At 37.7% G+C, this 1,153,433-nt stretch overlaps 4 protein-coding genes, 1 non-coding gene and 4 pseudogenes across 14 annotated transcripts; 4 read left to right on the forward strand and 5 right to left on the reverse strand.

Moving 5' to 3' along the window:
- Positions 1-17,623: 17,623 nt before the first annotated feature.
- On the reverse strand, positions 17,624-18,707 carry CAPZA3 (capping actin protein of muscle Z-line subunit alpha 3). The gene has a single exon (XM_061417722.1). The coding sequence runs from the start codon at positions 18,538-18,540 to the stop codon at positions 17,641-17,643; it is 900 nt and encodes a 299-aa protein (XP_061273706.1). The 5' UTR covers positions 18,541-18,707; the 3' UTR covers positions 17,624-17,640.
- A 21-nt stretch (positions 18,708-18,728) lies between these two features.
- Positions 18,729-67,510, forward strand: PLCZ1 (phospholipase C zeta 1). 7 transcript variants are annotated; one of them, XM_061417714.1, is made up of 14 exons: positions 18,729-18,885; positions 19,315-19,469; positions 20,479-20,602; positions 30,950-31,181; positions 35,530-35,731; positions 41,326-41,470; positions 45,743-45,892; positions 46,437-46,679; positions 47,952-48,099; positions 55,051-55,167; positions 56,283-56,455; positions 62,134-62,257; positions 66,057-66,206; positions 67,364-67,510. In XM_061417714.1, exons 2-14 carry the CDS (start codon positions 19,459-19,461, stop codon positions 67,447-67,449), a joined length of 1,905 nt encoding a protein of 634 aa, XP_061273698.1. In that variant the 5' UTR covers positions 18,729-18,885; positions 19,315-19,458; the 3' UTR covers positions 67,450-67,510. The 7 variants fall into 7 exon arrangements, with proteins under 7 accessions (XP_061273698.1, XP_061273700.1, XP_061273699.1 ...); XM_061417715.1 differs by lacking the exon at positions 18,729-18,885 and adding an exon at positions 18,918-19,050; XM_061417716.1 differs by lacking the exon at positions 56,283-56,455 and having other exon boundaries at positions 55,051-55,151.
- Positions 67,511-69,203: 1,693 nt separating this feature from the next.
- LOC133248757 (ADP-sugar pyrophosphatase-like) lies at positions 69,204-72,862 on the reverse strand (annotated as a pseudogene).
- Positions 72,863-76,708: 3,846 nt separating this feature from the next.
- Positions 76,709-76,780, reverse strand: TRNAC-ACA (transfer RNA cysteine (anticodon ACA)). Its single transcript has one exon. It is a non-coding gene; the product is annotated as a tRNA-Cys (tRNA).
- A 5,494-nt stretch (positions 76,781-82,274) lies between these two features.
- Positions 82,275-751,448, reverse strand: PIK3C2G (phosphatidylinositol-4-phosphate 3-kinase catalytic subunit type 2 gamma). Of its 4 annotated transcripts, none has more exons than XM_061417725.1 (33): positions 751,041-751,448; positions 528,608-529,369; positions 524,254-524,336; positions 519,128-519,285; positions 512,377-512,491; positions 479,281-479,383; positions 474,244-474,314; positions 470,664-470,727; positions 452,259-452,381; positions 446,528-446,561; positions 438,736-438,934; positions 430,112-430,234; positions 423,614-423,742; positions 413,263-413,377; positions 403,531-403,661; positions 394,003-394,191; positions 370,738-370,831; positions 366,683-366,777; positions 279,933-280,113; positions 275,474-275,581; positions 259,566-259,658; positions 257,772-257,901; positions 252,059-252,195; positions 249,123-249,292; positions 209,434-209,590; positions 199,395-199,504; positions 176,464-176,653; positions 175,856-175,977; positions 171,422-171,530; positions 138,873-138,948; positions 119,188-119,282; positions 95,432-95,557; positions 82,275-83,584 (listed from the first exon to the last, which is right to left on the reverse strand). In XM_061417725.1, exons 2-33 carry the CDS (start codon positions 529,286-529,288, stop codon positions 83,432-83,434), a joined length of 4,464 nt encoding a protein of 1,487 aa, XP_061273709.1. In that variant the 5' UTR covers positions 529,289-529,369; positions 751,041-751,448; the 3' UTR covers positions 82,275-83,431. The 4 variants fall into 4 exon arrangements, with proteins under 4 accessions (XP_061273709.1, XP_061273710.1, XP_061273708.1 ...); XM_061417726.1 differs by lacking the exon at positions 751,041-751,448 and adding an exon at positions 571,870-572,095; XM_061417724.1 differs by lacking the exon at positions 751,041-751,448 and adding an exon at positions 552,695-552,808.
- Positions 128,196-129,853, forward strand: LOC133248625 (dnaJ homolog subfamily C member 21-like; annotated as a pseudogene).
- Positions 681,514-692,432, forward strand: RERGL (RERG like). Its single transcript, XM_061417723.1, has 6 exons — positions 681,514-681,645; positions 683,289-683,345; positions 686,013-686,086; positions 687,932-688,080; positions 690,827-691,702; positions 691,822-692,432. The coding sequence occupies exons 1-5, from the start codon at positions 681,594-681,596 to the stop codon at positions 691,107-691,109; spliced, it is 615 nt and encodes a 204-aa protein (XP_061273707.1). The 5' UTR covers positions 681,514-681,593; the 3' UTR covers positions 691,110-691,702; positions 691,822-692,432.
- On the forward strand, positions 744,661-744,778 carry LOC133249039 (5S ribosomal RNA; annotated as a pseudogene).
- Positions 751,449-1,070,933: 319,485 nt separating the features above from the next.
- On the reverse strand, positions 1,070,934-1,071,718 carry LOC133248759 (large ribosomal subunit protein uL22-like; annotated as a pseudogene).
- Between the last annotated feature and the right edge of the window lie 81,715 nt (positions 1,071,719-1,153,433).

Consider the following 1,153,433-nt stretch of genomic DNA (forward strand, 5'->3'; position numbering starts at 1 on the left):
TAGTATAAATGGGAGTGGAACTGTTAGGATTTTCTTTGTTAGGACAAGTTCCTCCAGTTATCAACAGATAATTATCAAAAGGAAATAAATGGGTATCTGATTCTACTTAGGTCATAATGAACAGCTAATCAACTGCTGCACTGTAATAGAAATGGAAGTGGGTCTTTCCAGGCATCCTCTCTGAAATTAAGTGTTGCTCAACATCGTCGTTTGGATCCAGTCCCCCATACATGGGCTTCCTGGATGGCTCAGTGGTAAAGAATCAGGCTGCCAATCCAGGAGACACAAGAGACATCCATTTGATCCCTGCATAGGTCAGAAAGATTCCCTGGAGGAGGAAATGGCAACCCATTCCAGTATTCTTGCCTGGAAAATCTCATGGACAGAGGAATCTGGCAGGCTACAGTCCATGGGGCTGCAGAGAGCTGGACATGACACACATCCCATATATACTCCTTCTAATTTCTGTCTTGTGAACTTAGAAATAATAGGGAAAATAGAACAAAATGTGAAAGTAACCTGGACCCAGGACTATAGTGTTAATTAAAGTTGCATGATTTTGAAAAAGGCACTCAAATTCCCAGGGCCTCATTTCAATTTCCCAGTCTCTAAAAGAAGAAATAAAACTGTATGGTGATTAGACATTTAGTCCAAAAAAGAACCAAAAATGCTATGAAACTCTTACTATTTCCAAACTTAGAAGAGTTTATCAACAGAAGACTTTAACATCAATTTTTTAAGTCAAGGATGAAATCAATTATAAGGAAACATACAAAGCAAGAGAGAATTATTTGTAGAAATTAGGACTATAATGGCTAATTAAAATGTATTAACACAGTAGATAAATAAAGGATTTCCCTGGGGGGGTGTGTGTGTGTGTGTGTGTGTGTGTGCATGTGCCTGCTCAGTCATGTCCGACTCTTTGTGACTCCATAAATAGCCCACCAGGCTCCTTTGTCCATGGGATTCTCCAGACAAAAATACTGAAGTGGGTTTCCATGCCCTCCTCCAGGGGATTTTCCTGATCCAGGTGTTGAACCCACATCTCTTGCGTTGGCAAGTTGATTGTTTACTGCTGAGCAATCAGGGAAGAATCAACCTGCCGAAGAAGGAGACGAAAGAGATGTGGGTTTGATCCTCTGCTCTGAAAGATCCCCTGGAGGAGGAAATGGCAACACTTCAGTATTCTTGCCTGGGAAATTTCATGGACAGAGGAGCCTGGTGGCTAGAGTCCATGGGGTTGAAAAGAGTTGGCCGTGACTGAGCACGCACTTCCACACACCTAATAGCCTTGACATTAGTTATGTATGTATACATACATGTATAGTATGTATGTATTATGTATTAGTAATGGATTTTTGAGCACATATATAATAACTTGTGTCAGAATTATAAAGCTCATTACATATGAATAGAAATTCTTAACTCCTTGAAGATATGCCTCAACCTCTTATGTAAAGTGATAACTTTTCAGCCTATGCTTGACTTTCTGTGATCTGTGGAATGTTAGTAAGTTTTACGTCAAAGAGGATCCCCTAAATAAACGTATTTGTTCAGTGCATATTTATTCCCTACCATGTGTCAGGTATTATTTAGGTGCTAAGGATGTTCTAGTAAATAAACAAGGTTGCTGCCCCCATAGGGTTGGTATTCTGAAATCAGAATTTAAAAAATTGTAGTGGTGATGAGTGCTTGCCAGGTGGTGCCAGTGATAAAGAACCAATCTGCCAATGCAGGAGACATAAAGAGATGCTGGTTGGATCCCTGGGTCAGGAAGATCCCCTGGAGAAGGACATGGCAATCTACTCCAGTATTCTTGCCTGGAGAATCCCATGGACAGAGGAGCCTGGCAGGGTACAGTCCATGGGGTCACAAACAGTTGGATACAACTGAAGCAACTGGGCATACAAGCACCCACTATGAAATAAATAAAGTTGGTGATGTGGGGAGAACTGGGAAGGGCCAGTGCTTTAGAGGAGGTTCAGATAGAAGACACTTGAGCTGAGGTTTAAAGAGTCAAGAGAGTTAATCATAAGAGCTGAAGGATATGTTTTCAGGCAAAGGAAATTCCAAGTACAAAGTCCCTCATGTCGGAAAGGGTTTGGCAGGTAAAAGGCAGAGGATGGGACCTAGTGGACAAAAGAGTGGTGGGCAAGTAGTGATTGATAAGGTTTGAGAGTGAGGTTCCAGCTAAAGGTCAAAAGGCTCTGCAGGCCTATTTATGAAGACTGTACTTTAAGAACATTTAACTCATTGTTATGCAGGGAATCAATTTATATTTTTGAAAGCTTATTTTGGCTTCATTGTTGGAATGGTTATGGGTCTAAGAGCGGATGCAGAGATGTCAATTGGGAGGCAATTGCAGTACTCCTGAGAGATACAATGGGGCCATAGTCTACAGTAATAGCAGTTGTGGTGGAGAGAAGTAGACAGATATTCTTTGAAAGGTTAAACTCATAGACCTTGCAGATAAGTTAGATGTGGATGGTGAGGGGGAAAAGGAGGAATCAAAAATGATTGCAGAAAATACTCAACTACAAAAACTTTTTTAGCAGCAGACTACCTCTGAGCCTTTAATGCAGCTCGAGACTCTCTAAGTAGGGGCATATGCAGCATATTCAAACTTATATGGGATCTCAGGCACATCCTTTGTCCCTGCATTTTCAGCATCATCTCTTGATGCTTTGAAGATAAAAATATTTAGTAGAGAAGTTACCTATTTAAAGGAAACAGAGTTTGTTTTCTCCCTTCAATGTATTCATTCATTTTACTGTCCATCTACACATTCCGCAAATATCTTAGGATGAATTGAGAAGGTAGCATTGACATACTTTACCTTATCATGTGTAAAATAGATAATTATCAGGAAGCAGCTATATAATCTGGGAATTCCAGCCTGGTGCTCTGTGACAACCTAGAGGGATGGGATGGGATGGGAGAGGGAGGCTCAAGAGGAAGAGAATATATACATAAAATTCTGACTGGTTTACATTTTTGTATGGTAGAAACCAACACAACATTATAAAGTAATTGTCCTCAAAAAAAAAAAAAAAATCTACTAAATACTCATTATATTCCACACTCCGTAATGGACTCACCAAAGTAAGTAAGTCCTTTTTCTTGAGGCATACATCTATAAAGACCTATTTTTTTTTAATAAAAACCTATTTTTTGAAGGTTAATTTAAAAGAAAGAATTGAGTAATAGGAATGTAAAAAGGAAGCAGGGTTAGTAATAAGTCCATGAAAATATTTTGCAGAAGAATTTTGGAGTTAAATAAATTTGCAGTAACATAAGAGAGGATCTTGGGATTTTAGTCTCTTAAAAAGGAAGAAGATGAGACACATATGGATGAGTTGGGCCAGGTCAGATTGTTCTGCAAAGTCCAAAAGGGTTTGGTATGAGGTCTTCTTGGGTGAATGAATACAGTGTGACATGGGTGTTGGTAGCTGGTTAGAAGTACATCCCCAAACCAACACAATATTGTGAAGCAGTTTTCCTCCAATTAAAAAATAAAAGTACATCCTAGGCCAAGCTAAGGCAATGCAGCTTAACTCAAATTTTCTAGTCAAATTCCCTATGAATAGATGTGTACTGAGAGTCAATGGCCAATAAAGTGTATTGAATGGTTCCATATGACTATAAATAGTCACTGCCATCATATTTTCTTCTGTATCATGAGATCTTGTCATTAGAAATCATGACACACTGCAAGAATTTCTAGAAATTCTGAAGAGATCAGTTTGACTAAGGAATTTCAGTGCTAGACTTGGTGAATTTAATGCCAGACAAATACCTCAGACCCTTCTTGAACTTCGGGCATTTGTTATGCTATAATAATAGTTTGGCAAAAGAGTCTTGATTTTTCTTTTTTTGTTATTTTCTAATAAATCTGAAAGCATTTGAGCTGTTGAAGATTGTTTAATCCAAGAATGAGGTATAAAATGAAGTACTGAAGTGAACCTAGTAAATATCTTTTGGAAACATTGGGATACGTTCAGGTATCTCTACTAAAAAAATATGATGTTTATGGAATTTTTGCATTACTTCATTGTCCCTTGCCTTAACTATCTCTGAACTGAGGGGCTGCATTTGCATGCTGTTAGGGTCACAGATCACATTCTTGGGGAATAAAAAAAAGAATTTGTCCAATTAGTAAATCCTGTTCACACCATAAATTCTTTTTTATTCATAAGAGTTTGGTGCACAGACATGGTGCTTGCAACGTGCAGGTACTTTACATATTCTAAAATAAGAATAAAACGTGGCTAGGGAAATAAGAACAGTATGATAAGCATTATATTTATGTAATAAAATTAATTCAGGAAAGCTGTTGCATTTATAACCTAGAAGAGGTTGTCCTTTTCAGAGGAGTTAAAATGGACTGAAGTATATAGAAAAATTATTTGAAATCCTTCCAAACACAGCTTTTATGTAGCTTTACAAAATATATTTACTTGTTCAAAATAATGACATTTTTAAATGAACAAAAGGATGAAATGTACTAAGAAAATGCCAGATGTTTGTCATGCTAAAACAAAAGACCTGCCTGGTATGAGAAATCATATTCAGATGAATGAATGTGTTTCTGGTATCTTCCATTTGCCCCATCCAGACCCATCTTCTTCCTTTCACCTCCCTGCCTCCCAACTCTTGGCCTTGGAAGACAGATGTGCATGAACTATTCATGGACTCCCTTGCCCTCTCATTTTTGATTGGGTTTGCCAAAGGGAATCTCTGACAGAAGCTGGAGAAAGAAGTATACTGATGCCCTTGGCTCTCTTCCTGAGGGGTCTCCTTGAGCTGGAGTGTTCCTCCACAGAAGGTTACAGCATTTCTTCTGTTGAGCCATTATACTGACTCCTTCTACATTCTAGTGGTCACTCCCTGACCCTGCTCTAAAGAGGTAAACAGCTCTCACTTTATTCCACTGTCTCTTATGTTCCCACATCTTTGTGGATAATCCCTTCATTATACTTTCTGTGAAGTATCCTATCTGTATTTGTATCTGTTTCCTGTTGGGACGTAGGTTGATGAATTTTTAAATTATTCATTTATTTACTTTTGGCTGTGCTGAGTCTTCACTGCTGCTGTGCGGGCTTTTCTCTAGTTGCAGGGAGTGAGGGCTACTCTAGTTGCAATGCACGGGCTTCTCACTGCAGTGGCTTCTCTTGTTGTGAAGCATGGGCTCTAGGGCTTGGGGGTTTCAATAGTTGTGACTTCCAGGCTCTAGAGCACAAACTCCATAGTTGTGGCACACAGCCTTCATTGTTCTTGGAATGTTGTATCTTCCCGGACCAGGGAAGATTGAACCCATGTCTCCTGCATTGGCAGGTGGATTCTTTACCACTGAGCTGCCAGGGAAGCCTGATTGATTAAATTTGAAAGCAAATCTTATCTCTGGAGCTTCCTTCAGTGTAGTTCAGTTCAGTTGCTAGGTCGTGTCCGACTCTTTGTGACCCCAAAAACCACAGCATGCCGGGCCTCCCTGTCCATCACCAACTCCTGGAGTCCACCCAAACCCATGTCCACCAAGTGGGTGATGCCATCCAACCATCTCATCCTCTGTTGTCCCCTTCTCCTCCTGCCCTCAATCTTTCCCAGCATCAGGGTCTTTTCAAATGAGTCAACTCTTTGCATCAGGTGGCCAAAGTATTGGAGTTTCAACTTGAGCATCAGTCCCTCCAGTGAACGCCCAGGACTGATCTCCTTTAGGATGGACCAGTTGGATCTCCTTGCAGTCCAAGGGACTCTCAAGAGTCTTCTCCAACACCACAGTTCAAAAGCATCAATTCTTCGGCGCTCAGCTTTCTTTATAGTCCAACTCTCACATCCATACATGACCACTGGAAAAACCATAGCCTTGACTAGACGGACCTTTGTTGGCAAAGTAATGTCTCTGCTCTTTAATATGCTGTCTAGGTTGGTCATAATGTTCCTTCCAAGGAGTAAGTGTCTTTTAATTTCATGGCTGCAATCACCATCTTCAGTGATTTTGGAGCCCAGAAAAATAAAGTCTGACACTGTTTCCCCATCTACTTGCCATGAAGTGAGGGGACCAGATGCCATGATATTAGTTTTCTGAATGTTGAGCTTTAAGCCGACTTTTTCACTCTCCTCTTTGAATTTCAGTAAGAGGCTCTTTAGTTATTCTTCACTTTCTGCCATAAGGGTGGTGTCATCTGCATATCTGAGGTTATTGATATTTCTCCAGGCAATCTTAATTCCAGCTTGTGCTTCCTCCAGCCCAGCGTTTCTCATGATGTACTCTGCATATACGTTAAATAAGCAGGGTGACAATATACAACCTTGACGTACTCCTTTTCCTATTTGGAACCAGTCTGTTGTTCCATGTCCAGTTCTTACTGTAGCTTCCTGACCTGCATACAGGTTTCTCAAAAAGCAGGTCAACTAGTCTGGATTTCCCATCTCTTTCAGGATTTTCCACAGTTTATTGTGATCCACACAGTCAAAGGCTTTGGCATAGTCAATAAATCTGGAACTCTCTTGCTTTTTCGATGATCCATCGGATGTTGGCAATTTGATCTCTGGTTCCTCTGACTTTTCTAAAACCAGCTTGAACATCTGAAAGTTCATGGTTCACATATTGCTGAAGTCTGGCTTGGAGAATTTTAAGCATTACTTTAATAGTGTCTGAGATGAGTGCAAGTGTGCAGTAGTTTGAGCATTCTTTGGCATTGCCTTCCTTTGGGATTGGAATGAAAACGGACCTTTTCCAGTCCTGTGGCCCCTGCTGAGTTTTCCAAATTTGTTGGCATATTGAGTGTAGCACTTTCATAGTGTTATCTTTCAGGATTTGAAAGAGCTCAACTGGAATTCCATCACCTCCACTAGATTTACTCATAGTGATGCTTCCTAAGGCCCACTTGACTTCACATTCCAGGATGTCTGGCTCTAGGTGAGTGATCACACCATCGTGATTGTCTGGGTTGTGAAGATCTTTTTGTACAGTTCTTCTGTGTATTTTTGCCACCTCTTCTTAATATCTTCTGCTTTTGTTAGATCCCTACCATTTCTGTCCTTTACTGAGCCCGTCTTTGCATGAAATGTTCCCTTGGTATCTCTAATCTTCTTGAAGAGATCTCTAGTCTTTCCCATTCTATTGTTTTCCTCTATTTCTTTGCACTGATCACTGAGGAAGGCTTTCTTATCTCTCCTTGCTATTCCTTGGAACTCTGAATTCAAATGGGTGTATCTTTCCTTTTCTCCTTTGCTTTTCACTTCTCTTCTTTTCACAGCTATTTGTAAGGCCTCTTCAGACAGCCATTTTGCTGTTTTTGCATTTCTTTTTCTTGGTGACGGTCTTGATTCCTGTCTCCTGTACAATGTCACAAACCTCCACCCATAGTTCATCAGGCACTCTGTCTATCAGATCTAGTCCCTTAAATCTATTTCTCACTTCCACTGTATAATCATAAGGGATTTGATTTAGGTCATACCTGAATGGTCTAGTGGTTTTCTCCACTTTCTTCAATTTCAATCTATATTTGGCAAGAAGGAGTTCATGATCCGAACCATAGTCAGCTTCCAGTCTTGTTTTTGCTGACTGTATAGAGCTTCTCCATCTTTGGCTGCAAAGTATAGATTTTGTGTAGACTATCTGGTGAAGTCCATGTGTAGAGTCTTCTCCTGTGTTGTTGGAAACAGATGTTTGCTATGACCAGTGCATGCTCTTGGCAGAACTCTATTAGCTTTTGCCCTGCTTCATTCCGTATTCCAAGGCCAAATTTGCCTGTTACTCCAGGTGTTTCTTGACTTCCTACTTTTGCATTCCAGTCCCCTATAGTGAAAAGGACATCTTTTTTTGGGTGTTAGTTCTAGAAGGTCTTGTAGGTCTTCATAGATTCTTCATCTTCAGCTTCTTCAGTGTTACTGGTCAGGGCATAGACTTGGATTACCGTGATATTGAATGGTTTTCCTTGGAAATGAACAGAGATTATTCTGTCGTTTTTGAGATTGCATCCAAGTACTGCATTTTGGACTCTTTTGTTGACTATGATGGCTACTCCATTTCTTCTAAGGGATTCCTCCCCACAGAAGTAGATATAATGGTCATCTGAGTTAAATTCACAGATTCCAGTCCATATTAGTTCACTGATTCCTAGAATGTCAATGTTCACTATTGTGAACTCCTGTTAGACCACTTCCAATTTGCCTTGATTCATGGACCTGACATTCCAGGTTCCTATGCAATATTGCTCTTTACAGCATCGAACCCTGGTTCCATCACCAATCCCATTCACAACTGGGTGCTGTTTTTGATTTGGCTCCATCCCTTCATTCTTGATGGAGTCATTTCTCCACTGATCTCCAGTAGCATATTGGGCACTTACCGACCTGGGGAGTTTGTCTTTCAGTGTCCTATCTTTTTGCCCTTTCATACTATTAATGGGGTTCTCAAGGCAAGAATACTGAAATGGTTTGCCATTCCCTTCTCTAGTGGAACACATTCTGTCAGACCTCTCCATCATGACATGGCCATCTTGGGTGGCCCCACATGGCATGGCTTAGTTTCATTGAGTTAGACAAGGCTGTGGTCTTTGTGATCATATTGGCTAGTTGTCTGTAATTGTGGTTTCAGTTTGTCTGCCCTCTGACCCCCTCTCTCAGTGCCTACCGTCTTACTTGGGTTTCTCTTACCTTGGACGTGGGGTCTCCATGGCTGCTCCAGTAAAGCACATCTGCTGCTCCTTACCTCAGATGCGGGGCTTCCTTAAGGGATCTATTTTCATTTGGCATATAATAAGATACAAAGAATTTATTTCCAGGAAAATAGATCATGGGATTATATTTTTATCTTGTGCCAGACACTATGAAAGATCTTCAAAATATTAATCTGTATTTCCAAATCAGAGATATTGATAAACAGTTCCAAGAAGATAGAGAGCTTTGGTTAAATTGAGGAATGATGCTCTCAGATCCCTTCTTTTATATTTAGGAAATACTGCTTGTGAAGCTCTGGCCAACCTGAGAGACTTACAGGAAGCTCTCCTACCTGGGACATTTACACTATTTATTTTTCATACATTATATGTAATTTAATAAATGGAACAATTGGGTATCAGAGAAATCATATATTTTAACCTTGTGTTTTGTTACAAAAGAGATTATTGGTAGAATCAGAACTCAAATTTAGATATTCTGACTCAAAATTTTATAGATTTCCACTACATTGTGTATGAATGAAGCAAAATCCCTTCCTTTGTGTATTAAGATGAATAGGACAAACACAGATGTCTAATATTCAAAATAGGATGGTAAAGTTTCATGGCAAAATTAGAGAAAGTAGGTGTTTACATGTAGGAAATGAAGATAGCATTTGTGATGAAGCTTCTCATAGGCTTTTTGGAAAAGGTGTTTAAGTCCAATCCTAAAGTCCAGTCTAGCCATATTAAATCCATGGAAGATGGGGCATTTGGGTCATGGGGGACCTTGGAATGCTAAGCCAGGAAATTTAAAATGTAGCCCCTAGTCAGTAGATATTTTCTAAAAGTATTTGATTAAGATTGTAACACCAGTGAATAATCAGTTAAGGTTTATGAAAATTAATTTGGCAGCATCTCAGAGAAGAGATTTTAAAAAGGAAATAAAAGAAGCCTAGTTATAAAACATGATATATGAGAAGTAACAAAATTTACTGATAAATGAGAAAGGGAAAAAATAAGAAAAATACTTAAAAGAATAGAAATAAAAAGTTACAATGACTAATTGGATTTTAGGAAATAGGAAGGAAGTTAAAGATGCCAGAAGTTTTGACCTTGAATTAATGGTAAGACAGAGATTCTAAAGCAGGAAAAAATAATATTATTGAAGAGGAGAGAGGCAGGAAAGAATAAAAACTTAATTCTGAAATTTCTGCCTTTGACACACTGTAAGTAGGACTTCTAGAGAATATTGAAATGTAGAAGTGAGGCACAGTCAAGCTGATTGGGTCATCTCTAATATTATTTAGTAGATGTCTTGTTTTTGTTTGTAGAACATAGGTGGCCAGAGTTGGAGGGATGGTGGGATGGAGTGTGGGTCAAGGGGAAGCTGTGTCAAGACAGGATGTTCTTGAAGGTTAGGTCTAACTGGGAGATGTGTTCATGTGAAGCTACCCTGGGAGATGTGGTCAAGGTTGTATCTTAGTGCTTAGCAACAAGTTCAATAATAAAATAAAACTGAAAAAATAAGCAACAAGTTTGAAAGCCAAGAGCAAAGAGAAGACACATATGCTATAAAAAAAATACTGTTTTGAAGAGCTACTTAATCATAGGTGTGGATTGTGAGTATCCAGTACCGTTGTAGCTGCATATTATGATGAATATTGTGAAGAAAAGGGTGGTTGCTGAAAACCTTGGTGCGTGAGGGTGATCATGTAAGAGGAAGAGAATGGAGAGCTAAAGCTTGGAGGATGCCTGTGTCTGATTGAGTGTGGGGTACACTGGAAGAGGAAAAATGAAAAGACTTAGAGGAGGAGGAGACTAGGATGCAGTTAGAACTGAGGAAAGAAAAGCTTTTCAGGATAAAGAAATAGTCAAGTTCCCATGATGATGACCGAGGGGATGTCACTGGAATGAAGAACGATGATACTGCAAACTTGCAAGAATGGATTCTCAGTATACTCCTGGACCAGAAGCCACAGAGGTAAGGGCAGGAGTTTTGAAGTGTGACATCCCTAAATTGGAATCCCAGTTCTGTCACTTACCAGCTGTGTCAATTTGGCCAAATTTCTTAAGAATATTCTTAGTTTTCTACAGTGTAAAAAATAATTCCCTGTTGTATGATTCTTATAAGAATTCAATGAGGCAAGTGAAATTGCTTGGTAGAATGCCTAGAACATAGCACAGCCTTAATTAAACCTATTCCTTTAAGAAAATAATAAGTGGTAAGCAAACAGAAAAAAAGCTAAGAATAGGGTAATCTTTTGAAAAGTTTCACAATGAAAGGACCTGAGAAATTCAAGGGAAGATTTTTTTTTAGGATAATTGGAACTGAGTATGTTTGCTTATTCAGTATGGGCTTCCCTGGTGGCTCAGATGGTAAAGAATCTGCCTGCAATGCAGGAGACCTGGGTTCAATCCCAGGGTCAGGAAGATCCCCTGGAGAAGGGATGGCTACCCACTCCAATATTCTTGTCTGAAGAATCCCATGGACAATAGAGCCTGGTGAGCTATAGTCCATGGGGTCACAAAGAATTGGAAATGAATGAGCAACTAACACACACATACGTTAGCTTATAGAGGAGAGACGCTAAGAGAGGGTAGAGAACATGAAGAGTCAAGAAAAACAAAAAACAAAAAACAAAAAATGATGAATCAAGAGCCTGGATGACAAAAGATCAAGAATTTAGGATCAGGTGTGCAAGAAGAATGGGCCTCAAAGGGAACATACATAACTTTGGTGACTCTTAGGAAGGAGAAGGAAATAAATATGTTTTTAAGTGCAGAGAAGAGAAGCTGTCAGAGCTCTTTTTGAAAGCATGTGTCTTGCTAGTAAAGGAACAAAGTTGTTTATTTAGTGTTAGAAAAAAAATACTGTACATCATTTTTGGAGAACTTGATTTTCTTAAACATGTTGGAGGAAACAATCTTTCTCCATTGGGAGTGGGAAAAGAGCAAAGGTTTTCATCAGAGCTTGAGGCAGCTTCAGAAAGCAATTAACTGCCTTAGTATGAAGAGTCCCAGTGTCAGTCTTGGTAATAGGCAGAGGAATGCATGGCTCCTAAAGGGACAGCAGTAATTCACGGTTTACAAAATAAACCTCAAGCCCGATGAAGTCTACCGTGCTTCATGTGTCTATTATCCTGCTTTGTTCATTCATTCATTCATTCATTCGTTGAGTACCTATCTTAACACAGACAATAATGAACTAGATACTTGGGATAAACAAGGTCCATGTTCTTATGGAGATCACAGTCCAGGTGGAAATAGCATTGAGAAGGAGAAAATACTAGAATATTAAGAAAAATATCACACTGAGTCTTCAGAAGCATTTTGTGTGTCTGTATGCATATGCCTGTATGTATGCATGCTAAATCATTTCAGTCATGTCCAACTCTTTGCAACCCATTGGACTTTAGCCCACCAGGCTCCTCTGTCCATGGGATTCTCCAGGCAAGAATACTGGAGTGGTTTCCAATGCCCTCCTCCCAGGGATCTTCCTAACTTGGAGATCGAACCCACATCTCTTACATCTCCTGCATTGACAGGCAGTTTCTTTACTACTAGTGCCACCTGGGAAATCCCTATATGCCTAGGCATATGTACATGTGTTTGTATCCATATCCAGCTTTAAATGTAAATGTATTTGTGTATGTGTGCAATAAATATTCAGAGAAGAGGTAGTAACTGTAGATTTTCCTGACTATGCCAGCCTTCATATAAAGAAAATAACTACTAAATAATATCACTGTGGACATGCTTTTAGGTAGAGGGCAGCATAAGTTAGAAGGAGTACAGAATGAAGCAGGGCAAAAGCTAAAGAGTTTTGTCAAGAGAACACACTGGTCATAGCAAACACCCTCTTCCAACAACACAAGAGAAGACTCTACACATGGACATCACCAAATGGTCAACACTGAAATCAGATTGATTATATTCTTTGCAGCCAAAGATGGAGAAGCCCTATACAGTCAGCAAAAACAAGACTGGGAGCTGACTGTGGCTCAGATCATGAACTCCTTATTGCCAAATTCAGACTGAAACTGAAGAAAGTAGGGGAATCCACTAGACCATTCAGGTATGACCCAAATCAAATCCCTTACGGCTATACAGTGGAAGTGACAAGCAGATGCAAGTGATTAGATCTGATAGAATACCTACAGAACTTTGGGCAGAGGTTCTTGACATTGTACAGGAGGTGGGGATCAAGACCATCCCCAAGAAAAAGAAATGCAAAAAGGCAAATTGGCTGTCTGAGGAGGCCTTACAAATAGCTGTGAAAAGAAGAGAAGCCAAAAGCAAAGGAGAAAAGGAAAGATAAACCCATCTGAATGCAGAGTTCCAAAGAATAGAAAGGAAAGATAAGATCAGCTCAGTGCAAAGAAATAGAGGAAAACAGTAGAATGGGAAAGACTAGAGATCTCTTCAAGAAAATTAGAGATACCAAGGGAACATTTCATGCAAAGATGGGCTCAATAAAGGATAGAAACGGTATGGACCTGACAGAAGCAGATGATATTAAGAAGAGGTGGCAAGAATACACAGAAGAACCGTACAAAAAAGATCTTCATGACCCAGATAATCACGATGGTGTGATCACCAACCTAGAGCCAGACATTCTGGAATGTGAAGTTAAGTGGGCCTTAGGAAGCATCACTGAACAAAGCTAGTGGAGGTGATGGAATTCCAGTTGAGCTATTTCAAATCCTAAAAGATGATGCTGTGAAAGTGCTGCACTCAATATGCCAGCAAATTTGGAAAAGTCAGCAGTGGCCATAGGACTAGAAAATATCAGTTTTCATTCCAATCTCAAAGAAAGGCAATGCTAAAAAATACTCAAACTACCGCACAATTGCACTCATCTCACACGTGAGTAAAGTAATGCTCAAAATTTTCCAAGTCAGTCTTCAACAGTACGTGAACTGTGAACTTCCAGATGTTCAAGCTGGATTTAGAAAAGGCAGAGGAACCAGAGATTCAACATCCATTGGATCATCACAAAAGCAAGAGAGTTCCAGAAAAAACATCTGCTTTCTTGATTACACCAAAGGCTTTGATTGTGTGGATCAAAATAAACTGTGGAAAATTCTGAAAGAGATGGGAATACCAGACCACGTGACCTGCCTCTTAAGAAATCTGTGTGCAGTTTAGGAGGCAACAGTTAGAACTGGACATGAAACAGACTGTTTCCAAATAGGGAAAGGAGTACGTCAAGGCTGTATATTGTCACCCTGCTTTATTAACTTATATGCAGAGTACATCATGAGAAATGCTGGACTGGATGAAGCACAAGCTGGAATCAAAATTTCTGGGAGAAATATCAGTAACCTCAGATATGCAGGTGACACCACCCTTATGGCAGAAAGTAAAGAAGAACTAAAGAGCCCCTTGATGAAAGTCAAAGAGGAGTGAAAAAGTTGGCTTAAAACTCAACATTCAGAAAATGAAGATCATGGCATCTAGTCCCATCATTTCTTGGCAAATCATGGGGAAACAGTGGAAACAGTGAGAGATTTTATTTTCTTGGGCTCCAAAATCACTGCAGATGGTGACTGCAGCCATGAAATTAAAAGACGCTTGCTCCTTGGAAGAAAAGCTATGAGCAACCTAGAAATCATATTCAAAAGAAGAGACATTACTTTGCCAACAAAGGTCCATCTAGACAAACCTATGGTTTTTCCAGTAGTCATGTATGGATATGAGAGTTGGACTATAGAGAATGCTGAGCACCGAAGAATTGCTGGTTTTGAATAGTGGTGTTGGAGAAGACTGTTGAGAGTCCCTTGGACTGCAAGGAGATCCAACCTGTCATTGGAAGGACTGATGCTGAAGCTGAAACTCAATACTTTGGCCACCTGATGCAAAGAGCTGACTCATTGGAAAAGACCCAGATGCTGGGAAAGATTGAAGGTGGGAGGAGAAGGGGACAACAGAGGATGAAATGGTTGGATGGCATCACCAACTAAATGGACATGAGTTTGTGCCCATCACCAGGATTTGGTGATGGACAGGAAGGCCCGGCGTGCTGCAGTCCATTGGATCTGAAAAAGAGATGGACACGACTGAGCGACTGAACTGAATGAAACTGAGCATAAGTTAGTGAAATGTCTTTTATACTTGTTTTACTTTAAAGTATGTTTCCTTTCAAAGAAAAATTTGATATTCAGTAATTGCCAAGATTTTAGCGAGGCACTGTCATGCTACCGATGGGAGTATAAATTGTTGAATCTGTCTGGAAAGCAATTTGGCAGTATGTACTAAGAACATTAATATGTTCATATCTTTTCAATATGTGATTTTAGGGAATTTATCTTAAGGGAAATAATGTAGGATGTGGGCAAAGCTTTATACACAGAGATACTGTAGCCTAATTAATAACAGAAATAAAATGCTAAAAATTTAAATTATGTATCAATAGAGAAATGGTTGTCTTGTTATTGCACATGAAAATATGAGTATCATGTAAATAATTAAAAGTATTTGCTCAAGGAGTTTTAATGACATGGGACAATATGATACAGGAAATTATATAAAAAGAACAGGATACAAATTTTTATATGCTGTATATCCTTAATATTTAAAGCAATTCCATAAAATTGGATGCAAGGAAATAGGCCAAAATACTTTACACTTTAAGCATTTTTATGATTTGTACATGTGATTTTTATATTCAGAAATAGCAATAAATATTATTTTAAATACCCTGTGTTAATAGGTAGCTAGTGGGAAGCTGCTATATAGCACAGGGAGCTTAGCTTGGTGCTCTGTGATGACCTGGGTGGAGGATGGGGGATGGGGGATGGGCAGAGGCTCAAGAGGGAGGGAATATTTGTATACATAAAATAAAAATAAAAACCCCAGTGTCAGAGTAGGCATTAAATGCTTCTGTGATTGTCCCATGAAACACTGAACTCTTATGCTGGACCAATCTGGAATATCAACGCTTCCATATATAACCATAATATCAATTCAGAGTTTTGTGAAAGAATTTGTCAGATGGGTATATTTTAGTGCAATGAGAGCACTTTTCTTGGTTGCTTTTCTTTAGTTTTTTTTCCTTAAATTTTTAACATGGCAAATGAAGGTTGAACTATGTCTTTGGCCTGTGTGTGGTGAATGCAGTGAAGGAGTAGAAGCAGCCTTCAGTGGACAGTAGCTGTATAGGAAATGATTTCAATTAAGTAAATGGAAAGCAGAGATGTGTTACTTTAAGAGTAGAACAATATATCTTAAAATGTGATCCTATAGCCCCTTGTATCAGAATCATCACTATAATTGCTCAAGCGTAGATTTGCTGACCTAGTAATTCAGAATCTGAAGATAGGTACAGGGAAGTTGTTTTAAAGGTATACCCCTGGGTCACCCTCCTGAGATTCTCTAAGATCTACTACCAATTAAGAGAGGTATGACATTTAGACATTTTTGTAGAGGAACCTTAAACATTGGCTCCAATGTTCATTAAATAGAATTTAACCTTTTTTTTCAGTTGCATGGGTCCAAACTGTAAAGCACTTTGCTTATCACATAAGTTGGATGTAGGGCTGGGACCCAGCTACTGCTCAACTGCAATCTTAGTAGAGAGGTTTACATTTGGAATTCTTAAAGAACAGACAAAGTGTTCAGTAACATTGCTGGGACAAATGATAGGGGACTGGTTGGCTAGAAAACAGCGACCCATCAGTTCTAGTTCCCTTGGGAGTGGTATCCTTTGGGTGGAATGCTTACCTGAGTCATTGCAGAGTAGAGTTCACAACTTTTAATGAAACGGGCTTCCCCCAAGAGCTGCAGTGCTTTAGAGCAGCGGAGTCCAACCTTTTTGGCACCAGGGACCAGTTTCATGGAAGAGTTTTTCCACAGACCAGGGGTGGGAGGTGGTTTCAGGATGATTCGAGCACATTGCATTTATTATGCACTTTATTTCTATTATTATTACATCAGCTGCACCTCAGATCATCAGACATTAGATCCTGGAGATTGGGGACCCTGCCCTAGAGATTAAGAGTGCTAGGGGTCAGTAACACTCATCACTCACCATGTGCCTGGATGAATTAAGTGACTCCATTTTTAGATTCTTCTCATATAAAATGGGGTTACCACTAGTAGCAGCCTAATGACAAAAAATTTGTTGTAAATCCTCTAGCACAGGGTTCAGCATCTAATTCTTGTATAAATGACTTCACAAGAGCTAGACTATATAAGCTGGGGAATCAAGCTTTTCTACTTGATTCTTTGAAGAAAAGCCTGGAGATTAGAGTAATTCCAGATTCTTTTGAGGGGTTGGGGTATGAGGGGGAGTGGTCATGGGTCCAGTAGTCCTTCATATGAGCTAGATTTTTGATATTTTTTGGTTTCATGGACCATCCAACCCTAATGTCACTGATTGAAATCTACCCCTTTATTGGTGAGTTGAGTTAGGTGAATTATCATTTGCAGAATGACTTTTGTTTGCATGCCTTCTCCAGTTACAAAGAAAGTCAAAAGTCATTCCTACACACACTCACACAGCCTTAACTCTGGTTACCTATATTAATACTTCTGGGTGCCACGTTCTACAAAGTCATTTTAGGTTCTAATAAATGTTTCTGGCTTTGTGATTGTCACTACCATGAAACACATTACCATCACCCTTTCCTTAAGTTACTGGTAAATATTCCTTGAATAAAATGATTTGAAAGACTTGTCCCTAATTTAAACTTTCATCTGGAATTCCTTGGTGGTCCAGCGGTGAGGACTCTGCTTTCAATTGCTGAAGGCTCAGGTTCAGTCCTAGGCTGGGGAACCAAGTTCCTACAAATTGTGTGATGTGCCCCTACCCCAAAAAAGTAAAACCAAAAATCGCCCCAAAATTTACATCTGCCAAGTGATGGACATATCTTGTGGGTTCTTAACTTTAGGAAAATAACCTCAGTGCCTCCCCCACCCACTGTCCCTGGAAACACAACTGAATCAGATCAAGAGAGTTACCAGGAGCAATCCTTTATATTATCCAGTTGCATAGCACACTTCTTGAATAAATGACATACCCTAATTTAGGGTACATCACCAGATTCAAGTCAGAGAGTATCCTCTGCCAGTCAATATGAGTACGGGTCACTGGAAGATCTCTTCGTAGAATTTTTCTCAGAGCTTCATTCGATAACTCCTGTAGTTCTTCTAACAGTGCAGCTTGAAATTTATTCTCTTGCTCTTCCACAAGTCTTGCAAAACTTAGAGCCAGTTGAGCTTGGTTCACTACCTCCAAGCTTTCTTTCAGGTCCTTGGAGATTTCGATATGTAGGTTGACACACCTGAAATAGTGAGCTTGCACAAAAATTCTCCCTGTTACCTGGGTTAGAAATGGATTGACTTGGAAAATCCATTTTGATTTCCAAAGCCCATTCCAGTAGTCTGCTGTTTCATAGCTGTGGTCTTCGATGCAGGCGATCAAGAACTCCTTATTTTTCACTGTTTTTCTCAGCACATTGCAGTTTCCCTTTGGGTAGTGGTCATTCACATACAGCTTCAAGGCGCACAGAACTACAGTCCTCAGGTACTCTGTCTCATTCCGAATGATTCCATGACTCTGGATGTCCTTTAACTGGTTTTGAAGCAGGTCAAATTTGAAAGAAAGTTTGCTCTGGTAATCGAAAAACCTGTAGTCGCCCACGACATTGTGGTGAGACAGGAGGACAGCATTCCCATCAATGCTGAGTGGGACAGAATATTTTTGGCAGTGTTGGTGGCCCGCACACTCCCCTTGATGGTGCATGAGTTTTTCATCACGGATAAGCAGACAGAGATCATCAAAGGCATTTACAAATTCCCCTGGAGGAGCCTGTATCAATAGTCTGCGAATTATTTTTTCTTTCTCTTTCCTACTCAGAGTGCTACGTGACATGTTTGGTTGCGGCAGAAGCAGAGCTTCTGGAATAAACAGTGTTCAGAGGATGAGAGAACATTCCATGGGGCACCTTTCCCATCCAGGTGTTAAACATTTAAGCTTAAGATTACCATGTCTGACCATGCAAAAACCAGGTTGTCTGGCCAGCTCTGAGTCTCCTGATGAAGTCATAAAGGAGCTTGCTCTGTGAAGTATGGAACTTTTGATGAGATCACAATGGGCGTTCGGACCCAAAGGAAAACATGACAGTCACCTGACAGCGTGGTGCCCGGCCAACCAGCTATACGAATTTTGAAGAATTTTTAAGAACTTAGCCTCCAGAACAGCCTTCTTCATAAAGTGGTGTGTTTATTGCATAGGTGGTCATAGATCTAAGAGAAGCATCCCGGAGTTTCTAAGGAGTATTTGGAAGCTCTTTGACGCTTTGGGGACCACAGTGGCAGTGATTTGTAATCAGACCGTCAGAATAACTGTCCCCAACCCAGTGGAAGCATGTTATCCTGAAAGGTTTGAGGGGTTTAAACAAAATAGTAAAAATAAAATGAGAGATGATGGCTGTTCATGGGAAAATGCCAGACGGCAAGGGTTGCCTCTCTCATAAACATTGTGGGTTTGGAAATGGTCAGAACATAAGCAAGAAGCCAGAAAAATTTTAAGGGCAGTGAAGTGCAGAGACCACAAACCTCCATACAGTCTCTGGGGGATTTAAGTGTTGTGCTAACTGCAAAGAACAAAGGCAACAAACCACTGTGTTTTCTGCTTTCTTTCTAGAAAAGGGGCAGTGGCAACAGCGGATGAGTTTCAAGGAATCCCTTTCTTGCCAAGCGGCAGAGTTAATTATATTTGGAACCTGCAGCAACTCATAATGGAGAGAAGCTTCTAAGTGAGGAGGAACAAACTTCAGGTCATGAAAATATGGAGAACAAATATCCACTCAGAAGTCCTTTCTGTTCCTCTTTCTTTCTCTTGATTTATCCCCTTTGAAGACTCATGAGCTTGTTTCTCTCATTTGAGTGTAAACTGCTTCCTTCTTTTTGCATCCTGAGTTTTTTTTTTTTTTTTTTTTTAAATTTCCCTACCTTCCTATATCTTTTTATTATAACATGAGCTTTGCCATATTAAGTCACAGCCATTAAATTGAAGGGCTTCCTATTCTAACAATCTGAAATTGAGTGTATTGTTGAACAATTTTTACTGATACTTTTCATGATTTTATAGGCTGTCATATTAATCCTTCTCAATCTTATTTTTTCAATTTGAAGTGTCCTAAATTTTGTTGTTTCTCTGTAGATAAAGCAAGCTTGATTATTTTTGTTTTCTCCTTCATATTAATTAGACACTCATCATGGCATTAGAAAAAAAAAAAAAACCTCTTTCTGATGGTCCTTAAAATGTTGCTTTTGGAGGCATGTGAGTAGCTGGACATTTGGCTAGTATAATGGTAATAATCATATCAGACATGGTTACTATTTATTGAACTCTCAGTAACATAAACTATGTTGAATGATATATTATGAGCTCATTTAATGCCCCTACCTTCCTGAAGTATTAATTTGACCACTTTTCAGATGAGGAAACTAACCCTGAGAGAGATCAAGTGATAGAAAGATCTTGATGTTCATGTCTTCAGAAAATAGACTGTATTTCCCAAGTAATAGCTGGATTTCTCAAATGTTAACTTTTGTTCTTTTCCTATAATTCTTATTTTATTAAGTCCTTTCATACCTTTAACACTAAATAGTACCTACTTAATTTTGTTTTAAATATTATTTACCATATAATTATTTTCTCACTTAGGCATGAGATAGACTATCCTCTGAAAAGAAAAAGAAAAACATTGAATTGAAGAGAGACAAAATATTCTTTAGTCATTTTAAGTACTTAATGACTTTCTGTGAGAATTTCCTTAACTTATTTTTTTGGTGTGTCTCCTACATGGTTTTTGTTGATGGTTCGAGATGACTTCAAAGGTGGAAAAATTACTCTAGAAAAAGCTCTGAAACTACTTGAAAAATTAGATATTCAGTGCAATACTATTCATGTGAAATATATTTTTAAGGTGAGATAATATCTGTCCCCTGCATATCCCACCCTAGGAAGGACTTCATCCAATATAAGGAAATGTGGATAGCTACTTGTATGTTTTCTGCAGAAAATACATATGAAAGATTAGTCTCTGAGAAATTAAAGCAATTAATTATGTTAGATATATTTATAATCAAAATGGAAAGCATTTAGGTAAGAGGAAAAATGAGTTGTTGATAAAATTTGAAATAATACCAGGTTATCTGCTTAGAACAATCTGCTGAGAATGCATAGATGTTCACATCAGATTAAGATTTGTCATCTGATTAGATCAAATCATATAAATGATGAAATGGTAACTGGATTGGATGTTAGTGATTTATAGAAGGCATGGGCAATCTTGATAAAAATCATATTTTACTCATCTTCAAGGAATTATACCATAAGCTCCCCTGGAGAAGGGAAAGGTTACCAACTCCAGTATTCTGGCCTGGAGACCCCACTGTATATAGTCCATGGGGTCACAAAGAGTCAAATACGACTGAGTGACTTTCACTTCCCTTTGTTTAAAGAAGAATTAGTAGGAAGGGAACCTGGTTCAATTCTGTCACTAGAGGATGAATGGAAAGATCATGAAAAAAAGAAAAAGCTGCATGTTAGAGCTGAGTTTTTTTTTTTTTTTTTTTTTTTACTAGGAAGATGGCAAATTTCTTGGTGAATCGGGCAAGAATACTAGACTAGCCAACCCAGACAGTTAGGAAGGGTAGACATCTTGAGTATGATTTTGTTTCTTGGAACTGGGAAGCCAGATAACACAATCTGTGGTGAAATTGTTAGCAACTAACCTATACTGGGAAGCCTGTGTTACTTTGAAAGTGAAAGTGTTAGTTGCTCAGTCTTGTCCAACTCTTTGTAACCCTGTGGACTGTAATCCTCCAGTCTCCTCTGTCTGTGGGATTCTCCAGGCAAGAATTCTGGAGTGGATAGCCATGTCCTTCTTCAGGGGATCTTCCTGACTGAGGGATCAAACCCAAGTCTTCTACATTGTAGGCAGATTGTTTATGGTCTGAGCCACCTGGGAAGCCCCTGTTGTTACTTCACACGTGGGCTAACCAGCGAGCCTGGTAGAGTTCCAGGAATGCTTGCACAGGCAGGTTCCAGTTCAGAGAAAAAAGACAGCTTGGTACTCCCAAATATACCAGTTGCCAGGCTATCACCATTTTGCTGCCATTTCTCCTGGCCCTGTTCCCAAAGTGATATGAGGAGGGCCTGGTGACATGTGCACATACAGTGGGTGTATTACCTGAGAGGGACCTCAGAAGAAAGCTTAAGAAACCCAGAGCTTTTATTATGGGCAGTAAGCCTGTCTGATCTTTGCCGCGGAGGGTGTCGTTATTAATGTTATTATCCCGGACAGTAAACAAACCTGCTTTTTCCTCTAGAATGAAGAACTATCTCTTCATCATGTAAATATCCTTGAAGAGCTAGTCCTGAAGAAAGGCAATTGGTGACTCTGCTCAGAAAATAAGCAGAAACACAGGAGCAAGCATTTCTCTCAGTCAGATTTAGTCCTCAGGTTTACTAACCAAAAGAGGAGGTTCAGAAAAGAAAAACTGAACTTCTCAGGAGACTGCTGTAAAAGACAAAGAATTCAGAGTTGCTTCTATGGCTGCAAGTAGCTTGTGCTGCCATAAGCGATAAGAATTTTGGTTAATTTCTAATACCACACCTGAAGAACACAAATTTATGTGAAAGGCCTTTACACATAGAATTTTAACCCAGTGGTATTGCCCAAAGGGAGAAACAGCTGTGTGCTTTCTGGTTTAATAAAATTCACATTCAGCACAATATAGAGGTAGTAATATGTTAAATCTGTATTTAATGTGAAATACTATAAATCTTAGTGATTTTCAAGTTGCTTTGAATTAGCTGCAAGATAGAGATAGGTCTTTGAAATGCTCTTGAGTAAAATGCAAGCTGCATTGAAAAGCATTATGTAGAATGTTCAACAGGTATAACAATTAAATAAATAGCTCATTAATTGGAATTTATGATTATTTGTACATAGCCAGGCTGAAGGTCTATTTTGTATAGCAAAACCTTTTTAAAGTAGCTATGAAAACAATGTTAATTATAAAAATTAGAGGAGCAGAGATTCCTTAGAATACTTCAAAAACCCCTTTAATATGACCTCAGATACTTTAGAAGCATGAATTATGTATAAAAGAGTGATGATTATGGTAAACCATTATCTTCTATTTAAATAACTCTCCTAATAGAAATACTTTGTTGCCTTAGGTGAAATTGCTGTATATTGGTTAAAAAAGTAGTATGCCTAGGGAAAGTATATTGGTTAACTGAATTTTCTAGATAGCTCAAGATTAATCTTAAACATCCAACTCTTTTGCTTTAACTTATGTTGCTGATCTCTCCACTCGGCAAAGATACACCTATTAGTGAGACCAAATAAAATGAATCACAGTGAATCTTTTTTGTGTGTGTGTGTGTGTCCACACAAACACAAAGACGCTCAGTGTCTCAGAGCTGTTATCATTAGCAAGCTTACTGGGTGTAGAGAGTCTTCAGTCTCTGAGAACCTAGTTGTACAGTACTTGATTGACAAGTCAGAAATCTCTGAGCAAATGTCTTAATCTGCAGGATGGGGATACTAATATATTTATTTTGCAGGATGGTTCTAAATATTAAATGTTATCATTTGTGAATGTACCTAGTATCAGGCTTGGCATAAAGTAGGCACCAAGTAAATTTTAGTTGAAGCTACATCATGACTGTTCAAAAAATAGAGAAAATTACATTATATTTATTGATTTCCTAAGTGTTTAATAGTTGACATAAATTCTGACATGAATTTACTTTCTGACAAGGTGAAATTTTATTATAAAACTTGAGTAAAGCACATATAACTTCATGACCCTGGCAAAATATTCTAAACTTCTTTTTCCAAAATTAATTACTGAATCTTGACTTGAGCAGTAGTTCTCTAAGTTTTCTTTAAAAAAATCCCTTTATTAAATTAAAAAAATTGTTTTTAATCATTATTTTTAATTTGTAGCAGGAAAGATCCCCTGGAGGAGGGTATGGCAACCCACTCCAGTATTCTTGCCTGGAGAATCCACATGGACAGATTAGCCTGGAGGGTACAGTCCATGGGGTCACAAAGAGTCTGACACAACTGATAGACTAAGCACAGCACAACACAGCACAAGCTAATTTTAGGAAATATCTCCTGTCATTTCAATTCACATAGCTAGTCTTAGATTACAGTCTTGATTGTTGGCTGAATATGAAATAGTATCCTTTTCAATTTTAAGAGGTTATATTTCTCTATATTTGCCACGGTTCAGCTGAACCCAGAAATACAAGCCCACTGGCTACTGGAGCCAATGTGTCCTCTGGACAAGGGGTGTGTCCTCTGGACAAGAGGTGTGACCTCTGGACAAGGAATGTGTCCTCTGCACAGCAGCTTGTGTGCTCAAGCTCCCTTCTTCAGGCTAGACTCCAAGATATGCACAAAGGCCTTCTTCAGGGAAGACTGGGTCTTAGGTGCCTTTGATTACTGTATCTGCATTAGGGCTTCCCAGGTGGTGCTAGTGGTAAAGAACCTGCCTGCCAGTGCTGGAGACCTAAGAGACCCTGGAGGATGGCATGGCATCCCACTGCAGTGTTCTTGCCTGGAGAATCCCATGGACAGAGGAGGCTGGCAGGCGACAGTGCATGTGCTCGCAGAGTTAGACACGACTGAAGTACTTAGCATGCATAGCATGCATGCATGCATTAGGGACAGAAGGAAACAGGGAATAAGAAAAGGGGAAAGAACAAGTTGCCTGCTAATTTAAACTGGTATGTCAGTTCAGTTCAGTCTCTCAGCCGTGTCCAACTCTTTAAGACCCCATGGACTGCAGCATGCCAGGCCTCCCTGTCCATCACCAACTCCTGGAGTTTACTCAAACTCATGTCCATTGAGTTGGTGATACCATCCAACCATCTCATCCTCTGTCATCCCCTTCTCCTCCTGCCTTCAGTCTTTCCCAGCATCAGGGTCTTTTCAGATGAGTCAGTTCTTCACATCAGGTGGCCAAAATATTGGAGTTCCAGCTTCAGCATTAGTCCTTCTAATGAATATTCAGGGTTGATTTCCTTTAGGACGGACTGGTTGGATCTCCTTGCAGTTCAAGAGACTCTCAAAAGTCTTCTCCAACACCACAGTTCAAAAGCATCAATTCTTTGGTGGTCAGCTTTCTTTATAGTCCAGCTCTCACATCCATCATCCATACATGCCCACTGGAAAAACCGTAGCCTTGACTAGACGGACCTTTGTTGGCAAAGTAATGTCTCTGCTTTTTAATAAGCTGTCTAGGTTGGTCATAACTTTTCTTCCAAGGAGCATAAGAAAAGTATATCAGAGTTTGAGGAAAAAGTTGCAAGTCATAAGATTTCCTAGACTATATTTTGAATACATTGTTTTTAGGGTAATTTCAGAGAGAATTTTAAAATGCTACATTTTATGTTAGAAGTTCTGGCTTTGATAGCTCAGCTTTCTCATCAGATAGATCAGCTTTCTTATAATGTTGTTTATTAAGTAACATTTCATCTTTTTACTAGCAAACTGAGCAATGGAAATGGTAACAACGTGAAAGACCTTTATTCTGTTTTCTAAAGTGTACTATCAGAATGACTAACAATAGAATTATTTTAATATGTTCTTTTATCCTCCTGGATTCAATCATTCATTTAAACATATGATCACTAGGCTCCTAATTTAGGGTGTACTCAGTTGCTCAGTTATCTCTGACTCTTTGCAGCCCCATGTGGCCCCTTGGACCATAGCCTGCCAGGCTCCCCTGTCCATGGAATTTCCCAGACAAGAATACTGGAGAGGGTTCCCATTTCCATCTTCCAGTAATAGGCTTTGGAAATAAAAAAAGAATAAAGTATCTACCTTCATGGGGGTCATAGGCTTAAGGTAAAAGATATATTTTATTTCTTAAATTTAAAAAATTATTCAAACTTTTCATTTTTATTTATTTATTTAGTTATTATTGGCTGTACTGCATGATGTGTGGGTTTAGTTCTCTTACTAGGGATCAAACCCTGGCTCCCTGCATTGGAAACATGGTGTCTTGGCCACTGGACTGCCATGGAAGTCCCCAAAAGATATATTTTGGAATTATACATAAATTATTTGGGAAAGTTCTTTTTGTAATGCCTTGCAAAAAATAACCACTTAATGAACTTTTATTTTTTTGTAAACTTGAGAAAGATGATTTCATTACTCTTTTTTTTTTATGTTGTAAACTGTAAGTGATTAATATGTAACATTTTGAAAAGCTGTAGTATTCCCTGCAGTGGGCCCTGAGATTTTGCATATTTTCTGTAATAAAAGACATCTTTTCCTGCTCTCCCTAGTTTTAGGGAGATACTTAGTTCCTTTTTCCAATTAAATGAACATATTTCATCAGAATCATCAAGTTCTGAAGGCCTCAGTCAGACACTCTTATACATACCAAGTGTTAGTCAGTCATGTTCGATTCTTTGTGATCCCATGGACTGTAGCCCACCAAGCTCCTCTGTCCATGGAACTCTCCAGGCAAGAATACTGGAGTGGGTTGCCATTTCTTCCTTCAGGGGATCTTCTCGATCCTGGGATTGAACCCAGGTCTCCTACATTAAAGGGAAATTATTTACCATCTGAGCCAACAGGGAAGCCCTATATGTACTAAGGATATGGGAAACAAATGACAGATTTTGCATCTGAGACAATTCTAGAAGGGATGCGTAAAGGTTTTATTCTGGTATAATAAACCCCAGTAGAGAAGCAGGTATAGAATCTTCTAGGAATCTTAGGTAGGGCTCTCTAACATGATGTGGGGAGGAGACACAGAGGGACATAGGGAAGACTTCAAGAGAAGGACATTTTTTTGAAGATTAGTAGAAATTCATGCTCATGCTCAGTCATTTGATCATGTCTGACTCTTTGTGACCCCATGGACTGCAGTCCCTTAGGCTCATCTGTCCATGGAATTTTCCAGGCAAGAATACTGGAGTGGGTTGGCATTTCCTGCTCCAGGGGCTCTTCCCAACCAACTTAAATAAAAAAGAAAACAATATTCCAGACAGAAGAAAGAGCCTTTACAATAGCAAGAGGTAGCTTGGTATTTGTATTGTAACTGATTCAGAGCACAGTACAGTGTGAAATGCATGGAAGAAGTGGTGGTGGGGCGGGGGAAGAAACCATGTCTTTGAGGGTCTTGGATGCCAATAGTTTGGATTTTGTCTTGAAACCAGAGGAGAAACACTGAGAAATTTAAGAGAATTAGAGAGATCAGACTTGTATTTGGCAATTTATTTCTGCACATATACTCTTGTCAACTGAATCAATACATGCAACCTAAAAGTTGAGAGTTACATTCTGTTTGATGGGAATTTTTAGGATTTTGGCCCTGGGAGGTAGCATCTAAAGTAATCCTGGGAGAATTGCTCTGAGGAGGCAAGGGGGACCCAGGTTACATAGAAATTTTACAAAGGGTAGGTAGTCTGAATGTCAAAAGTTCATTGTAAATTAAAGAAAACCAGATATCTTAAGTAGTTTAGTGCTTTTCTAAGTATAGGAAGATGTAAGTGTCTGGGCTCACTGAAATCCTTCCTTTGATATGCACCTCAGCTATCTGGGGTCATTATTCTGTGTTTTCATATCCTCCTCAGGGCTCAACATGGGGAGTGGCTGCAGTCTGATGGCAGGTGTTCTTTCCTTCCTGAGTTCCCTCAGGGCTCACCAGCTCATATTGAAAGAAGGTGAAAGTGAAAGTCATTCAGTCCTGTCTGACTCTCTGAGAACCCATAGACTGTAAAGTCCATGGGATTCTCCAGGCCAGAATACTGGTGTGGGTAGCCTTTCCCTTCTCCAGAGGATCTTCTCAACCCAGGGATCAAACCCAGATTTCCCGCATTGCAGGCAGATTCTTTACCAGCTGAGCCACAAGGGAAGCCCACGAATACTGGAGTGGGTAGCCTATCCCTTCTCCAGTGGATCTTCCTGACCCAGGAATTGAACCAGGGTCTCCTGCATTACAGGTGATTTTTTACCAACTGAGCTATCAGGGAAGCCCCCTGCCAGCTCACATTGGAGGGCTGCAATCACTGATGATATCCTTTGTTTATTGATATGGCAGGAAATATTCCATTTCTCACTTTGAGTACAGGCAATAGTATATTGTTTTTTCTCTCCTTCCTTGGAGTTAGTTCAAGTCCTGGTCTACCATGGCTCTGGGACTGGTGACAATCAACATATAAAGGTTTTTGCTCTTCAGTTTTATCCTACAGGGGAGATTTTAATACATTGATACCCTATGTTAACATTGAGGCTGCTGTTAAGAGGTTCAGTACTCAGATTTGAACCTTCCTTGCTTACCACTATTCTTCTTCCCCCTTTTCTTCTGCTGACACTGTGTTCCCCAGGCCTCATATTTCTTCTCCTTATTACTTACCCTTTGTGCTTTCCTTTCCCTTCTCTACCAAAATTATAATTTCCCATCTTCAATGATAGGTTTCCCTGGTAGCTCAGCTGGTAAAATATCTGCCTGCAGAGTAGGAGACCCCAGTTCGATTCCTGGGTCAGGAAGATCCCCTGCAGAAGGAAATGGCAACCCATTCCAGTATTCTTACCTTAAAAATCCCATGGATAGAGGAACCTGGTGGGCGACAGTCTATGAGGTTGCAAAAAAGTCGGACATGACTGAGCACACCTAAGTACCTCCCAGGATGGTGGATGTCATCACCACAGTAAGGACGAGGTTTGAAGCAAATCCAGATGGTTCAGGGACGTCCTCAGTCTTGAAGAATCACGAGTATCAATACCTCAGCCTGAAGTTGGGCAAGTCTTTCTGGGCAGAGAGCTATTTATGGGCTGCAGTTCTCCTGAGGAACAGGGTTTGCTTCTTTGCTTAAACTGGGCAGCCCAGGCCACCAGTTTTTTTTTTTTTTTTTTTGTATTGAGGTATGGTTGCTTTAAAATAGTGTATTAGTTTCTACTGTACAGCAAAGGAAATGAGCGATAAATATACATATATCCCCTCTTTCAGATGTCCTTTTCCTTTTAGGATCACCACAGAGCACTGAATAGAGTTCCCTGTGCTATACAATATGTTCTCATTCAGTACAGTCGCTCAGTTGTGTCCGACTTAGTTGTGTCCAAGACCACATGGACTGCAGCATGCCAGGCCTCCCTGTCCATCACCAACTCCCGGAATTTGCTCAAACTCATGTCCATTGAGTTGGTGATGCCATCCAACCATCTCATCCTCTGTCGTCCCCTTCTCTTCCCACCTTCAATCTTCCCCAGCATCAGGGTCCTTTCCAATGAGTCAGCTCTTTGTATCAGGTGACCAAAGTATTGGAGTTTCAGCTTCAACATCAGTCCTTCCAATGAATATTCAGGACTGATTTCTTTTAGGATGGACTGGTTGGATCTTCTTGCAGTACAAGGAACTCTCAAGAGTCTTCTCCAACACCATAGTTCAAAAGCATAAATTCTTAGGTGGTCAGCTTTCTTTATAGTCCAACTCACATCCATACATGACTATAGGAAAAACCATAGCTTTGACTAGTCAGACCTTTGTTGGCAAAGTAATGTCTCTGCTTTTTAATATGCTGTTTAGGTTGGTCATAACTTTTCTTCCAAGGAGCAAGCACCTTTTAATTTCATGGCTGCAGTCACCATCTGCAGTGATTTTGGAGCCCCCTAAAATATTCTGTCACTGTTTCTGCTGTTTCTCCTTCTATTTGCTATGAAGTGATGGGACCAGATGCCATGACCTTAGTTTTCTGAATTTTGCATTTTAAGCTAACTTTTTCACTCTTCTCTTTCACTTTCATCAAGGGGCTCTTTAGTTCTTCGCTTTCTGCCATAAGGGTGGTGTCATCTGCATATCTAAGGTTATTGATATTTCTCCTGGCAATCTTGACTCCAGCTTGTGCTTCTCCAGCCTAGCGTTTCTTATGATGTACTCTGCATATAAGTTAAATAAACAGGGTGACAATATATACCCTTGACATACTCCTTTCCCTATTTGGAGCCAGTCTGTTGTTCTATGTCCAGTTTTAAGTGTTGCTTCCTGACTTGCATATAGATTTCTCAAGAGGCAGGTCAGGTAGTCTGGTATTCCCATCTCTTTCAGAATTTTCCACAGTTTGTTGTGATCCACACAGTCAAAGTCTTTGGCATAGTCAATAAAGCAGAAATAGATGTTTTTTCTGGAACTCTCTTGCTTTTTTGAAGATCCAGTGGGTGTTGGCAATTTGATCTCTGGTTCCTCTGTCTTTTCTAAATTCAGCTTGAACATTTGGAAGTTCATGGTTCACATATTGTCGAAGCCTGGCTTGGAGAGTTTTGAGCATTACTTTACTAGCATGTGAGATGAGTGCAGTTGTGCGGTAGTTTGAGCATTCTTTGGCATTGCCTTTCTTTGGGATTGGAATGAAAACGGACCTTTTCCAGTCCTGTGGCCACTGCTGAGTTTTCCAGATTTGCTGGCATATTGAGTGCAGCACTTTCACAGCATCATCTTTCAGGATTTGAAATAACTCCACTGGAATTCCATCACCTCCACTAGCTCTGTTTTTAGTGATGCTTCCTAAGGCCCACTTGACTTCATACTCCAGGATGTCTGGCTCTAGGTGGATGATGATATCTTCATGATCATCTGGGTCATGAAGATCTTTTTGTACAGTTCTTCTGTGTATTCTTGCCACCACCTCTTAATATCTTCTGCTTCTGTTAGGTCCATACCTTTTCTGTCCTTTATTGTACCTATCTTTCCATGAAATGTTTCCTTGGTATCTCTAATTTCTTGAAGAGATCTCTAGTCTTTCGCATTCTATTGTTTTCCTCTATTTCTTTGCATTGATCGCTGAGGAAGGCTTTCTTATCTCTCCTTGCTGTTCTTTGGAACTCTGTAATCAACCCATTTGAATTAGTTATCTATTTTCCACATTAAAAAGGAATGGAATTAGGTCATTTGTAGAGATGTGGTTGGACCTAGAGACTATCATATAGAGTAAAGTAAGTCAGAAAGAGAAAAACAAATATCGTATATTAATGCATATATGTGAAATCCAACCTATTTGCAAAGCAGAAGTAGTAATAGAGAATAAAGCCACCAGGTTTTAAGTGGTAATTATCCACTAGTGATTCCCAAGCTTTGGCATCATCTCATGCAGTTTTATATATTTATGTAAAATAAGAATCCAATGTAACTTGTTTTCAGGATGAGTTGGTATATATATTACACAACTACTCTAACATTTTTGTTTTGTGTATTTTTTACATTCGAAATGTGAGCCCACCAGTAAATTTTTTTAGTAGGATAATGACAGGCTGAAACAAGGAAGAATCACCATAGAAGAATTTAGAACAATTTATCGAATTATTACATACAGAGAAGAAATTATTGAGATTTTCAACACGTATTCTGAAAACCGGAAAATTCTTTTAGAAAAGAACCTGGTCGAATTTTTGATGCGAGAACAGTATACACTTGACTTCAATAAAAGTATTGCTTCTGAGATCATTCAGAAATATGAGCCTATTGAAGAAGGTATGCTTGTACTTCAAAGTTTTATCAAATATTTATATGCAAACTGTTTTTTATTAATAGAAGTTTTCAAATTCAAACTTGATTGGGTCAGCTTTCTTCTAGGTAATATTATATATTGACAGTTATAATTTTGTAACTTACAGACAGTGTACATACCTTTTAGAAAGCTATGTTGTGTAACCCTGACTTTCTTTCATTGTCCAGTTCCTTCCTTTTAACTGTTTCTGTATCTTTCAAGTGTTCAGAGATGAACTTAGGCATGGAAAACAAGATGAGGATCTTATTATTATAAATACCATAATGGAAGAAAGGGTCCTGATATTCATTAGTAAGATAAAAACCCAGGTGTAGGCAGTTTTCCGTTTTTATATATTATTGACAAAATATAGAATATTAAATTAGCTAAACGAAAACAGTTCTAGGGAAGAGATAAAACATTGTAAAATCACTCATTTCTCTGTTGTTGACACTTAATCGTCTACAACATTTCATAAACATTAAAAGATTTTTGCTTTTCTTTCATTTTCCTATGCACTCATCTGGTTTAAGTCCAATAACCATTTTGGCTAGTGATCTCTTGTATAGTTTTTGATCTTTGTTTCATCTTTAATGGGTAAAGCGCTTCAATTTTTTCCATTTATACTTATTTTTAAATAAAATAATAAAGACATAATATAATACAATATTCATATAGTTGCAGAAAAAGCACTATTAAAGCACGCTGTTTAACCCTACAGAGATTAATGGAATAGCTCAGAATATTTATTTAATAAGGGATATATGAAAGTGCAGGGCTTTTCAGGAGGCACTATTGGTAAAGAACTCACCTGCCAATGCAGGATACAAGAGATGTGAGTTCAGTCCCTGGGTCAGGAAGATCCCCTGGAGGAGAGCATGGCAACCCACCCCAGTATTTTTGCCTGGAGAATTCCATGGACAGAGGAGTCTGGCAGTTTACACTCCATAGGGTCGCAAGGAGTCAAACAAGATAAAGGGACTTAGCAGACACACACACACATGTGAAAGCCCGAGTTCTGCCTTTGCAAACTGGTTTATGTCTACCAGTGCTTAACATATGATGATATGGGTTCTAACAAAACAAAACATTCCTTCATGGACTCATACATTCCTGATTTACTGAAGTATTTATTTGTGGCAACCAAGCATGTTTCTAGGGCCTGAGGACACAGTGGAGTATGAGGCAAACTAGGTCTTATATTCCTGATAAGGGTTGGAAGGAGACTGACAATAAATAATTAAACATACAAATAGTTTCAGAGAGTACTATGTACTATGAAAAAAATAAAATAAAATAGACAGTAGACAACCCACAAGGTCTAGCTCAGGTGAGTGTTTAGGAGAGTCCTTCATGGGGAATGTAACATTTGAGCTGAGACAAAAATGATGAGAAAGAATTAGTCATGTGACAAAATGGGAGAAGGGTCTGACGTCTAGGCAAGGGAAGTATTGGCCCTGAGGTGGAGAGGCAAGGAACAGGAAGAGGACAGTGTGGTTCGAACCTGGAGAGATAGGCAGGGATTAAATCATGTTGGTCTCATTGGTCGTAAGCTAGATTTTGGCTCATGACTCGGTACCACATAAAGACTTGGAATGCTTCTAAGCATCGTTGTGGTAAGACTGAAGATAGTGCTAGTAAGAGTTTGGTCTCCATTAAAACTTGCAAGTTTGCAGCAAGATAAAGCGCTTGTATCAGAATGTAAAACAAGTACGTCTCTAAGCACATCTGATGAGTCCAGATGCTTAGTCTTTACTTTCTTTCTTCCTTTTTTTTTCTTCTTTTTTTTTAAAATTTAATTTAATTTTATTTTATTTTTTAACTTTACAATATTGTATTGGTTTTGCCATAGCCAGGACATAGAAGCAACCTAGATGTCCATCATCAGATGAATGGATAAAAAAGCTGTGGTACATATACACAATGGAGTCTTTACTTTCAATTGCAAAGACTTTCCATAAGAAAGTAGTGAATTGATTTATGTTTTGGTTCAAACTCTTTATATCATTTCCACCTGGAAACAACCAGTTCACAGACATGCACTTTATGGCCCTGTTCCAGTGAAGATTTTTAAAACACGTACTTTGGAATTGTTACCTGCAGATGGTAAATTAAATGGTTGTTGTTTAGTTGCTAAATTTTGTCTGACTCTTTTGCGACCCCATGGACTGTAGCCCGCCAGGCATCTTTGTTCATGGGATTTCCCAGGCAAGAATATTGGAGTAGGTTGCCATTTTCTTCTCCAGGGGATCTGCCCAACCAGGAATCGAACCCAGGTCTCCTGCACTGCAGGAGGATTCTTTACAGTTTAAGCCACCAGGGAAGCCCAACTTAAAAGGTACAAAAGCATAGTGGAATGGTGCCACTGACATTTTGGAATTGTGTTTACATTTTAACTATAATATTATAATGTTTATCTATTCCATCTTTTGAGTCTTCCTCTGCTTTCCATTCAGATAGTTTTGCACACAGGCAAGACCACTCATTTCATTTACAAGGCTATTGATCACTGTAGAGACTTATTGGGGCCAATTTGAATTATGAACTTATAGTCCCAAATGCTGCTAAGTTTCTCAAGCTTGTCCCACAGTGATATGTGACATGTACCAAATGAGGAGAACCTCATTTTATTTTAAATATAAAAATCCATCAGATTAACTGTCATCTCAGTCTGGTAGTTTTTAAGGGCATAACATGAGTTTGTTTTCTATTCCATTACCAAAGATATTTACTTAGTTAATAGTTCAAAGAGCTATAAGCCAATCACTGGTAATTGCACTGGGAAAAAGAATAAATTCATGCAAATCATTACAATTATGATATATGAAGCATTTGCCCCATACACTTGCATGTTTCTAATTTGCATAGCTTTGAAATAGAGAGTTTAGTTTGCATCACTATAAACATTTTATGTATTTTATTCTAGCTTTCATTTTTAAAAATAAGATTGTAATAGCATTTTGAATGCTGGCTTTTTTGTTTTTATGATGTCATAAACATTTACTTAATGTCACTATATATTTTTTTCTGATACATTATTTGTAATGGCTGCTTAGTATTGTGTCATATTTTGAGATTTAATCTCTTTCCTCCCCTCCCCCATTTATTTTGCTTTTATAAATAATGCTGGTGTGAGCATTCTTGCACATCAAGCTTTGTCTGAGTCTCTATTTCTGTAATTTAAATTCCCAGAAATAAAATTCTCTGCCAAGGACCACTCTCTAAAATGAATACTCACACCAACTTTTAATATGAGGCAAACTGAGTTATCAGCAACAAAAGCAACAGTAACTAACTTTTATAGATCTAATATACAGCACTAGTAAGCACGAATGGGTGTTATGATTGCCATCATTCCTAAGACAGGGAGAGGTTAACAGACTCGTCGTATATAACAAATTAGTGGATTTAACCCAAGCTGTCTCATTCCAGAGCCAGTGTTCTGCTTAAATAGATAATTTTGGTATATATGATACTGAGCAAAAAAGTTCACAGATCATTTGCTAAAGATAATTATATGCAAATGACTTAGCAATTCGATTCATAAGAATGCACCCAATAGAAACATGTACATATTTGCACCAAAAGATATATACTGGTTATTTATAGCAGTGTAGTTTTGTAAATAGCCCCAAACTGGAAATTATCTAAATGCTTGTCAAGAACAGAATTGATAAATTGTGGTATATTCACACAATGGAGAGCTATACAAAAATAGGAATAAAAAATATCTGTGTACCACTATAAGAATAAATTTTATAAATAATGTTGAGCAAAACAAACCAGTCATAAAAAATACATATTGTGTGAGTTCATTTATGTAAAACGCAAAAACTAAAGAAAACTTATCTGCTTCTAGAAGCCATACCATTGAATATACTTGGCAGTTGGGGGTTGGGGTTTGGAGGAAAACTAGAAAGTTGGCAGGCAGCAGTCTTCTGGGGTGCTGTCATCTTCTGTTCTTTGACCTTGGTGTTGGCTACATGGATGGTTCACTTGTGGAAATTCATGAATCTACGACACGTGTCCTTTTCTTGTATGTATTTTAATTATTAAAAAAATTTTTTTAACAATAGTTCCTTGTTGGTTATCTATTTTAAGTATAGTAGTCTTGTATATGTTTTTTAAACATTAAAAGAAGAGATGATTAAGTAATATTTAGTCTTGAAAGAACTAAAAATAAAAACCTTAGAAAAATTTGTTTCCAAAGAAACTTAGATCAGTATTAATTCTAAATGAATACTTTAGAATCATGCTCTGCTACTATGTTTAAAGTGAAATGTAATTTTTATACTATTTATGGTATTTCTGCATTCTTTTTATTTTTTAAAGTTAAACAAGCACACCAGATGTCATTTGAAGGTTTTAGAAGATACATGGATTCATCTGAATGTCTGCTATTTGATAATAAGTGTGATCATGTTTACCAAGATATGACTCATCCATTGACTGATTATTTTATTTCAAGTTCACATAATACATACTTGATATCTGACCAATTATGGGGACCAAGTGACCTTTGGGGATATATAAGGTATTTCTTTTGATTTTTGAATCCATCACATTTAAAAAATGTTTGAAAGTTCCTAGTGGTTTCTACTCCAGCAAGCTGTAATTCATTGGAGGGGTTTTCCTTAGGAAAATGTCATAATTTAATTTATTCTTTACTGAGGAGGAAAGACTGATGGTGAAAGAGTGGAGGTAGAAGATGCTTTGGGAAAATATTGTAGGAGTCCAGGGATGATGGTGATCTAGATGGTTAATTCATGAGGCAGCAGTTGAGATACATGTTTGAATTTGAAATATTTTAAGGAGACAGAGCCAACAAGGTGATTTACCAGGCAGTTTGAAGAGAAGTATGAGGGAAAGAGAGTATCAGGATTTTGGGCCTGATAACCTATAATGTGAAGACATTATGGGTGGAGATGGTGAAGCCATTGTAGGGTGTGATTCAAAAGCAAAAGTTCCATGATGTCTGTGTTCAGTTGGAGATATCAGTTAGTTATCAAAGGGCTAGGCTAGATAGTCAGTTGGGTATATGTGTCTGGGATTTGGAAGAAGTATCCAGTTAAGTTCAGTTCAGTTCAGTCGCTCAGTCATGTCCCACTATTTGCAACCCCATGAATTGCAGCACGCCAGGCCTCCCTGTCCATCAGCAACTCCTGGAGTTCACTCAGACTCACGTCCATTGGAGTCAGTGATGCCATCCAGCCATCTCATCCTCTGTCATCTCCTTTTCCTCCTGCCCCCAATCCCTCCCAGCATCAGAGTCTTTTCCAATGAGTCAACTCTTCGCATGAGGTGGCCAAAGTACTGGAGTTTCAGCTTTAGCATCCTTCCTTCCAAAGAACACCCAAGACTGATCTTTAGAATGGACTGGTTGGATCTCCTTGCAGTCCAAGGGACTCTCAAGAGTCTTCTCCAACACCACAGTTCAAAAGCATCAATTCTTTGGTGCTCAGCTTTCTTCACAGTCCAACTCTCACATCCATACATGCCCACTGGAAAAACCGTAGCCTTGACTAGACGGACCTTTGTTGGCAAAGTAATGTTTCTGCTTTTCAATATGCTATCTAGGTTGGTCATAACTTTCCTTCCAAAGAATAAGCGTCTTTTAATTTTATGGCTGCAGTCACCATCTGCAGTGATGTTAGACCCCCCAAAAAATAAATTCTGACACTGTTTCCACTGTTTCCCCATCTACTTGCCATGAAGTGATGGGACCAGATGCCATGATCTTCGTTTTCTGAATGTTGAGCTTTAAGCCAACTTTTTCCACTCTCCTCTTTCATTTTCATCAAGAAGCTTTTTAGTTCCTCTTCACTTTCTGCCATAAGAGTGGTGTCATCTGCATATCTGAGGTTATTGATATTTCTCCCAGCAATCTTGATTCCACCTTATGTTTCTTCCAGCCCAGCGTTTCTCATGATGTACTCTGTATATATGTTCGATAAGCAGGGTGACAGTATAGCCTTGACATACTCCTTTTCCTATTTGGAACCAGTCAGTTGTTCCATGTCCAGTTCTAACTGTTGCTTCCTGACCTGCATATAGGTTTCTCAAGAGGCAGGTCAGGTGGTTTGGTATTCCCATCTCTTTCAGAATTTTCCACAGTTTATTGTGATCCACACAGTCAAAGGCTTTGGCATAGTCAATAAAGCAGAAATAAACGTTTTTCTGGAACTCTCTTGCTTTTTTGATGATCCAGCGGATGTTGGCAATTTGATCTCTGGTTCCTCTGCCTTTTCTAAAACCAGCTTGAACATCTGGAAGTTCACAGTTCACATACTGCTGAAGCCTGGCTTGAAGAATTTTAAGCATCACTTGACTAGCGTGTGAGATGAGAGCAATTGTGCGGTAGTTTGAACATTCTTTGGCATTGCCTTTCTTTGGGATTGGAATGAAAACTGACCTTTTCCAGTCCTGTGGCCACTGCTGAGGTTTCCTTATTTGCTGGCATATTGAGTGAAGCACTTTCACTGCATCATCTTTCAGGATTTGAAATAGCTCAACTGGAATTCCATCACCTCTGCTAGCTTTGTTTGTAGTGATGCTTTCTAAGGCCCACTTGACTTCACATTCAAGGATGTCTGGCTCTATGTGAGTGATTACACCATTGTGATTATCTTGGTTGTGAGGATCTTTTTTGTACAGTTTTTCTGTGTATTCTTGCCACCTCTTCTTGATATCTTCTGCTTCTGTTAGGTCCATACCATTTCCGTCCTTTATCGAGGCCATCTTTGCATGAAATGTTCCCTTGGTATCTCTAATTTTCTTGAAGAGATCTCTAGTCTTTCCCATTCTATTGTTTTCCTCTATTTCTTTGCACTGATTGCTGAGGAAGGCTTTATCTTTCCTTGCTATTCTATGGAACTCTGCATTCAGATGCTTATATCTTTCCTTTTCTCCTTTGCTTTTCACTTCTCTTCTTTTCACAGCTATTTGTAAGGCCTCCTCAGACAGCTATTTTGCATTTTTGCATTTCTTTTGGGGGTGGTCTTGATCCCTGACTCCTGTACATTGTCACGAACCTCCATCTATAGTTCTTCAGGCACTCTATCAGATCTAATACCTTAAATCTATTTGTCACTTCCACTGTATAATCGTAAGGGATTTGATTTGGATCATATCTGAATAGTTTAGTGGTTTTCCCTACTTTCTTCAATTTACGTCTGAATTTGGCAATAAGGAGTTCATGATCTGAGCAACAGTCAGCTCCCGGTCTTGTTTTTGCTGACTGTATAGAGCTTCTCCATCTTTGGCTGCAAAGAATATAATCAATCTGATTTTGGTGTTGACCATATGGTGATGTCCATGTGTAGAGTATTCTCTTGTGTTGTTGGAAGAGGGTGTTTGCTATGACCAGTGTGTTCTCTTGGCAAAACTCTATTAGCCTTTGCCCAGCTTCATTCTTTATTCCAAGGCCAAATTTGCCTGTTACTCCAGGTATTTCCTGACTTCCTACTTTTGCATTCCAGTCCTCTATAATGAAAAGGACATCTCTTTTGGGTGTTAGTTCTAAAAGGTCTTGTAGGTCTTCATAGAACCGTTCAACTTCAGCTTCTTCAGTGTTACTGGTTGGGGCATAGACTTGGATTACTGTGATATTGAATGGTTTGCCTTGGAAACAAGCAGAGATCATTCTGTCGTTTTTGAGATTGCATCCAAGTACTGCATTTCGGACTCTTTTGTTGACCATGATGGCTACTCCAGTTCTTCTGAGGGATTCCTGCCTGTAGTAGTAGATATAATGGTCATCTGAGTTAAATTCACCCATTCCAGTCCACTTTAGTTCACTGATTCTTAGAATGTCGATGTTCACTCTTGCCATCTCTTGTTTGACCACTTCCAATTTGCCTTGATTCATGGACCTGACATTCCAGGTTCCTATGCAGTATTGCTCTTTACAGCATTGGACCTTGCTTCTATCACCAGTCACACCCACAACTGGGTATTGTTTTTGCTTTGGCTCCATCCCTTCATTCTTTCCGGAGTTATTTCTCTACTGATCTCCAGTAGCATATTGGGGACCTACTGACCTGGGGAGTTCCTCTTTCAGTATTCTATCATTCTGCATTTTCATACTGTTCATGGGATTCTCAAGGCAAGAATACTGAAGTGGCTTGCCATTCCCTTCTCCAGTGGACCACATTCTGTCGGACCTCTCCACCATGACACGTCCATCTTGGGTGGCCCCACGGTCATGGCTTAGTTTCATTGAGTTAGACAAGGCTGTGGTCCTAGTGTGATTAGATTGACTAGTTCTGTGATTATGGTTTCAGTGTGTCTGCCCTCTGATGCCCTCTTACAATACCTACCATCTTACTTGGGTTTCTCTTACCTTGGACGTGGGGTATCTCTTCATGGCTGCTCCAGCAAAGCTTAGCTGCTGTTCCTTACCTTGGATGAAGGGTATCTTCTCACCACCACCCCTCTTGACCTTAAGAAGTATCCAGGTTGGAAAAATAATCTTGGAAGCCCTTGGCATATAGATGTCATTCAAAGCTATGTGATTGGGTGATATTACTTAGGAAAAATCATAGAAAATATATCTTATAATCCCATGATAACATCAAACTCACAAATTAACATTGCTTCTATAATTTAAAATCTAAGTAAGTACATAAATCCCCAAATTCAGAAATATACCCACTTAAAATCCTGTAAGGATAAGCCCATTCATAGCTCTACAGAAATTTCTGTTCATACACCATTATATTTTTTTGAGAGAAAATACCTTTTCAATAGGTTTATTTAGAAATACAGAAATTTAATTTTGAATTCTGAGAAAATGTTCTACCCCTGTGAACATTTAAAGTTAACTTTAATTATATTTCTTCCTCTATTTCCTTACCCACTTATAAGGGTTACAGTTTGATAAAAGTCTTCGAAATTTCTCTACTTGTGAGAGGTGGTGTAGAGTGATGTTTACCTATTAATATTTAAGTTTCTGGTGTTTATCTTTCCTCTCAGTCCCTCATTTGTTAATTACCTGATGGGTATAACATTTTTTATGTCTCAGTTTCCTCCTCTTTAAAAGATAAAAACCAATATTAACTGCACTAAAGATTTTAATTCTTGAAACCCCCTTAGATTTATTTAAGTGGAGAATTTCTTTATTGAGTGAGAAATTTTTCATGATTCATTCCCATGATTCGTTATTCAATCATTTCACTCAGTGTGAGACAGTGAAAAGTGGCTTCCATACCACCACTGAAAGAGAGCTTTCTCTTACCAGCTTCTGAGTAAAGGGTTTGCCATGACACAGTGCAGTCCCCTCATTTTTTGCTGGGGACCAAACCATGTAGTTAAAATAAGCAGCTAAAGGTTGGCTTGATCATGGATAAAGTTAACCTATCTTTATGACCAAGCTAGATAGCATATTGAAAAGCAGAGACATACTTTGCCAACAAAGGTCCGTCTAGTCAAGGCTATGGTTTTTCCAGTGGTCATGTGTGGGTGTGAGAGTTGGACTGTGAAGAAAGCTGAGCGCTGAAGAATTGATGCTTTTAAACTGTGGTGTTGAAGAAGACTCTTGAGAGTCCCTTGGACTGCAAGGAGATCCAATCAGTCCATCCTAAAGGAGATCAGCCCTGGGATTTCTTTGGAAGGAATTATGTTGAAGCTGAAACTCCAATACTTTGGCTACCTCATGTGAAGAGTTGACTTATTGGAAAAGACTCTGATGCTGGGAGGAATTGGGGGCAGGAGACGACAGAGGATGAGATGGCTGGATGGCATCACTGACTCAATGGACGTGAGTTTGAGTGAACTCCGGGAGTTGGTGATGGACAGGGAGGCCTGGTGTGCTGCAATTCGTGGGGTCGCAAAGAGATGGACATGACTGAGCAGTCTGACTGAAGTGAACTGAACTGAGAGATTGTAGCAAGAAGCAATATTCTAAAGTTTGTCCTCCATGAAAAAAAATTTTTCTATAAAACCACAGAGGGTTTTGATCTACTAGTAGGCAATATAACCCAGGTATTATATGGTTAAAAATGAAAGTAAAAGTCACTCAGTTGTGTCTGATTCTTTGCAACCCCATGCACTGTATAGTCCATGGAATATGGTTAAAGGTTTAACCTATAGTCCAGGAGTGACAATTTTATTTTGTTTAAATTTTACTAGTGCCCTTGTGAAAGGATGCCGCTGTCTGGAAATTGACTGCTGGGATGGATCACAAAATGAACCTGTTGTATACCATGGCTATACATTCACCAGCAAGCTTCTGTTTAAAACTGTTATCCAAGCTATAAACAAATATGCATTCCTAGTATGTACATGCCTTTGTTAAGTCACAGTTATTTAAACATAAGATAATTTGTTTCAAAATCCTATAATGCTTGGCCTTAGTTTAGATCAGTGACCTTTCAATTGTAGGTTATGATCCATTAGTTGGCAGCAAAATCCATGTATTATGTATCATTATGTGTGTGTGCTCAGTCATATCCCACTCTTTGTGACCCCATGGACTGTATGCCCATCAGGTGGGATTTTCCAGGCAGGAATGCTGGAGTGGGTTACCATTTCCTTCTTCAGGGAGTATATCATTAAAGGTAGATTTATTAAAACAGATCTCAGGTAGGAAGGTATATGTAGTTTCAAGGAACTTTTTGTTTAATTATGTAATTATATTATATGTGTGTATATGTATGCATGCATGTGTATTGTGTCTTAATGTAAATTATATTTCTTACCATGAGTTATGGCCAAAAAGTTTAAGAAATACTGTTTTATGTAATAGTAAATATTTTACCAACATTCAGATATTTTACTTTCAGGACACAAATGTAAAAAATGTATTATCTCAACTTTTGGCATATTTTATACTCTGATGGCAGGTATTTATACAGAAAAGAATGTTTAAAAGTTTACTTTGGATTTAAAAATTATTATTAAATTTATTAAGTTAAAGATTCAAAGATCTATTTCTTTCTGTCTAAAGCTTCTAATTCAGTTTAAAAATACTCATCTGTAAATTGAGCAGGTTTTAATAGTCACTGAATTTTGAGTAATACTTGATCTCATTGACAAGCTTGGTTAATTGAGCACCTTCAGACATTTTAAATTGTGTTTTTAAACTTAGTATATTTGATTTCTTTCTTAAGTACTTCAATTGTAGTGTAATTGAAGAGATTTAACAAAATCTAAGTACTTAATGTCTATTTAATAAATTAAACTTAAAAAGTTGAAAAACCTAAAGTTCTCCTAGCTTGGTCAATCTTTTATCTGTAAACAGAAGCCTAACTTAAAATCACATACTTAGATTCATTGTTCCATTATTTATTAGAGTATAAAATACTAAATATTTATAAAATGTTTTAAAATTTATCATAATATAAAACCTTAATATATGGCATTGATTCTCTTAAACATCTAATTTCTGATGTTTAAATTTATCCAAACTTCTCCTTTAAATTTTACACCAGTGTAGACAACTTCCTATTTGACATTTCCACTTGCATGTTTAATAGCTATAGTTAACATGTTTCAGCTTGAGCTTCAGATCATATCCTTCTTTTTCCTAGTCCCACTTTTCCTATGGTCTTTTCCATCTCACTTAATGACAACTGTGTTTGCCCTAAATCATTATTGTCTACTTTAATGTTCCCTTCTTTTCTCTCTAAATCCTCTATATGTCCTTCAGCAAATCCTCCTGGCTCTACTTTCCAAATGTACACTGAATTTAATCCCTTTCCCCCATTCTCACTGTCACTCTCCTGGTCAACTACCATCACCTCTGACTTGCATTATTGCAATGGCTTCTTATCCAGGGTCTCTACTTCTATCCCTCCTCTTCTGCAGTTTCATCTTAATATAGCAGAGTGACTTTTTGATAAGTCCAATCATGGCATTCCCCTTTTCAAACTCTTTAATTCCACTCAAAATAAAAGTTAAAATCTGTACCATGACTCCCAAGGCCCTGCATGACCTGTTTACCATTACCTCCCTGACGTCTTCTCCTCCTCTCTCCTTTGTTCATGTGGCCATTCTGGCCTCCTTACCTCTTTTCAGACCCATCTCAAAGCCTTTGCACTTGCTATTCCCTTCATCTGAAATACTCTTCCCAAATATTTTTGTACCAAACTCTCCCACTTCATTCAGGGTGTATAACTGAGGGAATAAAAGGAAATAGAGACAGTCTGAAAATTCAAAGGCCTTACAAGGATGGACAGACGTCTACAACTTCTAAGACTCCAAAGAGTACGTGATGGAATGAAAAAAAAAAAAAAAAAGCTTTCAACAGACTCAATGAAACTTCTCAGTTGGATGCAGTGACACAGTTTTGCAGCAAAGATTAGACTGAAGTTTAGACTTTCTACTCAACATAGTTGCCATTAACTTGGGGATAAGAGAGTGATGAAATAAAATACACTTGATATCTATGGTGCAGAAAGAACTTTGAGTATAGGCCCCAGCACATGCGACTTACTAGAAACAAGCATATACGAAATTGTGGTTTATACGAAATTGTGGTTTTTGAGGGCATTAGATTGCTAAAAACAAAAGATAAGTCTGACTTGTTAGGGGAAACTTAAAACCACCATTAGTCAGAAAGTGAGCTGCAAAAGTTGTTTGGCTTTAAGAAAAGCCAACTCCTCAGTTCGTACTTCAGATATGGCCAAGGAGAATAAAGACAAGATGATCTTCCCAGAGGATGGAACAAAGACCACAGAAGACAATGAGCTCTTCCCAGTGAGTAAAGTCAGGGCCTAAGTGAGAAATCTATTTGCTAGGCCTTCACTTTGCCTAAACTCAAAATCACTTATTATATTTGGGAAAAAAAATTTACACTCTTCTCTTGATATTAGACTTAAGTTTATATATGTATAAATGAAAATGAAAGTATTAGTTTATCAGTTGTATCCAACTCTTTGTGACCCCATGGACTGTAGCCCAGCAGGCTTCTCTGTCCAAGGAATTCTCCAGGCAAGAATACTGGAATGGGTTGCCATTCCTTTCTCCAGGGAATCTTCCTGACCCAGGGATTGAACTTGGGTCTCCACAGGCAGATTCTTTACTGTCTGAGCCACCAGGGAAGCCCTATAAATATATGTGGGTATTTACAGGAAGATCATTTTGTAGGCTGAATAAGAGCCCCAAAGATACTAGATTCTAATTCCTGGAACCTGTAAATGTTATTTTATTTGTTAAAAGGATCTTTGCAGATGTGATAAGTTAAGAATCTTGAGATGAGACACCACCCTGAATTATCTGGACGGGTCCTAAATGCCAGTATTGTATCCTTATTCATGGGAGGCAGAGGGAGATTTGACACATAACAGAGGAAGAGGCAATGCAAAGATGAGGGCCAGACACTGGAGTGATATGACCACAAGCCAAGAAATGTTGGCCACCATCAGAAGCTGAAAGAGGCAGGGACCAGATCTCCCCTAGAACCTGCTGGCATCTTCATTTTAGCCTGTGAAACTGATTTCAAAATCTAGGCCTCCACAATTATGAAAAGATAAATATCTGTTGTTTCATGCCACCTAATTTATAGTAATTTGTTACAGCAGCCATAAGAAATTAATAGACTCAGACTTAATGTGGTATGCTATATGCAATATGACATATGACGTATATATCAAAGGTCTATAATAATTCAGCAGACCTTACAATTCCTTTTCTTGTTACTGTAAATTGGCAAATGTGCCCTGAAAATTATATGTGGAAAGGAAGAAAATAATTTTGAATAAGATCTCCAAATGAGTGATATTCACTATTTTGTGGCAAATTTAAAAGTTACAGTGGTGGAAAACACCTTTGTAGAGTCACTTTTGACCCACTCCAGTATTCTTGCCTAGAGATTCCCATGGACAGAGGAGCCTGGTGGGCTAGAATCCACAGAGTCACAAAGAATAGACATGACTGAAGTGACTTAGCATGCACACACACACACACACACACGCACACACAAAGTTGCTTTTACTTACTAGATATTCTTTCTTATTTAAAACCTGGAAATATCTTTATCTTTGTTTCTAATTATAATGCAGTGAATTTCGATTATAGAATTTAAAATAGAAAAAAGTAGAAAATTAACATTTTCTCTAACATATTAGTGTTAAAGTTTTTCCTAAAAATATTGAAACATATGTACCTTATAAAGTAAAAATGTAGAATCTTACTGTTTGGCAACTTGTTTTTCTTCATAAGACTAGATCAAAGATACCGTATATCTATAGCAGTGTATATAGCTCTACTTCCTTTGTGACAGATCTTTATCATTTCTTTATATGACTATGCTATAATTTATTTTAAAAAATTGGGAGTTTTAACAAATTTATTTAAACTATTGGGAGTTTCAGTTTTTTCCCTATATTTTAAGTACAACTAGGACTAATTTACCTTTATATACAGATTTAATGTTCCCTGTTTTGTCAGACTCAAAAGTATTTTCAGTTTAAAGAATAGGTAATTATTTTGCTAAGATACTGAACATTAGAAGTTAGTTTTAAAATCAATTAAGTACTTCTATTAATTGCATTAAAGTTATTGAAGAATTTTGACTATTAACCGTGCTAATGGTTAATTTTTTTAGGCATCTGAGTACCCAGTGGTGCTCTCTTTAGAAAATCACTGCTCCCCTTCCCAACAAGAAGTGATGGCCGACAGTTTGCTCGCTACATTTGGGGATGCCTTGCTGTCATATACGCTTGATAATTTTTCAGACAGACTACCTTCACCAGAGGTAATATTCTGTCTGAGAAGCTTAGGCTAAGAAAAAGCCTACTGCTATTATAATTGCCAATGAAACTGAGCTAGAGATCAATGAAAAATGCTTAGTTTTAATTATAGTGGTGTATCTTTGCAATGTTCCTAGGAAATAGCCCGTGAGCATTTAGGTGAATATATTTTGATAAAAAGGATAGTCTAGTGTAGCTCAGTCGTATCTGACTCTTTGCAACCCTATAGATTGTAGCCCTCCAGGCTCCTCTGTCCATGGGATTCTCCAGGTAAGAATACTGGAGTGGATAGTCATTCCCTTCTGCAGGGAATCTGCCTCAACCAGGGTTCAAGCCTAGGTCTCCTGCATTTCAGGGAGATTCTTTGCCTCTGAGCCACCAGGTAGATCTCTTGGTTTCTATTAGGTTTTTAGGAATATGGAAAAAGGAGCTACATATATTACTACTGTGGGCAAATTGAAAATATGATGAAAGACTTTTCAATGACCATGACAAGTACAAATTTACCTGTACATGTATAATTGTATCTTTTTCAAATTGTTTCTCTAGGCATTAAAATTCAAAATATTAGTTAGAAACAAGAAAATAGGAACCTTACATGAAACCCTTGAAAGGAAAGGTTCTGATATGCATGGGAAGGTAGAGGAATTTGAAGAAGAGGAGGAGATAGAACAAGAGGAGGATGGAAGTGGTGCCAAAGAACCAGAACCAGTGGGTGATTTTCAAGATGATTTGGCAAAGGAAGAACAGTTGAAACGGGTGGTCGGAATCCCACTCTTCAGGAAAAAGAAGGTGAGGCAACGTTTTGTGAAAATTTTACAAGTGATTGAAAAGTTGTTTTATTTTTTTGTTAGTTGAGAATTTTTTAAACTTTTTGGAGGAAAACATCTTTTTCCTACTTGTAATCACTTTAGTTTATCATTTAAAATTTATTTTGGGAAAAATTAGCAGTGGAAAAGAAATTTTAGAAGTTGTTACCTCTTTCCCCGTGTTAGCTGTTTGTAAATTATTTTTCTCTACAGCCAACGCATATTAAGCCTTCTCATATATTAGACCTTGTGCCGTGTACAAAGGGTAATGTCTCTGCCTTGAAGGAGAGCTTACTGTCAAGATAAGAAAATCACTGCTTATATTATATAGTATTTTAAGTATACAAGTTAGCACGACAAGGGAAGGTATACAAGGTTGCAAGCAATACAAAACTAATTCAGCTGCTTTAAGTAAAATATGAATTAATTCAGCTGGTCCATAGAAATGAAACATTCAGGAAAGGGAATCTAATTTCAGGAATGATTGGTTAAAGTTGTATTAAGCAAAGTCCACAGAATTTTCTTTCTGCCAACTTTGGCCCCACTTTCCTAATATGGGTGCAAGCCTTTGCAAAGCTTCAGTTTTACATGCTTTCAGATTCAAATCTGAAAGTCCTGTCTTTTCAGCTGCCCAAGCTGACTCCTTTTGGATCTCGGCAGGCTGGCTGTGATCCAAGTATGCACACATGCCTAAGTTGGTTACTGTTGCCAGGGGAATGCAGTCTGCTTAGCCACGCCCACCCCACATGATCGACACTTAAGCACATGGATTGAGCATGGGCTGGCAATGTTTTCCTGAAAAAAGAAAAAAAAAAACACACTTTGGAAGAGGCTAACAGAAGTGCAGAGAATATAGATCCTGGGCTGGAAAAGTGTACAATAGTGTACTATACAGCAGAAGTTATTCCAAAATGTTAGATCACATTGGAAATAGTCTAAAATACCTGAACTTGTAAAATTTATGAGACCAGACTAAGACCTTTGGGAAAAGGAAATAGAAATAATTGCCATCTTCAGTACTTACTGCATAAATTGGGATTTTAGGTTTAGATTGCCTGGTAAGTAACATCAAGTGCTATTATCACTGAACATATTTACATTGACCCAATCCAAATAGTTTTTGAGGATATAATCTTATGAAAAAACTAAAATCATTGATTTGAAAGCATATTTTCTTTATTGGAGAAAGAATTTTTCAAATGATTAGTGCAAAATTGTGAAATTACTGTTTTTTTTTTTTGTTTGCATCACAAAGATAAAAATATCTATGGCCCTATCTGATCTTGTTATTTATACTAAAGTTGAGAAGTTCAAAAGTTTTCATCATTCACATCTATATCAACAATTTAATGAAAGCAACTCTATTGGGGAGTCCCAAGCCCGAAAACTTACAAAGTTGGCAGGTAAATTCTTATAATTCAAATAGAGGAAGTGTTTAAACAAGTTATATTCACTCTTAAGATGTCAAAATTGGTCACTGATGTTCATAAAACTATGTTCTAATACAATTTCAATGTATTTAACAGATTTTAAAAAGGGTTATATGCCTCAGGTCACTTTACATTTTATTTCACAGAACCGAACCATTAATTTACTTCTCTAAGTCATGAAAGTTTGCTTGAGAATGTCCAGTCTGGACACTTTGTTGGGAGGGGCTGTGGTGAGCAGGTTATATGAGAGAGTAGTGAGTGACAAGGTTGCAGATGTAGGCAAAGCTAAATTACAAGAAACTTGAACTTTGTAAGTGAGCAGAAGATTGAAATCTCAGGAGTTACATGATCCCTTGTGCGTAAACTTGCAGACTGTGGAAAAGGGGGACTAAGACACAGTGTGATGCTGATGCACTCTCTGCTCTCTAACAAAAATACAGGCAAGTATGGCAAGCATTTAGGAAAACGCTTAGGCTGTAGGTGCTAGTTCAGTGACTAGGAAAAGTAGAAGCGTGTGGCAGGAGGAGGGACTAAAGAGTTCTACAATTTGACTTAATTTCTTAAATATTGGATGCTTAGTACATAGATTCATTGAATTTCTAAGTGCTGCTGAACTTAATAATACTTTATTCGGAGATACCATACTGACCGGAGAAGGCAATGGCAACCCGCTCCAGTACTCTTGCCTGGAAAATCCTGTGAACCGAGGGGCCTGGTGGGCTGCAGTCCATGGGGTCGCTAGGAGTCGGACATGACTTCACTTTCACTTTCACTTTTCACTTTCATGCATTGGAGAAGGAAACGGCAACCCACTCCAGTGTTCTTGCCTTGAGAATCCCAGGGATGGGGAAGCCTGGTGGGCTGCCATCTCTGGGGTCGCACAGAGTCAGACACGACTGAAGTGACTTACAGTACAGTACAGTTGTATGTTTCTAATAGATGCTCTGTTAGCAGCCTAAAAGTGATGCTGGCTGTAGGCAGGAGATGATAAAGGCTTGTTGTTGTTCAGTCACCCATTTGTGTCTGACTCTTTTGAGACCCCATGGACTGCAGCATGCCAGGCCTCCCTATCCCTCACCATCTCCTGAAGTTTGCCCAAATTCATGTCCATTGCATCGGTGATGCCATCCAGCCATCTCATCCTCTGATACCCTCTTCTCCTCGTGCTCTCAATCTTTCCCAGCATCAGGGGCTTTTCCAATGAGTCAGCTGTTCACGTCAGATGACCAAAATACTGAAGGTTCAGCTTCAGCATCAGGCCTTCCGGCGAGTATTCAGGGTTGATTTCCCTTGAGATTGATTGGCTTGTGGCAGCAAAATTGAAGCCAGGGTGAACTTTGTGGACATCTATGAATGAATGAATGCCTAGTCACTCAGTTGTGTCTGACTCTTTGTGACTGTAGCCTGCCAGGCTCCTCTTTCCGTGGAATTTTACAGCCAAGAATACTGGAGTGGGATCCTACTCCATGGGATCTTCCCAACCCAGGGATCAAAGCCATGTCTCCTGTGTCTCCTGCATTGGTAGGATTCTTTACCACTAGCAGAAGTGGGCATCTATGAGGTAGAGATAAATAGACTGGAAGCTGCATCTCTAAAGTGAAGAAGAAGGTAAAAATGGTACCCAGACCAGGCTGCCAGATGGCTGTGTACCTACAGAGGAGCCATTTGTCTCTGAATCTTGTTTTCATTGTTTCCAGACTCTAAATCTGAGGTGCGTTGCTCTACATGGTACAGCCAGAGATACAACTGTTAGGCCTGGGAAAAAGAATGGAAAGCGGACTCTGCCTTGTTCTCAGACTTACATGGTGGGGGACATCATCAACTTGGAGCTTACTTGGTGGCTCAGCGGTAAAGAATACAGCTGCCAAAGTGGGAGACTCAGGTTACATCCCTGGGTCAGGAAAATCCCCTGGAGAAGAAAATGGCAACCCACTCCAGTTCTTTCTTGGAAAATCCCATGGACAGAGGAGCCTGGTGGCTACAGTCCATGGGGTCACAAAAGAGTCAGACATAACTTAATGACTAAATAACAGTTATCAACTTAAAAAGGAATTGTCTGTTGGTAGGGGAAATCTTTTCTCTCTTACCCCTCCTGAGTTCTTGTGACTGGACTAGTAATAAAATTGATGCCAGACATATTGACATGAGAAAAAGAAACAAAATTAATTCGTAGAAATGGGACCCTAAGAAGTGACCAAAGTAGGCAGCTTTTATGCTTTCCAGACAAAGAAACAAATGTGTGAGAAACTGACAGGAAATTAGTAAAGAATCTAAACAGTTTGAGCTTGGGGTTGTAATTAAATAAGGCACCAGGTTTATATTTATAGGCTTCTCAGCTCTGAATTCCCTGTCATTAGTGGAAAGGATGTCCTACCTTCGGATACAGGGAATGTACCTGTCACATGAGAGATTTATTTACTGTTTTGAAAGAGAAAGAAAAGAGGGAGAGTGTCTCTCTTGCACTGACCATTGCTTAACTTTAATCCAAAATAATCAGTATGCCACTGAGGCACATTTTGAGGCAGCCTATGCAATGGCACCCCACTCCAGTACTCTTGCCTGGGAAATCCCATGGACGGAGGAGCCTGGTGGGCTGCAGTCCACGGGGTCGCCAAGAGTCGGACATGACTAAGCGACTTCACTTTTCACTTTCATGCATTGGAGAAGGAAATGGCAACCCACTCCAGTGTTTTTGCCTGGAGAATCCCAGGGACTGGGGAGCCTGGTGGACTGCCGTCTATGGGGTTGCACAGAGTCGGACACGACTGACATGACTCAGCAGCAGCAGCAGCATGCTGGGCCTCCACAGTCAATGAGAATAAGGTGACTTGCCATATCCTTTTTAAAAACTGCAATCTACTATCTTTTTTTAAAATATAAATTTATTTATTTTAATTGGAGGTTAATTACTTTACAATATTGTATTGGTTTTGCCATACATCTAGAAACAGAAAAATCAGCACCTCCAAACCTGCAAAAGAAAACTTGAGAAAAGCTCCTGGCTATTTGGAAATGCAGATTCTAATATATATGGTGGTTAACCTCATTGGGCTGGCCACCGGTGCTTTAGGGTTTTGAGGCATGCTTTAACTCATCTCCTCAAAATGCCTGTTAGAAACATGCTGGATATTTTAGGACTTTTTGGTTTTTGTTGTAAACTGAGGCTTGTGACCAAAAATCTATTCAGTAGCTCTTAGAATGAAATGTAACATAACAAAATAGAATGGAATAGAACTAAATAATAGAATATAGAAGAGTATATTGTATGCGGGAAACATAAGTATTATTTTATAAAACAATTGTGTGTGTGTATGGTGTTGGATTGTGATATAAAGTATATTTTTACTGTGAAATATTGTGAACGGAGTTTGAATTTGACCTACTTTACTAGAGTCCATGATTTCAAACTATAGGATGGTTTTTGTTGTTGTTCATGCGGTTGGGACTTCTGGGCACAGCAAAGGTGGTTATTATTCTCTCATTCTCATCATATTAAACACTAGATCAGCATTTGAAAAGGGACTGAGTAGAGTCAGAAAAGATAGCATCACCATTTCTTTGGAAAGAGTATAGAGCACTTTTCTTGAAACAAAACTCAGTTCAGTTCAGTTCAGTACGGTTGCTCAGTTGTGTCCGACTCTTTGTGACGCCCTGGACTGAAGCATGCCAGGCCTCCCTGTCCGTCACCAACTCCCGGAGCTTGCTCAAACTCATATTCATCAATTTGGTGATGCCATCCAACCATCTCATCCTCTGTTGTCCCCTTCTCCTCCTGCCTTCAGTCCTTCCCTGCATCAAGGTCTTTTCCAATGAGTCAGCTCTTCACTCACGTGGCCAAAATATTGGAGTTCTAACTTCAGCATCAGTTCTTCCAATGAATATTCAGAGTTGATTTACTTAAGGATTGACTGTTTGGATCTTCTTGCAGTCCAAGGGACTCTCAAGAGTCTTCTCCAACACCATAGTTCAAAAGCATCAATTCTTTGGCACTCAGCTTTCTTTATAGTCCAACTCTCACATCCATACATGACTTCTGGAAAAACCATAGCTTTGTCTAGATGGACCTTTGTTGGCAAAGTATTGTCTCTGCTTTTTAATATGCTATCTAGGTTGGTCATAGCTTTTCTTCCAAGGAGCAAGCGTCTTTTAATTTCATGGCTGTAGTCACCATCTGCAGTGATTTTAGTGCCCAAGAAAATAAAGTCTCTCACTGTTTCCACTGTTTCACCATCTATTTGCCATAAAGTGATGAGACAAGATGCTTTGATCTTTGTTTTCTGAATGTTGAACTTTAAGCCAACTTTTTCACTCTCCTCTTTCACTTTCATCAAGAGGCTCTTTAGTTCTTCTTTGCTTTCTGCCATAAGGGTGGTGTCATCTGCATATCTGAGGTTATTGATATTTCTCCTGGCAATCTTGATTCCAGCTTGTGCTTCACCCAGTCCAGCATTTCTCATGATGTACTCTGCATATAAGTTAAATAAGCAGGATGACAATATACAGCCTTGACCTACTCCTTTCCCAGTTTGTAATCAGTCTGTTGTTCCATGTCTGGTTCTAACTATTGCTTCTTGACCTGCATACAGATTTCTCAGGAGACAGGTAAGGTGGTCTGGTATTCCCATCTCTTTCAAAATTTTCCACAGTTTGTTGTGATCCAGACAGTGGGAGGCTCTGGTGTAGTTAATAAAGCAGAAGTAGATGGTTTTCTGGAACTCTCTTGCTTTTTTAATGATCCAGCGGATGTTGGCAATTTGATCTCTGGTTCCTCTGCCTTTTCTAAATCCAGCTTGAATATCTGGAATTTCACGGTTCACATACTGTTGAAGCCTGGCTTGGAGAGTTTTAAGCATTACTTTGCAAGTGTGTGAGATGAATGCAATTGTATGGTAGTTTGAGCAATCTTTGGCATTGCCTTTTTTTGGGACTTCCCTGGTGGCTCAGATGGTAAAGTGTCTGCCTGCAATGCAGGAGACCCAGGTACGATCCCTGAGTTGGGAAGATCCCCTGGAGAAGGAAATGGCAGCCCACTCCAGTACTCTTGCCTTGAAAATTCCATGGACAGAGGAGGCTACAATCCATGGGGTCAGAAAGAGTTGGACATGACTGAGAGACTTCACTTTCACTTTTCTTTGGGATTGGAATGAAAACTGACCTTTTCCAGTCCTGTGGCCACTGCTGAGTTTTCCAGATTTGCTGGCATATTGAGTGCAGCACTTTCACAGCATCATCTTTTTGGATTTGAAATAGCTCAACTGGAATTCCATCACCTCCACTAGTTTTGTTTGATGCTTTCTAAGGCCCATTTGAGTTCGCATTTCAAGATGCCTGGCTCTAGTATATAATGATTGGTCAAAGATGTACTACAAAGAGGTCCATCATTCTTAAAATATAATAAACATCATTAATTTTATTATAAGGAAAAATCAGAAACAAGTTTTCATATATATGAATACTTTTCATTCATCTAAAAATAATATCATAGGTGAATATTATTTAAATGGAATGATTTTCATGTTATCTTAGTAAGTCAAAAATGGAAGTTTATAAAAGAGAGTTAACAATAAGATTTAATTGAAGCATAAGTATATACCTATGTCAGAAGAATGGAAATATATTTATCAAGAGGTTATCAGGGTTATTAATAGAGAGATGAGATTATATGTTGTTTTCTTCTATTTTCTATTTGATTTTCTCATTTATCTAAAATAAACATAAATCGCATTTGTGAAAACATAACATGTTTAATTTCTAAGTCTCAGAAGTAACAAAATCAGATTAAGGATATTTAGTGATCATTCATGTTTATCAAGTTGTAGATGAAAATAATTAAGACCCAGAAGAGTCCATGTTTTATCAAAAGGTAGACATCTAATGTAGGACTAGATAAGGAATCGTAAGAGTTGGACACACAAAACACATTTATACATGAGCAGCTTCAAAATGAACTTTTCCTCAAGGAGAGTATAGCCTCTAGAAATGAGTTACTTAAATTAACTATAATTACTATTAACTTCAGTAACCAATTTTTTATCTGACCATGCATCTTAGGAAAAGAATAGCATTTAGGATGAGAGTAACAATGATTCTGCTCAAACTTGACTAGGAAATAGAGTGGATGTAGGCAATAACCATTTCTTCCACGATTCTCACCATATTAGCTGAAATAGATGTGGGAAGAGGATCTACATATTGAAAGAATAAAAACGTTGGAGAAATATGAAGTCTGTGTTCAAAAATTTGAGGGGTATCCAATGGTGGTTTTTGTTTAGTCACTAAGTCATGTCCGGCTCTTTGTGATGCCATGGGACCCCATGGCCTCCTCTGTCCATGGGATTTCCCAGGCAAGAACACTAGAGTGGGTTGCCATTTCCTCCTCCAGGAGATCTTCCCGATCTAAGGATTGAACCAGAGTCTCTTACATTGGCAGGCAGACTCTGTACCACTGAGTCACCTGGGACAAACCTATATATACACACAGTCTGTTTCATTTTGTTTACAATTCCTATACATATTCTTTAAGTGTCTACATATATTTTTTACACATTTCTATTTATTCTATTTAAATCACTTAAGATTCAAAACTAATTTGCACTATTTACCATTATGGATGATATTTTATTTTGGAATTTTATATGCTCTATGTCAAAGTGAAATTAACTTGAATGTGAGAAAAAGAAACATGTTATTCAGTTGTTTCTTTCTTTAAATGAATGATTACATAAAATTGTAAAATAAATTATTAACTTTTCAATAACAGTTGAATTATACTGTGAAACAAAAGCATGAATTTATTTTGATTTCCATGAATTGCAAATACTTTTGCCAAGACAGTAGACATCAAAATTGTAGAATTAAATAAATATATAGACATGGTAGTTTATTTGAAATATTTTACAATATTTTAATAAATTTGTTTTTCAGCCAGGGAATTTATTCTTCACACCAGGAGGTTCATTACCAGAGTATATCCCAAAGCATTAAGAGCTGACTCTTCTAATTTTAATCCTCAAGAATTTTGGAATGTAGGTTGTCAAATGGGTATGTTATATAGAATATTGAGCTTTGGGTTTATTTTTGTTTGTTTGTTTTTTTGCAAAAATAAGACAAAATAAGTTCATTTTGTGAACTAATAAAATATTCATGAAAAGAGCTTCCTTTGAAAAATTTTTGACCCTGGATGTTTTGGAGTCAAGCAATGATGAATCATTGACTTCAAGAATTGAGTTTATTCTTAAATGGGTTGCATAGGATAAATCTAGGTAAGGGTATAGACATGGAGGTTAAATTCATGAAGAGTTTGCATGGAAAATGTAGGAAGGGGAAAAGGAAACTGAAAATGAATGTAAGAGGACAGTGAAGATCAAGTGCTTTGCATGAAAGATTTGATAAGGGCCTCTTCAAATCAAGTGACCTGTGCTTTTTGTACTTTAATCACTTCTGAATTCATAGTATTGAAAAATGAGTAATGAGCTCTGTTATTTATCTTTGTCAGACCCTCCTTATTCCAAACTGATCAACTGGTATGCCATTGGGATTAACCAGTTAGAAAGTGCCAAGTGTTAACTCTTCTGTTACTGAACTGTGGAAAGGCCCATAGGTTTGTAGAGAGGGAACAATTGGGACCAGGATGGTAGAGTGGGCAGTGGGGGGCAGATGGTGGTACTGAATACCACCAGTGTCTGTTTACCAGGCTATATGAAGTTGTCTGTATATTTTAACAACAATTATCGCTCTGCTTGTTCCTTGCTTTCTCCTCAAGTGATAACAGTACCCCTTTAGACCTGAAAGTTTATGATACATTGGTGTCAACCCTCCCAGCATTTAATGTAGTGATTTTCTTTATTCTCATGTTTCCTGAATGTTATCTGACATGTACATTGCTATTCTATAATCTGTGCTATGTGCCATTTTGATTTTTCAACTCAAAAGCTGTAGAATAATTTACAGATTAAGTTTTGAAACTCACCTTCATCTGTTAATGTAGACATGGTGACAACAAATATTTAAACATCATGAGTCATTCGGCGAACACTTGCTCTTAAAATGTTCAAAGATATATAATCCATGATTAGGTTTCACTCAACTGTTTAACTATGTTTTTTTAGATATTCCCGCATTTCCTGACAAGGTCAAAATACTCTTTTCCCTTATAGTGGCCTTAAATTTCCAGACCCCTGGTGTCCCTATGGATCTTCAAAATGGGAAATTTTTGGATAATGGTTGTTCTGGATATGTTTTAAAACCACGCTTCCTAAGAGATAAAAAAACAAAGTTTAATCCACATAAAGTACAAATAGACAGTAATCCACTCACACTTACAATAAGGGTAAGATTGCTTTTACCTTTTTTTCAGTTATGATATAAGCTAGATAGTACCCATTAATATTTTTAGTTCTACTGATTTTCCTTAATACCTTTTAAATTTCTGTTAATCTTTTCAGGTACTGTAGGTGGATGGTATTGCAGCATCTTGCCATATCTTTTTGTTGCCTTTTTGCATGAATGAAAAAGTTCAAAAAGTTGCATTGTTCTAATTAGAGGAACATGTCTAGTTGTTCTAGGGAATAGCTGGGACGAAGCAGCCACTTTTTCAGGCCCCTTCCTAATCCACACAAATCTCATTGATGTGCTTCTGTGTGTTTCCTCTTTTCTTTTTCAATCTGCTGCTGCTGCTGCTGCTGCTGCTGCTAAGTCGCATCAGTTGTGTCCGACTCTGTGTGACCCCATGGACTGCAGCCTACCAGGCTCCTCCGTCCATGGGATTGTCCAGGCAAGAGTACTGGAGTGGGTTGCCATTGCCTTCTACCTCCAAGCAATTCTTTCTTACTTTCATTTGTGGGTTCCTCTTTAGTTGTTATTTAGTCACTAAATCATGTCTAACTGTTTTGCAGCCCCATGGACTGTAGCCCACCAGGCTTCTCTGTCCATGGTATTTCCCAGACAAGAATACTGGGGTGGGTTTCCATTACCTTCTCTAGAGAATCTTCCCAATCCAGGGATTGCACCCACATCTCCTGATTTGACAGGTGTTTTCTTTACTATTGAGCCACCTGGGAAACCCCTGCATGCTTAGTTGCTCAGTTGTGTCTAACTTTTTGCGACCCCATGCACTGGAGCCTGCCAGGCTCCTCTGTCTATGGGATTCTCCAGGCAAGAATACTGGAGTGGGTAGCCATTCTCTTCTGCAGGGTAGCCCCTACGTGCCCCTAAAATATTCATGTTGCCAAAGGCTTTTTCTCAATCCTCATCTAAAACTAAACATTCTCTTTGTGTTCTTTTATACACTTTAATGGTTTCAACCACAAACGTGCTCACATTGCTAATCTGACTTCATTTTTTGACTCTAAAGGCTTATTTTTAATAGCCCATCTAGCATCCCTACCAGTGTTCTGTCAGACTTAAAATATTAAAGCTGAACATCCCTTCCTAGTTAACTCTCTTCTATTTTATTGAAATCTCAGTGTATTGAGTCAAATTCATTTATTCAGTTGACTCAGGCCATAAAATTGGGAGCTATTCTTCTCTTCCACATCTCCTTCACGTCCCATGTCTTATCAGTCTCTAACTTCTGTAGATCTTACTTTAACTATCTTTCTTATTCATTCCCTTGATCTGATGTCATTTGCTGCTGTCCTTTTTTAAAGGAATTTGTTACCTGTCATCACCTCTGTTCCTTTGGCTTCCTAAGGGGTTTTTAGGTAGCCTGTCTCAGTCATCCTGATCCATCTTCTACAAGTCAACAAGAGAGATTTTGCTGAGGCTAATCTGATCATGTCTACTTAATATTTATTTCTGTCTCCTGATTGTTTTCTTAGTCTGGCTTTGTCCCACTCCTCTAGCCTCATCTCTCACCACTTCCAGCATTTTAACCCATTTTAAAACCATATGGAAGCCTTTTTTTTGTCCACAATGGCACCTCTAGGTACTGCATATGCTATTTCCTTTGACTGGACTACTCTTCCATTCTTCATCTGCCTGTTGCATTCTGACTCATTTTCAAGACTTTCAGAGTCACTTCTCTTTGGAAACCTTTTCCTGTGCTAAGTTACATTTCTTTTGGAGTTTTCTTCTGTTTTTCCATGACACCCTATGTTGTTGTTTAGTCACTCAGTCGTGTCCGACTCTTTGGCAATTCCATGGACTGTAGCTGACCAGGCTCCCCTCTCCAAGGGACTTCCTAGGTAAGAATATTGGAGTGGGTTGCCATTTCCTTTTCTGGGAGGTCTTCCTGGCCAAGGAATCAAACCCATGTCTCCTGCATTGGCAGGCAGATTCTTGACCACTGAGCCACCAGGGAAGCCCATAAAACCCTATACATGCATGCATTATGGCACTTACCACACTGTGAGTTATAATTATTTACTTGTTATACTTGTCTTTCTCCCCCCACTTGTCCGAGAGTCCTTTAAAAATAAGGACTATGTTTTGTTCAATCCTTATCCACAGTCACTGACACAAAGTATTTGCTTAGTACATGTAGGTTAATTTGAAAAAGCAAAGCTGGAAGATAGCTGGTATGCACAGCTTTATACTGTTTATAAATGCCACCTATTTATACTCCAAAAGGGGCTTAAGTGACATGATGTGAAAGAGGTAGGGTTAATGATTTTCCTAGGAAGCTGCTCTCATAGCCACGTGGGTCTTCCCCTCTTCTGATTGTTCTAGAGAGTTTGTGATTACTTGCACAAATTGTGGAGAGCATGATTTGAGAATCAGAAGACCCAGTTTTGCCATTATTTTTCTTAGCTCCTTGATAAAGTCATTCAACATTTCTGGTTTACTCTTTGTCATCTGTAAACAGAGAACTTTGGATTAAATCAGTTATTTTCAAGTTTATAAAAACTATGGAATAATTTCCTAAGTTTAAAGTCTCCTGAGTAAGACCACCAGATGAAAGCAAGAGCTATCTGGTTGACCACTAAGGGTCGTCTGCTTGACATCCATCCTCTGCAGTGGCCCCTGAAAGGGCTTTGTGAATCAGAGTGTACAAATTATTTGAACAATAAATCTCTTAAACTCTATTTAAGTGCTCATATTCAATTATCATTATTACTTAGTTAGCAATTTTTTTTTTTTTTGTCATGAGTTACACCTTCTCCCTACTGAAAAGGATATATCGCCCGGAGGGCTGATAGTCAGCTGATGCGTGGGTGTTCAGTCACTGTCGTGTGTGACTCTTTGGGACCCAATGGACTGTAACCCACTAGGCTCCTCTGTCCATGGAATTCTCCAAGCAAGAATACTACAGTGGGTTGCTGGGCCAATTCCAAGCTGATCATTAAATATTTGTGCAGTCACTCTGGTTTCTAGTGGGTGCTGCTATGTATGGAGGTAGGAAAGGAAAAATTACAAATTGGCACTTTTTTCTTTTCTCTTTCCTCCTTTTTTCTTTTTAATAAACTTTTATTGGATATGGCCTAATTTTTTTTCTTTCTTTCATTTTTCCCTTTATTCAAAGTTATTTATTTGTTCCTATTTATTATAATCTTCAGAAATTGAAATCATGTCTCAATTTCTACATTAGTGATAGCTCAGTTTGTAAAGAATCTGTTGGCAATGCAGGTGACCCTGCTTTGATTTCTGGGTTGGGAAGATCAGCTGGAGAAGGGATAGGCTATTCACTCCAGTATTCTTGGGCTTCCCTTGTGACTCAGCTGGTAAAGGATCCACTTGCAATGCGGGAGACATGGGTTTGATCTCTGGGTTGGGAAGATTGCCTGGAGAAGGGAAAGGCTACCCACTCCAGTATTCTGGCCTAGAGAATTCCATGGGCTGTATAGTCCCTGGGGTCCCAAAGAGTTGGACACGACTGAGCGACTTTCACTTTCACACTTTATAAATTAGTACACTTCAAGTGCTGTTCTTTTTTATTTAGACTTTGATCCCTTTGTTCAGTTCAGTTGCTGTCGTGTCCGACTCTGCGATCCCATGGACTGCAGCATGCCAGGCCTCCCTGTCAGTCACCAATGCCCAGAGTTTACTCAAACTCATGTCCATTGAGTCGATGATGCCATTCAGCCATATCATCCTCTGTCGTCCCCTTTTCCTCCAAACTTCAATCTTTCCCAGCATCAGGGACTTTTCCAATCAGTCAGTTCTTCGCAACACATGGCCAAAGTATTGGAGTTTCAGCTTCAACATCAGTCCTTCCAATGAACACCCAGGACTGATCTCCTTTAGGATGGACTGGTTGGATCTCCTTACTGTCCAAGGGACTCTCAAGAGTCTTCTCCAACACCACAGTTCAAAAGCATCAATTCTTTGGTGCTCAGCTTTCTTTATAGTCCAACTCTCACATCCATACATGACTTCTGGAAAAACCATAGCTTTGTCTAGATGGACCTTTGCTAGCAAAGTGATGTCTCTGCTTTTTAATATGCTGTCTAGGTTGGTCATAGCTTTTCTTCCAAGGAGCAAGCATCTTTTAATTTCATGGCTGCAGTCACCATCTGCAGTGATTTTGGAGCCCAAGAAAATAAAGTCTCTCACTGTTTCCCCATCTATTTGCCATGAAGTGATGGAACCAGATGCCATAATCTTTGTTTTCTGAATGTTGAGCTTTAAGCCAACTTCTTCACTCTCCTCTTTCACTTTCATCAAGAGGCTCTTTAGTTCTTCTTCACTTTCTGCCATAAGGGTTGTGTCATCTGCATATCTGAGGTTATTGATATTTCTCCCAGCAATCTTGATTCCAGCTTGTGCTTCATCCAGTCCAGCATTTCTCATGATGTACTCTGCATACAAGTTAAATAAACAGGGTGACAATATATAGCCTTGACATACTCCTTTCCCTATTGGGAACCAGGCTGTTGTTCCATGTCCAGTTCTAACTGTTGCTTCCTGACCTGCATATAGGTTTCTCAAGAGGCAGGTCAGGTGGTCTGGTATTCCCATCTTTTTTAGAATTTTCCACAGTTTATTGTGATCCACACAGTCAAAGGCTTTGGTATAGTCAATGAAGCAGAAATAGATGTTTTCTGGAACTCTCTTCCTTTTTCATGATCCAGGGGATGTTGGCAATTTGATCTCTGGTTCCTCTGCCTTTTCTAAAACCAGCTTGAACATCCAGAAGTTCACAGTTCACATACTGTTGAAGCCTGGCTTGGAGAGTTTTGAGCATTACTTTGCTAGCGTGTGAGATGAGTGCAGTTTTGTGGTAGTTTGAGCATTCTTTGGCATTGCCTTTCTTTGGGATTGGAATGAAAACTGACCTTTTCCAGTCCTGTGGCCACTGCTGAATTTTCTAGATTTTCTGGCATATTGAGTATAGCACTTTAACAACATCATTTCCTTTGTTCCTTAAAGTAAAATAAATCTGTGCTTCAACAATTAGCTTGAATAATAGAAGGTGAAATAATATTATTATTAATCACTTTGTTAATATTTTTCTGCTATTCAATCCCTAAGATATGTATATATGAAATAATTAATTTTTCAAACTCAGGTGACTTATGATAATATAGACAACAATGGATAAGGTAAAAATTCATGATAATTTATCCAAATTTATAAATTATATTGTCAGAAAATGCTATCATAGAAAATTATGTGGTGCTTTTTCGTACATTTCAGAAGTAATATTTATAGTTTCCATTTTTTCCATTGTTTATAGACTATATAGATTTAAAAATAGTTTAAGTTATCAGAGTGCTCAGTCTGTATTAAAGCAGAAGGGCGGTCATAATATTTTTAACATTGTTTTATAACAATCATAACAAATGCTGTTAGAATAAAAATATATGTTCGACTGTAATTATTGGAGAATGTGGATTCTACTATAATCACATCTGGGTCAAATGGAATAATTTGGTAATCATCTTTTGATACTTAAGTTGAAATTTAACTCAAAAAGGACTAAAATTTAAGATTTGCCTTGTTTTCTATGTTGTTTTTTGGTGGGACTTGACTTAGTTCATCATAATTTTTGGAAAACATTTTATTTTGAAAATTAGCAGTGATACAGTTTGTTCTGCTGAGTTCTTGAATTTACTTATTTTTATGCAGCTCATCAGTGGTATCCAGTTGCCTCCCAGTTATCAAAACAAAGCTGATACCTTAGTGATTGTAGAAATTTTTGGGGTTCCAAATGATCAAATGAAGCAGCAGAGTCGTGTAATTAAAAAAAATGGTGAGCTCCTAATATATTTTATTGATTGGTCTATTAGACTTCATGTTGGAAAGCTTAAAAATTATGTATTGATAGTGTTTTGATACATATTTATTTTTCATAAGAGCTTTTGCATGATGTTCAAGATGATGAAAGTATTATATCAGCAAAAAATTTAATAATTACTTAATGTTGGTTAGATATAGTTTCAATTACAGATACAAAAATGTATCTGACCTGAAGAAGTAGTGTTTTTTCCATTTGTACTTCCTCTTTATGTTTTCTTATTTGACTGGTTAAGAGAGATATTTTGACTGCCTCAAATCTAGCTGCTAGCTTCTGTGTAAAATAAAGAGCTTAAGATTTCTCTGATATAGTGTGTTGCACAGTTTTACTTAACAGCTTGAATTATTTTAGATCAAAAGTCTGTGGCTTCTGACTCAATATGCCATAGAAACCTACTCATAACAGTATTTAGATTCATAATTCAGTCATTTTTGCCAGAAGGGAAATGTAGGAATGAAAGAAGTGACTTTGGTGAGATTTTCAGTGTGCCAGCATCTCATGACAGTTTACATAATACCTAACACTGTTATTTATTCTCTGAAGTTGAAATCATTAAGGACATTAGAAAAGTATAGATTCTTGGGGCTGACTGTTAGATAGTCAGAATCACTCAGGAAGAGAACTTGCAACTGATCCTTTGAGAGCAGAACCTTCTTTGAGTGAATATTCTCAAAGTATAGTGGACTTCATTTCAGAGTCTGGAAATCTGCTCCAGGTTGAATGGCATGGACAGAGAAGCAGGTGCAGTTTGAGCTATCTTTTTCTTCTTTGGTGATAATTCCCTCAAAATCCAATGTTTGCCTCCTCCCAAACCCCAAATATTCCTCCACCTCAGCCTCTAGGAACAAAGGAGAGAAAAAAGTTTTGGAAAGTTTTATTACCTCATCCTGTGTTATCATCGGGAAGGGATACTAGTAGTAACTCACTGCCTTATTTGGCTTCTGTTAGAGTTGAAATGGCAATGTCAAGAAATGGTAACTGCTAATATCAGGAAGCTTCTAGTAACCTATCCTTTGTTCTCTCCATCCCCCTTACTTGAGTCTTCATGACTAAATGCACAGAACATTAATTTATTCCATGCACCCCTTATGTAATACTGTGATTTTAGCTCCCATTAGAAATTTGATTGCATCCCTGGTTTCATGGGAATATACCTACAAAAATTCAGTTTGGTTCACCAGACATTATTGAGCCTATCATGTTAAAAGCCTGATTCTAAGTATCAAAAAACTTAAAACCTCTATTAACTACATTCTTATGTATGCCCCAACTAATTCTATTATAGATAGTTTATAGTTCAGTGTGGAATATGAGATGTAAGTGAAATTGTTACGAAAGAGTCATTAGTGCCTTAAAGAAAGTACAAAGAATTGTATGGAAGGGGCAAATTTGAAGATGGTTCTTGGCAAATGAGTAGAATTTTTTTAATAGAGATTGAAGATAAGGGAATTTTCTTTCTTTCTTTTTTCTCCATTTTTGGCCACACTTTGAGACTTGTGGGATCTTAGTTCTCTGACCAGGGATAGAACCCAGGTGATAGAGAACATGCTGAATCCTAACCACTGTTCCTCTAGGGAATTCCCTAGGATAAGGGAATTTAAGGCAAAAGTAATATGTGTGCTAAAACATGGAGAAAACAAAATTCAAACATGTTAGCAGAAAGTACAAAAGTTCAAGTACAGTATACTTAAGAAAGATTAGTTGTGAGATAAAATGAGAGATTTACTCTGGAGATGGCTATGGAAAATCATGAAAGCCATGACACAGTATTAGAAACTTTCTTTTCTGTATAAAATGAATAAAACTAAAACTTTTAAACAGGGATATAAAGCACTAAGAACTGAGTGTTCACAGAGATCGTTTCTACAGAGTAGAGAGGAAGAAGTGTGAGAGAGAAAGATGAGAAATACAGGAGAGTCAGGATGTGGTTTCACAGCGACACGATGCAGAAGTCAAGTCTTAAAGAAGGGCTGCACCGTCAGAAAAGGAACGGAGGATGCACGTGAGGAAGACCGGCAGGACTGAAAGTGTCGATAGCGGACGAGAAGGGTGCTGAGATCGCCTAGCTACTAGGGTGATGGTAGTGCATTGAAAGACAGGAGCGTCTGGGAGGAAAACAATCACGTTTGCGTACAATAAGGAAGTGAGTTTTTAGAAACACTTAATTATTTGGTTGCATCAGGTGTTAGCTGCAGCATGGAGTATCTTCATTTCGTCATGTGGGATCTTTCCTTGTGGTGCTGGACTCTCTAGTTGTGGCGCAGGCTCTGGGATATACAGGCTTCAGTAGCTGCAGCACTTGGTCTTTCTAGGTGTGGTGGGTAGGCCTCGTTGCTCCAAAGCACGTGGGATCTTAGTTCCCTGAACAGGGATTGAACCTGGGTCTTCTGTATTGCAAGGTGGATTCTTAACCACTGGACCACCGGGGAAGTCCCGTGATTTTTAACTATATTTGTAACTATCAAATTATTATTATTTTTTTTTACTTTGACAACTAAAAGGACTTTCACATATATCTATGTATGATTTTATGTGTATATGAAAGAGTATGGTCAAGCAGGGTTAGAAGACAGAGAATAAGTCAGTATAAGAATTTTGTGCAGACATTTTGTAGTGTCTATAGAGATTTCACTCTTAAACCTGTTTCCTGTACTTCACTGAATTATTTCTCTACTAGGGCAGGGTAAGGTGGTCATTATTTCAATGTGAGTCAATTCGTTTAATATTTTCACTAGCATTGACTGCATTCTGAATTCCTACCTAGTAAACATGCACTTGTGACCAAAGATATACCATAAAAAGCATAGATAAGGTATAATAAGTCACAGATGCTTCAATATGTGCTGAAACGTGACACAAAGGGCAAATCTTTTGAGGTAGTATGTGTAGCATTGCCTTTGTACATGAAAAACAATGCATTATTTTTCCCTGAACTTTTTTTTATTAAAGTAAGAGCATTTATTTGATCTGGATGAGAATTTCTTGGTTCCATTCAATTATGCTTAATTTTTATCTGATTTGGGTCACATTGTAATGCAATTTGGATTTCTTGTTTGGCAGGAGAGTATTTGGGATGATCTGTTTCGCTAGGGACATAGATTACTCATCAATTTTGGATTTGAAAATAAGCATTTAATCAAAAGAAGGATCAAGAGCTGACTTTAGAGCAAACATTAGTGAACTCTCAGTCCAACCACTGTCTGTAGTTCTTCCCATAATATGTCCTGATCTAGAAAAATGATGTTATATAACTTCCTGTTGTCTCAAGTTCTTTGTTGATAAAATACTTGAACACCGACAGTCATATTATATAACAGTTACACGTTTCTGCTGTGAAATCAGACACCATTTGTTTGATTTCCTGCCCCACTACTTAATGGCTATTTCTTGAAGGCTATTTCATACACACACAAAAATGGCTATTTTTTGAAGGTTATGAAACATCTTTGTGACTCAGTTTCCCATCTGTAAGTGTTGATAGAGATAACCCTGGCATGAGGATAAGTGAGATTATCTCCTTAAAGTTTTTAGAATATTGCCCAGCACTTGTAAACACCTAATAAGTATTATTATTGCCATTACTATTTCTTTCTCATTGGATGCATAAAGATTTAAGTCCTCTAAACCATTAGCTTTCATTATTACTATTAAAGTGTTAAAAATAAGAATTTTAGAGAACAGATATTAAGCATTTTCCCCTAGGAACAGTGTTTGATTTTTTTTTTTTTATTCTATCTCTTCCTTTATATTTCAGCTTTTAATCCAAGATGGAATGAAACATTCACATTTGTTATTCAGGTGCCAGAATTAGCATTGATTCGTTTTGTTGCTGAAAATCAAGGTTTAATAGCTGGAAATGAATTTCTTGGACAATATACTTTACCAGTTCTATGCATGAACAGAGGTAATATTCTGAAAAGTAAGATGACTGTGCTAATATTTATGTGTAACTTGAGTTTAACAAAGAGACTCTTTGATATACCAAATAGCTCTCTTCATTACAGATATGTAAAGAAAAAAAATTTATATATATATATATATATATATATATATATATATATATATTGATATAGTTCTTCCTAGTGGAATTATAGAAGTATGTTCTGATACATAAGGTGGGATTGGGGACTGGGAATGCCAGGAAGACTAATTAGACAAACTTGACTTATATGAAAATTTCTCTGCATGGATTATAGCTCTTTTGTTTCAGTTAAGAGTAGGCATGACTGCCATGAAGGAATGAAGGATGGGAACCATTCAGAAGGGAGAAGCAGTGACTCTTTTTTTCCACCTGAGAAGAGACAGGGAGCCCAAGACTCTTATCTTGACTCTTTTCAGAGCTGCCTTGCAGTCGCCTCTCTGGGGTGATTTACAGTGTGCTCCCAATTTTATCCTTATATTTACTTCTCTAGTACCATCTGAGATGTACCTAGAAAACAGCCTTTCTAAAGCAGAAGGGTGATGGCTAATTTTGGAGATGCATCATTTTCGGGGCAGGGCAGGGGGGAAGTATGAGCTGTTGTGGTACTTAATATGAAGTTGGAGTAGAAACTTCAAATATTTTAGTTTGGAGGAAAATGAGTATACATGATGGAATATAGTTGCGTAGTCCTAGTTTTTATATGTACTTTATAGGAAAGATTGAAGACAAAAGGAGAAGGGGGAAGCAGAGGATGAGATGGTTAGATAGCATCACCGACTCAATAGACATGGATTTCTGGCACAACAACAGACAGCACAAGACTTGACATGAGACAGTCAATTTATATCTACCCCAAGTTTGAGATTCAGTATAATACAGTGTATTTTTACAGTTAACACTGTAGCAGTGGAAAATATTTTGGGTATCCCTATAGCCCAACTCATGGACATGAATTTGAGCAAACTCCAGGAGATAGTGGTGGACAGAGGAGTCTGGCATGCTGTATAGTCCATGGGGTTGCAAAGAGTCAGACGACTGAGCAACAAACAACAAAGTATGTTATTTCTCAGGAGCCCTATTGGGGCCCCTGCTGATGAATGTATTTTTATTGTGTTAATCAGATGTGATTCCTTTTGCAGGTTACCGTCGTGTTCCTCTGTTTTCCAAAATGGGTGAGAGTCTTGAGCCCGCTTCCCTTTTTATTTATGTTTGGTACATCAGATAGCCACTCATGGTACTTGACATATCATTAGCTTACATATTGCAATAAAACAGTCTAGAATGAATGTCTAGATATTTTTTCTCTTTTTAAATTTATTTATTTATTATTATTTTATTATTTTTTAATGTAAAGAAAAATAATTATTTTGAAGTACTGAGCAAAATCACTTTTAAATATGCAAACTAGAGCAATGGAAACAAAACAAAAGCTTCAGTGGGTCCCGACTCAGCGTGACATCCTTGTCAGCCAATTTCTCTTCCCCGCCTGTTTCTGAGGCTGCTCTTTCAACTTGCTTGTATCATGTTTAATTAGTAGAATTTACAAGTTTCTAAAATATGTCTGAGTGAATAAGATATGTTGGCAAATATTTGGAGGTATAAAAGAAATGTGAAATCTAAGAGTGTTTTAACTTCTAGACACCCACTAGTGCATATTGTAGTGGGAAGGAATTGGATTCCAGGTGCTTAGTGCCCTTTTACATCCCGGAGAGTAATTAGCCCTTACACTGTCAGACTAGTTCTTAAATGCTGTGCACTGGATTGGGTACCCTGTAATTACATAGACATTTTTATGAGTGCATATGATTTTGATTTGCGTTCAAACTGCCTTCCAGACTCTTTATCTCTAAAAGTGATCTACTACAGTGGCTTACATGCTCAGATCTCGGAATGAATTTGCACTGTGTCTGAATCTGCTTCCCTGGTGGCTCAGCTGGTAAAGAATCTGCCTGCAATGTGGGAGACCTGGGTATGATCCCTGGGTTGGGAAGATCCCCCGGAGAAGGGAAAGGCTACCCACTCCAGTATTCTGGCCTGGAGAATTCCGTGGACCATATAGTCCATGGGGTCTCAAAGAGTCAGATGCAGCTGAGTGACTTTCACTTCCCTTCTGAATCTGCACTAAGTGTACATTGAAGTTAGTCTCTTGGTCAGATTTGAAAATTGCTGTGCTATTTCATATACTGGGCTTCTCACCATCAGCAGGGTTTTTGCTTTACTAAATGTCATATGTAGAAGAATATGGTTCAGTATTAACGGTTTTTCAAAAAACCAAGCATACTAATACTGATTCTACCATATTGTTGCATGGCAGTAAGGTGAAATCACCCAGTTGCCCTTTTGACAACAAAGAGAGCCATTATAAGTATTTCTTGAAATTAAATCTGACTTTATAATTAAAACAACAAAAATGACTCTTTGTTTATGATTGTTAATGCATTATCACTTGATAGCCAGAAAAATACACTAAAAAGTCATCTACTATGTTTTCCTACTATCATGGTTTAGCCTCAGAACTAAATATTTAAAATAAACATGCCACTGGGAATTGAAATACCCAGCCTATAAGAAGTTGGGTATCCCAGATTGCTCAGTGTATAATCATCCAGATCCTCCTTCATGGGCTGTCAGGAGTTAAGACCAAGAGACAGTCTTCCCAGTGGGCTTCCCCAGTGGCATGGTGCCTGCAGTGCAGAGGACTCCAGAGATGCGGGTTTGATCCTTGGGTTGGGAAGATCCTTTAGAGTAGGAAAGCACTGGTAAAAACTCATAGACTGAGGAGCCTGGCAGGCTATGGCCTATGGACTCACACAGGAGTTGGGCATAATGAGCACATAAGCACAGTCTTCCCAGGGGGGAAATGAACAGCCAATTCTCACAGGAATGCTTCTCTTTTGCCAGATTACAAAAGGATTTTATATTTGTTTATAATGCTTTTATTTTATGAAAAAACCAATTTCAAATCTCCCTGAAAACTAAGCCGGATACAAAGTCTTAGTGAAGGAGGCCTGGTGGTTCTGTGTGCAGAAACGTGGCTACTGTCCTTTGGCATTCCAGCTTCAGGAAGAGCCCTTCAAAAGGCCTCATGTGTGCATGTTTTAGTGACCTGAGCACAGAAATAGACTCTGGCATTTACTCTCAGATACCCTTCAGCTACCAGAGCACCCCGTCTCTTCAGCAGGTCATTCTTTAGTAAGGAAATTACTTCCACAAATTCTCCATCTCCTGACTGTGGCTTAGGCCTTACATTTTCATTATCATCTGCACTGAGAGTTATGGTAGAGATGTGTGGGGTGCAACTAATTTGACAAACCCAGATCCATACATATGGCTGAAGAACATGCAGCATTACCCTTATAAAAGCTGGTTTTCTTCCTCGAGCTCCCGAAGAGCAGCTGCTTCTGGGCTTTCGCTGTCATCCATCGGACTGGGGGGAATTCATGGTAGTAGCCTCCCATTGGTGGTTGGAACTGCTTCAGTAGAATGATGCGTTCCTAGCAAAGGGTTCTTTGAGGCTCTGGGGTAACTGCCACCCCCATCACCCGACTATCCTCTTTGCTTTGCTGTTTCACAACTTCTTGTGTGACCAGTAGGATCCCTGTAAGTTGTTTTTTCAAGCATGATCCATTCCAGAAGGATCTTATTTAAATCATTTACTGTTCAACCTAATAGCAAGTGGCCTGTTCCGCCCATTAATGCAAGGCTTTCACCTTCTCTAAACTCCTAAAGCCTTTTGAAGATTTGGAATTCCATGAAAGTTTAAAGGCTTTTATCGGTGAATATTGTAAGAGTTCCTTAATTCTTGAAGCAGAAAGAACTTATTTCTCATTTACACCAAAAAGATTTAAAATAAGGAAGAAAAAAGGATCTTTCCTTTTCTCACTTTCCTTCAGGTACCACTCAAACTCAGCTCACTCATTGAAGACAAAATCTTTCTTTAATATCCCACATTACTTTAGAAATGCAATTTTGAAAGGAAACATTAGATTATTATTTCCCTTCCAGTAATCTTGGAATGTCTTTAGGCATGTTTGTTTTCATTTTATGTGCATTATTTATCATTTACGTCATCCTTTAAATTAAACTGGTACCATTATTATTACTACTACTATTTTCTCACAAGAGCTTTTTACCAGATACTACCCATAGAAACTCCACTGCCAGGGATGGTCTCACATTAGAGAAGATTGGGAATGGTGTGAAAAGCCAGCTTTGACTTATTTCTAAGCCTAATTCACTTGTAGAAAAATAATTCTGTTGGTGAGGGAGAGGAAACAGAAGAAACAGCTAAAATGAACCTCTAGGCTGTGCTAATGGAAGATCTTTTAGCTTTTAAACTCTAGTTTAAATGTCATTTCCTCAGGGTGGCCATCCATGACCTCCTAGATTAGGTTACATTCCTTGCTTTATGTCTCCATGCAACTGAGGAAAGTGACAGCTAGGAAGTGACTTTGCACTGTCAGGGAGGCCTTGGTGTTGCTGGGAGCTAGCCTGACACTCACAGTCAGGCTACGGTGTTCTTTTGCCAGACGTGAACAATTTCACATCAATACCCAACAGGGCCACTGTGTGACCACGATGGATAAGGAGAAAAACGGAACCAGTCTGTAAGTCTGCAACCCTGGTGGGGCACCTGACAGAAGCATGAATATTGTCCAAACACCAAAGTGCCAAACACTCCTGGGGAAACATGAATGACTCTTGGATTCTTCACCTGCTTCCTTGGACCTTCTCTCAAATCATCTAACACAAGCCTGAATCCAACAGTACGTCCTTTGCTGAGACACTCCATGGCTCTTCATTTGTGTATCTCCCTCATTGAGATGAGGAGTCAACCCACTGTGTGTGTTTCTGGTGGTCTTTGGCTGGAGGTCATTAACACAAATCTGGACTCTTCCTTTTGTTACTCTCATGACCTTTTAGTGATCAATGACAGGAAAGTTTTGTTATGTCATTAATTTTGACCTTTATTTTTCCCCCCCTTGCTTCTGGTTGTTTAGAACTTCAAATAGAAAACATGCAGATCACAGTCTAGACTTACCTTGACTTTTGTTTGGGAGATGGTGGCCACTGGAGGCCACTGATGGTGGTTGCTCTTAAGTTGCCCTATTTTTGAAAGAAGTGTGGAAGAACTGCCTAGAGCTGTAAAAAGGAGGTCTTTATGTAAATTTTGGTTAGGGAGGAGTATATGGTGTCCTGAGATGCAGACATGAGAATCCCAGATTCCACTTGAAAAATTTATGCAAATTTCAGGGGTTATTTGGGAGCCACAAAGGCAGGAACCTCATGCTGTGGATTAGGATCGGGAAAATGGAATTGCTTACTTTTAGTGAAGCCCTTCTGGGCTTGACCAATAAACATTTTATTGAGAGACTAAATGAATTAGATTCTATTTTCAGGAGTTATTGAAATTCCTTGTTTTTTTGCTAGTCTCTAAACATTTGCTGAATTACATTTGTTTCAAGGTAACAACCCTCTGGAAATATTTGTACCAACAAAGCTTTCTTGTGATGCATTCTGGATTCTTAGGCCATAAAGTTTGAGTCCCCTGTAGTATTTGGAGGTAAGTTATTTTTACCAGCCACTAGAAATTTCCACTTAAACATCAAAGAGGTAGATTAAAGTGGAATTTGAGCTTATGAGAGGTTGGTCTTCTTTGAGTCTTGCATTCTTACGCATCACCTTAGCACATGGTAGTGGTGGGGATGGTGGTGGGAGCTGATGTTAAATTCCTTACAAACCTACACATTCGCAGGAACCCATGCTCTCTGTCTACTTTCCATTCCATTTGTATACAATTTAACCTTTAAAAAATTATTTATTTATTTGACTGTGCCAGGTCTTAGTTGCAGCATGTTGGGGCTAGTTGTTTTGTGTTTCTGGTTTTTTGACCTAGAGGCACGTGGGACCTTACCTCCCCAACCAGGGATCAAATCCACACCCCCTGCATTGGATGGCGAAGTCTTAACCACTGTCCCTAAAGTTCTTTTTCTGATGACATGAGGAAAACTTTTGGTATTTCCCCCCTCTTATTGTTTTAATATTATTTTCAGATAGTTTGAGCTGGATTTATACCTTTTTTTTTGTTACTCCATCCTTTGGTCTGTCTATTTCTGTAGTTCATATAAGGATAACAGTGTTTCCTGGACCTGAGTGTCATGTTTACTTTTCCTATCCCTTCGCTCTGGCCTAGGCGTTTGTTTTTCTTTCTACTCTCAAAGTTCTGTCTAGAGGGAGATGAAGTCAGTGAATTTCATGTTTGTTCCACATCCCTTGTTCACATGAGTCTTGACTATCTTGATCCTCTGGAGTAGGTTGTGTTGTTATTATTTAGTTGCAAGTCATGTCTGACTCTTCTGTGACTCCATAGATTATAGCCCGCCAGGCTCCTCTGTCCATGGAATTCTACAGGCAAGGATACTGGAGTGGGTTGCCATTTCCTTCTCCAGGGGATCTTCCTGACCCAGGGATCAAACCCTCATCTCCTGCACTGGCAGGTGATTCTTTACCACTGAGCCACCCAGGAAGTGGTTAGTCTCACCTAAACTGTTCCTTTCAGACCAATATCTGCTCCAGAGCAAGTCTTGACCTGTAACCATCCTGTCTGATTTCCCTTCAGTAAGTCCTGTTTGCTTCATTTTCCCTTACAGTACCAGTTCTAGAGATTTTCCAAATAGGTTCCCCTAGGCCCTCTTGCCAATAATTATTTTCTTTTGAAAGTCACATAATAATTCTTGGAATCCTTTATACCTGTCTTCCTGGGTTTCCCTCTCAAATATGACCAGATTTGCTTATCACTTAATTACTCTGTCTCAGTTTTTGAGAGATGGTTTCCCAGTTGTTCTTACAAAATGCTGCTGCTTTATGAGAAATCTTTTTAAAGTTTTTCTAATTTTAACTCTCTCTAGGATGTCATGATAGCTGCTCTCCAAGGCCTTTCCTCTTTTTATCTGGTTGACTTTTTTTTTGAACCAGTAACAATTGAAATATATTGCCGTTTTCGATTACTTTTTCAAGAGAAACTGGATTTGAATCTGTCACCTTTTTCACTTTGTAGTTCTCTCTCCTGGCTCTTAGCATCTCATTTCCCCTTCATATCTTCCCAGTTTATGTTTTTAAGACCCCAGTATTTCTTTCAAGGAAATATCATTCTCATTACTACTCTGTTTGATGCCTTCTATTTTATTTTCCTTTTTCTACTACCTTTGTTCTGATGGTAAGAAATTCCAGTTCCTTCTTGATTCCTGGGGTAAATCAGAATTTCAGAGCCAGAGGCTAACGGGCACAGACTTTTAAATTGCTTTTTCAGTTTTGGGGCATTTAATAATCTCAGTCAGTTATTTTTTGACCTCAGCCTAGGAAGAGGGCATATTCTCTTTATGAAAAGAATACCCATTTTTGTTGATTTAAATATTAATAAAATCCACTTCCCTTCTGGCAATTGGAGGCATGGTTGAAATATCTGAACTCTAATAATTAGAGTTTCTTTAATTATCAAATGCAGTACCTCCTTGAGACTAGTGTTATTTCTTTGACTGAAGACTGTGGACATGACACACAAATTCAGGTTTGGCCCCTTCTCTTCCACAGCTGTTATCCTAAAGTCACTTCAAAATAATACACACACGCACACACACACACACACACACACACACACAAGAACACAGTTTGGGGAAGTTGATACAGTAGGAAACATATCTGTCTCTGGAGCTAAGAATTTTAAGCTCTAACTTTACTAGAGCTTGTAGCACACTTTAAATTCAGCTAATGTTCAAATTTCTGGCCTAGTTATTTTGAGATATGGCTGAGAAATCCATTAAAGAAAGCAGCCGATGTTCTTTTATCACCTAATGCTTAAAAAGCTTAAGAAAATTTTAAAAGGGTTATCTTTCTCTTATAGTCTGTTTTGTTCTAAAGACTAAATCTTACATGGTCTGTACTCATTAATGCCTAAAGGTTTAATGCTACATCCCTTTAATGATAAAAACCAGTCATTTGGTGCAATCTAAGCCATTACAAACTACCAAGGTTAATAAATCCACATAGCCCGTGCTTACCAAAGCCTAAAGTCCAAGCAGTGTCTCTTGGTCTACTGAAACTTGTGTTGATGCTGTGTTCACTCCAACATTAAAAAAAATTTTTTTTTTAATTTAATTTTGGCTGTGTTGGGTCTTCATTCTTGTGTTGGCTTTTCTCTAGTTTCGGCGAGCAGGGGCTACACTTCATTATAGGGCATGGGCTTCTCATTGCAGTGGCTTCTCTTGTTGCCAAGCACAGGCTCTAGGGCTCATGGGTTTCAGTGGTTTCAGCATGCGAGTTTTAGTAGTTGTGGCTCCTGGGCTCTAAAGCACAGGCTCAGCAGTTGTGGTACATGGGCTTAGTTGATCTGCAGCATGTGGGATCTTTCCAGAGCAAGGATCAAACCATGTCTCCTGCATTGGCTGGTGGATTCTCCATCATTGAGCCAACAGGGAAGCCCTCCAATATTTTTTTGAAGAAAAAGTGTTAGGTTTAATATGTTTATCTAAATTGTATTGAGAACATTCTGGATCCTGTGCTAAGAAATAAAGTATATCTTAATTTGTGACATTTGTGTTAACAATATGAGGGTTAAGGTTGCTGGGCAGTTTAGTCACTAGAATTTCTCTCATGTATTAAATCTTCACTTTGGGCCTAGATAATATGTCAGTCATGGTAGCTCTTCAATAATCCATTTCTTTTTGGGAATCAAGTCCTGACCTTGAGCTGTGTTTGCTAGAAATGAGTCTGTTACCATAACCGCTTAATTGTTTGATATCAGTAGCCATGTCATATCTGTGACCCTCAGTTTCTTTTAGCCCGCTCGTTTTGAGATGTCTTAGTTTTCTGTGGAAGTTTCTCAGGGATTTTGAAGATGAGAATGCAGGGGTTGGGGTTCATGGGATGGGCAGTCGTCCAGTGCTTCCAGTCCCTCACATCCAGGTAACTTAAAAATCCGCCCCTCCCCCAGTGTGTATGTAAACATTACATTCAAGAATTCATTTGACTGGAAATGAATTTACACTATGAGACATTTGAATATTATTAGTTTCTAAAACTATAATAATCTCTCCCTTCCCCATCTCATTGGGTTTCCCTGATAGCTCAGTTGGTAAAGAATCCACCTGCAATGCAGGAGACCCCAGTTCAATTCCTGGGTCAGGAAAATTCACTGGAGAAGGGATAGGCTACCCACGACAGTATTCTTGGGCTTCCCTTTTGGATCAGCTGGTAAAGAATCCTCCTGCAATGTGTGAGACCTGGGTGTGATCCCTGGTTGGAAAGATGCCCTAGAGAAAGAAAAGGCTACCCACTGCAGTATTCTGGCCCAGAGAATTCCATGGACTGTATAGCCCATGAGATCACAAAGAGTTGGACACGACTGAGCGGCTTTCACTTCCCCATCTCATTAGACTTCTTGTAAAAGGCAAATAAAATACAGATATAAAAAGGCTAAAAGAGCTGTAAAACATGATATGAATGAGAGTTAGGACTAGGAACCTTGTTTTTCTCGTTCACTGGTGTCTTGTTTTTCTCGTTCACTGGTGTGTCATTCAGTCATTATTCAGGCATTTAATTTATAAAGACTTACTAAGCATCTACTACATGCCAGGTTTTTGTAGGGGCTAGAACAGCAAAACAAATGAAGACTCAATGTTAGATTCATTTGTTAGAGCTGCCATAAAAAATTACACCAACTTGGTGACTTAAACAACAGAAATGTTTTTGTCTCACACTTCTGGGAGATACAAGCCTGAAATTAAGGGGCTGGCAGTGTTGGTTCCTTCTGACAATCTGTTCCACACATCTCTCCTAGCTCAGGTAGTTTGTGGGTATTCCTTGGCTTATACATGCATCACTTTAACCTCTACTTCATGTTTTCATATGGCGTTCTCTCTGGTTGCAGGTCAATGTCCAGATTTCCTCCTTTTATAAGGACGCTGGTCTTATTGGATTACAGGCCCACTCTACTCTAGGATGACCTCTTCTTAGCTAGTTACATCTGCAGTGACCCCATTTCCAAATAAAGTTGCATTTTGAGGTTACTGGTGGTTACTGTGCTTTGTTGTGCTCAGTTGTGTCCAACTCTTCCGTGACCCCATGGACTGTAACCCTACAGGGTCCTCTGTCCATGGAATTTCCCAGGCAAGAATACTGGAGTGGTTGCCATTTCCTTCTCCAAGAGATCTTTCCAAACCAGGGATCGAACCCACATTTCCTGCATTGGCAGGCAGGTTCTATATCACTGAGCTACCTGGGAAGCCCTTCTGGTCGTTAGGACTTATCAATTTTGAGGGGACATAATTCAGTCCATAAAACTTACGTAGTGAAAGTGAAAGTGAAGTTGCTCAGTCGTGTCTGACTCTTTGTGACCCCATAGACTGTAGCGTACCAGGCTCCTCTGTCCATGGGATTTTCCAGGCAATAGTACTGGAGTGGATTGCCATTTCCTTCTCCAGGGGGTCTTCCCAAACCAGGGCTCGAACCTGGGTCTTCTGCATTGTAGACAGATGCTTTACCGTCTGAGCCACCAGGGAAGTCCAAAACTTACATAACATCTGTCTAAATATAAAAGTTATAAATAAAGCCAAGAAGTCATTAAGTGCAACATGTCTTGTTCTCCTCTATAAACACCTGAAAAGACAGCTTTTAATGGAGAATTCTTGGATGTCTTAGAGATCTGTGTTGGATTATGGTGACCTGAAAAGGACTGGGTCCTCTCCTAGAACTGGCTCTCCTTCTGTATGTCCTGTTTCGCCTACGGGCTCCCTCCTGTACTGTCAGCGGCCTCATGCACATTTGTGGACACTCCAGCTGGTACATTTAAGCTGCATCCATATACACTGTAAGCAGCTTGCCCTTGGCCACCACTGGAGCCTAGGCATTCCTCGCCCTGATGTGGTGTCTGACTTCAGGCGAATGGATCCTTAGAAGGCCTGCAGAGGCTGTTTGGGCAGGGAATTCTGGAGTCATGTGTACCTAGAATTTGGTCTAGAATGAGGCTTGTGGGTATAGGTGAGTCATAGACCTCACCATAGGTATATGGTGAGGGCACCTGAGCAAGGATTCTTCTTGCCTGGGTCTATAGCTGTACTGTCAGTGACAACACTTCTTGAGAGTCTTGTGTTTTAGTGAAAGGATACAAAACATGAATAATAAAAAAAATAAATAAGTAAATTGTATAGAATGTTCAAAGGTTATAAGGATATAAGAAAAAAAAGTAGAGCCAAGTGGGAAGGATCTGGTGTGTATTTGAGGACAGAGCAGGTTTCAGTATGACACAGACAGGTCGAGATGGAAACATATGACCAAAACTTGAAAGAGGTGAGAGAACAGGTAGGTGGATACATGGGACAAAAACACATTTTGGAGGAAAGGAGCTGCGTGAAAGATTCCAGGGAAGAAGCATATGCCTAGAACACTCAGGGAATGGAAAGGAGGCCAGTGTTTCTTGAGTGTGTTGAGCATAGGAGGATGTAATGGGAGTTAAAATCAGAGAGATGACCAATGGGAGGCCAGATCACATTGGGCTTTTAGGCTATTTTGAAGGTTTGTGCTTTTACTCTGAGATTAGAAGGCTCTGCAAGGTTTTGAGCCAGAAGAACAATAGGATGACTCCAATTGCTGAGTTGAGAATACACTGTAAGGACTTCTCTGTAGCTCAAACAGTAGAGAATCTTCTTGCAACACAGGAGACCTGAGTTTGATTCTTGGGTTGGGAAGATCTTCTGGATAAGGAAATGGCAACCCACACCAGTATTCTTGCCTGGAGAATCCCAAGGACAGAGGATCCTGGCAGGATACAGTCCTTGGGGTCACAAAGAGTCTGACATGACTGAGCGACTGAAACTATTACTATTACTATAAGGGCTGCTGCTGCTAAGTCACTTCAGTCGTGTCCGACCCACCAGGCTCCCCCATCCCTGGGATTCTCCAGGCAAGAACACTGGAATGGGTTGCCATTTCCTTCTCCAATGCATGAAAGTGAAAAGTGAAAGTGAAGTCACTCAGTCAGGTCCGACTCTTAGCGACCCCATGGACTGCAGCCTACCGGGCTCCTCCATCCATAGGATTTTCCAGGCAAGAGTACTGGAGTGGGGTGCCATTGCCTTCTCCCAACTGTAAGGGCAGGCGGGGTAAACACAGAAACTAAGACTATTTAGAAGAAGGCAATTGTAGTAATTTGGGCCAAAGTTGATAGGATTGCCTTGAACAGGAGAGGAAACAGATGGAGAGGGGTAAGTGGTTGGATCTGGGAAAAGTTGACTATACTTTGTGTGTCCATTCCTCCTATTCATCTTGTGATTCCTTCTTCTTATCTCCAATTGTAGAAATTTTCTACTAGTCTTCAGATTATTCTTATTTATAGTTGCTCTGTTGTTGTTCAGTAGCTAAGTTGTATCCGACATGGACTGCAGCACTCTGAGGCTCCTCTGTCCTCCACTATTGCCCAGAGTTTGTGCAAATTCATGTCCATTGAGTGGCTGTCTTTAGAAATAGCTGAGTTGCTTTGTAATTGGTTGTTATTTTGATGTGCTTATGGAAGGAGGCGAATTCAGAGTCTTCCTACTCCATCATCCTGGCCATTCTTTGGGCTGGAGTTGTAAAACTGGGGAATACATAAGAGATAAGTGTTCAATTCCTGGGTTGGAAAGATTCTGGGTTGGAAAGACCCTGGAGGAGGATGTGGCAACCCACTCCAGTATTCTTGCCTGGAGAATCCTATGGACAGAGGAGGCTGGTGGGCTACAGTTCATGGGTCACAGAGTCAGACATGACTGAAGCAACTTAGCACGTATGTAGCATATGATATTTAAAGCCATCAAAATGGGATGAGACCAGTAGGGAGTGGAAGTTGATGGAGAAGAGGACCAAGGACTGGGCCCTAGACACTTCAACATTGGAGACTGTGGAGATGCTCCTGCACGGAAGACTGAGAAGGAGGGACCAGTGTTATAGAAGGAAAGCACAAGGGGGTGTTGTATTCTGGAAGCCAAAGGAAGAGCTTTGAGAAAGAAGGTTATTGACTGTGTATTTCAATGCTACTGATAGGTAAGTTTGGATAAGGGCTAAATAGCTAAATCCCAAGGAAACTAAATAGCTAAATCCAAAGGAATCAGTTTGGAAACTGACCTTTGGATTTAGCTTTGTGGAGGTCAGTAGGTATCGTGACAAAAGCAGTTTTGTTGAAGTGTTTGGGACAAACATCTCCTTGGAATGATCTGAGAGAAAATGAGAAGAGAAAATCTGGAGGCAGAGATTAGAGACAACCATTTTGAAAAGTTCTGCTGCAGAAAAGAGCCAGTCAATTAGATGAATATTTGGAAAGAAGACAGAAGTGCTGAGATATTTTTTAGAATAGTTGTTCCATCATGTAACCATGTATGTTGAAGAGACTTGTCTAGAAGAGAATAAAGAAATGATGCTTTTGCATAGAGGAGAATTCCAGTACTGTTTTTGAGTAGGTAAGACGTTGTTGTTGTTCAGTCCCTCAGTCATGTCTGACTCTTTGCGACCCCATGGACTGCATCATGCCAGGCTTCCCTGTCCTTCATCATCTCCCAGCATGCTCAGACTCATGTCCATTGAGTTGGTGATGCCATCCAACCATCTTGTGCTCTGTCGTCCCCTTCTCCTCCTGCCTTATATCTTTCCCAGCATCAGAGTCTTTCTCAACGAGTTGACTCTCTGCATCAGGTGGCCAAAGTATTGGAGCTTCAGCTTCAGCATCGGTCTTCCGATGAATATTCAGAGTTGATTCCTTTAGGACTGACTGATTGGATCTCCTTGCAGTCCAAGGGACTCTCAAGAGTCTTTTCCAAATCCGCAGTTCAAAACCATCAGTTCGACTGAGCTGGATAATCCCTCTTATAATATTTCTTTTTCTAAATGTTATTTAGAAACTTCAAGTGAGAAAAACAGCTCTTTGGAGGATGAAACGTCACATGTATAAAATACACCTTTTAGGATCATTTTTTTTTTCTGGCCTATTTGAAATGCAAAGCCTCACTGAAAATCGATTTTGACAGAATTTCAATGTATCAGTCAATCTGTTGTGTGATTTTTATGTGTGGTGTTCTGTTATTGTTTTAAATAATTTTGGTTCTTCTCAGTTTCCAAAGATACATTTTATTGTGCTAAGAAATACAAAGCAATTTGTCTTGCCAGATGAGCTTCAGGAGTTATGTTTGTCTAAGGAATGTTGTCTGTGTTTTAAATGAACATATAATTGTTTACCAAAAGCTTGAGAAATGTACTTCAGTGTTTCAGAGGATCATTTGACTTCTGTGCACTAACAGCTGAGTCGTTTTGTGGTATTTACAGATTCTTCTTAACTGTAAATACAACTTGGGGGGTTATAATAAATGTTGGGGGAGAGTTGTAATAAATGACTGATGTCAATAGGAATTCAAGGAAGGCTGGAGCAAGATAGCGTGGGGTGGGGTGGTTATGGATCTATAAGTGAATAAAATATATACTACTGGGACTAGAGTCTGACAAACATTTTTTGCCCTGAAGACCGTCTTCCTTTGAAAAGGAAATTCCTGGGGGGAAAATGTACCAGATGATGAGGACCAACCAGGAGACAAACCAGTAATTCTGTGCTATGGAAGAAAACATGCTGGCTGTCCTTTTGTTAAGGATGTAATTACACTTGTTTTTTTTTTTTTTTTATTGTATATTAGATGACCTTACTGCAGTTTTTACCTGTTATAAATAAAGAGACCTTGATGTTTTAAAAAAAACAAAAATCAGTTCTTTGGTGCTCAGCCTTCTTTATAGTCTAACTCTCACATCCATACATGACTACTGGAAAAACCATAGCTTTGATTAGATGGATTTTTGTTGGCAAAGTAATGTCTTTGCTTTTTAATATACTGTCTAGGTTTTTCATAGCTTTTCTTCCAAGGAGCCAGCGCCTTTTAATTTCATGGCTGCAGTCACTGTCCACAGTGTTTTTGGAGCCCAAGTAAACAAAGCCTTTCACTGTTTTCATTGTTTCCCCATCTCTATGCCATGAAGTGATGGGACAAGATGCCATGATCTTTGTATTTTGAATGTTGAGTTTTAGGCCAGCTTTTTCACTCTCCTCTTCTGCCTTTGTCAAGAGGCTCTTTGGTTCCTTTTCACTTTCTGCCATTAAGATGGTGTCATCTGCATGTCTGAGGTTATTGATATTTCTCCCTGCAGACTTGATTCCAGCTTGTGATTCATCCAGCCCAGCATTTCACATGATGTACTCTGCATATAAGTTAAATAAGCAGGGTGACAATATACAGCCTTGACATATTCCTCCCCAATTTGGAACCAATGTGTTGTTCCAGGTTTGGTCCTCACTGTTGCTTCTTGACCTGCATACAAGTTTCTCAGGAGGCAGATAAGGTAGTCTGTTATTCCCATGTCTTTAAGAATTTTATACAGTTTGTTGTGATCCACACAGTCAAGGGCTTTCGCACAGCCAATGAAACAGAAGTAGATGTTTTCCTGGAATTCCCTTGCTTTTTCTATAATCCAAAAGCTTCCCAGGTGGCACAATTGGTAAAGAACCACTTGCCAATGCATGAGCTAAGAGGGCCTGGAGTCAAATGTACAAGCTGAGGGATTGGTTTTGGGTAGGAGCTGGGGTGGTTTTTCTATGATAATAAGTAGAAAGGTGGAATGTAGACTGTGCTGAGTGGGTAGACGTGCTCGTGGACTGATTCCAATTTCTAAGTGAAGTAGGAAACACAGTCATCAACTGAGAGTGAGGATTACAGTAGAGGGTTCTGGGGTTTCATCAGAGAGAAGGATATGGAATCACTCTATTAGAAAAGGACAGGGAATCGACCTGAAACACCCAGTCACTGCCCAGAGGATTATGGATGATTTGACTCACATGATCATGTGTTCAGAGCAAGACCATATCAGCCCACACTAGGCACACATGTATTTTCAATGAATAAATGTACAGTCTTTTACATGTTTACGCCAATGACTGTATAAAAAAGAGCTTAAGTTGCCTTTTTAACATACACACAGGAGAACGCTGAGTAAAGCAAGGGTTTTAATAATTTAATTGGCAGGAATTTTTTAAAGCAATTTAATTCTCTTAAAAAATATGATAAAGTGCCTTGATTTGTACCTACTTTGCAGGTGGAAATCTGCAGGATTTTGAAAAAGTTAATTTACGGCTGCACTGGGTCTTGCTGCTGTGTAAGGGTTTTCTCTATCTGCGGTAAGCTGGAGTACTTTCTGGTGGTGGTGCGTGGGCTTCTTGTTGCGATGGCTCCTCTCGTTGTGGGGCACAGCTCTAGGGCTCCCAGGCTCCATAGTAAGGCACTAGGGTGTAGTTGCCCTGTGGCGTGTGAGATATTCGTTCCCTGACCAGGGATCGAACCTGTGTCCCCTGCACTGCAATGTAGATTCTTAACCACTGAATCACCAGGGAAGTCCCTCCAGGATTGTTTACTAAGGTCACCATGGGTATGAAAGTAGGTTCAGAAGTAAGAAAACTTTTTGTTGTACAGAAAAGATGTTTTGATCAGAGGGGAGGGTTTCAGAGTTTGAGATCTTTGAATTAAGGTATACCACAGTTTAAAATGTGATAATGCCTCTGATTGGGTGATATCCAGTGGTGATGAGTATTGAAGACGGTGAAAAACTACAAAAATTCTTCCAAAAATTGGATTTAAGAATTTTAGGCATTTATGCTTGGTTTTTCTGTTAGAAAATAACTATAGTATTCTGCCAGAGCTTACTAATGCCTTCAATACATATAAGATTATAAGTGGATGTGTAGGTATATATACTTAATTCAGATTTTAAAAACTTGTTTCAGATATACTTAGGTCTTGAAGTGATAAGATTTATTTGCTTTGTTTTTTTTGAAAACTACATTAAAAGTATTGCTTTTAACTATAGGCACATAATTATAAAGTGCACGCATGTTTGATTTAAAAGATACACTAAAATATCCTTTTATTATTTTACATATTTAATTTACACAATCAGTTGGAGAAATGGTTCTAAGAAAACAGTGAAATACACAGAGAATAAATAACTAAAAACATTGATTCTGATTTCTTTTCTCTGTGTCCTTAATTTACCACACTACGTTTGATTAAAAAAATGTCCTGATCTTGTGATAGAGAGGCCCAAAAGTGAAAAAAATATGAGTAGTTAATGAATCTGTATGTTCAAAGCAATGCTCAAATTATACTGTTACCTAGTGGATACCATTTTTCTTCATTGAGTGTGACACTGCAGAGTTGGATGTTAATTGCTCCTACAAACGTGGTTTTGCTCTTTACAATAAGCATTAAGACATGTCCTTGGAGCTCTGTGACTTCATCATATACTACCTGAAAGGGGAGAGAATTTTGAAAATATAAATTAGATATGCTTAAATGCATCTTTTAAAAAATATTTCTTTTAACAAAATAATTGCATCTCATATTTTGTACCTTGGAATGGACAGGTTAATGTTGTTAGAATCTTTCATTTCTAACTCTTAATTCTGAAGAGCTAAAGGTTCTGCTAACATGAAGGAGTTTAATGACAGTATTTCTTAAGAAGCTTAAAATCTACTCTGATTCCATTAATAATTGTCTATCCCAAATTTAATAAGGTTGCAAATCATTCTCTAGGAAGAAATTTAAATACTTACCACCTTTTAACTGTCCTTGAATTTATGTGCAGCATGGAGCCTTGAACACTATTTTTCTTTGTTGAAGGCTAATGAGGAAATCAGACCAATCTCCATGATTTCCTTGTGTTAATGTAGTCCAACAATATTTCCTTCTCCATGTGAAGCAGTCATACTATGGTTACTTTAATTTAAAATTGTTTAATATTTAGTTATGAAAATATATGCTCATTAAGTCAAATATGGGGATGAAACAGAAATGAATATAAAAGAACATTTTTATATTTCTACCATTAGGAGATAATTATAGTTAACATTTTGCTGTACTTTTTGTTTTCTATATATAATCAATTTTTAGATTCTGAGCTATGATTATGTTGTGTGTACAGTTTTGTGTCTTTCTTCTTTTCATTTACTAGTCATGGAACTATTTTTAAGGAGAGAGAGCTATTCAACTGCGATTTATAATATCCAAGAAGTAAGTTACAGGCATTATCACTGTGTTCCTGCAGTGGTAAAGAAACTTTAAAAACTGCAGGATCAAGAAGTTAGTTATACATCATAAAAGGAGGAGATTGCTGTGTATAAACCCAAAGTGGTTGCCAAGGAAACTCCTTATAACACATTTAGAGGAGTCTCATATGATGCTACAAATGTGCTTGCTTTTTATAGTGAAGCTACAAGATAGAAAGAAGTGCTTTATATGCAAAGAAGAATCAGAGGAAACAAATTGAGAGGAAAGCCTTGAATCTTCTAGGAAGCCTGCTCAGTGTGTATGGATGTGATTTCTGGCCATCTTAAGATATCAATGAAATTCCACTAAAGAATCTACCAGCAGCTCTGAGCAGTGATTTATGTATCAAAAAAATAATAATTCAATTAAGGGATATGACATACAATACAGGATGTTGATGCAGTCTATATTACTTCTTGTGACAGCTCCTGGCTACCTACTCTTCTATTATCTTGCTCCCATTCCAGGCAGGAGATTACCTTTTAAATTCTTGTGTGTGCGTACTAAGTCACCTCAGCTGTGTCCGACTCTTTGAGACCCCATGGACTGTAGCCTGCCAGACTCCTCTGTCCATGGGATTCTCAGGGCAGAACTGCTTATTCAAGTTATTCCACTTAAGTTCTTGAGTTCCCCCAGATAGTAAAGGATTTTAAGGGCTGCCTTAAAAATTTCAAAGTCTTACTGATGTAATTCATCTTTAATGGCAAAGAGAAGTCTAACGTGGACTCTGAATCACTCTTATCTCCTGAACACCTATTTTTCCAGGACTTCAGAGTAAGCTCCTTTTCCTCTTCTCTATGGTGGTTATTTTGAACTGTCTAAATTATCCTCCATTTTCCTCCCCACAACACATTCGGCAGATACACTCAATTTCTATTTTACAGAGGAAATAGACAAAGGGCTCTTCAAAGTGTATAAAAAAAAAATGGAATAGCTCTGACCATTAGGCTTTTGGAAAATCTGGTTTCAGAACACTGGGAATCTTATAAATTAGTGCTAAAGATGTAACTTTCTAAGAAACATATCTATGATACATATTTATTTAAATCTGTTGTCACTATGACTGCAAGGAGATCCAACCAGTCCATTCTGAAGGAATCAGCCCTGGGATTTCTTTGGAAGGAATGATGCTAAAGCTGAAACTCCAGTTCTTTGGCCACCTCATGCAAAGAGTTGACTCATTAGAAAAGACTCTGATGCTGGGAGGGATTGGGGGCAAGAGAAGAAGGGGACGACAGAGGATGAGATGGCTGGATGGCATCACTGACTCGATGGACGTGAGTCTGAGTGAAGTCCGGGAGTTGGTGATGGACAGGGAGGCCTGGCGTGCTGCGATTCATGGGGTCGCAAAGAGTCGGACACGACTGAGCAACTGATCTGATCAGTTTACATTTACAGTGGGGTTACATCCTGATGGGCTTATAAACCCATGGTAAACTGAACAGGTGGCGCTAGTGGTAGAACCTGCCTGCCCAAACAGGAGACATAAGAGACCCAGGTTCGATCCCTGGGTTGGGAAGATCCCCTGGAGGAGGGCATGGCAACCCACTCCAGTATTCTTGCCTGGGGAAATTCCATGGACAGAGGAGCCTAGTGGGCTACTGTCCATGAGGTTGCAGAGTCGGAGACAAATGAGCAACTGAGCAACTGAGCACACACACACTTAACCCGTCGAACATCATAGCTTAGCCTCATCTACCTTAAATGCATTCAGGACACTTACGTCAGCCTACAGTTAGACAAAATCATCTAACACAAAGCCTCTTCTATAACAATGTGTGTATGTCTCATATAATTTATTGGATACAGTACTGAAAGTGAAAAGCAGAATGGCTGGCTGGGTACAAAATGGTTGTGAGAGTATTGGTTGTTTACTCTCATGATTGCGTGACTGACTGAGACTTGTGGCTCACTGCCACTGCCCAGCATCAGGAGAGAATATTCTACCACGCACTGATAAGCTGGGAGAAGATCAGAATTTGTAGTACAAGTTCTACTGAATGCATACCGCTTTTGCACCACTGTAAGTTCAAAAAATTTCAGGTTGAACCAGCCCAAGTTGGGGGCCATCTGAATGAACTTTCTTATTTGAATATGGTGATAATATTTACCTTTTAGTATTGTGAAGAAGAATAAAATGAGAGAATGAATATAATTAGCCTTGGTGCAAAACCTGGTACATAGTAAACACTAATGAATTATAACCAAAAAAGATCCATCAAATACACAAAAAAAAGAACAGTCATTTCTTGGTATTTTTGACTTGAAAAGTGAAACTGTTAGTTGCTCAGTCATGGCCGACTCTTTGTGACCCCATGGACTGTAGCCCATCAGGCTCCTCTGTCCATGGAATTCTCCAGGCAAGAATAGTGGAGTGAGGGCCATTCCCTTCTCCAGGGGATCTTCCCAACTAGGGATCGAACCTGGGTCTCCCTCATTGCAGGCAGATTCTATACCAGCTGAGGCACCAGGGAAGCCCATTTTACCTTAGCTGACAGGAAATAACAGTGGTAGACAAAGTTGAGTCTCCAGCTATTTAGCAAGCAGAATTTCTCTAATATTCGATGCTAGGAATTAATTGCCTTCCTGGTTAAAATGCAAACATTTAAACTCCAAAGTTTATATTACTATGGATTTTTTTCCTATGCTTTATTATGTAAAAACTATTTTTCTTGAAAGTGACTGTTTTATAACATGTAATCATTGCACATCATAGATGATATATACATATATTCTAATTGCTTTACTTCATCTGTAACATTTTAAAAATAAGCACTTTTTTCTTCATTGCAATGAATAATTAGTGTGTAATGCTAGAGATGTATGCAGATGACTATATTCTTTGAGACTTTTCACCAAATGATTTAATATGTATTCTGCCTTAATATAAACAGAACCAAAAATACACAGCTCTTTTAATTTCACTTTGTAATACTTTTTACCCATGCTGCTGCTGCTAAGTCACTTCAGTCGTGTCCGACTCTGTGTGACCCCATGGACGGCAGCCGACCAGGCTCCCTGTCCCTGGGATTCTCCAGGCAAGAACACAGGAGTGAGTTGCCATTGCCTTCTCCAATGCATGAAAGCAGAAAGTGAAAGTGAAGTCGCTCAGTCGTGTCCGACTCCTAGCGACCCCATGGACTGCAGCCCACCGGGCTCCTCTGCCCATGGGATTCTCCAGGCAAGAGTACTGGAGTGGGGTGCCATTGAGGCATGTGTCAAGTCTTCACTGCCCTCTGACAAACACTGAATGTGTAAGTTTGAAACTGTTATATCAAGTAGAACACTGTTTAGGGTAATTTAGTATCTACTAACTTATATGCAAGCATTCACTATGTCATTTGACACCAAGTTCTAGTAAATAATTCTAAAGAGTGTTTGAAGGATTGCAAGGGGAGGAAAATAGTATGGAAACCGAATTGTGCTTAGGGCTGGTGAGAGAAGGAGTGAAGAGGTGACTGTGAAAGGGAGAGTTGAAAGCCAGGACTCTGCGGGTAGAGCGAGGGAGGGACAGCACAGAAAGTTTAATGGGGTCAGTCAGAGCTTTGGAATCAGGCACTTCTGGGCTTGAAATTTAGTTACCTAACCCTGATCAAAATATCTACCTCAGGGCCTCAGGGTCTTCCTCTACAAAAAGAATTAACATTACTTTATGAGTATGGAATGAGAGGATGCTATAGACAACAATAACCATTGCTTACTGAGTGCACCATTCACCGCGTTCTATGCTAGATATTCATGCACATGCTGGATATTTTAAGGCACGTGAACTACATAGAACATTCTTATTCTGTCCTTTCTAATATCTCCTCTAGGATAATGTCTAAGAAAGGAATATAATGTCAGTTACTAGATACAGGATGGATAAACCACAAGGCCTTACTGTATAGCATAGAGAACTATATTCAATATCCTGTCATAACCAGAATGGGAAAGAATATAAAAAGAATGTCTCTATATGTATAAGTGAGTCTATATGCCCAGTGATTGGCACAACACTGTAAATCAATTATATTTCAATTAAAAAAAAAAGGAATACAATGTGCAAGATACATGGACTATAACAATATAATTAATTTTTAAAATTGAATCTATTTCTAATGAGTCATTAAAAATGATGGTTCTTTTTTTTACTTTTTATCATTTTAATTGGAGGTTAATTACTTTACAATATTGTATTGGAAAATGATGGTTCTCAACCAGATAACAAAGACAGTAGAGTAGAAAGAGCAGTGGCAGCGGCGTTAGCAGCCCACTCTGCTTCTGAAAGACTTGGAGGGAAGTTCTGGGGGTACTCCGACCACCAGCCCCACCCTGTCCTGAGCCCAGTCGTGTCCACCACAGGGCTCTGTATGTGAGAAGGGTTTTCAGGAAGGCTGCAGGCAGTCCTGTTGGGAACCACTCTGGAGAGCATCAAGGTGACAAACTTGGCCTTGTATCAGAGCTTTAGTATCTGAAGGGTAGATGCTGAAGGGACACTTGGCAGTGGTCCTGACCCAGCCTCTCTCAGGTCTGAGTATTACGGAGAGAGAGGCTTGTGAATAACACCTCAAAGAACTAGTTTCCTGAAAAGCTTTCTGAAGTGATGCAATATGATATTCCCTTTGAATTCCTCTAAGAGGTTTATATAAGAAGGGGAGTGAAGTCGTTCTCTCCCACTCCCCAGATCTCTGCCTGGCTTTGGCAGTTTGAGAAATCCCAAAGTCCCTGATATAGCAGCCCTCAGGAAGCAAACGGGAGAAGTTAAATACAAGGTAGATGCCATGTGATAATTACCAGGCTCCTCAGAAAACACAAATGGTTGGCCCTCTGTAGCCATGAGCTCTGCAGTCGTGGACTCAATCAACCACATATCAAAAAATATTCAGGGAAAAATATTTCCAAAGTTCTAGAAAGCAAATTTGAATAGGTTGCCTACCAGCTACTATTTGCATGGCATATACATTGTATCAACTCTTATGAGTCACCTAGAGACAATTTAATGTAAATGGGGGATGTGTATAGGTTATATGCAAATATGCCATTTTATAGAAAGAACTTGGGCACCCGAGAATTTTGGTATGCTCAGGAGTCCCGGAGCTAACCTCCCCTGCGGATACGAAGGGATGAGGACGTCTGTATAAGGTGTTGCTAAGAATGCACAGAAATAATCGAGGGGACTTAGCAAAGAGATGGGGGCCTATAGTATAGTTGAAGGGGAGAGAAAGTAAAACCACAGTTAAAACTGGTACCCTTTTGTGGGATATTTCTTAGAAATATTCTTGTATTGATACAGACACAGCATAATGGGAGAAAAATTAAAATACTGTAGTCTTATATGCTTATTGAATAAAGCAGGTAACAAATTAATAGGTACAATATGATCCCATTTTTGTTAGAGAATGTGTCTGTTGAGAGAAAGAGACATAATTCAGAAAGAATACTTATTAAAATATTAACAAGGACTCCTAAAAAAGATGTCTTTTTCTTCTCATGGCTTTCTAAATTCAACCACTTCCTTGACAAATTTGTTTACATGATGATCGTTACTATTAAGGCAGTCACTTACTCACACATGAATTCATCTTCCTGCTCATTCGGATTATGTATGAATTGGAGTTTGCTATGCATAGACTTATGGGCTTCCCAGGTGGTGCTAGTGCTAAATAATTCACCTGCCAATGCAGGAGATTTAAGAGATGTGGGTTTGATCCCTGGGTCAGGAAGATGCCCTGGAGGAGGGCATGGCAACCCACTCCAGTATCTTTGCCTGGAGAATCCCATGGACAGAGGAGCCTGGCAGGCTATGGCCCATAGGGTTGCAAGCAGTTGGATGCAACTGAGCATGTACATATATCTCTAGTGGTTGACATCATGGCAAATAATAAAATGTCAAAGTATCTTTCCTTACTAAATTATACATACAGTTGAATATATATAAATGTTTGCTGGTTTTACATTTTTCCACATACACAAAAAGTGTCACTTATGGAATTACCCCAAATATTTAATTCCACAAATCTTTTAAGAAATAGCTAAGTTTCAGTATTGTGCATCGAACCACTGGGACAACCCAGAGGGGTGGTATGGGGAGGGACGAGGGAGGAGGGTTCAGGACGGGGAACGCATGTATACCTGTGGTGGATTCATTTTGATATATGGCAAAACCAATACAATATTGTAAAGTTAAAAACAAAAAAACAAAGAAATAGCTAAGTTTCAGAGATACTAAGAAAGATAAAACTTTTTCTTTGTCCTCAAGAAGTTTTCAGTGTACTAAAAGAAAAAAATAATTATGTAGGACTGAACAAGAGATGGTAAATGTGGTATAAGAGTCAGGGAGGAAAGAGTGGTTCACAGAGTCCATATTTGAGGGGAACCTCAAAGTTGGCAGAAAAGGGCAGGAGGGTGAACAGCCTCATGAGCTCAGTCACAGAGGTCACAGGGATTATTCAGGGAATGACAAGCTGTGTAATGTGACTGGAGAATATGACTAAGTGTGGGGCAGTGGAAGGGCATGAGCAAGCAAATGTTCCTGACTTATTTTTGTTAAAGGTGCTGAAAGGTGCAAAAGACATTAAATGTAGGAAGAATTGCTTTTTCAATAGATGGTGCTGGAATAATTGGCATTCATAGGCAAAAGAAAAGTGAACTTTAACCTAAAATACACACTTTATTCAAAAGTCAACTCAAAATGAATAATGGACTTAGATGTAAAATATAAAACTATAAAATATTTGGGCTTCCCTGGTGGCTCAGAGAGTAAAGTGTCTGCCGGCAATGTAGGAGACCTGGGTTCGATCCCTGGGTCAGGAAGATCCCCTGGAGAAGGAAATGGCAACCCACTCCAGTACTCTTGCCTGGAAAATCCCATGGACAGAGAAGCCTGGTAGACTACAGTCCATGGGATCGCAAAGAGTCGGACACGACTGACTCACTTTCTATGGGAGAAAATCTTTAGAAAGTGCTAGGTGAAGAGTTCTTAGACTTTCCACCAAATATGCAGTCTATAAGAGAAAATCAACTGATGAATTGGACCTCATCAAGATTAAAAACTTTTACTTGTGAAAGGCCCTGAGAAAAGGATGGAAAGTCAAGCTACAGACTTGGAGAAAATATTTGCAAACCACATATCTGACAAAGGTTATTGATAATATATAAAGAATCTCAAAAGTCAATAGTAAACATAAGTAAAAATGTAGACTCTCTAATTAGAAAATGAACAAAGACACACAGACATATTTCACCAAAGAAGATATGTAGATAGTAAATAAGCACATGAAAAGAAATTTGCATCATTAGCTACTGCTGCTGCTACTGCTAAGTCGCTTCAGTCGTGTCCGATTCTGTGTGACCCCATAGACGGCAGCCCACCAGGCTCCTCTGTCCCTGGGATTCTCCAGGCAAGAACACTGGAGTGGACTGCCATTTCCTTCTCCAATGCATGAAAGTGAAAAGTGAAAGTGAAGTCGCTCAGTCGTGTCCAACTCTTAGCGACCCCATGGACTGCAGCCCACCAGGCTCCTCCATCCATGGGATTTTCCAGGCAAGAGTACTGGAGTGGGGTGACATTCCTTCTCTGATCATTAGCTACTAGATACATGCAAATTTAAACCACAGTGAGCTATCACTCATTACTTGTCAAATGAACTAAAATTAAAAAGTGATATTTTTATTTGATAAAATAAAAATGATACCAAATGCTGGCAGAGATGCAGTGAAACTAGCACAAATATTGCATTGGGAGTGTAAAATGGTGTGGAAAAAGAGTATGACAATTTCTTTGGAAAACTATACGCTGGGATGACCCAGAGGGATGGTATGGGGAGGGAGGACGGAGGAGGGTTCAGGATGGGGAACACATGTATACCTGTGGCAGATTCATTTTGATATATGGCAAAACCAATACAATATTGTAAAGTTAAATAAAATAAAATTTAAAAAAAAAGAAAAAACTATATGTGGCATTACCATATACCCCTGTAATTACATCTTGAGCATCTCTCTTAGAGAAATTACAACTTATATTTACACGAAAATCTATACATCAGTGTTCAGAACAGCTTTGTACTGCAGTAGTCCCCAGTCAGAAACAACCCAAATGTCCTTTAATTGGTAAATAGTTAAACTTTCATACCTCCCTGCCGTGACTACTACTCAGCAGCGAAAACAAACTGTTGATACATGCAGCTACTTGGATGGATCTCTCGTGAGATGTATAGTAAAAGAAAAAAGCCAACCTCAAAATGTTACAAACTGTATGATTCCATTATATAACATTTGAAATGACAAAATTATAGAGATAGTGAATATATTAAGCATTGCCAGAGTTGGGCGTGGAGTGTTAGAGTGGGAAGAGTGACTGTGGCTTTACTCCGACAGCACCAGGAATCATTGTGATGGAAAGGCCTAGACCTTGGTTGATTGTGGTGATCACACAAACCTATACATGTGATATAAATGTACAGAACTAAATATATGCATACATAAGAACACGTGTAAAACGAGAAATCCTAATAAGGTCAGTGAATTGTACCAATGTTAATTTCCTGATTATGATATTGTCAATAGTCAGGCAAAGTGTTACCATTTTAGGAAAAGTGGTTGAAGGGTATTTGAATTCTCTCTATATTGTTTCTTCTAACTGCTTGTGAATCTACGATTATCTCAAAACAAAAAAAATTTTAAAGGTATATAAGGATGATACTGCTCCAGAGACAACTTTGGAAAATTACTGAGTCAAATTTGAAGGGCTGTGAATGCCACACTTAGGATTTTGGATATTATCCAGTAGGTAGTAAGGAACATTTGGAAAAAGTTATGTAGGAGAGCAATAAAAATGAGTAGTTTTTGACACTTTAGATAGAAATTTGAATGATTTAATTGAAAAGCGCAAGACGGGCAGATAGGAAGCTATTATATTAGCCAAAATTATGAGGCCTTTCACCAGAGACACAGTTATGGGACACAGAGGAGAAGATGGATTGAAGAGGCAGACGACTGCCCAAGTGAAACTGACAAAACTTGGGGATTAACTGGACTTGTGAGTGAGGAGGAGAGTGATGTCATTAGTATCTTCTGAGATGACAGTGGAGGGAAACCTGGTTTAAAAGGGCCTAGGAGGCATCCTAAAGGGGCTCTTTCTTTTTTAATTGGAGTATAATTGCTTTGGGCTTCCCTGGTGGCTCAGAAAGTAGTGTGGCATCTTTGTCTCTGTCTTGGATAACTTGCTGTTTTGGGAAGCCAGCAGCATGTGGTAAAGAACATCAAGCACACATGTGGCTAACACCTGAGACCTCCTCCAACAACCAGAGAGAAGTGAGGCCAGATGAGCATCTGAGTCAACTCAGAAAGGACGCTGGCAGCCCCAGTCAATCCCTGGATCAGGAAGATACCCTGGAGAAAGGAATGGCTATCCATTCCACTACTCTTGCCTGGAGAATTCCATGGATAGAGGAGCCTGGTGGGCTACAGTCCATGGGGTTGCAAAGAGTCGGTCACAACTGAGTCATTAACTGTTAACTTACTTTTGTAATTGCTTTACAATCTTGTGTTGATTTCTGCCGTACAATGTGAATTCAGCTATAAGTATACATATATCCCCTTCATCTTCAGCTTCCCTCCCACCCTCCCTGACATCTCAGGGGCTCTTCAATAATCAGGTAAAAGTACAGGTTTAAAGGGCTCCCCTGGTGGCTTGGTGATAAAGAATCTGCCTGCCATCTGGAGACCTGGGTTCAATCCCTAGGTTGGGAAGATCCCCTGGAGGAGGGCATGGCAAACCAATCCAGTATTCTTTCCTGGAGAATCCCCATGGACAGAGCAGCCTGGTGGGTCCACAGGGTCACAAAGACTCAGACACGACTGAACATGCACACACAGGTTTAGAGCTTAGGAAAGAAGCTAGAGTTTGAGGAAATAATTGAGATGCAAGCTTCAAGTAGGTAATAAATGAAAATCCGTAGATCTATAAGATCATTTTGAGTGTATATATCAAGAAGAGATGAGGTCACATCATGGAACTCCAGTAAATAAATATTTTCAGGGGAAGAATGGCAATGAAGGAAAATGAGAGAGTGGTTAAAGAAAACAAGGGAGTTAAAAGGCAGAGCTCAAGAAGCAAAAGGGAGGTATCAAGAAAGAGAAAGCAGTTAATAGAGTTGCTGTCTAAGTGCTCAGGAGAGGACAGCCCATTGGATCACTGGACTGAACAATCAGGAGTCTTCTGGTGCCCTTTGAACAAAGCAGCATTGGTCAAGGTAGAATCCATATTGCAAAGGATTAAGTGGTGAGAAGGAGGCGATGAACAGAGAGCAGGAAATATGCCAAGTTTGCTAAAGTGTGGAGGTGATAGCAAGAGAAGAAAAAATTTATAAAAGCTGAGTTGGAGACTTTTTTTTTTTTTTTAAGATTTCGGAGTTGAGGATCCAGTGGGTAAGACAACCCACTGGAAAGGTAAGCAAAGAATCAAGTGAGCAAGCTACAGAGGAGATGGGAAAGGATGGAATCAAGAGGAAAATGTAGGGTTTGCCGTAGAAAAAAAGAGAGGATCGGATGTTCAGATTGTATACTACAAAGGAATTAGAGGGCTGTATATAATATAAATTAACTTTAATATAATTTGTGCTTTGTACTTATTTTTTCATAATTTGTGCTTTGTACTTGTTTTTTTTTTTTCAGTTTTTCAAAGGAGATTTTATAACGTTTACAATAGATTAGACTATGACAAAGTTATCAGGTAAGGAAAATGAGGGAAAGAAAAGCTTATTAGAGAAAACAAGATGGAGTCAGGGATAATGTTAGGAGGTGAAACAAATGCCATAAAGTCTTGGGCTCTTGCTGTAAGCTAGCCACAATTTGAAAATTGGTTCATAAGCACTTTGAAAGCTGTATTTTCCTATTCCTATAGCATCAAGAACAGTGAGTGGCACACAGTGGCTATTTTGGGAAACATCTTCCCTTTATGAAATAATGCTGCCAATTACTACAGATTTTCCATATTTCATTGTGAAGCTGAAAAATGGTAAGAAAAAATACAAAGTGACTGGACAAGAGATGAATCATACTTACAATCTCATTGTAAGTGGGGTCAGTACATTTTGGAACAGATTTTGTTTTCCTCCTCCGGGCTTCACTGGGATACGGTAAAAGATAAAATTCAACATGTGCGCTGGGCACGGAGCCATCTGGGAGATGCTGCAGAGAAAAATGGTTATAAATATTAATGTGCGCAGCTATCAAAGAAAACAAATACATGGCTACTAAATATCTAGACCAAAGACAGGATCAAGATTTATTACAGTCACTGTTTACCAGAAAAGAAGAGAACAATCAAAAGAAATACATTACGGCTCCAAAGGAATCCCAAAATACAGTTTAAAGGAGTAAAACAGTCCATCTTAAATTAAGCACTGTTTCAGAGAGCTACATTTAAAACTCCAGTAAGTATGAGTTACTTTAGTTTTTTGTAGTAAAAATGAAATTTGCATTTTTGACAGAAATGGTCAAGAGATGAATATAAGCCACTGGCTGAGATAGGACCTGAGTGCCTCAGGGGACTGTACACCACTTGAAAATTAAAAAAAAAAGAAAAAAAAATTTCAAGTTTAGCACCTAAAATAAGATGTAGCACTTAATGACATGTATATTGCATAATATCATATTTTCAGATAGAATTTAATTAAAATATCAATTAGACCTACTTACAAGATTTTAAGGTAGTTTTAATAATTTTATTATCTGAGTCAGGGGTCCCCAACCTCTGAGACCTAATGCCTGATGATGTGAGGTAGAGCTGATGTAATAATAATAGAAATAAAGTCCACAATAAATGTGATGTGCATGAATCATCCTAAAACCACCCCCCTCTCCAGTCCGTGGAAAAACTGTCCTCCATAAAACCAGTCCTTGGTGCCAAAAATGTTGGGGAGCACTGATCTAAATTATCCTAAAATATATTGGATGATCCTTTTAAAATTGTGTTCTGTGGCGCTCCCAAAGTTGCGTGAGTTCCGGCCTGATTGGTGGATCAATGCTCTCCAGTCTTCCTCCCCCCAAACTTCCCCAACGGCTTCAGAACGTCTCCCTTTTTCAACCTTTTTTCTTATGAATATTTTTATTTCTTAATAAATTTGAAGACAGAGTATACTTTTAAAAGTTTGGAAACAACTGTACTTCAGAGAAATGGGTTCTATCTTTGTAACCAAATGGAGAGAAAATTGTACTAAAAGCTGTGCCTATCTCGCTTGATAAAATGAGAAATGTTTGTGTAATTTACATTTAAAGTGGATGATTTGAAAGTCACAATTGAGGAGTTTAAATGCTTATCTGGGTGAATACATCCTAACTACTAAATCAGTAGTTTTCAACCAATTCTGTGAATGACAGTGACAATCACACATGAACATCCAGTGCCATCCCCAAGGTCATTAGCTTGAATTTTACATCGTTCTTTGGCAGTTAGAGAAGCATATTGGAAAGGAAGGAGAGTAAGGAAATGTGATATACATTATTATAGGACTAACTTCTATTCTGTTCTAATTTACATAGTAAAAATCATGTCATCAGGAGAATCTGGGTCTTTATTATTATTCACAAATTAGATAAAATACATCTGGACACATGCACATGTCCAAATGCTAAGATCATCAAAACTGCTGCTTTGGATGGTGCTCAAGGTACCTTGCTCCACTCAAAACCCTCCCCCAGGAGGAGCTCTGGAATTTGTCAATGACACAATGGACTTTTCTGTGACACAGAAAAACATTGCTATTAATATTTGAGAGAGCTGATTTTGTGTGTGTGTGAGAGACAGAGAAAGAGAGAGAAATGAAGGCAGTAAAGTGTTTCTGCTCTGTGTAATTGTCTCTCTTTCCTACCACTGGGCTTGAGCATTCCATACCTATAATCACTGTATGTGTCATCTTAGTGGTGACATCTTAGAATTGTGGTTCTGGGAGGGGCTTTTTGGTTGCAGTCTGGGCCCCCAAATTTCTCAACCGTGTGGCTTTTGGTAGATAACTTCTCTGTGGATCGGTTTCCTAACCTCTTAAATGGAGATAAAGGTGGTGTTGATCTCAAAGCATTCAAAAGATTAAATAAAATAAACCATGTAATGTGAGTATAGTGCCTGAAAGAGTAAGATCCAATATATGCTTCCTACTATTTTTATTTTCTATAAATTGAATAAGAATACACTATATGCACTGATTGGACTAGATAGCCCTAATGTACTCTGACATTTGAGAGCAGGATTTCTCAACATTGACACTATTGGCATTTGGGGCCAAGTGAGTCTTTGTTGTAGGGAGCTGTTGTGTGCACAGAGGATACTTTAACAGCATCACTGACCTTTACCTACCAGCCTGCAGCAATACCATCCTGCTAGTTGTGACAGCAAAGATGTCCCCAGACATTGTTAAATGACCCCTGGGGGGCAAAGCTGACCCCAATTGAAAACCACTGATATTGATGACTCCCAAATTGGAATCTGTAATTCAGCCTTCAGATTCCAGTCTAGTGACCTATGAAGAGCTCTACAAGTAGGTTACACTCTAACCAAAATTCATCTTCACTTTCCTCACTACTCCAAAATCGATTTCTTTTTCAGCCTGTTGAAATTGTATTAAATGATACAGTTTCATTTCTCCAGTATCTCCCTTGTCACTGATTTTCAAATCCAAGTATGTACCAAGATCAACATCCTCCCTTTTTGTTTTAGTTCATCTGCCACCATAGATCTTTATTCCCTACCTTATAATTAGATTTCAGTTCCTTTTTTGTGTCCCAGTCTTCCCACTTCATTCCCTCATTTATTCTGTTTATCACTGTTGTATTTAACCTTCTTGGAAACTGTTTTGACTGTGTCACTTTCCTTCTCAGAACATTTCAAGGATTCCCCACAGAGGGATAAGCTCCCAATCACAGAACAGAAAAAGGATTTTGTATACCAGCTTTCACCAGGCATTTACTAATAAAAGGTTTGGGCTTCTGTTTCCAATTAGTGTCTTTGACAAGATCTTTGAATATCCTATTGTTTTCAGAATAATAGAACAATTTAAGTCAGGGATGCGTTTGATTTGAGCAGCACAGTTAGTCTGTCCTTAGCAGCTGTAAATATGCAGACATGGATTTCTCAAGTCTTTAAGAAAATCCTTTTTCCCCCTAAATAATACACCTAGAATGCAGGAGACCCTGGTTTGATTCCTGGATAGGGAAGATCCGCTGGAGAAGGGATAGGCCACCCACTCCAGTATTTTGGGGCTTCCCTTGTGGCTCAGCTGGTAAAGAATCCACCTGCAATGTGAGAGACCTGGGTTCCATTCCTGGATTGGGAAGATCTCCTGGAGCAGGGAAAGGCTACCCACTCCAGTATTCTGGCCTGGAGAATTCCATGGACTGTATAGTCCATGGGGTTGCAAAGAGACGGACATGACCGAGCAACTTTCACTTTCACTTTCACTTTTTTCCCGTAGCAGCTGTCTTATCAACACTTTTCCCTTGCTCCTCTTACTGGGACTGTAACCTGCCCCTTAAAGATCTCATCTGATATGTTAAAGAAATCACTAGGTGTCTTTTCATCAACACTTCTCATTTCACCCTTATGTTTATATGAACTAAATTTTTATTTTAAAATGACTAAATAATTCCTACTTGTCTGTCTTACCCCAGGATTGTATTCTGGTTGTGTTTTAGACCTTCACAAAGACTTAACACTTTGAAGAGTGATAAGGCTTGGGGTTAGAGTTCTTAGTCTGAGGTTCAGTCTAAACAATGAGACGTTTCCTTGTATCACCCAGAGGACGTTCTTATTCATGGTGGGCTAAGGTCAAGGAACACTACCACAGTCTTCTAGAATTCTGCCTGATGTTCTTACTGTGCTCAGAAGATGATGTGAAGTCATCCAAATTTCATTTTGTTGCCTAGACCAATTCTGAATTTTTATATTCTAGATTTCCCGTTAAACTGCTTATTATTTTTCAAAGTTCAATAAATAGTTTTATATGTGTGTTAGTTTCCTTATGAGATAAGAAATCATTTAAAAGGAAAATCCATGTCTTCTTGTTCCTCTCTTCCCCTACCCCTGCATTTGCTTTGGATTTTGCTGCATTGGTTATTTTATCCTGCTAACCTAACCCCAACCCTCATTTCCTTCTTCTAAGCGTTCAGTATGTTTCTGAATCACCAATTAAAAATTTTAAATCCTCACTTGAGATTGGGCTTTTCTTTACCTTATTCATGTCTTTCTTTTCACAGCTGTCTTCCTCAATAGCATTCTTTTCCTTCATAGAAGCTCTAACCCTAACACAGTACTTGGCACTTAGTCAATACTCAAGAAATGAAGCAAAATGAAGTGGAAGTCGCTCAGTTGTGTCTGACTCTTCACGACCCCATGGACTATACAGTCCATGGTATTCTCCAGGCCAGAATACTGGAGTGGGTAGCTGCTCCTTTCTCCAGGGGATTTTCTGAATCCAGGGATCAAACCCAGGTCTCCCTCATTGCGGGCAGATTCTTTACCAGCTGAGCGTCCAAATACTCAAGAAGCAGCTATCAAATGACTGAGTAAATAAGCTATATATTTATAGTGCCTGGCTCTTTGAAAGTTATTCATAAATATTTGCTGAATCATTATTTATAATGCAATATAAAAACCAGTTTGTTCCACAGTTTGTTGTGATCCACACAAAGGCTTTTGCGTCATCAAGAAAACAAGTAGATTTTTTCTGGAATTCCCTTGTTTTCTCTATGATCCAACCAACGAATGTTGGCAATTTGATCTCCGATTCCTCTGCCTTTTCTAAGCCCAGCTTGTATACCTGGAAGCTCTTGACTCAAGTATTGCTGAAGCCTAGCTTGAAGGATTTTGAGCATAACCTTACTAGGATGGGAAGTGAGCACAACTGACTGGTAATTTGAACATTCTTTAGGACTGCCCTTTTTTGGAATTGGGATGAAAACTGACCTTTTCCAGAGGATGATATCATTGGATAGCATCACTGATTCAATGGACATGAACTTGGGTGAACTCCAGGAGATGGTAAGGGACAGGGAGGTCTGGCCTGCAGTCCATGAGGTTGTAAAGTCAGACATGACTTAGCAACTGAACAACAACATAAAAACCAGAAGTCTTCCTAACTTCCTAAGATATAAGTAGTTTCTGTTACCTACTGCAACATTTCTTACTGTGCTGCTAAGTTGCTTCAGTCATGTTCGACTCTGTGAAACCCCATAGACGGCAGCCCACTAGGCTCCTCTGTCCCTGGGATTCTCCAGGCAAGAACACTGGAGTGGGTTTCCATTTCCTTCTCCAATGCATGAAAGTGAAAAGTGAAAGTGAAGTCGCTCAGTAGTGCCCGACTCCCAACGACCCCATGGACTGCAGCCCACCAGGCTCCTCCATCCATGGGATTCTCCAGGCAAGAGTACTGTAACCAAGCAATAAAAAGCCCACTGGATGGACTTAAGAGTCTGTCATAAACAGTGAAGTAAGTCAGAGAAAGGAAAACAATATTGTATATTAACATGTGTGCATATGTGTGGAATCCAGGAAAATGGTATGGATGAACCTATGTGGAAGGCAGAGATAGAGACACAGACGTAGGGAATGGATGTGTGGACACAGGGGACGAGGTGGTGAGCTGAATTGGGAGACTGGGATTGACATATGTGTGCTGCCAAGTGTAAAACAGATAGCTATTGGGAAGCAGCTATATAGCACAGGGAGCTCTGCTCCATGCTCTATGATGACATAGAGGGGTGGGATGGTGGGTTGGGAGGGAGGTCCAATATAGAGGGGATATGTGAATATTTTTAGCTCTTCCTTGAGAGTCCCTTGAACTGCAAGGAGATCAAACTAGTCAATCCTAAAGGAAATCAATCCTGAATATTCACTGGAGGGACTGATGCTGAGGCTGAAGCTCCAATAATTTGGCCACCTGATGTGAAGAGCCGACTCATTAGAAAAGACCCTGATGCTGAGAGAGACTGAAGGCGGGAGGAGAAGGGGACGACAGAGGATGAGATGGTTGGATGGCATCACTGATTCAATGGACAGGAGTTTGACCAAACTCCAGGAAGCCTGGCATGCTGCTGTCCATGGGGTCGCAAAGAGTTGGACATGACTGAGCGACTGAACAACATAATTGATTCACTTGGTTGTTCAGCAGAAATTAACACAACACTATAAAGAAACTATCCCAGTTAAAAAAAGAGAAAAAAAGCCGACTGCAGGGTAAAATAGATGTATCTTGGGGTCTGCTTCCCAGGTCTGTCCTAGGTGTTTACCCTGAACGCAAAGCTGTCTGAAGGCAAGCTGTCTGAAGGCATCTCTCTGCTAGAGCTGATCTTTTCATGCACACCGCTGCATCAGGAACTTATGCGTTAAGGTCTGTTTGTTATGTTCAGTATCTTAATGTAGCCGCTCAGTTGGCTATATCCCGACCCAGGGATGGAACCCAGGTCTCCCGCATTGCAGGCAGATTCTTTACCATCTGAATAGTCTCTTAATGCTTCACTTCGAAAACTTTGACTTCATCTAATCTCTCAGATCCTGTTAGACAATTAGATCCTTATGACCCTTTCTTACTCCTTTTTTGCTCCAACTGGAGCTAGACTGTATTTGTAACAAAACTACTTGCACTCTGTCTCAGAATGAGTCCTTGGTCACCATTCTTCTCACTCAGAGGCTTGATCTCTAATTGCTGTCCTTTTCCTGAGATCTTGTTTACTCTTCTGTGATAGTCCTCTCAACCCTCCGGACTTTACTAACTCATTAAAAATCTCCTTGACAATAAGCACAGCAGGTTATTTAAGTCTGCTTCTAGGAGCTAATGATTATCCAACAATTTCTTGGGGGCCTAATAAATGGCGGAGTGTGAACTAAAGTCATATTTTTGCGCTACATTCCTATGCCCTCTCGCAACCACCAATAAGTTTTCCTCTCCATGTCCTGCTGTGTGGAGTACATGGAAGAAACAGAAAGAGGTACATTCAGTTTAATTGGAGGAGTGCCTTATGGGGGACTTTGTGTGGGGGCAGGGAGATGGCCCCACATTAGCAGCAAGCACTCCCTGCAGAGGAAATAAATATGTCTCACATGTATTTACTATTTTTTCAAATATATGTAGGCGCTTTTGTTAACACAATTTTATTATTTAAAAGCACTGCTGCATTTATAGTAGTTTTAAACACTTTTTGTATTTCTTAGATATATCAGATAGCAAAAGGACTTCAGTGGCATCTGAGAAATCAGAAACTTTTTTGCTTGTTTAAAAAGAGGCTCCTCTAGTTGAAAAGATTAGAAACAAAAGTCTTAGGATACTCTTAGCATTCACTGGTGGAAGAGACTTCTCAACTGAAGAGTGAAACATAGGGGATTCTCGTTTTAAATTAGAAAAATTTATATATATATATATATATAAACATATACATTAGTAAATCTTTATTCACAATGTGTACTTAGTTGCTCAGTCATGTCCTACTCTTTGCAGGCCTGTGGACAGAAGCCCATTAGGCTCCTCTGTCCATGGGGATTCTCCAGGCAAGAATACTGGAGTGGTTTGCCATGCCCTCCTCCAGGGGAACTTCCCAACCCAGGGATTGAGCCCATGTCTCCCACATTGCAGGTGGATTCTTTACCATCTGAGCCACCAGGGAAGCCCAGTGCCACCTGGGTAGCCCTGTTAATAGTTAAATATGCCAAATTTCTGTCTTCATTTCTTGCCTTAGGTTGCACACAGCCTTTCAAATGGTTTTCAGTGTTACTTTTGTACTTTTTGTGATCAGTGGATGAAAGTATCTTGAAAATATAATTTATCAGAATTGAAAAATTAGTAAGCAGTAGTAAGTTGGTGTAGAAAGAAAACGAAATATAAACTGTTAAGTAAATAAAACCATCTTCACATTGTAGGGTATGCCAGCAACTCTTCATATGAGTATATGAAAAAAGACTTTTATCTTTCATACACAGTAATAATAATAAGAGCTACCACATCGTGAATATTTAGTTCATTCAAAGCACTCTCTTAAAATAATCGTTGAGCTGGTATTGTCTTTATTTTATTCAAGATTTTTCAATGTACAGGCTATGCTTTTATCCACTGTCTTGTAAGGTCTCTACAGAGAATGCAAAGGAAACTGACAGATTCAAATTAAGAGCACTTCTAGATCAAATTTTCTTAGTTATGTGATGAAGGTACATGGTTTAAAAATATCAGACTCTTTGGAAGTGTCTGTAGATTAATTCAAAGTTTAATTGTATTTAATAGGTTATTATCTTTTTGATGAATAATTTATGAGAATTTTCCATCAAGTTTTTTTTTTTTTTAACTTAAATGTTTCCAATCATAGGGTAGTATAGGCATTGGTAGAATTCAACTGACAACGATTAAAACAAGATAGGACTATCAAAACCTGAGGTCTATGCCAGAAACAAAACAATGTAATAAAAAAGTATTTCCCTCATTTATGTGCCTGCCAAATGGCAATTTTGAAATTCAGGCTGGCCATCATGAAGAGGGTGTTTTTATAAAATGACAATGTACAATAAAAGTACAGGAGTACAATAAAAATGCTTGTGATGTATGGTTTGCTGTATGCCTCAAAGAAATGGTGGAATGGTTTTTCCAGTCTTTGTGTTAATTTGTGTAGAATGGGATGATTTCAGGTCTTCGTGAATTCAATTCGAATGGTCTTCTGCTTCATTTCACATCAATTTAAGCCTTAAATAGAGCTTATCATCAATAGGTGATTTCCAATAATTTAAAAAAAAATCAAACTACCATATGTCTAGCACTTTGGATGTTCTGAGAGAGGACACAGAAAAGTGATCAAAATAGTTTCTGCCTTCAAAGCAATAACAAACTCATTGGCATGATCATCTTGTATCATATATATATATATATATATATATTAAAATTTTTAATCCTCTACTTAATATAGTTAGCAACCAGACAGAAGTCACAGTCTAGTAGATAGAAATTCTTTTCTGACTCAGTACATATGGATTGAATTGCTTTTAAAAGTTCAGAATTCTAACTAGGACTCCAGACTTTCACTGAAGTATCTTGTGAAGCTTGAAAAGTTTTTCCATTTCTCAGTCTTAATAACATGTAACAAGTAAGGCATTAACCTTATTTACTTTTTACAATCTACCTAATAGATAATACTGAAGAACTATTTGAGTTAACTGGTAATTAAATTTTTTTTTTTTTTTTTACAGTTGCATTGAACCACTGTAGATGATTTCCAATTTCCAAAGCCTTAGCTTCTATTTACAGTGCTGAGAAATCGAAATACAAGAGACAGACTATGTTTTGTTAGTGATTGCTCAGGAATTGTGATGAACAGATAAATACTGGAAGGTTAGCTTTGATGATGTTATATTTGATAGATGGGGAAAAAAAGATGAATTATAAAAAGCAGAAACTAGTAATTTAGAGGTAAAATGTAACAGTTTTTTTTTTTTTTATCCATATACCTCAAATATTTGCCTTGATCATGTCCAACTAAACAGTTATGGCTAATATGCTAGATCAGATCATCGGGACTGAGTTATGACCGGCTGGAATGATGAACTATATCTAACAAAGTTAAAAACAATAGACTGAATGTCAAATTCTTCTTTTGGGCCTGGAAAACTCATTCTGCAAATCCAGGGTATGAAATTCTTTTTGCTTTCCTCCACTGGAATAGGCATTTTTCTTTTGTTGCTGAAGGGGATATGCCGTCTGCAGAAATCTAAATTGACATTCCTTTTTATTTTCCAATTCTTTAACATGTTCCCCTGTCTTCAAGCTTTGGTTATTTCTTACCTACATTGTTTTTTTTTGTTCTCCTACTTGCCAAGTGTTGTTTTTCTCTAGCTCTTTCACAATTTTTCCCCACTATCTTTGGTTTTTAGCAGTTTGAGAACAATATATAAATGCATGCTTTTGTTTGAGCTTTTCCTTTTGGTACTCAATAAGGTACTTAAATTTATAAATGTATGCCTTTCACTAAACTTTGTACATTTCTGGCAATTATTTCTTCAAATATTTTTCTGCATCAAACTCTTACTTCTGTCTTTGGAGTCCAGAAACAAATGTGACCTAATGTTAGATCTTTGAGTATTTTCCCACAGACCTTTAAAATTCTATTCTTCTTTTTCTAATATTTTTTCTCCATGTTCTTTAAATTGGATAATTTCCCTTGATCTATCTTCTGGTTTACTGACTCTCCCATCATCTCCATTCTTCTCTTGAGTGCAAGATTTTTAATTTTAGATATTTTATATTTAAGTCCTTAAATTTATACTGGTACTTAAAAAATGAAGCTTAGGGTTAGGGTTAGGATTAGACCATTAATAGAACAATATCAATATAGCATTATATTAATTTTAGGGGTACAACATAATGATTTGATTATGATGCCTAATTTACACCCATGACCACACAGAGTTAAATTTTTTTCTTATGATAGCAAAAACTTTTAAAATCTACTCTCCCCAGCTTTCAAATATACAATACAGTATTATTAACTATAGTCAGCATGCTGTACGCTGTATCCTCAGTTATTTATGTATTTTATAACTGATAGATTATACTTTTTGATTCCCTTTATCCATTTCACCCCTTCCCTGATCTCTGGCAGTCATCAGTCTATTATCTGTATCTATAAGCTTGGTTTCATTTTTGTCTAGATTCCACATACAAATGAAATCTTGTGGTATTTTCTTTGTCTGCCTGACTTGTTTTGCTAAGCACGGTGCCCTTAAAGTCCATCCATGATGTCACCAAAGACAAGATTTTCTTCTTTTTATGGATGAATAATATTCCATTGTATGACTATACACTTTCTTTATTCATTCATCCATTGATGGACACTTAGGTTGCCCCCACATCTTGTCTACAGCCAATAATGCTGCAGTAAACATGGAAGTACACATATAGTTTTGAATTAGCATTTTCATTTTCTTTGAATAAATATTCAGAAGTAAAATTGCTAGATCACATGGTAGTTCTATTTTCAATTTCTTCAGGAAACTTCATATTTTTTCATAAGGGAAAATAACAATTTACATTTCCACCAACAGTGGATGAGGGTCCACTTTTCTATACATCTTTGCCAACACCTGTTATTTCTTGTCTTTTTTTTTTTATAATAGCCATTCTATTTGTGAAGTGATATCTCACCATGGTTTTGATTAGTATTTTCCTGATGATTAGTGATGTGCAATACCTTTTCAAGTACCTATTGGCCATCTGTATATTTTCTTTGGGAAAATGTCTTTTCAGATCATCTGTCCAGTTTTTAATTTGCTTGTTTGGTTTTCTTGCTGAATTATATGAGGTCTCTGTATTTTAGATATTCGTCTTTTACTAGATATCTGATTTGTTAATCATGTATCTTACTCCCATTCAGTAAGCTGCCTTCTCATTTTGTTGATGATGGCTTTCCATGATGTGTGGAAGCTTTGTAGATTGATATAGTCTCACTTGTTTATTTCTCCTTTTGTTGCCTTTATTTTTGGTATCAAATCCAAAAATCATCAGAAAGATCAATCTCAGGGAGCCTTTTTCCAGTGTTTTTTTTTTTTTTTTTTTGCCTAGGTGTTTTATGGTTTCAAGTCTTATATTCAAGTCCTTAATCAATTTTGACTTAAGATTTGTGTATGGTATAAGATGGGCTCCCCTGGTGGCTCAGGTAAAGAATCCACCTGCCAACGGAGGAGACTCAGGTTCGATCCATGGGTTGGGAAGATTCCCTGGAGAAGGAAATGGCAATCCACTCCACTATTTTTTGCCTGCACAGAGGAGTCTGGCAGGCTACAGCCCATGGGGTCACAAAAGAGACAGACACAACGTAGCGACTAAATAAAAGCAACAAGTATAAGATAGTGACCCAGTTCCTTTTTTTTTTTTTTTTTTAAAGCATGTAGCTGTCCAGTTTTCCAAGCATTGTTATTAAAGAGACTGTTTTCCCCTATTGTATGTTTTAGGCTCATATGCCATAAATTTGTTCTTTCTCAAGACTGCTTTGGCTATTTGGGGTCTTTTATGGTTCCATACAAATTTTAAGATTGTTTCTTCTGTTTCTTTGGAAAGGCCATTGGGATATTGATAGAAAACTGATTCATATTGAGATGACTCAGAGGGATGGTACGGGGAGGGAGGAGGGAGGGGGTTCAGGATGGGGAACACGTGTATACCTGTGGCGAATTCATGTTGATGTATGGCAAAACCAATACAATATTGTAAAGTAATTAACCTCCAATTAAAATAAATAAATTTATATTAAAAAACTATTGAGTGAATCTGTAGACCACTTTGGGTAGTATGGACATTTAATGTTAATTCTTCCAATTCATGAGCATGGAATATTTTCCATTTACTTTTAATTCTTCAAATTTATTTTGGTATCTTATGACTTTTCTGTGAACAGGTCTTTCATCTCCTTGGTTAAATTTATTCCTAGGTATTTAATTCTTTTAAATGCAGTTATACTTGGAATTGTTATCTTAATTTCTCTTTCTGATTGCTCATTATTACTATAATGCAGGTGATTTATATATATATATATGTATATATATGTATTTTCTGCTTTTTGGAAGTTTGCTTTATGCCATTTTGCTTTTAGGAAAAACCTACATTATCACCTGTTTTTGCTAACTGAACAAAATCCAGAGAATATTCGCTTTTACAAGGAAAGGTGAAAAGTGAAAACAGCCTTCAGTGTTTTTTGGGGGCAACAATCTGTTAATAGCAGTGCTCTCATTGCTCAAGGTAGCATGAACCCTGAACAGTGAGACATGCTGCCAAGCTCATTCCCCAAGAACTACACTTAGAACTTCAGTATCAAGCTGCTATAGCTCTGAACTGTCTGTGAGCATGTATGCTTTATCTTGATTTATTCTGTGAATTTGTTAGCAAAATGCAGCTGAAGGTAATTGCTTTTTCATTTTCACCATTTTGGCTTACTAAAGATTTCATAGGAATGCCCTATTTTTAGATAGTGAGGGAAATGTAGTGATTTTGTATCCTGCAATTTTACTGAATTCATTTATTAATTCTAATAACTGTTTGAGAAGTGGTCAGGGTTTTCTATATGTAATATCATGTCATCTATAAACAGGGACATTTTTATACCTTCCTTTCCAATTTGGATGCCTTTAATTTCTTTTTCTGACCTAACTGAATAAGAGTGGTGAGAGTGGGTATCCTTGTCTTGTTCTTGATTTTTGAGGAGAAGCTCTAAGATTTTTACCACTGAGTACAATGTTAGCTGCCCTCCCCCTGCTCCTGCCCGCCCCAGCCCCCCCCCCCCCACCCACAGTCCCTTTCATGGATCACAGCCTTGTCGTGGTGAAGGGGCTTGTGTAACTCAATGAAGCTGTGAGCCATGCCATGCAGAGCCACCCAAGATGGACAGGTCATAGTGAAGAATTCTGACAAAATATGGTCCACTGGAGGAAGAAATGGCAAGCCACTCTAATATTCTTGCCACGAGAACCCTATGGACAATATGAAAAGGCAAAAAGATATGATGCTGAAAATTGAGGCCCCAAGGTGGAAGGTGTCCAGTATGCTACTGGGGAGGAACGGAGGGAAATTACTAATAGCTCTAGAAGGAATGAAGGCTGAGCCAAAGAAGAAACAAGGCCCAGTTGCGGATGTATCTGGTGGTGAAAGTAAAGTCCAATGATGTTAAGAACCATATTGCATAGAAATGTGGAATGTTAGGTCCATGAATCAGGGTAAATTGGATGTGGTCAAGTGGGAGATGGCAAGAGTGAATATTAACATCCTAGGAATCAGTGAACTTGTAGGGAAGGGAATGGGTGAATTTAATTCAGATGGCCCTTATATCTGCTACTGTGGGTAAGAATCCCTTAGAAGAAATGGAGTAGCCCTCAGTGTCAACAAAAGAGCCCAAAATGCAGTACTTGGGTGCAATCTCAAAAACGACAGAATGATCTCAGTTCATTTCCAAGGCAAACCATTCAAAATCACAGTAGTCCAAGTCTATGATCCAACCACTGATGCTGAAGAAGCTGAAGTTGTATGGTTCTATGAAGAGCTAAAAGGCCTTCTGGAAGTAACACTCAAAAAGATGTCCTTTTCATCACAGGGCATTGGAATGCCAAAGTCAAGATATACCTGGAGTTATAAGCAAGTTTGGCTTTGGAGTACAAAATGAAGCAGGGCAAAGGCTAACAGTTTTGTAAAGAGAATACCCTGGTCACAGCAAACTCCTTTTCCCAACAACACAAATGGTCAATACTGAAATCAGATTGATTATATTCTTTGCAGTCAAAGATGGAGAGGCTCTATACAGTCAGCAAAAACAAGCCCTGGAGCTGATTGTGGCTCATATCATCAGCTCTGTATTGCAAAATTTAGGCTTGAATTGAAGAAAGTAGAGAAAACTACTAGGCCATTCAGGTATGACCTTAATTAAATTCCTTATAATTTTACATGGAGATGATGAATAGATTCAAGGAATTAGATTTGGTAGACAGAGTGCCTGAAGAACTATGGACAGAGGTTCATGATATTATACAGGAGGCAGTGACCCCATCCTAAAGAAAAAGTGATACAAAAAGGCAAAATGATTGCCCAAGGAGGCTTTATAAATAGCTGAGAAAAGAGAATCAAAAAGCAAGGGAGAAAGGGAAAGATATGCCCAACTGAATGCAGAGTTCCAGAGAACAGCAGGAGAGATAAGACGGCCTTCTTACATGAACAATGCAAAGAAATAAAGGAAAGCAATTTATTCAAGAAAATTAGAGATACCAAGGGAACATTTCATGCAAAGATGGGCACAATAAACGACAGAAATGTTATGGGACTAATAGAAGCAGAAGATGCTAAGAAGAAGTGGGAAGAATATACGAAAGAACTGTGCAAAAAAATGTCTTAATGACCCAGATAACCACGATGGTGTGATCACTCACCTAAAGCCAGACATCCTGGAATGTGAAGTCAAGTGGGCCTTAGTATGCATTACTAAGAACAAAGCTAGTGGAGGTGATGGAATTCCAGTTGAGCTATTTCAAATCTTGAAAGATGATGCTGTAAAAGTGCTGCACTCAATATGCCAGCAAATTTGGAAAACTCATCAGTGGCCACAAGACCGGAAAAGGTCAGTTTTCATTCCAATCCCAAAGAAAGACAATGCCAAAGAATGCTCAAACTACCACACAATTGCACTCATCTCACACGCTAGTAAAGTAATGCTCAAAATTCTCCAAGCCAGGCTTCAGCAATACATGAACCGTGAACTTCCAGATGTTCAAGCTGGTTTTAGAAAAGGCAGAGGAACCAGAGATCAAATTGCCAACATCCGCTGGGTCATCATAAAAGCAAGAGAATACCAGAAAAACATCTATTTCTGATTTATTGACTATGCCAACGCCTCTGACTGTGTGGACCACAACAAACTGTGGAAAATTCTTAGAGATGGGAATACCAGACCACCTTTCCTGTCTCCTGAGAAATCTGTATGCAGGTCAAGAAGTAATAGTTAGAACCAGACATGGAACAACAGACTGATTACAAATTGGGAAAGGAGTATGTCAAGGCTGTGAATTGTTACCCTACTTGTTTAACGTCTATGCAGAGCATATCATGCAAATGCCAGGCTGGATGAAGCACAAGCTGGAATCAAGATTGCTGGGAGAAATATCAATAACCTCAGATATGCAGATGATACCACCCTTTTGGCAGAAAACAAAGAAGAACTAAAGAGCCTCTTGATGAATGTGAAAGAGGAGAGTGAAAAAAAATGGCTTAAAACCCAACATTCAGAAAATGAAGATCATGGCATCTTGTCTTATCACTTCATGGCAAATAGATGAGGCAACAATGGAAACAGTGAGAGACTTCATTTTCTTGGACTCTAAGATCACTGCAGATGGTGACTGCAGCCATGAAATTAAAAGATGCTTGCTCCTTGGAAGAAAAGCTATGACTAACCTAGAGAGCATATTAAAAAGCAGAGACATCACTTTGCCAACAAAGGTTTGTCTAGTTAAAGCTATGGTTTTTCCAGTAATCATGTATGGATATGAGAGTTGGACTATAAAGAAAGCTGAGCACTGAAGAATTGATGCTTTTGAACTGTGGTGTGGAGAAGACTCTTGAGAGTCCCTTGGACTGCAAGGAGATCAAACCAGTCAATCCTAAGGGAAATCAACCCCGAATATTCATTGGAAGGACTGATTGTGAAGCTGAAACTCCAGTACTTTGGCCACCTGTTGCAAAGAGTTGACCCATTGGAAAAGACCCTGATGGCAGAAAAGATTGAGGACAAGAGGAGTAGTGGGCAACAGAAGATGAAATAGTTGGAAGCATCATCAACTCAATCGATGTGAGTTTGAGCAAACTCAGGGAGATAGTGAAGGACAGGGAAGCCTGGCCTGCTGCATCCGTGAGGTTGGGAAGAGTCGGACAGGACTTAGCAACTGAACTACAACATAGTTTGTTTCCTTAAGAAACAATTGGTAATCTTTGAGGGTCAATTTTTTGGTTGAAAAGTCATGAAACAAAGTAAGTTATGTATATCTGGGCTGGGTACTCCTCACTGTTCATTGCTTTGCATCTCATTTATTCTTTGAAATGGGAAATGGATGTCATAATACGCCAACTCTGGAAGAACAATTTTTATTCATGGAATACAAGGCAAATATAATTGTTTGAATAATTATTATTAGAAAATTTCCCTTTAACAAGAAATTGTCATTCATTTAGATAAAGTGAATCTAAGATGGAGCAATGACAAATTTCTTTTAAAGGTCTAGATTTTAAAAAATTGAAAAGAATTGAGAGCAGGAGAGAAGAAAACAAGTCTAGAAATGCAAGAGTAGAGGAATCCACGAATCGCCTATAAAAGGCAGATGCAGAAATCCCAACCCATACTGACAGAGTCAATGTCATGGAAGTTGCATCCAGGAATGTGGATTTTAAAAACAAGACCCCCCAGCCCCTGCCAGACTACAAATACATAGTAAAACTGTAAGAATTTTTAAAAATAAAACATAATAAAATTTAATGTGTGTATTTAGTTCTTTTTGTTGTGTTTGACTACTTCTCTCTCTTCCGTTGATTTCATACAGTAAGGATTTTCTGCCATTTTGTGTCTTAGGAAAGGACTAAAGAGCACTCCAGCTGAGATATATCCGACTTTCCGGGTCATTACTTGCTCTTCATATGAAATGACTTATTATTCTGTTACAGACTAAGGAGACTCTCCTGGTGTGAGCATATTCCATATCAGAAGGGGGTTTGGCATCCCTACTGATGCCATTACTGATGCTAATCAGTAATCCTTACTGATTATCTTAAGAGGCTTCTGGAACGTGATAACTCAGGAGCAGGTAGAAGAAAACAGTCTAGAAATGACACAACACTAGGGGAATCCACAAGACCAGGAGACACACAGCAATGCAAAGAGAGATCGCAGAAGTCAGTGGAAGAGAGCATTTTAATGTAGGCTACATGGGAAAACACTAGAAAGATTTAAAGACATATTTTAACTGTAAATCATTTTTCTGTTTCTCAGTTATACAAACTGAACTATTATTTTTTAAAATCTTGGTCAGTTCTAAATAACTGCACTATTTTGTCAGTCTCTGTTCACTAGGATAAATCATATTGTGTGGCTTTGAAAGGGAAGAATTTTAGCAATTTTGTTTTAGGCTGTGAATTCACAGGAGGGAAGTAGTTCTGACAGCAAAGCTTCAAAGATTTAATATAAGATAAACAATTCTTTTCATCAAGCTTACTATCAAATATAACAGAACTGCAGGCAGAATAATTCATTTTAATATTAAAATCAAACACAACTTCTTTAGTCTGATTACTCAAGCATGTGAAAATACTGAAGGCGAAAAAAATAAATAACAATTAGTTACAACTTGAAATGAGCAAAGAAAATGTGTTTAGAATTTATAGATAGATTTTTTTGTCATTTGCATTATAGTGTCATCTCAGTCTTCAGATAAGCCAAAGAAATAAAGTAGTCATTTAAAAGAAACTGTGAAAAATGCAAAGCGTGAGAACTTTGTTGTGATGATTTTGGGAAGGTGAGAGATTGTTGTCCACATTAGAAGTAACTTAATATTCTTTTATTTAACAAAGTATTCATTGAGCACCTATGATATACTTGACCCTGCTTTAGCCCTGGGGTTATAACACTGATACAGGGCAGTGGAGGAAGGAAGTTTGGAAGTGCCAACCAACAGGGGTGTTTCCACAATTTTATATATGGGAGTAGGAGAGGACCTCATGGGAAAAGGTGACAGTAAAAATAGCTGTTTAGCATATGTGAGATTGAACCACTGGGGAATTTGAACCACAGGCTTGGGGAAAAGCAGTCCAGGTATGCTGAGTAGTAGGTACAAATGCCCTGGGGCAGAAACGTGCTTCAGTATTCAAGATATAGGAAGAAAATCATTGCAGCTGGAATGGAGTGATTTAGGGAGTCTGCCTGGGAAATCCCATGGAGAGAGGAGCCTGGCAGGCTACAGTCCACAGGGTTGTAAGAGTCTGACACGACTCTGGGACTGATTACAACAGGCGTGAGGTGAAGCTGGAGAGGTCAAGGGTGGTACTTGGCTATCATTGTAAGTAGAATGAGATTCCTTCTGCAGAGGAATATAGGATTTGACTTTTATTCTCAAAGGAATATTTTGGATGCTAGGTTAGAAAAAGACTAAAAAGATATAAAGCAGCAGTCCCTAACCTTTTTGGCACCAGTGTCTGGTTTCGTGAAGACAGTTTTTCCATGGATTAGGGGGTGGGGGGATGGTTTGGGAATGATTCAACAACATTACCTTTATTGTGCACTTTATTTCTATTATTATTACATCAGCTCCACTGCAGATCATCAGGCATTAGATCCTGGAGGTTGGGAGCTCCTGATATAAAGGTAAAATCAGGGAAAGCTATTGAGAGGCAACAGCAGTAATTCAAGTGAGAATAGATGGCAGCTTGATCCAATTGTGGTAGTGGTGGTGGTAAAACACAATGGAATCCTGGCTTTATTTTGCAAGATGAAACTGAGAATTTGCTGATAAATTGGGATGTAGTTTTTGAGAGCAGTCAAAAGAACTCTAAAGATTTTAACCTGAGCAACTAGTAGGATAAGGGTGTTATTTAGAGGTGAGACAAGTTGCCAAAGAAACAGGTTTAGGGGGAAAATAATCAGAAGTTTGACTGGATGTATGTTAAGTCGTGATGCCTATTGAATTTCTACTAGAGTTGTTGAGTAATCAGTTGTACATATAACTGGATTTTAGGGAGACTTTCAAGTTGTATTATAAATACAGAAGGAAAAGACATGTAAAGGGTATTTAAAGCTACAGGCCTGGCAATAAAAAGCGAAGAGGGACTGCCCTGGTGGTCCAGTGGTTAAGAATCTACTTCCAATGCAAGGGGCAAGGGTTTGAACCTGGGTTGGGGAACTAAGATCCCACATCTGTGAGGTGAGGCAAAGAAAATATTTTTAAAAGAGAGAAAGAGATGAGTTCCAGGGCAATGTTAAGAGATTAGGGGGCAGAGAACAACCAGGAGGAAACATGACTTCATTATTAACAACTTCCCTTTCAAGGGCATTGGCAACATATAGGCCCTAGTGGCCCTAACATGTTAGTCACTCAATTGTGTCCCCATGGACTGTAGCCTGCCAGCCTCCTCTGTCCATGGAATTCTCCAGGCAAGAATACTGGAGTGGGTGACCATGTTCTTCCATGGGATCTTCCCCACCCAGGGATTGAACCCTGGTCTCCTGTGTTGCAGGCAGATTGTTTACTGTCTGAGCCACCGGGGAATTCCAAGCAGTTTTCAAATTTTTAAAGGATTCACTGTCTCATTTTCCATTTACTCATAACTTGATCCAAATCTTAAACTCTTACTCTTACTCACTCCCCTCCTTTATGCTTTCATCACACTCGTTTTGAATATACTTATTGGTAGTACAACTTGATCGGAGTGTAAAATGCATTTTTGAAAACTGTCAAAAGTAATTTGGGGATTTCCCTAATGAATAAAATGAGTGATCAGGTTGGTTAATACTGTTTTTGATGAAACATTAGGCGTGACTGTTGAATAATATCAACAAGCTTACTGTGTGGTTTATCTGCAGATCTAAAAGCAATGTCGACAGGCATGTTCTAAAATGTCTTCAGCAATGACATTACTGAAATATATGTATAGTTTCCAAGAGGACTATTTTCAATTGCCCATTATATGTCATATATATATATATATATATATATATAAATTCTGTTAAATTGATTAACACTATTTCTTAAATACTATTTCTTTATCATGTGTATTTATATAGATTCTTAAAGTCCATGAACATACATATTGCTATAAATTATATCTAACTTAATCTTCATTTCCCAGCCTAAGACTGTCTTAAACAACTGCTGTTCTCAGTTAAGCTGATTAACTTACTCAGTTCAGTTCAGTTCAGTCACTCAGTCGTGTCCGACTCTTTGCGACCCCATGAATTGCAGCACGCCAGGCCTCCCTGTCCATCACTAACTCCTGGAGTTCACCCAGACTCACATCCATCGAGTCAGTGATGCCATCCAGCCATCTCATCCTCTGTCGTCCCCTTCTCCTCCTGCCCCCAATCCCTCCCAGCATCAGAGTCTTTTCCAATGAGTCAACTCTTCGCATGAGGTGGCCAAAGTACTGGAGTTTCAGCTTTAGCATCAGTCCTTCCAAAGAACACCCAGGACTAATCTCCTTTAGAATGGACTGGTTGGATCTCCTTGCAGTCCAAGGGACTCTCAAGAGTCTTCTCCAGCACCACAGTTCAAAAGCATCAATTCTTCAGCACTCAGCTTTCTTCACAGTCCAATTCTAACATCCGTACATGACCACTGGAAAACCATAGCCTTGACTAGATGGACCTTTGTTGGCAAAGTAATGTCTCGGCTTTTGAATATGCTATCTAGGTTGGTCATAACTTTCCTTCCAAGGAGTAAGCATCCTTTAATTTCATGGCTACAATCACCATCTTCAGTGATTTTGGAGCCCCCAAAAATAAAGTCTGACACTGTTTCCACTGTTTCCCCATCTATTTCCCATGAAGTGATAGGACCAGATGCCATGATCTTTGTTTTCTGAATGTTGAGCTTTAAGCCCACTTTTTCACTCTTCTCTTTCACTTTCATCAAGAGGCTTTTTAGTTCCTCTTCACTTTCTGCCATAAGGGTTATGTCATCTGCATATCTGAGGTTATTGATATTTCTCCCGGCAATCTTGATTCCAGCTTGTGCTTCTTCCAGCCCAGCGTTTCTCATGATGCCCTCTGCATATAACTTAAATAAGCTAAAGCAATTGAAAATAATTATTTTTAAAGAGTAAAAGTTCTACAAAGCACATTTAATAATATTTGCCCAGTTCTTATAAAAATTGCTGATTGCAAACAACACAGATTTACAGACAGGCATCTTTGGATGTCTGGCTAATACTAAATTTATAAAGGATGTATTCCCTGAAAATTATGCCAAATATTTTTCAGTGAACAAATATTTATCAAGTGCTAGTATGTTCCAGATGCACATCATGTTGAGAAGAGTTTGTTCCTTTAAGTCCATCCAAGTGCATCCTTAGAGATTTATATGCACAAAGGAGAGAGCCGAAGTAGTGCTTCTGACTTGCCACATTAGTGGATTCTCCGGGGAGTTTTGCCATGTGGAGGATCCATTTTGCTAGGCTAGTGGAAGACCAGAGAAGCTAGTGAGGCTTAGTGTTACCCTTGCCACTTACTGCATCCAGATTCAGACGTTTAACCAATTAAAGGTGACTCAGATATTCAAGCTGGATTTAGAAAAGTCAGAGGAATCAGAGATCAAATTGTCAACATCTTGCTGGATCATAGAAAAAGCAAGAGAGTTCCAGAAAAACATTTACTTCTGTTTCATTGACTATGCTAAAGTTTTTGATTGTGTGGATCACAACAAACTGTGGAAAATTTTTAGAGATGGGAATACCAGGCCACCTGACCTGCCTCCTGAGAAGCCTGTAGGCAGGTCAAGAAGCAACAGTTAGAACCGGGCATGAAACAATGGATTGGTTCCAAATTGGGAAAGGAGTACGTCAAAGTTGTATATTGTCACCTTGCTTGTTTAACTTCTCTGAAGAGTACATTATGAGAAATGCCAGGCTGGGATGAAGCACAAGCTGGAATCAAGATTGCAGGGGGAAATATCAATAACCTCAGATATGCAGATGACACCACCCTTACGGCAGAAAGTGAAGAGGAACTAAAGAGCCTCTTGATGAAAGTGAAAGAAGAGAGTGAATAAGTTGGCTTAAAGCTCAACATTCAGAAAACTGAGATCATGGCATCTGGTCCCATCACTCCATGGCAAATAGATGGGGAAACAGTGGAAACAATGAGAAACTGTTTTCTTGGGCTCCAAAATCACTGCAGATGGTGACTGTGGCCATGAAACTAAAAGCTGCTTGCTCCTTGGAAGAAAAGCTATCACAAACCTAGACAGCATATTAAAAAGCCGAGATGTTACTTTGCCAACAAAGGTCCATCTAGACAAATCAAGGTTTTTCCAGTAGTCATGTATGGATATGAGAGTTGGATGATAAAGAAAGCTGAGAGCTGAAGAATTGATGGTTTTGAACTGTGGTTTGGAGAAGACTCTTGAGAGTCCCTTGAACTGCAAGGAGATCCAACCAGTCAATCCTAAAGGAAGTCAGTCCTGAATATTCATTGGAAGGACTGGTGCTAAATCTCCAATCCTTTGGCCACCTGATGTGAAGAACTGACTCACTGGAAAAGACCTTGGTGCTGGGAAAGATTGAAGGCAGGAGGATAAGGGGATGACAGAGAGTGAGATGGTTGGATGGCATCACCGACTCAATGGACATGAGTTTGAGCAAGCTCTGGGAGTTGGTGATGGACAGGGAACCCTGGCGTGCTGCACTCCATAGGGTTGCAAAGAGTCGGGCATGACTGAGAGACTAACTGTGACACAGAAGGCTCCCTCTCTTAAAGACATGATGCATTTGCCATCCTTGGAGAAGGAAATGGCAACCCACTCTAGTATTCTTGCCTGGAGAATCCTGTGGACAGAGGAGCCTGGTGGGCTGCCATCCATGGGGTTGTACAGTTGGATAGGACTAAAGTGACTTAGCAGCAGCAATTGCCATCTTGGTCTCTCTGACTTGACCCATCTTCAGGGAGTAATGGGGTATAATAGAGCAGTTTTTGGTTTTCCTTAGAGGCTAACTACCATTCTTGGTTCTGGGGATGCAAAGATGGGGGGTCCCTGTTATTGGAAAAATTATTACTTTTTGAGGGAAGAAAAACATCTTTGAGCAATTATATCAGAATATGATAAGTGTTCAAAGCACTAAATGGGAATCTGTGAGAAAATTACTTCTCTGGCTTCACATAGAAGGTGTTGGCACTGTTCAAAGAGATGAGTCAGCCTTCCATGAAGCTTAGCTTGATGAGACAGATGTAAACTGTTGGGACTTAGTTTTTTTTTTTTTTTTTCTTCTTTTCCTTCTTTTGGTTCTCAATATTCTATCTATGCTGGACTTGACTTGTTCTGACAGTTTACTTTGAAAAAAGTCTGACTTTCATTTTAGGACTTTACCTGTGAAATATGTTATAGCCTTTCCAGCAAGGATCACCATTATCCTGTACACTGAGCATACTGAATACTGTAATTGGCTCATTGTTCCTCACTGATACTTGGTGGCTGGCCCCATTCCTCTCACAAGTGTTGACATTAATTGCTTAAAGGAAGAAAGTTATTTCTAAATGTAGGTTTACATGTTTCTTATTAGATAAGAGAAACTCACGATGTTTTTCATGTGCTTCACAAGTATGGTCAGCTTCGCGTCTTTGTAGGATATGACTAACTGCACTTTAGGCTTCTTGTCAGCAAACTTCTCACCTGATGAAAGAGTAGAATTTCAGTGAGTTAAATTGGAAGTGGCTGATCATGGGATGGGGGCTTCCCAGGTGGCTCAGTGGTAATGAATGCGCCTGCTTACGTAGGAGACGTGGGTTTGATCCCTGGGTGGGGAAGATCCCCTGGAAGAGGAAATGGGAACCCACTCCAGTATTCTTGCCTGGGAAATCTCATGTACAGAGGAGCCTGGTGATCTACAGTCCATGGGGCTGCAAAGAGTTGGACGTGACTGAGCATGACCACATGATACACTGAACATTCAAAGACTAAAACTAAAATATACTCCATATATTTACCTCGTCTCTTCCTTTCCAGTTCCATGGCACCTAGTTCAGATGCATATGGATCTTTTGCCTAAATTGCTAGAACACTCTCTTGCCCATCCCCAGAACCCAAATGTAACCCATATTGTATACAATTACCAGTATAATCTTCCTAGGGCAACTTTTATAAAATTACCCTTTCAATCAAAGTACTGTTCATAGCTTTCCATTGCTTATGAAAAAAATTCTGAATTTCTCGGCTTCATATTGTTGCTTCTTATTGAATCCATGTTTGTTTTATTTCCCATTAATATTATTTCATACTGCAGTCCATATGCTCAGTTCTACAGACATGCTCTGCTATTTGCTTCCAGACATTGCTCATATTATTCCCTTTATTTGAAATGATCTCTTTTCACTATTTCTGGCTGTTGAATTTTTACCTCTCCACAAAGCCGAATTAAAATGCAAAATAGTTTCTGTGGTCACCTCCCTCTGAATTTCACTAGCACAGCCCTTATCACTTATTATTTATATTTTAATTATTACCTTACCTGTCTCAATTTGCTTAGTAGATTACAATCTCCCTTAAGGCTTACTTTTTTCCCTCTTTCCCCAAAGGATATGTAAATCAGCACTTGCTCCATAATGTTGCACTAAACGTCTATTTAATGACAAAAGTAAACCTCAATTTTCTTTTCAAGTTATATAATAGCATTCCAACATTAAAATGAAGGCTTTAGTTTTTTAATTAAAAATTTCCAGTTTATAGCCCAAGGATTAAATATAATTCACAGTTTTCTAATATTTCCCTTGGTAATCACTGGTTGTATGTTCTCTGAGGGAATTCAGAGAGAAGAAATTTATTAATAATAAGAAATTTGGCAATGTCTTGTGGGCTTATTGGGGTCTAGGTTGTTTTCTGATAGTCAATCTTAGCTCTCTGGCCCTAACGTTTGAATATTAAAGCTGAGTGGTATGTTTCCTCTCCCAAAGTCTTTTACATGTTTATTAGAATTGCACACATTGTAAACAGGTGTATTAATTATTAATAGTTTTCATGTTAATGTGGATTATTGACATTGAAATAATTAAAATTGACATCGAGTGTTTCTTACCACTAAAATGACAATTATGTAGATAAATAAAGAATTCTTCCTAAGAATATCTTGATTACAGTGATAGAGTGATACTGTGAGTCTGAGATACTATGAGGTAATTCTGACTGTATTACATGGGTAAACTGCACTTCATAATTAAAAAATGTAGCTGAACTTTTGGTATGAGGATGCTAAAAAATGCTGATACTTTCTGATGAACAATGAACATTATTTTTGAATTAAAGAGTGAAAGGATTATTAGACACATTAATAAGAAACTTAATGTGTTGAATTAGAGGAGCATTAATTCAAAGATAGGAGATTAATATAAATTTATGGATGAGTGTCTAAATGATAGCCATACAACTGTTACTTGAATTGACAAGAGGATCAGTTCGGTTCAGTTCAGTTGCTCAGTTGTGTCCGACTTTGCGACCCCATGGACTGCAGCACGCCAGGTTTCCCTGTCCATCACCAACTCCCGGAATGTACTCAAATTTATGTCCATCGAGTTGATGATGCCATCCAACCATCTCATGCAAGATTAGTAACCAGAGTATCCATCAAAACACATCAGAGTTTAGAACCCACTGGGAATGCCAGCCACTAGGAAGTCACCAACTCAATGGACATGAGTTTGAGCAAACCCAAGAAGCTAGTGAAGGACGGGGAAGCCTGGTGTGCAGTAGTCCATGGTGTTGCGAAGAGTCAGATACGACTAAGCGACTAAACAACTGCAACACAGGAAGTCCTTGTAGTCAGTGTAAGAACAGTCGAGGTGCTTAGTATTTCTAGAATTCTTATCATATGCCAATGGTGGGCTCAGAGTTTCACGTACATAACTCACTAAATCCTCACAGCAAATCTATAAAGTTTATGTTTACTTCCATTTTACACCTGAGGAAATTGAAGTATTTGGTCCAAGCTTATGCAGACAATTAATGATATCTGGTCAAATGATCTCTACAGCCTGTTTTTTTTTTTTGGTGTGATTATATGTACATAAAATAAAATAGAATTACAGCCTGTTTTTGAATATCATGCGGTAAAGGGTAGATGAAGAGTCTGTAAACTAAGGGGAAAGACTTTAAATGAACAGCCCAGAGAGGGAGGCTTTTTTTTTGTTTTTTTGACTACAGGGCATATGAGATCTTGGTCCCCCTACCAGGGATCGAACCTGCGCCCCTGGCATTGGAAGCTCAGAGTCCTAACCACTGGACCATCAGAAATCCTGAGAGAGATTTGAGAATAGCTTCAGATGGACAAGAAGATGCTAGAATATTTTGATTTTTCTGTTTCAAGTTATTCTGGGGGAATCTCATCATGCTTAATCTAACCATTTATAGTAACCCCAAGAACTGTTAAAATAATGTTGATCCAAAGAATGACCATGTTGAAATGCTTGAATGCATGCCATACAGTAGATAATACAGGGCTTATTATGCATAATGTGTACATTCATGTTAAAAATGGCATTTCAAAATTTAACTTACTTTCAGCTGATAATATATTCATATGATTCAAAAGTGAAAATGCATTTTCAAAGTACACAGTAAAAAGTCTTTCTCCTGTTCCTAATACCTATCCAGCCAGTTCTCCAATTATTATTTTATTAGTTTTGCAAGTATTCCTCCAGAGGGACACATATTCTTCCAGAATTTCTCCATTTAAGTAAATATGAATAAGTATTTTTATTCTTCCCCCTTTTCCTCAAAAAGAATAGCATATTTACTCTTCTGCACAACCATCTTGGAGATACTTTCATATCAATAATACAAAGCTTCTTTATTTTTAAATATACTTTCAGAATATTCCATCATGAGGAAATACCATAATTTATTTAACAATTTACCCACTGATGGGCAAGTCGGTTGTTTCCAATGCTTTCCAGCTGTTACAAACCATGCTGCATTAAATAGCTTTGTATGTGTATTATTTTGTACCCCTGTACAAGTGTTATAGGATAAATTTCAACAGCAGAATTTCGGGGTCAATGGGTATTGGTATTTGTAATTTTGGTAAATTCGCCAAACTGCCTTCCATGAAGGTTGTACCAATTTGCATTACCACCAACAGTGTATGAGTACTTGCTGATTCATAACCAAGCTTGTTAATTAAGTTTTTGAATTTTTGCTGATCTGATGAGTTAAAACAGGGTCAGTGTAGCTGTAATTTGCATTTTTCTTACGAGTGACATTGAGGATTCTTTCATTTCATTAAGAGCCACTTGCATTCTGTTTTTGTTTTCTGAAGGTTTGGATTTATTTATTTATTTATTATTGTATTCTTTACACTGTTTTATATTTGGTCATTTTTAAAAACCAATTTGTAGGAGATGGTAACATGTTAAATACTTGCAAATATTTCACCCATTTTGTCACTTATCTTCACTTTTTTGAACTTTGCTACAGTGTCTTATATCATGCAGAATTGTTACAGCTTCTGAATTTATCATTGTCGTTCAGTTGCTCAGTTGTGTCTGACTCTTTTTGACCTCATGGACTGCAGCATGCTAAGGCTTCCTGTCCTTCACCATCTTCCGAAGCTTGCTCAAATCATGTCCATTGAGTCGGTGATGCCATCCAACCATCTCGTCCTCTATCATCCCCTTCTCCTCCTGCCTTCAGTCTTTCCTCACATCAGGGTCTTTTCCAGTGAGTCAGCTCTTTGTATCAGGTGGCCAAAGTAATGGAGCTTCAGCTTCAACATCAGTCCTTCCAATGAATATTCAGGATTGATTTCCTTCAGGATTGTCTGGTTTGATCTCCATGCAGTCCAAGGGACTCTTACGAGTCTTCTCCAACACCACAGTTCTAAAGCATCGATTCATTGGCACTCAGCTGTCACAGCTATTGCAGCTCATCCCAAGATTAAAAATAATTTTTCCATGTTTTCTTTGTCATATATATGATTTCATTATTTACATTTAAAGTCTTTCATTCACTTGGTATTTTTCCTGGCATATGGTATGAAGTATACTATGCCAACATTCTTTGTTTTCTCTTACTGGTTTGGGCACCTATTAAATTCCTGAATATATTTGACTCTATGGACATTCCATTATGTTTTACTTGCTCCTCTACTTATGCACTGACATCACACCATTTTAATTATTGAGACTTTTAATGTGTTTTTGTATCAGATAAGGCAACCTCACCTCTTTGTTTTGCTAAGTTTTCCTGATTTTTCTTTGTTTATTTTTGTTTATAAACCGTAGAATTAGCTCATGTTGTTAAAAATAAATCTTCTGGAGATCAATCAAGATGGTGGGGTAAGGGGATGTAGAGCTTACCTCCCCTCAAGAACATATCAGAAAATACATCTAAATGTGGGACAAATTTCACTAGAAATTGGCAGAAGGACTCCTATACAATCAAGGCTATAAGAAAGATATACATGTAATCAGGTAGGAAGGAAAGAAAAGAGATTGAGTTGGGATCTTTGATCCTGGGAGAGACTCAGAGAAAAAGGGAGAATTCATTGGAAGACACCTGCCCTGGGGAGTGAGCAGTGAGAGCTGTGAGTTGGGCACCCCAGTCCTGTAAGAAGCGCCCCCTTGGCTGGCTGGGGGACCACTGGAACTAGTAGGGGAGCTGTGAGAAGCCTGGATTCTGCTCCTGAGGAGCACATGCACACTGGCTTGCCCCCAGGACGGGAAGAAGGAGGTGGTCAAGTGGCCGCTCGGTTTCCCACAACCACCTTGGTGCATGTCCCAGCCCCAGTTGAGTGAATATTCCAGCCCCATTCACTCTTCATATCATAGTGTGGTGTTGGATCTAGGGCAACTATTACTGAGGAGAAGACATAACTTAGGGATCCAGAGACTACCCAGACCCAGGGCAAGTCTTGTGGGGTGGCAGTGGCCATGGTTGGTGCTTACTCAAGCTGCGCATCAGAAGCAGCCCAGAGCTCTTAAAGCAGCCCTTCCACCGCAGCTCATGCCCCAGTACATGCTGAGTATCCATGTGGGGCCCTGCCTGCCCTGTGGTGTGGCTCCACAGTGGAAAGGAGGGTGGTGGAGGCTGGGGGCAGTGACTGACTGTGAAGGATGAAGAATACTTGGACCTCAGGCTGCAACTGAGCTAAGGGACACACTTGCAGGTGCTTGCACAGGCAGTGTGGCGCAGAAAGCTTGGACCTCTGCTATGGCTGGCACAAGCTGATAGCTTGCATGGGCCCCCTTGCTTCAATACTCCCCAACTCTGGGACATAGGTTCCAGGGTGGGGATAGGGGAAAACCCACCCTTAAAGGCACCTGTGGGTTTTCCTTGGTGGCTAAATAGTAAAGAATCCACCTGCTAATGCATCAGACATGGGTTTGATCTCTGATCTAGGAAGATCCCACATGCCTCAGAGCAACTAAGCCCGTGCGCCACAACTACTGAGCCTGTGTGCTGCAACTACTGAGGCCCTTGCACCCTGAAACCTGTGCTCCACAAGAGAAGCCACTGCAAAGAGAAGCCCGCATACCGCAGCAAGAGAGTAACCCTGCTTGCCGTGACTAGAGAAAAGCCCGGGCAACAAGGAAGACCCAGCAAAGCCAAAAATAAATAAGTAAAACTATTTTAAAAAGGAACTTGCCATTTTTTAGCACTTGACTCCAGCTCCAGCCCTTCCATTTCCAGTTTCACTCCCTACCAAGGGGGTAGCTGTCATCACACCCTGACTAAAGATGTGATTTGCACCCATGTCAAATCCAGCTCTCCCATTAAAGCCCTGAGTGTGTGCGGTCTGAATAGGGATGTTCCCACATAAGAACACCCCTTCAAGACTGCAACAGGCAACTGTTTCACACTAAATTCATGGAGTCAGAGAAAGTTAAGCAAAATGAAAAGACAGAGGAAATGCTCTCAGTTGAAAGAGCAAGAGAAAACCCTTGAAAAAGCAGATAATGAAACAGAAATAAAGAATTCAAAGCACTGGCAGTCAAAATGTTAATTGAATTAGGGTAAAGAATAGATGAATACAGTGGAAAATTTACAAAGAACTAGAAAATATGAAACAGACTCAATCAGAAATGAAGAATTCAATAGCCTAAATAAATAACATACTAGAAGGAATGAATAGTAGATTGATACAGAAGAAAGCATGAGTGATCAATGAAACCAGGAGTTAGTTTTTTTAAAAGATAAAATTGATAAACATTTATCCAGGCTCACCAAGAAGAAAAAAAAGAGGACCCAAATAAAATGAGAACTGAAAGAGAAGATACCATAGAGATACATACTGATACCATAGAGATACAAAAAAAAAAAAAAATCATAAAATACTACCATGAGTCAGACGCCAATTACTTGGATAACCTAAAAGAAATGGACAAATTTCTAGAAACATACAGCATGTCAAGATTGAGTCAAGAAAAATAGATAATTTGAACAAACCAATCACCAGTGGTGAAACTGCATTTGTAATTTAAAAACTCCCAGCAAACAAAAGTCCAGGACTGGATGACTACACAGGGGAATTTTATAAAACATATAAAGAAGGACTAATGCCTATCTTTCTCAAACTATTCCAAAAAATTGAAGAGGACAGAAACTCCCAAGTTTATTTTACTAGGCCACCCTGATACCAAAACCGGACAAAGACACTACAATAAAATAAAATTACAGGCTAATTTCTATGATGACTATATACGTAAAAATCCTTAATAACAGAAAAGTGAATTTAACAATATATAAAAAGGATCATACACCATGAGCAAGCTGGTTTTATTCCAGGGACACAAAGATGGTTCAATACTGACAAATCCATCGATGTGAAATACCATATTAGCAAAAGGAAGGATAATAATTACATGAGCATCTTAATAGATGCAGAAAAAAACATTTCACAAAATGCAACATTTATTCATGATAAAAACTCTCATCAAAGTGAATACACAGGGAACGTATCTCAATATATCTTCTTGCTGAGTTGTGTCTGACTCTTTGTGACCTCATGGACTGTAGCCCGCCAGGCTCCTCTGTCCATGGGATTTCCCAGACAAGAATACTGGAGTGGATTGCCATTTCCTCCTCCAGGGGATCTTCCCAACCCAGGAATTGAACCCTCTCTTCCAACTCCTGCATTGGCAGATGGATTCTTTACCAAATGCACCATCTGGGAAGCCCACATATCTTCTTGGACATAATAAAATTCATTTAGGACATGCTGACAACTAATATCATATTCAATGGTGAAAAGCTTTGTTCTAACTCATATATTTAGTTTTACCTTTACCCATTTTTTTTTTTTTGGTCTTCCTTTGGTTTGTTTTTTGGCTTTTATTCTAATTATTCCAATTTCCCTCTGAGTGCTGCTTTATCTTTCTCTTGTAGTTTTGTGAGATGTGGTTTTTCATTATTGCTATTCTTTGTAAGTTTTGTAATTTTGATTTGTAAGTCCTTTGACCCAAAAGTTGTTCAAGAGAACTTAATTTTTTAAACCTTCAAACTTAAGTATCTTTTAGCTTTATGAATTTTTCCATGGGTGTCTCACTGTATTGTCTCATGATCAGGGAATATTTCTTAGGCGATTTCTACTTTTGAGGATTTATTGAAATTAATTTCCTTTGTGACTTACTATATAATCTGTGTTCATGAATATTCCATGGGCTCTTGAAAAGAAGATATATTCTGTATTTTCAGAATAAGAGTTTGGTATAAATTACAGTTTGCCTTATTAATGTTACTATTTAGTTTTTCTATGTATAGCTTATTTTTTCTACTCAATCTTTCAAAAGTCAAGAGAAGTAAATTAGAATATCCTATTACTGGTTTGTTTTCGTATGTTTCTCCTTGTATGTTCCACAATTTCCATAATTTTATACATGTTGCAGCAGTTGCTTATATCTTTATTGAGAATTGTACTTGTTATAGTCTAAAGTTCTATTCAAGTCTTCTGGGACTAAATTGCATTTGTTTTTATATATGCTTGTGACTTTTGATTTCCATGTTCTTGCCTTGCCTAATATGTGTGTGCTCAGTTGCTCAGTCGTGTCCAATTCTTTGGTGACTCCATGGACTACAGCCCACCAGGCTCCTCAGTCCATGGAATTTTCCAGGCAAGAAGACTGGAGTGGGTTGACATTTCCTACTCAGGGAATGTTCCTCACCCAGGGATTGAACCCGTGTTTACTTCGTCTCCTGTAGTGGCAGGAGGCTTCTTTACCACTGAGCCACCTAGGAAGCCCCATTGCCTAATATACCTATGCCTATATTTCAATTTTCAGTCTTCTAAAATCATTTTGCTTTAGGTGTATTTTTACATTAAATATAGTTAGGATTTTCCCTTTCACTCCTATAGGAATTTTCTTAATAGAGTTATATTTATTGATATATAGTTTTTCTCTTCATTCTTATTTTTATTGATATAATATATTCTCTCTTTGTTCTTATTAAATTAGTAAAGAAATAGCCCGCGCCGCCGCTGCACTCACTGGCTGGTCCCGTGCGGGCGCCGGGCTCCCACCGCAGGAGACGACCACTAGGGCCGCTGCCACCACTTTAGCCCAGCCCCGCCCCGGCCGGAGCCCCCTGCTCTGTCGGGCGATGAATTGTCACGACGAAGCGCTAGGGGTGCAGCGCCACGCCAGCGAGGAGGACCTCAAGAAGGCCTATCGGAAGCTGGCCCAGAAAGGGCACCCGGATAAAAATCTGGATGATGCCGCAGAAGCAGCTGAACAATTTAAACTAATCCAAGCGGCGTATAATGTGTTGAGCGACCCTCAGGAAAGCGCGTGGTGCGATAATCATAGAGAAGCTCTGGTGAAAGGTGGACGTGATGCAGAATATCAAGATGACAGCTTAGACTTGCTTCACTATTTTACTGTGACCTGCTACCCTGGTTACGGCAATGATGAAAAGGGCTTTTACACGGTGCACCGTAATGACTTTGAAATGACTGCAAAGGAAGAACTAGAATCTGCTTTAGAAGAGGACATGGAAGATTTCCCAACTTTTGGAGACTCCCAGAGTGACTATGATATGGTAGTCCACCATTCTATGCTTACCGGCAGAGTTTCTGCACTCAGAACTTTGCTTGGAAAGAAGAATATGATACACAGCAGGCTTCAAACGGCTGGGAGGAATGAGCCATGGAAAAAGAAAACAAATGAAAAAGTGAGGAAAAGCGAGGAAAGGGGAGGAAGGAGAATGAACTTGTCCGTCAGCAGGTCGCTTTCATCCATAAAAAGGATAGAAGAGTGCAGGCTCATCGAAAGCTTGTGGAAGAACAAAATGCAGAGAAGGCAAGGAAAGCCGAGGCGATGAGGTGGCAGCAGAAGCTAAAACAGGCCAAGCTGGCAGAGCAGTACAGAGAGCAGAGCTGGATGGCAGTGGCTGACTTGGGGAAGGAGCTCAGGGAGATGGAGGCGCAGTATGAAAAGCAGTTTGGAGATGGATTGGGTGAAGATGAAGCGGAAGAACTGGAGCTCAGAGACGGATAGGATGGTAAAGACAGAGATGAGGCCGAGGACACAGAACTTTATGATGGCCTTTACTGCCCCGCGTGTGATAAGTCTTTCAAGACTGAAAAGGCTCTGAGGAATCATGAAAAATCAAAGAAGCATCGGGAAATGGCTGCCTTATTAAAACAACAGTTGGAGGAGGAGGAAGCAAATTTTTCAGGACCTCAAACTGGTAAAAACAGTCTGAATGTCAATTCCTAGGAAGAAATGGAGGAGGCGCCAAAACAAAAGCTTTCTAAAAAACAGAAGAAAAAGAAACAGAAACCAGCACAGAACTGTGATGATAATTTCCATGAAAATGGAACTGGAGAAGGAGTAAAGCTTGACCTGGAAGATACCAACCTAAATGAAAACAATGCCAGAGAATTGGAAGATAGTCTCCAAGAAAATGTTGGGGTCACAGAGACTGTGGAACTGTGCGATGACCCAAGAACTGAGGCTAAAAGGGTTTCTAAACCCAAAGGAAAGAAAGCCAAAGATACTAAAAAGTCTGTCAGAGTACCTGCTGAACCACAGACAATGAGTGATGTGCTTATCAGCTGTGCAACCTGCCACAGTGAATTTCCATCCCGAAATAAACTTTTTGATCATCTAAAGGCCATCAGTCAAAGAGCACCTTCATCCTTAACATCTTTAAACAGTGTAACAAATAGTTGAAACAAAAAAGAGAGACTTAAAAATAGAAATTCTGCCAATGCTTTTTCCTTTCAATTGTCTCTAGATTTTGAAACCAAAAACTGAAGTGAAATTATCTAAAGAGTTAAAATTTCAGTGATCTGCAAGATCTGCAAGAATGATCTTGTGGAAGATTATTTTTTATCTTGTAAAAACATTTTTTAAAATATATATATTTTTAAACATGTCATTAGTGACTGAATTCTACTTTTGCCATCTGAAATTGACTTGAATATCTCAAAACAGGTAAATATTGTAAAGTATGCATTTTTGACTTTTGTTGGCTCATGTGAACAGAAATGTACAGGAGAATTAAATTAACACATAAAAAAAGAAATATAACTTTTAACAATGATTTTTAAAGAAAGTCTTTCACAAAGTAATTTGCTTTATGTACTTATGATATTTATAGAAGTTTTAATTTTTGTTCTAGTGGTTATTTTATTTAATATTCTTAGATTTTTATTTCTTTTGACAATATTTCTTTCCTAATAGAAGCAAAGATAAAATTAGTGTGATGATCTTTCTCATCTACTTTGATCTACCACCCAATTACATTCAATGTTGTGATCTTTCTCAGTGTTTTTCTAATACTAATATTACATATGCTAAAATTTTTTATTGCTTGATTTGCTACACTTTAAGTGATATCTTTTGACACAGAGCTATTAGACATGAGGTAATTAGAGAAAGTTTTTTCTCATCTTTGTTTCATCTTTTCCTTCCTATATCAGCCACAGCAACAGTCTAAAATAATCTAATTACATGAGATTATATGAGATGCTATAGCAAAGTGTATATTTTAAAGCTTTCCAACCCCATGGACTGTAGGTGGCCAAGCTCCTCTGTACATGGGATTCTCCAGGCAAGAATACTGAAGTGGGTTGGCAGTCCCTTCTGCAGGGGATCAAACCCAGGTCTCCCATACTGTAGGTAAATTCTTGACTGTCTGAACCGTCTTCCCACCAGGGAAGCCTAATCTAAAATAATCTTCTAATTAAAAACATGAGATCATATGATATATTGTAGCAAAATGTATATTTCAAAGCTTTCAGTGGAAAATTTAAAAAACAATACAAGTATTTATTTACAGACAATCATAACTAGCCCTTCATCTCTTGTCCTTCCATATCAGTAAAATTTAAATTCAAAACCTGAGTAACATGGACTTCCCCAGTGGCTCAGTGGTAAAGAAGCCACCTGCCAATGGTGTAGACTTGGGTTTGATCCCCGGGTTGAGAAGATCTCCTGGAATAGGAAATGGCAAACCACTCCGGTATTCTTGCCTGGGAAATCCCACAGACTGAGGAGACTGGCGGCTACAGTCCAGGGAGGTCACAACAAGTCGGCCATGACTGAGCGACTGAGCACGCTTGCATGAGTAACATACTTCAACCTATGGACAATTGGTCTGGGCTTTGCCAGAACAAGCAGCTAGAACATTAACCAGAGAGACCTTGCCATAGAGACTGTGTGGCTTCCTTTTAAATTAACATCTCAAAGGGAAAGTAGTGATGTAAGGTAATGATTGAAAGCTCCTCTTTGTAATCATTTATAATTATCAATGGCATCTAAACATGCTCATTAATTCATCCTCTTAACTCTGGCAACTGTTGTCTTTGATCAAGTTCTAGCCCATTACCTACATTATTATTTCTGTATTGTGACAAAAATCTATCTTCTGTGTATCAGAGCTGCGTACTGGTGGAAGGTGGATAATTTTTATTTTTGTAAAAGTATTATTTGGCATGGTGGCTGTATTAATTTGTGGGGAGTACAGAGAGTCTGTCATTAGAGAATTAAAGAATACACAAGATAAAATTCAGCAACTTTCTGGTTAGTGCCTTGGTTGAGTCTGGTGTCCATAATATTAAACATGATAATTTACAGATTTTTTTTTTTCCCCCTGGTGATACTTCAGGAGAATTCTAGTGGTTGGGAAGCTTTGAATTCCTTGTGCTGGGATTTTTCCACTTAAAATGGTGAATGTGAGAGAAGGAGCTTAAATTTGGATTTTGGTGTCTTCTCTACTGTCCTTTTATTGTCAGTTATTTATTCAGGAATTCTTTATGGACTATCTAGAGGAGACAAGGCACGTTGCTCAGCACTGGGTTTACACTGGTAAGCCAGATACACATGGCTTGTGTCTTCATGGATTTTTAGTCTGCAAAGAAGCACATAGCATAGGTTTCATTGCAATATGTGTTTTGAGGGAAAAAAACATTATATAGGTCTATATAGTAAAGGCAATTGAGATGAGATCTGAAGGATGCAGATAATGATGGGGAAGGTGGAACAGGAATCAAGAAATCTAGGCAGAGAAAATTGATCTGTGAGGTACTGAGGGTCTTGTCTTAGTTGAAGAATTGGAAAAAGACAAGAGTCAAGATTGGGAAGGACCTGATATTTGACTTTTAAGGGAAATTGGTGGGTACCAGATTCTGCTGAGATACAGCTGGAGAATTCTGATCTTTTTCCAAATTGCTGGGCCAGCCGCATACATAATTTGTGGGAGTCATTGAAATAAAAATGCAAGATGAAAATTCACAGTTCTTTTCCCCAAAAAACTTTTTATTAAGAATTTCAAGTTAGTGACAACAGAATATTAAACCAAGTATAGGATTGTTCTAAGTACTGTACTTTGTACGACTGCATAGGTTACAAGCCCAGGAAGTTGGCTCTGCCTAAATTAGGCAATGCAAAGCCAAGGAAAAGGGATAAGTAGAGGAGAGAGTATACTTGGTTGGCACTTCCTGTTGTTCTACCAAGGCATGTTTAGTTAGTGAGTAACTGGAGAAGGCGATGGCACCCCACTCCAGTACTCTTGCCTGGAAAATCCCATGGATGGAGGAGCCTGGTAGGCTGCAGTCCATGGGGTTGCGAAGAGTCAGACACAACTGAGCGACTTCACTTTCACTTTTCACTTTCATACATTGGAGAAGGAAATGGCAATCCACACCAGTGTTCTTGCCTGGAGAATCCCAGGGACAGGGGAGCCTGGTGGGCTGCCGTCTATGGGGTCGCACAGAGTCGGACACAACTGAATCAACTTAGCAGCAGCAGCAACGGCAGAGGTGGGACTACAAATGATTACTAATATGATCTTTGCAAGTCTTGTGCCTAGATACATAGGTGTCCAGATGTGCTGTGCTAAGTCACTTCAATCCACTCTCAGTTCGTTAGTAGGGGTAGTAAAATGGTACAGTCTGGGATTTTTGCTTCAGGTCATCCTATTTAACCATTACTTTAATACACTGAATAAATTTATCATCTAATTATTTAACAATTCAAAGTTTCAAATGACTGACAAGAAGTGTCCTTAGTAGTGTGCTTCTTTTTTGGAATCAACTGATATTCTGTGACAAAAGTATTCAGAATTCAGAATAAGAAAGAGGAAATAATTTAAAGAATACAAAAAGGAACAACTTCCTGCTAATCCTTCTTTGTTTCAGTGATTTGCATATCCTGCTTAGAATATGCCGTCCTGCTGTTGTAACATAAAATATCGAGAACCAAAACTTTTGTCCATTATCACGGACAAAAAAGTCTTAAGTATTATATGATGTAGTAAGAAGAAAGCAAACCAAAAAAACAAAAACAATTCTGAAACAACCATTTTAGTTTTTATAATAAGAACCCTACTTTTTTTGTATGCATGTATTTTAAAACACTTTATAGACAAATAATAATCACAAAATCAAAAACTTGATAGTGACCCATAGTCTATGTTTTGAAAGAATTTTCTTTAAGGGCTTTAATGACAAAATAGAGGCCAACCTAGTAGCTATTTTTTTAAGTTAACTTCTCTAGAAATTGGCTACTTTCTTATTATTTGTTTTTTTAATCTGGTTAACTCAAGTTTACAAATAATGATTGTTAAAAATCTATCCAATTAATACTGTTTTTTAGAGAATATTTATAAATTATGACAATCAGTTCACTTTAGTCACTTAGTCCTGTCTGACTCTTTGCCACCCCATGGACTGCAGCACGCCAGGCCTCCCAGTCCATCACCAACTCCTGGAGTTTATTCAAACTCATGTCCACTGAGTTGGTGATACCATCCAACCATCTCATCCTCTGTCGTCACCTTCTCCTCCTGCCTTCAGTCTTTCCCAGCATCAGGGTCTTTTCCAGTGTGTAAGCTCTTCACATCAGGTGGTCAAAGTAATGAAGTTTCAGCTTCAACATCAGTCCTTCCAATGAACACTCAGGACTGATCTCCTTTAGGATGGACTGGTTGGATCACCTTGCAGTCCAAGGGACTCTCAAGAGTCTTCTCCAACACCATAGTTCAAAAGCATCAATTCTTCGGTGATCAGCTTTCTTTACAGTCCAGCTATCACATCCATACACGACTACTGGGAAAACCATAGCCTTGACTAGACGGACCTTTGTTGGCAAAGTAATGTCTCTGCTTTTGAATATGCTGTCTAGGTTGGTCATAACTTTCCTTCCAAGGAGTAAGCATCTTTTAATTTCATGGATGCAGTCACCATCTACAGTGACTTTGCAGCCCCCAAAAATAAAGTCTGTCAATGCTTCCCCATCTATTTGCCATGAAGTGATGGGACCAGATGCTATGATCTTAGTTTTCTGAACATTGAGCTTTAAGCCAGATTTTTCACTCTCCTTTTTCACTGTCATCAAGAGGCTCTTTAGTTCTTCACTTTCTGCCGTGAGGGTGGTGTCATCTGCATATCTGACATTATTGATATTTGTCCTGGCAATCTTGATTCTAGCTTGTGGTTCATTCAGCCCAGCATGTCTAATGATGTTTTCTGCATAGAAGGTAAATAAGCAGGGTGAAAATATACAGCCTTGACGTACTCCTTTCCCTATTTGGAACCAGTCTGTTGTTCCATGTTGAGTTCTAACTATTGCTTCTTGACCTGCATACAGGTTTCTCAAGAGGCAGGTCAGGTGGTCTGATATTCCCATCTTTTTAAGAATTTTCCGCAGTTTATTGTGATCCACACAGTCAAAGGCTTTGGCATAGTCAATAAAATAGAAGTAGGTGTTTTTCTGGAACTCTCTTGCTTTTTCCATCATCCAGTGGATGTTGGTAATTTGATCTCTGGTTCCTCTGCCTTTTCTAAAACCAGCTTGAACATCTGGAAGATTATGGTTCACATATTGTTGAAGCCTGGCTTAGAGAATTTTGAGCATTACTTTACTAGCGTGTGAGATGAATGCAATTGTGTGGTAGTTTGAGCATTCTTTGGCATTGCCTCTCTTTGAGATTGGAATTAAAACTGATATTTTCCAATCCTGTGGCTACTGCTGCATTTTCCAAATTTGCTGGCATATTTAGTGCAGCATTTTCACAGCATCATTTTTTAGGATTTGAAATAGCTCAACTGGAGTTCTATCACCTCCACTAGCTTTGTTCATAGTGATATTTCCTAAGGCCCACTTGACTTCACATTCCAGGATGTCTGGCTCTAGTTGAGTGATTACACCATCATGATTGTCTGGGTCGTGAAGATCTTTTGTACAGTTCTTCTGTGTATTCTTATGATCTTTTCTTAATATCGTTGGCTTCGGTTAGATTCGTACCATTTCTGTCCTTTCTCGAGCCCATCTTTGCATGAAATGTTCCCTTGGTATTTCTAATTTTCTTGAAGAGATCTCTAGTCTTTTGCATTCTATTGTTTTCCTCTATTTCTTTGCACTGATCTCTGAGGAAGGCTTTCTTATCTCTCCTTGCTGTTCTTTGAAACTCTGCGTTCAAATGGGTATATCTTTCCTTTTCTCCTTTGTTTTTCACTTCCCTTCTTTTCAAAGCTATTTGTAAGGCCTCCTCAGACAACCATTTTGCTGTTTTGCATTTCTTTTTCTTGTGGATGGTCTTGATCCGTGTCTCCTGTACAATGTCACCAACCTCTGTTGATAGTTCATCAGGCACTCTGTCTATCAGATCTAGTCCCTTAAATCTATTTCTCACTTCCACTGTATAATCATAAGGGATTTGATTTAAATCATACCTGAATGGTCTAGTGATTTCCCCTACTTTCTTCAGTTTCAGTCTGAATTTGGCAGTAAGGAGTTCATGATCTGAGCCACAGCCAGCTCCCAGTCTTGTTTTTGTTGACTGTATAGAGCTTCTCCATCTTTGGCTGCAAAGAATATATTCAATCTGATTTCAGTGTTAACCATCTGGTGATGTATATGTGTAGAGTCTTCTCTTGTCTTGTTGGAAGAGGTTGTTTGCTATGACCAGTGAGTTCTCTTGGCAACACTCTATTATTTTGTCCTGCTTCATTCTGTACTCCATGGCCAAATTTGCCTGTTACTCCAGGTGTTTTTGACTTCCTAGTTTTGCATTTCAGTCCCCTATAATGAAAAGGAAGTCTTTTTTTGGGTATTAATTCTAGAAGGTCTTGTAGGTCTTCATAGAACCATTCAACTTCAGCTTCTTCAGCATTACTGGTCGGGGCATGGACTTGGATTACTGTGATATTGAATGGTTTGCCTTGGAAACAGAGATCATTCTGTCCTTTTTGAGACTGCATCCAAGAACTGCATTTCGGACTCTTTTGTTGACTCGTTTCCTTCTAAGGGATTCTTGCCCACAATAGCAGATATAATGGTCATCTGAGATAAATTCACCCATTTCAGTCCATTTTAGTTCGCTGATTCCTAAAATGTCGATGTTCACTCTTGCCATCTCCTGTTTGACCACTTCCAATTTGCCTTGACTCATGGACCTAACATTCCAGGTTCTTATGCAATATTGCTCTTTACGGCATTGGACCTTGCTTCTATCACCAGTCACATCCACAACTGGGTGTTGTTTTTGCTTTGGCTCTGTCTCTTCATTCTTTCTGGAGTTATTTCTCTACTTCTCTCCAGTAGCATATTGGGCACCTACTGACCTGGGGAGTTCATCTTTCAGTGTCCTATCTTTTCACCTTTTCATACTGTTCATGGGGTTCTCAAGGCAAGAATACTGAAGGGGTTTGCCATTCTCTTCTCCAGTGGATCACATTTTGTCAGAACTCTCCACCATGACCTCTCTGTCTTGGGTGGCCCTACAGGACATGGCTCATAGTTTCATTGAGTAAGACAAGGCTGTGGTCTATGGGATTAGAATGGTTAGTTTTCTGTGATTGTGGTTTTCAGTCTGTCTGCTGTCTGATGGAGAAGGATAAGAGGGTTATGGAAGCTTCCTGATGGGAGAGACTGACTGTGGGGAAAATTGGGTCTTGTTCTTATGGGCAGGGCTATGTTCAATAAATCTTTAATCCAGTTTTCTGTTGATGGCTGGAGCTGTGTTCCCTCCCTGCTATTTACCTGTGGCCAAACTATGGTGGAGGTAATGAAGATAATGATGACCTCCTTCAAAAGATCCCATGCATGTACTGCTACACTCAGTGCCCCCAGCCCTGCAGCAGGCTACCACCAAGCCATGCCTCTGCTAGACACTCCTGGACACTCACATGCAAATCTGGGTCAGTCTCTTGTGTGGTCACTGCTCCTTTCTCCTGGGTCCTAGTGGACAAGCTTCTGTTTGTGCCCTCCAAGAGTCTATTTCTCAGTCCTGTGTAAGTTCTGGCAGCTCTGTGGTGGTGTTAATGGCGACTTCTCCAAGAGGGCTTATGTCATACCCAAGTCTGCAGCACCCAGAGCCCCGTCCCAGTGGCAGTCCACTGCTGACCCGCACCTCCACAGGAGACGTTCAAACACAGTTCTGTCTCAGTCTCTAAAAATATTTTATTTTGTGGACATCATTCTTCTTTAGATACATGCTATGAAATGTAAGAAATTTCCTTACTCAATACTGTTTATGGTTTAACTATAAAAGCAAAGCATCTTAGAGGGTAACATTACTTACATGAATAAAATATAGGCACAATAAAAGTGATTTAATTATCATATATTAATTTAGAATTTGTTAGTGTAGAGCAGTACATAATGGAGAAGTGAGTGCTTGACTGAAAGTTATTTTCAGTCTAACAAGAGAAACAAGGCAGACACAAAAATAAATATGTAACAGTAAACAATCACACTATAAGACCTGATCTGGCTATAGAGAACTGTACTCATAAGGGGTAAGTAACTAGGATATCAGGTACAGAGAGAGGTGATGAGCAGATGGGCCTAATCTTAAAGGTAGAGAATACGAAGGTGGATGTGGACAAAAGGAAGACTGGGAGTTGCAAAGGGAAGTTTGGGGTGGGGGGTGGTGAGGCCTAGCCAATCATGAGTTTGCAAATTTTGTGTGAGATAAAAACCAGTATCAGTATTAGATGGCCACTGGCAATGGATTTACATTAAAGAATGCTTTAGATTGATAGGATATTTAAAAAGTCTTTGCCAATCTATGTGAGATGATAGAGAAATTAATTAGAATTAACACACATTTGGCAGAGAATAGGGTAGATAATTTTGCTGGGCTCATTTAGGATCCTGTTAATAAAATAAGACTTCATGAAGGAGGTGGAATAATTATTGAGCTTTAAAAGATAAGTATGAAACTGCTAGATAATTCATGGTCATTATTATTGCCCAATATTTATTTTTGTTATTTTCTAAGATGTTGAGTAAACTGTAAGATTTACATGCAGGGGAAACCAGGATCTCTCTCTCTGAAATGCAATTCCACCTCAAAGCACAATTAACTGAAATAAGTTAATAGTGGGGTAGCATGGAATTATTATAATTAGACAAACACACCTGGGTTTAATTTAACTTGATAAACATATTCTAAGGGGTTAAAAATGGTTTGAAAAGACTATGAAAGCCTTATTGTTAAAAATATTTTAATTTGAAAATTAAAAACATATAGTTCTTATTTTTTATACAATTAAAACTCAATAATTGTACATACATGCTCTGTTGTGGTCTGACTCTGCAACCCATGGCCTATAGCCCACCAGGCTTCTCTGTCCACGGGATTCTCCAGGCAAGAATACTGGAGTGGGTTGCCATTTCCTCCTCCAGGGGATCTTCCCAATCCAGGAATTGAACCTGGGTCTCCTGCACTGGCAGGCAGATTCTTTACCACTGAGCCACTGGGGAAGCCTCACAATTATATTGAAACTCAATAATTGTACATGGTAATAATGATAAAATTACTTGCCTAGGTCCACAGCTGATGATTCTTTCACTGCTTGTTCCACAGGCTCAGAGAGAAAAAAGCTAAGTACACAATCACTCTGAAAAATAAGACAAAATATATTTTTTTCATTTCATACATTTATTTATCATTCCTACTTCTTAGTCTCTGAAAACACTGACCCAAATATAGAATATTTATATATACCTGTTTTTATTTATAGATATATCTATATTTATAGATTCCATAAATAAGCAAAATATACTAGGAAATCTATTAAGCCAATGCTATAATTTTTCACTAAATTAAGCTAATCTCTCACGAGATTAGAATCTGGCTATTTTATATTTCTTTAAGAGGCTCAGGTGTACACCGCTTTTAGAGCTCACCACAATGTTTACACTCTTGAACTTTATAATTATGCATCAATCTCACATGTCCTTTTTCTAGAAAATGTGTACTGTTGGACAAAACTTTTGGAGAAAAATTACTCTCAGTAGGACACGGACACTCAGTGAAAAACCATTGCTCTTCAGAGTTCAGTTCTAGAAATGCTCACTAAGCTTTAAGCATTATGGAATGTTAGGGTATATTTAGAAAGAGAAAGATGCAAAAGGTGACCTCTGTATTAGAACACAATCTGATTAGTGGAGGAAACAGATTGTATTGAATGCTTCAGCAGAAATTCTAGTTCTGTGTAATTTTACTACAAAGAAGTGAGTGTGCTTCTCTTTTAAACTGATATGATCACAAACAAACTGACATTTAACCTGGACTCCAAATAAATGGGCTAACTGATGAATCAGAATGACTTGTCCTTAGTGACACTGACAGGCATTTTGTTTTAAGCCATTATATTGACACGCATTTTGTTTTAAGCAAAGTAGCCTTTCCTATATTTTTTTTATCTGAAGGGCACCACTACATAACTGATTACTGCTTTTGACTATCATAAGCTGATGCCATATTAGCTGCAAAGCCACCTGACATTCTCCATCCTCCCCAGCTAGCTTTGTTCTGTGCAATGGTTCTTTCAACCTTTTCCAGAAACTTAAGCTTCCAACTCTGACTCCTTTCCTGATGATTTTGTCTCCACTCTAGAGAAAAACAAAAGGCAGATGGAGATTTCTGAATTTCCTGCTGAAAAATCTACAGATGCACAAAGTCATGTTTTCTCTTTTCTTCCTTCTCCAAGGGAAGATCTGTCTCTCTTCCCATCTATTCTAAATTGAATTGCACCCTCCCCCAAAATGCTGAAATCCAAACCCACAGTAGCTCAGAATGTGAACTTCTTTGGAAATAGGATAACTACAGATATAATTAGTTAAGTTAGGATGAGGTCATATGGTGGAGGGTGGACCTCTCATCCGATATGACTAGTGTCTTTATAAAAAGGGGAAATTTAGACATATTTCATGCTGCAAAGATGGTGTGGAGAGACAGGGAGGAGATGGCCATCTATCATCTACAATCCATGGTGAAAGCCTGGGATAGATTCTTCATTCACACCTGTCAGAAGAAATCAACCCTGTGACACCTTGATTTCAGGTGTTCATTCACAGCTTCGAGAACTGTGGTGCAATGCATTTCTGTTGTTTTAAGTCACCCAGTGTATGGTACTTTGTTATGGCAGCCCTTGCAAACTAAAACACCACTGAATGCTGCTCATGTCCTTCAGTGTCCCAGATTCTATACCTTTCTCCTCAAGAACCTTGTAGAATATCCCAGTCTATAGTCTTTTTCTTCCTTCCTCCTTTCCCTCTCTCCTTCCCTCTCATTCTTGCTTGCTTCCTTCCTTCCTCTTCCTTTCCTCCCTCTTTCTTTCTCTCCCTTAAGAATCAAGTATGGCCATTTCCCTTCACTTTACAACCATATTTCTCTTTTTATGATGTTTACATTTCTGTCCATTTTATTAATAGCATCTTATTTAAAAGTAGGGCTTCCCTGGTGGCTCAGAGGTTAAAGCCTCTGCCTGCAATGTGGGAGACCTGGGTTCGATCCCTGGGTCAGGAAAATCCCCTGGAGAAGGAAATGGCAACCCACTCCAGTATTCTTGCCTGGAGAATCCCATGGACGGAGGAGCTTGGTGGGCTACAGTCCACGGGGTCACAAAGAGTCGGACACGACTGAGAGACTTCACTTTATTTAAAAATAACTGCAAGGGAGGCCACAGTATACATAAAGCACAAAAAGACTATAGCCCTAACAGTTATTCCTAGAGAAATTTTTCCTTCACCATTTCCATTCCTTCCAAGTTTTATTCCAGAAAGAGAGAGAAGGATGATTAATATGTCCATAAGGAGTAATCGCCATCACAATATTAACTTGGACAAAAACAATAAGGACCCAATTTAGCTGGTACCATCTTATTTTTCCTGGGCTTCCCTTGTGGTTCAGCTGGTAAGGAATCCACCTGCAATGTGGGAGACCTGGCTTCAGTCCCTGGGTTGGGAAGATCCCCTGGAGAAGGGAAAGGCTACCCACTCCAGTATTCTGGCCTAGAGAATTCCATGGACTGTACAGTCCATGGGGTCGCAAAGAATCGGACATGACTGAATGACTTTCAGTTTCAGTTTTCAGTATCCTATTTTCCCACCAGATAAGTTTAAAAAAAAGTCAAAGTTTTCTCAGTGTGGAAGAGTAGGACAGCTTATATACTGACATGGTACCCCAGATGAGTTATAAAATTTCTCAAACCATGCAAAGTATACTCATACAAAAACAATTTCTTGTCATTAATGTCCTTTTCAAGTCCTGTTGTTTTTCTCCTCTCTAACACAAACTTATGGGAAGAGCTGTCAGTACTCACACTGATTCCACTTCTTCAACTTCCTCTCACTTTATGATCTACCACACTCAGGTTTCTGTCATTAATTGAACTTTGAAAATGCTCTTACCATCATTTCTCTTGTTTAAGGTCTTTCCCCCCCCCTAAATCCAATGGAGATTTTCTTGGCCCTTTATATATATATAGCTGCTCCATTTTTAGTGAAAAATTCTCTTTCACTTGCTTTCTTGTTCTCCCAGTTTTTCTTCCATTTGTCCTGCCATCTCTTCTTACACTTTTTTTCAGGCTCCTTTTCGTTTTGCTTATAACTTCAGATCTAGTGTCCTTCACTTCTGGCTCATTTCTCTCATTGTTCTAACATGTTCTTTCCGGGTAATGTTATCCCCTTTGGTGGCGTCTATATTCCCTGGTGGTCTAGGGGTAAGATTCTGAACTCCCAATGCAGGGAACCCAGGTTTGATAACTGGTCAAGGAACTACATCCCACATGGTGCAGCTGAGAGTTCACACACCGCAACTAAGACCCGGCGTAGCCAAATAAACAAATGAATAAATACATAAATATTTTTAAAAACTAGACATTATAATGATTTGCAAATCTACAGTTTTATCTCCATTCTATCTCTTGAACCTCAGCCCTCTACTTCACTACATCAAAATATCTTTTTATTGGCTTCCTTGACTGTTCTAAAGATAATTAAAACCCCCAAAGAACACAACTAAATGCATTTTCTTTTCTCTTGATTTGCTACTTCTTCCTGTGCATGCATGCTCAGTCACTAAGTAGTGTCTGACTCTTTGCAACCCTATGGACTGTGGCCCACCAGGCTCCTCTGTCCATGGGATTTTTCAGGCAAGAATACCAGAGTGGGTTGCCATTTCCTCCTCCAGGGGATCTTCCTGACCCAGGGATCAAGCCCACATCTCCCATATCTCCTGCACTGTAGGCAGATGCTTTACCACTGTGCCACCACTATGCTGCTGCCGCTGCTAAGTCGCTTCAGTCGTGTCCAACTCTGTGTGACCCCATAGACGGCAGCCCACCAGGCTCCCTCGTCCCTGGGATTCTCCAGGCAAGAACACTGGAGTGGGTTGCCATTTCTTTCTCCAGTGCATGAAAGTGAAAAGTGAAAGTGAAGTCGCTCAGTCATGTCCAACTCTTAGCGACCCCATGGACTGCAGCCCCCCAGGCTTCTCCGTCCATGGGATTTTCCAGGCAAGAGTAGTGCCACCACTCTACTGAACTGTATTTCCTCATGCTCTCTCACCTCTGCTTTTCTATATGTTCCTTTCTCCATTCTTTCCACCTCTATCCACCCACTTGCCCAAGCTTTATCACATTCTCTTTTCTCTACTCATTTAGGGTAGTCAGTGTTATATCAAGAGCAGAGATCATTTATTCACTCATATCTAGTAGAGTAGTTTTACTCAATAAATATTTATTAATAAAAACAGATCTGATTTCAGATATAGAATACATTGATCTTCTAATGGAAATATTTTTATCTGTGTAGCAATTTTATGCATCATTATAAACTAGTTGATTAACAATTTTGATCTCTACATGTTGTTCTCTTGTGAACTTGTTTAATAATGTATCTTCAAGAAATATATCCATATTCAGAGAGCTGACCAAATCAAGTTTTTTAGTTTGAGAGTCTGAAGTCAAATTTCAGGCCATGCAGAATTTGTGGAAGGAAATCTGACTTCATTGGTTTTTGCCAACTAGTCAGTTATTCTTCTCATTTTGGCAACATTTTGACCTCACCTCCTAATGGTTATTAAACTCAGTAGTAGGCAGAATATCTCCCCAATTAGTGTCTGAAATGTCACCACTAGCTAATTATTCCCTTGTGTTTACACTGTCATATCCTTGAAACCCTCATTTGTAATTCCAGGTGTGGGTGACATGCTTAACGCTAATTTCTTCTTGTGGCAAGATGGTTTTAATTTCGATGAGAAACATGATCCAGTGTCAATGGAAGGGGAAAAAAATCAATAAAAATGATGATAGGATAGGAAAGTTAATATTGCTGGATTTCAAAATAATCAATTTTTTTCTCACATTTGACTTTACTTGTGCACATGTATCCCACAGCTTTTTAGCATGTTGCACTACTGGAGGGTTTGGAGAATTATCGAAATGTTAGTGCTATGATTGCTTTCACTGAAACCCTGAACCAGTGTTTTCAGTTGAGTTTGTTCTGACCACCAGGCAGTGTGGCTGTCTTTAGTCGTGTAGACTGAGCAACTCTATGGGTGCCTTCTTTACACTGACTATAGATATACTCCTAGTCTGCAGGGCTCTCCAAATGTAGAGCTGCCGGATATAATAAATAAAAAACAGATGATGCTCGGGACTTCATCCCGAGCATCCAAGTGGTCCAGTGGCTAAGTCCCTGGTCCCAATGTAGGGGAGCTGGATTCTATCACTGGTCAAGGAACTAGATCCCACATGCTGCAATTAAAAGATTCCTGCATGCCACAATGAAAATTGAAGATCCTGCATGCTGCAACTAGGACCTGGCACAGCCAGATAAATCAATCAATATTTTTTTTAATATATATGTTTTAAAAAAAGATGATGTCCATGCAATATTTGCAGTGTGAAAACTGAAAGTGTTAGTCACTCAGCTATGTCCAACTCTTTGCAATCCCCTGGCTTGTAGCCGGCCATACTCCTCTATCCATGGGATTCTCCAGGCAAGAACACTGGAGTGGGTTGCCGTGCCCTTTCCCAAGGGATCTTCCTGACCCAGGGACAGAACCTGGGTCTCCCACATTGCAGGCAGATTCTTTACCACCTGAGCCAGAAATTTATTTATCTCATATTCAGATTTAACTGGGCAGCCTACATTTTATCTAGCTATCCTACAGTGTAAGATGCTTAAAGATGTATGGGCACACTTTTAGTTGTCTCAATGACTAGCAAGTACAATTGGCAATTAATGAATAAGGCTACTTATTCTAAATATCCTGACATACCTACAATATTCTCCCATCACAAAGAATGTTACTTTTCTGTTTAATTCTTCAAATGGTAATAGTTTCCCAGAGGAAAAACTCCACTTCATTCTAGAAATGAGAAAACTGAATATCAGAACTCATAAGGGGTTGACTGATTGAAATTAGTATAAAAAAGAATGTAGAGTATAATTGGTATGCCCAGGCTCAACTGTGTTACCACTGCCAATGACCTATAGACATGAAGAATACCTAGGGGGACAGGTGTGCCTACAGAGAGTTTTGCAGGAATCCTAGGGCACTCTAGTCTTCTGCACAAGCGTGAAGCAACTGGGACATATTGATGAGTTATAAACAGAAAAATATGATATTATTTTCAGAAAAATAATTTTATACTTATATACTATATATTCTGGAGAAGGGAATGGCAACCCACTCTAGTACTTCTGTCCGGAAAATTCCATGGACGGGGAGCCTGGCGAGCTACAGTCAATGGGGTTGCAAAGAGTCAGACATGACTGAGCAACTAACACACACAATATGCTTATATGCGATGAGTATATTTCTAAGATATTTCTTAGAAAGTTTACAGTGCAGCATTGTGGAGGAAAGGAAAAATAGAAGCCAGACTTAGAGAATGTCATCAGCAAAATCCCTTGTAAGCTCAACGTATTCTATTCTCCAAGTATTCCACTCTGCTTTCCTTGTAAGTTTCTGAAATGATGGAAGTGCTGTCTCACATTTCCCTTTATAACCCTGGTCCGGGTGATGGGGTAGGTCTCCTCCTTGCATCTCCTTTCTCTTCTAATCTCCACACTTGCTTCCTATCTAAAAATGCCTTGCTTTGAATATCCATGTCTACTACACAGCCCTCTCCCTCTTTTTTCACTTGTCTACTGAGCTCTAGGTCACTGGCCTTTATTCCAAGAACATTTAAAATCTTGGAACATTGTCATTTTTTCCTATAGTACCAGTCACAATTCACACTTATGTTTTTCTTTTTCTTTCTTTCTTTCCAATTACTTTACAATATTGTAGTGGTTTTTGCCATATGTTGACATGAATCAGTCATATACTTTAATATTGACACAAAACATCCTTTTAAAAAAACATTCATTTCATCCAGTAATCTTATTCTGCATCTCACTCCATTGCTCACTTTTGTTCTATTGCTCTTATCTTGATCAATGACTAAAGTTCTTCCATTGTCTTGATTTCTAGCCTCTGAGGCTACAAGCACCTGCTCCCTCCTTTTCAGCTCACTTCCTCTAGTTATGTAACTTGAACAATCTGTTGATCTTTACACTGAACTTAACCCCTCTCATATTCTAATATCCTTCCGTAGCGAATATGGATCTTATGGTCGATACTTATAATAACTCTCTTGCATACTCCTTTCAACTCCTTTGACCCTTTCTCCCCTTTATGTTATCATTCACTTGCAAAAAATGAAAACAAAATAACTCTGGTTACTCTCTGCCAACTCTGCAACTGTAACAGGCCTGAAGAATATTGCTAAAGAAAATCACTCATTCATGCTTACTGATCTTACTGTCACCTCAAGCCCACTACCCGATGGTACTTGAATTGGCATTCAAGATTTTCTGGCAATTTTACACATATCACTATCCCATTTGGTGTTCCATCTGCCTATAGGACTATTTAATGTCTTAACCTCACTCCTCAAAATGTGAACATGCTTTCTCCATCTTTCAATCTTCTTGTTGATAGTAAAAACAGCCACAGAGAAGAATTTTTATAAGCTCCCAATATCTATTATCTTACCATACCTCTGCCATTTTGTCTGCTACGTAGGTGGACTGCCTGTGCTCTAATTTGAGACTGATTGGGCACCAGATAGCATGCCTTCTTCTCTACTTTACGTCATCACTCTGATATCTGGCTAAGTGCCTCACCAATTTTTGATTCTTTAGTGGATTTTCCTACCAGCTTATACATCATTCATTAAAAAAAAAAAAATTCTTGACTTACATTTCCCTGCACACTATTTTCCCCCTCCTCCTTTGCCTCCCCTCCCCATTCATCCTTAGAGCAAAGATTCTACAAGGATTGTTTTCTTCTTTCTACTCCAAATTTCTCTCTTCACATTCTCCTTTGAGCCCATTTTAATCAGATTTTTGTTCCCAACACTCTCATCAAACTGACTTGGTAAATTCACCAAAGATATCCATTTTGTTAATCCAGTGGTCAGTTCTCAATTTTTGACCCATCAGTAGCATCTGAAACAGGATGTCATCATCCCTTCTTCTTTGAAATATTTCCTTCTCTTGAATTCCAGGCACCAGATTCTTTCAGTTTCTAACAGATTGCTTTTTCTCAGTCTCTTAGATTGATTCTCTTCCATCATCTCAAATTTCAAAATTGGTGTGCTACATGGTCTCATCCTCAGACCTCTTCTCTTTAATATTTACATTTTTACCCTAAGTAATATCCAGGCTCAAGGCAAGAAAAACCAATTATTAGCTGAAACTCCAATATTTATATTTCCAGTCTCTCTTTTCCCCTCAACTGAAAATAGTCAATTTTCTACTGGACATCTCTACTTAAAAGCCTCATAAGCAACTCAGTATATTTTGATCCAAACTCCTGAAAACCTTCACTCCCCACTGCTCCTCCTGTAGTTTTATCCATCACAACAAACATTCAACCAATGCAAGCATGTATGGCCAAAAAGGTGGGTTGTTGGCCTGCATTTATCCTGATTAATCAGTTCGTGTGCCCTAACAGTTGTTAATATATGGAACATCCTTCCTATGTAAAACATTATATACTTGGTGAATAAATTAATGCATGGTTGATATTCATCTTCAGTTCAGTTCAGTTCAGTCATTCATTTGTGTCCCACTCTTTGCGACCCCATGAATGGCAACACGCCAGGCCTCCCTTTCCTCCTAGAGTTTACCCAAACTCATGTCCATTGAGTCGGTGATGCCATCCAGCCATCTCCTCCTCTGTTGTCCCCTTCTCCTCCTGCCCTCAATCTTTCCCAGCATCAGAGTCTTTTCCAATGAGTCAAATATTCGCATGAGGTGGCCAAAGTATTGGAGTTTCAGCTTCAGCATCAGTCCTTGCAATGAACACCCAGGACTGATCTCCTTTAGGATGGACTGGTTGGATCTCCTTGCAGTCCAAGGGACTCTCAAGAGTCTTCTCCAACACCACAGTTCAAAAGCATCAATTCTTTGGTGCTCAACTTTCTTCACAGTCCAACTCTCACATCCGTACATGGACCTTTGTTGGCAAAGTAATGTCTCTGCTTTTGAATATACTGTCTAGGTTGGTCATAACTTTCCTTCCAAGGAGTAAGCATCTTTTAATTTCATGGCTGCAATCACCATCTGCAGTGATTTTGGAGCCCCCTCAAAAAATAAAATCTGATACTGTTTCCACTGTTTCCCTATCTATTTCCCATGAAGTGATGGGACCAGATGCCATGATCTTAGTTTTCTGAATGTTGAGCCGACTTTCTCACTCTCCTTTTTCACGTTCATCAAGAGGCTTTTTAGTTCCTCTTTACTTTCTGCCATAATGGTGGTGTCATCTGCATATCTGAGGTTATTGATATTTCTCCCAGCAATATTGATTCCAGCTTGTGCTTCTTCCAGACCAGCGTTTCTCATGAGGTACTCTGCATATAAGTTAAATAAGCAGAGTGACAATATATAACCTTGATGTACTCCTTTTCCTATTTGGAGCCAGTTTGTTGTTCCATGTCCAGTTCTAACTCTTGCTTCCTGACCTGCATATAGGTTTCTCAAGAGGCAGATCAGGTGGTCTGGTATTCCCATCTCTTTCAGAATTTCCCACAGTTTATTGTGACCCACACAGTCAAAGGCTTTGGCATAGTCAATAAAGCAGAAATAGATGTTTTTCTGGAACTCTCTTGCTTTTTTGATGAGCCAGCGGATATTGGCAATTTGATCTCTGGTTCCTCTGCCTTTTCTAAAACCAGCTCGAACATCTGGAAGTTCATAGTTCACGTAATGCTGAAGCCTGGCTTGGAGAATTTTGAGTATTACTTTAGTAGCGTGTGAGATGAGTGCAATTGTGCAGTAGTTTGAGCATTCTTTGGCATTGCCTTTCTTTGGGATTGGAATGAAAACTGACCTTTTCCAGTCCTGTGGCCACTGCTGAGTTTTCCAAATTTGCTGACATATTGAGCGCAGCACTTTCATAGCATCATCTTTCAGGATTTGGAATAGCTCAACTGGAATTCCATCACTTCCACTAGCTTTGTTCGTAGTGATGCTTTCTAAGGCCCACTTGACTTCACATTCCAGGATTTCTGGTTGTAGGTGAGTGATCATACCATCATCATTATCTGGGTCATGAAGATCTTTTTTGCACAGGTCTTCTGTGTATTCTTGCCACCTCTTAACATCTTCTGCTTCTGTAAGGTCCATACCATTTCTGTCCTTTATCGAGCCCATCTTTGCATGAAATGTTCCCTGGTAGCTCTAATTTTCTTGAAGAGATCTCTAGTCTTTCCCATTCTGTTGTTTTCCTCTATTTCTTTGCATTGACCACTGAGGAAGGCTTTCTTATCTCTCCTTGGTATTCTTTGGAACTCTGCATTCAGATGCTTATATCTTTCCTTTTCTCCTTTGCTTTTTGCTTCTCTTCTTTTCACAGCTATTTGTAAGGCCTCCTCAGATAGCCATTTTGCTTTTTGCATTTCTTTTTCTTGGGGATGGTCTTGATCCCTGTCTCCTGTACAATATCACAAACCTCTGTCCATAGTTCATCAGGCACTCTATCTACCAGATCTAGGCCCTTAAATCTATTTCTCACTTCCACTTCCATTTATCTTAAATGATTCTAAAGTTATTGAACTTTGATATCAATGATCCAGGTAAATGCACTAAGCTATACTAAATACACTATGAGGTTATACATATTTTTTCTTTGCTAAAGTTGATCTTTATTTAACTAATACAGGATTCTTAATGTCTAATAATGTGTTTTTAAATTAGAAATTCAGTCAGCAAAAAGTAAATCTAAAAGCCAACTGAGCAATTTTAAACCAAAATCTCCATCAGCTTATATTTCAAACTCAGAGCTCATATTAATAGTTTGTTTACCAATTATATTAATAAGTCATTTGTAATTTTAAATAATTGATTTTTGAGAGAGTTGATCAATTCAAAGTCACCCAAAACCTAAGTGTTTTTCTAATATCATATGAATATATTCTTGTTCTCAAAGACAACAGAGAGTTAAATCCTTGCAAAGATCAGAAGTAATGTAATATGACACTGAGATCAATTTTTTCTTTCTTTAAAATAACACATTAAGAATTCCCATTTATTAACTGGCCAGCCAACATCTAGAACTGACTGCAAGATTTAGTTTCAACAAGTTAAAACAATAAGCTAAATCTATCTCTCTCAAACACCATGAAGCACTATAAAAATGTGAATTTAAAAATGAATTCCTTTAAGAGTTTTAAATCAAAGTTGAACAGTAATTATATTTTATTGCTTTTTTCATAGAGCAGCTTGTCAGAATGTCCAGTCTTTAATGTAGTTCAACCCACTATATTTGTATTGGAGTTACATGGAAGAATGGCACTGTGAAAAATAGTGAACTTCTAAGGAATCTTTTATAATCCTGGCTCTAAAATGTCATCAGCATTTTTCCAGAGTCTGAAAAATAATCTTAGTTTTACTGATGATACACATATGACATTTATCCTGCCTGCATCGTAAGCTCAGCCAGCTTCAAATAGGAAAAGAGCAATATAGTGACAAATGCAGTAATTAACATCTGGGTTTAGCAAGCAGAGAACAAGAAACATATGTTCACTATTAAGACAGGATTTACCCGTTTGGATTTATTTTGACATTTGATTTCTGCTTAAAAAAATAATATTGCTTATGCCGAAAGTGATAGCATTCCTTATTTTAAGGGACTACTAGAAATAAGCAATAAGACTAAGAGCTAAAAATCACAGTGAATATGGTTTTTAAAAGTTTTCAGACAACAGCTGTTGGATTATCTCAGCTAAACCCAATGTGGGAACATTTGTTTAGGTACTGCAATCATTTGCTGTAACTTTTATTACATGTTTATATTGCCCTTTATAAAGATCTTACTTAGTTTACAACATAATTTAACCAAAACAGAGCAAAATTTAAAGAAACAAAAGGAATCCCTGTTATGACGACTATTGTTTACTTGTGGAATGAAACTGCACACATTGAAAGAACAAAAGAAGTTTCAATCAGTTTGAGGGACGGGAGTCAAGCTAAACAAGCAAAAATAAAACCAAGTAGATAGAGGGCTAGAATGTCTAAATTGGTGCTTACAGCCTCATTAGAAGAAAGTGAAATAGTGTGTAACTGCAGTCCTCATTTTTGTCTGTTTTATCAGCCAATTTATGTGTGGAGAAGGGGAGTGGAGAGAAGAGAGAGAAGGAGAGGGGAGAACGATGGTCTCAGGGATTCATAGTCATCCCTTTATTTGAGTTACTGGCCTAGAGGAGCTATTCCATGTTCAAGGTCAGAAGGGGCGGCAGTGAGGAGATAGCCCTCGTCAAAGGTAAGGAGCAGTGGCTGCGCTTTGCTGGAGCAGCTGTGAAGAGATACCCCACGTCCAAGGTAAGAGAAACCCAAGTAAGATGGTAGGTGTTGCAAGAGGGCATCAGAGCGCAGACACACTGAAACCATACTCAGAGAAAAATAGTCAATCTAATCACACTAGAACCACAGCCTTGTCTAACTCAATGAAACTAAGCCATGCCTTGTGGGGCCACCCAAGATGGGCAGGTAATGGTGGAGAGGTCTGACAGAATGTGGTCCACTGGAGAAGGGAATGGCAAACCACTTCAGTATTCTTGCCTTGAGAACCCCATGAACAGTATGAAAAGGCAAAATGATAGGATACTGAAAGAGGAACTCCCCAGGTCAGTAGGTGCCCAGTATGCTACTGGAGATCAGTGGAGAAATAACTCCAGAAAGAATGAAGGGTTGGAGCCAAAGCAAAAACAATACCCAGTTGTGAATGAGACTGGTGATAGAAGCAGGTTCGATGCTGTAAAGAGCAATATTGCATAGGAACCTGGAATGTCAGGTCCATTAATCAAGGCAAATTGGAAGTGGTCAAACAGGAGATGGCAAGAGTGAACATCAACATTCTAGGAATCAGTGAACTAAAATGGACTGGATGGGTGAATTTAACTCAGATGACCACTATATATACTACTTCAGGCAGGAATCCCTCAGAAGAAATGGAGTAGCCATCATGGTCAACAAAAGAGTTTGAAATGCAGTACTTGGATGCAATCTCAAAAACGACAGAATGATCTCTGTTCGTTTCCAAGGCAAACTATTCAGTATCATAGTAATCCAAGTCTATGCCCCAACCAGTAACACTGAAGAAGCTGAAGTTGAATGGTTCTACGAAGATCTACAAGACCTTTTAGAACTAACACCTAAAAAAGATGTCCTTTTCATTATAGGGGACTGGAATGCAAAAGTAGGAAGTCAAGAAACACCTGGAGTAACAGGCAAATTTGGTCTTGGAATACGGAATGAAGCAGGGCAAAGACTAATAGAGTTTTGCCAAGAAAATGCACTGGTCATAGCAAACACCCTCGTCCAACAACACAAGAGAAGACTCTACACATGGACATCACCAGATGGTCAACACTGAAATCAGATTGATTCTATTCTTTGCAGCTAAGGATGGAGAAGCTCTATAGAGTCAACCAAAACAAGACCAGGAGCTGACTGTGGCTCAGATCATGAACTCCTTATTGCCAAATTCAGACTGAAATTGAAGAAAGTAGGGAAAACCACTAGACCATTCAGGTATGACCTAAATCAAATCCCTTATGATTATACAGTGGAAGTGAGAAATAGATTTAAGGGACTAGATCTGATAGATACAGTGCCTGATGAAGTATGGACGGAGGTTCATGATATTGTACAGGAGACAGGAATCAAGACCATCTCCATGGAAAAGAAATGCAAAAAAGCAAAATGGCTGTCTGAGGAGGCCTTACAAATAGCTGTGAAAAGAAGAGAAGCAAAAAGCAAAGGAGAAAAGGAAAGATATAAGCATCTGAATGCAGAGTTCCAAAGAATAGCAAGAAGAGATAAGAAAGCCTTCCTCAGCGATCAATGCAAAGAAATAGAGGAAAACAACAGAATGGGAAAGACTAAGGATCTCTTCAAGAAAATTAGAGATACCTAGGGAACATTTCATGCAAAGATGGGCCCAATAAAGGACAGAAATGGTATGGACCTAACAGAAGCAGAAGATATTAAGAAGAGGTGACAAGAATACACAGAAGAACTATACAAAAAAGATCTTTACAATCCAGATAATCACGATGGTGTGATCACTCACCTAGAGCCAGACATCCTGGAATGTGAAGTCAAGTGGGCCTTAGAAAGCATCACTATGAACAAAGCTAGTGGAAGTGATGGAATTCCAGTTAAGCTATTTCAAATCCTGAAAGATGATGCTGTGAAAGTGCTGCACTCAATATGCCAGCAAATTTGGAAAACACAGCAATGGCCACAGGACTGGAAAAGGTCAGTTTTCATTCCAGTCCCAAAGAAAGGCAATGCCAAAGAATGCTCAAACTACTGCACAATTGCACTCATCTCACATGCTAGTAAAATAATACTCAAAATTCTCCAAGCCAGGCTTCAGCATTACGTGAACTGTGAACTTCCAGATGTTCAAGCTGGTTTAAGAAAAGGCAGAGGAACCAGAGATCAAATTGCCAACATCCGCTGGATCATCGAAAAAGCAAGAGAGTTCCAGAAAAACATTTATTTCTGCTTTATTGACTATGCAAAAGCCTTTGACTATGTGGATCACAATAAACTGTGGAAAATTCTGAAAGAGATGGGAATACCAGACTACCTGACCTGCCTCTTGAGAAATTTGTATGTAGATCAGGAAGCAACAGTTAGAACTGGACATGGAACAACAGACTGGTTCCAAATAGGAAAAGGAGTATGTCAAGGCTGTATATTGTCACCCTGCTTATTTAACTTCTATGCAGAGTACATCATGAGAAACGCTGGTCTGGAAGAAGCACAAGCTGGAATCAAGATTGCCGGGAGAAATATCAATAACCTCAGATGTGCAGATGACACCACCCTTATGGCAGAAAGTGAAGAGGAACTCAAAAGCCTCTTGATGAAAGTGAAAGTGGAGAGTGAGAAAGTCGGCTTAAAGCTCAACATTCAGAAAATGAAGATCAGGCATCTGGTCCCATCACTTCATGGGAAATCGATGGGGAAATAGTGGAAATAGTGTCAGACTTTATTTCTTTGGGCTGCAAAACCACTGCAGATGGTGACTGCAGCCATGAAATTAAAAGGCACTTACTCCTTGGAAGGAAAGTTATGACCAATCTAGATAGCATATTCAAAAGCAGAGACATTACTTTGCCAAGAAATGTTTGTCTAGTCAAGGCTATGTTTTTTCCAGTGGTCATGTATGGATGTGAGAGTTGGACTGTGAAGAAAGCTGAGTGCTGAAGAATTGATGCTTTTGACTGTGGTGTTGGAGAAGACTCTTGAGAGTCCCTTGGACTGCAAAGAGATCCAACCAGTCCATTCTGAAGGAGATCAGCCCTGGGATTTCTTTGGAGGGAATGATGCTAAAACTGAAACTCCAGTACTTTGGCCACCTCATGCGAAGAGTTGACTCATTGGAAAAGCCTCTGATGCTGGGAGGGATTGGGGGCAGGAGGAGAAGGGGACGACAGAGGATGAGATGGCTGGATGGCATCACTGACTCTATGGACGTGAACTCCAGGAGTTGGTGATGGACAGGGAGGCCTGGCGTGCTGTGATTCATGGGGTCGCAAAGAGTCGGACAGGACTGAGTGACTGAAGTGAACTGAACTGGTTTTACTGATGATACATATATGTGTATCATTGGTAATTGAAACACATATGATGCACATATACCTTGGGTTCAGATAAAACCTCCAGAGACATCTCACATCTAACTTAACTCTGATACTTGAGACCGGACTTCAAAGCAGCTTTTTCATCTCATTTCCTTGACAAGAAAACAAGACTGCTTACAACTGACTATGCCCCTGAAAGGGTATATAATATTTTATTTTAAAAAGGTAATGTTGTCCAATTTCATATTCAAGAGGTACCTACTACTTTCTTTTCTCCTCCTTTTCCACTCGCTGCCATCTATTATTTATATTTAATGTCTGTATTTATCACCATATTATAAATTCATTGAGAGTAAAGAACATATTGCATTATTTTAATCTTTCCAATTTGTTCTCTACAACCAATTTTAAGTTTTTAATCTAGAGTGTTATACATAGTAAGTGATCAGTAAAAATTAAAAGCCTTTACAGAGTTATGTACAGTGATATAAAATATTTTTAAATAGTTACAGATACCTGCTTCACATAACTAAAAAGACTGCAATGTTTAATGTATAGACATAATAGAATTGTCTGTCTTTCCTACATTGCCAAATGATAAGCAGCTATGGAAGAAGAAAAGTATTTTTATGAGGATTTTTCCAGGGTCAGAAATGAGGATAATCCTATCACAGGAGTATTCAGCAGAGAAATATCTGCTGAAATAAAATAAAATAAAATATCTGCTAAAATAAAATAAAATATTTGCTAAAATAAAATAAAATATCTGCTAAAATAAGATAAATTTATTTTATAAATATTACAAAATAACTGTCTTATTAGAAGAGGAAAAATATGTGTATGTAAACAAGTCCTCTAAGTTGTCCATATCACTTAAAATAATTACAATATTTATGTTATATCCCTGACTTTATAGATTTTAGTGTTTATGCAGATAGCTCTTTTAAAACATATGAGAGAAGGGAGGAACTGCATCAGTAATACAAAGGTTTTTAAAAATTTCAAAATAACATGATTTACTTTGAAGTTATTTATGTGATTTTTAGGCCAATAATGTTTATTTAGCTGCTCTTAAAATAAGTTTTCATTCCTTGTATATAAACAAATGGAATCAGGGAAGCATACGCCAGCATATGGAGACACTTAAGCTTTCACTGTGGATAATCTATTTGAAGATAATTGAAAATTGACATTATATATCACGGAGAACCTGGGTGGTCAGTCAGGTCACACTGATTATTAAGGCTAGTCAGCATCTGCTGATGTCCCTGTCAAATTATTAGTGTTCTATCACTGTATAATATGTATAACGAGTAATGGATCAGATGCATAAAGTTCGTTGTTGTTTAGTCGGTAAGTCATGTCTGATTCTTTGTGACCCTGTGGACTGTGGCCCGCCCAGCTCCTCTGTCCCTGGGATTTTCCAGGCAAGAATACTGGAGTGGGTTGCCATTTCCTTCTCCAGGGTAATCTTCCCAATCCAGTGATTGAACCTGCCTCTCTTGCATTGCAGGTTGGTTCTTTACCACTGAGCCACCAGGAAAACCCCCATAAAGTTCCTTAGCAATAAAGGAAAGAAAACTCCCATGTGTGAAATTATGAGTCTTTATGAAGCTCTGGAACATAATCAACATACACAGAATATGGACAAGGATTGTAATTTTCTTAGAGCAGTGTACATATCTGATTCAGCTTTTGAATTTCTAGAGCTGTTCCCAAACCTGGTGGTGTCAGAAACGTGTGTGTGTGCTCAGTCACTTCAGTCGTGTCTGCCTCTTGGTGACCCTATGGACTTATAGCCCGCCAGACTCCTCTGTCCATGGGATTCTCTAGGCAAGAATATTGGAGTGTGTTGCCATGCCCTCCTCCAGGGGATCTTCCCAACCCAGGGATTAAACCCACGTCTCTTATGTCTCCTGCATTGGTAGGCAGGTTCTTTACTGCTAGCATAACCTGGGAAGCACATGTCAGAAAAAGGTTCTTAAAAAAACATACCAATACCTAGCTAGATACAGTCATACCTTGGAGATATTGCAGGTTCAATTTCAGAACGCCATAATAAAGTGAATATAGCAATAAAGTGAGTCACACAAACTTTTTGGTTTCCTGGCGCATATAAAAGTCATGTTTATAATATACTGTAGTCTATTAAGTGAGCAATAGCAATATGTCTTTAAAAAACATACATAACTTGTTTAAAAATACTTTATTGCTAAAAGAATGCTAACTATCATCTGAGCCTTCAGCAAATTGTAATCTTTTCAATGGTGGAGGGTCTTACCCTGCTGTTGACAGTTGCTGACTAATCAGGCTGAAGGTCGGGGTGGTTGCAGCAACTTCTTCAAATAAGATGACATGCTGCCTCTTTGACAAATGATTTCTCTGTAGCAGGCAATGCTGTTTGATAGCATTTATCCACAGTAGAATGTTTTTTTAAATTGCAATCAATCTGCTCAAGCTGTGCTGTTGTTTTATCAACTAAGTTATGTAATATTTAAAAGTTTTTGTTGTCATTTCAACAATCTTCATGGCATCTTTACCAAGAGTAGATTCCACCTCAAGAAACAAGTTGATTTGCTTAACCATAAGAAGCAACTCCACTTCACCTGTTAAAGCTTCATCGTAAGATTATAGCAATTCAGTCCCATCTTCAGGCTCCACTTCCAAATCTAATTCTCTTGCTATTTATGTCATATGCAGGTCAGGAAGCAACAGTTAGAACTGGACATGAAACAACAGACTGGTTCCAAATAGGAAAAGGAGTTCATCAAGGCTGTATATTGTCACCCTGCTTATTTAACTTCTATGCAGAGTACATCATGAGAAACGCTGGACTGAAAGAAACACAAGCTGGAATCAAGATTGCCGGGAGAAATATCAATAACCTCAGATATGCAGATGACACCACAATTATGGCAGAAAGTGAAGAGGAACTCAAAAGCCTCTTGATGAAAGTGAAAGTGGAGAGTGAAAAAGTTGGCTTAAAGCTCAACATTCAGAAAACTAAGATCATGGCATCCGGTCCCATCACTTCATGGGAAATCGATGGGGCAACAGTGGAAACAGTATCAGACTTTATTTTTCTGGGCTCCAAAATTACTACAGATGGTGACTGCAGCCATGAAATTAAAAGACGCTTACTCCTTGGAAGGAAGGTTATGACCAACCTAGACAGCATATTCAAAAGCAAAGACATTACTTTGCCAACAAAGGTCTGGCTAGACAAGGCTATGGTTTTTCCTGTGGTCATGTATGGATGTGAGAGTTGGACTGTGAAGAAGGCTTAGTGCTGAAGAATCGAAGCTTTTGAACTGTGGTGTTGGAGAAGACTCTTGAGAGTCCCTTGGACTGCAAGAAGATCCAACCAGTCCATTCTGAAGGAGATCAGCCCTGGGATTTCTTTGGAAGGAATGATACTAAAGCTGAAACTCCAGTACTTTGGCCACCTCATTCAAAGAGTTGACTCATTGGAAAAGACTGATGCTGGGAGGGATTGGGGGCAGGAGGAGGAGGGGACAACAGAGGATGAGATGGCTGGGTGGGATCACTGACTCGATGGACGTGAGTCTGAGTGAACTCCAGGAGTTGGTGATGGACAGGGAGGCCTGGCGTGCTGCGATTCATGGGGTTGCAAAGAGTCAGACACGACTGAGCGACTGATCTCTCTCTCTGTCTCTGTAGTTACTTCCCCCACTGAAGTCTTGCACCTCTCAAAGTCATCCATGAGGGCTAGAATCAACTTCTTCTAAACTGTGAATGTTGATATCTTGACCTCTTCCCAGGAGCCATGAAATGTTTTTAATGGCATCTAGAATGGTGAATCCTTTCCAGGAGAGTGTCAATTGACTTTACCCAGATCATCAGAGGCATCACTATCTATGGCAACTTTAGCCGTAAAAAATGTTTTTTCTTAAATATTAATGTTGGTGTAAACGTAATTGCAGTTTTGCATTATGGATATTTGCCATTTGATATTGGAATGCATTCTTCATAAATGCAGTCATGTTATACATCATTTTAATGTGCATTTCTTGGTTTATATATTTTTTCTAATGACTTATTGCTTGCTGTATATTTGATATTTACCTTAGACTATCGAAATGATGTTAAGACAAAAAGCAAATCTGAGCGACTTTCTTCTTTGAATTAAAAATGGATCATAAAGCAGTGGAGACAACTTGCAACATCAACACATTTGGCCCAGGAACTGCTAATGAATATACAGTGTAGTGATGGTTCAAGAAATTTTGCAAAGGAGATGAGAGCCTTGAAGACGAGGAGCACAGTGGCCAGCCATTGGAAGGTGACAGTGACCAATTAAGAGCATCATCGGAGCTGATCCTCTTAAAACTACATGAGAAGTTGCCAAAGAACTCAGCGTCGACCATTCTATGGTGGTTCAGCATTTGGAACCAGTTGGTGGAAAAGGGGGAAAAGCTCGATAACTGGGTGCCTCATGAGCTGACTGAAAATTAAAAAAATCGTCGTCTTTAAGTGTTGTCTTCTCTTATTCTACACAACAACAGTGAACCATTTTTCAATTGGATTGTGATGTGCGATGAAAAGTGGATTTTATATGACAACCAGCGGTGACCAGCTCAGTGGCTAGACCGAGAAGAAGCTCCAAAGAACTTCCCATAGCCAAACTTGTACCAATAAAAGGTCATGGTCACTGTTTGGTGATCTGCTGCCAGTCTGATCCACTACAGTTATCTGAATTTGGCAAAATCATTACATCTGAGAGGTATGCTCAGCAAATCAATGAGATGCATGGAAAACCACAACATCTACAGTTAGCATTTGTCAACAGAAAGGGCCCAGTTCTTCTCAACAACATCCAACTGCACGTCACACAACCAATACTTCAAAAATCGAATGAATTGGCCTACGAAGTTTTGCCTCATCCACCACATTCACCTGAGCTGTTGCCAACCAACTACCACTTCTTCAAGTGTCTTGACAACTTTTTGCAGGGAAAATGCTCCCACAACCAGCAGGAGGCAGAAAATGCTTTCCAAGAATTCATCAAATCCTGAAGCACAGATTTTTATGCTAAATGAATAAGCAAACTTCTCGTTGTCAAAAACGTGTTACTTGTAATGGTTCCTATTTTGATTAATACAGATGTGTTCAAGTCTGGTTATGATGATTCATGGTCTGAAACCGCAATTACTTTTGCATCAACCTAATAATAAGACTTGAAAGTCAAAATTGCTCCTTGATCCATGGCTGCACAATGGATGTTGTATCAGCAGGCATGAACAATATTAATCTCATTGTCCGTATCCATTTAGTGCACTGTGAGTGAACAGTAATATTTTATAAAGAGTCTTTTTTTTCCCCTCAGCAATAGCTCTTCAACAATGGGCTTAAAATATCCAGTAAACCATGTTGTAAACAGATGTGTAAACAGATGTCATCCAGGCTTTGTTGTTTCATTTACAGACCAGAGGGCACAGTAGATTTAGCATACTGTTTGAGGGCCCTAGGTTTTTTGGAATTGCAAATGAACACTGGTTTCAACTTAAACACCAGCTGTATTAGTGTAATTACTCTCCCTTGACAAGAGAGTCAGCTTGAGCTTTGAAATTCTAAAGCCATGCATTGACTTCTATCTGTGAAAGTCCTGCACAGCATCTTCATCCAAAGGAAGGGTGTTTTGTTTAAACCAAAAACCTGTTGTTTAGTATAGCCACCTTCATCAATTATCCTAGCTAGATCCTTTGGATAACTTGCTGGGCCTTCTGTATCAGCATTTGGTGCTTCACCTTGCACTTTGAGGTTATAGAGACAACTTCTTTCCATAAACCTCATGAACCAACCTCTGTGAGCTTCAGACTTTTCTTCTGCAGCTTCCTCACCTCTCTCAACCTTCATATAACTGAAGAGAGTTAAAGTCTTGCTCTGTTTTAAGGGAATGTGTGGCTGGTTTGATTTTCTATCCAGACCACAAAAACTTTCTCTTATCAGCAGTAAGGCTGTTTTTATTTCTTGTGATTCATGTGTTCACTGGACTAGTACTTTTAATTTCCCTCGAGAACTTTTGCTTTGCATTCACAGCTTGACTGAGTATTTGGTGCAAGAGGCCCAGCTTTCAGACCATCTCATCTTTCAGTATACCTTTCTCACTAAGCTTGATCATTTCTAGCTTTTGATTTAAAGTGTGAGATGTGCAACTCTTCTTTCCACTTGAACATTTAGAGGCCATTGTAGGGTTACTCATTGGCCTAATTTCAATCTTTTTGTGTCTCAGAGAATAGATGGAGGCCCAAGGATGGTGGTGGCAAGAGAGAGAGAGAGAAATAGAGAGAGATGAAGGCAAGGCTAATCAGCAATATGGACCAGTCAGAACACACAAAGGCTCAGAGTCTTATATGGGTCCAGTTCATGGCACCCTCCCAAAACTATTACAGTAGTAATATTAAAGATCACTTGTCTCAGATCACCAAAACAAATATAATAATAGAAACATTTTGAGAATTACCACAATGTGATACAAAGACACAAACTGAGCATATTCTGTTTGGAAAATGGCACCAATAGATTTGTTTAAAGTAGGGTTGCCACAAGCTTCAATTTGTTAAAAAAAAACATAATTCCTGTGCATGGCAAATAAAGCGAAGTGCAATAAAATGGAGTATACCTATATCTCCCTTTGCCTGTATGACCAGCATCTCTAATGACTGGCCTTAGAACATACTTTTTAAAACCTCCCCATGAAACACTTGATCAGTAGGTACTATTTTGGTTTCTTGGTCAGAAAGTATACAATGTAGACATTGTATTAATTAATTAATTAATAAACATTTGTTGAGTGACAAAGACAGTAGATTTTGAAAGTATTAGTAGTCTTTATTATTCCAGTCTTCAGATTTAATTTTTATTGATTTTATCTTTGTTAATCTAGCACTATTTAATTTTGTTATATATAAAGGACAACTAAGAAGTAGATGTAGGATTTGCATCTTAGAAAGGTATTTTCTTGTACTTCAAATACTCATTTTACAAAATTCAATTAAACTATTAGCAGGGCGTTACTTTATGAGAATCACACCCATCATATCAGTTTCCTTTTGCTTGATACTATTATGGCACAAAATAGGATTGCTCTCTTTGGAAGTCCAAGGTTAGAAAGTGGTTGACATAGCCTTACTGGGAGCATTTCTGGGATCTGTGATTTCACAGTAGTATCTCATGTTTGATGGTATAAATGTATCTTCTTTTTTCTTCTCCTCCTTTTTTTTTCCCATTCAAATCCTAGATCTTAATTCATCCGAAACAAAAATAATGTGGTGCTTGAAATTTCTTAAGCCTTGTTTTCCCTGAATGTTTGCCAATGGAATTTCAGAATAGCACAAAACAAAATAAAAACATCTCTTCTTGAGGCCTCTTCAGTAGCACTTTAATTTAGCACAGTAGTAAATGTGAATGTGATGAAAACTGAGGTCCTCTGGTAGTTCTGTTCAGCTGTTTCAGTGCAGCTGTGATCATGATGAACTGTAACACTATCCATTAAAACTTGTGGTGATAAACTTCACTTTGCAAGTCTTCTCTACCTGTATATGTCTGACTCCTTTACTTTTCCCCTCTCATGACAGTCCTTTGCTAACAGTTCTCTGTGAACCCATCCTCTAGGCAGATATACTGAGGAAATCTCTGTTGTTGCCATACCAAGACAGATCTCAATATTTACCCTATTCACACCAGGACCAGAAATCAGAAGCCTCTTCACTTTGCATTCACTTGCCTCTGCTTAGATAGGCCAAAGCCTGACATTTTCAGTGGTTACTAGATATTTTGTCAATTACCCTGAAAAGTCTTTAAAACTATCTAATCTGTAAGGCAGCCCTCAGCCTGAAAGATGACAATCCCATTCATGGTCCTCTCAGCATGATCCCTTACAGACAGTTGTCATAGCCATGTGTCATTCACTATGACAAAGTGAATGGACATGACCTTCAGAGAATGTCAGAGTTAGTCAGAACATTAAGATTTCAACACACTACATTCTTGAATATGCAAAAAGCATTTGAAGTCCAATGACATAAATTCAGTTGCCTTGATCCTATAGAACAGAAGCCTCTCTTATCACTTATTTCCCATTACTCACTGATTTGAGACCTAAATACTAAATATATTCAAAAGATATAATATATAGTTTATATTGAGTATGCTAGTATAATATTGGGTTGGCCAAAAACATTCTTTCAGTTTTTCTATAAGATTTACAGAGAAGTCCTAATGAATGTTTTGGCCATCTCAAACAGTTAAACTCATGCACATGCAAGATATCTACGTATATCATTTAGTATAGTGTAGCTTTTCTATTGTCTATTGCTGTTTCAACAATCATTTTGCATCTTTATTTTCAGTTAGCTTATTATGTGGTTCTGTTCCCATGATGAACAGATACTGTTCACTTCTTTCTCTCTGTTCATAGCAGATATGTTACAGATGTGCTCTGAGTGATCTTTCTGAAGGGTAAAATCATGACCCAGTACACCAGTAATGCTCATCATTTAAAGCATGGCCAAGCAGTGTTCCTGGCTTTAGCACTAGGTAACAAAGGAACTTGTCCTCAAGCTGGCAGCTAGCCAGATTCTCCAGATCATTGTTTACCAAGCCAGAGGTGTCTGGTCACAGGGTTCATGTGGGATTATACAATGGGGTGAGAAAAAAATCAAAATTGCATTCATATTTACTTTATAATATCATCCAAAAATTCCCCCAATTTTTGCATTATTTTCTATAAATTTTAAAGCTTTTATCACTTACTAGCATCGTAGTTTATATATTAAAAATAAATTATATATTTTGGGAGCATGCATTAAATTAAAATAAAACTGTAAGAATAAGTTAGAAGACTGCTAGTACTCTTCAGATGCAAAGTTTCAGTCCCCTAAGTTTTACAAAACAACATAAATCCTATAGGTTAATATATGCTAATAATTCTGTTATTTTTCATTTAAAGTATTTGTTAAATATTGATGAGATTATAAGTGTGCTATCCATGAATAAAAATTAAGTGAATATAGTCATTGATTTCTTTAAGCTTCCAAACAAGAGAAAAACATGTAACCATAATGGATGCTTTGTCCTTGCAATTCCCCTTGTCTAGCGCAACTTTTTCCCAGTTGCTATTTACTAACTTGTATTATGTTTGCCCTTTAACAACAACCTGAATGCCATACTCCCTGGGATGCCTTCTTTACCTCACTGGGAACTGGGTTAAGTGTACCTCCTTAAGTGCTCAGGCATTTGTCCTTTGATACAAAACAGCATCTCCAGCTGAGCTATCAGTCTGGAAACAATATTGCAGCACAATGTTCTTGAGTCCAGATTTGCTAAAAATCAATAATATAGTAGGGTACCTTAATATCTACTACATTGGAAACCAAACATCTGACCATGTCCAAACTGGAAAAAAAAAGAGGAAAGATGACTAGACTATGAAATATGGTTCTCAAATATGTCCTGGGAATTTCCCTCGTGATGCAGTGCATAAAAAAAAAAAAAAATCTGTCTACTAATGCAGGGGACATAGGTTCAATCCCAGGTCCAGGAAGATTTCACATGCTATAGAATAACCAAGCCCATGCGTTTCAACTACTGAGCCTGAGCTCCAGAGCCTGTGAGTGGCAACAATTGAGTCCACTGTTCCACTTACTGAACCCTTAGTGGCTAGAGCCTGTGCTTGACAACAAGATAAGCCACCTCAACGAGAAGCCCTCATGCCCCTGCTCACCACATCTAGAGAAAGTCAGAGCAAAGAAATGAAGACCCAGCAAAGCCAACAACAACAACAACACTATCACAGATCAGAACACCCTGGAAGGCTTATTAAAACACATTGCTGTACCTCATCCCCAAAGTTTCTGATTTAGATTCTTATTGAGGATGAGGCTGATATTTTGCAGTCTTATAAATTTTCAGTTGATGTCCCAAGCACAGTCCAGAAACTGAGCTTTGAGAACCACTAGTCTTAGGGACTGGTGATAGGGATTTAAAATTTTCTCTTCTTGATCCTGACTACATGCAATCTAATACAATCATTATTGACAACTGTGTTGTTGTTGTTGTTTTCTAATGGATTTAGGATGCTTATAATCTGAACTGTGGGATTTTTTTTAAAGTGGGTCTATTCATCAGCAAACCACAATATTACCCAACTAGGAGGTCTAGCAATATGCCAACATCCTGAATCAGCAAACCTACAGTTAGGAAACAATTTTGAACATGTTCATTAATATATTTTATTTTTAAATTTCAGTAAGGTTACCTTGATATATACTGACTTAATCTGCTATATAACATGTAACTAAAACAATTCACACTCTGACTGGAAAGTAATCTCATCTAATGTCTTTCCCAAGCTCCACATGGAAAGAAAAGTTGTTGAATTCACAGCTGAGAGAAATAGGATTCTTTGGTGCTTTATTAAGTCCCAGTTATGGGGTCAGTTGTGGAAGATTCCCTGGAGAAGAGAACAGCTACCTGTTCCAGTATTCTTGCCTGGAGAATTCCATGGACAGAGGAGCCTGGCAGGCTATAGTCCATGGGGTCGCAAAGAATCAGACACAACTCAGTGACTTATACTTTTATAGGGTTAGTTGTAGTCCTCTTGTTACAATACCTTTAACTTACTGAAGTTCAAAGTCTGCATATTGTATGTTTCTTAGATCAAAGTATACCAAAGTGCTGCTAGGATTTAATCAAGACTGCAAAAAAATTATCAAATCACTATGCTGTATACCTGAAACTAATATAATATTGTGAGTCAACTATACTTCAATAAAAGGAAAAGAGACTAGAATCCAGGAGTGGTCTGTTAATGTCCTAATTGGATGGCATCACCGACTCACTGGACAGGAGTTTGAGTAAGCTTCGGGAGTTGGTGATGGATAAGGAAGCCTGGCTTGCTGCAGTCCGTAGGGTCGCAAAGAGTCAGACACAACTGAGCGACTGATCTGAACTGAAAGGCTTCACTATCAGGATGCCTGGATAGAGGAGAAGGAAATAGGAGGTTCTCATTGTTTTAATCAAGAAATTCATACTAAAAGCAGTCAATGTAAGTGCTACTTTTATATACTCACAACTCAATCAACAGTAGACAGTTTACAAATGCTAATTACTGATGTAATTAAAAGCACTCTAAAATTTGGGGGAGAGGATGAAGAAGAGGTAGAGCTATTATATGTTCATCTTATGATATTTATAAATTTAAAAATTGCTTTTTTCTCTTCTTTTTATTGTATCTATAGGAGATGATAGATGTTAACTAAACCTATTGTAACCAATTCAAAATATATGTAACTTAAGCCATCATGCTGAAAACCTTGAAAAAATGGACATTATTAATTAGCACATTGGATGTCAAAGATGAGATTTTGTTCATAAAAGTGGTAGCTTGTTGACTAGCATGATTAATATTAGAAATGGTCTCTTGTTGGGACACTAAAGTTATTCCAGATATGTGGATTAGCTAAAGATATTCCATAAGTAGTCTCCATTCTTTCATCAAAAGGCAAAAAGCTTAATAGACCTTGTACCTTTTACACTTGGGCTTCCCTGGTCGTTCAGGAGTAAAGAATCTGCCTAATGCAGGAGATGTGGGTTTGATCCCTGGGTTGGGAAGATCCCTTAGAGAAGGAAATGGCTGCTCACTCCAGTATTCTTGCCTGGGAAATCTCAAGGACAAAACTAGTTGGCTACAGTCTGTGGGATCACAAAGAATTGGACACAGCTTAGCAACTAAACAACAATAACAATAACTTTTTACCCTTAGGGATGATATTCAAGATAAATCCCTAAAGGGTCCTATGTCTAGCCAATAACCCCAGAGGATTCTATTAGCTTTGTACTTGCCTCTGTAACTTACTTTTATCTCATAGGAACTTTTCATGCAAGATGATGATAAGGACTTAATAGTAAAGGGAGCAAGTGCTCCCTTGAATCCTCAGAAGGACCTGTATCTTCTGTGTGCTCGTGTATGTTGTATGTATGTGGATTAGGTAGGGATCTTAAGTGTCCTTTTTTTTGATGCATATGACAGAAGACAGCAAAACTGGGAAGTGGCATGTCTTTTCAATTTTCCAGCCTACTCAGAATCACTGGTGAGTAGTACCAAAATCTCACCAAGAAATTCTTAAATACTTTTTCATATGGGAAGTGACCACAACCTTAGATCCTCTGAAACAGCTCCCTATGAGAGACAAGGTTTGTTAGAACACAGGATGGAGGTGAGGAGGTAGAATGGCAGGTATCTCTGGAAGGGAAGGGATTGAGTGGGTGATGACTGCAGCTCTAAACTACCAGTTTTAGTGAGAGTATATTCAGTCATTTATTCTAGACCTCCCAGTGAGAATAACTTGTATAATTAGACAATTTGTTTTCAAACTCCTTGAAAGCATCAGATAGCTAACAAGATAGTGAGGAATTACCAGACTAAAATCTGGGGCAAGACAATTTTGGGGATGTGAACTTGGGTTTTGGCACAATTTTCTGTTGTAGGTGTGTGTTGATGTAGGTTGCAGCAGTGGAAGACTGAGACATAGCTTAGCACTTCTGATCACCTGGCAGAGTTAAGAGGAAAGGGAATAGAATCCAGAGCTGCCACATAATTTTTTGGTGAGTCTGTCTTAACTTGGGTTTATATCCAAAGTGACTGCATCTAAGGAATAGGGTGAACCAGTAATAGTCCTGCACGAGAGCTACCATTCAGTTTCAAATACTCTGAACCCCTGCAGCTGAATTTCTGCAACCCCAAATTGTTAATGTACTCAAATATACCAGGCTTCCCTGGTGGCTCAGAGGGTAAAGCGTCTGTCTACAATGTGGGAGACGTGGGTTCGATCCCTGGGTTGGGAAGATCCCCTGGAGAAGGAAATGGCAACCCACTCCAGTACTCTTGCCTGGAAAATTCCATAGACTGAGAAGCCTGGTAGGCTACAGTCCATGGGGGTTGCAAAGAGTCGGACACAACTGAGCTACTTCACTGTCACTTTCACTTTTCACTTTCACATATTATAATTCTCTAGATTAGAATGATAGTAATATAGGTGTCCAATTTATACAAGGGATGTTACAGTATAATATGTGGTCACTATAAAAAGGAAAAAGAAACAGGCTCACAACAGAACAAGACTACATGATTTAAAACTAGCGGAAACTTTAGAACATAGAGATGTACATGCAGTGGGTCCCAATATTGGGGTTTTTAGGAAGATTTTAAATGACTATGCTTACCATTCTCTAACAAATAATAAAAGGGACAGATTTTTAGCAAAGAACTAGGAACTGGAAAAAAAAACTCTAAATCTGAAGAATGTAATAATTGAAATTAAGAACTCAAAGAATGGACTCCACAGTATGTTGAACACAGGTCAGTAGATAAGTTAGAAGAAACTATTCGAAACTAAGTTGCAGAGGACAAAGAATAAAACATACAGGAGTACAGGCATGAGACATAGAGGGTACAATGAGAAGGATTAACATATATGTGATTGAAGTCCCAGAAAAGGAGGAGAGAGGAAATGGTATGAACAATATATGAAGCGATCATGACTGAGGACTTTCCCAAGGTGATGAAAGACATCATGGCACAAATTCAAAAAATGCTGAAGCTCAAGCATCATCAGTAGAAACAAAGTCATATCTGAGCAAATGAAAATAAAACTGCAGAAAACCAACAGTAAAAAGAACAATATTATAAAGAATAAAAACAACTTTTCAAAGAAACAACAATTATAACAGATGAATTCTCAATAGAATCAATGAAAGCTAAAAGACAATGAAATGATATCTTTAAAGTTTTTTAGAATAAAAATCACTGCTATCCAAATACCATAGTCAGCAAAAATATCCTTCAAGAATGTAGGTAAAATAAAAACTTTTCAGACATATGCAAATACAGAGGTTCCCCCCGCCCCCAGCAGCAACTTCATATTCAAGGGAATAGTAGACAATGTTCTTCAGGTAGAGGGGAAAAAAATTCCAAGATGGAAATCCAGAGTTTACAGGAAGCAATAGAAATGATATATCTGAGTAATATTAAAGATATATTGATTGCATAAAACAACAATAATAAGTATTTATTAAGTTTACAGATATAGTGTATTTTTGGTACAGCACATAAAACTCAAGTGGGTTAAAGAGACTTAATCCATGGATCTAGGAAAATTCACAGTGAAAATTTTATAAATAGTTTGGAAGAATGATAAAATATAATACTAAATATAAAAACTTATGGGGTGCTATTAAAACTTGATTAGAAGAAATGATTTAGAATTTTAAATGGGTAAGTGAGGATAGGTTGAAAATAATTAGCTATGTGAGGATGTTATTAATAGAAAGGAGGCAAAGGAAGAAAATAATAAAGATAAAAAATAAATGAAATAGTGAAATAATACAGTAGAGAGTGTCAATAAATTCCAAGTTTCATTTTTTACAAAGACTGGTAAAATTCATAATTCTCAGAAGTACTGATCAGGAAATGGTGTGTGTGAGAAATCAAAGAGTGAATATCTGTTCAGATCCTATAAATGTTTAAAAGATTATAATATGATATTATGAAGATTAGCACAAACTCCTAGAGAAATGTAACTTAACAAATGGAACCAAGAAGAAATAGAAAATATAAAATGACTTACAACTCAAACAAATTGAATCTCCAGACCTACATGACTTTATACACTGAAGAAATAAAACCAATTTTATACAAACTCTTCCAGTGTGTGTGTGTGGGGGGGAAAATCTATAACTCTTTGCAACTAATATTATGAGGCCAGCATGTTCTTGATTCTGAAACCTGGTAATGACTTTGTAAGAAGGCAAAACTTCAGGCCAGTCTCTATCATAATCAAAGATGTAAACAAATAGTAAAGAAAAAATTGTTAAGTCAAATCCAATAATATATAAAAAGGATAATACATACAACCATGTGAAGTTTATTTTAGTAAAGCAAACTTGTTTAAAATTAGAAAGTTCAGCAGTGTAATTCACCACATTAACACAATAAAGGAGAAAAACAGGATTATTGGATGATCATTGATTAGCCCAATAGATTCAGTAAAAAAATTTGATAAATTCAAGCTTCACTGTAAAAACTATTGCTTCACTGTAAAAACTATTGCAATCTAGGCACACAATGGAATATTCCTCAGCCATTAAAAAGAATACATTTGAATCAGTTCTAATGAGGTGGATGAAACTGGAGCCTATTATACAGAGTGAAGTAAGCCAGAAAGAAAAACACCAATACAGTATACTAACGCATATATACGGAATTTAGAAAGATGGTAACAATAACCCTGTGTACGAGACAGCAAAAGAGACACTGATGTATAGAACAGTCTTATGGACTCTGTTGGAGAGGGAGAGGGTGGGAAGATTTGGGAGAATGACATTGAAACATGTATAATATCATGTATGAAACAAGTTGCCAGTCCAGGTTCGATGCACGATACTGGATGCTTGGGGCTGGTGCACCAGGACGACCCAGAGGGATGGTATGGGGAGGGAGGAGGGAGGAGGGTTCAAGATGGGGAACACACGTGTACCTGTGGTGGAATCATTTCAATATTTGGCAAAACTAATACAATATTGCAAAGTTTAAAAATTAAATAAAATTAAAAAAAATAAAAGATCATGGCTTTAATTATGAAAAAAAAAAAAAACTATTGCAATCTAGGAGTAAAAGGAAACAAAATAATAAAGGGTACCTATAAAAATGTACATACTTGAAAGTGAAAGTTGCTGAGTTGTGTCCGACTCTTTGCGACCCCATGGACTATACAGTCCATGGAATTCTACAGGCCAGGAATACGGGAGTGGGTTGCCTTTTCCTTCTCCAGGGGATCTTCCCAACTCAGGGATCGAACCCAGGTCTCCCGCATTGCAGGTAGATTCTTTACCAGCTTAGCCACAAGGGAAACCCAAGAATACTGGAGTGAGTAGCCCATCCCTTCTCCAGTGCATCTTCCTGACCCAGGAATCCAACTGGGGTCTCCTGCATTGCAGGCAGATTCTTTATCAATGGAACTATCAGGGAAGCCCATAAAAACTCACATGCTTAATGAGGAAGTATTAGATGCTTCTTCCCTGAATTCAGGAATAACATAAGTATATCCACCATTACTATTTCAATTCAGTACATACTAGAAGCCCTAAAGAGTATGAAATAGAAAGGAAAAGAAATGCACAAATAAATTTTGGAACCTGGTGGCTCAGATGGTAAAGAATCTGCCTGCAGTGCGGGAGGCCCAGGTTTGATCCCTGGATCGGGAAGATCTCCTGGAGAAGGAAATGGCAACCCACTCCAGTATTCTTGCCTGGAGAATTCCATGGAGAGAGGAGCCTGGCGGGATACAGCCCATGGGGACAAAAAGTGTTAGATACGACTGAGCAACTAACACTTTTAACTTGTTCCATTAATATATAAATAAAAAAACTTCTTGTTATTTGCAGATGATATGATCATAAATTGAAAATTCAGAAACAACATGGATGATTACACAGATGATTGTTAGAAATAAAAGTGAAGTTAGTAAGACTGTTGGGTAAGACATCAAAATATAAAATCAATTCCATCTATATACTGGTGAAAAAGGATTTTTAAAAGTACCATATCTGGTATAACAAAATATTTTTAAGACCTCTATGCGTAGAACAGTAAACTATTACTGAAAGAACATTCTAAAAATACTTAAATGGGTATATGACAATGGATTGAAACATATTAAGATGCAATTTCAACTAAAACCCTGGTTGGTTTTTGCATGGAATTGACAAGATAACTTTAATTTGCACATGTGTTGAGTAAATGTAGGACTAAAGATGGTATAAGGTATTTAAAAGTATTCCCAGTAATGATATATAAAACAGTCCATGTGTTATGTAAAAATATAAAAAATAAATTGTAACATACGTTTGCAACTTCATACGATCCATTTAATATCTGTTCCATGTAATGATTTAGATCTCTGAACCTTTTGTGATCTGAATTTGTAAAAGGTAAGTGCCACCAGTGAGGAAACCTGTTTTAAAAGAAAAAAAGTATATTTTCATTAGTTTGAAAATTGGTGTCTGTATCTTAGAATTGTTCATGGAGTTTTAGCTGCATCAGATGGAAGAGCCAATGAAAACATTTTTTTATAAAACCACAGAATACATGATTAATTCTGAGAGTTTTAGTAACATGGCTGTGGACATGTGCTATTTTAACTGTTATTAATATTAACACTACTTTAATTTAATTTAGCACACTAAACTAATATATATTTTCCCTCTTACTGTGTTTATGGCAGACCACACATTTTGTCTTTTAATACATGTGGGGGTTAATAAATACTTTCTGAAATTTAATGATTCATAATTTTCCCAAAAAGTCAGATGGTATTGATGCTTCTGGGTTCACTAGAGACACTGCTACACTAGCTAAATTAAACATTTCACCAAGTTACATATGCTTCCATCTGGTCTTAGTCTTTTGGAACAAAGTATCACTTTCCTCAGAGGTCTGACTTGCAAAATTTCCTCTTTGCTATCTGATGATTCATCTTGATGGGTTGGACATTGATTACGACCAATTATGGGGTGGCATGACCTGTTAAAGGCAATAGGTTTTGCTGCTTAAGGGCTTCCCTGGTAGCTCAGATGGCAAGGAATCTGCTTGCAATGCAGGAGACTCAGGTTTGCTTCTTGGGTCGGGAAGATCCCCTGGAGAAGGGAATAGCTACCCACTCCAGTATTCTTGCCTGGAGAATTCCATGGACAGAGGAGCCTTGGCGGACTACAGTCCATGGGTCACAAAGGGTTGGACACAACTGAGCGACTAACACTTTACCTTTTCTGTTTAAATGCATCGTTTTAGGAACTATCTAGCAGCTCCCTCTGACTGCAGTCTTGCTGTTGCCTCCTTCATCTTCTGCTGCTTTGGTCTAGACCTTCCCCTGGGCAAAGGAGCATGGGGGATGGTAAAGGGTTGTCAGCAAACACACCAAAGTATGTGACAACCGCAGGACATCCTATCCATTGCTTCTTGTCGGAAACATCAGGGAAATCCAAAATAATATGTCTGTGTCTTTAAATAATTGATATTTTACTTTTTAACTTTTGTGGTTCTAAGGCTTAAAGTATTAAAAGTTTTCATCCAGATTTAGTTATCATAAAATTTAGTATCATATATAATTAATCAAAACACAGAAATACATTAGGTAAGTAGATAGATTTTGCTGGTTTTAAATATTAATTTATTTGTGGATGGATTTTCTTTATTGCTAGAATAAAATGGAGTTCAACATTAGTTCTATTCCATTTTTATAGACGGATGTACTAAAAAATATTGCATGTAAATAAATATATGAGAATTAAGGAATTCAGCTCCAGTAATATCCTTCAATTGTTTGAAGTGCTTTTGAGTTATATATCAAATATAACACAGTAATAGTTCTTGAAAATGATTTTTTAGGATATTTTATCTGATGGTGCTGACAAGTCTTCTCTCAGTTCTGTTCACACCACAGATTAAGAAAAACCGGACCTGCAAACAGATTTGATATCCAGTTATTAGAATAATTCATTTTCTCAGTACCAATACCGATATTTTGGTTTGCCCTTTATTTGAGTCTCAGAGACTTTGTACTCGCTGGGACAGTGTATCAACATAAAATCCTGGATGGCTGGGAGAAGAGCGATGGTGAAAGTAAGCCAGGGAAAGGAAATCAACCTTTCCCAAGTAGATGAGTTTTAATTCTATTTTATAATTTTATTCATTTATTTTTTGCTGCGCTGGGTCTTGGTTGCTGCATGGGTTTTTCCTCTAGTTGTTGTGAATGGGGGCTCCTCTCTAGCTGCAGTGTGAGGGCTTCTCATTGCGGTGGCTCCTCTTACTGCAGAGCACAGGCTCTAGGACGTGCGTGCTTGAGTTGTTGCTGCTCCCAGGCTCCAGAGTGCAGGCCAAATACTTGTGGTGCACAGGCTTAGTTGCTTTGCGGCATGTAGGATCTTGCTGGACCTGGGATCAAACCTGTGCCTCCTGCATCGGCAAGTGGATTCTTTACTGTTGAGCCAGCAGGGAAGCCCTCATGCAGATGAATTTAAAGATGATTAATTTCAAGGAAGATTTCTATGTCTGTGTATTATCAAAAGGTACCAAGAAGTATAAACAACCTGATTTCAAGACCACTGTTTTACAATATGTCTAATTTGAACTTTCTGAGCATACTTTCTAGATTGGATTTACATAATTTGCATAAAGCTTCTTTTAGTAAATTTAGGAGTCAGAGGAAATCTTGCCCTCATCCTTCATCTATATGCATTGCTATAAGCTTGAGCTCCTTTGGGACTGTCAGCATACAAATATTGTTCAGGGCACAAAGCACTAAATATTCCTCCCTTCCACATGTTGCTTGAATGGTTTTAAAATCAATTTAGGTCCCATTACCTGGCAGGAGTTGTTGAGCAAAGCAGAATCCTAACTAAAGCTGAAAATCGAGACGAGGCACATGGAAAGAGATTATTGACACTTTGAAGTTTTACAAGTTATACTAATATGTATTGAGGAGAGAAAAGAGTAGAAGAGAGACATTTTTGAAACCTAAAGGAACAATCATTTACAGAAATGAATGAACGTAATTTCTAAATCATTAATAAGTAAGATACAATGGAAACCACTAATGTTGAATTCAGTATTTGTAGTTGGACTTTAAATTTTTTGGCCAGTATTTTCTTTTCTTCAGTTATCATATTAGATGTTTTTCAATAATTCTTAAACCTGATGTTGTCTTTAAGTTTTCACAATGACATTCCTTCCCTGTCAGTCTCTTACTCTGATGACTTTCTGATTTTTAAAGCATTTGTATTTCAAAATTTCTGAGATATCTGCAAGTATAGAGTTTCATGAATGTAAACTACTCAGTCTTCAATAATGCCCACTATCTTTCCATCCACTGGTGATGTTGCTTAGATTTATATTTTGGTAAGTGACTAAACTCTGAAAGTCTAATGAAAATCCACATGTACCAAGTATGTCAGGTCAGGTATGAACATTCCTATCGTTAAAGGACCATTTACTCAAGAAAAATCCTGGTACATTTGGCTCTCCCTATCTGCAGGTTCTACATCTGCATATTCAATAAACTGTAGATTGAACTATTAGGAAAAAATAATCCAGAAAGTTCCAAAATGCAAAATTTAAATTTGCTGCATGCCAGAAAACATTTACATAGCATTTACATTGTATTTATAACTATTTACATAGCATTTATATTGTATTAGATATTATAAGAAATCTAGAGGTGATTTAAAGTAAGAGGAGACTTTAAAGTAAGAGGGTAGGTTATATGTAAACACTATGTCATCTTATGTGTAGGACTTAAGCATGCAAGGATTTTGGTGTCCACAGGAGGGGGGTCCTAGAACCAATCCTTTGTGGATACCAAGAAACTACTCTATAGGTAACATTTGATATGCCTAAGTGCAAATATCATAATTTCTAAGAAGTTCCTTTTTTAAAAGTCAAGATATTCCACATACTCAAGTCTATAATCTAAATTTGGCTAGTTCTAAATGATAAATTTTAGAAGATTTATTTAATCAGAAGTTATTTTGAATTATACCCTTTGTTTATGCTTAATATGTTTTTGCTATAACATGAACTGAAGCAATGTTTCTCAAGACTGCAAAATGAAGGTAATAACAAGTTAAACTTAGATAACCCAAGTTCAAGTTAATGTGTGTGCTCTATGCTTAGTCGTGTCTGACACTTGCGGCCCCATAGACTGTAGCCTGCCAGGCTCCTCTGTCCATGGGATTCTCCAGGCAAGAATATTGAAGTGGGTTGCCATTTCCTTCTCCAGGGATCAAGTTAATAATTAATAACAAAAATGAATTGATGTGAATAAATTTTACTTGTATACTAATTGATACTGATAAATTTTTCTTATACAGCAAAAAAATATATCAGAGCTTTTTGTCACCATTATTTGCTGAAAGAGAAGATATATGCAATTTCATTCTGCATTTTCAATTTTATTTTAACAGAAAATTCTAGAAAAAAGATTAAATTTTAAAAACAGGCAAAGAAAACAATTTTACTGATAATTGATGAAAAATGAAATTGGTTCTGATTTTTTTGTCTAAAACACCAATGCCTGAAAGCAGACAAAATTAAAAACTTTTTTCTGTTTTATGAGACAAAAGGTTCTTTATTCTGAGAGCAATACAGACTGCTTGGATAGGTTCAGTGGAACTAGAATCAGAATGCTGTATTGTTCACAAATAGAAAACCCCATAACCATAATTTCTCCTTATGTTCAAGGGCAAGTACTGAACGCAAAACCCTAAGGAGGACAATCCTTACTCTGGGAGGGTCAGTGATGCAAACTGCTTTTGAAGTTGGCTGTGAAGTTTTGCAAACTGGTCAAATGACTTTTCTGTCAGGCTTGTTTCGTTGTTACTGTGAGTCACCTGGATTAGATACAGCTGCAGAAAAGAAGTAGACAAAATCAAAAGACGGCAGTATCAACCTTCCATACATTCTAAAATCTGGCTCCGTGTAAACTAAACAAAGCAATAATTTCTGCAAAAAAAAAAATCATCACAAAAGATAAGAGGTGCATTTTGTAAAGGCAAAATTACCTATAAACAGACGGTATAGAAAGATATCATAATCTTAGGTGCTAGGAACAGACTGCCTAATTTCTGTTCTTCTTTCCTTGTGGACATTTTAATTGGTTCTTGACTTATAGTCTACTACAGGGCAGGAACTGTTCTCTTTGAGATTCTCTACTAACAGCTCTGGTTGTTATGATTTCTCCTTGGAACATCCTCCTTAATGGCACACTTAAATGATTTTTCATATCCATATTAAAAAAAATAAGCATGGTATCAGGAAGAATGTGTACAGTGAAGCACAGTGGGAGATGTAGTTAAATGATATTTAAGTAAGATGACAGTCTTGAAACTTACATGGCTGGTTTTCTTGCTGAACCCTAAGACTGTTGCTCTTTGGATTGATCTGCTTGCACCTGGCATACAGGATTCCTGGGAAAAAGTCTGTGAAGTCGATTTGGCAGGGCTTATGGCTGTCATTTGTGCAAGTGTGTGGATCAAGTTATTCAATTTCACAGGGAAGCACTCCAGACTTTCCTTTATTTTCCTAGAGAAATGAAAAAAAGATAAGATAGTGAGTGATGTTCCCCCTGAGTTGACCCCTTTCACTTGAGTCATTTCCTTGTGTTAGATGTGGATGGGAAAGTCAAGGACCATGCCTATTGATTTGGAGTACACTATTAATAGTAAACATTATTTTTACCAACTTCAAATTCACATCTTGAGCTGTTAGCAAATATAAGAGAAACTTCCGTGGTGAAATATAAAACTAATTGCAATATTTCTATCTTGACTTCTTTAAATTTTTCAAAAATAGAAATTCTTTAAATTTAAATTTAAAGAATTTCTATTTTTGTTGTTGTTCAGTACTGTGTCATGTCCAACTCTTTGCAACCCCATGGACTGTAGCACACCAGGATCCTCTATCCTCTACTAACTCTTGGAGTTTGTTCAAACTCATGTCCATTGAGTCCGTGATACCATCCAACCATCTCACCCTTTGTTGTCCCCTTCTCCTCCTGCCTTCAATCTTTCCCAGCAGGGTCTTTTCCAATGAATCAGCTCTTCCCATTAGGTGGCCAAAGTATTGGAGCTTCAGCTTCACCATCAGTCCTTCAACGAATGTTCAGCGTTGATTTCCTTTAGGATTGATTGGCTTGATCTCCTTGCAGTCCAAGGGACTCTCAAGAGTCTTCTTCAACACCACAGTTTAAAACCATCGGTACTTGTAAAGTAATTAGCCTCCAATTAAAATAAATAAATTTATATTAAAAAAAAAAAGCATTGGTACTTCAGTACTCAGCCTTCTTTATGGTCCAACTCTCACATGCATACATGACTACTGGGAAAACCATAACTTTGACTAGGCAGACCTTTGTCAGCAAAGTGATGTCTCTGCTTTTTAGTACACTGTCTAGGTTGTCATAGCTTTTCTTCCAAGAAGCAAGCGTCTTCTAATTTCATGGCTGCAGTTACCATCTGCAGTTATTTTAGAGCCCAAGAAAATAAAGTCTGTCACTGTTTCCATTTTTTTCCCCTTCTATTTGCCATGAAGTGAAGGGACTGGATGCCATGATCTTAATTTTTTGAATGTTGAGTTTTAAACCAGCTTTTTCACTCTCCTCTTTCACTGTCATCAAGAGACTCGTTAATTCCTCTTTACTTTCAGCCATTAGAATGGTATCATCTGCATATTTGAGGTTGTTGATATTTTTCCCAACAATCTTGATTCCAGCTTGTGCTTTTCACATGAGGTACTCTGCATATAACTTAAATAAGCAGGGTGGCAATACACAGCCTTGATGTACTCCTTTTCCGATTTTGATCCAGTTCTCTGTTCCATGTGCAGTTCTAACTCTTGCTTCTTGATCCGCATACAGGTTTCTCAGGAGACAGGTAATGTGGTCTCGGATTTTTGTATTCTATTTTTTAGGAATAATTTAAAACATCAATTCATTTAAAATACTTAAACAATTCCAGAAGTTATATCTATCAAAACAGTGTATATTCCAAGAAGCCCAACATCTATCCCTGAACTCTCTATACTATTCCCTTCTTCCCCCTATATTTAAACATTTTTTAAAAATTATGATTTAACTTTCATTGTTTTATTTTCAAATATATTTGATTTCCTCTGTCAACTATTTTCTAAGAAGTTGTATACTATAATACTATATTTAATATACACATATTTTACATGGAATGCTTTTCACTCTGGTCTTTATTTTATTTTTTAGTTTGGTTTTGGATCATCTCTGCTTTATTATTATGATTATTTATATTTAAGATGGTTTGCAATTGTGTCCTAATGGTATAATAAATATCTTCAGATAATACCCTTTATCCCCTGTGCCCTTTTTCTCCAGTATCTGATTGCAGTGTTATCCTTTTTATCCCAGTTCATCTAATAAAGCAATCTTTATGCCTACTTCACTTTTCATATGTGCTTCCTATTTCACTCCCATTTTTTACAGAGCTATTCTATCTGCACTATATGGTATCTATACTATACATATTACACATTCCCTCTTCTGACTATCATTAAATATGATATGCTCTACCAGTCCTATGTCACATCCCTCTGTCATTTTGACTATCTGATGCTCATTTTCTGGCAAATTCCGCCAGAAGTGCTCAAGGAAGTAAGTTTCTGAGTTCTGGGTGTTGATAACAGTTTTTCTGTGGCCTTTATGCATGAAAGTCAATTTTACTGGCTACAATACCCGTGGCTCACGTTTTCCTTTTTGGGGGTCATAAAAATATTATTTAATTTTCTTCGGGAATAAAGGATTATGACCCAAAATTCTTATGACAGTCTGAACTTCTTTCCCTTACAAGTGAATTGATCTTTTTGCCTAGATGCTTAAAGCAAGCTTTTTTTCCCCCCTCAAATCCAATACTTTCTCCAAAAATATGTTTCAGGTTGGTTATTCTGGGTAACTTTCTCAATATGCAAAGTGTCTTTTTCATATGTAATTTCAAGTCTTTTCATTTTTCTGAAAACTTCTTGAATTATGATGTTAATATTCATCAAAATACTAAATATACAATTTAGTTTTGATATTGTTTTGATATATTACTTTGGTTTGCTTCTTCAGGGACTTTATTAAAGTATGTTTTATTTTCTAATTTTTGGGAGGTTTCATCATTTCATTTTTGAGTTTTCTCTAATTATAATTTACATTGCTCTTCCATATCTTTATCATTTTCTTAATTTCTTTTAGCTCAATTTGAAATATAACAGTTTATCCCTTTGTTAGGAATGTCTTTCTGGCATACTTTCATTGAAGAGATTTTATTTGCATTTTATTTCTTTTTTAAAAATTCTAATTTTGTATGACATTCAAACATGATCCATCTTACTTATTCATTTTAAGATGAAATTAAACTTTCAGGAAGGAGTAGAGGGTTCTCAGGATCTTAAGCCCTCTTTTCTGTTGCTGTCACAGGTAAAAAAACACTGTTTCATACTTTCTGAGATATGCTGCTTTGGCTGGTCCCTTTGCCCCCAATTTTTTCTGGATTTTGTTTTTCCTTTGCTCCTACAATCTTTCTCCTTTCATTCGGATTATATTTATGGCAGTTTGTCTTCAGCTTAGGACTTTTTCTAGGGAGGAAGTGTCAGTTACCTTTGAGAGTTTATAGACTTCCCCAACCTTTTCAGATTTTCCACGGACCCTTGCCCTTCCTTGTGAACTGGAGTGTGTAAAAGTCCTTCCCCATTTCAGCTGCTTCATAGCTTATCAAATTGGCCCGCTCAGCTTTCCAGTGAGTACCTGTGAGCTCTGTGAAGCCTTGTTCTCAGGTCCACCAGGTAACTGTGGCCTCCTTAGCTTCCTCCCATAAGATTCTGTTACACAAGTCTTGTAACTTCATGATCTGCCCTTCCCTGCTTGTTCTTAGGAATACCTTGTTACTTCTGTTTTGGATGCTGTCCACAGTTTTGGGGTTTTGCTACCCTATTTGATCTGTTTTATGAATTATGAAAGAAACTCCAAGCACACTAAAATATTTGCTTTTTTAGAAATAAAATGCAATTCAAGCCGCACAGTAAAATATTAAGTAAAATGTAAAAGGTTTGCCTCATCCTTCTTCCGTTACCACTCTCCTCCCCACAAATAGCCAGTATGAAGAGTTTGGTAGTTTTCTTTTGCGGTTCCTCTATACACTTGTGCAAATGAGCAGACACACAGACACAGATGACACTTGCACTAGTTTTACTCTTGTTATATGCCAGGTGCATACTAGGATATACCAATGAGAAAACCAGACAGAAATGTCTCCCCTTATAAAGTTTCTATAATGTGAATATAAACTATCATGAAATAAACATAAAAATATAGGATTTGAGAAAGTAATATAAACCATAGAAGAAACTAAGATAGAAATTGGGGAGAAGGAATATGCGGTAGGAAACAGTTGCTGTTTTGAGCAGGATGAAAGTGAAAGTCACTCAGGCCTGTTCGCCTCTTTGTGACCCCATGGACTATACAGTCCATGGAATGCTCCAGGCCAGAATACTAGAGTGGATAGCCTTTCCCTTCACCAGGGGATCTTCCCAACCCAGGGATCAAGCCCAGGCCTCCCACAATAGCAGGTGGATTCTTTACCAGCTGAGCCACAAGGGAAGTCCAAGAATACTGGAGTGGATGGCCTATTGCTTCTCTAGCGAATCTTCTGACACAGGAATCGAACTGGGGTCTCCTGCATTGCAGGCAGATTCTTTACCAGCTGAACTACCAGGGAAACCCCTTAAGCAGGATGGTCAGGGATAATCTCACTGAAAAGATGGGCGGAGTGATTTGACAAACTTAATTTGCCAAGAACATAGACCATAGGAATTTCTGTTGGAGGATATTCTAGAAAGAAACAACAGCTCATCCAGAAGCTCAGAGGTAGATGGATGACTGATGCTTAACAGACAGCAAAAAATTGCAGTGTGGCTGACAGAGTGAGGAGGGGAAGAAGGGAATCAGGCAGATAAAGGGAGCATGTTTTTGTAAGAATTTTGAAGTTGTGTGAGATGCAAGTAAAAAAGGCAAGAGTCAAAAATCACAATTATTTGAAATGTAATCTGCTTTTTTAACAGTAATATATTTTGGACATGAACTTGGGCAAACTTTGGGAGATGGTGAGGGACAGAGAGGCCTGCTGTGCTGCAGTCCATGGAGTCACATAGAGTCCGACATGACTTAGTGACTGAACAACAACAAATATATTTTGGAAGAAAAAATTTCCAATAACTTGTGCAATGTAAGTAGCCCCCAAATATTTGTTGAATGAATAATCTTTCTATTTCAGAAAATAGAGTTAACTTTATTAAAAAAAAAAAAAAACCAATACAATATTGTAAAGTTAAAAAATAAAATAAAAAATAATAAATAGAATTTAAAAAATTATCTATCTAGAAGTATAGATATACAATGATTAGTTTAACCAATTTTTTTTTTCCATTGCAAAGACCATTCTTTCCTCACTGATTCAACTTTTGTCCAACACCGATGGTCTACATACATATAGGCTTGTTCTTGGCCTCTTCATTTGGTTGCACTCGTCAATTTGTCTATCTCTGTGTTAATACTACATTTTCTTAAATAGCTAGAATTTACAGTAAGTCTTGAAAATTCTTTTTCCTTGTTCTTCTTTAAGTGTTTTTTTTTTGTTTGTTTTTGTTTTCCCATGAATTTAGGTCCTTTGACCTCCTGAATATATTTTAGAATCAGCTTATCAAGCTTCTGTTGTTGTTCAGTCACCCAGTCATGTCTGACTTTTTGGGACCCCATGGACTGCAGCACGCCAGGCTCCCTTGTCCTTCACCATCTTCTGGAGTTCACCCAATTCATGTCCAGTGAGTCGGTGATGCCATCCAACCATCTCATCATCTGACACCTCAATCTTTTCCTATATCAGGGACTTTTCCAATGAGTTGGCTGTTCACATCAGATGACCAAAATACAGGAGTTGCAGCTTCAGCATCAGTGCTTCTAATTAGTATTCAGGGTTGATCTCCCTTAAGATTGACTGGTTTGATCTCCTTGCTGTCCAAGGGACTTTCAGGAGTCTTCTCCAGCACCACAGTTTGAAGGCATCAATTCTTTGGTGCTCAGCCTTCTTTACAGTCCAGCTCTCACAACTGTACATGACCACTGGAAAGACCATCGCCTTGACTCTATGGACTTTTGTGGTTTGTCATAGCTTTCCAGCCAAGAAGAAATCGTCTTCTGATTTTATGGCTGCAGTCACCATCCACAGTGATTTTAGAGCCCAGGAAGAGGAAATCTGTCACTGCTTCCACCTTTTCCCCTTCTATTTGTCATGAAGTAATGGAGCCATGATCTTAGTTTATTTTAATATTTAGTTTTAAGCCAGCTCTTTCACTCTCCTCCTTCACCCTCATCAAGAGACTCTTTGGTTCTTCCTCTTTGCTTTCTGCCATCAGAGTGGTATCATCTGCATATCTGAGGTTGTTGATGTTTCTCCTACCTATCTTGATTCCAGCTTGTAAGTCATCCAGCCCAGCATTTCTCATGATGTGCTCAGCTTGATGTGCAGCTTACCCATACACAAAATAAATGAACAATTATTTGAGTAGCATTCATTAAACTATAAATTAATTTGGGGAGAATCAACATCTTCACAATACTGAAACATACAACCACTAAACATGGCATATTTCTCCATTTAATTGAGTCTCATTTTACATCCTTCTGTACAATTTTAGAATTTTTTTCCTGTGGATGTTTTGCATATCTTTTGTTAGATTTATCATAGCTTTTAAATTCTAGTTTTTCCTAAATTTTACCTAATAACTGTTAATATATGAGTAGATTTTAAGTCATTATTTCTAACAATATACTGTATATTCTTTTGAAATTTGAATGGACACAGTCATGTTACATGAAAACAGTGACAGAATTTTCTGTTACCTTTTACATTACTAAGATTTCTAGTTCAATGTTAAATAAAAATAGTAATAGCAGGCATTTTTGGTTTGTTTGATTATAGGGAAAAGCTTTTAATGTTTTCCCACTAAGCACAATGTTTTCTATAGTTTTTAGCTACAGGTTAAGGACACTTCTATTTGTTTTTAGAGAGTTGAAAAAACAGTGATTCTAAATTTTAATACCTGCATTTTCTGTATCTACTTAGGTGATCATATAAAGTTCCCCCTCTATTTTTTTCACTACTGACTCTTGAATGTTTATCTTGTAACTACTTACTGTATTAAATTCTCATTATTTCAAAAATTAAAAGAAAAGAATCTGGAATTGCTTTATTTGTTTTCTTATTCAAGTGGAAAATAATAATATAGCAAATCTTAAATATAAAGCTTTACTATAAAGATAGAGGCATTATTATATTTTTTCTGACATTAATGACATTAATGCTTATAATTTTTCACTTTAAAATACATGTTTATCTAAGTTTCCTTCTATTCTGAGCTTACTAAAATTTTCCAAGAGGAATAGATATCGAATGTAATAAACACTGGTTTTCTGGGTTGGCATCCATCAAAGTTATCATGCAGTGATTTCTTTATGAAGAATCAGCCATGTCCCTGATGTTAAAAATATAAATCAATAATGTTTAATAATTTCTCCCTCATTTTTTATAAAACTTAAAGCCCATTTATCTTGTTCTGGTATTAGGTTTAAAAAAAATCCAAATTTTCCCATTATTATATATCAATCTTGGCCAAAATTTGCTAAGAAAGTTAAAATATGACCTTGATCATTATTCATTTCCACAGTGTTCACTATTTCTAAAGATGTCCTTTGACTTTATGAATTTATGGGTAGGTAGTACAGGATAAAACATTAATTTCTTTCCTCATCAGCAGTTTAAAGACATGAAGACAATAATAATAGTAAGAGTATAATACTAATCATGATTTATGGAGACCTTACAATTTATTCACTCATTCAACAAATATTTACTGAGCACATTTTATGTATTGGGATGGAAAGCGTTATGGTAACAGCAGGTACTCACTTCTCATGAAGTGACTATGAATCATAAATCTTGAGTTCTGATGTACTCATGCTCACATAATCTCAAACACATACATCCAGGCCTTATTCTTACATTTCTCAACAGTCAAGATGCAAGAGGACTAGTGGTGAAGGATGAACTCTTATGATAAACCTAGAGTTTTAAGGCAACTTTCACCTAAATCCATCTCCAGTTTCTCAAGTGTCAGATTTAACAGGTCAGATAAACTAGTGTTGTTAAATATGGTGCAATTTAGGACTGGGGACCTCAGAGCAGAATTGGACATGACTGAGCAACTGCTGCCATGCAATTAAAAGACGCTTGCTCCTGGGAAGAAAAGTTATGACCAACCTAGACAGCATATTAAAAAACAGAGACATTACTTTGCCAACAAAGGTGTGTCTAGTCAAGGCTATGGTTTTTCCAGTAGTCATGTATGGATATGAGAGTTGGACTATAAAGAAAGCTGAGCGCCGAAGAATTGATGCTTTTGAACTATGGTGTTGGAGAAGACTCTTGAGAGTCCCTTGGCCTGAAGGAGATCTAACCCATCCATCCTAAAGGAAATCAGTCCTAAATATTCATTGAAACGACTGATGCTGAAGCTGAAACTCCAATACTTTGGCCACCTAATGTGAAGAACTGACTCATTTGAAAAGACCCTGATGCTGGGAGGGATTGGGGGCAGGAGGAGAAGGGGATGACAGAGGATGAGATGGTTGGATGGCATCACCAACTCGATGGACATGAGTTTGAGTAAACTCTGGGAGTTGGTGATGGACTGGGAGGCCCTTTGTGCTGCAGTCCATGGGGTCACAAAGAATCGGACACGACCGAGCAGCTGAACTGAACTAAACTGAACTGAGCAACTGAGCACAAGCCAATAGATTAGTATGGAATTCCTAGGTGAGATAAAAGCACTAAAACAATGCCCCTTTGGTTTTTATATAGAAATAACATTTAGAAAAAAAATTAATATTTCTTGGATCTAGGGAACATAGTCCAAAGGGACATAAAATAAGATAAAATTTCCTAAGCGATAGGTTCCATCATTAACAGATGTACAAATTCTTTTCTACTTCAGAACAGATGTACCTTTTTATATAAATATTTTAAACTGTTTATCATCAGAAACAACTGCTACAAATAGGTTTCCTAGCTATGTGTGACTAGGCAATTGAGTTTATTAGTCTCAGAAAACTGTTAAATTCAGGTCTAATCTTTCATGTCAGTTTTTTTTTTTTTTCTTCTCAGGTTAAATACTGTATTTTTTGAGTTCATATTTTTACTAATATAAATTTATATAATAAATAAAATGGCAAAACTTTCTAATTGCTTCATAAACTACATGGGAGTAACCACTGAAGTGTGTGTGCGTGTTTTGTCACTCAGTCATGTCCGACTCTTTGCGACCCCATGAACTGTGACCTGCCAGGCTCCTCTGTCCACGTGATTCTCCAGGCAAGAATACTAGAGTGGATTGCTGTTTCCTTCTCCAGGGGATCTTCCCCATCCAGGGATTGAACCCAGGTCTCCTGCATTGCTGGCAGAGGCTTTACCGTCTGAGCTACTAGGGAAGGCCAACTACTGAAGGCCTAAAGGTGTAGTTTAGGTGACTGAGTGAAGGTTCTCAGGCAACACTTGATGGGAATTTCAAAAAAATGCATATTTCTACTGCTGAAGTTTGATATCATTTTGCTGTTTCATAGAACACCCATCTATTTTACTGGTCAATCTCTTTAATAGTCTCAGGGAAAACTTCTCAAATGACTTTTCTGTGAAGGAATTTGCATGAGAATGTTCTTATTTTACCATCAACACTGTAATTTTATCATATGTAAACAGTTTCAACTCACATTCTCCATGAACAAATTTCTTCATCTAACTCTCAATAAAATACACTATCATGATAATTCCTATATCGTTACAAATTTATATTGGACCAATAAGTATTCAAGAGTATTCAAAATATTTTTAACCAAAAATTATCATTCTGAAATGAATTTAATGAATAATCATTGCTAATGCAATCTTGGTACACCATTAAAAAAAATTCCTTTCTATGCACTTTTATTTTAAAAAAATTCAAGATTATCTGACATTAAAAAGAGAGCACTGGATGATTTTGGGGTATGTAACATGTATATATATTTGTGTGAAGATAAAAATTTAACCTTAAAAAATTTGATGCTAAAAATGGATATCTCATGTTAATCTCATATAGTTTTGATGGCATGGTACCCTAATTTGAGAAACACAGCTATAAACATTTAGGTTTTTTTTTTCTCACTATGTTCTTTCAACTAATCCAAAGACACTACAGTTAAAGCACATCCATATTATTTGAGATTATCAGTTTCCTATGTAGTTTTTTTCCCCACCTAATTTTGTTTAGAGTCCTGGGAAGAGCACCTATTATGCAAGAAATCAGTTTTGTTCTCTTTAAACTCACTTATCAGTTCCACCTGTAATCTCAAGAAAGTCAGTTAGCTTTCAGGAGACTCAATTGTTACCATCTAGAAATATAGTTGCGGAAATAAGGCGATGGTACCCCACTCCAGTACTCTTGCCTGGAAAATCCCATGGACAGAGGAGCCTGGTAGGCTGCAGTCCATGGGGTCACGAAGAGTCGGACACGACTGAGCGACTTCACTTTCACTTTTCACTTTCATGCATTGGAGAAGGAAATGGAAACCCACTCCAGTGTTCTTGCCTGGAGAATCCCAGGGATGGGGGAGCCTGGTGGGCTGCGGTCTATGGGGTTGCACAGAGTCGGACACGACTGAAGTGACTTAGCAGCAGCAGCAGCAGCAGCAGCAGAAATATAGTTGATGACTAAACCATGCCATCCCCTGGACTATTGACAGAATCAAATGAAGTAACATATAAAGTTATTAGAAATAGAATGTGTATGTGCTAAGTAGCTTCAGTCTTATCTGACTCTTTGCGACCCCATGGACTTAGCCTGCCAGGCTCCTCTGTCCGTGGGATTCTCCAGAAAGAATACTGGAATGGGTTGCCATGCCCTCCTCCAGGGGATCTTGCCTACCCAGTGATCGAACATGTATCTCTTATGTCTCCTGCATTGGCAGGCAGGTTCTTTACCACTAGTGCCACCTGGGAAGCCTTATAAATTTTATTTACCACAGCTTACTACTAAATAAGTAAAAAAAAAAAAAAAAAAAAGAATATATATATGAGCCCAAAAGGCAGTAAACTAGTAAGATAGATACAAGGGAAAAACAAATGTACAGATTTACGGTTCTGTGGAAACTGACTTATGGCAGACTCTTGAAATCCTACAAAAGAGATGTTAGATAGGGATTAAAATAAGAGGCAACTTTAGAGTTTCTCATCTTTTTCTCTTTTATCCTTCCTCATAGTTTAGAACTTGGCTATAAGAATGAAAACCTGCTCTCCTCCAAGTCCAATCTTCAAATTTTCAGAATTCATCTACAAGGTCAGCAAGTGTTAGGCAAAATTTCATCAAAAGCACTCAATTGCATACAAACAAGAATTCCAGGCTCCATGGCTTTTAAAACAATAAGTAATTCTTATATTTTCTTATGGAGGCTTCTTACAAAATTTAGCCAAATTAGAGCAAATGGAATTAAAAAAAATAGGGAAATATAGATGGACTGCTGCTGCTGCTGCTGCTAAGTCGCTTCAGTCGTGTCCGACTCTGTGCGACCCCATAGACAGCAGCCCACCAAGCTCCCCCATCCCTGGGATTCTCCAGGCAAGAACACTGGAGTGGGTTTCCATTTCCTTCTCCAATGCATGAAAGTGAAAAGTGAAAGTGAAGTCGCTCAGTCGTGTTCGACTCTTAGCAACCCCATGGACTGCAGCCTAGCAGGCTCCTCTGTCCATGGGATTTTCTAGGCAAGAGTACTGGAGTGGGGTGCCATCACCTTCTCTGATAGATGGACTAGTCTTATGTATAAGTACTATGCCAGCAAAATGGCATTCCAGGTTTTGATCCCCATCTTCCCCTAAAAGCCAGCTTTTTTTTTTTTTTTGGATTTATTGTAAAAGCTATCATATGTGTGTCTTCAGTCACTCAGGCATATCCAGTTCTTTTTGACCCCTTGGGCTGTAGCCCTCCATGCTCTTCTGTCCATGGGATATTCCAGGCAAGAATACTGGAGTGGGTTCCATTTCCTACTCCAGGGGATTTTTCCTGACTCAGAAATCAAACCTGAGTCTCCAGCATTGGCAGGCTGATTCTTTACCACTGTGCCACTTGGGAAGCTCCTCTAAAAGCTGTCCTATCTGCAATTAAAAACTAGTAGTTTTAAAAATCAATTTCGTTCAGATTAGTTCTTACAATTACATTTTTTTTAATGGAAGACTTTTTTTGGAAAATGCCAGTTTAATTTACATTTCCCTTTGAATGTGCTGTCCTAATTTAAGGAAAGTTGGAGGTCATAACTGTTAGTTCCTCTAACTCCTGTTTTTTTATTTGGTTTTTCTTGGGAGCATTCATTTCTGAAGGTATCAACAGTTAAGCTAAGGCAAAAGAAAACTTTGACCCATGTTTGCGGAATTCAGCAATCCATGAGATGACACCTGGTGTGAAGAGCTGACTCATTGGAAAAGACCCTGATGCTGGCAAAGATTGAAAGCAGGAGGAGAAGGGGACAACTGAGGATGAGATGGTTGGATGGCATCACCAACTCACTAGACATGAGTTTGAGCAAACTCTGGAAGATAGTGAAGGACAGGGAAGTATGGCGTGCTGCAGTCCATGGTCACAGGGAGTTGGACATGACTGAGCAACTGAACAATAAGATGACAATTTGCAAAGTCCTAAAAAAATAAAATAAAAAAATTTTAATGATAAAAGAGCCCAGGGATCTGCATTCCTGTCCCATACTCTGTTTCTCAGTTTTGAGGAGAAACCAGGTAGAAAGCCATTGAACTATGTTTTGAAACATTTGAGCATAAGGAATCTTGTCTCATCTTATTAGGTTAGGTGTGGAAGCTCAGTTGTATTAGTCTCTTTACAACCCCATGAACTGTAGCCCACCAGGCTCCTCTGTCCATGGGATTCTCTAGGTAAGAATACTGGAGTGGGTGCCATTTCCTACTCCAGGGCATCTTCCCAACTTGGGGATTAAACCTGCATCTCCTGCATTAGCAGGTGGATTCTCATCACTGGTGCCACCTGGGAAGCCTATAGCCATGAAAAATAAACAAGAAGGAATGCTGGGGACACTGGGGATTTCTGGCACCATGTCTGCATACTTTGTCAGCTAAGGGACTCTGACTCCAGTGTTTGTGATGTGAGGCCTGGGAGCACTCTTTTGGGATGTCATCAACATTTTCAGCAGCTTCATGCTTGTACTTCTTGGGACAGTCATTGTGCCTGTACTACCCAATGACCCCTCATTATTAAGATTGTTCCTTCTAAAGCCCAGAGTTCAGAGAACAAGCTCCAGGCTGTTCTCTGTGAAGGGGTGGCCCACGGTGAGAACAAGAATGGACAACCGAATCCATGATGGCTTTGCATGAAGGACCCTGTCCAGTAGCAATAAAGGCCACTAGTTAAGTCAATTAGACAGACTCTCTCTGGAATTTATATGAGAGAATACTGGCCAATAGGCAAAGAGAAGTAGTATTTGCTAGGTAAAGATAAGCAGAAGAAAAGGCCTTCATTTTCAATAGAAACTGGTCAGGCATATCTGTTTCTGGAGTTTGTTAGGTGACAGTGTGAGTCCACATAAACTCTTCTCCCCAGAGATACCAGATAGAATCTAGTTCTTGCTATCAAAATATCCCACTGATGCAAATAAGTGGGTATTTTGAAGCCTGGGGTTCTGTTTTGCTTCAAGCTGCCTACAGTTTTAGCTGAAGAGCAGGAGATCTTATACTTACTATACCAAAGAATCTGCGTGGCAGGCCAAATGGATTATCTGGGAAGACATGGAAAATGTCTTCTCATATTTCTGGTGGAGGAAATAGGTAAAGTGAAAAGCAGGATCTGCATTTAGGAGGGAAGGTAGGCCGGGAAATTTATGCTTGATGATCCCGGTCTGGCCTGTGAAATAGGTTGCCTGTTTCTAAAGGACAGCTCGCCTGAGGTTTGAGAGTGACTGAAAATTCTGAAACAACCCATTTGGATGGCACTTTAATGGATGGTTGCCTTTGTTGCCTAGCAGTGGGCTCGGCAGAGATATTACATGAGAGTATCAATTTGCAGGGACTGAGTTGTGATACTTTGCTGATTCTATTCAGCAGAATGTTCGCAGCTGTAAGGGGAGTAAAACAAAAAATAGTAAGGGAAGCAGAGAGAGGAGTTGGCAATGAGGTAAAAAACCTTTGTGGCCAGTAAACCAATTTTATTTTCATTTTTCTCTAAATGCTATTCATTGTAATATGATTTTTTAATGTCACACATCCTCTGAAGCTCTTGTGATCATTTCTTAACCCAGAATGTGAATACCCAAGAGTGAAGCAGGATTCTGTATTGTTCATGAATAGAGTACTCCCTGAGAGACACGGGAAAAGCCATTTATTTCTTTCAAGTCTCGAAGAGGGTCAAGAGGGGCAACCTCTTAATGCTAATACTGTAGTCAGGATGCGGGCACTTAAGGTACCCACACATGCTGTGTCTCAGATGGCTTAGTCCTCATTCATGACCCAGATCTCTGAGTTTAGTAGTGGTGGTGGGAGAGGGTTGATTTTCATTTTAGTTTTATCTGTATCTTAGTAGAGATATCAGAATAAAAAGTGGCATAAAATACTTCTAGCTTGTTAGAACAAAGAGAACAAGGGGTTTAAATATACCAGGGCTCTCATAAGTATACCCAAGTTAATGACACTCATTGAGGCCCCAAGAGCATTGCTGGATCCATTACTGAACTTGGTTTTCTTTTTGGTAAATTATGTGCTCTATCATCGACACTTCAATTTTTTTCCTTAAGTTTTGACATTCATATAATTTCAGAAAACGTAGCTTAAGATAATATTATTTATCCAGACAAGTAAACGAGCACACAGAAGTTTTTAAGGCTTCCTTATTGTTTTCAATTCACCACCCTGTTTTTATAAATTCACTCTATATGTTAAGCATTAACAGAAGACTATTGTACAATTTCCTTTAAAATTTTAAATGTATAAATAATAGAGAGTTTAAGTAACTTCTTAACTGGTAAAGACACATAGTAACATTCAATTCAAGGCTTCTTGAACCTTGATAATAGGTTCCTCAAAGTGCTGGATGGAAAGTGTGACAGGAAAGACCCTAAACATTTGATCTACAGATAATGACCAAGGAACTTACAGGAGAGTTGAAAAGATAATCTTAAAGCATATTAAATCACTTGTAAAAAATAAAGGTACATAATTGAGATTTTAGGACAAAAGATACTACTGAGACAGGCTCTTAGAAATTAATGGGAGCGTGAGTCTCCTGGAGATTTCTCTGAGAAGAAAAGTAGAAAAAAATACAGGTTCAAGGCATCTGGTAACGTGCCAAAAGTGGGAAGGCAGGAGGTATTCTTGGCATCAGTAATCAAGTTATCCCATGGGGATCTCCCAGGCCAACCACTGTATCAGCGTGTGTGTGTACTTTAGTCATGTCCGACTCTCTGTGACCCCATGGACTGTAGTCCGCCAGGGTCCTCTGTCCATGGGATTTTCCAGGCAAGAATAGTGGAGTGGGTTGCCATTCCCTTCTCCACAGGCTCTTTTCAACCCAGTCAAACTGCCATTTCTGATATCTCTTGCATGGCCAGGTGGGTTCTTTACCACTAGCACCACCATCCTGAACCAAACACTTGGGGGACACCAGATGGTGGCACAGTACAGAGCTAGAATAATAATTCTGGGAAGGCCCTCGGTCTGCCAAGGCTCGGGGTATTCAGGAATGAAGATAGGTGCCCAGGAAAGGTTACAGTATCATCCTGCAGCCAGCATGGGCTCCGAAGAACCTCAAAAAACTGTGATCTGAATTATGAAGCAGCACAACTCCAGTGGCCCTCACATGCGAGGGGAGCATCTGAGCACAGTAGAACTTAAAACCCCACACTACGGGGCATGAGCCCCTGGATTTGAATCATGGCTTTGTCTCCTATTGGCTGTATCCTTTGTCAAATCATTTTCTTTCTCTGGGGTCCCAATTTCCTGATCTAAAAATGTAGAGAAAAGTGATACTGCCTCATAGACTTGTCATGATGATTAAACAAGTTACTGTATGAAAAGTACTTAGAACAAGGTTTGACATGTAAGAAGCACTGTATTAAATATTGGCCATTATTATATGAATTTTATACACGATGTTTCATGTTAAAATTGTATTTTCTTTGAAGATAAACTTTTTGATATATTTTAAGGCACTAGAGCTTGTTTCACATTCAGATACTTTTGGAATTGGAAATAAGTCCTCTGTTTACTTGGGAGAAACTGATTAAACCAACCAGCAGATTAACTTAGGTGATATACTAAATAGTATATAATTCAGTAATAAATTAGGCATATCATGAAATAGTACACGTTCTGTAGAGTTATAGAAGACTAGTCTGTATTAAAATAATCTGAAGAGGCTTTGTGGATGACGTCCAGAGTCTCAAGAGATGGATAGGAGTAAAAGTTAGATCAGACACCCTCCTCTTTTCTAGTAATTTTATGACTCTTAGGGAGCCATTTTTGATGAGGCTGTACACACAAGTTAAAAAGACAAAGCAGGAATGAATACATGCATGCTCAGTTGTATCCGACTCTTTGTGACTCCATGGACTGTAGCCCACCAGGCTCCTCTGTTCATGGGATTTCCCAGGCAATAGTACTGGAATGGGTGTCCATGCCCTCCTCCAGAGAATCTTGCTAACCCAGGGGAAGACTGAACTGGCATCTCCTCCATCTCTTGCATTGGTGGATTCTTTATCACTGAACCACCAGGGAAGACCTGCAGGACTGAAAGCATATTGCCAAACTGATCTACCATGACAAGAATTCATTTGGGAATAACAGAGGTGGTGTGGATAAACTTCAATAAAGACAATCAAGTTATAAGGTCCTCAAAAGTAAGAGGTAGGAAATGGCGAGTCAAAGACAATTACTGAACAGAATAATAATGTGCTGTGGTTTAGATGACCAGATGCGTTTTAAGTCTCCCAAGGAGAACAAGTTCTTGACTATAAAGTTGTAGAAAAAACTTAATTAACCGAATGTACCACATAACATCTGAAAGTGAGAAAATTAGCCTGGCAGAGAGATGCAGGCAGATAATGAGATCTAACTCACTGCCAGAAATCTACTGGCTTCAGATCCACTTCCTTTGTTTGGTCAGGTCCTCTCAATGGGAAGGGGAGATGAGTCGACATAGGCAAGCTCTCCCATCTCTACAATTCCATCCCTCACAGATCTGAGTGTGCCAGATGAAGTTGGAGGATGTGGAGGGATGAGACTCTGGCAGACAAAGCTTATTTACCTTTTTTCTATGGCCTCATCCTGAAAGAACATTCTTCATCTAATATATAGTTTTTCCCTTTGTTCTAAATGGTAGCAGGGACTATCTGTGGACTGCAGCCTATAACTGCATTGTTCAAGCATGACACATAAAATGCAGGTTGGAGCACAATCATGTTTTCAATCTCCACCTTTTCTGGCCCTCTCTTCATTCCTCCCCTATCCTACCCTGTCTCACTGACATGCCAATCGTTGTGCCTGCCCTGCTACAGCCCACTTTAAAGAAGGGCATCCAAGTCAGATCCTGATGGAATAGCCTGAGGGGACTATTTTTGGTACCAGGTGAACCTTGGATGGAGTTAACTGTAGCAAGGTCAGAAGCTTAAGTGAAAGGCTGATTCCTATTCATGAGGTCCCCAGACCTGCCCTCAACACAAATCTGGAAGGACCTTCCAGGCCTTGTGCCTCTGTTCTTCCTGAGGCAGGCAGTTAGCCAGTCCTTCCTTGGGATTTCTCATTAGTCCCTGCCCCCACTAATCGAGGCAACTTGAGAGTCCCTCATCCTTGAAACTGAGGATCTGAAACACCTCTTCAAGTCTTCAAGCTAGTGTCTTTTGCCACAGTCAACTGTCAACTAATATTTGTAGTTTTCTAAGTGGCACATAGAAGTGAACTCCTTATTGCCAAATTCAGACTTAAATTGAAGAAAGTGGGGGAAACCACTAAACCATTCAGGTATGACCCAAATAGAATCCGTTATGATTGTACAGTGGAAGTGAGAAATAGATTTAAGGGATTAGATCTGACAGAGTGCCTGATGACTATGGATGGAGGTTCATGACATTGTACAGGAGACAGTGATCAAGACCATCCCCAAGAAAAAGGAATGTAAAAAAGCAAAATGGCTGTCTGGGGAGACCATACAAATAGCTGTGAAAAGAAGAGAAGCAAAAAGCAAAGGAGAAAAGGAAAGATATACCCATTTGAATGCAGAGTTCCAAAGAATAGCAAGGAGAGATAAGAAAGCCTTCCTCAGTGATCAGTGCAAAGAAATAGAGGAAAACAACAGAATGGGAAAGACTACAGATTTCTTTTTTTTTTTTTTTTAACTTTTTTTTTTTCTAATTTTATTTTATTTTTAAACTTTACATAATTGTATTAGTTTTGCCAAATATCAAAATGAATCCACCACAGGTATACATGTGTTCCCCATCCCGAACCCTCCTCCCTCCTCCCTCCTCCCTCCCCATACCATCCCTCTGGGCCGTCCAGTGCACCAGCCCCAAGCATCCAGCATCGTGCATCGAACCTGGACTGGCAACTCAGATTTCTTCAAGAAAATTAAAGCTACCAAGGGAACATTTCATGCAAAGATGGGCTCAATAAAGGACAGAAATGGTATGGACCTGACAGAAGCAGAAGATATTAACAAGAGGTGGAAAGAATACACAGAACTGTACAAAAAAGATCTTCACTACCCAGTTAATCACGATGGTGTGATCACTCACCTAGAGTGAGACACCCTGGAATGTAAAGTCAAGTGAGCCTTAGGAAGCATCACTACAAACAAAGTTAATAGAGGTCTAGTGGAGGTGATGGAATTCCAGTTGAGCTATTTCAAATTCAAAAAGAAGATGCTGTGAAAGTACTTCAATCAATATGCCAGCAAATTTGGAAAACTCAGCAGTGGCCACAGGACTGGGAAAGGTCGGTTTTCATTCCAATTCCAAAGGCAATGCCAAAGAATGCTCAAACTACCACACAATTGCACTCATCTCACATGCTAGTCAAGTAATGCTCAAAATTCTCCAAGCCAGACTTCAGCAATACATGAACCATGAACTTCCAGATGTTCAAGCTGGTTTTAGAAAAGGCAGAGGAACCAGAGATCAAATTGCCAGCATCCACTGGATCATTGAAAAAGCCAGAGAATTCCAGAAAAACATCTATTTCTGCTTTATTGACTATGCTAAAGCCTTTCACTGTGTGGATCACAATAAACTGTGGAAAATTCTGAAAGAAATGGGAATACCAGATGACCTGACTTGTCTTTTGAGAAACCTGTATGCAGGTCAGGAAGAAATAGTAAGAACTGGGCATGGAACAACAGACTGGCTCCAAATAGGAAAAGGAGTACATCAAGGATGTATATCGTCACCCTGCTTATTTAACTTCTATGCAGAGTACATCATGAGAAATGCTGGGCTGGAGGAAGCATAAGCTGGAATCAAGATTGCCAGGAGAAATATCAATAACCTCAGATATGCAGATGACACCACCCTTATAGCAGAAAGTGAAGAAGAACTAAAGAGCCTCTTGATGAAAGTGAAAGAGGAGAGTGAAAAAGTTGGCTTAAAACTCAGCATTCAGTCCCGGTCCCATCACTTCATGGCAAATAGATGGGGAAACAGTGGAAACAGTGGCTGACTTTATTTTTCTGGGCTCCAAAATCACTGCAGATGGTGACTGCAGCCATAAAATTAAAAGATGCTTACTCTTTGGAAGGAAAGTTATGACCAACCTAGACAGCATATTAAAAAGCAGAGACATTACTTTGCCAACAAAGGTCCATCTAGTCAAGTCTATGGTTTTTCCAGCAGTCATGTATGGATGTGAGAGTTGGACTATAAAGAAAGCTGAGCACCGAAGAATTGATGCTTTTGAACTGTGGTGTTGGAGAAGACTCTTGAGAGTCCCTTGGACTGCAAGGAGATCCAACCCGTCCATCCTAAAGGAAATCAGTCCTGGGTGTTCATTGGAAGGACTGATGTTGAAGCTGAAACTCCAATACTTTGGCCACCTGATGTAAAGAGCTGACTCACTGGAAAAGACCCTGATGCTGGGAAAGGTTGAGGGCAGGAGGAGAAGGTGACAACAGAGGATGAGATGGTTGGATGGTATCACCGACTCAATGGACATGAGTTTGGTTGGACTCCGGGAGTTGGTGATGGACAGGGAGGCCTGGCATGCTATGGACCATGGGGTTGCAAGAGTCGGACATGACTGAGCGACTGAACTGAATTGAACTGAAGTTTCACTAGTGGTGGAGAACCCGACTGCCAATGCTGGAGACATAAGAAATGTGAGTTCAATCCCTGGGTCCGGAAGATCCCCTGGAGGAGGGCATGGCAACCCACTCCAGTATTCTTGCCTAAAGAATCCCATGGACAGAGGAGCCAGGTGGGTGACAGTCTATAGGGTTTCTAAGGGTTGGACATGACTAAAGCAACTCAGCATGCAAGTAGATATACACCATTGCTTCTTTCAGAGGTAATTTTACTATTAAAGGGCATTTCTGTTGTTCAGTTACTCAGTCATATCTGACTCTACAACCCCATGGATTGCAGCAGGTCAGGCCTCCCTGTCCTTCACTATCTCTTGGAGTTTGCTCAAACTCTTGTCCATTGAGTCGGTGATGCCATCGAACCATCTCATCCTCTTTTGTCCCCTTCTTCTCTTGCCTTCAATCCTTCCCAACATCAGGGTCTTTTCCAATGAGCTGGCTCTTCACATTAGGTCGCCAAATTTTCAGGGCTTCAAATTCAGCATTAGTTCTTCCAATGAATATTCAGGGTTAAGACTGAAAAAACCAGACCTACATAAAGAATCACTAATGGTAGAATTTCAGAAACAAACCAAATAGCAGGAAGGTATATTTTTGACAGGGCCTCTGCCTGGAGTTCCTTAATCATATCATATAGTTTCCAATGTTGAATGCTGAAAAAAACCCTAGAGCATGGGATCAAAGTCTTAGCTTTGGGCCCTAGTCCCAGCTCTATTTCTTACTACTTCTTTAAATCATGGGCAAGCCCTTAATTCTTTGGATCTCAGCTTTCTGATTTGCATATTTATTGTCAGAATAAATAAATAAGTAAACAATAAGGGCTCTTCTAGCTCTAATATTCTGTCATATTTCTACTATTCAACCACAAGAGCAGCCTATCCATTAAAGTTCATGAAACAGAGATTCCTTGCAAAAGTGAAATTCTCTGAGTGTTTAGAACATACATTCCCATGAACTCCCCCTAATCCCTTGGAATGGAGAGAGATTCTACAGTATACATTCTGGGAAAAGGAGAGAAAAATAATACCTGTGTGGGAAAGATTTTACTATCAGTGGTGGGAATGCAAACTAGTACAGCCACTGTGGAGAACAGTGTGGAGATTCCTTAAAAAACTGGAAATAGAACTGCCTTATGATACAGCAATCCCACTGCTGGGCATACACACTGAGGAAACCAGAAGGGAAAGAGACACGTGTACCCCAATGTTCATCGCAGCACTGTTTATAATAGCCAGGACATGGAAGCAACCTAGATGTCCATTAGCAGATGAATGGATAAGAAAGCTGTGGTACATATATACACAATGGAGTATTACTCAGCCATTAAAAAGAATACATTTGAATCAGTTCTAATGAGGTGGATGAAACTGGAGCCTATTATACAGAGTGAAGTAAGCCAGAAAGAAAAACACCAATACAGTATACTAACGCATATATATGGAATTTAGAAAGATGGTAACAATAACCCTATGTATGAGACAGCAAAAGAGACACTGATGTATAGAACAGTCTTATGGACTCTGTTGGAGAGGGAGAGGGTGGGAAGATTTGGGAGAATGGCTTTGAAACATGTATAATATCATGTATGAAACGAGTTGCCAGTCCAGGTTCGATGCACAATACTGGATGCTTGGGGCTGGTGCACTGGGATGACCTAGAGGGATGGTATGGGGAGGGAGGAGGGAGGAGGGTTCAGGATGGGGAACACATGTATACCTGTGGCAGATTCACTTCGATATTTGGCAAAACTAATACAATATTGTAAAGTTAAAAATAAAATTAAATTAAAAAATTAATAAAATAAAATAAATAAAAAGACAGAACATACATCCATTAAAAAAGTATAATTTGTGTTTACTAATTGCCAGTTGAAAATATTAGAACGATTAAAAATTAGACTCAAATAAGATTCAATATTGGGCTTCCCAGGAAGGTCAGTGGTAAAGGATCTCTCTGCCAATGCAGAGAATGCAGGAGATGCAGGTTTGATCCCTGGGTTGGGAAGAACCCCTGGAGGAGGAAATGGCAACCCACTCCAGTGTTCTTTCCAAGAAAATCTCATGGACAGAGGAGACTGGTGGGCTATACAGTCCATGGGATTACAGAGTTGGACACGACAGAGTGACTGAATATACACACAAGATTCAATATTAAGAAATTACAGGAAAGAGCACTGTATTTCTCTACTTAAAATGTTTACTAGGGTAATGATTACAGCTAATGTTTATGGAGCATCTAAAATCTGCTAGCACTTTTTCTATCCTTTCAAAAATTAAAGTTCAAAAGATTTTTGTATTATAAAATGAACCACCCACTTGACAGATTTGGAATCTAACTGATAATCAGCGTATTGTGCCCAGACTCTTATCTTCTTGTTCACTAGTGCTTTCCCAGACAGGCTTAATAAAAACTAGATTAACAACAGAAGATAGTCACCAAATATTCCAACATTTGTATTGTCTTAGAGATGAAAGTAGTGAGTCCATATTCCATCATAAATCTTTTTCCAAATTGTTTTTCAGGACATAGTTCAAGTAGAACAACCAATTTATTTCTGTCAGCTCTCTGACCTCTTTACTGAGTAATGTGTTACATGTAGAGGCTGGTTAGCAAACAATAGCTTTTGCTACAGAAATGCTGACTAAGGCCTCCTGCTAGACAGTCTGCATTGCTGCTTTTCTGTCCCTGTGGAAAAGACACAAGCTTGTTGTGGAAATGACAGCTTTATACCCATGACTGTTCACCCTAAGATCATCACAAATGTGAGATATGTCTGTATACAAGAATACATGCACACTCATACATTCACAGCTAGTCTTACTTGGTAAAATGACTTGTTGCTTCCAGGTCTGTATCTTGTGGACGAAGATTATTATACACATATTTCAGGTCTTGGATTCCGCTTAGCTCGGGCAATCCTGCATGTAACATCTTAGCAAAACAAAAACACACAAACAAAACAAACAAAAAAAATCTCAATAAATATAAATAAAATCTCCATTCTTGTCTTCTGTAGAAGAGGCATGTTCAGCAAGAGAAAACAGAAATAATAAGAGCTCTAGTGTCCGAATTTCTGGATCCATGATTTAAAATCTAAATGATCTGGAATTTTCTCCTTTTTAAAGTGGATGTAAAAATACCCAACATGTTCTGGGAGAATCAACTAGTAATGATTAAGAAAGAGCTATACATATAAATTATAGCACAAAAATTATATCACAATACCTATTTTTAAGAAGAAAAACTTAATCCCTCCAAACATGTAAGTGAAGCATCCAGGTCAAATGGTGTGTAAGGAAAGAAAAAAACTCATCTTTTTGTTGCTTAATCTTATGCCCCATTCCTTTGCTTTTTAATCTTGTGTTCTTTCATGAATCAATGACTCTTACTATAAGAACATATTTTTCCCTAGTTAAGTGGTGACTGAATTTATTAAAAAATATTAAAACAATGAAACAAAGATTAAACCATACTAAGTTTCAGGTATTTTTTTTTGCCAAACTTTGGGAAAATGCTCTGTTTAAATTATAGTGCATATTGAAGGGGTAATACTCTCTTTAGTTATAGGCAAACATCTTAGAAAAAAAATAGATCTTTGAGATAAATGTGAGCTCTGAGAAAAAAAAGAATGTCATCAGTATCTCATGACTAAAATAAAGTACTTCCTGCTCTGGAATAGAGGAAGGGAAGTTAAGAACAGTTGTGGGAAGTTAAGAACAATGCTGTTGATCCTAAAAATAAAGAAAAGACTGAAGAACTTCCTGAAGGTCCAGTGGTTAAGGCGTTGCCTTCCAATGAAGGGGGTGCAGGTTTGATCCCTGGTTAGGAAGATAATTGGAGAAGGCAATGGCACCCCACTCCAGTACTTTTTTTTTTTTTTCCCACTCCAGTACTCTTGCCTGGAAAATCCCATGGATGGAGAAGCCTGGTAGGCTGCAGTCCATGGGGTCGATAAGAGTCAGACACAATTGAGCATCTTCACTTTCACTTTTCACTTTCACGCATTGGAGAAGGAAATGGCAACCCACTCCAGTGTTCTTGCCTGGAGAATCCCAGGGACGCAGAGCCTGGTGGGCTGCCGTCTATGGGGTTGCACAGAGTCGGACACGACTGAAGTGACTTAGCAGCAGCAGCAGTAGGAAGATAATATCCCATATGCCTTGTGGCCACAATACTAAAACATAAAACAGGAACAATACTGTAACACATTCAATAAAGACTTTAAAAAGGGTCCACATTAAAAAAAAAATCTAAAAAAAAAAAAAAAAGAATAAACTGAGTGTGGCTATGGAGGATGGCTGAAGTTGTGACTGACTTGATGAAGTTCAAGTGGAAAAAAATGGATTTGAAACTATTTTCCCTTCCTACTCTTTACACATAGGCTGAGGGACAAGCATAAATAGATGGACAGAGAAGAGCAAGATATCTTCCATTTGTTCACAGACAGAGATCCAAGACAGATTTCAGGAACATTGGGTATCCTGTGGGTGAGTGACAAGAGATGGGGCTGAAAAGGCTAAGAATGTGGGATGTTTTAGCAATAGGAAATATTCTGTATGCTATGCTATGCTATGCTAAGTCACTTCAGTCATGTCCGACTCTGTGTGACCCCATAGACGGCAGCCATCAGGCTCCCCCGTCCCTGGGATTCTCCAGGCAAGAACACTGGAGTGGGTTGCCATTTCCTTCTCCAATGCATGAAAGTGAAAAGTGAAAGCGAAGTCACTCAGTCGTGTCTGACTCTTAGCGACCCCATGGACTGCAGCCTACCAGGCTCCTCCATCCATGGGATTTTCCAGGCAAGAATACTGGAGTGGGGTGCCATTGCCTTTTCCAAAATATTCTGTACTTTATCCTAAAGGCAAAGAAAGCTCCTTTCATGTTTATATATGAGTATAAAAAGAATGAATTGTGTTTGAGAAAGATCATCATGGTTACATGTGAAAAATAAAGTGGGGCCAAATAAGAGGCTAGATTGGAGACTGCTGAGGAATGAAGAAAAGCTACTAGAGTTTAATTATACCTGCTGCTGCTACTGCTGCTAAGTCGCTTCAGTCATGTCCGACTCTGTTCGACCCCATAGACAGCAGCCCACCAGGCTCCCCCGTCCCTGGGATTCTCCAGGCAATAATACTGGAGTGGGCCGCCATTTCCTTCTCCAATGCATGAAAGTGAAAAGTGAAAGAAGTCGCTCAGTCATGTGCGACTCTTAGCGACCTCATGGATTTCAGCCTACCAGGCTCCTCCATCCATGGGATTTTCCAGGCAAGAGTACTGGAGTGGGGTTCCACTGCCTTCTCCGTTAAATATACCTAGGGGATAGAATTGAGAAAACTGGGTGGTTGACTGGATATATTTGGCAGACTGGGTGGGGCCTAAAGCATAAATACAGATTTGGGGGTTATTAGCATACAGATATTGGAGAAGGAAATGGCAACCCACTCCAGTGTTCTTGCCTGGACAATCCCAGGGACGGGGGAGCCTGGTGGGCTACCGTCTATGGGGTCGCACAGAATCAGACATGACTGAAGCAACTTAGCAGCAGCAGCAGCAGCAGCAGCAGCATACAGATAGTAATTGAAACCATGGGAATGGATTAGGTTGTCCTGGGAAGTTGTTAGCTGTCTTTCCCTGTGGATGACCGAGCATCTTAAATTCATGATATCTAAAGTTGAGCAAATTTTCTTCTATAACTCTCCCTCCTGCTTCTTATTTCATATCTCACTGCCACCATTGTCCAAATAACAAGAAGTGAACGTGTTAGTCACTCAGTCGAGTCTCTTTGTGACTCCAAGGACTGTAGCCCATCAGGCTCCTCTGTCCATGGCATTCTCCAGGAAAGAATACTAGAGTGGGAAGCCATTCCGCTCTCCAGGGGATCTTCCTGACCCAGAGCTCAAACCCAGGTCTCACACATTGCAGGAAGATTCTTTACTGTCTGAGACACCAGGGAAGCCCATAGTAACAAGAAATTCATATCTTGTTTGAGTTTCTCTTCTTCCTGATTCCCAATGACAATCCTCCATTGCAATTATTGTTCCAGCTCAGCTCCCCATCTTCATTTGCTTAGATAACTTGAATAGCTTTTATTTCTGGCTCTTCAATCCTTATCTAATTACATAATTTCTAAGTTATCTGTCTAAAATCCAAGCTACATGGATTTTAGTATGATGGTACTTCCTTTATCAAAAACAAAGACACTCCTCGGTTCTCAGATGGCTATATCTCAGGTGGCTATATAAGTCCAAAATTTTCATCCTGGTCATAAATGACTCTTAATCTAACTGTGATATAACACTTCAACCTTACTGTCTACATAGGCCTCCACCTGTGCCACAGACCGGGTGTACTTGGTCACCTCCATTTCTAACACATGTCATGCCCATGGTCTTTAAGCCTTCACACATACTTATGATTTTCTTTCAGTCAGGATTCCTTTCCTCTCTTCCCTTGTCTGTTGAAATTCTTTTTGAAGGCTCATGTCAAATACTTCTTCCTCCTTGAAAGCACCACAGATGCTCTTGATAAGATTTCTTAATTTGCTTTCTTTGTACAGTAATCCTATATTGGCTACAGCTCTTTCAAAGAACTTATTGCTGCCTAGCTTTAACTATGTTTTGTTTGAGTGTATGTTTGTCACATTAGATTTTAAGTTCTTTGAGAACAGAAATTAAGTTTTTAGTCCATGCTGAACTGTCTATATTGCATAACATGGTGCTTTGTAGTTAGAACTTAATGAATGTCTGAATTAATGAATGCATGAGTGAATGAAAAAATATCTGACCCTGTGAGGCATTGAAAGCCTACAGATAGAACTTCAGTCCCAACTAATAAACTTAAAATCAACCATAGGGAGATACATTGCAGAGCAACTAAAACCTAGATTAGGTTCTATCAGTTCTGTACTTCAGAGTTCCAGAGACATGTGTGCACTTATTGTGTCAGTGTCCCCCTTTAACACACTATGACTGACTGTTTGCTATGAACACCTAAAGCTGAATTCCTTTCTAGTTTCTCTGAATATTCTGAATTCACACATGCTCCTTTAGGACTATGTCAAACATTTCCTTGGGAAGTAGACCTTATACTTACCCTTCCTACACACACACACACACACACACACACACACACACTGGTCTGCCAAGTATAGATGACTTCAGATCCAAATTCTCTCCCTTTCATGTGGCTGATTAAAGGAAGCAAGTGCTAACTTTGCCCTTGTTGATGGGCTTAATACCTTAGAAAGACGGCTTTTAGTGTTGCAACTCTGCACGTGAGAGTAAGGACGGTCTCAAACGTGGGTGCACTTAGCCAGGTCTGTTCACTGGCCCACAGAGATGTGGTTCAAGTGCCTGCCAGCTTAGATTACATGGGTCAAAACTGTAGGGCTTCCCCGGTGGGCTCAGTGGTAAAGAATCTGCCTACAATGCAGAAGATGTGGGTTAGATTGCAGGGTTGGGAAGATCTACTGGAGCAAGAAATGGCAACCCACTCCAGTATTCTTGCCTGGGAAATCCCATGGAAAGAGGAACCTGGCAGGCTAAAGTTCACAGGGCCACAAGAATTGGACATGACTTAGTGACTAAATCATCAACAATAACCTTAACTGGAGCAATAAGAAAGAGAAAGGGTGGCTAGTACAGATAAACAGATAAGTTCCTTCTTAAAACATGGGAACATTAAAATTTTTTTTTAAATTCTGTTTTTCTCTTACTGAGTCCAAATCTGTCTTGATAGTTATGCTTCAGAAAGCAGACACACTTTGCCACCACGTAGAGAAGTTAGAAAGATTTCTGCTGGGAAATATTGGATATAAAAATGGGTGTGATAAACATTTTAAACTGGGTGAATGGTCCCTATGTTCTTTGGGAGCCTTCCATAATGACTGCTATTGATTTTTTAATAAGAGAAAAGCTGATGAAATACAGGCTTTTATGTTAGTGAATCCAGCCAGCAACACTCTTGGGTCTCTACAGATGTTTTGCTTTTAAGCAAGATGGGAATTTCATGGATTATTTTTCCCCAGCTTTTCCCAGGAGTAAACAAAAAGGACTGTGAATATCTGGAAATGGGCTGTTCTCTACCAAGGATGAGCAATGAACTCCACAGCAGACACCAAATGTTTGTGTCTTATAATCCTTTGTTATTGACCATTCATGGAGGGCAGAATTTATGACTCATGTCAAGTACTTCTCAAGTCGTAACTAGGTTATGGCACAGTAGATTAAGTTCTTTTTGAGTAAGTTAACACAGAAAGAGTCATTTGAGAGAGAGTTGAGGGAAATATAGATTATACACAGAGGTAGAAAGTAACCCAAAAGGAGTCCATGTGTAGGCCAGAATTGGAATGGAAAAAAAAATAGCTTGGGGTGAAGAGAATGGGATTGATATGTACACACTACTATATATAAAATAGCAAAGGGAACTCTACCCAATACTCTGTGGTGACCTAGACGGGAAGGAAATCCAAAAAAGAGCAAAAAGTCAGTGTTAGTCGTTCAGTTGTGTCCAACTCTTTGCAACCCCATGGACTGCAGCCCACTAGGTTCCTCTGTCCATGAGATTCTCCAGGCAAGAATATTGGAGTGAGTTCTATTCCCTTCTCCAGGGATCTTCTCAACCCAGGGATTGAACCCCAGTCTCCCACATTGCAGACACATTCTTTACCATTTGAGCCACCAGAGATGCCCACTAAAAATGTCAACAGAGTGTATATATGTATATAGATAGCTGATTCACTTTGCTATATGGCAGAAGCCAATACAACATTGTGAATCAACTATACTACAATTAAGAAACAAACAAAAAATCCCCAGAGGTTGGCACTGGTACTGCAGTTCTTCTGACAAAGGATACTTCTTTTTCCAATAGACTATAAACTCCATGGGGACAGAAATTCTGTTCATCCCTTTACAGATATATCTCCAGAGCCTAGCACAGTGACAAAGATGCAGCCAAAATTCAACAAATATTTGTTGAGTGATAGAATAGATAACTAAATGCTGTAAAACAATCTTCTGTAAATTTAAATTTGGTCTTTATTTTATAAGAAGAAGATATGGTCTTGAAACCTTTACTGATGCTTTATTTACCTACAGAACCCCATAAGAAAGAAATGTGAAGAGTAGAGAATCAAGAGGTAAGTAATCAGAAACAGACATATAACATTGCTGTTTTACACATGTGTGTGGGGTCACAAAAGAGCCGGAGACGACTTAGTGACTAAATAACAACTACGTTCATTTGTCTAATTGGTCTGTTTCCCAGGTGGGACTCAGTGGTAAAGAATCAGCCTGCCAATGCAGGAGACATGGGTTCGATCCTTGGGTCAGGAAGATCCCCTGGAGCAGGAAATGGAAACCCACTCCAGTATTCTTCCCTGTAAAATTCCATGAACAAAGGAGCCTGGCACCAGGGCTACCGTCCATGGGGTCACAGAGTTGAACACGACTGAGCACACATGCACACACTAATTGGCCCACATTGCATCTGATCTCTGTTTCAATTTCTGTAAAAGTCTAAATCTCAGATTATAAGATTAATCTGAATTAGTATCATTCACTGCCAATTTTTCTTCCTTAGCCTAAAAGTCACAGTTGAATAATTAAAACAGGGAATTTTTTTGCAAATACTATTTACTAGTATCCTTCAATGTCTGATTTCAATGTTATTTTATGAAAAATTATTTGACTACCTGAATAAAATATCACATATCTACTTCTTTAGATGAAATAACATTGTATATACTCTTTAATGACTATTTAATATATTATGACCCACATGATAAAAGTTTTCTTTTTAGGTAAGTGGAAATGATTATTAAACAAAAGAAAAAAGCCCACCAATACCTTTTAGAATCCTTTTTTTTTTCTTCAAAAGGCTGTTCTTTCACATTATTTTAACATGCTTGTCATTCAGCATAATTTTACTATCAGCTAAGAAATAGTATAAAATGATATTTGTCCTTTTCTGCTTTGGGTTTATTTTTGAAATGTCTGTGACTGGTGGAAGCAGTTGTTAGAATATGTTACTCTCAGTCTTAGTAGGCAGTTACTTACACGTTTTAGACATTTAGAAATGCTGGATACCTAATTTGCTTGTGTACATGAATTTTGTCTTCCTTACTAAATTGAAAAATTTGAGACTGACAAGATCTAATATGTTAATGTATTCTCCATAGTTTCTGGCATTTAGTAAGTACTCAAGAGTTTATGGATTCATGAGCTAAACCCCACTAGAGTGTAAACATTGATATCATCTGGATTTTTACTATGAAATGGATTCAAGGTCATGGACTCAGTCCTTGTAGAGTTCTACCTGTGGCTTGAATACAATGAATTATAAACCATCTCATGATTATAATATGACCTAATATAATTGGGAGATAGAGTAAAATTCTACCAGTATGAATCACTGGCTATTACTGGAAAGTCAGTTTGACTCTGGAGATGGACAGAACCGTATATATCCAGTTTACATGTGAAGTAACCAAAATGTCTTTCTATATGAAGGACTACATGTTTATAGAATATTTAGAAATCCATATTTTCAAGACAGAGAGGAAAGAAGTAAGGTCCATATGTTGTTTGAAAAGTGAAACAAGAATCAAAATCCAATCTTCACTGCAAGAAGGTCAACATTTATTTAGTACTATGCAATAGAACTAAATTAATAGAACTAAACATCTGCTTTGATGGAAATATTTTATATTTGTGCTGCCCAATATGGTATACCACTAGCTAGATGTGGCTGGTGAGTGAAATGTGAAATTTCAAGTGAAATGTGGTCAGTGAGACTAAGGAACTGAATTTTAAATTTTATTCAATGCTAATTAAATTTAAATAACCAAGTGATTAGGGGATACTTTTTGGACAATACTCTTATAGGTTAACAAGGATCTAGTGTAATAATTGGATCCTACTATAGGACAGGTACTGTGCTGTTTATATTAATTATCTAATAGGGCTATTATGAAATGTAAATCAATTAGTACGCATAAGGCACTTAGCATAAATGCTTATGCAAAATATTCAGCATTAGGTCATTTATTTATCAGTCCTACAAGGTAGATGCTATTACTTTTATTTAACAGATGAGGAAACAAGAGTCTGACTGGAGTAAGTAACATATGCTGAGAAATATAGCCAGTAAGAGGCCAACTTAGAATTCAAACCCAGGAATTCAAACCTACCCTTAACAGCATCTAGTAGAACTGTCATCTCATGGCGCTAAACCAGTTTTTTAAAATTTATTTATTTTTAATTGAAGGATGGGGAAACAATGGAAACAGTAAGAGACTTTGTTTTGGGGGGCTCCAAAATCACTGTAGATGGTGACTGCAGCCATGAAATTAAAAGATGCTTGCTCCTTGGAAGAAAAACTATGACCAACCTTGACAGCTTATTAAAAAGCAGAGACATTATTTTGCCAACAAAGGTCCATCTAGTCAAAGCTATTGTTTTTCCAGTAGTCATGTATGGATATGAGAGTTGGACTATAAAGAAAGCTGAGCACCGAAGAATTGATGCTTTTGAACTGTGGTGTTGGAAAAGACTCTTGAGAGTCCCCTGGACTGCAGGGAGATCCAACCAGTCCATTCTAAAGGAAATCAGTCCTGAATACTCATTGGAAGGACTGATGCTGAAGCTGAAACTCCAATACTTTGGCTACCTGATGCAGAGAGCCAATTCATTAGGAAAGACCCTGATGCTGGGAAAAATTGACGGTGGGAGCAGAAGGGGATGACAGAGGATGAGATGGCTGGATGGCATCACCAACTCAATGGACATGAGTTTGAGTGAGCTCCAGGAGTTGGTGATGGACAGAGAAAATTGGTGTGCTGCAGTCAGAATTGAAAGATAATTGCTTTACAGAATTTTGTTGCTTTTTGCCAAACTTCAAAATGAATCAGTCACAGGTATACATATATCCCCTCCCATGTGAACCTTCCTCCCATCTCTCTCCCCATCCCACCCCTCTAGGTTGATACAGAGCCCTGTTTGAGTTTCCTGAGACGTATAGAAAATTCCCATTGGCTATCTATTTTACACATGGTAATGTAAGTTCCCATGTTACTCTCTCCATACAGCTCACCCTAAACCAAAAATTTCTGATGATTGTACTGATTCCAACACCATGCTGATTTACAAAAGATGTATGTATCTCCTACAATTTGCTGCAGTTATTAGCATGTATGTATGTGCCCATAGGAATCACCACATTTCCCTTCCAGGAGATATTTCTATCAGATCCTTCTCCTCTCACCCTGACATTTGGTTGGTCCACTGGACAATGGAATGAAACATTAAAAATTCCTCTGTTGGCCAACAGAGAGCACCCAGGACTATGATGCATAGACTCAAATGTGCTGCTCTAGAGTTGAGTTGCTAGCAAGTCATCTTACATTTTTGACTCTCAGTTTCTTCTGGAAAATAAGCAAGTGATCAAAGGGGTTGGGAGGGAAACCAGGAAAAATCCTTGCTTGTTCTATATCATTGGGTTGCCATAATGTGAAAATGGGATAATATTTTTAAAATACTTTAAAAAAAATCCTAAAGCATTGTGCAACTGATATAATATTCTAGATTACTGTCCTTCATCTTTAATCAAAATGTACTGAAATAACCCCTGAATATATCAATATTATTGTGAAGAGAAAGGTTTGAGACGATGACTGTGAATTAATGTTATGAACTGTTAAGAAACGTATTGAAAAGATGTACAATGGTACTTTTAGTTGGTTCATTCCATTCCGTTTTGAATAGCTCTTTGGGGAACTCCAAACCATTAGCAAAGATAGACGACGGAAAGAGAGAAATAAGTGAAGCTTATTATTTTTGTTAATTCCCCAAGGGACTTACCATTTCTAGCAGGTTCAAGAGCAGCCGGCTGTGTCTTCTGACAATATTATAAGCTCGACAGCAAAGCTCCACAAAATCTTGGAAATGCTGTGGGTTTTTCCCACCCTCTGTAATAAAGTACTCCATCTCTGAAGTAAAAATAAAAGGGGCTCGGTCCCTATAAGCAAAAAAAGGAAAAAAAAGAAAGAAAGAAAAGCAAGAACAACCATAAGCAGGAAGAGAAATGGTTGAAAAAATCAAATTAGGCAATTACAACAACTTATTTCCATTTGAAAATTTTTGTTATTTTTCTCTCCACTCTAATGGATGAACCTCCATTGTAGGATGGTTAGAAAAGCTTGCTAATTATAGGTTTTGAATAATGTAACTGAGCTGTAACAGAGAAGGAAGGGCAAGTTATTTTACAAAGTTGACCTATACAGTCTCAAATAGTAATTTCAAGTTATTTTTGATGTGACTATTATCCATTAAAGTTAATATAGGGAATGTGATTTTACAGAAAATACATTTATTGCTAAAGTATGAAATGATAGAACAGATCATGTTTTTAACCTCATGGTACTTTTTCTTTTTTTTAATGGTCTTCCCTGATGGCTCAGATGGTAAAAAATTTGCCTGCAATGAGAGAGACTCAGGGTCAATCCCTGGATTGGGAAAATACCCTGGAGAAGAAAGTGAAGTCGCCCAGTTGTGTCCGACTCTTTGCGACCCCATGGACTGTAGCACACTAGGCTCCTCCATCCATGGAATTTTCTAGGCAAGAGTACTGGAGTGGGTTGCTATTTCCTTCTCTAGTGGATCTTCCCAACCTAGGGACTGAACCTGGGTTTCCTGCATTGTGGGCAAATGCTTTACCGTCTGAGCCACCAGGGAATCCCAAGGGAATGGCAACCCACTCCAGTATTCTTGCCTGGAAAATTCCATGGACAGAGGAGCCTAGCAGGCTACAGTCTTTGGGAAGACTGAGTGACTAACACTTTCTTTCACTTTCAACAAATTGGGGAGCATTATTTACAACAGCCAAGATATGGAAGCAACCAAAGTGTCCATCAATATAGAAATGTATAAAGAAGATGTGATATATATATATAATGAAATGTTATTCAGCCATAAAAAAGTATGAAATCTTGCCATTTTCAACAACATGGATGTATCTAGAAGGCCTCATCCTAAATGAAATGAGTCACAGAAAGACACATACTATGTGATTTCATTCACACATAGATTCTAGAAAACAAACACAACAAAACATAAACAGACTCATAGAATCAGAGAACAAACTGGGGTTGCCGGAGGGGAGGGAGATGGAGGAATTAGTGAAATAGGTAGAGGAGACTAAGAGTTAGAAACTTCCTGTTATAAAATAAATAAGTCATAGGGACGTAATGTACAGCATAGGGACATAATGTACAGCATAGGGAATATAGTCAAAATAATACTGTAATAACTTTGTATGGACACAGATGGTAACTGGACTTATTGTGTTGATCATTTTGTAATGCATAAAAAATATTGAATCACTATGTTCTACAGCTGAAATGAATGATGGTATTGTAAGTCAACTATAGTTCAGAACAACAACAACAAAAAAGCTAAGATATGCATGACAAATTCTTTCAGAAGGTAATCTATGAAAAACACAGATGTTACCAATTCATTGTGATATGCTTAGTAAGGGAAAAAGAGGTAGCTATATTTCATTTTATACTAGGTATAATAAAAATATTGGTCAGAAAGGAGGAAATATGACCAGACACTGTTAGTATGGGATCGTGAAAAATCGGACATGACTTAGCGACTGAACAACAATACCTAGCTCTTAGAATTGCTGTGAGGACTAAGAACATATACACAAAGGCCGGACACAGAGAGAGCTACACATCTGTGAATGGCTATAAGAGGTTCATGCAGACAGCACAGACTGTAGCCTTGCCAGGTAGGCTTCCAGTCATATTCAACCACTTACTAGTTCTGCAACCCTGAACAAGTCACTTGGCCTCTGAGTGGCTCAACCTCTTCCTCTGTAAAATGGGAATAAGAGTGCTTGACTCTTTGGATAGTTGAGAGGATTAAATGAGTATAAGTACTTAAAACATAGCCTGGCATATAGTAAACACTCAATAATTTTAAATATTGTTCTTAGTGTCCAAACTAATAAAATTATTCTTAGAGCTGAACCTAGTCATAGTTAAATCTCTCTTTCTCTTCAAAAATTCCATGTGTGAGATCCCATCTATCCTTAAATGTTTAATTTACTTTCAGCTTCTCCAAAGTGATCTCTTTGGCTGCATAAGCCCTTAAGTGGACATTTGAATTTGGTAGCATTTTTTATAAATCATTCAACCATGGGGTCATCACTACAGGTAACATTTCAGTGAGTTTTAGCAAAATCTTAGACTTCTATAATCAGAAAAAAACTTAATTTTATATATAAAAGTCTTCTAATTCTTTTTCTTACTCTCTATAGTATATTGGCTATATTGGGTGAAGTTTTTGAAATAATTTTGAGAGTCTCAAACTTTACAACTTCCTGAAATTTTCTTTTTTAGTGTGATAGATATGCTTTTCTCATTGATAGAGAAAAATATGTCTGACCAAAATGATTTCTTTTGGAAAATTTTTTAGTTATGCTTACCTTCCTGTGATAACATATTTCAAACATGTAAAAGAAACATATAAAAATTAGAGAAAATATATAAACTAAAAGAAATAACTGAAAGTGAATTGAAAGATGAACTCCCCAAGTTGGTAGGTGCCCAGTATGTTTCTGGAGATCAGCAGAGAAATAACTTCAAAAGAATTAAGGGACGGAGTCAAAGCAAAAACAACACCCAGCTGTGCATGTGACTGGTAATAGAAGCAAGGTCTGATGCTGTAAAGAGCAATATTGCATAGGAACCTGGAATGTTAGGTCCATGAATCAAGGCAAATTGGAAGTGGTCAAACAAGAGATGGTAAGACTGAACCTCGACATTCTAGGAATCAGCGAACTAAGATGGACTGGAATGGGTGAATTCAACTCAGTTCAGTTCAGTCGCTCAGTCAAATCCGACTCTTTGCGACCCCATGAATCGCAGCACGCCAGGCCTCCCTGTCCATCACCAATTCCTGGAGTCCACTCAGACTCATGTCCATCGAGTCAGTGATGCCATCCAGCCATCTCATCCTCTGCCGTCCCCTTCTCCTCCTGCCCCCAATCCCTCCCAGCATCAGAGGCTTTTCCAATGAGTCAACTCTTCGCGTGAGGTGGCCAAAGTACTGAAGTTTCAGCTTCAGCATCATTCCCTCCAAAGAAATCCCAGGGCTGATCTCCTTCAGAATGGACTGGTTGGATCTCCTTGCAGTCCAAGGGACTCTCAAGAGTCTTCTCCAACACCACAGTTCAAAAGCATCAATTCTTCAGCACTCAGCTTTCTTCACAGTCCAACTCTCACATCCATACTTCAGTATTCTTGCCTTGAGAACCCGATGAACAGTATGAATTCAACTCAGATGACCATTATATCTACTACTTTGGGTAGGAATCACTTAGAAGAAATGGAGTAGCCATCATAGTCAACAGAAGAGTCCAAAATGCAGTACTTGGATGCAATCTCAAAAATGGCAGAATGATCTCTGTTCATTTCCAAGCCAAACCATTCGATATCATGGTAATCCAAGTGTATGCCTGACCAGTAATGCTGAAGAAGCTGAAGTTGAATGGTTCTATGAAGACCTACAAGACCTTTTAGAACTAACACCCAAAGAAGATGTCCTTTTCATTATAGGGGTTGCTGCTGCTGCTAAGTCGCTTCAGTTGTGTACGACTCTGTGCGACCCCGTAGATGGCAGCCCACCAGGCTTCCCCGTCCCTCGGATTCTCCTGGCAAGAACACTGGAGAGGGTTGCCATTTCCTTCTCCAATGCATGAAAGTGAAAAGTGAAAGTGAAGCCGCTCAGTTGTGTCCGACTCCTAGCAACCCCATGGACTGCAGCCTACCAGGCTCCTCTGTCCATAGGATTTTCCAGGCAAGAGTACTGGAGTGGGGTGCCATTGCCTTCTCCGTCATTATAGGGGACTGGAATGCAAAAGTAGGAAGTCAAGAAACACCTGGAGTAACAGGCAAATTTGGCCTTGGAGCACAGAATGAAGTAGGGCAAAGGCTAATAGAGTTTTGCCAAGAGAATGCACTGGTTACAGCAAACACCCTCTTCCTACAACACAAGAGAAGACTCTACATATGGACATCACCAGATGGTCAACACCGAAATCAGATTGATTATATTCTTTGCAGCTAAAGATGAAGAAGCTCTATACAGTCAGCAAAAACAAGACTTGGAGTGACTCTGGCTCAGATCATGAACTCCTTATTGCCAAATTCAGACTGAAATTGAAGAAAGTAAGGAAAACCACCAGGCCATTCAGGTATGACCTAAATCAAATCACTTATGATTATACAGTGGAAGTGACAAACAGATTTAAGGGATTAGATCTGATAGACAGAGTGCCTGATGAACTATGGATGGAGGTTCATGACATTGTACAGGAGGCAGTGGTCAAGACCATGCCCAAGAAAAGAAATGCAAAAAGGCAAAATGGTTGTCTGAGGAGGCCTTACAAATAGCTGAGAAAAGAGGCAAAAGGTAAAGGAGAAAAGGAAAGATATACCTATTTGAATGCAGAGTTCCAAAGAATAGCAAGGAGAGATGAGAAAGCCTACCTCAGTGATCAATGCAAAGAAATAGAGGAAAATAATAGAATGGGAAAGACTAGAGGTCTCTTCAAGGATATTAGAGATACCAAGGGAACATTTTGTGCAAAGATGGGCTCAGTAAAGGACAGAAATGGTATGGGCCTGACAGAAGCAGAAGATATTAAGAAGGTGTGGCAAGAATACACAGGAGAACTATACAAAAAAGATCTTCATGACCCAGATAATCACGATGGTGTGATCACTCACCTAGAGCCAGACTTCATGGAATGTGAAGTCAAGTGGGCCTTAGGAACTAGCATCACTATGAGCAAAGCTAATGGAGGTGATGGAATTCCAGTTGAGCTATTTCAAATCCTAAAAGATGTGACAGTGCTTCACTCAATATGCTAGCAAATTTGGAAAACTCAGCAGTGGCCACAGGACTGGAAAAGGTCAGTTTTAATTCCAATCCCAAAGAAAGGCAAGGCCAAAGAACACTCAAATTACCACACAGTTGCACTCATCTAAGACGGTAGCAAAGTAATGTACAAAATTCTCCAAGTCTTCAACAGTATGTGAATTGTGAACTTCCAGATATTCAAGCTGGTTTTAGGAAAGGCTGAGGAACCAGAGATCAAATTGCCAATACCTGTTGGATCATCGAAAAAGCAAGAGAGTTCCAGAAAACATCTACTTCTCTTTTACTGACTACGCCAAAGCCTTTCACTGTGTGGATCACAACAAAATGTGGAAAATTCTTGAAGATGGGAATATCAGACCACCTGACCTGCCTCCTGAGAAATCTGTATGCAGGTCAGGAAGCATTAGTTAGAACTGGAGATGGAACAACAGACTGTTTCCAAATCGGGAAAAGAGTACGTCAAGGCTGTATACTGTTATCCTGTTTATTTAACATATATGCAGAGTCCATCATGAGAAACGCTGGGCTGGATGAAGCACAAGCTGGAATCAAGATTGCCGGGAGAAATACCAATAATCTCAGATATGCAGATGACACCACCCTTATGGCAGAAAGTGAAGAGGAACTAAAAAGCCTTTTGATGAAAGTGAAAGAGGAGAGTGAAAAAGTTGGCTCAATACTCAACATGCAGAAAACTAAGATCATGGCATCTGATATCATCACATCATGGCAAATGGATAAGGAAACCATGGAAACAGTGACAGACTTTTTCATTCTGGGCTCCAAATTCACTGCAATTGTGACTGCAGCCATGAAATTAAAAGATGCTTGCTCCTTGGTAGAGAAGTTATAACCAACCTAGAGGGCATATTAAAAAACAGAGACATCACTTTGCCAACAAAGGTCTGTCTAATTAAAGCTATAGTTCTTCCAGTAGTCATGTAAGAGTTGGACTATAAAGAAAGCTGAGGGCCAAATAATTGATGCTTTTGAACTGTGGTGTTGGAGAAGACTCTTGAGAGTCCCTTGGACTGCAAGGAGATCCAACCAGTCCATTCTGAAGGAGATTAGCCCTGGGATTTCTTTGGAGGGAATGATGTTGAAGCTGAAACTCCAATACTTTGGCCACCTGATGTGAAGAGCGGACTCATTTGAAAAGACCCTGATGCTGGGAAAGATTGAGGGCAGGAGGAGAAGGGGACAACAGAGGATGAGATGGTTGGAATGGCATAACTGACTCAATGGACTTGGGTTTGGGTGGACTCTGAGAGTTGGTAATGGACAGGGAGGCCTGGCATGCTGTGGTTCATGGGGTCACAAAGAGTTGGACATGACTGAGTGACTGACCTGAACTGAATTTTAGCTATGTTTAAATATTATGATAGTCTAAACTATGGCATCTTTTCTATATGATTTGCATGGCTCACTTCTAAGAAATTTTTTAAAATAATTAGAATTTGACTAAGATTTTTCTATAAACACTAGGAAGCCTCATATGAAACAGAATGCTCTCCCAGCTGACAAGCTGTAGGAATTGTAGCTGGACTGTGATTTATCAGTCTACTCAAATGTGACCACAATCCCAGGTTGCAGAATTAATATATTGGAGCCTGTGTATGAAGTTAAAGCAATACTCACAAGTCTGAGATATAAATTGGTTGTGGCAAGAGGGAAGATTGGAAACTATTTGATCTCTTAAGTATATACTGTACTGCGTTCTGAATCATATGTTGGAAATCTCTCACTTATAGCTGTACAAATAAACCAGAAATTCCTTATTGTGACTATCCTTTTTTTTCCCCTTTTCCAGATAAGTGCTTTTGCTATTACCTGCCTAAGCCCTAACTATTTGTGCTTCTGTACCTTTTACTTGTGTAGTTTGCCATTTCTGGATATGTTTTTCTTTTCCTCTTAATATCCTTATTCTAAGAGACCAGGATCAAAAGTTTTTTTTTAACAAGTTTTCTCTAATTAACCTTTCCTTTGCTGATTTCTCCTTACTCTGCCTTATCCTTTTGCTTAGTCCTACAGCTAATATATTGTATTTTATATAGTCTCTAATAATCTCATGAATTTCCCTCAATGATCTGTATGATTTTCAAGGGAACATGAAGTATTTTATTTTCCCTTTATATTTTTTAATATCTCAAACAATATTTTGTTGCATTTATTGAATGCAACAGTAAATAAATACAAGCTCACACAGTGAAGAGCTTAGATGGTTTAACATTTATGTGGGAAGATGGTGCGAACAAACTTATTGTTATGATTCTGTCATTTTGTTGTCAAATTTAATCTTTTTATTAACTTATGATCAGTCTTTCCCTGAAATTATTATTCTGTAGAAATGCTGGGAGTATTTTGTATAAATTTTCAATATAGGTAGGAAGTAAGTAGTAGTTTAAAAATGTATATATACTTGGGAAATTTAAGGATATTTCTCTTATAAATAAATACTAATTACTGAGACAAATTCTCTTGGTATGGGAAACAGCAGGACAACTAATAATTTGCTTTTTGTTATTACTTATGCATAAGCTTCCCTTTTAACTGTACTGTAGATATAAGCTCCTTGTATCACGTCACTAGAATACCAAGGTCATCGTCATTAACTATATACAGATTCTTACTGTACTGAGGGTACACAGAGATTTAGGAAATGTCTCTGCCCTGTGGGCTCCCAGGTGGCTCAGTGGTAAAGAATCCATCTGCCAATGCAGGAGACACAAGTTTGATCCCCGGGTTGGGAAGAACCTCTGGAGAAGGGAATGGCAACCTGCTCCAGTATTCCTGTCTGGAGAATTCCATAGACAAAGGAGCCTGGTGGGCTGTAGTTCATGGTGTCTCAAACAGTCGGACACAACTTAGTGACTGAGCACACCTGCACACTTTGCTCCTTAGGTGACTTCAATCTAGCTAGAGAGGCATGCATCTAAAATGTTAGCATACTATAGGTATTTATCAACAAATATTTAATAAGCATCTATAATAGAGATATGGAAGGCTAACAGGTAGGTGGAGGTTAAAGATTTTAAAAACCAATACCCTAAAAGCAAGGAAAATTTACTGAATAATAATAGTTTTTGAAAAGATCTTTCCAGCTATAATATGGAAAAGAACATAAAACAGCGAGGGTGTATGTGGGCAGATTAGGTAAGAGATGTTTGCAGAAGGTTTTGATTAGAGGTGAGAGTTGTTTAGATTAGAATTGTGGCATGCAGATACAGAAAAGTGTGTGTGTGTGTGTGTGCGTGTGTGCGTGCTTAGTCATGTCCAGCTCTCTGTGACTCCATGAACTGTAGCCCACCAGTCTCCTCTGCCCGTGGAATTCTCCAGGCAAGAATACTGGAGTGGGTTGCCACTCCCTTCTCCAGAGGATCTTCCTGACCCAGGGATTGAATGCAGGTCTCTGGCACTGCAGATGGATTCTTTACCATCTCAGCCACCAGGGAAATACCTAGATACAGTGAAGTGGAAAGAATTAAAAACTACTTTGAAGAAAAAAATCAAGAGGACTTCATGATGGTTAAAATGGAAGCAAAAAGAAGAGCGGAGAAGAACTTTATATTTTTGGCTTGTGTATCAGGAAGGTGACAGCACAACATTCAGAGTGGGCTCAGTTTGAGCAAGTTACCTTTGAGACTTACAAGAACAGAGGATACTGAGGTATTGCAATGCTTACTTCTGGACCACAAAGAAAGGATATAAACTGGAAGTAAAATTTTGTGACTTTTGGGAAGACTGAATAGGCATATTTTTCCTTATTCCTCCCACTAAGTACACAAAACCTCTTGGAAATTATATATAAAACAAATATAAGAAGACTCTTAAAGGGTGTAGAGAAGAGGAGAGACTTAATAGGGGCCTCAGACCTCAAGGAACAACATATATTTCTGCCTCACATATTCCAGACATAGAGCTCAGGAAGCCAGCAATATGTAAATGCCAGTGGATGTAGGCAAAAACATGACCAAAAGAAGGCCTGCTCTCTCTAGCCAAAAGACCTGGAAAGGGTAGCTTGACAAGACAGAAAATGTTTAAACAATAACCACTCTACTCCAGCCACATATCACAGAAAAGACTGTGACTATACTCCCCTCGGAGAAGGCAATGGCACCCCACTCTAGTACTCTTGCCTGGAAAATCCCATGGATGGAGGAGCCTGGTAGGCGGCAGTCCATGGGGTCACACAGAGTTGGACACGACTGAGTGACTTCACTTTCACTTTTCACTTTCATGCATTGGAGAAGGAAATGGCAACCCACTCTAGTGTTCTTGCCTGGAGAATCCCAGGGATGGGGAAGCCTGGTGGGCTGCTGTCTGTGGGGTCACACAGAGTCGGACACGACTGAAGTGACTTAGCAGCATACTCCCCTACCACACTAGAAATGATGAACAGTGGGGAGCTTAAACTTCCATGCTCACAAGGCTGTATTGAGGTACCTCAGCTCCCTCTCCAGGGGGTATCAGAGACAGGTGAGTAAGGAGCTAGGTATTGGTGAAGAGATACATAGATCAGTGGGAAAGGATAAATAATGCAGAAATACTAATTTGTATAGCCAAGGTTATGGTTTTTCCAGTAGTCATGTACAGATGTTAGAGTTGGACCATAAAGAAGACTGAGAACTGAAGAGCTGATGCTTTTGAATTGTGGTGCTTGAGAAGACCTTTGAGAATCCCTTGGACAGCAAGGAGATCAAACAGTCAATCCTAAAGGAAATCAACCTTGAAAATTCATTGGAAGGACTGATGCTGAAGCTGAAGCTCCAATACTTTGGCCACCTGACTCAAAGAGCTGACTTACTGGAAAAGACCCTGATACTGGGAAAGGCTGAGAGCAGGATGAGAAGAGGGTGACAGAGGATGAGATGGTTTAATGGCATCACCAACATGATGGATGTGAGTTTGAGCAAACTCCAAGAGACAGTGAAGGACAGGGAAGCCTGGCATGCTGCAGTCCATGGCATCACAAAGAGTTGGATACAACTGAGTAACTAAACAATAGGCTCAAATAAATATGCCAACTGATTTTTGAAAAAGGGGCAAAGACAATTTGATGGGAAAAGGTTTCAGTCTTTTGACCAGATGACACTGTAACAATCAGACATCTATAAGCAAAAATATAAACTTTGATCTAAATCTCATACCTAATATAAAAATTAACTTAAATGGATTACAGACTTAAATACAAAATGTAAAAGCAAAATTTCTCGGAAGAGAACACAAAAGAAAATTTGGGGGCTATGCAAAAAGATTTTAAGAGGATGAAAAGAAAAGTTATACACTGAGAGATAATATTTGCAAATCCCATAGCCAGCAGAGGAGCAGTGTCTAGAATATGTAAAGAGCTCTCAAACTTTAACAGTAAAAAACAAACAATATAATTAAAAAATGGGAAAAAGACATGAAATGTTTCATTGAAGGATATGCAATAAATAATCATATAAAGAATGGTTGACATCATTAGTTATTGTGTGTGTATGTGTATGTGTGTGTGTGTAGGGGGGGTACTCAGTCATGTGTGTGCTCAGTAGTGGTTGAATCTTTGTGACCCCATGGACTATTGCCCGCCAGGCTCCTTTGTCCATGGGATTCTCCAGGCAAGAATACAGGAGTGGGTTGCCATGCCCTCTTCCAGGGGATCTTCCTGACCCAGGGATTGAACCCGTGTCTCCTGCATTGGCAGGAGGGTTCTTAACCACTAGCACCACCTGGGAAGCCCAAATAATGTTGGGTTTAGCACAGTGAAGGTCACTGCTTTTATCAAGTAATGAAGAATAAAACCAGGTTGAAGTGGGGAATCAGAGGTAAGAGATGTAGGTCAGGAGTTTGGATACCTCTTTCACGAAATTTGTGAAGGTGAGCAAAATGCATGGAAATGGGGGGGTTTGAGGCAAGGTTATTTAAACTTTGGAGAAATAAGCATATTTAACAGTATTATTTAAAAGGGAGAGGGAATTCTGTGGAATTCCTCTGTGGTCCAAAGGTTAGGACCTTGTGCTTTCACTGCCGTGAAGTGTAAAAGTGTTAATTACTCAATCGTGTCTGACAGTTCGTGACCCCATGGATTATAGCTCATCAGGCGCCTCTGTCCATGGAATTCTCCAGGCTAGAATACTGGAGTGGGTTGCCATGCCCTCCTCCAAGGGATCTTCCTGACTCAGGGATTGAACCCACATCTCCTGCTTTGCAGGTGGATTCTTTACTGTCTGAGCCCCCAGGGAAGTGATGGCACAGGTTCAATTTCTGGTTGGGGAACTAAGATCCTGTAAGTTGCACAGTGTGGCCAATAAATAAATAGGTAGGAGAGGAATGCAGGGAAGTATGAATTCTTGGTAGTATAATGCAGCAGTCGCCAGCCTTTTTGGTACCAGGGACTGGTTTCGTGGATGACAATTTTTCCATGGATGGGGGTGGAGATGGTTTGGGAATGATTCAAGTCCATTACATTTGTTGTGCACTTTATTTCTACTGTTACATCAGCTCCACCTCCGATCATCAGGCATTAGGTCCAGTATAATGTATGTAAGAAAGTGAGAAGGAAATAGCTCCAAAGCACAGATGGAGGGACTGGCTTTGGAAAGGAAAAACAAATTGTCTATTATCACAACAAGAAAGAAGTTGTGATGCAAACATAAGTTTCTGAGTTTTGTTTTGAGCACAAAAGCAGGCTCTGTTCTGTTTCCCTTTTTCTTTTTTTTTCCACAATAAAGTAGGAGGTGTGGCGGTCTGTGTAAAATAAGGAGTAGTAAACAGTGGGTTGGAGAGACTGAAGGTTTATCCTGCAAGGATAAGTATGGTAGGATTGCTGGGCCATGTGGATGGCCCATTGGAAACCAAGAACATCTGCCCTGTTGTGCTGAGGCTTTCCTGGAGTGCAAAACTGCTGAGTGTCAGTAGCCCCGGCAGTGAAGACCACCCTATTCTGAAATACAGTATTAATGAAATGGACCAAGCATGCCGACTGCAATGGCTGCACCCTGAAACGGCTGTGGTGCAGTCTCCTTAAAATGAGCATTCTTCCATTTATTGAACCGTTCCTTAAACAAATAGGTACATACTTAAAAAATGAATGATGTTGGATTTTAAAGTGTCAAGCACCTAACCTATTTGAGGACATAATAATTCACAGAAGCAACTTCCTCAGATATGAATTACACAATCTAAATGTTAATAGTACCTCTGGGCTTCATCCCAATGGTTCAGAGTGGTCTTTGGCCATACCAAGTTCAACAAAACAGTCCCTGCTGAATTCGGAAAATTAGAGTCACATCCCTTGAGAACTTAATTTCTTTTCTGTGTTTTCAGAGATGGTTCTTTTTATTACAAGAAGTTTTGGTCCTCCATAGGCCAACTTCCAATAGTTAACTTTATTTTGAGTTGTATGTTCATTCAATTATAAATTTCTACCAATGGCACCCCACTCCAGTACTCTTGCCCGGAAAATCCCATGGATGGAGGAGCCTGGTAGGCTGCAGTCCACGGGGTCGCTAAGAGTCGGACACGACTGAGCAACTTCGCTTTCACTTTTCACTTTCATGCATTGGAGAAGGAAATGGCAACGCACTCCAGTATTCTTGCCTGGAGAATCCCAGGGACGGGGGAGCCTGGTGGGCTGCCTTCTATGGGGTCGCACAGAGTCAAACACGACTGAAGTGACTTAGCACTAGAATATTTCATGTTTTTTTCTTCCAGCTTGTTGTTCTGATCTTGGTGCAAAAGTCAGATTGCATCTTTCCTTCTGGGCTGTCGAATGACCAACAGCAACTAAAGTAACACTGAGGAGTTCACAACTTTCTTTCTTCTAAACGTAAATAGAGTTATCTCTACAAAGAGTCAGTTTTCTAAAGGAACAAAGTGAATTCGGACAGAAAAGTAAACATTGTCTTTGGCAAAACAACAAAGCTACCAAATAAGTCAACAGAATATGACCTAACATTTTTGAAGATTAATGTTCAGTGTATGAATTTAGAAATTTTGTGTTCTTACTATCTTAAAAAACCAACTGACTGACTTCTACATCATATTTGGAAATTTATCGTCATATTCTGAGAAGCTCACTAAAGTTTATGTGGCATTAACTCACTAAGACAAAAAGTCCCTGGTATTTTATTACTCTAACACTGGACTCTCTCAAGGAGAATAGACAATCATAAGAAGCATTCTTTGCTTTTGTAATCTCTTGCTTTCTTAATTTATACCTGTATGATAAGCAACTAAAAGTTACAGAGAAAACTGTTGTTTAGTCACTACGTCATCTCCGACTCTTTTGCAAACCCGTGGACTACAGTCCACCAGGCTCTTCTGTCCATGGGATTTCCCAGGCAAGAATACTGGAGCAGGTTGCCATTTCCTTCTCCAGGAGATCTTTCCGACCCTGTTAGACTTTTTTTTAATGTAAGAAAAAAAAAAAAGGGTGAGCAGTTGTGCCTAAGTTTTCATTTATAAAAGAGCATATTGCCCATAGACAAGGGAGTGGCCCTGCTGCGGTCACACTTGGTCCTAGTGTTTGAATGCCTCTTACCACACAACCATCTTGTAACACATTTGATCATAGTTGCTCAGGACATGAATTTAATATATATAATGGCCATAAATGCAGGATAACTATGCCATTTGGTACTAACTAAAGAAACAGCCAACTTTCCCAATGCTGAAGAGGAAATATTGTGTTGGAATTACAGAGAAACGGAATTACAGAGAAACAGAATTACCAAATTCCTACATGGCACCCTCCCAAGGGTACCACCACCCAATGACTAGGACTCTAGACAAATTATAATGACGAAGACCCCTATCTTAGTTCTTGATTCATAAATTAGAGAAAATAACAGTAACGTCCTCAAAGACTTTTGTAAGAATTAATTAAGATAGCATATTCAAAAGCAGAGACATTACTTTGCCAACAAAGGTCCGTCTAGTCAAGGCTATGGTTTTTCCAGTGGTCATGTATGGATGTGACAGTTGGACTGTGAAGAGAGCTGAGCACCAAAGAACTGATACTTTTGAACTGTGGTGTTGGAGAAGACTCTTGAGAGTCCCTTGGACTACAAGGAGGTCCAACCAGTCCATTCTAAAGGAGATCAGCCCTGGGTGTTCTTTGGAAGGAATGATGCTAAAGCTGAAATTCCAGTACTTTGGCCACCTCATGCAAAGAGTTGACTCATTGGAAAAGACTGTGATGCTAGGAGGGATTGGGGGCAGGAGGAGAAGGGGACAGCAGAGGATAAGATGGCTGGATGACATCACTGACTCGATGGATGTGAGTCTCAGAGAACCCCAGGGGTTGGTGATGGACAGGGAGGCCTGGCATGCTGCGATTCATGGGGTCGCAAAGAGTCGGACATGACTTAGTGACTGAACTGAACTGAATTGAACTGAACGCATATCAAGTACTGACAAGTCTTTAAAGGGTAATTTTGAATCTCTCCTTTAGAATCTGCTCCCTACTACTGGATGATATAGCACTACACTGAGAAGCACGGCTTTCTACCACTCCCAGAGTTCACAGCAATTTGAGAAAAGCTATGTCTTTCAGTATTGATGATGGAGGCAGGGAATATGAAGTGTGGGTTGGAAAGACAGAGAACTCAGCAAGGATTCATGGTGGTAGAATTTGTCTGCTATACTCTGTGCACATACTTTGTATTTCCTTTTATAGGATGAAAGTGTGAAAGTGTTAGTCACTCAGTCATGTCTGACTCTTTGGGGCCCCTTGGACTGTAGCCCACCAGGCTCCTCTGTCCATGGAATTCTCTAGGCAAGAATACTGCACTGGGTAGCCATTCTCTTCCGCAGGGGATCTTCCTGACCCAGGGATCAAACTGGGGTCTTTTGCATTGCAGGTGGATTCTTTACCATCAGAGCTACTGGGGAAGCCCTTTTATAGGATAGTTCATCTAGTATTTACTTGAGCAACTGATAAAGCCAGTAAGTGGATACATACAAAAGGACATATACAAGTTTGAAAGGCTCCAGTGCTGAACACGTTTGTACATTGCACTGCAATGTGGGACTCAGTAATGAGGCACATTTTATTTCTATTACTGAAATTATTATTACTAATTTCATGAGTTAAAAATGTTTTTGTCCCCAAGAAGTATCATTGTCACATTAAAATATACTGTTTTAAAGATTTTGAAAAGCTCCAGACTGCCACCATGGTGGATGGTGATCTTAGCACACAAATTAAGTGGGGAATGTTTCAGCCTACACTTTCCCTAATACCACAAGCAACCTACATTTCAGAGAGCACATTCTGCTGTCCAACACAAAGAACACAGGTCTCTTGTCTCATATCCATGAGTTAATTGAGAAGGCAGATTTGGCATCTCCATTGGACAGGAGAGCACCTTGTATAATTAGACAGCACAAGAAATCTCATCTGTGCAATATAATAAGAACATAAAGGTACATGTAGTATCACAAAAAGAACATTTAAAGTCTTGGGAGATCTCCAAATTCTCAGCAGTTATTAACTAAGGAGACCCTCACCAATAATCTGTTAAGTGTAAAACAAAGTTTTCCCTCCACTAACCTCTTTTATAACTCATTGTGGGTCCTAAGTTAGACTCTGAGAGGTCCTTGATCTTTAATTGCTTAATAACTTTAGATACTGACTCTGGAGTTCCTCCCAGGCTCAGACATGCCATCTTGCTTCTTTGAAAATGGTAATTAAAACAGCTACCTCTTCTAAGTATCAGTCCTACTTTCCTAAGTGTGATATTTTGGGAGTGAGTTTATAGTAGATTGGGATTATATTGGGCTTCCCAGGTGGCACTAGCTGTAAAGAACCCACCTGCCAATGCAAGAGACATAAAAGATGTGGGTTCAATTCCTGGGGTGGGAAGATCCCCTGGAGGAGGGCATGGCAATTCACTCCAGTATTCTTGCCTAGAGAATACCCATGGACAGAGGAACCTGGTGGACTACAGTCCATGGGGTTGCAAGGAGTCAGACACAACTGAAGTGACTTAGCACACGTGCAGGATTTTATGACAATGGGAAGAAAATGGTCAGCTGATCCAAATTCCCATATTTTGCCCCCTTGAGCTTAAGTTCAAGGAAAAGCACACAGTTATGTTTTACATGGAATTCCAGTGTTTGCTTGGGTTAGAAATCAGTCTGGATAAAAAAAAAAATATTATTTATACTATGATGCTTGTATCATAAAGGCAAAAATCAAGAATAGCCCAAATTGACTCTGAAAACATTCCAGTCACTCCTAAAGTTGCCATACGCATGATCAAAATTTAGGAAGCTTGAATGGAAATGGACCTTTTACCTCTTATTCAAGAGTTTAACACCAGGAGTGTCTCCCCGAGCACAGAAGCAGATACTGTTTCTTCATTTGGGTGTCAGATAAAGTTCTAATATCTGGCTCAAGTCTTTCTTTAAAAACTAGACTCAGACTCAGGATTATGAGATATTTTTATTGACAAGCACATTGTACCTTGGATCAGCTGAGGAATCAGCACCCATGTCTTCCATCTTAAACATGCTTTGTTCCCATTGTTCAGGAAGGCAGGATCCTTACAGTATTTATTCTCTCTCTCCTCTTCTCTCCTTCCCTCTTTCATTTTGTTCCTTTTATTCCCTCTCTGTCACAAACTTTTCTTCCTTTCTCAAGCACTCTTCACTTTTTTCATCTGACAATCTACAAGTTTCTCTTTGAAAAAAACTCATTGGTTGGTTTGGTTTTGGCTCTTTTTTTTTTTTCCCTTAAGTTATTTTATTTTTTATTATTTTGATTTATTTTTTTCTTTTTATTTTTTTATTGAAGGATAATTGCTTTACAGAATTTTGTTGTTTTCTGTCAAATCTCAACATGAATCAGCCACAGGTATACATATATCCCCTCCCTTTTGAAACTCTCCCCCACCTCACCCCTCTAGGTTGATACAGAACCCCTGTTTGAGTTTCCTGAGACATATAGCAAATTCCTGTTGGCTATCTATTTTACACATGGTAATGTAAGTTTCCATGTTATTCTTTCCGTACATCTCACCCTCTCCTCCCCTCTCCCCATGTCCATAAGTCTATTATCTATGTCTGTTTCTCCACAGCTGCCCTGTAAATAAATTCTTCATTACCATTTTTCTAGATTCTGTATATGTGCATTAGAATACAATATTTGTCTTTCTCTTTCTGATTCACTTCACTCTGTATAATAGGTTCTAGGTTCTTCTACCTCATCAGAACTGACTGAAATGAATTCCTTTTTACAGCTGAGTAATACAGTTTTGCCAAGAAAATGCCCTGGTCATAGCAAACACCCTCTTTCCAACAACATAAGAGAATACTCTGCACATGGACATCACCAGATGGTCAACACCGAAATCAGATTGATTATGTTCTTTGCAGCCAAAGATGGAGAAGCTCTATAGAGTCAACAAAAACAAGACCAGGAGCTGACTGTGGCTCAGATCATGAACTCCTTATTGCCAAATTCAGACTGAAATTGAAGAAAGTAGGGAAAACCACTAGACCATTCAGGTATGACCTAAATCAAATCCCTTATGATTATACAGTGGAAGTGAGAAATAGATTTAAGGGACTAGATCTGATAGATAGACTGCCTGATGAACCATGGAATGAGGTTCATGACAGGGCACAGGAGACAGGGATCAAGACCATCCTCATGGAAAAGAAATGCAAAAAAGCAAAATGGCTGTCTGGGGAGGCCTTACAAATAGCTGTGAAAAGAAGAGAAGCAAAAAGCAAAGGAGAAAAGGAAAGATTTAAGCATCTGAATGCAGAGTTCCAAAGAATAGCAAGAAGAGATAAGAAAGCCTTCTTCAGTGATCAATGCAAAGAAATAGAGGAAAACAACAGAATGGGAAAGACTAGAGATCTCTTCAAGAAAATTAGAGATACCAAGGGAATATTTCACGCAAAGATGGGCTCGATAAAGGACAGAAATGGTATGGACCTAACAGAAGCAGAAGATATTAAGAAGAGGTGGCAAGAATACACAGAAAAACTGTACAAAAAAGACTTTCAAGGCTCAGATAATCACGATGGTGTGATCACTGACCTAGAGCCAGACATCCTGGAATGTGAAGTCAAGTGGGCCTTAGAAAGCATCACTACGAACAAAGCTAGTGGAGGTGGTGGAATTCCAGTGGAGCTCTTTCAAATCCTGAAAGATAATGCTGTGAAAGTGCTGCACTCAATATGCCAGCAAATTTGGAAAACTCAGCAGTGGCCACAGGACTGGAAAAGGTCATTTTTCATTCTGATCCCAAAGAAAGGCAATGCCAAAGAATGCTCAAGATCAGATCAGATCAGATCAGTTGTTCAGGTGTGTCCGACTCTTTGAGACCCCATGAATTGCAGCATGCCAGGCCTCCCTGTCCATCACCAACCCCCGGAGTTCTCTGAGACTCACATCCATTGAGTCAGTGATGCCATCCAGCCATCTCATCCTCTGTCGTCCCCTTCTCCTCTTGCCCCCAATCCCTCCCAGCATCAGAGTCTTTTCCAATGAGTCAACTCTTCGCATGAGGTGGCCAAAGTACTGGAGTTTCAGCTTAGCATCATTCCTTCCAAAGAAATCCCAGGGCTGATCTCCTTCAGAATGGACTGGTTGGATCTCCTTGCAGTCCAAGGGACTCTCAAGAGTCTTCCCCAACACCGCAGTTCACACAATTGCACTCATCTCACATGCTAGTCAAGTAATGCTCAAAATTCTTCAAGCCAGACTTCAGCAATACGTGAACAGTGAACATCCAGATATTCAAGCTGGTTTTAGAAAAGGCAGAGGAACCAGAGATCAAATTGCCAACATCCACTGGATCATGGAAAAAGCAAGAGAGTTCCAGAAAAACATCTATTTCTGCTTTTTTGGCTACACCAAAGCCTTTGACTGTGTGGATCACAATAAACTGTGGAAAATTCTGAAAGAGATGGGAATACCAGACCTCCTGATCTGCCTCTTGATAAATCTGTATGCAGGTCAGGGAGCAACACTTAGAACTGGATATGGAGCAACAGACTGGTTCCAAATAGGAAAAGGAGTACATCAAGGCTGTATATTGTCACCCTGATTATTTAACTTCTATGCAGAGTACATCATGAGAAATGCTGGACTGGAAGAAGCACAAGCTGGAATCAACATTGCTGGGAGAAATATCAATAACCTCAGATATGCAGATGACACCACCCTTATGGCAGAAAGTGAAGAGGAACTCAAAAGCCTCTTGATGAAAGTGAAAGTGGAGAGTGAAAAAGTTGGCTTAAAGCTCAACATTCAGAAAACGAAGATTATGGCATCTGGTCCCATCACTTCATGGGAAATAGATAAGGAAACAGTGGAAACAGTGTCAGACTTTATTTTTGGGAGCTCCAAAATCACTGCAGATGGTGACTGCAGCCATGAAATTAAAAGATGCTTACTCCTTGGAAGAAAAGTTATGACCAACCTAGATAGTATATTGAAAATCAGAGACATTACTTTGTCAACAAAGGTCCATCTAGTCAAGGCTATGGTTTTTCCTGTGGTCATGTATGGATGTGAGAGTTGGACTGTGAAGAAAGCTGAGTGCCGAAGAACTGATGCTTTTGAACTGTGGTGTTGCAGAAGACTTGAGAGTCCCTTGGACTGCAAGGAGATCCAACCAGTTCATTCTGAAGGAGATCAGCCCTGGGATTTCTTTGGAAGGAATGATGCTAAAGCTGAACCTCCAGTACTTTGGCCACCTTATGGGAAGAGTTGACTCATTGGAAAAGACTGATGCTGGGGGGGATTGAGGGCAGGAATAGAAGGGGACAACAGAGGATGAGTTGGCTGGATGGCATCACTGACTTGATGGATGTGAGTCTGAGTGAACTCCGGGAGTTGGTGATGGACAGGTAGGCCTAGCGTGCTGCGATTCATTGGGTCGCAAAGATTCGGACACAACTGAGCAACTGAACTGAACTGAACTGAATATTCCATTGTGTATATGTACCATAACTTTTTTATCCATTCATCCGTCAGTGGACATCTAAGTTGCTTTCATGTTCTAGCTATTGTAAATAGTGATGCAATGAACAATGGGATACATGTATCTTTTTCAATTTTGGTTTCCTCAGGGTTTATGCCTAGGAATGGGATTGATGAGTCATATGGTGGTTTTAGTCCTAGCTTTTAAAGGAATCTCCATACTGTTCCCTTGTGGCTGTATCAATTTACATTCCCACCAATAGTGCAGGAGTGTTGCCATTTCTCCATACCCCCTCCAGCATTTATTGTTTGTAGACTTTTTGATGATGGCCATTCTGACCAGTGTAAGGTGAAATCTCATTATGGTTTTGATTTGCATTTCTCTAATAATGATTTCGATTTGCATTTCTCTAACAATGAACAATCTTGAGCATCTTTTCATGTTTTTGTTAGGCATCACTATGTCTTCTTTAGCAAAATGTCTATTTAAGTCTTTTTCCCACTTTTTGATTGGGTTGCTTGTTTTTCTGGCATTGAGTTGTATGAGCTGCTTGTATATTTTGGAAATTAATCCTTTTTCAGTAGTTTCATTTGCTATTATTTTCTCCCATTCTGAGGGTTTTCTTTTTACCTTGCTTATAATTTCCTTCGCTGTGCAAAAGCTTGTTGTTTTTATGTCCATTACTCTAGGAGATGGGCCATAGAGGATCTTGCTTTGATTTATGTCAGCAAGTGTTCTGCCTATGTTTTCCTCTAAGAGTTTTATAGTTTCTGATCTTACATTTTAGTCTTATTCAAATATGAGTTTATCTTTGTGTATGGCATTAGTAAGTGCTCTAATTTCATTCTTTTACATGTAGCTGTTCAGTTTTCCTAGCACCATTTATTGAAGAGGCTGTCTTTGCCCCATTGTATATTCTTGCCTCCTTTGTAAAAAATAAGGTACCCATAGATGCATGGGTTTATTTATGGGCTTTCTATCTTGTTCCACTTGTCTATATTTCTGTCTTTGTGCCAGTACCATACTTTCCTGATGACCATTGCTTTGTAGTGTAATCTGAAGGCAGGAAGATTGATTCCTCCAGCTGCATTCTTCTTTCTCAAGATTGCTTTGGCTTCGGGGTCTTTTGTATCTCCATATAAATTGTAAAATTTTGCTCTAGTTCTGTGTAAAATGCCATTGGTAATTTGATAGGGATTGCATTGAATCTGTAGATTATGTTTAGTAGTATAGTCATTTTCACAGGATTGAGTCTTCCTACCCAGGAACATGGAATATCTCTCTGTTTATGTCGTCTTTGATATCTTTTTTCAGTGTCTTATGATTTTCTGTGAACCGTTCTTTTGTCTCCTCAGGTAAGTTTATTCCTAGATATTTAATTCTTTTTGTTGCAATGGTGATTGGGGTTGATTCCTTAATTGCTCTTTCTGATTTTTCATTGTTAGTATATAGAAATGCAAGTGATTTCTGTGTACTTATTTTGTATCCTGCAACTTTGCCAAATTCACTGGTTATCTCTAGTAATTTTCTGGTACTATCTTTAGGGTTTTCTATGTAAAGTATCATGTTATCTGCAAACAGTGAGAGCTTTACTTCTTTTGTGATCTGGATTCCTTTTATTTAGTTTTCTTTTCTTACTGCTATAGCGAGGAATTCCATAACTATGTTGAATAATAGTGCTGAAAGTGGACACTCTTGTTTTGTTCCTAATCTTAAGGGGAATGCTTTCAGTTTTTCCACCATTGAGAATAATGTTTGCTGTAGGCTTATGATATATGGCCTTTACTATGTTGAGGTAGGTTCCTTCTATGCCCATTTTTTGAAGAGTTTTAATCATAAATGGGTGCTGAATTTAGTTAAAGGCTTTTTTCTGCATCTGTTGAGATGATCATATGGTTTTTATCTTTCAATTTGTTAATATGGTATACCACATTGATTGAATTGCACATATTGAAGAATCCTTGCATTCCTGGAATAAACCCAGCTTGATCATGGTGTATGAGCTTTTTGATGTGTTACTGAATTCTGTTTGCTAAAATTGTGTTGAGGATGTTTGCATCTATGTTCATCAGTGATATTTGCCTGTAGTTTTCTTTTTTTGTGTGTTGTCTTTGTCTGGTTTTGGTATCAGGGTGGCCTTGTAGAATTAGTCTGGAAGTGTTCCTTCTTCTGCAATTTTTTGAAAGAGTTTTAGAAAGACAGGCATTAGCTCTTCTCTAAATGTTTGATAGAATTCTCCTGTGAAGTTGTCTGGTCCTGGGCTTTTGTTTTTGGGGAGATTTTTGATCACAGCTTCAAATTTCAGTGCTTGTAATTGGGTTGTTCATAATTTATATTTCTTCCTGGTTCAGTCTTGGAAGACTGAACTTTTCTAAGAATCTGTCCATTTCTTTCAGGTTATCCATTTTATTGCCATATAGTTGTTCATAATAGTCTCTTATAAGCCTTTGTATTTCTGCATTGTCTGTTGTAACCTCTCCTTTTTCATTTCTAATTTTATTGATTTGATTCTTCTCTCTTTTTTTCTTGATGAGTCTGGCTAAAGGCTTGTTAATTTTGTTTATCTTCTCAAAGAACCAGCTTTTAGTTTTATTAATCTTTACTATTATTTCTTTCATTTCTTTTTCATTTATTTCTTCCCAGATCTTTTTGATTTCTTTCCTTCTACTAATTTTGGGAGTTTTTTTGTTCTCCTTTTCCAGTTTTTCTAGGTGTAAAGTTATGTTGTCTATCGATGTTTTTCTTGTTTCTTGAAGTAAGATTGTATTTCTATAAACTTCCTTCTTTGGACTGCTTTTGCTGCATCCCATAGGTTTTGAGTTGTCATGTTTTCATTGTCATTTATTTCTAGAAATGTTTTGATTTCCATTTTATTTTCTTCAGTAACCTGTTGGTTGTTTAGAAATGTGTTGTTTAATCGCCATGTGTTTGTGTTTCTTACAGTTTTTTTCTTGTAATTAATATCTATTCTGATAGCATTGTGGTCAAAGAAGATGCCTGATATGATCTCAATTTTATTAAATCTACTGAGGTTTGATCTGTGACCCAAGATGTGGTCTATCCTGGTTAATGTTGCATGTGCACTTGAGAAGAAGGTGTATTCTTCTGCATTTGGATGGAATGTCATAAAGATATCAATGAAATCCATCTCATGTAATGTATCATTTAAGACTTGTGTTTCCTTATTAATGTCCTGCTTTGATGATCTGTTCACTGGTGTGAGTGGGGTGTTAAAGTCTCCTACTATTATTGTGTTACTGTCAACTCTTCCTTTTAGTCTGTTCATATGTGTCTTATGTATTGAGGTGCTCCTATGTTGGGTGCATAGGTATTTACAATTGTTATGTCTTCCTCTGGGATTGATTCCTTGATCATGTCTATCTTGCCTGATATGAGGATTGCTACTCCAGCTTTCTTTTGCTTCCCATTTGCATGGAATATATTTTTCCCTCCTCTCACTGTCAGTCTATATGTGTCTTTAGGTCTGAAGTGGGTTTCTTATAGACAGCATATATGTGGGTCTTGTTTTTGTATCCATTCAGCCAGTTTGTGTCTTTTGGTTTTAACATTTAATCCATTTACCTTTAAAGTAATTATTGATATATATGTTCCTATTGCCATTTTCTAATTATTTGGGAATGATTTTGTAGATCTTTTATCATTTCTTGTATTTCTTGACTATATATAAGTCTGTTTAGCATTTGTTGTAAAGCTGGTTTGGTGGTATTAAATTCTCTTAACTTTTCCTTGTCTAAAAAGCTTTTTATTTCTCCATCAATTTTGAATGAGATCCTTGCCAGGTACAGTCATTCAGTACTATAAATGTATCCTGTCATTCCCTTCTGGCCTGCAGAGTTTCTGCTGAAAGATCAGCTGTTAAGCATATGGGGTTTCCCTTGTATGTTACTTGTTGCTCCTCCCTTGCTGCTTTTAATATTCTTTCTTTGTGTTAGTCTTTGTTAGTCTGATTAGTGTGTTTCTTCTTGGGTTTATCCTGTATGGGACTCTTCGTGCCTCTTGAACTTGACTGACTATTTCCTTTTCCATGTTGGGGAAATTTTCAAGTAAAATGTCTTCAAAAATTTTCTCATACACTTTCTTTTTTTTTTCTTCTTCTGAGACCCCTGTAATTCGAATGTTGGTGCGTTTGATATTGTCCCAGATGTCTCTGAGACTATCCTCAGTTCTTTTAATTCTTTTTACTTTATCCTGGTCTTCAGAAGTTATATGCACATTTTTATCTTCCAGCTCACTGATATGTTCTTCTGCTTCAGATATTCTGCTATTGATTCCTTTTGGAGTATTTTTAATTTCAGTAATTGTGTTGTTTGTCTCTGCATGTTTATTCTTTAATTCTTCTAGGTCTTTCTTAATTGATTCTTGCATTTTATCCATTTTGTTTCAAGGTTTTTGATCATCTTTACTACCATTATTCTGAATTCTTTTTCAGGTAGTTTGCCTATTTCCTCTTCATTTATTTGGACTTCTGTGTTTCTAGTTTGTGCCTTCATTTGTGCAGTATTTCTCTGCCTTTTAATTTTTTTTTTTTTTTTAACTTACTGTGTTTGAGGTCTCCTTTTCTCAGGCTTCAAGGTTGAATTCCTTCTTCCTTTTGTTTTTTGCCCTCCTAAGGTTAGTCCAGTGATTTGTGTAAGCTTCATTTAGGGTGAGATTTGTGCTGAGTTTTTGTTTGTTTGTTTTCCCTCTGATAGGCAAGGCTGAGTGAGGTGGTACTCCTGTCTGCTGATGATTTGGTTTGTATTTTTGTTTTGTTTGTTGTTCAGATGAGGTGTCCTGCACAGGGTGCTACTGGTGGTTGGGTGATGCCAGGCCTTGTATTCCAGTGGTTTTCTTTGTGTGAGTTCTCACTATTTGATGCCCCCGTAGGTTTAGTTCTCTTGTATTCTAGGGTCTTGGAGTCAGTGCTCCCACTCCAAAGGCTCAGGGGTTGATCTTGAGTTTTGCGTGGGTCTATATATTCTTTTCCACTGGTGAGGTACTCCTGTCTGCTCTCAGCTGTTGTTCTGCATGCACTTCTGTGTCTGAAGATGTATTCCTGATGTATCCGTGGAGAGAGATGTACTCCATGTCCACCTCCTCCTTCACCATCTTGTTCTCTCTGTTTAATTTATTTTTAATTTGAGTATAATTGCTTTACAATGTTGTGTTGGTTTGTCATAACAACAATGTGAATCAGCCATAGGTATACATATGGCCCCTTCCTCTTAAATCTCCCTCTCACCTCCCACTCTATCCCACCCCTTTAGGTTGTCGCAGAGCACTGGGTTGAGTTCCCTGTGTTATACAGCAACTTCCCACTAGCTATCTATTTTACACATGGTAAAGTGTATGTTTCCTTATTGTATGTTTCAATGCTACTTTCTCAATTCGTCCCACCTTCTCCTTCCCTTGCTGTGCCCACAAGTCTGTTGTCTATGTCTGCATCTCTATTCCTGCCCTGGAAATAGTTTCATCAGTACAATTGTAGATTTTAGGATGATGGCCATTCTGATTGGTATGAAGTGATACCTTATAGTTTTGATTTGAATTTCTGTAATAAAGAGCAAATTGAGCATTTTTTCATAAGAATGTTTTTTAACTTATCATAAGAGGGAGGTAAATAAAAGGAATTTACTCAAATGAAAGCCAATGGTGAAACATAGTGGAATGATAAAGTGAAGTAAAAGAGGGAGAGTCAGCTGTAAGACGAGAGTGACAAACTTCATTTCTTGAAATAGAGAGCTTTGAAAAATCCAAAGGTCTATTCAAATGCTAGGTGGAGTTTACCTTGGATTGATTTTTTGTTGTTGTTGCTAGATAAGGCTTTTATCAAACTTACAGTTTACCATTTCCCCCCCCCCCAGTTATTTCACTGTGGTAAAATACAAACAACATAAAATATGCAATCTTATCCATTGTTAAGTGTACAGTTCAGTGGTATTAAAATATTCATAATGTTGTGTGACCATCAACAGCATGCACCTCCACAATTCTTTTCCTCTCTTAAAAGTGCAGCTCTATATCCTTTAAACTCCTCATTTACCCTCCCCATTGCTCCTGGCTGTGGGGCTCCTGGCCACCATTGCCTTACTTTCTGTATCTATGGATCTATGATCTGAACTACTCTAAGTACATCATGAAAGTGGAGTCATACACTCACTTGTGTGTTTCTTTTTAATTTTAAATTTATTTATTTTTAAATTGAAGGATAATTGCTTTACAGAATTGTGTTGGTTTCTGCCGGGCTCACCTGTGATTTTGAGAGTGGCTTATTTTACTCAGCATAATGTCCTCAGGACTTGTCCATGTTGTAGCATGTGTCAGAATTTTCTCTTTAAAGAACTCCATATTCTGCTTATCCATTCATCTGTTGATGGACATTCGGATTGCTTCCACATTTCAGTTATTGTGAGTAATCCTGTTATAAACATGGTTGTACCAAATATCTCTTTGCTGCTCTGCTTTCAGTTCTTTTGGGTATATTCCCAGAAGTGGAATTGCTGGATCATATGGTAATTCCATTTTTAATTTTATAAGGAACACCCAGAAGGTTTTCCACAGTAGTTGCACTGTTTTATATTCTCACTGACATTTCCCCACATCCTTATCAAGAACTTATTTTCTGTTTTTTTTGATAGTAGCCATCCTAAGTGGGTATGAGGTAGTGTGTATCAGTATTCTTGCCTGGAAAATCCCATGGGTGGAGGAGCCTGGTAGGCTGCAGTCCATGGGGTCGCTAAGAGTCTGACATGACTGAGTGACTTCACTTTCACTTTCATGCATTGGAGAAGGAAATGGCAACCCACTCCAGTGTTCTTGCCTGGAGAATCCCAGGGACGGCGGAGCCTGGTGTGCCATCTATAGGGTCGCACAGAGTCGGACTGAAGCAACTTAGCAGCAGCAGCAGCAGTATCAAATTTTGAATCTCATCCTCCAGACTCCCACATGGAAAGTGACCATAAGGTAAAATCCCCTGGTAAATTTCCAGGAATAAGAGAATATGGCAAGTTCTTCACAATTTTATCTTCAGAAAAAGTGAAGGAAAGTAAAATGTATGGCATTTTTGCAGTGATCCTTCGGTCAACCAAAACTGAGCCTCTGAAAATGTCAGGCATTAGCTAGGTGCTTAAGATACAAAAGTGTTCTCATGGCACTTACAGTTGGAGAGGTATTGGAAAGTATGTTTTTCTTCTCAAAAGTTCAGGTGAAATTGAAACCTGCTTTGAGTTAAAGGAATCAGTCTTTTTCTTAATAAACAATTTTGTGAATAACAGACCAGTGAAACTCACCTAATTTCAAAGAACACCAAGATAGTAATTAAACCATGCATGAAATCATTAATATCCATACAGCATGTGGATTACTGTGAATATTGTACTAAACCAGAAAGACTGGAGTAAGACAAAAATTAATCTTTTAATCTGCTCAGGGAGTTTTTTCCCCTAAAGACAGTTAAATTGAGGATATTTAGAATATAAATAATATAATACTCAAATTAGAACTGAGACATTAAACATTTTAAAATTTAGTAATAATTAAATAGTGAAGATAATGTCAAAATGATTATAGGTACAGATAATTTTTATGACTAAAATTGAGAGAAATTCTGAGATCAATTATATTAAGTGATTGTTGATCTGCTGGGATAAGACTTGAAAACTGGGTCTAAATCATGTTGTAAAAAGACATATATATACTTTTTTTTTTTAATCACCCAAGTGTATGTATTTTAATAGGAAAAAACCAGAATTTGACTTTTGTTGAGTTCTCAAATGATTTTTCATCTGTTTTAATAGATGATTTAGGTCCTAGAGTGTGGTGGTAAATATTTAATAACCTGCTCACTCACTGTTTGTAAGGAAAAAAAAAAAGCTCTGACTTGTGACATTTGCCAAATTTCCATGATATATATTCTCCCACCATGGCTGATTTCAGGCTACCAGTTGAATGTCAAGGAAATGTGGTGTTGAGAAGAAATAACACATAGTAGGCTCTTTGAAGCCAGTATGAGCCAGTTCTCACACACCTTGGCTCATGTCTTAAATGACATCAGAAGTCAAGAGTGACTTGGTGAAAAACATCACAAGCTGAATAAACCTGACAAATAGTGCAATCTATTCTTTCAGGCAACAAGCTTCAAAGTCAGAGAGCTAAAAGAACAGTTCAATTTATGATTTTCAAACACATCCTTTAAAGAGTACCAGATAAGATATTTAGCTTCCTGATGGCTCAGTTGGTAGAGTCTGCCTGCAATGTGGGAGACCCAGGTTTGATCCCTGGATGGGGAAGATGCCCTGGAGAAGGAAATGGCGACCCACTCCAGTATTCTTGCCTGGAGAATTCCATGGACAGAGGAGCCTGGAGGGCTGCAGTCCATGGGGTTACGAAGAGTCAGACATGACTGAGTAACTAACACACTTTCATGATATTTAGGTAAATTTAAACAAAAGAAACAATAATTACCTAATGATACAACCTAATTTATTGTCGGTGCTTCCCTTGTAGCTCAGTTGGTAAAGAATCTGCCTGCAGTGCAGGAGACCCGGGTTCGATCCCTGGGTTGGGAAGATCCCCTGGGGAAGGAAATGGCAACCCACTCCAGTATCTTTGCCTGGAAAATCTCATGGAAAGAGGAGCCTGGTGGGCTGCAGTCCATGGGGTCACAAAGAGTCGGGGATGACTGAGCAACTAACACTAATTTCTTGTCACTTCATTTGGAGTATTTACATTATTATTAATTCCATCAAACATTTATAGAGGCCTCTCTCAGTTTGAGGAACTCTTCTAAGCACTTTACATATATCAATTAATTTAATCTTCAAACCGAATCTATTTTATAGCTGATTAAACTGACACACAGAGAAGCCATATATTTAAGATTAGATCTCTAGTAAATGATAAGGTTTTTTTTTTTTTTTTTTTTTAAAGCAAAACCTATCTTCAGGGTATGAGACTAACTACTGCTCATATGACCTCTTAAAATTATCTAGAAATAAGGTTGCAAGAGGTTTTCCCAGGTGGTACTAGTGGTAAAGAATCCATCTGCCAATGCAGGAGACTTAGGACACATGGGTTCAATCCCTGGGTCAGGAAGATCCCCTGAAGGGCGGCAACACACTCCAGTATTCTTGCGTGGAGAACCCCAGTGATAGCAGAGCCTGGTGGGTTACCTCCACAAGGTCTCAAAGATTTGGACACAACTGAAGTTACTTTGAGCATTACTTTACTAGCGTGTGAGATGAGTGCAATTGTGCGGTAGTTTGAGCATTCTTTGGCATTGCCTTTCTTTGGGACTGGAATGAAAACTGACCTTTTCCAGACCTGTGGCCACTGCTGAGTTTTCCAAATTCGCTGGCATATTGAGTGCAGCACTTTCACAGCATCATCTTTCAGGATTTGGAATAGCTCAACTGGAATTCCATCACCTCCACTAGCTTTGTTCGTAGTGATGCTTTCTAAGGCCCACTTGACTTCACATTCCAGGATGTCTGGCTCTAGGTGAGTGATCACACCATCGTGATTATCTGGGTCCTGAAGATTTTTTTTGTACAGTTCTTCTGTGTATTCTTGCCACCTCTTCTTAATACCTTCTGCTTCTGTTAGGTTCATACCATTTCTGTCCTTTATCGAGCCCATCTTTCAGTGAAATGTTCCCTTGGTATCTCTAATCTTCTTGAAGAGATCTCTAGTCTTTCCCATTCTGTTGTTTTCCTCTATTTCTTTGCATTGATTGCTGAGGAAGGCTTTCTCATCTCTTCTTGCTATTCTTTGGAACTCTGCATTCAGATGCTTAAATCTTTCCTTTTCTCCTTTGCTTTTCACTTCTTTTCTTTTCACAGCTATTTGTAAGGCCTCCCTTTCTAAGACAGCCATTTTGCTTTTTTGCATTTCTTTTCCATGGGGATGGTCTTGATCCCGGTCTTCTGTACAATCTCATGAACCTCTGTCCGTAGTTCATCAGGCACTCTATCAGGTCTAGTCCCTTAAATCTATTTCTCCCTTCCACTGTATAATCATAAGGGATTTGATTTAGGTCATACCTGAATGGTCTAGTGGTTTTCCCTACATTTTTCAATTTAAGTCTGAATTTGGCAATAAAGAGTTCATGATCTGAGCCACAGTCAGCTCCTGGTCTTGTTTTTGCTAACTGTGTAGAGCTTCTCCATCTTTGGCTGCAAAGAATATAATCAATCTGATTTTGGTGTTGACCATCTGGTGATGTCCTTGTGTACAGTCTTTTCTTGTGTTATTGGAAGAGGGTATTTCCTATGACCAGTGCATTCTCTTGGCATTCTTACATGCTAGTAAAGTAATGCTCAAAATTCTCCAAGCCAGGCTTCAGCAATAAATGAACTGTGAACTTCCAGATATTCAAGCGGGTTTTAGAAAAGGCAGAGGAACCAGAGATCAAATTGCCAACATCTGCTGGATCATGGAAAAAGCAAGAGAGTTCCAGAAAAACATCTATTTCTGCTTTATTGACTATGCCAAAGCCTTTCACTGTGTGAGTCACAATAAACTGTGGAAAATTCTGAAAGAGATGGGAATACCAGACCACCTGACATGCCTCTTAAGAAACCTGTATGCAGGTCAGAAAGCAACAGTTAGAACTGGACATGGAAAAACAGACTGGTTCCAAATAGGAAAAGGATTATGTCAAGGCTGTATATTGTCACCCTGATTATTTAACTTATATGCAGAGTGCATCATGAGTAACACTGGGCTGGAAGAAGCACAAGCTGGAATCAAGATTGCTGGGAGAAATATCAATAACCTCAGATATGCAGATGATACCACCCTTATGGCAGAAAGTGAAGAGGAACTAAAAAAACCCCTTGATGAAAGTGAAAGAGGAGAGTGAAAAAGTTGGCTTAAAAGTCAACATTCAGAAAACGAAGATCATGGCATCTGGTCCCATCACTTCATGGGAAATAGATGGGGAAACAGTGGAAACAGTGTCAGACTTTATTTTTGGGAGCTCCAAAATCACTGCAGATGGTGACTGCAGCCATGAAATTAAAAGACACTTACTCCTTGGAAGGAAAGTTATGACCAACCTAGATAGCATATTCAAAAGCAGAGACATTATTTTGCCAACAAAGGTCCATCTAGTCAAGGCTATGGTTTTTCCAGTGGTCATGTATGGATGTGAGAGTTGGACTGTGAAGAAGGCTGAGAGCCGAAGAATTGATGCTTTTGAACTGTGGTGTTGGATAAGACTCTTGAGAGTCCCTCGGACTGCAAGGAGATCCAACTAGTCCATTCTACAGGAGACCAGTCCTGGGTGTCCATTGGAAGGACTGATGCTAAAGCTGAAACTCCAGTACTTTGGCCACCTCATGCAAAGAGTTGACTCATTGGAAAAGAGTCTGATCCTGGGAGGTATTGGGGGCAGAAGGAGAAGGGGACAAAAGAGGATGAGATGGCTCGATAGCATCACTGACTCGTTGGCCATGGTTTTGAGTGAACTCTGGGAGTTGGTGATGGACAGGGAGGCCTGGCATGCTGTGATTCATGGGGTCGCAAAGAGTCGGACACGACTGAGCAACTGAACTAAACTGAATTGAAGTGACTTAGCATACATGCACAAGGCTGCAAGAAAGACGTCATGCAAGTCCAGCATTACCAAAGTGAAAGATCATATGGACTGGAAATAATAGTCTAAAAAAAATAAAAGCGTGAAACAGTGAATTAGGAGAACAATAAACATTGCTAATAAAGGCCTTCCTTAATATCCCCTCCTCTGTAACAGAGTCACCATCAAGAAATCATTGAGTGGAAATTTAGAGTTTATTACAATAATATTTTTATGTAATGAAAAAATACTATATAGAAATAATTGTTACACAGCAACTTTGAAAAATTGTGGATGTGTAATTTGTTAACCATTTTAATTTGAATCTTTGTGAGACAAAATAAAGAAATGAACAAAATAATTAAGCAATATTTCAAAAGAAAAACCAATTGGTTTCAGAAAGTTGGTGAAATCTCATTGTTTTCATTGTGGGGATTTAGCCACTTTTTTCTCCAAGAATCATTGAGTAATGCTGGGGCTAAACTGTCATGTGGTTTAATCTGCTGGTGTAAATCCTCTTTATCTAATCTCATAATTAAAACCAACACTAAAGAACTGCTTTTTTATGTACAGGATGTGAAATTCTTCAAATTCATAACTGAGCTGTAATTTTTTTTTCTTTCTTCATAGTTAGAAAATCTATAGGATCCTCAGATTTGGTCTATTGAAGATAGGTTTTCCAGATTTCTGGAAAACTGAATTCAGAGCAGTGGTTCAGGGAGACCTGAGTGAAGACTCCTAAGGAGTGTTGCTGGGCTGACTCACATAATTCAAGAATCAGAAGAGCCTGATGTTTATAAACATTTCTTAAACAGAATCACACAGATGGTTAGTGTGAGATGCTCTGGGATGATGATGTAAGCATGAGTATTAATGGGCAATGGCACAGCAAGAAATTCCTTTATGTCTTGAGACTTCTCTGGTGGTCCAGTGGTTGAGACTCCATGCCCCCAATGCAGGGGCACAGATTCAATTCCTGGTTGGAGAACTAAGGTCCTGCATGCTTTAGGGCATGGTAAAAAAACAACAAAAAAGTCCTTTATTTTGCAAGATCATATTTTTATGGAGAATGTCAATTCATTACTGTTTCCTTTTAAGGAAACCAAGGGAAAATCTCTCCCCAGCTTAAATTTATTTGCACTGCTTTGTTGGACTGTTAAATTCCATTTTTAAGTTCTGTATCCTTGGCTAAGGGTTAAATCTGCAACATAGAGAACGATTTTATGTGATTTTTTTTGTCAACTCCATTCCCATTCACAACTGGAAACTGTACTCTTTTATGTGAGGTTAAGCAATTGTCTTATGAAATAAAATCAGTTAATGTATGGGTTAGTGACACTTTGTAAACCATAAAATGTCACATGAATACTTTCCTTCTTCATGGTTTTAAGGAGTAGACAAATAAAAATATGCGTTCTGGGATACATATGCTCTTTTTTTCCTTGTGGGGACAGCATTTTATGTAAAGAAGTATGATCCTGGCTTAGTGCTGGTTATTACTGGGACATTTAAATGGCCTTGCTAGGCTACAAGAGATTAGAATATTCATAGAGCATGATGTACAAACCTGGCTTTGTATATTCAGTTCAGTTCAGTCACTCAGTCGTGTCTGACTCTTTGTGACCTCATGAATTGCAGCATGCCAGACCTCCCTGTCCATCACCAACTTCCGGAGTTCACTCAAACTCATGTCCATCAAGTCAGTGATGTCATCCAGCCATCTGATCCTCTGTCATCCCCTTCTCCTCCTGCCCCCAATCCCTCCCAGGATCAGAGTCTTTTCCAATGAGTCAACTCTTTGCATGAGGTGGCCAAAGTATTGGAGTTTCAGCTTTAGCATCAGTCCTTCCAATGAACACCCAGGACTGGTCTCCTGTAGAATGGACTGGTTGGATCTCCTTGCAGTCCAAGGGACTCTCAAGAGTCTTCCCCAACACCACAGTTCAAAAGCATCAATTCTTTGGTGCTCAGCCTTCTTCACAGTCCAACTCTTACATCCATACATAACCGCTGGGAAAACCACAGCCTTGACTAGATGGACCTTTGTTGGAAAAGTAATGTCTCTGCTTTTGAATATGCTATCTAGGTTGGTCATAACTTTCCTTCCAAGGAGTAAGTGTCTTTTAATTTCATGGCTGCAATCACCATCTGCAGTGATTTTGGAACCCCAAAAAATAAAGTCTGACACTGTTTCTACTGTATCCCCATCTATTTCCCATGAAATGGTGGGACCAGATGCCATGATCTTTGTTTTCTGAATGTTGAGCTTTAAGCCAACTTTTTTAGTCTTCTCTTTCACTTTCATCAGGAAGCGTTTTAGTTCCTCTTCACTTTCTGCCATAAGGGTGGTGTCATCTGCATATCTGAGGTTATTGATATTTCTCCCGGCAATCATGATTCCAGCTTGTGCTTCCTCCAGCCCAGCATTTCTGGTTGATGTACTCTGTATATAAGTTAAATAATCAGAGTGACAGTATACAGACTTGACGTACTCCTTTTCCTATTTGGAACCAGTCGGTTGTTCCATGCCCAGTTCTAACTGTTGCTTTCTGACCTGCATATAGGTTTCTCAAGAGGCAGGTCAGGTGGTCTGGTATTCCCATCTCTTTCAGAATTTTCCACAGTATTGTGATTCACATAGTACATTAGAGGATGTTTATTAATATGTCTAGTATGTGTATAGAAGAAGCAAGGTGTAGTTAGGTTTTGCTCTAGAGATTAGTTATATAATGTAATAATGAACACATTTATCTCAGGGGGATTCAGAGGCCTTTTTTATAAGAGAGCTTTGTTCACCTAGCAACCAAGAGCAACCAACGGACTTAGGATTGAAGAAGCTGGCTGCTTAGTGAAACAACATTCAAATGAACTCCAGACACAACTGAAAGAGATGTGGAAGGAAATTATTGGATGTTGCCTATGATTCAGGGCTTCCCAGATGGCTCAGTTGTAAAGAATCTTCTTGCCAAGTAGGAGATGCGGGTTCTATTCCTGGGTTGGGAAGATCCCGTGGAAAAGGAAATGGCAACCAACTCCAGTTCTTGCCTATAAAATCCCATGGACAGTTTTTGCCTGGAAAATCCCCATTGTGGGCTACTATGGTGTCACTAAAGAATCAGACATGACTTAGTGGCTAAGCAGCAGCAGCAGCTATAATTCAAAATATTAATCTATACAGAGTAATAGTGAGTAGGCATCAGATCAGATCAGTAACTCAGTCTTGTCCGACTCTTTGTGACCCCATGAATCACAGCACCCCAGGCCTCCCTGTCCATCACCAACTCCTGGAGTTCACCCAGACTCATGTCCATCAAGTCAGTGATGGCATCCAGCCATCTTATCCTCTGTCGTCCCCTTCTCCTCTTGCCCCCAATCCCTCCCAGCATCAGAGTCTTTTCCAGTGAGTCAACTCTTCCCATGAGGTGGCCAAAGTACTTGAGTTTCAGCTTCAGCATCATTCCTTCCAAAGAAATCCCAGGGCTGATCTCCTTCAGAATGGACTGGTTGGATCTCCTTGCAGTCCAAGGGACTCTCAAGAGTCTTCTCCAACACCACAGTTCAAAAGCATCAATTCTTCAGCTCTCAGCCTTCTTCAGAGTCCAACTCTGAAGGAGTTGCATGACCACAGGAAAAACCATAGCCTTGACTAGATGAACTTTTGTTGGCAAAGTAATGTCTCTGCTTTTGAATATGCTATCTAGGTTGCATAGTTCAGTTTAATCATTATAGAAACTCAAGGCATAGATTAACACTTCCCTGGTGGTCAAGTTAAGAATCAACTGGTGGTTAAGAATCCACCTGCCAGTGCAGAGGACATGAGTCCAATCTCTGCTTGTGGAATATTCCACGTGCCTCAGAGCCACTAAGCCCCTGTACCACAACTACTGAGCCTTCAATGAGAAACCCATGCACTGCAATGAATAGTAGCCCCTACTCACTGCAACTAGAGAAAGCCTGTGTGCAACAATGAAGGCCTAGGACAGCCAAAAAAAAAAAGAATAAAAGGGCAGAAGCATCAGTATCAAGAAAGAAATCTAAGGAGACATTGCCAAAGAGACTTACATAGTCACTGGTGGAGATAAAATCCTGCAAACAATAATACACATGGGTCACAATGCTTCTGTCAGCCACCTCAGCTGGTGCCCAATAATCTCAAGGAAAGACAGTGCCAACTTCATTTTCTTTCATCCAGTTAATTATTGAATGGCTGAGGGCTGACCTGTGAATAGTTTATTGGCTGACTAATTCAGCAAGGACTTTCCTGGTGGCTCTGTAGTAAAAAGTCCACCTGCCAATGCAGGAGATGAGAGTTCAGTCCCTGGGTCAGGAAGATCCACTGGAGAACGAAATGGCAACCCACTCCAGTATTCTTGCCTGGAGAATCTCATGGACAGAAGAGCCTGGTGGGACCCTATAGTCCTTGGGGTCACAAAAGAGTCAGACATGACTTAATGGCTAAACAACAACAATTCAGCAAATGGTATTAAGCACCTACCATAAGTAAGGTTCTCTACGGGGCACATTTTCATGACCTCCTTAGTGGTTGCATTAAAAAAAAATTGTCACACTTCAGAAGCAGCAGTACCTGCTGAAGTATCAATAAACCAACAAACTGGGTTCCACCTCTTCTGTAGACCCTTGTACCTACCTCTAATATAGCACTTACCCTATTGTTTAGTAACTTGTTCTTTACTTTTTATGTTTCCCTAACTGAATTTTTTTTCTGTATAACTGGAATATCTTTATGCATATTTTAACCACTCCGTGGTCAACACAGATGTTTGTCAAGTAAATGAATAAGGGTTAACCCAAATTCTCAGTGGACGGTGTGCATGTGTGCTAAGTTGCTTCAGTTGTGCCCATGTCTTTGTGACCCAATGAACTGTAGCCTAACAGGCTCCTGTGTCCATGGGATTCTCTAGGCAAGAATACTGGAGTGGGTTGCCATTTCCTCCTCCTCCAGGGGATCTTCCCGACACAGGGATTGAACCTACGTCTCTTATGTCTCCTCCACTGACAGGCAGATTCTTTACCACTAGTGCCACCTGGGAAGCCCCCCAGTGAACAACACAGCACAATAAAGGTGTCACAATTTTAATGTAATCTTTAAATTTCTAGGAAAGAGTGGATCTTAGGGAAAGTGTTACATGAGTAAATTATGTAATATGCTCATAGCTGTTAACAAACATTTGTCTTTCATAAACCAGGTATCCCTCCTCTGTGGTGTTCTAATTTTCTATATATTTATCTTTTCCCTCACCACATTTTTGATAATTATTTATGTGTCAGTCTTGCTAGTATTCTAAAGACATAGTAAGCACCACTGAGGTGGTTGTGGCTCAGCTGGTAAAGAATCCGCCTGCAATGCGGGAGACCTGAGTTTGATCCCTGGGTTGGGGAGAACGTCTGGAGAAGAGAAAGGCTACCCACTCCAGTATTCTGGCCTAGAGAATTCCATGGACTGTATAGTCCAATGGGTTGCAAAGAGTTGGACACAACTGAGCAACTTTCATTTCACTTCACTCCCCAAAATTCTAAAGACAGAGTAAGCACCACTGAGGTGGTAACTATATATTATTCATCTTTGTATCCCCAAGGCTTATCACAGTCCTTCACATATAGACCATACCAAAAGATGTTTAAGGAATGAATGAGTATGTGGTGAATTTTCCTGAGCTAATTAATTATAGAAGGCAATGTTTTGAAAGTAATAAAAAGTGAAACAACTCCATTTGTAGGCCTTCAGAAAATAGGAGCTATCAGTTTGTAAGAATTGAACCTTATTATGTAGTTTATACTGGCATTTTAATACCAGATTATGACCATCTGGTGAAAATTCATCTTGTAATATTGTAGGAGACATTTTTATGTCCTCTGTTGAGGAGCTGTTTTTAGATAAAAGTGACTGATGGGTCTTTGGAATGGTCTGATACCATTTCTACTTTAATATGAAGTTATCTTTTTAAAGCAAGGGACTTTTAATCTTAGACTTCTGGTTCCCTTGCCTCCAGCTCAAATAAAATAAACCAAAAACCTGTTTATTCACCAGTCTTTTCCATTTCAGTAAAAGATATAATTATTTGCAAAGAACAAAAATCTAAGAGTCATCCTTGAATGCTTTCCTTACTTCTTCTACCCGTCAGGCCTGTTTTCTCTTCCTGTTAATGATCGACAACGCCCAGTCAATTAGTAGGTCTTGTGGCTCAGATTCCACAATATGTTTGGAATCTTCTTTACCATTAAGGTCTTGCCTTAACTATTGTAATAGTCCGTTGCTGCTGCTGCTGCTAAGTCGCTTCAGTCATGTCCGACTCTGTGCGACCCCATAGACGGCAGCCCATCAGGCTCCCCCGTCCCTGGAATTCTCCAGGCAAGAACACTGGAGTGGGTTGCCATTTCCTTCTCCAATGCATGAAAGTGAAAAGTGAAAGTGAAGTCGCTCAGTCGTGTCCAACTCTTCGGGACCCTATGGACTGCAGCCTACCACGCTCCTTCGCCCATGGGATTTTCCAGGCAAGAGTACTGGAGTGGGGTGCCACTGCCTTCTCTGAATAGTCTGTTAACTACTCCCATTACTTCACAGGACAGCAGGAGAGAGCTTTGAATTCCCCTGAGATCCATCAATGGTTGCCTCTGAACATTAAGTAAAAGCCACCCTCTACACCCCTGGTGGCTCAGACGGTAAAGAGTCTGCCTGCAGTGTGGGAGACCCGGGTTCGATCCCTGTGTCAGGAAGATCCCCTGGAGGAGGAAATGGCAACTCACTCCAGTATTATTGCCTAGAGAATCCCATGGACAAAGGAACCTAGCAGGCTACAGTCAATGGGGCCGCAAAAGAGTCAGACATGACTGAGCTACTTCACTTTCACCCTCTACACCATGTCTTCAATGCCCTACTTGATCTGGCCTCCACCAAACTCTTCATCTTTCTTCCCTACAGTTCACCTCTCTTTATCCCATCTCCAAGCCCCAAGGTCTTCTTCTTGTCATTAGAATGTATCATGCTTAGTCTGTGCTCATGGCTGTTATTTTGGTGTCCTCTCTTCCAGGAATAATCTTCTCATGGATCTCCACAAGAGGATCACTCACTATACAGCTGTCTCTCATTTCTTCCAGGAAGTCTCTCTAAAATATTGGATTGGCCAAAAAGTTCACTCAAGTTTCTTACAATGTTATGGAAAAACCTGAGTGAAATTTTTGGCCAACACAAATAGCATTCCTCACGCAGTTACTTTCTATCCCAATTCTCAGCTTTTGTTTCTTAGGTAAGAAATGAAACCCCTCATTTCCTCATGTTATCTTCTTTGATGTCTGTTATCCCTACTAGAAAGAGGTCAGGGTTTGTATTTGCTTCCTCCACTGTTGTATCCTCAGAGTTTTGAATGGTAGTTGCTTACTGAATATTTTTGGAATGATTCAAGCCTAACTTAGTCAGGAAGTGTGCTCATTTTAAGTGTACTCATGTAGACCAGGGTGGTGATTGCTATGGGCAAGATACCGGCTGTATTGAGACCATGAGCTCTGTCCTCACTGTCCACTCAAAGTTTATAAGAAAATGAAAATACCATGTTTCAAACAATTCAGACCAAAACAGGAATAGGATCCTGTGAGAGAAGGCCAATTTAATTCCCTAACAATTTGAGGAAACCTAATTTTTTCCATTAGGGCTTTCCAGGTGGCTTGGTAGTAAAGAATCTGCCTGCCAATGCAGGAGACACAGGAGGCAAGGCTTTGATCCCTGGGTCAGGAAGATCTCCAAGAGTAGGAAAAGGCAACCTGCTCCAGTATTCTTGCCTGGAAAATTCCATGGACAGAGGAGCCTGGAGGGCTACAGTCCTTAGGGTCACAAAAAGGTGGACATGACTGAGCGACTGAGTATGTGTGCGCACACACACACACAATTTGTTCCATTAATAGTCTATTGAGAAAACTCTTTCCTTAAGTATTATTAGCTATATAATCATGTTTATGTTATCTTAGGGGATTTGAGAGATGCGGAGCAACTCATCTACCGGGTTGCTATGCTGTTACACGTTCTAGATCACTTCAGGAGACTGCTTAATTACTACAATAAACATGATTTGAGCACTGACCTTTTTATCCCTCCAAATGTTTGCGCGTGACCCAGGAATTTTCCAAAGTCAATATGAAACATGTGGCCCGACTTTGTCAGCATGATATTGTCATTGTGTCGGTCGCAGACTCCTAGGATGAACGTTACCACACACCAGCCAGCACAGGAATAGAAGAAGTTCCTTAAGACCTAATCAGTTGAAAAACAGTAACACAAAAGTAATATAAACACAAATGAGCAAACACAGTGGTAATGGTAAAAGTATGATAAAAAACAGAATTATATCATCTGGAACCAATTCTGCATCTCAGTTGAGAAGATATGATTAAATGGTTGGTTCTTGATATGCTACAGAAGAAGGTGAAGCAGTCTGTTCTTTGGCTCAATGAATGTTTTTGTTGAAATGGAAGAAAATATCTTTCATTCAATTAAAGCTAATTTTCATAGTTTATCCATAATGTGATTTTTTAATGTTACAGTTGCACAAGAGTGGATTACTTTTTTCAAGGTAAAAGAAGGAACAATATGGCTCAATATTGCCTGCTGCTACTGCTAAGTCGCTTCAGTCGTGTCCGACTCTGTGCGACCCCATAGACAGCAGCCCACCAGGCTCCACCATCCCTGGGATTCTCCAGGCAAGAACACTATTGCCTAGTCCTATAGAAATGTAAAATATCAATTTTTGAATATTTGAAGTTTTTACACAAAATAAACAATATTGAGATGTCTGATCCCTTACAAAAATATTATCCAGTTAATGCCCGAAAGGGTTTGGTACAGTATATACCTGTGCGGGTGGAAGAAGGTTCCATTAAGTCAGCTGTGGCTTACGTTTCTTTAATGAACACAGGCTTCTTGCCAAAGTTCCTTTTTCTACAAAAAATTTGTCTCCTGGGTATACATCATTTTGGTGGATGATGCGACGACAAGTGTAACCGTGGTGCAACCGTGAGTGAGGCTGAGCCACACGTTTGGGCCTCCTCAGCTAGTGGCTGACCCTTGGGAAGGGAAGTCCATGTGGCTGGACTACATGCCGGGTCAGTTCCAGGTATCCCAAGTGCCTTAATTTGTCTGTCTTGATTTTCTTTACTTATAAAGATAATAAAATATGTCTTTCACATGGTACTTATGAACATTAAATGTATGTGGAAACACCTCAAACAATACAACCTCAGGGTTTGTGCCTAACTCAAGTTTCAATTTTGGGAATGGGTAAAAAATAGATTCAAGATACTTTCATCTAATTCTTTGTTATTTGAACTCCCAAACCTGTATTTTACTGTATTCCATGACTCATCTGGTAAAGAATCCGCCTGCAATGCAGGAGACCTGGGTTCAATCCCTGGATTGGGAAGATTCCCTGGAGAAGGAAAAGGCTACCCACTCCAGTATTCTGGCCTGGGGAATTCCATGGACTGTATAGTCCATGGGGTTGCAAAGAGTTGGACACGATTGAGCGACTTTCACTGACTCACTCAATCTCATAGAAGTCTGGAGTGGATTAAATCTTGGGTCTCTCTTTCCTGTCCCAGGCCAACTAGGGTGACTAAACCTCCCAGTTTGCCTAGGACTGAGGAGTTTCCTAGAATGAAGGATGTTTAGGGCTCAAGATGGTTCTGAGCAAATCTGATGCTGGCCCATATTGCATCTTTGTGTGAATCAGCATAAAGGTGTCCCTACCTCTCTAGGGGACCTAGCTGTACCAGTTCATGCTTTGGCAAGTGGGGCAAGGCCTGACTCTAGTCAACTCATTCTTTCATGTAGGAGCTCTGGTTGAGGGCAGAATCTGAACACGGTACACTGCAGGCTAGATGCCAGGGTAAAGTGGGAAAAATTTTTGTGGTCAAATGGAATATTGCATTTTGTAAATTCTGAGATATAAAAAATGAAAACTCTATTATGCATTCTGAAAATATTAAAAGAATAAGGCATGAGAAAAGAGAACTTGGCAGAAGAAAATACATTGCAAAGGAAGGAGGGGGATTTCTAGAAATTATAGATTGTGGACAAATAGGCAGAGGTAACTTAGAGAAGGTAGTTTCAAGAAGCATCATCTCATGTGAGATTGCTGTAAGAGGGGCAGCTAAGTCTCTATTGATAGCCCAGATTTTCCACCCAGAGGAAAAACCAAACACAGAAATTTTTACTGAGTTAACATATCAGTCCCTTGGACTGCAAGAAGATCAAACCAGTTAATCCTAAAGAAAATCGACCTTGAATATTCATTGGTAGGACTGATGCCAAAGCTGAAGGTCCAAATCTTTGGCCACCTAATGTGAAGAGCTGCATCACTGGAAAAGACCCTGGTGCTGGGAAAGATTGAAGGCAGGAGGAGAAGGGTGTGGCAGAGGATGAGATGGTTAGATAGCATCACCAATTCAAAGGACATGAATTTGAGCAAACTCCAGGAGACAGTGAAGGACAGGGAAGTCTAGCATATGGCAGTCCATAGGGTCAAAAAAGGGTCAGAAATGACTTAATGATTGAACAATGACAACAATATACCATTTAAACTGTGTTGTTATTACTAGGCTGATGACTGAGGAAATTAGAACTCCAGAGAACTCAAGAACTCAAGAGAACTCAAGAACTCAAGAGAACTCAATTTATTTTTTCATAATCAGAATATCTCTACCATTCTACTATATATGAAACGAGTTACCAGTCCAGGTTCGATGCACGATACTGGATGCTTGGGGATGGTGCACTGGGACGACCCAGAGGGATGGTATGGGGAGAGAGGAAGGAGGAGGGTTCAGAATGGGGAACACATGTATACCTGTGGCGGATTCATTTTGATATATGGCAAAACCAATACAATATTGTAAAGTTAAAAAATAAAATAAAATAAATAAATAAAGTGCTCTGAAAGAAAAAAAAAATCAGAATATCTAATGAGCCAGTGTATATCCTTATTTAAGTACATCATTTAAAATTAGCTACAGAAGGACAAACCTTTTCATAATCCGCCTTTAAAGGGTTATGCTGACTGAACCATTTTTTGATTGTATTTTCTTTCAGGGGTCCTATCGGTCCAAAACAGCGATGGATTTTTGCTAGGGTTACAGCATCAGGCACCATCTGCACCAACCCTGCGTGATAAAAAAGAGATTATGGAAACAGCTCTTTCTCTGCAGGATGAAGGATACTTAGGAAATGCATTTTGATCTAGGTAACGACAACAACAGTTGCTAGCATGACTTGGATTACCCCCTCACCCCACTTTTTTTCTTTTTTCAAATTTTCTTTTCTGAAGGAGTCTTACCTAGATGGTATGCCTTCTAATTTTTCCTAAATCCTGGGGAGTGATGAGGCTACTCATATTTGGTCAGATGTATCAGAAGCATCTATTTCTACTAGATGCTTAGATGTTCCATTAAAACAATAGTAGAGAGTCAATCTAGATGGTCTCCCAGAAACCTCACTGAGTCAACAGAGTAGTGAATTAATTAATGTATGGCTTCTGCATTCATTTACAGTTTAAAGGAAGACATTTATACTTGTATAACAAGCACATTTATGAAATAAGTGAATCTAATATAATCTACATGACAAATATTTCAAATATACTGTAAAATCAATGTTCAGGTTAATAAAAGCTTCACTTACCAGTTTCACTTCTAGGACTGAACAGAGTAACTCTGCAGTAAACATGTACAGAGCCACTTGCTCCTTCCTTCTCAGTCAATATTAAAGGGAAACTATGATAAATTTTTAGGGGAACATACATTGAATGAACTTCAATAGGACATTTGACCCACTAACCATCAAGGCTTCTTTTCGCTGTGTTCCTAAGGCTTTTGGAATGTAAATATTTTCAAAGCTTCTGATTTTTATTATGTACAGAATAGCAATTTAAACCCAGTATTTAAAATTCTCCTAGGAATAATGCCCCAAAAATAATCTGTAATCTACAGTTCTGTAAATAAAGTCATTGAAAGAAATTAGAGTTGAGAATTTCTAATTTCCACAATCTTTGACAGCTGCAAGAGTTGCAAACACAAATGCCCAAAGGGATCAGGGACATAAATGTAACTATATGAAAAGAGAGACAGTTAAGTTTTAAAAATTGACTGTTTTATGTCTACCTTAAAAATATTCAAATTAAACGACAAATAAGTAGATTATAGTAATGGTAGGCAGAACACTTCTCTGTGTTGGATTTGGCCAGTGGCAGCTGGTTGTAGCCTTCATCTCTCTCTCTCTCTTTTTTTTTTTTTTTTTTTTTGCGGCCTTAATCTTGTAATACTCAATAGCCCAGCCCTGGGGTGACTATTAGGCAACTACTTTGCTGGATCAGAGAGAAACTTAAAACATGGAGAGTGGGAATAGAACGCTGTAAAAAATAACATATTACAATCAGTTTGTTGAAAACAAAAAAGAAGGAAATGTAACACCCCAGAGATAAATCCTGGTCATATCTTTAATATCATTTCTCCCTCTCTGCCTGACAGTATTTGGCTCTTGTGCAGGTATTCCCTTGTGTATAGAGATAGTGAATGTAAAACTTAACATTTGATAGTAATATAATTACTTTGGAAACAGCAATATAATTCCTTTTTCCGACCCTGAAATTTTCCTTCATTCTCCCAGTTCCTCCATCTAACACTTTCTAACAGAAAACCATGGCACCTGGTTCCATGGTGCTTCATCGCCACCTCGCATTTGTTATTGTTCAGTCTCTGAGTCATATCTGACTCTTTGTGACCCCATGGACTATAGCCCACCAGGCTCCTCTGTCCATGGGATTTCCCAGGCAAGAATACTAGAGTGGGTTACCATTTCCTTCTCCAGGGGGTCTTCTTGACCTAGGAATCAAACCAGCATCTCCTGCATTGGCAGGCAATTCTTTACCACTGAGCCACCAGGGAAGGCCCTGTGCATCTGACCACACCCCAGACTAGGACGTGGATGAATGCACCCTTAGATATGGTACTGCAGCAAAGTCAGTTATGCTTCAGACCTCATTTGTCTTCAGGGAATTAATCATTGCTAAATCCCAAGTCATTTATCATAAGTCTTTCATTGCTGACTACCCAGAAAACTTTGTACCTCATTTATAACAATCATGGTGGGTAAATTCTGCCCATTAATTCAAACCATAATTTACATTTTTATACATTTTAAGCTACTGTGTATTATACACCTTTTAAACACTTCTAGCACAATTCTGTGCACATTGGGTAACATGTGTGGCTCCAATCACATAGTTCTGTAATACAGCATTTCTCAAAATTTAATGCCCATGTGTATTGCCTGAGGATCTTGTCAAAATGTAGGTTATGGTTCAGTAGGGTGGAAGTGGGACCTGAGATTCTGAATTTCTAACAAGTTCACAGATGATGTCATGTTGCTGGTCCGTAGGTCACACTTAAGTAGCAAGGTTCTTATGGAGAAAACTTTTTAAGATGATATCATACAAGCTGTGCATGCATGCTTAGTCATTAAATCATGTCTGACTCTTTGCAGCCCTATGGACTGTAGCCTGCCAGGTTCCTCTGTCCATGGGATTTCTCAGGTAATAATATTGGAGTGGGTTTCCATTTCCTTCTCCAGGGGATCTTTCTGACTTAGGGACTGAACTCACATCTCCTGCATTGGTAGATGGGTTCTTTACCACTGAGCCACCAGGGAAGCCCCTATCACAGAAGGTGAAAGTGAACTCGCTCAGTCATGTCCGACTCTTTGCAACCCCATGGACTGTAGCCTACCAGGCTCCTCCCTCCATGGGATTCTCCAGGCAAGAGTACTGGAGTGGGTTGCCATTTCCTTCTCCAGGGGATCTTCCCGACCCAGGGATTGAACCCAGGTCTCCCGCATTCCAGGCAGAGGCTTTAACCTCTGAGCCATCACAGAAAGTAGTGTTTCTCAAAAAAAAGGTGCCTGAGAAACACTAGCAGCTTTCTGTAATCATTGAGACTGAGCCTCTCCACCTTCCATTCCCCTCCCCATCCCTGCCCAGTGGAGAGCTTGATTTAGTAACCTGGCTGGATCCTAGATGTAACTGGTCCAATTTTCCTAAGTAACTTTTATCCCATCAAATCTGGAGCAAATTTGGAGCAATGAAATAAATCCTAAAGAAATTTTATCTGCTCTGATAATCTCTCCCAAAGTTCCTACAACACCATATCCCAAGTGGTCATGAGAATTAACAATAATGTTGATAAAGTTATATTAACTTGTGGCCTGGAGTATACTCTCCTTAAGACCAACAGCCCTGTTTAGGTCATTTTAGTATTCCCTAACTTACTTTGTGACAGGTGTTCCCAGTGGTTTCGCAGTAAAGAATCCAACTGCAGTGCAGGAGATGCAGGAGACATGGGTTCGATCCCTGTGTCAGGAAGATCCCCCGGAGAAGGGGGTGGCAACCTACTCCAGTATTCTTGCTTGGAGAATGCCATGGACAGAGGAGCCTGGCAGGCTACAGTCCATAGTGTCGCAAAGCGTCGGATACTAGGGACTTAGCACACATGCATATTACTTTGTGACATTTCTTGAGAACAGTAGATATTCAATAACCCTTGGAACCTGATTTAAAATGGAACCTAAATGCCTAAAAAAGACATTTGCTTTAATGGTGGCCATTTCTGTGGAAGAAGTTTTTTTCCATTATAATCTTACAACTAAAGAAATTGTTGGTAGATAGTGGGGATGGGGAAGAATAACTTGTTTGCCTAAGTATATCTCTAACTTTGGGCAAGTCTAGGGTTATTTTTGCTGAACTATTTTATGAAAGTTAAAAGTTTTAGTCTCCATTACATTCCTATGATTGTAAACAGAGAAACAAAGAGATGGAATTGAAGAAAATTCCACTGAGGCTATTGCTGTATTCAATTTCTGAATAAAAAGTAATCCGTGTGACATCAAGAAGCTCAGCTTGGGTCATCTAAGCCTTGGCTCATTCTTACCCTTTCAACATATTATGATATGAAAGAATTAGGTCATTTATGTGAGAAAAGGGAGAATAAAACTGAAGGAATAAGGATCTCTGAGTAGTAGCAGTAATAAAAGACTTTCAGGATTTAGAACGTTAGAAGTTCAGGAGTGGTACACTTGGCATGGAAACAAGGGCCCTTTTATTAGAATCAAAATAATTGGGCAGTTTGACTTGTAACAGTAACCCTGAACTATATAACTGCAAGTTAACTAGGAGATGCTTCCATGTTTAGCTTCTAAAATCTTGAATCTCAGTTGGCTGGAGGACTGAGCCTAGTGATGGGACCCCAGGAACTGGAGGGTACCTGAAGACAGTAACAGTTTTTCTTTTAAGATGATGGGTTTAAACTGTAGTTCTGTCTGAATTAAATACAACAACAACATAATCCTTTTTCCAATTCTATGATTATTTTATCCCTTTGTTTATGCAGATATATCTTCTATGCTGCTGCTGACAAGTGCTCAGTTTTGTCTGACTCTTTGCAACCCCATGGACTGTAGCCCTGCCAGGCTCCTTTGTCCATGGGGTTTTCCAGGCAAGAATACTGGAGTGGGTTGCCATTTCCTTCTCCAGGGGATCTTGCCAACCCATGGATTGAATTTGGGTCTCTTGTGTCTGCTGTACTGGCAGCAGATTCCTTAGCACTAGTATCACCTGGGAAGCCCATATCTTTTATATTTTATACCAATTAATTTAATGAAATCTTAAGTGGCAATCACCACATGTAAAAAAATTATGATACCTTAGAAATTATTTCTTCAATTTAGCATGATTGTAATTAAGTACAACTTTTACTTCTGATGTCTGCTTATTTGTGTGGATCTTCAACATTTTATTTTCATTGAAAATGTGTACATATGTAATTATATTTCCATATTAATGTCTTGGCTTTTATAAAGAGAAATGCTGAAGTAAGTTCAAAGTTTGAATACAGATCATCTTTGATTGTTGATATCACACTTTACTCAAAAGTCTTTCAGAAACTAAGTGCATGTTGATAACTTATTTAGAATTTTCAGAACTCCTTTAAGTGCTTGCAACTTTGTAAATTTTGTCTTAATTGGAAACAATTGTAATTTTTATGAATAAGCAGACCTTTCTATTATTAGCTTAAAAAAGAGAAAAAATATGAATTATTAATGTAAATAATCCTTAAAGACACTCAAAAGAATATTACAGTTAACATTTAAGTTGTCAGAATCCTGATTAATATTTAGAAGGACATTATGCTTTATATAAATCATCTTTGCTTATTGTTTTTGAAGCCAATTCTTTTTTTAAAGAAAAATGACTATGTTTGGGGCTTCCCAGGTGGTGCTAGTGGTAAAGAACCTGCCTGCCAAAGCAGATGACATAAGAGATGCAAGTCTGATTCCTGGGTTGGGAAGATCCTCTGGAGGAGGAGGAAATGGCAACCCACTCCAGTGTCCCTGCCTGGAGAATCCCATAGACAGAGAAGCCTGGCAGGCTACAGTCCATAGAGCCACAAAGAGTAAGACATGACTAAAGTGACTTTAGTCACTTGATGATATTAAATCATCTTGGCTTATTGTTTTTGAAACTAATTCTTTGTAAAAAAAAAAAAAAAGAAGAAGAAGAGGAATGACTGTGTTTAGTTCTTTGGATTTTAAAATTTGTCATCTAAAATGAAAGTTGTAGGAAGTCTGAGGGCATATTACCAATAAATGTATGAGATAAGCAATGTAAGTCAGCTTTCTAATCTATACTGACCTTGGCCTTTTCCTGTGGATAGACATCTATAAATGACCATTTGCATATCCAGGCCCTCCTGCAGCCAAATATTGTCCATCACTTGAATAATCTGCAGAACAAGCATATCCTGACGGAGATCATCTCCAGCCTGTTAGAAACAAAATTATAGACTCTGGGTTTCTTCTTGAATTCCATTGAAAGTTTTCAACAACTCAGTATATGTCATTTCCTTCTCTGAATAACTTTCCAGCCTGACTTAGGGTGGTTTCAGTTGTTCTTTTAGCACTAAGAGTACCCCGTGTTTCTGATAGAAGATCAAAGAAAACAAGAGCTTTCTTTTAAATGATTATAGAAGCTTCAGCCATCAAATTAGAAGTGTCTTGGAATGTTGTTCCCTGATAACAATCTTTCAATTTACTATCCATGTGCAGCCTCTTAACCTCAAAGTCTGGTGAAGAGAGGCTAGACAAACGTTCATCCAAATTTCAAACTCAGCCAAGTGACATCTCTTTCAAAGGGAAATATATTTGGTGTGCTACAAGTTTATACACTGATACACATTTATATTACCTGGAGCTTCTTGACTGGGAGTATAAATAGCACATATATGATTCATCAGACTTTGACTTCTTGGCTCTCTTATTTTGAAGGCAGTTACAAAGTTTTCAGAATAAATGGCCTTTGATAACAAGAAATCATAAAGGGGTGATTTTCTAGCATAGGTGAAGGAAATGGAAAATGTCCAAAGGGGAAGGACAGTTCTATGCTGTTAACTACTAAGAGGCTCAGTTTTGAAAACGCTTTCTAAATTATATTCAGAAGACTGTGTGCCACGATGAGATTCTGTGTGGTTCTTTTTCCTTCACCAAAAATGCAGTGCTGGGGGAACTCTTAATGCTTGAGGTTACACAGATCACAGCAAAAATATGGGTGTGGAAAATCCCATGGATGAAGGAGCCTGATAGGCTGCAATCCATGGGGTCGCGAAGAGTCGGGCACAACCGAGCGACTTCACTTTCACTTTTCACTTTCATGCATTGGAGAAGGAAATGGCAACCCACTCCAGTATTCTTGTCTGGAGAATCCCAGGGACAGAGGAGCCTGGTGGGCTGCCGTCTATGGGGTCGCACAGAGTCAGACACGACTGAAGCGATTTAGCAGCAGCAATAAGTGTGATCCTTAAACTAGTCAGAATTGAATACAAATTCCACTCTGAGACCTTGTTTTCTGGTTTGGCTGAGTCATTTAACACATTAATAGAATGACCGGCAAATATTTCCTTTATTCTTACTGAACTGTATGTAACTTTTTACTCTACTGTGCCATGGGATTCATGATAAAGCCTGATATGGCCCATATTTATGTTTTATTATAAAAGAAGACAACAACCCAAATTACTAAAATAAGCAAGTGCTCACTAAGAAGAATTTTATGTTAAATCATATCATTTGAGTTGCAGCTGATTTTGATTCAAATTTAATATGGAGGCCAAAAGAAGACTTTCCCCTCTAGAAACTTAGCACAATTCTGTTTTCTGTACTAGTCAAAGGTGATCATACAATTTCATTTATTGAAACATACCTCCCGGAGTTTTGCACTGAAGATTCATTGGCTTTGAGCCAGTAATGTTGGATTTACTGCCAATCATAGTAGGGCATGTACTATAATTCTGTGAAAATGTGGAATCGAAAATAACTGGCAGCTTCTGTGCTGTTGCCAGAGGAATAGAGCTATACTAATTTATTTTTCTGAGTAATAAATCAATAGTCCTATCTATGGGATCAATTCGATGTTTCAGGAGAGCTACTGTACCTTAAAAATGACACTGATGTTTTTGCCCATTGGATTGGCATTAATGAAGGTAATCTTCAACGGCAAAGCATTAGATGTGAAATATGAACATGCCTACAGGACAAAAGCAAGAGAAATATGGTGAGCAAAATAAAGCAAAGAGAACAGTTTGAAATCATGGCCCCAGCGGAATCTGTTATACGAGCAAATATAACACATATGAATAATTTTTACACTTTGAAACAAAGAAACATATTTATTAAAAAAAAAAAAAGACTTTAGTCTACCAACCAAAGCCTTCATTTGTAAACTAAAAAGCCAGCTTTTCAGCAGGTTATAAATCTTCAAGGACATTTTTTCCTCACTAAGCAGTGATGGTGTGGAGGGGGTTGAAATAATCTAAGTAGTATGTGGGTATTGTGCTTTTGCTGGTTGGTTAATATCTAAAAGATGAAATTGCTATTTAAAAAAATATATTTCCTTTTCATTCTTTCTGCCCAAGAGCATATTTTAAAGAAACATGGATACAGAGTTAAGAAAGACCTGAATACAAATTTGGACTCTGATACAGAGGGAAGTGGGCTTCCCAGGTGGCTCTAGAGGTAAAGAACATGCCTGCCAATGCAGGAGACATAAGAGATGTGGGTTTGATCCCTGGGTTAGGAAGATCCCTTGGAGGAGGGCATGGCAACCCACTCCAGTATTCTTGCCAGGAGAATCTCTTGGACAGAGGAGTCTGGCAGGCTACAATCCATAGGGTTTCAGAGTCAGACATGATTGGAGTGACTTAGCATGCACACAGAGTATGAAGTAAGCCATAAAGAAAAACAAATATTTTGAATTAACACATATATATGGAATCTAGCCAATCCAGCCAATCCATCCTAAAGGAAATTAGTCCTGAATATTCATTGGAAGGACTGATGTTGAAGCTGAAACTCCAATACTTTGCCCACCTGATGCGAACTGACTCATTTGAAATGACCCTGATGCTGGGAAAGATTGAAGGCAGGAGGGGAAGGGGATGACAGAGGACGAGATGGTTGGATGGCATCACTGACTCAATGGACATGAGTTTGAGCAAGCTCCAGGAGTCGGTGATGGACAGGGAAGCCTGAGTGCTGCAGTGCATGGAATTGCACAGTTGGACATGACTGAGTGACTGAACTGAACTGATGGAATCTACAAAAATGGTACTGATGAACCTTTTGGCTGAGCAGGAATAGAGACATAATTGTTGAGAACAGACCTGTGGACACAGTGGAGGAGGAAGAGGGTGAGAAAAAGGAAAGAGTAGCACTGATATACACACTACCACGTGTAAAATAGAAAGCTAGTGGGAAGTTTCTGTATAACAGAGAAGAGAGCTCAGCATGTTGCTCCGTGACAACATAGAGGGTAGGATGGGGAGGTGGGAGGGAGGTTCAACAACAATATGTATGTTGTTGTTGTTTAGTTTCTGAGTCATGTCCAACTCTTTGTGACCCCATGGACTGTAGCCCTCCAGGCTCCTTTGTTCATGGGCTTTTCGAGGCAGGAATACTGGAGTAGGTTGCCATTTCTTTCTGTAGACAGTTTACCTGACCCAGGGATCAAACCTGTGTCTCCTGCTTGGCAGGCAAATTCCTTAGTACTCAGCCAACTTGGAAGCCTGAATACACACACACAGATACACACACACATCAGTTCAGTTCAGTCACTCAGTTGTGTCCGACTCTTTGCGATCCCATGAATCGCAGCACGCCAGGCCTCCCTGTCCATCACCAACTCCTGGAGTTTACTCAAACTCATGTCCACTGAGTCAGTGATGCCATCCAACCATCTCATCTTTTGTCGTCCCCTTCTTCTCCTGCCCTCAATCTTTCCCAGCATCAGAGTCTTTTCCAATGAGTCAGTTCTTTGCATCAGGTGGCCAGAGTATTGGAGTTTCAGCTTCAACATCAGTCCTTCCAGTGAACACCCAGGACTGATTTCTTTTAGGACGGACTGGTTGGATCTCCTTGCAGTCCAAGGGACTCTCAAGAGTCTTCTCCAACACCACAGTTCAAAAGCATCAATTCTTCGGTGCTCAGCTTTCTTTATAGTCCAACTCTTACATCCATACATGACTACTGGACAAACCATAGCTTTGACAAAACGGAACTTTGTTGGCAAAGTAATGTCTCTGCTTTTTAATATCCTTTCTAGGTTGGTTGTAACTTTTCTTCCAATAAGTAAGCGTCCTTTAATTTCATGGTTGCAGTCACCATCTGCAGTGATTTTGGAGCCCCAAAAGTAAAGTCTTTCAGTGTTTCCATTGTTTCCCATTTATTTGCCATGAAGTGATGGGACTGGATGTCATGATCTTAGTTTTCTTAATGTTGAGTTCTAAGCCAACTTTTTCACTCTCCAATTTTACTTTCATCAAGAGGCTCTTTAGTTCTTCACTTTCTGCCATAAGCGTGGTGTCATCTGCATATGTGAGGTTACTGTTTCTCCCAGGAATCTTGATTCCAGCTTGTGCTTCATCCAGCCTGTCGTGTCACATGATGTACTCTGCATGTAAGTTAAATAGGTGGGGTGAAAATATACAGCCTTGAAAATATACCGCCTTGATGTATTCTTTTCCCAATTTGGAAACAGTCTGTTGTTCCATGTCCAGTTCTAACTGTTGCTTCTTGACTTGCATGCGGATTTCTCAGAAGGCAGGTCAGATGGTCTGGTATTTCGATCTCTTGAAGAATTTTCTACGGTTTGTTGTGGTCCACACAAGGGCTTTGACGTAGTCAAAAAAGCAGAAGTAGATGTTTTTCTGGAACTCTCTTGCTTTTTCAATGATCCAGTGGATGTTGGCAATTTGATCTTTGGTTCCTTTGCCTTTTCTAAATCCAGCTTGAACGTGTGGAAGTTCATGGTTCACATACTGTTGCAGACTGACTTGGAGAATTTTGAGCATTACTTTGCTAATGTGTGAGATGAGTGCAATTGTATGGTAGTGTGAGCATTCTTTGGCATTATCTTTTCTTTGGGATTGGAATGAAAACTGACCTTTTGCAGTCCTGTGGCCACTGCTGAGTTTTTCAAATTTGCTGACATATTGAGTGCAACACTTTCATAGCATCATCTTTTAGGATTTGAAATACCTCAACTGGAATTCCGTCACCTCCACTAGCTTTGTTCGTAGTGATGCTTCCTAAGGCCCACTTGACTTCACATTCCAGGATGCCTGGCTCTAGGTGAGTGATCACACCATTGTGGTTATCTGGGTCATGAAGATCTTTTTTGTTCTTCTGTGTATTTTTGCCACTTCTTAATATCTTCTGCTTCTGTTAGGTCCATACCATTTCTGTCCTATATTGTGCCTATTTTTGAATGAAATTTTCCCTTGGTATCTGTACTTTTCTTGAAGAGATCTCTGCTGCTGCTGCTGCTGCTAAGTTGCTTCAGTGTCCGACTCTGTGCGACCCCATAGACAGCAACCCATCAGGCTCCACCGTCCCTGGGATTCTCCAGGCAAGAACACTGGAGCAGATTGCCATTTCCTTCTCCAATGCAGGAAAGTGAAAAGTGAAAGTGAAGTCGCTCAGTCATGTCTGACTCTTAGCGACCCCATGGACTGAAGCCTACCAGCCTCCTCCGTCCATGGGATTTTCCAGGTAAGAGTACTGGAGTGTAGTGTCATTGCCTTCTCCGAAAGAGATCTCTAGTCTTTCCCATTCTATTATTTTCCTTTATTTATTTTTTAAAATTAATTTTTTATTGAAGGATAGTTGCTTTACAGAATTTTGTTGTTTTCTGTCAAACCTCAAAATGAGTCAGCCATTAGTTTACATATATCCCCTCCCTTTTGAAACTCCCTCCCATTTCCCTCCCCATCCCACCCCTCTAGTTTGATACAGAGCCCCTGTTTGAGTTTCCTGAGCCATACCAAATTCCTGTTGGCCATCTATTTTACACATGGTAAATTAAGTTTCCATGTCACTCTATCCATACATCTTACCCTCTCCTCCCCTCTCCCCATGTCCATAAGTCTATTCCCTATGTCTGTTTCTCCATTGTTGCCCTGTAAATAAATTCTTCAGTACCATTTTTCTAGATTCCATATATATGTGTTAGAATACAGTATTTATCTTTCTCTCTCAGACTCACTTCACTCTATATAACAGGTTCTAGGTTCATCCACCTCATTAGAACTGACTCAAATGTGTTCTTTTTTATGGCTGAGTAATATTCCATTGTATATATGTACCACAACTTCTTTATCCATTCATCTAGGTTGCTTCCATGTTCTACCTATTGTAAATAGTGCTATAATGAATAATGGGATACATGTGTCTTTTTCAAGTTTGGTTTCCTTAGGGTATATGCCTAGGAGTAGGATTGCTGAGTCATATGGTGGTTTTTTCCTAGCTTTTTAAGGAATCTCCATGCCATCTTCCATAGTGGCTGTATCAGTATACATTCCCACAAATAGTGCAAGAGTGTTCCCTTTTCTCCACATCCTCTCTAGTATTTATTGTTTGTAGACTTGATGATGGCCATTCTGATCGGTGTGAGGTGATATGTCATTATAGTTTTGATTTGCATTTCTCTAATAATGAGTGACGTTGACCATCATTTCACGTGTTTGATAGCCATCTGTATGTCCTCTTTGGCAAAATGTCTGTTTGGGTCTTTTTCCCACTTTTTGATTGGATTGTTTGTTTTTCTGGTATTGAGTTGTATGAGCTGCTTGTATATTTTGGAGATTAATCCTTTGTCAGCTGTTTCATTTGCTATTATTTTCTCCCATTCTGAGGGTTTTCTTTTCATCCTGATTATAGTTTCCTTTGCTGTGCAAAAGCTTTTAAATTTAATCAGGTCCCACTTGTTTACTTTTGTTTTTATTTCCATTATCTAGGAGGTGGGTCATAGAGGATCTTGCTTTGATTTATATCATCGACTGTTCAGCCTAAGTTTTCCTCTAAGAGTTTTATAGTTTCTGGTCTTACATTTAGGTCTTTAACCCATTTTGAGTTTATCTTTGTGTATGGTGTTAGGAAGTGTTATAATTTCATTCTTTTATATGTAGCTGTCCAGTTTTCCCAGCACCATTTACTGAAGATGCTGTCTTTGCTCCATTGTATATTTTTGCCTTCATTGTCAAAAATAAGGTACCCATAGATGCATGGGTTTATTTCTGGGCTTTCTGTCTTGTTCCAGTGGGCTACCTTTCTGTTTTTGTGCCAGTACCATACTGTCTTGATGAGTGTAGCTTTGTAGTATAACCTGAGGTCAGGAAGGTTGATTCCTCCAGCTGCATCCTTCTTTCTCAAGACTACTTTGGCTATGTGGGGTCTTTTGTGTTTCCATATGAATTTTGAATTTTTTTGTTCTAGTTTTGTGAAAAATGCAGGTAATTTGATAGAGATTGCATTTAATCTGTAGATTGCATTTAGTAGTATAGTCATTTTCACAATATGATTTTGAAAAATATGATTCTTCCTACCCAGGAACGTGGAATATCTCTCCATCTGTTTATGTCATCTTTGATTTCCTTCATTAGTGTCTTATAATTTTATGTATACAGTTCTTTCTTCTCCTTAAGTAAGTTTATTACTAGATTTTTAATTCTCTCTGTTGCAGTGGTGAATGGGATTGATTCCTTAATTGCTCTTTCTGATTTTTCATTGTTAGTATATAGAAATGCAAGTGATTTCTGTGTACTTATTTTGTATCCTGCAACTTTGCCAAATTCACTGGTTATCTCTAGTAATTTTCTGGTACTATTCTTAGAGTTTTCTATGTATAGTATCATGTCATCTGCAAATGGTGAGAGCTTTACTTCTTTTTTTCTGATCTGCATTCCTTTTATTTCTTTTTGTTCTCTGATTGCTGTAGCTGGAACTTCCAGAAATATGTCTAATAACAGTGGTGAAAGTGGACACCCTTGTCTTGTTCCTGATCTTCAGTTCAGTTTAGTTCAGTCGCTCAGTCGTGTCCGACTCTTTGCGACCCCATGAATCGCAGCACGCCAGGCCTCCCTGTCCATCACCAACTCCTGGAGTTCACCCAGACTCACATCCATCGAGTCAGTGATGCCATCCAGCCATCTCATCCTCTGTCATTCCCTTCTCCTCCTGTCCCCAATCCCTCCCAGCATCAGAGTCTTTTCCAATGAGTCAACTCTTCACATGAGGTGGCCAAAGTACTGGAGTTTCAGCTTTAACATCATTCCTTCCAAAGAAATCCCAGGGCTGATCTCCTTCAGAATGGACTGGTTGGATCTCCTTGCAGTCCAAGGGACTCTCAAGAGTCTTCTCCAACACCACAGTTCAAAAGCATCAATTCTTTGGCACTCAGCTTTCTTCACAATCCTAATCTTAGGGGAAATGTTTTCAGTTTTTCACCATTGAGAATAATGTTTGCTGCTGCTGCTAAGTTGCTTCAGTCATGTCCGACTCTGTGAGACCCCCATGGACTATACAGTCCATGGAATTCTCCAGGCCAGAATACTGGAGTGGGTAGCCTTTCCCTTCTCCAGCGGATCTTCCCAACCCAGGAATAGAACCCAGGTCTCCCACATTGCGGATGGAAGCTTTACCAGCTGAGCCACAAGGGAAGTCCAAAAGTGGATATGTCTCCTTCGAGCTGGAGTTGAACCAGCGACCTACGGATGTCTCTCAGTTAGAGTGTCAACTACAATCCTCCGCTCTACTAACTGAGCTTTTGAAAGGACTTAGGGAAAAGGAAAGACACAGTGTTTGCTGTAGGCTTATCATATATGGCCTTTACTGTGTTATGGTAGGTTCCTTCTATGCCCATTTTTTAAGAGTTTTAAAACATAAATAGGTGCTGAATTTTGTTCAAGGCTTTTCCTGCTTCTATTGAGAGGATGGTATAGAAGCAGATTTGTCTTTCAATTTGTTAATATGGTGTGTCACATTCATTGATTTCTGTATATTGAAGAATCCTTGCATCCCTGAAATAAATCCAACTTGATCATGGTGTATGAGCTTTTTGATGTATTGCTGAATTCTGTTTGCTAAAATTGTGTTGAGGATTTTTGCATCTATGTTCATCAGTGATATTGGCCTGTCATTTTCTTTTCTTGTGTTTCCTTTGTCTGGTTTTGGTATCAGGGTGATTTTGACCTCATAGAATGAATTGGGAAGTGTTCCTTCCTCTGCAATTTTTTGAAAGAGTTTTAAAAGGATAGGCATTAGATCTTCTCTAAATGTTTGATAGAATTCTCCTGTAAAGCCATCTGGTCCTGAACTTTTGTTTTTGGGGAGAGTTTTTGATCACAGCTTTAATATCAGTGCTTGAAATTGGGTTGTTCAAAATTTCTATTTCTTCCTGATTCAGTTTTGGAAGACCGAACATTTCTAAGAATCTGTCCATTTCTTCCAGGTTATCTATTTTATTACCATATAGTTGTTCATAATAGTCCCTTATAATCCTTTGTATTTCCGCATTGTCTGTTGTAACCTCTCCTTTTTCATTTCTAATTTTGTTGATTTGATTCTTCTCTCTTTTTCTCTTGATGAGTCTGGCTAAGGGTTTGTCAATTTTGTTTATCTTCTCAAAGAACCAGCTTTTAGTTTTATTGATCTCTACTGTTGTTTCTTTCATGTCTTTTTCATTTATTTCTTCTCAGATCTTTATGATTCTTTCCTTCTGCTAATTTTTTTTTCTTCTTCTTTTTCCAGTTGCTTTAGGTATAAAGTTAGGTTGTCTATTTAATGTTTTTCTTGTTTCTTGAGGTAGGATTGTATTGCAATAAACTTCCCTGTTAGAACCACTTTTGCTGCATCCCTTAGGTTTGAGTTGTCATGTTCTCATTGTCATTTGTTTCTAAAAAAAATTTTTTTATTTCCCTTTTGATTTCTTCATTAACCTGTAGTTATTTGGAAATGTGTTGTTTAATCTCCATGTGTTTGTGTTTCTTACAGTTTTTTTCTTGTAATTAGTATCTAGTCTCATAGTGTTGTGGTTGGAGAAGATGCTTGATATGATTTCAATTTTCTTAAATTTACTGAGGTTTGATTTGTGACCCAAGTCTATCCTGGAGAATGTTCCATGTGTACTTGAAAAGAAGGTGTATTCTTTTGCATTTGGATGGAATGTCTTGAAGATATCAATGAGATCCATTTCATCTAATGTATCATTGAAGACTTGTGTTTCCTTATTAATTTTCTGTTTTGATCATCTGTCCATTGGTGTGAGTGGGGTGTTAAAGTCTCCCACTATTATTGTGTTACTGTCGATTTCTCCTTTTATGTCTGTTCGTGTTTGTCTTATGTATTGAGGTGTTCCTATGTTGGGTGCGTAGATATTTACAATTGTTATGTCTTCCTCTTGGATTGATCTCTTGATCATTAGGTACTGTCCTTCCTTATCTATTGTAATCTTCTTTATTTTAGGGTTTATTTTGTCTGGCATGGGGATTGCTAGTCCAGCTTTCTTTTGCTTCCCATTTGCATGGAATGCATTTTTCCATCCTCTCACTTTCAGTCTATATGTGTCTTTAGGTCTGATGTGGGTTTCTTGTAGACAGCATATATATGGATCTTGTTTTGTATCCTTTCAGCCAGTCTGTGTATTTTGGTTTTAGCATTTAATCCACTTACATTTAAAGTAATTATTGATATATATATATATGCTCCTATTGCCATTTTCTAATTGTTTGGGGTTGATTTTGTAGATCTTTCTCCTTCTCTTGTATTTCTTGACTATATAAGTCGGTTTAACATTTGTTGTAAAGCTGGTTTGGTGATATTGAATTCTCTTAACTTTTTCTTTTCTGCAAAGCTTTTTATTTCTCCATCAATTTTCAATGAGATCCTTGGTTGGTACAGTAATTTTGGTTGTAGATTTTTCCCATTCAGTATTTTAAATATATCCTGCCATTTCCTTCTGGCCTGCAGAGTTTCTGCTGAAAGATCAGCTTTAAGCATGTGTGGTTTCCCTTGTATTTTACTTGTTCTAATCCCTTGAATTTATTTGTTTACTCGTTGCTTCTCCCTTGCTGCCTCTTCCTTTAATATTCTTTCTTTGTGTTTAGTCTTGTTAGTTTGATTAGTATGCTTCTTGGTGTGTTTCTTCTTGGGTTTATCCTGTATGGGACTCTTTGTTCCTCTTGGACTTGATTGGCTATTTCCTTTGCCATGTTGGGGAAATTTTCAACTATAATCTCTTCAAAAATTTTCTCATACCCTCTTTTTCTCTCTTCTTCTTCTGGGACCCTTATAATTTGAATGTTGGTGCATTTGATATGTTCCCAGAGGTCTCTGAGACTATCCTCAGTTCTTTTCATTCCTTTTACTTTATTCTGGTCTTAAGATGTTATTTTCACCATTTTTTCTTCCAACTCACCGATTTGTTCTTCTGCGTCAGATATTCTGCTATTGATTCCTTCTAGAATAATTTTAATTTCAGTAATTGTGTTGTTTGTCTCTGTATGCTTATTCTTTAATTCTTCTAGGTCTTTGTTAATTGATTCTTGCATGTTCTCTGTTTTGTTTTCAGGGTTTTTGCTCATCTTTACTGCTATAATTCTGAATTCTTCTTTTTCAGGTAATTTCCCCATTTCCTCTTCGTTTATTTGGACTTCTGTGTTTCTAGTTTGTGCCTTCATTTGTGCAGTATTTCTCTGCCTTTTCAGTTTTTCTTTAAAGTTATTGTATTTGATGTCTCCTTTTCCCAGGCTTCGAGGAAACTTGAATTCTTTCCTTGAAGAAGGTTGAATTCTTTCTTCCTTTTTATTTCTGCCCTCCTAAGGTTGGTCCAGTGGTTGTGTGAGCTTCATATAGGGTGAGATTTGTGCTGAGTTTTTGTTTGTTTGTTTGTTTTTCCTCTGATAGGCAAGGCTGAGTGAGGTGGTACTCCTGTCTGCTGATGATTTGGTTTGCATTTTTATTTTGTTTGTTGTTTAGATGAGGCATTCTTCACGGGGTGCTACTGGTGGTTGGGTGATGCCAGGTCTTGTATTCCAGTGGTTTCCTTTGTGTGAGTTCTCTCTATTTGATACTCCCTAGGGTTAGTTCTTCTGGTAGTCTAGGGTCTTGGAGTCAGTGCTCCCACTCCAAAGAGTCAGGGTTTGATCTCTGTTGTGGCACATCTCATTTATGTGATGAATTGCCTATGCCTGTTAGTGGCTCAACAACCTGGTTATTTAGTTATTTTAGAGCTCTCAGTCTACCTCCTTGATTTATTGTCCTGGGAAATACCAATACATTCCAAGACCAGAGTAATATCTCTATATGTATCTAACTGTGAGGCCCCACCTGTTGTTCTGCACATCTCTGGGCACCGTGCACATTTCCCCCTGATCTCAGAACACAGCTCCCATGTATTTTCCTCTATTTCTTTGCATTGATCACTGAGGAAGGCTTTCTTATCTCTCCTTGCTATTGTTTGGAACTCCATTCAAATGGGTATATCTTTCCTTTTCTCCTTTGCCTTTAGCTTCTCTTCTTTTTTTAGCTATTTGTCAGGCCTCCTCAGACAACCATTTTGTCTTTTTGCATTTATTTTTCTTGGGGATGGTCTTTATCACTACCTCTTGTACAATGTCACGGACCTCCGTCCATAGTTCTTCAGGCACTCTGTCAGATCTAATCCCTTGAATTTATTTGTCACTTCCACTGTATAATCATAATGGATTTGATTTAGGTCATACCTGAAGGGTCTAGTGGTGTTCTTTTTTCCTTCAATTTAAATCTGAATTTTGCAATAAGGAGTTCATGATCTGAGCCACAGCCAGCTCCCAGTGTTTTGTTTTTGTATGTATGTATATTTATGGCTGATTCACATTGCTTTGGCAGAAACCAGTACAATGTTGCAAAGGAATTATCCTCCAATTAAAAAAAAAACAAAACAAAACTTGGACTCTGTCACATCAACTGTAACACCTTGGACAAATTACTTAAATGTTTTTGCTTGTGTGTTAGTTGCTCAGTTGTGTCTGACTCATTATCCCTATTTCACATTGGAATAAATGTTTGTATCTTAATGTAATATAGGGGTAAAAATCCTACCTCATACAAATGTAATAGGTATATGGATATAAAATAGCTTTTACAATGTCTGATATTAATCAGGTACTTCTAAAAGATTAATGCATTTTCCCCCTTTTTGTTAATGAACATTTTCTTATCTTTACAAATAACTGTACAACATATATTTCCTGTTCTCATGTTTTTCAATTATACTTTACATTTTATCTTCAGCTAAAGCTGAACAATATCATAAACAGTATCGACTGCTTTCCATTATTTTCCTTTTATGTGCTTGTAATTGTTTGAGTGCTAAAGGCTATATGTTTTTAGGTTATTAGAGAGTTCATGTTGACAGTGAAAAATTAAATCAATACTAAAAGGAAAAGGATTTTATACTTTTAACTTATCAACTTAGTAAAAATATGACATCAATACATTTTGAAAGATCGGTTTGAATGTCATTATTACTGAGAAGTCTGAAATGGGTAGAAGAGAGGAAAGGATCTATTTCTTAACCTATCGATGTAAATCTAACATAATCCCCAGGCAAACAGAAACCCTTGTTTACTGAATCAATTTGAGTTTTACAGTGAAAGGATGAGGCTGCCTGTTAAGTAATGAATTCTTGCTGCAAGAATCAGTCAATCAGGGAATATGACCTTCTGTCATGGTATTAATTAGGAAACCCTGTATTGGGCCACAGTCTAGACTAGTGGTTTTCAAATTTTCCTCATTCAACTCTGGGGATGAGAGGCATGGGGGGAGGTGATAAAGTCTTTGAGGCATGCCAAGTCCAGGAAAGAGACAAAGGGCTAAGGGAGACTGAACCCCTCTTTGTAATTACATCACTGAGAGTGATTGTGCTTTCATTGTTTCATACTTTGGTTTTCAGATGCAGTCTGTTTTTTGAGAGTCACAACAAAAATACCATACACTTGACAACTAGTATGCACAAACCACTATCTATATGCAAATAGAAAGAGGCACCATATCTACCTCTGAAAGAGCCTGTGGAAAGTTGGTAAGAAAGTACACACACATGCATTAAGTCAAAAATAATTTACAAGGCAATGTAACATAGTTGAATGAGGAAGCACATGAAGAAGGGAGTATTTCAGAGATGAGCTGAATTTGAAGATTGTGAAAGACATAGATTAGTAAACAGGTGAAAGAAAATGTTTGCTAGATAGGAAAAGGCAAACAAAGACACCTCAGAGTAGAAGTTAAATGTGGATTGGGAAGGCCATAACCAAGAGATAGGGAAGAATAAATCAAAGTCTTAGAGGATAGTTTATAAAAATGATGAGATAAAGGAGCTGGAATAGAGAAAGATAAGAATACGGAAAGGATGATATGACGTCTCTTGTTGTAAAGTAAACACTGCTGAAATAGATTTAAAAGAGATTTTTAAAAGGAAAAGAAATCTATTTAGTAAATGAAAAGTCTGGTCCTTACTTTCCCAGGAGTAGAGAAGGATTGCATTAAGTTATTCCTACTCTCTCATTCTATCCATCCCTTAGTGAGACAGGAAATGGTCCATTGTGGTTAGTGGTCTGAACGAGAGAGGTAGGGGTGAGAATTCTTCTTATAAAGAAAGCTTAGCCAAACCTAAGAAGACTTTTGCTTTCTGTCTTGAAGGGCCATGTTTTAAGAAATGGATTGAGCCAGGCCTGAGTGCTTCTCCCTAAGTAGTTAACTGATGGTGATTAAACTAGAATGCTGACTGTGTATGCAGGCTTTGCCATGCTCTCTCCTTCATGGGACTTCTCTCCAGAGTGACTTCTTTAAAAAAAAAAAATTAAATTTTTTAATTTTAATTGGAGGCTAATTACTTTACAATATTGTATTGGTTTTGCCATACATCAACATGAATCTGCCACAGGTGTACACGTGCCCCCATCCTGAATCCCCCTCCCACCTCCCTCCCCGTACCATCCCTCTGGGTCATCCCAGTGCACCAGCCCCAAGCATCCTATATCCTGCAGTGAACCTGGACTGGCAATTCATTTCTTATATGATATTATACATGTTTCAATGCCATTCTCCCAAATCATCCCATCTGCTCCCTCTCCCACAGAGTCCAAAAGACTGTTCTATACATCTAAGTCTCTTTTGCAGAGTGACTTCTGACACACGATAAGCTCAGTATTGACTTTTCCACCATCACTGCATTTATCAGCTTTCTCCCCACATGGGCTTTCTGATGTCCTAGAGGACTGGTGGTATAACCAAAGATCTTCCCATACTCATTATTACATCCATAGGACTTCTAACCTGTGTGAATTCTGTGATATATAATGAGGTGTGAGTCTCAACTATGTATTTTCCACATTTATTGTGTTTTTGCTGGTGTGAAGTCTGTAGCATAAAGTAAGGTATTTACTAGACTAAACGCCATGCCATGCCACATTCAAAAGGCTTTCCTCTGGCATGAACTTGCTCATAATCAACACGTTTAGAGGTCTGACTGAAGGCTTTTCTACACTGCCAACACGTATGTGCTTGTTTGCTGGCATGGGGAACCCAGTGTCAAGTAAGACTGACACTGACTATCTTATTTGACACTGGATTTACTCTAACTGAAGGCCTTACTACGTTCCTTACACTTGTAAGACTTCTCCCCAGTGTGAACTTTCTGGTGGTCAGTAAGATTTCTATCAGAACAGAGAGCATTCCCACATTCATTTCAACATAACATTTGTCACCTGTGTGAAGTGCCTGCTGCTGTAAAAAGATTCTACTCTGAATGAAGGCCTCCTACACTCATGATATTCTGCGGACTTCTCCCCAGTAAGGGCTGTCTGATGTGCCTCTGAGGGAATGAGGAGTGAAGGCTTTTCTTGTTTGTCCCCTTGATGAGGTTTCTCCCTGTCTATATTTATTGAGACGGGACGAGTGGTGACAAGTCTCCTCACATTCACTTCCATAGAGTCTGTCCCCTCAGTGGGTGCTCAGATGAACCACTGGCTGAGGGGTTTCTCTAAAGCTCTTAACATACTCATTACATTCCCAGAGTTTCATACAAGTGTGGATTCCCTGATGGTTAACCAGATGTGGGTTCTGACGAGAATTTTGCTGCATCTATGGTACCTTCAGAGGTGATGTGTGTCCCTTCAGACCTCCTTGTTGTTCAGTAGGACTGAGGACAGACTAAAATGTCCTGCAGGTGAGAGCTTCGCCTGCCACTTTCCCTGTTCATTGCTGTACGCACAGCAGAGCTGACCAGAGCATATGGGCAAAGAGATGGCTCCACCTGGGGCACTTGCCAGCTTCAGGAGAAGTGCTGACGGCTGCGGGTTGCTGTAGGGGAGGAGCGTGGTCTCAGCCACAGCACTTTGGGTGCTGACTGCTGGGCTAGTGGGGACCTTGGCCTGGCCAACTCACCTGGACACTTCCACAGCCACCCAGTAGAGCCAGTGCTCCACATCCCCAAGGCCTGCATGAGGCCTTGATATGTAATTTTAACTGAAAAAGAAAATCTTTATATTCCTTAAACAATAACAACAAATCAATAAGGCAGAAATAAAAAATAACATCTGGCCTTCACAATCTCCATTGTTCTTTCTATGTATTGCTCATGTGGCTGCTTAAATAACCTAGTTATTTATGTAAAAACCTTCCTTTTCATTTCAAAAACTGTTAACTGGATCCAACTGTTTTTTGATTGTAGTGCTAGAAAAATATATTAATACTTATAACCGAAGAAAAAAAGATACGCTGTCTTTGAAATATCGAGTTTCCATGTATCTTTAGCATCAATCAGTGTATACTACTCACAATAAAAATGTTACACATTTTTAAAAAAAATCAGTGATGATTTGGATTTTAGCTTTGATAGACACCTCAGCTTATGGAATTGATGTTTTGTTTTTGTTCAAAATACATCTATGAAGTATATTAGGAAACTTTGTAGGGTGTCTTTGTAGCAGAAAAGTTGTCAAGGTGACAGCATTAAGTTTTTAGCAAAATGTTTTCTATTCATGCATTGTGCGGGTGTGTGCATGCTCGGTCGTGTCCAATTCTTTGCAACCCCAGGGATGGACTGTAGCTCTCCAGGTTCCTCTGTCCATGGGATTTCCCAGGCAAAAATACTGGAGTAGGTTGCCATTTCCTTCTCCAGGGGATCTTCCTGACTCAAGGATCAAACCTGAGTCTCTTTCGTATCCTGCTTGGCGGGCAGATTCTTCACCACTGTGCTTCCTGGGAAGCCCTCTTCTATTCATACTAATGGTCTAATTTTCCCCTTAATTATTAAATTTGTTTCCTTGACTTATTAAGACTTCAGTTATGTAACATTTACTGTGTATGTATGAAAGTTTAATCTCTTCACTTCTAAATGTCACTTATCATTCATTTTTAATAGAGTCTTCTAGTCTTGGATTTTGGAGAAAGAAAATAATAAAACTCATGGAGAAAGAATGATTCTAAGTCAGACAAGTGTGACTGATAGAGACTTGGCAGAGAAGGAGTTTGTGAGTTCAATGATGCTAAGAAGGGCTTTCCGGGCATGAGTAAAATCACAAAATATATCACATAGCATCATGACTCATGAACATCAATGAATTTTAAATTGAATCAAAACTGAGATGTTATAGCTAATGATATATTCGTGTCCTAGGCAAGGGTGTACACATAATCTAAATAAGCATGAAATTAAACCAGCCTGCATGGGGTCACCAAACCAACCAGTTTTGATTAAGTCAAGAAATCAATTTAAGTAAGGAGTATTTTTATTTTTTTCACTGAACTGAAAGTCTGCTTCTATTAATAAACCAATGAAATAGCTGATGCAGTTAATGTGATCCCAACTGGTCACAGTGCATCAAATAGATCACGCAGTTTGGATGAGATCCAATTAATTTTTCTTAAATAATTATAATAACAATTCACAAATTGTTTCTGCCATTTCAAAACCTAAACAACACAAAATAAAAATACTCAACTTATCTACTGAATACATCGACTTACATCACCATCAATCCCCTGTACGCATAGGGCAGGGTTCAGAGGGAGGTGACAGGTCTTTGTACACCAAAAGAATTCTTCTAGTCTGCCAAGCTCCTTCTTCAGGACCTCCTGTGAAAAATCATTAGAAAAAGCATTTTTGAAACTGTAAAGAACTTGACTTTCCCTTCAAGTTATATGTTTCTTCTATTGATTATATAAACTCGTTAATTTAGGGGTTACACACTTGGGTGCTTTGGGTCGGTGGGTGATGTAGCTGCATATGAGGAGGCAACAGGCTAAAACAAGAGGGAGTCCCAGGAAAAATGAGGGCGTAAAGATTGAATGCCCTTTCTGAAGCACTTTAAATTAAAAACAAAAGCAAAACAAAGTACTGTTCTGTTCAAACAAAACATGATGCATGGGGCTTGACCTGTGACCCAGCAACTTGCAACCCCTACTTTAAGGAATTATTAACATGATCCATTTATTGTAATTCCCTGAAATCTTAGTTTGTAACTCTTAAGATTTACACTTGATACTAATAGTACATTTTAGAAAAAAATTTACATAGAGTAGGTGCAATAATGACAAAAAAGGTAATTACGGACAATTGATAAATGTCAGAAACAGTAACATATATGAACAAATAGTTTACTAAATGCCAGTGAGTGTATTTCTGATACTTGACTTACTCCCTTCAACAGTCCTCTGCACACGTGGAAGGTCAGAGACCAAACAACACCTTTAGCATTGTGTATCCCCTGAGAGGAAGAGAACAAACTTACAGATATCAAGGGGGAACTGAGGGGATGGGATGAATTGGGAAATTGGCACTGACATATATACACTATTAGGTATAAAACAGAAAACCAACGAGAACCTACTGTACAGCACAGGGAACTCTACTCAGTGCTCTGTGGTGACCTATATGGGAAGGAACTCCAAAAAAAGGGGGACACATGTATACATGTAATTGATTCACTTTGCTGTACAGAAAAAACTAACATAACATTGTAAAGCAACTATACTCAAGTAAAAAAAAAAAAAAAGAAGAATTGTGTATTCCCTGTCAAAAAGAGGGAAAAGCAATGATAATTAAAAAAAAAAAAAAAAAAAAACTTTTGGCCTACTTTGAAAACTCTTTTAAGTACATTTCTACAAATGAGGATATCAGATTAATGATGCTTGACCAACTCTCAAGAGTTTCTCAGCTCTGACTCCTGGCTCATGGTCAAATGACAGAATCGACTGCTTCCAGAATCCAGAAAAACAAGGAGGAGAAGTGGGGCAAAGTTCCACAATGGGATTCTTTTCATCTGTCCTCTTTGTCTTTTCTATACCTGGATTTGCCTGAAGAGCATCACAGAGGGGAACCTCTGCTCTCTTTAACTAAAATTTCTTCACTGGATATCAGTTTAGTTCAGTTCAGTCACTCAGTCACGTTCAACTCTTTGCGACCCCATAAATCGCAGCACGCCAGGCCTCCCTGTCCATCACCAACTCCTGGAGTTCACTCAAACTCCTGTCCATTAAGTCAGTGATGCCATCCAGCCATCACATCCTCTGTCGTCCCCTTCTCCTCCTGCCCCCAACCCCTCCCAGCATCAGAGTCTTTTCCAATGAGTCAACTCTTCGCATGAGGTGGCCAAAGTACTGGAGTTTCAGCTTTAGCATCAGTCCTTCCAATGGAACACCCAGGACTGATCTCCTTTAGGATAGACTCATTGGACCTCTTTGCAGTCCAAGGGACTCTCAAGAGTCTTCTCCAACACCACAGTTCAAAAGCATCAATTCTTTGGTGCTCAGCTTTCTTCACAGTCCAACTCTCACATCCATACATGACCACTGGAAAAACCATAAGCTCGACTAGATGGACCTTTGTTGGCAAAGTAATGTCTCTGCTTTTTAATATGCTATCTAGGTTGTTCATAAGTTTCCTTCCAAGGAGTAAGTGTCTTTTTTTGTTTGTCTTTTTTTCTTCTTGTTTTTTTTTCATAAACACATCACTGTTTATTTTCTTTTTCTTTCTTTTTTTTTAACTTTACAATATTGTATTGGTTTTGCCATATATCAACATGAATCCACCACAAGGGTACACATGTTCCCCATCCTGAACACCCCTCTCACCTCCCTCCCTGTACCATGGCTACAATCACCATCTGCAGTGATTTTGGAGCCAGCCCCCCAAAATAAAGTCTGACACTGTTTCCACTGTTTCCCTATCTATTTGCCATGAAGTGATGGCACCAGATGCCATGATCTTAGTTTTCTGAATGTTGAGTTTTAAGCCAACTTTTTCACTCTCCTCTTTCACTTTCATCAAGAGGCTTTTTAGTTCCTCTTCACTTTCTGTCATAAGAGTGGTGTCATCTGCATATCTGAGGTTATTGATATTTCTCCCGGCAATCTTGGTTCCTGCTTGTGCTTCTTCCATCCCAGTGTTTCTCATGATGTACTCTGCATATAAGTTAAATAAGCAGGGTGACAATATACAGCCTTGACATACTCCTTTTCCTATTTGGAACCAGTCTGTCGTTCCATGTCCAGTTCTAACTGTTGCTTCCTGACCTGCATATAGGTTTCTCAAGAGGCAGGTGAGGTGGTCTGGTATTCCCATCTCTTTCAGAATTTTCCACAGTTTATTGTGATCCACACAGTCAAAGGCTTTGGCATAGTCAATAAAGCAGAAATAGATGCTTTTCTGGAACTCTCTTGCTTTTTTGATGATCCAGAGGATGTTGGCAATTTGATCTCTGGTTCCTCTGCCTTTTCTAAAACCAGCTTGAACATCTGGAATTTCATGGTTCACGTATTGCTGAAGCCTGGCTTGAAGAATTTTGAGCATTATTTTACTAGCGTGTGAGATGAGTGCAATTGTGTGGTAGTTTGAGCATTCTTTGGCATTGCCTTTCTTTGGGATTGGAATGAAAACTAACCTTTTCCAGTCCTATTAATTGGGCTTAAAAAAAATGGGGAAAAAAAAGCCTATAGTAACTTGTGAGAAATTATAAATTCTTCTCCCATCTCCTTCTTTTTTCTTTTCCTGTTTTCATGTGAAGAGGTGTTCTCACAGGAGCAGCCAGTCAAGGTGAGAGAAATGTATTTATGTGAGAGGATTATGTCAGTATCACTTCAAAACTTGATGCAATTGGTCAAAAAAGGCACTGTACTGACTGTAGTATGCATCTTCAATACACGAGGGGTTTTAAAATATAAGAAATAAAGACCAAACCTATACACAAAGTTTGTACATTTTAAACCAAATTTATTTTACTTGTGCTCAACTTTTTGTTTACCATTAGACAATAACTAATGAGTTTGCAATAACATGGAGAAGTCATAGAAATGTTTTTTGCATTGCTTATCATGTTATGTGCCTTAAGGCTCTTCTCTGCATCCAGAGATTATATGCCTCCCATTTAAAAATAAATTCCATGCTTCTGCATTTTATTTTCCATTTTTTTTCCTATGTAGGTGAAGTAGCATAGCTTCTGGCATTACTACCAAATGAAGTGATTTCCAGTAAGAAAAATCTTGTGCTGGAAAGAGTTCTGGGACACTTTGCCTCCTACTATTTTTGTATCATTTTGTTGAAAACTTGTTGATTTTAAACAGTGAGTGGAGAGAGACCATGAGCTCCTTTGAGGACAAGATTCATGGTTTAGTCATCTTTCTATCCTTAACTCCTAGACCATAGTAAGTCCTTGTTATTGAATGACATTCTTAATCCAATGAATGGAAGTTCACTATCTCTCTATATCTAGAATGTGAGCTTAAGAGAATCTGCTCAATGGTAGATTCTTTACATCACTAATGAAGGGAACTAGTAATGCAGACAATTAAAAAGAGCAAGTGTTCTTCCATTAGATCAAGAACAAAAACAGCCAGGTCCTTTATTATAATCAGTGATGAAAGAGGGACAATATTTTGACTGCCATCCATGGATGTTAGTGTGAAAGCCTTACTATCCACACCACTATTCATTTGTTTCATGCATTTCATTTTATTTGTTGTGGCAAAAAAAAAAAAAAAAAAGTGCCTTTAAAAATGTAACTTTGATTAGTGCAGATTTGGAAAAATTTAGACCAAAATGTTGTCCCTTGGACAAGGGTGTTTAAAAAGTCCCATTTGTGTATTTCTTCTGTGAGTCTGAATTGTGCTTCTATTCTGAGGAAATTACTTCATCTGGTCATTTTAGTCAAATTGCCTTGAAATTGGTCTCTTGTCAGGTACTGTTTGTGCAATATGGCTATTTAAATTAAAAAACCATGTCCTGGTGATAGAAATTATCATTAACATTAGGGTAGTAAATTGACAAAAAAAAAAAAAAAAAACTTAATCAAAAGAATTAATTGAAGTGTCTTATGACTAAGTGGCAGTCAAGGAACGTACTTTCAGTGTTATGAACTTCAAACTTAATTGAACCATAATGAAAAAGAAAACAAAACTTCATTACATGAACATTGATGTCCCAACAGACCTGTCTTTGAGGGTCACTAGCAGTCTTGACTTTTTCCCCAATGTCTCCCAGAATCTTGATAAGTTTCTGCTCCTTGGAAAACTCATCCCTCAAGGCTTTTCCTGCACAGAATTGGAGTGCAGCCAATAGCTTCTGATACCAGCTTTTAAAATAAGCTTCATTCTGTGCATCCTTTAGCAGCCTGAAGGAAAGGGAGAAAAAGAATTCTTATATCTAAAGCTGATTTTTTAAAACACCTCCAGCAGGAACAATAAGTGCATTTCAGACTTATCTGTGTGATGGCTTTGGGCAGTTTAACAGTCTAGAATGGGGAAAATGTTGTTTATTTGTTGCCAGTCATCAAGTTTCATCTGATAGTTAATGAGATTCCGAGAGTGAAAAATCAATAAGAGACCCACTATTCCTCATTTCAGTTCACGATGCACTTTTTCTTCTTTCAGGCTTCTTAAGTTCTACGACAAATAACTTATCTTAAGAGCCTATTTTTGACTTATTATAATACAGACAAAGTTTTTTAAATTGTATTTAATAGTCACTATACGTAATGACGACTCAACCATCAACCCCAAGTTTTTCTGTTTTTCTTCAATAGATAATGTCCCCACACCGTCATATATCTATGTATTGCTCTTTGTTCCATCACTTCCCCTTGATTACCTGGAGGAAGATACCAGAAAGGCAAGAACATGGTGTTTTTTTGTTGTTTCGTTTTGCTTTCAGGTATTTCTGATTCAAATCTCAGCCCTACAACTTCCAAGTAACAAGTAACTTAGGCTACTTACGTAAGCCGGTTGAGGTTAAAAAAAAAAAAAAAAGGTAATATCTCTGAACCTATAGAATTATACAGAATGCAGAAAAAGTTAATGTGATTCTAATTCAAAAGGGCTTAGCTCAAAGTATGTACTAGTCAATAAAACAAACATTAGTTCAGCTGTATCTTGCAGTCTCCCCAAGCCAACTTCCCTCACTGGCAGTCTGCTTGTGTCATGAGCACGGGAGGCACAACAGAACAAGGGAAGGACATGTGGCTGGATAATGGAACAGTGACAATTACTGGATTACTCTTTCTGCCATGTAACAATTTATATTTCCTTGAAACTAATTCCAATATGCTTCAACTTTACTTTTTATTATGCCCTAAAACACTGAAGGAAAAAAGACTGATTCCTTTAAATCTCTTTGATTGATTCTTTAATTCTTAACTTGTCTCTAGTCTTCTTCTCTTCTGAAAAAAAAAAAATTACCATTCAAGGAACTATAAGAAAGTTATGTAAAGTTTAAAAATAAAATAAAAATTAAAAAAAAAGAAAGTTATGAGAATGAAATGCTGAAAAAAAGGATTAAATTCCTAGGAGCCAAAATATTAATATATATATATATATAGATGAGTTTCATTTTGCATTCCTAATTTTGCATATCTGCCCACTATGTATTGTGCTACAGAGTCTAAGAAACACATTATTTTCATTTGTTGTATGTTCTCTGTTCCTACACATTTAAGTTAAAAAATTAATTGAATGAATTTGCTTTTTTTTTTAGGAAAGGGCTTGCTCTCTTGTCATTTTTACGAAGCCAACTTATCTTCTCTCACCTCTTTGACTTTTGCAAAGGAAACATAAACCAAGTGGAATAATAGTTCTTGTTTCTGAAAAGCATTAAAAAAAAACCTCAAGGGGCTAAAGATGTATTGATGAAAATATAATCTATTGATACTTATGTTTTCAATGTAAGGAGAATAACAGACAATGAAAAAGTTTCCTACCTACTCCTTCAATGAGATTTTGAGATTTCAGACATAATAAATGAATCATGTCATTATTTGAAGGGTCCAGGAGAATAAGAGTTGTATGAATGTGAACTGGAAAGCCTCAAATGAAAGCATCCACGTTTAAAACTTCAAGGTAGTTTCTGCAGAATGTATACCTCAGAGGGGCTTCCCCAGTGGCTCAGTGGTAAAGAATCTACCTTCAATTCAGGAGACATGGGAGACACAGGTTCTATCCTGGTATGGGGAAGATTCCCTGCAGGAGGGCATGGCACCCCAGTATTCTTGCCTGAAGAATTCCATGGACAGAGGAGCCTGGTGGGCTATAGTCCATGAGGTTGCAAAGAGTTGGAAATGACTGAAGTGACTGAGCATGTACCCATGTATACCTCAGAGATTTTCACAGTAATCTGAGGACCTCAGCAATATACAGTTGTATAGGCTACTTAGTTTTCAATAAGGTAAAGAAGTGATGGGTACGATATTTCTATATCCCATATCGATGCTTGCCAACACTCTCATACCTTTTAAATACTGAGTTACCTGTTTTTAAAGATATTATTATTTAAAACTTTTAGAACATAAATATAACTCTATTACTGCCTATTACATACATGATGAAAGGTTATTCTGCACGGATGAAGTTAACTTTTTACTAAAATAATTAAAGAAAAGATATATTTTAGGAATGGGAGTATGGTCATAGGAATTGTTAAAATTGTATTGCTTGTACCCAAAATACTCTTAATCAACTCGACAGACATGAGTTTGAGTAAGCTCTGGGAGTTGGTGATGGACAGGGAAGCCTGGCAAGCTGCAGTCCCCGGGGTTGCAAAGAGTTGGACATGACTGAGCGACTGAACTGAACTGAATTCTATTAGAAGTCTATTTGCTTCTCTCATAAGTGCTGGTTCAAAGAGGGGAGAAAAATCAGTCTAACTCATTGTTCGAAATAAAACAGAGCAGGGACTTCCCTGGCAACCCAGTGGTTAAGACTCTGCTTTCCACTGCAGGGTGCGTGGGTTCAATTACTAGGTGGGGAGCTAAGATCCCACTTGCCTCATGGTGAAAAACTAAAAAACATAAAGCAGAAGCAATATTGTAACAGATTCAATAAAGACTTAAAAAATGGTTCACCATCGAAAAAAAATCCTTAAAAAATAAATTAAAAAATAAAACAGGGGAGATTTGTAGAGAGATTATGTGACTATGCTTTAAAATTTTTTAAGTGAAGAAAACTCAGTGTGTTTCATTGTGATTATTTTCCTTATAGAACATGTCTCATTCAAACTTTCATTTCTCCCATGATGACACGATCTCCTGGTTCAAGCTCTATGGATTTTTACTCAACTTGTAAGTTTTTTTACACAGTGCAGAACTGAAATAATATTGTGTTGTATAATGATCCTGAGAGGTCAATTAGTCTATCCCTGTGTTGTCAGGGACAATCATTTTAACTGAGGAGAGAAATTAACATGTACTTTAATTTTAATCTATTCAGAGAAAGCTGGACTATTCAATTTTGAGTGGAGGGTTACATAATTCTGTGTCAATGACCTTCACCAGCAGGAAGTGGCAAACCCATCATGTGGTATTTTTTACCTGCTGCTTCTGTTTGTAAGGCTGGAAAACAACTGGTCACTTTCCCCTGAGAATTACAGAAACTCTTTTCACAAGACACTGTCACTGGGAAAAGCAGAATTGCTTATGCCAAATTAAAAAAAAATAATTTTTTAAAGTTCAGGTCAAGGGATTGAGAAATAGGAATAAGACTTGGTGCTGAAAGACTGGGCTCTTAAGATGCAGGCAATGTGACCACAAACTATGAGGTAAACCTCAAAATGTCAGAGACCTGTTTATCCCAGTGCCACGAGATACAGGAGTAGTTCAACTTGATATTATTTTTTACGTGTGTCTAATGGACTGTAAGTAATGACAACATTAAAATGAGAATACATGCATAAAATCCAGCTGATTAAAGGTTTTGGTAGTGTTGAGAATGAGAGGCAAAAAACAAGAAGAGAACCAAATATAACCCAGGTGACAGAGCATACTTGTTCTGGGATGTCATAAGGCATTTGCCTAAGTTAAGGGGATAGTGGTGAACTCATATACACAAACCCCAGCAGCATGAAATGGAGATTTTCCTTGGAAATTAGAGCTTTTCCCCATTTCTTCATGCACATCATGCTTCTGATCACGTGGTGAGTGACTTGCTGGAGCTGGAGGAAAAGGACAGCTAGTTTTCATTTCATCAGCCTACCAGCAGGACAGAACTGGCTAATCACACCAGCCCAGCTCTCCTTGCCTCATGACTCCCTTCGGTGTAGGTCTTAATTTTAGTTCTCAATAGCATGATATCCTAATCAGATGGTAAAGAATCTGCCTGCAATGCAGGAGACTCATGTTTGATCCCTGGGTCAGGAAGATCTCCTGGAAAAGGGCATGGCAACACACTCCAGTATTCTTGCTTGGAGAATGCCATGGACAGAGGAGCCTGATAGGCTACAGTCCATGGGGTCACAAGGAGTCAGACATGAATGAATGTATGAAATACACACCCACATGTATATTTCCTGTGAGGGAAGAGAGGAAACAACATTTGGAAGAAAACTGAGCTACACAATGAAGATGAGTGATTTCAGGTCACTCCAGGACCTCCCCTTCCCATTGCCTCTATTGGTTTTTACTTTAGGAGGGGGTCAGGGGTGTGCTCCTAGACCATGTCTTAGTGACCACGGTTGAATTTTAGAATGCGATTATTCAAGTGTATTTATAACCCTGGGACATATAAAGGCTGAAATTCAATATTTGATATGGAATTATTAACTATAAGTTTTCAACAGTTTGTTAAAAAGTAAAAAACAATGTACCTCTTTAGTCTTTATAACTTTATTTTACTTCTAATTGGTTGAGAGATTTATTTAATATTTCCCTAAACTGAGGTACCTGATACATTTTATTGTCTTGCAAACATAACTGTTTCCTATAACTAGCTCATTTCTAGAATATTGATTTGCCCTTTCAGAAAAATAGCACTGAACTTCTTTTGAATTTTGCACATAGGGAGCATTACATGGTACAAGTCTGCTGAAATGTAATTTCTAATCAATAGTTGTTTTGCAGCCTATATTTGTCTATAAGCCACTTTGAAACATCAAGAATCAGATCAGATCAGATCAGTCGCTCAGTCGTGTCCGACTCTTTGCGACCCCATGAACCGCAGCACTCCAGACCTCCCTATCCATCACCAACTCCCAGAGTTCACCCAGACTCACATCCATCGAGTCAGTGATGCCATCCAGCCATCTCATCCTCTGTCGTCCCCTTCTCCTCCTGCCCCCAATCCCTCCCAGCATCAGAGTCTTTTCCAATGAGTCAACTCTTCGCATGAGGTGGCCAAAGTACTGGAGTTTCAGCTTTAGCATCATTCTTTCCAAAGAAATCCCAGGGCTGATCTCCTTCAGAATGGACTGGTTGGATCTCCTTGCAGTCCAAGGGACTCTCAAGAGTCTTCTCCAACACCACAGTTCAAAAGCATCAATTCTTTGGCGCTCAGCCTTCTTCACAGTCCAACTCTCACATCCATACATGACCACAGGAAAAACCATAGCCTTGACTAGACGAACCTTTGTTGGCAAAGTAATGTCTCTGCTTTTGAATATGCTATCTAGGGTGGTCATAACTTTCCTTCCAAGAAGTAAGCGTCTTTTAATTTCATGGCTGCAGTCACCATCTGCAGTAATTTTGGAGCCCAGAAAATAAAGTTTGACTGTTCCACTGTTTCCCCATCTATTTCCTATGAAGTGATGGGACCGGGTGCCATGATCTTCCTTTTCTGAATGTTGAGCTTTAAGCCAACTTTTTCACTCTCCACTTTCATTTTGATCAAGAGGCTTTTGAGTGCCTCTTCACTTTCTGCCATAAGGGTGGTATCATCTGCATATCTGAGGTTATTGATATTTCTCCCGGCAATCTTGATTCCAGCTTGTGTTTCTTACAGTCCAGCGTTTCTCATAATGTACTCTGCATATAAGTTAAATAAACAGGGTGACAATATACAGCCTTGATGAACTCCTTTTCCTATTTGGAGCCAGTCTGTTGTTCCATGTCCAGTCCTAACTGTTGCTTCCTGATCTGCATACAAATTTCTCAAGAGGCAGATCAGGTGGTCTGGTATTCCCATCTCTTGAAGAATTTTCCACAGTTTATTGTGATCCACACAGTCAAAGGCTTTGGCATAGTCAATAAAGCAGAAATAGATGCTTTTCTGGAACTCTCTTGCTTTTTTGATGATCCAGTGGATGTTGGCAATTTGACCTCTGGTTCCTCTGCCTTTTCTCAAACCAGCTTGAACATCAGGAAGTTCACCTTTCACATATTGCTGAAGCCTGGCTTGGAGAATTTGAGCATTACTTTACTAGCGTGTGAGATGAGTGCAATTGTGTGGTAGTTTGAGCATTCTTTGGCATTGCCTTTCTTTGGGATTGGAATAAAAACTGACCTTTTCCAGTCTTGTTGGCCACTGCTGAGTTTTCCAAATTTGCTGGCATATTGAGTGCAGCACTTTCACAGCATCATCTTTCAGGATTTGGAATAGCTCAACTTGAATTCCATCACCTCCACTAGCTTTGTTCATAGTGATGCTTTCTAAGGCCCACTTGACTTCACATTCCAGGATGTCTGGCTCTAGGTCAGTGATCACACCATCGTGATTATCTGGATCATGAAGATCTTTTTTTGTACAGTTCTTCTGTGTATTCTTGCCATCTCTTCTTAATATCTTCTGCTTCTGTTAGGTCCATACCATCTCTGTCCTTTATCGCGCCCATCTTTGCATGAAATATTCCTTTGGTATCTCTGATTTTCTTGAAGAGATCCCTAGTCTTTCCCGTTTTGTTGTTTTCCTCTATTTCTTTGCATTGATCACTGAAGAAGGCTTTCTTATCTCTTTTTGCTATTCTTTGGAACTCTGCATTCAGATGTTTATATCTTTCCTTTTCTCCTTTGCTTTTAGCTTCTCTTCTATTTGTAAGGCCTCCCCAGACAGCCATTTTGCTTTTTTGCATTTCTTTTCCATGGGGATGGTCTTGATTCCTGTCTCCTGTACAATATCATGAACCTCATTCCATAGTTCATCAGGCACTCTATCTATCAGATCTAGGCCCCTAAATCTATTTCTCACTTTCACTGTATAATCATAAGGGATTTGATTTAGGTCACACCTGAATGGTCTAGTGGTTTTCCCTACTTTCTTCAATTTAAGTCTGAATTTGGCAATGAGTTCATGGTCTGACAACAAGAATATAAAACTATTAAGAAGGAATAAATTCAGAAGATAATGAAATACATACTTTGGAGACTGTATACATTTCTGGAACACTTAAATATATGAGAAGAGCCCCTAAGATATGAACTGACTTCATTTTATCCCTATTTTGCAATTTATGTACCAAATATTTATTACCACCTCCAAAGCAGTGTGTTCAGAATGCCATATGTTCATACTTATAATCTTTCCACTGTGTTCACACTGTGTGGTAGATTTGATTATTTTTCCCAATGCCATGCTTTCTTCTGTGAAGCTTACACAGCTACATTCTTTGCTCTGTGACTTCCAGTGTCTTCCCAGAGGCAACATCTACTTTTCCACCCCATGTCAGGATTGGTCTTGTGACTTGCTTAAGCCAGTAGGCTATGACTGGATAAAATGTATGCCCAAGTCCATGTGGATGCTTTAAATGTGCTATCATGGATTGGTTTGCCGTCTTGTACTTTCTGCCATGAGAACAGCATGTCCCTGCTCGGGGTTGGGGGTGAGGGATGGGGGTGTTCCTTCAGTGCTGGAATGAGAAGACAATGCTGAGCGGAGCTGAGCACTGCTGTGTGAAGTCCAGGGCAGCCTAGCAGAGCTATAGCAAATCTGCAGCCTGTGTGGTATAAGTGAGAAATAAATCTATTACTAAAAGCCACTCAAACTGTGGGGCTATTTGTTGATATGGTGAATATGCCAAGTTTTATACTGTCTTTTTCTTTTTCTTTTTGTACATTCTCACAAACAATGCATGGAGGTTCGATTTCTCCATATCTTTGCCAAAATTTACTATTGTATTTTTTTTATTTTATTTTATTTTTAAACTTTACAAAATTGTATTAGTTTTGCCAAATATCAAAATGAATCCACCACAGGTATACATGTGTTCCCCATCCTGAACCCTCCTCCCTCCTCCCTCCCCATACCATCCCTCTGGGTTGTCCCAGTGCACCAGCCCCAAGCATCCAGTGTCGTGCATCGAACCTGGACTGGCAACTCCTTTTTCCCTTTTATTTGCTTTTGTTTTCATTTGTTTGTATTGCCTTTAGAATATGGAGCATATATATTTTTTAATCTCTCCAATGTTAGCCCTGAGGATGCTCTGGGGGCAAATCTAATTAATGAAAATAAACAAAGGAGGCAAGCCTGGTGAAATAGATGGGTGATCAATTTGAGTACACAATTTTAGATTAAAAAATTATAAAAGTTATAAAAATGACTTTCTTTAATGGATCACTCAGTTCAGTCTTTCAGTCATGTCTGATTCTTTGTGACCCATGGGCTGCAGACCCAGGCTTCCCTGTCCATCACCAACTCCCAGAGCTTGCTCAAACTCATGTCCATTGAGTCAGTGATTCCATTCAGCCATCTCATCCTCTGTCATCCCCTTCTCCTCCTGCCTTCAATCTTTCCCAGCCTCAGGATCTTTTGTAATGAGTCAGTTCTTCACATCAGGTGGCCAAAGTATTGGAGCTTCAGCTTCAGCATCATCAATGAATATTCAGGACTGATTTCCTTTAGAATTGACTGGTTTGATTTTATGGATCATAAAAAGCCCAAAAGAGTACTTAAAAAAATGATTTGATATGGTTCATTTGGACATGTATATTCTATTATATTACTAGAATTTTATTGTTATTTTATTACTACTAACATACTTTTTGACTCATTTAGAGTATGAACAGGCCTAGGTACCATCTGCTGTTTTGTCCAGCCCAAGTGTCTGAATATCTAATAGGAGATTCTCTCTGAGTAAAAATGCACTAATGAGTGCAACAGGGCAATGACAAAATCTTTTGACTTATATATATTACAGGACTAGACAAATCTAACACACTACTAGATGAAGGGTCTGATGGTTGAGGACAGTGAGGGAGGCATTAAACGTAGCTGCTTGAGAAACTGAGCTCTGCTAATGGCGACAGCTGGAAGAATGCAATGGCTGAATTGGGAGGGTTTTGGAGGAGAAAGCATCTATCTATATTAGCGTGCTTAATGGAACTTCCTTTATTGCTCTGGAGTTGGTGATCAAGACCTAAGATTAAAGGAAAGAGACAACAGTTATCCTATGCTTTAACAATAGCCAAAGGAGTGACTGGAAGTCAGAGAACTCTACAGGGTTTATTGGGAGATGGCCAAAATGGCTATGACACACCAAGCACCATCTCCCCTACTGGGCTTTATATTTTCAAGTGAGGTTCAAGGAAAGGGGCTGTTTGAGAGTCATGAGTCATCAGCTTAGTGAGAATAGAGTGGATCTGCTATTCCCACTCATCCCTGCAAAATCTAGTGAAGAGGGAAGTTCAAGGATAGCCATTTATTCAGATATGTGCAAGAATGGGAGACTATTGCCTCATTTTCAGGTTAACTGTCTGTGCTAAAAGAGGGTTTGTTGATTTTCCCTGGGGATGTCAATAGGGAAGAGAGTGCAACGCTAGGATGGAAAAACAGGATAGCAAAGGAGCAGCCTGTACTCCTGCACCCTAACTGGCAAAGCAAGCATGTGTGAGTTTCTCAAGGTTCAGATAAACACAAGGCAGGTAATTAAATGTGATCCCACTCCTTGTGTTGGTTCCTCAGTCATGTCCAGCTCTTTGCGACCCCATGGACTATAGCCTACCAGGCTCCTCTGTCCATGGAATTCTCCAGGGGATCTTGCCCATCCAGGGGTTGAACCTGAGTCTCCCACATTGCAAGCAGATTCTTTACCATTTGAGTCACCAAAGGCTCAGCCAAAGGAAAATCTCCTAATGGGAAATCCTGCAAGGCTGGAACTCACTCACATGAGGGAGCCAGCTTTGACACGGAATCCACAGTGGGCCTTGATGGAGAATCAGAGATCACAGACAGAAACTGTACTTTCTTGCCTCAGTGAATGTGAGGGTCACTCTTTCTCTTTTCCCCCCACTCCACATCAAGAAAAGCAAGAACCAGAAGACAGAGAGAAGAGGAGTGAAACAGCAGGTAATATTCTCCACCCACCACAAGTCCCCCAGGCTAAAACTTGGGGGTGCGAGAGAATGAGGAGGAAGTGTATGCTAAATTGGAGAAGAAAATTAAGTTTCAAATTGGACAAAACTGGTGAAGAGGTTTTTTTTTTTTTTTCTATCTAAAAGTGACCTAGGCAACTGTGAAATCTACCCTGGCTTTAATTAGGAAATTCGAAAGGGAAGAGTAGTACTTTCAAAATAATAAAAAGTTTTATTGGAGACCTACCAATACCAGGCTCAACCAGTTTAAAGAAAACTAAGCAAGACAATTAAACATCTTTGAGTCAGTGGAGAACTTCAGGGAATGCACTGACTGTACTGCATGAGAGAAAATGTCTCAAAATGCAGAGTAAAAACTGGGGAATCTTATCTCTTAATTTTCAGAGAGTTGGCTGGAATTTCTCTCTTTGCCTTTCTTCATCCCCTTCAACCACTGACTGCTCTTTTAGAGCACTGCTGATTTTGGGTTCCTTTGTGGATGTCTGTCATGAAGCACAGAATTGTATTCAAGAAATCAAAGTTGTTTCATCAAGAAATAGGATATTAATACTTCATATATGTGTACATATAGGTGTATATTTACTACTATAATTGATATTTTATCATCATATCAAAATCTTTTAACAGTTATGACCAGTTGCATAATTATAAGCTTAAATGGTATTTTTCTGAGCAAAAGTTAGCCATAAATGGTACCCAGTTTATATACACACTTGTAATTAGGATGACGCTTACACAGCAGTGTTGCTCTCTTAGGATCATCTGGAAGCTATGAAGGAAAGAAAAAAACAAAAAACAACAACTATGCTGAGCAGGTAAGTTCCCCTGAGGAGATTCTTGAATCTATAATTAGAAATCAGAGCCCTTTCTGCTCATCTTGCTGAGGGACATGGTCAACTTGGGAGATGTTATCGCTGCTGTTTAGTAGCTAAGTTGTGTCTGACTCTTTGTGACCCCAAGGCTTATAGCCCGCCAGGTTCCTCTCTCCATGGGATTTCCCATGCAAGAATACTGGAGGGGGTTGCTATTTCCTTCTCCAGGGCATCTTCCCAACCTAGGAATGGAGCCCATGTCTCCTGCTTGGCAAGTAGATTCTTTACCACTGAGCCACTTGGAAAGCCCAACTTGGGAGATTAAGGTAAATAAATAAAACTCTTTCCAATCCACTCACAGGTATTCCTATGTTCACATGTCTAACACACTGAATGATGTGATGTCAGAGAGCAGAAACTCTGTCATCCTCCTCTCATTCCAACACACTTTATGCTTTAGTGTTATTTTACTCAAATCACTTTCCTTAATTGAGCACCAAGCTGTGAATGGTTATCAGTGACCTCTCTCGGTCCCCACTGTTATACTCCATATGTACTTATAATTCTAAAACAAAACAGGCAGAATTTTGGCCCTGGGCACACTTTAGAATACGAGCTAGCCTTCAATGAGGCCCTCCTGTATTACATTTCCCTTTCTTCTCATTCTGGTTTTCTCCTGTCCCTGACCCTCAAGATTCATACTGCTTCTGCTGCTCTTCCTTTGCCAGAAACTACCTAGCCCTGCTCTCCCCTGTTGTGTCCTGGGGTCCCAATTACTCCTTGTTTTTCTTACTCCAAACATGGTATCTCTCACTTCAAATTACACTCATATTTTTAGAGAATAATATCACATTAGTGTAGAGCTGAACTGCACTTTGAGATAAGCCCTCCCACCCATCACATTTATTAGGTGAGGAAACAGGAACATTAAGGGACTTGCCTAAGATCCTTATGATGAGAACACTGCATTCTTAACAGGCTCTTTTCACAGCACCATAGTTTGTCTGTTATGGACCAAATATTTATGTCTCCCCAAAATCTGTATGTTTAAGCTTTAACTCTAAGTGGGATGATACTGGAGGTGGGACCTTTGGGAGGTGATTAAGCTTAGATAAGGTCACGAGAGTGGAGTAATATAATTAGATTACTGCCTTTATAAGAAGAGAAGACTGGAGCTCTGCCATGTGAGGACACTGAGAAGGTGTCCGGTATCCATCCAAGAGCCAGGAAGAGGACACTTATGGGGGACTGAAATTGGCCAGCACCTCAATCTTGGACTTCCCAGCCTCCAGACTGTGAGAAATAAATTTACATTGTTTAAGGCACACAGTCTGTTATTTTTTAACTGCTGCTACTGCTGCTAAGTCGCTTCAGTCATGTCCGGCTCTGTGTGACCCCATAGACGGCAGCCCACCAGGCTCCCCCATCCCTGAGATCCTCCAGGCAAGAATACTGGAGTGGGTTGCCATTTCCTTCTCCAATGCATGAAAGTGAAAAGTGAAAGTGAAGTCGCTCAGTCATGTCTGACTCTTAGCGACCCCATAGACTGCAGCTCACCAGGCTCCTCTGTCCATGGGATTCGCCAGGCAAGAGTACTGGAGTGAGGTGCCATCGCCTTCTCCTTTGTAACTGCAGCCTGAGCTGATTAACACAGTGTCCTAAAAACCATTAAAACATAACTTGGAAGACGATTTTATGCTTGCATCACCTCTGGCAAGAAACTTAATGCTTTAGCTCTTCACCTTCCTATTCTGTAAAATGTTGGAGTTTGTGAGGTTCTGTTAAGATACCTTCCAGCTCTAGGGCTCCATGACTTTAATACTTAATGAACTTACCCAACATCTACACCAGGCATTTCCTAAGCATTTCCGGTAGCTCTGTTAGGTAATTCTCACAAGCGCTCCAAGTAACGTGATTCCCTCGATTTTACAGAGGATATTACAGTTTACAAAGACCCAATAACCTGCCCAAAGTTATTGGATAATTGGATGACAATGCCCAAAGTCACCCAATCTGTAGACCAGGGATTCAAATGCAAGTGTATCAGACTCCAGAGCCCTTGCCCTTTATCATCACCTTGTATCATCACCTTGTGATATCCTAACACAGGTACCAGCTGATGATTTACTCTGAGACTAACAACGATGGCTCAGCGGGTAAAGAATCCACATGCAATGCAGGAAACACAGTAGGTGCATGTTCGATCCCCAGGTTGGGAAGATTCCCTGGAGGAGGAATGCCAACCCATTCCAGTATTCTTGCCTTAAGAAAAATCCCATGGAGAGAGGAGCCTGCTGAGCTACAGTCTATGGGATTGCAGAGAGTCAGACACGACTGAGCACAGGAACGGAGTACACAATTGAAGAATTCTCTTCTTGCCACTTTCTAATTATGTTTTTCTTTAACATCTTTTACTTACTGTTTTGTAACCCTCAGAAGTGTCATGCTTTCCAGGTTGACTTCTTTCTTTCCAAAGTTCCTCATTTAATTTTGTCCTGCTCTGTGTAAGCTCCCTGGCAAAAACCACCAAACGATGTTAATAATATTTTCCTTTCTGCTTCTATTAATAACATTTTTTGAACTTTTAAAGAAGAGCTTGTTAACCTAAACATATTTTCACGTGAAATACTTACAAACAAGAATACTTTTCTCTTCCCTACCTAGTCAGTAAAAAGAATAGGATATGTGGATCTACCTTGATAATGCAGGTAATACACTCACCTATGCTCTGTCCTTCCTCACTTGAGAAAGCGAGACCAGCACCACAGTTTCAAATGATTTGGATTTTCATGGTTTATTTATACAAGTGGTGGTGCTGGGTGAGGCTAGCTAGGAGAGTGGAGGGAAAAGATGCTGAATTGAAAATAACACTCATTGCACTTGGGAACCTATAAAATCCTGATGAATTGTGTGGACACAACCCGTGTGCCTTGAACTACCCACCTTAACTTGGTCTGTGGTTCCAAATAAATGCCAAGCTGTGGCAGAAGAGAAATGGGGAGTCATTACCAATAGCACATGTGCTAAAATAAAATAAATTCTACTTGACATATAATTAGTGTTCAAATCCATGCCTGTGGAGTTTTAAACTAGTCCAATAGATGTCTACATTTTCCCTTACTTATTTTTTAAAATATGGTTCTGAACTGAGTTTCTAAACTCAGCCTTTTTGTTTTCTTTTTCTATATATATATATATTTTTTTTTTTTTTTCTGAATACATGTATAGTTACTTTAAAGGCCAGGTAAGCACATTTTTCATAAAGCTTCCTTCACAAAAATTTTTTAACGGCAAAGCAATTCCTTTGCTATATGAATGTTTCATAAGAACAGCAACCTAATAATAAAAATCCTCTTTACCATTCAGCCTTTTGTTCTTGCATAGCCCTCTGGTGAAAGTTGGATAATCATTACACTGTGCAGTGAGCAAGTCATGTGTTTGAACACAGCCAGAGGGGCTGGTTTACAAGGCTAAAGGCAAAGCTGGCTTTGAAATACCCTGCTTCCCCAGAACCCAAATGCATCAGAACCCCAGTTTCAAGTCACAGCTGGGGTGGTTGCTTCACCCTTCATCCTTCAGAGGCACAAATAGCGTGGTTTATTCTGTGAAGGTATTAAAGGTTCCCTGGGAGGCTATCTATAAGATTTGGAGCTGTGTTTGATGTCCTGAGAAAATTTCTGGGACATTCTTGCTCAGCATCATGAAAGAGTGTGTTCCCTGAAGTCGGCAAGCAGTTTAATCCTGTTCCTTTTGGAAATTCAATAAAGCCTTAGAGGTGTTCCAGGAGGTATCCAACCTACCTGGTTAATTTTCTGTTGATTTAGGTGATGTTGTTGTTGTTTTGTTGCTGTGGTTCAGATTGTATTTGCCAGGCAGGGGTAACTGTCCTGTCCACCATACTGTATGATTGAGGGAAGAGTACTAAGTCTTTTCCATCTCTCATGCTCTCTGTATGCACAAGTAACTTAGAGGTTCCAACCTTAGTCTTCCCATCTCTAAAATGATAATAATGAGTGTCCTGTCATCAGATCTATGTGTCTGTTATGGACTGAACTGTGTTCCCTGAATTCTTATGTGGAAGCCCTAACTCCCAATGCCACTGTCTTTGGAGACAGGCCTTTAAGGAAGTAACTAAGATTAAATGGGGTCATGAGAGTGTGTAGGACTAGGGTTTGTATAAGAAGAGGAAGAGATGCCAGGTAAGTGTTCACACAGAAAAATGGCCATGTGAGAACCCAATGAGAAGGTGGGCTGTCTGGAAGCCAAAAAGTCTGTTTTTAGCTCTTACCAGTAACCAATGCTTAAGTACCTTGATCTTGGACTTCCAGCCTCCAGAACTGGGAGAAACTTAATTTTTAATGTTCTAGCCACCTAGTCTCTGGTACTCTGATTTGGCAGCCCTAGCAGACTGTAAGACAGTTTCCAATCTAGAAGTCATTTTTCCAATTCAGACCTGCATGTTCATCTATCTAAAAGATATGATTCTCAAATTTTCTTAAGGCATCTTTACCTTGAGGGTGAAGAAATCAAGAAGTGATAGTCAATCAGTTGTGTCTGACTCTTTGCAACCCCCTGAACTTCAGCCCACCAGGATCCTCTGTCCATGGAATTCTCCAGGCAAGAATACTAGAGTGGGTTGCCATACCCTCCTCCAGGGGATCTTCCCAACCCAGGGATCAAACGCAGGTCTCCTGTAATGAAGGCAGATTTTTTTTACTGTCTTAACCATTACATGACTAATTTCATCATTATTCCTCCCAATGCCTACTTCTTTACCTGAATTACTTTACCACAAAGAGAATGGTCAGCCATCCATCACCTGAACTAAAAATGAGACATGATTCTTCTCTTATCCTCATCCCAACATCAAATCTGTTACCATGTGTCATTATGTTTACCATTTAAATAGCTCTCAAATCTAATTCCTTCTCTCTGCTCGGACTGACAGCATTTAATTGAGGTCTTAATTACCTTAATCTACTGGTACTTGATTTTCGCACCACCTGCATTTTTACTTCTTTTCTACCTCAAATTAGTTCTCCACTTAGTCTAATAAGTCCTGTTCTAAAAGTCCTGTGATTAAAACCCATATAGCCTCAGGATAAAATATAAAATCCTTAGTATGAACAGACAGGGCACTTGATAGTTTAGCTCCTCCACATCTTAAAGACTTGTCTCTGATTTGCATTCATGTTTTTCCATTCCCAAATACAAAGTGCTACTTATAATAAGTTGAATCTTCTGTTTTCACAGGTTAGAATGCTTTTGCACTGCACCAACCCGTGTCTGAAAAGATATTTCAGTATGCCAATATCTGTTTGTCCTTTAATGTTTAACTTAATTGGCATCTTTTCTGAAAAAAATCTTTCTTAATTTTTTTCCAATCTTGGGCATATGTTCAGTCTTCTCTCTGTAAAGATGAAGTATTTTCCCATATCCATTATTCTTGTAACACTACCTGTTTTTTTTTTTATGGTGTTTTAATTGCTTATTTTTTTATCTCTCCTACTAGACTTTAAGTTCTTTTTTAAATGTAATTTTATTGGAGTAGAAAGTTTCTAATTGTGACAGCAGCCAGTCAACGGGCTAGCGCTGTCACTTCAGTAGTGTCCAACTCTTTAAGACCCCATAAGCTGTAGCCTGCCGGGTTCCTCTGTCCATGGGAATCTCCAGGCAAGAATACTGGAGTGGGTTGCCATTTCCTCCTCCAGGAGACTCTATACAGTATTATACAGTAATGTTCACAAAAGTGTAACCATGTGTACAAGATACATGCACATGAAAATGTACACTGAACATGTGAACTAACTTACGTGATTGGATATGAGAACACATATTCTCATCTTTGAAAGTTTGCAACTTGAAGGTTCAAATGGAGGGGACTTACTGTTCTTAATTAGACAGACTTAGCTGAGGAGGCTCATATTGAAAATGCATCACTGGGAAATGTACCTGAGCTAAGAGGCAGGTAATCTGTAGGGAAGATATCTTGCAAAGCACTTTTCTATTAGATAAGCCATGCCATTTTAGAATTGGAATTTCCTATATCTCAGAGGAAAAAAAATTATAAATGTAAACATCTATTTCTGCTTTATCGACTGTGCCAAAGCCTTTGACTGTGTGGATCACAATAAACTGTGGAAAATTCTGAAAGAGATAGGAATACCAGATAGGAATACCAGACCATCTGACCTGCTTCTTGAGAAACTTGTATGCAGGTCAGGAAGCAACAGTTAGAACTGGACATGGAACAACAGACTGGCTCCAAATAGGAAAAGGAGTACATCAAGGCTATATATTGTCACCCTGCTTATGTAACTTATATGCAGAGTACATCATGAGAAATGCTGGGCTGGAGGAAGCACAAGGTGGAATCAAGATTGCTGGGAGAAATCTCAATAACCTCAGATACGCAGATGACACCACCCTTATGGCAGAAAGTGAAGAAGAACTAAAAAGCCTCTTGATGAAAGTGAAAGAGGAGAGTGAAAAAGTTGGCTTAAAGTTCAACATTCAGAAAACTAAGATCACGGCATCTGGTCCCATCACTTCATGGCAAATAGATGGGGAAACAGTGGAAACAGTGGCTGGCTTTATTTTTCTGGGCTCCAAAATCACTACAGATGGTGACTGCAGCCATGAAATTAAAAGATGCTTACTCCTGGGAAGGAAAGTTATGACAAACCTAGACAGCATATTAAAAAGCAGAGATATTACTTTGCCAACAAAGGTCCATCTAGTCAAGGCTATGGTTTTTCCAGTAGTCATGTATGGATGTGAGAGTTGGACTATAAAGAAAGCTGAGCGCCAAAAAATTGATGCTTTTGAACTGTGGTGTTGGAGAAGACTCTTGAGAGTCCTTTGGATTGCAAGGAGAGCCAACCAGTCCATCCTAAAGGAGGTCAGTCCTGGGTGTACATTGGAAGAACTGATGTTGAAGCTGAAACTCCAATACTTTGGCCATCTGATGTGAAGAACTGACTCATTTGAAAAGACCCTGATGCTGGGAAAGATTGAGGGCAGGAGGAGAAGGGGACGACAGAGGATGAGATGGTTGGATGGCATCACTGACTCAATGGACATGAGTTTGGGTAAACTCCGGGAGTTAGTGATGGACAGGGAGGCCTGGTGTGCTGCAGTTCATGGGGTCGAAAAGAGTCGGACACGACTGAGTGACTGAACTGACCTGAACTGAGGAAAACAGTACTGTACATTTGTGTGCAAGAATGTGTCCGTGTGGGAGGGTGGATCTATTTAGGTGAGTAATCAGAGCATTTATTTCCAAGGAATTTCCAAATGCTTGTTGTATGATACTTAAATCGCATGTTAAAAAAAAAATGTTGGTGCAAAAAAAGTCAGATCCTAAAATTTCATCTTAAGTATGTGAGTAGTTATAATAATTTAAAAAATTTTTATCTACCCAAGTTAATATAGCCTGTAACAACCTAAGGGTGGTTTTTATTCCTACTGTTATCCTTCAGGGGGCCTCCAAGTCTTTTCTACTTTGGACCACCAAATTGTCTAGTTCTCTGTGGGACTGTCCGTTCATAATTTATCCTTGAAGAAAAGCTTCAGAAGCTTGCTTTAATGAGACTCTTTAGTTACCCCAGAAATCAACAGTGGAGTTTGGATGATAGTGCTCTAAGGGCAGATAACAAAAATTGCTTTAGACAAAAGTGGTTGAGAACTTTCTTCTTTTTAATGACACACACATTAAAAAAAAAAAAAAAGAATAAGTGGTTTACTGTTCACATTTCTTAGGGAATGACATTTACTTTTAGCTAGGATTTTAAAATTAATTCATTTGAATTATGAATCAAATATTTACATACTCTGCTTTTGGAGGTGTTCTTCCCTAAAACAGTATTGTATGTTAGCCAAATCCAATAATGCTTAATTTCTATTTTTCCTTTGTTAATGCTTAATATTTTTCTGTTTCCCTCTATTTCAATTAGCAGCAGCAGAACAAAATAACTTATTTATTTTAATGCTTTTTCTGTTTATAGTGTAATGATTTCTATTTTCACAAATGAGGAAAACATGCTGATAAGAGGGTAAGTTGATAACGAATTTGTGCTCATTTCTTTTCCTAAGAACTTTGGAAACGTATAAATGGACAAAGAATTCAGCAAGAAAAAGTCTATATTTTTGCATAAATTCTGCCTCAGGGAACATTCATGGTCTCATCCCTCTCTTGGACTGGTGATACCATTGGTAATCAATTAAGAAGTGGTATTTTCAGTTTAAAGGCTTTGAAATATAGATAAAACAATAGGCCAAGGAGTCAGACATAACTGATAATGTAACAACAATTGGGCCATTTAATTGCTGTGTGACTTTTGGTCTCTGATTAAAACTCTCTGAGCTTCCACACTATCTAATGACTGCTATGAGGACTAAATGATAAAATTCAGGAAAGTACTTAGTGAAAATCTGCCATTACTATCATCTCACTCATAATGGCAATCATTGTTCTTGCTATCCATAGAAATATGCAGTTTGAATTCTAGCTTGCATTTTTCTAGACTTCATAAATGTTTTTGCTTACAGTGTGATTCATTTTACAAGAAGTGTTTTTCTAAACATGACCTAATGGAAAACTTAAACTTTCCTCAATCAAAATAGCTGCTGAGTTAAATACATTTCTTATTTGAATGCTATTTAGACAACACTCTCTGTTTAACAAAAAGACAGTTAGAAAGAATGGTAGAAAGCTTTCTCCACTGTTCAAGGCAATTCTGGTTCTAAGGATATGCAGGTTCAGTATCTTCAGTTTGTTTCATATCACTATCAAAAATACTGGCAAAACAACCAGTAGAATAACAAAGAGAATAAACATATAATAATGACAACAATCACTGAAGTTGAGGCACCAAGTGTAAGAAAAATTCTGTAATTTATTCAGCAGGTACTCTAAAGTTGACTATTGTTACTGATAAGAGTGAATATATGAGTATTTTTCTGAGTTTTTAAACATATGCTGACATATAGCTCTAGACATATTACTTCTACTTGACCCACAAAGCAGGGCTTGTTTTCGATATTTGATTTGAATTGGTTTAGCATGCAAAGAAGTAGCAGTCAATCATAAGACAGAAACTGTCTTCCAAAGTTTTCAACTTTGGAAACTGCCCCAATATATAAATATGGCCAGATACACAAGGGCATTTTGTCTTTTCATTAGACAAATGTACTATCATTTGTAGGCTAACATTTGCACAGTAGTGGAGAGAATAATTATTTCTTTTACTGTTTGCCCAATAATAAGCTATAAAATGGGACTTGGACTATAAGAAGTTTTATGGAAATAATTTTATTTAGAAGTTTTTTATTTGTTTTGTAAAAGCAGCATACATTTTTAAACAAAATCTTATTTAGAACTATCTTCTTCCTCCCACCTCTCTCTTATTAGAAAAATAGATAAAAAGAGATTTGCTCAATTGAGAATGAGGTCAACCGCTGCCTAGACCAATGGTCTGTTTGGTGTCTTCTTTCACCTTCAGTAAAACACTTCTCCAACACTGTGGTGTTGAAGAAAACTCTTCAGAGCCCCTTGGACAGCAAGGAGGTCAAACCAGTCAATCCTAAAGGAAATCAGTCCTGAATATTCTTTGGAAGGACTGATGCTGAAGCTGAAGCTCCAATACTTTGGACACCTGATGCGAAGAACTGACTCCTTGGAAAAGACCCTGATGCTGGGAAAGGTTCAAGGCAGGAGGAGAAGGGGACAACAAAGGATGAGATTGGACGGCATCACTGACTCGATGGACATGAGTTTGAGCAAGCTGCAGGAGTTGGTGCTGGACAGGGAAGCCTGGTGTGCTGCAGTCTGTGGAGTCACAAGGAGTTGGACATGACTGAATGACTGAACTGACTGACTTCACATTCAGATATATCTCCGGGAAATTTGTGGTTAGAAAGAACATATGTTTAAAACATACTGGAATAGGTAAACATTTCTATTTTTTGAGATGCAATGGTTGAGACCAAGAGAAATAGTGAGTTGTTCTAGTTTGTTGTTATTCAGTTGCTTAGTTGTGTCTGACTCTTGCAACCCCATGGATTGTAGCATGCCAGGCTTCCCTGTCCTCCACTATCTAGTTTATACAACTACTTGATTTACAATATTTTATTCAAAAGATAGATACTAAGCATCTACATATACTCTGATAATACAGTCAGTCAGACACTCAGTTTAGTCAGTTCAGTTGCTCAGTCGACTGAACTGTAAAAGACTATGGTCTTTTAAAATGAGTCAGGTCTTCGCCCCAGGTGACCAAAGTATTGGAGCTTCACCTTCAGCATCAGTCCTTCCAACAAATATTCAGGACTGATTTCCTTTAGGATTAACTGGTTGGATTTCCTTGCAGTTCAAGGGACTCTCAAGAGTGTTCTCCAACACCACAGTTCAAAAGCATCAGTTATTCAGCACTCAGCTTTCTTTATAGTCCAATTCTCACATGCACACATGACTACTGGAAAAATCATAGCTTTGACTGTATGGACCTTTGTCGGCAAAATAATGTCTCTGCTTTTTAATATGTTATCTAGGTTAATCATAGCTTTTCTTCCAAGGAGCAAGTGCCTTTTAATTTCATGGCTGCAGTCTCCATCTGCAGTGATTTTGGAGCCCCAAAAATAAAGTCTCTCACTGTTTCCATTGTTTCCTCATCTATTTGCCATGAAGTGATGGGAGCAGATGCCATGATCTTAGTTTTTTAAATGTTGAGTTTTAAGCCAGCTTTTTCACTCTCCTCTTTCACTTTCATCAAGAGGCTCTTTAGTTTTTCTTCACTTTCTGCCTTAAGGGTGGTGTCATCTGCATATCTGAGGTTACTGATATTTCTTCCAGCAATCTTGATTCCAGTTTGTGCTTCATCCAGCCCAGCGTTTCTCATGATGTGCTCTGCATATAAGTTAAATAAGCAGGGTGATGATATATGGCCTTGACGTACTCCTTTCACAATTTGTAACCAGTCTGCTGTTCCATTTCTGTTTCTAACTGTTGCTTCTTGACCTGCATATAGATTTCTTAGAAGGCAGGTAAGGTGGTCTGGTATTCTTATCTCTTTAAGAATACAGTACTGACCAAAACATGGAAGTGCAACAGTGACCAAGATATAGTATTGATTGTGATGACCAAAATTCTTATGCCCATGGAGTTTACATTATAGTGGGCGAAGACAGATGTTAAGCAAATATGAAAATGGATTAGCAAGATAATTTTAATTTGTAATATAAAGTGACCAGAATACAGACCTTTACATAACTGATAAGTATAGCCAGTAAAAGAACACCTTTAGACATAAATCTAGAGTACAAAAAATACAATTAAAATATCTGCAGATGTTTAACTTTTAAGATGGGGGTACATTTTAAAGAAAGATGCTTTAAGCAAAAGTGAAAGAACTAAAAACATATAATTACAAGCAATTCTTAAATAAATTAACTGCTTGATCTGCTTCATATTTTTATACATTTGAACATACTTTTGAATCAAGAAATGCAGAGTGTTCTTTCAAATTTGAAAGTAAGGGAAAGTTGAACTAGTTCCTATTTAGAATAAGTTAGTTACTGGGGAAAGTTCACTCTAGTAATATAGACCAATAGAGTCACATTTCTCATAGCTTTTAAAGTATATGCCATTTTGGTGACTCAGCTTTGAATTTGACATAAATAGACTCTTATGGATTTAGAGACCTTCCATAATAAATTAATATCTAAATATTTATAAATATTAATTCCTGGACACAGGTGAGATATTTTATTAGGTACTGTCAGAAAGCCACTAAAGTATAAGAATCCCTTGCACAAGAAGCGTATCTAGCTTAATTGGAATTAAGGGTATTAAGATACATTTAAAAATACAAGATCTTACATTATGCAGATCAAATGTGTACTAAGTCACTTCAGTCATGCCCAACTCTGTGCGACCCCATGGACTGTAGCCTCCCAGGCTCCTCTGTTCATGGGATTCTCCAGGCAATGATCCTGGAGTGGGTTTCCATGCCTTCCTCCAGGGGGTCTTCTTGACCCAGGGATTGAACCCGAGTCACTTATGGCTCCTACATTGGCAGGCAGGTTCTTTACCACTAGCACCACCTGGGAAGCCCGAGGATCAAATATCAACACACAAATTTTTGGTACAGAAAACTGACCAGAAAAAAAATAATTTTTGTTCAGAATGACTGCAGAAAGGGCAGATGTAAATTAAACCATAAAAAATAAGTAACACATGGATGAGATGTGTTAGAAAGGTAAGAAGTTTCCGGAGATGAGTCGTATATAAGCAATGACTCTGTGATGGGATGAAGCAAAGTTTATTCAGGCACTAGTAACTTCAAATATCTGATAAAAGCAGAAAGTTTATGCAGGGGACTAGTGGAAGCAAAGTTGTAAAGGTATTAATAGATTTGTGATAGATTATGAGCATGTGCTCAGTTGTGTCTGACTCTTTGCAACTCCATGGACTGCAGCTCACCAGGATCCTCTGTCCATGGAATTCTCTAGGAGAGAATACTGGAGTGGGTTGCCATCCCCTTTTCCAAGGGATCTTCCTGACCCAAGGGTCAAACCCAGGTCTCCTGCATTGCAGGCATATTCTTTATCATCTGAGTCACCACGGATCTTAAATACCTAGCAAAGAAGGTGGGAGTTTTCTATAAATAACATCAGACAGGAGTACATGCAGTAAAGATTTATGAGTAGGGAAGAGATGTTATATTCATACAGGTTAAGATTTGTCTCCTCCTGTGTACTCACTTTGTAGATGAGAAGACCTAATTCCATAGGGCATAACTGTTTTGCCTGATGTCAAACAACTGGTTCTTTTGCAGCAGTCGCTTGGCTGCATTTTTATAGGTTTTCAAGATGAGGAGAAGTTTTTGTTTATTTCTTTTCAGATAATTGCATTGCTGAGAGTGGCTATGGTACACTAGAGGGCAAAGAAACAGATTAGACAAACTCTGACATAATGATTGGGCCCTCATAAAGGTGTTTCTTGATTTCTTAAAACCTATTCTTCCTTTTGATGAATAAAACCAATCTCAAGCCTTCCTTCAATCCTTTTTGGAAATTTTGAAATCAAGTAAATTATTTTTATGATGAGCCATTAAATACAAAGAGAACAGAGTTGTAGACACAGTGCAGGAGGGAGGAGGGGGGCACAAATTGAGAGAGTAGCATTGAAACATACACATTACCGTATGTAAAATTAGATAGCCAGTGGAAATTTGCTGTATGATGCAGGGAGCTCAGATCTGATGCTCTGTGACAACCAAGACGGGTGGGATGGGGTGGGAGGTGGGAGGGAGGTTCAAGAGGGAGGGGACATATGTATATCTATGGCTGATTCATGTTGCTATGTGGCAGAAACTAACACAATATTGTAAAGCAATTATCCTCCAATTAAAAATAAATAAATTAAAGAAAAAACAAAAAAAAGTACAGAGCTAAATCTGAGTTTTGAAATTATACATAATCCTGTTGATAGGAGATATGTCTCTCTCTCGGGCTTCCCTGGTGGCTCAGACGGTAAGGAGTCTGCCTGCAATTCAGGAGACCTGGGTTTGCTCCTTGGTTCAGGAAGATGCCCTGAAGAAGGAAATGGTTACCCACTCCACTATTCTTGCCTGGAGAATTCCATGGACAGAGGAGCCTGGCAAGCTACAGTCCATGGGTTTGCAAAGAGTTGGACAGGACTGAAGCAACTTAGCACATACCAATCAGCAACTTTGACAAAATCTTGCCCTTGACTAACTCACACCCCAAATGCTAGTCTGGTTCCATGTCTATTATGATTTTAACTGCCCTCCTGATGGTCATATACCTTTACTCATGCCTATATTATTATAATTAATAATTTCTCAGCCTGTAATGTTATTATAAATAATAAAACAATATTATATATAATCTTTCAAATTGCCTTCTACTCTCTGTGTGTGTTAGTTGCTCAGTTGTGTCTGATTCTTTGTGACCCCATGGACTGCAGCCCACCAGGTTCCTCTGTCCATGGTATTCTCCAGGCAAGAATACTGGAGTGGGTTGCAATGCCCTCCTTGGGGGGAATCTTCCCAACCCAGGGATGGAACCAGTGTCTCTTACATCTCCTGCACTGGCAGGTGGATTCTTTACCCCTAGTGCCACTTGGGAAGCCCATGTTGGGCTATAACTCAGGTCAACTCTATATGGCTCCAAATCTTCGAAGTTGATAGTGCCAGGTCTCATAAAGTCTACAGGAAGAAAAATAGTAGTAGCAGATTGTTACCCTTCATTTTTCTACACTTAAAAGTTTTAATCACACAGGGAAGATAGGTAAGAGGTAAAAGTGCTGACATTTAATATTACAGTAACCAGTTGATGCAGATGACACCACCCTTATGGCAGAAAGTGAAGAGGAACTAAAGAGCCTCTTGATGAAAGTGAAACAGGAGAGTGAAAAAGTTGGCTTAAATTTCAGCATTCAGAAAACTAAGATCATGGCATCTGGTCCCATCACTTCATGGCAAATAGATGGGGAAACAATGGAAAGACTGATAGACTTTGTTTTTGGGGTGCTCCAAAATCACTGCAGATGGTGACTGCAGCCATGAAATTAAAAGACACTTTCTCCTTGGAAGAAAAGCTATGACCAACCTAGATAGCATATTAAAAAGCAGAGACATTACTTTGCCAGCAAAGATCTGTCTAGTCAAAGCTATGGTTTTTCCAGTAGTCATGTATGGATGTGAGAGTTGGATTATAAAGAAAGCAGAGTGACGAATAATTGATGCTTTTGAACTGTGGTGTTGGAGAAGATTCTTGAAAGTCCCTTGGACTGCAAGGAGATCAAACCAGTCCATCCTAAAGGAAATCAGTCCTGACTGTTCTTTGGAAGGACTGATGCTGAGGCTGAAGCTCCAATACTTTGGCCACCTGATGCGAAGAACTGACTCATTGGAACAGATCTTGATGCTGGGAAATATTGCAGGGAGGAGGAGAAGGGGATGACAGAGGATGAGATGGTTGGATGGCAACACTTACTCAAAGGACATGAGTTTGAGTAAACTCCAGAAGTTGGTGATGGACAGGGAGGCCTCATGTGCTGCAGTCCATGGGGTCACAAATAGTCAGACACAACTGAATGAATGAATTGAACTGAACTGATCTAGTTTATCTAGTAAGCTTTTTAAAAAAGCAACTCTATAGGTGAATTAAGCATGCATGCATATTTTTAAAGAAAATATAAAATGAAATATCAGAAAATAATATAATAAACCAAACATGGAATTCAGAAAGGGATAGAGGGAAAAGAGAGAGAGAGAAAGAGAATGATTTGGGAGGTAAAGGAAATTTTTGGGGAAACGGATTATTAAAAAGAAATTAAAGGGGTCAAGGGGTTAAATTGGAGAAGGAAATGGCAACCCACTCCAGTATTCTTGCCTGAGAAATCCCATGGACAGAGGAGCCTGGTGGGCTACAGTTCATGGGGTCACAAAGAGTCGGACATGACTTAGCGACTAAAACAACAAAAACAAGGGGTTAAATAAGAGATGCCCTTCCATAGGATAAAAGTCAGAGTAATATATATAATAGCTTGTTTAAATAAAACCTCAACTACAATCTGCAATGTGATTATAAATAGGTATAGTATAATTTGAGCATATTCAGCATGTCTTTGAAAAGGTCATGGTTAAAATAATAATTTGTTGCCATTAATTACCAAGTTTATGAAAGTATTTCCAAGAAAACTTCCCCTTCTCTCCTTCCCCTGTGGGTTCCCCCCACCTCTTTATTTCCCATAAGAAATTGCTATTTCCATTTTATGCAGAGTCAAATGAGTCACTGCATTGATATTGAAGAAGCTATACACTACTTTGTAGGTAAGAGCTTCCTTGTCAGAAATGAACCTCTGAGGCAGCTTCAAGTTAGGAGCAGTAGTTTAGGGACTGAGAGGGACAGAGGAGCCTCTGGTCACATTTTCACACAAAGCACATTTATTTCTGATTTGGGAAGAAAGTTCAAAAATACAACACAAAGGCTTTATTTGAATAGTTGATTGAAACAATATGGATATATGATCAAAGAACATACTCAACAGTTTTTAGAGTCCTTTTTGCTGAAAAGATGGATTATAGGTTTACTGCTACTGCTAAGTCGCTTCAGTTGTGTCCGACTCTGTGTGACCCCATAGACGGTAGCCCACCAGGCTCCCCTGTCCCTGGAATTCTCCAGGCAAGAACACTGGAGTGGGTTGCCATTTCCTTCTCCAATGCATGAAAGTTGAGAAGTGAAAGTGAAGTCGCTCAGTCGTGTCGGACTCTTAGCGACCCCATGGACTGCAGCCCACCAGGCTCCACCATCCATGGGATTCTCCAGGCAAGAGTACTAGAGTGGGGTGCCATTGCCTTCTCCGGATTACAGGTTTAGTATGTTGTAATTTCAGGGAAATGAAACTATGTTGGCTTTTTTCTCTCCCTAAGATAAATCTTAGTCATCGGTTTATTTTGTGCATTATTTACCTTTAACCAACGAAATTAAGCCCCTCAGTTTCACATCAATACACTGATTCATGTTCTGGTTAAGTATATGGGTTTTTTTGTTCACAGCAACATGAATGAGATTAAAGTATATTTTGAAAAAGTAATTCACAGAAGCACTTACATTCATTATTTTTTATGAAACTTGGTCCTTGAGAAACCAATTGTGAGTCACAAAAGGTTGGAAATTCTTTTTAATCACAGAATATTACTGCTCAAAGATCATAAGGTACAACAATTAATCACAATGTATTACTTACAGTCAATAAAGGCAGAGGATGTCACAGGAACTATTTGTTCCCTGTAGTCTCATAATCCATGACCTCACACTGTTCAGACTGTCTGCTTTGCTTGACATAGTTGAGAATTTTTTGAAAACTTCTCTATTAATGAAATTTGTAATACAAATAGTATTTTAAGGCTCTGGATGGGGACAGCATTCCAGAATCAACAAGGAAGCCAATCAAGGATAAAATTTTGAAATAAGAAATACTGCTCCCTTGGTCCCATGCTTCTTGGTTTTAGAAGTCAGCATTTTGTGTGTTGGATTTCCAACCAGAATAATAGAATAATGCCAGAAAAAGATCCTAAGAATAGGAGTAGAATCAATTATCTGAAGCAGTGTCTCTGTATTTGAAATCTGTTTGCCAGCTTTGAGCAAACTGACATAGTCATAACTTGTTTGACTGAACTGGTGAATCAGTGAATAACTGGGCAGTTCAGTTTATAATATCAAGTCATTTTTATATGGCTTCCCATCTTTCAACATTTCAAAAATAGGACACTATGAATGACAATGTAAGGTCATTTAGTACTTGTTCTTCTAGAACATGGTAAGCTCCAAAAGTGACTCAGTAAAAATAGTAATGAAAGGTAAAAATGAAGAGTTCTGTTGATTGTGTTTTCTTTTTGAGAGCTGTGTTCTTCCATTATTGTATTATTTTTATTAAATCAGGAACATACAAAGTGAAAAAAGAGGTTATTAATTCTATTTGTGTCAAATGTTAATACTTTGTTCATGTGTGATTGAATTAGAAGTTTGCAACAGATGAAGGTTAGGGAAGGGTAATGTTGATTATCTGACTCTGGGGTCATTTTAACAGAGCTTTCTCCTTTCTGTGTTGGAGTAAAGTGGTTTGCTATTGACTTTTTCCCATGTGCTAGTTCTTGAACATTTCAAGCTTCTCTAAATAAATTCATCCATCCATTCAGTCATCACATCAGCCAATAAATGTTTAAGCTTCATGAAGCTACTAACATTTTTCTATTCTCTTCATAAAATAGCTTTTTATTAGTTAATTGATTAAATTTATTCCAAGTGTTACAAGCTTGGATTTATGTAAAACATTTATAGAAATAAACTACAACCAGTACAACTAGTATTCTCCTGGTGGCTCGGATGTTAAAGAATCCACTTGCAATGTGGAAGACCTGGGTTTGATCCCTGGGTTAGGAATATACCCTGGAGGAGGGCATGGTACCCACTCCAGTATTCTTGCCTAGAGAATCCCCATGGACAGAGGAGCCTGGCAGGCTACAGCCCATGGGGTCGCAAAGGAGTGAGACATGACTGAGAAACTAAGCACAGCACAGTACAACTATGTATTTTAAGGACATCCAACCAGTCCATCCTAAAGGAGATCAGTCCTGTGTGTTCATTGGAAGGACTGATGCTAAAGCTGAAACTCCAATACTTTGGCCACCTCATGAGAAGTGTTGACTCATTGGAAAAACTCTGATGCTGGGAGGGATTGGGGGGCAGGAGGAGAAGGGGACAACAGAGGATGAGTTGGCTGGATGGCATCACTGAGTCAGTGGACATAAGTTTGAGTGAACTCCGAGAGTTGGTAATGGACAGGGAGGCCTGGCGTGCTGTGATTCATGGGGTGGCAAAGAGTCAGACATGACTGAGTGACTGAACTGAGCTGATAAGATTTCATTTATAAAAGAGTTCTACAAATAAGCTTGAAACCAATACTTTCATATCAGCCCTGAAGATAATTGGTGTAGGAAGCAGAAATTAAAATATTTCAAGATGGAATATAATAATGTTTAAGAATATTAGTCCTGTCTTTATTAACATTTTTGTTTTTAAAGAAGTTCATTAAGCCCACTATTTCTCTAATTCCACTGTTTTTGACAAAATTTCGCTTGGTCTCATGTTCACAAGAGCAGTCCACAATAATAAATTGTTTTGTTTCTACCCTTAATGTATATCTGAAATATGATCACTTTCATCACTATTACCTTAATCCAAATTTGGACTATTTGAACTGTTCTGCCTATTTTCATCTTTACATCTCTGCTGCTTTCTCCAACCACAATGCACATGCACATATTTACACATAAACACCTATAAAATCTATTCACCACACAATAGCTGTGAAGCTTTTAAACTGAACCAGTTCATATCCTTCCGTGTTCAAAACCCATCAAGGGATTTCTACCTTATCCATAATAAAATCCAAAATTCTTGCCATGGCTTATGATGATTTCAGCTCTACTGAGCACTGTCGCCTCACTTCAAACTACCTGCTCACTCCACTGGATCACTTGGCCTTCTCCAGCACAATGCATGTAGTCCCAACCCTCATTCCTAAGGGTCCTCCTCAGGCATTCAAATGGATCCCGCCTTCATTTCATTCAGATGTTTATGAAATATCTTACTATCCTTACCAGCAATATCCTGAACACTGTTCTATTTGTCCTAATAACAATTGTCACCACTTGACATCATATAACATCACATATTTATTTGTATCTTTTTTCCTTCTAGAACAGACACCCCTGAAGGCATAAATTTCATTCTGTTCAATGATACAGTGTAGCGACTAGGAAGTATTCAATAAAGATTAAATGAATGAGCAGATAACTAAATGAATGTGCATGCCTATTCTCTTATCTTGCTTATGTGGACTAACTCCAAAGTAAGCCATAGAAATAATGCTTACTTACTATTTTACATTATTTAATCCTGGACTATCTTCACAACTCTCACATGGTGATTTTCTCAATATGTTAATTCAAGGTTAAAGCAATTAGATTTCAAAATTTTATAAACATTGATACTTCCAAGATTATTTTCAGTCTAATTATATAACAAGTGATTTTTAAATTGTATAATTCTTCAAAGACAGTCTATGATAAATCTAATGCAGCAAAAATACTTATCATAATTTATCTTGGGTGGCCCTTCCATTCTTTTGGCTTATTTTACAAAGAGACAATAGTCACAGGAGTGTTTGGAATCACACTGTTCAAATCCCAGGTTCAACAGTTATTAGCTGAATAACTCTGGGCAAGTCATTTAGTTTCTCTAAGACAAATTTTCTTTATCTGGAAGGAGAGGATATTAATATAGTCTGCTCTGCAGTAGCATGTATTTCTGTAATGTGAATTACTCATGTAAGATTAGCATATGGGGGAATGATGTTAGCATAATGCAGAAGTTACCTTGGTTCATAAGCTATTTTTTCTAGCATATTATTAATATTTTGTGCCACTAAGAAGCAGCAACTGAATGTCATGTACAGCAAAAGAGTTGAAAACAATAAACCAAGGAAAAATAACAGTAGTATTTTCATAGTTTCCAGTAGTATTCAAGTTCTCTGTTCAAAGTGGCCACAACCTTTCTCATGAAGAACTTTATACTTGCTTCTATTAAGGTAAATTTTATGTTATACTTTTAAGTTAAGCTTTGCTGCTCAGGGCTACATGGCCCCAGTCAGGGAATAGAGGGGCAAGGCCTTAGCAGCTGCCTGGACCATTTGTCCTGAGGATCTTTCCTTCAAGATTCCCTGACATGGCACCAGCTGCCCCAGGGCTTGGCAGTTGAAGCTAGGAACCGACAAATTATCTGTCGACAGACTCGATTTTGTAGGGTTAGTCACTGCGGTGTTCACACTGGGAACATATTTCCCCTTCAGTGTGGGCTTTTCCTTTAGGGAACAGGCCAATTTGATTTGGGTACCCTGTTGGGAAGGGGAATTGTTGTTGGACTGTACCTGAGCTGGAACTGGGTTCATTGGAGAACTAGTTCTTGTGGTAGTAAGCCTACCCTAGTTGGAATTAACTCATTTGTTTTGTAGAGTAAATTTATTTACATGAGTTGGGAATCAGTTCAGTTGGAACCAGTTTATTGGGAACTAGTTCTTGTGGGGGTAAGTCTACCCTGGTTGGAATTAGTTCTTTGGCTTTTTTTTAATTAAAAACCATTTTTTAATTTTTTATTTTTTAACTTTAAAATATTGTATTGGTTAGTTCTTTGTTTTGTCTGGTAAGTTTGGGACTTGGGAACCAATTTGTTGGTGTATTGATGCTGCAATTTTTTTGTAGAATTTTTTATATTGGACTTGTATACATCTTTTGTGCTGTGGTATGGTCATACGTCAGGCATGGGGTCCTCCCGGCTTCTGCCCCTGACCTCGGACATGGGGTAGCTCCTCTCCGCCCTGCTATAGTGCGCTGGTCACAGCCGCCCATGCTTCAGTGCACCTGTAGCAGCCACCCACGCTTTAGTGCGCCGGTTGCAGCCGCCCCCCATGCCTGAAGGGCCGCGGCCAAGAGGAGTTACCCCACGTCCGAGGTCAGGGGCAGCAGCTGAGAGTGCCAGGCTGCAACGGTGCAGGAATGGCCGAGAGGTGCTACCCAAGTCTGAGGTCAGGGGCAGCGGCCAGGAGGAGCTACACCACGTCCGAGGTCAGGGGCAGCAGCTGAGCAGAGCTACCCAAGTCTGAGGTCAGCGGCAGCGGCCAAGAGGAGCTACCCCACACCCGAGGCCAGGGGCACTGGCCAGGAGGACCAACCCCACGTCCAAGGAGCGGTGGCTGTGAGGGCACAGGAGGGCCTAGAGGAGCTATCCCACGTTGAAGGTCAGAAAGGGCAGCAGTGAGGAGATACCCCTCGTCCAAGGTAAGAGAAACCCAAGTAAGATGGTAGGTGTTGCAAGAGGGCATCATAGGGCAAACACACTGAAACCATACTCACAGAAAACTAGTCAATCTAATCACACTAGGACCACAGCCTTGTCTAACTCAATGAAACTAAACTATGCCCGTGGGGCAACCCAAGATGGGCAGGTCATGGTAGAGAGATCTACAGAATGTGGTCCACTGGAGAAGGGAATGGCAAACCACTTCAGTATTCTTGCCTTGAGAACCCCATGAACAGTATGAAAAGGCAAAATGATAGAATACTGAAAGAGGAACTCCCCAGGTCAGTAGGTGCCCAATATGCTACTGGAGATCAGTGGAGAAATAACTCCAGAAAGAATGAAGGGATGGAGCCAAAGCAAAAACAATACCCAGCTGTGGATGTGACTGGTGATAGAAGCAAGGTCCGATGCTGTAAAGAGCAATATTGCATAGGAACCTGGAATGTCAGGTCCATGAATCAAGGCAAATTGGAAGTGGTCAAACAAGAGATGGCAAGAGTGAATGTCAACTTTCTAGGAATAAGCGAACTGAAATGGACTGGAATGGGTGAATTTAACTCAGATGACCATTGTATCTACTACTGTGGGCAGGAATCCCTCAGAACAAATGGAGTAGGCATCATGGTCAACAAAAGAGTCCGAAATGCAGTACTTGGATGCAATCTCAAAAACGACAGAATGATCTCTGTTCGTTTCCAAGGCAAACCATTCAATATCACAGTAAAACAAGTCCATGCCCCAACCAGTAACTCTGAAGAAGCTGAAGTTGAACGGTTCTGTGAAGATCTACAAGACCTTTTAGAACGAACACCCCAAAAAGATGTCCTTTTCATTATAGGGGACTGGAATGCAAAAGTAGGAAGTCAAGAAACACCTGGAGTAACAGGCAAATTTGGTCTTGGAATACGGAATGAAGCAGGCAAAGACTAATAGAGTTTTTCCAAGAAAATGCGCTGGTCATAGCAAACACCCTCTTCCAACAACACAAGAGAAGATTCTAAACATGGACATCACCAGATGGTCAACACCGAAATTAGATCGATTCTATTCTTTGCGGCCAAAGATGGAGAAGCTCTATACAGTCAACCAAAACAAGACCAGGAGCTGACTGTGGCTCAGATCATGAACTCTTTATTGCCAAATTCAGACTTAAATTGAAGAAAGTAGGGAAAACCAGTAGACCATTCAGGTATGACCTAAATCAAATCCCTTATGATTATACAGTGGAAGTGAGAAATAGATTTAAGGGCCTAGATTTGATAGATAGAGTGCCTGATGAACTATGGAATGAGGTTTGCGACATTGTACAAGAGACAGGGATCAAGACCATCCCCATGAAAAAGAAATGCAAAAAAGCAAAATGGCTGTCTGGGGAGGACTTACAAATAGCTGTGGAAAGAAGAGAAGTGAAAAGCAAAGGAGAAAAGGAAAGATATAAGCATCTGAATGCAGAGTTCCAAAGAATAGCAAGGAGAGATAAGAAAGCCATCCTCAGCGATCAATTCAAAGAAACAGAGGAAAACAACAGAATGGGAAAGACTAGAGATCTCTTCAAGAAAATTAGAGATACCAAGGGAACATTTCATGCAAAGATGGGCTCAATAAAGGACAGAAATGGTATGGACCTAACAGAAGCAGAAGATATCAAGAAGAGGTGGCAAGAATATACAGAAGAACTGTACAAAAAAGATCTTAACGACCCACATAATCACGATGGTGTGATCACTGACCTAGAGCCAGACATCCTGGAATGTGAAGTCAAGTGGGCCTTAGAAAGCATCACTACGAACACAGCTAGTGGAGGTGATGGAATTCCAGTAGAGCTATTTCAAATCCTGAAAGATGATGCTGTGAAAGTGCTGCACTCAATATGCCAGCAAATTTGGAAAACTCAGTAGTGGCCACAGGACTAGAAACGGTCAGTTTTCATTCTGATCCCAAAGAAAGGCAATGCCAAAAAATGCTCAAACTACTGCACAATTGCACTCATCTCACATGCTAATAAAGTAATGCTCAAAATTCTCCAAGCCAGGCTTCAGCAATATGCGAACTGTGAACTTCCTGATGTTTAAGCTGGATTTAGAAAAGGCAGAGGAACCAGAGATCAAATTGCCAACATCTGCTGGATCATGGAAAAAGCAAGAGAGTTCCAGAAAAACATCTATTTCTGCTTTATTGACTATGCCAAAGCCTTTGACTGTGTGGATCACAATAAACTGTGGAAAATTCTGAAAGAGATGGGAATACCAGACCACCTGACCTGCCTCTTGAGAAATCTGTATGCAGGTCAGGAAGCAACAGTTAGAACTAGACATAGAACAACAGACTGGATCCATTTCGGAAAAGGAGTACGTCAAGGCTATATATTGTCACCCTACTTATTTAACTTATATGCAGAGTACATTATGAGAAATGCTGGACTGGAAGAAACACAAGCTGGGATCAAGATTGCCGGGAGAAATACCAATCACCTCAGATATGCAGATGACACCACCCTTATGGCAGAAAGTGAAGAGGAACTAAAAAGCCTCTTGATGAAAGTGAAAAAGGAGAGTGAAAAAGTTGGCTTAAAGCTCAACATTCAGAAAACGAAGATCATGGCATCCGGTCCCATCACTTCATGGGAAATAGATAGGGAAACAGTGTCAGACTTTATTTTGGGGGGATCCAAAATCACTGCAGATGGTGACTGCAGCCATGAAATTAAAAGACGCTTACTCCTTGGAAGGAAAGTTATGACCAACCTAGATAGCATATTCAAAAGCAGAGACGTTACTTTGCCAACAAAGGTTCATCTAGTCAAGGCTATGGTTCTTCCTGTGGTCATGTATGGATGTGAGAGTTGGACTGTGAAGAAGGCTGAGCGCCGAAGAATTGATGCTTTTGAACTGTGGTGTTGGAGAAGACCCTGGAGAGTTCATTGGACTGCAAGGAGATCCAGCCAGTCCATTCTGAAGGAAATCAGCCCTGGGATTTCTTTGGAAGGACTGATGCTGAAGCTGAAACTTCAATACTTTGGCCACCTCATGCAAAGAGTTGACTCATTGGAAAAGACTCTGATGCTGGGAGGGATTGGGGGCAGGAGGAGAAGTGGACAACAAAGGATAAGATGGCTGGATGGCATCACTGACTCAATGGACGTGAGTCTGAGTGAACTCCGGGAGTTGGTGATGGATAGGAAGGCCTAGCATGCTGCGATTCATGGGGTTGCAAAGAGTCGGTCACAACTGAGCGACTGAACTGAACTGAACTGATGGTCATACTTATAAAAATGGGAAGTGTTCCATCAATTAATGGGAATTACTCTGTCTATCTTGAAGGAGAGTGCTTTTGGGCATATACTGGACAAATGGGATATGGTAAATGGATACTGGATATAACTGTAGGCCTATGACTATGCTATTGTAATATGGTCTGGGCTCAATATATGTTAGAATCAGAGGAGCGATGGCCCCTGAATAGCTCACTCAAATATTATGCAATCTGACAGTTAGAAGTGTTTTGCAAAAGAGCAGGGAAAAGAGATGCGATACCACAGGTAGAAGCATTTATGCTATTTCATCAGGAGAAAAAGGAGTCAGAGGACTACCACCTTATGGTGCAGAGGTCTGAGAGAAAACCCAATGGGATACCTAGACAGAAGAACTTAAACAAAATTCAGGAGATAAAAGCCAACTGAGGATCCGTCAGTTTCTAGAAAGAATTTATCAAGTTTATAGGTGCTACACAGATACAGACCCTGAGCACCCTGAGAATGTAAGGATGATAAATATGACCTTCATCAGGCAAAGTGCCCCAGAGATTAACAGCAGGGAACAACGATAGAAGCAAGGAGATGAGAGAATGTAGCTTTTCTGGCAGCAGCTTGGAAAGCCAGTAACCTAAATGAGGGCTTAGGCTCAGTGGTAAAGAATCTGCCACCCAATGTAGATCCCTGGCTCAGGAATATCCCCTGGAGAATGGGATGGCAACCCACTCCAGTATTCTTGCCTGGAAAATTCCATGGACAGAGGAGCCTTGTAGGCTACAGTCCAGGGGGTCACAAAGAATCAGACACGAGCGAGCACACATGCAATTATACTTTGCATTTCTTTATGTATTGGGAATCTAACATATTTTCAAATGGTCCTGGTATTTATTACTAAGATTGTTACTGTTTTGCCTAGTTCTCTAACAATAATATTCACAGAAATGTTGAATAGTCAGCCTCAATACTTTTTCCCATAATCCCTACTTCCTTTGTGTAGATGATTCTGCAGAATGTGAATTTTCTTTAGGACTACGTATGGCCGTGGTGAGGATTACATGAGATAATCCATATGAAATATACTAGAGTGTCTGGCATCTACTAAATATTTAAGAAAGAATGCCTGTTACACACTCTTAATATGTATATATGTGTATGTGTGTGACGGGGTGTATAAATCTTGTTGAGAGACTACTAAATTGTTAAACTGGAGATGCACATAAGTAATGATTTATAGTATGCATACTGCTTCTAGTAACAGTATTAAAAATATATTTTTAAATTGATCACTGACTTCCGTTTTGGGTAATGTAGCAGTTTAAGTATCCTGACCAAGTTTATTGCAAAAGAAAATCCCAAATGCTAGATTATAATTAAAATATTTATTTAAAAATGTATTACATGCATGGATGAGCCAGCAGGAAGATAAAGATTCCTCAGATGCCAAAAAAATAAGAGAAAGCAGAAATGTGGAGATGTAAATAGGACTCGGAAGCCAGATTTTGCCTGGCCTTTGCTGAAGTTCATCAACAAGGACTTTTATTTTTCACATGGGGTGATAAGGAACAAAGATTGTACCCTGAGAAGAGGGATTTAATAAGCAATTTACCCATAAATCTTGGAGCTCAAAGGGATAGGCCTTTAGTGTAGGAGTGAACTAAAATCAATTAGACATTTCCAAAGCACTTTAAGGAAAATTAACTTTCTGAAAATGTGGTGCTGGGTGGAGAATTCTTTTGGCTCCTATCTGGGTTTATATCTCATACATATAGTACCCTAGTGTTCAAAAACTCCTTCAGCAAATAACTTAGTTGATATCATTCTGAATTGACAGAGCTCTCAGGCACACAGCAGAAGCAAATGCAAATCTTTGAAAGAACCCACATTGATCCAGGCAGGGCTTCCATGGTGGCTCAGACAGTAAAGAATTTGCCTGCAATGTAGACCTGGGTTCGATCCCTGGGTTGGGAAGATCCCCTGAAGAAGGGCATGGGAATCCACTCCACTATTCTTGCCTGGAGAATCTCCTGGACAGAGGAACCTGGCAGGCTACAGTCTATGGGGGGGCAAAGAGTTGGACAGGACTGAGGGACTAACTCTTTCACTTTCACTCTCACATTCATCCAGGCAGGCCTCATACCAATGGATAAAAATTCCTATAGATAAGTTTCCAGAAAATATGAGCTCTCAGTCAAAAACTCTAGGGGCTTCCCGGGTGGTGCTAGTGGTAAAGAACCCGCCTACCAATGCAGGAGACACAAGAGATGCTGGTTTGATTCCCTAGGTTGGGAAGATGCCTTGGAGAAGGGAATGGCAACCCAGTCCAGTATTTTTGCCTGGAGAATCCCATGGACAGAGGAGCCTGGTGGGCTATAGTCCATGGGGTCATACAGAGTCAGACACGACTGAAGTGATTTAGCACACATGCATGATCAAATACCTCAGTATACGTAAGGAAACAGGACACTATGAATCGGAATCAGCAGCAATAAAACACACAAAAATCAGACCCATACTGTCAGATAATTTTTCACTGTACAATTTCACAGTTTATGATTTGTTAATGTAAATAATTCTGGGGAAGTTAATAATGGAACTGAGTACACAGCTAAGTGTCAAGTTCTGAGATCAGACCTGTGACTGACTCCGACATGAGGAAGAAGGGAAAGCAAGTGGGCAAGGAGGAAGTGGGACCAGGTAAAGGGGAAAGCAGAGAGGCTGGAGTAGCAAAGAGCCCTTGCATATTGTCAGCTCTGAGACCATCAATAAACTCATTCAGGGCTAACACAAAGGAGTTTGAGGAAGGAAGACATTGAGTCTCTCTGGGTTTCAGTTTTCTTACTTGTAGAATGAGAGACTAGGTTATAAAGACATCTAAGGTCTTCTCCTTTCTCACATTCTATGCTTCTGTGATTCCACAAACACAAAAACTGTCTAATTGCCTTGGTTTGCACCAGAGAATAAAAGCTGCTAGACTACCTGTACTCATTAAATACCATTCAAATTGTGAACACCTGCATCAGAAACACAACCAACATATAATCTCCAGTGCAGTCCACAGGTGACTAATTAGGGAGCATTCATCCTCTCTGGTAAACATTTAGCAAGAATCCTCTCTGTTGCCTATGCCAAATTTATCTGTAAGAGGAGAAACCTGGACTGAAATATTAAAGAGAAAATATTTTATTATGGGGCAGTGGTGGTGAATTTTTTTTTTTTTTTTTTGCAGCAGTTTATTCAAATACTGAGCTGTTATTGTAAGAGAGAGAATGCTTCACTTTCTTGCTGCCTTATGTTTGATTTCCCTTAGATATGGTGGGCTTCCTTGGTGGCTCAGACAGTAAAGAATCTGCTTGCAATGCAGGAGTCCCAAGTTCAATCCCTGGGCTGGGAAGATCCCTTGGAGAAGGGAATGGCAACCCACTCCAGGATTCTTGCCTGGATAATTCCACAGACAGAGGAGACTAGTGGGCTATAGTCCATGGGGTTGTACAGAGTCAGACAAGACTGAGCCATATGCTATTTTAACTGTTGTGCCCTACTATAAGCATGCTTGAAAATCACGTGATGAAAGAAATTATTCTGAATCTTATCAAATTTGGGTATGTAAGGTATACCATGAAAATGAATAGGTAAAGCAAATCTTAGGAGTCTAAAAGAATGATAGAAATCAGACCACAGGAATCAATGTTGATGATGGTGACCATTAACAATAATCAAATTGAGTCAAAACCTAATATATCCTTATCAATTATGGAATTTTTCTATACTGATTGGAAAAACTGTATCTTTAAGCACCGTTGATAAAGGCTGTGGTATTCTTGTACACGTAATGATTCTATGCCAAAAGAACATTTTATAAATGATAGTATATATTTATTCTTTTAAAAGCTGTTTCCAAATGATTGAAAATAATGTAATGCTGGATAATTGAGTTTTATTGGTAAAAAGCATAGATTTAATTGTTGGTAAGCAAGTTGGCCTTTAGAAAACAGCCAATATCATGTGTTGAAATGAGGCCAATTTAATCAGTGAGAGGAAATTCCTAAGCCAGAAATTCAACTTGCAAAAAAAAAAATAAATGACATTACTTGGGGAAAAAGAAAAACACACAGAAGATCCACATTTGTGACTTCTCTTGTAAACTTGGTTAAGTTTTTAGATTTTCTCACAGCTTAAAAAAGAAATTCGATTGTTTCATTCAGCTTTCCCAAGGGTACTGGTTTAGAGTTCAGAATTATCAATTCCTTTTGACTTATCCTCTGTCAGTGATCTATAAAACAGGCCTAAATGATAGTGGAGACAAAGCAAGCAAAAGGGAAGGAGAGGGAAAAGGACTGCTTCCTTGATTTCATTCTATTCTAGTATCGGTTATAATATGCATGCCATATCTCTAAGGGAAAGCCGTATTTGTTGTTGTTGCTCCACAACAGTATGTTATTTACCTTTTGCAATAGGGCTGTGTTTACATTTGAATACTGTCTCTGAGTGGCCAGTATTCTATAGACCATTTATGAAGTTTAACATTAGAATTACATCTCTTCAGCCTTTTCTAAGGATTCTCTAATGTACCGTGGGTTAAACTAAAGGCAATGCAGGGAGGACATTAAGGTAATTCCCTATGGTAAGCTCAATAATACACTCCTTTCCCCCATTATATCTGTGTCTTTATCCCCAGAAACTGTGAATGTGTTACCTTAATTGGTAAAAGAGACTTATGATTAAAGATTTTGAGATGGAGAGATTATTCTGGGTTATCTGGCTAGACCCACTGTAATCAGAGGGTCTTTACAAAAGGAAGGCTGGAGGGTCAGAGTGAAGAGGAGATATGATGGAAACTGATGTCAGAGTGAGGCCACTGCTAGAAGAGACTCCTGAGTCAAGGAATGTGGGCAGCCTCTAGAAGCTGGAAAATGCGAGGAGGTAGTTCCTTCCCTAGAGCCTCTGGAAGAAATAGAGCTCTGCTAATACCTTGATTTTTAGCCTGACAAGATCCATTTTCTGATTTTAATGTCCAGAACTAAGTTGATGGTAATTTGTTACAGCAGCAATGGTAAACTAATATATTTGCTATAGGGTCTTACTGAGAAATGGAATTCTTTGCAATGCAAGTTGTATAACATCCCTGGTGAAATAAATATACTATTCAAAAAATTAACAGATACTAAATAAAATGAACAAAACCATACCCAACTTCCTTTAGAATGTGATTACCTCAATAGTTAGACTTTATTATCAAACCAGAGTGCAAGTATAGGTGAGGATCCAGGAAACAGCCATTTTTGTGTACTGCTAGTGAAGGCAATGGCACCCCGCTCCAGTACTGTTGCCTGGAAAATCCCATGGACGGAGGAGCCTGGTAGGCTGCAGTCCATGGGGTCGCTAAGAGTCAGACATGACTGAGCGACTTTACTTTCACTTTTCACTTTCATGCATTGGAGAAGGAAATGGCAACCCACTCCAGTGTTCTTGCCTGGAGAATCCCAGGGATGGGGAAGCCTGGTGGGCTGCCATCTATGGGGTTGCACAGAGTCAGACACAACTGAAGTGACTTAGCAGCAGCAGTGAATATGTAGCATACAAAAATGGCTGTTTCCTGGATCTTCACCTATACTTGCAGTCTGGTTTGATAATAAAGTCAACTGGCTTGATAATCAAGCCTATTCCTGGGTCAGAAAAATCCACTGGAGAAGGGATAGGCTACTTACTCCAGTATTCTTGGGCTTCCCTTGTGGCTCAGCTGGTAAAGAATCTGCTTGCAATGTGGGAGACCTGAGTTCGATCCCTGGGTTGGGAAGATCCCCTGGAGAAGGGAAAGGCAACCCACTCCAGTATTCTGCCCTGGAGAATTTCATGGACTGTATAGTAAATGAAGGTCGCAAATAGTTGGACACGACTGAGTGACTTTCACTTCACTCACAGTGAGTGTATAAGTTCCCACAATCTTACTTAATAGAGGGCATTTGGCAATGGAGATCAAAAGAAGTATAAACACTTAACAATTTCTATTCCAGCAATTCAACTCTTGAAAAGTAGCCCAGTGAAATAACCAAGGCCCTAGCAACTACTTAAGCACAAGGAAGTCTGTCTAAATGTGACTAGGTAAATATAGGAAACAATCTGAATTTCTCATCAGTTCAGTTGAGTTGCTCAGTCATGTCTGACTCTTTGACTACATGAACTGCAGCACACCAGGCCTCCCTGTCCATCACCAACTCCTGGAGCTTACCCAAACTCATGTTCATTGACTAGGTGATGCCATCCAACCATCTCATCCTCTGTCGCCCCCTTGTCCTTCTGCCCTCAATCTTTCCCAGCATCAGGGTCTTTTCAAATGAGTCAGTACTTTGCATCAGATGGCCAAAGTATTGGAGTTTCAGCTTCAACATCAGTCCTTCCAATGTACACCCAGGACTGATCTCCTTTAGGATGGACTGGTTGGCTCTCCTTGCAGTCCAAGGGACTCTCAAGAGTCTTCTCCAACACCACAGTTCAAAAGCATCAATCTCCAGCGCTCAGCTTTCTTTACAGTCCAACTCTCACATCCATACATGACTGCTGGAAAACCATAGCCTTGACTAGATGGACCTTTGTTGGTAAAGTAATATCTCTGCTTTTTAATATGCTGTCTAGGTTGGTCATAACTTTCCTTCCAAGGAGTAAGCGTCTTTTAATTTCATGGCTGCAGTCACCATCTGCAGTGATTTTGGAGCCCAAAAACATAAAGCCAGCCACTGTTTCCAGTGCTTCCCCATCTATTTGATCTTAGTTTTCTGAACGTTGAGCTTTAAACCAACTTTTTCACTCTCCTCTTTCACTTTCATCAAGGGCTTTTTGTTCCTCTTCACTTTCTGCCATAAGGGTGGTGTCATCTGCATATCTAAGGTTATTGATATTTCTCCCGGCAATCTTGATTCCGGCTTGTGCTTCCTCCAGCCCAGCATTTCTCATCATGTACTCTGCATATAAGTTAAATAAGCAGGGTGACAATATATGGTCTTGACATACTCCTTTTCCTATTTGGAACCAGTCTGTTGTTCCATGTCCAGTTCTAACTGTTGCTTCCTAATCTGCATACAGGTTTCTCAAGAGGCAGGTCAGGTGATCTAGTATTCCCATCTCTTTCAGAATTTTCCACAGATTATTGTGATCCACAGAGTCAAAGGCTTTGGCATAGTCAATAAAGCAGAAATAGATGTTTTTCTGGAACTCTCTTGCTTTTTTGATGATCCAGCAGAATTTAGCAATTTGATCCCTGGTTCCTCTGCCTTTTCTAAAACCAGCTTGAACATCTGGAAGTTCACGGTTCGCATATTGCTGAAGCCTGGCTTGGAGAATTTTGAGCATTACTTTACTAGGGTGTTAGATGAGTGCAATTGTGCGGTAGTTTGAGCATTTTTTGGCATTGCTTTTCTTTGGGATTGGAATGAAAACTGACCTTTTCAGTCCTATGGCCACTGCTGAGTTTTCCAAATTTGCTGACGTATTGAATGCAGCACTTTCACAGCATCATCTTTTAGGATTTGAAATTGCTCAACTTGAATTCCATCACCTCCACTAGCTTTGTTCATAGTGATGCTTTCTAAGGCCCACTTGACTTCACATTCCAGGATGTCTGGCTCTAGGTGAAAAATCACACCACCATGATGATCTGGGTCATGAAGATATTTTTTGTTCAGTTCTTTCGTGTATTCTTGCCATCTGATAATAGGGGGTTAACTAACTATATCATAATAATTGATGATGCTAAAATAAATCAGATCAGTTGCTCAGTCATGTCCAACTCTTTGCGACCCCATGAATCGCAGCACACCAGGCCTCCCTGTCCATCACCAACTCCCGGAGTTTACTCAGACTCATGTCCATCGAGTCAGTATGCCATCCAGCCGTCTCATCCTCTGTCGTCCCCTTCTCCTCTTGCCCCCAATCCCTCCCAGCATCAGAGTCTTTTCCAATGAGTCAACTCTTCACATGAGGTGGCCAAAGTACTGGAGTTTCAGCTTTAGCATCATTCCTTCCAAAGAAATCCCAGGGCTGATCTCCTTCAGAATGGACTGGTTGGATCTCCTTGTACTCCAAGGGACTCTCAAGAGTCTTCGCCAACACCACAGTTCAAAAGCATCAATTCTTTGGTGCACAGTCCAACTCTCACATCCATACATGACCACAGGAAAAACCATAGCCTTGACTAGACAGACCTTTGTTGGCGAAGTAATGTCTCTGCTTTTGAATATGCTATCTAGGTTGGTCATAACTTTCCTTCCAAGGAGTAAGCCTTTTAATTTCATGGCTGCTGTCACCATCTGCAGTGATTTTGGAGCCCAGAAAAATAAAGTCTGACACTGTTTCCACTGTTTCCCCATCTATTTCCCATGAAGTGATGGGACCGGATGCCACGATCTTCGTTTTCTCAATGTTGAGCTTTAAGCCAACTTTTTCACTCTCCACTTTCACCTTCATCAAGAGGTTTTTTAGTTCTTCTTCACTTTCTGCCGTAAGGGTGGTGTCATCTGCATATCTGAGCTTATTGATATTTCTCCTGGCAATCTTGATTCCAGCTTGTGTTTCTTCCAGTCCAGTGTTTCTCATGATGTACTCTGCATATAAGTTAAATAAACAGGGTGACAATATACAGCCTTAACATACTCCTTTTCCTATTTGGAACCAGTCTGTTGTTCCATAAATGGTATTAGTTAACAACAGAATACTTGTGAGCTGTAAAAATAACATTATGAAAATATAATTATTTTTGGAAAGATGCTCAGGGCAAGTTGTATTTTTAAAATAACACTATGGACAACTCAATATCTATAATATAATATCATTTTTATAGTATATATAATACACACAGATTATGCATATACATACGCATAAACACACAGTTTAGGAGAGTATCTGCCAGCAAGGCCTACTGATAGCTAACAGTTACATATCACAACTGATTTGCAGCATCTATTCTAGGCATTCTACATAACTCGTTTGATCCTCACAGCAAACCTAGAGAGTAAGTGCTATTATTAGTCTCTATTTTACAGCTGAGGAAATCAAGGTTAAGAAGGTTTAATTTGTTCAAAGTGATATAAATAGTGAGTGGGAGATCTGGTAATCAATGTACAGGCTTCCCTGGTGGCTCAGTGGTAAAGAATCCTTCTGCCAAGCAGGAGATGCAGGTTTCATCCCTAGGTCGGGAAGATCCCCTGGAAAAGAAAATGGCAACCCACTCCAGTATTCTTGCTTAGACAGAATCCCATGAACAGAGGAGCCTGGCGGGCTACAATCCATAGAGCAACTAAAACAACGATGTACAGAATTTATGCACCTAACTCACAGGGGCCAGCCTTAAAATGCTGGGATTAGTGACATTTGAAAACATACTTTTGCTGGTCTAGATTTTTTGGTTTTGATATAACAACAACAAAAATAGTAACAAAGATTAAGATATATTGAGTGCTTTAATTATTCCAGGCATTGCGCTAAATGCCTTTTATGCATGATATCAGTTAATTGTAACTAACAACTTATAAGGCAATATTTCTAATCATCCTATTTTGCATAGTAAGTAACTAAATCTCAGAGAGGTGAAGGTACATTTTCACAATCACACAACTACTGTCAGATGGAAGTTCACACTTACCAGAATTCAAGGCCATTGGTTTTAACTACCATGTCATGCTGCATGAATAAACTTAACACTGTAGAAAAATTCATTGAAAGGAAAGAAACCCTCCCTTTCTGGCCATGGCTTCAGAGAACTTCAACATACCATCTGATGTGACTTAATAACAGCAATTCTTTACACATTATAGACTTAGTTATATTGAGTATATTTCATTAAAGAGTTCAATTTAGGCACAGGTTAAATACTCAAAGGACTGGAAATGAATCTCAATATAACTAATGTACTTCCAATATAAAATCCAAGTAGTGAGATTTGAATTTAATTGTTTCTATCAGTAAAGATACCCATTACATAATATAAAGGAGTGAAGCAGTCTACACATTCATAGGGATCAATATCTAAATAGTAGAAATTAATCTCTCACACTTTCCCATGAACATTTCCTTAAGGCTTCTGCTGTAGTAAAAGGAAGTTTTCAACAAAATAACTGCTTCCTAACATAGGTTGCAGGCTTCCCTGGGGGCTCAGATGGTAAAGAATTTTCCTGCAATGCAGGGGACCCAGATTTGATCTTTGCGTCGGGAAAATCCCCTGGAGAAAGGAATGGCTACCCACTCCAGTATTCTTGCCTGGTGAATTCCTTGGACAGAGGAGCCTGGTGGGCTACGGTCCATGGGGTCACAAAAAGTTGGACACGAATGAGCAACTAACACTTTCAATGTAGGCTTCTCCATTAGTTAGTTCCTCATGTAAGTTGGTCTCTTTTCCTTTTTCTAAATGCCTTAGAATTAAGAGAGTGGCTAAAACAACTCATATTGGACTGACCTGTGCCAAACAAACACTTCAACAAACTCAGAAATCGAACCAAGGTCTGCAGGTGGATTCTTTACCAACTGACCTATGAGGGAAGCCCTATATAATTATTTATGGGTATCTATATTACAAATTTTAAGGATTGTCTGAGATGTAGTTATATATTAAAAAAAAAAAAAAGACTAGCTGAGGGTTTCCAGGTGATAAACTTCTTCAAACTGTCTTTTGCTAAGGATTCTTTTTCTCAGATTTTAATGAGAATGACAGCTGATAGGCTACAAACTTAGTGTATTAAAACAATGACCATATATTAGCTATGGATAATGAGTCTGAGCATGGTGTGACTGGGTAGTCTATTCAGGATATCACAAAGCTGAAATCAACATATTGGCTGGATTAAGTACTGTTCTGGAAGCTCTGGGGAAAAATTTGGTTTCAAGCTCATTCAGATTTCCATTTCCTCACTGGCTCTCAGCTGGGCATCACTTCTTGAATGTAGAGATCGTTATCACTTCCTGGCACATGGTCTCCTGCCATCTTCAAAGTCAGCTACAGAGCATCTCCTCACATAGATTCCTTCTCACACTTAGAATTGTTGTAGTAGCTTTATCTTCTGCCAGCTAAAGGGAACTCTGCTTATAAGCGTTCAACTAGTGAGGCCCACACAGGGTAATTTCTCTTGCCATATACAGACAGACCTCATTTTATTCAGCTTTGCCTTATACTGCTTCCCCAATACTGCATTGTTTCTTTCTTTCTTTCTTTTTTTTTTTTAACAAGTCAAAGATTTGTGGCAACCTGGCTTTGACTAATTCTTGGCACCATTTTTACAACAGCATTTCCTCACTTTGTGTCTGTGTCACATTTTGGTAATTCTCATAATATTTCAAACTTCTTCATTTCATAATTTTACCATGAATATCACTAGATTCATTCTTATTGAAAGTCTCGAATAAAAAATCTGGCTGTTCATTAAAAAATTTTTGATACACCTTATTCTTATTTTATAGAGATTGAAAACTTTTAGAGTCAACACAGGTAAACACATTACAAAGAAGGAGCATCTGGGACCCTACGCTTGTAACTTAAAGAATTAGGGAAATTTTTTGGAACAGTATGAAGATACATAAATTTTCTAAAATCAGTGATGTATGTGGTTTAGACAGGTAGGAACAGGCTCACACAGAAATGAGGCCAATGATAGCAAGCACTGAAGAATGAGCTATATTAGTAGTGTACATAACAGCATAATTTCCTGATGGCCACGAAAGCAGAATTGTTAAGTTATTTTCCTGTATTGACATGATAATATGGGTCTACATTGCATTGATATTTGTTTTTTATATTGCTTCAGTTACCATCATAAATAAAAAGTAAATTCAGCAAGAAAGAGGTAATATGTAATGCTGCAGAATCAAGCAAAAGCATTTAACTATTCTCTGTTCATACTAATCTTTCTTACTTTCACATTTATCTAAGAACTTCCTATGCATAAGCCACAAAGGAAAATATAATATGCATATCTTCATCCTGTCCATTTTTCAGGGCTCCTTTTTTGTCTTGTCTTCTTTCAGCCAATTTCTCTACTCCAGTCCACCCTGATTTCTCCTTTTCCTTGGTTTAAATTTTTTTTTTCTTTTTTAAATTTTATTGTATTTTTTAACTTTACAATATTGTATTGGTTTTGCCATATATCAACATGAATCCACCACAGGTATACACGTGTTCCCCATCCTGAACCCTCCTCCCTCCCTGTACCATCCCTCTGGGACATCCCAGTGCACCAGCCCCAAGCATCCAGTATCATTTCACATTGAAATGCTTTGGAAGCAACCACTTTTCGATGGCTTCAAAGATGTTGATTTTGTCTCTCAGGAATACAAAGCCTTAAAAATGGAAAATATTTGTGCAAAGAAGATGGAGTGTAAAATAAGAGAGGTACAGGTGTACAGGCTCAAACCCAGCTCTACCTTACTAGCAGCATGACCTTGAACAAATGATTTAACTTTTTAAAAGCGTAATTTCTTCCTAAATGTGCATCTAGCTTTCTTTAAGTCTCTGACTAGTAAGCAATGGCCTCTGTGTTCTTCTTGAGGATAAAGCCTCTGTGTAACCACCCTGTAACTCAATGATGGGCACATCTGAAACCTCAAGGGCTTCCCTGGGTGCTCAGCAGTAAAGAATCTGACTACAACGCAGGAGACCCAGGTTCGATCCCTGGGTTGGAAAGGTCTCCTTGAGGCATGGCAACCCACTCCAGTATTCTTGCCTGGAGAATCCCACGGACAGAGGAGTCTGGTGGACCACAGTCCATGAGGTCACAAAGAGTCAGAGATGACTGAAGTGACTGAGCATACACACATGCTGAAACCTCAGTCAAGATTTCTGGGCCACTTCTGGGAACTCCAGAATGGTTTAAAAAAATGGTGAAGAAAAAATGGCATAAGGCAAATGTCTCTGACATCTTATGAATGGAGGCATAAAATCCTTAAATAAAAAAGGTATCATGAAGATTTTGAATTTTAAGTTGATTGCAATTCAAACTCAGCAATTCAAGAAAAACAGATGACCTATTCACTGTTATTTACATTGAAGCCATTCCTGGTTCTTCCCCATCCCCTCATACCTCAGGTGGGAGGCATCTTCTGATATGGTTCCCAATGATGCCCTTCTCCTGGTGTCCATGCCCCTGGCGAATCCACCCCTTGAGCACTGGCTGAAGCTAGTGACTTGCTCCCAACTGATAGAATATGGCAAAGGTGACAGGATGTCACTTCTGTGATTGCACTATAAAACTCTGTGTTGCTGGTATTTTCTCTGGCTGTTCTTGTGGTACTTAAGACCTCTGATAAAGAGGGTCTCCAGGTTCAGGAACCAAATCTTGTCAAATATTAGTTTGAGTCAACATGGAAGTCAATTCTATTCCAGCTAAATCTTGAGATGACTGTGGATCTCAGGTTGACACCGTATTACAGCCTCTTGAGAAAGAAATCTTGAAGCAAAATAAATAGCTAAGCTCTGCCTGAATTTCTGATCCACAGAAAAAGTGAGATGACAAATACTTGTTTTTTTTTTTTTTCCAGCCAGTAAGTTGTTGGGGTAATTTGTTACCCTGTCCCCGATGCTGGGAAAGATTGAGGGCAGAAGGAGAATAGGGTCTCAGAGGATGAGACGGCTGGACGGCATCACCGATGCAATGGACATGAACTTGGGCAAGCTCTGGGAGATGGTGAAGGACAGGGAGGCCTGATGTGCTACAGTCCATGGTGGTTACAAACAGCTGGACACGACTGAGCGACTGAACAACAACATCAGATAATGTATTCATCAGTAAATTGCATCGGCTCTATGTTCACACTTAGAGTAGAAAATTCTGTTAATAAAATTTCCTGAATTCAAAATTAGAATATAACCTTACCAATTTACTGCTACCATCTTCATCTAATACAATTTCTCACCTGATTACTGCAGTAACCTCTTAAGAACATGTGACTTTTCTGCTTTTGCATTTCCCCCCTTATTTTATTTCAAAACAGCAGGCACAAAGATCCTGTTAATGGAGTCTACTCTAAGTCAGATACTCAACCACCTTACGGAGACCTATATAGGCATGCCTGGTTTGTTTCTTCTTCCTGGGCACGCATAGCACAATCACACCAGCTTCTCAAACTTCCCTACTAAGCCATTATCACACTCGGATACTCACCATCAGATTTTGAAGCCCCTGCATTTTGCTTTCTCAGCATAGAATGTGCTGCACCCAACAACTTCATGGCTGGTTCCCTCAAATATCTTACTCTACTGTCTTCTTCTCAGAGAGGTCTTCCCTGGACAACCCAGTAAAACTGCAACTTCTCAACATAGTTCCTAGTTTTATTTCCATTTTAGTATTTATCACAATAGAATATTTTATACATTTTATTTATCTTGTTTATTATCTGTCTACTCCACTAGCATATAAACCCCATGAGGGCAGAGAGTTTTAACATGTTTACTATTATTTCCTGCATATGAAACTGCCTAATATATAGTAGGCATTCATTAAATGCATGAATGAATGAATATTATCAATTTGTACTTGCTAGAAGAAATTAGTACAAAAACAGTTTTGAAGAGAGGATGTGTATTATGTAATATGCAATGACATTTTTGTGGTACTTAAGACCACAAGGAGCTTTACATTAATAAGCTAAGCAGTGGGGTGGAATTAAGTCAACTTTTGGTTCTTCCTAAAAAAACAGGAGTAAACCTTGGCATGGAATACTGCAAACCACAGACAACTGACAACATTCAAATTAGGCACTGAGTCAGAACACTAATTAAAATTTACATTTAAAAGCTAATTGAGTGGTGTTTACTTGCAGAAATTATTTCAGTAGTAAATTACTTCCTCTTTATTTTTTTAATTAAAGAGAACAAAACAAGGATGAGAGAAAGTCGCTCTTTGTGGCTTCACAATTATTCTTCAGAAACAACACCTGAAAGAAAATTCCTAAAGGCACTTTCCAATTTTCAATATTGCCATTAGCTCAAGATAAGAGTGTCACTTTGAACTATTACGTTGAACTTTAGACCCAGCTCCAACACTCAGGACCTATAGGCAAGTATTAAAACCACAGGTCTCAAAATTTTTCACCATTCATTTCTCACATAGAGAAAATTGTAAAGCTGCTCTCAGATATATATATATATATATATATATATATATATATATTCATTTAAGAGTTACCTGCATATTCTTCCATATAAATATGTTATATTATAAAAACATAAAAGATATACTAGAATAAAATAAATTAATATTTAAAATTAATTTTAATTCTATCACATATATTAACTAAAATGCATTTTTTGCTCTTTCTAAACACAGTTACTAACACTACTTGGTGACAATTATATTAATAACATTCTACATTATATTTTAAGGTCTTGGCTTATCACTTTATGCTACCAAGGTCTGGGTTCAATATTTGGTTTACTTGGTTTCATTACTGGGAAGAGCCCATCACAAAGATGCATAGATTCAAGTAGGAGAAAGACCTCAGAGTCTGCCCTGTCATAGGTGTATTTAATAATATTTTTTAATAATATTATATTAAAATAAATAAATTTAAATTAAAAAAATAAAAAATAAAAGTGCTAATGGCTATAAAAATAATACTATCTAACAGCTAAGCAAACATTTTTAAAATTTTGCTAGAAATTTTTATTATTACACACTAGTTGTTCTTAAAAGCTAGTGGAAGATTCTGGACTTTCATACTTTTAACTTCTTTATTTGAAAATTTTAATACAAGTTAGAATTTTCTATCCCCAAGTTTTAAAAGTGCATAGATATGAGAGATTTTGCAGGTCATCCTTTTACATAATTTTTGGCAACAAATCCACTTAATTATGAAAACCTATCCTATCCAACATAACATTTTCAAAATACTCCCTCTTAGTACATTAACAAAAATGACATTTGCTTTTTCATTACTTTAAAAAATTACCTTTATCTTGAAGAAGCACATGAAATTCAGCATATGTATGTATGTATGTGTGTGTGTGTATGTGTTTACTTTAAGAAAATATCTGACAAGTAGCATAGTAGACATCACAGAAAAAGCTGCAAATTTGGAACTCATAGTTTACAAATGGAATTGCACAACTCACATTCATGTTTGCCAACTTTTAAAAGTGTTCTATCACAAGATAGCCACTGTCTGTCTGGACCATTCTTCATGGTTACTTCTGTATTATTACAAAGAATTGTAATGATAGGATTCTGCCTTTCAAAATAAGATACATCTACTTAGCCAGGCACAAGCATAAAGGGCCACAGGCAATTGCTGTCCATTGTGGAATTCACTCTTCTTTTGGATCACAATAAACTGTGGAAAATTCTGAAAGAGATGGGAATACCAGACCACCTATTCTGCCTCTTGAGAAATCTGTTGCAGGTCAGGAAGCAACAGTTAGAACTGGACATGGAACAACAGACTGGTTCCAAATAGGAAAAGGAGTACGTCAAGGCTGTATATTGTCACCCTGGGTATTTAACTTCTGTGCAGAGTATATCATGAGAAACGCTGGACTGGAAGAAACACAAGCTGGAATCAAGATTGCTGGGAGAAATATCAATAAGCTCAGATATGCAGATGACACCACCCTTATGGCAGAAAGTGAAGAGGAACTAAAAAGCCTCTTGATGAAAGTCAAAGAGGAGAGTGAAAAGTTGGCTTAAAGCTCAACATTCAGAAAACGAAGATCGTGGCATCTGGTCCCATCACTTCATGGGAAATAGATGGGGAAACAGTGGAAACAGGGTCAGACTTTATTTTGGGGGGCTCCAAAATCACTGTAGATGGTGACTGCAGCCATGAAATTAAAAGACGCTTACTCCTTGGAAGGAAAGTTATGACCAACCTAGATAGCATATTCAAAAGCAGAGACATTACTTTGCCAACAAAGGTCCGTCTAGTCAAGGCTATGGTTTTTCCAGTGGTCATGTATGGATGTAAGAGTTGGACTGTGAAGAAAGCTGAGCGCTGAAGAATTGATGCTTTTGAACTGTGGTATTGGAGAAGACTCTTGAGAGTCCCTTGGACTGCAAGGAGATCCAACCAGTCCATTCTGAAGGAGATTAGCCCTGGGATTTCTTTGGAAGGAATGATGCTAAAGCTGAAACTCCAGTACTTTGGCCACCTCATGTGAAGAGTTGACTCATTGGAAAAGACTGATGCTGGGAGGGATTGGGAGCAGGAGGAGAAGGGGACGACAGAGGATGAGATGGCTGGATGGCATCACTGACTCGATGGATGTGAGTCTGAGTGAACTCCGGGAGTTGGTGATGGACAGGGAGGCCTGGCGTGCAGCGATTCATGGGTTCGCAAAGAGTCAGACAGGACTGAGTGACTGAACTGAACTGAACTGAAAAGAGAATGATCACCTGACACCTGAGTCAAATCAGGGTACCAATGATTACCCTCATATTAAGTGCAACGATTACTTCAATTTGTGGTTCAATATCTCTATTTAATCACTGAAAAAAGGTGGAACACCATGGAGCCTTGGGAAGAAACTGAAGAAATTTAAGATCCCTACCTACAAGGAGATATTAATATAATTTACATCTCTTCTAAATAAAACAATTGCATTCAACTCCATCTGCTCTTTATTCCACATATGTTTTATTAAGTAGTAAAAACATCTATCAATCAAATGAAAAAAAGAAGAGTCAAGAGAAAGAAACAAGGCCTTTGGAACCCAGTAGAATAAATAGAGTGTATATTTCACTGTTATATTTATCATGGATACCCAACAAAATCCTACTGTATAGCACAGGGAATTCTGCTCAGTGTTACATGGCAGACTAGATGGCAGGGGAGTCTTGGGGAGAATGAATACATGTATATGTATGACTGAGTTCCTTCACTGTTCACCTGAACTATCACAACATAATCAGCTAAGCTCCAATAAAAAATAAAAAGTTTAAAATAAAATTAAAAAATAGAGTATACTTTATTTTGAATAAAGAGTGTCTTAATACATATATGCTCTGGAAGGTAACATAAACCTTTCTGACTATGATGATTTATGGTATAGGGTTCATGATAACAATTAAATATTTACTTTTGCTCATTCCAATATTAATTGAAACAAAGCAACACCAAAACCTAGCTCCTTCACTGTAATAGTCAGGGTCCAAACGGGGAACAATGTCCATTTAAATAATTTGATGAATGTGTTATGAAGAAGATATGGGAGGGATGATGAGAAACCACCTTGAACAGCTAATAAGTAGGGCCACTAACAGTGGGATTGTTAACTAGGCCTGGGGTGTGGGAACAATTATGGGACCTCAGGAAAGAGTCAGTGACCACACAAAGAGCAGTGAAGACATGGCCAAGTGAAGGAGAGCTTCACAGATAGAGGCAGGGAACAAATACATACCCCGACAACACTTCCTTCTTTTCCTGTAATATCTTGCTGAGCCTACTCACTGGCTATTGTCAGCCAAAGGCAAAAGACACTCTGGAAGCTGACCGTGAAGGTTAGCCTTCTAGGGCAGAGAGCAGGGTGAAGGGTGTAGAGTGGGTCTGAAGAGGCAAACACAAGACACAAGGCCAGATCTTTTTCAAGTTTATTCCTTTCTGTAAGATAAAATAGTTAAATGGCAGACTAGCACTAAATTCTATTTTTAAAAAACTGTATGTAAAAAAGATATGAGGTCAATTAAAAGATATGGAGAGATTATACAGTCTGTTGCTGTGGCCTTAAAGCGTGACTAATTATAGGCTTTTAAAAAATTGCTTATTTTACCATTTTGAATAGGTAATGTTTCTATGTTACAAAATTCAAAATTGTAAATGGGACTAGAGTGAAAACTATCTACAATTCTCCTTTCCTCATTTTCTCTCCTTACACAAAACCATGGCTTCTAGTTTCTTTCCTGTACTTAACAGATTTTTCCATGTGCTTGCAATCAAGAGTAAGTATATAAATATATATTTCTTACTTTTTACAAGTATTGTACCATATTATATACACAGAATGTACATTCCTTTTGAAATGTAATAATACATCTTTAGGATCATGGAAAAAGGAAAATAGTTCCAGAAAAAAGTCTATTTCTGCTTTATTGACTATGCCAAAGCCTTTGACTGTGTGGATCACAACAAACTGTGGAAAATTCTGAAAGAGATGAGAATGCCAGACCACCTGACCTGCCTCTTGAGAAACCTATATGCAGGTCAGGAAGCAACAGTTAGAACTGGACATGGAACAACAGACTGGTTCCAAATAGGAAAAGGAGTTCGTCAAGGCTGTGTATTGTCACCCTGCTTATTTAACTTCTATGCAGAGTACATCATGAGAAACGCTGGACTGGAAGTAACACAAGCTGGAATCAAGATTGCTGGGAGAAATATCAATAAGCTCAGATATGCAGATGACACCACCCTTATGGCAGAAAGTGAAGAAGAACTAAAAAGCCTCTTGATGAAAGTGAAAGAGGAGAGTGAAAAGTTGGTTTAAAGCTCAACATTCAGAAAATGAAGATCATGGCATCTGGTCCCATCACTTCATGGGAAATAGATGGGGAAACAGCAGAAACAGTGTCAGACTTTATATTTTGGGCTCCAAAATCACTGCAGATCATGACTGCAGCCATGATATTAAAAGACGCTTACTCCTTGGAAAGAAAGTTATGACCAACCTAGATAGCATATTCAAAAGCAGAGACATTACTTTGCCAACAAAGGTCCATCTCGTTAAGGCTATGGTTTTTCCTATGGTCATGTATGGATGTGAGAGTTGGACTGTGAAAAAAGCTGAGCACTGAAGAATTGATGCTTTTGAACTGTGGTGTTGGAGAAGACTCTTGAGAGTCCCTTGGACTGCAAGGAAAGCCAACCAGTCCATCCTAAAGGAGATCAGTTTTAGGTGTTGCCTGGTGTTCATTGGAAGGACTGATGCTGAAGCTGAAACTCCAATACTTTGGCCAACTCATGCAAAGAGTTGATTCATTGGAAAAGACCCTGATGCTGAGAGGGATTGGGGGCAGGAGGAGAAGGGGACAACAGAGGATGAGATGGCTGGATGGCATCACCAACTTGATGGACATGAGTTTGAGTGAACTCCGGGAGTTGGTGATGGACAGGGAGGCCTGGCGTGCTGTGATTCATGGGGTCGTAAGGAGTCGGACAGGACTGAGTGACTGAACAGAACTGAGATAGTTTTAAATCAATACATAGAGTGTTTTCTATAGTGCATGTGTGCATGCTAAGTTGCTTCAGTCCTGTCCAACTCTTTGCTACCCCATGGACTGTAGCCTGCTTGGCTCCTCTGTCCTTGGGATTCTCCAGGCAAGAATACTGGAGTGAGTTGCCATGCTGTCCTCCAGAGGATATTCCCGACCCAGGGACTGAACCAGCATCTCTTGCATCACAGGCAGATTTTTTACTGCTGAACCACCAAGGAAGCCCTGCTTTCTGTAGTATATAAGATTTTGTTTGCATGAGTTGAACAGAACCTCCTTTATTAGTTTTCTATTGATGAGTATTTGTTTCTGCTTTTTTCCTACAACAAAATCTACACTGAATATTATAATAAATAAATCATTTTTACATCTTCTACTGTATTTATAACAGGACTTAAAAGCAACATTGCTTTGTTATAAGGTTAGCACATTCAAAATGTTAAATTATACTGATAAATAAATCTCCATAAAAGTCATAATCATTAAACTTCCAGCTGCAGTTTGAGAGTCTATTTTCCTACATTTTCACCAGCTGAGTGCCACCAAATTTTTTGTTGTTACTAATTTGACAAGTTAAAATGACAAATGATTTAATTTTAATTTCTACTATTATGATTTAGGTTGGAAAATGATTCATTGTCCAACTAGGAACAAAGTATATTTATTTTTTTATTGGATTGCTTGTTTATATCCTTTAACCATTTTTATGGATTGGGAAGGGCTCTATATTCATTAAGAAAATAAGTTATTTGCTACTGAAAAGAGTGGGTTTATAAAACACTTTGATTTATTAAAAAGTGTTTTTCTACATAAAAGAAATTCTATATTTTGTTATAGAAATTTTATGGTCTCTTTCTCTTTTACCCTCTTTTTCTTTGTCTTATAAATCTTTGATGTACTTGGAATTTATTTCAGGGAATTGTATAAGTTATGGATCCAGCTTTTTATCACATCGTTGGTTATCCAAGCACTATTTACTGAATGATCTATCTTTCCTCCACTAATCTGAAATTCTTTTTATTAAAAATAAATCTACTAAATTATAAAAGACAATTTGGTATACATCTGGACCTTCAAATCTCTTTCACTAATCTTTTTTTATGGCAATCTTTGGTTTTTTAGTTTTGGCAGTACTCTACGGTTTTTATTATGGATAATGATTCATTTTGATCATAAATGTACCAAAATGATAAAAATGTGCTGAAGAGTGTTCATGAATATATCAAACCTAGAACATAACTTGAATGAGTTCTTTGGATTTTGGATGAAACAAGTGGACTCAGAGAAGTACTTTTAATAAAAATAAAAAAAAATTAAAAACATTGTGTTGGATAAAAGGTCAAATCAATTCAGGCACACTGAAAATAATAAAAGAAAAATTAGTCATCATTTGTCACTATCATCAGCAGTGGCAATAGAAATATCCCTGTATTGACTATAATATGGAGGACCTGGCCATCATTATACCCATTTTACTTTGTGAAAATTGAGGTCAGGGGAATTTAAGATTAGGCATCTAGGAAATACCAGAGCCACTACATCACCACAATTAAAATTTTGATTAGTATTTGCTACATGTATTAGGCCATAAGTATTCATAAGATTCAGGTCTATATACAAGACTGAAACATAAATTATCAAATGATTGATAAAGACAAAATGTGATATAGGATTTCAGCAGAGTTAGAAATTCTCGAGATTGGGGTTGTTCAAGTATGACAATATTTTTATATTAATAGGTGGAACTGTTAAAGAGGATGACTCAGGAAGTAAAGATCATGATTCAAGAGGTCATTCCAGGGAGTGGAATTGAAGATCAAACATAATGTTATAGAAGGAAAATGGCTCATAATGTATTTGGAGAATAGGTGTATAGATTTTATCAGAATGGGAGAGCTTTTACATCCATTACTTCATTTATGTATTCATTTTGTAAGAGAATAGCGCTTTGGTACTTTCTGATGGACAAGATGATAACTGGTATTTGTTTCTTATCAAAGGAAATACATTAAAAAACATATGAGAGTTAGGAATAGGAGTCAAGCTATCTGCATAGTTACATAATGCTTCATGAACGAGGAATGCAGAAGTGGCAACTGTGTAAATAAACAGCTCTTGGGTGGCCAGGGGAAGTCATTACATTCTAAAATGTTTTCCATCCAAACTTTGCTGTCCTATTTTAAAACAATCCTTGGATCTTTCTTATGCCTGTGCTAGCATGCCTGTGTGCTCAGTCGCTCAGTCGTGATGATTCTTTGTGACTCCATGGACTGTCCATGGAATTTTCCAGGCAAGAATACTGGACTGCGTTGCCATGCCTTCCTCCAGGGGATCTTCCCAATCCAGGATTGAACCTGCATCTCAAGTACCTCCTGAACTGGCAGGCAGATTCCTTACCACTGAGCCATCTTTCTTATGCATAAATGATTGGCAATGACAATACAATTATTATAATTATTGGATAGTAAGAGATTAGGAATGACTTTAGTTTATACATTTTGATTTAGCAATTCTTCATTGTCTTATTATAATCATTATACAATGTAATTCACTTTTGCCATAAAATGATTTTCTGTTCATTCTGACTCCGATTTTATTCTTTCCTTGTCGTTAGCCAAAATTTCAGCTTTTGACAATAGCATTTCTACTCCAACATACAGAAGAATTTTCCAGTGCTTATGGAAACAAAAGGGTAAACAGGTTCTTCAGAGGCTCCTTTAATTAAATTAAACAAAGTGAAGTGAAGTCGCTCAGTCCTGTCCAGCTCTTTGCGACTCCATGGACTGTTGCCTACCAGGCTCCTCAGACGACAGTTCATGGAGTTTTTCAGGCAAGAATACTGGAGTGGGTTGCCATTTCCTTCTCCAGGGGATCTTTTCCCAACCCAGGGATAGAACCTGGGTCTCCTGCATTGCAGGCAGACGCTTTACCATCTGAGCTACAGGGTCCAATAAATGTTTTCTTTATTTCCTATGTGCTGTGTAATGAACAGAAATGCTTTTCCAAACCATAAAAGCACATGAAATAAAAGGAATATATAGGAAAGATTGAGGGCAGGAGGAGGAGAAGGGGACAACAGAGGATGAGATGGTTGGATGGCATCACCGACTCGATGGACATGGGTTTGGGTGGACTCTGGGAGTTGGTGATGGACAGGGAGGCCTGGCATGCTGCAGTTCATGGGGTCGCAAAGAGTCAGACACGACTGAGTGACTGAACTGAGTGGATATTCATATAACATTGAACAAAGATAAAAATATTAAATATGTAAGTATGTGCTCTGTTTAGTTGCTCAGACATGTCTGGCTCTTTGTGACCCTGTGGATTACAGCCTGCCAGGCTCCTCTCTCCATGGCAATTCTCCAGGCAAGAATACTGGAGTGGGTTGCCACGCCCTCCTCCAGGGAATCTTCCCAACCCATGTCTGGATTCTGTACCATCTGAGCTGTAAGTATACATTTCCTTTTATTCGGGCTTCCCAGGTGGTACCCGCCTGGGAATGAATTCACCTGCCCATGGCAAGAGACACAGGAGACTGGATTCCATCCCTAGGTTGGGAAGATCCCCTGGAGTAGGAAATGGCAACCTACTCCAGTATTCGTGCCTGGAAAATTCCATGAACAGAGGAGCCTGGAGGGCTTCAGTCTTGGGGTAGCACAGAGTCAGACCCAACTGAGCGTGCACACACACATGGGGAGTACATACACACACACATGCAAACATATACTCAGAGATAGCACAACACACAGAGTAATTACTCTGTTGATTTCTGTATACTAATTCTGTTTCTTAAATTGTGAGATCAGCTTCCAGGAACTCATTCCAAACTAAAAATTAACACATTGACCATAGAGAGAAATTTGTAGCCTGTGTTATTGAGTTCTAACTCCTATTTGAAAATTGTAGGTACAAAAGGACATAGCTTTTCTTGTCGTTTTAAAAGAAGTACTCCTAGATAATTTAATCAGTTGTGAAGGTTGTTGGTAACAGCTGAAGAATTATAATGCAGTAACTTGGTACTCTTTCTTTCTTTCCTAAAATGAGCCCAGTTTCAGAAAATTATTCTGGCCACTCTTTTCTCATTTCAGCCTGTGTGGAACCTACTCATATTATCCTTATCCATTGCCTCTTTGAAACAGTGTCAAAACTGTACTCCCAAGAATTCATTTTAACTAAGCTCGCTTAATCTTGAAGACTTTTTTATTTTCCATTCCCTTAACAGTTATTGTGGTTATCTTACAATTATTGTGATATTCCTTTATAAATGTTCTTATATTGTTTCAGATTAAATTGCTTGTTTATACTTATTATTTTAAGAAAGAATGTAAACTTTTCGAGGACAGGTACTTATTACATTTTTTAAATTGGTCCAGTGCATATTTTAACAGTGCTCCGCACTATCATTAAACGTCTCCGAGCGAGATGAAAACAGTTGTTTCTCACAGTCTGGGGATTAATACTGTCAGTTAAATCAAAGGAATCATAGCCATTCATTTTAATATAGTTTTTATTTAAATGTTATTATGCTAAAATGTGGCTCAGTGGTAAAAGAATCCCCCGTCAATGCAGGAGACTCAGGAGATGCAAGTTCCATCTCTGGGATGGGAAGACCCCCTGGAGGAGGGAATGGCTACCCACTCCAGTATTCTTGCCTGGGACCTCCCGTGGACAGAGGGGCCTGGAGGGCTACAGTTCATGGGTTGGCAGAAGAGGTGGACAAGACTTAGTGACAGAGCACACACACACATGCTAAAATGTATCACACCTTAAATCCTAATTTGATGTTTCTAAATTGGTAGAGTACAAACCTTAAATGCTGCTGATAGGTGGTCAAAAAATTTATTTTGCTTCTTAATGGAACCTGGTATTCAGTCCCACTACTGAATTAAAATTTTGTTTACTTGAAGTTTTACATTTTTATAGCTTCATTTGAATAATAAGATGCACAGACAGAAGTAGGAGATTAAAAGAAAACAAGCTTAAAGGACAGTTAAGTCAGGAGTTGAAGTAGAGCAATCTGTATTGCGGCACGTGGCACTCACGTCTCTAGAATGTACATCTGTCTTTAGAACACTGTTCTCATACCTTTCATCATCATCATCTGCTCTACTAGTTTGTCCTTTGTTGTATCATTGGAAAATCTTGGACTTCTCCTATTATTATACATGATTTTAGAGTTTGTGGCATAGAAAAAATAAATAGGCCCAGAGATAGTGTTTTTGCAAATGAGTAGTTGAATGAATGAACAAGCCAACTAAGCATTCTGGGAAATCAGAATTTTGAATTCTAGTCCTAGATAATAGGTAGTTATTTAACATAGATCAGAAATTCAATAAAGAAACAATAGTGTAATTGGAGGAATGAAGGTTCATATATTAGTTGAAATAAATGTATCAACTAGACATTCATGACCCCACCACAACCCTTTTTATCTTTGAATAAGTTATTTAGCTTTTTGGAGGCTTAATGTTTTCATGTATAAAAATAACACCTACTTTGCAGATAGAATAGCCATAGAGTTGTCAGGTTTAGCAAATGAGGGTACAAGATAACCAGTTAAATTTACTGAATTTCAGGGAAATATTTTTCAGCATAAATATGTCATAAATATAGCATGACATACTTGTACTAAAGACTACTTATTGTTTATTTGAAATTCAAATTTAACTGTATATTTTGCATGACCTCTGGCAATCCTACTTGTTGATGACACGTTGAGCACTTGGTACTTGGTACATACCATGTGCAGGGTGAAAAGCGGTGAAGGTACTAGCTGATCACACTTCTCTGATTGTGAGAGACAATGCAGTTTCATTAGTATTAAGAGTGGGAGCTCTGCAGTCAGACTGCCTGATTCAAACCTCCTTCTCCAACTTAATAGTTCAGCATATTACTTAACATCTCAATTTTCTTATCTGTAAAACGGGGATAATAATAGTATCCCATGATGGAGCTGTTGTGTGGATTAAATGAGTTAATACTGGTAAAATATTTAACATAGTGCAAAGACTCAGTGACTGAACTGCAACAACAGCTCCCATCAGTATAAGCCCTGCATACCTGCTAGTTATGGCTGTGGTTTTGGGCAAACCACAGACCCACTTTGCCTGGAATGGAGGGGTTTTCAGGAACATGAGATTTTGGGTGCAAAAACCCAGACAATTCAGGACAAACAGAGAAATGTAATTTATGGTTTTAGCCAGGGAAACAGAACTCACAAATATGAGACTACATAGGAGTTAAATAATAATAATAATAACAGATATAATATCATTGTCATCATCAAAAATAATAACAGCAATTAATGTGTTAAGGACACTGATTATATTTTATATTTACCAGCTCTTGACTAAAATAATTCAAGGAAATCGTGTTGAACAGGTTACTTTTAGGAGTGATTAAGCCTTTGCTTAATCTGATAGCTTCAAGGAGCTATCAGAAAGACAGACTTTATACAGACTTTAAACAATTAATTTCCAGACAATTTGATAAGTAACATAAACAGGAGGTCTTTGGGAATCCAGAGAAAGGCTTAATTGACTCTAGCAAAGGATGGAGAAGATTTAGAGAAGATATTTAAACTGTGTATTGAGAAATGCCAAGGAGTTTTCCAGGCAAAAAGCAAAGAAAAGCATTTTAGTGTCTTCAGACGGTAAAGAGATGTGAAGGTAGTGATCTCTCCAGGCAGCAGCAAGCATGCTGGCATGTCTGACCATCAGAGCATAGAATAAAAAATAGAAAATGAGACGAAAAAGATGCAAGTGAAGGACCAAATGTAAAGGGCTTATGTGCTTTTCTCTTTATGTATCAGATATATATGTCTACAGTATAAAATTAAAACTTTAAATATGATGCAAAGGAAAAGTACAGATAGGAAGGATGGACCTGGAGTGAAGTTAGTATTAGAATTCAGGCTACAAGCTCATGCTTAAAGGTCCCAAGTTGTGTATACTTGGGTATATCCAAGTGTATATACTTGGGGATATCACAAGTATATCCCAAGTTGTGTATTCAAAGGGAATAATGCCATCTAATGAATGTTTACCATGTGCCAAGCACTATTCTTAATAATATCAGACTTTCTGGTGTCTTCAGTTTTCAGTCTAGAAAAGATCATTCAAAAATTATTTTAGCTGTAAAAATTAATATTTATTTTATTAACTTTTAAATTTAAAGAGTCCATTTTCCTTAAGGTTTTAAGGTCAGTTTATATATCTTATACTATTTATAAATGTAATTAATTTTAATAATCACTTTTGCTGGGGAGTGGGGGGGTGTATCTTTGATTAATATTTTCCTAGTTAGAAACTTAATGCTCTCAAACATTTTGAACTTCATTTATAAATTTAGTATATTTAATGTTCTTTTAATAGCTCAGTAATCTGTCTTAAAGAGAAAATTTTCTCAATATAGCTTATACATAATATGATAAATATGGTGCGCTGTTTACTCAAATATTTCATATTATTTATATAGTACAATTTCAACCTAAAAACCACAAGCCTATTTGATTACTTGGCTAATCTGCTACTCTAAAGGCCACATTCTCTTATTCAAAAAAATTACAATGGCATACATATGCATGTAATAATAGTTATTACAGTCTAATTCTCTCAAATATTTCCACATCTAATTATAAATCTAAGGATTAAATGATGCTTTTTTTTTTTTTTCTGGCTGCACCACATGGTTTGTGGAATCTTAGTTCCCTAACTAAGTCACTCAGCCCTCAGTCCTGAGCATTGTTCTGCTCAGGCTCCTCTGTTCATGAGATTTTCTAAGCAAGGATACCAGAGTGAATCTCCATTTCCTACTCCAAGTTCTCCAGCCAGATAAGGATTGAATCCTGGCCTGTGGCAGTGAAAGCTAGGGATCCTCCTAACTACTGGACCACCAGGGAATTTCTGATGTTTTCTTAAATGTACCAAAATCTTGATAATTGTTGAAATCTGGTGACAGTGTATGTGTGTGGGGGTAGGTTATGGTACTATTTTCTCTATTTTTGTATGTATTTGAACACTTTTAAAACAAGCAAAAAGATTAAAATGCTTTGTCATTAAAGATGCAAACATGTTATTTCAAACAATCTCGGAATACCTTTTTAAACAATTTTTGTGTTGCTTTCGCAGCTTGATGAGATTTCCTAACTACCAGAGTGGCTTCTGGGTAGAACACTGGCCAGTTGATGCTTAGTTTGTAATTTCTAGATCTAGGTCAACACCTTCCAACTGAGGGTATCCTTCAACCCATGTTCCTTAGGTTCACATTAGAAATTACATCATTTTTCAGACTGATATTGGCATTCTACTACATCCTCTCATATCTGCCCCTTCCTGCCTTTCCAGATCCCTATCCAACCTTCACCTTGGCTCCCACAAGCTGCTCTGTCACTTAAATAAATTTTGCTTTTTTCTGGCCCTTAATATTTAAAGGACTTTCCTTCTGGCTCCAATGACAACTACTGATGAAACCAAGCAGGGCCCTTTAGGGCCCTCCTGGGTACAAAAGTCTTCCTGAGAGTCCCCTGTTTTTTGTTTGTAGGGAGAAGGCTTCAGCCTCCTAGATCTTCCCCGAGTTTCAAATGGCAGGTTCAAACAGTTACTACTTGGGGAAGGGAGGCAATACAGAAACAAAGGAGGAACAGGCAATAAACAATTGTGCAGCAGGGTCTTGGTTCCTTCTTGGGATATAGGTAACAACATATCTCTGAGCTCTTCTGCAGGAACTAAAGCCCCCACCCAGGCAGAGGACAGTAACTTCCGGCAGAGGACAGTAACTTCCGGCTGAGCACAAGATTCCTGGAGCACAATACTGTTGTTGCTTAGTTGTGTCCCACTCTTTTGCAATCCCATGGACTGTAGCCTGCCAGGCTCCTCTGTCCATGGGATCCACCAGGCAAGAATACTGGAGTGTGTTGCCATGCGCTCTTCCAGGGGATCTTCCTGACCCAGGGATTGAACCCACGTCCCTTATATCTCCTGCTGTAGGCCAGTTCTTTACCACTAGTGCCACCTGGAAAGCCCTGAATAGGCATGTGTGTGTGTGTGTGTTAGTCGCTCAGTCATGTCTGACTCTGCGACCTCATGGACTGTAGCCCACCAGGCTCCTCTGTCCATGGAATTTTCCAGGCAAGGAGTCTGGAGTGGTTTGCCATTTCTTCTTCCAGAATATGCACATACCCTTAGCTTAAAACTTCCCCAACTCTGCTGTTCAAGAAGACATTGCTTTGGGAAGGATCTCTGGTGTTCTCCTTGCTTGCTGAAAATAATAATAAATTCTTCCTTCTCCTGATCTCTGGCTTGATTGTGTCTTTTGGCTTGACACCCACCAAGAGGTGAATCCAGTTTTTGGGTAACGCTGTGTTGCATAAACCTTCCATTTCTTTGCCTCTCTCTCTTTTTTGGCTGCACTGCCCAGCATGTGGATCATTGTTCCCTGACCAGGGATGGAACCTGCATCCCCTGTGTTGAGCCAGAGGAGTCTGAACCACTGGACCCCTAGGGAAATCCCTTCTTGCCTCTCTTGCTTGATGATATGTTCTGATAAACAATATTTCTGGTTAAATCCAGATATCCACATATTTCTTGGACAGGGAGAAAAACATACAAGCATACCTGTCATCCTTTTGAATTAAAAGCAGTAATTTCAAGTGATCTCACTCTTCATATCTCCAACACCAATTGCCCCATTCAAAGGTGTTCTTGTTTCCTTCATTTTATAAGCAAGTATCATTACATCTAGCCCCCAGCTGTTCCCATCTACTTTTCATTTATTTTTGTTACTTTGTACAAACTCAGTGTACTAATGCTCTTGTGCCATAGATTCTGCTCCTTATCATTACTCACTGAAGACGCATCAGAAATGTACCACTTTTGTCTCATTAATGTTGCTCTATTAGTTACTCCCATCAGGATATAAAAAAGTGGTCTTCCAAAGGCAGCAGTAGTGGTAAAGAACATGCCTGCCAACGCAGGAGATGTGAGAGATGCAGGTTGGATCCCTGGGTTGGGAAGATCTCCTGGAAGAGGGCATGGCAACCCACTTCAGTATTCTTGCCTGGAGAATCCCATGGCCAGAGGAACCTGGCAGGCTATAGTCCATGGGGTCACAAAGAGTCGAACATGACTAAAGCGACAGTATATACACATATAAAAATGTTGCTATTTCTCACATTCTAAAAACAAACCCAAGGCTCATTTTCATGACCACACTTCTCTTTTCCTTCCCAGTAAAACACATAAAATCATCATCTTTGATGCCTACAAAGGTCCGTCTAGTCAAAGCTATGGTTTTTCCAGTAGTCATGTATGGATGTGAGAGTGGGACTATACAGAAAGCTGAGTGCTAAAGAATCAATGCTTTTGAAATGTGGTGTTGGAGAAGACTCTTGAGAGTCGTTTGGACTGCAAGGAGATACAACCAGTTCATCCTAAAGGAAATCAGTACTGAATATTCTTTGGAAGGACTGATGCTGAGGCTGAAGCTCCAATACTTTGGCTACCTGATGTGAAGAACTGACTCATTGGAACAGATCCTGATACTGGGAAAGACTGAAGGAAGGAGGAGAAGGGAAAAACAGAGGACAAGATGGTTGAAAAGCAGATCAGTCACTCAGTCGTGTCTGACTTTTGCGACCCCATGAATCGCAGCACGCCAGGCCTCCCTGTCCATCACCAACTCCCGGAGTTCACTCAGACTCACGTCCATCGAGTCAGTGATGCCATCCAGCCATCTCATCCTCTGTCATCCCCTTCTCCTCTTGCCCCCAATCCCTCCCAGCATCAGAGTCTTTTCCAATGAGTCAACACTTCGAATGAGGTGGCCAAAGTACTGGAGTTTCAGCTTTAGCATCATTCCTTCCAAAGAAATCCCAGGGCTGATCTCCTTCAGAATGGACTGGTTGGATCTCCTTGTACTCCAAGGGACTCTCAAGACTCTTCTCCAACACCACAGTTCAAAAGCATCAATTCTTCAGCCCTCAGCTTTCTTCACAGTCCAACTCTCACATCCATACATGACCACAGGAAAAACCGTAGCCTTGACTAGACAAATCTTTGTTGGCAAAGTAATGTCTCTGCTTTTGAATATGCTATCTAGGTTGGTCATAATTTTCCTTCCAAGGAGTAAGCGTCTTTTAATTTCATGGCTGCAGTCACCATCTGCAGTGATTTTGGAGCCCCCAAAAATAGAGTCTGACACTGTTTCCACTGTTTCCCCATCTATTTCCCATGAAGTGATGGGACCGGATGCCATGATCTTCGTTTTCTGAATGTTGAGCTTTAAGCCAACTTTTTCACTCTCCTTTTTCACTTTCATCAAGAGGCTTTTTAGTTCCTCTTCACTTTCTGCCATAAGGGTGGTGTCATCTGCATATCTGAGGTGATTGATATTTCTCCCGGCAATCTCGATTCCAGTTTGTGTTTCTTCCAGTCCCATGTTTCTCATGATGTACTCTGCATATAAGTTAAATACACAGGGTAACAATATATAGCCTTGACGTACTCCTTTTCCTATTTGGAACCAGTCTGTTGTTCCATGTCCAGTTCTAACTGTTGCTTCCTGACCTGCATACAAATTTCTCAAGAGGCAGATCAGGTGGTCTGGTATTCCCATCTCTTACAGAATTTTCCACAGTTGATTGTGATCCACACAGTCAAAGGCTTTGGCATAGTCAATAAAGCAGAAATAGATGTTTTTCTGGAACTCTCTTGCTTTTTCAATGATCCAGCGGATGTTGGCAATTTGATCTCTGGTTCCTCTGCCTTTTCTAAAACCAGCTTGAACATCTGGTAGTTCACGGTTCACATATTGCTGAAGCTTGGCTTGGAGAATTTTGAGCATTACTTGACTGGCATGTGAGATGAGTGCAATTGTGCGATAGTTTGAGCATTCTTTGGCATTGCCTTTCTTTGGGATTGGAATGAAAACTGACCTTTTCCGGTCCTGTGGCCACTGCTGAGTTTTCCAAATTTGCTGGCATATTGAGTGCAGCACTTTCACAGCATCATCTTTCAGGATTTGGAATAGCTCAAATGGAATTCCATCTCCTCCACTAGCTTTGTTCATAGTGATGCTTTCTAAGGCCCACTTGACTTCACATTCCAGGATGTCTGGCTCTAGGTCAGTGATCACACCATTGTGATTATCTGGGTCGTGAAGGTCTTTTTTGTACAGTTCTTCTGTGTATTTTTGCCACCTCTTCTTAATATCTTCTGCTTCTTTTAGGTCTATACCATTTCTGTCCTTTATCGAGCCCATCTTTGCATGAAATGTTCCCTTGTTATCTCTGATTTTCTTGAAGAGATCCCTAGTCTTTCCCATTCTGTTGTTTTCCTCTATTTCTTTGCATTGATCACTGAAGAAGGCTTTCTTATCTCTTTTTGCTATTCTTTGGAACTCTGCATTCAGATATTTATATCTTTCCTTTTCTCCTTTGCTTTTCACTTCTCTTCTTTTCACAGCTATTTGTAAGGCCTCTCCAGACAGCCATTTTGCTTTTTTGCATTTCTTTTCCATGGGGATGGTCTTGATGTCTGTCTCCTGTACAATGTCATGAAACTCCGTGCATAGTTCATCATGCACTCTATCAGATCTAGGCCCTTAAATCTATTTCTCACTTTCACTGTATAATCATAAGGGATTTGATTTAGGTCATACCTGAATGGTCTAGTGGTTTTCTCTACTTTCTTCAATTTAAGTCTGAATTTGGCAATAAGGAGTTCATGAGCTGAGCCACAGTCAGCTCTTAGTCTTATTTTTGCTGACTGTATAGAGCTTCTCCATCTTCGGCTGCAAAGAATATAATCAATCTGATCTTGGTGTTGACCACCTAGTGATGTCCATGTGTAGAGTCTTCTCTTGTGTTGTTGAAAGTGGGTGTTTGCTATGACCAGTGCGTTCTCTTGGCAAAACTCTATTAGCCTTTGCCCTGCTTCATTTTGTACTCCAAGGCAAAATTTGCCTGTTATTCCAGGTGTTTCTTGACTTCCTACTTTTGCATTCCAGTCCCCTATAATGAAAAGGACATCTTTTTTGGGTGTTCATTCTAAAAGGTCTTGTAGGTCTTCATAGAGCTGTTCAACTTCAGCTTCTTCAGTGTTACTGGTTGGGGCATAGACTTGAATTACTGTGACATTGAATGGTTTTCCTTGGAAACGAACAGAGATCATTCTGTTGTTTTTGAGATTGCATCCAAGTACTGCATTTCGGACTCTTTTTTGGACCATGATGGCCACTGCATTTCTTCTGAGGGATTCCTGCCCGCAGTAGTACATATAATGGTCATCTGAGTTAAATTCACCCATTCCAGACCATTTCAGTTTGTTGATTACTAGAATGTCAACATTTACTCTTGCCATCTCTTATTTGATCACTTCCAATTTGCCTTGATTCATGGACCTGACATTCCAGGTTCCTATGCAATACTGCTCTTTACAGCATCGGACCTTGCTTCTATCACCAGTCACATCCACAGCTGGGTATTCTTTTTGCTTTGGCTGCATCCCAACTCGATGGACATGAGTTTGAGTACACCACTGGAGTTGATGATGGACAGGAAGCCTTGGTATTCTGCAGTCCATGGGGTCGCAAAGAGTCAGACGACTGAGAGACTGAACTGACTGATCTCCCCTTCCATTATCTCTTGAATCTATTCCTATCAGGCTTTTATCTCCACTGTACTGCAAATTGCTTTTCCAGTGACCTGCAGTGACCTTCATGGTGCTACTCTGATCTCAGAGCTACTTAACCTATTAGCAGTCCTTGACAAAGTTGATCATACCAGTTTATTTCTATACGTTATTTAGAAATAACATTGCAGGAGTCCATGCTCACTTGGCTTATCTTTTACATCTCTGTTTCTGCTTCTTTTTAGTCTCTATTTCTGCTTCTGCCTTATCTTTTTGACTTAAATGTTAGCTTGACGATGAAATATTTGGACTTTGCCTTTCTATCTGTTCTCATTCTACCACCACATAATCTGTGCTAATAGTTTTAAACCTCATCTTTTGTGTTGATAAATCCATTTTTTACTGTAGTACAGATAAAGATGTCCAATAGTTATTTCAGATTTTGATAGGTCCAGATTGATGTTTTGACGTCTATTTCCTACCCTTAGAAACAAACACTCTTAAAATTATTTCAGCTGTTCAAGGAACAACCTTGGTATCATAATTTGTTTCTCTTATACTTCTCATTCATCAGAAAATTCTGCTGGCTTTAATTTCAAAAATGAATCCAGAATTGAACGATTTCTCTCTTCTTTGACTACTGTATCCTAGACTAAGACACTATAATCTCTCACCTGGATCACTGCATTAGCCTCCTAACTGGTTTTCTTGTTCTTACCATTACTTCTCAGCTGATTTTTAATCCAGCATACAGGGTAATTCTGTTAAAATATAAGTCAAATCATGTCTTTCATTTTTCTCTGAACCCTCTAATGACTTTTCATTTAGATTAAAACTAGTATTCTCATAATGCTGCAGAGAATTTTATATAACTTGTCCCCATCTTCACCTTTTTCCCAGCTGATCTCATTTTCTACTATTCTTCCCCGGTTTCAAGTTAATTCAGCCACACTGGCCTCATTGTTTTTTCTCTAACACCCAAAAACACTTTGCATTTGCCATTTCCTCTCCCTGATATTCTCTTCTTTTACATACTTAAATAATTCATTCCTATGCTTCACTGATGTCTTCTTCCAAATACCGCCTTTTTAATAAGGCCTTTCCTTCCTTGTTGTTCAGTCACCAAGTCATGTCCAGCTCTTCATGACCCCATGGACTGCAGCATGATTAAAGTGTTAGCTGCTTCAGTCTTGTCCGACTCTTTGCGACCCTATGGACTGTAGGCCACCAGGCTCCTCTGGGACTCTTCAGGCAAGAATACTGGAGTGGGTAGCCATTCCGTTCTCCAGGGGATCCCAATCTTAGGATCAAATCCAGCTTTCCAGCTACTCTATCTTAAAATTGCAACTCCTTTGACTCTTGTATTCTTGTATCTCCTGATTGTTTCATTTTTCTCCCTAAATCATACCAACATCCTATAACAATGTATCTTATTTCTCTCAAATGACACATAAGGAAGGGCAGGGATTTTTGAATGTTTTATCCACTGTTGTATCCCTGAAGATGACAATATAACCTAGCTCATTGAAGGTGCTTCTGTGCTTAGTAACTCAGTCGTGACCAACTCTTTTCTACGAAAGGAATATAGCCTGCCAGGCTCCTCTGTCCATGAGGATTCTCCAGGCTAGAATACTGGAGTGGGTTGCCATGCCCTCCTCCAGTGGATCATCCCAACCCAGGGATCAAACCCAAGTCTCCTCACTGCAGGTGGATTCTTTACCATCTGAGTCACCAGGGAAGCCCAAGAATACTGGAGTGGTAGCCTATCCCTTTTCCAGGGGAACTTCCTGCCCTTGGAATCAAACCAGGGTCTCCAGCATTATAGGTGGTTCTTTACCAGCTGAGCTACCTGGGAAGCCCATGGAATGTGCTTAATAAATACCTATTTAATGAGTAAACCTTCCTATGGGATAGGATAACATCTCTTATATTGTTATTATCTCTTATAGATATAAGCCTGACACTGGTTAGATTTTCTGTATCACAAAGTTCTCCATCTCTTTCATCCCAAATCTGATCTCACAACAACCCTCTGAAAGTAAATGATATTCTCACTTGTAATGCCTGAGAAAAACTGGTCTCATAAAGTTTAAGTACCTTGCTGGAAGTCAGATACCTAGTAAATAGTAGAACCAAGTTTTGCATCCAGGTATAGTGATGTAGATCCTAAACTACTAACGATTACCCTGTGAGCTAAGAAAACCTACATTTTTATATGTTCAAAACAAACTGCATATCTTGGAGAAGCACAAGCTTTCCTGCTACAGATAATAAAATTAATTTATCTTGTGGGCCATTCTATATAGTATGGGATGAATGAATTTGATGTGTTCTTACAGACACTGATGAATCATTGGATTGGGTAGATGAAATAATAAACAACAACATTATTAGTAGGGAAATGATGATGTTCTAAGTTAAGGGTTCAATGGAGATGGTACTGATTCATATTTCTTAAGTTAACTTGGTAGATACAGTGAGTGATGGAGAAAATTAACCCAGATAGAGAAATGAGTGGCTAGAAAAACTGATAGGAAAGTAAGTCAACTCTGAGTGGTTTGATGAGACTGAAGAACCAGTGAAGGTCAGGAGTGGAGTTTCTATTGACACTGAACTCTGAGTTTAGTATTTGTGGTAAAGTCAACATGTGAAAAGATTAATACATTAGATTTCTAAGTTTAAAACTTCAAATAAAGTGCCATTCTTAGTGATGACAAGATTAAATATGTAGCCATGGAAAGGAGTTACTGAAGTGTGAAGGTGCTAAGTTTTACTGGTGAAAAAGGAGGTTGAGGGCTCTTGACACTTGGAGATTTTAGCTGAATCATTCATTTAGAAATGAAACATTTCAGAATGGTGATAAAAAGTGGGATGGTGAGAAACAGGAGGAATAGTGTTCCAGCAGTTTTCCCGTAGTTTTCCCATTTACACTTAGGTGAAGTATGCATGAATTAGACAGAGTTACAGATATATGCCCACTTATCTGATGAAATACTTCAGTTGGGGAGTGCTATATTCTAACAAATAAAATATCATTTGATTTAAAAATTAAAAAAAAAAGAAAGGGAAAGAAGGAAAAGCATAAGAAGAAATAATTGTCATGTCTAGGAGGTGTATGAGGTATATTGCATAATCTTATGTCATTCCACCTTCAAAAAAATCTCAATTCTTCAATGATTGACTGATTCAACCTATATTTATTGAGTAGCTACAGGTGTCAGGGCCTGTGCTAGGTACTTACGGTAAGGATGTTATTCTTATTATGCAAATAAGGAAATGGAAGCTCAGATGGTTAAGTCAATTGCCCAGAACCAAAAAGGCATGGTGTGTCATAGCAGAGATCACTGGGTGTTTCAAAATAAAGCTCCAAAGTGACAGATACAGTGTCCCCTAGAAGTTGGAGCAGGAGTTGGACCTAACTTTAATATAAAAAAAAAAAAAAAGAAAGTGAAGCTGCTCAGTTCTGTCCAACTCTTTGTGACCCCATGGACTGTAGCCTACCAGGCTCCTCTGTCCATGGGATTCTCCAGGCAAGAATACTGGAGTGGATTGCCATTTTCTTCTTCAGGGGATCTTCCCAACTCAGAGGTCAAACCTGGGTCTCCTGCATTGCAGACAGACGCTTTACCCTCTGAGCCATCAGGGAAGCCCATCATCATATGTACAGAAATAAAAATAATTTCTTCAAGATAGTAATTGCTAAGGCTTCTGGGTAAAGGAAAGAGAAAAGAGCAATATTCAGTCTTTACTTGTCATTAATCCACTGCCAAATTGGAAGGAACTGCCAACTATGACCCTGAAAGTGAACCCTGCATAACTGATGTTATTTTACCTTAAGAACAAATTATCACATTTTAGGCACAAGCTCAGTAATAAGGTTTATTATAGACATTTTGTACCAAATGACAAAGTCATTCAAGGTTTGAAAATCTGACTAAATTATGAATAAGTCCATGATGACCACCAATCACATTTTCTTCCCCATTTCATGAGATGTTCCAGGGATTTCTTATCTTTTCTTGGATAGCCTACAATGCTTTCCTAGTGTGGTAGGTTTAGCGATGCTTTGGTGATCCATCCTCTTGCTGTTGTAATAGGTTCTTTAGTTCTTTGCCTTTGACTTTCTCAACTTCTTGAGTGAGTACAATTTTTCACTTTACAGTCATAACCCTTTAAAATAAACAAAGGATTGGTGGAAATTTTTACTTGTATCTTCTTCTGAATTGTGTTAGCAGGCAGTGGAGTGATGTGAGTGATATAGATGCTGGCTGTTGAAATGTAAAAACAAGTATCAACAGGCAATCTGTGAATGTTGTTAGATTCCTTTGTCTGTTAAATTTCTCTGAACCTAAACGATGCACATATTCCCAACTTTTTCTGACACTGAGAATGTTTCAAGATACTTTTCTCAACAGGTCTCTGAACTAATTTGTATACACATTGATTTTCCTGGTCCCACATCCAAATTCTATTATTAAACTTCAATTATAAATTTGAATTAAAAAAAAAAAAAGAACAATGGTAGGAGTGAGGAGTCAAATGTCAATAATCCAAGATTTAAATCCAACACAATTATTAATTAACGATATAACCTTGGGAACTGTAATTTCATGTTTCTAAATGAATTCCTATGTTTTCTAAATGACTCAAAAATACATCCTTAGATGTGCTAAATACACATCTTGATATATATGATCTCAATCCATTTTAACAACTATTAGGCATAATTGTATTTCTTTTTACAGATTATGAAAAAGACCAGGGAAATTAAGTAATTTTTCTGAGAGAATTTAGCTAGTAGAGATCTGAGTTGGAATTTCTATTATGTTTTCCTCCAAATCTTGTTCTCTTACTATTACGTTATTCTGCCTTTTACTGTTATTATCTTTTATAATATTTACATGGCTTGGCAGATCATAATAGATGAGACTTGGGGTCAATTTCTGGCTCTTCCACTTAGTAGCTTTGCATATTTTGCCTTTTGAGAACTATGTTTTTCATTTGAAAAGTAGAGATAACAGAGTTCTCTGAATTAATGAAAGAGTATTTGAAATGACTAGTATATTATCTAGCATTAATCATACTATGTCTACCAGAAGGCAATGCTGTCCTGAGAAGAAAGAGTATTGAAAACAAAGAGTTGGACGATTAGAATTTTTAGCAGTACTTTTCAAGTCAGAGCCATACCAGAGCTGATAAACTTTAGTATTTTAGTCTTCTTAGCAGAGAAAGGATAGTACAATATTCCTAAAGATAATCCAAGACACCATCTCACCACCAATTAAGTTAATGAAGTTCCTTGATCCTGGGAAGCGGTTCACTGGACACTTGACACAACTATTCCCAAGAACAAGTAATTACACATGAACACACTGAACATACGGATGTGAGAGTTGGACTATAAAGAGGGCTGAGTGCAGAAGAATTGATGCTTTTGAACTGTGATGTTGAAGAAGACTCTTGAGAGTCCCTTGGATTGCAAGGAGATCCAACCAGCCCAACATAAGGGAAATTGGTCCTGGGTGTTCATTGGAAGGACTGATGTTAAAGCTGAAACTCCAGTATTTTGGCAACCTGATGTGAAGAACTGACTCATCTGAAAAGACCTTGATGTTGGGAAAGATTGAAGGCAGGAGGAGAAGGGGACGACAGAGGATGAGATGGTTAGATGGCATCACCGACTCAATGGACGTGAGTTTGGGTAAACTCTGGGAGTTAGTGATGGACAGGGAGGCCTGGCGTGCTGCAATTCATGGGGTCGCAAAGAGTCGGACACGACTGAGCAACTGAACTGAACACTGAATTTAGTTTCATAATTCAATCAGAGGGCTTAAAAATCATTGAATAAAATGTTTATATTTATTCTGTTGAGACAATAGAGCTGAAAAATAAACTCTAGCATCTGTAGTAACTGCTTGGATTAGCTAAGAGGGATGCAAATGGTTGAAGAAAGCACATTACTTAAACTGTGTTTATCATAATTTATTTATGTTTTCTATTTCTTTCACAAAATAGCTAAAATTATATATATAATAGACACTCAATAAAAACTTGGAGAACAGATATATGAATGAAAAAATGGATGACTAACATTACACTCTTTTTCTCGGTAGACTTCTCATGCACTTTTCTACCTCTGTCCCACTGGTCCACTTTTTCAGCTGCCCTCATGACAACTGGAAAGTAAAGCTCTAGACTGAATTCTGTGATATTTGCAGAATCCTCAATCAATTTTTTTTTTGACATAAAAAACTGAGACTCTTTAAAAGTAATGCTATTTTACTTGGCAGAAAGTAATGGAAATTTCATCATTTTGGCAACTGAATGACATTTACAGTATCTTAGTAAACATATATACACAGCGCCCAATATAAACAGGAAAGTGATGCATACATTGGGATTCTCCATTTAACAATTTTAGATGACTAAACTCAAGTTCAGATAGACCAATAATGTGACATTCTGTCACGAGTGGTTAGTGTATCAGGCAGATTGTCATATCTGAAGACAAACACTATTTGTGCAAGCTGTTCACTCATCTTTGGTCAAAAATGAATCACAGATGCCAAAGCAAGAATAAGAATTCTGGGTTATTAAAGATGACAAATATTTGATTGAAATACCCAGGTCTAGATTTTGTTGCAAATAAAAGCAACACATATGAAGCTCTTCAGAGGAAAATAAAGTAAATGCCTTTCTGTTGTAACTACAATAATTGTACACAGATGAAGTTGAAATCTGAGCTAGAAAAAAAGCAAATCAAATCTCCATTCAACCTTTTCAAAGAGTGATCTTTTGATGAGCAAAGATAGAAAGTAAAATAGGGCCTGAAAAGAAAGGACTTATTCAGTAACTGATACAAAACAAAAAGAACTAAGAATCTTCACAGCCCAGAAAAAAGAACAAAAAAATTGAAGAATATAGGAGTCAGCAAAAGTCATAAACTCTTCAGTAATTCCCTAAAGCTCACAGAAAGTCTCAATACAGAAGATTATATTTTAAAAGATAGTAATCAGCTATTTCACAAGGTTTGCCCCTAAAACACTTCTTGCCAAATCACTAGACGTAACCTTTCATTTTCAATCAGGGCTTTAAGAAACAGCATAGTTAAAGTCATTAAAAGCATCTCACTCTGTGGACTCAATCAGTATTAACACCTGATACTTCTTCAAAAAATTTATTCCAAACTACCATATTTTTCTGTAAATCATTTAACTCAACAAATACGATTATTAGAATACCAATGGCCAACCCTATACATTTAATATAACATGATTTGGGCGGATTGCCTACTGTTGTAAGTATAGTAGTTAAGATAACCTGTTGGCAGCACCAATGTATGTGGTGTGATTATTTTAAAATTCATTCAACAAATATATATTGAGCACCAATGATTCTTCTAGGTATGCAGATGACATCACCCTTATGGCAGAAAGTGAAGAACTAAAGAGCCTCTTGATGAAAGTGAAAGAGGAGAGTTGAAAAAGCTGGCTTAAAGCTCAACATTCAAAAAACAAAGATCATGGCATCTAGTCCATAACTTCATGGCAAATAGATGGGGGAAAAAATGGACACAGTGAGAGACTTTATTTTCCTGGGCTCCAAAATCACTGCAGATGGAGACTGCAGCCATGAAATTAAAAGGCACTTGCTCCTTGGAAGAAAAGCTATGACAAACCTAGGCAGAATATTAAAAAACAGAGACGTTACTTTGCCAACAAAGGTCCGTCTAGTCAAAGCTATGGTTTATCCTGTAGTCATGTATGGATGTGAGAGTTGGACCATAAAGAAAGCTGAGTGCTGAAGAATTGATGCTTTTGAACTGTGGTTTGGAGAAGACTCTTGAGATTCCCTTGGATTACAAGGAGATTCAACCAGTCAATTCTAAAAGAAATCAGTCCTGAATATTCTTTGGAAGGACTGATGCTGAAGCTGAAGCTCCAATATTTTGGCCACCTGATGTGAAGAACTGACTCATTAGAAAAGACCCTGAGGCTGGGAAAGATTGAAGGCAAGAGGAGAAGGGGACGACAGAGGACAAGATGGCTGAATGGCATCATTGACTCGATGGACATGAGTTTGAGCAAGCTCTGGGAGTTGGTGATGGACAGGGAGGCCTGTTGTGCTGCAGTCCATGGGGTTGCAAAGAGTCGGACACAACTGAGCAACTGAACTGAACTGAATGATTCTACTATGTGCAATGTTCTGTGTTAGGAGAGATGATCAAGATAGAGCCTCACAGTACAGAAAGGGAATAGAGGGTTTTATCTACACCAAATCTATTTCCCTTTTTATATCTGAGTAAAGAATCTGATTTTGTTCAGATATAAAAATCTTCAGGAGAGATAAACAGTTTTGGGATAGATTCTCAATATTCTAAATCAGCTGGGTAAGTCAACTCATTCCATTGTCATCTAATTAGGTAACTGGTTCAGGATGACATGCAACCCAATTCTGGCAAATGATATAGGAAGTTAACTCCGCTATGTAGTTTACAGAAAACTTTTCTTGTTGGAGAAAGATCAGTCCTTTCCCTTTTGCTGCATGGTGCCATGTATGCATGTGATACCAACTCTGGCAGTCTTCTTGTAACCATGTTATGAGATAGACTAGAGACCAGTCAACATGCTAAGGTTGACAGAGCAGAAAGATCAAAGAAATTGAGTTTAATGACAAAATCAGTGAGCTGCAATAATAAACTCCAGAACCACCTGACAAACAAACTGTAAGATGATTAATTTTTCACATCATTTCAAACCATTTGAATCAAAATTTTCTGTTACTTATGGCCCAAAGTGTCTTAAAGAAAAGGGAAATAATGAAGTAAATGAAAGTATGCATGCTTCCCAGGTGGCTCAGTGGTAAAGAATCCACCTGCCAATGCAGGAGACACAGAAGACTCAGGTTTGATCCCTGGATTGGAAGATTCCCTGGAGTAGGAAATAGCAACTTGATCTAGTATTCTTGCCTGGAAAATTCCATGGACATAGGAGTCTAGTGAGCTACACAGTCTGTAGAATCGCACAGAGTCAGACACGACTGAGGAGGATGAGCACGCGTTCACGTAGATATACACCCAATCTTCTTTCCTACGCTAGCTGGCAGTGGACGGGGCCTTCTTCCTGACTTCCCATGTATGGAATATAATCCGAAGTGTATGCGCCATTTCTAGACCTGGCACCTAAAAGTATCTTCAACCTAATGCTCTGATTCTCTCTCTTTCTTTTTCTGGGTCCAATACCATCAGCGTGGTGATACGCTTCTATTACCTGTCATTAATCCAGATCTTTTTTCTGATCTTCATTAAAAACCAACAAAAATCAAACAATATAATGCTGTTTTTCAAGGTCTTAACCCAAATCTCCAGCATAAACTATGCCATAAACTATGGCAGAGAGGGGCTAATATTATTATAAGGGACCCAGATGACTATCTAAGGAAGCAATGATGTAATTGCATGCAGTTATAATGAAAAATGGGAGAAGGCAATGGCACCCCACTCCAGTACTCTTGCCTGGAAAATCCCATGGATGGAGGAGCCTGGTGGGCTGCAGTCCATGGGGTTGCTAGGAGTTGGACACAACTGAATGACTTCACTTTCAGTTTTCACGTTCATGCATTGGAGAAGGAAATGGCAACCCACTCCAGTGTTCTTTCCTGGAGAATCCCAGGGACAGGGGAGCCTGGTGGGCTGCCATCTATGGGGTCGCACAGAGTCGGACACGACTGACCCGACTCAGCAGCAGCAGCAGCATAATGAAAAATTGCAAGAGACTGGATTAGAAAGTTTAGTTCCCAAACGTCATATGTCTGAGTTCCAATAATTGAGGTCAGTACATATATACAAAATGTTCCTTTTTACAACTCTTAACTTATTTAACAAAATAGAAGAATATCAAGGAAAAATAATTTAAACTAGGAATAAATTGAAGGTGGAGCTCTGTGCCTGTTTTTGCACTGATCTATGGTAGACCTTTGTATCAGGCTTTTTTCATGGCTTAGGTGGTAAAGAATCTGCCTGCAATGTGGGAGACCCAGGTTCAACCCCTGGGTTGGGAAGATCCCCTGGAGAAGGGACTGGCAACCCACTCCAGTATTCATGCTGGGAAAATTCCATGGACAGAGGAGCCTAGTGGGCTACAGTCCAGGGGGTTGCATCAGATTCTATTTTCATGTATATTTAATAGTAATAAGACAAATTATATTAGAAAATAACTTAAAATTTATATTATGATTTTTAAATAAATCTTTTTATTAAAGGAACTACATATAACCTTTATCATATAAAACAGACAAAAAACAATTGTTCTTATCTTTTACCTTAACTAGGAAACTGTGCTAATGAATTTTACAGATTGTTATGTAAAATGTACACCTTTTCACAAATAACTGTCGCTTTTCTCCAGGTTGGTCGGAGTGGAGAAGAACTATCATTAGTTTGGTGAATTGCTTATTATAGGGATTTTATCTGGTGTGTACTTTTCTGAGAATGACAGGGTGAAAGATGATTATAACAGATCAATATTAAATGACAAGATATATCTTTCTCTTACAAAAAAGTGAAGCAACAATTTATTATTTATTACACTGTAAAGGTAAAATGGTGAATTAGTGGCAATAAAATGATTCTAGAAGGTAAAGGATTGAGGCTTTAAAACCTCCTATTGATTCTATATCATGCGTGCTCTATTACACTGCAATAACTCCCTAAAGTGCAGCTCTTCACTCTCACTTTAGGGAGTGATCCAGACCTCGAAAGAGACAGAGCACGTACCACCTCTGTGTATAATTTGTATGCCTTTATCAATATTTAAGTCTGACAGAATGGAAGTGTTTTTTATTTACTTGATGGCCAGCCTTGCCTCTTTGCCTTGTGCTTACATTATATTTGGAACAGGTCATGGGTAAAACTGTAAAATGGACAGAATCTGCTGTCAGCTCTCTCCTTCTTCTCTGTCCCTGTCACACAGCCCATAGGTTTTTTTCCTACCCGCTGGATGCTAATGAGAGTTAGCCTGTGAGTTTCTTTAGGCAAGCACCATTCTAGTCTATCCTTAGTAGTTCACCAGTATCTAACATCTTAACATCTGTCATATAAATGGACAAATGAGGACTTCCCTGGTGGTCCAGTGCTTAAGAATCCCCCTGCCAATGTAGGGGACATGGATTCAGTCCCTGGTTGGGGAAGATTTTACATGCCTTGAGGCAACTAAACCAATGTGCCAGCATGCCCTACTGAAGACCGAATGCCCTAGAGCCCATACTCCGCAACAACAGAAGCCATCACAAGAAGCCCATGCACAGCAAATAGAGAGTAACCCCACTCATCACAACTAGAGAAAGCCCGCTTACAGCAACGAAGACCCAGCACAGCCAAAAATAAAATTTTAAATATGAACAAATGATAAGTTAATTCCTCATAAGCATTATGTTCTGAATATATATATATATTGGAGAAAGCAATGGCACCCCACTCCAGTACTCTTGCCTGGAAAATCCCATGGGCAGAGGAGCCTGGTACGCTGCAGTCCATGGGGTCGTGAAGAGTCGGACATGACTGAGCGACTTCACTTTGACTTTTCACTTTCATGCATCGGAGAAGGAAATGGCAACAATGCCAGTGTTCTTGCCTGGAGAATTCCAGGGACAGAGGAGCCTGGTGGGCTGCCGTCTATGGGGCCGCACAGAGTCGGACACAACTGAAGCGATTTAGCAGTAGCAGCAGCAGCATATATATGTATATATGAGAAGAGTACTTCTGAGAGGGAACATTATTTAACCAAAAGGAGTGGTTGCTAATGAGAGAATTTCAGGCATTGGTGAGAGACAAATTTAGAAAAGGGGTAGGGTGAGTTTGAATGAACTCCGGAAGATGGTGATGGACAGGGAGGCCTGGCGTGCTGCGATTCATGGAGTCACAAAGAGTCGGACAACACTGAGCGACTGAACTGAACTAAACTGAAGGGGAACATGTGACTTCAGATCACATGATGCAAAATTTCCACATTATTTTGCTTTATTTAGAGTAGTCCCTGATTTGAGAAATTGCCCCAAAATTCTAGATAAGAAAAGTTTAAGGTAGATTGTTAAGAAAATGACTGGTCAGTTTTCAAATCATCTCAATTTTATGCGTCCTACATTAGAGCTCATACAGTCCTTTGATACCATGGGCCACCCTGGAAAGTCCTCGTGGTCCCAGAGACTCAGTGCCTTAGTTTACTGCGGCGTTCTCCCAGCTGTTTCAGCAGACACTGCATCAGGGGCCAATCACCTGATGCTGCTCTCCTTGCCAGCATTGTTTGGCTTCAAGACCGATTGACCACTCAAGCAGCTCTCTTCTGCCCCCTTCTGTCACAAGTCTGCATGTACCCAGCTGGGCCTGGGGCAACTTTGTCTTATTCATTCCTTCAGTAGCAAGTTATCGAGAATTTGTCAAGTGCCAAGTACTGTCCTTGATAGTACTTGATACATATGATATATTTGATAAATAAACATTATATACTTGATAGTACTTGATAAATATATTATTTATCAGCAAATAAAACAGAAAAATATTGTTGTTCTTGGAGAGTCTGCCAATGGGCATTTCATCTCAGGTTATCCCCACACTTTGAAGAGAACACTTTCAGAGTTTTGTAGGATATGACTTAAAAAAACAATTTATACAGATTTTTATTCAAAATGGCTCTCTCGCAGCTCATTCAGCCAGACTTATTAATACTATTAGGAATATGAAAGACTGCAGTATTGCTTTTCCACTTATGATACGTGTCTAGCATACTGATGCTCCAATTTTTTTTAATCAAATATTTGAATTAGTTTTCTTTGATAAAGAAATGTTTATCTTAGCTAAGCTTCCCTAGAACAGATTATAACACAGGAATTAAGGTGTATGTGATTTACTGAAGGAGTACTCTTCAGCGGAAAAAAAAAAAAACCTTTGAGGGAGTGACAAGCACTGTAGGGGAGGGGAAGGAGTTAACCAGGAGATCAAGGTCTAATCTAGCTTTGAGTCATCTGGGTGGAGGCTTGGAATGAAAATGGTACCTTAATGATTTCCCACTCTCCAGACTAGGTAGCTATGTTAACAGAGACCAATTCTGCAGAGAAGAGGCAGCTGTCAATTGGTGGTCAATATTCACAGAAGCTGCAAGATAGGTCCACCAGCTGGTAGAGGGGATCTGCCTAGGGTACTGACAGTACCTTTGAGAGTGCACTGAATTCCCTGTATGTGAAACTATTGCTGGCCTTAAAGAAATTTCTCTGGTTTCCTAACTTAAAAAATGTTTTTTGTCAGTATCTCCTGAGTTTCAGGCATTGGTATGATTAGTACGTTGATGAGTATGACATGATAGCTATCATGGGTTACTATAAGGACTAGGAGGGGAAGCAGACAGGGGAACAGAAGTGTTAAGGAATGTGACATGACACCTGGGGAGTCATATAGGGTGTTGGGAGACAGCACGGGAGCAGTACTCATGCTGGACAGTGGCTGTGGAAAGAGTCAGGAGAAGCTTCCTGTGTGATGTGTCATCAGAGCGTCTAGTCAGGGCCCTTCACAAAGTCCTGTCCTTGCTGTGTACTTCCCGTGGCTGCCACAAGAGATCAACACATACTGAACAATTGAGATTAATCTCACAGCTCTGGAGACCAGACGTTTGAAATCGAGATTGGGATGTGCTCCCTCTCAAGGCTCAGAGGGAGAATCCTCCCTTGCCTCTTCTAGCTCCTGGTGACTCTGGACATTCCTTGGCTTTGGGCTGTATCAGTGATACTCCACATGGCCTTTTCTGTATGTGTGTGTCTTCTCTTCTGTTTCTTACAAGGACAGTTGTCAGTGGATTGAGGACCCACTCTGATAAAAACCCACACTGGGTTTCCCAGGTGGCTCAGTGGTAAACAAGCTGCCTGCCAATGCAGGAGACACCAGAGACTTGGGTTCGATCCCTGAGTCGGGGAGATCCCCTGGAGAAGGGCATTGCAACCTGCTCCAGTATTCTTGCCTGGAAAATCCCTTGGACATAGGAGCCTGGAAGATTATGGTCCATGGGGTCGCACAGAGTTGAACATGACTGAAGGAACTTAGCACTCACACACTGATAAAATAGGACAATTTAATCTCAAGATTTTAAATTTAATTATATCTTTAAAGACCCAAATAAGTTCAGAGTCACAGGTTCCTGGAGTTAAGATGTAAATATCTTTTGGGGGACATCCCATTCAATCCAGTGTCTCACTATCAGCTAGCGATGGCTGTTTATTTCTTATTCAAAACGGAAAGGGTCTGAGCTTAAATTTCTATAATTGCTATATGATGGGGGAGGGGCCTCTTAAGTATGAACTCCAATGCTACCCTACTAATCTACAGCCACCTTTTAGGGTGCAAACTGTGATTGAGAGCTTTTAAACTTTCCCAATCCAAAGCTTATTGTTAGCTCCCTTTCCATGAGAAATTGGGGATATTCATCCTATGTCACCCTTTCAATGGAGGAGACTTGCAGTAACTCCAAATCAATTTCCCTTTTCAGGAAGGCTGCCGGCAGTGATGGTAAGTAGTCAAGATGGTTTCTGTGAAAGCCCATTTATTCACAATTCAATATCTGAGGAGTTAACCTTCTGATCAGTGGCAGGTGGAAGCAACTGTTTGGGGGAGACCTATTTGGTAGGTATACGATTACAGGGCTTGGTAAACAACTGAGCATATTAGTGAGAAACAGGGAGGGTCCAGAAAAGCTTCCAAGACCTGAGTGAGCAGGGTAAGTCATTGAGTTCAGTGCTGAATATGCTGAATATGAAGAAGCAGGAGCTCACCCAAGTGGAAAAAAATCATTAAACTGATGTCTGATGGAACTCTTTTTTAAAAGTTATCAGATATTGGTTTTTTATTGTTGTTGCTTTGTTTTCTAAGGAAAGATAAATTGAGAATGTTTTCAAGTGTATCATGAGGAGTCTGAACTGCATCTTTGAAGTTTAAACTCAGCATTCTACATACAAATGTCCCCTAAATATGATGCTCATTCTCAGTTGCTCAGTCGCGTCGGACTCTGTGATCCCATGGACTGTAGCCTGCCAGGCTCCTCTGTCCACGGGATTCTCCAGGCAAGAATATTGGAATGGGTTGCCTTTTTTTTTTTTCTCCAAGGTATTCTCCCAACCCAGGGATCAAATCTGCAAATCCTGCATCTCCTGCACTGCAGGTGGATTCTTTACCACCAAGCCACCTGCTGCTGCTTCTGCTGCGGCTAAGTCACTTCAGTCATGTCCGACTCTGTGCGACCCCAGAGATGGCAGCCCACCAGGCTCCCCCGTCCCTGGGATTCTCCAGGCAAGAACACTGGAGTGGGTTGCCATTTCCTTCTCCAATGCATGAAAGTGAAAAGTGAAAGTGAAGTCGCTCAGTCGTGTCTGACTGCTAGCCACCCCATGGACTGCAGCCTACCAGGCTCCTCCATCCATGGGATTTGCCAGGCAAGAGTACTGGAGTGGGTTGCCATTGCCTTCTCCAATCAAGCCACCTGGGATGCCCCAAATACGATGCTAGGCAGAAGCTTTTTTTTTTTTTTTTAACTCCAAGATATATTTTAAATATATGTAATGTAATTTGATGTTTAGAACATTTTGCCTGATTCTTAATTCTTAAGTTTTAAAATGAGATGGGTATTTTAAAATTTCCCTCCATGTTGTCTTGTTCTTTTCATATTTTCATAAATTAAGCATTCAGAAACAAGCAGTCCATTTATAACTTATATCTTTTTCTAGTTCCTCTATCTTACTCTCTTCTTAAATCAGTGAGAAGGGAAATGGGCTTTGTTACTCTTTTTTCTCTTTTTCATAAGGGTGAGTTCTATACTGAGAAAGTCTTTCCTCCCACCTTCTTTGAAAAGTGACAGTATTATATTTATTGTGAACCTGCAAGTGTGGCATTGATTGACAGCTCTGTCTGTACTCACTGTTTCCTATCAAATGACTCCACTTTCGCACCCTTAGCTGATGAAGAACTTACTAAGATGGTTCTAGTACTAGTATTATAACAATCGATGTAAGTCCTCAATATTTTATTCTAATTTTTCTAAATGATCTTTTTATTTGCTCTTCTACTTTATATATTTTATATTATGTTTTGGTTCAAATATTTAAATCAAGACTATTATGTAGTCATGTTACTTTTGAATATGTCTTCATTTTAGAAAACATGTTTTAAAAAAGTGAAAAGTGAAAAAAAGTCAAGTTTTAAGGGAAATAAATGTTGAGGATAATGGAGTTCTAGCTTTAATACGACAGTGAAATACCAACAAATATATCCACTTAACTTACCTTATCATCAAAGTAGCTGTTGGAAAAATGTAAGAGAATAAGACTTAATTCAGAGTCTGATGAAGAGAGTCTACTTAGTGGAAGGCCTGCTGTTGGCCAATGTATCTGATGCCTAATTATACTGACATACTAGAGGAAAATGATCTGGCTTTTCTATTAGACACTTGAAATGGAAATCTGCATCTAATCAAACATTAGGGCTTGACAATTCCTTGTATTTCTATTTTTATATGAAATCCTTGAGTCATTTTCATGGGAAGAGTGATGTCAACAAGAACAATGTTTTTTGAAGTAGAAAAACATGATATTCAAAAATTATATTGACTTTCTTTTTTCCCATTAATTAAAGTTCTTCACTAGCAATTGAAGCCAATAAATGATGCTTGTCATACATATGTGAGGACAAAAGATAGATTCAATTCCATCCTTAGGTTACTGACACTTGTAATTGCTAAATTTTTTGTGCAAATTTAGTAATAACAGTAGGGAGAACAGCATCGAAAGAACACGTTGTTTAGTAGGATCAGGAGCAGGCAGTGATGGGAGAAATCCTGATATATCTTAAATAAATCTAACTTCTTCACTAATAATATTCAAAGTTAATGTTTTTGGAAAACTTTAGTGCTCCAGGAATTATAAGCTTAAGACAGTATATATTGGCCTCGATCCCACTGTTTGTAACTAATATTGTTACAGAAGTTACTTTTCAAGCTTACATTCTTCCAAAACATACAGGATCTTATAACTAGATTTTAAACTGAAATATTCAACAAGTGGATGTGACCACATGTAGACCTTGCGATTTAAAGCTATTGGAAAAGGATCACCTAGATTTCAAATTCCAGTTGGATTTAAAGAGCAGCAACAGTACAAAAGGAAGATTTTGAAGACAATGACAGTTAAATTATACTCATAAGTAAAAATAACCCTGATAAAGACTCACATTTGGCTGAATTTTAAGTGGAAGTTTGAATCAGGTTTATAAGGAAAAGCTGCCCCACAAAAAGAAGTTGACAATAAAAAAAAGGCATCCTGCCCTACTTTGGTTAATCTTACCAGTAAAGACGATGGGCAATCTGGACACTTTGTAGTGAGCGGTGTAACAGAAGTTGCACTAGAGGACTCTCAAGGTTCCATTCAAACTTGACAGCCTGAAATAAGAGATCAATTACTTTACTTTTTTTTTTCCTCAGTAACAAAATTATAGCAGAATACAGAGGTACTTAAGAGGCTTGAGAAAGGGAAAACAGCATAAAAGTTTTGACAAAATACTTATATTTAATAGCTTTATCGTTTGGTGTGTAACTAATAGAGCATATACACATCACACAATTTTCTTTTTTGGCTTTTAGTATCACAGAATAAATAAGAGCTGGTGGTTGGTGGAGTTCAACCATGCCTAGGGAGAGAATCCTGGCACACAGAAAGTAATATCATGAACAGTGTCTTGGATATTAAAAAAATGGCATTATTAAACAATAGATGATTCTCTTCTTTTGGTTTGAAAAAGTGAAAGTCATTCAGTTGTGTCCGACTTTTTGTGACCCCATGGATCCATGGAATTCTATAGGCCAGAATACTGGAGTGGGTAGCCTGGATTGAACCCATGTCTCCCACATTGTGGGCAGATACTTTACTAGTTGAGCCTCTAGGGAAGCCCAAGAATGCTGCAGTGGGTAGCCTACCCCTTCTCCAGGGGGTCTTCCTGACCCAGGAATTGAACCGGAGTATGCTGTATTACACACAGATTCTTTACCAACTGAGCTATCAGGGAAGCCCCACAAAATCAAAGCCTTAACTGAAATCACCTATTGAGTATTAACCTGCAGAATTTGAAGCTTTACTTTAAAGTGTCAAAGCTGCCTTTTGGTGGACACATAATCCACCCATCCTCCAATCTCCCATTCCTTCATCTGCAATGTGAACAACTTTCTAATGTTTTCTAGGATATCCAACCTGAGGGAAAAACACAGACAGCAACAGCAACCTTTGAGACCTAATTTAGACTTCCACACCCACTCTACAGGGACTTCACCATCAGCACTCGGTGTCTGGGCCCTCATCATCATCATCATCATCATCATCTCATGAACCACAATAAGCTGTGAAAATGAATGTCAGGTTTTCTTCCTATCTTTCTAAAAGTACTTATTCCTGCTTGAAAAACAAAGATTCTATGGCGTGTTGCTCCATAAGCCATTTAAGTCACATACACACACAGAGTTAACACCACAGTCCAGAGAGCAGAAAAAATGGGAACAACATTCATTCAACACACACCTAAAGAAACACCTCAGTATGCTAATTATCCTCCAGGATGGGAATGTTTATGAATTCTTGAAGTGTGAGAATGTCAAAGATGATCTCAGCAAATTTGCATAAACTCGTGATGCTGTCTGAATATATAAGGATCATAATGTGTGCTGTCTTAAACTGCAGTTATGACCTTCTTTAAGTAACATGCTAATATTGGATTGACTAGACCATGGGCTGTGTTCATGCCCTTATCGTGAACATATCCTATGAGTACATTAGCAGGAGAGAGATACCTCAGAGTCTACTTCCATGCTTGCCTTTTAGCTTTCTTTGAAGACTTCCTTGTGATTTCTTTCTGAACCCAGAAACTACTTACTGATCATGAATGGCCTCCCTTGCTTCCAAATTCACTGCATCATTCTGTCTACTGCTACAATTTCTCCCTACATCCTGCATCATCATCAGGAGACAATATTTTGGATGCATATTTCATTGGCTTCCTAGTTGTCTCAGTGGTTAAGAATCTGTGTACCAATGCAGGAGAGGTGGGTTCAATCCCTGGGTTGGGAAGATACCCTAGAGAAGGAAATGGCAACCCACTTCAGTATTCTTGCCTGGGAAATCTCACAGACAGAGGAGCCTGGCAGGATATAGTCCATGAGGTTGCAAAAGAGTTGGATTCAACTAAGGAAATGGAACAACAACAACATTGTTTTGAACTCTCTTCTTGAAACCTACCTACAGCCTGTGGTTTGCAGTAACCTCTGGGTCTGTGGCTTATTAGAGCATTAGCTATGAACCATAAGCTTCCCTGGTGCCTCAGACAGTAAAGAATCTGCCTGCAATTCGGGAGACCAGGGTTTGATCCTTGGGTCACAAAGATTTCCTGGAGAAGGGAATGGCAATCTACTCCGGTATTCTTGTCTGTAGAATTCCATGGACAGAGGAGCCTGGCAGGCTACAGTCCACATGGTCACAAAGAGTTGGACACTATTGAGTGACTAACACTTTAAGAACCATACTTTCTGTTTTCATCATGGTCTTAAAGTAACTTCATATTGCTCTTTAACATAGCCTGCACAGTTCTAATAAAATAATGCATAAAAAATAACATGATTCCAGAAAATAATCAGCAGGGTAGGAATTTTTTTTTTATGTCTTGGAAAGTTAGGGTGCAGCATCGAAATTTTAAGGGCAAATCCCACAATTAATGTTTTGAAAATTCTTCCCATTTGTTATTAATTTTCCAGTCACATTAAATATTTCTTTCCATCTCACATGATTTTATAATTATCATTTTTAATTAGGGAATATTTGCAACGTTACCTATCTTTACCTCTGTGTATTTGCAATGCTGGGTCCTGGGTGCGACTTATCTTATAAATGAATTTGCATTTACAGGCATAAGTCTCTCAGCCACATTCCTAGTGTCAAGTGTTATTGACTCAGATTCTGGCTTTCAAAGATTTAATTTACATACACTATTGTAGAAATTTCCTTTTTTTGAGTTGGGTTAGATATAGCATGTTGCCCATACTCAAGAGGCATGAGATGAATAGTGTTTCTGCAAGTTGAATTAATTTTTATTCTCACTACACTACATACTCCTGCAAGGCTAGGGAAACCACAACTGTAAGGAGTGGTAGTAGTAACTCTACAGTACACATGCTTCTAGATCAGTTCTCTCTTTAAGGCCTTCAGAGAAGTACATGTTCTGATTGTAAAGTAACATAGAATTCAATTCTATTATTAGAGGCTCCTCACTTTAGTCTCCAGAGAAGGCAATGGCACCCCACTCCAGTACTCTTGCCTGGAAAATCCCATGGACGGAGGAGCCTGGTGGGCTCTAGTCCACGGGGTCGCTAAGAGTCGCGCACGACTGAGCGACTTCACTTTCACTTTTCACTTTCATGCATTGGAGAAGGAAATGGCAACCCACTCCAGTGTTCTTGCCTGGAGAATCCCAGGGACCGGGGAGCCTGGTGGGCTGCCGTCTGTGGGGTCACACAGAGTCGGACACGACTGAATTGACTTAGCAGCTTAGCAGCACTTTAGTCTCAGGGTCTCTGTCTTAAATTCAAAACCTGAGGCACCTGGCATTTAAAATAGCTTATAACAATGACCTGATCTTTCAGATAAGAAAACACCTGAGTTAAAAACAAAGCAAAAGAAAAACATACAGACCCCTACTTTAGACCTATTCAGCATTCAGTATCCAGTTAACTTAGAAAAAAATCATTGTTTATATTTTGGATATTCAATCATATACATGACTATTTGTGCAATTGTTTAAATGGTAACATAGTCAAACTAAATCAGACCATGATCAGATTTCTAGATAAGTTTATAGTATTTTCCAAAATTACTCCAATATCATGATATATGATGTCACAAAACTACTATCTGGCAGCAGAATTTGATTGTAAGAAACTACTGTTTTAAAATCTGTAATTAATATTAGAATATGGGAAAAGCAAGAAAAATATTATGAACAGATGTCTAGTAAATGACTACTTTCTACATAATGTTTATTTGGTTACTTTTTTATAGTTTTATATATACAGTTGGATACCAATTTTTCATCACAGTATTTTTTTTTCCTGTTCTAATTAATAAGTGAAGGTGTTTTTTTAAAAAAATTTCCCTTTTGGTGTTTATATACCTTTTTTGTAACCATATCAATTTTGGGTAGAGAATTTCCATGGTACCCAAGTTGACAGCTATATTTTTAGCCCCTTGGCTAGCCAAACTGAAATTATCACTTTTAATGTAGGCTACTGTTGATTCACTGGGACCTGTTTTAGAGAATTATTGGTTAAAATCCTGGAATCCCTTGGCAACTTTGCTGTCCTTACCTGAACTAGCTGTGGGAGATATTCCAGTAGTTCATCATTCAAGAGGTTGTCTAACTGCTGAACTGCCACGTTACGAATTTCTTGATCTGGAAAACTAAAACAAAGTAAATACACTTACTAAGCTGTTAATAGCTTACAATAATGCATGAGAAATATCAGGAAAACAGAGAATTAACTCCACCCCCAATGCATTAGATAAAATAATCTCACAATCATTTAAGATAATCATTAGCATCAAATAATCATTCTTTTTTTTTTTCATATTCTGTGCTCTATGAACTGCAGTCGAAAGTTCTTTTGACTAGATTTTGGAAACATGAGTTTAAGTCAGATTCCTGCCAACTTTTCTGCCTATAAAATGTAGATTATAGGATATCTAAGATTTTTTAAAAATACATGAAAATCCTTGCTTATTATTTAGCCATATATTTAAGTAAATAATTACTAGCTGGAGATCTGAGGGTTTATATGATTAAAAATGGGATAAAATATATTTAAATGAGTCTTTGGGCAGAGAATAATAAAAAAACAAGAAATCTAATGTATCTTACAATAAATAAACACAAATAATGTAATACAGCTAAATCATACTAGGCTGCTAAGTTCTTGAATGTAACTACGCCTTACTCATTTTGAACTTCATGTGCCTGGTGTAAGATTTAGCACCAACTAAACACAATAAAAGCTTGCTACTAAACTAAATTTATGAAGGTAGTTCACATCTGAAACCCTACAGTCCCCCTCCATATTGGAGGGTTCTCATCTGTGGGTACATAGTGTGGACTGTATACTATGCCCTTTTATATAAGGGACTTGAGCTTCTAGATTTTGGTTTCTGCAGGGGTGTTGGAACTAACGATACTGATGGATGACTGTGCTCCTCAGAACAACTAACACTGCTCCATCAGTAGAATTGTGTGTGTGAGTGTGCGCACACGTGCTCAGTCATGTCCAACTCTTTTTTGACCCCATGGACTGTAACCCGCCAGGCTTCTCTCTCTATGGGATTCTCCAGGCAAGAATACTGGAGCAGGTTGCCATTCCCTTCCTCAGGGATCTTCCTGATCCGGGGATCAAACTGGAGTTTCTTGTATCTCCTACATTGCCAGAGCTCCCGGAAATTGTTTAGATATAAATTTGACACACCTGCTTTGACATGATAAATAAATATAGCAAGGGTTTTGGTGAGAGAAACACCTTTATTTATTATTTTAAATAAACAAATCTTAAAAAATTAATATGCACAATTTAAAATTCAAAGGAACAGTTTAGAGCAATTCACTTAGAAACAACAACAAAAAAAAGAATAAACAAGACCCTCAAATTTTTTGCATGGGAACTAAGTGAATGCTTTTCAGGTGAGAGCTCTAAAGACTGTGGGGGTCAGAAAACTTTGTCTCTAATGCCAAGTCTCTTTTCAGCATGTCCGGTTACTTAAGGGTGAAAGGAATACATGCAGCTATAGTATAAAGGACAAAAATAGCACTACTCAGTATCTTCCCAACTGTCTTTGACAGCAGTTTGAAATGTGGTGCTTAAACAGGTTACATATTTTCTCTTCATTCATTTAAATTGAGCATTTTAATTTTTTATTTTTTTTAAATTTAATTTTATTTTTAAACTTTACATAATTGTATTAGTTTTGCCAAATATCAAAATGAATCCGCCACAGGTATACATGTGTTCCCCACCCTGAACCCTCCTCCCTCCTCCCTCCCCATACCATCCCTCTGGGTCGTCCCAGTGCACTAGCCTCAAGCATCCAGTATCATGCATCGAACCTGGACTGGTATCTCGTTTCATACATGACATTTTACATGTTTCAATGCCATTCTCCCAAATCTTCCCACCCTCTCCCTCTTCCACAGAGTCCATAAGACTGTTCTATACATCAGTGTCTCTTTTGCTGTCTCGTACACAGGGTTATTGTTACCATCTTTCTAAATTCCATATATATGCGTTAGTATACTGTATTGGTGTTTTTCCTTCTGGCTTACTTCACTCTGTATAATAGGCTCCAGTTTCATCCACCTCATTAGAACTGATTCACATGCATTCTTTTTAATGGCTGAGTAATACTCCATTGTGTATATGTACCACAGCTTTCTTATCCATTCATCTGCTGATGCACATCTAGGTTGCTTCCATGTCCTGGCTATTATAAACGGTGCTGCGATGAACATTGGGGTACACGTGTCTCTTTCCTTTCTGGTTTCCTCAGTGTGTATGCCCAGCAGTGGGATTGCTAGATCATAAGGCAGTTCTATTTCCAGTTTTTTAAGGAATCTCCACACTATTCTCCATAGTGGCTGTACTAGTTTACATTCCCACCAACAGTGTAAGAAGGTTCCCTTTTCTCCACACCCTCTCCAGCATTTATTGCTTGTAGACTTTTGGATTGCAGCCATTCTGACTGGCGTGAAATGGTACCTCATAGTGGTTTTGATTTGCATTTCTCTGATAATGAGTGATGTTGAGCATCTTTTCATGTGTTTGTTGGCCATCTGTATGTCTTCTTTGGAGAAATGTCTATTTAGTTCTTTGGCCCATTTTTTGATTAGGTCATTTATTTTTCTGGAGTTGAGCTGTAGGACTTGCTTGTATATTTTTGAGATTAGTTGTTTGTCAGTTGCTTCATTTGCTATTATTTTCTCCCATTCTGAAGGCTGTCTTTTCACCTTGCTAATAGTTTCCTTAGCTGTGCAGAAGCTTTTAAGGTTAACAAGTGGTGCTGGGAAATCTGGTCAACCACTTGTAAAAGAATGAATCTAGAACACTTTCTAACACCATACACAAAAATAAACTCAAAATGGATTAAAGATCTAAACGTAAGACCAGAAACTATAAAACTCCTAGAGGAGAACATAGGCAAAACACTCTCTGACATACATCACAGCAGGATCCTCTATGACCCACCTCCTGGAATATTGGAAATAAAAGCAAAAACAAACAAATGGGACCTAATTAATCTTAAATTGAGCATTTTAAATGCAACAAGAATTTCACTTCCAAGGTTGGTCATTCAAAACCCTTACTTCTGATCTACATATACTTTTCCAATAATTTTTTCTCTACGAATATTCTAGCAATAAGACCTACTGAGACTGTAGTCCAGGCACATCTCATGAAGTACCACTAAGGTCAGAAGATTTCAGCATAGCATCACGCACAGAAGGAAAGAAGAAAGGGTGTAATAAAAATTCAAAGCTGGAAGAAGGTCAGCTTGTTTTAGCACACTAAGACTTTATTTTCTCCTAACTAAATGTGATTGACTCTAATTTATTTCTCTCAATTACTAAACCATTTGTCTGAGGCTTGTAGACATCAAGGTCAGTTTGAGGACACTTTGAAGTCTTGGGGGAATAGTTACTTGGTACATTTTGTTGCCTAAGTGAAGACTTAGGTCAGATACTAGTCATCCTTGCTTTCCTGTGTGCCTATTTCATCTTACTGATGTGAATGACAGCAAAGGAGGAAAAACAGAAAACAAACATCACAACAAAAGAAAACTCCTTGGTAAACACTGTATCTCTAATCATGTGCTTATTTCCAAACACTAGAATGTAAAGTCCTTGAAAGCAGAAAAATTTTGCCTGTTTTGTTCACTTACCTGTCCCCATTATCTCTAGATTGGTGGACACTCTCTACATATTTCAGAAATGTCTAAATTTAATTAGTTATCTTTCCATCTAAAGCATCACTACTGCCAGACTTCTGTCTCACAGTCTGTGTTATCATCTTTCTCCAGTCATGTAGGTCTGAAATGTTAATGATTATGTTTTCTCCCTCTTTGCTAAAGATTCATCATTTAATTTCCCCTCTTTCTATCTGGTGAAATTCAATTCATCCTCGAAGACAAAGTTCAAGCATCAATTTACTGGTAAAGCTGTTTCAGCCACTTTCTAGAATTACCCCTTTTTCTATGGGATTCTAAACACAAGGTTGAGGGTAGACTCATTCATTTATATCCCTAGTCCAAGCATAACAGAATAAAAGTTTGCGGAATTTCTAGTAGTCTCTTATCTTTACATCTGATCAGTTGCCAAGTTCTGTTAATTTTTCTATCCCAATGGCTCTCGCACCAATGTTGTTATTTAGTCACCAAGTTGTGTCCGATTCTTTTGTGACACCATGGACTGTAGCCTGCCAGGTTCTTCTGTTTATGGGATTTCCCAGACAAGAATACTGGAGTGGGTTGCCATTTCCTCCTTCAGGGCATCTTCCCTATCCAGGGATCGAACCTATGTCTTCTGCATCTCCTGCATTGGCAGGCGGATTCCTCTACCCCAGGCCACCAGGGAAGTACTCTGTGCTTGTTTTCAGTTTCTTCTGCAATTACCTATGCTAGGCTATACTTGGCTCACACTGGTATTAGCATTTTTCATAGTATTACCTTATAAAATTTCCTGAATTATTTTGTAAATTCATTTCCCATAAAACAGTAAATGGTTTTCTATTTTCAAAGAAACGTTCAGGCCCATACTATTTATTTACATATTAAAAGCTAGCCGAACACTCCAGATTTTTGTACTACTGTAATACTGGATAAACTGCCCTGGCTCATTGTATGCTGTTTTTACTTTGAACATGCTATGTTCATTCTCACCTTTGTAAGCACTGTAACCTCTGCTTAGAACACCCTCCCTTCTCTTCTTAGACTTCTAGTTCTCCTTTAAACTGTAGATCATATTCTCTTGAAGGCCACTATGCCAGTCTTTAGCAATCACTTTTCTCAACTCCCAGGGCATTGAGTGGTTTCCTCCACTGGGCAATTGGGTATGACAGTGTGTGAAAGCATTTATCATTTTATTAATATGTATCCTCATTCCTCAACTAGTGAATATACTGTAGCTAAGGATTGTTCTATCTTCTTTTTTGATTTCCAGAATTCAAGACCACTCTCCATATGTATTGGGTGATTAATAAAAATGCACTGATCATAGGAACCCCCTGGCAGTCCAGTGGTTAGGACTCCATGCTTGCACTGCTGGGATGGCGGGGGAGGGAGGCATGGATTCAATCCCTAGTGGTCAGGGAGCTAATATCCCATGTGCCATGTGGCATGGCCAAAAAAATAAAATAAAAGCATTGGTCACAATAATAATGAGGAAAATCATACTATGCTTCTTGTGTTCTGAGATAATTTATATATTGGTAGCAAGAGGTTCAATTCCACAAAAAGCACTCATACAAATCCCAGATTTTCCCCCCTTACAGTCAAAACAGTAAGACAAAAACAAATCCGATGGTGACGGAAGAGAAAGATTTTTTTTTCAGGCTGTTTAGGAACAGGAGAACAAAAAACTAGTGATATCTTTATAGAACAGTCCAAAAGGAATATTATGCATTTGTATTAATACACACAAATGTTGGAAGAATGTTTTTGCGTTTTTATAGAAAGGGATGTCTCTTTTTATTCATTACTGGTGCTTGAAGTTCAGGAAGAAATTGGAAGAGAAACTGCCAAGAAATGAACCACATGACATCCTGAGATGTGACTAAGGCCTAACGACATTAAAGCATATCCAAATATAACCTGAATCTGACTATATTAGGAAGAGTTGGCTACATTAAAAGAGATGCTGGCAGTGTTGGTGAAGTTCCTGGAAAATGGGGCTTTTTTATACATTGCTGGCAATATATAGCAACATGTATAAAAAGAATCTTTAAAATGTGCTTATTTTTGATCAAGCAATTCTACTTTGGGAATTTATTCTACAGAAATAATCAAAGATGTGTGTGAGGATATACGTATGCAAATAAAACTGGAAATAATGTAAGTATCTAAAAATAAGCAGTTAAGTTAAATGTGCTATGACTCTATGATAAAATACTGTCATTAAAATATTAAAATAATATTTAATAATATGAGAATATTATGAAACATTTGTGAATTTTTCCACATGCTTAACAAAAAAGATGGAAAGGAAGGATCAAAATATGAATACCAAATTTCTAGATGGAAATGTCATGGATGACTTTAGTTTTCTTTTTTAAAGCTTAATTTTTAAAGATTTTTAAACTTTCTATATGATAGTTTTATTGGTTACTAAAAAACAGTAATTTTAAAAGTAAGTCTCATTCAATTAATTATGAAAATACATTAATAATTGCAAATAATTGCACATTTTAAAATAAAATAAATTGAAAATAAATAAATGCAAATTTATTACTACCAGAACAAAGATCCAAATCATGTGTCCTTTTAAGAGTACACATTGTAGAGTGAAAGAACAAGCCTCATATTTTGTACTTGCTTTAGAATATTCTTTTAACTAATAGGCCCAAATAGGGATCTCTATCCCTGGAGAATTTGTGCTTAATATCTTTTCAGGGCCATGAACTCAGCCACAGATCAATGGACAAATATGTTCCACAAATCCTGGCCTTTCTTCCCTGTAATATTGTCTGAAACTATTTAAACATTCTTTGGGGATATAGCTATTGGCATTTCATGCTCAGTAACTCGCTCCTCAATGAGGTGAGGGCTACTCATATTAGTTCTCTGACTGTGGTGTGATATTTACATGCTGAAATGTCATATGTATCAGAAGAACTGCAATCTATTTTGAATTTTCCACAAGTCAGGCTATTGTAACTTCCAACGACCTGGTTTGCTTGAAAAATAAGTATAATTTTTGTTGATAATAAACTAGAGCCACTCTCTAGTGATCCTGCTAACCTTGGGATTGCTAATTTCTGTAGGCATGAACATAACACCTTGAATCTGGGGAATAAAGAAAAGTCTCAGTAGAAGGATTCATCAGGCTGATGTCAATTAGGTCTTCATTCATTTATATTTATCAGAAACTTCCTTATAATCTGGTGGCTCAGAGGGTAATGCATCTGCTTGCAATGTGGAAGACCCAGGTTTGATCCCTGGGTCAGGAAGGTCCTCTGGAGAAGGAAATGGCAACCCACTCCAGTGCCCTTGCTTGGAAAATCCCATGAATGGAGAAGCCTGGTAGGCTACAGGCCATGGGGTTGCAAAGAGTTGGACATGACTGAGCGACTTCACTTTCCTTATAATCAATCAGAAAATAGATAATTTAAAATGTAATAAATGGAGATTTATCTGTTTTAAGGTATTAAAAAGATATAGGATCAGTAAAATTCATTGCTTGTTGGGGAGGAGACCAGGTAAGTGAAACAAATTTTCATTTATTATGAAATTTTTAAAAATTAGAAATAAAAAGAGTCCATGTGAAATAATCACTTATTTAAGGTTATACATAATTTTTAAATGTCCATTAACTTTATGCTATCTAATTTAGCTTCCCATGTATGTCTGAAGAGAAGAGCAAAAAAACCCCAAAAACCCTACAATTATGGTCAAAAACAAAAACATTAAGACTGGCTTACTATTCAGTTTTATATGAGTTTCCTGAACAGTGATTCTATATATTCAGGGTTTAGTTGCTTCTGAACGGAGCTAACAATTGCATCTTTAGGATTTCTAAAAGGACAAGATACCATACCTAAGATAAATATAAAAATCGCCACAGTAATTGTTAAAGGATTTTACCTAAAAATAGCTTGTTGTCCAATGAGGACATTTGGACACAAAGGAAAAAATACTCCTTGCAGACTGACTGTAAAAGTTGATAAAAGGAATCTAAGAAATATGGTAAAAAACCTCAAAATGTGAAAACATTAAGTAAAATGAAAGCAAATTCAAGACAAACATTTTTCAAAGAAACTTCAGTGAGATATCAATTCTATATTTTGCCAATACTGTAGGGTAAACACAAAGTTGAAAGTCAAGCAGAAAATTAAGTTGGAATTGCAATCTTTACATGGGTAGGAAAGGAAGTGTATCAAGTATTCATGTAATTCTTTGGCTCAAGGGAGAAGCAGAAACTGACCAGTGGTTAAAGTCCGCTGTACAGTAGAAGTTCTTCAGTTTCTTTTGGAACATTTTAGATCCTTAAAAATTATAGGTGATTCCAAAGAGTTTTTGTTTATGTGGGTTATGCAGGCAGGTGTTCATGTTCAGTCATGTCTGACTCTTTGCAACTGCATGGACTGTAGCCTGCCAGGTTCTTCTATCCATTGAATGTCCCAGGCAAGAATACTGGAATGGGTTGCCCTTTCCTTCTCCAGGGGATCATCCCCACTCAGGGATCGAACCTGTATCTCCTGGGTTTTGGCAGGAAGATTCTTTACCGGGGAGTCACCTGGAAAGCCTCTATCTATTAACAATTATCAATTAAAAATACAACCAAGACATTTAAGATATATTTATCAATTCATTTTAAGTGACAATAATTCATTACATGTTAACATAAACAATATGTTTCTAAAAGTATAGCTGCATTTTCACAAAGAAAATGGTGAGAAAAGTTATATCGTTTAATATTTTTGTCTCTAATGTCTGGCTTAACAGAAAACAGCTGAATTCTCCTATCTGCTTTGGCATTAACTCTGTTGTAATACTGCATATCATGCAGTCTCTGGAAAACCCCACTATACACTCATGAGTAAATGAGTATGACAAAAAGAACTGATGTCTGGAACTACTTTGGAAACAATTTTGACCTTGTGACATCGCTGTAAACATCTTGAGGACTGTAGACCTTCTATGACTGTAGACTGTAGACTTTGAAAACTTCGATGTACAATGTAGTTTTGGTCAAAGAATCAGAACCTGTGCCCTGTTTCTAAGACAGCAGCACATCAACCTATGTCTCCCATGAATGGAAAATTGGCTTCAAAGTCATCTGCCAACATCAGACTTGGGAATTGTCATTCCTTCTCAAACATGTATAATTCCTCTCATCTCAGAGGGCTATAGGAATATCACAACGGATTCAGACAAGCTTCAATAGGACCACTGGAATTATGAAGTGAAATTTCAACAGAAAAATACATCTTTCAACTTCTTCCCATTTGGCTTGTTACTTTGTCATTTCTACTTCTTTCTTACTTTCTTTTTCTCTTCTTTTTCTAGTTTGAAAAATGGTGTAGGGTCAATAGCTTACTTCAAAAACTTCTGAAGTGATGGGTGAAAGCCAAATGCAATGTAACAAATGTTGACCTTTAAAAAAAAGCAACTTGGGGTAAACTGAAAAGCAAAGAAATCTGAGATCAAATTTAAGTGTAACAGAAATGTCAGACTTCAGAAAACACAGTAAGAATTCATGCAGAATGCCATAAGGCTATTCAGCTTAAAAGCACCAATGTCAGGTTGGAATTAGAAAACCATCAGAAGTACAGAACTGTTTTTCCAACAGGTTTTGAATCTGATGACACACTCAGCATCAGCTTGGAAGGAAAATGTCAATATGAACATCTTCGCTATTTTTTTAACACTAAAAACAATCAGACATGACAGAAGAAATTTTTTTCTAGGAAAAGAGGTGAATAAAGCTTCTTTAAAATGATTGTCAACCTCTATCTACTGAATAATTAATGTTCTTTCAAAATTGTTCACATGATTATAGAATATTAGAATTCAACGAAACCTGGAGATTTATTCAACCTCCTGACTGTATAAATGAAGAAACTGAAACTCAAGAGAGTTTGGGCTATTTTCCTGAAGTCATTCACTGGTTGATACCAAAACTAGATTATAAACATCCAGAATACTAGCCCAATATTTCTATCAAGGCCTTCTAATCTTTTGACTAGCTATTATCTTCTATGCTTATATAATATGCACAAGACTTATTTGGGTGTATTTTAAATTTTATTCCATTCTAAATGGGTCAGTAGAAACATATAATAGTGAGTAGTGTAATTTACTTATCTGGATTGGGGCACTGGTTCAGCCATGAACCAAAAGGAATAAGAATGAGTCCTAGGCCCAAACAGACAAAGGAACTGTTCAGATATTTCCTGATGGATAGTTATGGACTTGCACAACGATACTGGGAAATGCCTATATAGTCATGCATGTGTACTTAGTCGCTCAGTTTTGTCTGACTCTCTGTGACCATTTGGACCATAGCCTGCCAGGCTCTTCTGTTAATGGGATTTTTCAGGCAAGAATACTGGAGTGGGTTGCCATTTTCTCCTCCATGGGATATTCCCAACCCAGGGATCAAATCCATGTCTCCTGTGTCTCCTGCACTTCAGGTGGATTCTTTACCCACTGGGTAAGCCATACAGTCATGGTATTAATTAATTACTTAAGATATCTATGATATGTTTCTCTTTCTGAGAATGGACATATAGACACCATGGAGGGAAGAGGGGTGGGATGAACTGGGAGACTGACATATATACACTAGCATGTATAAAGTAAATAACTAATGAGAACCTACTGTATAGCACAGGGAATTATAACAAGCACTCTGTCACCACCTAAATGAGAAGGAAACCCAAAAAAGAGGGGACATATGTATTCATATAGCTGATTCACTTTGCTGTACAGCAGAAACTAACACAATATCATAAAGCAACTATACTCCAATAAAAAGGATTTAAAAGTTCTTAGAGTTTTATAATTCTAGTCAATAGGCATCTGACTGAAAAAAGTAATAATGTGTACTTACAATTCCAAAGTATAACCAAAAAATACTCATTGATAATAAAGTTATTCATTATCTTGTGGGGAAAAAAAAGAATAAGGCATTTTGAGTCTAAATATTAAGGGTTCTAAAAATAAATAAATATGAAGGGTTCCTTTTTTAAGACCTCTCCCTAAACAAATTTATTTGCACCCTTGACTTAATTCCCATCCTTCACTTGATGACTTCCATGTTGGGGTCTCCAGCTTAGATACCTTTCTTGAACACCTTTGGTCATCTCAAGCACACCTCAAAGCCAACATGCAAAGTCCAAACCGCATAGTTCTTGTTCTTCTATTGGTTATGTGTCTCCCAGTGTGCCCCATCTTAGGGAATGTTACTTTTATCCCCTTAGTTACGAAAGACAGAGACCTGGGAATAATCCTTGGTACTCTTCTTTTTCACTACTCCTTCCCATTCAGTCCTGTCATTTTTATGTCTAAATGTTCTGGTTTTCTTCATTTCATTGCATTACCACTCACCTTCTAGGGCTTCCCTGGTGGCTCAGCAGTAAAGAATTTGCCTGTGACATGGCTTTGATCCCTAGGTGGGGAAGATCCCCTGGAGAACAGAATGGTAACCCACTTCAGTATTCTTGCCTGGAGAACCCCATGGACACAGGACCTTGGCGGGCTACAATCTATGGTTTCATAAAGAGTCAGACACAACTGAACAATGAAACAACCACCACCAACACCACCTTCTAAGGCTGACTTGCCATTCTCTGATCCTTGGACTACTTCCATAACTTATCTCATCTTCTCTCATCTACTTAACGCTTCCTTCACCAAATCCATGCTTCACTCAGAAACCAGAGTAATCTCTGAAAGATGCTGCTGCTGCTAAGTCGCTTCAGTCGTGTCCGACTCTGTGTGACCCCAGAGACGGCAGCCCACCAGGCTTCCCCATCCCTGGGATTCTCCAGGCAAGAACACTGGAGTGGGTTGCCATTTCCTTCTCCAGTGCATGAAAGTGAAAAGTGAGAGGGAAGTTGCTCAGTCATGTTCGACTCTAGCAACCCCATGGACTGTAGCCCACCAGGCTCCTCTGTCCATGGGATTTTCCAGGCAAAAGTACTGGAGTGGGATGCCATTGCCTCCTCCGTGAAAGATGCAAATCAATTCAAAATTTTCTGTCGCCAAGAACCATTTATGCCTTCATGTTGCTATCAGAATAAAGATGAAGTTGCTTAACATGACCCTGTTTAGAAGACCTTAACATGATCTAGTTCCATATGAAGGTATCTTTTCATCACACACTCCTCCCTTGGACTACAGGCACACTAGCTCTCTTCAGTACAGTTCAGTCACTCGGTCCTGTCCGACTCTTTGTGACCCCATGAACTGCAGGATGCCAGGCTTCCCTGTCCATCACCAACTCCCAGAGTTTATTCAAACTCATGTCCATTGAGTCGGTGATGCCATCCAACCATATCATCCTCTGTTGTCCCCTTCTCCTCCCACCTTCAATCTTTCTCAGCATCAGGGTCTTTTCCAATGAATCAGTTCTTCACATCAGGTGTCCAAAGTATTGGAGTTTCAGCTTAAACATCAGTCTTTCCGATGAATATCAGGACTGATTTCCTTTAGGACAGACTAGTTGGATCTCCTTGCTGTCCAAGGGACTTGAGCGTCTTCTCCGACACCACAGTTTAAAAGCATCAGTTCTTCGGCACTCAGCTTTCCTTATAGTCCAACTCTCACATCCATACATGATAACTGGAAAAACCATAGCTTTCACTCGATGGACCTTTGTTGGCAAAGTAATGTCTCTGCTTTTTAATATACTATCTAGCTTGGTCATAACTTTTCCTCAAAAGAGCAAGCATCTCTTAATTTCATGGCTGTAGTCACCATCTGCAGTGATTTTGGAGCCCCCCAAAAATAAAGTATCTCTTGTTTCCACTGTTTCCCCATCTATTTGCCATGAAGTGATGGGACCGGATTTTCTGAATGTCGAGTTTTAAGCCAACTTTTCATTCTCCTCTTTCATTTCAAGAGATTCTTTAGCTTTGCTTCATTTTCTGCCATAAGAGTAGTGTCATCTGCATATCTGAGGTTATTGATATTTCTCCCAGTAATTTTCATTCCAGCTTGTGCTTCATCCAGCCTGGCATTTCTTGCGATGTACTCGGCATATAAGTTAAATAAGCAGGGTGACAATATACAGCCTTAAAGTACACCGTTCCCTATTTGGAACCAGTCTGTTGTTCCGTGTCTTACTCTTACTGTTGCTTCCTGACCTGCATACAGATTTCTCAAGAGGCAGATCAGGTGGCCTGGAATTCCCATCTCTTTCAGATTTTTTTCCACAGTTTATTGTGATCAACACAGTTCAAGGCTCTGGCATAGTCAATAAAGCAGAAACAGATGTTTTTCTGGAACTCTCTTGCTTTTTTGATGATCCAACGGATGTTGGCAATTTGATCTCTGGTTCCTCTGCCTTTTCTAAATCTAGCTTGTACACCTGGAAGTTCTTGGTTCACGTTCTGTGGAAGCCTGGCTTGGAGAATTTTGAGCGTTACTTTATTAGCGTGTGCTGCTGCTGCTGCTAACTCAGTTCAGTGGTGTCCGACTCTGTGTGACCCCATAGACAGCAGCCCACCAGGCTCTTCTGTCCCTGGGATTCTCCAGGCAAGAACATTGGAGTGGGTTGCCATTTCCTTCTCCAATGCATGCATGCTTAGTTGCTTTAGTTGTGTCTGACTCTGTGCGACCATATGGACAGCAGCCCACCAAGCTCCTCTGTCCACGGGATTCTCTAGGCAAGAATACTAGAGTGGGTTACATGGGAGATGAATGTAATTGTGCAGTAGTTTAAGCATTCTTTGGCATTGCCTTTATTTGGGGTTGAAATTAAAACTGACCTTTTCCAGTCCTGTGGCCACTGCTGAGTTTTCCAAATTTGCTGGCATATGGAATGCAGCACTTTCAGAGCATCATCTTTTAGGACTTGAAATAACTCAACTGGGATTCCACCACCTCCATTAGCTTTGTTCGTAGTGATGCTTCCTAAGGCCCATTTGACTTCACAATCCAGGATTTCTGGCTCTAGGTGAGTGATCATGCCATCATGATTATCTGGGTCATGAAGATCTTTTTCGTAGAGTTCTTCTGTGTATTCTTGCCATGTCTTCTTAATATATTCTGCTTCTGTTAGGTCCATACCATTTCTGTCCTTCATTGAGCCCATCTTTGCATGAAATGTTCCCTTGGTATCTCTAATTTTCTTGAAGAGACCTGCAGTCTTTCCCATTCTATTGTTTTCCTCTATTTCTTTGCATTGATTGCTGAGGAAGGCTTTCTTATCTCTCCTTGCTATTCTTTGGAACTCTGCATTCAAATGGGTATATCTTTCCTTTTCTCCTTTGCTTTTGGCTTCTCTTCTTTTCACAGCTATTTGTAAGGCCTCCTCAGACAACCATTTTGCCTTTTTACATTTCTTTTTTTGGGGGATGGTCTTGATCTCTGCGTTCTTCTTCAGGAACCCTAACAGATCTAACCCCTTGAATATATTTATCACTTCCACTGAATAATCATACGGGATTTCATTTAGGTCATACCTGAATGGTCTAGTGGATTTTCTTACTTTCTTCAATTTAAGTCTGAATTTGGCAATAAGGAGTTTATGTTCTTTGCCACAGTCACCTCCCAGTCTTATTTTTGCTGACTGTATAGAGCTCCTCCAGCTTAGGCTGCAAAGAATATAATCGATCTGATTTTAGTATTGAACATTTGGTGATGTCCATGTGTAGAGTGTTCTCTCGTGTTTTTGGAAGGGGGTGTTTGCTATGACCAGTGCGTTCTTTTGGCAAAACTCTATTAGCCTTTGCCCTGCTTCATTCTGTAGTCTAAGACCAAATTTGCCTGTTACTCCAGGTATTTCTTGACTTCCTACTTTTGCATTCCAGTCCCCTATAATGAAAAGGACAACCCTTTGGGTGTTAGTTCTAAAAGGTCTTGTAGGTCTTCATAGAGCCATTCAACTTCAGCTTCTTCAGCATTTCTGTTTGGGGCATAGATGTGGGTTACTGTGATATTGAATGGTTTACCTTGGAAATGAATAGAGATCATTCTGTTGTTTTTGAGATTGCATCCAAGTACTGCATTTCAGACTGTTTTGTTGATTATGATGGCTACTCCATTTCTTCTAAGGAATTCTTGCTCACAGTAGGCTCTCTTCTCACTTCCTAAATGCAGTTTCTGCATTTCCTAGCTCCCGTCTTCCCATGGAACTCTTCTCTTATCTTCCCTTTCACCAGTTCATTTTCACTCATCTTAGATATGCAATCAAACATAAAACTTCCTCAGGGAAGACTTTTCCCACTCTGGAGAAAGATTTGGGTCCTTCATTTTATGTTATCATGGAACCATGTACTTCTCTCAGAGCTGTTATGACACTTGTTATTTTACATTTATAATTTGGTAAGGGCCTATTTCTCCCCACTTCCAGTGGACTACAACTCCATAAAGGCAGGACTATGTTTCTTTTTGCTTAACATGCTAGCTTCAGAGCCTAAAGAAGTGTCTAACATGAACAGGCCATCAGTAAGTATCTACTGAGTGAATGAATAAACAAACTGGATATCAATTTCTTTATTTATAAAGTGGAAATCCATAAAGTGGGGGAAACTGTACATGATGGTAACAATATTATAGAGACTGTTTTGTAGGTCAATCATATAATATTTTGAAAGTGCTTAATAAGTAATCTATAAGTCACTATTCAATTTTCAAATATAAATTTGCTCTTTTACCATATACATTTTGACAAGTGAATTTAAGCTTAGTGAATCTTACTAGAAACGAAATTGTTCCCATGACTTTATGATATTTACAATTTAGCATTGAAAAAAATCTGTAAACTCTAAACACTCTTAAAAACATAGATACCAGGAAGAAGATGATGTTGACAAGACTGACTGGTAGCATTTATTGAAAGTTCTCATAAGTACTTTATCCTGCAAGGTACAATGCATGATACTTATTACTCCCATTGGCAGGAGGTGGGAGGGGTTTCAGGATGGAGAACACATGTACACCCATGGCAGATTCATGTCAATGTATGGCAAAACCAATACAATATTGTAAAGTAAATAAATAAAACTAAAATAAAAGAAAAAAAAGAAAAACTTGAACGAAGTGTTTCATGTAATAAGTGACAGAGACAGAAATGTCTGATTTCAAAGCTTGTATTGTCAACTGTGAAATTTGGAAGCAACTCCATAAACTCTTCAAAAATGCACAAAGGTTAAGATTCATGTCTTTGGTTTATACAATTCTAAGTTCTTCATTCTCAGTATATCACTTTGACTCTCTTTTCATGTGAGACACCATGGACTGCAGGACGCCAGGCCTCCCTGTCCTTCACCATTTCCCGGAGTTTGCCCAAGTTCATGTCCACTGAATCAGTGACGCCATTCAACCATCTCATCCTCCATTGCCCTCTTCTCCTTCTGCCTTCAATCTTTCCCAGCATTAGGGTCTTTTCCAAGGAGTTGGCTCTTTTCATCATGTGGCTAAAGCATTGGAGCTTCAGCTTCAGCATCAGTCCTTCCAATGACTATTCATGGTTTACTTCCTTTAGGATTGACTGGTTTTATTTCTTTACTGTCCAAGGTACTCTCAAGAGTCTTCTCCAGCACCACAGTTTGAAAGCATTAATTTTTCAGTGTTCTGCCTTCTTTATAGTCCAACTCTCAACATCCACACATGACTACTGGAAAGGCCAAAGCTTTGACTGTATGGACCTTTGTCAGCAAAATGATGTCTTTGCTTTTTAATACACTGTCTAGATTTGTCATAGCTTTCCTTTCAAGAAACAATCGTCTTCTGCTTTTATGGTTGCAGTCACCATCTGCAGTGATTTTAGAGCCCAAGAAGAGAAAATCTGTCACTGCTTCCACCTTTTCCCCTTCTATTTGCCATGAAGTGATGAGACTGGATGCCATGATCATAATTTTTTTTAATACTGAGTTTTAAGCCGGCCTTTTCACTCTCCTCTTTCACCTTCATCAAGAATCTTTTTAGTTAGTCTTTGCTTTCAGCCATTAGAGTGGTATCATCTGCATATCGTTGTTGATATTTCTCCCTGCAATCGATTCCTGCTTGTAACTCATCTAGTCCAGCATTTCGCATAATGTGCTCTGCATATAAGTTAAATAAACAGGGTAGCAATATACAGCCTTTTTGTACTCCTTTCTCCGTATCTATAGTTACCTATAATTCTATTCATATATTCCCTTCCCTCCCAACTGAGAGGAACAAGTTACTCTCTTTCCTTGATAACAGCTCTATTTTCATTTTTGGTCCAGTCTGTTGGGTGTTGGGGTCATCTCATTTTGTCTCTTCACCCATCCCTGTTTTCTGAGCTTCCTTCCCTTCATGCATCTTTCATCTCAGTTTGTAAACATGCTTGGAGCTTTTTTATTTAAACAAACATAAGAAGTCCAAACATTAAAATCTTTCTCTTACCTCCTTCAACTTTAGTGATCTTCTCACCTTTACGATCAATCTTATTCCAAGAGGCACAAATTATTTTTCTCCATTTCCTCTTTGAGGCCTTGAGGATGGCATCCAACTTCAACACCCAAATTTGCTCTTTCATCCAAAACTCTTGTCTTGGTTAATGATGTAATTATCTATCATTTACCTAATCAGAAAGTTCAAAGTCTTCCTTATTTCCTCTCTTGTTCACTTTCCTCTGAAATGTTTCTCCAGTCTGCTCTGTAAATTTCTACTGATGCTTAGAGCAGGCCCAGACCACTTTTCAAGTAGACTATTTCTATACCTGCATCTAATATCCTTGCTGTTATTCTTTTTTACAGTCCACACTTTACATTAATGCACAGAATTATCCTTGTACAAAATAAATCAGACTGCCTGAGTCCCATTTTTAAGATTCCATGGGCTGCCATAAAGTTAGTTATGAATAATTGCCTGACTTACAGAGCTCCAAATGATCTAAACTGAACCAGCCTTTTCAACTTTGTCTCCTAGTACCATTCCTTTATAATATTATAGTAAATCTCTCATTATTCTCTGAACTTCCATAACTTTGACCATCTAGTCTTTCTTTTTGGAATTCCATTTCCTCTCTTCTCCACTCAGGAAATGCCTATGAATGTTTCAAGTCAGAATTCAATTCCTTTCCAAACCTTTTCTTACATTCTCTGAGAGAATCTGCCTCTCTCTTTCTTGGGGGCATACAGCACTCAACACTATGATTATAGTCTGGAGAACATTGTATGGTGATCTTCAGTTTGAGTCTTTCCCTGTGAAGTGTATGTTCTTTAAACACAGTTGCTGTGTCCTATTCTGCTTCTTTGATTCATTGTGTGCCAGTTTCCATATATACATATTTTTGCTCAAAAAATAAATGGAAAGAATACATCATCATCTATTAGTTGATTGTTTAGTCAAATGTGGAAGTTATAGCTGTCTACCTTTTCCATATTCTCTTTGGCCTGCTTACCATGGTAGTTAAGAATGACTTTAGTACATTAATCTCTACAATAAAGAATACAGCGGTTTGATGCAAACATTTTTGTGGGACATTTTTCCAGGGAAACTGATTTTCAAAGCTAAGGCACTGCCTATTAAGTATTGCTCTTGTTTCTGCAAGACAATAATTTCACTTCATGTAGGATAGGAAGTTCTAGTACCTTGTCAAATTTTTATTTAAGCTTCTGATGTAATCCTCTGATGCTAATTCAGAGTTGCTATTTTTAAATGAATGCTTTCTTTGAACTGCCTTCTAATTCCTTGGGTAATTTCTGCTTATTATTAGTAGTTGAATAGTTGTGTCTGTGCACCAGGGTTCAAGAAAATAGCAACCATCTGCCAAGAACTACAGACCTTAGCCCTTGGTCTCTGGTATTCTGACAGCACCGCCTTCTCTAATGGAAGTATCAGTACCCGCTGAACACACTGTTAATGCTCAGCTGTGGAAATATTAACACCCTATGGCCCACAAGAGCTAAATCAAATATCAACATGTTTCTTGCTAAAAAGAAGCCAGCAGGAGGTGGTGAATCTTCAAACAGGATTAAGTAATCAGCAATATTAAAAATTATCTGAGCTAGAAATGGAGCATGTCAGTTCTCAGGAGGTTAAGCCACTGGAAAAAAATAGATTATTCAAGGGAGACAAAATATAGACCTCTGAAGAACTCACTCTGACAACTTACTTGTTAGCACATACTGTTTGTTCTCAGAGAAGTCAGCTTTTGAATTTAGAGAAGTTGAAAGGTTCATTTCTCGAAACAGCCTGTCCTCAAGTTTTTTAACAGTTCTGTTAAACTGGGAGTGGGAGTCGGAGGATGAGTACAGTGGAAACACTCCAACCTTTTCAGTGACCTTTATTGATGCATGATAAGGAACTGTTCAATGTGCAAATAAATCAAGTTTCTACTAAGTTCCTTGATTGATGCTTTCTAAACCCCACTCTATTCTGAAACCAGTCCTCATAACATCTAAAACTCTGATTATTCAGAAAAAAAGAAATTACACAGTGAAGTGGAAACATCCAAGGGAAAGTACTGCTGTTTACTATAATCAAACTACTGTCGGATAGTTTTATTTACATATTTAGTACATAAACAAACAGCATGTATTTACGTAGGAATGGTGTGAATTATAGGGTGAGGATGGCAAGCTCCAAATCTCTGGATTTAACTCTAGCTCCTTAACTTACAAGTGCCATTTGGGCAATTTAACCCTTGTAAGCCTCAGTTCCCTCAAAGGTAAAACTGGGATAATAATAGTATTTGTTTTATAGGGTTATTATAGATAATAAAGTGAGGCAGTACTAAGGGAGCACTAAATGAAAATCTAAACTTTATACTTAAAATATTAAGAGAATCAAATAGATGTTCAACATCTCTTCAGGTAGAGAAGCTTAGTTATCAGCAATCAAAGAATATAGAAGTCCATCTAGTGAATCCTCTTTATCTATAAGCAAGAAAACTAAGCAGGCTTCATGCTGACAAAGATTTTTGTAAAAAGTATTCCATGAACTTTACAAGAAAATATTAGTTAGTACGTTTAAACGTCTTTAAAATAGACCAAAGTACATCTTAATGGAACAATAAGCTATCCAAAAAAAAAAAAAAAAAAAGCCATAGTTAATGCTTTAGAAACTTAAAAAAGTTGTCCCATAAAAAAACTAGGCTTTAGTGATATAGAGAGTCATATTAATAGTTTTGCCTTTACAATCATTCTTTAAGTATTTTTAGCAGTTTTATGGAGATGTAACAAATACCATACAATTCACTCAGTGTACAATTTAATGGCTTTTAGCTTCCTCCTAGAGTTACTGAATCATAACCACAAAAGAAACCTCATAACAACTGGTTCTCATTCTCTACATTGCCCCAAACTCCTCTGGCCCTAGGTGATCACTGATCTACTTTCCGTCTCCATCCATTTGCCTATCTCTGGGCATCATAAAACATGTGGTCTTTTGTGACTAGCTTTGTTTGCTTAATGTGTTTTCAAGGTTCATTCATGTTGTAACATACACTAATATTCACTTATTATCATTGAATACTCTAACATTGCATGGACAGACCACATTTTATCTATCCATTCATTATTTGATGGTCATTTGAGTTGTTTTTACTTTTTGGCTATTGTAAATAATGCTGGTCTGAACATCCATGGAGAAATTTTTGAGGGAACCTATTTTTCATTTTTAAAAATTTTTTAATTTTTTAACTTTACAATATTGTATTGGTTTTGCCGTATATCAACATGAATCTGCCACAGGTATACACGTGTTCCCCATCCTGAACCCTCCTCCCTCCTCCCTCCCCGTACCATCCCTCTGGGTCGTCCCAATGCACCAGCCCCAAGCATCCAGTATCGTGCATCAAACCTGGACTGGCGACTCATTTCATATATGATATTATACATGTTTCAATGCCATTCTCCCAAATCATCCCATCCTCTCCCTCTCCCACAGGGTCCAAAAGACTGTTCTCTACATCAGTGTCTCTTTTGCTGTCTCGTATACAGGGTTATTGTTATCATCTTTCTAAATTCCATATATATGCATTAGTATACTGTATTGATGTTTTTCTTTCTGGCTTACTTCACTCTGTATAATAGGCTCCAGTTTCATCCACCTCATTAGAACTGATTCAAATGTATTCTTCTTAATGGCTGAGTAACACTCCAATAAATGCTGGAGAGGGTGTGGAGAAAAGGGAACCCTCTTACACTGTTGGTGGGAATGCAAACTAGTACAGCCACTATGGAGAACAGTGTGGAGATTCCTTAAAAAACTGGAAATAGAACTGCCTATTTTTCATTTATCTTGAGTATTTACCTAAGAGTGGAATTGTTGGGTCATATGTTAACTTGATGTTTAGTATTTAAGAAACTGACTAACTGGTTTCCAAACTGGCTGCCCCGTTTTACATTCCCATGGGCAGTATATGAGATTTCCAATTTCTTCACGTCCTTGCCAAAGGTAATTGTCTTTCTGAGTATAGCCATCCTAGTTAGTGTCAAGTGATATCTCAATGTGGTTTTCATTTATATTTCCCTAGTGATTAATGATGCTGAGCATCTTTCTACATGCTTATTGGACATTTCTATATTTTCTTTGAGGAAATGTTAGACCCTCTGACCATTTTTTTTTAATTAGGTTATTTATTTTCTGGTTATTGAGTCATGAGTATATATTCTGAATTAAATTCCTTTATTAAGATATAGGATTTGCTAATATCTTCTCTTATTCTGTGAATTGTTACCTTCACACTTTTTTTTAACCTTTATATTTTGAAACAATTTTCTGTGAGCTAATCAGTTCAGGAATGACAAAACAACAACTGCTACTTTTCTAAGTCTTACTTGAGCTAAAAAACAATTAGAATTAAAAAAAACTTTTTTTAGATGTTGGCTACTCTTATCTAAATCAGAAAAAGAGGTTAAGAGTAAGGTGAAAATGGGAACTCATTTCTTCCAGAAATTTCTTGAAATATAAGTATGAACTGTAAGTAATTCCAATGAAAGAAAGTGAAGTCGCTCAGTTGTGTCCAACTCTTTGGGACCCCATGGACTGTAGCCTACCAGGCTCCTCTGTCCATGGGATTTTCCAGGCAAGAGTACTGGAGTGGGTTGCCATTTCCTTCTCCAGAGTATCTTCCCGACCCAGGGATCAAACCCAGGTCTCCCACATTGTAAGCAAGACGCTTTACCATCTAAGCCACCAGGGAAGTCAATTCCAATGAAACCAATTGTTAATTTATTTTCTTATGTAATTATTTCATTAATTAATTCAACTGTATAAGGCAATGTAAGAAACAAAGATAATTGATGATTCCTTCAAATAATATAGTTTAAATATTATTTTAAAATAAGGTATAAATAGTGATCATGAATTTTTGAGAGTGATTGATTCAATATTGAGTAATTACTATGTCTCAGGTATTATTAAGCTTGTGGGAAACAGAAACACTATGATGAACTATCTGGGTTTAACTAGCTCTCATTCTAATGTGGGTAAATCACATGTTTCACATGTTGTGTGTAAAACATTGCAGTATAATGTAATTCATAAAGAAACAAAGCACTGCAGTAGGGAAATGTGGGCAGTGTTACTTAGTGAGGTCAAAGAAGGTCCATGTAGAAGAAGCCTTATAAAAAGGGGGAGAGCTGCAAGCTCAACTAAAAGACAAACTCTATCTATGTATCTATCTATGTTCTATCATTTATCAAGGAAGGTTGGTATATGGGTGCACAGTCATCGATGAAAGACATCAGAAAACAGAAATATTCAATGTACAAGGCACAAAAAACAGAATTTTAAGATAATTTATAAATTTTGAACTTGGAAGATTGAGAGGAAGCTTCTAGTAACTCCTACGAATAATAGGAAAAAATTTCTTTCTCCTCCTTTCACATCCTAGAAGTTTTATAAAAGCCATGAATTTTAAAATAAACCAAAATAAATTGTTTGAAAAGCCCTTTGTGTCACTTTCTTTCCCTCCTTTCTCCTTCATCAGGATCTTGAGAGAGAATTCAGAACAGAACTGAGTGTCACAATTCTTCTCTGACTCTAGAGATTGCAGACTTTCTTCATGGCATCAGTGCTGATGCCATGAAGACAGACTTAAAATATCTCTTCTTGGCTTTGAATGTGAAGCAGAAGCCAAGTAAGAGCTGCTTCCCCAAGCCAGAACCAGACATCACACTTGTTCCCACATGCTTCCTCTTAACTAGACGATGACATCATTATCCACCGGATTCTCAACCACCATGCATTTTATTCTAGGGAAGATACAGAGAGTACACAAGGGATAGGTTTTTTTTTTTTTTCATTTTGTTATCATTATCATTGTCTTACTAACTGGACACCTACTATAAACAGGGTATTTTGCCCGGCTTTGAATATTTCAATAGTAAAAGATACTGTTTCAATTTTTAAGGACTCTTTTGTTTTGAGAGAGGGACAAGTAGAGAAGTTTATTTTTCCCTATTCAATATTTTTTGGTTGTTATTTCTCTAAGAGCAACTAGACTCCCCATTTAAGAAACTCTGGCCATTAATTTTATTTCAAGTTTAGTTTAGAAGACACAATTATAGTTTAGATTTGTTTCAAATTTATATTCACAGCTTACATTTTTCTAAATTTAATATCCACAGCTACTGAAATTGGAAATAAACAGAATTGGTATTGAATAGAGACTTACAGTTTTTCTCTTCAAAATTTTCACGTTAGTAATATCATGCCTGTAATGCAATTCTTACCTTGAAGTCAAAAGTCCAAGTGCCTCCAAAGGGTGAGAGAATTTCCATCTTCTTAAAATGGTATGCATTTCTGAAACAGTTCTTTCATCCCATCCAGGGGCACTTCCCAAGACCAAAGGAAGGGAGCAGTTTTCATTGTTGCAGTAGAAGCGATAAAACCATAAGTATCTTCTCTTTTCCTCAGAGAGGCTGCAAAACCAGATTGGAAATGATAATTTACTGGAGTTCGTGACACTAACACATGTTTGTTATGAACAGTCAGTGCAAAATATTAGGTCTAGTTCTTTGATTTTTAGTTTCTTTTGGAAAATAAGTCCTTTATCTTCTTGGGACAGTTTGATAGGTTATTTTATCAGATTATTTCCCACTAGCTTTAATCTTTTATAGAAAAATTAAATAAAATGTATTTCAGTTCAGATAATTCACATGTATTTTTCCTTGCTCTTATCTTTGCCACTTTTTAAAAAATGTCATTCTGGTTAGCAAAGTTTCTGTCTCCTTTAAGGCAGACCAAGTTTATCAATTCTGCCACATGTACTACTTAGAACAAAGATTCTCAACCATTTACTTTCTTACTGTATTTGGAAATTAACTTAGACCCAAGTGGGCCTGTGGAGAAATGGCACATTTTAAAGATGATATTCCTTCATTTCGAAGCAAGTTTCATCAGAGGTCAGAAAACTTTTTGCTCTAAACTTCAGAAACAAAGATCTCATTTCATCCCTGGATTCTGGCTTTAAATTCTTAGAGTTTGCTGGAAGTTTGGAGTTAAAATGCCAGTGAATAGGACTTTCTCACATGCACAAGTGTGCCCCTCAGAAGATCTAGATCTGGGACAAGGGCCATTGATTCACTGACAGTTTACCATGTTTTGCCTACACTCCAAGAAAGGCATTCAAGACCACAGTTGAACTGAAGGACAGCATTTCTCACACGACAATGACAGCTTTTCAACACTGTCTCCTCCAAACTGACACTCTGTCGATCAGCTTTCACTAACTAAAACTCCCAAGACAGGATAGCAAGAATTATTAACAGATTTTAAATATCATTATATCTCTATAATATCTTCTGAAATCCTCTCCCTCTGCAAAATGAAAGAAACGAATTACATAGGATGGTTTTTGAGGTACATTTGGGCTCTTTTTCTCTTTTGTCACTACCTTCTTCACCAGAAACCCCCCAGAAGAAAAATATTCCATAATAAAATTATTATTTTTTTTGAGTTTTTTTTTTTCTAATTTTATTTTATTTTGAAACTTTACATAATTGTATTAGTTTTGCCAAATATCAAAATGAATCCGCCACAGGTATACATGTGTTACTATGCTACTAAAACTAATTATTTTGTTTTAACTGAATTCATTTTTCAATATTGAATAATGCCTTTTTCTCTTTTATTGAAGCATAATTTACATAAAAGAGAATGCATGGATTCAGTTAATTAAATTTTGACAAATGCACATATCAAGCATAATAAAATCTGCACTCTTTTCAAGATATAAAAGTTTCTTATGCTACCAGAGGCAAGCAGTAGTACGACTTCTTTCACTTTAGACAGATAATATCTACTTTCAAACTTCATATAAACAGAATCATGAATATTTTTTATTTATAGCTTCTTTCACTAAGTATATTTTTTTGAAATTATCCATACTGTTGAGTATATCAGTAGATTTTTTCTTTCAGTTAATGAGTATTACTCCTTTATATGAACATACCACAATTTGCTTATCCTTTCTCCTATCTGATGGATACTGGGAGTGTTTCCTGTTTTGGAATGTTATGAATAAAGCTTTTGTGAACATTTGTGTGCATGTATTTGTACAGGTGTATTTGCATTTCTCCTACGAAGTACCATGGAGGGAAATGACTTGGTTGTATGTCATGTGTTTACTTTTTGAAGAAACTGCTTTCCGAAGCGGTTGTTGCATTTTACATTATCAGGTGTAGGGTATGACAGAACCAATTGTATAGCATTCTTGCCATTCTTTAATTTTGCCCATTAAAAAATATTATCCATGTCACTGCAGTTTAATTAAAAGCATACTGATCATTTGAAAAAAAATTACACTTTCTAACAGATTATAATTGTATTTTCATCACTAATTTTGGAACAACTAGAACTGTCATCTTAACAATAATGGTTATTCTAATCAATGGCGGGATATGTCCTTCCATTTACTGAGGTTTTCTTTAAGTTCTCTTAGCAAAGTTTTGCATTTTTAAGTATGTGTGTGTTAGTCACTCAGTCATGTCTCATTCTTTGCAACCCCATGGACTCTAGCCCTTCAGGCTCCTCTGTCCATGGAATTCTCCATGCAAGAATACTGAAGTGGGTTGTATTCCCTTCTGCAGGGGATAGAGATATTGATATTGTAAATATCAACATTGATCGAATTTAGAAAAATGAAATTTATTTTCCCTTTTTTACTGGAATATAGTTGCATTTTGTACATTAATTGCAAATGCTATGATCTTACATAATTACCCGTCTGAAAATAGAGCCAGTTTTATTTCTTTATGACTTTTACACATTTAAAACTTTTTTTTTTTCCTGCGATAGTACACTGGTTAGGACTGACAGTACAACACTGAAGAGGAATATTTAGGCAAGCATCTTTGTTCCCAACCTTAGGGGGAAAACATTTATTCGTGCATCATTTAATATAATGCTAACTCTAGCTTTTCCTATAGATCCAGATTCAACTCCGGAGTTGAAGGTTGAGGAAGTTCCACTCTATTTCCAGTTTTGAGACTTTTTATCATGAATTGGTGCTGAATCTTGTCAAAATTTTTCCCCCAAATATATCAAGATGGTATGATTTTCCTTATATATCTTTTTCAGTTCTTTTAATTTTAATCTAGCTGAATTCTTGCATTTAAAATATGCACCTGTAAACAACATAAAGTTGGATATTACTTTTGCAATGTAGGCTAACAATTTCTTCCTTTTAATTGGGGTTTTTATTTATATTTAATGGAATATTGATGTGATTCAGTTTAAATCAACCATGTTGCTATTAATTACTTTTGTCCAAATTATTTCTTTTGTTTCTTATTTCTTTTGGATTTTTAAAAAAATTAATTTCTGTTATCTTTTTTACTTTTAAATGTACTCTTAAAATCTGGGGGTTATGGTTTCTTTCAAGATTATAATATTCTTCTTCAGCACATCATGGGCGTGTATGAGTGCTCAGCTGCTAAGTGGTGTCCAGCTCTTTGTGACCCTGTAGACTGTCAGTCAGTCAGTTCAGTTGCTCAGTCATGTCCGACTCTTTGCGACCCCATGAATCAGCACACCAGGCCTCCCTGTCCATCACCAACTCCCGGAGTTCACTCAAACTCATGTCCATTGAGTCAGTGATGCCATCCAGCCATCTCCTCCTCTGTCGTCCCCTTCTCCTCCTTCCCCCAATCCCTCCCAGCATCAGGGTCTTTTCCAATGAGTCAACTCTGCATCAGGTGGCCAAAGTATTGGAGTTTCAGCTTCAGCATCAGTCCTTCCAATGAATACCCAGGACTGATCTCATTTAGGATGGACTGGTTGGATCTCCTTGCAGTCCAAGGGACTCTCAAGAGTCTTTTCCAACACCACAAAGCATCAATTCTTCGGTGCTCAGCTTTCTTCACAGTCCAACTCTCACATCCATACATGACCACTGGAAAAACCATAGCCTTGACTAGATGGACCTTTATTGGCAAAGTAATATCTCTATTTTTCAATATACTATCTAGGTTGGTCATAACTTTCCTTCCAAGGAATAAGTGTCTTTTAATTTCATGGCTGCAATCACCATCTGCAGTGATTTTGGACTACAGTCTTTTCATTTATTCTATCTTTGGGATTTCCCAAGCCAGAATACTGGAGTGCATTGCCATTTGCTCCTCCAAGGGATCTTCCTGACCCAGGGATTGAATCCATGTCTCCTGCATTGGCAGGCAGATTCTTTACCACTGAGCCAGCCAACCACAGTTATTACACTGCTTTATGCATAAGAGCCTTAGAATACTATGCTTTTATTTTTCTATTTCTCATTCTTATTTTTTTTATTTTTTCTCATTTTATTTTTATTTTGTACATTATGTTGTACATTATGATTATGTTTAGTTAAATATTTTTAAAAATAAATTAATAAACATGAAAAATGTATATCTTTATTATCTAGCTATTTCCCTTCATGGTACTTTTCATTTACTCCTGTAGATTTGAATGTCCATCTTTTTTCAGCCTAAAATATTTTCTTTAAAATTTCTTACAGTACAGATGAGCTTATAATTAACTAACTCAGCTGTGTTTAGTTGAAATGTTTTAATTTTACCTTAATTTTTGAAATGCAATTTTACTGGTTATAGAATTTTTAAGTTGATAGAGTTTCTTTTCTCCTTTCAAAATGTAAGATAACTTATAATGTCTTTTGGTTTCCATAGTTTCTAATGAGAAATATGAAGTTAATGAGAAATCTGTAGAATTATAGTTCATCCCATGAATGTGATTTGTTGACTTTCTCTGAAGCCTTAGAAAAATTTTATATTTATCTTTAGTTTTCAGAAATTTGACTATGGTGTGCTTAGGTGATGTGTGTGTGTGTATGTGTTTGGAATTTGCTAAGTTTCTTATATCTGTAGGTGATTTTTTAAAACTTAAACTTGTAAAATTTTGGCTATTATCTCTTTAAGAATTTTTTTTCTTCACTATCTCTTTTCTCTCCTGTGTGTCCAATACATACATATTACATTGCTTGATAATTGTCCTATAGGTCACAAAGCTGTATCACTATTTTCAGGTTTTTTTCTTTCTGTTCTTCAACATGGATAATTTCTATTGCCCATTCTTTAAATTCACTGTTCTTTTTTTTTTCATTATGCAATCTATTAAGCTTTTCCAGTGATTTTTAAAAATTTTAATACTGTGTTTTTCAGTTCTTAAATTTCCATTTTTCTACTTCATTTGTTCACCCATATGTATTTTTTAATTTAAACCCATAAATACCTTTATAACAGTTGTAAAATATTTGATGGAGGAAGAAATGGCAACCTACTCCATTGTACTTGCCTGGAGAATCCAATGGACAGAGAAGCCTGGCAAGCTATAGTCCATGGGGTTGCAAAGAGTTGGACACAACCGAAGCAACTTAGCACACATGCAAAATATCTGAAGCTGTTTCTATTAACTGCCTCCTTCAATCCTGGTCTATGGTTATGTATTCCTGACTTTTCCTATGTTTAGCAATTATTGGTTGTACACTAAACATTTAAAATCCTACATTGTTCAGAGTCTGCATTTTGCTGCATTTGAGTGCTGAATGTTTCCAATTTTTTTTTTAGGAGGCAGTTTAATTACTAGTAGATCAGCTTAATCCTCTTGGGGTCTGTTTTTATGATGTGTTAGACTAGGCCAAGCACAGTCCTAAATCTTGAGCTAGAGCACATTTACTCCTAATATGCATCTTTCTGATTTCTTTATTGAGTGCTGAGGTGTTCTGTGATCTTTCTGCATCATTACTGGTCAGAAAATTTATGTCTCCCAGCATTGTACAACCTCTAGAATCTACATTTATTTCATATCTCCCTGTAGCAGTTCTTTTGCTATAAAATCCCCACGTGCTCATGAGTGGCTCAGTACTCAGCTGAATATATAAGGGGACACCACTACATATTTCTGAAGCTCCTATTCTGTGGATATGCCTTTCTCTACTATTATTCTCTGGAAATTCTAGCTGCCTCAAAATTATTAAACTCTGTGATCTCTGCCTTATTTATTTATTTTTTAATCTCAGGAGGTAAGACCTGCCTGCTCTTCTTTAATTATAACTTCCAGAGAAATGATACAGAAAATGTCTCTGGGTCCGAAGGCCTTTTTACTCATGGGTTCACCTCAAGCCTTCTCTGCTCAATTTCTGAGAGCAGTTGCTTTATATGTATTTCTCTTATATCATATTTCTTTAATTCAGGAGGACTAGTTTAGTAATATAATAGGTAACCTTCATGGCTAGAGGTGGAGGCATAATTTCTTTTAAAACATTTGTTTTTTACCTTATGTTCTGAGATTTTCCTTACATTAGATACTTTTCTTTAGAGGTCATCAAGAAGGTATTCTTTTTATTTTTACAAATGTTAGAGTACATTTTCACCAAACTTCATTGAGTCTGAACTTCTCAACTGCTAACATTTAACCAGTTTGAAAGAAGACAAGTATGTCACCAACTAAATCATAAAATGTGGTGTTTGGAAATTGACTTTAATCTGTTTCTAACATAAGTTTTATCACATAGAAGACTGTTCTCCATCTGTTTTCACAGTCCTGAATGAAACTGTACTCTACTGAGCATTAATAATTGTATTTGAGTGAGTAAAACAGAAAAATGTTGCTTATTTTATGTATAAGTTATTCACTTAAATAGAAAACTGAAGTATAAAACCAGCTAGAATTCACTGGGGCTAATTTAAAAATACAAACCTTTAATATTTAAAGGCAGTTTCTGTGCTTATTTATTTGTTGGTTTTGACATTTTTTGTTTGAACATATTTAAAATTTCAAAGGATAGCAACTTTTTATATTTTAAAAAATCTCTCATACAAATATATCAGTCTCTGATATATGACATACTTGTTAAATGTAAAGTTTTATATTTTTGAATAAGAACTATCAAAACATGCTTCATCTAATTAAGATGGCAATAGTCTAGAATAACGATGGATCATCAAAATATGTGTCATAAGGACTATGAGAATCCGTAAGGTCATTTTTATACCAAACTCTATGCCAAGGAACTTTATCCTTTATAACATTTATTTTACACATATTATTTATCAGGCACAATGTGGAACACTGGAAATGTAGTAATAAAAAGGATAGATTCCTGGTTCTCTTGGTTCTCACAAACAAATGAGAAAAAAAAAACACATTAGTGAACAATATGATACTAGATTGTGTTGTGTGTGATAAAAAAGGTAATAAGAGAGATTGTAAAGAGGGAAAAACCTCATTTGATAGGGTTATAAAAGAAGGTCTCTTTGAGAAGATCACAATTAAGTGAGGACCTACAGGTTGAGGGGCTTCCCCGGTGGCTCAGATGGTAAAGAATCTGCCTGCAATGCGGGAGATAGGTTCGATCCCTGGGTCAGAAAGATCCCTTGGGGGAGGAAATGGCTACCTACTCCAGTGTTCTTGCCTGGAGAATCTCATGGACCTAGGAGCCTCGTGGGCTACAGTCCATGGGGTTGCGAAGAGTCAGACATGATTGAACGACTAGCATTTTAACACTTTCTAACACTAACTCACTACAAGATGAGATGATTCAGCCATGTGAAGAACTAAGGAGGAGTATTTCATGAAGAGGAAATCCCAAATAAGAAGACCCTGAGATGGGAGAAGGAATGGCATATGTGAAATATATGAAGTAAAGAGATGTCATTGGCTTGAAATGACTGAGGAAAAGAGTAGGATGTGTGGAAATTAGAGCTCAGGGCAGTAACAAGATTACCCCAAATTAGTTTTTCCAGCGGTCATGTATGGATGTGAGAGTTGTACTATAAAGAAAGCTGAGTGCCGAAGAATTGATGCTTTTGAACTGTTGTGTTGAAGAAGACTCTTGAGAGTCCCTTGGGCTGCAAGGATATCCAAAGAGTCCATCCTAAAGGAGATCAGTCCTGGGTGTTCATTGGAAGGACTGATGTTGAAGCTGAAACTCCAATACTTTGGCCACCTGATACAAAGAGCTGACTCATTGAAGAAGACCCTGATGCTGGGAAAGATTGAGGGCAGGAGGAGAAGGAGAGAACAGAGGATGAGATGGTTGGATGGCATCACCGACTCGATGGACATGGGTTTTGGTGGACTCCAGGAGTTGGTGATGGACAGGGAGGCCTGGCGTGCTGCGGTTCATGGGGTCGCAAAGAGTTGGACACGACTGAGTGACTGAAATGAACTGAACTGAAATGCCTAATCACGTTCAACACCTCAGTCTGGAAGGTCTCAAACTAATCCCTCCTCCAGAAGATGACTCTAACATCTGCCCAGTTCAGCAATTTCAAACCTTAGACTCCTCAGTATCTTGATTATTTGGTTTCTCATTTGGCTTCACCCCTATTTACTATTAATCATCAAGTCATGCCTTTTCAACTCCCAGATATGCTCCAAATCCAGCCATTACTATCAATGTCCACAATGTCCACTGCCATTGCCCTCGTTCTAGTGACCACAGCCTTCTGCCTAAAATATTACATCAGCTACTTTACTGTACTGCTCTCTTCCTCTTTTCAGTTTAGTTCAGTTGCTCAGTCATGTCTGACTCCTTGTGACCCCATGAACCACAGCACGCCAGGCCTCCCTGTCCATCACCAACTCCCAGAGTCCACTTAAACCCATGTGCATCGAGTCGGTGATGCCATCCAACCATCTCATCCTCTGTTCTCCCCTTCTCCTCCTGCCCTCAATCTTTCCCAGCATCAGGGTCTTTTCCAATGAGTCAGCTCTTCGTATCAGGTGACCAAAATATTGGAGTTTCAGCTTCAACATCAGTCCTTCCAGTGAACACTCAGGACTGATCTCCTTTAGAATAGACTGGTTGGATCTCCTTGCAGTACAAAGGACTCTCAAGAATCTTCTCCAACACAACAGTTCAAAAGCATCAATTCTTCTGTGGTCAGCTTTCTTTATAGTCCAACTCTCATATCCATACATGACTACTGGGAAAACCATGGCCTTGACTAGACGGACCTTTGTTGACAAAGTAATGTCTTCCTCTCTTACTTCCCCTCTAAACCATACTTCAACTTATAGCCAAAAGGATCACTCAAAAAGATTATTCAGATCACATGACTACCCTGTTCAAAACCTTTAAATAATCTCTTATTCTTGGAATAAAATGTTTTATTATATTATATATCTCACACACATGAAGTGTTGCTTTCTTAGTTTTATGCTTTTCCATGTTGGTAATGAGAGCATCATAAACTGTGGCTTAGAGATTACCAAATATTAAGTACAAACAGTAAGTATACAGAATTAGTAATCTCTTATAATTCTTCCTGGGATATCTCTTTTCCAGAGAATTGGTGTTTGACAAAATTTAAGTACTTCTTTAGTTACCAATTTAGTGGTATAAAAAAAAAGCTATTTCTGTTCTTTTTTAATGTCATTATAATTAAATTTTACATCTTATGGTTTACCAAAACAGTTTTCTATCTAACTGAAGAACAATGGTTTATCACTGTTAAATGCTGATCTGTATCCTTCAGTCTCTGCTCTGTCGTTCTGAACTGAATGTTTTCCAATCTTTTTATTTTTCCTTTGATCAAAGTTAAAGTTTCTAAGTGTTATAATAAAAAAAATCTTTAAAAAACCCCACAATTACTAACTTAGCTCCTAAGTATTAGTGGATCATCCAACAGATGTGATCGTAGGAAATGAGAGGATTTATGTGGGAAGGAAGGTTCACTCTTAACAGAAATGAGTGCTTCTAGAATGACTGCTGGTATCATGAAATGCAGGCAAAATCGTCTCCTAAGAACTGGGTCACTTACAGTATGGGAGTCTGTTTCTGTGACAGTCTGGCAATATGTTTTAAACATTCTTTTGGTGGTTCTTCAAGATCACTTCCATTCTCTTCAGAATCAAGTTTCATATACTCCCACTCAGTAGCTGGAAAATCAATCTGAAATAACAAAAAGATGGTTTGCCATGTATCAAATGCCTGAAAAATGCATCATTAATTTAATGATCTCTATCTTAGATTTATAGAAAATAAAGCAAAGGGCAGCAAAATATCCTATGTTTCCTGTGATGTTTATTATTTAACAATAATTTTAGAAGAATCATTAGGGTTTGGACTTGGTGTTTAAATATACATGATATTTGGTAAATCCTCAATTATTTATATAAATGGTATATAAATTTGTAGTCTGTAACTTTATCTGAGAAAAAACAAGAAAATAATATTTATTAACTTTTCATAAAGTTAAATGCTACATTTTTATGTAATGCTGAAATAATACCTTTTCTGTATTTCATTATTAAATGTCTATAATTAAATGATGAAAATTATAGATTGTAATCACACTTTTTTCATGTAATCACTTGAGAAAATAAAAAGAGTAACTTTATGTTGGTCTCTACTACTTAACGGAGAAGGCAGTGGCACCCCACTCCAGTACTCTTGCCTGGAAAATCCCATGGATGGAGGAGCCTGGAAGGCTGCAGACCATGGGATCGCTGAGGGTTGGACATGACTGAGCGACTTCACTTTTACTTTTCACTTTCATGCATTAGAGAAGGAAATGGCAACCCACTCCAGTGTTCTTGCCTAGAGAATCCCAGGGACAGGGGAGCCTGGTGGGCTGCCACCTATGGGGTCGCACAGAACTGGACACAACTGAAGTGACTTAGCAGCAGCTACTACTTAAAATCTGTAAGTCTGTGAACCACTTTGTAGACATGACAGTGAACTCTTCTCTGGTAAAGATCTGTTTTGCAAGTATAAAACCAAACAATATTCTTGCTGTGGCTCTATAGTTCAGTTTTATAGACAAGGCTAGAATGCAGACCTTCTTTTTTCCTGGCTTAACATGCCTCCCAGTAGACCACATTTAAGTGATACCCTGATTCTAGTAAATAACATTTGTCATTGTTGTTATTTAGTTGCTCAGGCATGTCTGATTCTTTTGTGACCCCATGAACTATAGCCCACTAGGCTTCTCTGTTCATGGGATTTCCTGGGTAAGAATACTGGAGTAGGTTGCTGTTTTCTTCTGCAGGGGATATTCCTGACCAGGGATCAAATCCACATCTCTGGCACTGGCAGGCAGATTCTTTACCACTGAGCCACCAGGGAAGCCCAGTAAATAAAACGGTAGTTATAAAAAGTACAGTTTCCAAGTATGTAAATGAGATAAATATTTTCAGCCCCATATTATGCTTGGGAGGTTTCCCTGGTGGCTCAAATGGTAAAAGAATTTGCCTTCACTGTGGGAGACCCAAGTTCGATCCCTGGGTCAGAAGACCCCTTTGCCTGGAGAATTCCATGGACAGAGAAGCTTGGCAGAATACAGTCCATGGGGTCATAGAGTTGGACATGACTAAGTGACTTTCACTTTTCATAGTACTTAAGAGTATCACTTTTTTTTTTCACTTTCATATCAGAAAATCTAAATAATTTATTTTTCTCTGCTGATCTATGTTAGATTGTGATCTCAGAGAAAATGGAATAAAATTATAAGGTAGACTGTGAGTTACAGTTTGAAATACAGTTTAATCTACTTGGGTTCTTATTTGAAAAGTCTTAGGAATTTTATTCTTTAATCTTTAAAATTTGTTGCAATATTTGTTTTTGGTATAATTTTTGTTATATCATTCATTATTTCAACACACCAAAGAAATATTATAGTAAATTTTGCCTCTTGACAGAAAGATTAATTTTGCCTCGAAAAGAAGTGCCTCTGGTATTAGTAGGTTACCCTTTACTCTTAATATATCCAGATATTTTAAACATAGAAAACAAAAATACTAGAAATAGTATTTAATGAGCTTATTCAACTTTATGTTGGTCCTAAGTAAAGGGCAGGGTAGATGAGGAAACTAAAGCCAGTGGATGAGAACTTAGAAGTATCCTTATACAAAATCCATAATAAATTCCATGATATATTTCAATTATGAAATTTTTTTTCATTTCTGATACATGAATGAGGTCCTATACAAACTGCATATCTTCATATTTTATAAAGTTAAACAGTTACCGATTCTTCAGTTGCTGACAGAATATATTAGGGCTTTCCCCAGTTGCCTCTTCTAATTTTTCACAAAAGATACTTTCCCAAAATATGTGTTAATGTACAACATTTTCCCAAGAATTCTTTTGAGTTCTATGCATTATGGAGGAGGAGAAAGGCAAACATTAACAATTAAAATAGGGTTGAATATATACAAAGCCCCCCAAGCTATGCTTCAAGTTAATAACGGCAAACATGTGACACTTCTGTGGTCACGACGCACTGAACTTGGCCTTAGTCTTATTTTTTTTTTCTTTTCTTTAATAGAGTGCTACAGGAGCTCTCTACTAATGTGTTCACTTAATGTGCCATGGCACCTACTGTTCCATTCTTGCCTCAAAGAGTTAAGGATGGACTACTGACTTCAAGCAAAAAAAAAAAAAAAAAATGAGGCTTTCTTCCAGGGTACAGGAAAATATTCAGATCCAATCAGGCACACTTATAATTCACACTTCCTTATACACTGAATATTGCATTCTTGTGTTCCATTTATCTGCTCTGCTTTTACTCTCTCCTTCATCCTTCTCCATTTGCACTTGGCCACTACGGTTCCTACTATGGCTTCATGTTTTGGAATTCCTTGAAGGGGCTGCTGTGAATGTTCCTGGTGTTCATGTTCACAGAACTATGCCAATAAGATGTTCATGGACTTGCTCAGGCCCCATGATTCTACCACCTTGTTCAAAGGAATGAACCTGGGCTGTAGGTGTAGTTTGGACATAAGGCATATGCATATTGGACCATAAGTTCTATGCAGTTCAAGGGAAGGAATGATGTCTACCAACTAGATGGCAATTGCTGTGAGTCTGTGGAAGGAGTTGTAAAAGAGGGGGTGAAGAAAAAGGAAGCTATGCTACACTCGGACAAAAATGTACTGTGTTCTAAGAGTCATGTACCAATAATACTACTGTTGCCTCACCCTAACATCACTGATAATGAAGGATAAATAGGTAATGAAATGTTAGGTAAAGTAAAATACCTTGTATGAATGAGTAGGTAAGAACTATGGTTTAAAAAAGTTCTCAAGAAAGAAATACAATGTTGTAAATGTGTTGACAAAAATCTTCTTGGTTATTATGTGAACACAGAGGTAGGACACTCCAACACTTCTTAGAGTGAAAAGAGGGAAGCGGGTAAGAGAGAAATTCATGGAAGAGGGTTCCATGGATCCTAAAAGGTGAAAAACAATGACAGAAACTAAGCCAAGAGTGGGTAACAGACAGTTAAGGGAAGATGGTAGACACATTGCAGGCAGTGAACAGAATTCATAAATGTACAAAAGGTCAAAGCAGGACAGTGCCCGTCAGAGACTACAACTTTTGAAGCTGCTGGAGCTTGACATCAGGGAGTGGCAAGGGAAACAATGGGAGGAGGCTGTGCTTCAGAACTTGCCTGTAATTCTCTAGGCAGTGCTGAGTTACTGAAGAGTTTAAGAAGGAGAGCGCTGGGTTCAGATTCATGTTTTAGAAGGATCATGCTTGTGGATTTTGGATTAGAGAATAACAACTAGGGCAGACACAGGGGGGACTTGTAAGGACAGGCTTGAGGAACATAGGAGAGAAGAGTTGACAGGATCTATGGTGGACAGAATATGAGTACTGAGAGAGAGACAAGACAAGTGCAACAACTAGCTGTATGTGAATGCATGAACAGTCATAAATAATTCAGGGAGTGAAAGCAATTCTCAGAGGATGGTGAGCTCAATTTGGGATGTGTTGTTTTGGAAGCTGTCTACAGAATACCTCTTGATGAGGGTGAAATAGGAGAGTGAAAAAGCTGCCTTGCAAGTCAACATTAAAAAAAAAAACTAATGGCACCTGGTCCTATCACCTCATGGAAAATATAAGGGGAAAAAGTGGAAGCAGTGACAGATTTTATTTTCTTGGGCTCCAAAATAACTGTGGACAGTGACTGCAGCCATGAAATTAAAAGATGCTTGTTCCCTGGAAGAAAAGCTATGACCAACCTAGACAGTGTATTAAAAAGCAGAGAAATCACTTTGCTGACGAAGGTCTATCTAGTTAAAGCTATCATTTTTCCAGGAGTCATGTATGGATATGAGAGGTGGACTATAAAGAAGGCTGAGTGCCAAAGAACTGATGCTTTTGAACTGTGATGCTGGAGAAGACTCTTGAGAGTCCCTTGGACTGCAAGGAGATCCAATCAGTCCATCCTAAAGGAAATCAGTCTTGAATATTCTTTGGAAGGACTGATGCTGAAGCTGAAATGCCAATACTTTGGCCATCTGATATGAAGAACTGACTCACTGGAAAAGATCCTGATGCTGGGAAAGATTGAAGGCAGGAAGACAAGGGGGTGGCAGAGAGTGAGATGGTTAAATGGCATCATTGACTCAATGGACATGAATCTGAACAAACTTTGGGAGATAGAGAAGGACAGAGAAGCCTGGAGTGCTGCAGTCCATGGGACCGCAAAGAGTCAGACATAACTGAGTGACTAACACTTTCTTTTCCTGTGGTGTAAAAGAGTGTGAACTAAAGATACACACTTAGGCATGAACCTGAAAGATACTGTAAATCAAACCTTAGGAACAAATGAGACTCAGCAATTCCATTGCTTGGTATACAGCCCAGATAAATGAAAACATAGGTTCACACACAAACTTGTACATGAATGTTCAGAGCAGCTATGTTCTTCATAGCCAAAAGGAAACAATCTAAATGCATATCAACTATGGATTTAGAGTGGTATATCTCTATACCACTCTAAATCACTCATGCATATGAGTGGTATATCTATACTGTGGGTGGGGCTTCCCTGATGGCTCAGTAGGTTAAGAATCTGCCTGCAATGCAGGAGACACAGGAGATGTTGGTTCGATCCCTGAGTCAAGCAGCAACTTACTCCACTGTTCTTGCCTGGGAAATCCCATTGACAGAGAAGCCTGGTGGGTTATAGTTCAAAGGGTAGCAAAGAGTCAGAGGCGACTGAGTGACTAAGCACGTTTCTACATTGTAATACTATTCAACAATAAAAAAATAAGTGAATACTGATATATGATACAACGTGGATGAATTTTGAAACATTATGCTAAAGGAAAGAATCCAGCCACAACAGAACACATACTATATGATTCCATTTACGTGAAATGTACAGAGTAGGTGACTCTGTAGAGACAGAAAGTATGTTAGTAGTTGCTTAGATTTGGGGACTGGAAAGCAATAGCTAAAAAGTATGAGATTTCTTCATAAAAATGAAAATGCTCTAAAGCTGGCGTTGGTTGAGATTAGTTGTACGTATCTGTGAAAATACTAGAAAACATTGAATTGTATACTTTAAATGGGAGGATTGTATGGTATGTGACATATGTCTCAATAAAGCTTTAGAGAAATTCTCTCAAGGAGAATATACATACTGAGAATAGCAACGGGCAGCAGACAGAACCTGTGGGAACTGTCAACAGAGGGGACAAGCAAAAGTAAAGGAGTGGGAGAAGAAAACAGAAAAAGGATAACCATAGGGAATGTAAAGAGAAACCTAAGAGAGCAATATCAGCAAAGTCAGAGAAGAGTGTTCTGTAGTGGGGAAGTTGCTGTTGAGTCACTAAGTCCTGTTGGTCTTCTTTGTGACCCCACGGACTATAGCCAGCCAGGCTCCTCTGTCCATGGGGATTCTCCAGGCAGGAATACTGCAGTGGGTTGCCACTTCCTCCTCCAGACCCAGGGATGGAACCCACATCTCCTGCATCTCCTGCAGTGGCAGGCAAATTGTTCACCACTGAACTCCTTCAGAAAGCCGGTAATAGGGAAGAGATAGTGCCAAAAACTGCACAGAGAGGACTAGAATGAAGAGGTATGAAAACCAGTACTGGGTTTGGCAACTAGAAATTAGGAGGTTATCTGACAGCAGTGTGGTGAGGACAAATAAACCAGAATATAGTGTATTTAGAATGAATGGTGGGGGGAGACTTCTCTGTCAGTCCAGTGGTTAAGACCTTGCCTTCCAATCAGGGAGTGTGGGTTCAATCCCTGGTTGGGGAACAAAGATCCAACCTACTTTGTGGACAAAAGAACATAACATGAAACAAGCAATATCGTAACAAATTCAATAAAGACTTTTAAAATTGTTCACATGAAAAAACAAAGAAAAACCTTAAAAAAATTGAATGAATGGGAAACTAAGTAGAGAAATACAAACTAGAACAAGAGCAACATTAACTAAAACAACTCTGCTCTTAGTGAGTAAATTATGAGTCACTAGAAGAGTCGGACAGGACTGAGCGACTTCACTTTCACTTTTCACTTTCCTGCATTGGAGAAGGAAATGGCAACCCACTCCAGTGTTCTTGCCTGGAGAATCCCAGGAACGGGGGAGCCTGGTGGGCTGCCGTCTATGGGGTCGCACAGAGCTGGACATGACTGAAACGACATAACAGCAACAGCAGCATACTGGACTGTATACAGGGAGAGGGAAGAAGTTGAGGGAGACACATGTTGATCGGATCATATAATACTTTGTCTCCATGTCTGAATTCATATCTGTGCGTGCATGCTAAGTTGCTTCAGTCATGTCTGACTCTGCAACCCTATGTGGCCTGTAGCCCTCCAGGCTTCTCTATCTGTGAGATTCTCCAGGCAAGAACACTGGAGTGGGTTGCCACATCCTCCTCCAGGGAATCTTCCTGAGCCAGAGAATGAACCTGCGTCACCTACATCTCCTGCATTGGCAGGAGAAATCCTTACTACTAGTGCCACTTGGGACGCTCAGAACTCAGATCTACTTCACTCTATTCACCGCTTCCAGTCTGCAGTATAGTGTGAAAAAAAGAAGGCTGACTGGAAGGAATTAAGTTCTGTAACATATTATAACCTGCATCATACCATAATTGTCATCTTTTAATAACATAGACAATCAGCAAAGCACAGACCAGAAAGAAGTTGAACAGGCATAGTACAATCCTCTCACTGTATGGAGGTGGAAAGTGACTTGTTCAGTCATAACGTTTATTGTTAAAGAGCTAAGGCTAGACTTTGAATCTCCTGACTCTGAGCCTCATGTCTTTCCCTGTGACTCACACTGACTCCTTAACAGAAACACTGGTTGCAGAGCTTGCTTTTAATTTCCTCACCATCTCATAATCCTTAGGTTGAAAATTCTGCTCTAAATTTAGCTGTGTGTAATTAGAATGAGACTAGTTATTAAGGCTTTTAACTTTATTACCTTAATACCTCTGACTTTATTTTGTATATTTCATCATCAATTGAAAAAATTCTGAGATGTTTCCATCTATGTCTATACCATGTGAAATTATTTTGCAAGAGCAGATAATTGAACATTTTTTCATCCTGTTGGATGATTTCCATATCTTTTCTCCTTTTCTTGTAAGATAAATTTTGTCACAGGGGCTTCCCAGATGGCTAAGAGGTTAAAAAAAAAATCTACCTGCCAATGAAGGAGACACAAGTTTGATCCCTGGGTCAGGAAGAACCCCTGGAGAAGGAAACAGCAAGCCACTCCAGTATTCTTGCCTGGGAAATCCCATGGACAGAGGAGCCTGGCAGGCTACAGTTCATGCGGTCCCAAACAGTTGACTTAGTGACTGAACACGAGCATGAGGTAATTCTGTCCTGGCTGTAGGTCTCTACATGGAAATCTATGCTGCTGAATACTTGATACTGTTCTTCAGCTTACACTTCCAGGATGGGTGCTCCTAAAGCAGCTGATCCCCTCACTTGAGAGGAATCAAAGAAGGTCTCATCTGATAGTCTCCTTCACGTCTCCCGCCCTTCCTCACCCACTAAAGACCCTGATAATCATTAATTTATATCCATAAAGCTCTGGCAATGGGCAGACTTGGAAGATTTTTGTTAAGCTCAGGTGGTTTGGATCTGGCAAGAAAAAGTCTGCATTCATCTTCTTAAAGAAAGGTAGTTGTCCTGTTACTAGGAAACATCTGCTAATCACTACGTCATCATCTGTTGAGTGTCGAGGATGCTATGCCAAGATCCAGCCTAATCAATCACTTCTTTGGCGTGTTTGTGTGCTTTATTTTTGGACAACATCTGGCTTTTATTTTTTATTTTATATTGAGGTATATAGCCAATTAACAATGTTGTGATAGCTTCAGGTGGAGAGCAAAGGCACTCAGCCATACATATACATGTATTCATTTTCCCCCAAACTCCCCTCCCATCCAGGCTGCCACATAACATTGAGCAGAGTTCCCTGCACTACACAGTAGGGCCTTGTTGGTTATCCATTTTAAGCATAGAAGTGTGTGTGCATCCATCCCAAACTTCCTAACTATCCCATCCCCCATTTCCCACCCCAACCCCCACAGTCAGAAGTTCCTTCTCTGTGTGTCTCTCTTTTGTAACACTGATTTTTTATCACCCCATCCACGGATTAGAAGTGGATCTTCAGCTACTGTTTGGAGGGGGAAGTTCTTCCATCTTGCAAAGTGAAAGCCATGTTTTATTAGTGCTGCTTTTCTTTTCCATTTTTAATACTTACTTTTCATGTTGCTAAACTTTGTCCCTCATATCCTTTACCCCAAACCCGGAAATTCTACAAACCTAGAGACTCTACTAATTTCCTCCAGCATAGTGATTCTCACTTGAGGGCAGTTTTATCCCTAGAGACCATATGACAATATGTGGAAACATTTTTGGTTATCAGAACTGGGAACGTACTACTGGTACTTAGTGGGTAAATCCCAAAACACTGTTAAATAATCCTACAGTGCACAGGGCACCCTCCACAACAAAGACTCATCCCATCCAACATGTCAATAGTGAGAGGTTGAAAAATCCTGTGCTATGGCGCACGGCCCAGTGTTTCCCACGCAGATGCATAGTCTGTATTCCCTGCATTTGCATGTATGGGAGCGGTTAGGCTTCAGATATCTGATGAACCTGATCACTTACCAGCATGAAAAAAAAGTGAGGAAAATGAAAAAAAAAACAAAAATCCTCTGAGCAGAAAGGATGAAAGCCCAAAATCATTAATCACCTTTCATTCATGATTACAAATCACAGAAAGGAGAGAGCCTTCAAGGAAAAAGGAAGGATTTGGTTTGCTGTTTCTCCCCCTACTATTCAGCTTAATGGCTAGTTATTTAGGAAACACATAACAAAAGAGATTTTAAGGCAATATGACATAATGAAGAGGTAGGTGTGAATAAGGTACCAAGTTAATAATATATACTAATGACTGTTTTTAGACAATGGAAAGAAAAATGAATGTGTATAATGAGTAGAGTCCTGGCAACAGTCCATTCCTTTCCTTCCTGATTGTGTTGGATGGAGAATGGCTTGAAATTGCTATTATATAAACTGGGAGAAAACTGCTTTGAGAACACTTGAATGCAAAATAAAAGCAATAGAGGTTTTACAGATCCCAGCAGGCCGGAGAAAGAGAAGACTATTAAAATGTGTGATCCTGGAAGAAAATTGTTTCTGTAATTGACAACAAGCTATTTATCAAGTAATCCTTGCTGTGTGTACTTTAATCTCATAGCCTGACACTTACCTGCAGGGTCACTGGGGATGGCTGACTTACATCCCACACTCCTGGAGCAATCATTTCCATGGGAGGCTCACTTTGTAATGTCATGCTGAATAGTGCAGACCCGAGAATGGATCTGCTGCAAAAGACAACACATATGGACAGATAAAAGTCATTTCAAGAGGGAAGGTACTATCATTTATAAATTAAAAAAAAAAAAAAACCCACCACAATTAGCTATTTCAGTAGCTTCACTCAGTAGTTAAAAGAGAAATAGGATATTCCACAAGTCTAGATACTGATGAATGGTTCGTTTCTAATTATACCACATGCACGGTATACCTACATTATTTTCCACAAGAGAAAACTGTTTCCACAATGGTTTCTAACAGGTAGGATTTACTCTTAATTTCCAACAATGCTGATTACAAGATGGGACTAAGAATCTCAAGTTTATATTCTTGGAGTTATGACTGCCTTAAATTAATAAAGATGTTAATAACTCTTAATATTTTTTTGCTTCATAGGGTGACTAAATTCCTTGGGCATCTTTAAAGATATGAGCTCTAAATTTACAGAAAGAAAAGATTTAAATTAGCATATGATTTGCAGATCAAAGTAGTTGTGGGACTTCATGGAGGAAGTGGTTCTTTATGCATAAGTAGAAAGATTATTCATATTCTGAATATTTAAACCTATGTTGTAAATTACCATAGTAAATGAGAGTGAATACAGGAAAGACTTTAGACAGGAAGAATTCATGGATAGTTTTAACAGCTTCAATAACATCCAAATTCACAGAGGCTTATAGGAATTAAAAAACAAGCTATACCTGGCTTGTATATATGAATAAGATTATTGATTAAAATGTTCTACTGATCTGAAAACAGTCTTTGATTAACATAAAATTAAAACTGTAGAACTTAAAGTCAACAAGATTAAAGTTTATATAGAATTTTAATTCATTAAGCAAGTCTTTGGAAAATAATATAGAATTCTACCTTGCCATTTAATGGACAAATATGCAAAGTAAGAGGAAAAAAATCCAAATAAAATTTTCTAAACCCTTAGCTTCTTAGGCTTGGCTTCTTTAGCTTTCATATCAAAAGATACTATTAGAAAGTATACAAGGAAGTATAATTTTAAGCATTACTGTGCAGATATTTTTATATAACCCAAGAATATTGTTTTAGCAGGATGAATTTCGAGTCATTTTTATCCTTTTCTTCTATCCTCACCTCATCTGGAAGAACTTGAGTTTTTGTTTGTTTGTTTTTTGGCGTAACAATACCAGGGACCAGTATTAGCCAATACCAGCATTAGCAAAAGTACTGTCAAAGTGTTAGCTGCTCAGTCGCATCTGACTGTATGTGACCCCATGGATTGTAGCCCGCAAGGCTCCTCTGTCCATGGAATTCTCCAGGCATGGATAGCCATTCCTTTCTCCAGGGGATCTTCCTGACCCAAAGATGGAACCTGGGTCTCCAGAATTTCAGGCAGATTCTTTACTGTCTGAGTGACCAGGGAAGCCCACAGTATATTAGCAAGCTAGAAGTTTAACTTTTAGTTTAACTTTTAACTTTAACTTAATGGAGATAAAGATTTGAAACTTATTACTGTGATTTTCTCTTTTACCTTTCAGAGTATATAATCTTGCCCCAAATGGTCTGAAGCATCCATCTTCTTGGGGAAAGTTTTGGATTAGTTTCAGCCAGAATGCAAAAGAAGAGGGCTATAACTGAGCTTGGAGGGCTCAGATGTTAATGTCCTCCATAGTATTTACAGAAAATACGCTTATCCATGGTAGAGTAAACAGGAGTGTAGGAAGGTGGATGTGGCATACTGCAAGGAGAATGTGGCAAAAGAAAAAGCTACTACTTCCTGGCAATTTGAGTTGGTGGGAAGCAAGACAGAGAAAGAGGGGACAGTGCGATCATGGTATCCCAAGTTCCCCTCTTCTGCCCATAGGAAGGCAGATGGGGAGGAGTGTTAAGTAAGTGAGCACAGCCTAATGCTGAAGGTGGAGGGGGCTCCATTTTATGCTCTGTGCTTCAGATCTGAGAAGAAAATCATTTCTTGAGCTGATACTGTACAGACTTTGAAGAGTGACCTTTAACATGGGGCCACATGATATACAGGCCAAAGGAACTTGTGTTCAGCTTTATTGGGTTTTTGGTTTCTTTACAGAAGAGACAGAATCTAGACAGAGCTGAAGATGTCTGTGTGTGAGAATGTTTCTATAAAGGGAGTCAGGTGATGGGGACAAAGGGCTTCTACAATAAGGGCATCTGGTTAGACCATCTGAGCTGAGGTCAGCTTGGAGTCCTGTGTGGCTCTGTGGTGCCTGCGAGACCCCAGGACACCCTGGCAGTGTCAGTTAGCCCTAGCCAAGTTGGGAGAGTACCAATCACAGGCTACAATAGGTGGAACAACCAACCACCAGCTTAAAAATGCCTTTGATTTGGATATCGTACGTCACTAGGCCAAATAATCTGTTTCTTTTCTGATCCTTTGTATCCAGATTTCCCAGGTGATGCAGTGGTAAAGAATCCACCTGTCAATGCAGGAGATGAGGGTTCTATCCCTGGGTCGGGAAGATCCCCTGGAGAAAGAAATGGCAATCCACTTCAGTATTCTTGCCTGGAGAATCCCACAGACAGAGGAGCCTGGCAGACTATAGTCCTTGGGATAGCAAAAGAGTTAGACAAAACTCAGTGACTAAACAACAACTGTCCTCTTGAAGACTTAGGGTTCATGTTGATGTATGGCAAAACCAATACAATATTGTAAAGTAAAAAAAAAAAAATAATAAAACACTTAGGGTGTCAGGAAGCTGAGCAATTGAGCATTTTATCCAAAGGAGGCTGCATAATTCTAAAAGGACTTATTTAGATGATCAAATTGGCTAATTTGTCCACCTCCTTAGTTACAGTGCAGGAGTTCATGAGGAAAAGTGTGATATATTAATTGCACTTTTTCTTCACATCTAAGTTGTGTAGTGAGCTATATTTATGGCCCTATTATTTATACATCTTGGCCATATTTCACTCTGAAAATCTGAGTGATCTAAGCTGATTTCTACAAATAATGAAGAGACTCAAGAATAACCGTTGAGTTATCTGTCATTTGTCTCCTCAGATGGAGTCTGGATCAATACTCACCCTGGTTTTAACCCTGAGTTGTATGGGGCACAGTGAAGTAAGAACTCTTGATTCAAGAATATGTATGAAAGGATGTATCAAGGGATAGGGCATAGAGAGAATGAACTTCTAGTTGTCCAGTTAAGGTTAATATAATACATACTTTAAGACAATTCTGTGGGAAAGGATGTTTGACACCATTCTTTGGGTTCTCTGTTGGCAGGAAATCACCTAATTTGTATTCTGACAAGGGGCCTTTTTCAATATTGTAAGCGTGACTGAAGGACTACATTTCCATAGATGTTTGTGAATAGAAAATATGAGGATGAGAAAGATGATCAGTGGAATCAAGGGGTTTAAAGAATGCATCTTAGTGTTGGTGGTATGAGAAAAAAGGATGAAAATGGAAATTTTTTTTAAATTTAATTTATTTTTTTTAACTTTACAATATTGTGTTGGTTTTGCCATATATCAAAATGAATCCACCACAGGTGGAAATTTTTAACTTCCAAGTTGGTGGGATTCACCAGTAGGTTTTACATTACAATGCCATGCAAGTGTTTATGAAGTCAGTTAAAATTAAGCAAACAAAACAAAAACATGATGAAAGCAAAACATACCAGAAACAGTTTCGTAATCGTGGAAAGAGCACCAGATTTATACCAGGACATCTGTATCCTATCTTCATTAGCAAGCCTTAATTTGCTTAATTTCTTCGAGTTTCTGACACAGAATCAGTAGTTAGTTTTATATTTGTCTTCATGTGGCTTTGTGTTTGGGGGAGTAGACTTTAGAAAGGTGATGTTCTGTGCTGTTCTTAGTCACTCAATCATGTCTGAGTGACTGACTCTACTACCCCATGGACTGTAGCCCACCAGGCTCCTCTGTCCATGGGGATTCTCCAAGCAAGAATATTGGAGTGAGTTGCCATGCCCTCCCATATGGGATCTTCCCAACCCAGGAATTGAACTCAGGTCTCCTGCATTGCAGGGGGATTCTTTACCATCTGGGCCACCAGGGAAGCAGAAAGGTGTTGAGGAGATGGCAAATTGTTGTTCAGTTGTTAAGTTATGTCCGGCTCTTTGTTACCCCATGCACTGTGGCCTACCAGGTTCCTCTATCCATAGGATTTCCCAGGCAAGAGTACTGAAGTGGGTTGCCATTTCCACCTCCAGAGGATCTTCCTGAACCAGGGATCAAATCCTTGTCTCCTGCATCGGCAGGTGGATTCTTTACCACTGAGCCACCAGGGAAGCCCTGGCAAATAGATAGGAATCTAGAATTTCAGATGCCACCCTGCCTACCCCACCAACATGTATATGGACTGTTCACTGATCTTATATGTGGAGATTTGAATAATATGTCATTAGCAAAGGACTATGCTGATAAATAACATTTTTTTTAATGGCCAATTGTCTTTTATTATTAGAAACAAATCGCCAGTCCAGGTTCGATGCAGGATAAATAACATTTCTATCCTTAGTTCAGTTCAGTTCAGTTGCTCAGTTGTTTCTGACTCTGTGACCCCATGCACTGCAACACGCCAGGCTTCCATATCCACCACCTACTCCTGAAGCTTACTAAAACTCATGTTCATAGAGTCGGTGCTGCCATCCAACCATCTCGTCCTCTGTTGTCCCCTTCTTCTCCTGCCTTCAATCATTCCTGGCATCAGGGTTTTTTCCAATTAGCTAGTTCTTCGCATCAGGTGGCCAAAGTATTGGCATTTCAGCTTCAGCATCAGTCCTTCCAATGAATATTCAGAACTGAATTCCTTTAGGATGGACAGTTTGGATCTCCTTGCAGTCCAAGGGATTCTTCAGAGTCTTCTCCAATACCACAGTTCAAAAGCATCTATTCTTCAGTGCTCAGCTTTCTTTATAGCCCAACTCTCACATCCGTACATGACTACTGGAAAAACCATAGCTTTGACTAGACGGACCTGTGTTGGCAAAGTAATGTCTCTGCTTTTTAATATGCTGCCTAGGTTTGTCATAGCTTTCCTTCCAAGGAACAAGCATCTTTTAATTTCATGGCTGCAGTCACCATCTGCTGTGATTTTGGAGCCCCAATAATTAAAGTCTCACTATTTCCATTGTTTCCCCATCTATTTGCCATGAAGTGATGGGACCAGATGCCATGATCTTAGCTTTATGAATGTTGAGTTTTAAGCCAATTTTTCACTCTCCTCTTTCACCTTCATTAAGAGGCTCTTTGCCATATGGGTGGCTCTTTGCCATTATGGTTCTTGCCATAAAGTTGATGTCATCTGCATATCTGAGGTTATTGATATTTCTCCCGGCAATCTTGATTTCAACTTGGGCTTCATCCAACCCAGCTTTTCTCATGATGTACTCTGAATATATGTTAAATAAGCAGGGTGACAATATACACCCTTGATGTACTCCTTTCCCTATTTGGATCCAGTCTTTGTTCTGTGTCCAGTTTGAACTGTTGCTTATTGACCTGCATACAGATTTCTCAGGAGGCAGGTAAGATGGTCTGGTATTCCCATCTCTTGAATTTTCCACGGTTTGTTGTGATCTACACAGTCAAAGGCTTTGGCATAGTCAATAAAGCAGACATAGATGTTTTTTCTGGAACTCTCTTGCTTTTTTGATGATCCAACAGATGTTGGCAATTTGATCTCTGGTTCCTCTGCCTTTTTTAAATCCAGCTTGAACATCTGGAAGTTCTCCGTTCACGTACTGTTGAAGCCTGGCTTGGAGAATTTTAAGCATTATTTTGCTAGCGTGTGAGATGAGTGCAGCTGTGCAGTAGTTTGAGCATTCTTTGGCATTACCTTTCTTTGGGATTAGAATGAAAACTGACCTTTTCCAGTCCTGTGGCCACTGCTGAGTTTTCCAAATTAGCCTGCATATTGAGTGTAGCACTTTCACAGCATCATCTTTTAGGGTTTATAATAGCTCAACTGGAATTCTATCACCTCCACTAGCTTTGTTTGTAGTGATGCTTCCTAAGGCCCACTTTATTGGCATTCTAGGATGTCTGGCTCTAGGTGAGTGATCACACCATCATGGTTATCTGGGTCATGAAGATCTTTTTCATACAGTTCTTCTGTGTATTGTTGCCACCTCTTTTCAGTATCTTCTGTTTCTACTAGGTCCATACCATTTTTGCTCCTTTACCTGTTAGGTTCATCCCATTTCTATCCTTAAAGATGAATAAGGTCTGAGGACATAAAGTATAACATAAAGACTATAGTTGATAACATTGAATTCTATAATTGAAATTTTAAGAGTGTCAAACTTAAATGTTCTCACCCAAAAAAGTAAAAAAAGGTAAATATGTAAGGTGATGGCCTTGTTAATTAACAAGATAGCAGGACTCTTTTTACAATGTATATCAGGCATCCCAATGTCACTTTAAATATCGTACAATTTTATTTGTCAATTAGGCCTCGTAAAGCTGAAAAAACACTGTTACATGCTTACCATTAAGAAAATTAAAAAAAAAAAAAAGAAACTTAAAAAAAAAAAAAGAAACTTAAATTTCAATATTATACAAATTCCTATCCCGGGAAAAAGGAAATGAAAATCTGTAGCACCAGAACAGATGGGCTAGTTGACCCTCTCTGTCCCCCTGTTTCCTCAGAGAATTTAAAAAAAATGGTCAGAATAAATTAATTACTCCCATTTTAAGTACAGGAGTCTATGGTTTGACATTCTGGAACCAGCACTTTCAGAAGATCTGATCTTATAAAACTCTTTGAGACTCTGACTCTCATAGATCTAACAGGTTTCGTGGCCAGGAAGAGAAACAGGATCCCCTCCTGTGCTGGTGAGGTTTCCACAGCTCATTCATGAAGCAGGGTGTGGTATCTAATGGCAGGAAGGGAGGCGACTTGAAGTAGGAAGATGTGTGGAGAGAAGGCAACTCTCCATTCTGGTTCTTGTTCTATTCCCAGGTAGCCCAGTAACCTCTAGCCAGTCCCTTAACCTTCCTTCATCATAAAGGTCTTCATATATTAATAAGATATTTGAATTGAATCCTGAGAGTCTTTCTCCTACAGGATGGAAGAACGATAAGGCATTTTTATCTACAACTTGTTTTTATTATTTGATTTTAAGGGTATATCTGAAATGACAATACCTAGTGTGGTCAGGGTTGGCCACTCAGAGAACAATCTCAGGAATAAAATTGTATTATGATTTACTTAGGATTCTTTTTAAATTCTACAAAAGAGATTCTCATTTTCCTGGATTTTAACTCATCTCAGGAACTCTGGAAATACTGATGCCTGGGCTTCTCCACAGACCAATTAAATTAGAATCTTTGGGAGCACTTGGGTTTTGGGTTTAGTTTTAAATCTCCCCAGAAGATTCTATTGTTCAACCAGGGTTGAGCATCTCTGCATTGAAGGAGTTTACTGCAGTTTAGAAATGCTAAGTAAGGACTACACTATTTGTTTTGAATTTAAGTAGGAAAGGTAGCTCATAGAAATGACTGAGGTGAGAATAACCCTGTCTTACTGCAGTGGAGGCATTGTGAATACAGATGTGGTATAAGCCCTGTCTGCAAAGGAGAGGATAATAAAACTTCTGTGGGCAACATTTTACCTTTGTTCTTGAAACATATCTTTTTAATAGGATTGAAAGTGAGTTTGTGTGCTTGAAAATGTTGAACTTTATTTTTATTTGTACACACTCTTGATGCAGCCACAACCAATACATATAAGTTTAACCTTGGTTGGTTCTTCTGAAACCCATCTCTGGAAACCACAAAGAGACAGAAAGCCTTTAAGTCTGCATATTTTCAGGTTGTGTGTATCTTGGAAAAAAATAAAGACATAAATGCTCATTACAGCTCCACACGACTAGGTATGAGCAATTTGAACTGAAATAAATGACATAAATGATACCAAATGTTTATGGGCAGGGGTCATTCTGTGAAAGGAAATGAGATTAAGTGACTTATTTGATGTGATCTTGAAATACCTGCATTACATAAATTGGGTTAGAATCTCTGTAACTCAAAGCAATGAACACAGTGGGAGTTATTACATCTCCCCAAATGGCCACGTGATGGATTTCTGATGTCTTAAAAAGATCTAAATTTCTTTACGTTGTTTAGCCCAGGACAGAGCAGATTTTCTGATTTTCATAAGAAATGATCTTTCGGAAACACTTTCACAAATGCTTATTGAAATCCTCTTTGAAGTAAGCTGTGTTTCTGTGATGTCTCAGCATCCACAATTTTGCCATTTACCCTTAGGAAAAGCACTTAGTATCAGTCCCAGATGGCATTCCTTAAAGATACCCATTGTCTCTAATCACTTGCACCTTAAATGTCTACCAAAGGTTAAGTGACAGATGACAAAACAACACGAAGGCAGTATTTTGCTATCACAATAAGCATGTAGAAAAAAGCCTTGAAGATTAGTTTGAAAGACAAAAAATATTCCAGACCTTTAATATATTTAACAAGTTTTTGATTACCTGTTATGTACAAAATAGTGTGTTAGAGGTAATAAAATGGATTTTTGTTTTCAGTGAATAGCTACAAATGTATTCTACAAACATTTTAGATCTTACAAATACTGCAGATGAAACTTTAAAGAAACTCACTCAAGAGAAGGAAAGGCACCTGTGCAGCTGCTCCCAGTGAGAAAGTAATGAAAGTTCTTAGCCCACAAATCAGATTTTTGAAATATCTGCTAACAGCAGTTGGTATTCCCGTTAGGGTTGAACTATTTCTTATAGACTTTTGAGATCTTATTTCATTCTAAATCTCCTATAGAGATTGATTTTCTTCTAATTCAATTTAATAAACAAACCTGTACTGATCGCCTATTTATAAGAGGTACCATGTTAGATGACAGAAATTACCAAGAAAATACATTCCCTCTGCTCACACATGTGGAAACTGGCTATAACATGAAAACAAATAAAAGAGCAACACATATACACATACAAACATGCACACCATGTCATAATTAATCCAATAGAAATGATTTTTAAAATGTATTCCAGGGGGCTTTCCTGTAGACCTAGTGGTTAAGACTTGTGCTTCTACTGCAAGGGGCACGAGTTAGATCCCTGGTTGGGGAACTAAGATCCCACATGCTACAAGGTATGGCCAAAAGCAAAACAAACAAGCAAACAAAACCAAAATATGTATCACAGTTGCTTTGATGATATTTTATTTATACTGACTAAAAGTGGGAACTAAAACCTGATGAAGAATTTTGTTAACATTTTCATATTACCAAATCTTTCTAAAAGAGCGGAGGCAGAAACACTCTATAATATTAAAATAACAACACAAGTTCTAATTCTTCAAAAGTCCTTTTTTTTTTTAACAGTTTGATTCTAAAGCAAGTTTCGTCAAAGGAAAGTAACTAAGATGTTTTAAAATATTTTTCTTTAATAACACAGAAAATCACATTACTGACTTTCTCAAATATTCTAAGTATTAATAATTCCAAATCCTTATGGTTAAATTGACAGCTACTTTTTCAGTGGCAACCAGTTCTGACAGAACTCCTATTTGGCTTACTTTTCTGAAAATATTGTCTTAAAGTTGACATATTTTTTCTTGGCAATAAAAGGTCAGTAAACCAATTACATTGAATAATTTTACTTCAGTCAGAATTTCAAGACTTACATTGTTGCTAAATGACAGTACTGATCTAAATCATTTTGCATTAGTAATTCCAGAGAAACTGGCTGGTCAGAGAAGGAAAAGAAATTGATATTAGTCATGGTGATACCTTTTCATGGTAAATGATCCAGTTGACAAGCTGAGCATGAAGCTTGTTTCTAAAGCCATTTCTACATTTTGCTTTTCAGTCCTGCTTTCAACTGTCATGATTTATATTGAGGTAGCTGGCACCCCACTCCAGTACTCTTGCCTGGAAAATCCCATGGACGGAGGAGCCTGGTAGGCTGCAGTGCATGGGGTCGCTAAGAGTCTGACACGACTGAGCGACTTCACTTTCACTTTTCACTTTCATGCATTGGAGAAGGAAATGGCAACCCACTCCAGTGTTCTTGCCAGGAGAATCCCAGGGACGGGGGAGCCTGGTGGGCTGCCGTCTCTGGGGTCGCACAGAGTCGGACATGACTGAAGCGACTTAGCAGCAGCAGTAGCAGCTCAGTTTTAGAATAAAATGTCTTCTTGATTTTCTCATTAAGCCATATACTGAACATTATCTAGTTCCAAGGAGGTTTTATTGAGATGGAAGTTTTATTAATCACAAAAGATATACTTACTGTTTTGGAAACAGTGGAAAACAAGTCCAGGCCAATAAATCTGCATTGGTTGCATAGGTAATCCCAAACAATTTTATAGTGAGCATGGATTCCCTTGGAAGTGATTTTATTTCGAGAGGAAAATTGATCCTTAAAATAAAAGAAAAAATTAAGTTGGGCTTCCCTGGTAGCTCAGATGGTAAAAAAAAAAAAATTGCCTGTAATGCAGGAGACCCTGGTTTGATTCCTGGGTCGAGAATATTCTCTGGAGAAGGGAATGGCAATCCACCCAGTATTCTTGTCTAGAGATCTCCATGGACAGACCGTGGGGTCACAAAGAGTCAGATACCACTAAGCAACTAACACCTTCGCTTTATTGTGTGTCAAGCACTGTTAACCCTTGATCTCATTAATATTCCCAACAACTCTAGGACACTAGGGCCCAATTACTATGATGTTTTCATAAATATTGCCTTCTAATACAGTGCTGTGTGACACAAGTATTTTAACTATTTGAATTGAGGAATTATCTCAAGTTTTAATGTTTTATCTTGCAAATGCAGAAATATAGCAGAAGTACTAGAGTAATGAGATTGATTACTCTATGGTGATTGTTATGATTTTGATACATAAGCTTATTTTTTGAAAATTACAAAAACTTGAGCATCAAGAAAGAATGATTAACATTGTCTTAGGGAATGGGGGGAGGACAGGAAATAATTCATACTGGGTCTTAAACAGTAGTTTGGCTACAACAAGGTGAATAGTTGGAGAAGAATATTCCAAAAAAGAAAAAAAGTGCACAGACAAGGGCATATACGCATGGAGCTGAGGAATGCTGAGTGGTGCATTGTAGCTAGAACAAGAAACGTAGTCAAGTTGGTCTTAACCTGGAAGTTATGAAGGATGCAATTAGAAAGATAGGTGGTTGTCAGAATATTTAAGAACTCTGTATGCCAGGCAAAGGAATTTGCGGTCTTTTTCCTAATGGCAAAAGGAAACGTTTAAATGAGAGAGCTAAAAGCATCGAGAGTTGTTTATAATTTTAAATGTGAACTATTCTGGGTGATGATGAGTTTCCAGGAAATTGGGGGCTGATTGCTGAGAGGTAATAGACAATTCCTGGATGTGTCAAGGTGAAGAACATCAAACTCAGACCCTGGATGGATTGTAGATATGGGTAAAAAAAAAGTGGCTAAGGATAAGCACAAGGTTGTTAAAGGTGGAAAAAATTTGAATTTGGGCATCGAATCCATTAATCTATATAAGATTGCCTACAAGGTATAAAGATACTGTAAGACTGGGAGGAATACACCTGGGTGGTTGAAGAAGCTAAGAAGAAAGGGCTTTTGACAGGAAGTTGAGAGATCTGAGGTTCCTAATGGTGGACAGGAAGAAGGGTACCTTTCTTTCCTTTCAGGAGTCATCTTGGCTACATAGAAATGATACAAGAGTCTCAAGAGAAATACAGTGTTTAGGAGAGATAGATTTATGGGTGGCTAGGAAGCTTGTGTGGAGAAGGAAACAGCTACCCACTCCAGAATTCTTGTCTGGAGAATCCCATGGACAGAGGAGACTGGCAGGTTATAGTCCATTGGGTCACAAAGAGTTGGACACGACTGAACGACTTTCACTCACTCACTCAGGAAGCATGTGAGAGTTGGACTACAAAAAAGGCTGAATGCCGAAAAATGGATGCTTTCAAATCATGGTGCTGGAGAAGACTCTTGAGAGTCTCTTGGATAGCAAGGAGATCAAACCAGTCAATCCTAAAGGAAATCAAGCCTAACTATTCACTGGAAGGACTTTTGTTGAAGCTGAGGCCCCACATTGGCCACCTGATATGAAGAGCTGACTCACTGGAAAAGACCTTGATGCTGGGAAAGACTGGAGGCAAAAGGAGAAGAAGGCAGCTGATGATGAGGGGGTTAGATAGCATCACTGACTCAATGGACATGAATTTGAGCAAGCTCAAGGAGCCTGGGAAATCCTATGGACAGAGGATCCTGATGGGCTACAGTCCATGGGGTTGCAAGAGTCAGACACAACTTAGCGACTAAATCACCACCGGGAGATAGTAGACGACAGAGGAGCTTGGTATGTTTCAGTCCATGGGGTTGCAAAGAGGTGGACACGACTTAGTGACTACACAACAACAACAGGCAGCATTCAGCCTCAGGAATAAGGAACAGTTAATTCACACCAGTGACCGTAACTGATTCTGAGGAAATACACATCTTTCCCCTCAACATGCTATTCTCTGAGATGGAGCGGTCTAGGTACAGGTGTAAAAAACATCCAACAAGAGGAAAGACAGAAGAGCTATTTTAGAGGTAAAATGGATAACTAATAATTGACTGACAGCATATTAGTGGAATAGGACAATGACGAACTGAAGATGAATTTCATGCTCCTAGATTATGTTAGTGGATCCCTTTAACTGATAGAAAACACAGATAAGGAATTTGGGGTAGGTGACTTATATGTGGCTTATGGCATACTGCCATTGAGTTAATAATAACTCAGAGATGTCAATATGTAAACTGTGTGTGGAGATGAGTCAAAGGTTTTGATCCAAATGTTGGTCCTGTGACTAAACAGATGTTCTTCTTTGAGTGATGAATTTAACCTTTTTAAGCCTTGTTTATCTATAAAAAGGAAAACATATTACATTACACAATATGTGATAAATGGTAGACTGTATATCAGCAGTATATTCATTATCCCATCAACAGTGTAAAAACTTGTATTAGCCACTGTAAAACAGATGAAATATAATTCTAGTTAAAACTAAGGGAGGGGACATACATATACCTATGGCTGACTCATGTTGATATATGGCAGAAAACAACAAAATATTGTAAAGCAATTATCCTCCAATGAACAAATTTTTAAAAAAAGGAAGGACATAAAACAAAGGAAAGGCTAAAGAAAACTTATTTTTCAATATTAACAAAATTTAGACTATTGAAAATTAAATTATCACACAGTTATCCAAAAGTTTTTCTTATCTTTCATATTCTTTCACAGTTATAATATTCATTCAATGTAATGTAAACATATTTCTCAGCTTAAAAAGAAGCCCTGAAACTCAACATAAAATGTTGATGATTTTGTAAAATGCACAGCAGTTTCTTGAATATTCTCTTTTACCTGTAATTGACTTTCTATTTAGTTTTCATAATTTTGTGTCAGGATGGAAGTTATAATTTCACTTTATTTCTCATATAATCTGGAATGTTCTTTTTCCCATTGAGTCTCTCTTCTTCATGTGTAACTTCACTTATTAGTGAGCTTTTCAAATCAAGAATGACAAAACATTCGATAAGTTACAGTGGATAGTTACTGACAATGTCCATTTTGTCATTTTTATTAACAAAAATAAATTCTTCCAGAGTAAGAATACATATGGTTATTTATTCATTTTCTTGAATACATATGGATTTTTAAGCCAGAATAATCTCATAGTCACTGAGAAATCTTTTTTATTAACTTCTACATGGCTATTTAAAAACCAAAGGAATGAACTTTACACAAAAAAAGGAAGAAAAATACTTTGAGATAATTCAATAAGTGAAGTAAGATTGCTTCTCTATATCTACAAACTTCAAATTTTAACCACATGCTTGCCTCACTCTACTATTTAAAAATGAGTAAAAACTAAAATTTTTCTTAAACATTCTTTGCTTCTATATAAGACAGTTTTTCTAAAATCAGAATAACTTTTTGATAGTGCAATTGGGAGATTTAAAAAGTCACACTGTATAGAATTCCCCTATTAATACTGATATAAAATAATGGACCATCGTAAGGACTTTGACTTTTGTCTGAGTGAAAGTGGGAGACATTTCAGGATTATAAAACAGAAGAGTGATGTAGCCTGACTTACATTTTAAAAGATGTTACTTGAGCTCTTGTATGAGAAGGATTACAAAGGTGCAAGAGAAGTAGGGTGACTATTACAAGGCAGTTGTAGGAATACAGGGGAGATATGATGGTGGCCTAGACAGATGAAAGAGACAAGAAGTAACATTTTGGAAATATTCTGAGGAGAGAGCCGGTAGGATATCTGAGCCATGGGTCTGAGAGAAGGAAATTCAGGCTAAGGATCTGATCTAAACAACCAAAACTGGAAACCATCATCCAGGGTGGCCATTCATGGGTAGGACAAATTTGGAGTGTAAGATCAAGAGTTTTAGACATGTTGAGTGAATAAGTACGAAGTTTGTGACCGATGCTTGGGCTGGTGATATAAATTTGGGAGTTGCTGGCATACAGATGGCATTTAATGCTATGTGACTATAAGAGAAAACTAAGGCCATAAATGTAGATACTACAGAGGAAGCTTAAGGGCTAAGACTATGAGCAGTCTGGGAGAAGAAAAGCATACAGAGAAGGAATGTCCAGTGAGGGAGGCAGAAAGCTAAAAGAATGTGGGAAACAGCTCCTAATAGATTATGTAAGATGAAGACAGACAGACAAACATCAGATTCAGCTCTGCAGGTCACTGGTGACTCTAACGATCAATTTCAGTGAAAAAGAGATGATGAAAGCCTGACTGGAGTGTTTTAGAGCAGGGGAAAAAATCGAAGAAAGTGAATACAGACAACTCTTTGGAAGGGTTTTGCTGCAAAGGAGAGAGAAAAAATGGCATAGCTGCTGTTGAAACAAAAAAGCAATTTTTTTTTTTAAGTTTAAGTTTAAGAACTATTTGCAGAATATAAATATTCAGCCTAAGATTTTATATGTTGTAAGAAAGTATGAAAATCACAGTAAAAACCTCAGTTTTGGAGTCAGAGTGCATCTGAGCACTGGTTCTGCCATTTGCTGGTTGTGGGACCTGGGCCAAGTTAATTAAGCTTCATAAACGTCAATATTCTGATCTGTAAAATGGAGATGACAATATCTCTATGCATTTTTGTTATTAAGTTTAGATGAGACAATATGTTTTGGGGGTAAACTCTGATGACTGGAATGCAACAAACAGTCAAAATCTATGTCACATATTATTATTAAACAAAGTTTATGTCCTCAAATTTACAGTCTAGTAATAAAACATGCAATTAATTGTATTGTAATGGGTATATGTCAATAAAATATATAAAGGATGCTACAGGCCAGGCACCTAGGAAAATGGTAAATGAATATATTTTTAATTAAATAAAATGAAAAGAATTCACATACATACTTCTATATTCAAAATGGATAACCAACAAGGACCTATTGTATAGCACATAGAACTCTACTCAATGTTATGTGCCAGCTTGAATGGCGGGTAGATTGGGGAGAATGGATACATGTATATGTATGGCTGAATCACTTCAGCATTCATCTGAAACTACCACAGCATAGTGAATCGCCTATATCCCAATACAAAATAAAGAGTTTAAAGTTTGGGGAAAAAAAGAGATTTGAAGGATTAAAAAAAAAAAAAAGAAAGAAAAGAATTCTGGGCTAAAGTAACTAACTCTTGGGGGAATCAGAGAAACTCCACAGGAAAAATAATACTTATGCACTCTTGAAGGACAAGAAGAAAAGTATACCAATGTAGTTATTCCACTAATACTGATAATTTCAATTTCTTTTGAGATTTTTTTTTCTCTGAAATTGATTCTAAAATTAGGAAATTTTTCTCTTGAATTGTTTAAATGATGACACATATTTGTAGTTGAAAACAACCATGGATAAGCTTTAATTAAGTCAGAAGAAAAGTGGAAAGTCAAGTGAAAGTCACTCAGTTGTGTCCGACACTTTGTGACCCCACGGACTATATAGTCCACGGAATTCTCCGTGCCAGAATATTGGAGTTTTCTTCTCCAGGGGATCTTCCTTACCCAGGAATCGAACTGGGGTGTCCTAATTCTAGTCATTGAGCTGGTTAATATATTTTTGGGGAGTCACTTATTACATAAAATTCATTCCCTTGCCAAGCCACATTTACTGGACTTTTCCTGTGTCTGGTGCTGCTTTAGTTGTTAGGGAAAAAATTTGAAAATTAAATAAATAAATAGATAAAGATCTTGGTAGGAGTTGATTATCCCAAATTAGATGACATTTTACACAATGCATAGATAGTTACTGTACAAAAACTTGATTGTTTAAGTAAATTTGCAATTGGCTTTTGTGAGAAAATAGAGATTTCATATGTCATTAGGTGACATCTTTCTTCTTTGTTATAACTGAAATCTATCTCCCTCCAACACCAATAGAGGGTATTCCTTTTATCCACAGTCTACAAATGATTAATAATTCTCCTTTCCCCAATTTCCCTCTTTGAGCAGCTCAACAATATAGATTGGATATTTATCTAGATTTTTAAAGGCACCTTTAATCTTTTGAATTGAAGTCAGTTACCTAGTATGCTTAGCATATTTACCACATCTCTGAATCAAATCAACCAGCTACATTAAAAAAAAAAATTATATCTTTCACTTAGAAAGCAGCAGGGGAGAGGGGAGGTGGAAGGAATCCTGGTCTTTATTAGACAAATAATCTTTCCAGAATAAAGATTAAACTTACGTTTCATTCCAGTTGACCAAGAAAAAAAACAACTTTTTGACAGGAATATTTCTGCAGTTTCTCACTTGGCACAGCTTCTTTCCAGCATATGTAAGCCAACAGGAGAAAGAAAATGCTTTATAGCTAAAAAGAAACAACATTGATTCAATAAGTTGAACACTGTGAAGGAAGCAGTTTTCTATATGGGTCAGTTATTTTATAGTTAGAAGTCAAATGATAAAGTGATGTTTGTTTGTGCAGAGTGTACTTTAAAAATTACTAAGAATTTATGTTTTGTGGCTTCAGCAAAATTGCAGAATAATGGGAAGTCCTAGACCTTCTTTCCCCTGCTGGAGACACCAATTTAACAATACATGGATCAGTTTCCTTTGCGAGAAATCCAGAAATAAGTTAAAAGGCTCTTGCACCCAAGCGCAAAACCAGTCACAAAGAAATCAGTAGGAAAATGCATGGCACTCATTTTGCAGAGCCCTTTCTCCCAGCAGAGTGTCATGTGACCAGGAGAGAACTCCTAACTCCCATCTTCTCCCGGGGGTGGGAAAGAGAAGACTGGAACATATGTCTGACATTCAGACTTTTTAGGGGTTTATCCAAGGGACTGGTTTCTCTCTTGCCTGAATCTGAGTGCTGAACAGGAATCGGTGCCAAGTTGGGGGCCTCTGAAAACAAAGGCAGTGAGTGGTCTAAACTAGCACAAACTAACTGACCACTTCCCCCAGCTCAGTGCAAAAGGAATAGGAGAAAAAACCCCCAACTCCTAGCTTCTCCCTTGGGAAAGATCTGGATTGTGATTCCAATAGGATATGATATCCTCTAGATACCCAGGGGCCATGGATTTAGGAGAACAAAAAAAGCTGGGAGGCTTGCTGCTGCTCCAGAGGATTTGTGGGACCCATAGGCAGAGGCTGATGCAATCTGATGATCTCTGAATTGGCAGGAAGAGAGGGGAGCAGGGAGAGTGCAGTGTGCATCCAACAGTTTGGCTTTCTTTGGAGGCTGTGTGAGGGTCTGGTTTATGTCTCATCACCAGAGCATCTATGGGACCAGACATACTCTAAATACTGGCTCCCAACTGAGAACAAAACAGAGCTGGGTAGCTTATGGAGAACCAGCAGGAAGGACCACAGGCTGACACTAGATGAAACAAGAAATTCAAGTTCTTGATAAAAGAAGTAAAACCTCTCTAAGTGTGAATCGACACACACAAATCCAGGGAGGATGCACCTACAAGAAAGGTTTGAAAATCACCAAATCTCTAGCTGATTGGTAACATTCGATCAACCACAAATTGGCATTTGCCATGGATGCTTGCCATCTACCTCTGCAAGGATTAAATCACATGCTACTGCAGTTGCTGACCTACAACACCCCCTGAATGAGTTCAGGGTAGACAGCAGAAATGAGGCACTCTGTGTTTCTGGAAACTGGCAAGGACAGGTCTTATAGATAGTAAGATATTTTCAGAAACTGAGTTTATGAGCCCCATTCTTGATTCTCCTTATATCTCGAAAAGCACCAAAATCCTTCATATTTAGGAAAGCACTAAAATGATCATTTCTCATGACTGGCAGAAGCTTCACGAGACCAACAGAAGCTTTCTACAAAAAATATGTGTTTGATTGCATGTACTCACCCTTCACCAAAGTCACATATATGCTGTCCTTTCCCCTTGCCTCTTTAGAGCTGTTTTTCAGAGCTATCTGAGGTGCTCTCTTGCAGACTGGAGTCCTCATATTGCCCCAAATAAAACTTAACTCACAACTCTCACGTTACGCATCTTTTTTTTTTAAAGCAACAATTCTTTCCTTGTATGAAATCAGTCCATAAGGACTAGGAGAGGTAGCTGTTTTTTTTTTTTTTTTTTTTAATGCTCAAATCTCAATACAAAGTAAAACAAGGTATACAATGAAAGAGGAAAACATGGGCCCAACCAAAGGAACAAGATAAATCTCCAGAAGTGAACTGAAAGTTGCTTAGTCGTGTCCAACTCTTTGCGACCCCATGGACTGTATAGTCCATGCATAGTCCTTGGGATTCTCTAGGCCAAAATACTGGAGTGGGTAGCCTTTCCCTTCTCCAGGGGATCTTCCCAACCCAGGGATCGAACCCAGGTTTCCTGCATTGCAGGCAGATTCTTTACCAGCTGAGCCACAAGGGAAGCCCTGAGAGTCAAAATGCATTTCTAAATCATTTCTGAGAATGAAAGGATGAAAAATGAGGTTAGGCTAGATAAACTTGCTATCTTTAAAGTCAATAATTTTGTATGAATCCAACTGACATTACAAAGATCCTCTAGTCATTTCTCTACCAGGTCTCTCAGTGAAAGAACAAAATTAGAAACCAAAGAGAAAATGCAAACAACTCTCAAGTGTTGTTCACTGGAAAGCCAAGTTTATTTGAAGCATATCAACATAAAATGATGCCAGGGCTAGAAAGCAAAGACATTTATAACAGATGAATTAAAGCAACAAGTGCAGACACCGAACTAACACTCTTTTATTTCCCTCAGAAAAAGGTAAATTCTTACCTCACTATATTGACCAACTTCATGAAATTTTATGAATACATCAAAATTGTGGAGAGTTGGTTTACGCTAAAAGAAAAATCGCCAGAAAACAATCTTAAAGAAATGGAAGTATATGGCTGAGTAATACTCCATTGTGTATATGTACCATAGCTTTCTTATCCATTCATCTGCTGATGGACATCTAGGTTGCTTCCATGTCCTGGCTATTATACATTTGAATAAGTTCTAATGAGGTGGATGAAACTGGAGCCTATTATACAGAGTGAAGTAAGCCAGAAGGAAAAACATAAATACAGTATACTAACGCATATATATGGAATTTAGAAAGATGGTAACAATAACCTGGTGTACGAGATAGCAAAAGAGACACTGATGTATAGAACAGTCTTATGGACTCTGTGGGAGAGGGAGAGGGTGGGAAGATTTGGGAGAATGGCATTGAAACGTGTATAATATCATGTATGAAACGAGTTGCCAGTCCAGGTTCGATGCGTGATACTGGATGCTTGGGGCTGGTGCACTGGGACGACCCAGAGGGATGGTGTGGGGAGGGAGGAGGGAGGAGGGTTCAGGATGGGGAACACATGTATGCCTGTGGCGGATTCATTTTGATATTTGGCAAAACTAATACAATTATGTAAAGTTTAAAAATAAAATAAAATTTAAAAGAAAAAAAAAAGAAATGGAAGTATATGAACTACCGGACAAAGAATAAAATATGTACATATATACACACACATGCTCAATAAGCTCAGAAAAATAATGCATAAACAAAATGAGAATATTAAAAAACATAAAAATATTAAGAAGAAATTTTGGAGCTGAAGAATACAACAACTGAGTTGAAAAAAAATCAATAGGTGTATTCAAGAATATATTGGATCAGGCAGAAGAAAAAATCAGTGAGCTCAAACATACGTATTTGAAATTATTCAGAGAAACAAGAAAAATGAAGAGTGGAGAAAATCTAAGGGACTTACGGGACACAATCAATAGGACAAGCAAACACATTATTTGAGTCCCAGAAGATGACTGAGAGAAAAAGGCAGAAAGCTGATCTGAAGAAATAATGGCTGAAAACTTATTAATTGTGGGAAAGGAAATGGACATCCAATTTCAAGAAGCCTAATGGGTTAAACTAGGATGAGCCCAAGGAAGACCATACTAAAACACATTAAAATTAAACTATTGGAAGTCAAACACAAAGAGAGAACTTTGAAAGCAGCAAGAGAAAAGTGATCTGCCACATAAAAGGGATCTCATCAGTTTTTCAGCAGATTTCTCAGCAGAAACCTTGAAGGCCAGAGGGAGTGAGATGATATATTCAAAGTTCTGAAAGAAAAAAAAAATACTGTATCTGGCAAAGCTGTCCTTCAAAAATGAAGGAGAAATAAATACTTCCTCAGGTGAAAAGCTGAGGGAGTTCATCAGCACTAGACCTGACTCAACATGAAATGCTAAAGGGAATCCTTCAAGTGGAAATGAAAGGATGCTAGATAGCAACAGGAGAGCATATGAAAGCATGAAAGCTTGCTGGTAAGGGGAAACATATAGACAAATACAGAATACTGTGAGACTGTAATGGTGATACATGAATAACTTTTAACTCTGCTATAGAGTTTAAAAGGATAAAGTATAGAAAACTTTAATGATAACAATATATAAAATTTAAGAAGATGCAATTTGTGGTATTAGTAACACAAAGTATGATGAGGGAAGAAGAGTAGAGAATTTGTATATGACTAAAGTGAAGTATTGAAAAGCAGAGATATTACTTTGCCAACAAAGGTCCGTCTAGTCAAGGCTATGGTTTTTCCAGTAGTTATGTATGGATATCAGAGTTGGACTGTGTAGAAAGCTGAGCGCCGAAGAATTGATGCTTTTGAACTGTGGTGTTGGAGAAGACTCTTGAGAGTCCCTTGGACTGCAAGGAGATCCAACCAGTCCATCCTAAAGGAGATCAGTCCTGGGTGTTCATTGGAAGGACTGATGTTGAAGCTGAAACCTCAATACTTTGGCCACCTCATGCGAAGAATTGACTCATTGGAAAAGACCCTGATGTTTGGAGGGATTGGGGGCAGGAGGAGAAGGGGATGACAGAGGATGAGATGGCTGGATGGCATCACTGACTCAATGGACGTGAGTTTGAGTGAACTCCAGGAGTTGGTGATGGACAGGGAGGCCTGGCGTGCTGCGGTTCATGGGGTTGCAAAGAGTCGGACACGACTGAACTGAACTTAAAGTGAAGTTATAACAAAATTTTAAAAAGTGAAGTTATTATCAGCTTAAAACAGTGTTTTAAATATAATATGTATTATGTAAGGCCCATTGTCACCACAAAGAAAGCAACCACAATATAAATGATACACAAAAGAAAATAAGAAAGGAGTTGAAGAGTTTATAAAAACTCATCAGGACACAAAGGAAAGTGGCAAGACAGAAAAAGAGGGACAAAAATGCTACAAGACAGAAAATGATGCAAAAAAATATGGCAAAAGTAAGTCCTTCTCTATCATTAATTATATTAGATATAAATTAAATTCTACAATGAGAAGAAACAGCATAAGGGAATGGATTAGTAAACAAGATCCAACCATATGCTGCCTACAAGGGATACACTTTAGATTTAAGGACACCCCTGAAAGTGAAAGGACATATATATATATATATATATATATATCATATATTCCATATATGATAATCAAAAGAGCAGGAGTGACCATACCTATGCAAGACAAAATAGACTTTAAGTTAAAGCTGTCACAACAGACAAAAACATTATATAATGATAAAGAGGTCAATTTACTAAGAGGATACAATAGCTGTAAACATACATGCACCCTAAATTGAAGCAAATGTATTAAGCAAACATTGAAGGGATGAAAAGGAGAACTAGAAAATAACATAATAATAACAGAAGATCTCAATACTGGTTACAATTAATAGAACAAGCAGACAGAAGCTCAATAAGGAAGAGGGTTTTAATTACACTATAGTCCAAATGAACCTAATAGACATTTATAGAACATTCCACCTAACCTCTGGGCAATATGCATTCTTCTCAAGCTTGGATCTTTCTCTAGCACAAATCACAAAATTGGTTATGGAACAAGTCTTGACAAATTTTAAAAAATTGAAATCATACCAAGTATATTTTCTGACCACATTGGAATACAAGTAGAAATCAGTGGCAGAAAAAAAAAAAAAAACTGGAAAAATTCTCAAATTAATGTTAATTAACACTTCTTAGTTTCTGTTTCTTTTTTTTTTATTTTACTGAAATATAGTTATTGTACAATATTACATTAGTTCCAGGTGTACTACATAATGATCTGATGTTTGCATACATTATGAAATGATGACCATGATAAGTTAAGTAACCATCTGTCCTCATGCAAAGGTATTACAGTATCATTGATCCATGTTTCTTATGGTGTATATTATTAATACATCCATGTGACTTATTAGTTATATAACTGGAAATTTATGCCACTTAATCCTCCTCACCTATTTCATCCCCAACCCACCCCTTTGCTTCTGGCAAACACTTGTTCTCTGAGAGTCTGTTTTCATTTTGTTTGTTTTTCAGATTCTATATAAGTGAGATCATGCAGTAGAAATGAGTACTTTTGAACAACCAGTGTGTCAAACAGAAATCAAAAGGGAAATTAGAAAATATTGTAAAATGTGAAAACACATACCATAACAAAACTTATGAGATATAGCAAAATCAGTGCTAAAAAAGAAGTTTAAAGCAATAAATGCTTACATTAAAAGAAGAAAGGTCAAATAAAAACTACAATGAGGTACCACCTCACATTGGTCAGAATGGCCATTATCAGGCAGTCTACAAATAATAAGTGCTGGAGAAGGTGTAGAGGAAAGGGAACTCACCTACACTGTTGGTGAGAACATAAATTGGTATTGCTACTATTCAGAACAGTATGTAGATTCCTTAAAAAACTAAATATAGAGCTACCATATGATCCAGCATACCATTCCTGGCCATATATCTGGAGAAAACCATGCACCCCAATGTTCACTGCAACACTATTTACAGTAGCCAGGACATGCAAGGAACCTAAATGTCCATCAGTGGAGGAATGGATAAAGAAGATGGGATACATATATACAATGGAATATTACTCAGTCATAAAAAGAATAAAATGATGCCATTTGCAGCAACATGAATGAACTTAGAAATTTTCATACTGAGTAAAGGTAGATAGAGAAAGACAAAAATTGTGTGATATCACTTATAAGTGGAATCTAAAAAAAAAAAGTACAAATGATCTTATTTGGGCTTTCCAGGTGGCACTAGTGGTAAAGAACTCACCTGCCTATTCAGGAGACGTTAAGAGATATGGGCTTGATCCCTGGATTGGGAAGATCCCCTGGAGAAGGGAAAGGCAACCCACTCCAGTATTCTTGCCTGGAAAATCCCATGGACAGAGAAGCCTGGTAGGCTACAGCCCAAAGGGTTGCAAAGAGACAGACACAACTGAGGCAACTTAACACACACACATGATCTTATTTACAAAATAGAAATAGAGTCACAGATGCAGAAAACAAACTTATGGTTACCAGCCAGAAAAGTCGGGGAGGGGAGGGATAAATTGGGAGACTGGGATTGATATATACACACTACTATATATTTATAAAGTAGATAACTAGTAAGGACCTACTGTATAGCACAGGGAAGTCTTTTCAATACTCCGTAATGACCTATACAGGAAAAGAATCTATAAGAGTGGATACATGTATATGTATAACTGATTCATTTTACAGCAGAAACTAACACAACATTGTAAATCAAGTATGCTGCAATAAAAATTTTAAAAACAGATTTAAAAAATTAAAAATGAAAGAAGTTCACAAATAATCTAAATCTATACTCAAGGAACCAGAAAACAAAGAACAAACTAAGATAAAAATTAAAAGAAGAAAGAAAATAATAAAGATCAGAAACAAAATAAGTAAAACAGAATAGAGAAACAATAGAAAAATAAATAAAACTAAATTTCCCATGTACATAAATAGCTCTATGTATATAGCTTTCTGAGTACTTATCTGGCTACATAGTTTTTCCAGGTGAATTAGAATAAATAAGGATATCCTAAAGGTTTAAAAATTATGAAAACATTCGAGTAGCAGTTTGTAACATTACACATCATCCTCCTAAAATACTTCATAAAATTAAGAAAGAGAAAAAGTGTAAAAGAATCATCCCATGGGTTTTAAAGAAAGTTTATGTGAGATACATAGATGGTCGTTTTTCATTTTTACATACAAAGGTAAAATTTTTGTTATAATTGACTCATAAATTTTGCATAGTTTCCATTTGCAAAAATACAGACCAAGATAAAATTATTTCTGTTTCTTTTAGCCTTTCTTTGAGATGCTAAGTGCAGTGGGTACAATAAATCCATTAGAAAATTACTATTCTCTTATCACCTTAATTTGATTTAATCAGTATTCTCTTACAGATTTAATCCATAAGGAATTTAAAATAATTATTATAATATTACTCTAATTATGTTATTCAAGAAAATAGCACATAGCAGAATTAACCTCAAACCCGGCAATGCTCCATGCATAATTGTGGTTAATTTCTATTGTAACTCAAGTAACTCTTGGCTAATTTTCACTTTATCAAGGTACTAATCTCACAAAATATTTACCACTCACAACTTGATAGGGATCAAGTGATTTCTTTCTATTCTTAAATACTCTCCATCTCCTTGTATGTGTGTGTGCGTTCTCACCCTGTGTTAATTGGCGTCAGTCATTTAAACTCAAACATAAAAAATGAAAAATTTAGGGCAATCACCATGTGAGGATGGGCACTTTCTGTTTCTCTTATGATATACTGACAACATGTAGTTATTTTAAATAGAATGGGAGAAGACTTGAGGGAAAACGAATGTGCACTGGACTGGAAATAAGTGTGAATGATTTTAAAAACATAGATACATCCATGCCGATTAAATTTCAAGATGAAATACTTGCTTCTGCAAATAAGAACAAGGCAAATATATTCAATTAGAAGCGACACAAAACTAATTAACCCTTTTGTGGAAAAGGCATCACAACTCACCTGTGCACCCAGGTTTCTGGAATATTGTGAGCTGCATACACTGTGAAGCTAAGGTGGGAATGGAGCCCAAGATTTACACAGGAGACACTATACAGAGGTGCGTGTAGAGGCTGGAAATCTGCACAGAAGCTGCTGCAATGGATATCAATTAGCTGACAGATGGATGTGGATAGTTCGGTTGTCACTTTCTCTATCAAACCTGGGGGGAGGGCGGGGAGAGGGATAGAAACCAGGTCATCTATGAAGGGTCATATTTATCACAAACCATTCTTTACAGCTTTGAAAATTTTTATAACAAAATTTAAAGAAAACTGATTAAAATGACCCTCTATCAACTGAAGCCAATTAGCCATCTGTGCCTCTGTATGCAGTCTGGGGTAGCTGCTATAGTGTAATTAATCAGCTTTCATTTCTTCAATTGCATAAATTTGGGAAGTGCAGCCTTTAATCACAAATCATAATTCTGGGTTATCAATTTGGCATTCTGATCAACTATAATTCACAACATTTTTGGTCTAGATTATTATTGTTTAGAATTAATGTTCAGACAAGGGACATGTTTTCTGTGTGGTTTATACCTACTTTAAACAAACTCCATCTAAGGAATTAATTATAATAAGTTTGATTATGCTATGTTTGCCATTAACTGAACACTAATCATACACATTATGTTGCCATAAAAAGAGTGAAGGAAAGTTATGTCCAACCTAGATAGCATATTCAAAAGCAAAGACATTACTTTGCCAACAAAGGTCCGTCTAGTCCAGGCTATGGTTTTTCCTGTGGTCATGTATGGATGTGAGAGTTGGACTGTGAAGAAGGCTGAGAGCCGAAGAATTGATGCTTTTGAACTGTGGTGTTGGAGAAGACTCTTGAGAGTCCCTTGGACTGCAAGGAGATCCAACCAGTCCATTCTGAAGGAGATCAGTCCTGGGTGTTCTTTGGAAGGAATAATGCTAAAGCTGAAACTCCAGTACTTTGGCCACCTTATGAGAAGAGTTGACTCATTGGAAAAGACTCTGATGCTGGGAGGGATTGGGGGCAGGAGGAGAAGGGGACGACAGAGGATGAGATAGCTGAATGGCATCACTGACTCGATGGACGTGAGTCTGAGTGAACTCTGGGAGTTGGTGATGGACAGGGAGGCCTGGCATGCTGGGATTCATGGGGTCGCAAAGAGTCGGACATGACTGAGTGACTGAACTGAACTGAACTGAACTGAAGTACATGGCTGGTATCCGAGGTAAGTTTAGAATAAAAGATTTATGACATTTACTATATTTCTTCAAAATCAAAGCTTTATTCCAGTTTTACCATTAGTTATTTATAGGGAGTCTATTGATTATGTAAAGCTGAATTGTCATGAAGGAAGAAAAAATATATAACAATAATGTATCCTGCCTAAGGACAGTCTTTGGATTAAACCTTCTGTTATCTTAAAATGTTAAAAAAAAAAAAGAAAAAAAAAAGAAAAAAATGAAGAAAAATGACTAACTACAGGGACCAATAGATTTGAAATGTCTGCTAGATTCCATGCGAATTTAGTTTAGAGCACATGAAAAGCGTCCCCTGATCATTAAATTTAAGGTAAATTTTTCTGAGAATGGTATTCTCCCTCTCTTTAAACTCTCTGTTGGACAAATTCCAACCTGAGTGGGAGGAAGCAGAAGAGGCTGATGAAATGGAGTAGGCAGAACTGGTGGACTTTGACAGGAATCTGGCGCCATTAGGATGGAGAAACCTGAGGATGATGAATGCCATCTCCAGGTAGGACTCGCTGTCAGACCCTTACAGGGAAGGTGAATAACACTCACTGCTGACATTTTGTATGCAGTAGTCAATGCATTGGAGAAGGCAACGGCACCCCACTCCAGTACTCTTGCCTGGAAAATCCCATGGACAGAGGAGCCTGGAAGGCCGCAGTCCACTGGGTCGCTGAGGGTCGGACACGACTGAGAGACTTCACTTTCACTTTTTACTTTCATGTATTGGAGAAGGAAATGACAACCTACTCCAGTGTTCTTGCCTGGAAAATCCCAGGGACGGGGGAGCCTGGTGGGCTGCCGTGTATGGGGACGCACAGAGTCGGACACGACTGAAGTGACTTAGTAGCAGCAGTAGCAGCAGCAGTCAATGCATCGAAAATCATAAGACGCTCATGACTTGCAATTATTTTTAATATTCAACTACGCTGTTTCAGAAGTTAGGTGAATAACCTCGTGTAAAAAATTGTATGCAAAACCGATACAATATTGTAAGGTAAAAAAAAATAATAATTTTTTTAAATTGTATTTTAAAAATTATTCCCTTTTTACCTAGATGAGGAAACGCTTTAATGGACAAATATTTAGGTGACAAAGAGTTTTAAGAGATGAATGTATAATATGAAGTGTTATCAATGGAGCCCTCCTACTCCTCTGGGTCACTTATGCCTGACTTTGCTGACAAGTTTCGAAGGTCGGGGGTTGCAAGGCTCCTGTGGTTGTGATCAAGACCCCTACTTCAGGCCTTGTTCAGTCCCGGCAAAAGGCCTCCTTAAATCCCACAGGCGGGTCTAGGTAGACGAGAGTGAGGCAGAAAACCCTGCGTTCTTCTATCCATCCTGGGCCAGAAATATGTACGGAAATGCCGTATTTCAGATGTTTCTCCTTTTCGGCCGCCTTGTTCTGGAGAAAGTAAATGAAAAGGCAGTGCCACCAGTGTGGGGAAGACAGAGGCGGAGGAACCATATTCTTGGCGGCGGTTCCCACATCGGGAACGGTCGCCGGGCTGCGGAGGAGAGCCTGCCGGAGGAGAGCTGGTCCTCCAGGCGGTACTTGGGAGGGAGACACTGTGTCCGGAGGCCTGAAGCCAGTGCTGCTGAGCATCCGCAGCAATCCTCGGCTTCTGGGCGGGAACACGGGGAACGTGATGGGGCCCCGGCGGAGGGATGGGCGGAGCCAGCCTGTGTGGGGAAAGGCAGAAGATTCTCTCCCCTGCCTCCTTATCCTAGGCCTCCGTACATGGTTGCTGCTCCAGAAGTCAAGCCTCCATCTGACTTCCGTCTCGGGTTACCGCACAGCTTCCATTTCCCGGAGGAAAAGGGCCGACACAGGAGCTGGTCGGCCTCGACGGGCAGCCTTTCCCCAGCAGGGCTGAACTAAGTTTTAGGCTGAACACGCCTGGCAGGTGTTTGCAGATGATGACTGAGGTTTCTGTAGGGCAAGGAAGGGACTGATGGACAATTTCCTTCCATTTCAACCCCAAGCTTGCCAGTTGGACACCAGCTAGTTCTGGTTCACGACTCCAGGGTCAGAGTGCGGGCCTTTTCAAGCGAGGCGTCTACATGGTACTGGGAGTGTCAGTTGCGGAGTAGGGCTGCGTGGCCTTGGCTTTGTAGTGGTCCGGCCTGAACGCCTGTTCTCGCTCTCCAGACTGCAGGTTCTTAGCCCACTGGTTGGGCAGGGCTGGTGGTGTTCACCTGTCCCAGATGGGGTCCCGGATGCCAGGGCCAGGGTGGGCTCCTTCCTCGCCCTCCCCCCCCCAACCCTCTCCCTACCCCTTGGGCAGCTGGGTCATGTGCAGCCGTGAGTCCCCAAGACCACAGCCCAGAAGAGCAAGGTTGCCAAGCCCTTGGCAGCTGAGGAGACGTTGACAGAACAAGTAAGCGCATCCTTAGATCTTATGTTCTCAAGATCTGCTGTGATTTTTAAAAAATTCTCATAACATTTTATTTTACTTACTGTACTATATTTTAAAGGTTTTTATATTTTATATTTTAAAACATTTTTATATTATGAGGTATAGAAAAAGAAATGTCCATTAAGATTATGAAAGGGACCAAGTGTGGGGGCGGGGTTCCCCGGGTGGTCCATTAGTTAAGAATCCGGACACTTACACTGCAGTAGGTGCGATTCAAGCAAAGATCCTACCAGCCACTCAGTTCGACCAATAATAATAATAATAATAAATAGATGATGAATGGAACAAGTGGAACAAGTCACAAATTTGGTATAAGCATATTCAGTGTGGAGTCGCATCACACAGCACTGTTTTTTTGAGACACGTGCACTTTCTCATGAGTAGTTTCCAAAACGGAAATTGCTTTTTGGTTCTTGTGTGTTGTGCTTAGTTGCTCAGCCCTATAGGACTCCTTTCAACCCCATGGATTGTAGCCCACCAGATACTTCTGTCCATGGGGATTCTCCAGTGAAGAATACTGGAGTGCATTGCCGTGCCCTCCCGCAGGGTATCTTTCCCAACCCAGGAATCCATCTGGGGTCTCCTACATTGCAGGCAGATTCTTTTGGTTCTTAGTTGGTTTGAAAAGAAATTAGCAGAATGAGCTAGACGCTTCCTCCCATAGTATGTGTGCAGTGTTCCATTGCCCAGGAAAGAGGCCAGCTTCTGCATGGAGCTTCTTCCCACATCCTGTCCCTCAGTAGCTCTGCCCATAATTAAACATTTTGTTGTTGTTGTCCAACACATGCTATTATTCACTTAGTTATTCATAAATTTGTACAAAATTTATGAGATGGCCAAATTCTACTCACTTGCTGTGTTTCTAAAATTGTGCCCTTTGTTGAAACAGCCTGAGGTGACAGAGTGAAAGAGCTCTAATTAAAATTCTCTGAGAAATCAGCAGTAGCAATTAATGAAACAGAAGAGGAAAGGAGCATAAAAATAGTCTTTAAAGAGGCCTCATCAAACTCTGGAGGCCAACCAACAGGGTTTCTCCTGAACAACAGGAGGCAGAGAATTATAAATTTATAAAAACATCTTGTTTCTCTGGTCCCCAAATTGTATTCTGAAGCAGGAAGTACAGACTTCTTGTTAATAATTCCCAATCTTGTGCAAATTAATGCACGTTAAAATAAATCATAAAGTTGAGTTAGAGATCTCATTAATTGAAGCCCCAGCACATATTTTAGAGAATCTTAATTATTGGGCTAATTACTCAAACTCCACTTTTTACTTTTTTGCAGAAAAACAGTTCTAGATTAGAATTTGCTTCTTTGAGGTAGTAGTGTAGAGATGTGTGCTTCTTCCAGAACTCTGGGTGAAGAATACATTTTTAGTTATCATCGGGAATATATTAAGGACTTAAAGTACTGGGCTTGGTGAAATATGGGAAAATGTTTATTGCACCTGATTTTGCAATGAGAAAAGACTTGTAGTAACAGGAAATAAGCAATGACAATATATAGGTGATTAAAATGCCTTAATTAGGATGTTTTGTTTGCATTTTTATGGAAATAAGGGGGTAAGAGTACATGACTTTATTCTAGTGTACTTTTGAATGGAAAACAGTCTCTGTGTTGCTGCTGTTTGTCACTTTCTGTACTTCTCCTGTTCAGTGAAGTCTGTGTTTTCCTTGCAAACATAATCTGTATTAAAATCTGGTTTGTTTTTCATGTTCCAAATGAACTTTGTTTACACAAACAGGCAGCATGCCAGATTTAATGAATGCTCGTGTAGAGCACAGGTATGATTAGATCTCTTAGCTTCAAAGTATATGGCGAAGAATCCATAAGAATATTAAGTATGAGAATCAGAATCATCAATAATAGTGGCACCCCACTCCAGTACTCTTGCCTGGAAAATCCCATGGACGGAGGAGCCTGGCTGGCTACAGTCCATGGGGTCCCTAGGAGTCGAACACGACTGAGCGACTTCACTTTCACTTTTCACTTTCAGGCATTGGAGAAGGAAATGGCAACCCACTTCAGTGTTCTTGCCTGGAGAATCCCAGGGACGACGGAGTCTGGTGGGCTGCCGTCTATGGGGTCGCACAGAGTCGGACACGACTGCAGTGACTTAGCAGCAGCAGCATTGTTAGATCAACATTTTGTGTAAAGAGGATTCTAGACTTTTATTTCAGAGTACTTAAATAGAAAGCAATTGCATGTATATACGGATAAATGTTCATTTTGCTGTCATTTCAGCACTCTTCCTTTCTGCTTTTTAAACTACTGTAAGGTGTTTCTATATAATAAAATACTAGAAAATATATTTATCTTGTAGAATGAGAAGTATGATTCATGAAAAGTTTATGAGAGCTGCAGAAGAAGAATTTTTAATTCAGAATTAATTCCTTTTCTGTGATGACTTAGGATGGATTATAAATCCATGGGGACATTTCTTGCCATTTTGTGGACTCTCATATCCTGACCCCTGAAGAGCATAGGATGAGAGGAGTTTATTCCAACATTCCTGATAGAAAGGAGGAAAAGGCCAGTTTCATATAGGCATACCTCTGGCTTATTCACTCCTCGTTCTTTTACTTGTACTCGGTGCTAGGAAAATTGTTAGGGGGTGTCTATCTCTCCCCTTTCTTGGTGGTGCTCTGGAGTTTTATTATGTGAATGCTTGGAATAGGGATTTTTGCACTAGCAAAACAGGTTTTTTGCCCTTACCCTTTGCCGTCCCATTTTCCTCTGTGATGTGAAGTGGGGGAGTTCTTCCTATGTATTGCAAACAGTAAGTCCTCTATATATGAATGAGTTCAGTTCTGAGAGTGCATTTGTAAGTCCAATTTGTTTGTAAGTCCAATAAAGTTAGCCTAGGTACCCAGCTAACACAATCAACTATATAGTTCTGTACTGTAATAGATTTATAATACTTTTCACACAAATAACATATAAAAAGCAAACAAAAAATAAACATTTTTAATCTGATAGTATAGTACGTTGAAAAGTACAGTAGTACAGTCCAGCAGCTGGTATACAGAAACTGACATCGAGTGAACAGGTGAGAAGAGTTACTGACTGGAGATGGAGAGAAGGAGGTGGGAAGCAGTGGAGATGAAGAATCACTAGCAGTAGGTGATGGAGGGCAAGCTGCAGTTTCACTCATGCCTGAACACACGTTCGCATCTTTCAAAGTTCGAAACTTGAAGGTTCACATGTAGGGGACTTACTGTATCTTTTGAGTGATGGGAATTAGAGTTGACAGGATACCCTGCTATATGTAACTTTCCACTGAAAACCACTAAGGCTATGGAGGACAGGTCAGAGTTATTGTTTGTGCTTCACTGTCACCTTTGACAGCTGAACATCTGTGAGTCAGATAATTTTCTTAAAGATACTCATAAGTGTTCATAAGCCAAATACGATCTGCCAGTGCAAACAAGAGCAATCTTGACCACACCCTGCACTTTACATACTGTCCTATCCTTTATTCATATTAGGAAAACTGAGGATCAGAGAGTTTAATTTTTTACCATCAGAGTAAAAAAATGGGCAGAGTTGGAATTCAAAATCAGTTCTGCCTGATTCCAGAAGCCAGACTCATTGCTGTGGACCACACTATCTACCCTTTTCAACAGAGGCCCAGTCCTCCTGTGGCTTACAGTTTTGTAGGTTCAGAGCTTCTGCGAACACTTAAGTATTTCAGAACCAAATCCTCCTGCCTGATACATTAAGTTGATGCTTCAAATAGAGCTTGATTTTAAAATGGAAATTAATGACCTTGAAGAAAGACATCTGCTACATTTCTGACTTCTCTTACATCAGAATATCATTAGTTAAATAAAATTTTATATTTTCTTAGAATGGTAAAAAGGGCATTTTCAGAATTCTTTTTACTTTTATAGCTTTCTTGACTTTATTTTTTAAAAAAATCTCAGGCTCAAAGGCAGTGGATTTTTATTCACTTGCAGAATAATCACTACTGTCAGTAAAAAGAGTTTTAGCAAGTTTTTTCCCTCAAAAATATTTTATGTGTGTGTTATCACCATATTTGGAAAAATTAAATTATTTTTGGCTTTAGAAATTGTTTATTTAAAAAATATTTGGGTGCACATATGTTTTACCTTTTGCTGAAGTGTCTGAATTTTGATGAAGATTCTGAAAAAGAAAAATAGGTCGAAAGATACAATTGTTATTCAGAAAACAAATTTGGAAAACCAAACCAATAATGTCCACAATCTACATATAGGAATTTCTCTGCTATGATAAAAAGAAAATGCATTTCTTGGTGCCTTATATAAATATTACTTATTAAACAGGAAATCTAAATTGTAAGATGAAAGAAGAGTCTTCTAACTGTCATAATCATCGATCTTTATTATTTGATTAAAAAAAATAATTTCTAGCATAAGCTCAGCCTTCTTAGTATTATTTGAACAGTTCTGCAGATATTGCCTGGTGGCAAAATAGCTTCCCTGGTGGCTCAGACAGTAAAAAAGTCTGCCTGCAATGCATGAGACCCAGGTTTGATCCCTGGGTGGGAAAGATCCCCTGCAGGAGAGTATGGCAACCCACTCCAGTTTCTTTCCTGGAGAATCCCATGGACAAAGGAGCCTGACGGGGCTGTAGTCCATAGGGTAGCAAAGAATTGGACACGACTAAAGCGACTCAGTACACACCCACAGATAGTGCCTAAATTCAATCCCCCTTCCACAACAGGGACTGATATTTTAGTATAAAAGATTTGTCATTTTCGCTGTTTAGTGTGTTCAGTTCTTATTTTAACAGTCATTTATATACAGGCTTAAAAAATCATACAGATTCACTGTATAGTTTCATTTCTTTATTTTGTAGGATTAAAAAGAGAAACTGGTAGTCAAATACTTGAGATTGTATCCTGGATTAAAAAAAAAAAAACTATCTGAAATTTTGTGTTTTTCATTATCATTTAAGTTTGTATCCATTAGCATGGGGGTTTTTATTTGCTTGTTTGTTTATGTTTATTGTACACCTGGAGTTACTTTAGTGGTTTAGAATTTACTGGCTATAACTTCATTATCATGAAAACTATATAAGGTAGGTGATTCACAGATTCATTAAAAGTTACATTTCAGTCAAAAAGAAAATTCAATTTTCTAACAAGATCCATTTTAACTGACGCTAAATTTTTTTGGAAATTTTGCTTTGACAAGTTTGCTTTGAAGGAAATCCAATTAATGAAAAGCTTGATTTTTCAAACAAACAAACTAGGGAATAATTGTTTTCCTGTCACAAGGAAGTTGCTAGAGTATTCCTTTTAGAGAGAAAAGTCTTCTGTCATGTTTAGAATGTAATTAAACATGTATGTAACTTTTCATTGAAGAGTATCATTCACATGAACCTTCTCAGAAGCAATTCTCTTAGGTAAAATAGTTCATCTATTAGAGCATAGATTCAACTACTAAGCTGAACACATGAGATCTTTACCCCAGCTGTGTGGGTGAGATTGTTAAACACGTTAGCATGACTTAACTAGAATTCAGTTTATTCAGAAATGTAAACTTGTATTTTTAAATCACCATGACAACCACCTACAGCACAATGTGTAAGACTGTATTTTTTTTTAAGACTGTATTTTTTATTTGTAGTTTGTTTATTGTGTATTTAATGGAAATATGTGAGCTTCTGGAATACAGTTCTAAAGAATGGAAAATTGTTTCCAGTGCTAGGTGGGAGCATGAAGTATAGATGGAGTACAACTGCATTTGTGATATAGTTCTTCATTTTGCCAAAACTTACATTTAGTAAATACTTAATTACTTCCTGGTATGGCAGGAAATAGTGTTTTGCTAGTTGACCTAAAAATGCAGCCAAGAAAAAGGACAGCTTCTGAAATTTGAATCTGTTGGCAGAAGACATATTTCTCAGTGTTTCTTTAGTTTTAGGTTTATGGTGGGTGGATAGATTGAAATAGTTTGGCATTATTAGCCATAGTTGGTTACTACAGAAATAATGTAAAATATACTTACTATTTGTGCTGATTTTCTTATATAGGTGGGCTTATAGTTAAGATACTTTGAGAAAAGGGATGGAAAAAATGTCTGAATAATGTTGAATAAACTTTGAAAAGGTACTCAAGCAGAATCTGTTTACTTGGGGATATTCAACTATTTATTTTGACCCTTGACATATATGAAATAAAACTGGTAAATGTAAATTCTTTTCTTCATTTCTATGTATGAATAGTCACATACAATTTAGTGCTCTTAAGTATAGAAGAAATGTGAAATATGATATGAGCTTCTCTCGATTATTGATTATTGTAATTGTCCATATTTTCCTAGGAAATACTTTGTTTCTCCTTGAAGGATTCTTTTGCTTCAGATATGTTGAAAATTTGATATTTTTGAGAAAACTGTCATTTTTGTTTATCTAGGGAGTTTCAGAAAATGAATGTTTAAAGAAAGCTTTTTCTTTAAAAAGCTTTTTTGTTGTTGTTGTTAAAGTGCTACTTTAACAGCATTTGAAATGCTTCATCCTAAAATTAGATTTTCCTCTTTCTTTGATCATTTGTTTGTTTCTACTGATTTACTGAGAGCAGGACATAAAAACTAAAGAACAGCCAAGTGGTCTTAACAGATGGGAAGACATGTGTCCACATTCATGTATCTGGTTTCCTACTCTAGCATTTATCATGAGGTTGGCTATAACCAATGGCCCAGAGATAAGAGAGTATTTAGTGGTACTTGGGTGAATTAAACTCTTCTTGGCCTCATGAGGAAGATTATAAAAAACTACTACAGCATCATCTCTACTACTTCCACTAATAATAATGGGTGGTAGTGGTTTACTTGCTAGGTTGTGTCTGACTGTGACTTCATGGACTGTAGCCTGCCACACTCCTCTGTCCATCAGTTTTCCTAGGCAAGAATGCTGGAGTGGTTTGCAATTACTTTCTCCAGGGGATCTTCCCGGCCCAGGGACTGAACCTTCATTTCCAGCATTGTAGGTGGTCTCCTGCATTGCAGACAGATTCTTTACCTCTGAGCCACTCAAAATATACTCTCATCTGGCCCATTTGTTAATGTTATTTCTGATTTAAGAACCCTGCAAATTCTGTTTTCTTTTTCTGTTTTAGAGATGAGGAAAACTGAAACTTGGAGAAGTTAATTAGTTTTCCAAAGTATATTCACCTGGCAAGTGGCAGATCTCAAATTCAAATCATCTCTGCATGACCCTATGCTTTTTGTATTTTATTATCAGCTCTAGGTATTTGTATTATCTCCAAAATGTGGTAATCTAAGAGAAATGAATAACTTGTTGCAAATTAATTCTCACTTGTTATCTTAACTTCAGCTGTTATAAAATCTTTTGTTGATATGAGACCTTTGCTCCTCAGTCACCACTGTCACTGTTCATGTAATGCAAATAGGATATTAAAAATTCTGAATTTATTACATCTAATTGCAACAAATACAATTGTAATTATTTATAATAAGATATAGGGAGAAAAACAAATACCATATATTAACACGTATGTATGAAATCTAGCAGGCTTCCCTGGTAGCTCAGCTAGTAAAGAATACACCTGCTATTCAGGAGATCCCAGTTTGATTCCTGGGATGGGAAGATCCCCCGGAGAAGGGATTGGCTACCCACTCCAGTGTTCTTGGGCTTCCCTGGTTTCTCAGATGGTAAAGAATCCTCCTGCAATATGGGAGACCTGGATTTCATCCCTGAGTTGGGAGGATCTCCTGGAAGAAGGCATGGCAACCCGCTCCAGTATGGCATGGAAACCTATTCCAGTATGGCATGGCCACCCACTCCAGTATTCTTGCCTGGAGAATTGCAACGGACAGAAGAGCCTGCTGGGCTACAGTCCATGGGGTCGCAAAGAGTTGGACATGACTGAGCGACTAAGCACGTGGAATCAAGAAAAATGGTAATGATTAACCTATTTGCAGGGCAGGAATAGAGACATAAATGTAGAGAATGGACTTGTTGATTGGGGCAGGGGTGGATGATTGTGAAGGAGAGGAGGAGATGAATTGAGAGTAGCATGGACATATATACACTACCATGTGTAAATAGATAGCTAGTGGGAGGCTGCTGTATATCATAGGGAGCTCAGCTTGGCACTCTGTGATGACTTAAAAGCGTGAGATGGGAGAGTAGGAGGGAGACTCAAGAGGGAGGAGATTTATGTATACATATAGCTGATTCACTTCGTTGTACAGCAGAAACTAACACAACATTGTAAAGCAGTTGCACTTGAGGAAAAAAAAGACATAGGAAGTCTGATAGTAAGAAATTACTGATTTTTACTAGTCACCTATTTGAAACAATGACAATTTATATATATTAGTATAATTGTCAACTTTGTAAATCAGTCTTTTTGAAATTTCAAGACTGGTGCCTTCAAGGTAATAGAATCTGTGCTCTTCCTATCCATATAGATAAAGAATGCATGCAGTCACTCTCTTTTATGAAGTTTCATATGTACTGAAGTGTGTTTAGAGGCCTGGGCTCAAATTTCTATTTTGCTGCTTATTAATGGGAAAACAGTGGAAACAGTGTCAGACTTTATTTTTTGGGGCTCCAAAATCACTGCAGATGGTGACTGCAGCCATGAAATTAAAAGACACTCCTTGGAAGGAAAGTTATGACCAACCTAGATAGCATTTTCAAAAGCAGAGACATTACTTTGCCAACAAAGGTCCGTCTAGTCAAGGCTATGGTTTTTCCTGTGGTCATGTATGGATGTGAGAGTTGGACTGTGAAGAAGTCTGAGCAAAGAAGAATTGATGCTTTTGAACTGTGGTGTTGGAGAAGACTCTTGAGAGTCCCTTGGACTGCAAGGAGATCCAAGCAGTCCATTCTGAAGGAGATCAGCCCTGGGATTTATTTGGAAGGAATGATGCTAAAGCTGAAATTTCAGTACTTTGGCCACCTCATGCAAAGAGTTGACTCATTGGAAAAGACTCTGATGCTGTGAGGGATTGGGGGCATGAGGAGAAGGGGACAACAGAGGATGAGATGGCTGGATGGCATCACTGACTCGATGGACATGAGTCTGGGTGAACTTCAGGAGTTGGTTATGGACAGGGAGGCCTGGCATGCTGCGATTCATGGGGTCGCAAAGAGTCAGACACGACTGAGTGACTGATCTGATCTGATCAAGTATTAGTTATTATCATCAGCAGTATCCTATCTTTTGACTTTATCACTTGCTAAACTAGCAACAAGATTGAACAATTCATTGTAACCAGATATCCTAATCTTTTTCTTAGGCAATATTCACATATAATCTACATCAGATTTCTGAGATTTAAAAGAAAAAATCATATAATGCTCATATAATGCTCATTTTTATAAATGGAAAACCCAGGAAATCATTATAGAATGTGAGATCATCAAAGCAGTGTGCCTTGAAGATTCAACAAAAAATACCACAAAAACTGATCTATTCTTTCCTGCATAAATGCTTGTCCAAGCAAGCATGGGTACCTACCTCTGCATACACTGGTGTGCATGAGAACCATTAATAGTCTATACAAACACTTGCCTGTGAATATTATTATATAAGCACATTCATCTAGGTAGGACTGTAGGATAGATTTCAGTCTCACTTGAAGGTTGTATTGTAGTTACACTTCAAAGGTATAAGAAATTTCCTTTTAATTCAATTATTTTGGTATAATAGAATTAAGTTTTCATTATCCCCAAATGATTGAAATATATATGAACAGCAACACATGCACACACATACACACACACATACATATATACCAGTTCATCAAAAGTCTTTCACTCTCCTTAATTAATTATTGAACTCAGGTTTAAAATAATTGCTGTGTAATAAATGAGTGTATTTACCTTTGGTTTTCTCTGAAGAATAAGATTTAGTTCATTTATAGCATCTGTAATTTGTTTGGTCTCCACACATCCCAGAACACTGCATATATTTTTTACTTCTTCAATAACATTGTCCACATTTTGCTGTAGATGAAAAGATTGATATCTTTTAGTTTATTGAAATCAAGAGGACACTAAGTTATCTTTAAACTACCTCTCTACCCAGGAAGAGGAAACAGAATAAAAAATGGTTGTTTCCATGTGAAAGATTCTCAGGACTGGTTACCCTGTGATCTAATCGTGATTTGCATTGAGTGAATGCTGAAAACTAGGACTGTCAGTCCTAGTTGATATATATCAACTCTAACATTGGAGAAGGAAATGGCAACCCACTCCAGTGTTCTTGCCTGGAGAATCCCAGGGACAGGGGAGCCTGGTGGGCTGCGGTCTCTGGGGTTGCACAGAGTCGGACACGACTGAAGCTACTTAGCAGCAACATTATCTGATATAAAACGGGAGAGAGAAGAGACAGAGACAGAGAGACTGAAAGTCTCTGGTTCCTGAAAAATACTTTGAAAACCAGACAAGTTATAGCAGATCTATGTAGAGTGCAGAATACATTTATTTTTGTAAGCACTGTATACGAGGGCAAAATTATTAAAAATCAGAGTTCAGAACAAACTTGGTACAATGAAGTTTGGTACTGGAGGTGTTATATAATCATTTGATTATATTATATTTCAGGCTTATGATGTTTCAAAAATAAAATCACTGATGACAAGTACAGTCCACAGAAATGACCAACTATTCTTAAAATCAAAATTTCTGTCTCTGCTTAAGATAGTTATACACAGACTTTGTGTCACAGTTCTAAGAGCTTTTCTTTTTTTTTTTTTTTTAATTTCTGAGCTTTCACATGTTCTTAAACTTAGCTTTCATTAAAAAAAAAAAAAAAGAAAAACTGCCCAATTTTGACCTTATTCTTTTTTGTTTTTTACTGGTAATTGTTTAGAAATCTCTCTTTTTTTCTTTAATTATTTGTGAATCATCTTTAACTCTATAATATTTTAATGTATTTTATCTATATCACTGTATCACTGTAAAGTTGGCTTTTCAAAACACATGAGCTCTATCAAGTCTAGAATCACAGTCATTCCAATGGAGAATTTCAGTGGAGTTTATTTCAAGAGAGATGGAAGAATTTTTTTTCACACAAAGATATGAATTCATAATACAAAAGATTTTAACTGTACTTATTCTAGATCATTTTCTTATCAAAGCATTATCAATATAAAGACAAAAAAGTGGGTATTATATTTAAGAATATAATTTTGTGTCTTTTATGGAAAAACAAAGCTTTTTAATATATCTCCAGTACCTTTTATAATGATTTTATAAACAGTGAAAACTGTTGACAAAAACCTAGAAAGAATGGCTAATTAATACACACAATCAGGACTCCACAATTATCACCAGACTTGATTAATGAGCTAAAAAGAAAATAAAACTAAACAAACAAAAAATTGAACTTAATTGGGTTCACTTGGATCTTAAATCTTCACAGATTAAGAAAATATAACTACTCAGTTACAACATAGGAAGAAAAATTTATTACTAATGCATGTGGAAAAAGGTTAGTTGTTTTATTTATGTGTGAAATAAATGAGTCCACATTGTGATGTGGCTGCCAGAAGAGCTACTTTATTATTAAATTAGAAGACATGTACTCCCCAGAACCGGAAAGTTAGAGCTCAGCAAATGTACGTAATCTGAACTAAGGTTAGTGTTGAGTACCACATTTGACAGTGAACTTAACAAATCGAATTTTCCCCAAAGACAGCAACCCAACTATTATTATGATATGAATATACTATTTCTTGTGAAAGAAATAATAAATTCTATTTCCAGGTCTGCAATAAGGTTATGTGTGATAAAATCCTGATTCTGTCCTATTCTACCTATGGACATTAACAAAATTATTTAACTTCCATGTATCTGAATTCCCTCATCTGTAGAATTGGAACAATAATAATTAATTATTATGACCCTGATCCTGGGAGGGATTGGGGACAGGAGGAGAAGGGGATGGCAGAGCATGAGATGGCTGGATGGCATCACTGACTCGATGGACATGAGTTTGGGTAGACTCCAGGAGTTGGTGATGGACAGGGAGGCCTGGTGTGCTGCGATTCATGGGGTCGCAAAGAGTCGGACACGACTGAGCAACTGAACTGAACTGATTATTAAATAATAATTAATTATTATTATTTGGAGAAGGAAATGGCAACCCACGCCAGTATTCTTACCTGGAGAATCCCATGGACAAAGGTGCCTGGTGGGCTACAGTCCATGGGGTTGCAAAGAGTTGGACACGACTGAGCAACTAACACACAACACACAATTATTATTAAGGTTAAATAAAGTAAAATAGGAAAAGTCCCTGGCAAATAATGTGGGCTAAATTTTAGTTTATTCATTTCAAATTAGTTCATTTTTATCCATTCACACAGATTTTTTGGTTTATAAGAGAAATCAGACACTGTTCATGCCCAGGTAACTAATAATATGAAAATTAAGAAATATTAAAACTATGATAGAGATGTATATCAGGTTCTGAGTGAATGAATTTGTTTTTCATTCATACATTCTTGGTAGATATGAGATACATGTGAATTTGTTGAAATCCATGAAATATTACTAGTTAAAATGCAAATATTGGATTGCTGGGTCACTCAATAGCTAATTTATTCCATCTGTTATTGTAGTCTTGTAGTGCCTCTTGTCTGATCTATTGATCTCATTTGATCTGCATAAAAATTCCGAAAGATAAATATTTCATTTTTGAGTGACTAAAATTGTTAGACTATGTTAAGTGAAATGTTGCCACTGTAGAATTAACTTGGTGACTAATTGGATTGAGTGCAACAGGGATATTGGATTGAAGATGTTTTCAAAATTTCATACCATTAAAACCCAAAGACAGAGTGCCATGAGTTATGGCAAAATATGGAGTTTTGGTGGAATTGTGATATGTTTTTATTTTTGATACACAGAGCTTGAGTTGCCAGTGGAAAAACCAAGTAGACTCAGCCTCTGGATACTGGGAAATGCAGCAGAGTTCTAGCTCTTGCAGCTGTTGGACTGAGCAAACATGGACACCTTACACACATACACACACACACACACACACACACACACACACACATTGTACACTCATATAAACACTAGCTGAACCACAAGAAAAAAATGTAAATCCAAAGTTTAGCCCAAAACAAAGATAGGATAAATCTGTGGATGGAGAAATTTAATGAAGGAATTTAAAGGCTGAGCATTAGCTTCAACATGGATATGTCAGTAGCCTGGGAAAATGTCAGTGGACTTAGATGCTGGTGTTTACTGCTTAGAATGGGACAAGTGCTGAAATTTTAGACCTAAAGCTATTGGTTGAGGTAGGAGAAGGGGCAGACCTGGGACTGAGATCCCTGACACTGGTTTGTCACCTGCAAAAGATGCGGAAAACAAAACAAAACAAAACAAAACAGTGTCTACTGACCAGGAGAACATTTGAGGAATTCTCTGTCAAGCTGGGCATTGAGTAAGGAAAATGATTACCTGAGGAACTGTTATGTGTAGCTATGGAGTATTAATTTGCACTACCCTTAGCAGGAATTTATGCCAAAATAATGCCAGTGCTGTTACTATTTTGGACTCAGGCAGAAGCAAATGCAAAACTTTTCTGACCCCAAACCACAAGGGCTTTGGGTGATCCATCATGAAATATTCTACAGACACAAAACAACAGAATTTGTCCCTGATTTCAAGAGATATCAAAGCTTAGATGTGAGTGTTATTTTCATAGAGATGATACATGACAAAGAAATTGGATTTGACTGTCCAAAAGGAAAATACAAATAGAGGAAATAAAAATGGAAACATAGGTATATACACTTCAGAACATTTAATATTTAGATGATGAAGGAGGAAGTATGGGTCACAGTTGGAGAACACAAAGTTTTGAGACATAAGCCATAAGACTACAGTTTAATGGGCATAAAGGAAATATAATAGATGGTACTAGGAAGTTTCAGTTTGGAAAATAGGAAAAGGAAACACAATCACTTTCAAGTATATGATGACCTTTCAAGTGAAAAGGGGATTAGATTTACTGTAAGTTCTGGAATGATAAATTAGAACAAATGATTGCACATTATTTTGGCTCTGTGTGAGATATTCAGTTTGGCTTGATATTTTGTAAAAATTTTTTCCCAAAATTGAGTAGGCTGCCTTTTGAGTAGAGACCCATGTTACAGTGTGCAGCCAATAAGGATGTTTAGAGGCAAATTTTGCATTAAATAGGAGTTTGAAGTAGACTACTTTAAATTCTTTCTAACTCTATGGATTAGTGAAAACTGACAATACTGCTGTGAAGTTATTTTATGTGCTATATTCTAACCTTAGATATAATTGATGTATCATAGACTCTGAAGGAGCACCAGTCTAATACTTTAGAGATTAAGCATATTTGTAATGTATTTTGAACACTGGAGAAGATTGCTGACAAACTTTCCTTCTCGTCTTTTTTGAAAGCAAAACCAAACTAAGAGCATAAGGTTCATGTCCCCCACCCCATCCCCTTAATTTAGCTATGAGGGAGACCAAAGTAATAATGTGTTTAAATCGCTTGTTATTTTCCAGGATTTTAAAAATAAATCTTAATTTCTATTTCTGTTTACGTACTAAACATTATCAAATTCAGGAGACAAACTGAGAATTTAGAATTATTTTTATTCCAGGTTCAGTGGTTAGTGCTATTATAAATTGCTCCTTAAAGATTAAAAATTGTCTTTGGAGTTTCATTTCAGCTTAAAATGTAGAACTTTGGACCCATTGTAGAAATAGAAAAAGGCAGATAATATACAAAGATCATAATTTTTCCTGACTGCATTAGAGATTTGAGGTCAAAAGGGGACCAAGTAGACCAGATTCCAAAGAGTGGCAGGCCCTGCCAAGGGGAGATGGAGCACAAAATGTCTTTGGCCTTTGGCAGAGCACTGGAGAACGAGATGACCACTATATAAGAGGGTAAGAATAAATCAGCCAAAATTTCAGCAGATTCTTAAAGGCTAGATGTGAGCAAGCATGTCAGTTTGAAATATCTGGGAGTTCAAGACACAAGGAGAGTTAACAGTCATTTGTAAGCTCATCTTGGACACCCACCAGTTGTTCAGGGGAAATAATGAAGACGGTGCAGGAAACTGAAGGTCCATTCACTGGCCTTCTAGGGGAAACCCTATTTCTGTAGATCTTCCTCTTAAAAGAAGCAAAAGCTCTAAGCTACTGGTTTATGGTACTAGAAAAATGATAATACGAGAGGAGACAGATATCCTCTGTGATCCTGAGCCCAGGCAAAAATCTCTTGCTTTGGAGGAAGGGAGAAAAAGCAAACAGCCTGCCTTGCAGGGATAGGTGGGACACAGGTTAAGATCCTTTGCTGGTGAGAGAATGGTTGAAGCAAAAACCTGTTGTTCCTGGGGAGGAGACTGGGGACCCTGTCTGGAGCCCAGGATCCCACATGGACACCAATCTGAAGTCAGGAACCACTAGGAGGAAGGACAGAAAACTGTCTCCTGTACAAGACTGAGTGCAGATATAAGGTACACTTTGGCTGCCAAAAAGTTCCAAACTTAAGGCAGAAATGCTCAGACAGTTCCAATCCTGAGATTCAAAAACACAGCCTAGGGCTGTTGTTGATCGTTACCTCAAAATTCCCTTTACTGTAATACAAAAATGAGTCTATTTTGAATAATAAACAATAGCAGAGTACACTAGTGTAGAGACAATAGTATTGAGAGAGATCATCTCTGTGACCTGGCAAATGGGCTGTTGAAAGCTGAGGAACAGAGAAAAAGACTCTAGTACTGCAGGTGTTCTATGTAAGTATAGGTGATGGTAACTAACCATTAGGGGAATTTGAAGCCTGAAGTGCCCTGACTATAATGATAGAAACACACACACACACACACACACACACACACACACACACAAAGCTCAAATCTTGACTAGATTTACCAACTCTATGTACAAATAACATAACAGAAGAGCATTCCCCATATCCAGATATGAATACAGTAAACCTCAGTCTCTAGTATTATTCTACATGGGATGTTTAGGACTCAATGCAAAATTAGGATCTATACCAAAAAACCAAGATAAAACAATCCATTGTCAGTAGATGAAACAACTAACAAAACCAAACTAATAAATGACCCAGATATTAGAACAATCAGACAAGGACTTTTAAGTAACTATGATTAGCATGGGACAAGACATAGTGGAAAATGTAGACGACAAGCATGAACAGATGGGGGTTTCAGCAGAGAGATGAAAACGATGTACAAGAGGCAAGTGGAAATCATAGAAATATAAGAATATACTTGATACTAGAGATGAAGAATTCTTTCAGTTGATTGAACATCAATCTGAGCATCAGATTGAACACAGTGAAGTAAAGTATCAGTGAAATTGAAGACAGATCAAGAGAAAGCATCCTACCAAAACACAAAAAGGAAAACGAGTGGGAAGAAAAGCCAGTACACATCATCCAAGCCTGTCAGAGGTATTTATGCATTTAGAGTTCTGGAAAGATAAAAATGGGGGAGAGATATATTTAAAGAGATGATGGCCAACATATCAAAATTCATAGGATTCCACGAAAAGTTAGAGGGAAATTTATGACTTTAAACTTTGAATGATTCTATGTTATTGAATTAGAAGAAATTGAATTTATAATAAATCCTTCCCATAAGGAAAATTCTATCAACAGATGGCTTCACTGGTAAATTTTATCAAACATCTAAGAAAGAAAGAAAACCAAATCTACACAAATTATTTCAGAATGCAGAGTCAGCCAGAGGGAACATTTCTTAACTTATTTTATAAAGCTAGCATTATTTCAATGTTAAAATCAAGCCACAATATTACAAGAAAAGTATAGACTGATGTCTCTCATAAACACAGATACAGATAGCCTTAAAAAAATATTTGCTAATTGAAGCCAGAAATATGTAGAAAGAATTCTAAGTCATTACAGTTCAGTTCAGTTGCTCAGTCCTGTCTGGGGTTTTTGCGACCCCATGGAATGCAGCATGCCAGGCTTTCCTGTCCATCTCCAACTCCTGCAGCTTGCTCAAAGCAATCCATCCAGTCGGTGATGCCATCCAACCATCTCATCCTCTGTCATCCCCTTCTCCTCCTGCCTTCAATCTTTCCCAGAATCAGGATCTTTTCCAGTGAGTCAGTTCTTCGCATCAGGTGGCCAAATATTGGAGCTTCATCTTCAGCATCAGTCCTTCCAGTGATATTCAGGACATTTCCTTTAAGATTGATTGGTTTGATAACCTTTCAGTCCAAGAGATTCTCAAGAGTCTTCTCTGACACTACAGTTCAGAAGCATCAATTCTTCAGCACTAAGCTTTCTTTGTAGTTCAACTCTCACATCCATGCATGACAACTGGAAAAACCACAGCTTTAAATAGATGGACCATTTTTGGCAAAGTAATGTCTCTGCTTTTTAATATGCTGTCTAGGTTGGTCATAGCTTTTCTTCCAAGGAGCAAGCATCTTTTAATTTCATGGCTGCAGTCACCATCTGCAGTGATTTTGGAGCCCAAGAAAATTAAATCTGTCACTATTTCCATTGTTTCCCCATCTGTTTGCCTTAAAGTGATGAGACTGGATGCGATGATCTTAGTTTTTTGAATGTTGAGTTTTAAGCCAGCTTTTTCACTCTTCTCTTTCACTTTCATCAAGAGGCTCTTTAGTTCCTCTTCACTTTCTGCCTTTAGGCTGGTGTCATCTGCATATCTGAGGTTATTGATATTTCTCTCAGCAATCTTGATTCCAGCTTGTGCATCATCTAGCCCAGCGTTTCTCGTGACGTACTCTGCATATAAGTTAAATAAGCAGGGTATCAATATACAGCCTTGACAAACTCCTTTCCCAATTTGGAACAAGTCTATTGTACTATCCGGTTCTAACAGTTTCTTTTCGGCCTGCCTACAGATTTTTCTGAAGGAAGGTAAGGTGGTCTGGTATTCCCATCTCTATAAGAATTTTTCACAGTTTGTTGTGATCCACATAGTCAAAGGCTTAGGCATAGTCAATAAAATAGAAGTAGGTGTTTCTCTGGAATTCTCTTGCTTTTTGATGACCAACAGATGTTGGCAATTTGGTCTCTGGTTCCTCTGCCTTTTCTAAATCCAGCTTGAACATCAGGAATTCTTGGTTCACATACTGTTGAAGCCTAGCCTGGAGAATTTTGAGCATTACTTTGCTAGTGTGTGAGATGAGTGCAATTGTGCAGTAGTTTGAACATTTTTGGCATTGCCTTTCTTTGGGATTGAAATGAAAACTGATTTTTTCCAGTCTTGTGGCCACTGCTGAGTTTTCCAAATTTGCTGGCATATTGAGTGCAGCACTTTCACAGCATCATCTTCCAGGATTTGAAATAGCTCAATTGGAATTCCATCACCTCCACTAGCTTTGTTCATAGAGATGCTTCCTAAGGCCCACTTGACTTCACATTCCAGGATGTCTGGCTCTAGGTGAGTGATCACACCATTATGGTTATCTGGGTTGTGAAGATCTTTTTTGTATAGTTCTTCTGTGTATTCTTGCCACCTCATCTTAATGTCTTCTACTTCTTTTAGGTCAATACAATTTCTGTCCTTTGTTGGGCCCATAATTGCATGAAATGTTCCCTTAGTATTTCTAATTTTGCTGAAGAGCTCTCTAGTCTTTCCCATTTTATTGTTTTCCTCTATTTCTTGGCATTGATCACTGAGGAAGGCTTTCTTATCTCTCCTTGCTATTCTTTGGAACTCTGCATTCAAATGGGTATATCTTTCCTTTTCTCCTTTGCCTTTATCTTCTCTTCTTTTAACAATTATTTGCAAGGCCTCCTCAGACAACCATTTTTCCTTTTTTGCATTTCTTTTTCTTGGAGATATTCTTGATCACTGCCTCTTATACAATGTCACGAAACTCTGTCCATAGTTCTTCAGGCACCCTGTCTATCAGATCTAATTCCTTGAATCTATTTGTCACATTCACTGTATAATAGTAAGGGATTTGATTTAGGTCATACCTGGAATGGTCTAGTGGTTTTCCCTACTTTCCTCAATTTAAGTCTGAATTTTGCAGTAAGGAGTTCATGATCTGAGCAACAGTCTTATGGCTCCTGGTCTTGTTTTGGCTGACTCTATAGAGCTTCTCCATCTTTGGCTGCAAAGGATATATCAATTTGAATTTGGTATTGACTGTCTGGTGATGTCCATGTGTAGAGTCTTCTCTTCTGTTGTTGGAAGAGGGTTTTTGCTATGACCAGTGTGTTCTTTTGGCAAAATTCTGTTAGACTTTGCCCTGCTTCATTTTGTAATCCAAAGCCAAACTTATCTTTACTCCAGGTATCTCTTGATTCCTACTTTGGCTTTCCAGTCCCCTATGATGAAGTACACATCTTTTTTTGGTGTTAGTTCTAGAAGATCTTGTAGGTCGTCATAGAACCATTCAACTTCAGCTTCTTTGAAGTTGAGGCATAGACCCGAATTACAGTGATATTGAATGGTTTGCCTTGGAATGGAATAGAAATCATTCTGTCATTTTTGAGATTGTGTTTTGGACTCATTTGTTGACTTATGATGGCTACTCCATTTCTTCTAAGGGATTCTTGCTCACAGTATTAGATACAATTGTCATCTGAGTTAAATTTGCCCATTCCAGTCCATTTTAGTTCACTGATTCCTAAAATGTTGATGTTTACGCTCACCATCTCATGTTTGACCACTTCCAATTTAGTTTGATTCATGAACCTAACATTCCAGGTTCCTGTGCAATATTGTTCTTTACAGCATCGGACTTGACTTCCATCACCAGTCAGCAGGTGGATTCTCTACCAATAGTTCCACCTGAGAAATCCCTTACTGTATCTATAGTAGTGCAAAAATTTTTCAAAAATTGAAAAGAATAAATGAGAAAATCATACACCCATATGTATAGGTACAGTGAGGGGCTTCCCAGGTGGCACTAGTGGTAAAGAATTTGCCTGCCAATTTTGGAGACATGAGTCTGATCCCTGGGTTAGGAAGACCCCCTGTAGGAGGAAATGGCAAACCACTCTAGTATTCTTGCCTGGAGAATCCATGGACAGGGAAGCCTGGCAGACTACATCCCTGGGGCTGCAAAGAATCAGAGTGACTGAGTGACTGAGCATACATACACACATAGATACAATGATGCCTGAAGATGGCATTGAATTGCTGCAATCTCATGATAAAACCTGAAGGATGAAGAGCTGAGTCTTCTGGATGAGCCAAGAAAGTGGTTTCTCAAAAGGGAAACTACTCCTAGTGAGGACACTATGAAGACTTTTGAAATCACAACCAAGGATTTAGAATATTAAATAAACTTAGTTGATAATGCAGTGACAGTGTTTGAGAGGATTGACTTCCAATTTTGAAAGAAGTTCTATTATCAGTAAGTACTATCAAATAGCATTGCATGCCCCAGAGAAATCATTCATGAAAGGAAGAGTCGACCAATGTGGCAGACTTCATCATTTTCTTAAGAAATTGCTGCGGCACGCCAACCTTCAACAGACATCAACATCAAGGAGTACCCTCTATCAGTAAAAAAGATTACAATTCATTGAAAGCTCAAGTGTTTGGGTTGATATTTCTAAAGAAGGGAAATGAAAAGCAAAGGAGAAAAGGAAAGATATACCCGTTTTAATGCAGAGTTCCAAAGAATAACAAGCAGAGAGAAGAAAGCCTTCCTGAATGATCAATGCAAAGAAATAGAGGAAAACAATAAAATGGGAAAGACTAGAGATCTCTTCAAAATAATTAGAGATACCAAGGGAACATTTCATGTGAAGATGGGCTCGATAAAGGACAGAAATTGTAGAGACCTAACAGAGGCAGAAGATATTAAGACAAGGTGGCAAGGATACACAGAAGAATACAAAAAAGATCTTCATGACCCAGATAATCACGATGGTGTGATCACTCATCTAGAGCCAGACATCCTGGAATGTGAAGTCAAGTGGGCCTTAGGAAGCATCACTATGAACAAAGCTAGTGGAGGTAATGGAATTCCAATTGAGCTATTTCAAATCCTGGAAGATGATGCTGTGAAAGTGCTGCACTCAATATGCCAGCAAATTTGGAAAACTCAGCAGTGGCCACAGGACTGGAAAAGGTCAGTTTTCATTCCAATCCCAAAGGAAGGCAATGCCAAAGAATGGTCAAACTACTACACAATTGCACTCATCTCACATGCTAGTAAAGTAATGCTCAAAATTCTCCAAGCCAGGCTTCAGCAATCTGTGAACCATGAACTTCCAGATGTTCAAGCTGGTTTTAGAAAAGGCAGAGGAACCAGAAATCAAATTGCCAACATCTGCTGGACCATCGATAAAGCAAGAGAATTCCAGAAAACAATCTATTTCTGCTTTATTGACTATGCCAAAGCTTTTGACTGTCTGGATCACAATAAACTGTGGAAAATTCTGAAAGAGATGGAAATACCAGACCACCTGACCTGCCTCTTGAGAAACATATATGCAGGTCAGGAAGCAACAGTTAGAACTGGACATGGAACAAAAGACTGGTTCCAAATAGGAAAAGGAGTACATCAAGGCTGTATATTGTCACCCTGATTATTCAACTTATATGCAGAGCACACCATGAGAAATGCTGGGCTGGATGAAGCACAAGCTGGGATCAAGATTGCTGGGAGAAATATCAATAACCTCAGATATGCAGATGACACTACCCTTATTGCAGAAAGTGAAGAAAAACTAAGGAGCCACTTGATGAAAGTGAAAGAGGAGAGTGAAAAAGTTGGCTTAAAGCTCAACATTCTTAAAACTAAGATCATGGCATCTGGTCCCATTACTTCATGGCAAATGGGGAAACAGTGGAAACAGTGGCTGACTTTATTTTGGGGGGCTCCAAAATCACTGCAGATAGTGACCACAGCCACGAAATTAAAAGACTGTTACTCCATGAAAGGAAAGTTATGACTGGCTTACACAGATAATTGAAAAGCAGAGACCTTGTCAACAAAGGTCCGTCTAGTCAAGGCTATGGTTTTTCCAGTGGTAATGTATATATGTGAGAGTTGGACTATAAACAAAGCTGAGCACAGAAGAATTGATGCTTTTGAACTGTGGTGTTGGAGAAGACTCTTGAGAGTCCCTTGAACTGCAAGGAGATCCAACCAGTCCATCCTAAAGGAGATCAGTCCTGGGTGTTCATTCGAAGGACTCATGTTGAAGCTGAAACTCCAATACTTTGGCTACCTGATGGGAAGAACTGACTCATTTGAAAAGACTCTGATGCTGGGAAAGATTGAGGGCAAGAGGAGAAGGGGACAACAGAGGATGAGATAGTTGGATGGCATCGCTGACTCAATGGACATGGGTTTGAGTGGACTCTGGGAATTGGTGATGGACAATGAGACCTGGCGTGCTGTGGTTCATGGTTTTGCAAAGAATCGGACACGACTGAGTGACTGAAGTGAATCAAAGCAAGAAATTATTTTTTAATTAAGGGACAGAAATTGTACGTTTTAAGACATAATGTAATTACACACTTACTACAGTGTAAACAGGAGAAGGCAATGGCACCCCACTCCAGTACTCTTGCCTGGAAAATCCCATGGATGGAGGAGCCTGGTAGGCTGCAGTCCATGGGGTCGCTAAGAGTCAGACACGACTGAGTGACTTCACTTTGACTTTTCACTTTCATGCATCGGAGGAGGAAATGGCAACCCACTCCAGTGTTCTTGCCTGGAGAATCCCATGGACAGAGGAGCCTGGTGGGCTGCCGTCTATGGGGTCACACAGAGTTGGACACGACTGAAGTGACTTAGCAGCAGCAACAGTGTAAACAAAACTTTTATACATACTGAAAAATCAAAAAAATTCATGTGACTCACTTTAGTGCCATGTTTTCTTTATTGTGATGGAATAAAACCAAATCTGAAATATCTGAGGTGCAAACTGCTAATGGATGCATACTTCCATGGTGAAAGGGCAAAGAAAAGGTTCAAAGTGGCTTTTCTTCAAAGAATAACTCTTATGGAGAAGCCAAGAGATATAAAGAGGCATATAGATAGATCTTAGGATACTGGCAATATTTTGTACCAAACTTATGTAATAAGATTGCCTATTCAGTTCTTTAATTTATGTGTGTGCACTCTTCATGTATTACATAACTCATTGCACAAATCTTAAGTCATCAGATTATTTCATTATTCTGATGAAACTCTTTATATCTCTCTTGAAAGTGAAAGTCACTTGATCGTTTCTGACTCTTTGCAACCCCATGGACTGTAGCCCGCCAGGTTCCTCTGTCTATGGAATTCTCTGGGCAAGAACACTGGCGTGGGAATCCATTCTCTTCTTCAGAGCATCTTCCCGACCCAGAGATCAAACCCAGGTCTCTTGCGTTAGCAGGCAGATTGTTTACCATCTGAGGCACCAGGGAAGCCCACTTAGAATACAAATTACTTTGGGTAGTAATTATCTTCCTTACTGAAGATCTTTCATTGTTTCTTCTTATTCCTGTCTGGCAGTGTTCTATACATAGGTTTGACTTTTAGTAGTTTCAATCTGCCCCTTTTTTCTGCTAAGATAAGTTCCAGTTCTGCAAAGGTGTTTTACTTCCTTTTTATCCTGACTTATCTCCTTCATTTCCTTGACTTCTCCTTTTGTGATCTTTTAGCTGGTCCATGCTACCTATTCATTTTACTCTATTTTCTAATGATTATTTTTGCTCCTTTCCCTCCTATTATATTCTGTTGTGAATGCAAACCAGTTTTGTGACATTTTTGTTTTGGATCATATACAATCCTCTACTTTAGTGACAGTGTTAAAAACAGTAACTCTAATAACAATAAATCAACTTGTACTTATCTTTTACTTCAACATTTTTTATCTTCCAGCCAGTATATAGTATTAAGCACATTACATCTACTGCTTTGTTAATTTTTAACAATATTATTTTACTATCTTCACTCTAGTAGTGAATAATATAAACTCAAGGATTGATGAATTAAAGCCTACCCTGTGGCAGAATGTTTACACATACATTTGGAATCTCTGCTCCTAAACTCTTGTCTTTACTGCCACTCTGGTTAAATTATGTTTGAAATTGGAACTTCTGAAAATCCAACAGTCAGTCTGCTTATTACTAAGAAAGCTATTGTCCTAAAAATACTAAATATATATTATCAGATCCCTGTGTGCCCACTTTCTTTCTCCTTATAAATGGAATTTTTGATTTCTGTTTAGAGGCTAAAAACTGTTAGATTTTGGTCTTGAGGATGGTGTGAGAAAAGAATTATTCTGCCTTCCTCATTGAGTTAGTTACACCTGAACAATAGAGAGGGGCTTCCCTGTTGGCTTAGTGGCAAAGAATCTGCCTGCAGTGTAGGAGCCTTGGGAGACTTCTGGCTTTGATTCCTGGACCAGGAAAACCCCATGGAGGAAGACATGGCAATCTACTCTGGGATTCTTGCCTGGAGAATCCCGTGGACTGAGGACCCTGTCAGGCTACAGTCCACAGGGTCGCAAAGAGTCGGATGTAACTGAAGAGACTTAGCACAGACACACACAAACAAATGAGGTGCATAGAGGTGCCTTTTTCACTTTTTGTCTGGTTATCTAGTTGGTACAGCCTCTGAGTCATGTGCTTGAAGGTAAAATGTTTGGAGGCTCTTAGCTCTTTTTATACCAAGCAGATGTTTCATGAAGCCAACCTACATTTTGAAGCATGGCTGGATTTTTTTCAATCCAGATCCATTTGATCTACAATTAGTTCATCAGTTACTAGATCCCAGTGTAAGTGTGTCCTCAGTGATTGGGATTGCTAACTTTCTCTAAAGGTCCTGCTTGGCATTTAAATAAAAATTTTGGAGACAATGCATTAGAGGCTACTAGGAGACAGCAACTTTGAATCAGAAGCTGATTCTTCCACCTAATGGAAATCTGGCTTTTCACTGCTTTCTCCTGGAGATTTACCTCTCTGTGTGCTTTATGTGAAAATGCTCTTTCCAGCCAGATTGTTAGCAACTTCAGAGCATGGTTCTGACTTTGATTTCTGTTGATTCCATTAAATAAATAGTTTAGTAATTTGTACTAAGTAAGCATTAAGTAACACCTCCGGGGAAAATTCTTTCTCTTTCTTCTGTTCTTAATTTCTCCTAAATGTTAGCAATGAATTCAGAATATAGCATGAATACGGAAAACATTCCTTAATTATTAGTAGAATAGAATAGAGGGGGGAAAATTGCTGAAAGGAAAAGCTCTATGTAAATTACTTACAAAATTAGCTGTTTAGCAAGCATAAGTTAGGATACACAATCTGAAATGTGTCAAATGTAAAATATGCCAATAGCCATTGCTGATGAAACAAAATATTTGGAAATTTAAGTTATCCATATTATTCAGTAATATTCATGGCAAATTTATTTGACCTGCTTGTTATTTTGTCAAATCATATAATAATTCAAGTATGAGGAAGATAAAAACATTATTCTTCAAATTGTTAACTATTTTCAGTGTTGATGAAATGCTACTTAATGCACTTGTCAAACAAACAGAAAGTGCAATATTGTAAATTGATAATATCACAGTCTGTTCTCACTTCTTAGATATTTAGCTGTTGATGCTTCATAGGAAGAAATGTCATTTAAAAAATTCATTGGTTTACAGAGAGTTCATGTGGAAATTTGCAGACATTCTGGCCTATTTATAAAATAATTCAGATGTGGTGATAATAACTATTTGCCTGTGATAATATAAAGACAGTATTTCTTTGATGGTTTGCCAACTTTTCAGTTGTATTGGAAAAATTGCTTTCTTTCAAAAAATGATTTCTTTTAAAGTATTGGAGGCCTCATATATAAGTGATATGACCAAACCACTGCATTTGAAAATTAAATTAATTATCATGGATCTGTTATACATGAGCAGTACTAAGACACTTAGGTAATTAAAATTCATCCATAAGTAAGGTATGATAACCTCCACAGTATATCTGTGTATAGTCAAGAGACATAAATGACATGGGAATGGAGCCTTAATATGCCCTGGGTGCCTGATATATTTCAAATTCTACACTAGGAAGAATGGCAGTCACAAAGAAATAGTAATTATGACACTTTTATGAAGTTTAAAACAATGTAAATAATTGTGAATTGTTTGCACATTCCACATTTTAAACTTCCAGATTCAGGCTAGACTCAAGAAAGAGTGGAATTAGAGTGAGAGGATTACACTTCGGGAAGGAAGACGAGTTGTGTATTTGTCATCACTGTATCTTTACTTATTTACATGGAATTCATGTGTGAGTTTTGTATCTACATCAAGAAGTGTAATTTATTATTTTCAGAACTGTTTACTGTTTTTTAATATTGGGGATAGCAATTTAATATTGCTTAAGATCTGTACCCTTTGTATAGATACCAAGAGTCATTTGTTTAATGAAAAAAGAAGTCTTCACTTGTTTTAAAAACATTCTCTTACCTCATTTTCTGTAATCATACAGTATTTTATCTGTGGAAGACTAATATGTATGCTGAGCACATCAGGAGAAATGCTGGGCTGGATGAGTTACAAGTTGGAATCCAGACAGGCAGGAGAAACATCAACAACCTCAGATATGCAGATGATACCACTCTAATGGCAGAAAGTGAACAGGAACTAAAGAGCCTCTTGAGGGTGAAGGAGGAGAATAAAAAGCTGGCTTAAAACTAAATATTAAAAAAAATAATAAAAACAAAACTAAGATTGTGGCATCCAGCTCCATTGCTTCATGGCAAATAGAGGGGGAAAAGGTGGAAGCAGTGACAGATTTCCTCTTCTTCGACTCTAAAATTACAGTGGATTGTGACTGCAACCATGAAATCAGAAGACAGTTGCTTTTTGATAGGAAAGCTTTAAAAATCTAGACAGTGTGTTGACAAGCAGAGACATCACTCTGCCGACAAAAGTCTGTATAGTCAAAGCTATGTTCTTCCCACTGGTCATGTATGGTTGTGAGAGCTGAACTGTAAAGAAGGCAGAACACCAAAGAATTGATGCCTTTGAACTGTGGTGCTGGAGAAAACTCCTGAAAGTCCCTTGGACAGCAAGGAGATCAAACCAGTCAATCTTAAGGGAGATCACCCTTGAATACTCGTTGGAAGGACTGATGCAGAAGCTGAAATTCCAGTATTTTTGTCATCTGGTGTGAACAGCTAACTGAGTGGAAAAGTCCCTGATGCTGGGAAAGATTGAGGGCAAATGACAAGAGGGTGCCAGAGGATGAGATGGCTGGATGAGATCACTGATGCAATGGACACGAACTTGGTCAAACTTCAGGAGATGGTATGGGACAGAGAGGCCTGGTGTGCTGTAGTCCATGGGATTGCAAGAAGTCAGACATGACTGGGAGACTGAAAAACAAAAATCCTTCCCTGGAAGAACACACTGTAAGAAATGATTTGCTTAATAGTGACTACAATTTGGGTGCCTAATAGGCATTAGGTTAGACTGAATCCATTATCTTCCCTGCCAAGCTAGCTTCTCCTACCTTCACTGTTTAGTTAATTAATGTCTCCATGTGGTCAGTCAGCCTCCAGGAGTCTGGAGATAGTCTAGGCACTGTGTTCTTTTGTTGTTCACAGTTTTTCACCAAATCATGTAAATTGTACATTTTCACCTTTCATGAATCTGTCCCTCCTCTCCAACCCCATGTTAGAGCTTTTGTCCATGCCCTCCTCATCTCTTTGGGTTAATGAAATGTCCTATAGTCACCCATCTGTCATTATGCTGCCCTGCATAATGGCTTTATGTCATCAGCTGATAAATTAGAAAATCATTAAATTGTCCATAAAATGTCCTTAAGACCATACATAACTTGGTTCCTGCTTCTCCCTTTCATCTGGTCTTTTCCTAGGCATTCACCTTGAACCTTAACATTCCAAAGTTTCAAAAGCATACAGCTTCTGACTCAAACCAGGCTATTTGCTACCTGCTCTATTACTGTTGTTATTTGCTTTAAGTTATCCCTACCTCTGACTTTCCTTCACCACACCCCTCCCCTGGCTGACACACTCATTTTTCAACACTCAGATCAAATAAGTAAAATCGATAACCCTCTTTTGTGTGTCCTATATACACATAGGTCTTTCACAGTACACATGACACTTTATTACATACATCTGGTTACTTGTCGGTTTTGCCATGATAGAACGAAAGCCATTAAAGTGTAGATCCTCTGCTTTATAAATCTTTGTATCTTCAGAAATGTGCAAAGTTTTAGAAAAAGATACATATATGCTTATTGGATCAATTAAGTAAGTAACAAAAGTTAATACCTGAGTTTTCAATAAGTATTTCAGGTGGGAGTCATATTTTTGGATTACTGTTGAGAGACACTGTCTGGAAAGAAAAAAGAGCTTTGTTTAAAATTGAGTGGGAAAACATTAAATTTAGCAAGTTTATCACAAGTATTGTTTTGCCCATGATTCTATAGCAAATGTGGCTTAAGGATTTCTGTTGATGTAATTTTAAATATCATTTTGCATGTCTTCCTTAAAACCTCTGTATAACTTGATAGGCTACAAGCATATTTAAAAACCTTAAAACTCCGAAGAAATTTTTGACATCTTAAGCAAGCCTCTCAAAGGCTGTTCATTATAAGAAACTACTTTTAATTCAAAATGTCAGTTGCAAAGGGATTCATAAGGAGATAATGACAGATACATCAAGAAATATTAAATATGCAAAAATTTGCAGAGAATTGCTTTCAGAATTAAGGACATATTTATCATAGGTGGTGTTGTATTTGATCCCAAACCTCTGTGTTTTCCTGGTATCTTTGCCTTTTTCCCTAAGCTCCTCTTATTGCTTCAGCTTTATCTCTTAGGTGGAATAGATGTGAGTTGAGCAGGGATTCTTCTGGCTTCACTATTCAAAATTATTTTCCCAAACGTTATTGACTTTCCCTTCCTATTTGTCTTGAAAACTCCTGAATTGAATCAAATAACGAAATGTATAACACAAATTCACAATGTTAAAAACACACCAATATATTTTATAGTAGCAGGTAGCCCTGTTCAATCCCCCGCCCAACTCTGAGTGTCTGCAGCCAACCCTGTTGCTACACAGGCACCTGCAGCTGGTCTTCACAGCTGGGTGTGTGTGTATATGTACACGACCAGCTCCAGCAGCAACTGCTGTCTGCCATTGGTCCCTATCTGGAGGCACGGCTGAGGATCACAGCAGCCTCTGCAGCACTGCAGACCTCCCACAGCACTTGCCAAGGACCACATGGTTGTGGATGCCGTGGAACCCTGTGACCTGAGCTGAGCAGACTTTGTGTTTCTCCTCCCCTCCAGACCTGGAGTTGTCTCACAATTCTGTGCTTGGTGCCTTGCACCACTACACCCAGGGTCACAGCACATTTCAGGGTACCCTTGCCTGTGAGTGAAGGTCTTTCCATACTGAAGCCAGCTCATACAGTCTAGAAGAGGTGACTGCTGCTTCCTCTGTACAGACAGCTATGCAAGGCTGTGTGCAGTGAAAGTGTTAGTTGCTCAGTCATGTTCAACTCTTTGTGACCCCATGGACTGTGGCCTTCCAGGCTCCTCTGTCCTTGGGATTCTCCAGGCAAGAATACTGAAGGGAGTTGCCATTCCTTTTTCTGAGGGATCTTCCCCACCCAGGGATATAAGGCTATGCTGCTGCTGCTAAGTCGCTTCAGTCGTGTCCAACTCTGTGCGACCCCATAGACGACAGCCCACCAGGCTCCCTCGTCCCTGGGATTCTCCAGGCAAGAACACTGGAGTGGGTTGCCATTTCCTTCTCCAATGCATAAAAGTGAGAAGCAAAAGTGAAGTCGCTCAGTCGTGTCCGACTCAGCGATCCCATGCACTGCAGCCCACCAGGCTCCTCCATCCATGGGATTTTCCAGGCAAGAGTACTGGAGTGGGGTGCCATTGCCTTCTCCGAAGATCACAAAAAATCAGGGAAATATGACACCACCCAAAGAATACAGTAGACTTCCGGCAACTGACCCCAAAGAAATGGAGATAAAAGAATTGTCTGATTAAAGCACTCAAAATAATTGTTCTAAAGATGCTCAGAGAACCAAAAGGGAACACAGAAAAAGAATTTAGTGAATTTAGCATAACAATGCAAGAAACAAAATGAGAAATTCAGCAAAGAGAAAACACAAGAGTCAGATAGAAATGTTTGCGCTAAAGCATACAAGACTGAGCCGAAGAATTTGATAAACTTCCAAGCAGAAGACTCCTTAAACTTAAAGACAGATTTCTTGAAATCACCCAGTCAGAAGAACAACAAAAAGAAGAAAGGGAATGAAGAAATGTTGTCTGTCAACTACACTTCAATTAAAAACTACTGACAATGAAAAGTTAGTGAATAAATCCTATGGGTCTCACAGTCAGTTCAGTCACTCAGTTGTGTCTGACTCTTTGTGACCCCATGGACTGCAGCATGTCAGTCCTGCATGCAGTTGTCATCACCAACTCCTGGTGCTTGCTCAAACTCATGTCCATCGATTGGGCGATGCCATCCAAACATCTCATCCTCTATCATCCCCTTCTTCTCCTGCCTTCAACCTTTCCTCGCACAGGGTCTTTTCCAAAGAGTCACAGGCTCCTTTTGTTTCCCTGTGCCCCAGGTAGCCTCCACCTACAAGTCACAGCCCTCCACCAAACAGTTCAGAACAAATATCTGACTCCCAGGGATTCCAGACTTTTTGAAGAATTTGTCCAATTTGATGTTTCTCTCTGCATTTGTTGATGTGGTAGTTGTTGTCTTATAAATTTATTTTGAAACACAACCTTTGATTTAATACACCATTTTGATGGGGACCTATCTGAAGCATATAATTAGTAATACAATAATAATTTAGATTAAGTGATATCAAAAGTCCTCCTTGTTTTACCCATTCTATGATTTTATGGTATGAGGCTGAATACTGGGGGGAAAGAGAAAGACATGATATTTTAATGAAAGAATGTAGCCTTTGCAAATTGCAGACAGCATTAGTCTCACTCTTTCTACTAACAAACTGAGTGATCGGCCCTAGATAAGTTATTTAACCTTCCAGAAGCTCAGTTTCCTTGATTCCGAAGTAAGGTAGTATGTATTGTTATGAGGTTAAAGGGAGAATTAGATGAGATAATGTATGCAAAATGTACTAGAACTCCAGGAAGTGATAGCTATTATTAATAGTCACTAAAACAATTTTAACTCACTTTTATATCAGGCTGTGCTTTAGAGAATTTATGACACATACCTCCCACACTCCATTTTTTGCTCATTTAGCTCAGAACAACTTTAATTCCTGATAAACTCACCCTGTAGCACTGATACCTTCTCCCAGGTTAGCTTTTTGATATGTCTATTCTTTCAAATAATACATGCATATGTTGAGATATCAGACTCAATTAGGATATGCTCATTTGCTGTCACTTGAGTTTTCCAATTTGAATTCACTCTCCTTTGTTTATAATGTACCAATTATTTTCAAGGAGTTCCAGAAAGGAATTTAAAGCAGGAGATAGTGATTTTCAGTGTATGGAAATTCAGTGATACAAAGAGCTTAGTGACACATGCACAATCAAATTTACCAAATGAATGAGGGAAAAAAATCCTCGAAAATCTAATAACTGGTAGCAGAGAGATTTTTAAATGAATGTTAGATTGTTCTGGAAGGTGTTAGCAGCTCTTCAAATGTATCTGAATAGCTGTGAAGAATAGATAATTATTAACAGAATTTGCCAAAGGGAGATATCTATTAAAAGTACAATAGCTTCCACAGTATTAGTGAAAGGATAGTTTATACAATCAACTGAAAAATATTGTGATTTGGCACTTGAGAAATCAGTCAGAAAGTAGTCTTAGAACAGAAATGAAATGTCTTACCTGGATACTTTCCAGATATGCATAAATTCTAGAAGTTGGTTCAGATAAAACTGACTGTGGTCATCTTCATGCTGTAGATAGCAGGATATATTAATATTTATAGAGTGAAGAGGAATGAATCCCAGATAAAAATAGGTCCGTAACTTCCTGCTGTCATTTTATTCACCTCTTTTGATAACCCTCATTTATCATTTTAATATTTTGTTTTAAAGACCTTAGAAGACACTTCTTAACTGTAGAAGCATTCTTTTAAAAAGTAAAGTGGAAAGCTGCTCTTTGGTTGAGGATAAACCCCAAGGACAGTTGAAAAGCATCACGCCACTGCCAAGGTCAAATACAAATTTATCCCAGGAGGAAGGCAATTTTGACACCAGTTCTCCCATGTACGTGTACGTTTTCTTTACATTTAGGCCTTGGATCCATGGCAGCATAAGACTTGACAGCTTGCCACATTGGCCAGCAGACACAGAACGGAATCCTCCATTTTTCAGATTTTCCATATCTTGCCACTAAACCGTCAGGGTAAGAGAACTTCCCGTCTCATGAACATTGAGTTATGCTAATGAAAGACAACTACTGATAGGTATAAATTGCAGGAGTTATCAGATGGCATTGTATTTTTCTCCCAAGATGAGCGGAAACTACTCATCTTAAAATAGCAGCCCCCTGATCCACATCTCTGCATTCACACAGACACACTCTCATCTTAACTCCTTGATCAACTCTTCTAAAATGGGCGCCTATGAAAACCCTATGCAGGTCTGCAGAGGAAGCAAATATACCCCATCCTCTTTGCACTTTTTCATCACCCAGAGCCGTTAAGTTTTACAGCCCAGTGAGTCCCTTAGTGCCTGGAGTGCATATAATCTTGTATGTCAGTATGCACACAATCTAATTTTAAAACTGCCTGTTAGAGTTTCTGACAGAAAACATCAGAAGGAAAACCTTTACATGGCTTAAGGTCAACGGTAAATCAATTTTTATATTGGGTTGTTTTGTGAGGAAGAGGGAGGAAGCTAAGTAACATGGAAAGAATAAGGTCACTGCTATAAAAAAGGAAGGCTTTGTATTATTAGAAATGCTAAGGAACTTGGCAACATGAGGCTTACTGTATAGGAATTTACATCCAAGGTCTCTGGTTGATGAAATCTAAAAGTGTGATAGTGATTGAGACAATTTCTTTTTCTGCAGTAGATAAAGCTAAAGTTCAGGCATGGAAAGGACAGTAAAAGTGAAGGGAAAAAGAAATTTAAAGTCAAAATATAATAAGATTTGAACTGTAATGTTTGACATTTGCCTTATTTCAGAGACTTCCCTGGTGGCTCAGTTGTAAAGAATCAACCTGCAATGCAGGAGACATGGGAGATGCGGGTTTGATCCCTGGGTCAGGAAAATCCCCTGGAGGAGGAAATGGCAACCCAGTCCAGCATTCTTGCTAGGGAAAGCCCATGGACAGAGGAGCCTGGGGAGCTACAGTCCATAGGGTTGCAAAGAGTTGGACATGACTGAGCACACATGCACTTATTTTAGAAGTTAAAACCAAAGCAGCATGTAAATAATATGACATATTTGCATCTTTCGGTATAGCATAATCATATTCATTTAAAAGCTACTTTACTTGTCTTCCAGAGATACTTTTTGGGGCAGGGGAATTGTCCTTTTTCATACAGTCACTTAAAAGAAAAAAAAAATTATCTAAAGGATCTCAAAGAGTTGGAGGGAAGTTTGAGCACGTATCCTTGGAATGTATTGTGCAATTTACTTTTCTCCAAAGCTGAAAGCCATACCTTTGTTTTAGTAAAAACACTAAGGTATTTTTGTTCCATTTTTTCATACAGAAATCTATTGCTTTAAATATTCTATGAAAGCTTCCTTGAGCTATAAGGAAATCTTAATTTTATGATTAATGTCTACAACGTTGGCAATACTTTTGATCAAACCCAAAAGATGTAAAGGAAGAAAATTAAAAAAAAAGTTTCAGACATTCGTGTCATTTTTAATAAAGACAGGAATTTTAAAATTTTGAAATCTAGGACGATTTCTAAAGAATATCAACCTGTTTTGTGAATAATCTCTTGGAACATGAATTAAATCATCATATATCAATATAATAGGAGTCAGTTTAAAATAAGAAAGCCATCATCTAAGTTGAATTGAGCTTTGTAATGCTTTTTACACTGAAAATAAACTCTGAAATATCTCCTGAACAGTGTTGGTGTCAGTAAACTTAATAAAATGATAGTGATCATTATAGTTCCAATATTACATAGAAACAATATTGTCAAGCCACTTTTATGTTAAGTAGAAATAAAATTTAATTATTCACAATGTTTAGCATACAGCTGAAATTATGAAAATCATAGAGAATTTTGAGATAGAAGACCATTCACCATTCCTTTAGCATAAGTTTATAAAAGAAAAAGAATCATGGGCCATTTATTTTAAATATAGCCATTCAGACCATGAAGAAGGGTTGCAAACTGTTAAACTGTTTCAGTTATATCCAGTTATATTAAATTAATTAACATGCTTATCTAGTCCTGAAAGAAGATTTTATAAAACCAGGCAATTAGTTTTTATTTTCTTCAACTATAAGACTTTCAAGTGAAATTATAATCTAACCTACCTCATGGGTAATAAAAGTTCATAACAAAAAGTGTGATATATCAGAGTGCAACATATGCATCATGTTGACATAACACACCAGTGTCCAGACTCTAATATTTTCAATATCATGAGTAAGTTTTTGAAATTTATGAATGTCTTAACTAACGTTAGGGTGATCTAATGTTTAAGACTTTGCCTTCCAATGCAGGGGATGTCGATTTGATCCCTGATTGGAGAGCTAAGAGCCCACATGACTTGTGACCAAAAAACTGAAGAAACAAAAGTAATGCTGTAACAAATTCAATAAAGTCTTTAAAAATGGTCCACATCAAAAAAATCTTTAGGACTTTCCTAGTGGCTCAGCGGTAAAGAATCCGCATGCCAGTGCAGGAGATGGAGATTTGATCCCTGAACTGGGAAGATCCTCCACACCACAGAGCAACTAAGCCCATGCCCCACAATTACTGAGCCTGTGCTCTAGAGCCTGGGAGCCACAACTGCTGAAGCTGTAATGCCCGAGAGTGCGTGCTCTGGATAATGAGAAGCCTGTGCACCAAAACTAGGGAGTAGCACCCACTTGCCACAGCCGGAGAAAAGCCCACGCAGCAGTGAAAACCCAGCACAACCAAAAATAAATAAATAATATTATTTTTAACAGTTTTAAAAAAGACTACAATATCATATAGTCTAACACGCTATAGTTTTTGCTTTGGTGCTGTTATGAATTGATACATGTACAGCACTAATAACAGTGCCTGACACCTAATATATACTTAATGCGGTTAATTATCATTAAATACCCTGTCATGGCCCAGGCTTTGGGATATGTGGATACAGCTGTGGAAAACAAAACAAAGCCAAAAAAACATAAAGGTAGAATTTTGACTAATTGCTCTGACACCCACATCTAAAACATTTGAATATAGTCCGTAAATTCTCAGTGGAGACTCACTGACTGGTCTCTGCTTACTAGTTCCATGAATGTGACCTAAGAAAGGTCATGAGCTCCTTGGGATTCAGTGTCCTTATTGACACATGGAATTGTAAGTGGTATATGTAATGTAAATGTTAAAGTTTCAGATATAAAATATGTGTTCAGTACATATTATATCAAAGTAGTGGAGTTATATGCATTTAAGAATAAACCTTGGGGCTTCCCTTGTGGCTCAGATGGTAAAGCATCTGCCTACAATGCAGGAGACTCTGGTTCGATCCCTGGGTTGGGAAGTTCCCTTGGAGAAGGAAATGCCAACCCACTCCAGTATTTTTGCCTGGAAAATCCCATGGATGGAGGAGCCCAGTAGGCTATAGTCCATGGGGTCGCAAAGAGTCAGACACGACTGAGCGACTTCACTTCACTTCACTTCAAGAATAAACCTTAATTTACATGAAACTGAAATATTAGTGATTTGTGAATTACTACCAGTGACATTCTTTTTAGCAATTATTCAGCTTCTAAATAAGAGTAGGAGTTAGAATTATACATTTTCTCCTCCCCCTGTTGAAATGAAGTATGATAATTTCAGCTTTTTCATCAAAACCAAGGACAATTTGAAGATACTTATGTATTAATATTAAGGGTATTAGTTACTTTATAATGCTTATTTGTGGAGATTTCAATGCATAGCCCTGGAGCCGTCAATGCCGTCTGAGTTGGGTATGAATTCCAAAAGATATTTCTAAACAACTCTCTTTTGGCCTCATTATGTTATGTTCCACATAGATATACTGCAAACTAATGCACTACCTGCCACTTTTTATGATGAAGCACCCCAAACTAGAAACAAAAGTCATGCCTTGGAAATCTGTTATCTGAGGTAGATGACAGGGTGATGGGAGTTTTGCTTGAAGCAGGTAATTGGAAGATTCCATAGATAAAAACTGCTAAAATATCAAAGTTTACTGCATATTGTGCAATTTGGGTTTGATGTAACTCAAGACATCACACAGGGAATAAAATTTATATCTAACAGCATGAAGCTGTCACTAAAGCACAGTAATTCCTTTCTAAGGAGTTTTATTATATATATTATAAATATTAATCTGTCCTGATTTAAACTGTGTTGATATCACCATTGTCTTCAAATAGAGCAAGAGTTGTGTTATTTTGCTTCCTTCAATGGTTTCCCCATCACATTTTCTGTCCCATTCATTTACTGGTGGATTCTTGTATGAATATGATAACATTAATAAGTTACTCATAAATGACTTTTCAAGAGACCACTTGATTTATTATACTGAGGTTGCAGTATGCTGTACATATAATTGCTTTAGTCCAAATTGTTAATAGACATATATTTCATTATGTTTAAGTAAATATACTCAAATATTAAGCCATGTAATCCCAAAATGGCAACAATCCATAAGGATGGGAACACTGTCCTTAAAGAACCCATTTGCTAACTGATGCCAGTGCTAAGAAAGTCTCACCTTTCGAGATAATGTTCCTGGAGTGTCTCTCTTTTTCTGTAGATGAAGTTGAATAACAGATTTATTTTTCTGAAATACTCTGTGGCTTCCCAAATAGTGATCACTGAAAGAGAAAAAAAAATGAACATAATTATTCTCTTACTATTCCCCCAGTGTATGTTTTCCTCCCTGACTCTATGTAATTTTATTTTAAGAACTTACTCTGATAAAAGTTTAAATATATCTGTAGTTTTCTGTCTTTCTACCTCTCTATCATGGTTTTCCAGGTGGCTCAGTGGTAAAGAATCTGCCTGCCAATGTAGGAGACATGGGTTTGATTCCTGGGTCAGAAAGATCCCTCCTGGAGGAGGAAATGGCAGCCCACTCCAGTATTCTTGCTTGGTAACTCCCTGGACAGAAGAGCCTGGCTACAGTTCATAGAATTGCAAGGAGTAGGACACTGGAATGACTGTGCCTTAACTATCTGTCTATCTGTCTATCTGTCTCTCTATACGTCTATATCTCTATAGACGTATAGAGACATGTCTCCTCATATTCAGTTTTAAAGACAAGATATACTTATTTGCAAATTCATTGTTAGAAAAAATGACTAGACACCTTTAGAATGGATATGATAAAGAATCCATATTCAGAGTTAGTTTTATCCGGCCATCTCAAAGCTGACCACAGCATGCTTCTGGGAGGTCTAACTGATGCCACAAAATGTATGAGGGGATCACTGTAACAAGAAGCAGAGTCGTGTGGTAGGAATATCACAAGTTTAGAGACAGATGTACTAGCTCCTTGACCTTAGGCCAGTTAAACTATCTGAAACACAATATTTTTGTTTTAGAGTTGGGATATTAATGTCTATGTCAAAGGCTTGACAAGCAGATTAAATAAAAAATATTACACATTTCAGACATTTTTAATGATGTATTTTGTTTTCCTCCCTTCCTTGCTTCCTTCCTTCCATCCTTCCTTCCTCTCTCTCTCTCTCTCTCTCTCTCTCTCTCTAAATATTTCCTAATCATAGGTGAAATAATGAACAAAACAACCTATTGCTATCCATCAGTTCATTCAGTTGCTCAGTCGTCTCCAACTCGTATAGGGCTCTTATATTGTTCCTTGGATTGTTTCTACTGTGAATTTAGACATAAGACATGGCCAGTGTATTCCCTGAGTTTCTGGAATCATTGATTTCTGCCTTCCTCCAAGGGCTATTCTCATATTCTATCACATATACTCAGGTTCCTCTTTTCAATTCCTCCAACCCCAACTCTTTTTTTTTTTTTTCATGTTTCAGTTCAGTTCGGTTCAGTCGCTCAGTGGTGTCCCACTCTTTGCAACCCCATGAATCGCAGCATGCCAGGCCTTCCTGTCCATCACCAACTCCCGGAGTTCACTCAGACTCATGTCCATCGAGTCAGTGATATCATCCAGCCATCTCATCCTCTGTCGTCCCCTTCTCCTCCTGCCCCCAGTCCCTCCCAGCATTAGAGTCTTTTCCAATGAGTCAACTCTTCGCATGAGGTGGCCAAAGTACTGGAGTTTCAGCTTCAGCATCATTCCCTCCAAAGAAATCCCAGAGCTGACCTCCTACCAAGGGACTCTCAAGAGTCTTATCCAACACCGCAGTTCAAAAGCATCAATTCTTCAGCACTCATCTTCCTTCACAGTCCAACTCTCACATCATACATGACCACTGGAAAAACCATAGCCTTGACTAGACAGACCTTTGCTGGCAAAGTAATGTCTCTGCTTTTCAATATACTATCTAGGTTGGTCATAACTTTTCTTCCAAGGAGTAAGCGTCTTTTAATTTCATGGCTGCAGTCACCATCTGCAGTGATTTTGGACCCCTCCACAAATAAAGTATGTCACTGTTTCCACTGTTTCCCTATCTATTTCATGCTTAGAGTTCTGAAATTCCTCTGAAGTTCCTCTTCCTATTTTGGGAACCACTTTAAGAGTGGTGACCCATCTTGCTTTCAAAGCTTCCTTTCCTCAGTATGTTGAAGTCTGGACCCTGGATCCCAGTGCAGTGAATTCAGCCTCAGATATGGCTACTGCTTTCTTGAACTGCCTATTTCACCCACTTGTATATATGTCCCAGAGAAGCAATGGCACCCCACTCCAGTACTCTTGCCTGGAAAATCCCATGGACAGAGGAACCTGGTGGGCTTCAGTCCATGGGGTCGCAAAGAGTGGGACACGACTGAGCAACTTCACTTTCCCTTTTCACTTTAATGCATTGTAGAAGGAAATGGCAACCCACTCCAGTGTTCTTGCCTTGAGAATCCCAGGGATGGGGTAGCCTGATGGGCTGCTGTCTATGGGGTCTCACAGAGTCGGACACGACTGAAGCGACTTAGCAGTACATACGTCCCTCACTAGGGTTGCCAGAGAAAATAGATGACCAATAAACATGAATTTCAGATAACAATGAATAAACATTTTTAGTCTAAGTATGTTTCAAACATACACTAAGAAAAATGGAAATTTTTGAAATTCGAATTTAACTGAAAATTCTGTATATTATTTGCTAAATGTGTCAGTTCAACCCCCTTCTAAAAGTCAGCCCTAGTTCTTCCCTTATCTTTGCCTCAAGTGTGGTGAGGAGAGGGGTAAGATCTGGGTAATTTTCAGATTTTGGGAGGAATTTTTTTCCCCTATAAATTTTCTTTTGTTTTTAAAAAAGTTATGTTATAGGAATATATTCTCAGGGAAAACATTTGAATTATACTAAATTGTGCACAATAAAAAAGACCTTAAAATTATCCTCTTTCCTTTTGTCCAAAGCAATAGTTAACAAGAGTTTATTGCACTTAAAAAAAAAAGAAAGAAAATAGGCTGAGATAAATGATCAAGCACACATACATTTATGTTAAAAATAAGATCATTTTTATTTTAGCTGGGTCTCTAACTTGTAGCTAAATTTTTTTAATTTATTTTTGGACTCTGCCTTTTTTGTTTCTGGCATGTCGCATGGTACTCAGGATCTTAATTTCCCAATCTGGGAATCAAACTCATGCCCCCTGCAGTGGAAGCACAGAGTACCAAGCAATGGAACGTCAAGGAATTCCTGAGACTTTGCTTCTTGATCAGAAAATTTAAACTATTCTATTCATAGCAATACCATCTACTGTGTTATTATAGGTTTATATTAAACATATTTGTTTTAAAATTTTTCCCATTATTCTTTGGGATTATTTGAACCCTGAGTCTCTTTTCCCTCTATCTTTAGAGGCTTAGAAGACATAAATAATTTTAATCTTCTACTGGTTATCTATTTTTTTAGTAATACGTATCTTAAATCTTTTCCACTTCAACATCAATTTAATCATTATTTATATCACATTCTCAAATAAATCTTTGAGCTTAATATGACTTCATTTCTATTTCATAATATACAGTTGCCCAAGAAGAGATAATTTCAATTTTTTTCCAGATTATTTTATAATTTACTGGATGCAATAAAAATATAGTAGATCAGTTGATCCAAAAAGTTAGAAATGGGAATTATAAAAAAGATAATACAGTTTATTTTTAAACTAAAAATAGTTAAATAGCCTCTCAGTAACCAAAGTCTTGATGCTAGAATAAAGTTGGTGATATAGGATGAAGCATCTGTTGATTACAATTTTGTGTCTTTTGGCATAAAACAAATCTATAATTATCTTTAATTTTCAGCTCCAGCTTCCAACTTGAATGGAGAATTGATTTAGATTCCTGTGCTTATTATTATAATCTTTTGAAGTTGTTTTCTCCACACTTAATTCAGTAGTAGTGGTTTTAATGATCTATCTGGAATGTATTTGTTGAGTAAAGAGGGATTTACAGATCCAATTTTAGACATTTTTATCAATATAACAACAATTTGCCCAAATATTCTTAAATTAACAAGGACATTTTTTTTTCATCTCTGACCTTTTGTATTTAACACATGAACAATTTTCATAAATATCCAATGTTTCTGTACTCTAAATACTTCATGAATCCATATATTTATTCCTGTCCAGTACCAAATTGCTTCAATTATTTAATTTTCTATCATATTTTGAAGTTTGGAAATAAGGCACAACCCTGCGTCCAAGCAGTGGCGGCTGCGCCAGAGGGCCTAGAGGAGCTACTCCACGTTCAAGGTCAAGACAGGCGGCTGTGAGGAGATAGCCCTCATCCAAGGTAAGGACAGCAGCTGTGCTTTGGTGGAGCAGCCATGAAGAGATACACCATGTCCAAGGTAAGAGAAACCTAAGTAAGATGATAGGTGTTGCGAGAGGGCACCAGAGGGCAGACACACTGAAACCATAATCACAGAAAACTAGCCAATCTGATCACACAAACCACAGCCTTGATTAACTCAATGAAACTAAGCCATGCCATGTGGGGCCACCCAAGATGGGAGGGTCATGGTGGAGAGGTCTGACAGAATGTGTTCCACTGGAGAAGGGAATAGAAAACCACTTCAGTATTCTTGCCTTGAAAACCCCATGAACAGTATGAAAAGGCAAAGAGATAGGACACTGAGAGATGAACTCCCCAGGTCGGTAGGTGCCCAATGTGCTACTGGAGATCAGTGGAGAAATAACTCCAGAAAGAATGAAGGGATGGAACCAAAGCAAAAACAACACCCAGTTGTGGATGAGACTGGTGATAGAAGCAAGGTTCAATGCTGTAAAGAGCAATATTGCATAGGAACCTGGAATGTTAGGCCCATGAGTCAAGGCAAATTGGAAGTGTTCAAACAGGAGATGGCAAGAGTGAATGTCGACATTCTAGGAATCAGCGAACTAAAATGGACCGGAATGGGTGAATTTAACTCAGATAACCGTTATATCTACTACAGTGGCCAGGAATCCCTTAGAAGAAATGGAGTAGCCATCATAGTCAACAAAAGAGTCTGAAATGCAGTTCAGTTCAGTTCAGTCACTCAGTCGAGTGTGACTCTGCGACCCCATGAATCGCAGCACGCCAGGGCTCCCTGTCCATCACCAACTCCCGGAGTTCACTCAGACTCACGTCCATCGAGTCAGCAATGCCATCCAGCCATCTCATCCTCTGTGGCCCCCTTCTCCTCCTGCGCCCAATCCCTCCCAGCATCAGAGTCTTTTCCAATGAGTCAACTCTTCGCATGAGGTGGCCAAAGTACTGAAATGCAGTACTTGGATGCAATCTCAAAAACGTCAGAGTTATCTCTGTTTGTTTCCAAGGCAAACCATTCAATATCGCGGTAATCCACGCCTATGCCCCAACCAGTAATGCTGAAGAAGCTGAAGTTGAACGATTCTATGAAGATCTACAGGACCTTTTAGAACTAATACCCAAAAAAGATGTCCTTTTCATTATAGGGGACTGGAATGCAAAAGTAGGAAGTCAAGAAACACCTGGAGTAACAGACAAATTTAGCCTTGGAGTACGGAATGAAGCAGGGCAAAGGCTAATAGAGTTTTGCCATAAGAATGCACTGGTCAAAAGAGACACTGATGTATGGAACAGTCTTATGGACTCTGTGGGAGAGGGAGAGGGTGGGAAGATTTGGGAAAATGGCATTGAAACATGTAAAATATCATGTATGAAAAGAGATGCCAGTCCGGGTTCAATGCACAATACTGGATGCTTGGGGCTAGTGCACTGGGACGACCCAGAGGGATGGTATGGGAAGGGAGGTGGGAGGAGGGTTCAGGATGGGGAGCACATGTATACCTGTGATGGATTCATTTTGATATTTGGCAAAACTAATACAATTATGTAAAATTTAAAAATAAAATAAAATAAAAAAAAGAATGCACTGGTCATAACAAACACCCTCTTCCAACAACACGAGAAAAGACTCTACACATGGACATCACCAGATGGTCAACACCGAAATCAGATTGATTATATTCTTTGGAGCCAAAGATGGAGAAGCTCTATACAGTCAGCAAAAACAAGACCAGGAGCTGACTGTGGCTCAGATCATGAACTCCTTATTGCCAAATTCAGACTTAAATTGAAGAAAGTGGGAAAACAACTAGACCATTCAATTCAGTTCGGTTCAGTTCAGTCGCTCAGTCGTGTCCTACTCCTTGCGACCCCATGAATCAGCATGTCAGGCCTCCCTGTCCATCACCAACTCCCAGAGTTCACTCAGACTCATGTCCATTGAGTCAATGATGCCATCCAGCCATCTCAGCCTCTGTGGTTCCCTTCTTCTCCTGCCCCCAATCCCTCCCAGCATCAGAGTCTTTTCCAATGAGTCAACTCTTCGCATGAGGTGGCCAAAGTACTGGAGTTTCAGCTTTAGCATCATTCCTTCCAAAGAAATCCCATGACTGATCTCCTTCAGAATGGACTGGTTGGATCTCCTTACAGTCCAAGGGACTCTCAAGAGTCTTCTCCAACACCACAGTTCAAAAGCATCAATTCTTCAGCGCTCAGTCTTCTTCACAGTCCAACTCACACATCCATACACGACCACAGGAAAAACCATAGCCTTGACTAGACAGACCTTTGCTGGCAAAGTAATGTCTCTGCTTTTCAATATGTTATCTAGGTTGGCCATAACTTTTCTTCCAAGGAGTAGCATCTTTTACTTTCATGGCTGCACTCACCATTCAGATATGACCTAAATCAAATCCCTTATGATAATACAGTGGAAATGAGAAATAGCCTTAAGGGACTAGACCTGATAGACTGCCTGATGAATTATGGAGGGAGGTTCGTGACATTGTACAGGAGACAGGGATCAAGACCATCCCCATGGAAAAGAAATGCAAAACAAGCAAAATGGCTATCTGAGGAGGCCTTACAAATAGCTGTGAAAAGAAGAGAAGCAAAAGCAAAGGAAAAAAGGAAAGATACAAGCATCTGAATGCAGAGTTCCAAAGAATAGCAAGGAGAGATAAGAAAGCCTTCCTCAACGATGAATATAAAGAAAAAGAGGAAAACAACAGAATAGGAAAGACTAGAGATCTCTTCAAGAAAATCAGAGATACCAAGGGAACATTTCATGCAAAGATGGGCTCGATAAAGGACAGAAATGGTATGGACCTAACAGAAGCAGAAGATATTAAGAAAAAGTGGCAAGAATAAACAAAAGAACTGTACAAAAAAGAGCTTCACGATCCAGATAATCACGATGGTGTGGTCACTCATATAGAGCCAGACATCCTGGAATGTGAAGTCAAGTGGGCCTTAGAAATCATCACTATGAACAAAGCTAGTGGATGTGATGGAATTCCAGTTGAGCTATTTCAAATCCTGAAGGATGATGTTGTGAAAGTGCTGCACTCAATATGCCAGCAAATTTGGAAAACTCAGCAGTGACCACAGGACTGGAAAAGGTCAGTTTTCATTCCGATTCCAAAGAAAGGCAATGCTAAGGAATGCTCAAACTACCTCACAATTGCACTCATCTCACATTCTAGTAAAGTAATGCTCAAAATTCTCGAAGCCAGGCTTCAGCAGTACATGAACTGTGAACTTCTAGATGTTCGAGCTGGTATTAGAAAAGGCAGAGTAACCAGAGATCAAATTGCTAACATCGGCTGGATCATTGAAAAAGCAAGAGAGTTCCACAAAAACATCTATTTCTGCTTTATTGACTAATTCCAAAGCCTTTGACTGTGTGGATCACAATAAACTGTGGAAAATTCTGAAAGAGATGGGAATACCAGACCACCTGACCTGCCTCTTGAGAAACCTGTATGCAGGTCAGGAAGCAACAGTTAAAACTGGACATGGAACAACAGACTGGTTCCAAATAGGAAAAGGAGTACGTCAAGGCTGTATATTGTCACCTGATTATTTAACTTCTATGCAGAGTACATCATGAGAAACGCTGGGCTGGAAGAAGCACAAGCTGGAATCAAGATTGCTGGGAGAAATATCAATCACCTCAGATATGCAGATGACACCACCCTTATGGCAGAAAGTGAAGAGGAACTAAAGAGCCTCTTGATGAAAGTGAAAGAGGAGAGTGAAAAATTTGGCTTAAAGCTCAACATTCAGAAAACAAAGATCATGGCATCTGATCCCATCACTTCATGGGAAATTGATGGGGAAACACTGGAAACAGTGTCAGACTTTTTTTATTTTTTGAGTCCCAAAATCACTGCAGATGGTGATTGCAGCTATGAAATGAAAAGATGCTTACTCCTTAGAAAGAAAGTTATGACCAATCTAGATAGCATATTAAAAAACAGAGATATTACCTTGCCAACAAAGGTCCGTCTAGTCAAGGCTATGGTTTTTCCAGTGGTCATATATGTGTGTGAGAGTTGGACTCTGAAGAAAGCTGAGCGCTGAAGAATTGATGCTTTTGAACTGTGGTGTTGGAGAAGACTCTTGAGAGTCACTTGGACCGCAAGGAGATCCAAGCAATCCATCCTAAAGGAGATTAGTCCTGGGTGTTCATTGGAAGGACTGATGCTGAAGCTGAAACTCCAATACTTTGGCTACCTCATGGGAAGAGTTGACTCATTGGAAAAGACTCTAATGCTGGGAGGGATTGGGGGCAGGAGGAGAAGGGGACGACAGAGAATGAGATGGCTGGATGGCATTACGGACTCAATGCACATGAGTGTGGGTAAACTCCAGGAGTTGGTGCTGGACAGGGAGGCCTGGCATGCTGCGATTGATGGGGTCGCAAAGAATCTGACACGACTGAACTGAACTGAACTAATAATTAAAAAAAAATTATATTATCTTTCCATGATTTCTCCTTCAGAACAATTTTGAAATTATGTGGTATATTAAAAAGAAATTCTAATATAGTGTTGACTTATATTTCATTTTTGGAATTTATAAAAAGTTTGGCCTTTTTATAACATTGAATTCTTTCAAGGAAAGTGTATTTCTACTTGCATTCTGATTCTCTTCTATACCCTTGAGTAAAATGATAGTTTTCTTCCAAGTAGGTTTTACAAGTATGCCTTTTGCAAGTATTTTATAGTTTCTGTTCTATTACAAATCAAAATTTTTTTCAATAATATTTATTAGTTGAATTTACTTGTTGATTTTTCTTATGGAATCCTGTTGTAATACCTGAAAGTTTTTCAATTGATTTTTTTGGATTTTCTAAGTAGAAAGCCATATACTTTTAAAATAATTGCAATTTTATTACCTTCCAAAAGCAAAAAGTTTCCTTTTGATTTTTTATTCTATTGTGATGGCTAGGATGCTTGGCAGACTTTTGGGTAGTAGTAATGAAAGTAGATATCCTTCTCTTTTTCTTGACTGTATGGAGAATGCATCAGATGGTTAACAGATAACAGATTTGCTGCATTCCTGGTCTATACTTTTGTTGCCTATTTTGTTATTTTTTTTTAATTATGAAAAGGTTCAAATTTTATTAATGAGTTTTTTTTTGCATTTACTGAGTACATCATATTGAGAGGATCTTTTTTTCCTTGAATGTAGTAATATATTAATTGTATCAATAGACTTTTTCTATGTATGATTATCTTTACATCTTGGGTAGATTTAATTTTCAATTTTTAAAGTTTCTTTTTGTATATAGCAAAATCTAAATTGGCTTATAATCTTTGTGTTAATATTTATTTGTTTTAGACGTTACAATTAATCTATTTTTATAAAGTGCATGCATCTTATTCTCTGTCCTGGCACAGTTTATATAATTGAGAATTATCTATTCCCCCAAGGTTTGGTGCAATTTGCTTAAAACTACATTTTCTACTCCCCACTGTTCTTTGTTCTGTTTCACATTTATACTTCTCCTTGAGCTAATTTTGAAAATTCATGATTCCTTAGGAAATTATCTATTTTTTATAAAGTTATCAAACAAATGTCCCAAGTGCCTTCTATTTTAAAAATCTTTTGACATTTACCTGGGAGCTGTACAATCCCCTTGCGATCTTTCTGTCCTTTCCAGCTTATCACTCTTTCTTGTTTTACCAGAAGTTTTTTTATTAATATTTTTTTCCTGTCCTTTCACGAGACTTTTGGTGGGCTGCTGGGTAGATTTGCATTTTCACTCTAATGTATTAATCCAGTTCTGAATATAAATAATTATTTTAATTATGGGAATGCTTTTACATGAGAAGAGAGCTCAGAAACTGGAAAGGAAGTACTTTTCTGGTCCAGCTCTTTCATTTGCAATTAAAGACACTGAGTTCAACAATCTAAGATCAGAAATTAGAACATAAATATTTGGAGTAAATATAGCATGCATGAAGTTTATTTATAGAGTTAAGCTTTCCTGTTATAATGTGATATATATGCTTCTTCTTATAAAATGGGGTGGGGGAATTAAGGTGTTTTGCAAACTTTGGGCTAAAAATAAAACATCTCATGGGAAAATAGGACTGGAAGAGACCACTCAAATCAATACAGGTCTACGCAGAGTTCACGTGTTTTTGTGCATTCACACAGAGACACCTTAGTACAGACCACTAGCACAGTCTTAAAAAGACACATTTAATTTCAAAAATTAAAAAAAATATATATATATATAGTAAAATAGACCTGGCTTTTAAAAATATCTTTGACTTGGTGAGAGAATATATAGAAAACCTTGACGCTGCTGAATATAGAGATGAGGGCAAAATGTACAACAGTTGTGGAGAATTCTTCAATAAGCATTTTCAAGACTGTGAAATCAAGCTGAGGGGGGAAAATGCATGTTTTCTGGGTGAAGAGTCACAGTCACTGGTACAGTATTGTCACTCTCAGCAGCTTTATGTATACTTTGCATTCATCTACTGTTACTTAGGAGAACAAAACATTACAAATATGCCCGAAAAATTTCCCTGTATGTAAAGGTGACTTGTCTGAATAAACTAATTCATGTTACAGAAATATGTCATATTGCTGAAGAATTTGGAGAAGGAAATGACCACCCACTCCAGTATTCTTGCCTGGAGAATCCTGTGGACAGAGGAGCCTGGTGGGCTCCTGTTCAATAGGGTCACACAGAGTCGGACATGACTGAAGCGACTTAGCATGTATGCATGCACTGGAGAAGGAAATGGCGACCCACTCCAGTATTCTTGCCTGGAGAATCCCAGGGACAGAGGAGCCTGGTGGGCTGCCATCTATGGGGTTGAACAGAGTTGGACACGAATGAACTGACTTAGCAGCAACAGCAGCTGAAGAATTTGTATTTGGTACTTCTTTTGGGGCTGCCATGTTTAAAATACTAAATAGTCCTTTTTATGTATGTTAAAAATACTAAAAACTATTACTGCACTCAGTAGTTGATATAATTTTTACATGTTTCTTTCAATAATGAATGACCTTATTTAGTATAAGTTCTTTTTTGGGGGAATTGCTTTCAAATGAAGGTATATATAGAGTATTCTCATACTGGGACATTTGTTCTAGTACAGTTACTAGCTAGAATCAAATTCAAGTTTGTATATATTATTTTTATTAATTTTTAAACTCAGCAGTGGCCACAGGACTGGAAAAGGTCAGTTTTCATTCCAATCCCAAAGAAAGGCAATGCCAAAGAATGCTCAAACTACTGCACAATTGCACTCATCTCACACGCTAGTAAAGTAATGCTCAAAATTCTCCAAGCCAGGCTTCAGCAATCTGTGAACCATGAACTCTCAGATATTCAAGCTGGTTTTAGAAAATGCAGAGGAACCAGAGATCAAATTGCTAACATTCGGTGGATCATTGAAAAAGCAAGAGAATTCCACAAAAACATCTATTTCTGCTTTATTGACTATGCCAAAGCCTTTGACTGTATGGATCACAATAAACTGTGGAAAATTCTGAAAGAGATGGGGATACCAGACCACCTGACCTGCCTCTTGAGAAACCTGTATGCAGGTCAGGAAGCAACAGTTAGAACTGGACATGGAATAATAGACTGGTTCCAAGTAGGAAAGGAAAAGGAGTACATCAAGGCTGTATATTGTCACCCTGCTTATGTAACTTATATGCAGAGTACATCATGAGAAACGCTGGGCTGGAAGAAGCACAAGCTAGAATCAAGATTGCTGGGAGAAATATCAGTAACCTCAGATATGCAGATGACACCACCCTTATGGCAGAAAGTGAAGAAGAACTAAAGAGCCTCTTGAGTAAAGTCAAAGAGGAGAATGAAAAAGTTGGTTTATAGCTCAACATTCAGAAAACTAAGATCATGGCATTGGTCCCATCACTAGATGACAAATAGATGGCGAAACAGTGGAAATAGTGTCAGACTTTATTTTTTGGGGCTCCAAAATCACTGCAGATGGTGACTGCAGCCATGAAATTAAAATACTCTTACTCCATGGAAAGAAACTTGTGACCAACCTACACAGCATATTAAAAAGCAGAGACATTATCTTGTCAACAAAGTCCATCTAGTCAAGGCTATGGTTTTTCCAGTTGTCATGCATGGATGTGAGAGTTGGACTATAAACAAAGCTGAGCACCAAAGAACTGATGCTTTTGAACTGTGGTGTTGGAGAAGACTCTTGAATGTCCCTTGGACTGCAAGGAGATCCAACCAGTCCATCCTAGGGGAGATCAGTCCTGGGTGTTCATTGGAAGGACTGATATTGAAGCTGAAACTCCAATACTTGGCCACCTGATGCAAAGAGCTGACTCATTTGAAAAGACCCTGATGTTGGGAAAGATTGAAGGCAGGAGAATAAGGGGATGGCAGAGGATGAGATGGTTGGATGGCATCACTGACTCAATAGACATGAGTTTGGGTAAACTCCGGGAGTTGGTGATGGACAGAGAGGCCTGATGTGCTGCAGTTCACCGGGTCGCCAAGAGTCAGACACGACTGAGTGACTGAACTGAACTTGACTGAACTGTTTATTAAAGATAGCAACCAAAGTTCATTATAAAATGTTTGGAAGGGTACTTCTAAGGATATTCAAAACTAAATAGAAGTAACTTAGAATACTCTTAATGGATGGTTTATTAAAAAAACATGTTTTCATTATTTTGTGAGACCTCTCAAAGTGATGACATGTTCTTTCTGTGCTCTGACATGGTTCTGTGATTTTATGAGGAAAGCAAAGTACGTAAAAGAGAAATGCACTTTAATCTATTTTTTTTTTTTTTTGCTCAAAGTAAGTCTCAAAAATTATAAGAGACTAAATTACAGTACTATAATTCTTAGGCTGTTCTGAATGCGCTGAAACTAATCAATTTGTTCAAGTTTGCTAAACAAAACCTTTAATTTTATTGAGAATAAAAAGACTCATTTTCTCCCCCAGGAATATAGGCAGCTGGGCTTTTACTGCTAATGAGTATAATCTATTACCTTAAACTTTATACAGTATTACCTAGTCTTTTTTCCCTGCTAATTAATAGTTTGATTTTTATTTGAATTAAAGGGAACTCCCACTTTTAATCAAATGTTTAAAGAGTAAATTAATACTAATTGTAATGGAACTAGCTAAAACATTTTTTAAATAGAAGTTTTCTTAAGATTATTTAAAAATTCTACTTAGATTTAATTTTTGAAGAGGACTTTCTTAATCTTATCAAAGGAATTCAACATTTTGTTTCCTGGGAGAGGTCAGAAGAGAGAAAAGGGACTCCATAGTAGATAACCAGATCAGACTAATGAATGCTAGTGATGAATCAAGAGGTAGATATTATTTCTTAATTTGATTTAAAACGATGGCAGTTTCAAGGCAAGACTTAATTAATTAACATAAGCTTTCTTTTTCTTTTCTTATATATTTTTAGTACTCTGAGTTCTTGAAATCAAGTCAGTTAAATAGTAAAGAAAAGTTTTGTCATATCTTGTTTAAATCCAGGACTCAAAACTTGGTCATAACTGCAAGCAGTAGGTCCCAGCACAATTTCAAGGAAGACTGTTCACTCTCCTTATGTAGCACTTGTGGTTCACTATTAAAAATGTAGTCATGATATATTTAACAGAAACATTTAGGTGCAGCAAATTTTATTTTTTCACATAGAAGTTCATAAGGAAAATTGCTTTTTAAGTTGAATTAGAAAGCAAGCCAGCAAGACTTTTGAGAAAAGAATTTGCTCAAATCACATAGATTAGGAGTAAGAAAAAAAACCTGCACTCTGCAATTGTCAGGCTTTTAGATAATAAAGGAAAGATGATGAAGTAGAATTATACTTCATATATTATTGAGATATATCCATGTCTCTGTATCTATCTATTTATCTTATCTATATGTGTATCTAAACTTCATGTGAGTCTAGGTGAAGGTATAACAAGGTTTACTATCTGGAAATAAAGCAGATACAGGAACATTCTAGGAAACAGTCTTTCTGTCCCTAGGTCTTTTATCTGTGCGTACCTCACAGAAAAGACAAGGTATTATCATCCCTGACCTCAATACTGCCACTGCATAAGTCCCAGAGGTTCTGTCTACTGGTTAAGACCATGAGAAATAGGGAAATGAGATTACCAAGACACTTCTACTGTGGTAGTTAACTTGGTGGCTAAAACCAGGAAAGTAATGGAAGTTGCTAATATTTTTATTATTTTTCTGTTTAATTTATTCTGACTTTAATTAGCTCATTCAGTATCCATGCTTCATATTGCTCACAACTTTGTTCTACACTACCAACAGCCTATGTTACAATTGATAAAGTTCCAATGCTTTCATTTGCTCTTTGCTCCTGATTTAAAAACTTTGTGAGGCAGTTTTTGAGGAGTATGATACTTGATGCAACTCTCTTTGATGTTAACTGAAGTACCTGGTAAGAATAGCATGATAGCCATGTGTAAGAGGTCAGGAGCCATCTCATTTGAGAAGAGTTCTGGAGATGAGTTAGTAGAGTGAGTTACTGGATTCTTAAAAGTACTTCCCAAGAGAAGGAGTGCCAGAGCAGGATTCAACAGAGTGAAAATGCAATACTTTAATTGACAGAAAGAGTTTGTCATATACTAGGTTATGATAAGTGGTAAATGGCTGTAAAAATAAGATAGCTGACTTATTAAAATGGGAATTGTGACTTGCTAGGAAAATTATCTCATTTTTCAATATGTTATGAAGTATAACATTTTGTTTTATTGATTAAATTCAGTATGTGTGCAAGACACTGGTTTTAAAAATGTGTACTTTAGGTGGTGGTCCTAAGATGGCAGAGGGATAGGTTGGGGAGACCACTTTCTCCCCTAAAAATTCATTGAAAGATCATTTGAACGCTGAACAAATTTCACAAGACAACATCTGAATGCTGGCAGAGGGCACAAGGCACCCGGAAAGGCAGCCCATTGTCTTCGAAAGGAGGTAGGACAAAATATAAAAGATAAAAAGAGAGACAAAAGGGTTAGGAATGGAGACCTGTCCCAGGGGAGGGAGTCGTGAAGGAGGATAAGTTTCTAAACACCAGCAAACCCTCTCACTGGTGGGTCTATAAGGAGTTTTGGAATCTCAGAGGGCAACATAACTGGGAGAAAAAAAAAAAAAATCCCATAGACTACACACCTAACTGCAACTCCCAGTGGAGAAGTAGCCCAGAAGCCCAGATGAACGCATCCACCACCAGCAAGCAGAGGCTGAACAGGGAGGCGCGGGTTGCATTCCACAGGGTAAGGACAGGGCCTGAATGCCCTGAGGACAATCTGAGGAAGCTAATGTGAGATAGCAACCCAAACTGTGGGATAGCCAGAGAGAGAGAAAAAAAAAAGAAAGAGAGAGAGAACTTTCCCATGAAAAGCTCTAACCTAAGGCACTGCTGGGAGCCTCACAGAACAAAGGACTGAGCGAATACCAGAGGAGAGCTAGCACACTGCAGACCGGCCCATCCGCCACCAGAGGCAGAGAGGCAGGCGGGTGACAGCTAGAGCTGGAAGGCGAAGGGCCATCTCTACCAAGAGACGACATCCTCTACCAAACTGCGAGCAGACTCCCAGTTGCTAACCAAGTCTTACTGGGATTCTGGACAGGTGACATCTGCCAGGAGGGCCACAGCCAGAGGTCAGCTCTCCAGAGGAGACACATGGCACACCTGAGAGGGCACTCCCTCTGCGCACCCAGGAAACGAGCGCTGGGACCGGGGAGGTTATAAGATGCACTGCCCACCTGAGGAGAGTGTGCTTACCAAGCACCTGGTCACCTGAGCTGCTCGGACCTGGGAAGGGCACAAAACTCAGGCCCAACTGAGTCTGTGCCTTTGTGGAGTATCTGAGAACCTGAACCTGAGTGCCTTAGACCTGGGAAGTGCCCGCAACCCAGGGCCTGCTTTAGACAGTGCCCCTGTAGATCAACCTGGAGCCTGAGCAGTGTAGAGCAGGAAAGCACACATGCCATGAGCAGGGGCAAACCCAGTGTGAGGCCCAGACACTGTGAGTACTCCCCACACATGCCAGTGATATTTGTTTGCAGTGTTCCTCTCTCCCCCAGCACAACTGAACAAGTGAGCCTAAATAAGTGACTTTTTCCCCCTTGTATCAGGGTGGAAATTAGGCACTGAAGAGACTTGCAAACAGAGGAAGCCAAAGTAAACAAAGAAGAGGGAACTGCTTTGGAAGTGACAGGTGCAACAGATTAAATCCTTGTAGTTAGCACTGACTACATTGGAAGTGGCCTATAGACCTTGAGAAGAAGTATAAGCTGGAACAAGGAACTATTTGAAACTGAACTGATCCATACTGCCCTCAACAGCTCCAGAGAAATTCCTAGATATATTTTACTATTATCATTAAAGTTTTTTTTTTTAATTTTTAAGTTCTTTATTGCTCCTTTAATTTTTGTTTTTATAACCTACTATTACCTTGCAAAAAAAAACAAACCCTATTTTTAAAGCAAATTTCATACTTTTTTAAAAAATAATTTTTTTGATTTTTAAAAAAATATTTTTGAGAGTTTAACCTCTACTCTAGATTTTTAATCTTTGCTTTTTGGTATTTGTTATCAATTCTGTACCTTTAAGAATCCAATCTTTAGTACCCATTTTTACTTAGGAGTGTGATTACTGGCTTGATTGCCCTCCTCCTCTTTTGATTCTCCTTTTCTCCCCCACATCACCTCTATCTTCTCCCTCCCCCTTGTCTTCCCTACCCAACTCTGTGAATCTGTTTGGGTATTCTGAGCTCTGGAGAACACTTAAGGAACTGATTACTGGCCAGATCAGTCTCTATCCTTTTGATTCCTCCTCTTCTCCTTGGGGTCACCTCTCTCTCCTTCCTCCCTATGTTCTTCTCTATGTAACTCTGTGAACCTCTCTGGGAGTTCCAGACTGTGTAGAGCACACAGGGAATTGCTTACTGGCTAGATTGCTCTTGCCCCTTTTGATTCCCCCTCTTCTCCTCCTGGTCACTTCTATCTCCCTCCTCCCTCTTCTCTTCTCCATAGAACTCAGCGAACCTCTCTGGGTGTCCCTCACTGTGAATAATCTTTTCTCCATTAACCTAGATGTTTTATCATCAGTGTGGTATGGATGGAGAAGTCTTGAGGCTACTGTAAGAATAATACTGAAAACCAGAGGCAGGAGGCTTAAATCCAAAACTTGAGAACACCAGAAAACTCCTGACTCCAGGGAACATTAATTGACAAGAGCTCATCCAAAAGCCTCCATACCTACACTGAAACCAAACTCCACCAAAAGCCAACAAGTTTCAGAGCAAGACATACCAAGCTAATTCTCCAACAACGCAGGAACATAACCCTAAGCATTAAAATACAGGTGGCCAAAAGTCACACCAAACCCACAGACACCCCAAAACTCAGTACTGGACACTTCATTGCACTCCATAGAGAAGAGATTCAGCTCCACTCACCAGAACACTGATGCAAGCTTCCCTAATCAGGAAACCTTGACAAGCCACTTGTTCAACCCCACCCACAGGGAGGAACCTCCACAATAAAGAGGAACCACAAATTTCCAGCATACAGAAAGGCCACCCCAAACACAGCAATCTAAACAAGATGAAAGGCAGAGAAATATTCAGCAGGTAAAGGAATATGATAAATGTTCACCAAACCAAACAGAAGAGGAGGAGATAGGGACTCTACCTGAAAAATAATTCAGAATAATGATAGTAAAAATGATCCAAAATCTTGAAAACAAAATGGAGTTACAGATAAATACTCTGGAGACAAGGACTGAGAAGATGCAAGAAAAGTTTAGCAAGGACCTAGAAGAAATAAAAAAGAGTCAGTCAATAATGAATAATGCAATAACTGAGACCAAAAACACTCTGGAGGGAACCAACAGTAGAATAATGGAGGCAGACAATAGGATAAGTGAGGTGGAATATAGAATGGTGGAAATAAATGAAGCAGAGAGGAAAAAAGAAAAAAATTAAAAGAAATAAGGACAACCTCAGAGACTTCTGGGACGATGTCAAATACCCCAACATTCAAATCATAGATGTCCCAGAAGAAGACAAAAATAAAGGCCATGAGAAAATACTTGAGGAGATACTTGAAATACTTGAAAACATCCCTAAAGTGGGGAAGAAATAGCCACCCAAGTCCAAGAAACCCAGAGAGTCCTAAACAGGATAAACCCAAGGCAAAACACCCCAAGACACATATTAATCAAATTAACGAAGATTGAACACAAAGAACAAATATTAAAAGCAGCAAGGGAAAAACAACAAATAACACACAAGGGGATTCCCATAAGGATATCAGCTGATCTTTGAATAGAAACTCTTCAGGCCAGAAGGCAATGGCAGGACATACTTAAAGTGATGAAAGAGAAAAACCTACAGTGCAGATTACTGTACCCAGCAAGGATCTCATTCAAATATGAAGGAGAAATGAAAAACTTTACAGACAAGCAAAAGCTGAGAAAATTCAGCACCACCAAACCAGCTGTTCAACAAATGCTAAAGGATCTTCTCTAGGCAGGAAAAACAGAAAAGGTGTATAAACTCGAACCAAAAGCAAAAAAGTAAATGGCAACTGGATCATACTTATCAATAATTACCTTAAATGTAAATGGGTTGAATTCCCCAATCAAAAGTCAAAAACTGGCTGAATGGATACAAAAACAAGACCCTTATATATGCTGTCTACAAGAGACCTACCTTAAAACAAGGTACACATACAGACTGAAAGTGAAGGGCTGGAAAAATATATTTCACACAAATGGAGACCAAAAGAAAGCAGGAGTAGCAATACTCATTGGAGAAGGCAATGGCAACCCACTCCAGTACTCTTTTGCCTGGAAAATCCCATGGACAGAGGAGCCTGGTAGGCTTCAGTCCATGGGGTCACTAAGAGTTGGACACAACTAAACGAATTCACTTTGACTTTTCACTTTCATGCATTGGAGAAGGAAATGGCAACCCACTCCAGTATTTCTTCCTTCCAAAGAAATCCCAGGGCTGATCTCCTTCAGAATGGACTGGTTGGATCTCCTTGCAGTCCAAGGGACTCTCAAGAGTCTTCTCCAACACCACAGTTCAAAAGCATCAATTCTTTGGTGCTCAGCTTTCTTCACAGTCCAACTCTCACATCCATACATGGGATTCAGTAAACTCTATGCTAAGGGGAAGGTTCATCGCAATACAAGCTTACCTCAAGGAACAAGAGAAAAGCCAAATAACTAACCTAACTCTACACCTAAAGCAACTAGGAAAAGAAGAAATGAGGAGCTCCAGGGTTAGCAGAAAGAAAGAAATCATAAAAATTAGGGCAGAAATAAATGAAAAAGAAACAAAGGAGACCATAGCAAAAATCAACAAAGCTAAAAGCTGATTCTTTGAGAAGATAAATAAAATAGACAAACCACTAGCCAGACTCATCAAGAAAAAAAGAGGAAAGAATCGAATCAAAAAATTAGAAATGAAAATGGAGAAAGCACAACAGACAACACAGAAATACAAAGTATCATAAGAGACAATTATCAGCAATTATATGCCAATAAAATGGACAACTTAGAAGAAATTTACAAATTCTTAGAAAAGTATAACTTTCAAAAACTGAACCAGAAAGAAATAGAAAATCTTAATAGACCCATCACAATCACAGAAATTGAAACTGTAATCAGAAATCTTCCAGCAAACAAAAGCCCAGGACCAGATGGCTTCACAGCTGAATTCTACCAAAAATTTGATGAAGAGCTAAGACTTATCCTACTCAAACTCTTCCAGAAAATTGCAGAGGAAGGTAAATTCCAAAACTCATTCTATGAGGCCACCATCACCCTGCTACCAAAACCAGACAAAGATGTCACACAAAAAAGAAAACTACAGGACAATATCACTGATGAACATAGATGCAAAAATCCTTAAAAAATTCTAGCAAACAGAATCCAACAACATATTAAAAAGATCATACATCATGACCAAATGGGCTCTATCCCAGGGATGCAGGGATTCTTCAATATTCACAAATCAATCAATGTGATACACCATTTTAACAAATTAAAAGATAAAAACCATATGATTATCTCAATAGATGCAGAGAAAGCCTTTGACAAAATTCAACATCTATTTATGATAAAAACCCTCCAGAATGCAAGGATAGAAGGAACATACCTCAACATAATAAAAGCCATATATGATAAACTCACAGCAAACATTTTCCTCAATGGTGAAAATTTGAAAGCATTTCCCCTAAAATCAGGAACAAGACAAGGGTGTCAATTATCACCACTACTATTCAACATAGTTTTGAAAGTTTTAGCCATAGCAATCAAAGAAGAAAAAGAAATAAAAGGAATCCAGACTGGAAAATAAGAAGTAAAACTCTCAGTGTTTGCAGATGACATGATCCTCTACATAGAAAACCCTAAAGACTCCACCAGAAAATTCCTAGAGCTAATCAGTGAATATCATAAAGTTGCAGGATATAAAATCAACACACAGAAATCCCTTGCATTCCTATACACTAACAATGAGAAAACAGAAAGATAAATTAAGGAAACAATTCCATTCACCATTACAACAAAAAGAATAACATACTTAGGAATAAATCAACCTAAAGAAACAAGAGACCTATATATAGAAACCTATAAAACACTGATGAAAGAAATCAAAGATGACACAAATAGATGGAGAAATATATCGTGTTCATGGATCAGAAGAATCAATATAGTGAAAAATGAGTATACTACCCAAAGCAATCTATAGATTCAATGCAATCCCTATGAAGCTACCAGCAGTATTTTTCAGAAAACTAGACAAATAATTTCACAATTTGTATGGAAATACAAAAAACCTGGAATAGCCAAAGCAATCTTGAGAAAGAATAATGGACCTGGAGGAATCAACCTGTCTGACTTCAGGCTATACGACAAAGCTACAGTCATCAAGACAGTATGGTACTGGCACAAAGACAGAAACATAGATCAATGGAACAAAATAGAAAGCCCAGAGATAAATCCACACATCTATGGACACCTTATATTTGACAAAGGAGGCAAGAATATACAATGGAAAAAAGACAATCTCTTTAACAAGTGGTGCTGGGAAAATTGGTCAGCCACTCATAAAAGAATGAAACTATAACATGTGTATAACACCATACACAGAAATAAACTCAAAATGGATTAAAGATGTAAATGTAAGACCAGAAACTATAAAACTCCTAGAGGAAAACATAGGCAAACACTCTCTGACATAAATCACAGTAGGATCCTCTATGACCCACCTCTCAGAGTAATGGAAACAAAAGCAAAAATAAACAAATGGGACCTAATTAAACTTAAAAGCTTTTGTACAATGAAGGAAACTATAAGCAAGGTGAGAAGACAGCCTTCAGAATGGGGGAAAATAATAGCAAATGAAGGATCTGACAAAGAATTAATCTCAAAAATATACAAGCCATTCAATTCCAATCAAAAAATGAGCCAAAGAACTGAACAGACATTTCTCCAAAGAAGACATGCAGATGGCTAACAAACACATGAAAAGATGCTCAACATCACTTATTATCAGAGAAATGCAAATCAAAACCACAATGAGGTACCATCTCACGCTGGTCAGAATGGCTGCTATTCAAAAGCCTACAAGAAATAAATGCTGGAGAGGGTGTGGAGAAAAGGGAATCCTCTTACACTGTTGATGGGAATGCAAACTAGTACAGCCACTATGGAGGACAGTGTGGAGATTCCTTAGAAAACTGGAGATAGAACTGCCATACGACCCAGCAATCCCACTGCTGGGCTTACACACCAAGGAAACCAGAATTGAAAGAGACACGTATACCCCAATGTTCATTGCAGCACTATTTACAATAGCTAGGACATGGAAGCAACCTGACAGAAAAATGGATAAGAAAGCTGTGGTACATATATACAATGGAATATTACTCAGCCATTAAAAAGAATACATTTGAATCAGTTCTAATGAGGTGAATGAAACGAGCCTATATACAGAGTGAAGTAAGTCAGAAAGCAAAACACCAAAACAGTATACTAACACATATATATGAGCTTCCCTGATGACTCAGATGGTAAAGCATCTGCCTGCAATGCAGGAGACCCAGGTTCAATCCCTAGGTTGGGAATATTTCCTGGAGAAGGAAATGGAAGCCACACCAGTATTCTTGCCTGGAGAATCCCATGGATGGAGGAGCAGGGTAGGCTACAGTCCATTGGGTCGCAATATATGGAATTTAGAAAGATAGTAACAGTGACCCTATATGCAAGACAGCAAAAGAGACACAGATGTGAAGAACAGTCTTTTGGACTCTGTGGGAGAAGGCGAGGGTGGGATGATTTGAGAGAATAGCATTGAAACATGTATATTATTATATGTGAAACAGATTGCCAGTCCAGGTTTGATGTATGAGACAGGGTGCTCAGGGCTGGTGCACTGGGATGACCCCAAGGAATGGGATGGGGAGGGAGGTGGGAGAGGGGTTCAAGATGGGAAACACATGTACACCCATGGCTGATTCATGTCAATGTATGGCAAAAAATACTACAATACGGTAAAGTAATAAGCCTCCAATTAAATTAATTAAAAATAAATGAATAAATAAGTAATAATTTAAAAAATGTGTACTTCATTTTTCATTGAGTCAAAATTCTTAGGTTGCTAATATCCCTGGCCTCGAGAGTCCCTTGACCTGCAAGGAGATCCAACCAGTCCATCCTAAAGGAGATCAGTCCTGAGTGTTCATTTGGAAGGACTGATATTGAAGCTGAAACTCCAATATTTTGGTCACCTGATGTGAAGAGCTGACTCATTTAAGAAGACTCTGATGCTTGGAAAGACTGAGGGCAGGAGGAGAAGGGGACGACAGTGAATGAGATGGTTGGACGGCATCACCGACTCAATGAACATGAGTTTGGGTAATCTCCGGGAGTTGGTGATGGACAGGGAGGCCTGGCATGCTGTGATTCATGGGGTTGTAAAGAGTCGGAAATGACTGAGCGACTGAACTGAACTGAACTGAACTAATATCTTGCAACTTGAAACATAAACCATGAACCATTAGTGTGAGCATCACCCAGAAGTCTGTTAAAAGTGAAGTCTCTTCCCTTGACCAAGAAATTCAGAATCTGTTTTTTTATTTTTCAGTTTATTATATTTTAACAACCATAATGCTTTTAATTTATTTAGAACTATGTTTAGAGCTTAAAGCAATCCATATGTAATGAAAGGACTAGTAGAAGCTTAATAAAATTTTACCTTTTAAATTAAAGATTACTAAAATATAATCCTACATCTCATTTTTAAAGTATAAAAATATATTAAAAATTCAGTTTTTAAAAGGAAAAAAATTGAAGTTAAGGGAGTATAACTTATTTTGCCAAATCAGAGGTGATAGTTACCATGAGTGGGAAAGATTTGTTTTCATGTTATTTATTTGCTTAAACAGACTCAAGATTCCAAAGAGAGTTCATTTTAATCGAATCGAAAATTTGGAAATGACAGTTAAAGTCCACTTTTAGTGATTTTGATTTGCCTTTATTTTAGTCAAAGCATTTCTAAGCATATCCTGATTAAAGAAACTGAACTTTTGTGTATATGTCAGAAAATGAGTGTTCTGTAAGTTATTTATCTTCTCCTCGACCAAAATACTCTATGTTGAATTATAAACTCACGTTTAGTGAGTTGTTTACCTCTAGTGCCACCTGGGAAGCCACGTATGGTCGTTATTCATAGAGGTGTTATCCTGTAAGTTTTGTTTTCAAGTGGCCCGTCATCATGAAAGGAAGCTTTGTAATTGAGTGGGAAGACAGGGCTTCAAAGTCAGATAGATCTGTGCCATCCTGGCTTTGCTGCTTATGATTTTCTGAACTTCAAGGAGTCAGTCAATTTCTTTTAGCCTCATTTTCCCCACATTAAAACAGGAATAATCATGCTTTTCCGATTTTGGAACAAATGGTATTATATGTGAAAACTTTATTAATTGCTCATAAGAGACTTTTAAAAATATTCATTTATTTTAAACTTTTGGCTGTGTTGGGTCTCTTTTTTTGTTGTGTGGGCTTTTCTCTAGTTATGGAGAGCACAGTTGTGGTGCACAGACTTCTCATTATGATGGCTTCTCTTGTCGTGGAGCATGGACTCTAGGATGTATAGGTTCCAGCAGTTGTGGCTCATGGGCTCAGCAGTTATGCCTCATGGGCTCTAGAGCACAGGCTCAGTATTTGTGTCACATGGGCTTAGTTGCTCCATGGTGTGTGAGATCTTCCTTGACCAAGGATCAAATCCCATGTCTCCTGCATTGACAGCAGATTCTTTACCTCACTGAGCCACAAGGGAAGACCCATTAGAGGCTTTTATAAGTAGACTTTCTTCTTGTTTTTATTGTTATAATTATTATTCTCATTTCGATGCAACTTCCTTACGCATTCCTGCTTTTATCAGAGATTCAGTTTTTCAAATGCATAGTTATCTTTCTTACTATTATTTTTTTTTTTTTTCATTTAATATTTATTTGAGCTCCTGTTGGTCTTTCTGGGAAGGGAGGGTCCTCCTTCAAGGCATTGCTCACCTTTTCTCTGTCTTCTTTTTTGTGTGTATGACTTTTTTTCTTTATTTATTTTTAGCTGAAGGATAGTTACAATTTTGTGTTGGTTTCTGCCATACATCAATGTGGATCAGCCACAGGTATAGTCATCTGTCTTCTTGATCTGTTCCCATGCTCTCGCAGCACCTCACAACTGATACATTCTCTGCCTTCAGTGTTTCCTTCATCATTGGTTCTTTCCCTTCATCTTATTAATATTTTCAGTATCTCTCTTATCCACATTCCCCAAATCTCCAGACTGATTCTCCTCAGGATCTAAAAATCCCATTTTCCTCCAGGCTTTTATCACCACACATTACTTCTGAGAGAGTAGTCTGCTTGAGTTTCTTTTTAACACCTTCCTTTCTCCTTAGCTTGTTGCAATCTTCCTTTTTTTCTCCTCCATTTTATGAAACTTGTTCTTATTTGAATCAACTAATTTCTTAACTGCCAAACTAATGATGATTTATCAGTCCTCATCGAATTTATTTCCAGTATGATGCTGTATTTACTTAGTAATTCAAATTTCTCTTTCCTTCTTGTGAAAGGCAAGTTTTCCAAAGTATTGTACAATTTAAATTGCTTTTTTCCAATTTCCTTTTTCTGCTCTTCTTCCTTCTTTCATTTTTTATACATTAATGTTCTCAAGATCCTTTCTTTTGTCACTTTCTTTACATAGTTGCATGTATCTCTAAGACTTTCATTCCCTCTTAGTGCCAATGATTCCTTAATCTATGCCAGATTCCCTAAATCTGAGCTGTTTTCTCAATATCAGATGCCCCTTGGCACTCACATACTCAGTATGTTTATAACTTGATTAATTATTTTATACCCTACAGAGTGTCACTCACCATCTGGCTCTACAAGGATTGAGTCACTAGCCACTGCAGTCGCTGACCTCCACAACCTGAAAGGAGTTCAGAGAAGGGATAGGAAGAAGACACTCTGTACTCTAAGGAAACTGGCAGAACTGGCTTTCAGATAGTTAGATATTTTCAGGAGAAATTTTATGAACCCAATTTCTTGCATCTTCCCGTACTTAGGTATATTCAGTTCAGTTCAGTTCAGTTGCTCAGTCGTGTCCGACATGTACTGAAGTCTTAAACATATATCTGTGCCTCCTGAATAGCAGTAGTCTTCCACCAAGATGTGTGTTTGATTACATGTATCCCTTCTCCAAGATCACATATAAACTAATCTCATCTTAACTCTTCAGATCAGTTCCTCCAAGCTAGCTGAGAGGCTGCCTATTGGCTATAGTCCTTAGTACCTGTGTGCATGCTCATTCAGTCATGTCTGACTCTTTGTGACTCCATGGACTTTAGCCCACCATGGAATTTTCCAGGCAAGAATACTGGACTGGGTTGCTATTCACTTCTCCAGGGGCTCTTTCCAACCCAGGGATCGAATACATGTCTTCTGCTTGGCAAGCAGATTCTTTACCACTGCACCACCTGGGAAGCCCACAGTCCCCCCAAATACTGTAACTCACAGCTCTCACATTGTGTGTTTGTATTTCAATCATCACACATTCATTTGCCAAGTTCTGTTAATTCCACCGTTTTAATACCCTAGGGAATTTAATACTTTCTGTTTAGCCCCACTGCTGCTACTTTAGGTTAAACTCTGTCATCTTTCATATGTTCTTCTAACTCATTTCCAACCCTCTTTAAAGCATATGTTGTTATTATATGATCACTTAAATACTTCTCTCACCCTCCAGAATAATTTATTTCCTTAATTTCCTGATAGCAAAAAAGACATGTCTATTGCTGATGTTTTGTAAGTAAAAAAAGAATAAATATTACCTTTATTGTAGTTCTTTTTCAAGGAATAGCTACTCTAGCATTTTAGTGTATAAGATCTCATTTATTGTATAGGATTACATTTTCATATGTAGGATTTCTATTTATTTTCCAAATAGTAGTATACTTGTTTTAACAAATATTAATATATTAAAATATGGTTTGAAAATATATCTTTTCACGCTTAAAATGTATGATATGTATGTATGTTAGTCACTCAGTCATGTACAATTCTTTGTGGCCTCATGGACCATAGCTTTCCAGGCCCCTCTGTTCATGGAATTCTCCAGTCAAGAATACTGGAGTGGATTGCCATTCCCTTTTCCAAGGGATCTTCCCAACCCAGGGATTGAACCTGGGTCTTCCACGTTTTGGACAGATGCTTTACCATCTGAGCCATCAGGGATATACAAGTTTTCATATCAAGATTTATGATACTGTATTTTCTATTAATTTATAAATTAATATAATGAAATTATTATATATATATAATGAAATATATATAATATAATGAAATTATTATATGTATAATGAAACTGTATATAATGAAATTATTTTATCACTGTTGTTGAATACTGATGGAGATTTAGTTTTTTTTATTACTATTAGAAATTATTCTATGGTGAATGTAGTATTTTTTAAGTCTTTTTTGTATAATTATGATTGTTTCTTTAGAAATATTTGTAGAAGCAGAATTGCTGGAACACATATATGTTCTTGACACATTTCTATGGATGTCTGACACATTTTTGACAAAATTCCCTTTAGAGAGTGCTCTATCTGTTTAAATTCCCAGCAGCTTTCTGGATTTTGTCCATTTTTGCACTGAATTTCATCATAATAAATATTTTAACAACTTGTTAGGCAAAGATGGCATCTCATTGTTTTAACTGCATGTTTGTCATTAGTTAAACACTAAATACTTTCTTGTTCACTGAATTGCCAGTCACATTCTTAGCTCATTTTTTATCTTGATAATTATTTCTTTAAAAATTTATGCACATTTTATATATTCCAAAGCTGTTATCATTTTGTCATACAGTACTGATTTCTTTCCTCAGTATTTACCCTTTAAATACAAATTACTCATTGACTTTCTTTTGTACCATTTCCTTATTCTTGCTGTTAATCCATGTCTCTTTTTGACCTACAGGCAGTTGGTATATACAAAAACTAATACTGCCCTCACAAAAGGACTTTGTAATAACTAATTACATAGTTTTATGAATTCCTTAGTCAAGGAAGAAGGCAAAGATTATATTTTCAAATCATGTTTGTATCTCAATGATAAACCAGATCACTTGCACACCTGTGTGCCCAGTAGGTGTTGAATTGGAGTACTGTAATTCCTGCACACCTATCCTGTAGACCCCTGCAAAACTGCAAATATTTTCCACGCCATGCTCCAGCATGAAGAACCATTAGCCATTTTCTGGGTCTTACTCAAGAGCTTTTTTAGTGTTGTTTTATAGTTAAGAGCCAAGGTTATGCAGATAGTCAATCCTGAGTTTGAGTTCAAGCTTGACCCTACCAACTTCCTAGTTGTGTAACCTTGATGAAAGCCTCAGATTCCCATCTGTAAAATGGATTATTATGGTATCTATCACACTGAAACCATAATCACAGAAAACTAGTCAATCTAATCACACTAGGACCACAGCCTTTTCTAACTCAATGAAATTAAGACATGCCCTGTGGGGCCACCCAACGTGGGTGGGTCATGGTGGAGAGATCCGACAGAATGTGGTCCCCTGAAGAAGAGAATGGCAAACCACTTCAGTATTCTTGCCTTGAAAACCCCATGAACAGTATGAAAAGGCAAAATGATAGGATACTTAAAGAGGAACTCCCCAGGTTGGTAGGTGCCCAATATGCTACTGGAGATCAGGGGAGAAATAACTCCAGAAAGAATGAAGGGATGGAGCCAAAGCAAAAAGAATACCCAGTTGTGGATGTGACTGGTGATAGACACAAGGTCTGATGCTGTAAAGAGCAATATTGCATAGGAACTTGGAATGTCAGGTCCATGAATCAAGGCTAATTGGAAGTGGTCAAACAGGAGATGGCAAGAGTGAACGTTGACATTCTAGGAATCAGCGAACTGAAATGGACTGGAATGGGTGAATTTAACTCAGATAACCATTATATCTACTACTGCAGGCAGGAATCCCTTAGAAATGGAGTAGCCATCATGGTCAACAAAAGAGTCTGAAATGCTGTACTTGGGTGCAATGTTAAAAACAACAGAATTATCTCTGTTCATTTCCAGGGCAAACCATTCAATATCACAGTAATCCAAGTCTATGTCCCAACCAGTAACCCTGAAGAAGCTGATGTTGAACTGTTCTATGAAGACCTACAAGACCTCTTAGAACTAACACCCCAAAAGATGTCCTTTTCATCATAGGGGACTGGAACGCAAAAGGAAGTCAAGAAACACCTGGAATAACAGGCAAATTTGGCCTTGGAGTACAGAATGAAGCAGGACAAAGGCTAATAGAGTTTTGCCAAGAGAACGCACTGGTCATAGCAAAAACCCTCTTCCAACAACACAAGAGAAGACTCTACATATGGACATCACCAGATGGTCAACACCAAAATCAGATTGATTATATTCTTTGCAGCCAAAGATGGAGAAGATCTATAGAGTCAGCCAAAACAAGACTGGGAGCTGACTGTGGATCAGATCATGAACTCCTTATTGCCAAATTCAGACTTAAATTGAAGAAAGTAGGGAAAACCACTAGACCATTCAGGTATGACCTAAATCAAATCCCTTATGATTATACAATGGAAGTGAGAAATAGATTTAAGGGACTAGATCTAATAGATAGAGTGCTTGATGAACTATGGACGGAGGTTCATGACATTGTACAGGAGACAGGGATCAAGACCATCCCCATGGAAAAGAAATGCAAACAAGCAAAATGGCTGGCTGGGGAGGCCTTACAAATAGCTGTGAAAAGAAGAGAAGCAAAAGCACAGGAAAAAAGGAAAGATATAAGCATCTGAATGCAGAGTTCCAAAGAATAGCAAGAAGAGATAAGAAAGCCTTCCTCAGCAATTAATGCAAAGAAATAGAGGAAAACAACAGAATGGGAAAGACTAGAGATCTCTTCAAGAAAATTAGAGATACCAAGGGAATATTTCATGCAAAGATGGGCTCGATAAAGGACAGAAATGGTATGGACCTAACAGAAGCAGAAGATATTAAGAAGAGATGGCAAGAATACACCTAAGAACCGTACAAAAAAGATCTTCACGACCCAGATAATCACGATAGTGTGATCACTGACCTAGAGCCAGACATCCTGGAATGTGAAGTCAAGTGGGCCTTAGAAAGCATCACTACGAACAAAGCTGGTGGAGGTGATGGAATTGCAGTTAAGCTATTTCAAATCCTGAAAGATGATGCTGTGAAAGTGCTGCACTCAATATGCCAGCAAATTTAGAAAACTCAGCAGTGGCCACAGCACTGAAAAAGATCAGTTTTCATTCCTATCCCAAAGAAAGGCAATGCCAAAGAATGCTCAAACTGCCGCACAATTGTACTCATCTCACATGCTAGTAAAGTAATGCTCAAAATTCTCCAAGCCAGGTTTCAGCAATATATGAACCATGAACTTCCAGATGTTCAAGCTGGTTTTAGAAAAAGCAAAGGAATCAGAGATCAAATTGTCAACATCCGCTGGATCATGGAAAAAGCAAGAGAGTTCCAGAAAAACATCTATTTCTGCTTTATTGACTATGCCAAAGCCTTTGACTGTGTGGGTCACAATAAACTGTGGAAAATTCTGAAAGAGATGGAAATACCAGGCCACCTGACCTGTCTATTGAGCAACCTGTATGCAGGTCAGAAGCAACAGTTAAAACTGGCCACGGAACAACAGACTGGTTCCAAATAGGAAAAGGAATACGTCAAGGCTGTATATTTGCACCCTGCTTATTTAACTTCTATGCAGAGTACATCATGAGAAACGCTGGCTGGAAGAAGCCCAAGCTGGAATCAAGATTGCCAGGAGAAATATCAATAACCTCAGATATGCAGATGACACCACCCTTATGGCAGAAAGTGAAGAGGAACTAAAAAGCCTCTTGATAAAAGAGAAAGAGGAGAGTGAAAAAGTTGGCTTAAAGCTCAACTTTCAGAAAACGAAGATCATGGCATCTGGTCCCATCACTTCATGGGAAACAGTGGAAACAGTGCCAGACTTTATTTTTGGGGGCTCCAAAATCACTGCAGATGGTGACTGCAGCCATGAAATTAAAAGATGCTTACTCCTTGGAAGGAAAGTTATGACCAACCTAGATAGCATATTGAAAAGCAGAGACATTACTTTGCCAACAAAGGTCCATCTAGTCAAGGCTATGTTTTTTCCAGTGGTCATGTATGGATGTGAGAGTTGGACTGTGAAGAGAGCTGAGCGCTAAAGAATTAATGCTTTTGAGCTGTGGTGTTGGAGAAGACTCTTGAGAGTCCCTTGGACTGCAAGGAGATCCAACCAGTCCTTTCTAAAGGAGATTGGTCTTGGGTGTTCTTTGGAAGGAATGATGCTAAAGCTGAAACTCCAGTACTTTGGCCACCTGATGGGAAGAGTTGACTCATTGGAAAAGACTCTGATGCTGGGAGGGATTGGGGGCATGAGGAGAAGGGGACGACAGAGGATGAGATGGCTGGATGGCATCATCGACTCGATGGTTGTGTATCTGAGTGAAGTCCGGGAGTTGGTTATTGACAGGGAGGCCTGGCGTGCTGCAATTCATGGGGACTCAAAGAGTTGGACAAGACTGAGTGACTGAACTGAACTCAACTTATGATATCTGTCTCTTTGATATGTTATGAGACTTAGATGTTTACCTTATTTGAGACAAGGGCATCATTAGCACTTGATAAATGATTACTATTATTTTAATATTATCATTGCAATCAAAGTTAGTTAGGTACTTCAGATGAATTGTAATACTGTAACTGTTAGAGTTTGAATTATTACTTATTGCATCATTAAATTATTAAATGTTTTCTGTGTTCCCTCTACAGAGAAATAAGAACAGATACCCAAGTCTTTAAGGATGTATTTTTATTTTATTTTTTTTTAATTTTTTTTAAGTCAACAACTTTATTTTTTTTAACTTGTTTGTTCTTTATTTTTTTAATTTAATTTTATTTTTAAACTTTACAACATTGCATTGATTTTGCCGTATATCAAAATGAATCTGCCACATGTATTTTTAAGATAAATTATGTAAGAATACATGAAAAAAATTTGAATGAAATACATATGCCTTTAGCTATTAGAAAGAATAGTAAGAATATTCTGCTTATTAATGTAGTCATATCAGTTCTGATAGGCTATTATGCTTAAATAGTAAGCAAATTCCAGATATGTACATATCCTTCAATTTCCTTTAGATAATAACTAACTCTAATTAACCTACACAAATCTTGGCAACTTTCCTATCTTAATAAACCCAGGTAAATGAATTTTAATAAAATAATATAAAAACACTAAAAAATCTATTATGTTTATATTAACAAGAAAAAAAGAATAAAATGATTTTGTTGTAACTGGGAACAAAGAAAGGAGAATAATCCGTCTTAAAAATCATTCACAGTTAACATTGCACAATAAAGGAAAATCACCCACAAGATATTTTCAAGCCTATTCATGGTGGAATAGCAATGACAGTGGCAATAGGTGTCTCAAAAAAATACGAAATAAAAATGTTGTCAATCTTTAGGTACTTATAGAAACACAATGAGGAAATATAAATACCAGGAGAGAAATAACGCGATAACAGGAGAGAAATATTAGTATTTTCTTCCTTAAGGTTGTGTTATGTTTTCAAATTTGGTCTTTAGGGAACTTTAGGACAATAGTTATTGTGGTACATTAAGAAGAGGTAAGTTTTTTTTTTTTTTCCTATAAAATAAGTATATGCAATTGACATACATGAGAATAGACTTTTCTAACTATTTTACTGAGCTCCCTAAATAAATAATTGAAGAAAGTATTTTAAAATTTAGTCTTTTATGAAAATGTTATAATTGTCATACTCAAACACTCTGTGATTTTGAAATGTATTTAAACAGCATGCTAATATTGTTCTGACTCAAAAAAATTACTTATTGCAAAAATTTATTGTTTAAATTGTGATCAGTCCTACTAAGCTTTGTCACAAATAAGATAACTTGTGTTGCCCAAGATTTTCTTGATTTCAGAACTCAAAGTCCCATGTCTGGGGGGCAGCCTCAGTCCAAACAGACTGAGATAGTTGGTCACCCTAGTTACAGGTCACTTAAATACACATTGCCATATATACACAAAATACAAAGTCAAACCAAGAATAAGACTGTTAGTACGACACAAAATTTTAAATTCACCTTTAAGTGAGCAAAATTGATCATGAACAGAGTATTTGCACAGTCTGATTAAAAGCAAAGAAAGAAATGCTGCTTAATATAGATGAACAATGATCAAAATTTACCTTAATAAGATACTTACTTTTGTAAAAATTCTTCATGGCCACATATACTTAAGAGATGATCTCTGGGGAATAACTGGTCATTCATGCAAAAATGTAGAATTTCGGCAATTAGGTCTTTGACAAGATAATTAGCTAAAAACAGGATTGAATAATAAAATGTTAATAAGAGCTCATTATATATTGGCTAAGTAAAAGATTTTGAGCACAAAAAATGATGCATGCATTATGAACTGTTATAACTGTCTAGCTCCATCAAGAGGAATTAAAATGAGATACGTTACACTTACTGATCTGAGTATATTTGAAGATTTTTTTTAAGTATTCTTTGCATTTTCTTTGATCACTGTCTTCATATAATCTAACAGAGCTAGGTATTTCATTTCTCATTCTGAAAACTTTGGTAATGGTAGCTTCTGCATAAAAAAAAAAAAAATGTTCTGCTGTGGTTATCCTTAGAGATTTGAGAGATGCCAAAGAGATTACAGAGTGAATGCTAGGTGGCAAGCCAGGAGTCTAACCCAAATATGGCAGCTTCTAAAGCTGGTGCTCTTAATAATTCTGAGTGTTCACAACTTATCGTTCTTCCTTTCCGGTATAGAATCACCCCAGATTCTGTCTTGGACAGCATTATAATAACCTTGAAGGACATGCACTCTTTTTCTTCACCTTCCCTAGAACTCAAAAGTGTCAGCATATTATAGGGTAAAAACCCTTTGCCGTCTCATATTCACATTCTACAATATCCCCCCATAGTGACACACATATACCATTTAATTATGTTTGCTTATGAAATATTTTCTATTTATAGATGATAAAGAGGGATTCATTTATTATCATATATAATAATAGTTAGCAATTAGGGACAGAGGAACCTGTTGGGCTACAATCCATGGGCCCGCAGAGAGTTGGACATGACTGAGGGGACCAAGCACACATAGGCAAAAATGCTTTCAATGTGATCTTGAATGAAAGTAGGTACAACAGATTGTATTGATGATCCTTATTGAAGATTTGAACAGCATACTGCAAATCCTCAATTGCACTTACTCAAGGCTGTATATTGTTACCCTGCTTATTTAACTTATATGAAGAGTACATCATGAGAAACGCTGGGCTGGAAGAAGCACAAGCTGGAATCAAGATTGCCAGGAAAAATATCAATAACCTCAGATACGCAGATGACATCACCCTTATGGCAGAAAGTGAAGAGGAACTAAAAAGCCTCTTGATGAAAGTAAAAGAGGAGAGTGAAAAATTTGGCTTAAAGCTCAACATTCAGAAAACGAAGATCATGGCATCTGGTCCCATCACTTCATGGCAAATAGATGGGGAAACAGTGGAAGCAGTGTCAGACTTTATTTTTTTGGGCTCCAAAATCACTGCAGATGGTGATTGCAGCCATGAAATTAAAAGACGCCTACTCCTTGGAAGGAAAGTTATGACCAACCTAGATAGCATATTGAAAAGCAGAGACATTACTTTGCCAACAAAGGTCCATCTAGTCAAGGCTATGTTTTTTCCAGTGGTCATGTATGGATGTGAGAGTTGGACTGTGAAGAGAGCTGAGTGCTAAAGAATTAATGCTTTTGAGCTGTGGTGTTGGAGAAGACTCTTGAGAGTCCCTTGGACTGCAAGGAGATCCAACCAGTCCTTTCTAAAGGAAATTGGTCTAGGGTGTTCTTTGGAAGGAATGATGCTAAAGCTGAAACTCCAGTACTTTGGCCACCTGATGGGAAGAGTTGACTCATTGGAAAAGAGTCTGATGCTGGGAGGGATTGGTGACAGGAGGAGAAGGGGACGACAGAGGATGAGATGGCTGGATGGCATCAATGACTCGATGGACGTGAGTTTGAGTGAACTCCGGGAGTTGGTGATGGACAGGGAGGCCTGGCGTGCTGCGATTCATGGGGTCGCAAAGAGTCAGACACGACTAAGTGACTGAACTGAACTGAACTGAAGTTGAGTTTTGCTTATAATTATGTGTTTACATTGATGTGACTTCTTTTATGGCCAAACTATTGGGAAAGGTTTTTGTCACAGACTGGCTAACAAAACATAGTATAAATGGTATTATTGAACTTTCCATGAAGAAAAAAAGGAAGCATATAATGCTGGATTTAAAAGTGTATTTTATGGGAGATCAAGCTTTTATCAATAAAATGTTTAGAGAAACAAACGGTAGCGATCATCAAGGAATTAGAGATTATAGAAATGCCCGGACATAGGAGAGAGTATCTTATATGTGCTACTGCTTGGTAATATTGACTGAAATATTATGAATTGAAGCTAGAGGAAAATATAGCCACAAGCAAAATCAAGACTGGAAAGGCTTTGAAAAGAAGGGGAGAGCAATGCCAATGTAAAATGGCAGGGAAATATTTCCGAAGACTCCAGTTTATTTTAATTAATTTGACTTTCCCATTTCCAGGACTGTATGGCCTATGCTATTTCATAGTATGTATGAATTCATTATTTCACTACAGTCAGTTGTTGCAGTTTACGTGAACGACTCCATAAGCTAGTTTCTAACTGTTACTCCTCTTCTGTGCTTTGGTGTCAGGTCTTCTACTACTCATGTTACTCTTTGGATGTCTCATTATCACTTCAAATTCAGCATGTCTGTATCTGAAATTACCATTTTTCTCCTTGAAGCCAAATAGTTAAGTGTCTGTAAGTTAAACTTTTCATCCATATTGTAAGCCAACAAGTACCATGGTTTACTTTAAGGAGATTTTATACCTGTATCTTCAATTTGGCAGCTAATATGATCCTTTTCCCAGTTTCTCATAGTTGCCAACTTCATACAACCCTTCTCAATCTGTTGTCCATATTGCCTACCATATTGAAAAGGTGAAGACCCACTCGTGACTTTTTAAATTATGCTACTTTGCAGCTTAAATCTAGTTTTTATGCGTCCTTCTCGATCCCTTTACATCTCTTTTGATGTAAAAGTATCACTGTTGTTTTGCTTAGTGTTAAGTCATGTCCAATTTTTGCGACCCCATGGACTGCAGCACACCAGGCTTCCCCGTCCTTCACTATCTCCTGGAGTTTGCTCAGACTCATGTCCATTGAGTCGATGATGCCATCCAACCATCTCATCCTCTGTCATCCGCTTCTTCTTCTATACTCAATCTTTTCAGCATCAGGGTCTTTTCCAGTGAGCTGGAGTATCACTGCTTTTTATTAAATCTAACTTCTTCACATATGATTCTTCCATCACTGGTTTCTAGTGTCATCAATTTAAAGCCCTTCTCTTATGTAATATTCCCCACTCTAAAGATGCTTTTGTCTTTTCTTTAAAATAATCTTTTTCTATTTAATATTCCAATAAAATCACTCTTCTTCCATTATATTCCCTTAAGGATAGTATCTTATTTATTTATTTAATTTATACCTTCTCATTACTGCCAAATTTCTTTACAGAGTACATAACTGCTGCCAATAGTTCTCAATTACTCTTTAATCTTTGCAAACTGGCTTCTACCACTTTACAGGTCACAAATGACTTCCTAATACAGTTCCAACTATGCATCATTTAAATTTAGAAAGTAAAGACACTGGCTTTAGAATAACTTTGGAGTTGGAAAAAAGGACAGGGTATCTTCTTCACTGAATTGATAGCTGAAGATTGTAGAAGCAGAGACGACCTTGTTCAAAACACCTGCTCCTCCAGAAGGATTCTATTTTCTCACTCTGGGGGAAACAGAATTCTCTTTGGATGAGAATCTCTCACTGTCTCCTCCTCTTTCTGTCTAGATTTCATTACAGCTTCTGTTTTTTACTGGTCATTCTTGAAATGCTCTTCAGATTTTTATTCTTTAGAGTACATCTATATTATTCAGTTCAGTTCAGTTCAGTTGCTCAGTCGTGTCCGACTCTTTGCAACCCCATGAACTGCAGTACGTCAGGCCTCCCTGTCCATCACCAACTCCTGGAGTTCACCCAAACTCATGTCCATCAAGTCGGTGATGCCATCCAGCCATCTCATCCTCTATCTATATTATTGGTAAAGCACTAATGTAAAGTAGTGAAGGGATCACAGTTTTGGCGTAAAAATTAGTTTAAAATGAAAACATTTGAAATCTTATCTGTACTTTTCTTATCTGAATAAAGCCAAGTCTCATAATACAGGTGCTATTAATTTCCTTCTGAGAGAGCTTCCTGCAAATTCCAGGAAGGAGACAGACTGCCCGTCCACTAGCTTAAAAAGATATATAATTATTGTTTTTTCTAGCTTAAGCTTTAAATACCTCCCCCTGCACACATTTTTATATTATGCTGTTATATAAATGTATACCTCTGAGTTTCAGCAGGTCATTCATTAATGAATAACCCCTGCATGACTATGTAAAGAAACCTTGTCTTTTGCCTTGTTAATCTGTTTATTGTCAATTATGTCACAGTCCTAATCCCACTTCAAATTTAAATGGGCAGAGGAAAAGTTTTTCTCCTAAGAGTAGCATACACTACTCTGTATATTTTCATAAATGTGTCTTGTCTCCCTCTCTACTTTTTCCTCCTTCTCCTAATTCATCCCTTCCTGCTCCTCCTTCTTATAAACACTCTTAGTATCTTTGAGGCCACAGACATCCTCTTTACCACTGTACATTTCTAACACTTAACACAGTGACCTAATCACTTTACTGAAACTTCTTGTAAAAGTCAAAAATGGCCTCTGGTTTGCCAAATCCAATATTGGAAATTAAATATTATAAACTGGAAGATCAGGAGTGGTCTCCCTAGTTCATAATTCTTTCTTCTTCTCCAGCCACTGAAGTCAACATTACTCAGATATCATTCTGATTGGATCAAGGTGCAACACCGCATTGACCTTGGTGGTCCAATCAGAACCCTGCTTTCAGAAACTGGGAAGTGGATCTGAAAGCAGCTCTTTTGCCCCTTTTCTCTTTGTCCATTTCTGTTCCCCTGTAACTTTGAAAGAACCTAATTAAGTAGTTAAAGATTGATTAGTTCTCTAGAGCAACACCCCCCCCCCCCGCCCCCGCCCCTTAGCGATCCTGCAGACATGTCCCACAGGGAAGATAACATTTGAAGAGAGAGTCAGTCAACCTGCACAGAACAGAGAACAATGCAGAACCCAGCCTTCTGCCTCCACGATTCACTGAGATTCTTCCCCCACTTCTTTCCCTTCAAAAACTGTCAGGGCTGAGCAGAATCTTTGGAGTGGCCTTGGGGCATGAGTCCGTCTTCTCCACAGATTGCCGGCTTTTCTGATTAAAGCACCTTCAATAATTCCTCCTGATTATTGGTTTTTAGCCGTGAGCAGCCAAACCTGAGTTTGGTAACAGATCCAACAGATTGAACTTTCTTTAGAGATTGAACTTTCTTAAGGTAGCTGGCCAAATAACTTTTAAGCTTGAGCCTGGCTTTCCATGTGTTTCAGAAAAGTAAGGGAAATGAGTCAGCAGAAAGTAAGAGAAACATAAGAAACAGTTTTACAGAGAGGAGATAAGGTGAGAGACATACAGGGATTTTGGACTGCTTGTACATCAGATTTTTCTTCCCAAATGTTTTCTGAATTCCTACTCCTAAATGCTAAAGAAATACCTGTAATCCTTAAAAAAAAATTATTTAACTTATATCAGCAGGAGTTGGTTTCTGTTAGTTTCAAACCAGATAATCCTAATATTCCTACATAATATCGTTATGTTTGCAGTCATCTGTACTAACTTGGAGCCTTAGCTAGAGTAAGAAAGAAAAAACAACAACAACAACAAAAAAATCTAGTAATCATAATGAAACTACAGTCCATGGGGTTACAAAGATTCGGACATGACTGAGTGACTAACACTTCTACTTCAATGAAAAAATTGAAATCAACCTTGAGTATTCATTGGAAGGACTGATGCTGAAGCTGAAACTCCAGTAACTTTGGCCATCTGATGTGAAGAGCCAAAAAGACCCTGATGCTGGGAAAGATTGAAGACAGGAGGAGAAGGGGACAACAGAGGAGGAGATGGTTGGATGGCATCACTGATTCAATGGATATGAGTTTGAGCAAACTCCAGGAGATAGTGAAGGACAGGGAAGCCTGATGTGTTGCCATCCATGGGGTTGCAAAGAGTCAGACATGACTTAGCAACTGAACAACAACAATTTGTCAAGGAACAGCAGTTGATAGGTAGAAACAGTAGAACAAAGGTTGTTTGAAGAACAAAATTGTTTTGCAAAAAGGTTGACTGTAACAGTGAAATAAATATTAAACAACTTAAAGAGATTCTAAAACTTTAGGGAATAAGAATCATCCGGTGAGTTTGATAAGATAGATACCTGGGATCCATCTGCAGAGACTGATTCAGTATATCTGTTAACTATGCTGGACTGACAGGACTATTACTCTGAAGATACAGGCTGTGTATCAATGTCTATTCAATTTCCAGTTTATTTACTTTTGAATAAAACAGTTGTTTCTAAAGGATAAGAACAGCCATTTCCACTTACATGTAGCCTTTCTCTAGAATCTTTCTGAAATTTAGCTTTTATTTTTAATATGCTAAAAACTTGCTATACTTGCTATTTCATAGCAGGAAAATAAGGTGTCCTGGGGTGAGCTATGGAGAGAGTTCTTTGAAACAATAGCTAAAAAAATGTTAAAAGATTTCCAGCTGTTTTCCTGTTACTTCACTTCAGGGCAAAATACTAGCTAATACTGCTTCTCTTAATGATTTCAGACTGTGGGCTCAAGGCTAGGCAGCTCATATGAGCTTTAGGTAGATTTTTATACTTATTTGCAAGATTGCTTACCACATGGGATAAAATGAAGTCCTTTTGTTGAGTTATCAGTAAAAATATTTATATTAAACTTAGTATTAGAAAAGAGCTTATATGGAAATGCTGTAGTCGTGCTCCAAATCTTCCCAGAATTGGAATCCATGTCAGCGGCATGATATGTTTCTCTTATTCTGAAAAATATATGTGAAAAAGTACTTAGGACAAAATTTCAAGAAACTTCTTGAAGGGTTTGCAATAGAAGATTTAATATAGGAAAGTAGGCAGCAGCTGATTTGTGGTACAGTGCTGTTAGCTAGGCTAGCTTAGTAAAGATTACAGTTAAACCAAAAACAACTGTAAATGTCTGGTCTTTAAGTTTTCTCTGGAGCATCTCATTTAAAGCAATTAGGAATATATTGTCCAGCAAAAACGGGAGAGGGATAGTTGCTATTGCTGCCTTCTCTCCCACAAATGCACACACACACTATATTGCATTCCTTTTTGTATCCCATCAGACACACACACATACACACACACACACACACACACACACACACACTATGATAATTCATTTTTGTATCCCACCATCACCCAACACAGTCCATGAACATGAAAGGGCTTCCGCAAATGCTTCTAAATGCTTTATTGAATGGAAAACTTTTTGCCAGTGCACAACTACACAGCCAGCCAAGCAGACTTGGAATTTTGTGACAGCATAGAAAGAAATTTCATTAGACCTGCCTGATGGCTAATGCCTGACAATCCCATGGGGGATAATACCATTTGCCAGATTTCCAAGAGAAAAGATTTTCCTTGCCTGTCACAAGTTTGCCTCTGATGGACTTTTGTAACAGCCCCTCCCAACTTCCCTTCTCCTTTATGAAAGTTTTCCTCGCCTTTGCTTTACTTGGACTTGCCTGTGGTTTTCTGTAATTACATGTCCCAAATTGTAATTTTTTGCTTCTCCCAAATAAACCCATTTTGGTGATGAAAAAGGAATACATTGTCACTCATAAAATATGAAAATTCACCCTGAACAGTGACTATTGCTTCACGGACATTTCCTTTGAAGCTTGAACTCGTGCCTTTCTCAAGCCAGAAGTCACTCATTTATTATTTATTCATTTATTGATGGTTAAATTGTTTGTGTCAAATCGGTAAGTACAATTCTTGGCAGCTCATTTTCTTTAAAATTTGGATTTTACACAAATATTTGGATTTTACATAAATAATTGAGCTCAGAAGTCATTTGTAGATTCTGCACAATTACTTGCTGTGTCAGAGTCAGAGAATTGCAAAATAGTTTCTCCTTGGAGCCAGGAGCCTTGAGTTTGAACCCTGATTCTCTTATTCAGTAGTTTTATGGTCAGAGGCAAGTTATTTGACCAGTTTCTTTGTTTGCACAAATGAGAATATTTATATCTACTTTAAAGTTTTATGTGAGAAAAGGCATATAAAAGACTTTTGTAGAATGTAAAGCAATATATGCATGTAATATATCATAATTATCATTGTATATCATTATAGCTGAATCCCTGTAGAGCTATATTTTTATGCCTACATGTAGATTATAATGTAAAATTTGTAACTAGCTATTTAAAATGCTTTTGATGATGACTATGAAATCTTGGATTATTTTTACTTTTTTGTTAATTTTGCAGAACCCTAAACTTTCTAGTACTTTTCCTGAATGAAAAATTATGCATTCTGTGTAATATATCAGATATATTACATTCTTGACATTCATCCTAACAATTTATGCAGCATTAAAGTAGTATAGGCTCACTGAGGTAGCTCCATCTCTGTACCCTTAAACTCTACCAAAACATCCCTTCCTTAAGGGACCTCACAAGTGGAAAAGTACATGTTCTTCCAATGGGCCTGGCATGCATAAGGATCACCTTGTTTTCTGGATTCCATCCCCGAAGTTTTTGACTCAGTAGTAAGTGGAGGATTACCACCCCCACCCCCATTTTTTTCTCCCAGCAGTTTCCCAAATAAGTCAATACTACTACAGTTCAAGAACCACCACTTAGGATAAACATATAGGCCACTCTTCCTTCTTTTACCCTCCATCAAAGGTTTTTACTCCATTTCTGAATTGAGGAGTTTGATGATCTAGCATTCAACCATATGATAAGATACTACTCAATGCATACATGCATGATCTAACCTTCTGCCATTTTAGAGAATTAAATTTAAAATGTAAATTCATGACTCTTTCTTTTCTAAACCTTCACTGAGCATCTACTGTGGGCCCAAAACTTTTTTTGTGTACTATTGCTCTGGTGACTCAGACAGTAAAGAATTCACCTGCATTGCAGGAGAAATGGGTTTGATCCCCAGGGTGGAAAATTCCCTGGAGAAGGAAACAGCTGTCCACTCCAATATGCCTAGAGAATTCCATGGACAGAGGAGCCTGGCAGGCTACACTACGTAGGGTTGCAAAGAGTTGGATATAACTGAGCGACTTTGACTGTTGCTCTCTGATGGCCTTTGCTGCAGCAGCTTAAAGCACGGTTTCAGTTCCCAGCCAGAGACTGAAGTCAGGCCATGACAGTGAGAGTGCTGAATCCTAACCACTAGACCCCCAATGACCAGTGACCAGTGGTCAGTGACAAGGCCCTGGCCCATCAGATGTGTAAAAGTGAATTTTTGAATAGAGATGGAAAGTAGTGAAACAAGTAAAGTGTTTATTAGGAGGAAAAGAGCACATGTGGATAGGCACATGGATGGGCTAAGAGAAAGTCATGCCCTCACAAGAGTTTGAATCCCTTTTATGGGATATTTCTTCTGAGTTTCCTTTGGCCATTCATCTTGCTTTCCCTGGTTCTGAGTCTGTATTTGGTTTATCTCAGGGTCCTTCCATGGGTCCAGGCACATCTCTTAGCCAAGATGGATTCTAGCAAATGTGCTATTGGATATTGACATCACCTGCTATGCCCTGGCACCGCCTTCCTTTTTGACCTTCAGGGAGCCTTCCTGCACATGTGTAATTGGGGAGATCTCTTTGACATTGAGAATGAGGAATATGGGGTCTTTTATCTCTTAACTGGGTAGGGCTCAACTCCTCTCTTACTCTTATCCTGGAGTATATGTCTACAGGGGACAAACTCTGGCTGCATAGCTTGGGACCCATCTGTCTTCTGTCTCACTATGATATTTTATTGTATCATAAAACTATATTTCTTGAGATATATGGCTTAAAAGTATGTCATAACAGGAAACCAAATTCCATAAATTAGGGAGCCTCTTGAAGGATATGTAACAGGAATGTTAACAGCATTTTTAGGTATGGTTATTTAAATACTAGGAAAAAACACAAATGAAATTGGATATATAAATCCATTCTATTAGGGCTTTCCAGAAAGTCTGGAGACTGTCTTAAGAAATTCGTCTTTCAAATTTGATTTGGTCTGTTTTTGAATGAAAGAGCTTTGGATATTTGGATATCTAAATATTTTTGGAAGTATTTGGACACCAGCACATAGTAGGTCCTCAAAAAAATTGTTGAGTGAACAGTTTGTGTACAAAATAATTATGCATATATAAATTCATTTTATATGAGTACATGCCAACAAAAATTATTGAAAACAAAAAAAGTAAATGTGTAAACGTAACCTTTGTCTTCTTTTTTACTGCTTTAATATTTATTATTGTTTGGTTGTCTTTTTTTAGTACTCATGGTTACTTTGAAAGAAACTCTTGAGAAAAATTCCATCTAAGAGTTTAAAAATGTACCATGAGCTACTGAAAAACCATCCCATAAAATATATTTATGTCACTATTAAGAAGATTTCACCAAAGAATACATACTAAACTCTCTTGGGGAAAAAAAGTTATGAGAGAGACTAATAAGTGTTTTTTGATGGAGCTATACCAAGTATTACCTTGTGATATGAAGAGAGCTATTTCTCATGCTTCGAGAGTAGAAATTATCACGTCTTAAATTTTATTAAAGTGTCAAGTTCCTGGCACTGCTTGTCAGGTTGTTACAGTGGGTAGCTTATTCTTGAAAGAATCAATATTGATATCTTTAAAGATCCTAATTTAGGAATCCAAAGTGCCATTTAAAATTTTCTTCTGTGAACTGGAGCAAGAAATTAATTAAAGATTGAATATGGGTTCATGGATTTGAAATGCCTATTTTTTTTTTTTTTTGTATGTGTGTGCCCTTTGGTTCTTTCAATATGGCAACAAGGTTTTTTAACTTGACCTTGCTTTTCAGTTTTCTTGCTTGTTCTTCGTTTGAATCTCTCTCATGCATGAACTAGTTACTAGGCATTCAGGTAGCTTTTTAAGATAATGATTAAATAAATGGTTCAAATCTTTAAATCCAAATGATCATTCAGCAGGCAGCAGCTATAGTTGATAAATATGTTTACTTATGTGTATATTTATTACACTTAAAACAGCCAAAAATATAAAAATCAAGGTAATTAAAATGAAAGTGCACTAATTTTTCAAAAATTTCAGAAATCTGAGCAAAAGAAGAAATGGCATTATATAAATTTTCATTGATTAATGAAAGATTGGTCTTTAAAAAGGAGGCATCTACCTTTATGAGTTCTTTATTTAGGTTAGCAAAAAGGGGATCTGTGATTTCTTGGTAATCTCCCCTAGTGATCAAATTTGTTTTTCAGTGGACAAACACCCATGCATTTGTTCAGTATTCTGGCAGCCCATTCAGGGTAAGATTGAGTTATTAAGCAGAAGGTATTCTCATTGTTCTAAATAGTATATTCCATTTAGGATATACTATTGGATATATAGTATATATATATAGGATATATATAGAAGGATAAATTCATGCTAGTTTGGGACAGAGCCACAGAAGTCAGTCACTTATGTGCTAGTTAAATGAGAAGTTAATTTACCACAAACCAAGCTATTAGCAAACAGCATGAGCAAGCCCAAAGTTATAAAATATTCATCTTTAGCAGATTTTCAGGGGAAATTTTAATTTTACTGTAAACAACGAAACAATACCAGAAGTTGATTAATGAACTACTGTGTAATAAATTTATCCATTTAACTATGTTAAAAATTATAGAGCTTTAACATTCGATATGCAAAATTAGTCAATTCAGGGATGTTAAAATAGACAAATTCATGCATGTTCTAGAAATGTCAAAGTTGAATGAAATAGCAGCACTCACTTTTTTACTTTGTTGCAAAAGGATGCCAAACTCATATTACTGCCTTGAGCTACTTCAACCAGCTGAATGGAACAACCTGTCAGCTTAAAATAAAAACTGTTAAAATAGTTTTGTGTGGAGAAAAGGTAAATACAATTCTAAAATTTTTATTTTGTTTTAAAAAGCCATTCTGCTTTTAATTTTATTTTTAAAACTTTACTGAAAAAATACAAATGGAAAAATATATAAATCTGGAATATATTTGAACTTTGAGGAATATATGCAACTGTGAATATTATTATCCAATCAAAATATACATTTCTATCACTTTAGAAAGTTCCCCCATATCTCCTTCTATCAGTCTCAACATGTATTTGGTAACTATTAATTCACATTTCTGTCACCATAGATTAAGTGTATATGCTCTTGTGTTTCTGTCTTCTTTCATTTAAATCATACATATTTTAAAATTTATGCTGTCATACATTATCAATAGTTTATCTTTTTTATTTCCTATTAGTAGTCTTTTTCATTACTATTCCACAGTTTGTTTACCCATTTTCTTTTTGATGGACAGGTGTGTTGTTTGTAGTTTGGGAGTACTGTAAAGAAAAATATTAATTTTCATATGCAAGTGTTTTTTGGACATGTGTTTCACTTCTTGTGAATAAGTGCATAAATGACTCAGTCAGAGGGTAGGTTAACTTTAAAAGAAAAATCTTTGCTTTATGTATTTTGAAGCTGTCACTAGGTACATATGCATTGAAATTTATTATGTCTTCCTGATTGATCCTTTTATTATTATGAAATGACCCTTTTCTTTCTCTAGTAATATCTTGCCTTGAACTGTACTTTTTCTGATATTTGTAACGACACAAAGCTTTGTTTTGCTGGTTGAATGTTAAATATTTTTATTTTTTTACTTTCAAACTATCTGTACCTATGCTTTTCAAATTTGGCTCTTGTAAATAGTACTTGTCTTTCTTATCTAGTTTGGAGTGGATTTAGTATATTTCTGGATGTGGTTGGGTTTAAGAGTGCCATGTTCACACATACTTCTATTCGTTTCTTCTAGTTTGTTTTGTTCTTCTATTTCTCCTTCCCTGACTTTTTCAGTCTATTTGCTTTTTCTCCTGTTTCATTTAATTCCTCTGTTGGATTTTTAGTTTTTCTTTTTTTTTTTTTACTGTTCTTGTAGTGGTTTTACTAGCTTTGAAATTACAATATGCATCCTAAATATTTCGCAGTTTACTTAGAGTTAATACTGTACTACTGCATTTAAAATGTAAGAACTTTCAAGAGCAAATAACATTTACCCCCTTCATCTTTTATGCTCTTGTTGTCTTTTACTTTTTATTTACATATACAGTAATCCTCATAATGAAATTCTATTTTTTTGCTTTATACAGCTGTCTTTAAAAAAAATAAGATTAATGTAGTTTTTCCTATTTACTAACATATTTACCATTTGTTCTGTTCTTTTCTAGATTCCATCTGGTATAATTTTCTTTGCATATAAAGCACTTTGGTGTTTTTTGTGTGTATGTGAATTAAGTTTTCTCTACATTTGTTTATATGATAATATTTTTATTTCATTTAAAATTTCAAGCATGTACTCAATGAGTACAGAAGTATGAATTCTTTTCTTTTCTTTTTTAAATAAAACTTTAAAAATGCCATTCCATTGTCATTTGGCTTTCATTGTTTCTGAAAAGATAATGCTTTACTTCAAAATGTTTCATTGCATGAAATATTTTTTCCGCCTCTCTGCTGCCTTTTATGATCTTTTCAAATTTGGTCTTCATATGTCTTAGTAAATTTGTCTACATATGGTTGTCTTTGCATTTATAGTTTGAGATATATTGATTTTCTTATATCTGTAATTTAATATTTTGTACCCAGTTTGATAAAATTCAGGGCATTATTTCTTAAAATGAATTTTTCCATCTTTCCTCTCTGTTAGCTTTCCAAATTATCCATGTGTTAAACTGTTTGTCTCATAAGTTTCTTAGTCCTGCTCACTTTTATAAAGTTCTTTTATTTTCTCTTTTTCAGTTTGGATAATTTCTATTATTTTTCTTTCAAGTATTGTTTTTTCCCTCTATCATCCTTTATGTTTTTAATCATACCCACTGACTTTTTCTTTGCAGGTATACTTTTATTACTAAATTTCCCATTAGTCTTTGTTTTTTCAGTTTCTTGTTTCCTCCTGAGATTGCTCATTTGTCTATTCATTATGTTCACAATTACTTCTTCTACTTGAACATCCTTTTAATAACTTCCTCTAGTCACTGTCTGTTAATTCCAACATCTGTTCTATCTCAGAATCTATTCACTGAGTTATTTTCTTGATTATGGTTCAGAATTCCCTATTCTTTACACATCTTTTGCATTTGTTATTAAATATTGGATATTGTAGATGACACATTAGGAATTGTTTCTACAAACTACAGTTTTTCTCTGGCAGGCAGTTAAGATCCCTTTGGTCTTGTCTGCCTTGATTTTATTTTTTGTGAGGCCACATCTAAATGGTATGTAGAGCATTTACTATAGAGCACGACTTTTGCTCTTAAGAGATAGTTTTGTGTGATCTCAATCGAATACCGGAAGTGCTCTGCTCAGTCTTCTCTTGCAGGATCAGAACTTGTGGCCTGCGTAACTTCTATTTGTGTGTGGTGAATATGATCTCTTGGCCAACAATCTGCAGTATAAATCCCATCCATTGCGTAGCTTCTTCTATGGTCTGCTCTGCAAATCACAGCTTCCTTTGCAGCCTAGAACTGCGTCTCTGCCTCCTCAGTTTAGTGAGGCTGTTGTCATTCAGTCACTCAGTTGTGTCCAGCTCTTTGCGACCGCATGGACTGCAGGCTTCTCTGTCCTATCTTCTGGAGTTTGCTTAAACTCATGTCCGCTGAGTCCATGATACCATCCAACCATCTCACCCTCTGTCATCTCCTTCTCCTCCTGCCCTCAGTCTTTCCCAGCATCAGGATCTTTTCCCATGAGTTGGCTCTCTGCATGAGGTGGCCAAAGTATTGGAGCTTCAGCTTCAGCATCAGTTCTTCCAGTGAATATTCAGCATGGATTCCTTTATGATTGACTGATTCGATTTCTTGCTGTCCAAGGGACTCTCAAGAGTCTTCTCCAACACCACAGTTTGAAAACATCAGTTCTTTGGCACTCAGCCTTCTTTAGGTACTGCGGCTCAGATTAGGCTCCACTAGCAGCAGCCTACCTAGTACCAGGAAAAAGCCCTGCAGAAACCAGAATGACCATAACAACGCTTGGGTGTTTCTCTTCTCTCAAGGATCACTGTCTCGACTGATTCTTCAGTCTTGAAGGCAGTAGTTTCATGTATTTTGTCTAATTTGATAGTTGTTTTCAGTGGTAAGAGAAAGTTTAGTACTTGTTACACCATCATGATCAGAAGTAGAGGTTCCTAAAATTCATCCACTTTTAATTCAAATCCCTTGAGGTGTTATTTCTTCTGCAAGTGCCTCAGACACAGTTGTGTCTTCTCTAATGAACTCATCCTCTGTGTTATTTTACTGTGTTGCCATTATTCATTTGCATGTAAATTTTAACAATATGCTATTCCTAAATTCAGGTATCATGGATTTTTCTTCTTTGTTATGCCTAGTATATCATATATAACTTAATAATAATGATAAATAGTTGTCAAATAAATGAAGAATCCTTTTGTCTAACCCTGTAAATTATAACTGGAATAATGTTTCTTCTTTTTATTGTTTACTTCTTGTTTCCCTTGTTTCTAGATTCAGTGTAGCAGAGAAGTGTTCAAATATTATGCAAGAGGCTTTGTGGTTACTAAAATGATTGGAAAACTACTAATGAACCCATCAGGATGAATTGCATAAAGATTACTTAATTTCCTACTCTTGAAATGTTCCCAATAGATGGTGCCTGCCAACAGGGTAATTTAGAAGCCTCTGAGTAAAGGGCCATTTTTTCCTACCAATAATATGATGTTTTAATTCATGGTAATGTAACTCAAAATATAAATGTAATGAAATGCATTTGTGTTTCTATGTGTGCATAATAACACAGTAAGAATGAAAAATACAATCATATAAACCCCCAACTATGATATTTTTATTTAATAAAATGTAAATATTATACCACACTATTTAATTTTGATGAAACAAGAACTTTAAAAATATTATAAAAGCTCTTTCTTTAGAAAAAATCATTAATTCACAAAAATGGAATTTGTGAATAATAAGCATTTTTTCAAAAGTAATAGTAATACATTCCCCTACTGAAGATTAGTTACTCTTGTTACCAAATCCACCCAGCACATTATTGATTGATTCTTTCAAATTCGTATTTTTAGGTTTACAAATATGGTACATACCTCAGTGTTCTTTGGGTGTGTACTTTCCCATGTCCTGGGTAGAGAAGAACCTTGAAAGGGCATCAGAGAAGACTCTACAATGTTCATATTTCTCCTGCTTTTGTTTTCTTCTTTTGGCATCAAGTTAGTTGACAAGAATGGGTATATAGGAAGAACGCTGCTTTCAAATCCTATATGGTAGTTATGATTTTCATTTTCCAGTTGACTCTGTGAATTATTTTTATCCAGACTGGTAGATGATAGAGGCAAAATATTGACTCCGTAATCATCAGCACCGTGGTATTTTCCTATGGGATTTCCCCAAGAGCTTCCTTTATTGATGTTTTGAGGATTTGGTAGCACAGAATGCCTACCAAAACCAATTACTGGTGTTTCCCTAACTTGGTAACAGGAGAGTTCTGAGCTTTTAGAAGTGAATTCATTCAAGGACGTTTGGTGTATTTCATCTAATGAATGTGTTCTTGAGTCCCAGTGTGGTGCACTGGGCACAAAAAAGGCATTTTCTTCAATTTCTCTCTGACAGAGTGGGATTTTGTTACTGATCTCCTCTACTACATTATCAAAACCTAGACTGACTAGGCTAGGAAAAAGAGGTTGATTCAAGGAGGGGAATTCTTGGTGCTCCTGCTGCTTTTCATGTGATTCACTGGAATTTAGATCTGTTTTCCAGTAATATGCCATTCTTTATTTTATGTAACTGAGAGGGTTGACTCAGCTCCAAATATCTCTTCAATGATATTATAAAAGATGATAGGAATTTTCCTAGACAAATGATAAAAGGAAATTAAAAAAAATGTGATTAATTAGAAATAAAAGAGCTTTCAAGAAAAAAACATGTTGAATAAATACAGACAATTGTTTCGAAGTTTCCCCATAGCAAATGAGATAAACCCATGAGTTATATAAAAATCCATCAGGGCTCACATAATTAAAGTCCAAGGGGAAATATTGACTTCAGAGACATGCATGAAACTCCTGTAGTAGAAAACTAAGTCCACTTCAGTCATGATGGTGGTTTCATGAACGAAAGCCAGTATTCCCCTTTGGACAGACTCCTTTTCTACTGAAAATCCACTGGCCCATGGCAACATTATCTCCTTCTATATTTAATCATCTATAGCATGCTAGTATGCTAAAGTAACTTAACAGTCTCTTCATGATTATTCCATTCCTAGATACAGTCTTAACTTTTTTCTGCCCTCCATAAGCAGTCATCTTGTAGGTTGGGTAGACCCTTTCATATCCTCCCCAAAACTTCTTTAAATAATTGCAAACTTCTCCAAAGCAACTTTCATTAAGTTTACTGATGAGAAAATTCAACTGATGTTTATCAATTTCTATTTTAACTTATCTCTCTGCAATATTTCAACCCTTTTGTTCACTATACTTATTTAAAATTTTCTTGTCGTGTCCTACATTGACTCTCTGTGACACTGTACTCTCTGAGTTCTGTATTAGCTCTTCCTCAAGAATCCCCTGCCGTATTGTTCATTAGCTACTGGACCCCTTGTCAAAGCTTTTCTTCTCAATCATTCTCTGCATGTAAATTACTTCATACCTCCTATGGCTTAAATTACCATCTACATATCAATAACCCTAACACAGGACCATTCTTATTATTGTCTCCACTTGGAATTTTTTTTTAACCTCTAAGAGAAAGTTCAAAACCTAAATCGAAATTCACCCAAAAGCCTGCTTTTATTCCAGTCTTCTGTGACAGAAAATGGCCCGACAATTCACTCAGTTTCTTAGACCAGAAACCAGGGTTTTATCTTTGAGTCTTCCCACACCTTCATTCTTCTACCTCCAGTAAATCACCAGTTCCTGTAGGGGATCTGGCTTACTTTTTTGTCTACCACTGTCACAATCCTACTCTAAAGTTTTCTAATCCTCTCATCTGCAATGTTGCAGTTCTCTGAAACTGCTTCCACATTTTCTACAATTCATTCTTGAGTCTTGTAATCCAATTTTTATGTTGTACTGTTATATTTAAGAGACTAACCATATATCACCTTTGTACATAACAGTGGTTTCCTACTGTCTCAGGGTAACATGTATAAATGTTATATATGTAACATTTTTCTTTCCCACTAAATCATTAGGCCATGTTAGTCTTTTCACTTATAACTCAGTACTTAGTGCTTTGCTTCACTCAGAGTAGTTGCTCATTTGCATTTATTGATCAAATGATTTAAATGTTGGAAAAATTATAGTTGAATTATAAAAAAGTGACACTGAAAAGTATTTCTGTCATTTTGTGGATTTATTTGGAGGAGGAGGTGGCAATCCACTCCAGTGTTCTTGCCTGGAAGGTCCCATGGACAGCAGAGCTGGACAGGCTACAGTCCATGGGGGTCACAAAGGGTTGGACACGACTGACTGAATGACTAAACAACAACAACATGGATTTATTAATTGCCTTAACAATTATATGTGTGTTAAGGAAAAAAACATTTTAAAAGGTGATTATAATAGTCATTACCTATCAAATACCATTTTCTATCAATGTGTTTTGCAATGGCAAATAATTTTTATTATATTGGCATGAAGGGTCTACTTGAAACCCACAACCACCTGAGACATAAACAAGTTAGATTTATTATGTTTCAGTCAAGAAACTGTGCTGATTCAAGAAAGATTTTCAGGAGATATAAATAAAATGGAACTTCAGAAGATATAAATAAAATGTGTATAGAAGGATATGTGAAATAGAAAATTAATCTATAAAATTTATTCCAAACTATTCAAATTGATGGGTCACATAGATACATTATCTAGCCATAATCCCTTTTGCAGAAATTGCCATTTTTTTCATTTCCACAGTAGTAGTGAAAGGTATGTTTTATTAAAGCAAATTATACACTAACAAAAACAGAAGATATTAAGAAGAGGTAGCAAGAATACAAGGAAGAACTATACAAAAAAGATCTTCATGACCCAGATAATCACAATGGTGTGATCATTCACCTAGAGCAGGACATCCTGGAATGTGAAGTTAAGTGGGCCTTAGGAAGCATACTACAAACAAAGCTAGTGGAGGAGATGGAATTCCAGTTGAGCTATTTCAAATCCTAAAAGATGATGCTGTGAAAGTGCTGCACTCAATAGGCCTGCAAATTTGGAAAACTCAACAGTGGCCACGGGACTAGAAAAGGTCAGTTTCCGTTCCCATCCCAAAGAAAGGCAATGCCAAAGAATGCTCAAACTACTGCACAATTGCACTGATTTCACACTCTAGTAAAGTAATGCCCAAATTTCTCCAAGCCAGGCTTCAACAGTACATGCACTGTGAACTTCCAGATGTTCAGGCTGGATTTAGAAAAGGTAGAGGAACCAGAGATCAAATTGCCAACATCCATTGGATCATTGAAAAAGCAAGAGAGTTCCAGAAAAATATTTACTTCTACTTTATTGACTATGCCAAAGTTTTGACTTTGTGGATCACAACAAACTGTGGAAAATTCTGAAAGAGATGGGAATACCAGACCACCTGACCTGCCTCCTGAGAAATCTTTATGCAGGTCAGGAAGCAACAGTTAGAACTGGACATGGAACAACAGACTGGTTCCAAATAGGAAAAGGAGTACGTCAAGGCTATATATTGTCACCCTGCTTATTTAACTTCTATGCAGGGTACATCATGAGAAACACTGGGCTGGATGAAGCACAAGCTAGAATCAAGATTGCTGGGAGAAATATCAATAACCTCAGATATGCAGATGACACCACCCTTATGGCAGAAAATGAAGAACTAAAGAGCCTCTTGATGAAGGTGAAAGAGGAGAGTGAAAAAGTTGGCTTAAAACCCAACATGCAGAAAACTATGATCATGGCATCCGGTCCCATAACTTCATGGCAAATAGATGGAGAAACTGGAAACAGTGGCAGACTTTATTTTGGGGGCTCCAAAATCACTGCAGATGGTGATTGCAGCCATGAAATTAAAAGACACTTACTCCTTGGAAGAAAAGACATGACCAACCTAGGCAGCATATTGAAAAGCAGAGAAATAACTTTGCCAACAAGATCCATCTAGTCAAAGTTATCATTTTTCCAGTAGTCATGTATGTATGTGAGAGGTAGACTATAAAGAAAGCTGAGTGCCAAAGAATTGATGCTTTTGAACTGTGGTGCTGAAGACTTTTGAGAGCCCCTTGGATTGCCAAGGAGATCCAACCAGTCCATCGTAAGAGAAATCAGTCCTGAATATTCATTGGAAGGATTGATGCTGAAGCTGAAACTCCGATACTTTGGCCACCTGATGGGAAGAACTAACTAATTTGAAAAGACCCTGATGCTGGGAAAGTTTGAATGTGGGAGGAGAAGGGGATGACAGAGGATGAGATGGTTGGATGGCATCACTGACTCAATGGACGTGAGTTTGGGTAAACTCCAGGAGTTGTCAATGGACAGGGAGATCTGGCATGCTGCAATCCATGGGTTGCAAAGAGTCGGACACAACTGAGTGAACTGAACTGAACTGATACACTCTCTTCTGTCTCTGTCATGGAAGTCAGAATTTTCCAGCAAGTGTGACTTTCCTCTGACAACCGTAGTTAATATCTAGTTATTATCTGTTCTAGTCTTCCATAGTCTAGCCTGCTGTGTCTTGTCTTAGCTTAAATGTGGTAAATATGGCTATATCATGTTGACTTTTTAAATTTTGGGGTATTTCAAATGAACTGAGTGTTTTTTAATTATTTTAAATTTTTTTCTAGAGCCACAGGGGAAGTCTTTAAATGAAATATCAGTGGTATAATGCTGAAATTAAAGATTCAGGTAAGCTGTACCACCTGGGTGTTATTAATAATAATGATTCTGAACATCTTTTGAGCACCCAGTCTAGCGCAGTACTCAATAGACTGCTTTGTTTATATGAATTAACATATCCTCTCAACCTGTGATATTATTACTGCCATTTAACAAATGCGAAAACTGAGGCACAGAAAGGTGAATCAACTTACCCAATGTCTAAGAGTTTGTGTTCATAGATTTGTTTTAAATGGGAATTAAAAAGAAGCAAGTGAGTGATAATTCCATACTAATGTAACATCTGGAGCATGCCGGAATTTAGGCACTGAAAGACAGCATTAACTTAATTCAAACTATCTTTGCTGAAAAGAGTTGGAAACGTAAACATTTTTATTAATAATAATATTTTCCATCCATTTCTCACAGCACTGAAACTTGAAATGAGTGAGAAGCCCTCTTTGAAAAAAATCTCATTATAGTGAGATAAAGGAGAATGATAAATACTTATTCGTATTGAAAAGGTAATAAAACAGAAACCACATCCAGATCCACTTTTATAATATTAAATTTGGTGATTTTAAGAAATTCCTAATAATTTTATGTCTCCTCTTTACCATGACAGTCCAGAAGATAGACTATATCTTAGTTTAAAAATAAATAAAAATGCGATTGAGTGCCACCTGGTAAATGTATGCAGTCTGCATTAGGAAGTAATGCATAAAATAACTAAAAGTCATATACCTTGACTTTGAGAATTATACATACTATGTGCTAGCATGCATGCTGAATTGCTCAGTCGTGTCCAATTCATTGCAACCCCATGGACTGTAGCCTGCCAGACTCCTCTGTCCATGGAATTTTCGAGGAAACAATACTGGAGTGGATTGCCATTTCCTATTCCAGGGTATCTTTCTAACCCAGGGATCAAACCCGCATGTCCATGTTAGCAGGTGGATTCTTTACCACTGCGCCACCTGGGAAGCCCTATTATATATATACTACATGGCATCAAATATGTCATAATAGGGATGACATGGCTGTTGGTTCCTGATTTAAATAACACTCTGTCGAATTATAGGAGAAAACTCTGTGGTAGGTAAAATAATGCCCCCCTCCTCCAGCATTTCCATATCTTAATCCCTGGAACATGTGAATATGTTAGGTTACACGATGAAGAAGAATCAAGGCTCTAAATGTAGTTAAGTTTCCTAATCATCTGACCTTAAGTTAGGAAATTACCTGAATAGGATCAGTACAATCACAAGAGGGCTTACCACTTGGCACAGTGGTAAGGAATCTGCCTGCCAATGCAGGATACCCAGGTTCAATCCGTGGATTGGGAAGATCCCCTGGAGGAGGAAATGGCAACCCACTCTCGTATTCTTGCCTGGGAAATCCCATGGATAGAGAAGCCTGGTGGGCTACAGTCCATGGGGTTACAAAGAGTCAGACATGACTGAGGGACTGAGTGTGCGCACACACACACACCCTCACACACACACACATACAATCACAAGGATACTTAAAGGAAGAAGAGGTCAGAGTGATACTCAGGAAGGACTGAACCTGATTTTATTGGCCTTGAAGATATAGTAAGGGGTCCATGAGCCAAGCAATGTGAGCAGCCTCTAGAAGCTAGAAGGGAAGGGAATGGATTTCCCCCAGATGCCTCCAGAAGGGAGCACATCCCTTATAACACCTTGATTTTTGCACGGTGACACTTGCATTGTATTTCCTACCTATAACATTGTATGATAATTTGTGTGGTTTTAAGTCACTTAAGTTTGTGATCATTTGTTACACTGGCAACAGAAAATCGATACAACATGAAAACTGGAATGTGATTAATGAATGGATTGGAAAATCAGGGACTTGAAGAAGGATAGCAGACCACACAAAAACGTTTCCCCAGTCTTTGTTGGTAAGTCCAGCTAAATTCAAACAGGGAAGTTCAAAAGTGTTAATAATGACAAATTTGTATTCTTCAATAGCTTATAACTTCCTATTCAGTTTGACTTTCAAGAGATCTGTTTTTATTGAAGACTAAATGCTCAATTGCCCTCAAAGAACAAGTAAAGACAAAACCTGGGTACCTCTCAGAGAAAGGGCAGCCCCTACGAGCAGCTTCCACTCTGTAAATCTCCTAAGATGCAAATATCATCCAAATAGCCCCAGTGTTCAGAATGGGAACAAAAAGATGTTTATTTTACAAAAGAACAAAGAACCTTTCTGAAAATTGTCTGTTTTTGATCCAAAAAGTTCTGGCTGCATTACTGAATCACTATATCTGCAGGGACAAGATGAGAAGAGGGTGGAGGGAGTAAATTATGACATTGAAGGAACATGATTTTTGTTTCAGATAGCAAGTTGTAACGTGTTGAAAATTTAGCAGTTTTTAAAATACATATTCATGTCTTGGGAGATAAAGATTGTGCCAGCATAAGGCATGTCAAAGCATAACCAAGCTAAGCCATCTGTATTTCAGCAAGGTGGAGGGCAAGTCCACATTACCTGTAGCAGCAAACCTGGGTTCTGAGAAAAGTCTGAGTTGGCCGCATGGTCTGAAATTCCCATCTCTCCATCTTATGAGCCAATTTTATATGTCATACAGACACTATTTTAGATAGACATAAATATGATCTTTCTCAGCTCAATTTTCTGAGTAAATACAGAGAAGACTCTAACTATTTGTATATAATTTAATGATATATATAATTAAAGCATATTATGTATAAAATTTGCATTACCTTACTTTTTCCATTTCCAATTTGTAATTGAGTGGTAAGGTGAACATACTATTTTCACGAGCTCTGATTATTTTCATGTAAGCACAGACAGGAGATACTTAGGAAAAACATTAATTTCCAAGGAGTCTCTATCAGGTGCCTTTTTATGTGAATAATTGACATTTTCTTATTAATGTATAATCCTATAGAAGACACTTCCTATTAGACTGCCTCAAGCACTTTTATGTGGAAAATTTGAAGCTGTCACTTATGCTTATTTTTAAGGGATATTGACTTGAAAATATCAATTCATTTATTCACACCTCTATTTACTCATTTGCACATTTATTTATTCAGTATGTGTTTTAAAATACATTGTGTCAAGTACTGTGCAAAGCACTGGGAATATAAAAAAGATAAAGCACAGCTCTTGCCCTCAAGTGTTTCACAGACATAAATTTATAATACAGATGTATGAGAATGGCTTTAATAGACAAAGTCTTCATTTTGTTTTGTGAAATTTCATATAGAACATCATTAAGATTATTTTGCTTTAGAAAGTGCAGAAGTAAAATTCATAAAGGATATATTTAAGGTTTATATATTGGGTATGTTTTGTTCAGGTCACTGAGCACTGGTTTCAAGAATACTTCAATTCCTAAGTATTGTTAAGGTTTTAGCCTCAAACATGATAAAGCAGTTGAAGCAGTAATTCATTCAATTCCTCTGAGTGTGTCTTAAGAATAAACATGACAATGGAAAGTCAGCCTCCAGCTCTGAGTAACAGCTTTGGGGGAAATTACCTAGTGGGAATGAAGCCTGTTTCAGGGCAGGACAGAGAGAGTCAGGGAATATGACACCAACCCTGAAGGGAGGAAATCTTCAGACCCAATCCGGTTAACCCTTGAAATACGACACTCAGTCACTGAACTGAACTGAAGGGGCTCCATAAATACAGCCAAGTGGTATTTGGGAAGAACTAGCAGTGTTTCGCCTATTAGACAAATCTATTCTGAAAAAATTAGGACTAAAAAATTTTATGTGATTTAAGCAGTAGTGGCTGCTGTTTTCTTTGCCTGCTTTTGCAACTAATACGTAGATCCCCATCCCTTATTTAAGTCTCTGTTATTGAATGTTTGGCCAATACAAGAGGCATGGGTTTGATCCCTGGGTCAGGAAGATCCTCTGGAGAAGAAAATGGCAACTCACTCCAGTTATTCTTACCTAGGAAGTCCCATGAGCAGAGGAGCCTGCAGGGCTATAATCCATGGGGTTGCAAAAGAGTCAGACACAACTGAGTGACTAAACAACAACCTTGAGTGTTCTATTAGTAATGAATGAGTAAATTAGAGGGTTCTGTCAATAATTTACTTGGTTTCCAGAGAAATACTTTACATTAAATTTTAAGTAACAACATTAGGAAAAGACAGTTGCAATTTATCAAAGTGGATTGAGAAGGGTTTCAGGAAGAGATGACTCCTAAACTAAGAGAAAAAAAGGAGCAGTTTTCCAGACAGGTTTGGCAAAAGGAAGAGGAGGTCCTTGGTTTTCCAGACAGAGACTATTATTTTTAAAAAGTCAAGAAGAAAAATAGGAAGAAAGAAAAATAAGAATAGGAAAGAGGGGATAAAAGAAACTATGAAATACAAAAGAAAGATGAAAGATGGAAGAAAAATGAAGATGTGAAAAGATACTCTGTTGGAACAGAGTGTGTTAGAGCATGAGAAAGACTAACATAGTCTTGTAACATAAATGGAAAGAGAATTGTCATCAGGTTTTATGGCAGGAACACCTGTGCCAAGTGGATAATTGACTCTTCTGTTTAAGAGATACAAGGAAAGAAATTGGGAACCAAAAATATGTCTTCACTTAACTGATTTCCAAATTAAAATTCCTCTAACTGTCATGGTCACATGAGAGCTTAGGGAGTATTGTTTTTATGGACTTTTTATTTATAAGCTACTGAAGAATAAACTTCAGAGTAATCAAAAAGATGGAGATACATCAACGTTGAGACTACTGATGAGCATTAAATATGCACATAGTATCTTGAAGAACTCAGATAGATGAGGGATATAGGAGGCAGTTTAGTATGGCTGCACTGAAAATGTAGATAGAATTCAACTTTAGTAAAAGGTAGGGAAAATGAAGAGAACATGTACACATTTTTGGAAGAGTTTTTATTAACCACATGGTGACTGTGTTAGAATTATTATCCTTATAATACTTTGTGTGTAATGCTTGGTAAAACAACCAGTATTCTCAGAAGTATAGAATTATAACTGAAAGCATCAGAATGAACTCATCAGATTTTTTTTCAAAAGAAATCACATTTATTTATCTATAGTTTTCTTCATTGGAAAAGTCTAGAAATAAAGCCCATCCTAACAGCAGCGAGCATCTCTACCATCCAGGCTGTGATATAAAAATACCACTTTCTATGAAAAGAAACAAAGCTACTTGAAGTACCACCTGTCTTTGAGAAAACGGCATGTAATGTAACATGAGCCTGCTGTTGCTGCTGCTAGGTCGCTTCAGTCGTGTCCAACTCTTAGTGACCCCATGGACTAAAGCCTACCAGGCTCCTCCATCCATGGGATTTTCCAGGCAAGAGTACTGGAGTGGGTTGCCATCGCCTTCTCCAAACATGAGCCTAGAAAATCCTATTATTCTAGTTTTAATAAGGAGGTTGTCACAGAATATAAGGATGCACCAACTGAAGTTGAGAGCCAACTTGAAAAGGCTTACATTGTCCAAAAAGTATAATAAACTGAAATGGATGAAAACATATCAAACATGTTAGATGCACGAATTCATAATGATACACATTCATACCTACAACGAATTGATTGCCTTTGTACAACACAGGACTAATAAACTACACAATAAAACATGTTTTGTCCTTTTTTATATGAAATGATCTAAGTAATAATATGAAAGGATTTGAAATAATAAAAAATGTTATGAATAATATGAAGTGATCTAAGTAATAAATGAGGCAAAGTTTCTCTTTGTACAAGTACTGCAAAAGATAAGTGAAGAAAGAATGATGAAGCCAGGTTATCAATATTTTACAGTAAGTCATGAATTATAAAATCTAGGCATCTAGCATTGGTGGCTGCTAATGTCACAAAAAGAGGAGTAGCTAGCATTTTGTGCTCTCTTTAAGAGTTCAAAACTACCATGAAGTCTTGCCAACAAAATCTAATCTTAATCGATCTACGTATGCTTCTAGATCCAGTGACCATGGACAAGGGTACAGGATAGAACTAAGTCAGGATGGAAACTGATATAGAAAATTAAGCTAGATTCTTCTGCAAATAAATTAGAGGACAAAAAACAGAGATGAAATACATCAATTTAAAAAGACTGTAAAAGCCCATTCCTGCACCCCTCCAAAGGAATAGAGACTGTAAAACAAAGCCATAGACTTTAGGGATACACATTTCAATGATGAAACTATGTAGAAAAGTACAGATGTGACATCAGAAGAGCTGTTTTTCTTGGGGAAGGAAGGGTATTGTAAGAGGGGTTGGAGAGGTTTTTGGGGTGGCAAAAAATGCTTATTTCTTGACATATAGGGTAGTCAGAAGGTTGTTCAATTTATTTATAATAGTACATTAAGCTAAATATTTAGTTTATGTAGTTGGTAATATCATGCATTTTAAAAAAGGAATGGGTACCCAGATTTATTGGCCATATGGAACTTGAGGACTTGTACAAATCTAAGTGAAGATGCTGAATAAGTATTTGCATATGTAATCTTCAATTCAGGAGATAAATTTTGTAGCTGGACCCATGAGCCTTGTCTAAGGAGCAGTTGAGGACTAAAATAGCTATAAATGAATCTGAGAATGGAATCGCATTGTGGGGGGAAACCAATATTTAATAAATGAATCTAAAAAGAAAAGGTACAGAATAGTCTGGAAGGTAGGAAGAGGAACTGTAAGCCACTGTCACTTCATTTTCTCCACTTTTGATCCTGATAAGAGAGAAAGCAGTGAAAGGCAAGTGACTTCCTTTCAGGAACCTTATTATGAAGTTGCACATAACCCTTCTGCTCACTTTCATTGGCCTCAATATATATCTGCAAGGAAGCCTGGGGAATGAAGTTCCTTACTGTGTTGCCAGGAGACCAGAAGAAGCACAGATATTCTTTTACTAGAAAGAGAAATGATGGAGGAAATTGAAGTTCTCTGGACAGCCTGTAGTTAGAATGCAAAATGAAGATGCTGAACCAGCTGCAATTAGGAGCAAAAGTCTTTAATGGATGTGGAAAAACAAGGTCAGGGGATGGCAGTAAGAGAAGGGACATTAGTAGGAGAGCAAAATGTTATGGGATCCTGGTTGTACTTGTCTCCTCTTCTCGATACAATGGCCATGGGAGAATGAACAACTTCCACAGAACTGCAAAGAAGCAGAGTACTTGGAGAGCCAGGGTTACTTTTTGGAAAAGGAAGTGAAGAGGCTAAGAAATCAACAGTGCATCTTGCACAGATTAAATCTCAACCAAAGAAATACCTCTCACTACATATTTTATACGTATGGATTTCTGTTACTCCTCTTACTTTGAGGGATTATGGAATACAAAACATTAGTTAATTATTCAACTCCAGTTCTTAAAATTTGACTTCCCTGGTGGTTCAGGTGGTAAAGAATCTGCCTGCAATGCAGATGACCTGTGTTTGATCCATGGGTTGGGAAGATCACCTAGAAGAGGACATAACAACCCACTCCAGTATTCTTGCCTTGAAAACCACCAGGGACAGAGGAGCCTGGCAGGCTACATGGGATCTCAAGGAATCAGACATGACTGAATGATGAAAAACAGCAAAGTTCTTAAAATTATGTTTAATTTAATTTTAATTAAATTTTTAAATTTAAACTTTTAATTTAATTTTTAAAATTTATTTTTTAATTGGAGTATCATGAATATTTTTTTTAATAATGGCAAATACTGCTATGTTTTTAGTAAAGAACTTGAAGCATATTGAAGTTACATGTTTAGAATACAAGACCATTCTTTAAAGGGATTTGTATTTATGGAACATTATATATTTTCATCATAAAATACCAACAATAGATTGTTCTCTGTTCTTTCAGACTATTTAGAACTAAAGTATAAACAGTTGTATGAAAGTGAAAGTGTTGGTCACTGAGTCCTGTTGGACTCTTTGTGACCCCATGGACTATAGCCCGCCAGGCTCCTCTGTCCATGGTATTTTCCAGGCAAGAATCCTAGAGTCAGTAGCCATTCCCTTCTCCAGGGGTTTTCCTAACACAGGGATCGAACCCGGGTCTCCTACATTGCAGGCAGATTCTTTACTGTCAGAGCCACATCTAAATGAAAAAATGACTGTTCTATACATCAGTGTCTCTTTTGCTGTCTCGTGGGGAGGGAGGAGGGAGGAGGGTTCAGGATGGGGAACACATGCATACCTGTGGCGGATTCATTTTGATATTTGGCAAAACTAATACAATTATGTAAAGTTTAAAAATAAAATAAAATAAAAAAAAAATGAAACTGAAATGTTAGTCAGTCAGTCGTGTCTGACTGTTTGCGATCCCATGGACTGGGGCTCACCAAGTGCCTCTGTCCATGGGATTCTCCAGGCAAGAATCCTGGAGTGGGTTGCCATTTCCTTCTCCAGGGGATCTTCCTAACCCAGGGATCAAACCCAGGACTCTTGCATTGCAGGCAGATTCTTTACTATTAAAGCCGCCAGGGAAACTACCTGGGAGCCACATATAATTAGGCTACATTTCACAGAATCTTGGTCCAAATAATTTGGACTACTGTAAGTTTTACCTGACCCATGAACTTAATCCTTAAATATTAATATTTTCTTGGAAAACAACGATAGTCCTTAGGGCCATTCTAGGGGCTAACCATGTTCGATGAACCTACAGCAAATATTTATTCTATGATAACCTCCAATAAATAAGTTTTTTCTATTTTGCCTTTTCCTAAACCTGAATCTAGGTTTTTTAATATTTTAAATATAAAAAAGCAAAAATTGTGATATTTGCTGTCTCATCTAGCTTAAGCTTCATTGTTATATACTAATATAATTTACATTTTTTTCTATACATGCAAATGGTTTTTCTTTTGGCTGTGAATGGAAAGTAGCAGAAACAAGTCAATAACAGTTTCTTCTTTGGGGGAACCCTAATAAGGACTTGAAACTGAAGTGGTAAATAGTTTTATCTCATAAATAAAATATCATCACATGGTAGTGGCTTTTCAGGACATGGTTTGAGAATTGTGAGACTGAACAGAACTCAGAAAGCAATGATGCTCCATTACTGCAGTCTGCATGGATGCAGCAGAAGGGGAGGAGGAGGGAATCACACCATGTGGTACCCATCAACTGTTCTAATAGCTAGAAACGTGTCTGTGTTTTTCAGTGGGTAAATTAAACTTCCAGGTGAATTAAATATTCAAAATATCATAGATATTGAAGAGATTTCTACCTACTGATACTTAGTAATCATTACCACAAGATGTAAGAAATCTAAATTTTAACTGAATCTTTGACAAAATTATTGATATGATGAATTTTTGCTTCTGTGGTGGCTCAGACTGTAAAGAACCCACCTGCAATGCAGGGGACCTGGGTTCAATCCTGGGGTTGGGAAGATGCATTGGAGAAGGAAATGGCAACCCACTCCAGTATTCTTGCCAGGAGATTCCCATGAACAGAGGAGTCTGGTGGGCTATAGTCCATGGGGTCACAAAGAGTCAGACATGATTGAATGACTAAGCACAGCAAAGCACATGATGAATTTTATTTGAATAATAGTTAAGAGAAAGATCTCAGAAATGTTTTATAAGCCAAGTGTAGGAGAAACCAATAATAATATGATAATATAAATATATTGTTACCTTTAATGCTTCTAAGGACTTGTTTATTGTGCCATTCACGTACAGAGAGCTATAACATGAGGCATTCCTCTGAGATATTTAATATATACATATGGTTAAAATAACCATATTTTATTTTAATCATTTAAAATGTATATCTGTGGTACAGCCTCTATGGAGACCAATATGGAGGTTCCTTAAAAAACTAAAAATTGAATTATCATATGATCCAGTCATCCAACTAATGGACACATATCCAGAAAAAGGCAAAAACTCTAACTTGAAAAGATACAGGCACCCCAGTGTTCATAGCCACACAATTTAAAATAGCCAGGACATGGAAGCAACCTAAGTGTCCATCAAGAGAGGAATGGATCAAGAAAATGTGGTGTGTGTATGCATACATGCACACAAAGGAATATTGTTGTTTAGTCACTAAATTGTGTCCAACTCTTTGAGACCCTGTGGCATATAGCCCATCAAACCACTCTGTCCATGAAATTTCCCAAGCAAGAATACCAGAGTGGGTTGTCATTTCCTTCTCCATGGGATCTTCCCAACTAAGGTATCAAACTCACATCTCCTACATTGGCAGGGAGATTCTTTACTGCTGAATCACCAGGGAAGCCCCAAAGGGATATTCAGTTCAGTTCAGTTCATTTCAGTCGTTCAGTCCTGTCCGACTCTTTGCGACCCCATGAATCGCAGCACGCCAGGCCTCCCTGTCCATCACCAACTCCCGGAGTTCACTCAGACTCACGTCCATCGAGTCAGTGATGCCATCCAGCCATCTCATCCTCTGTCGTCCCCTTCTCCTCCTGCCCCCAATCCCTCCCAGCATCAGAGTCTTTTCCAATGAGTCAACTCTTCGCATGAGGTGGCCAAAGTACTGGAGTTTCAGCTTTAGCATCATTCCTTCCAAAGAAATCCCAGGGCTGATCTCCTTCAGAATGGACTGATTGGATCTCCTTGCAGTCCAAGGGACTCTGAAGAGTCTTCTCACTCAGCCATAAAAAAGAATAAAGTGATACTATCTCCAGCAACATAGATGGATCTAAAGATTTTCATACTAAGTGAAGTAAGTCAGACAGAAGAAGACAAATCACATGACATCACTTATATATGCAATAAAAAAAATTGATACAAATGAATTTAGTTACAAAACAGAAATAGACTCACAGACATAGAAAAAAAATTTATGGTTACCAAAGGGGGAGGAGGGTGATGGATAAATTAGGAGTCTGTGATTAACATATATACACACACACTATATATATATATATACACACACACACACACACACACACACTATATATATAAAATAGATAAACAAGGACCTACTGTATAGCACAGGGAACTATATTCAATATCTCATAATAACCTATAATGGAAAATAATCTAAGAAAGAATGTAGAAATTTAAAAAAATCAGTCCAGTTGACTTTCTTTAGGGTGGCATCTGGCTGGTAGTATGTGACTTAAAAAATTAATCAAATATTTTTAAAACCAAAAAGACAAAGTCTATTCATCGTACAGCATTACCAGCAACAAAGACTGGCAACCATTCACTTGGTTACCCAGATTTTCACCCTATGTGAGACCAAGTAGATCAATCTGAAGTAGAAGGGAAAAAATTGACTGGCACTTTCTTAATTATCTTTAGAATATGGCTTGCTTTATTATCTGAAGGAGAATAAATCTACCAGTCTAACTAATGGGAAAGAAACGACCAATTTCCCTAGTGCTGCCTGACTTGGAGATTCAGAGTCTGAACAACTCTCCCAAACTGACCAAAAAAAGAGTATCTGTACTCAGGACCACTTTACCAACCTCCTTTCTACATGCTTTCTAAGGCTAAAATTTGTAGTAATACAAAATAATCAGAGTCTACAGTGGCTAAGCATTTGGTTTGCTGAATCTGAGAATGTGAGCAAAGAGAGTGTCATAAGAAAGTACAAAGGTAGACCACTTCTGGTGTAAAAACTATATATACATTGATTAGAATTACCTAGAAAAATGCTTACCTTCTCAAAGTAGTCAATCATGATAGCAAGATTGATGAAGTCCAGAATTTAGAGAAATCAAGTGACTGCCAGAGACCAGTAGTTAAACTAAGTCTGTTCACACTTACCATTTCTATAGTTGAAAATCTGAGAAACGTGTTCTAACAGCAACCAAGAAAACAAAGAGAGTTTTTACAAACATTATTTATGAGTAATCAGTGGAAAGAATCTTTATTCCTCAAGGATGAGTAACTGGAAAAAATCGACAGAGAAGATATGAAAATATTCTGCTAGAAGTAAAATGACTAACAAACAAGAGACTAGAGGATAAGTTATTTTTGAAAAATATATGCTACAATGCCATGCCATGCTAAGTCACTTCAGTCATGTCTGACTCTTTGTGACCCTATGGACTGTACCCTGCCAGATTCCTCTATCCCTGGGATTCTCCAGGCAAGAATACTGGAGTGGGTTGCCATTTCCTCCTCCAGGGTATCTTCTCAACCCAAGGATCAAGCGCCCACCAGGCTCCTCTATTCCTGGTATTCTCTAGGCAAGAGTACTGGAGTGAGTAGCCGTTTCCTCCACCAAAAGATTTTCCCAACCTAGGGATCAAACCCACGTCTCCTGCAATGGAGGCTGATTTTTGACCACTGAGCCATATGCTATAATATCCCTAAGTAAATTTTATAAAAATGTAAGCTTTTTTGTTTTTTATAAAATTAAGAAATGTGTTAAATGAAATAAGATAAAAATAAATTTTTAAGTAATATAACAATAAAATGAAGAAGGAAGATATGGAGGAAAATGGAAAAAAGAGATATGTTAAAAACAAAACAATGAACTATTGACATGCAAAGAAACTAGATATTCAAACATTTAAAATATTCATTAAAAGCAGAATGACAAAGAAGAAAATGAAAATTTGAGATAAACTTTGAGAACCACTCTATGAATACAGAAGAAAAGGAGCTAGTGATAGAAATGAATAAGAGGTACCCTTGCAATTGCAAAAGGCAGAGAAAAGATATCTAACATCATATTATTGAGATGAAATAGAGGTAACATTGAAGATTGCCAAAAAAAAAAAATCTAACTGAATTGAATAAAGCTCTGAATATGCATATCAAACCTAAATACTTGTATGGCACACATACAACCAGGAAAAACTGAGGATATATGTAAAATATTTTAACTTATTAAAGGACAAGGGGAAGAGGAGGGGGAAAAGGAAGAGAAGGAGGGAAGAAAGTTAATCTGGACATTGTTGTTGTTGTTCAGTCACTAAGTCATGTCTGACTCTTTCCAACGCCATGGACTGGAGCCTACAGTGTTCCTTTGTGCTTCACTATCTGCTGGAGTTTGCTCAGATTCATGTCTGTTATGAGTTAGTGAAGCTATCTAACCATCCAGGCATAGACTTCACCTTTAAACACTAGCTGTCCTAAAACAAGGGAACAGCAGCTACATAGTGTTGAGGGTAACTATGTTTTATGTCATTCAGTTTGCCATTTATATGTGAAAATAGTTAAAACATATATTTGCATGTATGTAAGTGCTCAGAAATCTTTATACACTTCTAATGGAAAAGGTGTACTGCTGCTGCTGCTGCTAAGTCGCTTCAGTCGTGTCCGACTCTGTGCGACCCCAGAGACGGCAGCCCATCAGGCTCCCCCATCCCTGGGATTCTCCAGGCGAGAATACTGGAGTGGGTTGCCATTCCCCAATGCATGAAAGTGAAAAGTGAAAGTGAAGTCGCTCAGTTGTGTCCGACTCTTAGCAACCCCATGGACCACAGCCTACCAGGCTCCTCGGTCCATGAGATTTTCTAGGCAAGAGTACTGGAGAAAGGTGTACTAGTTGACAAAATTTTAATCAAAATAAAAACTCAGGATTAGAGACCTAAGAGTAGATAGTAAAGACCAGTTAATGTTGACTTAGTCTAAATAATTATAAACAAAATTTTAAATGTAATAAGAGATTAAATTTGGAGATTTAAATAAATCTCAGAAATTATTTGGTATTAATAAGTTAGGTGAGAAACCATAGACTTATTTCAAAACTGAAAGGCATGCTAAACTTTCTGCCTTAAAAGAAGAAAGGAGATTAAAATATGCTATTTTCATTTTACCAATGATTAAGAAATAATAAGTTCATGTACAATTATTTGTACACATATATAACTGTAATGTGCCACACATAATTATTAGTTGAAGAGCAGTGTGTATAATTTTCAAACCACCAGAACAATAAAAATTTGATAGCATTTTCACTATAATAAGGAAAATAGGAAAAGTATGTATTAAGAATGAAAGCTAGAATGAGGCAAGTAAGTTCAGTGGTATTTCTAATGACAGAAGTACAGATATGTGGAATAAAAAATTATTATTAAAAAATAAATGTATTATCATTAAAAAGCAAAACATATTACATTTAAAATATGTAATTTTCAGTTGTGTGGTTTTTGCAACAGAAACAAAAAGTATCAGAGAAAGGTTAAAAGTTTTTCTAAGTATGTTGCTCAAACACAGAAATACACAAACACAAAATGAAGCAGGATAGGAAAATAGAACATAAAGCAAAAATGCATCAAGATAATCTTGCTGCAGTTTCTAAAGACCTTAAAATAAATGTGGACATTTATGCATATAGAAAATGTGTTGTGTGTATATTTTTAAAAAGGTCAATTAATAGATAATTCTGGGATTTTGTAACCAACTCAATTTATTAATATTTTTCTGTGCTTAGTCTCTCAGTCGTGTCCGACTCTTTGCAACCCCATGCACTGTAGCCCACCAGGCTTCTCTGTCCTTGGGATTCTCTAGGCAAGAATACTGGAGTGGGTTGCCATGCCCTCCTGCAGGTAATCTTTCCAACCCAGGGATAGAACCCAAATCTCCTGCACTGCAGGCAGATTCTTTACTGTCTGAGACACCAGGGAAGCCTATTAAATCTTGTATTTATATTTTATATGATTTTCCCTTTTATCTTTCCAAGAATGAGTCTTCTAATAAATAATTAATAAATCATAGCAGAAAAAACTTTTTTGGATTTAATTTCTTTACCCATTCATGATTTTTTAAATGGTGTACTATGAATAAAAAGAACATACTTTAAAAATGCAAAAAATACTTTGCACACACTAACAGCCAAATTTTTTAAATGAAGAAACACTTAAACGCTTTCTCTTTCAAATCAAGAATAGGATAATTATTCCTTATATCAAATTATTTTAGGAATTTTATTTAATGCAATAAGATCAATGAGGATATAACTGCTAGAAAAGAGAATAGTATTTTTATGCATAGATTATGTGTTTATGTATGAAGACTATATTAACTCCTTAGTATATATGAGACATAATATTTCAACATGAGAAGGTTTAAAATTTTTAAAATATAAATAAACTTTGGAAGAATTTGTAAATTAATTCAAAACCCTTAATTAGGAAATTGACAAGCTGATCCTATGGTACTTTTGGTATAAGTAAAGCAAAAGATAGAAAAATCATTGGTGAGATTTGAAAAATAATTCACCTTTTAAAGATTCAATGATTAAAACAATGTAGAAATTAAATGGATTTAGACTTAGGCAAAAAGGAAGCAGAAGGGAAAATGCATGAACAAAACCTGGTATATATCAATTTTAGTTTAAAATTGATGACATGAAGGAAATGTTGGGTCTCTAATTAGATGGGGCAGGAACACCTGGTTAATTATTTGAATAAAAAAGAATTTAGCACCATTAAGTATGGATTACAATTGTAAAATAAATTCTATAGGGAGTAAAGATCTATAATGTGGAATCATGAGACTCTTGTATCAGTGGTTTCAAAACTACTATGAAGCACACATTTATTCTCTATGACTCAGGTTTGTCATTTGTTACAAGAAGTTGTCAGAAAAAATGTCCAGATATGTTTGAGAAATGCTATTATGTTAAGGTAGGGATGCTTTTTTCTTTAAATAAAATTTTAAAATAAAATTCTTATAGAGGTATATAGAGGCTTTTGTGATAGCATAGTATTGGAGTAGGGAGTGGCAACCCATTACAGTATTCTTGCCTGGAGAATCCCATGGACAGAGGATCCTGGCAGGCTACATACAGTCCATGGGGTCACAAAGATTCAGACATGACTGAGCACACACAAGAGCATAGTTCACTTTTTTAAAATTTCAGTAAAGGGCTAGAGTTTGCAATGCTTTTGAAACTACTCAGGATACTTTTCAAGCACAGTTTTGTTCTGGTCAAGACTCTTGGTCACAGTGGCAGAAGTCAATACAGAAGGGAATGTGATGTGAATTGAGGACAGTCACAACTAAGCCTCTCTTTCTCTCCCTTGGTTCTCTCAGTATATTGGCTTCTGTGTTTTCTAAGCAAATGAACTTTTCCTCCAGGATGGGGAATATGGATAGAGGCTTCCTGGAGACATGTACTTTCTGCATAGCAAATGGCATCAGGTTAAACATTTGAAGCAGGGATTAGATTGACCAGGCTTGGGTCTTGGTCACAGGGGTCAGAGGTAGACAGAGGATGAAGTACTAGGGTTAGTGCAGACTGAAACACAAACCTAACTTTATGTCCTGTTCAGAGGAGGATGAAAACCCAGACATGGCCACACCTCTTCCAGTCACACTCATTAATATTTTCTGGAAAATAGTCCTTTAGCATACGTTCTGGGAAATGCTGAATAGGAAGAAAATGTAATTTAATAATTACATTTGCAAACATTGAAGAATGCTAACTTAGAATGTGTTAGGTATTAGTCTAAGTGCTCTACTTTTAACCCCTTTAATCCTCATACAAATATGAGCCTTATGAGAGTCTTTTGAGTAGGCATTATTATTGTCTTCATTTTAGAGGAAATGGAAGCACAAAGAATGTAAACATCTTGCAGAGTTCCTATATAAATAGAAAATGGGAAAAAGGGAATACATTTTTTTCATGAAAAAAGATTATTATATTTAAATCACTCCTATTCAAAGTTGTGCATTTGTAAGAAGTAATCAGAATGATACCTAAGCAAAAATATCACAACAAAACAGGAAGCTAGTATGATCAGGAAAATAAATCGGATGAGGAACATATGCATGTCTTTCAAGAAATACAGCAAAAAAAAAGGATCATGTTTTCTGAAAGGAATGATGAATATAGATTGTAGTAAATATATGGATAATTCTAAACTAACGGTTGTATACATAGTAGTGATTTTTAATACAGAGATCAAAATAGATCTAATTAAACACTAGTGTTAGTCACTGAGCCATGTATGACACTTTGTGACCCCATCTAATGTAGTGCACCAGGCTCCTCTGACCATGGAATTCTCCAGGCAAGAATACTGGGGTAGATTACCATTGCTTTCTCCAGGGGATCTTCCCGACCCAGGGATCAAACCTGGGTCCCCTGCATGCAGGAAGAGTCTTTACCATCTGAGCCACCAGGGAAGATCAAAATAGATATAATTAAACACTAGACCGCAAGACTGTATAAATTTGGATTGGGTTACCTAAATTTTAAATGTTCCTTATAATATCCAGGAAGAAGTACAGATATAGATAGCTAGGTTTTTAAAGAAAGCATGTATAACTTTTGAAAACTGACCATATATTCAACTACTTTTAACATAACTCAAAGTCAGTATTACACAGACTAATCTTTCTGACTCTGAAGTAGTTAAATATTAGTTAAAAGAATTGACCATATATTCAGCTACTTTTAACATAACTCAAAGCCAGTATTACATAGACTAATCTTTCTGACTCTGAAGTAGTTAAATATTAGTTAAAAGAAAGATAGTTTACAAAAGAACTCACATTTTTAACTTTAAAAGCATTTCTGAATAACTCAAGAAAAAGAATCACAATAAAGTTGGAAGACATTTAGAAATATGAAATAAAGTTGTCAAGAAAAGAAGTATTTTGTGTAAGAGAATTTCAGAGATACACATCATGCTTATTCTGCAGCTCTAAATAATTCTTGAAAATATTCCATCCAACAAAAAAAAAATAAATGATAATAACTTGAAATGGAAAAGTGTCATAAAAGGACTATTGCTAATGGCTATGCGTGTGCTACATTGCTTCAGTTGTCTGACTCTGTGTGAGCCCATAGACTGTAGTTCATGGGAATTCTCCAGGCAAGAATATTGGAGTGGGTTGCCATTTCCTTCCCCAGGGGATCTTCCTGACATAGAGACTGAACCTGCATATCTTAAGTCTCCTGCATTACTAATGGCTAATGGCTTATAATTGATTTATGATAGTTATAATTGATTTATGCATAAATAATTATAGTGGTTCATTTCTGCTATGATTACCTATGTATCACTTTATCAGATCACACATTTAAAGAAAAAGGCAATAATTGTTAGAAATACAATACTGTACTTTTCTAGATAGAAAATGACTATTGCATCAGTTTTTCTAAGCTCCAAGAGAATTATACTGCTTTTTTGCTTCCTTGAAGAAGACTTCCTTATGACCAAAGAATCTCAGCTCTGACAGACAAAAAAACCCATGAAACCAGGGAATGAAGTTTCACCCTGGCAACATATGAGCTTGTTAATTCCATCTGTGAACTCACCTACTTACTATGGTCCTTTTCCATAGGAAGCAGATGAAGCTGTGTCATTGTTTTTCCAGATCAGTCAAGATGATGTTCTTTCCTTATGGCTCATTCCACAGACTTGCCTTCTACATAGTACAAATGGCAGGTACACATGTATGAACTTAAGTCACATGCCATGGAAAGAGCCCCTGAGATTGAGTAAGAAAACCTTGGTTCAAATCCAAGCTCTTGATATTATTAATGATGTGTGTGTGGCATGTGCATGCTCAATTGTGTCTGACTCTTTGTTACCCTGTGGACTAGAGCCTGCCGGACTCCTCTATCTGTGAAATACTGGAGTGGGTTATCATTTCTTTCTCCAGATTAATGACATAGATGATGTTATTTATAATGTAGGCAACATGCTCTTGAACCTCTCTGTTATTTGATATGCAATATTGCAATTCGACAATGCATTTTAACAGTATCACATGCATATTATGATTTTTAAGTGGGATATATCATTTCTATCATCAGACTCAAGTATCAGAAATCTAATTGCCAGATAAGAATGTGAGGGAATAACTTGTTACTATACCATGTTCATATCAGCCTTCAGTGAGCTACCAATACATAAATAGAACAGGGTAGGAGCCAGCATGGAGTGACAGAACAGAAACAAAACAGCTGCTTCCTGCAGCAGGAACTCTTGTTAATTTGGAGCCCACATGTTAAGAATATCCACCCCTCATTAAGAGTTTCTTTACGCTGTCATCATCAGCACACAGTCTATAGACCACAGACACTGATTCAATACACTGAAGAAAACGTGCACAAGGAAGGAATCTACCAGCAGACGTGACCGAAATTGGCTCAAGACTTTGACAGACATGAAATTGAGCAGGTAAGAGATGAAACAAAAGAAATTGTATCAGCGCCATTTATGGGGTCATTCGGAGAGAGGGAGAAAAGGAAGGAGAGAGGGAGAGAAGAGATCATCAAGGTGCAGTTTTTCAGGAAAGATCTATATCTTCTGGAGAATATTTACAAACCTACTCAGAATTGAAACTCATCTACCATTTAATTTCACAATATAGTTAAAGAGCTACTTGTCTTTAACAGTACATTTGAATTCAAATATTCTCCTATGTATTCGGTTAACTATAGAAAGTTGATTTGTTTCAGTCTCTTACCTGAAACATATATCTTCCTGAAATGAAACATGATCTCATTTCTGTCCAAGAGTGAAATACACTCAAACAAGCTACAACACTCCTATTTCAAGGGAGCATTATGCTTCCACTGGAACCTTTTATTCCTGTTTGACAGGTTGAACATGTTTAGGAATCTATTTTTCATCAAACCTTGGAGGGTTATGTGGGAAAAAAAAAAAGGAGTTTACATAATGAATACAGGATTTAAGCCAAACACTTAACAATGAATTAGCTTCTCCGTGCTGAACAGAATTTGTGCCAGAAGACATTAAATAGCAATATGCAAACAAAGTACTTATTTGAAAAAAAGTGTATAAGGTGAACCTATTTCCCCTCAAAGTATTTCCCCTCATGTGATCCTGCATTTGAATGTGGGAGTGGATGGGGACGGAGGCACTGGTGGTTTCAATTCCCAGAAACAGAGTTGAGCCCTTGAAAATGTTACTCTAAGCATTCTATGAGATTAACTGTCAAGTTTTTTTTAAATTAAGATTTAATATGTTCCTTTTTTTAATTCAACCTCAGGATCCAAAGTAAATTTCCAACTTAAAAATAATTTTATTATCTAATCATGTTTGAAAGAAAAAGAAATAGAAAAGAATATTTACAAAGTTAGCCAGAAAGCAGATGTGGATAGTTGTTTTCTTTCTTTTTTTTTTTTTTTGGTTTATTGCTATTTAAAATGAACAATGTGTGGAGATTTGGAGTCAACACATAACATATCTAGTGGGATCCAGGAACTAGGTCCAGTCAGGAGTATGTTTGCTTTATTGAGGAAAGTTTTAGGAACTAAAATATATTATAGGATCCTCATCCTTTTCTCTTTTATCCTTTTAATTTTATATTAGTGTTTTTCTAAGATTGATATCTTGAATGGATCATAGACAACAGAAAATTAAAAATTACATTCACATTAGAAAACCTGATGAAAAGATATTTAGAAGAATGAAAGTCACAAAATTGTACATCCCTCTTGCATTCTTTTCCTTATAGAGTAACACAGGTTGTGCGAGGTTAAAGACAGAGTAGAAGCTTAAGTGGAAATAGAGGGTGGTGATACAGGGAAATGTTTTCATTTTTATTTTTTAATAATAGCCTAGATTGCAATTCTAAACTTTGGGACTCTGGAGAGGTAGAGAGACTTAAAAACCACTTTACATGTAGTGATTTTTACTCAGTACATTTATACTAAACATTTACTTTCTCTTTAAAGTAAATCCTAAAATATACTGCTAATTTTTAAGAAAACAAATCCTTGAAAAATTGGAAATATTTATACCTATAAATCTCTTTTTTATGGTAGACATGAATTTTAGAGGAAAAGCCAAGAGATCTGGACTGATTTGAAAAGTCCAGCTGTTTGGACAGTCTAATCTTGGCAAAACTGAAAGATTAAGGTTAACACAGTTTGATATTGGTTATTTATTAACAGGAAAAGGGTACCAAGATGTACCTTGTGCTTTGTTTCCTCTGTGAATATGCCCTTCAACACCATCTATTTCCTTTACATAATGCTAACCCTTTTTGAGTAGAACTTTTAAGTCAAAATAAAATCAGATGGAAAACCATGCCATTTTTACTGTTTATTTTTTCATGACTTTGTTCTGTGCCCACTACTTAAACAAGTAAAGCCTTCTCTTCAACATAATTTTGCAGGCAAAGCATTTAAGACAAAGTGATCAGCCTTCAAAATGGAAATTACACATCTTTTAGGGAAAAAAGAAAAGCTTTATGGGATCAGTTTATTTCCTTTTCTGTGTATTTTGTATATATTCTGTTAGTATTACTGTAAGTTGTTTTATCTATTCATTATAAGAGACAACATTAAATGAAGTTGTCCAGGCCAGAATACTGGAGTGGATAGCCTTTCCCTTCTCTAGGGGATCTTCCTAACCCAGGGATGTGAGCCCAGGTCTCCCACCTTGCAGGCAGATACATTACCAACTGAGCTATCAGGGAAGCTCCCTGAAAGGTGTTAGAAACACATGATTTAAGTGTCTTGGTGAATAGCCTCCTAAAACTTTCCTGCTTGTTGGATTAAGAAGTCAATGTCCAAGTGCATATAACTGATTAATTTTTTATGTGTTTTCCCCACTCTAAAGATAATTTCTTTTTGTTCAAAATGACTTAATTTTCAGAACACACATTTACAGAACACACAAGGTAAGTTCTGTAAATGTCCTTGCTATTCAGCCTTCAATCTCGCCTCAGACCTGAGAAAGAATCTTCAACGGTGACCTTGCCAGTAGGATAAGTTTTAATAGTCATCTTGAAAATTGACTACAAAGAGTTATGATCCAGAACCTTGAGACTGGTTGTGTGTGTTTCGTGTATGCTCAGCATTTTCCTTTCCCTTCGTTATCTTCCAATATTATTTTTATAAACTGTTTTCAAAGTGAAAGTTGCTCAGTCATGTCTGACTCTTTGTGACCCCATGGGCTGTATAGTCCATGGAATTCTCCAGGCCAGAATACTGGAGTTGGGTAGCCTTTCCCTTCTCCAGGGGATCTTCCCAACCCAGGGATCGAACCCAGGTCTCCGGCATTGCAGGCGGGTTCTTTACCATCTGAGCCACAAGGAAATCCAGGAGTACTGGAGTGGGTAGCCTATCACTTCTCCAGAGGATCTTCCAGACCCAGGAATCAAACTGGGGTCTCCTGCATTGCAGGCGGATTCTTTACAGCCTTACTTATTAAGTGAAGAATTCTTAGAAGGTTTTCTAGTGGGTGCTTAGCAATACTTGGTTCTGGGTCCACTATGATCAATGAGACAGGCAAGGTCCCTGCTATCATGCAGGGGACAGTACAACTTTCTACCCCTGCCTTATTTTCTAGTTGAGTGACCTGAATCTAGTTAGCACCTCTTTGAAAAACAATTAAAGGCAGTTGCAGATAAGATAAAGTTATTTGCCTATTCTTATTTCAAATATCAGGAAACTGACAAATAAAGGGAAATATCTTGATCAAGTTATTTTGAAATTAAGTGCTAGCTGTATTGCTACTATATTAAAAGTAAATTGCTTATTCTTTCATTCACTGTAGCTTGGGAGAAGGAAAAAGTGAGTTAATAGAATATGAAGTCTCAATAGAGACAGAACTTTCAGACCTTTAAAAATAGTATTTGTTTAAAGTCTAAAGGAGGGAGAAATTGATACTGATGTGTCCAAATCTCATACAAACTGAGTTTCTTGACTCTTATTTTGGTGAAGTGAATAAAATTATTTTGTTTTAAATGATAATTCAATTACTAAGGCATAAACACAGACGAAAAGTTCATTTAGAGTATTCAGTTGAATAAAATGATACTTCAACAATATCTGCTTTGCTGAGGTGCCTATTGTTGATTAATAACACTGATGATGCTATAGATTGGCTCATTAAACACCATGCCAACTTTCTTCTTCCTGTGTGTTTCTGGCTGAGGATTCTGAAAAGCTTAAAGTGACACTTCCCCTATGCCTTTGCAGTAAAGAGTCAGGAAGAGAATTAGACTTTACCAATAAAATGTATTTGCACAGACTTTAGAAGGTGGAAGCAAAGAATAGTTGTGTTGCTTTAGATTTTTTTTTTTCCCCTACCAGCAGGCAAGATCTTGGTTTCTAAAGCAGTACTTCAGTGTATGTTATCCGCTTCCTCCCATGTTGAGAGGCAGCTGTTGCAAAAGCAGTGATGACAGCTAGTTCCCAGCTTTCTGATTATGGAATTGCTTTTAAAGTGGAATGTCTGTACTCAGCCGTTCCTGTGGTAGCTTCAGTCCCTGGCTGTGTTCTACAGTGCTGTGTTCAAGTCCAGAGCCCACAACTTTGGCTCTTTCTTTTATTAGTTTTGAAAGCACTTTATTCTCTGTATTAAATCTTTCTTTCTTGCTTTAAATATTTAGATTTGTTTCTGAAGAACACAACAGCGTGTCAGACTGTGAGTTGCCAATACCTGGTGTTAACTTCTTTCTAATAATAGTTTCAACTGGTCACATGTCTATAAAATGAAAGACTGCCTTGCTCAGCCTTTCTTATTGAGAGGTATAACAATGTGTCTTAAGTTTCAGATAATAGAATTTAAACAGGTATTATATTTGGTATTATTGGGTTTTGTCTTTAAAAGGATGGAGCATACAATACTCTAATACTTTCTAGTTGCTATGTGATGGCAAAGGTTGAATATCTTCCCTGAATCCAGGGACAGAAGCCACATAATGAGAGTATAGTGTTCAGTAAATAGTGAACCACCTACACCTGAATTATTTTATGAAACACACAGTTCTATCCTGTTTTGTTGGTGTTCAGTCACTAAGTCATGTCCGAATCTTGAGGCTCAATGGGCTGCAGCATGCCAGGCTTCCCCGTCCTTCACTATCTCCCAGTTTGCTCAAACTCATGTCCATTGAATCAGTGATGACATCCAACCATCTCATTCTCTATTGCCTCCTTCTCTTCTTGCCCTCAGTTTTTCCCAGCATCAGGGTCGTTTCCAATGAGTCAGTTCTTCACATCAGGTGGCCAAAAGATTGGAGCTTCAGCTTCGACATCAGTCCTTCCAGTGACTATTCAAGATTGTGTTCCTTTAGGATTGACTGGTTTGATCTTGCAGTCCAAGTACTCTCAAGAGTCTTCTCCAAAACCACAGTTAAAAAGCATTACTTCAGCATTCAGCCTTCTTTAATGCTGGATTTTAGACTCTCTCTTGCTTTTGAAAAATAACATCTTATTCTTAAATAAAACATAATTGGGTTGCTACAAGTAGAATTCGAATATAATTTTAAAAATGAGGCATGGGTCTAAGAGTTGGGTACTGGGTGGCAAGATCCCTACTATTTCAGGTTGAAAAGCCAGTGATTCTTCTTATATCATCATAAAACATTTGACAAAACTGTCACTTGTAATCCTTATAAAGATAGACTACTTGCCAAAAGAACATGCAGCCTCTGTAAATTGCTTGGAAAACCTCAGGACATTAAAAAAAACTCAGAATGTTTATGGGTGTTAGCTCTTTCTTGCCATGCACAGTTCTGTGACAAGATGTACTTGGACTGGTTGTAAGACGTGATTTTAAAGAAGCAGCTTTCACAGTAAATAACCTCTGGTGTCCTCAAGTGCCTCCATTAAAACCTCTCAGTTAATTGGGGTCCATTCTAGTTTCAAAGGTTAGATTAAGGGTGATGCTTTCTTGCCTCAACTAATATTTTCAGAGAGCACCAAAGTAGACATCATTAAATTGAGGGGAAGCCAAAATATTCTGAACAAAGAAACCAGAAAATATGAGGAAAGCCTGCAAGCTTGGAAAGCTTTTCTCGATTAGATTTCTGGTTATGATTATTTGCCTGTGGATCTGACTGTTAGTAGAAAAAAAGCATACTGAGTTTTTTAGGGATTGTATCGATCTGCAAAAGCCAATGTATGCTTGACCTTTAAAGCAGCTCCTGAAGCCTCCCAACTGGCCTTGAAGAACATGACCCAGAAATTTGTACAGTCTGCAAGGAGAGAATAGAGTCCAATTCTCTCTTAAGGAGGAAATTATAAGGTATTCAGATATTTTCAAGAATGAGAGAGACACACATTTAAAACAAAGAATTCATTCATTCAATATTGATGTGACACCAGGACAGTCCATGTAAGTCAGGACGATCACAAGCAAACCAGTAATTATGGTAATGGAAATAATGAACACAGAACAACATCCCAAAGTAAAGAAAACAGGAACTGTAAATCACAAGGGACAATGAAATTTCTTCTGGATAATATAATCAGGATCTAGTCAAGGAAATTATTTTAGCACCAGAATGGGGAATGTTTATAATTCCTGTGCAGTAGGATTTGATCATTGCTTTGAAAAACGACAGCTGTTTCTTTTCCAATTCTTCCATTTTTTGGAAGGCAGCTGTGCTTGCCACTATATCTCCAACACTGCACTCTTCCATTTTTTTGGAATGGGACTGTATTATATTGGGTATACATGTGTGTAGAGGGAGGGTAGGTCAGTGGGAAGAAGTGCACACCTGGATCTTTGGTGGCAGGCTGCAAGTGGTGTCCCAGTGTCTTTTTCCCCTCCTATAGTAATGGCCAGCCAGTCAAAAGCCACCTTTCTCAGCCTCCATTTCAATGAGATTTGGGCAAGTAACTAGTTAGTTCTACTCAATGAAATGTGAAAAGAAATATGCAATTCTCTTCAGCTGCACCCTTAAAAGGATGACATGTACACCTTCCTCTCTGTTCCTCCTTCTTCACACACACACGGATGCACACATGAAAAGTAGTGATGAATAGAGTGGCCACCTGGAACATGGATACCTGCTGCTGACAATGGGTAAACCTGAATTGCCCATTATCATTCTTACCTTAGCTGGAAAGAGGAATGAGAAAACACAAGAGAGAATGGACTATCATGTGTATACTGCTGTATTTTGAGTCTTTGTTATAGAGTTTATGTTAAAACCACATTAACTACCACACTATGCATAGACTGAAATGACTATTTTTCCTAAAATTTTATTCATAATACATTACTTACAAAAATTGAATCAGAGATCCAAACTGGCTATTTCCAAGTGCATGTTTAAATTAAAAATTGTATGAAGTATTCATGTTCCATAAATTTAGAATAAAAACTTAATTGTTCTCAAACAATTATCTCCAGAGAATATTTACAATAAAAAATTCATCCACTGACTATTGATGCCAGTAATCATTAAATTAATGCTGATAAACATTCTATGAAAGGTTACTATTACAGCTTTTCACATAGTGTGGTATAAAGCTGAGAAATATGGTCCATATAGGGACTACTTGAAATGAGAGTTTTATGAAGTCTAACATCCATTCTGGAAAATAAGAAAACAATAACAATTGAAAAATTATCTTGGCTCATCAAATGTAAAGTTAATATTCAGAGTATGTATAGAGTGCACAAAAACAGTGGATTGATTTTAAAAGGAATTCAGCTTTTTTTTCCTGCTTATAATGACATGATGAGAAAATTCCTTTACACTAAAGAAAAAAACACGTATTACATATCTATTCCCAAATTTGTCAATTAAAGTAAATTGCTTTACTTAAAGTAAATTGTGTTTCTTAATCCAAGACCAAATAGCTCAATATGCACTTTTCTTTCTTCCTGGGGTTTGTCTCCTTGGAGTGTGTGAGAGAGTTCTCATTGCCTTATGGCTTATGGGGCTGCCAGGGTGAGAACAAAGCTGAAGGGTGAAGCCTGGGGAGAGGGGACCAGAAGAGAAAATTTGTTGAAACTTTTATTTGAAAAGAAAGGAAATTAGTTAAAGTTTTCAGATTGGTTTTGGCTAATTTTACTTACTGATTGTATTTTAGCATATTGTAGATAACTAGAATTTGAATGTAAGAGATAGTAAGAATCAAACTGAAGTTATATTGTGGATACTTTCAGGCCTTGGAGGATATCATTGTGCTACAATTACAGAGGACAATGGCCATGGACATCAGGGTGGCTAATTTCCTTAATGAGTCTATTTTTACCCATTTGAAGAAGACTCTTGACAGTCCTTTGGACAGCAAGAAGATCAAACCAGTCAATCCTAAAAATAAACCCAGAATATTCATTGGAAGAACTGAAGCTGAAACTGAAGCTCCAATACTTTGGCCACCTGATGTGAAGAACCAACTCATTGGAAAAGACCCTAATGCTGGGAAAGATTGAGCATAGGTGGAGAGGGGGACCTGACGGATGAGATGGTTGGATGGCAACACCAACTCAGTGGACATGAATTTGAGCAAACTCCGGGAGATAGTGAAGGACAGGGAAGCCTGGTATACTGCAGTCCATGGCATCACAGAGTCAGACACAACTGAGCAACTAAATAACAACTTCTAAATAAAACCCTTCTCTCTTGTTCTGAAATTGCATTGCTCCCATATAATCAACTTTGGAGGCACTTACTACTCTCTGCCTTGTATAATAATGGGTATATATGTATATTTACTCTCCTTCTTTATTATAGAGTCTGTGTTTTATTATCATCCTCTTGCTTTCTGAACATAATAGGCACCAAAACGTTAATTATAAGAAGTCACTGTTAACAAATCTTGATCCTGCTTCTGGGCCTTCCTGTATTTTATTGTATTGTTTCTACTAACTTCATGCATTCATGAAAGAGAATTTTTTTTAGTTACAATTTTTCCTTTATTCATTCTGTTACCTTCTGAAACCAGAATTAATACAGTAATGCAGGAAATTCCTCTTCCAACCCATAAGACTTCTTAGAAACTTTAAAAATTGCCATATCTTTCTATATTACCTTATTTAATATAATTTTTGAGACATAATTTAAATACAGTGAAATGTGTAGGTATTAAGTGTACAGTTTGATGAAATGGACCAGCTCTGCTCCTAAGCTCTGGCAGTTCTGGAGTTTCATCTGAATTTCTGGCATGTTTGACAGTCTCTCCCCTCAGGCTGATGAGATCCACAATGTATCCTATCACTTCCAGGCCCAATCTCAGTTGGGTTTATAGCTCTACAATAGCAGTCTGTTAGGAATCTCTTCTCCATGTACAAACAGCTTAGAATTTGCACAGAAACTCAAGAGGACACTTACTCAGATTTGTGAAGTTCTCTGTCCAGCTACCTTCTCTCTGGTACCCTTTCCCTGAAAATAACAGCTACCTCCGTGGCCCAGAATTCCAATCTTTATTTCTTCTATTCAAGGAGATTATTGTTCTGTGTTTGGCTCTACTTCTTAAATTGGAAAGTGATCCCCAGCAAAAAGCCAGGATGAATGTAGACCTCATTTTATATATTATTTTCTTTCCTTCAATGATCATAGCCCTGAGTTCTCTGTATTCCAATTTTGTCCAGTTTCATAGTTACTTGCAGCAGAATTGTGATTCTGATGAACATTATGGTAGCCAGAATTGAAAATGCCATATCAGGTTAATTTTTACTTACTTTTTTTTGACATTTTATCTTGGTTGATTTGCCTTTCTTTAAAGATAGAGTAAGAATAATGCATTTCATATCAATCTTCTACAGTTGTTTGAGGATCAAATAAAATAATTTTTGAAAAAAATAACTCTAGAAATTATACAACTTAAGAGTATTTAAGATCCTAACTCTTAGTATAACTCTTTAATATAATTAATGTCATCACTTTATAAATGTACACACTGTATGTTAAACTGTTAAACAGTTAGAACTGGACATGGAACAACAGACTGGCTCCAAATAGGAAAAGGAGTTGTCAAGGCTGTATATTGTCACCCTGCTTATTTAACTTATATGCAGAGTACATCATGAGAAATGCTGGATTGGATGAAGCACAAGCTGAAATCAAGATTGCCGGGATAAATATCAATAACCTCAGATATGCAAAGGATTACCACCCTTATGGCAGAAAGTGAAGAAGAACTAAAGAGCCTCTTGATGAAAGTGAAAGAGGAGAGTGGAAAAGTTGGCTTTAAAGTTCAACATATAGAAAACTAAGATCATGGCATCCGGTCCTGTCACTTAATGGCAAATAGATGGGAAAACAGTGGAAACAGTGACAGAGTTTATTTTTTGGGACTCCAAAATTACTGCAGATAGTGACTGCAGCCATGAAATTAAAAGATGCTCATTCCTTGGAAGAAAAGTTACGACCAACCTAGCCAGCATATTAAAAAGCAGAGACATTACTTTGCCAACAAAGGTCCGTCTAGTCAAGGCTATGGTTTTTCCTAGGGTCATGTATGGATGTGAGAGTTGGACTGTGAAGAAGGCTGAGCGCTGAAGAATTGATGCTTTTGAACTGTGGTGTTGGAGAAAACTCTTGAGAGTCCCTTGGACTGCAAGGAGATCCAACCAATCCATTCTGAAGGTGATCAGCCCTGGGATTTCTTTGGAAGGAATGATGCTAAAGCTGAGACTCCAGTACTTTGGCCACCTCATGTGAAGAGTTGACTCATTGAAAAAGACTCTGATGCTGGGAGGGATTGGGGGCAGGAGGAGAAGGGCACGACAGAGGATGAGATGGCTGGATGGCATCACTGACTCTATGGATGTGAGTCTGAGTGAACTCTGGGAGTTGGTGATGGACAGGGAGGCCTGGCGTGCTGTGATTCATGGGGTCGCAAAAGTCGGACATGACTGAGTGACTGAACTGAACTGAACTGTGTCCATATTTGTCCGAAAACTTTGAGTCTACTATTTGGTACACTTAATTCCAAATGTTAATATTTGAATGAGTTGCGTCTCATAGTCTTTTTTATTTTTTTGTATTTTAAACTTTTATTTTTTTATTTTATTTTTTTACTTTACAATATTGTATTGGTTTTGCCATACATCAACATGAATCCACCATGGGTGTACACCTGTTCCCTATCCTGAACCCCCCTCCCACCTCCCTCCCCATACCATCCCTCTGGGTCATCCCAGTGCAGCAGCCCCAAGGTTCCTGTATAGAACCTATCTGAATGTTTCTTGCATCCGTTTTCTGGGAACAACTCTATTTTAAGGCAAAGTAGAGTTTATCATATTCAGAGATGGATTATTAGTAGAGTTTTATATATATAAATATATATTATATAATATTATATATTATATAATATATGTATTTACTTTTTTCTCTGTGCTGCATGGCATGTGAGATCTTAGTTCCCCAACCAGGGTTGAACCCACACCCCCTGCATTGGAAGACAGTAGACAACCAGGGAAGTCCTAGTAAAGATGTTAATATTGCCAAATATCACATGTAATTTGGGTACCCTCTATCTTTTTCCTTAAGATAAATTACTGATTTAATTTGCAGACATCCTCCCAAATCTTTACAAATGAGTGTGGTGTGTATACTTCTATAATGCATTGTGATATTAAGTGATGTACTAAATATATTTTACATGATGTATTTAAAATATGTTTGCTAATTAGTCTATATTATGGTCACATACAGCTATGTTAGAGATCCATTTGTGGCTTATTATAACAACTGGCAAACAACAATACTCAAATAGACATATAGCTCTTAGGATACAAATGATTATGACTAAAACTTCCAACTCTTTCTTCCAACAGAAAACTTATTAGCTGACATTTTTAATGGTCTTTGACATTCTAAACATAGTTTTCCTTTGATCACTGAATAAATTCTTATTGCTGATAGAAATAAATAAAACTGCTAAAAATATTCATAATCTCTGGCAAGATCACAATGTTCTCAAATTGTCTTTGAAGAGAAAATGGATCAGTTTACTATAGTCAAACTTTATTACTTCTTTGGTGCCACATACATTCTCACAGGGCAAAGATTTCTAAAAACTCTGTTTAGAAAACTCAAGAATTAACCTTTCCTGAAGAAGTCTTTTTTAATGTCTTTTCTAATTTTTTCACTCTCTTTCAGCTTCTCCGTATGCTTATTACAGGCCAAAGATTTTGTAATCTCAAGTACATTTTAAGTAATCAATAAGAAATCAAAAATTTCCATAATTGTATAATTTTGCATATATTTTTATATAACATAATTGTATGGCATCAAATATTATTCAAATATACTTACAAATGAACTTTATTAAAAGTCAAAACAGAATTGGTATACTTTTATGTAAAACTGACAAAGTTTTCTAACATTGTCTGTTATATTTTATGTCTATTTTTTCCAGTTTTATTGAGATACAAGTACCTATAGCCCCATATAAGTCTAAGATACGCAGCATAATGATTTGACTTATGTTCATCATGAAATGGTTATCACAAGTTCAGTGCACATCTGTCATCTCATTTATATACAAATTTGAAGAAATAGACAAAATTTTTTCTTGTGATGAGAACTCTTAGGATTCACTCTTTTAACCACTTTGACATATAATGTACAGCAGTGTTAATTATTATCAGTCATGCTGTACGCCAGATCCCCAGTACTCACCTATCTTATAACTGGGAAGTTGTACCTTTGGACTGCCTTTATTGAGTTCCCCCTTCCCCATCCCCTGTCTCTGGTAACCACAAATCTGATCTCTTTTTCTATGAATTTGTTTTGTTTTTAAAGTATACTTGACCTATAAAGCTATGTTAGTTCCTGTTGCTACTGCTACTGCTGCTAAGTCGCTAAGGTCGTGTCCGACTCTGTGCGACCCCAGAGACAGCAGCCCACCAGGCTCCCCCATCCCTGGGATTCTCCAGGCAAGAACACTGGAGTGGGTTTCCATTTCCTTCTCCAATGCATGAAAGTGAAAAGTGAAAGTGAAGTCTCTCAGTCCTGTCTCTCAGACTCCTCAGACTCCTAGCGACCCCATGGACTGCAGCCTACCAGGCTCCTCCATCCATGGGATTTTCCAGGCAAGAGTACTGGAGCGGGGTGCCATTGCCTTCTCCGTAGTTCCTGTTACACAACACAATAATTTGATACTTCTATACATTTCAAACTGATCACCACAGTAAGTCTAGTTAGCATCACCATACATAAGTATCTCATAGTTATTGACTATATTCTCCACCTTGTTCATTTCATACTTGTGACTCATTTACCTCTTGATTTTTCTCACCAATTTATTTTCTCCTCCAGCTCCACCTCTCCTTTAGCAACAACTTGTTTTTTCTCTGTATTTGTAACTCTGTTTTGTAATGTTTGTTCTTTCAATGTTTGTTCTTTCATTTTGTTTAAATGCTGCAATATCTAAACTGTCATGTTGCTATTTTTCCCAAGAAAATAAGTTAGATCATGGACACAAATATTTGAATTTTTAAATGCTATCACCAAGAGGACAGCGGGACTTTTTTCTTTTTTTGGTTTGAATAGCCACTCTGTGTTTCCAGATTTTCAGTTAACTTGAATAGTAATTTAATGCGTCTCTGTTTAGTTTCAAACAGAAGCAAACCCGGTTCTAACTATTCTAGAACGCCACCTTCTGGAAATGAAATGCTTCTCTAAATGTCAGGCAGCAGTTCATTGTGATTGTGGTAGATTTAGGACTTGGTACTGAGAAAACTCATGCTTCATCAGGAGCATATGTTCCTTTCAACCAAATATTCTCCACCTCCAGCCCTGGGGAATTAAAGAAGACACTGGTGTATAACAGTTGCAGAATAAGTGAAAGTTTTTGATTGCTTATATTAGGAATAAAATTCTGTTATATTTACTTCCCCAGCCTCTTTTTAGAACCATAAAGTTGTTCTGCTTCTGAAATACATAACATTTTTACATATAATAATAGTACATAGAAACAAGTAACACCATTGTTCACACCATTAAGAATGAGCTAAGCCTCTGCAGTTCCAGTTAATCAATCTGTTCTAAAGGCTAGTTAATGAATATACATTTTGTTTGACATGAGACAATCAGGATTTTTCTGACCAATTTTAACTACGTCAAGCTAGTTAAACTTGTTAGTAGCTAGAGTTCACATTTAAGTATGGGGTAACCCACATTTGTCACCTGTGAGGAACGATTGTTTTCACTGTGATAGCGTTAGAACTTAAAAACAAACAAACAAACAAACTATTGGTATTTCTTTGTTGGAAACTTATGGGGTGAAGATGAGCATGTATAAACAGATTTTTTTAATGATAGTTTTATTTCTAAAATGTGAACTTTGTAAAATATGTTTCTGAGGTTTCACTTTTTAAATAAAAAAATCTGCTGAAGATTTTAAAATTCATAATTTCTGTATTAATTTTTAATTCTGGTCACTTGAGGACTATGTAGATATATACTAGTCAGTTAATCTTAGTGGTTTCATACAAACATTGGCTATATCTGGAAGAGCAAATTTATTGTACATGAGTAACCACTCATGCCCACAGCAGAGATTACTAAATAAACTTGCCTCTGTTTTTCTATGAATCCAGGAAGCCGTATATACAATGTTTTATTCCAGTTACTCTCGGTAGAGTACAGTTCATTTATAAGATGAAACTTACTGATTATTGAGGCCCTAGAGGAGCCAGATGGTGCTAGTGGTAAAGAACCCACGTGCCAATGCAGGAGACACAAGAGATGTGTGTTCAATCCCTGGGTTGGGAAGATCCCCTGGAGGACAAAATGGCAACCCACTCCAGTATACCTGCTTGGAGAATCCCATGGACAGAGGATGAAAAGTAAAATGCTTGCAGTTGGGGTGGGAGAAAAACATGAGCAAGAGAAATATCAGTTTTAAAGAAAATGTGGAAAGACAGGTCCTTTAATGATATAATTTGAGTAGGCAAATAGTGCTAATAGTCTGTGGTGTTGGAGAAGACTCTTGAGAGTCCCTTGGACTGCAAGGAAATCCAACCAATCCATTCTGAAGGTGATCAGCCCTGGGATTTCTTTGGAAGGAATGATGCTGAAGCTGAAACTCCAGTACTTTGGCCACCTCATGCGAAGAGTTGACTCATTGGAAAAGACTCTGATGCTGGGAGGGATTGAGGGCAGGAGGAGAAGGGGACGACAGAGGATGAGATGGCTGGATGGCATCACTGACTCGATGGATGTGAGTCTGAGTGAACTCCGGGAGTTGGTGATGGACAGGGAGGCCTGGCGTGCTGCGATTCATGGGGCCGCAAAGAGTCGGACACGACTGAGCGACTGATCTGATCTGATCTGATCTTCAATTAAATTCCACCATTAGATATTCATTCTTTTGAAAGTAGTTCTTATTCAATAGGAATCGCTGACAGAAGGTCAGAAACATAAAATCATACCAGTCATTAGCAGTTTTACTATATTTATTTCTTAAAAGCATCAGTTATCAGAGGACCATCTGTTTTGGGGGCGGGGGGAGGAAAAGATAGACCCAATTTTGGGGCACACATGCAGTCCAAAGACAGCAGAACCCAAAACAAGAGAAAATAGTAGATTGATTACTTTGTCTAGGAAGAAGTCCAACGATCTTCAAGCTTATTAAGCTCTAGATACTGGTTATGATGCTAAAGATATGTATGCTAGAGTCCTAAAGTACTGTAAAGAGTCAGAGAGACTGACACAGAAGGAGATAGTTGGAAGTATTTCATTTGAATTCATTATTATGCCTACAAGTGGTAGTGGGGGAGAAGTTGAGGAGAACTAGCAAGTAAAATTCCCTTGAGAAATACATTTAAAACCAAGATAATGGATCAGAGAAGAGATAAATCATATCAAATAGATTAATAACAAGGGCAAGACGTCCCCCAAAGTATTGTCTTTTATATAATGTATGACCTTGATATATATGAAGAATATAATCTTAAGAGTGATTGAGCAGTAATGGAAACACACAAAAAGCAGTCATGGAATCAGAGTTGAAGGAATCTAACCAGATATTGCCCTTGTTAATCAGTAAAGCTAATTTTGGTTGCAGTTTTGGTTTAGAAGGGAGGGAGAGGGAGAAGGGCTTCCCAGGTGGCGCTAGTGGTAAAGAACCCTCTTGCCAATGCAGGAGACATAAGAGACATGAGTTGGATCCCTGGGTTGAGAAGATCCCCTAGAGAAGGGAATGGCAACCACTCTAGTATTCTCACCTAAAAAAATTTCATGGACAGAGGAGCCTGGCAAGCTACAGTTCATGGGGTCACAAAAGAGTTGGACAGGACTGAGCAACTGAGCACAACACACTACCTCCATAGTTCACAATCCAGGAAGTTAATTTTTGCTTCCTACAAGTTCTGGCAAATTGAAATCTCACTGATTCTGATTGCCATTGATCTCCCTCCTTATAGATGCTGGACATGCCACAAAAGAGATGTCCACACATTTGTGAGAAGAAGCTGGAGCTTTTGCAGTATTATAATTCCATAGTCTGAACCTGGGTTTCTTGGATCTCTAATTCTGGGAGATATCAGAGTTCATACCCCACCCCTACCACCAAAAAAACTCTTCTTGGGAAAATAGGGTTTATGATATTTCCCTCTGAAACATTAATGATGAACACTGGCATGTTAAAAGCTAGGAGAAACCCTACAGGGAGGAAGCAACTTTCATTGAGTACACATTGTGTTTTATAGAGCATATCATTTTTCTTTATCAGCCCATTGTGATATGATTTGGAAAATTTTCAATAGACAGTCTCCAACATGAAAATAAATGATTTTCATCACCTTAGTCTATTGCCATTAAAGATTCAAATTATAACATTCCTCTTTGCTTCAGAGTCTGCCAAGCAAACAATTGATTATAATCATAATTTAGGATTCTATATAGGTCAGCCTGTAGGGAGAGAATGTCCTAGTTTTGACCATTAGAGAATTCCAGTGTGCATAACAGTCATATTGTTAATGATGAATTACTAAATTGGACTCCACTTTATTTATCAGTTATATAACAGAATGCTGCAACAATTTTATGACATGATATTGAAATGTAAGTAAATCTTTCACTTATAGTCTTATGAAGTAGGACTCTTCTCATTGTTTAATTATATTACACCAGCATCAAAAAGTATAAAATTCTGATGTTAGCTTTGAGTTAAAATGTGAATTCATTGGCAATAAGTGATAATAAAATATAAAGAATAAAGCACTGTGTTTGTTAAGTAATAATAAATACTCCCAAACTTGAGCTATATATGATTGAATATGCCTTTTTTCTTCCATAAGCTTTTCCCTATTTTGTGGGGGAGGGGCTCAATTACCTCCTTAATGGAGTACTTTAAAATTCAGATGCCAAATTATTAATATCATGTAGTACAGTTCTCATACTTTTAGCAGTTGATATAAAAATTCTGGAAAGACTCTGGGCATATGAAAATAGATTCCTTTTATAGTTCAAAAATTGAGAGCCAGAAGGAATGTAGGACTTCCATGACAGCATATGGGAAAATTATAAATCTTGAAATCTCACCCATATCTTTGATTTCAGAATGAATCTTTTATTATAATCTATCTTGCTGTATTAAAAAAATACTGTGCTTTTTTCCTTCCCAGACACCATCAGTCAGATCAGATCAGATCAGATCAGTCGCTCAATCGTGTCTGACTCTTTGCGACCCCATGAATTGCAGCATGCCAGGCCTCCCTGTCCATCACCAACTCCCTGAGTTCACTGAGACTCATGTCCATCGAGTCAGTGATGCCATCCAGCCATCTCATCCTCTGTCGTGCCCTTCTCCTCTTGCCCCCAATCCCTCCCAGCATCAGAGTCTTTTCCAACGAGTCAACTCTTCGCATGAGGTGGCCAAGTACTGGAGTTTCAGCTTTAGCATCATTCCTTCCAAAGAAATCCCAGGGCTGATCTCCTTCAGAATGGAGATCAGAATGGAGGTTGGATCTCCTTGCAGTCCAAGGGATTCTCAAGAGTCTTCTCCAACACCACAGTTCAAAAGCATCATTTCTTCAGTGCTCAGCCTTCTCCACAGTCCAACTCTCACATCCATACATGACCACAGGAAAAACCATAGCCTTGTCTTGATGGACCTTTGTTGGCAAAGTAATGTCTCTGCTTTTGAATATGCTATCTAGGTTGGTCACAACTTTCCTTCCAAGGAGTAAGCGTCTTTTAATTTCATGGCAGCAGTCACCATCTGCAGTGATTTTGGAGCCCCAAAAATAAAGTCTGACACTGTTTCCACTGTTTCCCCATCTATTTCCTATGAAGTGATGGGACCGGATGCCATGATCTTCGTTTTCTGAATGTTGAGCTTTAAGCCAACTTTTTCACTCTCCACTTTCACTTTGATCAAGAGGTTTTTAGTTCCTCTTCACTTTCTGCCATAAGGGTGGTGTCATCTGCATATCTGAGGTTATTGATATTTCTCCAAAACACTTTAGAAAAATAATTTAAGATATCAGAGAAAATTGCATGTTTCATGGGTTTCCTGGATTAAGGTAGTTCTCAGAAACCCAGAAATTAGGTATGAAAAAGGCTCTGAGTTCCACCAAAAGTAATGTAAAATCTCTGCCTACCAAGTGCTCTGTTTTATTTTACTCTTTTAGCAATCCACCAAGAACCTGCAGAATCCCGATTTGTTAGACTGCCTAACCATTAGAATCTATAATGTCTCTTTCTGTTAATACAAAGGGCTTGACCAAGAGCTGATGATACCTGGAATTACCTTAGGTTTCTTTTATTATACTTTTAGATTCTGTTGTTAGCTATCTGATTATATTGTTATTGACACTGGTAGGCAGTTCATTTTCTACTTTATTATGTATCCTGGAATTTGGGGAAAATGTCCTTTTCTTCCAGACATTTTCTTTGGCAGATAAAGTTATTTTGCTTAATTCTATAATTTACTAAGATCACTGTGACAGCTAATATTCTACCACTGTTTTCACACTAAATTCTTACAGTAGAGCCTCTTGTCTCATAATTACTAGCTCACAATATCTTGAACTGTAATTGTCACTTTGTTCTCTCCTCCTGAACATAAGATCTTGAAAACAAGGATTCAGTCATAATTTTCTCAATATTTCTTTTGTCTATAATAATATCTAGCATTAAAAAGTCTCAAAATATTACATTAATAAGCTTAGGCATATGCTCTACGTATTGTTACAATGACAGATTCCATGTTTGTGTCACATTTAGAGTTTCCAAATTTTAAATTCTATTTGAAAATGCAAGAACTGTAGGAAAAGTGTGTACACATTAAAAATGAAAGCTAGTTTCATAAGCTACAAGATAAAAAAAATCCCAAAATGATAGCTCTGTAATGAGAACTTTATTATCTTGCCACTGGTTTCTTAAGTGTTAAGCACTTTTACTAATATTCTTTAACTGCACACTCTTATTTGTGACTAAAATATCTAGAGTGATCTGTGTTTCTAAAGTTTCTATTTTACCTCATTTCTTTGAATTTGAATTCCACTTGGTTCTTTGGATCAAGTGGAAATGAACTACTGACCTTGACCATATCATTTAACCTTTCTGGGTTTTAAAGTCCTGTCTCCAAAAGAAGAGTTTCACACCAAATCCTCAACAATTAAATGGTTAAACAAAATATTATTGCCATATATTGTTTTATTTTTACCCAGAAAAATTATCCCTGAAATGTGAAAAATATACATTATAGAAAACATTGCTTATGGGAATTCTAATGCCATTTATGAAATAATCATTTTTGCAATTATTTAGGTATTTCTATCATATAAATACAGTCCATGGAATTATCCAGGGCAGAATACTGGAGTGGGTAGCTTTTCCCTTCTCCAGGGTATCCTCCCAACCCAGGAATTGAACCCAGGTCTCCCACAATGCAGGAAGATTCTTTACCAGCTGAGCCACATATACAGATAATATCTTATAACACAATGTACATCAGTATTACTTACCTTATTATTTCTTCTTTATTTTAATTGTATTTCTCGCCTCATTAGAAAGCAAACAGGGTGAACTCAGAAGCTCATTTCATGTTTAATGATTCACTACACATTTTGAAAGGAGTTTTGTTCACCCTTGATTTTATCTTATCAGTTGCTGTGCAAATAAAATTACATGTTCCCATACTTTGTTTGAGAACCTTCAATGATTGGCATGACCACCATCAAAAATAATTTTCTCCAATCTCTTCCGTTAACTCTTACTGTTGACACATTTAATTTATATGATTAAAAAGTTACCAGTAACAATCTAGCTATTTAATGCTCCCTCTTTCAATAACTTTCAATAACTTCCAAGGCCTGGACAGGGGCTCAAGGCTATAAAAGGACTTTTATAAAATTTTAAAGAAATTGTATTATTCTCTGAGATTCTCACTCTCTTTTTCTGTCACCCATATAAAATCTAAAAGTTTCATTGATAATTTAATGGAATTGGAATTAAAAGTGTGTGTTGTAGCTTTGTACTTATATTTCTTCCCTACAAGGAAATTATTGGATTCACTGTCTTTTAAAGAATAGAGTTCAGTCTAATGAATTAATTCTCAAAACTTTTTGCTCCCAAAAATATTTTATCCTCTTAAGAACTACTGAATAGCTTTTATTCATATAGTTTATATATATGTATGCATATGTGTATATAAAGACATCATATTAGAAATCATAATTGAGAACTATTTAAAATATATATATGTATTAATTTTTCTCTGAAGTTCTGTTTTTCAGCCAGATTGAGATGTAGCTGACATGTAACTTCAGGCAGAGTTAAGGTAGGCCACATGCTGATTTAATACATATATACTAAAAGACACTTGCTCCTTGGAAGAAAAGTTGTGACCAACCTATATAGTATATTAAAAAGCAGAGACATTATTTTGCCAACAAAGGTCCGTCTAATCAAAGCTATGGTTTTTCCTGAAGTCAGGTATGGATGTGAGAGTTGGACTATAAAGAAAGCTGAGCGCGGAAGAATTGATGCTTTTGAACTGTGATGCTGGAGGAGACTCTTGAGAGTCCCTTGGACTGCAAGGAGATCCAACCAGTCCATCCTAAGGGAAATCAGCCCTGAATATTCATTGGAAGGAATAATTTGGCCACCTGATGCAAAGGACTGACTCATTGGAAAAGACCCTAATGCTGGGAAAAATTGAAGGCAGGAAGAGAAGGGGATGACAGAGGACGAGATGGTTGGATGGCATCACCAATGCAGTGGACATGAGTTTGAGTAAACTCTGGGAGTTGGTGATGGACAGGGAGGCCTGGCATGCTGCAGTCCATGGGGTCACAAAGAGTCAGACACAACTGAGTGACTGAGTTGTACGGAACTGATACTGCAAAATGATTACTGCCTAGGGTTAGCTAAAACATGCAACATGTCACCTAATTGCTCTTTGTTTTCTGTGGTTAGAACATTTGAGATTTACTGTCTTAGATACTTTTAGGTATGTAATACAGTATTATAGTTAATAACTATCATGACTTGCTATATATTAGATTTCTAGAACACATGTATCTTATGATCAGAGGTATGGACCATATGATCAGTATCTCCCATTCCCCTGTCCTCCCCCTACCCAGAACCTGGTAAGCACCACTCTGCTGTCTGTTTTTGTGAGTTCAGATTTTTTAGATTCCGCATGCAAGTGATACCATACAGTATTTATCTTTTTCTGACTGACTCGTTTCATTTAGCATAATGCCCTCAAGGTTCATCTGTGTTGTCACAAATGACAGAATGTGCTTATTCACAGCTGAATAATATTTCACTATATATATATATATATACACACACATTATTATAATATGCATGTGTAATATATATCTATATATGTAAACCATGCCTTCTTTATCCTCCATTGATGGACATGAATATTGTTTTCCATGTCTTGGCTATTGTGAATAATGCTTTAGTAAATGTGAGAGTGTATATATCTCTTTGAGATTTTATTTTTATTTCTTTTGGATATATACCCAGAAGTGGGGTTGCTGAATCATATGGTATTTCTAGTTTTTTGAGGAAGTTCCATACTATTTTCTATAGTGGCTGTGCCAACTTCCATTCTCAACAAAAATGTACAAAGATTTCTTTCTATCCATATCCTCACCAAAATTTCTTATCCTGTCTTTTGTCCAGTTTTCCCCAAACCATTGTGTATTCTTGGCTTCTTTGTCATACATTAATTTACCATGTATGTGTGGGTTTATTTCTGCGCTCTCTGTTCTATGGATCTCTGTCTGTTTTTTATAACACTGTCATATTGTTTTGATTATTACACCTTTGTAGTATATTTTGATACCAGGATGTGTGATACCTCCAGCTTTTATTTTCTCTCCAAGATTGCTTAGCTATGTAGGGTCTTTCATGATTCCACATAGCTTTTAGACTTTTTGTTCAATTTCTGTAAAAAAGAACATCAAAATTTTGATCGAGATCACATTAACTCTCGATTGCTTTGATAGTATAGTCATTTTAACAGTATTAATTCTTCCAGTCCATGAGAGTGGAATATCTTTCCATTTATTTATGCATGCTTCAGTTTGTTCATCAGTGTCTTATTGTGTTAAATGTACAGATCTTTTGCCTTCTTGATTAAATGTTTTCCTAAATATTTTGTTCTTTTTGATGTTATTATAAACAGGGTTGTTTTTTATCTTCTTGATAGTTGTTGCTGTATAGAAAGACAGCTGGTTTTTGTATATTGATATTGTATTCTGCTAAACTACCTATTTTATTTATTAGTTCTAACAGTTTTTGGTATAGTCTTTTCATATAATCCCAATTCATTTTTCTTATCTAATTGCTCTGAATAGGACTTCTAGGACTATTTTGAATAAAAGTGATAAGAAGGGACATACTTATCTTGTTCATGAACTTAGAGTAAGGCTTTCAGATTTTTTAAACTCTTAACCTCTTAATTTTGGTTGCTTCACTTATGAAATCTATAAAATCTAAAGGATAAATGGTTTTTCATGTCCCTCAGAGTACTAAACATTGCATGAAATTTACTGTAATATGAGTTTGTTATACCTACATATTGTAGCTATTGTAACTTCATATTGTTTAAATATTGTTATTAGAAATGGGATTACACTAGGGTACAATTCTATTTCTCCATTTTTTATTTATTTAAAAAATTAGTTAGGGAAATTTATCCGTAAAATACTTTGAAACCTTCTTTAAAAAGTAGTAATAGCATTTTTGAGCTAATTGAATTATATTCCTAAGTAAGGATTTTTTAATTAAAAAGTAAGTCTTAAAAATTCTCTTTGTTGACAATGCACCTGTACCATTCTCTTTCATAGATCTGAGTAATAATCAGTTTATTTTTCCTTTTGTAGTATATTATAAAATACACATTGATTCAGAAGTATCATTTCAGGGCTTTTTATCAAGTTAAAAACCTATCCTTTGTTCCTATAAAGAATTGAATGTACTGAATAATATGGATTGTTCATCTGACTTCTTAGAAAAGACAAGAAAGCCCCAGTGGTATACTCTGAGAAGGTACAAAAACTAGGGTTAAAAGCTCTAGAGTTAAGGTGATCCTATGATTACTTTGGGACGTGAGTTTAAACAAACCTTGGAATAAGAATTGAATCCATTAAAAAAAAAAAAAAAACTCCCTGATGAGATGTATTAGATATACTCTGACTGCCAGTCTTGGGAGAAAAGAAGTTCAAAACTGTTCCTTTTAGTTAAGGGAAATGTCTCCTTGTGAGAAATCAAGACCCAAGGTCTGTGTCTTAGGTGAAATCAAGTATGATTAAAAGGCACCAACTGTGTGCCAAAGTCCTCAGTCTGAGATTAGCAAAAGTATTTGTCCTGGTCCAGAGATACCCTTGTAAACCTGTAACACTGCTCTAGAGCCACACTCTTATAATGTAATGCTGGGAGGAATTCAGTAGGGAAAAATTACAATCCTCACTACAAAGCAGCTTTAGATTAAAATAAATCACAACACAAGTGAATGAACAAAGTGTCATGAGTAAAGTATCAGTTCCAGCAAAAATAAGCCAGAATTTTGAGATAACAAAACTAAATGAAAATAATAAAATGAATCTGATGTGTTTAAAATGATTAAAGCAATAAAGTGTAAAACCTGTAAGGATAGGACAAAATACTGTAAGGTTAGACAAAATATAATAAAAATAGAAATTATGCACAGTACACATAATGTAGAAAAAACAGATTATGTATATATGTATATATATGTACACACATATCTTTTATACACACACACACACACACATATATGTATATATTTGTATTCAAGCCAGTGGCTCAGATGATAAAGAATCTACCTGCAGTGCAGGAGTCCCAGGTTCAATCCCTGGGGTAAGAAGATCCCCTAGGCTACCCACTCCAGACATGCAGTAGAGACTGAACAACAACAGCAAGAAAACAAGAAACAGAGATTCCGGGTTTAGATTAAAATGGAAAAATGTCCAGTTAAATATAAACTATAAATTACATCATGAAATTAGCTTAACAAGTATGTTTTGAGATCCTATTATGTGCCAAGCATTGTTCTAGATATTTCAGTACCTCACTGAGTCAAACATACAAATATTCCTGTGACCATGAAATGCAATTTCTAGTGGGAGAGAGAAAATAAACAGTAAGTACATTACAAAAAAGGTAGAAAATATGAACAATAAGCACAGAGAGTTTTAAGCTAAATAATATAAAAGATATATCAGCAGATACTTAGTGAAAGAACATTGTGATATCTGTATTAGTATGAGAAAAATGAAAGCCGGGAGGACAAGTGGCAGAGGAGCAGGCGGATGCGGAGTACATCACGCTCCATGGATACATCAGGAATACACCTTTAGACACAGAAGTACATGCAGAACACCAGCTGAGAGCAGAAAGGAGTACTTGATCAGTGGAAAAGAATATATAGAACCAGGCAAAACTCAGTAGGACAAAGGAAATAGGGGGAAAAACAGGAGTGTTAGTAGGACTGGACCTGCACTCGGTGGGTGGGGAATTGATGCAGGGGTTCGATACCCACTTAAGGGCAATTATCTGAGTCAGAGGAGAAACATTTAAGGCTGAGAGTGAAACAACTGATCTGTGGCAGCCTAAATGGAATTCGAATGAGACAGTCCTTGCACAGCCATACATAATTATTATTTGCCTGATTTTGTAATTGCCATTGATATGGGGTTCATCTTTGGTTTCTTGGTTTTTTGATATTTGTTTTACTCTCCCTTAATGCCATAACAAGTCACTTGTAGAATATTCATTTCTGACCAGAGATCAAACCTTGAACCTTTGGAGTGGGAGCACTGACTCCAAGACTCTAGACTCCCAGAGCACTAGCCCTCAGTTCAGTTCAGTTCAGTCGCTCAGCCGAGTCCGACTCTTTGTGACCCCATGAATTGCAGCACACCAGGCCTCCCTGTCCATCACCAAATCCCGGAGATCAATCAGACTCACGTCCAACGAGTCAGTGATGCCATCCAGCCATCTCATCCTCTGTCGTCCCCTTCTCCTCCTGCCCCATATCCCTCCCAGCATCAGAGTCTTTTCCAGTGAGTCAACTCTTTGCATGAGGTGGCCAAAATACTGGAGTTTCAGCTTCAACATCATTCCCTCCAAAGAAATCCCAGGGCTGATATCCTTCAGAATGGATTGGTTGGATCTCTTTGCAGTCCAAGTGACTCTCAAGAGTCTTCTCCAACACCACAGTTCAAAAGCATCAATTATTTGGTCCTCAGCCTTCTTCACAGTCCAACTCTCACATCCATACATGATGACAAGAAAAACCATAGCCTTGACTAGACGGACTTCTGTTGGCAAAGTAAGGTCTCTACTTTTGAATATGCTATCTAGGTTGGTCATAACTTTCCTTCCAAGGAGTAAGCGTCTTTTAATTTCATGGCTGCAGTCACCATCTGCAGTGACTTTGGAGCCCAGAAAAATAAAGTCTGACACTGTTTCCACTGTTTCCCCATCTATTTCCCATAAAGTGATGGGACCAGATGCCATGAACTTCGTTTTCTAAATGTTGAGCTTTAAGACAACTTTTTCACTCTCTTCTTTCACTTTCATCAAGAGGCTTTTTAGTTCCTCTTCACTTTCTGCTATAAGGGTGATGTCATCTGCATATCTGAGGTTATTGACATTTCTCCTGGCAATCTTGATTCCAGCTTGTGCTTCTTCCAATCCAGCATTTCTCATCATGTATTCTGCATACAAGTTAAATAAGCAGGATCACAATATACAGCCTTGATGTACTCCTTTTCCTCCAGTCTGTTGTTCCATGTCCAGTTCTAACTGTTGCTTCCTGACCTGCATATAGGTTTCTCAAGAGGCAGGTCAGGTGGTCTGGTATTTCCATCTCTTTCAGAATTTTCCACAGTTTATTGTGATCCATGCAGACAAAGGCTTTGGCATAGTCAATAAAGCAGAAATAGATGTTTTTCTGGAACTCTCTTGCTTTTTTGATGAGCCAGCGGATGTTGGCAATTTGATCTCTGGTTCCTTTGCCTGTTCTAAAACAAGCTTGAACATCTGGAAGTTCACGGTTCATGTATTGCTGAAGCCTGGCTTGGAGAATTTTGAGCATTACTTTACTAGCATGTGAGATGAGTGCAATTGTGCAGTAGTTTGAGCATTCTTTGGCATTGCCTTTCTTTGGGATTGGAATGAAAACTGACCTTTTCCAGTCCTGTGACCACTGCTGAGTTTTCCAAATTTGCTGGCATATTGAATGTAGTACTTTCACAGCATCATCTTTCAGGATTTGAAATAGCTCAACTGGAATTCCATCACCTCCACTAGCTTTGTTCATAGTGATGCTTTCTAAGGCCCACTTGACTTTGCATTCCAGGATATCTGGCTCTAGGTCAGTGATCACACTATCGTGATTATCTGGGTTGTGAAGATCTTTCTTGTACAGTTCTTCTGTGTATTCTTGCCACCTCTTCTTAATATCTTCTGCTTCTGTAAGGTCCATACCATTTCTGTCCTTTATCGAGCCCATCTTTGCATGAAATGTTCCCTTGGTATCTCTAATTTTCTTGAAGAGACCTCTAGTCTTTCCCATTCTGTTGTTTTCCTCTATTTCTTTGCATTGATTGCTGAGGAAGGTTTTTTTTACCTCTTCTTGCTATTCTTTGGAACACTGCATTCAGATGCTTATATCTTTCCTTTTGTCCTTTGCTTTTTGCTTCTCTTCTTTTCACAGCTATTTGTAAGGCCTCCCCAGACAGCCATTTTGATTTTTTGCATTTCTTTTCCATGGGGATGGTCTTTCCCATTCTGTTGTTTTCCTCTATTTCTTTGCATTGATTGCTGAGGAAGGCTTTCTTATCTCTTCTTGCTATTCTTTGGAACACTGCATTCAGATGCTTATATCTTTCCTTTTCTTCTTTGCTTTTCACAGCTATTTGTAAGGCCTCCCCAGACAGCCATTTTGCTTGTTTGCATTTCTTTTTCATGGGGATGGTCTTGATCCCTGTCTCCTGTACAGTGTCACGAACCTCATTCCATAGTTCATCAGGCACTCTATCAGATCTAGGCCCTTAAATCTATTTCTCACTTCCACCGTATAATCATAAGGGATTTGATTTAGGTCATACCTGAATGGTCTAGTGGTTTTCCCTACTTTCTTCAATTTAAGTCTGAATTTGGCAATAAGGAGTTCATGATCTGAGCCACAGTCAGCTCCTGGTCTTATTTTTGTTGACTGTATAGAGCTTCTCCATCTTTGGCTGCATAGAATATAATCAATCTGATTTCGGTGTTGACCATCTAGTGATGTCCATGTGTAGAGTCTTCTCTTGTGTTTGTCCATCACCAATTCCTGGTGTTTACCCAAACTCATGTCCATCGAGTCGGTGATGCCATCCAGCCATCTCATCCTCTGTTGTCCCCTTCTCCTCCTGCCCCCAATCCCTCACAGCATCAGGGTCTTTTCCAATGAGTCACCTCTTTGCATGAGGTGGCCAAAGTACTGGAGTTTCAGCTTTAGCATCATTCATTCCAAAGAAATCCCAGGGCTGATCTCCTTTAGAATGGACTGGTTGGATCTCCTTGCAGTCCAAGGGACTCTCAAGAGTCTTCTCCAACACCACAGTTCAAAAGCATCATTTCTTTGGCGTTCAGCTTTCTTCACAGTCCAACTCTCACACCCATACATGACTACTGGAAAAACCATAGCCTTGACTAGATGGAACTTTGTTGGCAAAGTAATGTCTCTGCTTTTTAATATGCTATCTAGGTTGGTCATAACTTTCCTTTCAAAGAGTAAGCATCTTTTAATTTCATGGCTGAAGTCACCATCTGCAGTGATTTTGTAGCCCCAAAGAATAAAATCAGCCACTGTTTCTCCATCTATTTGCCATGAAGTGATGGGACTGGATGCCAAGAACTTAGTTTTCTGAATGTTGAGCTTTAAGCCAACTTTTTCACTTTCATCAAGAAGCTTTTTAGTTCCTCTTCACTTTCTAGCACCTCACTACATAAGACAAACACAAACAGACTTAAAAGGAGAAATTGACAGTAACAAAATAACAGTAGGAGACTTTAACACCCCACTCACACAAATGGACAGATCATCAAAACAGAAAATTCATAAGGAAACACAAATCTTAAAGGATAACATTAGATGAGATGGATCTCATTGATATTTTCAGAACATTCCATCCAAATTCAGAAGAACATCTTTTCTAGTGCACACTGAATATTCTCCAGGATAGACCACATTTTGGGTCACAAATCAAACCTCAGTAAATTTAAGAAAATTGAAATCATATCACGCATCTTTTCTGACTTCAATGCTATGAGACTAGATATCGATTACAAGAAAAAAAAAAAAAAAACTGTAATGAGTCACCAGTCCAGGTTCAATGCTCGATACTGGATGCTTGGGGCTGGTGTACTGGGACGACCCAGAGGGATGGTACAGGGAGGGAGGATGGTTCAGGATGGGGAACACATGTATACCTGTGGTGGATTCATGTTGATATGTGGCAAAACCAATACAATATTGTAAAGTTAAAAAAAAAAAAGAAAAGAAATATCTAACTACATTAAAAAAAAAACTGTAAGAAATACAAACATGGAGATTAAACAACACAACTTTAAATAACCAATGGGTTACTGAAAAATTTCTATAAACAAATGACAATGAGAACACAACAACTCAAAACCTATGGGATGCAGCAAAAGCAGTTCTAAGAGGGAGAAAGTGAAGTAGCTCAGTCGTGTCCGACTCTTTTCAACCCCATGGACTGTAGCCTACCAGGCTCCTCCGTCCATGGAATTTTCCAGGCAAGAATACTGGAATGGGTTGCCGTTTCCTTCTGCAAGGGATCTTCCGGACCCAGGGATCGAACCCAGGTCTCCCGTATTGCAGGCAGATACTTTACCTTTATTGCAGTACAATACTACCTCAAGAAACAAGAAAAACATCAAATAGACAGCCTAACTTTACACCTAAAGCAACTGGAAAAAGAACAAAAACATTCCAAAATTAGTAGAAGGAAAGAAATTATAAAGATCTGAGCAAAAATAAATGAAAAATAAATAAACAAAGTAAAGATTAATAAAACTAAAAACTGGTTCTTTGAGAAGATAAACAAAATTGACAAACCCTTGGCCAGACCCACCAAGAAAAAAAGAAAGAAAAATCAAATCAACAAAATTAGAAATGAAAAAAGAGAGGTTACAACAGACAATGCAGAAATACAAAGGATTATGAGACTATTATGAACAACTATATGGCAATAAAATAGATAACCTGGAAGAAATGGATAGATTCTTAAAAAAGGTCAATCTTCTAAGACTGAACAAGGAAGAAATAGAAATTATGAACATCCCAATTACAAGCACTGAAATTGAACCTATGATCAAAAATCTCCCAAAAACCAAAAGCCCAGGACCAGATGGCTTCACAGGAGAATTCTATCAAACGTTTAGAGAAGAGCTAATGCCTGTCCTTCTAAAGCTCTTTCAAAAACTGCAGAGGAAGGAAAACTGCCAAACTCATTCTACAAGGCCACCATCACCCTGATACCAAAACCAGACAAAGAAAACACAAAATAAGAAAACTAAAGCAAGAGAGTTCCAGAAAAACATCTATTTCTGCTTTATTGACTATGCCAAAGCCTTTGACCGTATGTATCACAATAAACTGTAGAAAATTCTGAAAGAGATGGGAATACCAGACCACCTGACCTGCCTCTTGAGAAACCTATATGCAGGTCAGGAAGCAACAGTTAGAACTGGACATGGAACAACAGACTGGTTCCAAATAGGAAAAGGAGTAGGTAAAGGCTGTGTATTGTGACCCTGCTTATTTAACTTATATGCAGAATACATCATGAGAAATATTGGGCTGGAAGAAGCACAAGCTGGAATCAAGATTGCCAAGAGAAATATCAATAACCTCAGATATGCAGATGACACCACCCTTATTGCAGAAAGTGAAGAGGAACTAAAAAGCCTCTTGATGAAAGTGAAAAAGGAGAGTGAGAAAGTTGGCTTAAAGCTCAACATTCAGAAAACAAAGATCATGGCATCTGGTCCTATCACTTCATGGGAAATAGATTGGGAAACAGTGGAAACAGTGTCAGATTTTATTTTTGGAGGCTCCAAAGTCACTGCAGATGGTGATTGCAGCTATGAAATTAAAAGACACTTACTCCTTGGAAGGAAAGTTATGACCAACCTAGATAGCATATTCAAAAGCAGAGACATTACTTTGCCAACAAAGGTCCATCAAGACAAAGCTATGGTTTCTCCAGTAGTCATGTATGAATGTGAGAATTGGACTGTGAAGAAAGCTGAGCACCGAAGAATTGATGCTTTTGAACTGTGGTGTTGGAGAAGACTCTTGAGAGTCACTTGGACTGCAAGAAGATCCAGCCAGTCCATTCTAAAGGAGATCAGTCCTGGGTGTTCTTTGGAAGAAATGATGCTAAAGCTGAAACTCCAGTACTTTGGCCACCTCATGCAAAGAGTTGACTCATTGGAAAAGACTCTGATGATGGGAGGGATTGGGGGCAGGAGGAGAAGGGGACCACAGAGGATAAGATGGCTGGATGGCATCACCGACTAGACATGAGTCTGAGTGAACTCCGGGAATTGGTGATGGACAGGGAGGCCTGGTGTGCTGCAGTTCATGGGGTCGCAAAGAGTCGGACATGACTGAGTGACTGAACTGAACTGATAGGCTAATATCACTGATGAACATAGATGCAAAAATCTTCAACAAAATTTTGGAAAACAGAATTCAGCAACACATCAAAAGCTCATACATCATGATCAAGTTAGGTTTACTTGAGGGATGCAAGGATTCTTCAATATACAGAAATCAGTATGATATACCATATTAACATATGGAAAGATAATAATCACATGATCATCTCAATAGATGCAGAACAATCCTTTGACAAATTCAGCATCTATTTATGATTAAAACTCTTTAAAAATGGGCATAGAAGGAAACTACATTAACATAGTAAAGGCCATATATGATAAGCCTACAGCAAACATTATTCTCAACGGCGAAAAACTGAAAGCATTCTCTCTAAGATCAGGAACTATGTTATTCAACATAGTTTTGAAAGTCCTAGCTATAGCAATCAGAGAAGAAAAAGAAACAAAAGGAATCCAGATCAGAAAAGAAGTAAAGCTGTCACTGTTGGCAGATGATACAATACTGTACATAGAAAACCCTAAAGATAGTATCAGAAAATTACTAAATCTAATCAGTGAATTTAGCAAAGTTGCAGGAGACAAAATCAATACACAGAAATCACTTGTATTTCTATATATTAATGAAAAATCAGAAAGAGAAATTAAGGAATCAATCCCACTCACCACTGCAACAAAAAGAATTAAATATCTAGGAATAAACTTACCTAAGGAGACAAAAGAACTGTACACAGAAAATTATAAGACACTGATGAAATAAATCAAAGATGACATAAACAGAGAGATATTCCATGTTCCTGGGTAGGAAGACTCAATCCTGTGAAAATGACTATACTATCAAACACAGTCTACACAGATTCAACATAATCCCTGTAAAATTACCAATGGCATTTTCCACAGAACCAGAACAAAAATTTCATAATTCATATGGAAACACAAAATACCTCAAATAGCCAGGGCAGTCTTGAGAAAAAGAATGGAACTGGAGGAATCAGCTTTCTGACTTCAGATTATACTACAAAGCTACAGTCATCAAGACAGTATGGTCTTGGCACAAAAACAGAAATATAGACCAATGGAACAAGATAGAAAGCCCAAAAATAAACCCATGCATCTATGGATACCTTATTTTTGACAAAGGAGGCAAGAATATACAATGGGGCAAAGACAGCCTCTTCAATAAATGGTGCTGGGAAAACTGCACAGCTACATGTATAAGAATGAAATTAGAACACTTCCTAACACCATAACACAAAGATAAACTCAAAATGGATTAAAGACCTAAATGTAAGACCAGAAACTATAAAACTCTTAGAGGAAAACATAGGCAGAACACTTGATGACATAAATCAAAACAAGATCTCTATAACCCACTTCCTAGAATAATGTAAATAAAAACAAAAGTAAACAAGTGGGACCTGATTAAACTTAAACGCTATTGCACAGCAAAGGAAACTATAAGCAAGGTGAAAAGAAAACCCTCAGAATAGGAGAAAATAATAGCAAATGAAACAGCTGACAAAGGATAAATTTCCAAAATATACAAGCAGCTCATACAACTCAATACCAGAAAAACAACCCAAACAAAAAGTGGGAAAAAGATCTAAACAAACATTTCTCCAAAGAAGACATATAGATGGCTAACAAACACATGAAAAGGTGCTCAACATTGCTCATTATTAGAGAAATGCAAATCAAAACTACAAGGAGCTATCACCTCACACTGGCCAGAATGGCCCTCATCAAAATGTCTACAAACAGTAAATTCTGGAAAGGGTGTGGAGAAAAGGGAACACTCTTACACTGTTGGTGGAAATGTAAATTGAGACAGCCACTATGGAAGACAATATTGGAGATTCTTCAAAATATTAGGAATAAAACCACCATATGACCCAGCAATGCCACTCCGAGGCATATACCCTGAGGAAACCAAAATTGAGACACATGAATCCCATGGTTCATTGCAGCACTATTTATAATAGCTAAAAAATGGAAGCAACTAGATGCCCATTGACAGATGAATGGATAAAGAAGTTGTGGTATATATACACAATGGAATATTACTCAGCCATAAGAAGGAATGCATTTGAGTGAGTTCTAATGAGGTGGCACCTATTTTACAGAGTGAAGTTAGCCAGAAAGAGAAAGATAAATACATTGTTTTAAGACATATATACAGAATCTAGAAAAATGGTACTGAATAATTTATTTACGGGGCAACAATGGAGAAACAGACATAGAGAATAGACTAATAGACATGGGGAGAAGGGAGGAGAGGGTGAGATGTATGGAAAGAGTAACATGGAAACTTACATTACCATATATAAAATAGATAGCCAATGGGAATTTGCTGTATGGCTCCAGAAACTCAAACAGGGCTCTATATCAACCTAGAGGATTGGGATGGGGAGGGAGATGGGAGGCATTTTCAAAAGGAAGAGGCTATATGTATATCTATGGCTGATTCATGTTGAGGTTTGACACAAAACAGCAAAATTCTGCAAAGCAATTATCCTTCAATTAAAAAAAAAGCATTAAGAAAAAAAAACTGAAAGCCAAACTATTACTAGTGAATAAAGATATTAGTCAAGGCTATGGTTTTTCCTGTGGTCATGTATGGATGTGAGAGTTGAACTGTAAAGAAAGCTGAGTGCTGAAGAATTGATGCTTTTGAACTGTGGTGTTGGAGAAGACTCTTGAGAGTCCCTTGGACTGCAAGGAGATCCAACCAGTCCATTCTGAAGGAGATCAGCCCTGGGATTTCTTTGGAAGGAATGATGCTGAAGCTGAAACTCCAGTACTTTGGCCACCTCATGCGAAGAGTTGACTCATTGGAAAAGACTCGGATGCTGGGAGGGATTGAGGGCAGGAGGAGAAGGGGATGACAGAGGATGAGATGGTTGGATGGCATCACTGACTCAGTGGACGTGTGTTTGGATAGACTCTGGCAGTTGGTGATGGACAGGGAGACCTGGCATGCTGTGGTTCATGGGGTCACAAAGAGTCGGATACGACTGAGTGGCTGAACTGATACTGATTCCTATTACCTATTTCTTACAGTCGTTAAGGTTTTCAACCTTTTCGGTTACGACTGAGAAGGCTGCACCAGTGTCTATGAGAAATTTTATCAAGTGGTCCGCCATTTCAGTGACCACCTGAGTCTTGGCGTTAGTTATGTAGGTGGCGTCTCTAAGGCAGAGCCACTTTAGGCATTGGACCCCATCAATCTTTAGATGGTGAAACCATCAAAGGCAGAGGGGCCCCTGCCATACTGGCATCTGGGCCATTCCCTCTGCCAATGACCTGGCTGTTTGCAAAGGAAGTATCAATCACAGTCTTTACTCCAGTGTCCCTTCTGTCCACACAGGGCACACTGATTTTGCCTGGGTACCCATGGGCCTTGTGGTCTACCGTGGCCAAACTGGCCCAGAAATCCTGGTCTCTTTGGTGGTCTTTGAGTGGACAAAGACTTTGTCATCATTTGGGTTTTTTTCTTTATCTCTCTGTGTTCATTCCACCTTTTTGGCCATATCCCTATTATTAAAAACCAAATAAGCCAATTGTAGCAAGTCATTCATAGGGATCTGATGACCATCAGTTTTTTGAATTTTGTGTCTGATGGCTGGAGCAGACTGCACTATGAAATATATGCTCAAAAGGGTCTGTCCCTTGGCTAAGGAGGGATCCACATTTGTATACTTTTTAAAAGCCTAGCACATGCAAAGAGCATATGCTAGGGACCATTAACTTACCGAGCTCACTGGCAGGATGTGGGTCTCATGCTACCATTGTTTGAACATTTTGGGACATGTCCCGTGCTTCTGTTGCATGGTTTTGTTGCTAATCAAGCCTGCTGCATTTTGTGGTTAAGCAAAGTGGCTTTCTTAAGTGATTATTAGCCTATAGAATATAGCTTTAAAAATATATATGTATAGCTATAAAAATATAGCAATATTTTTTACTTGCAGTCTCCTAGTGAAATTAACTATTTAATCACCCACTTTGTCCTTTTACTCTGTCCTAGTAATACACATAGGAGCAAATGTAACAAAAGATGGAATCTTTACAGAGAAAGCAGTTAGTACTGAAGAACATAAAACAGCACATAGTAACTGGGGGCGTTATCACTGTCATGGATGTAAAGATTCAGTATCTTAAATTTAGCAGTCCTCCTCAAATTAAACTATTAAGTGAGTGTGATGCTTATTTAAAATCTCAACATATTCTTTCATGAAACATGATAAGCTCTTCTACAGATCATTGGGATGGGCAAAAGAACAAGATTGGCTAATATAATTTCAAAAGTAAGAGCAGTATAAGAAAAACTTAACCCTCTAGTCTCTAGAATCATTATACATGACAGGAACTTAAAAGGTATGCTATTTGAATAGAGTTTAACAAATAAGACAATGGACAGGGAGGCCTGGCGTGCTGCGGCCCATGGGGTCGCAAAGAGTTGGACACGACTGAGTGACTGAACTGAACTGATGTGCATATAGAGGGCTTCCCCAGTGGCACTAGTAGTAAAGAACTGGCCTGCCAATGCAGGAGACATAAGAGACCTGGGTTCGATCCCTGGGTTGGGAAGATCCCATGGAGGAGGGCATAGCAACCCTCTCCAGTGTTCTTGCCTGGAGAAAACCCATGGACAGAGGAGCCTGGTGGGCTACAGTCCATGGGGTTGCAGAGTTGGACAGGTCTGAAGTGGCTGAGCACACGCACATGTGCATAAATAATGTAGTGACATTACAAATCCATTTACTTTTAATATATGTCTTTATACTTAAAGTGAATTTCTTATCGATAACATACACTGTGTCTTGTTTTCTGATTCACTCAGACAATCTGTCTTTTAATTGGTGCATTTAGATGATTGGGCTTCCCTTGTGGCTCAGCTGGTAAAGAATCTGCCTGCAATGCCATAGACCTGGGTTTGATCCCTGGTTGGGAAGATCCCCTGGAGAAGAGAAAGGCTACCCACTCCAGTATTCTGGCTTAGAGAATTCCATGGACTATACAGTCCATGGGATTGCAGGAGTCGGACATGACTGAGTGACTTTCATTCAGTTCAGTTCAATTCAGTCGCTCAGTCTGTCTGACTCTTTGTGACCCCATGAATCGCAGCATGCCAGGCCTACCTGTCCATCACCAATTCCCGGAGTTCACTGAGACTCATGTCCATCGAGTTTGTGATGCCATCCAGCCGTCTCATCCTCTGTTGTCCCCTTTTCCTCCTGCCCCCAATCCCTCCCAGCATCAGAGTCTTTTCCAATGAGTCAACTCTTCACATGAGGTGGCCAAAGTACTGGAGTTTCAGCTTTAGCATCATTCCCTCCAAAGAACACCCAGGACTGATCTCCTTTAGAATGGACTGGTCGGATCTCCTTGCAGTCCAAGGGACTCTCAAGAGTCTTCTCCAACACGACAGTTCAAAAGCATCAATTCTCCAGCGCTCAGCTTTCTTCACAGTCCAACTCTCACATCCATACATGACCACTGGAAAAATCATAGCCTTGACTAGATGGACCTTTGTTGGCAAAGTAATGTCTCTGCTTTTCAATATGCTGTCTAGGTCGGTCATAACTTTCCTTCCAAGGAGTGTCTTTTATTTCATGGCTGCAATCACCATCTGCAGTGACTTTGGAGCCTCCAAAAATAAAGTCTGACACTGTTTCCACTGTTTCCCCATCTATTTCCCATGAAGTGATGGGACCAGATACCATGATCTTCGTTTTCTGAATGTTGAGTTTTAAGCCAACTTTTTCATTCTCCTCTTTGACTTTACTCAAGAGGCTCTTCAGTTCCTCATCACTTTCTGCCATAAGGGTGGTGTCATCTGCATATCTGAGGTTATTGATATTTCTCCTGGCAATCTTGATTCCAGCTTGGGCTTCTTCCAGACCAGCGTTTCTCATGATGTACTCTGCATAGAAGTTAAATAAGCAGGGTGACAGTATACAGCCTTGACGTACTCCTTTTCCTATCTGGAACCAGTCTGTTGTTCCATGTCCAGTTCTAACTATTGCTTCCTGACCTGCATATAGGTTTCTTAAGAGGCAGTCATGTGGTCTGGTATTCCCATCTCTTTCAGAATTTTCCAGTTTGTTGTGATCCACACAGTCAAAGGCTTTGGCATAGTCAATAAAGCAGAAATAGATGTTTTTCTGGAACTCTCTTGCCTTTTCTATGAGCCAGCGGATGTTGGCAATTTGATCTCTGGTTCCTTTGCCTTTTCTAAAACCAGCTTGAACATCTGGAATTTCATGGTTCATGTATTGCTGAAGCTTGGCTTGGAGAATTTTGAGCATTACTTTACTAGCATGTGAGATGAGTGCAATTGTGTGGTAGTTTGAGCATTCTTTGGCATTGCCTTTCTTTGGAATTGGAATGAAAATTGACCTTTCCAGTCCTGTGGCCACTGCTGAGTTTTCTAAATTTGCTGGCATATTGAGTGCAGCACTTTCACAGCATCATCTTTCAGGATTTGAAATAGTTCAACTGGAATTCCATCACCTCCACTAGCTTTATTCATAGTGATGCTTTCTAAGGCCCACTTGACTTCACATTCCAGAATGTCTGGCTCCAGGTGAGTGATCACACCATCGTGATTATCTTGGTCATGAAGATCTTTTTTGTACAGTTCTTCTGTGTATTCTTGTCACCTCTTCTTAATATATTCTGCTTCTGTTAGGTCCATACCATTTCTGTCCTTTATCGAGCCCATCTTTGGATGAAATGTTCCCTTGGTATCTCGTCTAACTCAATGAAACTAAGCCATGCCATGTGGGGCCACTGATGACGGGCGGATAATGGTGGAGAGGTCTGACAGAATGTGTTCCACTGGAGAAGGGAATGGCAAACCACCTCTTCAAGAAAATGAGAGATACCAAGAGAACATTTCATGCAAAGATGGAAATTAGAGAATGTCATTAGATCATTGATATTCTGTGTAATTATTGACATAGTTGGGTTTATCTACCCTGTTTCTTAGTGTTTTCTTTCTGTTGTCCTTTGCTTTGTTCTTATTTTTGTTTTATTCTCCTTTTCTTCTTTTTGTGGTTTCTGGCATTAAATTTTAAGAGAAAAATTTCAACTCTTTTATTGCTATTTTAGTAAATTACTGAAAGAAATTTGCTTTCTGATTTGTCTTTTCCTCCAAGGTTTCAAATGCAGAAAATAATTATGGTGGTGGCTGACAATGGTGAGTGAGGTAAAAAGCAGTGAAATCATTAAATATGAATTCCCTTTTCCCTGCATTGTCCTCAGTGCCTAGGATGTTAAAATAGTGAAAGCAATTTTGATGATAATGACAATAAATCATGTGAAATAATCATTATGCATTCTCTAAAATTAAGAAAGTATAAATATTCAAATGACAAGAATAAGGCACCTAATTTTTCATTTCCTGTACTTATTACCTGTTTTTAACTTGTTAACATTTTGTGATGTTAAATGGGATTTACTATCTATATAACCTAGTGCTTTAGAGTCCCCCGTTTCAGTTTGTTTTCAATGATTAATAATTCTTGTTTAGAATTTTGCCTAATTTCAGTGATACTAACTTAAGAATATAGCTCTACTTACACCAGCTTCTAAAGAATTGCCAAAAGAAATACCACAGAGGAAAAGGAATAATGATGTCACAAATTTAGATCCCTAATCTCAGCCCTTTACTTGTTCCTGGAATTAAACTTACCTTAAAATAACATATCATATATTTTAGAATATATCAAGAATATAAATATGTAAGTAAAGATTCACAGTTAGCCTAAAATATTAAAAAGCATTTGTTTGTTGACATTTTTGTTATGAATATAGTGTTGCTTTTCAGCACTAAATTTAAACTATTTAAGTATATTTTAATTATCTGGGTAGGATTAATATGTTAATTTACTACAAGTGTGTATTTAAATTAATCATTTTCATATCGTTTCATTTTCCCTGCCTTTCAAATTCCTGTGAAATTCCTCTGGAGGGCAGTATTATCATAACTAATACAATTAGCTCCAGCTGGCTGTGACAGGGAAGCAGTGCATCTTGGCTGCTTCTTGCTTACCTATTTCAGATCTTAATGTTCAGCATGACTTTAACTTTTTCACCTCCTTAAGGGAAAACAAAACAAAACAACTCTTCCATCTATATCTTTTGAAGATTATAGAAGTTATCCCCAGTCACATTACACCCTATTCAAAAGCAAATGCCATTTCTGCTCTACTTATTACTTCTAAAACACCCTGGAAAGTGAATGAGGTGCTAGTGTGAAGTGTGAGTTCTGCATGGGATTTTTTTTTTCCTAACTGCTTTAATAAAATATAAATAAAAGTTTGCATGTGTGCATGTGTTCTCAGTCACTTCAGTCATGTTCAATTCATTGCAACCCTAAAGACTGTAACCCTCCAGGCTCCTCTGTCCATGGCAAGAATACTGGAGTAGGTTGCCATGCCCTCCTCCACAGGATCTTCCCGACCCAGGGATCAAACCTCGGTCTTCTGCATTGCCTGTGATTCTTTATCACTAGTGCCACCTGGGAAGCCCAGGGGTTTGAGTAGCAGTATAGAAATCAGCTAAGCGTAAGGTCTCATCCAAATTTAATTTTCTTTCACATAATCTTTTTCTCACTCAATGAGAATTCAAGGTAAAACCAAATTAAAAAAAAAAAAAACTCTTTAGAGGTCAAAGTCGGTTTCATGTTTTTATGTCTTTAGAGAATACATGCTATTTTAGGAAAATGAAGCCACTCAGAAACCTGTATTTGAGGACTATAACTTTGATAATCAGTTCATTAAATAATTTATGTGATCCCACTCAGAATTCTAATTGAAAAGGAATTCATTGCATTGAAAGTCAATTGAGATAATTACCTATATAAATAACACTGAGTCACTGAACTGTTTGTACTATTCTCTTTTAAAAAAATATATTTGAATACTTTGTGTTTTTGAATCTTTATCATTTGCTGCCTAAATAAAAAAAGTTGTTTGAACATTTCATAAGTTTCTAAATTACAATCAGAAGTTAAATATTACCTTCTAGATAATGAAAGTTTTCAGAAATACTTTCATTTTAATGATGTATTATATAGAAATGTAGCAACTATAAATTTGATGTTAAGAAACAAAGTAATGCATATAGGAAGTAATTTTATTTTTTTTGCTCTGCCTATCTATTTTTTTAGATTCTATTTTGTGCTTTTAAGATGCTTAGTCAGCAATTTATTGGTTGTCTGGGTTAATAGAATGGTTAAAAAAAAAAAAAGAAAAGAAGAAGGAAATTCAAATCTAGATAGAATCTTCTGGCTAGTACATGATATTAATTTTACATACATAATATTGTTTTAAATCAAAGTTTTAGAATATGAAAATAATAGTGAACCGTTTTAGAATATGAAGATAATAGTGAACCGTTATTAAGGTCCACCCAACTGCCCTCCATACTTCTAGAAAAATCTTTCTCTCCCTTTTGGAGTTGTCTCCACTCTTCACTTGTATCATGTGTTCCTGGTGGAAGTTTGGCATCTTCATAACCCACCCACCTGTCTGGGGATAGGGGTGAGCATGGGCCCTAGGCAGAGCCAGTCCATTCCAGGGTCTAGAAAGTAATTGGGAATAACATCTTTATTAATTTTCAAAAAAATATGTTTTACTGAATATGCTGCTGCTGCTGCTAAGTTGCTTCAGTCGTGTCCGACTCTGTGTGACCCCATAGATGGCAGCCCACCAGGCTCCCCCGTCCCTGGGATTCTCCAGGCAAGAACACTGGAGTGGGTTGCCATTTCCTTCTCCAATGCATGAAAGTGAAAAGTGAAAGTCAAGTCGCTCAGTCGTGTCTGACTCTTTGCGACCCCATGGACTGCAGCCTATCAGGCTCCTCCATCCATGGGATTTTCCAGGCAAGAGTACTGGAGTGGGGTGCCATTGCCTTTCACATCAATTAGTATTCATTTCTGAAGTATAGGAAAATATTGATATGTTAATGTTAAACAGTGGTAAAGAATCACCTGCAATGCAGGAGACTCAGGACACCACGGTTCAATCCATGGGTTGGGAAGATCCCCTGGAGGAGGGCATGGCAACCCACTCCAGTATTCTTGTCTGGAGAATCCCATGAACAGAGGAGCCCTACAGAGTTGGGCTACAGAGTCGGACATGGCTGAAGTGAGTTAGCAAGCACGCGCACACTCTATCTGAAGCAAATCATTGCATTTTGATGACATTGATGACATGTAAATTTTTTTCCTTCAAAGAAAATAACCTTTTTCTTGTTCTCAGCAGATTGTTCAGTTGTATTGATCAGTGGCAAATCTTATTGTGAACATTTACTCTAAGATAGTAGCATAAGGGGATGGGCTCTAGGAGCAAATGGACTCTGCTTCCTACCTTTTTGTAGTATTGTACTTTTAGCAGAAAGTTATCCTACATAGTGTAAAAATTTTCCAGAGCCTCTTGTTAAGAATTCATGTAATTTTTGCACTGTACTTTATATAATTCCATGTCCAAACTACTGTGTAATGTTTATCCCTGACTTCAGTACTCTTGAGTTCCACTGCCAAAGTCATATTTGAGAAGCAAGAGAGAGAAAATGCATTTATAATTAAATATATTAATTTAATTTAACCAGGGCTTCCCTGGTGGCTCAGAGGTTAAAGCATCTGCCTCCAATGCGGGAGACCTGGGTTCGATCCCTGGTTTGGGAAGATCCCCTGGAGAAGGAAATGGTAACCCACTCCAGTATTCTTGCGTGGAGAATCCCATGGACAGAGAAGCCTGGTAGGCTACAGTCCATGGGGTCACAAAGAGTCAGACACGACTGAGCGAATTCACTTCACTTCACTCAGTACTCTTGAGTTCCACTGCCAAAGTCATATCGGAGAAAATGCATTTGTAATTAAATGTAAGTTCAGATCTTAAGTATATTGCTTACTGGTATTGGCCTTGTACAATTTATTTAATTTCTCTGAACCTCAATTACTCCTTGTAACATGGAAATCATATTTGACTGAACCAAATAAAACTGCTATTTATGCAGGTTAAAAATAGTGGAGTACTGAAGATTTCTTCTGATTCAGACTAAAATAGCCTTGCCATCCCACATATATATATAGATTAATTAATTGTATGCAAAGCTCTCAGTAAAGTGCTTAACTTGAAGTAATTTTCATTATGCTAGGAAAATTGTTCAGAGCTATATGCTAACAATGTAAACAAAACACTCTATTACAAATAAACATACCCTCTATGTGATACATGAGAAGTCTATACAATTAGAAATCATAGTTACATTTTTAACCACTTATTAGCTGTGAGAGTAAACATTAATAAGTAACTAATTCATGTGATTGTTAAAATGATCATATATATGAGCATGTCTGTCATGTATTTACTCAGTAAAGAAAAAGCAGTACAAACAGGTATTATTTAGAAACAGTACAAACAAATATGTCAGGTGCTTTTCTAGATGTCAGGAATATAGCAAATAATAAAATAAAATCCATTATCTCTGGAGGAATATATGCTAGTAAGGGGAGACTCAAAATAAGCAGGTAGATATATTTAAAAAAAACCCAAATAATTGCATATAAAGATATGAAATAAAAATTAAAATCTTAAAGTACCTAATCTTGGTAGATACTTTATGTAGATTTTTAAAATTAAAATTTTCTTTAATTATTATGTATCCATACCATTAAGTCACTGCCCATCATTCCTTTTCTTTGTAGCTTAATATATGTGGGTCCATATATTTGGAGAATTCAGAGAATTCTGAATTACTAGCTTCTCTGGATAGCAAACATCCTGTGGAAAAGCCTCTTTCCTCTTTTTCTTCATTAATGCATCAGCAGTAATACTTAGCTCTGGTTAAAAGATGATAGCACCATAAAATTTTAAGGCTAACTCTAATCTAGGTTAAGAAATACGGTAATTGTTACCAAGGTATCTGACTTCTATTTCCCTAAATAACCAGGCTTTCTAAATGAAACATTTTTATTTCACTTTCTCTTTTTATAGCTGCCTCCCCTTGGAATCTTTTATCATTTTATTGCATTTGAAGCGCTTTCTTTTTGGGGGGAAAAAGAAAAAGAGAACTATTTGAACTTTACAAACAGATATAAATGGAAAGAAAGAAGAGGAAGGTCAGATTTTGGGTCTGCTAACCTTGGCAACGTCCTTTGAAAGTAGTCCCCGGGTAGCTTTAACTTCTGCTAGTGCACATGAGCCTGAGATCACCCCCGGGCCCAGCCTGCTTGGCACACTGACAGAGGTCACATTTTCACACAAATGAACAATTTCCCTGATAAAGTGAAACTGGTACTTAAGCACAGGCTCTAATGAGCAGCCCCCATTTTAGCTCCCACTTTAAAGTATCCCCAAGGTTCCCAGTACAATTTCATTTGACCTTTAGCTAAAGACCGTACTTTACTAGATCACCAATTCCCCCGATCCCTGGAGTGTTTGCCTGTGTCAGCACTTATGAGAAACCCACTCTGCACAAAAGACGGGTGTTCTCACCCCTCTTTAAGGACAGCTCACCAGACCTCTTATCCCCTCCCTCTGATCTCCTGTCTCTCTTTTCTTGGGATGATGGCAATGTTCACGCTATTTCTTCAACTTCTACAAACATGAATTGATGTGTTTTGAATTGATATATTTTGGCCTGGGAGCAAACCATGATTATGAATTGTCTAAAGTGCTATTATTTTGGGGGCAAACTTAAGGTGGCTCCAGTGGTAAGGAATCCACTTGCTAATGCAGAGGACACAAGAGATTTTCAATCACTGGGTCAAGAAGATCCCCTGGAGGAGAAAATGGCAAGCCACCCCAGTATTCTTGCCTAGAAAACAATCCATGGACAGAGGAACCTGGTGGGCTGCAGCCTATGGGGTCACAAAGAGTTGGACATGACTGAGTGCACATGCACACACACATACACACAAATATGTGTTAATTTTCTTAACATTATAGTGAGCACAGTCATTGTACTATAAGAGCCTCAAATCATTTATGAAACCCCTGTTTCCCTATTTTGTTTCATAATTAGTGTTGTATGACAGAGTAAGTAATTGGTCATATGGATTTGTTTGGTGTTAGTAACTGGCTTTAATCATACAATATTGTTATTACTAAAAAAGACATCCTTTTTGAATTTCAGTTCAGTTCACTTCAGTCACTCAGTCATGTCCGACTCTTTGCGACCCCGTGAATTACAGCACGCCAGGACTCCCTGTCCATCACCAACTCCCGGAGTTCACTCAGACTCACATCCATCGAGTTGGTGATGCCATCCAGCCATCTCATCCTCTGTCGTCTCCTTCTCCTCCTGCCCCCAATCCCTCCCAGCATCAGAGTCTTTTCCAATGAGTCAACTCTTCGCATGAGGTTGCCAAAGTACTGGAGTTTCAGCTTTAGCATCATTCCTTCCAAAGAAATCCCAGGGCTGATCTCCTTCAGAATGGACTGATTGGATTTCCTTGCAGTCCAAGGGACTCTCAAGAGTCTTCTCCAACACCACAGTTCAAAAGCATCAATTCTTCAGTGCTCAGCTTTCTTCACAGTCCAACTCTTACATCCATACATGACCACTTGAAAAACCATAGCCTTGACTAGATGGACCTTTGTTGGCAAAGTAATGTCTCTGCTTTTGAATATGCTATCTAGGTTGATCATAAGTTTCCTTCCAAGAAGTAAGCGTCTCTTAATTTCATGGCTGCAATCACCATCTGCAGTGGTTTTGGAGACCCCCAAAATAAAGTCTGACACTGTTTCCACTGTTTCCCCATCTATTTCCCATGACGTGATGGGACCAGATGCCACGATCTTCGTTTTCTGAATGTTGAGCTTTAAGCCAACTTTTTCACTCTCCTCTTTCACTTTCATCAAGAGGCTTTTTAGTTCCTCTTCACTTTCTGCTGATATACAAATAATATCAGAGATTACTAGGGGCAAACACTTATTCACCACTAATTATATTGCATATGTGGTTGGACAGCATCACCAACTCAGTGGACATGAACTTGGGCAAACTTTGGGAGATAGTGAGCAACAGGGAGGTCTGGTGTGCTGTAGTCCATGGGATCACAAAGAGTTGGGCACAACTGAGCAACTGAACAACAATATATCTGCATAAGAGGGTAGAATTTCCATTCTGCTTCCGTGAGGGGAAACTTAGACAGGACACCTTAATCTTTCCCATACTTTCTTACTCCTTCCTGCCAAGGAGAGGACAGTGACTTATTAATTCAGTACCCTGTGGGTCCTGAGGTGATATTGTGATTTGCTATTCTTGTTTTATGATAACTATGATAGGTTGGGTTTTGTCCATATAAGGGTGAAGGCTTCAGTTTGGTAGAGTAAGTGAATTCTAGAATGAAATATTAGGAAGCACATTGTAACCCTACATGAAAGCTATGTACACTGATTCAGTTTTTCTCTAGAAAACTCTGTCTTGATGTTCATCTCTATCATTCATGTGTATATATTTCAATCAGTTACAAATGTGTCAGCAAAAGTAAAGGTGGTATTTGCTGTAACAAATACACCTTTTAATCTGTAAACATGATACATGTTACTACAATCAACTTCTTAAAAAATTTATTGGAGTATAGTTGAAAATACAATGTTGTATTAGTTTCAGGTATACTGCAAAGTGATTCAGTTAAAAAAAATATATATATATAGCCACTTTCATTTAGGCCATTTAAGAGTAAGAGTACTGAGTAGAGTTGCCTGTGCTATACAGCAGGTTCATATTAGTTATCCATTTTATATATAGAAGGGTGTATATGTCAATCCCAGTCTCCCAATTTATCCCTTACATTTATCCCCTAGTAACCATAAGTTTGTTTCTTGCATCTGTGACCCTACTTCCGTTTTGTAAATAAGTTCATTTGTACCTGTTTTAGATTCCACATATAAGCAATATCATATGATATTTGTCTTTCTGTGTCTGACTTACTTCACTCAATATGACAACCTTTGGTCTTTTTTATGGCTGAATATTATCCCATGGTATGTATGTACCACATCTTTATCCATTCTTCTGATGATAGACATTGAATTGCTTCCATGTCCTGACTATTGTAAATAGTGCTGCTATGAACATTGGAGTGCATGTATCTTTTCAAATTATGGTTTTCTCCAGATTATACCCAGGAGTGGAATTGCTAGGTAGTTTTCCATTTTTAGTCTTTTAGAGAACGTTTGTACTGTTCTCCAGAGTGGTTGAACCACTCTGGAGATATATGTTCCCACCAACAATATAGGAAGGTTCGGTTTTCTCCACACCCTCTCTAGCATTGAGTGTTTGTTGATTTTTTTATGATGGCTATTCTGACTAGTGTGAAGTGATACCTCATTGTAGTACTGATTTGCATTTCTCTAATAATTAGTGATGTTGGCATCATTTCATGTGTTTTTTGACCATCTGTATATCTTCTTTGGAGAAATGTCTCTTATTTTGGCTACACCACATGACTTGCAGGAGCTACCCTGACAAAGGATTAAGGATTTAACCCAGACCCCAGCCATGAAAGCACTGAATTTTAACTGCTGGACTACCAGGGAATTCCTCACAATCACCATTGTTATGTTTATTCATTCTAATGAATAAAAATTTGAAGCACCTAACTTGTTTTTGAATGGAACGAGTTCAAAAGCAAAATCAAAACTAAATTTGAATACCCTTAGACATCATTTTACTCTCTAGCATTTCAATCCCCACTATTCCCAAGAATCAATGTCATTCCAGTGTATAAAATTTGAAACAACCAGGCTTAGTCAGAATTTAAATGTAAATTGTCAGATATTTTAGATCTGACAACATGTAAGTTATGTCTTTAATGACTCAGATATTTGAAATAGATATAGGAATATGAACATAGTGCACATTTTGTGACCTTTTAGTTACATATGCCAATCCAGACTTTGGAAATACAAATTCACTTAAAATGACTACAAGACTACTGGAATCTATCAGAGATCTTCTGTATGTTATTTATGGTACCAAATGCTTAATTAGTGATATCTGATTTAATTCACAGAAATCTATACAGTTAGATGCTATTTCTATTTCACAGGTGAATGAGCTACAGACATGATAACATTTTGAAGGTTACATTGTTTGTAAGTCTCTAAATTCTCATATATGTCAGGATTACCTCCAGATCTGACTCTTGTGCTATCCTGTCCTCATAAAAAGATATGGAAATTTTTCTCTGCCCTCAAACTAAGTTTGACAGGAAAGATGATTATTGTGCTTCACTGTTAGCTTCAGTATTTCATTAATATTAGTATGATGGTACAAATGTTAGTGGGCTTCCCAGGTGGCACTAGTGGTAAAGAATCTGCCTGTGAATGCAGGAGACACAAAAGACATGGGTTCGATCCCTGGGTCAGGAAGATCCCCTGGAGAAGGAAAAGGCAACCCACTCCAATATTCTTTACCTGGAGAATTCCATGGACAGAGGAGCCTGGTGGGCCACAGTCCATGAGGATGCAAAGAGTCAGACAATGACTGACTAAGCACACACCCAAATTTTGACAGCTTGAGTTGAATAGATTAGTTTCTCATGATTTTTTTTAACAAAATGACATATGTGAGTTATAAATATATATATATTTTTTTTCTCCAAGAATCTTTTAAACCACCCAACTAATAAACTTATGTTGTCCGTAATGGAAAAGCATCTAACAATTTGGATACATTATGTGAAGTGTTAGGATGCATAGTTTCTTCTCAGTAAAAGCAAAGTTTAATTAATATGTAATACACAGGGAAGAAAGAAGAGTTTATGTATGGCTCATATGTCTGCTGCTGCTACTGCTAAGTCACTTCAGTCGTGTCCGACTCTGTGTGACCCCATAGACGGCAGCCCACCAGGCTCCCCTGTCCCTGGGATTCTCCAGGCAAGAACACTGGAGTGGGTTGCCATTTCTTTCTCCAATGCATGAAAGTGAAAAGTGAAAGTGAAGTTGCTCAGTCATACCCAACTCTTAGCAGCCCCATGGACTGCAGCCTACCAGGCTCCTCCATCCATGGGATTTTCCAGGCAAGAGTACTGGAGTGGGGTACCATTGCCTTCTCCAGGCTCATATGTCTAGGGGGATTTTAAGACATTATTTATTTTGTGAGCAGTGATTGTCAGAGTTCTTATGTAAGAGTGTGACACTATTATTTTTGAAGGATAAATTGAACACAGCATTGCCAATAATTTGAAAAGTGGAGAAGGCAAGAGAGAGCAGTTGTGATGCTATGGCTGTTGTCTCCTAAAATCACCTGACTGAGGTCAAGGACAGTGGAATCAAAGAGAAAGGAGTCAAAGACACACAGAAGGTAAAGTTGAGTACTCTTATTTTGTACATGACTGAGTACAGTGGCCAAGGAGAAGCAAAATATGAGGATGATTTGAAACCTTCTCGCTTGAATGAATGAATAAAGTGTGATTCATTATGAGTGATTTGAAAATGCAGAAAGCGGAACAGATTTGAACTGGCGAGATATCAGGGAATCAAGTCCTAGTCAGTTTAAATATGCATGTGGTCTTATGTTCTCCAATGAAAGAGTGAGTTGGAAAGTTGTTGTTTTTTTAATCACTGTTAAAATTATATCATAAGTCCTGAGGTGAGTGTTCTGGTAGAAGTCCTATAAACTTGCTAGAATGAGCATGGCTTTACAACAAATCCAGGTATAGAAGCTGGCAAATATCAGAGTGGAACTCTGCCAAATAGGTTAATGGCCCTGAAAAACCATTTTTCCCCCAAGATAAAAAAAAAAAAAAAAGTGAGGGATTAACAAGCTAGCAGCCTCACTTTCATTTTAGAGCAAGTCATATTTCATAGTCTTTTGGGATGCTATTTACAGAAGGTTTCATCAGGCTAATTCATCAATATTAATTATTATTTATCTCATATCTACAGAATAGGACATTTTATTACATAATTTGCTACATATGAAGAAGCATAGCTCCTTTCCCCCAGGGAGGTTATATTGCAAAAGAGAAACGCCAAAAACCGTTATCAGTTATGCATGGCTTTTCAAACTGATAACTTATTGATTTTGACCTACTAAAGTTATAGTCCGCCAGTGCGGCACACACATACATGCCCTCATTCTCCAGGTCAAAATCACACGAAAAGACTTCCATAGAGCAAGTGAGTACATAATTCAAAAGACATTTATTGTCCATCTCCAGTATGCAAAGCTTTGTTCTAGGTACTGCTTCTTGGAAGTAAAGATTAATAATATATTTGGTGCTTTAAAAAAGCATGTCATAATTTATCAATACAGAATATGCGTGGCATTTTTAATACATATTCTGTCACTTGATTTTCACAAATATTCTCTGAAATAGGTAAGTGAACTATTGTCCCACATTTTATACAAGATGCAGTTGTCTTGCAATAAGGTAATATCATGTCCTTATACTTTGAGATAAAGTTGTTTTTAGTTAGATAAATGAGTCAGTATCACAAATGGCAAATAAAAACTAGGGAAGGATTAAACTGAGAGATATTTGTGGTCTGGAGTGAAAGGATTGGATGCTTGTCAGCAATCATACAACATTTGCCCCAGATTGCCTATTTCCTCAACCACTCCATCACCAATCAACTCCAGAACTCTATTACACTGGAATTGATCTTAGAACCATTTCTACACAGAACTTAAAACAGCCATTACAGTCCACTGCAAGTGGCATTTGTCATGGAATCTGTTTGTCACTGGATTTAGCAAAGACAAGAAGACAATTAAAAAGCTAGGCGATATCAGTAAAGGAAAATTGTAAGACATATCCTTTTATTGTATTCCTGTTCTCATAACAAAGTAAAGAAAGACCCTAAATAAAAAAGACAAGAAAAAATAGACAATAGAGAAAAGAAAAAGAAAAAAACTTAGAAAGCAGAGTTATAGCCCTCGTCTCTTAAACTTATCAACCTGAGATTGTTGGTCACTTAAGTAATTAAAACAGTCTTGGTTCTTAATTGTGAACAATGGATGAATTTGAAACTGAGACTACTCCATAAAGCTAGACTCTTTCAGATCTCAGTCATTGAAAAGGACTGTGAGAATAAATCTACCTGCTCACAAAATAAGACTACAAAATTTATCTGTCTTGCCCTAGGTTCTGGGTGAGTGAGAACCACCTACCCTTTAACATCAAGTCACTCACTAAGAGCCACACCTTAAAAACACATAGGTATTTCCATCATATTATGATTGGCAATGTAAAAACGAAGATAGATTTAATAGATACTAAGAAGATTGATATATAAGACCAGTAATGACTGGGAATGGGAAAGTAATATTCAAAGATGGGTTCCAAGTTTGTGACGTAAGTGAACAACGGAGAGGTGATGACACTTAAAGAAATAAAATATAGGGTGAAAATCAAGGAAAGATACTGAATTCAACACCGGACATTGGAGTAGACACTTTCTCTACCTCAATGGAACAAGATGCAGAGGTGTGATCTTGGCTCCAACAATCTCTTGCAGTGTACTTTGATTCTATAACTGGTGACACAGGCTGGTTCGCAGTGGGGTTGATCTTTCTCTCCCCCATCACTCTTCCCTCTCTCAAGCAGTAAGTAGTAGTAACAGCAACAGTAACAGCAACAGTAGTAACAGTTGTAGTCATCACACAGGGTAAAAACTGCAAAGTCAGTTGCCTGGTGCAAAAATACTGGCTGGTGTTTAGTGCTCAGCCGCGTTGGCAAGGAATCATTATATGCCACAGTTTGGTAACAATTTTTAGGTGTTTAGCCTTAATCCAGGCTTCCCTGGTAGCTCAGCTGGTAAAGAATCCGCCTGCAATGTAGGAGACCCTGGTTCAATTCCTGGGTTGGGAAGATTCCCTGGAGAAGTGATAGCTATGCACTCCAGTATTCTTGGGCTTCCCTGGTTGCTCAGACAGTAAAGAATCTGCCTGCAATGCAGGAGACCCTGGTTCAATTCCTGGGTTGGGAAGATCCCCTGAAGGAGGGCATGGCAACCTACTCCAGTATTCTTGCCTGGAGAATTCCCAAGGACAGAGGAGGCTGGCGGGCTCTGTGGGGTTCCAAAGAGTCGGACATGACTGAGCAACTAAGCACAGCACAACACCTTCTTAATCCAGATTCTTTGGCCCTTTAAAAAAAATATTGGACATTTAAACAATCTAGAGTTGGCTTCTGTGGCTTGCAACTAGTGATTCTTGCTTAAATAATTTAAATTTAGGTGACTGTAGGATATACAATTAGGAATGTCAGATTGAAGTACAGATGCATGGGTATTGGTTCTTGAAAAAATGCTGAGCTGGAGAGGAGATCAGTATTTGACTTTTAAACTACTAGCATTAAGGTCCCTGGGGTAGCAGGTGGCAATGAAATTCTAAACACAGGTGAAGATTGTCCTCAGATAAGTTATGGATACTTCATTCTCCAAGACAAGAAAAAAAATCTAGAGGCAATAGCAAAAGTTGAGCACCTGCCTCCCCATAGAATCCTTAATAACCATGATTGATTTCCTTTACTCCAATGCTTAGAGTTTGTAATGAAAACAGAACTCACTCCTACAACCCAATATTTCAACCCAAAGAATATCCTTTTAACCCAAGCTTTTAAATATACTCTTTACAGTATCTAGTTCATGTCTAAGTTATATTAACAATTATTTATTCTACTGGTCTTTTTGATGAGAATATTTGATGTTTTCATAGGTCCTGAACAACTTTTATGATCAGAAATCTCTGATTTATTACTGGACCTCACTAATATGGTAACATTGGCAAGGTTAAATAAAATAGAAAAAGATACCTAATATTCAAGGAAATGCAAGATTTAAGGAAACTCAGAAGTTTCCAACACAATTTTCAATAGATATTTCCGTTAATAACAAGAAAAAATTAAGGTTGAGATAAGTATAGATTATTGAATGATGGGTTTCAGTAAATTTTGCGTTCTGGATTTTTATTTTCTTATCAACTATCTAGCTCTGCTATTTATCTTGAGTAAAAATATTGATAGATCTCTAATATTTCAATTCACTTCAGTTCAGTTGCTCCAACTGAACTGACTGCAATGTGTCTGACTCGTTGCAACCCCAAGAAGCACAGCACGCCAGGCCTCCCTGTCCATCACCAACTCCAGGAGTTTACCCAAACTCATGTCCATTTAGTCAGTGATGCCATCCAACCATCTCATCCTCTGTTGTCCCCCTTCTCCTCCCGCCTTCAATTTTTCCTAGAATCAGGGTCTTTTCAAATGAGTCAGCTCTTCTCATCAGCTGGCCAAAGTATTAGAGTTTTGGCTTCAACATCAGTCCTTCCAATGAATATTCAGGACTGATTTCCCTTACGATGGACTGGTTGGATCTCCCTGCAGTCCAAGGGACTCTCAAGAGTCTTTTCCAACACCACAGTTCAAAAGCATCAATTCTTCAGCACTCAGATTTCTTTATAATCCAACTCTCACATCCAATTATGACTACTGGAAAAAACATAGCTTTGACTACATGGACCTTTGTTGGCAAAGTAATGTCTCTGCTTTTTAATATGCTGTCTAGGTTGGTCATAACTTTCCTTCCAGGGAGTAAGCGTCTTTTAATTTTGTGGCTGCAGTCACCATCTGCAGTGATTTTGGAGCACCCCCAAAATAAAGTCAGCCACTGTTTCCATGGTTTCCCCGTCTATTTGCCATGAAGTGATGGGACTGGGTGCCATGATCTTAGTTTTCTGAATGTTGAGTTTTAAGCCAACTTTTCCATCTCCTCTTTCACTTTCATCAAAAGGCTCTTTAGTTCTTCTTCACTTTATGCCATAAAGGTGGTGTCATTTGCATATCTGAGGTTATTGATATTTCTCCCGGCAATCTTGATTCCAGCTTGTGCTTCATCCAGCCCAGAGTTTCTCATGATGTACTCTGCATAGAAGTTAAATAAGCTGGGTGACAATATACAGCCTTGACGTACTCGTTTTCCTATTTGGAACCAGTCTGTTGTTCCATGTCCAGTTCTAACTGTTGCTTCCTGACCTGCATACAGGTTTCTCAAGGGACAGGTCAGATGGTCTGGTATTTCCATATCTTTCAGAATTTTCCACAGTTTATTGTGATTCTCACAGTCAAAGGCTTTGGCACAGTCAATAAAGCAGACATGGATATTTTTCTGGAACTCTCTTGCTTTTTTGATGACCCACAGAATGTTGCCAATTTGATCTCAGGTTTCCCTGCCTTTTCTAAAACCAGCTTGAACATCTGAAAGTACACATACTGTTGAAGCCTGGCTTAGAGAATTTTGAGCATTACTTTACTAGCGTGTGAGATGAGTACAATTGTGCAGTAGTTTGAGTATTCTTTGGCATTGCTTTTCTTTGGGATTGGAATGAAAACTGACCTTTTCCAGTTCTGTGGCCAGTGCTGCATTTTCCAAATTCACTGGCATATTGAGTGCCACACTTTCACAGCATCATCTTTTAGGATTTGCAATAGCTCCACTGAAATTCCATCACCTCCACTAGCTTTGTTCACAGTGATGCTTCCTAAGGCCCACTTGAGTTTGCATTGCAGGATGTCTGGCTTCTAGGTGAGTACACCATTGTGATTATCTGGGTCATGAAAATCATTTTTGTACAGTTCTTCTGTGTATTCTTGCCACCTCTTCTTAATATCTTCTGCTTCTGTTTGGTCCATACCATTTCTGTCCTTCATTGAGCCTATCTTTGCATGAAATATTCCCTTGGTATCTCTAATTTTCTTGAGGAGATCTCTAGTCTTTCCCATTCTAATGTTTTCCTCTATTTCTTTGCATTGATCTCTGAGGAAGGCTTTCTTATCTCTCCTTGCTATTCTTTGGAACTCTGCATTCAAATGGGTATATCTTTCCTTTTCTCCTTTGCTTTTTACTTCTCTTTTTTCACAGCTATTTGTAAGGCCTCCTCAGACAACCATTTTGTTTTTTGCATTTCTCTTCCTTGAATGTGGTCTTCATCCCTGTCTCCTATACAATGTCACAAACCTCTGTCCATAATTCATCAGGCACTCTATCAGATCTAGTCCCTTAAATCTACTTCTCACTTCCACTGTTTAATCATAGGGGATTTGATTGAGATCATACATGAATGGTCTAGTGGTTTTCCTGACTTTCTTCAATTCCAGTGTGAATTTGGCAATAAGGAATTCATGATCTGAGCCACAGTCAGCTCCCGGTCTTGTTTTTGCTTACTGTATAGAGCTTCTCCATCTTAGGATGCAAAGAATATAATCAATCTGATTTCAGTGTTGGCCATCTGGTGATGTCCATGTGTAGAGTGTTCTCTTGTGGGCTTCTCTCCTAGCTTAGTCGGTAAAGAATCCTCCTTCAATGCAGGAGACCCTGGTTTGATTTCTGGGTTGGGAAGATCCCCTGGAGAATGGAAAGGCTACCCACTCCAGTATTCTGGCCTGGAGAATTCTATGGACTGTATAGTCTATGGGGTTGCAAAGAGTCAGAGAGGACTAGCGACCTTCACTTTCACTCTAATATTTAGGAACTATGTATTTTAAGGTTCTGTCTGCTCTTGCCCAAATATATATATATATATATATATATATATATATATCTTCTGATATAAATATATATATAATATATAAATAAATATATAAATATATATATATATATAAAGATATATATATATATATCTTCTGATATAAATAAGATGAATCAACCATTTGGAATGAGGGCAAATGTATTATCACTAATCATTTTGGTCTTGTGACTTTGTAGATAATTTCTTTATCACTATTATAAGATTGTATTTTCATGTTTCTCTCCCCAGTATATTTAGGATCCTCTAAAGGAGCAGATGAGGGTTTCTTCCCTGGTGGCTCAGTGGAAAGAATCCACTTGCAATGCAGGAGATGCAAGCAATGTAGTTTTGATCCCTGGATTGAGAAGATCCTGTGGAGGAGGGCATGGCATCCCATTCTAGTATACTTGCCTGGAGAATCCTATGGACAGAGGACCTGATGGGCTATGGTCCGTGGGTTTCAGAATCGTACACAACTGAAGTGACTGAGCATACATGCACACAAAAGGGCAGATGGCATGCCTTAATGAGTTTTGTAAATTCAGATGCTAACATTGGATCTAACATGTAGTAGGTTTTCAATACATATTTGTTGAAGGAAAGATAGAAGGAATCATGAACCAGTCAAGAGAGAGTTTGTACATATGGATGTTAAAAGATGGAAGTGCAGTATATTCAGAAAAGTATTTCAGGTACAGAATCCATTTTCAATATCATATGTTTATTAAACACCTAAAAATGATAAACATTGTGGATACACAAAATGATGAACTTTTTTTGTAGGCTACTTATTAGGAAAAGGAACTTTTGAGAGATTTTCAGGGAAGTTCAGCATTTACTACCACAAAAGTTTGAAAACTGTACACCTTTTTAGTGTTGTTGTTGTTGTTCAGTCTCTAAGTCATGTACGACTCTTTGTGATCCCGTGGACTGCAGCACCCCAGGCCTCCCCGTGCCTCACTATCTCCCGGAGTTTGCTCAAATTTACATTCTTTGAGTCGGTGATGCTATCTAATCATTTCATCCCCTGCTGCTGGCTTCTTTTGCCTTCTATCTTTCTCAACATCAGGGTCTTTTCCATTGAGTTGACTCTTTCTATCAGGTGGCCAAAGTATTGGAGCTTCAGCTTCAACGTTAGTCCTTCCAGTGAATATTTAGGGTTGATTTCCTTTAGGATTGACTGCTTTGACCTCCTTGCAGTCCCAGAGAATATTCTTAGGCACCACAATTTGAAAGCATCATTTCTTTGGTGCTCAGCCTTCTTTATGGTCTGTTAAATGGCAACCCACTCCAGAATTCTTGCCTGGAAAATTCCATGGATGGAGGAGTCTGGTAGGCTACAGTCCATGGGGTAGCAAAGAGTCGGACACAACTGAGCTACTTCACTTTCTTTTTTTATTTTATTTTTATTTATTTATTTATTTATTTTTACTTTACAATATTGTATTGGTTTTGCCATACATTAACATGTATCTGCCACACGTGTACACGTGTTTTTTGCTGGTTTTTTTTTTGTTTGTTTGTTTGTTTACTGAGATGGTCATATAATTTTTATTCTTCAATTTGTTAGTGTGGTGTATCACACTGATTTTTTTTCTTTCTTTAGTATAACAAGAGCAGTTTATTTAATACTTGTGAGGATGCAATGAGAAGACAGAAAGGAAACGTATTCTGACAAGATTTAGCTAAAGGAGTGCTATATTGAGCAGTCGAAGATGTCAGTCTTTGGAAGTATTCCCAGTCATAAGAACTAAGGCAAATAACATCTGTTTTGCATAGTATTCACCTTCTTTGTGAGTCTGAATTGAAAGTAAATAAACCATGATTCTCCTAATTTTTTTTGAGAAGTAAGGATTGTCTCTTTCAGAACTTTGACCGACTCCAAATGTTGTCACAAGGTTCAGTATGAATTAAGGGTTTATGTAAGGATGCTTTGAAAAATAATTTCTGTTTATAGGGTCTGTTGGCAATTAGCAGATGACACTAGAATGATTAGATGAAAATGCTAATTTTATGATGCTTGTATCCTGCTGTTTAATGGTTGATTCTGACAATGTTGTAATTAATTTTTTGCATCTATTTTGTTAGAGTTTCCAAAGCCAAGGGTATAATTTATACAATTAAATAAAACCTTAGTGTTTTCAATCAAAAAAGAAAAACACTCGAAATAATTTGGATCAGACCTTGTGAAAAAAGCAAGTTGCTTGTAAGATAACCACTTCACTCTGAATAGTTAGTATCTCAGCTCTAAATTTCAATTAATGGTACCAATCAAAAGGCTCAGGCTTTGATAATTAGTTTGGACCTGTGTCAAATTCATTTAAGTGAGAAATCAGCTTTCAAAAATAAAACGTGCTTTAGAGGTCAGCTTTGAAATTTTTAAAAGTTTATCTTTTATCTGAAAAGTTTCAAAGACTCAGAAAAGCTGAATGAAGAGTGAAATGAATACCTATGCATCATCACCAACTTTGACCAATTACTAAGCTCCTATCTGCTCTAATTTCCACTTTCTCTGTCCAAATGGATGCTGGAAACATAAAGACATTTCATTCCTAACTACTTCAACATGAACCATCCAAGACAAGGACATGTTCTTACCAAACCACAATAGATTACACTTCAGAAAATAAGCATTAATTCAAAATCATGTTGCAACATGCAAAATTTCCTCGGTTGTAGCAAAAAATGTCTATTAAGGATCTGTTTTACCCCATTGAGGATTCAGTCAAATTTGATGAATTATCATTAGTTATGTCCCTTCAAATTCTCACAGTATACAACGATCCTAAAGTTTCCTGCCATTCCTCATATCTGATTCATTGAAGAGTCCAGGCCTTTTGTCTTGTAGAACAACCAAATTTTATATTAAACAATGTATTTATGACTTGATTTAGGTCGAATATTTTTGATAAAATCACTGCATGGGTGATGCTGGGTACCTCTTACTATACCTTTGGTATAGTAAACCTCCACAAATCTCCACTGAAAGCCTGAGGTCTTTACCAGTCTCTTCAGCTTCACCTTCTGTCTTCCCAGAACTATAAATCTGCTGAAAACTTCCACTCAGTTCTCTTTTTAGCATTCCAGCTGCTGCTTTCTGGTATTTTGTGTTTGTCTATTTTTCAAGACATGTCCTTCCCATGAGCAGCTTTTTCATCCAAACTTTTCTAAATGAAATTTCATGCAAATTTTTGGCTTTACTTTTCAGCAGTTTTCTCCCCTTCATTTCCATCTCTTTGGAAATTCTTGATTTCATATCTCTGCTTCCTTAGCTCAGTGAGATCAGGGCTTTGTGTTCCTTCACTGACAATTGGCAAATGACCTCAAATTTGAAACAGGTGAACACAGAACTTGTATCCATGCGTTTCCTTTCTCTTGAGGGTCACAGACCCCAGAATTCTCTGTTGGCTCTTCTGCAAAGTATTCAAATAGGTGTTCCATGTATTGTGCAATTTATTCTCTAATAACCAGATTTAAAGTCTACTCACTTTTCTTTTAATAACAGTCTAGTTATGCAGACTCAGCTTCTCTTCCTTGTAACTTAAAATGTTATCCAATAAAAAAGAGAAATCTGTGGTTTAAAATGTGTTCTGAGGGACTTCCCTGGTAGTCTGGTGGTTAAGACTCTGCCTTACAATGCAGGGGTGCTGGTTCCATCCCTGGTTGGGGAACTAAGATCCCACATGCTGCACAGTGTGACCAAAAAAATAAGTGTTCTGATTATTCTTCATTTTCCTCTTCCTCCAAACCTGCCGTTTTGTGTCATATTCTATGCTCTTAGAGACTATATTCTGTGGACTGTGTCATCTGGGCTTCTTCTGTTTTAACTTCTAGTTGGGACCAGGCACCGGGGTCTGTGACAGTAGAAAGTGAGTTATTAGGATTGATGGAGTGAGGATTTTTTTTTTTTTAATTATGCTTGTGCTAGGACTCATGGTGATTCTGGCCATGCCTGTGTTTCTCTATGCCTATGCTTATAGTTCCTAGAGGCCTTACCTCCTTTCACAGCATCAGTCCACACTTGTTTCCTGAAGCCATTCTCTTCCTTTATTTCTTCAGACCTCAAACTAGATTTCCCACTATTGCTTCTTCTGGGTGTTTTACCACTCACAGTTTCCTTAGGCATGCCCTCACAGCTGAAAATAGTTGATTGATTAAATACTCTTTAGTTGAAGACTGAATTAAGCTATCACTTCCTGAGAAACTTTCACTGACACATTATATTAGTAGTTATTGAGAAATACTCCCAGGGTGGGTGCAAAAGATCAAGTATATAATAGAAGATTTAAAAGAGAATAGACTGAGAAATTTGATGTTTATATCATAGGTTTTTATAAGTCAGGTTATGTTAACACATACCTAAGTAAAAATGACAGAAATACATTAAAAATTACACATGTTGAGTTATCATTCACAGAACATGTCCCTGAAAGCAGAATGCAACTATGTCATTACTCTTAAAGCATCTGCTTAGAATGTGGAACATGCCACTCTCACTTAAATTTCATTGACCAAAGCAAGTCACATAGGCAAGCCTGATTATTATGTGTAGAGATAAATAACCCTTCATCAAATGTTGTGAATATTTAGTACACTAAACACAAAGTATTGCAGAGGAAGAAAATGAGAAAAAGAAGTATTTAAACAGACAATTTAGAATCTTCCAGAAGTGAAGGAAATTATGGGCCCCTAAGTCAAATGTATAATCTGTGTACTAAGCCAGTTAAACTAATGTAAAGCCATGCTCAGCAAATCAGAGTGAAATTGTAAAATACTAAAGGTGAAATAAAAATTTTATAATATGTTGAAGAGAAATGACATTTTCTGCGAAAGTGTGACAAGTAGATTAAAAGAGTGTGTGTCATTAACAACTATAAATACCAGAATACCAAAATATTGTCTGTTCCTTAGAACTTAGTATTTTATGATAGCTAGCTAAAGTATCATCCATGAGACAGAAAAATAAAGGCATTTGTGAGTCATAGGCAAACTTTCTGCTCTTAAGACTGTCACAGAAAGGATTAGTAAAGGCGTTAACTGAGCATGAAGAAAATGAATCCAAGTCGAAGGACAGGGTAAACAGAAAAGTATTAACCCAAAACCTTTATACTGTAAAGTTTATATCAGATAAAAAGATAAAGAAAATACAATTTAGTAATCAAATGAATGTACAAATAAGATATAGTACTGTTGCATTTGTTACACCTAGTAACTTGGCTTTAACATTTATAAAAGAAAGCTGAAAAAAATTAGAGAATATAAGTGAACCAGTGCAGTTTAAACCCATGTTGTTCCAGGGTCAACTGTAGGGATTTTTTTTTTTTACTGTTTGTTATTCATGCATTTTATACTGTATATTAGGTTTTATGGATTAATATATTTCTGTTGTCTAATATACATTTATTTTTAATGAAAATACATTTATATATACATAAAATTTTTTACAAAATGAACATGCACCTTTTCACAATCATGTCTCCAGCTATTTAAGGCAACACATATTACAGAGACCTCATTTTCTGAAATACTGCAGTTAAGTGAGACGTGCATGAATAACAAATGTATATTAAAAAAAAACCCCTATAGTTGATCCTTGAACAACATGGGTTTGCATTGCACTGGTTCACTCTCATGCAGATATTTTTTTCAGTAAATATGACATACTGTAATACTACATGATTCATGGTTGGTAGAATCCATAGAAGCAGAACCACAGGCCAATTGTAAGGTTATATGCAGGTATTCAACTGTGTAGGGGGTTGGTATCCCTACCCCAATGCTGTTCAAGGGTCAACTGCATATGTTGTAAAATTTAAAATGCCTTGAAAAGAAATACCGTTCCTTGGACAGAAAAAAAATACCATGCCTTGGACAGAAAAAGAATCAGTTGACACTGCAAAATAAAACTAAATGGATGGATATATCAAAGACATAGTAGAATTCTCGAACATTTCCTAACATAATTTCAGTTGTATTTTAAATCAAGAAAAACTGAAATTTCATGACTTAAGAATCTAATGCAGGACACCTTAAAAAGATGATAATATAGCTTAAAGAAAATAGGAGTGTGAACATGATAAAGACAGCAGAAATTAATAAAATATAAAATAGTGAAATATATGACATACATATGAGGATGACCAAAACAAAGCCAAAGCTGATTCTTTAGAAGGACAATATAATAGAAACTTTTTTTAGCAAGATTTTTCATAAAAATAAAATAATAACAAAAGACAAATTATTAACATATGGAATAAAAAAGGAGAAACAGCTAGAGATATAATAAAGATTTAATATATATATATCATGAAAATGTTCAAGTCAATAAATTAAAAAAAATTATGTTCAATGAAGCTTATCATATACTAAAATTAATAACCAAAATTTTTTCAGGAAAAGATATTTAAAATCCCCTAAGCATTAAAAAGTTTAATTATTAATCAAGAACTCTCAAAGACACAAGAACCAGACAACTTTATAGGTAAAAGGTAAAATATACTAAAGCTTCAAAGAACTGATAATGTCTTCTCTATGCATGCATGTGTGTGCTCAGCCGTGTCCAACTCTTTGTGAATACAAGGACTGTAGTTTGCCAGGCTCTTTTGTCCATGAAATTTTCCAGGCATGAATACTGGAGTGGGTTACCATTTCCTCCTCCAGGGGGTGTTCCAGAACTGCCTCCTGCATTGGCAGGCAGATTGTTTACCACTGAGCCACCTGGGAAGCCCCAATAATATATGTATATTGAAAAGTGAGAATGCAAAATCCAAACAAATGAACCTAGTCACAGATTTTACACCTTTACAAAAATTAACTCAAACTAGATTGTAGACCTAAATGTAAAATGCAAAACCGATAAATTTCTGGAAGATGACATATGAAAAAAATTTAAATGACCTGTGATTTGGTGATAATTTTTTAGATACGAAACCAGAAGCACTGGTCACAGAAGAAAACATTGACAAATTAAAAAAAAAAAAACTAAAAAACTTCTGCTTCCTGAAGGACACTGCTAAGATAATGAAAAAAAGGAGACACAGACTAGGAGAAAATATTTGCAAAACACTTAGCTGTTAAAGTATTGGTATTCAAAATATACAAAGTACTGTTAAAACACCACAATACAGGGTTGTTGTATGCAAGACAGCAAAAGAGACACAGTATAGAACAGTATTTTGGACTCTGCGGGAGAGGGAGAAGGGGGATGATTTGGGAGAATGGCATTAAAACATGTATAATATCATATAAGAAACGAATCGCCAGTCCAGGTTCAATGCAGGATACAGGAAGCTTGGGGCTGGTGCACTGGGATGACCCAGAGGGATGGTATGCGGAGGGAGGGGGGTGGTTCAGGATGGGGAACATGTGTATACCCGTGGCGGATGCATGTTGATGTATGGCAAAACAAATACAATATTGTAAAGTAAAAAAAAAAAAATTAAATTAAAAAAAAAAAAACACCACAGTAACAAAACAAACAACCTAATTAAAAAATGGTCAAGAATCTAAAAAGACTCCTCTTTAAGATATACAGTGGCTCAGTCAGTAAAGAATCTGCCTGCAATGCGGAGGACCTGGGTTGGATACCTGGGTTGAGAAGATCCCTTGGAGGATGGCATAACAATCCACTCCAGTCTTCTTGTCTGGAGAATCTAATGAACCGAGGAGCCTAGTGGGCTGCAGTCCATGGGTTCACAAAGAGTCAGACATGACTGAGCAACTAAGCACACAAAGATACACAGATGGCTTATAAGCATATGAAAAGATGTTTAAAGTTATATGTCATTAAAGAATTGCAGATTAAAACATCAAGATACCACAATACGACACATTTATAAGAATAGCAAAAACTCAAAAAACAAACTGACAAAAAACAAAACAAAAAACAGCAAACCTGAGAAATACTCAATGCTGGCAAGAATGTCAAACCATAGGAATTCTCTTCCGTTGCCAGCAGGAATGTAAAATGGTCCAGCCGCATTGGAAGATAGTTTAGCTGTTTCTGGGCTTCCCTGATGGCTCAGACAGTAAAGAAACTGCCTGCAATGAGAAAGACCTGAGTTCTATCCCTGGATTGGGAAGATCTCCTGGAGAAGGGAGTGGCAACCCACTTAAGTATTCTGGCCTGGAGAATTCCATGGACTATGTAGTCCATGGGGTTACAAAGAGTTGGACACAACTGAGCAACTTCACTTGCTCAGTGAATTAAATTAAATGTAGTCATAATATATGATCCAACAGTCAGTCTGCTAGATATTTATTTGGTTGAATTGAAAACTATGTTGACACAAAAACCTACCCAACAATCTCCAAATAGTTTGATCCATAATTGCCCCAAACTGAAAGCAACCAAATTATCCTTCACTAGACGACTAAATAAACACACTGTGTTGTATTTATATAATAGAATGCTATTCGATGATTTTAAAAATTAACTATAAAGCCACACAAAAATAAATGAACCTTAAAGGCATATTGCTAAATGATAGATGCCAGTCTATAAAGGGTACCATGAAATTCCTGCTGTATGATATTACGAAAAAGAGAAACTCTAGGGACAGTGTTAAAAAGAAAGAATAAAAAAAAGCACTGGTTTCCAGGAGCTCAGGGATATGGGCATGGATGGAATAGGTGAGGAACTGGGGGGAGAGGGTGTGGGCAGGAGTGAGGGGTGGGAGTTTATAACAGTGAAACTATTCTGTATGACACTATAATGGTGGATACATGATATTATTCATTTATCAAATCCACAGAACATTATAGCACAAGGGTGAACCTTAATGCACATGAGGGAATTTAGTTACCAGTAATATATTAATATTGGGCTCATTAAATGTAAAAATATGCCTAATAGATTAATGTTAAACATTAATTAATAGGTGAAACTGTATGCAGGTGAGGGCAATATGTGGGAACTCTCTGTACTATACTGTCTAGTAAATTTTCTCTAAATTCAAAACTATTCTAAAAAATAAATCTGCTAAGTGAAAAAAAAAATCTGATGTGCCTTTGTATGAAAAGCATAGAACAGGACAGAGAAAAGTGGAGCATGATAGTGGAAGGGCAAATGAAATATATACAGCATTTGAGAAACGATTTGACATCTAGATATCAAGACATACTATAAAGCTGTGTCAAATCAGGTAGGCTGATGTTGGTCTAGGGGAATATTTGCTAGAACAATTTAATTGGTGAAACCTCAGAAACAGTTTTATGGACAAATGGAACTTTGATCCCATGAAATAAGAAACACTGCTGATCAGTGCATGGACTCTCCCATGGTGCAGGGAATGTTTTCCTATGTTAGAAAAGAATGTTTAAATCCTATGTTATGGCAAACATACAAAAAAACCAAATTCCTGATGGATAAAGGAACGAAATGATAAAAACAAAGTTGCAAAAATTTAGAAGAAAAATGACCTTCTGGTAGTTAAGCATTTCTTAAATAAGACTCAAGGTCATAAAAGCTAAAATAAACTTTGTGATAATTTGACTATATTAACAAATGTTTCTAGAAGATATATCTAGTCCACCTTCAAAAATTAATACAAAAACTGCAGACTTAGAGAAAATAATCACAACAGTTATCTTTGACCAAAGACTAGTAATCATTGCTTCTAAATTACTCAGAAAAAATTAGCAACAGAATAGAAGAATGAGCAAAATATGCAGTAGAAGATCCTGGTGAACCATATAAATTAGTCATATAAATAATTGTTCAATTGTATCACTTACGTATTTGGGAAAGCGCAAACTTAAGCAATAACAGGATACCATTTTATACTTATTAGAATGGAAAAAAGAAAATATTTTCTAACATAAAGCTTTTGGTTTGTTGTGGAGAAACAAACATTTCTAAACCATGATAATTGGAGTATAATCAGCATAACTTGGTAAGTAATTTGATAATATTTGGTAAGTCTGAAAAATATATATTTTTTACTTAGAAATTTTACTCTCATATCAAAAATCAGTATCTATTTTGTCAATATTATATTCTTGTTAATATGTGTGGCTTTGTGTGACTAATGTAGGACTCTAACAATTCTTTTGGTTGTAAAATTTACATTATATTTTGACTTTATATCAAGACACCTTTACCAGACAGAGAAAGCATTGGTCATTGGAATAAAATAGAGATCTCAAAAATTTCCTAATGTCTACTCAGAAATCTATTCAATAGCAGCATTATAGTTTCAATATAGTTGAAAATAGTTATTGTCTATTTTAATTTGCTGATGAAGATCAAACTCACTGAGCTCTTATTTTACAAGGTTTGTTTTTCTTCACCAAAAAAGAAAACAGTTTTGAAAGGCAGGTGATATTTGATTCTTCTGCTTTAGAATTCTGGGTTATAAATAAAAATCCACTGGCATTCCCATCATTCACCACCTCACTCCTGTCCACATTCTTTTGTATGGGCTCTGACACTATAGTGGTGTTTCCTAGCCTTTTATTCTTAATCTTGAACAAAAACCCTGGTGTGCCTGTCAGAATTTTAAGGGAAAGAATAAAGAAATTATGCATTATGGTGCCAGTAAATGAGAGAAAAATGAATAATTTGAAATGGTAGATTTGAAAGAGACTGAATGAAATTTGCTATTCTTAAGGAACTTTACTAAGGCATTTAGGAGAAAAAGATCTCAGTCAATATATTTTTCTAACAGCTGAACCATGAATATAATTTATTGATTGTTATATTTATCTAGTGATATATGGTGCTTTTTATTTCACCTTCAGGCATGGTGGACATTACCAGAAGCAGATTATTTGATTGTTATAGTGTTTAGCAAAATATACTCATTTTGTCAATAAAAAATGTCGTGAGAGTACTAAATACATTATTCAGGCAGTACAAAAATAAGAAATTCATTCTGACAGTGTCATGAATCTTATGAGTTTTAGGAAAACATTTATAAAAAGTCAATCCCAAATTAATATCTAAATGTAAAATAATGATATTGTATTTCATTGTGAATTTACTATATGTCAAACACTCATAAGTAGTTCACCTGCAGTATCTATTTAACTCTCAAGCAACTCTATGAATCATTAAATACTACTATTATTCCAATTATATGAATGCAGTACTGAATTTTAGATAATATAAGATCACACAGATAGTAAAACTAGTGAGTGGCCTGACTATTATAGCCATTATTCTTCCCTGTCTATCTGTCATGTACTGATTTTCTGCCAGTTTGAGCTATTCATTACTGACAGAGATATTTTGAAGAGTCCAACTATAATAGTGTATATTTATCATTTAAGTTACATTGGTGTTTGCTTCACCTACTCTTTGATGCCCTGGTGTTAGGTACATATATATTTAAGATTAATATGTCTTCTTTTAGAATTGACCCCTTTGTCATTATATAATGTTCCTTTTTATCCTGAAGTCTGCTTTGTCTGAAATTAATGTGGTTGAGCCAGCTTTATTTTGAGTAATGATAGCACTGTATAGCCTCTCTTTCCCTTTACTTTCAATTGGATTCAATTTAAGTGAATTTCTTGTAGAAAATGTATAATTTGGCTCTTAAATCTCTTCTGACATCCTCTGCCTTTTAATTGGTATATTAAACCATTCAAATTTGAAGTGATCATCTGTATGGTTAGACTAACAGCCACCATTTTTGCAACTATTTTCTGAATGCTGCATTAGTCCTTTGTTTCTTTTGCACCTTCTCATACTCTGTCTTTTCTGGTTTTAATTCAGCAATTTATATGACCTGACTTTATCTCCTCTCATAGTGTATCAGTTTACTTAAAAATATCTAATGGTTGCCTTAGAATGTACAATAAATGTATTTTTTAAATTTTATTTTATTTTTAAACTTTACAATATTGTATTAGTTTTGCCAATTATCGAAATGAATCCGCCACAGGTATACCTATGTTCGCCATCCTGAACCCTCCTCCCTCCTCCCTCCCCATACCATCCCTCTGGGTCGTCCCAGTGCACCAGCCCCAAGCATCCAGTATCGTGCATCGAACCTGGACTGGCGACTCATTTCATACATGATATTATACATGTTTCAATGCCATTCTCCCAAATCTCCCTGCCCTCTCCCTCTCCCACAGAGTCCATAAGACTGATCTATACATTAGTGTCTTTTTTGCTGTCTCGTACACAGGGTTATTAGTACCATCTTTCTAAATTCCATATATATGCGTTAGTATACTGTAATAGTGTTTTTCTTTCTGGCTTACTTCACTCTGTATAATAGGCTCCAGTTTCATCCACCTCATTAGAACTGATTCAAATGTATTCTTTTTAATGGCTGAGTAATACTCCATTGTGTATATGTACCACAGCTTTCTTATCCATTCATCTGCTGATGGACATCTAGGTTGCTTCCATGTCTTGGCTATTATAAACAGTGCTGTGATGAACATTGGGGTACATGTGTCTCTTAAGAGAATGTACAATAAATATTTTAAGCTAGTCTAATTCCAGTTGAGCTATTTCAAATCCTGAAAGATGATGCTGTGAAAGTGCTGCATTCAATATGCCAGCAAATTTGGAAAACTCAGCAGTGGCCACAGGACTGGAAAACGTCAGTTTTCATTCCAATCCCAAAGAAAGGCAATGCCAAAGAATGCTCAAACTACTGCACAATTGCACTCATCTCACATGCTAGTAAACTAATGCTCAAAATTCTCCAAGCCAGGCTTCAGTAGTCTGTGAACTGTGAACTTCCAGATGTTCAAGCTGGTTTTAGAAAAGGCAGCGGAACCAGAGACCAAATTGCCGACATCCGTTGAATCATCAAAAAAGCAAGAGAGTTCCAGAAAAACATCTATTTCTGCTTTATTGACTATGCCAAAGCCTTTGACTGTGAGAATCACAATAAACTGTGGAAAATTCTGAAAGAGATGGGAATACCAGACCACCTGACCTGCCTCTTGAGAAACCTATATGCAGGTCAGGAAGCAACAGTTAGAACTGGACATGGAACAACAGACTGGTTCCAAATAGGAAAAGGAGTACGTCAAGGCTGTATATTGTCTCCCTGCTTATTTAACTTCTATGCAGAGTACATCATGAGAAATGCTGGACTGGAAGAAGCACAAGCTGGAATCAAGGTTGCTGGGAGAAATATCAACAACCTCAGATATGCAGATGACACCACCCTTATGGCAGAAAGTGAAGAGGAACTAAAAAGCCTTTTGATGAAGGTAAAAGAGGAGAGTGAAAAAGTTGGCTTAAAACTCAACATTCAGAAAACGAAGATCATGGCATCTGGTCCCATCACTTCATGGGAAATAGATGGGGAAACAGTGTTTATTTTTTTGGGCTCCAAAATCACTGCAGACGGTGACTGCAGCCATGAAATTAAAAGACGCTTACTCCTTGGAAGGAAAGTTATGACCAACCTAGATAGCATATTCAAAAGCAGAGACATTACTTTGCCAACAAAGGTCCATCTAGTCAAGGCTATGGTTTTTCTAGTGGTCAGGTATGGATGTGAGAGTTGGACTGTGAAGAAAGCTGAGTGCCGAAGAATTGATGCTTTTGAACTGTGGTGTTGGAGAAGACTCTTGAGAATCCCTTGGACTGCAAGGAGATCCAACCAGTCCATTCTGAAGGAAATCAGTCCTGGGATTTCTTTGAAGGAATGTTGCTAAAGCTGAAACTCCAGTACTTTGGCCACCTCATGTGAAGAGTTGACTCATTGGAAAAGACTCTGACGCTGGGAAGGATTGGGGGCAGGAGGAGAAGGGGACGACAGAGGACGAGATGGCTGGCTGGCATCACTGACTCGATGGACATGAGTCTGAGTGAACTCTGGGAGTTGGTGATGGACAGGGAGGCCTGGCGTGCTGTGATTCATGGGGTCGCAAAGAGTCGGACACGACTGAGTGACTGAAGTGAACTGAACTGAACTTAGTTTTCTATGTGGTATTAGATACTATGTAAAGGATTTTTTTAACTTGTTTAGTGACAGACTTTTTTAGCAGGAATTGTTTTAGTGAAATCCTGTTTGCCATTTTGAGTAGAACTAAGGCTTCATGTTGGAGGGTAATTTAAATTCATTCTAAAAAGTAGTTTAGAGGCAGAATGAAATGAGCTTTAAATACAAAGGCAAAAAGTATGAACTTCATCCTATGGATAATGAGAATTTATTGAAAGTTTTGATGTGAATGAATAATATAATAAGTGAAAGAAATGTTTCATGGAGAGTAGTTTGGACTTGCAATTAGAATGTAAATTACACAATAGACATATTAGAAGAATAATTTAATTCTCCATTGCATGCATGTGTAGTTCATATGGAAATGGAAAAAAGACAGGAATGTAATTGATAGACAATGTTAAAATTGGACCTGCCTGAAGGGTTAGTTTGGGGAAAGAAGGAAAATATAAAACTTAAATAACTATTTAGTCATGAAGTTTTAGAATTTATAATATCAAAGCATACTTGTGTGCTCTAGTGTGCTCAGTTTGTTAGTCATGTTTGATTCTTTGCAATCCCATGGACTATAGCCCACCAGGCTCCTCTGTCTATGGAATTTTCCAGGCAAGAATACTGGAGTGAGTTGCCACTTCCTATTCCAGAGGATCTTCCCGACTCAGGAATGGAACCTACATGTCTTGTGTCTCCTGCACTGGCAGGTGGATTCTTTACCACCTGGGAAGCCCAAAACATACTTATTTCTCCATGTAAGTCATTCTAGTATTGAAAATATAAATAACCGATCTTCTAAAGTCTTATAGTTGTGTGGAGCTAAATTAATTTTAGTTATGTAAATAGAAATAAAAAACTTTTACTGAGAACTGAATTAGATGTACTATGATTATTGCACAGTTGCACTCATCTGACATGCTAGCAAAATAATGTTCAAAATTCTCCAAGCTAGGCTTCAACATTATGTAAACTGAGAAATTCCAGATGTTCAAGCTGGATTTATAAAAGGCAGAGGAACCAGAGATCAAATTGCCAACATCCACTGGATTGTCAAAAAATCAAGAGAACTCCAGAAAAACATCTGCTTCTGTTTCATTGACTATGTCAAAGCCTTTGACTCTGTGGATCACAACAAACTGTGGAAAATTCTTAAAGAGATGGGAAACCAGACCACCTTACTTGCCTCCTGAGAAACCTGTATGCAGGTCAAGAAGCAACAGTTAGCACAGGACATGAAACAACTGACTGGTTCCAAATTAGGAAGGAGTATGTCAAGGCTGTATATTGTAACCCTGTTTATTTAACTTATATGTAGAGTCCATCATGCAAAATGCCAGGCTGGATGAAGCCCTAGCTGGAATTAAGATTGCAGAGAGAAATATCAATAACCTCAGATATGCAGATGACACCACCCTTATGGCAGAAAGTGAAGAAGACCTAAAGAGCCTCTTGATGAAGGTGAAAAAGGCGAGTGAAAAAGCTAGCTAAAAATTCAGCGTTCAAAAAACCAAGATCACGTCATCCCGTCCCATCACTTCATGGCAAATAGATGGGGAAACAATGGAAACAGTGACAGACTTTTCTTTCTTGGGCTCCAAAATCACTGCAGATGGTGACTGTAGCCATGAAATTAAAAGATGCTTGCTCCTTGGAAGAAAAGCTTCTAAGAACAATAGACAGCATATTAAAAAGCAGAGACATTACTTTGCCGACAAAGGTCCATAAAGTCAAAGTTATGGTTTTTCCAATTGTCATGTATGGATGTGAGAGTTGGACCATAAAGAAAGCTGAGTGTCGAAAAATTGATGCTTTTGAACTGTGGTGCTGGAAAAGACTCTTCAGAGTCCCTTGGACTGCAAGGAGATCCAACCAGTGAATCCTAAAGATCAGTCCTGAATATTCATTGGAAGGACTGATGCTGAAGCTAAAATTCCAATATTTTGGTCACCTGTTGTGAAGACCCAACTCATTGGAAAAGACCCTGATGCTAGGAAAGATTGAGGGCAGGGGGAGAAGGGGAGAACAGAGGATGAGATGGTTGGATGGTATCACCAAGTCAATTGACATGATTGAGCCAACTTCAGCAGATTGTGAAGGACAGGGAAGCCTGGCGGGCCACATTCCATGGGGTCGCAAATAGTCAGACAAGACTGAGTGACTGAACAGCAACAACATGATTATTGCTCTATCCATCACAGCAATTGCATTTACTGTTTTATTTGCAATAAAATCTCATGAAACAGACTAAAGTCCCCTCTTAAGCAGAAGTAAAAGTGAGAAATTATAAAAACTAAATTATATATTCTCAATTCTCACAGCTGTCTTAGATTTTCATAAGGTAATTACATTGCTATCATCAAAATAAACTCAATAAAATACTTTATAAGAAATGTGTAAGAGGAAATTTTGATACATGTTATTTCAGTTTAAGAAATATATTACTATCAGTTAAGTTCTACATTACATTTTTATATAAAAATTATAGTTCTTGTCTCCCAATATTTTGTAATAAAATATAATGTAAACTAGTGATTCTATGAATCAAATTTTTCTTTCTATAAAACACTCCAGCTAGAATATTTACTTGGAAACTGACAGTACATTTATTAGATTTCCAGAAATTTCAACTAAACATTTCATGAAATTCTTCTAATTCCCACTTGTAAAGAATATGACAAATATTGACTGAGTGTAATGTTTCACTATATTGACTGTTACAAAGAATGTTGAGAATTGATGGCTCCTTTATGAAACCCAGCTCACTCAGGACTTAAATAAGCTTTTAATATAAACTTTTAAGAACTCTGCTTAAAAAGTATTGTTTCTTAAGAAAACCAAAACATAAAACTAAATTAAATTTCATGTATAAATGTCAAATTATTATTAGAAGCCCTGCATATTAAGTACATCCAAACCTTTAATAATTGCTTTTTCTTTGACTTTTTAAAAATAAAAGTATATTTTAAACTTATATTTCCAATTTATTGTTTTGGATGTTATACATTGCAATTATAGAACTGGCAAATAAATATATTTGTCTCTTTAATTTTTTATACCTTGAAATATTGTTGTTGTTTTAGTCACTAAGTCATGTCTGACTCTTTGCAATGCCAGGCTCCTCTGTCCATGAGATTTCTCAGCCAAGAATACCTGAGTGGGTTGCCATTTCCTTCTCCAGGGGCTCCTCCCAACCCAGGAATCAAACCTGTGTCTCCTGCATTGCCAGAGAGATTCTCTACCACTGAGTCACCTGGGAAGCCCACCTTGAAATACTGCTTTTACATAATTACAGTGATGATTATTCCACAACACTGATAAAAAATGGTTCTGGAGTACATTCCTGTTTTGTGTGTGTGTGTGTGTGTGTGTGTGTGTGTGTGTGACTCTAATAAGAATGCTACAGTCTTTTCCCATTATGTGTAATACTAGCTTTTGTATTGTATGTAGCTACATAATGTATACAAGAACATAAGCATAGTCATTAGAATCCAATCTTAATTGCTACAACATTCAGACCTTAAATATTTATGGATTAAACAAAATAAAAGTTCATTCCTTGATTGACTATGCTCTGAAAGTTGTGATGAAATTGACAAGTGTCTTGTTGCACTGTCTTTCCTGTAAACCTGCCCTCACTTCTCTGGTACAAGATGTTTCACAATCACAATCCCATCTCAGAAAGGGGAAGAAAGGTTGCTTTGGACTTATTGCTAGCGCATCAAAAAGACATAATCAAAACTCAGATTTTTCTGACTTTAGAAACCTGCAATGATTTCCAGATTCCCACACTGAACTAAATTGCTAAGCAATTAGTTCCATTCAGAAAGAAAAGAGGAAGGAAGATAACATTACGGGCAGGGTTTGCCATGTAAGCAGTGATTCTTACAGTCATATTTTCCAGATCCTGATGACTTCTTATAAATACAGCTCACAGTATCCTGTACTATTCTGGTTCCAAGGTGGCAAAAAAGCAGAGTGGAAACTTTTGAAGTAGAGAAAAAAAATTTTTTAATTAGGCAACTTCATTAAAAAAGCATACTGCCCTGAAGCAGTGCTGAATGACAGCACTTGATGCTAGTTTGTGAATCTACTCCCATACTCTAGGTCAGAGACATCTTTCAGCACCGGCTGCATATTTTGTCTTGCCCTTTTATGAAAAATAAGAAAATGCAAAGCAAAATAATTGAAAGGCTTTCATATCTTGCTCAAGTAAGCTTAAACATCTTTTAAGGGGAGGTGTAATGTAGATAGATACAATGTAGTATTTCTGAAATACCTTAGCATGGTTTGAAGATCAGGAGAGGTTTGGAACCATGGCATGCTTCTGATTTACAACTTAATAACTTCAGTTTCTAGAAATAAAGTGGGGTTCTTATTTAAGCTCTTATTTAAGGGTTCTCATTTATTTCTCTGAAAACTAGTAATAATTTAAATTCATGACTTCTGTATTATTCATGCAGCCCAATTTAGTATGAACAGTGTTTCTCAGGTTCAATGTTTATAAAGGGTATGTCTGGGGGGTATACTGATCTTTATAACAAGCAGATGCTAAAAGTAACTCTTCATGTGCTGCCCTTATGAATCTGAACCTGAAATATATTGCATGGTTTTGGCAACCTGATTATAGGAGGAAATGAGAATGTTTCCCTTGGGGGGGGGGGGCGGAAAACTTTAGGAAGATATATACTTTAAAAGCAAATATATGAAAAAAAAACATTGACAAAAGGATATTTCTCTTTAGGGCAGGAGTCATATTTTAGAATTTGAGACATGTTGCTGGTGATTTCCTCAATATGGGCACTAATACGTTTGTTAATCAAAGATAAATAATATATTAGAAACTATTACTAACTGAAGATCCAATAAAAATTAAAGCTTTTATATGTCATATAATTCAATAGGAAAATATGTCATGTTGTGAATGCAATTTAAATGCTAACAATTATATTAGATATAATACTAAAATAGTTGTATAAAGAACATTGGACATGACTGGAGGTATTAAATATCTGTTGAATAAAATAAGGAAATCCTTTATAAAATTATGTTTTCAGAATACTTGATGATAATTAGTGATTTTTTTTAATTTATAAGAATCTGGTGTTTATATGAGCCTTCCAGATGGATAAAATATCACTGTATTAATGACTATCTCATTAAAATTATGTAATTTTCACTTTTGCCATATTGTATCCATCGTGTGTTTTTTAAAGAAGTTAATGAGGGTCTTTGAAGGAACATGATCCTATAATTATTATGGATAGTTAAGGTTTCATTTGGAATGTACTAGTAATTATTTCAAGAGAAAATATTAGTTACTAAACTATATAAGAGTTTTAGAACTATTTTCAAATAGTATTTTAAAAACTCTCTTTGCTCCTGCTGCTGCTAAGTCGCTTCAGTCATGTCCGACTCTGTGCGACCCCATAGACGGCAGCCCACCAGGCCCTGCTGTCCCTGGGATTCTCCAGGCAAGAACACTGGAGTCGGTTGCCATTTCCTCCTCCAACACATGAAAGTGAAACGTGAAGTGAAGTCACTCAGTCGTGTCTGACTCTTAGCGACCCCATGAACTGCAGCCTACCAGGCTCCTCCGTCCATGGGTTTTCCAGGCAAGAGTACTGGAATGGGTTGCCATTGCCTTCTCCAAAACTCTCTTTAGAGATTCTCAAATTTATTAATTCAAGAATATCTGCTGGTTTAAAATTATGTTCTGATGACTGTGAAAGTAAGAGAGTAAATACAACATTTATTGTATTGTTCCAATGACTTTGATTATTGGTTAAAAAAAAAATGTAGGTAGACTTTGTTGGCCAGAAACTTGTTCTCAAATTCTAATTCTTTTATTTTTTTTTCTTTTATTCTAAAATGAAGGAGTTTGGTTAAGTTATTTGACATTTTTTTGAACCCACCCACACCATCAACTTCAAATTGGAGATAGTAACAAATAAATAAGTAAACAACTTTTCATGTAGAGTAAATGAAATAATCTGTGTAAGGTCTTGATTCATAATAGGAATTTAGGAATTCAGAAAATTATATTTAACATGTACCTATAGTCTTTCATTTACTTTTTTTCCACTTTAAAAAGTAGGTTATGAAAGAATGAAACTAGAACACTTTCTAACACCATACAAAAAAATAAACTCAAAATGGATTAAAGATCTAAACATGAGACCGGAAACTATAAAACTCCTAGAGGAGAACATAGAAGTAAAATAATAATAATAATAATAATAGGCAAAACACTCTCTGACATAAATCATAGTAGTATCCTCTATGACCTACCTCCCAGAATATTGGAGATAAAAGCAAAAATAAACAAATGGAACATAATTAACATTAAAAGCTTCTGCACAACAAAGGAAACTATAAACAAAGTGAAAAGACAGCCTTCAGAATGGGAGAAAATAATAGCAAATGAAGCAACTGACAAAGAATTAATCTCAAAAATATACAAGCAACTCCTGCAGCTCAATTCCAGAAAAATAAACGACCCAATCAAAAAATGGGCCAAAGAACTAAACAGACATTTCTCAAAAGAAGACATACAGATGGCTAACAAACACATGAAAAGATGCTCAACATCACTCATTATCAGAGAAATGCAAATCAAAACCACAATGAAGTATCATTTCACACCAGTCAGAATGGCTGCGATCCAAAAGTCTACAAGCAATAAATGCTGGAGAGGGTGTGGAGAAAAGGGAACCCTCTTACACTGTTGATGGGAATGCAAACTAGTACAGCCACTATGGAGAAGAGTGTGGAGATTCCTTAAAAACCTGGAAATAGAACTGCCATACAACCCAGTAATCCCACTGCTGGGCATACACACTGAAGAAACCAGAATTGAAAGAGACACGTGTACCCCAATATTCACTGCAGCACTGTTTATAATAGCCAGGACATGGAAGCAACCTAGATGTCCATCAGCAGATGAATGGATAAGAAAGCAGTGGTACATATACACAATGGAGTATTACTCAGCCATTAAAAAGAATACATTTGAATCAGTTCTAATGAGGTGGATGAAACTGGAGCCTATTATACAAAGTGAAGTAAGCCAGAAAGAAAAACACTAATATAGCATCCTAACACATATATATGGAATTTAGAAAGATGGTAACAATAAGCCTGTATGAGAGACAGCAAAAGAGACACAGATGTATAGAACAGTCTTATGGACTCTGTGGGAGAGGGCAAGGGTGGGATGATTTGGGAGAATGGATTGAAACATGTAAAATATCATATGTGAAAGGAATTGCCAGTCCAGGTTTGATGCATGGTACAGGATGCTCGGGGCTGGTGCACTGGGATGACCCAGAGGGATGGCTAGGGAGGGAGGTGGGAGGGGGGTTCAGGATGGGGAACATGTGTACACCCGTGGTGGATTCATGTTGATGTATGGCAAAACCAATACAATATTGTAAAATAAATAGCCTCCAATTAAAATAAATAAATTTATATTAAAAAATAAAAAGTATGTTTTGGTCACAGCAAAAACTCAGTGTTGCAGCACAGCAAAAACTGTCTGAAGACTGAATATAAAAGTAAAGAAAAAATAAAGACTAGGCTGACTGTAGAAGGAAGTTGAGATCTGGAGAAATGACCCAAATAGGGGTCACTGATTAAAGACATTGAATTTGTAGTTTAAACTTGGAACAAAGAAAACTCTGCTCATCTATAACTTCACTGATGGATTCTTTAAAATATTTGTGTAAACTGGAAAGGACAGAAATCTTTCTAACTTGTTTTATGAGGCTAGCCTTATAATCAAACCAGATAAGAACATTACCAGAAAAGAGAACTAGAACGCCAGGGTAATATTCCTCATGAACATAGAGGTAAAAGCTTTCACTGAAATATTAGGATATCAAATCAGCTAGCAAGTCACACCAGAATAATCTTAAAATGGTAATATATTTGAATTTGGGTTTGGATTTGGCATGAGTTTTTTTTACCAACAGGGTTAGAAGAATTACCTTATCTGTTGGTTTATATTCCCCTAGTCTTGTGTGAGAGTGCATTCAGTTCAGTTCAGTTCAGTTGCTTAGTCGTATCCGATTCATTGCGACCCCATGAATCACAGCATGCCAGGCCTCCCTGTCCATCACCAACTCCCAGAGTTCACTTGAATTCATGTCCATTGAGTTGGTGATACCGCCAGCCATTTCATCCTCTGCCATCCCCTTCTCCTCCTGCCCACAATCCCTCCCAGCATCAGAGTCTTTTCCAATGAGTCAACTCGTAGCACGAGGTGGCAAAAGTATTGGAGTTTCAGCTTTAGCATCAGTCCCTCCAATGAAAACCCAGGACTGATCTCCTTCAGAATGGACTGGTTGGATCTCCTTGCAGTCAAAGGGATTCTCAGGAGTCACTTCCAACACCACAGTTCAAAAGCATAAATTCTTCAGTGCTCAGCTTTCTTCACAGTCCAACTCTCACATCCATACATGACCACTGGAGAAAACATAGCCTTGACTAGACAGAGCTTTGTTGGCAAAGTAATGTCTCTGCTTTTGAATATGCTATCTAGGTTGGTCATAACTTTCCTTCCAAGGAGTAAGTGTCTTTTAATTTCATGGCTGCAATCACCATCTATAGTGATTTTGGAGCCCAAAAAAATAAAGTCTGACACTGTTTCCCCATCTATTTCCCATGAAGTGATGGGACCAGATGCCATGATCGTTTTCTGAATGTTGAGCTTTACGCCAACTTTTTCAGTCTCCTGTTTCACTTTCATCAAGAGGCTTTTTAGTTCCTCTTCACTTTCTGCCATAAGGGTGGTGTCATCTGCATATCTGAGGTTTTTGAGATTTCTCCCGGCAATCTTGGTTCCAGCTTGTGCTTCTTCCAACACAGCATTTCTCATGATGTACTCTGCATAGAAGTTAAATAAGCAGGGTGACAATATACAGCCTTGACAAACTCCTTTTCCTTTTTGGAACCAGTCTGTTGTTCCATGTCCACTTCTAACTGTTGCCTCCAGATCTGCATATAGGTTTCTCAAGAGGCAGATCAGGTGGTCTGGTATTCTGATGTCTTTCAGAATTTTCCACAGTTTATTGTGATCCACACAGTCAAAGGCTTTGGCATAGTCAATAAAGCAGAAATAGATGTTTTTCTGGAATTCCCTTCCTTTTTTTGATGATCTAGCGGATGTTGGCAATTTGATCTCTGGTTCCTCTGCCTTTTCTAAAACCAGCTTGAACATCTGGAAGTTCACAGTTCATGTATTGCTGAAGCCTGGCTTGGAGAAATTTGAGCATTACTTTACTAGCATGTGAGATGAGTGCAATTGTGCAGTAGTTTGAGCATTCTTTGGCATTGCCTTTCTTTGGGATTGGAATGAAAACTGACGTTTTCCAGTCCTGTGGCCACTGCTGAGTTTTCCAAATTTGCTGGCATATTGAATGCAGCACTTTCACAGTATCATCTTTCTGGATTTGAAATAGCTCAACTGAAATTCCATTACCTCCACTAGCTTTGTTTGTAGTGATGCTTTCTAAGGCCCACTTGACTTCAAATTCCAGGATGTCTGGCTCTAGGTGAGGGATCACACCATCGTGATTATCTTGGTTGTGAAGATCTTTTTTGTACAGTTCTTCTGTGTAGAGTGCATTAATAATTCTAAAACATTTGCAATTGCTTAATCTACAAGTGAAAATGGTAGATAGGTTCCAAATAGGAAAAGGAGTACATCAAGGCTGTATATTGTCACCCTGCTTATTTAACTTCTATGCAGAGTACATCATGAGCAACGCTGGGCTGGAAGAAGCACAAGCTGGAATTAAGATTGCCAGGAGAAATATCAATAAGCTCAGATATGCAGATGACACCACCTTTATGGCCGAAAGTGAAGAGGAACTAAAAAGCCTCTTGATGAAAGTGAAACAGGAGACTGAAAAAGTTGGCTTAAAGCTCAACACTCAGAAACCGAAGCTCATGGCATCTGGTCCCATCACTTCATGGGCAATAGATGGGGAAACAGTGGAAACAATGTCAGACTTTATTTTTTTGAGCTCCAAAATCACTGCAGATGGTGATTGCAGCCATGAAATTAAAAGATACTTACTCCTTGGAAGGAAAGTTATGACCAACCTAGATAGCATATTCAAAAGCAGAGACATTACTTTGCCAACAAAGCTCTGTCTAGTCAAGGCTATGTTTTCTCCAGTGGTCATGTATGGATGTGAGAGTTGGACTGTGAAGAAAGCTGAGCACTGAAGAATTTATGCTTTTGAACTGTGGTGTTGGAAAAGACTCTTGAAAGTCCCTTGGACAGCAAGGAGATCCAACCAGTCCATTCTGAAGGAGATCAGTCCTGGGTTTTCATTGGAGGGACTGATGCTAAAGCTGAAACTCCAGTACTTTTGCCACCTCATGCTACGAGTTGACTCTTTGGAAAAGACTCTGATGATGGGAGAGATTGTGGGAAGGAGGAGAAGGGAACGACAGAGGATGGGATGGTTGCATGGCATCAGCTACTTGATGGACATGAGTTTGAGTGAACTCCAGGAGTTGGTGATGGACAGGGAGGCCTGGTGTGCTGCGATTCATGGGGTTGCAAAGAGTTGGACACGACTGAGTGACTGAACTGAACTGAACTCAATCTACAAGTTGTTCATAAAATATTACTATCTATAATATCACTGTATAAGGGGAAGGACAAAACATTCCTTTTATATAATCACTAGTGAAATATTCCTATTTATTAGAGGCTGAAGGTTGTAATGAAAAAAGGAACTGAAAACTGAACTGGAAGAAGACTTCTAACTTCAAATGAGTTTGATTTGCATGATCCTGTGTCTTAAGTTTACTCCGTTGGCTGGACTTAATAGTTCTACCCAATGCTTCCATGGTGTTGGCAAGCACTGAAAGTTCAAGGAAAGTCTTCAAATTTCTTTTGGACAGAGTAACTCTGTCCTCTCTGGGTCACCCTGGAATACAGGATATTCAATGCTATTGAGTGTAGGTTCCCCCAAAATAGCTTAGTCAATTGAGACTTTGACTTTCATAGATCCAAGATCACTCATTTTTAAAATTTCTTTTTTTTTTTTTTTAGGAAATTGGTGTCTTTTTATTTATTTAACTATTTGGCCACACCATGCAGCATGTGGAATCTTAGTTCCCTAACCAGGGATTGAGCTCAGCCCCCCTGCACTGGGAGCACAGAGTCTTAACCATTGGACTGCCAGGGAAGTCCCAAGATAAGCACTCTTTTAAATGCTAATTGAAAATTCTGAGCATGAATATTTTAACTTTAATTTTTAATATAAATTTTTCTAAAATATATATGTGCCTCAGACTTCTTAACATATTCCACATAAAATAATGTAACTTAATATCTGCCTCAAAAATTCAAAGTGAAAAGAAAAAGCACATACAGTTTCTGGATAGTACAGACATACTATTATAGACATTTTTATAATCAGAGCTTTCGATATGGAGAAATAAATCAGTACAGAGGAGGCACTGTAGTCTACTTCATTGGAAAAAGATCCTGATATATGTTTTATTTCAAACATATCTCCCCCTATATCAGAGTAACTCATGTCTATCACCTCTTCATCCTTCTCCCTACTCCACATATCACATATTTCAAAAGTCTTTTATTATTGATTTGTCTTTATGGTGGAATATTGATTCTCCTAGTGGCTTCTTGCCTTACTTCTGTATGTGACTATTTCTAACTTCTGATTATTCAGTGATGTGTCCTCTTTTCTTTAATTTCTATTTTTGAGAGCCTTGACAGCTGATGAACCATGCTGTTTTTAACTACTACTTCTGCTATGACCAAATTTAATTTACAGCACCATTTCTATTACCTGATCTCCATTTCTCTTCACTTTTCTTCTTCTCTTGTCTGTTTTTTCCAGTAAAGCTTCACCTTTCTATTAGATGATTTAGACAGTATTTTAAATTTCCAGTTAGCAAACATTAAATGTTACAATAATAATAACTTCTGAGTGTTAGTGTTTACTTACCTTTGTAATTTGAGTGTAGCTTTTGAAATTTAACATGCCTGGGATTTTCCCAAGCACTTATTCATTTAATTAATGAATATTTGTTGAATTCCTGCTATGAACAAAGGACTGTGCTAGATGCTGAATGAAATGACCAGTAAGATGGAAATGTTTCATCCATAATCTGATTTTGGTGGAGGTGGTGATGTTCATGTTTAATATTATATAATATTTTAGAAATTGCTTAATTTTCTTAAGCTTCAATTTATAACTCTATAATGAGGATAGTAATATGTATCACAAGGTTGGGTTTGAAATTAAATATGGTTATGTATTAAAAGTATTCATTTTAGCTTTTAATAATTAGGAACTCAGTTATGGCTATTTTTATTATTCTACTGTCATTATTTTACTATGTGTGAAGAAAAACTAAGGAGCCTCTTGATGAAAGTGAAAGAGGAGAGTGAAAAAGTTGGGTTAAAGCTCAACATTCAGAAAACAAAGATCATGGCATCTGGTCCCATCACTCCATGGCAAATAGATGGGGAAACAATGGAAACAGTGACAGACTTTATTTTTTTGAGCTCAAAAATCACTGCAGATGGTGACTGCAGCCATGAAATTAAAAGACGCTTACTTCTTGGAAGAAAAGTTATGACCAACGAAGACAGCATATTGAAAAGCAGAGACATTACTTTGCCAACAAAGGTCCATCTAGTTAAAGCTATAGTTTTTCCAGTAGTCATGTATGGATGTGAGAATTGGACTATAAAAAAAGCTGAGCGCTAAAGAATTGATGCTTTTGAATTGTGGTGTTGGAGAAGACTCTTGAGAGTCCCTTGGACTGCAAGGAGATCCAACTAGTCCATCCTAAAGGAAATCAGTCTTGAATGTTCATTGGAAGGACTGATGCTGAAGCTGAAATGCCAATACTTTGGCCACCTGATGTGAAGAACTGACTCTTTTAAAATGACCTTGACGCTGGGAAAGATTGAAGGTGGGAGGAGAAGGGGTTGAAAGAAGATGATATGGTTGGATGGCATCACTGACTCAATGGACATGAGTTTGAGTAAACTCAGTGAGTTGATGATGGACAGGGAGATCTGGCGTGCTGCAGTCCATGGGGTCTCAAAGAGTCAGACATGACTGAGCAACTGAACTGAACTGAACTGTCATTTCACCATCTGCTTTTATATACATATTTCTAAATCTTATGTCCTGGGTGTTCTTTGGCAGGAATGGTGCTAAAGCTGAAACTCCAGTACTTTGGCCACCTCAGGCAAAGAGTTGACTCATTGGAAAAGACTTTGACGCTGGGAGGGATTGGGGGCAGGAGGAGAAGGGGACGACAGAGGATGAGATGGCTGGATGACGGAGGATGAGATGGCTGGATGGCATCACGGACTAGATGGACATGAGTTGAATGAATTCCAGGAGTTGGTGATGGACAGGGACACCTGACATGCTGCAATTCATGGGGTCGCAAAGAGTCAGAAATGACTGAGTGACTCAACTGGACTGAAATCTCATGACAGTTCTAAAAGTAAGTATTACAGTAGTTTCTTGACAGATAAGGTAAGTGACCAAAGCTCAGATAAGCTGTATTCTGACCAAGGATCAGGGTCAAAATGTAGTACAGGGTCCTGAATGGGCATGATCTATAGGATAGGACACTACTCTGTCCACAGCCATTCACCCAGCTGTACTCTGTCCCCTGCAAATACACAGGATCCTTCCTCTGTCCCCAGAACTCAGATCAGCTCTTCTCTCATCTTAGAAGGCTTCCTGTCTCCTAGGTAAAGTGAATCTACTTTTATTCTACAGTAACTATATGTACATATTTCACTTGTGCAGTACCTCTGTATTTTCAGATGTTATTAGCTAATGTTCTTGTTTTCTTTGCTTAGCAAGAAGCTTTTATGCTGCCCTTAGTCTAACTCTTTATCTGTGTGTCTGCAGTATGTTTCACAATCCCTAGTAAATAATAGTTTTTTAAAATAAATATTAGTTGAATTGAATTGAAAAAAAAAAAAACACATGACATTTATAGCACTTTCTATATTGATTAAAAGACATTATACATCTTTGTCTTCATGGTGAACAGCAAGTCCCTTTCCTTGTTTAGATAGCTATCTTTTTTTCTATTTATTGTGTACTTGAGGATATCTTGGTTTATTCATAAGTATCTGATAGCCTGAAATCCTGACATTTCTTTTTTCCAATATCCCCTCACTCTATCTTTCTGCCTGGTTTAAATTAATAAATCAACATGTTATCTTGTTAAACACTGATAACTAAAGCAAGGAGCTTATAATTTCATCATGTTGTGCCTTAAGTATTTAGTCCATCCATCAAAATAACTTAAACTCCATGTTGTGAAATTACTTCATAGCATACCATGAGGATTGCACAATACTTGATTACTGTGGAAATGTTAATTTCTTAAGTTTATTGTGTAATAGCTTAGTGTGTAGAGAATCAACCTACAATACAGGAGACAGAGGAGACAAAAGTTCAGTCCCTGGATCAGGAAGATCCCCTGTAGTAGGAAATGGAAATTCACTCCAGTACTCTTGCCTGGATAATTCAATGGACAGGGAGCCTGGTGAGCAGACAGGGGAGCCTGGCAGGCTATAATCCATGGGGTCGCAAAGAGTTAGACACGACTGAGCGTGCACACATGAGCATGCACACGCGCACACACACACACACACACACACACAAATCGTTTATAGACCATTACAGAACAAAAACTTCATGAAGTGCTAGCATTTCCATAGACTAGCCTATTTTCCCATATATCAGTAGGGAAATAATCTATGATATATTGATAAGCTATTTTGAGTTTAGGGCCAATTTATCTTCTGAAAAGTATAGGTTTCAAATTTCATACCCTACCTTTCTACCACCCCGTTATAAACAGATATTAAAACAATCATACTTCCTTAAGATGAAGTTGCCTTCTTTTTCTAAGCCTCTTGAATTGGCTGCTTAATGATTTCTTTTAAAATTTCTTGTTAAATTTATGAATGCATTTAAGATTATAAAATTTCCACTAAAAACTATTTATCTGCATCTTGGCATCTGGTCCCATCACTTCATGGCAAATAGATGGGGAAACAGTGGAAACAGTGGCAGACTTTATTTTGGGGGGTTCCAAAATCACTGAAAATGGTGACTGCAGCCGTGAAATTAAAGGATGCTTACTCCTCAGAAGGAAAGTTATGACCAACCTAGACAGCTCATTCAAAAGCAGAGACATTACTTTGCCAACAAAGGTCCATCTAGTCAAGGCTATGATTTTTCTAGTAGTCATGTATGGATGTGAGAGTTGTACTATAAAGAAAGCTGACCACAAAGAATTAATGCTTTTGAATTGTGGTGTTGGAGAAGACTCTTAAGAATCCCTTGGACGTAATGAGATCCAACCAGTCCATCCTAAAGGAAATCAGTCCTGAATACTAACTGGAAGGACTGATGCTGAAGCTGAAACTCCAATACTTTGGCCACCTGATGTGAAGAGCTGACTCCTTTGAAAAGATGTTGGATTGAAGGCGGAAGGAAAAGGGGATGACAGAGGATGAGATGGCTGGATGGCATCACCGACTCGATGGATATGAGTTTGAGTAAACTCTGGGAGTTGGTGATGGACAGGGAGGCCTGGCGTGCTGCAATCCATGGGTTCTCAAAGAGTCGGACACGACTGAGAGACTGAACTGAACTGAGGTTAATTGTTATGCATTATTTTAATTATCCACAGTTCTGAAGATATTGAAAACTTATCATTTTTTTATGAGTCATTGAGGAATTTATATATATGCATGATATTTTATATATCATGAATATGTATATGGGCTTCCCTTGTGGCTCCACTGGTAAAGAATCTGCCTGCAACGTAGGAGACCTGGGTTCGATACCTGGGTTGGGAAGATCCCCTGAAGAAGGGAAAGGCTACCCACTCCAGTATTGTGGCCTGGAGAATTCCATGGACTGTATAGTCCATGGGGTTGCAAAGAGTCAGACATGACTGAGTGAATGAGGCTTCCTGCATAGCTCAGTTGGTAAAGTATCTGCCTGCAGTGCAGGAGACCTGAGTTCAGTTCCTGGGTCCGGAAGTTTCCCTGGAGAAGGAAATGGCAATCCACTCCAGTATTCTTGCCTGTAGAATTCCATGGATAGAGGAACCTGGCAGGCTACAGTTCATGGGATCACAAGAGTTGGACATGAATTAGTGACTTAGTGCTATATATATATAGTTTCAAAACTCATCAAACTTTGATCTCCTTTGAGGTTTTTTTTAGTGTTTTGTTATAATATATCACATTATGTTGAAAGTATCTATATAATATTGAATTTTTTTGTTTTATTGATAATTCCTTCAAAATTATATAGAAAATGCTTGAAGCATACTTAAAAAATAATGTCTATTGTGAGATATAGGTTCCATTTGTACATGTACATTAGAATAACTGTGAATTCAGAGTTTCTATGACCTTCTTAAATTTTAAGCTACTGTCAATAACTTTTTCATAGACATGCATAAAAGCCTCTTTGATTCATGTTTTATGAATTATTCTTGAGATTTTATCAGTCTTTCCTTTATATATTTCAAAGGTCTATTTTTTAATGTGCTTAGGAAGCCATGATTATTGTTATCTTTGTATTTTTGTGATTTGTAAAATATGATGCAGTATGAAGAATGCCATAATTTTCTGTGTTAACAAAGATTCATTTCTGTCTCATACAAAATACATTGTGTATCTGTAACATAACTCAGCAATTCCAGATGAAAGTGGACTCTACGTGGCAACTTCACCAGGTAAAACTATATTATCCAATACAGTAGGACTCATAGTGGTTACTAAGCACTTGATATATGGCAGTCTCATAAGAGATATGCTATAACCATAAAATAATTTCAGTTACTATTAAAAATATAAAGTGCTTTTATACTGATTATATATATTACATTGAAATGGTTACATTTTGCATATATCAGGTTAAATAAAATATTGTTGAAATTAATTTTACTGGTATCATTTTACTTTAAAAAATGTGCTAATAGAAAATTTAGAACTATCTATGTGTGTCACACAATATTCCAACTGGAAAGCTCTGATCCAAAAGAGTTTTAAATATACATTTTAATGAGTGTGTAAATATACATTTAATGTGTCTATGGACTATGAATTCTAGTGCTTTTGATGTCTGAAAGTATCTTTATTTTATTGATATTCTTAAATAATAAGGCAGCTAGAAACAGATATTTCAGTTGAAAGTTATTTTCCTTAGCTATGTCATACCTTTGTTTTCTGATATTTATGATAGCTGATAGTAAGTATATTGTGATCTGTTTTCTGTTTTTCTTTTTTTTTTTTTCGAGATCTGACTTTCCATTTGCATTTATGATTGTTTCTCTTTAATTCTTGATAAGTTGTAGTTTCAGTGTAATCTGACGTGTGTGTGTGTACTCAGTCATGTCTAACTCTTTGCAACCCTCTGGACTGTAGCCCGCCAGGCTCCGATGTCTGTGAGATTCTCCAGGCAAGAATACTGAAGTGGGTTGCCATTTCCTTCTCCAAGGGATCTTCCCAACCCAGGAATCGAATCTATGTCTTCTGTGACTCCTGCATTGCAGGCAGATTCTTTACTGCTGAGCCTTCGGGGAAGGGGTCAAACTGAATAGGTGAGAACTTATTTATCCTTTTTGGAACTCAGCCTGCAAATTTTCACATAGGATTCACATGTTTTCACTGTTTCTTTAGGTGACTTTTCTGCTATTCATCTGGGATTCTTGGATTCTAATTGTGGGTGGAGTCTCTCAATGTATGCTTCATTTCTCTTAGTGCTCTTTTATATTTCTAATTTTGTGTCTCTCAATACTGCATTCTGAGTTGATTGCCCATTATCTTCCAGTTTAACAGTACTCTTTGACTGTTTTCAAGTCTCTCCTGTTGGATGTTTTATTTCTAGAGATAATATTTTGACGTCTCAGATTTTCAATTTGTTTTCAATTTATTCAAATACATGTATTTGTATAGTATATGCTTTTTAAATTTTGGAGAAAATACTCTGGTGATGCAATTTCTTTCTTTAGCTTTCTAAAGACTGAACATTTTTTTAAAATCTTCTCAAAAACTTCAGTTACTTTTATTTCATCTGGAGTGAATCCTACTTTCAATTGCTAATATTTTGGGCTATCATTCTCATTGGTAGCTTCAAATACCTTGATTCTTTGACCTGCAATTTAATTTAGTAGGCTATCATGAAATTTTCATGTCATTAAATATTCTTCAGATTTTAATTGTTAATATGAATATTATTGCTCTATAAGCACTAATATGGGGCTTCCCAGGTGGCACAGTGATAAAGAATTTGCCTGCTAATGCAGGAGACACAGGAGATGTCTGTCAATCCCTGGGTTGGGAAGATCCCCTGGAGGAGAGCATGGCAACCCATTCCAGTATTCTTGCCTGGAGAATCCCACGGACAGAGGAGCCTGGAAGGCTACAGTCTAGGGGGTCTCAAAGGATCAGACACAAGTTAGCAACTAAACAACAACAAGGTCTAATATGTTTTGCCATTTTTATTAATATAGATTTTAATATACATTTTAAGCAAAAAAAGTTACAGATAATAATGAATATCTTGCTAATTCATAAAAGTAAAAGTTTAAAGAATATGAACATGTTTAGAAATACTTTATTGGGGATATTTCCAATTTACCTTGAAAATTGTTTGTTTTCTTTTCTATATTACAAATTTTATGCCAAACAACTTAGTGCAAATAAGGTAGAAATATGATGATAGCAAGATTACAAGACAAGGGATTTTCCTAGAATGACATCACTGATAGCCTTGGACAATTTTCCATTTAATGGCCAAAGCTAAATTACTAGAATGAGAGTGAATTTAAGACTACAGAAAAATACAGTTGTAGAGTTATCAGTTACCTCGTTAAAATGTATCTGAGTGCACAGCAGTTTGACTTTCAATATCAGATCCAATAGACAGTTCCTATATTTTCACTTGACCTCTTTAGCATTATTGCATAATCCATAATTTTTTGTCTTTAATAGCTCTTATTTTCTCTGAGTTCTTTTTTCTAGAAATATGTGACTCTTTGTCACCTTAAGAACTGCAGCCTGCCAGGCTTCTCTGTCCATGGAATTCGCCAGGCAAAAATACTAGAGTGGGTAGCCATTCCCTTCTCCAGGGGATCTTTCCAATCCAGGGATTGAAGCCGGGTCTCCCAAATTGCAGGCAGATTCTTTACCATCTGAGCCACCAGGGAAGCCCTGGCTAATATATATATATGTGTGTATGTATATGTGTATATATATATATATTTTTTTTTATAAGAAAGACTAAAGAATCAATATTCTATGAATCCAACTATGGAAGTTGAAAAATAAACAGCAACATATAATCAAAAAAGCTTAAGGATGAAAATAATAAAGGTGAGAAGATAAATTAGTGAATTAAATGAGTAAATTAATGAAATTATTCTTCCCAACCCAGGGATTGAACCCGGGTCTCCCACATTGTAGGCCGACGCTTTACCATATGAGCCACCAGGGAAGTTCATTAATGAATTAAATTAATGAAATAGATAATTAGCATAAATGAAAAAAACCTTTCTTTTGTTCAAAGGAAAACTTTTCTAAAAGTAAGCCTCAACTTAAAGTGTTCAAAAACTGAGAAAAAGAATTTTAATTAGGAATGTAAAAGGAAACATCAATATTGATAGTTCAGATGTCAAAAAGTATTAAGAGAATTTTATGACCAAGTTTAACCTAATATATTTGAAAATCTCAGTGAAATTTACAAATCCCTTTAAATACAAAATTTACCAAAACTAAGAAGGGGTGAGAAATTTTTAGTCAGTTAAAAACTCTTAAGAAAATGAAACCATAATTTAAGGTCTTCAAATGTAATAAATTCCAGTCTTTTTCAGTGAATTCCACTGAACATATAGGGGAAAATATTCCTATAGAGTAAAACAAGAAAGATTTTTTAATTCACTACAGAAGGTAGCATTTGGTATCAAGCAAGATTTGTTACAAAAACCTAACAAGGACTTTTCAAGAAAGGAGCAGTATATGTCAATTTTACTTAAGAATATAAATGCAAATATCTGAGAAAAAATATTAAAATCCTCGATCAAGCTGTGCATAAAAAGCATATGTCATGAGAAAGTTGAGCTTATATTGAGAATTTAAGGATTTTTTTGACATTCTTTGATCAAACATGTTCTTTGATTCACCACATTAGTAGAATAAAGTGAAACTTATTTGATTGTTTGAACAGATGCATAAAAACATTTAGAAAAATTCAATATCTATGCATGATAAAACTTCCTAGTAAAGTAAAAGCAGAGAGAAACTTCGCTAATATAAAGTGTGCATGTGTGAAAACCTACTGCCCATCTCACAGCTGGTGGTGATAATTGATAGCTTTCTCTCTAACATTGTGAATGAATAAAGGAGCCGTCACTTCTGTTCATTGGGCTGGCTGATTAAAATAAGGCAGGAAAAAGAAATTTATAAAACAGACATATAAGGATCAGACAAAAATAATATTATCAATATTTTGAAAAAAATATGCCTTTGTAGATAGACTCTAAAGATGATTTCTTTCTTTTCTGCCACATAGTGTGCCTTGTGGGATCTTAGTTCCCCAACCAGGGATTAAACCCAGGCCACAGTAGTGAAAGTGCTGAGTCCTAACTGCTGAACCACCAAGGAATTCACTAAAGATGATTATTTTAATTCATAGCAGTTTTGGATATCAGAAAAAACTTCAACTCTATTTTCATAGTCCAACACCATACAATTGGAAAATGCAACTTATTAGAGAAATCCTTGCAGTGACAAAATATACAACTCCGTCTGAGATTCAAGTTGATGTATGGCAAAACCAATACAATATTGTAAGGTAATTAGCCTCCAATTAAAATAAATAAATTTATATTTAAAAAACCTTAGAAGTAAATTTAACAAAAGAAATTAACAAAAGAATTTAAAAGATTACACCCTTTAAACTATAAAACATTGTCAAAACAAATTAAAGATTAAAAAAGTTAAAAAAAATTCTCCAATATACATACCACGCATGTGGTGTGTGTGTGCTATGTTGCTTCAGATGTATCCGATTCTTTGCGACCCCTTGGACTGTAGCCCGCCAGGCTTCTGGGTCCATGGCATCGAACATACTGGAGTAGGTTGCCATGCCCTCCTGCAGGGGATCTTCCTGACCCAGGGAGTGAAACCGAATCTTTTACCTCTCCTGCATTGGCAGCTGGGTTCTTTACCACTAGCGCCACCTGGGAAGCCCTCTGAGCACATCAGTTTTGGTCAAGTCAGGAAAGCAGTGGCCACTCTATGTATTCCAAGAGATACTAGTTTTAATAAAAGGAATTGTAAGTTTATACATCCATTGACATGGACTGGAAGTGAAGGTCTGAAAAAATGCCACTAGAGGTTACAAAAATTACATTGCAGTCAATGATCTCAGCTGCTTACAACCTTCAAATCGGTATTTGCAAAAGATCACTTAGGTATTATCAACTTGAATGACATCGGGAAAATTGCCCATTCCACGTGCTTATAACTCGGAGACAGATGGTTTTTACAGGATATCAGTTTAGAAGTCTCTGCAAACCTCTTCTCTACTGCTTACTTACATTCCTGCTTGCAACTGCCACCAGAAAATAAAGGCTTTTCCTTTTCTTCTGCTTTTCAGATCTCAAGTGAGAATCTCTTATTGTCAGATCTTTATCTAAGAACACACTGGAAACAGATTTTCCCATGATTAGGAGAAAATTGTGAGGAGTGTTAGAAGGTAAAGTTAACAACAAGACATCTGATAACCAGGGAAAATAAAAAATCTGATAAATTCGGAAGACATACATGATTACTTTAGAATGTTTTACTAGCTTAAATTCTTAGCATTTGACACTTATAAGCCTGAAACAAACCATCTCTTTAATATAGTTAGAATCATCAATGCAGTCTCTTTTGATATCAAGATATTCTAAGTTATTCTGATATATAAAACATTCTGCAAATTGTTATCAAGGACAGCCAAGGGAAGTCCAAATGGTGAAGTTCCACACACAAAAAATTTTGTGTGTAAACATAATAGATGAGCCACAATAAGTGTGGGTCAGGAATTTTTTTTTTTTTTGACTCATTGCCTTTTATTATAATGGATATTTTATTTTATTTTTTTAAATTTTATTTTATTTTTAAACTTTACATAATTGTATTTGGTCAGGAATTTTAAGAATGAGATATCAATATTTGCCAAAGCTCTAATTGATTCATTTATTCACACTGCTATTTTAAAATATGTTATAGATTGTAATATATTAACTTGGAAAATCACTCTTTTATGTGATTTCCACAGTTATATATTCTTGGAATCTCACATTTGCTTTTAAAACACTAAAAAGAAAAGAAAGAAAAACAAAAGCAAGAAGAACATTTCAGTTCTTGCTTTAGGAAACTGAAGAATGTTTATACTATTGGAACCAAAGATCTATTTTTAAAGAGTAATGTCACCCTCTTGTGGTGTTTTCAGATACTGCTGCTAAAGATAAAGATATTAAAGGGTATTTTTTTATCTATGAATAATAGGGAAGTATTAACACTTTTCTGGAGAAGGCAATGGCACCCCACTCCAATACTCTTGCCTGGAAAATCCCAAGGACTGAGGAGCCTGGTAGGCTGCAGTCCATAGGGTCGCGAAGAGTCGGACACGACTGAGCGACTTCGCTTTCACTTTTCACTTTCATGCATTGGAGAAGGAAATGGCAACCCACTCCAGTGTTCTTGCCTTGAGAATCCCAGGGACAGGGGAGCCTGGTGGGCTGCCGTCTATGGGGTCGCACAGAGTCGGACACGACTGAAGCGACTTGGCAGCAGCAGCAGCATTAACACTTTTCAGTACTTGCCTCTCATGCATGTGTGCATCCTTAGTTGCTTAGTTGTGTCCAAGTCTGTGCAACTCTTTGGACTGTAGCCCATCAGGCTCCTCTGTCCATGGGATTTTTAAAGCAAGAATACTGGGAAGGGTTGTCATTTGACCCTCCACAGTATCTTCCTGACCCAGGGATAGAGCTGCATTGCAGGCGGATTCTTTACCCACTGAGCCATCAGAGAAGCCCTCTCAGTCAGGCTAAAATGTATTTAGCCAATGGTTGAGCACTTTCGTTTCAATCTTTATGTTAATAACTACTTCAAAGCATTTAAAATTTATTTTGTTTTAGAAAATACTATTACATGGAAGGCTTTTAATAATAATTTTAATATTACTGAAAACTTGTGATTATTGTCTTCTTCTCCCATATAAATGTAAGTTATATAAAAGAGAGACATTTACTTATTCACAGATTAATCTCCTGAGTCTAGAGAAGTGCACAGTCAGCCAACAGATGCCTGATGAATCAATGATGCAAATGTGAGAGAATGCATGTTTTCTCTCTTTTGTAAATATTTCAAGATAAATCAATTCCAGAATTTTCCTGATTTTGTAACAAATTAAGCAAATCAGAACTTTGTAAAGTGACCTATTTCAGTAGTATATTGAGAACTTGAATCTGATTCATTATATTTTGAAAATATGAATTTATTTGGCTCACCTGGTGATACAATGCAGTGGAAAAAGTGTGGCCTTTGGAGTTGGTAAGACAGTTTTCACTTCTAGCTTTGCTGCTACTGTGATTTGGGGTAAGTGACAAACATTCTGAGGCTAGATTATTATGTTTTGATATTGGAGAGAATAATAACTTCCTTCATAACACATTGGCTATAAATATGAGCTTTTATTAATATGAACTAACTTTTATCATTTTTTATTAATTTGAATTATTCAAAACCCCCAAGTGAATTAGTCACCAAACATTTAAAGGTGATACATTTTGTCATGTGTCATGGTAGGCCTAAATGGGGGGACTAAGCTGGTAAAGAATCTGTCTGCAATGTGGGAGACCTGGGTTTGTTCCCTGGGTTCGGAAGATCCCCTGGAGAGCTAAAGTATGTATAGAACTTTTAAGAATATTCAAAAAAATAAAGAACTCAATTTCCATCAGAGGGCAGACAGAATGAAAACCACAATCACAGAAGACTGATTAAACTGATGACATGGACCACAGCCTTGTCTAACTCAGTGAAACTATGAGCCATACCATGTAGGGCCACCCAAGACAGACGGGTCATGGTGGAGAGTTCTGACAAAACGTGTTCCACTTGAGAAGGGAATGGCAAACCACTTCAGTATTCTTGTCTTGAGAACCCCATGAACAGTATGAAAAGGCAAAAAAATATGACAGTGAAGGATAAACTCCCCAGGTTGGTAGGAGCCCAATATGCTACTGGAGAAAGAACTGACTCATTGGAAAGGACCCTGATGCTGGGAAAGATTGAAGCCAGGAGGAGATGGGGATGACAGAGGATGAGATGGTTGGATGGTATCACCAACTCAATGGTGAACAAACATACAAGACCTATTCTTCCTTTTCAAATGCTTATAGTTGAAAAAATAGTTTAAAAACAGCAAATTAATATTATTTATTCTAGATTGAAACTCCAGTTAAATTCAAGCCTGGTATTTACCTAATTAAGTGGTGGCTCAGAGGGTAAAGCATCTGCCCACAATGTGGGAAACCTGGATCAATCCCTGGGTCGGGAAGATCCCCTGGAGCAGGAAATGACAACCCACTCTGGTACTGTTGCCTGGAAAATCCCATAGAAGGAGAAGCCTGGTAGGCTACAGTCCATGGGGTCGCAAAGAGTCAGACATGACTGAGCGACTTCACTCACTCACTCACTCAACATAATTTTAGGAAACTTCTGATGACAGTATTTAATGTTTTAGTATCATATTTTAGAAACAGAAAATGTCATTACTTTTAATGAAGTGAGATATATTTTCAATCACGCCAAGTATGTTTCTTTAACCCTTCAAAAACTATGTCATAATCATGCTGAGTCAGCAGATCTCATGACATAATAATATCCCTAGTTTTTTGCCCACCACACCTAATGCAAAGAGCTGACTCATCAGGAAAGACCCTGATGCTGGGAAAGTTTGAGGGCAAGAGGAGAAGGGGGTGACAGAGAATGAGATAGTTGGATGGCATCACTGACTCAATGGACATGCGTTTGAGCAAATTCCGGGAGATAGTGAAAGACAGGGGAGCCTGGTATGCTAAGTTAGACAAGACTTTAGCAAGTAAACAACAACAATCCCTTTAAAAGTATTCAGCTGGGGTAAGTACTCCTTACTCCTTGCTGCTGCTGCTGCTGCTGCTAAGTCGCTTCAGTCGTGTCCGACTCTGTGTGACCCCATAGACGGCAGCCCACCAGGCTCCCCTGTCCCTGGGATTCTCCAGGCAAGAACACTGGAGTGGGTTGCCATTTCCTTCTCCAATGCATGAAAGTGAAGAGTGAAAGTGAAGTCGCTCAGTCATGTCCGACTCTTAGCGACCCCATGGACTGCAGCCTACCAGGCAGGCTCCTCTGTCCATGGGATTTTCCAGGCAAGAGTACTGGAGTGGGGTGCCATTGCCTTCTCCACCTTACTCCTTAGCTCCTAGGAAAGCTTTCATTGGTCCCCTATGTGGTGTGTGTGTGTGTGTGTGTGTGTGTGTGTGTTTCTACTTGCTCATAGGTAAGTCTTTCAAGACATTTTAATTTGTAGATGCTATCTTAATTTAATAGTTGAAAAGTCAAATTCTTTACAAAAATAAAAATATCAAACTCAATTTAGCGTTTGTTTTTCTTGCCTCAGTGCTATTCCAGATTTCCCACAGCTAGTTTACATTTTGGCTTCCATCATGGTCAAGGGAAGAGGGTGGGAAGAGAGGAAATGTGATTAGTTAATCTCTGTCCGTGGATCCTTTCCAGCCTCCCAGCCCTGGCAGCTGGTTTAAGCCAACTCTCTGCAGGGCTCTTCAGGGGATTTTTGCTGTTTTTCTCCCTTGAAGTTCCCTGATATGTATGCCTGTTTGTGACAACCAGGGTATCAGGAATTATACCTCCGGCTTCTTTCTGTTCCCCAATTCCATGAGACTCCTATCCCTGGAAAACATTTGTGCAACTCATGTCCGAAAACCCTCAGAGTACAGACCTATCTCATGGCAGTGACGTTCTTTAAATCTGCCCTAAAACAGTCCATCTGCCTTTTCCTTGGCCTCTGGATTTTTCCAGGTAGGAGTCATACTCCCAGTTCAAAGGCGGTGTTGGCTTTCTCAGACATTAGTCGGGCCCCGTTCACCTGTGTCTGCAGAACGGGAGGAATAGTCTCTATCTGAAACCTCCATGGAGGCCTCCTTTTGTGGCTTGAAATGGAGAAAGGACCTCATGCATCCCCTTTGGCAAGGGGGAAGGCAAAATCCCTCATCAAAAAAAGTTTATTTTGTGATGTTCCATTTTTGATTATTTTATACTCTCAAAGTAGGAGCAAGGGTTCAAGAATTCTAGACCCAGTTATCTTGTGGAAGATTGTATTTTGGTCTGGCAACTTTTGGTGGAATTTCACATGTCATAGAAGAACTTCTGCTTCACTGTCAAATCATATTTTAACACTGAGTTCTACATCTTCTGATGTGAAGCATCAAGCTCTACTGTGGGAAACTTTCATACCCTAGTAAGCAAACAGCTGTTTCAGTGTTACATCTTTTCCAAGATCTGGATAAAGCTAAACCCAAGGGACATCATTAATTTCTAGCATCCTCTTTTAGTTATTTTTCTCAACATCAGTGTCTGTATAGTTGAAGTTTCATTTTAAGATAAATGATTTTTCACCCGGTGTGATAGATAACTTACATACAAAAAGTCATTTCTGCCCATTTGGAAGAAAAGGTCTGTTATAGAAGGTTAGCAAAGATCAAGTAGAGAAAACACACTTGATGTTTACAAGAGACTGTCAACTGCACAAGTTGATATTTAATGATACCTGAGTCCAGTAGCAGAAATGAGAAACTATGTGTGAAATGTAATGATATAAACTAAATTACAGAATAAAATGAAAAGAGCTTAATCAGGAACATTTATAAGTACAGTGAGTCATTAAACTGCCAACAATCTGAAAGAGCCAAGGCTGCAAGGACATCGTTTGCCCTTTTCGAGAATTCTCTAGGGACAAATCTTATTGCGATTTTGGAAGAAAAAAAAAAATCAATAGACTTTTAAAATTCTGAAGTGCTTATTTGGCTGAATTAATATGGTTGTTTCTTTTTTTTTAAGAATTTAAGGCAAAAGATAAGGTAACTTAATTAAATGATCACAAGTTTTCATGATAATAAATATTAACACATACTGAAATTATCTTTATTGGTCATCATAAGGCCATCTATCTCCTTTTCTGTGATTTTCCCATATTGATTCAAATGTAATTTAAGGCAACTAGATAATAAGACCAAATTTGAGCTGGATTTCTTCCATATGCATTTTTTTTCTGACAATTAGACCCAAAATGAGTTTAAAGGGAGTTGGGTAAGAGGAGATTTTGGACTGGAGTAAGTCATGTAAGGCAGTGTCTCCTTATTTTAACAAAACAAAATCAATTATTTTGTATTCCTTGTTAGTATAAAAAATCTCTAACTAATCCCTTGTTAGTATATAAAAATATCTCCCTCTCTCCATATATATATATATATATATATATATATATGTGTGTGTGTGTGTGTGTGTGTGGAGAGATAGAGTCTATTTGTATAGCATTACTATGAAAATTGAAATGCAAAATCAAAGTAAAACCGTCTGCATACTCAGTGGTGGTACAAGTGAATTTTGTCTAATCAGTTTGTGGGGTCCAACACAGCCTTTCCCCCTAAGACCCCTGCCTTCTGTTTGGCCCTGTGCCACTACAATGTAGCAAACTGAGAAATGGCCTCATGGACAAAGTCAGGCCAGTATGGAGCCCACCTTGTGTATTACCCTTGTTTCAAGAATCACAATAATCCCTCAGTTCCTGAGTGTGGTGCTTGTTTTCCAGTGGCATAAAGTAGTTTATCCCACCCCCTGCTTTTTTAACTGTTAACAAATTGAGAGTTAGATTAGATTCAAGCTACTGCATCATACACAGAAGCAGAGGTCCTGTCTTTATATCCTGTTCTTTGTGCCTTGCTATCATCTAGGTGGCAACTCAGGGTCCCAATATTTTGGTAAATACATTCAGGACTCAGGCTGGAACCTACTTGGTTACCGCACTTGGTTATCTCTGCGATTTCATTTTTGTTCCTTTCCAAATTATTGCTTTCATTAAGTTAGCAACGTGTTTAAATAATTGTTCTTAGTATATGTTATTGGATATTGTAGTTTTATCAATGGAAAGTTGAATAATTCACAGAATTGGTAAGTCTATATCCATGCCAGAATTGTGGCTCTGCAAGCAAACATAAGCATATTACTCCCATGTTTAAAATTATTATTTCTCCAGATCCTTCCAAATTCTAAATTCCTGAGCAACTCATTTTTTCCCCTTTCTTTTTGACAGCACAAAATCACCCATGCTTACATAAAAAGGAATGAAACTGAGTCATTTGTGGATACATGGATGAACCTAAAGACTGTCATACAGAGTGAAGTAAATCAGAAAGAGAAAAAAGAATAGCATATTATCGCATAAATGTGAAGTCAAAAAAAGTGGTGTGGATAAACCGGTTTGCAGGGCAGGAATAGAGACACAGATGTAGAGACTGGACACGGAGAGAATAGCACAGCGGGGGATGGGGAGAGTGGAATGAATTGGGAGATTAGGATTGACATACACACACTACCATGTATAAAACAGAAAGCTAGTGGAAACCTGCTGTATAGCACAGGGAGCTCAGCCTGATGCTCTGTGATAACCTAGAGGCCGTCTCACCTAGGGAGTGGGAGGGAGGTCCAAGAGTGGGGGATATATGTATACATATAGCTGATTCACTTCATTGTACAGCAGAAACTATCACAACATTGTAAAACAACTATATTCCAATTAAAAGAAAAAATCATCTGTGCTCAGACATGCCATACTGCCTCAGAGCCAAGAGCCTTTACTTTTGCTATCTCTTTTTTTTTAGGACAACTTTGCAATTTCACACTGTCCTTCAGATAAATAAAACCACCCATTTTGAATACCAACTCAGGGAAGTCTTTCCTAACAACTCTCCAAGACACACATGTGCGTGCGCACACACACACATCTTGCTGTCAGTGTATTCACTATAATTATAGATCCTGGGCCCTAGAATTTCCTGTCACTTTTGAGTCCATATGTTCTTTCTCAAACTACATTTTATACATCTTAAAATTTTAGGATGGTCCTTTTACTTCTATTTTGCTGTGTATTAGAGTTTCACGACACATAAACCAAAATATTATTTTGTTTTATTAATAATAACACAGCTGGAGAAATAGTGCCTGATATTAATTCAATCAGTAGATTTTATCTTTTTTAACTCTCTTGTTCATATTGACACAATAAACTGCTTCAACCATTGTATATTAAACTCTCCAAATCATCTTTCATTGAGTAAAAATTGAAAAAATAGCACAGCACAATCACCATTGATCATGAGATCAATGTTGGACTGCTCTAGAGGGCAATTAGATATTCAGTGACTTGATTTAAAATAATTTGCAAAATATTCTCCAAGCATGAATGAAATTTAAAAAGAAATGCGACCTACATAAGACAATACAGATGATGACATTTATTAATTTCTTTGTTGTCCTAAAGGAGACTTCAAAAGAGGTGAGTTCATCAATATCAAATAACAGTCTGCTTTATAATCATGCTGAACATATGTTTGCCTTGGTTAGCCCATATTTTCTGTTTTCGTAAATTATAAGTAGATATATACTGGGAAACTTATACCATTCTCAGCAGATTTCAAACTGTTAGTAGGCTTTGCATTTGACATAAGAAGGGATATTTTTAGGGTTTGGTTTAATCTTCTTATCTCTTCATGTAAATTTTTTCCAAATTGTTATTCTCATGTATGTTCTCTATAGTTTTTGCTTCTCATATATCTCCCTTGGTGGTGGTGGTGGTTTAGTCACTAAGTTGTATCTGACTTTTGCAACCCCATGGACTATAGCCCACTAGCCTCCTCTGTCCATGGAATTTCCCAGGCAAGAATACTGGAGTGGGTTGCTGTTTCCTTCTCTGGGGGATCTTCCTGAACCAGGGATTGAACCGATGTCTTCTGCATTAGCAGGCAGGTTCTTTACTACTGAGCTACCAGGAAAGCCTTAAGCAATTCTTAAAATAGAGCAATTGTTTTAGAATGTGGTTTGATTGAATTCTTTCTCATGGCTGTGCTTTGCACATTTAATGTTTCTAAAATTTGTCCCAGTATCTTTAGATACATAACGCACAAATATTCTATGCTCCTTCATGGTGATTACACTCTACTGAACTTTTCTCATGTGGTACTTCTAGAGCTTGATTAGTCCTGATCTAGTATTCTTGCCTGGAAAATCCCATGGATGGAGGAGCCTAGTGGGCTGCAGTCCATGGGGTCTCGAAGAGTCGGACACGACTGAGCGACTTCACTTTCACTTTTCACTTTCATGCATTGGAGAAGGAAATGGCAACCCACTCCAGTGTTCTTGCCTGGAGAATCCCAGGGACCGGGGAGGCTGGTGGGCTGCCATCTCTGGGGTCGCACAGAGTCGGACACGACTGAAGCGACTTAGCAGCAGCAGCAGCAGTCCTGGCCAGTTTGCTTTTCTTACTAACTTCTGAATGTGCTTGTCTCTCATCAGTATTCTTGATCCATCTTTGTAGTTATAGTCCCATTTTAGCCCCCCTATTTGATTGCTTCCAATACTCACTAGTATCTAATTTCTTTTTATTGCTATACATAGTTCTGACATTTTTACACTTCTGAGAACTTTAAAAACTTATTTTAAGTGATTTTGTACTGAAAATGCAACAATATGTAGTTCCTATAAGGAACTATTACTTCTTGTAATTTATAGACAAATGTTTCACATGTTTGCATTGATAGGGTAGGAAAGGTTAAAAAGGTTACATACATAAAGGTTATGTATGTAAGCAAATGACATACATGCTTATTTAAACTTGGGTTAAAGGTATTAGTGTTTATATACCTAGGTTTTAAAATTTCTGTAGGTGGGTTTTGCTTTTCCTGCAGCAGTGTCAGGTTCACAGTTCCCATCCTCTCCATACCTCTGCTTGATCATTTCATTAGTCAGTTCAGTCCTCAGTCATGTCCGACTCTTTGTGACCCCATGGATTACAGCATGCCCTTCCCTGTCCATCACTAACTCCCGGAGCTAACTCAAACTCATGTCCATTGAGTTGGTGAAGCCATCCAATCATCTTATCCTCTTTTGTCCCCTTCTCCTCCTGCCTTCAATCTTTCCCAGCATCAGGGTCCTTTCAAATGAGTCAGTTCTTCAAATCAGGTGGCCAAAGTATTGGAGTTTCAGCTTTAGCACCATTCCTTCCAAAGAACACCCAGGGCTGATCTCCTTCAGAATGGACTGGTTGGATCTCCTTGCAGTCCAAGGGATTCTCAAGAGTCTTCTCCAACACCACAGTTCAAAAGCATCAATTCTTTGTGGTCAGCTTTCTTTATAGTACAACTCTCACACCAATACATGACTACTGGAAAAACTATAGCTTTGACTAGATGGACCTTTGTCACCAAAGTAATGTCTTTGTTTTTGTGAATACAAAGTAATGAAGGTAGTAAACACAATTATTTTTCACCAAAACTCAATTTCTAAAATGAAAGATGGATATAATTATGTTAAACTTCCAGTAGAACCATTGATTATATTGCTACTCTTCGTCTACGTATTTTTTTCCCAAAATACTTCATAAAATTAAAATGAAAAGTGTTTCACTCACATACAAAAGGATGCCAACATTTAATTAATTATGGCATTAAGCTTGCAATTTTCAATTTAAAACTTAAACATGATCTAAAGCAAGACGACAAAATTTTGATCTCTCAAAAATAATGCAAGATGTGAAACTAAAACCAATTAGCTAATTTTCCAAAATGGACTTTAAGGGATATGGCACAATTAATAACAATAAACCACAAACCCATGGACTTCCCTGGTGGCTCAGACGGTAAAGTGTCTGCCTACAATGTGGGAAACCCGGGTTCGATTCCTGGGTCAGGAGGATCCCCTGGAGAAGGAAATGGCAACCCACTCCAGTACTCTTGCCTGGAAAATCCCATGGATGAAGAATCCTGGTAGGCTACAGTCCATGGGGTTGCAAAGAGTCGGACACAACTGAGCGACTTCACTTTCACTTTCACAATCATGCAAACCAAACAAAAAGTACAGCTCAATTAAACGTCTTTGATAACAAATTTTGAGTAGTACATTACAACTGAAATTAGAAAGAAATCACTGAAATAAAGGCATAAAATTTCGTATGACCATTTAAAACATTAGTTCTCATAAACAAAGTTATGTTGTCGAAATATATGATAAAAAACAAATACATCAGGGGTATGATAGACACATGTAAAATATTTACTGATTGTAGGTACATTTTCAGTGTAATTTGCTGTTAAATATCTCACTAAATGAGCTGCATCTTCCCAGATACATGTTATAAAAGAAGTTCATCTCCAAATAATATAATTTACTTATGGGAAAAACTGAGCAATGCTTTGTGTGGCATTAGGTGTCTGAGACATATCATAAAAGCAGTTAGATCACACTGGAAACCAGCTGTGTAGCAAATCAATTACTTATATCTAAATGATAAAAGTCTTGTAATATGGGAACAATACTGGCTTACAAACTGTGACATTTTAATGAGCAACATAGAGAGGAATAGAATGAACAAGAGAAATGGCAAATTTGCAAGGGGCATGTGCAAGTGGAGGAAGGGAAAAAAAGGAAATAAGAATACTGAACTGTGATAAAATGGGGGCTTCCTAGGTGGCTCAGCAGGTAAAGAATCCGCCTGCAATGCAGGAATGCAAGAGACATGGGTTTGATTTCTGAGTGAAGAAGATCCCCTGGAAGAGGGCACCACAACCCACTCCAGTATTTTTGCCTAGAGAATCCCATGGACTAGAGGAGCCTGGTGGGCTATGGTACATGGGGTTGCAAAGAGTTGGATGCAACTGAGCACACATGCATGTGATAAAATGTTCACTAGTTCTGGCTTTTAACCAGAAAACTTTCTGCATCATTTTATTAATTTATGTGTATGTGCTCCTCCTCAAAAAGGGTTCTATATGAAAAGAAAGTCTGTCATCAGCAGTTGAAATAAAATGTATTTGTTTTGTTTCATACAAAATAAGTTTGTAAATAGTAAAGATTAAGCTTCACCCATCTGAGAAATCATTCATTATATATTATAATTAAAATAAATAAATTTAAAACCATTCAATTATGGTTGGTAAGATTATTAATTATTGAGGCAGAAACATATAAACACCTCAAACTATGCATCAAATTTCAAATGGGCTAAGAGTCAAAGGTAAAAAACTCATAAATGATTACATGGGTATCTATGTAATTGTATGTCTAATCTTCTGATGGCAAAATATTTTATTGCTGTTAAAATACATGAAAAAAACTGAATTAAGAAACTTTCTGGCCAATTAAGGTTGTAATGAGTAAAAACAAAATAATTATATTCAGTGCTTGTGATTGAAGATTGCTTTTTATCAGGATCTCAACTATATGATTCTTTTTCCATGAAGTGACCAAAGCCCGTGTATTTACATAACCTGAATCCTTGGTGATCATGTTTCTATTGAGTTGTCATGTAAAAATTTCCAGTGTACTAGCATTCACTTAAAAGGAATACTAAGCAGTGCCTACAATGCGGGAGACCTGGGTTCAATCCCTGGGTTGGGAAGATCTCCTGGAGAAGGAAATGGCAACCCACTCCAGTATTCTTGCCTGGAAAATCCCATGGATGGAGGAACCTGGTAGGCTATAGTCCATGGGGTCACAAAGAGTTGGACACGACTGAGCAACTTCATTTTCACTTTCATTTTCGAGCAGTGCATCAGTGATAATGTCTGGTCTTCAATATATTCTCCTTATTCTCATTGAGTAACAATGGCTCTATTGGCTGTGAGGATTTAGAATCAGTCCCATCAGCCAATATTATTGTCCTTTCACTAAAACCTCCCAATCAACTGATCAAGTTTACAGATACGGGAAAGTGATATGTTTGCTTCCAGTGAAAGGGGACATTTTCTTTTCTGTTCCTTTGTTAGTGAGTAGATGGCACCATATGTGACCTCTCCTTGGAGAAATATACCACATCTCATAGAACAGCATCCCAGTTTGTATATCCCAGATGATTTTTATCATTGAGCCTCCAGTAGGTGATCCTTTGCCATGAGCTGAATCCCATGATGATATGTGAAATGAAAAAATGGCAGATAAAGCATGAATGATGGTGCCGACAGAAACGTTTCAGAGTAGAAAGGCAAACCTGAGTAGTAATCTGGTATGTGAATCTATTCATCTGAGGACCCATCACTACTCCTTCCATATTGCAAGAGGATGGTAGAAACAACCTGCCACTATGGCTGGTTCTGCCGGAATATTGTGCCAGATCAAAGACTCAGAATTTGTTTTTGCGGTTGTCAGTTGGATCCTTAATAGTGATAGATGGAAGATCAGCCTTGGTGAAGGATACTGTGCACTTAGAGGGCACGCATTGCCTTTCTTCCTGCTGTCATGGACACATTATAGGCACATAGGAGGGCACCTGACAGAATTTCATAGGATGGGTCATCTTACTTAATTATTAAGAGTCTCCTCTTCATGCGTGCTTTCTGGTCAGCATATTGTGGGACACAAATATCCTTATATACTATATTCAGTTCCAGAGACCTATTCATATGCTTCTTCTTAAGATTACTTTCTCATCCATCATTCAATCTCGCAAAGATTATATTTGTATATGAGCCTCTTGATGAAAGTGAAAGAGGAGAGTGGAAAAGTTGGCTTAAAACTCAACATTCACAAAACTAAGATCATGGTATCTGGTCCCATCACTTCATGGCAAATAGATGGGGAAACAGTGGGAACAGCGACAGACTTTATTTTTGGGGGGATCCAAAATCACTGCAGATGGTGACTGCAGCCATGAAATTAAAAGGTGCTTGCTCCTTTGAAGAAAACTTATGACCAACCTAGACAGCATATTAAAAGTAGAGATATTACTTTGCTGACAAAGGTCCATCTAGTCAAAGCTATGTTTTTTTAGTAGTCATGCATGGATGTGAGAGTTGGACTATAAAGAAAGCTGAGTGCTGAAGAATTGATGCTTTTGAACTGTGGTGTTGGAGAAGACTCTTGAGAGTCCCTTGGACAGCAAGGAGATCCAACCAGTCCATCCTAAAGGAAATCAGTCCTGAATATTCACTGGAAGGACTGATGCTGAAGCTGAGACTGCAATACTTTGGCCACCTAATGTGAAGAACTGACTCATTCAAAAAGACCCTGATGCTGGGAAAGATTGAGGGCAGGAGGAGAAGGGGATGACAGAGGATGAGATGGTTGGATGGCATCACCGACTCAAAGGACATGAGTTTGAGTAAGCTCTGGGAGTTGGTGATGGATCGGGATGCCTGGCGTGCTGCAGTCCATGGGGTCGCAAAGAGTCGGACACAAGTGAACAATTGAACTGAACTGATATACATATGTGTCTATCTATCTATATATTCTTTGAACCATATTAATGCGATACTGGATTTTTGTAGTAGAAGCTTCAGTACATGAAATAAATTCAGAGCAATAGTCAAGGCAGTATGTGATTAATGCTATAATTGAAGGGTGAACTTTTTTTTGAGGTATAATTGATGTGTAACTTTATGAAGTGAAGTGAAAGTTGCTCAGCCGTATCCAACTCTTTGCTACCTGATAGACTTACTACACAGTTCATAGAATTTTCCAGGCCAGAAGGCTTTCCCTTCTCCAGGAAATATTCCCAACCCAGGGACTGAACACAGGTCTCCTGCATTGCAGGCAGATTCTTTATCAGCTGAGCCACAAGGGAAGCCCAAGAATGCTGGAATGGGTAGCATATCCCTTCTCCAGCAGATCTTCCTGAACCAGGAACTGAACTGGGGAGTCTCCTGCTTCATAGGCAGATTCTTTATCAACTGAGCTATGTTAGTTTCAAATGCACAACATAATGACCCATTATTTGTATATATTGTGTCTAACATCCTATTAGTCTGATTAGTATCCATCCCCATATGTATTTGTGTATTTTTTTCTTATGGTGAGGATTTTAAACATCTACTCTCTTATTGAATTTCAAAAATAAAACTCATCCCCATGACTTATTTAATTTATAACTGAAAATTTGTCCCTTTGACCCACCCCCACCCATTTTCTCCACCCTCCATCCCTTGTCTCTGGGAACTACCAGTCTGTTCTCTGCATCTATGAGCTTTGTTGTTTTATGTTGTTGAGATCTTTAGTAGAGGGGAGATTAAATATATCTGGGTGTGTGCATGCATGCTAAGTCACTTCAGTTGTGTCCAACTCTTTGCAACCCTATGGACTCTAGCCTACCAGACTCCTCTGTCCATGGGGATGCTCTAGGCAGGAACACTGGAGTGCCATGCCCTCCTCCAGGGGCCTTCCCAACCTAGGGATCAAACTTGTGTTTGTTATGTCCCTTGCATTGGCAGATGGGTTCTTTAGAGCCACGTGGGAAGCCCATATCTGGATGGACCAGGGTGAATATGAAGGACTTGAACTTGATGGGTACTAAAATTTCAATTGAAGAAATACTCTTGCTCTTTTTTAAAAGAAGAAATGCATATGCTTCACAGTGTTCTTTCAACATATGCTGGTTCATGTATATAAATCACTCTTCTTGCACACACATTTTTAGATCTCAACAAAGGATGAGAGACACATACACAAAATGAATATATAATAGCAATGATAATTTCTTGTTAAACAGTTTTTGCTTCACCAGTCTCATATTCCCATAATAGATATTTTGTTGTGGTACTTTTAGAAAAGAACATTCTTTTAACTTTGATTTTCATCATAGCCATGCACCACAGCTATAAAATATGAAATATATGTGCATCAATCATATTAAGCTCAAGGGTGAAAGTTCCTAACTTTTAAAGTCTCCAAAAGTCATGTGAATGTCCCTTCAAATCCTGTGCCTGAGAAAGGTCAGTCCTGCTCTAAAAGTAGAAACAGTTAAGTCACAAGTAGTCTCAGACTTTTCAACCTCTGTTCTGTCATTAGGATAGAAATGCTGAAATTTTAAGATGACCTTCTGCTAATATAGTAAGAGCTTCTTCAGGTCGGAGGGCAAGAGTCAGTATTAGAAAGTCAAATCATATAACATTTTTAAATTATGATAAAACCTTATGAATTTTAGAATATGCTCTTCTATATGTGGATTTGTAGCTGTTTTACTTTATTACATATTATTTGTATTATTACACATGTCTTATATGTAATAACATGTAAGTTATTCCATGATCTGCCCCATGTCTATTTGTATGTCATCAAATATAAATTCTCCCTCTTGATTTACTATATCAAGTAATGTGAGTTCTCAATTCCTCAGACAAACCAAATATGCAGAATGGCCCATCATGCCATCTCTCCCACGGTCACTGTGTAAAGTACAACTGAGGAGCATCCCACTCCATCAAACAGACACATTGTCTTCTGACTACTGAGTACACTTGGACAGACATTACTTTGGGAACTGGCAAGCATATATAAATGGTGGGCACATCTCTGTTTAAGATGCATTAATTGGATAAATGAGTCTCATTAGGTCTGCATAAGCATCTCGTTTACTTGGGCCTTCTCAAGGTGTTATAGCACCTTGAGAAATGCTTTCCAGTTGTGTTGTAGCCACTACCATCTGCTTCAGGATCACCTAGGGTACATGTTAAAATGCATTTGAAGGGATGGGGATGAAGTAGAAAAGAATAGCTTTATTGCTTTGCAAAGAGGACCACAGCAGGCTAGTACCCTTAAAACTGTGTGTCCCTGGGGGTAAAACGATTCCTGCAGGCCACCTTCACAGAAATTCTTACTGAGTAGGTTGGGTTGTAGCCCTGGGAACTGCACATTAGCAATGTTTAGCTGCACCTAGGTGGTTGGATCCCTACTTAAGAGAAAATAATCTTTCCAGGTATAATCTTGGCTTGAAATGGTAAATATACTGCATGGAAATTTATAAGGCCTTTAATCCAAAAGCCAGCAAAAGTTGCACTTACACTGTCATTGGGATGTGATATCCATATCTTTTGTCATTTTAAATATATGAGTAGACCCTGTAGAAACACTCATAATCCAGGACTCAGAGCGAATGATTGCTTGTTTGTAATTGTGTCTTTTGATATATTTTTGCCTTTAGCTAAAAGACTAGAAGAACAGGAAAATCTCTCAGCCTATCATAGGAAACTGGAGGCTTGGAGAATCATAAGTTTCCTAAATTAAGGAAAAAGAACTGTGAAATCATAATAAGTTGCACTTCTTCAGTGCTTACTTCTATGCATTAATTTATTCCAGTATCTGTCCCTTGACAGAATTAATCTTATTATACCCCTTTTATATGTGAAACTGACATGACAAAAGGTTAAGAAAAATTTCCAAGTTTATATAATTATAATTGGTAGGTGCTGAGAATTACGTTTAATCTCTTAACCTCTACACTTTATTTTGCAGAAAAGAGTTTATTGATTTCTAGTTTATATTTCATAGTCATGTGATAGAAACTTCAAGAGATATAGTATATACTATATAAAATATAGTATATTTTTAAGGGTATTTTTAAAATACCCTTATTTTTTACTTCCAATTTTTTTTATTGAAGTGCAATTGAATTACTATGTTGTGTTAATTATTGCTCTACATCAAAGTGACTCACTTATACATATATGTACATTCTTAACCTCTATACATTTTTTTTGAATCTTCAATTGTCTCAGAGGTCATTTTATGAACCAAGGCATACTACTGAGACTGCCCTGCTGTAGAAAAGGTCAACATTACCAGCATGCTTTCTGTAAACTACTTAAAAGGACATTTTCTAACCACAGATCATATACTTTCTGTAGAACAGAGAAGTTGCTCATTTGAAATGACATTAATGGTTTTTCTTTTTTTTCCCAAGTCTTGTCAATCTACAAAATAGAGGACTTGATAACATTAGGAATCTGAATCTGCTAGAATTAAAGCTGGGAGAGATTTTGGTTCTAAACATGGTGGTCTGTATTCACAGAAGCCACATTAAGAAGAACTCATGACACTTGCCAACAGCCAAATCTAGTATATGAATTAATTGGGAATTTGGCTCAAATATAAACATACTCTGAATAGAGAAGGCAAAAACTGGATCATAAATTACATATATCAGAGGTAAGGCCAGAAGCAGGAGTGTTTTTAAAAAGTCAGCAGTTTACAGGAAAAAGGAAATGGGATGCCTGATGCAAAATAGGCAGGAAAAATGGGAAGGTGTAAGTAAGATTAGAAATGTTTATAATTAGTCTTTAAACAATGGATTCTGGAATTTATGCATATTCTTTGGCTCTCCTGTGTGTGTGTCAGAGATGTGTGTATGTGCTCAGTCTTGTCTGACTGCGATCTCATGGACAGTAACCTGCCAGGCTCCTCTGACTATGGAATTTTCCAAGCAAGAACAGTGGAGTGGGTTGCCATTTCTTCCTCCAGGGAATCTTCCTGACCCAGAGATTGAATCCGTATCTCTTATATCTCCTGCATTGGCAGGTGGATTCTTTTGAGTCTGAGCCACTTGGGAAGCCTGTACTAAGCTGGAATGGGGACTTCCCAGGTGGCACTAGTGGTAAAGAATCTGCCTGCCAATGCAGGAGATGCAAGAGACCCAGGTTTGATCTATGGTTGGAAAGAGTCCCTGGAGTAGGGAATAGCAACCCACTCCAGTATTCCTGCCTGGAAAATTCCATGGGTGGAGAGACTTGATAGGCTACAGACCATGGGTCCATAAAAAGTTGGACAAGACTGAGCCCAATGACGAATGACTCCTGTTAAAAACCATAGACTTTTAGTTCTCTATTCTTACAAAATTAAGATACTCAATATAAATTAAACCGTAAATATTACAAAACATTTGAAGAGCAAAATATAAAGACTAATTTACTGGGCTCTAAGATTTTTTTAGATCAACTAAATCTCATTAGTATTAGATCTAAATGTATCTAAATCTCTTCATATATATTTGAATTATTTGGATATGAGTTAAAATGACTAAGAGAAGAAGGAAAGAGCAATTAATTTCTTAAGTCCATATCTTAGGCTTTATGATACTGCACTGAGAATATTTAAGGGTTACACTTCTAAACTAGTGTTTGCCACAAACTAGAATTTAAGTCAGAGAATAGAATTAATTATTGTAATTTTGGGATCTGTCATTATTCTAATGCTCTTACATGGAAAAAATATTGAAATACTTCTCTTAACTTTAAATTCAGTCACACACAGAGGTTTTGATGGTGATCACAATGATGATAATTACAACTGAAGGGATGATTAAAACATGTAGATGAAACAGGTAAGTATTAGACTTTTATCTTTCTGCAGAAGAAAATTTGACCACATTCTTTCCAAAACTGAATGCCTTAATGAGTAAGATTAATATATACGTTACCACAGTACTTTAATGAACCTTTTGATTTCAGTGGTGAGTACAGTCATAGGAATATTTCAGATTTCTGTGTGAATGACTAGTACATTTCTGAAAAAGCATTCTGTCATAAAATAACAATGGCAGCACTTTTTTTAATTCTTTTTTTTTTTGTTTGAAAATGACAATTTAAAAAGTAACCATCTATAGAACTTTAATCAAAAATACTATATAAACTAAGACAGTCATACCATGTCCCATTTGCTGGATGTTTCTTCTTTGCCCCTCCATTTTTCTCTACATTGTTCTGTGCCTTGAGATATTGACCACTGGCTTGCTTTATGCCCTCTAGCTTTTGGTTGGGTTACATTGTCAGTTCAGTCGCTCAGTTGTGTCTGACTATTTGCGACCCCATGGATGGCAGCACACCTGGCCTCCTGTCCATCATCAGCCTTCGGAGTTTACTCAACCTCTTGTCCATTGAGTCGGTGATGCCATCCAACCATCTCAATCTTTCCCAGCATCAGGGTCTTTTCAAATAAGTTAGTTCTTTGCATCAGGCGGCCAAAGTTTTGGAGTTTGTTTGGGCATCAGTTCTTCCAATAAATATTCAAGACTGATTTCCTTTAGCATGGACTGGTTGGATCTCCTTGCTGTCCAAGGAACTCTCAAGAGTCTTCTCAAAACCACAGTTCAAAAGCATCAATGCTTTGGTGCTCAGCTTTCCTTATAGTCCAACTCTCACATCCATACATGACTACTGGGAAAACTGTAACTTTGACTAGATGGACCTTTGTTGGCAAAAAAATGTCTCTTCTTTTTAATAAGCTGTCTAGGTTGGTCATAACTTACCTCCCAAGGAGTAAGCGTATTTTAATTTCATGGCTGAGGTCACCATCTACAGTGATTTTGGAGCTCAAAAAAATAAAGTAAACCACTGTTTCTACTGTTTTCCCATCTATTTCTGACTCTAGGTGAGTGATCACACCATCATGGTTATATGGGTCATGAAGATCTTTTTTGTGTAGTTCTTCTGTGTATTATTGGCACCTCGTCTTCGCATCTTTTGCTTCTGTTAGGTCCATACCATTTCTGTCCTTTATTGTGCCCATATTTGCATGAAATGTTCCTTTGATATCTCTAATTTTCTTGAAGATACCTCTAGTCTTTCCCATTTATTGTTTTCCTCTATATCTTTGCATTGATCACTGAGGAAGGCTTTCTTCTCTCTCCTTGCTATTCTTGGGAACTCTACATTCAAATGAGTATATCTTTCCTTTTCTCCTTTGCTTCCAGTGCAGCACTGGACAAACTGTGAAGAGATACCCCATGTCTGCTGCTCAGTGGTAGAGCAGCAGCTGTGCGGTGCTGAAGCAACTGTGAGGAGATACCTCATGTCCAAGGACAGAGAAACCTCAGCAAGATGGCAGGCACTGGAGCAATGGCTACGTGGGGCTGGAGTGACTTTGAGGAGATACCACATGCCCATGGGCAAAGGAGAAGGCCCAGCAAGATGGTAGGAGAGGAGAAATCGCATTTAGAATCAAATCCCAAACCCACCAGAGACACTCAGAGGGCTAAAACATACCTTGTGCACACCAGGATCCAGAGACCCCAAAGAGGCTGAGACAGAACTGTGTTTGGGTGTCTTCTGAGGAGATACAGGTCAGCAGTGGACTGCTGTGGGGACAGGGGCTCTGGGTCTAGTAGACCCGGGTGTGGCATAAGTCCTCTTGGAGGAGGTTGCCATTAACCCACCATAAGCTGGCAGAACTGACACAGGACTGGGGAAACAGACTCTGAGAGGGCACAAACAGAACCTTGTGCATACCAGGACCCAGGAGAAAGGAGGAGTGGCCTCACAAGAGGCTGACCCAGACTTGCCCATGAGTGTCCAGGAGTCTGGCAGAGGTGTGGGTCAGCAGTGGTCTGCTTCAGGGTTGGGGGCATGGAGTGTAGCAGTGAGTGCATGGGGCCTTTTGAAGGAGGTGGCCATTATCTTCATTACCTCTACCATAGTTTGGCCTCAGATCAAATAACAGGGAGGGAACACAGCTCGACTTCAACAGAAAATTGGATTAAAGATTTACTGAGGATGGCCCCACCCATCAGAATAAGACCCAGCGACTCAGATGGTAAAGAGTCTGCCTACAATGCAGAATACCTGGGTTCGATCCCTGGGTTGGGAAGATCCCCTGGAGAAGGAAATGGCAACCCACTCCAGTGTTCTTGCCTGGAAAATCCCATGGACAGAGGAGCCTGGTAGGCTACAGTCCATGGGGTCGCAAAGAGTTGGACACGACTGAGCGACTTCACTTTCCCCCTCCTTAAGCCTCTCCTGTTCAGGAAGCTTCCATAAGCCTCTTATCATTCTCCATCAGAGGGCAGACAAACAGAAAACCACAATCACAGAAAACTAACCAATCTGATCACATGGATCACAGCCTTGTCTAACTCAATGAAACTATGAGCCACACCTTGTAGGGCCACCCATGACGGATGGGTCATGGTGGAGAGTTCTGATAAAACGTGGTCCACTGGAGAAGGGAATGGCAAACCACTTCAGTATTCTTGCCTTGAGAACCACATGAACAGCATGAAAAGGCAAAAAGATAGGACACTGAAAGATGAACTCCTCAGATTGATAGGTGCCCCGTGGAGATCAGTGGAGAAAAAACTATAGAAAGAATGAAGAGATGGAGCCAAAGCAAAAACAGCACACAGTTGTGGATGTGACTAGTGATGGAAGTCTGATGCTGTAAAGAGCAATATTGCATAGGAACCTGGAATGTTAGGTACATGAATCAAGGCAAATTGGAAGTGGTCAAACAAGAGATGGCAAGAGTGAACATTGACATTTTAAGAATCAGTGAACTAAAATGGGGACCGGAATGGGTGAATTTAACTCAGATGACCATTATATCTACTACTGTGGGCAGGAATCCCTTAGAAGAAATGGAGTGGCCATCATAGTCAACAAAAGAGTCCAAAATGCAGTACTTGGATGCAGTCTCAAAAATGACAGAATGATCTCTGTTCATTTCCAAGGCAAACCATTCAATATCACAGTAATCCAAGTCTATGCCCTGACCAATAATGCTGAAGAAGCTGAAGTTGAACGGTTCTATGAAGAACTACAAGGCCTTCTAGAACTAACACCCCCCAAAAAGATATCCCTTTCATTATAGGGAACTGGAATGCAAAAATAGGAAGTCAAAAGATACCTGGAGTAATGGGCAAATTTGGCCTTGGAATACAAAATGAAGCAGGGCAAAGGCTAATAGAGTTTTGCCAAGAGAACACACTGGTCATAGCAAACACCCTCTTCCAACAACACAAGAGAAGACTCTACACATGGACATCACCAGATGGTCAATACTGAAATCAGATTGATTATATTCTTTGCAGCCAAAGATGGAGAAGCTCTATACTGTCAGCAAAAACAAGACCAGGAGTGGACTGTGGCTCAGATCATGAACTCCTTATTGCCAAATTCAGACTTAAATTGAAGAAAGTGGGGAAAACCACTAGACCATTCAGGTATGACTTAAATTAATTCCCTTAGGACTATATAGTGGAAGTGACAAATAGATTTAAGGGATTAGATCAGATAGACAGAGTGCCTAAAGAACTATGGACAGAGGTTCATGATATTGTACAGGAGGCATTGATCAAGACCATCCCCAAGAAAAATAAATGCAAAAAGGCAAAATGGTTGTCTGAAGAGGCCTTACAAACAGATGTGAAAAGAAGAGAAGCAAAAGTCAAAGGAGAAAAGGAAAGATCCATTGTAGTAAATTATAGTAAATTGAGAGGTGATAGTCCAGTGTTACTTTCTGCTGGTAACTTTGGCTTGGCTATATTACTCTACAAAGATCAGAAATCTTGTTAGGTAGTGCTGTACAAGCAGCTTTCTTGCCAGCTTCTTATGACCACTCTCTTTTCTTATGCCTTCGGGTTTATGTGGAGTAAGTGTCCCAAGATTTTTTTTCCCCCTTAGATACTACACCATTCTTTGTTGTTTCCCCTAAATCCTGTAAGTAGTATCTTTACTAATACGTCTTAAGTCATCTATGTTTAATATTGCATATATTTTAATGAATTAGATAAATAGAAGTTGAAGAGAAAATTAGTAAATTGGAATATAGATCTGACAGAGCTACATAGAATACTGCATGGTCTGCAAAGACTAAAAAGGAAATACATGAAATGTTGGTTATATGTCATAGTACATCCAAAGAGAATGCTAAAACATATCCAGTTGAGTTCTAGAAGAATAAAATAGAAAGTTGAGAGGCTATAATTAAATAAATATTAGATTGAGGGCTTTATATACTTGAACAAAAACACAGAAATCCTAAATAAAAAGAAGTTAAACAAAATACATGCACAAACACATGATCATAAAACTGAAAATAGCAAATGCAAGATAAAGATCCTAGAGGAAAAAAAGTAAACAAGCAAGTAGAAATTACCTTCAGAGTCTGACAGTAGCGATAGCAACAATGAAAGGCAAAAGAAAATGGAATTATCATTTCAGAGGGCAAATACATACCAACCAACATATTCAAAGAAATTTTCTTTCAGTATCAAGAGATAAGTAAAGACAATTTCACACAAAATAAGCATAGAGCTTACTTCCACTAGATTATCACTAAAGGAACTTACAAAGATGTAATTTCAGAAGAAGGAATTTATTCTACGGGGGAAATCTGAAATATAATTGACAACAGTGAACATTTGTATGATGAGGATAAATTTTTAAAAAATGACTTGGGCTATAGAAACTGATGATAGTAATGCCATGTGATTCTAAAGATTAAGGAACAGAATTATATTACTGATATCATTATTGTGAGATTTAAAAGATGTAGGGTTTACAAAAGTTCATATTATATTTTTGGGCTCTCCTGATGGCTCAGATGGTAAAGAGTCTGCCTCAATGTGGGAGACCTGAGTTCGATTCTTGGGTGGAATATCCCCTGGGGAAGGAAATGGCGACCGACTCCAGTATTCTTGCCTGGAAAATCCCATGGATAGAGGAGCTTGGCAGGCTACAAAGAGTTGGACATTTAGACTGAGAGACTAACACATTATAGTTTTACCTAAAAAAAGTATTTTAAAAGGGTATTAGTCCCATAATTAGATTCCTTTCATCATAAGTATATTTGGTTCCCATATGTTTTATTTTTAGCTTGTCTTATAATTTACCTTCAACTTTATTTTTGGTAATGTATCCATTTTCTATTTTGGTATTCTGTGTGAGATATTTTAGTCCTGGATTTGAACCAATGCAGTAGTTTGAGGATGTAAATCTTGATTTCTTATGTTTGGATGTATTCAAAATGATTGAAACTCATAATCTAATTATGTCTTGTGTCATTTTAAAAATAAAAACTTCACCCCCAAAATAAAATTTGATTACTTAGAAAGGTTTTAAAAACTGGTGATTTGGAGCACAAGTTCAGCTACAGAATTTTAGCTTGTTTTTTTCTAACTTTGTGCTTGAGTGCCTTTAAAAGGGGGGTAGGCATTCACTCCTCAGTTACCCATCACTGGCAGAACCCCTTTTTGCTTTATCTCAGCCTATTTCATATCATTTTGCACATTTGTTTTACTTGCCTAATACTTAAATGCATTTGAATTCTTGATTGGTGACTTACAAGATGGCAACTATCTGAAAAATATGTACTCCAGCTTATGAAATTTTGAAAATTCTATAAATGTACGTTCCATTTTCTAAGAAAATCCAAAGTGTAATATTAATGGCAAAATTTGTTGAAAACATATATTTGCTGAATTTTGAAGTGTGATCATGGGCTAATTATTTAATCCTTCCCAGAATCTTCTTAGCATGCATAAAATATGCATAATAATTGCCCTGTCCATTTCATATAGCATACTATATAGATTTCTATTACCAATGTTTTTGCCCTAAGATGTCTGATATGTACTTAAGAAGGTTAGAAGTCATCACTCCTAACAAGTAATAAGCTGAACAAACTAAAACATCAACAACTTTTCTTAGATCCATCAGAAGGATAACGTCACAGGGCAAACCAATGCATCAAAATTAAAGAGACAGGAAAACAGTGAATCACAGCTTATCAGAATGGAAACCAGCAAGCCGAACCTCTGGAGACCAGCACCTGGATAGAAAAACCTGAACTGTAACTAAAGAATTGTGGGAGCTCACTGTGGACAAGTGTGAGAGTGAAAATATCCAGGAGAACCCAGTCATAAGGAAGCCCCTATACTTTTGTGAGTTTTACTCTCAGAAGATCTATCAGATACTTACACTGTGTATCCAAGAAAAAAAAAAAAAAAAAAAAACAGAAACAAAACCCTTATGGCAAGAGGAAAGGACAGGAAGCATTTTGAAACATGCTGGATCATTCTCTTCTTCTTAACAAGGCCTGCCCTTAGAAGAAAACTATTTTACCAGAACCTGACCTGGAAAGAAAAGGACTTCAAGGTATAATAATTAAGGGGTATAGAGGAACTATAAGTGGAACCATTTTGCGTGAACATTTTAGAATAAATATATCATTGAAAAATAAAACATCTCTCCATAGAGACCATCTAAAAAACTATTTCACATTCATATCCAGTCACTCCTGTTTTCCCTTTTTTAATGCTCAGTAATGTCACTAATATCTTATACAATATGTTTCTTACTTAATAAATTGAATGGCTATTAAGATAATCAATTTACTCTCAAATAGAATGTATTTTGAATTTAAATCATCTTTTCTTTTCGGGTTTTCCCACTCCTGTTAACAACGCAGTTAATATCCCGGTGTTACAGACCTGAAAGCTTTTTTATTATCTTCAGTCCATTCTTTTTCTGCAAACAAATTTTCACAAATATTTCTCAGAATTTCTCATTCATTTTCATTTCCATTGATTAGCTCCAGGTTTATTACCATCTATGGTATTCTGAACATCTTTGAACATCTTTTGTTTCTGTATATTAATTAAAGGCTTCCCTGGTAGCTCAGTCAGTAAAGAGTCTGCCTGCAGTTCAGGAGACCCAAGTTCAATCCCTGGGTCAGGAAGATCAATTGGAGAAGGAAATGGCAGCCCACTCCTATATTCTTGCCTGGTGAATTCCATGGACAGAGGAGCTAATTCTGTTCAGATTCAACAAGACTTGACTGAAATATTAAAGCTTACTTGTTATCACTGATAATTGAAAAATAGAGCACCACAGACTGAGGGCTATGCTTAGCTGGGATGGAGGTGGATATGTGAATTGTAGCCACATAAACTAGTCCCTGAGAAGCAGCTGGCTTGTCTAGGCCTGAAGTCTACTGGAGAACTACTGCTTAACTTTAATCCTCCAAATGGTCACTATGACAACTGAAAATCTTGGGGACAGTGAAGAGTGAGAACAAATCCAGGCTTTTGGGAACCAGGCTAATGGTAGAAATGGTTTTTAAAAATGTGTCCATGTAGAGCAAAAAACAAAACAAGGCACTGATAATGTGTAAAAAAACAGTTTCTTGAGAAAGACAATTGTCAACTCTGTTCCTTTATGATTGTATTGTATTTTCAAATATTCCTGTAACAAAATACAGTTCCCTCTGCAGCTTGTATGGAGCATAGCTAAATAATGTCATCATTGAATAAGGAAAACAAATCCAAGAATAAGGACCATGAGACTGCACAGATTTGCAAAAGGAAATTCTCTTTCAGATTCTCATGAGAAGTTTTCTGTTCTCAGCTGGAGTTCCTTTGGGAAAAACTTAATTATGAGTGACAGCACAAATATTTGCTTAGGTAAATAAATAATGTCTATCAGAAACAAAGGATCTCTCTGTAATGGAAGTTATAATAAGTTGGCTATGTATATCTCATCTATTAAAAGTAAAAATTCAGCAATTAACCTTGGTTTGATTGTGAACTCTCAAAATTGTCAAACAACAAATCAGTGAATGACAAGTGTAAGCCTGATATAGGGTAATGTGCTGTGTGTTATAGGACTATTGTTGCTGATCAGTTGCTAAGTCATGTTCGATTCTTTGCGACCCCATGGATTGCAGCACATCAGGCCTCCCTGTCCCTCACCATCTCCCAACGTTTGCCCAAATTCATGCCCATCGAATTGGTAATGCCATCCAAGCAACTCATCCTCTGCCTCCCTCTTCTCCTTTTGCCTCCAGTCTTCCCCATCATCAGGGTCTTTTCCAGTGAGTTGACTGTTCACAGCAGGTGGCCTAAGTATTGTAGGGCTATAATTTGTTTTTAAATTTGATTTCTGTTACATTTTTGGTTTTGGTGCATAGCACTAACAAAACTGATTTAAAAAATCAGTTTCACAAATTTTAAGAACAAGAATCATTTAGCTTTGAGGTAAAATATCTTATTCCAATCTACTCCAATTGGAGTAGAAAGAACACTGGGATTATGTATAAAAGAAATGGTATAGCTTAAATTCTAACTTCTACTTACTAAGAATATTTCTCTGGGTTGCATACTTACAATCCCCTCTGAGTCTCAGTGTGCATGCCTATAAGCTGGAAAGAATGCAATCTGTAATACCTATTCATGCAGTTATTAAAGTAAGCAGAAATATTTTACTTAATATGTTTTTTAGAATTTCCAAAACCTACGGCACTTTGGCTTAACAAACCATCTTAAAAACCAAGTGTGGGGTAGGAGGGAGGCTCAAGAGGAAGGGAATAGGTGTGTGCTCATAGATGATTCACATTGTTGTACAACAGAAACTATCACGACATTATAAAGGAATATCCTTCAATTAAAACAAAAATAAACCAAATGTGGAAAATTTTGTGCAAACAGTTATCTCTCTTCTCCAGAGATCCAAGCGAATGTTTTCTCAAAAAATCTTTCATATATCAATTTGAAATCTGTTTTGTAAGAAAAACACTCACACACAGAAACAAACAACAAAAACTTAACTTTGTTCTGAAAATCTATAGATAAGACAAACCGCATGTTCCACCAGCTGTGTCTTCTCTCACTAGCGTTAGACTTGTATAGCCAGCTCAGTCCTGGACAGCCCCAAGGGTCTCTTCAACTTAACATGTCTAAAAATGGAAGCATCTGCTCCTTCAAACTGCTTCTCAGAGTGAATTTTTGTTGTTGTTGTCCAGTTGCTAAGTCATGTCTGACTCTCTGTGACCCCATGGACTGTAGCCTGCCAGGCTCCTCTGTCGAAGGCAAGAACACTGGAGTGAGTTGCCATTTCGTTCTCCAGGGAATCTTCCTGGATCGGGGATTAAACCCATGTTTCCTGCATTAGCAGTCAGATTCTTTACCACTGAGCCACTAGGGAAGCCTCATAGTGAAATTAAACAACAAAAACCTGTTAATGACACCACCCTCAACCTAACCATTTAAATCAGAAATTAATACTCATCTAAGGTTTACTCTCCCTTCTTCATACTATCTCTGTAGATTTTCTGATTTTTGTTGGCTGTATATTGATATTTCTCAAAACAACATTCCCTTGATTTCATTGCTACTTTAATTCAGAACCTTTGAAAATATAAGATGGCCTTTTAAGAAGTGTTCCTGCTTCTACTTCTTCAGCTTCTCTTACCTCCTTTATTTAGTGTCACCAAACTATTTTATATTACTTCCCAGAGTGGAGTATAAATAATAAAAATAAATAATATATATAAATAAAGAAATATAGGTGATTACTCTCCTACTTAAAAATTCTGGATAACTATGTGTACAGGATAATGTCTTTAGCATACCAGATAAAGTCACCCAGAATTCTCCTTGTGTTTCATTTATTTTTTATTGGATTGTAGTTGCTTTACAATGTTGTGTTAGCTTCTGCTGTACAGCAAAGTAAATCAACCATACATACACATATATCCCCTCTTCCTTGGATTTTGTTCTCATTTAGGTCACCACAGAGCACTGAGTAAAGTCTTCTGTGCTATATAGTAGGTTCTCATTAGTTATCTATTTTATGTAAGTATCAATAGTGTATATATGTCAATCCCAATCTCCCAGTCCATCCCACACCTGCTCCTCCTGGTATACATGCATTTGTTCTCTGTATTTGTGTCTCTATTTCTGTTTTGCAAATAAGTTCATCTATACCATTTTTCTAGAGTCCACACATACGCATTAATATATATCTGTTTTAATCTTTTTGACTTACTTTACTCTATATGACAGGCCCTAGGTCCAACCATGTCTCTGCAAAAGGCACAATTTCCTTCTCTTTTACGGCTGAAAGTGAAAGTCATTCAGTTGTGTCTGACTCTTTGGAACTCATGTCCATGGAATTCTCCAGGCCAGAATACTGGAGTAGGTATTATACTGGTAGCCGTTCCCTTCTCCAGGGAATCTTGCCAACCCAGGGACTGAACCCAGGTCTTACACACTGTAGGTGGATTCCTTACCAGCTGACCACCAGGGAAGCCTTTTATGGCTGAGTAACATTTGATTGTATATAGATACTACATCTTCTTTATATACCCAGGGAAAACCATAATTCAGAAAGATACATGCACCCCCGTGTTCTTTGAAGCACTATTTACAATAGCCAGATCATGGAAGCAACTAAATGTCTCAATGTCTTTAAAAAAAAAAACAAAACTATTTTACATAAGAATATAGCTGATTATATAAAGAAAGCTGAGCACCAAAGAATTGATGCTTTTGAACTGTGGTGTTGGAGAAGACTCTTGAGAGTCCCTTGGACTGCAAGGAGATCCAACCAGCCCATCCTAAAGGAAATCAGTATTAAATATTCATTGGAAGGACTAATGTTGAAGCTGAAACTCCAATTCTTTGGCCACCTGATGTGAAGAGCTGACTTATTTGAAAAGACCCTGATGCTGGGAAAGATTGAGAGCAGGAGGAGAAGGGGATGACAGAGGATGAGATGGTTGGATGGCATCACCAACTCAATGGACATGAGTTTGAGTAAACTCCAGAGGTTGGTGATGGACAGGGAGGCCTGGCTTGCTGCAGTCCATAGGGTCGCAGAGTCGGACACGACTGGGCAACTAAACTGAACTGAACTGATAGCCGATTAACAATGTTATGATAGTTTCAGGTGAACAGAGAAGGGGCTCAGCCATACAAATACATGTATCCATTCTCCTTCAAAGTCCTCTCCCATCTGGACTGCCACAAAACATTGATCTTCTCCTTGTCTCTGAAATGAGCCTCAGCTCCCTCATCTTCATCCATTCTTTCCTCCCAAATAATGCAGAATTATTTCGGTGCCCAGTACCTCTCATCTACTTCCTACTTTCATGACTGTACTCAAGTTTTTCTCTGTAATACCTTCTCTACTGCTTTCCTACTTGTACTAATATGTGATTATTAACAATGTTGTAATCCACACATCAAATTTTGAAAGAGATGGGAATGTCAGACCACCTGACCTGCATCTTAAGATATCTATATGTAGGTCAGGAAGCAACAGTTAGAACTGGACATGGAACAACAGACTGGTTCCAAATAGGAAAAGGAGTACGTCAAGGCTGTATATAGTCAACCCTGCTTATTTAACTTATATGCAGAGTACATCATGAGAAACACTGGGCTGGAAGAAACACAAGCTGGAATCGAGATCGCCAGGAGAAATATCAATAACCTCAGATATGCAGATGACACCGTCGTTATGGCAGAAAGTGAAGAGGAACTAAAAAGCCTTTTGATGAAAGTGAAAGAGGAGAGTGAAAAAGGTGGCTTAAAGCTCAATATTCAGAAAACTAAGATCATGCCATCCGGTCCCATCACTTCATGGGAAATAGATGGGGAAACAGTGGAAACAGTGTCAGACTTTATTTTTTTGGGCTCCAAAATCACTGCAGATTGTGATTGCAGCCATGAAATTAAAAGATGCTTACTCCTTGGAAGGAAAGTTATGACCAACCTAGACAGCATATTAAAAAGCAGAGACATTACTTTGCCAACAAAGGTCTGTCTAGTCAAGCCTATGGTTTTTCCAGTGGTCATGTATGGATGTGAGAGTTGGACTATAAAGAAAGCTGAGCGCCAAAGAATTGATGCTTTTGAACTGTGGTGTTGGAGAAGACTCTTGAGAGTCCCTTGGACTGCAAGGAGATCCGACCAGTCCATCCTAGAGGCGATCAGTCCTGAGTGTTTATTGGAAAGACTGATGTTTAAGCTGAAATTTCAATACTTTGGTCACCTCAGTGAAGAGCTGACTCATTTGAAAAGACCCTGATGTTGGGAAAGATTGAAGGCAGGAGGAGAAGGGGATGACAGAGGACGAGATGGTTGGATGGAATCACTGACTCAGTGGAGATGAGTTTGAGTAAACTCCAGTAGTTGGTGATGGACAGGGAGGCCTGGTGTGCTATGGTCCATGGGGTCGCTAAGAGTCGGACATGACTGAGCGACTGAACTGAACTGACCAATGTTGTGGCATAAAGCCACATACATTTATTAATATCTTCTTACAGTTCCTCAGGTTGGAAGTCCAAAATCAATTTCACTGGTTTGAAATCAATTTGTCCACAAGGTCCTGTGCCTCAGAGTCACAAGGGGGCAAGTACTTTCCTTGCTTCTCCAAGCTTTCAGTGGCTGTCAATTTCTTTGGCTTGTGGTTGCATTATTTCAATGTCTGCTTCCATGGTCCCACTATCTTCTCCTCTTCTAACCAATATCCCTCTGCCTCATTCTTGTAAGGATACTTGTGACTACATTTAGTGCTCATCTGGTAAAGAATTTGCCTACAGTGCAGGAGATCCCAGTTTTATCCCTGGATTGGGAAGATCCCCTGGAGAATGAATGGCTACCCACTGCAGTATTCTTGCCTAGAGAATTCCATGGACAGAGGAGACTGGTGGGCTACAGTCCATGGGATCGCAAAGAGTCAGACTGGACTGAGCTACTAACACTTTGACTTCTTGAGTGATCATCTAGAGTAATATCAAGATTCTTCACTTACTCACAGCTGCAGGTACCCTTTTCCTGTACAATTTAACATTTACAGGTTCCAGAAGTTAATTAGAACTTGATATCTTTAGAGGCCATTATTCTATCTGTTGAGCTTCCCAGGTGGCTTAGTGGTAAAGAATCCACCTGCCAAAGCAGGAGACACAGGAGACATGGGTTCAATCCCTGGGTCGGGAAGATCCCCTGGAAAAAGAAATGGCACCCCACTCCAGTATTCTTGCCTGGGAAATCCCATGGACAGAGGAACCTGGCAGGCAACAGTTTATAGGGCAGCAATAGAGTTGGAAATGACTTAGTGACTAAAAAACAACATATATTATCATACTATACTAATTTAGCTATGTTTCTTTTATCTGTGCAGCCAAGGCACCTTATGTTTACTTAAATTTACATTTCATGTGTTGGGTTGGCCAAAAAGTTCATTTGGGTTTTTCCATAACATATTATGGAAAAAATCTGAGAGAATTTTTTGGCCAAATCAATATGAACATTCAGTTCAGTTCAGGTGCTCAGTCATGTCCAATTCTGTGACCCTAAGATTGCAGAATGCCAGGCTTCCCTGTCCATCACCAACTCCCAGAGCTTGTTCAAATTCCTGTCCATCAAGTTAGTGATGCCATCCAACTATCTCATCCTCTGTTTTCCCCTTCTCCTTCTGCCTTCAGTCTTTCCCAGCATTATGATCTTTTCTAATATGAGCATTAGATCTTGCTTAAGGTGAAAGGAACGACCCAGTGGCTTAGTGGTAAAAAATCTGCCTGGAATGCTGGAGACACAAATTTGATCCCTGGGTCAGGAAGATCCCATAGAGGAGGGCATGGCACCCCACTCCAGTATTCTTGCTTGGAGAATTCCATGGACAGAGAAGTGTGGTGGACTATGGTCCATGGGGTTGCAAAAAGTCAGACACAAAGTCATTTAGTTAGCGACTAAACAACAACGTCTATACATGCTTATCTATTACTGTGAAATGTGATCTTATCACCATTAATACATCAGTCTTAATCTGAAAATTTTATTTTACTTAGAATATTTATTTCTAAAGGGTAGTGAAAGTGAGAAAATATGAGCAACATATCTTTCTCATATTTATATTGTTCAGCAATATTATTTCTGAAGAATATGGACTTGATCTGGCCTCCTGTTGGAGCAGCTCTGTTGCAAAAGAAAAACTGTTTTTGAAGACCACAGCCACTTTTGCAAATACTGACCAATTTCAAATGATTAAGAAAGAACTAACTAACATTTTAGCCAACATACAACTGCTGAGAAAAACTAAAGTAGCTTCAGAGATTTCTTGTGTTTGTGGAAAGAGGACATAATTTCTAGAAGAGACAAAAAGGGTGACTAGCTGAGTTGTAATTACTGTTAGCTATCCTATTTTAACTATTATGAACGTTGTGGGAAGCTAAAACCTTATGAAACAATAAACACCTCAAGAATAATTTAAAACAGTAAAATAAATACTGAACCATTACCTTGAAAAGATAATTGCAATTATAAGTATACATGCTGAGAAAAATTAGCAAAGCCATTCAATTATTTAGTCTCACATATGCTTTGAAAACCCTTGAAAATTGGGGAGGTATTCATCATTTTTCTTTTACCACAAAAGGCCCATGCAATTTAGTTAATTACTACTATTACATATTGAATAAAACATTTCTTTAGTATATGATACCCAAGTGAAAGATTCTCTCTAAACGCTTGTTCTAAAAGTGATTTAGCTTTATAAAGGCATAACTGTCATAGGTCAATTATATTAATGATGTCAACTGACTTTTTAAATTGCTTGGGAATATAAAGATGAATATAAACATCTTTACCTTGTTTAGATGCAAGTTGTATACACACACCTATCATACAGAAAAATTATATATTATAAATATATTAATATATAAATGCTTATTGTAACATAGAACAGTAGTGGTTCATAAAGGTGAAGTTTATTATGATGAGGATTATGTTGAGTTGTAAAGTCTACTGTAAAAGTTATCAAACTTTATCTTTTTCTGTAAATTGAAATTAAAGTATAAGGTATTTCATGACAGTATCAACAAACAAGAAGGCACTCTTCTTCATAGTCACCATTATTCATTTTATCAGAAGTTTTATACTGATAGTATTGCAATATCTTCATGATTTGTTTAGAGTAATGTCTGGATTAAATAATTTCTTTGGAAGAGGTTTTAGAGGATTTGTGATGGCAGAGGAATTGTTTTTGATCTCTGGCTGGGAATGTTATCTGTGTTAATTTTGCCATGATGAATTGCATAAAGTGCTTTGAGAAGGGAAAAAAGATAGAGCTTAGCAATCAAATGTTGTTGTTCTGTAAAATGTTACCTTTAGAGTCCTTACTTAACCCCGGTATAATATACAAATTTCCATATAGCTGTTTGAAAATATGGACTTTGTGAGATTAGGATATCATTTTCTTCTTCTTAAAAAAACCCACTACTCTTCCATGGTGAATTTCCGTATTAGCATGTAAAAGTATTCAGAAGTAATTCCATCTTAAAAATATTTGTTTCTTCTACGACTTCTACTCCTTAAGTAACTTGCATTATAATTAGAGGTAAGATGAGTACCTTGACTCTGATTTAAAATAATCCATTTGTATATGGATACTTACCGTGCTATGAATAAATCAACAAATGCACTCTCCTTGGTAAATAATCCCATGGGACTAACAGAACTGACACTTAAAAGTTCAGTTACGAAAAATCATTAAACTGGGTTTTTTCTCTTTGGATTTGGATTTGTTTTGTTTGTTTGTTTGTTTGTTTTTTGCCTAGGAAGACTTTCCCTTCTTCAAGATTATTTGTAAGATTCCATATACATGTCAACTTGACCCTTTTCTAGTTTAATTTTCATGCTAAGATTTTTAATATTCATAATTTATTTTTCTGCATATGGGGTACAAACATAATTTATTAGTCAATGACTTTTTCTAAAAAATTTTATATCTGTACAGTTTAATGATAGCACATATTAAAAACTTTATATTCAATTTCTACACTTTAAATTTTCTTCTATTAATGAATATATCAGTCTAGTCCTAGTAAAATAGCATTTAATTATTTTTTGGTATGATTTGGCTCATAAGAGATGTTTTTTATTATTTTGCCTAAAAATTTCCCAATTATTTGTGTATATTTCCTTTTCCAAAACAGGTTGTCCACTTTCAATTAAACCATCTTTGTTGGGATTCTAATAGTCATTATATTTTACTTTCAGATTAATTTGATAGTAATTACACCATTGAGTCTTTCTGTTTATATTTGTTTACATAGTCAAAACTTGCTTTATAATATTCAATAAAGAATGAGAATTCATAGTATAAGTAGGATACATTCCCTTTTAGTTTTACTCTTCTTTGCATCCTTTTCCCCCTCAGTCTTTCTTTGTGAAAAGGACTGTATTTCTATTGTGTTAGAAGTTATTAATGATACTCACCTCATGAAGTTTCCCAAAGAATTAAATGCTGTACACCTGGAAAACACATTTTAAAATTGCTTGTTGCCGTCTCTGGGGTCGCACAGAATTGGACATGACTGAAGTGACTTAGCTTAGCTTAGCTTACTGTGTTAAATGCATGTTAGCTGCTATTTTTATTGTTTGAAACTATTGCTTTCGTTATGATTATCTTTTATCTGACCACCTACTGAATGGCTTTAATGCATGCTAATAGTGTAGATAATAAAACTATATAGAAAACTATCATTTGTAGATAAAAATCATTTTGTCTCTTCTTTCTCATATGTGCTATTTCCTCATTGTGTTTGATAGGACTACTGGTTCTATGCTAAAGAGTAACAGACAGTATCTTCTTTGTAGAGGAAAATCAGGAGCAATAATTATATAGACATTTTTTTATATTTGGATTTTTAAAAATTATAACCTTTATAATATTAAGAAATCCCCTATTTTTAGATTACAAAAGTCATTTTTTTAAAGTAACTGTTAAATTTCATGAAATGCTTTAGAAAGCATGTTACACATGTAGTTTTTCTCTTTTATCTTTGTAATTTATTAGAATAGTCTACCAAATGTCCTGGTGTTCACCCAATTTGACATTTTTAGAATATATTCTACTCGCTCATGATGCTTGGCTCTTTAAATAGATTTCTGGATTTGATTTGCTCTTACACTTAGGACCTGGGATCTGTATTCATAAGTGACATTGGTTATTTCTTTTTTCTTGGTGTGTCTGTGTATACCATTTATGTCTGGTTTGGATTATGATAGACACAGAAATGGTCTTCCTGGTGGCTCAGCAGGTAAAGAATTCTTCCTGCAATGTAGATGTGAGAGATGCAGTTTCAGCCCCTGGGTTGGAGATATTCCCCTGGAGGAGAAAATGGCAACCCACTCCTGTATTTTTGCCTGAAAAATCCCATGGACAAAGGAGTCTGGCGGGCTACAGTCCAAGGGGTCACAAAGAGTTGGACATTACTGAGTACACACAGCAAAAAAACACAGAAATGAGTTGGGAATTATTTCATCTTTTCAAGATCTGGAACAGGATAATGTAGAACAAAGATACTCTCTCCCCTTGGATATTTGTTGTTATTCCATTACCGTGAATTTGAGGGTTTTGATGGAAATTATCCATCTACTCTTAATAGAAACTACAGAAAAATGAGATTAGCTGAGAAGGCCTGGTTAACCTAACTTTAGAGAAACAAAACTAAACAAAAATATAACAACATTCATGAATACCGGATATGTAATTGATTGCAATTGATTGCTTATTTTAGTGTTAAATGTCCATCTCTTATGACCAGAATCTGTCAGTACTTTGTTCATTGATAGATTTTTAGTACCGAGAATAGTGCCAAGCACATGCTGCTGCTGCTGCTAAATCGCTTCAGTCGTGTCAGACTCTGTTGGACCCCATAGACGGCAGCCCACCAGGCTCCCCGTCCCTGGGATTCTCCAGGCAAGAACACTGGAGTGGGTTGCCATTTCCCTCTCCAATGCATGAAAATGAAAAGTGAAAGGGAAGTCGCTCAGTCGTGTCCGACTCTTCGCGACCCCATGGACTGCAGCCCACCAGGCTCCTCCGTCCATGGGGTTTTCCAGGCAAGGGTACTGGAGTGGGGTACCATTTAGTAGACCTTTAATAAATTTATGTTCATTAAATAAATGAATAAGGTAATAAATGCCTTTTGTTTGGTTGGGAATGGATGTTTCTTTAGGGAGATTTGAGAAAATTCTTAGTATAATTGTCTTTCAGAATATTTTATTTTTAGCAACCTTTATGTGATACTGAAAAAAATATATATGTATAGACACTCTGTTTCTTAGAAAAGTTTATGCATGATTATATTCTGTTTGAGAGTCCCTTGGACTGCTAGGAGATCCAACCAGTCAATCCTAAGGAGATCAGTCCTGGGTGTTCATTGGAAGGACTGATGTTGAAACTGAAACTCTAATACTTTGGCCACCTGATGCAAAGAGCTGACTCATTTGAAAAAACCCTGATGCTGGCAAAGATTGAGGGCAGGAGGAGAAGGGAACGACAGAGGATGAGATGGCTGGATGGCATCACCGACTCAATGGACATGGGTTTGGGGAAACTCCGGGAGTTGGTGACGGACAGGGAGGCCTGGCCTGCTGCGGTTCATGGGATCGCAAAGAGTCAGACATGACTGAGCGACTGAACTGACTAACTGACTGATATTCTCTTTGTTCAGGTTTATAAACTTCACTCTATTTCAATCCCATATTGCTTTCTTAACTAAATATACTTTGGGATCCAGTGGACATAGGGAAGAATCAGCTGCAATGAGAAAATGCCAATAACAACCTTCCATATGTTATTTTCGGTGTCATGCTTGTTATGAAGTTAAGTTGTTCCTTCCTATCACTAGATATATTAAACTTTCTAAAGACATAAATCAGAAATTTCTTAGGAAATTTCTCCCAAAAGAGGAAAGCCATTTAATTCTAAAGTATAATAAATCAGCTGGTAAACATCATTAAAAAATCATTCTTGTTACTTTTAATACAGTGGCATGGATTAAATAGAGAGCAGTGCTTATTTTAAAAATACTTTATAATTTGTAATAAAAGGGAAAATCTAAGTTATTCATCTGTTGCCTTGTTAATCCCACAAATCGTCATATTCCATCTTGCCTTTTTTTCTTTATGGAGTCTATTTCTTCTTTTGGAATAGACGCATCTCCCTGATCCCCAATCACTTTTTCTTCCCTCTCCATAGGTCCTGTTCATGTTTCAAACTTTACCTACTTTTTGAAGACTCTTCTATCCTCTGGTCTACTTTCTCCAGCTCTTCATCAAAGCTCCATTTTAGCAATGATAATATTTATTATAATTCTATTTCCATTTTCCCCCTAGTAGATTGTAGACTTTAACAGGGCAGAAAAATTTTTATTTAATACTTTAATTGTTGACCATTTTAATTAAACTCAATATAACCTTAACAAGGAGTACAGTTAATCAATGTTTATTAAATAAATGCATTTTTAAGAAGCATGTGTTTCTACAATAGACCCAGCCTAGAAATGAAACTTCTTTACCTGGGTCTTAAAATGTAGTCCACAAAGTTTGAATCATTCTCTTTTTGTTGTTGTACTCTTTTCTCAACTCTCAAATTTATACATATACAAATGAGGAGAAAGAAAGGTAAGAAAGTATTAATAATTTGGATTCTTGGAGTAGCAAGGACCATTGACAAAAAAAAAAAAAAAAAAAGGGTAACAGAGTGGTAATTGTGCATATCAGGTTTACCCTTTTATTTCATAGCAGGAGTGAATTATATCAGAACAGCCCTTCCAAATGTTCTTTTTTTAAATGTCTTTTTCCTAATTATAAAGTATTACATAAGGGCTTTCCAGGTGGCACTAGTAGTAAAGAACCTGCCTGCCAATGCAAGAGGTATAAGATATGTGAGCTTGATCCCTGGGTCAGAAAGAGCTGGTAGAAGAGGGCATGGCAACCCACTCCAGTATTCTTGCCTGGAAATTCCCATGGACAGAGGAGGCTGGCAAGCTACAGTCTATAGGGTCGAAAAGAGTCGGACACAACTGATGCAACTTAGCACACAGGCACATCTCACCTTGTATTTCACAGGAAAGAAAATTCCAAGAAAATGTAGCCTCAGCTATTACTAGGAAAAAAAGCAAAACTAATCCAGTTATAGGAAATTTACAGGAATGTTTACCCATCCTCTAAAAACTCTTCATGAAGGAAGATCATTTTTCTAGGTTCTAGGAGAAGGTAGATACTTTAGGTACATGAAAGTTGAATATGAGGAACTAAGCTTCCGTTAAGCTCTTAACTACTGGCTAAATAAATCTTTGTGTATCTAAATAGTAAGTCCACTTATTTTTTTTTTTTTCAGAGACATGTTCAAACCTAATTGAAAATATTTTTAAAGTTATTATTGGATGGTAAGAGTATGGGGTGGAGTTGGCCTTAGGGGAATTAGAGTAGCAATAATAAAAAGGATGTTGGAAAACACATGCTTGGCTCAACTCAGGATAACCGCAGAAAACAGGACAGACCAAGAAGGAGGAGGAAAGCAAGATGAATGATGTGAAGCTTACTGTTTTGGGAGGTGAAGGAACAGGGAAATCTGGTAAATGTGTTTTTTTTTTTTTTTCTGGTGTAGAGTACATAAAGAGTGAGAAATATATTGACGTTATATATATATAAACATATTATAATTTATAGAGTTGATATAACTATATATTATTTCTCAGTAGGAGTTTTCATTTTATAAGCAAGCAATGCAATTAACTTTGTATTTATAAAATGTATATACAGGTTGAAGAATACATCTGTTTGAAGTATTAATTTGTATCTTGTTCTACTGATGTTTAAAATAAATAGGACCAACAGGAAATCCCTCCATCATGATCCCACATACTTCTCACTCTGTCACACCTGCCCCCACACCTGCATGCGTGTGTGCTAAGTTGCTTCAGTCTTGTCAGACTCTCTGCAACCCTAGGGACTGTAGCCCACCTGGCTCTTCTGTCCATGGAATTCTCCATTCAAGAGTACTGGAATAAGTTGCCATGCCCTCCTCCAGGGCATCTTCCTGACCCAGGGATTGAACCCACATCTTTTGTGTCTACCTGCATTAGCAGGCAGGTTCTTCACTGACAGCACCACCTGAGAAGCCTCAGTGGCCAAGCAGTGGTCTTGAAAAGATTCCACTGCCCTGAGACTAACTGTGGAGAGAAATGTGTGAAGACCTGTGGATTATTTTTAACTTTTTAAAAAATTTATTTATTTTTAATTGAGGGTTAATTGCTTTGCAGAATTTTGTTTTCTGCCAAATATCAAGATGAATCAGCCGTAGGTATACATAAGCCACGTTTCAGAGGAGGAAAAAGAAAAAGAAAACACTTTGAAGGGAGATGAGGACATGGCTTTTTAAATGCCTGGGAACTGTGCGACACGGTGCCCACGATCTTGGAAGCTACGCGTTTGTCTTTGTTACATGGTGGTAGTAAGGATGCTGCCAATAGAGCCACCTGAGCCTGGTGAATCCTAACTGGCCAGACCCAGGAGCTGCAGTAAGATTAACCAACACTAGAGGGCGATCCTCCGTTTCTTGGATTTTGAAGTCCCTGTTTCCTTAAACATTCGCAAAGGTGTGATACTGTCCTGGCCACTATTACAAACATGTGGCACCTTGGAGCCACAATTAATTTGATGAAATAAAAAGATATCATGGTTCTTGCATCTCAGATTTAATAAGAAATCTGTCTCTGTTGCAAAGCTGAGGTTTCTTATGTGTGTTTGCCTTAGTGAATTACTTACACAGTGAATTGAGTGGGCACCACAGTAAGATCACTTTCTTTCTAGCCTCCTAATTTTTACGGTTTTATGATTGCTAATCTTACTGATTATTATTTAGACCAGAATTTAGTAAAACTGCAAGGTCTTCATTAATACTTAGTAATTTTTAAGCCAAGAGATAAAACCTTACGTACATACATGTGTGCTGTGCTTAGTTGCTCAGCCCTGTCTGACTCTGCGACCCCGTGGAATGTAGCCTGCCAGGCTCCTCTGTCCATGGGATTCTCCAGGCAAGAATACTGGATTGGGTTGCCATTTCCTCCTCGAGGGGATCTTCCCAACCCGGGGATTGAACCCAGGTCTCCCACATTGCAGGAGGATTCATTACTGTCTGAGCCACCAAGGTAGCTAAATTGTTACCTGTGTCTTAAAACTGATAAGACCTTAAATTCAGCTTGTTTTGTTTTGCAGCCCTTATAGTAAGGTTTCTTACCAAGCGCTTCATTGGAGAATATGCTTCTAATTTTGGTAAGTCGCTACTTTAGACTTTTTCACTTTAAAACTTCAGCATCATCAATTAACATCAGTGCGTGTGTGCTCAGTTGCTAAGACTTATCTGACTGTTTGCAACCCTATGGACTGTATGTAGGCCACCAGGCTTCTCTGTTTTTGGGATTTTCAAGGCAAGAATACTGGAGTGGGTTCCATTTTCTTCTTCAAATTAACAACATCAGAGAAGCATTTTCATAGAATCTTCTATTTTTGCACTTTTAAGCAACTTGTTTAATTCATGGACTCTGATTTTAAAAGTCCAAATAAGTATTTTAACTAAATATTCTTTCATGATAAAATTTATCCAGTTTTATGTTAACTGAGATACATTAGAAATCCAGTTGATTTCAGTCTAGAACTAGAAAAACCTTAAACCTGGGTCCCACCCATCTCCACCAACCATTGCAGAGCATGTGAGTGTGGGGGTTTTGTTAAACTGTGAAGCAATTTTAAAATTAAAGCAACATCTGCTGAGAGATAAAGACTAATTATAAAAGCACAAGTAACTACAAAATAAATGCTTATTTTATTTAAAGCATTTATTTAATAAATGCTTATTTTCAAAAGACCATGTGAAAATAACAGGAAAATTATGCTTTGACTAAAGATCATATCATAATTATGTAGGCTGCTTATGTAAGTTTCAGAGAAATTCTAAAACAGGTGCCAGGGCACCTTGATATAATCTTAGGATCATTTCACTAACTCTACCATAATTTTGTTATTTTTATCAAAATTAGCATGACATATGGGAAATGCCACAGTGGGGAATTAATAAAAAGTGGGGAATTTTGCCAGCAGTTTGAATATATTTTTGGCTCAAAAATTAATCTATATAATGCTACTAATATCTTACCTGATTGAAGGCATGGTGGGGAAAGGTTTTTTGTTTTTTTAATAGGAATGAAGATTTTAAGAAATAGAATTGGGAGAAAGGGATTTTTTTTTTTTTCATTCCATTATACTTAGAGTAAGAAGTTACGATTGCAAGTGTTTTTCATGAGAAATAAACAACAACAAAAATCTTTAGCATTCATTTATGAGGTAGCATTATTAGAGTATTTTAGAAAACAACTTTGAAGTATTGCATTGTGTTGCTGCCTGCATGTAGCCAACATAGTATTTTAGTTCATATGATGCTGTGAGTGTTTTAGGGCAGGCTCTGATTATAGAAAGAAAAAATATATAGAAAGAGAAACTCTTATTGTTTCATTTCTCAGGTCAACAACTTCAGTCATAAAGGGCCAGATAACACACAAACTAAGAGTAAGGCATGAGAAAGTGTTCCAAAACTATAAAACAATACACATTTACAAAGAATAATTAACAGCAACAACAAAAGTAAATGTCACCTTAATCTTTAATACAACATAGTTATATAAGCAAATGAAGTATGCATATTTCTGGCTATTACACCTCTATTGAAAAATAAGACCTAGAGACATTTATAAAGACAATGAAGTGAGTTAAAGGTCCACAGCAAGAAGATTAATTAGCCAAAAAATGACCTTATGTGTAAATGAAGGCCTACAGGGGGAAATAATAAAATTCTAAAATGTTAAGAGCTGGTGACCCCTGCTGGAAGTTTTTGAGTATTGAGAGTAGGTATTTTTAAAGGTCTCAGGAGGAAATGATATAGTTCATGGTTGTTGCTGTTGTTTAATCTCTCAGTCATATCTGACTCCTTTGCAACCCATGGATTGTAGCCCACCAGGTTCTTCTGTCCATGGGATTCTCCAGGAAAGAATACTGGAGTGTGTTGCTATTTCCTCTTCCAGGGGATCTTCCCCACTCGGGGATCAAACCTGTGTCTGCATCTCCTGCATTGCAGGCACATTCTTTACTGCTGATAACTCACGGTAGTAAGCTTACGAAGTTTAGAATAAACTGTCTGAAGACATATTTTAAGATTTAATTAAACAGTAACAAATTTCACTCTGTGTAGCCTAGAAGGATCTCAGAATGTACCCCTGGGCTTCCCTGGTGGCTCAGTGGTAAAGTAAAGTAAGCTCAGTGGCTTACTTCCACTGCAGTAAGAAGCCCATGCACGACTAGAGAAAAGCTCCCACAGCAACAAAGACCCAGCACAACCAACAATTAATTAATTAATTGAATTACATAAAATAAATGTCATCCCTAACCCCCTGAAGCTGGCTTTCCCAAATGTCAGCTACATCTTTCTACCAAGGGTTACGGAGTGTTTGCCAGAATGGGTCATGTGTCAGTTGGCAAATGTATCAGTATGCAATTCTGGAGATAAGTTAGGTCTTGTATGAAAACACTGGAGGGACAGTTACAGAAATGAAGTCTTTCATTCATTCAAGAAATATTTATTGGACACCTGTCATGTGGCAGTTACTCTTCTAGAGGCTATGGTAATGAACAGACTAATATATAGGCACAAAAACATGTCAGTGAATAGGTACAGTGGTGAAATTCATTTTTAAGAAATATATATATGAGCAAATATAGCAAATACATGTTTTTTTTGACCACTATCAATAAAGAAAAGCTACTAAAACTAAAATATGACTGGTTGAATTTATAGGGCTATATTTATATTTGGCTGATCCAAATATAAATCCATGTTTTAAAATTCTGGAGTATTTCCATACTGATAATGAGTATATGTATATTTTGCAGAATCTATCTATAACAAACATTTGTGTTTGGAAGGGAAGCAATTGAATCTAGAAATATATGACCCTTGTTCTCAGGTAAGTAAACCAAAATACTTTTATATTTTCAATCATGATTTGAAGAAAATAGGATAAGGGTAAGTGTGCAGTTGCTAGCCTTAATATTGAAGTTACTTCTCAATTTTAATTATTAAAAATTTAAGAAATTATTTTAGTGTTATATTATCTAGCTTCTCTGTAAAGTTATGACAAAATTATGTTACAGATATCTTTAAAATAGCAATATTATTATGCTTTCATAATATATTTTTATCAGGTCACAATGTAGCTGTCAAAATACTAATAGTTTAATGCTTATTAATTCAGTTTATATGTTTGCTAAGTTGCATTTGTTGATAACTAAAGAAAGTGAAAGTGAAGTAGCTCAGTCGTGTTCGACTCTTTGTGATCCCACGGAATGTAGCCTACCAGGCTCCTCCGTCCATGGGGTTTTCCAGGCAAGAGTACTGGAATGGGTTGCCATTTCCGTCTCCAGAGTATCTTCCTGACCCAGGGATCAAACCCAGGTCTCCCGCATCGTAAGCAAGACGCTTTATTGTCTGAGCCACCAGATAACTAAACCACTGTCAATAAAACCAAAGTAAGAAGGATTTTGAGTACAAACCCCTTTATTCAAACACCAATACAGCATACTAATTTATTTTTTAATTTATTTTATTTTATTTTTTAACTTTACAATATTGTATTGGTTTTGCCATACATCGACATGAATCCACCACAGGTATACACGTGTTCCCCATCCTGAACCCTCCTCCCTCCTCCCTTCCCGTACCATCCCTCTGGGTCGTCCCAGTGCACCAGCCCCAAACATCCAGTATCGTGCATCAAACCTGGACTGGCGACTCATTTCATATATGATATTATACATGTTTCAATGCCATTCTCCCAAATCATCCGACCCTCTCCCTCTCCCACAGAGTCCAAAAGACTGTTCTATACGTCAGTGTCTCTTTTACTGTCTCGTATACAGGGTTATTGTTAGAAAGATGGTAAGGATAACCCTGTATGCGAGATAGCAAAAGAGACACAGATGTATAGAACAGTCTTTTGGACTCTGTGGGAGAGGGAGAGGGTGGGATGATTTGGGAGAATGGCATTGAAACATGTATAATATCATATATGAAACGAATCGCCAGTCCAGGTTCGATGCATGATACTGGATTCTTGGGGCTGGTGCACTGGGACGACCCAGAGGGATGGTACGGGGAGGGAGGTGGGAAGGGGGTTCAGGATGGGGAACACGTGTATACCTGTGGCAGATTCATGTTGATGTATGGCAAAACCAATACAATATTGTAAAGTAATTAACCTCCAATTAAAATAAATAAATTTATATTTAAAAAGTTTAAATATAATTATATAAGTAAGAGAAGGGTGGCTAGCTGTTCAATATTTCAAAACATCTCTATCCCCTGTGGGATAGATTTTGTTGGGTATGGCAAACATCCTTCAAATCTTTTTTGCTAAACCTTAATCACTATTGTTGCTTTACTGATTTAAATCTGTTACTAAAAATCAATACATATTCTGTTCACTAATATAGAAGATACTGTCTCCTGTGTGGATATGGTGTTAAAGGCAATTATTAGGGCTCATCAAATGTTCAGAAAAAGAGAAGTTTTTTTTTAGAGAAAAAGTTATCAAATGAAATAGATATAACTTTATTATAGTTATTTTTTTAAAAATTTGATCACTTTTGATAAAAGAAAAAGTGTGATACAAAGAAACTGCATTTTAGAAAATAGCAGTATTTGCTTACTGAATTCTCTTCCAGGTAAAACGGGTCTCCATTAATTAGCTGTCTGTCATGTAAAATACAGAGGTCCAATCCTACCACTTTCAATGTGTTTGATTTATTTTCAGCCACAGAAAGCAAAATTTTCCCTCACAAGTGAGCTGCATTGGGCAGATGGGTTTGTTATTGTGTATGACATCAGTGACAGGTCTTCCTTTGCATTTGCAAAAGCATTAATCTACAGAATTCGGGAGCCACAGACAAGTCATTGTAAAAGGTGAGGTATTTTTCATTCCTCTCTACTTTCTTTTTAGTAAATCATCATAGAGCTGTAAGCATCATTAGGAAGAATTTAATACAGGTTTCCAATTACAAAATTTAACAGCCCTGAACAAGCCACCTTCCATTCCACAGGAGTTACACATGTAGTAAAAGGAGTAAGATGAGAATACTTTATATCCTGAAAGACATCAACAGTTAACTTGCCCCGAATAAATGACTGTTTTACAAGACAGCTTCTATTGTTAACATGACAATCGCTTGCAAAATAATAGTCCTTTGTACACAAGATAGTTCCCTTTCCACCTTTCTTTTTCATTCCCACAAAAATGTTAAGGATACTAAATAAATCCAGATATATTACGTTTGGCATTCAATTCCTAGTCATTGGTATTTTCAGTCTACAAAGCAAAATAGACTGAATAATCAAACCATTACAAATTCTAAGTATGAGACTACATTTTTCTCCATTTCACCTCCTAAAATAAAGAGCTAATCTACAATGCCCTATTGTTAATGTCTTGACAAAGTCATTATGCAGGAAAACAATGATGCCTTAGACTATTTTTGCATTAGTAGATATATGTTTAAACCTATGAATTTCCCATTTTTAGTTTTCCTTTTTTTTAAATTGTTTTATCCTTTCCCTTTAAAATAGTTATTTTTGTTCAACATGCTGGTGTAAGGGATTCTTTGTGCTCTTAGCCAGATTTGCCCTTCTCTAATATCATGCTAATCTGGGAAGCAAGGAAGCACAATATCATTCCTGAAAATTGATATCTGTGATTTTAATATCTTTTTTAAATGCCCATTATCAAGAAATAATCAGATAATAATTGATAAGGGGTGTTCCCTTGGAGTCATTCGATGTGAATTCTTGTTTATATCTGATTGACCTTGGGTAAACCCTTTAATTTCTAGACCTTCTTTTTCTGATTATAGAACTGATGGAAACATGGTAGGAGAAAAGAATATGATTTTACTAAGAAACCTCAGGGCTCTGATTTCCTATAATATTACTGATTTTGAGGGAACTCCATTGTTTTGGGTGTTAAATATTTTATGTTTAAGCACCATAACTGTGGTAAGGGTAAGTAATTAAAATTACTTTGCTATTCTTCATTATCAAAAGAATCACTCAAGAAGAATTAAAAATGTATATTTTAAAAATCCTTATATTTGACATTCTCAGGCAATATTCTTAATGTGTTGATCAAATAATTCTTGGGTATTTCCAATTTTTAATCTTTAAGTAGAGTCTATTTCCAAATCTCTTATCTATAGATAGAAAGAAAATATGGCATTTAAAAAATTATATCTAATATTTGTGACTTATCCTTCAAAATATTTCATTTATTCTTCCCCATTAATTCTTCACAATAATTTTCTGAACTATATGTGTGAAAGTCACTCCATCGTGTCCAACTCTTTGTGACCCCGTGGACTGTAGCCTGCCACGCTCCTCTGTCCATGGAATTCTCCAAGCTAGAATACTATAGTGGGTAGTCATTCCTTTTTACAGGGGATCCTCTCAACCCAGGGATCGAACCTAGGTCTCCCACGTTGCAGGAAGATTCTTTACTGTCTGAGCCACCAGGAAAGCCCAAGAATACTGGAGTGGGTAGCCTATCCCTTCTCCAGTGCATCTTCCTGACCCAGAAATCAAACTGGGATCTCCTGCATGGCAGGCAGATTCTCTACGAGCTGAGCTACCAGGGAAGCCCTATATAAAGAGATATTATTAGTATATGAACTATGTCATAATGTACTATTACTATCATCAAGAGTCTAGTGTTAGACATGCAATGCTTTTTCCTTGATGGCTCAAACCATCATGTGAATAAAACATACTTTGGTGGTTTCTATACAATATCTCTTGAGATGGTGTTGAAGACTTCATTTTCCCATTTCTTACCTATAGTAGATATCTTGGCACTATTTCTTGTCATTTAAGGACTAGTGGCCATACTGTATTCTTCAAATGAAACCCTGCTTTAGAAATGTTGCACTGTAACCTCAGAGATTGTATTGATATTTGCCAAAGACATTACCTTACAAAGAAATATATTTCTTAAATAAATCAGAAAAGTTGTACACAGTTACAAGATGGTAAAATTTTCTTTAGAATATGTTATAATGAATATTAACAGGGAACAAACAGTGATGAGTACTGAATAATATTTTTCCTTAAGAAAACTGTATTTAAATTGTTTAATTAGTAAAGAAGCAGTAGCTAGTCCTTCTCTTTCAATTGATAAGAAAATGAAAAATAATGCTTAATAAGCATCTTTAATAAAAGATGCTTTTATTATTATTATTTTTTTTTTTATTATAGCCTGGCATTGAGCTAGGTTTTCTACATACTTCTTCATTCTGGGTGATGAGAACTATTTTACCTTTTTTGTTTTTTAACATATAAGAGAACTGAAAATGGAAAATGATGTCACACTCATGTCTTGTTAATAAACAGAGCCATAGTTCCAGGAATAGATTTGTGCCACTTCAAATCTTATGCTTTAAGAGTTTTGTTGGGTCTGTGTCATTTACATTTAATCTAAAATCCTTTTTATGAGTAAATGAGGATACACACATGACTACAAATACACATGAACAAATAATACACATAATATTTTTTCCTTTTTTTGGGGGGGGTCCTATAATTCATTTTTATATAAACCTACTTAATATATAAAAAAAGAGTTGTTAAAGCAGTCTTACCAAAGAATTGTGTATCTGTATTTCAGACCTGTGGAGTCAGCAGTGCTTTTGGTGGGTAACAAGCAAGATCTCTGTCATGTGCGAGAGGTTGGCTGGGAAGAAGGGCACAAACTGGCATTGGATAACCGGTGCCAATTCTGTGAACTGTCTGCAGCAGAGCAATCTCTGGAGGTGGAAATGATGTTTATCAGAATTATCAGGGACATCCTGACAAACTTCAAACTCAAAGAGAAGAGAAGATACAGTGGATCTAAATCCATGGCCAAGCTGATCAATAATGTATTTGGAAAGAGAAGGAAATCTGTTTAGTAGACATGTGATCCTGGGGGATTTATTATATCAGAGAGTTTCAAACATTTGTTTGGGAATTAAATTTACCTTTTGTGTGCAGCGAAAACATTCTCTTAGAGATATGAAATAATTGACCATGAACCACAACTGTGTTTTCAAATATATAGTTTGCCTTTTTGGTTGCTTGTATCTTATACATTTTGCTTCACACTATTCTCTATACACAGAATAGTATTAGTATAATTTAATGGTGGATTACTGTACAGTTTACCTTACCAAATAAACCCTGCTTATGTAATTTTCTTAAACTACCATTCTTTAGGGCTCCCTTACCTATATTTTATATATGTCTTTTAGATGAAATATGTAGTTATATATAGGAGGAGAAGGGGACGACAGAGGATGAGATGGCTGTATGGCATCACTGACTCGATGGACATGAGTCTGAGTGAACTCCGGGAGTTGGTGATGGACAGGGAGGCCTGGCGTGCTGCGATTCATGGGGTCACAGAGTCAGACACGACTGAGCGACTGAACTGAACTGAACTGATAGTTATATTCACCTGGTAGCTCAGCTGGTAAAGAATCCACCTGCAGTGCAGGAGACCCTGGTTCGATTCCTGGGTCAGGACGATCCACTGGAGAAGGCATAGGCTACCCACTCCAATATTCTTGGGCTTCCCTGGTGGCTCAGCTGGTAAAGAATCTGCCTGTAATGCAGGAGACCCAGTTTGATCCCTGGGTTGGGAAGATCCCCTGGAGAAGTGGAGGGCTACCCAGTCCATATTCTGGCCTGAAGAATTCCATGGACTGTATAGTTCATGGGGTATCTAAGAGACATGGCTGCAACTTTCACTTCACTTCTTCAATATATTATAGAGCTTAATTTATCAATTTGTAAAATTCAAGATCTATTTAACAGAAATGCATGGATTTAATTTAGAAAGTGTATCTATAATAAGCAGTGAGTTATGCAGTGAGTTATTTAAGATCACACAAGTTTTTTTTTTTTTTTTTTAACTGCTAAGGCCTTAAGAAGTTAAATTCTGGGGAAAGAATAAAGTCAGATGAATGGAAAAATTAGCACTGACGTATATATGTTACCATATGTAAAATAGATAGCTGGTGAGAAGTTGTTGTATAACACAGGGAACCTAGCCTGGTGCTCTGTGATGACCTAGAGCGGTACGGTAGAGGGAGGGGAGGGGAGGGAATCTCAATAGGGAGGTGATATATGTATAATTATGGCTGATTTGTATTGTTGTATGGCAGAAACCAATACAACATTGTAAAACAATATTCCCCCAATTAAAAAAATAAATGTTTCTTACCCATAGTTTATGGTTGGCCCGATGATGAAAAAGTCTACATTTCTTTATTGTATACTATAGTAACAAGGGCAATTATCATAGAGTAAAAATGGATGCAGCTAAGATCCTTTTTAGATTAAAAGATTAGCATTTTTTTTTAAGTTCATTTGGAAATCTAGATGTCATAGGGGAAAGAAAAGGTAAAAACTAGTTGATAAATATATAAGCTTGAAGCCCTTATTGTCCTGAAATAAGTATTACATGAGACAAAAACATTTTGGGCCTTCTACCATTACATAGGGTACAATTTCCCGCCCAAAGTCATCTTTCTACCTCCTGGACTGCAGCACCCCTTCTGCCATCCTTGGTGAGCCTGCTGACTGCTGCATTTCAAGTTGCAGGTCGAGGCCTGATTTCAGCCAAATCACTGATAAGTAAGGTTTGATTTCTGATACGTTAACCTGGGCATGCATGCAATGCTCCTAACATTGAGTTACAGAGTTAACATTGAGAAATGGAGTATTTCCTATCATATCAGTAAACAAGGATGTCACAGTCATCAGCGATTGCAGCCGTCCAACATGAGCTGATGAGTCCTGAGGACACTCAGGAAGGAAAAGAATACCTGCCATCTAGCAGCCACTCTCTGCAGCCATCCCTGCAGGGCTCTTCGGGGAGCCGTGGGGGAACCCAGGCTGTGAAAACACAAGATAATGACCCAGATAACTGAGGTGCACATGAAAGGAATGATTTCAGTGAGCACAGACTCTTGCATGTTTCCATACATAGAAAAGTACTACCTTCCTTAACTTGGGATATCTGGTTTCTCTAATTAATGGTAATCTTTTGAAGTTTCTGAGGACTATGTGCTCAGAGTCATGCCCAACTCTTTGTGACCCCATAGACTATAGCCCACCAGGCTCCTCTGTCCATGGAACTTCCCATGCAAAAATATTGGAGTTGCCATGGCCTCCTCCAGGGGCTCATCAAGACCTAGGGATGGAACCTGTGTCTCCTGAGCCTCCTGCATTGGCAGGCAGATTCTTTTATCACTGTACCACCTAATGACTACCTGTCTTTTGTTGTGAAAATCCTATATATCCTAGCTCCTTCCCTCGCCTCCTAGGAGCAGGTTCTCAGAGTTATCTGAAACGCTTTCTCCTGGGTTGCCATCCTCATTTTGCCCCCAATAAAACTTAACTTGCAACTCTCGTGTTGTGCTTTTTTTTTTTTTAAATTCAACATGTATGTGCACTAACCTAGAGACCATGTGAAAGATCTTCAGTAGAGGGTGGTAGACAGGAGTCCAGGAGGGTAATACAAACTGTTTTGCTGCACAGGATAGAATCCATCTCATTGACATGATCTTGCTCATGGTGAGTCATGAGCCAACATTTAGCTCTCCTGTTGTAGAGAAAGCTAACCTGGATGATATACAAGTGGAAATAAGGAAACTTGTATGTGGTAGTTACAAAATAGTTCAGAATGTTCATAAAGATGGGGGAGTTTGAGTTGTTATGAAGGGTTGGGCCCAAGAACCCACCATCTGATCGTGTTCTCTGGGACGATTCAGAGGAACTTCCTGTACTATAAGGAAGTGAGGAACAGAGTGGTGAAGAGGCAAAGAGCTTTGACAAGCATCATAGTGACTGTGCTCCACCGGGCAGAGCTGACAGTAGAGATGCTGCCATTGAACCCCACTTGTCAGTATCAATGCAAATGATAGAATCCTGGGACAGCAGAATCTGGATGCCAGTGTTTAACCCAAAGGCTGTTTAACCTTGAGAGTCCCTTGGATTACAAGGAGATCACACCAGTCAATCCTAAAGGAAGTCAACCCTGAATATTCATTATAAAAACTGTTGCTGAAGCTGAAGCTCCAATACTTTGGCTACATGATGCAAAGAACCAACTCATTGGAAAAGACTCTAATGCTGGGAAAGATTGAAGGCAAAAGGAGAAGGGGGCAGTAGAGGATGGAATGGTTAGATAGCATCACCGACTCAGTGGACATGAATTTGAGCAAACTCCGGGAAATAGTGAGGGATGGAGGAGCCTGGCATGCTGCGTCCATGGGGTTGCAATGATTTGGACATGACTTAGCGACTGAACAACAACTATTTAACCTGTCAGCCTATTTATCCATTCACTCAGCCCCCAGAGAAACAATGCTGTATCTAGAGCAAGGTTCCATATTTTATACTGGTTGGTTGGAAACTTAGATGCTTTATTGAGGCAAAGTTCATATTGTGGGCTCAAACCTTGCTCCCATCCTTGCCACCAAGGCCATTGTTATCCTGAGTCCATTACATATAAGCACAACAGTGGTCAAGCAAAACAAGTTTATATGTAGGGCAGTTCATCCTGCTCATTTGGATGTAAAGTGATTTCTCATTGGTGGATGCTCTCTAGTGGGCATTAAAATGATACACAAAGACCTGTGAATTTTATGCTGTCTCTCGGAGATCCATTCACATACTTTTTCTCCAGTCCTTCTTGGCACTGTTCTTCCAGTCTTACCTCTTACAGATGTGTGCATGCATGCTCAGTCATTTTCGACTCTGTGCTATAGCCTGCCATGCTCCTCTGTCCATGAGATTTTCCAGGCTTGAATACTGGAGTGGGTTGCCATTTCCTACTCCAGGGAAACCTTGTCCACCTAGGGATAGAACCCGCGTTTCCTGCATTGGCAGGCAGATTTGTTACCACTGTACTACCTGGGAAGCCCACCTCTTACAGATACCTCTGACCAACTGGCAAAACTATGATCATGGTCTAAAACTCTGTACCATCTTGTATTACACCTTCCTGTCTTACAGGGTACACAACAAAGTCTACTGACAAATGGGATGGTTTGCTTTTACCAATAAACTTCATGGTCACCTCTGGGCAGATCTGTAATGAGAGCCTGTCCTCTTTCACCTGGCACTATCACGTCAAGCTTGAGTGAGGAGTGCTTCTTATCAACCTAGAATATTCAAATTACATTGCTTTGTAAATGAGAAATAAACTTCTTTTGTGTATTATTCCCATAAATTCAGTAGGACACTTTTTTTGATCAACTATTTATAGGGCTTTTACTAATTTTTTATAATATTAATATTGACTATATAAGTATATGTATATGAATATATATATCATTTTAAACATTTATACTTTTATCTTTTTTATTTATTTTGTTCTTATTATCTGCCCAAATAAAAGATTTGGTCTTCATTCTTTAAAATTATTTTCCCAGTCAAAGAATGATTCTTTGGGGCTGATTTTGCATTAAAAAGTAACATACTTATCTATTCCACATGGAAGAACTCTACTGTCAAAATGGTATGAAAATTCTTTCATAGCTTAATCTATGCATATGTATCTGTGATGAATCAGAGTTCAAGAGTTTCCTAAGTATACTATTCATATTTGTATATATTAATATTTCTTTACTGTAGCTTGATTTTATAGCAAGGTGATCTGAGATGACAATTGTTACAAGGTATCTATGGAACAAAGGAATAACAACAAACATTCTTAGCAAAAAGAAAAAAGATAACTGTGTGAGGTGATGGGTGTGTTAGTTAACTTGATTGTGGTAATCATTTCACAACATATGTGTGTGCTAAGTTATATCAGTCATGTCTAACTGTTTGCGACCTAGGAACTGTAGCTTGCCAATCTCCTCTGTCCATGGAGTTCTCCAGGCACGAATACTGGAGTGGGTTGCCATTTCTTCCTCTAGGGGATCTTCCTGACTCAGGGATGAAACCCATGTCTCCCATGTCTCCTGCATTAGCAGGGGGCTCTTTACCACTAGCACACCTGGGAAGCCCTCAGTGTATCTGTGGATGAAATCACTATGTCATACACATTAAATATATTGCAGTTTTTTCAGTTATACCTTAGTAAAGTTGAAAAATGTTTTCCATTAAAAAATAATTTCTATTTTAAAAATAGTTTCCATGAGATAACATAATGAATGAACTGTTGGTGAACCACTGATTATTTTTCAGAGTGATATTTAAAGGTACTAGGTTAAAGGTAATGCTCAAAATTCTCCAAGCCAGGCTTCAGCAATACACAAACCGTGAACTTCCAGATGTTCAAGCTGGTTTTAGAAAAGGCAGAGGAACCAGAGATCAAATTGCCAACATCTGCTGGATCATTGAAAAAGCAAGAGAGTTCCAGAAAAACATTTATTTCTGCTTTATTGACTATGCCAAAGCATTTGACTCTGTGGATCACAATAAATTGTGGACAATTCTGAAACAGCTGGAAACACCAGACCACCTGACCTGCCTCTTGAGAAACCTCTGTATGCAGGTTAGGAAGCAACAGTTAGAACTGGACATGGACCAACAGACTGGTTCCAAATAGGAAAATAAAGTATGTCAAGCCTGTATTTTGTCACCCTGCTTCTTTAACTTCTATGCAGAGTACATCATGAGAAACACTGGGCTGAAAGAAGCACAAGCTGGAGTCAAGATTGCCGGGAGAAATATCAATAACCTCAGATATGCAGATGACACCACCTTATGGCAGAAAGTGAAGAGGAACTAAAAAGCCTCTTGATGAAAGTGAAAGAGGAGAGTGAAAAAGTTGGCTTAGAGCTCAACATTCAGAAAACGAAGATCATGGCATCTGGTCCCATCATTTCATGGGAAATAGATGGAGAAACAGTGGAAACAGTGTCAGACTTTATTTTTTTGGGCTCCAAAATCACTGCAGATGGTGATTGCAGCTATGAAATTAAAAGATGCTTACTCCTTGGAGGGAACGTTATGACCAACCTAGATAGCATATTAAAAAGCAGAGATATTACTTTGTCAACAAAGGTCTGTCTAGTCAAGGCTATGGTTTTTCCAGTGGTCATATATGGATGTAAGAGTTGGATTGTGAAGAAAGCTGAGTGCCGAAGAATTGATGCTTTTGAGCTATGGTGTTTGAGAAGACTCTTGAGAGTCTCTTGGACTGCAAGGAGATCCAACCAGTCCATTCTAAAGGAGATCAGTCCTGGGTGTTCACTGGAAGGACTGATGCTAAAGCTGAAACTCCAATACTTTGGCCACCTCATGCGAAGAGTTGATTCATTGGGAAAGACCCTGATGCTGGGAGGGATTGGGGGCAGGAGGAGAAGGGGATGACAGAGGATGAGATGGCTGGATGTCATCACCGACTCGATGGACGTGAGATTGAGTGAACTCCGGGAGTTGATGATGGACAGGGAGGCCTGGCGTGCTGCGATTCATGGTGTCGCAAAGAGTCGGACACGACTGAGCAACTGAACTGAACTGAACTGAGGTTAAAGGTACTAGGTTTCCCCTTTTATAATGTGATAGTTATAAAACATATTCACACATTTTTTGACACTTCTCCCAATTTTAGGTTGATTCTAATTTCCTTCCCCCTGATACAGACTATCCTTGCTGACTCTCTTTTAATACATGGGATGAGATGGAAATAATGGAAAGGACTCATCAGACCAGCTTGGAAAACAGCTCGAGCTCCCATCTCTTCCTGGGACTCAACATTTGTTTAAAATTTTGTTCAAAATTTGCATGGATGAATCTGGCTGCGCTGAAGACACCAGGACAGGAATACTATACTGCTTGGGGTTAGTGAGCACACAACTCCCAAACGCATGCAAATCCTCAGGTGATTTCAGTCTCTAAAACTGAACTCCTCTAACCCATGCTATGTGGATCAGGGATAAGTTATTCCCACTTATAGAATTCTAAGCCCAGAATATATCCTTGGTTATGTTTTGTTTGTTTGTTTGTTTTGGAGGGAGGCGTTCTTACGTGGCAATAGGTAATCAGAACAGATAATTCTTTAAAATCCCCAGTAACTCAGTAAATATGAAATATTTGGCTTTCTTATTGGGCAAAAACATAATGAAAAAAAAGAATCTTCCAAACCAGATTCAAAATTATCTACAATATCCAGTTATTCCCAAATCGCTCTCCTTACGACTATCACTCATATGTAAAGCAACTTGTGAAAACCTAAAAATAACAAATTGCAGTTATCCAAAGTGAGAAAAACCACATCTACTTACAGTGCAGAAACAAATACATCAACATTAGGCCATAGAACGTTGTAGGTTGAAGATAGCAAGTGTGTCTATAAATCTCAAAGATAGTTAAGCTGTAGCACTAGGCTGGGAATTGCCTGTGCTGCTTCTATTAAAAAAAAAAAAAAAAGATGCCGTCATTCACTTTGGATGAGCTTCAATGAGATAACACATAATGAGGGGCAACAGCTGAGGAAGAGAATGCCAAAGGGGAGGGGCCTTTGAAATGGTTTTGATTTAATACAAGGCATGCACTATTAATAAAGAGGTTGAATGATACCTGTATGTTTTATAGGTTTATAAATTGGCTGTAGTAAAATATTTTACATCTTAGATCACTAGGTATTGTTTCAGCTTATTATGGGAGATATCTATCTAGAGTTGACTGAATTGTATTAATCTGAACCTAGTTTAATGATGCTTTAACGTTTTTATGGGGGAATTTAATGTTTGCAATATCCATGTTCCTTACTTGAAAGTGTGACTTATAGGTTTCTCATCTTCCTTAAATTATGAAATCCTTCAGCTAATAAAGGAAAATGATTATAGTTTGCAAAAAAGGCAAAGTCATTTAACAATCCATATAACTGTCTATTGTAGGACTTTGCATAATAATTGTAATTTAGCTATTAGGGATTCTAAAGGCAGTTATCAGTCATACTCCACACTTCTGGGGGAATCAGGCAAAGTCCAGAGTATTGAAAGTATTTTAAATTCCCAAGGAAAAAAAAGCAGACTGTAAATTGGGAATATACTCCATCATGACAACACATTCCAAGCAAGTAAGAAGTTCATCAGAGTTTTCAAACGTATAAACCACCAAACAGTATTTTATTTCTTTTGGATAGAGATATAATTTATTATTAAGAATGGAACTATTAGTTCCTGTAAGGAAGGGATGAGCTGATAAAAAGTGTCAGTTGCAATATGAAATTTGACCATTTTAGTAATCCTGGAAAAACTAAGACATAAGGAATTAAGAAAAAACAGAAAATGGAAGAAGAGTAAGAAATGGAATTATGTGCCATTATGTGGAAGTATGACCATGAGTTACCTCTGTAGTTTTTAGATCACTTTATAAGATTGAGTGTTTAACATCTCAGTTTTAGTTGTTTAGTCAACTCAGCTGTAAAAATGACTATTAAACTACTAGACACATGAGAACTTTTCAAAACACATATTAAGTTAAACTGATATTTTTTCCAGATACAGATTTACTTTCATGGTAATAAACTATTTCAGTTTTTAAATTTTGGGGTTATTTCTATACATATTTGGGGTTAAAGTTCTGATGTTGAGTTAAAGACAGAAAATTTAAATTATTCAAGCAACAATTATAAAGAAAATAAAGTTGGTTGAAATTTATCAGAAAATTTTGAGGCCATAAGTAAAAGAAGCCTATATTTTACTTATTGTTATTCTCCACAATAGGAAATGATTTGAGCAAAACCTGCTCAAAAATAGTTTAAAAATTATGGAATTAGGTCATTTCAAATACTATTTATTGTTCTCTTAATAACATCTTTTTGAAGATAAACATATTCTTTGGTAGACTAAAACTAACACACACATATGTGTATTTGTGTATATAGGTATGCTATATAGTTATACTATATGTCTATATTTATCTCTCTCTAATGATTTTTTTATTAAATAAATTTAAACAAATTGAACTCACCTATAAAAAATATAAAACAACACAGCTTTAATGATTTTATCTTTACAGAATGAGTAGTAAATAATCATCTATCACAGAACTTTAATATTGGACACAAATTGGCATGCCTTATTTAATCATGGAGATTTAATTGAAACATTGACTAGTGAAAAGGACCAAATCTACTATTTCACAATTTTCCATTAAACTTCAATTTTTTAAATTAAATAATGACAGTTTGTAATAGTATTGAGTTTCGTATAACACAGGTCATGTAACAGAATTTCAGTGTTTCACTTACATAATTGAGAATAGAAATGAAAGATAAAATTGGAGATATCTTTGTGCTACCTTCTGGGCTAAAAATGCACTTTGCCTATATTACCCTTTTCTTAAATCCTAGCTTCAGACAAGCTTTGCACACCCAGAAAAGAAACCATCTGTCCCTTCCCTCCATGAGAATGATTTTCTGAACCATACACATTATCTTATTACTCAGGACCCACTGCTGCTGCTGCTGCTGCTAAGTCGCTTCGGTTGCGTCCGACTCTGTGCGACCCCATAGATGGCAGCCCACCAGGCTCTGGCGTTCCTGGGATTCTCCAGGCAAGAACACTGGAGTGGTTGCCATTTCCTTCTCCAATGCATGAAAGTGAAAAGTGAAACTGAAGTTGCTCAGTCGTGTCCGACTCCTAGCGACCCTATGGACTGCAGCCTACCAGGCTCCTCCATCCATGGGACTTGCCTAGCAAGAGTACTGGAGTGGGGTGCCATTGCCTTCTCTGCAAGACCCACTATCAACACCTATCTTTCTTTAAACAGTCACAGCTAAAAGAATAAGAGAAGCAACAGTTGCAAACTTTCTTCATCAGTATTGCAATCATGGATAAAGGCAAACACAGATGAGGTCAAGATTTGGTTGTAGGAAGGAAGTGTTGGAGCAGGGGCTCAAAGGGCTGTGGTTTAGAACTATTCATGTATAGCATTTGTTAAAAATAGAAAAAAAAATTGTGTCATGTTATCCGTTATATCTCCCTTGTAATGAGAAGACAGCAAATTTGGGAACTACCTTCACCTCCATTAAGCATAGCCAAACTAAATAAATTCTGATTATGCATAGAATTTGATACTTCCCTGTTGGCTCAAGTAGTAAAGAATCCCCTGCAGTGCGGGAGAGGGTTCGATTCCTGGATCAGGTAGGCCTTCTGGAGAATGGAATGGCATCCCACTCCAGTACTATTGCCTGGAGAATTCCATCTACAGAGGAACCTGGTGGGCTACAGTCCATGGAGTCCCAGAGTCGGACACAACTGAGAGACTAACACGCATAGAATTTATGCTGAGTTGGACACAACAACCACACTTCAAGTATGAGACTTGAGATAGCTACATTATCCCTTTCTAAAATAATGAGGGTGATGAAGATAAGGATAAAAATGGAAGTATCATATGCTGGCAAACCAGACCATTAAAACTTTCTTCCTTTTATAAGCATCAGGAAACATATAACAGAACAGATAAATGGCCCCACCATACATATACATTAATAACAATGGACTTCTGAAAATATTACTCAAGATAAGAATACATAAATATTAATCTAAATTAGAAAAGTATATATCCAAAAATAATTTTTAAAATGAAAAATAAGTAGAAAGTCTAGGACAGACTTTAAAAGTTTCATTTTAGGCAATGAAACGTTAAACTGGAATTGCAGAAAATCAATTGAATGATGGTGATGTAAAACAAGAGATTTTTAAGAATTCAAATAACAAAGAGATATATTAAAAATCATATGATGATATTAATTAATATTACAGGCATGAAAATTAGACTGTAGCCTTGTAGAACAATCCCTATCCTTGTAGTACAAGGGAATAGATACAATCCTAAATATCAAATATGATTCAATGTGTTTCAGAAAAAAAAAAAATTACAGAGTCTCCCAGGAAGAAAAAGAAGGTAAAAATCAGTGGAAAAATTTAGCTGGCCTTAAATTTCTTTGCAACTATGTGATAGTTTGTAATGAGAAGTGAAATGTCTAATGAGGAAAACTTTTGCTAAACTTTAGTTATAAAGACAAAAATTCTGGCTGAATTATGAAGACAACTTCAAACATACAAATGCTTGAAAAATATACTCAGTGTTACTGAAAGATTATCAATGTTTCAATTCCAATAAACAGAGAATAATCAAAATTAAGATTTTAAAACTAGAAGGCTAGTGTTAAGATTAATCATATGCATAGAATGATATGTGTGATATTATTTACCATCAGTGACCCTAAATGGGGAAGTCTAAAAATCTAATCAGAAAAACAAACTATCTTAGGTAGACTTTGTTAAAACAGAGAAACTTTTAAACAAGAATACTGTCTAAAGAAATGGTTAAAGTAATTATGGTATGCGGACTATATGCTGGAAGGGATTGGGGGGCAGGAGGAGAAGGGGACGACAGAGGATGACATGGCTAGATGGCATCACAGACTTGATGGACACGAGTTTGAGTAAACTCCGGGAGTTGGTGATCGACAGGGAGGCCTGGTGTGCTGCAATTCATGGGGTTGCAAAGAGTTGGACACGACTGAGCGACTGAACTGAACTATATAATCACTTATTCAGTACATGCCAGATGCATAGCACAGTGCTAGACAATTGAAATATATTTCATATAAATATATAAAAGAGAAGATACTATTGACTCATTTTACTTAACTTAATCATATCATTTACATACCTCAACAAAGACAAAAAGATTAATCTAGATCAAAGGCTAGCTATTACCTGAACTGGGATTCAGAAATGAATGTAGCTAAGTCTATATTCTCTCTCTACCACACCACACTCCCTCAATACTGTTGTAAAACAGACACACATTTAAAATCATATCTACAAATGATGTTTAATTTGAGAGAAGATACCTGTGTTTTGACGATAAATGTAAAAGCAAGATACAAAAGTATAGGTAAGTATAATTTTATTAATGTACAAATGTATCTTTGAAAAATGATTGCAATAGAATATGCCAAATGATTATGAGCCCTTGATGATTTTTCTGTGATTTCCAAATTTTCTATAAACAAACATTAATTAATTCTGTAATCAAAGGACAGCCAAAGACTATTTTATATTCACAAATATTGAGCCTATGGGTTGATTTGCATAGTCAAATTTTTTTATGGATTCTAAAAATCTCCTCAGTTTATCTTTATTTACTAATACCTGTAGATTTTTATTTGTTAATCTAAATCAAATCCTAAATCTTATTAATCACATTTATTAATTTTCTATTTTAAGACAGATTACCACTCTAATTTTCTACAAGACCAGGTGCTATAATTTGGAAAACAAAGGATATATACTTTTTAATTTTTGATTAAGATAATTTACATACAATAAAATGCACATATTTTAAATGCACAGTTCAGTGAATTTTAACAAATGTATTCACCTGTGTTACTGCTGTCAGATCATGATATAGAACATTTCCATCATTCTGGAAACTGCCCTTATGCCCTTTTTCAAGCAATCTGGAAATGTTTGCCAGATTTTCATAAATGTTTGTGTAATTTCATAAACAATAGAAAGTACATGCTATCTTTAGGCAATAAATAGACCCCTATTACATTATCTCAAGCTCCAGGAAATTGGAGTTGGTGATTCACTTTCACTACCATCTACCTAGGGTCTTACTACAGTGTCTGGCATATAGCTGGAGCCCATAGAATACTTACTGGATAAAATATTTGAATGCCTATTATATGGCAAGCACTGTGGGCTGCCGTCTATGGGGTTGCACAGAGTCAGACACGACTGAAGCGACTTAGCAGCAGCAGCAGCAGTGCTATTATACCTTGGTGATTAGTTTTATTATAATATTCTTTGATCATAGACACACATGCTGTTAATAAGTAGAAAGTGCTTAAAATAAAGTATGAAGAACAAAAGTTCTCATACCATTCTCAACCACTCCAAGAATTGTCAATCTCATTAGTTTAGTGTACTTCTTTCATTCTTATCTTTGCATTTACAAACTGAAAAAGTGAAAGTGTTATTTGTTCAGTTGTGTCAGACTCTTTGCATTCCCATGAACTGTAGCCCACCAGGCTTCTCTGTCCATGGAATTCTCCAGGCAAGAATACTGGAGTGGGCTGCCATTTCCTTCTCCAGTGGATCTTCCTGATGCAGGGATCAAACCTGGGTCTCTTGTATTACAGGCAGATTCTTTACTGTTTAAGCCACCAGTGAAGCCTACTTAAAAACATAAAAATCATATATTCTTTTAAAAGACAAAATGATGTTTATTAGTAATTTGTTATGGGTCAGGCTTTGTTCTTAGCTTTGGAGATACAGCAGCAAACAAAATATATTAAATGCCATGCCTTCATGAAGCTTATATTTTAAAGAGAAGAGACAATGATAAGCAAAATATGTAAATGCTACAGGATGTCAGATAATGTTGAGTGCATAAGGACTATAGAGAAAAACTAAGCAGCCCAAAAGAGCAGGCATGCAAGGGGAGTGGGAGGAAGAGGGATGGCTATTTTAAATGTGTGTTAGGTACTGACTTTATGAGAAGATCTTTAGAGCAAAGATGGGAAGACAGTAAGGAGCAAAACATTCAAGAAAAAAAAAAATTTTTTTTTTTTCTAGTCCAAAGCCCTGTGGCTTACTGGGTGTTGAGACCAAGTAAATTGTGGTGGAAAAGGGAGCTACCTGTTCCCTTTCAGAGAGATGGCAGGTGGGAGGATGAGCAAGGGATGCAGGGCCCAGGCTTTTGTAGTTCTCCTTTGCACACAGCCTTTGACCAGTCCACCTTGGGCCAAGGACTTCACCATGCCCTCAGCCAAGCCCACCTCCAGCTCCACAGGCAGCGGCTGGGGCACAACCCCCACAGTGTCCACCACCACCAAGAGCCTCATCTGATCTTCAGTGACCAGGGTCCAGCTTGCACTGCAGTGGGTGACAGCTCTGCATCAGTCATAGGTGGGCTTACTGCCTGAACTTGGAGCCACACTCTGTGCACTTGAACTTCCTCAACCCCCTGGGGCTGTCTGACATGTCCACACAGCTGGTCCAGCCCTTTAAATGTCTTCCCACAGATCTGGCAGAAGTAGACCCTCCTGGTGGCGCCCTCCCCAGGGTGATTGACCACGTGCCCCTTATCAGGGGCCCTTCTCCGTGTTGCACTGCCCGCAAAACACATAGTTAGAGGCTTCTGGCTGGTGTGGGTGTCCTTGCGTTTGTCCGGGCTGGCTTGGGTGCAGAGTCTTTACACTGGCCAGTGTACAGTTCTCATGGTACATGTGAGAATGGCCTTCTGGGTAAACGCACAGCTGCAGAACTTGCAGACACATGACCTCTAATTCCTGTGTTTGGCCTTAAGGTACATCTGTAGTCAAAGTCCCTGTACACATATAGACCCCACGGTGCTTAAAAGCCTTTTTGCTGCCACAGTTCACTTGGGACAGGAAGCACTTCACACAGCTGGGACAGGTATGGGGCTTGGGGATTCGAGAAGCTTGATCCTGTAGTCTGCCTGAACTGCTTCTTCATGAACTGCTGCAAACAGGAAGAACACTGGGAGGGCATCTCTTCCTTGTGGAGCGCCAAGAGTACCCCCATCCTACAGCAGAAGGTCTCCTGGCTTCTGCCACATGAAGACATGTTCTGATAGGTTCCTGCACCTTCAGGTTTTGTGCTTCAAGAGGTTCCCCTTAGGAAATTAACACTTTCCAAATTTAGGACACTACGAGTGTTTCTCCACAGTGTGTTTCCTGTTGGAACTTTTTGGAAGAAAAAGGGCTGTGGGAGTTTTTCTTTCACGTGCTGTGTTAAGTGCCTTGAAGTAAATAAAAATACTCACTATGCCAAGGTGGCATATTTTGGGTAAGCTATTCTAATTTTCTTCAGATGGATACGGATGTCTTCGAGGATTATAAGGTTGTGTGCTTATTTCTGTGGGACACACAAAAATATTTTTGTGGGAATGGGGTGGGGGAAAAACACTTGGAATGAAGTGCATGCCTATGTGCTAAGTCATTTCAGTTATGTCCAGCTCTTTGCGACTCAATGGACTGAAGCCCACCAGGCTCCTCTGTCCATGGAATTTTTCAGGCAAGATATTGGAATGGGCTGCCATGCCCTCCTCCAGGGTATCTTCCCTACCCAGGGATCAAACCCATGTCTCTTATGTCTCCTGCATTGGCAGATGGATTCTTTACCACTGGCACAACTTGGGAAGTCCTAGAATGAAGTATTTCAAGCCTGTCCAAATAAGAAAAATATCCCCTCTATACGTGAGATCTGACCTGAGAGTCAGGCTAGGACTGCAATCAGGGGGAAGACGATGTGTAATGTGTGGTATAGGGTGTTTGGCCCCCGTAGTTGTGAAAAATGTAAAGAAATTCATGAAGTGTACAGGGGATCTGGTTAGGATTACCAAATAAATTTGTCTAACATACTACTTTTAGTTCAGAATCTTATGTGTTTACAATTGTTACACAAATAGCTCACCATGCAAATTCCTAATCCTTTATCTCATTTTAGGATAAGAGATGTGTGAGCATGCATCTGGAATTATGAAGACAGATGGAGTGAATGCATTTTGCAAAGGAGGCTCCATCTGACTCACACATGGATGAGAAACCATCTTAGCAGTATGCACTGGCAGATATGTCTCTGGCCTTTGTAATCCTCTTATTTTATAATCATGCTTGTTTTTGTTTTAAACACATTAAAATGCCTTGCATTTTTATTTCTAAACATCTAATGTAAAAGTCATATCTCACATTGCTCTTTTAAAACACAATTAGAAAAGCATTTCTGGGATTATCATTCAATTTATTACATTTCAGTGATATTTTGTTACTTGTACCATAGGAAGCTAATAGGCCTCATGAACTGTATCTAGAATACGAGTTGTACAGCTAGCATATTCCAACCTCTAAATGCCTTTCATGTCAGCATGAGAGATACGATCAGGCATTTGAAAGCTCCGGCCTATTTATAAAGATACCATCAAAACCTGCCTGATGTAGCTGACTTATGAATCAATTATCTGAACTACACCAAGTGATGTATCTATTCTGAAATTTAGAGTCATATATTTGAAGCTAAACTACAAACAGATAAACTATTCAACAGCCTATCGTGATTCTTATCTTCATGTCTATATCTGTCAAACGTGGAGAGAAAAAAAAGGCAAAATCTTACTGATTTTACTGAGAAGAGTTAAAAAAAAATAAATCACACAGATACAAATTCTCTCTCTTGCTCTCTGTCTCTAACACACACACACACACACACACACAAACACACACACACACACACACATACCCCCCTAGCTATCAAATTACTTATGACTTGAAAAATGAACACACAGATCAAAAAGTACAATTTAAATAAAATTAAGAGCATGCAAGGGATGACTCATTGTAAAAGGGGGAAAATAATGATTAATATTACTTCTCTTAAATTTTGTATCTTACATGAAATGGATGAGTATTTCAGTAAATAGAAATGTTATTGTTATGGCAAAACTTACAAAGCCACTAGTTGCATAGAGATGAGTTATGTTTCATCCCAGATGTTGTTGAAAATAAGCCAAACCTAAGAGATGGGGTGGAGGGGCGTCCCTGGTAGCTCAGATGGGAAAGAGTCTGCCTGCCATACAGATGCTGCTGAAGATGCAGGTTCAATCCCTGGATTGGGGAGATCCTCTGGAGAAAGGCATGGCAACCCACTCCAGTAATCTTACTTGGAGAATCCAATGGAGAGAGGAGCCTAATGGGCTACAGTCAGCCATAACTGAAGTGAGTTAGCACAGCACACAGTGCAAGAGATGGGTGTCCTTTTCTGTTTTGTTTTTAGGTGGTATTTCATAAGATATATTCTATTTCAAGACTTGCTCTTCATTTCTGAAATTAATTATCTCAGTTTTACTGCTTTGCCTGGTGTTCAGATTTCAGATATGTTTTATTCATGCTGATCAGATTCTTGAGAAACACATGCACTAGGATGGCAAAGTATTACTTTAAACTGAGGACATGTAGTAACTTCTAACTACTCAATGAGTTATCTTCTCAGTAGGAAAATCTGTTTTAAGAGACCAAATTAGATTCCATAAATATGTATAGAATCTAGAAAGATGGTACAACAAGCTTGTTTTCTGGGCAGGAATAGAGACACAGACGTAGAGAACCAACATGTGGACACAGAGAGAAGGGGGTGGGGTGTGAAGAGATAAATTGAGAGAGAAGGACTGACAAATATCCACTACCATATGTAATATAGATAACGAGCGGAAAGCTGCTGTATAGCACAAGGAGCTCAGCTCAGTGTCCTGTGATGACGTAGATGGGCGGGATGGGGAAAGGTGGTGGGAGGGAGGCTCAAGAGGGAGGGGATATATGCATACATATAGCTGATTCACTTTGCTGTACAGCAGAAATTAACACAACATTGTAAAGCAATTATGCTTCAATAAAAATGAGAGATCAAATTAATATCAGAAGTTTGTTATTCAGCATAGAATTAAAATAAACTCAACATTTTATTGCCTCCTTGGAAAACAATGACTTCTAAGGTGAGTTAAAAAAAAAAGAGAGAGAAAGTTAGTCAAAAAGTGCTGAAAAGGGCCTTTGTGTAATTCAACACAATCCAAAGTTTCTGAAGTTGTGTTTCCTCATCAGAATCTCTTGGGGTTAGGAGAGGTTAAAAAGATAAAGTTAATTTAAAAATCCAGAGTCCTGAGACCCACCCCGGATTCACTAAATAAATATCTGTGGGTATATGATAAGAATCAGTTTGAATATACTTTTTAGTAATTCTTGGCACACTCAAGCATATCTTTTAACACATGAGATATTTCTAGTTCATCATGCTGTTTCTATTTTGTCATGGTTATATTCAGATTTTTGTAACTATATGATGCAAAAGTTAATATTTGATAGATATATTTTTGTCCATAATAATACTGTGAAGGCATAATGGTGGAAAACATTTACATGCATGGTTTAAGAACATAAAAGTCAAAGTTAAAGTCCCTCAGTCATGTCCAACTCTTTGTGACCCCATGGACTGTAGCCTGCCAGGCTTCTATGTCCATTAAATTATCCAGGCAAGAATACTGGAGTACGTAGCCATTCCCTTTTCCAGGGGACCATCCTGACCTAGGGATCGAACCCAAGTCTCCTGCATTGCAGGCAGACTCTTTATCGTCTGAGCCACCAGGGAAGCAGATCAAGTGGAATACTTTCGTAAAACTCTTTGCTGAACACAACCATAAATGAAATGAACAACTACTGTAGTTGTCACAAAATAAACTCCATCAAGCAATAATTTAGCTGTGGTCTTGAAATAAGACTGGCTTTATTATTAATGTATATTGATATATATTATTAATGTGTATTATTAATGCACATTTCTTTAAGAATTGAGGACTTGGAATTAAAGAACAGAACAGATACTCAGAACTCATTTAATCTGTATATTCACTGAGTTTTAATTAAAATCTTATATGCTACTTGTAAAAAAGTACTCTTGTGGTAGCTACTGTATGCATTATCTAGTTTATGGTTTCATATATACCAGAACCTAACAGATTCACTAGTGCCTTTAGAAGAATAGCTTGATATAAGGGTCATTAGCTGTACAAGGAGGAAGATATAATGAGTTACATAAGCAACTGCAAATTCTAGATAAAGAACAGATGACATGCTTGTGTGCAGTTACTCACATAGGAATAAGAAACCCTGGGCAATCTCTTACATTTCTATTGACCAAGGTCACAGTTGGGGCAGCATATGGGTGTGCTTCTGCCTGCAAAAGGGAATTTTGTCACCTATAGTATAGAAGAGAAGGGATTAGGAAAACAGATACCGAAGCATATGACACCTATTCTTGAGGAATTCACTCTCACTGGAAACACACACAACTAATGCTAACACAACATCCATTGGGCTTCTCTAGTTGATGAGCTGTCTTGAAGTCAATTTCAGCATCAACTTACATTCAAAAAAGTCACCAATTTGAAGTATGCAAAGCACTGAAAAGCAATTTACATCTTCACTAAAATGTCTCAAATAAATGGCAAAAGAAATTATATCACATGTAAAATCCACTTACCTTTGCTAATCTCCCCAAAGTACTAAATATTACAGAAGTCTTCTCCCTACAAATCTTTGTAATTTCATCTACAAGAGAAGTCTTTTCCTCTCTCAAAACAGTAATTCCAACCTGGTAATGTTATCTCCTCTTTCTTTTGCATTATTTTATAGACTGGTTTAATCATCTCTTGACTTCTTCCATTATCACAAATAACTCAACAATTTCAGCTACAAATCTCCTTATAAGGTAGAGTTAGGTAAAAAGTTTGCTATTGATCTATGTTACACTAATGACTTAAAAATTCCTTGTGAGTACAGAGGAATTTTCTTGTTTCCTCTTCAATTATTTTTTCTTTCCTTTCCTGGGGGCTTCCCTGGTGGCTAACAGAGTAAAGAGTCTGCCTGCAGCGCAGGATCCCTGCAGTGCAGGATTCCTGCGTCAGGAAGATCCCCTGGAGAAGGAAATGGCAACCCACTCCAGTACTCTTGCCTGGAAAATCCCATAGATGGAGGAGCCTGGCAGGCCACAGTCCATGAGCTTGCAAAGAGTCGGACAGGACTGAGTGACTTCACTTTCTTTCTTTTCTCTCCTTTTTCTCTTTTTCTTGTTATGTCCTCTTTATTTATTCATTTATTTTTGTAGAAGTCAGGAAAGTTTTCACAAAGTGAAATACAAATGAGCCATTTCTCCAGTACCTACACTTAAAGTCAATAATCCTTAATATGATCTGCAATGTTTTCTGTATTACCTGCCTGTGTCAATCTGTTGGACCTCATCTAGTTACAGATAATAAAAATTTTAATAATTTTATTTATTTATTTTTGACTGCTCTGGGTCTTCATTGCTGCACTGGCTTGTCTTTAGTTGCAGAGAGCGGGGGCTGCTCTCTAGTTGCCGTGCCAAGGTTTCTCATTGCAATGGCTTCTCTTGCTGTGGAGCATAGGGCTCAACGGTGCACGGCCCTCAGTAACTGAGGTGCCTGGGCTTCCGTTGTTGTGGCTTACGGGCTCAGTAGTTGTGGTCCCAGCCAGGCTCAATAACTTGGCACGCAGGCCTATGTGGCATGTGGGGTCTTCCATGATCAGGGATCGAACCCATGTCTCTTGCATTGGCAGGTGGATTCTTTACCCCTGAGCCACAAGGGAAACCTCAAAAAGGCACTGAGAAGGACTGCAGTTAATTCTTGGTATTAATTTGGATGATGGTCTATATTGTAATCATATGTAATAACCAAATATATCTGAAGCACTCTTTCTCTTAATCTGTCTCTTTTTCTTTCTCCACCTCCTTCTCTTAGGTCACTCCTAACAGATGTTTCTAAGCAATAAAATGGATTATATATGAAATGGATAGAAACGATGTGAAAAAAATAGAGTCAGTGGATTGGGGGATCTATAGTGCTGTCTTACCAGAGTTTGTGAAGATAACGAAGCTGCTTTCAGGCATTCATTATCTTCTCCCTTAAAGCTTTCCATCTTCTATTTGTTTCTGTTACTTTTACATTTAATATGTATTAGGTGGGAAAATTTAGATACGCCTGCTTTTCAAAGTAAAGCTTCATACTCAGTAGTGTCAAGACTTATGGGAAGGTACTAACCTTTCTTTCTTGCCATCATCACATCTTGAAAGTAAAAATGTCTATTTTATAAAATTGGAGGCATTAAATCAACTAGCATATTTGAAGCACTTAGTGTACCATATAGCAAGCAAAAACCAGTCAATAAATGTTTTATTACATCTTCATCTACTTTTCTTTATTAAACTATATTTCCCTGAAAGGGTTTAATATCAGGAAGTTACATGAAAGGGAGTTTTGTTAGTGAACTGCTTGTTTTGAAGGCCTTTACATTTTGAGCTTTGATGTAATAGTAAAGTACCAAATTTCTTCTATATTAAAGGGGATTCTAAAATGTTTATGCTGGTAGAATTGAGATAGAGTTTCTTATAGTAAGTTGTAGCTGTGCTGTGCTGTCACTTGAGTCATGTCCAACTTTTTGCAACCCCATGGACTGTAGCCCACCAGGCTCTTCTGTCAATGGGATTCTCCAGGCAAGAATACTGGAGTAGGTTGCCGTGCCCTCCTCCAGGGATCTTCCTGGCCCAGGGGATGAACCTGCATCTCTGCATTGGCAGGCTGGTTCTTTACCACTAGCACCATCTGGGAAGCCACAAGTCATAGCTGTAGGAGAGGATAATATAGTTGAGTCTTGAACAACGGCAAGGGTTAGGGGTGCCAGTATCTTGTGAAATAAAAACTCTACGTATAATTTTACAGTTGGCCCTCTGCTTCCAAGGTTCCACATCCATGGATTCAACCAACTGTGTTTCATGTAGTACTGAGTATGTACACTATTGAAAAAATCTGCATGTAAGTGCACCTGTGCAGTTCAAATCTATATTGTTCAAGAGTCAACTGTACTTGAACATTTGGCTCTGTTAGTTAGAAAATTTCCATCACTATATTATTGGCAATAAAATCATTTAAAAATGTAATCATGGAAAAAGTGAAACATTATGATTTCCAAATCCTTAGCTGGTTATAAAGTATCAACATGTGAAGATCACAATTTTACCATAAACACAATGATGCTTTACATCCTGTGTTAGATATCAGAAGAACCATTTATCTCTATGTCTAATAAAACTTCATAACTAGTTAAGCACAGTTGTAAAATAATTTCTTTTTATAGTAAAAGCTTTACAACTAACAAGTGAGACACTGATGCAAGTCATTATCAGTTTCTCTGTGATTATTATAGTTTCCATAATAATCTGCACCCTATTAACATAAATTAGGCAGCACTTAGAAGGCAATACTGGAGTGGCAACCCACCCCAGTACCCTTGCCTGGAAAATTCCATGGGCAGAGGAGCTTGGTAGGCTGCAGTCCATGGGGTTGTGAAGAGTCAGACATGACTGAGCGACTTCACTTTCACTTTTCACTTTCATGCATTGGAGAAGGAAATGGCAACCCACTCCAGTGTTCTTGCCTGGAGAATTGCAGGGACGGAGGAGCCTGGTGGGCTGCCATCTATGGGGTCGCACAGAGTCATACACGACTAAAGCGACTTAGCATCAGCAGCAGGCAGCACTTTAAAGACCAGCCTCATTAACTTTGTTTTCACAAAAAGATGAGAAAAAGCCAGATTTAATTTCATGGGGTCTCAGAGTTGCAAAGTAACACCAAAGCTCTCAGACAAAAGATATAAACAGATAATAATGTATATAATGTTGAATGTGACTCTTGTTCTAAAACTATCATTAGGAGCTTACTTCATTAATATTTGTTTACAATCATCTATTCATGGCTCAGTGGTAAAGAATACACCTGCCAATGCAAGAGTTGCAGGTTTGATCCCTGGGTAGGGAAGATCTCCTGAAGGAAATGGCAACCCACTCTAGTATTCTCGCCTGGGAAATCCCATGGACAGAGGAACCTGGTGGGCTACAGTCCATGAGGTCACAAAGAGTCGAACATGACCTAGTGAATGAAATAACAAACAATTTTTTTACTTAGATGTCAAAGTTAAATAGAATAGCATCTAGAAACTCAGGAAGTTGCACAGCAGACTTAGTTAATTGGTTATGGTTTATGTTTATTATCCTAGGGAAGTACTTATAAGAAACGTAAAAATACTCCCAGAAGGAAAGTGCAAGATGCATTAGTGATGCTTCAGATATATTGTAAATGTTGTCAAATTTAGACAGATACTAACAGTTTAAAACAATAGCAATAATAGGTCAATTGAATAGAAAAAAGCCCAAAACATAACTAAAAGGCTAAGAAAGAGCATGCCTTTTTCAGAAGAAGATTAAAGAAAATAATTAACTTTATAAATTGCTAAGTTACAAATACGCTTATACATTTCTACCATGGGAACTTTTAGCTCTGATTGAGATAAGAGTAGTTACCAGCAGATGAGCATTCCCATCTAGTACAGAGAAATATAAAATACATACAATAAAATAAATGAAAAATACACAAAACATAATTAAAATACAGAAAAAAAAATCAGAAGGAAATTGAAAGTTCCTAAGGTCAAAAGAACTAAAGAAAATTCTGGAAGAAAAAAACTTAGACATAAAAGATGTCTTCTGCCATACTTATAACCTGGAGGCATTTGCTAAGCCTTTCTCAACAACAAATTCTGAGTCTGACTGGTTTGAAGTAGAAGCAGCATTTATGCCTAAAGTACCCATCCTTGCCCCTACACTGCAGCTAAGGGGTTTTTGCATACATCAAATGACTCAGCCTAGTCAGAAGCTTGGTCACTTCAGTTGTATCTCTTTTGTGACCTCATGTACTGTAACCCGCCAAGCTCCTCTGTCCATGGGATTTCCCAGGCAAGAGTGGGTTGCCATTTTCTACTCCAGGGCATCTTCATGATCCAGGGATTGAACCCGCATCTCCTGTTGCTCCTGCATTGGTCGGAAGATTCCACTGAACCCAGACTGAGCCACCTGGGAAGCCCCCACCCTCTGGAAACTCAGAGCCTTATTAAAGAGACATAAAGGGGAAATGAAAGTTGGAGAAGCAACTGAAAATAACCTATCTGCTCAGAATTTTTCTCCTTCAAGGATACCTTCCAACGTCCTGTTGCTGTCATCTTGTTAAGTCAGCACAACTTCCTTTCCAAGTTTTCTTGTAACCCCAGTACATCATACTTTTCTTTCTAGTCACAGTTCTTCAGTAACCAACTGTGTATTTAGAATGCTCTGATAATATGCAGGATAGAAACATCTTGAGGGTAACCGCAAATGATCATACTCCCATCTGGATATCAGGGCTTCCCAAGTGGCACTAGTATTACAGAACCCACTTGCCAACGCATGGGACATAAGACACACAGGTTCCATCCCTGGGTAGGGAAGATCCTCTGGAGGAGGGCATGGAAATGCACTCCAGTATTCTTGCCTGGAGAATCCCACGGACAGAGGAGCCCGCCAGTTTCATGGGGTTGCAGAATTGGACATGACTGAAGCAACATAGCATGCATACAGGCATCTTGATATCAGTTATTATAACCAAGCATTGATGAAATTAATTGACTCAATAACATTACCTCAATTGGGAGCATTTCTGATACTTCCCAAGAGCATCTTTTTAGAAAAATGATTATTTTCTCTCTTTCCTGGATTCCAAACTCAGGGACATAACTTACCCTTATTTATCTGGGAAGGGAACACATTAAGTGTTGCATACACTTCAGAAAAGTGACTGACACTCAGGCATGAAAATTAAACTGTAATATATCTCTGGATATATTCACATCTGTGTTCACTCACACTACTTGCATTAAATAATAAATACTAAACTTGCTTTAGTGTTGTAACTCCCATTTTGTAGGTAAAGACACTGAAGTTCAGAGTTAGTACTCTTGTGATAAGAAAAAAAAAATCACTTAAATTGTGTTGCAAGTAGTGAAGCAGCAATTAGAACTTCAGTCTCTCTGACTTCCAAATCTTGTTGCCTACTTTAGAGGAATTTTACTTATAGCTGTCTTCTTTACCATGTTCCATCAGTGTGATTTTATTTATAGTAATTTCTTGTCTTCAGTTCAGTTCGGTCACTCAGTCATGTCTGACTTTTTGTGACCCCATGGACTGCAGCACACCAGTCTTCCCTGCTCATCACCAACTCTTGCAGCTTGCTCAAATTCATGTCCATTGAGTCGGTGATACCATCCAACCATCTCATCCTCTGTCATCCCCTTCTCTTCCTGCCTTCAATCTTTCCCAGCATCAGGGTCTTGTCTTACTTGAGCCTATAGTTACCATTTGGGAAAGTATTTCTTCCAGAGTTGCCCTGACAATGGACACACTCTCATTATCAACTATTCTGTCAAGCTGTCTTTAATATGTCAACAGAACAAATCACAAACTATTTTTTTAACACAAAACTAAATAATTTAAAAAATACTACTGTAGAGAACCTGTCTTAAGTAGCTGTTGGCATCCTTTAATGTGTTAAATTACAGTAAATATCAATCACTAAAAAAAAATTAATTGCAGAGTTTTGCTAATAAGAATTTGAAGTTAATTTTCCTAACTAGCATTTAAAGCTAGAGAAATGAATTCTTGGTTTCTAGTCGCAGTTTCCAACTCTGACATTTTAATACAAAGTCTTCATTCATGAGGGACCAGAAGACAGATATGGCATTCTCTAGGCATGAATTGTTCTCCTTGGACACAGTTTTAATATCACACTCCATGAGAAAGGCTAATTTTCCTGTTGGGAAGTTAGGAGACTGTATTGAAATAATTTTCTATGGGATAGAAACACATTTTATATAGCTTTATTTGTGCCAATTTTGTATATGGTGATTTTGTTGGTTCTTGAATGTGTGTGTGTGTGTGTGTGTGTGCGTGTGTGTGTCTATGTCAGAGAATTAGAAAACTATTTAAAGTGGAATGTACTGGTCTCTTCCAACCTGGATCTGGCCTTACATAAGTGCATACTGATACAGGGAAAAAACATATGCCCACTGGGTAAGGTTTAACTTTAACTAGGGAAAAAAATAATGAAATATTCTGAAATATACACTTACATCTAAATACCTGTACAGCAGTTATTCTGTATATGCACGTGTGTGTATGTGTGCATGCGTGTGTGTGTTCAGTTGCTCAGTGATTTCCAACTTTTTGAGACTCCATGGACTATAGCCTGCCTGTTTCTTTTGTCCATGGAATTTTTGAGGGTAGGCTATTAGAGTAGGTTGTCATTTCCTTCTTCAGGAGATTGAACCTGCGACTCTTGTGTCTCCTGCATTGGCAGGCAGATTCTTTACCACTGTGCCACCTGGGAAGCCCATTCACACATATACATGTATAGAGCTGACTTTCTATACGGCACTCAAAAACTTTCTACTTAGCAACTTCACTAATTCAAAATATAGCTGGAATCAGAAGTAAAATGAAGAATTCTTTCAAATATATATTAAAAAAATCACAAATTCATGAACAGTAAAGTATACCTTCCCCTTTAAGCACACTATTTAGATGACATCATTGGTGCTGGTTAGCTGCTGGTACTTTGAAGTACAAGGAGCAAAAATTTGCCACCCCAAATGGTGTCTCTTTGGCATAAGAATTAATTTAGGTTGGCTTTTTTGAAGGCCCAAAAGACTCAGGAAGAAAATGAGTCTTTCACCTGTAATGGTCAAAAAGAATGTATTTAGAAGACATGGTCTAGGATGGCAGCTTCACCGTACAGTACTATAGCCTGAGCTAGGTGTTGAGGAGGAAGTATTTGCAAAGTATGTTAAAATGCCTGTCTGTGGGGCTGATGCCTCTAAAATAGTGTCATGATCTGCAGGATTAAAATCAATCTTAAATGTTATTGAACCTTAATATTGAACAGTGGATATTTGTTTAAAAATTTTAGAGATGCTAAATTTTATTTCTCCTCATATCCATTTAAGGTGCTCAGTGGTAAACAATCTTCCTGCAATGCAAGAGACACAGGTTCAATACCTGGGTCGGGAAGACCCTTTGGAGGAGGGCATGGCAGCCCACTCTAGTATTCTTGCCTGAAGAACCCCATGGACAGAGAAGCCTGGCGGGCTGACAGTGCAGGGGGTTGCAAAGAGTCAGACATGACTGGGCCACTGAGCACACAGACACACATGCTCATCTGATTAAAATTCAAAAAATGATTTATTTTTTTGGCAGTAGTCACTTGTGTAAGAATTTGGAGAACTTGGAAAACAAGTTATTTTCCACAGTCTTAAGCTTAACAGGGATATAGCACATTCCAATATTTCTAATTAAACTGACAGAATAGGAGATGATAGCATCTGTTTTTTTTTTTTTTTTTTTTGTAATAAAACCTATTGATGTGGCTGGCCTGAATGCTTCTTATCTGTAAAAGACAACAAATGAAGATAAGCAGAGTTAAAAAGGAGGAAAATGGGAAAAGAAGTCACAACCAAATAGCTAAGTCTATAATTCCAATATTAATTATCTTCTACAAATATTTTTCAAAAAAACTTTAATTAATAAGCATTAGTTCAATATGAATTGTCCAGGGTGTTTAAGAGATATTTGAACATAGATATAAAACGTGCTGCTAAAGTTTCTTTTTCTTTCCAAAATACACTCAGGTAAGATTTTATTCTCTTTAACAAAGCTTAACTCCTAAGTCACAACTAAATGAAAATTTTAAGCCATTTGTACCAATTAGAAATTTTAAAATTCAGCTTTTTTTGGTGTCTGTAAAATAAAAATGAAAAGCCTCTGTGAATGGCTAGACATTTGTCAATGTGTGCAATAAGAACAAAGGAGTTACCTTGTGTTTAATGCTTAAAAGGAGACCAATGAAATTGCACTAAAGAAATAAATAAGACTGTAGTAAACACTCACACACATACAAACATGGTTTGTAATGTTTGACATTACAGAAGAGATTTATGGGATGCAGAAACACATGTTTCTAAGAAAGCAGTCTTTCCTCCAGGCAGAGGCTGGGATTCCTAACCATCTTCAACGTCTGCAGTTTGACTCTAAAATGGCGGCAGTGTCAACAGATGTGTGGACACAAAAAACACACTGGGAGCTGGTCCTTTGAAACAGCCCAGAAGTAAATTAAGCATGAACGATATAACGCTGCTTAACTGGTAATTTGTGCCAACCAGAACCAAAATTGCATCCAGGCTGGGCAGGCAGCACGTGCGCTTGTTTCTCTGTAATTATGCTGTTTATATCTTATCATCTTTATCTTCCTTTCTGGCTGAAAGAAATGCTCCACTTAGTATTTGTATTCCTTTTATTTCTAGAAGGTCCGCGTTTTGTTTGTTTTCCATGATGTTTAATTTGGACATAATATTGTCTCTTCTTTTGACCTTTGGGGAGACTTATTGCAAGTAAAACAGTGTTTGGTGTGAGTAATTTATGCAAATAATGCGAGGGAAGGTCTGCCACTAGGGGGAGAACAAACGCAGTTTTGTGTGAACCAAGGAAAGAGGAAGGGGACTCACATGTTCTGAGACCTCTCTCTAGACCTTAAAACTTGATATGTGTGTATATATATATGGACTTCTCTGGTGGCTCAGACAGTAAGGAATCTGCCTGCAATGCAAGAGATTCAGGTTCTATCCTTGGATTGGGAAAATCTCCTGGAGAAGGGAATGGCAACCCACTCCAGTATTCTTGCCTGGAAAATCCCATGGACAGAAGAACCTGGGGCCTGGTGGGCTGGTCCATGGGGTTACAAAGAGTAGGACACGACTGAGAAACTAACACACACACACACACACACACAATTATGTAATTCTTACAGTAGCTTTGAAGATAGGATTTCTGTATTTAATGATAGCCTTTCTGATACCCTCAAATGTTGGGATTGGCTCCAGGAAATAGAATTTGCAAACACTGGAGCCCAAATTTCAACCCAGGTTTATATCCTGGCTCCCCAGTAGGGGGTGCTGATATTTCCTGGTAGTAAAAGGGAGGGGTTGAAAAAAATTATATCAACACTGGAAAGAATTTTTGTTATCCCCAGCACTTTCTGACACTTCCTCTTGCACCCACACAAAGACATAGACACATAAAGATCAAAGGTTCTCAAGGTGACAGACCAGAAATAGCCAGAGGTGGGATCAGGGGATCCACCTGCAAGACTGCCTGGCCAGAGGTCTTCTACTGGGGGTGTCTCACTCCAGCTGGAAAAGGAGTAATTATCACTGAAAGTCAGCGTGGGGAGAAGCAGGGGTGGAGATGAAGATACACTTTCCTTTCTGCAGCTGTAAGAAATACAGAGATATTTTTTATAATTGAAGACCTGGATGCGTTTAGCTTCCATTACACTGTATGTTTTTTTGTTTGATATAATATTGCCTATAATCTTGCATTGAAATGAAATGAAATGAAGTCGCTCAGTCGTGTCTGACGCTTTGCGATCCCATGGACTGTAGCCCACCAGGCTCCTCGGTCCATGGGATTTTCCAGGCATGAATACTGGAGTGGGTTGCCATTAACAATGCCTATATATGCATAGTTTAGGGCTGTTTGAAAAGGCATTTTTCCTTGTTTTCTGGGTGGAATTCAATGTTAGGTGAGGTTGTATATTAAATCGTGTTATCATTTACTAACAAGGCTTATATATACCCCTTACTGTATTAACATACCAAAGAGTTTTCTAAAATATTTTATTCATTTATTTATTTGGCTGAGCTGGGTCTTAGTTGTGGCACGTGGGATCTTATCCCCTGATCAGGGATCAAACCTGGGCCCCCTGCATTGGAGTGAGGAGTCTTAGCCACTGGACCACCTGGGAAATCCCCAAAGACTTTTTCTTTTAATCTTAATGCATGAAAGATATAAGGATGTACTTGACACCTTATATTTGACATATGATGAATGTATCAATTACTAACTTACTTTTCCCTATTCTGTACCATGCTGAACTACAAGGGCTTTTCTACATATTGATTATAACCAGAATTATTTTTATTATGCATAAATTACCAAGATAAGGATCTCATTCAAGTGCCCTTTCTTTAGAGGTAAAAAGCAGCCTGACACTTAGATCAGCTATCCCGGCAGTTCAAACAATGATAAGAAAAAGTTCTGATCTCTTGTTTTTATAGATTAAAAATAAAACAGCTATTTTCAGGAAATGTATATGTGACATCACTTTTATAAAGTGTTACCGAGGCAAATGTTTAAAAATATATGTAGTATTTATAATACTTTTTTTAACTTGTAAGGAAAAAGTTAAATACAGAAAGAAAAGAAGAATGTTCTGTTTATTCCCTTGTCTTCCTAGACATCTGGAATGTGCATATATAATTCTATTATAAAAATGCTAATGAAGTGAAAAAACCCTCTAAAGCAGAGCACACACACACACTTTTTTGTTGTTGTTGTTGTTAAAAAGGTGAGTCCTAGCAGATTTCAGGCTTTTTTATTTTAAATTTTATTTTATTTTTTTATTTCAAACAAAATTTAACCCAAAATTAATTTCAATAGAGCAAGATATGAGTAGTCTCTACTATTCACTGGCTAGGATTCAGTAGGTGAGGTTTTAAGGTTGTATAATAGCCCTGATGCTTAAATCAGGTAACCTTTAAAAAAACATGAATAACCTTTAAATCAAGTTTATTTTGGAGTTTTATTGCTGTTCTTGTGATAACCACATTGTTGTTCTTGTGATAATCACATCTTAATGGTCATAAAGCCAGGGTTAAATGCTACTAGGTATACTTGGCACTTAACGGTAAATTATCTTATCAGCACCTATTCCTCTTTACGTGTCCTGTCCTGTGTTGTGCAGAGGTGAAAACCTAAAGACTACATTTTCAAAACTATCTTGTAGCAAGAGTTCTGGATGTAGTTTGGGTTTTACTGATCATGCACACTCATGTAAGACTTGAATTCGGAGCTGACCTAAGTGGAAAGAGAGGCCAGGCACCAATCTGGCTGGAGAAGCAGAGCCTGCAGTCAGCCCTTTGGATGGAGCCTCTTTATTCCTGGATCACAGAAGTTTGTGTGTTCCCTAAACCAACAATTACAGAGTAGCTCTCTCACCTCTAGATTCCAGCTAAGCTTTTGTGATCCTCAAGTCAGAATTTGGGAAAGTGGTATCCTCCTTTCATTTCCTGATTTTGTCACAGGCAGTTTAGTGGTCATTTCTATGATGTGATTTTGGAATTATTCCAGAAGTCCCAAACATTGATTTTGTTAGCATTCAATTCCTTTTAAGTAAGTTTTATGCATGAAATGCCTGCAGCAGTTTGTGGTAGCTGCCAACTGGACCCCAGCTGATGGTGTTTTCACAAAATGATTCAGTGATAATAGAGAAAAAAAGTGAGGAATTTCTGAAGACCTTTGCAAAAATTAAATATTAGGACCAGAGTATCAGTTAGAGAGCCAGAGGGAGAAGGATGAAGAGATTGAGAGAATCTTGATACATTGTATCTGGGGATAAGAGTAGAACAAGGGAATTTGTCCCCGGTGGCTCAGAGGTAAAGAATCTGCCTATAGTGCAGGAGACATGGGTAGGCGTGGGTTTGATCCCTGACTTAGGAAGATCCCCTAGAGGAGGGCGTGGCTACCCACTCCAGTATTCTTGCCTGGGAAATCCCATGGACAGAGGAGCCTGGGGTGGGGGGTGTAGTCCATAGGGTCACAAAGAGTCGGACATGACTGAGCACACACCCACATAGTAACAGGAGACAATTCTGAGATGACTCAAAGGCAAGACCAGTTCTGCTTCAGAGGCCTCAGATTCTTTGTCTACTTATCATTATGCTTTAAAAGGTGGCAAAAGCCTCTGTGATTTTTCCTCTCTACAAAAAAGAGTATTGTTCTAAAGAGTCTTTCATGGTTTTATTTTTTTAATTTATTTTTTTTTCTTTCATGGTTTTATAAAGAAGCATTTGCAAAAGTGTGACTCACAATTAATGTTGTTCATCTCAGCATCATAGATTTGGTGAATTCCCTCAGGTGATCTCTGACACCCTGAAACTAAATGTAAAATGTTGTATATGTAGATATGGAGACTTTTTCAGCAAATGATCTTCCAAGGTAGGTGATCGCCAAATTCCCAAAAGGTCCCATAATTCAAAGGCTGAGAAACAAAGGATTCTATAAACGATACAGGGAAATCTCTCTTTCTACACTGTAGTTGTGATGTGATATGTAGATGTGAAAGTTGGCCCATAAAGAAGGCTGTGCTCAGTTGCTCATTCTTGGCCAACTCTTTGTGACCCCATAGACTGTAGCCAGACAGGCTCCTCTGTCATGGAATTTACCAGACAAGAACACTGGAGTGGGTTCCCATGAGCACCAGAGAATTGATGCTTTCAAATCGTGGTGCTGGAGAAAATTCTTGAAGATTCATTGGCCAGCAAGAAGATCAAACCAGTCAATCCTAAAGGAAATCAACCTTGAATATTCATTGGAAGGACTGATGCTGAAGCTGAAGCTCTGATATTTTGGCCATCTGATGTGAAGAACTGATTCACTGGAAAAGACCCTGATGCTGGGAAAGACTGAAAACAAAAGGAGAAGGGAGGACCAGAGGATGAGATGGGTAGATAGCATCACCGACTCAACGGATGTGAATTTGAGCAAACCAGGACAGAGGAGCCTGGTGTGGTGCAGTCCATTGGGTTGCACAGTCAGACGTGACTTAGTGACTGAAAACTTTATATTCACACTTTTTATGATAACTCAGTTGGTAAAGAATCTGCCTGCAATGCCAGAGACCCCGGTTTGATTCCTGGGTTGGGAAGATCCCCTGGAGAAGGGAACAGCTACCCACTCCAGTGTTCTAGCCTGGAGAATTCCACGGCCTGTATAGTCCATGGGGTCACAAAGAGTCGAACACAACTGAGGGACTTTCACTTTCACTTTCATGTGGATGACAAAATTCCTATGTCCATGTGATATATTTAGTTTGTATCATAATTTTGTGTGAAGCACTTATGACTAATTCTTTGGCTTTTGATAATATCCCAATGATGAAAATATTTAATTCTTATTCTATGTCCAGTTTAACATAGGAAGCCAATGGCTTACATTTAGTGGCTAATCATCAGCTCTGTATTTGAAATAAAGAAAAAAGGTCATTGGTTTACCCAAATTAAAATTGTTCTACAAATGTTGGATATTTTATATATTACTTCCTAATATTTGCAATAAAGAATTGTTATTTTTTAAAAGTTCAAATCAATACAGTCACCACATGATGGCATGACATGGATCAATCTCATAATGTTGAATGAAAGCAGAGTACGTAGTATAAGATTCCATTTATATAAAATTCAAAAGGAGACAAAAAAATCTATGATGTTTCTTTTGGAAAGGAGAGGGGTATTTATATTAGTCAGGATTTCAAGGGTATTTCCCTGACATCAGTAATGTTCTAAATCTTTACCTGGCTGTGTTCTCTTTACAGTGATTCATTTCACTGAACATTAATGATTTATCCACTGTTTCCTTTTTTGTGTTATCCTTCAATAAAATGTATTTTAGCAATTCCTAAAAAATTTACCAAATATTGCATTTGTATTAACTATTTTGTCAAGCTCTATGGATCCTCCTTTTCTTTCACCATATTTTCCTTTCTACCTTAAACCCTTCTAATATTCTGCCAGGCGTCTCCATTTATCTTTAATTATTTTGGAGGTCACATCCAGTCTTCCAAGGGAAGAGGTCCCTTAAGATATTTGCTCTGGACATTAGCTTAAGGAAGCCTATGGGCTTGCTTGTGGCCAGGTGGGAAGCAGGAGGTAACAGTATTCTCATCTGATCTTTCCTTTATTTGATCTTTTATTTATTTGTCATTTGATCTTTCATTTATTTGGCATCATCCTCTTTACTTCCAAGACTCAAAAAATTCTATGAAATAAATTTCATACTCATCTCTTCTGTATTTTATTTGTTATATATCATAGATTCAGGAAGATACCTACTTAGTGAATTTAAATCTCACATGTTCTATTACTTTACAGACTGAATATGCAAAATTAGAACATCAGGTGCTGCATCGTTCTAGGCACCAGTACTTACATTTGTGCAAAGCTGCTACTCATAACATGGTATTCATTCTTAGAATGAGCTCAGGTCTAAAAACTAAATTTGTTATTTAGCTAAAATATAGAGCCTGTAAGAATACACATGCTCTTTTCAATTAACAGTGATTTTTAGAAATCTTTTAGATTTAATAAATAATACCTATAAACAATAATTAATTCTAAGAAGAATTTTAAAAGAAATACATATATTTAAGTATAAAAAAGGGGCTTCCCTGGTAGCTCAGCTGGTAAAGAATCCACCTGCAATGCAGGAGACCTTGGGAAGATCCCTTGGAGGAGAGCATGGCAACCCACTCCAGTATTCTTACCTGGAGAATCCCCATGGGCAGAGGAGCCTTGTGGGCTACAGTCCATGGGGTCGCACAGAGCTGGACATGACTGAGTGAGTAAGAACACACAAGTATAATAAGACTCTTTTAAAGTGAGAAAATGGGCTTGCCAGGTGGCACAGTGGTAAAGAATCTGCCTGCCAATGCAGGAGACACTGGAGATGTGGGTTCAATTCCTGGGTCAGGAAGATCCCTAGAAGTGGAAATAGCAACCCACTCTAGTATTCTTGCCTGGAAATTTTATATGGACAGAGGAGCCTGGCAAGATATATTCCACGGAATTGCAAAGAGTTGAACACAACTGAGCACCTATGCAAAAAATGAGAAAATAGCAACGTTCAAAAGAGATCTGATGTCAGATCTACAGATAGAGAAAGAGAGTATGTGGGTAAATATTTAACTACTTACCAGTCAGAGAAAGCAGAAGAGAAAACAATTAAGGGGTGTATTTGAGGACCAGGAGAAACTCCAGTGTATCTGGACACAAATTCAAATTATTAGTGAATAAAACAGACATGACCCCACCTTTGTGGATGTTTTTGCCTAGTACAATATTCACCATTTAAATTTAGGAAAACTCATTGATCTGAAAGAATTCTCAGTGAAGCTGGTGTATTGCCCTCAGAGTATTAAATTAAAAAGGTAAAATGAGGCCTGGTAGGAGGAAATTATTGCAGGTCTTGTTTATGACACTCTACTTCTTTCAATGTGTTCTCTCTAAAAGACAAGGGTAGTCAACAATTGTCCTGTCTACCTCATAAATTTATTGGTAAGTTTGAATCTGATGCTATGTCAAGAACATTTTGCTTAGAAAAGGGTAAGCCACTGGAAATTGTTATTACAAATACCTGATTTTTTTTTCTATACAATGGTTTATGCTCTCATTTCCTTCTAGTCCATTACTGTTTCATTGAGGTCTACACCATGATACTTTTTCACTTTAAAGACAATCCCTAACAGTCTCTCTTCATCTTACATGATTTAATATTTTTTTCGTAGCGTTTACATATTTACCACCTTCAATATAGTAGAGAGAAATTCATGTCCATATCATCATTGCATTATCCTCCCTATCTAGAACAGTGTAGGGCACAGAGTGAATAGTCAGTAAATCCTTTATTGTATGAATGAATTGTAAAAAAGGGTTTAGTTTACAGATCACCATTAACTTCATTGTAAGAACTATTTTTTTCATTGTTAGCATATGCTAAAAGATACAAGAAGATAGAATTATTCTCAAAGGAAAAAGCAGACCAGGCAGAAAGAAGAGAAAATAGCCCAGGGGATGCTCTTGCCTCGATTCTCTTTACATGGCATCAGAGCACATCTCTGAATTGTAATTCCTCTCTGTCAACTATACATAATAACATATTACTTCTCTGCTTTACAGATTGGCTAAAGGAAAGAGACTGATATGGAATAGGAAAGCTCTTTGAAATTATCCAGCTTTTACAAATAGAATATTGTCATAAAGATAGCTACACTGAAACAAAAAGTAGATACCAAGTGATCTGTGCCAAACAGGAAAAACCAGTCTTTACCAATTCTCTACTTAAAGGGAGTTCCCTGGTGGTCCAGTGGTTAACATTATATGCTTTCACTGCAGAGGCCTGGGGTCAGTCCCTGGTTGGGGAATCTTCCCACATGCCAGCCAAATTACAAAACAATTCTCTACTTAACCTAAGTTAGCCTCAGCACAATTAAACATCATATGTTGCTTAAGAGAAAAACCAAACAGAGCTACTTTCTAATTGAAACAGTCATCTTATTTTAAAAGTTGTTCAGCATATTCTGTATTTCGACCCTAATGATTGGATTTTACTTCTTTAACCAAGATAGTATATTAAAAGAATGAGTAGGGTTCTTTTATGCTAAGCGAATTATAGTAGTAACAAGTTTGTAATTTGTGATGGTGCATGATTCCGATAGTGAAGAAATTTCATTACAGGCAGGTTGAAAAGGCAGAATGCATGTGTATTTGCGTGTGTGGATGCAGGTAAATAAATAGTAAAGCTCATTGATAACAGAGACCATTATAATTTGAATAAGATTATATTCTTTCCAGGAGAGATAAAGGGTAATGAAAGACAATTCAGAGCTAGTTTGTTATTACTTCATCAAATACCTCAGCCTCAAGCTGATAAAACTCATGTGCACGGCTCCCGTGAGACATTAATGACAATGACGCTGCTAACCATTTGTAGTGATTTCTGAAATCATTAATATCTCTGTTTAAATGAGTTTGTGATGGAGTGTAACACAGGCCAGAGCCAGAGGTGAAACCTCTACGTGTGCTTTCATAAAACCAGAAGAGGTGAATTATGGGCGACAATAAAATGAATTGTATTCAACCTAGACAGATGCAATGGAGAGAGAATTTCCCAGTGAAACTAACAAGGGGCCTTAATTACATATTAATTATGTTACTTATAAAAACTCAGAATCAAATAATTACTTTATTTGCTTAAGTCCTATTAACCCCACTTAAAAATAAGCACTTGATTTTGCAAACACTAATTATATTGATTCTTTACAGGTTATATTCATAGTTATTGTCTTTATTGCTCCTTAATACATCAATTTATCATCTGTGATCTTCCCTAACCATAGACCACAGATAGCTATTTCTGAAACAGATCATCTTCAGATTATCGTACAAAAGGTGACTTGGCATTGTGTTTTGGTTTAATGTAGTGTCTGTTCAATAAGAGGGTAGGTCGCATTTTTCCAGCATTCATCTGAGTATGATGGAAAATACTCACAAAGCTTTTAAGGCACATAAATAAATAAATAAAAATAAATAGTGATGGAACATCCTAGTTTTAATCAGATATCTAAGGTTAGACATAATATCTTGCATCTGACAGATACTTCACTTTGAAAATTGTTATTTTAAATTCTTAGTGTCATGATAACTTTTTGTATCCGATTTGCTTCCTGTTGAATATTCATTGTGACTGTCACTCAATAAAACACATCATTTTAAAGAGACTATTTTTTGATGAGGAGCAAAATCCCATTTTTTAAAAAAAAAAATATGAGAGGTGTTGATGGGGATATCTGTAAGTTAAAATATTCTTTCAGAAGAAAAATTCTTACTGGCATAACTTTTCTCCCTGAAAAAAGTTCAGTCCCATGGCATTGCATAGAGCTTTTTAACTTTGTACATATGCCTCTTTAGAATAAAAACTAATTATGAGTTAGAATTCTCCAGATATCTTATAAGGCATAGACCTTCTCATATAGCTGGTGGTGGTTTAGTAGCTAAGTCTTGTTGATTCTTGTGACCCCCAAGCTCCTCTGTCCATCTCATATAGCTACCAACACATATTTTATCATCTCATATTTTTTGTAGTTTTATTTTTTAACTGCTCTCTTTGCACATAAAAAAAATTAAATTGCCATGGCACTTGCAAAGCCATCTGCCCTTGCATTGACTGCTCTTAGATGGCGTTGCTTGTGGATCCACTGACAGATCTGTTATGTAGAAGCATTTGACAGTTGCCTTTCAGGGGTGAAATTTACCCTCACTGAGTGCACACTTAGTTATGCTGTCTTACCTCCACCTTCTTGCCTTGTCATTCTTCCAGCTTCTGTGGTTGGGAGCAGCTTTTCAACTATATATTTGCTGGTTCTGTCCACAGATGGTCGTCTCTTCTTGACAACTGTGTCAGCTGTGGTTCCCAGCCCCAGTAGGCAGTCCTTGACCTTCTTCCTATGTGTGCTTTAGTCTGTTGTATCCTCAGTCTGTTTAACTTGTTCTCAACCTTTAGCCTCAATAATAAGTTGTTTACCAGGTTCCAGCTCTGACTTGCTTGTTCTGACACCTGACTCACTGGGCAGCTGATACCTGGAGATTATTGCAGAACCTGGCAGTCAGTCCCTACCACCCCACATATGTTTGGTTCAGACATCCTCCAGATTATTCTATTCTTCTCTCTAGTCTCACAATTCAAAGAGCTAACATTAAATTTGCCGGGTATTTGTGTCCAAGAAACTCTACCAGAATTACAATTACTTCCACGTACATTTCATGCTTTATCTATTTTTTCTGTTCCATCATCAGAGATCACGTCCTGTAGTTTTCCCCATCTCCACGCCTTTGTTTGCTTCCCAGGTGGCTCAGTGGGAGAGAATCCAGTGCCAATGCAGGAGACAAGTGTTAGACCCCTGGCTAGGGACAATCCCCTGGAGAAGGAAATGGCAACCCACTCCAGCATTCTTGCCTGGGAAATTCCATGGACAGAGCCTGGCCAGGCTACAGTCCAGGGGGTCCAAATGAGTCAGATATGTCCTGGCAACTAAAACAACAACAGCAATGCTTTCATTTATTTTCATTTATTTTTCTGTATAACATGAACTGTCTAATTGTTTTCTCCTTGTTTTTCTCCACACTTCTCAACTAATGGTTAATTTGCTTCCTGAATACTTACAGAAATTATTTCTTCTCTACAGGCCTGTTAACCATTCTCACCACTCTGGCTTGGGTCCTTTTTCTCATTTGGATTGTTTCAGAGTCTCCTTACTAATTTTCCTGTCCTCAGTTTTACTTCTGTGAATGTCATCTTCCAACCCGGTGTTAGAATAGCTTTTCTAAATGGTTTATCTGACCTTATTAGTATGTTTTAGTATCTTCCAGGTTCCTTACTATGTGCAGTAAAAAATAGGAAATAGTATTAAGTTACGGTGATTTTACAATTTTCAAATTAGGATACATGTGAGTGGAAGAGAAACGAGAAGTGGGCACCAGAGGATGAGATACTTAGATAGCATAACTGACTCAATAGACATGAATTTGAGTGAACTTTAGGAAGACAGAGGAACCTGGCATGCTGAAGTCCATGGAGTCACAAAGAGTTGGATGTGACTTAGCAACTTGACAACAACAACAGCATAAGTAGGCAGAAATCTGGGCCAAGGGCAATCATGGTTGCTTCGGTTAAGAGGCTGTATATGGTCTGATATTTTGGAGTTCTCACAGAAGATGAGTACATGTCCTTCTACTCCACCATCTTGTTCTATCAGTCTGGAAAAACAGACTGGTTCCAAATTGGGAAAGGAGTATGTCAAGGCTGTATATTGTCACTCTGCTTATTTAACTTATATATGGAGTACATCATACGAAATGCCGGGCTGGATGGAGCACAAGCTGGAATCAAGATTTCCAGGAGAAATATCAATAACCTCAGATATTCAGATGACACCACCCTTATGGCAGAAAGCAAAGAAGAACTAAAGACCCTCTTGATGAAAGTGAAAGAGGAGAGTGAAAAAGTTGGCTTAAAACTCAACATTTAGAAAACTAAGATCATGGCATCTGGTCCTATCACTTCAAGGCATATAGATGGGGAAACAGTGAGAGACTTTATTTTGGGGGGCTCCAAAATCACTGCAGATGGTGATTGCAGCCATGAAATTAAAAGATAACCTGCTCCTTGGAAGAAAAGCTATGACCAACCTAGACAGCATATTGAAAAGAAGATTCATTACTTTGCCAGCAAAGGTCCATCTAGTCAAAGCTATGGTTTCCCCAATATGTATCAATGTGAGAGTTGGACTATAAAGAAAGCTGAGCACCCAAGAATTGATGGTTTTGAACTGTGGTATTGAAGAAGACTCTTGAGAGTCCCTTGTACTGCAACAAGATCAAACCAGTCAATCCTAAAGGAAATCAGTCCTGAATATTCAATTGAAGGACTGATGTTGAAGCTGAAACTCCAATCATTTGGCAACCTGATGTAAAGAACTGACTCACTGGAAAAGACCTGATGCTAGGAAAGGTTGAAGGCAGAAGGAAAAAAGGAGGACAGAGGATGAAATGGTTGGATGGCATCACCAACTCGATGGACATGAGTTTGAGCAAGCTCTGGGAGTTGGCAAAGGACAGGGAAGCCTAGCGTGATGTAGTCCATGGGGTCACAAAGAGTCGGACATGACTGAACGACTGTACTGAACTGAAACGGTCTGATATCCAACTTCTGCTCTAGTCTCAACTTTTCTGATCCAAATCTCAAGATTTGCACTCAAGTTCTAGTTCTGCCTCTATTATTCCACATCTCAAAGTGTTTACATGGTGGCCTATCTGCCCGGACTACCCACCATCACTCATCCTTCACCTGGTTAATACCTAATTGTTCTTTAATACTCAATTTAGGGGTCACTTCCTCTAGGAAGCTTTCTATAACACTCTGGCAATGCAGGAGATGGAGGTTGATAACTGGGTCACAAAGATCCCCTGGAAGAGGAAATGAAAACCCACTCCAGGATTCTTGCTTGGAGAATTCCATGGACAGAGGGCTACAGTCCATGGGGTCACAAAAAGTCAGACACAACTTAGAGAGTGAACAACAGCAAGAATGTATATATATACACACACACAGACACATATATCTGCCAGAGTGCTTATTACATTGCTATCTAATTAATTTTTTCTGCTAAACTGTAAGAAAACTTAAGAAAAAATACTTTATTTCTCATTTCTGCAAACTTAAAATAAAAATTAGTAGTAATAGTAGTTGTATTTATGGATATATATAATAATTATATAGATATAAAAATATCTTACTTGAAGTTATGACATCAATAGTCTTTTGGAGTGAAAGATAATAAAGCAGTATGTATTGATAGCATATTCTAAAGAAATTAGGGAAGGTTTATGAAAATAGGAAGAATTTAGACCTTACCGTGAGGTTGAACAGGAGTTTGGTAAGTGGAGTAAGTAGAGGAAGGCATCAACTTATGTATCCTTCATTCAAAGGATGAAGAGGAACTTCATTTGACCAAATTATCAGAGATCAGTTGGGTCATCAATGAGCTCACACTCTGCAGATTTTACTCTATGTCAGGTTTCTGAAAAGTACTGAATAATAATGCCTTCTCCTCCCTCAAGAGCAATTTGCTTACAAAAAAAAAAAAAAAAACTTGTCAAAAAGTCCAATGAGAAGATTACTGATTCACAAAAAAAATTGTTGACACTTGCGAATTTCAGATGCACTACATTTCCCGTCTTAAAATATAGGGAAAAGAAAGGAGGTGGCAGGAATGGATACAATTTTTTCCCATATGTCTTTTTGGATCCATCATAAGCATGTGTGCACAAAGAAATAGATACACATTTGGGTTCTTAGATACTAAAATCAAGCCTGACTTGTCAGAATACCAGATGGCAGTTTGGTCTGTAGATGATTATTCACACATCTAAGATAACTTAAAATTTCATTATATATATAGAATATTGAGCATATTATGTCTGAAGATATCTAATGTAAGGAATGTGTTTTTGTTTTTCCTCTGTGTTGTGAATTTTTTGGATCAGTACAAATTATACACCACTGATACTTCAAAACAAAGATCCTAATTGTTATTTCTCTTATATACTAGAAACCTGGATAATTTGTATACTATAGAGAGCAAGAACTTTTATCAGTTTGGTAGAAGTTTGCAGAAAGACACAATAGGAAAGACACAGACTGAATTGAAAATGTTTTGAAAGAAAGAAATTCACCACCATTTATGAAACCTTTGGAATTTTTGACAAGCACGACTCTTAAAATAGAAAAGTAGGAAAAAAATATAGACACAAAAATATCTCACTGAACTTTTGATGTGGCACAGACATGACATTTAAAAAATATTTTTTAAAGTTTGAAGAAATATTATTGATGCATAAATATTTTGGTAAATGGGCATTTTTGAGTTGAGCCTGTGTGGAGATAATATGTATTTATTTTTAGTCATTATTATTTTTACTATTATGGGCTTGCCTTGTGGCTCAGTGGTGAAGAAGGCACCTGCAGTGCGGGATACCTGAGTTTCATCTAGGATTGGAAAGATACCTGGAAAAGGGAAAGGCTACCCACTCCAGTATTCTGGCCTGGAGAATTCCATGGGGTTGCAAAGAATCGGACACAACTGAGCAACTTTCACTCACTCACTCATAGCAAGAAGCAATACTTTGTGAACAGTTCAGTTCAGTTCAGTTGCTCAGCCGTGTCCGACTCTTTGTGACTCCATGGACTGCAGCACGCCTTGCCTCACTGTCCATCACCAACTCTCAGAGTTTACTCAAACTCATTTATTGAGTCGGTGATGCCATCCAATCATCTCATTCTCTGTCATCCCCTTCTCCTCCCACCTTCAATCTTTCCCAGCATCAGGGTCTTTCCAAATAAGTCAGTTCTTCACATCAGGTGGCCAAAGTATTGGAGTTTCAGCTTCAGCATCAGTCCTTCCAAAGAATATTCAGGACTGATTTCCTTTAGGATGGACTGGTTGGATCTCCTTACTGTCCAAGGGACTCTCTCAAGAGTCTTCTCCAATACCACAGTTCAAAAGCATCAGTTCTTTGGTGCTCAGCTTTCTTTATAGTCCAACTCTTACATCCATACATGACTACTGGAAAAACCATAGCTTTGACTAGATGGACCTTTGTTTGCAAAGTAATGACTCTGCTTTTTAATAAGCTGTCTAGGTAGGTCATAACTTTTCTTCCAAGGAGAAAGTGTCTTTCAATTTCATGGCTGAAGTCACCATCTGCAGTGATTTTGGAGCCCCCAAAATAAAGTCTGTCACTGTTTCCCCATCTATTTGCCATGAAGTGATGGGACCTGATGCCATGATCTTAGTTTCCTAAGTGTTGAGTTTTTAGCCAACTTTTTCACTCTATCCTTTCACTTTCATCAAGCGGCTCTTTATTTCTTCACTTTCTGCCATAAGGGTAGTGTCATCTGCATATTGGAGGTTATTGATGTTTCCCCCAGAAATCTTGATTCCAGCTTGTGCTTCATCCAGTCCAGCATTTCTCATGATGTACTCTGCATATAAGTTAAATAAGCAGGGTGACAATATACAGCCTTGATGAACTCCTTTCCCTATTTGGAACCAGTCTGTTGTTCCATGTCCACTTCTAACTGTTACTTCTTGACTTGCATACAGATTTCTCAGGATGCAGGTCAGATGGTCTGGTATTCCATCTCTTGAAGAATTTTCCACAGTTTGTTGTGGTCCACAAAGTCACAGGCTTTGACATATTCAGTAAAGCAGAAGTAGATATTTTTCTGGAACTCGCTTGCTTTTTTGATGATCCAACAGATGTTGGCAATTTGATCTCTGGTTCCTCTTCCTTTTCTGATACTAGCTTGAACATCTGGAAGTTGGTGGTTCACATACTGTTGAAGCCTGGATTGGAGAATTTTGAGCATTACTTCACTAGCGTGTGAAATGAGTTCAATTGTGCGGTACTTTGAACATTCTTTAACATTGCCTTTCTTTGGGATTGGAATGAAAACTGACCTTTTCCAGTCTTGTGGCCACTGCTGAGTTTTCCAAATTTGCTGGCATATTGAGTGCAGCACTTTGACAGCATCAGCTTTTAGGATTTGAAATAGCTCAACTGGAATTCCACCAGCTCCACTAGCTTTGTTCATAGCGATGCTTCCTAAAGGCCAACTTGACTTCGCATTCCAGGATGTTTGGCTCTAGACTGGTAACAATTCAGGTATGACCATTCAGGTATGCCATAGTTCTTCAGGCACTCTGTCTATCAGATCTAATCCCTTGAATCTATTTGTCACTTCCACTATATAGTCGTAAGGGATTTGATTTAGTTCATACCTGAATGGTCTAGTGGTTTTCCCTACTTTCTTCAATTTAAGTCTGAATTTGGCGGTAAGGAGTTAATGATCTGAGCCAAAGTCAGCTCCCAGTCTTGTTTTTGCTGACAGTGTAGAGCTTCTCCATCTTTGGCTGCAAAGAATATAATCAATCTGATTTCAGTATTGACCATCTGGTGATGTCCATGTGTAGTCTTCTCTTGTGTTGTTGGAAGAGGGTGTTTACTATGACCAGTGTGGTCTCTTGGCAAAACTCTATTAGTCTTCGCCCTTTTCGTTCTGTACTCCAAGGCCAAATTTGCCTGTTACTCCAGGTATTTCTTGACTTCCTGCTTTTGCATTCCAGTCCCCTATAATCTTTTTGGGGTGTTAGTTCTAGAAGGTCTAGTAGGTTTTCACAGAACCATTCAACTTCAGCTCCTTCAGCATTATTGGTCAGGGCATAGACCTGGATTGCCGTGATATTGAATGGTTTTCTTGGAAATGAACAGAGATCATTCTGTCATTTTTGAGACTGCATTCAGGTTGTTTTTGAGATTGTAATGACTTAATCCAAGTCATTTATAAGGTTGCAATGTCGACTTGTGAACAGTAGATGATCATATAATCTTTTAAATTTGTATCTAGTCAATTACCTTATTAATTACATGAAAATAAGCTATTTGCTTGTTTTAAATTTTATGCCATCTCTCCAGTTGTTTTCTGGGAGAACTGACTGCTGGTTAAGGATGGGGTTAGGAAGAAGTGGGAAGGGAGAATTATAGTGGGGAACTTTGAGGATGGTTTCATTATCTTGAGAGTGGTAATGGTTTCAAGGTGTATACATGTGCCCAAATGTATCAAAACATGCACCTTAATTAAATATGTGTAGTTTTATGTTGCTTGCAGAAGAATATGGGTCAAATGAATTGAAGGAAAACAGCAGCTTGTCAGAGACTGGGTAATCCACGGAACTATAGGGAAAATAACTTTCCTCTCTTTTTTTGTCCTTTCACATTTGACTATGATTAAGATGAGGGTGCGTGCTTCCTCAGTCCATTTGACTTTTGGGACCTCATAGGCTGTAGCCCACTAGGCTCTTTTGTCCATGGAATTTTCTAGACAAGAATAATAGAGTAAACTGGCATTTCCTAATCCTAGCGATTGAACGCATGTCTCTTGAGTCTCCTGCATTGGCAGGCAGATTCTTTAACACTGCACCACCTAGGAAGCCTAGATGAGGATATTGGTATACTACAGAGAGGACAACAAATTGAAGGATATGGAAGAACTCATACTGCAAATCCAAAGGCACCTGCAGACCTCCTCCATTTGCAAATGTGAAAGCTTGGTTCATAGTGAAGAAACTTCACATGACTTGCCTTACTTTCTAAAATCACTTGCCTTCAAAACTGTTTACAAGGAAAGAAAGTCCAGGACTTTGTACTAGTTGCCTGGAATCAATTTTATTTCTTATAAACAATCATTGGATAAACAAATACATATTACAGATGCAAATTTACCATTCCTTAGGCAATCTGCACAAAGTCAATTCTTTTGTCTGATTTACCACAATAAAAGAATAAATTCTCTTTTGCTTTCACAGTAGAATTCTGCTTGTGTAGAGGTCACTTAATTTTAGCTTTTATAATCTGATCTGACAGGATGGGTTGTTAAAACAGAGCAGTGAAAATATGTTATCCAAAATAGTTTTTAGGCCTACAGAGTGCTATAGTCCATGGTAATGAATTCAAATGCTATAAACACATAAATATGTTTTTCTTGATATATAGTTTTAGAATTTTCTCAAAGCACAGTTGTATACCTTCTATACAATTTGATTGGAATATAAGGTAAAACAATCTCTTCCAAACTTCCTTAATTACAAACTATGGACAATCTCCTTTTCAGTAAAATCTGCTTTCCGGATTTTGTTTATTTAATCAGTGATGTTGAATATCCAAATACTTAGTTTTTACCTACATGGTCTTTGTTCACTGTAGTCTCAATTTTTTTTCTCTGGATATTTTGGGTAACTCATATGCAGAGCCCAAGAATAGTTAAAGCGTAAGACCAAGATTCATAAATCTAACTTCTATCCTTTTCTTGTCACAACTGATGATAACCTTGAAGAAATCACTTAATCTCTTTGCGCATCCATCACTTCACTATAACTCTTGGATAATGATACTTATCTCACAGATAAGAAGGAGATGTTAATGTTTGTAAAGCCCTGGAGATCTTTAGATAAAGTACACTAGCACAGAATACTAACATAAATAAGTCACTATTGTTATATTCCTTCCTCTAACCATTTCAAGTTCTATCTATATATGTACATATAGGTCTATGAAATTTATAAATGTATACATAAATGGATCATTACAAGTACTTCATCCATGCTACTTTATTTAAATTAGTCACTGGAAAATGTAATATACTAGATGCGGAAGGATTTTGGTGTAATATATATCAATTGCTCCATTGAAATTAATAAACTTCCTTTTTACCTGCCATTCTGTATGGATGAGATTCTCAGACACAATAAATACACTTTTATAGAATATGCCTTTGTACCTGCCTTACATAGATCGGGGGAATCAAAACTCTGAATTGCTTTTTATTTCTTAGTTTCTAGTATCTACAAATGAACAAAATACTAACTACTAAAATATATGAACAGCTAGAATATTTGTACTATACGTTTTACATTTTCTCAAATTATCCGTTAATTTTACTCAAGTGATTTTATCCAGTCCAAAAAGGAAGTGGGCAGATTGTTAGAAAAAGAGCTTCATGAGAGTCAGTGATAAAATGGACAAGAGTCCATGCTCAGGGATCCTATGATTTTGTAAAATACACTGTTGTTCAGTCACAAGTTGTGTCCAACTCTACGCAGCCCCATGGACTTCAGCACACCAGGCTTTCCTTTCTCAGAGTTTGCTCAAGTTCATGAACATTATGTCAGTGACTCTATCTAACCATCGCATCCTCTGTCATCTCCTTCTCCTTTTGCCTTCAATCTTTCCCAGCATCAGGGTCTTTCACAACCAGTCAGTTCTTTACATCAGGTGGCCAAAGTACTGGAGCTTCAACTTAAGCATCAACCCTTCCAATGAATATTCAGGGTTAATTTCCTTTAGGATTGACTGGTTTGAGCTCCTTGCTGTCCAAGGGACTCTCAAGAGTCTTCTCCAGCACCACAATTCAAAAGCATCAATTCTTCAGTGCTCAACCTTTTTTATGGTCCATAAAATGGGAAAATACATAATTACCTCTAAAACAGAACCTGAGAAAATGCAATGGTCCCCTACAAACTAAATATGAGAAAGCATAGAAGTGATTCATTCTGGCTGGGGAATCTGAGAAAGCTTTATGACAGAGAAGTGAATTTAACGTGAGTATAGAAGGATCAGAGTAGGCGATGGCACCCCACTCCAGTACTCTTGCCTGGAAAATCCCATGGACGGAGGAGCCTGGTAGGCTGTGGTCCATGGGGTCGCGAAGAGTCAGACACGACTGAGCGACTTCACTTTCACTCTTCACTTTCATGCACTGGAGAAGGAAATGGGAACCCACTCCAGTGTTCTTGCCTGGAGAATCCCAGGGACGAGGGAGCCTCCTGGCCTGCCATCTAAGGGGTCGCACAGAGTCGGACATGACTGAAGCGACTTAGCAGCAGTAGCAGCAGCAGCATAGAAGGATAGGTGCTTAGGATAGCATTAGGAGGTGTGAAAAACAGCATCAGAGTTAAGTAAGCCAGAAAGAGCAAAACAAGCATCATATATTAATGCATATATATGGAATCTAGAAAGACGGTACTGATGAACCTGTCTGCAAGACAGGAACAGAGATGCAGATATAGAGAAGAGACTTGTGGGGAAAGGAAAGGGAGGGGCAAATTGAAAGAGTAACACTGAAACATATACATTACCATATATACAAATAGATAGCCAGTGGGAATTTGCTGTATGAAGCAGGGAGTTCAAATCCAGTGCTCTGTGATGACCTAGAGGGGTGGGATGGAGTAGGAGGTGGAAGGGGGTTTTCAAGAAGGAAGGGCCATATACATACCTATGGCTGATTCTTATTGACGTATGACAGAAAGTAACACAATATTGTAAAGCAATTATCCTCAATTAAAAATAAATTTAAAAAATAATGTAGTGTCAGTGGGGGTGTCTGAGTTCAAGAATAGCAGAAGCAATGTAGCAACACATAATTGTCAGGCCCCAAATGAATGAAATTATTGTAAAGAGCAACAAGACTAGAATGGCCAGCATGGGATACTGACACATTGAAATACACAATAAGGGGGAATAAACCATTAAGTTATTAGATCTAAGAAAAATGGCAGCCAATGAGGTCATTATTTGATAAAAAATCAGAAACAACAAACAGTGGGAGAGCAGAAGGTGATGTCAGTCTATGATTTTCACAGTGAAAAATCATAATCCAGTTTCCATACTTGTGATAGGTCTTCCAAGGGCAGATAAGGGTAAGTCAGTAACTTAAGCAATAGCCGGAAACTAAAACACCCTGATGGTCCCTCATCACAGGAGAACCGGGTCAGGTGATAAAGGCATTCCTGGCCTCCATTTGCCTCACAATGGATCCAGTGGGTAAGAGCACCAACGAGTGGTTATTTTTCCACTCATGGGTACCTAGTGAGGATGAAAAGAGTTGGCAGCTGATGAAACTTTCACACTGGCTTCTTGTGGAATAAGAACTAAGACTTTGCTCCTGCTGCTAAGTTGCTTCAGTTGTGTCCAACTCTGTGAGACCCCATAGACAGCCTCCTACCAGGCTCCCTCATCCCTGGGATTCTCCAGGCAAGAACACTGGAGTGAGTTCCCATTTCCTTTTCCAATGCATGAAAGTGAAAAGTGAAAGTGAAGTCGCTTAGTCCTGTCCAACTCTTCGTAACCCCATGGACTGGAGCCTACCAGGCTCCTCCCTCCATGGGATTTTCCAGGCAAGAGTACTGGAGTGGGGTGCCATTGCCTTCTCCAAAGAACTAAGACTTTACTGTAGAGAAACTGAAGAGCATGGCTTGGACACTGTACACATATCCTTGGCTCAGTTAGAAAATAAGAAGCAATACAATTATTTTAAGTTAAATGGCAGCAATTAGTGCTATTTTCAAACACTTAAAGGAATTAGGTATGATAATCTTATCATGTGGTGGTCAGTTGCTCAGTCATGTCCAATTCTTTGTAATTCCATAGACTTTTCCCAGGAAGAATACTGGAGTGGGTTGCCATTTCCTCCTCCAGGGAATCTTCCCAACCCAGGGTTCAAGCCTGTGTCTCCTGCATTGGCAAGCAGATTTTTTACCACTGTTCAATTCAGTCCAGTTGCTCAGTTGTGTCCCACTCTTTGCAACCCCATGGACTACAGCATGCCAGGCTTCCCTGGCTATCACCAACTCCCAGAGTTTACTCAAGCTTATGTCCATTGAGTGGGTAATGACATCTAACCATCTCATCCTCTGGAGTCCCCTTCTCCTCCCACCATTAATCATTCCCAGCATTAGTGTCTTCTCCAATGAGTCAGTTCTTCATATCATGTGGACAATTGAAGTTTCAGCTTCAGCATCAGTCCTTCCAATGAATATTCAGGACTGATTTCTTTTAGGATGGACTGATTGGATTTCCTTGCAGTCCAAGGGATTCTCAAGAGTCTTCTCCAACACCACAGTTCAAAAGCATGAATTCTTCAGCGCTCAGCTTTCTTTATAGTCCAACTCTCACATCCATACATGACTACTGGAAAAACCGTAGCCTTGACTAGATGGACCATTGTTGGCAAAGTAATGTCTCTGCTTTTTAATATGCCTTAGGTAGGTCATAACTTTTCTTCCAAGGAGCAAGCACCTTTTAATTTCATGGCTGCAGTCACCATCTGCAGTGAGTTTGGAGCCCCCCAAAATAAAGTCTGTCACTGTTTACATTGTTTCCCCATCTATTTGCTAGGAAGTGATGGGACCAGATGCCATGATCTTAATTTTCTGAGAGTTGAGTTTTAAGCCAACCTTTTGACTCTCTTCTTTTGCTTTCATCAAGAGGCTCTTTAGTTCTTCTTCACTTTCTGCCATAAGGGTGGTGTCATCTGCATATTGGAGGTTATTGATATGTCTCTCGGCAATCTTGATTCCAGCTTGTGCTTAATCCAGTCCAGCATTTCTCATGATGTACTCTGCAAATATGTTAAATAAGCAGGGTGACAATATACAGCCTTGAAGTACTCATTTCCCAATTTGAAACCAGTTTGTTCCATGTCCAGTTCTAGCTGTTGCTTCTTGACCTGCATACAGATTTCTCAGGAGACAGGTCAGGTAGTCTGGTATTCTGGTCTCATGAAGAATTTTCCACAGTTTGTTGTGATCCACACATTCAGAGGCTTTGGCATAGTCAATAAAGCAGAAGTAGATGTTTTTCTGGAACTCTCTTGCTTTTTTGATGATGCAATGATTGTTGGCAATCACTGAGCCATCTTGAAATCCATACTACATATGGATTTACCATACAGTCTTACCGTGTCATATTCCATTCATCAAAATATCCTCTGGATTATCAAGTGGCAGAAGATGCCTTTAAGATAACCAAGTGATAGTCCCCATCACAGATAACATATTGAATATGGGTTTGGTTCAAGAACAAATCAACAAATTCTCTGGCACTTATGCTGCTATTGTTGAGTGTGTTCTTTTAATCCTTAAGGAGAAAGAGGAACAGAACAATTGGTGTTCCTTTGGAAAGGATGGCAATACATCTTCATTGTTTTATGCAACAGCTTGAATTATTTTCTTGTTCTTTGTCACAATGCAGTCCATCACCCTCATCCCCTCCACCAAAAACAAAACCAAAACATTATCATCTGGATATTCTATGAAATCTCAAACTGTTCTTTCATATTGATGACATTATTTTAATTTACTTGGGAAATAGGAAATGGAAAGAACTATGGCAAAGTAAGAGACATGAGCATGAGAGGATATAAAATAAACCTTATGGAGATACAGGGGACTATTTGATACTAGTGAATATTTTAGAGATACAATGATCTAATATATCCCATCCAAGATAAAGAACAAGTCATTACTCTTTGTAACCCCTACCTCTAAGAAAGATTCACAGTGCTTTGTGGGGCTTTAGGATACTGGGGACATTAATAACATACTTAGTGACTCAAAAGACGACTGGTGTAGAATAGGCTGACCGTGGTGGCTCAGACAGTAAGGAAACTGCCTGCAAAGCGGGAGACCCAGGTTGAATCCCTGGATTGGGAAGATCCCCTGGTGAAGGAGATGGCAACCCACTCCAGTATTCTTGCTTGGAGAATTCTGGGGACAGAGAAGCCTGGTGGGCTTTAGTTCATGGGGTTGCAAAGAGTCAGACATGACTGAGCAACTAACACTTTCATAGAATAGGCTACAGAGAAAGAGAAAACTGCACAGATTCAGGCTTTGGAACAAATGACGTGATAAAATAAAAATTTGTTGTTGTTTGGTTGCTCAGTCATGTCCGACTCTTTTGTGACCCCACGGACTCTAGCCCGCCAGGCTCCTCTGTCCATAGGATTTGCCAGGCAAGAATACAGGATTGAGGGTGCCATATTCTTCTCCAGGAAATCTTCTAAACCCAGATAGCGATCTCATGTCTCCTGCATTGGCAGTTGGGTTCTTTACCACAAAGCCACCAGGGAAGCCCTATGAATCTTCAATGCCAGGAAACATTTTTTTTTCCCCCCAAGATATAAGCAGATGATTTTATCCCAGTTTGGAATATTATACCGAATAACCTGAAATAGGCATTTTTTTTTCACTTGATACTGAAATCACCTATGCCTTCATTCTCTTTGCAAAAGATAATGTTTCTAACATTAAAAACAGAGATGCCAATAATAAAAATTTTTCCAGATTCCATAATATTTTTATGTATTGCATAATTGAATTTTTTGAAAATTGGACTAGGATAATCAGAGTAAACAAAACAAAAGAATATGTGGCTGAAGTCAATATACTTTCTACATAAGCATGAAAAAATTAAAAGAAATATAAATAAAATTAAACTCTCATTGGAATCCTATATTTGAACATTAAATATTACTTTTGCTGCAAAACATTAAAATTAAGTGTTTAAATTTGTGTAAAAGAATGGACAACACAAAACACAAAGATAATGAAACTTTGGAAATTAGCAGTAATATTTATTTTATATAATACAGTGGAAAATGCTTAATCTATACATATAACCTGATCTGCTTCTTGAGAAATTTGTATGCAAGTCAGGAAGCAACAGTTAGAACTGGACATGGAACAAAAGGCTGGTTCCAAATAGGAAAAGGAGTACGTCAAGGCTATATATTGTCACCATGCTTATTTAACTTCTATGCAGAGTACATCATGAGAAACACTGGACTGGAAGAAACACAAGCTGGAATCAAGATTGCCGGGAGAAATATCAATAACCTCAGATATGCAGATGACACCACCCTTATGGCAGAAAGTGAAGAGGAACTAAAAAGCCTCTTGATGAAAATGAAAGAGGAGAGTGACAAAGTTGGCTTAAAGCTCAGCATTCAGAAAACGAAGATCATGGCATCCGGTCCCACCACTTCATGGGAAATATATGGGGAAACAGTGTCAGACTTTATTATTTTGGGATCCAAAATCACTGCAGATGGTGATTGCAGCCATGAAATTAAAAGATGCTTACTACTTGGAAGGAAAGTTATGACTAACCTAGATAGCATATTCAAAAGCAGAGACATTACTTGGCCAACAAAGGTTCATCTAGTTAAGGCTATGGTTTTTCCAGTGGTCATGTATGTATGTGAGAGTTGGACTGTAAAGAAGGCTGAGTACAGAAGAATTGATGCCTTTGAACTGTGGTGTTTGAGAAGACTCTTGAGAGTCCCTTGGACTGCAAGGAGATCCAACCAGTCCATTCTGAAGGAGATCAGCTCTGGGTGTTCTTTGGAAGGAATGATGTTAAAGCTGAAACTCCAGTACTTTGGCCACCTCATGCAAAGGGTTGACTCATTGGAAAAGACTTTGATGCTGCGAGGGATTGGGGACAGGAGGAGAAGGGGACGACAGAGGATGAGATGGCTGGATGGCATCACTGACTCAATGGACGTGAGTCTGGGTGAACTCCAGGAGTTGGTGAGGGACAGGGAGGCCTGGCGTGCTGTGATTCATGGGGTTGCAAAGAGTCGGACACGACTGAGTGACTGGACTGAACTGAACTGATACATATAACAAGATATTCCATCTTTGAGTAGTATAAAATGACATTTTTATAGTAATGGATGTTGAATCTGAAGGAAAAGTTGACAGTATGTGTGAATTAAGAACAATATATTTTAGACTATTTTCCCTAGAGAAAAGATTTTTAAGAAAATTTTTTTCTCTAGTTGTATGCTAACCCTCTTAAAATCATAGGAGATACAATTAGTTTCTGAAATGTCCTTTATAACTGTCAAAAAAGATAAGATTACAGATTTGTTCGCTCTTCAAAGTGTGATGTCATAAAGTCCCATTTGCTTCTGCAAGAATCATTATTTGTCATTTTTGACAGTGTTTCAACATGATCAGGAAGAGAATCATGGAAATAGTTAAAGGGATAGTCAAGAAATATCCCTGAATTTTCATAGGAAATCTACCAGATTCCAAAATCCAGGCTAAAAATATGTTTTTAGTTAATGCAATTAGAGTTTATTTTTACCATAAAAACTTTTAAAGTATGATTAGAAATACTAACATTTTGTATTAAGAATATTGAATGTGAAATCAGTATGACTGCTCTGTAACTGTTTGTGCTATCTTGGACAGGTGATTTAAACTTCTTATACTTCTATTGGGCTTCCCTCCTGGCTCAGCTGGTAAAGAATTCACCTGCAATGTGGAAGACCTGTGTTTGATCCCTGGATTGGGAAGATCCCCTGGAGAAGGGAATAGATAGCCACTCTAGTCTATGGCCATACTACCCTGAATGCAGTGGATCTTGTCTGATCTTGGAAGCTAAGCAGGGTTGGGCCTGCTTAGTACTTGATGGGAGACCACCTGGCAATACAAGGTGCTGTAGGCTTTTTGCCTCCCCTCTCCTTTGAGCTTTCCTCTTAGCTCAGTCAGTAAAGAACCTGCCTGCAGTGCAGGAGACCAGGGTTTGATCCCTGAGTCTGGAAGATCCCCCTGGAGAAGGAAATGGCAACTCACTCCAATATCTTTGCCTGGAAAATCCCATGGGCAGAGGAGCCTGCTGGGCTGCAGTCCATGGAGTCACAAAGAGTCCAGCACGACTGAGCGACTAACAATACTTTTACTTTCATACTTCAATTTCCTCTTTACTAGAATGAGAATAGAAATATAATAATATTAGTTAACATTTAGTGAAATCTTGCTTTGTGTCATCTTGCTTGAAAAAAATGTAAGTAGGTATATAGTTCTTGGAGAAGGAAATGGCAACCCACTCCGTGTTCTTGCCTGGAGAATCCCAGAAACGGGGGAGCTTGGTGAGTTGCTGTCTATGGGGTCGCAGAGTTGAAAACGACTGAAGCGACTTAGCAGCAGCAGCATATAGTTCTTACAACTGTAGGAAGAAATGACAATTTTTCCTTCATCTGAAAATCCTCATTCAGCAAATGAGGAAACTGAGAGGGAGTGACTTTGTAACTTTCCATGGATATACATTTAGTAAGTGTAGTAGCTGGGATTCATAATCTGAAGGTCTAACTCCATAGTCTGCTTTTCTAATGATGAAGAAAAAGCTAAACTTTCTTTTTATGAAAGTTACTAAAGTAGGGGAATTGTCCAACCATATCATAACTTACGAAAGTTTGCTTAATACTTTGGTTCTCCTCTAATATTTCCTTTCTCAGCAAATAATATTGTCATATTCCCAGTTGTGTAATCCAAAATTCTGGAAATCATTTTTATCACCCCTTCTCTCTCTTTCTTCATAACTACTCCATCAACATATCATATTAACTTTAACTGATTTAGAATCATCTTCTGTGCTTCTATATGGACACTTTTCTTTTTTTTAATTTTATTTTATTTTTGTATTAGTTTTGCCATATATGGACACTTTTCTAAATAAAATTATCATCATCTCCCACCTATACTACAGCAATCTATTTTTTTTAAACTTTTAAAAATTTAAAAACTTTTTAATTGGAGGATAATTGCTTCACAGTGTTGCATTGGTTTCTTCTGTACAACAACGTGAATCAGCTATAAGCATATATATATATATATATATAGTTGCAGAAACCAGTAATTGAGCAACCAAGCACCACACTCAGAGAGTCGGAGAACTCAGGTTTATTATGCCAGTGGGCCCAGAGGAGTTAACACTCCAAGCTCTGAGCCTCGAGCAAAGGAGTTACAGAGTTTTAATAGACAGACTATAGTGGGCAAGACTAGCTGCTAATAGGCTGGTTTAAACTAAGGGGTTTTTGCGCATGGAACAGCAGTCAAGATGAGAAGGGGAATGCCTGACCTTTACATGGACAGGCCTGATTAAGCAGGTTTGCAGGGGCTGGGAAGTTGCAAAGAGCAGGGCAAGGGTGAGTGAGATAAGCTCCAGTTCCTAGTACTGTAAGTCCGCGCTTTCTGAGACTACGTGACCTACATGATCCAGACCTTGCAAGGAGCAAGCTGAGTCATGGAGGCAGAAGGAGCAGGAGGTTATGTAAAATTTTAACTTTTCCTCTTCATTCCCCCTCTTGATGCTTCTATTATTCATTGTAGAAAGCATCATCTCATGTTTTTGTAGGACATTCAGAGCTCCCCATCATTTAGGGGGCTATATTGAGCTATTACCATTTGTAACTTTATGGATTCAATCTGACAGGTTATAAACTGGCTAATTGCATTGAGAATACAGGGGCCAAACAAGAGCACTGCAAAGAGCATGAGGAGAGGCCCTGTTAAATCGAGAAGCCAAGATGCCCAGCTCCAGATATTGTTCCAGTTACCCCAGGAATTAGCTCGTTTCTCTCTCCTTTTTATGATTGGTTCCCTTAGCTGTTGGGCCATGTCCCTGACTATTTCTGATTGGTTTACATACAAGCAGCACTCTTCATTTAAGAAGGGGCATAGTCCTCTCTTTTCAGCTGTCAGTGGATCTAGACATCTCCTATTCTATAAAACCACCTCAGCCAGGGAGTCTTGTTGGTCCTGTAATGGAAAGCACAGCAATAATTTTGATTAAGGATAGAGACCAAGGTTGACAATGAAAACCCATTGATACTTTAATAGCCGGATCCTCCAGCTTCTGCCGTGCTTTGACCAGCCATCTGCCGGAATGTGGCTGGAGCAAGGCTGAAGAACCCTCAAGCTTCTGCCGTGCACTGACTAGTCAGCCTCCGAATGACTAGAGAAGGGCTCAGCGTCCTTCATGGGTGAGGGCCATTGTCTTTGGAACCTGACCTTGAGGAGGTCTTTGGGGTCCCGAACTGCTTTCCAGGTGTCCTCATCACAGGAAGCTGCTGCCTTCTTGACTCTGGTGTGGTGGATCCAAGGGATGACACCTGTAACTTTAACAGCAGTAGAGGTTGCCAGGACGACAGTGTGAGGGACTGTTTAAACTGGCTGAAGTGGTTCCTTTCCCAATCTTTAACCCATGCTGCATCTCCTGGCTGATAGGGATGAATCCAATTGCCCAAAGGAATGGGCGTCCTTTCTAAGGTTTATCTGGCAATATGACAGAAGACTTTTTCCAGGGCTTGGAGGTATTGGGACATCTCCAGGTCAGCTAGTTATTGTTGGTCTACCTTGAGCTTTTCTATCACTGGGGGTGGTTTCCTGTATAAGATTTCAAAGGGAGAATAGCCTGAGGACCTCAGGGTGCATTTTCCGAGAGAGATGAGAGTCCACAGAATGATAAGGCAGCTTGTTCCAGCATTGTCTTGGTGTTGGCTGGGGAATATTCTTGTCATACTACTACTTGGAGAAACAAACTTAACAAGAAAGTTAAAGATATATGGCCCAAAGAGTAATAGAAGTAGGAAAGCTGCTGAGGTGCTAGCCAGGAGAACCAGGTCCAGACATTGGTCCATGACATTAGTGTTTCTCTAGGTATGAGAAGATGCAAGAATTTGGACTTAAAAATCTTTACCTGAAAACATCTGACTATCTGAAGGTCTGTTTTTCTGGGTTTTTCCCTGAGCACGGAGTGCCTTATTTTTTGTCTCCACCCTGAACTCCTTTCAAGGGGGTGTTGAAGGTCAGCATCTTGTAGTGGTCATGATTTTATCTTTGTAGAGGCAGCTGGCAAGGGTCAACTTCCAGTCAGCAGGGCCCCTGCATAGCCACACTTTGACCATGTTTTGGGGGCATTTCATGGTCATTGTGTCCCACGATGCTGGGAAGGCTCATTCCCAGGTGTAACAAAGAGTCCACTGACAGGCCATTCAATGTGTTGTCACTAGAACACACCTTGTAAGTAGCAGAAGTCTCTGGACCATGACTGTCTTACTAGCCTCTTGGGCCAGGAAAATATTTCCTCTTGTTGCTTCTTCCCATATCTAGAGTTACATTATTATAATTATTGATCTCATATGGAACTGTATATCAGCATTTTATCACAGGCTCAGTCACACATTTGGTAACATAAGGAATAATCTTCTGAAACAAGCTACATAGAAAATGTGGAGAAAGAAATGGCAACCTACTCCAGTACTCTTGCCTGGAAAATTCCATGGATGGAGGAGCCTGGTAGGCTACAGTCCATGGGATTGCAAAGAGTTGGACATAACTGAGTGACTTTACTTTCTTTCTTTCTATGGTTTCTTTTGGAGAAGGAAATGGCAACCCACTCTAGTGTTCTTGCCTGGAGAATCCCATGGACAGAGGGGCCTGGTGGGCTGCGGTCTATGGGGTTCCAAAGAGTTGGACACGACTAAGCAACTAACACACACATAGAAAATGATATAGCTAGCAGTTATCAGTAAGGTCACAAGCAAGAATTTAAATACAGAACTTTCACTGGGTATAGCCCAGTATACCCCAGGTCATCTGAATCAGTTAAATGGTTATAGCCAAGTATTCATCTCCTGGTTGTACATCATGGAGCATTCGACCTTTATCCAAAGATTGGTTACTGAGATAAGCTTTAGAAACAATCTTAGAGTGTCCTTTTTAATAACTTAATTAAACCTTTTAGCAATATAGTATAACAAGGAACTATTTCATAAGTGAGTCAGTAAGCACAGACCTTAATTAACAAAACTAGAACGTAATATTCAGTGAAACATTATTTTTTTCCTTTTTGGAGAACTCACTGTAAGGGCATTAACACTGTAGCCAGGGAAGGCTTTAACCCATCAAATAAAAATGAAGTCTGTCAGGGAGCTGGGAAAAGCCAAGCAGCTGTCTTGGATTTCCCATACCCCTGGCTCTCTGACTTTTAGCTGTTGTTTATCCATTTTTAATTTCTTGATTTAGGAGCAGAGTATTGCCATGTTTTAAGGATATCAAGATAGCAAAAGTCTAACCATGAAGGGTTATTTTTTTGTATAAGCAGAAGGAGCTTTGTCTACTTATACCATAATCTTAAATAATGTTTACTTACCTTACCAAAGTAACAAAAAGTTTTTAAAAACAAATATAAATCACTTAAAGGCAAAGAAATTCATAATCTGTTATTAAAAGCTGCATTCTAAGAAAACTTTGTTCTCTAGACAGAGAGAACTAAATTCCAGTCTGGTACCAGCTTACTGTTAATAACAAAATTTGTTTATCTGCTTAATCTTGGAAAGTCTTTTCCATAAATTTTGAAGAACTAGCAGTATTCTAAAGGTGTGAGAGTAAAACCATAGAAGACCTGTTTAAAATCTGATTCTATTGCAGTTCACAAAGAAACCTGGTCGTTGTTGTGATATGTAATTCTTTAATATGATAACTAGAATTGTAATTGACCATATTTTATCAGGGCATATCATATCTATATGAATTTCACACAATTTTAGGATACCTTTATTAGTAACACCAACCATACAGTATAACCTGAAAAGATTTGTCACCCCTTCAACAGTACTTTCCATGTCATTTAACAAATCCAATGAACCCAGGTAGCTTAATAGCTCTTTGGGATGTCTCAGGGGCCCTCTGAAGCATCCCAAAGTTAGCTAGAAGTCAAGTTACTTAGGAATATTTGTCAACAAATATCATAAGGGTTTATAACACTCAGTCAGGTAGGATCATATAAGTCACTATGAAATAATAGTTATTCACTTAGCCAAACTTGACAAAAGATTTCAAGGTAAATATAGAACAGATTAAGAGGTAAGGAAACTTTAATCTACTATTAAAAACTGTTCAACATCTAAAGAAAGTATGTCCTCTTATCAGAGAGAAAGGCCAAATTTTGCACTAGCTTACTTTAAACTCATTTAGGTAAACTTAATAATATTTATTTTAAACTTAGTCCTAACCATGCACAAAACTTTTTTTTAGGATCTCTTTCCACAAACCTTGTAATCACTTTTTGTAACAGCTACCTGTAAGTCAGACCTACTTTTTTTTCCCTTTTATAAAATGTAATTTTCTTTTTTATATCTTCTTTATTAAAAACCTACATCCTACTTCCTTACTAGATTACCAAACAAACATTAATACTAGATACTTAATATTGAATTTTCCCAGTTTATGTGAATCTGAAATTTATTTAGGTTAATTTTTCTTGTATTTTGAATTGTTTGATTTGTAAGTGCTTACTTTTCTTTAGGCCAAATAAATTAGAACTCATTTACAACTTCAACAGTATTATCAGAGGGGGAAAAAAAAAGACATACACTGAGACATGCATAAATCCAGACAGACAGACTGACAGAGATCTTACAGTTTTCTGTTTGCGATTTAAAATATCTCTTTGACCACTACCCCCCTTTTTTTTTCTTTGCTTGAAGTTCTAATTTGCCCAAGGCTGAGGTCTCAGGCAAAGTTGGCTGTTTATTTCAAGGACATGGAAAAGGTTAACTTCAACCTTTTTCCTTAACAGGCCTTTTAACAAGCTAGTTGTTTTTAATTGCATATGCAAAAAGAATTGGTTTTGCAGTTTCTAAAAAGAAAAAAAACTTTCTCTCACTCCGTTCAATCAGCAATCATGCACTCACAATCATTCAGAGGCTATCACAATGCCTCCCTTCTCCAGAGTCCTCAGTTCTCTCTATCTGATGCTCCTTCCTGGGAGCTCCAAGGAAGTTATCAGTCACAATGCCTCCCTTCTCCTGAGTCCCCAGTTCTCTCTATCTGGTGCCCCTTCCTGGGAGCTCCAAGGAGGTGATCAGTCTCCTCTTCTACCCGTTGGGGTAGGACCTGACTGGAGACTGGCCCTGGGACCTTACCTGATCCTGTGGCCACTCCTGGTGGGTTGGTCCATTCCTCCAAAGAGTCTAGTCAGGATTCGGCCATCCAGAAAGTTGGAACACCAGTGTGAAAGAGAACCCGGAATACCATCAGGTGGCACGCCTCCTCATTCATCTCAGGATTCCTTTGCTCCAGCCTGGCCAAGCCACCTTTCTGGTGGCTCAAGGGGCTGGTGTGGTTGGAATCTTGCTAGAGCCTCCAGAAATGTTGCAGAAACCAGTAATCGAGAATCCAAGCACCACACTCAGAGAGTTGGAAAACAGGTTTATTACACCAGCCGTCCCAGAGGAGTTAACCCTCCAAGCTCTGAGTCCCTAACAAAGGTGTTACAGAGTTTTTATAGACAGACTATAGTGGGCAACACTACCTGCTTATAGGCTGGTTTAAACTAAGGGTTTTTTGTGCACGGGAACAGCAGTCAAGATGGGAAGGGGAATGCCTGACCTTTACATGGACAGGCATGATTAAGCAGGTTTGCAGGGGCTGGGCAGTTACAAAGGTAACTGTTACAAGGGTGAGTGAGATAAGCTCCACTTCCTAGTACTGTAGGTCCACACTTTCTGAGATTATGTGACCTACATGATCCAGACTTTGCAAGGAGCAAGCTGAGTTATGGAGGCAGAAGGAGCAGGAGGTTATGTAAAAATTTAACGTTTCCTCTTCAATATTACTGACTCCCTTGTGACTTAGATGGTAAATAATCTACCTGCAATGCAGGAGACACAGGTTTGAGCCCTGGGTCAGGAACAACACCTGGAGGAGGAAATGGCAACCCACTTCAGTATTCTTGCCTGGGAAATTCTATGGATAGAGGAGCCTGGCAGGCTTACAATCTGTGAGTATGCAGAGTTGGACAAGACTGAGCTACTATCCCCCCCTACACACATACACCTGTATTCCATCCTTCTTGAGCTTCCCTCACACCCTTCCCTCCATCTTACCCTCTAGGTCATCACAGAGCACGAGCTGAGATTACAGTGTTGTACAGCAAGTTTCCACTAGCTATCTATTTTACACATGGTAGTATATATATACATATATATATATATATATGTGTGTGTGTGTGTGTGTGTGTGTGTGTGTGTGTGTGTGTATAATCAATGCCACTTTCAATCTGTCCCGCCCTCTCCTTTCCCTACTGTATCCACGTCCATCCTCTACATCTGGGCCTCTATTCCTGCCCTGCAAATTCATCCTGTGTGTACTATCTTTTGCCTCTTCTAACCCCTACTTTCGTTAGTTTCCAAAGTCAGAGTGATCTTTTAGAAATGCAAATATCGTCATGGCAGATGTTACCTGACAGTAGGGTTCTGGTCCTTTACCATTAATTAGGAGAGAGAATACATGTATATTATGGAACACTGTGAATACAAATGTTGATGTTACTAGAGAAAAGGAGAAATTCTGAAGTTGGGAGAAAGACTATTGACATTTAAACTAAGTTTAACTTCCTAATTTGCCACCAACTAGCTATGTGACCTTGGACAAATCACTAAATACCTCCAGTTTGCTTATCTCTAAAATGTGGGCTTAAATTAGATAATTTTTAAAGCACAGTATTACCCTGAAATCCTCTGATTATATTATGAAACAGAATAACACAACTCTGCTCCTATAACAAAGCAAAGGTTTGTAACTGTGTTTTGCACAAATGAACTAATTACTTAATTTATGAAATAAGCAAACCTCACATTCTTACAGGAATAAGCATATTGTCTACATGGGAATTTTGTTATATGTTGAAAAGCAAAATTAATAGACTAAAAACCAGAATCAGAAGACCATCTTTTCAACTTGAATAAGACCAGCATTCAAAAAGTAACTTAATATTAAAGAAATAATTTCTTGAGAGTTCACCACTCTCGTTTTTTCCAATTTTTGTTCCTTATTGACATTAACTAGGGTAAATACTATTTTTTTTCTCTTTCTGTCCTTCAAATAATTGATGGTGACAACAACAAATGTGGGTATTTTTCTATCTGATTTAGAAGATGGTAGCCTCTTGGATATTTGCTCCTGACCCTATCTCCAATAAAATTAAGTTGATGTCATTGACAAGTAGTAGAAGTTGAGAGATGTGTTTACCGAAATGGTGAGGAATTACTGTGGCTGGCTCCTGGGGATGTAAGTAGAAATGATGGGACAAAACTGAGCCACTGAAATCACAGCTTGGTCATCAGGAAAATTTCCCTACCAGTGCTTTGACCTCTTGGGGGAAATTCCGAAAGATCTACTTGTTTTCGGTACATTGAACACTTAGAAGATACCTGGCAACTGAAGTTGGGGTGGAGAAAACAGAGTTCTGAAATTCCTCCTCATATTTGCTGCTTCTCAGTTGAAAGAGAGTTATAATTCTGAAACTAATTTCTACAAAAAACAAAACAAACAAACAAAATACATACACACACACAGAAAAACCTGGCTTTGGCTTTGATGCTTTTAGGCTTTTAAATAGTCTGTCAAAATTTTTTGCTTACTTATGTCTTTATGTAACTTTCCTTGACTTCCTTTTATTCACTTATTTACTTATTCAATTCTTCAACAAGTAGGAAGAAAATATTTTCACTAGATACATTTCTTTTTTTTTCATTTTTTTTCCTAATTTTATTTTATTTTTAAACTTTACATAATTGTATTAGTTTTGCCAAATATCATTTCTTAAATGTCTTAATTTAGCTACTGCAACTTGCTCTATTACTGATCACTTTTTCATTTTTCTATATTACTAGCAGTCACTACAATCCTCATGCCAAGCTACTGTTATGTTCTTAATTGTAATGGACACAATAATGCTCCCGACCCCAAACAAAGATGTTCACATCTTAATCTCAGGAACCTGTGAATATTTTAACTTATATGCAACGGGGATTTTGCAGATATGATGAAGACTAAAGACCTTGGTATGGGGAGATTTTTCTGGTTTCTCTCGTTGTCCAAATTAATCACATAAATCTTTAAAAGCAGAGAAATTTGCAAATCAAGAAAAACTTTATGAAAAATGTAAAAATTCACTTTACACACAATACAAAGGCCAGTAAGTTAGTGGAAAATACAGCAATGTCATTAAACATAGTAAGTAAAAAGCTTCAGGATATAAAAGATTTTCATCTTCTGAACTTCCAGAGCCTTTTGTTTTTGCTTAATGGATTTATAATCTTTCTTGTATTGTAGCATTACAAATAGATTTCCTAGTTCTCTTCAAAAATCTAAGGTTGGAATCTTGGTATCTTTTCCTGGATTCGAGCACAAAGTAACACTTAAGCAAATACTTAAGATGTATTTGTTGAGTTAATAATTGGTCCTCATATTTATTTTAGCAGATATTAGTGTTCAGTTCAGTTCAGATCAGTCTCACTATCATGTCTGACTCTTTGCCACCCCATGGACTGCAGCATGCCAGGCTTCACCTACTGCCGGAGCTTGCTCAAACTCGTCATTCAAGTCAATGATGCCATCAAACCATCTCATCCTCTGTTGTCCCCTTCTCCTCCTGCCTTTTATCTTGCCCAGCATCAGGGTCTTTTCCAGTGAGTCAGTTCTTCGCATCAGGTGGCCAAAGGATTGGAGCTTCAGCTTCAGCATCAGTCCTTCCAATGAATAGTCAGGACTGATTTCCTTTAGGATTGACTGGTTTGATTTCCTTGCAGTCCAAGGGGTTCTCAAGAGTCTTCTCCAACACCACAGTTCAAAAGCATCAATTCTTCGGTGCTCAGCTTTCTTTATGGTCCAACTCATATGACTACTGGGAAAACCATAGCTTTGATTAGACGGACCTTTGTCAGCAAAGTAATGTCTCAGCTTTTTAATATGCTGTCTAGTTTGTTCATAGCTTTTCTTCCAAAGAGGAAGCATCTTTTAGTTTCATGGCTGTAGTCACCATCTGCAGTGATTTTGGAGCCAAAAATAAATAAATAAAATCTCTCACTGTTTCCATTGTTACCCCATCTATCTGCCATGAAGTGATAGGACCAGATATCGTGATCTTTGTTTTTTGAATGTTGAGTTATAAGCCAGCTTTCTCACTCTCCTCTTTCACTATCATTAAGAGGCTCTTTAGTTCCTCTTCACTTTCTGCCATAAGAGTGGTGTCATCTGCATATCTGAAGTTACTGATATTTCTCCTGGCAATCTTGATTCTGGCTTGTGCTTCATCTAGTCCAGCATTTCACATGATGTACTCTGCATATAAATTAAATAAGCAGGGTGGCAATATACAGCCTTGATGTACTCCTTTCCCTATTTGAATCAGTCTGTTGTTCCATGTCCAGTTCTAACTGTTGCTTCTTGACCTGCATACAGGTTTCTCAAGAGGCAGGTAAGGTGCTCTGGTATTCCCATCTTTTTAAGAATTTTCCACAGTTTGTTTTGATCCACACAGTCAAAGCTTTGGCATAGTCAATGAAGCAGAAATAGATGTTTTTCTGGAACTCTTGCTTTTGCTTTTTCAATGATCCAACGGATATTGGTAATTTGATCTCTGATTCCTCTGCCTTTTAAAAATCCAGCTTGAATATCTGCAAGTTCTCAGTTCATGTACTGTTGAAGCCTGGCTTGGAAAATTTTGAGCATTACTTTGCTGGCTTGTGAGATGAGTGCAATTGTGCACTAGTTTGAACATTCTTTGGTGTTGTCTTTCTTTGGGATTGGAACTTTAATTTGGATGTCATTTTTTTGCATATTCTTAAGGGTAGTTTTGATTCCCTGGTGGCTCAGATGGTAAAGCGTCTGCCTACAGTGCAGGAGACCTGGGTCCAATCCCTGGGTCGGGAAGATCTCCTGGAGAAGGAAATGGAAACCTACTCCAGTATTCTTGCCTGGAAAATTCCATGGACGGAGGAACCTGGTTAGGCTACAGTTCATGGGGTCGCAAAGAGTCAGACACGACTGAACGACTTCACTCGCTCAAGGATAGTTTTGAAGTAAAGCATTAACTTTTGAAAAATAGAAGAAAGCAGAAACTTTCTTGGCTGGGAACAGAGAGGGAAAGGTCAGAGAGATGAGATATTGCTGGCTTTGAAGATGGAGGAAAGAGATCACAAGCCAAAGTGCAGGTAGCCTCAAGAATCTGGAAAAGGCAAGGTAATAGGTTATCCTCTAGAGTTTATGGAAAGGAATGCAGTCTTGCCTTGACTTTAACCCAGTAGCACTCATATCAGATTTCTAACTATAGAGCTGAAAGGTAATACATTCCTAATGTTTAAGCTAATAAGTTTGTGGTAATTTGTTGTGGCAGCAATTAGAGTCTAATAGAATATTAGTTCCTCATTGAACCATTTTATTCTTTTGATACGCTATCTATGAAGACTTTCTAAATTACTCCATTCATTTTTGTATCCACTTTTTCCATTTCCTGGTGGCTCAGATGGTAAAGAAGGAAAAGTTGCTCAGTCGTGTCCGACTCTTTGTGACCCCATGGACTATACAGTTCATGGAATTCTCCAGGCCAGAATACTGGAGTTGGTAGTCTTTCCCTTCTCCAGGGGATCTTCCCAACCCAGGGATTGAACCCAGGTTGGCCTCCCACATTGCAGGAGGATTCTTTACCAGCTGAGCCACAAGCAAAGCCCAAGAATACTGGAGTGGATAACCTATCCCTTCTTCAGCAGATCTTCCCAACCCAGGAATCGAACTGAGGTCTCCTGCATTGCAGGTGGATTCTTTACCAACTGAGTTATGAGGGAAGCCAACCTGCCTGCAATGCAGGAGGCCCATGTTCCATCCCTGGATTGGGAAGACCCCTGAAGAAGGAAATGGCAACCCACGGACATTCTTGCCTAGAGAATCCCATGGACAGAGGAGCCTGGTGGGCTACAGTCATATATATAAGAACCATGAAACCAAATAAGATATGGCCCTGTTAAAAGGCTCACATTCAAGTATATAATTAATAATAAAGCAATATTGTGAACATATATATAATGCAGTTGCTACTACTAGAATTCAGAAAAAGTAACTGATTTTACACAGATATGAAGTGATGGAAGTGGTATAAAAGGAAGCTTCAAAGAAACAAACTTTGAACTAGAATTTAAAGGCTAAGTAGATTCCACTAAATAGAAAACTGAGAATATATGATTTAAATCTAAATTGAACAAGATGATATAAGCAAGAGATTTGCATGGTTGGGTATAATGTGCTAACATAAAATTAGTTGCTTGGCTTTTTTTTATTTTTTATTTTTTTTTTTTTTTTTATATATGATTTTTATATGTACAGATTATATTTATACAGATTATTTTCAACTCAAGAAGACCAACCCCATTTAAAAAAAATGCCCAAGAATATGAACAGACACTTTACCAAAAAATATGTACCAATAGCCAAATAAGACATAAAAAGATACTTTATGTCATTAGTCATGACAGGAAATGCAAATCTAAAACCAAAATGTGATACTAGTCTACATTCACTAGAAGGACTAAAATTAAAATTGAGAATACCAAGTGTTGTCAAGGATGTAGATCTTTTGGAATTCTCATATCTTGCTCGTGGGTATGTTAAATGGTACAACCACTTTGGAGAACATTTTGTCAGTTTCCTATAAAGTTAAATATATGCTTCCTATGTGGTACAGCAATCTGACTCCTAGTTATGCAAGAGAAATGAAGACATATAGTCACAAGAATCAGTGCAGTTCAGTCGCTCAGTCGTGTCCGACTCTGCGACCCCATGAATCGCAGCACGCCAGGCCTCCCTGTCCTGGAGTGAACTCCAGGAGTTGGTGATGGACAGGGAGGCTTTTTTTAAAAATAAATTTATTTATTTTAATTAGAGGTTAATTACTTTACAATAGTGTATTGGTTTTGCCATACATCAACATGAATCTGCCACAGGTATACACGTGTTCCCCATCTTGAACCCCCCTCCCTCCTCCCTCCCCGTACCATCCCTCTGGGTCATCCCAATGGACCAGCCTCAAGCATCCAGTATCATGCATTGAACCTGCACTGGCGACTTGTTTCATATATGATATTATACATGTTTCAATGCCATTCTCCAAAATCATCTGACCCTCGCCCTCTCCCTCAGAGTCCAAAAGACTGTTCTATACATCTGTCTTTTTTGCTGTCTTGCATACAGGGTTATCGTTACCATCTTTCTAAATTACATATATATGCGTTAATATACTGTATTGGTGTTTTTCTGTCTGGCTTACTTCACTCTGTATAATAGGCTCCAGTTTCATCCACCTCATTAGACCTGATTCAAATGTATTCTTTTTAATGGCTGAGTAATACTCCATTGTGTATATGTACCACAGCTTTCTTATCCATTCATCTGCTGATGGACATCTAGGTTGTTTCCATGTCTTGGCTATTATAAACAGTGCTGCGATGAACATTGGCTTTTTTATTTCTGTTAGTATGCAACAAGTGTTAGTGTTAGTCACTCAGTCATGCCCAACTCTTTGCGACCCCATGGACTGCACCCCACCAGGCTCCTGTGTCCATGAGATTTTCCAGGCAAGGATACTGGAGTGGGTCGCCATTTCTTTCTCCAGGGGATCTTCCAAACCCAGAGATCAAACCCAGGTCTCCTGCACTGCAGGCAGATTCTTTACTGACTGAGCTACAAGAGAAGCCCATTAGTATGCAATATGTTTATTAAAATGTATACAAGTATGAATGATGTTTTGTTTACTACTGCATTTCCAGCACCTAGAACAGTGTTAGCACACTGTTGGCATTCTATTGGATTAATCATAGGATTATTATCCTATGTTGTATGAGTGAACACCTTTCTTGTTTAAGGTGGTTTAAAGAAATTTATTTAAATCCAGAAATATTTTGCATGTAGTTTAACAGATTTGAAAACTACACTTAGATTTTCATTCCACATAACTTGGAGGCTTTTGTAAAGTCTAATACACCAAACTTTGCTAATACTTGGTACATAGGAAATAAAACTTGGAAAATTTGAAAGCTTATATACCAGTAGACATGTTATTACAAGACATTTCATGGGCTCTACTGTCACATGTGTTAATATAAGCCAAATTTATTTCATTTTTTCTAAATATTTATTTTATCTTTAAATAACATTTGTTTTTGGCAGTACATGTAGTACAAAATGAATTTTTTTCCAAGACTGTGGTATCTACCACCAAGCTTAATACATTAAAATTTTTTCAAAGCGTCTGATTTTAGATGCTCTAAAAAGTGAAGATATACTCTAAAACCACTCCAATTTTATTATAACTAGGAACAGATGTTCAGCAATATAAATTAATGAATTCTACTTTTTATTACATTGATTAGAATATTTTAAACCTTTTAATAGATAATTAATATTTAAATATTCTTTAATTTGGGGTTATTATAAAATGTGTATTTGTCTAATTTTATCTTTTTGGATTGTATATTTTAGAAGATTTTTCTAAGCTTAATTTTTTAGTTAAATAAGAGGAAAAAAAATTCAAGTATCATTTCAGGTTCAAAACAGTTTATTTCTTATAGCTGATATGACATTTCAGCTTTTATTCATATTTGAACACTCATGTTAGAGACAGAAACCAAGTCATCCAAGGGCACTTTTTCTGAAATTTCTATTTCAGTTGGAGAACAAAATGTGAAAGGATATGTTCTGAGAAAATCAACAATACTCTGCTTTTAAACGCTAAATCCTCTGTAAGGGAATATGGATATTCTCACTTAAGAATATTTTCATCGACGTTACTAACTTTAGGAATAGTGGAGTTATAAAGATGTTTTGGATAAACTGAGTTAATGGGGTATTTTCTTTTGGTGTGTAGAATAATAAACTTTATGAAGAAAGAGGAGAAACAGTTCAGTTAGTCTTATCAAGGGATAGATTATTACTTTGTTATGAAAGAGTTTTAAAAAAGAAAGAAAGAAATATGAAGATGTCTGTGCTCTCAAATACATGAAGAGTGCTGTTTTCTTTTCTATAGAAGGCCAGAAGACAGTCATAAGACATATTCAGTTTTGTTTTTTGTTTTTTTGTAACATCAATAAAGCCTAAAGCTGAGACTGAAAAATATGATTGGACTAAACAATCATGAGTGCTTCATCCAAAAACTTGACATTTGAAGACCAACCAGCCAATAATTTAAAAAAAAAAAAAAAATTGCTGACAGAACAAGATGGTGGAGGAGTAGGTGGAAGTGGATACATCAAGAATACACCTTCAGACACAGAAGTGCATGCAGAACACCAGCTGAGAGACGACAGCAGTACCTGACTGGCAGAAAAGAATATGTAGAATCATGCAAAACTCGGTAGGAGGAAAGAACTAGGGGGAAGGATAGGAGTGTTGGTAGGACTGGACCTGTCCTTGGGTGGGGGAACTGAAGCAGGAGTCCGATCCCCACATGGAGGCAATTGTCTGAGTCAGAGGAGAAACATGTACGACTGAGAGTGAAACAGCTGATCTGTAGCAGCCTAAATGGAATGAGAATCAGACCAAATATACCACAGACAAGGACACAGGTTCCCTGGAAGGTGCAGCGGCTGGGAGCTGGAGTTTAGGGATTTTGGAGCAATCCCAGGATGAGGGCTGCTGTTGACTGCAGAGAGATGGAGAGATGGATCGAGGGGATGTGACGGAAGAGATTGTGGTGGGAAATGCCTGTGGAGGAAAGCCAGGCAGCCATGCAAACAAGGCGATACTGCTGAGTCACACTTAGTGGGTGGCGCCATCACCATAGCCTCTCTCTCCCTGCATGCCAGCATCAGCAGCTAAACAACAGAGAGGCTGGCCCATCTAATGCCTGACACACTGAACTACAGAGTAGGACCCCACCCAGGGTGCCTCTTTAAGTGTTTGACATACTGATCTATGGAGTAGAACCCCAGCCAGAGGGGTCCCTCTAAATGCTTGATGGGTGGAACAACAGAGAAGGCAAGGGAGCCCTCTAAGTGCCTGAACTGGCGGAGCTACAGAGAAAGACTGATCAAAGAGGCCTTCTGATCACCAGCTACAAGAGGCTCGTAAAAATACTCTGATAGGGCCATAACTCCTGTGAGAGACAGTCCTTGTCCCTGCACACTTTGCGCTGCCAGGGTCCCTGCAAGCCAAGCAGTTGTGCCACCCTCATGGTCAACTCTCACTGGGGCAGAGTTGCCACAGGCAAAAAGTGTCTTGTGTCTATGCGCACAGGGTTGCTTTGATCGAGTCCAGCTCTTTGCAACCCTATATACTGTGGCCTGCCAGGCTCCTCTGCCAGGGAGGTGGGTTCTCCAGGCAAGAGTACTGGACTGTATTAGGCAATACTGGTTGCCATACCCTTCCAGAGCACTATATTTTCTAATGCCCTAGCCGCCAGCTCTCCTGAGTACCTGGTGCTGCCAGAACACCTGCTACCCAAACAGCTGCACCACCCCCACACCTGGCCCTAACAGCGGCAAACCCAAGTCCTCCAGGGCAGCCTCAGGAGCAAACCCCAGTGGATGACTCACATGTAGAGGTGGAAATAAAACCACAACTGAAACTCAGGGGCAGTGTGGCTAAGGAAGAAGATCCAAAACCTTCCCACAAGCTGTAGATTAAATCCACATGATCAACTAAGCAGACTCTATGCCTATGGAATATGTAAAAGGACGTTTAGAGCTCCCACAAAAGAAAACACACTAGTTCTGATAGCTGTAGACATTGGTGGCAAGAACACACAGGAATAGGATGAGGTTAGAATCTGACCTGCCCCCACAGTATGTCCGGAGATCAGCACAGTGTTGGAGGGCATCCTAGGGAGGTGAGGTGGACTGTGACTCCTAGAGAGGGAAAGGACTCTAACAACAGTGACTCAAGAAAAACATTTATCATTCTTATGTTTTGACTTGTTCTGTAGATTCTTTTCGGTTTTTTTCTTTTTTTCCTTCCCCCTCCCCATTATAATTGTCAATTTAATTGGCACTACAAAATCTACTTAAGCTTTTGAGCTTTGTTTTCCTTTTCTCAGTCACATTTTTTATTGTTGTTATAAACCTCTGCCTTTCCGTGGACTTTTGCAGTTCTGTGGAGTTTTCCTTTTTTTTCTTTTCTCTTTACTTAATTTTAATTTTTTAAACCTATAATTTTTTCTACATTTCTTCTTTGTTTGCTTTTCCTACTGCTATTTTCCCCTTGCAGTTAATCTTTCATGTATATAAATCTTCATCTACCTCTATTTAACTTGCATATCTATTATTTTTTTCTTTGCTTTCTTTCCTTTCCTCTCAACATATTTGTTAGTTTTATTTTCACTGCTTTATTCCTCACTTGTCATTTGCTTTAGTTTTATTTTCCAGTTTGTGCTTTAGTTAGTTTTGTTCTTAACTGGAAAATATAATTTTTGGTTTCCTTTGTTCGCAGGGTCAATCTACTGTACTTTATTTTTGTTGGACTGTTTTGACTTTGCTTATATGTGTGTATATGTATATTCCATTATTTTATTTATTATTTGCCTGATTATGTAACTGACATTTGTCTGGGGTTCATCCTTGGTTTCTTGTTTGGGAGTGTTTATTTTAATCTCAGTTCAGTTCAGTAGCTCAGTCGTGTCCAACTGTTTATGACCCCATGAATCGCAGCATGCCAGGCCTCCCTGTCCATCACCAACTCCCAGAGTTTACTCAAACTCATGTCCATGGAGTTGGTGATGCCAGCCAGCCATCTCATCCTCTGTCATCCCCTTCTCCTCCTGTACCCAATCCATCCCAGCATGAGTCTTTTCCAATGAGTCAACTCTTCAAATGAGGTGGCCAAAGTACTGGAGTTTCAGCTTTAGCATCAGTCCTTCCAATGAACACTCCTTTAGGATGGACTGGTTGGATCTCCTTGCAGTCCAAGGGACTCTCAAGAGTCTTCTCCAACACCACATTTCAAAAGCATCAATTCTTCAGTGCTCAGTTTTCTTCACAGTCCAACTCACACATCCATATATGACCACCGGAAATCTCACTTAATGCCATAATAAACCACTTGTGGAATCTTTGTTCTTGACCAGAAATTGAGCCCTGAGCCTTTGGAGTGGAAGTGCTGACTCCAAGACCCTAGATTACCAGAGAATTAACCCTAGGGAGTATCAAATAGTGAGAATTCGCACAAAGGAAACCACTGGAATACAAGACCCAGCATCACCCAACCACCAGTAGCACCCTGTGCAGGATGCCTCATCTAAACAAGGAACAAAACAAAAATACAAGCCCAGTAATCAGCAGACAGTATTAACACCTCACTCAGCCTTGCCCATCAGAGGAAAAACAAACAAACAAACAAAAAGACTCAGCACAAATCTCACCCTATAGGAAGCTTACACAAACCACTGGACCAACCTTAGGAGGGCAGAAACTGAATGGAAGAAGGAATTCAGTCTTGAAGCCTGGGAAAAGGAGACCTCAAACACAATAAGTTTAAAAAAAGATAATGAAAAGACAGAGAAATACTATACAAATGAAGGAACAAACTAGAAACACAGAAGTCCAAGTAAATGAGAGGAAATAGGCAAACTTCCTGAAATAGAATTCAGAATAATGATAGTAAGGATGATCAAAAACCTTGAAAACAAAATGGAGAAAATGCAAGAATCAATTAACAAAGACCTAGAAGAATTAAAGAATAAACATGCAGAGACAAACAACACCATTACTGAAAGTAAAACATACTCTAGAAGGAATCAATAGCAGAATATCTGAAGCAGAATTAATCAGTAACCTGGAAAATAAAATGGTGGAAATAACTTCTGAAGAGCAGAATAAAGTAAAAAAGAATGAAAAGAATTGAGGATAGTTTAGAGACCTCTGAGACAATATCAAATGCACCAACATATTTGGATCCCAGAAGGATTGGGGTCCCAGAAGAAGAAGAGAAAAAGAAAGGGTATGAGAAAACTTTTGAAGAAATTATAGTTGAAAATTTCCCAAATGTGGAAAAGGAAATAGCAAATCAAGTCCAAGAGGTACAAAGAGTCCAATAGAAGATAAACCCAAGGAGAAACACACTAAGACACGTACTAATCAAACTAACAAAGACTAAACACAAAGAAAGAATATTAAAAGCAACAAGGGAAAAGCAGCTAGTAACATACAAGGTAAACCGCATATGTTTAACAGCTGATGTTTCAGCAGAAACTCTGCAGGCCTACTGTGCCTGGCAAGGATCTCATTCAAAATTGATGGAGAAATAAAAAGCTTTTCAGACAAGCAAAAGTTAAGAGAATTCAGTACCACCAAACTGGCTTTACAACAAATGTTAAAGGGACTTATACAGTCATGAAATACAAGAGAAAAAAAAAGATCTACAAAATCAACCCCAAACAATTAAGAAAATGGCAACAGGAACATATATATCAATAATTACTTTAAATGTAAGTGGATTAAATCCTCCAACCAAAAGACACAGACTGGAAGAATGGATACAAAAATAGGACTCTTATATATGCTATCTACAAGAAACCCACTTCAAACCTAAAGAGACATATAGACTGAAAGTGAGAGGATGGAAAACTGTATTCCTTGCAAATGGGAAGCAAAAGAAAGCTGGATTAGCAATCCTCATATCAGACAAAATAGACCTTAAAATAAAGAATATTACAAGAGATAAGGAAGGACACTACATAATGATCAAGGGATCAATCCAAGAGGAAGGCATAACAATTTTAAATATCTATGCACCCAACATAGGAGCACCTCAATACATAAAACAAACACTAACAGACATGAAAAGAGAAATTTATAGTAATACAACAATAGTAGGAGACTTTAACACCCCACTCACACTGATGGACAGATCATCAAGACAGAAAATTAATAAGGAAACATGTCTTAAATGGTACATTAGATGAGATGTATCTCATTGATATCTTTAGGACATTCCATCCAAATACAGAAGAACACATTTCCTTCTCAAGTGCACATGAAACATTCTCCAGGAGAGGCCACATCTTGGGCCACAAATCAAACCTCAGTAAATTTAAGGAAATTGAAATCATATGAAGCATCTTCTCTGACCACAATGCTATGAGACTAGATATCAATTACAAGAAAAAAACTGTAAGAAACACAAGGACACAGAGATTAAACAACACATTCCTAAATAACCAACAGGTTATTGAAGAAATGAAAAGAAAAATAAAAAAGTTTCCAGAAACAAATGACAATGAAAACATGACAACTCAAAACCTATGGGATGCAGTAAAAACAGTTCTAAGAGGGAAGCTTATAGCAATACAATCCTACCTCAATGAACAAGAAAAACATTGAAGAGATAATCTAACTTTACACCTAAAACAACTTGAAAAAGACAAATAAAAAAAATTAGTAGATGGAAAGAAATCATGAACATCAGAGCAGAAATAAGTGAAAAAGAAATGAAAGAAACAATAGTAAAGATTAATAAAAATAAAAGCTGGTTCTTTGAGAAGATAAACAAAATTTACAAACCTTTACCTAGACTCATTACGGAAAAAAGACAAATCAAATCAACAAAATTAGAAATGAAAGAGGAGAGGCTACAACAGACAATGCAGAAATACAAAGGATTATAAGAGACTATTATGAACAACTATATGGCAATAAAATGGATAATCTGGAAGAAATGGACAGATTCTTAGAAAAGTTCAATCTTCTAAGATTGAGCCAGGTAAGAAATAGAAATTATTAACAACCCAATTACAAGCACAGAAATTGAAGCTGTGATAAAAAAATCTCCCAAAAAACAAAAGCCCAAGACCAGATGGCTTCACAGGAGAATTCTATCAAAAATTTAGAGAAGAGCTAATGCCTATCCTTCTGAAACTCTTCCAAAAAATTGCAGAGTAAGGAACACTTCCAAACTCATTCTATGAGGCCACCATTACCCTGATACCAAAACCAGACAAAGAGTACACACAAAAACAAAATTACAAGCTAATATCACTGATGAACATAGATGCAAAAATCCTCAAAAAATTTTATAAACAGAATTCAGCAGCACATCAAAAAGCTCATACACTATAATCAAGTTGGTTTTATTCCAGGGATGCAAGGATTCTTCAATATATTCAATTCAAACAATGTGATACACCATATTAACAAACTGAAAGATAAAAACCATATGACCACCTCAATAGATGCAGAAAAAGCCTTTAACGAAATTCAGCATCCATTTATAGTTAAAACTCTTCAAAAAATGGACACAGGAGGAACCTACCTCAACATATATGATAAGCTTTCAGCAAACATTATTCTCAATGGTGAAAAACTGAAAGCATTCTCCCTAAGATCAGGGACAAGACAAGGGTGTCCACTTTCACCACTATTATTCAACACAGTTCTGGGAGTCCTACCTACAGCAATCAGAGAAGAAAAAGGAATAAAAGGAATCCAGATCAGAAAAGAAGAAGTAAAGCTCTCACTGTTTGCAGATGACACGAAAGTGAAAGTGAAAGTGAAGTCGCTCAGTCGTGTCCGACTCTTTGTGACCACATGGACTGTAGCCTATTAGGCTCTTCCATCCATGGGATTTTCCAGGCAAGAGTGCTGGAGTGGATTGCCATTGATACTGTAAAGCAATTATCCTTTATTAAAAAAATAAATCAATGTTAAAATGCTATTAACTACAAAGGAATAAACTTACAAAAAGACATCTTACTATAATGACTCAGTTCTTTTAAAAGTTATTTAAGGCAGAGAAAGACAAGAAAGACAAGTTATTTAAGGCAGAGAAAAAACTTACAAAAAGACATCTTACTATAATGACTCAGTTCTTTTAAAAGTTATTTAAGGCAGAGAAAGACAAGTATCATATGATCACTTATATGTAGAATCTAAAAAAATTATACAAATGGATTTATTTACAAAATAGAGACTCAGAGACATAGAAAACAAACTCACAGGTACCAAAGGAGAAAGGAGGTGGGTAAGGAATAAATTAGGAGATTGGGATTAACATACACACAGTACAATACATAAAATAAGTAACCAACAAGGACCTACTGTATAGTACAGGGAACTCTACTCGATAATTTGAGCTGGTCACCTTAAACTAACACAATATTTTAAGTCAGCCATTCTTCAATAAAGCTTCCCTGGTGACTCAGATGGTAAAGCGTCTGCCTGCAACACAGGAAACCAAGGTTTGATCCTTGGGTCAGGAAGATCCCATGGAGAAGTAAATGGCAACCCACTCCAGTACTCTTGCTTGGAAAATCCCATGGATAGAGGAGGCTGGTAGGTTACAGTCTATGGGGTCCCAAAGAGTTGGACACGGCTGAGCAACTTCAGTTTCACACTTCAATGAAAAGTGAAAGTAAAAGTTGCTAGTTGTGTCTAACTCCTTGCTACCCCATGGACTGTGTAATTCGTGGAATTCTCCAGGCCAGAATATTGGAGTGGGTAGCCTTTCCCTTCTCCAGGGGATCTTTCCAACCTAGGGATCGAACCCAGGTCTCCCGCATTGCAGGCGGATTCTTTACCAGCTGAGTCACAAGGGAAGCCCTCACACTTCAATAAAAAGAAATAAAATTAAACTTTTGAAAAATTTATTTAAACATACAGAATTGCATTTAAGTCTATGTGATTGGAACCTAACTAGAGTGACTTAAGCAAGTAACCAATTTGGTGGCAATAAGAAGTTCCTGATACTGTCCTTCCAAGCCTGAAAGATCTAAGCATGCTTCACCTTACTGATCTGTTATTAAAAAAAAAAAAACTTTTTGAAGTTATATTTCTCCCGTGTTATAGAGAAATGATTGACACGTGTCACTGTTAAAAGCATACAGCCTGATGGTTTGATTGACTGACATATATTGTGAAATAATTACCACAATAAGTTCAACTCACATCCATCATCTCCTATAGGTACAGTAAAAAGAAAAGGAAGAAGCAAAGGAAAAAAAAAAACAACTTGTGATGATTCACTCTGTTAACTCTTTCATATATCATTGTTATGTTTTAGTTGCTAAGTCGTGTCCAACTCTTTTGAGATCCCATGGACTGTAGTTTGACAGGTTCCTCTGTCCATAGAATTTCCCAGGCAAGAATACTGGTGTGTGTTGTAATTTTTCTCTCTAGGGAATCTTCTCAACCCAGGTGTCAAACCCACCTCTCCTTCATCAGCAGGTAGATTCTTTATCACTGAACCACCTGGAAAGCCCTTCATATATCATTCAGCAACATTAACTACTACAGCCATCATGTTATGCATTATATCTCTAATACTTCTTTATCTTATAACTGGAAGTGTGTACTTTTTTGGCCACTTTCTCCTGCCCCCTGATCTGCTAACTTTAATACAAAGCTGTCCTCTTCATGTTTATAACAAGATGTTTACTGAAGCTCCATGCTTTGTACCCATGTTTTATCTAGAAAAAATGGGGGCATGAGTAAAGGGTAAAAGACATGTCTCTTGAATCTCTGAACTTTTACCAGGATATAAAGTAGTGGATATTTATAATTGTAAGGGTAACCACTCAATCCTAAAGGAAATCAACCCTGACTATTCATTGGAAGGACTGATGCTGAAGATGAAGCTCCAATACTTTGACCACCTGATGTCAAGAGCTGACTCACTGGAAAAGACCCTGAGGCTGGGAAAGATTGAGAGCATGAGGTGAAGGGGGCGAAAGAGGATGAGATGGGTGGATGGCATCACCGACTCAATGGACATGAGTTTGAGCAAAGTACAGGAGTTGGTGATGGACAGGGAAGTCTGGTGTGCTGCAGTCCGTGGGGTCACTAAGAGTTGGACACGACTTAGCATCTGAACAAGAAAAGGGTTCTGAGGAGTGTCTGTAATTCTGTGTGTTGCTATCCCTCCAAAATTGTAATTCTGCTGGCAAGAAAAAGAAAGTAGGTATTACAAAAGCAATTAGCAGGATCTCCTATTTCATCATTAAAATTTTTGATTGTCTGACAAAGCCTTTGACTGTGTGGATCACAATAAACTGTGGAAAATTCTGAAAGAGATGGAAATACCAGACCACCTGATCTGCCTCTTGAGAAACCTGTATGCAGGTCAGAAAGCAACAGTTAGAATGGGACATGGAACAACAGACTGGTTCCAAATAGGAAAAGGAGTACGTCAAGGCTATATATTGTCACCATGCTTATTTAACTTCTATGCAGAGTACATCATGAGAAACACTGGGCTGGAAGAAGCACAAGCTGGAATCAAGATTGCCCAGAGAAATATCAGTAACCTCAGATATGCAGATGACACCACCCTTATGGCAGAAAGGGAAGAGGAACTACAAAGCCTCTTGATGAAAGTGAAAGAGGAGAGTGAAGAAGTTGGCTTAAAGCTCAACATTCAGAAAACGAAGATCATGGCATCTGGTCCCATCACTTCATGGGAAATAGATGGGGAAACAGTGGAAACAGTGTCAGACTTTATTTTTGGGGGGCTCCAAAATCACTGCAGATGGTGACTGCAGCCATGAAATTAAAAAACACTTACTTCTTGGATGGAAAATTATGACCAACATAGACAATATATTAAAAAGCAGAGACATTACTTTGCCACCAAAGGTCCGTCTAGTCAAGGCTATGATTTATCCAGTGGTCATGTATGGATGTGAGAGTTGGACTGTAAAGAAAGCTGAGCACTGAAGAATTGATGCTTTTGAACTGAGGTGTTGGAGAAGACTCTTGAGAGTCCCTTGGACTGCAAGGAGACCCAACCAGTCCATCCTAAAGGAGATCAGTCCTGGGTGTTCTTTGGAAGGAATGATGCTGAAGCTGAAACTCCAGTACTTTGGCCACCTCATGTGAAGAGTTGACTCATTGGAAAAAACCCTGATGCTGGGAGGGATTGGGGGCAGGAGGAGAAGGGGACAACAGAGGATGAGATGGCTGGATGGCATCAGCAACTCAATGAACATGAGTTTGGGTAAACTCCGGGAGTTGGTGATGGACAGGGAGGCCTGGCGTGCTGCGATTCATGGGGTCACAAAGAGTCAGACGTGACTGAGCGGCTGAACTGAACTGAACTGAACTGAATGTTTTTCATCAAATTATTGTAATTAATAATGTACTCAGGAAAAATAATCAACGTGGGCCTGAATAAACTGCATGATTAAATATCTGGAGAAAAAGATTATACCTCATAACATGGAGTACAGTACTATCCAATAAATATCATGATGATTTGCTGTCTTTAAGTCAATATTACAGTTTTATTTTCTTAGGCAGTTAAAATATGATTTTAAAAAGAACTTCTAATAATTAAAATGGTTACTGTATCATTTTTGGCCAGTCAAATGCACTAAATACAAATAATGGCTATGGCTTCAAGGAGGAGAGAGGAAAAGTTTTCATTAGCATAAATATGATTGTGTGTCTAGAAAATTTAAGAGAATCAGCTGAAACATACAAATGAAGTAATATAGTTAGATTAAAATTTTAAAATTCAATAGTTTTTCTGTATACAAAAATACTCAGAAAGAGTTTAATGGGGGAAACTCTATGCAATAAAAATGTAAACCAAGTAGCAAAATAATAAATTACCTTAATAAGAATTAATGGGAAACTAATGAAGGCATATACCAGTTTATTTAGAGGTTTATGAAAAGTCTTGGAAACAGAGCAAGATACTTTGTTGTTCCTAAGCTGGAGGACTAGATGTTTATAAACATGTTGATGTTGCACCAAGTGTATTGAAAATGTATCTGTTAAGTATGGTGTTAAGAACAGCTAAGATCATTTTGAAAACAGAGTCAGAGAAATAAGTGTAGCCACCTAGGATATGTAGTCTTTTATAATGCACTATATAAAAATATAGTTTGGTAGAATCTATATCTGAAAAAATTGCCATTAATTGGACCTACTATACAAATTAATTTACTGTGTGATAAGTAAAACATCATGAATCAGAGGGTAAATATCTCTTTATATATGAAAAATTATAGTAAAAACTTAGGATGCCAGTATAATGAAAATGTTAAATTTGACTTTAAAATTTTAAACTTTATATGCAGAAGGTGATAACCAAAGTTTAAATTTAGCATCATAAATTATGCTGTAAAATCAAAGTCATAGGGAAAAAAATTCCAAAATGTTTATTGAAGTTTTTGAGGCTGAAATAGAAATTATTGACAAAGTTTTATTAAGTGCACCCTTATTATAAAATTATTTATGAAAAATAAGTTTATTCTGAAATACAATATTTAGTAAATATAACTGAATTATTTTTTTATGTTTTTATTCATTTGCTACATAGATATCTTTTTGAATGTTGTGTTATACAATTAATTGAAATGACAGAGGTTAAGAAGATAGGGAATTTGATATTTCACTAAAGCAGTTCGAAATTGAGTGAGGAAGGCATATATGCAATTAACTCTAGAGATTAATGGAGAATTAAGAATACTGGAGTGGGTGCTGTGCTGTGCTTAGCTGCTCAGTGTTGTCTGATTCTTTGTGATTCTATGGACTGTGGCCCTTAATGCTACTCTGTCCATGGGTGTTCTCTAGGCAACAAAACTGGAGTGGGTTGCCACGTGCTCCTCCAGGGGAATCTTTCCAACCTGGGATTGAACCCAGGTCTCCTGCATTGCATGTAGATTCTTTACCAGCTGAGCTATTAGGGAAGCCCACTGGAGTGGGTAAGCCATTCCTTTCTCCAGGGGATCTTCCTCACCCAGAGATCGAACCAGGGTCTCCTACATTGCAGGTAGATTCTTTACTGTCTGAACCACTAGGAAAACCCCATTTAAATAATAAAATTAAAATATTTGTTGTTGAGAATGAGTAGTCAATAACTACATTTATTTTCAGATTTTCCTCTATTACCCAGATGTAGCTATAATTTTTAGAACAACTCTGATTTCATTTATTTACTTAAAACCTCTAGTATATAATAGATTTGAGATTCTACATTATATGCTAGAAAATCAATGAATCCAAATAAAAGTAAATTCACTATTCAGTCTATAATTCTTAAATTAAGAAATTTAAAAAAATCAAAATAAAAGTAGAGAAATACATACAGGGCAAATCAGAACTCCAAATACAGAATAAAGTTGTGACCTGCATAGATCAAATATGCATGTAGATTTAATTAATTTAATCAGAATCAATAATAAAATGAGATAAGCAAACAAAAATCACCTCATTGCCTTTTTTTTTTCAATTTAAATATGTAGTTGCTGCTGAATTTCTTTTGTTTTTGTTGGTTTAAAGTCTAAAATTCCTGGACAATTCCTTCCATTTTCAATTCTATAATTTCAGATCAAAATTAAGTGTTTGGGTAACTGAATTCAGGTGGCCCAATAGTAAAGAGAAGGCAGGCAATGGCACCCCACTCTAGTACTCTTGCCTCGAAAATCCCATGGACGGAGGAGCCTGGTAGGCTGCAGTCCATGGGGTCGCTAAGAGTTGGACATGACTGAGTGACTTCACTTTTACTTTTCACTTTCCTGTATTGGAGAAGGAAATGGCAACCCATTCCAGTGTTCTTGCCTGGAGAATCCCAGGGATGGGGGAGCCTGGTGGGCTGCAGTCTATGGGGTCGCACAGAGTCGGACACGACTGAAGCGACTTAGCAGCAGCAGCAGCAGTGGTAAAGAATCTGCCTACCAATACAGGAGATGCAAGAGACGTGGGATTGATTCTTGGGTCAAGAAAATTCCCTGAATAGGAAATGGCACACCACCTCCAGTATTCTTGCCTAGGAATTTCCATGGACTGAGCCAGGTGGGCTACCGTACATGGTGTTGCAAAGAGTCAGACACGACTTAGTGACTGAGTGCACACACACACACACAATTTTATATTTAAAATATATCTTTTATAACTTTTGTTAATAATATTATTTAGTTAAAATGTTTAATGGAAATTGATTTTCCAAGGTTTGTGTATGTTTGTTTTCACAATAAGGACAAAGAACTGCTATTAAGAAAAGACATTTCATAATTCAATAAAATAAAAGCCAAGTATATTTATGTAAATCATATATTTTTTGATTTACCATTTATATAACTATGTCTTCTTACACACACATAAACAAGGGAAATTAGTTGTTTGGGATCTGATTTTTACTTCATTAGTTTAGGACCTGCTAATAAATGTAACAGAGCAGCGATTTGGATGGCATGAAACTAGTCAAATCAAGGAATACTAATGCTCAAAGTTCAGCAAAATTTTCAAGAAAAAGAAGGGAAACTTTGGCAGCAGTACATAATCCACAAATACTGACTGCTTTTTTTCATACTGAGAAAGTTACTGTTTAAAGTGATTGCTACTTATATATGATAATTTCTCTTAAGAGCAAGGGCTCTTTTTCGAAAATATTCTATTCCTAGAGTGTAGTTGTATAAGAAAAGAAAGTGAAGTCGGTCAGTCGTATCTGACTCTTTGTGATCCCATGGACTGTAACCTACCAGGTTCCTCTGTCCATGGGATTTTCCAGGCAAGAGTACTAGAGTGGGTTGCCATTTCCTTCTCCAGGGGATCTTCCCGACCCAGGGATTGAACCTGGGTCTCCCACATTGTATGCAGATGCTATACAGTCTGAGCCAAGTGGCTAGAAAATTACTAGTGCTCAAGAACACAAGAATGATTGAATAAATGAATGAAAGATACAAACAAATGAATAACTCCAGCTAGTCAATGGATTCAAGAAAGAAATGGAAGAAACATATCTTAACATATCAAATAAAACGATATCTTTTTTATGTGTCTGAAAGATGTACTTTAAACCTGCTTTAAACTGCCACCCAATATTACTTCTCTAAAGACAGAGCCTTCACAAATGCTGCAAGAGATAATCACTGAGATATAATTTCCTTTCATTAATAAAGGAATATATAGTTTATATGTTAGGGCTTCCCAGGTGGCTCACTGGTAACGAAACCACCTGCCAATGCAGGTTGGATCCCTGGGTCAAAAAGATACCCTGGTGTAGGAAACGGCCACCCACTCCAGTATTCTTTCTTGGAGAATCCTGTGGACAGAAGAGCCTAGCAGGCTACAGTCCATGGGGTTGCAAAATGTAGGGTACAACTGAGTATGAACACAGTTAATACAGAACATAAAGCCAAAAAAATGTGCTCATGGTGTGATCTGAGATCCCATTTTTTTTATGTATATGATTTTGCCCTTCTACTGGAGCTCTTCCCCCCGCCTGCCCCTCCCCCCCAAAAAACCATAAACTATTTAATTCCGAGTTTTAAAGAGCAAAATAATTTACTATATTGAAACAGCCCATTCATCACATAAAGCATTTGATTCTGTCACCTCAAGTGCTTGTTAAATCATTTCCAGCTGCTACAATCAAGGGCCAGGTACTTCTAAGGTCTGGCACTTTCTGAGCTCTATTACACCTTTAAGTATGATTCTTCAATCCAATTCTAACCTTCATAATAATCAAGTGCCCACTCCAGTTAACTTCAAGGCAACTGGGAACTTGGAATTCTCTGTATGTGTCTGTCTCTGATTTTCAATCAGACCTCTTCATCCAAAACCTGAAAGGTTCTGAATATCTATGAAGTAGTATAGTAACATTTTCACTTTAAGCAGTGTCAAGAGCAGCATCATTGCAATAAAACTTTGGCAAGGAAACTAAGCTATTAAAGGGATGCCTCTCCAAACCAACAAGGAAGTAACTCTGCGACAGAATGGACAAGTAATGTATTTACATGATTGTACCTACAAGAATCCACTGACTGAATAATTTAACATTAAGGTGGAATTCAGTGACATTTAAATTATGAGAAAAAAAGGGAGAATTCTGTGTTTAAAAATCTATAGTGAAGAAAGTTACACATTAGCTTTATCTACATATAATGGTTGATTTTTTTCAACAAATATTTATTAAGCGTCCACTTGGGAGTACTGGTAATGTGTATATGTATCAATTTAATATAATTCAAACATATCATAAAAGTAACAAAATAGAACTTAATGATTTAAAAATGTGTAGTTCATGCATTTGCTTCATTTTATTAAAAAATTTATAAAAGCATTATTGAGATTTAATTCACATATCCTAAAATTCATCTTGTTCAAGTATACCTTTCAGTCATTTTTAGCATATTCAACAGAGTTATGCAATCATCACTACATAACATTTTCATCATCGTTAAAAGAAAACCCTTAGTAGTCAGAGTTGTATTACAATGTTCTCGTGTACCCACACTCAGACTCATATTACTAACATTTAACATTAATATGGTAGATTTGTCACAAGCAATAAACAAATTTGATATACTATTATTAACTACTATCTATATTCACTAGAATATAGACATATTAAATTCCTTAATTTTAACCTAATGTCTTTTTTTGGTTCCAGTATCCCAACCAGGATACATTATTTTTAGTTATGTGTCCTTAGTGTCTTATTTTTAATTATGTGTCCTTAGTCTCCTCTTAACCGTGACAGTTTCTCAGACTTTTCTATTTTGGATGATCTTGGTTTGTAATTCCCCTGTCTTGTAATGTATTTATCTGTTTTCAATATTAGGGTAACATTGACCTTATAACATGACTTAGAAAGTGTTCTTTTTGCTTTTATTTTCTTGAGATTATCATGGAGAATTTGTATTATTTCTTTGGTAGAATTCATCAGTGAAACCAACTGGGCTTAATGCTATCTTTTCTGAGAAGATTATGAATTGTTAGCTCCATTTCCATAATAGTTATGGGGTTATTCAGATCATGTGTATTTCTTCTGTGTGAGGTTTGTACTTTTTGCATTTTAAGAAATTGGTTATAAAATTTGTGAGCATAGAGTTGCTGATATTTTTCTTTCTTATTCATATGCATAGAATTAATAGTGATGACCCATCCTTCCTTTTTGACACTAGTAATTTGTGTCCTCTATTTTCTTGATTAGCCTAACTAGAAATTTTTTAATTTTATCAATATTTTTAATAATCAGGTTTTAGTTTGCCTGATATTCTCTTTTTTTCAGCCTATTTTTCAGTTTTATTTTTTCCCTAATATTTATTATTTCTTTTTTCTTGTTTAGTCTTAAATTCTCTTCTCTCTCTAACTTCCTGAGGTAGAAACTAAGTTATTCATTGTAGATTTCTCTTTTTTCTTTTACATTTTCTTCTGAACACTGCTTCCACTGTATCTCACAACCTTTGATAATTTACATTCTAATCTTCATTTTGTTCAAAATGTTTTAACTTTCTTGTGAGCCTTTTTGAAACCACAGAGTATCAGAAGTGTGCAAATTAATTGCCAAGTATTTGGGTGATTTTCTATCTATCTTTTCAGGTATTCTTTTCTAGTTTAATTCCATTGCCATCTGAGGACTTACTTGGTCTGATTTCAATTGATGGCCTTCATAGCCAATATAGTCTATCTTGGTGAATGTTCTATGCCGTTTGGGAAGAGTGTGTACTCTGCTGTTATTGGTTGGAGAAATCTAAATAACAATTATATGGCATGGTTTAATAATATAGTTCAGATCATCTATGTTCATACTGACTTTTTATCTCTATGATCTGTCAATTGCTGTTGGAGGGGTATTGATATCGTCAAATAAAATGGTTGATTCTTCTATTTCTTCTTTTATTTTTCATGTATTTTGATGCTCTTCTGTTACAGACATACACGTTTAGGATTGTAATGTGTTATTAGAAAGTTGACCCCTTTACTATTATGCCTTTCTTTATCTCTATTAATTTTCCTGTTGTGGATTCTACTCTGTCTGAAATTTTTATAGCTACATTGCTTTCTTTTGATTAGTGTTGTTATTGGATGGTTCTCTCTATCCATTTAATTTTAACCTATAAAATTTAAAGTCTTTACATTTAAAATGGGCTTGTATACAACATAATTTTTAAAAAATCTACTCTGACAATCTTCATTTAATTGGTAAATTTAGACCATTGAAAATGTAAAATATTTTGATGTATGTTTCTTAATATCTATCATGTTTATAACTGGTTTCTATTGACTCCCTTTGCATTTGTTCTTTATCTCCCTCCTTTAAAATCTTCTCTTATTTTAATTTGGTATTTTATATGATTATCTCTTCTTTTAGAACATCAATTGTCCTGCTTTTATAATTTCTATAGTATTTGCTCTAGAGTTTAGAATACACATTTTTAAGTAATTTAACTTTTCTTTAAATTATAATACAAATAACCCTATATGGTCTCACGTGGAATGTGGTTATCTTATAATCAATTCCTTCCTCCCACCTCTTATAACATTGTTGTCATTTCCTTATACACAAGTAATTCTATTCACCCATTATATAATTACTATGGAGGGATCTTCCTAACCCAGGGATCAAACCAGCCTCCCTTATGACTCCTGCATTCACAGACAGATTTTTTTTTAATTTAAATTTATTTAATTGGAGGCTAATTACTTTACAATATTGTATTGGTTTTGCCATACATCAACGTGAATCTGCCACAGGTGTACACGTGTTCCCCATCCTGAACCCCCCTCCCACCTCCCTCCCCATACCATCCCTCTGGGTCATCCCAGTGCACCAGCCCCAAGCATCCTGTATCATGCATCCAACCTGGACTGGCGATTCATTTCACATACGATAATTTACGTGTTTCAATGCCATTCTACCAAATCATTCCACCCTCGCCCTCTCCCATAGACTCCAAAAGACTGTTCTATACATCTGTGTCTCTTTTGCTGTCTTGCATACAGGGTTATAATTACCATCTTTTTAAATTCCATATATATGCATTAGTATACTGTATTGGTGTTTTTCTTTCTGGCTTACTTCACTCTGTATAATAGGCTCCAGTTTCATCCACCTCATTAGAACTGATTCAAATGTATTCTTTTTAATGGCTGAGTAATATTCCATTGTGTATATGTACCACAGCTTTCTTTAACACTATCACCACCTGGGAAGCCCACTTTATTTTTTTTCCATTTTTTTAATTTTATTTTTTAACTTTACAATATTGTATTGGTTTTGCCATATATCAACATGAATCCGCCCCAGGTATACACGTGTTCCCCATCCTGAACTCTCCTCTCTCCTCCCTCCCTGTACCATCCTGCTGGGTCATCCCAGTGCACCAGCCCCAAGCATCCTGTATCATGCATCCAACCTGGACTGGCGATTCATTTCACATACGATAATTTACGTGTTTCAATGCCATTCTACCAAATCATTCCACCCTCGCCCTCTCCCATAGACTCCAAAAGACTGTTCTATACATCTGTGTCTCTTTTGCTGTCTTGCATACAGGGTTATAATTACCATCTTTTTAAATTCCATATATATGCATTAGTATACTGTATTGGTGTTTTTCTTTCTGGCTTACTTCACTCTGTATAATAGGCTCCAGTTTCATCCACCTCATTAGAACTGATTCAAATGTATTCTTTTTAATGGCTGAGTAATATTCCATTGTGTATATGTACCACAGCTTTCTTTAACACTATCACCACCTGGGAAGCCCACTTTATTTTTTTTCCATTTTTTTAATTTTATTTTTTAACTTTACAATATTGTATTGGTTTTGCCATATATCAACATGAATCCGCCCCAGGTATACACGTGTTCCCCATCCTTAACTCTCCTCTCTCCTCCCTCCCTGTACCATCCTGCTGGGTCATCCCAGTGCACCAGCCCCAAGCATCCAGTATAGTGCATCGAACCTGGACATGCGACTCATTTCATATATGATATTATACATGTTTAAATGCCATTCTCCCAAATTATCCCACCCTCTCCCTCTCCCACAGAGTCCAAAAAGACTGTTCTATACATCAGTGGCCCACTTCAAACAAACAGATATCTTTTTATCAATTAATTGTAATAAATGTAAGGAATTTAATTTTATGTTCATTTATTCCTATCTAAAGCTTTTCATTTCTTTATATAGATCAAAGTTTCTGCCTATGTTATTTTCCGTCTTTCTAAAGAACTCTTTAACATTTTATGCAGGGCAGGTGTGCTGCTGCTGAATTTCTCAGTTTATGTTTATCTGAGAAAGTTTTTTATTCTCCTTTACTTTTGAAGGATACTTTTGCTGAATATAGAATCCTAGGTTGGATTTTTTCAACTTTAAATTTTTTATTTTACTCTTATTAAATGATTTCTGACAAGAATTCCACTATAGTTATATTCTTTTCCTCTATAAATAAAGTGGGTTTTTTCTGAGCTTTTTTAAAGATTTTTTTTTCTTTGTCTTTGGATTTCTACTGTTTGAATGTAGTAGTTCTAGTTCTTTTTTTTCCTTTTCCTATTAATTTTAGTTGATGTTCTCTGAACTAGGCTTGTGGTTTGGTGTTAGTCATGAATTTTGTAAAGTTCTCAAATGTTATTACTGCAAATATTTTTTGCTACTTTATTGTTCTCCTTTTGGTATTCTAGTTACACATTGTTATGCATCAAAATTGTTTCACAGTTATTGAATGTTTTGTTATGCTACTATTTTTCTATTCTTTTTTTTGTCTTTGTATTTAAACTTTGTATGTTGTTTTATTTAGCTACTCAAATTCACCAATAATTTCCTCAGAAATTTATTTATCTGTTGTCAAAAATATTTATTCTTCATTTCTGTTGCAGTATTTTTTCCTATTCCAGGGGATCTTCCTAACCAAGGGATTGAACTTGCATCTCTTGAGTCTCCTGCATTGGCAGGCAGAGTCTTTATCACTGCGCCACCTGGGATCCCTTTAATTTCCAAAACCTGTGTTTGTTTTTTTTTTTTCTTTCTTTCTTTATTAAAGCCTCCATCTCCTTGTTTACATAACTCATCTTTCTTGCATGGTGTGTGCCTTTTCCATTAGAACCCTTAACATATTAATCATGAGTATAATAAATTGCCAGTCTTATAATTTTCATATTTGACTTCATTTTCCTTACTGCTTTTTTCTTTTCTCCTTTTGACACTTTTAAATTAAAACAAACAAGAGGTGTTGTATTGGATAATGGGCACTGAGCTACAGAAGCCTTTAGTGTGAGGTTTATAAGAAAAATCAGGGTAAGAGGTAGGTTGTATTTAATGTTTGTGGTAGCTATTGATGCCAAAAGCTTTAAATTACTCTAGTGTCTGTTTTTTTCTTCTCCTCTTTACTCTGGGTTTCCCTCTGTATTCTTCATGAGAGGGAGAGATTGTATGTTGCAGTTCTTTCAGCTATAATCCACTGTTAATATACTAGTGCCCCACTGGTGAGCTGTAATGTGTGGGAAGGGTTATTATTCTACTGTTCTACTGAATTTCTGTTGTAGCAAGTCTGTGTCTCAGGGCTGTGACTTCCACAACTGTTTCTTTCCTAATATACCTTTCTTTAACCCTTGTCGATTACACCCTTATCTGCCTGTTGTGTTCTCAATAGTTCCATGAAGTCCTAATCCAGTTTGACTGCATTTAGTGTTTTTATTTTCTCCTTTCTTAAGTGAGACAGGAAAGCTAAAAGTGCCCGGGGTATGAGGGATGAACTTCTTCAATATGGACTTCCTCTGTCTTCCTGAAAAATCCGTGAGGGAGCATTCTCAAAGCTTTGCCCTGAGGGACTGATGAGTTTCCTTGGTGTAAAGTTCATGAAAGTCTGGAGGTCCCCTAAGATTGAAATTCCCAAGAATTTCTCACTCTTATGCTTCTTCATCCTTAGTCTCAGGCACTTCATTAAAATTACCATTTAAGGGTTGCATTAGGTTGTCATTGATTTTCAGTTTGCCCACCAATTTTTCTTGCTGTAATGACAGAGGTGACAACTTCCAAGGTCAAGGAGGGCTAAAATCAGAAGTCTAAAAAGCAATTTAAAAAATGTTATATCACATTTGTATGACTATGGCAATCTATTAGAGAAAAACATTTGAATGTGAAGAATAGGAAAATTTTCATAAGAAAATGATCTCCTTGATTAAGTGAGAGGAATTAGGATCAAGTTCATAAGGAGTCAGACTTCCATGATGGCTCAGATGGTAAAGAATTTGCCTTCAGTGTAGAAGACCTGGGTTCAATCGCTGGGTTGGGAAGATCCCCTGGGAAAGGGAATGGCAATCCACTCCAGTATTCTTGCCTGGACATTCCCATGGATAGAGGAGCCTGCTGGGCTACAGTTCATCTAACTAGAGTCAGACAGCAGTTGAGAACACAGCACAGATTACCACTTCACAGCCCATTAATATGGTTATTAAAAACAAAACAACAAAGCAAACCAACCAACAAACAAACAAACAAAAAAGGAAAGTAGCAAGTGTTGGCAAGAATGTGAAGAAATTGGAAGCTTTGTGCACTGCTGGTGGGAAAGTAAGAGTGCAGCTTCTGTGGAAAATGATGCTAAGATAGAATTCAAAAAATTAAAATAAAATCACCCAATAATTTAGCAACTCCACTTGTATGTATACTCCCCAAATAATTGAAATCAGGGACTCAGAAAGCAATTGTATGTCCATGTTCATAGCAACATTATTCACAATTGACCAAAAGTGTAAGTAACCCAAATGTCCCTTGGCAGATGAAGGAATAAACAAAATATACATATGGGGTTGGTTCCAATGTTCATTTGGCTTTTTTCCACAAGATAATACAGAAAAATCCAAAGAACTTTTTGGCAAACCCAATGCACACAATAAAATATTGTTCAACTACAAAAAAGGAAGGTAATTCTGACACTAAAACATGGACAAACCTTGAAGATAACATGCTAAGTGAAATAAACCAGGTACAAATAACAGATACGTATGATTCCACTAATGTATGGTACCCAAAATAGTCAATTTCATAGAGATAGAAATTAGAATTGTAGATACCAGGGAAGAGGGATGGGTAATGAGTTTTGTGTAATAGGTATAGATTTTCAGTTTGGGAAAATGAAAGCTGGAGGTGAACAGTGGTGATGGTTGCACAAAAATGTGAATGTACCTAATGCCACTGAACCATACTCTTAAAACAGGTTAAAATATGTTGCAAGTGTATGGTTAATGTTATAGATATTTAACCATGATAAAGTTGTATGTTATAGATATTTAGCCACAATAAAAAAAATAAAAAATACATATTTTAAAAAACTGAAACCTTTGCTATACGATGCCTTGAGGGATTGGAGGCAGGTGGAGAAGGGGACGACAGAGGATGAGATGGCTGGATGGCATCACCGATTCGATGAACATTAGTTTGGGTGAACTCCGGGAGTTGGTGATGGACAGGGAGGCCTGGCGTGCTGCGATTCATGGGGTCGCAAAGAGTCGGACACAACTGAGTGACTGAACTGAACTGAGGTCCCCTACATATGAACCTTCATGTTGCTAATGTTCAAAGATGTGAATGTGCAACTGGTTCCAATAAGGAACCAGAACTCGTGCCATCAGTGTCAGATGTGAGTGAAATTGCTGCTTGTCCTCCATCTCCCATTGCTAATGATGCTTCAGCTCTACCATCTTTCATCTCCTCTCCCTCTTCTAGTCAGTAACTCTTCTTCCCTGTTCACCTGATGCCAGCCCCTGTATGCCAAATGTTGGACTATACTATTGTACTTTTCAAGCTATTATAAGATTAAAAATATTTTCCTTTTTTTGTGTGTTTTTTTAATGTATTATTTGTGTGAAAAGTATTGTAAACCTATTACAGTCCAGTACTAAACAGCCAATTGTGTTAGTTAGCTACCTAGGTTAACTTTGTTGGACTTAAAAATAAACTGGACTTAGGAACTCACTCTCAGAATAGAACTCATTCATATATAGGGGTCTTCCTGTATTAGGAAAGTCTTCAAGGATCCATGTTGTAAGGTATGTATTAAGTCTTTAGGAATAGCCTTGAGATTCTAAATGTATTTTCACTCATGCCTACTGGTCTTTTAAAATATATATATATATATATATATATTTATTTTTTATTGAAGGATAATTCCTTCACAGTATTGTGTTGGTTTCTTCCAAACATCAACATGAATCAGCCTTAGGTATAGATATGTACCCTCCCTCTTAAGCCCCCCTCTTACCACCCTCCCCATCCAACACCTATAACAGAGCCCCAGTTTGAGTTCCTTGAGTCATACAGAAAATTCCAATTGACTATCTATTTTGCATATGATAATGTAAGTTTCCCCGTTACTGCCTACTGGTCTTGATCTGGAAGGTGAATCTTTTTATTTTTTTTCACTCCACTGTCATCAGTCTTGGCAATATGACAAGGTTTATTCCCTGAAATATGAGTTAAAGTTGTATGTTCCTCTTCTGGGTAAAAAAAAATAAGGAAAACCCTACACTGCATTCAGATAACACTTTTCTTGCTACAGTGAGACTGTCATGATCCAGCAACCTATTTAAACAGAGATTCCCACAATGCAGAGAATGTGAAACAGAGCTGGGGCTGATCTAAAATGGACACAATCTTGAGCATGAAATATCATGAAAAGTCACTAAGATTATAGGGCCATTGCTACTGCAGCATAACTGAGATTACACTGACTAACGCAATTTAAGATAATCAATTAGTTTAAGAACCTAGCGTATTGTCTTTCTAATCTTTAGGTGACTGTTTTATTATTTGTATCAGAAACTGAATAGGTCTCATTGAACCAAACTCCATGTTCCAGAGTGCTAGGCAGACACAGGAAATGGTGATTATTTTTGAATTTGTTTTCAAATCTGAGATTATTTGGGAATCTAACTCATGTTCAGTGGATATAACTGTTAAAACCCTAGAACAATTGACTATGATCATGCCATTTAACATGAACATGGTTGCCAAGCATACATCTCTGTGAATAGGAAGTGGTGTTGCTTCTAGACTGGATGGACACCCAAATATGACTGACTTTATCTCACATGTACCATTTGTACAAAGAAGCAAAATGGAGAAAAATACGGAATCTAAACACACAGGTAGAAATTGATCATATAAACTTAACTAAGCAAGGGAAACTGAAGACCTCAAATATATTATATTCACATACACCACTAATTAAGAATTTGTGTGTGGTTTAGGAATCACCAACCCTCAATCTCTCATTATCTTTATGTAAATGATAATTTAAAGACACATTGAATCATAAAGAGGCCTAGAGTTCCTCCCCATCAGTTAATATAATCAACAGTGTTCTTTTTATTTTATTTTATTTTTTTTAGCGTATGTATATATGAGGTTTTTTTTCTTTTTTTTTCTAATTTTATTTTATTTTTAAACTTTACATAATTGTATTAGTTTTGCCAAATATCAAAATGAATCCACCACAGGTATACATGTGTTCCCCATCCTGAACCCTCCTCCCTCCTCCCTCCCCATACCATCCTTCTGGGTCATCCCAGTGCACTAGCCCCAAGCATCCAGTATCGTGCATCGAACCTGGACTGGCAACTCATTTCTTACATGATATTTTACATGTTTCAATGCCATTCTCCCAAATCTTCCCACCCTCTCCCTCTCCCACAGAGTCCATAAGACTGTTCTATACATCAGTGTCTCTTTTGCTGTCTCGTACACCGGGTTATTGTTACCATCTTTCTAAATTCCATATATATGCGTTAGTATACTGTATTTATGTTTTTCCTTCTGGCTTACTTCACTCTGTATAATAGGCTCCAGTTTCATCCACCTGATTAGAACTGATTCAAATGTATTCTTTTTAATGGCTGAGTAATACTCCATTGTGTATATGTACCACTGCTTTCTTTATCCATTCATCTGCTGATGGACATCTAGGTTGCTTCCATGTCCTGGCTATTATAAACAGTGCTGCGATGAACACTGGGGTACACGTGTCTCTTTCCCTTCTGGTTTCCTCAGTGTGTATGCCCAGCAGTGGGATTGCTGGATCATAAGGCAGTTCTATTTCCAGTTTTTTAAGGAATCTCCACACTGTTCTCCATAGTGGCTGTACTAGTTTGCATTCCCACCAACAGTGTAAGAGGGTTCCCTTTTCTCCACACCCTCTCCAGCATTTATTATTTGTAGACTTTTGGATCGCAGCCATTCTGACTGGTGTGAAATGGTACCTCATAGTGGTTTTGATTTGCATTTCTCTGATAATGAGTGATGTTGAGCATCTTTTCATGTGTTTGTTAGCCATCTGTATGTCTTCTTTGGAGAATTTTTTACCCCTCTGGTAATGGTTTGAGTGAGATGTTTTGTGAAGATAAATATAAAGAGGTTTTTTTTTTTTTTTTTTTTTTGTGCTGACTTTTTTTTCAGGCAGACTCTTGCAAATTTCTTTGAAAAAATGCCTCTTCAACTTGAACTTACTATAACTAACTTTCTTTTTTAAAAAATTTTTATTGGAGTATAGCTGATTTACAATGTTGTGCTAATTTCAGATGTATAGCAAAATGAATCAATTATATATATATATATATATATATATATATATATATATATATATATATATATATATATATATATATATCAGAGATGGCAATGGCATCCCACTCTAGTACTTTTGCCTAGAAAATCCCATGGACGGAGGAGCCTGGTAGGCTGCAGTCCATGGGGTCACTAGAGTCGGACACGACTGAGCGACTTCACTTTCACTTTTCACTTTCATGCATTGGAGAAGGAAATGGCAACCCACTCCAGTGTTCTTGCCTGGAGAATCCCAGGGACGGGGGAGCCTGGTGGGCTGCCGTCTATGGGGTCGCACAGAGTTGGACACGACTGAAGTGACACAGCATATATATATATCTCCACTCTTTTTTAGATTCTTTTCCCATATAGACCATTGCAGAGTATTGGGTAGAGTTCCCTGTGCTATGCAGTAGGTCCTTATTAGTTATCTACTTTATATATGGTAGTGGGTATGTATGTTAATCTCAGTCTCCCAATTTATTCCTCCCCCTTCCTTACACTTTGGTAACCATACGTTTGTTTTCTACATCTGTAACTCTATTTATGTTTTGTAGATAAGTTCATTTGCACCTTTTTAAAGACTCCATGTGTAAGCAATATCATATATTTGTCTTTCTCTATCTGACATTTCACTCAGTATGCAATCTCTAGGTCCGTCCATGTTGCTGCAAATGGCATTATGTTATCCTTTTTATGGCTGAGTAATATTTCATTGTATCTATGTACCACATCTTCTTTATCCATTCCTCTGTTAAAGAACGTTTATGTTGTTTCCTTGTCCTGGATATGAACAGTGCTGCAATGAACACCGGGTGCATGTATCTTTTTAAATTGTGGTTTTCTTCAGATATACAGCCAGGAGTGGGATTGCTGGATCATGTGGTAGCTCTGTTGTAAACCAAGCAATCATCATTTAAGAAAGGAAACTGTAATTTTTGTCTGAAATATCCATGTTCTTTGGTACATTAAAAAAGCCTTGGAAATTATAATACAGAAAAAGAGTTGAGCTTAATTTCTTCAATTGCTAAAATGCTAATGCCCAGTTTATTGAATACTTACCATTATTTTAAAAATAGCTGTTTAAAGGTTTATAGATATTAGATACTTTAGTTTGTTGTTGAAACTCTGATACATGATCAGCTTTCTACTAACATTTTAGATAATATTTCATGATAAATCATCAGTGCTGTTCAAAAGTACTTCTGTGAAGGTAGAATTATTCTTTATTTTCAATGTCCAAACCACTTGACACTTGTAGCTACTGAGTACTTGAAATGTAGCTAGTGTGACTGAAAAGCTGAATTTTAAAATTTGCTGTTGTTAGTGTTCAGTCAATCAGCTGTGTCCAACTCTTTTGTGACCCTGTGGACTATAGTCCACCATGCTTCTCTGCCCATAGGACTTTCCAGACAAGAACAATGGAGTGGGTTGCCGTTTTTCCTCCCTAAGGGATCTTCCAGACCCAGAGATTGAACCCACATCTCCTGCATTAGCAGGTGGATTCTTTACCACTGAACCACCAAGGAAGCCCTTAAAATTTATTTAATTTTAATTTAAACAGTCATTTAAGGCTAGCAGCTATTATATTAACAAGCACAAATCTAGATCTAAATCAGATAATTCAAAATTACATTTAATTGTTTTGGGAGTTCCCTAGTGGTCCTGAGGTTAGGACTCTGGGCTTTCACTGTTGAGGGCATGGATTCATGCCCTGGTTGGGGGACTGAGACCATGCAAGCTGCATGACTAAAAGAGTGGTCAAAGGGACACACTAGGCTTGAAAAAAGAGAGGAATGATCATTAATAAATATTTCACAGTGTTTCATTTGGTGAAATTAAAGAAACCATGATACAAAAATTAACAACATAAAAAATACTCTGGAAACCTCTGAGTAAGAAACTCAATTTTTAGAGTTATATTAGAAACTATTTTTCTATGTATAACAGAAAGATTGCAATACCTCTCTCCTATATCTAACTAATCATTTTTAAGATCAGAATAAAACTTAGATTTTCTGATGTTGCATTCTGTTTATTTCATATAGTCAATTTCTGTAACTGTATTAGTAATGGCAAAATAAAGTGATAGTCAAAGACATAAAATGTGTTTTATTCTTTACACAGACTTAAAATCTAGTTTTCATAGGATTTGCACTTTGTGCAAATTTTCTTCAGGAGAAACGATAATAAAATCTGAAAAGAGAATATTTGGTAAATACACATTAAAATCATGAGTATTTAGAAGAAATGTATTACTACTACTGTGAAAATAAGTGCAAGAAAGACTATCTTGGGGTCTGAAATTCAGCAAGTAAGTAAATTGTGGCAAGTCCTTTTGTACATCAAAAATATAAATAAATTTAAATTTTCAGTATTAATGAGACACAATCAATTCATAAGTAAAAACAAATGAACAGTTTCAAAGATAAACAGTTTCTAAGGTAACACTTTAATTTGCTATTGTTTTGCTATGTTCAGTCGCTCAGTTATGCCCAACTCCTTGTGACCCTATGGACAGTAGCCCTCCAGGCTTCTTTGTCCATGGGATTTTCCCACGCAAGGATACAGGAGTGGGTTTCCATTTCCTCCTCCAGGGGATCTTTTACTTTGTGTATAATGAATAAAGAACTTTTTTGTTTTTCTTCTTTCAGAAGATCTGTTTGTGAGTATCCTATCTCATGTAAAATGTTAATTTCATTCCTTTTGAAGCCTCTTTCTTACTTCAATTAAATCACAAATGTGATTCAAATAGCTAACATGCCAGAAATGCAAACTTCAAAATCGACAAGTTTGGATCATTTTCCTTCGAAGGCCAAAAGATGGTGCTGATGTGTAGCTGAGTTATTGTTCCTCAATAATCAATTGCCTTCCACAGTTCAATTCAACTGCTAAAATGGCAGAAATAAATCTGTCATAAGAGCAAGTAAAACAGGTCTGAAAATGCAGTGAAACAAATCAGGTAACAAATTAACTTAGAGTGGGATCCAATGATAACTGGACGTAGTGAAAACTGACAGTTGCCTAGTGGCAAAGAGATTGGTAGCCACTTTTTGTGTAATACGTAGACATTTCTCAGAATTTAGGTTAAACAGTTCTTATCAGGAAGTCATAGGTTAAGGGAGGAGAGGGAGAGTGAGAGAGAATTGGGGGGCAGGGGGAAGAGAGAGACTGCCTTTAGACAAACTGGCCATTTTATGAGAACAACCTCATGAGACAAGTACTTTTATTTCCATCCTAATAACTTAGTAACTTTATAATTTCAGGGTAAACCTCAAAATTTATTTTACTTCAAAACTATTAAATTTTGTTAACATTAAACTATCATGCAGTTAATGGTGATCAGTATATTATTTAGTTAGACTTTGCCCATTTTAATTTTATTCTTCACCACAGCTATGTATGCACGAACTTATACATCAAATAGTTTTATGTGGTTTATAATAGGAAAAAAAAAAAACTTTAAATGTCCTTATACATGAGCAATACCCAATCACTGCTCCTCAGAGCAGAACCTTTACACAAGTTTAATTCTTGTATTTTATTAATATCTTTTGCCCCTGTGGACCTGTAGCCCACTAGTCAGTCTCCTCTATACATGGGATTTTCCAGGCAAGAATATGGGAGAGGGTTGCCATTTCCTCCTCTAGGTGTTCTTGCAGACTAAGGGATCAAATCAGGGTCTCCTGCATTGGCAGATGGATTCTTTATCACTGAGCCACCTGGGAAGCCCTCATACATGTGTATTTCTTTATATTTCCAATATAGTTGTAGCCATAGTTTTTTGCTACAAGGTCAAGCTCTGCATACCTGTGTTGGTGAACTCCACCTTTGAGTTAGAGTAATCAAACCAATCTGAGGGAAAACCACAAAAGGGAGCCAGCGGGCATAAGGAAATAGGACAACCCAGCCAAGCACTGCATGGCATGGGTATTACATGCCCTGCCCATAGGGTTTTCAACAGCCGAGTATGACAAAGCCTCATGGCAGCTGACCATGAACTACTGAGAAATGAACAAAATAGGGCCCCTCCCCTCATCTATACAGCTGAGCCCAACATTGCCACCAACTTAGATACCTTGTCCAAGTTTCTAGGAGGATACTGTGTTGCACTGAACTTAACAAATGTTTTATTTTTCAGTAGAACCCTGGTCACTGAGTCACCGGGCTGATTTGCCTTCATGTGGAAGAGAACAAGTGACATTTCAAGTGCTTCGCCAAGGTTACATGCACAACCTCACAAAATATCATGAGAAGGTAGTCAAAGACCGATGCCTGTCTCTTCAGCAAAATGGTCTTGTTGACATAATGTTAAGATGTGAAGACTTGTTTCTGCTGTATTGTTTCTGCTGTAGACCCTATGCAGACTTTGCTAGAAGGAAAGAACCGGCAGTGAATCCACAGAAAATTCAAGGTGGAGGCATTGCCCTAATGTTTTTGGGAGTCCTTTGGTTAAGTAAGATGTGTGTTGTGCCAGAGTTGTGATTGCTAACATGCAAGCCTGTCCCATGTGAAAGAAGAAGAAGCTTTATAAGAATCTGGGATTTTAGGAACTTTTACTCCTTACTTAAAGCACTGCCTCCATTGTTTATGAAGTGAAAATGAAAAGTGCACGTGTTAGTTGCTCAATTGTGTCCCACTGTTTGTGACCCCATGGTCTGTGGCCCACCAGGCTACTCTGTCCATGGAATTCTCCAGGCAAGAATACTGGAATGGGTTGCCATTCCCTTCTCTAGGGGATCTTCTTGATCCAGGGATTGAGCCTGGGTCCCTTGCATTGCAGGCAGATTCTTTACCATCTGAGCCATCAAAGAATACCACCTGGTAAAGAGAGGGAGAGTGTGGGACTGGGGATCAGAGCAGCTGGTCAGTTTTGAGAAGATGAAAATATTAGTTAAGCAGATTAAATCTCTAGGCATCTCCTAGCAGGGCTACCATCTGAGTTAGCCATGTCTGTGACTCTGAAAGGTATGACTTGGGCACTGTGGCTGAGGCGAAAAAGAAGAGTCCCTCTAGGACTTGGGTCTCAGCTCCCGGAGGAAACAGAAACATGTTATATCCCAGAAAGCAACATCTATATCCCAGATGTGCACAGCATATCTGTACCTGGAGCAGCAGCAATGGAAGGATAAACACTTCCCTTCCTACAAGGGGAGTGAGATGAGGACATGTTCCATCTACCCACCTCTGTGTGCCTGCTCAGTTGTGCCTGACTCTTTGCAACCCCATGGAATGTAGCCTGCCAGGCTCCTCTGTCCATGGCGATTCTCCAGGCAAGAATACTGGAGTGGGGTTTGCCATTTCCTTCTCCAGGGCATCTTCCCAACCCAGGGATCCAACCTGAGTCAACAAGCGTCTCCTGACTTGGCAGGCAGGTTCTTTATTACTGTGCCACCTGAGAAGCCCTCACCCAGCTCTTCTGGGCTTTAAACTCCCTCTTTTCCTAAGTGGCATGCCTATTTGCAGCGTAGGAGCTCCCTGTCTGCCAGTCTTAAAAATTCAGGTTTTGCTAGGTCCTAGTGTGTATATCCTTCAACTTTGCCCCCTACCCCCTGCATCCCATTGCAGCTCCTGGGTGTTGTAGGGAAGGAGTGAGGGAAATTCCATCGATATCTGTGTGTTAATCACTAAGTCGTGGCTGACTCTTTTTGACCCCATGGCCTGGGGCATGATACTTCATGCCCAGGTGAATGGCGCACTGCCAAGGATGCCCAAGTGCCCTTGAAATACAGTGACTTGGTTAATGCAGTGACTGTGTCCTGTGTGTTCTAAACAATGCCCAAGGCAAGAGCCAAAGGAGTCTGGGGCCATGCGCTGGTGTTCCCAACTAGTGAAAGAAGTGAATATAATCGATTTGTTAATTTTCTTCTTCTAATGTGTACTGCTATAAATTTCCTCTCTACTGCTGTAGCTTGATACTAGAAATTTTCTTATGCTGTGTTTTCATTTTTTTTTCAATTAAAAAGTTTTGTATGCTGCCTTAATTATTTAATTGATCTGTGGGCTAGTTTGAAATGTGTTATTTAAATGGTAATCATTTAAAAGTATTTCCAAATATCTTTCAGATATTGCCTTCTAATTTAATTCCATGATGTGTAGAGATATGATATGTTTATATTCACATACTGCCTTGTAAGAAGACACTTTTATCCCCTGCTCCTGCTCCTGCTCCTGCTAAGTCGCTTCAGTCGTGTCCGACTCTGTGCGGCCCCATAGACTGAAGCCCACCAGGCTCCCCTGTTCCTGGGATTCTCCAGGCAAGAACACTGGAGTGGGTTGCCATTTCCTTCTCCAATGCATGAAAGTGAAGTCGCTCAGTCGTGTCCGACTCTGAGTGGCCCCATGGACTGCAGCCTACCAGGCTCCTCCACCCATGGGATTGTCCAGGCAAGAGTACTGGAGTGGAGTGCCATTGCCTTCTCCCACTATATATTGCTTAAACATAATGTTTACATGTCCTCCTATTTTTAAACTCTCACTGTATTTCTATCCAGCCCCTCTACAAAGTCAACTGTTTTTTAGACCAAGAACCAAATTTCATTATGAAATCTTTAGTGTTTACCTTACATTTTCTTTTCTTTCACAGACACTCATCTTTCCCTCAATCTTGTTTACTTACCAAGCAAGCATTCCCAGTGAATGTGGCTCTTGTTTCATATATTCCTATTAGTGGTAGTGATAAAGTCAGTTTTGTGTCTTTTCTACTGAGGTCCATATCACTTGATTATACCAGCCTTTGCCAATACCCAATATTGTTGCTCATCAACATCTAGATTCCTCCCATATTGGCTCACAGTTTTCCTCTTCGTTCTTTTATCATTGGTAGTGGGACAGACTGCACATTGGTGTTAGGGTGAAATCCATTAGGACTGATGTCTTTCAATCCCATCTTTCTAGCTCTGATATTTGCCTAATAGGTATTATGATATTTTATTTGCATTGGTAACTCCAATTAATAGCTTTTATTAAAATGTTCTTTGCAATATGACTTTCCAGCTTCTTCCATCAAGGATGAAGTCACTTTTCCACTTCAATATTTGCAGGGGATTTGTGAGTTGTTTTGGAAAAATAAGATGCTGGGGGATATGAAACTTGACCAATTTCTAAACTAGATTTAAGAGACTTCTTTCTTAGAACTCTAATTCTGCTATGATAGCAAACTCAGTAAAGAAGATAAATCACAAGGACCAGAGATAAATCATCTTGACTGGGATTATCTTTGACCATCTGGTTCCTAGTCTACTAGTCAGCTAACCACAAATACAAAGATAAGCCCAGCTAAAATCTACCAAACTTGAATCAGATCAGCAGGATTTCCTCCAACAACTAGAGTATTATTGTTCATTGATTATGGGACAATCATTTCTATTCATAGTGCTCTTAAAATATCATATATGCTACCCAAAATGCATCCTATAATTGTTGGCGCATAGTATGTATTTAGTAAAGGTACTGTTCTGGGCTTCCCTGATGGTTCGGTGGTAAAGAGTTCACCTGCCAGTGCAGGAGACATGGGTTCAATCCCTGAGTTGGAAAGACACCCTAGGAAGGAAAAGGCTACCCACTCCAGTATTCTTGCCTGGAAAATTCAATGGATGGAGGAGCCTAGCAGACTACAGTCCATGTGGTCTCAAAGAGTCAGGCACTACCTAGCAACTAAACAACAACAACAAACATACGATTCTAAATATTATGACTCACAAAAACTCCAGTACCAAGTTGACACTTCTTTCAACAATTTGGTCTAATTGTTTGTGTCTTCAACACTTCTTAACTATGATAGCTTCAACGTTCATTCTGTTTCAACCACTTACCTAAACAATTCTGTACCACATTATATCACTTCTTGAAATATGAGACTCAAGATAAAAAATTAAGCTTCTGATTACACATTCTTTAATTACTTTGTAAAATGCTATGAAGTCAATAGCCATGATAGACTTTGATAATTTTAATTTTAATATTGAGTTGAATTCAATGAATTGTCATCTCTTTTGGGTTTGCTTTGAATGACCCAAAAAATTTTCATCAGAACTGATTTTAATGAGTATTTCTCCAAAGAGATTCTGGTATGAATTATAATTAGATAAGCTTAAAACAGCAAAACCCTAAGTAGTTATATTAACAACAAAACCAAAAAGATACAGACCAGATACTGAAAAATTGTGAAAAAAAATGGGGTGCACTAAAATGACCCTTGAACATAGGTGGATTTAGGAAATACTTGTGAGTTTTGTACAAAAAAAAAAAAGAAAGTCCCTGGAGAACTCTTCAAATCAACTCCACATCTCTGTAAATTTAGTAGCCTTGCATCTTTTTGAGTCTACAAATCAACTTTAGTTCAATAAAAATTACATCTGAAGAAGGCTGTGTATCAATTCCTAACTGAGCCTCAAGAAATCTTCTATGAGGTCTTTCTCTCACAATTGTTAGTTTCAGTGTGCTTTTAATGAATAAAACATTGAGATGAATATTGCTAATTTGCCCTGTATCCTTTATGATATCTAATAGTGTAAACTATATCATTTGTTTTATTTCATATCACCTTTCCGTCTCAGATATTCACAATGCATATTTCCTTCATTCTAATTACAATTTGCAGGTGTTCAACAATTCCCATTTCATCAATCATCAACTTTTTTTTTTTTTGGAGTCATTTCTTATGCCAGGTAGATATTTGATATCATTTGATTTCCTACTTCCTACTACTTTTGGTTAGTCACTTCAAATCCCCCAAATTATTGTCTTCCTGTCATCTTACATTTTCTTTCATTCCTGTAAACACACTTCTGCCTCTGATAATATCTGAATTTATTATCACCTCACTTTCTGGTATTTACCCACAAAAATTAATACAAAAGTTTTTATTCCCTCATTCCATTTTATGAAGTTCAGGTTATTTTGTGCCTGATTGCAATCTACCTCTATCCCATTACTGAAATAGTGATGGTCTCTGTCTCTCCTTTGTCTATGCACTTATTCTGTTTAACTTTCTGTAACTGATATATCTGGAGAAGGCAATGGCACCCCACTCCAGTACTCCTGCCTGGAAAAAAAATCATTGTTTTGTTCTCCCTTTGACTTTTTTCTTAAAATGTAATTATTCCTTGGATTCCTTAGGGTATCAAACTTTTAGTTTATCTCTTAATGACGTAAGGACTTCTTGAGATTCTGACAATCTTCATTCAGTAATCATTCATTCATTTAACAGGATCTTTTGAATACTTGTTATATGTCACAAACTATCCAGAAATATATATCTTAGAAATATATAACTGAAAAAAGAAGAGAAAAAGTTCCAGATTTCTTTCATTACATCTTTTTTCTTTTTAACTTTTTTTTTTAATTGAAGGATATTTGCTTTACAGAATTTTGTTGTTTTCTGTCAAACCTCAACAAGAATCAGCCATAGGTATACATATATGCCCACCCTTTTGAAACTCCTTCGCATTTCCCTCCCCATCTCACCCCTCTAGGTTGATACAGAGCCCCTGTTTAAGTTTCTTGAGCCATACAACAAATTCCTGTTGGCTATCTATTTTACGTATGGTAATGTAAATTTCCGTTTCCCTTTCCATACATCTCACCCTTTCCATACATCTCACCCTTTCCTCCCCTCTCCCCATGTCCATAAGTCTGTTCTCTATGTCTGTTTCTTCACTGCTGCCCTGTAAATAAATTCTTCAGTGACATTTTTCTAGATTCCGTATATGTGTGTTAGAATATGATATTTATCTTTCTCTTTCTGACACACTTCACTCTGTATAATAGGTTCTAAGTTCATCTACCTCATCAGAACTGACTCAAATGCATTCCTTTTTATGGCTGAGTAATATTCCATTGTGTATATGTACTACAACTTCTTTATCCGTTCATCTGTTGATGGACATCTAGGTTGCTTCCATGTTCTAGCTATTGTAAATAGTGCTGCAATTATACCTTTTATAAAATACAAAGAAGACAAACAATGACAAAGCCATGTGCTAAAGGTTACAATTGGGATTTTACAGTACCAGCCACAGAAGTATATGGAGCAAATACATAACTTATGGGCTCCCCAGGTGGCTCAGTGGGTAAAGAATCTACCTGCAATGAAGGAGACACAGACACACATGTGTCTGATACCCTTGTCAGGAAAAACCCCTGGCAGAGGGCATGGCAATTCACTCCAGTATTCTTATCTGGAAAGCACTACACACATAACTTATACTGGAGGGATGAAAACAATCAGAGGAAAGTGTGTTGTGTCATTTAGGGCACTGGCATAACATAAAAACCGGTCAGATGTCTATAATTAAAGAGAATTACTGAGGTGATTGTATATAAAGATGAGGAAAGATTTTAGAGGAATTCAGGTAACAAAGAAAGTATCGTTACACCCAGAGGGTTTAAGAAGAAAAGAGGAAAATAGTGTTACTGAAATCCAGTGGGAGCTAGAACCTGAAGAAGGGCCAGTTCTTGGGGGAGTTACAGTCATGAGGGTTACAGTTGAAGTGTGGAGGAAGAAAATGTCCTGAGCTCTCTATTTCTCTTTCCCTTAATCTCTCACTGGTGTCTGTCACTTGCCAAACTCAACTAAAAGCAAAATGGTGCCCATGGTATCAACCACCTGGAGCTCTGAACAGGAAAGGGAATGTGTGGGTCAGAGCTGGGGAAGATGGCATAAACTAAACATAAGTGACTTCTTTTGTCATCCACTCAAATGAAGAATTTCTTATTTATGGTGCAGACGAAACATAAACTACAATCAGACTCAATATCATGGGATGATGTCAGATCACTTTATTCTTATCTAGGACCTAAATGATACTAATACATATAATTATTGTTTTTCACACTATTGGCTTAGAAAAGGAGGAAAGGAAATAACAATGAGTAAAATTTCTACAGTCCCTGACTCTTTCTGGTCATGAGGTCCATATTAAAAATCATAACTTTCTTCACTCTTATCTGTTTTATGTTCTCCATATCCTCTACCAGCTGCTGGGATTGCTCTATCTGTTGGGTTATCTAATTGACTATTCCAATGGAATCTAGGTCTTAAGTCAATTCTGCCTTTATTGGTTGTCCTGCTTTCCCATTCATTATTATTCATGAGCTTGAGATCTCTAAGAGTCATCCTATTGAATCTCCTGGGTTCCAATATAATGTTCTTGCTTCCAACTGTGAAAGCAGAACCCCGTTTTCCCCTGGTAATACGGAAATGTTACTCTAACCAGAATAATAATCTTCTCAATGTCTGTTGATTTCAGGACATGTAAAACCTAAAATGTCCATGATCAGTCTCGGTTTCCATGAATGAGATCCCTGGTAAAAGCATTTCTTACTTCTAACCAAGATCTCAAAGCTGTCATATTATCCTGCTGTTGCTCTGATAACCATGCATAACAGAGAATCTTAAAATCTCTCTAGATTGAGACAAACAGATTTTTTTTTCTCCCTGATGATTCTTCATCCTACATATTGTATTCAGGTCTGCTTTATATCTCTCCTATAAACAGCAACTAGCCACAGCATGCGCTTCTCCTAGTGGTTGACATAAGACCCATAACTGCATGAGCCACATTTTGCACTGGGTCCAGTTAAAGTTAACAGACTTATTGATTACTAAATAAGTGAATCAGAACAGCAGACATCAAACCTAAATAGGCCCACCATCTGTTGTGCCTCCTTCTTCATGGTGAGTGGTGCAAAATGCTGCAAACTGTCACTCATTTTAGAGAAACATCTTGGCATTCCAAGACCACTGGACCCCTAAAGCTTCTCTAATGTGGCAGACCTCACATTTGTGTGTATAGCACTTTTTTTTTTTCTCAGCTTATAACAAAGATGTTAGTTACTATGGCATCTGCCATCTATGGTACTTACTACTTCAGTCTTGTAGAATGATGTTAACAATGTAATGTTCAAGAATTATGCTTTATAGTTCTTAACACAACAGAATGCAGTAGATTTGACCTAACTTGAATTTAAGACAATAAAGGTGTACATGGGTTCTTGCTAGATAAAGACAAACTATAAATTATTGTTGCAAATACTTGGAATTAAAAAACAAACAGTCTGCTAAGGAATTACATGTATATTGAATATCAGGAGATATGTCAATTTGATGTGTTTAGATTATTATTGCAGTTGTAGAAGGGAGTCAACTTTCAAGGCATTTTTCTTCATTTGTCTTGGATCTTTTTACAAATATAGGTCATGGAACAAATGAAAGGATTCTGTTAGTTGCCAGATATTTCTACTGTAGCTATAGTTTTAGATGCTAGTATTAGTTGCTCAGTTGTGTCTGATTCTTTGTGACCCCATGGACTATAGCCCAACAGGCTTCTCTGTCTGTGGAATTCTCCAGGCATGAATACTGGAGTGGGTTTCCATTCCCTTCTCTAGGGGATCTTCCTGACTCAGGGATCAAACCCAGATCTCCTGCATTGCAGGCAGATTCTTTACCATCTGAGACACCAGTTGGGAAGATCATACTTTTTAATACTAAAGAAATAGCTATTGAGGTCACTGTGAACTGGACTTGGGATATGATTTCATCTGTCACCTAACTTCTGTAAGCAAATCACACTACTGGTGATTGAATCATGGTAATGTTTTGGTTCCACAGGAATTAATGCTACTTCCAAGTAAGTGTTTAATAATCTCTGGTATTTCCATTTTATCAGGTATAAACACCATCTAGGGTGCCCCTGGTGGCTCAGATAGTAAAGAATCCTCCTGCAATGCAGGAGACTTGCTTTTGATCTCTGGGTTGGGAAGATCTTCTGGAGAAGTGAATGGCTACCTACTCCAGTATTCCAGCTTGCAGAATCCCATGGACAGAGGAGCCTGGTGGGCTACTGTCCATGGAATCACAGAGTTGGACAAGACTGAGTGACTAATGTTGCCAAGTTTCTCTGGCAATGGTTTAAAGGAAGATTCAGAATACATATTTGCATCTCCATTGCAAGTGGCCTATTTTCAGTGAGCTATACTTTCCCTCCTTCAGGGGATCTTCCCAACCCAGAGATCAAACCCAGGTCTCCTGCATTGCATGGCAACCCATTTATAGTATTCTTGCCTGGAAATCCCCATGGACAGAGGAGCATGGTGGGCTTCAGTCTTTTTGGTCACAAAGAGTCGAACATGACAGAGCAACTAAGCACAGCACACAGATTTTCCCTACAAATAAAGTCTCCAGTTGTACAAACCAGCTTAGATCTGGAACTCATTGAGACTATAATCTCTAGACACAGAATTTTTTTTTTCTGAATATAAAGATCAATCAATATCAAAATGACCACCAACTCCTTTCATGTATAGCAATTGCATAATCAGTTAAACTTTGCTGCAAATCTTGTTAAAATTATTTGAATGTCCTTTTGTCCCTTCAGCCTATTGGGGTAAGTGTCTCTCTTTTCTCTAATCCTGAGTATCACCAGCACCCAGCCTCTACAACTTTGGGTCCTGTTATTAACACTGAAACTGGGGAGCCCAATTAAATGGCACAATCTAAAATAGTCGTCTTCAGCTTACAGTGGAAAGCCATCAAAGAGTGCTATACTCCACCATAAATGTTTTTCCTTAATACTTTAGTAAAGGGGATATATTTTAAGAAATGGCAGAGAAAATTGCATACAATATATCCATTCTAATATTTGCATATCCCTCATAGCCGGAAAAGCAAGTTCCATGATCTTAACTGCATTGAGAGGAAGGCAGTATTGAATCTGCTGCTGCTGCTGTTTAGTCACTAAGACAGAGGAGCCTGGTAGCCTGGGGTCACTAAGAGTTGGACATGACTGAGCGACTTCACTTTCACTTTTCACTTTCATGCATTAGGGAAGGAAATTGCAACCCACTCCAGTGTTCTTGCCTGGAGAATCCCAGGGACGGGGGAGCCTGGTGGGCTGCTGTCTACACGGTTGCACAGAGTTGGACATGACTGAAGCGACTTAGCAGCAGCAGCAGCATGTGCTGTGACTCCATGGACTGTAGCCCCTGAAGCTCCTCCATCTATGGGATTTTCCAGGCAAGAATACTGAAGTAGGATGCCATTTCTGTCTCCAGAGGATCTTCCCAACCCAGGGATCAAACCTGTGTCTACTGCTTGGCATTCAGATTCTTTACCATTGAGGCACCCGTATTGAATTTCTAAGCTCCAAGTAATCAACCAGGGAAACTCTTAGAGCATTCCAGTGCTTAAACTAAGAGGAGGTGGGGGAGAGAAAGAGAGAAAAAAGTAAAGGAAGATGTGTGTTTTCTAACTGTAGGTATTTTACAAGAACTCTATCTTCGGAACACTCTCTTTATACAGTATTTTTCTTGTCAAACCTATTTGTAAATACAGATGCCTCAGTTATGTCAGTGTAGCTGATTTCCAGCCTGTACTTCCATTTAAAGTCTTATTAATATTATTATTTTTAATCCAACGTCACATTAGTAGTTGCAGGATATTTCTACCTAGATATAACACTGATTTCTGAAACTCAGTATATTTTTTTAAGTGAACTCATTTGTTCTTCATTGTACTTCTACCCTTTTCAAAAAAAATTTTCTTGTACTATTTGAAAGTACTATCATTCTCTAAATTTCTCATCCTTAAAATCTTAGAATCATCTTTCATTTATTCTTCTTTCTTGATTTACCATCACATGCCACCAGATGAATCTTGTCAGATTTCACTTTTTGTAACTCTTATCCCTGCTTTTCTCTGCACATTTTATCTCTATGATTTAAGCCACCATTTTCTCAATTGGACAATTGCAATGATTTCATAACTGATCTGATTAGATTTTTATTACAACAGTTTAGGTAAAATTAGTATTTCCAACACACAATATTGGTTATGCCATTACTCTGATGCAAAATTTTCAAAATCACCCTGCACAGATCAGTTTAAATTTGTATTTGCTATCTTTTTATTACTAATTTTTTTCCTTTTGACTACATTGGTTAAAAAGTCTTTAAAAATCATCAAATTTACAGTATTGTGAAGCAATTATCCTCCAATAAAATTTTTTTAAATCAAGTTTATCCTTTAGCTGAAGTAAAAAAAAAAAAGGCATAATTCAGTTGCTAATCATATCAAGTCCTTTATGTTAAACCAATCTAGTGAGCTGTAAGTATGAACATAATGATCTATAGTCAGAAATACAGATTTTCTAAATAATGTGCTTTGACATCAACATATATATGTGATATGAGCTATGGTTATGAAGCCATATGGACAATATTGTTAATTGAATTGGTAAAATTACTTGAAAAGATTGGTTCTGTGCTGCTTCCTCAGACAAAATTTTTCTCAGTTTTTCTCAATAGTAATAGCTTCTTTAAGGTAGTATTATTACAAACATGAAGGAATTAATCATAATTGCTTAGTGAGAAAACATTTGACTTTCTGGAAATGAGATTTTTACATCTGTAAATGGGATAATAGCATTTGCCCTACATACTTGACAGAGTTGATTTGAGGCCAAGAGAGATTTAAGAATGATTTTGAAATACAAATACATAGAGATCCTGTTATCTGTAATTTCAAAACCTGAAACACTTAAAAGCATAAGGAAATGGCTTGTTTTCATGGAAAGAAAGACTACTATTAAATACAAATATTTCCTGAAATTACAGACTGGGATGCTAGACATATTTAAATAATACTTAAACTCATTGAGTCGGTTTTTATATTTGAAAAGTTATGTTGATATCTAATACTCAGCTGTGTTTGTTGAGTACGATTCTCATTGTTTTAGCTTATTCAAATCTCCTTGTAACAGACAAAATAGACTAAAACATGTGAAATAAATTCCATGTTGTAAAGCTGAATCAGTAAACTCATAGTTGATGTGTGAGTGCATGTTAAGCACTTTGGTTGTGTCCGACTCTTGGTGGTGCTATGGACTGTAGCCCACCAGCCTCCTCTGTCCATGGAATTCTCCAGGCAAGAATACTGGAGTGGGTTGCCATTCTCTTCTCTAGGGAATCCTCCTAACCCAGGGATCAAACCCCATTCTCTTGTATCTCCTGCATTGGCAGGAGGGTTCTTTACCACTAGCACCACCTGGGAAGCCCCTCACAGTTGATATCCATTCATTACATCTTTCTGTTACTCAAATCAATCAATCAATCAATCAATCAAGTTTTCTAGTGCCAGTTTCTAACAAACATTTTTGCCATATTAGGTTAAAATACTAAATAAATAAAAGTCAGTTGCCTGGAACAGATACTATCTAAATCAGAAGAACATAAATCAATATCAAGTGGTAGAAACAATTTCAAATTTTGAGGAAGGGTATTAGCACCCTTCAAACTGAATTCTTCATACCTCGAGGGTCCTATGGACATACCTAAAGGCCACGCAGGGGTAGAAGCAAGCCATACAACAGAACTCTTGAACCTCCGCTTGGCTTCTTCATAGTTTGTTTTAATGTGTTTGATGTCTGGAGGCTTTTCCTCAAATCATCTTTGGAGAAAAGGTTTCTGTTGCCATGTTTTCTCCTCCCTGCCACTTGCCATGGAGACTTCTCTCAAAACAGAGTTTGAAAACTCTATGGTATAAGAAAGTGTTTCTTTTCTGCAATGGATATGTTACTCTATTACAGCACGTTGAAGTAGTTGATTCAAATGAATGGAGATATGTCATCAAAAAGATTAAGTGATATTTATAAAATTATCTATCAGACAGCAACTGAATATCAGTGATAGGCTGAATAATGGCCCTTCATGGTCCACGTTCTGGTCTTCAGAACTTATGAATGTTTGGTAATTTGCTGTAGTGGCTTTGGGAAACTAATGTAGTATGTAAAACATCTGCATATCTGTGGTTGTGGTAGCAACATGTTTGCATTATAGCTTCACTTGACAGCATTCTCTATGCAAGTTTGTATGAAGTTTCTATAAGTCATTCATACATTTATTTGTTAACTAAATGCATATCATGTATTAGGAGCTGTTTAAAATTTCAGATAAATAAATAATTGCTCCATAGGTCCAGATCTTGAGAGTCTAGAAGTCTGGTTGAAGAGACAATCAGGAAGTAATTATGGTAATGTATTGAATCTTTGTGATGTTGTGATGTATAATGAGAAAAATATATTTGGTCTTTGCTTCCAATCCCTGACACAGGGCTTTTAAACACTTGTAGATTCCGAAATGATGAGAGCATCTTTTGTTCTAGTGAGGAGACTCTCTGTGGACTTCTGAAGGGTTCCTGGATGAGGGTCAGTCACCAGGGTTTTGAATTTTCAGCTCCTTCCCTTTACATTCTCTTAAGAAGAGAGGGGGGTTAAATACAGACTTAATGATATATCATGCCTATACGATGAAGTCTCCATAAAAATTCCAATAGCATGGGTTTCTGAGAGTTTCCACATCAAGGAATCCATGACGTGGATTTGACACAGGTGGGTGACACAGGCAGCTCCATAGGAACAGAAGCTCCTGCCATTGAGATCCTCCCAGATCTTGCCCTCCATATCTCTTTATCTTGCTGTTCCTCAGTATCCTTTATCATGAAGTGAAACTGAAAGTTGCTCCGTTGTGTCTGATTCTTTGAGTTTCCATAGACTGTAGCCCATTAGGCACCTCTGCCATGGAATTCTCCAGGCAAGAATACTGGAGTGGGTAGCCATTCCCTTCTTCAGGGGATCATCTGGACCCAGGGATTGAACCAAAGTCTCCTGCTTTGCCGGCAGATTCTTTACCATCTGAGCCACCAGGGAAGCCCCTCCTTTATTATATCCTTTAATAAATTGGTAAACAGAAGTAAGTGTTTCTTTGAGTTTTGTGAGCTTCTCTGTGTATGTGCTCAGTTGTGTCCAGCTCTTTGTGACCCCATGAACTACAGCACACCAGGCTCCGCTATCCATAGGATATTCCAGGCAAGAATACTGGAGTGGTTTGGTGTTTCCTTCTCCAGTGAACTGCTCTATAGAATTAACTGTATGGGAGGAGAGGGTCAAGACAACCTCAGATGTATAGTAGATTGTTCAGAAACATAGGTGAGGGATTTCCCTGGTGCCACAGTGGTTAAGATTCTGCACTTCCAATGCAGGGGCCACAGGTTCGATAACTGGTTGGGTAACTAAGCAGAAACATAGGTGACAACCTGGTTTTTTAAATGGCATCGGAGGTGGGATGAAAGCCGTCCCTTCACCTGTGGGATCTGATATTTTCTCTGGGTAGAGAGAGTCAGAATTGAGTTGTAGGACACTTAGCTGATGTTGCAGAGAATTGCTAGTGCAAGAAACCCCATCCTTCCACCCCATACGTCTTGTGTCAGAAGTATTATGAGTATGGTAATAATGTGAGAATAAGGAAGCCACACAGAGGAAAAGACTTGGGGTTTTCTAACCTAGTTCTATAAAAGAGGCATGCGCAAAGGAAAATGTGACAACATTAATGCTGTCAAAACCTGAGGGAGAACTCGACCCTATCTGGGAAAGACTAGAAAGACTTCATGGATGATGCTTACATTAAGCTACAAAGAATCAGAAGAAACTTTCCAGGGACATGAGGTTTAACCAGGAAATTCTAGGCAGAAAAAGAGCAAGTACAAAATATGGCAATATGAAGAATTTTAGTTCCTTCAAGCAACTACAAAATATTGGAATTTGGGAATAGATCTCCAGAAGGATGGTTACATAGATTAACATTAGGCTGATGAAAGCATGCTACAGAATTCTCCCCACCTACTATGTTTCACAAATAATTTAAAGATAAGGAAATTATATCTATTAAGTTATAAATGAAGATGGGTAGAATGGTGCAGTTGTTGTAAAATAGAATAAAATCAAGATCAAAAAAATATATATGTATTGTGTTTTTAAGAGGAGCTGATGTCCCTTTCAGATATTTGCTTCCACAATTCTGTAAAAATCTAAACGAAACTTTTTTCCCTAAGTTTCTAAACTGATAGAAAAAAAGCTTCTCAACATATTGTAGAAAAAAATACATGTTTGATAGAAAGGTTGTTATTTTAATTTTTAAAAAACGTATTATTAGTGTTTTATTTATTAATTTTTTGCATGTCATGGGAAAATAAATAATTTTTCCAATATCCGTATGTTACCATGTCCACAAATGTCTGAGTGTTGAAAAGGATTATTTGTTGTTGTGTTTCATTTGTTTGTTTTGTTTTGCATTGCTTTTCATTAGGATGTTCCAGGACTATGCAGCTGTAGTCAAGGTCTTTATTTATTTTGTTCTATTCAAGACGGGTTCTTACTTTAGCAGTGGTAATTTCTCAATCGTCACTCTCTCTACCACTCTTTTAGTGAAGTATGAATGTCTATTGTTTACCACTGCTGTTACTCCTCTGATGTGAAGGCCACCCGTCATTGAAAAGAGTTACCATGTTCCAGTGAGGCAGATACGATGTTTTTAAATATATTCTAAGATTTATTGAATAGGTTTGACCTTTCCAGAAATTGTCCTTATCCATCATTATAGTACATGATCAATCATTTTATTCTTCATCATCTATAAAGCAAGCATTAACAATAGGGGAAAGAGTTTACATTCCATTTTTCTCTAGAGATTTATTTCAAAATAGTGTGGACAGCTCTAGTAATTAAGGATGGGAAACTAAAAGATGTGGACAAATATGACATCCCTTTAAGGGTCAGGGTCTTAAGTGAACTTTCTCTGAATCTCTATATTCCCTTAGATTTGAGGGACATAAAAAGTGGGTCCAGTAATCTTTCTTTGGTTTATTTCTATGTGACTGGTCTATTTGAATAAATATACCTTGAATTCTGATTTCTTCATTTATTTTTCTAGCATCTTGGTTATCCTAAAATTAGGGTAGTGTTTATTATTTTTGAAAGATAGAAAATAATGTTACTGTGCTGGTTAGTGAATTACCTTCATTCTCTGACCAGATACTGACAAAATTTAACTGTTTCAAGGTTGGCTTTATTATTTTGACTATCACTACAGTCTTACTCAAAACACTGGACAGACTTTGAAAGTTTACTTAGTGGTCTACATTTAAGATAAATATCTTGGCATATGTAACTTTCAATTTGGGTACTTTAGCCAGATAAACCTTTTACAAATTAAATTTAATTTTCTTAAAAGAAAAAGGGATCACCACATCCTCAAAGCTGCAGGGGAACTTCTTGAGCAAGATCTGGTCTCGCTTTTCCAATATGATTTATAACAATGTTGAGTGGACTAAAAATAATTTCTTTCTATCAGTAAGTGTACTGGCTCCCTAAACACTAGTTGGATTAATAATGTTAGAAGAAAGTTTAGGATATCTTATTAGTTGCTTTTATTCTCATTTTGAACCACTTAAAGAACGCTAAAGCAACAGTAGTGACAGATATGTTTTTAAAATAAAATAGTACAATTAGCAAAAATCTAATCCATATCATTATTCTCTAATCATAAAATCAAATTTAATCACAAAGAAATTCAGTAAAGGACAGTGGTAGTGGTAGAGACAGCTTGTATCTACTCTATCTGGGCTACTATTGAAGATGAAACATGCAAAGGTGTTATTTCTAATATTATTAAAATATGTATATTTAGCAATGTAGGTCATTAAAATTCAAATTTAAAGATAGAAGCAATTTTCCATTTAATGATAGCTGTAACCTACATACGATCACAAGTGTATAGCTCAAAGAAGAGTAGACCCCATTCTTCTGAATCTTTGCTAATAAACTTTTCGAAAAAGCATATCATGTTTTATATAATGAAATTCCATAAGGTAATAATAATATTTATGTTTTTGTATTAATCTATCAAAACCCAATATTTATTCTTTATCTTCATTTGTATAAATCAATAGGCAAAATATTTATAATATCTAGTAAAATAACAATTATCTTTCTGAACTGTGTCTATTTTGATTTATGTCTAGATTATCTCTATAGCAAGACTTCCTTCGTGATTCAGACAGTAAGGAAATCCACCTACAATGCAAGAGACCTGGGTTCAATCCCCTGGGGAAGGGAATGGCAACCCACTCCAGTATTCTTGCCTGCAAAATTCCAAGAACAGCGGAACCTGGTGGGCTACAATCCATGTGATTATAAAAAATTGGACACGACTAACACTTTTACTTTCTGTCTCTGTAACATGCTGAAATATTTGGAGGAAAAGTAATAAGATCAACAGCAATACCCAGATCAGAACCTTACTTGTCTACATGTTTTCCTGATATGATAATAAATACTTGAAAACATCTGGTTGACAATATTTCACTTTTCATATACATATGAAATCAAATCTATAATTAGATGCATTAATTGGTCTATAATTGAGCAAGCTCTGGATTTATTTATTAGAGGAACATCTTAAGTGATCTTGAAAGTCATTACTGTTACAGAAATTCATTGTCTTTGGTCCAAAATGATTTGTCTGGTGAACTTTTAAAATAATGAGGAATACTCAGTTCTAAAATAACCAGTTGGAAAAGTATCTCCTAGATCTTCATTTTTATTTTCATGTAAAAAAGGTGAGAATTCAGCTTTACTCAATATACTTGTACCCAACTCAGGGTTGGGCATAAACAAAGAACAAAGACAAAGAATGTGATTGATGCCAACCTGATGAAACAGCTGTGAAATGCAAGCTATCCCAGAGAGATATACCTGAATTCATATCAATCATAAGCTTTCCTTCTATATTTTGGTTATTTGAAAACAAAATTCCTCACTTCAGTAGTTTTTCCATTAGTATCCCATTAAACCATACGCTGTTAATTACGAAGGTTAGGTCTTGATATGCTGAATGTTATAATTTGTGAAGATTTTGTGTATTTAAAATTTAAGCAAGGAATACCATTCTATTTTTAGACAAGTAAAGTAGAGCACAAAGAAGGTCAAATAACTAGCTTGATATCTAGTACCTAGTAGATCACTTTCCTGAATTTGAACCCAGGTTTTGTTTTGTTTTGCATAGGGCTTTGCTCTTTGCACTGTGTTAAGCAGTCATAAAAAGTAGCTGAATATTTGACCATTTAAAAGAGAATGTTAATATTGTAAAAGTTTAGACTTTAATTAAAATGACAATACAATTTAGAATTGGAATCATGTATCCAAGGAATATGGTCTTCCCTGGTGGCTCAGTCAGTAAAGTGTCTGCCTGCAACGTGGGAGACCTGGATTCAGTCCCTGGTCAGGAAGATCCCCTGGAGAAGGAAATGACAACCCACTCCGGTATTCTTGCTGGAGAATTCCATGGACAGAGTTGCCAATTCCATGGTTGACTATAGTCCATGGGGTCACAAAGAGTTGAACACAACTGAGTGACTAACACTTTCACTTTCTTTCATCCAATGAACAAACATAATATTTTTATTACTATTGGATGTGAATAAAGAGACCAATAGAAGATAACAGGTGCTATCTCTCTATACGGTATTGAGTGTAGAGAGTTGCCCTCTCATAAAACCAGTTACTAAGGTAGAAACACTGAGTGGATATGCTGAAAACTCTACCTTAATGATTTTTAGGCAAGTTTTATAACATGAAAAAAAAGTAGAAATTATGTGTTTGTTTGTTTGTTTGTTTAATTTAAAACCTTTTTAAATGTTATTTTTGTGTGCATGCTCAGTGGCTAAGTCACGTCTGACTCTTTTGGGATATCATGGACTGTAGCCCGCCAGGCTCCTCTGTCCATAGAATTTCCCAGACCAAGAATACTGGAGTGAGATTCCATTTCCTACTCCAGAATGTTACTTTTAATGTTTTAAAAAGCCCCAGAGATTTCAAGGAAGAGCCAAACCTACATATCTTTGAAACTGTTAATCCTGATCTTAAATAAATACATAATTTTTGCTTATTTTATGGATTTCGATTAGTGATCTCTAGTCCCAACAATACTGTTTCAGATATGAGTGAAGTTCTATATGCCTGACAACCAGAAGGATGTTTCAGCTTCAGGCAACCAGTAAAGACTAAACCAGTAAAAGACTAAACCAGTAAAAGACTAAAACCTAGAGAAGTCCACAGAAGGTAAGCATGCTGAGGAACAATTGAGAAGTCTCATGGCTCCCCCAAACTGGAGCAAACTGGAAGTCCCAGATGATCAAAAGTCTGGAAAATAAGAATTTAAGTGGCTAGCAAAGAGTAAACAAATTTTAGATTAAATTAGGGGTCAGACAATCAGGTAGGAAAAGATAAGGCATCAACAAAACAAGAGTAAAATCTACTGAACTACTAGTAGATTAGTAAAATCTACTAAACTAAAATCAAGTTTAATAAATATGAAATTGTAATTGCCCCATAATAGGTGATAGAATAATAAAAAGTATTGGGTTACGATTTAGGGTTTATATGATTAGGGTTTAGGATTAGAGTTACGGTTAGGATTAAAGTTAGGAGTTACCTCCTTTACGTCTACCTTAGAAATTAGATTTCCCTTTATAACTTTAATATTGATTTATATTGGTTTGGAGATGGATTTAAAGGTCAAAGAGTCATATGCATTGGTGACACCAGTAGGTCGTGTTGATGACTGGTTATTTCTAACTGAGGTTAAGGGAAGGACCATTTTGAACCCTGATCACAGAGGTTGATGATACTCTGAGTGGTTGAATCTTACTCTTCTGTGGCTCAGTAAGAAAAATCTTTGGCAACAAAAGTCCTCATCTCTCCATATAACTAACAGAACTCCTGTAATTTAAACTCCCTTTTTATTTTTTAATGACTAGTTTGATTTCTGTCATCAATATTTCTAATTCATTTTAATCTTTTAAATGAATAACCTCAGATATGCAGATGACACCACCCTTATGGCAGAAAGTGAAGAAGAACTGAAGAGCCTCTTGATGAAAGTGAAAGAGGAAAGTGAAAAGTTGGCTTAAAGCTCAACATTCAGAAAACTCAGATCATGGCATCCGGTCCTATCACTTCATGGCAAATAGATGGAGAAACAGTAGAAACAGTGGCTGACTTTATATTTTTGGGCTCCAAAATCACTGCAGATGGTGACTGCAGCCATGAAATTAAAAGATGCTTACTCCTTGGAAGGAAAGTTATGACCAACCTAGGCAGCATATTAAAAAGCAGAGACATCACTTTGCCAACAAAGGTCCATCTAGTCAAGGTTATGGCCTTTCCAGTAGTCATGTATGGATGTGAATTGAACTATAAGGAAAACTGAGTGCTAAAGAACTGATGCTTTTGAACTGTGATGTTGGAGAAGACTTTTGGGGGTCCCTTGGACTGCAAGAAGATCCAACCTGTCCATCCTAAAGGAGATCAGTCCTGAGTGTTCATTGGAAGGACTGATGTTGAAGCTGAAACTCCAATACTTTGGCCACCTGATGTGAGGAGCTGACTGATTTGAAAAGACCCCAGTGCTGGGAAAGATTGACGGTGAGAGGAAAAGGGGACGACAGAGGATGAGATGGTTGGATGGCATCACTGACTCAATGGACATGAGTTTGGGTAAATTCCAGGGGATGGTGCTGGACAGGGAGGCCCAGCGTGCTGCAGTCCATGGGGTCACAAAGCGTCGGACATGACTGTGCAACTGAACTGAATTGAACTGAATGTTCCAGATGAGATTGATTACTTGAGATTCATTGAACATATCTAACCCAGGTAGGCTGTTTCTAAGATGCCAAAACAGTAGCTTGGGGCTGTTCAAAACAGCAAATAGAAAGCAAACTGCAACTGTCAAAGAATCATTGACATATTCTGGAATAAGCAGACTGTACTCTTAAATGTGAAATAGAAGGAAGCTGATCATTTTGAATGTATGATATTCAGACAAAACATTTGAGAGCTCTGGTGGAACAGTAGGAACAGTTGAAGCTTGAGTGTTAGGGAGTCCTTGGATAAAAATCTAGACCTATTAAATAGGAAGAGTTATATAATCTCTCTGATTCTCAGATACTTCATTTTGATCATTTCCTCTTTACAGGACTATTAGAAAGATCAAATTAGATCATTTGCTTAAAACTTTTAACAAGTTCTTAACATAAAACTTTTAGCATAAAGTAGCTATTTTGCCAAGTAATAGAAACGTGTTTTTGTGGCTGAATTTAAAGAAATACTTTCCCTGGAGTAGGATATAGACTCAAATCTCTGAAATATTCATTTTCATTTCAGATATCCATACCAACTCAATTTATAATAAAGGCATTCCTTAAGATAGAACGATTTTATTTTTGTATATGGTACAACATTTAAAATAAACAACTTAGAGAAGATGTTCCAGTGCCAAATATAGTAATTTCTTTATTGTTCCAAAAATTCAAATATTTCATTAAAATACATTTGAAAATGGCATATAAGCACTCATACTGTACTTAGTCTTTTTATATCTTAAATCAGAATTTTCAAAACTGTTTTTGCACAAATAGTTCAGTTACACCCACAAATCACTGAATCTATTTAGCATCTTTTGAAGAGGTGTAATTTTTTGAAAAATGTGACATTTGTTTTTGTGCCAGTGCATTTGTCAACATTAGTGTAATTAGCTCAAGTTTCATCAACTAGCTGGTGCAATCTGTTCAGAAAGCAACTTTGAATTTTGAATAGTCTTATATACTCCAGTTAGAGTTTAAGCCTATAGGATTTGAATTTAGCTTTTATACATGAAAAAAAGAGAATACTTTTTAATAAACTCAAATGACTTTTAAAAATTTTGATTATACAATATAGAAGTGAGCATCAGGATTTTTAGAAGGCCAATAGAAATTTTAAGAAAACATTAAAAATATCATTTTCTAAAATTCTTACCCAGAAAAAGTAACTATCTTGTTACATAGCAAATAGCCACATGATGTGATATCAATGCATTTATTTTAATTACAAAAGTAGTTCAACTTGGCTTAGCTCGGGAAAAGTAACAAAGATGCTAACAATTATATTGCTTATTGACAGGAATTTGTCTCCACCATGAGGCAGGAAAAGAAAAGACTTAGGAAAACTTTAAATATTAATTCATAAAATACATTTTTGGGGGAGGTAGATATGCTTTTACTTATTCACATTCTGACACAGATGGTCTTATATTAGTAAGTGGAATTTTAGAAAGGGTCAGGGAAAGCTTTATTTTTTTATGCTAGTAAAAATATGCTCAGAGTAAAACCATATTGAGGAACAAACAATTAAAGGCAGCATCTCTGAAAATGAATAATTTATACTATGATCATATTCAGTCTAATAAATAGATGATCTCAGGTTCAATGGCTAAGTCTAAATAGAACAACAGAAAGTAGAAGATTTAAAATACTCACTTTTATTCTGAATAATCCAGATTAAAGAATTAGAATTTTTAAAAAATCATACAAATACCCAACATATGTTTAATGTCAATTTCCCTGTAAAGACATACACACACACCATATACCATAGTCCTTGTTTTCAAGGACCTTATGCTCAAGTTGGGAAGAAAGATATATGGAGCAAAGAAAAACTTCTTTTATTGCCAAGTGATGTCTAAATAATATTATACAAAACGTAGCATCATCATGAAAAAAAATTCTTGAAGGATAAGCCAATTATTTTAATTGATTGAAATGCATCTTTGGATAAGTATTCCAGATGCAAGACATTAATAAAAAGTATAGGGGTGGGAAATAAAAGAGATCAAACTCTGTAAATTGAATGTACTTGTGGAAGAGAGTTAGAAAAAGATCTTAGTTGTAATAATTTATTGATCACTACATAAATTGGAAGGCCTGCTAGTTTTAGTCCCTATGCTTGTTTTAGGTAGTAGAGATGATTAGTGGAGCCTTAGCCCTTGAAATACTAAAAAATTGATTTTAATATAGAAGAAAAAGATAAAAACAATAGTAGTATGGTTCTTAAGATGGTGAAACTGCTTCAACACAGGAGATCATGATGGTGGGGAATTGAGGCTGATGTAAAGATAGGTAGAATTTAGAGATAGGGAGATCAGGTAGTGACACAGTGCTAAGTCACTTCAGTCATGTACGACTCTGTGCGACCCCGTAGACGGCAGCCCACCAGGCTCCCCCGTCCCTGGGATTCTCCAGGCAAGAACACTGGAGTGGGTTGCCATTTCCTTCTCCACTGCATGAAAGTGAAAAGTGAAAAGTGAAAGTGAAGTCGCTCAGTCATGTCTGACTCTTAGCGACCCCATGGACTGCAGCCCACCAGGCTCCTCCATCCATGGGATTCTCCAGGCAAGAGTACTGGAGTGGGGTGCCATTGCCTCCTCCAAGTGACACAGTAGTTCCCCAATCTATCATTGCCCTCCTGATGGGATTCCAGTCGTTTGTTAATTACGTAGCAGGAAAGAGACATTAATATTGGGAATATAGAACTATAAAGAAATCATTGTACACTGTATATTAAGAGTGGTGAATACTGAATGTAGATTACTAACAAAAGCAGTGAGAATTGATATCTTTGCCTTATACCAAATTTTAGAGGGTAAGCATTTTCTCACTATTTAATACTCTAGTACTATAAGTTTGTATACATGCTTTTCATCAGGTTGAGAGAATGCCCTTCTATTCCTCATTTGCTGAGAATTTTTATCAATAACTGAAACTGTATATTGTTATATGCTTTTCTGCATTTCTTGAGATAACCATGGGTTTCTTTCTTCTAGACTGAATATAGTGCGTAATATTAATTGATTTTTGAGTATTGAATCAGCCTTGCTTTCCTGAGATGAACTTTATTTTTTCATGCTATAATATTCTTTTTCTATATCGCTGGCTTTAATTTGATAATATTCTGTTTAGAATTTTTGTTTCTATGCTTATGAGAGAAATTGACCTGTCGCATTTCTGTTCCTTTGTATTTTGTCTATGGGCTTCCCTGGTGGCTCAGCTGGTAAAGAATCCACCTGCAATGCAGGAGACCTGGGTTTGATCCCTGGGTTGGGAAGATCCCCTGGAGAAGGGAAAGGCTCCCCACTCCAGTGTTCTTGTCTGGAGAATCCATGGCCATGGGGTTGCAGAGTTGGACGTGACTGACCAACTTTCACCTTCACTTGGTTTGTATGGTTTAGGGTGATCACAGCTTTGTTAAATGAGTTGTGAAGTATTTCTTTTCTTTATCTCTTTCTGGAAGTGATGCCAAAGAATTGAATCTATTAATTCTTTAAATATTTTGTAGAATTTATCAGTAAAAACCAGTGTACATGGAGATTTCTTCTGAGATTTCACCTACAAAATCAATTTCTTTAATAGTTATAAATGCTATTCAGATAATCTGTTTTATCTTCAGTGAGCTTTAGTGGTGTGTGATTTTGAAGAAATTAGTCTATTTTGTCTAATTTTTCAAATTTATGGTCTTAGAGTTGTTCGTAGTATTTTCATTAACTTTTCAATAAAATTCTGTGTGCTCTTTAATAATATTCTTATCCTTATAATAACATCATGTCAAGATCTATAATGACATTTTTTATTCTTGATATTTATAATTTATTACTTCTCTTTTTTGGTGTTAGTATTGTTAAAATTGCTTATCAGTTTCATTGCTCTTTTCAAAGAACCCTATTTTAATTTTATAATTTTCTTTTATTTTCTGTTTTTGATTTTATTAATGTCTGCGCTTATTATTTTCTTTCTTCTTGGTTAATTTTAACTTGTCTTTTGTTTTCTAGATTCTATAACTTTTCTCTAAGTTGTAATACACAGATTTTGATTTTGTCTTCATTTCCATTTAGTTTAAAAGATTTCCTAACTTTCTTTGAAACCTCCTAAATTTTATCCATGGATTTTTTTTTTTTTTTTGGATTGTGTTATTGAATTTCTACACATAAATGATTTTTCTGTTATTTTCTCTTATTGATGTTAAGGTTTGTTATACAGTCTGCTAGGTTGAATCTTCTATGTGCAGTTGAAACGAATGTGTAACCTGGTGTTGAATTTTCTATCAATAACAATCAGATCCAGTCAGTTCACAGTGCTGTTCAGCTTTTCTACAAACTTGATTTTTTTCCTATTATTATTGAGAATAGAGTTTTGAAAAATTCAAATATAATTGTAGACGTCTATTTTTTCTTTCAGTTTTGTCAGTTTTTGCTTCATGTATTTTGAAACTCTCTGGTTAGTTCAACATCTATTTAGTAATGCTATACCTTTCTAATAAATTGACACTTTCTTCAATACACAGTCTCCCTATTTCTGTCTGCATCTCTAGTAAATTTATTTGCTCTGAAGTTTACTGTTATAATGATATAGCGATTCCAGCTTTCCTTTGATTAGCATTTGCATAGTGTATCTTTTACCATTATTTTACTTTTAATCTACTCATATCATTATATTTGAAGTAAGTTTCTTCTGAGTGGTATATAATTTGGTCATTTTATTTTTAATCCATTGTGACAATCTCCATCTTTTAATAAGTGTGTTTAAATCATGTATACTTATTAATGTTTGAAATTAGGTCCATCACTATTTGTTTTGTTTGTTTTCTCTGTTTTTATTTCTCACATTCCCCTTTCCTGCTTTCTGCTTCTTTTGAGTGATTTAAACATTCTAACATTATATTTTCAATTTATTACAGTGCTTTTAACAAAATCTCTTTTGATAATAGTTTTAAGGGTTGCATTTTGGATTACAGAACTACAAAATGTAGTTCCCTTTTGAAAGACTTTTCAGAAATAATACTTTACCACTTCAACTGAACACAGAAATTTTAGTACCATATAGGTTCTTTTTTTCTCCTATTAATGTTATACTTACCTTATATTACATCTGTTGTTCAGTCTCTAAGTCCTGTCCAACTCTTTGCAACCCATGGACTGCAGTATACTAGGCTTTCCTGTCCTCCATTATCTCCCAGAGTTTGCCCAAGTTCATGTCCATTGAGTCTATGAAGCTTATCTAACCATCTCAGGGCTACCTAAATAATATATTACATTTACATATATTGAAAAACCAGTGTGATAATATAGTTTGTTTTTTCAATCATCACATAAAATTTGAAAATTGAATTTGAGAAGTCTTACTTACCCAGACATTTATAATTTCCATTGCCCCTTATTTCTGGTGTGTCATATTTCTCTAATATCATTTCCCTTCTTTCAGAAGTGCTTCATTTAACTTTTTTTCTTTTCGAGCAAGTCTGCAGACTATGAATTCTCTTAGTTTTCTTTCCTCAGAGAATGTCTTGATTTCCCCTTCATTTCTGATAGATGTGTTTACCACATACATACAGAATTCTGGATTTACAATTACTTTGTTTCAATACTTTAAATATGTTATGCTAGCTTTACTGGGTTTCAGCGTTCTGATAAATTTACAGTCATTCTAATTTTTGTTCTCCTGTAGGTGTTGTGTTATTTTTTTCTGATTGTTTTTAATGTTAATTTATTTTGATTTGTCTTTGTTTCTAACAGTTTGATTTCAAAGTATCTGAGCATGGGTTTCCTTAGGTTTATTCTATTTAGGATTTACTATCTTCTTGAATCTGGCAAATTTTATGTCATTATTTCTTCAAACATTTTTTTCTGAGCTGTAATCTGTATCTTCCTTCCTTGGGACTGTAATAAAACCAATGTTAGATCTTCTGGTGTTGCTTTGAAGGTCTTTGACTCTCTGTTGATTCATTTTTTTCTATCTTTTTTCTGTTGTTCATGCTGGATTATTTCTATTGATTTATCTGTAATTTGCTAATTTTTCCCTTTCATTTCAATTTTACTATTGATTCCATTCAGTGATTATTTTCATTTCACTTATTGTATATTTCATATCTAAAATATCCATTTGGTTTTTCTTCATATTTTCATTTGCTGATACTTTCCATTTTAGATATTTCTTTCAATAAATGTTTGCAGCTCTTCTTTCAAGAAATTTTGTAATAGCTGCTTTTATGTCTTAGCCAGATAATTCCAACATGTATGTCACTTTGTCATTGGACTTCACTGACTGTTTTTTGTCATGGGACTTGATAGTTTCATAGGTTTTTGTATACTGAGTGACTTTGGATTGCATTGGACATTTTGAATATTGAATTATGAGAAGCTGGGCCTTCTTTAGATTCTATGGTGTGTTGATATGTGTGTTGATATTTTTGTTCTAGTGGGCAGTTGACCTTGTTAGAGTAGGCTAAAAATTTCATCCTGCATTCTCCAAATCAATACTCTAAGGTCAGTTCAGGTTTCAAAGCTTTGTAGTGCTATTCAGATCTGCCTATTTGTGAGCCATTCAGTCGTCAGTTTGGGACCTGGGTGGAGACCTGGCATTAATTTATTTCTCAAAATCTTTGATAGGTGACTCTAGGTCAGATTCATAGGTACAGCCTGAAAGTAGGGAGTGTTTTACTTAGTGGGAAAATCTTAGGACTTCAAGCCCAGGAGACAGCATCTCAGGTAGCCCTGAGAGACTGCTCTAAGTAGGCGGGGAAACAGGGGAGAGGAGGCAAGGAGTTTCTATAGAAGTTTGTAACAAGGGGGGCAGGCAGTCTGAACATCAAAGATTATTGTAAGTAAAGAAAGCCAGATATCAAGTTAAGAAATTTAGGGTTCTTCTATGTATGAGAAGATGCAAGAGTCTGGAATTATAGAAATTATTCCTTTCATATGCATCTCAGCAATTTAGGGCCAGCATCCTGCATTTTTTGCAGAGGTATTATTTTTCTTGAATTCCCTTAGGGCTTACCGGTTCACACCCAAAGACAGTTATTGCTGAAAACTGTGAGGGCCAGGCTGCAACAGCACAGGAGCAGTCTAGAGGAGCTACCCCACACCCGAGGTCAGGGGCAGCAGCCGGGAGGGGTACCACACACCCGAGGTCAGGAAGGTGGCCGAGATGAGCAACCCCAAGTCCAAGGAGAGATGGCCGTGGGGGCGCAGGAGGGTGGAAAGGAGCTACTCCACGTTCAAGGTCAAGAGGGGCGCCTATGAGGAGATACCCCTCGTCCAAGGTAAGGAGCAGCAGCTGCACTTTGCTGGAGCAGCCATGAAGAGATACCCCACGTCCAAGGTAAGAGAAACCCAAGTAGGATGGTAGGTGTTGGGACAGGGCATCATAGGGCAGACACACTGAAACCATAATCACAGAAAACTAGCCAATCTGATCACACAGACTACAGCCTTGTCTAACTCTAAGCCATTGAAACTAAGCCATGCCCTGTGGGGCCACCCAGGATGGGCGGGTCATGGTAGAGAGATCTGATAGAATGTGGTCCACTGGAAAAGAGAATGGCAAACCACTTCAGTATTCTTGCCTTGAGAACCCCTTGAACAGAATGAAAAGGCAAAATTGATAGGATACTGAAAGAGGAACTCCCCAGGTCGGTAGGTGCCCAATATGTGACTGGACATCAGTGGAGAAATAACTCCAGAAAGAATGAAGGGATGGAGCCAAAGCAAAAACAATACCCAGTTGTGGATGTGACTGGTGATAGAAGCAAGGTCCGATGCTGTAAAGAGCAATATTGCATAGGAAGCTGGAATGTTAGGTCCATGAATCAAGGCAAATTGGAAGTGGTCAAACAGGAGATGACAAGAGTGAACATCGACATTCTAGGGATCACGAACCAAGATGGACTTGAATGGGAGAATTTAACTCAGATGACCATTATATCTACTACTGTGGGCAGGAATCCCTTAGAAGAAATGGGGTAGCCATCATGGTCAACAAAAAAGTCCTAAATGCAGTACTTGGATGCAATCTCAAAAACGACAGAATGATCTCTGTTCGTTTTCAAGGTAACATTCAATGTCACAGTAATCCAAGCCTATGCCCCAACCAGTATGGTTCTATGAAAACCTACAAGACCTTTTAGAACTAACACCCCCAAAAGATGTCCTTTTCTTTATAGGGGACTGGAATGCAAAAGTAGGAAGTCAAGAAATACCTGGAGTAACAGGCAAATTTGACCTTGGAGTACAGAATGAAGCAGGACAAAGGCTAATAGAGTTTTGCCAAGAGAATGAACTGGTCATAGCAAACACCAACAACACAAGAGAAGACTCTACACATGGACATCACCAGATGGTCAACACCAAAATCAGATTGATTATATTTTTTGCAGCCAAAGATGGAGAAGCTCTATACAGTCAGCAAAAACAAGCTGAGTGGTCTGTGGCTCAGATCATGAACTCCTTATTGCCAAATTCAGACTTAAATTGAAGACAGTAGGGAAAACCACTAGACCATTCAGGTATGACCTAAATCAAATCCCTTATGATTATTCAGTGGAAGTGAGAAATAGATTTGAGGGGCTAGATCTGATAGATAGAGTGCCTGATGAACCATGGACAGAGGTTCGTGACATTGTACAGGAGACAGGGATCAAGACCATCCCCCTGGAAAAGAAATGCAAAAAAGCAAAATAGCTGTCTGGGGAGGCCTTACAAATAGCTGTGAAAAGAAGAGAAGCGAAAAGCAAAGGAGAAAACGAAAGATATAAACATCTGAATGCAGAGTTCCAAAGAATAACAAGGAGAGATAAGAAAGCCATCCTCAGTGATCAATGCAAAGAAATAGAGGAAAACAACAGAATGGGAAAGACTAGAGATCTCTTCAAGAAAATTAGAGATACCAAGGGAACATTTCATGCAAAGATGGGCTCGATAAAGGACAGAAATGGTATGGACCTAACAGAAGCAGAAGATATTAAGAAGAGGTGGCAAGAATACACAGAAGAACTGTACAAAAAAGACCTTCACCACCCAGATAATCACAATGCTGTGATCACTGACCTAGAGCCAGACATCCTGGAATGTGAAGTCAAGTGGGCCTTAGAAAGCATCACTATGAGCAAAGCTAGTGGAGGTGATGGAATTCCAGTTCAGCTATTTCAAATCCTGAAAGATGATGCTGTGAAAGTGCTGCACTCAATATGCCAGCAAATTTGGAAAACTCAGCAGTGGCCACAGTGGCCACAGAAAAAGATCAGTTTTCATTGCAATCCCAAAGAAAGACAATGCCAAAGAATGCTCAAACTACCACATAATTGCAGTCATCTCACACGCTAGTAAAGTAATGTTCAAAATCCTCCAAGCCACATCCTCTCCAGCATTTATTGCTTGTAGACTTTTGGATTGCATCCATTCTGACTCGCGTGAAATAATATCATTATCATAAACAAAAAACTAAAAAAAAAAAAAAATTCTCCAAGCCAGGCTTCAGGAATACGTGAACTGTGGACTTGCAGATGTTCAAGCTGGTTTTAGAAAGGGAAGAGGAACCAGAGATCAAATTGCCAACATCTGCTGGATCATTGAAAAAGTAAGAGAGTTCCAGAATAGCATCTATTTCTGCCTTATTGACTATGCCAAAGCCTTTGACTGTGTGGATCACAATCAACTGTGGAAAATTCTGTAAAAGATGGGAATACCAGACCACCTGACCTGCCTCTTGAGAAACCTGTATGCAGGTCAGGAAGCAACAGTTAGAACTGGACAGGGAACAACAGACTGGTTCCAAATAGGAAAAGGAGTATGTCAAGGCTATGTATTGTCACCGTGCTTATTTAACTTCTATGAAGAGTTCATCATGAGAAACGCTGGTCTGGAAGAAGCACAAGCTGGAATCAAGATTGCCGGGAGAAATATCAATAACCTCAGATATGCAGATGACACCACCCTTATGGCAGAAAGTGAAGAGGAACTCAAAAGCCTCTTGATGAAAGTGAAAGTGGAGAGTGAAAAAGTTGGCTTAAAGCTCAACATTCAGAAAACAAAGATCATGGTATCCGGTCCCATCACTTCATGGGAAATAGATGGGGAAACAGTGGAAACGGTGTAAGACTTTATTTTGGGGGGCTCTAAAATCACTGAAGATGGGGATTGCAGCCATGAAATTAAAAGACGCTTACTCCTTGGAAGGAAAGTTATGACCAACCTAAACAGCATATTAAAAAGCAGAGACATTACTTTGCCAATACAGGTCCATCTAGTCAAGGCTATGGTTTTTCCAGGGGTCAGGGATGGATGTGAGAGTTGGACTATGAACAAAGCTGAGCACTGAAGAATTTAGCTTTTGAACTGTTGTGTTGGAGAAGACTCTTGAGAGTCCCTTGGACTGCAAGGAGGTCCAACCAGTCCATCCTAAAAGAGATCAGTCCTGCATGTTCATTGGAAGGACTGATGCTAAAGCTGAAACTTCAATACTTTGGCCACCTCATGCAAAGTGTTGATTCATTGGAAAAGACTCTGGTGCTGGGAGGGATTGGGTGCAGGAGGAGAAGGGGACGACAGAGGATGAGCTGGCTGGATGGCATCACCGACTCAATGGACATGTGTTTGAGTCAATTTTGGGAGTTGGTGATGGACAGGGAGGCCTGGCGTGCTGTGATTCATGGGGCTGCAAAGAGTTGGACACGACTGAGCGACTGAACTAAACTGTGATATCCTTAAGTTCCTTGTGTAGGGAGTGGCTTGCTTGTTAGCATGGCTCAGAAATTCACACTTGGAGGTCTGGAATCATGGATACCTGATGTTTTTTGCCCACTGATATAGCAGGAAATATTTCATTTCACGGTGGCAGGTTCAGGAGTTTGTATTTTCCTTCCTAGGGGAGCCTTCCCAAGCTCTCTACCAAGTACTTTTTGCTTGCTCACATGTTGGTGTACTGGCAGACAGTGTTCACTTCTGTGATTGTACTGCACCCACAGTCAAGTAGCAGAGAAAGAGAGCAAGAGTAAGAGAGATAGTGATAGAGAAGGAAAGAGAGAGAATATTAGTTTTGCCTCTGCTCAAGGGACACCACTTGTACTGAATGGGGAGGAGAGTTTTTATCCCTTAGAGTTGTTTCCTAGGCTCCTGCTGCCAAAGTGCAATTCCTTGGGAGTCAAAGCCTGAAAGAAAGGAAAGAAAGGATTTAAAAAAAAAAAAAGGTACTTTTTCCTCACTCTGAGCTGGAGGATAGTACACTCTTGTATCTCAAGAGTATACTCTTATATAGTGTACAAAATAGTGCAGTCTTATATCTCTCTCTTTGTCCTGTGTTACTTTTGAGTTCTTAACTGAGATGGCTTCAGGCTGGGAAATGCTGGAGGGGAAAAAAAAAAAGGTAAACTCAACACAGATTTGGTAGCACATTGGATCCTTGGGTTCTGGTCTTCTTCCTCAAACTTTCTGTTGCTCTTTTGCTTTCACAGTCCTCAAATAGCTAGGCTCTGCATTCTGTACAGGTTTTATAATAGTTTTCAGTGAAGAGAAAGGTAAACATATGCTTACTCCACCTTACCTGGAATTGGAACCACCCAATGAGAGTGTGAAAATTTTGGTATTAACAAAAAGCCCCAAGACTAATTTCATACTTAATACTTTATATAACTGATAAAGTCCTTTTCCATAACATCTGAGGTTGATTCAGTTATTTATTCACTTTCTGTTATTCATATCCTGGCTGTGAGTAACTTTGTTTTGTTTTCGCTAATTTGATAGTAACTTTCTTCATTACTATCTCATTATTTCACCCAAGATGAAATGTTTTCAAGCTGCCACTGGAACAGGGTTTTGGTGAAAACTTTGTAATCATAGGCTTTCACCCACTTCATGTGCTAGTTGGAGCCTTTGTAGCTAAGCCCATTTATAAACACCCAAAAGCCTGAAATAATAACCTACCTTTCATGTATGTATGGTGTATTAGCGATGAAATATTAGACATTATTGAGATCAGAACTTAATTACATATGAGGAGTTAACATTTACCTGAGAATTTCACGCCTAACAATTTGAGAGGAATGACTGTGTATCTGAGGGGCAGGAATCAATTGGAAGCAGCAAGAAATTTAGTTTGCCTTGTTAAGAAACTGAATGGAAAGATAAGGTGGAGTCAAAGTTATGGAATATCTTGAGTGTCAGTCTGGACTTTTTGAGGGACTAACTGTAGAAAGCCTTTGAAGTTGTCTTAAACAGTTCAATGTTTGAATATTACATCTAAGTAACAAAAAAATGATTTGTTATACAAAGCAGGATGCAGTAGCAATTCTTATGGCTGAAGGATGTAATAAAACACTAAGCAACTTTATGATATGTTGGTAGAGTACCGAAGAATTGATCTAAACTTCATTTACACATTCAAATAAATAGAAAGAAAGACTTTGTAAGTATAACCAACCTTAGAAATCAATTAGTTTAAATGTTTTAGTTGGTAGTATTTTTTTTCATGCGTTTCTGGTAGATAGCAAGACATTAGTCATCTGGGGGAAAGCTATTAGCTAATATTTAGCTTGTTTATCTTCGATCAAGAACACTTGACTTCTATGAATCTACTGATTCTCACAACAAACTTAAAAGGTAGATACAATTACCCCGCTGAAAACCGATGCACACAAATATGAAAAAGGTGCCTAGCAACTATACATTTCAAAAGGAACACATATCTTCAATATATTTGGCCTAATATTTATTTACATACTTCGAAGCAAATGTGTAGTCTAAGACATCTATGAGAAAGTGAAATATAAACAGTTTGCCAACCAATTGTACTAAACACTCAGAAGGTGATACATTCATTTACATTCATGGAAAAAAATCCCTTAATGTTTGGGATAAACAAACACACAGAAACATATATGTTAGTCTTTAAACAATAAAAAAACTCTTGATTGAAATGAGGAAATTGCCTGCAATTCCAAGAGAAAATGTATAATCACCTGAAAAGAATTTAAAGACAAAAATTTAAGATAAAGGACACTATGTATACCTAGTCAGATTCCCAGAGAAAATAGGAGACCTAGCTAGCTGTTGTGCAAGTAATCTGATTTGATACCCAGTGAGAAACTACTAAATGATATCTACAAACACTAGTCAAATTAACTTATTGATAAAAAAATTATTTTATTTGTTGCCAAATGTGCACCTGTGTGGCAATTATATCTGGAGATACACGTTTATAATTTTAGATGAATAAAATAATTTAGACTATGTAGGCATGAAGGCCATTGTAATCTTCAATTTGAAAAGAATATGAGTAAAAAGGCTTCTGATAAAATGTCAATATCCCATTCAAGTGTCCTTTGACATCTTTGATTTCCACATTTATAATAATATTTTCTAACTTTTTCATTCTGAATGTCATTTATGGCTATCTCTATTAGGCATACACATCCTTACATGAACAAAGAAACATTCAATTTCTACATCAGTTTTAAGAGTATTCTGAGTGAATTTAATCATTTATCTTTTGCTGCTGACAATAACTACAACTGTTGCTTTTATTATTCTTCAAGTGGAAAATGACCTGAATTTTTTTAAATTAAAATATAGTTGATTTAGAATGTTGTGTTAGTTTCAGGTGTTCAACAGTTGTACAGCTATTGCTTTCTTCTGATCTTCAGTTAGATTCATCATCCATTGCACCACTGGCCTCCTTTGCAATTGCTTCTTAAATACCAGACATAAGCAAGTGAAATCTGAAATAAAAATATGCAGCACCATTCATATGTGCACACAAAATATGAAACATGAGTTTAATTGTATCAGAATGTGCACAAAAACTATATGAAGAGAACCACAACTCTGATTGCAAAAGATCAAAGAAAATATAAGTAAATGGAGAAATACTCCATGTCCATGGATAAGAAGACTCAATGTTGTTAAGATTTCAATTCTTCCCAATTTGATGTATAGATTCAAAACAATTCAAATTAAAATCTCAATAAATTCTTTTTTTGAGATATGAAAAGTCAAAAGACCCAGAATTAATGAGCACAATACTGAAGGGGGGAAACAAAAAACCATTGGAGGATTGATGCTCATTGGAGAAGACCTTGATGCTGGGAAAGATTGAAGGCAGGAGGAGAAGGGGATGACAGAGGGTGAGATAGCTGAATGGCATCACCGACTCAATGGACATGAGTTTGAGCAAGCTCTGAGAGTTGATGATGGACAGGGAAGCCTGGCATGGTGTGGTCCATAGGGTCACAAAGAGTTGGACACGACTGAGCGACTGAACTGAATTTAACACTTATTATAAATCTACAGTAATCATAGAGTGGTATTGGAAAAAGAATAGACAGATTGCCCGGTGAAACAGAATAGAGAGCCCAGAAATAGACCCACACAAACATAATCAATTTATCTTTGACAAAGATAATTCAATGGAAAAATGGTTTTTTCAACAAGTGGTGGTGGCACAACTAGATGCCAATGTGCAAAGAAATGATGCTAGACACACACCTTACACATTTCACCAAAAAATGACTCAAAATTGATCATGGATATAAATGTATAACATGAATTATAACATTTTTAAAAGATAATATATGTGATTTATCTGACCTTGGACTTAGTGATGAGTTTTTAGTATGCACATCAAATGGACAACACATGGAAGAAAATGATAAGTTGGACTCATTAAAATTAAAAACTTGTACTCTGGAGAGTCACAGTTAAAAGACTGGAAAGACAAGCCATAAACTGGAAGACAACAAAAGCAAAATGTATATGTGATAATGGTTTTTATTCAAAATAAGTCAAAGAAAAAAAAAACTCTTAAAACACAGCAAGAGGAAAGCACACAACCCAAAAATATGAATAGGCATCAGCAAAGGAAATAAACAGATGGCCGATAAGCATATGAAAAGGTGTGCAACAATTTCATTAGAGAATTGAAAATTAAAACCAAGAGATATCTCTACACATGTATTAGAATCCCCAAAATACTGAGGTTGCCAGATACTGACAAAAATCTGGAGTAAGAACTGTTGTTCCTTGCTGGTGGCAATGGAAAAACAGCACAACCTTTTTGAAAGAGAGTTTGACAACTGCTTACAAACAGTGCATTATCTTATGATGAGCAATCATGCTCTTTGCTATTTACTCGAATGATTGAAAATGTATGTCAATACAATAACTTGTGCATGAATATATGTAACAACCTTATCCATAATTGCCCCAAACTGGATGCAATCCAGATGTCCTTCAATAGATTAATGAACATAAATTGTGGTATATCCATACAGTGGAATAGTATTCAAAAATAAAAAAGCAATGAACACAGGCCACTAAAAGACATGAACTCAAATGCATATTGCTGAATAAAAGAAGACAGTTTGAAAAGGCTGCATTGTATATATTTCAAATGTATGACATTCTGGAACAGGCAAAACTAAAGATACGATGAAAAGATCAGTGGTTTCCAGTAGTTTGTGGAGAGAGAGAAACAGGTGGAGTGCAGGAGACATTTAGGATGATGAAACTGTTCTATATGATACTGTAATGGTACTTACTTGATATGCATTTTTCAAAAGCCATAGAACTATTCACAAAGGATGAACCCTAACTGCAGTCTTTAGTTAGTGATGTACCATTATGATTCATACTTTGTAACAAATATGCCAGATTTAATTATGGAAAATGACAGATTTGATTATGGGAAAAAATGACTGAGGAGGAGTGCAGAGGAGAATGCAGGAACTCTTCTGCACTTTCTGTTCAATTTTTCTGTAAACCTAAAAGCGCACCAAAATAAATTAAAATACAGAAGTTGGGCTTCCCTGGTGGTCCAGTGGTTAAGAATTTGCCTGCCAATGCAGGGAACACAAGTTTCATCCCTGGTGTGGGAAGACTCCATATGCCACCAGACAGCTAAGCTCATTTGCCACATCTACTGAGCCCGCACACCCTAGAGTCAGGAGCTGCAACAAAAGAAGCTACCTCAATGAGAAATGCGGGCGCTGCTATGAAGAGTAGCTCCCACTTGTTGCAGCTAGAGAAAGCCCGCATGCAAAAAAATGATGACCCAGTGTAACCAAAAGTAAATAAATAAATAAAAATTTATTAAAAATGCAAAAGTTGTGAAACATCTAATATATAAAATTTTATATATGTATGTGGATAAAAATACATGTGTGTGCTTATGTAGATATGTGTACATGTACATGTGTGTACATGTGTGTGATTATAAAATAATAACTGTTAGCCTAACACATTTGCTGTTTCCCGTTCTTCACACATTCAGGTTTGGTTGGTCTCTTTTTGAGTTTATAGCAATTACACACACACATAAACACATTTTATATGTATATACATATATATTACAAAACTTTATGGAATATATATATGTACACATATACATACATATATACATATACATATATACATGTATACATATGCATATATATGTGTATGCTTAGTTGCTCAGTCATGTCGGACTCTTTGCAACCCCATGGACTGTAGCTGGCCAAGCTCCTCTGTCCATGAGATTTCCCAAACAAGAATATTGGAGTGGGTTGCCATTTCCTTCTCCAAGGGATCTTCCCAGCCCAGGAATCAAACTTAATTAACCTTATTCTATGCCTTTTGGAGTTTTTGTTAGGAATGGATGATGAATTTTATCTTAGCCTATTTGAGGTCCTCCAAGTTGCCTGGTGAGTGGAGTCAGTGTATCTGCTAAGTGGTCTCAGCAGTGACAGCAAGAGCAGAGAGAATATTTCTACCTAGGTTAATTGCTTCTAATAAGAAGTTCTATATTTCTATTTTATGATGCCTACCAGGTGTCATTGTTACTTTATTCATCATTGGATATGTCCCAACCAATCCAACACTCTGAAAACTCAAATCTATGCTTTAGAAATTCAGTCTAATAAACATGTATTAATTTAGGAATAGTACTGGTGACTATTTAAAAATAATTTTACTACCCAGTGCTGGAGGGATATGCAATTTTTGATTCTAGAATTTTCTAAAGTTTTCTCAATTGTGGTTTGGGTAGTGGTGAGAAGTTGTCAGTTTGGTCAGGGAAAGGAAACTCAAAGCATCATATAAAAAATAGTATAGGAAAGATAGATGAGGGTTTTTTTATACTGGATGGTAAAGAATGTTAATGTTGATGTAAGGCTTATTAGATTTAACTGGCCATAGGATTAGAAAAATAATTAACCACAGAAGTTTCATATTTGTAGGCATACCTTAATCTGTAAATGCTGAGGATAGTGTAAGTGTCTGATTTTTTTTTCCCCAACTATGAGAGATGATGTGAGTCTGACCAAGAAATAAAGCTGAGTTAGGATAATGGAAAGAGAAAGAAAAGGACAAAGGCATGAAGCACTGAGGAAGCAGACTAAACAGAATGATCATGAGCACTCAAACATACAATAATAACCCGTTACATTCTTGAAATATCCCAGTGTTTATAATTTTCAAAAAGTGTACATGGGGGCTTAGGTACAAAAGTTATCCGGTGATGCCTAACAATAGTGTATAGTGATTTCCCTCTGAAATTTTCTTTTTTCCCTTTTTTAGCTGTGCTGGTCTTTGTGGCAATGTATGGACTCTGTTGTGGTACACAGGCTTCTCTAGTTGTGGCTTGCGGGCTTAGTTGCCCTGCGGCATGAGCAAGTGAGTGAGTGAGTGACTGAAGTCGTTCAGTCGTGTCCGACTCTCTGTGACCCCATGGACTGTAGCCCACCAGGATCCTCCATCCATGGGATTCTCCAGGCGAGAATACTAGAGTGGGTTGCCATTTCCTTCTCCAGCGTATGGGATCTTAGTCCCCAACCAGAGATTGAATCTGCATTTCCTGAATTGGAAGGCGGATTCTTAACCACTGGACCATCAGAGAAGTCCCCCAGTGTTTATCAATAGTTACTGGTCCCCTTAATTAATGCTTACATAATATTTAGTAAGAAAGTTTCTTTTCACCATAAATAAATAACACAAATGTATTTTAGTGCATTTTCTTATTAGTGATTCTAATTGTGCTAAATTCTTTGAAGAATCTTCACTTTTATTATTCTCTTCTAATGGAAGCAATATTATATTTCCTGCTCTAAAACATTAATCTAAAAAGCTTTATGTATGTGAACAGGTCTGTTGAAATATTTGGAGGTTTGATTTTTTCCTCTAACTTGTCCATTTCAACTGTGAAGGTAGATGCTAAAAGTGTGGTATCATGTTAAATCTGTGAACGTGAAGTCAGAAAGAGTTAAGTTTTAAATGACAGTTATAGAACTTACTAGTTTTATGACATCTACCAAGTCGCCCCTTTGAATCTTGCTGTCACGTTTGCCCCTTTATTAAATGTGACCTCAAATTACCCACTTATGAGTACAGCATCTATATCCCTCCAGGGACTTTTTCCCTTTGTGACTATAATAAATTTTAAAAACCTGCAAAATGTCACTGTTATTCCTAGAAAAGTCCTAAATACTGTTTTTTTTTTTTTTGCCTATTACACCTGTGAGTTAGGAAAAGCATATTGTAGAAGCCATGAATTTACATATTTTCATGCATTAACATTGCATGTAATGATTTCTGAGTCCAATGATGCAATGTTGTGTGCTACATATATCCTTGGTGGCTTTCATCAGAGATTCAAAAGTGTGTTTGCTCCTTCCTGATTATGCTATGCATGTTGTATAGATTATTTACCCTAAGGGCGAACTGAAAGCATTAAAAAAAAATCTCGAATTTTCACTGAATTATTAAATTATAGTTGAATTATTATGATAGCTGAACATGCCTAAATTATTAACTAATAGCTAGGAGATGAACGACTACTTTATTGGCTTAGCTATCGACTGGGAGATCAAGTGATGCTTTTAATGTAAAGGCTATAATTTTAAAGAAAAGGGCTATTTTGTGATAACTCTAAAACTCTAATGTTACTACAGCTTTCTTTTCTTCTCTCCACTCCTTTGGTAATTTCACTATTCTAATACTTTAAATTCTATTTCTAAGCTTACCACTCCTATGGATTTCAGAGCAAGGCAGCCAACTGCCTACTCAATATTTCCAGGTAAATCTCTAAGATTTTGAATATCAGAGTAACACTCCTTATATTATCTCCAAAACATGTTATTTCTAATATCATTAAATAAGAACTCCATCTTTCTACAAAAAAAATCAAGTTTCCTCTATTTTCCAAATATCTGGGACTTCCCTGGCTGTTCAGTGGTTAAGACACCATTTTCCAATGCAAGGGTTACTGGTTCAATTCCAATAGTAGAGGAACTAAGATCCCATATGCCATGCGCCCCCATTCCTGTCAAAAAAAAAAAAAAAAAGCCTACTTAAGAATAAAACCTCTTCTCACTATCTTCAATGTAACATACCCCTGGACCAATCTTTTTCTAGATTTTCACTACAACTTTTGACTTGTCCTCCTACTTCCTTCCAAGCTTGCTTCTGTCTATTGTAAACACAACAGAGGTAGTAATTGTATCTGTGTTAGATCGTGCCACTTCTTTTCCCCTCAAAGCCCTGCAGTGGCTTCCCACCTTGCTTTGAGTGGGTGATGAACTCGAAGGTCTCACATGATCAGTTCTCTTGTGAATATTTTTGACCTTGTCTCTTATGATTTATCCCTTTACTCACTCACCTCCACCACACTTGTCTTCCTTAATGTTCTTGAACTTGTCAGGCGTGTTTCTGGGGTAGAAACTTTGCACATTCTCTTTCTACATCTAGGATGGCTCTTCTTTGAATATTTAGAGGGTTTATGGCTTGTTGTTTCATCCAACTTTTATTCACATTAACTCAGTGCACTCTCTGCTTACCATCTTTTAGGAAAAAAAAATGCAACATCCTTTACCTTCCTCATTTACTGTACCTCTCTTTATTTTATCTTTACTTTTCATAGTTTTTTTTTTATCACATCATCTTGCATACTGTATAATTTACCAACACCATACTTCAAAAAAAAAATTCCTGTTTTTCCCTGTAAGACACTCTCAGACTATAAGATCCATGTCAGGAGGAATTCTAGAAGGAGAAGGCAATGGCACCCCACTCCAATACTCTTGCCTGGAAAATCTCATGGAGGGGGAAGCCTGGTGGGCTGCAGTCCATGGGGTCACTAAAAGTCGGGCATGACTGAAGTGACTTAGCAGCAGCAGCAGCAGGATGTGCTAAGTGCGAAGTTGTTTCTGTCATGTCCAGATCTTTATGACTCAATGAACAGTAGCCTGCCAGGCTCCTCTGTCCATGAGATTCTCCAAGCAAGAATACTAGAGTGGGTTGCCATTCTCTTCTCTAGGGGATTTTCCTGGTCAAGGGATCAAACCTGCATCTCTTATGTCTCCTGTATTGGCAGGCAGATTCTTTACCATAGCAGCACCTGGAAAGCATCTGGAAGGATACTTGGCACTTATCAGAAACTCAATAAATATTTGCTCAATAAGTAATATATAACATCAATTCAAAACCTCTAATAATAAATAACAACCTCGGCCTTTCCTGTTTACTTCTAAACCATTTACTTTCTGATTCCCAATAATTTTCTACAATCTAAACTTTATTTCCAATATTTGAAATAATATTGTCTTTTGAATGTATTAGTAACAATCTTGTTATTCTTAGGCTTGATACAATTATCATAGCTCTAAGGTCATTGACCTTGTAATTCTTAACACTGGTGAATAGTAGAAGTCTAGACTTACCTATATGGGAGAATTAGATCTGCCTCTAATTCTGATAATGAATTATTTAGGCTGGATCCCTGTAGTCAAAATTAAGGGTGATTCATCTACTACAAGTATAAGAATATGCCTGCCTTTGACGATTTTTATCATTTCATAAATACAATCACACATTTTGGAATAGTAGGGTAAAACTCATCTAGAAAACAGGTTTTCCAGCTCCCCAATCAAGACTGAAATTATAAAATTGCACCAAGTTGTTTTTGGTTTGCATAGAGGTTCAGAATATTATCTGACTTATTCAACATTTTTATAGTGGTATGAATTCTGTAACTTAAGTGTTTCATCCACTAATCTTTTTAAAAGAAATATAGAAAATAATATCCAAATACGGCAATTACCAGTTCTTGGCATATTCATTTATTTACAGAATTAATTTACTCACAATTGTTAGTTTGTTGGATTTCATTAGCTTTACCGATTTCTTTATGATGTTAATGCACCTATAATTTTAAAGTTTTTAAAGTGTCTCCTAGGACATTTCATATAGATATAAATTAAGGAGATACTTTGCAATGAGAAAACAGCATCTGGGTACATACTATTAGCACATATTGGCCACCACAAGGTCAAGCTCAACAACTATGTATTTTCTCCATAACACAAATACCAAAATGATGCAGAAATAGCTTTTTGCCTATCTGGATAAGATAGAGAGTAAATGAGAACTGGAAAAGTTCTTATAAATCACCCAGCTCAATCTTCTTCTGTCATATAGGAGGAAAATGGGCCCAGACATAAAAAGATATTTAATTTACTGAAAGCAAGACTCCATCATATTAATACTAAGCCAAGATAATTTAAACATAAAATAACTCAGAAAATATTCGTGTAGTTAACTGTACAAAGTCACCAGTTGACAATCTGGTAGAACCCTGAAACAAGATTTTAAAGGCACATTTAAGGCTTCAGTCTGAGGGTAACATTCTGCTGTCCTTCAAGATACACTATATATTAAAAAAAAATAAAGCAAACAAAATCCCCCAATGCCTGGTTCAGTGTTCCTGATAGCTGGACTACATAGGTTCAGGAGCCAAGTGTTGGAGGTAGGAGTGACCATGCTTACAACCCTTCCTTGTGCTCCACCTACAGAATATGTGCTTCCCACTCCATGCATCTTCAGGATCCATGGGACTAAATAGTTTGCTTCTTGGAGGTTAGGGAACATTTCTATTAGAGTTACAACACAGACTACACCTATGGTCACTATCTGGGATTCTCCTGCCAGAAGACTAATGGGGAAAAAAGAGATGTGTATTTACTGGAAGCAATAATTGATCTTTATTATCATGAGAATATAAGACTGCAGCTACTTAATAGCACAATAAACAGTTGTGTTGAACACAAAAATTCACTGAGATGCTCTTGGTGTTCTTGCCCTAGCAATAGCCTTGAAAGGACAATTGAAACAGTCAAATCCAGACAAGGACATAGTAATAAGATCTCAGCCCCTTCAGGAATGAAGGTCTGATGTAATCCACTTGTCAAGCAATCAAATTACTACCTGGAGAACCAACTGTAATAGTAGGGATCCATAACTTTCCCAGCAATGTTCCTGTTTTAACATTGCATTTATCTATTTATGAATAGAAATTATGATGAACTTCCCTGGTGGTCCAATGGCTAAGGATCCACCTGCCAGTGCAGGGGACCTAGGTTTGATTCCTGTTCCCAGAAGATTCCACATGCCATGGGGCAACTAAGCCTATGTGCCACAACTACTGAAGCTTGAGTGCCCTTGAGCCTTCAAGTCACAATGAGAGAAGTCCCTGTAATGAGAAGTCTGTGCACGACAACTAGTGAAAGCACACCCACAGCAACAAAGACCCAGCACAGCCCCCGATACATATGTACAGACATGACTAACCATGACCTTAAAGAATCAGTGCTAGATAGAATGAATGAACTTAACAGGGCAATGAGTAGATGTGAATTGTGCAAAAGGTATACTGTAGCGGACAGTATCTGTAGCAAGCTCTTTCCTTGTGTGCTCAGATCTAATGGCTTCTTGCAGCAAACACTTTCAACAAATTGCCTGAGGGCTTTCTATGGCTGCCTGATATATTCTGCAATAATGCATATGCCGCCGCAGAAAGAAGGAACTGCCTTAAGTGACTTGACAATTAAATACACTAGTTTTCTCATAGCTCATGTAAGACAACACAGGTCTCTTCTCTAAGATTGCCCATATGTTCCCATGACAATTGAGCTCTAGTTAACCACAGCTGTAACCTGCTCTTTAACGTAACCTGTATTGGCATTCTTCTTCCAGCTTCACTTATCTATTCCTCTACTGGTACTTTCTGGGATTACTCACCTAATAAACCACTACTTGCAATAAAATTCTTGTCTCAATGTCTGCCATGGGAGAAATTTAACCTGATACCTCTAGCATGGGTATGCATGCATGCTCAGTTATGTCCGACTCTTTGCAGCCCTATGGATTATAGCCTTCTGGGCTTCTCTGTCCATGGGGTTTTCCAGGCAAGAATACTGGAATGGTTTACCCTTTCCTCCTCCAGGGGATCTTCCCCACCCAGGGATTGAACCTGCATCTCCTACATCTCTTGCACTGCAGGCAGATTCTTTACCTCTTGAGCTATTGGGAAAGCACTTCCAGTATGTCAGATAAATATTAAGGAAAAGATATCAGGATTGACTAAGTAGAAGTATTGGAAGCATTTTGGAGCCTTGCAATTTTAAATAATTTTCTTAAGGAATGCCTAAATGAGATGCTGATTTATTTTTAAGATTTTTTTTTCCTGTGGACCATTTTTACAGACTTTAAAGAATTTGTTGCAATATTGCTTCTGCTTTATGTTTTAGTTTTTTGGCCACGAGGCATGTGGGATCTTAGCTCCCTGACCAGGGATCAAACCTGTACCCCTTGCACTGGAAGGCGAAGTCTTAACCACTGGACCACCAGGGAAGTGCCAAGATTCTGATACTTTAGCAAAGATCAGAAGGAGGTGAGGGAAGCTGTCAATATATGCTATGTAGTTTTTGTTGTTAAGTTGCTGTCATGTCCAAATCTTTTTCGACCCCACAGATTATAGCCTGCCAGGTTCCTCTGTCCAGGGAATTTCCCAGGCAAGAATACTGGAGTGGGTTTTCATTTCTTTCTCCAGGAGATCTTCCCAACCCAGAGATAGAACCCAGGTCTCCTGCATTGGCGGGTGGATTCTTTACCACTGAGCCACCAGGGAAGCCCCATGCTAGGTAGAGGATATAGCAAAAATTATGAAATTGGCACATTTCTGGCACATTTTTAAAGTAATGGGATAGCCATGGATTCCAGAGTAGAAAGAGAAGGGGAGAGTTGTGGGACATGAAAGAGAGGTGACAATGACAGGATTGGGTGTGGTGGGAATACTGGGTGTCATAGGTCATTGGAAGATCTTTGCTTTTTATTCTGAAAGGAAAGAGACACCCTACGATGGTTATGAATACCCATCTTTGGTTTTTAAAGGATCCTTTGGATTTTTAGGGGAAAAAACAAACAAACAAACAGACTCTATTAGGCAAAGGCAAAATGGAAAGACCAGTGAGGAGGTTATAACACAGATTCAGGAGAAAATCATGGTAGTTGTACAAATATGGTAACAATGACCGTGATGATTAGTGTATAGGTTCTGGACACCTTTCGAAGGTGAATTCAACTAAATTTGCTCGAGAATTACAAATAATGTAAGACAGCGAAATCAAAGACAACCACTTTAGCACTTTCAACCTAAAGAACTAAATGGAGATAGAGAAGATAGCAGATTTTGAAAAGAGGTTTGGAGTCTTGTTTTGGATTTGTTAAATTCAAGATGCCCATGGGACATCCAAGACGAGACGTCAAGTAGACAGTTGACTAGGAGTCTAAATTTCCAGAGAAACATCTTGATTGAGAATATCAGGGCTTCCCTGATAGCTCATTTGGTAAAGGATCCACCTGCAATGCAGGAGACCCTGGTTCGATTCCTGGGTTGGGAAGATCTGCTGGAGAAGAGATAGGCTACCCACTCCAGTATTCTTGGGCTTTCATTGTGGCTCAGCTGGTAACGAATCTGCCTGCAAGGCGGGGGAGGCCAGAGTTCTATCCCTGGGTTGGAAAGATCTGCTGGAGAAGGGAAAGACTCCCCACTCCAGTATTCTGGCCTGGAGAATCCCATGGGCTTGCAAAGAGTCAGACACGACTGAGCGACTTTGGCTTTTGAGAATATTACTTTGAAGTTAATGGAAATAGCCATCAGAACACATTTTATGTGTATTCTTTCTAAGTGTCAAATGTTAACTAATACAATGTCTATAAAGGTTCTGATTAGAACTGAAGCACTCCCTGATCTATTTTTCACTCTCCAGTTTTCAGTCTTCTCTTTCTTGGTCCTAGTGTTGAGTAAGAGAGAGAAAAAATGGATCAGGGAGTGCTTCAGTTCTAATCATACCCTTCATAGACATTGTATTAGTTAACACTTGATACTTAGAATACACATAAAATGTTTTCTGATGGCTATTTGCCATTAACTTCAAAGTAATATTCTCAACCCAGTTACTAGTAATTGGGACCTCAAGGAGTTAAATAAAGGATAAAATCAATCACTTTCAGTTGACACAAATTAGTATCATCATCAGAATAATAAGAGATAAGTTAATTAAACTGTTAAACTTTGGAAGGAGTTGTAATTCTTATTAGCTAAAAAGGAATAAGCAGAGAAGTAAGGGACAACTGAAAATGGTATGATGTGTTTTGCCAAAGTAAATGTTATCTGAATTAGTGACAAGATTGCCAAAGGAAAAGCCAAAACAATATCAGCAGCACTGTCTAAATAACCACAGAATTCCAATGGGAGTTTCCTGTGTTATTCTGTCAGATGAACAGATTCTTATTGTATTTGTAATGGCCCTTAGCCCTGTGGTTTCAAGTTCTTACAAAGGGATACTCTTACAGTGATGTACATATATGAAAAGATCCCATACATCTGTGAATGAGTGAGAGTTTGTTACATAAAAACATATTGTGGATATATGTAATTTGATTGAATATTTATGTCCAACCTACTCACTGGACATATATGTCCAATGTTAAGTAGAACAGATCTCAACTCTTTAAAATGATTCAAGCTGTGTATTATCCCAGTATGTGAGGAGCAACTTTTCCATGGTATGGCCTCATTGGCTGCTGTCCTCTGAATTACAGGATTTTATTGTTTTACCCAGATGATTGAGGCTACTCCTGACTCATCAGCTCCTCTGAAGTCCAAGAATTGATTCATAGGAGACTTCTAACTTTGGAATAACCTCATGTTCATTTGTATCAACCTCATTGAAACTGCACAATAAGAAACTAACATCAGTATGGGACTTTGATCAGAAAGTGAAAGAAGACCCTCAGTCGTGTCTGACTCTTTGAGACCCCATGAAGTATAGCCTACCAGGATCCTCCCTCCATGGTATTTTCCAGGCAAGAGTACTAGAGTGGGTTGCCATTTCCTTCTCCAGGGGATCTTCCCGACCCAGAATCAAACCCAAGTCTCCCACATTGTGAAAGTGAAAGTGAAGTTGCTCAGTCGTGTCCGACTCTTTGCGACCCCATGGACTGTAGCCTACCAGGCTCCTCTGTCCATGGGATTTTCCAGGCAATAGTACTGGAGTGGATTGCCATTTCCTTCTCCAGGGGATCTTCCCAACCCAGGGATCGAACCCCGGTCTCCCGCATTGTAGGCAGACGCTTTACCGTCTGAGCCACCAGGGAAGTCTGAACATCAGTATCAGACTTTGATCCGAAGAGTTGCTTAAATACATACCTTGAATGTGCCTGCTGTGTGACTCCAAGATACTGATTTCTGGCTGCTTAGTCTATGAAAGTGTAAGTCTCTCAGTCACGTCTGACTTTTTGCAACCCGAGGGACTGTAGCCCACCAGGCTCCTCTGTCAAGGAATTATCTAGGCAAGAATACTGGAGTGGATAGCCATTTCCTTCTCCAGGGGATCTTCCTGACCCAAGGATCGAACCCAGGTCTCCTGCACTGCAGACAGATTCTTTACCATCTGAAAGCAGGAGATAAATCCTGAAAGCAGAGGGGAGATATGTGGACCTGATTATTCATATGTTGTTTTACTCTTCCTTTTCTTATACCTTACTTATGAATTAAATTATGGAATAAGGTACAAAAGGTTTCTGTGACCCATCCTGGGCTTTTAGGCACATTCTCTCTTTTTTTAAAGATTTTTTGATATGGACCATTTTTTTGAAGTCTTTATTGAATTAGTTGCAATGTTGCTGTTGTTCATATTTTTTGGCTGAAAGGCTTATGGGAACCTAGCTACCTGAGAAGGGAATGAACTCATACTCCCGCACTGGAAGGCAAAGTCAACTACTGAACCACCAGAGAAGTCCCATAGGCCTGTTCTCAAAGTTAGGTTTCAGCTCCATTTTTTCTTTATTTGACCATCACAGTGACTCCATGTAGGTATGTTCTCTGCCCGCTGCTAACTTACAGGGTAGAGACATGGATGGACTTCCCAGGTAGCTCAGTGGTAAAAGAATTCACCTGCCAATGAAGGAGATGCAGGAGTCGCTGATTTGATTTCTGGATAGGGAAGATACCCTGGAGGAGGAAATGGCAACCCACTGGAATATTCTTGCCTGGGGAATTCCATGCACAGAGGAGCCTGGAAGGCTACTGTTCATGGCATTGTGAAGAGTTTGACATGCCTGAGGACACATGCACCACAGATACATGGATAGATTTTCTACCAAATATTTCTGTGTTTTACCATCTAGTGAAGATGAGGTTGTTTTAGTATATACATTTGGGGGATAATTGTTCATATTTGATAATACATTTATCTCCATCTCATGGACCTCCAAATTCCCCATCAAGCAGTGATTCTCTTGTTTTTAGTAGGAAGAACATCATTAGAACTGCCACCCATTGTGGGGTATGCCAAGGACATAAATGAATGACTGTGTCATCACAAACTGTCCTTATGTTCAAGTAAACAGCATAGGTCTTCATAGAGAAGTGTTAAGAAAGCCTGCTTTTCATGCTTTTCATGGGATTTTACTTTGTAATGTCTGAGCTAAATGATTTAATAAAAAATTACTTCTGTATTATTTAGAAAGTTTAACTGAAGTTTAAAACTGAAGTTTTAAAACTCACTGAGAAAAGGGTGCCAACTTATCATTTTCATTGATTCTGTCCGACATTTAGGTAAAAGGTCTTAATATTTTAATATGAGGAAGTACGTGATCTATAATATAAATTTATGGCCATAAACTTTAAGAAACCATCAGAAAAGCCAACTTATCAAAGTCTTAACCTTTGATACACTGGGTGGCCATGTTTCAAGAAAATGGGCACACTCTGCTCATCTCTCAGATCTGAAAAACAAGATACCATAAACTTTACAGGATAGGTTTTGAATCCCTTGGTCCTCATAGTATAATACCCTGAATTTGACAAACCAAGTCCAAAACTGAGTCTTTGTAATCATTTTTCCAGAGATAGGGTTATTTTCAAGGCTGCTAGGTTCACATAAATTGGAAGAGTAACTCTGCTTTATGTCACCCTGTTTAATTATTTTCCGAAAGAAAAGTAAGTTCATACCAGCATTTCTAAGCAAACAGCACACATTTTCTGCATTTGTAAAAACGTGTAACAAAATGTTTGTTTCTTCTAAATTTATGTTGTGTATTTCTGCCTACCTTTTCTTCTGGCGACATCATTAATTCAATTGATCAAAAGCCCTTTATTGCTTTTTAGCTGCTTAGGCATAGAAATGCCCATATGCTAACAAAACTCCTATTTTAGGACTCAACAATACTTTGCCATTTCTATAATGTATTAACATTTTACATTACTATATATTTATTTAAACTCCCTCTCTCTTTACTTTCTGAAACACTTGTTATGTAGCTACTAAGTCATGTCCCACTCTTTTGCAACCCCATGGACTGTATCCTGCCAGGCTCCTTTGTCCATGAGATTCTCCAGGAAAGAATACTGGAGTGGGTAGCCATTTCTTTCTTCAGGGGATCTTCTCAGACTGGGGATCTAACCTGTGTCTCCTGCATTGCAGGTGGATTCTTTACAACAGAGCCACCTGGGAAGCGGTGAAATACTTGTGGAGCAATTTAAAAAGAAAAAAAGTGAGTTCATTGTAGAAAATTTGAAAGGTGGTTTATTCAGAGAATTTTTCTTTTTTAAAATTTGTTTGGTTTGTGTTTATATTTTAAAAGCTATAATGCTGCTGTCATAAAAATGTTGGTATATTTCTGTTGGACTGCAGCCTGTAAGAACTAAACTTGCCCATTGTCAAAGGTGGAGAAAGAACCTGGGGTCAGTGATAGAGACATTAGTGGTTTAATGCAGGGTCCCCAATTTCTGGAATCTAATGCCTGATGCTCTGAGAGGGAACTGATGTAATAATAATAGAAATAAACATGTGTTAGTCACTCAGTCTTGTCCGACTCTTTGAGATCCCATGGACTGTAGCCCACTAGGCTCCTCTGTCCATGGGATTATCCTGGTGAGAATACTGGAGTGGGTTGCCATTCCCTTCTCCAGGGGAATCTTCCTGACCCAGGGATTGAAAAAGTGCACAATAAATGTAATGCAGTTGAATCATCTTGAAACCATCGGCTTCCTCTCCTTCTCAGTCCTTGGGAAAATTGTCTTTCATGAAACTGGTTGCTTGTGCTCAAAATATTGGGGAACACTGGTTTAATGCATAAAGAGGCTTAATCATGTGAAACAAGGTCCTGGAGCAACACCACACCCTGTGAGGCATTTGGGGGGCAGGACATTATGGTAGTCTTCATTCCAGGGAGGAAAGGAGAGATTACCAATTATACGGGAATTGACTTTAGGTTGACTCATCAGTTACCAGGGACTCCAGCAAAGAGGCAGGCCTCTCACTGCCCACTCCTTTAAGAACAATCACTAACTGGAGCCTGGGGCAAGTATATTGGAAGGCCAGTCATGTGAATAGTGTGTAGGTGAAGCAGGCCCTGCTTGGGCAGAAGATGTACAGAGAATAAGACAACAGCTACCTTGAGTGGCTTGATCTTACAGTTTTTTTCCCATTTTGTTTTCTTAATTATACTCTTTATATCATGTTGATTGTGTTCTAGGAGGCATGTACTGAGCTGGCATCTGTGATACTGACTCCCTCAGTGGATATGTGTCTGTTGCTGCTGCTGCTGCTAAGTTGCCTCAGTCGTGTCTGACTCTGTGCGACCCCATAGACGGCAGCCCACCAGGCTCCCCCGTCCCTGGGATTCTCCAGGCAAGAACACTGGAGTGGGTGGATATGTGTCTACTCCCTTTTAATTGGAGGAGGAAGGGAGTTAGCATCGTTTTGCTCAGATCCATAACACAAATTGAGTGAAGTGGAGACTTTCCCTAGGAAAGTCTTTCCTTTGTGGATACAAACATACTCACATACTAACAGAAGACTGTCCTGTGCCATGTAATTCTATTCCTTGTGTGTATAGAACTGCATTTGTGGAAGGAGAGTCTGAGCCAACATTCAAAGAGAAGGCAAGGTAAGAGATGCAAAACTCTGGAAGCTTTGGTTATAATCTTTGTGTTCCCTCAGGCTATCTTGGATTCTGCCCTCTTAAGAGTTTTGTTGTTGCTGCTGTTGTTGTTTTTAGCATTTGATTTAGCTCTGAAAACAACACTAAACTTTACCAATCGTATCATAAGCTAGCTGATTTGAGTCTGTCACCTGCATCCAATTGAGTTCTGACCAATAAAAATATCACAAATGCAATCAGTGTTATATTTTTTCTCCAAGTACCAACAATGCCCAATCATTCTCGGCTTCTAAGTTCAATTGCATCAGTCATGTTCAGGATTGAACTGTTGGTCTCACCATAACTCAAAATAACATGTCTTTTCCTTCTTATTAAAATAAATTAATGGCTGTGTAATATTACACAATATGGTTGTATCATAGTTTAATTAATCTTTTTATTGTGGGATGATTTTTCCCAATTATAAATAATGCTGGAATGAGCATTTGTTCATATTTTTATTTCCATATCTCAGGTTGGTATCATACGACAGATTCCCAAAAGTGGGATTAAAGTGTCAGTGAGGATAAAACATTTTAGCAGTTTTAAATTCCTATGGACAAATTGCTTTCCAAAACAATGAACTGATTTATTCTCCAACCAGAACTATTTCCATCATTAAGTAGTATTACTTTTTCAATATTTCTAATTTAGAATGCTAAAAATAATAACTAATTGATGTTTCAGTTTGTGTTTATTTGATCAACAGTGAGGTTAAACATCTTTATATATGCTGTGCCATTTAATGCACTTGGTCTATTTGTTTAAAATCAAATATGTCATTAATGAGAAAAACTGTGTGTATACTCACTTTGTGTGAGTAATACAGAACAGTAGTTACCTAGAGCTTTAAAGGTTGCATGTTGCAAATACCAAAGTGATTTCTTTTGTTAATTACACTAACATTTTTGACCTATATTTAGACCTTGGTGACAGACTCATCATGCAGTTTTTCTAAAAATACTACCAATGCTTGAGTGAAAATACATGGCTAAAACATTCTCTGACATATGTAGATGAACCACTGTGGTTATTTATTCAACAGTGAACAGAACAGACATATTTCAGAGCTCTCTGCATTATTGTGGGGATCTTAATACTAAGAAAAGCATCACTCTCAGTAGCATGTGTGTGTGTGTATATATATATATATATATAAAGAAATCGCTCTCCCTCCAAATAGCAGCGTGATTTTTGACACTTTCAGGGAGATTAAGAACTGAAGTCACAGTGGGCAGCCAAAAGAGTCTAAACACAGTGAGCAATGGGTCTCTCCATTGGTGGGAGGAAATTAGTGGCTAAAGCCCTTAAAACCATGGGTCAATGGTAGTGATGTGCTACAGGGAATCTATGAACAAGCTTCTTTCTTTTCTATCTCACAGGGAGCATCTGTAGAGAGTGCAATTTGTTGAAGTCAATAGAGACCATTGTGAAGTGTGTGTGTGTGTGTGTGTGTGTATTTAAACTGACCTGAGGTATCACCTAAGGAAGATAAAATATGTGGACAAAATGTCATAATTACTTACATTGTTGGTCTGAAAAAAAAAAAAAACTCAAACATCTAACAAAATGAAAGTAATGAAAATCCATCAAGTTGTAAAATTGTATTTTTATTTCTCAAATGATCTGGTTGTAAAATAATTTCATTTCAGGAATAGTAATAGGGAAGACATATGCTCTCTCTTCTGACTTGATGGAAAATGACAGCCTCCAGAGCATTGTAATTGACGTCATATGGACAATGATAGACTAGAATGCCAAAAGCATGGAAGCAAATATACAGTTGAATTCAAGTCCAGGTGGCTACATTAAAATTTATTACATGTTGAAAGCTTGCACTTTGCTGATACACAAGTTAACCTTGGAATTTTCCTATCCACTTTCTCTTAACTTGAATTCTCTCCCTTGTATCCACTGATATTTTCCTGAACAAGAATAAGGACAACACAGAACTGCTGCTGAGTTGAAGACAATGTAGGAGATAATGCTGAAAACCAATCAAAATCAAAGAGCGACTATTTTTCTTTTAAAGCATATATTTACTTATTTTGCTATGTTGGGTCTTAGTTGTGGCACATGGGCTCTCTAGTTATGGCACGTAGGCTCAGTAGCTCCTTGGCATGTGGGATCTCAATTCCTAGACCAGGGATTGAACTCATGTCCCCTTCATTGATAAGCAGATTTTCAACCACTGGACCACCAGGGAAATTCCAAAAAGAGGGACATTGCACTGAATTTACCTGATGACTGTGTCCCAGCTCCCTTAGGAGAAACGTTCAGGAGTTACCATTACTTGTTGAAAACATACGCTTTTACTGCTAAATCTTGGTCTGTCATGTTTGAACTGGAGAAAGCTATGGCACCCCACTCCAGTACTCTTGCCTGGAAAATCCCATGGATGGAGGAGCCTGGTGGGCTGCAGTCCATAGGGTCGCACAGAGTCGGACACGACTGAGTGACTTCACTTTCACTTTTCACTTTCATGCATTGGAGAAGGAAATAGCAACCCACTCCAGTGTTCTTGCCTGGAGAATCCCAGGGATGGGGGAGCCTGGTGGGCTGCCTTCTATGGGGTCGCACAGAGTCGGACACGGCTGAAGAAACTTAGCAGCAGCAGCAGCAGCATGTTTGAACATTGTTTTTTGACTTCCACTCAATTGTTTTCCACTATACCATCTCTTCTCTCCCTCCTCATTCTTCACAAGCACTGATATACCAATTTTCAGTTAAATCAATGATCAATGATGAACTAATTATTATCATGTAAATGTTGTCTCAGAGTGAATCAGAGAGTATAATATGATGATATTTGTTTATGGTGCAGCTCTATGTTTCTCCTGAAATCACATTTACCTTTCTGTCCTTCCTGAATTTATGACCCAGTTCTGCATCATCACCCTTTTTCAAATGTCTGGCTATTTTCATTAACTGGAATTTCTAATGCTCTGATATTAGATTTCTTGAATTAACCTCCTGTTTTAGTGTCTATTCATTCATATTTTTGTACTTTTTCTTTCTATTCTAATTTCTAAAAAAAAAAAATTCTTTCATTAAAATAATTCCAAATCTTTTACTTATTTTCTTTTTCAGTTTAGAAATCATAAATTAAATTTCCAAGAGCTAGTTTTTGTTTTCTGATTGTTTCATTCTGGATGCAATATCTTTTTCCACCCTACATCCAGAGATATACTTTTCTTTTTTTTTTTTCAGTATTACACATAGCTTCTTGCTTCTATAAAAATGCAATTTTCTTTGCTTATTGGTGGTTTTTCTATTTCATGTTGGGCTTCCCTGGTGTCTCAGTGGTAAAGAAACCACCTGCAATGCAGAAGATGTGGGTTTGATCCCTGATCTGGGAAGATCCCCTGGATGAGGAAATGGCAGCCCACTCCAGTATTCTTTCTTGCCAAATCCCTTTGACAGAGGAGCCTGGCAGACTATAGTCCATGAGGTTGCAAAAGTGTCAGACAGGACTTACTGATTAAACAACCACAACAACAGCTATTTCATATTAAATGTTTTTCTTAAATGTCTCTGGCTATGTTCTAATTTAGGAACCAAAGATTGTTTGGCTGTTTTCTCTCTGTCTCACACACACAGAGAGCGAGAAACATATACACATATGTATATATGTATATATTTGTTTCGATGTGAGTAAGGTCTTGAATATTTCTTTGGAGGATTTCCAAATGCTAAAATAGAGAAGTGTTTAATCTTCCCCTTTTATCTAGAAAAGAAATTTCAGGATTTCTGCCTAAGGGAGTGTAACCTGACAGTGAGGAAAAGAAGTTGCACTATCTTCCATACATAGATTTGATCTTAATCCTTCTGTTTCCACTGTTATTTTTTTCTGACCTTTATCATACTAAGAACTCAGCATCTTCAGAGTTATTTTTGCAGAAAATGGAAGAGTCAAGTTGAATACCTTCTGATTAGTAATTCTCTGTAGGTCTTGTGGTTACTTTTACCCAGTTATTTCAACTATCATTTCTTTCTCTACTTTCCATCCTCCAGAATTGTATTGAAATCTCTAATACACTTACACACACTCTTACATATATACACATCATTGCTTTGATTTATAGGCTTTTTATTCACTTTCATTAGAGTAGTTTTCTGGAGGGATACAAAAGGTACATTTGTAGCCAGTCTACTATATCTTATTAAAAGTTCTTCTGTGCACTTTTAGAAAGAAATTTGTTTATAATCAAAAAGTGAAGTGGGGATGTGTTAAACATTTTTTAAACAAAGGTAAATGTGGAAAAAAACAGCTTAATCTAGAACTTTGTAAAGTTTATTGTCTAAGCATTGTCTTTTATTTAAGTTAGCGGGACTTCCTAGTACACTGTAAAAATCCTTTCACTTTTCCAAAGAATCACACTATTTTACTTCCTTGTGCTTTCCGATTCAATTACCTCCTCCTTACTTTCCAAGATGTAGCTCCTGTAGTACCTCCCAGGAAACCTTCTCTGATTCTCAGTATGATCTTCCTCTGTGATTCAATTACATACTGTTTGCATTTTATTGAACTTTTATATGAATTCATCAGTTTCACCAACTGTATTGAAATCCCTATCTTGTTTGTCTGTTTCTTCCCAGCACCTAACACAGCTTTTAACCTGAAATAGAAATAGTGTGTATTTTAAAATATTTATCAAATTGGATAAATGAACAAAGTAAACTGTGTCTTTTATAAGTAAGCATTCAACATGAGCTGGCAATGTAGTGTACTTGGCAAAAGTGTTATCAAAATCTGAGGTTGAGTTAAAGAAAATATGTTATTGTTTTTTGGAAAATAAAAGGTAATGATTTGTTATAGGTCCAACCACAACTTGGAAATTGTACGTACTTCTGGAAATTATATTTTAATAGATATATTAAGAAACATAATTCTAGTATAATAGAAATGGTAGTGCATGACATATAGGAGGTCTGAAAACCATGTTGATAGAAGAGCAGTTGAAGGAAATAGGAATTTTTCATCTTATATACAAAGGCTCTTGGACATGATGGCTATTCCCAAATATGTGAAGAGTTTAATGAATATAGGATTAAATTTTTATAAGTTTAACTCCAAAAGAAAAATCTAGATGAATGTGTAGTAGAAGTTTGGTTCAATACGAGTTAAGAACTCCCCAGCCAGAACACATTGCTTATGATGAAATGGCTTTTTCCTTCATGAGAGGTTCCAAATTGATTGACCACATCTCTGGAATGTTTTAGAGAGTTCTTCTGCATAAGGTCAGAAGTTGTACTATAGGATTTTTGAGGAGCCCTCAGATATCCAGTATTTGGACTTTATAGTGGAATAAAAGGATTTATCTAAATTGAGTTGTTATCCAAATAGCAGAATCATAAATTAGAGGCTACCTACATGTAGACTGTGTATGGTAAAAATAAAATGATAATATTCAGAAAAACTTGGTGGTTAAAACAATAACAAGGATGAACTGTCATCAAAAGTAAAATCATAAAAAATCTTTCTGAGGTAAATACTAATTCATGTAATTCATGATGTATTTTTTTGCTCACAATTGTCATCATTTAATTGATATATTCCTTCCAAATATAGGTATCTGTTTTGTTGGATAATTTTAAAGAGCTTTAAAACCTGAAAAAATTAAATAAATGGTGTCCAAGTCCAATAACTTTCATAAACCTGACCAGATAATGAATTAATAGTAATACTTAGACTTTATATGTTTGCTTTAAAACCTAGCATTCATATGACTGGTATAATGCGTAACAGTTAAGTTTATTAAATGTTAATATGGAGGCTAAATTGCATGATAAAAGAATAGTGATTCTGAGTGATTTTCCATTTATAACCTTCAAGGTCTATAGAAGAAAATTACCTACTATGTATTCTTTTTATAATCACAGATGAAAATACACTATCTACTTTGCATTAACTATCAGATCTTAATATGATTAAGAATACCCTTTGCCTGTTTGTACTAAAACAGTGATATGAGTTTATACCTCTTCCAAGTTTTTAGCACAACTAAACTATCCTTCTATTACCTGTCCTCAAAAACATTTATCAAAAATATACTATGATCTATTAAATTGTTTCTGTTACTTCAAAATACAAAGATAGAAGTTTCTAAATTCAATTTAAATTATTCATTGCACTTAGAACATACTCGGTGCTTGAGTATTTCTTATAATTGCATATAATATGAGTAATCTATGTGTACTTGACACTTGAATTTTCTGTTGATGACCCGCACAGTGAGTTCTGCATCTAACGATGTTTGGCAGAAAAAGCATCCCTCTGAATTTTGATTTTTGTAGATAAAGAGTCTGCACAAATCCCACAAGGTTACGATGCAGAGGCAGATGTTTGCTATAAACTACAGTTCAATCCTATGCCCTGCCACTGTCTACTTTCCCTTCCATATATCATCACCAAAAAATAACAAGATAATAGAAAACAAGTTTTGATTCCAGAATGATTTTGGTTGATGATGATGAATGAAGTAGAATAGACAGCTTGATTTTCCTAAGTTAAATTGAACTTGCAATGCCAAATGGAGCAACAACAGCAAGAAGATTAGCAGATATGACAAGGGAAAAGAGAAGAATTTATGAGCAAACACACAATGCCATTTGAAAAAAAAAGGTGCTATGAAAATGTACAGATGCATAGATACTGAAATACTGGCAGGGGGAAAAGCTTAAAAAATATATTATCTAATGCTGTAAGCAATTGTAAAGGAGAATCAAGGCCAAGAAAATAGAGCAATGTAGTTTCAGGAAATGACTTGATTTTATATATAAGAAATCATACCCAGGTTTCTGGGCATACAATACAAGTAATTATAAGTGACTATAATCTATCCAGTATCCAAGGGAGAAAATAACCTAGGTGGACTCTGTGAACACTTAACACATGTGACAAACATTTCCCATTAGTCTTGCTTGGGAAGTCCCATAAACAGCAGAGCCTGGAGTGCTATAGTCCACGGGTTTGTAAAGAGTCAGATATGACTGAGCACACACGCGCGCACACACACACATCATCTAAATTAAAGAAAGAAAACATTAAAAATAAAAAGAAACGTTATCAACTCCATATAAAACTATAATATACATGAAACTGGGGTTCAAAAAGAGAAATCTGAGAATCAATAAAAAAAAATCTGAATGTATAGTAAGCATGAATTTTCCAAAATTGATGACAAAGAGGGGTTCTATTGAAAATACATACAGAATAAATAACACAAAAAAGTAATATTAGAGTAATACTGCTGAAACTTAACGACAAAAGTGTTTGAGTAGCAAGAGGAAAAAAGAAACATTATCTTCAAAGGAATAAAATAGGATGGACACTTGATTTCTGCACACATTAATGGAAGCAAGAAAGAATGTATTTAAATTTATCATTGTTAAATCTTCCTATATATCAAAACATTTAGCATTATAATATCTTTGCTTAAATTCAGCTTTGTTTGATGTTAATATAGACAATCCAGCTTTAACTTATAGTATGTTTTCCTTTAAGCCCATATTCACACGTGGAAACACAGACATACACAGATATATAAGTATACAATAAGAATGTACTTATGTGAATGAATATGGAGAGAACGTGTAATATTTCATTTTAAATAAAGCTTTGTACATAATATCTTTATTTTGAATACAAATGTCATGTATTCTACATCTATGAATACCAGAATGTATATGGAAATGTTGAAAAATTGTTGCTGCTGAATTTGTTTTTTGTAGGAAACTTTAAAACTATAGCTAAACTCTTCGATGTCACTATTGTCATCAGAGAATACCTTAGTGAAGAAAGGTCATGATAAAAATTATTTCCTGCTCCATTGCCCCTTTATATCCTATTTGCAACAACTGAAAGATTCTTACGTCAGGTGTAAAGTGGCAACTGAAAATTAGGAGGAAAACTGTTGTAATTCTTTTTTCTTCTGTGAATATACTAAATGTCTCTTTGTCAGTGTTTACAACATACCTAGGTTTCTAATAATGCACAAACTACATTGAGAAGAGTTGATCTGTTCATATACATCACCTAAACAATGGATCAGACACTTAGTTATTTTTTATTTAACGGAATATTATTGGTATTTTACACATTGTCAATTATTAATACTTGATGTTATAGTATTCATTTCCATTTGTCATCACCTGCTTGCTGAAATGTTTCAAGATCTTAGTAACTAACTCATTTTGGAGAATTCTATACACGAAGAAAAAGACAATAGTGAAATGCAATCCCATATACTCATTACTCAGATTCTACAATTTTTAGCATGTTGCTTATCAACTTTTATCTATAATTAATTAGAGTAATTAGAACCCGAAGCTTAAATGATTTCACTGTAAACTCTGAAATTGTGTTTCTAAAAGATGAAGACTGTTTTAAAAATATAATCACAACAGTATTATAACAAAATTTTATAATATTGGTTAGATTCTCAAGTGTTCTTGCCTGGAGAATCCCAGGGACAGGGGAGCCTGGTGGGCTGCCGTCTATGGGGTCGCACAAAGTCGGACACGACTGAAGCGACTTAGCAGCAGCAGCAGATTATCCATTATCCAATTATAATTGCCATCTATAATGCAGTATGTATTTGTACTCTTCAATCTCTTATCTTTTCCTTTATATTGGTTTACTAAACTGGAATCCAGTCAAGGTCCAAACTGAATTTTGTTTCTGTGTTCTCAAAGCTCCTTTAATATTGAGGACCCTTATGCCATCTTACTTAAACTTACAGTTAAAAAAAAAAAAAAAAACACAAATCTTTTGTCCTGTGAAGTTTCCCACATTCAGGATTTTGCTAATTACACCTTCAAAGAGACTTTTGATACGTTTATTTTTCCTATAGTTACATTAAACCAGAAGTGAGGAAATGACTTGATTGAATTTAGGTTCTACATTACGGTAAACTTTTTGAAATATGGTATTCTGTACTTCCAAATTATGACAACTTGATCCATCCATCTATCCATTCATGAAGTTTCCTATTAACTTTTCATTTAATGATATTAGCAATTATAGATTACTTTTGGTTAGAACTATTATTTTGGGTGATGTTACTATTATCACATCTCAGCTTATTACTGAGTCAGAGAAATAGGAAAGTAAAGATTAATTAAAACTTAGAGCTATGAATCTCTTAATTTAATGATATTAGCAATTATAGATTACTTTTGGTTAGAGCTATTATTTTGGGTGATGTTACTATTATCACTGTTATTACAGATTTTGATATCATTTGCTATCTTTGTAAAAATTTTTTTTAATTTTTAAAAATTTTTTAACTTTACAATATTGTATTGGTTTTGCCATATATCAAAATGAATCCACCACAGGTATACATGTGTTCCCCATCCTGAACACTCCTCCCTCCTCCCTCCCTATACCATACCTCTGGGTCATCCCAGTGCACCAGACCCAAGCATCCAGTATCAAGCTGTAGTACATATACACAATGGAGTATTACTCAGCCATTAAAAAGAATACATTTTAATCAGTTCTAATGAGGTGGACAAAACTGGAGCCTATTATACAGAGTGAAGTAAGCCAGAAAGAAAAACACCAATACAGTATGCTAATACTGCAGCCCTCCAGGCTCTTCTGTCCATGGAATTCTCCAGGCAAGAATACTGGAGTGGGTTGCCATTTCCTTCTCCAGGGGATCTTCCCAATCCAAGGGATGGAAACCAAGTCTCCAGCATTGCAGGCTGATTCTTTACCATCTGAACCACCAGGGAAGTTATCTTTTCAAAAGGTCATTGCAATTCACTAATCTTTATTTGCTAATATTCAAGCAAATTCAAGTAAATATCACAGTAATTTAGCAATATATTGCAATACCCTATGAACCAAACTATGGTCTTTTTTTCCCCATAAAGATGTGAGGAATTTGAATCACCGTTTGAAAGGTGAATGCAACATTGAGTAGACTGTTCTTTTTCTGTTTAATAGTGAGTGGCTGGAGATGATACAACATCAGCAATCAATATCTTCACTAATTTGTAATATTCATGAAACATGCACATTTCCAGGCAAGCCACCAAAGATTTAAATTACACTATAAAACCCATTTTAGTGATGAAGATTATTCTTTTGACAAAAATTTAAGGACTTTTTTTGGTAATTTGAATAGAGATGAGTATGGGCTCTATTATAAAATGCATCATATTATAGAACAATAGGTTTCTAAAAGTAATTTTGTATTACCCAAAATACTTTCTTATGGAAAAGTGGAGCATTTCCTACTTAGTGGGATTAAACTTGTTGCATATCATGTCTCATTTTAGGTGAATACTTCTTCATACTTTATAGAATTTTACATCCTATATTCCATTTTGTGTGTGTGTATTATAGTTAAACCTTCACTTAAAACTTGGTCTGGAGGTAGACGATCTTAGTATGTTTTATGTAAACTATTTTAAATCAACTTGACTTATCTGTCTAGCATAAATTGTTTCAGGACCTGAATGTACTATGTCACCTTACAGTAAACTGGAAAAAGTGAAGATAAAGCACAAAAGTTGGGGGGGGCATTGTAAGTAAAAACTAATTTGATTAATCTAATTGCATAGCAGTTGCAAGGATAAAAAGTATAATTACAATCAGTAACAGAGGTAAGTAGAGTCATAGAAACCAAACCAGACACATATGTTAGGCTGGGGATTTAGGAACTTATTCATTACAATGTGCTGCTTTTATGAAGATTAACATTAAAATAATTAAAAATTAAGAGCATTTTCTCTTTTTTTCTTAAATTTTTTTTTTTGATGTGGACTATTTTCAAAGTTTTTATTGAATTTGTTACAATACTGCTTGTTTTGTTTGTTTGTTTTTTGCCATGAGGCTTATGGAATCTTAGCTCCCCAACCAGATATTGAACTTGTATTCCCTTCATTGGAAGGTGAAGTCTTAACCACTGGACAACCAGGGAAGTTCTATAATTCTGTATTTTCTTAGAACATTCCTTTAGCAACTTATAATATTAAACTTAGTTTATAATCGCTAAAATACAGTGGTGGAATATTCAATTGATCTGACTTATATGATAGCTGAGACCAAAACTCATTTTACATAAGCTAATGTGTAATTCAAGTCATATCTATAATAGTAGGAGAAGGAAAAGAAATCATTTCATATAGTAATGCAGACCATCATTTTAATTTCCTTTAATATTGTCAAGTTGATTGGGAAAGGTAACTACCTTTTCCAGTGAAAATTAAAATGAAGCATGTAGATTTCACAGGGGTATAATTTAAAGTTAGGTATAACTAAAAATATTTGAGATTTGGTCAGTAGGTTCAAGTTCTAATATGTGTGTATATGTTTAAGTCTTTAATTTTTCAAGAGCAATTTTAGATTTACAGCAAAATTTAGAGAAAGGTACTGAGATTTCCAATATATTCCCTGCCCTAACACATGCATGATTTTCTCTATTCTCTTCATTACTCACCAGGATGGTACAGTTTTACCAAAAAAGAACCTGTATTGATACATAATCACACAAAATTCACAGTTTATCTTGGCGTTCAATTTGATGCTATATATTCTATGAGTTTGGGCAAATGTATAATGTCATCCATATCCTTATAATATCACAGAGTATTTTCATTGCCCTAAAAAGCCTCCACAGCAGTTAGATGGAAAAACAATGGAAACAATGAGAGACTTTTATTTTCTTGGGCTCCAAAATCACTGCAGATGGTGACTGCAGTCGTGAAATTAAAAGACACTTGCTCCTTGGAAGAAAGCTATGACAGACCTAGACATCATATTAAAAAACAGAGATATTGCTGACAAAGGTCCGTGTGGAACCCTCTTACACTGTTGGTGGGAATGCAAACTAGTACAGCCACTATGGAGAACAGTGTGGAGATTCCTTAAAAAACTGGAAATAGAACTGCCTTATGATCCAGCAATCCCACTGCTGGGCATACACACTGAGGAAACCAGAAGGGAAAGAGACACGTGTACCCCAGTGTTCATCGCAGCACTGTTTATAATAGCCAGGACATGGAAGCAACCTAGATGTCCATCAGCAGATGAATGGATAAGAAAGCAGTGGTACATATACACAATGGAGTATTACTCAGCCATTAAAAAGAATACATTTGAATCAGTTCTAATGAGGTGGATGAAACTGGAGCCTATTATACAGAGTGAAGTAAGCCAGAAGGAAAAACACCAATACAGTATACTAACGCATATATATGGAATTTAGAAAGATGGTAACGATAACCCTGTATACGAGACAGCAAAAGAGACACTGATGTATAGAACAGTCTTATGGACTCTGTGGGAGAGGGAGAGGGTGGGAAGATTTGGGAGAATGGCATTGAAACATGTGAAACGTCATGTATGAAACGAGATGCCAGTCCAGGTTCAATGCACGATGCTGGATGCTTGGGGCTGGTGCACTGGGATGACCCAGAGGGATGGTGTGGAGAGGGAGGAGGGAGGAGGGTTCAGGATGGGGAACACATGATTTTTAAAGTTATAAAAAATTAAAAAAAAAAAAAAAACTTGTAAAAAAAAAAAAAAAAGGTCCGTCCAGTCAAAGCTATTGTTTTTCCAGTAGTCATGTATGGATATGAGATTTGGACTATAAAGAAGTCTGAGCACCAAAGAATTGATGCTTTTGAACTGTGGTGTGGAGAAGACTTGAGAGTCCCTTGGACTGCAAGGAGATCCAACCAGTATATCCTAAGGGAAATTAGTCTTGAATATTCATTGGAAGGACTGATGCTGAACCTGAAGCTCCAATACTTTGGCTACCTGATTCAAACAACTGATTCATTGGAAAAGGCCCTGATGCTGGGAAAGATTGAATATGGGAGAAGAAGGGGACTACAGAGGATGAGATGATTGGATGGCATCACCAACCCGATGGACATGAGTTTGAGCAAGCTCCCAGAGTTGGTGAAGGACAGGGAAGCCTGGTATGCTGCAGTCCATGGGGTCACACAGAGTCGAACATGAATGAGTGACTCAACTGAACTGACTGAAAAAGCCTCCATGTTCTGCTTCTTTTCTCCCCAGGCCATCTTTGACGCACCACTGACATTTTTATTTTCTCCATAATTTTACTCTTTTAAGAATGTCATATACTTGGAATCATACAGTATGCAGCCTTTTCAGATCGACTTCTTTCAGTTATTAAATTAATATACATTTATGTTCCCTCCATATCTTTTCATGGCTTGAAAGCTCTATTCCTTTTATCCCATTGTTTCTATGTACCGTGGTTAATTTATTTACTATAAATATTTTAAATTTTTATTTATTTATTTGGCTGCATGAGGTTTTAGTTGTGGCCCAAAGAATCTTCAACCTTCTTTGTGGCATGTGGGATTTTTCAGTTGCAACATGTGGGATCTAGTTCCCTGACCCGGGATTGAACCTGGGGTCTCTGCATTGGGAATGTGGAGTTTTTGCCACTGAGCCCCCAGGGAAGTCCCTACTATAAATATTTGTGTTCAGATTTTTGTGCAGACACGTTTTCAACTCCTTTGGGTAAGTATGAAGGAGAACAATCATTGGATCATATGAAAAGAATACATTTAGTTTCATAAGAAACTACCAAACTGTCTTCCAAAATATCTGTAATGTTTTTCATTCCCACTAGCAATGAATGAGAATTCCTGTTGCTGCACATCTTTTTTAGCATTTTGTGTTCTCTGTGTTCTGAGTTTTGTCTACTCTAATTACTGTGTAGTAAAATCTCATTTTAATTTGCATTTTTAAAATATCATTTTAATTTTCAATTAATTTGTATTTGAAAAGATGTAGAGCATCTTTTCCCATGATCATTTTTCATTTATATGTCTTCTTTGGTGAGGTGTCTGTTAATATTTGATCTATTTTTCAATCAAGTTGTTTTTGTTCTTGTTGAGTTTTAAGAGATTTGTGTGTATTTGGATAGCAGTACTTTATAAGACATATCTTGCAAATATTTTCCCTCAGTCTGTGGATTGTCTTCTTATTCTCTTTACACTGCCTTTTGCAGACCAAAAGTATTTGATTTTTTAAAGAAGCCCGGCTTATCAAATGTTTCTTTTATGCATCATGCCTTTGGTATTGTATCTTAAAAGTCATGGCCATACCCACGTATATTTTCTCCTATGTTGTTTTCTGGGAACTTTTGTGTTTTATATTTAGGTTTCTGATCCATTTGGAATTGATATTTGTCAAGAATGTAAGGTCTAAGTCTAGATTAATTTTTTTGTGTGTCCAGTTATTCCAGCGTTATTTGTTGAAAAGACTATGTTGCATGTAATGCCCTTGTTCCTTTGTCAAAATCGGGTGACTATGTCTATGTCAGTCTATTTCTGGACTTTCTATTCTATTTGTCTCTTCCTTCAACACTGTTCTGATTAAATTAGCTTTAGCTAATGAGCAATGGCAACCCACTCCAGTACTCTTGCCTGGAAAATCTCAGGGGCAGAGGAGCCTGCTAGGCTGCAGTCCATGGGGTCCCGAAGAGTCGGACACGACTGAGCGACTTCACTTTCACTTTTCATTTCCATGCATTGGAGAAGGAAATGGCAACCCACTCCAGTGTTCTTGCCAGGGATGGGGGAGCCTGGTGGGCTGCCGTCTATGGGGTCGCACAGAGTTGGACACGACTGAAGCAACTTAGCAGCAGCAGCAGCAATGAGCTTTACATTAAGTCTAGAAGTGGGGTAAGGTCAGTCTACAACTTTGTTCTTTTCTTTACTGGTTATGTTAATTATTCTAGATCCTTCATCTCTTCATATGTGGTTTACAGTCAGTTTGTGGATATTCACAAAATAACTTGTTGGTATTCTGGTTGGGATTGCATTGAATCCATAGCTCAGGTTGAGAAGAACAGACATTTTGATAATATCAAGTCTTCCTATCTATAAGCATGGAATATCTCTCCACTTATTTACTTGTTCTTTGATTGTGTGATCCAACCAGTCCATTCTAAAGGAGATCAGTCCTGGGTGTTCTTTGGAAGGAATGATGCTAAAGCTGAAACTCCAGTACTTTGGCCACCTCATGCGAAGAGTTGACTCATGGGAAAAGACTCTGATTCTGGGAGGGATTGGGGGCAGGAAGAGAAGGGGACGACAGAGGATGAGATGGCTGGATGGCATCACCAACTCGATGGACGTAAGTTTGAGTGAACTCCAGGAGCTGGTAACGGACAGGGAGGTCTGGTGTGCTGCGATTCATGGGGTCGCAAAGAGTCGGACACCACTGAGCGACTGAACTGACTGTGTTCATTAGAGTTTTGTATTTTCCTCACATAGATTTTGCAGATATTTTGTTAGATTTATAACGAAGTACTTCATTTTGGGGATTGTAATGTAAATGACATTGTGTTTTTAATTTCAAATTCCACCTGTTTGTTGTTCACATATAGGGAACATGTATCTTGCAATATCTTGTTATAATTTCATGAGTCTAATGTTTTTCTACATGTGTATATAGTTTTGCTTGTGAATGTGTATATGTTTTCAGTTTGTTTATAAAAATGTTGGTATTGAAAATATCTAATAATAATTGAATTTTTATTTTTGTAATTGTTGACAGTTTGGCTATTTAAGGTTTCCTCTATAGAAGTAAGGTACTTGAAAGCTGAATAAAATAATTGTGTTAGGAAAGTAATCATAATTTCTATACACATTCCAGGAAATTATAATAATATGTATTTAACTTTCAGGGGAAATTTTTGTGCTATATAATTTGCTATTGTAATATTAAGTGATTTAGTGCTGCAGTTTGATAAGAATTTGTGTCATGGAAAATGCAACTAAATGAAAATTTTCTGTATAAAATGGATGTGTAAGAATTATACAGAAAAGTTTCTGTATAAACATGAAAATAGTAGCAGTTCTAGCTTCTTACAGGTGACTCATGCTGAAAGCTCTCTGTACACTGGTGTCGAATTGAATCTCAGAGACAGAGTTTTGGGTGAAGTAGAAAAGGATAGCTTTATTGCTTTGCCAGGCAAAGGGGGACATGTTGGACTAATGCCCTGAAAACCATGTGTCCCAACTTGCAGAAGAGAGTGAGATGTTTTATAGTAATTATTCAAAGAGGGTGTGATCAGCTCATGGACATTCTTCTAATGGATTGGTGGTGAAGTAAGGAGAAGTCAGCATCATCAGCTTTCAGGCCCAAATGGTCTGGGGACTACATGTTTGTGGGCCATATAGCATCAATGATTGTTAACTTCTCCTACCTGGAGGGGGTTTCAGTCTCTGCCAAATAGCTCAAAGATATTGTTGTGTATATCCCTTTATAGGGAAACTGGATCTTGCCCCAAGGTTGCTCTTGACTGTTGTTTCTCCCTAGTCTCACATCCCCTCCCTTCCCTAATTAACAACTGCTTGAAACTGCCCATCAGAACTCAGGGAAGGTCATGGAGGTTGAATGAAGGCTGTCCTATAATCAAGAATATGGGGGACACATAAAGGTTTTATTCCCAGGAGCCCCCACAGGGCCCTGCACGGTATCAAAACTAAACTGTGAAACTACTTTTGGAACTTATTGCCCTAGATTAACTCTGTGTTTCCTTCTGAGATTTTAATTTATATAAATCCTATAAAGGTCACTGCAAATTATTCAGCACACCTATCAGTCTAGTCATAAGGCAACCAAGTAGCATACAGAGATTTGATTAAATTTCCTCAGAAAATTTTATGGAGTGAAAGTCCCTGAACTTGAGTGTAAAAAATATAGTTGAAAACTTTAAGCACAATTTGTGTATTAGTCAAAGGAGCAAGTTTCATTTCAAATGCTACAGTGACTGTCAGTTGAATTTTATGAGTATTTACTGTTGCCAGAGATAAGAGGGTTTGAGGGTAGAAGAAATTAATGAACTTGCCTTGATTGTTGTTGTTTAAGAAGAAGAAAATGGTAAGTGTAAATATGAATATATGGGCACTGAAAGTAAACACACATGGCAAAATCTCTTGATTCCAATAGAATTCCTAGAAGAAATGACATTAAATCAAAATTTAAAGAGTGAGAAATAAGTTAATAAAGTTAATTGAAATAAATGTTAAGGGAGAAGCTTTTGCTTATTTCTTGCTCAAGTATTTAGTACCTTTCTTAAGATAAATTAATTAATAAACATTAATTTTAAAAGAAGTAATTTGAGCAAAAGGAACAATACAAAAAACCATTGAAACATGAAATAATATAGTGTACATAGTTTTACTTGGAGCTTCATGTAAATAAAGGGTAAAATTTAAGGTTGAAAGTGGTGACACATATCCTCTACAGGGAAAATACCATCCATCCTCATTTTCACTGAATGTCTTCTTTGGAAGAATGTTTATTCAGATTCACCACCTATACTTTAATCATTTTTTTCTATTGAGTTGCATGAGTTTCTAAAGTATTTTGGATATTGATTCCTCTTTCAGATACATGTCTTGAAAATGTTTTTTCCATTCTATAAATTGCTCACATAATGTATTCCAGAGCTATCTACATCATTGTTTTTTTTTTTTTCCTGTGACTACCCTGATTGATTTGTACTTCATTAAATAAAACTAATCATCAGACTAGAATAGTATTTAAAATATCTTCAACAGATAAATATAAGTATCCTTACAATGAAATGATTTATTAGGGTTCTTAGAACAGTTTGTGATGTCCCAAAACGATGACAGTAATAACATCAAAGATCACAGATCTTCATAAATATATACAATAATAATTAAAAATTTGAAATATTGCAAGAATTATTCTTGTGTCTCTGTGTCACACAGAGACATGATATGAGAAAATGCTGTCGAAAAAATGGTGCCAATAAATTTGCTTCATGCAGGGTTGCCACAAACCTTCAATTTGTAAAAAATACATCTGCAAAGCGTAATAAAGCAAGGTGTGCTTGTATTACTAAGTGAAAGAAGCCAATCTGAGAAGGGTTATATACTATATTACTCTAATTATATGACATTCTGGAAAAGACAAGAGTATGAAGACAGTAAAAAGTTCAGCAGTTGCTAGAGGTTTGCATGGAGGGAGGATGAATAGATTTAGCATAAATAGTTTTAGGGCAGTGAATTATTCTGTATGATAGTTAATGGTGGATGTATATTATGTCCAATGCAATAATATATCCATTTGTCAAAATCCAGAGAAGGTACAATTCAAAGAGTGAATTCTAATATAAATTATGGATTTTCATTAATAGTAATGCATCAGTATTGGCTCATCAATTGTAACAAGTGCCAGATGCTGATAACAGGGAAAACTGTATGCATGTGGGGATACAGTGGGTGTATGGGAACTCATTTATTTTCTTGGGCTCCAAAATCACATATATGGTGACTGCAGCCATGAAATTAAAAGACAATTTCCTCCTTGAAAGAAAAGCTATGACAAACCTAGACAGCATATTAAAAAGCAGAGACATTACTTTGCTGACAAAAGTCCTTCCAGTCAAAGCTATGGTTTTTCCAGTTGTCATGTATGGATGTGAGAGTTGGACCATAAAGAAAGCCAAGTGCCAAAGAATTGATGCTTTTGAACTGTGGATTGCAAGGAGATCAAACCAGTCAATTCTAAAGGAATCAGTCCTGAATATTCATTGGAAGGACCGATGCTGAAGCTGAAGCTCCAATACTTTGGCCACCTGATGTGAAGAACTGACTCATTGGAAAAGACCCTGATGCTGGGAAAGACTGAAGGCAGGAGGAAAAGGGGACAACAGAGATGAGATGTTTGGAAGGCATCAGTGACTTGATGGACGTGAGATTGAGCAAGCTTCAGGAGATGGTGATGGACAGGGAAGCCTGGTGTGCTGCAGTCCATGGGGTTGCAAAGAGTCAGACATGACTGAGGGACTGCACTGAACTGATGGGAATTCATTGTACTTGGATGCTTAAATTTTCTTTAAACATAAAAATCTTCTAAAAAAATATAAAAATAAAGTATATTAATTTAAAAATACATTGTGATATTAAATTTTCCTCAGAGATACCCTGTTGTTCTTAACAGTTGCAAAGTGAAATGATTAGGAGAGTTTTTATAAACAATTTACCAACACAAATGGTCAATGAATTTTGTGAAAAGGAATGCCATTTATTTTCAATTAAATGATGAAAATGAACCATTTTGAGTATATTCACATAAACTAAATGCTTCAAAGTTATTTGGTAAGAAGAACATGCATTAAAATTATTTCACTAAACATTTTAAAAGACTTCCTTTTCACTTTTCCTTTGGAAAAAAGTGGCTCATTTCCAATTTCTGCAAATGCTTTCTTCTTTAAAGTACTTTTTGATTGGTACTGAGGTTTATATTCATAAAACTTCAAAAATAAAACCTTTAGTATAAATTATTCATTATAAAATTTCAAAATTCTATTGCTATTCAATGATTATCTTTTGATATTTAGTTTAGAATAGAAATCAAAATGTTAAATTATTGTCTTAGTTTCACAAGAAATAAAGGAACTGTCTATTAAATCATTTGTATAGAAGATAATAGCAACAATAGAAAACAATTCAAGCAGACAAGATTGCTTTCAAATAAATGGTACTTTGGAATCTTCCCATTTTGATTATTGGTCATATCTAATATTGGTATATGTTACTTAGAATTATTCCTCTAGAACACCTCTAGGGTTTCCCAATGTATATGCATTTTTAGTTTCAGAAATATAAAAAAAAATGGACCTGGTTTGTATTAACAGTTAGAAAACTCGAAAATCTCAGAGGCTTAACACAACAAAATTTTATGTCTCCATCTTCACTCCATGTCTGTTTCAGGTTAACAAGAAGGTTTGTGCTCATTGTAGGAGGTCAGACTCCCAGACTGACAGCTGCTCCATCTGGAAACATGATTCTCGGATCATCACAGCAGGGAGGAGATCAGAATGGGGCAAATCACTCCCGCGTTTTCAAGCTTTTGTTCAAAAGTGACACATATCACTTTATACTCACATTTTGTAGACTGAAGCAAGTCATTTGGGCACAGCAGACTTCAAAAGAGACAGTTCTAGCTTATGCCTGAAAATCAGAGTGAGATATTAACACTCTGATTAGTACTTATGACAACACAATTCGTGGTACAGTTTGTTTGCTGATAAAAATATATATATAAATTTCTGTCAGAAAAACAATGAAAGTTTTAGTTGCTTAGTGACACCAGTAAGTGAATAGAGTGTGTGTGAAAGCTTTTTTTTTCTACAGTCTTTGTATCCGAAGTCATATTTGCACACTCCTCTTTTCTCAGGAGAGATATTTATATTACTGCCAGGCTTGAAAACCTAGTTTTGAGATAAGAAAGACAGGAAAAGGGAGAAAGAAATGAGGTTAATAAAAGAGAAAATAAAGACACAAAAGAGAAAAAAATAAGGAAGAGGAGGAATGAATAAGAAGGAAATGAGGCAATAAAATAATGAAAGGGAAGAAATAGGAAAAAGAATAGAAGGACAAAAAGACTTTTAGGAGAGTCTTAAATTTTTGAATTTCATTTACAAAAATTCAAATCTGGGCTCCTTTATTGTAAAGACTACTAAACTCAATTTCAGAAAATAGTTTCTAAAACATAGTTTGTTTGTTTTTTTTCCATCGTATAGGGTATAATTGTGGTTATTTCTAACATGTGAACACGTGCAAATTCATACCTGAGGGTTCTTATAACCTTTGACCTGCCAATATTTTTCTGTGGGCATATTTAGCTAATTATTCATACCCTGGACACCAAGTTTTGTTTCTTTGCTGTCTGCTTATTCACAAACCTGCAAAAGACAGGAAGTATTTTCTCTTATGGAATATTAATTGGAATAACCTGGGAGTTTGGCTATATCTTTCCCAGATGGTGTTTTCTTTGAGTAAATTGTTCCATTAGAAACGGCAAGACTGCGGAGGGGCTATTATATTGAATATTCTTGTGCTGTGTGGAATAAAGGAATTCCTGAGGACAAGAACCATTCTGACTGATTAGAATGAAAGGCCAAAGAAAGAAGTAGATTATTGTAACCTTTATAGGAAAAATAGCTTCTAAATTTTGACCTGACAACCTTGAAAATTAGGGGAAAAAAAACCAAAAACCTGATTTTAACAAATAGCTGTTTTTAAGTTGGTATACTTATTTCCTATCTGTCACATTTATCATTTGAACCACTATCATTTTCAACACAAATTGAAACCTTAGAAAACATTTTAAGAAGAAAAGAAAATGAAAGTGTTAGTCATTCAGTCATGTCCAACTCTTTGTGACCCCATGGACTGTAGCCTACAGCTCCTCTGCCCATGGAATTCTTCAGAAAGAATTCTGGAGTGTGTTGTCATTCCCTTTTCCAGGGGATCTTCTTGACCCAAGGGATCGAACCGCAGTCTCCCACATTGTAGGAAGATTCTTTATGGTCTGAGCCAACAGATACTAAGTAAATAAACTACTCATTTGGGGCTATTATTTAAATAAGAAATAAAATTATGTCCTCAGTCTCTACCCCTGATTACAAAAGAAAAGTATAATTAGGTCTTAGTTTATTGCAAATCTATTTCGTTTGTATTACTGCTAAAAAATCTGGAAGACTCCTTGAAACAGAACTGAAAGAGGTCTTTTAAATATAATTGGATGACTAAAGTCCTTATATTAGACAGCAGGGAAATTTTTAATTGTTTTTATCCACTTGGTTGGAAAATTTCCAACTTCCCCTAGAGTCTATCTTACACTGCCTCTTTCTTTTTCTAGATGTAGTGCTAACAAATTCATCATGATTCTCATCCATCATTTTTTCTTTCTAGCAGTAAAGCCTATAGTTTTTATTTGAGAAAATGACATTTTGGGGACTTAGGAGTTTGGGGACTGTTTCTCTTTCTGATGAACAATAATTGTAATTCACTGAGCATGGAGAAGTTAAACAAGGAAATACAAATTTCTTAGTATACAAACCAGATTCATATTTTTATAGCTGTATAGTAGGGATACTGATATTATACCCAACTGAAACTTTTTGAAGATTAGATGAGGTTATATATGTAAAGTTCTTGTTACAATATCTGGCATAAGTGGTTAATACTCATATTATAATTTTTAAATTACATCTTTGTACACATACATGAGAGGGAAAAGACATGAAGAAACTTGGTCAATTTCCAGGAACAAGAAACTTGTTCCTTGCAATTAGCTGTAAGGTTTCTCATTAGAGATGATCATAGAATTACTGCCAACACAATTAGGTGCATTATTTTCAGTATAATCACAATTATAAAGACACATGTAAAACATATATATATATATATGTATAAATTTATGTATGTACATGCTATGCTAAATCACTTCAGTCGTGTCCGACTCTGTGTGACCGCATAGACGGTAGGCTACCAGGCTCCCCCGTCCCTGGGATTCTCCATGCAAGAACATTGGAGTGGGTTGCCATTTCCTTCTCCAATGCATGAAAGTGAAAAATGAAAGTGAAGTTGCTCAGTCGTGTCTGACTCTTAGCGACCCCATGAACTGCAGCCTACCAGGCTCCTCCATCCATGGGATTTTCCAGGCAAGAGTACTGGAGTGGGGTGCCATTGCCTTCTCCGAGATATGTACATACATCTATCCATATAGCAAGACACAAACACTTTTAAAATCAGTGTTTTGAGAATAGTGATGGATTGTATTCTTTTGTGGGGCTTCCCAGGTGATTTAGCGGTAAAGAATTAGCCTGCAAAGCAGGAGATACCCGTTTTCATCCCTGGGTGGGGAAGATTCCCTGGAGGAGGCCTTGGAAATCCAAACCAGTATTGTTGCCTGGAGAATTCCATGAACAGAGGAGCCTGGTGGACTATAATCCAAAGGGTTGCAAAGAGTTGGACACGACTGAAGGGACTTAGCACACATGCACATATTCTTTTGCACATATGTGCACATCTTAATTTTATGATCCAAAAACAATAATAAATAAGTCAACGTGCAATCTCTAGTTAAAACTCCAACCTGAAATCTGAAACTCCCTACATCCCAATAGCATGGCTTTAAACTTGAACACGCAATCAATCATATTTAGTTACAGCATTGTTTTAGAACTATTAAACTTAGTCTATATTTGATTATCTATTGGCAAATGAAAATCAGTTTAAAATAGAAAATGACTTTGACAATTAAGAAGAAAAAATTAAATTTAATCTATCACTTTAGTTTTATTATTAGCCCTTGTACTATAAACATTCACTATTTTTTTTTAGCCTAACCAATAATTATCACGTAAGCTCAATCCAGTAAAAGCAAACTTATTAAGACAGTGTATACAGAAGATGATTAGTACAAAAGGAATGATTAAGATGGAAAATAAAAGAAATATGGGATTTCCCCGGTGATCCAGTACTTATGACTCTGTGCTTCCAATACAGAGAGCATGGGTTTGATCCCTGGTGGGAGCTAAGATCTCATATGTCTCTTTGCATGGCCAAAAAAATAAATAAATAAATAAATAAAAGAGACAAAGACATAAAATGTAATTCACTTTTCCTAGAAAATTGTTGAGTGAGACAGACATATATCAGTATTTCCTGTAAGAGATAGTAATAGTAGTAAAAATATAGCTCTAGCAATAATTCAAGCCTTATGCTCTGTAAGGATACAGAAAAAAAGCTGAATTAAGGTGACAATACCAGAACTTGTACTCTGTTGTCTATAAACACCTCTGTTTTTATAAAAGGGCTTCCCTGGTGGCTCAGCTCATAAAGAATCTGCCTGCGGTGTGGGAGACCTGGGTTCTATACCTGGGTCAGGAAGATCCCCTGGAGGAGGGCATGGCAACCCACTGCAGTATTCTTGCCTGGAGAATTCCCATGAACAGCAGAGCGTGGCTGGCTACAGTCCATGGGGTCACAAAGAGTCAGACATGAAAATTTTTATAACCTATTAACTGTGTTTCTCTTTATTATACAACTATCATTTTCTATCTTCTTTAGAATATAGACTTCTATAGGAAAGGTATAGATGAAATATTTTTAAAATGCCACTATTAATGGTCCCCTAACATGGTGAGGACTATGATTATTTGCCTTTTGAGAGACGTTATTTTTCGGTTGGGAAATGGAAAGTGAAAGAGCAGGACTTGGGAACTTCCTTTCTCTTCAGTAGTTCTTCAGTAAGCTCTCGAGCTGGACTGAGGGCAGACAATTATTTGCTTCTCTCGCAACATCTGGAGGTCAGGAGTTTTATTCTGCTCCAAGAAATAAACTAAGTTATCAGTTTATACTTTCTACATCATTTTCTCCCAGTTCTCAGAAAAATGTGAGTGAAAAGTTGTTCTTAATTTTACACTTTTATATCGATGACGGTACTAATTGCTTCTGTTTTCCCACATTTTATGTATACCCTTTGTAGAGCTCTACTATTGTTTTACTTTGTCACATTACCACATGCCTCAGAAATACTCTTTTATCTAACAGGTTCCTCATCATATACAAAGTTATGTGCATATATGACTAAAAAACTTTAAAAGACCTAGAAAGATGTTTAATGGAAGATATAGGTCTATGTTGATCCTCCTCAATCTTTGTTACAGCTTAATAAAAACAAAAACATCTGTTTTTCTTTTTGAGTCAATTTTAATTTTTCTTTATTTATAAATTAGAGTTTAAATAATAGGTATATAATATGTTATGTCAGGTTTTGATTTCCTCTTATGATAGTTGAAGACTCAGATCAAATTTCCTTTTCATTCTTTTAGGTCCCAGTTTTAGACATACTAAACCATTTAAACATGATAAGTAGGAAGTCAAGAAATACCTGGAATAACCGGGAAATTTGGCTTTGGAGTATAGAATAAGGCTAATAGAGTTTTGCCAAGAGAACGCACTGGTCATAGCAAACACCCTCTTTCAGCAACATAAGAAAAGACCCTACACGTGGACATCACCAGATGGTCATTACCGAAATCAGATTGATTATATTCTTTGTAGCCAAAGATGAAGAAGCTCTATACAGTCAGCAAAAATAAGACTGGGAGATGACTGTAGCTCAGATCATGAACTCCTTACTGCCAAATTCAGACTTAAATTGAAGACAGTAGGGAAAACCACTAGACCATTCAGGTATGACCTAAATCAAATCCCTTAAGGTTATACAGTGGAAGTGACAAAAGTGACAAATAGATTCGAGGGATTAGATTTGATAGACAGAGTGCCTGAAAAACCATGGATGGAGGTACATGACATTGTACAGGAGGCAGGGATCTAGACCATCCCCAAGAAAAAGAAATGCAAGAAGCCAAATGGTAGTCTGAGGAAGCCTTACAAATACCTGTGAAAAGAAGAGAAATGAAAGGCAAAGGAGAAAAGGAAAGATATACTCATTTGAATGCAGAGTTCCAGAGGATAGCAAGGAGAGATAAAAGCTTTCCTCAGTGATCAATGCAAAGAAAGAGAGGAAAACAATAGGATGGGAAAGACTAGAGATCTCTAAGAAAATTAGAGACACCAAGGGAACATTTCATGCAAAGATAGGCTCAATAAAGGACAGAAATGGTATGGACGTAACAGAAGCAGAAGATATTAAAAAGATGTGACAAGAATACACAGAAGAACTATATAAAAAAGATCTTCATGACCCACATAACCATGATGGTGTGATCACTCACCTAGAGCCAGACATCCTGGAATGTGAAGTCAAGTGGGCCTTAGGAAGCATCACTATGAACAAAACTAGTGGAGGTGATGGAATTCCAGTTGATCTATTTCAAATCCTAAGAGATGATGCTGTGAAAGTGCTGCACTCAATATGCCAGCAAATTCAGAAAACTCATCAGTGGCCACAGGACTGGAAAAAGTCAGTTTTCATTCCAATCCCAAAGAAAGGCAATGCCAAAGAACACTCAGACTACTGCACAATTGCACTGATCTCACACTCTAGTAAAGTAATGCTCAAAATTATCCAAATCAGGCTTCAGAACCATGTGAATCGTGAACTACCAGATGTTCAAGCTGGTTTTAGAAAAGGCAGAGGAATCAGAGATCAAATGACCAAAATCTGTTGAATCATCAAAAAAGTAAGAGAGTTCCAGAAAAACATCTACTTCTGCTTTATTTACTATGTCAAAGCCTTTGACTGTGTGGGTTATAACAGACTGTTGAAAATTCTTCAAGCGATGGGATTAACAGACCATCTGACCTTCCTCTTGAGAAATCTGTATGCATGTCATGAAGAAACAATTAGAACTGGACATAGAACAACAGACTGGTTCCAAATAGGGAAAGGAGTGCATCAAGGCTGTATATTGTCACGCTGCTTATTTAACTAACATACAGAGTACGTCATGAGAAACGCTGGGCTGGAAGAAACACAATCTGGAATCAAGATTACCGGGAGAAATAACCTCAGATTTGCAGATGACACCATCCTTATGGCAGAAAGCAAAGAACTAAAGAGTCTGTTGATGAAAGTGAAAGAGGAAAGTGAAAAAGTTAGCTTAAAACTCAACATTCATAAAGCTAAGGTCATGGCACCTGGTCCCATCACTTCATGGAAAATAGATGGGGAAACAGTGGAAACAGTGACAGGCTTTATTTTGGGGGGCTCTAAAATCACTGCAGGTCATGACTGCAGTCATGAAGACACTTGCTCCTTGAAATAAAAGTTATGACCAACCTAGACAGCATATTGAAAAGCACAAACATTACTTTGCCAACAAAGGTCCATCTAGTCAAAGCTATGGTTTGTAGTAGTCAAGTATGAATGTGAGAGTTTTCCTATAAGGAAAGCTGAGTGCTGAAGAATTGATGCTTTTGACCTATGGTGTTGGAGAAGACTCTTGAGAGTCCCTTGGACTCCAAGGAGATCAAACCAGTCCATCCTAGAGGCAATCGGTCCTGCGTATTAACTGGAAGGACTGATGCTGAAACTCCAATACTTTGGCCACCTCATGTGAAGAAATGACTCATTTGAAAAGACCCTGATGCTGGGAAAGATTGACATTTGGAGGATAAGGGGTGACAGAGGATGAGATGGTTGGATGGTATCACCAACTCGATGGACAAGAGTTTGAGCAAGTTCTGGGAGTTGGTGATGGACAATGAGGCCTGGCGTACTGCAGTCCTTGGGGTTGCAAAGAGTCGGACATGACTGAGTGACTGAACTGACTGAAACCATTTAAAATGCCTCTCTTTGTTACACGTATAATCTTATGTAGAAATTCCCAACCAGGGTGCTGATTTGTAGTTTTGCATAGATTTTAATCCCCTCAACTCTTGGGCTTCCAGACCTGAAGTAGCCAGGAACCAGAAAGAAATTTCTCTAACAGTGGGTAGCTTCATTTACTTGCAAACAGCATAGGTATATTTTGGGTGCTGTATTGTAAGAGATTTCAAAATACTGCTCTAAATATTAGTCTTCATCATAATTTGCCTCCTGACTTCCCATTTCATCTTCTCACCTCCTGACACCCATAGCTTTTTGTAAATATTGACAAGGTTTATGATAGTTACTTCTGTTCTGTAAGCATAATTAAATATGCACTTTCAGTAGATCAATCCTATAAAACTAAAATCATTAAATATTGTTTTCATTATTCTCGGTAGCATATGCATATTTTTTGTAGAGCTAAGGAGTATTCTATGACTTTTTTGATTTGTCAGATTTATCCCAGTTTCTCTCACTCTGCGCTTTTATTTTTATTGTTGCTTTCCTTTTCATATTGGATTGACTCGATTTATTACATATTTAATTTCCTCCAACACATCATGTATATTTGTAATCTCTGGCCACTACTTTGCTTCTGGATATCTGACCACTAATGATCCTCTGGAACACTGAAAATTATCACTACAAGAAAGGAGGAAAAAGGGAGAAACAGGAAGATAAAATAAGCTGCACCAATAGTAAACAGTAGTAAGATAGCCTCAGTTCAGTTCAGTAGCTCAGTCGTATCTGACTCTTTGCGACCCCATGAATTGCAGCACACCAGGCCTCCCTGTCCATCACCAACTCCCGGAGTTCACTCAGACTCACGTCCATCGAGTCAGTGATGCCATCCAGCCACCTCATCCTCTGGCATCCCCTTCTCCTCCTGCCCCCAATCCCTCCCAGCATCAGAGTCTTTTCCAATGAGTCAACTCTTCACTTGAAGTGGCCAAAGTACTGGAGTTTCAGCTTTAGCATCATTCCTTCCAAAGAAATCCCAGGGCTAATCTCCTTCAGAATGGAGGGTCCAAGGGACTCTCAAGAGTCTTCTCCAACACCATATTTCAAAAGCATCAGTTGTTCGGTGCTCAGCCTTCTTCACAGTCCAACTCTCACATCCATACATGACCACAGGAAAAACCATAGCCTTGACTAGACAGGCCTTTGTTGGCAAAGTAATGTCTCTGCTTTTGAATATGCTATCTAGGTTGGTCACAACTTTCCTTCCAAGGAGTAAGCGTCTTTTAATTTCATGGCTGCAGTCACCATCTGCAGTGATTTTGGAGCCCCAAAAATAAAGTCTGACACTGTTTCCACTGTTTCCCCATTTATTTCCCATGAATTGATGGGACCAGATGCCATGATCTTCGTTTTCTGAATGTTGAGCTTTAAGCCAACTTTTTCACTCTCCACTTTCACTTTCATCAAGAAACCTAAATTTATGAATATATTATATAGAAAATGATAAATTCCCCAGTTAAAATATGATGATTTCAAAATAACAAACAACATAATTTCACCATATTTTTTTTAATTGGGGTATAATTGCTTTACAATGTCCTGTTAGTTTTTGCTGTGCAAAGAAGTGAATCAGCTATACATATACATATATCCCTCCCTTATGGACCTTGCTCCCATATTCTCCCATCCCACCACTCTAGGTCACCATAAAGCATCGAACTGAGCTCCCTGTGCCATAGAGCAGGTTCCCACTGCTATATGTCTTATTGTTCATGGGGTTCTCAAGGCAAGAATACTGAAGTGGTTTGCAATTCCCTTCTCCAGTGGACCATGTTTTGTCAGAACTCTCCACCATTACCTGTCCATCTTAGTTTGTCCTACACAGCATGGCTCATAGTTTCATTGAGTTAGACAAGGCTGTGGTCCACGTGATGAGTTAGATTAGTTTTCTGTGACTGTGGTTTTCACTCTTTCTGCCCTCTGATGAATGAGGATAAGAGGCTTATAGAAGCTTCCTGATGGGAGAGACTGACTGTGGGGGAAAATAGGTCTTGTTCTGATGGGCAGGGCCATGCTCAGTAAATCTTTAATCCAATTTTCTGTTGATGGGTGTGGCTGTGTTCCCTCTCTGTTCTTTGGCCTGAGGCACCAGAGACTCTGGGACACACCCAGGCAAGCCTGGTTTAGTCTCTTGTAGGGACACTGCTCCTTTCTCTTGGCTCCTGGTATGCACAAATTTTAATTTGTGCCCACGAAGAATCTGTTCCCCCCATCCTGTGGAAGTTCTATAATCAAATCCCACTGACCTCCCCAAAGTCAAATTCCCTGGGGGTTCTCATTCCCTTTGCCAGATCCTGTTGGGTCTGGCAACCAATCCAGATCAGGTTGGGAAATCTGTTGTGGGTCCTAGAACTTTCTTAACAGTGAAAGAATTTCTTTGGTAAACTTGTGCTGCAGTTTGTGGGTTGTCTGCTCGGCGGCTCTATGGTGGGACTAATGGTGACCTCCTCCAAGAGGGCTTACGCCACACACTGCATGACCCAGGTCTGCTGCAGCCAGAGGCCCTGTTCCCACGGCAGGCCACTGCTGACTCGTGCCTCTGCAAGACACTCAAACATTCAAAAGCAGGTCTGACTCAGTCTCTGTGGGGTCTCTGGGTCCTGGTGTGCACAATGTATTGTTTGAGCCCTCTGAGCATCCCTGGCTGGTATGGGGTTTGATTCTAAATTCAATTTCATTCCTCCTATCGTCTTGTTGGAGCTTCTCCTTTGCTCTTGGATGTGGTGTGTATTTTTTTTGGTAGAATCCAACATTCTCCTGTCAATGGTTGTTCAGCAATGAATTGCCATTTTGGAGTTCTAGCAGGAGAAGATGAGCGCACATCTTTCTACTCCACCATCATTTTGAAAAATACATTCAAGGGATTATATCTGATTGACAGAGTGCCTGAAGAACTAGGGACAGAGGTTCACAACATTGTACAGGAGGCAGTGATCAATACTATCTCCCAAAAAAGGAAATGCAAAAGGCAAAATTATTGTTTGAGGAGGCCTTAAAAGATGAGAAAAGAAGAGAGGAGAAAGGCAAAGGAGAAGAGGAAAGGTATATCCATCTGAATGCAGAGTTCCAAAGAATAGCAAGGAGAGATAAGAAAGCCTTCCTCAGTGATCAATGCAAAGAAATAGAGGAAAACAATAGGATGGGAAAGACTAGAAGTCTCTTCAAGAAGATAGGATACCAAGGGAACGTTTCATGCAAAGATGGGCTCAATAAAAGACAGAAATAATATGGACCCAACAGAAGCAGAAGATATTAAGAAGAAGTGGCAAGAATACACAGAAGAGCTATACAAAAAAGATCTTCATGACCCAGATAATCAAGATGGTGTGATCACTCACCTAGAGCCAGACATCCTGGAGTGCAATGTTAAGTGGGCCTTAGGAAGCATCTCTATGAACAAAGCTAGTGGAGGTGATGGAATTCCAGTTGAGCTATTTCAAGTCCTAAAAGATGATGCTGTGAAAATGCTGCACTCAATATGTCAGTAAATTTGGAAAACCCAGCAGTGGCCACAGGACTGGGAAAAGTCAGTTTTCATTACAATCCTAAAGAAAGTCAACACCAAAGAATGTTCGAACTACTGCACAATTGCACTCATTTCACAGGCTAGCAAAGTAATGCCCCAAATTCTCAAAGTGAAGTTTCCACAGTACGTGAACCAAGTACTTCCAGATGTTCAAGCTGGTTTTAGAAAAGGCAGAGGAACCAGAGATCAAATGGCCAACATCTGTTGGATCATCAAAAAAGCAAGAGAGTTCCAGAAACACATCTAATTTTGCTTTATTCACTATGCCAAAGCCTTTGACTGTGTGCATCACAACAAACTGTGGAAAATTCTTAAGGAGATGGGAATACCAGACCACTTGATCTGTCTCCTGAGAAATCTGTATGCAGGTCAATAAGCAATAGTTAGAATAGACATGGAACAACAGACTGGTTCCAAATCAGTACGGGAGTGTGTCAAGGCTGTATATTGTTACCCTGCTTATTTAACTAACATGCAGAGTACATCATACAAAATCCCAGGGTGGAAGAAGCACAAGCTGGAATCAAGATTGCCAGGAGAAATATCAATAACTTCAGATAAGCCAATGACATCACCCTTATGTCAGAAACCAAAGAGGAACTGAAGAGCCTCTTGATGAAAGTGAAATAGGAGAGTGAAAAAACTGGCTTAAAACTCAACATTAAGAAAGCTAAGATCATGGCATCTAGTCCCATCACTTCATGGAAAATAGATGGGGACACAATGAAAACAGTGACAGACTTTCTTTTCTCAGGCTCCCAAATCACTGCAAATGGTGACTGCAGCCATAAAATTAAAAGACACTTCCTCCTTAGGAGAAAAGCTATGACAAACCTAGACAGCATATTAAAAAGCAGAGACACTACTTTGCCAACAAACATCCATCTTGTCAAAGCTATGGAATTTTTCTAGTAGTCATGTATGGATGTGAGAGTTGGACCATAAAGAAAGCTGAGTGCCCAAGAATTGATGCTTTTGACCTGTGGTGTTGGCGAAGACTCTTGAGCATCCCTTGGATTGCAAGGAGATATAACCAGTCAATCCTAAAGGAAATCAGTTCTGAATATTCATTGGAAGGACTGATGCTGAAGGTGAAACTCCAATACTTTGGCCACCTAATATGAAGAGCCTATTCATTGGAAAAGACCTTGATGCTGGTAAAGATTGAAGGCAGGAGGAAAAGGGGACGACAGAGGAGATGGTTGGATGGCATTACCGACTCAAAGGACATGAGTTTGAGTAAACTCTGTGAGTTGGTGATGCACAGGGAAGCCTGGTGTGCTGCAGTCCATGGGGTCACAAACAGTCGGACAAGACTGAGTGACTGAACTGACTGACTGATCTATCTTACACAGGGCAGTGTACTTAAGTCAATCCCAATTCCCTAATTCATTCCATACCCACTACCCCTTACCACCATGACTGCATGTCTCTCCCCTATGTCTGCATCTCTGACTTTCCCTGATATGCCTTTTATAATAGATACAAGTAAACAAGCAAAAGAAGGAAGAAGATACATCATGTAAACACCAACACATTAACTCTGCTAAAGGGAAAGAAACTATCCCAACCCATAGAATTTACAATACCAAGAGTAAACCTTAAGGTAAAATTTGAAATTTGAGTAATTATAATATGTCAGGGCTTCCCTGGTAGCTCAGCTGGTAAAGAAACTGTCTGCAGTGCAAGAGACCCTGGTGTGATTCCTGGGTCGGAAAGATCCCCTGGAGAAAGGATAAGCCTCCCACTCCAGTATTCTTGGGCTCCCCTGGTGGCTCAGCTGGTAAAGAATCAGTCTGTGATGCAGGAGACCTGGGTTCGATCCCTGGGTTGGGAAGATCCCCTGGAGGGGGGTATGGCACCCACTCCAGTATTCTTGCCTGGAGAATCCCCATGAATAGCGGAGCCTCGTGGGCTACAGTCCATGGGGTCACAAAGAGTCAGACATGACTAAGTGACTGAGCACAGCACAGCATGGTATGTCATTGTAGTTTCAACAGTTTTAATAAATGCCCCACTCTGGTGGGGGATTTTGACAATGGGAGAGGCTATGCATGAAGTAGAAGGACAAATCTCTTTATTTTCCTCTAAAATATCCTGTGAACCTATAACTCCTCTAAAAACTCAAGTCTTAATTTTAAAAAAAATGAAAGAAAATAACATTGAAGTTAAAAGGTTTTTAGTAGAACTGAACAGAGATTTTAATAGTAGTATAGTTTTATTTGACCAATAAATAAATCCAGAATTATAATGAGAAAGTTCAACACAACTTTATCAGGAATTGATTAATCTATTAGTATACGAAAAAATCAGTAGGCTTAAGGAATATTTGAATAACATGACTAGCAAAGCTGACATAATTGTCACAGTTATGATATTCAATACTATACACCAAAACTGTGGCATGTATAATTGTAGTGTACACAGATCATTTGCAAAGCAAGATTAACTTCTTATCCACAAAATAAATCTCTACAAATTTCAAAGAATGTCATGTGGAGTATTTTTCTGATTACAGTAAAAGGCAACTAGAAATCAGCTTAAAGATGTTTTTAAGGTCCATTTATAATAGACAATTTTTGAAATACTTTTGCTGTAAGACATTGATTTAAAATACAATTAATAATAAAAAGTATCTGGAACTGAATGGTAAAAAATCTGTGGAATGCAGTCAAAACTGGGCTTAGAGGGAAATGGACAGCCTTTGTTGTTGTTGTTCAGCCACTCAGTCATGTCTGCCTCCTTGTGACTCCATGGACTGCAGCATCCCAGGCTTCCCTGTCTTTCTGGAGTTTGCTCAAACTCACGTCCATTGAGTTGATGATGCTATCCAACGATCTCATCCTCTGTCACCCCTTTTCCTCCTGCGCTTAATCTTTCCGAGCGTCAGGGTCTTTTCCAATGAGTTGGCTCTTCACAGCAGATGGCCAAATGTTAATGAAGAAATTAGAAAAAAAGCTGGTGGAAAAATTAACACTAAACTTCAACAGGTTAGATAAACATGTCACATTGCTCAAAAAACAAGGAGAAAAAAATTAAAGTAGCAAGTATACATACAATAGTAAAGAGAGGTATGTTTCCTTGTAAGGGATATGCTACTGAGTCATGGGTGTTTTCCTTCAGGCTATTAAAGCAAGACTATCCAGGGACTTCCCTTGTGGTCCAGTGGTTTAGACTCTGCACTTCCAATGCAGGGAGGGCTGGTTCTATCCCTGATCTAAGATCCCACATGCCTTGTGATGCAGCCAGGAAAACAAACAATAAAAAAGCCAGATGCCCCATAGGTGATAAACTATGAGTTCTTGCTCAGTTCATAAGATTAGTTCCTTGTTGATATTTATTTTCAATTATGAGTAACACTTAAGAGTTGAACACTCTGGATGCAATTCCTGCTCTACTAATTATTATCAACTGTTTTGGCTGTTTTGGCCACTGGGCAAACAATCATTTCTGTTTCTTAGTTTTCTCATTTATCTAATGAGACCATTACGTATCTCCTTCATTGAATTATCATGGGTCTATTTGATATACTTGGCACAATACCTGGGATACAATAGGCTACTCAAATGCACAATTTTCATGTGCATCATTATGTAATTCCAAACCCTCTCTTCCATGACATTTGAGAATTCTGTAATCTGGCTGTGTCTATTTTTTAGGTAACACAAAGAAAAGCTATATTGAGCTACATGCAGCCTTCCAAACATAAAGTTAAAAAAAAAGTAAAAGTGTTAGTCACTCAGTCGTATCTGACTCTTTGCTACCCCACGGACTGTAGACCTCCAGGCTCCGCTGTCCATGAGGTTCTCCAGGCATGAACACTGAAACTGGTTGCCATTCCCTTCTCCAGGGAATCTTCTCAACCCAGGTATTAGACGTGGTCTCCTGCATTGTAAGCAGATTCTTTATGTTAAATCCCCAAGGTTTTGCTGGTGCTGTTTCTTTTTCCTGAATGCTTTTAATACCATTGTCTGTGTGGCATCTGCTGCTAACTAGTCAAATGAAGTTCGAAAATTGCCTCTACTATGGAATATTGCTGACTATTTCCCTCTATTATATCAGCTGTTATTTAATCTCTCAGTCATGTCTGACTCTTTGCGACCCCTTGATCTATAGCCTCCCAGGGTTCTTTGTCCATGGGATTTTCCAGGCAGGAATATTGGAGTGAGTTGCCATTTCCTTCTCCAGGGGATCCCTACCCAAGGATGGAGCATGCATGTCTTGCATTGGCAGGCAGATTCTTTACCACTGAGCCCCCAGGGAAGCCAATTATATAAGTAGGTTCTCAATATTTCATGAATATAGAATTGATTATATAGTCTGATGAAGCAGAAATATTTAACAATAAACAAAATTGCTAAAACAATACCATTGGTTGTTCTTTATATAATTTTTCTCATGTGTACTTTCTACCTTTCATAATTCAAATAAACATCTTGTTCAGCTACTGTTGAATATTCAGTTGACATCTTTATTAAGCTGTTCACAATGACACCTGGATCTCTTTCCTTAGAAATTAAAACACATTTGCAACCCATCAATGTCTGGCAAAATTTTCATTTGTTTCTCTACCATTCATTAGCTCCTTCTTTTCTAGGTTGAATTATTTCTTCTGTGGAAATTCCCATTAGAAAAAGACTATATATACCATCAAATTCAGAATACAAAACTCTTTTCTAGGATTGATCCACTGCTGTATTTCAGAAATAATATGTTGTGATATTGTGAAATATGCATAATAACTACCTTACTATGAATATGTCATAGAGAATAGAAGATATTTATAATATAGTTTAAAATGATAATGTAGATTATTTAAGGAATTAAGAAAAATAATTTTCAAAAGTTAAATCCAAAAAAAATGCCATAATAATAATATGCTGTGACCATCAATGAAAATGAAACCTCATTCAGGTTATTCATAGGTGAACATGCTTAAATCTCATTGTTTCCAATGAAGGAAAAATATTTTAGTTAAATGATAAGGAAGGTAATCAGTTTTATCTTTTAGGCTTTTACAGTGAAATTTAACATATAACTTTGTTTAGTTAACTAAATTTTTTAAGTGAACACCTATGAACTTATATTTTCCAGTGCTAAGTAGAGCACTCTATCAAATATTGTGAATGGGGTTAAGGAGAAAAACAGGTTTCTTATCATTTTTTATAACAATTTTTTTAAATATCCAAGATTTTAAATATTCAAGATTTTTAAAATATCCCCCAATCCAATACTTATACTGGCTTTTTAACAGAGTTTTATTTTTTTCTGTCTTCTAATTGGAGAAATCTTCACAGATGAACTTGCACCTTAAACATTTAAATTATATTGGCTTTTTAAAGAGAAATGATTAGATCAAGTGGATTAAAGACACTTCATTTCTACAAACAAATATCATTGTGTTTAAGTTAAAGTTCTTCTGCTTCCATAGGTTTATGTTATCCTGCTCTCTGAGATATTTTCTCAACCGAACTGTCAACCTTCTGAAGATAATATCTTTCCTAAAGATCATCAATATATTGCTTTTCAGAACTGTTTTAAGTTTATAGAAAAATTGAGCAATAATACAATGAATCCTTTTCATACCCCCTCCCTGTTCAGTTTCCACATAATTAACACCTTTCACTTGTTCCAAATAGTGAACTAACATTGTTATATTATTATTAACTGAAGTCCATAGTTCACATTAGAGTTCATTCTTTTGCTACAAGTTATTCGGATACTGGCAAATGTGTAATGTCATGTATTTACCATTGTAGCATAATATAGAATAGATCCAGCACTATAAACAGAAAGTAAATGTTCCCTGTGCTTTACCTATTCCTCTTTCTTCCACTCTCCATTTCCTCAAAGAGCTAGCAACCACTGATCATTTTCACATTTGTATAGTTTTGACTTTGTGGATTGACTTTTCACTTATTACGCAATATTCATTTTAAATTTCTCCATACTTTTCTGTAGCTTAAGCTTATTTTTTGGTTGTTACTGAATAATATTCTATTGTATGGATATACCACTGCTTCCTATTCATTCACCAGTTAAGGGACATAAAGATTGTTTCTAGTTTTGACAATTAAAAGTAAAGTTCTTGTAAACATTCATGAGCAGGTGTTGTGTAAATATGTTTTCAACTCTTTGGAGTAAATACCCAGAGAAGAGGTTATAGGTCTATAGGGTTAAACTATGTTTAACTTCGTAAGAAACTGAAAAATTGTATCATGAATAAGTTGTACCATTTTGTAATACCACTAGCAATGAAGGAGAATTCTGGTTGTTCCACCCACCTCCTCACCTGTATTTGGTATTGTCAGTGTTTTGGGTTTTCACCCTTTGAAAAGATGTATAATGGTATCTCATTGTTGTATTAACTTGCAGTTTCCTAATGACATATGGTAAACATCTTTCCCTATGCTAGTCTGCCAATTGTATATTTTGAGGAAATGTCTGTTCAGATCCTTTGCCTATTTTTTCATTGTTGTTGTTGCTGTTCAGTTGCTAAGTCATGTCCAACTCTTTGCAACCATATTGGATTTCTTTATTTTGGATTGTTGAGTTTGAGTTCTTTGTATATTTTGAATGCAAATCTTATATCATTTGTGTGTTTTTCTAATATCTTAAGCTGTGGCTTGTCTTTTCATTATCTTAATGGGGACTTTTGCAGAAGTTTGCTTTTTTTTCAGTTCTAATGAGTCCAACTTATCAGTTAATCTTACATGGATCATGCTTCTGATATTATATTTAAAAAAAAAAAAGGTCAGCAAGTGGATCTCCTATGTTATTTCTAGAATCTTTGTAGTCATATGTTTTAATTTTTGGACTGTGATAACTTGAGTTAATTTTTGTGAAAGTGTCTATTTTTACTTGCACATGAGTGTACAGTTGTTCCAGAATCATTTGTTGAAAAGACTAACCTTTCTGTTTTCAATTTCTTTTGCTCCTTTTTTAAAGATCAGTTGCTTATATTTGTGAGAGTCTATTCAATATTATGAGTTGCTTAAATTATGTGCTCTTTATTCTGTTCCATTAATTTATTTTTCTACTCTTTTACCATTTTGTACTGTATTGATTATCTTATCTTTATAGTAATTTTTGATGTCAGGAAATGTCATTACTCTGAAATTGTTTTCTTCAGGATTTTGTTGGTTATTCTGGGCCTTTAATATTTCCATAGAAACTTTAAAAAATCAGTTTGTGAATATGCACAAAATAACATGCTGGGTTTTTTTTTTTATTATTATGCTGAATGTACAGATTAATTTGGAAAGAAGTGGCATTTTGACCATATTGAGTCTTCTTATACATGAACATAGTATATGTATTTATTTAGATAATTTACTATTCTTTCCACAGATTTAGTAGTTTTTCTTGTATAGATTTGTACACATTTGTTAGATTTAAACCTAAAGCACTTCATTTCTTTGGTGTTACAGCTTTCTATTTGTTACTTTTGCTCTGTTTCATCTTTATCTTCCCCTGTTCTGCCTTCCCTTGTTTAATCGAGCATTTTATATGAATCTATTTCTTTTCTTTTTTATCATATCAATTTTATATCTATTTTAAAAATTACTGGCTGCCATAAGAATTGAAATATCTGTTTAAAGCTAATATAACTCTGTTTACATAATACTATAGCACTCACTCTCCCTCCATCCCTTATAATATGAAGAAGGAAAAAAAAAACTACTAAACAGTGGATTGTGAGGACAGATATTAGCAGAAGTATACTAAATCATTTGTGTGTATACTGGGAAGTGGTTTGGTAACCACGTACAGCAAACTTCAACTTTCATTTACTGTAAGCAGCAAGGAGAAAACAGATGACACCAACAACACTCTGCATGGAAATTTTCTTGCTTTAATCATCCAGTTAATTAGGTTCATTTTCTATTTTACACTTTACTGCAGATGACTATGTTGTTAAACTTTCTTCAACTAAAATGATGTTTTCCCATTTCTCTAGTTTCTAAAAAAAAATCATCACTTTCCTTATGGTCCCCACTGGCAGTATCTCCAAAGTCCATCAGCCTTCCAGTCAAGATACTAACTCTCTCATAAGAGCACTTTCAGCTTCAGCTCATTGTCTGAATTTAAAATTCTCCCCACCTTAGTTACTTGTTGAAGCAACTTTACACATAGAGCTTTTCTAGGTCTGTATTAGTCATTTATAACTGAGTAAGATATTATCCTCAAATGTAGTAACTGAAAACAATAAAAATGTATTATTTCACACATTTTTTAAAATCAATCAGGAATTGAGCAATCATCCTTCTAGGTGGTTTTAGCTAAGTGTCACTCAGGAGGTTGTAGCCAATATGTTGATTTAGGCTGGTTATCTGGAAGCTCCACTGGGGCTGGAGAGTCTGATTCCAAACTGGATCATCCTTATTGGAGATTTCAGATTCCCACCACATGTACCTCCATAGGCTCCTGGAATATCTTCATGTCTTTTTATCTGACTTCTCCCAAATAAAGTTTTCCCAAAGGGAGCAAGAGAGGAATCACAATTTCTTTTTGGCTTAGCCTTAGGAGTCACACACCATAATTTCCGCAAAATCATATTAGTTGCCTACGTCAGTTGTATTCAAAAGTGGAAGGCAAATTCTTCAGTGTGAGTAAAAGAAGAAAAGAATCACTGAGGGCCCTTTGTGATCCTAGCTTCCACACACTGCTATACTACCTCTTCTTTTCCCCACAATTTTTTGATGTATAATTGACAAATAAAATTCTAAGACAGTGTGCAATGTGATGACTTGATACATGTAAATATTTTGAAGGCTTTTCCCTTTTGAGTTAACTACCTCTTGTTCTCAGTAGGTAAAGAATCTGCCTGCAATTCAGGAGACCCAGGTTTGATTCCTGGGTCAGGAAGATCCCCTGGAGAAGGAAATGGCAACCCATTCCAGTATTCTTGCCTGGAGAATCCTCTGGACAGAGGAGCCTGATAGGCTATAGCCCATGAAGTCACAAGAGCCGGACACAACTTAGCAACAAAATCACCACCACCTCTTGTTCAGTGCTTAGAAATAGTCATTTCATATAATTTGTCAAGCTTTCTATTCATTTACAATAGGGAAGTAAATCATACAGGATTTATTCCTTCATGTGTAGAAATGAAACTGTGGTGCCATTTATTGATAGAACAAAGAGATCGGGTTAAAAAAAGTGGAAATTTTGAAGTCTTACTTTTGGAATACTTAGTAGACCTCCATGTGAGCATTTAAACATTTTTTTAAAAATTCAAATTGGTTGTTCATATAAGATGTTTGAACTAAATATATAAACTTGGGGGACATCAGCATGTAAGTGTCTTTTACAGTCATGGGGACAAATGATATCACCGAGGGAAATAAGGAAATCTGAAAATTGAGTTCTAGGGTGTATTCCAAAATTTAGAACTTAGAGATGCAAAAGTTTCAGAATGGATACTGAAAAGTCACAACTGGTGAGGCAAGAAGAAAAAAAAAGTAGAAAACTTCATGTGTAGTCTATATAAGTGTGAGAAAAGTTTTTTAGAAAGAAGAGTACCTAGCTGTGCTAAATACTGACAAGATGAGGTCTGAGAATTGACTATTTGATTTGCGAAGTAGACTCAAAGTCATCTTTTTATCCCAAATCCAGATTCAGAAACATATTCTAAAAAACAAAACAAAACAAAACTTACTTATTGATTCAGATTTGCTGTTAACTTGCACAGTTTAATAAATAACTTTATTTTTCCCCTTCTTTATGATTTCTCATTAAGGAATTGTACTTACTGCCACAGTCTTTTACACACCTTTTGGTTCCAAATGCTAACGTGGGGGGCTCCATCTGCTGTCTCAGCTCTATGATGCTAAAGTGGAACTGGCAGGAGAACTAACAACCGGAGAGGCATATCCTGTATAATGTGCTTTTCTTCGATTCTGGCAAAAATAGGACCTAAACTTTGGCAGGAAATGAAAGAAATTTTGCATTTTGGTTAGTATGTGTGCTTCTTACTTCAAAATATAAAGTGGGACAGCCCCAGGTATAGGTTGAAGACTCAAATAAGTTGCAACACAGCAATAGTTTTAATGCTTAAATTGGAAAAAGGAAAGAATCTGAGATTATTTTCTCATAATACCATTAACATTAAAGCAAGTAGTATATCCTTATGTAAAAAACATGTATCTATCCAAATAGTTTTAAAATGTCTAAGCTCATATGAATGAGCAATTTGGGAAAAGGTGAAATAAAATTTAAATGGAGATAAAGCCCTTTATATTGCATAATTTAAAATATATGTTGCTTTAAGCAATTTTTTTCAAACAACTACAATATAGATTTAAGTGGCATTAAAAATGATTTTCAGAAATTCTGGTTTGATGTCATATATCTGGAAGCTTCTGGCACAGTCTTCCAAGATTTATTAAAACTAATTATTATCAAAAAAGGAACAGAACTCAAAACCATATTTCTGACTATGTGGTTAATATAGTTATGAATCACAACTGATTAAGAAAAATGGAGTCAAACATAGAAAAATGAACTTGGACTCTGACAAGTCATCATTTATTAGTTTCTTCTTGTGGAACACAAAGTCCTTTGGGAAAAAGCGTACATCTCCTATTGTTTATTTAATTTCCTTTTCTAGCAAAACAGGGAAAAAGTATACATCTTTTGTTTTCTCCATTCCCCATTCCCCCACCCCCAGAAAGTCAGGGCTTATATCAAGTGGAAAACTAGCTAGCTCTCTATTATGTGGTCTTTTACCAAAACCTGAGATCAGTGTAACAACCCCTCTTATGCCCTGACAGTTCTGATTCTGATTTAGTGTATCTGGAGTTGGCTTCAGTTCAGTTCAGTTCAATTCAGTCACTCAGTCGTGTCTGACGCTTTGCTACCCCATGACTGCAGCACGCTGGGCCTCCCTGTCCATCACCAACTCCCGGAGTTGACTCAAACTCATGTCCATTGAGGCGGTGATGCCATCCAGCCATCTCATTCTCTGTCATCCCCTTCTCCTCCCACCTTCAATCTTTCTCAGTATGAGGGTCTTTACAAATGAGTCAGTTCTTCACATCAGGAGGCCAAAAGGGTATTGGAGTTTCAGCTTCAACATAAGTCCTTCCAATGAATATTTAGGACTGATTTCCTTTAGGATAGACTGGTTTGATCTCCTTGCAGTTCAAAGGACTCTCAAGAGTCTTCTCCAATGCCACAGCTCTAAAGCATCAATTATTCAGTGCTCAGCTTTATTTATAGTCCAACTATCACATCCATACATGACTACTGGAAAAACCATAGCTTTGACTAGATGGACCTTTGTTGACAAAGTAATGTCTCTGCTTTTGAATATGCTGTCTAGGTTGGTCATAGCTTTTCTTCCAAGGAGTAGTTCAGTTCAGTCGCTCAATGGTGTCCGACTCTTTGCGACCCCATGAATCACAACACGCCAGGCCTCCCTGTCCATCACCAACTCCTGGATTTCACCCAGACTCACGTCCATCGAGTCAGTGATGCCATCCAGCCATCTCATCCTCTGTGGTCCTCTTCTCCTCCTTCCCCCAGTCCCTCCCAGCATCAGAGTCTTTTCCAATGAGTCAACTCTTCACATGAGGTGGCCAAAGTACTGGAGTTTCAGCTTTAGCATCATTCCTTCCAAAGAAATCCCAGGGCTGATCTCCTTCAGAATGGACTGGTTGGATCTCCTTGCAGTCCAAGGGACTCTCAAGAGTCTTCTCCAACACCACACTTCAAAAGCATCCATTCTTCGGCGCTCAGCCTTCTTCACAGTCCAATTCTCACATCCATACATGACCACAGGAAAAACCATAGCCTTGACTAGATGAACCTTTGTTGGCAAAGTAATGTCTCTGCTTTTGAATATGCTATCTATTTTGGTCATAACTTTCCTTCCAAGGAGTAAATGTCTTTTAATTTCATGGCTGCAGTCACAATCTGAAGTGATTTTGGAGCCCCCCAAATAAAATCTCTCACTGTTTCCATTGTTTATCCATCTATTTGCCATGAAGTGATGGGACAAGATGCCATGATCTTAGTTTTCTAAATGTTGAGCTCTAAGCCAGTTTTTTCACTCTCCTCTTTCACTTTCATCAAGAGGCTCTTTAGTTTTTCTTCACTTTCTGCCATAAGAGTGGTGTCATCAGCACATCTGAGGTTATTGATAATTCTCCCAGCAATCTTTATTTCAACTTGTGCTTCAACCAGCCCAGAATTTTGCATGATGTACTCTGCATATAGGTAAAATAAGCAGGGTAACAATATACAGCCTTAACATACTCCTTCCCTGATTTGGAACCAGTCTGTTTTTCCATGTCCGGTTCTAACTGTTGTTTCTTGACCTGCATATAGATTTCTCAGAAGGCAGGTGAGGTTGTCTGGTATTCCCATCTCTTGAAGAATTTTCCACAGCTTGGTGTGATCCACATAGTCAGAAGCTTTGGCGTAGTCAATAAAGCAGAAGTATATGTTTTTCTGGAACTCTTGCTTTTTTGATGATCCAACAGATGTTGGCCATTTGATCTCTGATTCCTCTGCTTTTTCTAAATCCACCTTGAACATCTGGAAGTTCTTGGTTTGTGAAAACTGACCTTTTCCAGTCCTGTGGCCACTGCTGAGTTTTCCAAATTTGCTGGCATATTGAGTGCAGCACTTTCACAGCATCGTCTCTTAGGATTTGAAATAACTCAACTGGTATTCCATCACCTCCACTGGCTTTGTTCATAGTGATGCTTCCTAAGGCCCACTTGACTTTGCATTCAAGGATGTCCAGTTCTAGGTGAGTGATCACACCATCATGGTTATCTGGGTCATGAAGATCTTTTATGTATAGTTCTTTTGAGTATTCTTGCCACCTCTTCTTAATATCTTCTACTACTGTTACGTCCATACCATTTCTGTCCTTTATTGTGCCCATATTTGCATGAAATGTTCCCTTGGTATCTCTAATTTTTTTGAAGAGATCTCTAGTCTTTCCATTCTATTGTTTTCCTCTATTTCTTTTACTGATCACTGAGGAAGACCTTCTTATCTCTCCTTGCTATTCTCTGGAACTCTGCATTCAAATGGGTGTATCTTTCCTTTTCTCCTTTGCCTTTTGCTTCTCTTCTTTTCACAGCTATTTATAAGGCCTCCTCAGACTACCATTTGGCTTCTTGCATTTCTTTTTCTTGGGGATGGTCTTGATCCCTCCCTCCTGTACATTTTCACAAACCTCTGTCCACAGTCCTTTAGGCAATCTATAGATCTAATCCCTTGAATCTATTTGTCATTTCCACTGTATAACCTTAAGGGATTTGTTAGGTCATACCTGAATGGTTTAGTGGTTTTCCCTACTGTCTTCAGTTTAAGTCTGAATTTGGCAGTAAGGAGTTCATGATCTGAGCCACAGTCATCTCCCAGTCTTGTTTTTGCTCACTTGTATAGAGCGTCTCCATCTTTGGATGTTCAGTTCAGTTCAGTCACTCAGTCATGTCTGACTCTTTGCAGCCTCATGAACCACAGCACACCAGGCCTCCCTGTCTATCACCAAATCTCGAAGTCCGCCCAAACCCATGTCCATTGTTTCGTGATGCCATCCAACTATCTCATCTTCTGTCCTCCCCTTCTCCTCCTGCCCTCAATCTTTCCCAGCATCAGGGTCTTTTCAAATGAGTCAACTCTTCCCATCAGGTGGGCAAAGTATTGGAGTTTCAGCTTCAACATCAGTCCTTCCAATGAACACCCAGAACTGATCTCCTTTAGGATGGACTGGTTGGATCTCCTTGCAATCCAAGGGACTCTCAAGAGTGTTCTCCAACACCACAGTTCAAAAGCATCAATTCTTCAGCACTCAGCTTTCTTTTTTAAAAACTTTATTTATTAATATTTTAATTCACTTTAATTGGAGGCTAATTACTTTACAATATTGTATTGGTTTTGCCATACATCAACATGAATCCGCCACGGGTGTACACGTGTTCCCAATCCTGAATCCCCCTCCCACCTCTCTCCCCATACCATCCCTCTGGGTCATCCCAGTGCACCAGCCCCAAGCATCCTGTATTCTGCATGGAACCTGGACTGGCAACTCGTTTCTTATATGATATTATACATGTTTCAATGCCATTCTCCCAAATCATCCCCCTCCCTTTCTCCCACAGAGTCCAAAAGACTGTCCTATACATCTGTGTCTCTTTTGCTGTCTCGCATATAGGGTTATTGTTACCATCTTTCTAAATTCCATATATATGCATTAGTATACTGTATTGGTGTTTTTCTTTCTGGCTTACTTCACTCTGTATAATCAGCTCCAGATTCATCCACCTCATTAGAACTGATTCAAATGTATTCTTTTTAATGGCTGAGTAATACTCCATTGTGTATATGTACCACAGCTTTCTTATCCATTCATCTGCTGATGGACATCTAGGGTGCTTCCATGTCCTGGCTATTATAAACAGTGCTGCAATGAACATCAGGGTACACATGTCTCTTTCAGTTCTGGTTTCCTCAGTGTGTATGCTCAGCAGTGGGATTGTCGGGTCATATGGCCATTCTATTTCCAGTTTTTTAAGGAATCTCCACACTGTTCTCCATGGTGGCTGTACTAGTTTGCATTCCCACCAACAGTGTAAGAGGGTTCCCTTTTCTCCACATCCTCTCCAGCAGCACTCAGCTTTCTTTATAGTCCAACTCTCACATCCATACACAGCTACTGAAAAAACCATAGCCTTGACTAGATGAACCTTTGTTGACAAAGTAATGTCTCTGCTTTTTAATGTGCTGTCTAGTTTGGTCAGAACTTTCCTTCCAAGAAGCAAGCATTTTTTAATTTCATGGCTGCAATCACCATCTGCAGTGATTTTGGAGCCCAGAAAATTAAAATCTGACACTGTTTCCACTGTTTCCCCATCTATTTGCCATGAAGTGATGGGACTGAATGCCATGATCTTGGGTGTAAAGAATATAATCAATCTGATTTTGGTAATGACCATCTGGTGATGTCCATGTGTAGAGTCTTCTCTTGTGTTGTTGGAAGAGGGTGTTTGCTATGACCAGTGTGTTCTCTTGCAATAATCTGTTAGCCTTTGCCCTATTTTTTTATTTTTTTTTTTGGTACACCAAGGCCAAATTTGCCTGTTACTCCAGGCATCTTTTGACTTCCTACTTTTGCATTCCAGTCCTCTATAATGAAAAGGACATCTATGTTGGGTGTTAGTTCTGGAAGGTCTTATAGATCTTCATAGAACCATTCAACTTCAGTTTCTTCAGCATTGGTTGGGGGTCCGACTTGGATTACTGTGATATTGAGTAGTTTGCCTTGGAAATGAACAAAGATCATTCTGTCGTTTTTGAGATTGCATAAAAGTACTACATTTCAGACTGTATTGTTGACTATGATGGCATATATATATAATTTAGAGGGAAAGTATTATTTAAAATTCTTAAAGTATTTATTTTTTATTAAAAGTCTTTTATGCCTATCTAGTTTAAAACTTCTGTTCTATGTCATTCAAGTGTCAATCTGAAGGGTAGTCAGAAGTGCAGCACATGCCACCATTTTTTCATATTCCAATGGAACCTATAAATTGTCAAACATGTGTTTGAAAAAAGTGGTATTGCAGCATCATATATTCTGAAAGTTGTGGGTTCACTGAAGCAGAGAGAAAGACAATAGTCTAGGAATTTAAGTTTTTTATATATTTAATTGGTTTAAATAGAAACAGGCATTGAATATTGAACAAAGGACACCCTCATTATAGTAGAAGTGTTGCAAGTGGAAATCTTCGGCAAGACAGGAAATGGTCTGAGATCCGTGCATATCGACTGGCTCTTTAGAGAATGTTCTGAGACAAGAATTAGATCTGCACAGAAGGTCAGTAGACAATAAGGCAAACTATTCATCATCATGTATATTGATTAATACAAGACATTAAGAAAAAAACGTCCCATCAACAGTAACAAAACAGGCAGGACAAATAAAGCTTTGCTATGGGTATCAGCATCTAGAAGAATGGGAGGAATACTACCCCTTTGAAAAACAGCTACTTCATGATCTATAAGAAAATGTCACAAGAATGCTTGAAAGTGTGTAGGAAGACAGATTGCTACAGCAACATACGTCATAAAGATCAATTAGGCAACTACATGAAATAAAAAGGGATTTAAATAAGATAAATCCAGATTGCAAAAAGAGTAAAGATACAACAGAACTGAAATCTAGATTTGGAGTTGTAAAAAGAAAATTTAAAGTTTTATAATATTAATAGGATAGGTAGTATAAAGCATGGATGTGAAATCCCATCCATGGTCATAGAGGAAAATGATCAGGAAAAGGAATAAATGGGATTAAAGGTAGTGAGTATAGAGGAGAGAAAATATACTAACTTTATGTGCTAATTGATGTCTTTAAGGGGCCAAAACAAATGTAACAGCAGCAAAAGCCAAGATGTTTCTCATATTTTTAACCACTTTTTAAAATTTTTAAACTTTTGCTTTCTATTAAGTTCATTCCATTTTATGAATCCTGTGATATAGAGGCCACCTTATTTTGCTTTCTTCTAGGGATTACTGTAAACCTTTCCAACTTTTTGTCTAAATCATTCAGTAGATGCTTTTTCAAGAGTATGTATCTAATGGAAATTCATCCTTTTATTAGTAAAATTTACTCAGTCATTTTAAAAATTATTCAGTCATACCTCAAGACTGAATCTATAATTTCATATCTTAGATGTTTTAATAGCTATATTTATTCATTCAATTATCTATAATTTCTTATATTTTGCTTTTTCTGTTCTCATTCTGCCAAAGAAATTTTGACATATATGATCCGGTCCTGATACACCTATCCACAGATTATTAGCTCTTTAAAATCAGGGAATTAATGGGGCTTAGGTATATTTGGTTTTCTGTTCTAAAAAGAGCAAGATTATACGTGCACCTATAATAGATGTCCTGCTTTAATCTAGCCCCTTCTTTGGTGAGTTTGTCTGAAATTCCTTTAAATTATAGGTTTTTCATAGTTCCTTGACTTAACATAGAGGGTGAATGTACTTATAAATGTCTTTTTTTCCCCATAATTTCGTATGCCTGTGATTGTGGTGGAAGGAGACAAATTGTCAAATAATGGAGATTAAATGAAATCTCCAATGATGATATCTATTTTTATTTCAGGAAATGTTTGTTCTTTTTTGTGATGAAGAAATTTTTATTTTGTTCACTGAGCAACTTGATTCATTACATTTATTTCTTTTATCTATTATCTAAAAATATATTCACTTTATTCAAATTCCAGTTTTATATTTCATTCCAGAGCTAATTAACAAAAACATTCTTGACGACTCCTCTTTTCAGTTGGTTAGGACCTAAGTAAATTACCTAAAACCATTGTGCATCAGATCGGATCAGATCAGTCGCTAAGTCGTGTCTGACTCTTTGTGACCCCATGAATCGCAGTACGCCAGGCCTCCCTGTCCATCACCAACTCCCGGAATTCACTCAGACTCACATCCATCGAGTCAGTGATGCCATCCAGCCATCTCATCCTCTGTCGTCCCCTTCTCCTCCTGCCCCCAATCCCTCCCAGCATCAGAGTCTTTTCCAATGAGTCACCTCTTCGCATGAGGTGGCCAAAGTACTGGAGTTTCAGCTTTAGCATCATTCCTTCCAAAGAAATCCCAGGGCTGATCTCCTTCAGAATGAACTTGTTGGATCTCCTTGCAGTCCAAGGGACTCTCAAGAGTCTTCTCCAACACCATAGTTCAAAAGCATCAATTCTTCGGCGCTCAGCCTTCTTCACAGTCCAATTCTCACATCCATATATGACCACAGGAAAAACCATAGCCTTGACTAGACAAACTTTTTTTGGCAAAGTAATGTCTCTGCTTTTGAATATGCTATCTAGGTTGGTCATAACTTTCCTTCCAAGGAGTAAGCGTCTCTTAATTTCATGGCTGCAGTCAACATCTGCAATGATTTTGGAGCCCCCAAAAATAAAGTCTGACATTGTTTCCACTGTTTCCCCATCTATTTCCCATGAAGTGATGGGACCAGATGCCATGATCTTCATTTTCTGAATGTTGGGCTTTAAGCCAACTTTCTCACTCTCCACTTTCACTTTCATCAAGAGGCTTTTTAGTTCCTCTTCACTTTCTGCCATAAGGATGGTGTCATCTGCATATCTGAGGTTATTGATATTTCTCCCGGCAATCTTGATTCCAGCTTGTGTTTCTTCCAGTCCACCATTTCTCATGATGTACTCTGCATATAAGTTAAATAAACAGGGTGACAATATACAGCCTTGCTGCTAAGTCACTTCAGTAGTGTCCGACTTTGCGACCCCATGGACGACAGCCCACCAGGCTCTCCCGTCCCTGGGATTCTCCAGGCAAGAACACTAGAGTGGGTTGCCATTTCCTTCTCCAAGACATGAAAGTGAAAAGTGAAAGTGAAGTCACTCAGTCATGTCCGACTCTTCGCAACCCCAAGGATTTCAGCCCACCAGGCTCCTCCGCCCATGGGATTTTCCAGACAAGAGTACTGGAGTGGGGTGCCATTGCCTTCTCCAATACAGCCTTTACGTACTCCTTTTCCTATTTGGAACCAGTCTGTTGTTCCATGTCCAGTTCTAACTGTTGCTTCCTGACCTGCATACAAATTTCTCAAGAGGCAGATCAGGTGGTCTGGTATTCCCATCTCTTTCAGAATTTTCCACAGTTTATTGTGATAGTGTCAAATATTGTAGAAAATCATTTGATGAAAATAATCTTCTCAGGCTGACAAAATGCTTATATCTTTATTTTTCATTCACACCTTATACTATATGGTTTAAAACTGTATTTAAAATGGATAACTAATAAGGACTTACTGTATAGTATGGGGAAATCTGCTCAGTGTTATGTGGCAGCCTGGATAGGAGGAGAGTTTGGGGGAGAATGGATACATATATATGTATGGCTGAGTCACTCGCCTATGCATATGAAACTCTCACAACATTGTTAATGGACTATAACAATATAAAGTAAAAATCTTTTGTTAAAAAAATAAAAGTTGCAATAATCATCATGGAAGTGTCAACCCCATGGAAGTGTCAACCCCTCAGTAGGGTTTTATGTGGAAATTTCAGGGTGCTGGTTTTCTAGACCCATTTGTTTCTGTGAATTATTCTGTTTGGAGTCCTCTGTACTGTGTATGATCAACTTGGGAGTCTGCCTTCTTGTTTGGTCTGGGGCATTTTCATGGGTTATGCTGGTCTGATCAGCATGAATGTTCCAGAAGAGGCACCACAGGTGTGGTGACCTCATAAGGATTTCATGCTAAAGGAGGAGTTTAAACTCAATAAATTCTTTGATTATACATTCAATTTACACATTTTTGACATGAGCCTTTCTTCCATTTTTAGCCATATTTTCTTTATTTCATTTCAATAAATTATTACTTCAGTTAGCCTGCACGTCAAAAATAAATAAAATAAAATCCTGACTTCACACTTATGTGACATTGAAAGTTACTTAACCCCTCAGTGCTAAGTTTTTGCATCTGAGAAATAAAGTATCTTTTGTCATGACATTTGCCCATAGTTCAAATACGATAAATTGAAGTGAAAATGTGGCATTTTAGGAGGCCCTCTTCATAATGAGAGTTGGACCATAAAGAAGGCTGAGCACTGAAGAACTGATGCTTTTGAATTGTGGTGATGGAGAAGAGTCCCTTGGATAGCAATAAGATCAAACTAGTCAATCCTAAAGGAAATCAACACTGAATATTCATTAGAAAGACTGTTGCTGAAGCTCTAATACTTTGGCCACCTGATGAGAAAAGCTGATTCATTGAAGAAGACCCTGATGCTTGGAAAGATTGAAGGCAGGAGGAGAAAGGGGTAGCAGAGGATGAGATAGTTAGATAACATCACTGACTCAATGGTCATGAATTTGAGCAAACTTCAGGAGACAATGGAGGACAGAGGAGCCTGGCATGCTACAGTCCATGGGGTAACAAAGAGTTGGACATGACTTAGTGACTGAACAACAACAACTTCACAATAAGCTAGAAATAAAAGGACCACTGTCAATGAAGGCTGAACAAGAATTAAATATTTCTACCTTCCCCAACTTTCAGAGCCACTAGCTACGTTTGCCAAGAAGCTGAGTTAGAGTAGGTGAAGTAAGAACAAGCATGCAGAAACTCAAGATGGGGGGCATTTCTGGCCCTTACATAGATTTGTATCCAGTAGTGCATAGCTTGGGTAGGCCAGATAAACTCAAAGCAATGGATTTGGTTTGCAGCAGTCAGCAACTGATGGTGACCCATGCTCCTGAGGGAAGTAAATGTAAACCCTCTGGATGCAGCCAGAGAAGAGGATGGAATGAACTGAGAGAGTAGTACTGTCATATATACACCACCATGTGTAAAAGAGATAGCTAGTGGAAAGCTGCTGTATAGCATAGGAAATTCAACTTGGGGCTCTGTGAAGATCTAGAGAGATGGGATTGGGTAAGGTGGGAGGGAGGCTTAAAAGGGAGAGGATACACACACACACACACACACATATATATATGTATGCTAAGTCGCTTCAGTCATGTCCAACTCTGTGTGACCCCATAAACAGCAGCCCACTAGGCCCCTCTGTCCCTGGGATTCTCCAGGCAAGAATACTGGAATGGGTTGCCATTTCCTTCTCCAGTGCATGAAAGTGAAAAGTGAAAGTGAAGTCACTCAGTCGTGCCCGACTCTTAGCGACCCCATGGACTGCAGCCTACCAGGCTTCTCCGTCCATGAGATTTTCCAAGCAAGAGTACTGGAGTGGGGTGCCATTGCCTTCTCCGATATATATATATGTATATGTGTATATATATATATGTACATATACATACTACAACTGATTCACATTGTTGTATAGCAGATACTAACACAATATTGTAAAGCTATTATCCTCCAATTTTAAAATATGGAAAAAATCTTTATATATATATAAAATACATATATATGTGTGTGTATATATATATATATACATACTACAACTGATTCACATTGTTGTATAGCAGATACAAACACAATATTGTAAAGCTATTATCCTCCAATTTTAAAATATGAAAAAAAATCTTTTGTAGCAGAAAACACATTCATCCTAGATCTCAGGGAATTTCCACCAATAACATTTAATTGGAAAACAACACTGCGAGATCTTCTAACACACACACAAAAAAAACACGATTTAAGTGTCTCCAGCAGGTAGTGGGTAAAATATAGGACATAATTAAAAATACTGATGCAAAAAAAAAAAAAAAAGATAGAGGGAAATGAAAGAATGTTGGGAGATAATCTTACATAGGAAAGCTATTTAACTCCAAAATTTCAAGAATGATTACATTTAGTGCAAATGGACTAAATGTTCTTGTTTACTGACTAGCACTTTCCTATTGGGAGCACCACACCAGTTATATGCTGCCTCCAAGAGAAAAATAAAATACAAAATAATGAGCAAAAGTAATGGAATTAAACAAGATGTATGATGCAAACTTTATTTCTAAGTACACATGGAACATCTATCAAAAATTGAATATATAAAAGGATAGAGAATAACTGAAACTCACATACCATTCTGGTGATAGTGTCAGTAGATTTTACCACTTTGGAAAATAGATCAGCACTAACTAGTATACTTGAAGTTAGGCATCCCCATTGGCCCAATAATTGCATCCATGAGGGTATACACTAGTAAAATTCATGCACATGTGCACCTGGAGCCATATACTAGAATATTCATAGCAGCATTGTAATAGCCAAAAACTTAAAGCAATTCAAATGCTCATCAAGAGTAGAATGGAAAAATGAATTTTGAAATATTCATGTAATAGAATATTAAACAATAATGAAAATGAAGAAGCTAAAGTATCAGTGTATGTCTTTTACAAACACAAAGTTGAGTGAGAAAAGCAAAAAGCTAAAAACCCAAAATAGTAGGCTATGATTCTGATTACACAAAGTTCAAAATGAGGAAAAAGAAGACCAGGAGTCAGAAACTATGGCCCGTGGGTCAAATCTGGTCTAACATCTGTTTACGTAAATTGTTTTATTGGAACACATATATGCTCCTTCCTTTATGCATTACTGATGGGGTTTTTTGGCTTCCCTGGTGGCTGAGGCGATAAAGAATCCACCTACAATGTGGGAGACCCAGGTTTGATCCTTGGGTTGGGAAGATCTCCTGAAGAAGGGAATGGCAACCCACTCCAGTATTCCTGCCTAGGAAATCCCATGGACAGAGGAACCTGGTGGGCTCCAGTCCATGGGATTGCAATGAGTCAGACACAACTTAGTGACTAACACTTTGACTTTGACATTGATGGCTTCTTCTTTTTTTTTTTTTTTTTGCCTTCCCAGGGACTCAGTAGTAAAGAATCTGTCTGCCAGTGTAGAAGACTTGCAGACTCAGGTTTGATCCCTGGGTCAATAAGATCCTCTGGAGGAGGAAACAGCAACCTGCTCTAGTATTCTTCCTTTCAAAATCCCATGGACAGAGGAACCTGTTAATGAGCTCCAAAGGGTTGCAAAGAGTCAGACATGACTGAGCATGCATATATATGGTTCTTTTTGTGCTATAATCACAGTGTTGGGTAGTTACAACAAAGACTCCTATAGCCTGCAAAGATATATACTTACTATTAATATCCTGCATTTACAGAAAACGTTTCTTGATCCCTTAACTAAACTTCCATTTAGTGATAAATATGTGTTAAGACCTTAAGAAAAAAAAATTAAAGAACACGAAAATAAGTAAGTTTAATTTTTTCTTCTAAGGTTGGCAAAAAGAGACTATGGTCACAAAATAACATTCAAGAGGCCTCTGCAGCCCTGCCAATGTTTTATCTTTTACCTCTGTTAAATGATTATTTCATGTACATTCCCTTTACAAATGTTTATTAAGTTGTGTGTATGCAGCAAATTTGGAAAACACAGAAGTGGCCACAGGATTGGAAAAGGCCCGTTTTCATTCCAATCCCAAAAAAAGGCAATGCCAAAGAATGCTCAAACTACTGCACAATTGCACTCATCTCACACTAATAAAGTAATGCTCAAAATTCTCCAAACCAGGATTCAACAATACTTGAACTGTGAACTTCCAGATGTTCAAGCTGATTTTAGAAAAGGCAGAGGAACCAGAGATCAAATTGCCAACATCTGTTGGATCATCAAAAAGCAAGAGAGTTCCAGAAAAACATCTATTTCTGCTTTATTGACCATGCCAAAGCCTTTAACTGTGTGGATAACCACAAACTGTGGAAAATTCTTAAAAAGATAGGAATACCAGACCACTTGACCTACCTCTTGAGAAACCTGTACACAGGTCAGGAAGCAAGAGTTAGAACTGGACATGAAACAACAGACTGGTTCCAAATAGGAAAAGGAGTACCTCAAGGCTGTATATTGTCACCCTGCTTATATAACTTCTAGGTAGAGTACATCCTGAGAAATGCTGGGCTGGAGGAAGCACAAGCTGGAATCAAGATTGGTGGGAGAAATATCAATAACCTCAAATATGCAAATAACAACACTCTTATGGCAGAAAGTGAAGAACTAAAGAGCTTTTGATGAAAGTGAAAGAGGACAGTGAAAAAGTTGGCTTAAAGCTCAACATTCAGAAAACTAAGATCATGGCATCTGGTTCCATGACTTCATGGGAAATAGATGGGGAAACAGTGGAAATAGTGACAGACTTAATTTTGGGGGGCTCCCAAATCACCACAGATGGTGACTGCAGCCATGAAATTAAAAGACGCTTACTCCTTGGAAGAAAAGTTATGACCAACCTAGACAGCATATTAAAAAGCAGAGACATTACTTTGTCAACAAAGGTCCATCTAGTCAAGGCTATGGTTTTTCCAGTAGTCATGTATGAATGTGATAGTTGGACTATAAAGAAAGCTGAGTGCCGAAGAATTGATGCTTTTGACCTGTGGTGTTGGAGAACACTCTTGAGAGTCCCTTGGACTGCAGGGAGATCCAACCAGTCCATCCTAAAGGAAATCTGTCCTGAATATTCATTGGAAGGACTTATACTGAAGCTGAAACTCCAATAGTTTGGCCACCTGATGTGAAGAAATGACTCATTGGAAAAGAGTCTGATGCTGGGAAAGATTGGAGGTATGGAGAAGGGGACAACAGAGGATGAGATGGTTGGATGGCATCACTGACTCAATGGACATGAGTTTGAATAGGCTTTTGGAGCTGGTGATGGACAGGGAGGCCTGGTGTACTGCAGTCCACAGGGTCACAAAGAGTCAGACACAACTGAGCCGCTGGACTAATTTAATTCACTTATGTCTATTTTAGGGTAGTTATACTTTTTAAATTAATTTTTATTGGGAAACAGTTTACAATTACAACATTGTAAAATAGCTTTACAATGTTGTGTTCATTTATGCTATACATGAAAGTGAACCAGCCATACACACACACACACACACACACACACACACACGGGATTCCCAGGTGACTCAGTGGTAAAGATTTTGCCTGCCATAGGAGACTTGACTTCAATTGCTGGGTTGGGAAGATCCCCTGGTGGTAGAATGCCAACCCACTTCAGTATTCTTGCCTGGAAAATCCCATGGACAAAGGAGCCTGGTGGGCTACAGTCCATGGGGTCTCAAAGAGTCTGACATGACTTAGGCATTGAGCACATGCACACACACACACACACACACACACACACACAGAGATATATCCCCTTTTATTGAATTTCCTCCCATTTAGGTCACGACAGAGCATTGAATAGAGTTCCCTGTGATACACAGTCTATTCTATATATGTCAATCCTACATTTTCACAGTACTTTATAATTAAATATCTTTAATATGTCTTAAAGGAAAATGGAAACAAATCAAAAACAAAGAAATAAACCAACAATGTGCTAGGACTTTTCATAAACATGTAACCCTGAATTTCATTTGTTCATTTTTCTGATTTCACCATTCAAATTCTGCAGCTTCCCCAATGGGCAGAAAATATATAACTTGCAGTTAAAAAGTGCCTTTAACTTCTCACCAAATAGAGCAGATATCTAACAGATCTTCAGATCGATTGTGATCTATTATAGATCTTTATATTAAATCCCTTGAAATCAGAACTCATCTTCTATTCATTTTCTTCTCTTGTGCTCTGCCTAGAAAATGCAAATAAGTATAAATACAATTTTTGTTGAATTTATTGTTGAACATCGCTCACTTGTTTCTAGTCCGAACAGCTAAGATTCTAAATGCAGATCAAACATAATCTCACATCCTCTACATGTTCTTTTTTCTTCTTGCAAAACAGGGGTAAATAAATCTAACTAAATTTTTAACTCTACTTATTAGAGATATTGTAACACAGACTATTAGAACTGTACATAAGGGGACCAAGTTTTAAAACTATTTCCAGAAATGTGAATTTTCCCATTTTATACACATTTGTAATTGAGCCACCAGCATAACATTAGGTAGACATGCTGGGTTGACATAAAGCCTGTTCCAAGTTTGGAGTCAATTGAAGTTCTGAAGTTTTGTGGGAATGTGACGTGCTGGTTTGGGGCTCCAAAACTTACATTTCTCCAGATGGAGTGTTGTTAATATTCTGGATTTGTGGCATTGCAGTATTTTGAAACAAATAAAATGAAGCAGTAAAAAGTAAGTTTGTTTGCCATATGGCTGTTTATTTCTGTGTGTAGAGCTTAACTGTGAAATAGATGGCTCTTCAATATGGGACAGCCATGTAGTCATACCGGTGCACCTGTTTTTAGCACAAAGAATCCTTCTTTTAAAGATGACATTAAATTCACAGTATTATGATCTGAAGAATTTTTCTCATCATTTATGAAATGGTGGTGAGCAGTCTAGCTTATAAGATTTGGAAAATAAGATGATATAGTTATAGCTCATACCCTTTAAAATATATGTATTATTTAAATATGAAAAAAGACCATTTTAGGTAAAAGATTATGACAAATAGGAAATGTGACTGTTAATACTCTGAGGGAGGCTTGTGTTCCAGTTCTACCTGTGACAGAGATTTTGAAAGTAGCCTTGAGCAGGAAATGACATTTCTCTATCTCATCTATTCTACTTTTATAATTGGGATTTAAATAATAGAATCACAGAGTCATAGATTTCTTAAAATTTGATCTAGGTTTGCTCCAGGAAAGATACAATGAAGATTCCAAAAGAGGCAACAAATTCTTTCTTTCTTCAAAAGAAATAAGTTCTGTTTCTAATCAGCATAGTGCTTCTTCCAGGGTCAGGGGGTCAATCTGTTCTCAGGAGAGTCAGAGAAAGCCTGACCCCTTGAATACCTACAGAGGGTTTTAAATGCTGCTTTCTGGCTATAGTAAGAGGCAAAGATACTGTGTTGGGATAAACACTCTTTTTACTCTTGAGTCCAAAATACTTCTTAGACACAATGGTTTAGATTTGATGATGAATTTCAGTGTTTTGCTTGAACCATCCATGAGGCTGAGAGAGTCATTTCCTAAACAGGTTGATAAGAAGTCTAGGGGTCTCCAAGGAGAGAGGGGTCTGGAATTCTCAAGGAGGAAGAAAGGACAATTTTTTTTGGTCCCTCTACATTCCTTAGGATTATATAACAATAATGTATCCTGCTTGAGGACAGTCTCTGGAAAAAACCTTCTGGCTAATCCTATTATCTTAAAATGTAAATTATGGGACTAGGTCTAGTGAGGTCTTTACAACCTCCAGACATTCTTTTGATTCACTGTAATAACTGATTGGAGAGTATATAATTCCATTGCTAACACTAGCAAGGGGATACTTTTTCTGCCCCCTTCTGATGCCTATGTCAGAAGCTTTCTCTATCTCCTTTATACTTTGATAAAACTTTATTACACAAAGCTCTGAGCGATCAAGCCTCATCTCTGGCCCCAGATTGAATTCTTCTCCTCCAGAGGCCAAGAATCCTGGCATCTTTGCATGTGTCAGCAACAACCTTTCAAGGCCTTTCATAGAAGTAGCAGGCTTCATTACATCAATCTCAAAATCCTTTTACAAAATTTCAATTTCAGTATCTTTACACTCTGATGGCTTTCTTGGTGGCTCAGGCAGTAAAGAATCTGCCTGCAATGCAGGAGACCTGGATTCGATCCCTGGATTGGGAAGGTCCTCTGGAGAAGGGAATGGCAACCCACTCCAGTATTCTTCCTAGGAGAATTCCATGGACAGAGGAGGCTGGTGGGCTACAGTCTATGGGGTTACAAAGAGTCAGACACAACTGAGTGACTAACACATATACTCTGATAGTACAAAACAACCCATCAACAAGGTTTAATAACTTGTGAATACTATAAAACCTTGAGGCATTCAAATATTTGTTGAATCTATAAAATTAAACACTGGATCTTCCTGATCCAGGGATCAAATCCACATCTCCTGCAGCTCCTGCATTGGCAGGCAGATTCTTTACCACTGAGCCTCCTGGGAAGCCCATGAAGGTAACTACTCCTCTCATTATAGGAACTGAGTCTCTATTACAGTCCAGAAATGTGAGGAATCTGAGGTTTATTCTGTTCAACAGATTAACCTGCCACAGTCTCATGGATACTGGCAAAAGAGAAGAGTCTCCTGGGTCAGAAACAAAAGATTTTATTACCCATTCCCAGCAGAAAGAGGGATTGCCTGGTGGTTCAGTTGGTGAAGAATCCACCAACAATGGGGGAGACTGCCTGCAGCACAAGAGAGCCAGGTTTGATCCCTGTGTCTGGAAGATCCCCTGGAAAAGAAAATGGCAATCGACTCCAGTATTCTTGACTGAGAAATCCCACGGACAGAGAAGCCTGGTGGGCTACAGTCTATGGAGTTGCAAATGTCAGACATTACTTAGTGACTAAACCACCACAGCTGATAGAGTTTCATTTTTCTGCTGGTTCCCTATGCTCACAATTCCCACAGAGTCATGTGGGATTATGACCCAAGGAAATGCTGGGTCCTCAATGAATTTGCATCTCAGCTAAATACCAGGCTTAAGAAACTCCAGTCTCTACAATGAGTTGCAAGCAAATCTGCAGAACTTTGGCCCAGGACAAGGCATTATTTTATTATTCTGATCTGAAAACAAATCTGTTCTCTCCCTCAGAAGGAAGCACTATCTGTCTTCCACAGTTGTTTGCTATGTAAATAGCCTTATAAAGACAGTCAAAAGAAAATCTGTTTATAACTCAGCTCAAAAGGACTGCCAAAAATGATGGGGATTCCCTGGTGGTTCAGCGGTTAAGATTCCACGTTTTCAACGCCAAGGGCCCTGATTAGGGCCTGGTTTCAATCCCTGGTCATGGAAACTAAGAGCCTGTAAGTGCTGCCTCATGGCCAAAAAAAAAAAAAAAAAAAAAACGAAAGAAAAACAAACAAAAACATGGGGAATTGTCTTTCACATGCATATAAATTGGTTTAAGCCTGGAAAATGAGTGACAGGTAATTACCTCTAATTGAAATGATCTGAATCAGGTTTCTGTTAACCAGGCTTAAATATCTCCCCTCCCCACAAAATAGGCTAAGTTATAATTTTGTAAGCTGCTGGTACTTCCAAATTAATGTGTTTCTCAATGCATTTGTGAGGGAGAATCCTCTGGGTCCTCTAGTTGGCCCAGAGACAGCAGGAGTTTCCTGTGGGAGAAGATGAGAAGGTAAACCATGAACATCCAGATAGCATTCTTATCTTCTAAATCTTTTGATTTCTTTCTCCTCATAAAGTCAAAAAAGTTCTGGTATTTTGACCTAATTGAGTATAGGCTACCACTGAACTCAAAATTTTATTCAAACTGTTGGAGCCACTTTTCACAACTTTAGTGAGCTTATGAAATGCAAAATCTCTAGTAAGTACATCCTTATGGATGTATTCAGCCTGGCACTGCTTGAATCAGCCTTTAGAATCCACTTCTGTACATCATTCTTATTTTCCTATTGATAAATGTTAGCAAGATTTTGCAATTATTTTGACATTTAAGCCATCCTAATAACATCTCCCCAGACATAGTGTAATCTCACTCTCAGGATCAAAGGTGTATGGTTTGCGGAGGAAAATTATTCAGGCCAACTTAGATGCTTAATATATAAGTTATGAGTTGTGCTCTCAGGGTATATTAACCAATATCAGGTTGTAAAATCGAATCTAGAGGACACAGAGAAAAGTAGAGCACAGATATATAGTCCAAACTTATTTATTCAGAGGAAGCCAAGCATACATGTGTGCACAAACACACACATTGGGGCAGTAGTAGGAAACAAAAAAAAACAGAGTAGGAAACCAGACACAGCATTTTAGGATCCCAAGAAGTCAAGGGTTTCCTGTAATCAACCCTGCTAGAATGATTGCTTTCTTGTTCTGCTTTAAAGTTGTCTTACTGTTGATAAAATGAGTTCACGGTACAGGTTGCTTCCAGAGTAAGCTAAGTGCAGATGTTTGTTGTGGAGAGAACTTCTTCATCTGGGAGGCAGAATAGCAGTAATAATCTATTTAAAATTTTCTTTCATTCATCTATGGTACCACAGTCATTGTGCTACTGTGAACATATAAATATAGTTACTATTTCCAAAAAATGTATTGTTCATTCACCTTAGGTAACTGGGTTAGTTTTAACCATCTGATAAATTGTCTTTTACACCCCTAAGTGAAAATGGAAGTCACCCAGTCGTGTCTGACTCTGTGACCCCATGGACTATACAGTCTGTGGAATTCTCCAGGCTAGAATACTGAAGTGAGCAGCCTTTCCCTTCTCCATGGGATCTTCCCAACCAAGGGATTGAACCAGGTCTCCCACATTGCTGGCAGATTCTTTACCAGCTGAGCCACCAGGGAAGCCCAAGATAGGCTACTGGAGTGGGTAGCCTATCCCTTTTCCAGTGGCTCTTCCCCACCCAGGAATCAAACTGGGGTCTCCTGCATGGCAGGTGGGTTCTTTACTGGTTGAGCTACCAAGGAAGCCCTAGACTCTTAACTTAATCTTTGTAGTTTAGTTTAATGAATTTGTATACACTGTGGAAATCAAATGGCTGATCATTATCATCCAGATTCACGTTCATTAAATACAGGAGAGTGTTTACATTTCTCCCAATGGTATTCATCATCAGGCGCATTTTCCAACCTTAATTTGTTTCTTTTTTATTTTCTTTTCTCTGGGTCATCTAAGTATTCTTCCTGTCTTACTTGGGTTTCAGAATTTAAAATTAAGGTAGGGAAAACTTGCTTATATATTATTTGGCAATGACAATCAAAATTTCTAAATACAGAACACTGGTTGGCAGCCTAAAATAATATTGAAAACGCATTCTTGCAAGAAGCCTTAAAGTACAAATTTGTAGGATTTCTCAGATGTAACAGGTTAGTTAGAGAGTTAGTACTCCCTCGTGGTATCATAACATTTTAGCATGTTAAAGATAAAACACATTTAATGATCACCGGAGAGAATGCAATTACAAAAGCAAGTTCATTTGTACTCCCTTCCTATTCTCTGGCTTTGCTGGAGAACTGGATTAAACATCTGTGTATGTAGTACAATTGGAAGGATATGGGGAAATTATACTTCTAGGTTAAATGATTCTGGCTCCAACTAGCTAGTCAGGAGCAACATGGATGCAGAATTTAAAGTACTGAATTCTTCTGTTGCGCTTTTATTGGATCATCTGAATAAAATCTGAAATGCCAGTTCTGTCAGAATAATCCAATTTAACATATACCTAATCCAAAAGATATTATTTTTCTCTGTGTTTTCTTACTGTTTACCAAACCAGAATTTTGTTGTTATGTCAATATTTTCTGGTTGAAACATTTACATAGGCTAACCTAATTGCATAGCTATGTTAAAGCTTTCTATTAATTAGACCATTAAATCTCTATCGATCTTAACCCACATGTGACCTAAAAAAGCCATGTCCAGAAGCAAAGGCATAGAACTGGCATTTTGGTAAATTATTCTGTGCTGTCTTTTCACTTGTGATTATGTTAAGAAAAGAAATTAAATCTCAACTACCTGTAACAAAGTCACAGAGACTCTGTTTGAAAATACGTACTGATATTTGTCTCCAGAAAAATGTAAAGATCAAAACCTGAATTTAGATGATGGAGCCAAAAACAGCTGACCTATGCAACTTATAGCTACGTTTAGGTGACAGATGCAAAATATTTTAGTAGTGAAAAAACTGTGGAGGCAGAGATGTGGAGGAGTTGGAATAAAGAACTTGGGTAGTAAGATGTCCAAAGTATTGAAGAGTGTTTCTAGCTCCACTTTCATGGAAAATAGAAACATTTACTTTGTTAAAACAGCCAAAGCAGTTTGGAAGAGTTTTATTTGTACTAAGTGAATTTAAGCTAGAAAAATAATTTTGAATGAGAACTCAAACTTGTAGAGTCACAAATATAACCTCGTAAATCTAAGAAGCTATATCTTGAGAAATTAAAAAGAAATATTTCATCATATTTTATCAAATAGGAAATTAAAAGTTCTACAGTAGCTTATGCAAATCCCATGATTTAATTAATGCTACTTATTATTTGAAATATGTTTACTTAATAAACACCATGTGAGGAGTAGAACTGCTAATTCAAAAAAGCAATATAATATTCTTTAAAGAAAAATTTCACTGGAAGTGCATTCTTCAGGTAATACAAGTAACTGCTTTGAATTTTAGAGTTACCTGGGAATTTTAGAGTTATTACACATTTGCTATATATGAGTATGAGAGAATAAGCTTTCAAATGTAGTGAAGCTGAGAAAATAAATAAAGCCAAGAAGTAGCAATTAAAGACTTGATCATTCCATCTCAGATTTCAGAAGATATTATAAATTGATCCAAAGATAATGGTACTCCAAATACACAAGCATATTTTTCACAACTTCACAATGTTGGACTAAGACAACAACTAACACATTCATAAATGTTATATTAAGAAGCTTTTACTTTACAATGCAAACCATGGCTATAACCCAAAGAGAGAATATACAATACTTTTCTGTTGGATATTCAGTCACTCTCATTCCCTTTGATGCTCTCTCCACTTTCAGGGAAGGAGCAGAGGGAGTTCAAGTCCGTGGCCTGCTCCCTTGTTGTCCTTCCTTCTACAGTCACTGCAAATGCAATGAACCCTCAACTGCTCACTAGCGCAAACAGACGGTCCACTGGCTTTCATCACTAACTTTTCTTCTTTATGAAAGTTTCTATCAGAGAGCTGTGTGCCTTATTATACAGTCCTTCCAGCTCCACTCACCATGGTCTGGTATCAAATAAAGAATTGCAGAAAATTTCACAAAAGTTTTCTTCATCTGTGAGATCTTCAAATGAGTTCTTTTTTCCTTATAGTGTTGAGAAGCAGCTGCACTGAATGAGTCTCAATGGGCTTGCAAGAGTTGGTAGATCAGAACATTTCCTATGGCCTCAATAACCTCTTTAGCTATTTCATTCTACCAGAAAAACTACCATGGAGTTGATTCAGCATCTACATGATCAAAATAGGTGGTACTAAATACTTGTCATTGCATGAGACATCCCAGGAATTATGAGGAAAGAATAACTCTTATAAATTGCATTGATTGTATTATTATTTTTATAATATCTATTAATTTTCTTCTTAAAAATCTTAAAGATAAAAATTCAGAATATCACTACTTTGTACTAACTTTTTTGACCTCATAAATGTAAGCCATTTTAAAAAAGCAAATTAATGAAACAATAAAACAAGTGTGTCAACAATAATGCATAGATGCAAATAATCAGAAGAGGTCACATAACCAGTTTTCTTAGTCTAAAAAAATACTGACTCGCAATATAGAAGAGAGAGTTATTAAAGCTTCCTGGAAAATATTTACTATTAGAGGTAAAAAGGAAAATATAATATAAGCCTTCACTTTTATACTAAAAGAATGAAATTAAAAAGATTGGTTGAATAACCAAAAGAAGTGCAGGTCTAGTCTAAGATTTCTATTAACAATTGCAATGATTTTCTTTCTAGATTCTTTGTACCTTAGAAAAATATTCATAGTTATGATATAAATTTGTTAATTTCAGTTCAATTCAGTTCAGTTCAGTAGCTCAGTTGTGTCCGACTCTTTGAAACCCCATGAATTGCAGCATACCAGGCCTACCTGTCCATCACCAACACCTAAAGTTCACTCAAACTCACGTCCATCGAGTCAGTGATGCCATCCAGCCATCTCATCCTTTGTCGTCCCCTTCTCCTCCTGCCCCCTATCCCTCCCAGCATGAGAGTCTTTTCCAATGAGTCAACTCTTCGAATGAGGTGGCCAAAGTACTAGAGTTTCAGCTTTAGCATCATTCCTTTCAAAGAAATCCCAGGGCTGATCTCCTTCAGAATGGACTGGTTGGATTTCCTTGCAGTCCAAGGGACTCTCAAGAGTGTTCTCCAACACCACAGTTCAAAAGCATCAATTCTTTGGCACTCAGCTTTCTTCACAGTCCAACTCTCACATCCATACATGACCACTGGAAAAACCATAGCCTTGACTAGATGACCTTCATTGGCAAAGTAATATCTCTGCTTTTTAATATGCTATCTAGTTTGGTCATAACTTTCCTTCCAAGGAGTGTCTTTTAATATCATGGCTGCAATCACCATCTGCAGTGATTTTGGAGCACCCCAAAATAAAGCCTGACACTGTTTCCAATGTTTCCCCATCTATTTGCCATGAAGTGATGAGACCAGATGCCATGATCTTAGTTTTCTTAATGTTGAGCTTTAAGCCAAATTTTTCACTCTCCTCTTTCTCTTTCATCAAGAAGCTTTTTAGTTCCTCTTTACTTTCTGCCATAAAGGTAGTGTCATCTGCATATCTGAGGTTATTGATATTTCTCCTGGCAATCTTGATTCCAGCTCGTGTTTCTTCCAGCCCAGCATTTCTCATGATGTACTCTGCATATAAGTTAAATAAGCAGGGTGACAATATACAGCCTTGACGTACTCCTTTTCCTATTTGAAACCAGTCTGTTGTTCCATGTCCCATTCTAACTGTTGCTTCCTGACCTGCATATATGTTTCTCAAGAGGCAGATCAGGTGGTCTGGTATTCCCATCTCTTTGAATTCTCCACAGTTTCTTGTGATCCACACAGTCAAAGGCTTTGGCATAGTAATAAAGCAGAAATAGATGTTTCTCTGGAACTCTCTTGCTTTTTCCATGATCCAGCGGATGTTGGCAATTTGATCTCTGGTTCTTCTGCCTTTTCTAAAACCAGCTTGAACATCAGGAAGTTCACGGTTCACGTATTGCTGAAGCCTTGCTTGGAGAATTTTGAGCATTACTTTACTAGTGTGTGAGATGAGTGCAATTGTGAGGTAGTTTGAGCATTCTTTGGCATTGCCTTTCTTATATTCGACAAATAATTATTAAATAAATTCTATGGCCTAGGTACTCTTCTCTGCATAAAATGACCATAACAATTAGAAAAATCCTTATACTTAAGATCATAAAATTTTGAGGAGATTGAAATAAATGAATAAACACAAATATCATATAAACATATAAAAATATATAACCATGACAAAAACAATAGTGTAAGTAGTGATGAGGGTTGCTGATTAACACTCCTTTCTGAGGGATGACAACTGAATAAGGGCTTAGATTAAATAAAGTACATTTTGACCAGGATTGATAATTTTGGAGTTAGTAAGAAGTAAAATCTAAAAAAAAAAAAAGAAAAAGAAAGAAAGAAAGAAAAGATATGGAATCTAAAAACAAAAAAAGAGATACAAATGAGCTTATTTACAAAACAGAAGTAGAGTCGCAGATACAGAAAACAAACTTATGGCTCCCAGGGGGTAAGAGGGCGAGAGATAAATTGGGAGGTTGGGACTGACATATACACACTGCTGCTGCTACTGCTGCTGCTAAGTCGCTTCAGTCCTGTCCGACTCTGTGCGACCCCATATACGGCACGCCACCAGGCTCCCCTGTCCCTGGGATTCTCCAGGCAAGAACACTGGAGTGGGTTGCCATTTCCTTCTCCAATGCATGAAAGTGGAAAGTGAAAGGGAAGTCACTCAGTGTCCGACCCTTAGCGACCCCAGGGACTGCAGCCTTCCAGGCTCCTCCATCCATGGGATTTTCCAGGCAAGAGTACTGGAGTGGGGTGCCGTTGCCTTCTTCATTCTCCATATATACACACTAGTATATATAAAATAGATAACTAACAAGGACGTATTGTATAGCACTCAGATCTCTACTCAATACTCTGTAATGGTCTATATGGGAAAATAATCTAAAAAAGAGTGGATACATGTATATGTATAACTGATTCACTTTATTGTAGAGCAGAAAATAGCACAACACTGTGAATCTGTACTCCAATAAAAAGTTAAATAAGTAAATATTTATTTTATTTTAAAATAAATATTTTTTGTGTAATGAATGGAAAATGAAAAAACATGAAAAGGATCATTTTAAAGTATACAGTTTAGTGGCATTTAGTACATTCACAATGTTATAAAACCATCTCCTCCTTCCAATCCCAAGACACTTCCATGACTCTAAAAGAAAACCCACTAAGCAAGAACTCCTAATTCTCACCCTGCTCCATTCCAGACTCTGGCAGCCATCAATCTGCATTCTCTCTCCATAGATTTGCCAATCCATATCTCATATGGATATTTTATATAAATAGAATGATATAGTAAGTGACTTTCTGTGTTTGGCCATTTTCATTTAACATAGTGATTTCAAAGTTCATCATTATTTTAGCATGTATCAGTATTTCATTCCTTTTAATAGCTGAATAATATTTCATTTTATGGATATACCATTTTTGTTTACCTAATTATCTACTGATAGACATCTGAACTTTTTCTGTCTTATAGTTATTGTGTATAGTCCTGCTATGAAAATCCATGCACATAAATGTATTTGTGTACATCTCCTCCTCTTCCTTCTTCTCCTCCTTGTTACCATATAGACTTCAATCATATTGAAAGAACCTTTTTCTCATACATAATGAAATTAAACTACAGTGAGGAATAATATTTGCAATACTCAGATTGGCAAAAGGCTAAATTTTGGACAACACATTGCTTTGATAAAATATGGGAGAATTTAACATGCAAGTAGAAATACATAATTATATAATTTTATGGCAAACAATTATATAATCTTTTGGCAGAAAGCGAAGAAGAACTAAAGAGCCACTTGATGAAACAGGAGAGTGAAAAAGTTGCCTTAAAACTCAACATTCCCAAAACTAAGTTCATGGCATCTGGTCCCATCACTAGATGGGGAAACAGTGAAAACAGAGAGAGATTTTGGGGGACTCAAAAATCATTGCAGATGGTGACTGCAGCCATGAAATTAAAAGGTGCCTGCTCCTTGGAAGAAAAGCTATGACCAACCTAGGCAGCATGTTAAAAAGCAGAGACATTACTTTGCTGAAAAAAGTCCGTCTAGTCAAAGCTATAGTTTTTCCAGTAGCATGTATGGATGTGAGAATTGGAATATAAATAAAGCTGAGTGCCAAAGAATTTATGCTTTTGAACTGTGGTGTTGGAGAAGACTTGAGAGTCCCTTAGACTGCAAAGAGATCAAATCAGTCAGTCCTCAAGGAAATCAGTCCTGAATATTCATTTGAAGGACTGATGCTGAAGCTGAAACTCCCATATTCTGGCACGTGATGTGAAGAACTATCTCATTGGAAAAGACCCTGATTCTGGGAAAGACTGAAGGCAGAAGGAGAAGAGGATGATGGAGGATGAGGTGGTTGGATGGCATCACTAACTTGATGGACATGAATTTGAGAAAGCTCCAGGAGTTGGCGATGGATAGGGAAGCCTGGTGTGCTGCAGTCGATGGAGTTGCAAAGAGTTGGACATGGCTGAGCAACTGAACTGAACTGAAATGGAGAACAATTGCAATATTTACCAAATCTACATGAGATTTTTTGCTTTGTCCCAAATTCCATGTCTAGAATTCTAGTCCAAAGATACCTGAACAAATATTGGGAAAAATTTCTGTACATGAATATTGACAGCTGAAGATTTTATAATATTTAATAGTCCAGGCAAGAATAGTGGAGTGGGCTGCCAGTCCCTTCTTCAGGGGATCTTCCTGACCGAGGAATTGAACTCAGGTCTCCCGCATTGCAGGCAGATACTTTAAGGTCTGAGGGACCAGGGAAGCCTATGTGGTATATATAAGAAAAATAAAAGCAAAAGTAAATGGAAAAAATTCAAATGTTCATTTACAGGAGGCTTGGTAATAAATAATACATGAGCACAATGACATAAAAGGAAGCTATAAGAAATAATAAAGAACATCTCTGTTTCCCTGGTGGCTCAGCTGGTAAAACATCTGCTTGCAATGTGGGAGACCTGGTTTCTATACCTGGGTTGGGAAGATCCCCTGGAGAAAGGAAAGGCTACCCAATCCAGTATTCTGGCTTGGGGAATTCCTTGGACTGTATAGTCCATGGGGTTGCAAAGAATCAGACACAACTGAACAACTTGCACTTTCACTTTTCCAGCAATATTAAGTGAGAAGTAAGCAAGATGGGGGAAAAGTCCCTATAGTGATGTATATGTGCAATATAAGAACACAGAGAAATACAAATATGTTTATGTTTGAGTGCTCTAAGAAAAAGAAATGCAAAAAAGCAAAATGGCTGTCTGAGGAGGCCTTACAAATAACTGTGAAAAGAAGAGAAGCGAAAAGCAAAGGAGAAAAGGAAAGATATACCCATTTGAATACAGAGCTCCAAAGAATAGCAAGGAAAGATAAGAAAGCCTTCCTCAGCAATCAATGCAAAGAAATAGAGGAAAAAGTAGAATGGGAAAGACTAGAGATCTCTTCAAGAAAATTAAAGATACCAAGGGAACATTTCATGCGAAGATGGGCACAATAAAGGACAGAAATGGTAGGGACCTAACAGAAGCAGAAGATATTAAGAAGAAATGGCAAGAATACAAGAAGAACTGTACAAAAAAGAGCTTCATGACCCAGATAATCACAATGATGTGATTACTCATGTAGAGCCAGACATCCTGGAATGTGAAATCAAGCGGGCCTTAGGAAGCATCACTACGAACAAAACTAGTGGAGGTGATAGAATTCCAGTTGAGCGATTTCAAATCCTGAAAGATGACGCTGTGAAAGTGCTGCACTCAATATGCCAGCAAATTTGGAAAACTCAAGAGTGGCTACAGGACTGGAAAAGGTCAGTTTTCATTTCAATCCCAAAGAAAGGCAATGCCAAAGAATGCTCAAACTACTGCACAATTGCACTCATCTCACGCACTAGCAAAGTAATACTTAAAATTCTCCAAGCCAGGCTTCAGCAATACGTGAACTGTGAAGTTCCAGATGTTCAAGCTGGTTTTAGAAAAGGCAGAGGAACCATAAATCAAAATGTCAACGTCTGCTGGATCATGGAAAAAGCAAGGGAGTTCCAGAAAAACATCTAATTTTGCTTTATTGACTATGACAAAGGTTTTGACTGTGTGGATCACAATAAACTTTGGAAAATTCTGAAAGAGATAGGAATACCAGATCACCTGACTGGCCTGTTGAGAAACCTGTATGAGGGCCAGGAAGCAACAGTTAGAACTGGACATAGAACAGACTGGTTCCAAATAGGAAAAGGATTACATCAAAGCTGTATATTGTCACCCTGCTTATTTAACTTCTATGCAGAGTACATCATGAGAAAAGCTGGGCTGGAAGAAGCACAAGCTGGAATCAAGATTGCTGGGAGAAATGTCAATAACCTCAGATATGCAGATGACACCACCCTTATGGCAGAAAGTGAAGAAGAACTAAAGAGCCTCTTGATGAAAGTGAAAGAGGAGAGTATGAAAGTTGTCTTAAAGCTCAACATTCAGAAAACTAAGATCATGGCATCTGGTCCCATCACTTCATGGCAAATAGATAGGGAAACAATGAAAACAGTGGCTGATTTTATTTTTCTGGGCTCCAAAATCACTGCAGATGGTGACCCCAGCCATGAAATCAAAAGACACTTAATTCTTGGAAGGAAAGTTATGACCAACCTAGACAGCATATTAAAAAGCAGAGACATTACTTTGCTAACAAAGGTCCATCTAGTTAAGGCTATGGGTTTTCCAGTAGTCATGTATGGATGTGAGAGTTGGACTATAAAGAAAGCTGAATGCTTAAGAATTGATGCTTTTGAACTGTGGTGTTGGAGAAGACTCTTGAGAGTCCCTTGGACTGCAAGGAGATCCAACCAGTCTATCCTAAAGGAGATCAGCCTGGATGTTCTTTGGAAAGACTGATGTTGAAGCTGAACCTACAATATTTTTGGCCACCTGATGTGAAGAGCTGACTCATTTGAAAAGACCTTGATGCTGAGAAAGATTGAGGGCAGGAGGAGAAGGGGACGACAGAGGATGAGATGGTTGGATGGCATCACCAAGTCGATGGACATGGCTTTGGGTGGACTCAGGAGTTGGTAACAGACAGGGAGGCCAGGCGTGCTGTGGTTCATGGATTCACACAGAGTTGGACACAACTGAGCAACTGAACTGAACTGAACATCTATCTGATGGATAAATTTAAAAAGGAATGAAAAAGATGTGAGAGAAAGGGAGCAAAGTGGAGAGGAAGGGGAAAATGTTTTGTTTTGTTTGCTTCCCTGGTGTCTCAGCGGTAAAGAATTCACCTGCCAATGCAGGCGATGTGGGTTCAAACCCTGGGTAGGGAAGATCCCCTGGAAAAGGAAATGGCAGTCCCACGATTTAGGCTTCTTTATGTATTCTTAATATTTTATTTTTGACTTTGCTTTTATGGAGATGTTAAGATCCTTGTAAAATAAACCTAAATTTATGAAAGACTTAAAATTTCAGGTAACATAAATCAAATGAACCTGCCATGTATCTAATTGGTGCATCACATGAAGAATAGTTATTTCAAGTGACTGTAAACTAATTGGTCATTTATGTCTTATAAGATATCCTTAGAACAAATAAAACTACCAAAATATTTTAACTGTTTTTTGTATGTATATTATTAGTAATGACATCATGATATGTATATATACCCAAACACACTATATGAAAGCAATTAATTATGTTAATGCAATTAAGAACCAATAACTCTAGAATAAGGGAAAGGAGTTTGAAACACATAATCCAAATGATTCTATTAAAAAGATTTTAGTCTTTTTTACATTGGAAATGCCAGTTTTTATAAATTCAAGATTATAGTCTCCTCAAAAACCTTACATAGTTTCTATATAGATTCTGAAAACATTAGAAACACTTAAAAATACCATGGTAATAAGCTGAGCTCAGCTACACAGATTGTGGTCTCTAAATGTTATTTCTTACTATAAAGAACCAAGAATTCCAGGAAAAATAGTTGACTCCATATCTGGTGGGGGACAAACATAAAATGGGTCTCAATAGCTTGTTATAGTGACAAATAGTACGTTTCCAAGATTATTTGGAATTTGGCAAATAGAATTAAAGTGAGCCTGGTGAGCTTATCATGAGACAAAGTTGGATAAGTTAATCATGAATAAGAATAACTGAAAAGAGTTCACACACAGAAAGTATGTTAAAAATTCATATATTTATAATGACAGTTAAGTAGTAACATTCTTATTGGTCAGCCTTAAATAATATTATGGAAAAGATACCCAACATAAGAGCACACAAATACAGTAAACAAATACTAACATATCTGAAGGGAACAATAAACAATAATGCAGTAATAGTATGTGACTTCAATCCCCATCTTTCAATAAAGGATAGATCATCCAGACATAAAGTCAAGAAGGAAACACTGGACTTGAACTATACTTTACACCAAACAGACCTAATAGGCATATACGGAACATTCCATCCAACAGCAGCAGAGTATACATTCTTCTCAAGTCAACAGGGAACATTACTATGGATATATCATGTGTTAGGTCACAAGTCTTTGAAAACTTCAGATGATTGAAATCATATCAAGTATCTTTTTTGACCACAATGGTATGAAATTAGAAATCAACAATGGAAGGAAAACTGAAAAGTTCACAAATATGTGGAAATTATGTGATACACTGTTGAACAACCAATGAGTCAAAGAATAAATCAAAAGTGAAAAAAAAAAATCTTGAAATAAATGAAAATAGGAACACAGCATGCCAAAACTTACATGATTCAGTGAAAGCAGTTTGAAGAGGGAATTTTATAGTGATAAATGACTACATTAAGAAACAAGAAAGATCTCAAATAAACAACCTACCTTTATGCCTCAAGGAACTAGGTAGAAAAATGAAGCTCAGAGTTACTAGGAGGATGAAAATAACAAATATACATTTATAATTTTCTTATTGAACTCTATTTCAAAGGAAACAAATAGTGGATAACAGGCAATTTCTCTCTATAAAGACACTCTAGCTAATATATGCAGAATAAATGAATATTTTAACATTACCATTTTGTAATCATTAAATAAATAATTGATACATGGAATGATTATCAATAGTTGCTCACATTCCCAAATCCTAATACAGAAACACTTGTGAAATATTCTTGTCAAAACTGAACATGAAACTGAAACAGGTAAAACCTGTAGTTCTAACCAAAAGACAGCAAATACAGAGAACAGAAGGATAAATTAAATGACACCATAGGAGTACCACCAACATGGGGGCTCGCAGGAAATACTACAGGACTAACAGTCTGTTTTATTCAACTGATACATTGTAAGATACAAAAGAAAGAGAATGCATAGTTTAAAATGTAATTAAGGGAAATATCAACCAAGTATGATATGTGGACAGTATTTTGTTCCTAATTATGGTAACTACTACTACTTCATACTTTCTCAGTCTTGTCCAACTCTTGCGATGCCATGGACTGTACACTGCCAGGGTCCTCAGTCCATGGAATTTCCCAGGTAAAAATGTTGGAACAGGTTACTATTTCCTCCTTCAGGGGCTTGTCTGGACTCAGGGATCGAACCAGCATCTCCTGCTTCTCCTGCATTGGCAGGCGGATTTTTTACCACTGCAGCATCTCTTACGTTAAACAAAATATACCTGAGAAAGACTTAAAAAGCAAATTCATGGTCTTTAGACAATTATAAAATTCACATTGTTTGTGTTGTTTTTCACTTAAAATATATGCAAAAAATATTTATGCTATATATATTCCACTCCTTTTTATTCCTTTTTAAATTAAATTTATTTATTTTAATTGGAGGTTAATTACTTTGCAATATTGTATTGGTTTGCCATACATCAACATGAATCCACCACGGGTGTACACATGTTCCTCATCCTGAACCCCACTTCCACCTCCCTCCCCGTACCATCCCTCTGGGTCATCCCAGTGCACCAGCCCCAAGCATCCTGTATCCTGCATCGAACCTGGACTGGCGATTCATTTCTTATATGATATTCTTTTTTCCTTTTTTAAGTGGTTAATCATACTGCATTATGATAAGTCTATGAGACAGTACTGAATTAATACATATCTTTGGACATTTTAGTTAATTCTACCTAAACAATAATACAAATTTCAGTATAACATTATGAACGGGTTTTACGTACATATTTGTTCATTTGTCTAATATCTTCAGATCTTGTTGTTTAGTCACTAAGTCATGTCTGACTCTTTGAAGACCCCATGTACTGTAGCCTGCTAGGCTCCTCTGTCTATGGGATTTTCCAGGCAAGAGTACTAGAGTGGGTTGCCATTTCCTTCTCCAGGGAATCTTCCTGACTTGGGATCGAACCAGCTTCTCCTGTATTGGCTGCTGCTGCTGCTAAGTCACTTCAGTCGTGTCCGACTCTTTGCGACCCCATGGACTGCAGCCTACCAGGCTCCTCCATTCATGGGATTTTCCAGGCAAGAGTACTGGAGTGGGGTGCCATTGCCTTCTCCGCCTGTATTGGCAGGCAGGTTCTTTACCACTGAACCACCAGAGAAGCCCTAATATCTTGATAAATTAATTAAATAAGGAATTAACAAGTCAACAGTCTGCTTATGCTTAATGCTTTTAATAAATATTGGCAAAATGCCTTTCAGAACGATCTTATAGTTTTTTTTTTACTCTCACTGGTATTCAGTTTAACTAAGAATTTCACCATCTTAATGAATATTATGTTTTGTAATTAAAAAAACATTTGTGCCAAATTCTAGTCCATATTAATTTTATCAAATCACTTGTGAAGTGAAACATTTATTGGTTATTCATATTTTTTGTACAATGACCTAAAATGAATTTTGTTTTGATTCCCTTATTTTTAATTATATTTTTTGAAATAGTTCTTTATCATGGGCGGTAACTCTTTCTCTCAGGTGTGGCAGGTTATTTCATGTTTATGCTAATTTTCTTCTACTTGAAATAAAATTGTGTGTGTGTAAATGACATCCTACGGTTATATTTTTCTGAAGTGATCCTCTTATTGCATTTAAAAGAAGTCCCTTTAAGATTTTGATTAAAATTCACCTAAGTTATAAATCAATTGAAGGACTGCAGATTTACAATATCTGTTGTCCTAAAGGACATAGAAATGCACTTAATTTTTTGTATTTTGTTCATATTATTATTAAGCAATATGATGCTTCAATTACATTTTATAAGTAGTTATATTTTGCATGTTGCAAAACTACAGAATTTGCTTTATTTTCAGCATCCATCTGCCATGTTACCATCAATAGAATCTTAGATCACTTTCTTAGAATTTGAAGAAAAGATACTGTTTAAAGCAAATATTTTGTATAATATTTTCAAAACTTTCTTTCAAAAGATGTTTCAATGCTTATTTTGAATTCATGTGTTAGGCTTCCCCCATTTATTCTTCTCTAAGTTTTCTTCATTTTTATGATCTCTACTTCTATCTTATCTTGTACTTTTCAACATAATATACTACATCTATATCCCTATCAAATTTCCTAGAAGCTTCTTCTTCTTTCTTGTCACAGATTTCTTTCATTGGCTTGTGCTGCACTTTTACTCTCCTCAGAGATTTTTTAGTATTTAAGTCATGAAAATATTTACACCATACAATGAAAATTCTTATTGTGAATCAATTATAGTACATTGATGGATGCCAACTTGAACACTAATAACACACCAAATAACTGTAACACTCTTACTGTTAACTGAATGAAGTAAATTTTCTCTGTCTTGGGAAAAAAATGAAATAATTTTAAATGCACAGCTGGAAACCCAGATATTTTTTTCTGAACATCAGATATCAGAAGAGATATCTGATCATTGAGATAATATTGATATTATAACCAGTTCTCATAGTCACTGATATGGGCAGCATTCTTCATTATTCAAAAATAATCTGAATCACAATAAGTGCTAATAATTAAAAAATTTTACCTAGCAATTCAAAAATAATCTGATTGACTTCTGAGTTCAAAGAAAGCACTTATCTTTGCCAATATTCAATGTAATACTCTATTTCAGGATTTTACCCGTAAAGATTGGTTTCACTTGTTTATTGTATAAAGCTATTAATGCACTAATTAGGATTGATTAGCCTCTGAGAAAGTTAATGAGTCCAATGATATCTACATCTTCTGCCTAAAATGTATGAAACAAAGTGAGAATAAAGACACAATGTATTAAATCTATATAAGAAATGGTGAAATGTCAAAAATATAAACACAATATAAATATTTTATTGGAAAGTGTTTATAAGCATAGACATATGTAACTAAAGGATTCTAGAACCCCAATTTCAATGTGTGTGTGTGGCTTCCCCCATAACAAAAAGCAATTCTCTAACACCAGCTGGACATCCTACAATTCAACTTAATTCTGTCCCTGTCTACTTGGAGATATCTTCAAATCCCCCAGTTAAAGGGCTCAGTCCGACAATACTGTGCCCTCCCTCACTTCAGAGACTAGTCACAGCTCTAGGTTGTCACTTGGACCTCTGATTGACATGTAGATTGGAGGTTCCAATGATTCTTTCAGTTCAGTTCAGTCGCTCAGTCGTGTCTGACTCTTTGCGACCCCATCAATCGCAGCACGCCAGGCCTCTCTGTCCATCACCAACTCCCGGAGTTCACTCAGACTCACGTCCATCGAGTCAGTGATGCCATCCAGCCATCTCATCCTCTGTCGTCCCCTTCTCCTTCTGCCCCCAATCCCTCCCAGAATCAGAGTCTTTTCCAATGAGTCAACTCTTCGCATAAGGTGGCCAAAGTACTGGAGGTTCAGCTTTAGCATCACTCCTTCCAAAGAAATCCCAGGGCTGATCTCCTTCTGAATGGACTGGTTGGATCTCCTTGTAGTCCAAGGGACTCTCAAGATCTTCTCCAACACCACAGTTCAAAAGCATCAATTCTTAGGCGTTCAGCCTTCTTCACAGTCCAACTCTAACATCCATACATGACCACTGGAAAAACCATAGCCTTGACTAGACGGACCTTTGTTGGCAAAGTAATGTCTCTGCTTTTGAATATGCTATCTGCTAAGTCGCTTCAGTCGTGTCCGACTCTGTGCGACCCCATAGACGGCAGCCCACCAGGCTCCTCTGTCCATGGGATTCTCCAGGCAAGAACACTGGAGTGGGTTGCCATTTCCTCCTCCAATGCATGAAAGTGAAAAGTGAAAGTGAAGTCACTCAGTCGTGTCCGACTCTTAGCGACCCCATGGACTGCAGCCTACCAGGCTCCTCTGTCCATGGGATTTTCAAGGCAGGAGTACTGGAGTGGGGTGCCATTGCCTTCTCCTGCTATCTAGGTCATAACTTTCCTTCCAGGGAGTAAGCATCTTTTAATTTCATGGCTGCAATCACCATCTGCAGTGATTTTGGAGCCCCCCAAAATAAAGTCTGACACTGTTTCCACTGTTTCCCCATCTATTTCCCATAAAGTGATGGAGCCGGATGCCATGATCTTCGTTTTCTGAATGTTGAGCTTTAAGACAACCTTTTCGCTCTCCATTTTCACTTTCATCAAGAGGCTTTTTAGTTCTTCTTCACTTTCTGCCATAAGGTGGTGTCATCTGCATATCTGAGGTTATTGATATTTCTCCCGGCAATCTTGATTCCAGCTTGTGCTCCTTCCAGTCCAGGGTTTCTCATGATGTACTCTGCATAGAAGTTAAATAAGCAGGGTGACAATATACAGCCTTGACGTACTCCTTTTCCTATTTAGAACCAGTCTGTTGTTCCATGTCCAGTTCCAACTTGCTTCCTGACCTGCATACAGATTTCTCAAGAGGCAGATCAGGTGGTCTGGTATTCCCATCTCTTTCAGAATTTTCCACAGTTTATTGTGATCCACACAGTCAAAGGCTTTGGCATAGTCAATAAAGCAGAAATAGATGTTTTTCTGGAACTCTCTTGCTTTTTCCATGATCCAGCAGATGTTGGCAATTTGATCTCTGGTTCCTCCGCCTTTTCTAAATCCAGCTTGAACATCAGGAAGTTCATGGTTCACATATTGCTGAAGCCTGGCCTGAAGAAATTTGAGCATTACTTTACTAGCATGTGAGATGAGTGCAATTTTGCCGTAGTTTGAGCATTCTTTGGCATTGCCTTTCTTTGGGATTGGAATGAAAACTGACCTTTTCCAGTCCTGTGGCCACTGCTGAGTTTTCCAAATTTGCTGGCATATTGAGTGCATCATCTTTCAGGATTTGAAATAGCTCAACTGGAATTCTATCACCTCCACTAGCTTTGTTTGTAGTGATGCTTTCTAAGGCCCGCTTGACCTCATGTTCCAGGATGTCTGGCTCTAGGTCAGTGATCACACCATCGTGATTATCTGGGTCATGAAGATCTTTTTTGTACAGTTCTTCTGTGTATTCTTGCCACCTCTTCTTAATATCTTCTGCTTCTGTTAGGTCCATACCATTTCTGTCCTTTATCGAGCCCATCTTTGCATGAAATATTCCCTTAGTATCTCTAATTTTCTTGAAGAGATCTCTAGTCTTTCCCATTCTGTTGTTTTCCTCTATTTCTTTGCATTGATCGCTGAGGAAGGCTTTCTTATCTCTTCTTGCTATTCTTTGGAACTCTGCATTCAGCTGCTTATATCTTTCCTTTTCTCCTTTGATTTTTGCTTCTCTTCTTTTCACAGCTATTTCTAAGGCCTCCCCAGACAGCCATTTTGCTTTTTTGCATTTCTTTTCCATGAGGTTGGTCTTGATCCCTGTCTCCTGTACAATGTCACAAACCTCATTCCATAGGTCATCAGACACTCTATGTATCAGATCTAGGCTCTTAAATCTATTTCTCACTTCTACTGTATAATCATAAGGGATTTGATTTAGGTCATACCTGAATGGTCTAGTGGTTTTCCCTACTTTCTTCAATTTAAGTCTGAATTTGGCAATAAGGAGTTCATGATCTGAGCCACAGTCAGCTCCTGGTCTCATTTTTGCTGACTGTATAGAGCTTCTTCATCTTTGGCTGCAAAGAATATAATCAATCTGATTTTGGTGTTGACCATCTGATGATGTCTATGTACAGAGTCTTCTCTTGTGTTGTTGGAAGAGGTTATTTATTATGACCAGTGCATTTTCTTGGCAAAACTCTATTAGTCCTTGCCCTGCTTCATTCCGTATTCCAAGGCCAAATTTGCCTGTACTCCAGGTGTTTCTTGACTTCCTACTTTTCCAATCCAGTCCCCTATAATGAAAAGGACATCTTTTTTGGGTGTTAGTTCTAAAAGGTCTTGTAGGTCTTCATAGAACTGTTCAACTTCAGCTTCTTCAGCATTACTAGTCGGGACATAAACTTGGATTACTGTGATATTGAATGGTTTGCCTTGGAAACAAACAGAGATCATTCTGTCCTTTTTGAGACTGCATCCAAGTACTGCATTTTGGACTCTTTTGTTGACCATGATGGCTACTCCATTTCTTCTGAGGGATTCCTGCCCGCAGTAGTAGATATAATGGTCATCTGAGTTAAATTCACCCATTCCAATCCATTTTAGTTCACTGATTCCTAGAATGTCGGCATTCACTCTTGCCATCTCTTGTTTGATCACTTCCAAATTGCCTTGATTCATGGACCTGACATTCCAGGTTCCTATGCAATACTGCTGTTTACAGCATCGGACCTTGCTTCTATCACCAGTCACATCCACAGCTGGGTATTTTTTTTGCTTTGGCTCCATCCCTTCATTCTTTCTGGAGTTATTTCTCCACTGATCTCCAGTAGTATATTGGGCAACTACTGACCTGGGGAGTTCCTCTTTCAGTATCCTATCATTTTGCCTTTTCATACTATTCATGGGGTTCTCAAGGCAAGAATACTGAAGTGGTTTGCCATTCCCTTCTCCAGTGAACCACATTCTGTCAGATCTCGCCACCATGACCTGCCCATCTTGGGTTGCCCCATGGGCATAGCTTAGTTTCATTGAGTTAGACAATGCTCTTTTCTCGGAATTAATTAATTTGCCAGAATGACTCACAGAGTTCAGAGTAACATTTTATTGGGTTGGTCAAAAATTTCATTTGGGTTTTTTCATAAGATGTTATAGGAAAATTCGAACAAAAATTTTGGCCAATCCTATACTTACTAGGTTACCTGTTTATCATGAAAGAATATAATTCTGGAAAAGCCAGATGGAAGAAATGTTTAGGGAAAAGTATGAGGAAAGGGCTAGGGGTTTCCATGCTCTCTGAGTTCACCACTCTCGTCTTCAAATCGCCGCATGCTCATCTACCTAGAAGATGTGTGAACCCTATCCTTTTTTTTAATGGAGGCTTCATTGCATAGACATGATTAACTAAATTATTGGCCTTTGGGGATTGAACTCAGTCTCCGTCCCTTCTCCCCTCCCCATAATTGGGTCAGGGCTAAGGTGGGGAGGATAGAAATTTTCAAATATCTAATCAGTCATATGTTTGGGACTTCCCAGGTGGCACTCATGGTAAAAAACACATCTGCCAGTTCAAAAGAAATACGAAACATGGGTTCAATCCTAGGGTCAAGAATATCCCCTGGAGGAGGGCATGGCAACCCACTCCAGTGTTCTTGCTTGGAGAATCCCATGGACAAAAGAGTCTTGTGGGCTATAGTCCATAGGGTCCCAAAAGAATTGGACACAACTTAGTGACTAAGCAAAAACAGCAGGAGCTCAATGCCAGAAACAGGGTTGAAGACCAAATATATATTACTTGTTATAAATCACAATAAAACATTTCATAATATTTACATGCATAATATATTTGGGTATAAATACTAAACAAACTCCCTGATCAATTAAGAGAGCCTGAAGGTTGAATTATTCCCCAGTGGTCAATGATTTAATTAATCATGCCTATGGAGAAGGCAATGGCAACCTACTCCAGTACTTTTGCCTGGAAAATCCCATGGATGGAGGAGCCTGGTAGGCTGCAGTCCATGGGGTCGCTAAGAGTTGGACACTGAGTGACTTCACTTTGACTTTTCATTTTCATGCATTGGAGAAGGAAATAGCAACCCACTCCAGTATTCTTACCTAGAGAATCCCAGGGGTGGGGGAGCCTGGTGGGCTGCCGTCTATGGGGCCGCATAGAGTCAGACATGACTGAAGCGACTTAGCAGCAGCAGCAGCAGCATAGAATGAAGACTCCATAAAAATTCCCAAAGTATGGGGTTTTGAGAGCTTCCAGTTGGTAAACTTGTGGAGATTCTGGGAGGTTGCATGCCTAGAGAGGGCATGGCAGCTTTGCAGCCCTTCTTTCATATCTTGTCCTATGCATCTCTTCCATCTGGCTATTACTGAATTCAGTACTTGCAAAATAAACTGGTAACCTCATAAGTGAACTGTTTTCTTCAGTTCTGTGAGCCCCGCCCTCCCCTACCAAATTATTCAGCATGAGAAGGGACTTGGGAGAACCTCTGGTTTATTGCCTGTTGTTTATAAGCGGCTTATGATGCAGAAGCAAGAAGGTCACTCTGATCTTCCCCCCTTCATCTTCCTCCCTGGACCAAGCCATAACATCTTATGTGACACCTAGGCTCCTTACTGGGAGGAGGAATGCCTTCTTATACCATAGATGGGAAAGTTGGGACCAAGAAATATTACAATATTGCTTCTGTTTTATGTTTTGGTTTTGGGCACACTGAGTAGCATGTGGGGATCTTAGCTCACAGACCAGGGATTGAACCCACATCCACTGCATTAGAAGCATGGTGTCTTAACCACCAGACCACCAGAGAAGTCCCTGTACATGCTGATTTTTAAGATAATTTTTACAGTGTAAAGGAAAATTGTACTCCTAAATTTTAGTGACCAAATAATCAGTATTCATGATATTCCAAAATATATTGGCAAATTAATGTGGGTTTGATATGTACCACATAAGTCTGAATTCATGCAGTGTTGAAATTAAGAAAGTTTGGAAAAACATGCCAGCTATCGTATTAAGAATCCATTCTATTAGGCTATATATCACAATTAAGAGATACTAAGTAAGAAATGTTAGAGAAGACACTCCTGGGGTTATAGCTTACTTATTCTCAGATTTCATTGATTAATTTCCTGGAGACCTCCAATAACATTTAACTGCTAAGCCTAATCAGCTCCTATTGCTCTTTAGGATTAATTTAGAAATCCTTGATGTGCAGGTGTTATATACTCTTATCAAAGCAATTTGAAATACATCCTTCAAATGGGCACAGGTAACTGAGCACAAATTGTCTCAATCAAGTGGAAACCCAAATCTTTTATATGTCCCATAAAAGACCTTTGCTATATGATCATTTACTGTCTTCTTTGCATTGTCTTAAGTCATATACGTATTATAATCCAGTTTTCTCTCTCATTGAATTTTCAAAAGAGTAGAGTCCCCTCTCAGTATCCACTGGGGATTAGTTACAGGCCCTCACTCCCCACTGAATCCCTATAGATACCATAATTCACAGATGCTCAAGTCCTTTATATAAAATTGTGTGGTATTTGCAAATCATTATGCACATCCTCTCAACTACTTTAAATTATTTCTCAATTACTTATAATAGGTAATATAATACAATATAAATGCTGTATAAAGAGTTTCCAGCTTTTAGCAAATTTATGTGTTATTTTGTGGAACTTTCTGGAATTTAATTTTATTTTGAATTTTCAATTTGAGATTGGTTGAATACACTGATAAAGAACCTATGGATACAAAGGACCAACTGTATTTTACACTATTTGCATCTTTTCTTTCTTGATACCTTCTTTTTTCTTTATTCGAGTTTTATAACTTTCTTTTAGATTTCCAGTAAGATATTAGGATATGTTCTTTTCAGTCACATTTAATTGTGGTTCTCTTTCTCTAAGTTCTTTTGTCAGACACTGCATCCAAAATCAACATTATAAATGCTTTAAGACGTATGTACTTAATGTTGAAATTTAATACTGGGAAGGACAATACTGAGAAGAACAACTATGTCATCACAAGATGAGCTCTTTTTATAGTCAACATATTCTAGACTATATTGATCTTATCCATCGGGGTATGGAAATTTTTGTATTAAACCCCTTTCTTATATCAAAGACTGTGAAGTCATACAGAGGGAAGAAAATCACCAACAGATTAAATTAACAGAATGATAATGCAAGTTGACTTGCTAAACTTCAATTTCAGTGTCTTGGACTGAGAATTAAAATTTCTACCTACCTGAGGTTGTTAGGAAGATCAAATGAGACCTTCACTAAGAACAAAAAGAAGCACTTTGTAAATTATACACAAAAGGTTGTTTTACTATTGTAAGCAATTGAATCTTTAGGTTCGTAATACTCTGAATATCAATCAAAAGAATGTTATGTTGCAACTTCTTAAGAAATAAAAATTCAGTGGTAACATTTCATTGAATTTCATCTAGTTTATCAAGCATATTAAATTAATTATACCTAAATTTCAAACAGGCCACATCATTTTGTTTTCAGTGTATTTTTCTATTTAGTGAACAAAATATCTATTTTCTCTATTGTTGTTGCTGTTCATTTGCTAAGTCAAGTCCAACTCTTTGTGATCCCATGGACTGCAGCATGCCAGGCTTTTCTGTCCTTCTCTGTCTCCCAGAATTTTCTTAAACTCATGTCTGTTGAGTCAATGACGCTATCCAACCATCTCATCCTCTGTCACTCTCTTCACTCCTGCCCTCTATCTTTCCCAGTATCAGGGTCTTCTATTTTCTGTCCATGGGTTTTGTATCGTTTCAGCCTTTTTCACTTCTTATTCTTCTCTGTTTTCTGCTTCTATGACGTTATCTACAGAACTGAAAGGATTTTGAACACCAACTTTCACTTTGCTTAACAGGAGTTGAGAGCTTTCCATTTATTCCCCCATGATTCACCTCCCCAGAAGTAAAAACATTGGAAGGTATTAAACAAATTAAAGGAAGGTGGTCTAAGAATAATTGCTGTTTTTACCTTGGGGAAAGACTTTTCCTACAGTGTTATTAACAGACATATTATATTTAGTTGAAAAACAACAAGGAGGGAAAAAGAGACAAAAAGCAAAATGGTGAAAGGAATGTTTTTAAAATCCCCACTCGAGGAAACGTTCAGGGATATTTCAGCAAATTCAGAGAAAAAGTCTGTTGATCTGATCTCCCCTTGGGATTCTGGAAACCACTATGGACAATGTTTAGTACCAGTATGAAACTGGCTAGGCTGGTTAATAAGAGAGGATCATTTTGATCACTCAAGCATTGGATAATGAGTTTTTGGTCATGTTCATGAAATCCTTCATACTCTAATCTTAGATGATACCCCTATACTTTTGCTAAGTGTATTGTAGTTCTGTTATATACATAATTCTATTAATCATACATACACACACATATATGTTTGAGAATCTAGGGTAGGTTAAAGAAAGGAATGAATGATTTGGTTTACATTTTGAATGAATGTTGGCTCCTGTGGCAAAATAATATTATTGTTTGCTTTCTTTCATTCATTTATTGTTGTTGTTCAGTCACTAAGCCATCTCCACTTCTTTGCAACCCCATAGAATGCAGTACACCAGACTTCCCTGTCCTTCACTATCCCCAGAGTTTCATTCATTATCAAACTGTTTACTGCCAATCTCTGTTATATTCTTTTAAGTAAACAATGAACAAAAGAAGACAAGAGACAAAAGGGCCTGCTCCTACACTGTTTGCATTCTATGTGGGAGATAATAAAGAAATAAAATATATTACATGTTAAGTGTGTTTCATTGTTATATATATATATATATATATATATATATATATATATATATATATAAATCAAAGCTTAAAAACATCTGAATGGACAAAATAATGTCTCTTCATTTTTAATTTCAGTTTTTATTGTTGATCCTTTGACATCCATTAATACTTCAAACAATACATGATCTTATTTTCTATTTTTGAAACTACAATTAAGTATCTGTTCCACTTCTCTTTTCTACTGCTTGTATCTCTTGATGTGATTTCTGTACCTTTTATTTCTGAGTTGCATTCTATTTAATTTACTCATTCTTCTAGTTCAGTTCAGGGGCTTCTCTAATGGCTCAGTGGTAAAGAATCTGCCTGAAATGCACTATATTCCAGTTCACTAATTCCTTCCTTGGTTATGTCAGTTCATTTGTTTAATTGCACTTCAATTTATATTAATATTTAAAAATTTTAAGTAACCTTGTTTTTGATATTTTTAATTTTCATAGTTTTAACTATTCCTCTCTTTATCAATTTCATAGTAGCTTGTCTTTTACTTATAGTTTGTGTATATTTTTAAACAGTTTGCTTGCATTTTTCTTAGTAAAATATTTTTTAAATTATATTTGTATTATAACAGGATCAACTTGTGGTTTTAATCATTTTCTATTCTGTGTGTTGTCAAAAATCTTTAATCATAGTGACATATGCTTCCTTTTTTATGTTAATTTTTGACATGTGTATTCCCAGGATATACTGATAATGAAGATTCCAAACTATCTTGAGTAGCAGGACATTGGCGAAGCTGCTCAGGAAAAATCATTTTCTTTTCTTACCCAGAATTCAAACTTCGTACTTCTCTTAAATATCTACCTGAGTTATTGGTTCACTTTTTCACAAATGGTATATAACTTTGAAGGTATTATATTTATACAGCAGTATTCATTCTAAGTTCCTGCATCTCCTGGGCCCAAGCATTTATCTTCTGTCCCTGAGTGGTAATAAAATCCAACTGCCTAGGTTACCAAGATCAAAACTTCTTATCCCTACCCAGGAAGCTCCAACATCTATCTCCTGGTGATTTTATTGTTGGTTTCTTTTTCATTACAAGCATGTGCATTTTATTTATTTTTTAAAATTTTCTCTATTTTTTCCTCATTCTTCAGATACACAAATTAAAAACCTTATTTCCTTTAACACGCCCATCATCGTCTATATGTAGTCTACTTTATTTGTATATCTGCATGTTGGTTGGCTTATTTATTTATTATTTAGTAAACAGACATCTGTGAATATACTATCCAGGATATGAACAATCCTGTGCAGATCTCCTGAAACATGTGTGACAAAGCTTCTATGGGATACATACCTAGGCAAAAGATTAGTGGGTTGAGGGGTATGTAAATATTCAATTATATGTAATGCTAAGCCATTTTCAAAAATATAACTTCTATATGAAATTATATATGTATCACATTGTTTTTTACCATTGGTATTATCAGAATTTAAAGTTTCTGGCAATTGAAATACAGACAAAATGATATATCATTGTTATCTTCACTACGTTTTCCTGATGTGATTCCCAGGTGGCTCAGTGGTAAAGAATTCAGCTGCCAATGAAGGAAGCACAGGAGATGTGGGTTTGATCCCTGGCTTGGGAAGATTCCCTAGAGGAGGAAATGGCAATCCACTCCAGTATTCTTGCCTGAAAAATCCCATGGACTGAGGGGCCTGGGCAGGGGTCGGGGGAGGGGGGGGTGCAGCTACATTACATGGGGTCTCAAAGAGTTGGACACGACTTTAGTGACTGAGCATGCACTCAGGATCACAAATAAATCTGAGCATGTTGCATACATGTAATGTCATGTGTGTGTGTATATATATATATATATATATTTGTGTATATTATATACACAGTTATGTATATGCCATATACATAAATATTCAATCCCATGTCTTCCTGTTTCCATTAAAGTACTTTAATCATTGTCTTCTATTCATTCTTCCATTTGTATTTTCCCTTACCCTAATGGCAGCCCACTCCAGTACTCTTGCCTGGAAAATCCCATGCATGGAGGAGCCTGGTAGACTGCAGTCCATAGGGTCACGAAGAGTCGAACACGACTGAGCGACTTCACTTTCACTTTTCACTTTCATGCATTGGAGAAGGAAATGGCAACCCACTCCAGTGTTCTTGCCTGGAGAATCCCAGGGACGGTGGAGCCTGGTGGGCTGCTATCTATGGGGTCGCACAAAGTCGGACACGACTGAAGCGACTTAGCAGCAGCAGCAGCATTGACATTGAGTCTTTGAAAGTTTTGTATATTGCCAATATCTTCTCATGGTCTAAAATTTGACATTTCACTTACCTTAAGCTGTCTTGTGATATATTAAAATAAATAATTTTACCTTTAATAGTTAAATTTGCCAAGCTTTTATATAGAATAAAGCCACTGAAATGTTTGAAACTAGCATGCTGAGGATGAAATACTTTGAAAAGATGAGTTATCAGACTTCTTCCTAAAAGTTTTTCATAATTTCCTTCATAGCCTGTGGGGAAAAACATGCACAATAGCAATACTCTTTTAATTCCCCTGTTACAGCAGTTTATTTTTTGTTCCAAAGTGAGTTAATGATGAGGCATTTGCCTGTGTGGGCTTGACAGAACAATCTGTCTCAGTGGGAAGCTTCCTCAGGAATTCCATAAAGTACGAACCCCTGAAGATGCCACCTTTTATGCAAACCCTATAGTTAGCCTAAATACCAGGCTTTGAGTCCTGGATCAATTCCAATTTGGATAATACACAATGTTTACTAAAATTCCTTCTGCAGTTTGAATACAATACAGAATATTTCTTATTTCTCTTCATAAAGCCTCCTTCAATGTAACCACACATCTATTAAATCATACTTTAATCTCCAAGGTAGATGCTTTCAGTATGGCATTTTATTTTTCATGACACACTCAATATAAAAGTTTGTTGCATCAGACATAAACATGTAGTTTGAACACATTCTTACATCATTTGAACCATATCAATTTGCCATCACAAAATGTTCAGATCTTTCAGATATGATGACAGTCGTTGAAAAAATAAGATTATATGCTGGGAAAAGCTTCACTGTCAAAGGATCACGTCTGGATTAGCACAATTTGCATACTGTGTAAACTGAATCTAAAGTTCAGATTCATGCAGATCTCTAAAGGTTTGAATATCCTAGGACAAGACATAGAGAATATGCAGATACTAGTTTCTAAACTGGTAATCTGCTTCTTGATAGATTATACAGTGAGCTGACAATTACTTTTAGAATGCATAAACAGTTACTACTTACAGTACAATCCCGTTATGATTATGAAACAAAAATCAAAACTATGGTTTGAAAAATTTATGGGAAGCTAATTTAATAATTGAATTAGATTGACTGCATGACCAGTTCTGCTGAGAACACAGAAAAAAGATCATTATGAGAGTCAAAAAGTGGACATAACAAGAAGAATATTTTGTGCATTCATTTGTATACTTTCTATGGATTTCCTGGTGGCTTAGCAATAAGGCATCTGTCTGCAATGTAGGAGACACAGGAGATGTGGGTTTGATTCCTGGAGGAGGGTATGGCAACCCACCCCAATATTCTTGCCTAGAGAATCCCATAGAAAAAGAAGACTGAAGATGCATGCACATAGGTTTTCTATATTTTGAATTTGTCAATACTTTTTAATTTGACATTGTATTATATTCCTTTGATGAGTTTTCCCTAGTAGTTCAGCAGGTAAAGAATTCACTTGCAATGCAGGAGACCCCGGTTTGATTCCTGGGTTGGGAAGATCCCCTAGAGAAGGGAACAGCTACACACTCCAGTATTCTAGATTGGAGAATTCCATGGAAATAGGAGTCTGGCAGGCTACAGTCACAAAGAGTTGGACACAACTGAGCGACTTTCACTTTCTTTCACGTTCAATGAGTTTTCACCAAATTCATCAAGTGGCTTCACTTATACTTCGTTCACTTTCTTGCTTAGACACACAAAGGAAATTTTCCTTAGCTGTTATCTATTTTAGAAATCAGCCCATTAGAAAAATAAGAACTTCAGAAATAAATGAGACAAAGTTGGTGAATTAGAGAATCTTATACAACTGGGCAGTGCTCAAATGATCTTCTGAGTTTAAAAAAATAGTGCTAGATTATAATAAGACTTTGGTCTATCTAGGGCAAAATTTAAACAGTATGAAATATCCTGCTTACTTCCCTGGAACTATGGAAAGTTTAAATAAAACACAGAGAAATAATTTTTTAATCTGGTGCCCCTATATTTCCTACCCCCACCAAACTGGTTACCAATCTTATTTCTGATGAACATATCAAAGCAATTGTTGCATGCCCCATCTTTTCAGAAGCATATGTTAAACAGGGCAGGCAAAGATAAACTTTAAAAGGATTCACTTGTCCTAACAGCCCATCTGTTTCCTACTCCCCGCAGAGCACATCTCTTTTCTGGGGTCCCTTTCAGGTGTTCTCTTACCTTATGTAACACTCTCTTTATTGTAAGTTCATGCTGTGACCCTGTCAGAATTGCTACAGCAGGGGTGACCTCAGTAATGACCATCCACAGCCTGCCAAGCTTACTTGGTCAGTGTTAGCTGATTAAACTTTTAACAACATCCCCTGTGCGATAAAGGGCAAAATGACAACTTTGCCCATCGTCAAGGTGTCTGTATAATAAACTAATTAGTAAACCACACAGTCTGTGGAGCTTTTAATGAGTGCTATCGGCTGGCCTCTGTAATAAAAACCCAGTCTGCCCCCTTTTGGGATTCAATTAAGGCACAGACTGTCATATGCTTGGTCTAGCTGATCAATGAATCCATTCCGACCTTTGTCGGAGCTGTTTGCAAGGTCAGTGGCAGTAGTGAAGAGAGCCAGCTTGGTAAAGGAGATATACCCAACAGCAGCCGACAGGCTCCAAGTCCAGTTGTTAATATCCTTGTGGTCATTTGACATCAGCAGAAGTTTCTCTCATTCAAAGGTTAGCTAAAAGAGAAGACAGCAATGAAAAAATATATAGTGGTATTTTTTTCACAGAAAGGTCCCTCTGTTATTAAAAAATGATCATTAGTCTGTTAACATCTACCTTTACCTTGCGGTATCTTCTTTTTCTTTACCCAGTGGAATATACTATCCAACTTTTGCTCTTCCAAATATACCTATTGATTTAATTCTTTTCCAGATGTGAAAACAAATGTAACCTTTATGAGATGTAGTCCTGCATTTTATGATTCAAGATTTGAGGTTTTATAAAAGAAATTCAAGTTAAAAAGATGATATTCCTTATTAAAGCATCCTGATATCAGAAAAATGATTTTTTTTAAAATTAAATTTTTAAAAATAGTGTGTATTTTCAGGTATTACAAGATTCTTCAATTCTACATCTCAAGCATGGCTTTTTTTCTTAGTAATTTGAGAATGCTCACATTTATTTTTGTCAGAAAATAATTATTCCAAAAATGAAAAAAATCAATTTTTATTATTTAAATAATATTTTCTATTATTTGCCTATTTTGAGAGTAATGTTGAAGGGAAACAGTTCAGTTCAGTTTTTCAGTCATGTCTGACTTTTTGCTACCCCATGGACTGCAGCTCACCAGGATTCCTTGTCCATCATCAACTCCTTGACTTTGCTCAAACTCAACAAAGTATTGGTAAATAATGTAGCCTTGCATTTCTAGACTTAATATTTTTGGTTTTCAGATAATCAAGTGGACCTGTGAGAATTAGTAATCTATAATTATACTAAAAACAGAGATTTACATACTTCATTGATAATCTGTGAGATAGAAAACCAGATGAGCTATGAGCATAGCTGACCATTCAGCAACCACAACCCAAAGTACTAATAACACTTTGTGTGTGCAGTATTTAGAGTCCCTATAGCATTTCACTATTTATACCTTAAATAAGGTAAAATACACATTATGTTATTTGAGATTATTTGAGATTTTGGAGATATATATATTTTCAAAAAATCAGGGTTTTAGAGTTTATTACTTTCCACAAAAAGAAAATTTATATTCAAATTAGGTTCAAACTATATTCAATTTGAAAAAAAATTCATTTTTTATAAATGTATATTCACAAAAATCAAGTGTAATTAAAATTGAACAATCTGTACCTTTTATTAGCATTGATACAATCTTTAAGTGTTAAAAAATGAATGTGCCATGAGATCCAAAAGTTCTAACTCTTACAGTTTATTCTTAGGAAATAATTACACAGCTATTCCATATGCAATCACTAAATATATTATTTTAATAGGAAATAATTGTATAAAAATTAAGCACCCTACTATATAGGTGACTATATATAAAATATAATACATCCACTTAACAAAATAACATACAGCCTTTAGAAATGATGAAATGCCTATCCTTATAGATATAAAACAGGGTTCATAATGTCAGAGAAAAAATTCAATGGAAATACAATAACTCAGTTTTTATAATATTTATGATATAATATATACTTATATAAGGGCTTCTCTGGTGGCTCAGTGGTAAAGAATTTCCTAGTGGTTTGATCTCTGGGTCAGGAAGATCCCCTAGAGAAGGGAATGGCAGCCCACTCCAGTATACTTCCTGGAGAATCTCACAGACAGAGGAGCCTGGTGGGCTACAGTCCATGGGGTCACAAAGAGTTGGACATGACTTAATGACTAAATAACATCAGAAAATACAGATATAAATATATATGTATACAATATACATATATGAATATATATGCCAATACACATGAGTAGGTATATATACACATATCTTTTTTGAAAGAAAAGCTATGACCAACCTAGACAGCATATTAAAAAGCAGAGATATTGCTTTACCACCAAAGGCCTGTCTAGACCAAACTATGGTTTTTCCAGTAGTCATGTATGGATGTGAGAGCTGGACTATAAAGAAACCTGAGCACTGAAGAACTGATGCTTTTGAACTGTGGTGTTGGAGAAGATTCTTGAGAGTTCCTTGGACTGCAAGGAGATCTAACCAGTCCATCCTAAAGGAAATCAGTCCTGAATATTCATTGGAAGGACTGATACTGAAGCTGAAATTCCAATACTTTGGCCACCTGATGCAAAAAACTGACTCATTGGAAAAGACCCTGATGCTGGGAAACATTGAAAGCAGGAGGAGAAGGGGATGACAGAGGATGAGATGGTTGGATGGCATCACTAACTCGATAGACAAGAGTTTGAGTAAGCTCCGGGAGTTGGTGATAGACAGGGAAGACTGGCGTGCTGCAGACCATGGGGTCGCAAAGAGTCAGACACAACTGAGTGACTAAACACATAAATATGCACAGGTGTGTGTGTGTGTGTGTATATATATATATATATATACACATATATATGCACATACATATTAATGCCTATATATAGGCATTAATATATATATATATAGTCTACTCTTCTGGGTATTATCAGTTTTTATATATTCAATATTTTCTTTTTTTTTTCCTAATGCTGTCTACATATTGTTTTGATTAAGAGACAAAAAAGATATTTCATTTTTGAAACTACTCAATATAATACAAAACTCAGAAGATGTGTAATTAAAAATCTGTGATGTACTTTCCAAAGTTTGTAAATTATATTTCAAACATTATTTTCTACCTAATTTTCCTTCACACTTTTACTTGGTAACATTTTCACGTGAAATGTATCTAGAAATTATATATATTTAAACTCAAAATTCAGCATGAGAGTCAATATATACTTAGATTAAATATTTCCTGTATTATAGACTTAAATATATTACTCAAGTAATCAAAGAAAAGTAATGTTCATAACGGAAATGAACTTCACAGAAAACTGCCCTTGTTCCATTTGATCTGTTTGGAAATTAAAGCCAGAGAGGAAATCTTGTTTCATTGAGGTAATGAAAGTGCATTTAGAATCCAAAGTGAAAAAAACATGTGGATTTATGAGATTTAGGGTTAAGGGATGATTATGGGGGAAGGAAGTATGATTGAGATAATCTTGATTTTTTAAGTCAATATTTCCAATGTCTCTCTCATTAGGACCAACCCTTTACACACACACTTCACTCCCCATTGCACTGACATACACATCTGTACAAACATACACATAGATACAGAGTGAGCATTAGCCAATCAGATTTATGGTGTAAGCGTGCGCGTGTGTGTGTTTGTGTGCGTGTGTACTCACAGGCATGCTAACTCTGACCATGGGTATAAGTATAAAAAAAGCATATTATTTAAAATCTCCTCAGAGCTCAAATTCAAAAAATGTCATCAAAGCCATCCTAAGACGTAAAAAGGCATATCCTGTAAGCAATGGTGATTGATTTTTTTTTTATAATTCCGTTTTATTTTCTCCATGTTAATATCTTGAAGATGGTATAATATATTTTGCAATTTCTTTAAGATCAAGGTAGTAATTTAGCTTACTTGTGAGATCAGCAAAAATACTAAGGTTTTAGAGAATGATGCTGCACATCAGGTTTGACCAATCTACTCATGTAACAAAAGTACATTGTTTCCTTATCAAAATTTCCTTGTAAATATTCACCTTAAGAAGAGTAGATGTTCAGTTTAGGTCAAGATATTTGATACCGAAGGATGGGAGAAGGCAAGGGTAGGTGGAGCCATGAGGGAAAAATACTTCCCATGCTGCCCAGGCTAAATTTACCGCATAACTTGGCATCAAATCCTGAGTTCATAGTCTATTTCTAGGTCCCTAAATTCCTAACTTAATTTGGCCAGTCTTGCAGAATTCTGTCTTTGAAATCTATGACCTTAAATCAAGGTTACATTTTAACATAAAGAAAACTCAATTTAAAAAATTAATACAGGGTTGTTAATCTGTATACCCTTCAAGTAAACAATAGCACCATTTTATAAAGAAGTAAAAACATTTTACAAGTAAGTGTAACATGGGAAGTAATACGTTACATCTCTACTAGTAGCAGAGAAAAAAATAAATAATATAAAATATGCAACTACAATTTTCTGCCAATAAAGGCAGAAAATTAATGGGAAAAGAGGATTGAAGAACATACACAGTAAATAGAAACATTCCAAAGGGATGTTGTATATCTAGATATATCAATAACTATTATTGTGAGTGGTCTAAATACACCAGTGAAAGGAGAGATATTGCTAGATAGATCAGACATGTGGAAATCAGTAAGAATACAGATGTCCAAGACAGCTCTATCAATCTAATTAATATTTATATAATACTGCATTTAACAACTGCAGAGCACATAATCTTCTCAGGATAACATGGAATATTAATCAAGATATATCTCATTTGGGGACATAAAATACACTTTCACAAATTAAAAAATACATATACAAAAATACGTTATTGAACCACAATGGAAATAACTACAAATCAATTAGATGAAAAAAAGTCAGGATAATTCCTGAATACTTGTAAATTAGCAATACACTTCTAAAATAATTCATGAAGTAAAGAAGTATCGAGAGAAATTTTTGAAAATCATCAAACTAATTTAGAAATGAAAAGACTATTTACCAAAATATTTTTGATGAAGAGAAAGTTGCTTAAAGCAGTTCTTATTGGAAATCTACATCATTAAATTACATAATAAAAAAGCAGGAAAAGTCTAAAACTAAACTTCTGGGAAAGATAAGCAGTTATTTAGCACGGTTAGTATATAATGTAAGAGCAATATATTAAAGTCAGTTGCTTTCATATATGCATCAACAAGTAATTGGAATTTGAAATTTAAAAAACGCATTATTTAAAATAGCTTCTCCTCTGGCCCTATAAAAAAATTATTTGGATATAAATAACCAAGGATGAATAGGAATTCAATGCCCAAAGTAAAGAACAATGAGGAAAGAAATTCAAGAAGGTATAAATAAATGGAGAGACATTCCATTATCAGTAGTATCAATATTATTAAGATGTAAATTCCTGCCAACTTTATTTATTAATTTAAGGAAACCCCAATCAAAAGCCTAGCAAGTTATTTTGTGGTTTTAAAATACTGATTTTAAATCTTATATGGAAAGGTAAAGTATCTGGAGTAGCCATCACAGTATTGAAGATGAAGAATCAAATTGGAGGGCTCCAGTTACGAGTTTTCAAGATTTAGTACAAAGCTACAGTAAATAAGAGGTCATGTATTGGCAAAAGAATAAAGATGTAAATCAATGGAATAGAATAGAGAGCCTAGATGAATGAAGACAAATATAATTAACTGTTTTTTAAATTTTTTAAGTGAACTTGCTTACACAATTTGGTGAAAAAAATCTAGTCTTTTAAAAAATGGTGCTGGAACAATTGCATATGAACATATTGCATATGAACAGCTGCATACGAACAACAACAGCATCAAAATAACTATGAACCTAGGCATAGACCTTACATTTTTACAAAGTTAACACAAAATATATCATAGATAAAAATGTAAAATGCAAAATTATAAAACTTCTAGAAGAAGACAGGAGAATATTTACGTAACTGTGGGTTAGATATTGAGTTTTTGATATAATACCAAAAGTGCTGTTCATGAATTAAAAAAAAATAGATAAATTGGGTTTTAAAATTACAAATTTCTCTTCTGTGAAGGACACTGTTAAAAGAATGAAAAGACAAGTCAGAGATTGGGAGGAAATCTTTTTTAACACCTGTATGCTAAACTGGAATACAAATGTATTATACAAAGAAGGTTCAAATTCCAACAAGAAGACAAACAGCTCAATTTTAAAAATCAGCAAGAGGTCTGAACAGACACCTCACCTAACAAGATATACAGACAACAAATAAGTATGTGACAAGATACTCAACATACTTTAATGTTAATTAAAACAAAATGAGATATTCCAACATATCAGAGTGGCTAAAATCCAAAATACTGACAAAACCAAATGCTGATGAGATGTAGAGCAATAGGCAATTTCATTTCTGGTGGAGATTTCATTGCTGATGGGAATGAAAAATTGTATATCCATTTTAGAAGACAACTTGACAGTTTCTTATAATACTATATCAAGTCTTTTCGTATGATCCAGTACTAGTGTTCTATGGTATTTAACCGTTTGAATTGAAAATAAGACCATGAATATTTACAGCACCTTTCTTCATAATGGCCCCAAACTAGAAGCAATCCAAAAATTTTTAATAAGTAAGCTGATAAATAGGTTAATGGATAAACTCTGGTACATCCATACAATAGCACACAATTTAACGATAAAAATAAATGGATTGTCAAGCGAAGCCAAAACAAGAATGAAATGTTGACAGAGGCAAAAACATAGAGACAGTAAACAGGTAAGCAGCTGCCAGGAATATGGGAGAGAAGAAAGGGTTGTTTAGGTAAGGCAAGGGAAATTTTTACTCAGTTAAACCCCAGGAAATTTATAGCACAGTCACCCATCATGTATGAAAACCTAAAAAATTATTTAGGAGGCCAGGGATGCAAGGGTGGAATGCAGGCTGTGATAAAATATTTAACAAACATGTGAAATAACTCCCTGTAAGAGTTGGGAGAAAAGGGAGCTAAGCTAAGTAACTGTGGAAATGAGTTGAGTCTGTAAGACAAAAGGCACTGGACACTGTACTTTAGTTGGTAAAGTTGCTACCCATGAGGATATGTTGACAATCCTGGAACCACTGTACATGTACATTGGAATTAAATAATTATATTAATGATGGTGGCTCAAGGAGCCCAGTTTATCACTGCTGTAGTTGCAAGCTACAGACATGCAAAGGGAAAAGGCTAGAATCCAAGTGGACTAGAATTACAGACATCAATATGGACCTATATTTATTTTAATATTTATAAGTTGATATATAGAGAAATATATATATATATAGCTACGTGTACAAACACAAGTTTGCATGTTAACATATATTGATGGCATTGTTCTGAGGTTTGAGAAGGTATAGTAGTCATTACACCTTAGTAGCAATGAGCAAACCCAGTGCCCAGATTTTGGCTTCCAATACTGTTCTCCAACGAGAGTAATAAGAACTCCTTAGAAAAATAGTTGATTTTAGGATTGAAAGTGGGAGTACACAAAGTAAACCTAGAGCATTTTATATGATAGAAAATAAAGAAGTGCTAACAAAAAAATAATACAAAACATAGTAGAAGCATGTCAAAGGGACACTCCTCTGAATAGCTTCTGATACCCAAAGATGGAACTGTGCATGCATGCTCAGTCACTCAGTTGTATTCAACTCTTTGTGACCCTTTGGACTGTAGTCCATCAACCTCCTCTGTTCTGGGATTCTACAGGCAAGAATAATGGAATGGGTTGTCATTTCCTCCTCCAGGGGATGCCCCAAACCCAGGGATCAAACCTGCATCTCCTGTGTCTCCTGCATTAGCAGGCTCATACTTTACCACTGAGGCACCAGCGAAGCCCAGAGATGGAACTATATGAACAATAAAATAAAATAGTACTGAATTATAAACCCAAATATTAAGAAAATATCTGAGCCCACACTATTAGAAATGAGTGAATGAATAAAGAAATGGAGGATAAAAGACAAATATCCAACTGAAAAAATTCCAAGTAATTTATGGAGACACTTCACCCTTAAAGTGTGCATAAATCCCTAAATTCCTTAAGTGTGGAATGCACATTATGACTTCCTTCAGTGTAATATTGCCGCAGAAAAAACTGACAAACACAGGCTTAGCAAGGTGATCAAGGTTAGCATCAACAATGGTGAAGTGTGTTGATATTATGTCCCATTGATGTGTTATGATGTGATGAGAATTACATACTTCTGAGATCTTTCTCTCAAAATCCTTTAACTCCAGTCTGGTCATGAGAAAAATAACAGAAAATTTCCAATTGAGGGATATTCTGCAGTTTACCTTACCAATCATTCTCACAAGCATTCAGGTGATTTAAGTCTGAGAACTGACATACCATGAGATGCTGAAAGAGAAGGAACAACTAAATGTAAATGATATTCTGGAGTAGAAAAAGGAAATTAAGTAAAAACTTAAGATATCATAATAAATCATGGACTCGTTAATTGTTGTTCAGTCACTGTGTTGTGCCCGACTCTATGTGACCCCATGGACTCCAGCGTGCCAGGCTTCCCTGTGCTTCACCATCTCCCAAAATTTGCTCAAACTCTTGTCCATTGAGTTGGTGATGCTAGGGCTTTCTCTGTAGTTCAGATGGTAAAGAATCCACCTGAAATGCAGGAGATCTGGGTTCAATCCCTGAATAGGGAAGATCCCCTGGGCTACCCACTCCAGTATTCTTGCCTGGAGAATTCCACGGACAGAGGAGCCTAGGCGACTATATTCCACGGGGTCACAAAAAGTCGGACACGACTGAGTGACTAACACACACATATACATAGACTTTAACAGTAATAATATCAATGTTAATTCATTGATTATAAAAATATTTCATACTAATGGATTAATAAACTGTCCATCCAATGGGTTGCACTAGATAAGTTCTTGGCACTTAGTTTCTTCATAATAATTGCTGGCAACTATCCATCATGCTGAACTGGTTTTTTAAAGTATTAATGCGAATATTCAATTTGACTGTCTCAATTTACACTGGTTGCATGAATCTGTGCTTATATATCACATTCAGTTCAGTTCAGTCACTCAGTCGTGTCCAACTCTTTGCAACCCTATGAATCACAGTACGCCAGGCCTCCCGTCCATCACCAACTCCCGGAGTTCACTCAAACTCATGTCCATTGAGTCAGTGATGCCATCCAGCCATCTCATCCCCTGACATCCCCTTCTCCTCCTGCCCCCAATCCCTCCCAGCATCAGAGTCTTTTCCAATGAGTCAACTCTTCGCATGAGGCAGCCAAAGTACTGGAGTTTCAGCTTTAGCATCACTCCTTTTAATGAACACCCAGGACTGATCTCCTTTAGAATGGACTGGTTGGATCTCCTTGCAGTCCAAGGGACTCTCAAGAGTCTTCTCCAACACTACAGTTCAAAAGCATCAATTCTTCAGTGCTCAGCCTTCTTCACAGTCCAACTCTCACATCCATACATGACCGCTGGAAAAACCATAGCCTTGACTAGACAGACCTATGTTAGCATAGTAATGTCTCTGCTTTTGAATAGGCTATCTAGGTTGGTCATAACTTTCCTTCCAAGGAATAAGTGTCTTTTAATTTCATGGCTGCAATGACCATCTACAGTGATTTTGGAGCCCAAAACCATAAAATCTGACACTGTTTCCCCATCTATATCACATTATATATCAGTTAATAAAATATTTTGTTTAATGATGAAAAAAGGTGTCAGTAAGAGAGAAACTAGTTATGGGATATATGGAAACTGTCTACTATATTTTCTTGACTTTTCCGTAAATTTTAAAGAATTTTAAATTTAAAGTTTATTTTAAATACAAGATAAAAATCCCATTCTAACTAGAAAGTTAGGAAGTTAAGTCAGAGGGATAGAAAGGGGCCACATCAAAGAATGCCTTGAAGACTGTAGTTTAATAAAGATTTTGTATATTCTGTTGGAGCGGGGGGAGCTTCCCAGGTGGTGCTAGTGGTAAAGAACCCACCCGCCAATACAGGACATGTAAGAGACATAGGTTTGATCCCTGGGTTGGGAAGATCCCCTAGAGGAGGGCATGGCAATCCATTCCAGTATTCTTACCTGGAGAATCCCATGGATAGAGGAGCCTGGCTACAGTCCATAGGATCACAAAGAGTCACGCACGACGGAAGCAACTGTGCTCACATGCACGGATACTCTGTTGGAAACACTGGTGTTATAATAATTTGATTTCTAATTTAAAAAGAGGACTCTGACATCTATGTGGCATAGATTATCAGATAAAGAGTCACAGAGGGTGCTAGCAATTTGAAGGCTTTGGTCTAGGAGAGAGATATTGATGGTTTAGACAATTTGAGCTGATGAAGATGATGGCAAATTAAACACGGGTTGTGAAAGATAGGGTTCATGGATCAGGCCAAGGGTTTCTGTTCTGAGCAGCTTGGTGAGTAGTGGTGGCATTTTCTGCTATATGGGCATGGAATAAATACTGTATGAGTTCAGGTTTTCCAGGGAAATATCATAACCATCCTGTTACATGTCATGATACTCTTTTTTACATACAGAGGCAAGGTGGCATAAGAAAGAAAGAAAGTGAAGTCGCCCAGTCGTGTCCGACTCTTTGCGACCCCACGGACTGTAGCCCACCAGGCTCCTCCATCCATGGAATTTTCCAGGCAAGAGTACTGGAGTGGGTTGCCATTTCCTTCTCCAGGGGATCTTTCTGACCCAGGGATCAAACCCAGGTCTCTGGCACTGTGGGCAGACGCTTTACCATCTGAGCCACCTGGGAGGGAGGTAATGAAAACTGCCAAGCAAATATCATATGATCTCTCACATGTGGAACCAAAAAAAAAAAAAAAAAAAAACAAAAGAAAAGCAGATACAGAGAACAAACAGGTGGTTGCCAAAAGGGAGGGTGGTGGGGGTGGACAAAATAGGTGTAGAGGATTTAGAGATACAAACCTCTAGTTATATATAGTAAATAAGTCACAGGGTTGTAATATATAGCATAAGAACCATGATCAGTAATATTATAATGACTTTGTATGGAGACAGATGGTTACTAGACTTGTGATCATTTCATAATGCATATAGGTGCCAAATTATTGTATGCCAATTGTATTCCAATAAAAAAAAAAATAAAGGAAAACTGCCCAAATGTACAAACCTAACATCATCGAGATATCTCATATAAGTTCAAAGGGTGTGCTGCTGCAGCTAAGTCACTTCAGACGTGTCCGACTCTGTGCGATCCCATAGGCGGCAGCCCACCAGGCTCCTCCATCCCCGGGATTCTCCAGGCAAGAACACTGGAGTGGGTTGCCATTTCCTTCTCCAATGCATGAAAGTGAAAAGTGAAAGTGAAGTCGCTCAGTCGTGTCCGACTCTTAGCGACCCCACGGACTGCAGCCTACCAGGCTCCTCCGTCCATGGGATTTTCCAGGCAAGTGTACTAGAGCAGGTTGCCATTGCCTTCTCCGTCGAAGCATGTGATCTTTGCATATTTCGTATTGTTTCTGAGCAATATAGTCTCTACTGTAGAGGGGATCAATTTTTCTATTCATAAATTTCAAGGTAAAGTAGCTGTGTCTAATGACCACAGAGCTTTTCAGAAGTAGATACAAAAGCATTCTGAATGAGAATAAATATAGTATTTATATGATTTCAAAATCTGTTCTTGCCTTCATTTTCCTTAAGAATTGAAAGGCAAATGGTCTTAACCTCACTTTGAGTAAAAGGGAGGAGGAAATATCTCACCATCTGGTAACAGAATAAATATAGGACTTGGTTCACAGTCCAGGGTCACATTATGACTTTTGTGGGCTCGAGGCACTAACTCTGTGTAGGTCCCTTATTCTACTAAACACAAAATTCAAAGATACTTTGCAACAGGACTGATATAATAACATATTAATATTATATTATGAAGTTTTCTTTGACCCACTATGCTTACAGTGCCTAATGGACAAGCTGATCCTGTTTATATCTGTATGGAGGAGATTTCAAATAATAGATTACCCTAAACCACTGGTTCTAGACTTTTTACAATAAGGCTAATTTCAACTCATGAGGACAGTATGTAAAAAATAGTAGCTAATTACAGATTACTTAAGCACGTTTGCCCTCTCCAAAATTTTTGCTAATATCTTTTCTAATGAAGGATTTAAAAAAATTCTTTTGGATCCTGGGAATAGTGTCTATTTTAAAATAATTTTTTCTTCCTTTAGATGATTTCGTGTCCTTTATATTCATTCTGATATTTTGATTCTACTCAACTTAGTATTATTGTAATGCTATTCTTCTCTTCAGTTTTCATAGAGTTCAAAAGAATTGGACTTGTAAAAATTATTTTTGTGTGTGTGCATTTTTTCTTTCTTGCCCAGCTTTTATGTCACAGCTTTTTCAATTTTTATCTTATAGAGTGTATCTGGGACACATTTCCTGCTCTTTTTAAGCTTGTCATAAGCTAAAATAAGTTTAAATATCTCAAGCATTTGGTCTTTGCCCTAAATATGCTAACACAAGAAAAATATTCTTTATTAATAATTCTACCTTTCTAAGCAAGTCATCACATAGGAAGGGCAGTACATTAATTAATTAATACATGCACCAACAGGAAAATTAAACAGTTGAAATAATAAATGTGGACGTGTCTTTGAATATTTGAATTGCATTTTATTATTTAAGTTACTAGCAAATTTTAATAATCTGTAGTTTGGGGCAAGATATTACTTAGAAGTATTTTATTCAGTAAAGCAGAGAATTCTGGATGGCTAAGAGTTTGTATCTTTCCTCCTTTAAATATATTTTAACCTTTTAGGGTGTGAATAATTCTAAGATGGTTAGTTGCTACATTTAAAAAAGTAGAATTAATATGTGGCATTGATACAATATGGGCTTCCCAGGTGGCACTAAAGGTAAAGAACCCGCCTGCCAATGCAGAAGACATAAGAGATTCAGGTTCAGTCCCTGGGTTGGGAAGATCCCCTGCAGGAGGGCATGGCAACTGACTCCAGTATTCTTGCCTAGAGAAACCCATGGACAGAGGAGCCTGGAGGGCTATGCTCCATAGAGTCTCAAAGAGTCAGACATGACTGAAGTGACTTAGCATGCACACACATACATAGAATAACATGGTATTGTTATATGTTGTTACTCATAAATATTTTGAGGATCTACTCAAGCATTTTGTTTTGTTTTATCCAACTTAAAGTATCAGTTTTCAGAGACTTAAAATTTTTGAAGTATTACAATATTGCTGTTAAGCATCAGACAAGTTGAGACAAGTTGAGACAAGTTGAGACAGGATAGTTTGTGGTGGAATATGTTGTATTTAGTTATGTGTACATTTTGCATTTGGTTGTTAAAAAATTGAAAATGCAACCAAGTTAAAGGGAAATAAGTAAGATATGTTGCTATAAATCTGTTGACACATCATCCTAGTTAAAAAATATATTTTGTTTGCAAATAGAAATTCATCCAACTACCTGGATAGAGTTCATAAAAATCCTGTTTTTACAAGATAGAGGATAGATTTTATCACAGTTCCCAATAACAACAATGCCCCTAATAATGTAGACTCTGAATCATCAATAAAAAAGAAATATCAGCTTGGTGTTCTGAGATGACAGAGATGAGTGGGATTGGGGAGTTAGGAGGGAGATCCAAGAAGGAGGGCATATATATTATATATATATATGTATATAGTGATACATGGCATTGTACTTCAGAAACTAACAAAATATTGTAAAGCAACTGTTGTTTTCTTGCTATTTAGGTGCTCAGTAATGTCAGATTCTTTTGCCACCCCATGGACGGTAGCCCACTAGGCTCTTCTATACTCCAATATAAAAAATGAGGGGAAGAGGCCAAAAAAAGTGTATACTTATGTTAAATCTAGGGGTGCTTCCCAGAAAGCTCAGAGGGTAAAGAATCCACCTACAGTGCAGGAGACATGGGTTCAATCCCTGGATCAGGAAGATCCCCTGGAGAAGGGGAGATCCCCTGGAGAAGGGGAGATCCCCTGGACAAGGTGGGGACCTTCTCCAGTATTCTTGCTTAGAAAATTCCATGGACAGAGAAGCCTTATGTGCTATAATTTATGGGGTCGCAAAGAGTCGGACATGACTGAGTGACTCACATTTCACTTTTGATATTAAACCTATTAATCAAAAGTGACCTAATTGGGTGGATAAAAAATAGAAAACTTCATTAAATGGTACAGAAAGGGCAAAACTGAGCATGGCAACAATATATATCTGAAAGATATAAATTTCTCTTTCCATTGTCCCCTAAATCCACTCTAATCTGGTTATTGCTTCTCATTCTCCACTTGATTAAAACTGCTTACATCAAAGTCAACAATTCTACTATGTTGACAAATCTAAAGGTAAATTCTCATTACATTTTTAAATTTGACCTGCAAATCACATTTGAAATCGTGGATGAGATCTCCATTCCCTGCTCTGGCACTGGATCTCTTAAATGGAGTTCCACAGAGACTTTCCTTAGTTACTTCTCTTCTCTTCCAAATTGCTTTGTTCAGTTTGATGCTTTTGAATGCAATCATATCACGTTATGGTTTTTCCAGTAGTCATACACAGATGTGAGTTGAATCATAAAGAGGGCTGAGAGCCGAAGAATTGATGCTTTCAAACTACTGTGTTGGAGAAAACTCTTGAGAGTCCTTCCCACTGCAAGCAGATCAAATCAGTCAATCCTAAAGGAAATCAATCCTGTATATTCATTGGAAGGACATGCTGAAGCTGAAGCTCCAATACTTTGGCCACCTGATACAAAGAGCCAACTCATTGGAAAAAACCCTTGATGCTGGGAAAGATTAAGGGCAGGGGGAGAAGGGGGGTGACAGAGGATGAGATGGTTGGATGGCATCATCAACTCAATGGACATGAATCTGAGCAAATTCCAGGAGATAGTGAATGACAGGGAAGCCTGGAGTGCTGCAGTCCATAGGGTCACAAAGAGTCAAACTGAGCAGCTGAACAACAATAACAGCAACATGATCCAGCCTGGCTTTCTCTCTTTAACCAAAGACCCCTGTATCTACTTGGATAGTTCTTATTTCCGCTAGAATATCTCATATAGTTCCCAGTCATACAATGTTGAAAATCATTCTTTTGATCTCTTCAAACTTTGTCTGCCTGTAATATTCCTTGACTCAATGCATTCTGTACATTTCCAGTTATTGAAGCCAACAACACCTCAGAGGAATCATGACCCTTCATTCTCATTCTCCATACCCAAATAGTAAAAATATATTACTGAATCTATCTTTAGACTATATACAGAACCTGACTCCCAATCACAACTTTCTCCATGGTCCAAGCCATTATCATTTCTACCTAATATTATTTTTTAATGGATGGATTGTATTTATTTATGATGTGTATTTATTTATTTATTTGGCCATGCTGAGTAGCATGTGGGCTCTTAGTTCCCCCATCAGGGAACAAATCCGAATCCCCTGAACTGGAAGCATGGAATCCTAATCACTGGGCCACCAGGGAAGATCCTCCCCAATATTATTGTAATAGCTTCTATATGGTTTCCCTGTTTTCATCCTTCCTTGCTCCTTCTACAATCTGTTCTCCATAGAGCAAAGAGAGGAGTTCTTTCAAATTTGGCCAGACCAGGTCATTAGTTTGCTAAAATTTCTCTAGGGATTCTCATCTCACCCAAGGCCTACCCAGTCTGGATTCTCTCTACATTTCTAATGGCATCTCTTATTTCTCCCCTTTTCACTTCTATTAAGTCTCAGTTCCTTTTTTGTTATTTTTTGAGTGTTATTAGTGGTACTTCTAACCAAGAGCCATTGTAATTGCTCCTTTCCGTCTTGTGGGTGCACTTTTTCAGACATCTGCTTGATTTACTCCTTTATCTCATCTTGTTGGGGGCTTTCCTGATGGCTCAGTGGTAAAGAATCTGCCTGCAATGCTGGAGACACGAGTTTGATCCCTGAGTTGGGAAGATCTCCTAGAAGAGGAAATGGCAACCTATTTCAGTATTCTTGCCTGGGAAATCCCATGGACAGAGAAGCTAGGCGGCCTACAGTCCATAGGGTCGCAAAGAGTTGGACCTGATTTAGCATGCCCAAATTCATCTTGTTTAAATTTTTACTAGTAAATCTGACTGCCCTATTTAAAACCACAGCTCCCTTCTGGCATCCCCACTCTCCTTAACACATTATCACCTTCTTAATATATTTGGGTTAATTGTTTTATTTATTGTCTGTACCTCTCCCTTGTAGAAAATAGAAAGTAAGTTCCAATTCCAAGAAATTGATTATTGGTTTTTTTCTATTAGTTTTATTGCTGTTACCCTAAATATAGAGCAGTAGAAAAAGTGCTCAGTAGATATGAGCTGCATTTGTTGAAAAACATTAATCATTAGGATAGATGACTATTCTGAATTGTGACAAAAATTGAAGTCTATGCTGATATCATAGTAATATGATAAGTTGTTTATGGAGGTGAGTAACCTGAAAAGAATTTAAAGTATAATTTGGTTATGATAATAAAGAGGTTAGGTCAAAAGGGTTCTTGACATTAGTAATTATTAGATCATCAACTATTTGTTTAAAAAATGAAATTAAATTACAAAGGTAGATTTTCTGGCATCATGTTCAGTATATGAGGTGATTCTAATATAAACTGCCCAAAAACCATGCCTTGAGTAAGTTCACTAGAAGAAGAGAATCAGAAAGAAAACTTCTAGAGTTTGAGAGGAGGAAGCTCACATTTTCACTAATATTCAGCATAAAAGTATATGATTAAATAACTAAATTAAAAATTAGATTTAGAACTAGGCAGCCTTTTTCTTCGTGGTCAAGACTGATAAACTGAGGAAGATAAACTATTTTTTTTTTCTGGAAGCATTTAAAAATAGATTCTCATCTTTCTGGAGTGATTTTTATGATGGTCTATTTTAAGATATCAGATTAGCCAAAAATGAGCTTGCATTGTTCTTTTCAAGTGCTGTGATCATGACTTTTAATCTTTTTAATAGCTATGAAGGGAGAGAGTATATGTTCTGAAGAAAGTAGCAAGTTGAAATCACTGATAATTGGGTCAACTTTTCTATGAGTATCAAGGGAATCAAATCCAACTGTACTTTCAAGTTACCTTTCTGGCTACATTCTTAATGATTCTAATTCTCATTCTGTTTCTTTCTTTCTCTCATTATTTAGTATTAAGGTATAGATCTCTAGGCCTAACAAATGTAATTTAGACATAGGCCTTAGCATTTTTCCACTCTTATTTTCACTTGCGTGTTTGATGCAGGGTTTGGGCAACAGAATGGCATTCAAGAAGAGCACTATTTGCATTTTAATTTAATAATGGGCTTCCCCAATTGCTCAGTAGGTAAAGAATCTGAGTGCAATGCAGGAGATCCAGGAGACTCAGGTTCAGTCCCTGGGCTGGGAAGATCCCCTGGAGAAGGAAATGGCAACCCACTCCAGTACTCTTGCATGGAGAATTCCATTGACAGAGGAGCCTGGAGGGCTACAGTCCACTGGGTCTCAAAAAGTCACACACAACTAACCACGTAGCACACAATTTAATATTATGACATTTTACATTTCTCAACAAAGGATTAAATAAGACATATATGCCTAGCACAGTGTAGCAGAGGGGAGAAAAAGAAAGAACGGACTGATTGAGAAAAATAGTAATTTTTTTGGTTTCTTTTTCTTGACATTTTCAAATATCTCTGTACTCTGGTGTTGGATACCCAAATGTTAGCTAACTTCAAAATATCAGTGAGCTAAGTGTTTCCTTAAATTAGCTTTAAAATAAATATGTAAATGGAGAAATAGGCTGTAAAATGACCATTTTCCTATTAAAGATTCCTATGAAGGGTGTGTGTACAGTTCTATTTGACATTACCAATCCCATATAAATACAAGTATATACAATATCTATCTCCAATTATATTCTGAGCTATTTCAGAGACCAGGAATGATAAATCTGTTCTTATGTAATAGGGACAGGATTTGCCTGCATGACACTAAACATTGTAAGAAAAGAAACAGCTGTAGAATTTTAAGTGATGAAAACACTTTAATTTTACACATCCAACCCTATCTTAAGACTTCAGTTTAAAAAAATTAGAATCCAAAAGAAACATAGGCAGTGTTATAACACAATGGCTCTTTCTTTTTAAACCTCCAGGGACATCATGAGATTACACAACCTTCTTTACAAGGGAATTTGGAGCAAGTTTAAGACTTTTTTTGTTCAAACTTGGGACCTATTTATTTCATTTTGTGTGTGTGTGCTCAGTTGCTCCAGTCATGTCCCATGCTTTGCAACCCCATGGATTATAACCCACCAGGCTCCTCTGTCCATGGAATTTTTCAGGAAAAAATACTGTAGTGGGTTTCCATATTCTACTCCAGGGGATCTTCCCAACCATGGGATTTGAACCTACATCTCTCGTATCTCTTGCATTGGCAGGTAGATTCTTTACCACCATCTCCAAATGAACTGAAGACTTACCTCTATGTAATTGAGATAGAATTTGGACTCTATTTTGGACTCTATTTTATCTTTGGTGGCCTGGGTGAGGATTCACATTACGTTTACATTTTTATTTGTAATTTGAGTATAAGAAATTTAAAGCCATGGAGAATGTTAGATATGCATAGATTGATGGGCATGAATGTTTTAGTATGTTTAAAAGTTTGCTCTTAAAAAGAAAGTTATTAACAGAAGGGTGAAAATATAATAAAACATACTGAATCAACTCTAATTTTAAAACTTTCTTCCACTGCAAAAGAACAGAGTTTTGAGTGGCTTAAGCACAGGTCAGTAGGTTTATACTTCAAAGCTCTAGAAGATAAATAACATTTATATAAAGCCTTTGTTCTTCAACAGTTATTTCATACTTTTATTCATCACAATAACTATTTGTTTGTACTGTTACCGTCTGAATAAAAAAAAAAAAAAACAAAAAAACACTAACCCTCAAAGAGGCTGAGCTTTCCATAGCTATTAATAGTAAGTCATGGATCTAATAAATGATGAAGTTGAAGTCTGAATGCCACTTCTTTAACAATAAATTTTATGCTTTTTCTTGTTATCTATTAATATGATTGGAGAAGGAAATGGCAGCCCACACAAGTACTCTTGCCTGGAAAATCCCATGTACGGAGAAGTCTGGTAGGCTACAGTCCATGGGGTCACAAAGAGTCGGACACTCATTAATATGAGTACCTCTAAGTCCTTTATTTCAGACTTATTTAATTTACTGAAAAACATCAAATATTTTAATTTGTATTCAAAAGTCTATAACAAATATAAAGATTTTGAGTAGTTGCTTCACTTTGGTAAATGAAGAGATGAACCTGCCCGGGTTACCCTTCAGAGAAGGATTTGCCCCTACCTCTGAGGGCTACACCTGTGGCTCACTGGGAAAGAATTCACCTGCCAATGCAGAAAAAACAGGTTCGATCCATGGGTCAGGAAGATCCCTGGAGAAGAAAATGGCAACTCAATTCTGTATTCTTGCCTGGAGAATCCCATGGACAGAGAAACCAGGTGGGCTACAGTTCATAGAGTCACAAAAGATCAGGCACGACTTAGTGACTAAACAGCTGAGGAGTACACAGCATCCTTTCTTTGAAAAAGCACAAGAGGAAATAAAATCATGGCCATTTGACTCCATTCAGGGGATATTAAATTTTGTTGGGCTTCAGTGACAGTCCAGTCTCTCCTTCTGCCCCATCTTGCTTTCCTTCTTTACTTCACAGCTGTTAATCCCTAATAGACATCTTTGTATTTCCTCTGTAAAACAAAGACTGGCTTCATAATTTGTGAAGGCAATGCAAGATGGAATCTTGGAGACCTCTTTTAATAAAGAATCTGAAAAAGCTCTCATGCTCTCACTGGGTACCAGATGGGGAAGTTCAAGCCAGGCAAACCCATCTCCCCTGTAAGAGACTCTTCTCTCAGCCTCTCTCTTAACCACTTTCAAAACTAAGGCCATTTATTTGCCACCTTCCCCCACCCACCCAATTCATTCATTCAAGTTTGGGATCTGCTTGGGAACTTACCCTGTGAAAACACTTCTCCTGAGGGCAAAAGCAGAAGGAAGCAGCAGAGGATGAGATGGTTAGATAGCATCACTGACTCAATGCACATGAATCTGAGCAAGCTTCAGGAGACAGTGGAGGACAGAAGAGCCTGGTGTGCTACAGTCCATGGAGTCACAAAGAGCTGGACATGAATGAACAACAATACAAACTTTTGCTGAAACTACGTCAGTCCTTTGAACCTGGACATAGTTCATTGTCTCAATATAAGTTCATAATTATCAATTTCAAGTAACTATTATTTTTCCCTCTCTACTTGATCATTCTGATGAGCACTTTTTCTTTTTTTCTTTCCTCTTCAAAAGAAAACCTCTTAAACCTCTATTTCCCTCTCACTGCCTCCCTTTCCTTCTCACCTTGGACAGCAAAACTCTTAGAATGAGTTGTTTTTATCTTCTATCTTCAATTCCCATTTTCCTACTGCCCCTTTAATTCATTTCGTTTAAGCATTTGACTCCACAGTATTCTGAAAGTGCTTTTATTGAGGTTACAAATGAAAGCTGTGTCACTAACGGCCAAAATTCTAGCGTCATTACTGACTGTTTTCTTTCTTTCACAACCTACATCTCATTTGGTACCAAGTTGTTTGGCTCTAATTTCAAAGTATATAGAATTTGACTTCCAGTATTCAGAATGGTGGGCTTCCCAGATGGTGCTCATGGTAAAAAACCAGTTTACCAATGCTGGAGCGATGTAAATTATCCAGGTTCGATTCCTGGGTCAGTAAGATCCCCTGGAGCAGGGCATGGCAACTTACACCAGTAATCTTGCCTGGAGAATTCCATGGACAGAAGAGCCTGGTGGGCTACAGACCATAGGGTCATAAAGAGTAGGACACAACTAAACCCCTTAGCACGCACACATTCAGAATGATCCTCTGATCCAAACAACTATCATCTTTTGAATGAATGATTTCTAAAGCTTCTTAACTAGTCTTACTGCTTTACCTCTATATTTTTATGAGCACCAGAAGGCTGATTTGTCATTTTTAAATCCAAACTGACTTATAAAATTTCTTATTTAAATACTCAGATGGCCTTCATCTCATGAAGAAAAAAGTCGAAGTTTCTACAAGAGTCTAAAGACCCTTCATGACCTGACCTCTAATACCTTTGAAAGGGAAATCTCCTGTTACTCTTACTTTTACTCGCTTTTTGCCACTCAAACTCATTTCCATGCTGTTCTCAAATAAGCCAAATATGCTCCTGCCTCAGAGCAAACAACCTTATACCTGCTGTTTGCTCTTCCTTAATACCTGCTATTAAGGTATTAACACATTAAGGAGTGTCCGCTGAGTCCCCTGTCCCAGTCTTTGGTCAAATGTCATTTTCTCAATGAATCCTTCTAAGATTATTTGAAATTAAAATAGCAACCTTCTTCCTAATCATTAATCCTTATCTTCTGCTTAGTACTTTGAACCTGTTGACATATTATTGAACACTATATATATTCATTTTCTTTATTGTACATCTCATGTCAGTAGAATAAAAGTTTCATGATAATAAGCATCTTTATGTGTCAGGAACAAAGCAAATGCCAATAAGCAAGTATGAATTAATTGAAGTATATCTACAGAAAAAGTTCTAATGAAATAGTCTTATGGTTCTAACAACCTAAGATATGTTCAGTATTCTATTAGAAGTTTGTCTAAATATTTCCTGCAAGGACAAAAGTACATGCATGCTAAGTCTCTTCAGTTGTGTCCAACTCTTTGAGACACTATGGACTAGAGCCCGCCAGGGTCCTCTGTCCATGAGATTCCCCAGGCAAGAATACTGGAGGGGGTAGCCATTGCCTTCTCCAGAGGATCTTCCCGACCAGGGATTGCACCCAGGTTTCTTATGCCTCCTACACTGGCAGATGGGTTCTTGCCACCTGAATAACACTGAATGGGCAAAATATGCAAATTATTTTCAAAATGAGGGAAAATATATGTTAATCAAATAACTCGAAGTGTGGACATCATATAAGTAGAATATGTGATCATTCCAAAACAAAGGTACATATAAATGGAAAATATCAAGACAATTTGAGTTGTTTGTAAAATTCAATGACCAAAAATTTGAGGGACTTTAATCAGTCCATCCTAGTTAGAGCTCATCATGATCCAGAATATTCATCAAGAAGGCAGCTAGTGATTTTTTTTTTTAGGTAGTTACTCTAACTTGTAGGGTACATGTGTGTGCATATGTATGTGTGTGTGTGTTTAAACAAGGAGTGTATGATTTACTGTCCCATGAATTCGATAACTCTGTGCTTTTATTATGCACTTAAAGGATAGACAAAGTATAGTTCACTTTTTAAAAACATCGTCATGTTTCAGGTTGTTCAAGCTCTCTTCTTAATGTTTTGGCAGATGCACCAATAGGCTGTTATCAAATTTGTCATAGTTTGATATTAAAATATGGGTGCATTAATCTTACAGTGACCTTTTCCCTGAACCCAGTGCTAGAAAAGGGATGCTGCATCTTTTGTAGGTAACTTCAAGGCAAGCTATCATACAGCATTCAAATATAAGCTTTTATCCAGTTAATCATCAAGCATTACCTACTTTCATCAGTGTTCAGGAGCTTAATTCCAGGATTACTCACCCTCCAAAAAGCTAAATATGAAATCAGAAGAATAGACCCAAACAATAGAACTCTTATACCGTGATAATTAGAAAAGGAACCTATTACCCAGGATTATAATTAGTGACTAACATATTAAATGACCTTTAACATTTACCTTAAGCCCTAGATTTCTGGAAAACCAGCAAGGTTATGAATGCCATATTAGTAATCTTTAATCTTTATTACTGCTGTGGACAGAATTTTAATGATTTTTAAATAGGCAGTGGTCACTAACATATCCCTATTAAAATAAAAAAAATCTCATAAAAAATTAAATGGATTAAGACTTCAAATGTACCATCATCAAAAGTATTATCTAATTATGGAGTTCAGTGAGCAGGCCAAGTGAAATGGTTGGTAATATTAGTTACTTGCCACATGGGAATGCCCAGGATTTATGCACAAATAGATTCTGCTTCTGTTGCAACATAGTAATTAAGAATTTGTCAGGGAAATTTGACCCTCTAGGGTAGAAATTACTTTGTAAAATAAGAATGGCAGAGCACTAGTCTCCTTGCTGCACATAATTTAACTTGATTATTTATACATCAAAGAGAGTCTGCAGTGACTGCAGTATAATATTTAAGTAGAGGGATATTAAAGAAAGAAGCATATAGTGAAATCTTTTTCCCAAATCTCCGTGAGAAAATAGAAGAAATTTTCATAAAGCATTTCATTTTGCATATAAATTGGGGCCTAGATTGTGCCTGTGAATTTACTGCTGTCAAATTTAATTTTTCTTTAATTCTTCAGGCCCAGATGTGAAAGGCTCTGTGTGCAGGCTGCAATTTTCAATGCTTACAGGTAGCACCCGGATCGATAATGTGTCTTTATGAGAAATTACCGTTAATGTTATTGAGTATGCATTTTGCTTTATGGGATAATAAGGTAATATGAAATGCCAATTCATTCATTAGAAGAGAGCTAAGTGCTTAAATAAAATGGGTGACAGGTCTGAAAAAAGATGTATTTATGGGCAGGAAGGCAGGAATGGATTTTTAATGACCTAATACTTAAGGGTTTAACCATGTTTCTGCATTTTCTTTTTATAAACAATTTAATTTATAAAATAAAGGAGTTTATTTAAATTGGAGGATGTATTTTGGCTGAAAATTCTCTGCAAAACAGAAGGAATAGCAACTCAGTTTCAGAACATTTTTCTAATGAGTTACTTTTACTGGAATCACAGTACCAAATTCAACTTAAAGCAGACATTTCAGTGTGAAATAAATGCTATAAGAATAACCAGGACATAATAAAATGCCACAAATAAGACCAAACTTAACCTTGTAAAGAAAAGAAAATATACTTACTATTCTTATTTTTAAAGTATGCTGTTACAGAAGCTAACTCTGAAATTAACTCAATTATGTAAATACAAGAACACTTACATATTTGGAAGGCTGTGTTTCAACTAATTGAAAATAGGAGAAGTAAATGACTTCAGAAAAATTCAGTTAAACAGAATAAAGAAGTTTAACATTGATCTTAAGAACTTTCTATGGTGATATTAAGGAAAACTAGTGTCCACAACTTCATGGATAAAATATTTTGATCCAGCCTTGCATTATTAAGCTGAAGGGCATCCTAATTATCTAGAAATTTGGATGGACTCATTAGGGGATGTCTGTGATTTTATAGAGTATGTATGTATTCTATAAGAAAGGGTATTTGGGTAGGTCAATTAAAGAATATTTTTGGCAAAACATAAACAATATATCTATACTATCATATAATTTGAATTAAAATGACTTACTTTTAACATCTTACTCTCTTGTCTAATCATATGTAATTCTGAAGCTAATAGGATCTCCTTTGATGTGTTTAACACAATGTCAAGAACAAAATGTTTTTGGACTTAATATCTCCAAAATTTAAATGATTCTAAGATCTCCGAAGATGTTACCAAAGCACAGACTCAGATAAAATGGAACCAAATGTGATCAACATTTATAAACAAAATAAAACAAAGCTATTAAGACAGTTGATTATCAGAATTATGCCAATCCCTTTTCAGATTAAAACAGTACAAACATGCAAGTAAAGTTCTATACCTTTATTTCAGTATTTGAAAAGTCAAATTGTGGAGAACAATATGGTAAAAGTACAGAAAATTTGGAGAAAAGAATAAATAGCTAGGGATCAAATTATAATTCTAATGCCTACTAGTTGTTACACCTTAGACAAATCACCCAACCTCTTCAAATCAGTTTCTTTGTCATAAATTGGGCACAAAATTTCTAGCTCATCACAGTCAATAATGTACATTAAAGTTAAATTCAAAATTTCCATCTGAACCTTAAGCCTCCCTGGTGGCTCAGTGGTAAGAACCCACATGCCAACACAGGAGATGCAGGAGACTCAGGTTCAACTCCTGGGTTCTGAAGAACGCCTGGAGGAGGTCATGGCAACCCACTTCGGGTATCTTTGCCTGGAAAATTCTGTGAACAGAGGAGCCTGGCAGGCTACAGTCCTCAAGGGAGCAAGAGTTGGACATGACTTAAGAGACTAAACAACAGCAACTACAAGAACCTTAGGACTGGTATCTCATACTTTAACTCAACTATCCTTCTAGTTCTCGGTTTCATTCCTACTACATCTGCTAAACAATTCTATGGAAAAAAATTAGTTTGTTGATCCTACTTCATCTCTTTCAACTGAGAAACTGAGCTAGATTTTCCAAGGTTTGCCATCTTCTGTCTTTAGCTTGAACCCTGTTATTGATCACTTAAGCTGCTATTTTACCAATATCCTCTATGTCTTGTACTCTTATCTTTACAGATATCTATCTGATAAAATTTCAATTCTGAATTAATTTTTCTGTCTACCTTCTTTACTATGTTAGTGTTCAAGATTGCTAGAGAAGTATTAAACATTCCTATAGCCACAAAACACTGCTATATTTAAAATGGATAACCAACAAGGACCTTACTGCATAGCACAGGGAACTGCTCAGTGTTACGTGGCAGCTTGGGTGGGAGGAGAGTTTGCAGGAGAATGGATACATGTATGAATGAGTCCCTTTGCTGTCCACCTGAAACTATCACAATATCATTAATTGGGTATACTCCAATGTAAAATAAAAAGTTAAGAAAGCAAGCAAAAAGAAACACTCCAGTAGCCACAAATTTATATTCCTAGATCTTTTGACCTCTTCTGCAACCTGCTTCATCAATTCCCTCTTCCACTTCTTTCAACAAATATTCCATATTTATCTCCAAGCCTTCCCTTATCCCTATCCTTATTCTTTACAAGTAAATACCTATAAGGAATTTTAACCCATACACATGGATTATATGCTGTTTTGTCCCCCTCACCCTCATACTTTTAATAGACACCCTACCTAGAGGATTGGATGAGTCTCCTCTTTGTGGCCAAACATGACCCAGACCTCTGTCTTTTATTTTCTAAATGTCTTCCAAGATTTTAGTGCATCAGTTTCATCCTTTCCTTCTCCTTTTTTCTTGGCTTTATTCTTAGTTTTCAAACATGTATAATGTGTCTAAGTACCAACCCCTGCAACCAGGAAAAAAAAAATAACTAGAAAGACGTTTATTTGAAACTTAAGTCCCTTGTCATCTGATTTCTCTTTTTCTTTTACCAGCATGTTTCTTGAAATAATATCTTATTTTCCTCATTTCCCATCTACTTTTTGATATCATATAATTACACACTGTTTCTATCATTTTATTGAAACTGTTTTGTCAGAGTAAACAAGGATCTTCTATAATTATAAATCCAGTGAGTTTTTCTTCTTTCTTAACTTACTAGTAGAGTAGGAACACTCTTTTATTTGTTATTAGGGATCTATTTTCTCTCTCTTTGACTTGTCTTTCTCAATCCACTATGGTTTTCCTCTTTTCCTGCTGACTTCTTAAATGTCTCTCAACATTGACCTATGGTCATTCTCACTCTGCATACACTCCCTGAAGACTTTTTTCCACTCTCTTAGTTTTAATTACCAGCCAATGTTTATGAGTCCCATTTGCATATTTCTAATGCTAATGTCTACACTGAAATTCCGATCTATATATCCAACCTCCTTCTGGAGATGTTTTCAAAACTATCTCAAACTTGGCATGAACTTGTCTTTCTCTGTTACATTGGTCCTGGTCTTGTATAACCTATTTCTGATAAAACAATTGTCCAAATGCAATTTTTTAAACACAATATTTGAGATACAATGTCAAATTCTTTCTTTTCCTTACTCCAACTTCCAGGAAGCCCCCTACTAAATCTATCTACAAAGTTGTTTATAAATCTATAATCTTTCCTCTAAACAGCTCATTGTTCCTTTCTTTTAGACCTTCCATGGATGTAGCCCTTATAATGAGTGCCTAGGGCTTCCCAGGTGGCCTTTGGGATAAAGAACTCTCCTGGCAATGCAGAAGACATAAAAGACACAGGTTCGATTCCTGGATTGGGACGATTCCCTGAAGGAGGGCATGGCAGCCCATCCCAGTACTCTCGCTGGTGAATCCCTTGAACAGAGAAGCCTGGCAGGCTACAGTCCAAAGGGTTGCAAAGAGTCAGACATGACTGAAGCGACTTAGCATGCATGCAATGAGTGCCTAACTGCTGTCTGCAGGTAGCACTTCTTTCTTCCAATCCATTCTCCATGGAATTAGCATAACCATTAATATTCCACCTGAAATGAGATGTGATCTTGCCACCTGGCTGCTTTAGAACCCTTTGTTGGAACCCTGTTCCCCATAAAATCTTCACACTAGAAAACTTACTATTTTATACTGCATAAAATAGTATAAAACTCTCTTTACTATTATATACTGTATAGCCCTTCATGACCTAACTCTTACCTTCTCTCCTGCCTTGTCCCACCTCTTATTTTATGCGCTTGGAATCAAATGACTTGCTGTGTTTCTCACACACCATGCTGTTTCACAGCTCTGTGCTTTAACTCATGCTGCTTAACTGCCCTGAATGTACTTCCCCATATTCTCTGCCTGGATAACTCTTATTCATCCTTAAAACTTTAGTTCTCACCATGCTGTCTTCTCAGGAAATCTTCCTGTATCTCCCTGGTCTAAGTGGAAATACTCTGAGCATCCCTGTAGCTAAGTGTATCCCCACAGCACTACTTTCGTACCCTGTTGAAATTTTTGTCTTTTTCACCCTACTCGTTGTAAGCACCTCATCAGCAAGGACTATCTTTTTCTTTGAAATGGATTCATTTAGGATTCTCAGCTTACTGGAGTGAGACATAAAACTAGTTTATTTTTCTAATAACTGACACCTACTAAGTTGACACCTCCCACTTTCTCACTTGCTTCCTCTGATGACAACTCTGTTCACTTCTGCACGTGGTCAGTAATTTTAGCTGTGAGAAGAGCAAACTTCTAGTTCCTAAGACCCAGACATATCTGTTTTAAGGTAATTAATTTATGATCTTTTAAAATAAAGTCTCCTTTTCTCTCCCTACCAAGTCATTGCTCCTCTTTGTGATATTGACTGATTACAGCTGCCCTCTGTAGGGGAATACCACATGGGGCACATTTGATGGTACTTAAGAGATCTTAAGTGAGATGAGATGCCTCTACTTCATTCCTTGTCCAGAGACATCATATGGGTTTTAACCTCCACCTCTAGTTGCATGCACATATATACAGATACATACACTTACACACAAACATACATTGCTATTGATATTAGTCTTTCCAAATTTAGTAAATTATGTTTGGGGGATGGTTAGCATGCAGAGGACAACCACATTTTGAGGTATTTTCTTGCCATAGTAGCTCCGAAGGTGGGCTGCAGCAATGGAACACTCTCAAAATCTACCCCTTCACTCTTTGTCATTCTATATCCCTAAAAGTATTAAGCAATCATTTATGCAGCATTTCAGAAACTTTCAGAGGTAAGATGGTGAATATTCTTGCAAGCGTGTGTGCTAAGTCGTTTCAGTCATGTCCAACTGTTTGCGACTCCATGGACTGTAGGTCACCAGGCTTCTCTGTCCATGGAATTTTCCAGGCAAGAATACTAAAATGGGTTGCCATTTCTTCCTTCAGGGGATCTTAACGAACTAAGGATCGAACCCACATCTCTTGTCTCCTGCATTAGCAGATGAGTTCTTTACCACTAGCGCCACCTAGGAAGCCTAATATTCTTAACTTAATAGAACAGTGTTCCCAGTTTGCAGAGTGACTTTCATAGGGCTTTTCTCACTCTCTCTAATGGAGATGTATTAAAGAAATAGCCTTAGTTAACAGCACTCAACTCCAAAATTTGACTACATGTTCTCATCTCCCATCCAGCTGCTGGTTACAATAGATATTAGGCTGAAATGGTCCTCTCAGCCCCAACAGCTCACAATTCCCTGAACTTAAGTTGTTAAAAGTCTTATTTATTAATGCAGTCATTAAATCCTGCTATATGCTGGCTGAAAATGAAAGTGTTAGTCACTCAGTCATGTCCGACTCTTTGCAATCCCATGGACTATAGCCTACCAGGTTCCCTTGTCCGAGGAATTTTCCAGGCAAGAATACTGGAGTGGGGTGACGTTCCCTTCTCCAGGGGATCTTCTCAACCCAGGAGCTGAACCTGGGTCTTCAGCATTGCAGGTGGAATCTTTATTGTCTGAGCCACCAGGGAAGCCACGACAGCTGATGTAGTCTATGCTAAATTGATCACAGTGAAGACAGTACATCTCTCATTTAGTGGAGCTTAAAGTTTTGAGCCTTAGCAGGCAAAGCTGAGAAAATCTTTGGTAACTGAGAGCATCCAGTTGTGTCGTTTTTCAATTGCCAATATCTAACATTTAGTCAGTGGTATAGTAGATCAATCAATGGCTTATTCCCTGGTGGCTCAGAGGTTAAAGCGTCTGCCTGCAATGCAGGAGATGTGGGTTCAATCCCTGGGTCAGGAAGATCCCCTGGAGAAGGAAATGGCAACCTACTTCAGTATTCTTGCCTGGAGAATCCCATGGACAGAGGAGCCTGGCGGGCTACAGTCCACGGGGTCTCAAAGAGTCAGACACGACTGAGTGACTTCACTTCATAGTAGATCAATAACTATCTATGAAATGAAAATGAGCAAATTACATGATGTACAGTGGGGGTTAAAGAGTTATATTTCCCCTATTTCTGTTGATGCCATTTTTAAGGTTTTAATTTAAATTAACTTTCCAACTTTATACTTGATTGAGTTGCATTTTAACACAAAATGATCCATTTAAAACATTTATTAACTCTATTTGTCAAAATAAATCTAGATTAGATTGAAATAACATACAACCCAAAGTCTCAGTGCCTTGAAATAACGAAGTTATCTATTGCTCGAGTTGAATCAACTGTGTTGATAGAATCTGCCACTTGGAGTGCTGCTCATCAGGGAACCAGGGTAAAAACAGCTGGGAAGTTACCAACCAGAAGCCTACAGTCAGTTGAGTAGAACTAGCAGCATGGTTCATCAATTTTCAAGGAGAGTAACGAAGGTAATATTCTCATTCACCATAAAACACTAAGAACAAATGTGTTGTTAAAAACTGAATTAAATTTCCAAGAGGCAAAACACCATCCCCCCAAGCCTGTATCATTGACTTCAGTTTCTCTGTGATCTCTCCTTCAGGCTTCTGACAGCTCTATGATGCAGTAAAATCAAACATTAAAAGATCTGGCATTTTCCTGCAAAATAACAAAAATCCTCCTTTGTCCAAGCCAACCTTTCTGTCTGAAGCAACCATTTTTTGGGTGACATAGAAGAACTCTATGAAAATGAGAGGACTCTGAAATTCCTGTGAGCAGCAGATAATCCAAAACAAACAGGATCTCTCAATCTGAGAATTATTAACAGTTTTTTACTTTGTAATTTGCTGCACAGGGCAGTTCTGTGCACTGGAGAATGATTAACAATCACCCTGTTTTCTACTCACTAGATGTCAATGATACTGAAGAATTGATGCTTTTGAATTGTGGTGTTGGAGAAGACTCCTGAGACTCCCTTGGACTACAAGGAGATCTAACCAGTCAATCCTAAAGGAAATCAGTCCTGATTATTCATTGGAAGGACTGATGCTGAAGCTAAAACTCCAATACTTTGGCCACCTAATGCAAAGAACTGACTCATTGGAAAAGACCCTGATGCTGGAAAAGATTGAAGGCAGGAGGAAAAGGGGACAACAGAGGATGAGAAGGTTGGATGGCATCACCGACTCGATGGCCATGAGTTTGAGCAAGCTGCAGGAGTTGGTGATGGACAGGGAAGCCTGGCATGCTTGCAGTCCACGGGACATGACTGAGCAACTGAACTGAACTGAGATGTCAATAGCCCCTCCCTTAAATTGTGCCAACTAAAAATGAGTTCAAATATTGACAGGTGTCCCCTGGTAGGACAAATTCCCAGAGGACAAAACCCACCTCTGGTTTGGAACCACCAGTGTAGAAGAACTTAATAAAACCTAGTGACATGATTTTTGGTTGCAAACAAATAAGCTATTGAATAAATCCCTCAGCCTTTCCACCTCTGAAGAACCTTATTCCTAAAAAAGTTCTTGTGCATTTCATATAGATGAGAAATCCTGTCCAGCAAGAGATATTAGTTGACCAACTAGTCAAATTAGTTGACTAGTTGCTTACAACTAGTTTGAATTTCTTGAACAAAGATAGCCAATATCTTTTCTGTCCCTCAAGTTAAATATTCTCTATTCCTCCAAGGAGACTAGTTAGCTTTTCCACTGGAGAAAAAAAGAAAGAATAAGGTTGAGAAGAATAATTTTTTTAGTTAGTACTCTTTAAGCTGGGGCTTCCCTTGTGGCTCAGCTGGTAAAGAATTCGCCTGCAATGCAGGAGACCTGGGTTCGATCCCTGGGTTGGTAAGATCCCCTGGAGAAGGGAAAGGCTACACTCCAGTATTCTAGCCTGGAGAATTCCATGGACTGTATAATCCATGAGGTCACAAAGAGTCAGACATGACTGAAAGACTTTCACTTCACTTCACTTCTCTTTAAGCTGAAATAAGGGCTTCCCTGGGGGCTCAGACGATAAAGAATCTACCCACAATGCAGGAGACCTGGGTTCAATCCCTGTGTCAGGAATGTTTCCCAGAGAAGGGAATGGCAATTCAACTTCAGTATTCTTACCTGGAAAATTCCATGAGCAGAGGAGCCTGCTGAGCTACAGTGCATGGGGTCACAAAGAGGCAGACACGACTGAGTGACTAATACACACACAAGCTGAAATAAGGAAAAAAATATTGACTTAAACTGCCTTAAACTTATAGAAATTTGTAATCTCATAAAGAAGAAATTCTAGAGGTATGGCAAGTTTAAAAATTGGTCTGCTGCTGCTGCTGCTGCTGCTGCATTGCTTCAGTCGTGTCCGACTCTGTGCGACCCCATAGACGACAGCCCATCAGGCTTCCTGTCCCTGGGATTCTCCAAGCAAGAACACTAACAAGGTCAAAAGCCCTGGTTCCTTTCCCTTTTCCACTTTGACATTAATGATGTTGGCTACATCTTCACACTGGGAATAAGCTGCTGCATTAGTTTTAGATGTTGTAATACAGCATAACAAGAATAGAATCTGTCTCTCTGTGGCTCTGCTAGAAGTTAGAAAACTTCTTGCCAAGAACAGAGGCTGCTGGACTGGGGATTGGAAAACCAAGGTTATTCCAGTTACCCCAAGCCTTGAAGGAAGTGCATTACTAACTCTGAGCTTCTGTTTTCACATCTGTTATGTAAAAGAATTAGATTGTATGATCTTAAATACTCTACTCACTTAGCAACTTTATAAACCTATGTGAAATATTTGTCTTCTTTAATGTAGATATGTAACTGGAATCTGAAAACTAAATAAGCATTCAGGTGAGTTCATTTTCCTGCTGGAGAATGAAATTTACTTCTCTTCAGATGACTTCATTGTTAAGTTTTGTTTTACTCTCTTCTGGGAAGTGAATGACTATAAGAGCCTGAAGGTGTTGCTAGGTGGAGGGAGGGAATTTCTTCTTAGTCTTTTTAAGGTCCCAGAGGCACTACCCATCTTCAACTCATCCAATCAATAGTCAGTTAGAGCTGAGGAGAAACAGTGAGTAAAAATTACCGAATCGATCTGTCCTGCCCCACTTGGGCCATCATTCACTCTCTGCACTTCCCAGGTTGTGAAGGGACCACTCAGGTTAATGGAAACACAGTGGCAGACCCGATCCTGTGTTTTCTCATTTCTTCTCTCTTGCCCTGGAGTGAATGCAAAGGTTTAAGAGAGTCAGAGAGGCCAGGAGCTTCTTGATGGAAATTCCCATCTAGACACCTTTCAAAATTCACCAACACTAACAATGGCATCTGTTCACTATACTAGGGGAAAAGAAACATAATCCGGGGAACTGAGAAGGAATTTTATCCTGCCAAGACAATAATGTCATATTATCCAAAAATATGAAGGACATTCAGGAGAGGAAAATCCATCCCATAAAACATCTTTAAATTGAGATTGCAGTTGTTTTCCAGTAAGTATAATTATTGATATTTTTGATGCACTTTAATACTGTTTACTTTTAAAAGAGCATCTTAAGAAATCTTCCATTAAATTAAAGCATTCAACACTTTTTAATGATTACCAGGAACACTTGTTGTTTTGTACAAATACTGAACACCATGGTATGAAGGAAGGAAGTTTTGTTCGTAAAATTAGATTTAATATTAATCAGTTTTATAGTGTCAAACAAGTAATTTAAAGATTGTAGTTCTTTCCCTTCAAATCAAAGATAAAGTGAAGTGGCTAGTGTGGGCTTTCTCCAAAGTGATCCTTTTTGGCTATAAAATTCTTAATCTGTGATTATTTGATTTGCATTCAAAAGAAGAGCTGATTATGCCATTTATCTGTAAGATTAGAAATAAAAAATAAACCTAGTAGATTCCAAATTGTTTCAAGGCCTGCAAGCCCAAAGAATGAAGTGCAGCTTAAAATTTTAAATTTTTCTTATTGCAAAGCACCAATCAATTTTTTAAAACTTATTAATAATTTTTAAAATGTAAAGTTCATGAAACATTTTAGGTTTTCAAAGAAGATTCAATCAAAGTATTCACTTGTGTTCAGCTGAACAACAACAAAAGAATTAAAATAATGAAGAATAATGAAATATGTGTTACCTTTTGTTAAATTGAGTTTAGCCAGGGTTTCTGCTGGGGCCACAAAGTGAGTGTTGTCAACATTCCAGAGAAGTCGCACAGAAGGAGATGTAGCTCATTCACAGTGAGGGGTTTGCATTGGCCACATTTTGATTAGGTAGAGATTTCTTTCGAAGATATTCTGTCTGCAGGAAGGAAGGTTCTGCGTCTCATTCTGGTGGAATTGAAACTTTAAGGAGGTGACTGAACCTGAAATTTTCCATGTAATTTTCTTTGTAGGATAACTCTTCTTCTAGTTGTTTCCTAATATTGGAACCCCAAAGCTTTGTCTGAATCGGACATCTTTCTCTTCTCTCTGTGTGCATTCTCCCAAAGAACCGCATCAAGTCCCATGGCTTTGATGACATCCTCACACCAGTGACTCCTAAATCTGTACCTTTGGACCTGATTGCTCCTTACACGGGAGAAGGCAATGGTAACCCACTCAAGTACTCTTGCCTGGAGAATCCCATGGACGGAGGAGCCTGGTGGGCTACAGTCCATGGGGTCGCAGAGTCATAAGTTACTGAGCGGCTGAGCTGAGCGTGTACACATAGCTGAATCACTTTGCTGTACAGCAGGAAAGTGAAAGTGAAGTTGCTCAGTCGTGTCCGACTCTGCTACACCATGAACTATAACCCACCAGGCTCCTCTGTCCATGGGATTTTCCGGGCAATAGTCCTGGAGTGAATTGTCATTTCCTTCTCCAGGGGATCTTCCCAAGCCAGGAATCGAACCCGGGTCTCCCTCATTGTAGACAGACGCTTTACCGTCTGAGCCACCAGGGAAGTCCAAGTACAGCAGAAAGTAACATTTTAAAGTGACTCCAGGTGGCGCTGGTGGTAAAGAATCCGCCTGGCAATGCTGCAGACTCTGGAGACAGATGTTTGATCCCGCGGGTCTGGAAGATCCCCTGGAGAAGGAAATGGCAATCCACTCCAGTATTCTTGCCTGTTAAATCCCACAGACAGAGGAATCTGGCTCGCAGAGTCAGACACAAATAAGCGCGCGTGCACACATGTACACACACCCCAATAAAAAAATTTTTTTAATAAAACCCATTATTTTTGATTCTTCTTTTTCCTTCACCTATTCTTGCCAAATCTATAACTCATCTTCAACTTTGTTCACTGTACTCTCCAAAATATATTTTGTATCTGGCCATAATTTTTCCTCCCCCAAACTACTACATTTATCCAAGATAACACAGTAATCTCATCCAGTAGCCCTGATTTTCTTTGTCACCCTAACATCCAATTAATCACCATAGAAAGCAAAATGACCTTAAACAAAATAGATCTCATCTCATCTCATCTCATTGTCTTGCTAATGACATTCAATGGCTACCTTCCTTGTAAAATAAAATGCAAACAATTTCCTTGCCTTACAAAGCCCTATCCAACCTGGCCATTCTTACATCATCTTATCTAGAGTTTCTTCTAAAACTTCACTTCTCCCACTTCTCCCTCTCCTTCTTTTTCTTCCTTGAGTAAATCAGGCATGTTTGGACCTCAGGTCCTTTATATTACTGCTTCCTTTGAATCTTAAATTCCTCTTCCTCAAAATTCTTTGACCACCTAATCTAAAATAGCTGTCACATCACTGTACCTTAATTCTTTGCGTGTGTGTGTGTGTGTGTGTGTGTTAATCTGTCAGTCCTGTCTGACTCTTTAAGATCCCATGGACTATAGTCTGTCAGGCTCCTCTGCCCATGGAATTCTCCAGGCAAGAATACTGGAGTGGGTAGCCGTTCCCTTCTCTAGGGGATCTTCCTGATCCTGGGATTGAACCAGGTCTCCTGCATTGCAGGCAGATGTTTTTTCTTACCATCTGAGCCAATAATATATAATTTACTTGATATGGGCTTTTCAGGTGCCAGTAGTGGTAAAGACTCCACCTGCCAATGCAGGAGACACAAGAGACTCAAGAGACATGGGTTCGATCCCAGGGTTAGGAAGATTCCCTGGAGTGAGAAATGGTACCCCACTCTCCAGGTAAGTATCCTTACCTGGAAAATTCCATAGACAGAGGAGCATTTCGTGGGACCACGGGATTGGACATGACTGATCACACTATACTTGATGTATTTTTATTATACCTCTGTGAATTGTTTGCTTATTTTCTGCCTATTCTCCTTTAAATATATGTACTTCAAGAGTAGAGATGCTGTGCTTCTCAATTCCTAGAATCTAAAATGGTGTCCATTCCTTAGTAAATATTTCATAAATACTAGTTGAATAATGGACCTGACAATGTATCTTTGGAATATGTCATATTTCTCTTTAAGTAAAGATTGCCTTTTTTAAAAATTTATTAAATTTTAACATTTAAAACTTGGTGATGCACAAGTCTAGGAATGTGCTAAAACCCTCGAGTTGTACCATTTATTTAATTAATTTATTTCTGGCCATTCAACAAGGGATCTTTGTTCCAAGACTAAGGATCAAACCATGCCCCCTGCAGGAGATACACAAGATCTTTCTTAACCACTGGACCACCGGGGAAGTCTTAAGACTGCTTTTTAAATGAAGAGTTTGAGGTATATGATTTATAACATTGTTTCTATTTTTCAAATTTCTTATGAAAGTTATAATAAAATTATTTTTCCCAAAGGGCTTGAAATTGACTATCTTGATATTAACAGCATAGGCAATGATTATAACAAATTATGAAACTAATTTGCAACAAAGCCCTATATGTACATTTGTGAATATACACTTTTAATTCTCATCATTTCTGCTTATCTCAAAGTTGTGGGTGGGTTCCAAGTTGCTTCAGTTATGTCTGACTCTGCGACCCCATGGATTGTAGCCCAGGCTCTTTTGTCCATGGAGTTCTCCAGACAAGAATACTGAAGTGGCATGTTCCAGAGGATCTTCCCCACCCAGGGATGGATCCAGTGTCTCCTGCAGCTTCCATATTGCAGGCGGATTGCTAACGCTGAGCTACCAGGAAAGCCCCCATCTCAAAGATACTTGCTAAAATCTATGACTTTCTGAACAGATATTCCTATCTGATAATTGGTATGGAGGTTTATTAAGAGTGAATTTCTCCTGTATTTAACCTTTTTTCTTGACTCTTAATTGACTGACTTTGTGAAGTTTTCAATTTTTCCTAATCATAGATAAATTCAGCTGAGATATGCTCTAGTCACATTTTTTTTAAATATAACAAGTACATAAACATCTTTTTTAGTCTGCTTTTGCTTTTAAAATAATTTTTATTAAGTAACTGAGAGGTACACTGTGGAGGAGGCAAAGGTAAATTTTTTAAAAAATAAATAGTCTTGACGTTTAAAACTTTTCAGTTAAATACATTATGGTAATACATTAAATACATTAGTTAAATACATTAGGTACAGAAAAAAGTCACTAGTTACTCCTTCTATTTTCCCATCTCTAATAACAGAAATGTCTATGTTTAGTTGGACACCTAGACCATTTTCCCCACATTGCTTTAATGGAAATGATGTGTGTAATTTTCAGGTTTTGTCCCATAAGAGATCCACATGTAACTTTCTGGCTCATTCCTCTTTCTTCCCCTTTGACTAATAAAGGAAAAAGCTGGATCTTTGTCCTTGAACTCAGAGATAAAAACCATGTTTCAAGGTTGGCAGAACTCCCCTAGCAGCTTGGACCTGCTACACCAGAGAGAAATACAAACTTCTATTCTTAAGATATTTTACACTGGAATGTTTTATTACCACTGCTTAGATGATTCTTTTTTTTTTTTTTAGATGATTCTTTAAATAATGTAGTTCCTCCAAATATATGTGTATTTTCAAGTTTCAAACATGTGAATATAAGTTGAATTTTAGAACAAAGCTTGTAAGTCAGAAATCACCATATATATAAAATAAAAAGAAATGTCAAGTAGGAGGAACAGGATGTGGCTGAAAATGGATATGAGAGATCTCTTTTGCTGCTGCTGCTGCTGCTAAGTCACTTCAGTCATGTCCGACTCTGTGCGACCCCATAGATGGCAGCCCACCAGGCCCTGCCATCCCTGGGATTCTCCAGGCAAGAACTCTGGAGTAGGTTGCCATTTCCTCCTCCAATGCATGAAAGTGAAAAGTGAAAGTGAAGTCGCTCAGTCGTGTCCGACTCTTAGTGACCCCATGGACTTCAGCCTATCAGGCTCCTCTGTCCATGGGATTTTCCAGGCAAGAGTACTGGAGTGGGTTGCCAGGCGGGTGATGCAAATGGCCTTAAAATTGGATTATGGTATAAATTGAACAATTTCATTATGTTTATTAAAATCATTAAATTAAACTAAGTTAATTTTTGCCGTGTGAAGTATATCCCAAAAAAGATGCTTAAAAATGTAACACTCTACTTATAAACTAAGAGGCAAATGAAAGTATTTTTATAGTTTATTTTGCTTTATTTAGGCTTATTGACAATATTCAAGATACTTTTTCTGCAGTTAATAAATTTAAAAATTAGGAAATAGCTATAAAATAAAAAGTGAGAATACTATCTCCTCAAATGATAAAACATATTTATCATCTCTATTTGGATGATTTTTCCTCTGTGAAAAGACACCTTTCCTATTTCAATACAACTCTCTCATGCGTCTCATGTATCTTACTCAAAGATTATCTGCAGTGATTTGAATAAATCAAGTTGTATTCATTTCTGTACAAAACTGTTAGCCTAGACATGTTTGGGTAAAAAATAATAATTGGATATTGTGGTAAAAATTGATACGTAAGATTGATAGAAACAACAGAACAGGGTGGGAAGAATAAATGCTTAAAGATACAGGTAAGTCTACCTTCAGACAATGTAGTTTTATATGGATTTCCAGAGAATTATGAGCCAGTAGGCAATTTTATAATTAGGTAGGTATAGGTGCCTTTCTTGAAGTTCAGCCTTGAGGCAGGCTATAAAGCAAAGAGATAGTTTCAAACACACACTCTGTTTGGTCTCATCTATGTATACACAAGTAGTGTCACCACTGATGCCAGCATCTTCAATCACAAAGAACTCTGTCATATCCAACCAGGAACTTTCTGTAACTCTCCACCTCATCCATATGCTTCCACTGAAACACGCAATCTTACAACAATTTTACTCTTCACATTGAATGAAGTGAGTGAAAGTATCCCAGTCATGTCCAACTCTTTTTGACGCCATGGACTATTAGAGTCCATGGAGTTCTCCAGGCCAGAATACTAGAGTGGGTATCCTTTCCTTTCTCCAGGGGATCTTCCCAACCCAAGGATGGAACCTAGGTCTCCCACATTGCAGGCAGATTCTTTACCAGCTGAGCCACAAGGGAAACCCCCACTTTTTGATAACAATTTGATTCTTGTTTATTTTCATAATTGTATTATGAGCTTCTAAAATTAAAGAAATAAAGTATGTTTTAAGTTCAAAACTCAGAGCCTAACACAGTGCATGACAAATAATATGTATTTGGCAAATTCTTAGCAAAGTTTCATGAGTTTTCAAGAACTTTAAGCAGAAATTAGCATCCCACAAATTGGACAGCCCGACTGAAACTAATCTCAGTTTGTCCTATCTGAATGCACATATACGCAAAAACCCCAAATGAAATAAAGATTGTTTCAAATTACAAAGGAAATTTTAACACCTTTGAATATTACACATGTGGAGTTCCCTACATCTTAAAGGCATAAATTAAACAATCAAGCTTATCCCTTATGATACATTAAGCATGTAAGTTTGCTTTTGAAGAATTAAGACTGAGAAAGGACAGGCTTTGGCTTGTCAGGTATCAATTAATAGCAATTCTAATATTTCTGGGGAAAAAAAGGTAGCGCTAAGTCGTGTCCGATTCTTGAGAACCCATGGACTGTAGCTGCCAGGCTCCTCTATCCAGGGGATTCTCCAGGCAAGAATACTGGAGTGGGCTGCCATTTCCTTTTCCAGGGGATCTTCCCAACCCACAAATCAAACTGAGGCATCCCCCATTGCAGGCAGATCCTGTAATGACTGAGCTACATAGGAATGGCTCTAAATAAGCTTTTGAATTGAGATCAGCTACCAATATGAGACTTTCTATCTACTGGAATAATTTACATTTCTATTCTCATTTCATTGACCAACAATATATTTTCTGGTTTTCTTGATTTTGAAAACTTGAACTGTATAAATTGAACAGATATTTGAAGTGTGCACATGTCTGTATTTGTGTGTGTGTGTGTGTACATGTGATGCTACTTTCTATATTTGCAAAAGCAAGTGCTTTGGTTATAAAGGAAAGCTACAGAAAGAGTGTGGACAGTTCAGTGAATAAGATGACAGAAAGCACAAATCAGTGATGGCCAGTAGCATCATCCATTGCAATGAAGATTAGAATTTTTACAGTGTTCCTTGTCCCAGAGTGGCACTTCAAGAGTAAATCATATCACTGATTATAGTCTATAAAAAGATTTTGGAGTGTTCTAATGGAAGTAATTATTTTCCCCCTGGTCCTTCTATGTAACAGAATTCAGATGTACTAATTTTCAGTCATATTAACTTAGAAATAATATATGTTCAGTTAAGTTATAGCTCTTGATCATGTCACATGAAGTCGACACCATAAATTCCAGAATATTGGAAAGATTTGCCTGCTGTTGTAAAATTCAATAGCAAATTACAGGAAAAATAAGTTTTGTTTTTTTATTGAAAATGTTATAATATTTGAGACAAATAATACATTTTTATTTCCACATAATATGATCTGGAATTAAAGAACATTAGAAATGTCTTATGACCTTGGATTATTTAGAGCAGGTAACTGAATACAAAGTCTTTAACCCACTGTGATACTTTTTAGTTTGGGTCTTAGCAAAGTCTAAAATTCATTTAGTAAACAATCTTCCAACTACCCTTAATAGACACCAAACTACTCAGATCCTGGAGATATTTTTATACAAAGGATGTTTATTCCAGTTCGTAAGAAGTACTTGACATGCCAAGAAATAAAACTTTATCAAACAAGAATTATGTATGATAAAGCCAAAGAAAATATCTTCTAAAATTAGTATCAACCAATTGAAAGAATCTTTCTCCTCCCTGTCAGCATCTGTGGCATTATAACTATTCCTTCTTGTGCTGTGAAGGTAACCTTGAGATGACGAGAATCCTTAAAAACACTTTTTGAACATCAAATACCACTGAAAAGCTTAGGGGATCAAATCATAAGAGTTGATATTTAGTATTATGAAATATAAAATAGTTAATTATGATCAAATTAATTTGTACCCAGTTGCTGCTCACTCAATAAATGGAAGATTAGACAATTAAAATACATGTAGTTCTAAATCTCTATTTTTCAGAGGCCATTTGTATGAAACCCCAAGAGTGGAGGACATTTGTATGAAAGCCCTAGAATACTAGAGTGGGTTTCCATTTCCTGCTCCCGGGGATCATCCGGATCCAGGGATCTAACCTCTGTCTCCTGTACTGGCAGGCGAGTTCTTTACAACTGAGCCACCAGGGAAGTCTGTGGCTTTCTTACATTTCCTCAAGTTTTGGCCCAGTAGGCACTAAGACATTGCAACTGAAAATACCAGGACAAACCATGTATGTGTGTCTGTTAGTCACCAGTCATGTCTGATTCTTTGCGACCCCGTGGACTGTAGCTGGCCAGACCACTCAGTCCATAGGATTTTCCAGGCAAGAATACTGGAGTGGGTTGGGTAGCCCTTCCTTTCTCCAGGGGACCTTCCCCACCCAAGGACCGCCTGCACTGCAGGCAGATTCTTTCCCATCTGAGTCACCAAAGAAGCTCAGGACAAACCTGGTGAAATATATATATATATATATATAAATGCTGTTTAACAGTGATCTACTTGCTTCCAAAAAGAAAATTTCCAACCCAGCTTTGTAACCAATGTGCCAGATATACAAAGGGAAAAAGTGCCCAATGGGCCCAGAGAAAAGTATGTTTGTTGGAAGAGTTGAGTTGTACTAACTAGGTAGCTACTTGTGAACAATTAATGAAGTAGGGGAAAGAATCATAGAAAGAAAAAAAGAAGAAAAGGGAAAATGATTTTTATTTCTCAGATAACAAGAGAGAAAAGGCAGTACCCATTACCCAGAACAGTATTCCTTAAAAAAATCTCTCAACCTTCAGAAGTCAAACTCAAGAGGCCAAAGCTTATTTATTTATAATATCTCAGTATTTATTTAAGTCACTATTTATTCCTTTTTGCATTTGAGAGGAATTGCTTTCAGACTAAGAAAAAATATTTTCTCAGACTTACTGAAATACTAAACTTCTCTCAACATTGTTTTCTCCTACTGAAATTAAAGCGAATTTACAAAGTTTCGTTGCAACACCGAAATTTAGATTTGAAAATTCAACACCACAGATGTAATCACAGCCAGACGCTAATTAAGCATCGGGCCAAATTTGGTCCTAAATACGTGTATGCATAATTTTTGACTTGAGCAGGAGTTGTCTGAGTGTTTTCAAGGGCAGACATTGGCCAAACATTTATTGAAAAATCCAGGGAGAAAATGTTTCTAAAGAAATATGGCACCTTATTGAATAATATTTACTTATGTTTAAACCTTTGTTTTGCACTATATAATATAGTTTATCATAATTTAATCATTAGTAATAATAGACTGTGATTTTAGAGCACATGGAAATTTTGCAAATCGAGTATTTTTAAATGCAACAACAGGAAAGTTTTCTACAGGAATTCTATGGTGCATCCTTACATAAGTGGAGATGAAATCTCTTAGAAAATCAATCCTGAATCCCAGGTTTATGGTTTTTTAATTAATTTTTATTGGAGTATAGTTGCTTTAAAATCTTGTGTTAGTTTCTGCAGAAATAGTAGAGAATAGCTATATGAGTATCAAGGGGGGAAAGAAGAAGGTGGGAGGAATTGAGAGATTCGGATAAGCCTTTTCTTTTTGATATATGTATGTTAAAACTATAGCTATTTTCTGATATTTTCCATATTCACTGAAAGACAAATATTCTTTATCACTTTCAAGCTTTTGTTAGTATACTAAGGAGGGGAGACACAGAAAGGATAAACAGTTTTCTCCTTGAGAGGTTTCACTTTTCAAATTTTAATATTTCCAAGATTGTCTCAATTTAGGCATTGGGTGATGGAAAAATACCATATGAGAGGGAGGTGAGGAGGGCATTGAGATTCAGCAAAGATTCCCTGCAAACCACCTCTTAGCAAAGTTGCTGCCAATATTTATGGAAGGTGAGGAGGGCATTGAGATTCAGCAAAGATTCCCTGCAAACCACCTCTTAGCAAAGTTGCTGCCAATACTTATGGAATGTTCTTTTTTGTTGTTCCCTATGGATTTTAATTTACTTTAGCATTTGACGTCATGAAAGGGGGGAAAAAGTTCTTTAAACTGTGTCTGTATATGTTTTGAAGTGTCTATGTTCAAATCTTATTTCATTTTTCAGAGAAATTCTTTAGCTCCTTGTAGGATTCTTGTGTCTGAACTAGATTTGACTGCTGCTCTCTACAAGAGTGGGACTGACACGTATTCACTATTGATACTATATATAAAATAGATAACTAATGAGAACATACCATATAGCGCAGGGAACTTTACTTAATGCTCTGTGGTGACCTGAATGGGAAGGAAGTCCGAAAGGGAGGGCTGTATATGTATATGTATATGTATATGTTTGGCTAATACACTTTGTTGAACAGTGGAGACTAACACAACATTGTAAAGCAACTATACTCCAAAAAAATTAATTAAAAAAAAAGAGTTGCCCTATAAACTGGGATGAATGTGAACATTTGGACCAATCTTGAAGGCCAAATACAGATGATTATAAATGGATTTGAACAAGTTTCCTTACTTCTTTAAATATCTCTTTCCTCATCTATAAAATAGAGATAACAACACTTATCCTTAGAATTGCTGTATTAACTGAAACAAAAACAAGGGGAAAGGGGCCTAGACTAATATTGAGCATGTGATAGGCTTTCAATTATTTTCATTCTTCTTGTTTCTTCTTGTTGTTTTATTTCCCCCCCTCCTCTTTCTCCTTCCTCTATCATTGATGATTATGTTCTTCTTGGAGCTGTAGATTATAAAACATATAATTGTCTACAAATTTTGGAGTAGATATCACACACACAAAGCCATGTTCCCTGTGTAGAATTTTGGGAATAACATAATAACAAATGTCAACTTTTTTCGAAATTCTAATTAACTACATGTAAAAAGTTGGTTCTTTCCACTTTCACTTTACATGCCAGCATTTTTAAAACTCATAGTCAGTGAATCCACAATTCATAGTTTCCTGCTGCTGCTAAGTCGTTTCAGTCGTGTCCGACTCTGTGCGACCCCATAGACGGCAGCCCACCAGGCTCCCCGTCCCTGGGATTCTCCAGGCAAGAACACTGGAGTGGGTTGCCATTTCCTTCTCCAATGCATGAAAGTGAAAAGTGAAAGGGAAGTCGCTCAGTCCTGTCCAACTCTTAGCGGCCCCATGGACTGCGGCCCACCAGGCTCCTCCGTCCATGGGATTTTCCAGGCAAGAGTACTGGAGTGGGGTGCCATTGCCTTACATATTTTTTTTTCTCATTGAGAGATTATGGCCATGTGGGATTCCTTGAGTCTCATACAGTTAGTTGATCTGTTTTCCATAGATTTGCTATGAAAAGTCAACTCTTCTTATGGAAACTTAGAACACACCAAAGGAAAAGAAAGAGGGTAGGACAGCAAATCGTGTTCAAAAGAAAGGACTTGGCCTGTCGTATTTGGAGCTTTGATTACCTGGTGCTTTCAACCTGTGATGGTCTTCTTTTTTACAGAACACAATTCTGACTAGTTGACTTTAGTGTTCATTCAGTGTTGCTTTTTTCTGACATTCTTCAGTACCCACACTGTCTCAGCCATCATCATGCCTAGCGTTGTCTGGCTAGAGAAGCAATCATGGTTTTTCTTTCCCTCTCTAATTCAGGACTCTCACTACAAGGAGAACACCAGACACTGAAAGGCAACAACCATTGTATTCCTGGCTATAATCCTCTATTTTCACTACCTACTAAAAAACAGCTGGCTTTAGTACATACTGGAACAATTTAATAAGGTAAAATTTATCCTTCTCTGGGATCAGTGAAATAACTTCCCAAAGGATGTGTTTTAAATTCATATTTTCAAAGGACGGAATATCAGAGAAACAGAGAAAAGCAAATTTGATAAATTAGACACTCTGCATTCTAAGTCAGTCATGCTCATTACAACTAATAAGTCCAGTTCAAAATTAATTTTGATCATGGTCCTTGTGGCCATGGCTATGAGTTATTTTACTTTAAAATGGTTCTTTCTTACTGAAAAAGAAAAACAAGAGAGATAAGGCAGCTATGATGTGCAAAGGAAAATAGTTCTCTTTTGCCAACATGAAATTTAAAAATACATTAATCACCAGCAGGTATTAATTAAATTATTGTTCACTGGACCTGAACACTCACTTTTACACCAAGTTCATAATACCACTTATTTTCTGTTAATGTTATAACACTGGTGATTCAGAAGGATGAAAGCGAGTGTCTGGCTCCATCCCTAAATGTCAACCGTTTAAGTGGTTTGACTTTTATTTTCTATTTACTTTGGTCAGTGTAAATTTCTATGGGTTTTGCTGGTTGGGGGAAAGGGGATTTGAGGATCTGTAGTTCTTGGTTATTAATATTTGACTTTGTTAGTGCTAGCTATTTACTATATGACTTGCTGAGAAAAAAAAGAAGAAATCAGATATTCGTTCGCAGCTCTTAAAATGCATGGGGAGTGTGATCACACATCGGGCCTGCAATCTCTATACACTGCTATTCTCTTCAGTCTCACGTTTAAGTAACAATGGCCTTTGATCTTTCATATATTTTACTTTTCTTGCCACTCTACATTCTTATAGAATCAGGAATTGATAGCTTTTCCTTAATATAATCCAGAATATTTAACGTTTTGCTTAAGAAAAGTCACAGTGGGTTAAAAGCATGGCCAGCCAGGCCACCTATACATCTGCACTTCCCAGGTGGTAAAGAATCCACCCCAATGCAGGGGATGCAGGAGAGGCAGGTTTGATCCCTAGGTTGGGAAGATGCCCTGAAGAAGGAAATGGCAACCCACTCCAATAATTTTGCCTGGGAAATTCCATGAACAGAGAAGCCTGGTGGGCTACAGTCCATGGGTTGAAAAGAGTCAGACATGACTGAACAACTGAGAACACACACACACCTACACATCTATTGTAAGGTTGTGAGTGTGAACTCCGATGCCGTCATCCTCTGAACTAATGGCATAGTTTAAATATCCCCAGTACTGAACCCAATTCTATCAAGGAGCACTGCAGAAAGCAACTCTAGGCAAGTAAAAAGGATGTGCTACAAGATATTACTCATTAACAGTTGAAAAGCTCTCCTACCAAACGGTCTAATTTAGCTATCTGGAATTGGTCATGGAAGGTGGTCTAAATGGAGCCAGAGAGATACATTGGCAGCTCTTCTGCCATTCAGTAGTTCATTTTTACCTGATTACCCCAAATTGCCCTGTTCTTGCTTTGTGATAGGACCAATTCATGGACTACAGTGGATTAAAAGTAGTTAGTATTTCCTCCTGCTCTGAACAGAATATATTTATTATTTTTCAGTATCTCCCTGTACACAGAGAATCTATTTTCTCTGTCAGTGAAAATATCACTTGTAAACATATTCAAATAATTAGTTTTAATTTTCTAAGTACAGTCCAGGACTTTTGAGAGCTTCAAGCCTTAGAGTCAATAGAATTTTGGAGTATTCCTAGTTGGGTAATGTGATTTCTACTAATGGTTCTTCCAGGACTTATTCTTTAGTAGCAGAGTAAAACATAATCATTTATTTCTCAAAGTTTGAGACATGTCTCTGGTTGCTCATCCCACAACATTTGTTAAAATTTCACAGATAGGACCAGGGCTTGGAGTTTATCTGGGATTATCAGTTAGTCTACATTTATCATATTGAACAATGGTCTTTAACTCCTCTTGTACTGCTTCTGCTGAGGGGCAGTGTTTATGATCTGATGAATGTATTATAGTAAATTATTCTTAATGGTCATCAAGTTCAAAGCTTGTCACATTAAATTATGATAGTATCCATGTGGAAAAATTTGTGCATGTATATTGACTGCCATTCTTTAAAATTCAGATTGCTTCAGGCTGGACCCAAAAATGAATATAGAAAAGAAGGCTTCAGACACATCCATCATTGTGTTCCAGTCACCTACAGCCTGTTAGAGTTCTGGTACTTTTTGTGTAGTCTTTCCCATACTGACCATGACTAAAGAAATGAGGGGGAAACATTTAATCTCTGATAACACACTGTTGTTCTCTGTGGACAGTCTGCATTATGTGCTAATCAGACAGGGTTATTTGAAGTAGGAGTTAAGAATACTCATTCTACTCCATCTAATAACATTTCCTTTATCAGAGCAGTGATTTCTTTTTATGACATTCCATAATTATATACTAACGTATAATTCCAAAGGGAAAAAAAAAGAAAAACTTGAGCAATTCCAAAGGCGCCATTTTATCATATCCAATTAGTACTGGAGAAAGAAGGTGACTCAGTCAATATCACATTTGAGTGTAACAAAGCCAGAATTCATCATTCACACATATTATCCATTCCAACTTTGAATTCTGATAATAGTGATATCAATTCAGTTCAGCTCAGTTAAGTTGCTCAGTCCTGTCTGACTCTTCCTGACCCACGGACCACAGCTCACCAGTCCTCCCTGTCCATCACCAACTCACTGAGTCTAATCAAACTCACCTCCACTGAGTCAGTGATGCCATCCAACCATCTCATCCTCTGTTGTCCCTTTCTACTCTTCCCTTCAATCTTTCCCAGCATCAGAATCTTTTCCAATGAGTCAGCTCTTTGTATCAGGTGGCCAAAGTATTGGAGTTTCAGCTTCAACATCAATCCTTCCAATGATCACTCAGGACTGATTTCCTTTAGGATGGACTGGTTTGATTTCCTTGCAGTCCAAAGGACTCTCACGAGTCTTCACCAATGCAACAGTTCAAAAGCATCATTTCTTCCGTGCTCAGCTTTCTTTATAGTCCAACACTCACATCCATACATGACTACTGGAAAAACCATAGGTTTAACTAAATGGACTTTGTTGGCAAAGGAATGTCTGTGCTTTTTAGTATGCTGTCTAAGTTGGTCATAACTTTGCTTCCAAAGAGTAAGCATCTTTTAATTTCATGGCTGCAGTGATTTTGGAGCCCCAAACAATAAAGTCAGCCACTATTTGCACTGTTTCTCCATTTATTTGCCATGAAGTGTGGAACCAGATGCCATGATCTTAGTGTTCTGAATGTTGAGCTTTAAGCCAACTTTTTCACTCTCTTTTTCACTTTCATCAAGAGGCTCTTTAGTTCTTCTTCACTTTCTGCCATAAGGGTGGTGTCATCTGCATATCTGAGGTTATTGATATCTCTCCTGGCACTCTTACTTCTAGCTTGTGCTTTATCCAGCCCAGCATTTCTCATGATGTACTCTGCATATAAATTAAATAAGCAAGGTGACAATATACAGCCTTGACTCATTTTCCTATCTGGAACAAGTCTATTGTTCCATGTCCAGTCCTAACTGTTGCTTCCTGACCTGCATACAGGTTTCTCAAGAGGCAGGTCAGGTGGTATGGTATTCCCATCTCTTTCAGAATTTTCCAGTTTATTGTGATCCACACAGTCAAAGGCTTTGGCATAGTTAATAAAGAAGAAATACATGTTTTTCTGGAACTCTCTTGCTTTTTCTATGATCCAGCGGATGTTGGCAATTTGATCTCTGGTTCCTCTGCCTTTTCTAAAACCAGCTTGAACATCTGGAATTTCACAGTTCATACATTGCTGAAGCCTGGCTTGGAGAATTTTGAGCATTACTTTACTAGCGTGTGAGATGAGTGCAATTTGCGGTAGTTTGAGCATTCTTTGGCATTGCCTTTCTTTGGGATTGGAATGAAAACTGACCTTTTCCAGTCCTGTGGCCACTGCCGAGTTTTCCAAATTTGCTGGCATATTGAGTGCAGCACTTTCACAGCATCATCTTTCAGGATTTAAAGTAGCTCAACTGGAATTCCATCACCAGCTTTGTTCGTAGTGATGCTTCCTAAGGCCCACTTGACTTCACGTTCCAGGATGTCGTGATTATCTGGGTCGTGAAGATCTTCTTTGTATAGTTCTTCAGTATATTCTTGCCACCTCTTCTTAATATCTTCTGCTTCTGTTAGATCCATACAATTTCTGTCCTTTATTGTGCCCATCTTTGCATGAAATGTTCCCTTGGTATCTCTAATTTTCTTGAAGAGATCTCTAGTCTTTCCCATTCTATTGTTTTCCTCTATTCCTTTGCATTGATCGCTGAGGAAGTCTTTCTTACCTCTCTTTGCTATTCTTCGGAACTCTGCGTTCAAATGGGTATATCTTTCCTTTTCTTCTTTGTTTTTCACTTCCCCTCTTTTCAAAGCTATTTGTAAGCCCTCCTCAGACAGCTATTTTGCTTTTTTGCATTTCTTTTTCTCAGGGATGGTCTTGACCTTGTCTTCTGTACAATGTCATGAACCTCCATAGTTCATCAGGCACTCTGTCTATCTGATCTAGTTCCTTAAATCTATTTCTCACTTCCACTATTAATCATAAGGGATTTTATTTAGGTCATATTTGAATGGTCTACTGGTTTTCCTTACTTTCTTCACTATAAATCTTAATTTGGCAATAAGGAATTCATGATCTGAGTTATAGTCAGCTCCTGGGCTTGTTTTTGCTGACTGTATGGAGCTTCTCTATCTTTGGCTGCAAAGAATATAATCAATTTGATTTCAGTGTTGACCATCTTGTGATGTCCATGTGTAGAGTCTTCTCTTGTGTTGTTGGAAGAGGGTGTTTGCTATGACCAGTGTGTTCTCTTGGCATAACTCTATTAGCCTTTGTCCTGCTTCATTCTGTACTCAAAGGCCAAATATTCCCATTACTCTAGGTGTTTCTTGACTTTTTATTTTTGCATTCCAGTCCCCTATAATGAAAAGGACTTCTTTGGGGCGGGGGGGATGTTAGTTCTAGAAGGTCTTGTAGGTCTTCATAGAACCATTCAACTTCAGCTTCGTTTACTAGTCAGGGCATAGCCTTGGATTACCATGATATTGAATGGTTTGCCTTGCAAACGAACAGAGACCATTCTGTTGTTTTTGAGACTGCACCCAAGTACTGCATTTAAGACTCTCTTGTTGATTATGATGGCTACCCCATTTCCTCTAAGGGATTCTTGCCCATAGTAGTAGATATAATGGTCATCTGAATTGAATTTACCCATTCCAGTCCATTTTAGTTTGCTGATTGCTAAAATGTCAATGTTCACTCTTGCCATCTCCTGTTTGGCCACTTCTAATTTGCCTTGATTCATGGACCTAACATTCCAGCTTCCTATGTAGTAGTGCTCTTTACAGCATCAGAACTTGCTTCTATCACCAATCACATCCACAACTGGGTGTTGTTTTTGCTTTGGCTCCATCTCTTCATTCTTTATGGAGTTATTTGTCCACTTATCTCCAGTAGCATATTGGGCACCTACCAACCTGGGGAGTTCATCTTTCAGTGTCCTATCTTTTTGCCTTTTCATACTGTTCATGGGGTTCTCAAGGCAAGCATACTGAAGTGGTTTGCCATTCCCTTCTCCAGTGGACCACATTTTGTCAAAACTCTCCTCCAAGACCTGTCCATCTTGGGTGACCCTACACAGCATAGCTTAGTTTCATATAGTTAAATGAGGCTGTGTGGTCCATGTGATTTGACTGGTTAGTTTTCTGTGATTGTGGTTTCAGTCTGTCTGCCCTCTGATTCCCTCTCTCAGCACCTACTGTCTTACTGGGGCTTCTCTTACCTTGGACATGAGATATCTCTTCACAGCTGCTCCAGCAAAGCACAGCTGTTGCTCCTTACCTTGGACTTGGGGTATCTCCTCCTGGCCACTGCTACTGACCTTGGACATAGGGTATCTATTCTGGCTGCTTGGCACTCCAGCACCGTGCAGCCACGGCTCACCACTCCAGCACTGCACAGCAGTCAATATAGTCATAGAATATTTAAAATTTTCTATTACCCCATTTTCTAATTTGCAGCATAATTCTCATGGTCATTACCTACCACCACAGCATCTCTATACCACCCAGTTTTATTTACCTTTGATCTTTAGATGTTTTCTTTCTATCCTCCATGGGAATCTCTGTACAATGAAGCAGTGTATTCAATAATTCAAAAACTTTTGCATACTATTCCCAGACCATTTCAAAGCAAAATGCCTTTGATCTTCCACCTGGGATGGGGTAAATAGATCTCACCTATCATTAATATTTTTCAAATATCTGGCCTTAACTGATGAGATAAATTCAGCCCTTTGTTTCAGAATTTTCCATTCTAAATCATGATCCTCATGCTTGGATTTGAATTTTTCTAGGCTGGGATAATCACTGCGGATGGTAACTGCAGTCATGAAATTAAAAGACGCTTGCTTCTTGGAAGAAAAGCTATGACCACCGTAGACAGTGTGTTAAAAAGCAGAGACATCACCTTTGTCAACAAAGGTCCATATAATCAAAGCTACGGTTTTTCCATTAGTCATGTATGGATGTGAGAATTGGACCATAAAAAAAAGCTGAATGCGGCAGATGCTTTCAAACTGTCTTATTGGAGAAGACTCTTGAGAGTCTCTTGGACACCAAGGAGATAAAACTATCAGTGCTAAATGAAATCAATCCTGAATATTCATTGGAAGGATTGATGCTGAAGCTTAAGCTCCAATAATTTGGCCACCTGATGTGAAGAATTGACTCACTGGAAAAGACTCTGATGCTGGGAAAGATTGAGGGCAGGAGGAGAAGGGGAAGACAGAGGATGAGATGGTTGGATGGCATCACTGACTTGATGGACATGAGTCTGAGCAAACTCCAGGAAATAGTGAAGGACAGGGAAGCCTAGCATGCTGCAGTCCATGGGGTCGCAAAGAGTCAAATATGACTTAGTGACTGAACAAGCCTGGATATATTTGACATATTTGAGGAACCTTATACAGAGATACAGGAGGATGCAAAGCAGCTTTCTTATCCCACTAGAATCTGTAATGTTTGATCAGCTCAGTGATGCCAGCCACATTAGCATTCTCTTTTTCATCCCAGTTTTCAATACTCATCTTGACAAAGTCAGCCAGGTAAACCAGATACCAGTTCATCTCCTTGCTTTTTTTCCTTTCTTTTTCCATTTTCCTGCCAGAGTGCCATCTTCTTTCTGGGTAGCATGACTTACCCCATCATTTATCCCCATGCATGGTTGCCAAGTTAGCAAATCTGTTGTCTTCTAAATGTATTCTTTCTCTCCTATCTCTTTCCCCCATTCTAAAAGCATGGTTATTTATATAGTTTTGTTGTCTATCATGTTCCATGTAAATGACACCAAGTTATTTGTATCTTATTATCCTACAGTCAGTCTTAGATTGCTTGCCTCTACTTACTATTTTCAAAGTAGTATTCCATCTGTTGGTCAAAGAGATTGTACGGAAATTACTTCTCTGATGTTAATTCTTTCTTAGCTGGATTTCCTATTTCCTTTCCTAGTTTATCCTTCCTGTTACTGGATTCCAGGAGAAAATGGGGTTTGTTTCACTTGTTGTAAAAATTTTTATCAAGAACCACTTTTGACCTTCTAAACAGATGTCCCATCCCCATCCTACAGCAGTTTCTGAATTAGATAATACTTTCATCTAGAATAATCTTAAACATTTTTACAATTATTTTAGCAACTAAACCTCCTGACCTGCCATTTATTCATTGGTGAATAAATGAAACTGTAATGATCAGCTTTCTTATTTCAGATCAAATATGTTCTAATAAAATCCATTAAAACATCTGATTATTTTAAACAAACACTTTTTCAATGAAGAGCATAATTCCAGATAATAGATCATGGACTCTGAATTAGTTGAAATCTGAATAAATTATAATAGTAATTTCACTTACTTCAATTTTGGGGGTTTTGTTGCTCTATGGACACCTCATTCAGTGTGCTACTAAGTAGCAGAATCTCCAAATTCTTGAATATTTTTCTAGAATATCTTTTGCCAAAACACTGGGCCCATGAAATGCACCCTAAACAAACAAGTAAACAAAAGAAATAAACTGGCACAAAATAAATTTGTAAACCTTGACTTATGATATATACTTCATGAATTCAAAGAACACGTGTTTGCATGCTTAATTGCTTCAGATGTGTCTGACTCTGAGACCCTATGGACTGTAGTCCACCAGTCTCCTCTGTCTATAGGATTCTCTAAGCAAGAATACTGGAGTGGTTGCCATCCCTTTCTCCAGGGGATCTTCCCTGGAAAATTAACAAATCTTAATTTCTTAATTAAGATTTTAAGAAATCTTAATATCTTAGTTAAGAAAATCTTGATTTTTCTCAAACTCTTTCGAGGATGACACCCTTTTCACAAGAAAATCTTTCATCATCTTCCAGAATTAGAATCCTATATAAAAACTTTAGGAAAGTGCGGATTTTTAAGATTGATTTAGAGCTCTGCCTTTCTAGCACTCAAGGCTTCCTAACATGCTCAAGTTTTCTAGATGACCAGTGCCTTAAAAAAAAAAAAAAAACTATGTATTTTTAATTGGAAGACAATTTATTTACAATATTGTGTTGGTTTCTTCCAAGCATCAACTTAAATCAGCTATAGGTATACATATGTCCCCTCCCTCTTGAACCGTCCTCCTACCTACCCCATCCTACCCCTCTAGGTTGTCACAGAGCACTAGGTTGAGCTCCCTGCGTCACACAGTGCTACAGTAAATTCCCACTGGCTATCTGTTTTAAATATGGTACTGTTTATGTTTCAGTGCTACTCACTCAATTCAACCCACCCTCTCCTTCCCACACTGTGTCCACAAGTCTGTTTTTCATGTCTCTGTTTTACAGCTGTTTCATTTCCCTCTCTTTGCTTCCTGACTGTACCCTTTGCAGAGTTTCCTCTCCTTCTAGCCTTGAACTGTTGCCACAATACGCTTGTCTTTTCGTTTTTCTCTTTACATTCTACTCTTTCTTCATGGTTCAAGTCATGTTCCACTCTCAGGTCTCTTAAGTTGTCTGTTTCTTACTGTCCTTACTTGTGCCAGTCCTTGACTTATTCTTTATTATTATTATCTTCATTGTTTTATTTTTGTATAAAAAAATAAAACTTGAAATAGATTTCTAGATTTTTCCTCCTATTCTGTTTGGATATGGCTGCTTCTTTACACAGGGCAAAGAACTACATTCACATAGGCTTATTTGAGGACCCAGTGCAGAGGTCAAGCAGCAAAACCCTCACTTAGCAGATCTGGTTTCAAACTTGACACTCATTTCTAAAACTACCCTGTAAAAAGGAACATTGATCCACTGAGAATGAACGAACAATGTTCGCTCTAAAATGTCTCCATCTTGCAACTGTAATTACATGGATGTCTGTTTTAGGCCATTTTAGTTGTGTGTGGCCATATAATATATAGATGATGGTGGTTCAGTCACTAAATTATGTCTGACTCTTTGTGACCCATGGACTGTAGCCCACCAGGCTCCTCTGATCATGGGATTTCCCAGGCAAGGATACTGGAGTGGGTTGCCATTTCCTTCTCCATATAATATATATGGGTGTGTGTATTATTGAATTTATTTTTCTCTCTCTCTCTTTTTTTTTTTTTTTTTGGCTCTGTTTTGAAAGATGATCAAGTGTGCAGGTTGCATTTCCAGGTTCCCATATGACCTGGCTTCAGACTTTTTTCACCCAATTAAAGGCCCTGTTGTAAGACTGGAGAATAAGAAGAGAAGGGCAGGCTACTCTGTGTATTGGCTTCTTTTGGTTGGCTTTGATCTCTTCTTTTGAATAACATTGACTCCTTCTCCTGGTGAAATCTAGGATTGGTAAGAGCTTTTGACAACTGCTCATTTTAAAGTTGAGGTTTCTCATGTATTCCATTACTTGTATCACCATCCCCTGCATACAATTCTCTCTTTCATAGACTTGGAGTTATTTTTATTTTCACTACTGCACCCTAATTGATATATCATCAAGTATTGACTGAATTACATTCATTGTTATTATGTTTTACTTTCCCACTATTTAAAACAGTATATATCATCTGTTTCTCCCTATCATAGGCTTTCGACACCGTATTGCCCATGATAAAGAACTACATGCAATACAAATTCAGAGTGTAGAGTGATGTTTTAGGACATTTGCAACTTGAATACCTGACAGTTATAACCAATGCAATGTAAAGCTGAAAGTGGTCAAAATACTTTTAGCAATTTTGATAAGTTTTTCAGACATTTTACCTTATTATATAACCATGCACTTTTTTTTCCTGTGTTTTTACATTGCCTAAAATTATGCACGTCTAATCTTCCCTTCCATGTCCAAACATTTATCCTATGTCAAGCAAGCGGTCAGTTATTCCTTTAGAAAATTAGTTAATAAATTAATTCTTACATCAAATTACCTAGAAGGCCATGAAGGATAGTCTCCTTTTTGTGTAATCATTTCTAAGGATGTTGGTTCATTTGCTCAACTTGATGAACAACTGGCATTAATCTCTAGAAGATTAATTATTTCCTGTACAATTCAGAGAGTATGAACAGAGAGTAGAGGGAAAGACCACAGCAAAAACAATGATCATAAGCATCATTTTCTAGGACCTAGTAAGCAACTAATTATGAGACAAAACGCTGCTTATTTCAGGCTTCTCATCTCTCTTTTAATTCATTTCTCCCCCTTGCTCTTCTTTTAATCTGTGGAGACCAGTGCATCTACTACCTGAAATGACAAGAGCAAATCTTAAATCACAGCAAAAAAAGGAGGCTTTTGTAGATTTGTACATGAAATTTAGATAAGTTATACTTCTCTGATTCAGTCATTGAAATTTATCAGCTTCTCTGTTCTTTGTTAATGAAGAACTTCGAATTCTTTTTCATGGGAAGCATTTTCTTCTGTTTGTTAGCGCATGTTTCTCAAGAGGACTAACATAGAAGAAAATCAACTTGACCACGCAATGGTTTGACAAGTCTCAGTTTATTCCCTAAATCTAGCTAATAAATTTCCACTGTGCAGCCACTAGGTGGCAGCAGCAATGTAAAAGCCCGGCTACTTGAAACTCTGACAAGTTAAAAAGTTGTAGAGGTTTCTTTGTTTTTGTTTTGTTTTACTTCTTTAGAAAACAGTACAAAGATGAAAACATGAATTACTTCTAAAAGTAAAAATTAAAATAAACTTTTGGTGAGTATGTTCTGCCTTTGAGAACAAGGAAGCTAGTGAGAAGCGCTTGAATTGAATCTCACTGACGATGCTACTGGACTAGACACTGAAGGCGCTAGAAAAAAGCAAATATCATCTTAGTATTCCTCATTCAGACCATCTTTGGCTTAGGATTTAACACACTGACTCTCATATATGAAGAAATTGGAAAGTGAATCCCCCTACTTTTTTTTAGTGTAGAGAAAGTTCTGCCTTGTAAGACCCAATACATAGATTATAGCCCCGCACAGAATGCTCAAAATAGTCCTAAAATGTTTAAAGCTAAGTCACTTCAGTCGTGTCCGACTCTGTGCGACCCCATAAACGGAAGCCCACCAGGCTCCCCCGTCCCTGGGATTCTCCAGGCCAGAACACTGGAGTGGGTTGCCATTTCCTTCTCCAATGCGTGAAAGTGAAAAGTGAAAGGGAAGTCGCTCAGTCGTATTCGACTCTTAGCGACCCCATGGACTGCAGCCTACCAGGCTCCTCCGCCCATGGGATTTTCCAGGCAAGAGTATTGGAGTGGGGTGCCATTGCCGTCTCCCTAAAATGTTTAGGAACTAACTAAAAAGCTAGATGGAATACTAATATTAAAGAAATTTGTTTTAATGAAATAGGATATAAGGAAAATATATGCAAAATAGAATTTGAAAAAAAAAATTTTTCTCATATACAGTAAATTTTCTTTTTTACTATGTGATTGCATATGCTTTCTAAATAGAGACCTGGGTTTGATCCCTGGGTTGGGACAACCCCTTGGAAGAGGGCTAATGCTCTATGTTCTTATTTTTAATGAGGGGGTCTAGGCTAAGGCAGGTTTGGGCCCCACAGTTGAAATACATCCCAACACAGAAACCTGATGCATGTCTCCTGAATCTACGTAAAGTCAGATTAAGCTATATCTCTTCATTCTCTAGGAAAGTAAAGATAAGTGGACATTGAATTATGGTTTTAGTGGACCCTAAGGTGTTCTACAGCCCTGTACATAATCCTTGTCTCTCCCTTGCCCACCTTCATTCTTTTCTCTTACTAAAAAGTATAGTTATAGTTATAATCGTGAGGAATATAAAGAACAATAGACAAATATTTTTTAGAGATGAATATATAGTAATACATCAGCCTTTCATTTCATTTAGGTTTGTATTATATAAACTTAATTGCAAACATGGCCAAAATTATCATTTTGGTAAATTTATTTTACTTATTTTGGCAAATTTAAAATCTTGTTTTGGCAAATGTAAACATATTTTTGCTACACAAGGGCAGTTGAAATAACTTTGGAGTTTCTGCATACTTGCAAGGATCCATCTATGGAACAAAACTGCTTAGATTAGGAAAATGGTAGTTGCTTTAATTCTATAATTCCTTTAATAAACAGGCTACAAATTGAGTAGCAAATGTATTTCCAAACTAAATTTATTATAATTATATATAGTTAATATAAAATTCCTATTTTAGGTATCTAATACTTAAATACATCATAATCACCTTAAGAGTGAAAATTTTATTAAAAACTTGAGGCAGGGAGAAAGAGAGAGGGGGAAGAGACACAGAGCAGAGGCTTTGAAATTGGCATACAAGGAACAGCCATGGAAAAACAAGACATTTTCATTTCATGATGGGTGTGAAACCCACATGGGTACTCATTACCTTTGCACACATATCCCTCAGTCCTTAATGAAGAGTGCAATATATTTTAGCAGCAGGAGATACTTTTGATATCTATGCTACTTAAGGCAAAGTTGAATTAGCATAGGTGGGCCGACCTATAGTGAGGGAAACATAACCCAAATTAGCCAAGACTCTTTGAAGACGTATGGAAATGAAAATGCTCAAGCATTGTGAGAAAGGTGAATTTTATTTCCTTGCTTCATTCCTATCTACTTGCTCTACACAGATTTTTTTTTTTAAGTAACAAAGGTTAATACATGAAAGCATCTTAAAACATTGCAGCATATGGTTTGCAGTAATGGACATAGAAACACCTACTATATATATATATATATATATGTATGTATGTATACACACACACACACACACACACACTCAGTTTATGGGCTTCCCCAGTGGCTCATACAGTAAAGAATCTGCAGGCAGTGTGGAGACCTGGGTTTGATCCCTGGAACGGGAAGTTCCCCTGGAGAAGGAAATGGCAACCCACTCCAGTAATGTTGCCTGGGAAATCCCATGGACAGAGGAGCCTGGTGGGCTACAGTCCATGAGGTCGCAAAAAGTTGGATATGACTGAGTGACTAACACACACACACACACACACACACACTCAGTTCACAGCATGGAATGGAAGAGAGATATGGGAACGCACATTAAATGTGCATGCACCCACATGTGTGTGTGAGTGTGTATGTGTGCGTGGTGTTAATTGCTCCATGTTTTTAATTGTTACCATCTCCTACACAGTTACATGCATAAATTTTTATAAAGGTTGTATTTGAAGGCACTGATGTGAGTTTTAAAGATATTTGGGAGAATTTAATAGCATAAATCACTATATTGAGAGAAATTCACACATTCTAAAACTTGTAAAACTCTAGAAATAGTCTTCAGTTGATTTTCAGGATTTTTAGTTAAAAAAAAAGTGTGTATTAATGAACCAAAGACCAAAAGGCATAGTGGATTACTTCAGGGACCAGAGTTCTGTTCATTTATGCTTAGTGATACTGATCCAGTTTTTAGGATTCTCAGGTATAGGTGTGGGAAGGATAGATATAAGATGACTGAAGGAAATAAAGTTTTAGGCAAATAACTGTACTAAACATCGCTATAATGGGGCAAAAATACAAAGCATATATGAAGATTATGAATAAAAATCTATGATGTACCAGTATGCTGCTGCTGCTGCTGCTGCTGCTGCTGCTGCTGCTACTGCTGCTGCTAAGTCGCTTCAGTTGTGTCCAACTCTGTGCGACCCCATAGATGGCAGTCTACCAGGCTCCCCTGTCCCTGGGATTCTCCCGGCAAGAACACTGGAGTGGTTTGCCATTTCCTTCTCCAGTGCATGAAAGTGAAAAGTGAAAGGGAAGTCGTTCAGTCATGTCCGACTCTTAGCCACCCCATGGACTGCAGCCTACCAGGCTCCTCCATCCATGGGATTTTCCAGGCAAGAGTACTGGAGTGGGGTGCCATTGCCTTCTCCAATGTACCAGTTTGTTTGCTATAAATAAGAAAAATCCTAATACCTGCTCATGTATAGCCTTATTTAATTAAAAAATAGTGGGAGGGGCTTCCCCGGTGGCTCAGTAGTAAAAAAAAATATCTGCCTACTAATGCAGATGACAGGTTCAATCTCTGATCTGGAAAGATCCCACATGCAGTGGAGCAACTAAGGCCATGCACCACAACTACTGAGTCTGTGCTCCAGAACCCAGGAGCAGCCACTACTGAGGCCACGGGCCAGTACTACTGAGGCCCATGTGCCCTAGAGCCTGTGCTCTGCAACAAGAGAAGCCACTGCAACAAGAAACCCACGCGCCACAAGAGAGCAGCCCCCACTCATCACAACTAGAGAAAAGTCCATGCAGCAACAAAGACCCAGCAATGAAGCCCCAGCCAAAAATAAACAAATAAATAAATATTTTTAAAAATACTAAACAATGGATGCCTTTAAAAAATAGAGGGAAATGCTGTATTTGATTTCTAAACAGTGATGCTTATTTTTGGTATCACCATCTTGATGCTACATCTTCCCTCTACTGGTCTTTCTTAAGAGTATCCTGGAATTCCTGAACTTGAAACTTTATGAAGATAACAAGATAGTAATTTGTTGAGAGAGATGACATCCACATTGAGTGACAAGAATTTTATGCATTTTTTTACATGTATTTATTCAGTTCAGTCGGTCAGTCATGTCCGACTCTTTGCGACCCCATGAATCACAACATGCCAGGCCTCCCTGTCTATCACCAACTCCCGGAGTTCACTCAAACTCATGTCCATCGAGTTGGTGATGTCATCCAGCCATCTCATCCTCTGTCGTCCCCTTCTCCTCCTGCCCCCAATCCCTTCCAGCATCAGGGTCTTTTCCAATGAGTCAACTCTTCACATGAGGTGGCCAAAGTACTGGAGTTTCAGCTTTAGCATCATTCCTTCCAAAGAAATCCCAGGGCTGATCTCCTTCTGAATGGACTGGTTGGATCTTCTTGCAGTCCAAGGGACTCTCAAGAGTCTTCTCCAACACCACAGTTCAAAAGCATCAATTCTTCGGCACTCAGCTTTCTTCACAGTCCAAATCTCACATCCATACATGACCACTGGAAAAACCATAGCCTTGACTAGACCAACCTTTGTTGGCAAAGTAATGTCTCTGCTTTTTAATATGCTATCTAGGTTGGTCCTAACTTTCCTTCCAAGGAGTAAGCATCTTTTAATTTCATGGCTACAATCACCATCTGCACTATTTATTAGACATGTACATTTTGCTGTTTTAAAATGGATAAGCAAAATGGTCCTACTGTATAGCACAGGGAATTCTGCTTAATGTTAAGTGGCAGCTTGGATGGAAGGGGAGTTTGAGAGAGAATGGATACATGTATGTGTGTGGCTGAACCCCGCTGATGTCCACCTTAAACTATCACAACGTTGTTAATTGGCTAGAATCCAATGTGAAATTAAAAGACACTTTCTCCTTGGAAGACGAGCCATGACAAACCTAGATAGCCTATTAAAAAGTAGAGACATCACTTTGCCAACAAAAGTCCATATGGTCAAAGCTATGGTTTTTTCCATTATTTCGTATGAATGTGAGAGTTGGACTATAAAGAAGGCTGAGTGCCAAAGAACTGATGCTTTTAAACTACAGTGCTGGAGAAGACTCTTGAGAATCCCTTGGATAGCAAGGAGATCAAATCAGCCAATGCTGAAGGAAAACATCCTAAATATTCATTGGAAGGACTGATGCTGAAGCTAAAACTCCAATCCTTTGGCTATGTGATGCGAAGAGCTGACTCATTGGAAGAGACCCTGATGCTTTTTGAGGGAAGGAGGAGAAAGGAATGACAGAGTATGAGATGGTTGGATGGCATCATCTACTCAAACTCATGAGTTTGGACATACTCCAACAGATAGTTAAGGACAGGAAACCTGGCTTGCTGTAGTCCATTTGGTTTCAAAGAATCAGACAGGACTGAATGACTAAACTACACATACTCCAATATAAAATGAAATGTTTTAAAATTCATATATTGAGAAAAGAAAGATATAATAGGGGAAATTTTTTAAATGGTCCCACCTACAGGTCCAGGGAATTAGAATCTTCAGAGTAGGCATCTGGAAAACTACATATTGAGCAATGTTCAAAAAGTTTGAAAAACACAAGCTAAGGAAACAGTTCATAAGGAGCCTGAGCTTTTTACTTTGTGCGATTTTGTTTTTATCCTGCCTAGTAACTAAATGCCCCCATCCAATCCTTCTTTCTAATTTGGAAATATCAAAATTGGGGGTCAAAATGGTGAAATGCTATGTACTGCTTCTATTTTGGAGGAATGCAAGACATAAGTTTGAGCAAGCTCTGGGAGTTGGTGATGGACAGGGAAGCCTGGCATTCTGCAGTCCATGGGGTTGCAAAGAGTCAGACATGACTGAGTGACTGAACGGAACTGAACTAGCAGAAGTTCAAATATCTCCTTCATTGAACAGAAAAATGGAAAAATGTTATAGTTGTGGATGATATGTTGTGCTTGAAGACAAGTATCCTTGTGCTAAATACATTTCTGTTAAATCCACTTGACCATTCTCCTCCTTCTGTCATTAAAAAAAAAAAAAAAACCCCAAAATAAAGCAACTTTTCATTCTCACTGTGATAAATGTCTCTATTAAAGCTCTCACAGAAGCTAGCACCTTTCTTTGGATCATTGAACACAATCACAGTTTTATATGGTGCACATGTTTGTTTAGTTATTATGTATCTCAATCACAAGCTTTTAATTTATATGATGGTAGAAACTGTGTCTTTACAACATACTTCATAGCTTCAGTGTATCACAGGTTCTGACACATGCCAGTATAATTTTACAAATGTTAGTAAGAACTATTAAATGTTTTCCAAGTGTCAGGAGCCCTGTTAAGTGCTTTACGTTCATTAACTCATTTAATACTTAAAAAAAAAAAATCCTGTAAAATCATTACTATTGCTATGCCCCATTATTTTTTTACTGATAAGAAAATAGAGGATCATATATATAAAATGTCTTGTTCAAAGTCATATAATTGCCACAGGAGTCAAGTTAGTTTTGAAATCTGGGCTGACAGTAAAAATATTTACTGAAAATCTGAATAAATGAATGAATGAATGGATGAATGAATGGAATTTCTTCCCACTGCTGAAGATTAAGTTGGTCTCCATCTAAAAGGGAATTGGATATGATGATTTTCTTCAGTTGCAGTGAATGTTATTAAATTCAATGCTTTCCCTACCCATGTAATGGGGCTTTATAGGTAGCTCACTGGTAAAGAATCCTCCCGCCAATGCAGGAGATGTAAGAGATGTGAGTTCAATCCCTGGGTCAAGAAGATCCCCTCAGTGAGGAAATGGCAACCTACTTCAGTATTCTTGCCTAGAAAATCTCACGGGCCTAGGAGACTGGTGGGCTACAGCCCATAGGGTCACAAAGAGTTGGATACGACTTAGTGACCAAACAGTGACAACAGAATTACATCTAATTTTTAGACATACATAGTAATCTATCTTATAAGAAGAAATGGTAAAAAAAAAAAAAAAAGTTAAATACTGGAATGCCAACTCTATATTACCTCTGAGATTTATGAATTATATATTGCTGATTGTGTTAGTTAATCTCTCAATAAGTTAGACTAACAGAGGAAACATTGAGGGTACATTTTTAAATATCTTAAGCTCAATTGACCACTTTGTATTTATTCAAGCAGTTTCAAGAAATATCTATGTTATTATATTAAGATTATTTTCATTCTCCCAAAGAGTGCTTATAAACAATCAAAATTGAAGTAACAGATGGTTTCTAATTAGTAATTTTGGATTAAGTGAACAACAAATATTTTATATTTTCAGTTTTTTAAAATAATTTTTTCAATAAGAATGTTCCAGATTAATTTGTCTCATTATTAGAAGACAGAACCAATTTGGATTATCTAAGAAATGCAAAAAAGCAAAATGGCTGTCTGGGGAGGCCTTACAAATGGCTGTGAAAAGAAGAGAAACAAAAAGCAAAAGAGAAAAGGTATAAGCATCTGAATGCAGAGTTCCCAAGAAAAGCAAGGAGAGATAAGAAAGCCTTCCTCAGCGATCAATGCAAAGAAATAGAGGAAAACAACAGAAGAGGAAAGACTAGAGATCTCTTCAAGAAAATTAGAGATACCAAGGGAATATTTCATGCAAAGATGGGCTCAATAAAGGACAGAAATGGTATGGACCTCACAGAATCAGAAGATATTAAAAAGAGGTGGCAAGAATACACAGAAGAACAGTACAAAAAAGATCTTCACAAACAGGATAATCATGATGGTGTGATCACTCACTTAGAGCCAGACAGCCTGGAATGTGAAGTCAAGTGGGCCTTGGAAAGCATCACTATGAACAAAGCTAGTGGAGCTGGTGGAATTCTAGTTGAGCTATTTCAAATCCTGAAAGATGATGCTGTGAAAGATGATGCACTCAATATGCCAGCAAATTTGGAAAACTCAGCAGTGGCCACAGGACTGGAAAAGGTCAGTTTTCATTCCAATCCCAAAGAAAGGCAATGCCAAAGAATGCTCAAACTACCACACAATTGCACTCATCTCACACGCTAGTAAAGTAATGCTCAAAATTCTCCAAGCCAGGCTTCAGCAATATGAGAACCACGAACTTCCAGATGTTCAAGCTGGTTTTAGAAAAGGCAGAGGAAACAGAGATCAAATTGCCAACATCCTCTGGATCATCGAAAAAGCAAGAGGGTTCTAGAAAAACATCTATTTCTGCTTTATTGACTATGCCAAAGCCTTTGACTGTGTGGATCACAATAACCTGTGGAAAATTCTGAAAGAGATGGGAATACTAGAACACCTGACCTGCCTCCTGAGAGATCTGTATACAGGTCAGGAAGCAACAGTTAGAACTGGACATGGAACAACAGACTGGTTCCAAATAGAAAAAGGAGTACGTCAAGGCTGTATATTGTCACCCTGCTCATTTAACTTATACGCAGAGTACATCATGAGAAACGCTGGGCTGGAAGAAGCCCAAGCTGGTATCAAGATTGCCAGGAGAAATATCAATAACCTCAGATATGTAGATGACACCACCCTTATGGCAGAAAGTGAAGAGGAACTAAAAAGCCTCTTGATGAAAGTGAAAGAGGAGAGTGAAAACGTTGGCTTTAAGCTCAACAATCAGAAAACGAAGATCATGGCATCTGGTGCCATCCCTTCATGGGAAATAGATGGGGAAACAGTGTCAGACTTTATTTTTTTGGGCTCCCAAATCACTGCAGATTGTGATTGCAGCCATGAAATTAAAAGACACTTACTCCTTGGAAGGAAAGTTAGGACCAACCTAGATAGCATATTGAAAAGCAGAGACATTACGTTGCCAACAAAGGTCGGTCTAGTCAAGGCTATGGTTTTTCCAGTGGTCATGTATGGATGTGAGAGTTGAACTTTGAAGAAAGCTTAGGGCTGAGGAATTAATGCTTTTGAACTGTGGTGTTGGAGAAGACTCTTGAGAGTCCCTTGGACTGCAAGGAGATCCAACCCGTCCATCCTAAAAGAGATCAGTCCTGGGTGTTCATTGGAAGGACTGATACTAAAGCTGAAACTCCAATACTTTGGCCACCTCATGTGAAGAGTTGACTCCTTGGAAAAGACTCTGATGCTGGAAGGGATTGGGGGCAGGAGGAGAAGGGGATGACAGAGGATGAGATGGCTGGATGATATCACCAACTCGATGGACATGAGTTTGAGTGAACTCCGGGAGTTGGTGATAGACAGGGAGGCCTGGCGTGCTGCAATTCATGGGGTTGCAAAGAGTCAGACATGACTGAGTGACCGAACTGAACTCAATCTCATTAGATAATGTAATTATCTTCTCAAAATTCCCTGGAAATATCAAAATTTTCAATTTTTATTCTGTATAACTTTAAATCTTGAAAACATATGGCCACAACTCAATGAATTTTAATCTAAAAATCATTTTAATATTTCATTTGGGGTACATATCAATACATTTTAGTCCAGTTTTCAGAAAACTGGAACCAAATTATTTAAATAATTTGGGAATAAAACTTTAATTATGAGTCTTTCATAACTACATGAATTGAATACAAAGTGAGGTGGTTAACCAAATCATTTTTTTATGTCTCTACAATAGTGAAACTCATCAGATAATTCCCTCATCAAATAATTTCCAAGTCTTTGTTCAATTTTGTTAGAATATTTTTCATGAATTTTTAACATTGATAACTGGTTCCTACTTCTCTTGGTTTAGCTTAGGACATTGCACACAATTCCTGGAAACAAGATAGATTGAGATATACATGTGGATGCTAAGTCCCTTCATTCATATTTGACCCTGCGACTCTGTGGACTGTAGCCTGGCAGGCTCCTCTGTCTATGGGATTCTCCAGGCAAGAATACTGGAGTGAGTTACCTTGTTCTTCTCCAGGGGATCTTCTCAACCCAGGGATCAAACCTTCATCTCTTATGTGTCCTGCATTGGCAGATGGGTTCTTTAACAATAGTGCTATCTGGGAAGCCCCAAGATGTACAAAAAGTGCCTATGTTGTAGAATCTTTGTCTTCAAAGGGTACCATTCTCAGATTTGAGTATTTTCAGATCAGAGACCCACAGTCTAAAATAAATAGTAATTTTGCCAAGGCAGATGAATCGTGAATGTTCAGGCTGATATTCAGAGGTGAGTGTAAGCAAACAATATAACCTCTTTAGCCAATGGCAGCTTTTTTCAACTCTTCTTAGACTGCATGGAAGGGGTTTCTTAAAGGCATGTCTTGGTAACAAGTGTCTAATGGCTTCCACTAAATGGATTTAGTTGTGATGATGATCATTTTCTAAGTACCAAAAGAAAAAAAATGGTGATTCCTGAGTCTTTCTTAGGATTCAAGTAGAACATTTATGTCAAAACACTGAGCAGATCTGATAGAATACATTTTACAAACAACCCGCAAAACAGCTGCCTGGATCTATCATTTCCGGTGCACTCTGGCAATGGTTGCTCACTTCAGCCTTGCTGACTTGCCATGAAAAATAGTATAAACAGCTGGATCAGTGAAAATCTTGCACTGATGAGCTCTCTAGGACTATTCCTACGACCAAGTACTTTATCAACAGAACACTCTGAAAGGGAATAGATGGCCTGAATTGCAAACTTGTCAGAACAAACAGAATGAAGGGGGACAGCCTGGTTTAGTTACAAGGAGAAAGCTTGACAACAGGAGGAACACAGTGCGCTTTATTTATTTTTCAGCCTTATAAGGCATAGCTGTAGGCCGTCTTTCCATGACACATCAATTTCTGGCACCAGGGAAATAATACGTACGAGTTTAAAGAGATGTCATGATTTGACTTCCAGAGTTGAAAAACTATCGTTGTTAAGAATCAGGGGGGAGAAAAGGAGCCAGTCATCTAACATTGTTGGTAACCTTGCTCTCACTTGTTTCGGGAGGGATATCTTGGTGAAGCAGGCAGCCCAGGAGAATATAATTTTAAGGAACCCATCTTAACTAGCATCATGCAGTCCAGGCTGTCTACTGATTGCGTTTTGCCCATTGATACACACAAATATCCACTCTGTTAAGTAAATACAGGGCTTCCCAGGTGGTGCAGTGGTAAAGAATCCACCTGCCAGTGCAGGAGATGCAAGACACTTGGTTTTGATTCCTGGGTCAGGAAGATCCCCTGGTTGAAGAAATAGCAATGCGCTCCAGTATTCTTGCCTGGAAAATTCCATGGACAGAGGTGCCTGGCGGAACATGACTGAGCATGAACACATGTACGTGTAAGTAAATAAAACCACTCTCTTCACAAATTTCTCTTGTTTTACTCATACAATACTATACAATCCGTGGAATCCTCCAGGCCAGAATACTGGAGTGCGTAGCTGTTCCCTGGAGATCTTCCCAACGCAGCTATCAAATGCAGGCCTCCCACATTGCGGGCAGATTCTTTACCAGCTGAGCTACCAGGGAAGCTCACAATACTCATACAATACTTTTTTCTTCAGTTACTCCAATGATCCACTTTATTTTCATTTGCTTTCTTTGCATGTTTTCCTTGAGATTCTCTTCTCTCACACATTTACATCTCTTCATTTTATCATTACCCTGTTATATTGCTTTTTCCTCCCAATTAACCTGTCACTTATCTAATTAAACATCTAGCAAATTAGGAGCACCTGTATGTATGTGCATGCATTCAGATTGAACTGTTTCACAAGCAATGTATTTATTCTTTCAACATATTTTACATAAATATAAACAAATGTAATAGCCATTAGTTTATCCAATACTTACAGAATAACCATTGTGTGACAGTTATTATTTTAGTATTTAGGGGTATTACAGTGGACTGAGTTTCCATGCTCAAGAATATTATATTCTGGTGAGGAGTTCAGACAAAGAACAAATCAATATAAAATATAATGTCAGTAATAATCAAGGAACAACTGTGAGAGTTTCCTTCTTTACACAGGGGTAATCATGGAAGACTTTGAGGAGGTGACATGTTAAAGAAAATTAAATGTGCCACCTTTTGAATATCTAGGACAAGAATATTAAAAGTGAGCTTTCTAGGTAGTTTTGCAGAATAGTTGGAAAAGCAACAGTTCTGGGTCCAAGAAAGAGAAGAAACTGGGATAGGAAATAAAGTTGAAAATGTAATCAGGCATCAGATCATGCAAGGTCTTGAAAAGTATAGTTTGGGATTTTATTATAAACGATATGAGATGTGAAAGGAACATGTCTCTTTTATTATAAAATGATAATTCTGGGAACTTTCCTGGTGGCCCAGTGTTTAAGAGTCCACGCTTCCACTGCAGGCGGCATGGGTTCAATCCCCGGCGGGGGAACTAAGATCTCGAATTTTGCATAGTGAGGTCGAAAACAAAAAATAAAATGATAATTCTGGATGCTAAAATGAGACATAGGAGACGTGGGAAGACAGGGAGACCAGTTAGGAGATTATGTAGCGGTTCAGGTGATGGATGATGGGGGTTGTTCTGGGCTAACAGTTTTTCCAAACACAGACTAACTTTGATTAGATTCCCGACTGACTTTGAAAATGAAACTGTAAGGATTTGCGAGTGGATTTCTTATACAGTGTGAGAGAATGAGAAAATGAAGGTTAATCCTAGTTTTAAAGTCTGAGCAGATGAGAATATGGAATTGCTATTTAATAAAATCATGAGAATTGGGTAAAAGGAGGTGTTGGATGAAATGTCAGAAGTTTTGGTCATATTCAGTTCAGTTCAATTCATTTGCTCAGTCATATCTGACTCTTTGTGACCCCGTGGACTGCAGCATGCCAGGCTTCTGTGTCCATCACCAACTCACAGAGCTTACTCAAACTCATTGTGCATCAGGTCGGTGATGCCATCCAACCATCTCATCCTCTGTCGTCCCCTTTTCTCCTGCCTTCAATCTTTCCCAGCATCAGGATCTTTTCCAATGAGTCAGTTCTTCACATCAGGTGGCCAATGTATTGGAACTTCAGCTTCAGCATCAGTTCTTCAAATGAATATTCAGGACTGATTTCCTTTAGGATGAACTGGTTTGATCTTGCATTCCAAGGGACTCTCAAGAGTCTTCTCCGACACCATAATTCAAAAGCATCAATTCTTCGGTGCTCAGCTTTCTTTATAGTCCAACTCTCACATCTATACAGGCTTCCCTGGTGGCTCAGAGGTTAAAGCTATGGTTTTTCCAGTGGTCATGTATGGATGTGAGAGTTGGACTGTGAAGAAAACTGAGGGCTGAAGAATTGATGCTTTTTTTTTTTTTTAATAAATATTTTCTCCCATTCTATGGGTTGTCTTTTTATTTTTTTTTTAATTTTATTTTATTTTTAAACTTTACACTATTGTATTAGTTTTGCCAAATATCGAAATGAATCTGCCACAGGTATACCTGTGTTCCCCATCCTGAACCCTCCTCCCTCCTCCCTCCCCATACCCTCCCTCTGGGTCGTCCCAGTGCACCAGCCCCAAGCATCCAGTATCGTGCATCGAAACTGGACTGGTGACTCGTTTCATACATGATATTATACATGTTTCAGTGCCATTCTCCCAAATCTCCCCACCCTCTCCCTCTCCCACAGAGTCCATAAGAATTGATGCTTTTGAACTGTGGTGTTAGAAAAGACTCTAGAGAGTCCCTTGGACTGTAGGGAGATCCAACCAGTCCATTCTAAAGGCAATAAGCCCTGGGTGTTCTTTGGAAGGAATGATGCTGAAGCTGAAACTCCAGTACTTTGGCTACCTCACGCGAAGAGTTGACTCATTGGAAAAGACTCTGATGCTGGGAGGGATTGGGGGCAGGAGGAAAAGGGACGACAGAGGATGAGATGGCTGGATGGCATCACCGATTCCATGGACCTGAATTTGAATGAACTCCGGGAGATACTGATGGACAGGGAGGCCTGTCGTGCTGCAGTTCATGGGGTTGCAAAGAGTCGGAAACGACTGAATGACTGAACTGAACTGAACTTTCAGAGAGTGGTTACAGAATCACTGCTGTTAACCACCTTACTTCTCTTCTAGAGCATTAAAAACATAATCTTCTATTATCTGTAGAGAAAAGTGTAGGTTTTTCTCAAAAATCTTGCAAATTGTTACTATCTATTTGTACATATACATATGCAGGGGGTCGCAAAGAGTCAGATGCAACTGAACTGAACTGAACTGATACATAAGCAAGAGCTTCCCAGGGGGTGTTAGTGGTAAAGAATCACCGGCCAACGCAAGAGAAGCGAGTTGTATCCCTGGGTAGGGAAGATCCCCTGGAGGAGGGAATGGCAAACCACTCCAGTATTCTTGCTTGGAGAATCCCATGACAGAGGAGACTGGTGGGTTACAGCCCAGGGGGTCGCAAAGAGTGGGACATGACTGAAGCGATAGAGCAGTATCGATTTACACACTACCCATTTACACACTACCATACAAATGAAAGGATAGAACTTTTCACCTGCTTCATTAAAGCATTTTCTCATCCTACCTTCTACAATTAAATCATTTTTAATCTTACACAACCAGGACATTGTTATTCGTCATATTGGTGCCTTCTCACAGCTTTCTCTCCAAAAGCTGTGTCTAAAGGTCCAAGCAAAGTTTGTACTTGTAAAATAGTAAACCAACTACTGAAAATTTAACCACAAAAAGTCATGATTTGCCCTGGGACTTCATGTATTTAGCATAGTGAAATACTTTAGTTCTGGGTATTAAATAATTGCTGAGGTACAGACTTTTATACAGAAAGGTCATGGGTTAAAAATTAATAGGTTTGACTTCTTGGGTTCTTGATTTTACCTGCACCAGTTAGATAGAAGGAGTTGACCACCTTCCTAGTGTTCAGTTTTCCCTTCTGTAAATTGGGTATAATATTATAATATCAAGTCAATATCTCAGAAAGAAATAATGAAGAAATAAATCAATGAAAAATTAAAGCTGACTATGTTATTAATCATGTTACTTAGAAGTAATATATATGGAGAACATATTCTCTTTTTCCAAATAACATTTCAGAAGAATGTTAAAATATTTTTCATCTTTTCAGTAGGTTGCTCTTTCTCTAAGGAAGAAAAACATGTAGCATATACTTCTTAACTCCTTATCATATGTTATTTGCTTTATTAGCTATTCAGAAAACATCTGTTGAATAAATGTAGTTCTTCCCACTGAGGAGTTAGCTTAAAGATTTAAATGACTTAGATTTGTGCACAAATAACTGCAATACAGCAGTATGAGATAAATGTCCCAAAGTGGGACAAACAGGAAATACAAAAGAATAAAAACAAAGTTCACACCCTCCCTATATCAGTTTATAATTCAGAAGAAACCAAATAAAAACATTATCCAAAACAATGTTTAATAGGCAATCACTTTCCTTCCAGGAGCATGAGATTTGATTATCATCTTTTTAACTTATATGAAGACAAATGTGGTCGATGGTCATAAAATTGCCTGAATGTTTGAGGAATCCATCCACATTATTCAATGAGATTACATTCTGTAGTAGTATATCCCATAGGTTGATTGTGCACTTTGTTATACCATTTAAGTTTATTTGCTCCATATTTACTACCCTTCAGCTTTGAATATCCTTTTCCTCTTATTACTGTAACATGGTAATAGGCAGAATTGATTCATCGGCTATCATCATTCATTTTTAAATGCTGGTCTTTTTGGCTGTATTAACTTATGTTTTCTCCTCTGTTATAAAAACGAGCCACCGTTATACCCTTGGTTAAATTCATGATCTGGCTAGAGTCCTTTGAATGGAAGTCTCATATCTAGGGCAGTATAAGTGAAATAAAAATACATCCTTCCCACACAACCCAGTGCAATAATTACGCTTGCCTTTAACTTTTCTGAACATGTGAAAAACATCTAGAAAATTATCCAAGATTTTCTCATTGAATACAATGCGAACTGATGTTTTTTCCTTGATAAACAGTAATTAGTCCTCAGAAATCTTCAAGGTACTGTAATGAGGTTAAAAGATACAACAGATTTACTAAGTTTAGTTCGAGAATGGTACTGAAAAAAACTAGGAAATATTTATAAGATTCTTTTCCATTATATATTAATTTATTCTCCATATAAAATTATACTGAACACTCAGAGACAGCAAAACTCAGAGTTTAAAATCCATGGGTTTAGAGTTACCACTGTTGTAAACCTGGGCAAACTATTCAACCTGTGACTCAAATTCTCTATTTTAAAATGAAGACAATAATAACATCTATTCATTGGAGTTGTAGTATTTTATGAATTATTACAAGTAATTAGAAGAGGGCCTCAATATAGGTGGACTTATATTAAAATTTAATGTTGCTATAGAAACAACTCTGCTGGGCATTGTGAGAATGAATGTGATGTAGGGTTGCTATGCTATGCTAAGTCACTTCAGTCATGTCTGACTCTGTGTGACCCCATAGACGGTAGCCCACCAGGCTCCCCCATCCCTGGGATTCTCCAGGCAAGAACACTGGAGTAGGTTGCCACCTCCTTCTCCAATGCATGAAAATGAAAAGTGAAAGTGAAGTCGCTCAGTCATGTCCGACTCTTTGCGACCCCGTGGACTGCAGCCTACCAGGCTCCTCCGCCCATGGGATTTTCCAGGCAAGAGTACTGGAGTGGGGTGCCATTGCCTTCTCTGTGATGTAGGGTTAGGGATTTATCAATCTACTTGATTTCTATTTAGCTTCCCTGATGACTCAATAGGAAAGAATCTGCCTACCAACGCAGGAGACTCAGGTTCAACCCCTGGGTCAGAAAAATCACCTGGAGAAGGAAATGGCAACCCACTCAGTATTCTTGCCTGGGAAATCCCATAGACAGAGGAGCCTGCTGGGCTCATCAAAGAATACATGGGGTCACAAAGAGTCAGACACCACTTAGCGACTAAACAACATCAGCAACAATTTCTACTTAAATTTATCTTAGTGAAAAAGTAACAAAAATGTTTCTATTTCTGATAAGGATATATACTCTATACACTAAGTTAAGAGCTGTCTCTAAGGACCTGAAATAAATGCAAAAATACACATTGATTAGTTGCTCAGTCATGTCCAACTCTTTGAGACCCCATGAACTGGAGTCCACAAGGCTCCTCTGTCCATGGAATTCTCCAGGAAAGAATACTGGAGTGGGTTGCCATTTCCTTCTCCAAACAGTACACATTAAAGCTCATTAAAGAGTACTTCAGGCTTCCCAGGTGGCACCCATGGTAAATAACTGTCCTACCAAAGCAGGAGACTTAAGGGATGAGGGTTCAATCCCTGGGCTGGGAAAAATCCCCTGAAGGTAAGCATGGCAACCCCCTCCAGTATTCTTGCCTGGAGAATCCCCGTGGACAGAGGAACCTTGCAGGTGACAGTCCATGGTCAAAGAGTGGGACGTGACTAAACAGCTAGCAACAGCAATTGTTATTCTAGGTGGTGCTTGTGATCACAAAGGCATGGTCTGCTGTAGGGTTCCTCCCAGGTGCACAGGATGTTGCTGTGGTCACCTTATGTCACCTAGAGTCTTATCTTGGTGCTGAAGCTTTTCAGTGTGCTAGGAAAAACATCCTGAATATTAAAACTGTCTCTATTTAACCTGTAGTGACTACTGAATTCCTTATGGAACATGTGGATTATAGCATTTACATTATTCTGACTAAGCTGCATGGTGATAAATTTCTCATGAGTGGAGGAAGCTGGGGCTCCTGGATGTTCTTATGTAGAACAAAAAGGTGGAGAGAGGCATTAAATTTTGAAAGATTCTTAGCAGCACACCTTCTTGCTTCTTATTTTAAAAATTCAACTATTGGTGAAGAATATCCAATAGACATTTCTTTTTTGCATATTAATGATATTCCTAGTATAGTGTAAACACACATAATACTTAAGAAACATCTGCTGAAGGACAAAGAATGAGTAATAATAAATTCTGAGAAATTTGTGTGAATCCTTTAGAAATAATTGCATACCTAGAAAATGTACTGGTTTACATAATGACAAATCATGTTGTCATTGTTCAGTTGCTAAGTCGTGTCTGACATTTTTGTGACCCCATGAACTGTAGCCTGCCAGCCTCCTCTGTCCATGGGATTTCCCAGGCAAGAATACTAGAGTGGGTTTCTATTCCTTCCTCCAGGGTATCTTCCTGACCCAGGGATCGAACCTGCATCTCCTGCATTGGCAGTCTGATTCTTTACCATTGAGCCACCAGGAAAGCCCAATGAACAGCAATAATTGGGTTTAAAAATAACAGTTTAGAGACACTAGGCACATGGAGAAGGTGATGGCACCCCACTCCAGTACTCTTGCCTGGAAAATCCCATGGATGGAGGAGCCCAGTAGGCTGAAGTCCATGGGGTCGCTCAGAGTTGGACAGGACTGAGCAACTTCATTTTCACTTTTAACCTTCATGCATTGGAGAAGGAAATGGTAACCCACTCCAGTGTTCTTGCCTGGAGAATCCCAGGGCCAGGGAGGCTGGTGGGCTGCTGTCTATGGGGTCACACAGAATCAGACACGACTGAAGTGACTTAGCAGGCACATGGTATGTAGACCAATATGTTGGAGAACAGATGCTCTAGTAATTGATGTACGATTTTTTTGTCATATAGAACTTCTCTCAGTTTCAGTTTTCTAACATTTAAAACTAAGAAGATTTCTTCTAATAAAAAGCCATATTAATAATGAATATTTTATTTGTTTAAAGAATCTGGAATTTTATTATGCCCTACTGCTTTTGTTTATTAAAATGTATGTATGGGGGACAAAATTTTTTCTTTATATTTGCCCTAGGCAGGTATTTAAATCTATTAAATCCAAAAGATCAAATTGAATGAAATATGAATGAAAAATATATGTATGCAATAAAGATGGGGCCAATATAGTTTTCTAATAAAATAAAGGTATTTTTCAGCATATTTCTAAAAATCTTTAATGGCCAAGAATGTCTATCTAACCAAATGCAGTGAGAAGAAAAGCAAATGCTGATTTTATACTCACATTCTTTTCATATGTTCCATAAAATTTTATCTGTATTTTTTAAATTGGCTTTTAAGTTTTTATTTTCTTGCTGCCATATCTCTGCACTTAAACTTCTCTTTGTTTGCTACGATTGTATAGCATTTTCTCTATAGTAACCTAACTGTAGAATCACTCAAAAAAAAAAAAAAAAAAGAATCACTCAACCATTAGTCATGAGTTATTGTACTTATAATTACCTATAGCATCTCAGATGGCACTAGTGGTAAAGTATCTGTCTGCCAATGCAGAAGACACAAGAGACACAGGTTCCATCCCGGGTTGGAGAGATCCCTTGGAGAAGGAAATGGCAACCCACTCCAGTATTCTTGCCTGGGAAAGCCCATGGGCAGAGGAACCTGGAGGGCTACAGTCCATGGGGTCACAAAAGAGTCAGACATGACTTAGCAACCAAACAACAATGACATCTATCTATATCTATCTATTTATGTATCTCTGCATATTTTATATCTATCTAATATAATTTTCTATATTGCTCCTAAATAGAAAAAAAAATGTCACTAAGCCAAATTCCACAAAGGACATATTTCTTGCTTATTTTTCTTCCTTTTAATGTTTCTATTGGACACCATTGTTTTGGTTGTTTGAATTAATGCTGACTGGAGTATCAAATACCTCACAAAAATGAATAAGTGGATTGGATGAAAGACTTTATAAGGAAAAGTTAAACCTTCATATTCCCAAGTTCACATCAGTTTCAGGTGACTACTACTAATATTGATGCAAAGCAGGACCATTGTCCCCCTGGACTTTGGGGACAATGGTCACTTCAGCAGATGAATGAGGCAGTTCTCTACAAATAAAGATAGGGGAACTCGGGTAAAAAGGCGGGGGGGGGGGAAATCAGTGAAAGTAAAGCCCTTGATGCTCTTGCTTGTCTTGGATTCTAGAAGGAGTCTTCTCTTCTGAATATTACTAAAGTAAAAAAAAAAAAAAAAAAAAAAAACAGATGCCAAAATTTTGGAATCTTCCAACAATATATAACAGCATAATAAATTCATTACACCACTCTAATGCTGCTTAATGCTTTTCCTTAAATATAAATAGGTACCTAGGATGATTCACAGACAAATAAACAAAACACAGAAACCTAAGGGAAATAAATATTTCATGAGCAAAATAAAACTTCCAAAATATATGAATTTATAGAGTATTATAAAATGTAATTTAAAGAGAAAAATTGAGAAAGAAGAGCCTTTTATATTAATCATGTGTCAAAATAATCAATGAAATAAAGAATTTTTATTTCAAACTTCACAAAATTCTCACAAAGAAAGATGAAAATAAAGTTTAAAATAGGATAAAACAAAGTACAAAACAAGAATACTGCAGTGGTGTTGAATGAACACCAACATTCAATTAACACAATTTCCTGAAGAAGTGACTTAGAAAATGAGTAGGAGAAAATAATCAAATATATTAAAATGTTTGTAGAATTAATTATCATAAGTTTCTAGATTAAAAGGTTCCCATTGAAGGCTTGGGGCAATAAATGAAATTTAAAATCTTTAATAAAATTTTTAAAATGCATTATCTTTATAATTCAGGATACCAAGTATAGACTAAAAGCTTACATAGAGAAAAACAAAAGGAATAATGTAGAAAGAGAAAAAAGAATTGCTATTAGATTTTTAAGCAGCAACATTGCAACTCAAAAGATAAAAATGTAGTACCTTAAAATTTCTGAAGGAAAATAATTTCAAGCATACAATTATCTAGCCAGTTAAATATAAATCATAAGAGTACACCAAAAATATAAATGTTCTAAAGAAATGTAATTTTTATGCAACTGTTTTGGGGAAGCCATCAGAAAAGGGAATCCACCTAAATAAGGAAGAAAACTATGAAAGAGAAAGACATGGGAACAAAGAAAATAGACAAAAGCAAAGGGTGACGAGTAAGAGGGTATTGAACATAATCTCTGAGGTGAATTTTCTGACGGGCACTGACATAACTCATAAAAATTCATTCTCTTCTATTCTCCTTCCAGAGATCTATGTCTCTTTTCTAGAAAACCTCATCCTATTTCACAATCTTTCCTGCCCAGCAGCCAAGCTTTTAGCCACTGTCCAAAAGTCTGCACATTCTTCCCTTAGGTTACTGTCTTTCCATTCAAACTCGATAGTCAAGTATACTGTTTGAAACGCTCCCTAAAGGGTTGATTTGAGCACATCACTGTAATGGAAATCTAATTTCCGCTTGTGTCACTATATCAAGCTGACCCAGGTTCTGACAGGACCATATATTTCTCCCCCTCTCTCAGTTTGCTTACCAAGAAGCAACAGCTACAACTGAGGGGCACTCTGGACCTGATTAGGGCCGATCTAAAACGTTCCATTTCCATCTCCAGAGGGATGGCTGCTGTCCTTCCACCAACTTGGTAAATATAAAAATACACAGCTAATGAAGAGCAACTATGATCTCAGCAGTGAGTTATGTCTTGGGTGCTCAGTCTCTCCAAGGGCCCAAGAATATATCAGGAGATGCTTTTCAGGTAGTGATGAATTCATAACTACAGGAGGAGGGCCAAATGTTTTGCTGAATTCTTCATCGAATGGATCTACCCTCCTGTTCAGTCAAAGGAGATCTGAATTTGAGAATTACTTTAGATCTGGAAACTGAAGAAACTATCACAATTTTACATTGTGGCAACTGACATTGCCCTTCATCTTACAGCTCTTGATCTTGGTTATAGAAGGAAAGTAATACCACATGTGGCTGCACAGGTTTCTTGACCCTGTAGATACCTTGGTTGTTAGCACCAAGTTATCATTTAAGCGTGAAAGTTAATACAATAGTTATCTTCCCCTTCTTAATGGCCACCCTGTGTGTGTGCATGCTAAGTCACTTCAGTCATGCCAACTCTTTGTGACCTCATGGACTGTAGCCTGCCAGGTTCCTCTGTCCATGGGATTCTTCAGGCAAGAATACTGGAGTGGATTGCCATTTTCTTCTCCAGGGGATCTTCCCAATCTAAGGATCAAACACACGTTTCTTACATCTCCTGCATTGACAGACAGGTTCTTTACCACTAGTGCCACATAGAAAACCTATAATTGCCACAATATGACCTCTGTTACTTAGGATCCTATGATCTGCCTTGACACTAGAGTCCAAATGCAAGGCAATGACCTACCATGATCACTTGCTTGCAAAAGATAGACACCACTGAGGCTTCTTAAGTAATGAATTAATTACTCTTTCATTAGCTTATTTAATGATGCTGCTGCTCATCTCACAAGACAGTTATTTTACTTGCATAAGTAGAAGGCTTTGTAAGCCTTCTTGGGGAATAGAGTCAGACAGAGTCATATTCTGTTTTGTATGCCCAGTTGTAATGCCCTAGTGACCTTTTCCTCAATACTCTGTCAAGGGAATATGACATCCCCACTTCATTGTCATGCTTATGTTTCAATTAGCTAGCTTATTAGGACTCAGTCTAGGTGCTCTTGCCAGATATTAGACACTGAGTGGCCCAATTTCAATGAACTATTTCTCCTCCAACCTTAAATTATGTCCTTCTTCTAACATTTTTAAGAACCATCCCCATTTTGCAACCAATATTTATTGAATCATTTTACAGTCCTTGTGATGAATAAGCATTGTTTTCTATAGCGTGGGTCCATAATTTTACATTGGTGTTATGATAAGATCTGATCCTAGTTATTTGTCTACAGCAGTGTTTCTCAGACTTTAGCATGAACCAAAACCTCCTGGGGGACTTGATAAAATGGGTTGGTAGGCCTCCTACAGAGTTTCTGATTCAGTAGGCCAAGGTCTTATTTCAATGATTCTGCTGCTGATCAAGGTCTACGTTCCTAAAAACCATTTGTCTACAGTCAATAAGAATAGATGGGATAGATCATGAGGAGGAAAATCAACATTTCTTTGATGCATCCAGCCCAAGTGAATGGTCTCCATGTACGAGAAGGAAATTCTCCTCCAAAAAGTGGTTGAGGGCAACTTATACCTGACTGGAGGGTTAAATTTCAAGGTTCTTTCATACATCCACCAAAAAGATTTCCAGGAATGTCGATCAAGAGGATTAAAATACCTTAGGGAATTGCTGATTTTTAGTTCATATTTAAAAACTATAAAGAAGCTTCTAGGTACAGATGAAAAATTGAAAATAGACATTGAAATAATACACATATATTTTTCTTTCTACTAAAAGTCTGTTAAAAAAAAAACAGTAAAGGAAATTTTCAAAGACATTAACTAATAAGGACAATGTGAGGAATGTGAGAAAAAATAAAATTTTGGTTGAGAAAAGCAAGTGTTGGATGGTAACAACTTTGACAGACCTGTGAGAGCTAAATGATAAGCTGGTAGAGAAGAAAACTGAGCACTGACCTGATAAACCACAGAATGCACAGAGGCTTAAATCCTGGAGTAGTAGACACCACCTCAAAGACAGGTGGAAACCAAGCTAAAGGAAGAGGGTTTCTTGAAACCTGTTTAAGAAGTTAGATTTTCTAGTCACTTCTGTCTCTTACAACATTAGAGTCTCAATTATTTACCAGTGTGAAACAGAAGGATCATCAGTGGAACACGGGAGCCACAAAGGCAAGAGTCCCAAAAAGAAATCAAATGATTAATATTTACATACTAAGTTTGGAGATCTTATTCTCACCCATTTGGTTCCTTCAAAGCTGGCCACCATATTTTTATCCTCCAGGCAGGACATTTGAGGGTTTCCCCTTGTTGAATACATCCAGCTACAAGGAAAAGGCTAAAGGCATTAATACTGAGCAGTGGCCACGGGACTGGAAAAAGTCAGTTTTCATTGCAATCCTAAAGAAAGGCAATGCCAAAGAATGCTCAAACGACCACACAATTGCACTCATCTCACACGCTAGTAAAGTAATGCTCAAAATTCTCCAAACCAGGCTTCAACAGTACGTGAATCATGAACTTCCAGATTTTCAAGATGGTTTTAGAAATGGCAGAAGAACCAGAGATCAAATTGTCAACATCTATTGGATTATCGAAAAAGCAAAAGAGTTTCAGAAAAACATCTATTTCTGCTTTACTGACTATGCTATAGCCTTTGACTGTGTGGATCACCACAAATTGTGGAAAATTCTCAAAGAGGTAGGAATACCAGACCACCTGACCTGCAGGTCAAGAAGCAACAGTTAGAACTGGACATGGAACAACAGACTGGTTCCAAATAGGAAAAGGAGTTCATCAAGGCTGTACATTGTAACCCTGCTTATTTAACTTATATGCAGAGTAAATCATGAGAAATGCTGGACTGGATGAAGCACAAGCTAGAATCAAGATTGCAGGAAGAAATATCAATAATCTCAGGTATGCAGATGACACCACCCTTATGGCAGAAAGTGAAGAAGATCTAAAGACCCTCTTGATGAAAGTGAAAGAGGAGAGTGAAAAAGCTGGCTTAAAACTCACCATTCAGAAAACTAAGATCATGGCATCTGGTCCCATCACTTTATGGCAAATAGATGGGGAAACAGTGGAAACAGTGACAGACTTTATTTTTTGGGGCTCCCAAATCACTACAGATGGTGACTGCAGCCATGAAATTAAAAGACGCTTACTCCTTGGAAGAAAAGTATGAGCAACCTAGACAGCATATTAAAAAAGAGAGACATTACTTTGCCAACAAAGGTCCATCTAGTCAAGGCTATGGTTTTTCCTGTGGTCATGTATGGATGTGAGAGTTGGACTGTGAAGAAGGCTGAGCGCCGAAGAATTGATGCTTTTGAACTGTGTTGTTGGAGAAGACTCTTGAGAGTCCCTTGGACTGCAAGGAGATCCAACCAGTCCATCCTAAAGGAAATCAGTCCTGCATATTCATTGGAAGGACTGATGTTCAGGCTGAAAGTCCAATACTTTGGCCACCTGATGTGAAGAACTGACTCATTTGAAAAGACCCTGATGCTGGGAAAGATTGAAGACGAGAAGAGAAGGGGACAGCATATGATGAGATAGTTGGATGGCATCACTGACTCAATGGGTGTGAGTTTGAGTAAACTCCAGGAGTTGGTGATGGACAGGGAGGCCTGTTGTGCTGCAGTCCATTGGGTTGCAAAGAGTTGGACACAACTGAGTGACTGAACTGAATTGAACTGAACTGATTAATATTGAAGGTTTCCACCAAAGAAATGTGAAGCTGGGTCTCAAAGAAAAAGTTCATAATCAGAAACATCCTATTTCTCAGAGTTTCCATTCATCTTCATAAAGACCAAGGGTCACAAAACACCCAAGAAGGTCTCTAAGAAACAGAATGAATTAACATTTAGGGACAAGTTACTATACAATAATACAATTCTTAAAAATAACATTAATATCATCTGATAACTCAAAATTAATATTATACATATTTAAAATGAATATTAGCTGATAAGGATTCTTGAAAATTAAAAACAGTAGCAGATATGAAAAATACTATGGGAAATTTGTTAGAAGATTTTGAGTAAATATCCCATAATTTAGAGTTAAACTAGAGGAAATATTAGAGAATCATTAAAAGCATCCAATAGTTCATAATTGCAGTTCTGGAGAAAGAAAGTAAAATACTGGAGGGGAAGAAATGAATGAAACTTTAAAAAATTTCGGTAGAATCAAAAACTCAAGTTTCTAAATTAAAGGGCCTACTAGAGGCACAGAGCAGTTGTTGAAAATTGGCCAACTCCAAGGAAAATATTATTGCAGAATCTCAGAAGAGTGGGAGAAAAGAAAAGATGCTCCAAACACACAAAAAAACTCATATCAAAACATAAACTCACTCACTTGTAAACAACTAATCTTTGACAAAGGAGTCAGGAATATACAATGGAGAAAAGACAGTCTCTTCAGCAAGTAGTGCTGAAAATGTTGGACAGCTACACATAAATCAATGAACTTAGACACACCCCCACACCATACACAAAAATAAACTCAAAATGGCTTAAAGACTTAAATATAAGGCATGACACCATAAAACTCCTAGAAGAGAACATAGGCAAAGCATTCTCTGACAAAAATTGTACCAATATTTCCTTAGTCAGTCTCCCAATGCAGTAGAAATAAAAGCAAAAATAAACAAATGGGACTTAATCAAACTTAAAAACTTTTGCAAAGTAAACCATAAACAAAACAAAAAACAGCCTACCAACCTAAGTGAGATAATATAATCAAAGAGAAAAAAGCTTAGGGTACATAAAACAGAGACACAACTCAAGAAAATTAAAATAATGGTGTGGAGAATGAGGGTTTCCCTGGTGATTCAGATGGTAAAGAATCTGCGTGCAATGTGGGAGACCTGGGTTCAGCCCCTGGGTTGGGAAAATCCCGTGGAGGAGGGCATGGAAACCCACTCCAGTATTATTGCCTAGAAAATTCCATGGATAGAGGAGCATGGACTGGGGAGCTGCAGTCCATGGGGTCACAAAGAGTCAGACACAACTGATCGACTAACAAACACACACACACGGAAGATGAAGTAGGGAGATTCCATAATACAGAATTGTGCAATTGTTGTAAAGGAAGATCAGTACATATAAGAGCAGTTGAGACACATCTGAGAGAGATTTCCTAAATGGAATTATGCTTCAAGAAGAGCTGCTGAGTATTACTGTATTGAGATTTAGACAAATAAAAGGTGTAAAGCATTGAATTAATAAAAATACCTAGGAAAATAAGGGGGTAAAGACAATTTTCAATTCTGAAGTGGGGGAGAAAACTCTTCAGGACAGATGTTTTACAGATAGTATTTTTCTTTGGTAAGAATAGTGTTTATAGAGTTCAAATAATATGAATGCTGATTACTGCCTAACTAGTAAGAAGCTTCCATTACTCAGCTGTAACCAATTTTCCTCTTTCTATGGAGTAAAGGAGAATTACACTTTCCTAGCTCCTTGAAGTTCGGAGAAGGCAATGGCACCCCATTCCAGTATTCTTGCTTGGAAAATCTCATGGATGGGGAGCCTGGTGGGCTTCAGTCCATGGGGTTGCCAAGAGTTGGACATGACTGAGCGACTTCACTTTCACTTTTCACTTCCATGCACTGGAGAAGGAAATGGCAACCCACTCCAGTGTTCTTGCCTGGAGAATTCCAGGGATGGGGGAGCCTGGTGGGCTGCCATCTATGGGGTCACCAGAGTCGGACACGACTGAAGCGACTTAGCAGCAGCAGCAGCAGCAGCTCCTTGAAGTTAGGCAAAGCCTTATCGTAAGTTCTAGCTAGTAGGCTGTGGAAACAGGTTACCTATGTCCCTTCTGGTTTGAAGACTTTAATTCCCTGTGTGGGTCCCTTTAGCACTCTGTTTCCTGGCTGAATTGGCTGAAGAAGACATACTTTCCAAAGAAATCAACTATTAAATTATGGAGCCTACTTCAGTCTTAATTGTTGAGTTATCACCTTCGTGACAATGGTCTTGGAGAGTGTCCTGGATCAGCATTGGGTTTTGCTAGTACAAAAACATAAAAATGAAACCTTTTATTTTAAGCCATGGAGATACGGGTATTGTTTATTATTGCAGCATAATCTAGCCTAATTTAACTGGCAAACCCCAAATTATGATATAAATATGTATATATATGGGGACAGAATATGTGTGTGTTTCTGTATATGTGCACACATGCTTGCGTGGGCATGCGTGGGAGCAAGAATGAAATGGTGGTGAAAGAACATTGTATATCCTCTTCCATAGTGGAAAGTCAAAAGAAAATGGTTAAAAATTAAACAAAAAAGCACAAATATAACCATGCAATTTCGATGCATGGAAGTAAGTTCCAAAAGATCTAGTCAAAATATTAATACGTGTCCTCATTTTGCAGTTTTCTAACACACAAAGTTCAGTAAGCACAGTTTAATGACACCAGTTCCCTAAGACCTGGTTCAAATTTGTTATTATATATACTATTAAAAATTGTGAGTAATAGCATAATGGAAAAACTCCACTGCTTGCTCTTTAGTATGCAAACAATAATGTAAATATTAGCTGCCCATCATGATCTGTGACTGATTGTATCACAACTTTCAAACTCTGTTGGTGATTGGTTACTGCAGACCTGTTAAACATGCAGAAGAGTGGAGATGCTTTACTTCCTTGTCTTCCAATGACAAACCCATGTGACATTTTACAAGAATGAATAATCAAACAGGTAAATGGTGCACAAGATGGAAGTGCACAAGTAAACAGAGAGTTATAAGGCTGCAAGTGAACTTTGAATCAGCATAAATGGATTATAGAAAAAATAGCAGACAGTGTGAACGCTTTAATACTGCTGTTGTTTAAGAGGCTCAAGATATCCATTCACTGGAATTTAGCTGAAGATAATTTCTTGACATAACTAGGAATGTGGTTGTAACAGAATGGATCACTCAGAGGAAGTGATGCTGGTAAAAGAAGGACAACTCAGAAAAGCACTGAAAAGATGCTTGCTCTGTATTGTATGTTTTACAAGGAGGTTAACAAGCACGGTTCAAAATACTGTTGGTGAGGGACTTTGGCTGGTGGTCCTGTGGTTAAGAATTCGCCTTCCACTGCAGGCGACATGGGTTCAAACCCTGCATAGAGAACTAAAATCTCACATACTGCAGGACAGCTAAGCATGGTGCTGCAACTACCGAGTCCACACGCTCTAGATCCTGTGCTCCACAGCTAGAGAAAGCCCAAGCACCACAAGGAGAGCCCACATGTTGCCATGATGACCCAGCACAGCCAAAATAAAAAACAAATCAACAAAATTTATTTAAACAAAATTCTGGTTTCAATGTTTCTACTGTTTTAAATTGCAATTTTGTAATTAAATATTACTTTTACTTTTTTTTTTCATTTTCCTATATAGTTATAACTGACACCAAAAGTGGTCAGTGTTTTGACAGTTTTAAAGGCCACAGAATTATAATCTTCCCATTGTTTATGAAGATGATTTTGAATAATGCCACCTTGCCCAATGCTTTTTATTGCCCAGCAGTGTCATGCTATATGTGTACTGCATGCAGCTGAAAATTATTCTGTCTAGAAATGGTGATATTAGCCAGCTAAAGGGGGATAGGACTGCTGTTGTTTGTTACAAGTGATTCTTTTAGTAGTATGCATACTTTTAATAACAAAGTCTAAATGAGAAAAAAATATACAAAACTATTGTTAACAATTATAATGAAATGCTAATATAATATACTCTTGGGACAACAGAGAAGATAGACTTTTCTGTAGGCAATACTTTTTCAGTGAAAGAATGTATGTGTTATTCAGCAGTGTCACAGAATGTACTTCAGTTTTGTTTTGAGGTTTCTTTTTAATGTGACTCATTTCATAAATATGATAATAATAATCAGAGAGATAATATATATTAAAATTTTTCATGCCAAGCAATAAAATATGAACTTCATATTATTTCAGGTGATCTTTGCCAGGACTCTGTGAGGTAGATAATGATGTTATATCGATATTTTCAAACTAGAAATCAAGATTCAACTTACCCAAAGTCACAGAGCAATTTTGTAGTAGAGCCAAGATTTGAAACTAAGAAGTCTATCTTCAGAGCACTTGCCATTAATCTTTTGAATTATGATCCCTTGCAATTGCTACTGAGCACGGTCATAATAATGGCTATTGTGAAGTGCTAATCCATATTACAGCAACAACAACAACAAAGGAATGAAAAGAAAATATATTAATGGTTAAATCTCTCAATGTACTTAAAATATTCATTCCAGAACTCATGCATCTCAACTCATTTAGGAAACCCAAGAGTTCTGAGGAATCTTTCAGCTCCATCCACCTAATAATGTTATTTCAATTTATGCTAAAAATTCTTTGGAGAAAGAGTTACTCAATTTGATTTGCCATTATTTTTAGTTCATTTTCCAGTCTAAACAGTAAGTAAAGCAGGAAGGTTGAAAGATATGTTATTCTTAATGAAAACTCAAATTCTTTAATGTTTTTCATTTAAAAGTAATTAATAATATAGACATAATAGTAATATTTTAGAAGAAAAAGTTTTGAGACTTATGTTTCATAAATCTAGCAACACATTCAAATTGTAAGATGGTTGGCTCTGCAGATTTTTTGTTTATGTCCAAGAACTGTGGTTTTGGAGAAGACTCTTGAGAGTCCATTGGACAACAAGGAGATCCAACCAGTCCATCCTAAGGGAAATCAGTCCTAAATTTTCATTAGAAGGACTGATGCTGAAGCTGAAACTCTAATACTTTGGCCACCTGATGCGAAGCACTGACTCATGGGAAAACACCCTGATGCTGGGAAAGATTGAAGGTGGGTAGGAGAAGGGGACAACAGAGAATGAGATGGCTGGATGGCATCACCGACTCAATGGACATGAGTTTGAGTGAACTCCGGGAGTTGGTGATGGACAGGGAGGCCTGGTATGCTGCAGTCCATGGGGTCGCATAGAATTGGACATGACTGAGTGACTGAACTGAACTGAAGACTGAAAGAGTCAGAAACTCCAGGGCTGGATCAGGGAATTTTTATTATTATCAAGCTTTATGGGTCATAACTGGTCATTTTAAAAAAGCTGGTCAGAAGGTTACCATTTTGAAAATCTGGGAATCATGTTGAATACCTGTGACTACTTGTTTCATAGATTTTAAAAGCATTTTCTAAACCATAATTTTAGGAAGCCTCATCTTATCTATGTAAAAATTGAAATCCTGTGAAAGTCACACTCAGACTTCCCAGCTCACTCTGAAAAGATTCAGTCTGGCACATGGAGTGCAATTAATCCATAATTACTTAGATTTTTCTTATTTTGTGGGTCTACAAACAAGTAAATATGGGGGAAGGAAATTTGCATATGATGTGAATTTTGTGTGCCATTTTCTAAATAACATTTAATCCTTTTGGATTATAAGAATTATGCCTTTTAGTTTCTGTTATGAAAATGGCTGATTACTTTGTAAGAAAAAATGTTTATTTTGAAACTACAATGTTATTGAGTCATCAGGAAGAAACATAGTCATCAATTAAGTAGTTCACCAAGTCTATCAGGAAAAGAAATATTCTAGAATGAAAAGTGCTAGTATAACAATAACTTTGCATATCAATACCTAAGTTAATATTTTATCTGTATCTATTTTATATGTGCAACATATACTAAGTTATGTAATTAGTTTTTCAGTTAAAGCAAAGTATGAAACCCTTCAGTGATAGGAAAATGGTAAAAACATGATGAAGATGTTGCATTTTCTAATTAAATAAAATATTTTAAATTTCATAAAATTTCCAACTTCTATCAGAACTGACTATCCCATAAAATAAGTGATTTTATGTTGTGTGAAAATGACAAGATCCTGAAATTTTGATTGAGTACTGACTGTTTAAAGTGTTTTGTGTCTAGAATTCAGATAACCAAATGATATGTAAAGAATTGCCATTGTCAGCATATATAACTGTTATGAGTTAATGGCAAATGAAGAAATTAATGTATTAGCATTAGCCAAGACTTCAAATAAACTGAAATAGCCTTGTTATAAACAGAAACATACTAATTTTTAGTTAATTTTTAAAAACATTGCCCTAGGAGTTATTTTGATATATTCACCCACATAGACTTCTTACAGTTTTCTTTCCTCTGTTTTCCAAACTTGCACCTCTGCTTTAACACATTTTTATGCAATCTTGTGATTTGGGAAGAAAAAAATGTGATTTTGTGTGTGTGTGTGTGTGTGTAAATAGTCTGTATATTTCTAAAGTAGACTCTATTATATTGAATAAACACACACACACACATTTTAGATATATTGCAAAACAGAATCCTAATCAAAGAAACGCTGGGCTGGAAGAAGCACAAGTTGGAACCAAGATTGCCGGGAGAAATACCAATAATCTCAGATATACAGGTGACACCACCCTAATAGCAGAAAGTGAAGAGGAACTAAAAAGCTTCTTGATGAAAGTGAAAGAGGAGAGTGAAAAAGTTGGCTTAAAGCTCAACATTCAGAAAACTAAGGTCATGGCATCTGGTCCCATCACTTCATGGGAAATAGATGGGGAAACAGTGGAAACAGTGTCAGATTTTATTTTGGGGGGCTCCAAAATCACTGCAGATGGTGATTGCAGCCATGAAATTAAAAGATGCTTATTCCTTGGAAGGAAAGTTATGACCAACATAGATAGCATGTTCAAAAGCAGAGACATTACTTTGCCAACAAAGGTCCGTCTAGTCAAGGCTATGGTTTTTCCAGTGGTCATGTATGGACATGAGAGTTGGACTGTGAAGAAAGCTGAGCGCTGAAAAATTGATGCTTTTGAACTGTGGTGCTGGAGAAGACTCTTGAGAGTTCCTTGGACTGCAAGGAGATCCAACCAGTCCATCCTAAAGGAGATCAGTCCTGGGTGTTCTTTGGAGGGACAATGCTAAAGCTGAAACTCCAGTACTTTGGCCACCTCATGCGAAGAGTTGACTCATTGGAAAAGACTCTGATGCTGGGAGGGATAGGGGGCAGGAGGAGAAAGGGACAACAGAGGATGAGACGCCTGGATGGCATCACTGACTCATTGGACATGAGTTTGAGTGAACTCCGGGAGTTGGTGATGGACAGGGAGGCCTGGCGTGCTGTGATTCATGGGGTTGCAAAGAGTCATACACAACTGAGCGACTTAACTGACCTGAACTGAATCAAGGGTCTTCTTGAGATGTTGCATACCCATCAACCATCCTAGAATTGGCCCAATTATTATTTGCTTGTTTTTCTTTTCATAAGTATTGTAGTAAAATAAAATTTAGTTAGAAAAAATGTTCTAATAATAATTAAACTTTTATAATTACCCTTGGGTTGACTATCTATGCTTTCTGTCTTAGTTACTGAGTTTACCAGTAGTAACAACCATAATGATAATAATGGATTAAAAATAGCATAATTATGATTATTCAGTGTTTCCCAGATTTTAAAAAATGAGATGCATGACAGTCATATTATTTACAGCTATATTTAAATTTTTGGTATCTATGGTTACTAGGTCTCTAGAACAAATAAAGACGTGATACCTTTAATAACAATAGCAGCTAGCTTCATTGGCACTATTTTTGTCTTCTCATTTATTTTCACAACTTCTCTGTGAATTTGCTATACTATCACTATTTTGCAATTGAATAAAGAAAGACACAGAGAGCTTAAGTAACTTGCCCAAAGTTGCATAGTTAAGAAATATCTGACCAGGACCCAGCGTCTAAGCAGTCTGGTGTCCAAGATCCTTGCTAATTTAATATGGTGCATTATGCATATGGTGCATAAATGTAACAATACATTTATGTATATATGTTTGTAAATGTTTGTGCTCAAACTAATTTTTTCTTTTATTATAACAAAGTGTTTGTATTTCAAATAGGTCAGAAAATAGAAAACACTGAGCCACAAATTAGTTATACAAGAAACTGTGGAGGGAATAAAACAATCTACTGCCAGAAGGGATTTCACAAGGGTCTATGCTTATTAGAGTAATGAACATTATTTTTAACTCACTCTTATGTAGTCACAGTATAGTGAACGTTAGCTATGCAAAGAAAACACAATTTCATAATAGAAAATAAATATATGTTTTTGGATTTCAAAGCACAGGAAAAAAAGGTACTCTTTATTCAATTAATAAACTATAGCAACCCAGAGAGTTCCTATATTTTAGTCCAGGTTTTTTTTTTTTCATCCTTCAGGAATGGCCACAAAAATAGCATAAATTACTTTGGTATTGGAACACAACAAAATGTTATGCTCTAATGAAAACTTGCTTTTAGATTCATAGTAATCATGGAGATAATTAAAAGGTATTTATATAAAGGATTCAGGTAGCTATTTCCAGACTCTGTGCATTTCAATCATTTTCAACAACTGCATTATGTATTATTGTTGGTTAATGAGAATGTTTGGAAAGAGTTTTCACTTAGGACTGGTATATACTCTTAATCCCCAAAATCTTTAAAACTATGTTAAATGTGTTTAAATTCTCCTTATTTAAGAAAGCAATTTGCTGATACCAAAATGGGATTAATAGTCATTGTTATAATAAATGATCTACATAATTTACTCAAAATATGTCTTTGTTATGAATTAATTTCTGTTACTTATTTGCCATAGGGCTTTCTCAGTGGCTCAGAGGTAAAAAATCTGCCTGTAATGCAGGAGATGCAGGAGGCATGAGTCTGATCCCTGGTTCAGGAAGATTCCCCTGGAAGAGCTCGTGGGAACCCACTCCAGTATTCTTGCTGGGAAAATGCCATGGACAGAGGAGCCTGGCAGGCTACAGTTCATGGGGTTGCGAAGAGTTGTGCATGACTGAAGTGACTGAGCACACAACCACCCATTTGCCATACAATTCAAAAATCATGAATTTTGAAATCACAATGATTGGATGTAAATATTTGATTTCACTACATTTTAGCATTGTGATCATGTTTTAGCTACTTACTCTCTATAACTATCAAGGTCATCCATAAACTAGGGATAACCATACCTATATCTAGGTTATAAAGAAGGCTAATAGGCAAACATCTGTAAAGCACATTGGAACATACTGTGTCAGTCACATATTAGGTACTTAGTAAATATTCTTGTTGCTTTTTTCTTTTTCAAATTTAACACTGATTAAATTTCCATCTGATATGGTTATCTGTTGATTATCTTAGCCACCAGACCAAATGTATTGATAAATTTTTATTTTTAACACATCAAATTCAATGTCATTCATTGCTTTGCTTTGCAATCTGTTTTGCTTTCTGCATTCCATCACCATAATGGATTTGGTACAAACGGAGTGTACACTGGTGGAAAGGGGGACTTCATGAAAGATAAGATGTATATTTTAAAGACTGCTCTGATGGAAGCATCTCCATCCTCAAAGAATTTCCAATAAGACAGAAAATACATGTAGAGCTGTTTTCCTTGCAACTTCACCTTTTCATTCTGTTGACATTGAGTTAAATTGTCCCAAAGTTTAAGGCATGATCTTACCTCACCATGCTCATCAAAGATCTGAATTTTGTTTTAAAACCAATAATGGGTTTGGAATGTAATCCAGTTCTCAGCCAAGCAGTAAAGCTTGATCATGCCACAGTAATGACCAAATCCCTGTTCAAGTAAAGGTAAGCAGCACATCTTCCTTTCAAGTAAAGGTAAGCAGCACATCTTCCTTTCAGTGGATTAGCTTCAGAAATCACCTTGTTACTAAATCAGGACAGGCCAATAAATTGGAGATGAGGTGCTGGAGCAAGGAATAATGACTTTGTTAGAAAAGCCAGCAGACTGAGAAGATGGTGGACTAATGTCCCTAAACACCATTTTATCAGAGTTAGAATTCAGGCTACTTTTACACTAAAAGGGGGAGGAGTGTAGCTAGTTGTATCAAATTTCTTGATGTCAGAATCCTTCATTGCCTCAGCTGCCCATGTGGATCTGGTCAAGATATTCCTATGAGGCTTCAACAAGACAAAAGTTATTCTCTTTCTGCAACTTTTTCACTACATGAATGGAAACGTGTTATACCTTTAAAGATCAGTGACTTGAGAATGGGTTATCCTATATATTTCAAACTAGAGGAACATTTTTAACTAGTAGTAAAAGCAATGGAATACAAAAGTTAGAGTGAAAAGAAAATCCAATATGGAGTCAGATTTACTTTTCCCTTTTACAGCCTCTTCCTGGTCACTGGAAAGTTTTGAAACATCATGCTACATTCTTCCAACTTCCCTGGGCCAGAGAGAATTCTGATGTCTACTTTCTAGTCTTCACTGGCTGGCTGGATGTTTCTCACAATGTCATTGAACAATGAATTAACCTATTTTTTTTCCTTAAGAAATCCAACTACTGCCACCCAAAGGTGACTGTGTTATCTTTAAGATAGCTTTAATTTCCTCATGCAGAGGAAACAGAATGGGATGGAGCCAGGGAAACACTTAAAACCTCATTACCACAGAGCCCCTCTTCAGAGAGCCCCCTAGACTGCCTATTATTGTCCCGCCTGTACTTTCTGTGGGACTTTGAAAAGAAAAGGTTCAAAGAGCAAGACTTTCAAGCTCCCCTTTCCATGTCAAACACTTTCAACTCCTGATTTCAAAGTGCCACTCTGTGGCTGTTCAAAGGCCTGTGGACTCGTAGGGGGTGAGATTGGAGTTAAAGGTTGAACTACAAAGCTCCTTGCAATTCACAGTAATATCCAGCTTGGAGATACAAATGGTAATACAAACTCAAGCACCTATCAATAAAACTGCCAATATATGAAAGGAGGAACAGAAACATTCTAAATGGCCTTTTTTAAATTTTTTTCTCCAACTAGGCTCGTGCTGTCATCAGTTCGGATGAAAGTCTAATTGATATTTTGAAGTACGACTTTTCTCTCTGTTCATATTACAAGTAGGGGGACTACAGAAGCAGTGGAGAGAGGGGAAAAAAATAGGAAAGAAAAAAACACCCACAAACCCCAAAGAAGTTAGATAAGAATAGCTAAAGAAGTCCCTTCCAACATCTGAAAAAAGAAATCCTGCCCTACTCTAGTTGAGTATTCATCCTCTTTCCCTTCACTCTCTCTATCCTTTTTATCTGCCTGCCCATAAGACTTGGAGCATCATTAATTGGTCCTCAGGGAGGCTAACAGGCCTCTGCTTTTATGACTCAGTTCTTTGTATTGTACACATGTGGGCATCTCTCAGGAGATAAACAAAAGAAAAATGTGTGGAAAGGGGGCCAGAAATCGCACAGGTCTAAACATGGAACAGGCCATTGTCTTGATTTACTTTTAATGCTTTAAATTATGGGAATAATTCTGGTGCCCCTATCCTCCGCCTCCCTCTCCAGTCTACTTAAGCTAATGTGCTTTTTCTCATTGCTACAGGGCCATCATCTGAGGAATTCCATTTCCTATTTGAAATCAAACATTCTAACTCCTTGGCCCCCTCCCCTTAGCCCTCCCATCCTCTGCAGCAAACGAGAGAGGTGGTCTTAGGGAAAGATAAAAAGAATAGTTGATCATAAGAACTAACCTGGAGCCAACACATCGGCCTTTCGTCCCTTCAGCACTTTCTAAACCCTAAGCACCAGCAGCTAATTCTCCTGACTTGCAGCCCTGGTCTTGGATATGCTGAGGTATCGACTCAAGTGGCACTTTTCCTGCCTCATAAAATGTTTACATTTACAGAAGAAAATGACCTCTCTTATGCAATATCACATTCCCTTTAATATAAGTCATGAGAGCTCATTAGAGTGCTGACAGTCATTTTCAAATGAGAACTTAATTTTTTTATTAATTTTTATTAGAGTCTAGTCGATTTACAATGTTGTGTTTGTTTCTGTCGTATAGCAAAGTGAATCAATTATATTAACACATACATGTAATGTCCACTCTTTTTTAGGTGGTTTTAATACTACTCACATTTAAATTTGAATTCATCCTAAATATAAAAGCAGGGTTGAAACTGAGCATACTTACAACAAAAAGTATTTTTGCCTCTTATATCTCAAACCGAACCCAGAGTGGACCACAATTTTATTCACGTGGCAGAACAGGGACCTGGTGGCTACTAAAAAACCAAGCTAAAACATTTAAGCTGAGAAAATGCTAGACTTCCAAAATATTTTTGGGAAATGTAAAACTTTCAAAATAAAAATTTAAAGTCCCTAAAGTCTAAGATTTCAGTCTATTGTACTCTAATCTATCCTTACACAGGTCAGTTTAAGTATTTTATAATGTCCCTTTTCTGGTGCTCATACCTAGGTTCTCTAGAAAATGGAGGCTGTGGTCAAAGCTTGCCCTATTTTTTTTTTTTTTTAATATGTTTTGCTTGAATGCTCAGTCGTGTCTGACTCTTGCAACCCCATGGACTATAGCCTGTCAGGTTCCTCTGTTCATGGGATTTCCCAGGCAAGAATACTGGAGTGAGTTGCCATTTCCTCCTCCAGGGTATCTTCCCAACCCAGGGACTGAACCAGTGTCTCTTACCTCTCCTGCACTGCAGGTGGATTCTTTGCCTCTTGAGCCATCGGGGAAGCTCCAAAAGCTTTCCTATTAGTGTTTTATTGCAAGGGACAATCAGACAGATAACAATGAGTAAAAAAGAGAAGTGAGAAAATAGGAGTAGGCAAGAGGAGTGGCACAAGGTTTATTACTGAGTGAGCCATCCATTCTCCATAAACACAGCTAGTTTCTGAGTTTCTTGGGATATATTCCTGGAGACCATGTGAAACTGGAGCATCTTGGAATATCCCATTAAGAGGAAAGAAGAGCAAGCAGTTCATCACCTGTTCTTACAGTTTCCTGTCTCTCATTCATCAACATAAGGGTCATGAGAAAAATCTTTAATGCCCATGAGAAATGGATGTCAGAATTCATCCAATTGAATTCTAGCAATTGCTAGAATCTTCTAGCAATTGCTGGGAAAGCCAGAATTTTCATAAACCTATCCAGTCACATAGCAGGTGTGGAAATCTCTCTTTGACAATCAGGGCCACATCTGGGGTATCTGTATTTGTCCCAAGATAGTTGGGCCCCTTAAGTAGCTGTCCAGCCAAAGAGCAAGGTTTTCCTGAGACCTTGGAGGAAACTATGAGGCTTTTTAAATGACCTATTCTTGGAAGTCTCATGGAGTCACTTCATTGGACTCTATTGTTCAAAATGAGTCATAGGGCAAAGCCATAAACAAAAAGATGGGAATTACAAAGGACATGAATATCAAGAGGCACACTACTCAACTCAGATAATCCTAAACTCAGAGTCCGTACTTCGAGTATGTTCAGAAACTTTAAGAATTCTCTAACAGACACACAGATTGCCTAGACTGAACAAGTTTAAAAGGTAACATTATTTTTCTAAAGATGAAGGAACTAAACATCTTTGAATAATCTTATGTTTGTTATATAGAAGCAAATATGTATGTGTCTGTGTATGTGTTAGAATGTACATATATTTTAACGTATAATATGCATTCAGTCACTCTCAGGAAACACTTTTGTTTTCTTCATGAATTCCTGAATGAAAGGCACCTCTAGGTATTGAATATAAATAGAGAATATTAATCCTATGATTATTATTATAATAAAAGATTCTAGTGCTTAAAACACAACAAAGCACTATCCACAGTGGCTCTTATGGGATTCTGCCATTGCAATAGTCAATTATTCCTGGATGTGCTATAAGTTGGGCTTTCATGTACAGTGTCTGAATTAATCTTTCTAATAATTAAGAGATAGATAGTTATCTTTTTTAATTAGGGGACACCTGAGAAAGTGTAAATAATTTGCCTCAAATAAGTAGTTCTTTTAATCACGAAGTGTCAGTGCTAGATGTAAGTTTCATTCTGATTAATTCCAAACTTCATATATTTTCATGGGATTACACGGTCTTTGGAACTCCAACAACATAAGTATACACAGCAATGAGCTAGCATTACATTAGTCTCTTAAGCAAGTTTATTTGAAGACATTTTAGACTACCTTTTTATGAAAGAATGGGTCTTGTACATAGGAAAATAACATTCTATATTTTGTACTTCTTCAATGTTATCTATTACAAGTAGTTTCACACTGTTTTTATGTATGATTATGTTTTTGATCCTCAGGCAAGATTTAAAATTTTTTCTCAGATAGAGACTATCATTTCCAAATATCTTACATCTTAACTTGCATCACCTTGGCCAGTTTTCTACACATAGTATGTGTTCATCAAAGTTTTTCTGTCAAATCAAAATTTTTCCATCTGATTATAGGGAAGAAAGTGTATCACTAATCGTTTAATACCATTGCATCTAGTTATAGAAAAATTATTATTCCGATTAACCATTTAGAAAGAAGCAATTCTCGGGTGATTATAAGTAGGGGAAGGTCCTGGGGAAAACTACAATCATAAGCAGCTGCAGCATGAATTATATGTAATTATAGTTGATTCCTGTAAATAATTCTTTCTGTAAATTTCCATTCCAAAAGGATTTAGTGCTTGGAAACAAAGGACATTTTGAATTAAAAATATATTTTCCTAAATGTATATAAATAAAATTATATCCATCAAAAAGAAGATAGTGAAAGGAACAAAGAATCAAAGAGGGGAATGTTTCTATTTCTAGTTATATATCTAAGGAGTCACAGAATGTGATTTTTTAGTTCAATTTTAGTACGATTCATATATTTGTTTTTTTTTTCTTCAGGCTGTCTGTAGACTAAGTGGAAATGAAATACAGCCTACCCCCCCAAACAAAAAGAGAAGAATGCAACATACTATGTTCTGTAGCAATTGTCAGCAAAATCTTATAATTCTATTCCAACAACATAATAAGCATGTAATGACAGATGGCATCGGATATGTCACCAAGGCTTTGTTGATACATTAATGGGACTCAATTTGTTGTTGTTGTTATTTAGAAGGAATGACTATTGGGCATTGAGTATTTCCTGTTCTATTAATAATATTGCTGTTATCTTTTCATTATGGTATATATCTTTTCCTATCAAACATGGGCTGATACATTTATTATTTATTTATTATATATATATTCTTACAAAAAAGACAAGAGAAGAGTTGATATATTATTTAAGTCAACCTAATATATTCATATGGGTTTTCTGATTTTAAAATGGCAAAATAAACTGCAAAAAATAGGAGATGCTGAATGGCTGCTTAAAAATGCAAAGAGTGTCAGCATTTCTGAATTATAACACAAAATTAGAATAGTTTATGATGTTCAACTCTTTTCTTACAAGGAGAGTTCATCTTCTTCTGAATTATAGCTTTGTTTTTCTACACAGCTTCTACTCCCTATGCTTTTGCATGACTATCACATTAATCTAATGTGAAATAATTCATATTATTTAGGAGAAAAGCTGATATGCATATCTTTGTCTCACATTAAACATTTCTAAATCCCACAACTCTCCAGTGTAAGGCAAAATTTATATTTTTTCTTCAAAAAATTGAGTTAAATAATATAGGCCATTTGGATGGCTAAATATTCTTTTCTTTCTTTTTACCAAAACTCATACCTCTTAAGACTCTTTGAGCTCATGAAGGCAATTCTTATTGTTTATAATCAACAATAATCTGATTGTGCATTTGAGAGTACTTTGAGCACATAGTTCCCAAATAATATCTTTTTTGTTTTATGCATAAAATCTTAGAAATAAACCAGGTACAAGAGCAAAATAAAGGGAGAAATATATTGAAACATACAAAGGCTCATATTCACTTCTACTTAGGGTCCTTTATTTGCATTATATATCAAGCAAAAATAATCCACCTCTCAGAATATTAAGCAAAAACAATATGGCTCTGATGTACTCCTGCACAATATTGTCTAATTTCCATAAAATGTCTGCAGGGTTTTGCACATCAAGATATCTCTTATGAAAAATGTTTATGGAAATAGGTCATTATGTGTATTCCTAATAGAGAGCAATTTGTTATGTTTAAAAACAGCTTTTGTATTAATAGTTGTGAATAAACACTAAGTTATCAAGCATTTTAAATATAAGCAATACAGATGTTTATACTATATCAGCGACACACTTCTCACACAAATGCAGTGTTTACACAGCCTAATTAGAACAGATATGTAGGGGAAAAAAAAGTGAAACATCTAACTTCAATTTCCAGTAGCAATAGAAGGTGATACAGGCTATATCAGAACCTGTAAAATACCATATTGAATATTTGGCTAAAATATGCAAGCAAAATTATTAAGACAATATCTGCTAAATATAATATTCAACAACATCCTTTGTTCTTACGTAACATAGAAAACTATAGTTTTTTCTTTTTGAAACACATGACTTCAGCTAGTCTGGCTTTGATGTCGGTGAAAGTGAAAGAAATGTAAAACATCTATTCAATTATTTCAGTTAATATACAAGCGTTAGGCATTCAACTTCCTAATTAAGAGACAACATGCCCTGTCAGGCATCTGCATGGGCTATTGAACATTGCCTAGATTGTTCCATAATTATCCCGGCTTAATAGTTCTAAAAACGAAAGCAATGTGTATCCATTGAAGGAAAGTATAGCTTATCACACAAGAAGGTGCAGCACACAGAACATGCTCTGGTTCCATGTATTCATGCTGGAGGTTTTTATTGGAACATGTTTTAATTAATCCTTGAACAGAGAGCAACAGCACGCTACCAGTGAAAGTTGTTCAAACATTCGTTATTGAAAAAGAATCACAGCCTGTAGGCAGAAATAGATGTACTTTTGTTGTAAGACTTGCATTTTGACATACCTTCCTCATTCCAACTTATATATATCCTAACATAGCAGCTAGTTATATTGCACATAAACTTTGGCATAGGATAAGTCATTATCAAGCAAATGATGTCATTCATTTTTAAAATTTAATCTGACATAGGGCATTTCATGCCTCATTTGAAAAATAATTAATTTGAGCATCATGTTAAAAAACAATGTTTTTAACCATTAGTTGTTAGTTCAAGTTTTCGAGCATTTGGAACATAATTGATTCCTTTTCAGGTCAAAGATAGTCGGGTTAAATAGATGGGGTGACATGAAGGCATTATTTATGGTTTATTATCTAGTTTAACTATCTGGCACTATAGAGTATAGCAAAATTGTAATGAGTAGTTTTATAAATTAAGAAATGTCTCTGCTTCAGAAGTAAAAATGTCTGATAAAATAAAAAGAGAAATGCATCACATGTTAAATAAAGAAAAATAAACTCAGTTAACATTCTTTATGATAGCAAAGGGCAACTTTCTAGCAGGAGATCAAAATGATTCTGTGGAGTGGTGTCACATGGGTCATTGACAATAATATACCTTCTGCAGAATACAACACAATCAGATCATTTAAAATTACATATCTTGGAACAAGAGAAAGTTGGGTTATAGCTTACATAATCTGAATTTAGCATAAAGAGGGTATCATATATTTTTACTACACGATGTTAAAGTTTATCTGAGAATACTTATTGATGTAACATATTTATTTTCACTTTCACTTCTAAGTTCCATTTCCGTGTTTTTCCTTGTCTATTCCAAGGTAGTCTCTGATATAAATTTAATTGTTTTTCACATCATTACTGTAATTATTCAATATCATAAATAAAAACAGGCACTATTTGAATAGTCTCAACCTATGTAGACACATTTAGAATGATAGACATGATGTTTTCTCACTGTGGGTTTGTTTCTAATGGTCCTTCACTTTGAAATAAATCTTCTATGATTGAAAATCTGGATCCTTAGTTTTGGTAGCAATTTTGCAAGTAGAAGAATCCATTTCAAGTTCTTTCCCAAACTTGCCCAGTTCAGTTCAGTTCATTGCTCAGTCATGTCTGACTCTTTGTGACCCCATGAATTGCAGCACGCCAGGCCTCCCTGTCCATCTCCAACTCCTGGAGTTCACTCAAACTCATGTCCATCGAGTCAGTGATGCCATCAGCCATCTCATCCTCTGTTGTCCCCTTCTCCTCTTGCCACAAATCCCTCCCAGAATCAGAGTCTTTTCCAATGAGTCAACTTTTCACATGAGGTGGCCAAAGTACTGGAGTTTCAGCTTTAGCATCATTCCTTCCAAAGAACACCCAGGACCGATCTCCTTTAGAATGGACTGGTTGGATCTCCTTGCACTCCAAGGGACTCTCAAGAGTCTTCTCTAACACCACAGTTCAAAAGCACCAATTCTTCAGCACTCAGCTTTCTTCACAGTCCAACTCTCACATTCATACATGACTACTAGAAAAACCATAGCCTTGACTAGACAGACCTTTGTTGGCAAAGTAATGTCTCTGCTTTATGCTATCTAGGTTGGTCATAACTTTCCTTCCAGGGAGTAAGCATCTTTTAATTTCATGGCTGCACTCACCATCTGCAGTGATTTTGGAGCCCCCCAAAATAAAATCTGACACTGTTTCCACTGTTTCCCCATTTATTTCCCATGAAGTGATGGGACCAGATGCCATGATCTTTGTTTTCTGAATGTTGAGTTTTAAGCCAAGTTATTCACTCTCCTCTTTCACTTTCATCAAGAGGCTTTTTAGTTCCTCTTCACTTTCTGCCATAAGGGTAGTGTCATCTGCATATCTGAGGTTATTGATATTTCTCCTGGCAATCTTGATTCCAGCTTGGGCTTCTTCCAGCCCAGTGTTTCTCATGATGTACTCTGCATAGAAGTTAAATAAGCAGGATGACAATATTCAACCTTGATGTACTCCTTTTCCTATTTGGAAGCAGGCTGTTGTTCCATGTCCAGGTCTTTTTTTTTTTTTTTTTTGTAGTTTTATTTATTTTTTTTAATGATTATTTATTATTATTATTTTTTTACTTTACAATATTGTATTGGTTTTGCCATACATCAACATGCATCTGCCAAGGGTATACACATGTTCCTCATGTCCAGTTCTAACTGTTGCTTCTTGACCTGCATATAGGTTTCTGAAGAGAGAGGTCAGGTGGTCTGGTATTCCCATCTCTTTCAGAATTTTCTACAGTTACTGTGATCCACACAGTCAAAGGCTTTGGCATAGTCAATAAAGCAGAAATAGATGTTTTTTCTGGAACTCTCTTGCTTTTTTGATGATCCAGTGGATGTTGGCAATTTGGTCTCTGGTTCCTCTGCCTTTTCTAAAACCAGCTTGAACATCTGGAAGTTCATGGTTCACATATTGCTGAAGCCTGGCTTGGAGAATTTTGAGCATTACTTTACTAGCGTGTGAGATGAGTACAACTGTGCAGTAGTTTGAGCATTCTTTGACATTGCCTTTCTTTGGGATTGGAATGAAAACTGACCTTTTCCAGTCCTGTGGCCACTGCTGAGTTTTCCAAATTTGCTGGCATATTGAGTGCAGCACTTTCACAGCATCATCGTTCAGGATTTGAAATAGCTCAACTGGAATTCCATCACCTCCACTAATTTTGTTCATAGTGATGCTTTCTAAGGCCCACTTGACCTCATGTTCCAGGATGTCTGGCTCTAGGTGAGTGATCATACCATCGTGATTATCTGGGTTGTGAAGATCTTTTTTGTACAGTTCTTCTGTGTATTCTTGCCACCTCTTCTTAATATCTTCTGCTTCTGTTAGGTCCATACCATTTCTGTCCTTTATAGAGCCCATCTTTGCATGAAGTGTTCCCTTGGTATCTCTAATTTTCTTGAAGTGATCTCTAGTCTTTCCCATTCTGTTGTTTTCCTCTATTTCTTTGCATTGATTGCTGAGGAAGGCTTTCTTAGCTCTTCTTGCTTGCTATTCTTTGGAACTCTTCATTCAGATGCTTATATCTTTCCTTTTCTCCTTTGCTTTTATTTCTCTTCTTTTCACAGCTATTTGTAAGGCCTCCCCAGACAGCCATTTTGCTTTTTTGCATTTCTTTTCCATGGGAATGGTCTTGATCCCTGTCACCTGACAATGTCATGAACCTCATTCCATAGTTCATCAGGCACTCTGTTAAAAATGTTATGAGACATATAATTGCAGTATGAGGAGCTGCATGAAGTTGCTACCCAGAGAACTGCTATAGCTCTTAAAAATTATTATTTATTTTTCCTTAAATAGTTTTTAATTGGTCTATAACTGCTTTACAATGTTGTGTTGGTTTCTGCCATACAACAACAAAAATCATCCATAAGTATGTGTATATATATGGCTCGCTCTTGAGCCTCCCTCCTACCCCTACCCCAATCCCAGCCCTCCAGGCCAACACAGAGCAGTGGGCTGGGCTCCTTGTGTTACATAGCAGCTTCCCACTGTCTGTTTCACACATGTATTAATGAGTGTATATATATATACACATATATATGTATATATGTACATATTTTTTTAAAGATGGTACTGATGAACCTACTAGCAGGGCAGCAGTAGAAACACGGATGTAGAGAGTGGACTTGTAGACAAAGGGAGAAAGGGAAAGAGTTGGGTGAATACAGAGAATATTATTTTAAAAAATCTTAACCATTTATGATGAAGGTGATTAAGAGGAACAAACTTCCAGATACAACATAAGTAAGACATGGGAATGTGATGCAGAGCTATTATGCTATGCTATGCTAAGTCACTTCAGTCATGTCTGAATCTGTGTGACCCCATAGACGGCAGCCACCAGGCTCCCCCATCCCTGGGATTCTCCAGGCAAGAACACTGGAGTGAGTTGCCATTTCCTTCTCCAATGCATGAAAGTGAAAAGTGAAAGCGAAGTTGCTCAGTCATGTCCAACTCTTAGCGACCCCATGGACTGCAGCCTACCAGGCTCCTCCATCCATGGGATTTTCCAGGCAAGAGTACTGGAGTGGGGTGCCATTGCCTTCTCTGTATTATGCTATAGTAACTATAATTATCAATAGCACCATGAGCTTATCGTCATGGGATATGTTTCTTATTAAGAAGAGTAAGCCAGAAGCATTTCTCTGTTCTCACCAGCTCCAAGTTCCAAAGAATAAATTCCTGCAAGTGCAGCCTAGAAACCAGTGTTGATTTCCTACTCTTAAACTCTGCTTATAGATGAGATGCCCAGCTCTAGGCATGGCAGATGAAGATCTGGGGCTTGTGTGGTCCCTTCATCAGTTCACTCATGACTACAGGTTTCACACTTGCAGAAGTAAATTTACAAAAGCAGAGGTTGTTGTGTTCACTGAACATTGTTCTCGTTATCAGAAGTATTAATCCAATGGAAGCAGATCACTGACATGCTCGTGATTCTGCAGCAATGGCCCAGAGATTTTGCCCAGAAGAAAAAGTCATCAAAATGAACAGAGACTTTCAAAGACATCCCCAGAGGAACCTACTTTGCTTGAAACATAGCATAGGAAAGATCATACCAGTGGGTACTTCAAGTATACAGTACAGCATGATTAACTATAGTCTCCATGCTGTATATTAGAACCCCAGAACTTATTCATCTTATAACTGAAGGCTTCTACTCATTGACCATGCCTCATTCCTGATAACTACCATTCTACTCATTATTTCTGTGAATTTGATTTCTTTTACAGATTTCACATATAAGTGAGATCATACTGTATTTCCTTCTCTGTCAGGCTTATTCTGCTTATAATGATGTCTTCTGGGTTCATCCATGCTGTTCAAAATGATAAGATTTCCTTCTTTCTCAAGGCTACACACATATATGTGTGTCTGCGTACATGCTGTGTGCTAAGTTGCTTCAGTCGTGTCTGACTCCTTGAGATCCCATGGACTGTAGCCCTCCAGGCTCCTCTGTCTATGGTATTTTTCAGGCAAGAATACTGGAGTGGGTTGCCATGCTCTCTTCCATCCATGCCCAAGGATGCAACCTGCGTCTCTTATGACTCCCACATCAGCAGGTGGGTTCTTTACAACCAGCACCACCTGGGAAGTCTGTAGATAAACAGAGCTATGGCTACCCAGGTAGAGACTCACAAGTCCTGCTGCAGAAACCGGTGCTGGGGCAGGACAGTCTGAACTGTAATTGACAAGTCATTGTAAGTTCTATGTGGATAATTCTGAATTAAAAAAAAAAAATTCGAATAACCCAGTATTAATTAGGCTTCCACAATATTGTGAGTTTTACCTTCAGAAGCTTGACCAGATTCTTACAGTAAACATTGGAGAAAATTCCCTTGGATTTTAACAGAATAAGAGAGAAAGAATCACTTTGAAATGCACCAGAGCATTCTACACCTCCTAACAACACCTCATCTTAGGGAAAACTAACTAACCAGATCCTAATCTGCTAGGGCATTATCAGAGCTTAACTGATCCTGAGGATTGGGAAATACCCAGCTACTGCCCATTTTGGCCAACTTATAACACCTAAGGAGGAAGGAAGAAAGCAGAAACACTTGTGAAGTTCAAAATTCAGAAGCATTTTCTCATTAACAGACTGAGACCTAATCATTTTATACATTGTATCCCCTAACAAATACATCTCACCACCACAAATTGATATAGGTCTAATTCAGCAGTTCCTTTTACCTATTACATCATGTTCATCTATCACTAATGGTATAAAGGCAAAAATTCTCAAAATTTCAAGAGATAGAGCAAACATCAGAACTGGATGTGACAGCGAGGTTGGAATTATCAGAACAGGAATTTAAAAATAACTATGGTAAACATGCTAAGGGTTCTATGGATAAGTTAAACAGCATGAAAGAAGAGATGAGTAATGTAAGCTTGAAAATGGAAATCAAAAGAATCAAAAAGAAAGGCTATATGTTAAAAAAAAAAAAAAAAAGAACTGTGACAGAATTGAAGAATTCCTTTGATAGACTTAGCAGACTGGACACAGTTTAGGAAAGAATATCTGATCTAGAAGATATAGCAAAAAACTAAAAAAGAAAGATAAATTTGGAACTGATAGATAAGTATAGAACAGACTGATAAGTATAGAACAGAATATGCAAGAAATGTATGATGATTACAAAAGATGTAACATACTCATGATGGCATTACCAGAAGGAGGGAGAAAAAAGACAAAAGAACAGAAGAAAATTTTGAAACAGAAATTACTGAGAATTTTGGCAAATTAACATCAGACACCAAATCACAAATCCGAAGGCTCAAAGAACACCTAATAGAAAAAAATGCCTGCCCTCTCTCTACCTCTCCAAAATAATTTTAAACTACAGAAAATCAAAGATGAATTAAAAATCCTGAAAGAACTCAGAGGATAAAAGCACTTAACCTATTAAGGAACAAAGATTAAAATTATATCTGATAAATCCTCTGAAACAATGCAAGCAATAAGTTAGTGCAGTGAAATATTTAAAGTGTTGAGCAAAAATGTCATCAGCTTGGTCTATAAAAGGCATTCTTCACTTCTGTTACAGTGCATTTTATATCTAGCCTTTCGTTTTGGTTCTTTCTTATGACTTCTGTCTGTGAAATTATTCATTAAAAGTGAGGAAGAAATAAAGATTTTCTCAAATAAACAAAATTGAGAAAATTTGCTGTTAGTAAGTCTGACTTCTTTAAATGTTAAAAGATTTATTAAAAAGATTATAATATAGGTTGGAAACTTAGATCTACATAAAGAAGAGAGGAATTTGGGGGAGAATGGAGATATATATATATATATATATATATATGTATGACTGAGTCTTTTTGCTGTGCCCCTGAAACTATAACAACACTTAATCAGCTATACTTCAATATAAAATAAAAATTATTAAAAAAAGAGAATGAAGAGATTAATTTTTTTAAAAGATTAAAACTAAAGTAAGGTAAAATTAAAACTTTAAAAAAGATAAAATTAAATCTTAAAAAATTCTTTTTTTAATTTAATTTTATTTTTAAACTTTACAATATTGTATTAGTTTTGCCAAATATCGAAATGAATCCGCCACACGTTTACATGTGTTCCCCATCCTGAACCTTCCTCCCTCCTCCCTCCCCATACCATCCCTCTGGGTCGTCCCAGTGCACCAGCCCCAAGCATCCTGTATCCTGCATCGAACCTGGACTGGCAACTCATTTCATACATGATATTATACATGTTTCAATGCCATTCTCCCATATCTTCCCACCCTCTCCCTCTCCCACAGAGTCCATAAGACTGTTCTATACATCAGTGTCTCTTTTGCTGTCTCGTACACAGGGTTATTGTTACCATCTTTCTAAATTCCATATATATGCGTTAGTATACTGTATTGGTGTTTTTCTTTCTGGCTTACTTCACTCTATATAATAGGCTCCAGTTTCATCCACCTCATTAGAACTGATTCAAATGTATTCTTTAACACATATATTTCATTTATAATAATAGCAATGCTTTCAATTATGTATGCTTATCTATCATATGCATACATATCTATCATAAGCATACATATATGCTTATATATGAGTGAAATAAATGACAGTATTGATACAAAGGAAGCAGGGAGAATTAGGGTTATTTTGTTATTATAAGATACTCATACTACCTGTGAAGTGGTATGGTGGTTTAGTTGCTAAGTCATGTCTGACTTTGCAAACACATATACTATAGGCCACCAGGCTCCTCTGTCCATGGGATTCTTCAGACAAGAATACTGGAACTGGGTGCCATTTCCTTCTCCAGGGGAACTTCCTGACCCAGGAATCAAACCCAGGTCTTCTGCATTGTAGGCAGATTTTTTGCCAGCTGAGCTACAAGGGAAGGCTGAGTGATATGTTATTTAAAAGTGGACCCAGGTTAGGTGTAAATGTATGTTGCAACTCCAGGGCAACTACTAAATAAAAAAAAAAATAATAATAATAATAATCTCTGCATCTCCAGTGCAGGAGATGTAAAAGGAGCAGCTTTGATCCCTGAGTCAGGAAGGTTCCCTAGAGGAGGACATGGCAACCCACTCCAGTATTTTTGCCTGGAGAATCCTATGCACAGAGGAGCCTGGTGGCCTACAGTCCATAGGGTCGCAAAGTGTGGGAAACAACTGAAGCCACTTAGCACACATGCATATATATATATATATATATATATAAACTATAAGCTAACGAAAAAAATAGAATCATAATAAATGGTCAGTAAAAACCACAAAGGAAGAGTGATTGAGCAAGATGGTAGAGTAGGAGGATACGCAACTCACTTACCCACATGAACACACCAAGCATACATATATTAATATAAGTGGAATAGTTCTCACTGAAACTAACTGGAAACTGACAGAGAGACTCTAGTACAACCAGGGCTGTAAGAAATATCCACACAGAACTGGGCAGGAAGGGAAAAGAAGTGGTTAGGTTGGGACCTGTGACCCTGTGAGGGGTATCCGAGGGAAAGAGACAACACATGGGCAGAGATTCACCGTGAGTGAGAGGTTTGAGCCACACATTGGGCCTCAGCCCTGGGGTCCAATACAAGGAAGACCAGTCCCCTTGGCTGGTCGGTGGGCCACTGGGACTAACAGGTGGGCTGTGGGAAGCCTGGTCTCCAATGGTGAGGAGCAGGCAAGTGTTGGCTTACTTATAAGGCAGGGTGGAAAGGGCAGATTGAGGAGCCCTTCAGGGGCTGCTCAGTTTTCTGCAACTGCCACGGCTCACATCCCAGCCTGAGCTAAGGGAACATAAACATAGTTCTAAAGAAAATCATCAAATGACAAGGAAAGAAATTTTTAAAAAAGAAGAAATAAACGAACAGAGAAGAATTACATAAACTGGAAAACAAGTAATAAAATGGCAATTAGTACATAGGACTTTCAATTTTCCCCTTCATGATAAATTGTTGTTTATTTGCTAAGTCCTGTCTGACTTTGCAACCCCACGGACGGTAGCCCACCAAGTTCCTCTGTTTATGGAATTTCCGAGGTGAGAATGCGAGAGTGGGTTGCCATTTCCTTCTGCAGGGGAATCTTCTCAACCAAAGGATCAAACCCCTGTCTCCTGCACTGACAGACGGATTCTTTACGACTGAGCCTCCAGGAAAGCCCCCGATAGACAGCGAATATTTACAGTCACTAAAAGCTAGAATTTCAACATATAAAGCACTTCAGAGCTAATTTTACTCCAAATTGCATCAAAGACAGGCAAAAATTCCAAAACACATCTGGAATTCTTGTCTGTATTTAAATATGCTTATTCTGATATTAACTATTCAAACACCAGACTTGTTTGTATTACTGACACCATTACACTGAATTAACATGAGATTACAAGGTCTGTAATGAAACATAGCCCCTAGAGGTTAGGACTGACATTAAGTAGACCCTCTGTAATTTGGTCCTCTAAAACCTGGACCTGATGCCAAAGTCAAAAGCAAAGGGTAGATTTAGCTGAACACCAAAACCAAACTTCATTTCTCAAAGCACCATTATGATTTCCTCACCCTCCTGTCTTAATCTAGTAATTAGGGGCAGTTCTCTACCACGAAAGGGGATCAAGTAACTGTTTCCTAAAGCTTTTGATGACACCCTTTGTGAGGGAGAGGTGGCACACAGAACCAGGGAATTGTTAGGTATTGGTAGCTAGATACAGTGGGAAAAGGCAGCCACTGATAATAAATGAGCAGGTCTTTAGTGCCTGAGAGTGTTGTGTGTGGGAAGCCAATATGAAGTAGTAGACCCCATGACAGTCCCTTTGCATTTTTAGGAGAAGGAGGAGGACAAGAAGAGACAAACATAGTGAGGGACTCACCTATGGCAATCACTGGGCCGGATGATTCATTCGTTGGCAGGATGAACTACATAATTAGTGGAACCCAGCACAAAAGGAAAATAAAGGAGATCCCTATTTAAATATCAAGAATTTCAAGAGAGCAACAGCAGAGCCTTAAACCAACTGTGGGCATTTCTGAGCACAGGGCCCTGGTAACTGCCCCTACATCTGCGAATCTGGCTTTGATAACTTGACATTGGAGGTCTCAAGAATGTTACATACAATTATCCTTATTCCACAGCTAGAAAACCCAGGCTTCAAAGGTTTAGCTGCTTTGCCCAAGTGTACATACCTTGTAAAGAACAAAGATGGATATATACATATGTATGTATGACTAAATGCCTAGCTCGGTGTGACTTGTTTATAGTCTTACAGAGCACAAGTAGCAATATTATACACACCATTTACAAAATTATATTTAAATGTCTATGTGTTCTTTATTTTTCACTCTCATAAAATGTCTCCTTGCTATTACTATATAGTACACTTCTCTCTGCAACTGTCCTGCTAATAGGTTTCCAAATTAGTGTGAGATTACACATCCAATGGAAGAAGTCTACAATACAGCCATAATAACCACAGAAATCTCAGAGCTTTCAGCATCGGTATAGAGTCAAGCCTCCATTCCCCGATGGCTCACCAGGTAAAGAATCTGCCTGTAATGCGGGAGATACAGGAGACGCAGCCTAGATTCCTGGGTCAGGAAGATCCCCTGGAGGAGGAAATGGCAACCCACTCCAATATTCTTGCCTGGAGAATCCCATGAACTGAGGAACCTGGTGGGCTGCAGTCCATGGGTTGCAAAGAGTTGGACATGGCTAAGTACATGGCACAGTGTTCACTGGCAAACCACAAGACTAGACCTGTTGAAGCCGCAGGTTCGGTGGACTGCTTCATGGATGGTCCACTAACTGCTCATTGATACTGAAGGCCTGGGTAATTATTCCTGCAAAATCTCATGGTACTTGCATATCTTACATTTTGCTACTTTTTCTTTTCCAGTTTGTAATAGACAGGTGGCCTTTCACCCACAGGAGTGTACTCCATGAATCACTAGAGCATGTCCATTTCCCTGGAAGAGGGGTGGGAGGTGCAGTCCATATATACATATATATATATATATATTTTTTTTTTTTTTTGAAGGAGGTAGGTAAGGAAAGGGCATACCGTAAATAGCATGTAACTTCCCTCTGAACAAATTAGTCCTTCTGAATTGTATAAGTGAGCAAATCTAATTTTAGTGAACAAAAGAGACTGGGAGATGCTGAGTGTAATTTTTATGTAAAAATCAGAAGTCTCCAAAGACATCTCTCTTTAAACAGATGAATGCAAATTATCAAAGTCATCCAAAGAGGGAAGGTTGATTTATGCGGTTTCCATTGTACTCTTCAAAAAAAAAAAAAAAAAAAAAGCTATTTTTTGTCTTGTTTCCAAACTATGCATTTGGGGTAAAGTTTCACTTCATGCACCAAGAAGGGCTCAGAGAACAGAGATCCAAAGCAGTCATGTAAGGAAATTGTTTCTCTCTTTTCTTCTCTCAAACATAGCTTCTCTGCCAAATAAGCTGTCCAACTGTCTACTGTATCCACTTTTAGCTACTTGAATTTTAATTAAAAAACAAAAGTTTCAATTTTATGTATCAGGACATATGATTAATTCTCCATTGGCATTCTATGTCTTCAGCAGAGTGCAGAGAGTAAGAAAAACTCAAATCCTACTTGAACACAGCAGCTCAATTCACAAATCAGCACCAGCAATTCTAGAAGAAGGGTTATTCAATGGCCCCCTCAGCATTGTCAGTATTTTTAGTTCCCTTATATCTTTCTGTATGCCTTAAAATCAATAGTGGCTTCCCTGCTGGCTTAGACAGTAAAGAATCTGTTCGCAGTGAAGGAGACCCAGGTTCAATCCCTGGGTCAGGAAGATCCCCTGGAGGAGGTAATGGCAAGCGACTCCAGTATTCTTGCCTGGAGAATCCCATGGGCAGAGGAGCCTGGTGGGCTGCAGTCCATAGGATTTCAGAGTGACTAACACACACCCAGAACAATATATTTAAACATTTTTCCTAGTAAATACAATACACTGCTTATATAATTTTCACATATACTCACTAATAAGATTTCTCTTTTACCCTGCTCTCTTTCAAAAATGGATCCTTCTTATACTCTGTTTTTAAAGTAATCCACTGAAAGAGTTATGGAGTTTCATTTCTGTCTCTCTTTACATATATATTTGTGTAAGTGTGTGTGTGTGTGTTTGTCTATTAATCCGTGCATTCAGATATGAACTCAAGCTTTACTGAATAACCATTACCTACTGATTTTGAACCTGAAACTACAATTCTTTGGCCACCTGATGCGAAGAGCTGGCTCATTTGAAAAGACCCTGATGCTGGGAAAGATTGAGGGCAGGAGGAGAAGGGGACGATGGAGGATGAGATGGTTGGATGGCATCACTGACACAATAGACATGGGTTTGGGTGGACTCCGGGAGTTGGTGATGGACAGGGATGCCCGCCTGGCATTCTGCGGTTCATGTGGTCACAAAGAGTCAGATACGACGAGCGACTGAACTGAACTGAACAGGTCTGTATTCTAAGCACTGAGAATCTTTCAAACAAAATCTCCTTCCAAGAACTTAAATCCCAGAAGGTTACATTTGATGTTAGTGAAAAAATATTTAATTGCTTCACTGGCAACTTTTGTTGCCACTTTTTTGCAACTTTCTTTGCCACTCTGGTGTTCTACTTGCACCTTACAACCCAGGCTTTCACCATAAGCAACTATTCCTGGAGTCCTTCGCATGTCACACATTTTCACTTCTTTATACCTTTCTAAGCCTCTGCCTCCTATCTATGTTGTTTTTCATCCCTTTTTTTTAATTTTAATTTTATTTTATTTTTAAACTTTACAATATTGTATTGGTTCTGCCATATATGGAAATGAATCCACCATAGGCACACATGTGTTCCCCATCCTGAACCCTCCTCCCTCCTCCCTCCCCATACCATCCCTCTGGGTCATCCCAGTGCACCAGCCCCAAGCATCCAGTATCGTGCATCGAATCTGGCCTGGTGACTCGTTTCATATATGATATTATTATATTAATTTATTTTTACATTTTATCATGGTAAGAACACATAACATGAGGTCTACCCTTTTAAGAAATTTAAGTTCTGTCCTGTACAGTCTTATAAGCTATAGGTACAATGATGAACAACTGAGCTCTGGAACTCATTCATCTTGCATAACTGAAACCAGATAGCCTTTGAACAGCAATTCACCATGTCCTTCTCCCCCCAGTCTCTGATGATCAACATTGTCTGTTTCTATGAGCCTGACTACACTAGACACCTCTTATGGCTTGACTTAGCATCAGTCCTTCTGTTAGCTGATGTTTCTTTCAGCATAATGTCTTCCAGGTTTATCCATGTTGTCATATATGGCATGATTTTCTTTTTTGTTGTTGCTGAGCTGTGCTGAGTCATGTCTGACTCTTTGCAACCCATGGATTGTAGCCCACCAAGATCCTCTGTCCATGGAATTTTCCAGGCAAGAATACTGAAGTAGCTTGCCATTTCCTACTCCAAGGGATCTTCCTGACCCTAGGATTGAACTGGCATCTCCTGCATTGGCAGGCGATTCTTGACTGCTGAGCCACCAGGGAAGTCCAGATGCTATAAAAAGTATTTTCTTCATCAATTAATCTATCAATATACAGTTAATGTTTTTCCATACCTTGTCTACCATGAATAGTGCTGCAATGAACATGGAAATTCATTTATCTCTTTGAGATCCTGATTTCAATTCTTTTAAATATAGAGCTGGAAGCAAGATGGCCAGATCATATGATAATATTTATTTTAAATATGTTGACAAACTAAAACATTGTTTCCCATACTGCCTACAACATTGTGCATTCTCACCAACAGTGCATAAGGGTTCTAATTGCTCCACATCCTTGCCAACACTTTTCATCTCTTGTTTATTTTTTTGTACCAGTGTTAGCCATTCTACCATCAGCAGATGAATGGATAAGAAAGCTGGGGTACATATACACAATGGAGTATTACTCAGCCATTAAAAAAAATACATTTGAATCAGTTCTAATGAGGTGGATGAAACTGGAGCCTATTATACAGAGTGAAGTAAGCCAGAAAGAAAAACACAAATACAGTATACTAATGCATATATATGGAATTTAGAAAGATGGTAACAATAACCCGGTGTACGAGACAGCAAAAGAGACACAGATGTATAAAACAGTCTTATGGACTCTGTGGGAGAGGGAGAGGGTGTGATGATTTGGGAGAATGGCATTGAAACATGTGTAATATCATATAAGAAACGAATCACCAGTCTAGGCTCCATGCAGGATACAGGATGCTTGGGGCTGGTGCACTGGGATGACCCAGAGGGATAGTATGGGGAGGGAGGAGGGAGGAGAGTTCAGGATGGGGAACACATGTATACCTGTGGTGGATTCATTTTGATATTTGGCAAAACTAATACAATTATGTAAGGTTTAAAAATAAAATAAAATTAATTTAAAAAAAAATCCAATGAATGGAAGAGAAAAATGAGCCATGACAGAGCAATTTTGGAGGGCTTGGATAGATCAGGGATCTTACTGAAAACCACTTGATCTAACATTACTTGCCTTGTAAACTTGACCCTCAGTTGCCTCTTTTGTTCACTACAAAAAGCAAACCTGATTGCTTGGAACAAAAATATCAAAACTCAGGAGTTCACGACTGAAGCAACTTAGCAGCAACAGTAGCAGCAAGATTTTGAATAATAAGTTATTAAGGATAATAAAAGTTTAGAAGGGGACAGATTAATGATGCAAACATCTGGATCATTCAGAAGAGTCAGCTCTTTAAATCAACTGAGTAGGAAATTCAAGATGATTCACAAGTGTTCAGGAAGACCACTTCAACTTCCATTTCTATTAATTAAAAAAAATTTCATCCTTTTAAAGTTTCTATTTTTGTGTATATGTTATAGTCTGTGTAACATATTAGTTCATTATAACATGAATATAATAAATATCACACACAATATATAAATATAAAAAATTAAAAAATAAAAATTATTAGCATTGCCAATATTCTAACATTAATGATGTGTGTGCTCAGTTGCAAAGTCCTATCTGATTATTTGCAATCTCACAGACTGCAGCCCATGGAAGAAATAGAAAAGATTATTTTTTCTTAATTGGAAAAAAAAAAACTTGATTGAGATAATGTTTTACAGACAAGGGTTAATTCTTCAATCTGCTGGGTTGGTCATTGATGAGTTTGTGTATCACCTGATCAATAAAAAGACCAAAAGGAAGAATTTAATTCACATTTAATTGTAAAAACAAAATCTTTCAGATAATATGTCATTCTTACAATTGGTCATTCTTTATAATGACTGAGAAAAAGTAAAGAAGAAAATGATATCTTTGAAACTAGCAAGGCTAGTATCTGGTTTTAGGGAAAGTTAAGAAAAATCCCCAATATAGATCATATTCTTAGTTTCTCTACTTTTTAAGAAAATTATTTCTTTGCTCAGTATAATCTTATCTTGATTTCTTTTTCGTTCTTCACTTGGCCATGACCACAACTACTTCTAGCCAATAAAATGAATTAGTAAGTCTTATTGCTTTTAACTCATTGCCTTCATGGTTTTTTTCTTCTTTACAGGCATTAGGCAGATCGCTTCTTCACAAAAACCATTACTTTATTGCTTTATTCCTATTTATATTGATCACGAAATAATTAAATTATGGTATCAAATGGACCAAATTTAATTTGTAAAAATGGCCTCAGACATGTTCAAAATGAGAAACTATAATTAGTAAATCTGCAAATCAATGTTATATTTATGTAAAGTTGACTGAAACAAGTTTTCCATGCTAGAGCATTGATTATGTAAGTCTTATGTGAAGAAAGCTGAGCACCAAAGAATTGATGCTTTTGAACTGTGGTGCTGGAGAAAACTCTTTGAAGTCCCTTGGACTGCAAGGAGATCCAACCACTCCATTCTAAAGGAGACCAGTCCTGGGTGTTCATTGGAAAGACTGATGCTGAGGCTGAAACTCCAATACTTTGGCCACCTCATGCGAAGAGTTGACTCATTGGAAAAGACCCTGATGCTGAGAGGGACTGGGGCAGGGGGAGAAGGGGACGACAGAGGATGAGATAGCTGGATGGCATTACCGACTAGAAGCACATGAGTCTGGGTAAACTCCGGGAGTTGGTGATGGACAGGGAGGCCTGGCGTGCTGCGATTCATGGGGTCACAAAGGGTTGGACATGACTGAAAGACTGAACTGAACTGATGCTTAATCTGGACTTGTTTTTCAAGGCTAAATTATTTCAGTTGTGTCTGACTTTTTCTGACCCCATGGACTGTAACCCTCCAGGCTCCTTCAACTCTGTGTGACCCTATGGATTGTAACCCACCAGGCTCCTCTGTCCATGGGATTCTCCAGGCAATACTGGAGTGGGTTGCCATGCCCTCCTTGGACATGGTTTTACTAGAGTATTAATAGAGTGACACACATTGCTGGAGTTCACTGAAGTTTAGGAGTCTCCTTCTAAAGATACTCAAAATCATTTTATAATATGAGCACTTAGAAAGACAATAAAAATTATCTTCAGAGTTAAGCAAAATTAAAGATTTTTTGATTTAAATAATTAATAAAAACATGTGATACGTTAAGCACTGTGATATTAAATCCAAATTAATTTTCACTAGTTTATTAATAAAGTCTTTTCAAAAATTCTTATAATAATGTTCAGATTCTAGGTCTAATACTGGCTCTTGTTCATATCCTTTAAAAAAAATCTCGTTTCAATCTAAACCTGTAGAAATCTTTACTTTGTCTTTTCTTTGATCTCTAATGCTTTAACTTTTAGAATCTATTCTGATCATTTGAGATAACTCAGTAAACCTCTCTATCCAAAAATAATTTATAAAATGGAATCATTCCACATATGACTTAATTCTTATGTCATCCCTCAGTAAAAGATAAAAAAGTATTCTAAAGCTATAATTAATGAAAAGGTGTTTTTGGTAAGTGAAATTAATCTGATCCAGTTTTCTGAGGAGCTGATGATGCATAAAAAGAGATGACAGCTGGGCTGAATTAATCCAAATCTTAGTTCTGAGACCAAAGGCTAGGTAGAATTCCATTTTGCATATTCAAGTATCACATTGGGCAGAACTAAAGTGATCTTAGCAAAATTTGTTGTTGTAGTTTTTGCTTTTGTTCATGGGTGAGGGAGACTTTGCTTCTGTCAGTGCACCTGGAAAGTTGAGATACAAAATTATTGTGTCATAGAATATAGGAAAAACATATGAAACTGGAAAAGTAGAAATACAGGTATTACAATTATAACATTCTTGACCATCTACGGATTTCATTTGATTCTTATTGTTTAGTCAATAAGTCATTTCCAATCTTTGTGACCTCATGGACTAGCCCACCAGGCTCCTCTGTCCATGGGATTTCCCAGGCAAGAATACTGGAGTGGATTGCCATTTCCTTCTCCAGGGAATCTTCCTGACCCAGGGATCCAACCCATGTCTCCTGCTTGGCAGGTGGATTCTTCACTACTGAGCCACCTGGGGAGCCCAGATAATTCTTTGAAAATGTATAATTTGGAATAAACGTTTCTATGGCTAGATTGTTGAGATAAGTTAGCAGATTTTCACTCAGAATAACTAAATGAATTGCCCTGATGGATCAAATTATTTAAAATTATATTTGCCTAAAATGATATTTTGTTTCTTTGACCAAGTTGATGTTGATCTCTTCTTCCTCACAATATTTGAATAACAAATGTTCAGGCCTTTTAAGCTCTTTATGAACTTATGACAAAATGTTCAGGCCTTTTAAGCTCTTTCTGAACTTATGACATCAGAGGAGGATCACACGAATTCATTAATTTATAATCAGCCAACTGTGTGACAAGCATTGTGCAATATAGATGGGGGGAAAATCACAGCTCAAATAGTCAAGAAATTTCCTATAGGATGTGAAAATTTTATATTAATTGCCTATGACTGCTAAGACCCTGGGAGAAGGCAATGGCACACTACTCCAGTACTCTTGCCTGGAAAATCCCATGGACAGCGGAGCCTAGTAGGCTGCAGTCTATGGGGTCGCTAAGAGTCAGACATTACTGAGCGACTTCACTTTCACTTTTCATTTTCATGCATTGGAGAAGGAAATGGCAACCCACTCCAGTGATCTTGCCTGGAGAATCCCAGGGATGGGGGAGCCTGGTGGGCTGCTGTCTATGGGGTCGCACAGAGTTGGACACGACTGAAGCGACATAGCAGCAGCAGCAGCAGCTAATGAAGGCAAGAAGTAGAAGGTAAATTTGATGCTGGGTAAGATTGAAGGCAGAAGTAGAAGGGGACAACAGAGGATGAGATGGTTGGATGGCATCATCTACTCAATGGACATGAGTTTGAGCAAACTCCAGGAGATGGTTAAGGATAGGGAAGCCTGGCATGCTGCAATCCATGGGGTCACATAAAGTTGGACATGACTGAACGCCTGAACCACAACAAATGACTGCTTAACAACTCTTTCCAAAAATGTAATGACTTAAAATAACAATATTCATGTATTATATCTCAAGGATTTTGTGTGTCAGGAAGTCAATGGTAGCTACACTAGGATCTGACTCAGGGTGTCCTGTAAACTCATGGTCAGAGTGACTGAGAGGACCCACTAGAGTGACTGAGAGGATCCACTCACGTGGAAAGGGAGTGATGGCTGGTGACTGGGAGTTTTACTTCCTTTCCATCTAGACCTTGCTACCGGGCTGCTTGACATGGCAGGACAGTTGCTTTTTCTCATAGCAAGTAATTGAAGAAAACAATGCTGATGCTATATTAGCTTTTATGAACTATCCTAGGAAGTCAAACACGTCAGTTGCTTTATATTCATTTTATTATGCAAGAATAATCACCTACACAAGAGACAAGAACCATCATGGCCATCTTGGAGGAACTGAAACAAATCACTACAAAAATTAGACAGTAATATTAATTAAATTATGGTCTAATCTATTAATTAATTACTGTCTAATTAGTATTAATTAGACAGTAATATTATATATACAAAAATATATATGTCCATTATATATATATAGTAAATATATAGTTCAGAAATGAATAATAAAGTCATAACTGTATTCAAAGAAATAATACAAATTCCAGTTTGGAATTATGTTGGAAATCTGATAAAATTCCTCAACAAAATGAAATAGAGTATATATAAATGGTTAATGTTTAGAACTAAATATTGCTTGTTTATCATTTAATATATTACAAATGTCAAAGTTTGTATTTTCAGTGAAGTGAAAGATTATACTTCATTAGAAAAATGAGCTAAGCTATATTATGTATTTTGATTATGTTTAAATAAATTTGTTCTTCAGATTTTTTATTCTGAATAATGAAAACTTCACTGACAAATTTTTATTTAAGAATAAGATTCTGAACAATCTTGAAATGGAAAAAAAGGGAATTGTAAGTTAACAGGAAATCAAATAGTGATTGAAATGAACCATAATTAATTCTAATAAAAATTAACTAAATTAATGATAAATATAACATAATTAACCAATTGTTTGAAGAATGAGGATTTATGTGAGTATCAAATAAAAGTCTAACTGACCTCCACTCTCATATGCTCATCAATACTGGCATATTGGTGGATTTTATCTTTGAGATGATTTCTACTATCCCAGGCCTGATACTTTTCTGATGATCATTGGCAGTATTAAGGAATTTGGATTTTTTTTAACAAAAAGAAATTTTAAATAATTAGTATATTTATTTTTAAGAACAATAGACAATATGGACATTTTTAAAAATAATAATTCACAATTAAAACAATCATACAGTGTTGGAGCATGATGGTATTTTTAATTAAACTGTAGCCAAATTGGTAAACTGTTCAGCCCAGGGTTATACTCTCAGTTTGCACAATTAGAATGAAACCAGTTTTCTGTATTCTCTTACTACTCTTTCAACAGTCACTTCTAATGAAGATGGCAGCCATCATTTAAATACACATCATTAGGTAAAGAACATAAATGTCAATAAAACATTTTCTATTAAGTAGCAGGCTGATGGCACCATAAAAATGAAAATTTTTCAAGTTGTAAAATATAGTCAAAGTCATAATGGAGTACATTAATATCGTTTGGCATTCTCTCAGTATTCCTTAGTGAACTGAGAAAGAGCTTAATTAAAAGTGATTTTGATCACTTCACTTTTATACTAAGAAAGACATATGATGTTCCCCCCCCAAAAAAAAATCTTCACATAAAATTAAGTTAGATAGATGAATAGTAGCTTCATTTCATTCTGTTGGAATTTAAATTTTTTTTTCTGATATTTATTTGGATTTATGAGACAGAAAGGGCTTGGATTTTTCTGTATCCATTGGTGGCATAAGCCCATTTTAAGACATATGTCTTAGTCAATGTTTGTAAAAGATACATTTTCCATAATTATTTCAAGAGTTGGCCAAAGGAGCTGATACAGAAACAAGATGTCATTTTTTTTTCTTTTCCCTCTTATGATACCTCATTCAAAGCATTAATATATGATTTTCCAAATTTGCCCAATTTTGTTCAAACTGCATTTTCTAAAAGAGATCATCTACAATTCTGATTTTTGTTTTTGTCTTTTTAGCTATGTATCCATGTATAATTTCAACTAAATGTTATAAATAAACAGCAAAAGCAATTTTAAAAGGAGACCTAGTGCTACTGACAATGCTAACTTCAAGGATATTTTGTTTAGAAAGGCAAAAATAAACAGATGTTTCCTTCTTAAATCAAGTAATTTTACTATACTTATTCTTGAGAGAAGGATTAATTCATCTGGAAAAAACATATAGATTAGTTTTTACCATTAGTTTAGAAGATATTTTTTAAAATAAGCTCTGTCAAAATATTCATATTTCAAGGTTATATGACCCAAAAGAATAACCTAAAATTTGATGCATAAAAGTGAAATATCAACTGAATCAAATTTGTGAAAAATATAAAGGTTATTAATTATGCACTAGGAAATCTAAGCCTTTAGAAATATCCCTTATTTTTGTTTTTTGATGTTGGACCAAAAAAAACAACTGAATTTTGAAGGAAAAATAATGAGGAAACTAGAGACAACTGCCCAACAAGAGAGGCACAGAAGCTATACATTGGGCTGGCCAAAAAGTTCATCTGGGTTTTTATGTAAGATGTTATGGAAAAACGAAATGAACATTTTGGCCGACCCAATAGTAAAGCCAGACATCAGTAATTAGCAAACTAACTTTAGTCCACAGGTGAAAGTGAAAGTTGCTCTGTCGTGTCCAACTCTTTGAGACCCCATGGATTGTAGGCTGCCAGGCTCCTTTGTCCAATTCTTACCTGGAGAATTGCCTTCCCCAGGGGATCTTCCCAACCCAGAGATCGAACCAGGTCTCCCGCATTGCAGGTGGATTCTTTACCATCTGAGCCACCAGGGAAGCCCAAGAAAACTGCAGTGGGTAGCCTTATCCCCTCTCCAGGGGATCTTCCTGACCCAGGGATGGAACTAGGGTCTCCTGCATTGCAGGCAGATTCTTTACCAGCTGAGCTACCAGGGAAGCCCTAGTCTTCAGGTAAACAACTGTTATTTTAAAAAGTGGAGGTAAGAGGAAGAGAATTAGTATCTCAAATGGAATAAAGATCTAAACTTGTGCATACGGAGTTAACATATTTAAATTCTTAAGAAAAGGAAAATATATATTAATGGTCATCATGACTAGAACCTTTAACTGACAAAAACTTGTACTGACACCTTACCAGATAATTTCCATTTGTGAATAATTCTTGAATGTAATAGAAAGGAAGATGACCAAATTTTAGCAAGTCAAAAGTAACTTCAAATATCTCAGCTAAATACTTCATTTCTTACTTGAAGGAATTATACCCCCAAATGAGAGTATAGACACATTAATTAAAAGTACCACTAAATGCAGAGCAATGTCATCCATGAGGGAAACTAATGGATATGTTTTTCATTATATAAACATTTCTGGTATCAGTATCAAGTAAACAAAGAAGCAACAGCAACAATTTCTAGATGAAAGAAAAAGAAATCAAATGAATATTTTGTGATTTAACATACTAAACTCCCTTTTTAAAGTATATATATGTACTCTTTATCCCAGATCTTTGTATATCTTCTTATATCTGAAAGAAGTGAAGCTTGACCTCTACATTACAGTATCTAAAAGAGTTGGCAAGAAAATCTCATCAACAGAAGTTTGGGAAATTTCTTACCACCAAATATTTCAACTCTATATTCAGACATTCTATCCACTCTCCTGGGGACCATTATTTAACCATTTTATGAGTTGTTTCATTTATGTAATGGGAATTTAAAAAAAATACCCAAAATCAGAGGGTTTGAATCATGCAATTTAAAAATATATATTTATTTTTGGCTATGCTGAGTGTCCATCACTGTGCAGGCTTTTCTCTAGTTGTGAACAGGGACTTCTCTCTAGTGGGGGTGCACAGGCTTCTCAGTGCAGTGGCTTCTCTTGTGGAGCATGGGCTCTAGAGCGCATGGGCTTCAATAGTCGCAGCACATGGCTCAGCAGTTGTGGTTCTCAGACTCTGCAGCACAGGCTCAGTATTTGTGGCACACAGGCTTAGTTGCTCTGTGACTTGTGGGATCTTCCCGGATCAGGGATCAAACCCATGTTTCCTGCATTGGCAGGTTGATTCTTTACCACTGAGCCACCAGGGAAGCCCTCTGAATCATGCAATTTTTGATATCTTTTCCCAGCTTAAGATTTCTAGCTCTATTTAAAAAAAAAATTATCCAAGTTATAGCAAAAACCTATCTAGAAACTTTCTCCAGGTGTAAATTTGGCAATCAACTTTGATGGACTGTACTCAAAAGAAAATTTATGAAAGCTATTTGCATGTGGTAAGAATGATTCTCAGGTGGCTCAGTGGTAAAGAATCTGCCTGCCAGTGCAAGAGACACAGGAGACAAGGGTTCAAACTCTACGTTGGGAAGATCCCTTGGAGGAGGAAATGGCAACCTGCTACCATATTCTTGCTTGGAGAATCCTGTGGATAGAGGAGCCTGGTGGGCTACAGTTCATGGGGTCACAAAGGGTTGGACACAACTTAATGACTGAGCGGGTATACACACTTGTAAGAATAGAAGCAGTATATAAAATGTATCTAATGCAAGCAGAGCAAATTTTTCATTTTCATTTCAGAAGAAAGAAAATTTAAAAAAAAATAACTAAAATAAAATTCCTATTGCAAATGAGTATTCCTCTATACTCAGTCAGAAAGAAAGGTTGATATTTTAAATTTTGGATGTATTTTAAAATTGGACAAGTCTGTAAAATATCTAAAGTAATGATAAGTATATAGTAGTTGGTCAACATTGCTTATAAACTTAATTTTTGTATGATCATGTGATCTATTAAATCACATTCTCAAGGAATTCTTATAACACTCTCACTACAGTTTTATCAAATGTTGAGTCCCCAAATATGATAAGAAACTCATTACTTCTTGACAGAGGCAGTGATATTATTAGACAGTTCTAATTGTCAATAAACAATTAAATTGAGTTCAAATGTATCTTTTATTAACTTGCACTCACAAGTTCTATCAACTGCTTGTGCAGAAATGGATAACAGATTTTTGCTTTGTTTTCTATACAACTAGCCCTTTAAGTATTTGAAGCCAACATCTTTGTCACCCACCAGTTATTCCTTAATTTAAAAAAAATTAAATATCTTAGATTTGCTTTATTTGGTTTGCTAGTGAGGGATCAGTTTTAAATTTCCTTTCTATTTTTTAAAGAACAGGTATGTGTTGCTAAAGTGATTTGTTAATGTTGTTATGGAAACAAAATGAAAAAAAATGGTTAAGTGTGAAAAATGCTGGTGTACTCATTAGAATGTGATTAAATGTTTAAACTTCCAGTACATTAACACTGACATTTTATCTTTTAAATGGTGTCAGGTAGTGAAGGTCAACACAAGCAAACATTCTGTTTTTGGCCCTTAGTTAGAAGCACATTGCACTTGGACTTCACAGCGGGAAACTGCCAGACGCTGTCTCCTCCGTGAGGCTTCTTCTAAGTACTGGCTTGCAGCTGGCTCCAGCATATGGTAGTATATGGAGATATTTTCTGAGGTCCACTGCCTCAATCACTATTTAATGATTAATTACTACAGTCTGATGTCAGGGTGAGACAGTCAGTTCTTCAGGTAAAGATCTTAACTATAGAAAAATGACAGCAGGCAGTTTTGAAAGCTGAGTAACTTTGTATTTCTTCAAAGGAATTACTTGATTTTTCTATCCGCTTGTGAAGAGTGAAAAAAAAGACAAAATAGTCAAGTAGCAAGCACCAACAATGACAGGGGTGGTATTCAGCCGAATAGCCTATAATTGTCACTCACAATGAGAATAGTGCAGACAGATACACAATAACTAACTCTCTACTGGAAACCAAGCAAACAACTTTCAATTGACATTCCAAGACATAATGGATCTGAGCTGTGAAAAGCATCTAAAAATGATCCAAGTAAGCAAATAAGAGTAAAATGTATTTCCTACCATATGTAGTTTTGAACTCCCTATACACTGAAGAAAGAGGTGGTAATATTCTTTAGAATTTCTTCTACTTAACTATAACAGAAATAATCTGGTAAAAAGTCCAACTTGATTTACTGTAGTTTGTTCATTTTTAATTCTCAATAATTGCATGTAACTTTGAATCATTTATACTGAAATAAATTTTAGTTTAAAAAGTGAAGCAGCAATTTGACAGCTAATACTAATCTGAATTATGCAAAATGAAAATAAAATTTGGATTCTGAAAAACTTAGGTCATAATTTAAAATGATCCAAGAATTGCTAAATTTTTTCAGTGAATGAAGCTAATATATTTTTATTCATAACTTTAATTGCTGTTGGTTTTCTACCCAAGCATTTGACTATTTATTTCCTCATCTGATGTCTATTTTTCTTAATTATAATTACTTGGAAAAGAACTCAAAATATTTGTAAAGAAACGAAACATTTCTAAAAATTGCTATTATTCAGTGGTATGATCAGTAATCCTTTGACTGAAATTTGGCATTATTAGATGTTTGAAAATATTTTAAGAACATAAAAGTAATTTACTTAGATCAATCAAGATTATGGAACCCGTGTGTTGAAGGGAGTATTTCACCAATCTAAAAATGGATTATCTTTCAAATAGGCATTTAAAAGTACATTATTTAGAATTCATAATCCAGTTTTTCATTGAATAACAAATATCAGGTGTCTAGGCCAACAAATAACCATTAGTTTTTTAGGTTGCCTAATTTTTTAACAAAAATTTGAGCAAGTGTATATTTACAATAAAAATATAGCAATAAATGTTACTGCAACATTTATTGTAACAATAATGTAACAAAATGTAACAATAAAACATTGTTACTATGAAACAATGTGTGTATACTATGAAACAATGTATGCATTATAACTGTGACATTAGTGACTTTTACTTATTTATTTATTCTTAATGTTATCTATATTTCCATTTTGGATTCAGGGATTGCATGAATTTCACTCAATATTCTTAGCAATGAATAAGGATTTATATTTCATGTTCAATTATTCTTCACTTTATTTCACAGATGCCTACGACAAGCAAATAGAGTCCTAATATTCAAAAGCAGAGACATTACTTTGCCAACAAAGGTTCATCTAGTCAAGGCTATGGTTTTTCCTGTGGTCATGTATGGATATGAGAGTTGGACTGTGAAGAAGGCTGAGAGCCGAAGAATTGATGCTTTTGAACTGTGGTGTTGGAGAAGACTCTTGAGAGCCCCTTGGACTGCAAGGAGATCCAACCAGTCCATTCTGAAGGAGATCAGCCCTGGGATTTCTTTGGAAGGAATGATGCTAAAGTTGAAACTCCATTACTTTGGCCACCTCATGTGAAGAGTTGACTCACTGGAAAAGATTCTGATGCTGGGACGGATTGGGAGCAAGAGGAGAAGGGCACAACAAAGGATGAGATGGCTGGATGGCATCACTGACTCACTGGACTTGAGTCTGAGTGAACTCCAGGAGTTGGTGATGGACAGGGAGGCCTGGCGTGCTGCTTTTCATGGGGTCGCAAAGAGTCGGACATGATTGAGCGACTGAACTGAACTGAATGCCCTTATTTTTAAATATTTAGGTGTCATGTATGTCTTGTGGTTGCCTCTAAGAGACTTTTCTATTAGGACAAAATAAGACAAAAATCTCAAAAAATTTTTTAAAAATAAGGAGGAAATATAATTTCAAAATGACTTTTGTTTTCCCCTGTTAAAGGTAAATATAGAAAATTAAGGCATGCCACATTCAGCAATGGTCCACACTATATAGTGTGTTTCTCTCTAAATAAATCAATTTCTTACATAAAATAAAGAAAATTATATATTAACCCCAGAATATGTGGAAATATTTCCCATTTTTATAAATTTGAGAAGTATTTTTAAACTCATTAAAACTATAAAAGAAAATTTATTTGAGTATTTTTAACTTCATTGTAGCTTTCTCTTACTTATTTTGAGGACCAGTTAGTGACTTCCAAGAGAAATGACAGAGATAGAACTTCCAAACTCCAAATATTCCAATGACAAAATATAGACGGTAAGAATCAGATGATTTGACCTATTGTTTTTCTTAAAAAATTTCAGAGTTCCCCATAATGCAGTCACAGTTTAACTTGAAAATGCTATTACTTGGAATAGCTACAAAACACACTGGGGCTTGTTTTAGGTGCACAAGAGAAAAAAAGCAACAACAAAAGATGAGAAAATCCGTGAAAGAAATCATTTCGGGATTTCCATTTTACAGGATACTCAAGAGAGTCTTGCCTGGAAAATCCCATGGACGGAGGAGCCGGTAGGCTGCAGTCCATGGGGTCGCAGGAGTCGGACATGATTGAGTGACTTCGCTTTCACTTTTCACTTTCATGCATTGGAGAAGGAAATGGCAACCCACTCCAGTGTTCTTCTTGCCTGGAGAATCCCAGGGACGGGGGAGCCCGGTGGGCTTCCGTGTGTGGGGTCACACAGAGTCGGACACGACTGAAGCGACTTAGCAGCAGCAACAAGAGAGTCATGGTATAAAGTTGAGAATTATTGATATACATTAATCTCGATTCTTTTTGAAATAGCCATGCAATCACAGGTAGGCAAGTATAGTACCTAACCACAAATATAAAACAGGTACCAAGCTGATTCAGCCTACTCTAAACCCCGAAATAGGAGCATTCTAATTTCATTTGGTTGATCTGGCATATTTATATCTCCAATTTAATGAAGCCTGAAGAGTCAAACTAGTAGTGTTATGATGAGTTAACACCACAGCTTTGATTGCTCACCATCCAAATAGCAAAATTTCCTAATATCATTTTTATGGGACTTAAAAGACATTAAACTAAATATGATTGCTGCTCCATAAAATGGTAGAATAGTTTTCCATATACTGTATATATGCAAATACAATATCCCATCTCAACCTCCAGTGCCCATAGTAAGTTACCCTTACAGCTTGGATTGAATAACTATTATTGGTTTACATGCTTCTAAATCTTGCATTTTGTGTAACTAAGATAGAGCTAAGCTCTCACAAAAGAGAACAATGCCTTATACACAAGACTATCTCGTTTAAAAGCTTTGCCTCATTATGCAAAGTATCCTTACCCACTTGAAATAAATTCATAATGCACAGAGAAGACAATGCATATGACCTGAAAATTACAAGGGAATCTTTTTAATGTCAAATGTTTCATATACCTCTCATTCCTTCAAATAAATGTTGGGCTGGGGATAAGAGATTCAGAAGAAAAGGGAATTAGATTTTAAAATTACAAACTTCAGTGAGTATATACTGTAGGGACACTCTATTTCTACCTTTTAAGAGAATTAGTAAATGTATAAATCATTGTTTCATCAGTCGCTCAGGAGTCCCCAGGTGATAAAACTCTCTAATAGTTGTCGATATCAGGATATATGCCACAGAATGGTAAGGACTTCTTGGGAGGTTCATCTGTTTGCTTCAAATTAGCTGGTTAAACAGAATTATATAAGTTAAGTCCCATGAAGTGATCACAAGTAACTATAGGATATACCTTCAGTGGTAGGAAAGGTTTTCCCCTTCCCCCATCCCTTGTGATATGCTCAGTAAACTCTCCTTTATGGTTTTCTCCACTCTTTTCCACTGATATGATGACAACCATGACAATCATATTTTATAGAGGTATGCACTTTAATGCACTGATGTGTAAAATAGGTTTACTATACTCAAAACTGCTTTTTACTGGAGAGACTATGTCACAATTACTTGACTATAATAATAGAGAAAACCCAAAATAGCCTTACTTTACATAAGCATCACAATTTGGGACACAGGTCTGGAGTTGGCACCTTCACCAAATCCCTTTTTTTTTTTTTTTGTCTCTCAAGGATAATTTCTCTGATACAGCTTCCATTATCTCTGACAGGACCTAGAACACTATTTTTCTTTCCAGGCGTTTTCACTATTTCTTGACTCATGTTGAAGTAAGGACCATATTTAATTTACATGTAAGTAAAATTAAAGGCCATAACTCTCATTTGAATCTTTAAAATAAACATTTTGCTATACTTAAGCTTAATTATATTGATCATATTGCATGGTGTCAGAATTTATATGTATGACTAAATTATCTATATTTGATATAGAAAGCAAGTGTTAAGAAGTCCTTTATCCAAATTATTTATTCTTTCAACCATTCAAAAATATGCAGAAAGAGCCAATAGAAAAAGGATATCAAAATTGAAAAGCCCCAAAGTAGGAGAATTAAGTTCCAAAGTAAATAAAAAAGAAATGTAAACAGCTCAGTTTTCACAGGAAATTTTAGAACTCTTGAAATCCTCAGCCATATTAAGGACTAAAAAAGGGTCAGAGTACAGAGAAGATAGAATATTATTGCAAGGATGTTATCTTAAAAAAATTTTTTTGGCCATACCACTTGTCAAGTGAAATCCTAGTTCTCAAAATAAGGATCAAACCTATGCCCTTGTGTTTGAAACACAGTCCTAACCACTAGAGCACGAGGGAGGTCCATAGGATTTTCTTTTAACTAAATGATTTATTTCATTGCATCTTGTATATTTAGAGATTACATATTTACTTTGGTGAATATCTAGAGGTATGGAAATAAAATGTGGCAGTAAAGAGCCTTCATAATCCACAAACACAATGTCCATCATAAGACAAAAAGTGTGAGTCTCTCTGTCGTGTCCAACTCTTCGTGACCCCATGAACTGTAGTCCTCCAGGCTCTGTCCATGGAATTCTCCAGGCAAGAATGCTGGAGTGGGTAACCATTCTCTTTTCCAGGGGATCTTCCCAACCCAGGGATCGAAACTGGATCTCTTGCATTGGTAAATCCTCAGTATGAAATGTAATACTAACAAGAAAACAGAGAATATGGGCAACTCCCCAGCCTGTTTCATTCTCCTCTCTGGTTGAGTGTTTAAATTTACAGCTAAGAAAGCTGATTAGGTTTACATTCTTGAAAATAAATCATAAAAATTTTTTTTTTTTTTTTACAAATAAAGAGTAGAAAAATATTTGAAGTGACAGTTTAAATTGGGGTTGTAGCATAAACTCTTTATCTTCCAAAATCTCTTCTTTCTGAAATTCTTCCTTTCATTTATAGTCCATTGTTCTTTAGACATATAAACCTTGAGAGAGGGTGTCCTCTGAGTTTGAGAGGAGTATAAATAAGAATAAACAAAATAGCTTTCTATACCTGCAATATAAGAGATTTCTCCTTAAGGAATGCCTATCTTGAGTTCCTTTTTAAAATTGTTCCTCTCTTATTTTTTTTAATTAGAAAATAATTTCTTTATAATATTGTGATGGTTTCTGCCATACCTGAATCCCTGGTGGCTAAGACGGTAAAGAATCTGCCAGCAATGCAGGAGACCCATGTTTGATCTCTCGGTCGGGAAGATGCCCTGGAGAAGGGAATAGCAACCCACTCCAGAATTCTTGCCTGGAGAATTCCATGGACAGAAGAGCCTGGTAGGCTACAGTCCATGGGTCACAAAGAGTCGGACATGACTGAGAGACTAAGCATACACACCTGTATATAAAATTTGACAAATTTTATTATTCTCAGAAGAAGGGTTGATGTGGGATCCACTATTGCTAGAAGTAGAGTCTATGACCCTTTATTAAAAAGAAAGGGACTGTATATGCATTTTTGAATATCTGGTCAATCTGGTGAAATGTTTGATTCATCGGAGCCCTAGATCAGAGGTGAGGTACTGGGTTAATTAATTACATTTATTAGAAATTCTGTCAAAATGTTGTAAGCAATTTTAGCAGACATGAAATTTTCTACTTGGAAATTTCTATTATATGTTGCTACCAAGTTTTTATGAGGAAAGTACCCTCTCTCACGTAAAGACAACTCTGAGATAAGTGTTGCACAGTCTCGTTCACTGATGTTAGGGAATATTTCTGTGCCAGTTCTATATAATTACTCATGTGGCCACAACTTCTGTAATAGAAATAGCAGAGGCTGTAGGTTTTTATGTCTGACACACATGATGTGTGGACATAAACTAGTGTGATTTTTTTTTTTTTTTTGCGTATCCTTCTTCTTACAAACTTCATCCCTAGTTTAATCTGGAATAATATTATTTTCAGAATACTGTCTAGTTTATAAATAAAGAATAAAATAAAATTAAAAATAGGCATTCCAACTTGAGGCATTAATTATAATTATAATATTTGGATAATTATTAGTTTTGTATCTGGGATCATTTCACATTACCATTCTTCTTTAATCTCATCATTTGATCCAGATTAACCTAAACTTTTAGGTTTTATAATGATTGAATAAATAACTTGTAATTTAAAAATATTGGAAAGCATTTTCTTCACATGTAGTTTAAAGCTAAAATTCCTGAATGGTTACGTTCTTACAGGAAAGTAGGAATTAGATGAATGAGTTTCTTATATGTGAATGAGGTAAAATAAAATCTGAGGAAATTTTAGTCTTTCATTGGCCATAAGCATCTGACCTGTCTCTTGAGAAACCTATGTGTGGGTCAGGAAGCAACAGTTAGAACTGGACATGGAACAACAGACTGGTTCCAAATAGGAAAAAGAGTACGTCAAGCCTGTATATTGTCACCCTGCTTGTTTAACTTCTTGCAGAATAAATCATAAGAAACGCTGGGCAGGAAGAAGCACCAGCTGGAATCAAGATTGCTGGGAGAAATATCAATAACCTTAGATATGTAGATGACTCCACCCTTATGGCAGAAAGTGAAGAGGAACTAAAAAGCTTCTTGATGAAAGTGAAAGAGGAGAGTGAAAAAGTTGGCTTAAAGCTCAACATTCAGAAAAGTAAGATCATGGCATCTGGTCCCATCACTTCATGGGAAATCGATGGGGAAACAGTGGAAACAGTCAGACTTTATTATTTTGGGTTCCAAAATCACTGCAGATGGTGATTGCAGCCATGAAATTAAAAGATACTTTCTCCTTGGAAGGAAAGTTGTGACCAACCTAGATAGCATATTGAAAAGCAGAGACATTACTTTGCCAACAAACGTCCATCTAGTCAAGGCTATGGTTTTTCCAGTAGTCATGTATGGATTTGAGAATTGGACTGTGAAGACAGCTGAGCACCGAAGAATTGATGCTTTTGAACTATGGTGTTGGAGAAGACTCTTGAGAGTCCCTTGGACTGCAAGGAAATCCAACCAGTCCATTCTAAAGAAGATCAGTCCTGGGTGTTCATTGGAAGGACTGATGCTGAGGCTGAAACTCAATACTTTGGCCACCTCATGCAGAGTTGACTCATCGGAAAAGACCCTGATGCTGGGAGGGATTGGGGGCAGGAGGAGAAGGGGACGACGGAGGATGAGAGGCTAGATGGCATCACCAACTCCATGTGAGTTTGGGTGAACTCCGGGAGTTGGTGTTGGATAGGGAGGCCTGGCGTGCTGCAATTCATGGGGTCGCAAAGCGTTGGACACGACTGAGTGACTGAACTAAACTGAACTGAATCTCCCTTGTTCAGTGTGAAAAGATAAAGAAAAATAATAAACACAATATTTGCACATTTTAAGGGTATATCCACATACCCTTCACAATTTGAACAATACTTATTATTAGTTTGCTCTGCTTATACTAAGTGTTGGCAACATTATAACACTTTTGCAGCCCTATTAGGACCATATTCTTGCCTCCCCTATTTTCTAGATGGAAAATTTGCACACAGAGATGGTAGGGGGCTTCTCCCAGTTTGAACATTTGATAAGGAATAATCATTTCCTTAGACCAAATTACAGCAGGTTTACATTTGTGGTCCATGCTCTAAAACCTACACTCCAGAACCAATGACTTATTAAGGAAAAAAGATACAGTATTTTAAAAATTGAGTTAATAATTTGCTTATATGAAATAGTTATGGTAATAAAAAAATTCAGTTTATGTTATAATCTAAAATGCAAACAGGCTCTCTATGCTAAATTTTCAAATAAGCAATATATAATTAATGTGTGTAAATAAAGAAAGGCTAATTTTAAGAAAAAAAATTAAAATTTACTGCCTATACTAGTCTATATGTTATCAGTTTGTTTTAAAACACTGTTTTGAATTATATTCGTTAAATGTTTTTACTTAAGGCAAATAACTATGTGTTATGACAGTGTGATTTTTCTAACTTAATTGACTTCAAAGTAACAGTATTACATGGAGACAGACACATAAATGTTGCCCCAGTTGGAACAGAAGTCTTCAAAGTCTAAATAGATATCAAGCACGTTTAATGAAGACATATAATTTCTACTGATAAATTATGTAGAAAGTGATACATTAAAGAAATTTATTTGTATGTACCAGGCTGTATGGATGTGAGAGTTAGACTGTGAAGAAAGCTGAGTGCCAAAGAATTGATGCTTTTGAACTGTGGTGTTGGAGAAGGCTCTTGAGAGTCCCTTGGACTGCAAGGATATCCAACCAGTCCATTCTAAAGGAGATCAGTCCTGGCTGTTCATTGGAAGGATTGATGCTGAGGCTGAAACTCCAGTACTTTGGCCACCTCATGTGAAGAGCTGACTCATTGGAAAAGACTCTGATGCTGGGAGGGATTGGGAGCAGGAGGAGAAGGGGATGACAGAGGATGAGACGGCTGGATGGCATCACCAACTAGATGGACGTGAGTTTGAGTGAACTTCAGGAGTTGGTGATGGACAGGGAAGCCGGGCGTGCTGAGATTCATGGGGTCAGACATGACTGAGTTACTGAACTGAACTGAACTGAACTGAACTGAGGCTGTGTAGTACAGGCAAATATTTGGATCAAATTTTTTTCAAAACTTAATAATTGTAAGGTTTGTAATTTTAAAGAAAATCCTTTATTAATTAACTAATTGAAACTGAGACAATGCTAATGAAGTGTTAAAAATCTGACTTTACTTCTAAAATTTTTTAAGATAAAACTGATTTTACATTGAGACAAGTGACTTTGTGCAAAGATTTTAATAATGTTTCTTTTTTTTTTTGAAAAAAAAAATACTAGAAAACACAAGAAGAAGTTGATTTTTAAAAAGCAGCATGTGATTTACAGCAAATATGCTGCTGCTGCTGCTAAGTTGCTTCAGTCATGACCGACTCTGTGAGACCCCATAGACGGCAGCCCACCAGGCTCCCCCATCCCTGGGATTCTCCAGGCAAGAACACTGGAGCGGGTTGCCATTTCCTTCTCCAATGCATGAAAGTAAAAAAGGGAAAGTGAAGTCGCTCAATCTTGTCCGACTTCTAGAGACCCCATGGACTGCAGCCCACCAGGCCCATCCGTCCATGGGATTTTCCAGGCAAGAGTACTGGAGTGGGTTGCCACTGCCTTCTCCGACAGCAAATATAGTCTTTGTACATTAAATAAGCATGTACAATACATAAGACTATTTATTTCACATGATTATATACATACCCAAAGATGCTCTTAAAATATATTAAATAAGTATTACTTGGGGGAAGTGGTAGTGATTCTGTGAAAAACTGAAGATATGGGTAAAATATTTAAAAATGTAAAAGGCTTGACACTGATGATTCACACCATGAACTGAAGAATGTGATTAACTCAGCAATCTGCACCTGAGGTCTAGAAGGGGCAAACAAGTATATGATTTTATGTGTTTGGATACAGAAAAATATTCTGTTGGGCTTTCCTGATGGCTGGTCAGTTAAGATTCTGCCTGCCAAGCAGGAGATGTGGTTTACTCCTTATCTTTACATGATCCTTGGGTTAACACACACATAGACACAGATACACACACTAGATGGAAACATGTATGTATGTGTGTTCAGTCTCTAAGTCTGTCTGCTGCTGCTGCTGCTGAGTTGCTTCAGTCGTATCCGACTCTGTGCCACCCCATAGATGGCAGCCCACCAGGCTCCCCCGTCCCTGGGATTCTCCAGGCAAGAACACTGGAGTGGGTCGCCATTGCCTTCTCCATTGCATGAAAGTGAAAAGTGAAAGTGAAGTCGCTCAGTCATGCCCGACTCTTAGTGACCCCATGGACTGCAGCCTACGAGGCTCCTCTGTCCATGGGATTTTCCAGGCAAGAGTACTGGAGTGGAGGGCCATTGCCTTCTCCGAAGTCATGTCTAAACAGATATAAAGAAAACATGAGGAAAAAAGTGCATTTTGTCAAGGAGGTGGCGATGGATATGGCAAAGTTTTCAAAGATGGTATGCCAAATGACCTAAGTCTGGGGAGCAATGTCTAAGTGCAAGAAAAAAAAAAAAAAGTTGGTGGTGGCCTTGCAATTTGATAAATAGTAATAACATTAAATAATGTTTAGAGAACATATTTTCAATAAAACAATTTATCTGATGTTGTAAAGATTCTGCCTGCCAAGCAGGAGATGTGAGTTCCATCCCTGGATCTGAAAGATTCTCCTGGGGTAAGAAAAGGCAACCCACTCCAGTATTCCTGCGTGGAAAATTCCATGGACAGAGGAGCCTGGTGGACTACAGTCCATGGAGTTGCAAAAGGACTTCATCCTGTGTGCTTTATACCATAAAGAATCAAATACAGGGAATTTCAGCCTGAGAGCCCTTTTGTTGTTACTGTTTTAGTCATTAAGTTGTGTCCAACTCTTTCACAACCCTGTGGACTGTAGTGCACCAGGCTCCCCTGTCCATGGAATTTTCCACACTTAGACATTGCTGCCAGACTTAGGTCATTTGGCATACCATCTTTGAAAACTTTGCCATATCCGTCACCATCTTCTTGACACAATGCACCTCTTTTCTCCCTCATGTTTTCTTTACATCTATTCAGAAATGTGCCAATACATTTTTTTAAAATCACAAGTGTGTCACTATCATGCATAGAAATTCAGTATCACTTACTATAACCATAACCATACAAATAAATATGTTGAAAATAAGATAAAATTGATACATTTTTAGTTTTTAAATACAAACTAAAATGTTAAAAATCATCATACTGTAAATAAGTCCTTCAATGAGATGAAAGGGACTGTTCAGAATCAGTAAGCAGGGAAATAAGGAAAACGCTGCAGAATTGGAGATGAATATAACCTTCTTTACTAATAAATAGTTGTATTTCAGTTTTGATTTTAAACAAAAACCTGAGAAATTCTAATACAAATGTAAATGTAATCAAAATAATTAAAATAAAATTGTTCCTCCTTCTCTGATATGGCTGGAAACTTAAAATTGATGCCTTAAGAAATCATGTATTTATATGGCTCTGATTTTGAGAAGGCAACTGAGTTGTCAAAACTCCTTTTCTTTTCTGAATATACCAATAGTTTAAAAAACTATTTTATGCTTTTATGGTTTAAAAAAAAACAGACTTAAAGGATCCTATAACTCATCTAAAGTCACATATCTACTTAATGTATAATACTAGGACTCAGTTCTACAGCCAATATCTGAGCTAAGAATATCTGCTGCCCCAGTGGTTACTAAATGGAACATAGCCAGTCTGGCTTTAATGTCTCCTCAGAACATCTAGTTAGTGGGTGGAAACACTTGTCTAGCTGAAAATCAGGCAGTCTTTATGATAGATCTCTGGGTAGGAAAGCTTGCCTCTAGTGCCACTTCCCTGGGTTCTCCTTCCCTGCTTGCTGAACCCTGCACTGCTGAATCCTTGCGTGTTTAGCCCTGATCTGTCAAACGCAAAATGCAAAGTGTAGATTATACTGGCCTTCCCAGGTGGCGCTAGTGGTAAAGAATCTGCCTGACAGTGTAGAGAGATGTAAGAAACATAGTTTCAATCCCAGGGTCCAGAAGATCCCCTGGAGAAGGGCATGGCAACCCTCTCCAGGATTCTTGTCTGCAGAAAACCATGGACAGAGGAGCTTGCAGACTACAGTCCATTGGGGTGCACAGAGTCAGACATGACTGAAGCAATTTAGCACCCATCTGCCTAGATTATACTACAAATGGCTGGAGCCAGGAATAAGAAAACATGATCTAAGGTACAGCTCTTGATTTGCTTCACTCCTTCCAAGTCACCTGGGAACCATAGTTTTTAGGTGGAAAGTAGTAGCTATTTCTAAATGTTTAGACTTTTTGTTCTTTTCCATTTTTTTTTTACACATTGTTTTTACATCTTACTTTTAGTTTTTCTCTATCTGAAATTTGCACACATTTTTAAGATTTTTGTATTCAAATTTGCCTTTAGTTTTGATTCAGTATTTATTTATGATGAATGTGTTGTGTGTGTGTGTTCACAATGTTTAGAAAGATATTTCTATGCCAACTTCCAAGACGATTATGGCTTTTTGCCTCTTGGCCATTTTAAATATATTTACATTTTACTCTGTTATAATAATGACTTTTTTCTCTTTTTATATATATATGTGTGTGTGTATATATATATATATATATATATGTCATATCATCTGCTTTTATAAATTAAACTATTACCATCCTATGATGTAAAAAGCTGATGCTTGTCATCTGTTTAAAAAATTTCAAGCACAAATTTGGGCTGCTTACCTACTCTTTACAAACTATTAGACTATTAACTAATGGGTGTAGATCTAATACTAATTGTTAGCTTGGATTTTTCATTTTCAAAAGGATTTCATAAATTTTGAAATTCTTTACCAATTAAATCTTTCATAGTAAAATAAAAAAGAATGACATACCTTGGAATAAATTTAAGAAAGTAAGTTCAATATTTGCACACCAAAAACTTCAATACATTGTTGAGTGATATCATAGAAGATTTAAGCAGAAGAAGAGACGATGCATTTTATGAATTAGAACACTCAGTAATTGTAAAATAATTCTTTTCAAATTGACTTCTAGATTTAATACAATCCCTATCAAAATCCCAGCAAGCCCTTTTACAGAAATTAAGAAGTTAATCCTAAAACTTATTTAGAAATGCAAAATACCTAAAATAGAGAAAACATCCAATAAAAACAGAGGACTACATTTCCTGGTTTTAAAATGTTATATCAAGCTACAATTATAAAGACAGTATTGTACTAAGACAGTAATGGGCTTCAGACCAATGGGACACAATTGAGATCCCTAAAATAAGCCTTTACATTGAAGACTGGATGATATTTTACAAAGATATCAAGGTAACCACAGGAAAAGACAGCCTTATCAACAAATGATGCTGCTACAGTTGGATGTATACAAACAAAATGTGAAATTACACTCTTAAAGTGTCTACAAAGATTAAGTTATAATGGGTCATAGACATAAATGTAAAAACCAAAAATTTTCAACTTCTAGAATAAAACTTTTGGAGATCTTCATGATCTTGGGTCAGGCAGAGTTCTTAGATATAACATCAAAATATGTGAATGATTATGCATAAAAGAGAAAAAAAATGATCATCTCTACTTCCCTGGTGGCTCTGCCTGCAATGAGGGAGACCTGGGTTCAACCCCTGATTTGGGAAGATCCCCTGGAGAAGGCAATGGCAACACACTTCAGTATTCTTGCCTAGAAAATCCCATGGACAGAGGAGCCTGGCAGGCTGCAGTACATGAGGTCGCAAAGAGTTGTACACCACTGAGCAACTAACAGTTTCACTTCTATGTAATCAAAGTTAAAAACCTATATGCTTCAAAGATAATATGTAAAAGTGAAAGACAAACTATAATCTTGGAGAATATATTTTCAAATCAGTATATCTAACGAAAGACTTCTTTGTAGAAGATATAAGGAACTCATAAAACTTCACAACCAGAGGAGTGCCTGCTCAGTCACTTCAGTCGTGCCTGACTCTTTGCAACCGAATGGACTGTAGTCCCCCAGGCTCCTTTGTCTCTGAGATTCTCCAGACAAGAATACTGGAGCGGGTTGCCATGCCCTCCTCCAGGAGATCTTCCTGACCCAGGGATCAAACTTGGGTCTCCTGCATTGCAGGCAGATTCTTTACCGTCTGAACAACCAGGGAAGCTCAGTATAAAATTATCTAGCCACTTAGGAAAATAATCTGCCTGTTCCTTCAAAGAGTAAATGGAGTAACCATTTGATCTAGTAATTCTACTCTTAGATATATACACAAGAGAAATAAACACTCATGTCCACATTAAGACTTGCATATGAACATCCATAGCATTATTATTTGTTATAGCCAAAAAACGGAAACAACTTAAATATCCATCAAAAGACACATGGAAACATATGGTATATCCATACAATTTCATGCTGTATTAGGCCTGGAGAATTCTATGGACTGTATAGGGTCACAAAAAGTCAGACACCACTGAGAGGTTTTCACTTCATTAGGATAACAGTATTCATATAAACCAATAGAACAAAGCCGAGAGTCCAAAATTAGTTATTCCATTAAAAAATTTGGGGAGTATACAAAGAGGTGTCACTTCACACTGGTCAAATGGCCATCATCAAGAAATCTACAAACAATAAATGCTAGAGAGGATGTGGAGAAAAGGGAATCCTCTTATACTGCTAGTGGGGATGTAAACTGGTATAGCCACTGTAGAGAACAATATAGTGAGTAGTAGTGAAGTTGTTCAGTCGTGTCCGACTCTTTGCCACCCCATGGACCGTAGCATACCAGGTTCCTCCATCCATGGGATTTTCCAGGCAAGAATACTGGAGTGGGTTGCCATTTCCTTCTCCAGGAGATCTTCCCGACCCAGGGATTGAACCCAGGTCTCCCTCATTGTAGGCAGACGCTTTATCATCTGAGCCACCAGGGACGAGAACAGTATAGAGGTACCTTAAAAAACTAAAAATAGTTACCATATAATCCAGCAATCCCACTCATGGGCATATATCTGGAGAAAACCAGAAGTAGAAAAAATATATGCACCCTAATGTTCACTTAAGCAGTATTGACAGTAACCAGGACACAGAAGCAACCTAAATGTCCATCAACAGTTATGACATTTTTGATTGGTTAATGTTTTACAAATGTGTGAAGGTGATTCCATGACAAAAGATAGATTTTTCAACAAATAGTGCCTCTTTGTCTCCAGTAATTTTTTGCCTTTAAGTACAATTTATCTGACATTAGTTTTGCTTCCTTTTGATCAATATTTGCATTATATAATTTTCAATCTTTACTTTCTAACTACTCATATTATTATATTTGAATTGAATTCTTTATAAACAATATAGTTGGGTCATAAATTTTTATCTGCCAATTCAGTATCTGTCTATTAATTGTTATATTTAGATTTAAATTTAATGTAATTACTGATGTATTTGGGTTATTTTTTGTGTGTGATAAAATAATCATATAAAATTTATCATTTGAACCATTTTAAGGTATATAAATCAGCTCCATTTAGTTAATCCACAATGTTGTGCAGCCATCATGACTATAAATTTCAGAACATTTTTATCACCTCAAAAGGAAAACCCATACCCTTTGGGGAATTATTCACCATCATCCTATTGCACGGCTCCTGTGTGGTGTGGCGTGCATGCTCAGTCATGTCCGACTTTTCTGCCAACCACTAATTTGCTTTCTTATCTTTGCATTTTCCTATTTTGGATATTTAATATAAATGGAACCATAGTATATGTGAAAGTTTTGCCTGATTTCCTTCAATTAGCATAATGTTTTTAAGGTTTATTCATGTTTTAGCATGTGTCAATACTTTATTCTTTCTTATGGCTGAATATTTTGTTTTATTAATATGCCACAATCTGTTTCTCTGCTCATTAGCTAAAGGATATTTGGGTTGTGTCTACCTTTTTTGCTATTACAAATACTGCTCCTATAAACTGGAGAAGGAAATGACAACCTACTCCAGTGTTCTTGCCTGGAGAATGCCAGGGATGGGGGAGCCTGGTGGGCTGTCCTCTATGGGGTCACACAGAGTCAGACATGACTGAAGCGACTTAGCAGCCCCAGCAGCTCCTATAAACATTTGTGTGGAAGCTTTTGTTTGAGCATTTGTTTTCATTTCTCAACTCTCCATTAGGCCTTTTCTGACACCACCCAAACACAGCAGAGAAGAGATTGGGAGTGGCAGTCCAGCTCCTCATATGACCTCTACTAAATGCCTTGGGGAGAATTGGGAGCTTCATAATCACCTACTGCTGCTGCTGCTGCTGCTGCCGCTAAGTCGCTTCAGTCGTGTCCGACCCTGTGCGACCCCATAGACGGCAGCCCGCCAGGCTCCCCCGTTCCTGGGATTCTCCAGGCAAGAGCACTGGACTGGGTTTCCATTGCCTTTTCCATCATAATCACCTAGTAGGAATGAAAGTCGCGTTTCTCAACTAGGCTTTCTTTGACATAACCTAGCATAAAGATGTCAAAGAAAGCCTAGTTGGGAAACGCGACTTTCATTCCTACTAGGTGATTATGATGGAAAAGGCAATGACAACCCACTCCAGTGCTCTTGCCTGGAGAACCCAGGAACGGGGGAGCCTGGTGGCCTGCCGTCTATGGGGTCGCACAGGGTCGGACACGACTGAAGCGACTTAGCGGCAGCAGCAGCAGCAGCATAAAGATTAGGAGAAGGCAATGGCACCCCACTCCAGAACTCTTGCCTGGAAAATCCCATGGATGGAGGAGCCTGGTGGGCCGCAGTTCATGGGGTCGCTAAGAGTCGGACACGACTGAGCGACTTCACTTTGACTTTTCACTTTCATGCATTGGAGAAGGAAATGGCAGCCCACTCCTGTGTTCTTGCCTGGAGAATCCCAGGGACGCGGGAGCCTGGTGGGCTGCCATATATGGGGTCTCACAGAGTTGGACATGACTGAAGCAACTTAGCAGCAGCAGCATAAAGATTGGGATGGTCCCCTACAGCCTCCCCTGAGTGAAATTTTGGGGTTGCCGCTTGCCCTTTGCTGTCCTGAGTGAGAATGGGCCACAATTTTGTTCTTTCTTTGTTTTCCTGTGGCAAGAACAGAGTAATCATTGTTTGAATGTTTTCTGTCTTGCTGGCCTGCCCCTTTGCTATTTCTTTGGTTAGAGAAAGCAGGCTTTTATTGCATTTTTTTTTTTTTTCTGCATCCTTAACAGTTTCAAATTGGGAACCCAAATCTAGAATATACAGGGCAGGGACTTCCCTGGCGGTCCGTGGTTAAGACTCTGCTCCTTCAATGCAGGGGGTGCAGGTTCAATCCCTGGTAGGGGAACTAGGATCCCACATGCCATGTGCTGTAACCAAAAATTTATTTAATTAATTTTAAAAATTAAAAAGAAAGAAAAAGTATAAAGAAAAAAAAGAATATACAGGGCAGAAAGAAAATTCACAAAACTCTCCATCATGGTATTTAATGTGTCCTAAAGTTCGTAGCTGGTCTGCTTTCTTCACTCCATCTTTCAGTGTCTTATTTTTGTCTTGTATACAATATCCAAGGTTTTTAGTCATACTTAGTAATAGAAATGAAAGTATGTCTTTTCCGTTTTTCTGGAAGTAGTAGTCCCTGATTTACTTTTATCACTAGATAACAATTACTTGCTAGAAGTCTGAACTACTCTACACCCTCAGAAGTCTTTCAGCTTGAAACTCTTTTATCCCTTCAGGATAGATAAGATACTTACTCATCTGACAGATCATCTCTGAACAAATTTGGATATGAGACTACACAGCAAATCATGTAAAAATATACTGGTAACATTTATAGCATGATATTGGTTTGTGGGCCAGGCATTCTATCTATAAGAATTATGGCTTAAACCTCATAAGAGCACATTTTCAACATAGAGAAGGAACAATGAAATTATCCAGGTAAACGTAGCTTTATTAAACGTGAGCACTTTACCTCAGGAAGCACTCACACAGAACTCTCTCCATTACAGGAATTATAACATGGGATCTGAACCCAAGAAGCAGCACTTCTGTCTCTGAGGGTTAGACAAGAGCTCTCTGAATCCCTAATTTTCAAGACAGGATTTTTCAGGATAAGACTAAGCCTCCTGGGTTGTCAACTTGCCCAGTTATGAAAGTGAAAGTGTTAGTTGCTCAGATGTGTCCAATTCTTTGTAACACTATGGACTGTAGCCTGCCAGGCTCCTGTGTCCATGGGATTCTCCAGGCAAGAACATTGGAGTGGGTTGCCATTCTAAGGGATCTTGTCAACCCAGGGATCAAACCGGGTCTCCAGCACTGAAGGAAAAAAAAAAGAGAGAGAGAGTGAGAGAGACAGATTCTGGTTGAATTTCTAAATCAAAGATTTCCACCTAACCAATCAGCACTGTCAAATATACCTTATTAGCCTACAGCAGCTATTGTAACTTAAATATTGGATTTGAATGTAAAGTGTCTGGTTTTTCTGCAGTTGCCAAAAATAGACCATTTAATGAGGTTATTCTTCCTCATTGCAAAGGAACTTGTATAGCTAAAAAGGGAAAAATCCTTCTGCATGAATTGGTGAATTTGGATAATTCTATTATGAATTTTCTTATTTTGTATTAATCCAAATAGTAACTTTGCTTGCTCTTCAATATGAAGTGAATGAAAATAGATTGCCAATATAATTATGTGATTATCTTTAATACTAAAACAAGCATCATTGTATGCTTATATCATTAATAATTTTATCAGGTATTAAAAGTCTGTATGAAATGTCTTATAAATAAATAATAAGTATATGCAGTAATTAACTGTTAATTTGAATAATAACACCTGAACATGCTTTCATGCCTTTTAATTTTGAGTGATCTAAGTTTTAAGTACCCATCAAACCTTGATGTGATTTGAGAATTTTAACAATTAATCATCCATACTGATAGTTTAAAAAATTAGAGTAAATGTTTTTGTTCTATAATCTTACTTTTTAACTAAATAAAAGTTGCTGCATCAAGTTTTAGCATCATTTTAAAATATGTCCTTGTAGAAGTTGCTATAAATGTCGACATTTTCAGCAGCATAAATTTATAGTGATACTGAATTTTTATGGCACTATAAAAGTCCCTACTCTTGATGACATCTACAGCTGCATTTTACAGAAATATTAGAATTTGTGTCTTAGACATGTGGTTTATCCTATCTGGTTTTTCAAAGAAAGGAAACTGGGGTAACAAATATTTCTGATATTCCCAAACAGGTTAAATATATGTCATAGAAATTTAAAGATTTGTTTTCATTCTTTTCATATCTGGCAGTTATAGAATCTCTGTTACTTTTTTATCAAACTAGTTGAAGAAGAATAAAGAGAGGTTTAGCTGGGAATTGGATGAATGTATTAGTGGAAGAAAAAGCAGATTTTTATTAGGAGAAATGGATGACAGAAATAAGATCATTATCATTTAAGCATCCATAGAGTTCCAGGGCTGTTGTCTTAATCTGCTTAACTATTAAGACTGTTGAGAACTTCCCTGGTGGCTCAGTGGGTGGGAGTCTGTGTCTCAATTTCTGGTCTGGAAAGATTCCACATGATGCGGGGCAACTAATCCTGTGCACCACAACTTCTGAGCCAGTGCTCTAGCCACAATTTCTGAGCCCTCAAGCCACAACTACTGAGCCCATGAGCTGCAACTACTGAAGCCCATGCACCCAGAGCCTGTGCTCTGCAAGAAAAGTAGCCCTGCAAATGAGAAGCCTGTGCACGGCAACGAAGAGTAGCTTCTGCTTACCACACTAGAGAAAGCCCGTGTGCAGTGATGAAGACCCAATACAACCAAAAAATTTTTGAAAAATAAAATAGATAAAATAAATGCTTAAAAAAAAGACTGTTGAGCTAAAACATTTAGAAAAATAAATTTTATACATGAACCAATTTTTAAAGTTTATTGGAAGTTGAAAAAAAACAATATTTGTGTATAACTAAAACATTTACCAGTTTCTGTCCAGGATACATTATATTTAATAACTTTTAAATTTTCTTACAATTAAATCTAATCAAATGTTGGCTGCTGGTTCTTGAAAAAATGGCTGGAAGTGTGTCAAACAGAAATTTCCAAAAGTTGTGCGTTTTATGAACTGACCAAGGAAAACAGAAAAAAAAAAAATTATGAGTAAGGAATAAAACTCTCTGGTGGCTCAGATGGTAAAGCGTCTGCCTGCAATGTGGGAGACCCAGGTTCAATCCCTGGGTCAGGAAGATCCCCTGGAGAAGGAAATGGCAACCCACTCCAGTACTCTTGCCTGGAAAATTCCATGGATGGAAGAGCCTGGTGGGCTACAGTCCATGAGATTGCAAAGAGTTGGACATGACTGAGAAACTTCCCAATGACACTGAAGGAATAAAACAACTTTTGTCAGCTTGTTTATTATGCATGCTTACAGGCTCAGTTGCTAAGTCATGTGTGACTCTTTGGGACCTTATGGGCTGTAGCCCACCAGGTTTCTCTGTTCATGTAATTTCCCAGGCAAGAATACTGAAACAGGTTGCCATTTCCTTCTCCAAGGAATCTTCCTGACCCAGGGATCAAACCCCTATCTCCTGCAGCTCCTATATTGGCAGGTGGAATTTTTACCACTGAGCCACCTGGGGAAAGGAAAAGTAACCTTACATATGAAATATTTAAGTGTCAAGAAATCTTATTTTAATATAGCATCTGCCCCATCTCACTTTTTTTTTTTTTAACTTCATTTGCTTTTGCTTTTTGTGCCATATATTTCAGGGCCATATGTTTTTGTTTCTTCTAGGATATGTTTTTGCTCTGTGCCACCTCCTCTTCTGGTTTGGGAACAATCTGTTCTTTTTCAGTTAAGGATCATCTCAGTGTGGCAAGGAGAGCTCATGTATGGGTTGAGTTGACTACAAACTCTGTAAGTCCTGCACTGCCTCTTGGGGGCTTTGTTCTCCTGGACGTGCTCAATGATCAGAGAATCTACATTTAAGCCCTTAAATTCAGCATTGCTCTCTGCATTTTTGAGCATGTGCAGTAAAAACTCAACACTTTTTTTGGACCATTGACCCTGCATTCAGCCCCACTGTCTGGCCTGTGAACACCTACCAGCTCCACCAATGAAACAACAGAATGGCACACATTGCTTCCTTAAAGTGACATCCTTCAAATACATGGCTTCCCTGGTGGCTCAGTCGGTAAAGAATCTGCCTGCAACATGGGAGATTGCCTGCAATGCAGGAGACCTGGGTTCAATCCCTGGGTGGGGAAGATCCCCTAGAGAAAGAAATGGCAACCCACTCGGATATTCTTGGCTGGAGAATTCCATAGACAGGGGAGACTGGCAGGCTATAGTCCATGGAGTCGCAAGAGTTCAATATGACTTAGCAACTAAACTACGAACAACTACTACTTCAGATACTTCATGGCTTTTGGGATACGCATATCCTTAATGGTCAGGACACGAGATGCCAGTCCAGATTCAATGCACAATACTGGATGCTTGGGGCTAGTGCACTGGGACGACCCAGAGGGATGGTATGGGGAAGGAGGAGGGAGGAGGGTTCAGGATGGGGAGCACATGTATACCTGTGATGGATTCATTTTGATATTTGCAAAACTAATACAATTATGTAAAGTTTAAAAATAAAATAAAATTTAAAAAATAAATAAATAAAATGAACACTAAGATTTGAACTCTTGATATGCATGATTTTGTGGGGTTTTCTGGGTTAAGTGAATAATGAACCATTTTTAGAGGTCATCTCAGGCTGCTTACCAAAAAAGCCATCTTACTATTATCATGACACTGTTCTTAAAATCTCCCAAACTTTGAGGACTATGTTTACTCTCTAATTACAATTGCACAGGTTTGGGTAATGCTTGGTATGTATATAATATATACACATATAGTATATCATATAATTCTATATGCTATATATATATATATGTAATAGATGGTGCTATGAGTAAGATTTAGGGTTTGGTGATTAAAGCTATTATGTGAAGACAAGTAATGAATAATAGTTTAATTTCATTTAAAATAAAATAAAAAGTGTCTGAGTCCATTAGGTTAATGGTAGTATTGGTTTACACTATAATTTCTACTACAATAAATTATATAATATTAACCCTTGGAAAATACGTGATAATTTAAGATCTGTTTCATCTGTTGGATCATGGAAATGGCAAGAGAGTTCCAGGAAAACTTCTACTTCTGCTTTATTGACCATGCCAAAGCTTCTGACTGTGTGAGAGAGTGAGTGAAAGTCTCTCAGTTGTGTCTCACTCTTTGCAACCCCATGGACTACAGAGTCCGTGGAATTCTCCAGTCCAGAATACTGGAGTTGGTAGCCTCTCCCTTCTCCAGGTCTTCTCAACCCAGAGATAAAACCCAGGTCTCTGGCATTGCAGGCAGATTCTTTACCAGCTGAGCCATGAAGGAAGCCTAATTGTTGACGGTGTGGATCACATTAAACTGTGGAAAATTCTTAAAGAGATGACCACCTTACCTGCTTCCTGAGACATCTGTATGCAGGTTAAGAAGAGGCAATTAGAACTGGACATGGAGCAACTGGTTCCAAATTGGGAAAGGAGTATGTCAAGGCTGTATATTGTCACCCTGCTTATTTAATTTATGTGCAGAGTACATCATGCAAAATGCCATGCTGGATGAAGCACAAGCAGGAATCAAGTTTGCAGAGAGAAATATCAATACTTTAGATATTCAGATGACACCATGCTCATGGCAGAAAGAGAAGAGAAATTGAAGAGCCTGTTGATGAAAGTGAAAGAGAAGAGTGAAAAAGTTGGCTTGAAACTCAACATTCAAAAAGCTAAGATCATGGCATCTGGTCCCATCACTTCATAGCAAATAGATGTGGAAATAATGGAAACAGTGACAGACTTTATTTTCATGGGCTCCAAAATCACTATGGATGGTGACTGTATCCATGAAATTAAAAGATGTTTGCTCCTTGGAAGAAAAACTATGACAAACCTAAACACCGTATTAAAGAGACATTACCTTGCTGACAATGGACCATCTAGTCAAAACTATTGTTTTGGAGCCCCCCAAAATAAAATCTCTCACTGTTTTCACTGTTTTCCCATCTACTTGCCATGAAGTGATGGGACCGGATGCCATGATCTTAGTTTTCTGAATGTTGACTTTTAAGCCAATTTTTTCACGCTCCTCTTTCACTTTCATTAAGATGCTATTTAGTTCTTCTTCACTTTCTGCCATAAGGGTGGTGTCATTTGCATATCTGAGGTTACTGATATTTCTCCCGGCAATCTTGATTCCAGTTTGTGCATTTCTCATGATGTACTCTGCATATGAGTTAAATAAGCAGGGTAACAATATACAGCCTTAATGTACTCCTTTCCCAATTTGGAACCAGTCTGTCATTCCATGTCCAGTTCTAACTGTTGCTTCCTGACCTGCATACAGATTTCTCAAGAGGCAGGTCAGGTGGTCTGGTATCCCCATCTCTTTCAGAATTTTCCAGAATTTGTTGTGGTCCACACAGTCAAAGGCTTTGGTATAGTCAATAAAGCAGAAATAGATGTTTTTCTGGAACTCTCTTGCTTTTTCAATGATCCAGTGGATGTTGGCAATTTGATCTCTGGTTCCTTTGCCTTTTCTAAATCCAGCTTGAACATCTGGAAGTTCATGTTTCATATACTGTTGATATAGCCTAATCATTTGATGGTCTGCAGTCTGCATTAACATGAATGTAGTATTTTAGATAGCTTTTCCCCTGATATTAGTTTCTGTTGCTGCTGTAGCAAGTTACCATGAGGTTAGTGGCTTAACACAATACAATTTCATTATATCATTGTTCTATTGGTCAAAAATCCAGGTGTACTATGGCTCAGGGCTTCCCATGTGGCACTAGTGGTAAACAACCCATCTGCCAATGCAGGAGACATAAGAATTTGACTGGTGGGTCTGGAAGATATGCTGAAGAAGGGAATTTCTACCCACTCCAGTATTCTTGACTGGAGAATCCCATGGATACAGGAGTCTGGTGAGCTATAGTCCATGAGGTCACAAAGAGTAGGTGACAACTAAGTGACTAACACTACTCCACTATATACAATTGAATCAATTTGCTGTACACCTGAAGGTGTACAATGTTTTAAATCAAATATATTCCAATATAAAATAAAATTTTTAAAAAGAAGAAAAAAACTTGGTCTAGTGCATTTGGGAGATAGAGAGGAGTAGGTACCTATAAGAACTGCGGAGTTTGTGGCTTTGATAATCATTATTGATTCATTGAAGAGAAAAAATGACAGACTCAGATCTACTAATTAACAATTTAAATAAAAATGTCAGTGTCAAAGGGTTTCCATGGCACAATATAAAGAGACCTTTATTTCCCAGAGCAGAAAAACAGACTTGGGTGATGATTAAGCCCTTAATTTAATTATGAGTGCTAAATTGATAGAAGACTAAATTCTCATTCTCAGTGTGTTAGTTTCTACTGTAAAATAATGTGAATAAGCTATGCTGCTGCTGCTGCTAAGTCTCTTCAGTCGTGTCCGACTCTGTGTGACCCATGGACTGCAGCCTACCAGGCTTTTCCGTCCATGGGATTCTCCAGGCAAGAACACTGGAGTGGGCTGCCAAGTATACATATATCACATATATCCCCTCTCTCTTGAGCCTCCCTCCCACTCATCCCTCCCCTCCGCATCCCACCCATCTAGGTCATCACAGAGCACTGAGCTCAGCTCCTTGTGCTATGCAGCAGCTTCCCACTAGCTGTCTATTTTATATATGATACTGTACAGAGGAGCCTGGTGTGCTGCAGTCTAAGTTGGATATGACTTAGTGACTGAACAGCAACAAAGTGTACATATGTTAATCCTACTATCCCTGTTCATCCCACCCTCCCCTTTAGCTCTGTCTTCACATGTCTGTTCTCTACATCTGCATCTCTATTCCTGCCTTGCTCATAGGTTCATCTATACCATTTTTCTAGATTCCATATATATGTGCTGCTGCTGCTGCTAAGTCGCTTCAGTCATGTCTGACTCTGTGCGACCCCAGAGATGACAGTGCACAAGGCTCCCCCGTCCCTGAGATTCTCCAGGCAAGCACACTGGAGTGGGTTGCCATTGCCTTCTCCAATGCATGAAAGTGAAAAGTGAAAGTGAAGTCTCTCAGTCGTGTCCAACTCCTAGTGACCCCATGAACTGCAGCCCACCAGGCTCCTCTGTCCATGGGATTTTCCAGGCAAGAGTACTGGAGTGGGGTGCCATTGCCTTCTCCATAGATGTGCTAATATATGATATTTGTTATCAACATAAATCTTAGTCAAACTTCAACCTCCAAGCTCTCATAGTATCTCCATTTGAGAAAATTTCTAATTCCCTCTCTCCACCTTCACATTTACTCTCTCTATTCTCCTAACCCCAGCTGCCTTTTTCCATGATTCATCTGTGCACCAAAAGTGAAAATCAAAGCTCATTGATCTGGATACAGTTGTCTGGGGTTAGGCAGATCTTGTTGATTCTGTTTATATTTGAATGTTCACTTAGATTTGAGTGACCTCTAGGAAACTTCTAAGCTTCTATGACTGATAGTTTTCTCATCATAGAAATACAGGTTAAAACATATTCCCCTCATAGGAACATTATTGATATAAAGACTCCATGAAGTAATGAAGATCAACTAGTTTGCACTGATGCATAGAAATTGCACAATTTAGCTATTATTAATGTGGTTTGAGGCTTCCCAGGTGGAATTAGTAGTAAAGAACACACCTGCCAATTCAGGAGATATAAAACTGCTGGTTTGATCCCTGGCTTGCGAAGATCCCTTGGAGGAGGGCATGCCAAGCCACTCTAGTATTCTTGCCCGGGGAATCCCATGGACAGAGGAGCCTGGAGGGCTACAGTCCAGGGAGTTGCAGAGATGAACCCAACTGAAGCGACTGAGCAAGCACTCACCACTCACGCAGGTATTTAGTAAAGCTACTTTACTTGACATATGTTTTAGCAATATGTATGAAAGTGAAGGAAATCAATCCTTCAATCCTAAAGGAAATCAGTGCTGAATATTCATTGAAAGGACGGATGCTGAAGCTACATACTTTGGCCACCTGATGGAAAGAACTGACTCATTGGAAAAGACCCTGATGCAGCAAAAGATTGAAGGCGGGAGGAGAAGGGGACGACAGAGGATGAGTTGGTTGGATGGAATCCTTGACTTGATGAACATGAATTTGAGAAAGCTCCAGGAGTTGGTGATGGACAGGGAAGCCTGGTGTGCTGCAGTCCGTGAGGTCACAAAGAGACAAAGCTGAGTGACTGAACTGAACTGATGACAGTGAAAATCACTCAGTCGTGTCCAGCTCTTTGTGACACCATGGACTATACAGTCCATGGAATTCTCTAGGCAAGAATACTGGAGTGGGTAGCCTTTCCCTTCTCCAGGGGATCTTCCCAACACAGGGATTGAACCCAGTTCTCTCACATTGCAGGCGGATTCTTTACCAACTGAACCACCAGGAAAGCCCAGCAATATGTATGGCTGAGGTCAAATTCATGGAAGTTACACTGAGAAAGGGTGACTGCAGAGTCAAAAACCTCTGCTGAACAAAGTAGAAACAAAATGAAAACAAAATCTCTGCTCATACAGAAATGATGGATATTGTACATTATTTCAGATGCATAGAATCATGGCATTGATATATATACGCCATTAAGAAGTACAAGAAGTATAAGGACACAATATTAATTAAATTATAATGCAAAAGAGCATGAAACTTTTGAAATTTTTCTGTAATTTTAAAAGCTTGCTAATTATTAGCATATATTTTCCAAAACTGAAGAAACCAAAAAAAAGTTTAATTTTTGAATGATAAGTCTGCTTCCAAATACTCATTAACAGGAGTGAAAAAAAATAGGAAATTATTTTCAGTTTTATTAAGTGGGAAGAAGAATGTCTTCTAATTGTAATATAAAAAAAATGTATGACTTAAGTATCTGAACATTAAGATAATGAAAAGAAGAGACTTGAAGTGATGGAGCTTAGCATGAGAGTGTATCAAACTGAGTCTTTTCTGAAAGGCCCTCATTCTAAATTCTTGCTTTTTTCGTATCTCCTGAGTCTTGCAGGGTCATCCTCTCTCAAACACACCTGCAAATTGCCTAGTTGGTCCTCTGCTGCCACATTTCTCCTGATCTTTAATAAATTTTGATAAAGTAGAGACATCACCTGGTTCAATTTGACAAGCAATGTTTAAGTTAGTAGTGTATGCATGATGAGAACACACTTTAACATATTTTCGAAGATTGCACAAAACGTTTATTGAACATTTTGGGAGTCATATATACGCCTTGCCTACATATAAAAACAGAAAAAAGGGTATTTATAAATGTCGTATTGTTGAGTATTACTACTGGTAAATCTACATAGATGACTTACTGAGGGAACACCCATATAATTATGTTATCTATGAATAGTGAAAGTTCTTTCTTTTCTAAATTACAAGCATTTTATTTATTTTACTTGCCTAATTGCTCTGGCTAGGGCTTTCAATACTATGTTGAATAACAGTAGTGAGAGTAGGCATCCTTGTCTTTTTCCTAATTTTAGAGGAAGAGCTTTTGATTTTTTTATCATTGAGTTTGATGTTAGCTATGATTTTGTCATATATGGCCCTTATTATGTTGAGGTATGTCCATTTTATCATAAATGTGTGTTAAATCTAGTCAAATGCTTTTTTCTGAATCTATTGTGATGATCATATGATTTTTTTCTTTCATTTTGTTAATGTGATATATCATGTTAAATGATTTGTAGATGTTGAACCATTCTTGCATCTTTGGAATAAATCTCACTTTAATACAGTATACAGTTCTTTTAATGTATTGTGTTTAGTTTGATAATATTTTGTTGAAGACTTTTACGTCTATGTTCATCAGATATCTTTGCTTTTTAAAATTTATTTTATTTTTATTTTTAAGTTAAACTCATTTATTTTTTAATTGGAGGGTAATTGCTTTAGAATATTGTGCTGGTTTCTGCCATATATCAACATGAATCAGCCATAGGTATACATATTGGAGAAAGCAATGGCACCCCACTCCAGTACTCTTGCTTGGAAAATCCCATGGACGGAGGAGCCTGGAAGGCTGCAGTCCATGGCGTCGCTGAGGGTTGGACATAACTGAGTGACTTCACTTTCACTTTTTACTTTCATGAATTGGAGAAGGAAATGGCAACCCACTCCAGTATTCTTGCCTGGAGAATCCCAGGTTTGGGGGAGCCTGGTGGGCTGCCGTCTATGGGGTCACACAGAGTCAGGCATGACTGAAGTGACTTAGCAGTATACATATATTCCCTATAATTTGCTTTTTTAATGTTGTCTTTATCTGATTTCAGTATCAGGGTGAGTTGGCCTCTGAAAATGAATAGGGAAGTGTTTCTTTCTCTTCATTTTTTTGCAAGAGTTTGAGAAGGATAGATATAAAATTCCCTTTGAATGTTTGGTAGAATTCATCTGTGAAGCAATCGATTCTGGACCTTTTTTTAGTGGGAAGCTTTATGATTACTGTTTCAATCTCTGTATAGATGATCAGTCTATTCAGATTGTCTTTTTCATGATTCAGTTTTTAGCCATTGTATGATTCTAGAAATTTTCCCCTTTTGTCTAAGTTATCAAATATGTTGGTATTTATTCATAATACCTCTTATAACCTTTTACATTTCTGTGGTATTTGTTATTTCTTTTTGTTCCACTCTGATTTTATTTCAGAGCCTTCTCTCTTTTTTTGCAGTGAGTCTAGCTAAAGACTTTTCTTTTAAAAAAATCTATTATTTATTTGTCTGGGTCAGGTCTTGGTTGAGGCACAGGAGATCTTCACCATAGTATGCAGGCTTAACTGGCCTGCAGCATGTGAAACCTTGCAGCATGTGGGCTGCAGCCTAGTGGACTGCAGTCCATGGGTTTGTAAAGAGTTGAACATGACTGACTGGCTGAACTGAACTGACTGACTGATGTGGAATCTTAGTTTCCCAACCAAGCATTGAACCCCACATCCCCTCCATTGGAAGACCAAGTCTTAACCATTGGACCAGAGGGAAAATCCCAAGATTTTTAAGTTCTGTTCATTTTTTCAAAGAACTAGCTCGTAGTTTCACTGATTTTCCTGTTGTGTTTTTAGTCTCTATTCCATTTCCTTCTGCTCTGATCTTTATTATTTCCTTTCTTCTACTGACTTTGAGCTTCATTTATTTGTCTTTTTCTAGTAGAGACTCAGCTGCTATATCCAGAATGCAAGCATTACCTTCACTGTTCCTCTAGTTCTGACTGCTTTATGTGCTCCAGTTCACCCACATTTACAGCCACAGATGTGTGGAATTCTCCAGCATCCTGGTGTGTTGGGCAGAAGCATTTTTCCTGAGTTGTGGATAACTTATGTGTAGCTTGAAGGGGAGAGATAAAGGGAGTGTCTCAGTCTGCCATGATGCTGACATTATTCTTACATTTTTTTCAGCAAACATAAATTCAGTTGGTGAGTGTTATTACTTACTGATCTTTAACACCTTAATTTTTGATCCCAATATGAAAAGATTATTTAAAAAAACTGGACTGGCAGTAGTTCAGCTATCATGATGCTCTATTTAAGAATAAAATTGTTATATAATGTTGTAGTGAGGAAAATTCCTAATTGGGCTGAACTTAAATATATTATTGTCCAAGTGATTTATTGGTAATGAAAATTCTGGTAGAAAAACTTCACAAACTTCAGAATGTTGAATAAATTTTAGGGGAAGAAAAGCTAGAAAAAATTATTTTTAAACTTGCTTTTTCATATTATTTTTTAGATTCAAAGAAAAGAGTATAACTAAACATAGTGATTTATTGAATGAGGTTATAAGCCTTTGTCTGCAAAGTCATGTAAATTTAGGACTACACTGTATAGTCATCGCATCTTCAACCACGTCGTTGATAAAGTCATTACTACATACAGGCACTTTTCTAGAAACCTCTAAGTCTGTCTCCTTTTTCTTTCTTTCAGTATGTGTGTATTTGTTGTTGTTCTTTTGCTGTTCACTTAGCAAGTTATGCCCAACTCTGTGATTCCCATGGACTGCAGCACACCAGTCTCCCCTGTCTTTCACTTTGTCTTGGAGTTTGCTCAGATTTATGTCCATTGAATCAGTGATGCTATCTAACCATCTCGTCCTCTGCCTTCTCTTTTTGCCTTCAGTCTTTCCCAGCATCAGGGTCTGTTCCGATGAGTCAACTCTTCACATCAGGTAACCAAAGTATTGGAGCTTCAACATCAGCAATAGTCCTTCCAATGCATATTCAGGGTTGATTTCCTTTAGGATTGACTGGTTTGATCTCCTTGCAGTCCAAGGGACACTCAAGAGTCTTCTCCAGCACCACAGTTTGAAAGCATCAATTTTTCAGGGCTCAGCCTTCTTTATATATGCACCTTTATATTTATATATAGAGAAAGAAATGGCAGCCCACTCCAGTATTCTTGCCTGGAAAATCCCATGGACAGAGGAGCATGGTGGGCTACAGTCTATGGGGTCACAAAGAGTCTGACATGGCTGAGCAACTAACACATTCAGTTCAGTTCAGTCGCTCAGTCGTGTCCAATTCTTCACGACCCCATGAAAAGCAGCATGCCAGGCCTCCCAGTCCATCACCATCTCCCGGAGTTCACTCAAACTCATGTCCATCGAGTCGGTGATGCCATCCAGCCATCTCATCCTCAGTCATCCCCTTCTCCTCCTGCCCCCAATCCCTCCCAGCATCAGAGTCTTTTCCAATGAGTCAACTCTTCGCATGGGGTGGCCAAAGTACTGGAGTTTCAGCTTTAGCATCATTCCTTCTAAAGAAATCCCAGGGCTGATCTCTTTTAGAATGGACTGGTTGGATCTCCTTGTAGTCCAAGGGACTCTCAAGAGTCTTCTCCAACACCACAGTTCAAAAGCATCAATCTTTAGCGCTCAGCTTTCTTCACAGTCCAATTCTCACATCTATACATGACCACTGGAAAAACCATAGCCTTGACTAGACAGACCTTTGTTGGCAAAGTAACATCTCTGCTTTTCAATATGCTATCTAAGTTGGTCATAACTTTTCTTCCAAGGAGTAAGCATCTTTTAATTTCATGGCTGCAGTCACCATCTTCAGTGATTTTGGAGCCCAGAAAAATACAGTCTGACACTGTTTCCACTGTTTCCCCATTGATTTCCCATGAAGTGATGGGACCAGATGCCATGATCTTCGTTTTCTGAATGTTGAGCTTTAAGCCAACTGTTGCACTCTCCTCTTTAACTTTCATCAAGAGGCTTCGTAGTTTCTCTTCCCTTTCTGCCATAAGGGTGGTGTCATCTGCGTATCTGAGGTTATTGATATTTCTCCCGGCAATCTTGATTCCAGCTTGTGCTTCTTCCAGCACAGCATTTCTCATGATGTACTCTGCATATGTGTGTGTGTGTGTGTGTATATATGTGTGTGTGTGTATTATAAGGTAAATGTTACATTTTATATAAACATATACTCAATATTTCAAGGTTTTATATAGGTTATGTAATATTTTTAACAGAAGAATAAACTGAGCTTATAGAGACTAGTCAGAGTGCTTAAACCAGTAGAGTAAATGGTGCCAGTGGGTTTAAGTTCAGCCAGTTTGACTCAGAATCTAGACTGTTATCACTAATAGTGGAAATGGTCAAAACAAATTCTAGCATTCTGCTTTTAAAGGTAGATTTTTTACAAATCAAGATAACATAATCAGAGCAGTGCCTTGTTGCCAAGTATCACAGTGACAAATGCTGGTTGCTACTAATGAAGCATGTCCCAGTCAACACAGCCAAGTACTCTCTCCTTAGTAGTGAGGAGGAGCTTTACAACTCAAAGGAGAAAACCATTCACCTCTTAGTGGTTTATAAGAGTTTGTCTCCAAGGGAAATGTTTGCTATTGATGGGAAGAGTGGATTTATTTTTCACAAGTGATTCATACTTATTAGTGGGATATTGAACAGAAATGGACACACCTACCTGCATTCTTTGTATGAGACTATAGACCCTAAGGAGACTATGAAAATATGTTCACTGTATGCAGAATAATCTCTAGAATTTTCAAAAACTAATGAAGGAATCAAGGGAAAAAAATCTGTGGAGAGATTAAGATGGTTTTTAAGGCAAGATGGAGTGGTCCCCAGACTGATACTCTTGAGAGAGGCTGCAGTGAATTTGAAGGACCTAGAAGAGAAAAAGTCAAGTCAGATTCCAAGTGAAAATACACAGGAGATCCCTCCTTGCAAAAGTTTGAGTCTTCTTCCATGCAGCCCAAGGGAAAGTTTAAATTTGCATGTAAATCTTTAGTTCTCTTGTATTGTGATAATGATGCTCTTTTAAGATTTTGTTGAGGCATTCTTTAGAATAACCTGTATCTACATCACACCCTAGCAAATATAAGACAGTGGCTGCCAGGCAGGTGAGACATTGCATCCCCCTGTGAGTTTCAGCAAATTGTGCTAAGAGGGTGATGGCTCTTTTCAGTGCGTTAGGACATGGTATCAGTCAACTTCAAGGAAAAATCCATTCCTTGGGAGGTGTTAAAGAAGTCATAGACCTGAAAAAGTAAGTAGACCAATACGATACTTTTTGTTTGCTGCCTATATTCACCCAACATGTACCCAACATAGATAGCAGTGATCCCCACTTAAACATGAAGACAGGAAACATGAGCGTTCAATCCCACTAGAAAAAACAAAGCAATAACAAAGTGTTCTTTTATATTATAGGTTTTCATCTGTGTGGAGCAGCTTGGATAAATTAATTTTGCACAATCTGGCCATCTTCTATACCCTCATCTAGCTCTGTGTTTCCAGTAAGATGTAGTAATTTGCCCAGGATTGTCAGACCAGTAAAAATCAGATGTTATCATCTTGTGCCTTCAATAACTCTTTATTATGGGATTGTAGGTTAATTGATTATATTGAAGTGACTTCCCTTTTCAAATAAATAATTCTAGAACATTTGTCATTTTCACACTAATTTAATAATTCACTTCAATTATAAATCAGTGGTTGGAGGGAGTGATCAAATGGAATATTACAGGCTGAGAAAACACACACACACACACACACAATGAAAGGAAAAGGGGACTAACTCCCATCAAAGTGCTTCCCAACAGAGGATTCAATCTTTACTTTGCTAAACAAAGTTATTTTCCTACTAACCTATGACATGTTGTCTTGTAGGTAAGGGTAACTTTTATGATGGAATTGGAAATGAAGAAATTAGCAGCACACACCATTGTTCATCTTATGCATATATGTATGTGTGTATTTTGTGGGGAGATGAGGAATGGAACACACAAGAAAGAAGAGAGAATAAAATATATCCTGGCACCGATCTCTCAACACAATATGACTAAACAAATTGCACTTACTTTATATTTGTGACAAGTATTGTAACCAGTGAAATCATTAAAACCATGGAGATTAACAGCTAAGTAATTGCCCACCTTAACTCTAGTAATCTAGTTTGTCTTTCTGCTAAAACTCTCTGCTTTCCCAGCAGACAAATTACAGTCCACATTACAGAGTTCATGTCCAGACTTATCCCGGTTATCCTTGACTCAAAAATCAACCCTCCATCTATGACATAATTAAAAATTAAGTATTTCTTGATCGCAGCACTAACTAGCAAAATCTACACAGACATAATTACATATTGAAATTGTCTAGGCTCTGCTAATTCTAATATTAAGATATTTCATTGGAATATAGACTTAAAGGCAAAAAACAATGTGACATTTCTTCAATTCATTAATAAGCATGAGCTTCTTACCCACTTTTTTCATGATGTATTAACATGTGACAGGGGTCAAGATTACATTAAATTATAGAATAAATTACTATAGTTAACAGTGCCACTTGACAGCTTTGTGGGTAACTGCTGATCTTAAACTTGTACTGAACAAGTTCTAGTTCCCCCCGCTATTTAAGTGCTGTTTCCTCTTAATTTTTTTCACCGAGAAAAGCTGATCTTATGGGAAGTATATATAATATGCTGGCATTTAGGTTGTTTAGACTGTGCTGCCCTGTGAAGCTATGGTAATGGTAACAGAAGGGAAAGATTCTGAATAGTGGCTTCACTAAATTCCTTGATTATAAATAAAGAGATAATTATTTAAAATACTAAGTCCCCTGCCCTCCAAAAGGTGGAAGGAATTGAGAGAGTAGGATTGACATATATACACTACCATGTGTAAAATAAATAGCTAATGGGGAGGTGCTGTATGGCACAGGGAGCTCAGCTCAGTGCTCTGTGATCATCTGGAGGTGGGATGAGGTGGGGAGAGGGAAGGTCACGAGAGCTGGGGTATATTTATATACATAGTTGATTCACGTTGTTGTATAGGAGAAACTAACACAACATTGTAAAGCAATTATAGAAAAAAGAATACCAAACCTCTTTTTACTTTAAGGATGATTTCCTAAGTGTGTACGTAGAAGGGTAAATTTTACAGGGAATATTGATGTTGTATGGATGTTTGGTCCAATTGCACTTTAGATTCTTAACAATATAAAAACAGATGTATGCCCAATGCTTGAAGTAAAATATTGAATGCACAATGCTAATGGTATTTAGAAAGGTCTTACTTACCTTGTTAGTATAGATTAAGACTCAAATTGAAATTTAAAATAATAGCATAACTGTATGCTACTCTGGAGAAACATGTATTTGTGTGTGTATATCTATATAGCTCTGTTTATAAGTATATGTGCATATATAGATATACTAAAATAGCTATAACTGCTTTAAAGTATATTAGAGGATTACCACAAAGCTCTGGATTTTCTTTGTTGTTTATATTGAACATCTGACTTAACTGTTTTTCGTTTGCTGTCATTAACTGAGCACAGCTTTTGACCTTAAAAGGGTAGCATTTACATAGGAAAGCTCATCTTACCAGGATGCATAACGATATTCCCCTAAAGGAATAATACATATTGCAAATTACTACAAAAAGGTCATTATTGTATTAAGTTAAATACTGTTTTTTTTTTTATATAAATCAGATAGGTATTAAATTCTCAGTGAGAAAACTTTAAAATTATATTTTCTAGCCTTTCCTAATCTACATAAACTGCTTTAGAGTCCATTAAAAGTTGTAAGTTCTATTTGCTAGAGTTTTAAAAGTTTGCCTGTTTTTTAGGTCTACGTGTGTAGTATAAGGCATTCAACATGAACCCCGTGAGTAATGAGCAAAGAATTACAGAATCTTTTGGAAAAATCTGACAAATTTGGAAACCTTTTTTTCTTAAGGTATTATTATCAAATATCACTGCTATATTTTTAAGAACAATGAGAGATAAGCATCAATAATCAGAGTTAAATAGAAACAAAATAAGAAAATATGAGTACTTTTGATTTTATCTAGTATTGTTTTCTAATTTCTAATAAATATTCTGTAAGTATTGCATGAAGCCTTTCATCTACAGTTGGGTTTTTCATCTCTTTTTTTTAGTTAGTTTCATGATTTTGTATATTACCAGTATAAGAATAGAGAAAATACAACCTTCCAATTTAAATATATGTATATTTGATAGACCTTTCAATAGTAATGCACTCAAAAATTTTATAGTTGAATAAAAAATTTCCAAATCACATAAAAACATAGAATATTATGCTTAAAAATAATGGCATTTAAAAAAAGTTGATATTGGTAAAATACCTTGGAAAAGGCATTGTAAGATTCAGTTATTTCCCATTATTAAACTGAATGAAAAGCACAGACCAATTATCAGTGTTTATTTAAAATAAATATATAGTAAATTTAAATGTGAACTTCATTGATTCATTCATTCAACAAACATTCGTTAAGCACTTTCTGTGTCTGAAATGCTGAGTTAGAGGTTGGGAATGAGTGATACATTCCTCAGAAAACTCACAAACAAGTAGAGGAGTCAAATGTAAAAGCATGTTATGTTGAAACATGTTGGGGGCCAGAGTGAGGCACTCCGCCCGTGGCAAAGTTCATGAGGAAGGAGGCTCGACATACGCAAAGGCGGGATCGAACCTCAGGAGTCCCCCTGGAAATCCTCGAGCATCTATGCCCATAACCAAAGCCTGCCCACTTTATTACTTTGTGCTCTCACCTACACCTCTGACTTTACAGGGGACTGTCCCCCACCACCTCTTTTGGAGAAGGAGTTAACTTAGAGCTCCAGTTAATAAAAACTCCTGGGCATGACAAGAGTGTTTTAACCTACAAACTCCTCTGAAGGTTCTCTAGCCTGCCTGATGGGCTTGTCCGGCCAAATGTGATTGCTCACAGCCTCCCAACCGTGAGAGGCACGAGATGCTTTAAACCTTCTAAAAACAGGTTCCTTAGAAAAGTTAGAAAACTATTAGTATAAGTATAATGGGCTGATTAGAAATTGTATTGGTGAAGGGTTTTTCATTTGTTGAGCCAATGTTTGTTGCTAAGTCTCCACATCCCCTGCCCTTATACACATTAGTGAATATATAGAAGAAATAAGTATTAACCTTTGATATTACTCATGTCAGACCTTAGGCTAAGAAAATTATTTCCTTAACTAAAACCCACTATACCCTCACCCTATAGGAACGTAACTTTATTTGGGTGGCGTCTGTTTTAAGAATAATCACCCCTGGAGAAATAAGTGTTGACTGACCGCTGTCACAAGGAGAGGGTCTTAAATTGTCAGCAGTCCCCCCTGGCCAGAAGATGATGTAACACCCCTAAGACCTCTGTATACATTTGTGTGAAGCACCTGACTTTAATAAAAGTCAGGACTGCTGTCCCCATGTGACTTTTGTATAACATCTCAGTGTATAAAAACAGACTCTGGAAAATAAAGAATTGGGATCAGTTTCTCGAAATACTGGTCTCCCCATGTCTCTCTATCTTTAACTCTGGCTGAGTCTCCATCTGGATTGCGGAACCCACCATGCTTACTAATTATGCCTGGGCTTCTAAGATCCGACCGGGGAGGCCTCAGTGTCTCCTCTCCTTCAGGAGAATGGAAGGATGCCTGTGGCCTACATAAGTGGTGCAAACTTCTTGTCTTGAAGTTTTATTGGTCTCCCGCGTAAACCAAGCCACTCAGCCTCTTTTCTCCACTGAATTTTCCTAGTGAGCAATCCTTATTCTATTACTCTTTATATCTTTAATTAATATCTAATTGAAGCTATTGTATCCTGACCCTCGTCGACGCCGTCCCCGCTTTGAATACCCTGGATCAGCCGGGGCTGGACCCCGGCAGAGACATATGTTGTAAGTGTCTTAATATGTACATACATGCGGTATAAACCCATTGTCGAGAGTCTTACAATAATCTTCAGTGACTCTTGGACTACAGTGAATCAACTGTCAGTACTGACAAGAGTGAGTTTTGTGTTTTTAACTTAAGCCTATAACAAAAACAAAACTGAAAATAGGACAAAATCACCAGTAAACTTCTAGTTGCCACCTTGAAGGTATCATCTAAGATTTAGACAACAGCTTGTATTTTGGGGGTTCCCTGGCAGCTCAGATGGTAAAAACGTCTGCCTGCAATGCGGGAGACCCGGGTTTGATCACTGGGGTTGGAAGATACCCTGGAGAAGGAAATGGCAACCCATTCCAGTACTCTTGCTTGGAAAATTCTATGGACGGAGGAGCCTGGTAGGCTAGAGTCCATGGGGTTGCAAAGAGTCAGACACGACTGAGCGACTTCGCTTGTAGTTTTGATTCTAAACATTAAGTGACTTCTTTGAGTGGAATGGCGAGACATTTGAGAAGTTTTAGGTAATTATTAGGTAACATAGCATGATTTAGAGAAAGAAAGTCATTCTCCTGGCATCTTTGAGAAGAGCAATGAATTATTTGGGAAGTTTTAATTTCACTTATTACTGCACAAGTTAAGAAGCTGAGAATTTCTCTGTATCCCTTCCATAGACACCACATACATTATCCCTCTTAATCTCTGTCCCTTTTCTTCTGCCTTGTGCAATGTTTATAGTTTATAGTTATAGTTTATAGTTATTTTGCATTGTCTTCAGATATCCAATATAAATAATTGGATTGGATTTTAAATAAAAGCTTTAAGATCATAATAATCTTAAGAAAATAAAATTACATTCCACAAAAGAAGAAACTAATTCAAGTTAGTAAGACTAAGAATCTGCCCAGGTAAGCAGATGAGATCCTATCTGCTCAATTCTCATAGCCATTGCCTATTATGTTCATTACATTTGATTTGCAGCCAGAGATCTGAAATATCTTTAATCAATAATCATTTTACTAGACATAAACACATCTCAATACTACTTGTTGACTTTTTGCATAAGTATCTAAAGTGTACAGTGCTGAAATTCACTTTTATTTTCTCGTGATATAGCAATGTCTATCTTTTACAACTTTCTAAAAAGTATTTCCTGTTATAGAAGTAATATTGTTTATGTCTCTGACTGATCTACATCACTGAGTTTTGACTTCTGTGATTTTCCAGATCTGTGACTCTTTCTGTACCATTATTTTCATCCTTTTAAGTATGTTTATGGGCTGCCTATATATCTGTGTTTCAGCTATGACCTACATGAGCAAAACCGAAACATTTTTGGTGTATCTGCATGCGGTACTTATGCACAATGTAGGCATATAAACATAGCTACTCACAAACATCAAAAAGTCAATATAAATGTACTGCTTTGACTTGCAGGCTCAGCTTCTCATTTAGACATTAGTAGAGAGATGGCTATTCTTAAACATCAGATGAGGCAGGTCGATTCAAGTGTGTCAAAAGTCACCTTGCCAGATGTGCTCAGCCAGCGAAGATGGGTAGTTACGGATTCCACTAAGTGTCTTCAAATTATTATTCACCTCATTATATGCAGTTATTCACCTCAATATATGTGGTCACCTAAACACTGTACTTAGAACTTACCTCAAAGAGCTATATGACAAAAGAATTCTAGGAGATACCAGTATAAAGAAATTTCTCAGTTTTTGGTCATCATTTTAAATGGCAAGGAATATGGAATAAAATGTATGTTTGTGGGGCTTCCCTGGTGGCTCAGATGGTAAAGAATCGGCCTGCAATGCAGGAGACTCTGGTTCGAACCCTGAGTCAGGAAGATCCCTTGGAGAAGGGAAAGGCAATCTTCTCCAGTATTCTTGCCTGAGAAATTCCATGGACAGAGGAGCCTGGCGGGCTAAAGTCCATGAGGTTGTAAAGAGTCCTATAAGACTGAGCGACTAACCACACACTTTTCACTTCATATATATATATACATATATACATATACATACATATATATTTCATTCCATAGATAGGTTAATATATATCCATATATATAATATTCAGATATGCGTTATATATTATAAATATAATATATACACACACACACCCAGAAAGAAAATGAGAGGAGGTGAGAGAGAGGAGGAAAATGGGCAAATGTAAGGAGACATAGATCATTCTAAGAAGTTCCAAGAGCAATAAACAAATGCAAAACAATTGAACCTGATCTCTCAACTCTGTTTCTTCTCTAATCTACCACTCTCCCCCCAAGAAGGTGTAATAAAACACTGACTTAAGTGAATAGAAGACTGCTGGTATTAGAAGTCTGGGTAAAATCAATTCTTTTCCACCGTCACTGAGAGCCAGAGAAATTGTATAGGTCAGGAAAAGATAGTGCAAATAGAATAAAGACTAAAAGGGGAAAAGTACACAGTATTCCACTCTGGCTTAGATGCTTAAAGCGTTCCTTCTCTTCTGTGCCCAAACTCGTGAGACTGTCCATTTGTATGAGGTCTTTAGTAGTATTATTATTGTACTATGGACATGAACACAATGTGAAAGATCCAGTGTTTCAAATTATATTATTGATTGTGCATTTATAATCAGATGCTGTTGGCCTGATACCAAATATATCATATTAATTTCTGTTTTGATACCTGTCTTTCTTATTTTAAATGTTATGTACACATGTCCTCACTTCAATTCACCCTAATAAGCAAAGTTATACTTGTTTTCTGAAAAAAAAAAAAATTGATGCATCTGGTGCAAAATTGCATTTCTTAAAAAGCACTGTATATTAACCTGCTAAAAATTTTGTATTTTTTAATCTCCACTATTGGTGCAGAAATTCCTGTTAAAAATGAATCATTCTTAGAAGAAAATATTAAACTGGTGTGTTTTAAATTGCATGAGAAAATTCTGTAGTTGTCTTTTGTCTTAAAAATGACCATGCTACCATCCATCCTAAGAGGTAGCATAGAAAAATGTCATTAAATTAAGTGAATTAGCATTTATATTGCACAGTACAAGTATTATTACCTGTAACATGTGTAATACATATATATGTAATAATATATGTACACTAATAATAATATATGTATACTACCTGTAAACTATTCATATGCATATCAAATTACAAAATATCATGTTTTAGATGATATCTGTATGACTTCAGTTTGTGAAGAAGGCAGCATTTTTGCATAGTCTCCTCCTTGACTCCCAGAGTTACCTGTGGGTATGATTTTGCTGCGGTCATCCTTAGTCCACCCATGGTAGTGACACAGGTTTCAACATTAGCGCTGGCAAGTGTATGTGGAACTGTGACAAACTTGAAACATTCGTCTGGAACCAACCCAAATATACGATAAAACATTCTAAAGAAATATTTAAATGCACAAAGGAAATTACTGTGCACTATATGAGTATATAATATAATACCTTTAGTAACATATTTTGTCCTCCAAGGACAATATTTTATTTGATTCCATACTATGGAAGGTAGAAATTCACTAGTCATATTTCAGAAAGGTTCCCCTGATAACTGAGTTGGTAAAGAATCTGCCTGCAATGCAGGAGACCCCAGTTTGAAGTAGATTCCTTTCAGAATGGATTGGATTGGGTGGATTATTTCTGCTAAAAAAACATGTTTTTATACTTTTTCAGTCCATAATTTTTCAGAGAAAATACAAAAGAAGTCACCTTTAGATCAACCTGAAGCAACATAGAGAGTATCTTCATTTTTTTCCCCGCCTGGATCTCATAGTTGTGAATTTGCCTACTTGTTGCAATGTATTTGTAAAGCCAAGCTCATTGCTATCAGGGCAGTCATCCACCATCATGTGCAGATCACTGAGAAATTAACAGCAAAAGAGGAGCTGTGAAAAATTTACCTTGCTGATTGCAGGTTCAAAGCTGAGGTGAAAAGTAACATTCTGCCTTTTTTGTTTCAGCTTAGCTAGCTCTCATACTGTAAACAAGTATCCCTTTTGCAGTTTATTTAGTGTCATGTTTTTCATTTTTCACATTTTTATTGTTTTCTTTTGTGTGTGTGTGTGAGTTAGCTATTTTAAAATGACTCCAAATATCAAGTGTTACAAGTGCTACTTGGTGCTCTGAGATGCAAGAAGGCTGTGATGTGACTTAACAGAAAAAATACTTATGTTAGATAAACTTCACTCAGACATGAGTTATAGTTGCTGTTGGCCATGAGTTAAATGTTAAACAATAGTATATATTAAGTAAAGTTTCTTTAAAGAGAAGTCATGTAAAACAAGGTTACATATGATCAACTGATAATGCTATGGCCAGAGGCTCTCAGGAACTTAACCTTTTATCTCTTCTAGAAGTTATGGTTCAGATCAGATCAGATCAGATCAGTTGCTCAGTCGTGTCCGACTCTTTGCGACCCCATGACTTGCAGCACGCCAGGCCTCCCTATCCATCATCAACTCCCGGAGTTCACTCAGACTCAGGTCCATCAAGTCAGTGATGCCATCCAGCCATCTCATCCTCTGTCGTCCCCTTCTCCTTCTGCCCCCAATCCCTCCCAGCGTCAGAGTCTTTTCCAATGAGTCAACTCTTTGCATGAGGTGGCCAAAGTACTGGAGTTTCAGCTTTCGCATCATTCCTTCCAAAGAAATCCCAGGGCTGATCTCCTTCAGAATGGACTGGTTGGATCTCCTTGCAGTCCAAGGGGCTCTCAAGAATCTTCTCCAACACCACAGTTCAAAAGCATCAATTCTTCAGTGCTCAGCCTTCTTCACAGTCCAACTCTCACATCCATACATGACCACTGGAAAAACCATAGCCTTGACTAGATGGACCTTTGTTGGCAAAGTAATGTCTCTGCTTTTGAATATGCTATCTAGGTTGGTCATAACTTTCCTTCCAAGGAGTGTCTTTTAATTTCATGGCTGCAGTCACCATCTGTAGTGATTTTGGAGCCCAGAAAAATAAAGTCTGACACTGTTTCCACGGTTTCCCCATCTATTTCCCATGAAGTGGTGGGACTGGATGCCATGATCTTCGTTTTCTGAATGGTGAGCTTTAAGCCAACTTTTTCACGCTCCACTTTCACTTTCATCAAGAGGCTTTTGAGTTCCTCTTCCCTTTCTGCCATAAGGGTGGTGTCATCTGCATACCTGAGGTTACAGATATTTCTCCCGGCAATCTTGATTCCAGCTTGTGTTTCTTCCAGCCCAGCGTTTCTCATGATGTACTCTGCATATAAGTTAAATAAGCAGGGTGACAATATACAGCCTTGACGAACTCCTTTTCCTATTTGGAACCAGTCTGTTGTTCCATGTCCAGTTCTAACTGTTGCTTCCTGACCTGCATACAAATTTCTCAAGAGGCAGGTCAGGTGGTCTGGTATTCCCATCTCTTTCAGAATTTTCCACAGTTTATTGTGATCCACACAGTCAAAGGCTTTGGCATAGTCAATAAAGCAGAAATAGGTGTTTTTCTGGAACTCTCTTGCTTTTTCCATGATCCAGCAGATGTTGGCAATTTGATCTCTGGTTCCTCTGCCTTTTCTAAAACCAGCTTGAACATCAGGAAGTTCACGGTTCACATATTACTGAAGCCTGGCATGGAGAATTTTGAGCATTACTTTACTAGCGTGTGAGATGAGTGCAATTGTGCAGTAGTTTGAGCATTCTTTGGCATTGACTTTCTTTGGGATTGGAATGAAAACTGACCTTTTCCAGTCCTGTGGCCACTGCTGAGTTTTCCAAATTTTCTGGCATATTGAGTGCAGCACTTTCACAGCATAATCTTTCAGGATTTGGAATAGCTCAATTGGAATTCCATCACCAGAAGTTATGGTTCAGTATTTGCTAATTCATTGCTTTTAGCAGCTGGGTTTCCCTAGTGGTTCAGTGGTAAAGAATCCGCCTGCAGTGCAGAAGACACAGATGATGCGAGTTCGATCCCTGGGTGGGGAAGATCCTCTGGGGGAAGAAATAGTAACCCACTCCAATATTCTTGCCAGGAAAATCCCAGGGACAAAGAAGTGCGACAGGCTACAGTTCAAGGGGTCACAAAACATCAGACACGACTGAGCATGTACACATCATTATAGAATATAACTACCAAGAATAATGAGAATTGACTTAATTTATATTCTATTCTTTTGATGGGGACACAGTAATATTTTTCAACAAACCCAGAGAGTCTATTCTAAGGCCAAGTTATCCGTATAATCTAAAATATCATTGTTGCATAGATCAAAGATACTTTTTAGGTAATGATTTGGTGACAATATAAACATTTATATAGTTATCTACATATGGCAATTCTTTTTAACTAATAGTTGAACAAATCTTTTTCAAACACTGATAAGTGACATTTTATTAAACACCAATTAACCCAAAATAGAAATGATATTATCCTCAGAAATCCTGGGTGTATACTTCATGTGAAATAAGTTGTAGGCATTAATCAAATAATCACACACATACATGGACAGTCTCTACTGAATCAGATGTTAAATGATAGATACACAAAATAGTATAAATATTTATAAAGTGATAAAAGGGAAGTTGGAGAGGTCTTTATTGAAGAAGTGGCCTGGACCGAAGTATGAAGAGAGGAGTCAGATTTGGAGATAACTGAAGGAAAAGAAGTTGGAGGCTGGAGGCTGCACAATATATAAAAGGTTGAAAGAAGAATACTGTGGCTGGAATTAAGACTGCATGGAGAAGAACTGGGCATATACCCAGAGAAAACCATAATTTAAAAAGACACATGCACTTCAGTGTTCACTGCCGCACTATTTACAATAGCCAGTACATGTAGAGAGCAAATGTAGGGATACCAATGAAGGCAAGGTTGGGTGGGATGGTTTGGGCGATTAGAATTGGCATTATATACACTACTATAGATAAAACAGATAAATAATGAGAACCAACTGTATAGAACAGGGAACTTTACTCAGTGCTCCATGGTGACGTAAATGGGAAGGAAATCCTAGGAAGAGGGGATGTATGTACCAGTTCAGTTCAGTTCAGTCACTTAGTCATGTCCGACTCTTTGTGACCCCATGAACCGCAGCACGCCAGGAATCCCTGTCCATCACTAAGTCCCGGAGTCCACCCAAACCCATGTCCACTGAGTTGGTGATACCATCCAACCATTTCATCCTCTGTCGTCCCCTTCTCCTCCTGTCCTCAATCTTTCCCAGCATCAGGGTCTTTTCAAATGAGTCATCTTCATATCAGGTGGACAAAGTATTGCAGTTTCAGCTTCAACATCAGTCCTATCAATGAACACCCAGAACTGATCTCCTTTAGGATGGACTGGTTGGATCTCCTTGCAGTCCAAGGGACTCTCAAGAGTTTTCTCCAACACCACAGTTCAAAAGCATTAATTCTTCGGCACTCAGCTTTCTTCACAGTCCAAATCTCACATCCATTCATGACCATGAGAAAAACGATAGCCTTGACTAGATGGGCCTTTGTTGACAAATTAATGTCTCTGCTTTTTAATATGCTGTCAGGTTGGTTCTAACTTTCTTTCAAGGAGTAAGCGTCTTTTAATTTCATGGCTACAGTCACCATCTGCAGTGATTTTGGAGCCCTGCCCCCCCCCCCCAAAAGAAAATCTGTCACTGTTTTCCCATCTATTTCCCATGAAGTGATGGGACATCTTAGTTTTCTGAATGTTGAGCTTTAAGCCAACTTTTCACTCTCCTCTCTCACTTTCATCAAGAGGATCTTTAGTTCTTCACTTTCTGCCATAAGGGTGGTATCATCTGCACATCTGAGATTATTGATGTTTCTCCCGGCAATCTTGATTCCAGCTTGTGCTTCCTCTAGCCCAGCATTTCTCATGATGTACTCTGCATAAAAGTTAAATAAGCAGGGTGACAATGTACAGCCTTGACATCCTCCTTTTCCTATTTGGAACCAGTCTGTTGTTCCATGTCCAGTTCTAACTTGCTTCCTGACGTGCATACAGGTTTCTCAAGAGGCAGGTCAGGTGGTCTGGTATTCCCATCTCTTTCAGAATTTTCCACAGTTTCTTGTGATCCACACAGTCAAAGGCTTTGGCATAGTCAATAAAGCAGAAATAGATGTTTTTCTGGAACTCTCTTGCTTTTTCCATGATCCAGCAGATGTTGGCAGTTTGATCTCTGGTTCCTCTGCCTTTTCTAAAACCAGCTTGAACATCTGGAAGTTCATGGCTCATGTATTGTTGAAGCCTGGCATGGAGAATTTTGAGCATTACTTTACTAGCATGTGAAATGAGTGCAATTGTGTGTAGTTTGACCATTCTTTGGCATTGTCTTTCTTTGGGATTGAAATGAAAACTCACTTTTTCCAGTCCTGTGGCCACTGCTGAGTTTTCCAAATTTGCTGGCATATTGAGTGCAGCAGCAATTTCACAGTGTCATCTTCCAGGATTTGAAATAGCTCAACTGAAATTCCATCATCTCCACTAGTTTTGTTCATAGTGAGGCTTCCTAAAGCCCACTTGACTTCACATTCTAGGATGTCTGGCTCTAGGTGAGTGATCACACCATCATGATTATCTGGGTCGTGAAGATCTTTTTTGTACAGTTCTTCTGTGTATTCTTGCCACCCCTCTTAATACCTTCTGCTTCTGTTAGGTCCCTACCATTTCTGTCCTTTATTGAGCCCATCTTTGCATGAAATGTTCCCTTGGTATCTCTTATTTTCTTGAAGAGATCTCTAGTCTTTCCCATTCTGTTGTTTTCCTCTATTTCTTTGCATTGATTGCTGAGGAAGGCTTTCTTATCTCTTCTTGCTATTCTTTGGAACTCTGCATTCAGATGCTTATATCTTTCCTTTTCTCCTTTGCTTTTCACTTCCCTTCTTTTCATGTATGTATATGTATGGTTAATTCAATTTGCTGCATAGCAGAACCTAACACAATATTATGTAGCATCTCTATTACAATTTAAAAAAGAAGACAGCATGGAGGAGCATGACATGTGAGGTACCTATAGAAGTGCAGAGAAGGTTGAGTTTGCAAGGGTCTTTGAACCATTTTGCATTTATTTCACAAGCCATGGTAACATTGTGAAGGTTGAAGGTGGAAGAAGAGAATGATTAGATTTGTGTTTTGGAAATCTTGTTTATATCACAAGACGAGGAATGGATTGGATAACGGCCAACATGAATATAGGTCAATCTGCTTAGAGGCTAAAACAGTGGTTCAGAGAAGAAAGGATCAATGCTTGAATAGGGTTGAGTGCCAGTGGAGATTAAAAGTGAAGGACTTGAGATGTTCAAATATATGATGATAGCAACTTCTCTGTGAAGCAATTATCACAATTTTGTATTTAAAGAAATCGAGTCTACAGAGGTTAAATGATCATTCTGTGTTTCCAGAGTCAATAAGAAAAAGAGTAAGGATTAAAGCTCAGATTGTGAGTCTGTCATTAGAAGGGCTACAAATTCTTGAGGGAGGATTTCTAAATTAGAAAGCAAACAAGAGAGCATAATTCTAATCTCACCCTGTCCTACCCTTACTCCCAGCCTAGAAAGAGCTTACTAATCAGGATGTGGGAATCAGTTAATCAAGACATTTCAAGACTCAAGGTCTGAATAGCCCCAGTGAACTTTGCCTGGCTGGGAAAATTAGCTGTTAAGCCTGTATTTTATTTTATTTTACTGTATTTTGTTTTGACTGGCTCTGAAAAAACATGCCACTGAAACCAAGAAGGACCTTGCCATGTCACCTGCCTCTTTTATTTATTTGGCTGCACTGCCTTTTCCTTGCTGCATGCCAGCTTCCTCCAGTTGCGACAGGTGGGGACATCTCTCTAGTTGCAGTGTGCAGGTTTCTCCTTGTGGTGGCTTCTCTTGTTGCAGGGCATGAGCTCTAGGGTGCTTAGGTTTTAGGAGTTGCAGCTCACAGGCTTAGTTGCCTCACAGCATGTGGGTTCTTCCCACACCAGGGACTGAACTAGTATCCCCTACTTTGGGGATTCATAACCACTGGATAACCAGGCAGATTCATAACCACTGGATCATCACGGAAGTCCTCCCCTGCCTCTTGCTTGTAGGAAAGCTTTAGAGTACTAGGTCTTCCCTGAATTCCAAAGATCAAATTTAATCAGAGAAGTGAAAATGAAGAAACAAGAGAAAACAGTCAAACATGACATAATAATAATAGCTTAGCCATTAAACAAAGCCAAAGACATTTAGTTCCTTCTCAAAGGCTATGGGTAATACCTTCAATCATATTCTTGAGTTATTTGGCAGATACTAAAACCCCCTCCAGGTAGAAGAAGTTAACTGCATGATGACTACGAGCAGGTAGACCACAGACCAGTTGGAACCAGAAGGCTAATGATGTTGACTTCCTGTTACCTCACCACCAACAAATTCAGGGTGCTGACCAGGCACCCTGAAACCCTCTCCCTCACTCTGTCTTTAAAAGCTTTTTCCTGAAATCAGGAAGTTTGGGCTTTTTGAGCATGAGCCCCCGCATACCCCTTGTTTGGTGCTCTGCAATCAACACAGTATTTTTTGCCTTCAGAGTAACCCAGGGTCAGAAGATTGACTTCACTGTCCATGGGCAAATAGACCCAAGTTTGGTTCTATAACAACACCAGGGACAGGAGGTTGAAGACAGAGCTTCATAGGATCAGGAAAAGTGCACGAAGAGAAAAAGAGAGAGGTTTTTCAGCTCAAGTGAATATGACATTTTAGGGGAAAAAAGGAATTTTAAGTTTAAAAGAATTGGAGAGGGACATATATTTTTATTTAAATTTTCCCTCTACTTCTATTTTGAAATATTTTTAGACTTCCATTAAAGTTGAAAGGAAAATACAGAAAGTTCCCACATATTCACTCAGCTTCATCTAGTGTCAGTATCTTGCATTATTATCACAATGGTAATATCTTGAATTATTAAAGCTAAGAAATTAACATCAGGACAACACTATAACTAAAGTGCAGACATTATTCAAATTGTCCAAATTTTACACTAATTTCAAGGATTTGATCCAAGATACCATATCATATTTAACTGTGATATCTCCTTAGTGTTCTGTGACAGAAGCTCAAGGAAGAACTTGTTTTTCATATCCTTTATGCTTTTAAAAGGCACTGATTAGGTATTTTCACAGAATGCCCCTTGATATGGGTTTGTTTGCTGTTTTTCACAATTAGAATGAGATTATGGATTTGGGGGAAGAATACTACAGAAATATTACTTCTTTCTTGTCACCTGAAATTTGGGTGTATAATAGCAGTATGTCTCATTACTGACTTCCCAGGTAGCAGTCTCGGTAAAGAATCCACCTGCCAGTTCCAGAGACTCAAGAGATTCAGGTTCAGTTCCCAGGATGGAAAGATCCCATGGAGTAGGAAATGTCACTCCACTCCAGTATTCTTGCCTGGAAAATTCAATGGGCACAGGAGCCTGGTGGGCTACAGTCTATGGGGCTGCAAAGAGTCAGACATGACTGAGTGACTGAACACACACACTGGTGATATTAGTGTATAAAATGGTGTCTGTCAGTTTTCTTTGCTGTAAAGTCATTCTTTTTTCCCTTTCCATACTCTATTCATCGAATCCTAAGTCCAGTTCACACTCAAGTAAAGGGGAATTAAAAATCACCTCTTGAAAAACATAATATATGTATAAGAATATGTGGACTTAATGGTAAAATCACCCAAATAATTAAATATTTTGGGAGAGAAATACTTTGTGTGCTGTGCTTAGTTGCTCAGTCATTTATGACTCTTTGTAACTCCAAGAACTGTAGCCCTTCAGGCTCCTCTGTCCATGGAAATTCTCCAGGCAAGAATATTGGATTGGGTTACCATGCTCTCCTCTATGGGATCTTCCCAACCCAGAGATTGAACCCAGGTCTCCCACAGGGGAGGATTCTTGACCATCTGAGCCACCAGGGAAGCCCAAGAATACTGGAGAAGGTCGTCTATCCCTTCTCCAGGGGGTCTTTCCAATCCAGGAATTGAACTGGAGTCTCCTGCATTGCAGGTGGGTTCTTTAACAGCTGAGTTACCAGGGAAGCCTGAGAAACACTTTGGGATTTTACAACTATCCTGTTTCTTCTTAAACTTTCACCTACTACTGTTAGTATTCATTATTGAGTCTCACCTGCAGCAATTATTTCTGTATTATTCTAAACTGATTTTTAATTTCCTAGTCTGTCTGTATTTATCCATTATAATTCTGTAAGGAAAATCTTTTGTTGGAAGATTTTTTTTGTTGTGTGCTTTCCTGTGTAAAAATTGAATTAAGATGTGTTATAAAAAGCATTCAACTTGTTAGTTTCTGAGTTTTACTAACTGGAATTAATACATCCACATCTTCCCCTATTGAAATTAAGGTTTGACAAGCAAAGTCCTAGTATGTAAAGCATGATCTCCAAACTAAAATAGTCCAGAACTTTGAGTGGAGACTAATAGTCATTGGAAGCACTGATACTGAAGCTGAAGTTCCAATACTTTGGCCACCTGATGTGAAGAGGTGACTCACTGGAAAAGACCCTGATGCTGGGAAAGACTGAGGGCAGGTGGAGAAGGGGTGACAGAGGATGAGATGGTTGGATGGTATCACTGGTTTGATGGACATGAGTTTGAGCAAACTCTGGCAGATAGTGTAGGACAGGGAATCCTGTCGTGCTGCAGTCTATAGGGTTGCAGAGTCAGACACGACTGAGTGACTAAAAAAATATCTTCTAATGTGCTTTCATCAGCAGAGTTGGGCAAAAATAGTATCTATAGGATGGATGGCAAGTCCTCAGCATGGGGTGGTCACCTTACTAATGTCGGCTGAAGGGCCCAAGATGTTGTCTTCCTTAGATTTGTTACCATTGCATCATGCAAGGGCGTTATGTGCCCAATTGTACACTTGCCAAAAGAAACTGAAGTGACATTAACTCCTGGAGCAATTAACCAAGGCAAACAAACAAACAAACAAAGTGTTTTCTACAATAAATTTTAGTAGACTTTAGCTGGTTAATACAGGTAATAGAATTCTCAAGGGCAACAGAAAGAGTAAATGCCAAGCCCAAGAGGAAGAAAAAGTGGAATTGAAAAAAAGTGGGTTGTTAGTAAACAAATACACAGAAACACTGAATCACAACAACACATTGATGAATACATACGATTTTCTATTTTCATTTTTTAAAAAGTGTTTCTCTCCGCATAGTCTGAGTGAGTTTCAAAATAACTTTGTTGGAAGAGCTATTGTTTTCTATGTAGGTGATGTAGTAAAAGGTGAACGTTTTTATTTATCAGGATTCTAGAAGGGTTGCTCCTTAGAGGAGTATGGTGGGGGCGGGGAGGAATCTGAGAAAGATTGAGAAGGTCCCTGTGCAGTGCGTCTAGGCATTTATCATGGGGTAGCACATTAATACCTCTACTCAGGAGTGAAAAAAAAAAAAACAAAACAGTGCAGTGTGGGAGGCAGGAGGAGGAAGACTATGAAGATGGAGAGACATAAAGAAGAAGAGAAATCGAAGAGCAGTTACAAGATTTCCTATTTGGCACACTGTAAAGCTCTGTCTGTTCCTTCAAGGTACACTAATATAAAGCTTTACATTACTCTTTGAGACATTTGAAATTGGACTGGCGTTTCTTTGACTGTAACTTTGTTTTAAAGAAAAAAACAAGCAATCCCATTTTATGTGAGCCATACTAAGATGAGTTTTCCCAAGGACCTCATATGCACCCCAAAAGCTGACAGTAAAATAGTCCTGTTTTATGTATCAACAGTCATCTTCCTCTACTTCCCAGTATGTCTCACCTACCCCAATACACCAGTTTCTTGGGGATTCTTTTACACATACCATTTTCTTGTTTGAGATACTTTCTTCTGGTTTTCTGACAATTCAAGTTTTGAGAATTCCTCAGAGAAATGCTAAGCATCATGTGAGAAGACAGGTTTTCTTATTTTTATATTCCCTAGCAAAGGCTAAAAAAGCCATGCTACAGAATAGTCACAATAACTATCCTACTTTGCTTTCCTCTTGAGGATGGTCTTTTTATTTTTATTTTATTTTTTATTTTTGTCAGTTAATTTAACTGGAGGATAATTACTTTACAATATTGTGGTGGTTTTTGCCATACATCAACATGAATCAGCATGGGTGCACAGGTGTCCCCCCATCCTGAACACCCCTCCCACCTCCCTCCCCACCTCATCCCCCTGGGTTATCCCAGAGCACTGGTTTTGAGTGTTGTGTTTCATGCATCGAACTTGCATTGGTCATCTCTTTTACATATAGTAATATATATGTTCCAATACTATTCTCTCAAATTATCCTACCCTCACCTTCTCCCACAGAGTCCAAAAGTCTGTTCTTTACATTTGTGTCTCTTGTTGCCTTGCTTGGAGGATTGTCATTACCATCTTTCTGAATCCCATATCTATGCATTAATATACTACATTTTAATTTCTCTTTATGACTTACTTCACTCTGTATAATAGGCTCCAGTTTCATCCACCTCATTAGAACTGACTCAAATGCATTCTTTTTTTACAGCTGAGTAATATTCCATTGTGTATATGTACCACAATTTCCTGATCCACTTATCTGCTGATGGACATCTAGGTTGTTTCCATGTCCTAGCTGTTGTAAACAGTGCTGCAGTGAACATTGGGGTACCTGTGTCTCTTTTAATTCTGGTTTCCTTGGTGTGTATGCCCAGCAGTGGGATTGCTGGGTAGTATGGCAGTTCTATTTCTAGTTTTTTAAGGAATCTCAACACTGTTCTTCACAGTGACTGTACCAGTTTGCACTCCCACCAGCAGTGTAAGAGGGTTCCCTTTTCTCTATACCCTCTTCCGCATTTGTTGTTTGTGGACTTTTTGATGGTGGCCATTCTGTCTGGCGTGAGATGATACCTCGTTCTGGTTTTGATTTGCATTTCTCTAATAATGAGTAATGTTGATCTTTTCATGTGTTTATTAGCCATCTGTATGTCTTCTTTGGAGAAATGTCTGTTTAGTTCTTTAGCCCACTTTTTGATTGGGTTGTTCATATTTCTGGTATTAAGCTGCATGAACTGCTTTTATATTTTGAAGATTAATTCTTTGTCAATCCTTTCATTTGCTATTATTTTCTCCCATTCTGAAGGCTGCCTTTTCACTTTGCTTATAGTTTCCTTTGCTATCCAAAAGCTTTCCAGTTCAAAAACTTTTAAATTTAATTAAATCTCATTTGTTTATTTTTGTTTTTACTTCCATTACTCTGGGAGGTGGGTCATAGAGGATCTTGCTGTGATTTATGTCAAAGACTGTTCTGCCTATGTTTTCTTCTAAGAGTTTTATAGTTTCTGGTCTTACATTTAGATCTTTAATCCATTTTGAGTTTATTTTTGTGTATGGTGTTAGAAAGTGTTCTAGCTTCATTCTTTTATAGGTGGCTGACTAGTTTTCCCAGCACCACTTATTAAAGAGATTGTCTTTTCTCTGTTGTATATTTTTGCCCCCTCTGTCAAAGATAAGGTGTCCATAGGTGCATGCATTTATCTCTGGGCTTTCTATTTTGTTCCTTTGATCTATATTTCTGTTTTTGTGCCACTACCATACTGTCTTAATGAGTATAGCTTTGTAGTATAGTATAGTCTGAAGTCAGGAAAGCTGATTCCTCCAGTTCCATTACTCTTTCTAAAGATTGCTTTGGCTATTCAGTTTTCTGTGTTTTCATACAAATTGTGAAGTTATTTTTTCTAGTTCTGTGAAAAATACCATTGACGCTTGATAGGGATTGTGTTGAATCTATAGAATGTTTTGGGTAGTAGACTCATTTTCATTATATTGATTTTTCCAATCCATGAACATGGTATATTTCTCCATATATTTGTTTCAATAATAACCCATACCATTTCATTTCATTCTTTAAATTTATGAGGAAGTTGAGTTTGCATCATTTTTTGTGCCCACCTAAATTTATTGTTCCAAGAAGCTATGTTTTCTATATTTCATTATAAAGTAAGTGACTAAATAGGAAAAGTGTTTGGTACAACACCTGCCACCTGCTCAGTGTTTACTTTTTTAAATGGATGAATAAGCATAATAGATTCTTAAGCAATACTTGTTTACTTGATTTGAAAAGAACACAGATATTGGCTGTGTTCAAATAAGACATACAAGAGAAACATTAAGGCATCTTAGCATTCAAATGTCATGTACCTAAGTCCTAAACAATCTTTTCCAATAACTCCTTTTTCTCTTTTTCTCAACTTATAGTTCCTCAATATGGCAATATCTCTTTTCCTCATATGTAGATTTCAGATTGTTGCAACAAATTATATGAGTTATGAAAATTATAAGACATGACCCCATAAGTATCAATAAAGGAAAGGAGCTGTGAATTTTAGATACTTTTGCATAATATTGTGTAAAAAATATCTCATTTTTCTTCCTAATCCACAACATCATATTAGTCATTAACTTCAGTTCATTCTCCATCCCTAATTTATATAAAATTCATTTTCCTCCATCCTTTCTTCCATTTTTTTAAACTCTCATTGGATTACTGCAACAGCTCTTTGACTAGATTCGCTGTCTCCTTTGCCATATGTACTTTAGGTTTTGGAACCCGATTTTGTCACCTATAAAGCAAATCTAGGTGGCACTAGTGGTAAAGAACCCACCTGCCAATACAGGTGACATAAGAGACGTGGATTCAATCATCGCGTCAGGAAGATCCTCTGGAGCAGGGCATGGCAATCCACTCTAGTATTCTTGCCTGTGGAATCCCATGGACAGAAGAGCCTGGTGGGCTACAGTCCAGAGAGTCACAAAGAGTCAGACACAACTGAAGCACAACACTCATGTGACAGCCCTCATGTTGCCTGATGTCCACCCATTGTTCTCAAGGAAGGTCATCCTAGGTCTGTGAATATAAGTTTGACATTTACTTAGAGGTGGGCAAAATCTGTAGGTGGACATTTACTTGCTTACTCATGCAATAAATCTTTACTGAGCAACTACTGTACCCCAGTCACTGCCTGGCAAATTAACCCATCTGTACCAAAAGACCTGAAGTCTAATAGTTTGAATCTGAGTTGATCTTACTACCCCTTTTGAGTTATGTGATCTAGGGGAAACTTCATGAGTATTAGTTTCCCTATAACAATACTCACCTCACTTTGTACTTGTGAGGATTAAATTTAAAAATTCCACATAGAGTACTTATCATTCTTGATACATAGGAAGTTAATAATATATGTTACCTGTTTTTATTACTGTTTAAGAAACTGAACCTTCCAAAATCAACTGCAAAGAATGAGGTATATATTTACATAATAGAATTTTAATTAGTACAAGGTATTAAGAAAATTAAATTTAACTAAATATCTCAATTTCATAACCCATAAAGCAATAAAGTTAATAAGATATAATATTTTAAATACCGAAGCATAGTATGTCTATATACATACATATATATATGCCTGAAAGTTCAGTTCAGTTTAGTTCAGTCGCTCAGTCGTGTCCAACTGATATACACATAATATGCCCAAAAGTTATGAAACATAATTAAATTTTTATTTTTTTTTAACAGCATGCCATGTGGGATCTTACTTCCCCAACTAGGGATCAAAGCCATGCTCCTGGCCTTGGAAACACAATATTAACCACTGGACTGCCAGGAAAGTCCCATGAAGCATAATTAAATTGTTGTGTTTTAATCTATAGATATAAGAAAGCAAAACAAAACAAAATGTGCTGACTATGGCTTCACACACATTTGATCTTATGAAGCAAGTAAAGATTTTAGCTGACCTTATTAGCCTTGATCCATTGCTCAACTGACAGCCAAGACTATCAAAAATTCATGGAATCACACTCTCAGGAGAGCCCAAGTGTGATCAAGGGAATATCAGGGAAATCGGGGCCTGGAAACTGTTTGTACCATTGTTCCTGTAGTAATTATTCACCCTATGCCCACAGATATTGGGAGAAAAAAAAGTGAGTTGAGGTCCCACCTGATGATGAGAATTCTCCTATCTTGCAAATATATTCCACCTCTTCTTTTACCTGCCACTGCAGTATTTCACAAAAACATTGTTTCTCTCTAAGATTTTGGCAGAAGCCTCTGAACTGAATATTTGCTGGCTAGTCTCTTCTTTCTGTATTAAACTCTACATCGATGGCAGAGGACTTTTTTAATGCCATTTTGATTATGTCAGACACCTGCTTAAAAGCCTTCAGTGGTGTTCTACTGTCTTTGGGATGAAAACTCAAGGCATTCTAATAAGGCATAAATCACTAACAATTTGCCCCGATGACTCACCAGCTTCATCTCTCAACACTGCCATTTTGTATGGATGCTCAAACCCTTCCAAATAACTTGCAGGTTTCCAAATTTCCTTTGATATTTCAGGTCTCACTCCTCTCCTCTAGTCTCTGTCTGTGCCTTTTCTGCCGACAAGCAAAAATCTATTCAGATTTTAAGAATAAATTTTTACAGAGATCTCCTTTTCTGACTAGCCCTAGTAAAAGTAACAATGTGTCTCTCGAATGTGAAAGTAAAATGTTTGCGAATAGATTTAATGCATTTCTTCCTATAACTGTAGATGAATTGTCTCTTTTTTGAGCAAAAGATAGAGGTGTGTGTTTATGTGTGTGCATGAAACAAGTAAGCATTAGGTAGGATTATATCCCCATATTCCCCAAAAATCTTGGGATGCACTTCCTCAAAGTTAACACTGGATTGTTTTGCTGTTCAGTCGCCAAGCCATGTCTGACTATTTGCAACCCCATGGACTGCAGCATGCCAGGCTTCCCTGTCCCTTATCATCTCCTGGAGTTTGGACTGGATTAAGATGTGTAAATCCAGGCTTAAAAAAGATAACACATGTATCTTGAGTGCTCAACACAGAACTTGGAACATAAAGGCTTTTGGCCAGTAGCAACTTCCTCTCCACTCAGTCCCTCCATCTAGTGGGGTTTCTTGACTGATTTGAATTTAAAGTAAAGATAATTTAAAAACAATAAAATCATGACCAAATGGAAATGACCGTGCCTAGAAGTTAAATTTAGTGGATATAATTTCAAATCTGCTTACACTTCTGCTTACATTAAAGAAAATGGGACTTCTTTCATTTGTATAAATGATATACTTTAATGAAAATACATCCTGTGGTTAATTGCTGGTGTATTTTGGGGACAAAGATATACCTTTAACTTTAGCTTCTCTGTTTCTCTTTGTATTCAAGTTTAAATACTTCCTTTTAGATAAATGCCTCCAAGAAAGTTTCCAGATGTGTTGGTCTTTATATGGCCTTCTGAGCTTCCCTGGTGGCTCAGAAGGTAAAGAATCTGCCCACAATGCAGATTCGATCCCTGGGTTGAGAAGATCCTCTGGAGAAGGAAATGGCAATCCACTCCAGTATTCCTGCCTGGAAAATTCCATGGACAGAGGAGTCTGGTAGGCTACAGTCCATGGGGGTTGCAAACAGTTAGACATAACTGAGAGATAACACTTTCACTTTCACTCCCAGAAGGTTTTCAGATGTTTTGGTCTTTGTGTGTCCTAATAACAAAGGAGAAAAGGGTCTCAGGTCCCTGTAAGGTATCTGAGCTTTTCTCTGAACATCTGCTTTCTCCATGCTCAGGGTCATCTCTGATCCCAGGGACCATTACATTGCTATTAATATCTTCTGAGATGCAGCTAGCAGACGGACAGTTTGTTCTCTTGAATCAGATTTCAGTGACATTTTCTTACTTGACTTGTCTCTTTTTGGTTTTTACAGGAGCATCAAGCTTAAAATCTCAGAAGAATTCTTTAAGGCTCTGTCTGGGGTGGCCATAGGTGGTTTTTGTGGTAGGGTCACTTTGGCCCTTGCTGCAGCAGCCTTATTTTAGATATGATAGCTCTTAACTCAGTTACATTTATTTTTCCCTATGGCACTTTCACATCTGTCCCTCACGTGAACCAAAGGAAGGTGATACTGGTTCTTTCCAACATGCTGTAGGGTTATTTGTTCCTCTAGTGCAGGTACCCAGAGTTAGCACAGAACCACCTGAGCATGATTCTTCTCTCAGCATTCCAAATGAGGATCCCAACAAAAGCCTCCTCTACTTCCCACATCTCCCATCACCTTCCAAATTACACCCTCCGCCACACACACACAGTATTTGGTGATTTTGGCCCAGTTGAAGCAAATAAGGACATTCTTGTTAGAGAATATGTCTTAAAAAATTCCATCTTTAATATTCTTCCCATATTCCAGAAGGTTATGAATCTTCCTCCTTATGGCTTTTGGGTAAGGTTTATTGGGTTGGATTGTGTAGGATTATATCTCCTCCTTTCTGAAGTGGGAAATGGAAGAGGAATATGCCAGGCTTAGACTCAATGAAGGTCTAGATATAGAAAAAGAAATTGTTTTATTGATAAGGGAATATGCATTAGCTGGTGTTTCAAAAATATTACCCCTATTACATACATGTGTAAGGTATGGAACAGAGTTTAACTTATAAAAGTGGAATCAAGTGATTACTGGATGCTAATGATATATAGGAATAGTTTTGCTATCAGTTTCATCATTAACCTTCCATCCTAGTTCAAGCTGCAAATATTGATGATTTAAAAACCAACTGATCAACAAATGAGCAAATATACATACCAATACAGTCAAGTTGGAAACTTAGCATTTTTCCCAATAGCTTATAGAATTCTTTTTTAGTTTACCTACCAGTGGATAAAAGAGACAGAACCACATGAAGAATGAATCCTTGCACTATTTCCTATGCTGCTTTTTATTATGTATGGTACACAGCTACTAAAGGTCACAAAACTAATTAGTGGTAGGTTTATGACAAAAACCCAATGCACCTGATTCACTAACCAAGATTATTTTATCTAGGTAAATTTGTGACTCCTTTCTCTTTATTTTTTTCAATTTTACTGTATGCAGAGTTAGAATTTTTCTCTTTCTTCAGTTCATTAAGCAAGTATCAAAAATACTTGACTGTCTATAGAGAAATAGTATCCACATGGAAACCTAATTTCTGTTAGATAATCCTCTACAGTGATATCCTGAAAATCTTTTTGTTTCCTCACCTAAATATTGTAGTAATATTAAATAAAGCAATGATTATATTTTTTTATTTGCAAAGCAATTTATATATGATTTATAAGTTTGCTTTATTAAAACATTTAACATAAAAACCTAATAACTATCTATCTTTTGCAAACTTAGTGACATTTACATAGTTTTTTCATAAATATGTAGAAAGATAATAGATACTTTGTTGCCTTTAAACTCTGATATGGAGACCCTATTTTAAAAATTCATTTAATAGTAAGTTATTGTTTCAGAAAATACATAGCATATTCATTTTTAATTTAAAATGGGTTATTTGTACATATTTGTATAAACTGATCATTGAAATTAGAAGGCAAAATACCATATTCATGTTACCATATACATTATCTTCTGTGTACAAAGAGAAAAAGATAAAAAGAAGAAAAAGAAAACCTGTCTGATGTTGTTGAATTAAATTGGAATATGATTATTACTTCATGTCTTCACAAACGACATTTTGTAACATTTAAAATTTCTGCTAATTGCACAAGGTACATTATCATGCAAAAGAATGTTAGTGAAGGTTGAAAAGGACAAACCAACTATTCTCGTACATCACCATAATTATGCAGCCCCATGTTCGAACAATTACATTTATGTAGACCCACTGTTAAAATCAATGTTACTTGTACAGCTAGTCCTTAATCAATGAAATCAGTCAATTTACCATGGTCACATCCTTCTTCTTAATTAAGACAGTGATATCTCTGGAGCGCAGGGTCTCAAAGAGATAAATAAGTACAGAGGTTGAGAAATGTCAAAGAGGTGACTCCCCGATTTTACTCCTGACGAACTTGGGAGGAAATAAGACAGTTCCTTCAGTTCAGGGAAGCAGCACAATCTTCTAAAGAGATGGCTTAGCATTCATTAAGAAAAGAGCAGGTAGTAGTGTCTGACAGAAATAGCACTAATGAGCAAAGAAGGTTTTCAACATGCATATCCTTCATAGTCATACTCTGAATTATGAAGGTTGTGCCACCTAAGCCAATTTTAATTAGAATGAGCATGGACCTCTTTGGACAGTTAGCCTTTCTTTCCAAAATCCATTTCAATATGGTGTCATTTTGTTGTCATAATCAAAATGGCAAAGTGATGGAATAACCTACTTAAAATGTCCGTGGTGTTAAAGCAGATATGGCAAGCATCCTCTAATGACACATGTAATAAAGGTACTACCTGGAGGACATTGACAGGATGCTCCCTGTTGTCATCAGAGCAGAAATAATGATAGAGGTGACAACAGAGGTCTTCAAAGATCCAGTTCTGCCTCTCTGTCCCACCAATGAACTGTAAAAGTACCATTCATTGGAAAGGAAAGAAATAAAGGAAAACAGCTCTATTAAAAATAGTAAATGTAGACACATCACATTGATTTTTTATTTCACAAGGCAGACAATCTTTGCACTTGCAAGCTGGTATTAACCATCTGCTTTTATTCTGGGAGAAGCCCTTGTCAGGCCACATGAAATAATTGAAAGAAAAAACAACATACAGAATTGATATATTTCCCTTAAAAATAGATATGATCATTTTTATTAAAAATCCAATTTAGGTTTATCTCTATAAATGAGATAATTATTCAAGTCAAAGTATGGAAAGATAATTTAAAACAAAAACTAAACTTCTTAATCCAGGCATGATTATATATATATGAACAAAGAGGAGCGATAATTTGTTTTATGTGTCTCTAGTAGCGAATAATGCATTTCAGAAATATGTGAGACAATTAATGGATAATGATGCTACAAATTTGTAACAAGTATCTTCTATCATACTTATCAGCCAATATTAACTGAATATAGCTGAAAAATAGTGGGCATGACTTTTATCAATAAATATTATTGCAAGTCTTTCTCTTTGTCTCTTACATTTCATACTTGATAAATGTGTACATTTTTAAAATGCGTGAAATTGGTTGCTCTTAAAAAAAGAAAATGTGCTTATATCAATCACTTTTTCTATAAAGCCTTTTTGCTTTTTAATTTAATTTTATAATACAAAGAAAGTGACTGCAAAAGTTATAAAACTCATAACAGATTTTTTACATTTATAGTGTCAGTTTTAAACCAAACCGACTTTGAGCAAAAGTTATATCTTAGATCATGTAAATTTTCATTGCAGTTTAATTTTCTGGGATTAAATGTGTGAGAATGGATTTACTTAGGAATGTCATTTTCTCTGCTGCATGAAAAATCATTCCCATTAGTTGGGGGAGGAGCCCCAACTAACCAGAATGTCGGTCATCCCTCTGTAAGATTATTAATAGGCTTCTGAGTTTGTACTCAGAAGACCTTACACATAAATATCTAAGTAGTAAGAGATTGGCCAGTGGCTTGGATACTTTTTTAGCATTAACTCAAAGTCCTGAGACCACTCTGATAAAAGCTATTGAGGGGCAAGAAAAGTTGGAAGGTTTACAATGTACTCAATGCATGTACTTGAAAAGCAAGAAAGGGGGAAAGAGATTTAGCAGTTTATGTATTCAGTAATTAGATAACTTACAAGTTGTTTACACAGACAAAAATAATGCATTTTGTCTAGTTGTATCTTTTTCTCATTTATAATTTTCATGGTCAAGATAAGGAATCATGGTAAAGTTATCTTACATTTAGATATTTACATCAAAAGTTTACCGGAGAAGGCAATGGCAACCCACTCCAGTACTCTTGCCTGGAAAATCCCATGGACTGAGAAGCCTGGTAGGCTGCAGTCCATGGGGTCGTTGAGTCGGACATGACTGAGTGACTTCACTTTCACTTTTCACTTTCATTCATGGAGAAGGAAAGGGCAAGTCACTCCAGTGTTCTTGCCTGGAGAATCCCAGGGATGGCGGAGCCTGGTAGGCTGCCGTCTGTGGGGTCTCATAGAGTCGGACATGACTGACACGACTTAGTAGCAGCAGCAGCAAAAGTTTACTATTCCTTGTTAAAGATATACATCAATCTAGGGCTAACTAAATAGGTAAGGCTGGTTCTAAAGACTTTTCTGAATAGCCATCAACCACATGCAAGGAGGAAAAAAAAAAAAATTCTAACCTTAGAGTATGCCAAGGGCTGGAAACTTTAGAGATAAGCAAAATAGAACTTGTGTTCTATATCTGTATCTCATATCTATAACATCTGTGTTACTCACAGCTTTAAAATGGAACTTTGATGAAAACCCACCTCTACTTAACATCATCTACCAATAGAGGTAGATTCATGTTATCTACTAGTTTGAAGAAGATGCTAATTATCTGTGAGGGGAAGCATAAGAATCTTTTTCTCTACTACATAAGGCAAGGCCTATGTAACTATCTATTCAGCATACTTATGTAAGAAATAAATTCATATTTAAAATTAGATAAAATGCATAGTCAAGTAGCAAGCAAATTATACAACTTTATAAGATTTACAGACATTTTCATATTTAAAAGCTGAATCTATTATTTTCATGTGAAGAGATTAGATACGCTAGTTTATGTACTTCAGGCCCTATTGTGCTCAAGTAATGCAATTTCTGAACCTAATTTGAAATGTAGTCTCTGGACTATTTTACCCGGACAGGCATTTTAACCTTCCATGATGGATTTAATTTCTAACAAATGGAATAACTATAAAAAAAATAAACATATGTGTGTGTGATAGCTTCCCAGGTGGCTCAGTGGTAAAGAATCTGTCTGCCAATGCAGGAGACATGGGTTCAATTTCTGGGTTGGGAAGATCCCTTGGAAAAGGAAATGGCAATCCACTCAAATATTCTTTCCTGGAAAATCCCATGGACAGAGGAGTCTAATGGGCTATAGTCTATGGGGTCACAAAGACTCAGACATGACTCAGCAACAAACAACAACAATATGCATGTGATATAAATGAAATATATTTGTTTAACTATGGCTTACTAACCAATTCCATTTGAAAATGTTTTCAGGGCAGTCAGTAAATGTTTAAGGAAAGGCAAAGTCACTTCAGGCAAAAGATAGACAGAGTTCATATTTCCTCTCCACACCACTGAATCATTTTTGGCTTAGGGTTGCAGCATTGTGGGCAAAGTTTGTGACTCTACAGGAAGAAAATCCTATGGAGTCACTGCTACAAAAGATGGTGCTTACGTTACATAGTATTCCAGGCTGTTGGATAAGTTCCCTAAATATTTCCATCCACAGAAATGACAGTTCCTAGGAAAGCCATAGATGTCTGGTCTGCAGCAGCTCTAGTCTGGAATAGGCAGGAAAATGATACACACTCTCTCTCTTTCTCTAAGGAATCTGCTTAGCAGGACTCCTGCCTGCCAGGAGAAGAATAGAGCTGATTATTTCCATCCATCCTCTTTTTCTTTTTCATCCTGTTTCCTCTTTAGTAAATGCACTTGAAGAGTCATTGATTTCTTTGCAAGTATGGAATACAGTACAATAGAATTATATCACTTGGTGCTATAATACCAAATTCACTTACATTGTATTTTTTTCTGAATAGACTCTCCTTTCCTCTGTTATTCCAATGCTGGGTGCCTACATTTTTATTGAGGCGCTTCATGTAAAGACAATAGGTCAGATAGAATAATCTAAGGATGATATTGAAGAAGATGCTGATAATATAAAATGCCTGATTAATAAGAATGGCATGAATACTTGTTCAGTGGTTCTGAAATCACTTAGCGATTATAACTCATGGTCACTATGAACCGATTAGATGTACAAGTAAAAGGAAGCTACTAGTTATGCCTTTCATATAAAAACTATTGTGCAGCAAGAAATGACTGATTATCAGTAGAAAAAAAGTAAAAGCCATTCACAAGTTCAAAAGCTAATTCAACAAAAAGATAAGGATGTTAGAACTGCATCTTTATGAGGTTATTATCTCTTGTGTGAGGCCATAATATAAATGATGGCAAAACTACAGAAAAATTTAAGGACAATATTGAAGCAGACTAAACACTGACCTTTCATCCATTTGAGAGACAAGAAAATGTAAACAACTTCTTTCCAAACAACATCAGCATTTAAAATACTAAAGATATTTTCTGATTGTAAATTGGAAAAAATAATAAGTGCATCTTTTAAGTGAAAGTGTTAGTCACTCAGTCATGTCTGATTCTTTGCGACCACATGTACTGTAGCCCACCAGGCTCTTCTGCCCATAGAATTCTCCAGGCAAGAATACTGGAGTGGGTTGTCATTCCCTTCTCCAGGGGATCTTCCCCACCTAGGGATCAAACCCAGGTTTCCCACTTTGCAGGCAGATTCTTTATTATCTGAGCCACCAGAGAAGCCTTATATCTTCTAAGTAAACCTTAATCCTTAGAAGTAAGAAAAATCCACCACAATATCTCATATCTTACAAAAGGAATTGCGTCATTGACCTGTATCATGTCTTTCTGAGTTTCAGAAAGGCAGTATTTTCCCTGTGCTGTTACTGAAGAGATGGTTGTTACAATGACTCAAAAAATAAATGCAATATTCCTCACTCCATGTAGAACTTACAAATTTTGTATTAGTCTTTGATTAATTCAAATTTTACTTTTTTTTAATTCAAATTTTACTTTTTATAAAATTCATAAATGTTATGATAAAGATAAATTAGCATATACTCAGGGGTCCATGAGTTCTGAAATCAAAGACACTGAGATTGAAATGAATGGTCAGCTTCTCCTTTTCCAGCTCTATGACATCAGACTCATTTTACCAGCTCTAAGCCTCACTTTCTAGTCTGTGTGTGGGAATGTCCTGAGGGTAGCTATGAGTGTCAATGAGGCAAATGTTATGAAAACTCATGAGTTAGTAACGTTCTCAGTAAAAGGTGGAATAGCTTTGGAGCAATGCAGTAAAGTCATTTTGAGAGGTTGGAGAACTGAACAAGTAAATATCATTGAATAATTATTTGTAAATAATTAGATAGTAAATATCTGCTGCTACTACTGCTAAGTCACTTCAGTCGTGTCCAACTCTGTGCGACCCCATAGATGGCAGCCCACCAGGTTCCACCGTTCCTGGGATTCTCCAGGCAAGAATACTGGGGTGGGTTGCCATTTCCTTCTCCAATGCATGAAAGTGAAAAGTCAAAGTGAAGTCGCTCAGTCGTGTCCGACTCTTAGTGACGTCATGGACTGCAGCCCACCAGGCTCCTCCGTCCATGGGATTTTCCAGGCAAGAGTACTGGAGTGGGGTGCCATTGCCTTCTCTGAGTAAATATTTATGCAATTAAAATATCCCTTATAATGTCTTGCTTATAGAACCTACTTTATTTATTTAATAAACGGGAAAATTCCTTTTACATATCAATCTGAACTTCTCAGTTATCAGAAATTCTGAATTATCAGAAATCAAAATAATACATATGAAAACTAATTTTTCATATCAACACTTTTAAGAAGATAATGGACTAACATCATTGCAGAAAGGAATGGTTAAAATGTGCTTTCAAAGCAGCACAGTATTCAGAATGATGCCTGGGTACATTTAGTTAAACTTGCTGAAAGTAAAGAATAATACAAGTAAAATATACAATAAACTCATTTGTATAACATTCCTATAATGTATTGACAGGCTTCTAAAAAAACAAAATTACTTTTTATTGTAAAAGATAAAGAACAAAACAGATTGAATCCACTTAAAGAAGAGAAAGATTCTCTTTGAGATACAGATTCAGTATCATGTTTAACTGTTCTCAATCTATTTGCTTCAGTATTCAAAAGCTTTTGTGATAGGATCAGAAAGTGTGAAATGGAAGTTGTAGTGATTTAATATTTGGAGAAATTATAATAAATGTAAAAAATAGTCAGGGTATGTTTTTATAGTGCTTTTGCAAAGAAAGAGAATTAGAAGAAAAGCCAAGAAAGCTTCAGGGATTCGAGAAGATATTTTCCAAGTTTGGAAGCAGATGTTGTACCATATGTGCTTACCTGTTCTCTTTTTATTCACTTTGGCTGGATCATTACCAACCTGTCTTGTTTTTAACCCAGTAGAATCACTGACTGAATAACCAATTATTTCACCTCTTTATAATTTAGCTAACTATGACACAATGCTCCTGGAATAAACTGCAAGCAGGAGAAAGAAAGGAATGAATTAAAAACTAAGATAAACACAGCAATGAGTTCTCAGTTTTATCATATTGTTAAATAATTATTTCAAAAAGCATTTTGCCTTCTTTTGCCCTTTTCTATCTTATTTTACCTTGTAATATTAAGAGATATTTAATTATTTACATAAAAGAGTTCCTACAAATATAACCTTCTCATGTGTACATTTGTGCTGCACTGATATGTTTCATGTAGATAAACACATTAAATTCTCAATTAGAAAGTTCTTGTTAAAAGTATTGGAAAACTATAGACATTTTCACTTTTTAAAAAATCACTTTTGCCAGTGAATAATCTCAAGAAATAGTTGTCACAATATCTATCTCAGGTAGTTTTCTGATAGAGAAATTATTTCAAAGAAATATACACGAAAAGACCCAAACAAAGCAAAATACCCTGAAAAATACTTGTGAAGCCATTTTCAGGGTTTTAATTTTACTGAATATTTTTCTTAAAATATAAAATATGTACACAAAAATATACAGGTGGTAAATGAACAATCTTGAGGAGAGGTCAAAAAAGTAATGCATTTGTAAATTTATTTTACTAATAGGTATTTTGTAGATACTATATGAAAGCTATTGTTCTTGTGATGCTTAAAATCTAGTGAGATATATTTAGAGGAGATATAGTGAAGGTAGTGATAGTGAAGGTAGATAGTGAAGGTACATAGATCAATGTATGGATTTCTATAAGGCTCTTGTAGGGATCCTAGGAGTTAGTGTATATTTTAATAACTTCAAATACTTGTATGAATGAGGTGGGAAGTGGTGAAATGATACTAGAGAAATAATCATTTGCCACCAAAAATAACCCAGTTAAAAATTTAAAAATGTGAACTTTAAACTGAGGACTAAGATAAAAATTTAAGCTTGGCGATAACATTAGTGATATTTATATAATGAAAGATAACTTTCGCTAATGTGTGAAGAGAAGATTGCTGCTGTTGTTGTTTCGTCATTGTCTTGTCCATCTCTTTTCTGACCCCACAGACTGTAGTCCACAGGCTCATCTCTCCATGAGATTTCCCATGGGTTGCCATTTCCAGCTCCAGGAGATCTTCCCAACCAGGGGTTGAACACACATCTTCTGCATTGGCAGGTGGATTTGTTTCCACTGAGCCACCAGGGAAGCCCAAAGAGAAGATTGAAATGTGGCAAATTCAGAGGTGAGTAGACTTAGGGGATAATAACAGAAGTCTGGAATATCATGGGAATAGAGAGGAGGGTAAAGCTGATGGAAAAGAAACACACTTACCAGCTAGGACTGACAGTATTCCATGTTGGATGAGGAAGAAAAATCAAAGAAAGAGTGTAGATTTCCCATGTAAGTGTTTGAGTATATAATGATGTTATTATTCAATATAGAGCAGATGGCATAAATGCATGTTATCTGTACATTTGGACTTGGACACTTGTCCAACAAATGTACCTTTTAATCATTAGTCTTCCCTGACGTTTCTTCTGGAAGTCTTTCATCAGTTGCTCTTTCAGTACTTTTTCCTTTGTTCTTTCATTTTATTAATAGTTACATTTTGAAATTTGTGTACAAGCAAACTAGAATGTAAGTCTCTTGAGAGCTGCATCTGTATTTAGTCCCCATTTATAATTCTTCAATCCCAATATAGAATATTATATCTAATAGACAATGAGTAAAGAGGTAAGTATACAATTTTATTTCCATGAACAATTGCTGTGAGAAGTCAAATAACTATTCAAGGGAACAATTAGACTTTGCTTGTCCTCACAGCGATTCACTTCTGGTTGGAGAGGTTTGCTTCTAAAACAAGTAAACACTGAGACTATTTTTGAACACTGGAAGTATCTGAAGCTATTTTCAAGGTTTCAAAATAGTTTTATTTGTTACTGTGACATTATCTTAATTAGTGTTTTATGTTTGAGGTATAATCTTAGCCTAGACACATTGGCATGACTCTGTTTTCTAACTTCAACTTTCAATGAAACATTCAACACAAAGGAATCAACATACTCTTCATCTTCACACTACATTGACTGGTTCATGTAGGGAAAGGGTCATACACTCTGAAAGGAGACAGAGCTGGATTTAAATACTACTTTCCTGCTTATTGACAATGTGACCTTGAATGAGTTCCCCTTTCTGCACCTGTTTCTCCACTGGTAAAATGAAGGTAATAATGTACATCTCATTGGGTTGTTATGAGGATTGAAAGTAAGATATAAGAAATTCCTAGAATGATGTATCACACGTATCAACAAAAATAATTTATTATTATAATACACATATATTTTTTCAGCACTTGATAAAAGTACTCCCCTCAAAAAAACTTTTTCCAGACTTATCTTTGGAATGAAGGAAAATTTAGGCAAACATAGATTTAAATCCATAAAACATGAACTGGATTCAGATTTCCAATTACTCTTCCTTAAATATACAATATAATAAAAATTGCAGCATTAATGCCTTGCCATCTTATGGGTAACATGTTTAACAAAGGAATAGTTTGCTCTTTAAATAAAACAGATTTAGGAGGAAAAAAAACAATACAGGGAGTCATTTAAAAAAGCCTATCAGGGCATAATTCTTAACATTTTGCTAACTTTGCTTCTCTCACTCAAACAGGTTATAATGTTCAAGGCTAGAGTGTGATCTATTGCTGAGTTAGTAATGACAGTCAAGTTTGCCAACACAATCACTGCACTCCATTATCTAAGCCATTGCTCTGTAAAGTGCTTTGGGATACCTTGAGTATGAAGGGCTATATATCAAATGTATTATATTTTATTCTATATGGTACCTGAGTTTCAGCAATACATATTCAACAAGCTGAATAAAAAGACTTCTAGATGTACTTTATTAGTATTTGTATGCATTCACCATAAGTAAGTATAGGCTCAACTCTCAACTTGAGCTAAAGAAAGAAATGGTGTTTGAGAAAGTGAGAGAGACAAGGTAAACTATTCTGAAGGTAAAATTCCAACTAAATGTGCATTGCCTTAGTATCCCTGACCTCAGAATTTACCTGTCTCTCCCACTTGTCACTCAGAAATCTAAATTACCGTTTCTTTTTCATGCAAGAGTGATGCATGGGAGTAGGAAGCATATGAGTATCATTTATCATTTTACCCTCAGATCCTAACACTGGGCTTGAATGAATGAGTGAATGAAGAATGAATGAATTCTTCTAGATCATATTCTCACTAGATTTTTCACTGATATATTTTTAAAGCAGCATTTTAAATTTTGATGAATAGCTTTTCTATACTTTAGGAATGTTCTCAGACTTTATCATGGTAACTGTTTTGCAAAGAGGAAACATCCCAGAGTGTAGCTATATAGAATTTAGTGTTGTCAGTTCTTGCTATAGAACTGTCTTCCAGGAAAAGTTACATTCTATTGTGGCATGCAGATACATTAAAATATAGCCCCAACCAGCAAAAATGCTATTTTTATAGTAAGATAAATACAAACATATATATATATACATATATATGTGCATATCCAGAAACATATAAGCATGCAATAAAATAAATTGGCACATAATATCTTAGAAAATTAGAAAACTATTTCTTTCATCTCATATTTTGATTCTGACACATTATCTTTGTCTCTTTTTTCGAGAGTAGTATCTGGAAAATGGGATTTTCCATTTATTTATGCAGTCCAAATAAATATATTTCTTTAGTATGTGCATATGTAAGGCTCTGGGAACACACAAGTATTATCACTGCTTAACTAATTTAATAAATGTTCAGAAGCAAAGAAAAGAAAACCAACAATACACTCAGTTGAATAATGTTAATACATTTTTTAATTCATCAGTGGAATAATAGTAGAAAAGTGTTTATTCTGAAAATAATAAATAAAAGTTTCTAATATACTAAGCAGTATATGAACCTTCCCAGGTGACTCAGTGGTAAAAAATCTGCCTGCCAGTGCAGGAGATGCAGGTTCAATCCCTCAGTCTAAAATATCCCCTGGAGAAGGAAATGACAACCCATTCCAGTATTCTTGCCTGGGAAATTCCATGGACAGAGGAGCCCTGGCAGGCTACCATCTATATGATCACAAAGAGACAGGCACGACTGAGCATGCACACACACGTACTGAAGAACGAGGACAGGGTGCCCTACTAAGAATTTAGTAGAGAATGAATTGCACTTTCCAAAGCCAGAATAATTTCTCTTTTCTTCTTATTCATTCCTCAAGTCTATGATTCAAAACATAAAATTGTATGAGTATCCATAGGTCTTCATTCATGTATTCAACAGTATTTATTAAGTTCTGTTAAGTGCATAAAGAATTATGTTAGATATTTGGAAAAATAAAAAATAATTTTAAAAAATTCAAGGGTTGGGGGCACTGACTTCATGCAATGGAAAATCTAAGTTTAACCTCATTGTCAGCCATTCTATATCTAGAGGCTTGGGTCTGATCCTTAGGTTGGGAAGATCCCCTGGAGGAGGGCATGGCAACCCACTCCAGTATTCTTGACTGGAGAATCCCATGGACAGAGGAACATGGCAGGCTACAGTTCACTGCATCGCATAGTCAGACACGACTGAAGCGACTTAGCATATAGCACACTCTACATGTGTGGTTCTGCATTGGTGAACTGAATCAAGCACAGATAGTGTAGTACTGTGAGACATATTTACTGAGAAAAAAATGTGCGTATAAGTGGACCCTCACAGTTCAAACTCGTATTGTTCAAAGGTCATCTATAATATTAACTAGCAATTACAGAGCTCTACATTGTAGGCATATTTAATCCACACAAGTCTATGAAATAGGTAAAATGATTTTCCTCAAATCACAGATGTGGAAATACAGACAGATAATGTAGGTTACTACCCTACAGTCACATAACTAAAACATGGCAGAGATAGAATTTGGATGTTCATAATTTGGCTCCATATCTTAGCTTTTAACCACCACAGCAGCAGTGCTATGCTGGGTGGTATAGAATATTATTTCAGTAACAAATAACTAATATTATCCCACTTTATAGAAAACATTGTGCCAGGTGCTGAAGATGGGGAGAAGAAAGAAAATCTTCAATCTATGTTGGGGGAAATGAGAAATATGTTTTTATATTTTCATCCTTGAAAACATAATTTGAAAGAAGTACTGGTAAATATATTCTGAGTTGAAGTCCATATTCATGCATTTTAATTAACTTGGAGTAGTTTGCATTTTTTGAATTTTGTTTACTGCACCACCCCATTCCAGTGATTCATGAGGAGGGAGGGGCATGCTCTATGAGAGGAGCTAACCTGAGTTACCTCTGCAGTCTTCCTCTACTGTCTCCACTACCATTCACTACATTAGGGTGAAACTCCTTGCCACCATCAGCCATGTCTACTACATATTCTTCCTACAAGTTCTTTTTTAAGTACAGTATTTTTAGAGGTGCTGGAGAAGAATCCTTGTGCTTTTGAGAAGAATCAAAGGTGCTCTTGAGAATCCTTTGGACAACAAGGAGATCAAACCAGTCAATCCTAAAGGAAATCAACCCTGAATATTCATTGGAAGGACTGATGCTGAAGCTGGTCAATACATTGGTCAATAAATGGTCAATACATTGTATTGATCGATAAGTGGTCAATACATTGACCATTTGATGCAAAGAGCCAACTCATTAGAAGAGACCCTGATTCTGGGATGATTGAGGGCGAGAGAAGTAGGGCATGACAGAGGATGAGATGGTTAGACAGCATCACTGACTCAATGGACATGAGTTTGACCAAATTCCAGGTAATAGTGAAGGACAGGGAAACCTGGAGTGCTGCTCTCCATGGGGTCACAAAGAGTCAGACACGGCTTAGTGACTGAACAACAGCAACAAATTCTTTTTTAAGTACAGTATTTTTAAGTATTTTAAAGTAGAAAAACCCAAGAAAAAATGCATTCCTTTTTCAAGTTAGCATTTTCTCAGTAATTTTTATCCTAAATAAATCTTACATAAATGTAAATTTTGTACAAACTTTACAAATTGTATTTTGTATAAAGTTCCAAACGAGCTGTATGTGTTTATGTGTTTATTTCAAAAGTATATGCTTTATAAATAGAAATTTGCATCACAGGAACCAAATAACTCATTCCCGGGTTTTTTTTTTTCTTTAATACTTTATACTGATTTCTTAAGAATGAGCACACACACAAAAAAAGTATTTACCACCCTCACCATTACCATTAATTGCATAATGTGAATCTCTTAGGATAGATTTGGGGCCAGTACTATATATTTAGAGACTAGGCCTTCGAAATCGGCGACAGGGAATTAAATCTGATCACAATATTCTTATCAGTGATAAGCACATACCCATTGAGTTGTCAATCCATATCTATTGTTCTAATACAACTTGTTGATTATGAATATTTTTCTGGGAAATAAATCTATCTTTCTGCAGCCTGCATGCTGTATGTGAAATCAGATACAGGCCAAACGGTAATGTCTGGCAATGATCCCCAAACTGAAAAAAAAGTGGGTATGCCCTGTCAACATATGTATTAGCATTAATTAAAAAGCATTTTATACAATATTAATATACTTGTATGGAAATACAGGCTTCCCTGGTGACTCAGCAGCAAAGAATCCGCTTGAAAATGCAGGAGACATTGTTTTGCATTTCGATCTGTGGGTTGGAAAGATATCCTGGAGAAGGAAATGGCAACCCACTCCAAGATTCTTGCCTGGGAAATCCCATAGATTGGTAGGGCTATATATAGTGCATGGGTTGCAAAGTGTCAACACAACTTAGCGACTAAACAACAACAATGAAAATGGAAATATAAAAAGTAAGTATGAATAGAAATCCTGGAAATGTTTTTCTCTTGCTCTTTAGGTCACAGTTTTCCTTGTTTCAAAGACCACCGACCTATAGGATTGCAATATTATAAGGTAACCTAATTTTCAGAGCACTCTATATGAATCAGGTTTATCTTTAATGATATACTTCCTTTCACACCCCGTTTTTATCTGTCCCTTTTCTCTTCTACCTGTATACATATACAAACATGTAATCTGAAGCATGTAGTTTTGATAAATCTACTTAGTTGGGATATCACAAATAGAAGTGATGATGGCCGAGAATAAGAACCTTGAGAGAAATGCATTGTATTAGCTCAGATCTAAATCATAAATTCATCTTAGTGAGGGTTCAGATTAACAAATGCTTTACATACTTGCACTGAATTAAAGTTGAGCCATAACGAAATACATATAAGTATGTATATAACTGAAATATATATGATTTATGCATCAATTAAATCAACAATGAAACCTGTTTTGGTGTGCTTTTGTTCATGTCTTTGATGCATTCCCATCGGGGCCTGTTTTAGGTTCAGTTGGATATTGCACCAGGAAAAGTCAGACATCCATCTTGAGCCGCATTAATTGTAAGTTGAGCGGATGGCTGCACATCTACAGTATCCTTTTTTTAATGTTGTCATGGGTGTCATCTCTGTTTCCAGCTTTTTGGTTTTATTGCAGTTTTATTTTCTGTAATTTTCTTGAAATGCGAAAGATATAGTTTTGCTGTGATAAATGAGATGGGGAACCCATAGCTCAGTCACTAGTTTGTTCATAGATTGACCATTGAATGTAAAGTATGTGATGCTAAGAACAATTTTGATGAGATCCATTGTTGAATGTGCAATGATTCATTCTTCTTTGTGAAGTTGCTATCTTTATGTCTTAGTTCTGTATCATTTTTCATGTTTCTCTTTCAATAAGTATCTGGAAAGACAGAAACCTTCCCAAAATATAACCTAGATTAAACTGAATACAAGTGAGTGATATCCACTAACCATAGAAACAATACATGTATGATTATATAGTTTAATTTCTCATTTCTTATAAAAATGTATGGTATGATTTCTGTACAGAAACAATCCTGAATTTAACTTCTGTTCTCCTTTGCTCAATCTTTCATGCCTGTACTTAGAGAATTTCTTATCTTTGATAAACAATGTGAAATACAAAACTCAGATATTATATTATCTGACTTATTGTGATTTCATGCAAAAGGCACAGTTTTTCTAGAATGAAATACACATTTATTAGTTTATTTGAATAATTAACTTCCTTCCAAAGAACAAGGTCACTGTTTCTATTCTCTAATTAACCTTCTTTAACAAATCTAACCTATTGATAGGAAGCCATCAATGCCAAGTTCTACAGTCAGAAAGAAGAAAAGAAAATGGCCTCCCTTAATCAGCTCATAAAAGGAAAAGTAGTTTTTATTCCTTGAGACATCATTGAGGCAACCAGGAATACTAGTATAGTTTAGAAGCAAATCAAAACAAAGTCACCAAAATCTACATCAAAAAATGTTTAGGCTATTTTTTTTTCTTCTAGAGTTTTATGATCAGAAGTCTTAGAGTTGAGTCTTTAATACATTTCTAGTTCATCTTTATGAGTGGTGTAAGATATGGGTCATTTTTAAAATGTTTGATATGGGTCAAATTCATTTTTATGTATGTGATTATCCAGTTTTCCCAGCACCATTTATGAAAGTGACTCTTATTTTCCAATAAATGCTCTTGCCTTCCTTGTCAAATATCAGTTGATCATATAGGTTAAGGTTTATTTCTGGGTTCTTGATTCTATTCTATTGGTCCATGTGTTTTTATGCCAGTAACATACCATTTGATTACTATACCATAAAAAAAATTTAAATCATAAAATGTGATACCTCCAGCTTTGTTTTTCTTTCTCAAGATTGCTTTGCATCTTTGGGTCTTTCACTGTTCCATATGAATTTTAGGATTGATTCTTCTATTTCTGTAAAATATGCCATCAGAATTACAACAGGGATTGCATTGAATCTGTATATCACTTTGGTTAGTATATACATTTTAACAATATTAATTCTTCTGATAGGATATGTTTCTGTTTCTTTCATCAAAATCTTATAGTTTTCATTACGTAGATCATTCACTTCCTTAAAGTTATTCCTAAGTATTTTGTTGTTGCTGATGTTATAAACGAGATTGTTTTCTTTACTCCTTTTCACATATTTCATTGTTAGTGTAGAGCAATGCAACTTTCTGTATGTTGATTTGGTATCCTGTAACTTTACTGAATTTGTTGAATTAGTTCCAACAAGCTTTTAGTTTAAACTTTAAAATTTTCTGTATATAAGAACATATCATCTGCAAATAATGACAATTTTACTTCTTTTTTTTTCCAACTCAGATGCCTTTTATCTCTTTATCCTATCTGATTGTTCTAGCTAGGACTTCCAGTGCTATGGTGAATAACAGTAGTGAGAGTCGACATGTTTATCTTGTTCTTGATCTTGGAGGAAATGCATTTACATTTTCACTGTTGAGTGATACTAACTGTAAGTCTGTTGTATATGATCTTTATTACACTGAGTCATGTACCTCATGTACACAATGTGTTGAGGGGTTTTATTATGAAAGGCTGTTATGTTTTGTTGGATGTTTTTCTGCATCAGTTAAGATGGTCGTATCATTTTTGTCTTTCACACTATTAAATGTGGTATTTCATATACTTGATTCTTGTATGTTGAACCTTTCTTGTCCCAGAAATAAATCCCACTTGAAAATGGTGAACAATAGATTGTTTCATTTGATTTGCTTTTTTGTTGAGAATTTTTGTTGCTATATTCATCAGGGATATTAGTCTATAGTTTTCTTGTCTTTCGTGTGTGCATGCTAAGTCCCTTCAGTCTTGTCTGACTCTGTGTGACCCTATGGACTGTAGCCTGCAGGCTGCTCAGTCCATGGGATTCTGCAGATAAGAATGCTGGAGTGGGTTGTCATGCCCTTCTCCAGGGGATCTTCCTGACCCAGGGATCAAATCCAGTCTCATGTCTCTTGCATTGGCAGGCATGTTCTTTACCACTAGCGCCACCTAGGAAGCCCTTTTTTTGTCTTCTGGTGTCCTTATCTGACTGATATCAGGGAAAATGCCAATGTCATAAATGAATTTGAGAATGATCACTTCTCTTCAATTTTTTGGAAGAGTTTGAAAAGAATTGACATTAATTCTTCTTTAAATAGTTGGAAGAATCACCAGTGAAGCCATCTCATCCTATGCTTTTCAGTATTGGGAAATTTTGTTTACTGATTCAATCTCCTTACTCATTATTCATCTGCTCATATTTTCTATTTCTTCAAGATTTAGTCAGTAGGTTTTACATTTCTAGGAATTTATCTTTTATTCTAGGTCATCATTTTGTGTATAATTATCAATAGTAATCTCTTTTAATCTTTTAAATTTCTGTGGTATAGGTTGTAATGTCTCTTCTTTCACTCCTGATTTTATTTATTTGAGTCATTTTTTTTTTAAGTTACATCAGCTGCTGAAAATCTTTGTGGGTTTTTTTTGTTTTGTTTTGTTTTTTGCCTGAAGGTGGCTCTAGCTCTCAAAGTTGTAGTTTGCTTTCATAGACCCTGGCCAGTTCTTTGCTAACCTTCTTGTCTATCTAACCTTACTCTTGCTGCTGTCCTCAGGAATGTGCACAAGAAGACAGAACATGTGGGTTTGGCACTCAGGCACTGGAAGTACCCACAGGACAATTGGGATCCTTGAGTGAGGCTTGTCCAGTAGTTCATAGGCTGGCTTCATGCTAGAGTCCTGAATGCAGTCAGGAAGAACAGTGTCCCTTAATGTTCTGATAATCTTATCTGCCTTTTCCCCAAACCCCTCTCTCCCTGCGATAAGCGATCCCACCTCAATACTGTAGGTACTAAGGGAGAGAAACAGGTTTCTCCAGAAATGTGCTGAACATTTGGAGAAACTGGGCATTCACTCACTTTCCTATTGGTCATTGTGGACTAGCTCAGCTCCATGCTGAAGGAGGAGGTGGCACTGGCAAATTTCTTCTTCTCCTCTCCAACGTGTCCAAGCTCATTTCTTATCTCCAAGACAGAGTGCTAGATCTTTCTTTGGAAAACCTGGATTTCTACAAACATTCTCTCTCATCTGTGGCTGTCTGCCCAAATTAGCATAATCTAGATGCTCCCCAGTCATAGTCAAGAGGGACTGAAACAATTCCTAGACACCTCCCATTTCCACATATCAGACCAGGGTCTCTCTGCCTATTTTTTGATGCATGAAAGTGAAAGTAGGGCTTCCCTGGTGGCTCAGATGGTAAAGAATCTGCCTGCAGTGTGAGAGATCTAGGTTCGATCTCTGGGTCGGGAAGATCCCCTGGAGAAAAGAATGGCAACCCATGCCAGTAGTCTTGCCTGGAGAATTCTATGGACAGAGGAGCCTGGCGTAGTACAGTCCATGGGGTCACAAAGAGTCAGACACGTTGAGCATCTGCTCATGTGATGCATCAGTAGAGGAGATTCCTCCCAGTTCCTTTGGCATATGGTAACAGATCCCACAACTCCTGCAGATAACTTTTGTTCTTTGATGGACACTGGTTTTCAGCTCATGACAGTGGGGCAAAAAGAAAGGACATCTTATACTGACATTACTCCCATTATCCAAGTTTCTTGATAAAAATGATGGATAGGCTGAAATTGTAGAGCAATTTTCAACTTTCATGTCTTGACACATTCAATTGTTAATGATGAGAGCTTTTGAAGGATTAAGATAGTAGAAAACTTACAGGCTACTATATCTGTTTTTAACTCTGTTTCTTTACCACCTTGTTTCAAATAATCACTTACTCTGTCCATCTCAAATATCCTCTCTCATGGTTAGGTAAAATACTTTGGAATTTTCTTAAGGCTTTTCTGGGCATATGCATAGCCTTGCACAAAAGTATCGCCTTCTAGATGTCCAGAAATATTTTTTTTTAAGACTTTATTGAAATTTTTGGCTGTGAGACATCTTAGCTCCCCGCCCAAGAATCAAATCTTCACTCTCTGCATTGAAAGGTAAGGTTTTAACCACTGGATTACCAGGGAAGTCCCATATATTGGTGTTTTACAAAGGCCCTTATGGATGTCTAATCCGCATATTTTCCTCTTAAGTCCTTGACCAGTGCTCACTCCAACTTATATCAGCTCCTCAGACAACTGTGAAGTTAAATAATCACCACTGATTGTTTCACAAAAAGTCCTGGTGATAAGGTTATTACTTCTTGAGCACTGAATCAGATCAAATAACACGAATCCTTTGAACATTAATTTTTTCATGAAGCTGCTAAGTGAGGTTCAGAAGTAACAATCTTTAGTATATAGATTTGGGGGGAAAACACAAAAGCCTTCTGCTTTCTCCAGCAGTTGTTAGGCTCTAGTTTTTACTAAGTTTATGATGCTGAAGATTCTGAAGTTTACTGCATCACTTAAGAAAAGGGATAGAGGAATGGAGGAAGTTAAAATACCCAGTGTTGCTGTTCTTACCAATATTCAGGAGGCTCTTCTTAAAAAATAGCTCTTCAAATTGTAGAAACCCTTTGGTTGATCTCAGAGTTCTGAAAAAGTTGATTTTGTCAATTTTTATAAGCTTTCTCATTGCTTTTGTGGTAATGTGAGTTTTTTAAGGTCCTTGTTCCACCATTCTTTAAGGGTTCCACTTTTTACAAAGAAATTTATAAATTTCTTAATCCCAAATTTAGGAACATGAATAGATACATTGAAATGCATAAGAAATATTAATAATTTGATAAAATCTTTTTCCTCCAATAATTATATGCGTGACTTCCAAGTCATTGAAGCCTGTTATTGAAAGTCAGTCCACTTTGCAGCAATTTACCTATTATTTAAATACTTTGTAAGATATATCATTATAATTTTCCAGTTGATCTTCTACACTGAGCTCAAATATTATCTCCCTAGATCTCAAAGTTTTTGTTCTAACTCATAGCTTAAAACTTTTCCATATATATATATATATATATATGATTCAGATGTGATTCATATATATGTGAGTCATATAAATACACCATTTGTAAGAACACGCATCATTTTCAATTTTCTTAAAAGATAGTAAGGCAGTACATGGTTTTTTCCTAAACTTTATGTATATTTTGCTGATAGTTTTTATTATACATATGACAATTTATGATGGATAATAAACCAAATTTGTAAAGCTTTATACTTAGCTTGATATCTTTGATTCTGACCAAATGGATTAACTGAAATATATTAGTTAGATAAACATGAAGATATTTGAGACCTTTGGCAGCATTTTACATATATATCTATATTGAAATTTATCATGTCATCTCTACATTTTTAAGACTCTAAAATTATAGTAAAAATAGTCAGTTTGGGGGGTAGGAAAGAAGAAAATTTATATACTTTAAATGTTGAATATAAGGTAAATATAGTGGTAGGAACATTTATAAAGACTGCCTTAGAGGGAATTTCCTTGCAGTCCACTGGTTAGGACTCCATGTTTCCACTGCTAGGGGTCTGGGTTCAGTCTCTAGTTAGGGAACTGAGAGCCTGCAAGCTGCATGGCATGATAAATAAGCAAATAAATCAGCAAATAAATAAATAAAAGCAGAGACTTAAGAATTAGAAAAAAATATTATCTTGTATATCTGATCCATTATTTTATAGTGCCTTTAATCAGGAAGAGAGACTACAGGATACAATACTTTTTTAAATGACCTAACCTACATCTTTTTAATTGAAGTTTACCTCATTAACCGTAGAGAACATGTATTTACTTTCCCTCCTTTAAAAATCTTCCATCTATGACTTGGCTTATTTACACTACCTTCAACTTCTCCTTCTTAATCTGAACAACAACATCACTTTAAATCCTTTTGCACATATAATTTTTCCTAGACTGATAATCACTTTGTGGCTCTTTAGTTTCAAATAATTAACTACTCATTCACCAATATAACTATTGGATGCTGGTATTATAAAAATTTTTAATGTTAACATCCATTAATTTATATCAGTAAACTGATTATTATATTAACTTTTACTTTTATTCAATATTTCTTATATTTATAAGTTTAAAAAGGTTAAAATATTGCTTGGGATATGACTAATGTGGTGGTATATTTTATTCTAATATAGTGTATATGCCCAATGTGTTACATGTTATTTGTTGCTGAGTTGAAGACATTGGATTATTTCTGAATTATTACTCTTCAGAGTCAAGAGCATATATGAGGTCACTGATATATGTAATTAGAATAACATCAATATTATTGAAAACCTTATCAGACTGAAGTATAAGTGTAACTGAGTCACAGGAAAGAGGCATTATGTGTCAGGTACAAAGGACTGCTTCTTGGATTCACTCAGTGGTAACTGGTGATTAAACAGATGGCAATCTGAGATCTGCATGCATTCAAAGTTGCTGAATGAAAATATCCAAAGAGAATATTCTCATCTGTCAACTTAAACAGAAATGGGCTTCCCGGGTGGCTCAAATGGTAAAGAATCTGCCTGCAATGTGGGAGACCTGGGTTCTACCCCTGGGTTAGGAAGATCCCCTGGAGAAGGACATGGCAACCCACTCTAGTATTCTTGCCTGGAAAATTCCATGGACAGAAGAGCCTGGTGGGCTAGGGTCCATGGAGTCGCAAAGAGTCAGACATGACTGAGTGAGTAACACTTTCACTTTCAGTGGGAAGAATGGCAGGTGTGAAGTAGTTCTCTAAACTGAATGCTGCAGTCACATTCTGGCAAAAAGCCTTAAATAATGGAAGTCCAAGAACACACACTGTAAATGCACTGTTTAGGCAGCATAGATTTGATATGTCCATTTCATGTACACACTTCAAAAGAACAGGTACACAAGATGCTCTAACAAATAGCAAATGGAATTTTAGCTTTCCGAGTGGCTCAGTGGTAAAGAACCTGCCTGCCAATGTAGGAGATGCAGATTCCAACCCCAGTTGGGGAAGATCCCCTGGGGAAGAAATTGGCAACCCAACTCGACTATTCTTGTCTGGAAATTCCCATGGACAGAGGAGCCTGGTGGGCTGCAGTCCATGGGGTTTCAAAAGAGTCAGAGACAACTGAAGTGACTTAGCACATTCACATACATGCATGCGTAGGCTCTCATAAGAACTATCCAGGAGACACAATTTGAAATTAATAGTATCATATCCTAACTTTGGGATAATAAGCATATAATTTAAAATAAGTGAGTTTATCAAAGGTTTTTCTTTCTCCTGTACTTTTGGTTAGCAACCCCTCTTCAATATTTAATGCATATAGAACAGTATCACAATATGTAATAAATATTCGGTTATTTAACTTACTCCAGTATTTTATTTTAAATTCCTGCCAATGGTAGTCTACTTTCTATACCACCAACAGTTAGCATAGTATACTACATTCAAATGTCACTAGATTATACCAGTTGAATAAGTGATTTTGTACAGATTTTTAGATTTAATGTTCGTATGCATTCTGAGTATTAAATTGCTGCTGCTGCTAAGTCACCTCAGTCGTGTCCGACTCTGTGTGACCCCACAGACGGCAGCCACCAGACTCCCCCGTCCCTGGGATTCTCCAGGCAAGAACACTGGAGTGTGTTGCCATTTCCTTCTCCAAGGCATGAAAGTGAAAAGTGAAAGTGAAGTCACTCAGTCGTGTCCAACCCTCAGCGACCCCACGGACTGCAGCCCACCAGGCTCCCCCATCCATGGGATTTTCCAGGCATGAGTACAGGAGTGGGGTGCCATTGCCTTCTCCAATTAAATTGCTAAGTTGGCTTTATTTAGTAATTGACCATTTCCAGTCCAACTATTTGCTTGCATGTTAATAATCAAGCTTTCACATTTATCTTACTTCAGATAGCCATAAGGTATTCTGGCAGAAAAACTTTATATAGATCCCGTAGACTAAACTCAATCAATAAAACACATCAGCCACTAACTTCCTATCACAAGTATCTGAGGTATCCAAGGTGTGTTCAGCAAGTCTGAACATCTTACAAATCCTTTCTTGGTTTAGCATTTCAATGTCAACTCTTTTAATATGTAATATTATGTAATATGCAATAAATATTAAATATTATTTAATATGTAATAAAATATGTAATATCTTTTATTAACTGCCCATGGCAACCCTCTTCAGTATTCTTGCATGGAGAATCCCTGTGGACAGAGGATCCTGGTGTGCTACAGTTCATAGGGTCACAAAGAGTCAGACGACTGAAGCGATAGCACATGCAGGTAACGTGCCAATGATCTCTTCCCAATAAACACCATAACAGCCCATCACTCATATAAACATTGGGTTTCTGTATTTCTCTAAATGACTTTCTCTGTATAGTCCAATTAATATTCTATAACTGAAATAGACACTTCTTCTAAATATTGGGGGGAAAAAAAAACTTGTATTTGTACAATATTCACCCATTGTAAATCCTGCATGTTTTAATTTAATCAAACCTCTAACCAAAGTGTGCCAGTGGTGCTAGAAATAATGGAGGATAGTTGATGGTAACATTATATATAACCAAATCAACCAAACTCGGCAATTCATGGACTATAGCAAAGAAGAAAGATGAAGTAGAGGTTGGTGAGGTCTTGAGACTTTGAGAATGATGGCACAACAGAATAAGAAAAAATGTAAAAGTGAAGTCGCTCAGTCGTGTCTGACTCTTTGCGACCCCATGGAGCCTACCAGACTCCTCCATCCATGGACTTCTCCATGCAAGAGTACTGGAGTGTGTTGTCATTTGAGGAACATACTAATTTGATAAATAGGAAGTTTTAATGTATAAAAGGTGAATCAAGCAGCTCCTGGTGCATTAATAAAGCTCTGACAGTCAGACATCTAACTAGAAATTAAGATAAAAGTCAATACATCACAGAATTAAATTTGAGAGTCATTCTTATAGACGTGAGAACTGAGCGGAATAGTAAGGTGAAAACTTTTAGACACACAATGAGGGGACTAAACTGACATAGTCAAGATAATATTGAGAAATAAATTGTGTTTAAAATCAGGCACCCTCTGATTCATCACTCAAAAATATGTGTGAATAAATAATAAAATGTGAAAAAGAATGAATCTGAGTCAGTTCTAATGAGGTGGATGAACCTAGAGCCTGTTATACAGAGTGAGGCAAATCAAAAATAGAAAAAACATTATTGTATGTTAATACATACATATGGAATCTAGAAAAATGGCAGTGAAGGATGAAAATGCAGATATAGAAAATAGACTTGTGGACACAGTGGAAGAAGGGGAGAGTGGGACGGATGGAGAAAGTAGCATCAACATCTATACACTGCTATGTGCATAACAGATTGCTAGTGAGAAGTTGCTCTATAACACAGGGAGCCCATTCTGGTGCTCTGTGATGACCTATAGGGGTGGGATGCAGGGAGAGGAGGGAGGCTCATGAGGGAGGTGATATATGTGTAGTTATGATGAACTGAACTGCCTGATGATTAATTTGCATTGCTGGGTAGCAGAAACCAACACAATATTGTAAAGCAAATTTCTCCCAATTGAAAACAAATTTTAAAAAATAACAAAATATGTTTAATACTTAGCCCAGAATTAAACCTTAGCATATATGGTCAACTAATTTTTGATAAGGGAGCCAGAAAAACCCAAAGGAGAGAGGATAGATTCTTCAACAAATAATGTTGTGAAAGCTAGATAGCCACATGCAGAAAAATGAGATTGGACCCCTATCTTATACTATGCATGATAATTAACTCAAAATAGGTCAGATAATTAAACAGAAAGCTGAAACCATAAAACTAAAAGAAAACAGGGATGGAGCTCCTGTGCATTTGTCTTGGCAATGATTTTTTTGGATATAACACCAACAGTACAAACAACATCAAAAAGAAAATCAACAAGTTGGACTACAAAAAACTTAAAAATTTCTGGACAACAAAATAAACAATCAACAAAACGAAAAGGCAGTGTAAAGTATGAGAAAAATGTTTGCAAATCATGCACTGGATAAGGAGTTAATACTCCAAATTTTTAAAGAACTCATGCAACTCAGTAACAAGCAAAAACCAAAAAACTACAACAGTCTGATTAAAAAATGGGCAGAGAAACTAAAAAAATACATTTTGTCTCAAGAAGACAATGAAATAGCCAACAGGTACAGGAAAAGATGCTCAACATTACTAATCATCAGGGAAATGCAAATCACATCACAATGAGGCATCACTTCACACCTGTAAGAAAGGCTATCATCAAAAATACAAGGGATAACAAGTGTCGGCAAGGATGTGGAGAAAAAGGGATCCTTATGTACCATTGACCATTGATGGAATTGGAAAGTGATTCAGCAACTATGGCGAACAGAATAAAGGTTTCTTGCAAAACTAAAAATAGAAATTTCATAAAATTGAGCAATCCCACTTCTAGGTATGTATCTGAGTACCCTTTAGCAGGTGAATGAACAACTGTGATTATATATCCAGATAATGCAATACCACTCAGAAAATAAAAGTGACCATACTATTGATACACAAAACACCTTGGATGAATCTCGAGGAAATTATGCTGAATGAGAGAAACTAAACTTAAAAGGTTACATGCTGTGTGACTCAGTTTATGTGACATCCTCAAAAAGGCAACTCAACAGGGATGCAAAGTAGATAGGTTTTTGCTAGAGAATGGAGGTGATAGAGGTGTATCTGTAAAGGAGTAGCATGAAGAGTTTGGGGGAGATGTGATAAAACTTTGCTATGTTCTGACAGCAGGTATACAAACTTTTATGTGTGATGAAGTTCTCAGGACTATTCATGCGTGCTTGGTCACTCAGTTGTATACACCTCTTTGGGATCCTATGGACTGTAGCCCGCCAGGCTCCTCTGTACATGGGATTCTCCAGGCAAGAATACTGGCGTGGGTTGCCATTTCCTCTTCCAGGGGATTTTCCCTCCCCAGGGATTGAACCTGAATGCCTTGCATCCCCTGCATTGGCGGGCATATTCCTTACCATTGAGTTGCCTGGATGCCCTCTCAGGGCCATATGTTCAAAGAAAAAGACAGTAAATTTTATTGTATGTAAAATATATATGCAAAGACACTGTGTGGTATTATAAAAGGCATCTCATTTAAACTGTATCCCATATATGACCAAACTAAGACCTTGATAATACACCCAGAATTATACAATCATTAAAAGTAAGACAAACTTCCTTCAAACTTCTGATTGATCTTAAATACTGGAAGAAGCATGAGGCTTCCTGATCCTAGAACAAATTATATTTTCCCTGTACTATGTTACTTCAGGTCATGAAAAAGAGTAGTTAATTCTTTACTAAGTAATTCTTTAACAAGGTTTACTGTAAATGGTAAGTCCTCAAGCAATCTGTAAGTTGAAAGATGAATTAAACTTATCTTGGCATCTCAACTATCACCCAAAACATACTATCAGATTTTTCAGCTTATTTCTTATCAATGAGCTACAAAAATAGATGAACCTTTCTGTGAAGTTCTGATTGATCATAAATGTTGGAACAATCTGAGGAAAGTAGAAGAATGAGGCAATTGGAAATATCTCCACATCGCTAGAATTTGCCAAATGCTGAGTCAAAGATTCATGAGGGAAGAAATCATTTGCTTCCTGCTCATGATTTGAGTCATCTCCTGCTCACTCAGCCATTTCAAAGAAGGAATTGCAACAACTAGAGCCACAGAGCAGTTGGAAGTCACAGTTTATCTTTGGGTGGTTAAAAATCAATTGTAGTGAAAAAGAAACAAGGACAAATAGAAAGCTCTGGCCTGGCCAAATAGCAGCAGCAAATAGCAGTTTTAAAATGTTGTTGGCAAGGAATGAAAAAAATACAAACAAGACAGAGAGCGAGGACTACTGAAAAGCAGATATAGAGGTAGAGAAAATAAAAAGAAATGGACAATTAAAATTTAATTATAGCTCAATAACAAAAATCTAGGCAAGCCTCCTGGGAAGAGACAAAGTAAAATTATATTGTTTATGTTCAGAAGAGCTTAGATTGAGAAAAATAATCAGATTTTAAAAGAAAACAAATCTAAACTATTTCATTAAATTGCTTTAGCAGTTTTCAATTAAAAAAAAATACAGCAAGCTTCACTAACCAATTTAATTACACTATGAATGAGAGCAGCTTGGAACTTTAGCATGACTGTCTACTTGTATTCAAACAAAACTGAAAATAAAGAATAACAGTGCTAAAAAAAACCTATCTTTCATTTGCAATTTTCAAAATAGCATGTAGTATATTTAATGTCTTTCCCTGAAGATTAGTCTACCTCTCTAGGTATTAATGTATTATCTTCAGTTCAGTTCAGTCACTCAGTAGCATCTGACTCTTGGCTGCCGCATGGACTGCAGCATGCCAGGCTACCCTGTCCATCACCAACTCCCAGGGCTCGCTCAAACTCAGGTCCATTGAGTCAGTGATGCCATCCAACCATCTCATCCTCTGTCATCCCCTTCTCCTCCTGCCTTCAATCTTTCCCAGCATCAGGGTCTTTTCCAGTGAGTCAGTCAGTTCTTCTCATCAGGTGGCCAAATATTGGAGTTTCAGCTTCAGCATCAGTCCTTCCAATGAATATTCAGAACTGATTTCCTTTAGGATTGACTAGTTTGATCTCCTTGCAGTTCAAGGGGCTCTCAAGAGTCTTATCTAACACCACAGTTCAAAAACATCAATTCTTCAGTGCTCAGATTAATATATTATCTTAGTTTTTAAAATATAGAAAGTAAGCTAAGATGTAAGCTCTATAAGCTTAGGGATCTTTCTTCTGTTCACTGATACATCCCACATATCTTAAACACTATCTGGCACATACAATATGCATTTTAAAAATAGTTCATGGGGAAGTATATTTGGTGAACAGTAGATGTTTTAAGGATGCACTGTACTTTAGCTTAAATGTCACTTATTTTTCTGATAATTGGTAGCACTAAGTTCTTCTACAATCTACAAAATCTTAACTAAAAATGATAGGTAGAATATTTTTAAGCATTCTGAAAATTATTGAGGGGCATCTATAATAGTAAGACATTAATAAACCAATATCTAATTGAAGATAGAAATTCAAAAGGATAAATAAAACATTGTAGCCTCTTTTGCCTTGAAAGCATTTGTAACTTATACCAATAAACTTTTAAGGGACTTCCCCAGTGGCTCAGCAGGTAAAGAATTCACCTGAAATGCAGGAGACCCAGGAAATACAAGTTTGATCCCTGGGTCAGAAAGATCCCCTGGAGGAGAGCATGGCAACACACTACAGTATTCTTTCCAGGATAATCCCACGGAAAATGGAGCCTGGTGGGCTACAGTCCATGGGGTTGCAAAGAGTTGGACATCACTGAGCACGTGCACACAGAGGTACAAAAACTGAAAACAAAGTCAAGGGAAAGTAATAGGAAATTCTTTCTCCACTAAACTGGGACTCTGAAGGACTCTCATGGTAGGGAGAATTTGAAGTAAACTCATACTTACTAATCTATTAGCCCAATGGAGTTTATGAGTGATATCAATTGACAGACTAAAGAACTCAAATAAATCCCAAGCAAGATGAAAGAGAAAGGGAGAGAGAGAAAGGGAAAAAAAATAAAGGGAGTGAGGATGGGAGGAAAGGAGGAAGGAATTATCACCTGGACACATCACAGAGAAATTGCAGGATAGCAAAGAATAACAGAAGATGTCGATATCAGCCAGAGAATAAAGAGAATAATTTCTTACCTTTCATGGAGTAATAAGTAGACTGTTTAGTCACTAGATTTTAGTTGTGTCCCACTCTTTGCAACCCCAAGGACTGTAGACCACCAGACTCCTCTGTTCATGGGATTTCCCAGCCAAGAATACTGGAGTGGGTTGCCATTTCCTTCTCCAGAGGATCTTCCCAACCTGGAGATCAAACCCACATCTCCTTCAAGTAGATTTTTACCACTGAGCCACCTGAGGAGCTCTAATTAGTAGATGGACACTACAAATTGAGTATAGCAATATGAAAACTTTTCCATTGTATTTTTATTAAATTGAGCTGAATTTCAGATGATCAGGAATTCAAGATTCACTTAACATTAGAAATTAACCAAGGAAAATCACCTCATTAACAAATGAAAGGGAAAAAAAAACTGTAAGTTCATTTTAATAAATACAGAGAAAGCACTTGGTGAAATTCCTCTTGATTTGGTGGAACATAGATATTTGTTTTACAATCAATCTTTATATACTTCAATATGAATTCTGCTTCTTACAAAATCATTGAAATAACCAGGAATACCTTGATTGATGTTCTGGTTTTGCAATTAACTATCTCTGTTACTGTAATAACAGTAAACTCTTAAATGCTATTTAACATGTGCTGTCTTTTAGTCACTTTCAGTATATTAACTTAATGAATTTCTCCTTAAATATGAGATAAATATATTGTATAGCATTTACAAATGAAAGATCTGAGTTACAGACTGTTTATATACACGGTGACATTTTACAGAGGTAAGTGGTAGATTTTAAACACATACTCGATCCTTCATAAGAGCTCTAGCACTGTTCTATCTAATTCATATTCCTGAGCAGTTAATGTGAGATATTAGTACCCACCTCTAGATGCTTTTGAACTGTGGTGTTGGAGAAGACTCTTGAGAGTCCCTTGGACTGCAAGGAGATCCAACCAGTCCATCCTAAAGGAGATCAGTCCTGGGTGTTCATTGGAGGGACTGATGTTGAAGCTGAAACTCCAGTATCTTGACCACCTGATGAGAAGAGCTGACTCATTTGAAAAGACCCTGATGCTGGGAAAGACTGAGGGCAGGAGGAGAAGGGGACGACAGAGGATGAGATGGTTGGATGGCATCACCGACTCGATGGACATGGGTTTGGGTGGACTCCGGGAGTTGGTGACGGACAGGGAGGCATGGCATGCTGTGGTTCATGGGGTCGGAAAGAGTCAGACAGGACTGAATGACTGAACTGAACTAGAGTTATATAAGAGGATTAAATAAGATAATATTTGTAAAGCCTACAGCACACTGTCTAATCAACACAGTAACTACTGATAAGTAAGCACTTGAGATATAAAGAATTACTTGCCTAATCCGTGACACTGATTTCTGAGCACTTGACTTCCTGTTGAAATTTCAGGTTAATATACATGATATAATTAGCAAATAAAGCAGATGTTATTTTCTGTTAAAATGGATGACAGTCATAGGATCATAATAATGATAACATTTTAAAATAAATGTGTGCCTCTATCTTTAGTTTTTTTTTTTTATTTTATTTTTAAACTTTACATAATTGTATTAGTTTTGCCAAATATCAAAATGAATCCATCACAGGTATACATGTGCTCCCCATCCTGAACCCTCCTCCCTCCTCCCTCCCCATACCATCCCTCTGGGTCGTCCCAGTGCACTAGCCCCAAGCATCCAGTATCGTGCATTGAACCTGGACTGGCATCTCGTTTCATACATGATATTTTACATGTTTCAATGCCATTCTCCCAAATCTTCCCACCCTCTCCCTCTCCCACAGAGTCCATAAGACTGTTCCATACATCAGCGTTACTTTTGCTGTCTCGTACACAGGGTTATTGTTATCATCTTTCTAAATTCCATATATATGCGTTAGTATACTGTATTGGTGTTTTTCCTTCTGGCTTACTTCACTCTGTATAATAGGCTCCAATTTCATCCACCTCATTAGAACTGATTCAAATGTATTCTTTTTAATGGCTGAGTAATACTCCATTGTGTATATGTACCACAGCTTTCTTATCCATTTAGTTTTTTAAGGAAGCTCCATATTGTTTTCCATACTGGCTTTATCAATTTATATTCCCATCAGCAGTGTAGCAGGATTCCCTTTTCTCCAAAGCCTCTTCAGCATCTATTGCTTATAGATATTTTAATAATGGTCATTCTTACTGATGTGAGGTGATATCTCACTGTGGTTTTAATTTGCATTTTTCTAATAGATTAGTGATGTTGAACATTTTTTTTGTGTGCCTCTGGTCCATCTGTATGTCTTCTTTGGAGAACAGTCTATTTAGGTCTTCTGCCTAATTTTTGTTTGTTTGTTTTTTAATTGAGCCACATGAGCTGTTTGTAAATTTTGGAGACCAATCGCTTGTTGGTCACATCATTGTAAATATTTGCTCCCATCCCATGGGTTGTCTTTTCTCATTGTTTATGGATTTCTTCACTGTACAAAGGCTTTTGAGTATAATTAGGTCCCATTTGTTTATTTTTGTTTTTATTTTCATTAATCTAGGAGATAGAACAAAAAAGATATTGCTGAGATTTATGTCAAAGATTGCTTTGCCTAATTTTTTCTCTAAGAGCTTTATAGTGTCCAGTCTGACATTAAGATCTTTTGTCCATCTTGAGTTTACTTTTGAGTATGGTGTTAAAGTACTAAAAATAGAGCTACTGCATGATCCAGAAGTCCCACTCCTGGGCATACATCCAGAGAAAAACATGGTTCAAAAAGATACATGCACCCCAATGTTCAGTGTAGTGCTGTTTACAATAGCCAAGACATGGAAGCAACCTAAATATCTATCGACAGATGAGTGATAAGGAAGATGTGGCACACATATACAACAGAATATTACTTAACCACTGAAAAGAATGAAATAATGCCATTCGCAGCAACATAGACAGACCTGGATATTATTTTACTGAGTGAAGTAAGTCAGACAAAGACTAAGATAATATGATATTGCTTATGTGCAGAATCTAAAAAAAAAATGATACAAATAAACTTATTTACAAAAGAGAAACAGACTCACAGTCCTAGAGAATGAATTTATGGTTACTAGAGGGAAAAAGTGGGGGTATAGATTGGAAGTTTGGGATTAACATGTACACACTGCTATATTTAAAATACATAACAAACAAGGACTTACTGTATAGCACAGGGAACTCTGCTTAATATTCTGTAGTAACCTAAATGGGAAAAGGATTTGAAAGGCAATGGCACCCCACTCCAGTACTCTTGCCTGGAAAATCCCATGGACGGAGGAGCCTGGTGGGCTGCAGTCCATGGGGTCGCTAAGAGTCGGGCACGACAGAGCGACTTCACTTTCACTTTTCACTTTCATGCATTGGAGGAGGAAATGGCAACCCACTCCAGTGTTTTTGCCTGGAGAATCCCAGGGATGGCGGGGCCTGGTGGGCTGCCGTCTATGGGGTCGCACAGAGTCGGACATGACTGAAGCGACTTAGCAGCAGCAGCAGCATGTATGTATTATAAATATGTATGTATATGTTAGTTGCTCAGTTGTGTCTGACTTTTTGTGACCCCTGGACTGTAGGCCACCAAGCTCCTCTGTCCATGGAATTTTCCAGGCAAGAATATAGTAGTGAGTTGCCATTTCCTTCTCCAGGTGATCTTCCTGACCCAGGGATAGAACCGAGGTCTCCTGCTTTGCAGGCAGATTCTTTACCATCTGAGCCACCAGGAAAGCTATCAGCTCAGTTCAGTTCAGTTCAGTTGCTCAGTCGTTCGACTCTTTGTGACTTCATGGACTGCAGCACTTCTGGCCTCCCTTTCCATCACCAACTCCTGGAGCTTGCTCAAACTCATGTCCATCGAGTCAGTGATGCCATCCAACCTCTCATTCTCTGTTGCCCCCTTCTGCTCTTGCCTTCAATCTTTCCTAGCATCAGGGTTTTTCCCAATGAGTCAGTTCTTCACATCAGGTAGCCAAAGTATTGAAGCTTCAGCTTCAGCATCAGTCTTTCCAGTGAATATTCAGGACTGATTTCCTTTAGGATTGACTGGTTTGATCTCCTTGTAGTCCAAGGGACTCTCAAGAGTCTTTAACACCACAGTTTAAAAGCATCAAATCTTCAGTGCTCAGCTTTCTTTATGGTCCAACTCTCACATCCATACATGACTACTGGAAAAACCATAGCTTTGGCTAGAGAGACCTTTGTCAGAAAGCTGTAAGTGAATATAAATATGTATGTATAAATGAATCACTTTGGTGTACACCTGAAATTAACACATGGTTAACTACACTCCAATATAAAATTTAAAATATTTAAATAAAAATAATCTCTTCCCATATCACCTATGTATGGAATCTAAAAGTACAACAAACTAGCGAATATTACAAACAAATAAAAAAGCAGACTCACATATATAGAGAGCAAACTAGTGGTTATCAGTGAGGAGAGGGAAGAGGGAAGGGGCAATATAGAGATAGAAGAGTAGGAGTAGGGAGTACAAACTATTCTGTGTAAAATATGCTACAAGGATATATTATACAACACAAGGATTATAGCCAATACTTTATAACAACTATAAGTGGAATATAATCTTTAAAAATTGTGAATCACTATATTGCATACAGTAACTTATATAGTAACTATACTTCGTTGTTTTAATCTAATTAAAAAATAAATTTAAATAAAAAAATAAAATAAAAATAAAATTTTAAAATAAATGTGTACTTTCTTTCGTCTTCCAGTAGTCTTGCCTGGGAGATCTCACAGAGGAGACTGGTGGGCTCCAGTCACTGGTGTAGCAAAACAGTCAGATAAAATTTAGTGACTAAACAACAACAACATTTTCCTATTCTGCTCACATAATACTGCATACCACTTCTTTGAGACTCATTGTTTTCTACTTCGTATTTGTAACTATATATCAAGATATCTGATTTTCTTTGAAAAATGTTAAGTCTTGTAACAAATTCTAAAAGTAAGCTCAAGGTGATATCTAGTCTGTCTTAGAATTTCCAATGATCTAGAGAAATTACCTATAAATAACAAGTACAGGTATATTGTAACTGACTAAAATAGGAGTGAATCAAGACTAGCCTAGTAAGAAAACCAGGATTGGACTTGTAACTGATATTTTCAAACTTTAGCTAGGTAGAAAGAAAATGAAAATTTTTTCTTGCTTTAATTCAGAGCTTTTCTGCCAAAAATTTTATGAAGACTAGGTAGGGTATTTGAATTCTGTCCATAACAGGTAAATAGCTATAAACAGGATTCTAGAACTCTTTTAAATATCTCAGTCTCATGTTTTTCTAAACTGATTATATAAATTGAGTGTTATGTCTTTATATAGACCATGATTTTAGTAGTCTATTTTTGTATCATTAATGGAAGGAAAAAAGATACAAAGTGTTTTGAATATGGAAGAATAACCCAGAGGAAACTCTCCTTTAGCTTAAATCAAATGAATTGGAGTTCCCTGAGCAATATCACATTCATTTTAAAATGCCTTACTGCAGTCTTTAAAGCAATGTTGCACCTGCTAGCGTCACACTGAATACCATATGCATATTCAAGCTCTCTCTTTAGGGTTCTCATCTAAAATTGGGAATATTCCACCCTAGAGACAGGAAATGCTGGGGAAGGACACCAAGAATACCACTTTTTAAAAATACCACTTTTTTAAAAAGCAGATGTGCTCTTCAAAGATAGTTTCTTTCTCATCATGCATATGGCTAAGCAATTAAATAAAATTTGGGTTATGTTAAGAAAAGGAGAACAAACACATTATAGACACCAAAAATATTTTAGATAACTAGTTAGTCTTATAGAAGTACTACTATAGGCCTCAGTAGTCTTTCTGTAGAAACTAGAAAATGATCTCCCAGGACTTGGCAATAGAGCAAAATTCTGAGGATGCAATCATCATGAATCACTATGTAATTAAAAAAATTTTAATGACATGTAGAAATAATACACCTTCTGGAATGTTTGTGTAAGAGTGAGAAAACTTAAGAAATAATTGAGTCTAACTAGTACAGTTATCCTGGAGAAGGCAATGGCACCCCCACTCCAGTACTCTTGCTTGGAAAATCCCATGGACGGAGGAGCCTGGTAGGCTGTAGTCCATGGGGTCGCTAAGAGTCAGACACGACTGAGCAACTTCACTTTCACCTTTCACTTTCATGCATTGGAGAAGGAAATGTCAACCCACTCCAGTGTTCTTGCCTGGAGAGTCCCAGGGATGGCTGAGCCTGGCAGGCTGCCGTCTATGAGGTCGCACAGAGTCGGACACGACTGAAGCGACTTAGCAGCAGCAACAGCAGTACAGTTATATTGGAGAAAGCAATGGCAACCCACTCCAGCACTCTTGCCTGAAAAATCCCAAGGACAGAGGAGCCTGGTAGGCTACAGTCCTTGTGGTAGTAAAGAGTCGGACACGACTGAGCGACTTCACTTTCACTTTTCACTTTCATGCATTAGAGAAGGAAATGGCAAGCAACTCCAGTGTTCTTGCCTGGAGAACCCCAGGGACGGGGGAGCCTGATGGGATGCCGTCTATGGAGTCGCACGGAGTCAGACACGACTGAAGCAACTTAGCAGCAGCAGCGGTACAGTTATATGGGGCTTCCCGGGTGACTCAGTGGTAATGAATCCCTGGCCAATGCAGGAGATGCAAGAGATGAGGGTTCAATTCCTGGGTCGAGAATGTCACCTAGAACTGGTGACCCTTTCCAGTATGCTTGACTGGAAAGTTCCATGTACAAAGAAGGCTACAGTCCATAATGTCACCAAGAGTTGAACACGACTGAACCCACTTAGCATGCACACAAGCAATGAACCCAGACAGTGCTTTATCTGAAGCACCAAAGAACTTGAATTTACAAGACAATTTAAACAAATAACTAATTTCAATAACTAAACCAATCAGATCAGATCAGATCAGTCACTTAGTCGTGTCCATCTCTTTTCGACCCCATGAATCGCAGCACACCAGGCCTCCCTGTCCATCACCAACTCCTGGAGTTCACTCAGACTCGAGTCCATCGAGTCAGTGATGCCATCCAGCCATCTCATCCCCTGTCATCCCCTTCTCCTCCTGCCTCCAATCCCTCCCAGCATCAGAGTCTTTTCCAATGAGTCAGCTCTTCGCATGAGGTGGCCAAAATACTGGAGTTTCAGCTTTAGCATCATTCCTTCCAAAGAAATCCCAGGGCTGATCTCCTTCAGAATGGACTGGTTGGATCTCCTTGCAGTCCAAGGGACTCTCAAGGTCTTCTCCAACACCACAGTTCAAAAGCATCAATTCTTCAGCTCTCAGCCTTCTTCACAGTCCAACTCTCACATCCATACATGACCACAGGAAAAGCCATAGCCTTGGCTAGACGAACCTTTGTTAGCAAAGTAATGTCTCTGCTTTTGAATGTGCTATCTAGGTTGGTCATAACCTTCCTTTCAAGGAGAAAGCGTCTTTTAATTTCATGGCTGCAGTCACCATCTGCAGTGATTTTGGAGCCCAGAAAAATAAAGTCAGCCACTGTTTCCACTGTTTTCCCATCTATTTCCCATGAAGTGATAGGACCAGATGTCATGATCTTCATTTTCCGAATGTTGAGCTTTAAGCCAACTTTTTCACTCTCCACTTTCACTTTCATCAAGAGGCTTTTGAGTTCCTCTTCACTTTCTGCCATAAGGGTGGTGTCATCTGCATATCTGAGGTTATTGATATTTCTCCCGGCTATCTTGATTCCAGCTTGTGTTTCTTCCAGTCCAGCGTTTCTCATGATGTACTCTGCATATAAGTTAAATAAACAGGGTGACAATATACAACCTTGACGAACTTCTTTTCCTATTTGGAACCAGTCTGTTGTTCCATGTCCAGTTCTAACTGTTGCTTCCTGACCTGCATACAAATTTCTCAAGAGGCAGATCAGGTGGTTTGGTTTTCCCATCTCTTTCAGAATTTTCCACAGTTGATTGTGATCCACACAGTCAAAGGCTTTGGCATAGTCAATAAAGCAGAAATAGATGTTTTTCTGGAACTCTCTTGCTTTTTCCATGATCCAGCAGATGTTGGCAATTTGATCTCTGGTTCCTCTGCCTTTTCTAAAACCAGCTTGAACATCAGGAAGTTCACGGTTCACATATTGCTGAAGCCTGGCTTGGAGAATTTTGAGCATTACTTTACTAGCGTGTGAGATGAGTGCAATTGTGTGGTAGTTTGAGCATTCTTTGGCATCGCCTTTCTTTGGGATTGGAATGAAAACTGACCTTTTCCAGTCCTGTGGCCACTGCTGAGTTTTCCAAATTTTCTGGCATATTGAGTGCAGCACTTTCACAACATCATCTTTCAGGATTTGGAATAATTCAACTGAATTCCATCACCTCCACTAGCTTTGTTCGAAGTGATACTTTCTAAGGCCCACTTGACTTCACATTCCAGAATGTCTGGCTCTAGGTCAGTGATCACACCATTGTGATTATCTGGGTCCTGAAGATCTTTTTTGTACAGTTCTTCTGTGTATTCTTGCCATCTCTTCTTAATATCTTCTGCTTCTGTTTAACTAATACTAATTTGCTGGATATTACCATGCATCCTTTGTAAAGTGAACCCATTTCTTATGCCTTAAGGCACCAAAGAAGTTGGAACTATACCACAAGTTGTTTCCAATCCAGAATGAGAGAAAAATTCATTTGAAAACAACTCAGCTTTTTAAGCTTCAATCTTGAAAGCAAAGGACAATAAGTAGAGTTTTTGAGCTACCCTAGTGGCTCAGATGGTAAAGAATCTGCCTGCAATGCAGGAGACCTAAGTTCGATCCCTGGGTTGGGAAGATCTCCTGGAGAAGCGCATGGCAACCCACTCCAGTATTCTTGGTTGGAGAATCCCCAAGGACAGAGGAACCTGGTGGGTGACAGTTCATAGGGTCACAAAGAGTCAGACACAACTGAGAGACTAAGCACAGCACAGTACAATAAGTATAAAAGAAATTGGTATATAATTAAATTAATCAAATATAATAGCAAGGAAAAAATAAGAAAATAGGAGAAAGAAAAAATGAGGGAAAAATCTATCAAAAAATAAGTAAAATTTTCTGGGATATATTATCTCAGAACCACAGACATAGTGTTTTCTTGAAAAGACAGGCCTTTGTCTTTATAACTTGATCTCATCACTTTATATTGCCTCCATTACAACTTTCATAAATTTGGTCTACATTATTACCATTATCACCATTCTTACTATGTTTAATATTGTTCTTATTTAATGTCTAAAACTTATTATAATGATGAATGCACTTGAGATGAATATAAACTTCAAAAAGCATGAGGGGGTCCATATATGCATGGATTTATCTCTGGGCTTTCTATTTTGTTCCATTGATCTATATTTCTGTCTTTGTGCCAGTACCGTACTGTCTTGATGACTGTGGCTTTGTAGTAGAGCCTGAAGTCAGTTAGGTTGATTCCTCCAGTTCCATTCTTCTTTCTCAAGATTGCTTTGGCTATTCGAGGTTTTTTGTATTTTCATACAAATTGTGAAATTATTTGTTCTAGCTCTGTGAAGAATACCGTTGGTAGCTTGGTAGGGATTGCATTGAATCTATAAATTGCTTTGGGTAGTATACTCATTTTCACTATATTGATTCTTCCAATCCATGAACATGATATATTTCTCCATCTATTAGTGTCCTCTTTGATTTCTTTCACAAGTGTTTTATAGTTTTCTATATATAGGTCTTTAGTTTCTTTAGGTAGATATATTCCTACGTATTTGATTCTTTTCATTGCAATGGTGAATGGAATTGTTTCCTTAATTTCTCTTTCTGTTTTCTCATTATTAGTGTATAGGAATGCAAGGGATTTCTGTGTGTTGATTTTATATCCTGCAACTTTACTATATTCATTGATTAGTTCTAGTAATTTTCTGGTGGAGTCTTTAGGGTTAGGTACCATTTCATGCCAGTCAGAATCGCTGCGATCCAAAAGTCTACAAGCAATAAATGCTGGAGAGGGTGTGGAAAAAAGGGAACCGTCCTACACTGTTAGTGGGAATGCAAACTAGTACAGCCACTATGGAGAACAGTGTGGAGATTCCTTTAAAAACTGGCAATAGAACTGCCTTATGATCCAGCAATCCTACTGCTGGGCATACACACTGAGGAAACCAGAAGGGAAAGAGACACATGTACCCCAATGTTCATCGCAGCACTGTTTATAATAGCCAAGACATGGAAGCAACCTAGATGCCCGTCGGCAGATGAATGGATAAGAAAGCTGTGGTACATATACACAATGGAGTATTGCTCAGCCATTAAAAAGAATACATTTGAATCAGTTCTAATGAGGTGGATGAAACTGGAGCCTATTATACAGAGTGAAGTAAGCCAGAAAGAAAAACACCAATACAATATACTAATGCATATATATGGAATTTAGAAAGATGATAACAATAACCCTGTGTACGAGACAGCAAAAGAGACACTGATGTATAGAACAGTCTTTTGGACTCTGTGGGAGAGGGAGAGGGTGGGATGATTTGGGAGAATGGCATTGAAACATGTATAATATCATATATGAAAGAGTCGCCAGTCCAGGTTTGATGCACGATACTGGATGCTTGGGGCTGGTGCACTGGGATGACCCAGAGGGATGGTATGGGGAGGGATAAGGGAGGAGGGTTCAGGATGGGGAACACATATATATCTGTGGCAGATTCATTTTGATATATGGCAAAATCAATACAATATTGTAAAGTTAAAAAATTAAATTAAATTAAAAAAAAAAGCATGAGGGGGAAGTGAGATAGGAATTTGGAAGAGACTGACTTGTATGGAGAAATAAAGATTATGAATTGTGGTGGAATGCCAAATCAGTTGTTGTCACTGTTTACTTGCTAAGTTGTGTCTGACTCTTTTGTGACCTCATAGACTGTAGTCCACCAGACTCCTCTGTCCATGGGATTTTCCAGGCAAGAATACTGGAGTGGGTTGCAATTTACTTCTCCAGGGGATCTTCCCTGACCCAGGGATTGAACCCGCATCTCCTGCATTGCAGGCAGATTCTTCACCACTAAGCCACCTGCTGTTGCTGCTGCTGCTAAGTCGCTTCAGTCGTGTCTGGCTCTGTTCGACCCCATAGACGGCAGCCCACCAGGCTCCCCCGTCCCTCGGATTCTCCAGACAAGAACACTGAAGTGGGTTGCCATTTCCTTCTCCAATGCATGAAAATGAAAAGTGAAAGTGAAGTTGCTCAGTTTTGTCTGACTAATAGCGACCCCCTGGACTGCAACCTACCAGGCTCCTCTGTGTCCATGGGATTTTCCAGGCAAGACTACTGGAGTGGGTCGCCAGTGCCTTCTCCAAAAGACAAGATTAGTGGTAGGGCATAAGGAGTTGCACGTTATCTGAAAACAAATAGTTCAATATGAACATAAAGACATATTCCTGTTCAAATTAAAATATTGAGGTTTATATCCATTATGTACTTCTGTGGGCTTACATTTTATCAATATATAATGAATATTCATGTCCCATTTAATATTTTATACTAAATTATGATTTAAAAATTTAATATTAACAAATTATATTTCTTTCTTCTATTTTGATATACATTGACTATTTTTCTTATTTGTTTTGGTATTCTCAGGTGAATATATATTATATACTTTTGGAAAAACTTGTAATATCCTTATTTCTTTCATGATTAAGAATTTAGCCCTTTGAAAATTTTATACAAATATATTACTTGCTAATTTTGTATTTCCTTACCTTTTCATGTCTTTACCAATGTAGAGCTCTTTGTTTCTTCATCTTCAAGTAATAAAGCAAAAATTTCAAAGCATCTCTTATTTTTTGTAGCAACCTAAACATTTTCTTAAGGTATATTTGCAATTTACATTTTCTAACTTTCAGAATCTAGAGTCCCTTTTAATGGTCCATCACTGAGGAAATTGGCACAAGTTCCTTTTTATCCCTTATAAGTAACAATAGACTCACAATCAATTATAGAAATAGATAAATGGCATTAACCAACATGTCTTAACTTTCTATGTAATTATATAACAAAATTATGCATTTTTATCTATGAATTCTCCCCTTCATTTACCTTTGTATATAGGAATGCATTGTTTGTAGTTCATTTTAATACTTACCTCTTGAATTATAGAGCATGTATATAAAATCATAAAGATATATCAAAAGTATATTAATTTAACGGCTCAGAATCCAATGTACAAAAATTGAAGAGACATGGAGTTTTTTGTGGGAAAATAGAGATTTTAAAAATAAATGAGTCATAAATAAAGTTATGTTTTCCATTCTTGATAATGTACTTTGGTACATTTTGCCAAACTTCTTTGCTTTCTGGCAACTGAGCTTCTCAATGTCTCTCCTACTTTTAGAGCATCTATCATCTTGTGATGCAAAATTCGTATCCCATCATAGAAGCTAAAATCACAACATCTTTTGAATCTAAAATGTGGTTCTAAAATCTATTAATTACAGAAACCTGTTCTAGATTTATCTGAGAAGCAATAGGAATCATAAAGAATTCATTCTATTGTTGGTCACAGAAGTTGAAGAAGTAGTGTCTATTTCCAGAGAAATCAGAGGTTGCAGATCTAACAGCAGCAATCAATGAACATTTGCATTCAATAATCAGTGTCTATCACATGCTGTAGGGATTAAAGTGGAGGATATGTCCTTTGTAACAACAGCACTGATGTGTTTCCTGGACAATATGCTTGGTGCCTTTAAAAACAAAAGCTAGGCACTTCCCTGGCCATGCACCAGTTAAGACTCCATGCTTCCAATTCAGGAAGCATGGATTTGATCCCTGCTCAGGGAACTAAGATTCCATATACCATATGTTGTGCCCCCTTCAGAAAAAAGTAAAATCAGAAGCTAAAACAAATAATAAACAAATACATTTTAATCATTTTAATCTACCAAAAGAGATTTCAAAGTTTCAAAAATATAGAAATTTATAACATATATAAAATAAAAAAAGTAAAGAATAAAACAAATGACTTCCTTTTTTTTTCAAATAATATAAATAAGGCAATTTATAACATTATAAGGGGCTTCCCTGATGGCTCAGACAGTGAAGAATCTACCTGCAATTCACGAAACCTTGGTTCGATCCCTGGGTTGAAAGGAGGAAGGGTATGGCAGCTCACTCCGCTATTCTTGCCTGGAAAATGCCCATGGACAGAGGAGCCTGGTAGGCTACAGTCCATGGGGTTGAAAAGTGTCAGACATGACTAAGTGATTAAGCACAGACTAAGCAGATAAAATTAAGAGATAGAGTTGATTAAACTAAGCAAGACAAGCAACAAACACAAGAAAATCCAGATATATCATTTAAAACATATTTGGAGCAATTATGGAAGATGTAAGTTTTACATTTAAATGCATTTTATTAAGGTGGCATATTTTTATTCAATTTATCTGTCACCCTCTGGCAAGCATTTAATATTTATAAGAAATATAGGATACCTTCTATTTCACAAACATCTAGTATTATCGTCTTACAATATCAACAAAATGGGCCAGTTTTTATCCTGTTATGTGAAAAGATATAAAAATACATGCATTATAAATGACAATATAGAACTCAGAAATGATAGACAGTTCAGATAATGAAAGTGTATTGCTGTGCCTGTCAAGTGAAAGATAATGGCTTCTTTAGTTTTCATGGTTTTTTGAAATACAGAGGAAAATTCTTTGAGAGTTTAAGGGTTGAATAATAGGTGTCAGAGTTGTTCTAGTTGCTTTGGTTTGTTTTTTCTTTTTAGCTTCCTATATTAAAGTGGCCATATCTGGCACAACAACCAGAAAGTTAAATTCAACAAGTGATTTAACTTGTAATAATTTGCTGTCATTGTTCAAGATCCAGCTGGAATCTGGGCTGGTCAAAGATCTTTTATTTTTCTTTTTAATTCAACATACACATTATTTTAAGCTCTGTTCTAAGATTTTTTAACTTTATTTCATTTACCCCTTACATTACTTCTAGCAAGTACATAGATGAGATTTTTAATTTTTATTTGCATTTGCAGATAGTGAAAGGTAGCAGAGAACAGAAAAAAACAATCTGTCCTAGAAAATGGACCTAGGAAATGATGGATTTAGGATTTGAAGTAATGTGTCTGTTTGTAACAACAGACACATTGTAACTGTGTGCTTTTAATACACACAATAATGCCTCTAGGTATCATGAGGATATGCCCCAAGTTCATCAAACCCTGAATAATGGTATTAATGTTTGTTATTTCCTTAGAAAGTGAAAAAATTTTGGTTTCATATAAAGAGAGATTATGGACCTTGATTTGACACATCTTATTATAATTTCTTACATTTCATTACTTACAGAAATCAATGTAATACTTACATTTCCTATGTAATTCTTACATTTACTGTATCTCCTCCCATTAAACACACAAAAGATGCTTAACAAAATACCAGGTTTTTTGAGGTTTCTTAAGACATATAACCATCCAAAGCTTTCTTTCCCAATATAGTGCCCTAATGTTTTCAAGTCCATGCTCTCAGTGTCATTTAAGTGACTCTAACATCTCAGCCTTATGGCAGAAAGTGAAGAGGAACTCAAAAGCCTCTTGATGAAAGTAAAAGTGGAGAGTGAAAAAGTTGGCTTAAAACTCAACATTCAGAAAACGAAGATCATGGCATCTGGTCCCATCGCTTCATGAGATATAGATGGGGAAACAGTGGAAACAATGTCAGACTTTATTTTTGGGGGCTCCAAAATCACTTCAGATGGTGATTGCAGCCATGAAATTAAAAGACGCTTACTCCTTGGAAGAAAAGTTATGACCAACCTAGATAGCATATTCAAAAGCAGAGACATTACTTTGTCAACAAAGGTCCACCTAGTTAAGGCTATGGCTTTTCCAGTGGTCGTGTATGGATGTGAGAGTTGGACTGTGAAGAAAGTTGAGCGGTGAGGAATTGATGTTTCTGAATGGTGGTGTTGGAGAAGACTCTTGAGAGCCCCTTGGACTACAAGAAGATCCAGCCAGTCCATCCTAAAGGAGATCAGTCCTGGGTGTTCATTGGAAGGACTGATGCTGAAGCTGAAACTCCAATACTTTGGCCACCTCATGTGAAGAGTTGACTCATTGGAAAAGACCCTGATGCTGGGAGGGATTGGGGGCAGGAGAAGAAGGGGATGACAGAGGATGAGATGGCTGGATGGCATCACCAACTTGATGAACATGAGTTTGGGTAAACTCCGGGAGATGGTGATGGACAGGGAGGCCTGGCGTGCTTCGATTCATGGGGTCGAAAAGAGTCGGACATGACTGAGTGACTGAACTGAACTGAACATCTCAGCAAAAAATTGTTGTCACATTTGGAAAAGCAGAGAATAAAATGTCAAGTTTTATTTTATCTGATCCTGCAGAAAATAACAGATTCCTTTCTTTCAAATCTCTGAACATTTTTTAAGTGAAGGATTTTGAAATTTTTGCTTTTTTCTTCAGTGCAATTAGAAGCCATGGCTTCATCACACAGTCTTCCAATTCCTTACATTCATCACACTCTTTAGTGCCAATGGCTACTGGATGCCTTAAAGCTTGCCTCAAATGGGCACTTTATTACCCTTGATCAAAGGCACTAATTTTCTTACTGATTTTTCTTCTGAATACTGCAGGCTGCCTGAGTCACTTCATTTTTTACTAATAATTTCAATATTACTGACAGAGTCCCATTTATGTTGCCTTAATCAGACACCAAACATCGCATCAGATTTTATATTATAACAACAAAATTCACTCTAAGAAAAAAGGAATTTGTTGAAGGACATTCCACAAATATGGTATGAACATATCTTTGATACAGGTCAGAGAGTTAGACTCAAAAACTGATCCAGTAAACACACTTCTACTATTTATGAGTGAGAAAACTCACATCAG

Source organism: Bos javanicus, chromosome 5, assembly GCF_032452875.1.
Source record: "Bos javanicus breed banteng chromosome 5, ARS-OSU_banteng_1.0, whole genome shotgun sequence".
NCBI classification, from domain to species: Eukaryota; Metazoa; Chordata; class Mammalia; order Artiodactyla; family Bovidae; genus Bos; species Bos javanicus.

What these genes read in the sequence shown, in the direction of transcription:
- CAPZA3 (XM_061417722.1), bottom strand. Translation starts at nt 18,540, where the DNA reads ATGTCACGTAGCACTCTGAGTAGGAAAGAGAAAGAAAAAATAATTCGC.
- PLCZ1 (XM_061417714.1), top strand. An exon ending in ATGTGAAATATATTTTTAAG is followed by an intron (nt 20,603 to 30,949) that starts GTGAGATAATAT and finishes TTTTTTTAGTAG; the next exon opens with GATAATGACAGGCTGAAACA. An exon ending in TCGTGTAATTAAAAAAAATG is followed by an intron (nt 62,258 to 66,056) that starts GTGAGCTCCTAA and finishes TTTATATTTCAG; the next exon opens with CTTTTAATCCAAGATGGAAT.
- PIK3C2G (XM_061417725.1), bottom strand. Translation starts at nt 529,288, where the DNA reads ATGGCATATTACTGGAAAACAGATCTAAATTCCAGTGAATCACATGAA. An exon ending in CATCCCCAGTGACCCTGCAG is followed by an intron (nt 403,662 to 413,262) that starts GTAAGTGTCAGG and finishes TTGTTATTTCAG; the next exon opens with ATTGATTTTCCAGCTACTGA. An exon ending in TCTTGAACCTGCTAGAAATG is followed by an intron (nt 199,505 to 209,433) that starts GTAAGTCCCTTG and finishes TGTTTTGCTAAG; the next exon opens with ATGTTACATGCAGGATTGCC.
- RERGL (XM_061417723.1), top strand. Translation starts at nt 681,594, where the DNA reads ATGAATGATGTGAAGCTTACTGTTTTGGGAGGTGAAGGAACAGGGAAA. An exon ending in TGAAGGAACAGGGAAATCTG is followed by an intron (nt 681,646 to 683,288) that starts GTAAATGTGTTT and finishes TTTGTTTTGCAG; the next exon opens with CCCTTATAGTAAGGTTTCTT. An exon ending in AGAATATGCTTCTAATTTTG is followed by an intron (nt 683,346 to 686,012) that starts GTAAGTCGCTAC and finishes TATATTTTGCAG; the next exon opens with AATCTATCTATAACAAACAT.